The sequence below is a fragment of the Marmota flaviventris genome, chromosome 1, assembly GCF_047511675.1.
Source record: "Marmota flaviventris isolate mMarFla1 chromosome 1, mMarFla1.hap1, whole genome shotgun sequence".
NCBI classification, from domain to species: domain Eukaryota; kingdom Metazoa; phylum Chordata; class Mammalia; order Rodentia; family Sciuridae; genus Marmota; species Marmota flaviventris.
The window spans coordinates 166242707-167396139 of record NC_092498.1 but is presented as its reverse complement, the minus strand read 5'-3'; the positions used below and the strand labels follow the sequence as shown (position 1 = coordinate 167396139).

The following is a 1153433-nucleotide window of genomic DNA, read 5'->3' as shown; positions in this document are numbered from 1 at the left end:
ATTCCCACAGTGGAGGCGTACTTCAAGAGCCACTGCCCGCTGGTGACTTCGGGTGGGCTGCCTCCTCCCTCTGTGTTCTGCAGAATGGTGATGATTGTCATATCACTGTTATAGGTTGGCTGCAAGGATTAAATGAGCTGATACAAATGAAGTACTTGGCTTAGTGCCCAGCACACAGTAAGCACTTCAGGAAGATTAGCAGCTGCTGCTGAAGTTCATGTTGTCTCTCTATCCAGGGAGGTTGGTGTTTACTCAAACCTTGCCAACTTCCCGTTCCCAGATATGTGCTACATACTTGATGTCCATTATCTTGTTGAATCTACCCACTTTGGTAGCTACTCTTAATCTTCCCAGTTTACAGACAGGAACTCTGAGGCTCAGAGAGGTTCAGTTGCCTGCCCAAGTTCACGAACTGGGAAATGATGCTGCTGACATTTGTACTTGGATCTAAGTGTCTCTGAAGCCATACCCTGTTGTTCCTAGTCCTTGACACCACATCACTTTGCTCTGAGACCAGAGTTTCTACTGTTGCAATCATGGTAGGCAGAGCCCGTTTGTATTACAGCACTTTTGTGTGGGTGTGTGGTGCTGGGAATTGAACCCAAGGCCTTGTGCATGTGAGGCAAGCACTCTACCAACTGAGCTCTATCCCCAGCCCCGTGTCACAGGGCTCCTTCAGCTCCATGGCAGGCAATGCCTGCTAGAACTGCTAGGTTGTCCACTCTTAGAATTGTAGTGGGCTAGATCTGTTTGGGTTACAGTTCCTCTTGGTTTCAAAGTCAGCAACACCTGCTAGGGTTGCAGCTTAGTAGACCACAGTAGTTCTTTTCTAGGGTCTTGTCTCATGAACTTGAGGAATTAAAGCCATGGACAACAGAGAACGAGTGCAAAAGAGTGGTATTTATTCAAGTGAGAAGAATTCCTTATTTCATTCCTTCCTTCAAATTTGTGTCCTGAAACAAAGCTTTAGACTCAGAATTACAAAAAGCAGTCAAGGACAGTCACTGAGCGAAAGGGATCCTCATAGCAGGTTGCCAGGCAAGTGTCCTACTCCAGGGTTTATGTGGTTGCCGGGAAGGGGCACTGCTCAACATTTATGTTAAACAGGTATTAGGAAAATGCCAAGGCTATTGGTCAGGAATGAGACATTTTGATTGTTTGTGCCCCTTAGTGGTTGAGTTTGAAATTGTCCATACTCTTTACTCAGGTCTGTCCTATTTTTTCTTTCGCTTACCTGTCTGGCACAAAGGAGCTTTTTTTTTTTTTTGCCTTTCTAGGATAAAGGAGTCAGTTGGGATGTTTATAATGTTTCTGCAAAGCAATCCATTTTTTGGAGCAGACTGTACTTTCCATCTTACGGAGAGAAGCCTCTTTGCAATCTCACCCCTTTAATTGTCTGCTTATTTTTTTTGTTAATCTGACTAGCCTACCTATTCATCAAGATGTTGGGAAAGCACCATGAGGCATTAGAGGACTTGGGAATAAGCAGAGCACTTGGGATGGAACTCACTGGGGAGTGCTGTTGTAAAGGTATGACAGAAACACAAAGAAAAAGAGATGCATGAGTAGTGTGGCAAACTGTGCTCAGCCTCCTCAGAAACCAACCAGTCGAGGAAATCACACGATACATAAAGAGAAATTGGATTTGACTTACACAATGAACTCACTTCATGAGTGTGTAGTTGTATAAATTCTTTGTGCTCAACAAAGAACACTCATTCTTGTCACACAGGTAGAATAACTACAGAGATTCACCAAGACCTCCTTTTCCTCTGGTGGTGCACCTAGGGGCCCTGCACCAGAGCTACAGGACTGCAGGAGAATCATTCAGAAATAACTTTCTGGAGTGCCCAGAGTGTTCCATGTGAATTTCTAGATATGTTCACAAACATGTCCTGTTGGGTAGTAATAAAAAATGGAAATACCATTGAGAAGAATGGTATTTCTGAAAATGGAAATACCCATGAGAGCCCCAAGTTGGACAGGTGACACTGAAGGGGACCATTTGCAATGCAGGGCACTGACATGGAGACCACTGGGCCTGAGCTGAGGCTCAGCAGCTCTTTTCTTCTGATGTACCTGGCCTTTTCCAGAGTCAGGGGTTTAATGAGGGGATTAGGAGGAAAAAGAGTCTTGAAGTAATTTTTCCAGGTTCCATTCCTTCCTTCAAATTTGTGTCTTGAAACAAAGCTTCAGACTAAGAATTATGAAAAGTAGTCAAGGACAGATGTTAATGAGGATGTGCAGAAACTTAAACCCTCTTTCCTTGCTGGTGGGAATGTATAATGGTGTAGCAGCTTTGGAAAGCAGTTTGGCAGTCCCTCATGATCTTAAACTCACTATGTGACCCAGCAATTCTCTTATAAGTATCTACCCATGACAACTAAAAACACATGTCCATCTAAAAACTTGTACATGAATTTCCTCTGCAGCATCACTCATAAGTACAAACAAATGCCCATCTGCTGATAAACAGATAAAAAGGTATTGTACCCATACAATGTATAAGACAGGATGAAATACTGATACATATTTAAAAATGGGTGAACCTTGGAAACATTATGCTAAGTGAAAGAAGCCCATCCCAAAATGCAACACATTCTGTAATTCTATATAGGGAAAATGTTCAGAACAGAAAAAATCCACAGAGATCGAAAGTAGATTGGTGGTTGCCTAGGATTTGGGGTGGGTGGTATGGAAGTGACTGATAATGAGTACTCTGTATGGGGCTTCTCTGTGGGGTAATGGAAATGTTGTAGAATTAGATTATGGTGACGGCTAGACAACTCTGAATACATTAAAAACCACTGAATTGTTCACTTTGGGCAAACTTTTATGGTATGTGAATTAAAACTCAATAAAGATAATACAAAAAAACAGAAGTTTCATTTCAGGATGCTCTACTTTTACAAACTGGGTGAAGGAATATCTGAAATTTGCTATGTCCCATGTACAAGTGTGGGTACCTGGGGGAGAAGACCTCCAGGGGGGAAATCAGTGAAGGTTGATGGCCATGGAATGTGCGTTAAAAATGAAATCAACCTGCTCCTACTAGAAGAAAATGTAGGCCCAACTCTCCATCATGTCAGCTTAGGAACTGACTTCCTCAAGGAGATTCCTAAAGTGCAAGAAGTAAAAAACAAACAAACAAACAAAAACAAAACAAATGGGATGGTATCAAACTAAAAAGCTTCTTCACAGCAAAAGGAAACAAATCACGAATGTAAAGAGAGAGCTTAGAGAATGGGAGAAAATCTTTGCCACGTGCACCTCAGATAAAGCATTAATTTCAGGTTATACAAAGAACTCAGAAAAACTTAACATCAGAATAAAACAACCCAATCAATAAATGGGCAAAGGAACTAAGAACTGAATAGACATTTCACAGAAGAAGAAATATAATTGATCAACAAATATATGAAAAAAAATTGCAACATCTCTAGCAATTACAGAATAAAGATCAAAACTACACTGTGATTTCATTTCACTCCAGTAAGTATGACAAACATCAAGAATAAAGTAACAATAAATGTTGGCAAGGGTGTGGGGGGAAAGGCACATTCATACATTGCTTGTGGGACTACAAATTGGTACAACCACTATGGATAGCAGTATGGATATTACTCAGAAAACTTGAAATGAGACGACAATTTGACCCCATCATCCCACTGCAAGGTTTATAAAGCAAAGGACTTAAAATGAGCATACTATAGTGACACAGCCATATCAATGTTTATAGCAGCTCAATTCACAATAATTAAGCTATGGAACCAATCTAAGTGCCCTTAAACAGATGAATGGATAAAGAAAATGTTGTATATACATATTACTCAGCCACAAAAAGTAATGAAATGATGGCATTTGCTGGTAAATGAATGGAACTGGAGACTATCAAGCTAAGTGAAATAAGACAATCCCAAAAAAACAAATGTTGAATGTTCTCTCTGGTATGTGATGTTAACACACAATAAGGGGAGAGGGATGGAAGAATAGAAGTTCATTGTATTAGACAAAGGGAATTGAAGGGAAAGGAGGAGAGACAGGTATAGGAAAGACAATAGAATGAATTGAACATAACTTTTCTATATTCATGTATGAATACACTACCACTGAGACTCTACATCATGTTCAACCACAAGAACGGGATCCTAATCAGGATGTTGTACTCCAAGTATGCATAATATGTCAAAATATACTCTACTGTCAATGTATATCTAAAAAGAACAAATAAAGTAAAAATAAACAATGAAGGTGACTAAGGCACACAAGGAACAATGATATTCTACATGAGAGGAACCATGTGAGCAAATCTTCAGAAGTGAAAAGGCATGAATGGAAAACATTGACCAACCCCGCCCTCCATCATTCATTGAATTAAATAAAGAAAACATATTGCATTTTAAAGCCACACTTAACCAAAACACTCATAGATGGACTATCTTTTAGCTGATTTTATATTGGAAGTCAAAGGACAAAATCCAAGAGACTTAACAGCAATTTACTTTGTAAGAAATGCTGGCAGGTGATCTTTACTCTTTCAAGGAAACTGTATCTATAAAGACTTCCATTAAGAAATTTAAAATGGACCTGCACTTGCTAGTAACACTTTTAAAACTTCAACTGCAGAAAAACAATTTAATATCAGCACATACATTTCTGGTAATCATCTGACTGAAAGAAAGATGTCTTCCTCTTTGGTTAGATATCTGATTCAGGGCGGTCACAGGCCAGAAAAGCTCAGCCCCATAAGGAGGCACCATGGCACTTCTCATGGAAGACATTTGCCCTCAAAAATGAACCTACACAGGGCAGGTAGCTGAGTGGTGATGGGTTATTTGTTTGCTTTTATGTTTTTGTGTATTGGGGAGTGACCTCAGGGCCACTCAACCACTGAGCCACATCCCCAGCCCCATTTTGTATTTTATCTAGAGACAGGGTCTCCCTGAGTTGCCTAGGGTCTTTCTAAGTTGCTGAGGCTGGCTTTGAACTTGCAATCCTCCTGCCTCAGCCTCCCAAGCTGCTGGGATTACAGGTGTGCACCACTGAAAAACTTAAGTGGAAACAATTCATTCTAAGTCCAGGGCAGGACAGCAGTCCTAGTATAGGAAGATATGTCAATAGGTTTGTGGGTCTTTCTCCTCCAAAGATGTCTCAGAAAGCTGAATATCCTATTCATTTTCTACTTTTTGAGTCTGTGCTCAAAAATTCTAGGATGCTTTATGTTGATCAACTAAACGCCTTTAATTAAGGAATGGGAAGTTTTAAAATCTCATTGCTTTCTTACCTTTCCATAGAACTGCAGAAAGCTCAGTAGGTAAAGATGAGTCCTGCCCCTTCAGAGGCTAAATCAAGAGAGAATGGGGTCATTATTTTAAATTTTAAGAAGCTTGCAGGAACTGAAATCTAAGCTAATGATGATAATCTAATATTTAACGACGATAAACTTCAAACCTGCAGATCCTTCAAACCTGTGCAAACAGAAGAGTTTGTGGGTGCTCAGGTGCCCAGACAAAGGCAGAATCAAGGGAGCGGGGGCACTCAGTAGACAAAGGCTGGGGACAGTCATAATGCCTCTCTCTGTCGTTCTTTGTGAGAGTAGAGATTTTAGTTTCTCTGGTCAGAGGTAGGGGCCAGGAAGGTATTTCAGGAAATTCTTGACCAGCCAAGAATTTGAAAAGGAATAAGAGGCACTATAGAGTTAAGCTGATGCCTGAGTTCTGCTTAGGGAACCAACCATCCTATGCCCCTCCCACAGAAAACAGAGAGGGGGACTCAGGGAGGAGACAATAGAGATTGACTCAGGTTTTGGATACTTATCTAGAATTTTGATATTAGAAAATGATATTTAAATTTGAGTGTAATGTAAGTTTGGGTACTATGGATTTCTTTTGTATAGCCCACACGTGTATATACAGATATGGAGGTTGTGCTCATAGGTGTGTGGGTGTCTGTGTCTGTGGGCGAGTGTGTGGGTGGGAGTTAGACATCTGGGCGTGAGCATATCACATAATGCATGTGGATGGGTGTGTGAGCACACAGGTGTGTGTGGTCATGTGTGTGTTGGCATGTGCATAGGTATTTGCAGGTATGTGTAGGCATGTGTGCATACATGTTGCAAATGTATCTGTCAGAGTGTGTGTGTGTGTATGTGTGTGTGCATGCGTGCACGCATGCGTGTACACATAAGGGTCATAGAGCATGGTATACCTTTACTGTTCAATTTGCTCAAGTCACAGTCTTGCCTGATGCCCTGCATTGGTGCTTCTCTGTGATTACCATCATGACTCGAGGTACTACCACTTACAGTGGTAAATCCCATTGCTTTCACACATGCTCTCTGAACTTTGTCACAGGCTCTGGATGAGGTTTGGCTGTAGTAATTCTAACTCACAGCTAAGGGGCAGGAGGTCTATGGTCCCCTCGAGCCACCAAAGCCTTGCTTCCTTCTCGGAACCAGGACCCAAGGATAAATGACTTTATTGAGATCATTTGTGGAGGAGGAGAGAAGAGGATCTTGAAGTGGGGGGGGGTTACCCTGGCTGGAAACTAGTGGCCAAGCAACCTTGCTTTGTTTTTTCTCTTCCAGGCCTGAGTTGCCTAGCTGGGCGGTGGGTTTGAAAGTGAGCTGTTCACCAGTAACTCAGCAGCCCCAGTGCATGGAAGAAAGAGAAGAAGGATGGGGGTGGGGAGTAGAGTCCTTCTCCATCAAGCCAGAGAAAGATGATTTTCTCCTGCTCCAGCAGACAGGTTCCTGGGGCTATCTGAGAAGGGGGCCTCCAGGCTGCTGATCTGAAATGCTTCCAAATGGATATCATGCTTCAAAGAGTCGGCCCCTGGGCAGAACCTGAACCCTACTGAGGAAAGGGACAAGAAGGGTGGAATTCAGGCCTTGCTCCCCATCCCCCAAGCCCGGGAGGGTTTGTTTAACCCCTCAGGGGTGCTGTGTGCCTTCCTGGTCGAGGTGGTTTGTGGCTTAGTGAAGCGATATTTATAGAGTGCTCTGTGATTCTTGGGCGAACATTCGTTTTATAAATGAATGATCAAATTTATTAGCAATGAGTAACTAACCCGTCTACATTTATTTTGTTGATAATACAAATTTACAAGGTTTTAATTGCCAGTTTTAAAACCCCCAAAACCCATACATAAATACATGGGTAATAAAATATCTTCTCACTGTGCCCTTGACTTCTGTCGTTACATGAGGGCTCACGGGAAGGTCGAAGGAGGTTTCGGATGGAATCACAAAACTTAACACACAGGGACTCAGGGCCAGAAGCAGTCTAATTCAAATCTGGCTGGTGGTAATTTCATGGGTTTTTAAAAAAAATGCTACTACTGATGATAATTATTAATCGTTTGCTTTATAATATATTCTCCTTTTATTCATATTGTTATCTCATTTACTGACTTCTGATCTTGCTGCTCCCTGTGAGGTTCCCCAGACCATAGGATCACCTGGGAGCTTAATAAGATGGCAGGTCTCAGGCCTGTGGAGACTGAGCCTTCAATGAAAGTAATGTCATTCCCAGGCGATTCGTGTGCACATCAAGTTTTCCATCTGATGCATTCAGAGGTAGTTTATTCTTCTCCCATTTCACAGTCAAAGAGACTGAGCCCCAGAGAAGTTCATTATCCTGCCCATGGACACAAGTCAAGCTGTATTTGGATCCGGTCTGTTGTAGTCAAAGCGTTCAACCAAAAGCCAGATGCTGCAGGTGCATGGAGTCCACCACAAGAGTCCAGAAGCATGGACTTGTGAGGACAGTGATGACAGTCCTGGGCCCCCAAAGTAGTGACTTCACTGGGCTCTGGTCCAGGAATTGTATACTCAGCTGTTTGTACCTTCATCCTTTGGACCTGGTGTGGGGGAGACTCATGACGTCCTATCTCTACACCACACACCTCAGAGAGACCAAGGGATGCCTTGAAGTTGTGATTAATCGTGGTCTCATAATGTCTTCCTTTTATGGTTGAAATAATGGTCTGTTTACTGCTAAGGAAGAGAATCACCTATTAGATTTGTGCTCTGAGTCCCAGAAAGTAAGAAAATGTCTGAAGCCAAAGTAAAGTAATAACTTGAGCATCCTTGTTACTAGCAACAAATATTTGGTGAGTATCTACAACATGCCAAGCATTGTCCTAAAGGCTGAAAATAGAATGGGGGTACAAAATGAAGCCCCTGTTCACAAAGAGGAAGAAAGTCTAACAAGTAAAGATGATTTCAACCATCCCCAAATTTCAAAGGAAATTAGCTCAAATCTTGACCTACAGTATTGAATTGATTGATGCCAATGTCAAAAGGAGCAGGGCTCATGCAAATTACACAAACTACCTACCTCCCTATTTCTCTCTCTATGGTGGTCTTAACCTGTTCTCACTCTGAAGGCCACCTACTTTTTCCAATACATGCACAAGAGATCTCTATTTGTCAAACTGAGCATTTTTTATGTCATGGCCAATTTCTAAGTGTGAAGAGAAAGAAGGGACCTTCAGACAGGGGGAACCTAGATTGTTGGGCATCTCTTCTAAAGGCCCCCTTCCAGCATCACACTCAGCAAAAACCAGTTTTCTCATGTATCAAGTGGGTGGGTAAGTAGTAACATCTCTACTAATGCAAAGGAATGTGTGATTTAGGCTACCCGAAAATATATAGTGTTTTAACAGGTAAATTGGCCTATATTCCTACCTCTCTCCTTTTTCTGAACTCTTTGGTAGAACTTTTTAAAACTAGTATCCACCCCCCCTCCTTTTTTTTTACTTTGTTGAAATTACTGAGTATCTTCTGAGACCAGGGCCTTCTAAATTTATGATCTGCCATCTGGAACTTTCCTCTAAGAGGAAAAGTTCCTGCACCTTCCATCGAGGGCCATTTTCAAAGGGGCCAGGGGGAAGGGAGACAGACTCTTCTAGTGGAACCACAAACAATGGAATTTCCATGAGCCAAACCTCATCCAAGGCTCTGTAAACTACTCCTGGAGGCTCCCCGAGGAGGGGGACAGACAGACAAAAACTCTGCACAATTGCCCTTTGTTTCTAATTTTATTAGAAATTATTATGGAATTATTGAATGAACAGGAATTAAGGGATATGGTTTCATCTTTCTGGGTGTCCCCTTAATAGATTTCTGCATCCTTGCCCAACCCAGGCCACCCAATAAACAAGGCTTAGATTCTAACTGGCTCTGTTTTCTTTCTTTTCTTCTTCTTTTGTAATGGATTCAAGCAAGATTATGGAGCTGCCTTCAGTTTCAGTTGCTGAACTAAAAAGTGGGCAACTCTAATGGGATACCTGCCCTCAAGATGTCTTGAATAAGACCACTGATGACAAATAACCAACTCAGACATTAAGGTGGGCCAGCATCCCCAAGGTGGAAACTCAGACATTCTGTGTACCTTTATACAAAGGCTTTATCCTGAATGCAAGTTTCCTGGGGAAGGGCATTTTTTTTTCCTGGTGAGACACATTTCCTAAAAGGTGTCTATGCATATGACTTAGAATTTCTTACTGTACAGAATGAAGGGATTTTTTAAAAAATCGTTTTCTTTTTTCTATTCTAAATAGAGATTCCCACACATTGGCTAAGAGGCATAAAACCAAAGCAAAATAAAACAAACACCAAAAAACTCAACATAACATTGCAAAATATGTATACCTAGAAATGGCCAGGGTACTGTTTCCATGGGTATTGTCTATTTTATTGAGCATTGTATCCTTCACATGTGGAGAACCCCCGAGTAAGCCAAAGTCCCAGAGAAAGGGGAAAGTCAGTGATTGGGGCCTCGGGCTGCTACAGAAGAAGGAGACTGAGTGAGTAATTCAAGACTTCAACAGGGCATTTTGGTTGTTACCTGCAGAATCAGAATTGAGCTGAGGCAGTCACAGGGTAAATAAGAAAATGTGCAAAAGCCCTAAGTGGTGTCAGAAGCTGGTTGTTTTCTGAGAATAGCAAGGTCAGTGCAGCTACAATTGCTGGCAGCAATTGTAGACCATCAGCAAGTCACCCATGTGATCTGTCTCAGCATCAGCCCTTGTTGGTTGCTTGAGGAACCACCTTAGGGACTGGTGTGGAAGCAGAGTAGCACATAAGAAGTTTTCTGAATAGTTGAGACCAAAGATGCCCAGGCCATAATAGTGGAACTGAAGAGAAGCAATTCAAAATGTATTTGGGGTATTATAGTTAGTAGGATTTGTTGATTGATGAGATGCTAGATGATGAGTCAAGGATGCTGCTGGGTTTTTAGTTTGAGGTCTTAGGTGAACATGTGGATCAGTTAACTAAGATGAACTAAGTAAGATAGCAGGAGAAACTGCCCTGAGCTGAGGATGGAGGAAGATGAAGCCCATGCTGGGAATTTGCTATCCCTGCCCTAGCAGATGTAGGACAGTGCCCGGATCTAGAACTTGGTGTGTTAGTGAATTTTGCATCAAGGCTTTCTCTTGCCACACATTATTCTAGACCCTGTCAGGGTGTATTGAGAGACTCATTAACAAAAGCTAATTGAAAGATTTCCTTCAGGTTTTAGTATAAGCATCAGAGTCTTGGGTTTGTTTCAGAGGGTAAGTATGCGGTGTGTGGTGATGATACCACCATCCCTGGGTGGGAAGGCTCAGGCCCACTCGAACAACTTTCAGTAGAAAGGAATAACCGTGAGAATTCTCAACCATGGGATAAAAATTCTATCCACAAATCTTTTTTACTATTTTAATACTTGACTAAAAGGAGTCATGGGTTTAGCACTTTGAAGGTTTTAGCTTTGGACTGCTAAGGCTGAGACTCTTTGAATGGGAAGAGGACCTCAGTTCCAGAGTTCATTACCAATAGCACTAGGTCCAATGCCAAGCGCCGTGTGTCATTGGCCGGCCACACCATACCGAGAATGCCCATTACAAACATGTCTTTATTGCATTTTTATCTTTTTAAAGCAGCAACATTTTTTTGGCAGCTGGAACGGCCTTCTCTGGATCCAGTTAGTGGCTATAAAGGAGGCTCAGGTTTCTGGCAGTCAATCAGAACACAGGTGGAGGCGGCCTGTGGACCCCAACAGCCTCTTGGCCTAGGCTAAATAGGGATTTAGTGGACCTCCTTGGGATTTGTCAGGGAAAAAAAAAATCACATTTCCAGTGGGAAGAAAGTAAATTCAGAATCCAGGAAGGGAGAGGCAGCTTATAATAATAGTCTCTTACCTCTGTGCTGGGATTTACATTTCACAAAGTATATCCATTATTCAATGTGCTTCTCTGACTCCCTAACCCCCCACCCCTCCCACCGCCCCATATCCTGTGAATTAGACATTATTATCCTCATTTTGCAGATTTGGAAACCAAGGCTTACAAAGCAAAGTTGATTGACCAGAGACACAGACTAATAAATGGAACTTCAGTGCAGGTCTGATTGCAAGTCTAACCTTCAAAGGCAAGCTTCAAGGGAAGTAGAAAGGAATTAAAATTTATTGCATTTTATCTTGTGCCAAGGCACAGTGCAGGGCTGAGGGGCAGAAAGGAGAATTAAATATTGCTGACAACCTCATTTGTCATATCTGGCACCCCTCGAGAGAAGGCATGAGGTTTCAGACAAACAAACAAACAGATACATATAAACCCATGTCACAGGGATTGAAATGGAGCTGGAATTTACATGTGGCCTCCATATCTCAATGTGTTCGGTGAAAATGTGGGAATGATTTAGAGCAAGGGTCAGCAAACTATGGCCCACAGGCCAAACCTGGTCTGCCACCTATTTCTGTAAAATATAGCTCAATGGAGCCACCATGTTTGTTCATTTATGTATTGTCCACAGGGCTGACTAGGTTGAGATAGAGACTGAGGCACCCATGAAGCCTAAAATATTTGCTTTATTGACCTTTAGAGAAAAATGCCCCGACCCCTGATTTTGAGACGATTTCTCATGTTGACTGGGAACATGGGTTTGTTCTTCAAGGTTTTTAAAAGTAGGAAGTGTAGTGAAGCTAAATTACAAATGACTACAGATCTTTATTTAGTACATAAAGTCCTTGGAAAAGATCCCTGAGGTCCTTAGAGATGGTGAAGGTAGAATTGTTGAGCCATGGCATAAATGTTGATGAATAAAGTAGGGAGAATTTTATCTGCAAGGTATTTATTAGAGTCACCTATTATGATGGATAATGGGGCAGAAGGTTGTGTGGTTTAGGGCTGGTTAACTAGAAACGATGCTCTTTTTCTGGCTCATATCACAGTCCACCTGGGGGCAGCACTGCGATCCATGAAGTCATTCAGGGACCCAGGCACCTTCCTGGTGTGGCTTTACCATCTTTCAAAGTCTTGAGACCTCTGCTGGATCCCTTGTATCTAGCCAGCAGTGGAGGGGTGGAGCTGGAGATTTTCGGGGTCATTCCTGTAGCAATAACTTTCTGAGAGCAATATAAGTCACACGTCCTTGCTTATGTGTGAGGGGGCTTGGAAATGCACTTTAGAAACATGCCAAAGATGAAAGAAACAAGGTCTTAGCTATACATGTCCCTGTCTCAGGTGTCTTCTCCCTCCTTCTGTGCTTCTTCCCTCCTTTTATTTATCTTTTTAATTTCTTGCTTCTCTGTCTTCCTTCCTTCTTCCTCCCCTCCCTAAATCTTTTCTGATCTGTGTATGGTCTATCTTGTCTGCTCTTTGGTCAAAAAGCCTTCAAGTAATTGCTAAGGTCTGGTCCCTGTTCTGTGATCTCTGTATATAGTTTCAGCTAAATTGATAGAGGAAAAAAAATTTAGGGAAAAAGAATGGAATTTTTCTTTTACCATAGCAGCAACCAAAGAAAGGGAGCTTGGGCACTATGCTGTAAAGCCGAACGCATTGGGAACGTTTGGCTTATGTATGTGTAAATTTAAAGCAGTATTTAATTAAAAAATTGTAAACTCAGGGAACAAAGGATTTTGTTCGGCTCTCCCTCATACAATCCCAGTTTCTAGGAAACAATAACTTGTGATTTATGGGTTCTCTTTTTGCAGAAGTATGGAAGTTATATGTAGTCCATGTTTGAATAAGAAAAAATAAAATTCCCTGATGGGAACTCATTATCTGTCTGGCTAACAGAGGACAAAGGACAAATCCTGGAACATCTTTCTTTGCCATTTTGTATTTATGACACATCCTGTTGGTTAAACATTATTCTCAAGGCAAGCTCTGGAATTTATTATTTTTTTTTTCTCTTCTCATTCTTCATGACTCCATCGTTTTAAAAAAAAATGCTGGGCCAGATGGAAGCTTTCTTCTTTTTTGGGTCATGGGTGGAAAAGATTGTGTGAAATCATGGATGGTTTTATTCTGTGAAGTGCTTTTTAGATTTATATACATATATGTATACACATATATACATATGTGAGAGTTTATATATATTCATTTTGTAGTGCTGAGGGTCAAATCTGGGTCCTCATCCATGCCAAGACATAGTCTACCACGGAGCTCCACCTCTGGTCCCTGAAGCACTTTTAAGAGGAAGATGGTCATATCTCTTTGTTTATGGGCTTGATGTGGCCTATTGGAGCTTATTCTTAAGGAATGTTCTGGTTGGGAATACAGATTGTTTTAAAGGCGCACTCTGCTCCTCTGAGAATCCTTCTTAGTCTCTTGGACATTTCACCATCTGGAATTATTTTTAGTTAAACTGGTCAGTGTTTCTCATCTGTCTGCCCCAGAAAGCCTGCAAATACAGTAAGGGCAGGAGGAGCCATGTCCAGCTGTGCTGTCATTGTCTCCTGCATGCCTGCAGCAGGATTTGGCCTGAACCATTCGCTCTAACCATGAGGGAGAGGAGAAGTGGGTGAAGGAGTGAATGGTGGCAGAGAGTAGATGGCTGGTTCCTTCAAGTCCTTACACCCTGGGTATGTGTGAAATGGACCCTGAGACTTTGTGTCTCCTCTCTCTCGAGAACAGTCACCTCCCATGATTAATTGTGGTCTGTGAATTTGTCATCATTAATCACCCTGTCACATCTCCTCTAGAATGTAGGTGACAAAATGGTGCTCCATTGACTGATTCTGATGAGAACAAAAATCAATCCTGCCTCATTTGTCCCTGGATAAGAAGGGGACAGGACTGTTCATTTGGGGACCTTTAGCTACAATTCAACTCTAGGCTAAGGACATTGGATAAGAAAAAAATTCTGTGGGGAAGGACACATTTTCAAAAAGATATTTTTTAAAAATATATTTGTTCTTCCACATTTTAGTTATGGCATTTCCATTTTAGTAGGAAACAAATCAATGAGAAGTCTGAGAATGAGCATTTCTCCTTGCCCCATCCACCCCAACGCTGGGCTTTATATATATCTACTGATTGGAATCTACCCCACACTGATAAAGCCCCTGGACTCAGACAAGCAATCAAAATCTCTTCTTGTTCCTGTGAAGTAGGAGGCTCTGCTTGTTCATTCCTAAAGACTGCAAGATATGGGTTGCCATCATCATCCATGGTAGAGGCCTCCTGGCTGGAATCCTAGTCCCCAACACCTACCAGCTGTGAGACTTTGGCAAGACTCTTATCCTCTGATATCAGGTTTCTCATTTAGAAAATGGTGATCATGATGGTGGCTCTTCCCAAAGAAGCTCCATCTGACCCAATCCTCATATCTTGTCCTGTGAAAAACTCTTAGATAATGCATTAGGTAATAGTTTGCGAAGTATTAAGCATGACATGAGCACATAGTAGGACCTTAACTCATATTATTGAATGTTGCCATATTTGTTATTATTCTAGTACCATAGAAAGGCTGAGGATGGCTGAATATATAGAGAAGGTTATAGACGAGATTAAAATATCACATAATAGGTCAAACTAGACAGACTAGGATATCATCATTGCATCGAATCTATGTCCTTTACGTATCTCTGACTTTCTGTCCCACTTTACAAAGGGTTTTGCTGAAAATTAGGCAATGTAAAATTTTCTTCTCCTAGTACATCTGAACAATCGTGAACTATGGTATAATAAAAATAAATATTTGGTCTTTGTCCCTGGTTCCTGGCATTGTAGATCATGAATTCCTTGGGATTCCCAAAGGGAGTGCATCTTTTTGCTTTTGTTTCTGTTGTTTGATGCCAGGGATTGAACCCAGGAGTGCTTAACTGATGAATCACATCCCCAGCCCCTTTTATTTTTTTTGTTTTGTTTTGAGACAGGGTCTCACTAAGTTGCTTAGGGCCCTCCAAGTTTCTGAGGCTGGCTTTGAACTTCTGATCCTCCTGCCTCAGCCTCCTGAGCTCTGGGACTACAGGCCTGCACCACCTTGCTGGCAGATGGGTGTGTTTTGTATGCTGATGAATGACTGGTGGCTGGATAGCTTCAGGACAAGAACTGATTGACAGAAAGACTAAACTACCTGATCAGAGTATTGGAACTTTCAGTACCACCAGTCTCCCAACTCTCCAGGGATGGAAGAGGGACCTGGATACTGAGTTCAGTCACCAATGACCAATGATTCCCTTAGTCATGCCCATAGAATGGAGCATGAAGTTTCTAAATGGTGGGTACAGATTGCTGGGCTGGTGAACCCAGTGAGGTACTGGAAGCAGGGCACTCCTGGAAAGTCACAGATGCTCCAACTGGCCCATCCATCTATACCTTGTCCCGTGAAACTCTTCTTCTCTGGTCCTGAGTTTTCTCTTTTATAATAAATGAGTAAATGTAAGTAGGGAGTCTTTTTGAATTCTGTGAGCCATTCAAGTAAGGCTGGGTCTGAATCACTCAGAAGATTGGGTGACCTGGGGCTTGGAATTGGCATCTGGAGTGGGGGTAGTCCTGTGGGTCTGAGCACTTAACGTCTCAGGTATTTGCTAACTGAGAGTAGAGTCAAATTTGAATTGAATTTTCAAATTTATCTTTTAAAATTTTTAAATGTTCTTTTTAGCTAAACATGACACTGAAGTGTATTTTTGACATATTATACATATATGTAGTGTAACTTCCCATTCTTGTGGTTCCACATGATGTGAAGTTACACTGGTCATGTATTCATATATGAACATAGGAAAGTTATATCCCATTCACTCTACTGTCTTTCCTATTCCCATCCCTTTCCCCTTCCTTTCATTCTTTTTTGTCTAATCCAATGAACTTGTATTCTTCCTTCCCCTCACCTTATTTTGTGTTAGCATCCACATGTCAGAACATTCAACCTTTGCTTTTTTGGGATTGGCTATTTCACTTAGCATGATAGTCTCCAATTCCATCCATTTACTGGCAAATGCCCTAATTTCTTTCTTATTTTTGCCTGCATAATATTCTGTTGTGTATATATACCACATTTTCTTTATTCATTCATTAGTTGCAGGGCATCTATGTTGGTTCCACAGCTTAGCTATTGTGAATTGAGCTGCTCTAAACATTGATGCAGTTGTGTCACTGTAGTATGCTGACTTAAAGTCCTTTGGGTGTAAAGTAAGGAGTGGAATAACTGGGTCAAATGGTTTTTCCATTCCAAGCTTTCTGAGGAATCTCCATATTGCTTTCCAATTTGTAGTCCCACCAGCAATGTGTGAGTGTAACCTCCACCACATCCTTGCCAATGTTTATTGTTACTTGTATTCCTAATAATTGCCATTCTGACTGGAATGAGATTGAATCTCAGTGTAGTTTTAAATTGCATTTCTGTAATTGCTAGAGATGTTGAACATTTTTCTTATATTTGTTGACCAATCATATTTCTTCTTCTATGAAGTGCCTGTTCAGTTCCTTTGCCCATTTATTGGCTGGGTTATTTTATTATTATTATTATTATTATTATTTTAGTGTTAAGGTTTTTGAGTTCTTTATGTATCCTGGAGATGAATGCTGTATCTGAGGTGCAGGTGGCAAAGATTTCCTCCCATTCTCTAGACTCCCTTTTCATGCTCTTGATTGTTTCCTTTGCTGTGAAGAAGCTCTTTAGTTCGATACCATCCCATTTATTGATTCTTGATTTTACTTCTTGTGCTTTAGGAATCTAGTTGAGAAAGTCAGGTCCTAAGCTGACATGATGGAGAGTTGGGCTGACTTTTTCTCTAGTGGGCACAGGGTTTCTGGTCTAATGCCTGGGTCCTCAATCCACTCTGAGTTGAGTTTGTGCAGGGTGAGAGATAGGGGTTTAATTTAATTTTGCTACACAAGGATTTCCAGTTTTCCCAGCACCATTTGCTGAAGAGGCTATCTTTTGTCCAATATATGTTTATGGTGCCTTTGTCTAGTATGAGATAACTGTATTTATACTACAGAACTGTAGTAACAAAAACAGCATGATACTGGCATCATAACAGACATGAAGACTAATGGTACAGAATTGAAGACACAAAGATAAACCCACATGAGTGGAATTTTTGAGCACCCAGTTGGTGCCTGTAGAGAATTCTGAAATTGTGTCAGGAGGAACAAATGCCTGTCATTTGATGTCAGAAATGTTTGTTGAAAGTATAAACAGCACACTGCCTGTCATGCTTATTATATCTGATGGTATTATCATATATCTCAGTGATTAGAGTGGCATCCTGTGAAAAGGGGGCAACAGATCTGAATAACGGCTAATGCCCGCACATCTAAAACATAAAGCAGACATTACTAATCAATCAGGCCAATTTTTCTGCCAAGACCAGACACAGTAAAAAAAAAAAACCCCTCAAAACCAAATCCAATCAATAAACGGGCAAAAGAGCTAAACAGACATTTCTCAAAAGAAGATATGCAAATGGCCAACAAATATATCAAAAAATATTCAACATCTCTAGCAATAAGGAAATAAAACTCAAAACTACACTGAGATATAATCTCATTCTAGTGAGAGTGATAATCATTAAGAACACAGATCATAATAAATGCTGGCAAGGATGGGGCAGGAAAGGTACCCTCATCCATTATTGATAGGACTGCATATTAGTAAAACCAATTTGGAAAGTGATGTGTAGACTCCTCAAAAGACTAGAAATGGAACCACTATATGACCCAGCTATTCCACTCCTCAATATTTATCCAAAAGACCTAAAATCAGCATACCTTTGTGATACAGGCACATAAATGTTTATAGCAGAATTCATAATAGCTAAACTATAGAACCAGCCCAGGTGGCCTTCAATAGAAGAATGGATAAATAAAACATGATATGTACACACAATGAAGTTTTACTCAGCCGTAAAGAAGAATAAAATTATGGCTTTTGCCGATAAATGGGTGGAACTGCAAAGTGATTTAAGTCAGACTCAGAAAGTCAAGGACTGAATGTTTTCTCTCATATGCAGAAGTTAGAGGAAAAATAAGATAAAATTGGGTGTTGGAGGGAGAATCCCACAAAATAGAAGGGGGAAGGGAGACCAGTGGAAAAGAGGAAGGAGATAGAGGAGGAGGGATGAGAGACTGGAAAAGGGATGATCTGCCAGATGAAATTGAGCAAATTATGCTATGTGCGTATCTGAATATACCACAGTGAATGTCACCTTTATATTTATATCTATAAAACATCAATTTTTTAAAAAAACTACATAGAAGAAAGCCCAGTAGAGTAGAAGAGGAGAAGGAGGAGGGGAGGGAAATAGGAAATACTAGACACTGAAATGGAACCAATTAAATTTCATGCATGTATGAGTATGTCAAAATGAACCCCACTATTATATATAACTATAATACACTAATAAAATATTTTTTAAAAAATGAACTCAAAGTGGGTTAAAGACTAACCATAAGCACTGAAACTGTAACACTATAGGAAGAAAAAGAGGGGAAGCTCCATGCCTTTGGTCTGGGCAATGACTTTTTTTATAGGAATCCCAAAGTATAGGCAGCAAAAATAAAAATAGATGCACAGGGTTACATCCCATCAAGAAGCTTCGGCACAGCCAAGGATCCAATGGAGTAAAGAAATAACCTATGAAGTAAGAGAAAACATTTACAAATTATACATCAGACAAGGAATTAATATGTAATACTTAAGTAGATTGAGCATCTCAGCTCTTTACTGGGCACAACAAAACTCAAGATTCTTCCTACCTGAAATACAGCTCTCTTCTACACCCACTCTGTTTCTCCTGATCCTGACCCAGTGCCTCTTTTTATACTCCAGGGGTACCTTATCTTAGGAGTGAGTCTCTTCCCTAAGGAGAATTTTGGTAACATTGCTAACATTGTGTATACCCGTGCTGGTGTGGATCTATCTACCTGTGGTCTCCTAATATCCATTCTCCATTTTTACTCTTAAATAAGGACCCTGATTTTTACTCAGCACCTTACCACTTGGTTAAAACAATTGCTTTCCCTAACCTATCTTGTAACTAGATTCAATCAACTAACTGAATGGAGATTTAGACAGAAGTATTGTGCAGAATTTAAGGGAAAAGGGAAAGGTGGTCTTCTTCTGCTCCTTCCTTCATTGTGCTGTCTGGAATGCTAAGGAGATGTCTTGAACTTTGGCATCCATCTTGTATCATGAGGGTCCTGCTCAGCAGTGAGGAAATTGATGGTGCCGACTTGTCTGCCTAGACTCTCTCTGTCCAGTATCTTACTGGTTTGAAAATAAAATGTCTATCTTGTTTAAGCTCTTTTTTTTTCCAGGCTGAACTATGGTAAAAGATGACAGTTCATTATTTTCAAAACTTGCATCCTCAATCCTCTTTCTAGTTTTACTCTAGAGCATCTACAAGATGCATCCCTTTTTATTTCTAAAGTTGAGTAGAGAAAGGCCTCTCCTGAGACTTGACAAACAGCTCTTTTGTCTCAAAGGTTAGAATAGAGGTCCTCTGATGAGACACAGGAGTTCGGGTACTGGTGCAAAACTTGTGCCCTGTGGTAAACCTCTGACCCAGGCCACTTCCAGAAGATAGTAATAGGCAGGGCACTGTAACACCAAGGTCACCCTTATAAAGAAGACAAATGGTGCTGGGGAAGGCAGTGAACCCCAGTATTCCCATGATGGGCTTCTGGGAAAGCCGCAGACAGTTTTGCGGCTGGTATGACAGACATCACCCCAAAGTTGAGGAGTTCACATCAACTGAAGTACACATTTATGAATAATCAAAACATAAAACAGATGTCGGTATCAAAATTCTGAGTGGGTATTTCCAGAATTAAAGTCAAACATGAAAAATAAGTTGACCTAAAGCATACATTCTTTCCTTTTTCAAATATTTTACTGCTTTTTCAAATGGAAATAGGGAACTTTTCTAGGAACTTGCCAGTATTCTGGAGGACCTATCAACATCCGAAGTCACACAGGATTTTGCTGTTGACTCTTTAATCTCATTCAGAGAAACTTTGACTATTTTATGCCTCATTAGAGCTGCAGTCAATTGATTGTTTTTATTTGTCATTGTATAACAGTGATTCAGGTGCCTTCCGGATCTGCTGCATCCTGACATGATCATTTTTTTGTGTGTGAGACTTCATTGTGTGTTTATATGGAAAAACGTATTGCTCTTATTTAAAATTTTATTAATTACAATAATAAATTTGATTAATAATGATTAATAATGATATGAATAATAATAGGAAATACTTTTCAATCTGAATAAATGCAAAGTCTTTCTTTTCTAGCACCTCTCAAATACAAATTCACCATGCCCTCTACCACAAATAATTTCTATACCTCTCAATACCTTTTGCATAATTCAAAAATTAAATATGTACATTTAAAAAACTTTAAAACAGTAAGAAGAGGGATGATGAAGAAAATAGAATGACCCCAGATCCTATTAAGTACAGAGAACCACAGTTCATACCTGGCACCCATCACCCTAGGCGTGTGTTACCTGATGCCTTTGCTTGATGCTTTGCTTCTAGCCTCTTTGAGGGCAGGAACTTTCTTTCTCTGGTTTATCCCTACTTCCTGCGAGGCCTGGATGGGTGTCTGGCACATACATATTCAAATACTTGGTTTTGGATTTACAATTTCACATTGTACATGCCTCTGGACATCTTTTCACGTCAATAAGTGTAAATTTACATAATTTATAAGTGGCACATATTTTATTAAATATTAAGTTTTGCTGTGTATACTACATGAGTGTGTTGTATCTTCTTAGAACCTCTCCTCATGAGTGCAGTTATTAGGTCACAGATCACACACACTCAGAAGTCTGATAGAAGTTTGACATCAACTGCCCTCTCGAAAGTCTTTACTGATTTTCATTTTCACCATGAATTCAAGAGAAGGCTCATGGCTTCTCATTCTCCCTACCTGGATAGTGACAATGTTGTTGTCCATTTTGTGGCTAAAATATTATCTCAATGTTGGTTTGAGTTTTTTTGTTTTTTTGAGTTTTTTTGGGGGTGGGGGGAGTACTGGGGATTGAACTCAGGGGCACTGGGCCACTGAACCACATCCCCAGCCCCATTTTGTATTTTATTTACAGACAGGGTCTCACTGAGTTACTTAGGCCCTCTCTTTTGCTGAGGCTGGCTTTGAACTCGTGATCCTCATGCCTCAGCCTCCTAAACCACTGAGATTATAGGTGTGTACCATCATACCCAGATTATTAGTTTTAATAGTTTAAATTTGTGTTATGTTTCTATTTCCCTTTCTTGATTTTGAGTATTGAGTTAGTTCTCCTTTGCTTATTGACTGGTTGGCTATAGGCTGATATATTTTTATGGGTTTATAAATAATGGGTTCTAAAGTCATGCATATCTTTCATAGTTTTCTGTTTTTCTATGCTATCAATTTGGTTTACCTTTATTAATCCCTCTATTATATGTCTTTATTTATTTTTATGATTCCTAGATATTTGAGGGAATTCTTATCTTGCTATTTTTACAGTTTCATTTTATTAACAAATGTGTGTGAGGATTGTTAGAGTCTGTAAACAAGTCAGGATGGCGCCTGGCATTTTGCCAGGGGAATGTTAGTCTGTAAACAAGTCTGGATGGCGCCTGGCATATTGCCAGAGGGAGTGGTTTGTGAAGTAACACCAGCAAGCCATTAAGTGTGGAGATTTCTTATTGGTTGACTGATGTATCTAGTTTATGCTAATTAAGATAAGCTGTGTGGAATGTATAAATACTGCTCCTGTCCTGCAATAAACGGCTTCCACTCCTGCTGTATCAATCTACACAAGTTGTTCGTCACCACCACCACCCCCCCCCCCGCCCCCCGTTATTTTGCTGCAGCCAGACTGCGGCAGAGGATGAATTTTTCCCTTATTAGGTTTTGCAATTGCCTATAGAATTTTGGCAGAAATGTTCTTATTTTGTTTTCCATAGGCTTTGTACTTGTGGTATTGATGTTCTCTTTAATTTAGAGATGTAGAGATTCAGTTTTTTAACTTGCATTTGTCGGGCAGGGGTTTGTTGTTGGTATAATTTGTTCTTTTGTATATTTTGTATTTTGTTTCATGTGATAAAAACTGTGACCTGTACTATCTTTCAGTTTTGGAATTTTTAAAATGTAATTTCAAATACTTTAGAAATTATTTTGAGTTCACCAGTGTATATTCTTCATTGGGGGCATAGTATAAACAATAGAAAGAGAAACAGATATATAGATGGATATCTTGGTTTTATATCTATATATGTGAAATGAAACTCTTAATAAGCATAATACATAATATACTAATACTATATATAAATAAATAATACATAGATATATATGCATAATATATGGCCATTAATGATATATAACTGTATAATATATAAAATATAATAATATAATATATAACAATATATATAATATATACAAATATTTATATATATATAACTCTTTATATGTGTGTGTGTATTGAATTAGTATAGCCAAGAGATTTTTCATATAGACTATTGGATTTATATATATAAATACAAATATATATAAACATGATACATACAAATATATATATGAATATGTTTATATATATTTATATGTATAAATATATGTAAATCCAATAGTATATATGAAAATTCTGGATTTATATATAGAAAATTATATATATAAGCACGTATATATAATATAGAGAGAGTGTGTATGAAAAATCTCTTGGTTACACCTTTTCAATCCACATCTGCCTTATCCACTTGTTTTCTGCTTGACCTGACAAATACAAGAGAGATACATTCAAGACACTCTCCCTGTGATATTTTAGTTTTGCCTCCTATTTCCGGCAGTTTGTATTCTGTATGTTTTGATGCCTCAAGGGTGATGTCCTTGACTGTACTTTTAAAAAGATTTTTAACTTGTTCTAATTAGTATACATGACAATGGAATGCATTTTGACACATACATAGATGGAGTACAAATTCTTAGTCTTCTGGTGGTACATGATGCAGAGTTACACAGGTCATGTAATCATACATGCATATAGGTAATAATATCCCATTCATTCCACTATCATTCCTACCCCCATGCTCTCCACTCTGCTTAATCCAAAGTACCTCTGCCACAGTCCGGCTGCAGCAAAATAGCCAGGGGTTGACGAGCAACTTGTGTAGATTGATACAGCAGGAGTAGGAGCCGTTTATTGTAGGACCGGAGGGGTATATATACATTACACACAGCTTATCTTAATTAACATAAACTAGATACAGCAGTCAACCAATAAGGAATCTCCACACTTAATGGCTCGCTGGCCTTACTTCACAAACCACTCCCTCTGCAAAATGCCAGGCGCCATCTTGACTTGTTTACAGACCCTAACATACCTCTATTCTTCTCTAGCCACCCCCCCCCCCTTTTTGTGAATTAGCATCCACATATCAGAGAAGACATTCCATCTTTGGTTCTTTGGGATTGGCTTATTTTATTTAGCATATTCTCCAGCTCTATTCATTTACTACCAAATGCCATAATTTCATTCTTCTTTATGACTGAATAATATTCCATTGTGTATATATACCACATTTTCTTTATCCATTCATCTGTTGAAAGGCACTTAGGTTGATTCCATAGTTTAGCTATTGTGAATTGAGCTGCTATGAACATTGATATGGCTGTGTCTTTGACTAGTATTCTGTCTTGTTCCTGTTCCTGACTTCTCTGGAGCTGGAAAGTCTGTGGTGGCTGATTTTATGACACTCATGCTTGATTTCACATGGGGAACCCAAGAAGCAGCATGTTCAGGTCACCTGCATTCATGCACAATCACGTGGTAAGTGAGTAGGCAGCCTAGAGTGCCCTTCCCTGAGGCTGGTCCTTAGCATTCACATGTCATTTTTTTTCCCATGGCTGATTCTTACTAGAGATCTATCCTGGCCTCTTTTTGTTTCTGAAGCAACTTGTCTGGTCTACACATTTTTTTTTTTGGAGTAATTCTTTATCATGTAAGCACATGGTTTTGTTTATTTTAGTTTCTCAACATCAACTGTTGTCTGCTCTAATTTGGATCTTAGATCTTCCTCAAAGGGCTGTGCTGAAGGCTTGCTCTCTAAGGGGGCACAAATGGGATGTGGTGGGACCTTTAAGAGGTGGGGCCTAGTAGGAGGGCTTTGTGTCATGAGGGTGTACTCTTGAAGGGGATGGGGGAACTGCAGTCCCTCCTTCTCTCTTGTTTTCATTTTCCTGTCCATGAAGTGAGCAGTTTCTGCTCTACCATTTACTCCTACCATGACATGCTGTGCACTCCCATCCTGCCTAAAAGCAATAGTTCCACCCAGTCCTAGAAGCAATCTCTGAAACCGTGATCCAAAGTAAGCTTTTTCTCCTCAGTGTATATCTGAAAGAGTTAAAGTCAACATTCTACAATGACTAAGCCACATGAATACTCAGTTCACAATCGCTAAGCTATGGAACCAACCTAGGTGCCCTTCAATAGATGAATGGATAAAGAAAATGTGGTATATATACACAATGAAGTATTACTCAGCCATAAAGGAGAATGAAATTATGGTCTTTGCTGATAAATTAATGGATCTAGAGACTATCTGCTAAGTGAATAAGCCAATCCCAAAAAAGCAAAGGCAGAATGTTCTCTTTGATATGCAGATGCTGACTGACAATAAGGGGATAGGAGGGAAGAATAAAAGTTTATTGTATTAGACAAAGGGAAATGAAGGGAAGGGAGGGAGGATGGGAATAGGGAAAGCAGTAGAATGAATCAGACATCACTTCCCTATGTTCATGTATGAATACATGACCAGTGTAACTCCACATCCTGTACAACCACAAGCCTGGGATCCTAATTGGAATAAGATACACAACACGCTTGTATAAATATGTCAAAATAGACTCTTTTGTCATCTATAACTAAAAAGAACAAAAAAGTAAGCCTTTTAGCTTCATAAGTTTTGATTATCCAAGTTATTTGTTCTAATAGTAGAAACCTAACTAATTCAATATTGATCACTTTTTCCAAGGCTTATGAGTCCTTTCAATGTGCAAATTCCAGTTAATATATTAAATATGTAATATATACCTAATATACAGAATATTTGTATGTGCATGTGTATGTGTTTTCTTTGCCTCCAAATCTGCCTTTTTTCCTTTAAAACTTTTACATTTATTTGTCCTTTTATGCTGCATTTCACATATTTTTCAAAACCTCTTCCCTATGGCAATAGTTACGCTTCCTGCTTTGATGGAAAGCAAGTTTATGTCCTATAAAAGCATGACTTTTCTCCTCAGTGTCTTTCCCAAGCTATGCCAAGTTATAATTCATCATCTTATATTATTTTATTTATTTAAAGAAATATTATATTCGAAATGACCACATTTTGGCCATTTATTTCATCCATGGACTTAAACATTTATTTGTGAATTCAGGCTTGTCATCATTTATTTTTCATTTTCATTTGAAAGTCTCCTACGGTAATCCCTCTGCCTCTTTATGCTGCTATATTCTTTTACTTCTTTATGGAGAGGGGGAGATAGACTAAGAGACATATCTTTCTTAGGTAGGGAACAGGACCAGTTTTCTCTTTTCCTTCATTATTTTCCTTTTATTTTTTTTCTTTTAATCTTTAGAATGGCAAATAGTCTCTCCATTTTGCCCCACAAGTAATGTTCCCTTCAAATGTGTGAACCCTTCTTTTATGATATGAAATTTGGAGCTATATATTGGTAGTTCATCAGCTTCCCAGAAAAGGTGGCCGGTGCTATGGGTGACCTTGATTCCTTTGATTCATCCCTGGTCTTGCTGAAACTCCTGCACCAGGAAGGCCCTCCCTAAGGAGGGTGGGATTCCCCCCATGGAGTGGGCATTCCAGCCATTTCACATTTTCCCCCCTATGATGTGTGTGGGCTCCTTTATGGAGTTTGAGTTTCAGAGGAAACCTGTAGCTATTAGGCATTTGATTTGGTGTAGTCACGGGCTTTGTTCTCTTCTTAAAATTTCCCTTTGCTGCCAGGCCTTGGTGGAAACTCTTGCAGCTAAGATGTTATTGGCTTCTTCCACCTCACAGACCATTACAGAGTTTACCTACTCCTGTAGCTCCACCCCTGAGGCCTCAGAATTTTTTTATTGGTGCATTATAATCATACATAATGATGGGATTCATGAGGCCACATTCATACATGCACATAACATAATTTGCTCAGTCTCCTTCCCCAGTATCTTTCTTTCCCCTCTCTGCCCCCTCCTCTTAATTTACTGGCTCTATTGAACTCCTGTCTATTATTATTATTAATCAGTGCGTTATATATCTGTATTAAATATATATATATAATATTATATATGTACTTACAGACGCGCGCGCACACACACACACACACATATATATAATTTCTTATGGCATACAAGGACAATAAAATTGGGTAAATTTCAATATTGTTTATAGTGTGAATAAAGGATCTACAGAAGGCACATTGAATAGCTCACCATGAAACCTTTCCCTATTCCCAGTCCCAATCATTCATAGGTTTTTTTTTTTTTCAATTTTCTTGCTTGTTTCTCACCATTCCATTTATTCCTTCCATAAGAAAACTCTGTTCTTATTTCCAGAATCTTTCTTACATTTTGTCCTGGTAGTTTCACACCTAAAAGTTATATTAGAATATGTATAGCATCATATTGGGACCATTTCTACTATTATTGTGAATGAGAATTTCTTTGTTAATTTTTTAAAATATTTTTTTAGTTGTAGATGGACACAATACCTTTGTGTTATTTATTTATTTTTATTTGGTGCTAAGGATTGAACCCAGCGCCTCACCACATAAAAATAACCACATAAAAATAACATAAAGGTATATGCAAAGAATTGAAGTTAAGCTCTTGACTAGGTGAGTGCTCTATTGGTGAGCCATGACCCCAGCCCCTTCTTTGTTAATTTTACTTCTTCTAGTTAAATTGTATGAAGCTTGGGAAAGGGAAATTTTGCAACTTCCTAGAGTATCTTGTACCTCTCCTCCTGTTTTCCTTAGACTCTTTTCCCCCTTCTATAGCATTTACCCTTTTTAGCTTTATTTTTGACTGCCTTGTATTTTGGACATATGCATATTAGACGAAGGATGCTCAAACTGTCTATGGTTAAGGATAAGTTGTTGTTACTTTCATTTCTAATCCATTGTAGGCCCTTACCTTTATAAAGTACATTAAGTATTAAATTTGTAGAAAATTAAGTGTAAACAGGACATAAAATGCAAAACTGAAATTTTCGATTCAACCCATGTAACATTCTTGTGGTTCAAGTTTCTAAATGCTTACCTCCAATTTTCTCATTGTGGATGAGCCTTAAACAACCCACACACCAGGCACAGTCCCTGAAGCCCCTTTTAAGCAGCATCACTAACAGCCCCTCAAGGGTGAAAGATAACCCTCAAGGGTAATCTGCATGTTACCCATAGTGCCTACCTACCACTCCACAAAGAGCATCTGCTGAAACATAACTGTTGACTATATTGGCAACACAATAATAATCCAAGTAGCAAGTGCCTCTGAGGTCAGAACCCTGAAGTTTATTCTTGACCTTCACAACTTCCTTTTGCACAGGAAAAAACGCAGGTGCTATAATTTGGATTTGCAGCCAAGACCCAGAGAAGAGTAGGTCTACACACACGAGGGCTTTTCATCTGTGCTGTTTTATTTGACCCAAGATATTTTCCCTCATATGCTGTTTCATGTCTCTTTGGGGAGTACGGAGCATGGTGTGAAAGACGAGGCAGGATATTAACCGGACCAGGGCCTGGGCCAGGTGTGAGCATTCTGTCTTCTGTCTGTCACTATATTTATCATCTTTCTCTGAGGACCTCTTGAGTGTCCTCTAACTCCCAGTCACACTCCTGCTTTTAAGAAGCTTGCTAAAGTGAAGCCCCTGTAGGAGGTAATACTGCCCCAGAACTAGGAAGTAACAATCAGGCCTGGATATTCTGGTTTTGTCCCCTCCAGGACACTGGTTTACCATCTTGGAGAGAGTGGCTCAGGAAGCATCCCTGTGTAAGATGTTAGCCCAGCGGAGTCCAACATCTTCAGTGGAGAAATCACAAAGATTCTGAGGGGCCTTCCTTACTGGTTGAATGGATGAAGCTCTTTTCCAGGTGTCAGTGATATGCAAAGAATTGAAGTTAAGCTCTTGACTGGTAGGGAAGAAAAATCTGAAGAAAGCCCATGAGCGGGAATGGCAGCCTGTTTAAAGGTCATGGTAGACTTCTAACCAAAGTTCTAGGATGATCCCTGCACTAGAGAAGGAGCATGGTGATAAGTAGGCAGAAAGAGGAGAAGGTGACTTAGAGCAAAAAGGACTACTTCATCGATTATTAATTTATACTGCCACCCTAAGTTGTAGGTATGTGTGCAAAATATTTTATCTGCTGGATCTTGACTTCTTAACATTCCTCTGCTATCCCAGGTAGTAGTCACATTTTTTGTGTATTTTTTCCTTATTTCTCATGATGACATTTGCAGCTTCCTTGCTGATGAAGTTGTTAATATAGACTTTTGATCAGCTTTGTGGTTGGCTTACGTGAGATGCATGGAGGAAAACCTGGCCAAGCGTAGGCATTCAATGGATAGTTTTTCCCCTGCTCCTGGCTTTCCAGGCGATCGAGCTCTGTGGGCAAAGGCTGTCAATGAATGTCAAGTTGAGCTCCTGTTGACACAGAGATGAGAAAGCAAAACCCTGAACAGACAAACAGGTGATTTGAGCCCAAGAAGAGTTGACCAAATTGCCCAGAAACAGTATAGAAGAGTTGAGGTTTGGGCAGTTAAAAAATATTGTTAACATTTTTCCTTCTCTTGAGAAGGAAAAGGGACTTTGTTTCTGAGATGCTTCAGGTCAATCTTTTCCAAACCCCTTTAATCCCATATTGTTTGATAAACATTTTGTTGACTTCATGAATGAGCCTGACAAAGGCATTCTCATGTATGTCAACTTTGCTCCCAGAAGGTCATTGGATCTGTTGGAGCCTCAGAAATAATTTAGAAGGATTTGGTGAGCCCGCACCAGGGAAAAGTGTTAACAGATTCAGAGTCTTTTGAAAGCACAACTAGATTGGCAATATTCAGGGTGGCTCTGACTACTTTGGGTCAACTTTTACTCTAGGTTTCATTTCATAGCTGGACATGACCAGGGATTCTCATATAGGGACACTTTTGAACATTTAATGATATCTGGATATATTTTTGGTTATCCCCACCAGGGGGTGGGAGTGCTACTGGCAGGTAGAATGATAAGATACTTAGAATCTTTAGAGTATACTAAATGTCTTACGATAGAGTGACCTGTATCTTTAGTAGTGATGATGCTGAGTGATGATGTGGTAAGGCAGAATATGAGATACTGAATACCTTTGGATACTAAGTGCCATTAGATATTAAATATAATACACAGGACAGTTCCTACAACAAAGCATTATCTGGCCCCACATATCAATAGGACAAAGTTTGAAAAACTCTGTGCTAGACAATTTCCTAAAGAGTGTAGCTCTAGGGAAGTATTCCTTAAAGACTGAGAACTTAACAGTGATCAGCTCAAAGGCCCTTTTTGGACTCAATTTCCTATGTGACGGATGACCCTGGGTCTTTAAAACTATCTCTGTTGCTATGGTTACAGATTTTCAGGCTCCAAGTCATGTGTCTCCACTTCTACCCCCAACCCAGGTGTAAAGCAGGTGCAGGCCAGGTTGTTTTACATCCTATGCTTTGTTTAGATGTTGCCAAGTCTCAGACATTGTCACATCATAGGGCACTTAGGTACTGTATGGCAACAAGGGCAGTGACCTGAGTGGTCCCTATGCTGGGGGTGTGGTGTAAGGCAGACAGGTGGCATAGGCATTGTACATGAGGAGTGTGTAGGCTACCAACAAACAGCTCAGCTCTCTTCCCACCTTTCTTGCTGCCATGTGCTCCACGATCACACCCAGGGATTCTATTATACTGCAGCTCCAGGCCACTGAGGTTTCGCTCTCACAAACCTAAGGAGAGTTCTTGGCTTAGCAGACCAGTTTCATGTGGTCCTTTGGAGGTAGAAGGTAACTTCCAAACCATCCCTGAGATGCATGCTTCATTCAATTCTTCTCTAACTGAACCACTGTGTAAAGCAGCTAGCATAAGGAAGGCTTTTACACCTGCAACTCAGAGCGCTAATCTCCAGAATATATAAAGAACTCAAAAAACTTAACACCAAAAAAACAAACAACCCAATCAATAAGTGGGCTAAGGAACTGATTTGTTAACCATTCATATTATTACAGAAGTAATAATATGAATGGTTAACAAATATATGAAAAAAACATTCAATGTCTCTAGCAATTAGAGAAATGCAAACTAAAACTATATTGAGTTTCCATGTCCTTCCCATCACAATGGCAATTATCAAGAATACAAGTAACAATAAATGTTGGCAAGAATGTTGGGGAAATGTACACTCATGCATTGCAGGTTGGACTGCATATTGGTACAACAACTCTGGGAAACAGTGTGGAGATTCCTCAGAAAACTTTGAATTTGACCCAGTTATCCCACTCCTTGGCATACACCCAAAGGACTTAAAATGAGCATACTACAAGTGACACAGCCATATCAATGTTTACAGTAGCTCCATTCACAATAGCTAAGCTATGGAACCAACCACCGTTTAACAGATGAATGGATAAAGAAAATGTATGGAACTGGAGACTATCATGCTAAATGAAATAAACCAATCACAAAACCCAAAAGCCAAATATTCTCTCTTATATGCAGATGCTAATCACACAATAAGGGGCATGGAGGGAAGAATAGAAGTTCATTGGATTAGACAAAGTGAATGAAGGGAAGGGAAGGGAAGGGGTTGGGACTAGGAAAGACAGTAGAATGAATCAGACATAACTTTCCTCTGTTCGTAATATAAAACTCCACAACATGCACAACCACAAGAATGGGATCCTGATGAGAATAAGTTATACTCTATGTATGTATAATATGTCAAAATACACTCTATTGTCATGTATATCTGAAAAAGACAACAAAAAAATTTTAAAAAGAAATGGCTGAAGACTTAAATCCTAGATAATCAAACTTCAATTACTTATAAAGTAACAACTCCAGTCCAGTGAAATAATTTATTAACTCAGACAATGTTCCATCCAGAGACTTTTTGATCAAGGAGAGGAGTAATATAAGTACATTCATATTATTATCAATAACTACAACACTGGCACTGACCACGGGCCAGATCCTAAGGAGACATCTCAGAGATATCCTTATTGTCACCCCACTCTTCATGATGGGCCTGATATGTCTGTTTTATCAATGAATTTTAATGAATCCTGAGAGATTAGGGATAGAAAAGAATTGAATAGATAATTAAGTAGATATTGATCCTGGATGATCTACAGCATTTTATTAGCTATAAGCATTTATAAGATAACAATTATGATACATTTATTTGAAGCTTTGAGGATGAATGCCATTGAGAAAGAAAAAATTTGGTAACAATTAAGCTATAATTATAACCCCCATGAACCACATATTTTGCATGTAAAAGCTTGGCGTATCTCATCCATCTAGTTACTTCAAAAACTCTGTTTATAGTCCAAGGAAAAAAGAGAGAGGAGATAAAAAAGAGTCATAAAACAAAGATTACAGTAGCCATAGTGGGTGGATGAAATTTTTCCTGTAGAGTTTTTCAATATAATCAACTGATCTTGGGTCCCACAGCCAGTGTTTGCCCTTGAAATTTAACTTACAGGAAATGGAAACATGTTAATAGTCACTATGTAGTCATTGCTATTTCATTAATTACCCTTGTTATTAATTATTATCCACTCTGATGCCGCAGTCTGGCTGGGCACAAATGCCGCAGTCTGGCTGGGCACACAATCACGAGCCACCATACAGCTTGTAGATTCAAACAGCAACTCTTTATTCCCGAACTCACACCAGCACTCTACAAACACGTTCTGGGGAAATCCACGTTCTCTGCCCAAATCCACCTCCACTGGGCTTCTATCTCCCAAAAAAATACTGTCTGAATCCCGTGATAACTCAATGGGAACTCAGGCAGCAGGATACGCCCTATTCCCAGGAGGAATAATCTTAAACCTTAAACCTGGAACCTAAACTGGGAACGCTCTAAACACGATTATCTTAAACCCGGAACACCCTAATCCGCCCTGGTCCTTGAGCAAGGTCACCTACATTCAATGTCACTGCAACATGGGGTACGCTGGCAAGGAAATTGTCATACCTACTTACTTGGCTAATGGCTCCCAGCACTCTGAGATTTGAGAAAGGTCACCTAATTTTATAAGTCTCCTTGCCTTACTTAAAAGACATTTAGAGGGCTGGGGTTGTGGCTCAGTGGCAGAGCGCTTGCCTTGCACATGTGAGGCACTGGGTTTGATCCTCAGCACCACATAAAAAAATGAATAAACAAAATAAATATACTGTGTCCATGTATAACTAAAAGCTATATATTAAAAAAAGACATTTAGAGTAAAATGATAACTACCTCAGTAAACGATAGGTATTCTGACTGAAACCTATCTATGTAGAGCTTGGCCAAGCCAAGACAAATGTATCCTCTCTCTCCTTTCTAATGCAGTGGAGTCTTCCTTTTCTTTCAGAAAGGGAAACATCTTAAAATTCTAAGTTCTATTTTTCTATATATTTAGGACATCCCTCCCCTGCCCATGGATATTCAGATCCATTCCTAATATTTACCAAAGCAGTTATTTCTGGTCACTAATCTCAGTGCCTGGCTTTTCACATCCTCCTTCCTGGTCTCTCCTAGACTCTTCATTCCTCTCTTCTAGTTCCTTAACCTCACAAGTGTGCTCTGATTTTTACCCGAACACTACCCCTATTCAGATATGCAAATCTGTTACTGTTTGAAGTGGTGTGGAATCTTTTTTTTTCCCCCAAAGAAAATCTTATGCTGAGGACTTTGAAGATAGGGGGATGTGATCCCACCCACTATCTACTTTATTCTCCTCTGCATCCCAGGGGGACCCAGAGGTATTCTTTAAAAAATCTTAGAATTTCTTTGAACCCATCTTCAGAGCCACTGATCCACATGAATGAGATAACAGTGTTTGTTTCCCTCAGGACCCACAAGAAATGCACGAGATGAAGTTCCCTGGTTTAGATCTGGCTGTAGCGACTCCAAGGTGGAGTCAGAATATGCAGTTAAAACACCCATGTGTCTCAAATATTTGACGTGTCAGTATTGTGACATCCCTGCCATGGTCCAACCACACAACCTGCCTCACCCAATGGAGGGTGCATTTTCCATCACTCTGTGTTGGTACTCTTGATTTCCCCCTCCTTCAGTCATCTCCATACCTCCATTTCTGCCTGGCTGGCTGACTCGCCCATCATCCTCCATGGCCTTCTCCATGGGTTCTTCCACATGGTTCTTTCTACCTGTGGTCAGAATTCTTTTCTCTTGTGTCTCTGTTCATTTTTGCCTCCTCCTTGTTCTTCTGTCTCCCTCACATTTCCAGTCTACCTGTGGTAGTACAGTGCACACAGCAGCAAGACAAGTGCTCACTGAATCTGACTGACTGGGTGCTGTGTGGATCAAACCTTGGGTCAGTGGCCTGCATTTTTCCCTTGGAATCACTTCACGCAACAGGAGCACTCCAGGGTAAGTCAAATCAGGAAAGGATCATTTAAAAAAAAAAGTTTTCATTTCTAATTTTCTTCTATTTGGGTGTCAAGAGGAAATGGAACAAGATCTAATCATTCAGTTTACTTCTACAATTGCCCTATTTTTTTAATCTTGATTCTTAACTTCACTTAGAGACTGTAAAATATCTTCTTGGAGGGAATCAATTTTCATGTCAATCCCCAGGGATAATAATTAATTGCTGATCAACTCTTTTTTCTTCTTCTTTCTTTTTTTTGGGGTGTGTGTGTGTGGGGGTGAATACCAGGGATTGAACCCATGGACACTCAATCACTGAGCCACATACCCAGCCCTTTTAATTTTTTAAATTTTGAGACAGGGTCTCACTAAGTTGCTTAGGCCTTGCTAAGTTGCTGAGGCTGGCTCTGAACTCATGATCCTCCTGCCTCAGCCTCCCAAGTTGCTGGGATTAGGGATGTGTGCCACCACGCCCAGGTCTTTTTTTTTTTCCTTGAAAGTCAAGTTATGATATGGTTTGGGTACCTCCTATCCATGATTCAGCAGATATTTTTTAAACCCATTATATTTTCAGGGCAAACATTTTATTTTGGATATTTTGTTATCTCTTTCCCTGGCCATTGAAAAACTGTTATTTTATTCAAGTGTAGTGCTCATGGAGACTATTTTAATGGGACAAATTGTATCTACAAATATTTATTGAGAACTAACTGTACCACATCCTGTGCTGAATAGTAAGACAAGAGCAAAGATAAATACCATGATCTAACAAAGGAGACAGAGCGCCTCTCCTCTTGATTAGCAGTAGCTAATCAAGTTCAAGGCAAGAGACGCTGGCACCAGACTGACTAGAACCATTCTTTCACTGTGTATTTCAAGCTTTGCGTTAGGAATTTGTGGCATCTTATAAAGAAGCATATAATACAGGGAGAAAAAAAGATGTACAAATGAGCAAGAAAATGAAGGGCAAAGGGAACACCAAGATAACTAAAGACAAAATTGTGTCTGGTTTGTAAAATAAAGTCCCCTGGATACTGTTGGAAAACAAAGGCCATTCCTCTAGTGCATAGAGAAACCCCCTGTGAGTGACAGGGTGACCTGCACAAAATAGACACCCAGCGGACAGTGGATGGAACAAGTACTTCAACTCCACTGAGGACACCAAGACCATGTTTGGAGAATCCAAACTTTGGGAGCATGTCCTCTGAGCCAGACCACATTGAAAACCTGGACGTTGGAGATCTTGCCGCCATTCCTTCATGCTGGATGAATGTATTCTGTTTGAAGAAAGAGATTGGGGGAATACATATTGCAATTTTACTGTACTAGTTTTGTGACTATTATTTTTCTAATGTATTTCTCTTGAATTGCATCCTTATTACATTTTATTTTGGTAATAGGTTTTTCTCCCCTCTCTCTATGTTTATGGTTTTCTTTTTTCTACCTCAACACACAGAGATGAAGTTATTCTTCATCTTTGCAACATTTTCTGCTTCTTGAGTATATGGCATGATAGTGGGCACTTAATAATGACTTCAGATTTCTTCTTCTAACATTAAAAAGTGCTAATTCAGTTTGGTTGGGACTATATTATGCAAAAGAAGAATGATATGACACAAAGCCCTATTTCTGACAGCTGAGAGGTTTCAAAAAGCCAGAGTGGCAGGGCATGGTGGCACATACCTGTCATCCCAGTGGCTTGGTTGCTGAAGCTGGAGGATCACTAGTTCAAAGCCAACCTCAGCAACTAAGAGAGGCCCTAAGCACCTCAGTGAGACCTTGTCTCTAAATAAAATACAAAATAGGGATGGGGATGTGGCTCAGTGGTTAAACACCCCCAAGTTCAATCCCCAGTACAAAAAAAAAGCCAGTGTGAATAAAAAATATATCCATGTGCACTTGTATGTTTGTCTTATTTATTTTACCAAACACAGTTCATTCTTTGGCTGACTGCTTATAGGTTTTGGAGATCCTGAGTATGAGTACAGAAAAATAAGATGGGGAGTGGGGTGTAATTCACAAGGCCAGGGCTAAGTGGATGGGCTGAGTGGGTTGTTGGATGCAGGTTCAATAGAGACTAGAGAAAGCAGCTTTTGAAAGGCCAGAAGTAAAAAGGAATAGAAGAAGCAGGGGAATTTTTAAAAGTAATAGCATGGATTCACATTGGGTCTTTAAAACAGACTCTTTTAAGAGACAAGTAAAGTTAAACATATGTTTTTAAAGCCACTATTAATCGTGGCTCCTGTTGCTACATTTGTTGAAATGAGAAACACACTAGTACCACGTTGTGTGTGACCAAGGAATTATCTAGGTCACAAGTGATCTATTTCTTCTTCAAAATGTACTCTGGGTCAGAGCAGTCCTAATTACTCACATAGTGAATTAGTAAATATATTGAATATCACTTAGTGATATATTCAGGGAGAAGTAGAACGGAGCAAAACTCTTCTTGCACTATCTTGATTTTAAAAATAGAAAGTGGTTACTGGGGCTACTGGGGATGGAACCCAAGAGCACTTAACCACTGAGCCACATCCCCAGCCCTTTTTAATGTTTTATTTAGAGACAGGGTCTTCTTGAGTTGCTTAGGACCTCCCTGAGTCCAGCTTTGAACTCACAATCCTCATGCCTCAGCCTCCTGAGCCACGGGGATTATAGGAATGCACAACTACATCACCAAAAATAGGAAGTAATTTGAAAGCCTAAAAAGTGACATATTTTGTCAGTCAATTAAAAAACAACGAGGTACTATTTTAACCTAGCAAATTAGCAAACATCTTGGAAAATATTGGCATGTGATAAATTCTGTTGCATGTTTTTAATGCCCGACCAGAAACTGTTTAAAGCCTATACATTACTGGTGGGATTATAAATTGATTCAGAATTTTTTGGAAAATGCTCTGTTTAATAATCTAATGCCATATGTATGGTACAGTAATTATCTAAAGGAATAATGATGACATGATATGGAATATTATATAGTCATTAAAATCAGATTTTAATAAACATGTAAGATTAGTAAATATCGACATATGTATATGTATATGTGTATATATATGTGAACATATATAAAATAGGAATTCCACTTTGTGAAATTATGCAGAGTCATACGTAGAAAAAGGATGGAAAGAATATTTTCAAACGACAGCTTTTACTGAACTGTTAGAATTATGGATGAGGTATTTTTCCTCCTGTTTCTAAAATAAAATTTGTATGGATGGGTATGGTTTTAATAATGTTATAAAAACTAAATATTTGGGGGGAAATAAAGAAACCAGTTCATAACCTAAGTCAGTCTCATTCACTTTGCCTAACAAAGGATTCTGTTAAATTTCTTACCAAAAAAATTCAACGTGCAGACCTATCAAATAGATTTGTCACTGTCTCTTCAAAGGAGGAAATTCTGTTTCAAATTCATCCTTAGCCCAAAGCAGCTAATTTGATTTTATCAGTCATCAGCAAAACCCTTACATTAAATAATTTATGCATTTTTTTTTTAGCTCCATCCCTACAGGGCAAGATTCAGTACTTAATGGAAACCATCACACCGTTAGCCCACTAGAGCTCATCTAACGTCATGGCTCTGAGAAGCCCCAAGCCTGAAGGACGGAGTGGTGATCTAGAGCCAGTGCATTTGATCTGACAGCATTAGACTGCGCTCAAGAGAATGGAGATGCAGAAACGAGATGTGCGTTCAGTAGCCCTGGGACAGTGGGTGCCCAGATGAGATCTCGGGGTCCCCGGGGCAAATGCAGGTGCAAAGATGATTGATTCTACAGTGGATTTCCATGGATGGAATATTTTCATTAAAAAATTAACTAATTGCCAATGCCAGAGTACCTCCTGGTTGCAAGATATTCCCAGAACAGCCTCCTTCTCCTGGGCATCTAATGTCTGGGAAAGCCCCTTAGTATCTGTTTCTCATTAATAGCCTACTTCCTCTCCAGTCTCATCTGAAAATCCTACCTGTGCTCACTCTTCTGTGCCTTTCAACTTGTCTTAACTTCTGTGACTGGCATTAGAACTTAATTCAGTTTGTTGATCGTTAAGAGTTTTTCCATCGCTACTTTTTTTTTTTCCAGGAAGTTCTATTAAGTAGGTTTGAAGCATGCTGGGATGGGGCTTGTCAAGTGCTTTGAAAATCAACCTGGACGTAAGGGAGTTGCTATGAATGGGCATCTTTGGCTCTGATGCAGGAGCTGGTGTGGTTCTGGAACAGGTAGCCCAAGTGGGGAGCCATTTTAGTTTTAGAAATATCATCTTGGTTTCATGCCTATTAGGAAGAGTAATCTAAGTAAATGTGCTGCAGGAACACCTTTCAAAGCCCAAGGGATGCCCCTGGGGACTGAGTCTGGCAACAGTCATGTATTAAGAGAGATTTTTGAGATGCTGGGATAACATACATTTCTACAGAGCTGGTAGGAAGGGAAAGGCCCATTAGATTCCATCAAGAGTCATCTCTTGGGTCATCTGCTTCTACTTTTTGCCACTTTGCCAAGAAGTATAAAAATAAAGAAGGTAGGGGGAGGGAGAAGATGGCAGTGAGGGGAGTGCATTGCCCCCGTGTGCCACGTCACTGTGCGGGAGAATGACGAGTCAGGATGGCTAAAGGCTATCATGTTAGGAATTTCCAGCAAAAGTGGGGTGCTCCGGAACCTGGAGGAAGGATTTCCATCGCACGAGGATCTGCTACGGGGGCTCAAATGTGAGAGATTTGTCCGCACGGAGGGTCACGCTGCTTGTTCGGCAAATCGCCCCGTGGCTAGAGTCTGCGGCGCGCGCTGGGAAACGAGGAGATAGCGACGCAGGGATACAGCGCTGCAGTTTCTGCGGGCTTCTGCCAGCTGTGCAAGCACCGTACTCAGTGCTGAATTCTGGGTTTGAGACGGGGGAAGGAAGCGGTCCAATTCGGTTCTCCACACCGGTCAGACCACAGAGGAGGCCAGCGGCCACCATCTTGGAGAGCTGACGTCACCATCCCTGTTTTCAACTGATCGCAGCTCATTCAGCCATAGAACAGGTAATTTCAGGCTGCCATTCGCCTGCGGCTTGCAGACAAATTACTCAGGCTCAGTGCTAAATAACCCGCGGAAACTGCTTCTTGGAGCCTGCTCTTAATAGAGCATGCACCGAGCACGGAGCGGCTGAGTTTCAGCTCCCGGAACTGCTCTGGCCCAGGGCTAAGGAGCCCGCGGAAACTGCTTCTCGGTCTGGGTCCTGCTGAGTACTGTGGAGGTAAATACCAACCGAGCCTTCGTGGGCAGTGGCAACGGGACTGAGACGGGGCCTGTGAGGGCCGGTCAGGACTCACCCGTTGCTTTGGTCACCCGGCAAAGGGAACGAAATGCTGCCATTCGCATGGGATACCAACATGGCAGAGATCTGATGTCATCAGAAAGCGGCAGAGGAGAGAACTTCATCAATACCAGCGGCGACAGAAACAGTTGGTCTCCTGATAGGGAGGGTGAATCACAGACACCCGAGTCTCTCTCGCTTTGTCGTTGAGCCAGAGGGGAGGAGCGGGGCCGCCGCCCGCGCCCGGAGCAGGCCCAGCAGCTCCCCGGCGTGGTGGTCGCATGACCCCAATTGGAGTGGGGGTTGAGCGGAGCCGCCACCCGTGCCCGCAAGGTGGGCAGACCTGCGACCGACCGGCAGAACAGGCCCAGTGGTCCGCGGGTGTGGTAGGAGGGGCAGGGCAGAGCTGCCGCCCGCGCCTGCAAGGTAGGCAGACCTGCGACAGACCGGCGGATCAGGCCCAGTGGCCTGCTGGCATGGTACACACATCACCCCACTTGGAGTAGGGGCAGAGCAGAGCCACAGCCCGCGCCCGGAACAGGCCCAACGACCTGCCGGCGTGGTAGTCACAACACCCCAATTGGAGTAGGGGCAGAACAGAGCCGCCACCCGTGCCCGAAAGGTGGGCAGACCTGCGACCGACCAGCGAAACAGGCCCAGTGGCCTGCCGGCGCGACAGACACATCACCCCATTTGGAGTAGGGGCAGAGCAGAGCCGCCGCCCGTGCCTGCAAGGTAGGCAGACCTGCAACCGACCGGTGGAACAGGCCCAGCGGCCGGCCGGGGTGGTAGGCACATCACCCAAGTTGGAGTAGGAACAGAGCAGAGCCTTCGCCCGCGCACGGGACAGGCCCAGTGGTCCGCGGGTGTGGTAGACAAGTCACACCAATTGGAGGAGGGGCAGAGCAGAGCCGCCGCCCGCGCCTGCAAGGTTGGCAGACCTGCAACCGACCCGCGGATCAGGCCCGGTGGCCTGCCGGCGTGGTACACACGTCACCCCAATTGGAGTAGAGGCAGAGTAGAGCTTTCGCCCGCGCCCGGGACAGGCCCAGCAGCCCGCCGGCACGGTAGTCACGTCACCCCAATTGGAGTAAGGGCAGAGCAGAGCCGCCTCCCGCGCCCGGAATAAGCCCAGCGACCCACCGGCGTGGTAGACATGTCACCCCAATTGGAGTAAGGGCAGAGCAGAGCCGCCGCCCGCGCCTGCAAGGTAGGCAGAACTGCGACCGACCGGCAGAACAGGCCTAGGGGTCCGCGGGCATGGTAGACACCTCACACCAATTGGAGGAGGGGCAGAGCAGAGCCGCCGCCCGCGCCTGCAAGGTAGGCAGACTGCCACCCGACCCTGCAAGGGAGACTTTTCAACTATACAAGAGCAATATAAATATATAGGGGGAAAATTTTTCAAAAACACAACAGTTTCACCAAGCAGAAAGAAACACAAGCAGTATGAAAAGACAAGGAAAGAAAGGACCACAAGCAATGCAGGTCAACTCAACTTTAGAAGAGGTAACAGCTGCAGCAGATGGAATGTCAGATAAAGAATTCAGGATATACATGCTTCAGATGATCTGGAGTATCAAGGAAGACATTAGACAGCAAAATCAGACAATGAAAGATCACTTCGACAATGAATTACACAAACAAATCCAGGAAGCAAAAGATCAACTATACAGGGAGATAGAGGTTATAAAAAACAAACAAACAAACAGAAATCCTAGAAATGCAGGAAGCAATAAACCAACTTAAAAACTCAATTGAGAATACTACCAGCAGAGTAGAACACTTAGAAGATAGAACATCAGACAATGAAGACAAAGTATTTCAACTTGAAAAGAACATAGACAGCTCAGCAAGACTGTTAAGAAACCATGAGCAGAACATCCAAGAAATATGGGATAACATAAAGAGACCAAACTTAAGAGTCATTGGGATACAGGAAGGTATAGAGCTCCAAACCAAAGGAATGAGCAATCTATTCAATGAAATAATACGAGGAAACTTCCCAGACTTGAAGAATGAGACAGAATCCCAAACCCTAGAAGCCTACAGGACGCCGAATGTGCAAAATCATAAGAGATCCACACCTAGACACATTATAATGAAGATGCCCAACATACAGAATAAGGAGAGAATTTTAAAAGCTACAAGAGAAAGGAAGCAGATTACATTTAGGGGTAAGCCAATCAGGATAACAGCTGATCTTTCAACACAGACTCTGAAAGCTAGAAGATCCTGGAATAACATATTTCAAACACTGAAAGAAAATGGGTTCCAACCAAGAATTGTGTATCCAGTGAAATTAAGCTTCAGGATGGAAGATGAAATTAAAACCTTCCACGATAAACAAAAGTTAAAAGAATTTGCAGCTAGAAAACCATCTCTTCAAAACATCCTCGGCAAAACATTACAGGAAGAGGAAATGGAAAATAACAATAAAAACCAATAGTGGGAGGTAGGACAGTAAAGGGGGGGAAAATAATCAAAGAGGAAAACAAACCATGTTTAGTAACATAAATAAACAAATATGGCTGGAAGAACAACCTATATCTCAATAGTAACCCTAAATGTTAATGGCTTAAACTCACCAATTAAGAGACACAGGCTAGTAGAATGGATCACAAAACAAGACCCAACAATATTCTGCCTACAGGAGACGCATTTGATAGGAAAAGACATACATAGGCTGAAGGTGAAAGGTTGGGAAAAATCATATCACTCATATGGACTTCGGAAACAAGCAGGAGTGTCCATACTCATATCAAATAAAATAGATTTCAAGCCCAAGTTAATCAAAAGGGATAAAGAGGGACACTACATACTGCTTAAGGGAACCATACACCAACAAGACATAACAATCATAAATATATATGCCCCAAACAATGGTGCAGCTATGTTCATCAAACAAACTCTTCTCAAGTTCAAGAGTCTAATAGACCACCATACAATAATCATGGGAGACTTCAACACACCTCTCTCACCACTGGACAGATCTTCCAAACAAAAGTTGAATAAGGAAACTATAGAACTCAATAACACAATTAATTAATAACCTAGACTTAATTGACATATATAGAATATACCACCCAACATCAAGAAGTTACACTTTTTTCTCAGTAGCACATGGATCCTTCTCAAAAATAGATCATATATTATGTCACAGGGCAACTCTTAGACAGTATAAAGGAGTAGAGATAATACCATGCATCTTATCTGATCATAATGGAATGAAACTGAAAATCAACGATAAAAGAAGGAAGGAAAAAGCATGCATCACTTGGAGAATGAACAATAGGTTACTGAATGATCAATGGGTTATAGGAGACATCAAGGAGAAAATTAAAAAATTCTTAGAGATAAATGAAAACACAGACACAACATATCGGAATCTATGGGACACATTGAAAGCAGTTCTAAGAGGAAAATTCATTGCTTGGAGTTCATTCCTTAAAAAAAGAAAAAACCAACAAATAAATGATCTCATACTTCATCTCAAAATCCTAGAAAAAGAAGAGCAAAACAACAGCAAAAGAAGTAGAAGGCAAGAAATAATTAAAATCAGAGCTGAAATTAATGAAATCGAAACAAAAGAAACAATTGAAAAAATTGACAAAACTAAAAGTTGGTTCTTTGAAAAAGTAAATAAAATCGACAGACCCTTAGCCATGCTAACGAAGAGAAGAAGAGAGAGAACTCAAATTACTAGCATACGGGATGAAAAAGGCAATATCACAACAGACACTTCAGAAATACAGAAGATAATCAGAAATTATTTTGAACCCTTATACTCCAATAAAATAGAAGATAGTGAAGGCATCGATAAATTTCTTAAGTCATATGATCTGCCCAGATTGAGTCAGGAGGATATAGACAACCTAAACAGACCAATATCAATTGAGGAAATAGAAGAAACCATCAAAAGACTACCAACCAAGAAAAGCCCAGGACCGGATGGGTATACAGCAGAGTTTTACAAAACCTTTAAAGAGGAACTAATACCAATACTTTTCAAGCTACTTCAGGAAATAGAAAAAGAGGGGGAACTTCCAAATTCATTCTACGAGGCCAACATCACCCTGACACCTAAACCAGACAAAGACACTTCAAAGAAAGAAAACTACAGACCAATATCTCTAATGAACCTAGATGTAAAAATCCTCAATAAACTTCTGGCGAATCGGATACAAAAACATATCAAAAAAAATTGTGCACCATGATCAAGTAGGATTCATCCCTGGGATGCAAGGCTGGTTCAATATACGGAAATCAATAAATGTTATTCACCACATCGATCGACTTAAAAATAAGAACCATATGATCATCTCGATAGATGCGGAAAAAGCATTCGACAAAGTACAGCATCCCTTTATGTTCAAAACTCCAGAAAAACTAGGGATAACAGGAACATACCTCAATATTGTAAAAGCAATCTATGCTAAGCCTCAGGCTAGCATCATTCTGAATGGAGAAAAATTGAAGGCATTCCCTCTAAAATCTGGAACAAGACAGGGATGCCCTCTCTCACCACTTCTGTTCAACATAGTTCTCTAAACACTGGCCAGAGCAATTAGACAGACAAAAGAAATTAAAGGCATAAAAATAGGAAAAGAAGAACTTAAATTATCACTATTTTCAGGTGACATGATTCTATACCTAGCAGACCCAAAAGGGTCTACAAAGAAACTATTAGAGCTAATAAATGAATTCAGCAAAGTGGCAGGATATAAAATCAACATGCATAAATCAAAGGCATTCCTGTATATCAGCGACAAATCCTCTGAAGTGGAAATGAGGACAACCACTCCATTAACAATATCTTCAAAAAAAATAAAATACTTGGGAATCAACCTAACAAAAGAGGTGAAAGACTTATACAATGAAAACTACAGAACCCTAAAGAGAGAAATAGAAGAAGATCTTAGAAGATGGAAAAATATACCCTGTTCATGGATAGGCAGAACTAACATCATGAAAACGGCGATATTACCAAAAGTTCTCTATAGGTTTAATGTAATGCCAATCAAAATCCCAATGGCATTTCTTGTAGAAATAGAGAAAGCAATCATTAAATTCATGTGGAAAAATAAAAGGCCCAGAATAGCAAAAACAATGCTAAGCAGGAAGTGTGAAGCAGGCGGTATAGCGATACCAGACTTCAAACTATACTACAGAGCAATAGTAACAAAAACAGCATGGTACTGGTACCAAAACAGGCGGGTGGACCAATGGTACAGAATAGAGGACACAGAAACCAATCCACAAAACTACAACTATCTTATATTTGATAAAGGGGCTAAAAGCATGCAATGGAGGAAGGATAGCATCTTCAACAAATGGTGCTGGGAAAACTGGAAATCCATATGCAACAAAATGAAACTGAATCCCTTTCTCTCGCCATGCACAAAAGTGAATTCAAAATGGATCAAGGAGCTTGATATCAAATCAGAGACACGGCATCTGATAGAAGAAAAAGTTGGCTACGATCTACATACGGTGGGGTCGGGCTCCAAATTCCTCAATAGGACACCCATAGCACAAAAGTTAATAACTAGAATCAACAAATGGGACTTACTCAAACTAAAAAGTTTTTTCTCAGCAAAAGAAACAATAAGAGAGGTAAATAGGGAGCCTACATCCTGGGAACAAATCTTTACTCCTCACACTTCAGATACAGCCCTAATATCCAGAGTATACAAAGAACTCCAAAAATTAGACAATAAGAGAACAAACAACCCAATCAACAAATGGGCCAAGGACCTGAACAGACACTTCTCAGAGGAGGACATACAATCAGTCAACAAGTACATGAAAAAATGCTCACCATCTCTAGCACTCAGAGAAATGCAAATCAAAACCACCCTAAGATACCATCTCACTCCAGTAAGATTGGCAGCCATTATGAAGTCAAACAACAACAAGTGCTGGTGAGGATGTGGGGAAAAGGGTACACTTGTACATTGCTGGTGGGACTGCAAATTGGTGCAGCCAATTTGGAAAGCAGTATGGAGATTTCTTGGAAAGCTGGGAATGGAACCACCATTTGACCCAGCTATTCCCCTTCTCGGTCTATTCCCTAAAGACCTAAAAAGAGCATGCTACAGGGACACTGCTACATCGAGGTTCATAGCAGCACAATTCACAATAGCAAGACTGTGGAACCAACCTAGATGCCCTTCAATAGATGAATGGATAAAAAAAATGTGGCATTTATACACAATGGAGTATTACTCTGCATTAAAAAATGACAAAATCATAGAATTTGCAGGGAAATGGATGGCATTAGAGCAGATTATGCTAAGTGAAGCTGGCCAATCCCTAAAAAACAAATGCCAAATGTCTTCTTTGATATAAGGAGAGTAACTATGAACAGAGTAGGGACGAAGAGCATGAGAAGAAGATTAACATTAAACAGGGATGAGAGGTGGGAGGGAAAGGGAGAGAGAAGGGAAATTGCATGGAAATGGAAGGAGACCCTCAGGGTTATACAAAAGTACATACAAGAGGAAGTGAGGGGAAAGGGAAAAATAATACAAGGGGGAGAAATGAATGACAGTAGAGGGGGTAGAGAGAGAAGAGGGGAGGGGAGGGGAGGGGTGGGGGGATAGTAGAGGATAGGAAAGGCAGCAGAATACAACAGACACTAGTATGGCAATATGTAAATCAATGGATGTGTAAGTGATGTGATTCTGCAATCTGTATATGGGGTAAAAATGGGAGTTCATAACCCACTTGAATCAAAGTGTGAAATATGATATATCAAGAACTATGTAATGTTTTGAACAACCAACAATAAAAAATTAAAAAAAAAATAAAAATAAAACTTTTGAAAATGCCAAAAAAAAAATAAATAAATAAAGAAGGTAAAACACAGTGTTCCACATCCTTGCTAGGTGAAGTGCAGAGGGCAGAGACCACAGCCGCCACCACCACCCCCCCCAAGCAGCGTGTGACTGTTACCCTGCACCAGAAGCCACCTGTGTAATGAAACACATCATACGAATGAAATAAAACATATCATTGAAATATCTAACATAGAAATCTTATCATATAAATTCTCAAATTTCTGGCATCATTACAGAAATTCCTTCAATTGACATACAGCCCATCCAGACTTTCCTTTGGCTCATTCACTGGTGATGGTTCAGGCTCCACCATGTCTACATGGTTCTACAGCTTCCTCCAGGGAGCCCAGCCCAGGAGCCCATGCTGTCAGCTAACACAATGTCTTCTTCATTAGTTCATTCACTTGTTTAGGGTAGGATTGAAAGGACAGGAGATATTACATTGTTGTTGTTGTTGTTCTTGTTAGTGTTTCTCTTCCTCCTCCTTCTCCTTGTCCTCTACTACTTCTCCTACCTCCTTAACTGTGCCATGCATCTAGGCCAGGTAAATGTGATACCTAGGTTCCCCAGTGAGCTAAGCCTTCATCTACCACAGCCATGGCTACATGTGAGCAACTGAACAGAATCTTACTCTGATCCATTACTATGATCCTGAACAGAATCTTCTCTACTGTGCATCTGGCCCAATGGTGACCTGTTCATAATGGTCTGATGTGGGGCCCTGGGGTCTGACTTCTAACAAGATTCCCAGGTGATTCTGATGCACCAAGTCCATGATTCACTCTGGAACCTAGGCATGGTGGTTGGTGACTTTCCAATCAAAGAACAAGGAATTCATTTTCCATTATTCTATTTGGTTCCAAAAGCATCTCGCACCTGCCTATCTTGGGTGCCTGTGTTCTACTCATCCTTTGTAGATGTTTTTTGTGCAATCACTACTCTCCTCAGACCCCAGGAAAAACTCATGGCCTTTCCTCCACCTGCACATGAACATTTAACAGACACTGTGCCCTGCATAATGTTTCTGTTATACCATAGCACTTGGAATTTCTTATATTAAGCTGAAGAAAAGTAGGAACAGAAAGTTCTGACTTCAAAACTCAGATCTTCTCAGGGCATGATGTTGCATGCCTGTAATCCCACAGGCTCAAGAGGTTGAGACAGAAGAATCACAAGTTCAAGGCCAGCTTCAGCAACTTAGTGAGGCCCTAGAGCAACTTGGTGAGACCCTGTCTCTAAATAAAATATTTAAAAAGGCTGAGGATATGGCTCAGTAGTTAAGTGCCCCTGGGTTCAGTTCCTGGCACACACACACACACAAAAGGCCAAAACAAACAAAAACACAAAAACCAACTAAACAAACATAAAATCCTCAGTCTTTTCTCTTGTTAAAAGTCAGACCCCAGATTTACATATTGCCATACTAGATGTGTAACTGATGTGATTCTGCAATCTGTATATGGGGTAAAAATGGGAGCTCATAACCCACTTGAATCAAATTGTGAAATATGATATATCAAGAACTATGTAATGTTTTGAACAGCCAACAATAAAAAATTAAAAAAAAAAAAAGTCAGACCCCAGGTCCCCACATCAGACCAATTGAACAAGCTGCCATTGGGCCAGATGCATTTGGGCAAGTCTCTTACATGTCTGTAAAAATGGGAATTTGCAACATTATTTACCTCTTAGATTTATGGAGAAATATAAAAGCTAGTATATTCTCATAGTGGTTCAATGAATAAAAATATAACCTAGTGAAGAAATCAAAATATGTTCATGAATTATTCTCAACTGTTGCTTAATGCAGTAGTGTCTATTTAGCTTTTGCTGTGTTCATGATTGCTTTTGAATCACCCATTAGGGTAATTTTGTTTTTCCTTCTCTTCCCAGACAGAAGGTCTGCATTCACATTTCCTCTCTGCCTTCTTTGTCTCCCTTTGGATCATTAAAAATTGTTCTCATCTTCTCTGACAGCTTATCCTTTAAATTATTTTTCTTCTATTTTTTTTTTCTTCCCCCTTCTAACCAGCATTTCCCAGTTTTTTTCCACAGGTGCGAGGAAGAGAACAGCAACCTTTAATAGGAAAGCAAGTGACGGGTGCAGGGTCCCTGCCATCCTTTCAGTTACAAGGTGTCCTTCTAATAGGGAGGGAGGTTGGCCACATACATGGGAGAGAAATGCATAATTCTCTTTAGATTCTAGTTGAATTTTCTCTCCCCCAGTTTCACAGATGTTGTCTGCCACTTTCTATTTTGTTATCTTGTGCTTATGTAATCCCCATCCCCCTTTTTTCACCTTTACCTTCTCTATTGATTTAAATTAAGCTTGGTTGGTATTTCTTTGAAAAGAAAACACATGCTTGCTGGTTTGGGAGGTTTATCCAAGGCCTCTCTGCCCTAGTAAAATCCTACATACGTAGGTCCTGCAAACCAACATTATTTTTGTTGTAAAAACACCACGTGCATGTTCTGAGACCTGAGCCCTCTGTGCAAGATCCCTTCACACATGCGAACACAGCTGACATTTCAGCACTTCCACAGAGTTAAAGGAAAAGGATCCTGGTTCAGAAAGGTCAGGGCTGCCCTACAGGGTCTGGTACATGGCTTACCTTGACCTTCATCTCCAACATGAGCCATATGCTTGCAAGTGCTCTGGTTTTATACTTTCCCAAACAAAAGCCTATTCCCAAAGATACACCTCAAGTTTTGTATTTCCCCAATGGAATGATGTATTAACTTTTCTACTCTTATGTAGTGCAATTACACAAACTTAGCAGCTTAAAACATCACAAACATAGCATCTCCCTGTTTTGTGGGTTAAGAGTTCAGGCATGAATCAGCTGTAGAGTCTCGGGGAATGAAGGGGAGGCTGTGGTATCAGCTGATAATTGAGTGGGTAAGGATCCAATTGGAAGATTAGTTGATTGTTGGCAATGTTCAGTGTTAAGTTGCTTTTTTTGGGGGTACCAGGGATTGAACTCAGGGGTACTTAAGCACTGAAACACATCCATAGCATTTTGCAGGGTCTCACTGAGTTGCTTAGAGCCTCGATAAATTGCTGAGGATGGCTTTTGAAATCATGATTCTCCTGCCTCAGCCTCCACTGGGATTACAGGTCAGTTCCTTTAAATTGTAGGATGGGGGCTTTCTGCTGGTTGTCAGTCTGGGGTGTCACCTGCTTCTATAGGGTGCCCTATAGATCCTTGCCACACGGAGTTCCCCAGAATGGCCTCTTGATTACTCAGAGATAGGAATAAATGGAGGAAAGGAGAGACAGAGAAAGAGAGCAAGACAAGTGCTACTATCTAATGTCACTTAATCACACAATCATGCACACCTAGTGACGTTCATCCTGTCACCCTTGCCATAGAAGCAAATCACAAGTCCTACTCAGAGTCAAGGATGGGGGTGCTGCTACAAGAGTCTATTTGTCACATAAATGAACATATTTCTTCTTTTTTTTTAAAGAGAGAGATAATTTTTTTAATATTTATTTTTTAGTTTTCGGTGGACACAACATCTTTATTTTATTTTTTATGTGGTGCTGAGGATCGAACCCAGTGCCCAAACGTGCCAGGCAAGCGCGCTACCGCTTGAGCCACATCCCCAGCCCCATGTTTCTTCTTTATTCTTATCATTATTATTAAAAAGATGATGAAGAAGAAGATCAACACATGCTAGAACTTTCCTAGACGTGGCCTAAAGATTTTGAAGATAGATTAAAGTCTTATCAACTTCTTCTTTCCAACACAGTACAAATACCTTCTTCTCAAATGCTTCACTCAACATTGACCTAATGAAACAAAATGCAGACCTTGAGGTGTAGGTCTTTGCCCACATAATTGAGACATTTTATCTATTCCATATGCTCAAGTTCACTTTAAGGTAACTAGGTGTCAGACCTAGAGTCTTTTCCTAAGGAAGGGAGTTGGTAAGTGATCCTGGATTTCCTGTTGAGTTCCCAAAAGGATATAGCAAAAAGATCACCAGTACACACAGTGTCACAGGACTTCTGCTTTCTTGGGATTTTTGCCCCTTTACGAGTGACCTGATACTTAATTTTTGTCCACATAATCAGTCAATAAGCAATACTGAGCCTATATTAGGTATAAAGCACTCTGTTAAATATGTGGCATTTTCCAAAAGGAAAATGCATGCTTGTGGCCTTTAGAGAGCTTAACTGAGTTTGATGAAATGTAACACAATGGCATATGGGGGTCCGTAAAGCATAGTAGGCTCTGGAGTCAGACTGCCTAGGTTAAAAATGTAAATTAGTACAACTACTGTTATGGTTTAGGTATGAGTTGTTTTTCAAAAGTGCATGTATGAGACAATGCAAGAAGGTTTAAATTATTGGGTTATGAGAGTCTTAACCTAATCAGTGCATTGATCCCATGATAGGGATTAACTGGGTGGTAACTGCAGGCAGGTAGGATGTGGCTGGAGGAGGTGGGTCACTGGGCATGTGCCCTTGGGTCTATATTTTGTTCATGCTGAGGGGAGCAGTCTGTCTCTCCTTACAGGTTTCTATGTCCAGAGCTGCTTTTCTCCTCTACAGTTTTCTGCCATTATGTTCTGTCTCATCTTGGTCCCAAAACAACAGAATTACCATCTATGGGCTGAGACCTCTATTACTGTGAGCCCAAAATAAACTTTTCCTTATCTAAAATTGTTCTCATCAGGTCCTTTAATAAAGTGGCAAAAAAGCTGACTAAACAACCACTATGGAGATTAATCTGGGGTTCCTGAAAAACACTAGAAATGGAACCATCATGTGACCTAACTATACCACTCCTTGGTATCTGTTCAAAGAATAAAGTCAACCTACTACAGTGGTGCTTATATACTCATGTTTACAGCAATACTATTCACCATAATCAAGTTCTAGCATCTACCTAGGTGTCCATCAACAGATGAATAGATAAAGAAAATATATGTACATAAGGGAATATTTCTCAGCCATAACGAAGAACAAAATTGTGCCATTTGCAGGAAAATAGATGGAACTGGAGAGCATCAGACAGAAAGTCAAGGGTCAAATGTTTTCCATGTGGACACCAGAGGAAGGGAAAAAAGGGATTCCATAAAAACAGAAGGGAGACCAGTCAAGTAGAGAGAAGAGAAAGGAGAGGCACAGGAGAATTCAATAGATCAATTTATGCTATGTGCATGTATGAATATATTACAATGAACCCCACTATTATGTAGCAGCAAAAAAAATTTAAATGTGGTTCTATTGCATAATCATTACAGAACTTTGGGAAAGTTAGCTAAGCTCACCAAATCTTAGTTTCTGTTTAAAATACGTGTACTGATCATACCTCTACCCCAGATTGCTATAAAGATCACATGAGAAGATCCATGTTAAGTGCTTATCAGAAGGCTCAGCAATGTGCCCATGTGAACCAAGTCATAGGAAGCCTCATTCACATGCAGTGGAATGTGGGTGGTCTCCTTCAGGGTTGTACAATAGGGAAGCCAACAGTAGGTGCCTAATGTCCGTTCTTGGCTGTTGCCCACGTTAAAATTATTTCAAGGAAAATAGTGAACTCAGATATAATTGTATACAAGAAGTAAACTTGTGTACAATTAATTGTCACTACTTTGCTTTTCTCCTGGTTGTTTGAACCCATATGTATTGCAACCCCCGCCTCCACTTTAGTCCTGGGGGTCACTGCTGCTTCATCCTGCAGTCTCTTTTCAAATGGCCCTTCCTCACAAGGACTTCCCTGACTGCCACCTAAAGTCAGACCCCTTTCCAACACTCACTTTATAGCAGATCACTCTGGTTTATATTCGCCCTTGAACTTCTGCCTCATGCTGTTAATGTTTATAAATTTTCTTGTCTGTTTCTAACTAGAAGTCAGGCTACATGACAGTGGGGCACTTGTCTCAAACATGTAACATTTTCATTTTGTAGTTTAGGGATGGGAACATTGTAAATGTTTCAGAAAAATAGGAGGGAAAAAGGGAAAGAGAGAGTGGAAAAGGGAGAAGAGGAGATTTGGGTAGAGAGAGAGAAAGAGAGGGAGGGAGGGAGAAAGTAAGTTATGTGATAACAAAGCAGGGAAGGTGTTTGAGGAGCAAAGCCTGGGCTGTTGTCTCCAATAACAGATTCTGAGCCAGGAGGAACTTTGAGGATTTGTCCTATTCTATCTGACATGCATTATCTAAGATGTATACCTGCTTTACAGATTAAAAGATAATAATGCCTGGCTTTGGGGGTTTGGGGATAAATAATAAGGTAACTGAAAGTTTTTGTAAACTCTATAAATCACTTTCAGAATACAAGTACTAAAGTTATTTCCATGTTTAGAGACCAGATGGAATATAATTTATTACTTGGGCACGGTGGTGCACACCTGTAATCCCAGTGGCTTGAAGGCTGAGGCAGGAGGATTGCAAGTTCAAAGCCAGCCTCAGCAACTTAGTGAGATCCTGTGTCTAAATAAAATATTAAAAAATGTTTGGGGATGTGGCTTGATGTTTAAGTGCCCCTGCGTTTAACCCCCAATACCAAAAAACAAACAAACAAAAAAGACTTCTATGTAAAGGAAGGAATATTTTAATCTACCTAAAAATATAGAAATTCAATTCAATTCAATCTTTCTCAGATTCTCTAGAGAAATTTACAGTTCTCTTGACAACTATTTGCAGTCCTAGCCCTTCCACAAAGGTAAACAATGTGGCCAGAGAGTTGTAAGATTTTTTTTAACCTTTAAAATTTTTTTGTGCATTTATTTGCAGATTTCTATAAATATATCTAAGAAATATTTCTAGAACCTGCATAAAAAAGTAACCAAGAACAGTCCCCAGAATTTCCTATGCTTTCTGTCATTGCAGTCTGAGTTAATTAATTTAATATTAGCCCCTTTAAATAAATATTAGGCTTCTCCATGAGAATGTAGCATAATGTGTTCCTTAATGAAATAATGATGTACTTCCACAAAAAAAGAATGGAAAACCTCTTCCTTTCTCATTCAGAATTTAAGAGCCTTTGGGCAAATTAAAAATAATAATGAAAAAGATAAATAAATAAAATACTGATTTTAGGGTCCCTGTGAAACTTTGGGAGTTTATCCTGAGGAAATAATTATGAAGGCATCAAAAATTTATGCATAAGTATACCTTTCATAGCATTATTTATTATGATGAAATATTAAAGCAATGCAAATGTCCAACAAATAAATTAATCATTAAATAATTAAGCAACTACAAAATTAGAACATTGCCAAGCTACTGAAACTGGTATCTTTAAGATTTGTTTTAATATATGGGAAAGTGTATAATATAATGTTAAATATTAAAAGAAACTGAATGACTTGAAAGCTTTTTGATTTCATCAGGTTTATTAAATCAATAAGGATATAGAGGTTCTGAAAAAAAAAACAGAAATCCTTGAAATGAAGGAAACTATAAACCAAATTAAAAACTCAATATTCAGCATTACCAACAGTTTAGATCACTTGGGAGACAGAACCTTAGACAATGAAGACAAAATTTTTAATCTTGAAAATAAAGTTGACCACAGAGTGAAGATGATAAGAAATCATGAGCAGAACATTCAAGAATTATGGGATAACATAAAAAGACCAAATTTAAGAATTATTTGGATAGAGGAAGGTATAAAGGTATAAACCAAAGGAATAAACAATCTATTCAATGAAATAATATCAGAAAATTTTTCAAACATGAAGAATGAATTGGAAAATCAAATCAAGAGGCTTACAAGACACCAATTGTACAAAATCACAACAGATCTATACAAAGGCACATTATAATGAAAATGCCAAGCATACAGAATAAGAAGAGAATTTTAAAAGCCACAAGAGAAAGAAATCAGCTTAGATATAGGAGGAAACCAATTAGGATCTCTACAGATTTTTCAACCCAGACCCTGAAAGCTAGAAGATACTGGAACAATGTACACCAAGCTCTGAAAGAAAATGGATTCCAACCAAGAATCTTATATCCAGCAACATTAAACCTTAGATTTGAGGACAAAATTAAAACATGATAAACAAAAGTTAAAAGAATTTACAATTTGAAAGCCTTCACTACAGGACATCCTTGGCAAAATATTCCATAAGGAGGAAATGAAAAATCAGAAAAACCAATCAAAGGAGAAATCAAGTCAAGTTAAATTACCAAAAATAAACAAAAATGGGAATACAAATCATGTCTCAATAAAAACTCTGAATGTTAATGGCCTAGACCAGCAATCAAAAGACATAGACTGGAAGATTGGACTAAAAACAAAAAAGACCCAATAATATGCTGTCTTTAGAGACTCATAGGAAAAGACATTCACAGACTGAAGGTGAAAGGTTGGGAGAAAGCATACTATTCACATGGACTGCAAAAACAAGCAGGGGTTTCTATCTCCATCAAATAAAGTAGACTTTAAGCCAAAGTTAATCAAAAGGGATAAAAAAGGATATTACATACTGCTTAAGGGAACTATATATAAACAAGGCATAACAATTATAAATGTATAATGGGGCATCTATGTTCATCAAACAAACTCTTCTCAAGTTCAAGCGTCAAACAGACTACAACACAATAATTCTGGGTGACTTTCACCACTGGATAGATCTTCCAAACAAAAGCTGAACAAAAGAAGTAAGGAACTCAATAACACAATCAATAACTTAGACTTAACAGACATATATAGAATATTTCATCCATCACCTAGTGAATATACTTTCTTCTCAGTAGCACATGTATTCTTCTCTAAAATAAACCATATATTATGCCACAAAGCAATTCTTAGGACATTCAAAAAAATAGAGATACTACCCTGCATTCTATCAGATCATAATGGAATGAAGTTAGAAATCAATGATAAAATAAGGAATAGAAGCTACACTAACACTTAGTGTAGACCAAATAATATGCTAATGAATGAACAATGGATTACAGAAAACATTAAAGAGGAGATTAAAAAACTCTTAGAGGTAAATGAGAACACTGATACAACATACTAAAATATCTGTGACACTATGAAGGCGGTATTAAGAGGAAAGTTCATTGAATGGAGTTTATTCCTTAAAAGAAGGAAATGTCAACAAATAAATGACCTTACATTACATCTCAAAGCCCTAGAAAAATAACAGATTAACACCAAAAGCAGTAGAAGACAGGAAATAATTAAAATTGGAGTTGAACTCAATGAAATTGAAACAATGGAAACAATTGATAAAACAAAAAGTTTGGTTCTTTAAAAAAAATAAACAAAATTGATTAACCTTAGCCATACTAATGAAGAGAAGGAGAGAGAAAATTCAAATCACTAACATCCATGATGAAGAAGGAAATATCATGATGGACACTACAGAAATACAGAAGATAATTAGAAATTATTTGAAAATCTATACTCCAATAAAATAGAAAATATTTGGAAGGAATTAGCAAATTTCTAGAGTCATGTGATTTGCTCAAACTGAATCAGGATAATATACACAAGCAATGAAATAGAAGACACCATCAGAAGCCTACCAACCAAGAAAAGCCCAGGACCAGATGGATATAAGCTGAGTTCTACAAGACTTTCAAGGAAGAATTAATACCAATACTCCTCAAATTATTCCATGAAATAGAAAAAGAGGGAACACTTCCAAACTCATTCTATGAGGCCAGTATCACCCTGATTTCAAAACCAGGCAAAAACACATCAAAGAAAGAAAACTTCAGATCAATATTTCTAATGAATATAAATGCAAAAATTCTCAATAAAATTCTAGCAAATCAAATAGAAAAACATATCAAAAAAATAGTGCACCATGATCAAATGGGGTTCATCCCAGGGATACAAGTTTGGTTCAGCATATGGAAATCAATAAATGTAATTCATCACATCAATAGACTTAAAGATAAGAATCATATGATCATCTCAATAGATGCAGAAAAAGCATTCAACAAAATATACCACACCTTCATGTCCAAAACACTAAAAAAACTAGGGATCACATATCTCAATATTGTAAAAGGTATCTATGCTAAGCCCAAGGCCACCATCATTCTAAATGGAGAAAACTTGAAAGCATTCCTTCTAAAAACTGTAAAAAGACAAGGATGCCCTCTTTTATCACTTCTACTTAACATAGTTCTTGTAACAAGCCAGACAATTAGATGAAAGAAATTAAAGGTACATGGATAGGAAAAGAAGAATTCAAACTATCACTATTTGCCAATGACATGATTCTATAACTAAAGGATCCAGTAAATTCCACCAGAAAACTTCTAGAACTAATAAATTAATTCAGCAATATCAATGTTTTTAGCAGCACAATTCACGAGAGCTAAATTGAGGAACCAACCTAGATGCCCTTCAATAAATTAATGAATGAATAATCTGTGGTATATATACACAATGGAATTTTTTTTTTGAGAGAGAGAGAGAGAGAGAATTTTTTAATATTTATTATTTAGTTTTCGGCGGACACAACATCTTTGTTTGTATGTGGTGCTGAGGATCGAACCCGGGCGGCACACATGCCAGGCGATCGCGCTACTGCTTGAGCCACATCCCCAGCCCCACAATGGAATATTACTCAACATTAAAAGAGAATAAAATCATGGCATTCACAGGGAAACGGATGGAGTTGGAGAATATCATGCTAATGGAAGTAAGCCAATCTCAAAAAACCAAAGACTGAATATTTTCTCTGATATGTTTATGCTGATCCATAGTGGGGGTAGAGGGGGAAGCATGGGAGGAATGGAAGAACTTTACATAGGGCAAAGGGGAGGGAGTGTCCGTGAGGGGATAGGGGGGTAGGAAAGATGGTGGAATGAGATGGACATCATTATCCTAAGTACATGTATGAAAACACGAATGGTGTGACTCTAGTTTGTGTACAGAGATATGAAAAAATGTACTCTATATGTGTACTATGAATGGAAATGCATTCTGCTGTATGTATAACAAACTGGAATAAATAAATAAATTTTTTAAACGTTTATTTAAAAATAAAAAAACTAGAAGATTATATTTGAGTACTAACAGTGGTAATATCTGATAATAAGTTGTAGGTAATTTTGTTATCATTTTACACTGTATTCTCCAAATGTTTTCAATAAGCATGCAATAGGTTTGCACTTTAATTTTTTTTAGTCAAAATCATAGTTGCATAGTTTATAAAATTAAATGGCATCACAAAGCTTTAAGTTAAAGGCAGCAGTTTCCTACAGTTCTCTTTTTCTTCCTTGAATCTGACTTCTAATAAAAACTATTTCTTCTGGTGTTCTAAATAATATTAATATAGTGATATTTCTTGATTTTTATGTTTTATATATTATTGATTAACTTTCTAGAATGAAATCAGTGATTCTCCTTCCCTTCTTACTCTATACTATGTATGTAATTTTTCCTCTTTTCAACACTCCAATATAGTAATATAAATATGGTTTAATAAATTTTTATTATTATAGTTGTAAATGCTGTTCATTGATGACTATATGTGATTATATGATGATTTTATACAACTTTTTGGTTTTCCTGGAGTTGATGCTCACCCCACTTTTTCCTATTTTTAGATTTTTATTCAACTAGCAATAATTTATTCTTAAAACTTTTCAAGAGAAGTATTTACTTTCTTTCAATATACTCATGCAATTTAGCAATGCTAAATTGTAGTCTAGTCCTCCTTTCTGCTTTTAGAAAACCAATGCCATTCTTACTACTGATTTTTTATTGAAAACTTTTCTTCTCTACGTAATTTTAGGATGCTTTCTTTGTTGTAGCGTTCTGAAACATCATGGAGATGTACCTAAGAAACACCAACAGACATTCAGGAATACAGGATATAATCATGTCGATTCTACATTGTCACTAAATGTCCCTGGATACTGTGTATCCTGACATCATTTTGTATTCATTTTGCTGGACACTTGGTGTCCCTGTCAGTCTGAAAACTCATTGCCTACACACCTAAGAAATTGTTCTTGTTATTGTTTGAAATTTTTTTTCTCTCATTTCTATTAACTGACAAGGCTTTAGGGGTTTTTGTTAGGTTGATTAATTTAGTTTAGCTTTGCTTTGTAAAAACATGGTACAACGAACATCTGTGGATATACTTTTTTGTGATCATTTATAAAATTTTCTATACCATAAATACCATACAGTCATTACTTAAATGCAAAGTAGAACTGCTACATCATAGAATTTGTGTAGTTTCAAATTTCATGCATGAAATGCTTCATTCTGATGTGTGTGGGGGGAAGGGGTCCTAATATAAGGATATTGTTTTTCAGCACTTAATCACAATATGTACACACCCCACTGACACATTTGCCTTTGATAACATTCACTACTTCATTTTTAACACTGTCCTCCCCAGCCTGTTTCTGACTTTTTCTTCTATGGACTAAGAGATTATTGTATGATCTCCATTTCCTCATCCATTTGGAGTGAGGCAACAGTGCCTTCCAGACAGTTGAGTGTGTGGGACATACAACAGGTGTCACATAAATACTTTAGTGATAGTCTGGCTTTGCGAAGGTAAGTTATTCTTCCTCCTTTCCTTCCTTCTTCTCTTTGTGATATTGATTGACATGTTGATTTAACTGCATAGTCTTCTAAGGAGCATCGCTTGCTTTACCTCTGCTATCTGTCCCATGCCACCATTACGGGATGAAGTAGAGAGAGCATGGTGGCATCATTGCCTGTGTTTATGCTTTAATCTCTCCATCTTTCTCTGGACTTTGCCACCCTATCATGTTCACATGGCAACTGGCAAAGAAACCAGCTACCCTCTCCCTAGTTACATCTATAGTGACTATCATTTATCCTCTTGTGCCAAAGTCATCCCCTCTGACATCCACAGGCCAATCCAGAGAACATACTGTAGGAGTTCTGGGAGAGGTCACAGGTCAGGATACACAGTATAGAGGGACATTTAGTGACAATGTAGAACTGACATGATTATATCCTGTATTCCTGAATGTCTATTGGTGTTTCTTAGCCTAACAAACCTAGTAGCATAACTTTACTATTTATATTGGGTATTTCAGAAAAAAGTTGAAAAATAACTTAGTAAGTGAAGTTGAGTCTTAGCTCAGATCCTTCTATATTCTGAGTGAGTCATCACTTGAAAAAAAATTATTGAGCAGCTACTCTGTGTCAGGCATTGTGTACAGAGCAGGGATCCTTAGCCCCTGGAACTCAGTCCTCCCTGATTCCCCTCCCAATCTCATAGTTAGTCCTATTTTTATTGCCATGTTAAGATTTATATTCTAGTATATGAAATAGTTAAAGATATTTGTTGAGCACTTATGATATTCCTGACACTATGCCAACAGCTTTGCCTACTGAATGTCTATTATCTCATTTAATCCTCATTTCAGCCCCTCAGGGCAGATACTTTCATTATCTCTATGTTAACAGGTGCAGAAGCTAAAGTGCAGAGTGGTTAAGTATCTTGCCCACAGCCACACAATTAGGAAGCAGCAAGGTCAAGGTGGGATCCAGAATATCTGCTTGTACTCTGTGCTTCTAGCTACTGCTTGACTCTCTCCTGCCTCATAAACACCCTGAGTCAGGGATCCTATTTCCCTTCAGCATTATTGACATTTTAAGGATCTTACTTAACTTCAGGGATTCTCGCCTCCTTCCAGATTCTATGTGAGAGACACACTTCTCTCAGAATCCCTCTTCACATGGCAACAACCTTATCCAGGTCGCCTCTCCTGTCCCAAGCTGCTGCCTTCCTACAAATGTGGTCTAAGGCCCACCTCTCACTTCCCCAAAACACAGCTAAGACCAGACCATGAGGCTTAACAAGAGATTATTAAAGTCCCTAGAGGGGATTAGAGTGCATTCACTAGAGCCCCTCCATAGATTTCTTACGCTGACTTCTCCAAGCTACTGTGCTGAAGGGGCTGGCTCATCTCAACTATTGGGAACCCCCTAGTAGGCACATCTACCCTGGGCCCGTTCCTTGATACCTAGATCAAGCCAACCTAACACAAAATCTTCTCTGGAAAGGAAGCCTAATCTACCACTGTGACTCCAAGGAAAGAATTGCATTTTGATCCAGAGCCCTGTCTCTCCAGAGAGACTCCAAACATCTCACATCAGAAGTGGGGCTCAGGCTTCTGTTGCAGAACCTAAATGCCTTTTAAACAATTGTGTACCTCCCCTCCTGACCCAGATAAAGATGAATTTATTCCTGCTGTCTCTGGACTTAGAAGGGATCCAGCCTGAGCTCTAAAAAAGACCAATTTCCCCCCTTTTTACTTATCAAGTGAAGAAAAACAAAAATGCCTGAACTTATTCATGAAGTGTTGGCCACTTTAAAAACCCATTGGCTGGAGTTGTGGCTCAGCGGTAGAGTGGTCTTCTAGCACATGCGAGGCCGTGCTAGATATTGTGTCCAACTACAACTAAAAAAAAATAAAATAAAAATAAAAAACCATTTCCCATCCATTATCTCCTTGTACCTCAGAAATTATTTCTCATGACTGGGGAGAACATTCAGAACTTTCCCTGCATTGATACTAAGTTCAGAGTATGGGCTAGGACCTGTTTCCATGTTCCTGGGTATTTTCCTGGACCCTTTTCCCATCTGGAGTTATTTCTACTCCAAACCTCCTTGGTAAAGCAGGATGTTAGGCTGGGTTTTGGTAACTCAAGGAGAATCTTACTCCTAAAAAAAAACCAAGATGGTTCTTTATATAGGATTTCCAGGAACTGACCAACATTCTTTTGGTAATAAACTTTTTGACCACCACTGTTTCTCTGCAGGTGTGCATTTTTAAACAATGCACTGATAGTTTGAAACGGGTTTGAACCAATTCCGCTCCCCCCCAACCAAGCAAGCATGATTTTACACACATCAAGATCTTGCTTGTTGTCTCTCCTCTTTGCTTTGTGTTGAATGAAAAGGCATTGGATAAATCACCCTCACACAAAGGGATGACAATTAAAAATCACTCTGGTTCCTCTTGACCCTTTACTTCCTTTCAGGCAAAGAAAGGGAGAAAAGGAGGAGGAAACATATCACTGTGGGTTCATTAGTTTGTTTCAAGGCCTGTGAGTGGAAAGGCTTATCTCATCGCTATGGGTAGGACAGAATGAAATCTGAAGTGTAATCTTCAATCTGATCAAATGTCACACAGGAGCACATTATCCCCTCCTGAAGGAAAAATGTGTGCCCACTCTAAAAATGCACAGGATCTCTCAGGCCAAATGTATTTTATAAAGATCTATTTTTTTTCCTCTTGAATGTGGGCCTGACTTTAAAAAGAAACAAAGCACATGCAAACATAAAAACTAGTAATAGTTTAGAAGTGGCCCCAGCTCCATTTATCTATGGGATGGATTGAAGATGAGCTTGCCTTACTTATATACAGGATACTGTGTGTTGATCTGAATTACAAATGCAGGGGGTTTTGTTGTTGATGATGTTGTTTGGTTATTTATTTATTTATTTTTTGATTTTTTTTTTTTTTAATTTTTTTGTTTGTAATACTGGGGATCGAATCCACGGGCACTTCACCATTGTGCCACATCCCCAGCCCTTTTTATTTTATTTTTTTATTTTGAGATAATGTCTTCCTAAGGTGTTAGGGCCTCACTAAGTTGCTGAGGCTGACTTTGCACTTGTGATCCTCCTGCCTCAGCCTCCTGAGCAGTTGGGATTATTATTAAGAATTCCTTAGCAGGCGCCCGGCTACAAATGCAGTTTTAACGTATTTGCCCATGACCATGGAGCCTGCCACTCTCTCTAAGAGCCTCTGTCACAGGAGACCCCATTTTCTACTTTTGAAAGAATAGATATAGTCTTTGGAAATTAGCAACATAATAGGGTTTCCAAAGAGGATATGAGTGTACACACACACACACACACACACACATGCACGCACAGATGTGTGCATGAATGAAAACAATTCTTTTCATCTAATAGCATAGCATCTTGGTCTAATGTTACCCATGTAGGGAAACAGGAAAGAAATTAATGGATGAATTTATTATCACAGTTATTATCAAGTAACCGCAAGCCCAGGTCTCATTTCATGACTAGCACTAAATCTGCACTTGGCAGAGTTTCATCACCAATAGGAAACCTGACAAGCAGAAAAACCAATAGGATTTTTAAATGTTTTTTGAATTACCCTTTCCTATTCAAAACCCAGTATATCCAAAACAGCAAATCTTATCTTCTGTATAAACTTGTACTCTCAACTTATTTCCTATGCACTTGGTAGATCAGCAAAACATGCTCTGAATTTACTGACCTTTAATAAAAATAAATTCTCCAGGGAGAATGGGAGCCAGCTCTCCTTTTTAAATACAGTCCTGGATTTCTTCTGGCCTGGGATCAAACTGGGTGCCTCTCACATTTACATGCTGTTGTATGTGAGGGCTGCTAATCGAGAAAATAAATCAAAGAAGGAAGTTTTATAACAGTGTATAGAGAACCTGAAATTAGCATAATGCTGTACTGGTTAGAAAAGGAAAGCACATTTTTCCTAATTTTCTTCTTCTTTCATTATAATTTTTCCCCCCTAACCAAGTCTGGCTAAAAGATCTTCTTACACATTAAGTGAATCCTGTGGGGAATTAGTCTGGCTGGAATGCTTGTTGGAGTTTTGATAATGAAACCACGGCTGTGGCTGTATTTTGTGAGTTTGAAGTTGCAACAAACTCAGTCACCTAAGGAAATACCTTTGGGCTAGCAATGCTCAATAAGCAAAGCACCCTCAAAAATGGATCAGAGCTTGACATTTGCAGAATGCATTTGCAGTTGTTTATTTGAGTTTCTTGTCAATTCTCTGATATAGATGCCCCAGGATTTGTTCTCCATGTTTTACAAGGGGAGACACTGACAGAAAGCAAGCGAGTGACTTGTTATAGCCCCACTATACCAGTGGTGTGAGAATCACAGTGAAGACCTTGATCTTTCATCACAGATGCTTTGAACACTCACAAGAGGCCTTGGGAATCCAGCAAGAAAGAACAACCATCTGTTTAATTCATCTTGGTATCTCCAGCTCCTAGTCTGGGATAGGTGCTCAGAAAACAGTTGCTAAGGAAATGGAAGCCCCAGCAAATTGAAAAAAGGAAAATTAACTGGTCATGGCCTTAGTGTGCCACAGTCTTAGTTTTCGCCTCAGTCTATAGCATTCCAACCCTCTCCACCCACATGGCCAGTTTCAGAAAAGCATGAAGTGTTGTGGACTTTGTCACCAGAGACAGGCCTGCTGTTTCTAGACTTCCTTCCATGGAGTCCAATTCTCAGGCTTAGGGGTCTGTTCATTCATGTGTACTACATGTGAACCAAGAGTGACATGGACTGAGCTGGAAGCTGTAATTCTCATTAGCAGTACTTGGACAGCATTTGCATTCAGCCAAACAGAAGTGCTAAAACACATTTGCACCTAAATGACCATGGGTCCATCGGTTTAATGTCAATAGGAAGTATCAGATAGGGATTAACGTATTACCAACTCTAAGCCAAAAATCGTTCAGATTTCTTGAGGCTTTATGATGGAAGAGACAACAACTATATAGATAGTTCCTGACTTATGATGGATTGACTTCTGATTTTTTTGACTGTACGATGGGACAAAAGTGTATGTACGCAACCAGATTTTGTTTTTTGCTTTCAGTGCAGTAGTCAACATTTTACATAAGATTCAATACTTTTATAAAGTGAGGTTAGTTAGATTTCACCCCACTGTGGGCTTATGTAAGAAGTCTGAGCATGCCTAAGTAGGCTGGACTAAGCTATGGTGTTCAGAGGTTGGATGTATTAAAATTACTAAATGAATCAATAATTTTCCACTTATGATATTTCCAACTTACTTTATCATGGTGTAGTCCCATTGTAAGTTGAGGCACATATGTACTCTGTTCTTACATATTGTTCAACAGGATATGAGAAATGGTCTCATTTCTTGAAAGGGTCACAAGTCATACACTCTGAAAACTGAACTTTGTGCAGTAGATACTGTACTTGGCTGGGATTTTCCTCGTTAATGCATTTCATGTGGCAGGATGGACATCTGAAGGTTTTTACCGGATGCTGGTACTATTTTCATGAGTATGATTCTAACCCCATTAGCTAAGGGTAATGCTATTAAGTAATGAACCATAAGTTGAAGGTGGGTTGTACAAATAAAGCAAGCTATCTAGAAGAACCATCCTACATTTAAATACAAATTGAAACAATTTATTCCTTTTCTAAACCTGTAGACCACAGTCAAATTTTTTTAAAGTGGCTCATAACAAAAATTATTTGAAATACACATGTTCTTGTGCAAAGACTAAATCTTGGGCCATGCCACCCATGTATATGAATGCCCTGGATTCCAAGCATGAACTAAGAATATTATAACACACACAAACCCCTGCCTTGCCCACTATTAGAATTTTAAGTCCCAGGTTAAGACCAGGTCTCTAGTTGAGTACAAATTTCAGTGGGATTTGGAAAAATCCTTTAAATAGATTTTTATTGGTTTTTAAGAAGAGGGTTATTGTGTTAATAATGGGCATACATTAGGCTTTAGATAATTGCTTTATGTAACTTAGAGTTTTGGCTTTCAGCTAAATAAACACTCTGTGTGTTCACAGGTGTATTGTCCTCAAGGGCACTCTGCTTTTAAGGGTGGCAGCTGTTGCCAAGGTGTTGCTGATACAGTTCTGCGTATAATTTATTGGAAACAGGTGCTGGCTCATGATGAAGATAGACAGGAAACTAAAGCAGACAACATGTTTAACCACCATTAAAAAAAGTTCAGGTTCAGAGAGACAATGTGTCTGAGATGTTTGGGGGATGTTGCCAGCATCCCAGCGCAAGTTTAAAAGTTCCTGCAGATCCCCATAAGGAAGAAATTGTACATGAATTTCAAGCAGCCCAGCCTAATGAGTGCCTGATGCTATGCTGCCAGATTTAATTGATTACATGAAAATTTTTTAGTTTGTGTAAGGCTAGCAAAAAAATCATAAAATACTTTTCTAAGCTAATTGTTAAAAATGACTTCCAAATGAGGTAATAACTGTTAGCTTTCAATGATCTGGACAGTGGATTATAATGTGTTTTCTTTATACTCAAAGTACTTGCTGCAGATTCTGTCTCAGGGTCTTTGGGTGCTGGGAAGAGCCCAGCATGAGTGTCCGCAGGGCACCAGTGCAGGTTAAGATGATGAGGCAGGAGATGGGACCTAGGTACAAGCTGCCTGGCTATTCCTGTCTCCCCACTGATATGGGAGATGGCTCTGCCGTGGAGGTGGGCAGCAGGCTCAGATGTGGCTGTTGGTTTCCATGTTTTCTGGGGCAAGGAGAAGTGAAAACAGGTTGGGACTGCTTCTTTCACTGGCCTCTGGGCCTTGCTCACCCTCACTCCCCAGTACAAACTCCCCAGTACAGAAGAGGAGACCTATCAGCTCCTATGTTGACATTGCAAGGCATCCCCCTCCCTGTGAAAAGGCATTTGTATATTTTCCCAACTAATCTTGAGTTTAATCAGCATGCCACAGAATACACATGTGCAATAAATATGCATACTAAATACAGCTGAAAAAGAAGTTGTTAAAAGTGCGTGCACAGTTTTTCAACCTCAAAAACCTAAATATCTTGGCCATTTACATGTTTAAAAAATACCCAAAGGCATTAGACCACATGACGGACTAATGGCCTGCCAAATTTCATTTTTTGGGAAAAGAATCCACGTTGGAGTTATAACACACGAGTGTAAAAAAAGCAACTGAAACAACAAAATTGGGTTAAGAAACATTTTTGGACCCCAAGGCTCAGATACCGTGTGCCAAAAATGTTGACAAAACTTTGTACCAATACCAGCGGGCATGAACAGTTTAATATCTGCTTTATGTGAAAAATCATTGACAATTGAATGTCTGCATTAATTTGAAAGTATTTTATGCAGTAGGTAGAAACTTTTACATTACCATTCCTAATCTCTACCAGCCGTCCTGCTTCTCTTCCTCAAAGGGAAAGTGACTGACAGGGCTGAAAATACCCAATCTGCAGAAGGCCGGGTCGCAGCTGTCTTTATCACCCTTCCCATAGCCCCATCCTGGCCTGAAACGCAGGAATTTGGTTTGTGTGCTGCTCAGAGCCTTCAGCAGAGGGTTAGCATAGGAAAGCAAATAGCTGGTGTAAAAATAAACCTTTTATTTTAAAAAAAAACTTTATAAGGCCCCTTTATTTAGAGGGAGACTCACTCAAATAAATACACCGTTAACAAACTTATATAATGAATAATAATATATACTGTAACAAGTGATGAAATGGAATCCCACAATACAAGTGCTGAAATCTGATGATTGATTATCAAACTTATAGGATAAATAAACCTTCTTCAATTAATAGCTAGTCATAGGGATGAGTTGCTAGAGAATTTCCCCATAATGAAAACCACCAATGGCAGAGGTTCAGGGAGAGTCAAATTCTGAATTTAGCTTAAACACAGCCCTCTTTCCAGGGTGGTGATGAACTTGGGGGTCACAGCAAGATGAGTCCAATGTATCGAGGCAGCAATGTGCTTTCTCCAGCTGAGCAAATGGATTATCTGGGCCTTTTGGGATCCACATGTTTAAGAATCAGAAGAAGCTATTTTTAATTTATTAAAACGGGAATTGAGAACCAACCTGGTTTCCTTGGATGCGTTTCTTGCCAACAAACCAATGAAAGCAGCCATTCAGAGATTTTTTTTTTCTTTTCTAGCTTCAGTTTGCATCCTTATTCTTCTCTCTGAGTTGATGTGGATAGGCTGGTCAAAGGCTTCTTATTGATTTTGGAAGAGAGCTGACTTCATGTTTGCAACCAGCCACCCTCTGATGTCGGAGCGGCAGAGTTATGGAGAAAAACAACTAATGGGAAATCCCAGATGGCCAGCTGCATGCTTGCAACTCTCCCTGCACATCATTTAGCAAGATCTTCATTTTGAAGCAATGGAAGAAATAGTCTGTCTAGAGTCCCATGAATGCTGCTTTGTGAATGCTTTGTCCCTGTCTTGAAATAGAGAATCTTCCATTGAAGCAACCATACTTGTTAGAGTTGTACTAGCTACATCTGGGAGAATAAGGTTTATATGTTCATCGACTGATCCATCTATCCATCCATCCATCCATCATCCATCTGTCCATCATCACCTGTCCATCATCATTAATCCTAGTTGTGTACTGTTTTCCTTAGTTTCTCCTTGGAAGAACACCATACTTCTATTATCTTGAAGGCTGGTGTGTCCAGCATGTGCTGTATTTTGATGCACTGACCTCTTGGGGTCTTGCTGACATGGGAAAGGACTCCTGGAATTAGCTAATTCTCAGATAACAAAAATCTCCCTCTGGAAATGCAAGCCAAGAATAGGAAATTGTGCCTTAACTAACTTCTTTATCAGGTTCATATGTGAGGTCATTATCCTCTCACCCAATCACTTCAGAGCTGGGTACCAGACAACTAAGGGATAGATACTTCTGTCATCCCAGAGCCCACTGAAATGATTCAAACTAGCCAACCCAAGTCCTGCTTAGCCTGTTCACCTATTCCCACTTCACCCATTCCTTCTTGTGAAAGCCACAATAAAAGTTCCTGCCCACACTGTCCCCTCACTCCTGTCTCCTGACAAACTCTGGCGCCTTACCATGTGGCCTCATGCAGCTTGGTGTGGTCCCTTCTCTTAAGATCTTCAAATAACAAACCATCTTTTCAGTGGTGACTGACTCCTGATCTGTTGGTCTCACCATACCAATGATGATAAAACCTATATTTTAAAATAGGCGGAATTAAAAAAAATAACCTTCCTTTTGAGACTCAAAGCAGTTCTGGTATCCCTGAAGTTGGAGGTCAAGGAATGTAGTCCACATGGCCAAAACTTTGGATCTTGCTAATGTTAAATTTCCACTTCCCTGAACATACACTGTTCCTATTTTACTGGACAGTTATAAAGGTCACATGAGTTGAAAATAACCGAGTATGCGCTAGGAACAGAGTTAAATCTGTACCATCCTGTACTCATCTCCTCCTTCCTTCCTTCCTCACATTTTTTAAACCCCACTGTTGGACACCTGTCCTCTGAGTAACCTCCACTGGGCTGGTGGAGACCATAGGGTGGGCCATTTTTAAGCTCAGTTTGAATAATATTGTGGAGGGTCGTTGCCAAGGAAACAAAAGTGGAGTTGGATTTCTTGGAGGGACTGTACTACTCAACTGTCTGGGTGGTCATAGGAAAATTATTTCATGTATCCTGCTGTATAAAATAGTAATGTTTCCCTACTTCATAGAATGGCTTTGAAGATGCAACAAGTAACAACTTTGGCAAATAGTGGGTGTTCTTTGAACATGAAAGAGTAGGAATAGTGGTAGCTGGAGTATTGGCAGTACCACAGGCTCCCTCCTATGCTTCTTATGACTACCCATGTCCAGGTGCCATCCTGAAGTTGACCATCTTTCTGGCCAGTGCCTTATGGAGGATGGGGAGGCTACTTTCCCCCTAGTCATACCTCTTAACTAAATCTCAAACAGGAATTCAAATATGCTGATGGAAATTCAAAATCATTTTACTGTGATGAATGAGATTTTTACAGTCAGTACCAAATGCTGCGAGTTTATGGACTGTCTACCCTGAAACATCTGAACAGATTGTTACCAGCCCTGAGTTCTATCTGATTTCATGTGAGTTTACTTTGAGCCATGGGACTCAAGTGTCATGCCAATCCATTGGAGGTCAGAAAGGACAAGAGCAGAGCTTCTGCTTCATTGCCTGGTTCTTAATTCTGTTTCCCTTCCAAAAACTTTCTCCTGATGGATGTTTTCAGACCATGAGGGACAGTAATCATAAGTCATTTTTTAAATACTGGAATAATAACCAATTGTTAGATGATTAAAAGCTATAAATGGGATGTAGAAGAAACACAGGGACATAGGAATCAGACTGACTTGCATTTGAATTTAATCTGGTTCTTGCACACAACAGTTGTCTTTTCTGAACCGTATATGCCCATCGGTAGGATGAGAGTGACAGGTTGACTTTGTGGGGTTATAAACACTGGCAACATAGCAACAGTAACTATAATAATAGTAACCAATGGACCACTTTCCCCAGCTAGGTGACAAACCCACAATGTGATTCCTAGGATCCCAACTTACAGATGAAGATGCGGAGGCACAGAGAAGTAAAGGGATGGTGGGAGCCAGGATTTGAATCCAAGACACCTGGTCTGGAAGCTTGCATGTTTAACCACTATATCATGTGGTCTCCCAAGAATATTACCTCAGAGTTCTCAATGCACTTTTTCTTTATAATTTTAGTTTGCTTTGAGGTCTTTGGGACAAGGAATGTCAAGAATCCTCTCCCAGCTCAACTGCCCACCCACCCTGACCACCAAGCCCCTCTGTCACCAGCTCATATCTCTGCAAACACAAACTCCCTCTGCTGCTAAATTCAGTCTTCAGGAGCTGGTGGAAATAGGGGCCAGGCCTCCAGGAGAAGGGGCCCACAAGGAAGCTTGGAAGCAAAGCTCACGAGTCAATCAATCAGTATATTTATTTCATGCTAAGCAGCTCAGGGAATACAGGGATATTATAAGACACCATCCAGTCCCTGGCTGGATTTCTGGTGATATTTTCATAAGAACCAGGCCTGGAGCTGGGACCTGCCCAGCCCATGAATACTGCCACAACTTGAGAGACTGGCTGCCCACCATTTGTGCAGAGTGGCAGGGAGTGGTGGGTAAGAAAAGGAACTGGGAACAGGCAGGATAAGTCCATGTCACACACCACCAGTGAATCCTACCCAGTGCTCTGAAATTCGGTTTACACAAATGTACAATGAGGACCTTACCAACTGGTACATAGCATGGAATTAGCCCAGGGCCTGGTATGCAGCATGCCCAACAATTGTTGGTTTTTATTAAGAAGCCTTGAATCCCAGTGGCTCGGGAGGCTGAGGCAGGAGGATTACAAGTTCAAAGTGAGCCTCAGCAATGGTGAGGTGCTAAGCAACTCAGTGAGACCCTGTCTCTAAATAAAAAATAGGACTGGGGATGTGGCTCAGTGGTTGAATGCTCCTGAGTTTAATCCCTGGTACAAAAAAAAAAAAAAAAGAAAGAAAGAAAAAGAAAAAGTAAAGAAAAGAAAAAGAAGCATTGATTGTGTCAGATGGCATAAGGAAGTATATTCTGTAAACCCTTGGTGTCCTATTTTGAATTCTCTTGAGTATGTTTTTCTGGAGCAGTTATTCAACATAGGCATATCCCAGAACCTCTCCCATTCGGCCCTGGATCTTCTGAGATAAGGGGTGGGGTGGGTGGGGGAGCTTTTGTAAATGCCCTTCATGAACTTTGGAGTGGGAGAGATGGGAAATAGAAAAAAAACCTATGGGTGACTCTTACCAGTAGGGAACAGAGCTGGGGGATACCTACTCCTCTTCTGTACTTCAGGCAATTTATTTCTTTTATTTTTTTTTAGGTACCAGGAATTGAACCCAGGGTTGCTTAACCACGGAGTCACATCCTCAGTCCTTTTAAATATTTTATTAGAGACAGGGTCTCACTGAGTTGCTTTAGGACCTCACTAATTTGCTGAGGCGGCTATGAACTAGTGATCCTCCTGCCTCAGCCTCCTGAGCTGCTGGGAATACAGGCATGCACCATTGTGCTGGGCTCAGGCAGAGAATTCTGAGGTGCGTTCTGTAGGGCTCCTAAGAAGGAAGGTCTGTCTAGATGGAACGGAGCCCTCCTGTGCACACACCCTCTCTCCCTGTCACACCCCTCACTCTTTCCTAAGACTACTCCCCAAAATGAACTCCCATGATAAAAGTGTTACCAAATATGTCTGACACCTCTGTTTCATCATCAGTGAAATGGGGACACTTCCTGGTGGGCCCCATGTGTTTGCTTTGAAGATTAAAGGAAGCAATGCTTAGTCTACGCCTGGTAGAGAGTTTGGTTCTGCCCAAGCAGAACCTGAGAACAGGATTCATGTGAAAATGATTTATTGGGAGGGAATCCCAGGAAAAGCCAGAGGAAAGGGAAAGAAGCTAAGCCAGGACAACAAGCAGGTTACACCAAGGGTAACTCTGGCGAAATCTCCCAGAGGAAGCCTGGAAACAATATGGACATACCTCAAAGGAAGTATGTAGACCCCTTGGGGCTTAGTGCATTCAGGCATGGTAGGTTCCAGAAGGCTGAGGACTTCTGCAAATGGAGACTTAGGTTCAGGCTGATGGTAACTCAGCTATGGTAGTTCAAACACTAGGAACTGTATGCAAGAAATGCTCAATGGGGCCAGGCATGGTGGTACGTACCTATAATCCCAGCAACTTGGGAGGCTGAGGCAGGAGGATCTCAAGTTCAAAGCCAACCTCAGCAACGGTGAGGTGCTGAGCAACTCAGTGAGACTCTGTATCTAAATAAAATACACACACACACACACACACACACACACAAAGGGGGGCTGGGGAGGTGGCTTAGTTGTTGAGTGCCCCTGACTAGACAGGGCACTGACTATGGTATTCACAGCATCGTGATATTCCTATCCTGTGACATTCTTACAAAAAAAAAAAAAAGCCTTCTGTAATAAAAGAAAACCTAGTTTAAAGCATTCAAAGAATGAGTTTGCCCAACTCCCTTGGGCCTTTCCTTCCTGGACCTATCTTGACTACATGTCCCATGGTAATGGCCTTTCTTCTGCAAACCAACCTCCTGACATAAGCCTCCTGCCAGCAGCTCAGGGATTTCCCAATCCCCCAGAGCCATCAGGAAAGCTTTCCCATGGTGCCCTGAGTCATATGTGCACACTCTCTGAACGTTCCAGATTTTCTTCATGTTTCTGGTGGAGTGGATTGGAGGAAGGGGTACAAGAAGGGCCTGGGGGAGGACAGGCTGGAGTTGGGTTGAGTGGAGTCTTTCAGTTGAGAGGCACAAGCAAGATGAAGAGTGTCCATGAGGCGAATCTGAGAGCTATTTGATGGCATGTTGGATTTGGAAGCGGAAGCAGGGGACAGTGGGGAGGCCCAGCTATGTCTCCCATTTGGACAAATGAGTGGATGCCGATGACATGCGCTGGTTTGGGAAGGCGGAAAAGTAGTTCATGGTGAAAGGCAATCCCAGTTTGGGGCCTTTTCTGTGTGAAACTCAGGAGGAACAGGTAAATAAACCTGTCACTAGGCAGAAGCTGTCTGAGCCTGTAGATCAGTCAAGACACCTTGGTGGCTGAAGCTATAGACCAGAGCTCTGCTTTAAAAGAAGCTAAGCTAGGACCCAGCACCAAGGAGGAGCTGCCCTGTGGTACCATCAGGCTCAATGGTTAGAAGTTGAGGAATGAGCTCATGGAAAAGATGGCTTAGACTTACGTCTCTGTGGTCCAGAGCCTGGGCTTGTTCTCACTGTGTTCTCTCCACTGTCCTTTCATCAGTCCTAATGCTCCTGGAAATGCAGTGTTTAAAACATTTTGTTGAAAGGGCCGCAGGGAAATTTGTGAATGTTGAGCTCCATCCACACTCCCTCATCTTCATCACTCAAAATGCACAGATCTAACTTCCAGTGGTCCGCACCTGCATTCCCTGGCCCGGGGAATATTCCGGGAGCAACTTTTAACCAATGTCTGAAGGTAGTTGGTGTTTAGCTACCCGGCTCCCTTGCTCTTTGGGTGGGATCCTCCTCAGCTGTGTGTCTGTCTCTGTCTCCTCCAGTTCCTCTGCTGGAGAGAGGTGCCATTGAATTCTTGCTTTGCAGTATGTTCAGAGATTCCTGCCAGAGAGTTTTAAGGTCCACCCTTCCTCAGGTAGCATGATGACTTCTCAGTAGCTTTGAATGTGGATAGTTGGCGCCCATCCACTGCTCAGCTGTCAGAGCCTCAGGGATCTTTAATTATGGAAAACATGGACATCATGGGAGACGTTTTCTAAGCCTTTCAAACTGTAGGTTCCATCTGGAAAATCTCAAAAAAGGTTGGCCATGTGGTATGTCCCACGTTATTACATAACCCATGCTTAACACTCTGCTCGTGTTCCCGGACGCTCTTCAAAAATTTTTTTTTTAAAAAGTTATTTATTTATTTATTTTAGGGCATTTTTTTTTTTTACCCCAAAGTATCTGGAGTCCTTATGGAGAGCCTTCTCCAAGTGTTCGTGTTTATGCCCAGTTGCAACATGTGAACCTTTTCCTCTTCGAACTTTCACATGGGAATAGGATTTTGTATTCTCTGAAGATTCCTTTACTCTTTGGCCTGCCCCCATGTCAGGTGGTAATCGCCACTTTAAAATACTGAGATTAGTGCAGTAAAAAAGATTTATGAATATTAATTCTTTTTATAGCAGGTCATAATGTGAGCTGGAGAACAGAGTACGGTTTCATTCCAGCGCTTTACTGCAAACAAGAATGGGGTTTGCGTGTTGTGGAAAATATTAGTCGGAGATGCTGGTTTGAAAACCAATTTGTTTAGAATGGCTTTGGTCATAACTCGCCAGACACCCTGAATTTGTGGAGAGTCTGTTCTGGAGAATAAGGACCGTGAATTTTATAGCTGTCATGTTATTCCTAATCAGCAGCATTATCCAAAGAATTTTCAAAAAATATAGTTAAAATGCAAACCACAAAATGCTGAAGTGGCTAGTCTTAAGAAGGAGCAATCCTTTTCAGACTTTCTAGGGCTAAAGTTTAAAAATGACAGAGCCTTCTCACTGGCTGGTCACTATTCTGCAGGCTTCTGTCTTAGCCCCTTCCCTGAAATGGTGTTTTCAGAAATCACAGGGGTGCTAAATCCACTAGCCTCTCCTTACCACCTTTGTAGAGTTTGACGTACTGGACCGTTTGTCCTTAATGGACACTCTTCCCTTGGCATAAGCAAGAAAAATCCTGGAGTGCTTTATAGCTAACATTAAGGGGAAAAACTGACTTCATCCAGGTTATCAATGTTTCCACCCCAGTTCTGCCCCTTGCCTGCTGTGTGACTTTAGACAAGTTAATGAACCTCAGGATCCTCATCTGTAAAGTGAGGTATCAATATCACTTACCCCTGGGCTGGAGGTGAGGAGTGAATGAGTCAATGGACATTGAGTATTTGCAACAGGGCTTATGGCATAATAACTGCTCAATTAACATGTGATTTAATCAGTCATTGCACACCAAGAGGAAATCAGTCTCTGCTTGTTAACTTTGTGTTTGGTGTACTTTTGAAAGCTGATGCTTAATTTCATACCTGAGCTGAGCCACCACTTTTTCTCTTTAGACTTTATGTTGTAGAATATGATTAAGATTCCTATCCCAAAGTCATAAAGACATTGTCCATGTTTTCTTCATTAATTCCATACTTTAAACTTGACATTTTACTTTTATTTCATATGGAGTTAACTAAACATAACTTGACTTACCCTGGGATAATGTCCTGATAAATGCATAGTAAACTGAATATTGCAAATCAAAAAATGTACAAAATACATCTATCCTACTGAACACCTAATATTGTGCTAGAACATTTATATTAGGCTCCAATGAAGCATCATCAGAGAGTATTGTTCTACATATTGCTATCCCAGGAAAAGATCAAAATCCAAAGCACAGTGTCTATTGAATGGATGTTGCTTTCCCACTATTGTAAAGTCTAAAAAGTATAAGTTGAACCATCCTAAGTCAGGGACCATCTGCATTTTTATTTGGTGTGAGTTAGCAATTTAATTTTAATTTTCCATAGCGTGAATCTATTTACCAATTAGCTCTTTTCCCAGTGATTAGTGGTGTCTTCTCTATAGTATGCCAAGTTCCCAGAGGCACCCAGGAGTCTCTTCGGCTTCTGTTGCTCATTGTCCTTCTCCTTCCACATTGTCTTAATTCCTATTGCTATTTAATGTCTTCACACTAGTAAGAAGAATCTCCGCGTCCTTCTCTTTCAAAGTATTCTTTGCTATCCATGGGCCTTCATTCATTTATATGTATTTTAGGATCCATTTCCAATAGGAAAATTATTCTTGAATTTTAATTGGAATTGCATTCATTGTTAACTTAATTGGGGCATATTGATATTATTTTGAGGTTAAATTGCCCCCAATCTTGGGCATGACATATATGTAAATCTTCTTTCATGTCCTAGAAAAATTTTTTTTAAAAACTTCTGTCAATATCCTGTAAAGTCTTTATTAAATTACCTAATAAAACCCATAATATTCATTGCTATTATAATTTTTCTCATTTTGTTAATATACTTTCTAATAGAAATTTGCTTTAGTAGAAAATTATTGTTGATTTTTAAGACTCATGATTCTTTGTGGTAGGCTTGCTGAGTTCTCTATTTCTAAAGGTTTCCCTTCAGCTGGGCATGATGGAGCATGCTTGTAATCCCAGCAGCTTGGGAGGCTGAGGCAAGAGGATTGCAAGTTCAAAGCCAGCCTCAGCAATGGCGAGTGCTAAGCAACTCAGCAAGAACCTGTCTCTAAATAAAATAAAAAATAGATCTGGGGATGTGGCTCAGTGGTTGAGTGCTCCTAAGTTCGATCCCAGTACCAAAAAAAAAAAAAAAGCTAAAAGTTTCCCTTCTTCTGGATTTCTGCATAATGAATATTTTATAAATTCCGTTCCAATTCAATATTTTTTCTTCACTTTTCTCATCTTATTGCTTTTCTAAATATTCCAAATAGTGTTATAGGGGTGATTGTTGCCTTAATTCTGACCTTACAGAAAACACTTCTAAAATATTTTATAAGATAAAGAAAAATGTCTTACATTAACTAATTTTCTAAGAAGTTCACTGCCCCCAACCTAGAAATGGATGTTGAACTTTATCATATGCTCTATTTCTATTAGGACCCTGAAATCTTTTAGTTTTAAGAGTTCAATCATATCACTAGGTTTTCCTATGTTGAACCATAAATAGGAAATACATATATAATATCTCATTTTAAACTTTAAAAATTAAGTTCAGAATTTAACTTGATATACTATTATTTTTTGTCATGTTATATACTATTTCCTTGTGGTTTAGTTTTTAAATTATATCAGCCTTACAAAATGAGCTGCCCAGGATTTCCTCACTTTGGACTTTTTAGGACAACATGTACAAGATATGAATTGCACATTCCTTGCTTTCTCTATAAAACCGTCTATGCCTGTCATATTGGGGGTAGGAGCAAGTGATTGTCATTTCAGTTTCTTTAAAGTATACAGATTTATGCACATTTTTTACTTTTTTCTATAAACATTCATTTTTCAAATATATTGGCATATGATTGATAGTTTTTAATTTGTTCCCATTTTTTTAAATTTTATTTTTTTCATCTTCTTGTTTTACATATTACCAGAGATAATTATTTTTTAGTCTTCTTAAAAATATGATTTTTAGCTGGGCACTGTGGCACACACCTATAATCTAGCAACTCAGGAGGCTGAGGCAGGAGGATCACAAGTTCAAAGCGACCCTCAACAACTTAGTGGGAACCTCAGCAACTTAGTGAGACTCTATCTCAAAATGAAAAAAAAAAGAAAAGAAAAGAAATGGCTGGGGATGTAGATCAGTGGTGAAGCACCTTTGGGTTCAATCCCTGGTACCAAAAATAAATAAGTAAGTAAATAAATAAATAACAATTTTTATTTTGTCAAGCATCCTTATTTTATTGTTATTATGTTTTTCTCTATTTCATTGACTTATGACTTTATTTTCATATCACCATGTTTCTTGTATATTTGTCTTTCCCCTATCATCATATTCCTACCATCTTTATACAACCATTTACCTCATTTATTTTTAGTCTTCTTTATTTTTAGAATGTATTTGAAGCTACACATCATTCTCAAGGTACAGAGTTATCTACATCCAGCAAATGCTGAAAAGAAATGCTTTCGTTGTCCTTAAGCTGAAGAATAAAATTAATTAAACTGTAATTTCCCCTCTCACCTTTTTTCTATTTTGCCCAAGGTCTACCTGGTAGTAGTAGATTTTGTTTTATTTTGTTTTCTTAGTTTGTAGATATATGAATTTTTTCTAGCTAAACTCAATTTTACTAATTTTAGATTTTATTATATTGAAGTCAGGAAATATTGTCTAATGTTGAAACTTAGAAATGTGTTGATAGTTTCTTCACATCTCTAATGTATGATCTGTTTTTGTGACTGACAAATGTTCTTCTAGGGAAAAAAGTGCATATTGTATGCTTGTATGCAAAATTTTATATAAATTTGCATGTATAACATTAATTATTGCATTGCCATCTTCCATATACGTTAGGGTCTGTAAACAAGTCAAGATGGCGCCTGGCATTTTGCCAGAGGGAGTGGTTTATGAAGTAACGCCAGCGAGCCATTAAGTGTGGAGATTCCTTTATTGGTTGACTGCTGTATCTAGTTTATGCTAATTAAGATAAGCTGTGTAGAATGTATATATACCCCTCCTGTCCTACAATAAACGGCTCCCACTCCTGCTGTATCAATCTACACAAGTTGTTCGTCACCCCCCGGTTATTTTGCTGCAGCCGGACTGCGGCACATATAGTCAAATTTATCTTACTCAATTTAGTAAATCAATTTCTAAGAGCAATGATTTAAAATCTCCAAATCTTTTTGCTTTTCCCTTCCTTTCATTTCTATCATCAGTTGCTTTATGTATTTTGCTTTTAGGATTGTGATTGCTTATGGATTCTTATTTTTTAAATCTAAATTCAATATCTCTTTATTTCCTATGATTTTTTAATCTTACATATATCCAATTATCTTCTGACTTTTAGTTTTTCAATATATCTTCTTCTGTTCTTTATTTTCCTTGAATTTTATCTTTTTCAAAGATTATGTTGTAGAGTCTCATTTGGGGTTTTGATTTTCTTTTCTTTTATTTTTGAGTCTCTGTCTTTTGATTGTGTTTGATTTATTCTATTTATATTCATTAAAATGTTGAGTAAATTGAGGTATATTGCTGGCACTTAAGATTGTTAATTTTAAATTTACTATCCCAATATTCTGTGATCATTTTCTATTTTTCATTAACAAGTTTGTTAAATTATTAATTCTGCTTTTATCTTTTTCTACTGGTATGCCTCAAACATTTCAGGTTCATGTTTTTGCTTATTTTTTCTTATGCTTTCAGGTTGTGAATATTTATATCTTTTTAAAAAAATTATTGCCATGCAGGAGTTTGAACCCAAGGCCTTGTGCATGCTAGATAATTGCTGTACCACCGAGCCACATACGCAGCCATATTCGTGTCCTCTTCTACTAGAAGCTAACACAGTCTCACCTACATCCTTTTTGGAGGAAGAAATATTCAAATGAAAGAACAGCACCAGAACCCAGCTACATAAATCCCAGGATGCAATTCACATCTCAGAACTAAAAACTGCCCTTTTACAATTAGCTATCAGGACTCAGAAACAAAGTTCTAAATAGTGACTCCCTTTAAAAAAAATTTATTTGTTTTGGCTAGTTACACATGACAGTAGAATGCATTTATGCTCTTTGATATATCATACATATATGGGATATAATTTCTCATTTTTCTGAGTGTATATGTTACAGAATCATATTGGTCATGTAATCACGTATAAACATACAGTAATAATATCTGTTTCATTCTACTATCTTTCTTATCCCCACATCCCCTCCCTCTCCTCCCATCACTTCTCTCTATCTAATCTAAGGTAATGCTATTCTTCCCTAGTGCCTGCTACCTTATTGTGAATTAGCATCTGCATATTAGAGAAAACATTCAGACTTTGATTTTGTGGAATTGGCATATTTCATTTAGCATGATGTTCTCCAACTCCAACCATTTACTGGCAAATGCCATAATTTCTCTCTTCTTTAAAGCTGAGTAATATTCCATTGAATATATATTCCACATTTTCTTTATTCATTCATCTATTGAGGGGACACCTCGGTTGGTTCCATAGACTAGCTATTGTGTATTATGCTACTATAAACATTGATGTGGCTACATCACTAAAGTATGCTGATTTTAAGTTCTTTGGGTATAAACCAAGGAGTGGGGTAGCTGGGTCAAATGGTTTTCCCAGTTTTCTGAGGAATCTCCATACTGCTTTCCAGAGTGGTTGTACCAATTTGCAGTCCCACCAGCAATGTATGAGTGTATCTTTTTCCCCCACATCCTCACCAACATTTATTGTTACCTATATTCTTGGTGATTGCCATTCTGACTGGAGTGAGATGAAATCTTAGAGGAGTTTTGATTTGCATTTCTCTAATTGCCAGAGATGTTGAACACTTTTTCATATAAATATATGAAAGACAAAATGCAGTAAAAATGACAGCCAGCTTAGCAAGACAGACCACTTCTAGACAATAACTGCTCTAGCCAAACATCACAGGGGCAGACAGAGGTGACCCAAGCCCATTCATGCCAGCAAAGACTGAGTAATTTCCCTAAATGCTTATAGGGCATAATAAGACACCTCAAAATTCCTGCTGGATGAGGTCAGAGAATCCTAAGTAGAGAGCCAGAACTTGTGCTGATTCCTCTTGCTATCAGAAGAAACCATACACTGAGACACCATTACCTCTTACTACTAGAGTCATGTCAGAGGAGGCCTCCTAGAGAGCCAGATGATCAATTGTATTTCTTCTTCTGTGAAGTGTCTCTTCAGTTCCTTGTCCCATTAATTGATTGGGTTATTTGTTTTTTTGGTGTTAAATTATTTTGAGTTCTTTATATATCCTAGAGATTAATGCTTTATTAGAGGTGCATGTGGTAAAGATATTCTCCCAGTCTGTAAGCTCTCTCTTCACATTATTGTTTCCTTTGCTGAGAAGAAGCTTTTTAATTGGAATCCATCCCATTTAGTGATTCTTGATTTTACATCTTGTGCTTCAGGAGTCTTGGTAAGGAAGTCAGATCCTAGGCTGACGTGGTGCAGACTTGGGCCTATTTTTTTCTTCTATTAGCCACATAGTCTCTGTTCTATTGCCTAAGTCTTTGATCTGCTTTGAGTTGATTTTTGTGCATGGTGAGAGATAGAGGTTTAATTTCATTTTGCTGCATATGGATTTCCAGTTTCCCAGCGCCATTTGTTGAATAGGCTATCTTTTCTCCAATGAATGTTTTTGGCACCTTTGTCTAGTATGAGATAACCATATTTGTTTTTGTCTCTGTGTCCTCTATTCTGTATCATTGATCTACAAGTCTATTTTGGTGCCAATACCATGCCGTTTTTGTTAGTATAGCTCTGTAGTATAGTTTAAGGTCTGGTATTGTGATACCTCCTGCTTCACTTTTCTTGCTAAGGATTGCTTTAGCTATTCTGGGTCTCTAATTTTTTCAAATAAATTTCATGATTGCTTTTTATATTTCTATGAAGAATGTCATTGAGATTTTAATAGGAATTGCATTAAATCTGTATAAAGCTTTTGGTAGGATGGCCATTTTGACAATGTTAATTCTGCCTATCCAGGGGCATGGGAGACCTATCCATCTACTGAAGTTTTCTTCAATTTCTTTCTTTAGTGTTCTATTGTTTTCATTGTAGAATTCTTTCATATCTTTTGTCAGATTGATTCCCAGTTTTTTTTTTTTAAGGCTATTGTGAATGGAGTAATTTTCCCAATTTCTTTTCAGTGGATTCATCGCTGATGTATAGGAATGCATTTGATTTATGGGTGTTGATTTTATATCTTGCTACTTTGCTGAATTCATTTATTTAGTTCTAGACATTTTCTGGTGGAATTTTTTGGATCTTCTTGATATAGAATCATGTCATCAACAAATAGTGATAGTTTCAGTTCTCCGCCCATTTTTTCTGCCTATTTGCAAAAATAGGCCGAGAATATTTAAGCTTACAAAATCATCTGACAGGTGAGTTTTCTTTCAACTCTATTTTCTTTTTTTCCTCTAGTTTTATCCAACTTAGTTTGAACATCTCTGTTGAAATGACCCATCTATTTGGTAAAGCAAATATGTCTCTTAAAACAAAAGCAGGGCTTATAATTCCAAAAAGAGAGAATATAATGATCTTTTTATTATTTCTTCCATTGAGTACAAATAAGAACTCTAAACATTATGTATAAAGTTAATATAAGGTGAAAAATAAAAAATAATATCCTCCCCCCAAAAAGCAGCTAGGAATCCAAGGAATGACAGGATACTGTTTCCCCTGAGTTATCCTTTTGCTTATATATCCCAGAGTTGAAGCTAAAGAATAAGAACCCTGGAAACATCAATAGGCACAGATTTTGAATAAAGTCCTAAACAAATGCTTGCTTTTTCAAGACAAAATGCAGTGAAAGTGACAGCTAACCTAGTAAGACAAAACATTTTTAGACAATAACTGCTCTAGCCAAACAACACAGGGGCAGAGAGAGGTGACCCAAGCCCATTCATTCCAGCAAAGACTGAGTAATTCCCCTAAATGCTTATAGGGCATAACAAGATACCTCAAAATTCCTGGTGAATGCTATCGAAGAATCCTAAGTAGAGAGCCAGAACTTGTGCTGATTTCTCTTGCTATCAGAAGAAACCATACACTGAGGCACCATTACCCCTTACTACTAGAGTCATGTAAGAGGAGGCCTCCTAGAGAGCCAGATGCTCATCACTCCTCAACAGTAATGAGGCCACTGGTCCCTGATGTCAGCAAACACTGCATGGTGAGCAGTGGTGACATCCTTCTGCTTCTCCCACCTAGGTACTATCAGCAGAGACCTAATGGGGAACCAAGACTACCTTATACCCCTTGCAGTAATGAGGATCATATCCCTTCCTCAGGTGTCAACAGAGGCCAAGTAGGAATTTTAGATTTCCACTCTCAGCTGACACTAACAAGGCAGTGCCCCTACTTCTACAGGAGTGGTGTTGCTGAAAACCAGCTAAAACAGGAAGTGTAAATAATATTGAAAGTCACATAATGTAATAACCCAATAACCTGGTTTCAATAAAAACTTATTCATATACCAAGAACCCAAAATATCCCAACTTGGAAAGACAATCAATAGATACCACTGTAGATCTGACTGAGATGTTAGAAAAGATGTTGGGATTATCTGACAAAGGTTTTAAAGCAGCCATCATAAAAATGCTTCAAAGAGTAGTAACAAATACTCTTGAAACAAATTTTCAACAAAGAAAGTCTCAGAAAAGAAATTCAAAATATAAAGAATGAAATAGGGCTTTTAGAACTGAAAAATGTTTTACCTGAGATTTTTAAAGAACAACTCAATGAATGGGCTCAATGGCAGAATTGAGGACACAGTTGGAAGAACCAACCAACATGACAATGGAAGAATAGAAATTGCCCATTCTGGAGAGTTGAGAGAAAATACGCTTAAAACAGAGGAGTCAGACTTCAGGAATCTGTGGGATTATAATAAAAGATCTAACATTAGTGCCATCAGAATATCAAAAGAAGAATAGAACAGTGCCGAAGAAGTACTCAAAGAAATAATGACCAATAGCTTCCTAAATTTGGCATAAGACATAGGCCTATAGGTTCAAGAAACTAAAAGAATGCCAAAAAATAAAAATAAATAAAAGAAAAAAGAAATTCACACTAGACACATGAAAGTTCTAAAAACTAAGACAAAATCTTTAAAGCCACAAACAACAGCAACAACAAAACACTTTACCATTGATATAAAAACCATTCTTATGACTATAAATTCCTCATCAGCATTCATGGAGGATATAGAAAAGTAGTACAACATACTCCAAGTGCAGAAAGCAAAGGTTGTCAACCTATAATTCTACAACAAGCAAAAACAATTTTTATGGTTAGGATACGAGGTTTCCTCCAAAAGCTCATGTGTGAGACAGTGCAACAATGTTCAGAGGTGAAACGATTATAATATCTGTAATCTAATCAGTGGATTCATCTATTGATAGATTAATAAATTTGAATGTATTAAAGAGAATATATATATATATATATATATATATATATATATATATATATAAATTCTTTACCTCTCCTGTTTATAATCATCTTAATATAATTATTTTAAACAATCCTAAACATATACTTAGAATCACATTGGATGGTGTTAGAATTTTTCCTTTTTTGTAAATATAATTCATAAATCCAAGAGGATTTATGCTCCAACCTGCTCCAACCTATTGGCTCAGTTGTAAGAGTCCTCATCTAGTCACTCAGACTGGAAAGCATTCTGAATGAGACCTCTGCCCCGTTATGACTCAGTCTAACCCTCTTAAATTAAGGGAATTAAGGAAGCCGACATAATCCAGTCTTATCAATTTGAAATGGCAAGTCATGCCATCTTCGATCAAGTACAAGTACAGAAAACCATTAGTTTAATAAGTCAAGGATATGAAAGACTAATAAAATGAAGAGGAAAAATATGAAAACAGTAATAACTCATCAAAAGGTATACTGGTGAGATCTTGACATCTGAGATTCTCCATTGGAGTTGAGCAACTTTCAGGAGCATTTATACAGAGCAACCATTTGCAGCTGGAAAAAGAAGGCTATGTGAAATGTGCTAGATCTTCTTTGGGTGCCTACCCAGCCTACCTTTTAACTTAGCACCATGGGTCTCCTACCAATTCTTCATTGTTTCAAACCCATTTTGCAGGTATAAGTGTGAGGCCCTTTTAATGCAGTGTTTGTTTTAGAGTCTTGCTCCTGGACAATGGGCCAGGTATGGGTTACCAGTACCCCTGAGTGTTCTGTCTTTATCTCTACGATCAAGTGACCCCTTTTGCATGATAACAATTGGCTATTAAATCTAATGGCAAGATTTTCTCAACCACACTACCACATTTTGAGTTCCTGCAAGTAAAAGTTAACTTTGAAGGGCTGGGGAGATCAATTCAAAATAGTCAGATCATTTTGTGAACCCATGAGAGAGAGCAGTCAGGAAATTTAGAAAAACTTAAAGATATTTTGGAGGGTAGAACTGATACCCTGGGCCAGACCACTGGCAATTCTGATTGTAGTCATTTGGAAGTTAGACACACATATAACCCCGTTTTATCATCCCTGACTGTTCCGATCCTGGGCTTAATATTAAAGAACATGGATATTCTGCAGAAGTATGGGCATCACACACCTTAAATCCCACTTAAAAGTTGACAGATGAGGTAGAGGGAAGTGAAGGGAGGGGAGGGGGTATGGAGGTAGGAAGGATAGTAGAATGAATTGGACATTATTACCCGATGTGCATTTATGATTACATGACTGGTGTGATTCTACATCATGAAAACTAGAAGAATGAGAAGTTATACTCCATTTATGTATGATGTGTCAAAATGCATTCTACCGTCATGTAAAACTAATTAGAGCAAATTTTTTATAAAAAGAAATTGATGGGACCAGTTCTCCCCCAAGGGAGGAGGGGAAAACATGAGAAGAGGAGTCTCCTAAGGGTGGTGATGCTCCAGGAGGGAGAGAAATCCACATCTGTCCACTCCATCTTCCTAGCAAAAGAGAAGTGACATATCAGCTGGGGAATGACTGAGAAAGACTGCAGTAAACCCAAGCAGAAGCTTCACTTCTGGGGCAATAATTCATTGTAATTCTCTGCAGAGCCACGAACCCAAGGAACTCAGGTTATCATCTCCTTGACATGAACAGATAACAAAGCCGTTGCTTCCTGGATGTGACACCTGAAACCAATCTCCAAATGCCTACCCCTTCCTGCCTCTGACCAGAAAACAAAAAACAAAAAACAAAACAGGTCTTACTGATGGGTAACGAGATTGTCAATTCCAAGGACACTGATTCTAATCTATCTCGCCAGCTCAACCCAGACCAATTTCTTACTAAAATGGTTGCTCAGAAAATTGATTTCTTAAACAACTCCCCTAAAAGAATGATACAAAGAGTAGAGAATGGGGACCTTTGTAATTCTTACACCCCTCTTGCTAGTTTCAAGAGGGGAAGATTAGGCTGGGTGACATGTACTGTCTATTGCCAACCTAGAAGTGGCAAAATTCATTTAGCTTGAAATAAACGGTTACCATTTATAATTAAACTTTCAAAGGGTTGCCCACTGATTGAAAAACATTATCCCCTGCTCTTGTTTCAGCTGTATTTGGAGCTGATTGGCTCATTTAGAGGCAATACGCCTTTGATATTTGAGTCTGGCATTCACTTTAACTTTAAACAGACATGCTGGGAAGAGGAAGTTGGGCTGGTGATGTGCTAATTCTTGTTTGCGATTTACCCCCGAGGAACTATAAGAAACCTGCAACTTATCGTACATGAAGCATTGAAACTGGAGACAGCCACATCTGGTTTGTTGGTTGGTCCCCCTCCCCTTTTAAAAAAGAAGGCAACAACCAAAAATGCTTAGGCAAGATAGTTTGATTATAACGGTTAATTTATCAGGGATAAAAGGTTGGAGTCTAATGTGCCCCAGAGAGAGAAGTTGAGGAGCTTTACAAGAGGGTTATAAGCATCTGTAAGTAAAGGGTAATTTTAAGTATATTATATAAAATTTCAGAGACATTGTTCACTAATGCAAAGCTTTTAAAATGCATGCAAGTTTTTTTTTCAGTTGGAAGGCCAAGTGCTCTGAACTGCTGTAGGGCTGGCTTATTGATGGTATTTGGCCTCTCATGGGGCCCCTGGTCCTGAGGAGGAAGAACATGGAGTGGGCCGTATTGAGGTAGGAAATAATCAGCTTAAATAACGGCAGCACCAGGATCTTTCTGATCCTGCTGTCCATTAAAAAAAATTCAAATTTATATTTTATTAGGATTTAACATTATATATGAAAACATTTTAATCAATCCAGCCATCAAAATTAATATTTTTTTTTCCTTTTGGTACCAGGGATTGAACTCAGAGGACTTGACCACTGAGCCACATCTCCAGCCCTATTTTTGTACTTTATTTAGAGACAGGGTCTCACTGAGCTGCTTAGTGCTTTGATTTTACTGAGACTGGCTTTGAACTCATGATCCTCCTGCCTCGGCCTGGCCTCTGAGCCACTGGAATCACAGGCATGTGCCACAGCGCCCAGCCAAAATTAATAATATTTTAATGCACTATTTTGAAGGAATAAAGATTTATGCAAAAATATCTGCAATGAACAAAATATCAACATTTTTAAGTCAAGGGACAGTCAGCTGTATGTTAAGATTTCTGAACTCCCCTGCAGTTTCCTAAGGCTTCAGGGAACACAAAGAGAGAAGCATGTAAGGAGGAGACAGAGTTGGAGGCCTGAGTCCTGATTTCTAGTCCTGCCTCTTGCTTCGCCACTCAGAAGTACAGGCGGGTTCAGATAATTTTGTATCTCATTACCAAGGGTGGTGACAGAGTAGCATATTCTTCCTTATTGGCAGAACCTGAAAGTTGCTTTTACATGGTGCACAGATGAATATTTTAAATTTGTATTTCATCACTCTGAATTTATCTCAATGTGTATTTAGCTTGCTGTGCATTGTATTATGGTTGAAGATAAAAGTAAAAATTGAAAAAAAGTGGGTTAAATAATTAACCAGTCAATATCTATTTTAAAAAATAAATAACTGCTGCCAGAGATTCCCAAAGTGGTCTTCTAATATCTTCCAGGTAAGGCCACCTGAGATGGGGCAATGATTGAGAAAAGCAGAGAAGTTTGTGCAGGCTTCCTCGTCCGGATCCTCCTCTCAAACTGCCTGGTCTCAGGCATGTCACTTGGCCTGGGTAAGCCTCAGTGTCCTCGTATGTAAGGAGGTCTTTAATGACTGCATGAAGTTGTAGGACGAAATGAAACCAGGCCTGCAGTTCATGCTGCCCAGATGCTGATGGAGTAAGAGCACCGTCATTGTAAGATCTATTGTTCTCATTTGCACCAACTTATGTATGATTTGATTTTTCTCCTGTGAGCATGCCTTGCCCATGTAGGGAGAAATAGAAATAAAGTTATTTTTGACTCCTTCTACCCCGAACAATTGAAATCCATAAATGGTCATTCAAGGCAGCGGGGACGGACTGGAAAGAACATGGGCTTTGGGATCAGATATGGTGGATAGGGTTTGGTCTTGGCTCTGCCATTTGCCAGCAAGGGACCTTAGATGAGACAGATTTCATCTCTAGCCTCAGTGACCATGTGGAAGTTAGGAAGAGTAGCAGTGCCTTCAGGAAGAGCTATTTTGTGCTGGTGAAAAAACAAATTCATCTCCCAGATTTCCTCTGGTCCTCTCTCTTCTCCCTGCTCTACTCATCCTCTTCCATTCTCTCTCCTGCCTTCCCCTTCTTCTCCACTCCTTTCTGTACTTTTTTTTTTTTTTTTAAATTTTTGGCTTTGTCTTTTCCTAACATTCTCCACGGTCTCTTATTCCAGCCACCCCAAATGCCTGCCTGTTCTTTTTTTTTTTTTTCCCCTTGCCTTTGAGATGTTCCTTTGACTTTAATTAAACTCAAGAATCTGGAAAACTTATTCCATCCGGTCTTTAAAAAAAGTAGACAAGCATAATTTCCAGGCATCTCCTCTTTCTCAGTTCCTACACTCTTTGTAAGCTCTCAATGACTGTAACCTCTTCTTTCACACTGACTTTTCCCATAGTTAACCAACTTGGCCTCAAGTAAATGAGACATTGATTTTTTTTTTTTTTTTGGTAATGTTATGGATAATGAGGCTAGCTGAATGAAAAGGATCCAGTGGCAATTGAAATGCATGCCCCTACATTTTGAGCCCTTCTGAAAATGATTTTTCATTTAAGGGAGGCTTTTGACACTAGTCCAGATCCAAACAAAGCAGAGTTAAAATTTCCCGAGAATCACAATAGAGTGAAGCCTGGGATTTGTTGGGGAAAATCTTTCATGATGAGATTTCCAGTTCATATTTCCAGGTGTGGGAAGTGTTTTCCCAGAAGTTTAATGAGAGCGCCAACAGGGTAGGTGCTTGCCTGATCCAAACAGGTAAAGAGATTTTGTGGTCTCTCATCACACGTGGGTTTCATTGAGTCTACTGTCGTTAGTGATGTGGGATTAGGAAGATGTTGAAATAAACTCAGCATGCAGGGGTCGCAGAGAGAAAATCCATGACTCACATGGATGAGTCTTAGTGAGTGAGCTTGGCTATAGCATTGTACGTCTCCTGGGAACTTCAGAGCTTGGAAAAGAAGCTATTCCTAAAGAATAGGGGCAAAATCATTTATGAAAACTCTGGCCATGATTTAGGAGTATATGAGAAGATGGTAAGGAAATAATGAGATCCAGATGAAATGCCAAAGGAAGAAGTTACTTTTTTTTTTTTTTTGAGCTTCTACTGGGTCCGCGATACATCACCAGTGGCATCTCATTTCACTCTCTTGAGAGATCTGGCGGAAAGCTCTTCTCCCTGAGCATCCCCACTGCAACCTCTGTCCATTTTACAGATGAGAAAATAAAGGTGGAAAGTCTAAACAACATGCCTTGGTTACATACAGTTGGTCTGTGACCTCTCTGGCAGTCCTTTTGGCCCTGGATGAGTTCAAGTTAGTTCTTCTAGCTCTTCCTTTTTGAGATTTAAGAGTAGAAGCCATTCATATTAGGCCTCTCAGCAAACTGATGTTGTATGTAAAAGGAGAAATGTTAACATTTTGTTGGAGACTCAGGGGCTGCTGTGGATGGTAATGAAGCCTGGAGGGGGTGGGCAAAGGGCATGCCCATGGCGAGGAGCCTGCTCCCTGCAGTGTGCTTTGGGAATTACACGTGGCTCCTCCAGGCTCAGTGTTACAATGGTCACAGCACAGTCCTTTAAGGTGACTTAATATAACCATGACATTTCTGTGCATCCCTTCTTAATCAAAAGTAAACAGGAGGAAATTATTAAATATTACAATATCACATATGTTGTGTCTGATTTAGAATTCACCATAGACTCAAATTGCTGTTTACGAAAATATTGTCTGGGTGCCAGGTACTTTCAATAAGATTCCCTACATAGAGGAAAAACACAATAAGCATGTTTTTCATTTGAATGCCAAAACTTGGGAGAGGTTACCTTATTAAAAATCCCAGTTCCCTTGTTTATATAAATGCCAGGTGTTTATAAAATATCATAGTCCATAAATATTGTTTCCCCTCAGATCATCATCTACTCAGCTTAGGTCTTCAACATGGTACCAGGAAAAGTGTCAGAACTTGCAAAACCACTTTGAATACAAGAAGAAAGTGTGGGTATTAAAAAATAATCAATGTATAAACCCTCGAGAAAAATGGAGACAAGCCAAAGCCAAAGAAATGGACTTGACTTTTTAGGAGCTTCCAGTGAGGAGAAAAATCCTCCAGAGAGACTTCAGGCTGCATTAAAAAAAAAAAAAAAAATGGAAGCAAAGTTTAATTGCTTCTACAGGAGGGAAGCCAGGCCTGGAAGATAAATGGAGTTGGTTTTTGAGTTGGAGCATCTGTACCAGAGGACTCTCATGATGTAGTATGGTGTGGTCCTCTTCCCACCTGGAATGTTCCCTGTTCCTGTATCTCACAAACTAATGCACCTGTAGGGAAGGGGAACATCTCTCTATCAAGCTTTAGGCCCATAAAGGAAATTGTACAAGAATAGGGTTATTCTGGGTTTAATTCCTGAAAAACCGACAAAGTAAGTTAAATTCTGTCGGCCAGAGGAGAGAAAAATTTGCTGATATGGAAATGATTCCATCGTTCTCAAAGTGTGGGCCCCAGACCAGCAACTTCAACATCCTGTGAGAATTCTCAGGTCCCACCTCAGACCTACTGAATCAGAGACTCCTGGGTAGGGCTTAGCAATTTGTGCTGTATCAAACTTGCAGTAGATGCTGCTGGTGGTGCTGATGCTGATGCTAATGGACATGCATACCTAAATTTGAGAACCACTGACCTCGTTCATTGGGTTATGGTGAGGCACAGAATTTTTCCTTACTGATCTTATGCTCCCATTTATTGAGCACTTATTTATGTACAGTATTTAATTTAATCCTTGCAGCAACTTTTTGAGGTTGACACTCATATTTTTCATTGCCTCATTTTGCAAATGAGGAACAGATATTCACAGAAGTTAGAAAGATTACTCAAGATCCCTCAGCTACTGAGTGTGAGAGTAAGGTTTAAGTTTACATCTATCTGATAATCCTCTTTATATGCATGATGCATGTCACCATTGGAACTCCTGTCCTATCAGAAATATCCTCCTCAAAGAAGGCAACCATATGAATAAATTAGAACTAACATAGAATCTCAAAACACCCTCTATGGCATGACCTGAGCAGGCTAAATAGATGCTGCAAATCCCCGGGCCTCAGTACAGATCCTCTGCCTAAACATCTGCCATCTACATCTCTTTCTTCAAGAATGACATCATGTCTCACTCCTAACAAAGTCACTGATAACTTGCAGAGCCGAGGTGAGGAGGACTTCTAAGTCTATGACTCAGAGCCCAGAGACTTCCCACTGAATTGGCATCATTATTTGGCAATAGATCCTCCTTCCTTTAAAGGTCTCGTGGTGATATTGAATCCCTATCTCCTTTCTTTCTGCCTCTTTTGGGACACATGTCCTTCTGTGTTCTGGACCTCTCTAAACTAAGTAAATTGATACTTTCTAATTTAATGCTCTCTGCATTCACCCTCAGTGTTGGCATAGAGATCAAATTAAGCTTAGGACAAGGAATATAGCCTAATGATTGATCTGTGATTGAAACCATGGTCAGTCCAGGATAAAAGGGGACTGGAGTTGTTGTTTCTTATTATTTATCTCTGTCATGTCTTTCTTCCATAGCTAGTTGCTCTGGAGATGGGGGGATAGGTCAGCTAACTTTTTCTGTGGATATCCTTGACAGTAAAGAATTGAGGTTTTATGGGTCATATAGTTTCTTTAGAAATGACTCAACACTGCTGTCACAGTGCAGAGACATCATAGGGAACATATAAACAAAGGTGATGTTTGTGTTTCAAAGAGCTTTATTTATGAAAACAGGCTAGGGGCTGACTTTGGCCTTCAGGTGGTAAGTTGCCAACTCCTGACTAGGATTTCACTTGGAGATGACTGTTGGCTTTGGGAACTCCGAACTCCTGGTATCCATGCTTCTTGGCGTTGCGTCTGACAGATAGACAGAAATCCCTGGCACTATGATCATCTGACTTTTAGTTTTGCCAGATGGATCTCTGGGCTATTTGTGGGAAACTCTGCAGGTGTCCAGGAAGAATGACTCCAGTCAGCCAAGAAAATTTGTCCTCTTGAGAAATGTCTTGGTGGTGACAAAGTCAGTTTGCGGGAAAAGGAAAGGAAACTTGCCCAGTCAGTTGAAATGATGAAGATTAGTTCCCACAGCAAATGGCACATTAGAACAGGTTATAACAAGTAGCAGTTTGTAAGGAGGAAGAAATCACATGTAGCTTGCTGGGTTTTCTGAATGGCTCTAAATTCTATTAACTGGGATTGCATTTTGGCTGCTTGTAGCCCAAATCCAAATAGAGAAGCTGAATCAAATTGGGATTTAATATTAGTGTCCTAATGGGCCGTCTATATATAGCAAGAGGTTGGTAGTTGGTCAAGGTTTCAAAGAACTTGGCTTCTCCTGGCTTCCTGTCCTGTGATCCATAGAGTGTAGCTCATGCTTTCATAGTCACAAGATGACTCCTTCCCAGAAATAGAGACTTCAGACTCAAACAAGGAAGAGAAGCAAAACAGAAAGGGCCTTGCCAGAGATATCTGACCAAGGAGGCTTATACAGCAGACTTTTCACTTGCATTTCCTTGGATTAAAGAGGGTCTCTTGGCTATCCTTAGCTGCAAGGGAGTCTGGGAAAATTAGTGTTTTTAACTAGACTCACATAGACCTCAAGCAAATCTGGGATTCCTTTGCTGAGAAAAGGAGGGTAGATTTGGGGAAACCAATAGCAATGTTTACCATATTGTCCAAAATAGCAACTCGGTACTGCATGGTCATTGAGGGCAAGGCTCTAAAACTGGGCTGATCCAGCCAGGTTCTTTCATTTCTAAAGGGGAATCATATAACCTCTCTCATAGGGCTGTTCTTGGGAGTAAACTAACCAATGCAAAAAGATCAGATGTTAATAGAAATCATTATTGTTATTTACTGATGCTTCTCTTCCTATCCACCTCCCTCTGAAAGCTGCATTTTTCATTGAAGTAAATTATCTGATTCTGAAACAGCCACTTACGAACTCACCTAGGAAGGAGGCATTGCTGGCCTCACCTAGGCTCTTAATAGTCATTACATTCCTATGAGAACAACAGAAAATGCTTGGAAGATTTGAATAATTCTTTCTGAAACACCCAAGGGGATCCCTGAGCTAGGTTTTTAAAAAATGGATAAAAAGAACATCGGAAAGGACATTACAGAAAAAGGGAACAACATATGTAAAAGCTTGGCATCCAGGAAGACCCTCCAGCCTCACTATGTCACCTAGTGGCGACTGGTGCTAACTGCAGGAATGCTGGTGGGATTTTTTTTCCAAGGGTCCCACAGGAACACTGACCGTTCCACCATTGCAGGGGCTCTACAATCAAAGCAAGCTTTTTGTGAAACATTTATGTTTGCCAAATGGAGATAACAGGAAGGTTGGGGTTACCTGTTTGAAAGTTTCTGGACTGCATTTTATCTGGACTTGATATTCCTGTCCTGGATATCATATTCACTGTTGGGGTGCCCCAATCTGATAGCTTTATGAAGTAAGTGTTATAATGCCCACGTCATCTGTGAGCACACTGGAATTCAGGCAGGTTGAATCATTGTTCAAGTTCACCCAAGCAAGAACATTTGAACCTGCGCCCATTCTCTTAACCAGGAATCTGTCATCTCTCTAGGCAAGCCGCTCAATCCTCAGTCTTTATTTCATCTTTATGTAGGAGATAATGGCCCTGTCTCTTTTTTTTTTTTTTTTAATTTTTTATTGTTGGCTGTTCAAAACATTACATAGTTCTTGATATATCATATTTCACAATTTGATTCAAGTGGGTTATGAGCTCCCATTTTTACCCCATATACAGATTGCAGAACCACATCAGTTACACATCCATTGATTTACATATTGCCATACTAGTGTCTGTTGTATTCTGCTGCCTTTCCTATCCTCTACTATCACCCCTCCCCTCCCCTCCCCTCCCCTCTTCTCTCTCTGCCCCCTCTACTGACATTCGTTTGTCCCCCTTGTATTATTTTTCCCCTTCCCCTCACTTCCTCTTGTATGTACTTTTGTATAACTCTGAGGGTCTCCTTCCGTTTCCATGCATTTTCCCTTCTCTCTCCCTTTCCCTCCCACCTCTCATCCCTGTTTAATGTTAATCTTCTTCTCATGCTCTTCGACCCTACTCTGTTCTTAGTTACTCTCCTTATATCAAAGAAGACATTTGGCATTTGTTTTTTAGGGATTGGCTAGCTTCACTTAGCATAATCTGCTCTAATGCCATCCATTTCCCTGTAAATTCTATGATTTTGTCATTTTTTAATGCAGAGTAATACTCCATTGTGTATAAATGCCACATTTTTTTTATCCATTCATCCATTGAATGGCCCTGTCTCTTGAGACTTAGAATTCTAAGGCTAGCAGGGCCTAGAGCTGTGCAGTTCAATACAGTGACAACTAGCCACATGTGACCACTCACCTTTGAACCATGGCTGTATGGCTAGTATAACTGATGCACTGAATTTTGAATTTTATTTAAAAATTGACTTTAGTTTAAAAGCTGATACTAAATTCAGATACAGGAAATTATATATATATATATATATATATATATATATATATATATATATATATATATAAACTAGGATTTGAGAATATACTCTTGTCTATAAATTTTATAAAATCTAAGTATAGATCAATTATGTTTGATAAAAATTTAGCATCTGAATTGAAATGTCCTTAGGAGTAAGGATATACCCTGGATTTTGAAGATAGTACAAAAGGAAAAATGTGCAATGTTATTAATAAATTTTTATATTGATTCCATGTTGAAAGAGTTTTGATATATTGGGGGAATGAAAGATATTATTAAAATTAATTTCTGCCTATTCCTCCTTCCTTTTTAAAATGTGACTATTGGGAAACTTGAAACTAATGATGGTGAACAACATTATATTTCTACTTAGTAGTATTGTTGAAGAGAACACATCTTACTTTTTAGATGAGGACATCTAGCTTCTCTTTGTCTTAGAGAGAACTTGACCACTGGCTGGGGACAGACACCATTTATTTTTTTTTTTATCCCAAATGGCATGACCTTGGGAAAATCATTACGTTTTCATGGTTCAGAGAAACTGGACAGAATTCTTTCACCCATTCTATGATCCCACTAACATCTTCAGAGTTGCAAAGATATTAATCATCATAGATATATATGAAGAGGAAAATTGGAATTTAGTATGTAATAGAGCAAAATTGTCTGGTTATGAGTTGGGCTACTTTGATAACATTATATATTTGATTCAAAAGCTAATTAAGTTTATATATTTGATTCAAAAGCTAAATAAGATGTAAGTATGTGAGAGTGTATGTGTAGATGGCCCCCAATTTATAATGTATTGATTTATGATTTTTTTTTCATTTTACCATGGTGTGAGAGTGTATCCATACGATCATTTGTTTTTCCCATTCAGTACAGTATTCAATTATGTGAGATTAAATAGTACTCAATTACAAAATAGGCTTTGTTTTAAATGAGCTTGCCTAACTGAAGGCTGATGTGTGTTCTCAGCACATGTAAAGTAGACTAGGCCACACTATCATGTTCAGAGAATTAAGTGTGCTAAATATATCTTCCAATTAGATATTTTCAACCAGTGATGAATTTATTAGGATGCAATATCATCAGAAGTTGAGGAACATCTGTATGCACTTACACACAAATAAACATGCAAATATATAACATATTCATACATATACTTATTTATAGATACACACAAGATAGTTTTTTTGGGGGTTTTGTTTTGTTTTGATTTGGGGGGGGCGTTGGTACCAGGGATTAAACCCAGGGGCACTTAATCACTGAGCCACATCCCCAGCCTTTTTTTATTTTGATACAGAGTCTCACTGAGTTGTAAGCAACTCTATGAGTTGCTGAGGTTGACTTTGAATTTGCAGTCCTCCTGCCTCAGCGTCCCAAGCCACTGGGCATGCGCCACCATGCTCAGCATAAGATACTATTCTTATATCCTTATTTAGTAGAGAAATGGATTAAATACCTGCCCAAAGTCACTTAGCTAGTAAGGGGTGAAGCTGGAACTCGGGCTGGACTCATACTCACTCCCCTATAATGTCAGTGCTCAGAGGTTCTCTGATGGCAAGCCCCTTCAAAGTGCCCTTTTTAGTGGTCATCTCTGTGCATGGGCTACTACTAGATCTGTATTAAAATGGGAAGCAATTCAAACTCTGGGTGCCTTGACATCTGCAAAAATTTCAAGAAACTTCTAGGTGGGAGGTTATGAATTAGCCTCCCAGACCAAAGGGAGTGCCTCCATTCATTAATTTGATTTTGTTTAGGTTACTGTACTATGATTCATCCTTAATTGCATTGTTTCAAATGACTAAATAGTCTAAGTATTAGCTAGTTGCTAAGTCGTTGCCCAGCCTTGGTTAAGTAGGACATCTTCAGTTTAGGAGTCATTAAAAAGAAAACACCACCGGGCCTCTGCTGGGGATGAGGTCATCTACCCATCGGCGGATGGTCCTGGGCCTGGTGGAACTCCAGCAAATGAGGAATGTACCCCTGTGTCGCTTGTGTTGCTGGGTGGGAATTGGACTCCACTTCCTGTGGGGTTGAACGTTCCCAGAGATGGAATGCCCCAGGAAAGACCAGGCTGATTCAACACACAGATCTTCCTCCTGACTGTGGATCTTGCATTGTGCACCAGAAATGTTTAGAAACATGATAAAGCATAGGGAGACTTCCAGGTTAATAGTGTTATTCTCAGAACATATTCCAACGGGCCTCATATTCCTTATCTATCAAATAATAGTAAAAATCTTAACTCTGCCTTTTACTCCACCAAGTATGCAAGCAGAGAAAATGAGATGATGTCTCATATAGGGCTTTGGAAATGTTTTTAAAACAGCTTATCAAAATGTATAAGATGCTTGATCAAATGTTAGTCATTTTCTGCACATTCACGGCTGTTGTTAGAGTTTGAACATAGGGTATATTTAGGTTTAACTCCATATCCCTTTTCTAGCCCTGTCTTTGAAATCAATAACATCAAAATATCCCAGCAGCTGTAAACAACTGTCAGAGGGCTGAGACAGGATGTGAACTTGGGTTCCACTCAAAGCCAAGTTTCCAAAGGTTTTCATGGGATCATGCCTCTACCAAGTCAATGGGCAGACTTGATTTTAGCTATAATTTGGAGGTTCAGCATATCCCACATCCTAGACCAATGGGAAAACACAGATCCCTAGTCCCAATACCTGCAGACTCTAATTCAGCAGCCAGAGAAATTGCATTTTTAACCCAATCCTTGTTGATGCTGGTGCTGGTGGCCCACAGGCCTCACTTTGAATGGGACTGTTTGAGTCAAAGAATCCTGTATCTGATCACAGCTAGTAGGACCATTCTAACCAGACCTAGACTCTCAGTCTATCTGGACAACTTGCTAGTTCCTCCAAGAAACTCTCTCATCCAAGAAATAGCCAACCCCAAACTCTCTATCTTTTTCATTCATCCCAAATGCATGCAATGACCCCTTGAGTATTCTCCCTGTCTTTGAATGTTCTTAGGACACACATAAATTTGCTTAAAAATAAACATAGGCACAAACATGCAAGAATCCACTTACCATGAAGACTGACAGACTTTAGGATTATGTCCTTGTCCTACAAAGACCCCTTCCGTAGGATAGATTGTGGAGGATGTAGAGGTTGGATAGGTACATGTGCGAGTGAGAGGGTGAGAAAGGCATAGTTACTGTAGCCCTGCTCACAATCCTTTGCCTGCTCATTGGGAAAGCATCCCTTTGACTCCACACTGAGCTCCCAAGTCAGGCTAGCGAGATGCAGACACATGAACCTTCTATCAGACACAACATCTGTACAGGAGATAACGAGATGGCCACGTGGACTGGTGGTCTACTACAGTTGTCTGAATGCCATGAAGATATTCCCTTCTGGAGCATCAGAGTAATGAAATGTGCTCAATTTTCACATACTGAGAAATGTGCTCAAATTTCAGTCTGCAAACAGGTTTAAGGGAACAACATGATGACCTGCCACCGAGGGACTACGAAGGTAGGAGAATCTGATGAGGAAAGTGTTTGAACATTGGGGTTCATGGTTGGTGGAGCATTTATTTGGCTACGGTATGCATTAATTCACCAAAGTACTAATATGCACATCTGAGTTCATTCACATCCTGGATTAGTGCAGTATCTTATTAGTCTAATGTAGTATGAGCCTAATTTTAATATGCAAGTATTAACTCAGGAGATCCCTTTCATGAGAAGGTATTATTTCTATAGCAATTTAATATTGTATTGGTCTAAGACAAGCAGTGTCAATTTTCTTCCCCTCAGTTAATCATATAGTTACCTTCTCCTTCTTCTTTATGGCTTGTATTTACTGAATTTCTACTAGAAGCCCTGGGGTGGGGGACAGCCTCTATTGTAGAAGTTGAATTTCTTTTCTGTTGTTTTAGAAGCCTTCAGAAACTAGATAGGACAGAGTTTGAGCCAAAGTCTGAGACATTTTTGTATTTGCATGATCCACCTGGATCGCCTTTAATGCTTAACATGATTCAGCTCAATGTCCAGTTCAATCACTGGTGAAGGCTAAGGACCTGATCAGGGCTCAGGTACAATTTTATGAGGTTGATCGAGAACCCGTGAACACCACTGTAACTCTAAAACATTTAGGGTGGGCAGCAGAGAAGTTCTCTCCTATGATGTGAAACTACCAGGTGTCTAACAATGCAAGGTGCCACATTTGGGAAAAGTTTACCAAAAATTTTCTTATCTTTTCCAAAATTTTACCTCCATATGTAGAAAGACCCAGTGATATTAAGGAGCCACGATACCAACATAGATGTATTCAAAACCCTCAAATCAGGGGTCCCAACAGTGCTGACACAGTCACTGTTAAATCTTATTGTCTCTGAAATTCTCCATAAAGCCAAATCCTTTTCAGATCCCACAACATGATCAAGGTCAAAATGAGATATTTCCCCAGATAGAGTGTTTTTTTTTTTTAAGTCACTTTCTATGACACCAGGAATAGAAGATTCTAGAGAATTGTTTCCTTTTACTTTGGCAAACTTAACAACCATTAAGTCAAACTAACAGGAATTATGTTTTGATAGCATGAACTCTGACATCCATATTTATTGACACCACTCAGACCAGATGCTTCTGTGTGTTCTGGAGTCCTTGCAGTGATTCACCCTTGAAAAGTCTCAGTCCACCAAGAACTTCTCTCCACCCTGTGAATACATGCTGCAAGAGACATTCACATTCAGGATTTCCAGGAACCGGAAAAGAAGGCTGGTTTTGATGCTGTTTCAGTGAACAAAATGATAACCCTGCTCCAATTCTATTTTTCACTGATGTGACATTGAACTTGCTCTACATAGTCTAGCTTGACTCCTGCCCTCCTCACTTCTCCTTGCAGAATCTTGTACATCATAGAGTGGCTGTACTTGCTACCATGTGCAAATCATCTCCTCTGTAACCCTCTCTCCCATAAACCCGGTGTGTGAGCCCTCTGTGTGAGCCCTTCTGTGCTCTTCCTTAAACAGAGCCCCTGCTGTGGATGGATGTAATGGTTGCAATTCTATCCACAGTGTATTGCTAGTACATTATACTTGCTTAATAAATTCTTACTGGGTAAATGATCTGAATGAAGCTATTTAGAGAAAATCTTATATAGGAGGAAAAAATAAAACTGAAGATCATCAAATTATCACTCAATTCCATTTCCCTATAAAAGAAGGACAAAGAGCACAACACAGAAAAGACAAGAAATAAACACAGAAATTCTTCTTTACGACATGTTCCTTTGGAAAGTTACTGGATGGAGCTGATTCTGTCACCCTTGGTCAAAATCATCCTTTCGTCTTATGCATTTGTCTCATTTTCTGGACCAGGTTGTGTGTTCCTCAAAGTCAGGAACCAAGTGCTTCATTTCACCCACCGCACCTCCCCAGGAGCAAGACCCCAAGTCTCCTTGCTATGGATTTCTTGCCCCCACCCGCTCCCCACCAACTCTCTCTGCACAAAGGTCTCAATTCGAAAGCAAATAAAATGTGAATATTCAGTGCTTTGGCTGGGTTGACTGCGTGGTGCCAGGCAAATGACTTAGTGGTTTTTCAGTTTGGTTTGCCTTTTGTTCTCTGAATTTAGCATCATGTGAAGACAGAGCATAGCCTCAAGGTGTACTTAAGTGTCGTCCTGTTTCTGAGCTTACTCAAGACAGGCAATAGAAAATGGTATCCTTGATAATTAATGCCCTTAAAGAAATTCAGCCCAGGCGAGCAACTGTAAACCATTGGTTATTAGTCAGGGGAGCTGTTTGCAACATTGAACTTGGAAATTCCCCATGGGTCTTCTCAGGGCATGAAAGGAACAGCTCAGGATGCTCTGGATAATTTCGTTACCATCTTTGCCTGGTCATTTTATACATAAGCAGACTGTTCATCACCATCACCCCAACCTCTCCTGCTAGCTTGAAGTCCTCTTAATTCATTTATAAAAGAAAATTAGAGGGCTGACTGCAACCTGTAAAAGAAGTCTACATCTTTGTTTCATTATCGATTCTATATAAACTATTTTAGCATTACCGAAGGTATACAAAGGAAGAATAAAAAAAATATTATGATCTTGTTAAAATGTCAACTAAAAACAAACAACAATTTTTTAAATGCACATTCATATCACAGTAAGAAAGTGGGTTTAAAACTCTGAAACACATGAATGTTTTTTAAGAATGAGGCCCTGTGTGTTGTAGAAAGAACAAAATCAAACTGGTTGAACATAAGACATGAGCAGTTGAAATATGGTTTAATTTTTTTTCCTTCTGACTCTTTTCCCCTTTGGAAACTGATAAAAGATTTAATTTTTTTTTTAAATTGATCTCATTTTTAGTTTATTTTCTAAAACCAGAGATGTCTTTACATATGTTTGAAAGTATGTCTGTCAAACCTTTAGAGGACTTTTTCAGATGGAAGAAACCTACAATGCGTATCTTACCAAATCGTTTGGGGATTTTCCGCTTTTATGTGTTTGGGCATTTTTCCCTCTTAAACATCAAAACCTAATAATCGTGGCAGAAGGTTAAATATTTTCCATACTTTGTTTCTGAAATTTGTTCCTTACAAAGAGCAAGCATATGGGGGAAAGAAATTTACACACCCAATCTATTACCAAAGGTTCCCTCTGGGGTTAGGATATAGGACCTTGGCGTGGGGCTGGGGTTGCGGGGGGGCACACATTTCATTTTTCTCCATTTTTTTAACAATAAAAGTGAACTCCTGTGTTGTTTGTAAAACTTTTATATGTACTTAATTAAAGAAAAAATTCATTTAGAGAAAAATATCCATTTGGTTAGTTTTAAAAGTTCGATAGTATTGCTAGTTTGAACTTTGCAAGTAGGATTGCCTGGGGAAGGAATAGGGAGGAATTATTATGTGTTCTTCTGGCAAATAGGGGAAAGGGGAAAATGAAGAATTTTTAAAAAATATTTATTTTTTAGTTGTAGTTGGACATGATACCTTTATTTTCTTTATATGGTGCTGAGGATCGAACCCAGGGCCCTGCACATGCTAGGCAAGCGCTCTACCACTGAGCCACAACCCAGCCCCCAAAATGAAGAATTTGATAGAATTTGATACACAGAATGAAAGGCTTCTATTGAGAAAAGTTTTAGAAATTAACAGTTTGATTCCTTATATCAATCACATTGAATTCAGTTTTCCTAATTCCAGTTGGCTTTACCTTAACATACTTAAAACAAAACTGTGCCCTCATGACATAATCAGTCTCTGTATCATTTCTTGGGGTTTTCCAATAGAAACTTAACATTTCATATAACAATTAAATTCAAGAAAGCACCTGAAATAATTTGCTCTCTTTCCATCGAAACCCACAATCATTGCTTAATAAGTCTCAATCCCACCAGCCCACCCATCCCTAGCTTTCTTTTGGGCAGAATTAGAAGCTGATTTGAAGAATAAAGTCCAGTTTGCATCCCAGACCCTGGGCTCCATACATCCCATGCAGGATTGGTTCAGGATCAAAGCATCTCTGTCATTTTAGCTTCCAAATGTGGAAAGTGGAAGTGGAATGGGGTGGAGTTTCTAATATATATATATATATATATATATATATATATATATATATATATATATATATATATATATACACACACACACACACACACACACACACACACACACATACACACATACATGTATATATATATATATATATATATATACACATGTGAAGCAAGGGGTGTGTGTGTGTGTGTGTGTGTGTGTGTGTGAGAGAGAGAGAGAGAGAGAGAGAGAGAGAGGAAAGAGATCCAATGAGTCCTGTCCAGAGCAAGACCTAAGTTTTACTCCATGAAAGGAAATACAATTGGTTCCACTCTCTGAGTACATCAAGAGGATCAAGAAGATGACTGGTCACTCACTTCTGGTGACCCCTGCTGGAGGCATGATGCAGCCCAGGAGAGGTGGTCCTTCCGTAGGCCTGGGATGGGTCCTGGCTGGGCCAGGGAAAGCTCACACCTCCACACCCCCTTACCCCTGGAAGTCTTCCTGGATTCTGTCAGTGTTTGAGTTCTGTCTTTCCCACTTTGAGGAGGATACGCGATGTCTCTCCAGGTCTTGCAGTCTGGGTTTGATTAAGTAATTATAAACTCTGAGCAGCAGATCTATCATTTATGTCCCTAGACATGCCAGTATGTGTCTTTTGTGGCCATGCCAGCCAATGATAAACCGCTCTCACTGCTATCCATGAGAACACAGAGGTTCGATGTTTGCACTGGTTCCTGGATTTTGGTGATAGAAGACTGCCCAATATTTGCTGTGGGTGCCAGCATCACTACAGAACTTCAAAATAAATCCTTTCTGTATTTACTCAGCCCACCACTGTGTCGCTGAGATTGCCTTTTACAAGCTTTTGATCAGAGGCTCCCATTTTCCACTTTCCAGCACAGGGTGATTATATATTTTAACAGAAAAGACATCAAGACGTGCAGCAGGGCACAGTGACTGTTGGCGGGCCAGGGAAAGGCTGGAGATCAGGGGTCCATGAGGGCCGACCTTTTATCCCACACAAATCAAGCACAGAGGTGAGCCCTCTAATCCACTTGGTTAAAATGCTTAAAAATTTCCACTTCCTCTACAGCAAAAGCCCAAGATAAAGTTGTCAAAATAAAGCAGTAATATTTCATATTAATATGTTGTGTCTTATAAATGCCCAGAAGGGAGAAGAAGGGGGATAAAGGGACACCATCTAATTGAGTTCAAAGAACATTTGGAGATATTTTTGGTTTGGGCCTTAATCAGGCCACAAATGATATCTACATTGTCCCCACTTAAAGTGCATAATATCCATCATGACTTGGAAAATAACTGAAACTCCTGAATGAGAAGTCTTTTTGTATTTTTTTTTTTGTGTGTGTGTACAAGAATAGTCTCCCTAATAATCATTTACATGATTACGGAACTACTAATAACATAAGAAGAAACATCTAGAGATGGCGACATATAGCAATTTAGCAATGAAATACAAGCTATGTTTTGGAAAGAGAAAATGTATCCTCTTTTTTTTTAAATTTTTCATAGTTTTTTACAAAAGAGTTTGGGAAAAGAAGAGTGCATATGGTGTATGTGTGTTTTCATTTTCAAAAAAATGATCAAAGTCTCTCATCTATTGAAAGGATTACAATGAAATGAGATAACAAGGATCAGTAAAATAAACCCTATAAACTGGGCTCAGAGTATTAGAGTCACAAAACAAAACGCATCCATCAATTACTTTTCGTGTGCCACGAAGTTATTTCAGTCTGTAGTTGAGGTGTGAATCTTTTTTTTTAAATTTAAACTCACAGTCTTATTTTTTAAATACCTTTATTTAATTCTTTTTATGCAGTGCTAAGTGAAATGTAACTCATGAAAGAAAATTTACTTCACACAAAGCTGAAGCTGACTGAGGATTGTGTGTGTTGATTTTAATTTCTCCTTTAAAAGGATCATAAAAATGTTTCCATAATGTAGAAAACTTAATATTCTATCATTACAGAAAAAGCCTTCAGATACTACATTTTATTTTTAAGAAAATGGATTTGAAAAGAATCAACATAAAAGATATTGAAAGTATATAAAATTTGACATCATATTCCTGAATGAAAAATGAAAAAGCTTTTTTAAAATGTATAAATTGAATCACTGTTGCTTTGTTTATAAGATTTGAGAAACAACTTCTTTTGGTATTATAGTGTCAGGTGACTCATCCCAACAACACTCAAATACTATTTTCATGGTTCTGAAAATGAAGTCCGTTATTCTTTTCAATAAACCTATATTTAGCATAAGTCATTTCTAAATGGATCAACCCAAAGCTATGGTACCATTCCAGTGAGAATAAATCAAACAGGGAGAAAATGGATAATAAAGACGTTCCCGTGCCAAATGTGCTGTAATATATAATGACAGGTTCTTGGGGCGGGGGTGTTGTTGGGGGAAAATGGTTAGGAAAAAAAAAAAGCCTTAAAATAGACCAAGTAGAAACAGACAGGCAGAGAAGACAGTCTTATTCTAACAAGAAAACCAGGGAAGTTATTGGTCACTGGCCACTAGGGGGCCTTCGTATGGGGCCATTTTTATAAATGACAGGGAAAGTGATTAATAACCAACTATAAAGATAGACCCCAATATTTTGTATCACACACATAGAACTAGGTGGTTAGGAATGGACAAAAATCCTGTCATCTGGTTATTCAGATAATATGAAACTATAGATGGATTTTTTTTCTTCTTCACGGAGCAGATCTTTTTAATTTTTTTTTAAAAAAAATCAACTTCTAATATTTGGGGGTTTGTTTTTTAGCTCAAATAACAGTTGTTTTATCTACTTTTTAAGAACTCTTGTTTTAGTGCCCATATAGAGGAATAAGGAATTTAACTTAATCCAATGAGTGCACTGATTCATCTTGGAGGGAAAATCTGGAGCTCATGCTTGTCTCTTTGGACAGCAGCTGTCAAAGTGTGCTAGCACTGAGAGCCAGTTGTGTCATGGTGGAGATTCTAAAAATGAGAAAATGGGTTTTAGAAGAAATAAATATCGATTAAAGATTTTTTAATGTATAAGTAAATATAAATTTAAAAGACATTTATGTATATTTATATATAACAGTTGGCATCAGCAGCGACAGCAAACCTTTATTGAGCATTTGCCATCTCCTTTGGTGCTGTGCTTAGTGATGGGCCATAGCTGGAAAGCAGCTAGGGTAGCAGCCCTAGGAGAGACAGCAAGATGCAAGGTGAGCCGGACCATGGGTGCCAGGCTGTGGATAGTATCAAGGAGGTTATTGGGCAGATTCCTGAGTGGTACCAGGATGGAAGTCATGAGAGGTGGAGATTCAGAAGGTAAGGTACAGGATTTATAATCAGGAAGCCTGGGGTCAGCTCCTGCCTTCTTTATACAACTGCTGAGCATGAATTTGGTGAGTCCATGGGCATTCCCTGACAGATATGTGTTCCTTTAAGATTTGGTTTTAAATAGAATAAGCAGCTCTTCCAAATGGCTCTGATTCTGCATTTATGCTCATGAGGGTGAATTCTGCCAATTTATGCCATCTTCTAGAGCACATATTTACAATATGGTGCATTTGAGAAGTTTCGCCAATGTTTTGTTGTCTCCATGACTTTGGTTTTAAGAGTCATTTTGTGCATCTCCACTTTGGTTTCATAAACTATGCAAATTTGACTTACCTACTTATTTTCTTTCATAGCTGCTTTCCTAGTGCATCTGTATTCAGAGATAGATCCCTAAAGGAGCAAATGGTCTGGGGTTGCTTTTTCTTTCAAACAACAAAATTGGTCTCTTATTGTAAGTGATGTCTCATGCTTTGTTTTCCCTAAGATCTCTTAGCAATGGTGGCTGAATAAAGCCATCCTCTTAAGGATTGTGGTGGGGAGATGCCCCAGCTTCCTTCCTCTGCTCCTTCCATGTCAAGTGCCTATATTCCTCAAATCTCTTGGCTTAGCTGATAAGAACTGTTAAAAAGGACCAAGTGTTGGGGTATGTCCAAGGATCTTTTGATTTGGTTTGGTTGGAATGGGACAGTATGTACCAGCAGTGTCACTGCCCTCTGCCTCTGAGAAGTGGGCAGCTGATGGTATTCAGTGATGATTCTGGCTTCTCTGGGTCCTAGTAAATAGAAGAACAAAAGCCCAATCACAGGGAACAAGCCAGGAAGAGCTTCAAAAATTCTTATCTGTCTTCAGCTAACACTGGGTGTTTTAATCATCTCATGTCACTGTGACCAAAGTTCCTGACAAAAACAACTTAGATTAAAAAAAAAAAAAAGTTTACTTGGGAGGTCTGAGTCCACAGACAGCCAAGTCCATGATTCTGGGCCCAAGGGGAGGCAAAACATCATGGTGGAAAGGCCTAGCAAGGGAAAGCTGCTCTGCTCATGGGGAACTCAGAAAGGAGAGAGAGAGAATGAAAGAAGGAGATATAGAAAGAGAGAGAAAGCAGTCACAGGAAGAACAACTCATCCACAGCATACCCCTGGACTCTAGCCATGCCCCATCTGCCCACCCCGGACTCTAGCCATGCCCCATCTGCCTACAGTTACCACCCCATCAGTCCATTCAGACTAGGATGGACTGATTACGTTATGGCTCTCATAATATAATCACTTCAACTCTGAACATTCTTGCATTGTCTCATATATGAGCTTTTGGGGGACACCCACAAATCCAAAGTGTAACACTGAACTTCAATAGAACAATGATTGGAACATAGAGAGTTTTCTCTCAATGAAGGCAATTTCAATAGATCTAACTATCAAAGATATAAAAAGATAATATTTGACAAAAGATGTATCCAAAATGGCTGAAGTGGACTAGCTTAAGAAGAATGTCTATTTCCCTTATTAAGCTTCTTTTATATACAAGGAGATGAGTTAAAAAATAAACAAAATCCCGATACATCAGGAACTGATTATTAACATCATGAACAGATCTCCCATGAGCTGATTTAAAATGCAATATCTTACCTACATCCTTGTATTTTAATTTTTTTAAAGTTTGCCCTTTTTGGTTTTAGGGAAAAAAGATTTTATTTAGTATTCTTTTTTTTAATTTTTAATATTTATTTTTTTAGTTTTTTCGGTGGACACAACATCTTAGATTATATGTGGTGCTGAGGATCGAACCCGGGCTGCACGCATGCCAGGCGAGCGCGCTACCGCTTGAGCCACATCCCCAGCCCAGTATTCTTGAATCATAAAATTAAAGAGCCTCATGTTCATACATCTGAAACCTCCCAGATAATATTTAGGGATTTAAAAGGATATCCTAATAGTACCAGTAATTTAAGATACTTTGTTTAAAAAAAGTCAAATAATAAAAATAATGTAAAATTCATTGCTGACAGTAAAAATTATTCATTTTTTATTTTGTTTTATTTTAAAAATTTCTATAAGTTAGGAATATTTTAAATCAATGTAATACAGTTTGTATGCATAGTTACTATGTACTTGCTTTCTATCCCAAAAACTTAGGAAATATTAATAAAATTATGCTTTGGAGCTTGTGGAGACTATCTTTTCTGAGTGCAGAAATTATATACATGTATTGTCAGTCTTCAGACTTTTCACACATAATATGTCTTATCAGAATAAAATATTCTGATTATTAACAATAGCATTTTTATTTTAAAATTAGATGATATTTATAAAATTTATGCAAAAGACCATCTCTGAAATTTTATTTGATGAGAAAACAATTCTTTGAGCCAGAAAACTTTTGCCAAAAATAAGGTCAGATAATTTTTTTTTTAAAATATGGGTTTTCTTTTGGACATCAATCAAAAAAGACCAAAATATATAAAGATATTAGCTTGATTTTTTTTAGTATCTCTTGCATTCTACATATTACACAATGAATTACTTATTTATAAGATATAGCCTTGAAGCAATTTATAGTTCAATTTGGAGTATCAGTTTTAGGGAGGTAAGAGTTAGACGAATTTATTCCCCAAAATTAAAAATAGGGTTTCCTCTCATTTGGGCTCATCTGACCTCCCTACAGTTCCTAGTTGTGTAATCTGGAGTTTGGGGACACATCCCCAGACCCTTGATTTGCCAAACTTGAGTTTCAGTCCCCTGGGGATTTGTATGTCACAGAGAATGCCTGCAGGACCCTGTCCTCAACAGTGAGCTGAAGACACACATGCTGAGCCATAGCCCACGCCAAGCTGCCCTTGACAGAGGAGGCTTAATGCAGGATGCCAAAGGCAGGATGGAAGGAAGAATCTGGAAAATGCTTTAGAAATGGCAATGTAGCTGACACAGATTCTAATTTTATGTGTGTGTAGTGAAAAGGCCAAGTATCAGACAGGATGTAATCTGACATTTAGATTTATTCTGCTCATGATTTGCGGATTTGGGAACATATTTCCTATAGGGTCCAATGCCATTGGGAACTGGCTCTACCTAGGAGTGGTACTTGCTTCAAATAAATGAACTGTGAAACTAGTTTGCTGTGCCTTCACACTTGGAGCTTCAAACTGTCTCTCATCCACAGGAGAAAAGGCAGACCAACCTGGACTTTGTATCTACCAATGATGAACTATGTAACCTAGGACAGGGGACCTAAACTCTCTAGTCCTGTTTTTCTCAACTCAAAATAAGCCTAATAAAAATAACAGTTATATTTATGAAGGATGTAGTAGAGCTTGGCATTGTTGTAGAAATATATATATATATATTTTTTTGTCTAAAAATCACTCTTCTTTGTCCAGTTGAGAAAAGTGAAGTTGGATGGGTTAAGTGGCTCCAGCCTTCCAGCCAGATAGTACAAGGCCAAATTTCAGATCAAAATATCCATACAAGAGAATATTCTCCAACCTACAACACATGAGAGAAAGAGAGACACAGCCTTTCTGGGTCCCCTTCAGGCCTTCATTACTGCAGGTTATACAAGCTTACCAAGCTATGAAGACTCTGTGCTTTACATTCTCACCATAAATGGGTGATAATAATGGAATCTGGCTCACAACATTGCTGCAAATATTAAACAAGTCAATATTTGTAAAAACTCAGAACATTTCTTGGTAAGAACTAGGTCAGTATTTAAATATGCTGTTATAATTATATTGGAACTCGTACAGTTCAGTGATAGGGGTTGGGACAAAGATTAATGTGCATCAACTAACTACACACTTATACATAGTATCTACCCAATAAATGATCCTTCCAGAAGACTGGGTATCAACTGTGAGGCATGATTTAGATGCAGGGGAGATCACAGTCTATGGAGCACCTACCATGGAGTGCACAGTCCAGTGGGGACAAGAGGAGCCATTTTAGTTTTCTCTTCTCCAGGAGATCAGAATGTTCTATCTTTAAGCAGCTCAACACACAGTTATGCACCACATAATGACTTTTGGATCAACAACCACCAGCCCATAGGATGAAATGTACTAGCAATGCATTTCTCAGACCAAATCCACATCATGAAGTGAAGCACAATCGGACATGATTTCTTGCCTGCCTATAATAATAGCTTGTGTAAGGGGATAAATGGATTGTGGGACATTCACCAAACCATCTCCTTCCCCAGCTGAGTGGAGAGAATCTCATGAGCAGATGCTCTGTATCTATTCCTTAGGCACTCAGTATCTGTGGAGGACCAAATCTGACTTACAGGTTGGAAGTGACTGCCAATTCTCTAATAGAACACCAAGTAAAAAGAATGAGGAGAGAGAAAAAGGCCATCCATCATCAGAACACAGTGGGGCGTGTATGTACATGTGCATGAATATGTTTTCTTGAGTGGACTGGATGTGAGTGTATTGGGGACTGAGGGGTTCAGTGTGGCTGCATTATCTAGGGTACGTCTAAGAAAAGAAATAGGATTGAATGAAGCAGATAAAGTACCAGCATCTTTTTCCCTATCAAAATCCAGGAGCAAAGGAACTCCAGTTCATTCTTATGACTCTGAGTCACTAATTGTGTTTGTGCAAATTGTATTCCTTGGAGAGCAACCAGCCATGTGGTCTTGCGGAGTAAGGAACACTTACAATTCGCTAGGCTTATTCATTCAATAGGTGCTGGCAGCTTCTACCTGCCATTGCTATGTCCCCATAGCAAATGCAGTTCCAAACTTGGTTCAGTCTTGGGGTGTTCAGCCACCAGGTTGTTTGTGCATCCACAGGTCCTTTGTTGTAGGGATCCTGTGAGCTTTCACTGTGTTACACACATGCTTCCTTCTTCAGTCTTGGATCATGGTGGCCAACATGTAGTAAGAACTGTTGATATCCTAGGCGACACACTCTAGAAATACTAACACATAACCCAAGCACTAATGAGGAAGCACTGATCCTGGACTTACTGAAGCCGAAATTTCAGGGGAAGGATCTGGAAATCTGGATTTCTAACAAGCATTGCATATGATTTTTCTCAGTCAAGACTGGACAATGCTTCTAGATGTTTCCAGCTTTGCAGTTGCACCCTACTCCATGTAGGAGAAGATGCCAAGTGTCATTCATGGCTGGTGTGCTGGCCACTTGTTAACCAAAGTTAAGGATGAGAGTTGAAGGCTCCTCTGAAGCAGCTGGAGAGAGATCTCCTCTCCAATACCAATTGAGCAGCATCAGAAATTAGTATCTTTGAGGCCACAGTTAGTTCAGGCAAAGCAAAGTCATGCTACAGATATGGATCTAGGGCAGAAATTTCCAGTTTGCCCTCTCTCACCTCTTTCTCTGAACCACCCACCTGCTGCTTCTGGACTCACTAACCTTTTGAACTTCTGAGTTTGGGATATGATCTCTCAAAGTCCCCAGGTGAGCTCGCCCCCAGATATTCTGGGGGCAAAAATTTCCCAACAAAACATCTTAGTATTCTGGGAGGGGCTAGAGGATCAGAGTTAGGCCTTCTACACAGAGTGAATGGGGATTCCCTGCCTAGGTCTCTGGACTTCCCTTTAACTGTCTATCAGGCATGGCTACTGTACCGTTCTTTGGCCACCTAGAAAAATGTGACCTTCATTCAGACATTACCTTCCAGGTGTGTGCCGAGAACCTGGGACTCTTCTTTGTATTTTTAATTGAAAATTATTGTGTGATTTTAATCATTTTCTATTGCTGTGTAGCATTTTACTGCAAACCTAGCAGATCAAAACAGCACACATTTACTGTCTTGAGATTTCTTTGGGTCACAAGTATAGACATAACTTAGCTGGATTTTCTGTCTAGGATTCCACAAGGCTGCAGGCAGGAATTTGGACTGGGGTTGTGGTCTCTTCTGAGGCTTGATAGGGGAAGAATCTGTTTCCTAGCTTATTCAAGTTGTTGATAGAATTCAGTTTCTTGCAGCTGTAGGACTGAGGATTTCAGGTCTTTGATGTTTGCTGGCCACAGGCTACCCTGAGTCCCTTGGTATGTAGAGTCTCCCAACAAGATCACCTGCCACCTCAAAGCAAACAAGAGAGAGAGAGAGAGACTCCAACAAGATGGATGCTATATCTTACATTATATAACCATACCTATCATGTTATATTATATTGGTTAAAAGCAAATCACTTTCCTCATCACAGGCCATGAACACCAGTAGATGAAGACTGTGGAGATAACCTTCTGATTCTGTCTGCCAAAGGAGTATTCACTAATTCAAGTGTATGCTCAACTCCCAAACATCACTCTTTCTCCAAGAACTGGGTTGATTCTGGCAGCATGTGCTGGGGACCCCACATCCTGACCAGAGCTGACTGAGGAGCAGGTAGAGACCCATCCCAAAGTCAAGCAATCAAATTCTGCCTCCCGGGATCTTACATGGAATCGATAGTTATTCTGGGCTACTTCCTTTCAAGGATGAGAAGATAACCATCGTTGGGTGACTTTTTCCCAATATGTGCATGTGCAACTGAGAAAATAAAGTTGATCTACAGAAAAAAAAATGGAGATTAGAGATGGAGAAAAAGTTCACCTGGATTTCCAACATCTCTCCATCCAGTTGCTCCTTCTGGTTTCTGATGCAGCCCATAACCAGTCTTACATAAGATTTTCAAGTTCCATAGCTCTTTTGTGTCCTGTGAGTAAATCTTCTCTTTAACTTAAGCCTGCTCAAATTGGCTGCTGTAACTTATCAGCATTAGGAAACCTGACAGAGTTGAGAAGTTACAGTGGGTCTTATTTGTTCTTCACATACAGCCTCTCCATCATCCATCCACCATGTATCAGTCTAACTAAAAAAAAAAAAAAAAAAAAAATTCTCAGTTCCCTGTGATGGTCCCATCACTGCCTGAATGCTGGGATATAATAGCAAGCAAGACCCTTACCAACTCACAGTCTGTGGAAGTATTAGGCAGGTAAGCAGAGGTGGAGGTGGAAGAGAAGTCCTAAGGAGCACTGTAAAGGGAGTGGACCTGGTCCCAGGAAGAAGCCTACGAGGAATGCTTCCTAGAGGAAATGACAGTGACACAGCTGATAGCTACAGCATCATGGCTGGAGGAAGTGGGTCACTGGGGACATGCACTGGGGGATTGTAGTATTCTTGCCTCCTTGCATTCAAGCTCCCTCTCTGCTTTTGGCCACCAAGAGCTGAGCTGCTTTCCTTCAACACATCTTTCTGCCATGATGTTCTGCCTCATCTTGGGCCCAGCATTATGGAATTAGCAGACCATAGACTGAACCTCTGAAACCATGAACCAAAATAAACTTTTTCACTCTAAGTCATTCCTGTCAGATCTTTTGGTCACAGTAATGAAAAGATGGCCAACACAAGATATTCAAGTTTGTCAGTTTGTGCTCATAAAGAGATCGACTCAGTTCTCACACCTTATTTCCCAAGAATTGGGCTCTTTGCTGAAAGGATGGAACAGAAAACTAGGATTATCTCTGGGGCACATCTGCCTTTCCTAGCCTTTTACTGTGGGGCTAAAAGCATGTGTTTCCTGGAGCCAATAAAATGTACCTTGTTCTCTAGAAATGTTAGGACAGCTGGCCTCCAGGTCCTGTGATTGTTACATCTTTTCTGAGAAGTATCTGTTAATTCTTTTTAATCATCTTGATTTGACCATGAAGGTCATTATTTCTACACTGACAAATTGGGGAGTATTTTCATGTTGCTTTATTCCTGTGGTGTGGTGTAACTTTCTTTGTCATCAATACATATGTCAAAGCAGGCTAACCAGAGCATTTCCCCCAGCCAGAGCATATGGTTGGGTCATGCAAACAACCATCGTAAATCCTCCTTGACAGTGGCCCAAAATGATATCGTGACCTGGTCCCCATGGAATCCAGATTTATGAAGATCTGAATGTGAGAACTGAGTGTTAGGCACATGGGTTTTAAAAAATGTGCCACATGAATACATCTGTCTCTTTCTATGGCTACTTGCCTCCATCTGTGGCAAATGAATGAAAAATATGTGCAGAGGTATTTGAAAAATTCCTGAGGTGCCTCAATAAGCTGCCTGTGATCCTGAAGCAGAATAAGCACCCAATAAATATTCGTTGAGTGAGTGAGTGAGTGAATGGACGGATGAATGAAGTGGAACTTGGGTGAGTTATAAAGTCATCTCATTTTTCTAGAAAAGAACTCACTGCTTGAATGGTGCACTTGACTTTCATATTACCTCTCTCCCATTTCTATTTCTGCATGCATGCCCAATTTTAGTCAGGAAACTTCTCTATCCTCAGTCCCATGGGTAAATCTTACTTAGTCCAAGCCAATCAGAACTTGGCATTTTTTCATGGTGATTATGATTGGCCTGGGAAGAGGTATGGAATCTCAGATGGTCCAATCAGATTTAGATGAGTTCCTGGCTGGGAGAGATACTTTCAGCTTATTCCTAGGGAGGTAGGCAAGAAAGCATGGCACCACCCTTTCTGCTCCAGGGCTTTCGCCCTCCATGCTGACAAGATCCCACCTGGGCTGCTCCCACTTAACCTGATGGTTTTAAGGGGAACCAGCTTTGGTGTGAGGCTGGTGCTGTACAAAACAGACAGCAGGAAAGAATCCTCTCCTTAATGACATTGTTGAGCTCCTGCACATTCCCAGAGAGCACCCAGATTCTGGACCAGATTCCTTTCCTGCTCTGTAAAAGAGTAATTTCCTTGTCGTTTAAATATCTAGAGTTGGAATTTCTATCACTTTCCCATAAAAACAAAAAGCTAAAGTAAAATTTGAAGCTAAGAAGAGCAATAAGAAAGACAGAAGAAGGTCACATGGTGGTCTTGTGCTGTTTCATTAAGGGACAGGAGTCACCCAAACATCACTCTCAGATGTGCCTGCACCCCAGGGAGACAAGGGCTGCCCTGATGGTTTTCATTCACCTTCTTCAGGTGCACATTGCCCATCTAGAAAAGAAATCCTCTTCCTGTCTAGTTAGAGTGAATATTTTTCTTCCCCTTGTTGGATTTTGCCTGGGTTCCTCTGGCAACACAGAGAAAAAGAGGTTTCTATTGCCATGTTCTCCTTAGTCTTCTCATGTTTTCAGCCATCAGTCAGACCATTGTCACTCTCTCGAGTCCATAAAATTTAGAAACCACCTTAGCAAACTTTCCTTTTGCAGTTACTATAAGCAGAGTGCCACCCAAGTTATACAAAGAAATATGAAATGACTCTTGCCCATAGAGATCATATCCTCTAGTTGGAATGACAGGGTGCAGCATATTCAATAGTGATAGAGACTTGAACAAATAGAAAATAATCAAAACTGTGCTCACCATCTAAAAGTAGCATGCCATTCATTCTTGGATGAAAGGAACATACTAACAATTCCCAAATCCAAACATTGTTTTTGTCCCTTCTGCCATCATCTTCTTTTTACCTGAGGACTGAAATGCTTCCAGGTCTATCTGCTGCTGCCCTGCCTACTGTCACCACACTAAAACTAAGGAAATTTGGTGAAGAAGCAAAGCCGACTATGCCACTCCTCTGCTCATCCTCCCTGCTTGGGCCGACACTGCTTGGGCTGATCTCATGGCTGTGTCCCATCCTCTTCTTTTTGTTCTTTCTCTTTGGAAAAGTGTTGGTCCTACCCAGCCAAAGTCTTTGCGTGTGCTGTTCCCCTTCCTGGAACACCTTCTCCTCTGTTAACTATTCAACACCTCCTTATCCTCCTAATCTCTCCTCCAGCACCCTATCCTCAGAAAAGCCTTTTCTCACTTCCCTTAGTAGGATAAAACCTACCTTAGACTCTCATAGCACTGAAGATCTTTCCGTTTGGTTTTTTTCCAGTTGTAGTTCTCCAATTATTAGGTCATCATTAGAAATCTCACCTGTATCCCCCATGGCCGCAAGATGGTCAGGGATTTTATCTCTGTTTAGTCATCCTTGCCTCTCCAGAGCTCAACAAAGTATCTGGCATATGGTAAATGCTCAGTAAAAATTTACTGAAAGAAAGAAAAAAGATATTAACATGAAATTCACACTCACTTTGAGCCAGGCACTGTGCTAGGAACCTAACCCCCTTTTCTTTCACTCCTTGGAACTCTTTAGTTCCTCTCTCTAAGAGAGGTGCTGTTGCTGCTGCCCCATGTAATAGTTGGGTACACTGAGGCTTAAAGAGATGAAATAATATGTCTAAGGTTCCAGGCCAGGTAAGTAATAGAGCTTGAATTCCAGCTGGGCACATGACTTCAAATTCCCTACTCCTAACTCCTGACCTCTGCCAAATCTCACAGAGGAAAGAAAGTTCTGGGAGTTCCAAGGAAGGAGAAACTTTGTAAGAAAAGAGGAGTTTAGGCTTATCCCAAAAGACAAGATGGCTTTGTCTAGAATGAAGAGTAAGAAGGAGGGCAGGTGCACGGGGACACTCCTTACATGAAGGCACCTTTCAAGGCTCCCCTTCTGAGTGGGTGAATTAAAAAAAGTCAGCCATTGCTCCCCAAGGAGGCAGACTCACACCAGGACACAGAAGTTGGGGAGCCAAGTGCTGGCTCAACTTCAGCTTCAACTTTAACCCTCGTCTGGGCCATTTTGGCACACAAATCACACCTAGATGCAGCATCCCACAGGAGTACAGGCCTAGAGGAAAAAAAAAAAAATTGAAAAAATCCATTTGGCTAGAGTTGATGCCTTTGAAGGGAAATGTAAGCACCTAACACTTGCTTTGTCCAAGATTGTAACCACTAACCTCACAAGGCTATTTAAATTTAAATGAATTAAAGTTAAACACAATAAGATTTTTTTGTCAATCATCCTACTCACTTTTTAAAAAATGATTTAGTTGTAGATGGACAGCATACCTTTATTTTACTTATTTACTTTTATGCAGTGTTGAGGATCGAACCCAGTGCCTCACACATGCTAGGCAAGCACTCTATCACTGAGCCACATCCCCAGCCCCCATTCACTTTTCAGGTGCTCAATAGCTACCTGTAGCCAATGGTTACATACTGGATAGTACAAATAGAGACCATTTCCATTATTGCAAAAAGTTCATTTGGACAGCTCTGGTCTGGCAAGCAAGACACAGCCATGGTCTGTAAAAAAGTTTCCTCAGGCTTTATGCCATAGATCATGAAAGGGTTATAAGAGTTGAAATGGGCTGGGCACAGTGGTGCACGTCTGTAATCCTCTGCTTGAGAGGCTGAGGTAGGAGAATTGCAAGTTCAAAGCCAGCCTCAGCAACTTATCGAAGCCCTAAGCAACTCCAGTGAGACCCTGTCTCTAAATAAAATATTTTTAAAAAAGGGCTAGGGATGTGGCTCAGTAGTTGAGTGCCCCTAGGTTCAATCCCTGGCTTAAAAAAAAAAAAAAGCTGAAATGGTGTGATTGAAGGATAGTCCTGAGAGTAGTAATAATTACCATTTTTGAGGGTTTTTTGATATATCAGGTAGTATGCAAATACTTCACAATATGATCTCATATAAAAAGCCTACAAGAAGCCAGATGTGGTGCCACATGCTTATAATTTCAGCTTCTCGGGGGGCTGAGACAGGAGGATCTCAAGTTCAAAATCAGCTTTGGCAACTTGGACCAGGTTTCAATTTATAGGAAAAAAAAAAAGGAGGAGGGCCTACAAGGTAGGTGTGTTCTCACCCCCATCCCATAGGTGAGAAACAGAGACCCAATAAGGTTAAACAGCTCCTACTGCTCCAAGTAGGCCTGACTCCAGAAGTCTGTGTTTTAAGCCATGCTTCTACTCTATATCCAAACTAACGTGGTGATGGGAGTGAATTATTCAGCAATACAGACTGAGGTCACGGAGGCCCATTTGGTAACCCCAGGAGAATTCTAGGCCTGAAATGATCATGGCTTCAAACAAGGGGGTCACGAGCTTCCTTTGTAGCAAGCTTCAGATGTGCCTCGTTCCTTGTTCCTGGCCTATAGTTTCTTCGTCTCCCTCCCTTCCTCCCTAACCATTAATCGCAATCGCCTGCATTTTCTTTGGACTCATCTTTGCTTATCCTTCTACTCCTCGTGTTGTGTTTCTAGAGAGGATTGTGTTTGTATTAGGTTTTAACCTAATAAATTTTTATTCCAGGGAGGACGTCTCCCGCCTCATCCTGCTGTTAGGCCTCCCCTCTTGAGCTCCCTGGACACAGCTGGAGAGCTTGTGTGGGCCCCACCATGAGCCAAGCCTGCAAAGACCATCTGGAAATGTGCGTGGCAGAAGTCTTGCCTCTCCTCCCAGTTCCCCTGGTGAAGGGAAATGCACAAACGGGTCCTGCTTCCTGCTGGGGGGCAAGTCAGATCTCTTTTGTTTCTCTGGCCTCCAGGGGTTTGTAGGTAAACTTCTATGTGGAGAAGCTTTATCTTTACAGTATGTTCCAGCTGACTTTTAGTCTGTGAATATTTTGGGTTTGGGCAAAGTGGGACAAGCACCGAGGATGGACTGGTCCTCTTGCAAAGGAAACTGGCTTCCAGTATTTAGTTTCATAGATTTATGGACAAGTAGATTTGCATTAACCACCATGCCCCTGCGCAGCCAAGGAAACCGTTGAATATCAACTTATGTGTGACAGCTGGGGAAACTGAGGTAAAGGAGGATGGAGAGGATTCCACATGCGTCAGAATGAAAGACGTAAGGAAGAAAACCATGACATCCAGGTTGGCTGGTCATGCTTTAACCACAACCCACACTTGCCTATTTAGTTACAACAAACACAAAAGAGATAAACATAGATGTAAGTTAGTCTAAACACCAAATTTTAGAAGTTTTTCCTCTGATGTCTAGTCAGCCATCCTGACCTTTATTGGAGGATAAACCAACTTGCAACAACAGCTGGGGACAATTATTTACTGTAAGTCAGAGACCAAAGGGCTTGGATAATGAAGTAAATTCAGCATTAGAAGGAGGGAAACGTGCCTGGTACCAGAAAAGTTATCTGTTTGGTTGATTCCTGAATTTGAAGAAATAATAAAGAAAAAAAATCAAGAGATGTCAAGTTCATGGCACAAAGAGATGCTAGAAAAATCGAGGCCAGGCTGAGTGGCGGACGGGCTTTGCTCCCCTGTGAGGGGTTTACAAAAACGCACCGTCACACCTGGACCTTCCTCAGCCAGGAGTCATCCAAGAAGATACTTTGTACAGATGCTACTGAGATGACACATCCCTTGCTGTCCATAAAATTGATCTACAGCTGGCTATGGAGTCACCCCAACATCTTGGCTACTCAATAAGAAACAGATTTGGATTTCCTCACTCAGGCTGTCAGCATTTACAGACGGCTGATGGTCTCTGGCAGTGTGGCCTCTCAGCAAGACACAGCTGAAGGAGGGGGCTTGGGAACCTTTGGCAGTCAAAGGAATGACAAGGCTTTGCATAGTTCCCGGGTTGAGTTCAAAGCCAATAGCATTTAAATTCCCTCCCAGGTAAGCATTTGAAAAGCCAGTGAGGTGCCTTCGAGTCAATAAAGTGTTATTACCTGTAAGCCCGTCCCTTCTGCCCTTTGATAACAAGGGATGTTTTAAAGCCTTTAAAATTCCAGCCACAATGTAAAACAAGATGTGTCACCTCCACACGTTGAGCTGACCGAAAGCAAAGGAACCTTTGCTTGAAGATGATGCATTTCATTACAGTCAGACAACCCCGCAAGACCCCTAACACACACACACACACACACACACACAGTCTCTCTCTCTCTCTCTCTCTCTCTCTCTCTCTCTCTCTCTCTCTCTCTCTCTCTCTCCCTTATCTTCATCTGGCTGCAAAATAATGGAATCTGGCCACCCAAAGTGTGCCAGAAATTTCTGAGCAACAAGGCTAATGAATTTCCTCTCTAGGGGGGCCTCCTGCCTACAGGCCAGCCCACAGGACAGGGAAAAATTTGCTATAAACACTCCCATGCTTTGAATGGGGTTCAACCCCCAGGATGTCTTCCAGAGCAAGGCCTCTGCGGAGGACTCTATGTTCTAGAATTTTAATTAAAAAGACCACAAAACCCACTAGCTCCCAAGTTGAATTCTGAGTCTGAATCTGAGAACAACTGCCGTTCTTAAAATATAAATGACAGCAAGCAGGGAAATGTCATCATTGTCCTGGGCAAATGAGTTGAGCACAGCCTAGAGACAGATTAGGATAAAAATCTAAAGGCACAGAGTCTAGGGCCAGACAGCTTGGGTTCAAATTCTGACTTTGCTGTTCCCTTGTTGTGTGACCCTTGGGCCTGTTTTAACTTGTGCAGTTGGTGAATCCTTGCAAGTTGGAATAATGACTTAGAACTGGAAGTAATGCTGGAGACCATTATGTTTAACCATTAGACATGCATGTGATGATTCAATAAGAAGTCTCCAGAATTCCCAGGTCTCAACCCTTCACTGTTTTCCATGAGATTGAACTAAGAGGGCATCCGCATGGCAGAGAGAGAAGAAAGGCAGGGAGATCTACTGCATCTTGTGCCAAACACATTGGCCTAAAATGGAAAATATTTGAGGATTTGCTGGATGAACAACAGAACTTCAAGCTTCCTGTGAACTCTCAGGAAGTCAATAGACAGCTAAGAAACACCTTCTTATCCCTCTCCCTCCAGGACCTACCCCTTCATTTCTGGATTGAGTCCGCCATATTGCATTACCTTGTTTCCTGTATGAGGCATGGAGTTCACCCTGAAAAGATGATCCTTTCCCAACTGCCCTACCCTACTTATTCAGTCTCAACTCTCACCCCATGTATCATCTGCCCCCTAATTATGCTTCAATTAATGATGGACTGTTATGATTTGGATGTGAGTGCCCTCCAAAAGCTCCTGTGTGAAACAATGCAAGAAGGTTTGGAGGAGAAATGATTGGGCTATAGCTTTAATCTAATCAGTGAATTGATCTCCAATGGAATTAACTGAGTGGTAACTGAATGAAAGCAGGTGGGGTATGGTTGGAGGAAGTGGTTCATTGGGGGCATGGCTATGGGGTATATATTTTGTATATGGAGAGTGGAGTCTCTCTTTCTCTCTCTGTTCCTGAGTCTCATGTGAGCTGCTTGCCTCTGCCACACTCTTCCTCCATGATGTTCTGCCTCACCTTGAGCCCTGAGGAATGGAGCCAGCTCTCTATGGACTAAGACCTCTGAAACCGTGAGTCCTTCAATAAACTTTTCCTCATTTACTGTTGTCCTGGTCTGGTCTTTTAGTCGCAGAGCAAAACAGCTGACTAAAACATGGACCTCATATGCAACAGAGGCTCCCCTAAGACAATATTGCCTGGTGACGCAGTGGCCATCTTGATTGTATAAGTACACTCTACGGTTGCACAAGGACAAAGTTGCCTCAGTGCGTTTCTCAGAACATATATATTCCCATTGCAACATGATGCATAACTGCTGTGACCACACTGACCATCATTTGCTGCCTAACGTCACACACATGCATGACTCCAAGTTGAGACACGCTGTTCCTCCCCACCTCCCTTTTCAAATCCCTACCCATTCTCCAAGATCAAGGCCAATGTTAACTCATCTGTGAGACTTTCCCAGACATTATCACTGATTTTAATGATAGAAAAGTTGAGCACTGTGCCCAAAGCTCTTCATGATTGTCTCATTTCATTCCCTTAATCCTCACTATAATCCTATGAAGTAGATACTATTATGAGCCTTATTTTATGATGAAACGAAGGTTCACCAGAGTTTAGTAACTCGCCCAAGGTCACACAGCAGTTAGTGGGAAAGCTACTTTCATGTTCAGGCCCATCTGATTCTAGAAGGAAGTTCTTCCCCCAGGCTCCATACTGACTCTCCTAGTTCCCTTTGTTAGGCTTTGTTTGTCTTATTTTCCTGATTTAACTCTATATCTCTCCTACCCTGTTTAAATTAAAATTCCAATTGTGTGTTATTCTCTTTTTCATCTCTGATATTTAGCACACTGCTTAGGGCATGATAGCTGCTTAACATAAATGCAAATAAATGTGCTGAATGGAGAAATATATGGATGGATGAATGGATGAAAGGAAGAAATCAAAGAAGAAATATCTGCTTCTTTAAAGTGCACACTATAAAACGAGCTAGCCTCTTCAAGTGCACCAAATATGGTGTTCCAAATAGAATTCTAATGCTGCTTGAAAAATGTAACTCGTTATCCAATACATATTTTATATTGACTCTGGCCCTTATTAATAGCAGGAAATTCAAAAGAATGTCAAGCCTATACTCCTATGGCCAGAGATGAGGAGCCTAAAAATGTTGGACAAAGCAGGAACATCTGGTCCTGGTCATAACCTGTTAAAAATGAAGATATTATGCTTTCTGAGCTCAATCTTCTTGCTTGAAAACAAAACATTCAAAAACTACCTTCTCATGTTGGGTACTTTACCTATGCTATGTCCTCCCTAAAGAACTTGCATTCATGGACTTCAAATAAGCTTGCAGCTGCTACAAATTCAGATATTTAGACTACATCAACTTGCTTTCTATAACAAATTGCTTATTAAGGATGCTAAAACATGTCTAGAAAAAACATGAGGATGGAACTTAGCTTCAGGCAAAAATATATAAGTTACTAAATAGAGGTTGAGAAATCAGTATTTGTGGTTCAAGATTCAAACTGGACTGGCCAGAGCACAGGCCTCCTCCCAGAGCATATGGGTTAGGGCAGTTGCTAATCAGTGTATGCAAAGTGTATAGGTGCCACCTGAGAGACAAATGCCTGAATTTCCAGCAGGCACAGAGGACAAACCAGAAGTGACAGTGACATATTCAAATATAGTCTCTTGGTCTGCAAAGCCCCAATGCTTTGAAGCAGCATTGTTTCCAGAGCTTCTATGGGGCAGCCATGACTAGCTATAAGTTGATTCCTGTCTGGTCTTTGACAGGAGAGCAGTTCAGTGCTCTGCCTCAGTTTGTTCTTGCTTTGGAGTCTGACCACTTGCCTGATGGGAAGCATTCAGGGGTGAGGGTTGGAAGCTGGATTCATTAGCAGCTGCTGACATCTGTCTTCAACCCTAGAGGTGCTAAGTTCAGACCAAGTCTTATGAAGAATCCCACAATCTAAGTTTAGCAACCCCTGTGAACATATCAATAAATATTCTGGTCCTAAGAGTATCCCCTTGCTTTCTACCTTGATTTTCTTCAGTTTCATGTAAAAGAAGAGACTTAATAAATTAGGCTAGTTTGAGAAATAATCATTACTTCCAGTTACAGAATGTTAATTATGTGAGAGATTCTGCCAAGTGCCTGACAGATGACCTTGTCTCGTTTAATCCTCACAAGGACTTGAGAGCAGAGGTACTTGCTTATCAGTTTTATGGATGGGAATAAAGAAACTTAGCCAGTTATTCAACAGCAGAAACAAGACTTCCCCTCAAGCCTTGCTTTAAAACCAAACTCCAAGCCTGGCATGGTGGTGCCTCTATAATCCCAGAGGCTTGGGAGGCTGAGGCAGAAGGATTGTGAGTTCAAAGCCAGCCTCAGCAATTTAGCAAGGCCCTAAGAAACTTAGTGAGACCCTGTCTCTAAATAAAATAAAATATATTTTTAAAAAGCTGGGATGTGGCTCACTGGTAAAAACGCCCCTGGATTCAATCCCTGATATATATATATCTCCACATTTATTCTTGCCACCATGCAATACTCCCCAGAATTTACTTGTATTCAAGTATTCCCTGGGTTCTTGATGACCAGGATTGTGTTGTACCCTTCTGTGGGCATCATAAAGCACCATGTATATACCAACAGTCAAATAGGTTGATGATTACCTTTTTTTTTTTAATGTAAAGGACTAATATTGAGGTTTTTAGAAGGTGAGTGTGATCCGTGCATGGAATCACACAGAAATGAATCAAGAGAAGAGAATGTCCACACAAGAGTGAACGATTCCTGGCTGTGCTTGTGGTTAAAGACATCATCTTATATTAAAGATTCTGTGACCCTGGGAGCCAGACAAAGAGTACTTGTTGCTGGAGGATTGATGTTCTCTTCACTCTCAAATTGAGACCACTTCAAAAGAGACCATTTGTTGGTGGAGTGGGAAACTGTTGCCAAGGTGAAGAGCCCCTATGTCCCAACTGCCCATAAACATATCTCCAAACAGCAGGAAGGAGCCGCACAGAATGGCCCTGGTAGCCAGAGCAGGGGCCGGAGGTTCAGGAAGTGGATGTGTCTCCCTCAGTAGCACTGACGGAGCCAGGAAGGGTTCCACATCCTGACTGGCCAAGACAAACACAGCCCAGTGCTGACGGAGAGGCAGCCATCAGGGAACAGCTGAACCACCACAGTCACCCAGGCTCCCAAAAGATTGTCACCGCAAGAGTGAAACCAGGACCTGTGGTTTCCTGCTGTCCTCTCTGGTACGCAGCTCGGGCTTCCAATGACTCATGGCCAATGGCGTGCCAAGATTTCACGTCCCATCTGCAATGGAGCCCAACCTGTGCAGAACCGTGGCCCTTCCCACTACTTCCTCCTCAAGGAGCTTAGTGAGAGGATTAACGATAACCAGGATGTGAGTAGACATCTTCCCAAGAGCAGCCTGGCTGTAAAACTGGCTGAGACAGGCATGCCAGGACAAAGCAGGGGATCAGGAATCATCAGTCACTCAAGCCAATGCTTCTGGGTCTTAAGTCTGCTGGCTGTGTGGGGAGGAGGAAAGGAAACTAACATTTATTAACTTCAGGCCTCTCGAGAGATGGCACAGCTCAGTGGTGAGGAGTGTAGGTGTCAGATTGCATCTGGGCTGCCACTCACTGAGTGATCTTGGAAAATTATTTAGCCTCTTTGAGCCTAAATATTCTCAGCCAGAAAGAGGAAATAATAGTGGAATCTATCCTATCAGGTAGATTCTAAAGATCAAAGGAAGATTATAAATGTAAAGTTTGGTGAATGTTAGTTGCGATCCTTATTGTTTTTACTATCACTGATGATCAAGTTTAGGTGAGTAAGAGCTAAAGAACTGGGGAAATTATCTCTAAGGGGATTTGTGCCCATCAGAGAGTAGATCCTTTGCAGAAATGGAACACTGGACTCCAGTTACAAGTTGGAAGAAAGCTTTGATGCTAATATATGCAGCATTCTGTGGATTAGGAAGCCTGAAGACCCTTTGGGATCCTTGTGTACCTCAAAAGTGGACTGACCAGGGGATGCATTGGCCTTTTCACCTGGTACCCTTATTAATCATCGAAACCCCATCACACACAAGCCTGCTGTTCAACTCTACTAAAGCTAATTGAAGACTTGTCACATGCTACGTATAAAACTAGGCACCAGTGTGGAGGGTGGGGAATAGAGCAGAGAGGAGCAAAACATCACGGCTCTTTTCTCCCTGATGAGACAGACACATGTACCTTCAATTTAAAAAGGCAGACATGTCATTGCTCCAGTGCTGAGAAAAACTACAAGCAAGCTACATTGGAAGAGAAGGGGCTCTCTGGGAAGTGCTCTTGGGGAGTGCTTGTTTTGACATGGGCCTCCAAAGTGAATGTGAAGGAGGGAACAGGGGAGATAAAGGGGTCATCTTTTGCAAAAGCAGTAGTCTAAAGTGCAAGGGAGGGATACATTGGAAAATAAAGTTACTAAAAGTGGGAGAAGACCATATTTTATAGTTTTGACAGTCAGGCTGAAAGATTCGGATTGTGTTATTTATGTTGGGAGGCAAGCTGCATTGGGAGCTCAGGCGTCGACACTGACGTGAATTTGAGTCATGGCTCTACTTTGTGCACATGGTGTGACCTTGGAAGACAACTTCACTCTTCTCACTCTATGTGGGGATCACCGCAGTGACTAACTCAGGGCCAGGGACGTGCAGACTGCTCAGCACTTAGCCCAAGACAGTAGACTCATAAAAGTTCAGCTATCGTTATTATCATCAGCCCTTAGGGAAAAATGATGAGCACCTGGACCAGGACACTGCAAAGCAAAAGGAAGGGATCTGTGTGCCTTTCAAATGCTGGACTGGGCAGTTAACAGCCTACTGGGTAAGAGAAGTGAGAAAGGAGTGTCAACAATAGTTTATGCGTTGGATCCCAGGAGACTAGGAGTCTGAGACGGTGTTACCAAGGTGGGATCATGGAGAATGACCTCAGTTTGAGGTGTACTGAATCAAAGGTGGAGTTGACCTGTGAATTCAAAGGCAAAGGTTAAACTTTTAGTAAAATTTTTAAGAAAGAAAGTTTAAATTAGAGGCTCATGGATGTATATATGAAAGTCAAACCTTTGGAAGTAGGTGATCCTGAAAGGGTTTGTAAGAGAAATAACTTTGCTGGGAAATGGACATTACAAAATTTCCATTTGTAAGAGAGGACAGGATAAGGGAAAGAGCAGAACCAGGTAGTTATTGTGTTACAGGCGTCAAATGATGGCTTTTCCAACAGGCCACGGGGGTCAGCTTAGCAGACAGGGATGGGGTGTAACGCAATGATGTTTTCCATGAGCATCTCAGAAAAACCGAGAGGTAGAGAGATTCTAAGGCATTAAGGAGAAAATAACTGGGAGATTGTGATATGTGTGTTTCATTTGTAGTTCAGAAGTTGAATTTAAGAGAGAGTTTTTCCAAGGAAGTTAAAACACATCTGGCACAAGGCAGAAGTGTGTTTTGGGTGGAAACTATGTGAACACTTTGTAGAGTAGAAGAATATCCACTGGAGAAAAATTAAAGACGCATGAGAGGAAAAAAAGTTATTTTTGACCTAAGGAGAGCAAGGAGGCGTGTGAAATATGGCCTCAGAGGGATGCTGATTTTAGAGCAACCAAGAACCACATCTCACATGGATTTCAGAGGAAGGAAGAAAAGCTTTAATTCAAAGAATAATTATTTGGGTGGTTGATGGAATTCATGTTGGTGTGCCTTTATTTTCTAAAAAAAAAAATGATAGATTTTCATTTAAAGATTTCATGATAGGATTTTTTTTTAAAGCATGGAGTGGGATTTTGTTCTGTTAATTCTCTTGAGACAAGACTGAGTAGTGGTAGAGCAGGGATAACTTCACAAGAGTCGATTTGACATTAGCCATCCAGGGCAGACCTACATCACTAAAACTCAGCAGTCTAACCTGCAAAAGGAGATTGTTCACTTAGAGGACAGACTGGGCTTCAAAGGAGATGACACACGTGTCTCTCTTTGTCACACTGACCTGGAATCCACTAGTTTGTTGTTTTAATTGATCACATTTATCTCATTTTGCTCTCGAGACTGTTTTTGGGGGAATGTGTTCGTGATTTGAAGAGATAATGATGCCTGGTGCAAGAGCAAAATGGAAAGCTTGTGGTACTCCTTCCTAGGGCTCTAAGTGCGTGTGCAGCGGAAAGCATGGCATATCTGGAAGCCAGTCCCCGTCAAGTACTCTGAAAAATGTGCCACTACAGCATTGCAGGGGGGTGGGACATGGACTTTCCACTAAGACAGGTCCCTTTTCCCCCCAACTTTTTTTCCAATGACGTCTCCAGCATGGTTTTGAGTGATTCAGGCTTGGGGATGCCACCACTTCCCTTGTGATGCATGTTTGACATTTCCCAGATTTCATCACTGGGACATTTCCTGAAATCCAGTTCAACGTGTTCCTTTTTTTTTTTTTTTTTCCGGATTTCAAAAGGGATTCTGTTTCAAGCTTCAGCTGTCAAGTGGGGAACCCAACTGTGAACAGTAGCGCATTTGATGGTGACATCAGAGTTTCCAATGGGAACTTGTCCTTCTACCCAGAGATCTAAGGTTCTCTTTGATTCGAGATTTAAAAATAATGCAGAAATTTCTCCAGACCTCACTGACGTGCTGTCGTTGGAGCCAATAGCAGCAGGACCCCAAATAGCCTTTGAGGTTGGCAGTCTACAAGGACTGTCTGCCAAGAATCCCCTTGGAACCTCATCACCTTTCCAAGACCCCATTTTTAAGCAGATCAAAGTATTTTCCTCATGCTGGTGAAAGCCAGAGGTTCAGGTCAAAGTGAATGAGTGTGGGATTCTGAAAGAAGCTGGCAGAAGATCAAAGGACATTTGGGTGGACCTGAGCCCTCTCCTTGAAAACTCTTTTCCATTGTTTCCAACCTTTTTCAGTCTGACACATCATTGAACTTGCCCCTCCGCTCCCACCCTGGTCTCCACAACCCCTATTCAGCTGCCGATTAATTCAATCATTTGATGCTCAAATTTCTTACCACATGTACATGTCCCAAAGCAAGTGAATATACAGATGGACTGATCTATCCTATGAATAAATGCACATGTCCAACCACACTTACCAACCTTCTTATCTTAAGCCTTGAACTTAACTTTCTTTCCTTTTAATCTGGAAGGACTTTGTTTATCTCTCATGATACTTAATATATCAGCACCTCTTGCACCAGATTATGCACTCCCTGAGGGCAGAAACATAACAGGAATTCCTCAGGCCAGCACAGAGCCTTCTGTGCTTGAAAAGTTTAATAAGTAGTTAGTGATCATTACAAATATTCTTCAACATCCTCCTTATTTTAACAAGTATCCTTCAGACCACAACAAGGACTTTTTGGGAACTGAATTGTCACTCTTGGGGGCTCAGGAAAAAAAATACATATATGTATATAAATATATATATATAATATTTAAAGTCATGGTCATTGCTTTTTAATTTAGATGAATTCAAAACCAAATCTATATGAATATTACAAATATATAATGATAGTCATCCTAAATAATGATCATTAAACACCTGTTAGGTGTCATAGTTGTGCAACCTGTGCTTGGTCATGTATCATCCTGTCTGATTCTTCACAATGGAGAACCCTGGGCTCAGTCCTTGTTCTCCATCTCTTCTCCATCTCTGTTCCTCTTGGTGATCCCATGTGATCTATATGCCACCATCCCCCAGTTTCATCAGACAAGACCTCTCCAAACACCAAACCCATACCCATGTCTTCCACCTGGATGTCTAACAGATATGACAAATTCATTCTGTCCAAAACTCACTCCTATCTGCCTTAAAAAGCTGCCATACCTGCCGGCTTCCCCGACTCAGTCAGTGCCAATTCTGTGCTTTCAGTGGCTGAAACCAAAATCTTGGAATCTTCTAAATTCTACTCCTTCTCTCTCGTATCCCACATCAGACCTATAGGAAATTCTGCTGCCTTTCTCTGAAAGATAGATCCTGAATTCAGCCATTCTTACCTATTCCCAGGCGCATATATATATAATTAAAATTACTGGTATATTATTTGGTTATCTTTCTTTCTCTTGAATAATGCAAGCTACAGGAGAGTTCAATCCTTAACTCTTTGGCTGGGAAGTGGGTCTGGCTCCCATCGTAGGCACTCAGTAAACACTGCTGAAGGAGTGCTTAAGAAGTAACAGATGCCCCTTGGAATCAAGGTCCTCAGGCTCCAGGTCTCAGAGATCCAAGTGCCCTTAACACCCCAAGTGTCAGCACATTCTCACAGTCCCCATGCTCCATTTCAGACTATGTCCACCCCACCCCACTCCCCAGCCCCTGTCCTTTAAGTCCCATTTCAACAGCTATGACCTTTGCCTTGAGAAATTGCGCTGTCTGCAGAGAGTGACGGGACATCACGGTTATCCCCAGACAGACCAAATTACAGATGGGAGACTTCTTTGTCACTTAAGGCTGCTTGGTGGGAGGAAGCTTATAAAATACAGCCAGCACTGGCAGCTCTCCTGGTAACCTGTCTCTTCGGGAGAGAATTACAGCCTGTCACTGCTCCCGTGGAGCGATTTTTCCCTCCTGCCCTTGATGCTCTCTGAGCAGGAGGCTGGGCGTGGACTGTCAAAATTGCAAGGACAGCGATGAAAACAGGAGGCTTATTTGGGGGGTAAATGGGAGTGTTTTGCTTTTGTCAGGACAGGCACTGCTTCCTGATTCATTAAGTACATCTTCATTAATTGGCCATGGTCTTTCATAGAGATCTGTGATAAGTAATATGAACTCGACTTAAAGATTTTAAATTTCTTCAGGATCAGTCTTCTGGTAAATTTCCCCTGTCATCGAGTGAAATTAGCATCTGAATTTCAAGATTAAAGAAGTGCCAGGGTGCAAATGGCAAACTCTCCGGCTCCTCCCCCTACTCCCACCTGAGCAGCTGCCGTTATCACCCCAATATCTTTCCTGAACTTTGACAGAAGAGACTTGCTTATTAAGTATCCTTAAGAAGAAGTACCACAGAACCCTGAGGAGAGTAGACCTGATCCTTGACACTTTTATCAGGAACTCCAAGGACGAATGAATTGACAAAGTGAGTTCATGGCACCAGGAGGGCCTAAGGTTGAGCATCTTTCCCATATACACATACCCGGATGTCCATATTTTTTATTTCTTCATATTCACTTATTTTATTAGTTCTCCTGGGCCGTTATAACAAAATACCATAGACTGGGTAGCTTTTAAACAACAGAAATTTATTTCTCACAGTTCTAGAGACTGGGAACTCCAAGATCAAGGCACTGGCAGATTGGATTCCATGCCTGGTGAAGACCCTGTTTCTGGTTCACAAATGGTGCTTTCTTACACCAGGAAAGAAGCAAGTCCTCTGAGGACTCCCATAAAGGCAGGAATCCTGCTCATAAGGGTGCTACCTCTAATCCTCTGCACTTCCCAAAGACCCTGCCTATTAGTGCCATTACACTAGGGAATAGGTTTTCAATGTATGACTTTGAGGAGGGGACACAGCATTCAGTCAATGACACTCGTGTGTTCCACTTGGTAGCAGCCCAGCTCTACAGGGTATGGGATAAATATTGGTTCCATTAAATCACTTTTCTACCTAAAAGCAAGTTGTTTGTTGCAATCGTACTTTACATCCCCACTTTCTCTCTCCCACTTCTTCCTCCTCCTCCTTCTCCACCACTACCAGTACTTCTTCTTCCTCTTTCTCTTCTTCTTCTCCTCCTCCTCCTTCTTCCCATACATAGACCACTGGCTAGAAACTTAGATTTATTCTATAAGGCATCTTTGTCTCTTCCTTGACTATATTTAAAAAAATGATACAGCACACATATTTTATTATGTTTTTGGAGGGTGGGAATTATTTAGGGGAGAGGAAGCATGAGGGAATTGCATACAAAATTCTCTTCTATCTCTACAGCACCCTTTAATTTTAGGGTACTTACCACCTCTACACCTCAATGCTGGCCTCCTATATGTCTCATCTGCACACAATAACCAGAATAACATTTTCAAATTCGGCTATGCTTATGTCACCCCCATTGCTTAAAACTCTTTAAAGATGCCCACTGTTCCAATCCTCAAGGTTAATATATCTGGTGCATCCTCCATGGCTCTGGCCTGACACCTGATTTCACAAATGCTCGCCACCTTCATGTTTAGATTCATGAAGAATCTATGCTGTGGACCCCACAAGGCCTTTGCTAGGAACTTGACCTGTCTAATTCTCTCTGTCTTCATCCTTCTTTTCTACATCCTTACCTAGCTGACTCATCTTAATATTTCAACTTAGGCATCACCTTCTCGCGGACTCCTTCACCCACTGAGACCCCGCTTTCCCCACCCACTATGAAGGCATTGCCTGATTGGGTACCATCTTGCTGTCAGGCCCTGCTCCCTTGAAGCAATGCTTTCTACACTGTTTTACATTCTTCTTTTCCCTGTAGACGCTGAGCTGTAACAAGTGTTTTTTTCCACTGTTATATCCTCAGCACCTAGGCTGTCCCTAAGAACATACTAGTAGGTGCTTAATAATAACTACTGAACAAATGAATTAATAAACGGGTGAATGAATAAGCAAAAATCTCACTAAGTTATGTCTTATTTCATAATTTAAGTTAAATGTGATCAGCAATGACCTTACAAATGAGCAAATAATCTATAATAGTCTTCCCTTACCCATAGGGGACATACTTCATACTTAAAATCCCCAGTTAATGGCTAAAACCTGAGATATTACAAAACCCTATATATACTATGTTTTTACCTATAAATACATATCTGTAATATATGTTTTAACTCATAAATTAGGCACAGGAAGATATTAACAATAACTAATATTGAATATATTAACAATAACTGATAGAAAAATTATAACACTATACTATAATACAAGCTGTGTGAATAAAGTATCTCTCAAAATATATTATATACTGTGCTCACCTTCCTTGTGCTGATGTGAGATGACATAATACCTACATGAGGAGATGAAGTGAGGTGAATTTATAGGCATAGAGATTTAGTATTAGGCCACTAGGTGAGGGTTACTTGAACATAAGCACTGCCACACCATGACAATAGATCTGATAACTAAGACAGCAACTAAATGACTAATGGGAGGGTAATGTATACAGCTTGGATATGCTGTATAAAGGAGATGGTTTATGTCTCAGGCAGGAAGGAGTAGGAAGTTGTAAATTTTTTCAATATACTGCTCAGAATGGGGAGCGATGTAAAACTTAGGCATTATTTATTTCTGAAATTTTTCTATGAATATTGAAACCATGGTTGATCAGGGGTAATGTAACTGAAATCATGGAAAGCGAAACTGCAGATAAGGAAGAGGGAACTTCCATAGTAATATACTAGGCTAAGTTATGTTACAGTAACAAACAACCCCAAAATTTTATGGCTGAGAACAATAAAGGTTCTGTTGGGAATGTAGAACGGTACAGCAAGGTAGTTTCTTAAAAACTAAATGTGTGCTTACCATATGTCCCAGCAATTGCACTTCTGGGCATTTATCTCAGAAATGGAAACTTACATTCTCACTTGTGCGACTGTCTCCTTTAGTATGACTAGAGATTCTATTCCTCCATATAGGTCACACAGGCTCTCAGCCTCCATATCTAGAATGTCACCAGTTCCCTCATCAAGGAAAGGGGACTTGGCAAATTGCTCTCTCACTGTTGTAGGCTTCTACCTGAAATTGATACACATTACCTCTATTCACCAATGAAAATTGGCCAAAGCAAGTTCTCTGGCTGTCCCACTTCCTCCATGAGGTGGGGAAGTTCAGTCTTGACATGTGTCTGGAATTGGGATCATCAAAATATTGGTAACAACATTGTGATCACAGCTGTTAGTTAAAATTATAAAGATTGTTAAATACTCATAATATATTTTGAACTTGTTCCATTGCTATGTGGCCAATAGAGTAATTGCCTTCCATTTAGCAATCCAAATCTAAATATAGGGAAACACAAAAATGAGTACAGCAGGTCCCCCTCCCCAACTCACAGGGGATACATTCTAAGACCTCCCCAGTGGATGCCCATATATATATCCTATATATATACACTCTCCCACACATACATACCTATGATAAAGTTTAATATATAAATTAGGCACAATAAGAGATTAACCAAAATAATAACAAAATAGAACAATTATAACAATGTATTGTAATAATAGTTGTTCAAAACTTATAAATTATTTATTTATGGAATATTTTATTTAATATTTTATGGTCATGGTTTACCACAGGTACAGGAAGCCCCAAAATGAAAAGTTATGAAAAGTTTTATCATTGCAAATAAAAGTTGCATTGAATCTGAGTTTCACTTTTCTGAAAAAGTGAATATTTTTTTAAGTATCATGAAAAGGTAACCATGCAACAAAAGAATTTCTCCTTGCTTTTGCTCTTAGTTCCAAATGCATGTGGAAAATAACTGCTTGTTACCACTTCACAGAAGTGACCTGTAACCTTTCAGCATGAAGGCACAAGCAGTTGAATTTACAATGCATCTCAGGTGTGCATTAAAGTTTCTAAATGTTCAGGGAAGCCACAGAGAGGACATCAGGAAAAGTGGACACAGGTGGATCAGACTGATGAATTTCAGAAGAGGTAAACATGAAAACATATTAGAAAGGCAAGAAATTTGCCAAAAATAGAGAAACATGACCTCACCAATCAACAAATAACCAGAATGCTCTGGAAGTGACTAAATCTTGTGCATGGTAAAAATTAAATCAGATATCTTTCCATTAGGAAACATATCTGAGATTTTATTTTAAACTTATACTTTGTCCAAATACAATCTTATTGATGATCTATATTGCTTCGGATAGGGGGCAAAGAGAAACCTGCTCTTAACAAGCATTCCTTGTATGCTTCTCGATTCTACGCCAGACAACTCTAAACTGCACCATTATTATGCCCTTATTTTAGAAATGCCTAAGGAGTCAGAGAAGTGAAGGTATATGTCAAGAGCTGCTATTTGTACCCAGGACTACCTAACTGCAAAGTCTGGATTTCTCTGGTGGACTGTGCCTTTTGTTCATTGTCCCTTGGGGTGGGACTATGAACAAGGCCATCATGACTGGGCTTCAGGCTCCTTTTCCAGATTCTGTGCAGCTGCTTCCATGGCCCCTAAGCTCACCTATAAGACACATCTCTCATCCCCAAAGTTCAGCCTTCAAAATCCAACCTGTATATAGCTCTTGCAAATGCTAATTCTCCTGCCCTTCCTTCCTTATCTCTGTACCCCAAATCTTACTGCAGATACTAGCTGGCACACTGCCTCCTCCAAGTCTTCCTACGTCATTGCCTTAAAATACTTCAGATACAAGGCAAGAGATGAATGAATCCATGAACAGATGGACAAATGATGTCATCCCCTAAAATTGATGTTCTGTTCCTTCCTTCTCCTTATAGCATTTGGTTATTATGTTCTTTTGGGGTTAAGTAGCTATTTTAACTCAATTCAGAACACATTCACTGAGTTCTTACTATTGCCAAGTTCAGTGCAGAGCAGGACAGAGAAGCTCGATGTTGGGTAAGATCCCACCCAGCCTCTTTCAGTGTTCATAAACCCTTTCTTGTGAAATGCACTCTAACAATGAAACACTCCTGCCAGACTCTCAGATCCTTGAATGAGGAAGTGTATTTGCAGAGCAGGGACACAACCTCAAGACTTTTCTAAGAGAAGTCTGACTCACATCATCCACATCCTTCATCACAAGAAAAGCCCAGTGCAGAGTGATCCCATTCCTGGCCAAGTCAAGACCCACCAGGCTCCAGGATATCCTCATTGCTCAGGATCACAAATAGCCTATTGCGGCTTCAGCTGGTCCAAAATGATAAGGTTAGAAAACCAAACAATATTGTCCTGAGTGTTCATAAAAATAAGCAGAAATCAGAGAAGTCTGAACATTCTGGAGAGTTATCATTTATTATCATAACCTTGTTCATTTCAAGAGGGATCCTGGAACATTTTTAAAAATTACAATAAAATAAGATGGCAACATAATACTACCATTTAAAATAAAATCCTAGATTAATACCAGAAAACTCCAGACTATTCCATTTAACTTCATGTAGAGGAGTCTTTGAAATTAAGTTAAGTGGCTCCAGGCTTTTTATTTATAGAAACAACTTGGATGTTGGTCTGAGAAGTGAGATATCCAAGTTTTCAAATAAACTCGAGTCACAGAGAATTGTAAATAATGAAGAGCCATGTGGATGCAAAGTAAACCTGTTAAATGCCCTCTCTAATTGATAGGAAAAGCATTTCATATTAGATAAAACCCAATAAAAAGATTTAAAGACAGGATATAAAAGTTACATATGTATATACAAATATAATCACAAAACCTGCACCACCATTCTGTACCCTGAGGGAAAAGAAGAAAAGCAAATGGGAAAGAAAGTTGTATTGCTGGTTAAAAAAAAAAAAAAAGTAAATTCCATCCTCTCTTCACAAGAGGAACCATAGAGATGAAGTGTGGGGTGCCACCTGGCTGAGGGCCAAGGGAGTCAATGGTGCTCCTCAGTTTGAATTAGCAAAAGGCGCCCCCTCCGGGTGGATACAGCTCTTTGAATTCATAGCTTGATATTTGAAAAGGCTGCTAAGAAAAGGAGTCTGGGACTGGCAGGAAATACAGCCTACCCAGGTGCTGGGCTTCAGCCCAACCCTCGGCTATAGAGTGTGAATTTCATAACTGACCCCACCTGCCCAGCAGCATTCTGAGGGAAAGGTCTGGGGGAAAGGCATTGGATTGTAGTTTCCACTCTAATTTCAGAACTACATTTGGCCTTTCTGGGCTTAGTTTCTTTCCATCCAGAGTGCAAAGGCAATGCCCACTCAGATCTCTTCCCCTGGGGCGGATCAGATGTGCTTGTCTCTTGGGAAAGGCTGGGTTTAATAGTCCATCATCGTAAAGGAATGAAACTCTCCTTAAGAAATATGCTGAGTGTCATTTACCTTTCAGGGAATCAAATGTTTTCTCTTTTTATCTCCTAATGCATATCTATCTATCTATCTATCTATCTATCTATCTATCTATCTGTCTATCTATCTATCTATACTTGGGATTGAACCCAGGAGTGCTTAACCACTGAGCCATATCCCCATCCCTTTTTAAATATATTTTATTTAGAGATAGGGTCTCATTGAGTTGCTTAGGGACTTGCTAAGGTGCTGAAGCTGGCTTGGAACTTGCGATCCTTCTGCCTCAGCCTCCTGAGCTACTGGGATTACAGGCATGTGCCACCCGCCCAGCCCTAATGGATTCTTATTTTGACTTTTTAAAGACAATTCATATTCTTATTTATCTTGATTCGGATGTTTCTTTAAGTAAAATCATACTACTAAAGGTGATAAAATGATAACACGCCAGAACACAATAATGATCAGTTACTGGCCACTTTCCCACACAACAGACATTGTTGTGCCATACACTTTCTGCGCCTTTGTGGTCTCCCATCATCCTCAGAAGCTCAGACGGTCATTTCCTCCATTGCACAAATGGAAAAACGGAGACCCCAATGTGAAGTAACAAAATATAGCACGAGCAGGATTTAGATACACATCGTTGGAAATCCAGAGCTTCTCCCAACAAATGTCTTGAGATCTGTATGTGGCAGAGAATTTGAAACAGAAATGAACAAAGAAGAACATAATCGTTGCCTGAATCCCACATCCTCACTGTTCACACGATGCTATTTATTCTCTTGGAATCATTCCAGCGTTATAGGTGTGGGATGATCCCTTTTGATTACAGAGTTGAAAGAAGAGAGAGAATTTTTTTTACAGTTGAAGATTCAGTTATTAATAGCCAGCTTCCAATTTAGGAGGAAGGGAGAAAGACTAATATTGTCTATGTGATAATTGTTTTCTTTTCACTTCTGAACACTGTCATTATTGTAATTCCTAACATCATTCCTAGAGTCATTTATTCGTGTTAATAATTGCAGTAATAACAATTCAGAATCTCTGCAGCGTTGGCAAAGGCTGTCGAGAAAATATAGGCTGTATTTAATTAAGTCTCTATTGAGAATAGTAGAAGGTGCTTAATCATGTGAGTCTGGAACTGCACTCTTATCAGAGACTCCACTCAGGAGGCCTGCAGCTCCTTACAACTGACAGGCTACAAATCACATCCTGGATGGCACCACGTCTTCCTTTGAGAAATAGTACCAGGGACTTGTGCACCGCATGCCTCCAAACCTTAGACTCTCTTTATGGGATGCACTGTGGACAGATCATTTAGATGTCAGAAACTTTCCCAGTGTCAGAATTCTCTATGGGCATCCCTCTTGGGTTCAAAACGTTTGATTCTCATAGGTGTGAGCAATGTCAAGAGTTGCTTATTACAAAGCTCAGTTGCTACATCAGATTTTTAGCTTGGTGATGACCAAGAGTAATTTTAAGACTTTACTATGCTCCAGGTAATGGACTGGGTAATCAAGAATTACTTTTTAATGTTCAAGAACAATCCAATGAAGTAGTTAATAGCCTCATTTAATGAATAGGCAATTGATCTTGGAATGATTAAGTATTTGTTCTATTTTTCCTGAACACATAAGACTCGTGGTTGGTTTGACTCTAGCACATTTTTAACCATTAAGCAATACTAAGGTCAAGGCTCCAAGAGAATACAATGGCAGAGTCCCTGCTCTGTCACACTCTTCTCCCTTCTGCTGTGTCCAGTGAATACAGCCTTCCTGGTTCTGTCTCAAAAAGAGCCAAAATCAGTCTATTGTTCAGAACCACATTTTGGTAGTTTACCATACTAGACCCAAACCACAATCCACTCCTCCATACCATGTTCTGGAAACATTTCAGGAAGCAAGAAAGGACTCACAGAGCAACTACAATCAGCCCAACATGGCTTGTTGAATAAATGAAACAGCCTGGAAATCATAAGTGTATCTCCTTCTCCTCTTTATGGTTATGCACATCTTGGGAACAGCACCACAGAGGAAAAGGGTCCCCAGCAGCAGTTTTCACCCCTGTACATCAGGGTAAGTTCCCATGGCACATGCACTTGAGCTAATCTCAAAGAGGGCCCATCTCTCAGGATTTTTTAATCATGCTTGCCTTGTATTTCAGCCACACCAGCAGCAAGCAGTGAATGGGTCCCTGTGGGAAATTAAAGAGTTGGCAATGCCAGAAGTACAGTAGATGTCATTCTCACTTTGTCTTCCATTAGCATGGGGTGGCTGAAGAAATACGACAGGGCCAGGTGTGGTGGTGCTCACCTGTAATCCCAGTGGCTCAGGAGGCTGAGGCAGGAGGATCTAGAGTTCAAAGCCTGAGTCAGCAATTTAGCGAGACCCTAAGCAACTCAGCAAGACTCTTTTTCTAAATAAGATATATAAAAAAAAGAGCTGGGGATGTGGCTCAGTGGTAAAGCGCCTCTGGGTTCAATCCCTAGTACAAAAAAAAAAAAAACTACATTTGTCATCCTTAATTTCAAGAAAAAAATTGTATTACAAGGCTATCTGTCATTTTTGCAACATTTTCTCAGAGAAGGGAGAAGAAGATATGTTGAAAGACATAGCCGCCTGTGAACAGCTGAGTAAATTTTGGCCAGTTTGGTGTAGGCATGAAATGCTCCAAATATATGTATTTTTTTTTTAACTTGTTCAAGGAGGAGAGGAACAGTTCTGTACTCCATTCACAGGGGAAGTGCTGGACTTGACAGGAAAGAATGAAATCTACGCTTACTGCTGTGCTCTAAAGTGTTTCCAGAAGCCCAAATTTCTGAGTGGTTACAAGTAATTTGCTTCAACTTAATTTCTTTCATTCAAATTTACAGGGGAGGGGGAGGTCTGTCATAGGCAATGGAAAATAATTAAGACATTAGCCCAGTGTTGGATATTCAGACAGCAAAGCCCCATTAGCCTACGTGTCCGCATTGAATCACGGAATTGCCAAATTCACAGGAGTGACACAAGTTCTAGGAACGAGATGACCAAATGATCCCTGGTCCTATGCCATTCCTCGAGCCCCTAGCCTTTCTGCCCTGGCCTTCATCTTCTCCAGCACTCGGCTGCTATCTCCTGAACGCATTGGTTTTTGCCAACTTGGAGGATCCTCCTTGGTAATCTCTTCAATATGTGCATTCCCTTTGGAAGAAATACAGTAGCCTTGTGTGCGTTTCCTATCTGCTCCTCATTTCCTATACTGTGAATTATGTCATCTAGTGTCTGCACTGCTGCCAGGGGGAAAAGGCTGTCGAGATCAATTTTGTCAGACGGCCTCATACCCCCAGGAACACCAATTAGATCACCACAAAGCTGACTCGCGCCCAGGAAGACCCACCCCACGTCCTCTGCTGGTCCTTGTTATTTAAAGCACTTAACCTTAGGAAGGCTCTTGGATGTATCACTTGACCCCCAGTGCTTCTGCCAAAACCCAGTCCCATGCCGGGGCAGGTTTGCGTGCATCCTGTGAAAGCCACAGAAATACACGGAGATACTAAATCTAGGAAGAGGTGGATTTTGACTATGGAAGGTGGATTTTGATCTGTGAGATTTTTTTTTTCCCCTTGGTTCTCACCCTCCTGAGTTTCATCAGGGCTGCTTCAGAGCAAGTGGGAAACTCTCATGATTTACAGGCTGAAGTCATTAAGTTAGGACGGGAGGGGTACTGTAACACCCGTGTCTACACAGCCCATAAGGAGTAAAATTAACTTCTTGTCAAATTACCTGGATAATTATTTCCATTACTCAGATTGATGCCCATTGGGGAAAGCATGTAAATTGAATCTTCAGTGGGGTATTTTGATCTAACCTTGTTCTATTAGAAGAATATATTTGAGGAGCAGTTGGTCTCCCAAGGCCAACTCTGGACCTAAGATCCTGAGAAGCCTTGTTTATAATCTTTTCACACCATTCAGAAGACACCCCAGGCACAGGTAAGTTACATGAAATGTTCAAACATAACTTTGCCTATGAAAGGTGTTCCCTAATCTTTGTCTCCCCTACCCTGCCAATCACATGATGAATCAATACAGGTCCAAAAGGACTTGGAGTTGTATTTAGAAATTGCTGAAGAGGAAAGGAGAGAGATTTGTTTGTGGAGCAGGTCTCTGTGGAAGATGGAACCTATCTGGAAAGGGGGGGGGTCACAAATGTGACTTCTTTATGTAAAGATAAATAGCCAGCATCCCGTACACCTCTGGGTCCCAGTGCCCCAGTACCAAGATCCTGGAGAATTCTATTCCTGGACACAGACTGCAGAAGGTCATGTCGTTGGCCTGGCCTCTGAAGGCAAATGGAACCAGAGATGAACATCTACAGCCCCATTCTTTAAAGACTAGGGTCTGTTTTCCTTTCCAATCTGATGGACTTCAGCTGCACCTGCAAGGAGAAAAAAGGCTTTTGTTCCTATACTATGTTCCTGGACTATAATTCCAAAGAGCTGGATTATTTGGTTTGATATGTCCTAAACACCTGATTCTAAGCATGCAGTGCTCTGGCTTTCATAGTCTCTTTGCTGCCTAACTTGAGATTTATAGCACTTGTTGGTTAAAATATAATAAATTAAATTAAAAAACCATCACAGGTAAGTAGCTATCTGCATATTCCATATACCCAGAGAAGGGGAGGTGTCTAGAAAAACATTATTACCATGGTTTTGTTTATGCAATTTGCATAAATAAACAGGTGGTTTCTCAGATCCACACCCCAAGGTCAAAGACCCAGGTAGAAACATTTCTGTGGATCACAGAAGTAGTAAGTTCCTGGAAACCCCCATAAGTTGGTATATTCTTTTACATCAGGACATGATAGTGTGTGTTTTTGTTGTTACAATGGCATTAAACATTGTAACAATTGATGCAAGCACATATAATACACAATTGAGACTTTCTTCACACTCTATTGTTCTCCATATATAAAAACATGAATTTCCTTTCTTCTCAGGAAATAATTGCTGTTAGTAGTTTGGAACATATCCTTCTAGAATGTTTTCAGTTAAGTCAAATAATTACCCATTTGTTTTTCTGTTTTGCATGGGTTTAGTTTACATATAACAGGTTAGCTTTTTAAAAATTAATATCTTTGGAGACTTTTCCATGTCAGCATGTATAAATTTTACTCCCTTAATAATCAGGAATCTACCTCCCTAATCTGTTTCCCAATATCAGGAGAAATGTTTTCAATATGGAGCAGTTAATAGCATGTCTCCCACTGGTATTCCTAGATTTTTAAAAATTCAATTAAGGAATTTGCCTTCTCTTTTTAGTTTGCAATGAGTTTTTAACATGAATAGACAAATACTTTTTTTCATGCATCTATTGAGATGATTTAGTTAGTTCTTTGCTTTTGTTTATATACTGAATTACATTGATTTATTTTCAAATGTCAAAACAGTCTTGCACACTTAAAATACACCCCACTTGGTCATGCTACCTTATCCTTTTCACATACTACTGGATTCTATTTGTTAAAATTTTATAAAATTTTCACACTTATGCACACGAGAGAGGTTGTTCTATATGTTTTCCTTCTTGTCAATCCATAGATTTTAGAACAAGCTTATGCTGGCCTCACAAAAAAGGTTTAGGCAGGATTCTCTATTTTTTTTCTTTTTATAGAAGCATCTCTATAAGATTGGTTTATATTTCCCCAAATTTTTGGAAGAAATTCACCAGTAAATTTAACTGTGCTTGGAATTTTGTTTATGGAGTTTTAAATAATGAATTCAATTCCCTTAATAGAAACTAAATAGTTCAGATTTTATTTCTTCTTTTTTCTGTTTCCATAACATATACTACATTATACATATTTATGTCATTCACATCTCCAAGTGCATTGGCTACAGCTGTTTGATATCACACTTTTGGCTTTTTACCATCTGTAGGATTTATAGCAAAAAAAAAAAATCCCTTTCCTATTAGTTTCCCCTTTTTTCTTTCCTTGTTTAAAAATTTCTTGGTAAGGATTTACCAATTTTTTTCATCATCTTGAGGAAATTTCTTTATTCTATTGCATTTGGGTTTTTATTTCACTGATTTATCATATCATTTTGTGGGGAGGAAGGGGAAGTACCAGGGATTGAACCCAGGGGCACTTATCCACTGAGCCACATCCTTTGCCCCTTTTAATTTTTTATTTTGAGACAGGGTCTCTCTAAATTGCTGAGGCTGGCTTTGAAGTTGTAATCCTACTGCCTCAGCTTCCTGGGCCACTAGGATTACAGGTGTGCACCATTGTGCCTGACTAACATACCATTTTTAGAATAGAAAATCTTTTGACTTTTTAAACACAAAGAAATAATCAAACAACTCAATAATATACAAAATCTATACACAGAGATTTTTAAAACAGAGATTATATATATATATATATATATATATATATATATATATATATATTCCAAACAGCATGAGCAGAAAAAGATAAACTGAAAAAAATGAAAGCTATTTTCTTAGCTCTCTAAGTATTTCTCTCCAAATAAAACAATTTAAAAATATTTCTTGAGATTCCATTCAGAAATTCAAAAATATTCTATATGTTTATACCTTTACAGTATGTGTGTGTGTGTGTGCATGCATGTGTACTGGATTCAATCAAAGTTGTGTGTTTATTAATTATTGTTTCTCTTGAGTTTCTTTCGATGTCCTGGGCCCTCACTACCACCCTTACTTCACTCTCCCAAGACGTTCAAACTCATTAAGAAGACCAGAATGCTATTGTCTTATAGACTGTCACACCTCCTGGATTTGTTTAATTGGTTCCTCGTGTGGTTAATAGACTTGTTCCTCTGGGCTTCTCTCCTATTTCCTCTAAACTGAAGGTTAGATCTAAAGGTTTTCTTAGAATCCCTAAGTGCATTTGATAGAAATAGTTTGTAAGTGATGCCAGGTACTTCCTACTGCATCCTCTTCAGGGACATGTCATGTTTGGTGACCCCCATGGTGACATATGTCAAGATGGATTTCTACTTTAGACAATGACAGCAATAGGTTATTCTTTTAAGAGCAGCAGGTGTCTGTAGGATAATAAAGTGACACCACATGTGTATTTAGTTACGTCTGAAGATTTTTTTATATCCACTATTATTTTTTATCCATTTTTTACCTTTATTTGTATAGGACTATTTCATAAGGGTGGCAAAATTTGATCCAGAGATGGCTCATGTCATGGGATTTATCAATTATTTTGCTTGGGGAACTAACTAATCTACTGTCCCCCATTTTTCTTGCTTCTAGTCCTGCTTCTCTGGGTGTTGTCTGGAAGGGGAATGTTCAAGGTTGCCAGGCCTCCTGTCCTTTCTTATAGCCCATGCATAGGCACACGCATACATAGCCAACAACTGAGCTTGTCTGTCAATCATTGACAGAGTTGTAGGCGTGAAGCCAGCTTCCAAGAGCAGAAGGTATCCAAGGTGGCAGGAAGCATGGGGCCCCATGAGGCCCCCTCTCACACCCATGGCCCTGTCACGAGGGTAGTCAATTGCCCATCTCCTGTTTATTTTATGGGGATCACCCAGCCGAGGAGCAGTGGTAGGTAGGAGATTCACATGGTCCTTAGGTTACAAGTGAGGCAGAAAGTCCCCATTTGGTTCATCAGAGAATTCTTATGGCAACTGAAAATATTTCCAGGGAAAGGCAAAGAAAACTGAACTGATGAGTGGTTCATAATATCCTCTGTGCCCTGGAGAGGTGGCTGCCTCCTCCTTCCTGAGGAAGGCTCTTGGGAGAGATGCCCAGCACTCTCCCTGTGAATGGAGACTCTGTTAATTAAATACCACTGTGTTTCCAGGAGCCATTTTCTAGGCAATTATTGATTCCAATTCAGCTTGGTGGAAGAGTTCCCCACATTCTTGAGAGAACACCCTGAGATTATACTCTTTCCCCAATCTTTCTTTTTTCTTTTACTGTTTTTTTTTTTTAAACTTTCCTTGTACATTTGGAAATTGTACAATCCTCTAATAAAACCCAAATGAAAATAATTGGGTTCCTTGGTGGAGGCAAGCATTTGTTCATTTCCAAGAGTGGAGATGTTTTATCATTTTGGTTGCTTTTATCCCCTCTGTAAATTTAGATTGGATACCTATTGGCTGTTATTTTCACCAATCTGCCAACCACTAAACAGCCACAAATACAGAGGATGCAGTTCAGGGGGCTTTCATGTGGCTCCTTCCTCTGGAAAACCACTGGCTTGGCCTCCTTTGGCTCAGCGTGTTGGTCTGATGTTCTGTCTGCAAAGGTAACATTGTGGTTTAGCAAAGGCAAGAAAAAAAAATATAGGGAAGGAAAATGGAATGCCAAAACTTCCGTGTAAAAGACTTGTTTTGAAAATCATTAGGGATACATCAAGGTTCCTGGGCGTCTTTGCTTTCAGGACTATGAAGCGGGGTCCGATGGCTCACAAGCCCCTAAACATCATAAGCACTGTTTTGTGGGTGTTTGCTCTTGTGCGTTTTAGTGGAGAGAAGGGTTGTGACTTTCACCAGATCCTTAAAGGTGTCTGTGACCCAGCAAACTAATGTGATTTTCAGTGCTCGGGAAGGCACAGAAAGACACATCAAGTGAAAAAGAACTAAGAAGCAAAATACACCCTGCTATATGACCTCCTCAGATGGTAGCCCTTACCCTGCATCCTGTATGAATAACGCCTCCTTTTACTCTCAAAAGGGTCCTCCCCAGGATGGTCTCTCTATTTATAGTCCCTATTCTGCTCTTTTGGCCAAAGGTTCCCCCTACCACCTCTGCAATTTGCCAAACACCATTCTTCTCCCAATCTATCTGCTTAATGGGACTTTCTAGCAAACACAGAGCATGTCTTTTTGGCTAAAGCTGTCTTAAAAATCGTGGTAACACTCCAAATTATCAAATCATAAAATCTTGCAGGTAAATCAGTCTCAGGACTTGAATCATATGCAAGGCTCAGGGAAGACTGTTCCATAGGTTATCCTGCTCTGAAACTCCCTATGGTAGAGTTCAAATCGGTGTCCCCAACATCCGTCGTGTGATAGGTAAGGGACAGTGGGGCACAGAGGAGAATGAGGACATCAGCTCAGGCCTCATAATTACAAAGACTCAGGTTTAGAGCTTTGCTACCACCATACTCAAATACAACTTCGGGGGAGGGGAGGTGGGTGCAAGCTGGATGAGAAGTCCTTAGGTACCTCGACACACTTCCTCAATCTACACAAGGAGTCTGAAAAATGAAAACATTTCAGGTTGCTCTCAATCTCTGGAAAACCCTGGACCCAAGATACTTCTCCAGTCGACCAATATTATCAAGCACCTATGATATGCCAAGCCTGGGGGAAATTTGTGAGCAGAGGAGGTGTTAGAATCTGCCCTCCTAGAACTCCAGGTGTGGATTGGTGCAGAGCTAAAAAGAGATGCTTCAGAGGAACTGCTGGATGCCAAGCCGCCAGCACATGGTAGCTCCTTCAGAATGGTCATTGTTAATATTATCCATTTCTGATATGAGCACAGACTGACTCTTTACTTTAGACTGGATTAATATTTTTTTTTGCAACAAATAAATAATAGTTAATTGCTGATGTCGGAGAATTACAAATATGACTTTTGCTTTTGCTAAAATAATGCATTTAATAGATTGATTTCTGTCCTATCAATATTTAGATAGATAATTAGGAAATAAGGAATATCTGTTAGTTTATTGTTTGGAATTGTATATGAATATACTATGTATTATCCAAAAAGTCTACTAACACACACTCACACACATACAAATAATAGATTAAAGGATAAATACACAAACATATTTTGCCTGAATAATATTAACAGTTAAGTCTGTTTTGTTATTTTTTTGTTTGTTTTTGGTAAGGGGGATTGAACCCAGGGGTGCTTAACCACTGAACTACATCCCCAGCCCTTTTTATTTTCTTATTTGGAGACAGGGTCTTGCTAAGTCCCTGAGACTGGCTTTGAACTAGCTAACCTCCTGCCTCAGGCTCCTGAAACCACTGGTATTATAGTCATCACCACCACCATGGGCTGCAGTCAGTTTTTCTTATTGAACATTACCATTCAAGGTCTTAACAATTAGTATCATGGATTTAATTCATAGATTTAATTTGATTTTGTTAATAGTCAACAGGGTGTCTTGGGTTTATTGTTTTGGTGGTACTAGGAATTGAACCCAGGGCCTTGCTTATGGTGGGCAAGGACTGGACCACTAAACTATATCCCCCAGCTCCTGTGGTTTAGATCTTAAATGTCCCCCAAAGACACATATGCTCAAGGCCTAGCGGGCCAGTAAGCCTATGGTGCTTTGGGAGGTGGTGGTACCTTTAGTAGGTGGAGCCTCCTTGGAGGAAGCATGTCACTGGGGGTGGGCCCTTGGAGGGAATATTTGAACTCTGGCCCCTTCCTCTCTCTATGACCTGGCCCTCTCGAGTTGGGTGGCTCCTCGGCTACCCTGTCTTTCGCCCCCGTGGGCTCTGTCACATGCCACCACAGGCCCAAAGCAACAAGGAAAGCATTGATGAACTGAAACCTCTGAAACCGTGAGTCAAAAGAAGTCTTTCCTCCTGTAAGCTGTATATATTAAGTTATTTTGTCACAGCAACTGAAAGCCAACTAACACATTGAGGCCGCTTCATTAATTCTTCCCTCTAAAACCAAAAGTGTCATTTTGAAAAATGGAGGGAAAAAAATTTGGGGGTGGGGGGAGGTGGGTAGGTAATGTTCTTCTCTACCATGTGTCTCTCTCTCTTGGGTACCTAGTCACTTCCATAATAAACCCCAGCTGAAATGCATCGTCCGTCTGTCCACACTTGGTGGAAAGCACTTTGGGGGTCGCAGATTTCACAACTCTCTAATCTCTGCAAACTGCCAGGTCTTTCCCCAGCTCAGTGTGATAAATCAAATTAACGTCTCCAATTACAGCCCAGGAAAACAAGAGACAATTGGTTGGGAATGAGCTGACCACTTTACAAATCACAACCTTTTTATTTATTGTATGTATCAAGCCTGCCTTGTTAGGCATTTTTATTTGAGGTGTCTGTAATTAATGATATGGTTCATTAGTTGGAGAACAGCTCATGCAGCTCCGCGGCACAGTAGTTAACAGCATCGTGGGCTTAACTGATTCCACATGGCCCCAAATAGTTCCTAATAGTGCTTTAGTGGGAATATTTTGATGTGTACATAGCAAATGACATATTTCCAACCAAGAGCACACAGTGGAGGTGTGGATACTGAATGCTGTTATTTTTGGCTGATGTGTAATTAAGATCACAAGCTGCTTCTAGGACTTTGGCTTTTACCTGCTTCCACTTTCATCAAACTCAAGTGTTAATATTTTCGGCTATTGATTAGAATTTTTTTGGTGTTGGGCTGGGGTGGGGCTCAGTGGTAGAGCGCTTGCCTAGCATGCGTGAGGCACTGGGTTTGATCCTCAGCACCACATAAACAAATAAAAATATTGTGTCCATCCAAAACTAAAAAATAAATATTAAAAGAGAAAAAAGAATGTTTGTGGTGGAGTTCCTGAAAATAAATGGAACACCCACATCAGTGTGAGAAGTGTAAAGTTAATCCTTTTCCTTTGTATTAAATGCAGCCCATGCTAGTTAGTCAGTTAGCCCTGACTAACCCAGGCCCCGTGCTGCAAGAGATCAGGTTTTTCTCAGTGGCTTAGGCTGTACAGGAGAATCACCTGGAAATTCCTTTAAAAAAAAAAAAAAAGAAAACCTGGAGGGGTTGGATGTGTAACTCAGGGGTAAAGAGCTTGCCTAGCATCCATAAGGCCCTGGGTTTATCTCCAGATTTCCAGCGACATCCAAAAAAAAAAAAAAAAAAATCTCTCAGGATTGAAAATCTCTGAGGTATCTTGTCTCCAGAAACATCTTTCAAAACCTTCAGTTGTATCAGGGCTTCCTTTTGTGTTTACATGGCCCCTAAGCTGCTTGTGCCCCTGAGACCCTGAATGACTCTTGACTTGTCTCCTTGCCTCACTACCCTGGCTGAATTATTTATATTGTCACTTCAAGTCCCAGGCTCTCCTCTGCCTCCTATGCTCTTCTACTCTCTTTGCCTGACTTTTTTTTTTTTTTTCTTGTTCTCATCCCAGCCTAAATATTACCTGGAAAGGATGACCTCTCCTCTCTATCTAAACTGTGTCCCCATGGGGCTCCTTGCAGCTGGTGACCACCCTCCTCACTATCTGCATTTGCTTTGACGGTTTCCTTTTTGTTCATGTCCCCTCTAGACCTGCGTTGTCCAATATGGTCACCACCAGTCCCATGTGGCTCTTGTGGAAATGGCTTTCATGTGGAAATGTGACTGGTCCAGAATAGGATGTAATACCAATGTGAAATACACAATGAATTTTGAATAGTTAATAACACATACTACAGTATGCCACATTAAAAATTCTTATACTGATGACATACTGAAATCATAATATTTTGGATATTTGGGAGTAATAAAAGATACTGTTAAAATGAATTTCATCAGTTTCTTCTCACCTTATAAAATTCAGTGTTGAATATGTAGCTTGCATTTGTGGCTGGCAATCTATTTCTATTGTCCTGTGTTGGTCTATAAGGTAAGCTGGATGGGGTCGGGGACTGGAGTCAGTCTTGTGTACACTATATTTTGCACATCAATTCTTACACATTTGTAAGTTCTAAAACATACTAGGGCCTGATATGTTTTATGCCTTCCATCTCCAAGAAAAATATTCTGTTGATTAAAAAAAAAATTAACCACATCAAAAAGCCTTGTAAAATTCCTATGTGAGTCTAAATATAAAAACTATAAGCTCTTTTTTTAGAACAATTTGTTTAAAATATGTAGAATTTGTAAAAGTTTGTTTAGAGAGGCATCTATGGGGTTACCAATTGTCAAAGGCCTCTTCTGTGACACCAGAGAGCGTGCATCTATGGTGATGTTCAGAGAACAACCAGAAAACAAACGGCTTCCAGGCTCCCTGGATACCTCTCTATGCTTTTCTGAAAGTAGCCACAGGAGACTGAGAGAGTTAAGTTCTTGCTGTGGTCCCACTATAGATAATCTGGGAGTCTTGATAGGCTCTTTCTGGGCCAGTATCATAAGGAAGAACTGATTCTTTTACTTAATTTTTTATTCCTCTGACTTGAGGCCACAACAAGCCACTTACCCTTGATGTGCTCTTCTTTCCTACTCCATAAAGGACATAGAAAAATATTTCAGCTGGATCCTTTATTAGGTTATTGTCAAACTCTAATGAAATGGTAACCAGTGTATGGATATTTAGAAGTAACCAACATTTGCAGAAAATCGGGGAAAAAACAAGGCAAGTTACCCAATTTCTTCAGTACTTACTCAAAACCTTTTTTACACACACAGAGTATGTACAAAGGTTTTTCTCGGGTTTTCTCAAAACTTATTCCTTTAAGGAGTAATGCTTATTGTGGTTTATTTTCCCCTTGATTCTAAGAAAATGCATTTGAAGTTAATTGTGTCAGAGATACTACCAGTAGCTCCAATGGACACTTCAGGAAAAGAGTTAGCTGGTATCGCTGTAGATGAGATAGTAGAAGAACCATGTGTTCTAGCTCCTTGCCAAAATGACTAGTCCCAGGTGGAAGCCACCCCAGGTGATTTGGATTTTGAGTCTTCAACCTTCAGCTTACTATACATATTCTTAATAGAATCCAGCAGTTTTTAACATCAAGACAATTCGCTGCTTTGAGGTTTGTGCTTTATAGTTCATTTTAAACACATCATGATATGAATGCATGAGGAAATATTGTGTATGATTTTTGAGCCCTCAGATTTTTTGAATGAAAATTCATCCATGAAGATTGGTGTGCTTTACCTGTGTACTCATGTTAAATTTGGCAGTACATACTCTTTCCAAGATCTTTAATGTGTGTGACAAATTTTCAAGTTCCAAAGCCAAATAAAAATACATATGAAATATATATATGAAATTTATATGAAAATGTGTGAATATATATGAAATATATGTGAATACATATTATTCATATATATGAATATGTGAATGTATATTAATATATGTGTATATGAATATATAACTATATGTGTGATATGTATATCATATGCATGCACATATTTATATATTCATATACATATATTTTACATATATATTTCCCCATTGTATTTTCAAATCTATACATGTATACATGTATGTATATGTGAGTAGTCACATAATATTCATCTGTATGTTTATGAGTCAGTACATATACACATACATACATGCAATTCTTTCCATCATGCAGATATTTTTTGCTCCAATTATTTTTGTTGATGAAGGTCTAATTTGCCCAAGTATTCCATGAAAGAACACTGTATTTTCATAACCTTGATGAAGTATTTGCTCTTTACCTCCCAGTATCTGCACCGTCCTAAGTCTTCTGAATATTCCAGTGAGAGTAGGAAGTAGGAAGTATCTTTCCTCAGAATCTATAGCTGTTTTAAATGCAAAGGGAGTCCAGGCACTTTTTCATCTTGGATCAGAAGTTTGCTTGGTTGATTTATACTGGTGGAATTTCACTTAAAGTCCTTGAGTGATTGTCAAAGTTATCTTTGGCAGTTAAGGATGTTGGAGTAGCAGTGATAATGTGTTGGAGTATCTCATTCAGGCATCTAAAGCATCTGACTTTGATTGTTTCAATTGTTTAAGATTCTGTCAGACCCATTTTTCAGGACATGGCTTTAAATGATATGTATTGATTGTATATATTAATGAGTTCAATATGATATTTCCATACTTGTATATACAGAATGTGCTAATCAAATCTAGCCTCCCTTCATTCACCCATGCCCCTCTACCCTTTTCAACCTCTAGTTATCACTATTCTACATTCAGGGTGATTTACTTTAGCTTCCACATATGAGAGAGAACATGTGGTACTTGTCCCTCTGCGTCTGCCTTTTCTAGTGTCCCCCAGTTCTTTTCATGTTGCCACAAATGATAGGATTTTGCCCATTCTTATGGCTGAATGATATTCCATTTTGTATATATACCACATTTTGATTATCCATTCATTGGTGCAAATATAGGTTGATTTCATATCTTAGCTATAGTTTGTTTTTTATGAGAACACTAATTTTATTTTTTTGATACTTTAAAATTTTTTTTAAATTTATGACAATGGAATGCATTATAATTCTTGTCTTTTTGTGTGTGTTTTATTACTTTATTGTAACTACATAAAATAATTGGTTTAATTGTGACCTATTCAAACATGCAAACAGTAAAATTTGCTCCATTTCATTCTCTGGTATTTCTTTTTTTAATTGATTTTATTTTTTAAATACACAACAGCAGAATGCATTACAATTCTTATTACACATATAGAGCACAATTTTTCATATCTTTGTATATAAAGTATGTTCATGCCAATTCACATCTTCATACATGTACTCTTTTTTGTATTACAATTCTTATTACACATATACACTACAATTTTTCATATCTCTGAATATAAAATACGTTGACACTCAATTCACATCTTCATACATGTACTTTGGATAATGATGTCCATCACACTCCCCCATCCTTGCTAATCACCTGCCTCTTCCCTTTCCCTCCCACCCCTCTTCCCTATCTAGAATTCATCTATTCCTCCCATGCTTCCCCTCCCTACCCCACCATGAGTCAGCCTCCTTATATCAGAGAAAACATTTGGCATTTGTTTTTTGGGGATTGGCTAACTTTACTTAGCATTATCTTCTCCAATGCCATTCATTTACCTGCAAATACCATGATTTTATTTTCTTTTATTGCTGAGTAATATTCCATTGTGTATATATGCCACATTGTTTTTATCCGTTCATCCACTGAAAGGCATCTAGGTTGGTCCCACAGTTTAGCTATTGTGAATTGTGCTGCTGTAAACATTAATGTGGCTGTGTCCCTGTAGTATGCTGTTTTTAAGTCCTTTGGATATAGTCTGAGGAGAGGGATAGCTGGGTCAAATGGTAGTTCCAGTCCCAATTTTCCAAGGAATCTCCATACTGCTTTCCATTTTGGCTGCACCAATTTGCAGTCCCATCAGCAGTGCATGAGTGTACCTTTTTCCCCACATCCTCGCCAACACTTATTGTTGTTTGTTAGCTGCCATTCTGACTGGAATGAGATGACATCTTAGAGTAGTTTTGATTTGCATTTCTCTGATTGCTAGAGATACTGAGCATTTTTTCATATATTTGTTGATTGATTGTATGTCCTCTTCTGAGAAGTGTCTATTCAGGTCCTTGGCCCATTTGTTAATTGGGTTATTTGTTTTTTCAGTGCTTAGCTTTTTGAATTCTTTATATACCTCAGAGATTAGTGCTCTATCTGATGTGTGAGGGGTAAAAATTTGCTCCCAGGATATAGGCTCTCTGTTCACCTCACAGATTGTTTCTTTTGCTGAGAAGAAACTTTTTATTTTGATTCCATCCCATTTATTGAGTCTTGGTTTTAATTCTTGCACTATAGGAGTCTTATTAAGGAAGTTGGGGCCTAGTCCCACATGATAAAGATTACGACCTACTTTTTCTTCTATTAGATGAAGAATCTCTGGTTTAATTCCTAGTTCATTGATCCATTTCAAGTTAAGTTTTGTGCATGGTGAGAGATAGGGGTTTAATTTCATTTTGTTGCATATGGATTTCCAGTTTTCCCAGCACCATTTGTTGAAGAGGCTATCTTTTCTCCAGTGCATGTTTTTGGCACCTTTGTCTAATATAAGATAATTGTAATTTTGTGGGTTAGTCTCTGTGTCCTCTATTCTGTACCATTGGTCTATCAGTCTTTTTTGGTGCCAATATCATGCTGTTTTTGTTACTATTGCTCATTACAATTCTTATGAAAAATTGTGCTCTATATGTATAATATCTCTGGTTGTATACAAAGTATATTCACACCAATTTTTGTCTTCATACATGTACTTTGAATAATAATGTCCATCACATTCCCCCACCATTTCTAACCCTATGCCCCCTCCCTTCCCTTCCTACCCCTCTGCCCTATCTAGAGTTTGTCTATACCTCCCATGCTCCCCCTCCATAGCCCTCTATGAATCGGCCTCCGTATGAGAAAACATTTGGCATTTGTTTTTTTGGGATTGGCTAACTTCACTTAACATTATCTTCTCTTACTCCATCCATTTACTTGCAAATGCCATGATTTTATTTTCTTTTATTGCTGAGTAATATTCCATTGTGTATATATGCCACATTGTTTTTATCCATTCATCCACTGAAAGGCATCTAGGTTGGTCCCACAGTTTAGCTATTGTGAATTGTGCTGCTATAAACATTAATGTGGCTGTGTCCCTGTAGTATGCTGTTTTTAAGTCCTTTGGGTATAGTCTGAGGAGAGGGATAGCTGGGTCAAATGGTAGTTCCAGTCCCAATTTTCCAAAGAATCTCCATACTGCTTTCCATATTGGCTGCACCAATTTGCAGTCCCACCAGCATTGTATGAGTGTACCTTTTTCCTTATATCCTCGCCAACACTTATTGTTGTCTTCATAATAGCTACCATTCTGACTGGAATGAGATGACATCTTAGAGTAGTTTTGATTTGCATTTCTCTGATTGCTAGAGATGCTGAGCATTTTTTCATATATTTGTTGATTGATTGTATATACTCTTCTGAGAAGTGTCTGTTCAGGTCCTTGGCCCATTTATTGATTGGGTTATTTGTTTGGTTTTTTTTTTTTTTTTTTTTTTTTTTTTGGTGTTTAGCTTTTTGAGTTCTTCATATACCCTGGGGATTAGTGCTCTATCTGATGCTTGGGGTGTAAAGATTTGCTCTCAAGATGCTCTCTATTCACCTCACAGATTGTTTTGATTCTTGATTTTAATTCTTGCACCAAAGGAGTCTTATATCTTAGCTATTTTGAATACTACCATAAGAAATATGGGCATGCAGGTATCTCTTTTGTATACTGATTTCGTTTCCTTTGGATTATATACTCAGAAGTGGGGCAACTGGATTATATGGTAGATATATTTTTAAGTTTTCTGAGAAAATTCCCTACTTTTCTCCATAATGGCTATTCTAATTTACATTTTCACCAGCAGTATAGGATAATTCCTTTTTCACCCCATCTCACCAGTATTTGTTATTTTTTGCTTTATTGATAATTACTACTGTAATTGGAATGAGATGGTATCTCCTTGTGGTCCTTGTAGTTGATGTGCATTTCCCTAGTGGCTAATGTATTTGTGGGCCATTTGTATGTCTTCTTTTCAGAAGTGCTTAAAATCATTTTTCCATCATTTAATTGGATTACTTGATTTTTGTTAAGCTCTGCAAAGGCTTTAATAAATCTTAATGATTCTAAAATAATTGATATAATCCAAAACATACATTTCAAATCAGAGGAGCATGTGTCAGGATCAGACTTGGAAATTCTTCAAGTCTCTATGGTGAAGAGATGGCAAATGAACATTTTATAATGCGAACAATTTATAATGTTTGCTGAGTGGTAGATGGATAATGTGCACTAGAAATTACAATAGGAATGAATATTTGGGGGCAATATAAAACTCAAATAAATTGACTTCAGGTTTTTTGTCCTTTGTTGCTACAGTTGCATTGTTCTTTGTATAAAAATTTACACAAATGCAAGAAATGGCTTAGTAAATACTTAGTGAGTGAATATAAATGCATTACCCTTCCTCAGAACTGGTATCAGACACCAGTATATTACTGACCTCACATTTTACTTATTTATTTTTATGTGGTGCTGCGGATCGAACCCAGTGCCTCACATGTGCTAGGCAAGCACTCTACCACTGAGCCACAAGCCCAATCCCCTGTCCTCACATTATATAGTCACTGTGTTTTGAACAAATGATCAAGAGGCTCTGATCATCTCCAACTGTGAAAAAATGAGCATCTCTAAATCTGTGGGCATTTGTTCCAGGCAGATGACTCCACTGTCAGCTCTCCTGTGACGGTCACTTTCCAGATTTGAAATCTGGATCTCTGCTCACTCTTGTCCTTAGCACAATAAATAGGATTTTTTTTCCTCCTATCCCCCAGTTTTCATGATGTTCCCAAATCTGGACCTGAGTCATCCTTTCTGTTTACTCTTTCCTCTTGACTATTTCATGGTAATTCCAAGGCTGCTTTTTTTTTTAGACATTTTTACTGTCAATTAACTGCCATGATTCCCTATGTCATTTTTGACCCATTGACCCTAGCCAAGTCTCATTAATTCTTGGTCCTCCCTTTTCATAGAACAGTGTTGCCTGCATTGTCCCTTTGGGGGTGGCTGCATAAACATGTGAGAAAGCTAGTTTTCTCTTAACCTTTACTTTGGAGGCTTTCTCTTTAGGTGACAGTCGTCCTATGATGAATATGTTCCTATTGCTGATGAAAGCTGGCTTCTGGATGAGGAACATTTGTCTCTGTTTCAAGGTTTCACACCCCTTTGCAGTAGTCTTTTCCAACTGAATTGGCAATGTTCTTATCGTCAATGAAAACGATAAAGATTAATCATTGGTCCCTTCATGGTCCTCGGTCCATCATTCATCAACCGGGGTTCTGCATTGTGTAGCATCGTTGGGCCCGACCCGACCGTTTCCAAGGGACAGATCAATCATTACTGCGTGGTGAGAGCACACTCAGTGTTTGCCAACAGCATGATCTACTTAGCCATCTGCCCAGGGCCTAACTATAATCTGAACAGTTTCTTTAATAGGAACTTTCGGCATAATATAGAAAATACATACTTTAGTAAAGAATTAATGATACATACTCAATAGTGTTTAGCACCTACTAATCTAATCTGCAACTGAATTAGGCTGTGTTTTATCTGTACTTAGAACTCAAATCCACTTGGCTTTAGACCAATTCTATTCATTGCTAATAAGAGTGAAAAGAGTTTGTACTAATGGAAGGCTATGCCTTGGTCTTATGTACACATGTTGCATTTACAGTGTTTTTCTTTCTTTTGCTTCACAGTAGTCCTGTGGGGTGTTGGTGTTATCATTGTGCCCATTTTGAAGATGGGAAAGTTAGAAAGATAGAACAAAGTGATGTGCTCAAGATCACTGTGCTCAAGTACCTGTGGCCAGTGTCATACCTGGGTACATTGAAAAAATAGCAGTGCACAAAGCATTTACAACTGACAGTGGATTAAGGCAGTCATTTCCCTCTCATCCAGTCCTGACCTCAATGCCCACCTTCCACTTTGAAATTCATAGGAATGTTTTTTTTTTTTTTTTTTTATTCCTCCCAGTAGTCTTGCTGGATATCCTACTTCTCAGCTAAGGATACAAAGCCAGATAACTCCAAGCTACCTGCTCTTTCAATTTTATCTATTGCATTAGCCAGAGAACTCATGTGCTACTGTTTCTCAGGACTCAGAATTTCACAGAATGCAATAAGTTCTGAGATCCCTTTAGAGCCCCTAATCCCAGTCATTCATGTACAATGAACATTGGCAATATCCAGCCCATGGGTGCAGCAAACTCGAGATGTTCCACGGGTTTCTTTCCTACTCATAAAAGATTTCATCTTTGATTATTTTAATATTGTATTTTTTTTTTCTTTTTCAAAGTAGAACTGGTAATAAAAAGCTAAAGTGTCAACTAGACAAAATACTTCTGGGCTAGTCTTCAAAACCACCCAATAAGTTAAAGAAATAGTTAATGTATTAAACAATGAACAGGAAGTGGACATAAATTAACTAAGTCTACTTTTTTTTTTTTTAACTTTACTGAGTAAGTAAAGTAAAAACCACACTATTACTGAGGCTGTGAGCACCCAGGAAAGAAAACAGCCTGATGGGATTCATTCCCCTTCACTCTAAGAGACCCCGTGACCCAGGAGAACTTAATTAAAGTATCTTGGGTTATTTTCACATGTGCCAATGTCCCCCTGGCTCTGTTGAGAGAAGTTCTGCCCCAGTGATGGGTCAAGGCATGAGCAGGCATAAATTATATGGTAAGCCAGCAGTAGCACCAGGGTGGAATGGGCCCTTGGCCCAGGTATGCCTCTCACCCTTGAGAATCCCAAGGAGCATTCTGAGCCTCTCCTGCCTCTGACCCAGGAACTGAAGTCCAAGTGAGAGCAAGAAGAACATGAGAAGCCCATGGCCACTTCCAGTAGGCAGCCCAGGGGACATGTGCGGGAGAGGAGAGACATCCTTTTCAATGATAGCTTCTGAAAGTCAATGATGTCCCCTGAAAGGTGAGGTATGGTCACAAATGCCTTCTGAATTGCTGTTGTTTCAGTGACACTCCTGATTTTGTGATTTTGGGGCAAATCACTTTACCCCTCAATTTAACTCAACCTGGTGGAAACCCAGGAAGACTTCCTTTGCCCAAGGAAGACACCCTGAAGCCACCTTAGAAGAACCTCTTTGGAGACAACTCCTGAGGCTTATTTTAAAATTTTCTTTCTTTTCACTTATTTATACATTTAAATTAACTTTATTTCTATTTTATGTGTTTATATTTGTATTGACTCTATTTCACGAATAATGTTCATTATGGAAAATTAGGAAGCTCCAATTAACAAAGTACATGAATACTAACCTCAGGTGCCACTGTCTCGCGGATAACCTCTTCCAGCATACTGTTGAATGTTTTTTATATCTCTTCGTTTTTAAATGGGCAGGAAAGACACATCCACAACACACACACATGCACCCCCACACCCCTCTTTGCACACAAATTGAATCACAACTTTCAGATCTTTGTTTCTTTAATATAGCTTAGAATGTCTCTCCATGTCATTCAGTATAGTTTTCTTCTAATTTTCATTCATATGAAATTAGAAGGAATGTTTGTGGACCTGACGCTTGGTTTAAGAGTACAAATGAAGGTTGATATCGCATATGTCTAAATATTTTAAAGTTATAAAGCTGCCTATATAATGTTAAATGATACATATATTTTCATCTAATCATGATAAATATGACTTTATTACAACTTAGAGAATCAGGCTCAAATTTAGACTCCTTGAGTCCCTTGAGTGTCATGCTAGAACATGGTGATACAAGGTGACCTGGCCTCAGTACGCCTCTTCCCATCTTTAGCACTTTCTGCTAAATAAGGGGCTTCTCATGCACAGGTGGGAAGTTTCCAGCCTATGTGCTCACATTCTGTCTATACCACCTGCCAGAAGCTACCTCTCAGACCTATAAATAGGTACACTGCCATTGTGGGTTGCCCTCAGGATATGGACCTGGGAGCTCAGAGCCACTTGCAGGTGCTATGCACCAGGAGTAAGAGCCAGAGGAAGGGCTGCAGGTTATAGCACCCCTTTGGTGTGAGACTCACTGACAAAAAGGGAAAACCTAGCTGGAGGGGGGCCTGGAAGGGACCTCTAGAGCAGGAGGCCCAGGGAGTACTGGTGATCAGCATTCCTGTGCTGATTCGTTTATACTGACCTGGTTGTTTCCACAGGTTAAAAGTTCACTGGCTCAATCAAAAGGTTTGACCACTTTAAGGCTTTGGAACCCTATTTGTGAATGGCTCTTCTAAATATTGGAGCAGGACTGGGATTGTGGCCCAGTGGTAGAGCACTTGCCTAGCACCTGTGAGACTCTAGTTTCAATTCTCAGCACCACATAAAAAAATAAAAAAAAAAAAAACAAAGATTAAAAAAAATTAAATATTGGAGCTAATTTGTATCCCATCAACAGTACAAGGTCCATGCCTAATAGAAAATGCCATAAGCATGTCTGTGTGGAATAACCTAATTTTTCTTATTTATCTCCAATCTGGTGGATAAAAATGGCCTATTGCTGATTGAATTCACATCTCATTTAATATGAAAAGATCCCTTTGTCACATGAGTTTGGCTATTTGTACTGCATCTTCTATGATTTAACCACGTCCTTTAGCTTTCTATTAGGTGGGTTAATTTGTTCTCTATCAGTTCTTGGTCCATTAATGTTTTAGTGCTTTGGTATATCCATAAAAACCTTTATTCTCAATTAGATAAAAAAAATTATTGTTCCTTGTATGTTTTTATGGGTCCTTTAACTCTCAAGAGAAATGTTCCCAAAATGGACCATTTTGAGAAATCAATAGTACTAAACTCAATGATCTATACATACAGGTCAATTTGATTCAACAAATATTTGTTCATCACCTATATGTATTAGTTAGAAGGACAGACGGATCCCAACAATTGCATCTAAAATTACTGAGGTTCAATATTAAAATGGGATGAAATTAATGTTACAGGCACAGGAGGACACTTCATAATGCTCCACCTACTTAGAAACAGAATGTGTGTCTACATTTATGGAAATAGAAATCACAAAAAAAATTACACTTCCTGTTTGGTATCCAAAGCCATGTGTGCCAAGGACTGTATACATGCATGTTTATTTTAATTGGGAATAAAAATAGTTTCCCCCCTTATACTCATTTAAATTGTACTTCTATTGAAAACCCTTTTTTTAATTGAGACAAAATATTTGTACATCTTTATGGACTGCATTATGGTAATTCAGTACATGTATACAATATGTAATAAATCAGGGTAATAAATATTTCCATCTCTTCAATCATTAATCATTTTTATATGTTGGGAGTTTTATACTCTTCTAGACATTAGAAATACATTACAGGTTGTTTTAACTGATGATCACCCCGCTGTGCTATAGAAAAAGTGAAATGAACCCCTCCTATTTTTGATGCCTTTCATGGAACTGCTTCCCACCTTCCTCCCTTTGCCTGCTAATCTCTAGTGATGACTATTACTTTACATTCTTCTATTAGATAGTTTTTTGGCTTCCACATATGAGCAAGAACATGTACTGTTTGTCTTTCTGAGTCTGGCTTATTTATTAATGTGGTAACCTCCAGTCCCATCCATGTTGGTAAAAATGACAAGATTTTACTCTTTTGTGGCTGAATAATACTCTGTATATATATATATATATACCTTGTTTTCTTTAACCATTCATGCCCATCTTGATGGGCATCCAGGTTGGTCTTTTATTTTAGCTATTGTGAATATGGTGCTACAAAAAATATACAGTACAAGTATCTTTTTGGAATGATTTTTTCTCCTTTGTCTATATATACCCCATAGTAGAATTGCTAGGTCATATGGTAGTTCCATTTTTAAGTTTCTGAGAAATATCTGTATGTTTTCCATAAGAGCTATACTAATTCATATTTTTAGCACAATATATAATGGTTCCCCTTTCTTCACCTCCTCATCAGCACTTGTTATTTTTTTGTGGGATTTTTTTTTTTTTGTACCAGGGATTGAACTCAGGGCACTTAACCACTGAGCCACATCAGCAGCCCTTTTTTGTATTTTATTTATAAACAGGGTCTCACTGAGTTGCTTAGCACCTTGCTAAATTGCTGAGGCTGGCTTTGAACTTGGAATCCTCTTGCCTCAACTTCCCTAGCCACTGGGATTATAGGCATGCACCACTGTGCTGGGTCCATATTTTGTCTTTGATGATATCCATTCTAACTGGGTTGAGATGCTATCTCACTGTAGGTTTGATTTTCATTTTCTCTGGTGATTAGTGAGATGGTTTTTTATTTGGGGAGTGGGTATGTACCAGGGATTGAACTCAGAGGCACTTAACCACTGAGCCACATCCCCAGCCCTATTTTGTATTTTATTTAGAGACAGGGTCTCACTGAGTTGCTTAGCAGCCTTGCTATTGCTGAGGTTGACTTTGAACCTGCGATCCTCCTGCCTCATTCTCCTGAGCCTCTGGGATTGTAGCCACGCCCAGTTAGAATGCATTTTTTCATGTACTTGTTGCTTGTTGGCCATTTATTATTTCTCCAATTGAGACATGTCTACTTTCCTCTTTAGCCTGTTTTTCAATTGGATTATTATCTTTTTCTTAAGTGTACAGCTTCTGCATTTACTTACATATATACATATGCTAAATATCAGTCCCTGGTTAGATGAAGAGCTTGCGTGTATCTTCTCCAATTTGGTAGGTGGACTCTTTAACTCTGTTGATTATTTCCTATGCTGTTCAGAAGCTTCTTAACGTGATATAATCCTATTTGTTTATTGTTACTTTTGTGCCATGTGCCTTTGAGTTTTTGTCTCAAAAAAAAAATCAATACCTACACCAAAATTGTCAAGTGCATCTCCTATGTTTTCTTGTAGTGATTCATAGTTTCAGTTTTAATATTTAGGTCTTTTACCCATATTGAGTTGATTTTGTGTATGGCAAGAAGAGATCTGATTTCATTTTTCTGCTTTTGTGTATCCAATTTTGTAAGCACCATTTATTGAAGAGATTGTCTTTTCTCCACTGTATGTTCCTGGTACCTTTGTGAAAAATCAGCTGGAAGCCAGATGTGGTGGTACACACTTGTAATGCCAGCAACTCAGCAGGCTGAGGCAGGAGGGTCTCAGTTCAATGCTGGCCTCAGAAACTTATCAAGGCCCTAAGCAAGTCTGCTGATGATGCTTTCCATTGAATTTTTAAGTTTGGTTCATTGATGCCTTCATTTTGAGGATTTCTGCTTGAGTCTCCCCTGCCCCAGAATCTTTCTCTTTCTGAAAGTGATCTTTCACTTCCTGTATTGTCTCTCTGATTTCATTCCTTACATCATCCTTTACCTACAGATTAGTTTAACTATGAACATTCTAAACTCCTTCTCTGACATTTCTTGCACTGGTGGTTTCAGTGGATTCTGTTATTGAAGCATCTTGGTTTATTTGGAGTGATTTGTTCCCTTGATTTTTCATATTGTTTGTGTGACTACCCATCTAACAGTTTGGATCTGAGGCAGTTGAGTTTCTACCCTGTAGACTTAGAGTGTCCCTGAAGATTTCCAGTATGTCACCAGTTAGGGGGAGACAAATAATAACAATAAGCAATTCAAACAATATGCAGCATTAAGCCAAATGTCTCCTACTATGGCATCTACATGTTAATTGTCACAATAAACATAAATGATGTGATCAGTTATGGCCCAGAGTAGTATCAGTAATCTTGCAAAAGGGCTTGCAATTTCAAATAGTGGGCAGGGAGAGAATAAAAATGATGTAGGACATGATGATTATGAGGGAGGAGGAGAGAAAAAATAGAAATAAAAAATTAAAACATGAAAGAGAGCACAATAGATTGCCTGTTAGCAGAAGAGAAAAAAGGGAATCAGTTAAGTGTGAGAAAAATATATACAGAAAAATTTTTTTAAATTAAAAATAAAAGAATGCAAAACAAAATAGAAATATACTAATCAAACATCCCAGTTCTTACAATGCTGGTCTCTGAAAAATAACTGGCTTCAAAAATGCTGGAAATGAGAAAAACAATGTGAATATGTCTACATGTCCATGAAACATTCAGATCATAGTTAAACAGAGAAATGAAAAAGGAAAAATTAAAAATATATAGATATATCTATATATCTATCTCTATATGTATCTAAATGTATCTATATCTATATCTCTGTGTGTGTATAGATAGATAGATAGATAGATAGATAGATAGATAGATAGATGGATGAAAAGTTAAAGAATTGTTTCTGTTGGAGTTCAAATGATTCTCAGCTTCTCTTCTTAACAGTATCAGGTTGTGTGGCCTGGAGTGTGATGCCTGCTCCACCCTCAGGCTGGGGATTGCTGGAGTGTAAGAGGAAATCTGATAGGCAGAACTCCTGGAGGTAGGGTTTAGGCTTAGGTAGTGTCTAGGTTTTTCCTTGAATGGTGATTGGTTTGAAGAGTTTATATCAGTGCACCTCCAGGGCCCAGCAGTTGCTGGTCCACCCTGGAGACTGGACCCTAGGGATCTCCCCTGGGTTCCACTCATACGGTGGAGGAGCCGATTCTTAGTTCCCTCCCACCTGCAGACCCTATGTTTCCTCGTCTTTTAGGTTAAGTCAATCTCCAAACTCAATCTCTCCTGCTCCTGCCCTTTCAAATTCCTGGCCAGTTTCATCTCTCCCAGCTGGTCCTGCAAATGGCCAGATTTTGGGGGGGAGAGGAAAAGCTGTGTGAATTTCCGTGACTGGTGTTTCCCTGTATAAACCCCTCTCCACATTTGATTTTCCCTTGGTCACTTAGGCACCCTCTATGTCATGCAGTGTGGGTTTACCAAGCCTGTACTGGGGGCCAAACTCAGGTTTCACAAGAATTAGCTCTGCCTGCTGCCAGCCCCTGTGCCACGTCTGTGAAATGGGTTCTTTCCTCTGTCCTCTGCATACAACCTGGAGAGATGGGGTTTGTTTCCCACATAAAGATAATGTGTAGTTTATTTTTTTAGTTTAGTTGGGCAGTGTCTTTGATCTCTCCATACCAGACACACCTCAGGCCTCCTAAAAATGCGGGTTCCTTTAATTCCCTTATCCTTCCACTGTGCTCATGGATTGACCACTCTGGCTGCAGCAGCAATGGTCATACTGGGGATTTCTTATTTTGCTCTTTCTTATTCTTGGTCTTACACCATGGAGCTGCCAGGAAAGCGACCTTCTCTATTTCACCATCTTGAAAAATCACATCTGATTTTATTTATTTCAGCCATTTTTTTCCCTTGGTTAGTCTAGCAAAGCGCCTGTCAGTTTTGCTTTTTCTTTTACAAGACCAGCTCTTTCTTTCATTGACCTTTTGTATTTTTTTTTTTTTTTTAGTTTTGATTTTATTTATTTCTGCTCTGATCTTCATTACTTTTTTGTTTCTACTAATTTGGGGTTTGGTTTGATCTTCCTTTTTAAAATTCTTGAGTCACGTTGTAGATTGAGATATTTTTAAATATATGCATTTATTGCAATAAATTTCCCTCTTGATACTGCTTTTGGTGAATCCCATGGATTTTGATTCGTTGTCATTTTCATTTGCTTCTAGAAAAAAAAATTTTAATTTTTCCTTTAATTTACTCAATTACTCATTGGTCATTTAGGAGCATGTTTTTCAATTTCTATGTATTTTTAGAATTTCCATTCTTCTTGTTGATTTATAGTTTTACTCCATCATGGTCTAAGAAGGTGCATGATATGATTTTTAGAAATTCATTGAGACTTGATTTGTGGCCTATGACATGATTTATGCTGGAGAATGTTCGTGTGCTAATGTGAAGAATGTGTACTGTGCTGCTGTTGGATGAAATATTTTGTAAATATTTTTTAGTTCTGTTTTTCTACACTATAGTTCAACTCAGATATTTCTTTGTTGAACTTCTATCTGAATGAGCTGTTCATTTTGGAAAGTGGAGTGTCGAAGACCTCGAATATTATCTTATTGGAGTCTGTCCCTCCCTTTATAGTTGAAAATATTTATATATTTTGATAGTCTTGTGTTGGAGACACATACATACACACACACATAATTGTTATATCTTCTTGCTGCATATTCAAAAATATATTTCTAATTTGGTTCCCAAATGCATGTATATATATATATATATATATATATATATATATATATATATATATATATATACACACACACACACACACACACATACACACACTATGGATTCTATGCATGCATATTTATTTTACCTAAAAATAAAAATATCTTTCTCTCTTCCACTCAAATTTTCATCCTTTATCTTGTGACTGTGCATTTTCCATGATACACACACAAAAAAAGTGTAGACGAGAACAGTACTAATGGGTATCCCAATCTTCTTCTCAGAGGAAAATCTTTTAATAATTTGCTATTGATGATAATATACTTTATATGTTTTATGTAAATACTTTGATTAGATGAAATAAATTACTTTTTTTTTTTTTTGTACTGAGGATTGGACCCAAGGGTACTTAACCACTAAGCCACATCTTCACTTTTTTTTTTTTTGAGTATTTTTGAGACTGGGTCTCCAGTCTGCTTAGGGCCTTGCTAAGTTGCTGAGGCTGGCATTGAACTCATAAACCTCCTTCCTCAGCCTTCTGAGTCACTTGAGATTACAGGTGTGTGCCACCATGCCTGGCCATAAATTACATTTTATTTCTAGATTTCTAAAAATTCATGAATGAACATTGAAATTTATTCAGCATTTTTTCCTACATATATACAATACTCATTTTTTCCCTTTATTTATTCAGTTAATTCAATAACTGTCATTGACTGATTTTCAAATGCTAAGACAGCTAAGAATTCTTGGAATAAACCAAGGTTGGCTGTGAATATTCTACTGCACATAAATCAGTAGCTCTGCTTTAGTAATGCTTTACTTGGGATTCTTATGTTTATGTTCATTAGAGAGACTGGCCTGTAATTTTCTTTTCTGTAATGCTATTTTTAGTGTTGATACTAAAATTATTCTGTCCTGTTCTGTGAGTTATGAAGCATTCTAATAGTTTTCATTCTCTTTTTCAATTTCTTTCAGTATCATGCTAACTATCTCAGGGAGCCTAACTTCCACCTCACTTTTCAGTTGTGTCTAAGATGCTATCAAACTCCTCTTTTTACTTGGTCTCTGGTTCATTTATCTCTATTTTATAATTGCCTATTTTCCACTGAAATTTCCAGCATTACCATCTTGAGCAAGACTGTGTCTGGGAATCCCTTTCCCTAATGCTCTCTGGATTTCTTTCTATGGTCTAATGCTTCTCTTGGCTTTTATTTTTACTATCCTGTTCCCTGCCTGGATAGACGGAGCAAGTCCCAACACCAGCCCTGATTCATGATGTGGAGAACTAGAGTCTATTGCTTGATGGAAAGAATGTAGTCACCTTATAATGAGAAAGGGTACAGGAAAGGGAAAATCAGTCTACCTCTTGATTTGGTTAATTTTCACAGTGTTATGACTGGGTCCCTATTATCCACTCTCATGTTCCCATCTGTATCTTCCTTGTAGCACTTTTATCTCCATTACAAACTGTAGATTTTTGTGGGTGAGTCATTGGTTAATATGCATCTTCAGCATCATCTCATACATTAACAGCATCCTTAATAAGTTGTAAGGCATAAGAAAGCAGAGACTGGACTAGGTTGCCTATCCTGTGTCCCCTCTCCTAGATCAGTGCTTGGCATGGGCTGTGTGTATAATAAATATTAATGGAGTGAAAAATAGAGCTGCATAGCCAGTTATATTATAAAGGTTCTACTACCTATTCCCATTTTTCAGATGATAAAATGAAAGTTCAGGGAGATAGCAGAGCTGTCACCAACCATCTTTATTATCTGTCTGATTGTAAAATCAGTGCTCTTGCTCTCTATATTGATGAACCCAGATCCACATGGGTTCTGTTTGGTAACACACACAGCAGGCATTTTCACATCATGCTTAGGGTGACTTGGACCTTTATGGGACATGAGAGAGTTGCACTGTTGCTGGTCTTCCAACACAAGCCATTGAAATGCTTGGCTTTGTTTTTACTAGGCAATACCAGCTGAGAGATAAATCAGATCTATTACTTTTGGGCACAGTGGCAGAAAATGGTCAATTTATCATCTCTTTCTTCTTCTAGACTCCCAAATGATAGCACATGGCTGGTGGTAGTTAACATTTAGGAATTTCTCTTCCACACCTGGCAGGCCATTTTCTCAGGGTCATTCACCTCTACAGACCTCCACTATACACAGAACTGGCTCTTCATGCACTTTGTTCATAGGATAAAGTAAGGACAGAGGAAAGATGCCACTGTGTGGCCCAGTAGAGCAGTCAGAAGATGACAGAGTAGCAGCCTGGTCCAGGCTTGATCCTAAGGAAGTCTGTGCGAGATGGAAAGCAACCTTGACTGAAATACTTTTTTCACTGAGGCTTGGCTTTAGAGTAGAAAAAAACAAGTGTGACCTATTAATTAATTTTTCTGAAGCTTCATTTTGTTATCTGCAAAGTAGGGAAGGATGACGTACATAATCGCAGACGATGAAGGAAGGTTCTTGGTCTAAAGGAGTGCTGCCTTAGCCAGACCAGTGTCCATTCCATCTTCTCTGGGGAACAACACCCCATCCTTTCTTTGGAAAAACTACCCCTTGACACTTAGACTATGGTTTCAGGTTGGCCTCCATTCATGGTTGCAGACATAGAGCATATGATCTAGGTCTGACCAATCAGGATTTCGATCACCCTGATGGATTTATTTGTAGACAGGTTTGTGATCAAATATAATTAGAATGATGCCTGAAGTTGAGCGCAGAAGGGACCTGTAGGGAGTCATCATGTGGAACCTGACACAAAGTTAACTGAGATGACAGAGAACCTGAAGATGGGTAGTACCAGGTTCCTGGATTATGCCACTCCTGAAGGCTATACCTGGATTGTTCTATCACTTAACCAACCAAATGCCCATTTTCAGTTAAGCGGTTCCAGCTAAATACTTTTTTAAAATTTAATTGATTTTATTTTTTAAATACATGACAGTGGAATGCATTACAATTCTTATTACACGTATAGAGCACAATTTTTCATATCTTTGCATATAAAGTATGTTCACACCAATTCATGTCTTTATACCTGAACTTTTTTTTGCATTACAATTCTTATTTCACATATATACCACAATTTTTCATGACTTTGTATATAGATAGGCTGACACCCAATTCATGTCTTCATACATGTACTTTGGATAATGATGTCGATCACATTCCACCATCCTTGCTAATCCCCTGACCCTCCTTTTCCCTCCCACCCCTCTTCCCTATCTAGAATTCATCTATTCCTCCCATGTTCCCCATCCCTACCCCACTTTGAGTCAGCCTCCTTATATCAGAGAAAACATTCGGCATTTGTTTTTTGGGATTGGCTAACTTCACTTAGCATTATCTTCTCCAATGCCATCCATTTACCTACAAATGCCATGATTTTATTCTCTTTTATTGTTGAGTAAAATTTCATTGTGTATATATACCACATTTTTTTTATCCATTCATCCACTGAAGGGCATCTAGGTTGGCTCCACAGTTTACCTATTGTGAACTGTGCTGCTATAAACATTGATGTGGCTGTGTCCCTGTAGTATGCTGTTTTTAAGTCCTTTGGGTATAGTCCGAGGATAGGGATAGTTGGGTCAAATTGTGGTTCCATTCCCAGATTTCCAAGGAATCTCCATACTGCTTTCCATATTGGCTGCACCAATTTGCAGTCCCACCAGCAGTATATGAGCATACCTTTTTCCCCATATCCTCGCCAACACTTATTGTTGTTTGTCTCCATAATAGCTGCCATTCTGATTGGAGTGAGGTGATATCTTGGAGTAGTTTTGATTTGCATTTCTCTGATTGCTAGAGATGCTGAGCATTTTTTCATATATTTGTTGGTTGATTGTATATCATCTTCTGAGAAGTGTCTGTTCAGGTCCTTGGCCCATTTGTTGATTGGGTAATTTTTTTTTTTTTTTTTTTTTTTGGTGTAAGGTTTTTGAGTTCTTTATGTATCCTAGAGATCAGTGCTCTATCTGATATGTGAAGGGTAAAAATTTGCTCCTAGGATGTAGGCTCTCTATTCACTCACAGATTGTTTCTTTTGCTGAGAAGTAACTTTTTAGTTCGAGTCCATCCCATTTATTGATTCTTGGTTTTAATTCTTGTGCTATAGGAGTCTTATTAAGGAAGTTGGAGCCTAATCCCACATGATGAAGATTAGGGCCTACTTTTTATTCTATTAGACGCAGAGTCTTTGGTTTAATTCCTAGGTCCTTGATAGAGTTAAGTTTTGTGCATAGTGAGAGATAGGGGTTTAATTTCATTTTGTTGCATATAGATTTCCAGTTTTCCCAGCACCATTTGTTGAAGATGCTATCTTTTCTCCAGTGCATGTTTTTGTCATCTTTGTCTAATATAAGATAATTGTAATTTTGTGGGTTAGTCTCTGTGTCCTCTATTCTGTACCATTGGTCTACCAGTCTTTTTTTGGTGCCAATACCATGCTGTTTTTGTTACTATTGCTCTGTAGTATAGTTTAAGGTCTGCCATAGCAATGCCACCTGCTTCGCTCTTCCTGTTAAGGATTACTTTAGCTATTCTGGGTCTCTCATTTTTCCAGATGAATTTCATGATTGCTTTTTCTATTTCTATGAGGAATGCCATTGGGATTTTGATCAGAATTGAATCAAATCTGTATAGTGCTTTTGGTAGTGTAGTCATTTTGATAATATTAATTCTGCCTATCCAAGAGAAAGGTAGATTTTTCCATCTTCTAAGGTCTTCTTTGATTTCTCTCTTTAGGGTTCTGTAGTTTTTGTTGTATTGATCTTTCACCTCTTTCATTAAGTTGATTCCAAAGTATGTATGTATGTGTGTGTGTGTGTGTGTGTGTGTGTGTATATATATATATTTTGAGGTTATTGTGAATGTGGTAGTTTTCCTCATTTCCTTCTCAGTGGCTTTGTCACTAATATACACAAATGCCTTTGATTTATGGGTGTTGATTTTATATCCTGCTACTTTGCTGGATTCGTTTACTAGTTTTAGAAGTTTTCTTGTGGGTTTTTTTGGGTCTTCTAGGTATAGAATCATATCGTCAGCAAATAGTGCTAATTTAAGTTTTTCTTTTCCTATACATATCCCTTTGATTTCTTTCATCTAATTGCTCTGGCCAGTGTTTCCAGAATTATGTTGAATAAAAGTGGTGAGAGAGGGCATCCCTGTCTTGTTCCAGTTTTTAGAGGGAATGCCTTCAATTTTTCTCCATTTAGAATGATGTTGGCCTGAGGCTAAGTATAGATAGCCTTTATGATGTTGAGATATGTTCCTGTTATCCCTAGTTTTTCTAGTGTTTTGAACATAAAGGGGTGCTGTATTTTATCAAATGCTTTTTCTGCATCTATTGAGATGATCATATGATTCTTATCTTTAAGTTTATTGATGTGATGAATTACATTTATTGATTTCTGTATGTTGAACTAACCTTGCATCCCTGGGATGAATCCCACTTGGTCATGGTGCACAATCTTTTTGATATGTTTTTGTATTCGATTTGCCAGAATTTCATTGAGAATTTTTGCATCTATGTTTATTAGAGATATTGGTCTGAAGTTTTCTTTCTTTGATGTGTCTTTGCTTGGTTTTGGGATTAGGGTGATATTGGCCGCATAGAATGAGTTTGAAATTACTGCCTCTTTTTCTATTTCCTGAAATAAATTGAAGAGTATTGGTATTAGTTCTTCTTTAAAGGTCTTGTAGAACTCAGATGTGTATCCATCAGGTCCTGGGCTTTTCTTGGTTGGTAAGCTTTTGATGGCTTCTTCTATTTCCTCACTTGATATTGGTCTTTTTAAATTGTGTGTATCTTCCTGACTCAATCTGGGCAAATTGTATGACTTAAGAAATTTGTCAGTGCCTTCAATGTCTTCTATTTATTGGAGTATAAGATTTCAAATAAAATAATTTCTAATTATCCTCTGTATTTCTGTAGTTTCTGTTGTGATATTACATTTTTTCATCACATATGCTAGTAATTTGAGTTCTCTCTCCTCTTCATTAGCGTGGCTAAGGGTCTGTTAATTTTATTTATTTTTTCAAAGAACCAACTTTTTGTTTTGTCAATTTTTTCATTTGTTTCTTTTATTTCGATTTCATTGATTTTAGATCTAGTTTTAATTATTTCTTGCTTTCTACTGCTTTTGCTGCTGGTTTGTTCTTCTTTTTCTAGGGCTTTGAGATGTAGTGTGAGGTCATTCATTTGTTGACTTTTTCCTCCTTTTAAGGAATGAACTACATACAATGAATTTTCCTCTTAGTACTGCTTTTATAGTGTCCCAGAGATTTTGATATGTTGTGTCTATGTTCTCATTTACCTCTAAGAATTTTTTAATCTCTCCTTGATGTCTTCGGTGACCCATTGTTCATTCAGTAGCATATTGTTTAGTCTCTAGGTGATGGAGAAATTCTATTTCTTATTTTGTCATTGATTTCCAATATCATTCCATTATGATCTGATAAAATGGATGGTAGTAGCTCTACTTTTTTGTATTTGCTAAGAGTTGCTTTGTGGCATAGTATGTGGTCTGTTTTAGAGAAGGATCCATGTGCTGCTGAGAAGAAAGTGTATCCACTTGATGTGGTTTGAAATATTCTATATATGTCAGGTAAATCTAGGTTATTGATTGTGTTCTATAGTTTCTTTATTCAAGTTTTGTTTGGAAGATCTATCCAGTGGTGAGAGAGGTGTGTTAAAGTCACCCATGTTTATTGTGTTGTGGTCAATTTGGTTCTTGAACTTGAGAAGAGTTTGTTTGTTTGAACATAGCTACACCATTGTTCGGGGCATATATATTTATGATTGTTATGTCTTGTTGGTATATGGTTCCCTTGATTTTTCCCAACCTTTCACCTTCAGTCTGTGTATGTCTTTACCTATTACATGAGTCTCATGGAGGCAGCATATTGTTGGGTCTTTTTTTTTTTTAAATCCAATCTGCTAGCCTATGTCTTTCTATTTCTTGAATGTTCTGCTCATGGTTTCTTATTATTTTTACTGTGTGGTCTATGTTCTTTTCAAGATGATTTATTTTATATTCATTGTCTGATGTCCTATCTTCTAAGTGGTCTACTTTGTTGGTGATGTTTTCATGTCAGTTTTTAATTTGGTTTTTTATTTCTTTCATTTCAAGGATTTCTTTTTCTTTTCTTTTTTTTTTTTTAAGAATTTCTGTCTCCCCATGAGGTGATCTTTTGCTTCTTGGATTAGCTCATTGTCAAAGTGATCTTTCACTGCCTGTATTTGTTCTCCTATGACTTCTTTGAGATCCCAAAACATTTTAACCATGTGTATCCTGAAATCTTTCTCTGTCATTTTTCTGCTGTAGCTGCCAGTGCTTCTAATGATGTATTGTCTTTATTTGTTTGTGGCAGTTTCTTCCCTTGTCTTTTCATGTTGCTCATGTATCTTCCTTTCCAACTCTGTGGATCTGGTATTGTTTATACCCTATAGATTTGTAGTGCTCTTATAGGGTTTCAAGATGTCTCCTTTGTGGGGAAGGACAATGTTAACAGATCCTAATATCAACAGTACATCACCTATGAATAAATTGTTATTAAGACATTTACAGTTTAGTCTCAATGTCCAGAAATGTTGGATTCAATTATTATTTAAAATATAATCAGTAGTTTCATAAAAAGGTTTACAGTTTCTGGTGGTAGACAATGAACAGGGGTCAGGTTTAGGAATATATGCGGCTCAAATGGCGATCCAATCTGATTGCCATGCCCACCATAAAATGGTGAGGAAGGTTTTCCAAAATGGAGTCGGTCTGCTTCCAGTGCCATGGTGTCTGGTGAGATGGGGGGAGCTGGGAAATGGCCTTGTGCCATGGATAGGTAGCAGCCGAGTGGCCTGCGGGGGAGCTTGGTGCAGTCTGGAGCTCTGCAGAGGTGCTGATAGGTGGTTCTACTAAGCCGCTTGTGAGCTGTGTGTGAGCTAGAACTGCAGGCTTTGGGTCCAGAGTCCAGAGACTTACATCCCAGAGGCTCTGATTTCTGCGCAGGTGGTCACAACACTGGTGATTTCTGTGAAAATCCACTGTATAGGAGTCTTCTCACATTCTCTGAGATGTTGTCTTCCATCTAGGCGAGACCTTGTGGACAAGCTGCCTGTCTGCTTTCTTGGTTTCATGCCACAGAGCAGCCAGAAACAGGACTTCCTCTATTCCACCATCTTCCCGCCCTATATCCTCTGTATCACACTCCCAGCTAAATACTTTTAAAGGAAATTCTTCCTATATTATCCACATTTACAGATGAGAAGCTGAGATGTCATGATGTCCCTAAGCACTTAGTGAAATGTAAATGGCTTGCAGAATCCTGGACTTAGTCATAGAAGGCCCTCTTCTCTTTCTGAACCCTCGCTTGCAAAGGTTCCCCTTCCTTAAGTCCTTTTCCCTTTGGTCTTTCTGGTACAATCTACCTTCCAACTTCAGCTCAAGACCCCTTCTCTCAGAATGTCTGACTTTGCCTCATGACATGTCTCACACAGAGAAGCCTGTTGCCACAAAGATACAACTTTCTCTCTGGCCTGTTTTGTCTCAGAAAGATGCCCAAGTTGCTCAGGGGTGCAAAAGTGATCTGACTATGGGGAGTACTTTCTTGCTGATACATGGAACTATATCAGTCGCCCTTATTAAACAGATTTTTGACAAAAGTAGTTGATTAAAAGTTAATTTATAGGGGTTGGGGTTGTGGCTCAGTGGTACAGTGCTCGCCTAGCATGCATGAGGCACACTGGGTTTGATCCTCAGCACCCCGTAAATGTAAAATGAAGATATTGTGTCCACCTAAAACTTAAGAATAAATATTTTTAAAAAATGTTAATTTATAAAGAGCACAAACTCTTAGCATCATAGGGAGATAACATGTTCCTTCTGGTCTCTTTTCTACTATCATCATGATAGTTTCTCTTTCTACTATCAGAGAAATAGAGAATTGGACTTTGTAATGCCTTTTTTGACCCATAATTCCATAGAATTATAAAGTTTCTTTGTACTTTTAGAAAATATTAATGGCAAAATAAGATCCAGATGAATGAATTAAAGTGTGAAATGTAAAAAAAAAAAACTATAAAAACATTTGGAAGAAATAAAGGTGATTTGACTTTGGGCTGAGGGACTTCTGCAACTTAGAGGGGGGATACACAAATCATGAAGACAACTGTATGCCTAATCAGTTGCAAAAAGATATGTATATTAAATTGGTACATAAAAAATCACTATAAGCAGAAGCAAGTGACAAAGACAGACATGTGACCAGTGAAGATAACTTTCCATGCAACCAGTTATTTTACCAATAGAAAATAAGGAAAAGACTTGAAAAAGGAATTACTTTAAAGGAGGCTATTGATGGCCAATCCACAAAATATGTTCATCTCCATGGGGACTGGATAAGCCCATTAGAATAACACCGTGTAGTCACCATTTGCCCATAACTGGTTTTAAAAATACATTAAAGTGATAGCTTATGGGTTAACAAAATGCAAAGGAAAAAGCACCCAGAAATATTCCTGCTACCAAATATGCCTAGAGATTTCACAGTAAATGTCAACATCAGAAATGTGCGTTCCTTTATATCCTACTTTCTACCTGTAGAAGTTTATTCTGAGAAAATACTCAGATTCCTACCTGAGGGTATTTTTTTTTAAATCTTAGTCCTTGAAAATACTATAAAATGAAAAGTATCCAATAATTGCACATTGATTAAACTATAATAGATTACATATCTACATGATAGAATTATGAAAAACCATCATTTAGATCTAAGTCATGACTTAGATCAGGAAAATCACCATACAGATCTAAATCCATTGATTTAGAAATATGTTAACAATATAATATGACAAGTGAAATACAAGAAGCTACAAAATCTATAAAATCTCAAGTTTTTAAAAATATGCTTGTACTAAATACCTAAAGAATGATGAACACAGATAATATGTTGGTTTCTGGATTGCCAGGATCATGGGCAATTTTTCTTGGTTTTGCTTTCCCTTTGTTTACAAATTTCCATAATGATGTTTCTTTTTAAAATCATATGTATTTTAAAAATGTTAGCAGCATGGCCAGCACTTATGCATCTGATGCCTGTGTCCCATAGGGAACATTCAATAAGAATTTATATATGGCCATATAAATTATACATGATTGTATAAAATACTGCTTGTTTTACAAGAGTCACAAGTGATTCACCCAGCATATGGATCACTTGGACCTCCTTTTCTCTTTTTAAACCAGGGGACTGGTATTTTAAGACAGAGATTTACTTACACCCACTCCATCTATCCATCAATGGTCACGGGCACCATAAACATTGTCATTTCCAAAATGGAAGAAGGTACGGCTTTGAAGAACAGAGTCTTTAATCAGACAAAACATCTCACTTTGCCCTAATCATTAAACTGACTTCAGAGACAAAGGCCCAAGGCTTTGCATCTGTTTAGTTTGTATAAAGACAGTCAGCTGATGCGGAACTCTGGGAATACTGGGTGTTTATATTAGGAGTAATGAACTGAAAGCAGAGCATCTAATCCTTTCCTTAGCCAGGAGGTACTTCCAACATTTTAAAAGTCTTTTTTAAAAAAAGAGTAATAGAACTTTATAAGCATATTGGTCCTTTCATCTCCCAGAAAGTATACTCAAGGCATAATTCAGACCTTTACATTAGATCGTATTAAGCCTAATTTGGTGCTTCAGCTCAGCAGAGCCCGGGGGTCTTCAGGAAGTCATAAAAGCCCTAGACGTTAAAGGACCTGACTTTTTAAACAAACACGCATCTTTACCGTATGATAATGAGTGTGTTGAAGGTACTGCCTGGGGGGTCTCGCCAACAGGCAGAAGGTTTCACCTCAAAGAAGAGTAGGTAATTCCAGCAACAAAGTGGTGTGAGGATAATTGCATAACCTGGCTGGTGTCTCCCGGTAGATTTCCGTTTTACCAGAAGATCTCATCTTCCCCCTTTGAAGTTTAAGCAGAAGTCATGCCGTGGTTGCTTCCGTGGAGTCAAGAATAGGTGGCAATGGATGGGCCCCCAAGTTCCCAGTTGGCTTGCTCCAGGGACCCAGCATTTGACTCCTAAACCAGGAGAACTTTCATCATTGTTTCATCCATTTCTGAGACTTCAGATGATAGTGGGGATTTGATTCTTTAAAAGAAAATTTTGATGACATAAACCTCACATCCTGTAGGCCAATGTGGCATAGTTAATGTATCAGTCAAGTTTTCAGTAGGAGAGTCTGGAAGAGTGGCCAATGGGCGAGTCACAGAGGTGCCCAGATGGCAGGCTGGAAGCCCTCGAGAAGCATCTTGGAGTACCTTGCTAGTCTGTTGTTTGGAATCGGTTTCTAAAGCTCCTATAAACTGTGTGCCTTGTTAATAACCTATAGAGTTTTGTTGTGACGACTGTTGCTTAAGTTCACAAAATCTGGCTGTTCTCTGGGACGGGGAATACTTTGCAGAGAGATTCTGTTGGCTTAATGGGATCCTCTGAAGGGACCGTGGCCAGCAGCCACCCCTGCCCGCCTCCCTTCCCCTGGCTGACTGCATCTCTCTGCATGAAAAATGGGCAGTTGATTGGGCTTCTATCATGTGTGAGTTGGCTGAGCTGAATGCAGATCATTTGTCTAGTACACAGATTCCCCAAGCCAAGGGAGGGTTGCCGTTTTGTTTTCCGGTGAGGTCATCCTCCATGTCTGCAGCCTTGACATCCAGCTAACCAGGGGTCTCACCACAGGCTGTATATTCACAGATAAAATAGCCTTTCTTCCAGGAGTGACGGGCCAACTTTGGGATTTCCTTCTCTTTCCTTTTTTCTGCTCTCTTGTGCTATGATTTCTGCTCTGGCTGGGTCAATGAGACCATTTACAGCTCCAACGGAGGCACCTCTCTTGGCCCTGTGATGATCTTCCAAACCCAGGCCAAGGAGCACAATTTACTTTATAACTCATCTTGTTGCTATTTTTCATGTGGCATGGCCCAAAGAACATATTTTTTTTTTTAAATTTCCATCAGTGGAGGTGCTTATGGGCTCTCAAATGTAAACACAAGATTTGCTCAAAAGCAGTGGTCAGCTATGGGCTCACTGTTCATACCATATTCGGAAACCCAAATGTTCCTGAACCACTAAGACAGTAAAGCCTGGGATGTCGGGGTCTCTGAAACACCCAGTTTTGACCCTAGTGTTCTAACTCCCACGTTGAGGGCAGATTTATTGTCTTCCTACCAAGCCACCCTGTGTGATGCAGATCTGTAAATTTCACAGCCACCCTATGTGTGGGAATTCTTTTTTCCCACTTTGAGGAACCTAAAGCCCATAAAAGTGAAGAAGCTTGCCTAAGGATGTACAGCCAGAGACTATAGTGCCAGAAGGACAGAGCCTCGTGACCTACACTGCTTTCAAACATTGTTAGGTTGTTCATTTATTCAGTCAGTTAACATCCACTGTGTGTTCTATGACCAGCATACACCCACATCCTAGGGGGAAAGCACTGAACATAAGAGGTCAATTCCTGCAGAAATGAACGGGCAGACAGATTCATATACATTTCATTTGGTGGTCTGATATAATAAGGTGATGTGATAGAAAAGAATGATGAAGTAGAGCAGCTTCTTTTGTGGGTGTCAGGTGAGGGGATCAAGGATACCTATGCCCAAGACAGAATAGTTGTTGGGAGTCTTCCGGAGAACTCCCCGGGCCTTTCAAACATGGCGGCGGGCAAATTGCCAGTGAGTGGCTAGAATTCCCGGGGCCTTTCAGATAAGGAGCCCCTAATGTAACATGGCGGCAGGCAAGTTGCCAGTGGGCGGATAACAAGTTGTTTTGGAAATTTTCTAATTGGTCCTCCCGTCTTCCGCGCTCCTGGACAGTTCGTGCCCCCCATGAATCTTATGCAGGGCGGACGTGCGTGCACCATAGGTGATGATCTGACCTTTACTATGATTGGCCCCAGGAGCTTCCTGGTTTAAGATAACTGACTCTCACTTTCTATATAAACTAGCACCAGTTTACAGTAAAGTGCTTCATCTTTGTCACTGCTATCTGTGTGTGTGCATTTTAATCTCCGACAACGAACTTTGGCCTTTCAGACTGGTAGATCAACTTCACTCATGTGCCTAGGCACAAAAAGCTTTGCTACCTACTTATTTTGGTTGATACTTTTTCAGGTTGGATAGAAGCCTTCCCTACATCCAGGGAAACTGCTGACACTGTTGCCTCCATCCTCATTGAGCAGATCATCCCCCGATTCGAACTTCCCGCCTCCATCCAGTCAGACAACAGTCAGGCCTTCACTTCTCAGGTTGTTCAGCTAGTCTCCAAAGGCCTCAACATCACTTGGAGGCTCCACATCTCCTACCAACCCCAATCCTTGGGTAAGGTTGAGAGGCCTAACGGCATTCTCAAGGATCATCTCACTAAACTCACTATTGAACTTAGGCTCTTCTGGCCCAATCTCCTGCTGTTGGCCCTCACCTGAATTCAGGCAACCCCAAGGGCCCCCTCAGGCCTTAGCCCCTTTGAGCAACTCTATGGGTGCCCTTTCTTAACCACCCAAAGCTTTTCAATCACTCTTCCTCCCCCTGTGTCCTACTTGCCCTATCTCACACTTCTACACAAACTCCTAAGGGAACACGCAGACCGGTGCCTTCCTGCGCCCTTCATTGCCTCAATCCCAGCACAACCACAAACTGAATTGGACTCTCTTCAACTGGGTGACTCCTAACTGCTAAAGGAACTTCTATTGTAAATGCAGCCTTATTTCTAATCTGCTACAAGCTTCCACGCTGCCTTTACAGCCGGGAATAGTCCACTGTAAAGCCCATCAGACCAACTCTTCTCCTGCCAGTGGGCAACTCTAAAGCCTACAGGCCCCATCCTCTTCCTCATTACTCCCCCTTTCCTCTGGGGAATGACCTCCTGACCCTCACCAGCTCATTAGATTTCTCCATTCACTGTTCCATTCTAGCCCCCAGAGCTTATCGACTTTCCTTCAATCTTTTTTCCCTCTTTCCTCCGACGATTGGACCTTTCTGTAACAGGTTACATCCTCAAGCCAGATCTGCCAGAGGACCAATACCAACTCCCCCTTAAAATCCAGACCCTATCCTTCTCATCAGGTCTGTGGTCACACCCCGGGAGCTGATTGGCAAATTGATTTCACAAACATGCCCAGGGTAAAAAAACATCAATATCCCTTAGTACTGGTGGACACGTTCTCAGGGTGGATAGAGGCATTTCCCACATCCAACAAGTGGGCATCCATGGTTGTGGATCGGTTGATATCTGACATAATCCCTCGTTTCAGGATGCCCACTTCCATCCAATCGGATAATGGCCCAGGATTTATCTCGCAGATAACTCAGGGGCTAGCTAGCGCACTATCACTCCCTTGGCATTTCCATTGCCCTTACCGTCCCCAAGCTTCCAGGAAAGTTAAAAGAACTAATCGGTCTCTCAAAGAAACTCTCACCAAATTCACCGTGAAATAAGCTTAGACTGGACTAAGGTCTTCCCCTTGGCCCTGTTGCGTCTCAGGGCTTTATCAAAGAAACCATCCAACCTTTCCCCATTTGAGGTTATGTACGGCCATTCATTACTTATACCTGATTCCTATGCTCTACCTTTCCTTTTCCATCTACACTCTGAGCTTTGGAAATACCAAGACTGGCTTTCACCTGACCCAACCATTACTCAAAACCCCCTCACCCTAACACCCGGCCAATAGGTATATTACTGCCCCCCAGGTGAAAGACCCCAACTGCACCCCAATGGGAGGGCCCCACCTCGGTTATCATTGTGCACTCCCTCGGCAGCAGAACTCAGATACTCACAAATAATCAATTAACTCCAAGGATTCACATTTCCAGGCTCAAACCATGCATCCGGGAAACTGATTCTGGCAACATCAGACCAAAGGACTCGCAAGAATCCACACCTACATACTCTTGCTCTCCCCACCCTACTGACCCTTTAAAAATTCATCTGTCTCGTGTTTCTGCCCTTACACCTATAGCTGAGAACATATCCAAAAATGTACCTTAACTTTCTAATCCTCAGCCTCATCCTCACCCCAAGGGTAACGCCTTCACCATCGTATGTGTGGAGATTCAAGGTGAGAGAAATATACACACAAAAAACACCGGGACCACCCACTTGGCTACCACTTCTGACTGTCCCCTCAGCCATCTATATTGTACTCTCTTCCTCTGAGCTCATTAAGCAAGCCAGCCGCCCTTACTTATGTTTTTTATATGACCAAAATAAGGATTACTGCAAACAGTGGCCAGAAACCTACAGAGGCTGCCCCTATTGGTCATGCAGAATTCATGATGCATATTCAGGGCAATTAAATGTAGGAAGATTTAAACTTGAGTCTGCCTCCCACCAATACAAGCTGACCATCCCAGACCCTGGGAACCCACGCTGGGCAGCAGGAGTAAAAGCTTCCTTTTATTGCGGTGGGTATGCTTCCACTCCCTGTGGTTCCTTATCCATTACCCAGGAATATGTTTCCATAGAGCCCCCAGTCTCTCTTGTCTCAACCAACACAAAACACTCAGAACAATGGCTGCTTACATCCCTAGAAAGCCAACACACTTCTGATTCTCAGGCTTCACTGATCTATACCTGGTTACAGATCATCACTGACACATTGTCCTACCTAAACCAAACTTTCCCCGCTGCAAGTCCAGCAAATTGCTTTCTGTGCGCTTCCCTAGCACGGCTCTTACTTGCCGCAGTTCCAATAAAAGTTTCCAGTGTGGATGTTTCCAGCTTGCCCAACTCATCCTACAAAAAGGATCCTATTAAACCCCTGCAGAATGTTCCTTTATGGGAACCCGAGGAAAATAACCACACCATAATTCCTCGGGTTTGCCTTCTGAGATCTGTGACTCCCTATCCTTCTGACAGATTTTTGCCACGGTAACCTAACCGTCAACCACACCACTTATTCCCCACCTGGTCTCTTCTGGTGCAATGGCACTCTCACCGCCATTATACTCTCCAACATGTCTAGCCCATGTTTGTTAGTCACCATAGTTCCACAGCTCACTCTCTATAGCAGCTCTGAAGTAAAATCCATCCTTAACCCTCTAAAATGTGGAAAACGGGCTGCATTCCCTCCATTAGTGATAGGCATTTCATTGACGCCCTCAGCGGCAAGTGCAGGGTTATATGGGGGGAACCTTAAGTCATTCTCTATAGGCTGTCAAGGACATTAATTCAAAACTTGAAGGAGCACTTACTTCCACAGCAGAATCTCTAACATCCTTACAAAAACAGGTCACCTCATTGGCACAAGTCACCCTTCAGAATCGCAGGGCCCTAGATTTACTCACTGCCAAAAAGGGCGGAACCTGTCTTTTCCTTAGGGAAGAATGCTGTTATTATATCAATGAATCAGGTCTTGTAGAAGACAATGTTGTTAAGCTCCCTGACCTGGCAGCCACCTTAAGGACCTCAACAAGTCAAAACCCTTTCTCTTCCTTAATGTCCACTCACCTTCTGGCATGGGTATGGCCTATCCTTGGACCCCTATGTGTAATCCTTTGAATGTGTCTATTTTTACCCTATATTATAAAGTTTATTCAAACTCAAGTAGGTAAAATCTCTAACCAAACTTTTAACCAGCTTCTACTTAGAAATTATCAGCTTCTAGCCACAGAGAATCAACCGCCTTCTCCAGAGAACATCCCTCACAATGCTGAAAAACCCTTCAAAGATTCCTGGGATACCTTCTTGAGAGCGATATCTGATGACGCCTGGCTTGTACCCGCTGTAGAGACTTGTACCGACTGGACTGAAGTGATAATGGACCTTTGGCTATAGGGAACATTTTGTGATGTCACATCTGACCTTATACCAATCTTTGCAGCTCTCTTACGGGGACTCCTAACTTCCCTCCTTCAGACCCCTTCCCTGGCGACGCCCCCACTCAGCAGGAAGTAGCCAGAGCGAATCGATGTCCCTTTCCATATAATAACAAAAAAGGGGGAATGTTGGGAGACTCCCTGAGAACTCCCCGGGCCTTTCAAACATGGCAGTGGGCAAATTGCCAATGGGCGGCTAGAACTCCCCGGGCCTTTCATATAAGGAGCCCCTAATGCAACATGGCGGCAGGCAAGTTGCCAGTGAGCAGATAACAAGTTGTTTTGAAAATTTTCTAATTGGTCCTCCCGTCTTCCGCGCTCGTGGACAGTTCGTGCCCCCCATGAATCTTATGCAAGGTGGACGTGCGTACACCGTAGGTGATGATCTGACCTTTACTATGATTGGCCCCAGGAGCTTCCTGGTTTAAGATAACTGACTCTCACTTTCTATATAAACTAGCACCAGTTTACAGTAAAGTGCTTCATCTTTGTCACTGCTATCTGTGTGTGCATTTTAATCTCCGAAGATGAACCTTGGCCTTTCAATAGTGAGAACAGAGCATTGTCACTTCTTGAGAGAAAGTCCAGTTAGTGTAGGCAAATAACCAGGACAGGATAGATGATCTGTAGCAGGACCCAGTGGGAAGACATGTATTTGGAAAAGTGAGCAGAGAGGCTGCATCATGGTCCTCTGGTCTACCATCAGGCATTTCCATTTTATTTTGAATGGGATAGAGCACCATCTTGGGACTTTGGGTAGAAGACACTCTCTCATTTGGAAGAGTACTCCATCCATTCTCTGTAGGGATAGTGGCTCCAAATACACAGAGAAAAATAGAAAGGCAAGTGAGGGGTTTGCTGAACACAATTAACCAAAGCTTTTACACCTCATTTAATTTCACATGTGTGAAGTGATTTTGCTCTGAATATGGACATATATTTCTCTAATTTGGCTCAGTTCTTGGAATCTGTGTTAACTACTGAGTTAAATGCATGTACTATTTTAGTCAGCTTTTTCACTGCTGTGACTAAAAGACCTGACAAGAACAATTTTAGGGGAGGAAAAGTTTATTTAGGGGCTCATGGATTCCGAGGTCTCAGTTCATTGAAGACTGGCTGGCTCCATTCCTTAGGGTCGGAGGTGAGGCAGAACATCATGGCGGAAGAGAATGGTGGAGGAAAATGGCTCTCATGATGATTAGGAAGCAGAGAGAGACTTCACTTGGCAGATACAAAATATATACCCTAAAGGTACACACCCAGGGACCCACCTCCTCTAGTGACACCCCACCCGACTTCAGCCATCACAGTTAATCCCATCAGAGGATCAATTCACTGATTGGGTTAAGGCTCTCATAACACAATCATCTCTCCTCTAAACTTTCTTGCATTGACTCTCACATGAGCTTTTGGGAGACATCCAATATCTAAACCATAACACATTGGAGATGGGAATGACTGACTTCAAACATTCTCTCCAGACATAGAGGGTCAGAGCTGAGCAAGGTGAGGATGGTGTCCTCATGTTGGGGCTGTCTGTAGAGAGAGGTCAGCGTGCGGCTTTGATGCAGAAGACATCTGCACAGAGGCTGGCATGGTGTGAGCTGCTAGCACCTGACATCTGCGTGGTCAGGGGATTGTCTAGCATGGCACATGAGAGCATGGGCTTCTGAGAAAGGCCTTCACATGGAAGGACAGCTTGATTCTGGTGTTCATGCCTGAGCAAGTGAGGAGGGTGTCCTCATGGGTCAGCTTGGGGCAGAGCCCAGATGGGGTGAGGAGAGCAAGCACATCAAGTAGGAGAGGTAGGAGGCAGGAGACATGGGACATTGGCTCCACTAGGGATTAAACCAGAGAAGGGGGTCTCTGTCAAAGGAAGTTAGAAATGAGGAGGGGAGAGAACTCTACGTTTCTAGAACCATGAACCCTGAGATAGTAGGTTGTAACTGAAGATACGAGAAGTATCAATTTATAAATTCCAACATAAAGAGGTAGATACAGAAGAAAAACAACACACACATGCTTTGTATGCATATGTGCATTCAAGCATGTGTAAATCATGCATGTGCACAAGTGTACACATATGTGCCCGTACATAAATGTGTACACATACATTCATATGCCTGCATTTAGTCCTTAGCTCTGTCCACTGAGAGGTCCTGACAGCGACATCCCAACGGGCACACCTTGCCCATAGATCTTGGCTTCTACATACCCTTGTCCCCTAAAAAGAAAAGAGATCCTTGGAAAAATGATCAATTCATGGGTCTGGTCCAAGAAAATTTAAGATGACATTTGGACATTTCATTAGGCCAAAAAGTTTTAAAAAAAAAAGAAAGATGGAGAAGGCCAAATGGAAGCTGAACCAAACTTGAACTAGACAACGTTTAGGCAATTTGTATGTGAAAATAAGCAATCATTACTAATTATAACCCATGATGTTAAATAAGAGGCCATTATTCCATGCTGATAAAAATAAATGAATGTATTCAAAATTTGTTGAGAATTAGGCTCTTTACACAATTGTAGTATACCCTCTTAGAAAATATTTATTAATTATGGATGGGAGAATATAATGGATAAATTGTTACCTTAATCAAGTAATCAATGTGAACTTTTTAAAACCTTTTTGTTCTTTTAGTTATACATGAGAGTAGAATCTGTTTTGATATATTTGTATAAACATGGAATCTATCTTATTCCAATTAAGATCCTTGTCTTTTGGATGTACAAAATGTTGAGATTCACTGTGGTGTATTCATATATGTATATAGGAAAGTTATGTCGGATTCATCCTACAGTCTTTCCCATTCCTGTCTCTCCTCCTTCTCCTTCATTTCCCTTGGTCTAACCCACTGAACTTCCATTCTTCCCTCACCTACTTATTGTGGGTTGGCATCCACGTATCAAAGAGAACATTTGGCCATTGGTTTTTGGGACTGGCTTATCTCACTTAGCATGGTAGTCTCCAGATCCGTCAATTTACTGGCAAAAATCATAAAGTCATTCTTCTTTATGGCTGAATAATATTCCATTGTGTATACTGAAAACAAGACAAATAGAAATTGTGTGCCATCTGATAGGATGGATGAAGAACGTAGCATCATTTCTTGGAATCTCCTGCCAAAGATGTGTGACCTGAATCTGATCCTGACAGACCCACATTGAGGATGTTTTACAATGTGACTGGCCTGTGATCTTCAAAAGTATCAGGGTCATGAAGACTGAAAGATTGAGCAGGTTTCCAGATAATTGAATTAACTCATGATGCTTAAGTCTGCATTAAATCTACAGTAATCCTGAAATGCATCGGCTTGTCTTCAATGTCATCATTGGGGCCATTGGTGAAACTCAAGTGGGATCTGAAGATTGAATGGTAGTGTTTATCCTTGTTAATCTCCTGCTTTGGGTGGCTTTATCGTGGCAATATAGGAAAACAACCTCGATTGTAGGAAAGATGCCACAGAGCAATGGGACATGAGGTTGGCAACATTCTCTCACCTGGTTCAGGGGACACACTTTGCTGTACCTTATTTGTAAGTCTTATTCAACTTAGAATTCAAAATTAGGAGGCTGAGGCGGGAGGATCACAGGTTTGATAGAAGCCAGCAGCAGCAACTTAGTGAGAGCCTGTCTCAAAATAAGAAAAAAATGAAAAGGGCTGGGGATGTGGCTCAGTGGTTGAGTGCCCCAGGTTCAATCCCCAGTTACCACCAAAAATAAATAAGTAAATAAATAAATAATGTAGTTCTCATTTCCTCAGATCCCAAAGCAAGCTGAATCTTAAACTCACTGACTGGAGTCTCAGTGGTCTTTTCCCTTTACGTAGGGCTGGGCTGTTTTGACTTGGTTTTTGATGGAGGATGGTCACTGCAGGAGCACCTACTTGCCATTTTTCTATGATTTTCACCTTATTAATAAAAAAGAACTCGACTTATGTCCAAGGTAAGATAAAATCTAGAAAAGAAATTCTACAAGAAGTCAAAATGAGGATTACATTCCACAGGAAAAAGGCCAAGAACACGTATTGTTCAATAGTAACATTTAGGCAAAAAGAAAAAAAAACTTTTGTAGCTTTCTAAACCAATCATAACTCACTCCAGGAATGTGGACTAAAAGCCCTGGAGAGAGAGATTCTGACTTTGTAGACTTGGAGAGGATTTCCTATGGGAAGGAAAATAATAATTGTCTTGGGACATCTGTATAAATGTGAGAATTATATGCTCAGTCTTTTGATAATTGTGGATTTTCAAAAGTTACAAAGAGAATTTTGAACAATATTTATGAGCTGGCTATCCCTAATTGAAAAAGAAAAGCACAATTAATTGCTTCCCTCTGTAAGTTAAAAACAACAGTCAGGAAGAGATGTGTTCTGACATTTTCAACTTCACCCTCCTGATAACTATTGCTAACTTTAGGCATTTTTATAAATAATTTAAAAATGGCATTAATCATGTTAAATTATTTATATTCATTGAGTGCATATCCCCGTAAAATAGCAAACTTAACACACATGTTTGGATGTTTCTGTAAAAGATTATTTGGTCTATGGATCCCCAGATTTTAAGATTTCATGGATGAGAAATAATTCGGCAATTTAAGTGGAAGGGGGAGCTACAGAAAGTTTGCAAGTGTTAATTTTGCCAATTAAGAGCAAAAATACAAGAACAAATCAGCTGGTATCCCTACAGCTTTGTCATCTCACGAAGGGTGGTCCTTTAAATAAAATAAATTGGACTTTATGAAAATATGACAAAGGCCTTATTTTTCTTTCAGAATTGAGGACTGATAGATGTGTATTCGTTGACCACGGTGGTCTGCCTGACTAGAGTTTGGAAAAATCCTGTTCTGCTTCAGCTACTTCATTTTCCAGATGCGGGATTCAGAGTGGAGAAGGACTTAAACTAATGCTTCCATTTAAGGAAAGACCAGGGCCTTTAAACCAGGGTATTTGTCACTCTACCTAGCAGTTGGCTTTAACTAGCTCTGTCAGTTACATTTCTTTAGGCTACAATCAACAGAAAACTAACTTAAATTGGATTAAACAATAAAAGGAATTTATTGGCTCAGGTAATGGAAAAGTCCAAAGTATAGCTTCAGGCAAGGCTTAATCCAGGTGCCAAAGAATGTCATTCTCTAGGATCTCACTTCCTTTATATTTTTATAAGCCACAGTGGCCCTCTGAGCCATTTCTAGAGAGTCCTCATGCGGCTGCAAATAATTCCTGACCTCTTGTCATTATACCTTGGAGTCCTGAGGAATAGACATTGTCTTTGAGCCTAGCTCCTCCATATCCTGGAGACACTCTTTGCATTGTTAAAGTACATGCTTGTCCTTCAGTCTATCATTAGGACTACCATGAGTGCAGGAGATTGATGGCTTACTCCAGTCAAGGCTTGTTCAGGCTGCTAGGACTAAATACACCAGACCAGGTAGCTTTTACATCACAGAAGTTTATTTCTCACAGTTCTAGAGGCTGGGAAGTCCAAGATCAAGGTTCTGGCAGATTCAGTACGTGATGAGGTTCCTACCTCTGGTTTATAGATGGTGCCTTCTCCCTGTGTCCCCACAGGGTGGAAAGGGAGGCACCTCCCAGAGGCCTCCTACTTGATTCTGTCCCATCAGGGACAGGGTTTCAACATGAGACTCTGGGGACGGGGAGACGGGGACATTCAGACCTTCACAGTGCCCAAGGTCAGACTACCCAGTTGACAGTGGGAAGGAAATGGCTTCTGAAGGAGACGTTAGGATGCTGTTTGCGTAGAAGATGGGTGAACAGGAGCTAGGTGAGACCCTAAACCTAGGTATATATTGCCACACTCCAAGACTTCACTGCATTAAAAACTGCTTTACCCCAAAGGGTGTGGGCTGCATCCAGCTTGTCTATGACTCTATGGTGTCATTGTCATGTAGGCCTTAAATAAAAATGATGGGAAAAAATTATGAAACAAAGACAGAGGACCAAAAAAAATAAAAAATAAAAAATAAAAATAAAACAACAATATACCAAAATGTGTTCAGAGTCCCATAGTCCAGAAATAATTAGTTAAAATGTCAGTATAGTTCCTTTCTTGTTTGCTTCCTCTATAAAGATACATATAGTTCTTCACAATTGGAAAATGTTTAGTTGGATTGAATCTTGGTTTTATTTTTCCACTTAATATACCATACCCAATCCTCAATTTCAAAAAAAATATGAAAACACAATTTTTAACAACTGTGTAAAGGATTTAGTATAATTTATTCAAACAATCCTTGATTGAGAGGCATTTAGTTTGTTTCTGACTTTTCACTATTATACATGATGCTGCAAAGAACATATACCTCCTAAATCTTTGTGTCTTTTAATTTTTATTTTTGGGAGCTACTGGGGATTGAACTCAGGGGCACTCGACCTCTCAGCCACATCCCCGGCCCTATTTTTGTATTTTATTTAGAGACAGGGTCTCACTGAGTTGCTTAGCACCTCACCATTGCTGAAGTTGGCTTTGAACTCTCGATCTTCCTGCCTCTGCCTCTGGAGCCCTTGGGATTACAGGCATGCACCACTGCACCCAGCCTTTATGTGTCTTTTTTTTTTTTTAAACTGTGAATGTCAGGCATACATTCTGTAAAGCATTCATAATTTTTTCCTCCACCTGAAAAATGGAGACACAAGGGTGTGGGGAGAGAGATGTGGGTGTGAGACTTATCCCTAAGGAAAATTCATGGGTAGTTTTGCTGTATATGACCGGGAGCAGTCCCTCTGTGCCATTTCTCCACGGAGTCTCAGAAAAGCAACACATCACAATCCAATAGATTTTGGAGTTGGATGTGGTTTTCTTTTAGAATCCCGATTTTAACAGGAGATGAGGAAAGTGATGAGAGAAGCCCTCCCCAGACCTCTTTTAGATATTCTTAGAAAATGCTTTAGGAGTTAAATGATCAATTCAAAAAACTTGCACCTTTCCAAAGTTATTGTGACCACCAGAAAGCGTAGAAATTTATACTTCCACAAGCAAAGAATTAAAGATGCTATGTATGCTCTTCTAGAAGAAGCTGTTAATGTTTGGGGAAAACAAATGTCCATGTGAATTTCTTCTCAGGGATTTCGGTGTGGAGGATGGACTTCATAGACAGATGGCAAATTCTGAAGTGGGGCCTCAGATGTTTCTGGTGGGTCTTGCCTATCTTAGTTTGGGCCAAGATCAAGATGGACTGTCAAGAACATATTATGGTTTCCATAGCTGAGCCGAGTCTGGGTGACACCACTTTTAGTGAGTTGCATTCAACTAATTTTTATTTCCTTGGGACGTTTGGGATAATTTTCCTGGGGAGAACCACATTATAGCGGCATAGGGGAAGTTTCTAGATACAGTATGATATGTCCTGCCATCTGTTCCCACCATTAGGATGGAGGAGGTGGGTGGCGTAGAGATTGTCCACCTGCTTGCTCTTCACCATCTCTTGAGCAGGCTCGTGCCTTTGAAACGCAGGGAACCCCAGAGACCTATGGAAAGTTCATCTGGTCTCATTTTTCTGTTCCTTCCATTACCTGGTCTTTAGGAAACCCCAACACATCCCCACAGGCCCAGGGGGCTCATGGAATCTCCTGTATTATTTTGTAAAAGGCCAAAGCAAGACAATGTGTTCTCCTTAGCAGCTTAGAATATGTGAGTCATTAAAGTTTTTTTCTAAAGCAAAACTCCGAGGAGGAATGTGTGCCCCTTCTAATGTGAAACAGTCCCCGCCTCGAGGCGTCCATCTTGAGACAAAATGCTTTGGTGCTCCTGAAGCTCTTGGCCGGGGTTCTCCTCCCCGAGACTGCTTCTGAGCCTTGCTCGCTGCTCAGCGATTCTTGTAAAATACGGTAAATGGAGGGCCTCGGAAAATGCTTTGCTTAGGGGAGGGAAGAAGAAAGAGTTGTGCAAGATAGACAGCTGAGCACACCAAATGATTACCATATGGCAAAGAATTTCAGGCCTTTCAAATGGACTTGGGCAGTGCTTTGCTTAGTGTTCCCATAAAACAAGCGCTTTTATGGGTTTCTGAGGTCTTAGCAATGGAAAACACGGATTCCTGATCTTTCTCTATCTTGTTTGGCTTTCCCACTCCTTTGTTCCAAGGACTTAGGGGGCTCTCTGTCTTTGGCACTCACCAGAACCTACTCTGGACCACGCAGTGTGGCTCAGGAGCTGCAGGGAAACATTTTTACTTATGATATTTCCCCCAATTTTATTTCCAGTTAAGAAAAGATGGGGAGATTTTTTTTCAGTAAATCTTGGAGTCCCCCGGAGTAGAAGCTGACAGAAATCATGACCAAATGAGTCCCTGTCCCACTTCTTCCTTCCTCTTCCCCTTTAGCAAGATGAACAGGTAACGATGATGAGTCAAAAAATCATAGTTGGGAGAGATGGACATTTCCTTCGTCTCTAATCCTTAATCCTAAAAAAATTCCCGATGAAATCTTTCTGATGCTATAAAATGTCTCAGCTGCTATATCTTAGGGAAGCAAAGATTCTTTCAGTGGTCCTGAGGAAGAGATTTCATGGAATTCTCTCCATCAGGGCAAGTGAATAAATGTTCTTTTGCAAATTGTAGCTTTGACTAGGACAGATTTTGCCTGGTATTTTACTGGAACTGGGGATTGAACGCAGAGGCACGTTACCACTGAGCCACCTCGTAGTCCCATTTATTTTTTATTTAGAGACAGGGTCTAAGTTGCTGAGGGCCTTGTTAAATTGCTGAGGCTGGCCTCCAATTTGGGATTCTCCTGCCTCAGCCTCCTGACTAGCTGAGATTCCAGGTGTGTGTCCGCGCGCCCTGCAGACTTTACATGTTTAAAGGAGAATCTTATCCTTTGAAAATATTGTGTCCTGGACTCAGAGGCAGAAATAAGAAAGTGGAGACAAACAGAAAGATGGGTCAAGGAGTGACTGAAGTGGGGGTTTGCTCTTGAGGTGGAGTGCTCAGCAGAGATCTCTCCAAGAACCTGGTGCCAAACTAACTCCAGAAAGGTGAGAATTGGCGATGGGAATGGCATTCAGGATGGAAGGAAGAGCAAGGATGGGATTCCAGAAGCCAGGAAGGGTTTGGCAGGGAATACAGAAGACCAGTATGGCTGAAGCAGAGTGAGCGAGGAGAGGAGAGGGAGAGTGAATATAAAGAATGGCAGAGCTACCAGCAGGTGAGAGCCTGCAGGGCCTTATTGGTCATGGAAAAAGTTTGAATTTCAGCAAACTATGCAAAGGAAAGCCTTCAGTGTAACCTGAGTTTGGAGTGGATCATGGTGCCTGGCATTCAGGAAGTCTTATGCCAATAAAAGGAGATTCACATCATGAGAAATACCTAACTGTGAGTTTGCATAAGGAAGACCTAGCATAAAGATCATCACCATTAAAATCATCTTCTCTCGTGTGGCCGTCTTTGATTAGCATCATTTGCTATCCCAACCCAACCGGTGAATATCTTTGTTGTTCTGTCTCATGGTGATTGTGCAATGTCAGCATCAGACTGCACAACACAAATGGCAGGCCCACTGCAAATGAAATTGCAAACTCTGCAAAGGGTGTCAGAGCTCTTGAAGGTTCCTGAAAGTTGAAGAATCAAGTTAACAAGATCAAAGCCATGACCCAGGGAGGTTAGGACAGGGTTAAACCAAAAAGAGCAAATCAACTGGATTGAGGATGGAATGAGAGCTCTAAAAGGGAATGATTTGAATAGCAAAGATTTAGAGAGGACTTGGGAACATTTGTGAAATCCTTGAATAATGTCGAGGAAGAGTCAGACTTCATGATCGTGCTGCAAAAGTTCAAGAGAAATCGAATTTTGCTATTTAATTTTGTCAAAACAGAAATAATTCATGTCATGTAGTTTCTAACAGGGCAACGTTTTAATGGATCCCTGTATTGGTTAAATATGAAGTAAAATAAACTGCTTGTCACATTTGCCAGCCTTGATTTTTTAAAAGTTAAAGCTCCAAGTCACTGGGTTTGGCTATTATTATTATTATTATTTGTTAACAGCTTATTTTAAAAATGTCCCTATTGTTGATGGATTCGTGTTAAGTAGCATTTTTTCAGCACCAAGTATCTTAGGATAATGAAGACCTCCTGTGTTCACTCTGAAGCCTGAGCCTTCTCTGCCTGTGAAGATGGGAGTCCAGAGTCACCCATGCGGGCCCCTAGCTTCTTCTCAATGAGGGAGGTGATTGTAGGGAGCACTCTCTGCCTGGTCCCTTACTATGTGTGAGGGGCTGTCTAGGAAAGGAATAAAGCCTTAAACTGCATGGATTAAGAGGCCATTGTCCCTCCTGCAAAGGGACAAAAAGGACTTATCCCCTAAGGAGAGTTATTTCTGCTGAGCAAGACCTTTCAGAAACTATATTCAAAATTTCCTAGTCCCAGGAACTTTCAGTGGTTTGAGTAATAATGTGAGGACTTCCCAGATGGAAGATGTATCTGTTCAGGAATTATAAACATGAAATAAGCACTTGAAATTCCTTCCCAGACTGACTTTGAGGATGTCTGTCTGTGGACACCTCTTCAGAAACTTCTAGAGGCAGAGCCAAGAGCTTAGGACTCTGTGTCCAAGAGATTTGGGACCGTGTCCAGGTTTCTCCTCTGCCTAATTATGTGATCTTGGACAATAGACTTACCCTCTCATTTATCTCAACTATGAAGTGGGAGAATAGCAACATTAATCCCCTTCTAAGGCAGTTGCAAGAATAAGGGTCAGCAGTGCGTACAAAGTGCTTACCCCTGACGGTCAAGAGTAAGCCCAGGATATGCGTATGGGCAGTGGCAGTGTAGCAACAGTGTGTGGACGGAAGTCATACCTGACACTTCTGAAGTCACTGTTACCATTTGGAAATGTAAAGCCATATAACTGCTGCAAGGATTTTGTGGTCACAGTAGCATCTTTTCAACTTACATTGAAGATCATGGCGTAACTTACGTACCAAGCCATCTATTTCCACTTGATTTCACAGGATTGAAGAAAAAAAAAAAAGTCCTTGGAAAAGTTTTTAATTAGTTCTAAAAAATAACTCTACTAATATGAGCTAACATTTACTGAGTGTTTATCTTCTGCCAGGCACAATTCGCATCACTTTTCATGTGATAATTTGTTTAATCCCCACACAGCCCCTAAAAAGTTCATCCCCCCTTTTAAAACAGGAAGTTGAGAAGGAGGCTAAGTGGCGGAGCCAAGACCGAGCTAAGGAAGTATATAGTTTCAGTACCAGGGCTTGTAACCTTCAGCGTCCCCTCGGGGTGCCATTACTGGGTTTGTATTCCCAGAAGCAAGGGCACAAGTTGGGCTGTTGCATGATTTCAGAAGAGAGGAGGAAGACACGGCCTAGGCTTTTCTGGAGTGGCGCAACATCAAAGACCTGAATGCAGGTAGAACAGATCATTCCTCAGTGCCTGACGGAGCCTGGGCACAGAAGGCACTGAGAACACAGAAATAGGAGGAGTTCATTGCTGCCTTGGTGGACCAATGGGCCAAGTAGGAAAGATTTATGGAGAGGCAGATCTGGCATAGTGGAAGGACGATGGGAAGGCCAGTTATAGAGGGGTCCAGATTTCTTGGAAATATCCACAGAGAAACATTAGGGAGATGCTGGGAATACTAGGAGGAAGCAACAAAGTTTAACCATTAAAAAAAAAATCCAGAAATCCCACCAGAGTGGGATTAAGTATTTGTAAATTACAAATCTAAGAAGGGGCTCGTAACTAGGGTATGTAAGGAACTGCTATGGTTCAACAACAAAGGCAAGTAAATATTTTTAAATGGCCAAAGAATATGGCCAGACATTTCTCCAAAGACAATGTACACATGATCAAGCAAGCATGTGATGAGAAGCTCAACATCTTGGGTCATTAGGGGAATGCATATCAAAGTCACAATGAAATATTAGTTCATGCTCGCTAGTGTGGCTATAATGAAAAGGAAAGGTAACCACAGATTTTGGCAAGGATGTGGAGAAACTTCAATATACACACAGTGCAGGTGGGAATGCTTTCCACTTTAGAAAACCGTTTCATATTTCCTCAGAGTATTAATTATGGTGTACCCGTAAGATCTTCCCTAGGTGTCTACCCAAGAGAATTGAAAACATCTTTCCACACACAAATCTTGCTCATGATGTTCATAGAAGGATCATTCATGATAGTCAGGAAGCGGCAATAAATCAAATGTGCATGACCCGCTAAATGTAGTTGTCATACGATGGAGTATTATTTAGCAATAAAAAGGAAAGAAGTACTGATAAAGACACAGTATGAATGAAACATGGAAACATTATGGTAAGTTATAGAAACCAGGCATAAAAGACCATATATTTTGTGATTTCATTTATATGAAATGTTCAGAATAAGCGAATCTATAGAGATGGAAAGTAGATTGGGGGGGGTGCCTGGGGCTGGGGACTGGAGATGAGTGCAGGGGTGAAATGGGACATTTGAAATGACTGCTAATGGGTACAGTGTTTCTTTTTTGGGTGGTGATAATGGTCTGGAATTAGATTGTGGTGAGCGTTTCTCAACTCTAAGAATATACAGAAGAAGCTATTGAAATAGATTTTGAGTGAGTGAATTGAATGGTGTGTGAATTATATCTCAGTTGAGCTGCTTATAAAAATCAACAAGGTATAATAGAACCACGTTTAGCAGCCTGCATCTATAACTCAATTATGGTGTGTAGACTTGGATATTGAATACATTAAGAACAAACTTTATTTTCACCCTTTTTTTGTCCCCCATCTGTATTATCACTTACCACCAATGTTTTCAGCAATGGATTACACTGAGTTCTACCCTATATTTTTTTCAAATGAATTATGTAGACATAGGTGGAGTGTGTCTATAATCCCAGCAGCTCCAGAGGCTGAAGGAGGAGGATCGTGAGTTCAAAGCCAGCCTCCACAACTTAGTGAGGCCCAATGCAACTTGGTGAAACCCTGTTTTAAATAAAATATTTTTTAAAGGGGCTGGGATGTGGCTCAGTGGTTGAGCATCCCTGGGTTCAATCCCCAGTACCAAATAAATGAATAAATAAATAAAACCGCATGAGTTGGTATATATGATTACAGAAAAACCTCCAACTCCCCAAAGTCACTGGCAACCAGCAAGCAAACTGATTTAAATCAATGTTAAACTAGCAATTTCAAATATTTACAAAATCTGTCCTTTAATTCCCCTCGTGTTTGAAAGTGGGGTTCTGAAGGAGTTACTGAGTCATGATTGCATAAGAGATCCAAGCGTTGGGTTACTGTTAACTGGAAAGCACTCAATTCAAATTAATTCTAAAACCCCAATCTTAGGAGTTTACAAATAAAGGTTGCACTGTAATTCCAGTGGGTTTTCAAGTTTTCTCCCAAAGGCCCTGTCCTTTCAATGGTAATCGCTGACACCTATCACCTTCCCCGCGCCAGTTCCCTGGTTGTTGTCAGGGAATTTCATTCTTTCAAAAACCAAAAGGCAGTCCCAGCTCCAAACTGCGATTCTTTAGGAGCGGTCCATGGTGTTGGTCATGTTCCACTGAAGTCTGTGGGGCGATGGCCTGCATCCACTTAACATGCCCACCATGTGGTTGGGAATTTCTATTTGAGATCTGGAAGAAGCAATGTGAGGCTCCAGGGAGGACCTCTCTGCTCTCACTCCAGAGTGTGGGCAGCACTGACGGGAAGCCTGAGAGTCGGCATGGCGGGAACCCCCCGGAGAGGTGCTCTGGCGTGACCTCGAGCCAAGGTTTTGGAGCTTCATTTGGTGGACAAAGAGACCTTGAGGTGGCCAAAGAGAAAAGTGGAATCCCCCAAGACGGTCCATTAGTCAATTCCTTTCAATCATAGGGACCTACAACAGGACTTCAAATAATGGGTTTTATTTGCAAACACTTCCAGTGTGCCAGGCCACAGCCTTATTCTTGACCCTGTGACCTCATTTACTGCCTATGGTCATCCTGTAAGGAGACCTTTTGTTGCCCCTGTAGACGGGTGAAGAACGCACTTCAGATATGGTAAGGAGTGGACCCAAAACTTCTCAGTTAATACACTGCACAGCCAGGGCTCAAATTCCCATCCATCCTAACACAAAGATGTACCCCAACACCCTTCCTACCCCGGAGGACTGTGCGCTCACCTGACCAGGAGCTGTCCCTCCAGCAGTAAGCCACGAAGGCTGGGAACAGACATAGATGGTATCTGAGGGGCCAGGGGAGGGAGGGACAGGGCTGGGTGATGGGCTAAGGGCCCCTGGGGTCTTTCTGTCTAGCCACCATCAGAGCCATAGGAATACTGGGGGTCTTCGCCTGCCCTCCGGGACTTCCTGTCTAGCATAATCAGACAATATCAGTGCTGCATTCTCTTCATGCTCCCCAAAATGGCTGGGGGTGATGATAAAAAACTGAAAGGGTGAGTCAGATTTCCTCTTGAGACTCAGTGTGGAGGTGGGTAGATGGTGTTTTTTTGTTTTTTGTTTTCAGTTGTAGACCCATAGAGTACCTTTATTTATTTAGTTTTCTGTGGTGCTGAGGCTCAAACCCAGTGCTTCACGTGCGCTAGGCGAGCGCTCTACCCCTGAGCCACAACCCAGCTCCCCTGATGGTGGGTTTTGAAGTGAGACCAACTGCTTCATGCCCTGCCCTTCCCACTGTTATCAGCCATTGCAAACCGTCAGTGTGTTTAATGACATCTCAGGCACATCGTAACACCCAAGAGATTTCGTCACTTGGTGTTATTCTAATGACTCCTGTCACCCTTAATCCTCACTGGTCTGGGCAGGTCTGCTTTTCATTGGTCTTGATTCCAAGCTGTCTTCCCAAACTTTCAGAAGCACTGGATCCTGGTAGGGAAGAGACTTCCTTTCAATCATTACCTTAGAGAGACAGGGAAGTTGTTTTGGATGTTTCCATGTTTCCTGAGCCTTCATAGTATGGATTGTATAGATGGGTTAAAAAACCATACCAGGCGTGATTCTAAGAAAGGAGTAAACTAGCCAGGCAAGGCCAACGGTGGGGACCAGGATATGCAAATAAAACCTGGGAGGAAGGAGGCAGAGCGCTCACCCGTGCCTAGCACATCTCTTGCACTCTTCCATGCTGACAACACAGCACGGTTGGTGGCTGAGTGAGGAAGGGGCCCTCTAGACTAAGGATAAAGCAGAGCAGGCTCTGCTGCTGACTGGCTGGGGGACCTCAGGCTCTGACTGCACTTCCATATGCCTTACTATTTCTCTTCAAGAAAATGGGAATAAAACTAACCTCACTGGGGCCTTTTGAGGCTAAGGTGGTAGACACTGGCATGGTGCCTGGAGTATCATCAGTGTGGAACCAATGGAAATGGTGAAGATAAGCAGTTGTGAATGCAAGCCCTGCAGTGGCTCCTCATGATGTAGCTATTAGATGTGGACAGCCTTGTGAAGGAGCAAGGAGGTGGAGACGGGAGGCTAAGCTGCTTGTGTCAGATGAGAATGTCCCTACTTATCTCACCTTGGTGACTCTTGTGGCAGTTATTGATTCACAGGTGTGTGACAAGTGCTGGAGCCCAAGAGGAAGAGAAACCCAATTCCTATTTTTTGTTAGCTGTTGTTTGTGTATAGAACAATCTAGAATGATTCATTTTTATTTAAGAAAAATTCAAATATCAGATTTTTTCAGTAAATGATAGTAACTTCCATTCTTCTTGTGGAACTCTTCAAGATTTTTTCCTTCCTGACAATTCAAGATCCCTAGAACTATTAACAAATAGATCATCACACAGTTTACGTTTTCTGAGAGTCCTATCTAGAAATATATATATGCGTTTATCCCAATGCATTTCTTTTTTTTATTTGTTCTTTTTAGAAACATGACAGTAGAGCATATTTTGACATATTATACATACACAGAGTACAACTTATTCTAATGAGGATCCCATTCTTGTGGTTGTACATGATGTGGAGTTTGAAACTCCAATTCCTGTTTTTTACAAAACATTCCTTCTCGTTGGTGATAATAGACAATGAAGAAGTCAGGACAATGCCAGTGGCGGCCAGGGCCTTGGTGTGTATGAAACAGGGTCATGTGATAGGAAGTGACTTAGAGTGGCCCAGAAAGGTGTGGTCACATATCAGCCAAGCCCCAAGCAACACAAGGGTGCCAGGCAGGAGAAGATCCTGGGGAAGGGCATCCCAGGCAGAATAGCAGCCTCAAGATCCTGGGGCAGGAACAAGGCCTGTGTGCTGAAGGACAGAGGGAAGCCCTTGAGGGGTAGGCAGAAGTAGGTGGATGGGAAGGTAGAAGATATGGATTTTCAGAGCCCAAGGAAAGCGCTTGAATTTTTTTTTCTTTAAGTATGCTAAAAAGATTTGTGTTTTTTGTTTTGTTTTTGTTTATGGTTTTTTTGTTGTTGTTTTGTACTGGGAATTGAACATAGAGGCACTTTACCACTGAGCTACATCTCCAGCCCTTGTTTGTTTGTTTGCTTTTTAAATTTCGAGACAGTCTTATTAAGTTGCTTAGGTCCTCACTAAGTGGCTGAGTCTGGCCTTGAGCCTGTGATCCTCCTGCCTCAGCCTCCTGAGTCAATGAGTGCTGATTATGTGTGCAGCTGGCTTATGCCACTCCATGATGGTACTAGGGTTGGTGAGGCTGTTTACTGGGATGAGAAAAGACAAAGCAGGGTCAGAGATAAAATAGATATCTCTTTGGGGCATAATAAAATTGAGATACTCGAAGACATCTGAGTGGGTAAATCAGGAAACAACTGAGTCTGTGCACCTGGCACTCAGAGGAGGAGTTTGGTTAGAGAGGTGAACCTGGGTGTCATGAGCATGTAGGTGGCTGAAAAATGGAATGAAAGTACCTAGGGAGGGGAGGATAAATGGGGAGGAGCCGGGATCTCAGGAGCAAGTGCTGGGACATGCCAATGTGCTAGGTGTACTTGGTGAAGAAGAGCAACAACCAGCTACAGAAAGAGGAAGAGAACCTGATGGGGAAGAGGAACCCAGGAAAGGCAGGTGCCAGGGGAGCGGGGCAAAGAAAGGGCCATGAGGCCATGAGAACTCCTGGCTGAGAGGATGAGCAAGATGGTAATGGGCAAGAGGACACTGGACCTCCACTGAAGCCATGAGGTCCTGGTGCCCCAAGAAGAACTATCTCAGGTGAGGAGAATGAAGTCACCTGGCATATGATAAGGAAAGAATGTCACCAGAAATCAGAGATGGGAAGTCCTAAATGGTAATTATAGAGATTTCACTGTACAGAAGAACAGAAATGGGGCCTGATTGGAGGAACAGGAAGAGGGTCTTTTAGGAGCGTGGAGGCTGGCGTTGTGCCTGGGTATGACCCCCTGAGGACAGGAAGGCACTGTTGCCTCAAGAGAGGGAGATGTAAACTCAGGAGCAAAGTCCTAGAGCAGGTGAGAGAGGGTGGGATGTGGGCAGGCGTAGAAGGACTGCCTTTGATAATACCGGGACCCTTTGTGATGGCCTCTGAGGAAGGGGCAGAGAGAATACCCAGCAGGGGGGTGGGGCTGTTGGGTGGGAAGATGGCAGCATCCCCATTTGGTGCTTGGGCTGTTCCTCTAGAGAGCTGAGCATATGAGCTAGGAAGTTGTGTGGGGTATTTTAGAGACCAGAAAATGCAACGCCCAATTGGGGTATATGGAGGTCATCGTGTCGTGGGCAGTGCCATTATGTTGTCATGAATTTTGAAATGGAACTGGTGAATTGGTTGTGTGTTTTGTTCAGTTGTTTGGAGAAAGGCAGAGAGTAAACTCAGATCCACGTCTACCCAGAAGCTGAGGCTTACTCATGTCAGTATGATGAAAGGCAAGAAGGGAGTTTGTGCATGATTTAATATAGTTAGCAAGGGACAGCGGAAGATACGCCCCTGTGTGATCCTAGTTGACAAGTGGCTCTCACAAAAGAGACTTAAGCAGAGCTGGGGCTTCCCTTCCTTGTATTGCTGGTACATGTGTTGGGCAAGCCACATGGGAGGCCTGATCCTTACAGATTGTCATTCTTCCCTGTGAATGGACACTTGGAAATCCTCCCAAACCATTTTGTCCAAGCAGATCCAGAAAGTTCCTTTCCCCTCTGTTGCTAAGACTGGTAGGAAGGGTCAATCCAGCCCACCTACACGGTAGGAAAGGCATCACCTCCTATTTAGGAGAAGTGTGACACTGTTATTAATATCATGGCAGCTTCCCAGCTCTCCACGTGATTGCCACAGGCTCCTTGGGATTTTGCACCCTCTGAATAGGAAAGCCGCAGAATGTGCACATCCTTCTAGTAGTGCGCTGAAATACTGTTTGGCATTTGAAGGATGCGATGCCATTTTAATTGCTAATTGTGTGAGAAGCCTGTTGGATTGATGGATTATTTATGTTTTTTCCTTTGCAAAATTGGAATTAATCTGCTCAGCATGGAGGGATGAGTTAAATATGGTATGAGATACAGACATTCGATCAAGAACCCTGACATCATATCGTCCAGGTCTGGCCTTTGGATCGCAAATAATTGGACAAAATAAAGGCAAAAGTCTTATCCTTTGTGCAATTGAGATAATAGTAGTGTCTTCTAGGAAAGGGTTGCAATAATTAGGTGCATTGACTTAGCACTTGTCTTTAGCCAGTATTAACCTCTCTATAGTGTTGTCTCCCCTCCTCTTTATCATCACTGATATTATTTTGATTATCATTGAATTGATAGTACACTAGCATCAAAGTAACTCTGATATAATTGACAGATGCACAGACACGATTATATTGGGAAAACAAATTGTCCAAGGGGACTGACCTTACCAAACAGAGTTTGGGAAGATTTCTTAAGTGTGTAGAGATAAAGGAGAATCCTCAGATGAAGAACAGCTCTTGGTGATAAAAGGTGTCATGGGCTGAATGTCTGTGTCTCCCTCCTCACAGCATTCATAGGTGGAATCCCTATGCCCCCGTGTGATAATCTTGGAGACAGGGCCTTTGAGGAGGAGATTAAAATCAAATAGGGTCATAAGGTTGGTGCTCTGATCTGATAGAACTGGTGTCCTGAGACAAGAGAAAGAAACATCAGAGATTGCCGTCTCTCTGCACATAAAGATGCAATGAGAGCATGGTCTTCTGCAAGCCTGGAGAGGGTCCTTCCCAGAACCCATACTGCTGGGCCTTAACCCAGGGTTCTTAGCCAGAACTGGGAGTAAATTAATTTCTATTGTTGAAGCCACCTAGTCTTTGGTATTTGTTGTGGCAGCCACAAAGATGAAGGAAGAGGGTCTCCTCAATGTCCATGCCAGGTTCTCTCCTTACCCTTCACAGGATAGGTGTCCAAATATGGAAAGGGAGGCCCGTGGCGGCACCCCCAGGGAACACTTTCAGAATGTAGTTGTGATATATGGTAATGAGATCTATATTATTCACCGTGCTAAGACCAAACCTACCCTTCGTTCAGTCTACTCCAAGTGGTGTGCTTTTGGTACTGAGGATTGAACGCAGGGGCACTTAACCAGTGAGTCACATCCCCAAGCCTTTTTATATTTTATGTAGAGATGGGTCTTGCTAACTTGCTGAGGTGGGGTTTGAACTTGTGATCCTCCTGCCTCAGCCTCCTGAGCTGCTGGGACTCCAGGCGTGGGCCACCATGCCCGGCTTTGACGTGGTGTTCTAAGAGTTGAAGCTGCTGGTGTTCTAAGAGGTGAATCGCAGCTTCCCCTCTGCAGTCTTTACAACTGATTGTGTCTCTTTAGCTCAATGTTTACGGATTTGTTGGCTAATAACTTGTGCCCGTTTTGGTCTTCATGCATTTTGCCTTCAATTCAACCTCAGCCTTGTGTATGCCTAGTGTTGTGCCTCAGCCATCTTCTTTTCCTTCTCTCTCCCTCCCTCCCTTCTCACTTTTGCATTTTCCTGCTTTGTTTTTCGATTGCTGGGATATGTGCTTTCCTGTCGTAGCTATCTGCAGTCAGGTATTGTCAAGATATGATTTCAGGGAGGACCTTCGTGAGGTCCACACATTCCAGAGGTGACCTGAAGGGCCTGCTTTGGCTTCTGGATCATCAGCTGTGCCTTTTTCCCAGGTTGCTTAACCCCTTGAGCCCCAGTGTTTGTTTTTGTTTTTTTGTTTTTTGTTTTTTGTTATCTGTGAGATGAAGTAATGGCAGGATCCTAAATTCATTGGGAGAACTCTTTTGATTTCACATGGAGAGCGAGACTCCTGGTGGCCAACAGAAGTGATGGATATTATGTGGTCTTAAGGAAATGCCCACCTATCTAGGAAGTACGATTTCCCTTTATTACAGAAATATTGTTTTACCTAAAGTATTTGCACCAGTCATTGACATGTGCCTTCTCGTGGCTCCTGCCTGCTCTTATTGTGAGGAATAGGTAAAGATGCTGCTGTGAAGTGCTTTCCACAGCCAGTGTTATGGTTTAGATGTGAGGTGCCCCCAACAGCTCATGTGTGAGACAATGCAAGGAAGCTTAGAGGAGAATGATTGGATTATGAGAACCTTAACCCAATCAGTGGATCAATCCCCTGATGGGATTAACTGAATGATGGCTGGAGGCAGGTAGGGTGTGGCTGGAGGAGGTGGGTCATTGGGGACAAGCTTTTGGGGTATATATTTTATATCTGGTGAGTAGAATCTGTCTCTGCTTCCTGATCAGCACATGAGTCACTTTCCTCTGCGACACTCTTGTGCCATGGTGTCCTGCCTTAATTCAAGTCCTGAGGAATGAAGTCCACTATACATGAACTAAGACCTCTGAAACTGTGAGCCCCCAAATAAACCTTTCCTCCCCTATAATTGTTATGGTCTGTGTCTTTTAATCAGAGCAGTGAAAAAGCTGACAATCAATCAATGTCCCATCCCTAGCCCATGATGCTGGCTCCAGTCTGAAGATTTGTGTTGGCCTCGCTGAATAGTGCACTTTCTACTATCAAGACTTTGATAACTAGGACAGGAGGACTATTGAGACCACTGAATGAGAGATGCCCCTTAAATACTTCTTGCTCTTGACTAATTTATTAACCACTTGCAACTAGGATGATTAAAATATGGTGTCTAGCGTAAGATCTTGTGGATTTGTTAAGATTCTTACGGCCTCACTTGGTGGCATATAGCAATGATACGACACATGGTATTAGAGTAGAGGGCCGCGTGGCACAGCACAGGCTGAGAGGAGCAATTGTGCTTTGAGTTTGCCAGTGCTGGCAGCAACACTGTGATTGCATGCCTCAATTTATTACATATAATTGAGGGGAAAGAAATGATGATATACTGTGCTGAAGTGCATCGTATCAGCCTGTTTACATGCCTTGCAACTCAAGGCTAGCATGCTGAAATGAATTGTGTTCTTTATTTCTGTAGTTATGTGGATATAAGAGCATTAGGTTATACTAAGGTACTTACAGAGTTTGAAATGATACTAGTTTGTAGACTGTTAAAGGAAAAATCGGGCAACCACACTTATACTGTAGAAGCTGCCATACCCACAGCACCAACACTATTCTAGTGTGTGTTTAGTGTCGCTAGGATATTCCTAATTCATCATAATATTAGAGCTTCAAAAATTGGCAGCAACAACATTCAAAATGAGGGAGTTGAGACTAGGGCTCACACGTCCCATCTGGCCTGCTGCCTGTCCTGCACACTTGGTAGGCTAAGAGTGGTGTTGATATTTTTAAATGTTTGGGGGAAGGGAGAAGAATATTTTTTGACATGTGAAAATATGTGAAGTTCAAATTTCATTGTCCTTAAAGTGTTATTGGAACACAACTGCTTGTGGGAGACAACAGCAGAATCAGCTTAACAGAGACTATAAGGCCTGCAGAGTCTGAACTGGGTACTCTGGATCTTTATAGGAAGTTGGCTGACCTGTAGTGTAAACCACCCAGCATTGCCTGTCGTGTATATAAGTAGACAGAACTGCTGTTTGTGTCTTTCAGAGACACAAAGATTTATTTAGGAAAGCAGTGGCACATTCAAGGCAGACTGTGGGCCATCTCTAGAAGGCAAAGAAAGCCAAGAACTCTTTTGAATGTAGGAAAAATGTCGGCACTGGGCCACATTACAACATGCTGTGTCTAATCATAGCTAACAAAAGTATCTCTGTAATCTGCTGTTGCATATAGCCTTTGATGAGTGTGAGTGCTGCTGAATTATAACATCCTAAGCTAGAAAGTATTGTCATCTTGACTTACTGCTTAGCAGAAGGGACTGGTGTCTGCTGTGTTGTGGAACTATGGACTGTAGCCACACATTGTAACAGCCAAGGGGGAAAGGGGTGGAGTTAGGCGCTGTTTCATGCTCAGCATAGCACCTTTGGGTAACCTAGTCTGCGAGTCTCAAGCTCCTCATCTGGTAAATGGGAATGATAGATAGGAGGTGGATCACAGGTGGTCTCAAGATTAATGTGAAATGATGATATACAGTGTTCTGAACATCCCTTGCAAGTAGGAGGCTTTGGTAAATGGCATTGTGGGGTGTCTTATTCATTCATTATTCAGTAAGCACTTCCTAGGTGTCATTGACATTGGGGAGCTATTCCAAGCACTAGAGGTATGGCAGCAAACATGGACAGAGACCTACCAGTAAGGATGTAAGGAGGGGACTCTGATAGTTAAGAATCTGACATTTTCTTATTATCAGTGCCGTGGTCTGAATCAAACAGCAGGCAGTGAAAGGGTAATCCTGGGTGTTAGTGGAAGACTGAGGCCTGATGAGACGAATTAGGCTGCCATCTGAGTATTTTAGGGTATAATGTATGGCTGCTGTTGTATTGAAATTGTAGTTCACTATCTTTCTTTCTTTCTTTTTTTTTTCCTTGTTGTTTTTGTACCAGAGATTGAACCCAGGGTGCTTAACCACTGAGCCACATCCCCAGCCCATTTTACTTGTATTTTGAAAGAGGGCCTCACCAAGTTGCTTAGGACCTCACTAAGTTGTTGAGGCTGGTCTTCAACTTTGGGTCCTCCTGCCTCAGCCTCCTGAGCTACTAGGATTACAGGCGTGCACCACTGTGACCATTTTAATTCAGCAACTTACACTAGGTAAGGGATCTCTAGTGTCATTGCAGTCTACAAAATTCCTACAGGGGGCTTTGCAGGCACCATTTTCCTTTAACCCAGGGGTTACAAACTCTACATAGCATCTACTACAAGTTAGATGCTATGAGGCGAAGGTTTGTGGCATCTACTATTAATTCAGGAGACAAAATCTGTAATGATTACTAAAATATTAGAGCAGGGTTTCTTAATTTGTCATTATAGAAACTTTTGGCTCATCAATTCTTGTGGCAGGAGAAGCTATCTGAGGCTTTGTAAGATGTCGTCAGCATACCTGGCCTCTGCCCATTCCATGCCAGTAACACTGTCTCTCCCATGAAACTGTGACAATCAAAAATGTCACCATCCACTGCCAAGTGTTTCCTGTTGGGCAAAGTTGTCCAGAATTTGTAACTACTGGGTTAGAGGAAATGGTGCCTGCACAGCCCCCTGCAGGAATTTTATTTGCTATGAGCTGGATGTCCATGATGAAGTCATGCTGGTGGAAATGCCACCAACAGAGCATATCTGTGCCAATTAGAGGCATCTCCACAAGGCTCCCAAATTGCAGACACTGCAGATGGCTCTCAAGGGTCTGTTAAATTATTATGACCTCCAGTAGTGATGGTAATACAACTGTACCCTTCTGCCGGTAATTTTAATATATTCCTAAACTATAGTTTTCTATAACAAGAGCCATATTATCCTCTGCAGGGCTGTACTCATAATTTAAATAATAATGCTACATTTCCTCACCCTCCACTACTTTACAGAGTAAATAGAGTTTTGTTACCATTATATTTTAGCATACTATGTTGTTCTAGTACTATGTTCCCAATCAATGCTGATAAGAAAATATAGCACATGGAGCTTTGCAGTCTTTAAATTTAGGACAAATAAAGGTATCACATCATGTTGTTTATGGTGCGCTTGCTATTCTAACCTCAGTAAATACTGCAGTTGTATATTTTTGTAAACTTTGATTCAGATCTATAGGTAAAATGAATTTTATATAAATATGTGTATATAGATACATATTAGGTATTCTACATTTTAGGGAGAAAAATTGCTGTAATGTACACTGTGATGAGCTACAGGTGCCTTCTAAAGTCGTTAGTGATCGGATTGTAGGTCACAACGTGTGGATTTTAGTATCTAATTGTGCTCTATGATATACTAAATGACATCATAGTTATAGTTTGTTAATTAGCGATAAGCTATACCTGTTAAAGGCTTGTCTAATGGGATCCCTTTAGGTGTAGTTGTATCGATCATGTTAACATTGCCAACAGAAATCTACTTCAAATTCTAGCAAAGACAGTATAATATGGAATGTCCTTTGCGCTCGGCATCCGGGGCGATTCCTGCAGCGCACCACAGGCTAGATGCATGTGCTCCATGGTGGCTGGCAGTGCGGCTCTTCCTACTACTTCAATGTTTATTGAGGGTCTGCTCTAAGACTCCTCTCACAGCTGGAAAGAGAGGAGGGATAGAACCAAAGTCCTTCTCTTCTCTGTGCTTCTATTTGAGGAGAGAGAAATAGTAAACAATTCCAAAATAACTGCTGTGCAGTGAGACCCATCAGGGCAGAGGGTGAAGGAGTGTGGAAACTGCATTTGTAAAAAAGGATTTAGGGAGCCACTTGGGAACAGAGGACTGGAAGTGGGTGAGGGAATGAGGCACATGGGTGTGTGGAGAAAGACTGGCCCAGGCAGAGAATGGCAGGTGCAAAGGCCCTGCACTTGGGCACCCACCTACAATATTTGAGGAATAGGTAGCTCATGTAGCTTGAGTGCAAGGAGGAGCACGTGATAGAGTCAGAGAAGGGATGAGGAGAGAGTAGGTTGTATAGGGCCTTGTAGGTCATGGTCAAGTCGATTCATTCATTATGATATTGTATTTTCCCAAAAGCATTTAGAAAATCGACACTTCTTAAAATTTTTGCCCTGTCGCCTCACACTTATTCAAGTCTTGCTTTTGTAGTGCTCTGAAGTATGTGATTTGCAATAGTGGCAAATGGCCTGACTTCAAATTCCAGCTCTGCCACTTTCTAGCCATATGACCTTGGGAATAGGAGTTTTCCCTCTGTGCCTGCATTTCTGCATCTGTGCAGTGGAGATACTTCTCACATCTTCTCTGAGGAGGATCACATGGGTTGGATGAGGAAGGAAGGTACTGCCTATAGAACCAGGCAGTCAACTCAGCAAGGATCACCTGCTAGGTTGGTCCTTGGTGGTGGTTTTATTTGTATTCTGTGTGCCGTTCGAGGAGCTGGTGATAAAGGCACAAAAGGTGTCAGAGAAGTCCTTGCTGTCATGGAGTTGCAGGACAGTAGTCCCACCTGAAAATGAAATCATTCCAGATATTGGGATAAGGGAAAAATCAAGCCAGAGTAGTGGAGCTATGGGGGAAGGGCTGTTCCCAGGCTACCCCTGAGGAAGGGATTTTTGAGTGGAGTCCAACGGTGGCTTAAAGGAGTAGCCATTTGAAGGATCTGGGGCCTTTCGGTCTGAGGGAGTAGGAAGAAGAAAGGCCCTAGGGTGCACAACTGGCATTTTCAAGGGACAGAAGAGCAGTGCAAGGACCCCGGATCAGATCAGCACACAGCGGGATGGGAAAGGGAGCAAAAGCCCACACAGGTCCTTGGTTCTCAAACTGGGCTTCCCAACAGTGTCACCCAGAAGGTTTGAAAAATGTACAAATGTCTGGGTCCTGGCCCTAGACACTCAAGATTTTTGAAAGCTCCCGAGATGATTAACAGAAGACTTTGAGAAACCACCAAAATGGCCTATGTGTTTTCTGCTTGTCTTGTGCTAGGGTATGACTGGATGCTTTAGAAAAATTGCTATGGCTGCTGCGTGGAGGTGTCATTGACAGTGGAAGTGACTACTGAGGATGTGGTCTGGGCTGGATTCAGTGAGAATGGTTTGAAAGTAGATGGCCGTAGTGAGGGGATGGTGAGAAGTGATGGTCAGGTTTGGTGTGTGGAGGACAAAGCTGGTGAGACCAGCGGGCTGAGGGGGAAAGTGCGTGGGAAGCAAAGGGTTTGTTGAAAGGTGGGTAGACAGTCTACTTAAGACCCGTTAAGTTGGAGAAAATGATTCACCATCCTGGAGCTCCGTGGTATGGCCAGTTGCCTGGCGACATCTTGGTACTGAGAATATGAGGTCCCTGGTGCATCATTCACAGGAAGGCAATGAGATACTTACTGTGTGACTCTCACCTGTGATCTCCATCATAATGCAATAAAAAGGATGCCATTCCACTGTCCAGAATTGTCGCGACCCCTTGCCCGCAAGGAAGACGCAACTCCGAAATCTTCTCTCAGTAGTTTATTCAGGTCCCTTGATATTTATTATTCTTTCTTCTTCTTCTTGCTCCCGGATGCCCTCCCAGCCTTAATAAAGCATCCCAAGCCCCAATGCAAAGCTGCCGCGTGGAACTCTCTCACAGGGTGGTGAAAAATCATGTGCCAACTCTCTCAGATAAGGAGTTGTTTGTCACATACCACAGCGGAGCCAGCGCCATCTCGTAATGGCGACCATAGTCTGCAGAAACGGCAGAAGCGGCTCACCACACAGAATGGGATAAGGACATTGCATATTTTGCATTTGATTATGGGCCATTTAATGGAATATACTTATTTTCAGTTCTTTAGAATTATCACATGACCCATCATTTCTCCATTATATTTTTGTTTAAAAAAAATCACCACTGCTCAGTGTAAATGTAATGCTTTCTTTTTGCTTGTGTAACAAGCACATTTATTCATGTACTGAGTGTTCAGATGTGAACAATAGCAGTTCTAGAACCCCCTGGTTATTAAAAATCTGACCCTTTAGCATGTGAAAGGATGGTTATGTGGAGAACAGCACTGGAGGTTTAGTAAAGGTGAAACATGTAGTATTGTGATCTTATAAATACTGAAATTCAGAAAAATCGTTCCACTACCCAATCACTGAAACATTGACAGGACAATTTGCCCCTTTTTAGAGCTTAAGTGCCATTCACTAGCGACTTCTGGAAGTGAGGCCTTCTCCACTTAAGCATGGAAATGATTCCATTTTATTTGGTAACCACGAGCCAATGGAATCTGTATTTGGTTCAGGATCTGGCCTTTTTGGAATGTTTACAGGTCTGGGGAGTTTCACATTTTGTAATTTTTGAGATCTGATTTCATCTAGTATTTATGGGGGAAGCCAAATGCTCCAGCAATATGCCTGAAAGTCTTCTCGTCCTCCTTCAAGTCTTTCAGAATAAATTCCTAGGATTTATGACTGCTTTATTTCTACTCTTAAATAGTTCCGCACTTGAATATCATGCATGCTTGTGTTCTCGTCCAAATTATGATTTCTATTGAAGTTCCAGGATTCCATGTAATAAACTCTCCTCATGCAGATATTTTGATTTACTTGTATAAATATTTTTAAAACTGAATGGACTATCTTGGCAAATATTTAATAATTGTCTAGAATCTATCTGCTGTAGAACACTCTCTACTAACAACCTTTTTTTTTTTTTTTTACTGGTTTCTGGAATGGGTGACTTTTCCCCATGCATTTTTTAAAGTCTCAGCAATAAAATCCAAGGAGATTATGATTTTAATATACTTTATTTAAAAAGTACACAGTTTTAAATTGGTTTCAATGGGTTTCAAGCAGAAGGGACAGTGCCTGCCTACCACTTGCAGTCCCATTTCTGATGAAGGATGATTATTGTGGGGCAAACTCACATTGGCATGACTGGCAAAGTAAAAAGAATTTTTTTTTTTGTCAACATATCTTTGAGTTTATATCACGCACAGTTTAAAATCATGAGATGCTGATGGTTGGACTATATTTTATGTCTCCTATGTCGCACCATATTTGGGTTCACAGTTTATCCATGATTTTAGCATGCCAAGAGAACATCTCAGTCAGTGTCACCTCAAGAAGTGTATCAAAAGCAGAGGGAGCAGGAGGGCTGTCTGGGCCTGGAGACTCGGTGCACCCCCACACTCCCTTGCATTCTCCTATGGGGAAAAGAGGGGGTTGGTTAGACCAAGAAATGCATTCCGGGACCTGGATTCATCGAAATTTCATCAAGTAAGAAGAATCTGATCTTCATTGAGAATACGTTCATTACTCTTCAAGAATGTAAGTAAATGATCACTATTGAAGGGGTCTGATTATTTCAGACAATCAGCCATAGGGGTTGTGGGTGTCTTTTCTTCAGAGGTGGGGAAGGAGAGACCCTATTTTACCAAAGTAAAATAATTGATTTCTAGAAAAAAGTAAATAAAATTAACTGATGTAAATCGCACCATGATTCTAGTTCTTTCCTTATTGATGGGCATTCATTTTGTGTTCTTTTCTGCTGCAAAGAATGCTCAATGAAAGTCCTTATCAGTCAGTGGTCTTTGCCCCGGATGGCTTGCTTATTCATGGTTGCTTAAGTTATCAATTTAAAAGAGCTCTTTTAAATTGATGTTTTTTCAAGTTCTATAAATTAGCTATTGACTAAGTTTTCTCATAGATGAGTTACAAGTTTTGTGTAGTTAAATGGATCTGTTTTCTTCCATACCATTCAGGTCTTAGAGGCCTCTCTCATCCCTAGAGAGACTATTATTTTACCATGTAAGACTAATCTACATTCTCTTTGAATTGAACCTTTGTAGTAAATTTTTTATTCTGTTCCATTGACCTCATTTCACTATTCTAGAAACGTAAAACTACCGATTTTTGTATGTTTATCTTATATCCAATTACCCAAGCAAATCATCTTATTAACTGCAGTAGTTTTTACTCTAATGACTTGATTGTTTAAGTATGTAGTTCCTGGTTTTAAGTGAAGAAGTTTCATGGATCTTGGACTATTGTCTGTATTTGCATTTTTTATATATGGCTTTTGAGGTTGTGCCTATTTAGCATACTGCTATTAAATTATCCTTTGAATACAGAAGCAAGCATTCTTAAGACAATAAGAACTTGGTTAAATTCCAAGTTATTTGCTATTTAAAGGTGAAGCGAATGTGGAATTGGCTACAGTGACATTTTGAAGAGTAGATATACTTCCTATATAGGAATTTTCCTGGGGGGGGGGGAGTAGGTGTCAATTTTCTAGGTTAAACTTTTTTTTTTTTTTTTTGCCTACAGCATTGCAGGAGATACTTTTACTTGTATCTGTGATAAATTTACCTTTTCAGGATTAAGGTTATTTTTCCAGTCCCTTGGGTATAAGTAGAGAGCCTTTTAATGCTCCAGCCACCTGAAGTCAAACACTATACAGGGGACATCAATTTAAAATAAATAGTTTTTAAAAATCTGAACGAACATCCAGGGCCATTAGCCTTTTTTAGTTTTCTGAAAGTTTTTTTTTTTTTTTTTTTTTTCTCACAAGTAAAATGTTCAGCTGTATAGTTCTTTGCCCTCAGTCACAATAAGAATCTCAAAACGGTCAAAGGAAAACAGGAACAATTCTCAGACTTACCTCAGGGTGGAAGCCATGGCAAGATTCCGGACGCCTTCTAATCTTCTGAGCCTTTAGCCGTTCACACTTCAGGGATTCATTATGTTGACTGTAGTTAAGGCAGGTTTCCAAGACTGACCTCTCCTACTGAATTTCAGAGGTCCAAACTTGGCATTAGACACCGTTAACCACTTCCCTCTCTTCAACAGTTGGAAGTAACTAACCTTCCTGATACTTCTCCCCCACGTGTCCTTACTACATTTAGATGGGATATATCAACAAAAGCTCATGGGAGACAAGGCAAGTGTGTTCAGAGGAGAAATGATTAATTCACCCATTGGATTTTAATTCTCAAACTGGGTGGTAGGGTGGAAGGAAGTAGGTCACTAAGTCTTGCCTTTAGACGTTATAGTTTGGTGAGGAGAGCCCTTCTGCTGCCCCTTGGGCCCAGTTGGCTGCCTGAACCTCTGAAACCCTGAGCCAAAATAACTTGTCTTCCTCTGCATTGTTCTTGCAGATCTTTTGGTCACAGCAATGAAAAACCCGGCTCAACTACGGTTGATCCCTCTTACCCGTTTCAGCAGTAGTGGCTGGACCCATACATAAAAGGATATACCTGATTTCAATGGGCGCCATGGTAATGGGGGCCACAGACTCACACAGGCAGCTGCTGTCTACCACCACCATGAACAGATTGCTGCTTGGGATTTGCTGGATGACGAAGGATCTGTTGGGACAAGACAATGAAAGGTAATGTACCATCCCTCAGTTGAGGAACTAAGAGAAAACCTTTTCTTCCAGGGGCCCAACTAATACTATTTTATAAAACAAGATTCAGAAACTGCTTTATGAGTCAAGATGCCACATTCTCTGAGGCTTTTGCCTTACTAATACAATAACAACTTCATGCAGGTAATCCCACTCTCTCCAAAGTGAGTTGTATGTTATATGTACACAATACAGTTCTTTAGGTCACCTCAGTTTGTAAGGTTTAGAAGGTTAGGATTTCCTGCTTCCAGAGCCTGATTATCCCAGGTTGCATTTGATGTCCCCTTGAGATACAATTTTCTTCCTCAAAGAAACTAAAACTAGCCTACAGAGAGCAAAAGATGTAAGGGACTTCCTTGACCTGTCCCTGAGTTGCTTTGCAAATTGATGTGCCCAGAAGAGAGGAAAGATGGTTTGAATGAAATCTATGCTAGGCATTAGGGAAGTTCCATCCACTTCAGATCCCAAGTTCTTGATAGTACAACCAGAGCTGCTGTACAATCTTGGTTCTGACGGATTTAGAAGGTCAAAGTAAACTTGATGCTGTTACCATCTCGTAACTTGAAGGTCTTAAAGAAGCCATATCTATATTAAAGATCCTGCAGACTGCTTGACCCAAGCTGACTAGCACATCACAATTGTGGAATGTTATAGGTTGAGAACCAGAATCATCTGGAGGCCCCTTAACTTTTGTATTTGACCTAATGAGACTCGTAGGGAAACTACTCAGAGTGTGACACTAAGCTTAGCAGAGCAAGTTTTCTCCAACCCTAAAGTTAAGAATGTTCATATCTGAAACCTGTCTATAGTAAAATATCTTTGCTTTACTGTAGCCCACCTACTTGATATATGCCTATCAAAGTTTTTGTAACCTCTTCCAGGATAGAAGAAGTCATTCAGGTTAATTTGAATCCTTGTTTCAAGGACATAGTGATTGATATTTGACTCAGAAAATTATTTTCTAATTTCTTTTAAAGCATAGTCATTGCGTGCCAAAACTGTCTACATAAAACAATGTGGGGCCCCAGAGATGATCCACTTTCACGGAAGGAGCCGCTCTGCTCAGTGCCAGGTATAGCACTGCCCTCCTCTCCCACCATGATGCTTCCTTGAGTGGATGTTGGTGAGTTTTTCATGAAACTTTTTTCTTTTGGTCAACAGCCCTTTGAGCTGGTTGCTGTATTTTAATAGCCTCTCAGTGTTGCAGAACACTTATTATAACTTGGGTTTGCTGGTACTCCTGCCTTTTTCCTTGGCCAGTGCAACCTTGCCCAATACAGGAATTCTACAAGCACTAAGTCATAAAGATGCTACAGAGGAGAGATACTTATTCCCCACCAGGCTGCAAAAAAATAATCTCTTATAGAGATGTCAGGGGCATCCCCAGGATGTGGTTAAGTCCGAACTTTGTTCCTAGGTCAGAAGGATCTTTATTGGCTCATGTAGGAAGACACACATCAGGGGTAATTACCCAGTGTTTTGGACTCCTGCATGTTCCATAATCATGTAAGATAAACCCAAGATGGAGAAGAATTGAGCTTGGGGTAGAAACTGAGGAAGCTATCCAATAGAAGCACAAGATCAGGTTAGATCCAAAACACAAATCCCATCAGTCAGCATCGATGGTTGCAATTTTGGGGAGAAGTCTCTGTGATAATTATGACATCTCAACTTGCAAGTATTTCGAAAAACAGGAAAGTTTAAGGATGAGTTGTATTTACATTTCCCCTCAATGGAGTATACTTGGTTTTCCTGCCAGAGAGAAAAGGTTTCAAAATCTGGTTCTAGCTGCAATGAACTAAGTAGCACAATGGAAAATGCTCATTCTATCTCCAAGGACAGTCAATTAGGTTATTTTTTGTACAATTTGGAAACTTTTAGCTATAAGTTTATGAGAAAAAAAAAGATTTTCTTGGATGTAAAATGGTTCCTAGAGACATCACTGGCGGAATTGATAACTCAAGGTGAGCTGCCCGACTTGCTTGGCAAGGATTTCTCCTGTACTCTTTTTAAGGTAGTTAAGGCCAAAAGATGTTATCATGAACTCTTCTTGTGAATATCTCTATAATCAGCATTTAAGAATTATCCTCAAGTTAGCAATATAAAGATGACTTCTATTAGTTTTGTTCTATCAGCCTGTCCCAGCTAAGAGGCAAACATCTAAATTTAGAGGCCCCAGATCCATTTGAATTAGGATAAAAGGCTTTAAACCAAACAGTTTATGTGGAACCTGTTTTGCCTAAAAAAAAAAAAGTTTCTTAGCTTACCCATATGACTTACTCCATTTTTTCCCTGATAGAATGCCTGATAAATCTATCACCATCTTGGTCTGTCTTGAAGCTCTCCTGCCACCCCAGAGCTCCTTGAATCTTCCTTAGTATGCTCTGAGGAGTCACAGGAGATCTTTTCTCCTTACTAATGTGGGCAGACATCTGGCTACTCTTTTCAGTTCCAGCAGTGTACGATAGCCTCCTTGGGTGATGGGGGAGATAATTGGATCAATAAAGGGGAAAAAAAAATCTTTTGGAAAGTGATGAAGCTATAAAATCTTTATTTTCTGAGTACATTTTAATATGTTGGGTGTTATGTCCGACTTAGAAATATATGTAGTACTTGCAAATTAAATAAGATGAACCCAAATACTTTTTAAGGTTTAGATAACTTGACAAAATCTTAAGCAGTTACAACTTAATAGTGTAGATGTAATAAAAGGCAGCTGTGTCTTCTGATCAACAAACTACCCGTGGCTTTTACTTTATAGAGCTCTTGCTTAACAGGTCCCCTTGTTATAAAAAAAGGTTAGCTAGCTTTAAAAAAATTGTTTTAGTAATTATCTATGCAGGACCTAAGAACTGATAACCAACACTAAACAAGGGAAATGACTAAAAAAATATAGAATCTGCTCAGGGAAAAAGGTAAATGGGTGTGGTTTGAACATGGTGAGAAAGTTGTAAAAGGGTTTTGAGAAGGACTGGAACTGTGGAAGATTTTATGCATGGTCAGGTTGACAAAAATTATTTATAGGTTTTTCTAGAGGGTGGCAAAAGGTATGTTGGTGCAAAGGCTGAAGTATGATTCCCTGTAGTTAAATGGCAGAGTTTTCCTGAAGCACTGATGTGTTCTTAGTAGCAAATGGTGAGAGGCTACTCAACTGCCTTCACAACAAAACCAAAAATTGCATATTCTATTACTTCTTGTGCTTTAGGTCCTCCATAAACCTTTTGGGGGACTGAGATTATCAAACAGAAGTGACAGGAACCCTAAAGGACAGTCAGTAGGAAAACAACTCATAGCCTGGTCCAGGGAACTGATCTTGCAAGCACAAGGATAAATATGATCAGGGTTACTGACACTTTCACATCAGCAGGCCATGGTTCTATGGTAGTTTCAGTGCAATTTTGGGAGCTGACTGGTTCAAAAGTGATCCTGGATCACAGATATAAAAGTCATAAGCCTCAGTACCACCCCATAAGACCTAAGCTCCAAATATAGTACTTACTTTGGGTGGAAGCTTGTGCTTGACTGAAAACAGCCCTCTCTGCAGCCTCAGGACCAGCAGGTGCCCTGCCAAAGCCACAGAAGTGATACCCACGAGGGCTAAGTTCTGCTCTCCAGCCCACAAACTTTCAAATACAGCTACTGTTGCTAAATCCCAGATTCACCTTCAGGGGGATCTCCTTTCCAACACCAGAACTACTTAAGCCTCATCACTACCACATCTTGCCCTGTGAGACCTAGGGACATTATCACCAATGCCCTATACCACCAGGGTCACAAACCCACATGTTCTATAGGTCTTGTGGGACATACGCTGGTAACATCTCCATAGATCATAACTGTTGGAGCCCAAACCTTGGAGAAGGAACATCTGGGTCTCTGTTCCACACAAGTGGCCAACAGTCCTCAGAAGCAATGACAGGACCTCTCCTAGGTCCTTTGGGGTGACTATTTGTGTTCCAAAATCTTGAATCCAGTTACTGGTGTCACTTATGCTTGCTCTGAGGGAGCTAGGGACAGTCTTTTCTATACCACTGAGATTATTGCAGCTATCACCATAAGTCCAGTACCATCAGGGCTCAATTCTGTGTACCTTTGGAAGTCTATGTCCAGTGCCAATTTTTACAACTACTTTCCTGAACTTCTGCAAAGCAGATTGATGTCAGCAATGTCTATGTGTACGTCAATCAAAAACAAAGAGGGAGAGGAGGAAAGATGGCAGATTAGAAGAAGGGTATGTTTTATAATTGCTCCATGGCTCAGGAATCAAGCAGAAGTCCATTTTCTCAGCAAGATGGGTAATGAGGAATTCAATGAAATTCAATATCAGACTTAAGGGAACTATAGAGAAGGAAATTTTGGGTACTTTGAACATAGGACAATAAAGAATGTATTGGAGTCTGACCAGAGGCACCAGGTTACCTCAGAGGGTAATAAAGAAGCATGGGAGAACCTGTCGAACAGAAAGGCACTCTTAAGAAGGTGGAATTTGAAAGGCCCTCCTTCTTTCTCAGCTGGCAAATGGAGAGCAGAGGTAGGGTGCTACTTGAAGCAGCTTTCTGCTGCAAGAGCCTGGGAGTTCATAACAAGCATTAGCAGACTTTCCCAGGAAGTGCTGCCTTAGGACCTAGAGTGTTCTTGGATGGTCATGATTGACATGTGCAGATAGAATTCTACCCTGGGGCATTCAGGTTGGGGAGATGGAAGAAAGTATAACGTGCTTTCCCTTTGGTCTGGAAGCTCATGGATCTCTCGATAACAATGTAAATGGTCATCAAATCTCCATTTAAAATATGTACATTGGCAGAATGGATTAAAAAACAAGACTCTCAACCATATGCTGTCTGCAAGAGACTTAGACTGTAGATGGCTGTGCCTATAAGATGCTAATGGAGATCAAATCAAGCAGGAGTAGCTATTCTTATATCAGACAAAGCAGATTTGAAGCAAAAATTGACAAGGAAGGTTACCTGTATACTTACATTTGGGGAATAAATATTTACTAATTACATAAACAATTCACTTCTTGACATTAAGTCCCAGATAAACCCCATCTTATAAGTAGATGAATCAACAAAAACCAATTTCTAATGAAATTAATAATTAATACATGGAAATTGAACAATTCTCTTTCAATGAGGAATATATCTAAAAATGAGAGGAAAGTTTAAGTGCCTACATTAAAAAAACAGCATTAGATTGTTTATTTGAAATCTATCTCTCAAGGTCCTCAAAAAGCAGGACTAATTCCAAAACTAGTAGAAGACAGGAAATAATTAAGATCAGAGCTGAAATTAATGAAATTGAAAAGATTGTTCAGATATGTTCTTAGCCAAACTAACCAAAGACCCAAAAGAATGAAGTTGGAAATAAAAGGAGATATCACCAGATGTTGCTGAAGTCCAGAAGATTTTAAGTAGTCCAAAAAATTTGAAAATCTAGAAGAAATGAACAAATTTCTAGACACATATGACCTACCCAAATTGAACCAGGAGGATATAGAAAACCCAAACAGAAGAAATGAGATTGAAGCATTAATAAAATGTGTGACTACATGACCAATATGATTCTGCAACATATACACTCATATCGTACATAGCTGGGATATAATTTCTATCAAAGTGCATAAATGCATTCTACTGCCATGTATGACCAAAAAAAAAAAGTGCCTTTCAGTCAGGCACAGTAGCACACACCTGTAATTCCAGTGGCTCAGGAAGTTGAGACGGGGGATTGCAAGTTCAAAGCCAGCCTCAGCAAGGCACTAAAACTCAGTAAGACCCTGTCTCTAAATGAAATACGAAATAGGGATGTGACTCAGTGCCCCCAAGTGCAATCCCTGGTACCAAAAAGCTTTTTTTTTTTTTTTTTTTAAAGGTTTAGTGGAACTCTGCTAACACCAATCCTCCTCAAATTATTCTGTGAAATACAAAGGGAGGAAAACACTGCCATTCCGTGAAGCCAGTTACAACCCTGATAACCAAAAGAAAATTACAGACCAATATCACTGAAGAAGTTAGATGCTCAAAATACTTAATAAAATATTAGCAAGTTCCATTCAAAGGTACATTTATATGATTGTGCACCATGATAAAGTTAATTCAATCCTGCATCTCCAGGATGAATCCAACTGTATACATGAAATGAAACAAGGACAAAAAAAAATGATTTTCTCAATAGATGCAGAAGAAGCCTTCAACAAAATCCAACACCCATGAAAATAAAAGGAACTTACCTCAAACATTATAAAATCTATGACAAACACAAGAAAAATGAACATTTCTTCTGAAATCAGGATGTCCACTCTCACCACTCATTCAATATAGCTCTTGAAACTCTGGCCAGAGCTTTAGTCAAGAAAATGAAACCACCATTCAAATATTCTTTCTTAATAGGAGCTCTGGGGAGATGCCTCATATCCAGGCCATAACACTTAGATTTATTCCCAACTAAGGAGGGGAAAGACCTCCACTGAATAGATAGAATATTTTCAAAATGGCCATATCACCAAAAGTAGTTTACAGATTCAATGCAATCCCCATTAAACACAAGTGACACTCTTCAGAGAAAAAGATCCAGAATAGACAAAGCAATCATGAGCATTAAGAGTCCACATAATGCCTGATCTTAAATTATACTATAAAGCTATAGTAACTAAAACATCATGGCCCTGGCATAGAAGCGCACTACAGCGATCAATGGAACAGAAAAGAGAACCCAGAAATGAATTCACATTCATACAACCAACTGACTTTTGACTAAGGCACCAAGAACATATAGCAAAGTCATGACAGTCTCCTCAAAAAATTGTGCTTGCAAAATTGGGTATACATATGTAGAAGATACTGTACACCCCAACTTAACATTGATCAAAAAACTAAATGTTAAACCTGAGTGAATTAATTACTATAACAAAGGAAACGTATCAAGACACTAGTGTTGGAAATGATTTTTTTTCAGATAGGACCTGAAAGGAACAGACAATAGTGAAAATAGACAAATAGAATTATATAAAACCAAGGAAAATACATCAAAGGAAATAAATAATCGCCAAAAATACAGAATGAGAACATATTTGCAAACTATTCATCTAACAAGGATTAATATCCACCCTATATTAGGAATTAAAGCCAAACATAAATAAGCAATAATCCAGTTTTAAAATGGTGTCAAGAACTAACAAGACAGAAGAAGGCATACAACTGTCCAAAAGGTATGACAAAAATGCGCCATTATCAGGAAAATGGAAATCAAAATCATGGTGAGATACCATCTCACCTCACTTAGAATGTCTCTCAGCAAAAATTCTGCTGCTAATGTGTAGAAAGGATAACTATTATGAAATCTTTGTAGGAATGTGAATTAGTACAGCCATTATGGAAACCAATGTGGAAAGTCCTTAAAACATTAAAAATAGAACTACCACATGATTCAGAATTCAACTATCTCTATCCAAAGGACATCACACTAGACGCATACTTATACTTCCATGTTTACTTCAGTACTTTTCACAGTAGTTAAAATATGGAAATAACCCAGATGCCCTTCAGTGAATGCATGGAGAAAACGGGATGTATATGCATAGTGGAATATTACTCAGTCATACAAAGAATAAAATCATTTGCAGCAATATGGATGTAACCTCAGGCCACCATGTTAAGTGAAATAAGCCAGACACAGAAAGACAAATACCACATGTTCTCACTCATTTGTGGGAGTTAAAAAGTCAACATCATAGAAGGACGGGAAATTGAATAATACTCACTAGAGACCAGGAAGATGAAAAGAAGTTCAACAACGGGCACCAAAACACAGAAGAGGGATTAAATCTGTTTTTTTCTATAGCACAGCAAGGGAATTATTGGTTTAAACAATTGATGATGTATTTCAAATTTCCAACACATAAAAATGTTTAATGTTCTACAAAACAACCAAAAAACTATTTAAAATAAAGAATGTTTTGATGAGATGGAAAGGATTATTAGCCTGATTTGATTATTACACATTGTATACATGCATTGAATTATCATAATATTTATACATCTTTGTGGGGTACATTATGTCTCAATAAGTGAAGAGTGTAAATACATTGTGATTTATCAGCGAGCACACTGATAAAATGAAGTAACAATGCACACTGCAAAACAGATGATTCTCAAAATACCTTAGTGATGCAAGCTAGACAAAGCGCACATTCATATATATTTCATGATTCTATTTATGTAAAAATTCTTGAAAATGCAAATTCAGTCTGTTGGCATAGAAAATAAAGCAAGGTTTTGTAGGAAAGGCAGAGAAACTAGGAGGACAATGAGGGAAGTATTGGCAAAAGGACACAGACTCTCAAGAGTGACAGATATGCTTATTATTATTCTTGGTACCAAGGATTAAACCCAGGGGCACTTAAACACTGAGCCACATCCTCAGCCCCTCTTTGTATTTTAAGATAGAGTCTCATTAAGTTATTTAGGGCCTAAGTACTGAGGCTGGCTTTGAACCCCTGATCCCCCTGCCTCAACTTCCTGAGTTGCTGGGATTATAGGCACGCACCACCATGCCCAGCATGTTTATTATTTTTATTGTGGTTTATGCATGTTTACATATGTCAACATTATCAAATAGCATACTTAAAACATTTGCACTGTTATGTCATATCAATTTAATAAATCTATCACCTTGGTGTCATTTCATTATGACCCATTTAATTGTTTTAAGTTTTTTATATACTTGAGAAATTCTAAAATTAAGTCTTTCTTGTAGAGAATTGTTATGGTAATAGAGAGGAGGTATCTCCCAAAAGTTCATGTGGGAGACAATGCAAGAATCTTCAGAGATGAAATGATTAGATTATGTGACTTGTATCCTGATGGTGGATTAATCCACGGTTATGGATTAACTGGGCTGTACCTACAGGCAGGATTTTCTCTGGTAACTGGTTTTACTACAAAAAAAAATACTTCTTGGTTCAAAACCATGATAAAACTGTATTTGCTTTGTTATTATTGACTCTTATATTTCTACAGAACTACAACTCCTATATCTAGACGAAGTAGGTCACTGGGTATGTGCCTTTGGGTTTGGGGTTTTTTTGTTTGTTTGTTTTTAAACCCAGGGATTGAACCCTAGGGCACTTGACCACTGACCCTGGCATAGAAACACACTACAGAGATCCCCAAACCCCCCCCCTTTTTTTTTTTAAAAATAATTTATTTAGAGATAGGGTCTTGCTAAGTTCCTTAGGGCCTCACTAAATTGCTGAGGCTGGCTGTAATGACCTCATGTCCCAAAAACTCCTGCCTCATCCTCCTGAGCCCCTTGGATTACAGGTTTCCACCACTGCCTAGCTGCCTTCAGGGTTTTTATTTTGTACTTGGTGAGTAGATCTCTCCTTCTGCTTCCAGTTATCATTTAACTTTACAATTATGATAACATAATTATCATTATGAACTCCTCCCTTCCTCTGCCATGTACTTCTGCCATAATGTTCTCCCTCACACAGGGCTCAGAGCTATAAAATGGGCTAAATATGGACCGACCCCCTAAAACCATGAGCCACAGTACTTTTCCTGGTCAACCTTGTTCTCATCAGGTATATCGGTCACCATTACAAAAATAAAAACAAAAAAAAAAAAAACTTTGAGATTTTAAGAGGGCCTTGAGAAGGCCAAGGGACATATTTTTTACTTACATTTATATAAATGAATTATTAATGTTTCAGTTATTAATATTCCTAGAAACCTGATACATCTTGATATTTGTTATCAGAGTTCTAATGTTAAATACAACCAACCAAATTACTTTGTGAATGATCATTAGGTCTTTAACCTTGGCAATTCTCAGTCTTTTGGATTCCTCTGTTCTTTTTTTGGTTAGGGGGAGGAACCAGAGATTGAACTCAGGGGTACTCGACCCCTAGAGCCACATCCCCAGGCCTATTTTGCATTTTATTTAGAGATAGGGTCTCACCGAGTTGTTTAGTAACTCGCTTTTGTGGAGGCTGGCTTTGAACTAGCAATCTTGCCACCTCAGCCTCCCGAGCCGCTGGGATTATAGGCGTGTGCTATAGTGCCCCTGCCAGAAACCACTGTTCTCTTAAATACAGTTTTCTGATAAAACTAAATTTCTTTTGCAAACAAACTGGTTTTTCTTTGATTTTCCCTGGTAACTGGTTTTACTATAAAAAAATATTTCTTGGTTCAAAACTATGATAAAACTGGATTTGCTTTGTTATTGTTGACTTTGTTTTATATTTCCTCAGAAGTACAACTCCTAACAACAATGCCGGTCTCGTGCTTTAGGATGACACCCATTGCATCCAGAACAGATAAAACTGAACTAAACTACAGACTCCACATTTTCTCTGCAGTGAGCTTCCAGGAAAGAAAGAACAGATGACTAGGAGCTACAGCCTGGCGACTTTTTCTACTGGAAGAGACACTACATCAAGGACTGTCTTCAGCCTCAATGAAAAGCATCCCATCAGGAACAATGACCTCATGTCACCCAAAACTTCAGAGGGTAAATGCTTGCTATCACATCTCTCACCTCAAATGGGTACCAGCTCCTGCTGATGACATACCACTTAGAGTTCATAAAAACTGGGTGATACTTGCCTTCCCCCATGTTGACGATTGAGAACCCACCAAGTAAAGAACCCCCACTCTTTTACTGAATCATTATAGAACATTTTCTATCGACCTAAGTATGTTTAGAGAGATCTCTTAGAAATTGAGATATTTAGAATTTGCTTGATGTTTCTTCTTAAAATAATGCCAAACTTGATTTTAGTAAAACTAAGAATGATGAGATTATGTCCTCTCATTAATCATTTTTGCTATGATGACTGCTTATCCAGACCTTGATCCAAACTGAATCCTCCTTCAGATTTTACATTGCCCCCAGAAAATAATTCTCTTATTCTTTACCTAAATTGTACCAAAGAAAAACTCCAGATTCCAGATTGGAAGAGTCTGATTTTAAACCTACTGAAGAAACTTACTTTTATTTCAGATCCAAACCCCTGTAGCCAAAACAACAGAGGTTCCTACAAGGGATAAAGGAAGAATATTAACCAAAGTCCAACCAGGTGGATTACTATATTTGCTACTGATAGTGGAGACAATAAGATTTTTCAAATTCCTGGATATATGGGTCAATTTGTTGCAGCTATTCTGACAAACATCTGCTCTGTGAGTGTGGCTGGGACCTAACCATACCATATGATCTCCATGAATTCAGACGATATAAATGCTCCTACCAGGCCCAGGAGACTATTTAGAATTCTACCTACTTTGGAGTCACTTCTATGCTGCTGACCCTTATATAGGATGTCAAAAATTTTGGTTTGACTCTTCATATTCAAATTGTACAAAAGTGATTTGTTTCCAATGACAATAATAGTCATGGTGGATTGATCAAAATTGGCCAGAGACCTCACTGGTGATGTAGGTACTTGACCAAAAATTTAAGGGCAAGCTAAACTGGCTATAAACAAAGACATTCTTTAGAAGAGAATATGCTTTCAAGATAATAGTACATGTAGTGTGAAAAGAATTGGAAATTTTTAAAAGAAAAGTATGTATTACAAAAAAGGTACAAAAAATAGTAAGCCATTTATACAGGACTGTTCCTGAACCCAAAGATGAGAAAGAGCCTATGCTTCAACAGGGTTATTGACAAGGTTAGTAGAGGCAGAATCTAAAGCAGCTATGAGAAAATGGTCAACACCTGTCAGTGCAAAGGTTAGGGTTAATGATTTATGGAAATATTGTACAAAGGATCAATTATGGAAAATAACAGGATTTATAACCTAACACTACCTTAAAAGCTCATGTTCCATGAGTCTTTAAAATATCCCATAGTACAGTTAGCTAGCACTGGAAAAAAATATTAAACCATACCATATTCTACCAATGGGAAGTAGATAAGTGTCATTTTGAAATATTACCTATTAGAATTCCATTTCCCTTTCTGACTGAGATCTAAGAAATGAGGTTGTTTATGCTCACAAGTCTGGCCTTTTGTCCCTACTATTACTAAAATATTTGTTACATGGGAAAGGAACAGTTTTGTTGAGAAGCAAATAAAATTTCCTGACTTCTGCTGTAATGTGACTGCCCGTGGATTTCACCAATATGACAAATCAAATTATTTGCAAAAAAGTAAGAGTTGCAACAATCTGACATTGAGGACCAATCTTTCTTTGAATTAGCTATTCCACACAAGGTAAATCTATGGGGTCAAACTGTCCAGAAAAATTTGAATTGATATTTCATAAAGTACACATGGCTGTAGACACAGGGGGAAGACATTATTATTATGACTAAAGGTATGATGCATGCAGAAGACTTTTTTTTTCCTTAGTTGGGACACCTAGTTCCCTCATTACTACCTTTTCTCCTTCAGCTTGGTAGGATGATGGAGGTGGGGTTCAGGACAGGAGTCAAGTAATCACAATCCTCTTTGCTTTACGTCCCACTACCATGGCAACTCCTGCCACAGGTTGGGTGTTCTAATTAGGTACCATAAAGTAACCAATAGGAGCGAAGTGGGCAATATTATAATCAGGTATCAAAGTTACCAGTGGAAAAAGTGAGGCAGGGTCTTCAATCAGGTCCATAGGGTGGAGGGAAACACCTCACAACTTTAAGAATCACCCAACAACGAGGCCTGGACCCTTTCTCTCAGTCTGCTCCACTTAATGGAGCATACTTGTTCTACTTCAATGACTTATTTTCTCCTTTACTAAATCTGTGCTTTGTCACTTCTGAGTGTCTTGCTCAATTCTTTGTTCTGGACAACTTACCAGTAACAAGGCCATACTATGCTCTTGGTTCTTTTAACTTCAAGTATAATAGTGATATGTCACACGTAACTGTTATATCCGATACAAAGGAGGGAAAAAGAAGCACACTCAAAATGAGTTCATGATGATTACTGACACTAATATAGCCTCATGAATTCTTCTGGCTTTGATAACTCGTGCCCTCTTCTAAAGACTACCTTCTTACATAGTCAGCCTCCTCTTCACGAGCTTGTGAGAATGAGCCTTCCTAGCTCCATAAGACACAAAACATTTAGCTTCTGAACACACAGAACATGGTGCTTGGTCAATGGGGGAACCAGGAATTGAAGTTCTCTGAAGAAGCCACACTGATATTGAAGGTTCTGCAGATTGATTGAGGAGAGAGTCAGCATTGTAGATTGAGCACCAAAATTCTCAGGGGCCATCTTAGGCCCATCAACTAGTCATTTACTTTAACTTTCGTATGTGACTTAACATTTTTGTTAACTAGTAGGGAAACTTCTTGGAATGTGACGCTAATCTTAGTAGACCTCTAACCTCTACCAACCCTAAAGCTAAGAATACCATAAAAATCATGTCTAAAACCCACTTACAACTTTCTTTTGTTCTCTGACTATGAAAGTTCATGAGACCTCTTCTGTGGAGGAACCAGTCAGTCAGGGTTAACTTGAATTCATATTCCTGGGCTATGGTCACCCTATTGGTTAAGAATAAATTATTTTCCAATTTTCTTCAAACAGAGTTTTTAATTTATATCACTAATGTTATTACCCAATCCAGTGAAGTGACAGTTTCATTAAATCCAGTTACTGGAATGAAATAGAATTTAGCCTGACCAAATTGTCAATTTCTCCATAAGTTTTACATTAATTCACATTTCTTGTAATAAATTTGTTTATTCTGCAGAATGTGTTACCATGGTGAATTAAATTTATACATCGACAAATTCTTCTGCTTTTTGGGCAATTAAAAAGAAAGAAATGATTTTTTTTAACTATCTGTTATCACCTCTTATGTTGAATTATCCAACTATGTCTCTGATATTGCAATACAACTGACCCCCTTTCTACAAATGCCCACTCATTAGATGTGCATGAGGAAAAAGGGCATATTTGTTGGCTACAACAGGGGACCAGGCATGCCACTGCTCAAAGATTTCCTTGTTGCCAGAACTATGATCACGTATTTTGGAACACCAATCTCTTCTCCAGAACTAATCCTGAGTTCAGAAAAACAAGCCATTTTATAAAATTCTCTTTGCTTGACCTCCTCCCTTTAGCACTAGATCCAATCTCATCTAGGCCAGAACATTGCTGTACCTATTAGTCTCTTTGTATTGGACCATGTTTACCAGCATAAAAATACCCCCCACCCCAAGATCACTGTTGGTCGACAGTCTGAGAAGGAAAAAAATGTCAAAAACCAAGACCACATAAACTTTCTGAAAAACAAATGGTTGAATCTACCAGCTGCATGATAAAGACAAAAGCATAGAAGAACTTAAGGGAGAAAATATTTTTGGAATTAACAAAAACACTTCTTCATTGAAAGGGCACAGTCAAGCTTGAGTGAAACTTGAGGCTATCAAAATATAAATCATTCCTAAAGACTTCTCTAGAAGTAAAGGACTTTAAAAAGAATGACAATGAAACCAACTTCTCAACCCAAGTAGTGAGGATAGAGAAACAGAGCAACAAAGTTTTGAGGAAATGGACATAAGGAAGGCAAAGGCATAGCAGTGTCTGTAGAAAAATAGACTCTGTGCAGCTATAAACATTAAATGGAAAATTGTTTTAACATGTAGGAATAATTACTGAAAAATTGATAACCCAATCAACACAAGAGACCATGATAAATTAAGCAGACACATGGATACCACTATAAACTTAAAATTATTTCCATTCACTATAAATGTGAGGTTGCTAGATTCACATATCAAAAGGCAGAAACTCTTCAATGGAGTTAGGAAAGTACTAGCATTAAATTATTTGCCACTGGCACTCCGAAAGCAGGATAACTTGGGAGGAGGAAAAAAATACATGAGAAAAAATGCTAACAAAAATGAGGGCTAGGAATATTACTCAAATAGGCAGAGGAAAGTGTAATAAAATAGTTCATACTGGAAAAATAGTATAAGGTGCTAAGAAGATATGACATGATTTTTTTTTTTGAGAGAGAATTTTTTTTTTTTTTTTTGTAGATGGACACAACAAATGCCTTTATTTTTTATATGGTGCTGAGAATTGAACCCGGGTCCCGCCTGTGCTAGGTGAGCGCTCTACCACTGAGCCACAATCCCAGCCCCAACATGATTTTTTATGCATCTAATGATCATAATAAACAAATACCAAAAAGGACTGGTTAGCACAAGATCTATTAAAAAATGGAATGGAAACTCTTCCGACCTGAAAAATTCACAATATATTTTCAAACACATGAGACTGCAATGCATTCCTAAGAGCAGAAAGCATCAATTACATGTTCTTTTATAGTAGAATACAAATTAATAGCAAAAATATGTAAATGGTAAGGATTTAAAAATCCACATTTCTTCAATTCTTAAGAATTTGACAACAGCCCAGGCTCAAATTTGTGCAGTGTGACATTCAACATTTTGAATGGAGGGGTGGGGGAGTGGAGGTGGGGGAGTGGAGGTGGGGGGGACAACCCTAAAAACCAAAGAAAAAGGTTTTCCAGTAATTGACCCAGGTTTTCAAAGCAAGAAGCTGGAGAAGTGAACAGGAACCCACACCTATGGCCCTATGGTGGTCTTTCCCCTTATTACAGGATGGAGCATCCGTGCCCCTCTCTAAAGCCCATCCCTCTGCTTCCTGCAGGGAGGCGACTGATGGAAGAGAAGACACAGATGAACACTGCAGAAATAGTTTGACTCCTCTAGCAACCCTTCACTTCAGTTGAGAGATATGCTGTCACATCTCCTGTGTCAGGAAAAACAACTCTCCTTGGGCTTACCTGCAGCTACCGTCTCCTGTAGTGTAACTCCTAAAAATACGTATTAATTCTGTCTCCCTCTCTTTCCTCATGCCTCCCCCCTTTTCACAAGTGCACCCCGAGAATACTGTAGTCCTTACTGCTCTAACTGGATCAGGACCTGCCTGGGACTAAAGAGCTCAGCTCTGTTACTTGCCTCCCCTTCTTCCTGTCTGGCTCACCATCTGCTGCAGACTGCAGTTTCCATGGGAACAGGCTGCATCTGACAGCCACATTCCCCCTTATCTCCAGCATGGGGCTGTGCCTGGAATGGTGCAGATTCCCAGTAAATATTTGTCAACTCAATGGCAGAATTTTTAATAAAAGCAGAAGGCTAAAATGTAAATAAAACAGTTAAGACTAGCGGCAGATTTAAAAGAATATTGATAGAATCAACTTCTGGCACTCCAGATCAGGAAAGAAGTGATAAGGTAACTTAAAAACCCCAAACAGAGGCATTTTAAGCATCTTCATTGACTATTATATATACCACTGCAAATGATATGAAAACTTAGAGAAAACGCACCTTCCCAAATAAGTATAAAATATCTATGTTTGGACAAGCTATTAAAAAAATTATATAAATGCAGACCAACTGCCATAAACAAAACTGAAATATTCATTGAGAATCTACCCCCAGGTGAATACTACCAAATCACCCCAAGAACAGATATGGCTGTGTTCATAGAAAACCCACTGACCAACTATTAGAACTAATGAAAGAACTCAGCAAGCTGACTGGTTATATAATCAGCATATAAAACCATAGTCTAACACTGTCAATAACCAATTAAAAACCATTTGTGGAATAAGGGGCCATTGATAGTGTCAGTAATCACTATAAAATGCCCAAGAACAAGTCTAGTAAAGCATGAGCCTTTTATGCAAAAGATCACACTCAACTGAAAAAAACATTAAAAAGACAAACTAGAAATTGGAGGGAAGAACAATGGCTGTCGAAATAACACTTGTATTTCAAAGGTGTCACCTTCCCCTTAAACTTGGAATTCAAAGTAATACTATAATTTTATCAAAATGGATTCTACTGCCATGTATAACTAAGAACAAGTGATAAAGAAAAGTTAAAATCACATTTGACGCTTTTGGGAAATGTCATAAAAATTTGAGGGATTATTATGAAGTCTGATGAGTAAGCTCTAACGTTGTAAGATAATTTGTAGTTATCTTGCTCAATATTATTTATATATATTATATACATCAAACTGATAACCTAGTTACCCAGTTTGTTGATTTTTCATGAGGTTGTAGCATATCTGAGCTACAAGTTGTTATTATCAATAACTTGTATCACATTAACAAGAAATCTGCTCTTTCAAAAAATCTTTGAAACAATTTTTCTAAGGGACTCTCAGAATACAGAACAGTTTGGACAATTGTGGAAAAAAACAAGTTTTATAAAAAGGGAAAATTCTTGCCCTATCCAATATCAAAACCCATGAAACTATTCATAGAAGAGGAAGCACAGATGAATTCAGATACAAGGGGCTCAGTCTCGCTAAAAATCAGAAAATTAGAAATTAGAAGGAAACGAAGATAATGAAATGCACTTTTCATTAGCCAACTGGAAAAAAAATAAAATCTTTAGAAATACTAATGATGCAGAAAGTCTAAAGAAATGTTTACCACTCTATACCTGGTGGGAAAGTGACTTTATATCCACTCTGAGGATACTTTATTATCATTATAGTGGAAGTAATTTAGATCCTTCCTCTCCCCTAACTTCTTAATAAAAACTTATTTAGAAAACCCTAAATCATATGTAAAGATGCTTTGGGAGGCATTGTTTACTCAAAGAAGAAAAACAGAATCTACCAGAATACATACCAATAGGGGAATGATTAAATACCAGTGTGTCCATTCTATGGTTTACTTGGTCACCAGGTGAAATGAAAAGGGCTGAAGTTACTGTTACAAAAGGATATTCTGAGACACAGGAGTGGGAAAATAACACTTCAAACCCTACACAAAGAATGAGCAAGCATATTTACGAATATTCACTTAATAGTTGATTCTGCCATAGAGAACAAGAAAAATAAATGGGATGGGTAAAATACCAGATGTATTTACATGGCAAATATGTGATTCACGATTTATGTTAGACATAGAAGGAACAGACTAAAGTAGAGCATATGTGGACTTAAAAAATAATAATAATAAGTTGCATGTACATTCTAACAGATAAGAAGGAATGGGAAGACCAAGTAAAGTTGTTCCCAAGGCACAGACTGTCATTTCTGGACCCATAGATCTCACCCATCTCATTCTTAAGTCAACCCACTGGTAATGCCCATTTTCTGCCTGGGATGCACAGATCAACACCAGGGCTGCTCAGCAGGTTACGGACCATCAAACTTGCCCTTGCATTTCTCCAATCAAACAAGTGTGCATTGCCGGGTTTCTGTTCTCGTGACTAAAAGGCTCAGGGGTCACTCTAGTTAAACTGGGCTGCACGAAATAACCACACAAGAGACACAAATACCTTTTTCTTTGGGGTTGCTGTGACGGCTCCTCTGACCTTAAGGGTCCGCAGAAAGAGAGAGAGCGAGAGCACGTGCTGACCCCTTTTATTGAGGAGAAGCTATTCAAATGAGGCAAGGGGTCAGGTTTCAGGGGGCTGAGTCTATCTTCATGATGTCCACTGTCAGCAGGTTAACTGACACCTGGGTAGGCCACACCCAAGGGCACAGTAAGAGGAGAGGACACACACAAGGCACTTCCATGGAAGATTCTATCCTAAACAGGGCAAGGGGTTATATTACAAAGGAACAGGTGAGCATAGCTTCACCCATGGGGCTGTAGCAAGACACACCCATTTCTGTGACTGAGCGCCTCAGCACCCAGCTGGGGAGTGTAACTCAGTCACCGGTAAGGTTGGCCTCCCACAGTGCATTGCAGGCACTTTCTGCCTGCTGAGCCCTGATTCCCAGCCCTCAAGTCTGGTACTCTTCAGCACACCATCAGTGGGAGATGGGGAGAGGGTGGGGGAACCAAAATGAAGGAAGGAAAGAGGAGATGGGCAAGAGCAGAGATCACATGAACATTGCAGCATAACAATGATAAGAATGGAGTCCCCCCTTTCCTCTCGCTTCTCTCCATATCCTTTACACGAATTAGACAAAGCCACCCGGGGTGGGCCTCTTGTCTCTGTAAAGTCTAAGGTGACTTTCCTGGTAAGTACTTAGCATGAAGTGAGCCCAAAATGAGATACATTTCCCTACTTTCTTCCTCTAAGAGATGCAATGGTACAAAATAAAAAAATCAAGAGTAATCACCAAACCAACCACAGTGGCTACCTCGAGAAAGGAGGAAGAGGATGGGGAAGGAGGATCAAGGAACAATTGCCGTGAGTCATCTACTTGATCTTACATTGAGGATCTTTATAAGGAAAATGTATTCATGCATTCTTAAAATGTTTATAAGATGGGATGTTACTCAGGGGAGCAGCGAGTACTGATTCTCTCATTTTCACAAGGGATAATGAATTCAAGAAGATATGTCACCTCTTACACCTTATAGTAATAGCATGAATAAGATAAAATCATGCCCATTTTAGAGACAGGTAAACAAGAGGCTAAGTAACTTCCCAGAGTAACTGAGGCTGAGCTGATAATGCATATATAAATCAAAACTAGAGCTGCAGATCTTCCAGGCTTGTGTGGCAATACTATACTACTGGGGGCAGCAAATTTTCTGTCTTGGGTTACGGTATTAGTAGGGCTCAGGCAACTTGGGGGCAGATCCAGTGAGATCACCCAATACAGACACTTAATGACAGCAAATGCAAGATATCGGTGTCTTTAACACAGTTCCTGGGAAGCCCTATAGCAAATTCCCCTCTTCCTTTCCCACATCCTAGGAGATGAAAAGCCTGCACACAGCTACATTGAAGTAGAGGAAAACCACCCCCTACAAAGGCTTTGCTAGCGGAAAGATTAACTACTTTTCCATATTTTAAAGACTTACTGTCTGCTTATTAACATGGTGCCTTGGAGGGGCCTGGGCAATGTTAACTGTACATTTATGTGTACAACGTGTATTTATGGCCCAGGGTGCAGGGTTGAGCTGCATAAAGAACACCTCCATCCAGCTGGGCCCAGCGTCCAGGCTGACATCATAGTGCAGAGGAGCTGCGGCCTGGTGACTCTGGGGGGGAGCCAGAAAAGCTGAAGAGGGAAATGCTTCAATAGACAATCACAGGGAGGGTTCTAAGCAGAGATAGGCCAAGATGCGTGAAATAAATTAGGTCCTCAAGGGAGAGGGAGTTGGGAAGAGAGAAGCAATTTTGATATGTCCATTGCTGGAACTGAAACAACCCAGTCCTCTTTTCCCACTCACTGCAGGCCGAGACAGAACTGCAGGGAAAAGATGATACAATTTCAAGACCGCCTCAGAGAACCGTCTGCCTCACACCATCTTCTAAGAGGGGCTTTGCTGACCAAGTGACGAAGGGGATCACAATGCTTCTTGCCTTGAACAGACATGCAGGACGGGGAGGAACCCAGGGATAAGATTCCCAGAGCAGCACAGGATTGCACATTTGGAGAGCCCCAACAGCTTGCTTTTCATTAAATGGGTTCAGAACCAGGGCTTAAGAATTGATAGACTCTTAAAATGTTTCAAACACTCCTACAAAAGTCTTTTGCCCTTTGTAGATTGCTACCCTTTATAGACCGTCTTTCATCTTCTTGGTGGATAAAATCTAGACGATGAGCAAGTCACAGGGAACTCTTTGGATCTGGCACAGGTCCTCGTCTATGTTGTACTACTTTCAGTTGGGCTGGATATGTTAACTCTGGATTTCATACCAGTTCCTATTCTCCTCTACCTGTGCCCCCAACCCCAACCCCCAGCATGCAGCAAAATGCCTCCCACCGACCCAGGCCAGTAAGTAGTAGAGAGCAAACATTTGTTGACCTCTAAAGTTCAAGCTAAAAATTAAACATGGCAGACGTGTTCTGGTATACCTCTATAGTCACTGTGTAGAGAATGTTGGGAAGAGGGGAGTGGGAAAAGGAAAAGCCAGCACCTCTCTAAACTCAGCCCAAAGTACAGAACAGAGAGCACTGACTTTCATGATTACCCCAAAAGTGGGGAGCCCCATAATTTTATTGTTGAATCATCTTAGCATGTCAAGGCACAGGTCATTCTAAAATATTTAAACTCTTTCAGAGCACAATGAAAAGGAAATGCCTTAGATTCCTTTTATGAGGAACAGATATAAGACCTAACCAAGATTATATCCCCCCAAACTATGAATAAACTCTCCTTCTGATTACTGATATGTTGGTCTTAAATAAAATGCAGTAACTATGCTGCAGCAGGACATTGAAAGAGTAATACAGAATTCCCCAGAGGATTAATTAGACATGCAAATCAGCTAACATTATTCCCTTTGTGTTCAGCTCCACTCTTTTGAATTCCTGCTTTCTCGTGTCTAATGAGAATTTTATAGAAATTCCATAACCTTCCGACTACTTTAAGTACATAAAATGAGTTAAAGTCCATTTCGATACCATTTCATGACTAGCACAAGGCTCTCTGCTGTCCTTCTTCCCAGCTTCTAGGTTCTAGCTTCTTCTGTAGCTTGGGATCAGACAAACAGTAGCAAAATGGCAAGCATTTTCTACTCATTGGATCAAGGGTCATTCTCTCCCCATGACTTGCTTGTTTGTACCACTGGCCTTTGGTGCCTGCTGTCCAGCCCAGCACACAATGAAGGCTCTTTTATGTTGTTCTCAGGGATAACCTGGAGCTGCTCACCATGACCCTGATTTGACACCCATGAAGCTCCTATCATGAGAAGTTACTCTCCCTTCTCTTAGACATTGGAGTGGCCTTTACCTGAAAGCAGCCCTCTTGTTGGATTTAAGCAAGATGGTATGGGGTCAGCTATCTTCTATATGGTCCCCGGTAAGCACATGCATCTGTGGCTGACCCAGACTGATTGCACTGGTGCAGTACCTCCTCAAATCTTGTCCTCTTCCTCCACTCCTTTCCCCAGCCTGGAGAGGCATCAGAATATATCTGTGCATCTACTGCCCAGCAGGCATCCCACCAGTTCTGGACTTCTCGCCAAGTACACCCCAAGGGATCTCTTGGGGGCATTCCCCCATAGCCCATCAGGATTCCAGCAGGAAAAAGCATCTCCTGGATGCTTTCTTATGAGCACTGATGTTCTCGTAGGGTCCTTATCTGTCTTTGCATGATACACTAGAAGGACTCAACTAAGCTTGTGGGTGGGGCTGGGGAGGGCTTCCAACTCTAAATTAGGGCCAGATAAATGGCTGTCCTTTTCCTAACCCATGATGTTCAGTGCCACTGTGTTCTCTCCTAAATCTGGGACTACAGGAAAATTCCCCACTTGACATCCAGTTTGTATCCTCCCAGTAAATTTATTCTTGTAAGATACACTGCACAGCATTGGAAAAGAGCCCGTTGTGTGGGATCTGCTCATATGGTGTCTAAAAGACATTTGACAGAAATCCCATCTCTAAAAACAATCCTTAAAAGAAGAGAAATAGTGTGTGAATTAAATTTAACATCATGCTTCAGCATAAAACACTCAGCAGTTGTAAGAAGGCAAAGAGACTTATTCCCTCCTCTTTTATTCTTGTTCTGAAAGTGCCAGCCTATGCAATTAAACCAGAAAAAAAGGATGATTAAATATTGGAATAAAGAAACTATTCACAATATCTGAAACCTGCCCCAGTCCCCAACCCCCAGATTTTTCTATATAGTACTTCCCCCTTATCTATGTGGGATATATTCTAAGACACCAAGTGGATGCCTGAAACTGAAAATGGTACCAAACCTACAAGGACTAGGATGCCATTATAGTTGATCTGGTAACCGAGCTGGCCACAATGTGACTAATGGGCAGGTAGTATATACAGAGTGGATACACTAGACAAAGGGAGGATTTACATTCCAGGAGGAACAGAACGGAATGGCATAAGATCTGGCATACAACCCAGAATGGCACACAACCTAAAATTTATGAACTGTTTCTGGACATTTCACTTTAATATTTTCAAACTATTATTGACCACAGCTAAGAAATTGTAGAAAGTCAAAGCATAGGTAAGGAGACACTACTGAATCTCTTAATGATATTACCATTTATCCTGTCATGCAGCCAGAGATGATGACATAATTCTTAAGACTCATCTCTGAACATAACCAGTCCCTGATATTTGATCATCTGCTCTATTTTTCTCAAACCCACACTCCTAGGGCCAGTCTTAGGGGCACATGACCTGCATATTTACACAGAGATTGGCACTCAAAAGTTTTTCATTTAGAGTTTACTGCTTGAAGTTTTTATTGTATTTTATCTTTAAAACTTATGTTTTGGTTGGGCTTGGTGATGCGAGACCCTGTATTAAAATAAAGGTCTCAGTGGTAGAGTGCCTCCAGGTTTTATCCCCAGTACCATACACAAAATTACGTTTTATAAGCGAAATCCACAGGACGGTGGAGCAGGCACAGAGGTGAGGAGCAGTTAGTCAGAACCTCATTTCATGAGCAGTCCCACCCCCTACTACCTCTCCTGGCAGAGTATGGGGACAGAACAGGCTTGGTGGTGGCTGGCAAGTACCACTGCACATTTGGTGGCTGACTTAGCATTGAACCTCTTGCCAAATCCAATCCAGTATAAACCCAGAAATCATAAATGATGTTAAAATAAAAGACAGTTTTCACTTGGGTACAGAATAGATTTGCAAATCATGGAGCACAAGTTCAGTTAAAAACCAAACAAGTGTTCCATCAGAGGAAGGAAGATTTTTAAAGGGAAACAATGGAGTAAAGTAACTTGTGAACCATTTTTGATTGGCTTTGTTAGTTACTCAAGATGTTTTGAACAAATTTAGATGGTGCTGAAGGTCTGCTTCTACATTCAGCTACCCATGCTTGGTTGCCAGGAGCCATCTCCAGGGGCTCATCTGTAAGCACTAAGTTTTCTGAGACAGCAAATCATTAGGAATCCCATGGGTGCAAACTGTCCCAATCTGGGATCTTACAAGCACGTTTCTTTCCAAACAGCATTCTTTATCCTGAAGTTAAAGATTGAGAACTTGTGTCTGAGGATCACAAAGAAATTCTGCTCTCTTGAACAAAGTGCAGTCATCTTGATTTTTATGTGTATAGCAAGTACCAAATATTTCCTTGTACAAAGGCTGAAATTCCTAGGGGATTAGCTCTCCACCATAAGTATGGGCAGTGAGTTCCTGGGAAGGGAAGATCAAGTCCCCACCCCCAGCCAGGATACTAGCACCTCCCTCTCCAGTGACTAGCAGGAAGGAGAAACCAGCAGCTGGTGAACCAAACAACCCACCGAGTAACTGTGCAGGACCCTGGGAGATGAGCAAGGGTCAGTACCTAACCAGTGAGTATCCTGCGTACAAGAGAACACAGTACCAAATAGCAAATTACAAAATCATGAGAAAGAAGATGATTACAAAAAGTAGGGGTAAAGTTTCCTTGGTAATTCTTCTAATGATACGCCTTCCTCCTCTTGCCTTTTGAGCATGCAGCTCACATTTTCATTTTTTACCAGGTCTAAAAAAAATGACATCATAGTCTGCTGTGCTAACTGACCTCATCTTTGACATGCCTTCCAGCCGGTCTCCCTGCCATGGCCCATCTTGAGGTGGTATAGAGCATCCCAAGCACATCCCTTTTTTAATACTTTCCCACAGCCCTTAACATCTGCCCAGTTGTCTATACTTGAAGGAAACAAAGGAAGCTCTTTATGATCCACCTGGTCCTTCTTCCAATGGTACATCTGAACCCATAAGCCCTTTTCCTATATAATATCCAGGGATGAGTCCCAGAATGCACTATGCTTCTCCCACAGTGCCAGGACTCTGTTTCTTAGACTTCTCATTAAAGTCACTTGGGAAATTTTTGAATTGTTTTGCCTTTTTTTTTTTTTTTCCTTTTTTCTTCCAATGGATATCTGGGCCATACCTAAAACAAATTACTTTGGAATACCTGGGAAAAGAACCAAGGCATAAAATTTTTTAAAGGTTGTTGAGTAGCCAGGTGTGCTGGTGCATGCCTGTAATCCCAATAGCTCAGGAGGCTGAGGGAGGAGGACCATGAGTTCAAAGCCAGTCTCAGCTACTTAGTGAGGCCCTAAGCAACTCAGTGAAACCCCATCTCTAAATAAAAGATAAAGGTCTAGGGATGTGGCTCAGTGGTTAAGGTCCCCCCGAGTTCAATCCCTAGTACCAATAAATAGATAAATAAATAAAATGAAGGTTGTTGAGTGATTGCAACACGCTGCCTAGACAGAGACCAGTGAGTCTCAAACTTGACATGTTTAACAATAAGTTTTGTTTGGCCCGTCTACCCCGCTCCAAGTAATGCTGATGCTGCTGTCTCAGGGACCAGCAAGGTTCCAAGTTTGGAGAGCATCTCCTTCCCATGCCCTTGGATAAGCCCAATTCAGTTCTTAGACACTTATTAAATATTGCTCTCTCCATGCAGCTCTCCCCCAGAGAAGGGTATGTCCTATGGCTATTTATTTATTTAGGTGCCAAGGATTGAACCCAGGGGTGTTTCACCACTGAGCCACATCCCCAGCCCTTGTTATATTTTGAGACAGGGCCTCACTAACTTGCTGAGGCTGGCCTCAGACTCCTGAGCCACTGAGATCACAGGCGTGCACCACCACGCCTGGGTCTGATGACAGTTTGTAAGTGTGTACCTGTGTTACCTACAAAAATTATACACATTTTCAGGTGCATGTGGAATCCAACACTCGGGGCTGTTTTACTCTCATTGTACCACTACACTGCAAGTGGCTAGAAGGACAGACACCAACACCACAAGCCACCTCGAGGATGGTCTAAAAACTAAGCTTCAGATAAGCTACGAAATTTTTTTGAAAATCCTGGGGAGCATTGGAAGAGCAGCCCAAAGTGGGGTTTAACAAGAATCCTCTGTGGGTGTCAGATGGGAAACAGCACAGATCACATATATTAAGAAGCCATCAACCAGAGAAAACCAGTAACAGTGCTTGTCCACGTAGGAGCGCCAATCAATAGTCAGGAGGGCAGAGGAGCTCAGTGGCCGCCATGCAGCTCCCCCTGAGCCTATGTGGCTTACTCTGCAGGTGTGTGGCATTAGGACTTGACTTATTTAATAGCATAATGCAGTTGATAAGACAGCCTCTTCCCTCCCGTCACCTTTCCATAGATAACAAAAAAAAAAAAAAAAAGTCAAGCCTGACCGTCAGTGGACCGGCATTGGTTATTTATATGTGGTGCTGATAATCGAACCCAGTACCTCACACATGCTAGGAAAGCACTCTGCCACTGAGCCACAACCCCAGCCCCCAGACATTACTTTTTTTTTTTTAAATGGGTGGGGGAGTAATTTTGTCTCCTCGACTTCTGAAATTCAGGTCCAAGAACATGGCACAGACTTCCCTTATTTTTGTTTTCAATGCATCAGCTCAGTACTAAAGCTTATCGAAGAGCAATGGAAAAAATAAAAATTAAAACCCAGGCCCAGTGGCACACACCTATAATCCCAGCGGTACGGGAGGCTGAGGCAGGAGGAATGCAAGTTCAAAGCCAGCCTCAGCAAAAGTGAGGCCCTAAGCAACTTGGGGAGACCCTGTCTCCAAATAAAATACAGAATAGGGCCGGGGAGGTGGCTCAGGGGTCAAGTGCCCCCGTGTTCAATCCCTGGTACCCCCACCTCCAAAAACATATAATTCAAACCAACATGAGTTCTCTAGCAAATGAGTTTTATAGAATACAGTACGAGATTTAAGCAGCCCAGAATTTTTCATTATTCTCACAACTTTTCCAGATCTAAAAACCTCTTTGCTCCTGGTTGACTTCCAAAAATGAGGTCCCGTCTAGAGAGTTCCCCATTGGGATTCTATCTCCTATCTTTTGGTACCAATATCCTACTTTTTGTGCAGGAATCTACCTTTCCTTCAGGCAGCCCCGGTGCTCTCAGGAGCTGGCCCTGTCCAGGCATGTCATCTGGGCCTAACCCGAGAAGCACAATTCCTTCTCCTGGAAAAAGCTATGGGTTCAGAGGTGGGCTACACTAAACTAAACCTAAGTTACTGCAATCAGACTTAAACTCGGGACTCTCATCTCTACTACCACAAAGAAGAATGAGGAAGATTCGAGACACCAGAAGCCACTCTGTGCTCAAGAATAGGATGCCTGCTGAGCAAAGCAAGGAGAAAACGTGGGCCTTGCTTGGTTCTGACTTCTTGGAAGCTGGAGTAAGCCTTATCTGAAGGATACCTCTCAACTCTTTCCTTCTTTGCTTAAGCTTGCCCGAGTTGAAGCTTTTGTCATTTGTAAATGAAAGGGTACTAGGTGATATGCTCCTTAATTCCACATGATGGCCACTGCATTGCCTGCTAATCACCCTGCAGTTGAAAAACTTAAGTCCTAGGGAGCTAGGAACCACAAGCACGGATCCTCCCAGGAGTAGCTTGGATAGTCTGCTAAGAAACAGCCAGGTACAGGCCTCTCCTTCTCCATTTCCCTGGGATGGGAGATAGTACTTAACTGAAAATATGGCCTACGATTAAATAGAACCAATATATTCTCTTTGATATACTTATTAAAAATTGTGTACACTGGTGGTATTATGGCATTCCATTTGCTGACAAAAAAAGGAAACAAAAAATCCAGAATGATGCTCTTTCTGTATGGCAGTGTCCCATGGTTGTGTTCATACTGCACACAAAACACACAAATGAGAGCCATCATGGGCTGAGGGTATAGCTCAGTGGTAGAGTGCCTGACTTACATGCAGGAGGCCCTGGGTTCAATCCCCAGTACCGGAGGGGGAAAGAACCATCAGAATGACTTCCATTCACCCATTCAAGGCCCACCAAGAATTTGAGATTTATGGTGCTCACCCAGAGCTTGGAAATAACTTGGGCATGAAGGTCTTTGGCATTATCAGCCCTAGGCTGGGAGTGAGGAATGGTATTGTGTGTTTGAAATATGGGGGAAAGCCCCCTAGAATGGAAAGAGGGATCCAGCTTTCTTTTCTCATTCCAGAGGAAAGGAATACCCCAGAAGAGTTGACAAGAAAAAGATATTTTCAAAACTTGGCTATTATTTTAGTTTTCCAAAATTCCTCCCTCCCCTTTCATTCCCTCCCCCTTTAGTACTAGGGTCGTTGGTAAATCCTCTTAATTATGATATGAATCATTTTCTTCTAATCCCTTAAGAAGGGTGAGGAATTTGTTAAATATTTTCACTGGTGCTATTAGCGTCTTTTCTTATAAATAATGACAATAATAGCTAACATTTATGGAGTGTTTACTTAGTGCCAAGCACTTTTATAAGAAGTTTTCCTTTAATCTTCACACCAACTCAAAGAAATATCATTATCTCCATAATTTACAGATGAAAACATTTAAGCTTTGAAAAGCTAAACAACTTTCCAAAATTAAAAAAAAAAAGTCAAGTTTTGAGGCAAGAATACAAAGCCAGGCCTGCTCGACTCTAAACCTTTGTTTCAGCGACTGCCCTTGATAATCTCTAAGGGCAACACCACCACCACCAGACCACCATCCCTGTCACTCTCATCTGCCACTCACTGAGCAGTCACCCTATGCAGGCATCATGGGCCAGTCTTTTACCTAAAACTGACTCATCTCACAACTCAATGGGGCAGGAAATGTTATTCCTAGGTTACAGAAGAGGTACCTGAGGTTGAAAGAAGTTGATGAATTAGGCCTTATCTTGGTTTAACACAGGTAACAGGTATCAGGATTGATCCAAGCAGTCAGACTTTAGAGCCTACATCTTACCCATCATTCAGCAAAATCTCAGGAGAAAACTTGGGTGGGAGATAGCAATACTAATGACTCCCTGATAAGCTGAGACCAGAGAATCTGCGCCTAGATCAAAGGGGCAAGGTGGCATTGTCTGGGACTCAGTTGTACTCTCTAGGTTTAGATCATCTTCTGCAGTCTCCAAGTAGATGGCTGAATTTATTTAGTAAAACAAAATAGTATCACACTGAACCAGGAGGTAGGAAGCCTATGTACACTCAAAAGTGAAAGTAGGGGCACACAACCTATAATTCCCGTGGCTTAGGAGGCTGAGGCAGGAGGATCCCAAGTTCAAAGCCAGCCTTAGCAACTTAGTGAGTTCCTATGTAACTGTAACTGAGACCCTGTCTTGACATAAAAAATTTTAAAAGGCTGGGGATGTGGCTCAGAGATTCAATGCCTGGTACCAAAAAAATAAATTAAAAAAAAAAAAAATCACTGGGAAGTTAAGCATCTACTTTTAAGTGATCTGACACAAGTCAAATCAAATTCTGGTCATCAATACATCTCATAGTACATGAAGAAAGCAATTTTTTCCCCCAGTATAATGTATTAAAGGCAAGAAAACTATTGGGCTAAGTATGAGGCCAGATTTTTCAGAGAGGAAAAAAAAGAAATTAGAACTAGAACAGAATTTAAATACTTCTATTATCCCCATTTACAGAAACTAGGTAACTCGTCCAAAGTTAGAGAATAAGACATTGAGCTGAATGTCCAACCTAGGCCATCAGGCTATCGAGCTTGAACATGTAACTTTTTCTGCCTCTTACTTCTGATTGATGGCATGGTTTTTACTTCATTCTTCAAACCTATTTTTCAGTTTCCTACAGTGAGCAGGAATTACATATTAATAAGAATCATGGAATAATTCACTCCTGGTTTTTTATATTTTATACATATAGATTTAGAAAGCTAGATCATTCATGGAAAAAACTGGAAGTACTTCCTTAAAGGTCTTCCAAGTGCTCAATTTGACTGCATATCCTTTAAGTGAGTCCTCCTGGAAGGTCCCTCTCTGAGACTTCCTATAATAGAAAGCTGCAGCACTGCCCAGTCGGAGCTCAACATGATTTTGCTGTTGGAAAGAAAAGCGGAATGTTTTACTTCCTACTTTGATTCTAAGCTTCCTGAATATCTTTCATGTTCCTCGGAATTGATGACCCCGGGAAAGAGTCAGGATAATCACATGGTTTGCTGTGTTTGTGGATCCAACTTCTGAAACCAATGCTGCTTACAGTTCCCACCCCTATTTAACAGTCCCTTATCACATAAGGGAAAGATCATTCACTTTGACTAGCGTAAGTACCGAGATTAAGACAGAGACAGCTATGGCAAAATTTCAAGAGAAAGACGTATTCCAGAGACCCGGGAATGAAAGGCAACATTTCAGATTTTTCAAGTTAGGGTTCTCAGGTTTTTGTGAGAACTGGAAATATACTCCAACATGGGGCGGGGGGAAACCAACAAGTACCAGAACTCTTCTCCCATTCTGTAGGTATTTTATCTGCAGAGATACTATGAATATAGATTAAAGGGGAAGAATAAGACAGGAGGTGGGAGAAAAGAGAGGTTCTTAGCAAACTGCACCAGAAGTCAGATGGAGTTGAATCAAGCCCCCAGTGGGAAACGATTGGGCAAAACTTTGAGAAGCGTCCTGTTCTCTCTCACAGCCTTAGTTTCCCCTTGTTCAGTGATTTCTCAGGTCCCTTCTCAACATAACATCTGAAAATGCTTGGGTTTTTCATCACCACTTCCTCACACAAAATTCTCAAATTTCTCCAGGCTGAGATAATAGGTAGGTGTATATTGGCTTCTCTTTTCTTCAGATCCTTCCATTGCCAACCCTCATTATTCATCATTTTTCACATATTAACAACAACAACAAAAAAGAATTGTTTAGACTCTGAAAGTTAAGATTCAAAATTTCATGAACGATAAATGAACCTAAGGCAACACATACCATTGAGAGCTAGTGCAGAGAAATTCTATAAATGGTCAAGCACAGAAGTTTTAAGGATTTTAAGTCCTACATCCCAGAGACAAAAATTAAATTTTCTTTACAAACCCTAAAAATCAAGCTGCCAAAAGTGCAAAATGACTCACTGATAATTCAGATGGCTACTATAATAAAATGTAACATTCTCCAGAGGAATATAACAAGAGTCCTGGAAATCTATGATAAACTATTCACAATAGTCAGTGTACGAAAATTAGTGCACATGTGAAGAAACAGTACAATATGACAAAGTAGTCAAGAGAAAAATCAGTCACTAAAAACAGACCAATATATATCCAGATGTTACAATGAATAGATAAGTATATATTAAATATTTATGTTACTGAGCCCAAAAACACATTGAGCTAAGAGTAATGGGAATTTCATCAGAAATATGGAAATCATATAAAAGAAACAAAGGCAAATCCTAAAACAGAGGTCTGAAATTCTTTGATACCAGAAATTCATTGTGTGGTATGTCAGATTGGACACAAAAGATGAAAGGTCAGCAATGTATAAAAAGAACAAATCATGATCAAGTTGATGCATGTATGTGAGGATGGCTCAACATTCAAAATATTAGGGGCTGGGAATTTAGCTTAGTGGGATTGCACTTGCCTAGAATATTCAAGGCCATGTTTTCAATTCACAGCACTGAAAAACAATCTTTAAAAAATTAAATTTTGATGTAATATGCCATATCAAAAGATTATAGTAGGAAAACCATACAGTTATTTTAAATAAAAATTTCATCAACTTTAATGCCCTTTAATGATAAAATAAAATCTTAAAAAAATTAGGTATACAGAGGAACTTCTATTACCTGACCAACTTTAAGTTAATATGTTAACTAATAAAAAAAATTCTAAAAGCTTTCCTTATGACTTTATCATTGGGAATATGACAAGAATCTGTTTGCACTTTCCTATCCATAATCAATCTGGAGGTCCTCATCAGTGAAATAAGTCAGGAAAACCATAAAACATTGAAAATGAAATATTATCTCAATTCACACACAATATGATTGGTCTACAAAGAAAATCCTAAGAAAGCTACAAAAAAACAAAAGAATAAATTGCTTTAGCAAGCTCCATGGATATAAGATCAATGTGCCCCCCCCAAAAAAAATCATTTCTACATACTAGCAATGAACAATTGGTAATTGACATGAGAAAGTATCATTTATAATAGCACCAAAGAAACAGCAAACATGAAGGTATAATTCTGCCAAAATATTTGGGAAATCTATATGCTACAATGAGGAAAGAAATCAAAAGGCCTAAATAAGTGGAAAAACAGACCATGTTTATGGGTTGAAGACTCAACAATGTTAAGACATCAACTCTTTCCAAGCTAAGCTGTATAGCAACCTAATTCAAACAAAATTGCAGCATGTTTTTAAAAATAAAAAATTACAACCTCTCAAAATTCATAAGGAAAGGCAAATGTATTAGAATAACCAAAGGCATTTGATAAATAAAAATAAATGATTCTTGTTACCCAGTTTCAATACTTAATACAATGCCTCAACAAACAAGATAGCTTTAAATTAGAGAAATGATAAACATAGACCAACTAACTGGTAAGGAGTCCAACCATACACACAAAATTATTTTAATTCCTACAAAATACAGAGGCAATTCAGTAGAGGAAAAGTTTGGTTTTTTTAAAATAAATAGTTGGATATCCATATGTAAATAATAAATAAGAATCTCAAGTTGTACCTTACATCATATATAAAATTCAAAATAAATCACAGATCTAAATGTAAAGCTAAAGAGAATAAAGTTTTTAGAGGAAATGTATAGGGGAAGATCTTTGTGATCTCTGGTTTGGCAAAGATTTCTTAGATACAATCTGTTAAAAAGCCAGCCAATATGATTTTGATAAACTTCTTTCTGCTTTGTGAAAGCTAGTCCTAAGAAAATAAAAAGGCAAGCCAGAGGCCAGAAAAAAAAAATATCTTCAAATCACCTATTTGTACAAAAACACTTAAGTCTACAATATACCAAAAAAATTCAATACTCAAAATGCTCAGTACAAATAAAACTCAGTTTAAAAAATAATTTATCTGACACACAACATATTTGTGGTGATGTTTTGCAAATTTCCCAATCTAAAAGGTAACCCAAAACATTTGAACAGACATTTCATTTTCTAATATGTGGATGGCAAATCAGCACCTAAAAAGAAGCCTAAAATCATTGTTACAGAAACACAGAAACACAAAACCACAACGAGATGCACTCTTTGAATGGCTAAGATAACAAATATAAATGGCAATATTAATAGCTGAAGAACAACTGGACTTCTCTATGCTGACAGGAAGGCAAAATGGTCCAGGCTCCAAGTAAAGCAGCTGGCAGTTTTTTATACAATTGAAAACATGACATTTGATCCAGCTATCCCTCTGTCAGGTATTCCTTCAAGTGAAATGACAACTTCTGCTTACATGAACAATTGTCATGTGACTGTTTAGAGTGGTTTATTCACAATTCCTAGTTTCTCAATTAGAAACTAGGTCTCTCAATTAGAAAATGAATAAACAGCCATGATACATCCCTACAAGGGGATGCTATTTAATAATACTAATAATCAAAATAATGTTAACAAGAAAGAACGTTTCTTGTTAAAATAAGTTTCCCTAAAATACTCTATGTGGATAGTAGCATTAAACATACAAGCATAAAGATTTGTCCAAACTCTCAGAAGTCAAAGAGCAAGCTTTATAAGTCAATTTAAAATGTGAACAAAAATAGAGTATATACTCAAAGCAACAACAACTTAAAAGCAAGACTAAAGCATATCCTTTTTCCAAGAGCACACTTTAGACATTAAAAAGCAAAGAAGTAGGGGGTTAAAATATTAGAGGAAGAAAATCAGCAGGCAGAAGGAGGGGAGGGAAGGGATAGTATTGAGGATTGATATGGAGAAAGATGTCTTATATGCACGTATGAATATATGAAAATGAGCCTCACTATTATGTATATCTATAGAGTACTGAAAAATGAATTAAAAAAAAGAAACTATGCACCATGTGAATGAATGCCGAGAATAAATGTAGGTTGACTACACTAATATCAAGGACAAGGACAGTAACCAGAAGTAAAGATGGCCACTTTCTATTCACAAAAATAAGGCAGCTAACCAAGATCATTTAAAGACCCTTACTGTGCATGCACCTGGGAACAGAATCTCAAAATGAAATAAAATTTACAAACCAAAGGAGAGTTACATGAATCCACAATCACAGTGGGAGATAAACAAACTTCTCTCAGTACTGAATACCACGATTAGACCACAAATCAACCAGGATATAGAAGATTTCAAAAACACAATGTCTTGACCCAACTGACGTTGACAGAACACCCTAATCATAATTGCCAAATGCACATTCTTTTGAAGTGCATATTTGAATGTTTATCAAAAAAGCAATATACTCAGCAGTACAATGGACCTAAATAAACAGAAAGTATGCAGAAATGATTTCTAATCACAATAAAATTGATGTAGGAAAAATAGATATTAATATAACTGTACATATTGGAAAAAATAGATATTAATATAACTGTACATATCTATATTTGGTACATCTATGTGTATATGTAGATAAAGATATGTACATATCTCTATAGATACACCAACTTTATCTTATTTTGTAATCCCTGGTGCTATCTACAATGTCTGTTTTCATATTGCACAGGGAAAAGTAATTGGATAAATGCATATTTAATAATACAAAAACACATGTGGAGCACTTTTCATACCTGTCAATGCATAGTCAAATGTGCACACACAGCATTTCCTGTCCTACCTGTGACTGCATGGTGAATATATGGACTTGGAACACTTCTTAAATGTGAATGGCTCTTTGCCCTACTTATGCGGGACATTTTGCAGAATTACTGATCCATTAAAAAATATTCAAACACACAACACCTCGAGAACCCAATCTAGGTTTTTGATATAAAAATTGTGATATCAAAGAAGGGTAACTGGTGTGGAACATTAATAATCTAAGCAGGAGGGGAATAAAAGGTCTAAAAGAAAATTGGCACACTCGTGGACCTTAGTATAAATTTGAATGTTTGTTCCAGATACCATGGCCAAATTTTCCAACCAAAATGGAAATTGGTTTCTTGAGGTTTTCGTGTCTTTTTGGATAATGTAGAACAACATCTAGAAGCAACCGCTTTATCACAGATCTGAGAGGACAGGAGAGTCCTAGATTTTGGAGGAAATAAATTGGTAGAGGGATGCTTCCAGGAAGGCCTTAGAACTCGATCACAAACTCCAGAACAAGAAGCCAGTTAATCTAATTTGTAATCACTGATGATTATGACTGCCTGTCTCATGTGTACAGAGAATAGATAATTACATAAATGGATATAATGAATAAATATATTTACTTTCATCTAAAACCAGCAGAGTTGTACCATGGAAATGTTGCTTTAAGAATATGGTTAATGATGTTAATGACTCCTTTAAAAAAAAAAAAATCACTGAGATGGTAATCTGGAGAAATCCAGTCCTGTTTGCTTTATTCCTTGTCTAACTTGATAGCAAGGACTGGCTTACTGCATTCTGGCTTCAGTTATACTAGAGCTCACCAGGTCTTACTTGTTCTCTCTAAGCCCTGGAATACCAGATATGAAATCCCTGCTTCCAAAAGTGCCAGTGATGTCAGGAGTCTGTGCAGATATTCCCCAAAGCCCCAATTTGCAGTTCTGTTAGCATTATGCATCCCTTTTTAAATGCCACTCATTTTGCATGAACTCAGTTTTCAATGCCAGGTGGTCAGCCATCTTTCTCAGCCCACTTGTGCTCCTGGATACACAGCAGGGAAGCATCACTATGAGTGCCTTCTGAGTCTTTGGGGAGGGTGAGGAGCAAATGAAACTATTTTTGGTCTATCTATACTAAAAAAAGGAAAAATAAAGAGAAACTAGCTTTTGATAGTGATATTCAGGAAAGCCAAGTCATGTCCTGTCATGTCCTAGGAGATTCTGGACAATTCCTAGTATGGCTGTCCATCAGAGTCATCGCAAGAATGGCCAAGGTGCAAATTCTCTGCCCCACCTGCTGCTGTCCGAGATTGAGGCCCAGGAGTACACATCTTTACAAGTACCCAAGATAATTCTGATGGGCCTACTATTAGTCTGAGGAGAAATCTGGGAACTACTAGTACATATTCTGGAAAAAAATAGATCGATGGCATTTTAAAAAGTGAAAAAAAATTGTTTTGCTCATAGTATCTTAAAAATAAAAAACAAGCTAGGTGCGGTGGTGCACACCTGAATCTCAGTGGCTCAGGAGGCTGAGGCAGGAGGATCACAAGTTCAAAGCCAGCCTCAGCAAAAAAGCAAGGCACTAAGCAACTCAGTGAGACCCTGTATCTAAATAAAATTCAAAATAGGGCTGGGGATGTGGCTCAGTGGTTGAGTGCCCCTGAGTGCAATCCCCAGTACCAGAAAGAAAATAAATACATAAATTAAAAAAAATAAAAAACACAAGGGTATTCTCATACTATGAGATGTGAGAGAATCTCAACCATGTAATTAGCCAGCTAGCCATGCTAACAACCAGTGCCAAGTGCTTTAATGAAACCATCTACAGGGAAAAGAACTGCTATTACTTTTACCCTGTCAGTTTTCTTTTTCAAAATGACTTCAGGCCACTGTTTGGGAAATACGTGATGTGATCAATGCTATCTACACAGCAAAGTGAAGGGAACTCAAGTTCAAGTGCATTCAAGACCTTTTTCATCATCTTGATTACTAGGGCAAACATAATTTAACCCCCCCAGTCATCCATGAATTATCAGACGATTGTGCAAAATCACTACTTCATATAACGTGTACACACAAATTATTATTAGACATATCCTAAATGCCTGGAGCATTCAACGCTTTGTCTTCTAGTCTGTTCAGAGTTTCTGAACTCAAGAAACAAGGTTGTGGGCTAGGGATGTGGCTCAGTGGTAGGGTGCTTGCCTAGCATGTGAGAGACACTGGGTTCGATCCTCAGCACCACATAAAAATAAAGGCATTCTGTTCACCTACAACTCCAAAAATAACTTTAAAAAAGAAACAAGGTTGTATATTATCTCTCTTTCCTTTATTAAAAACCAATTCAATTTTTAGAGCGTGGTAGGCACACCTTTGGAATCCAAATCCTTTACAACAGAGAAGTGGCGTAAGAATAAATGTGTAGGCCAGTCAGGAAATGGGTGGAACCAAGAGTATTAGCATAATTCATTTGAGAGATTTATTGGCTAACTGAAATAACTGCTCTGGAGCACGCAGGCTTGCTTGGAACTGTGAGACTTTCAACACCCTGGGTACTTTATCCTGTTTTAATCAGAGTTCATTTATCTCAACAGTTTTTCACATTGCTTTAATTTTCCCGATTAGCTGTACTTATAACTGTGCTCACACATTCAAAACGTGTTTCTGAAGCTCATTTTTATACAACCCCTCAACAAGCCTGTGTAATGTCAGCTCAATGTTGCTTATTATTAAGTTGAAATAATTAACTTGGCACCCTACTAGAAGCCAACCCCTTCTGTTAACATTGGACTTTTTTTTTTTTTTTAAATAGGAGGCGGTTTATAAATAATTACCAACAAAAACATTAAATATATAAACCTGTCTGTCACTACTGTATTTTCTGTTTTCTTACTGCCTTCAGCGGAATTACAAACAGGCTTCTTCTGTCCCCTGATATAGTTTATATCACTTAGATTCCACTCTTAGCTGGCACTCAATTTTTGAAAAATTATTTCAACCTAATATCTATCATAAAAGTCACGTCTCATCTCCCCAGATCGGCAACAGGGAAAGGAATCAGAAGAATCATAAGATGCTAAGATCTATACCACATAACTAATTTGTTTAGATTTATCTTAACCAAGAATAGTTCTAAACTATTTTACTTCTAAAACTTGATGGTAGATGGAATTATTGCACAGTTATACAAAAAGACATTCATTTATGATGGCATTGCTTATGTAGCAAAACATTAAACACAGCCAACATGGTGTTGGTTAAAGAAGCTAGTAAATCCACAAACTGTGTTTAATTAAGTTGCAGAAATATTTGAAGGCAAAGAAATAGACTTTATAAGTTTTTTGAAAAAGCATGTTATCAGATAGTATTTGCAATATCATTCTATTTCTAGGGGGAAAATAACAAAAAAATGAATAGAAGTATGACAAAGCTTTGTCCATTTTACTTTCGGATACTGAAACTATGGAAAATGCCCTCCATTGCTAGGTGTTTTGTAATGATAAAATAATTATAATAAGCTATGTTTTAATGCAGTATGTAGGAAAATAGTTAATATTTTTACTACATAAGCTAAATGAAAGTACAAAAAAAGGTAGTCTTACACCTTCAAAGAAAAGATTAATAATGTAAGACTAACAACTGAAGTTGAGAAAATGAGGTAAGGACAATTAAAGTGAATGCAGAAAGGGAAATATAAGTGACTTTAAAACATCACATGTACTCAACATTGGTCAAAAAAGTTCAGATGATATTCCATTTTTTGCCTCTCCGATTGGCAAAAGGTAAACCATCTTGAAAAACACATGCATGTTGATAATAGTATAATTCACATATTAAAAATTGAGAGAAATAAGGATGTAACATCTCTAGGTGCATTTTTTTCAGAATATCAAAATTATAAATATGCATACCCTTCAACCCATCAATTCCTAGAGTTATTAATCATAGAAATAAATTACGAATTACACAAAAATATTGTTTTATTTTGTTTAAATGGTCATAGTTTTGGAACAGCCCCAACATCCAAGTTAAATAAAAACTTCCACCAAAACTGAATTTCAGGTAATCATTAAAAAACAAAATCTAAATAATGATGATAGTTTCAGATAATAGCAAATGAAAAACAGTAGTATTGTATGAGATCACATCAGGGAAAAAAGAGTTTGAGACATACAGTGGACATTTGTGCTGTATTTCTATGAGCCACTCCAGGACAGAGGGGGGACCCAGGACCAGTGGCTATTTCTTTAAGGGGGGGGGGATGAACTCATAGGGTTGAGAGACTTCACTCTCACTGCATGTCCCTATGTTCTATTTTGATTCCTGAACTTGTTTGCAGGTCCCACTTTTTAAAATTATGTATTCAGTTACTTGAAAGTGATCAGCGATGCAAAAGCAGCAAGAATATAAAGAAAGATTTCCTGAGGGTGGGCTGGAGACAGGGCTTCTGGGCGGCATGCTAGAGGCTCCTCTTCATAGGAGGAGCCTCCTCCCTTCTCTGGACCACCTTCATCCACTACTAACGAAATCATAAAGCTCTTTCAGTTCTTAGGTATCTGAGCTTCTAGCTGTTTTCAAAACAGATACTTGTTTTTGAATATCAAATAAAATAACAGGTGTCTCAGCTACTAGACTTTACACTCAACCCCCCCTTCACTCCCATCCCCATTGGTCATGCTTCACAGGACTAGTCTTTGGAGAAAATTAGTTTCCACCAATGGTTTTCTGGATAATAGTGTATATGCAAGGTCCTATGCCAGGTGCTATAAATCTAGGAATCACCATGACAATTCCACATTTCTAGTGAATTCAGTGTAAGACCTTCCAGCTATGGAACACCAATTAAATGCCAGGATAGCTGAAGCAATTTATATAATTATACCTTGTAATAGTCCCACCAACCCACTGGAAGCACATTAGTATCCTCATTTCACATATAAGCAGAAGGGGATAAGTTGCTTGCTGACAGAGATCACCCACTTAGGAAATTATGGCATTAAAAAAACAGACCTAAGCAACAGATAGATGAAAAATGCTCAACATCTTTAGCAATTAGAGAAATGCAAATCAAAACTACACCAAGATTTCATCTCACTCCAGTCAGAATGGCAATTATCAAGAATAAAGTAGCAATAAATGTTGGTGAGGATTCAGAGGAAAAAAGGTATACTCATATATAGCTGGTGGGACTACAAATCAGTGCAACCACTCTGGAAAGCAGTATGGAGATTTCTCAGAAAACTTGGAATGGAGCCACAATTTGACCCAGTTATCCCACTCCTTGGCATATACCCAAAGGACTTAAAATCTACATACTACAGTGATGCAGCCACATCATTGTTTATATCAGCTCAATTCACAATAGCTAAGCTATGGAACCAACCTAGGTGTCCTTCAACAAAGGAATGGATAAAGAAAATGTGCTATATACACACAACAGAATCTTACTCAGCTATAACAAGAGTGAAATGATGGCATTGGGAAGCAAATGGATGAAACTAGAGACTTTCATGCTAAGAGAAATAAACCAATCCCAAAAAACCAAAAGCTGAACATTCTGATATGCAAATGCTAACATACAGTAAGGGGGAGGGTATAATTTAAATTCACTGGATTATAGAAAAGAGAATGAAGGAAAGGGCTAGGGGATGGAAATAGAAAAGACAGAATAAATTGAACAAAACTTTCCTATGTTCATATACACATAGGAATATACAACCAATGTAACCCTACATCACATATAACCACAAAAATGAGAAGTTAAACCCCCTTTGTGTTTGTCAAAATACATCCTACCGATATGTATAAGTAAAAAGAATTAAAAAAAAAAAAAAGACCTAAGTTTTCATGACATCCATCCCCCCCACCTCAGTTTGGTAAGAAGGAAGACAGAGCTGATTAAACAGCAATACTGTGAGCGCTGTGCAAACCCCTCAGGTATGTCTAATAGAGATTTACAAGAAAATGGCATCCAGAAGAGTAGGGTTCTTGTCAAGTGAGTGTTTATAAGTTTCTTCCATAGAAGTAGTGACTCACAGGATTGTCAGTTACCAGGGCAAACTCTGCTGTTGAGATGAACTCAATCCTACATGTGACTACATAGATGACCATGCACCATGACAGAGGCATTCACCTGGAAGTCCATGGGAATTCTCTGTCAACCTCCAGAGGCCATTAGAGCAGGCCTAAGTCAACTCCAACACTGAGCTCTCAGGTCCCTCTTGGAGAAATATTGATCAAATGAAAAAATAGAAAGAGGGGCTGGGATTGTAGCTCAGTGGTAGAGCGCTGGCCTGGCACGTGCGAGGCCCCGGGTTCCATCCTCAGCACCACATACAAAAATATAATAAAGCCATCGTGTCCAACTACACCTAAAAAATAAATTTAAAAGAATAGAAAAAATAAATGTGGAAATGGACCCAAACTTCGTAATCATGAATTCTCAGATGCTTAGATCTACTGATATAACCCAGGATTCCACGGACATTTTAATACAAAAGGAACTTGAATCAGACATAACTTTCCTATGTTCATGTATGAATTCACAACCAGTGGAACTCCACATCATGTACAATCATAAGAAATGGAAGTTGTACGCCACGTATGTATAATATGTCAAAATACACTCTACTGTCATGTATAAAGAGAATAAAAATTTAAAACAATTTTTAATCCAAAAAAGAAATTATTTGTGAATTACAGACTTTGTTTTCTAAAAGTCAGTGTAAAAGTATTTTGTTTGAGAAGCATCTGATAATTCTAACCCAGTAATTTCTCCCATCTCCTTCTGTCTGTGATCTACACCTCTAATTATTCCAGATCATGGGGAGTCTGATCCTCATCTGGTACCCTCTCCACCCATTTTCTCCCAAATGCATTTGATCACTAGCCAGTAACTGAAGTATTCATTAAAGTTCTTGAACTACATCTTCCTAGGTATGACAAACATATTGAAATCAATGCTTTCCTCTACCCTCGCTTGCCAAGAGGTCTTCTTGTCAAAATCTAGTGAGGTCCTCAAAAAGGTCAGAGTGGAGGTCACGTGAAGAAAAGGCAAAATTCCATATCCCAAAGGAAGATTGATCATTAAAAAAAAATAAATAAACTCCCTTCCCGGGTATTACAGAACATCCCTTGAAAAAGTGGTTTGTGTCTAGAAATTATGTGTCTATATTCAACGCACTGCATTTCAAGCAACATTTCTGCTTTGATCCTTTGAGCTCCTTTAATACATCAGATGCGTTTTTAATACCCATAGGAATATATAAACTCTTTCCAAGCTAAACAAACGGAGGGCAAGCTGGAAGAGTCCATAAACACACATCTATAGGGTTTTGGCAACGTGCTAAGCCACTTCAGGTGCAGTACTGGGCAGACTGAGGTGGGAACACAGACCGCTCTTTGAGGTGGGGACAGCAGGAATCACAGCACAAACTACCACCAGGACAGAGACAATGCAGAAATACAGTTCCTCCATTCCACATGCAAATAAACATTCTAAAAATATTCCTTGGCTCTGCTGGCCTTCTACCCTCCGGCATGGAAGGGTAAAACCTCCCTGTCTTGTAAGCCCAGCCAAACTTCCATGTGCTCCCACCCCTCTTTCCCACACATTAAGAAATGCACAAATGGGAAATTGTGAGACTAATTCATGTCAGGTAGAGACCTGCCTAGTCATTATAGCCATGTGCCCCTCTTATTTTGCATCATGAACTCGGGAGGGAAAACAGTAATTTACTACGTTTCCTGTACTAAAACCTCTCCAAACACAACTTATCAAAGAGCAAGTAAAGATAGCGACACCTACACAACAACGTCTGTACTATCTGGATCTACAAAGTTGTAATCATCTGAAAACAGGGTGGGTTTCTCCCCCCCCCCCCCACACACACACACCTTTGAGCATCTGAGAAGGAGAATCAGTGAAGCCCTGTCCCTGGTTACATGCTTCACTGAACTGAAAGTCAGCAGGACTGGTAGGGAAAAAAGAAAAAAAAAAAATTGACCAGAAGTTTGAATCCCAAGTTTTAGAATACCTTTGGACCTCATTTTCTTCTTATGGCAATATTTCAACAATTCAAAATAAAGTTCCCAAGATCAGCATTTACCTCCTCCTCCCTTTTCTGAAAGTTTAAAGCCAAGATGTTTTTAGCAACCACAAGCATACAGCACTAATTAAGTTTTTCATTGTAAGAGCTGGCGTTGACTTATTCAAACTTGGCCCCAATCCCATAATATAAAATGAAGGCAGGCTTTTATTCAGGGTTGAGTGGCACAGCCTCAATATTATCTGACAAATTGTTGAAAAAGTTTTGGATTTGATAGAGTTGTGTTTTTTAATCTTATGATGAAAAGCCATCTTTTTTTTTTTTTTTTTTAAAACCAAGGATTGGACCCAGGGGCACTCGACCACTGAGCCACATCCTCAGTCTTTTGTTATATTTTATTTAGAGACAGGGTCTCACTAAGCTGCTTAGGCCTCACACTAAGTTTCCAAGGCTGACTTTGAACTCGCCAACCTATCTTAGCCTCCTGAGCCGCTGGGATTACAGGCATGCACTACTGTACTCAGCAAAGCCATCGTCTTTTAAGATCAAGAAGTTACTCCTACCATATTTCTGAGATGCAGAACAGAAATAAGATGGAGAACAAGGAGGTGGCTGCTTCTCTACCAAATGGGTGTGATAGTATAAAATTCAGAAAGGGGGAAAAGTTTTATTTGGGTCCCGACTGCTCTGCACATTACCACTCAACATGGGAAGATATAAGGGAGCCAACAGCACTCAGGGTTAATATAGGGGAGACTAAGATATCTATGCCTTGGTCCCCATAGGGAAGAATCTGACTGCTGGTACTACTCCCCCTGCAGAGTGGGAGTGAACTCATCTAGAAATTAAAGTCAGCCGGTTTGAAAAGGCCACTTCAATTGGATGGGAAATTGAGTCACATTGATTTATTCGGTTTCAACAAGATCTGAGTACAGTAGTTTGGCAAGAATCTAGAGGGCAGGAGATACCAAAATATTTCAACAAATTAGCAGATGCTTGCAAATTAAGTGGTTAAAAACTGTTACACTTTAACGCCTACAAATCATATTATTCATGACACTAATGTACTCCCACTGGCAAAGTCTGAATCTAATTTGGGTAATGAAGTATCTGATCACTACACTGAATATGCATAGTCTCAAATTTCCAATTTTTTTTTTTTTTAATAAACCAAGAGCTCAGGAAGGGGCAAAAATCCAAGAGTCACTCTAGATAGAGTGATAGGACAATCTCAGAGCAAAACCCTCACCATCTACTTTTCCTGATTGAAACTATTTTACCTTCTGGGCCGAGAAAGCTGGAACCACAACCTGACTGGAGTTCTCTGGTTTTCCTGCATCCCTCTCAACACAGACATTTGGTGGATTGTGCTCTATAAAAAGATCTCCCATATATAAAGCATTTGCTCAATGCTAGGTATGAGGGTAGTAATTTTTTTAAAATTTTTTTGTAAATCCACACACACATTTCAAGAGTAAGATGTTATGCGCCCCCCCACACCAATGGAGATGAACAAACCACATCCTGAAATATCTGGCTAACTGATTAGATCTCTGCACTATCAAATGTGGTGGCCCAGACGATAGTTTGGTCCCAGAGCCCACCCTCTCAGCCCTTCATTGAAGGAAAATGTCAGGTCCCCATTGTGAGATGGATCTATTTATAGGTTTCTAGATGTCATGCTTGGTAGGATCACCTTCAGGGTTCTCAGAACAGTCTGGTGCCAAGAAATATTTGCCCATTCACCATGAGACCTCACCCATTGAAGTCCTTTGTAAGAAAATGGAACCCCTGAACTATGGTTTTCTGAACTGTCACCCATGAAACATGTCAATATGGCTTTGAGCCCAATTTCTTTCAATTTAGTGGATAAAGAAAAGGTATGTGGGGGAAAAATGAGAAGACCAGTATAGCCACAGGTTTGGGGGGCTTCCAGGAAGATGAGCAGACCTTGAATACCAATCCCAAAGTGAAATTGATGGCAACATGATTTTTATGAAAAGTGACACTACCAAAAAGCAAAAAATATATAAACAAAGCCTAATTCACCGTAGAAGTTACCATCTTAGCCAGATGTGGTGTCACATGCCTGTAATCCCAGCAGTTTAGAAGGCTGAGGCAGGAGGATCATGAATTCAAAGACAGCCTCAGCAACTCAGTGAGACCCTGTCTCTAAATAAAATACAAAATCAGGCTAGGGATGTGGCTCAGTGGCCGAGTGCCCCCTGGTTCAATCCCCAGTATCCTTCCAAAAAAAATTAAAATGGGCTAGGATGTGGCTTAGTGATTAAAGTACCCCCAGGTTCAATCCCTGTACTAAAAAGAAAAAAATTACTATCTTGACAATAGTGAAATATGACAAAATCTTAAAGCTCTGGCCATGCACATTACCCGTTTTTTTAAAATTTTACTTTTGATGAATTATTTTTAACTGGCTATAGGTACTTAAGTTTGCAACCGATTCATCTACCAAGGATATCTTTGTGGATCCATTTCTCAGCAAAAGAGGGAGGGAGAGGTTATCAAGAGGTCAAGAAACCTACTGGAAAATAGGGAAACATTACATTCTCTTTAGGCATTCGCTTTTGTAAACTTGTTGACAGTCATAAATGCCCAGAAAATATGGGCTGAGTTGTTTTCGATCACTGTTTGAATAACAGATTAATTTAATAATCAGTGGGATATTGAATGACAAAAATTATCGGTTAGAACCGCCAAACCTCTAACCCTAATGACATTCTTATGTAAATTCTTATTTTCTTTTAGGCTCCTGCATTCTTAATAAACCCTATATTTTTGAAAATCCTTTTTTAAACACTGCATACTGTCCCTCTATGCTATAATATATAATATATCTGTCTACACTATAGGCAGATAAATGTCCACTTTTGGAGTTACCAATTCGAAGGTTCTATTTAGAGCAACTGAGTCACCCACCACTGGGTGAATTTTCCATATAACACCATCTAAGTGTTTCTACAAACAAAACTCAGAAATGCAATCAGGAGCAACCCCATCTTCAGAGATCAGCAAAGACCAAGAAGACCACTACTCTATAGCTAGAGCTACCTGACATGGCTTCCCAGGTCAAAATGTTTATATAACGAGGTCATCTGATCTAAGAGATGACAGATCATTAGTCACAGTCCCAGGGCAAATGGCAGCTGAAGCAAGTTCCCGTGGGAAGGCCACAGTTCTTTGAGATTGCTCTCTACAGTTTGCTATTGCTTATGGAAGAATAACTTCTGCCTTCAGACTGGTTTATAATGGACACAGATTTGTATGTTCCATTGCGGAAGGCGAGATGTTTTTCTATGAAAAAGATCTTAGTGCATAATTTCTGAAATACTATAATTTTCACCAAACTCAGTTTCCAGCTCACTCCTGGCCAAAGGCTGTAGAATTGTGTTATTTTTGAATGTCATTACTCCTGACCTGAAGTTACCTAGAAAGCTGGTCAAAAATTAGTAATTATCTTAGAGAATTAGACCTAAAAAAAAAGTTTCTTTCCAAAGGTTGATACAGTCCTATGTTAATTAGATATAAAGCCTAGGAGCAAATTCAGCCTTCCATTTGCTATCAACAATGTTGGTCATTGTATTGAACTAGCTATGGACCATCAAGAAAGGAAAGATCACAAAAAAAATCAAATAGCATCATTTTCCTCCTTAATGTATTGCATTAATGCTCACACAAATGTGAAATGACAATTGTTAATATTTTGATAATGACAGATCTATATCCTGTTAAAGTCTATTTCATGGAACAGAACAAGGAAGGACAGAGAAAAGAATATGCAGAGAATAAAAGATTTCAGTTCATCAAAAGCATCCAAAAAGACCATTTAAGTCCACTTTTATTTTGTATAAGCATTTTTGCTATTTTTTTTTGGGGGGGGGATTACCAGGAATTGAACTTGGGGGCACTCAGCCACTGAGCCACATTCCCAGCTATATCTTGTATTTTATTTAGAGACAGGGTCTCACTGAGTTGCTTAGCCCCTCACCATTGCTGAGGCTGGCTTTGAACTTGGAACCTCCTGCCTCAGCCTCCTGAGCCACCGGGAATTATAGGTGTGCTCGTCCAGGCTGTATATCCTCCACCCTCTAACCACAGAGCATTGAAACACGCCCAACAGCATTGTGCTATCATTTTTTATAACAAAGCATCACAAAGAATTGTGTGTAAGTAGTAGTCATGAATTGATTTCTCATTCAACTAGTTATCTAGCAATCTTGATTCTAATCCCTAAAAAGAGGGGGATGAGAAACAAAAGGGTTTTGTGCACTAGTGTGTGCTGGGGTTGCAGGGGACAGGGGTGGGGCAAGTATCCTGTCCATATCAGGGGTTTTTCTTTCTAGAGCTCAGCAATATCACTGCCACTACTGTCACATCTCCCATCATTTGGATCTTTGGTATCAGGTCAGCATCTGAAGTCCTTTGAAGACTAGCTCTCCTTGACAAGGTCCATGAGACAAAAAGATTTGACCCCTGATCATTCCTCATTTTCTATGTCGTCTCTCCTCACCCCTAATCCTATGTTCCATCTTCCCTGAACTTCCAACGATTTGTTGAAGTAACTGCAGTCTCTCTCCTCTCAATGCTCCCCCTTCTGCCTAGCTCTTTCTCCTGGTGGTCTTGCTTTATGTGCCACTTTTCCCCAGGGGGCCTTGCTTGTCCAAGCTGTACTCCCAGGTATCCTCCACTCTCTAACCAAGGTTCCAACCACCGAGCATTGAAACCGCTGGTTAGTTGTCTGCAAACCCCCCCCCCCCCCCAACAAAAGGCAGGAATCGTGCGAGCCACATTCATGGCCGTCTCCTGAAAATGTAACCTGGTATCTAGGATATAACACACAACCGAGGAATATTGCTAAAACCTTGAGCTCTCATTTAATATGTTCCAAAGTCCCTATTTTAGAGCTAACTCCTTAAAAATCTGCTCCAATGTCATTTATATATCAGTCTTCACACCTTATTAATTGCCATCTCCCAAAGATGTAACACAGGCCAAACAAGTCCAGAATGATAGAAATTGAGACAGTGTCTACCTTATGGTATGCGGAGGGTAGGCCAGGGGCTATGGAACAGTTTGAGATGTTCTCTCATTTCTTAACCTGAATGCTGGCTACACAAATGTGTTCATGCTATAAAAATTAATTAAGCTGCAAACTTCTAGTCTGGATGCTTTTCTTCATGTGCTACATGTCGAACAAAAGTTTCCTAAAACAATCCAGGTACGGTGGCATATGCCTATAATTCCAGTGGCTTGGGAGGGTGAGGCAGGAGGATAGCAAGTTCAAAGCCAGCCTCAGCAAAATTGAGGTGCTAAGCAACTCAGGGAGACCCTCTCTCTAAATAAAATACAGAATAGGGCTGGGGCTCAGTGGTTAAGTGCCCCCAAGTTCAATCCCTGATACCAACCTCCTGAAAAAAAAAAAGGTTACTAAAAATGAAAGGAAAAAAATCACAAGTTTTAGTTCCTCTGCCACTCAGACCTCCAAGTCTTTGTTTTTTTACCTCTGCTGTGTGTCACTGAGTGGCTGGATGGTGCTCTTGAAAGAAAGCTTTGAAAGGAAAAAATATATATCTTCTAAAGCTTGGAGTATCTTTTCCCTGCTGCCAGTAAATTCTGAAGATCTCAATTCCCCAAATCCGAGTTTGCAACCTATTCAAGATCTGAAACAGATGACTACTGGGGACCCTTAACTTCTGGGGACACCTTAAACTTTGGCTCTGTATCCATCTCATCCATCTTTGGATTCCCTGAAGCATTAGCATAGCTTCTGAACCAAAGAAGGGAAAAAAAAAAAAATCCAATGACCTTCTCTTTCTCTTGAGTGAAAGGCAATCACGTCTTTGCTTTGAAATCTTCAGGTCATTTAACTAAACTGCATCCTTGGTTCCTAATTACAAGTCAGTCAGGGAAAAAAATCCAGCTTGACCCTAGCGGTCCCCAATCTTACCCTACCTACCTATGATCACCCATCATTTGCTACGAGATATTGGTCACGGAGTTTGTAGTCATGACGATGGAGCGTATGGTAACCCAGGGGCCAAAAAAAGATTTCTCAAGTCATTTTGAAATTGGTGGTGTCCATTTCACACAACCCACAGAGCTATGAATGGTCAGCAACTTCTAAGTCATACACGATGGGTGATCTTCTTGTGTATCATTCTTCTCTCCATGGGAAATGGTACAGAAGTGAAGTGATACTAGACTATGAAAAGTAAAAATCTGAATTTTGACCCAATTTGAATGGGTTAATGCTTTGGAAATGTATTATGTATCTCAGTTCATTTGGGCCGCTTAACTGAATTCCTCAGACTGGGTCATGTATAAACAAGAGAAATTTGTTGCTCATAGTTTTGGAAGCTGGGAGTCAGATCAAGATGGCACCAGAGTCAGTATCTTCAGGGGGCTACTCCCTGTGGCCAAAATGTCCCCTTAACTTGGTCCACACATGATGTCAGGCACAGACAACCTCAAGCTTCTTTGTAAGGGTGCTGATCCCACTATGGGGGGGCCTAACTTTCATGACCTAATCACCACCTCCTCTATTAAGACCATCCATCACATTGGGCATGAAGTTCTGACATAGGAATTAGGGGTAAGGGGTAGGAAGACACAAACATTCTGACCACAGCATTCTGCATGCATTAAATGTGGCTGTTTGCTGAGTATTTACTTTGTTCCAGGCCTTGTGCTAAATTCACAGCACAAATCGTCTCGTTTAATTTTTACAATAGCCCCATGATACTATTACTAGCCCCCAAATAACCCAGAAAGAAGCTGAACTTCAGAGAGTTAAATTTCTCACCCAGACCAGTAATTAATAAATCGGGACTCACTATATACTTCCAACGCCCCCACCCCACTAAACCTCTATTTTTTAGTGCTTTGTTGTGGTGACCCTAAGATGTCCCCAGTCAGAAGAGTAAACTATGACATGACATATTGGGCAAACATGAAAGCCATCCTGCTCTAAACAGTCAGACATGCTGGATGAAACAGAAAAATAAAACAAACATGTTTAAATACAAGAGAGCTTACAAGGAAAAAAAAAAAAAGAAAAGAAACACTAAAAGCCAACTTGGACATTTACAGCCAAGTATAAAAAGCTGATAATTTGGCACTTTCTGAGGCTCTGACCAGGAAAAACAATATTGCCCATGAGAAATCCAACTTTAAGCCTAAACTACATGCTGCTTAGAGAAAATATTTACTATAATTATATGGTGCAAAAACCCCTAAATATAAAAACTTACGTAACAATTATTCTCAGGGAGTCAATACAATAAGGATACATGAGAGAAACCCCAATGCAAATCTACTGTGAAGAGAAACTCAAGCTCTAGTCTGTTTCTACAGAAATATTAATAGAAAAGATTAGTTTTTGGATAAAAGGAAAATTAACATTAATAATCTATCATGAAAGAAAGAAGATGAAAAAGATGATTGGCACCCTCCCCAATTTAAACTAGAACAATCTCAAAAGGCCTTTATAATTAATACAGAGCCTAAGAAGCCTCTGTATTTAAAAAAAATCTGTATATTCTTTCAAAGAATCAAATAAAACTTGCAGAATGAAAGTCATTCATCATTAAAACCCAATTCAGCTGGGTGTGGTGGCACAGGCCTGCCTGTAACCCAGCAGCTTGGGAGGCTGAAGCAGGAGGATCCAGAGTTCAAAGCCAGCCTCAGCGAAAGTGAGACCCTGTCTCCAAACAAAACACAAAATAGGACTGGGGGTGTGGCTTAGTGGTCTAGTGACCCTGAGTTTAATCCTCGGCACCCACCCCTCCACCCCCCAAAAAACCCAGTGGATTTTTTTAAAGTGGTAGGTGATACAGTAAAATGTCCATGAGTAAACTACAGTGAGTTTAAAGGTGTTACACAGAATGCAGCGCATAATAAAAATAAATTTATATCTAGGATCGCTTTAGTGAAACTTCAGAACCTTAGAAAGTGAATATGGTAAAAGCCATCAGAGAAGGGGAAAGCCAAGCTACCTACAGAGGCATAGAGCTGAATCTCAGTTGACAGTGGAATAATTAATACCTTCACAATATTCCAGGTGAGATTCTGTGAAGTCACTGATGCAGAGTTCATAGTACATCAAATAAGTCATTTTAGACAAAGAACAAGAACATCTGCAACTTCTAGGTTATTCCTAAGGAAACTTCTAAAATACCATAATGTTTTTTCAAAGCAATGGTAAGCAAATATGATAGTGGAGATACATATGTGATTTACTATATTCAACAGTAAAATTTTAGTATCTGTTATAAGGGATTAAACCCAGGTGGGTGCTTAACCACGGAGCCACATCCACACCCCCTTCTACTATTTTGAGACAGGGTCTCATTAAGTTGCTTAGGGCCTCACTAAGTTGGTGAGGCTGGCCTCCAACTTGTGATCTTCCTGCCTCCACCTCCCAAGTCACTGGGATTAAAGGCATGAGCCACCATGTCTGGCTCAAATACACTAAATTTTAAAAGACTAGCAGATGATGGAGATAGTAAAAATTTCAAATCCAATTATGTTCTATTTATAAAGCAAAATCCTAATGCAAAAAATGACAGAAAGGAGTTAAAACAAAGGAAACTATTACCAAAGAAGAGCTGCTGTACCTATGTGATTAGCAAGCGAAACAGATGCTAGAGCATAAAGCACTTTCATGTATAAAGAGGGTTATTACCTTGTGATTAAAGGAAAGATTTATTAGGAATCTATATTAGTCTTCACAGGGATGTCCTTGGTAACATAATTTCAAAATATGGGAAGCAAAATGAATTGAGTCGTGAGGTAGTTGAAAAAAATCCATATTTTTAGTAAGAGAGAAACTGACATCTAAAATAGACCAAAAAGATGATGGAAAGGGGAGGTCTGGAACACTATCAATACACTGACCCAATGGAACGATAGGGAGTTCTACCCGCCTATTAGAGAATGGAACTTGCACTTAAAAACACACTGATAAATACTATAATAAAAAGTTATTTTCTGCAAATACTAAAAAGCACGTGTTATACTCGTCATAATGCCATTTAATTAGACATCAATAAGTTTAAAAAAGATAATCTCAGTGGGTACAATAGCACACACATGCCTATAATCCCAGCTACTGGGAAAGCTGAGACAGGGAGATCACAAGTTCACAGCCAGCCTCAACAACTTAGCAAGGCCTTGTCTCAAAACAAAAAAGGGTTTAGGGGTAAAGTGCCTCCTGGGTTCAAATCCCTGTATTGGGTGGATGGCAGAGAGGTGTTCTCAAAATCCATGTTAAGAAATTGAGAACACTTTAACATTTACAGATCAAAAAAGTGGCGAAAATTAGAAAACTATTAAGAGTTAACAATGAAAACCTGCATGTTAAATTGAAGGAGATAGGCTGGAATGCAGAGAGAAATGTGCATGTGTGCATACACACACACACACACACAAAAGCTAAACATCAAACAAAATGCAAAAACCCAGTAAACTCAAAACATAGGAGACAGACAAAACAAATCTCTTTGGCATTCCTGAGAGGGACAGTGGGAAGGGAGGGAAGAAGACAGAAAGAAATGATTAAAAAAAATTGCAAACTTAAAAAGAGGGCAATGTACTGTATATTTTTTTCCTCGAAAAGACTAGAAGGATTTTTAATGTTTTTACCACAAAGAAATGATAAATATTTGAGGAGATAGATATGTTTATCCTAATTTGAACATTATACAATTTATGCATGTATTAAAACATCACAGGATAGGCCCTAAATATTTACAATTTTTATGTATCGTTTACAAATTTTTAAAAAAAGGATAAAAGTCACAAAAATGCTAGCATTTTAAAACAAAAGTAAACACCATGTATAATGGTATGCAATAAACTTGGAAAGGAGGATGATGTAGACAATGTACTAAGAAATATTATCACATACCAAAAAAATCATTTTAAAAAGAAACAAAACCCAGAGATATACAACTGCAAAAGAAACTAATTTGGCAGTTGTAAATTTACACATACACACAAATCCTATCAATCACTGGTAGTTTTACAGGTCTTATCAAACCTACAGGAAACTAATATTCTATCTTACAAGAAATGTTGCAGATATCAGAGAATAAGGGAAACTCCCCAAGTAATTTCATGAAAATAAAATGCCTTAGCAATAAAGTCAAATGATAACATAAGAAAAAATATAGCCACTCTTCTATTTGACCATGGATACAAAAGTTCACAGTACAATATGAATATGAACAAAACAAATTTAGTGACATGATTTTGCTATTCTCTAGTAATCATGACAATGTCAGTTTCATCCTGGAAAAGCAACTATGTTTTCACATTTGGTAACCTGTCTACTATCAAAGGTACTCATAGCATGTGCACACACACGCACACACACACGGTCATGCATTTTTTAACACACATATTAGAAGATGTTCTGAGAAGCCTGGGCACAGTCATGCACACCTATAGTCCCAGCAGCTCAAGGCTGAGCAGGAGGGTCATGAGTTCAAAGCCAACCCCAGCAACTTAGTGAGACCCTAAGCAACTCAGCAAGACCCCTCCTCAAAATATATATTTAAAAAAAAAAACACTGGGGATATGGCTCAGTAGTTAAAAGCACCCCTAGGTTCAATCCCTGGTACCCCAAAAAATGAAAATAAAAAATAAAATATTCTGAGAATTATATCAGGTGATTTCTTTATGTGAACATCGAAAAACTCTTAACTAAGATAGTTATATCATCGTATAGTTGGTGCATCAACTACAGTGTCATTATGCAGCACATGACTGCATAAATGTGTGTTATATGCAGCTTATTTTAATCATGACATGCACACATTTTGTGCTAAAAATTTTAATTTCATCAATGTAACTCAATACATTGAAATATTAGAAGACATTATTTTAATAATGGATATAGAGGGCTGGGGATGCAGTTCAGTGAGAGCACTTGCCCAGCATAATCAAGGCCCTCAGTTCAATCTCTAGCACCACAATAAAATAAAAGTGAATGTAGACCAGGTGCATGGAGCATGCATATAATTCCAGTGGTTCAGGAGGCTGAGGTAGGAGGATTGTGAGTTCAGAGCCAGCCTCCACAACTCAGCGAGATCCTGTTTCTAAATAAAATACATAAAAAGGGGGCTGGAGAGGTACTTCAGTGGTTAAGTGCCTCTGGGTTCAATCCCTTGTACCTGCCCCTTCCCCCCCAAAAAAAATTGAATGTAGAAAACATTTGATAAAATTCAACATCCAATTGGGCTTCAAGCAATAACCGTAACAATAAAAAGTCTGATAAAAGGTTTTTTTAAGCCCCCCAAAATGGCTAACTACCAAAAGCCATAGCAGTTCTAGAAAGGGATAATAGCTAGGGTTACACAGATGCACCTGCAATGTACACTTAAAAACAGTTAAAAGAGTAATTTCTTTTATATTTCACCATAATTTAAAAAAAACTAAGAAACATCATACCTAACAGAACTTATTAGAAACAATTCCTTTACATTTGGAATGAGTCATAGTCACCTACTCTGATTGCTTCTATGCAACAATATATCATAAGTCTAGTGCAGTAAAACACCAAGTAATAATTAACATCAAGATATGTGTAATAAGAATTGTAATGCATTCCGCTGTCATGTATAAATTTAAAAAATTAAAAAATATTACGTTTGGAAAAAAGATTATACAGGAAACTTTTTACAAATATTTCTGTTTATGTTAAAAGCCCAACGGAATCCACACAAACTACTGGATCTACAGTGCATTTTGCAATCTGTTGGCAACATATTCAATGCACAGAAATCAATGATGTTCTCAGAGACGAGCATTATACACAAAAGGAGTTTTAAATATATTCCACATACAAAACTAGATTTAAAATTTTATTTATATTAGATTTATAAGTGTACTAAAAGGCACAGAAAAAGATATAAATGTGCTTAGTTTATGAATGGGAAATTCCAGTATCATAAAAGTAGCGATTGTCTTTAATTTTGTTTATAAGCTACAGCAATTTTAATGAAAACCCTAGCAAGAATTCAAGGAAATTTGCAAGCCGATTCTAAAACTAATATGGAAGAATAAAGAACCAAGAATGGCCAAGACTAGAAGAGGAATAAGGAAAGGGTATGTATTCCCTTATAAAGCCATAATAATTAAGAAGTTATATGTACATAGTATTGGGAAACCATAAAATCTGGAAACACATGTATACAGAAGGGACATAGATGTCATTACAAACTGAAGGGAAAATAAAGACTATTCAACAAAAAGTGCAAGTTAAAAGAATACTTTCATAATATGTAGGAGCTGCTGGGCTCAAAGTTTAGCAACATGTGCACGGGCACACACACAATGCAGGTTAACAGGTGGATTACATGACAAAAAAATGAATCAAAACCCTTTCTCATGCCACACACGGAATTCCAGAGGGACTAAAGTTCATGTGAAAAAGCATCACATTCATGTCCTAAGCATAAAAATATAAGAATGTAATTTTGATATTAGAGCAGAGAAGAATTTAGGGCATGAAATGCACAAATCATAGAATAAATTAGTATTATAATACAAAAAAACGCATCAAAAGATATTCATTCATAGCACCCCATCATGGTGCCCACCCACAAGAATGGAATCCTAATTAGAATAAGATATCCTATGCTTGTATGATTTCAAATAATTTCTATTGTCATGTATAAATAAGAGGAACCAATAAGTTTTATAAAAGTGATGAGTCAGACCAAGGAATAGGAAAGACATATGTACAAGGTACATAACCGTAAAGAAATGGTATCTGCTACATAGGAAGCACCCAAATCATTAAGAATGGATCCAACCACCCAGTAGGGAACTCAACATGAATGAGAAGGTCAAAACTCCTAAATGACCAATAAAACTGTTAAAAGACACCCAATTTCATTAGCAGATGAAAATGCACGCTAAACCCTAAAAAAACATTTTCGTCACAGATGTGGTCTATCTCAGAGCCTGGAGCCTTCAATAAAGGCACCCAAGATCATTCCTCCAACTAGCAGCCGAAATTGCCAACTCTCCTTTGGGAAAACGTCAATTAGGACTTTCTCCCAACATCAACAAACTGGACTAAAAAAATCTCCCATATTCCAGGATGTTTTGTCACACACTTTGAATGTGTCTCAACCTCAAAATGATCTAACAAAACCGAATGGCATTTCTTCCAAGCTGATAGAAATACATCCCTCAGAGAAGAGAGCAGCCATGTTGCCTGCTCAGTGTAACTGGATCTGTGCATCTCATTGGCCCATCCTGGAAAGTCCTAGACACTTACAGTAGGTAGGGAAAGGGGTGCAGAGGAGGAGAAGTAGAGCTGGGTATAGCTTACTTGGAGCAGTCTTCACAAACAATATTCCCAGTAGTCTCCTTGATAGTTCGCTCAGAGACAAATGCTGGATATTCAGTATCACAAGGCTCCAAGGTCTGTTTTAATTTCTGGGCTGTAAAGGAGAAGGGGAAACGGGAAAAAAAAATTAAGAATGCAATGAACAGACTCAATATTGTGACTGGTAGCCCACAGCAATTCAGAAGGCAGTTCCGTCTCTGCTGCTCTGTGATTTTTCTAGGCACAGCATAATGCATTATTTTCTAATTAGTCAGGCGATTTCATCTGCCAAGCAACTCTATAAGCTATAATTCCTCAAGCCGTTGTGTTGGCTTGATCAGCTATCATTTATGCATCCCAAGAATTCTACTTACTGGGACAGCATCACTCCCTGGGTCTCTGACCTCAGACTCAAACTTAGCAACACCACATATGCAGATCTGAACAAATATATAAAATGTAAGTTATACCATATTATTTAGGGTGAGACAAAGGTCATGATACAATTGCATGGCTTTACTATAGAAAGAAAATTGAAATATGAAATAGTAAAATATGTAATGTCTTTGAAGCGCAGCCACGAACCAAATCCTACTATTATGAAGTCCCCCGTCCAATAATATACCATGTCAATTTTAAAGTAATAAATAGCCCTGGTACATGGATGAGCACATAGGAGGCGTTCTGTAAAGGTTTGATGGCTGATTGAATTATTTAGACAAATTATATCCAGTGGACAAGATCCAAACTCTTAAGTCTTGGTTTTTCTTATTTGTAAACTGGAGATAATAAAATTCTCTCTGAGGCTGAGGTCAGAAGTAAATCAAACAATACATGTTAAGTTTGTAATACAGCACCTTGAACTTAAGTGCTAAGTAAATGTCATGATAATAACAAGACAAAGATACGCATTCTAATGAAGTCATTGTGACATTCAAACAATGTCAATTGATACCATAGCATAGTGGTTAAGAGTGATAGCTCTTGCATAAAAGGTTATGAGAACAAATCCCTGCTCTGCTGCTTTTTAGGAAATCTTCAGTATTCTCATCTGTAAAATGGGGATGCTAGTGTCTGGAAATGTCATTGGAGGTCTAGCCATCAGCATTTTTCCAAATAGAATTCTTGTAGGTCTCCAATAACCAGTCTTTGTACAAAGTTTTTGGCTGGTGCATACACAGAAAAAAGGATTTATTTGCAATTCCAGATCTCAATATGATTTTAACAAAGCAGTATGCAGAATACAACATCTCAAGTTATATTCCAAGTGCACCTGGTGGATGTCAGAACCACTGTAGACTGTCCACTTGGGCTGCTACAGACTCAGAGCCATCCATGTGATGGCCTGTAAAACCACTAGTCACCACCAATTAGATAACTGGTTGATCAGGAAACTGTTCCGCCTCCTTGTTCTATTGAGTGTATGGTGCTGGTGACTGCTACTATCCTGAAGGACAACAAGTCCCAGACACCATTTCCCTATGCCCTGCAGTGCTGGCCCAGTGAAGGGTCACTAAATGCTTGCTGAACATCCTCACAGGATTGTTTCTTACAATAGGCTTTTTTCACAGAGCTTTGCTTAATGTAAGGAAATTGTTTGGAGCTCACGCACCGTACATTGTAAATTTTCGCAAGAGAAGTAGACTTATTCAGCTGCTTCGTCCAAGATGTGTGATTTCAGGAGCCGATCACCAACATGAAAAGGAGATGCCTATAGCAACCTTACAGGCTCATTCTAAGGAATAAGTATGTATCATTCTTATAAAATGAGACTCACCCACTTTGACACACAGCCTTCTTGAAATGCTAGTCATTAGCAAGTATTACCCTCTCCATGCCAGAAGCTGGGATAATTGTGTAGTAGCTAAGGGCACAGACTCCAGGGGTTGTGAATCCTGCCACTGCTGTGCAGCACCAAGCAGATTTTTTTTTGTAGATGGAAACAATACATTTTATTTATTTTATGTGGTGCTGAGGATCAAACCTAGTGCCTCACACATGCCAGACGAGTGCACTACCACTAAGCCACAACCCCAGCCCCCCCAAGCAGAGTTTTTAAAACTTTCTATACCTTAGTGCCATCATCTATAAAATGGGAATAAGAGCATTTATTAACATGATTGTTTGCAAACCAGAGTGCTGGGAGCCATTAGCCAAGTAGGTATGACAATTTCCTTGCCAGCGTACCCCATGTTGCTGACATGTTGCAGCAACATTGAATGTAGGTGACCTTGCTCAAGGACCAAGGCAGATTAGGGTGTTCCCGGTTTAAGATAATCGTGTTTAGGGCGTTCCCAGTTTAGGTTCCAGGTTTAAGGTTTAAGATTATTCCTCCTGGGAATAGGGCGTATCCTGCTGCCTGAGTTCCCCTTGAGTTCTCACGGGATTCACACAGTATATTTTGGGAGACAGAAGCCCAGTGAGTGTGGATTTGGGCAGAGAACGTGGATTTGGGCAGAGAACGTGGATTTCCCCAGAACGTGATTGTAGACGGCTGGTGCGAGTTCGGGAATAAAGAGTTGCTGTTTGAATCTACAAGCTGTGTGGTGGCTCGTGATTGTGTGCCCAGCCAGACTGCGGCACCAGAGAATACAGGGAAAGCAGATAGCACATCACAAATGCTATTGTAGCGATACCAGACTTCAAACTATACTACAGAGCAATAGTAACAAAAACAGCATGGTACTGGTACCAAAACAGGCGGGTGGACCAATGGTACAGAATAGAGGACACAGAAACCAATCCACAAAACTACAACTATCTTATATTTGATAAAGGGGCTAAAAGCATGCAATGGAGGAAGGATAGCATCTTCAACAAATGGTGCTGGGAAAACTGGAAATCCATATGCAACAAAATGAAACTGAATCCCTTTCTCTCGCCATGCACAAAAGTTAACTCAAAATGGATCAAGGAGCTTGATATCAAATCAGAGACACGGTGTCTGATAGAAGAAAAAGTTGGCTACGATCTACATACTGTGGGGTCGGGCTCCAAATTCCTCAATAGGACACCCATAGCACAAGAGTTAATAACTAGAATCAACAAATGGGACTTACTCGAACTAAAAAGTTTTTTCTCAGCAAAAGAAACAATAAGAGAGGTAAATAGGGAGCCTACATCCTGGGAACAAATATTTACTCCTCACACTTCAGATAGAGCCTTAATATCCAGAGTATACAAAGAACTCAAAAAACTAGACAGTAAGATAACAAATAACCCAATCAACAAATGGGCCAAGGACCTGAACAGACACTTCTGAGAGGAGGACATACAATCAATCAACAAGTACATGAAAAAATGCTCACCATCTCTAGCAGTCAGAGAAATGCAAATCAAAACCACCCTAAGATACCATCTCACTCCAGTAAGATTGGCAGCCATTATGAAGTCAAACAACAACAAGTGCTGGCGAGGATGTGGGGAAAAGCGTACACTTGTACATTGCTGGTGGGACTGCAAATTGGTGCAGCCAATTTGGAAAGCAGTATGGAGATTTCTTGGAAAGCTGGGAATGGAACCACCATTTGACCCAGCTATTCCCCTTCTCGGTCTATTCCCTAAAGACCTAAAAAAAGCATGCTACAGGGACACTGCTACATCGATGTTCATAGCAGCACAATTCACAATAGCAAGACTGTGGAACCAACCTAGATGCCCTTCAATAGACGAATGGATAAAAAAATGTGGCATTTATACACAATGGAGTATTACTCTGCGTTAAAAAATGACAAAATCATAGAATTTGCAGGGAAATGGATGGTATTAGAGCAGATTATGCTAAGTGAAGCTAGCCAATCCCTAAAAAACAAATGCCAAATGTCTTCTTTGATATAAGGAGAGTAACTAAGAACAGAGTAGGGACAAAGAGCATGAGAAGAAGATTAGCATTAAACAGGGATGAGAGGTGGGAGGGAAAGGGAGAGTGAAGGGAAATTGCATGGAAATGGAAGGAGACCCTCAGGGTTATACAAAATTACATACAAGAGGAAGTGAGGGGAAAGGGAAAAATAATACAAGGGGGAGAAATGAATGACAGTACAGGGGGTAGAGAGAGAAGAGGGGAGGGGAGGGGAGGGGGGATAGCAGAGGATAGGAAAGGCAGAATACAACAGACACTAGTATGGCAATATGTAAAAACGTGGATGTGTAACTGATGTGATTCTGCAATCTGTATACGGGGTAAAAATGGGAGTTCATAACCCACTTGAATCAAAGTGTGAAATATGATATCAAGAACTATGTAATGTTTTGAACAACCAACAATAAAAATTTAAAAAAAAAGAGTATGTGCTTCATGGAAACATGCTCCTAAAGCAAAACTAATAACTGCAAATGCCCTTTAGAATGGTGGGGGACCCAAAGCCTGGTATGCATGCAAACAGGTCTGTGAAAATGGTTAAGTGAAATAGTCGTTTTGATGGTTGACACCTTTCTTAAAAGGTTTTATTAGCTTATTATTTCTTATACTCAAGCTAGTCAAAATTTTGGTTCCAACCTTTCTGAGCCCCCTTTATGGTTAGACATTTCAAGCAGGTGGTGCCTCCCCATTCCATTGGGGGTACAGTTCTGGTGGCTGCTACTCTTCTGAGGGTAACAAGTCCCAGACAAGTCTCCCTGTGCCCTTGCAGAGCTGGCCCACTGAAATGTCTTTAAATGTTTGCTGAACATGCTGATGATTTTCCTGAATGGGCTTTTTCAAGCCATAAAATGGACAAAGAAAATGTAAGAATATCAGTCCCATGTGACAAGCAGCCTGCCTTTCAGATGAAAAGTGATGGGACTTTCTACAGCCCAGGTCCATGTCACCACACAGAAGTTCTAGGTGGGAACCTCATTTTTTCTCAGTTCTTTCTTCAATGCCCCCATTTCATGGAGAGTGCCATCGCTGGATACTAGGGTTCCCCCCACCTTCTTTCTTAAGACCACCTTTAACTTTCATTTCTTTTATTTATTCTCCTCACCTTCCAATTAAGGGAAGCCAAATACCAACTTCATAATATTTGTCTATGATTGGATAATATTTTCTTTTCAGTTCATTCTAAATATGAACTTCTCTGTCAAAATATTCTGACTTTTAATTTAGGGTGCTTCCTTTTTAAAGTCTTTGATATTTCTAAAAATTTAAAGTATTTTAACTTTAGTTAAAATAATGGGAGGGAAGGGGTGTTATCATATGACTACATGACCCAGGTGATTCTACATGAAGAATGAGAAATTATACTCCATTTATGTATGATGTGTCAAAATGCATTCTATGTATAATTAGAATGAATTTAAACATAAAAAATATGGGGAAAAAAATGAAGTGAAGATTAAGTACACCATAAAATAAATTACAAGTGCACACGGCACCCGTATGCCAATGGCTTAGAAACACCTCATAATATCTTAAATTTATTCTAAAGTTGCTCTGTGCTGGATATTGTTCTGCTTTGTATGTATTAATTAATTAAACAGTAAAACATGGCAAAATTTTAAAAATAAACTGAGTTCAACAATTTTTATCTCTGCTTATAGATTGTAAATGGAGGCAAGACAACTAGACTAAATTGCCCAAGTTTACCCAGTAAGTATGTGGCAGAGCTAGAACTTAAACTTAGTCTGGCTGCAGCACGTACTCCTTGCACTGCTTTGTGAAGCCAGTGAAAGAAAGGACCTTGGGGGCAGTCAGAGATAGGCAGCATACATGATTTAAATAAGCCTGGTAATTTCACTATCTCTCATCCTAATTGTCTGGGCCCAGTTACAATGGAATGATTCCAACACACTCAGTGACAAAGCCTATTTGTCTCCAATTCTTTTTGGAGATTAAATTTTTTGTCCTTTGACAATTGTAGGGTACCCATACTGATGTGGTGATAAACTGTTGAATCTGTTTGCAGCATGGACTACAGATTGGCTAACAATTATTTGAATGTGCTTTTGGAACTGTGCAAGTTATCATATAAAACCATGCCCACATTTAATCTAAATAACACAAACCTCTTTTTGCCTAGAGTACTATGGAAAACACAACACCTCTTTGCCAGGCACTACAGCTTATTCATCTGTGGAATTTCAAACCAATAACCAAGGCTGCCAGCCATCTATTGGGTACCATTTTCACTCTCTGCATTGAAAACTCATACCTAAGGATCACAGTGCTCAGAGAGGGTAGTTACTTCTTTTCCCAGAATGGTCCACTGAGGTTTGGAAACCACACACAGCCTATTTCAAGTCCCAGAGAGCAACTCACCATGATCATCATTTAACATTTTTCTTCTCAGTGCTGGGGATGGAACCCAGGGCCTCACGCATGCTAGGTTAAGGCTCTACCACTGAGCTACACCCCCAATCCACCACCATTTACTTAACTGCCAATGCCTTCAACAGCCATTACTCACTAAGCACTTACTACACGCCAAAGACTATGCTAGCCCATTTGTATGAATGAATCCTCATCACTACAGAGTGAGGAAGACTCTGCTGCTATCCCATTTTGCAGATGAAAAAAATTCAAGCTCAGAGAAATTAAGGTGCTCACCAAAGTCACAATGCCTTGCATGGCAGACTCCAGCTGTAAGCCTGAGCCGTCAACTCCTAGAGCCAACTCTTTGCCATCACACTCCTGTCTCCCACCCCTGTATGGCTATGTATCTAAAGATGACCTACTACTCACTCCCACTGAAGCATCCAATAGAACATCCACACAATTGAATTTCTTTAATTTTCCCTTAGCAACAAATGTCCCCCGATGAGAACAACTGACTCGGGTTCGCAGTAATTATGTGCCCACAATCGGGAATGAATAGATTTGCCATTTGAATAAGCCTTCCTCTTCTTTTGTCTCTGTGAATGCATCGTCATTCATAACTGGGTGCCAGCAAGCCCCATTCTTTGTACAACTTCACCCAAATGATACCTTTGTGATAATCAAGCAGAAATGTGCTTCCACAGTCCCCTTCATTAAGGAAATGAAGCAGATAAACAGTATAATCATGGATTCTATTTTTAGCCAAGGCAAAGATGTATGTCTCAGCTCGGGGTCTTTATCTAGTGAAAGAATGGGGAATTTAGAAGGAAGAAATCATGCAAGTCAATATCGTTAGTGCACCTGAAACCTCTCCCTACACTGGGTTTAGGATTTATGTCTACTTTGAATAAGATATTCTGATAGCAGCCTTGCAGATGCATAAACTGATATCTGTGCCTAGCAGAGGTCTATGGGACTGAAGAGTCAAATCATGTGCAGTACTTGGCTCATCCCTGGGCTCAAAGGAGGGAAGATGTGACTCTCATTATCCAGGTTGCAGGGTTGGCTTAGGTCCCAGTCCCCTAGGTATCTGTCATTTATGTATTCATCTGTATAACTTAGGTGTTTCAGAAAGGTTTGGTGATAAATTCTAGCAGTGTCCACATCTCAGGTATGTTGAAGGGGTCTGAAGGTAATTTGAAAGGTATTGCCAGCTCTGGAAAGGCTCATGCACTCTGTATCCCATATGACAGTCATGTCATTACTAGATAAGGTCTTTCTAGTCTATGGGAAGAAGGTCTCATGGTCTGGTAGTGAAGTAAGATGATCTGTTAAGGGTCTTATTTAAAAGTTTCCCAAAGATAGAAAAAAAAAAAAAGAAGAACTAAAACATCCCATTATTCCTCTTAACACCACCTCTCTCATCTTTTTTTCCCCAAATTATGGGCAATTTTAAACAAAGGCACATTCATACTATAGGTAAAAATTCGAGAAATGGGAATCATCCTAACTCATTTGGACTCTCCGTATTTGCTAAACTAATGACTGACCCCATTTTAACATCACATTCTCCTTCCTACCACCATTAGACAACTTTTTGATGTATACACAGTTTTGATCCTTGGTTTTTGTTATATTACTTAATTTTGTGACTTTTGGGGGAAAGGTACAGGGGAACAGGGTCTTATTTTATCCAGGTTGGCCTTGAAATTCTGTGTTCAAATCATCCACTTGCCTCAGTCTCCTAATTATCTGGGACTACAGGTGAGCATTATGGTGCCTAGCTACATAAGCATTTTACTTAAAAGAAGTTTGTAGCCTGGGTGCAGTGGCACACACCTGTTATCCCAGCAGCTGGGGAGACCAAGACAGGAGGATCCCAAGTTCAAAGCCAGCCTCAGCAACTTAGTGAGGCCCTAAGCAACTTAGCAAGGCCTTATCTCAAAATACAAAAGGGGGGGGGGGGAAAGGGCCTAGGGATGTAGCTCAGTGGTTAAGCACCCCTGGGTTTTCTCCCCCTGCCCCCCCCCCCACAAAAAAAAAAAGAAGTTTGCAGAAATGGCACAATGTGTCTTTCTGTGGATGGACTGTAATTTATTTTAAAATACCCTTACTGTTAAATTTTAAAGAATTAGGGGCTGGGGTTGTGGCTCAATGTTAACGTGCTTGCCCAGCATGCGTGAAGTACTGAGTTTGATTCTCAGCACCACATACAAATAAATAAAGGTCCATCAACAACTAAAAATATATATATATATATTTTAAAAACAAAGAATTACCATCACTTGCAATCAAATTTCCTGTTGTTGATCATCCTATCATAGGAATGTTGGTTACTAACCCATTTCCTTAGACTAAATTCCTAGAAGTGGGATTATGGGAACTTAGTGCTTTCAAACTGGCACCAGCCCAGCAGGGAGAGGCAAGGGACTTCAAGGGTCATCCCTGGCACAAAAAAGATGTGAGGGTCGTCTTTAATAGCAAAGATTAAGTACCCACTATGCACAGCTTGTTGCAGAGTGCTGGTTTTATAGATAATCATCTATCAGAAATTGCAAGTATCATATTATATTCCAGTTACTGTGGTCTACCTACATGATTTTTTCCTTCATCTTTCATTGATTTTATTTTTTTTAAATACACAATAGTGGAATGCATTACAATTCTTATTACACATATAGAGCACAATTTTCATATCTATGTATATAAATTATGTTCACTCCAATTCATGCCTTTATACATGTACTTTGTTTATTTTGCATTACAATTCTTAATACACATATATACCACTTATTAAATACACAATTTGCATGTTCCCCCAAAATCAATGTTATTCTTCCCATTGTGCTTACTATGAAACAATTGAGCCTTGAGATCAGGTAATTTGCCAAAGGCCAGCCTCTATCTTTGCAAGCCTAACTCTACAGGGCATGCCTTCAGAAGGTCTCTATTGACTACTACCCAAATCAAAGGCTTTTTTTTTTTTTTTTTTTTTTTTTAAGCAGGGAGAATATTGCAATGATATTGAAGTTTGATGAGGGTAGTGATAAAAATAGTATGGTTATCAATTCATTCAGCCTGGGACACAGGCGATGGATCTATCTCCCTTGGATTTTGGTCCCATCTACAAGCTTTCTGAAAATTTTACCTGTGCAATGTGTGACTTGGAAAGGTCCAAGCCCAGGCAGCATGAAGCCTGTGGAATTTTGTGAACAAATGGACAGTGCAGCATTGAGCACAAAGAATGGTTTTTTGCTGCCAGCTGAAAAAATTATCACTTTGTCCCAGGTAGTTTCATATGAGCCAGCCTGTCCCTGATGAAAAGTAACCAGTGAATCCAGGGTTTATCACTCTGCCCAGGAAATAGAAACCACCTGTGGCTTACCTTTAGCTGTCATATCCGAATGCCACCAACTGCAGAGGTTAAATTCCACCAGAAACCTAGGCAGATGGAGGAAAAGCCCAGTGTTACTTGGTCACTGGTCCTCTGATTACAACAGTGACATTCTGGTGTTGTCATTGCTTATATATAACATTGCTTACCTCATTTGAAAGAATACCACCACACTTGGGAGACATACAGGGCTGATGGAATGCCCACTGCATTTCCACCTGGCTCTTACTATGAAAGGCTACTTTATCCTCAGTGCCAGCCCAACCCTGAGGCAGGTTTACCTAGACACAAGACCTTCTAATTGAGAAATCCTGCTGTGTGGACAGCAATATTTGTCTGGTTATTATCAACTTATTATTCACTTTTCTTTCCACATTTTTATTGGTGCATTATAGTTGTACATAAATGGTGGGACTTGTTCATTTTGCATGCACACAGTATACCAATATAATTTGGTATTACTACTTAGTATTTCCCCTTTCTCTTCCCTTCCGTGATTCCTTTTCTCTATTGTACTGATTGATCTTCCTTTGATTTTCACCACCTAGTTTGATTCCACAATAAACAGTCAATTTTTAAAATGTCTATCCTGTCTAGATTCAGAAATATAAATATTCTCTACCCTGACTATGGTCTGCAGTAATGAAGGATGCTTTCAATATTTATACAGCAATTCGAACTTGTGTAACCAATGCCTGGGTATGGGGGCTGGGGTCCTTCTTGAAACTATGCCACAGTCCAACTTTAGAAAAAAAAAAAACAAAACTTGGACTACTATTAACGAATGGAAAAATAATATTAATCTTCCTCCAAATGAATAGAGATGGATCAAATCCAGTTATTTTTCAGGTTCATGGCTAACATCTCTTCCAGCTTCCATTCAAAATCCTATTAGCTGTTCGTGTGCTTTCTGTCTCTTATCAATATAGAGAACATATTGCCTATTTTAATTTATAAGCTTTGTTAAATTAATATAGGTTACATTAAAGCAAAAAAAAAAAAAAAAAAAGAAAGAAAGAAATGTCTACTTATTCAATCACAAGGAATCTACCTTAGCCTCACAGAATCAAAACCTTGGGCTGGGGAAAAGAGGAGTTGGTGTAACAGTCGATCTGGTTGACATGCTTATCCATGAAATTCTTCCTGTATGTGTGATAGTGTTCCAGTAATGTGTCCAATATCAGGTCTGGAAGTCAAATCCTTCATCTTCATACCATTTCAAGACTGACTAAAGTCACAAAAGCATCCTCCAAAGAGGATCATAATTTGGCAAGATAAACAATTAAATCACACCTGAGAAAAGCCCCAGCCCTGGTTGACGCCCACAGCAGCCCCCACTCCCACATGAATGGAGACACCCAAGTAGCAGTGGACAGCCACAGCACTGTGTTCTGACCACAGCCCACCCAGGCTGCATTAAAAACAGCCAGACATCCATGTTAAATTTAACAGTAACCACAATAAATAAATTCAGTTTGTGTACTGCAAGCTGTTACTCTGCTAAAAAATGACATAAGGGGCAAAAGGAGTGATCATGTATAACTTAATGAAAGGTGATTTTGGGGAGGTCTTGATATTCAATATTTTGAAGTGTTTGATGAAGCTATGTCAGTTTCGTGAATCTAATTATTGAAAGTGAAAATCCAATGAATGCACTTCATAAACCCCCAAAATAATACTTTTCTCCAAATTCAGCACGTTGTACTTACAAGACAAGTTCAGTCATTATCCATTTCACAGCAGAGAGGAAAGCATGATAAGGCTGAAAGGAAGAATTCGGTCCATTTAAAACAATATATCACAAAGTTTGGCGTTTAACTTCAGGCTTTACATAAAGACAATGTTATTCTTCCAGAGAGATTGATATGGTGTTAAACAGTGATGTTCTAGCTAAAGCAAGAAAATGGTTGGATACTATATCCCAAAACTAACATGCTAAAACTTTGAACTCCCCTGTAGCGAGATGTGATTTACAAGTAAAACAAACAGGGAATACAAGGGTTATCACTGGGAGGAAAGAGGAAGTTCAGGAAAGGATGCTTAAATCTTTACCCTCTGGAGGCTAATATTTCCCAGCCTAATGCTAAGGGGCTGAGGGCTGGAATCATAACTAATTTTAAATGGTAATTCACAGACCTCCCTTTTGGGAAGGTGCCTCTCCCTGTTCTCCATCACTGTCCGTCATTCATTGAAATCAGCACAAATTGCACACAATTGATTTTAATGCCTTCCATGAATTCTGTAGGATTTGAGCTGCCTTTTCTCACACTCACATATTTGGACTTGGAAAAAAAACATGATAACCATATAAACATGTGATTTTTATCCTTGCAGAAAATTCCTGTCACTTTATAAAAGAAGGCATTGACAGCCTAATCTTTATTTCAGAATATTTTAATTAAAAAAAGCAGTCGGATTGTTTACTCTGTGATATTTCCTATGTGGATAATTCAATTTCCTGAATTCTGGAAAATACCAAGTCTCCCCCTCAGTTGGTTCTTTGTACCTAGGTATGCTAGATATGCATATGCGAGTGGTGGGTGAACTTGAGAGACAGGCAGTGACATTGGCAAAGCCCGGGCCCCAGATGTCAGGTCCAGAAAAATCTCAGAACCTTTTGTGGTTGTCTGTAGGTATCACAGAATTAAAGTGCCTGCCAAATCTTGGTTTCTGAGGTGATTGCTACTTAATCCTACTTTCTGAGCACTTTAATTAGAAGAACTAGAACTGGGACTAGGGGAATTATCCAATTTTAAACAAGAACACAACACAGTTTTACTCCTCTAACTATTGTTGAAACTTTCCTATACCAGGCCAGAATGTAAATGAGAACAAAACTAAACAAAACACCACCCCCAGCCTACACACACACACACACACACCCCAAACCACCATCCCATTGAAGTTATTCCCAGCCCATCCATATTTCAGACTTTTGTGCATCTCTTGCTTTGATTTGACTGAGTGCTTCATCATTCCTGAAATAGAGGGCCTCTGAGACCTCAGGATTGGGGTCAGATATGTACTTTTAACTATTTCCTAAAACCAAATGCAACCTTGTAGCTTCATGTTTTGTTATTACATATTATGGCTGGGGGGTGGGGGCAGTGTGCAATCATCTTTCTTTCAAAAAGATCCAGATGGTCAGACCCTGGGACAATTCTGTATCTTTGTCCCTGCTGGGATGGGCTGAGTATTTCAGAGGGGAGAGGCTGAATAAAGGGATTAGGAAACCTTGGAGGTTTGGCACAGGGGCCAGTCACCCAGAGGCCAGGGGACAGACCCTCAAACATTCAGGCACTGGCTCAATAGAAGTCAACAAAGGGATTATGCAAATATGGGATTATAACATTTAAATGCACATTATCACTCAAAAGGATAACACCATGGCACTTTTAAGCCTAGGAAACCATACCTAGGGAAGACTTTATGTCTAAAAATATTCCTGTTAAGGCTAGGGAAGTTGGGTTTAGAGAGAGTCTCACACTAAAGAGCAACCTTTTTTGCTCCCCCTGAAAGACCAATTTCTAGTTGCCCCTCAGAAATTTTCCAGTTCTGCATCATTTCTTGCTCCCTCAGTAGAGAGAATTGTGTTAAATGTTTGTTTTTGTACATAATCCCCTTGTAAGAACTTAGGTCTTGAAGAGGAGAAGGTGTGCCTATTTTAAGACAGCCTTAAAATCTTGTATTTCAGACCAAATTTTGCATTAATTCTTGGTACTTAGAAAATCACCACATTGCAAGGATAACATTGATACATGTAGGTGGACTTATACAGAGGTAGACTCTTGTGTGTTTTTAGTAGTTAATGTCCAAACTTACATTGTCCACACATTGTAAAATTACATTTTTAAACAGAGTAAACTATAACAGTTCATATCTGGCTGTATTAGTATTGGGTTGACTGATCTGCAGTTGTGACATCCCCAGCTGAACCAACCCCAGGGAAGACAATAATAAGACAATACTTGGGGGTGGGGGGATCAGCAGCAGCATGACCAGGAGAGATGACCTGCCATTAACATCTGAATTTTATTTGCAAACCAAAGAGAAAATTTTTGTTGAGCAAGACCAAATCTTTTCTGTAAAAATGAGAATCATTTTTATATAGCTCCCCTTTGCTATCAAAAAAAGGTGCTACTGCATTCATCCAAAGACTCTGGACCAGTTTCTCATTCATATCACTGGATTTGGGTTTAAACAGGAGCAGGGATTTTTTTGTTTTAAATAATGCATCAAGTCAGGAAATAGCTTTAAACATCTATGGTTTTGAGGAGAGATCGACTCGATTACTCCAAAGATGGAGATATGTGCTCAGAGACATAAAAAACGTGCAGCTGTTCCAAGGGATCACATTGGACTTACATCCAGGAGGCCATGGGCTCCATCGCTGCTCTCCTTGTTGGCTCTACACATGGCTTGGTAGTCATAAAGCGTGATTCTACAGTAAAGAATGGAAAGGCACTTAGTTGTTAACAAAATGTGGGAGCCCAATGATGCTGTCTAATAGCAAGGTGAGCCGTCATTACTGTCAATTGTGACCATCATAATCAATGGGTGCCTAATAGAGAGTGAAAAATTGAGGAGCATAGCAGAGTCATTTATTGGAGAAAGTCGTGTTACCTCTTGTAACTTGCAGATCAAGGGGAAAGAAGGTATTGGGAAGGGCAGAGAAGATGAGAACCCTCCTATTTGGGTCTTAAAACTAGGATGGTTTGTGTGGACCAATGCATCCCAAAAGGAATTTGCTGTTCTGAACTTATTTAGGGTACTGGATGGAATCTACTTGACAAATGAAGGGGACCTTCCTGATCTCATCTAAGAAATGGCAGAACCAGGGTAGCTCAGGGGTAGAGCACTTGCCTAGCTTGTGTGAGGCACTAGGTTCAATTCTCAGCACCACATATAAATAAAGGTCAGTTGACAACCACAACTAAAAATATATATTTTAAACAAAAAGAAAAGAAAAGAAATAGCAGAACCATTGGTCTTTCTCCAGCATCAGGAAATAGGCCTGGACCAAGACAAGTCCTGCTCACTGGCAATTTGTGAGGAACTAGATGCACATTGAATGTCACCTTCATACCTGCCCCTAGAACTGCAGCCACCACCATAATAGTGAGTTTATTCTTACTTTTGAGTTTTTTTTTTTTTAATGAAGTGGACATTTCCAGGATCTAGTATAGCAACCAGCATGGAGAGGAAACTCGGTTTTCAAAGTGAATGCATGAATGATCAACCCGTTACACAAATCTTGAGTAGATGATATATAACTGAGACAGAAGTGGTCGATTGTAAAGCACAACAGGAAGACTTTCTTATCCAGACAATAAGTTAAGGGACATCGTAGATACAAGAGCCATCTACAGGCACCAAGTAGAAAAACTGGTCACATTTGACCAAACTGTGATAAGAGGCAGCTCCTCACCAGAATTCCTTGGGCAGCAAAGCCCAAGGGTGCACCAGAAACAATCTCCCTTCAAGGCCCCAAGGCCTCTCCTTAATCAAAAAATTTCTTCCCGTGTCTGGTTTGTTTTCCCGATGCGGATCAAGAAAGTAACTTTGCTTATGGAAACAGACCAAACCAGACAAGCAATTAGTCTCATCCCCATAAAAACAACAGCAATGCCCATCACTGTCACAGCCTTAACACTCTCCAGTTGCTAGATGGGCCACAGAATCAACTGTGGACAGAGTGAGCAACTTAAGTGGTCCCTGACTGAGCCCCTCTGCCACCATTCTGATGGTCACCCAGGGGGACTCCTTAGAGGTGCCTCTGCAAGGGCCACCCAACTCTGTTTCTTCAGCCAAAGCCAGGTGAGAGGAGCATGGGGCTGAGAGGACCGTGTACTGGGAGCCAGCAGTTATAGATGCAGGATGGTGTTGCAGTTAGAAGTTGATACTGCTGCCATGTTCTAGGGGTGCAATGCTGAGCAGGTAGGTTGCTTATCCTCTTCTGTGGTTTCACTTTTCTCACTTGTCAGATGAGTCAGAGAATTCTAAATACCAGGCTGTGAAGTATGCTGACCTCAGTAAGATACTGCAAAAAGCTTGATGTCATTCCTCCTCAGTTTGGGATCTTAAAGTTTCATTGTTTGCAAAGGCCCAAGAGAAGCCACATTTAAAATGCAAAAATCTGAAGTAACACCCTGTGCTCAAATCCTAACCCTTCATTGTTTTGTGACCCTTGGGTTCCTCCATTTCCCATCTGGGAAACGGTGAGAATAATGGTGGTCATGAGAACTCGGTGCTACATTTAGTCCTGTGCCTGGTACAGAGGATGCATTTAATAAAAGGCAGGCTGGCGGGGCGCGGGGGGCATGTCTGTAATACCAAGGGCTGGGGAGGCTGAGACAGAAGGATCGTGAGTTCAAAGCCTGCCTCAGCAGTGGCGAGGTGCAAGCAACTCAGTGAGACCCTGTCTCTAAAATACAAACTAGGGCTGGGGATGTGGCTTGGTGGGGATATGCTCCTGAGTTTAATCCCTGGTACCCAAATTAAATAAATAAAAATAAATAAACAAAAGGCAGACTGCAATTACTATCATTACTAAGGTTTTCATTGTTGCGATTAATTCATGGGATGATATTTAACACAATGGGAACCAACCCAGGTTTTACCCAGCTAACTGAGGGATGGAAAAGTCTATTTTCTTTGCTCATCAGCAAATGCAACAGAGCAAAATTCAGATTTGTCTCTACGAAGCACCCTCAGAAGCTGCAAAGGTTCACTAGGAAATGTGCAGGAACTTCTGTCTGTGGGCTTCTTAGTCAAAGACCATGATTAAAACCAACTGATATATGTAAGCAAAGTCTTCTGAGCACACCCTTACAAGATAAATTTCAAATCATCCTCATTTTACAGACAGGCAAACCAAGTCTCAGCTAGTCAAACTAACATGGCCAGGTACACATAGTTAACCAGGGGGAGAGCCAGAAGTACTTGGGACCAAGCTGAATCTGCATCACCTGCTTTCTATTCAGAATTTGGCTCTGGAAGATTCTTACAAATTCTTATCCAGACCTGTCCCCTATTCTAAGGTACGAATTGGAATGTTACAGGAAATTCTGCCCCAGAGAAGGAAGGGCTCACAACTTGTAACTCAAGCAAAGAGGCTGCTGGGTGCTCCTGTCAGGCTAAACACAAGACCACCCTGCCAGGATTGTTGTGTGCACGTTGCCATGGTAACCACCTGACAGAAGATGTCCGGAAACCCAGGATTCTCCTTGGATCATTTCCAAAAAGAACTAAATTGCTCTGGGGCAGTCCCAGGGCAGAGTTTCCATCTTTCATTTCCAAAAGAGGTTTTCTGACACTATTGCCACCAAGGAGGTTACAAAGCAAGCCCCCACTAGACAGGTTTAACTAGATGTTGCAGAAAGAGACTTCCAGATTATTACCCTTTGCGAAGTGATTTTGTTAGTTTTAAATAACTCCATTTTGTGGCTACCTGTATCCTGTTCAGCTGATTATAGTTAAAGAACATGATAATTACCTGCTTTCATTTGGCTCTAAAATAAGCCCCGAGAATCATGCCCAGCCCTAGTGTCGTGCAGTAGGAATTTATTCTCATTACAGATAGCATGTCTTAATCCCCATGACATCACCACCAGGCCACTTCAACTGTGGTCGGTCTGCTTGGGGAAACCTTATCATTAGCATCGCTGTGTTCCCCAGACAGATTTCTTTGAAACCTTGACAGAAGGCAGATTTGGTCTCTGAAGCAGCAGCCGTGAGCCGTACAAACAAAGCCTGGACAACCCTATATGCCCCTGTGTTGGGGAGAACTTTGGGCCACAAGTTCATGATATTGGGACTTGTTTATAATCATTTTGCTGATACTATTTTTTCCCCAACTAGACAAAAGTCACTTTTTTTCCCCCCAAAATTAGGCTGAGTTTTAAAGGCCTAAGCTCAACCATTTAAGCAGGCTAGCAACTGTGGGGACCAATATTTATTAAATACCTACTGTGTGCCATGAGGCTGGGTCATTTACCTGTAATGACTCATTGGATAATCTCACTTTAACAAATGATTAGCCTAAAGCCAATCTTAAAACAGAAGCACACACACCCAGAAGCAGGACAAGGGAGGCATTTGACATAAAGACCCACCCTTGGGACATAATTAAGCAATTGTGAATCTAAAAGCCTGAGAAGCCAAATGACTCACTGAGGTAGCATGTAAAAATATGTATTCTTTGAGGAGCTATAAAATATGTTCTCCAGGGGCATCTTTAACTCGAAAAATATAAGGGCCTACAGCAGGAACACAGGAAATTCTTAACAAAGGATAGTCTCCATGGGAAGTCCTAACTCTTACTTACATCTCAGAAAGCCAAAACTCTGGAAAGCACCACTTCGAACAGAGGACCGCATCTCTCGCACTTGTCTTGGTCGATACTTCCTCCCGTAGCAAACACCCCCACCCAAGAAAGCACTGTCCTCTCAGATCAGCCAGTACGGCCCAGGTGGGGAATTTACAGCATCCTGGCCCAGGTGCCTTTGATTCTTTTCAATGGAAATCAGTAAAAACTAGTTTAGTTGATGAGCCCCTATCACCCATCATTACTAGGGAATAAGCTTCATCTGGGTACCTAGGCCAAGCAGAGAGCCTATCAGCAACAAGCAACAAGGTCTTCAAATTGACAAATGCTGATGAATCAATAAGAAACAAAGCTGTAGTTGCTGGTCACATCAACATCTCACCCAGACAACAAGAATGTCAACAGAAACAAAGGATTATGTTCTACCAAAAGGAGATCTAGAGCAAACAAAGGAAAGGAACCAGGGGGAGGGAGGAGGTGAGGGGAAGGGAAATACCTGGGAGTGATTTGGGCCAAATTTTATTGTGTAACATTTTGTACATGTATGAATAAATAACAAATCCCACCATTAGGTACAGTCATGATACACCAAAAAAAAACAGAAAAAAAGAGATGATTCTTTTATGTCAGAAATGTTGACGTTATCTCCAATGTCAGGGGCATGGTGACATTAATAGGAGAAGAAACTAAGACTCAGTAAGGTGAGATCATGGCTCAAGGTTATTGCGATTCTAGACGGTAGAGAGGCTAGGTTGTCAACCCTGGTCTCTGGTACCCTCATTTAATTATTTTTTTTTTTTTTAGTGTTGGGGATCAAACTCAGGGCCTCACATATGCTAGACAAGTGCTGTACCACCGAACTACACCCCTGGTCCCTCCCATACTTTTAAAGCTGCACATCTAAACTGCTTCCCAGCTGTGGATTCCTGAGAGTTATTATGCTCCTGAAAGATCTCATGGGGATGGGGCCTCATCAGAAGAATCTGGAACATTCCTAGGCTATTCCTAGGCATTCCTAGTCTCAATTCCTAAGGCCGTTTGTGAGTATGCAGGTTGGCGTTTGTTTAAAACAGTGGTTCTCAATCATGGCTGCCCTGTAGAATCACAGGGAGAAAAAGTAAAATATATACTGGGGCATCACCTGTCCCTCCCAGGATTTCACTGCTCGGGGCTGAAGACCTGGTACTGATTAGTTTTTTCAGTTGCTCAAAGAATGCTAATGACAAGCAGGGCTGGAACCCTGGATTTTAGAGTGTGGTGCCCTCCGCTGGCATTTCCTCGTGGGTAGGTTTCTTCCCTCCCTCTTTAATTAGAAAGGTTTGGACATATTTAGGAGCAATTCTTTGACCCATCAAACAGATGGGTGCCACCTGAAGACCTCGAGGATGGGTGGAGCTTTCCATCATCCCAGAGAGCAGCCCTGATTTGGTAAACAAGTGTTGAGTGCTCCAGAACCCAGAGTGAATCATCAGAAGGAACATGACCCTGAGAGTCTAGTCACCTGCCAGTATCACAACAGTCCCTGTCCCACTCAAAGCACTCTGCTGGCCTCCTTATCTGCTTCCCTCTGGATCACATTCATTGGTGTCCAGAAAAACTGTGAACCTAAATGTTGGCTCATGTGCCTCTTCACCTGGCTCTTCCATTGAAATTTACCTTTCCTCTTGAAACTGAAGGGGAAAATGGAATCACAGTTAATCCCACAGAGAAAATATCAAATTTCCTTTGCCTCTTTAACTAGGCAATAGAAGGAAGCAGAAGAAAATAGCTGAATTCTGCTTTGGGAATGAGTTAATGGGAAACTCAGGAAATGGGGAATGGGGATGCTAGGGAAGCATCCTTGGGCTCAGCCACATTCATGAAGCCACATCTATACTTCATGACAACTACACCACAATTATGTGCTGTCTTTAGCACACTTCAGGCACGTCACTGAGGGGTAGTAATCATCAGTGCCTGGGAGTGTTGGTGTTTCTCAGTGGGCATGGTGGTGCTTCTGAGCTCAGGCAGCACTTGGACAAGTGACTTAGATGGTATCTATAACCATTTGTGTTCGAGACTGCAGTGGGTATGCAGGTTGTTGGGGAGACTAGAAGCTGTGAACACAGCCCCATCTCTTGAGGATTTCTGAAATGGGTATCACAAGAAAGCAGGTTTGATATTTAGAGGAGAGTGGGGCAGGCAGGATGTTGTAGAGACTCTAGCAGCCTCCCAATATCTGTTCTTCTCTTCTGGCAAGCAGAATCCTGACTTTTAAATATGTACCTTGCTTGGGTTTCTTTGTAGGAGATGAAGCAGTGATTAAGCATAAGGATTTTAAGAGTCTATTTAATAAATTTACAAATTTATTAAAATAAATTTTCATCAATAAATTTGATGTTTAGTCTTTTGGATCTCTTTGAATCCTCCTTCTGCCAGCCAGGATTGCAGAGATGATGGCTCTAGCCCAGTAGCTATCTTGGACTATTAAGTAACCTTGAGTTTAAAAGCCCGCTTGGAGGAAGATAGGAGGAAAAAAAAGTTGTGGCCCTGGGTCTGTGAGGATTAAGAGAAATCTCCCAAGTTAGTATTTTCAAACTTCTTTCTCATAAGAATAGGACTCCTATATTCTTGAAGCTCTTGTTATTTTGGATTTTTTTTTTTTTTTTTGCTCATAGCAGAAACAATTCCTGATATATCAGACTCCAAATTTGATCGAAAGATTCTCTCTTGAGGCAGTACATGCTTGAATGTGAAGAAATACCTCTACAGAAAATTTGTTTTGGGGGGGAGGGTGGTACGAGGGATTGCACTCAGGGGCACTGGAGCACTGAACCACACCCCCAGCCCTATTTTGTATTTAGATACAGGGTCTCACTGAGTTGCTTAGCACCTGGCTGTTGCTGAGGCTGGTTTTGAGCTCGTGATCCTCCTGCCTGAGGCTCCCAAGTGGCTGGGATTACAGGCGCACACCTGGAAGAAAATATTTTTGTCTGCTCCAACCATGGAAACAGATCCGTGGTGATAAAGAGAATATGCTCCGGAATCCAAGAGACACGAGTTCCAAATTCCACCCTCCTTACTCAGTCCTATGGAGGGACCCTGACAGGGTATCAAAATGCTTGGAGCCCCCCAGTTCAGTTCCTGTTTTGCCAAATGGAAATAATGATAATAGTTACTTCATAGAGTGGTTGTGGGGATTCATTAGGGTAATGCATGGTAGCTGCCTGGAATCGGGCCTTCCCTGTGGTTAGTATTGAATAAATGAACAGCCCTGCCATCATGATGGAGAGGAGGGCAGCCTTTGGGATGGCTGTAATCAGAATTCTCCAGCAGGAGCTTTAGGGTTTTACTGAGTGTTCCATTGGAATCTCCGTGTCTCTGCATTCCAGAAAGTTTGGCCCCGAAACATACTTGTCCAAGCCAATCCGTCTCCTTGTTCCCTTCAACGCCACCTCTGACAAAGCATACTTCTGTAGAAACAGTCAGGTCAACAGGAAGCCATTACAGTCATTACATGAGCTGCTGGGTATTAGACTGGGGTGGGGCGGTCGGCATTAAAGGAGAGCAGCCCTCCAAACATAACAGGCTTCTCCTTTAACACTCTCTAGACTCCAAGGCCAGGGCATTTGCTGAAATGTAATGTGATTACTCAAGACAGGAAAGCTCCCAGTCCCACCACAGAGACCAGGGTAGAAATGGTCCAAGTCTTGAATTCTACCTGGATGTGTCACCTTTGAGAAAGGTAATGTAAGCAGCAGAAGGATGTGCCACAAGGAACTTCACACAAGCCAGCCCTATTAATGAACATGTGGGGCAGGGTGACGAGGACATTTTCCAGGCCCCTCAGGGAAAATATGGATGGCCTTGGAGGGGTGAAAGACCAGGCATGTTGCACCAACTCAAAGCAAAGCTCAAAACCAAAACACACATAGGCACAAGTGACAATTACAGGGCGGGGGTGGGGGGGGTGGGGGGGGGAGGGGACAGTAGCCAAAAGACAGAGGTACTGTTCATAGCCCCAGAGCAAAAACAAATTTTTAGCGATCAGTCCATTTCCCTGCAACCCACATTGGCCAGGTGTGCTCAGTTGGTCTTTCTGTCCTCATGCATAATTAATTATACAAAAGAATAAAGGAAGACCCTTTGGCCTTCCCAGAAACCACAAGAACAACCCAGGGCAAACCCTCAAGTTCTGGGTATTTGATAAAAGCAATAGCATTCTTTGATCCTTTGTGAGGATTTATTTCTTTGCCTGTTTTCTGAAGGCCGTTGACCTTTGTTGGGCGCCATATTGAACTCATTTCCAAGTTCTATCAACTTGGCTCAGAGGTCCTAAAAGCCATGCTTGTCCTTCTCATCTAACAACTGGAACTTTCTATCCAAACTGGGAGCCTGACTCAGTGGAACTCAGGTGGTGTCCTGTTGCTTAAAGGTGGGAAGGGTAGAGATGATGTAGGAAGAGGGTGGGAGATCCACTGGTTTTCCAGAAGTCTGCTGAGCACTGTGCTCTAGCAGGATACCCTTCCTGAGACAGAAAGTGAGAACTGTTCTCGCTGTTTATAAACCTGTTGTGTTCTAATATAGGTGGTGCCAGAGAATGCCCCTGGGTCTCCAGGAAGGTAAACCATCTCCCAGGGGTGGTTCCCCTCCCACCATCTCCTAAGGGAGGAGGCAAGTGCTGGAAGATAATCCAAAATGCAAATCTCAGCAGGATGGGCTGGGGGCCCTTCTGACTTGAAGGGGATCAGGTCAATTTTGTCTGCTTGAAAGTCTAAAAAGAAGATGGAGAACAGAGGAAACAGAAGGAGATAGACATCCAGGGTCAGAGACTTGTCATGCATGAGCCCCCAGTTTTTGACCCAGCATGTCAGCTGATTGTGTCTTGCAAAGATTCTCCCCTGTGCTCACACTTGGAGGTACCCTCCTTGTGCTTAGGAGGAGAGGCCACAGCATGCATGTACCCCCAAGATGGGGACACCAAAGATACATATGCTTCCATCTGACCCGTACTTGCCAAGTACATGAATATATTTTGGTCTTATTTTGCTATAGAAAAAATTAAAAGATAGTGAGTTGAAGTTGCCCCAGTAACTCCTAAGGGGACAGCAGCTAGACTGGAACCTAAAGTGCTTTTAACTTACTTTTTCTTGATGCTGGCTGCATTTGAGAATGACATGGAAGCTTTTAAAGTGTACCAATGCCTAGGCTCCATCCCCACACCCATTTAAATCTTCCTGGGGTACAGCCTGAGCACAGGTGTGTTTTATTTAATTAATATATTTAGTAGGTAGGCATGTGGTACTGGGAATTGAAACCATGAGAGCTCTACGACTGAGCGACATCCCCAGCCCTTTTTAATTTTTATTTTGAGGTAAGGTCTAGCTAAGTTGCCCAGGCTGGACTTGAACTTGTAATCCTCCTGTCTAAAGACTCCCGAGTAGCTGGCATTACAGGGATGCAGCACCGCACATGTGTATTTTAATCCCCCTCTAGGAGATGCCAATGCAGATGCCCAATAGAGTCCAGACCCACTTGTCAATCCAGATGGTAATCTGTAACTTTGGGGCCGTAACCATTTTCTGGATCATTAGTGATAAAACAGGGGGGAAAGGGAACCAAAAGGTCTCAGACATCTATAATCTTTATCCACAAATCTTATCTCCTGTTTACAATAATTTCTCAATTTGAAAATAATTTTTACATATTTTATAGACAATTCTCAGGTCTCTATTTCAGTGAAGAAGTAACTTGGAATCAGAGAGGCTGAGAAATCTGTCTGAACCCATATGGTTGCAAATCTGATGCTTAACCTGACTTTTATTTCAAAACCAGAGTAGGACAGAGGCCCAGCAGGAACCTCCATCACTTCCCTGTGACTGGCTGCAATTGTTTCCTCTTCTCCTCGGAGTGTCTGATGATACTGACTTTGCATCATGGGGAGTTAAGGTTGGGGAACAAATGGATCCTAATAAAAGGATTTGGAAATAGGATTTTCTTTCCAGATCTTCAAGAGGGACAATGTCACATTCAATGTCATAGAGTGTGGATTCTGAAAATAAAAATAAGTAATAAGTAAATAAATAAATTCAAGAATTTTCCTAGACATGAACAGGAGTGAAAAAGGAAAGTAGTTAGTAGCAAAAACCCTTAGTGAGTCACTACTCAGGGAATCTGCTTTCAGTGATAAAAATGAAGAAGATTCTTTATTTAGTACACACAAAGCTGACCAAATGAGAAAAGAAGTGAAGTTGGGGGCCAGGGCGTGGGGGTGGTGATGTTGGTTAATAATTTGTCAACTTTAAGGAAAAGAAAATCTGAGCAATCTTCTCACTCGGTGGGCCTCCCTTCTGGAAATTCTGCTACCCAGATCAGATGCTGCTGAACCAACATCTTCCTCAGCCCTCTGTCACCTGTCACACACAGCTGAAGGATCTCTCCACATCCAGGGCTTAACTGTACATCACACTAGAAAAGGGCAGGAGTTGCAAACTTCCATGTTCCAACTGCAGGATACTGGAGTCCAGTTCTGCTATGCAGAGATTTAGGGCGAGATCTTTCTAAGCCTTATTATTTCTGTTTGCAAAATGGGTACATTTATGTAGTCTGTTCATACCCAAGACTGGCTTTGGAGGGTGTGGCCTATACTTAAAAGAGCCCCTGTTGGTTTAATGTTCTGCTGTCAGTGTCTTGGAATTCTTGAGACTCTCTGAGCAAAGAGAGTCTCAAGATTGTTGGTATACCTATAAGAGTAGGCCTGTGCTCACCTCCTTGGGTCCTGCAATTCAGCCGCCTGGCATGTGGTCAGGGGAAGCTCACGGGAGGTGGCCTGGTCTTTATTTTCCCATTGCTGAAGCTCCTGCTCTTTATTTGGCTCCTGGACACCAGGCTATAAGTAAGCTGGGTGGACAGAGCCAGGCCCAGCTCAGCTTAACTGTCAAAGAGTGGCCTGCTTTGCCTCTTATGCAGTTTTACGTGCTGCTGGAGGACTTTCTCAAAACTCTCCTGACTTGCTTCTTTGTTCACAAGATTCAGTGATTTCCTCCCACCTGACACTGCAGACCTGGAAGTGGATGCTCTTTCCCTCCGATGGCACTGCCTGGTAGAACAGCCATCAGGCCACTGAGTGGTCAGAACAATCATGGAAAAGGTCCACTGCCACATAGGCAAGTGTCCCTCACTTCCCTGCAGAGAGGATAGCAAAGACAGAGCAGGTGAAGACAGACTGTTGGGAGCTTAATGGAGGGAGATGCTGCTCTCTTTTTTGACCTCTTTTTTTTTTTTTTTTTTTTGCTAAGATGACTCTAGGACACTTTCACATGAAACTTGTTTCTTTAAGACAGATTATAAGCTGATCAAATGAAGACATAAGATGGTAGTCGGCATGGTCCTAGATGCTGAGATGTCAGCTCAGTGAACTGATCCCAAGCTACCTGGGCTAACCGCATCTCCAAAGCAGCTCAGCCTCCAGGTACCCTGTGTTTGGGGATGTGGTTCATTTTAATATGGCAGGTGGCTTCTGTCCCAGAGTGCAGTTACTTCCAGCTACATCTTTTCAGTGTTTCTGAAATACATCTCAGAAGGGACAGACTGTCAACCTTGTGCTCTCTGCAACACTGCATGTGTGACAGGGTAAGGCATGAGTGACAGGGTAAGGCATGTGTGCCCCCTCTCCACAACTACAGTCCTTCAACACTGGAGACCTATCACCAGATTGTCATGGGTATGAGAACACAGAAGAAGCCTCACTTGGTGCTAAGCAGAAAACAAAACCATGATTGAGCATAGATCCATGACAAAATTCACAGCAGCAGCTAGCAATTATTGAGCTCCCAATGTATGCCAGGCACTGTGCTAAGAAATGTATGCATGTTATTATCTCATTACCTGTAACAGCAATCTTCAGAGGTTGTCGTTATTAGAATCATCTTCATTTTGCACATAAGAACAAAGCTTGGGGAGGTAACGTGACTTATTCTAAGTCATGCTGCTAGTAAACGTTGGAGCCTGGACTTGTTCTCTATCTGACTCCCAAACTTCAATCCACATTGCTTTTCTGGGTCCAGTGAGGGGACCCTTCAAAGAAACCCAGGAGGCTTGTCTACTAGCCCCTGCATGATGGCAATTTCTGAGATAATTAAGTAAAGCCCCTGGTCTTTTCCTATTCTCAAATATGTTGGCTTGTTTTGTCATAAAAGAAAGTTCTAGATTCATGCCAACCATACTTTACCCATATGAAAGAGCGACTAGAAGTCTAAAATTCCATTATAACGCAACCTCTTTCTTCATTCTACCATACAGTTCAAAAACATTATCCAAGAGGGAATGGGGAAAAAAATGGGTTTGTTAAAGGTTGTTGAAAAATACACTTTCGAATGAGAAACATGTGTGTGATGATTCTACATCTTTTGTCTCCTCCCCCCACCTTGTTGAAAACAAGTTAACACGGTACAAATGTACACATCCACCTTAAGATAGGAAAAGTCAATGGTGCCCTGGCTGGCAGACCCTCCGGGAGTTGCTGTGGGAAGCTTGAAGAAGTCAAAGTCAACTCCAGGGTAGCCCAAGGCCAGGTCCAAGCAGGGTTCTCGAGTGTGAGAACAAGGGTTCCTGGCAGAGAAGAAAACTGTACTTGGATTTTTAAAAGGGAAGGGGCAGGGTAAATAATCTGCTACAGGCTGGCCTGAGAGTAAGCCTGGGTGTCAGAAATTGCAGAAGGGATGGCCTCATGCCAGTTTTTTATATCATATCTCCCTCCCTCCCTTCCCCCTACCCGCCTCCTCTCTCCCCCCCACCCCCTCCCTCTCTCTCCTCTTTCTGGCACAAACAAGCTATGGAATTTCAAAAACTGGGTCATCATTTTTTAATTCCCTGCTTTCAGCACAGCACTCAGTTGGTCTTGTTGACTGGCTTAAAAGTCTGATTTCCTGAGCTCACACTTCCTAGCCATTCAGCTGCAGGGGAGTAATAAACCTGGGGGCCTGCCTTTCCCCTGCAGCGGATGTGCAAGGCCTCTCACAGGCAAGCTGGAGGTCCATCCTTGCATTTCCTGCTCCTATATATTTAACAACATCAAATGTGCCCATTAAAGCTCCATTTCAAAGGCTGCCATTCTTCCTGGGAGGCCAAGGGAAGGGAGACAGCACTGACCTTCCTGGGAGACCTACTGACACCCTGATTTCAGGGGGTGATGGCTTTTCCTATGGGCTTTGGTGTTTCCAAGAGCAAGGCTGGCCTTCCCAGTAGGGATGGGGACCAGGAGGAAGTGGCCCTCCAGGAGCTTTATTTAGGGTCCAGGGCAGTTCTCACAAGCAGGTAAACAGTGCCTGCTGCCTAGGAAATTTGGTAGCATCTGAGTTTCCTTCCAATAGTGACTTCCATTTATCTCCACCCGGAGAAACTTTGAAGAACTTTTCCTTGATTTTCTAAGTTAATATCAATAAGTTCCTAATATCTTCCATGCCTGAGTTCCAGAGTCCTAGAAAGCTTCCCTGCTTTGTCAGTGAGATCAAATAATTCCTTCCTCCTTCTGGACTAGGTGGAAACTTTTCCTCCTTCTTCCCAGAGACTTTTGCATAGGCCTGAGAGAATCCTGTGAGCTGCAGACTCCTACATCAATATTGGCCTCCAATCCATTCCACGCTGGGCAAACAGGAAACTCATTGTGAGCTGAGTCTCTAAGACTCTTAACACTCATGCGCGAGGCATCGAATTTCAGCAAGATCTTCCGGAGCATGAACACAAGTGGAAACCAGCTTTGGGGTCAAGTCTGGGCTTGCTTTATTTGACCTTGGTTTGTTTTATTTTATTTTGGTAAACTTCTTCTGGGGGGACCCTGGGGGGCCATAAAATCCTTACCTTTTAAAGGAGCCCATTGTTAACAATTTGTTCATCACGGCCCCCTCCACCTCGCCAAAAAAGTCTCCAGTCTGTGGGGAAGAAAAGAAGACAAACTAGGAAGAGTAGATCAATAAGGTAGCCACAGAGCAGAGAAGGAATGAAAACAGAAAACAGAAGGAATGAAAAATGACAGGAACCAAAGGTGGGTTTTCAGGACCACAGTTACATAAAAGTGAGAGTCATTACTAGGCATTATAGGGGTTACAGTGAGCAAATAGGAATATCTTCACAATACAGAGGGGGAGGGTCTGCATAACACATGCTGATTGCAGAAATGAAAACACACACACACACACACACACTCACACACCATTACCCTTGGATACAGCAGGCATTAATCTACATGTAATCCCTTGTGATTAAAATGCTACTTCATACAGACAGAATGAGGCCGCAAAAGGGCTTCTTAAGCAATAATGAAAAGAATTGTCTATAATTCCTAGGTGACCTATTTAGAAAAATATAGCTATGCTCTTCCTTGGCCCTGAAGATTTCCAGCAGTCGAGAACCTATCCTTTCTCCAGATCACTTTCTGGGGAACCCTTTCATTTTGTCCATAGGTTGTTAATGTGTTGATGGAGAATAAGACGGCCCAGCCCCTTGTGGAGACTGAAGGGCCAATCAAACGTTTTATGGCCTATCCCTGCCTCTCAGCTGTCTTCAGGTCATGGCTGGGAAGAAGCTTTTGCAAGTCTAGTACTGGCTGCTGGCTGAGATTTCCAAACTTTGCATGGTGGAATGCAGGACAGATATCCTCCTGCGTGCTCTCCAAAACTACTATGATGGAGAGGTCCCACGGGGCAGGGTGTATGTAACTGCAGAGGAACAAAGCTTGTGACAACAGCCACCTTCTGCCAACACCCTGGGATGAGCATAAGAGAACCGGCATCTGGACTCTGGGTACTCTGGGGACTTATACCTTGGGAGGGGACCGGGATGGGGTAGAGGCCATTACAACAAGAGTCTAAGTGACACAGTTTCCTTAGGCATTGTATTAACTCAACCCCAATTCTCTGGTGACCTGCTGAGTGACCTCAACCCCACTCCTGAGTTGTCAAGGCAGGGAGAAGGTATGGAGCAAGCCTTCTTCAAAAAAAGTCAGGACAAAGGGGAAGAAAAAGGAAACAAAGTTTCTCTGACTGAATGTCAAGCACTTCCTTTTTCACTAGAAGGAAACTTCTGCAACATCTGTGGGCGGGCATGTGCTGCTGCTAGGAGCAAGAAGGACATTTGTATTTTGTGTGTGTAAATATGCCAGTGTCAATGGAAGTGGTTGTTAGATGAAGAAGAATTATCCTAATTGGGGTGCAGGAGGCCACACGACATCAAACAAGCCCAGGCCGAGCGGGGCTGGCAGGCTCCTTGGGCAATGCTGCAGGCCTGTACAGCCAGAGATACAGCAGGGCGCCTGCAGGCCGTGGCTCTGTTAGAGGATCTAGCTCCTGTCCAGTGATTTGTTGGTTATTCCTGTTCTCGATCCTGGAAAATATCCACTCTGTCTTTACTGCACCCCCAAGGTCAGGGTCCTATCTCAGTCATTTGTGGGTATGGCAGAAGGACAGAGCCCCACCTCCCAGAACATTAATCTCCATAGATTCTTCTATTTCTCAGTGTTTCTCTTTCAAACCAACTGGGCATATTACCGTAGGCTGATGACCCTTTCCGTTGCCTTGGAGACTGGCCTTGTTTCAGGGACTCCTATCTCATGTCCACCAACTTTCCAATACGCAGTCATGTCTAGCATTGGAGGAGATGGTGTGGGGGCCTTTTGAGACTTAAAGGTACAGTTAAAATCCTGCCACATTCTCATGGATAAGAGGAGAAGTGGAAGCACAAATTCCTCAAGTTTCCCGAATTCACTATGTACTAAGTAACCAACCATTCAGCTCAGATCTTAAAGAGCCACACTTAAGAATATTTAACTTATTTATTAAACATTAATGGACCTATCATATTAATGACTCCTAAAGGACTTGAAATTATTTAAAAGAGTTCATTTTTTTAAAAATATTTTCATCCTCAAATATAGAGTTATAAGAAACACTTTGAACAATGCTCATTTTATAGAGCCTATCTGGAGGCTCATGCAGGTTAAATAATGTGTTGCTGATCCCAAAACTAGTTAAAGGAAGACAACTAGCACCAGAAAAATAATTTGCCTCTCCTGCTAATATTAATTTTGGGGGTGGGGGGGTGCTGGGAGGTACTGGGGATTGGACCCAGGGGTGCTTAATCACTGAGCCACAATCCCTACCCCTTTTTCCCTTTTTTTGTATTTTGTTTAGAGACAGGATCTTGCTAAATTGCTTAGGGCCTAATTTGATGAGGCTGGCCTCAAACTTGCAATCCTCCTGCTTCAGCCTCCCCAATCCCTGGGATTACAAGCATGCACCACAGTACCCATCTTAATATTAATTTATCATGCAGTACCACTACACTTGTCTGCACTGGACCTGATTTTAATATGCTAACTGGATTTTTAATTGCAGGACAAATTTGAAGGCAGAAAGTTTGAATGGAAACCCCTGTTCCTCTATTACAGTGCTGTTGACTTTAACTCTCATTCTGATTTCCAAATGCAGTGCTCAAACTCACAGCTTGCCTACCTACCGTCTGTCCCTCTTCCTCCTGCTCTCACACTGCGCAAAGGCTTTATCAAATAAACAATACATTTTTTTTTTTCTATCTCTGGATCCTTTTCTCTCAGAGTTGAGAGCTCAAGTTATTTTATCTTTGAACTTAGATGACTGATTTTTCGACAGCAACACCCAGATCAAAAGCCATATCCAACCACTATGCAGGAGTGTGTGTATGTGTGTGCGTGTGTGTATAACTAAAATATCCATAAAGTTGCCCAAACCCTTTAAGGTACTTCCACCCTTGAGGCAAAAATTCTTTCAGAGGCTCAGACAACTCCTCGGCTGAGTTCTATAAATTGAACATTTTATGAGTAAGAGAACAGACCCTGGGCTCTCTGCACCCCCACACCCACCCCGCCCCATCGGGAGGCAAAGACTCTTTGGGGCCTGCTGGGAAGCAGACTGTGACATTCTTCAAGGGATGGAAATCAGGTTTTATAATCTCCTGCTATTACCTCTTACTTAGAGATCACCATTGCTAAGTTTTAACACCATAATTTGTTCGCCCTGACCCGATTCATTCTAAGCTGCTCATTTTGAGTTGATTGGAATTTTTCACTTACCTGCATGTAGTCTTCAGACACCAGAATAAACCCGTTATTGTCTATGAGGTAACAGTTCACAGTCTAGAAAATAAAAGGTGGGGGGGAAAAAGGCACAATTTCAACTTTGGGTCCTCAGACTGCTTTTATATCGAATGACGTGACTTCATCCTGAGGGAAACCCATTTTGGGGGGTGGGGAGTTGAATTCAGGGGATTGGGACAAAAAAAAGAGTATGTGTTAAAAAGCGATGAGTTACAGTTAGTCTTGTTTTCTTGATTGGATTTGTTTTGTTTTGTTTTCTTTATGAGGCCTGAATATTTCCCAGGAACAAAGTGCTCAGAGATCCCCAAGCCTATATTTTATATATATATATATATATATATATATTTTTTTTTTTTTTTGGTGGCCAAAGTGCTGGCTGTTTTGAAAGAGAAACGCCAGCACAATGTCATTACTCTAATGATGTATTAATGAAAACACGGTGTCAGCTCCGAGGACCATCAGGGGACCAGGTAATATTTTTAATTTGTTCATAGACTGAGGCAGGGGGGAAGGGGCAGCCTTCTGTTAAAGGGGCCCCTCAGGCCTCCTAAAGGTTTTCAAACTGTGTTTTTAATTGGGAGCTGCACTTGGGGGCAGGGCTGTTAGCTTTTGGTAGCTCAGACTTATAAATTGCAGAAAGCAAGGTAAACCCCAACCTCTGCTTCTCCACCCTCCTTTAATCTCAAGTGAATGATTTGCTACAGGCTAAGTTTTAATTACAGTGCTGTGGAGTTTAAACTTAAGGCTTAATTCTGTCCTTGATGTAACTCAGTTTCTATTTATTGCAGCTTTACATACCGACTGAAACATTTAATTTGTAACATATCTTTACCCTGAGCTAAATTCCGCATTGCTCCAGGCCACCGCAGGGCTGGTGGTTTCTGGGACACTGGCCTCTGCATGGGGTTGGTTTTAGTTGGGTACAAAAGGACAACAGTGCCTTGGTCAGAAAGGTCTGACCTTTATTTCTAGACAGTGATAGTATGGAATCGACAGAAAATTAAAAGCCCGGTTGGCACTTTTTATAGAAGAGTAGTTGCCTCAGAGCTACTCAGTAATATTATAACAGAGCTGTCTCAGTGATTCAGAGGGGACAGATGAATGACTTAGGAAACCTGTTCTTGCTCTTGCTGTTTGGAGAAGCTCTTAGCTTCAGGGACACTACTTGGGTCCTAAGGGGAGTCTTAATGGACTTCTTGCATCTTCAAGAGACAGCATTATGGAAGTGATCTTGCAGAGCTATGCTTTCAATATGGTAGCCACTGGCTATATGTAGATTTATATCTAATTTTAACTTGATTAGAATGAAAGACAACTAAAAATTCAGTCCCTGGGTTCCACATGCCATCTCAAGGTTACCACATCTATCCGGAGTAAACGATAGGCTTTTGGACACATTCATGGTGGCAGAAAGACATTTTTGGACAGCAATGTCTTTGATTACACTAGGACTCCAAAGAGTCTACATTAGGAAGATCACCTTGGGTCAAATTAGGTAGATCTGTATCCTTGCTGGTTTGAATGTCATGATGTTCATTTTGTAGATACAGACACTAAGGCAAAGCTCTTGCCCTCTGTTCAATCAATAGAGACATGTTGAGTATTGGAGGGGTCCTCCATATTCAGATACTGACCATCTTATTGTTCCCTGTTGCATAGGGATTCAAGAGCCCTCATAGCCTCCTCCTCAAATTCCTAATTTTAAAATTAGTTCCTATGCAAACACACCTAATCAATTAGTATACTCTTGCAATGAGACCTATGTCTTTGGTCAACAGCTATTTATCTGATGTAAGTATTGGGCAATTCAATGAAGGTACAGGGAAAATGAAAATCTTGAGAAAGGTAAGATTTATGAAATCCAAAAAAGTGATAGTAGAAGACAGCTCCAATCACACAGGAAGCCATTGGCACATTAAAATCAGTTAGCAGTAGATGTCTAAAGAAGGAAAAAAATAGCCACAGATCAGACAGAAGTGTTTCCAAAGAGACTGATTTCAAAGCACAGGATGGAGACAAGCCCCTGGGAAAATCAAACAGAACTTTTACTCTATTTGACACTCTTTGTGATCACTCTGAGAAAATAAAATGTAAAGGATTCTGTATTGTGCTATATTTAATTTTATTAGAAGTAGAATTCCTAGCCCCCAAATCCCACTTTCCCTTGTTGGAAATTTATAGTATAGGATCTGTGCGCTGTGGCACATGCCTGTAACCCAATGGCTTGGGAGGATGGGGTAGGAGGATTGCAAGTTCAAAAACAGCCTCAGCAATTTAGCGAGGCCCTAAGTAACTCAGTTGGACCCTGTCTCTAAATAAAATATAAAAAAGGGATGTGGCTCAGTGATTGAGTGCCCCTGAGTTTAATTCCTGGTACCAAAAAAAAAAAAAAAAAAGAAAGAAAGAAAAGAAAAAAGCAAACTCTTAACCCTTAGAAAACTAAGGATAGAAGTTGTAGCCACATGTTACCAAAAGATACTACAATGAATAGCAGAAAGCCACCCAGACTGGTCAATTCACCAATTGTGCCAGGTATTCTCTATATGGCTAGAAACAAGCCAAAAAAAAAAAAAAAAAAAAAAAGCAAACTCAGAGTAACTAGTATTTGGGGCAGTCTGGCCAGATACTACTGACCCCAAGTATAGGTTTCTGGCTTCCCTGAGCATAAAAATTTCTTAAGCTAATATATGAAGCCAAGAGACTTCATCAGATGTCACTTGTGGGGGTTCTATGTATCCAACATGCAGCAAAGAAGAAAACAATAAGGCTAGTAAAGACTTGAAGTTAAGGCTGCCCTGGATGAGCCGCTTATTTTGGTCTGATTCCTCTACATCCTAACTGGATGGTGATGGAAACAGAAATAAAAAGGGCTGCCAAGGGTCACAGGGACAAATGTGCCTAGGCTTCCACTCCCCCCAGGGATGGGCATCATGGGTGAGCCGGGAACAGCATTCGTTTCTTCTACTGGCATTGATTTCTCGGACCATGCATCTAGTTAGTATTTCCAAACTTCACCTTCTCCCCCTTCTGTTTCGATTCCAGGACAGGAACAGGTTGCTGAGAAGAGGCCTTGCTACGCAGCTCTTTGTGGCTATATTTGAATTTCAAGGTTATGCTGAGCATAAAAAGATTCAGTCACCTTAATAAGCAAACAAGTAACAAGTAGTGACGACATCGGGATTGAAAAATCACTGAGACAGTCATAGGTCAAAAGCAGGGTGTCCCTGTCATGGATGTAGATCACAGGTCACTGAATCTGAAAGGTGTCATTGAGTTTTCATGGGAAATACCGTATCGCCTACCTGAAAACACCGAAAGGCACATGTCATGGCCAGATGACTTCCTAAACACACGTCGCTATCACCAACCCCTTGGATTAAATGATTGCTGACAAGTGCCAAGGAGGAAGTCTGCTAGATTAGGGGACAGAGAGCTGGTGCACAGTCAGGACAGAATTAGCCAGCATCCAGTCTGACCAAATGCTTTCTCTGTGTCACTTGACAATATGTAATATTCCAGTAATATTCTTAGATTCCCTCAAAATGTAAAAGGAGAGATTTCCCCAGCTTTTCTTCCCTGTGCTATCCCCACCCCCACCCCAATGAAGCCCAGCATCTTGAAAGACCCCTACTCCAACAGGTGCTCTAATAGGCTGAAGGGCTTGAAGAAATAAACAGCTTCATGACATACTCTTAAGTGCCTATTCCACAGCCACCCTTGGCAAATCATCTCAGGTTGAGGTTGTTCTTCAAATGCAGAGATAAACTGGGTGTGGTGGCACACACCTGTAATCCCAGTAATCCCAGCTCCTGAGGCTGAGGCAGGAGGATCATGAGTTCAAAGCGAGTGTCAGCAAGTTAGCAAGACCCTAAGCAACTTAGTTAGACCTTGTCTCTAAATAAAATATATTTAAAAAAGCCTAGAGATGTGGCTCCATTGTTAAGCACCCCTGGGTTCAATCCCTGGTACAAAAAAAAATGCAGAGATAAGCAATGGAGAGAGGTACAAAGAAGTTGACTAAAAAAAAAAAGAAAAAGAAAGAAAGAAATCTTTCTGCAATGATTTTATAGCTCAAGTTTTTGCTTAGGGAAGTCTCATTCTGGTTCAAAAAGGTAGATTCCTGAAATTAAAGTCCAAAGTCAGGCCTTGGAACTGGGTAGTCACTTAGTGCAGAAGAAGGTGCTTGGGAGTGAGAAGTCACAGGGCCTACACTGGTGTTGACTAGGGGGCAAATGAGCTACCCGCTTTAGAATGGAAACTCTGATTTTGCTATCAGTGTAGCCTTTGTGGCCTTGAGCAAAGTCTTGGGCATTCTTGAGTCTCAGTTTCCACATTGGAAGGGTGGAGATAGCAAGGGCTGTTCACAGGGTTACTGAGAAGATTCAAAGGGAGGGTGGACATGATAGCTGAGCACTTGCACCCAGTGCCCCATAAGTCCCCAAAGAACACCAGCTCAGTCAACATCTGCAAAGCCAACGTTCATCTCTGATGTCACTTTTATAAGCATCTTAATGCTAAAACTTTATAGTTTCTCAGAAAGGGAAATTGGTATGTATCTCTTAACAGGAAATCTCGGAGGTCCACTGTCTGAGCTTTGTTGCTTTTTGTCTTGCCTTGTATTTTAGGGGGTGACTTTTGTTTGTTTTGATGGATGAAACAACTCACTTAAGAATTCAGTATTTTGCTGAACATTGTCTTCATTTTGATGAGAGAGACCGAGGTTGCTGGGTTCTTTCAATGGGGTATGACACATCTCAGGAACATGAAAGTGACACTTCTTACTATATATTTTTTTTTCTCCAGGTCTTCCAACCCGATCCCTAATATAATAATTATGGAGCAGAGTGATTCTTCCTGCACATCAATTGCTCTATCTTTTCAAGACACATCAACGGTCATATCAAAATATTAGTTTATTTATTTATTTATTTGAAAGTATGCATTGCAGAGGAGTCACTTCGGAAAGATGTGCTTGGTAGGAGTCATATGTGTCCCTCCCACAGTGGCATTCAAATGACCCTTCAACCTACCCACTGGCTGGGCTCGGTGCTTCCAAACATGGAGGTCCCCACCGGCTCCTTGCCCTGTCATAATTGAAGGAGTCTTTCATATGCTGAAGGAAATAACTACAGGGACTCAAATGTCTTAGAGATTAATAGCTATTGGTCATCTCTATTTCTTTAGAACAAGAGAGAGCCAAACTGAATCCTGAATCTGTTATGAAGTTTTTGATCCTTCTGCTTCCTCCAATGCCTCAGTAGGGAACCACCCCCTCATCTTCCACGGTCTTTGCAATGGTGGCAGTCTCAACAGGATATGGTGGTTGCCAGGCAGGTGAGTGGGGACAGAGGAAAGGACAGCTGGGTCAGGCTGAGAACAGAGGTAGGCATGGCCTTCCTTCTTCCCTTCCTTGTCCGGAGTGGTGTTCTCTGCCAATAATGCGCTTCCCATGCTCCAGGCATTGTCTGCAATGTCATTTCCATCTCCATCTTCCATTGACTTCCATTCTCCTCAGAGAAGTCATCCCTGGCCTGCATGTTAGTTACTCCACAGCACTTGTCACAGTTGATTAGATCTGCTGATCTCCTGAGCCACCTAGTGAGCTCCAGGAGTGCCGGGGCCATTTCTAACTCTTCTTCCCACTTGGTCCCTTGTGGTCAGCTAGGCACCTAAGAAGGCTCAGTAAACATATCTGGAAGGAATATCTGAGTGTATGAACTGTTAGCTCATGGGTCATGAAGTTGACATTTGCCTTGGGGACAAACAGAGCTCCTTAAAAATCTTCAGTCAGCCTCATGGCCAGGATCTTCAACCCACATGGTGGATGGAGGCCCTGACTTGGATGTTCTCCTGCAAGATGGGAGGGCATCCTGCCTCACTGATCCCACCCACTGGCCAGGGCACTCCTGCCAATGCCCAGTCGGGGAGACAAAGGGGCAAGAGGGGACCTAAGGCAAAGCTTCTTCCATCAGTCTGAGAGGCTAGGCCAGCTCTTTAGGGCTGTGGAGAATCCAGAAGCACTGAACTTAATCGGCCCCCACAGCTGTTTGTGAATGGGGACCTGATCATTTGAGGGCAGCTGGGGAAGAGGAAGGACATGGTCTCACAGGAGAATGACACATGGAAAGAAGCCTGCTGAAAGACTGGCAATGTGCATGGGTAGGGAATCAGGGCTGACTTATTCCATTTAAAATGTCAAGCCAGAAGCAGTGGCACATGCCCAGCTACTGGGGAGGCTGAAGCAGAAGGATTGCAAGTTCAAGTCCTGCCTGTGCAACTTGATGAGACCCGGTCTTAAAACAAACAGAAAAGGGCTGGGGATGAGGCTCAGTTGTACAGGACTACTGGGTTCAATCTCTAGTGCTACAAAAAAAACCAAAACCCAAACCAAACAACAACAATAAAACAATTCAACTAGGTACCAAAATTTAAGGGTCAAAAAGGAAAGGGGATGATAGTTTCAAATTGCAAATTGAGCACATTTGAGCATCATTGCAAGTTCAAAAATCAGGGCCACTTCAAATCTTAATTTTCAAAGTAGGAACCTTTAAATGACATTTAAATGGGGTTCATCCCAATGGCTGCTGAAGAAGGATCCCTGGAGAGAGGAGGGGACCACTGAGCTTACAATGCCCCAGTGGACATGCCATTGTCATCTGAAGTTTCAGACCCAGAACTGCTACTGAGGAAAGAAAAAGTCCTGACATTGTTGGTTTATATTTTATATTTATATTTTATATTTATCATTTGGTGGAAGCCACACCATGGATTTCTTCATACCTCTTCTCATTCGTTCTTCTTCCTCCATGAGGTGGATGTTTCTCTTTCCATTGTATAGTTGAGGAAACAGAGGCACAGCGAGGCTCAGAAAATTGTCCAAGATTACTCATCTTATTATTGTCAGAGTCACAGTCTGAAGCTGGTCAATCTAACTGCATAGCTTGTGCCTTTAGTCACTTGCTATACCACCTGTGAAATCAGTCACTGAGCAAGGTACACTCTACGCGGGGATCCATTTTTATGTTTTTATGTGAGGATGCACCAAGGCACTGTGAGGAAGATTGTAGGACAGTTACTCCCTCTGGCCTTTACTCATTAAATTATTTAAGCACTTATCCATCTACCTCACTAATCAACCAACTAAACAACCATCTAACCAACCAAGCAACCATTAACTGACCAACTAATTAATCAACCAATCCACTACCCAAACCATCATCCATCTCACCAGCCAACTAATCAACCAACCATCCTCCATTACTATAAATTGAGATTAGTAATAGTACCCTCAATTACTAAGGAAAGAGCTTAACTCAGAGCCTCATGATGCTGATCGATTGACATCATCCTTGAGTTGCATGTAAGTACAGCATTCCATTGTGGCAATGCATGTCTTAAAGACAGAGGGCAGGTTTGAGGCCTCTGTGGCTGTCCTGTGGAAGTTATCCCTGGACTTACTGAAAGGGCATTGATCAGCAAACTTCATAGAGTGCTCTTTCCTAAAGGAAACTACTTTTGATCTAATGATCAGAAAAACTTGGGCTTCCACTGAAAACCTGATGGATTGGCTTTTACTCTGCATACTGAAACTTGAACAATGTTTGTGATTATGATTAAGAATTTTGAGGTGCTGGGTGTGGTGGCCCAGGCTAGTAATCCCAGTGACTTGGGAGGCTGAGACAGGAGGATCACGAGTTCAAAGGCAGCCTCAGCAACCAAGTGGCACAACCAAGACCCAAATCAACTCAGTGAGACCCTTTCTCTAAATAAAATATAAAAAGGGTTGGGGATGTGGCTAAGTGGTTAAGGGCCCCTGGGTTTAAAATCCAGTACTAAAATAATAAAAAATTTAAAAAGAATTTTCATTTAAAGTTGCAGCTAGACCCTTGGGGACAAAGTGTACTGTTTTAATTTCATCCTTTATTTATTTATTTTTATTTTCTTTTTGGTACTGGGGATTGAACCCAGGGGCACTGCACTACTAAGCCACATCCCCAGCCTTTTTAAAAAATATTTTAGTATTTTACTTAGAGTCAGGGTCTCACTGAGTTGCTTAAGGCCTCACTCAATTGCTGAGGCTGGCTTTGAACTCATGATCCTCCTGCCTCAGCTCCCCAAACAACTGGGATTATAGGCATGTGCCATCGTGCCCAGCCTTGAATACTTTTTTGAAGTCCACTTCTAATCTATGTTTTCTCGGTTGAAATTATGTTTGGTTAGGATTTCTTATGTCCTTGTGGTAACCAGAAGGAAAATGAACATGATTATTTGTAAAGTTTAGTTTATGTATTGATAATGTTTAGCTAATACAGGAAAGAAGAAGCTACCTAAGTGTAAGCAGGAGGCCACTATGATTCTCCTTGCTCTAAAGCATGGGCTGGAGGGTGTACTGAGTGGATTCTGTAAAAAATGTAAATTTGATGGATAGGTTCAGGGCAGCGGCACTTTTTTTCTTTCATATCGGATGGGTGGGATTTAAATTCTTCCTTCCAAAAGAAGGAGAGGGAGAGGAAGAGGATTTGAAGACAAAAAGCACTATTCTGGAAAGAAAAATTCTGAGTTTCAGAGTTTTCAAATCCAGATTTTGGGTTTGCTTATTGCATGAAATTAACTGAATCACTTAACTTTCCTGATCTTTGGTTTTCTCTTCTGCAAAAGGGGTCCATAATTCCTACTTATTTCACTGAGCAGTTATGAGAATGGAAAGAAGAGAGGTCTGAGGGGAAAATCTTGAGAACGGTAATATGAGCTTCACAGAGTAGTCCTAATGGATATTATTTCCTACAAATAAAATGTCCAAATTCTAACAGTGCTGTCCATGGTATATTTAAAGTTCATTCCCCCAGTCCTTATAAAAAAAAAAAAAAACTATCTGATTGGAGGGGGAAAATAGAAAAAAAAAAAAAAAAGAAAGAAAATATCTGCCCCCCACCCCTCCTTTTGCTTGAGATTGCTCCAAAGTGACATGTCAGAACTGGCTTTGTTGATAGTGGCATTCTCTCTGTTAGAAAGTGCCGTCTATCACCTTTGCTTGGCCAGAAACAAGAGAAGGCCAGGGGTGCATCTTACCTCATCATCGCAGCTAATGGAGCATTTGCCATCCAGAGAGGCACACTGTATGGGGCAAGAACAAGGGAGACTGTGTTATTGGGATGTCCCTGCATCTGCTGTGGCTGCCACTTAGCTATTAAAGTCAAAGCCTGTGATGCAAATCACCAAATTTCATCCAAAGAGAAGGCTTCAAGATGAGACTTTGGCTCCCCTCTCCAGAATCAATATCAACTCCAAACAGTCATAAAAGAGACATATAAAGCAATCTGGGGAGGGCTGGCTTTTTTCTATCTATTTTATGTTGTCATTCAATATGGATGATATCTTTTAAAGATATCAAATCTTTTGGTAACAAGACGTAATTATGTAATTATTTAATTTTAAATCAGTTTCCTATGACTTACCAAAATTCTTGTCTGTGTTCTTAGCATTGCAGTTTTTAAAGTATTTTAACTTAAGAAATGATATACCATACCATCTTCTTATCCATTCATCTGTTGAGGAACATATAGTTGGATTCCACATCTTAGCTCTGTGATAACACCCAAGGAATATGGGACTGAAGGTGTCTCTTAGATATGCTGATATCATTTCCTTCAGATATATACTTTCAACATGTAGAATTGAGTGGGCAGAGGCAGTTTATCAGTATATCACTTGCTATTTGTGCTCTAAGCAAATATCACTAAGAATCCTTAGCAAAAAGAGGGGAAAGAATGTACCCAGATTCTCCAAGCAGAATAGCTCAGAGAAGTCCCAAATAGGCAGATACATTAAAAAGAAGAAGAAGAAGAAAGAGAGAGAGAGAGAGAGAGAGAGAGAGAGAGAGAGAGAGAGAGAAAGGAAGAAAGAAAGAAAGAAAGAAAACAAAACAAATTGGGCACAGTGGTGCATGCCTGTTATTCCAGTAGCTGGGGAAGCTGGGGCAGGAGGATCACAAGTTCAAAGCCAGCCTCAACAAAAGTGAGGCCCTAAGCAACTCAGTGAGACCCTGTCTCTAAATAAAATACAAAATGTGGCTCAGTGGTCGAGTGCCCCTGAGTTCAATCCCCAGTAAAAACGAGTCATGTGAGGGTCTTCTTCTTTTTTTTTTAAAGAGAGAGAGAGAGAATTTTTAAATATTTTTTTAGTTTTCGGTGGACACAACATCTTTATTTTACTTTTTATGTGGTGCTGAGGATCGAACCCAGCGCCCTGCGCATGCCAGGTGAGGACGGTACCGCTTGAACCACCTCCCCAGCCCCCATGTGAGGGTCTTCTTAATTGCAATAAAGAACTCTCAACTAACCAGGCATCACAACAAGATTAGGAGGAAGTCACTATGAAAGCCTAATATTAAAAGTTCCCAATAGTAAAAGAAAAACTCCTTACAGAAAGTTGGTATCTTGACCTTATAATTCAAACTGTTCCTAAGAGCAAATTCCCTACTTTGCTCAGCACGTGGTGTCTAACATGTTGGCAGCCCTTTATTTTGCAGTGAAATGAATGGATATCTGAGCAGCTGACAGTTTATTTTACATTCATCAGTAAACTGGCACTTTTAGTCTCCGGGTACCCAAATGTGAACACCTGTATAATAACAGTGTCGCTAATGCTTCAAGATGGTGATTATACCTTACCTGTCTGCTGGCAGTCCAGAACTTCCTTTGGAAAAACTCAAGTTTCATCTGAATGCCTACAGCTGGAACAAATTATAAATAAGACAGAGCATCAGAGATCCCTTTACATAATTATTTAAGATTATCCCTGAAAATTACCCATCAGGGCAAGATGCTGATACAAGCATATCTGAAAAAAAAAAAATTTACAGGGATGCACACAACTTATTCTTCCAGATAAGAAATTCTCAAGGTTACCTCTACATACAGAACTCTTGCTAAGAACAAATAGAATACAATGCAGATGACTCTTTGGAGATACGTTACTTTAATGTTTCTAAAATTTATTCATATACTTGCTACAAAAATCCTCCAAACACAAGCTGTAATTAGATTTTTTTTAAAAAAAGCATATTCTAAAGATAAGTACAGAAGGAAATTGATCAAATTATGCAATATATATATATATGTGTGTGTGTGTGTGTGTGTGTGTGTATGTATATGAATATACCACAATGAATCTATAAAGCAAAGATAAAAAAACAATAAATGAATAGAAGGAAGACCAGTAAAATAGAGAAAGAGGAACAGAGGAGGGAGGAGGGGAGGGAAAGAAGAAGTACTAGGGATTGAAATGGAACAAATTATATTGCATGTATGTATGATTATGTCAAAAGGAACCCCACTATTATGAACAGCTGTAATGCACTAATAAAAACATTTTGAAAAAGATCAGTACTTCTTCAGGTCCACTTTCAGCTATGACACGCTCTATGGCTTTGGATATCTAAAACATGCATTTTGCCTGCCCTTTTGAGATATGACATTTGAAAAGCACTTAACACCAGGTTGGTATTTAGCAGGGAGTCTCCTAGTGTCCACATCTCAATACTCTTCTCTCCCCAGGAACTCTGGTGAGATTATATAACTCCTTGTCTGTGAAAAGCTTCCTAAAGCAATGGTGCATAGCCACTCTTGTGATTGAAAGATACCACAAGTGATCTGAAACCCTGGGAGGTGGAAGGAATGCAGGGGAACTTCAGAACTCAAACATGAACAAGCTCATCATACATCATCACCCCCCAAATCCATTTAAACCAGACTTTCCAGGAGTGAGGGTCTCGGTCTGGTGTTTCTTAAAGGTCCCTAGGTGAGTCTACTGTTCGGTAAGGGTTGAGGAGGTCAAGGTTGGTTGCTCTGTAAATTGTCTGCCATAGACCTACTAGGCACGATGTGAGCCACCTGGTCTGAATACATCTTGAGCTGTTCTTCCAGGCTTGAAGAAAATTTCCATGAATACCTGAAGGATTTGGGAGTATGAGGGCTGTGTATGGTGCTTCCAATAAAGCTGGTCTCCATTATGTCGGACCAGATAACAAGGTGAGAACCAGGGTGCAGGCTGGGATTTCCTTAAAGGCACCAACAACAGAGGTGAGTGCCCTGTGCTGAAGAAGGGCTTGGAACAAGAAGCTCTGATTTAAAAAAAAAAAAAAAAAGACCGGGAGGGAGTTGGGCACGATGGCATATACCTGTAACATCAGCTCCTCAGGGGGCTGACAATGGTTCCCTGAGAGAGTCACTCCACAGTAGTCTTTCCCTGGTGTTTCCAGCTCTGACAGTCCACAGCTGCCCCTGGCTAACCTCTTACCTCTGAAGTTCTTCCATTAGTTTCCCAGGCCCTTTCTGAGCGCCCTTCCCATTCTTTGACGGGGCCCTTATTTTCACCTCCCTAATGAAGCTAGCTGCTCGCTCCAGGGTGTTTATCCATCTCACATACTTGGAGCCTGCTATCATCTGCCCCTGTTGGTCCTGTACCCCAGCTCCTCAGGGCGCGGTAATCTTTCCTCATGAGTCAGTCCTCTATGCCATTAATCATTCAGGCCAGGTCTCTCTGATCTTTCTCCAGTAGGCTGCATCCTCTCCCTGATTCTGATGCCCTAACCTAGACACCACTTCCCCCACTTTTCATTCACTCCCTGTCTGGGCCATGGGGTTGCTGAGCCAGGGCTCCCACGTAGATCTGACTGCAACTGGTCTGTTCCATTTCCACCTGGCTGTGTTCCTGCTGGCTGACCCCAGGCCTCCTCCAGCAACAGTGGCCCTGGCTTCCCAGCATGCATTGGGGTTTGCAAGATTTTCACCTACAAGTTAACATACTTTTTTTGTGATTAAGAGACTCACAGTTCCATTGGTGGGTCAGTGGCCTTCTCTGGGCTAAACTGTCTTCTGGGTACTAATGGAAAGGAGACCACACAATCCCTTGAAGTCTAGTTCAGAAGGAACTAAATGATAAAATCTATATTAGAGGCATAAGCATAGAACTGTGGAGTATAGACAGGCTGACTTGGCCTCGTGGAGCTGATGAGATCTTTGTGGAAGGTAGAACACAGAGCTCCAACTCATAGCAACATTAAGAACAAGAAGATGGTGACCCCACAGGAGGAACTGTGTATTCTGGGGCCTGAGAAGAATGGGGATCTACTTGTGTAAGCTGAGGTCAAATGGTAAGTGGTCTTAGATGTCTGGCCAAAGCATCTGAAGAAGATGCAGCAAGCCAGGGATTAACCTATTTTCTCTGGCTAAATCCAGCCTACTTTTATAAAGTTTCATTGAAACACAGTCACAACCTTTAGTTTACATACTGCCTGTGGCTACAATGACAAAATTGAGTCCTTGCAACAGAGACAGAATGGTTCACAAAATCTGAACCCATTTACTATCTGGCCTTTAGAGAAAAAAATAAGCTGAAATCTACTTTACAGAAGTAGTAGAATCCGATTTCCACTTCGTTTGCTTCTGAAGTCCTAGGGATTGAACCTGGAGCATTATGCACGCTAGGCAAGCCCTGAGCTCCATCCCAAGCCCTTCTGATTTCCAGACAGGGTCTTGTTAAATTTCCCAGGCTGGCCTTGAAATTGTGATCCTCCTTCCTCAGCCTCCCTAGTGGCTGACTGTATGTGCCACTGTGCCCAGCTCAGATTTTTTATTTTAGAACGTCCAGTCTGAAAGCTTACAGAGGAAGTTCTAGGCAAAGGGCCCGGACAGTGGGAGACAGAGAATGAAATGTGTTTGCCACTGGTGCAGGCATTGAGCTTGTTATTTCTTAAGCATGAAAATGATTTAAACTACAATAAAACAAAACAAAAACAAAACAAAACAATAAAATTAAGAACAAAATCCCATCTCAAACATCACTATTTTCCTTTATTTGGTTCCACATGGTTTTTGTTTTTGTTTTTAACCTTTATCAGAGAACACATTTTAACATCAGTGAGTGCCCCTCCTTGCCCCTCCCCCACAACCTAAATGGAACCTGAGCTATTTGTCATGCCAGGCTGTTCTGTCCTTTCAACAACATTTCAGGCCATAACACTGTATTCTGCTTCAAGTCAGTCTTGCGAATTTAATAAGGAAAACAAGGACAGAAAATGCTTTAGTGAAACCCAAGTCCCAAGGAGAGGGCAGAAAATAAAAACGCCATTCCTGGGGTTTGAAATTTTTTAGACAGTCCAGAAAATCATCCACATATTTTCCGCCCCCAGGAGTCTGTGGTACTCTTCACTTCCATTATGAAAGCTCCAGGGCTCCCTGTGGGGAACCTCTACCACAGGGCAGAGACCGAGTCTCCTTCTCATAACAGTATTTGGTGGAACCTTATCACCTCCTAGGAGCTGAACAGACCTCAATGAAATGATTCCATAGGTTCCTTCCCAATGTTTGACTATAAAGGAAGAGTCTCCCAGACCAATGACACCCCCCCCCACACACACACACACCCCTCGCCAAGATACTGGGATGGCCTTTGGAAGTCAGCAAAACAGCAGAATCACTGTTAAGAGAATTGCCATTGTTAAGAGAATTTTACTGGGGGCTGGGGCTGTAGCTCAATGGTATAGCACTTGCCTAGAATGTGTGAGGCGCTGAGTTCGATCCTCAGCACCACATAAAAATAAACAAATAAAATAAAGGCATTCTGTCCATCGACAACTACAAAAAAATAAATAAATAAATAAATAAATAAAAATAAATGAGAATTTCACTGACCCAATTTCTCTTAGGGTTTAAATTATCCAGGTGACTATTCTTGCAACTCATGTCAATATGCCAAGAAGGAACACATTTCACAGAACTTCAAGGGAGTGTCTTCAGATATCCTCTTTTCCCAACCTTCTAACTTTGTATCTTTTTCTTCTCTTGTTCCATCCCTTTTCCCCAGATTCATTGGAACCCCAGTGCCAGGTGGTATGTTTCAGTGACCAAGACAGAGTGACACAAGAGCCAGGGGCTAGAGCCTGGGGAGGGCAGGTCAGCTGCTACAGGGAGTCACACTTCGGCATTCTCAGACTGAGAGGACATCACAGGGCACTGGCCAAGCCTAAAACATACAGATTATTTGATTTTCACTCAGATCAAGGTGCATAAAGCTGAGACCTCCAATGCTCTGAATTGGGGCTGTCCAAATTGGTGGCCATTAGCTCCATGTGGCTACGAAAGGTAACATTCAATAAAATTCACAGTTTAGTTCTTTAGTTGCACTAATCACATTTCAAGAGTTCAATGGCCACACAAAGATAGAGGCTACTGATCTGGACCATGCCAACCTAGACCATTTCCTTCACTGCAGAGTTCTATTGGATAGTGGTCAGTAATCACAGGAGGGATCCCAGAAAACAACTGAAGGAACAGTCCTTGAAGGAATGAAAGTAAGCCTTTTTACAGATCAACAGTACCATCACTCCTAGAGGTGGATGGAATGAGGCTGACCCTAATATCAAGGGTTTGGAGAGCTTAGATTAGATTGAACTGCCACAGTGTGAGACAATTTGTCTCTGCAAAGGAAAGTCGCTAGTTTGAGAGAACCCCAAAGAAATCAATCCAGTATGCTCCATGTGGCTACCGCCCCCCAAGATTTATTTATTTTGCTTTATAAAATTTGAGAATACAAATTACATTTCCAGTGCTATTATATTCAAATGCATTCAAGATGAAATCATGCATGCATCTCATATCATGTTAATAGACATGCCTTCAAGTGTAATCCAAAACTCACGAAATAACAATGTTACATGTAAAATTAGAAATAGAATAACTTTTTCATATTGTATTCATTTAGAAATAATTTTCTGTGGGCTTGGCCTCAACTTGCAACATACCCTTAGGAGCACAAATCCGGTTTGTAAAATAGCCCTCACTATGCCTGGCACGCAAGCTCACAATAACACCCCTACTTCCAATCTTGCCTAGTCCTCCAGTCCTACAACACATTCAGATTTGCAAGGAGAGCTCATTCGGGATGGAGAAAATCAATCTTGCCACCATGAAGGAATTCTAACCAGATTTTTTTTTTTTAAACTGGGACACCAGGCTGTGAATCCTGTCCCCATTATTGCCGATATGCAATCTATCACTAGTTTGTCTTCCCAAAGAGAGTCCCACAAGCTCTGGCTTCTGAACAGAATTTTTGTGAAACAAGGATCCATAAGACTAATGACCATGATGTGCAAATCATTCACATTATGATTTGCTTCTAGAACTTCCTATTCTTGTAGTTCACAGCCAATACACCTTTCATGCCAATGTGTTAAGACCAAGCAGAAAATACATCCATGATAGATCCAAACGGTTCACAGCTGGAAATGTTCTTTAGGGTAGGAGATATCAGTAAGTAAATGCTTTATAAAATCATGATGTCAACTAGCAAGCTCTTAAAATGAATCTATTCCCTTCAGAATTAATGAAAGGGGTGCTCCACCATTGAAACTCTCCCCCCTTCTGGAATTGTGATCATTTTTGCACTCTCAGGACAGGGCTAGACATGCCAGGGTGCAGAGTGGAAGAATACTGTCCCTAACACTGGAGCTATCAGGTCCACATCTCCTTGGCCACAAAGTGTGGTTCCATGGCCAGGCACTCGCAGGCAGAATGTGGACAAAGACCATTTGTTTCTGGTGCAAAGGCAGAAAGTCACTTCCCGGAGTCTCTCTGCACTGACTTGACCACAGACAGGAGAGTTTCCTTCTAGTAGATTCCATCCCATTGATAGAGCCTACAGTAGAAAACTATCCCTTTATTAGGGAAAACAAAACTACAGTAAGTTAATAATAAATGCAATACCCGCTGAGGATTTCTCATGCATTTGCTTTCTTAGGAGTAGAACATTCTTTCAAATCCAAATTCTGTGAATAAATGCCCATCTGGGTTTTCTTCTTCAGCGAAAGGCCGCTGGCTGGTCATATTTCTGAAGCAGGCTAGTGGTTATATTTACAGAGCAAGGTAAATATCTCACACTGAGTCTCTTAGAGATGGTCTCTCTGAATTTTTATTTCTTGGTGCACAATGGCAAAAAATGAGCATAACAAAATATGGCACATTTGGTTTCCAACTTGCCTCAATTAACAGTCAACCATAATAGCTGTTTGCCAAGCCACATTTGTTGAAATATTTTCTTCTGTTTGTTTTCAAAATACTTAATTGTTAAGTAGAACTAACAACACATCTGAATGTCACTTCTTTGGACTGTTTTACAATTAACCCCGGATTTGGAACCAAGTCACGGTTCTGGAGTGTTGAAGGAAAGATCCCTTCACCTCTCCTCACATCCAATGTGAGCCCATCCCAGAGATCTGCTGATGTCCGGGAGAAAAGGACTTACCACGTGAATAACGATTTAAACCCGTCATGTGAATTATGACATAACTCATCTGTTAAATATTTCATGTGGAGATTTTTAATGAATTGCAATGATGGAATGTTGGACCCAAAAAAAGGCAACTGAAATCCTGGGACTAATTTGGGTGAAACTGAGAACAGAGGATCCTCACAAAGATGAGTGGGGGAGAAAAGGCAGTTGTCTTCCTGTCCCCCCTGGGTGTCAGGCTGGCAAAACCAAAAGCTTTCTTAAAAGAGGATAAATGGAGAGAAATCAAGCAGGGACAACCTCTAGAAAGATATTCAGAACAAAGAAATACATATCTGTGCCAAGTGCAGTGGCATACGCCTGTAATCCCTGTAAGCAGCTCAGGAGGCTGAGGCAGGAGTCTTGTGAGTTCAAAGCCAGCCTCAGCAACAGGGAGGCACTAAGCAACTCATTGAGACCCTGTCTCTAAATAAAATACAAAATAGGGCTGGGGATGTGACTCAGTGGTCAAGTCCTCCTGAGTTCAATCCCTAGTACCCCTAAAATAAAAAAGACATACGTGTTTGTTATAATCTTGATAAAGCCTGGATGGGATGGGTATGGTATTATTCCAGAAATTGGAGTGGGGGGGGGACCAATGCTCACAGCAGCAGGCACACCTCATAATTTAACTGATGCTGAGAGAAGAATTCTGATGATAAAAAGGGAACAGATATTTTAAATATAACCCCCACCCCCGCAAAAACTGTTGCATATTTTGCTTCTGAAGTGTTCCCTGTGGTAGGGGTGGTGGTGGTAATCTTTCTTATATGTACACGCTTTTAATAACAAAGAGCTACATGATGTATGCTGTGGTGAGAGGGAGGGTGGAGAAGCAGGGCTCCCATGATCACTGAATTGACAAAGCCCTAGCGGGGGATTTTCCTTGAAGATGCATAACTCTGGAGGCCTATTTTAATCTGGAAGGATCCCTACCTATTTTCTGTGCCTGGCTTCTGCGGACAATGTGGAGGAAGACCTGAGCCATTTGCTCACAGATTTCTCTCAGGTTCACTTCAGCTACGTCCTGTCCCGTCAGAGTTTCTTGGGAACCGTCACCTTGGGTAAAGTCCAATCAATGACAATTAGACCTGTTTCCTCCATTTGGGGTTCTAATTACTTGACTGGATCAATGTTAAAAAGAAGGAGCAGAGCTGCGGAATGGAATAATAATTTTCTTTGGGCCCCTGAGGTATTTTGGAAACCGTTTTCTAGACCTCATCTGAAGAAACCTATAGTCCCCCGGCTTCTCAGGCCGCTGCAGCTGGCAGAGAATAGTTTTTGTCAGATCATTTTATGCTCACAAAACTCTTCAAATAATATTATTTCAATAAATTTTCAAGCCAATACATTTTAAAAGTCCATTCCCACCCTTTCAACTTTTCAGAATAAAACACTTAAGCCTTGGGTTTCATTGTATTTTAATCAGGGCTGTACAAATCAATGTCCATTAAGAAAATTATAAGCTTTCCGATCATAGCTCCCTAGTTAATAATTTCTTATGAGGTCACTAGCTAATAACATTTACCAAAGAGATTATAACCAAACGGGGGGTCACATGTCTAAAGGTTTCGAAACCCATAGTAGAATGGCCACATGAATTTGCCAAGCACCTCTGAGCTGGATGTTTATGTGTATTTAATACCAAGTAGCAGTAAAATATTTTCGTGGGCCGGTCACTCATAGAGCAGAGGGACGCCCCCCAGTCCTTAGGCTCATACTATTGGGCACCGTGATGAAAAGGGACTTGACCAAGCGCACCCAGCTCACTGGAGGGACCCTGAGTTCATTTCAAAGCTGCCAGACTCAAATTCCCTCCAGAGCTGGGAGGCAATGGTGGTGAATCTAGGACCCCCCAAGTCCAGTGCCAGCTAGAATATGATCTGGATACTCCAAGTTATTTGACACTGCAACAGAAGCAGAAATCTAGACAATAATATATAGAAAATTCAATGGAGGAGCTAGGGTGGTGGCTCAGGGGTAGAGCCTAGCATGTGTGAGGCATTGGGTCCCATTCTCAGCACTGCATATAAATAAATGAAATAAAGGTTCATTGGAAAATAAATAAATTTAAAAATTTTAAAAAAGGAAAGAAAAATAAAGGTCCATTGACAACTAAAAAATATTTAAAAAAAAAAAGAAAATTCAATTGAAAAAATTTATAGGATTGCCAGAGAAAATATTTTTGATTAGTTAAATGAGGCAACCTCTGGCTGCGGGTCATAGTGCACCATGACCCAGAGGGACCTCTGCTGCACACTCAGCCCTGGGAGGGCTAAAGTCTGCATCTGTAGCTTAATTCAGGCTGGGAACCAAGGCCACCTCCATCAACTTTTCTGTTATGACTTCACAATCTGTTCCAGAAAGATAATGTCAGTAAAAATAGTTCATGAGAAATTTATTCCAAACATCGATCTTTCTAAACAGGTCTGATCAAATAATTCTCCTTATTAGGATAAAATGGATCAAATAGGGAAACTGCCTAATAAATAATCAATGTTCAGCCTAGATTCAAGACAAGTCCACCAGTCTTAAAGGAGCCCAATTCCAATTATCCCCACATTGTAAGACCACCGGTACACCAAGGCCCTATGAATACTTGACTTGCCTGGAGTCCTCTTATGGGGATGCACACTGAGTGAGTCACTGCAGTCTGATGCTGTGCTCACTATGATATCAATTATTTCTCTCTGGAGAACTATTTTTTCCACTGAGGTGGTATGGACCTTATCTTGAGGGCAATGGAGAGCTAGGAAAACATTCTCTGTCAGGGGAAGGAAGGGTGTTCATATCTCACGATATGAACAGATCTGTGCTTTGGAAATGCCTAGGTGGCATCCACAGGGTCCATATAAGGGGAACTGGGCAGGAGTGGAGAGCAGCCAGCCCACTGGGTACGAGCTGCTGCAAAGGTTAGATCCTGTTTCTGACCCATCCTGATGGAAGGCAGATGGGAACTTCTGAATTTTGCCACAGCATGTCCAGCTCATGGACTTTGGGACAGACACATCCCCTCCCCCACCCCACCCCAGCACACACACCAACCTCAAAGACTTTGTCATTCTAGCATGGGAATTCATCATGCTTTTACTTTCAAATAAATTAATTCATAAAATGTTTTTCCCTGCTCAATAGACATGTCTCCACATTATATAAGACCTAGTCCATAAGGAAAATTATTTTATAAATTGGATGGTAGAAATGACGTCATGTAAAAATAATGGCAGGACTTATGACAATCATTAATACCATTTATGAAGCTCCTACTATGTGCCAGGTATCCACTAGAGGCTTCAGATACTTTACTGCTAATTCTTACCACTCCCAGCCACACTTGATATCTGAAGAGATCAAGGATCACAGGTGTCTGCTGTGGATCACACCTCCTGTTTGGAAATGATCTTCACTCTTGATTTCAACCTACACAGCCAAATCAAGAGGCTTTCAGAACTGAGTCTGAGCATGCGCTCAGTACTTTATTGCCGAGATAAAGTGCACACTTGAGGTCGCAGGATAAATCATCAGCCATTCTCCATCCAAACAATCCAGAATATTGTCTCTGATTATCTGAATATTTCATTTTGGTCTGTCTTTTCCAGATAATGTGGACTGATTGACTTAGGTGACCCTAGTTACCTTAAGATGATTCCAAGAACTGCTCATCTAACCAGGAGGTACACTTAGGGAACTCTTCATTAAAGAGATAGGACATGTAAGATGAGAAGGAATTCATGATCAGAAAGAGGCAAAGAGACTGGGTTGAGAGAGTATATTAGTCCATGTGTAAATCCCAGGCTGGAGATGCGTTTAAAGAGACTGAGAACTTCTAGAACATCAGTGTGGCGGATATATAAGTAAGAAAACTGAACTTCCCCACTCTTTATAAGATAAGGACCAGGACTTCACAAGTAAGTTAATTGAAACTGGTGATTATAAGGTCCTTATTAGCATCTGGGCAGCCATCTTAAGTGATAGATGCCATTTTAAGGAAAAAGTTTCACTTTCCAGCCCAAGGGCCTTTCTGAGAAAGGCTCACATACCAACCCAACCCTTAACCACCCACATTAGGACCTGCCCAGCTCTGATTCCTGAGCCTTCCCCATAAAAAGTCCCAGAACTCAAGCCTGTCTTGCCTCTCTCTCCTATAGAGAGATGGCCTTGATTTGTCAGCTCTGACAAAACTCTCATGTGTATCTCTGCCTGGTCTCCTCTTTCATTTCTCGCTTACCCACCTCTCATTCCTCATTTTCCCTTCAGTGATCACTCTGGAGGATGCTCACCACACCAAGAGCAAACTGCCCTCTCGAGGTGGGTCAATGAGACCCCCCCCTTTCCTATCTTTAACCATCACATTGAACATGGCAAGGGTGACTGTCAGAAAGAGCCAAGGGAAGAACATACACTTATGAACTGGGCCTGTTCCCTCTGGCCATCCAGATACTCCAAAGCGAAACACCTGGATGGCAGATGTGTCCAGCTGTAGAACATCTGTACACAAGGTGATTATGAGCGGGGAAGGAGGAGGGAACAGGGAAGAATTAACGATAGAGGGGCAGACAGTGCTCTGGAGCAATCAAGCACATTGTTTTTTTCCAACCTTGGAATATTTGGGAATCAGCCCTGGAGTGAAGGATACCAGTTTTGTCCCAGAGTTTAATCAGGCAGATGCCGAGGCTTGGAAAAGCCATCTTCTGTCATTACGTGATTGTCTCAAACATATGCTTGGCAGTACCTAAGACTCTCATCTGGGTTCCAGAACAGGCTGGTCAGATCTCCCAAGGGTGGACCGTGGGACAGGACAGGCCCTTCTTTTTTGATTTGGCATGCAAGTTCAGGTCCTTCTCAGCAGGACTCATGCCCAGGAGCCCACGCAGCAGACAGAGGCTTCAGTGATGAGCAGCTGCCTGGTCTCAATGTGCCTCAACTCAGAGCCTCCCCCATTCCATAAGGATCCCCTAAGCATTCTTGGTGCCCAGGAGTGGTGTTAAATAAAAACCGCATGGTTCAAGGGACAAGCACATGCACTGTACTCCAGACACTAGGCAGTTAATCAGCTGTCTCTCCAGCTTTCTTTGGAGGATAAGTTTGAAACACAGTTGTTACCAACATTCTTCTTCCCAGAGTTTCCTGGCACCCCCTGGCTCTTCTCCATTCCCTAAACTAAAGCATTCCAGGCTTATGGCTCAGGGAAGGGAGGACACAGAGGAATTCAGAGAACAAAGGGGTAAAATCTGGATTTTTGAGTTTCTAAAGCTGGAGCCCTAAGAAATGTCAGGGCAGGAAAGAAAATAGGGGAACTTTCTGGGTTAGTTTATTTTCCTCTACTTTACCTCCAGGCCCCTAATCAGATCACAGGGGAAGATGATCTGGATTGGAAAAGGAAGAGACTCCTAAGGCAAGCCAAGGTATTGGCAGCTCTGAGGGAAGGACATGCGTCATGATGGCTGGGCAGGGGTCACCTCCTACCCTGGGTTGGTCCTAAGGGTTGGGTAGGGCTCCCAGAACAGATGACCTTACACCTATCTCTACTAGCACTGGAGAGTGTGGGGACCCTGGGTTCTCCTCCTCTATCCTCCCAGAGGCCAGAGACACCGTAACTGAGCAGGAGGAGCCTCCAGCTTGTCAGGGCTAGGCCCCGGGAGCTTCCAACTGACTCCAAGGTGACCTTCCTTTGGAATGAGGAGGGCATGGCACTGACCTGTGTAAGGACTGATGACAGAAGACCAGATGGGCCTGGGTGACTCAGGAAATGTCTGCATGATTACATGATTAAATGCCACCCCTCCCCCTCTTCAGTCTTAGATAAACCCTGGAAGAAAGCAAAGAGAGAAGCTAATAAATTCATTGAAAGTTCACACCCATCTAGACAATGGAGGCTCCTGATTCAGTTTCAAATAAAGCTGCACTGATCCCACATTGGAAATGTGAGTGTGGCCCAAAGCTCAGTCCTTGTCCCCAATACCAATCCAATAACAAGGACATGGTTTTGAGAACAAGGAGAAAGGAGGTTTATTGCTTTGCTAGCAAAAGATAAACACAGGGGCCTCCTGTCCCAAAGGCTGTGATTCTACCATCTGGAGGAATAGGGGACTTTTAAAGATGTCATTCAAAGGCTACATTCCACAGTTCTCTGTTGAAGTCATAATTCACTTGTTAATTTGGGAGACAGTCATTTCTGAGATCTTTTGATGCCATCCTCAAAGTCTGGATTACTTGGTTCCTATGGTGGGTGTGCACTCAAGGACAGATAAACCTGTTTCCCCGGAGATTAGGGATGGAGAGATTAAGGAGGATCAGGGAGAGAGGAAGAGAAACATGTCCATTTTAAAAATCAGTTGCAATGTCAGAGCAGCAAGGGCCATATTCAAAGCATAACATGGACCACTGTTACATTAGGACTGAAATTTGTGGCCTTTACTTGTTTATGACCCAAGAACATAAACGATGTAGCATTTAATGATTTTAATGGCCCCAGGAGCATCCTCAGGCAAAGGCCTCTCCTGGGCCTTTCCCATGTCCACTCAAGAGTCATTCTGAAAAAGATCCCAGGCAGTGAAACCTGAGTTCCAGTTCCCACCAAAAAGTGACTCACATTGGAGCAGAGGACTCCTGCACTGGTGGTGATACAGGCAGGTCCCTGAGGCTGACCCAAGAGTCCATAGGCAAGGAGAACAACTGATCTAACAGCTTCACTCTTGCTTCGTTTGGCTGCTGCTTTTGTAGAAACTGGACCTTTTGACATTTACAAAAGGCTTCAAATAGAATCCTGGATGTCTATGTTAGTCAGTTTTCCATCCCTGTGACAAGATGCCTGACATAAACAATTTTAAAGAGGAAAATTTATTTGGGCTTACAAGTTCAGAGGGTTCAGTCCATGTTCACTTGGCGCAGTTGTTTCTGGATTTGTGGTGAGGCAGAACATCATGGCAGAAGTATGTAGTAGAAGAAAGCTGTTCACTTTATGGTAGCCAGGAAGCAAGGGGGGTGGGTAGGTAGGGGAGGGAGGGCTGGGCTTCCAATAGACATTTCAAGGGCATGCTTCCAATGGCCTTCTTCCACACCAGCTGGGGACCAAGCCTTTAACACATGAGCCTTTGGGAAATATTTAAAATTCAAACCATAACAGATGTCCAAATCTGGCTTTGTAAGAATGGGACCTTCTGAGGGACCCATTGTAATGACTGGTGCTTTTTCTCTACTTATAGCTTGGATCATCTGACCACTATGTGCTGAGTCTTCAACTATCTCCTGTGATATTGGTACAACTTGAGTGTTCTAGGGATGGGGAATTTGATGAGTCCTAATTCTTCTTCAAGTGAGAAGCCTTCACAATGTTATCAGGCCCCATAACTTGATCAATGTCTTTGTTACCATCTGTGTCTGTTTCCTTGTAGTTAGGTCCAAACTGGAAAACATCAATTGAGCATGGGTCTGAGTTCTGCCCATCTCAAATATAAGCTGCATACCTTCAGGGTGGGTTTCCTCATCTGCACAATGGGTGTAGGAATCTTGCACACCCTGATGACAGGAAGCAGCAATAATTGAGGACCTACCATGGGCTGGGCACACTGACCTGCATTAATTATATCATTCAACCTATCAGCAATCCCGTAAGGGAGAAGATTTTTCTCCGTTTTAAGGAAAAGGTGCAAGCTAGTTTGGTCGTCCCAGAGACTTGGTGGGGCTGGGGTTTTGGCCTGTAAATGCAATTCCCACGCCTGTTGCCCCTTGGCTCCAGTTCCCATGGTTCTCAGTGGGGCTGCATCACCGCCACCCCCCCCACCCGCCAATCCCCCCAGGGAGTTGAGAGGTTTACAGTGATGTTCTGATTGTGACAATAACTGAATGTCCTACAATTCCTGGGCCAGCCAGCCCTCAACAATAAGCAATTCCATGTGCCTCACTGCTTCAAGCCCTCTTCCTGGGATGGATGTGCTTGGAAACACGATCCAAATCCATATCTACTTCACATCTAGATACAAAATATGTCTTGCACATGGAATTCTCTAGAAATGCAACTATGGTCCTGGGAGAGTGACAGAGGTGAATATATTTTGTTTTGTTTTTGTCCTCACCATCGAGGTGGCTGGATTCATGGATGCAGCATTCAGAGGGCAGCCAGAGTCTATGCTCCAAGTGAAGCACAGGCTTCTGGAGACCTCATTCTGACTTCTCCTGTAGTTCCACTCAAGACATTTACATATGAAGACGCCCATTATCCTATCATAAACTACTCTTATTTCTTTTTTTGGGGGGGGAGGGGAGGGTACTGGGAATTGAACTCTCACTGGACCACTGAGCCACATCTCCAGCCCTATTTTGCATTTTATTTAGACACAGGATCTCACTGAGTTGCCTAGGGTCTCACTTTTGCTGAGGCTGGCTTTGAACTTGATCCTCCTGCCTCAGCATCCCAGGCCACTGCGATTACAGGCGTGTACCACCGTACCTGGTTTATTCTTATTTATTGATGTTATAGTAGCTTTCCTTAGAATCTTGGGGGCAGCACATAGGAAAAAAGGCTATATTTTCCATGAATTTCATTTTGAGATGATAAAGGAGATGTTACAAACTATTATTTAAAAAGGGACCTTGCATGAGATAGAACTGAGTATGCTCCAGGCCTGAGATTCAGCCGGCATCCTCCTCTTTCTCCTCTCACCTCCCTTTTGTCTGTGGCTCCTGCCTTGAAAACATTGATTTGGCTCAGGCCAACCTCGCATGTCGCCATGGCTTCCTCTGCGCTTCCCTTCCCGTTTGTTTTGGCCCCGATCAAGGTGCAAGCTATTGGTATCTGAGTCTCAGTTCAACTGATGGATTTCCCATCTCAGAGCTGGGCCGTGAAGGAACGGGATCCTTTTGTGCGAAGAGAACCCAGGTGTGCATAAGGAACCGCTTTGCTGGGGCTGCTTCGCGGAGCGGTGCTGTGTGGGTCAGGGCGCTGTTCTTTTCTCCTATTGAGTGGGGCTGTCTCTGAATTGCAGGGGCAGGCTGGGAAAGGCTATGGAGCCCTGCAAACTGCTTTTTCCTGTACGAAGCATCTTCATTATAATTATCGTCAGCACTTAGGTCATTGCCTTGGGAGATGAAATGGGAAGGAGGGAATACTTTGCAGTTTCACAGCATACACCAGTCCCCCTGAAACTAGGAGGCGGGGAGACCAGAGTAAAGGAGCAAGAAACAGAGCCCCCAATAGATTAAAAGGGGCCTTTGTAGTGGCTGCATCTGTACATTAAAATAAATCTCCCCTAGCACTAAAATAACATCTACATTCATTTGGGCCGGTGCCACATTCAGCATTTCAGAAATTTGACAAAACCTTGCTGGAGCATGTTGGAGTTTGCCAGCTTCACAACAGAACAAGAAAGCCACCTCAGCCGCATGGAAATACTTCTCCCGGTTCCCCACTTTTGCCACGACTCCCATTTTCCGGCTGCACTTGAAAGAAAAAAAGATATTGCCCTTTTTTCAGGTGCCAAGCACTTTGACGGCCCCGGAATGGGCAGCAAATTGCCCTTGGAGGTGGTAAGACTTCAAGAGGAATCTTTTTCTTTTCCCCTAAAGGAAACTGCTAGAGACTCTGCAGGCCTGATAAAGCCTTTAATAGTTGGAGAAACATTATTTGGGGTGGCCCTTAGGTAGACTAGACATGAATAATACCTCGTAAAAATAATTACTTCTATCCAGAGCACACACATGGCATGAGTTTGGGGGATGGAAGTGGGGGCTTGTTTGCAAGAGAATGGCAGGCAGATGAAATCTTCCATCCGGGATCCAACAGGGTGGGGCAGGGCCCATGCTCAGGGCTGTGGAGCATGCACGCCCCTTCAAAAGCAGCCCTGAAATTTTCAGAGACCTGGACTAAGAATGTTGGGAAGTTTGTTAGGCTGCTGTCCGCTACTTTGCAGCACAGCTAGGTCGAAAATAAGTTCACCTCTGCTTGCTGCGAATTTGATGCTAGGCCAGTGGGTTTGGTTGTACCATGGGTGGGGAGAACTGAGATGGCAGAGTGGACCAGGGAACCCAACCTGTGCACTTCAGGAGCCTGTAACTAGAAGTCCCAACGGGTTTGGGATGATGCCCAGATGGCCTGAACCAATCTAACTCCAGCTGTGGGAATTCTGCACAGATGTTAACTTTGTCAGTGAGGCAATCATGTCTCCTTTATGGGTGAGGAGAGTCTCTTCTCTTACCCATACCCCCTTTAGGGAGCTGTCCTACCTCAAGTTTCAGTCCATATGATTTGCATAGGGCTAACTGCCCAGCTCCCACACTCCTCCCAGGATCAGGGATGCATCCTCCCATCTCCCATCATAGTGACAGGAACTGATTTAAGCTATCATAGGAACAAGCCCCAGAACTTTTAATTGAAACTTTGGGAGATGAAATGGAAGGACAGGAACCCTTCCCGCTGGATGAAGAGGGTTTGCTTAATAACAGGCCTGTCACCAAGAAAAGTAAGATAAGGGGCTGGGGCTATAGCTCAGTAGTTGTGTGAGGCATTGGGTTTGATTCTCAGCACCACATATAAATACATAAATAAATAATAGAGGTATAAAAAATACAACAACATTATAAAAAATAAGAAAGAAAGAAAAGTAAAACAAGAGAACCTTGGTGATTTCAGTTGAGATATAGATCCAACCATACCTGAAGCCAGAGATGACACTGGACTTTTTAGTTACATGAGACAGTTTCCACTTGCCTCAGACAATTCAATAATTAGCTTCCTTTCCTTGACTGACTTTGCTGAAACTAATTTGAGTTTTGATTTGTGTTGCCCGCAATGGAGGGCATCCCGGCATCCTGACAGATGCAAATGTGGTAGGTGGCTTCTTCCTTATCTTTCTGTACAGAGTTCCACCCCAAAAGCACTTCCTCTCTGTCCAATATGGTGGCTGACAGCAGCACTGGTGTGTGGGGGGGGGCAGCTCTGTGCCCTTTCCTTCCTCATATCAAGTGTCACTGATGAATCTTGGTACTTCTTCCTAGGGGACCTCACCATCCTCCCAACACAGGACACCAGGCAACTGTGGCTGTGTCCTTGGCACCCGGTTAGCTGACCACATAGTTGTGCTCAGGGAGATACACACATGGGCTCCTTCACTGTTCTAAGCAACTAAGTTCTGGACAAGAAAGCAAACATGGACATCCTCATGAAGGGCCTGGTTGCTGGGAGTATTTTTATTTCTTCCCAGAGACAATCATCTTGGGAATCTTCCCATTTTGACCGACATAAGGAGTGAGATGATGCTGTGAGGAATCACTTAGTTTGATGGGCTCTCAAGAGGCCACTTTACATGGAACATGGGGTCACACCACACCCCAACTTTTCAAGGCACGAAAGTTTTCTATCTCATTCTCTAGCCAAGACAATCGGGTAGTGGATGAGGAGGAAGAGAATGCCATTGTGGCCTCAGGTCACAGGAGGGTCTAGGGCACTTGATGGGTGGTATTCAACTTGGCAGGACCACGTCCTCCATGGGAGTTCTGCCTGGCACTGAAGAGGAGAATCCAGGCCTGCAGGTTAGAGCTGGCCAGGGAAGGGCCGGTGCTAAACATAGAAGGCAGCAAAGAGACAGAAGCTGTGTTGCTTTGGAGACAGTTGCAAGTGGATGTATTGGTAGAGCTGGGGTTTAAGGCAACTCCCAAGTGCGTTATTAAGAATTGTTTGCATAGATGCTTCCTAACTCACCCTTCAATGACAGTCCAAGTTCCTACTTCCCCAAGCCTTTCCTATGTGGAGTATAGACAAGCTTCTTTTCCCAGGACCAAGTCCTAACTGATAGAACCAGGACCTCTTAAGGGTACAGCCAAGGCAAAGATGTCCTTTGCTTGTTTCTAAGTCTCAGCTATGTCCAACTGTAGGCCAGCCTAGTCCAGGCACCAGGTGGGGGTGGTGGGGGAACCTTGTACTTGGAATGTTCTGGATCTGTGCTGCTAGGCCATAGGCTTTGGATAAGCATCCAGTGCTCCCACTCACCTGCCACAGAAGAAATTTTGGCAAATTATTTAATCTCCTGAGGCTCAATTTTAAAGCTGAGATGATAAAGTTAGATCAAGCTGAGTGTGTGCACACAATTAAAGCTCAATAATTGTTATCTTGGATATTATAGTATTTTCCTGGAATTGAAGGTCACTTTCTTTACAGAGTTCCAGGAAAAAAAATAATAATAATGACAAGCTGGGCATGTTGGTGCACACACCAGTGTCTCAGGAGGCTGAGGCAGGAGAATCCCAAGTTGGAGGGCAGGCTCAGCAACTTAGTGAGACCCTAAGCAACTTGGCAAGTCCCTTTCTCTAAAAAAAAAAATCAATAAAGAAAAGGGCTGGGATGTGGCTCAGTGGTTAAGCACCCCTGGTTTCAATCCGAAGTGCAAAAAACAAATAAAAACAAATTAACTAATGATGGCCTTCTGCCAGCCAGGAATTACTCAGTTTCCTTTTCCCACCCCAAAGACATGTTCTCAACAGAAAGATCCTCTTAGAACAATACCTGTGTAGTTACAGCTCTGTAGCTAGGTTGGTTCAACTTGCTTTCTCTTAATGTCTGCTCATGGCAGTCAACAGCAAAGAGTAGCCAATCTCCTGCCTCATGATTTGCAGGCAACTTTAACCATCTTAAACACATGATGGACATAGGCAGTTTAATTTTTTTGCAATGAAGATTAATTTTTAGCGACACAGTGTTATCATCACTGATAAAGGTCACTCATGCTAGATCTGTGTTTTAGAGAAATCTGAGTCAAGGGCTGGGATCGTTGGTTCTCAGGGATTTTAAAAATAAACTGCATCTACTTCCAATGGTGCACTTCCTACTTTTTAAATTTCTTCCTCTGCTTCAAGTATTTAAGAAAGGACTGGGTTCGTCTCATTCAGGGGAGAAGAAAGCAAAGCAGCATGCTTTATCCATGTTGGGCAAAACATTTGTTCCTGACAGGCTCGGAGCCAGCTCCCATGAAGGCACACCATCCCAGCCATTATTTAGCATTCTAGAACAAGGCATGGGGGGGGGCAAGTGAACCTCCTTTTCCTCTTTGTTAGATCAGTCTTTCGATTTTTCCTACCCAGCGGAGGGGTCATTTCTAAGAAGCCTCCCTCTCTGTTAGTGATACAACTGCATTTCACACCTGCAGTTGGTGGTGGAGATGGGAGGTGAGCATCCTGGAAGAATTTGAGCTCTGCTGTGGTTTTGGATATATGGTATCTCCTAAGAGCTCATGTGTGAGACAATGAAGAATGTTAAGAGGTAGAGATTAGATTATCAGAGATGTAACTCAATCAATGGATTAATCCATTTGAATGGATTATTTGAGTGGTAACTGGGAAGTAGCTCACTGGGGCTGTACTTTTGGGGCCCATATTTTGTCCCTGGCACCTCACTCTTTCTCTCTCTCTTTGCTTCCTGAAGGATGCCATCTCCTGAGCTGCTTTCCTCTGCCATGATGTTCTGCTTCATCTCATGCCCAGAGAAATAGAGTTAACCAATGGTGGACTGAACCTCTGAAACCATGAGTCAAAATAAACTTTCCCTCCGCTAAGTTTTTCTTGTCGGGTCCTTTGGTTCACAACAACATAGAGATGACTAAAATAAGGTTCTATTGCACTGGGCTAAGAGCAACACTGAAGTTTGGAGATATTAAATAATTTGCCTCAGGTCACAGTGCTATTAAGTGGGAGAGCCTGGACTGGACTCTGGGCCTCGTTAAAGACTCTGTTTCAATCACTGCATACCCAAAAGACACAGTTTATGCTCTGAGACACTCACAAGCACCCAGGAGAAAGAGGATAGGCCTGAACTGGCACATGATAAAGGGATCAAAAAGAGAAGATGTTAGGAGACAGGGACAATTGGCCCCATGTGGCCATTTTCAAGATCAAGATTCCACAGAATGATGCTTAGAGAGCCAGATTCACAGATAATTCTAATTACTGTCATGGCTAGGTTAAAGGGCACAGGACTAGTAGCCACAAACATCATGGATTCTGCTGCACATGTCACAAATAGTAGCTGAGATATTCCTGAAAAATGCTAAAGTCTCTTAGTGCCTCATTCTTAAATAGAACAAGGCAGCATATCTTTTCAGAGAGACTTCAACATAAAAGAAAAAGACAAAAACTAACAAAAAATTAGTTAGTTATTGGTACAGACAGCACAAGAAATCTCTATGATCAATATACTCAGGAATACATTGTATCCTTGAAACAAGAACAGACTGCTGTAGAAAAAGAATCCTGGAAATTTAAAATAAAAGAGTCAAAACAAATAATTTTAAGAGTAAAAAGATACACATTTAAATGTGTATCTTATAAAACAAAATATCTGGATTTTTTTTTAAAGAAAATGTTCTAGAACTGGAAGACATGCATTTTTCTTTCATCAAAATACTCAGCATTATAGGAGCTGGGGTTGTGGCTCAGTGGTAGAGCGCTTGCCTTGCATGTGTGAGGCACTGGATTAGATCCTCAGCACAACATAAAAATAAATAAATAAAGACATTGTCTCCATCGACAGCTAAAAAATATTTTTAAAAAACACTCAGCATTATAAATGAAGAAGACCCATAACAAGCTGGAATTTCTAAACACTAGAGACAATGAGCATACCCTGAAAGCTTTTTAGAATGTAGGATCATTTCAAAGGATGTGAAAATAGAATACTATCAGACTTTTAAGCAACAATACTGGAAGACAAAATGTAGCCATGCCTTCAAAAGTCTAAGGGAAACTGATTTCCAGGCTAAAATCCTGCCAAGTCAAAGAGTAGAATCACGACATTTTCAGAGCTGCAAGAATTGGACAATTTTTCTCTCTCTTTCTGAGAAAACTACAGGAAAACAGTTTTCAGAGAAACAAGAAAGTAGGACAAAGATGGGTTTGGAATTAGGAGAAAGTGGGATATGATGGAGGGAAAGGATGAAGGAAATCTTAGGAGCCCAGCTGCCCAGCAGGCTAGAGAGCAACCAGTCCAGATGAAACAGGACCACACAGGGGGCAGGACAGAGTCGTCTCCACAGCATGAAGAAGTGGGTAGAAATATTGAGCACTTAGAAAATCATAGTAGACTTTCAAGATACCTGATGAAACACACTGGGGGGACAGTTAGGGATGAGTAGAAGAAAAAGTATGCAAATAAAAGAACAATGGGACGTTTCATTCCAGGAGAAGAATAGCATAAAAAAAGTAAATACAAAATAGCAGACTATTTAACACAGTAGGGAATACAAGTTGAATTGCCTTATCAAATAATCTCAGTCTAATTAGTCAAAACTATGAAATGGGCATACAGCTGGGCTGGTGGAGGAGGGAGAGGACAACTACTGTAGAATGCCCAAAGCATTATGTATTAAAGAAAGTAAATAAGTAACGTCTAAAAGTAACAATTTCAATTTGCCAATGGGAAACAGAGATGCTAAGAGAATTGGAAGCAGTTGATTTGCTTTTTTTTTTTTTTTTGCTTGTTTGTTTATAATTTTATTTAGCATTCCTTTTTAAAAACCATGATCATATATTACTTTACTATGAAACCAATTCATATAGAAAGGGTTATTCAGAGGAGCAAACACTCAGCAGATTCAAGTCCTGTTCACCAAGTCTGGTCTGAACCTGTTTCTCTCTTTGCATATTCCTCTTACACCGAGTTAGCAGGTGGGCCTATCTGGAGGGTGCAGTCCCCGTAGGAGACAGACAGGAGACCATGGAGTTGGCTGGGACATCAGTCCCTACTTCTTGAATCAGATTTTGGCTCTCTGAGCTTTGTCTGACTCTACTTGTCCAGAAAGTGGGACTGAGCTACACTCTGTCCTTCAGGGTACCACAGGATGGTATGAGAAGTACAGACATACCTGCAGGTATAAAGCTGGTATGAAGTCAATCTACTGATGCTCTAAGATGCCAGGACAAAGGTAAAATGATGGTCTGGCTTGGGTGAATAATCACTTAATACTTTTTTTTTTTTTTAAGGAAACTGATACTGTGAGTACCACCTGTGATCATCCCTGGGTGGATGACTTCCAAATAAATGAAGAAAGTTTCCTGGAAGACAGCTGTCTTTGCCATTCATCAGGCTAAAGTTTATCCCATGGTGAGCAGTTCCCATTTTTACTACCACCCAGACAGGTGCAAACCGAACTCAGAACCAGGTGAAGGGAGGAGACCAGTGCATATCCCTGAAGCCTCTTGTCCCAGAGCTGAGGGACACCCAGCCCACCCTTGGCTTAGCGTTCTTTTCTCTAGAGGTGAGAGGTGTTCCATGGTTAGAATCCCATTAGCAGGAAGACATGATGACCTGAATAAAACGTACCCATGTAAGGTCCCACCGGCCATTAAATATTATGGTTTCTCTTCTCTTGTCGCCAAAGACAATGAAAACAATATGGGGTGTTGTGTGGGGAGCGATGATAGATACTGGAAAACTGAAATGTCATCAAGACTATATTTACTGCTCACCCGCATAATCCCAGCATTATAAAAAAAATGAGGAACAATGAATGAAGGGGGGAAGAAAAAAAAAAAAAAAACAGACAAATCCGGAGTCTCAAAGCTCCATCCCTGTGCCAATAAGTAGTTTGAAAATAGCGTCCATCAGGATCCATATGTTTTCTGCATGTGCAAGAATACTCTTACACAGGGGGCTCACTTCATAACTGAGATTCTTTTTCATTTAATTCAGTCATATTAGATTATGGGGCTGATTATGATCATATCCACAAATCAGTGTTTTAACAGAGTTTCCATGGAAACACTATATGCCCTGTTTTTTAAGTTTTTGGACAAGGCTTTGCCTGTTTAACAACTTGAACAAGTTTGACGAGGACAACATGTTTTGTTTAAGTTACATTAACTGGGGCCAATATTTCCTAATTGCATTACCAGGAGAAACATTCATGGCATTACCCATACCATGGAAAACCTCCCCAGTCCGGCGTTCGATTTGCTTTAATCACTGGACAGGAAACGTACGAGGATTGCCTTGTCTTATCAAGTTTTAAATGTGTTAACTGGTTTTAAGTTGATGAAATAATCTCCCTTATTAAATGACAAAGTTAGTCTTGTTAAGAGGATCGGTATGGACGGCTGTATCCATTTATCTCTCAAAATGCAAATAGATAAGTACCTTTGACTCCTGTGCCAGAGATAAATGCTTTTTTTTGCACAGGGGTTTCAGAGGGATTCCACCAAAATAAAGAACCCCAATTATCCCCCCTATAAAAAAGAAATCCCTCAAATATCAAACACACACACACACACACACAAATGTAAAAGGGGTGTCCAGGGAACAAACTTTTCCTAGGACAACATTTTTGTTTGTTTATCTTTTTAGAGATTCACACCCACACACCAGAGACGTGTATTTCCAAGACTCCACAATTTGGAAGTAGCCTGAAACAAACTTTTTGAAAATGCTGCGCTATAGAAAGACATGGGGGTTGGGGTTTTACGGACTGATGTCAGAGTTCACCCTGACAGCATATAAAACATATGGCCCGAAGCTCTGTGAGATGTCTGTGTCTGAAATGCTGGTGGAGCTTAATAAAATATCGGCAAGGAATAGTTTAATTTTACAGCATTAGGCACTGAGGCAGTAATTTGAGTGGGCCAAGCTGTATTTTAATACATCAAAGTATACTATACTACAGGGAAGCCGAATATATTTTTAAAAGACATACACTCCCTATTCAGAACTACTTGACTCAAAATCCTTCCTTTCCGACGAAGGATAAGTCAAAAACAGTCCCAGTCTCCCTGGAGCTACCTGTCTTACTTTTTAAACTATGCACATATCTCAAAAGTGAGTTCATCTGTTTCCAGGCAGTGTCTTTTACTAGGGGAACAGGGAGGTGGATGCAGACAGGAAAGCTATATGTGGCCACTAGCTCAGGTGTGGCCATTTTCTGTGCCATCCAGCAGGGATGTTATAAGGCCAGTTTCATCCTCTGCATCTTCTGTCCCTAATTTTAAGATGATTGTCTGCTCAGATCTGAGTCCCGTCATCCTTCCCTCTGCATGGGGACCTGGAATTCATCAGGGTGGAGGGGACAGCGCTTTTCTCCTGTCTTCTGGGCATGCTCTGTTTAAGAACCTGCATGCTCTAAAGCAAATGTGGCCAATGGGCTTTGTTCCAGTGGTTCTTCAAACAATCATCTGGGTGGAGGGGCAGATGGAGGTCCACGGAATGCCCTGCTTCTCCTGCTACTGGTCTACAGATCAAAGGGAGCTCTCTCCTTCCTGCCTAGCAATGAAGAGAGGGTGGGCCTGTGGGGGCAGCTTCTGAACAGGGGAGCAGCCATGACCAATACGTCTGAGATCTGACTGATAGCACCATTCTGGGGAATGGACTAGATTAGTGCTAATGCTCTCCAGCAAAGGCCCATGCTTTCTTTACCTCCGGTCCCAAAATGCTCTTCCCAACCCATGGCCACAGCAGACAGACAGCAGCTCTCCTCTTCTCCCTGTGGTTCTTTGTCAGGGAAGCAAGAGATTCTGCAAGAATATAAGGGTGGATGTCCTCTGGGAGACATGTGCGGGGGTTATTCCACCAAGTTCTCTTTGCCTGGGTCAAATTTTTCTTTTAGGGCTGTTTTTGCTTTCCCCCAAATGCAAGGGGAAGATTTGGGGGAAATAATGTGAGAGAAAAGAACATAATAGTTCAAAGGCTTGGAGGTGAGGCAGATGTAGGTTCAAATCCCAGCACTGCCATATACAAAATTGCAATCTGGAGGGGAATCAACCTCACCTAGAATCCTTTTTTTCCTTCAGTAAGTAGTAAGTTGCAGAAGATAGACAAGCACAGTGGCACACACCTGTAATCCCAGTAGCTCTGGAGGCTGAGGCAGGAGGATTGCAAGTTCGAGGCTAGCATCAGCAAGAAAGTTAGCAGGGCCCTAAGCAACTTAGTGAGACTGTGTCTCAAAATAAAAGGGCTGGGGATGTGGCTCTGTGGTTAAGCACCACTGGGTTCAATCCCCAGTACCAAAAAAAAAAAAAAAAAAAAAAAAAAAGAAAGAATAAGATACAGAAGACCAAGACCATGGTTTCTCTATGGCATCACAGAGGAGTGACAGGTTGGGCTTAGAGTAAAGCCCTCTGTATCCAGTCTGAGACCTGATTTCTCTGTAAATCTTAGATGTTGTGATTTAACCCTGAGAATTGAAGGATTGAAGGACTCACAGTGTCAAAGCAGAGTGAACTTCTAAAGAGAAGAACTCACCAAAGAATCAGCTGCTATTAACAGAGTCCCGTGGCCTAACACGGGAGCAAGTCTGCCGGGTGCTTTTGGTGCCAGCTCCCTATTTACCATTTGTTACCCCTTTGGATCAGCTTCCTCTGCTCTGGGCACTTCATTTCTCAGGCTGAGGGCCATGTAGTGTTAGGAGAGGCAGCACAGATGAGACTCACAGCTGATTTGTCACCCTCCGCAACCCCCTGGCTAAACACAGGGATTGCCCTCATAACCCAAACTCAAAAGCACAGCATGCCTGGGCCATACCTGGGCTTTCTGTAATCATATTTCTAGTGCAAGTGCCAATCCATGGACCATACTTATTTTTCAACATGCTATGGATTGAAGGCCATTTTGAAAAATAAAGAATTAAAAAAAAATTTTTTTTCCTCCAAAGGACAAGGACAAAGCAGCAAATTTACAGCTCCATGTAGAAAGTGGGGTGGGGGCAAGTGACCTAGATCAGTTGCTTCCAAGGGCTTGATTCCAATTATCCCCTCAGCAACATGGCAGTTAGCTTTGTATAATGGACTCTAAGGAAATGTAGAGTCAAGCTCGCAAATGGTAAGGATGGAGTTCAGTAATGGCCCATAGCATTGTTAGCATAGTACCCATGGCTGTCTGATATTGTCTGCCTCAGCCACTAACTGGAGGGACTTCAAAGCCATGCATGGTTGGCCTCATGGGGCTCCTGAGTGAGGCTTTGATGAATCCATGCAGCAGGTAGCTGTGTGACACGGGACCTCTGGGAATCACTTCTGCAATAACATAGGCAACTCACGGGAGGAAAAGTTCCATTCCACCAGGGTAGCCTCGGGGACCAACAAAGGCCAAGGGACTTCAATACCCATGTGCCTAGGTGAGCAGCTCCTTTGTTCAGTGCCCACAACTGCAAACTGTAGGTCAAATCTTGGAATCTGATAGTCAGGTACTGAGATTCCCCTAAGGCAAAGACATCATCTGCTCTACCCCCACCAAGAAGTGTTCAGAAGACGGTAAGCTGTTGTGGAACTGCCAAAGGACACCATCGGTGAAGTCACAGCACCCCTAAGGTAACTTATGGGACTCTAAGCCTGACCCAAACACCACACAGCCTTGCAGACATGTGCATGAGAGACAAAGCTTTTCAGTATTAACTGCAATGCAAGACGGAGGGGGCAGCTCACGACTAGCTCTTACAATTCTTCTCAGCATCCAGTTGTCCAACCATTTCCCTTGCCCTGTGAGCAGGGACCACACTGGTCTTCTGGCAGCCCCTAAGACATAGTACCTTCTTTTTGGCCCTTCGGCCTCACACACACAATATCTTTACATGGAGGGGCCCTTTTCCCTCCTGCTCTCTCTACTAAATTCTAGTCCATACAGAACATCCATAGAAATGCTTTCCCCACTTCCCTTATTAAATTCCATGGCTGCATTCTTTTTTTGGTGTATGTGAGGAGGGTACTGGTAAGTGAACTCAGGGGTACTTAACCACTGAGTCACATCCCCAGCCCTTTTTATATTTTATTTAGAGCCTGGATCTCACTGAGTTACTTAGGGGCTCGCTAAGTTGCTCAGGCTGGCTTTGAACTCCTGATCCTCCTCTGCCTCAACCTTCTGAGCCCCTGGGACATGGTTGCATTCTTACAGTACCACTTAACCCCTCTCCCTAGCAGGTTTAATGGCTGCGTAACAAATATCTGTTTCTGTTCCACACTCTATTGGTCATCTGGACTGTAAGTCTATTTATTTTCTCTCAAACACAGAGCTTAACAGGCTAGGAGCTCTCAAGAGATGCCTCTTTAATGAAGAAATAGCATACAATAAAAGGTCCAGAATCCAAGCCCCCTTGGTGCACTTGATTTGAATATAAGGGTGTTTTCACCTTCAGCAGAAATGCAAGACACTCATGAACAAACAGTCTCTGAGAGGTAAGCACCTATGTTGCTTGTGCTCAAAAATGTCTCTGTAGGTCTATCTCAGCTCTTCCTCACATAGCAGGGTACACAGGCTGCATTTCAAATGTTTCCTTGGTAGAAGTAACTGAAGGCCACGAGTAGAAACTTATAAACATCAGCTGGAGCAGCAAGAGCTGTACATGAGTTTATTTTCTCCTCAGCCCTCATTAGAATCACAAATGAAATGTTGACAACATATGAAGGAGCCTGCTTGTCGAACACAAATGTTTCCACTCCTATCAACCTCCAAACTCTGATAGTCATGCTTCACGATGAAAGCTCAACAGCCCCGGGGAGATGACTACATGCGTCCTCTAATTACACAAGGATGGGAAAAAGGGCCTCTCCGAACCCAGGATCCACTGCTGGAGAGATCAGCAGGGAAACTTTAACAAATAACAGTGTGAGCACAGAGGAGGTGGCCCAAAATGGGATTCTCAAATTAAGCGCAAGGACAAGAATGTTACTACTGCATCAGAACAGGAAGCCCGATGAAGGTGGCTGTAGCCACGTCAAGGCAGGTCCTTAGTTTTGCCAGCAAAAGTCCCACACAAGTCCCCAGCATGCACGCACGCACACACACATTCTGCACGAAGATCATGCTGGTGGTAGTTGCAAGATACCAACAACCTGCTTTCCTTTGTGGGGCTATTATGATGACAGGCAGAGAGATGTAGGACACAAATGCACCAAGTCTGCAACTGATTCTAGGCAAACACAAGTATGCATGTGCTTTACAATCTCTTCCCAGGCAAATGCTCCTTTGCACCAAACTTGCTTTTATTCTAAGCAGATTAGTCAGGCAGACATAGCCCAAGTGCAGAGTTGGTACGTGTCATACAGACACAATAATAAAGATACTAGATAATCAATATTACCAAATGCGAAGGTGTATTTTGTTAAGAGTCTTATATTAAAAATTTATTTAGGGAAGGTAGCTCAGTGGTAAAGGCCCTGCCTAGCATGCATGAGACCAGGGGTTCAATCCCCAGTACTATACACACACACACACACACACACGATTAATTTGTGCTGGGTGTGATGGCATATGCATGTAACACCAATGACTTAGAAGGCTGAGGCAGTAGGATTCACTCCCCAGTACTGCAAAAATAAAAATAAATAAATAATACTTAAATGTTCCCTACAAATCTGTGAGGTGGGTCCAGGTGATGAGACTGAAGATCAGAGAGGTTAAATAACTCAGAGTCACACATCCAGTTAATGTCAGACTAGCGTTTAAATCTACATGGTTTCTCTCCAGATTCCATGTTTATAACAGGGACCCTCTTCTGAAATGAAATAGTAAGACAGATGAAGCTGGGTCATCACAAGGGACACCTAAAGTTCAGGATGTGTCATTAACGGGTTACGACATAAATCCTCCTTGAGACAACTGTGCTTTCTGGAACACGTTCCAGCTCTGGGTATCAAAGACCTAACAGAGAGTAAAATTTCAAAGAGGAAAAAGCAAGACATGGATTCATGAGAGTATCACAATGTACATACACTAAGCTCTGACTTAAAAATATGAAACACACATCATAATCTATTATAGAAACTGAACTATCGTGTTATTAAAAAAAAAAGCACCAAAGACAATAAAAATGCACCAAGAAGAGTTGCACAAAACACTCATTTTATGTGTAACATGAGTAAACAATCAGACGTGAACATGAACTTGATTCCAATTTATATTCTTGGGGCAGGGACAAGAGTAGCCAGTCAAAAGATCTAAGTAAAACAACGTGTCAATGTGAGGCCTTGGCCAGGCTTCCTAAGCTGCTGTATTTCTTGATCTTCTCGTTTCTTTCATTAGCTTTACGTCCACAGGCATCTGTCTATGTTTACTGTACCAGCCACATGAGCTCACTAATTACCTTTAATCATACTTATCTGAAATGCATCTTTACCTTCACAGACGTCTTGTATACAGGAAAAGTGCTGGAAGGCTGTGGTTGGGAAGATCTTGGGATGGAAAGTCTGTGTTTTCTCTAACCCTGACAGTGCAGGGAGGATGAGCTCCCCCCACCTCCAATAATGCATTTAGTTTGACCTCGGCTACCATCTTAGGATCCCCAGGAAGGGCTTAGGAGAGGTGGTTCTCTTAAGAGTTGGACATTCCGTATTACTCAGCCCTCAAGAAGAAAGAAATCATGGCATTTGCTGGTCAATGGCTGGAATTAGATTATCATGGTAAGTGAAATAAGCCAATCCCCCCCCCCAAAAAAAAAATTAAAGGTCTCTCTGATATAGGGATGCTAACGCATAGTAAAAGGGGAGGAGGGAAGAATAGAAGTTCACTGGATTAGACAAAGGGGAATGAAGGGAAGGGAGGAGGGATGGGAATTGGAAAGACAGTGGAATGAATGGGACAGAACTTTCCCGTGTTCATATATGAACACACGACCAGTGAAACTCCACATCATGGACAACCACAAGAATGGGAAGTTATACTCCATGTATGTATAATATGTCAAAATACATTCCACTGTCATTATAACTAAAAATAACAATAAAAAAATTTTAAAAAGAGTTGTACATATCAACGAAATTATAAGCAGTCTTCCTGTGGGTAGCAGGTACAAAGAAGGTGAGGAGATCAGTATCAACTCTCATGAAATGACTAAGCATTGCTAAATAGCACACACTGGTAAGCACTCTGAAGGCCCAGAGCCAGGTTACTATGTCTTTCCTAGACCCCGCAGCACTTTAGCTCCACCTGGGACCCTGGGGACAGGTGGATGTTGAAAAGTAACCACTGACCAACATTACAGACACTGCTTTCCTTAGCTTGAGGGAGAATAGAGGTATGCATTTCACACGCAGGACTCCAATGATTTTTTTTTTCAGGTCCACTAATATGCTATTTTATCAGACAGCTCCAGGTCTGCTAAAGGGGGCTTAAACTCTATAGATATTCCTATGAAGGAAACTGAATGAATCTTAGTATTTCTTGAGTCTAAATCTTCAACTTGTCAAAAGAGCAAGAAAAAAAAAAAACAGTGGGTGAACATCTCCTTCCACCTTCTCACTAGAAAAACCATGTGGCAGCCTTGATTCTCCCCTGAACAGCTCAAAAGTAACTGTGTTCTCATCCTCTGACTCAGAATTTTGCAAGTTAATTAAATCTGCAACTTACTACCAAAAGAGTGTGTGGTACCCCCAAAGACTTAAGATATATAAGGAAGAAAATTATTGGTTCTATAAATATTGGACCAGATGTGGGTACTCATAGTCCATGTGATTGCCATAAATATATTAGAGACCCTGAGCAAATGAGTTAATTTCTCTGTGCCTTAGTTTTGTCATCAATAATGAAAGTAATAGTAACATTCATTCATTCATTCATTCAGAATTTTTATAATGAACTTATGTGTGGGTATTGTAGAAACAAAGGACAGAAGGAAAGAGTCATCTGAAGCTTAAGAGACCAGTGATCTGTGGTCACCTTTAAGTGAGATGATGCAAACAAAATGGGGGTGGAGTGGGGGTACAGATTGCTGCTAATGACCTCCAACAGTGATGTCTCCTCTTCTTCGAAAGCACACAGCTAGACTACATTTCCCAGATTCCCTTGCTGCTAGATATGGGCACATGATTTCATCCTGGCCAATGGAATATGAATAGATGTGGTAAGTACCTTTTCCAAGCCTGGCCCACATCTTCATTTTCTTCCCCCATCAGCCAAACTGATGGAGAGGACTCTCAGAACCAAGAGGAGGGTACAGCCACTAGATGGAAGAAGCCTGGGTATATGAAGGACTGCATGGACTCTATCAATCTGAATTAAACTATAATAAATGCAAAAAGATAAGTTGTTCTGTTAAGCCACCAAGAGTTGGGGGTCTATTTGTCATAGCAGCTAGCATGTCTTTAATACAAATCTGTAGCACTGTCTGGCCCACTGTGAGCACTAAATACATGACTGATAGGCTTGTCATTTAGAAATATATTCCTAGTTCCCTTGCCATATGCCTTAGAGACTAAATCCAAAGAGAGAGGGGTACACAAACACATACACATATACACAGAAAATCGGGAAGGAGGAAGGAAGGAATAAAGGAAGGAAAGGAGGAAGGGCAGGAGGAAGGAATCCAGCAAGCAATACTGAAGCTCTGGGTAAACTTTCTACTTTAGTGCGTTTGGTCATCCACAATTCCTAGGGAAATATTTTCACTATTATCCACACGCCTCCAGATACCAAGTTGCCTCCATAGCCAAATGAAATTGCTGCATGGATATGTGGTACCAAGGGCCTCCTTCCCATTCTGGGCTGCAGCTGTCCCTGGACCTGGCTGCTGTCCCCCAGCATCAGATCACCAAGGCACGTACTCTGGATGGGGCTCCTGTTGACAGGAAGGGAGGAGAGCTTTGCCATGATTTACCGAAGCAGACGTTAAAACCGGGAGAAATGCTCACGTTCGTTATAAGGTCTTGTCACAGGCAGAGACCCCTGGGCACAGAAACACAGATGAGTCCTCTGGGGCTGATCCTCTTGGAGTGAGAGGAGGTAACTGGCAAGGCATGCTGGATGTACACTTACAACTCAGTCCCTAGAGATCTTGCCATCTGGATAGTCCAGTAAATGGAATGTGCCTTGAGTGCACCTACCGGACAAAAATGTCATTTTCCTTTGCAACTTTTTAATTACAGACGTGATACATGTTTGTTGTAGCAAGTTAAATATATGCAAAGGTATAAAGAAAAAGAGGTATGACAGAAAAAGTTAAGCTCCCTCTCTTCTTAAACTAGACCCCTGTCCTGTCAAATAATCAGTATTACCAGTTTGGTGCCTGCCCTTTCAAGCTTCTTGCATCTTTAGATACAACAATACACACTACAGGGTTTATTTCTCCACCTTTAACTTTTTTTTTTTTTTTTCCCCTCAGCCTTGAGGATTGAACCCAGGGGTATTTTACTGAGCCACCTGTTTAGCACTTTCAATATTTTTTTTAGATGGAGGTATAGGGATTGAACTCAGGGGCACTTGATCACTGAGCCACATTCCCAGCTCTTTTTAATTTTTATTTTGAAATGGGGTCTCATTAAATTGCTTAGGGCCTCACCAAATTGCCAAGACTGGCTTTGAAGTCACAATCCTCCTGTCTCAGCCTCCCAAGCCACTGGGATTCCAGGCATGTGCCACTGTGTTGGCCTTTACTTTTTTTTAAACACAAATAAAATTATATAACATACATTCCTATTCAAATTGCTTTACTTCACTTAACAACTTATTATGAATCTTTTCTGAGATGGACTTATTTAGTGCTCATTTATTTTCTTTAAGAGATGTAGATAATATTCCTTGGAAGAAAGTTATTACATGCTGGATTTTAAAGCATCAACTTTAGGGTTAATAATGGCTGTTGATTTTTGTTGTGGATGTTGTTTTTTTCAGAAGAATGTTGAAATGGTAACTCGACCTATTTATTTATAAACCATTCTGACTTAAATTGGGCCACAGAGTGGGTCTCTCAGAAGGTGGGGGATTCTTGAAACCTTAGCATGACAATAACCCCAATATTATTCCGAGGGTGAATCTGCAATTCGATTCTATGCAGGAAGCTGGAGTCCGGCTGGGTCTTGGTCTGGGGAAACCTCCCCTCTAAGGAGTGCATTTGGCCTGTGCTGACGTGTGACATCTCTCCTTGGTGACTCCGCATGCACAGTTGTTGCCACCTCTTAAAGCTGGCTCACGGAGGGAGGGAAGGGAGGAGCTGTGGGCATTAGCATGCGGGTCACGCACCCTCTCTTTGTTCTCTTGGCTAAGGTCAGATGGAATAAATCAATCAGCCTCCACATCCAAAGTCCTTCAGCGTGTCCTGGAGCCTTCTATCCATGTGTGCACTGCCCATCTTTTAATGACCTGTTGGAGTCAGCAGGAACAAATAGAACCAAGAGCCTCCTGGGGCAGCAAGCAGCTGCTCCTGGGAATCTATCCTCTGTGGGATTCTCTGTGTGTTCCCAGTTTAGATGGGAACAGCCAGCTCAGACTCTTCTGAGGTCTGAGAACACGCACTGCTAAGAGGAGATACTGCTGTTGATTGACCAGATCTGTGCTATGTACTGAACAAATAGCACTTCATCTGTCCTGTCCCCTAGGAGGTAGGTACTATCCATACTCTACAGATGCAAAGCAATACTCAGAAAGGTTGTGATTTGTCCAAGACTACACAGCATTAGGATCAATGCAACATAAAAATGGACATCCTCATTAAGCCACACAGCCTAATTGTAACTGGAGGTGTTCTTGGTCCTCTGAAGTTCCCTGCAAGTGTCCTGGCCTCCCATGCCCAATCATGCTCTCAGTGGATTCATCTTTCTCAGGCCTCTGAGTCCAAGAGATTCAGATCCTATTTGGGTTCTGCAAGATATGGCTAAATAGCTCCACTATAACCCAAAGAGATACACGCTCAAATTTTCGGTCCAACACATCCCTAAAGTTGGTGAGTACAGTGCCTTTGAAGCTCACTCCTGATTTTTGACCAGCGTGACAAGGTTTTAGACATAAGCAAGCCCTAAAGATCATCCTATACTTTATGGAAGAGGAGATAGGACAATAAATGGATATGCCTGGTTGGGAGGTGGGAGTTAGGGGTGGATGACAGGTGGTGAGGTGACAGCAGTGGCTAGAGGGTGAGATAGAGCAGGGTTTGCAAACCATAGCCCACCGGCTTATCAGGCCCTTTACCTGTTTTTGTAAATAAAGTCATATTGGAGCACAGGCACACATATCCATTAAGGATCATCTCTGGCTATTTTTGTATTACGACAGCAGAACGTAAGCTTGCACCAGAGACCAGAGGGCCCTCAGTGTCTAACATATTTACTGCCTGACCCTCCACGAAAATGTTTTTGGACCCCAAGGAAAGAGAGAGTCACATAGGTAGAGGGGTAACTTCCAAGTTCTTAAAGGGAACATTAAGTTTATAGGTGTTTTTTTTTTTATGCTCTTATGAATTAATGACTATGTTACAGGTGAGCCACTGATGGTCATGTATCATGGAAAAGTTATTACTAGCCGGGCATGGTGGCACACGCCTGTAATCTCAGCAGTTTGGGGGGCTGAGGCAGGAGGATCACGAGTTCAAAGCCAGCCTCAGCAATGGCAAGGCCCTAAGCAACTCAGTAAGACTCTATCTCTAAATAAAATACAAAATAGGGCTGGGATGTGGCTCAGTGGTTGAGTTCCCCTGAGTTCAATCTTGGTACCCTCAACCCCCAAAATGGGCATCCTTATTTAGCCACATAGCATGGTTGTGGGAAGGGGCTTGGAGACAATAGTCCCCAAGGAACAGGCTATTAAGAATAGTCACTATCCAATCCTGTTCAGAGGGAGCCTCCTGCCTTTGTAGCACCAGGCAGGCTTCAGGGCTGATCCCTGTCAAGACCAGGAGCTGGGAAGTGCTGCAAAGCACTCTAATGGGTACTGATCAATACTCATGAGCACACTCTAGGCTGTGACATGTATTGCTTTAGGTAATTCTAATTACAATCTTGTGAAATAAAAACTACCATTATCCCCATGTTAGAGATGAGGTCCTGAGCGGACTAGTCAAATCCTGGCCCATCTGATTCCCAAATTCATATGCAAAGGCTCCACTTCACAGCCTGGGGCCAGAGATCCCAGTTCTTATGGCCTCCATGAAAGGCGTCCCAGAGCGCACTCATAACATGTTGGGGTGTTGTAGGAGAGCAACCTCAAGCATCAAAACCCCACCTCAACAAATGGCAGGGGAGTTGCACATTCAGAGACAAGAGTTTCTGTCCCTGGTGGGAAAGTTCCCAGCAGCTTCAGTTAGAGAACGTCACAGTTCATTGATGTCTGATGCGCACAGGCGGCTTTATTGTTTCACATGTGAAAAATGAGGAAAGGGCCAGACCCTTGGCATCAGGGAAACGATGAAAGATTGAGATTTCCAAAGTCATGCTAACCCACAGGTCAATTCAACCGGGGCTGGGGTGGGGGGGCGGGGGCGAGGGAGCCGGCAGGCAGCTGAGAAGTATTTGTGGCATCGGAGGGGTGGGGGAAGAGGTTGCGATGTCCACGCAAGGAAACCATGGCTATGAATTTCAGGGCATCAAGATCCTGTCAACACAGCTAATCCCTACGGATGTTGGCTGAATAAGCCTCTGATGACCAAAGAAACGCACTGTGGAAACCATGTCAGCCTCCAGCAGGCCAATTTGTCCTCATATTACACACTCTGCTGGCTCTGTTGCTAGACCCCCAGATCGAGCGTTCCCCCCACCGCCAACCCGATAAGGTGGACACAGCATGGTTAATAAGTCAACAGAATTCAGAAGCCACGACCGGATTAAGGAGGCCGTTTTTATTTTGGTGCCCTGGACTCCAAGCAGATTAAATAATCAAAAAGGCCGAGCCATCGGGGTCATGTTTGAATGCTACAGCTGTTCACCGAGATTTGACAAACATTCTTTACGCGCGGCTCTGGGTCTGAATGGGAAAGGCAGGGATGATCTCGGGGAGGTCGACACTTTAAGAAAGAAGAAGGGGACACAATCAAAAGATCCTTTTATGGAAACCGATCCCAGCCAGATGGAGACAAGGGGACAGGCTGCTTAAAGAAGTGGTCTTGTGAAAGCGACAACTGTTCTCAGCATCGAAGAAAAAGCCCAAGCAGGATTCAGAAGAAGTGAATGAAAACTCCGAGTTCTGCCATGCCCTCCGCTTGTGGATCTGCAAATTAATAAGGGTGGGCTGCGTGATCGGCAAGGACCCTGGCCCCGTGGAGGCGCAGCCATGAGAGGTGAGCCGTGATGGATGAGTGCTGTCGCCCCTTGGAGGAGTTTTCCAATGGAGGGAGGGAGGGAGTGGATCCCCTCAGAAAGGTGTCCAGTGAAATCTATTTTCAAGTCGTCTTCCTTAAAAGATCGGACATATGCAAAAAATATCTCCGAAGGGGAAGATTTATGTTTTCACCACGTTGGGTGCAGAGGAAGGGACTGGAGACAAAATTATGCGGCCATAATGTGAGTGTGCGCTGGGCATGCCATGGGTCATTTCACAGAAAACATGGTGCGGGCAGTTTGAGTTCATATATTATTCCCTTTGGGGGAGAGGGTTGGAGCCAAAGGAAGAATAAACCAACTGGCTCCAATCTCAGAAAGACAAGCCCTTCATTAACGGCTCAGCAGATTCCGTGGAAAACATATTCTCTTATTTAAGAATTGATTTCCTGCAGCTAAGTCATGTTTGAGGCCCACAGTTCAAGGGAGGGGTGTGGGTTTGTTTCTCATGGGAAGATATTTTGGCTTGGAAAGGAGTCATTTCCTTTACCTGCAAAATTGGTGAAAGGAGAACAAGGGTTTTGTGCTTTTATGTTTGGGAAAGGGGAAGAGGATGGTGACATCCTACCTCTCTTGAATTAAGTTAAACAGAGCAGCTTCTCTTTCAGAAGGCTCCGGGGCCTCCTTCCTATGAGCCTTCAGCACTGTTAGCTCCAGAGAGAGAATTCAGAACAAGGGAGCAGGCTGCAGAGCCTGGGAAGGCCACATAGTATATTTCCTTAGTTAAGCCTTCAAACAAACAAACAACCTCCATCAAGAACTTTCAATAGGAGTAGATCACTCTTTTTAAGTTTCGAATATCATCATGTGGCCTTGTGAATTCCTCTACCAATTTGACAAAATGCCCTTGACAGATGTTTGCCATATTTTGAAATTTGAGTCTCAAAAAAACAAAAAAACAAAAAAAAAACCCAAGAAGTGTTATAGCAACTTTGTAGAAGAATCTAAGAGAATCTAAGAATATAAACTGGCATCCTCTCTCCCCTTCAAAGGACACTCTCTCACATTCCCATATAGCCAAAGAGTGCTGAGGCAAGGATGCTTTTTGCAGCATTGTTTGTAATGAAAGGGGGAAAAAAAATATTGCAGCCGCTCAATTGCCCCTCAGAAAAGGGATGAGTAAATATTGAATTTGAAACGATCTCACCATGGAATACTCGATAGCAGTTAAAAGGAATGAATTATCTCTCTAGGTATCCAAGTGGCTAGATCAGCATGGAGGAAGACGACAGACTTTAGTATGAGTCAGACTGATGATTCCATTTATGTGAATATTTAGAAACCACAATGCAAATGAGTGTGTGTGCATGAAAAAGTATTTGACAGGCACTGGAGTGGAGCAGATAAGAACCCTCACACTTTGCAGGCAGATTGTCTGGGTTCAAATCATGGCTCCATTACTTACTATCTGTGTGATCCTGGGTACGAGATTTGGTGTCTCTGTGCCTCAGTTTCCTCACCTTTAAAATGATGAAATTAGTACAACCATACTTAACGATGTTATAGGAACGAATTGATGTATATAAAGCATATGGAATGATGGTTGGCCCCAGATATGTGCCATTGTTAAATATTAATATTAAATATTTATTAATTATTAAATATTGTTTTTAAACATACCTGGAGGGATATATCAGTTATGGTGGGGGAAGGATAAAGTAAGTATGAAAATCTAAATGACAGGCACAACTGTTACAGGAACATGGATGCTTATGATACTATTATTTTTTTTTTGGTGCAAGGGGAGGGGTGTGTACCAGGGATTGAACCCAGGGGTGCTTAACCACTGAGTCACATCCCCAACCCTATTTTATTTTATTTATAGACAGGATCTCACTGAGTTGCATAAGGCCTCACGACATTGTTGAGGCTGGCTTTGAACTCATGATCCTCCTGTCTCAGCCTCCTGAGCTGCTGGGATTACAGGCGTGTACCATCGCGCTCGGCCTGATTATGATATTATTCTTAATGCTTCTCTGTATTTTGAAAATCTCCTGAATACAAAAAGAGCAGAGATGATCATTCAGGATTACACTTGCCATGACGAACGTCAATCTGAAAGAATGCTTTAGACCTGCCCTACCCAATATAGTAACTACTAGCTACAGGGTACAATTTAAAAATTAATTAAAATGAAATAAAAATGATATTCAGTTCCTTGGATGCAGTGGCCTGTCACTCTTCTCCACGTCTGGCCCCACATGATGCAGCTGTGTCCTACAAAAGGCATGTGTAACCAAAATATTCTTTTTCACCTTTCTATTTTTCCACCATTTGGGTACTGAAGCACTTGGAAAGTATCTTTCCCAAGGCTACTGACAATAATTAGCAAGGTGTGAAATAGGATGTACTCAGTCTGTCCCAACCCTACTCAAAAGGTGAGTGACACAGCCTGTCATCTAGGTTGCAGGAGGTGTTATCTGGCTCAGAATCACATTACCTGTGAATTAAAAAAGGGACATACATGCAGATCTCTCTCCTAACACTAGCCCAGAACCCACTTTCTTTCTGTTTGTCCTAGGTGAGCTGCTACTGCTTTTGAGTGTGATTTTCCCACGCCAGGGTGTGTACGGCTGCCCAGAGAAGTGCATCTGTCACTCATCTTCAAACTCTGTAGACTGTAGTCACCGGGGTCTGGCTGAAATCCCTCCTGATCTGCCTCCTCAGACTCTAACGCTGCTCTTGCAAGATAACCAGCTACACCATCTTCCTGCTCATGCGTTTAGGTCAGTTCCTCGGCTCATGACCTTAAACTTGTCCAACAATTCTCTCTCACATCTGGCCCCTGAAGTTTTCCATGGACTTCGGCACTTGCATGTTTTAAACCTAACTCACAACTTCCTGCTTTCCCTGGAAAGCAGACTTTTCCATTCCCTCCCGCAGCTGAGGGAGCTCGATGTGTCATTCAACAACATCAGCCATCTTCCCACCTCGCTGGCTGAGCCTTGGGAGAACCTAACCTTGTTCGAAGTGCGACAGAACCAGCTCCACTATCTCGATCGCAGGCTCCTAGAATCCATGCCCAGCCTGAGGCTGTTATTTCTCAAGGACAACCTCTGGAAATGCAATTGCCACTTGCTGGGTCTTAAACTCTGGCTGGAGAAATTTATCTATGCAGGTCAGTAACGTCTGTTTGGAAAGCCCCAGCTGTGTGTCACCAGCCTGGGATGAACCTCATCTGTTCTCTGCATTAGCAGATACACTGAGGAGAGTGCAAGGGACAGTTTTAAGCTTTTTTTTTTTTTTCACATTGATGTCATTTCATGGTTTGGCAAAAAGGTAGGTGAGTCATTAGAGGGTATTTAAATTCAGGTTATTTATATTCATCTACAAATATAATGCACAGAGACAACTTTCTACTTGTCTGATTAATATAACATGAAATTAATTCTCTGGCAGGTATGTCCATAGGAAGGAGGGACTTCAATTGCCACCTGAGTGACTGCTTCACCCCAAAGTGGCACTAAACTCTTATTTTCAAGTATGATCCAACTGGGGACAGGGTTATCACTCTTTGGGATATTTTCCCCTCTTTGTTTGCTTCTGCCCATTTGACAGGTGAAAATATTCCCTAAAAGAATCTCTTTCTGCTTTAGTAAGTACTACTGTTATTAAACTTGGGTGCAATATGACCTCTTTCTAAAGTTATTCATTATTTCTTTAACCAGATGTCAAAAAGCAAAGCAAGAGATCCCAGAATATTAAAGATGGGCGGGGGGGGGGGGGGGGGGGGGCGGGCGCTGCTATGGAAATGACCCAAGGGTTAGCAAACCACAGCCCTAAGGCCAGATCCAGTCCCTCTTCTCTTTGTGTAAATGCAGTTTTGTCAGCCAACATCCATGTCTATTCATCACATACTAAGCAGCTGTTTTGCACTCTAAGGGCAAGTTTAAGTGGTCATGACAGACTGTTTGGTAAAGCTGATATTTATTATCTGGCTCTTAATAGAAGTTTGGCAAATCCCTGTTATCAATGGGAAACAGAGGCCCAGAGAGGTTCCGTGATTTGCCCAAGATCACAGAGCAGAAGCACAGAGGAAAACAGAAAGCCTGACTTTGGTTCTTGGCCCTACATTCTTTCCTGTACCCCATAGTGCGTCTCTGAACATCATTCATTGATTCCCACACTTGAATGCTTTTTATATCCCAGGCACCATTCTGGGCTCTGAGAAAAGGGCCGTGAACAAGAATATTGTTCCCTAGTGCTCAGTGTCACTCTAGTATCTAGAGTATGTAGAGTAGTATGAATGGATGTTAATTAAGACCATGAGTAACGATGCATGCTCAGGTGGCAGTGCTAAGACGACAATGAGGCAGGGGAAGCAGAGGGAGCAAGAGGGGAGGGGGCCCCCTTTTAGACTGAATGGGCAGGGAAGTCCTTTCCAAGGAGGTGACATGGGTGAAAAGAATCAAAACAAGGAGGAATGAGCCAGGAGATGACTAGGCGAAGGACATCAAGTTTGGTGACAAAAGGAGAACCAGAGAGTTGCTAGAACAGAGGCAGGCTGTGGCAGAGGGGACAGAGAGGAGGCAACGCATGTCCTCAGAGACCATGTCATGCAGGACTGTGCAGAGCAGACCTTGGGCCTGGGATTTTATTTTAGGTCAGATGGAAAGCCCTTGCATTTTATTCAGGGGAACAATATGATCTGATTACAACTTAAAAGGTTACTCTGGTGAGTCTAGTAAAAGCAATCCAAAAGCTGCAGAAGAAGAGCCAGAGAGATTTAAAAGAGAAGATGAATCATGTTAGCCAGGGAGAGGATGGTAGTGACCCCAAACAGAGTGGTAAGAAGGCAAGGCTTTGGGAGACACCTGGAATATTAAACTGCTAGCAATGGCTAATGAGGAGGAGTGGCAGATGAAGAAAAGAGTCTAAGGATGGGAAATTCTATTTCATTTGTCGTGCAGGGATAGCCAAAGAAATGGTGATGCCTTTAGCAAATTGGGAGTGGGGGAAGTGAGGAAGGGGGAGGCATAGAGTCAAGAGTTGGTTTTGGGGCATGTTGGAGACACCCATTCCAAATCCAAGGGGAGCTGGGTCAGGGGTTGTAGATTTGAGCCCATTGCTCAAGAAAATATGACATGAATTAAAGAATCAATAGCATCTGGATTGCACAGATGAAGGCAACTTAGAAAACAGCTCGAGTTCAAATATACAATACCGAATTAAGAAGCATCTCAACAGTAAAATAACAAATCACATCTCAGTCACCAGCCAACATTCCAGTTAACTGACAACAGGAGCTATAGCATGTGCCAATCTCCTTCTGATAGGATGTTTCAAATGCAACTAATTACAGCTGGGGGTAAGGAGCTTGAGCTATTGTATTCTGGATTAAATCGTAGGCATATACCAGACCATCACACAAAAGACTTTTCATCAAAGAAGAATATTTCTTGATTAGACCAGAGTTCCCAGGCCAGGGATGTTAGAAGCAATGTGGGATGGGATGAAGTTCTCCTTACTCAACCACAAAACTTGCTGGTGGTCTTTGGGAAAATTAATATTGTTCCCTAGTGCTCAGTGTCACCAGATGAAAAGTGATAGTATCAAGGCCCATGATGATCCTCAGAAGCAGTGAGGCAGTTCACCCTCCCTCGTGACAGAGCACAGGATTATAGATATCAGCCTTGTGTCAGAGAAAGGAAAAATCATTTGGGGGCACCGGAAATCTGGATGTCCCAAAATAACTAGAAAAAAATCCATATTGATACTAAATATGAAAGTCATATAATGAATGCATTGAATAAAGGCAAAATAAAGGAATAGATATTAATCAATATCCTTATAAACCAAAGCAATCCCAGAGGTGTTAATTGATTTAACAGACATCCCCAAACTTCAGTCATTTATACAAGAAAATGTCTGTTGCTCACTCATTTTAGGGTTCAAGAGAACTGGGGACAGGGTCTGCCTTCCATGCATTGTTCAGGGATATAAGCCTCTCTTAGGTTGCGATGTGGCCAACTTCACCACACAATCTCCAACACCACCACCTAAAGGGGACAAAACCCACGTAAGACCATGCTGGAGATGTCATCTCCTGGAAATGGCATTCATGGGTTCCATTAGGTGGAACTCAGTCACTTGGCCCCAAAATGACCCCAAAGAGTACGGGCCTAAGGGCAAAAGAGGTATGTTGATGAATACTTAACCATATCTCCTCCACAAAAACGTGCACATAGATTCTACATTGACTATTCCTCTTTATTTACGAGTAAGCAAACCATCTTAATGCTTATCACTAACTTTATTAAACACTGACTCTAGACTAGGTATGGTGCAAAATACTTGACATGGTTTATCCAACTGAACCCACAGAGCAATCATGGGAAGCGAATTTCATTATTCTCCCCGTCTCTCACTTTTCAGAAGCACAGGTGGAGGCACGGTATGGTCAAAGACCTTTTGGGGTTGTATAACTAAGTCATGTGCAGATTTGAGATCTGAATCCAATTTTTTCCAAGACAGAGGTTGAAAGCCACTAGTGGTCAGGTGGGGGACAGTGTGCTCATGGCAAGCTGGAGCTTCTTGCATTGTCAACTTATATAAATCTAGAAGCGGGTAAGCTCCTCATGCTGTAGTCAGCAGAGTTGTCTCTGATGTCATGGCCTCTGAGATAGGGGTGACAGGGTGCGAGGGAGATCCTGGCTGGGGATATAGCTGCATAGGAGGCCATGTAGCTGTTGGGAGTCACGGCTCCTTCCACAGTCCTAGGCTCTAGTCTATGTATTCCCTTGCCTCTGTGTCCCAAGATGTGGATCCCATTCTAACACTGAACATTGAGAAGACTGAAGCTAGAGAAAGCCAGTTGTGGAATCATTAAATAAATCACCTTGGTCTAGGTATAGGTTAGCTGATGGAATTGCTCTTGGCAGGAGACCTTCGTCCCCTGGTGGAAGTATCAGTGCTCTTTGGCCAGGTTAAATGTACTTAGTACTTCTCAGAGCCCTGCTCTTCATTTCTCTCTCTGGCCTTCTTCCTCGCAACAAACTCCCAGGGAGAGACTCTAATGGCCAGGTGCACAGAAATGCAATGATCTATATGGCAAGACTTCAATGACAGTGCAGCTGAATGACACCTTGGGTGGCTACCCCGTACCTCTGGCCTCCTGAGAACCAACAGCTTGGAAAAAGAAGAAATTCCTCTTTTACCTTTTTAGCTTTAGAGTCTCAACTCTTGCCTCAAGGGATCACAGAAGAAGCCAGGGGGGCGGGGCTAGAGACATCCTGGCGGTAGGTGATTCAGGTTTAAGCAATGGCAGCAGAAAGGGCACAGGCTGAATTTTGCCATTGCCACCCACCCTGATGTGCCTGGGCCACGTGACAACTCTTGCACTGTGGAGTGGTCCTATGTACTTACAGGGCCACTTAGGGCTTGCATTAAAAGGCTTAGGTAGGATGGATAGGAAAGCATTCCCAAACTCTGAAGGGCTGTGTGATGGCAGGTGCTAATAAGTTGAAGTAATGACCTCCATGTGTGTAGGTCTGCCATAATTTCACAATCCACCAACCATCTGTGCGAAGAATCTTCCATCTAATTTGGCTAAGAGAGTCCTCCTGGGAGAGGTGTTTATAGCAGGCTGGGAGAACTGAGTCACAGATCACAGGAGAGTTTTGCCCCGTCCAAGGACTTTATGAGGATTCTCCTGCCCACTGCCCTGGCCTCACGATTCTCCAGAGAGGAGGAAGTAGAGCAGGACAGTGAGAGGGGTGAGGGAAACTTGAGAATGATGGGCAAGGACTGAGTTTAGATGTTGATTGGTCTGCTCAGGACCTGCATGAGTTTGCTTAAGAATTTCCTCTCCTAGCGGAGCGTAAGGACCCATCTGTGCTTTGTAAACTAACAAGTCGGATACAAATCTGATGCTTTTACGGCAGAGAATTTCGTCAAAAAAGTTCTTTTTCAGTAAATCAGTGATCAACCTCGTCCAGAAGGAAGTGTGTGAACCCAGCGCTCTCTCTAGAGAATTCCTGAGCAATGGAACCCCCCCGCCCCGCCCCCAAATTCAGAAGTCTACACACCCAAGGAAATCAACTGCCTCATGGGGAATGGAAAGTGCACTTAATAACCCTTTGGAAGATCAGGTACTCAAAGTAGTAAACTGTTTCGAGGCCTGAGGAGACAGGTTAATTATACTTAATCCCACGAACGAAACCAATCGTATTGGCAAATTCCGAGATACACAAAGCACTGTAAGGACCTTGCCACCACTGCCCTTGGCATCACTGAGGACAGTTGGGAGACACCTGGCATCTCAGTGATCAACACACAGCATCATAACAATGCACATTTGTTCTGTGTTTTTTTTTTTTTTTTTTTTTTTTTTTTTTAGGTTTATAATAGGAATCTGGCACAAAAGATTTCTTGTGTGGCAGGGCTCGGGGCTCGTTAGGGGCTTGGCCGCAGGAATGCCGAGGGCTATGGCACCCTTGGTGTCGGCCCTGGGAGTCCCTTCTTGTCAGCCTTGGAATTGTCTTTCCCCGTCAGCATTTATATGATGTAAAGGTGACTTGGCTTCTGATGAGTTCTGGGTCATATGTAATTGCCAATTTAGTGTGTGGCATTTTTAGCATTTAGCTAATTTAGAAATCCTAAAATCATAAAGTATGATTGTTAAAATCTTTGACTCTGGGAAAAAAAAAGTTTATAAAGATACTTTATAAATTCCATCTGCCTACCTTTTTTTTTTTTTAAGCTAAAGATTTTGGACCACAGTTGTATCTGGGTTCTGTTATCATTCTCTGCTTTTGTTTTTTAAAGGGGGAGTAATGGATGGTGTCATCTGCGGGTCACCTGATATGTGGAAGGGGAAGGATCTCCTTAGGATTCCTCACGAGCTGTACCAGCCCTGTCCTCTTCCTGTTCCACATCTGGTGCCCTCACAGGGTCAGCAGCATGGCACTGCCCACCGGGAGGTCCCCAAGCCTCCTGAGAACCGGATCTCTGGGGAGCGAGACCCTGTGACGTGTGAGGTCAAACCCAAGCCAAGGCCCACCAACCTGCGCCACGCCGTGGCCACCGTTGTCATCACGGGGGTTGTATGTGGAATCGTGTGTCTCATGATGTTGGTGGCTGCCATCTATGGCTGCACCTATGCGGCTATTACAGCCCAGGGCCATCGGGGCCCCTTGGCTCAAACCAGTGACTCTGGGAAGATGGGAGGAAAAGAGGTATTTGACCACTCACTGGCCTGAGAGCTTTCATCTCAAAGAGGATTGATCGCTGTAGACCAGGTGTCCGAGTGAGCCGATGTGTTCACTGTTACGGTCTGATTTTACTTTTTCCAACAGAAACAGTAAGATGTGTTTGTAAAAAAAATATATATATATATTCCTGGGAAGAAATTTAGGTTGGAAATTTTAAAAATACCATAGATGAAATAGAGATGATACTTGTACTCTGTGTCTGCAAAGTTATGACGGTGATTCTAGGCATTGGAAGACCATGCACACAGAAAGGGAAGATACCATCTCTTTCAGGTGCCCTTCCCTGGATTAAGTTGCTTTTGCAGAACCAAAAAAAAAATTCCAACATGTGAGCCAGTCAGCATTCCTAGGAGCTTTAGGGTCCACTGGAGAACTGCCCAAGTCTGAGTGCTTGGGACGAGGCTGGTGATCCTACCCGAGGGGCACTGAATGCCGCTATAATTCAAGTTCATGCTAGATCGGCGGATACTTTTAGATGTTGTGTATGTTATACATTTAATGGGAGCGTCTGTTGGTTGCGAATTTCATAGCTTGCCACAAGAGTCAGATTATACTTAATTTTCTAAATCAGAAAACCATTTGGGGCTTTGTAGGGAGATGCAGAGGAAGAGGAGGGTTCCACATCTGGGTAATGTGACGCAGGCCCAGAGTCTGGGGAAGTTTCTTTTCTTTTTTTTTTTTTTTTTGATGCAAAGGTAAAGAACACATAAGCAAATTCAGGGCAGAGATTACCAGAAGGCCCTATCCACCAGGAGACTAGAAGCTTCCATTTATAACTCTCACAGCAGGAATGAATTTAGGTTAGTCAGAAAGCGAGGGCAGTGACTTTTGTGTATCTGCATCTGCCTGCGTGGTGCACGGAGGGCACAGGCTTGCACAACCACACCCGTGCACAGACAGGACGCGAATGCATCTCTTCCCCCCCTAATGAAATGCAGCCCCGTCAGGGTGGGAGCCAGCAGCTCTTGATCACCACCCAGATTGTCTCTCAACACTCTGGGATAGGAAGTCAGAAGGAAGTCTTGAAGAGAGTGGGAATTTCCAAGAGGCTCCAGATAAGTGGTGGCAGCTACCCTGAACATTATTTAGGCCGTGGCTTCAAAAATAAAATAAAATAAAATCAGGTATAAGGCTGGCTTAGCCCACAGAAGTGGTCCTGAAGAACTGCATGCAATGTGAATTTTTGTAAATTGAATCATCATTTTAATGCAGTAGGGGACCTCGCTATTTAAAGGAACCTTTCATGGAATCTTTCTGTAATGGAAATAATTGGCTCCAGATTTATGCCTTTTGTATATTTGCATTTCCTCCATGCTAGGTTTTCTTAAAGTGAAATGTACCTGTTCTCTCTCAGCTCCTACTTAGAGTCACTTTTTAGGAGTAAGTTTATTTTACACAGGGAAAAGAGTGCAGAGGAATTAGGGACATGTTAAAGGCAGAAAACGGCATATATATATATATATATATATATATATATATATATATATATGGCAAGCAGTCCCTGCAGAGGCCATGACAGACATTGATAATCAATCCCAGCACTCCTCCCAGCTGAGCCCCAATGCGCCACAGATGGTTTCTTAAGACAGCACTGTAGGCAACCAGAACTAATCAATTGGAATTGGTTCAAAGGATAAAGCACATTTGCCATTCAGAATACTGGCTCTACATTCACTCCTTAAGGCCATGTAAAAATTAGTTTGGATCCTAAGTCCACAGTCCATTCCTTAGCTGGAATGTGATGGAAGATTTGCATATGAGCAGGATGGACAGACAGATATAGCCCCAGTCTTGCCGGACAGTGCCAAGAAGACAGGGAAACAGATGGATGAACCTACCGTATCATATGTGCAGGGGTCACGGGATGAATCTGTAATCAACTCAGAGGCAATCTACAACTGCCCCTGGTGTGCTCTATCTAGTATGAGCCCTGCTTACCCTCAAGCTAAAGATGGGCCATCTTTTGAAGCAGCGATTTTGCTGGTAGAAAACTTTTAAACTGGGATGGTAAGGGTTTTTATATATTTTTTTCTTTATCTGAATATTAAGATAAACCTTGCGAGACCCTGTCTCAAAATAAAAAATAAAAAGGGCTGGGGATGTGGCTCAATGATTAAGTGCCCCTGGGTTCAATCTCACCAGCAGGGAAGACCTGCTGTTGCCCGGGCTCTATCCCACGTTGTGGCATCTCCTCTCCACTTTGCCATATGCCAGCCATTCCAGTGGGCAAGACTGAGCACCCTGCTGTAAGCATACAGCAACTTCTTTCCAGGTAAAGAAAAAAAGAAAAACAACAAAAAGACTGTCTTTTCATTGTCCTGGACTGTGAATTCTTAGCCAATCTGAGAAAGGAAGTTTAGAAGATCTTTTTATTCCTCATTCCAATTCTTACCAATGTTATAAGAGCTAATGCTGCATATCAGGCATGGTGTAAAGTGGTTCTTGTCAACATTCTACATGGAATCCTGACACCCACTCTATGAGATACTCGAATAGATACCACACAAGCTGGAACTACTGAGGCCAATAATGTGTGCTTCTTCTAACTGTGGTGACTGAAGACTGGAAGCATACTGTGCCCTGCCCAAGGTTTGGTGACACTGCCTATCCCCTCCCTCACAGAGAACTTCTGCAGAAAACCCTAAACATAGCTAGCATCCTCACATGTCAACACCCCTATTCTATTCAATTTCTAAGTACAGATGATAACTCAGGCAAGCTGACTTCCAGCTTTACAGATAGTCTTTAAGGAAAAAAAAAAAAAAAGGATGTACATTCTGATTTCTATCTTTTGCCTACCATCACCACAAACAGCAGTTGGCAAGGAAAATAATTACTTACCCTGAAATGTCAACAGCTTCTCAGCACAGAAAAAAATATAAATCAAATTGTTTAGATTAACAAATGCAGAGTTATCATTTGTTAATATGAGAAATGAAATGTTTTAACTGTAAAAATCATTGCAGATGAAAGACCCAATTTGCAGGGTATTCTGCAAGAACCACAAATTATCTTTCACAACCACTGTAGCTCATGAGGGGTAATTTGCAAACGCCTCATAGATTATTTTCAGCTGTTTATTGCTGCTGTCCTATTCATAGATTCCCCTATAAAAATGTCTGTCCATCATAGGGCCATGCTGAAGGTACATTGAGGACAAAATTCATAATTCTTGTTGGTTATTTCCGAGAAAGCCACATAAAATATCATTTTTCATCATATTTAGTAGAACAGCATGACTATAGACAGGTTATTTTTTTGCTTTGCCGGAGATCAAAAATTCATAAACAGATATTATAGCTGTCCGCAGTGATGCATAGAGGGAGGGTGGCGGGGAGGCAAGCTGCCAGAGAGACTCTGGAGCAAAAGATCTAACATCAAATCCGTATCTGAAAAGCTTTTATAATGAAGGCCAATTGCCCTGACCCTGCAGGAAGAATCTCGTGCTTCTGTTCATAAAATGCCAGTGGGTGACTGAAGGTCTTATTTTTCCTTACAAAAAAAAAAAAATGTCAGACCAAAAAATGATTCATACGTGGGTTTGTTCCTGAAGCTTGATGAAACCTCAAATCTCATTGCTTAAATCAACCAAGTACCCATGAAAAACAGACACCTTTGTCTTAGACCTTAAATATCCAAAGAAGTAGCTAAATCAATTTCCAAAATAATCTGTCTGCAGCACACATTCATATAATTATACAACAGCTGCTAGAAACCTATAACTTTCTATTGTAGGTCAGGAAATTACTGTTTCCAGTTTGGTAAAACCCATCCGTGTGTTCACTGCTAAATGTTATTGACTGAAGTCTACCAGAAACTCATATTCCAAACCCACCTGGCATTGCTGGTCTGTTTTCCCTTTTGATGGAAATGCTTTATTTTTTTTTTAATGGGCAAATTGCAATGAGGCCTCAAAGAAACCCTTGTCCCATTCAGAGAAGATAACCTATCCATAACCTATCACCCTCTTTTTGCATCCTTGACTGGACTGGGCACACCTACTTTCACTCTAATGATATTGAATATACATTTAGATGGATAAGATGTCCAGCCCACAAAACTCAAATCAAGAAGACCCGAGGGGGTGGGGGGAAATCAAAGGATTTAGAAGCAAAGAAAAGCATTGAAGAACATTGAGCCCAGGCCTGGAAAATTTCAAAATAGCAGCCACCAGACTCTCTCTCTCTCCATTACAGGCATTGCTAATAGATCATGGCAAACTTATCTGCTGAGCCTCAATAAGGCCTCAGAATCCTTTAAAATCTGTTTTCCAGGTACCCACGACCCATCAGCTGGGGTTGACATGAGAGATTAAACCTATTTGCTACCCCGATACAGTCCAGTGCCCTTATTTTACAGATAGGAAATAGAAGCAGGAAAAAGGAAAGGAACTTTTCAAAAGTCACACACATAAATTAATTGTATGCCTGATAAACTCAGTTGCAGAAGCATGGGGTTTAGCATGAATGATACAACCTGCCTTAGCCAGCTTTTCTGCTGCTACAACAAAAAAATGCAACTAGAAAAATTGTAAAGGAGGAAAAGTTTATTTGAGGGCTCATGGTCTCAGAGGTCTCAGTCCATAGACAGCTCCATTCTTCAGGGCTCCAGGTGAGGCAGAACATCATGGAGGAGAGTGTGGTGGAGAGGAGAGGCCCACATGGTGATCAGAAAGCAGAGAGAGAGAGACTCCAATCTTTATATAAAAATATATATATCCCAAAGCCATGCCCCCAAAGATCCATCTCCTCCAGCCACACCCCACCTGCCTCCAGTTACCATTCAGTTAATCCCACTGGCATTTAATTCACTCATTGGGTTCAGGTTCTCATAACCCAATCATTTCTCCTCCATACCCTCCTGCATTGTCTCACACATGAGCTTCTGGGGGACACCTCACATCCAAACCCTAACACAACCTGATGCCCACCATCCTTCATTCATTCCGTGGAGAACTGCAATTATCTAGACTATGACATTATTATGCTAATTATTAGGATAATGACAATTGCAGCATAACCTTCAACCTTTATCGAGCACCCAATTTTGTGCCAGGTGTTTTCTAACCATAATAATTGATTTTCTGTTGGCCTGATGTTGGCCAAGACTTGTGGGTATTTTACTGCCATGTTACAGGAGAAAGGACATGGTCAGAAAGCTAGGGTCATTTACCTAAAGTCACACCACCAGTAAATGGTAGAGTAGGAATTTGGATTCCAGTCTTCCCAGGTCCAAAACCTGGACACTTTTCAGGATGTCTGAAGAACTCAGAGTGAGGATCCTTTCCTGGCACTGCCAACGCTTACCACAAAACATGGCAGAGAAAAGGAACCTGGCCACCAACCAGTATGTCACTGCCATCAACTCTGGTTCCACCATTAATAGGAGGACAGCCAAAGGGGTCAAGGCAAAATGGAAAACTGGGCCTTTCACCGCCTGTGACTTGGATGGGCTGGAAGAGACACTCTTAGAAGGGAAGGGAAGAGACCCAAACTCTCTTGTGTTATTTGAGAAAATGACAAAATTAGACTTCAGATGAAGATGCTAGCCAATTAGTAGGAGTTTTCATTGCTTTTAATATAATGAAATGCCTTAGACAGGCAACTTTACAAAGAAAATAGTTTCACTAGACTCAAAATTTTAGAGGCTGGAAGTCCAAATACCATGGCACAGGCTCTAGTGAGGGTCTCCCTCTGGCTGCACCACCTCACAGTGGATGGAAATGTTGGGAGGGTGTGTGTGAGCAAGACAGGAAGCCATAGAGCCTGGGTGGGGATGGGGAGCAGGCTCAGGCTTTGGGAACAATCCTCTTGTGAAAATAACCAGGTCCCAGGTACCTTTCAACAGATGAATGAATAAAGAAAATGTGGTATATGTACACAATGGAATATTATTCAACCATAAAGAAGAATGAAATTGTGGCATTTGCTGGTAGATGGATAGAGTTGGAAACTATTATGCTAAGTGAAATAAACCAGTCTCCAAATAAATTATATTAGAATAAGTTATACTCTGTATATGTATGTCAAAATATACTCTCATGTATATGTAAAAAGAACAAATTAAAAAAAAAAAAAAAACGGGTACTATGAGAAGTGCCTTAATCTCTTCTGATGGCACGATTCGAGTGACCTAAAATCCTCCCAGTAGGGTTCCCTGTAAAAGGTCCCACCCACCTCCCAGCAGCACCACCCTGGGGACCAAGCTTCCCACACATGAACTCTGGGGACACACAATAGCCATTTCATAGCACCTGCTGTTGCTTCCAAGAAATGAAAACGACAGACTATTTTGATTCATCTGAGTCATCAGACAACACAGCAACAGGAGGTAGCGACCCCAAACCCATTCTGTAGTACTGCACTGATGGAAGCCATCTGATCATTGGACACTTGATTAGTGGCTGTACATATCAACTAACCCGCCACCTTAATCCCTCCAAGAGATCCTATAGAGGAAGCCATCTACCCTGCTCCTGGGCAAATCCCCTATATTTTAAGAACGATTAAACTGGAGAGAAAACTTGGCATCCCCTACAAGAGTGTTAAAAAAAAAAAAAGAAGGCAGACCTGCTCTCAAGATGCAGAGGAAACATGAAAGTAAATTCTATAACATGTCCTAAAACAATTTTTAAAGTTTCTGGTGGAATTTCACGTGCCGTATGTTTGGTGTGCGTATGTGTATATCTTAACATACATTTCACTGGCAAAATCATGTCACATGGCCAAGTTCAGAGTTACTGAGGAGGCACACAGCTCTGGTAGGATGGCACTGTGGGTGGCCTGGCCATGGGCGAGGACATGCAATCCCTTATAGGGACTAAAAGAGTGAATAATTGCAAATAATAAAAAGTAAGGAGCTGGGCACAGTGGTGCACACCTGGAATCCAAGCGGCTCAGGAGGTTGAGACAGGAGGATGCGTAAAGACTCAGAGACCCCTATAAATTCCTTTTGAGGAAAACTCAAGACATTCATTGACCGAGGAATGGCTTAAAATGCAGGAGAGAAGGCAAGGAGCAGAAGAATGTGGTGATGGCATAAAGATATCAGTGATCAGCCATAGAATCAGCTAAAGTCAGAGTTAAGTCTCAATGGTTTGGCTAACATGGTTACAAAACCATGCAGTTGACCATTTAACAAATTTCTAAACACTTGCTGCAATATTTTCTAAATATCAAAGATAAAAGAGTGAAAAATGAAGCACATACCCCATGAAACGGAACATCTAGCCGAGGGAGAAGACAGAGGAATAAAAAGTATATCAGATGGTACAAAAGCAGTAGTGATAGAGAGTGCTGGGGATAGGGTGGAGGAAGAATTCCTATTTTGTATTTGGTGATAGGAAAGGCTTCCCTGAGAAAACATTCGAACAGAGACCTGAAGGAAATGGTGGATCCAGTGGTGAAGATGCTGGCAGGAAAGTGACCCAAAGAAAAGACATAGCAGATGCAAAGGCCCCGAGGTACCAGCAGGTGTAGTGTGTTTAAAGAACAACCAGGAGGCAGTTGCTGTGGCTGAGTGGGCAAAGAGGGAAGTGGAAGGAGATGAGATTAGAGAGTGTCTAGGAGTCATATCATCTGGGATCCTACAGGTTGTAAGAGGTAGCTTTTAAAATGACTTGCAATGATTCCCTTGTTTAATTGCCTCTGCTTGGTGGCAGAGTGGATCCGGTGAATTGCTTCTAACAAAATATAGCAAAACTGATAGAACATATTACTTCCAAGGTTAAGGTACAAAAAGCTGTGGCTTTTTATCTTGCACACCCTGTCTTGCTCATTCCGATGGAAGTCAACTAGCACACTGTGAACTGACCAGTGGAGAAACCCATGTGACAAGATCCCAAGAGGAATCTCTGGCCAGTATCCAGGGAGGAATGGAGATCTTCAACCCAACAACACAGGGATCTGAACCCTGCTGGTAATCTGCATGCCTTTGAATGCACTTCCTTTGTCTGCTGAGCCTTTGGCCCCACCTCCACCAAAGACTCACAGGCCATCCTGGGCCAAACCTTGATTGTGGCCTTTGTGAGCCTGTGTACCCAGCTAAGGTACACCCACACTCCCTGGCTCCTAGAAGCTGTGGGATAGAGAAAGCTTACAGCCTTACACCATTGGCTGTTGGCATAACTTGTTATGCATCGGCAGATAACATATGGTGTGAGAATTTTAGCTTTTAACTCTGAGAAAATTGGGAAGTCAGTAGAAAGATCTAATGGAGGAAAGACACGCCATTACTGGTCTTTTTAATTAATTAATTAATTAATTTTTGGTACCAGGGATTGAACCCCAGGGTGCTTAACCACTGAGCCACATCCTCAGCCCTTTTCCCTAGGAGATGAGTGAAATCACCAAAGGACCCCCAGGAAGGGTGGGCATCAAAATAGGCAAAGAACCAAGAAAGCAATCACCATGGTCAAGCCTTGCTGGTGGACCAAGATAAAATGAGCGCGTGAAATTCAACTCTGGATTCATTAGTATAGAAATTATTGCTGACCTTGTTGAAAGATGTTTCACTGTGGATGAAACGGGATGGCAGTGGGTTTCAGAGAGAATGGAAGAGGGGATGGGAGAGAAGCATACAGCATAAAATAATGATAAAGAACCTAAATAAAATAATGCAATCATAAAATAATTTTGTCTTACAGACCTAACTAGTTAAAATCTGGAGGCTGACAGAAGAAGGACACAGAAGAAAATATACAAAATGATCATGCACTATATTTTCATTCCAAAATTTCTTTTTATTTGTAACTGATTGCCCATTCACCCCTGCCCGAGCTGGGCGAATCAACTGGCCTTACAGTGGGAATGACATTCAGACATCAATCCCATTCAGATCCTTTCACCCAGAATAGATCCCAGGAGCTCTTGGTGACGCAATGGGAGTAAAAAGCCTTTGATCAGCACCGTCCTGGTCCCACCATAACCTGGCCAAAGCAAGTTGCATGGGCAACTGTGTCCAGGAATTCAGAGTCAAAGCACTGACGCTCCTACCACACACTCCACTCGCATATGTCCCCTTTTCCCAGGGAGGTGAAATTAACATCCGCCATTAATCCTCTGCACACCCTTTACTTAGCATGACTCATATGTATTTCCATCTCAACTGAGATCAAAATCCCAACGAGGTCACTAGGAGATTTATTTGGATAAAGGCAGTTAAATAAATCCCCAAATCTCTTATGAGCCATGTTGGAAAACTAAAATCCCATAAACTGTTTTCCACCAAAGCATGTGAGGGCATTTCCAACACTGTACCAAGCATTACGCTGATTACACTGTTCAGAGGTTTATAAACTAGAGGGAAGATTAAGTAAATCGCTGTCTTGACTGACAATGAGAACGTGTATTTTTAGAAAGCTTAGGATCTTTGATTGGGGTTTCTGTGTAACCACACATATGAAAATGTTAGGCACAATTGATGCACAAGTTGTGATACAGGAAACTCTCTTCCACATCCATTTGCATAACCTCTGATTTAAATATGTATTTTAGTTTTATAAGAACAAATCAGGTAAGTGAACAAATCCATGGTATTTTTTTCTGTTTTAAATACACAGAGTGACATATATTTATCTAAATCTTTCTGTAAAGGGCAAGGTAGTAAATATTTTTGCACTGTAGTCTATACGGTTTCGATCCAGTTACTTAGTTTGCCATTTTAGTAGGAAGGCAGAACTAATAGTTGGACAATATGGGTATCACTGCATTCCAAGGCAGCAGAGATCCAACAAGGTACTTATTTCTAGAATATATAAAGAACTCTCACAAATCAACAATAAGACAGATAACCTAACTTAAATATGGCAAAGGATCTGGACAGATATTTCTCTAGAGATCTTATACAAATTGCAAGTGAGTGCATAATAAGATGCACTGCACAGTAAGTCATCAGGGAAATACAAATCATCTCATATCCACAAACATGCTAAAATTAAAAAGGCAGATAATAATAAATTTTGGCAAGGGTGTGGAAGAATTGGAATCTTCATACATTGCAGGTGGATTGTAAAATGGCACAACATGTTGGACAACAGTTTTGCAGTCTTCAAAATATCAAACGCAAAGATACTATAAGAAACTACAATTCCACTCCTAGGGCTCTATCCCCTCAAAGTGAAAACATGACCACACAACAACTAGTACATGAATGTTCATGTCAACATTATTAATAATAGTTCAAAGTAGGAACAACCAAATGCCTATCATTTGGTTAAACAAAGTGTATATCTATAAAATGGAATTTTATTTGGCAATAGAAAAAAAAAGTAGAGATCCATGTTACATGGATGATCCTTGAAAATATTATATTAAGTGAAAGAATTTGGTCATGAAGGGCCACACAGTATATGATTCAAATCATTTATCTGATTATATTAAATCTGGGCAAATACATTGAGAAAGTAGATTTGTGGTCCTGGGGCCAGGGTGAGGTCTCAAGAATGGGAAGGGAGAATGTATATCACGGGTTCTTTTGGGAAAGTTGAAATAGTTCTAAAATTAGATTGTGGTGACGGTTGTCCAACTCTAACACACTATACTAGAAGCCAATGAACTATGTGCTTTAAATTGTTGAATTTTATTGGATATGAAATACATCTTAATAAAACTATGGGGGGAAGAAAAGGTGGCAGGCTAGATTTGGTCCTGTGGACTGTAGTTTTCTAAACTCTGTTCTCAGGCATTGGTACATGAAAATGTAGTGTGTAGTTTTAATATGAGCCAGGTGCAGTGGCTCATGCCTATAATCCCAGCAGCTAGGGAGGCTGACACAGGAGGATTGTGAGTTCAAAGCCAGCCTCAGCAACTTAGCGAGGCCCTAAGCAACTCAGCAAGACCCTGTCTAAAATAAAATACAAAACAGGGCTGGGGATGTGGCTCAGTGGTTAAGTGCCCATGGGTTCAATCCCTGGTTAAAAAAAGAAGAAGTTTTTTATGAAGCATGTCAGGATACTATAATGATACTGCCACATATAAAGTTTTATATAGAACAAAGAATTGGGAAAAGCACTGGCGCATGAGTGGAGATGAGTGTGACCTATAGTTATTATTAAAAATTTCTTACCAGCTAGGGATTATTGAGCCACTTGACTGCAAGCATTTACCGAGCACCATCTATACCAGCCCCGTCCTTTGGAATTGATGAGTATTCTTCTCAACAGTAATCAGTGGAATCCCCCCAAACAGACTGAATTTGGGTGTCAGAGATGCTCCCATACTGGTTAATACCATTCCTTTTCTGGGGTGATGAAATTAATTTCCATCTTCAAAACACTAGGCTGCTAGAAATCCAACTTCAGTACCAGACCGCCTTGATTTACGAATGTGAAAGTTAAGGTCTAGGTGGGGTCAGGAGAGGGACAGGCCCTGTGCTCACTTTAAATACTTAGTTCACATTGACTTTCATGTCCAAATCCCACAACGACCTCAAAAAAGGTGGCTCGACTTGTCAGTTCAGAGACTGCAAGCCATGTGGTAGGAGAACCTGTAGCCCTGAAATTCCGCTACAGATTTTGGACTGGAGGATGTGCTGTGGCTTCTGATGAGGTTTAATAATGGGATGGTGACTCTTTGGAATGAGTGGCCCTGGAGAGCTATCATAGAGGATCCAGTTTCTCAAAACTCTGGGCTATTTTTATTCCTGGAGCAGTAATCCTCCACATTCCCTGGTCACTGGCTACTGTGACTTGCATAGCAGCTGTGTTAATGGCCAGTTCTAACCCTTGATTTCTGTTACAGATATTAAATACAGCCTCATGGGTAACTACATCACGAATCCATTTTCAAAACATTTCCTGTTGTTAGTTCTTTTGGTTTAGATCTGCTCTGGTCTCAACATTATACCCTTTTATCCATTAAAAAAAAAAAAGTCAAACACAAAAAGCTTCCTCTCACAGCTGATCATTTAAGGCAAAGACTTGATTTGGATTCCCCACTTTCCCCTGTGTCACCTATCTATGGCCCATCGGCTCTGCTTTTAGATCCTGGTAAATGTCCCCCGAACCCAAGAGACTCACATTCAGGTCTCGGAGTACTCATCTGGTACATGAACACATGTATGAGGAATCCCATTCCAGATTCATTCAAAGTTTTAGAAAAGCTAGTTCCCTCTTCCTGGAATGATGTTCCCCCAGATATGCATGAGATGGATCCATCTCATCCCTTCGGTTTCAACTCATTCCACTCCATTAGGGAGGCCTTCCCCATGCACCACCCAACTTGGAAAGGTGTTGCCCTGCCACAAACCCATGCACACATGTAGGGACTGAGAGTCCATCTTTCCTGTCTCCCTTGCTAACCACACTTCATCTCTTCATCTTGCTCTGTGTTCTAGGGAGCATTAACCACTACTGAAATGCCTTCCTTCCTCCCATTCATGCCAAACTTGGAGTTGTCTGGATCTCTAGAACAAATGGAGGCTCCCTATTGGCAGCAGGTTGGCCATGCTCAGGGTTCTCAGTGGTGCAGCATCAGCTGAGTGGAAGGATTCTTCCTTGGGCAGCTGTCACTCCAGCCTCTGGGCTTTGGATGGCAACAGCACCCTCATCTTGACATCAACCAACAACCCCCTTAACACACTCCACAGTGCCTTCTGGGGTACTTGTTCAGTGCTGTATGGTCAGCCTTAGGTATGTACTATCCATGAAATATATATTAATTGAATGGTTAATGATGATGCAAAGTTGTTTTTGCTATTAGCCTAAAAGTGGCAACAATGAATTGGAAAATGCCAAGAACTAAAATTTGCCTGTGAGTTTAACCCAGGGTCTCTCAACCTCGCAACTGCTGACATCTTGAACTAGATAATTCTTTGTCATGGGGTCTGTTCTATGACCTGCAGATTGTGTGGCACTGTCCTGATCTCTACCCACTAGATGCCAGTAGCAGTCCTCCTAACCAGTGGTGACAATCAAAAATGTTTCCAGATATTGCCAAATATCTCCAAAGGGCAAAACTGTCTCTGGTTGGAAACCACTCATTTAGTTCATAAGCAGTAATTTTTGTAAAGATAAAATAGTTCCTTGACTCAGATTTAACAAACTAGATGTTTATCCATGCAGACTTGACACATAATTCCTGACACATGTATACCAAATATGTGTGATCTGACCAAAGGAATGTCATCAAGCTGAATGCCTGCCTGTAACACTTTGTCAACATTAGCCACTGAACTCAAAGGCAGGGCCCATGTTAAACACTACACTTAGTTGAAATAGCACGTACCTGACAATGTACGGTCAATGATGTTAATTAATCACTTTCCTAATTAGCTGGTTAAAATGAAATCTTCTCCTTCATTATACTGCCTGAAGTTATGCAAACAAGAGCACATAACTCACATTTTCAAATTTCCCCCCTGAATGGATCCAATATGATCTGTGTGCTTTGCAAAGAAGCAAGTAGACAGATCAGGAACCCCTACACCAAAATTTCACAAAAAGTCATAATGATTTAAAATCAGTGAATTTTTGGCATGTCAATCACAGTTCTGTAAGGCTGTTGGAAAAAGAGCTGTTCTATAAAAAACTAATGCTCTCATGTCCATAATCTTTCTTCCCCCCCTGAGGATGATCAGATTAGCTATTCCAAGCATAACATTAGATGTTCTGAACTCAGAAATGACTTTTAACGACAGAGATAATGCCTGGTTCAACACAGTTGCCATTGGAATGTAATATTAAAAATTATTTTATTCCTTGAAATACCCCCCATATTATTATGTTATGGGCTGAAGTTAAGCTGCTGAGCACATCTCAGAGTTTTAGTCAAGTACAGTATTTCTATGATTGGGTCAGCGAATTTTGTGAGCTTCTGTCCCTGTATATAGCAAGTCACAATGAAGCCAATCCACCCTGAATCAGTCATTTAAATGATATTTCATTCATATTCACCATGCATTAGCCCTTGTACTTGGCACTGGGTATTAAAGGATAATGGAGAGAGTTCTTGACCGTGGAGTTGTTTACAAGTATTTAAAATCAAATTGGAAAAGGGTACACTTGTACATTGCTGGTGGGACTGCAGATTGGTGCAGCCAATTTGGAAAGCAGTATGGAGATTTCTTGGAAAGCTGGGAATGGAGCCACCATTTGACCCAGCTATTCCCCTTCTTGGTCTATTCCCTAAAGACCTAAAAAGAGCATGCTACAGGGACACTGCTACATCGATGTTCATAGCAGCACAGTTCACAATAGCAAGACTGTGGAACCAACCTAGATGCCCTTCAATAGACGAATGGATAAAAAAAATGTGGCATTTATACACAATGGAGTATTACTCTGCATTAAAAAATGACAAAATCATAGAATTTACAGGGAAATGGATGGCATTAGAGCAGATTATGCTAAGTGAAGCTAGCCAATCCCTAAAAAACAAATGCCAATTGTCTTCTTTGATATAAGGAGAGTAACTAAGAACAGAGTAGGGACGAAGAGCAGGAGAAGAAGATTAACATTTAACAGGGATGAGAGGTGGGAGGGAAAGGGAGAGAGAAGGGAAATTGCATGGTAATGGAAGGAGACCCTCAGGGTTATACAGTGGAGGAGGTAGAGAGAGAGGAGGGGAGGGGAGGGGAGAGGTGGGGAGGGGGGAGGGTGGAGGATGGGAAAGGCAGCAGAGCACAACAGACACTAGTATGGCAATTTGTAAATCAATGGATGTGTAACTGATGTGATTCTGCAATCTGTGTATGGGGTGAAGGTGGGAGTTCATAACCCACTTGAATCAAAGTGTCGAATATGATATGTCAAGAAATTTGTAATGTTTTGAACAACCCACAATAAAAAATTAAAAAAGAAAAAAAAATAAAATAAAATTGGAACATCATTAGTTGCCATTTTAGATTCTGATACGTTAAAATGTTCATTTTAAAGCCAATGCCACTAATATGTATCATTTTAAAAATTCAGAAGACTGAACTTTTTTTTTTTAACAGAAGTTGAGATAAGGTATCTTGTGTGAATAAGAGGGAATCTAGAAGGTAAGTCGGTTTCCATGAGTTCCATTCGATTTGTAAAAATCTTATTGAAGGTCAATTCAGCAGAGTCCACACATAGAACTGACTACGCTATGAGGGGCAGAAGGTAAAATGAGCAAGATCCTTGACCTTAAGGACCTTCCAGACAGTCATTCAGCTCTTTAATTCACTGGTGCTTTAGAAACACAGCTTTAAAGATAGCTATGTTAGAGACCTGTGTGGGGAAGGAAAGGATATCAGTTTCTGATCCTGGTTATTTATTCATTTTTCCAGGTACTTCCTAGAGTACCTGGGAAAAGGGAGAGCTCATGGACTATTTGCTGAATGCATGAATGAATGAATCCAACTTGAAGATAAAAGTGGGTTACCCCTAAATCCTAGCATTTTTGTATTTCTTTCTATACTGGTGTTTCCTGTTCTCTTCTATTATCTCTGAGTTGACACAGGCAAGGAAGCTAATAATCTCACCCCTATTTAGGTGGACCTGGAGACACCCCAACCACACATAAGCAGAAAATCTATTTGGGTTTTACAGATCAGGTTTGCATTTTCAATAATAATAGGGGAAAAAAAAAAGGATCAGGAACCTCGTACACATAGAAGGTTCCAGGGATCTGGAGAGGTTGGGTAGGGAAAGTCCTGCCACTTCTTCCTTGGCAGTGGAAGCAAAACATAAATTTAAGCAAAAATAAATCTTGCTGAGTTAAATGATCTTGTCTCCCTCTTCCCTCAATGGAAAAGAAGTTGAGAAAATGCAGTATGCTGGTGGCCACTAAAAGCTGGCAGGGTGACTCCCTAAGAGGACTGGGTGCCCAAGATGGATGGAACCTGTTTATGCACTGTGGCTGACCACCTTTGACTGGCCAAAGGCGTCATTGACAGATTAGCATATAAGTGTTTTTTGTTTTTTTTTTTTTTAAAGGAAAACAAGAAAAAGAAGAGAATAAAAATGGCAGCAATAATAATGATAATAATAATAACAACAACTACCCCAAATAGATGCACACAGTCAATGAATATGAGAATCCCAGATTAGGCCAGGGAGTGGGACAGGCCTCTCAAGGGAATCCTTGAGAATGATTTGCAAAGCTGTACACCTTTTCTTTCAGACAGGTTTCCCTTTAACACAAGGATTTCATTGCGACCCCAAATTACTGCCCGTCAGCTGTGTCCCATCTGCTGTCTGAGGAACAAGCCCACTCACACACTCATCTTCATCTGCCAAAACAAGGCTTCTTCCCCAATTAAAATGGCCTTTTGAATTTCAGAGCCGTAAACAATGTCTACTTACTTTGAGGAAAAGACACCGAGGAATGTAACCCAACCTAATCACACCATAACATGAGGGTTGAGTCAGTCAATGACACCTGGGGGACATGCTGAGGAGGCTGCTGTGCTCTGGGAGAGAGACAGGTCCTCTTGCGGTCACTGCCTTCATGGGGCTGCATCCATGGCAGCCTTCAAGTTCAAAGCCAAGAAATTCTGTTTTATCTCATGTCTACCAGACGCGGTTGGAAGAAGAAGGGTTCAACCTCAAGACAGATGCTTGATGACTTTGCCTCTTGGTCTTGCTCCATAATTACCTTCTGAAGTTGGGGGCCAGTAGTGGACACAGTCTTAGAAGCAACAAATAGGAGGAGCCTGTCTTACACACTCAACGTGAGCCAAACCATCATGTCTCATGACCTGCCTGAGGTCTATGGCCAGCTATGTAACTTAGTAATAGACCAGCAAGTCATTTGGACAACGCACATTCTGCTCTAGGCTGGACACCCAGTGCTCTGGCTGACTCCACGTTTCGCTGGTGCTCAGCCAAATAGACATTTATGAAGTAGAAGGCATTTGGCAACATTTGAGCATCGTTTGTAAACTTGTACAAAGGTCGTTGAGGTAAACACAGTAACTTTGGGGTATACCCAGAGCATCCTTTATGATGACTGAATGAAACACCCATGGAAAGGGTTTTAAAGAGAAATTCTGTATCCGATAGACAGCTTTGGCCTGATCTGTCCTTGACAGCTGTTGCATGTGGCCCCAGCTCCTGGGAGATAACATGCCTCCGGAATTAGCTGGCTGGGACAGCCTGGAGGTAAGCAAGCCTGACCTCCTTTAAGCAAAAATAAATCTTGCTGAGTTAAATGATCCTGTCTCCCGCTTTCCTCAAGGAACGGGGGAGACACTAAGTGACCAAATTTGAAGACAGCAACTGTGAGTCCTTAGAGCCCGTATCGCCTGGCTGATTAATTATAGGTCTGCCTAGTTTAAGATAAGCTGCAGGTCAGACACATAAGACTGTCTTCTTTGTCATATCCAATACCCCAAGAATCACTAGAGTGACTATCCCCAGATCTTTCAGTCCCTACTGACACAGTTATGATTCACAGGCTGAGTCAGAAATAAAAGTGGAGGGAAAGACAGGATTTCCCAGCCAAAGAACAACCACTTCAAAGGGGTCCGCTCCATCTGCTACATTTGCATTCCTTTCCACAAATTATCACAGTGTGCAAAGATGTTGACGTTCAAAGTCACCCTAAAGTACAACTTAATGAGGGAGGCCGCCCAAAAACAAATGACTCCCTTTGGTAAACCTAGCCAGTATCAGGATAGAGCTTGAGTATATCACCCATCCATCAACCAATGGATCCAATAATTATATATCAGAAATAGACTATATGCCAGACATGCTCTCAGACCCTGCTTTTGTCAACAGCCATCCTCCAGGGAGGACTTGTGGCAGTTTCCAAGCCTTTCAGCCACTAATGAAGCCCCCAGCCAGCTATAGTCATCTACTCACACTTGTGAGAGATGAGAGAAATGGGGAAAGCTAGAGACGGGGCTTTTTTGGACAATTCAAGACTCACTGTTGTAAAATGCTTTGGCTTTCCCCTGGACCCAAACCCAGCACCTGCAGATACAGCTAACTCTAATTCCCCAGGGGGATTAGGGCGATGAAAATCCCAGTGTCTCTGGAGAAGGGCACATTTCAGCTGGTGTTTGCCTAAAACAGACCTATAATTTTCTTGTGTGCCCATTGTTATCCTAATGATATAAAAATCAGAGGTGTGGAATTTACTTTAAATGAGCTTGCTACCTGCTGTCAAGACATTCTCCATGACACATACCAAAGATGTCTTCCTGGCTCAGAGTTTAATAGAAACCCTTGAGAAAGCTTTCTGTTTTTGCATCAAACACCACCTGCTATTAGTCTTAATTTGGAGGAAATGAAACCAAGCTGAGGAATAAGTAATTTTCCATTTTTTTTTTCCTCCTTTGGAAACCTACTTTTTGGAGAAAAAAATGCCACACAGAAGCAGTTGACCAGCCAGGTGAATGGATGCCATAGTCACCGAAATCCATTGTTTACCTGCCACCACAGGGGATTTCCGCTCATCCAGGAGCTGGATGGAGGTACTTGCTGTCACTACATTGCTTTTGTTGACTGTCCCTGTGCAAAGAAAAACCACCAGAAGAAAAATGGAGATAGTTAGAGTGTGCACATTCAGAGAATAATCATATTGGCCCATAGCCACCAATTCTGCAAATGATTCTGGGGCTCTGTTCCCAGAATCCAGAGTCCTCTGGGCTGTGGACACTCCGCCTGTTCTGTCAGGCCATTTGTGCCGTAATCAATATACTGAGCCCTGAGCACCTGCACTGGTGAATGGCCAGCTCTTCACATCAAAATCAATGGCCACCACGGAGGGACCACATGTTTAAGTCATCTGTGGTTACTAATTGCAATGTTTACTTGTGTCCATGGTCATATTTATACCACCTCTCTGAACAGAGCCATGCAGAGATACATGAAACCGAATTTTGGAATTATTTTACAATAAGTTGGCAACTGTAGCTCTGATTCATTAGATAAATCTTAACTGATCTACAAGATTCTAATTTTAATCTCGGTGTTTCTGAGCAGAACCATTCTAAACAGAGATAGAACAGGAATGATATCTATACTCCAAACCCTTTATTAGTGCCGTAACAACACGGCATTAGTATTAGGAGGTTTTCTATTCCTAAGGGTGGTTCCAATACTAATGAATTCAAAGATGTGGAGCACCCATAGTTAATAACTGTTAGTCTAGCGCCCCCCTCAGGAAAGGTGCTCAATGTGTGTGCATTGAATAGAATCCAGTTGAATCCAGAAGCTGGGAAGGCAAACCTGAACTTGAATACACTCATGACCAAAGCAATTATGAGTTTTCTTCCTGACCCAGCCCAAGCAGTGATAAAAAAACAAAACAAAATCAAAACAACAACAACAACAAAACCAGCTTCTTTTCAGTATTCAACACACCGAAGAAATGAGGAGAAAGACAGTACTTGGCCATAATGACTTGTGCTTGGTCATTATTTTAAAGATTTCCCTTGTATCTACAGAAGCCACAAACACATTAAATTCCTTTTCATTTGACAATTTATGTTAAAAGTTCAGGGAAAACTGTAGTTTACAAAGTCCAATGCCACAACAGTTTTAATTAATCCATATTTTTGTTTGTTTGTTCATTTGGGTACCGGGGATTGAACCAAGTGGCACTCAACTACTGAGCCACACCCTCAGCCCTATTTTGTATTTTATTTAGAGTCAGGGTCTCACTGAGTTGTGTAAGTAATGGCTAAATTGCTGAGGCTGGTTTGAACTTGCAATCCTCCTGCCTCAGCCTCCTGAGCCTCTGGGATGAAAGGTGTGTGCCATTGTGCCAGGCTCAGTTTGTTTATCTCACACATGATTCTTTTAGGACAAACAGTGAATTACAAAGCAAACTGGCACTAGTGTCTATCACAGCCAAGTGTATGTGTCCAGAAACCAGTGAACAACCCCACAGCCCCTCCCTGTACAGTGTCAAGCAAAAGCCACTCTGTCACAGAATGCACTCCATGGTCAGAACAGCAAGCTCAGTTCTACTTTTTTCTTTTTTGGGACTGTGAAAAAGGAAGTCTCCTGAGAGAGAAAATGATGTTATTGTTGCTAGGTGTGTAGCAAGATGAGAAAGTTCACTGTGTCTTAGTTGATACAGAACTTCAGACACTTGAAAGTTTATATATGGGGAAGCATGCATAGGAACATCTGTCCACAGAGGACTTAAGCCAAAGGGCACAGATTCAAAGAATCTCAGACAGGAAAGGAACCTAACAGATGAAGTTAGGTAGCCTGAAGTCTCACCCAGGGAGAGAATCTCAGGAAGGAGAGTTTCCCTTAGGGTGGAGTTAGGAATGCTTGGAAAGGATTAACATAAAAGGGCCTGATGTAAAACATAACTATCCATTGAACTTTCCAGAGCAATGCAAGTGTAGAACTAAGTCTCATTCATCTCCGAAGCTTCTAGAACATTCCATATAGAGCCTTCCTCAATGAGCATCAAAAGACAATGGATGCAGGAAATAACTTAAAAGCATTTCAGCATGTCTTGTTTCTAAAACAGCTTTCCATTGTTTCTGGGGAGAAGTGACTTTCTGCCCCCCATAATATCCTAACATGTCAGGACTGGTAAAAACCATCAGCAACAGGCCTCTGTTGGTCACTGCAGGCCTAAGTCGGGAAAGCCTCAGCTATACAATGTCTTGGTTCTTGCTTTTGCATATCAGTTTAGATCAGTTCAATTCTGAGAGGGAACCTTTGAAGTGATATGACTCATTGAAGGTTCTGGAGAAGTTTGTCTGAACTTTCTTTAAAATGGGGCCACAGTGACATTAAAAACGAATCAAGAAAGAAATCCGCACTCAAGTTCCACAGAGTGCAAGATACCAGGTCTGCTTCCTGAAATGTCCTTTGGACACTGATTAAGTAAAGCCTTCATTTTATTTGGGGCTATTTCTCTTATGGAGCAGGTCACTGGTTCGGGGCTGGCCTGGTCATCTGCTTGGGCTCTGCAGGTTGAAGTTGGCTCCCCTCAGCATTCAGGCAGCTAGCTCCCCTACACTGTCTGCCCAATGCTCTGGCCAGCAGGAACAGACAGAGCCCCACCTCCCTCCAACAGATTCACCCACCTGTGCTGAACGGGATGGAGTAGACAAAACTCCCTGGAATCTGCTCAGCAGCTCTTCGGTACCAGAGAGGGAAATGGTCTGCATTAAAAATGTTCTCTTTGTCTCCAGCTTTCAGGAAGTCCCTGAAGAGGAATAAGAAGAACAACACCCACTCAGCTAGGTCCAGAAGAACATGGTATATCCACCGACCTTTATCAGGTAAAACCAGGATTAGCCTTTAGAATCCTCACTTGTCATCTTGAGTACAAAGGGGTCCCGAGTCAACACTGTGCACCCCACATCACTCAAAAATATCTTGTAGGGCTGGATGCAGTGGTGCTTGTCTGTAATCCCAGAGGCTCAGGAGGGCTGGGGCAGGAGGATTGCAAGTTCAAAGCCAACCTCAGCAACTTAGCAAGGCCCTATGCAACTCAGTGAGACCCTGTCTCTTTCTAAATAAAATATTTTTAAAAAGGGCTGGGGATGTGGCTCAGTGGTTAAGCACCTCTGAGTTCAATCCCCAGTACTAAAAAGAAAAAATTCTTGCAGTGCTCCGACAGTCATATTAAAAGAGGGCAAATAATTTTTCCTAGTATATCCATCGAACTAATCAGACAAGCGTAAAGGAGGTAAGTCACTCTTCTTGGGAATAAACATGGGCCCATATCAGGACTCTGCATCCTCCTTCCCTCACCTGGTCTTCAGACAGACCAGGGACTGCCCACCACATTCTGGATCCCTCCCCTCCTGGCCTCCCTGCCTCCTGTCCACAGTCTACACTTTAACCAGAGATCCCCCCTGCATTTTCCTCTCCACTGAGGCCCTAAGCAACTCAGTGAGCAGCTCAGTGAGACCCTGTCTCTAAATAAAACATACAAAAGGAGCTGGGGTATGGCTCAGTAATTTAGACTCCTGGGTACCAAACAAACAAACAAACTATTCGTTTAACAATTTTGAAATATACAACACAATACAAAGTGCTCATCCACATACCACCCACCTTATGAATCCACAGCAAGTACAAGCTCTCACCCCACCCCAGGTCCCCACACTCCCTCACTGTCACACAGCCTCCTTTTCCTAGGCCTTATCCACAAAATGGTCATGTCCCTTCCCCAAGCCTCTCAAGATCTCTGTGGACAGCAGCTTTGCTCACATTGTGCATCCCTCCATGGAGCCTTAAACACACAGGAGTCTTTCCTTATCTGTAGTTTTGCTTTCTATGGTTCAGAATCTGGTAGTCAACCACAGCCCCAAAACACTGAATGAAAAATTGCAGGAAAAAAAATTATGTTTGAAATTGTGTGCTGCTCTGAGTATGGTGATGAAATCTCTTGCAGCATCCTGCCAGCCCTCTTAGGATGTGAATAATCCTTTGTCAGCGTATCCATGCTATCTATGTTACCTGCCCGTTAGGCGCTCAGTAGTCACTCAGTTTTCAGCTCCACTGGGGTGGTGCTGCAGTGCTTGTGTCCAAGTGGCCCTTACACAGCAGTCTAGTGCTTTGTCCCCATGCCTATGCATTCGCTTCACTTCATCTCACCACCAAGGCATTGTGTCATCTCACAGCACCACAAAAAGAATGGCGTGTGTGGTACAATAAGATATTTTGAGAGAGAAAGCACATTCATGTAATTTCTATTGTAATGTGTTGTTATGATTGTTCTGTTTAATATTATTGTTAATCTCCTACTCTGTGTGTTTCATAAATTAAACTTTAGCACACAGATGTATGCATAAAAAAATAGTATATAGGGCTTGGTATTCTCCACGGTTTCAGGCATACACTGAGGGTCTAGGACGTATCCCCTCAGTACCAGGAGGACTGACATACCGAAGTCCCGATGAGTGTTTTCTGATGTGACTCACCTCCAGAGAGCCACATTTACTCCCCAGCAGCCTTATCTTGGTTGATAAGGCACAATTTAAGGGGAGGAAATGACTGCCTGGTTATTCCAGCCTGTACAGGGAACTTTCAGAAAAGGAGACCAATCAGGAAACAATGTGTAGATAGGAAAAAGGCCCTCAGTTGGACCAGAAATGGGACGACTTTCGACACAGCAGTTTTCAGCATGGAGTTGGATCACGCAGAACAGGGAGAGAAATTTAAAACCAAGTTACAACTAGTTGGTTTCATAAACTTGGCTCCTAATTTAGAATAGCATTCTGTAGTTTTAGGGTGTTATCTGGACCTTGACCAAAGAAGTAGAACTCACTTCTACAAGAGGAAGCCTATGTCTTTGGAGTTCACCCTCAAAATTCTCAGAGAGCTCTGAAGTCTGTCACCTTGCAAGTTACACTAGTAACTTGCCTAATTCTTTCCTAAGGGCAAAAACTTTATTCTTCTCCTTGGGGTAAGGCACTCAATATATGTTGAGTGATCACAGGATACATAAAACTTAAGATCTAGATAAGAGCTCCTCAAACATTCGAGACAATCTCCTGTATCTCTTCTGTATAATAGTTTCTATTTTTTTTCCAAATCCCCTCAGCAGCCTGGCCACCTTCCTATGTAAATGGTCTTCTGTGTTAATAATGCCACAAAATTTTATGCTATTAGAGCTGATGGTAGCAAACCAAAAATGGTATGATAGACCAGAGCTTCTCCCATTCATTCATGGCCCTCCCTAGCAAGCTTCCTCTCCAGAGGAAATTGGAACCTTTTTTTAAATTTGGTAAAGGTGCTCTCCTCTTATTTAGAAGACCAATTTTGGAGTCCCAAGCAAGACTGAGAAGGTGCTTAGATCCCCGTGCTGTGCAGAATGCTGTATATACAGACTTCCAGGCTTAGCGTAATAGATGAACCCTTCCAGGCACTGCTTCATTCAGTGGTAAAATCATCAGGTTTAACAAATATTGACATTTCACCCCTTTTATTTCTTCCTTAGACATGAGATTCTTCATGAACCTGACTTGGATGACTGGAGGGAGGAGCTTCTGTTGTCCAGCCCACAGCAGGTCCAACAGCTGCCATCCACATCAGACTAAGGGCACAGCCACGGCTGAGCAGAAAGTGTGTTCACTCACCCCAGGCCTGTGTGATGGTGAAATGCACATCGCCACAGATGGCAGGTGCCCTTTTCATGCAGCAGTGGGACCTTTTTTCCAGAGTCATGGGAGATGGGATAAAAGCATGGTTAGAAGGTGTGATGGTGACAGTCAGCCTTTGGGGAGGCAAGGAGACAGGTCTGGAAAGCTGTACCCAGCTCAGCAAGCAGAGCCCAGAGGTCTCAGCCAGCTCTGGTGTTTCTTGGGAAATCTGGGAGGTGCTGTCCAACTCCCAGCAGTGATTCAAGAGGAAGCAGGAAGCAGAGATTTGATTCTGCAGAATCCCACCATTATTCTTCAGAAGGAAATATCCTTCCAAGTAAAGGGAAAGCCTCCTCCTGGATTCCAGGGGCGATTGTGGTGCTGTGTAAGGCAGGTCTAGTTCTAGGCAGAGCCCAGTGACTTTGGGTGATGAGTAACTGATCTCTAAGCCTTTGTTTATTCATTTACAGAATGGGAATGATAGTGACGCTCCGCTTTCCAGGACACTGACAGTACAGCGTGAATGCCATGAATGAAAGGGCTAGGACCTGGAAATGAGCTCAGAGAATGTATGGAGTTCTTAAAACCCAAGGGTCCCTTTTTTCCTCTGTGGTTCAAGTGGAAAGTGTGAAGCAGTCCAACAGAGGACTTCAGGCTGTGGAGGAGAATGATAACTACACCACGAAGGTGAACGTCATGAGATGCTGTGTGCTTGGTGATATGAGAGGTCATCTGGAAGCACAGAATATACTGTTAATGTTAGGGTTGATGGCCGGGTCACAGAGGCCACTAACATAATGAACCCACTTCCAAATGTAGGAGGCGGGGCCAGGAGTTGTGGTCTTAGTGCACCGACTGATAATGGTCCAAGTTAATTCCAGGCTGGGAACTTTGTAAGATCCAGTCCTCTGCTGAACACTTCAAGTACTTTCTTTCACGCCCTTGTCAAAAGCACAAACAAAACTCAGAAATTCTAAAATCTTTCTAGCCATGGTTTAGAGAATATATCCAAGTCACTGAATCTCAGTGAATACCACTGGATGGGGAGGGACAGGCAGGTAAAAGACCCTAAGACAATAGATGTCAAGGTGCCTCCATATGAAACAGTGATGAGTTTCTTGAAGACAGAAGAGTCATTCACCCACCCAGACAATCGCTGAGCTCACATTCTGGGTCCCAGCCATGCCACAGAGAATAGACCTTATAGTTGTAAGTACTGTTCACTTCCTGAAGCAGTTGTCCAGCCATAGTCCGTCTGCCTGCCCGCCCGCCCTCCCTTCCTTCCTTCCTTCCTTCCTTCCTTCCTTCCTTCCTTTCTTCTTGCTTTTGGCACTGGGATTGAATTCAGGAGTGCTTTATCACTGAGCTACATGCCCAGCCCTTTTTATTTTTTATTTTGAGAAAGGGTTTCAGTTAATTGCTGTGGCTGATCTTGAACTTGCCATCCTCCTGTCTCAGCCTCCTGAGCTGCTGGGATTACATGCGTGCAGCACTATGCTGGGGGTCCAGCCACAACTTTTTTTTTTAATCTTCACAATAATCATAGGAGATCATAACCTCACTTTTCAGAAAGAAAGCACAAGAAGCAAAATGGGTCAGATGCACAATCCAGATTCCCAAGTGTGATCCTGCCATCTTTCAAATCCAGCAAAAGAGTGCAGCTATCAGACCTATGAGGTACCACGTTTTGTTTCTGCTATTGGTGTTGTTTTTTTTTTTTTTTTTGGTAATGGGGATTAAACCAGTGCTTAACCACTGAGCCACATACCTAACCATTTTTTTATATTTTATTTAGAGACAGGGTCTTGCTGAGATGCTAAGTGCCTGGCTAAGTTGCTAAACTAAGTTGCCTCAGCCTCCCGAGTCACTGGGATTACAGGCGTGTGCCACCACACCTGGCTGTTACTGTTTTTCTTATAAACTTGTTGTCATCTCGGTATCAGAAAGAGCCTTGTGAGCACTAGACAATCTGGTCCTGCGACTCCCTTTGCTCTCTGGATCCTAACAATACGATATGTGGCTCCCTCTGCCTTTTAGTCGTTTTTAGAAACCGATCCTCTGGAAAAAGACTTGTGCAGGGGTAAAACAAGCTAAAGAGGCATTTTAAAAAATCAAGTCACAATGATAGTGAACCTCATAAATAATAAACATCAGATACTGAGAGAGAAAAATCCTTGGATTGGGAATGTTCAAAAGTGGCTTTCCAAAACATTTAAAAATTGATCCGTCTGCTATTTTACCAGATTTAGTTCTATAAGTAAGATTCTCTGGTTGGTGTCAGGGTCTCATCTAACAGAGGTGCGTTCAGTGCTGTTGAAGTGGGGCTGGAGGGGTAGAGAGCATCTCCTCCTTGGGCCCCTGATGGGTCAACCCTTCTCAACAGTCAGGGTGTGTGGGGTTTCTTGGCAACCTCTGAGCTCACACACTTATTTGCATAGATACTCCACCTTTCCGAAACTTAGGCTCCATTTGTCCCTGGCCTAATAATGCCTCTTCTATGGAGAAAAGAAAGTGGAAGAATTTATTAATGGGATCAAAATTGATGTCAGATTATCTACTGGCTCTGGTAGAACGCCCATTTGGTGAGTGAAGGGCCCTTGGCTCTCTGAAGACACAGGGGCTGAAGAGTGGACTCAGCCACTCTCAATCCACTGTCCCTTGGGATCTTCTTAGAAGTGCAAGGAGACATTGTCAACCCCAGTGCCTCTAGAAAGTCCACCGCCTGCTGTGGAGCTCTGCAGACCCTCATGCTAAGCACAGAGGCTCAGAGGTTTCTTAAAACATAAACCAACCAACAAACAACAGATTTGAGGTACAGACAGGAATTCCTCCCCATCTCTGCAAAACAGCCGAAGGCCCAGGAGCCATTCCTGAGGAGACCAGTGCTTCCCTCCTCTAGCTAATTCCTACAGCGCAGCAGCAGCATCTCACATTTTCTAAAATGACTCACCAGGCAGGAGAGAACTGTAGATGGTGGACAGAAGCCAACAAGCACGAGGAACAAAGTATCGTAGAAGGGCCAGCCGGCAGGTGAACACATGCACTGAGGCCCCCATGGTAGAACAGAGAGGAGAAATAGTAGCAGGCACAGTGGGGCCTGAACTTTGTTTCTATCAGTGGTAGAAGCAAGAATCGAAAGAAGCTACCCCTTGAATTTTGCATTTCAGGAGCTCACTGGGCATCTGCAAAGGAGTCTTCCTACTTACTGATTGGTGAGCTGCTCAGCCCCAACGAACAGGTTGATTCTTGAGAGGCCCGTGCGGGTGCCTAGGAAAGCTACCTCTACGCCCTTGTCGGAATTCCTGAAAGAGAACAGCGGACGTTAGAGAGTTGCTTCTGGATAGTGAGGAGATAATGGCTTTTGCATTTCAAGACTCACAGAATGTTTTACAAAATAGCAGCTCTGAAACCTGAACTTTCAAAGAACTAATAGACTCACACATAGGCGTGCCCACATACATGTACCAAGTACAGAATGCGATCTATGATCCCTTACAAAAGCCTTCATGGTGATACCTGCAGGATAAATGAAGAACTTCCTGTCAACATAAGGGGCCTAAGAAAAAATGTGCTTCTGTTCATAAACACAAAGTTCTGGGTCCAAGCCGAGTGCTGGGTGTACACTTGTAATCTCAGAAGCTCAGGAGGCTGAGGCAGGAGGATCAAAGTTCAAAGTCAGCCTCAGCAAAATCAAAGTGCTAAGCAACTCAGTGAGACTCTGTCTCTAAATAAAATACAAAATAGGGATGGGGAGTGTGGCTCAGTGGTCAAGTGCACCTGAGTTCAATCCCTGATTCCCACCCCCTCCAAAAGAAAAGTTCTGGGTCCAGGTTCAGAAAGAGAAGCCTGACGGTGAGAAAGACTTTAAGGAAAGAAAAAAATGTTGAGGGATAGATTTGTTGCCTCAATGCTACCAAGTGTATTCGTGATCTTGAGACCATTAGTGGAATCTGCCATGAGAGAGAATTAACAATGAATAGAGCCACCGAACCAAGTTTGCAGCGTCCCACAGCTGGAAATCCTACATGGTAGAATAGGCTTTGACTTCTGCGGAATTTTGGCAGCACCGACTTATAACTTCTACCAGAGCATGGGTCTTCTTCTTGCCACCAACCCCGAAATGATAAATAAAAGAATGACTTCTTCCAATAGCCTTGTGGGGGTGCTATATAGCTTCAACAAGGAAAAGTAACTTGAAAATGTGCTGAACACAATGTTTCAACTTCCAAGGTCAACTTGATGTTGGAGCAGGGTCTTCAGGAGATTTGCAATGTTCATTTTTCCAATGGAAAAAAAGCAAATGGCTTTTCTATACCAACTGTAGAATTTTATCCTACACTCAAAGTGTGAAGAAAATGCCAATCTTTGAGTTTGCTTCTCTGTCCTAGCTGCTGGTAGCAATTTGATACAGAACACTATCCATGTTGTCTTTAGTATGAGATCATTTGGTCACTTGGGAGTAGTCGAGGTGGCCAATACCTTTAGGTATCTAAGGGGTGAATAAAAACCAACACAGTACATTTGTTTCTGCCTATAGCCTACTTTAATTTGGAAAGCTGGGCTGTCCAACCAGACACAGATGTGGACTACAGAGTGAGCTACCATTTTAGAAATCTTTAGCATGTGTTAGAAATGAATCAGCCGTCTTTACTCAAGATTTTAAGTTTCATGAAAGCCTGAAAGAAGCCCTTTCACATTAGCTAGAGGGGGAACAAATATTTTAGGAAATTTTCATTTTCTTCCAAACCTCCAGGATCCATGCAGGTAAGCAAGACATTCCAAAATACAATGGAAATGGCTGTCTGTCCTTGGAGATCCAGACTCAAGTGTTAAACTTCCTGCCTGACATCTCTGCTTGGGACACTTCCAGCCATCTTGAATGTTCATGGCTAGAAAGGACCCTGGACACAGGAAGCCCAAGCCTGCTCCTCCCTCAGTGTCTTCTGTTCCAGCAACAGCACCATCTTCCCAGGCACTGGGGATGTAGACCTAGGAATGAACTTGAAGGCTCAGCTTTCCTCCTTTCAAACAACAAACCCACCATCGTGTCCTTGGGGTCCTCCTTCTGAGGCAGGCCACAGGTGGCCCTCTTCTGTCTGTGTCCACTGCTCTGATCCAAGTGGTAAATCCCTGGGACTCCTATAGGAACCTATAGTACTATGGTCCTTAGCCCATTATGCACTGGTCTCTGTATAGCAGTGAGAGACTGATTGATTGATTGATTTTGGGTACAGGGGATTGAACCCAGGGGCACTTAACCACAGAGCCACATCCCTAATCTTTAAAAAAAAAAAAAAAAAAAAAAATATATATATATATATATATATATATATATATATATATATATATATATATATATATATATATATATATAAAATTTAGAAATAGGGCTTCGCCAAGTTGCTGAGGCCGGCTTTGAAATCACAATCATTGCAAATTGCAGGCGTGCCCCACTGTGCCCAGCTGAGAGAACCCATTTTTTAAAAAAATGCATTTCTGATCCTATTCTTCCCTTTCTTAAATCCCTTCAGTGATTTTTCCAAGACTCGGAATATAAAATCCACAATCCTGAACTGTCCCCCATCCCCGAGGTCCTGAAGGACCTGGTCTTTCTGCAGCCTCATCCTCTAACATCGTCCCTCGTACCCTCCACATTTTAACTCTGTTGACCTTCCTTAAATTCCTTAACTCTATGGAATATTCTCTCACTTCAGGGCCTTTGCACCTCTTGGAATGCACACCAATTCATGAACTAGTATGCATTTCCCTAACTCTAGGTCTTGTTACTATCTACATAGATTTACTTTTCCTTCAAAGCAGTTATTGCAGTTCTTAATCATACAGCACACCATAGACACCTAGGTACTATGATGACAAATGTTCCTATCTGGTCACCTCCACTTCTCTGATACCTGGTTCAGTGCACACCATAGGTGCACACTCCATACCTGATAATGAATGATTGAAGGAAGGAATGAATATGAGAACAGAATGAATGACAGATGGGATAGGAAAAAGGAGTGACTTTTCCTCTTATTTCTAATCTTTAGTGGGCTATTTAAAATAATAGTAAAAATTTAAGAAAATAATAAGAAGCTGCTAACGCAGTTCTCACCCCAGTCTTTGATGTCAACTACCATTGACTTCCCTCCCACCATTTCCCCATCCTCCACTTCAAACATAAAACCACCAGGTTATATCTGACACCCCACTGAAATAGAGCCCTCCTTTCCCTGTCCAACTCACAACCTAGCCTGGCTCAGATCCCAAGTTCTCTCAAGTCTGTGAAGTTGAGGGAGCCCAGGCAAGGCAGGAAACGGATGCCCCTTTCACCCCCGCCTCCTCGGAAGTGTCACCCTACCTCAGCATACCGAATTTCATGTAATGTTAAGACTCAAACAAATTACACATCAAACCCAGGAGCTTGCTGTCCAAGCCCCTGCCACTAATCTCCTCTAGCTCTTGTGGTTTGGAGCTTTGGGGAAAATTAAAGAACTTTAACACCAGGCTCCTAAAACAGTTTAGTTCTTTAAACCATAACCATATTTTGGAGACATCGGGTGAGGAAATGGCCATGAAAGGGGGACACGTGCAGCCACTTACTCAGATTTGTTGAGGGCCAGGCTGGTCCAGTAGGCTTCAATAGGGGCACTCACCACTGCATCAAAAAGGACTTCTTGGATCAATTCTTTATCACCTGTAGGAGGGATGGAAGAGAAGATGGCTTTGGCTAGGTCCCCAAGAGGGGCACAGAGGGTGCTCAATAGCTCTTTTTGTTTGTTTGTTTTGGTAGCATAAATTGAATTCAGGGGCCCTTGACCACTCAGCCACATCCCCAGCCCTATTTTCTATTTTATTTAGAGACAAGGTCTCACTGAGTTGCTTAGCGTCTTGCTTTTGCTGAGACTGGCTTTGAACTTGTGATGCTTCTGCCTCAGCCTCTTAAGCTGCTGAGATTCCTGGTGTGTGCCACTGTGCCTGACTCAATAGCTCATTTTGCAGTCTCCATAGCTACTTTTTAGTACTCACACTGTGGGTACATTGCTTTACGAGTTAACTTCCTACCAGTTGAAAATATAATAGTTCAGACACCTGATAAGCCAGAAATATGAGGGCCCATGAAACATTTGGACTAGATGTTTTTTAAGTTGAGAGGCTGGGTTGTCTCACACTGCAGGTTCTACTGTCTCTCCCCATCTCAGAGTTCATGCCATGGACCTGCATGCTGACTCCCAGACTTGGAGACCAGAAGCTGGTGCTCCTTGGAAAGTTGGCTCTTGTCATCCCTAATCTGTCTTCTATGACAACCTGCCATTTTTGAGCATCCTGCTCTCAGACAATTGGAAGATGGGAAAAGAATACCATGACTTCAAGCTAAAGGGACTCTATTTTTTTTAACTCCATCCATTTAAGAATGTTAAAGGAGGCTGTCTATCCCCTTCCAAAGGAAGTCTTGGTAGAGCTCTGGGAAAGAGGTCAAGGAATAAAGGGAGATCATGAGTCTGGGATGGGGGATGTTCTAGAACTCTCTGATCCCTCTGCAAAGGACAGCACCCAATAATCTCAGGGGGCCGGCAGTCTTCGTCAAGGCTGGGAGCCAAAAAGATAAAGGAGCTCTGCTTTAAAACAAAAATTGGAATCAACTTCAATCATCATCTAAAAGACAATGGATAAATTGTACAGTTATGTAATGGATTTCCACACAATAATTAAAAAAAAAAAAACAGAATAGAGATAAAAGAGCAACATGAATAAATTTAAAAAACATGATTCATAGAAGCAAATATATGTATTATAACTGTGTGTAGTGATTCATAGAATATCATACCATATATTATAGATACAGACGAAATATCACTTATCTGAAATGATTGGCACCAGAAGTGTTTCAGATTCCAGATTTGGGGAGATTTTTGAAATATTTGTGTGTACATAATGATATATCTTGGGAACAGAACACAAGTGGAAACATAAAATTCATTTACCTTTCATGTGTACCACATATAAATAATCTGGATATAATTTTATGTCACATCTTTAACAAACTTGGGAATGAAACCAAGTTTCACAACATTATTTTCCACTTGTGGCGCATCACATGGGTGCTCGAAAAGTTTCAGGTTTAGAGCATTTGGGATTTTAGATCTGTATAAATGTTTAATGTGAAAAATATTGAAAATAGCATATATTACTTATGAATATTTTTCTGTGTACTAATAGCATAAAGTACATGAAAATGACGAACAGGTATGGAAAAGCCATTCTTTCTGGGAGGGAAACGGGACAGGGCAGGGAAGGGTTATACAGGGGCTTCAATAATTGGTGATGTTTCATTCCTGAAGTATCTCAACTTTCCTGTGTTCATATATGAATACATGACAAGTGTATCTCCACATCATGTACAACCACAAGAATAGGAAGTTAGACTCCATGTTTGTATAATATGTCAAAATACATTGACTGTCATGTCATCTAAAAAAGGAAAAATTTTAAAAATCCTTTAAAAAAAGTACATCAAGCAAATATCACAAATTATTAAGAAAATGACTGGCAACTAAAAATTGTACTTTTCACATTATCTCAATGCTTTTGGTTTTGAAGAATATATCATTAAAAATTAAAATGAAATGAAAAACTGAACTTACCCAGGTCCATCTGGTCCTTTCCCTCCCAGAGCACATCCCCCCAAATAAACCCATTCCATCCCATGTGGTTTAGTGTCTGGAATTGCTGTGGGGATCGCCTAAGATGACACATCATGCACTTTTCACATTACTGAATAAAGGATGTTTGTGAGAGGGGAGCAGGTGCCATGCTTATTTGGGGCTGGGTGGGGGTGGCTTCTCCACCCACATTGCAGCTGCTGGGGCTATCTTGTGATTGTACAGGGTCTACTCCTGTCTTGGGGAAGCATCCAGACTTGCTGCTGCTCCCTTCTGCCTCTGGGCACAGCCATTGGCCACCTCTTACCCACCGAACTCCCCAGAGGACACCTGGTGGAGGAGAGGAAGGAGAGCGTCTAGCCGTCATGACAAGCAACACGGGTGGGTTGTAGCTGCCCTCTCAAGAGAGCCAGGAGACCTAGATTATGGATTTACAGGAAATAAACCTATTTCCCGCCTTGGTTTCTTATTTGTAAAATAAGGCAACTGGCTGAGCACCCCATCCCCACCCCTCCTGTCTGTCTGTCTGTCTCTCTATGGTACCCAGTGTTTAACTCAGGGGCGCTCAACCACTGAGCCACATCCTCAGCTCCTTTTCTTTTTTTTTTTGTATTTTATTTAGAGACAGGGTCTCACTGAGTTGCTTAGCAGCTAGCTAACTTGCTGAGGCTGGCTTTGAACTCGCGATCCTCCTGCCTCAGCCTCCTGAGCCCCTGGGATTACAGGCGTGCACCATCATGCCCGGGCAGCTGAGCTGATCTGATCGTCCCCTCCCAGGTGTGACATTTCCATCCTATTCAATTGTGGAGACAAACCTAATGCAAAGAGTCAAACCAGGATTAGGAACTATGCCACCTTCATTAAACTATATTTTTCCTCCTGTTCCTACAGAAAGCAGATACTTGGCTGGGTTTGATGTGACTGGGAGTCCACGCCAAAGCACAGCTTTGCTGAGAACTGAGGCAAGCCATGGTTTTGAATTCAGACCTCGCCCCCCTCGTGCCCACGCATTCGCGTAGCAGGCGTTTTGAATGCGCACTCACATTGCAGCAGCGGCTCTTTGCCTTTGAGGTAGAGCTTGATAGCTTCTAGTTGAGACAGGTGGCGGTGCTCCGGGTGCAGGTCTGTGTTGCAGTAGGACCTGAGAACATGCACAAGCACAAAGGAATAGTCACTGCTTCTTCCTTTGCCTCTGAACCAGGACAAAAAAACTAGAAATAAAAAAAAAAAAAGCAACAGATAACAGTTGCCCAAAGAAGAGGAAGGACTGTTGAATTCTTACCATTCGTCTGCCAAGGACACATCGGGGTGTTCCAAGTCATGAAGGCCTGGAAGTCAAGGAGAAAGGGCTAATGAACAAGCAAAGTCGCCTCTCATCCTCCTGTGTGCTTTAAATATTTTAAGGGTAAGGCTGTGGGGTGGGTCAAGGGTAGACATTAACTCCCAAAGGTGTCTGGGAATGGGGATTCCAGACAAAGGGGTCAAGTTAGAGAACTTGTCCAGGCAACTCTCTCTCCCAGTCTCCACATTGCTCTGCCAGTACTGCCACCTTCCCTGGCCACACACCCCAGGGAAACCTTAAGGCCTTAAAGTGAGTCCCAGGAGGGAAGCTTGATGCGCCAGCTTAGAGACACCAACTCTGGAGTCCCAGAGAGTCCCAGATGGGAACTGGCTTCCACCACTTCATTCCTCTGTGATGTTAGCAGGTTACTGTATTTCAGTAAATGTTCGTTTCATCATGTGCAAAACAGGAATGATAATAGTCCCTAACTGATGGCTACTTGTGAGGGTGAAATTATAGGTTGAACCATATGAAATGGTCACTACTCAACTGCTTTTGACCAGCAAAAATTGCTAGTTGTTACAGAATCCTAAGTAGAAGTGAGTCATATGTCTAGGAAGGTAGTTAGGGGTGTAGGGGTTTTCAGGGAATCTGGAAGGTTTTATAGAATGTTCCAGACCACCTTAACTCTGTGCTATGGTTTCTCCCCGGAAGGTGCATGTGCTGGAAACTTGGTCCCCAGTGCACTGATATTGAGAGGTGGGGCCTCATGGAATGTGATTAGATCATTGGAACACACCCTCAGAGGGATTATAATGTAGTTCTTGAAGGACTGGGTTAGTTCTCACAGGAGCAAAGACTGAGTTTGATCCCTCCTCCTTATCTTGCTTCTTCAAGTGCACAGGTGCCCTGACTGCATGTGTGATTCCCCTTTCTGCTACTCGGCCATGTTATTTCACAGCCAGAAGGCCCTCATCAAAGAAGGCCACCCAATCTTGGACTTTCAGTCTCCCAAATGGTGAGCTAATAAAACTTGTTACTTCAAAAAGAGCACCCAGCCTCAGGTATTCTGTTATAGCAACATGAAATGGGCTACGACACATTTGTGAAGTCCCTGGTTTTATTTGCATCTTCATGTGCCTTGATTTCAATGGGCTATCAGCAGACTTGTACTTCTGAGTGACACCCTTAGGCACTTCTATGATGCTTATAGCCTGTTTGAGGAAGCCAGTTTCCCAAGTGACCAATAGTATCTCACCGCACTCAGATCTCCAATTTCCTTCTCAAATATATATGTAGAAAATAAATAGTGAAATACTTGACCTATCACTGCATAATCCCACTTGATATTTTTGAGATTTGCTTTTTTTTAATTTTAAATTTTCTGTTTTTACAAATTAATTGTCAATTATTTCCCACTTGATTTTAAGGAAGTGGATAATAATAAGATGGAACACCATGCTCTACACAAACCTTGGAAATGTCATATCAACCCTGATTTATATCAACTACACGTCACAGGTAATACCACATAACTCATGAACTCCACAAGATAGTTGAATGGGACAGTAGTGGATCCCGAGGACAATCCAGCCATCCAGATATCTTTTCTTTCCTCATTTTTCTCCCTCCCTCTTTTTCTTTCTTAATTCTTTCCTTCAATATTTTTTACTAAGAAGCCACTCTACACCAGATACTATTCTAGGCCCTGAGAATATATATCATGGAATGAAACAAAAATCACTACCTTAATGATATTTAATATTTAGTGACAGAAAAAAGATAAGTAGATAAAATTGAAATTAAAATATACAGCATGTCAGCTGGTAGAGTCAGGGATATGAAGGAAAAGAGTGTATGAGATAAGATAAGAAGGGCCACAGGTTGACAAAAAGAGAGAGTGAGTTCCTTTTTTTATTGTGGTGACCATGGAAGGCTTCCCAGAGAAAGTGACTTTCAAGCAAAATCTGAAGAAGGAGAGAGAAAGACATATGCAGACAGCAAGAAGACAAGAAGAATGCTTCTTAAATGAATAACAGGTGCAAAGGCCCTGAGGTGGATCTATTCCTTCCTGGAATATTTCTTTTTCTTTCTTTTCTTTTTCTTTTGGTACCAGGGATTCAACTCAGGAACACTTTATTTTATTGCTTTTCCTCTGAGTTCCTAGGCACCAAAGAAATGTAATTGTTCTCTAATTCCCTCACTTCTGGCTTCAGTCCTTCTGACAACATCATATCTGCTGATGATTGCTACTATCAACTGTAACGGCATAAGCTGTAATTTGTTAAAAACACTTTTTGTGTATAATGCACATAAAAGATTTTTTAAAAAGTGTTCAAGGAGATCCAGAAGAGACACTGTTACCACAGGTGGATCCCAGTGCACAGCTTCAGGCACGGTCATGACCCCACAGACTTTTGAGCCAAGTCCACCAAGGCACCATCTTGGTAGAATCTGGCCTTGGCAAGGCATATGGAAAATTCTTACGTTCTACAGGGAAGCGTTCCTTATGGAAGAACCTATTCCACTGTGGTCGCCATGTCCAGAGAACTCCTTCCCTTTCCAAGAATAGAAGAGAACACTGGTCATGCCATGGCTCTTGGAGATTATGAGACCCTCTCCTAGTTAGCCTGAGGGGAAGCAGCTCTCTTGGAGTCTGTTACTCAGCCAAGTTGGCAGGGTTGTGTGTCCTGTATTTACAGAGGACCAACAGAGAGAGGAAGATCTGTCCTCATTTGTGTGGATAACCACTCTCCCCCTTGCTGAGGAGCATTCATGCACTAATTTCTTGCATGGTGGTTAGAGTTAGCTCTGAAATCCTCTTTATGTGTCCACATAGCTGAACAGCCGTGGAATATATAGGAACAAGATAGTGACCCCCCCAAATGATCCAAAAGACAATGCAAAACAACTGTGGGGGGGGGCATGGGGGAAGGAGAGAGAGGATGAGAGATGGGGAGAGGACTGGAGAGGGAGGGAGAGAAAACAGAGTGACTAAGAGGACATATAAGATCCACGTCATCTATTAGCAACCTCTCCTGTAGTTCTGACTGAGAGTTCTCTCTGCTTTACCTCAGATGGCTCAGATATGAATTTTTGTGTTTATTGGGCAGTGAATGTCCACAGAGCCACACAGCTCATAAAGCCAGAAAATTCTAGATGTTAAAATATACTCTCCAAGAACGCTTCCTATAGGGTACCTTGCCCAAATGACAAAGTTGCCTGTTTCTTCTTGGGAGTCTCTGGGAAGAGAGGTGATATGGTTTGGATGTGAGGTGTTCCCAAAAAGCTCATGTGTGAGACAATGCAAGAAGGCTTAGAGGGAAAATGACTGGGTTATGAGATCCTTAATTCAGTGAGTTAATCCCCTGATGGGATTAACTGAGTGGTAGCTGAAGGCAAGTAGAGTGTGGCTAAAGGAGGTGGGTCATGGGAGGCATGGCTTTAGGATATGTTTGTAGCTGGTGAGTGGAGTCTCTCTCTGCTTCTGATCATCCTGTGAACTGCTTCCCTCCACCACACTCTTCCGCCATGATGTTCAGCCTCACCTCAAGTCCCAAGGAATGGAGACGGCTGCCTATGGACTGAGACCTCTAAAACAGTGAGGCCCCAAATAAACTTTTCCTCCTCTACAATGGTGCTGGTCAGTTCTGTTACACACAGTGGTGAAAAAGATGACTAAAACAAGAGGCCACATAATTATCTCTGTGGTGGGCACAAACTGGGTTCTGCCCAGTGAGCTCCTCTACTCTGGTCTTTTCATTCTGTAAGATCTCATGATCACCAGGGAGACAAAACCCAACACCTGGGGATGTTTCAGGGACAATCAGCAGGAAACCAGAAAGCCTATGGAATTTGGTGTCTTTGGGACCCTCACATTCCCCACTCCCAGCTCCATCCATCGCCTGAATGAGAAATTTACTGCATTCATTTGTATGCAGTTCTAACCAATGAAAACCTGGCTTGGACCTGACCTTCCTATTCTAGCCTTCCCTGGAACCCCCAGAAACCTTGTTGATCTAATCTGAATCCTTCTCCATGAAGATTCAAGATCTAATGCCCAGGCTGGGCAAGTGACTCACTCAGGGTCCCTCAGGGAGCAGAGTCCTCCAAAGCCCATGTCCAGCCCTCCCCACTTGCTCATGATCATGGGAAGGAAAAGTTTCTTTGAACTCGTGGGTTGTTGGGAGATGAAAAGGACAGTATGTGCGTGGCAGCGATTTTACAGTTTACAGAGTAGCGACAGCTGCTACTGTTTACCGGAGTCACTGTGCACTGAGGCTTTATGGAGACGGGAAGCTCAGAGAACCACAAGGTGCTACTTCCTCTTTCTGCATCTGTAAATCATTCCAGTGGTCACATTGGCCTTTGGGCCAGGGCTGCCATGAAACTCAAGTAAAATCTGTGGCTTAACTGCATATACCTCTGTTCTCATGCCCCCACACCCGCCAACCAGGACTTGAGTTTTTGCATTGATTTCTATTGCTCCTGGCACTGATCTTTAGGTAAAATACAGCTGGTGAACAATCCCTATGAGTTGCCCTCACAACTTTGTGAATTCAAATAGAACTTTGATCAGTTCAGTCATCAGGAAGGCCACCTCCCTATGGGGTTCCCGCCCATTCTGAAATCTAGGTGATTTTGACAACAACGGCAGAGCAACCAGTGAGCAAAGGTTTGAGTCAAATGCATAAGGGATGAGGCAGAGGTTTGAACCATGTACAAGTTCCTCAGCTAACTTGTAGCTGGCTCCCGACCCTCCCTCCCACACCACGGAATAAGGCCAGCCAAGGCAGTAGCACATTACCTTCCTCGATGGTCACGTTCCCCCGAAAGAAATACTTCCCATGGCCTCTGGAGAGCGCCACACCTAAACTGTGCAGAGAAACAAAGCAGACCTTGAAGTCCATGGCATCGACTGGAATAGACTTGTGGGCTAACATTTTTTTTCTCTCTCTCTTTTTTAATTTTTTAAATTTTCCATTTTCACGTTTCCATTTCATGTTCTGTAAACAATTTTTTCCAACAGTTTACTTTCAAAAACCTCACTGATTATAGTGGGTGTTGGTTTTTCTTAGATTGGAGCAACTGCTTCAAAGACATTTCTGATTGGAAATGCCAGCAGCCATTGGCCGCCCTGGTATTTTCAAAACGTGTGGCCAGCAGCTCACCCCTGGGGCAAGTCCTTCTCTGGGATGTCCTCCCAAGGGCCACGCAAGGGCCACGTACCCTGCTCCTTGCTACCACCTTATACTCCAAGGCCCTACATGCAGCCAGAGATGGGTCTTTCCAGGACCTGAAAGTTTGGGACTAGAGATGATCGACCCTTTCTCAAGGACGAAAAGAAAAGTCCTCATTATTGCTAATGGGCAGCCACATGATTGGGTTGTGGGCTTCTGTTCCCAGGCCTCTCTCTGGGCCATAAGCTTTCCACACTCTCCCTGGCTGGATTTAAGCAACTTTCTGTTTTTTGCCTAAAGTCAGAGACTCTGTTTTAGAAACACAGTCTCTTCCTTTGGCACACTCGCTTAGCGGCTCATGAGTTCCCTGATTGCTCTGGTTCCACATGGAACCCGCCCTTGATCCTTGGCAGCCTGTGACAGTGATGCTGGAACTTACTTTTCTGATTACTCTATAGAGTCAGTAAACTCTTTTCTCTCCTTAGCTCTGCCAGATACCAGTGCAGGAAAAAGGAAAGAGCACGGGTGAAATGATTTTTTTTTTTTCTTTTTACGAACTATGTCACAACACCAAGTTAATAGTGGCGGCCGACTTTAGAAGGCTTACATATGCATCTGAAAGCAGGCAATGAGGCAAAACCAATTTTTCTTTTTTTTCAGGACTGTTACAGAGGGACAACAGGAATCAAAGGTAGACGAGCAACAGGGGGACAGTTCAGAGAAGTCAAAACAGAAGCACAACATGTACGGATGAGATGCTACCTCTGGGTTTGAAGGATTATCTTTGAGTCATGAGAATGGAAGGCAAAATTGGACCCAGGAGGCAGCGAGTTAGATGGTGGAGGACGTTGATAACCCCTCTGAACTGGTCTCCACCCTTCATGGAAAACCCCAAAGCTTTTTTACTTTTTTTTTTTCTTGCTCAGTAATGAAATGCAAAGCCATGACCAATCGAATGAGCTCTCCTGGGTGAGCCTGAACCATCTTCCCCCTTCTGGAACATAAAGACCAAGCAGCCTGGGAAAAGCCCCTTCCTCACTCTTTCCAGCCTTTCGGCAGGGTGTTTGTTATCTTCAGATGATGAGCTCTGAGAGCGTCAGCAGGTTTTGTACAAACACACTGATGGGTCTGATGGAATGTCCATGTATTATGGTCAGCTCTACCTGAAAGGGGTACCCTTGATGTCTGTATAATAGTAGTCATTTGTCATCACCAAAACCCGTTTCTAGATTGAAAGAAAACAAAAAAAAAAAAGTCGTAGAGAAAAGAAAAACACGGTTAGTCGGCTAGGTGACGGTTTTTTTTTTTTTTCAGAAATCAATAAAAATAAATGGACACGCTATGATCAGGTTAACGGTACTACATGAATCTCATCTGAGATAAGTAAAGACAAGAGAAAAATGATCTCGGCGAAAGATATTTATTCCAGATAGAGCTTTCAAAGCTATTTTTTTTCCACAGCGGTTTGTTTTAAATTAAGCAGCAAGAATGTTTGAGAAAAATGTACCCCTTTGTCCACTGTCTTCTTCACCTCCATGGAAAACTTGCCCGTCTTTCGATTCACCATGGCGTTTCTTAACTAAGAGGATAAAAGGAAATCTGGGTGTTAGTTCTTCCCTGGGTTGTGCACACCTCGAATCCTTAGTTTGAACGCTTTTGATGGCTTGTGCAAAACAGAGATGAGATTCCCACTCAATCTGGGGTGCTTCTGCGGGTTGGGCAGCATATTGTCGGCCGATCTTTAAAACAAGACAAACACCCTTGTACAGCCAGAGAGAGGCCAACATCAACGAATAAATGACTTTCAACTTCAATTTGGGGTCCTGGAGGGAACCTCAGGATAGGGACAAAACAGCCCCTGCCAGGCAGGTTCATCCCAAGAGAGCCAAAGAATGAACTCCCAGCAATCCGCTAAAACACTCATGCAAGAGCATCTCTGGGGACAAGTCCCATTTTCACAAAGGGTACTGAATAGTCACGAAGAAATCATTTTTTTTTCCCAAAGATAATCAAGTTAAAGACATTTTCCTACCCAGTAGTTTAAGGGAAAAATAAAAACAAAAGACCCATCATTTGGAAGACAGGGATTAGCTTTTTATAGCATGAATCATGTTCAAACGCTGGCTGAGAAATCCCAGTCAATTAATGGCCTTGCAGACAGCGCAGTGAATGGGGGTGGGGGGGCAACCCCGTCTCTGATTTTTGGAGGTCCCATCTAGGAACAGAGAGCCAGGTTGTCCTCCCCCACCCCTGGCTGACCTCACCTAATTACGTGTGGCCCTTCTAGGAGTTCAGAGGAGGACAGCAGACGCCGGGATGAAAGATGTGCCGTCGTGGGCACCAACGGGACCCGACAGGCAAGGCCATTTAATGGGACAGGAGCAAAAACTGACAAGCCACAGCCCGCCAGGAAAACCTCTTTCCTAGCACAAGTCTCAGTCCTTTATCCTTTTCCCCTCTTTTCTCCTTTGAGGAGCTTGAGTTAAGATCTGGCCGATAGAAAACTGCGACGTTTGCAAGACACCTAAATTGGATGTGGGGCTGTCTAGATTTGGGTTCACATTCCCCCCATCTTCTGTGTGAAAGAGTAAAAGCATAATTTTTCGCTGGAGGCATGTATAAAATAAAACATATATTTGACTCTAGATATTTTTTTTTAACAACACATAATGGGCATTTCTGGAAATATTTTCCCATTTTTAACTTTTTGTGGTTTTGGATGGGGAGAGCTGGTCCTAATTAAGTCTACTTTCTAACTTTTTAAGAATGCCTCAATTTATCTTTAACATGGTTTTCATTTCTTCTCTTTCTTGGTGCCTGCCTAAAGCCATTTGGGACCTTCTCCTCTCAATGTTCCCCAGACGAGTTAGAGATTAGGTAAGCCCCTCTCTCTGTACAGCCCCACCCCCCACTCCTAGTAGCACAGAACAATTGGCAGGCGGCCTGGGAGGGCCCAAGGTCAGGGTCACAGTCCTGATTTTGTAAAAACAATCATGAAAGCAGGTTATCCTTATTGAATATGTAGTTGTGAGACACGATTGCACTGTAGCTTAGAAATAGACCGTGCAGCCGGAACTTTATGATCTTGGGCAAATTACTTACTTTGTCTGTGCCTCAGTTTCCCCTTCTGAAAAATGGAACACAATGACAGCACCCATCCCATAACGTTATAGGGAGGATTAGATGGGTTGGTATTGTGCTAAGTGATCAATAGATATTAACTACTCTCTATCATCATCACCACCATCACCAGCAGATATCTTTGGCATCTTCCTTTAAGTTATCATCCTCCTCACTCTCCCAGTGTGGTGTTAAACACCTTGCCATAGCTTAAAGAATAGGATTCAAGCACCTTTTTGATTGGCACAGACACCCAAGCTCTAACCCAATGCTTTTTAAACTTTTGTGACATAACCCTATAAGAAATACATCCACGATGCCCTCTGCATCTCCTGTTTCAGTAGTTTCCATTGTTTTTCTCTGCTGCTGCTCAGTAACCACTAAATGTATTTGGTGACCTCATCCCTAACTCCCCAGGTTGAAAACGGCTGCTCTTGGCCACCTGCAAGTTGACACAGACTGAGAAGGAGAGAGCCAACCCAGAATAGCAAGGTTCAGGTTTTGCCACTGACACATCCCAGCTGTCCTCTGACCTCTCTATGGCTCAATTTCTTCAGCTATCCTTCATTCTGTCAAAGGTGTCCCTGAGCGAAGATTCCCAGACCACAGGGATCCTAGGGTTCTGTTAAAAGCTGTGGTCATCAGATTCTCGTGGAGCACATGTTACTGATAGAGACTATTTCCTGAGATCTATGTGTTGGGTTCCATTTTTAAAACTTGCAAAATTGTCTTAATTATTATCCCTATTTGACATGGGGGGAACCTGAGACTTGGGTTAAGAAACTTGGCCCAAACTTTGAGCCCAAACTCATAACCTCTGCTTCTCAAATCGGGAGAAAAAGTACTTGGGAAAATTTACATATTTTGGCATTAATATAAAAAGTATCTTATTATTCCTAGATTTTTTTTTAATCAAAGAAAAGTTTTCAAAATTGACCATTCCAGAGTCTGTGGTTTTAACTTCCAGTAGGCTCTTCCATATGCTCCAAGTCCTGTGGATCCAGGACTGTTGGAAAAGTGCTTTTCTTTCCTTATTGCCAGAGGAGGAAAGCGGGGTTGGCAGATTTTTCAATAGACTGCCTGTGACAATACAGCATTGTGAGATTGGAACATTCTAGAAATGTCCCTTTTCTATCTGAGGATGCTGGGGCTTGAGAAGAGGACCAGTTGGCCCAGAATTACATGGTCAGTCAGTGTCATCCCTGTATTCCCAGAGGGCTCTGGCACCCAGGGGGCAGGCAAGAGTGATGGAGAACAGCAACACAGTCCATCCTCACTAAAGGAAAGAAAAGCATGATTAATGGTGCTACTCAGGGTTGTCTGAATATCCTTTGAACTTTCCACTACCCGGATCTTCAACAGGGCACAACTGAAAAAAATCAAATGTCCTGGCAGAAGAAAATTGCCAAACGAATTTTGGTGTGTCCATGTTAGCATACTATACAGTCATTAAAAATCACATGCACCAATGTTCAACTTCACACATAGTTAAAAAAAAAGGCAAATGAGGGCGTCAGTGATACCGGGTAGCTTCATTTTTCCCTGTCAGGCATCAATCACTTACAAGTGTGATGACACAGTGGATGTTGAAGCATATTTTGCCACAGTGTGGTCACCGTTAAAACCTCCTCCAGAATGATAAATTGCCTGCATGGTCAGCTTCCTCAGTCTGGGACCCCCACCTTTGTTATCCAGTTCTGATGTCCTTCTCTAGAGCCCCCGGGGAATCTTCGTCTCCATCAGACTCCAAACCCATCACAGCACCCATTTTTCCTGACAGCACGTTACAGATGCAGGCTGCACTCAGGTTCCAGTGAGAGCCTGCTGCCCTTACCTCCCAGGCAGAGCTCATTAGGGAAGCTTCCCTTGGAGAGCCAATGGCCACCTTAGGTTGTGTGTGTAATTACATAATGATAGCCCCTTTTCCTAATGGTGGCTCCTTGTCCACATTAGAACAGGAGCCTCACCCTTCCCAGTGCACAGGCAGCCTGCACTTCCAAGCCCCTAATGACATGCCACCTGGCCAGGCTGAGAGATTAAAGGGAAGGGAGATGCAGTGGATAAATAGCTCTGTCATTCTCAAGCAAGTATTCAGCCAGCACATGGACACATACATGGATGGGCATGGGGCGCCTCAACCACAGAATTGCCTCATTATGTATCAACCTGGGTTCTTAGGGTGGGCTTTGGTTTGGGGGTCTAGGGCTCAAACATGAACCGCAGAGACACTGGAGAAAGTGTGTAGATAAATGCAATATGTGGCTGAAAATCTCGGAAATATGCCCCAAGAGAAGAGGTTTAAGGGACTTTGGGGGAAAAAAAAACTTTCCATGAGAGCCATCATGGTAAGAAGAAATGTGGGTTGACTGGGGAGTAGGAGGAAAAGGCTTATGACTCAACTGAAGGGACTTCAGGCAGAATCCGTGGGGCAGGATTCACAATACCATGCGGACAAACATTGTCTAACAGCCACAATGTGCAAGGTCCCATATTCTCTGCATTAATCAGGGGACAAAAACCCATCTGCCATGAGGTACTGAAACACAAAGACTCAAGACTCAAGGGCTCTGTCTATGGTGCAATCATGTCAACAGCACAACTTTGAGGGCTGAACTGCCTGAGCTGGAATCCATGTCAGGTCCCCTGGGACCACTGCACCAATTGTCTGTCTCGGGTTCCTTACCTGTCAGATGGAGATAGCAAAAACACCTACTTCCTAGAATTGCTATGAGAAATTCATGTGTTCGTGCATCCATGGTACTTAGAACACCACTGGCCCGTAGCTATATATGGTAGCTATTACTACTTATATGAGTATTCTCTATTTATAGAAATAATCATGTTCACTGTGGAAATGTTGGTAATGACTAAAATGTAATGCAGGGAAGTGGGGACACCAAACCCATTCTTAATTTCTTCAGCCATGTCTGGGAATTTATAACCAAGGATAAACACCAAAGATAATTTTTCTTTCCAGAGGTGATCTGCACTGGTGATTCATACTGGAACATGCATGTCTCAAGGTCCCCTGCTGACTCATTGGGTCCCCCAAAGATCTGTCCTACTTACTGTATTGTTAACCCAGCACCTAACTCATCCTGTGAACTGGGACAGAAGTCCCATTCATACCATTCTGCATGGGCTTTTCTTTTTTCTCTTCTTTTATTATTTTAATTTTAGCCAGTCTATTTTGCACATGCTTAACAGTACATGTGATCTTACATCATTTTTGGAAGTATGCAGGGTCTATGCTTTAAATGTGGTCATTAAACTCAACAAGCGCCTAGTTGTCCAAGAGGAGTATAATTCTCCTTCCAAGTTCTCTGCAGCTGGGCAGTCTCTGCTGCTTCTTCCTCAGTGGGCTCTGCTTATATGCCTTTTCCAGATCTAGACCAGCAGACACATGAGGGATACTGTGAAGACTTCCCAAAGATGCTTCATATAGATTCCGAATTTCCCCAATCATCAGGGTGCAAATCCCCAAGGGAAAAGAAGCCTCTGGGGAACTTTCCATGGGAGTCATCATGGTAAGAAGAAATGTGGGTTGACTGGAGAGGAGGAGGAGAAGGCTCCAAGTCAAACTTTCTGAGAACAAAGGGATTCACATTACAAATGTACCATGTTCCCAAGATGACAAGACACAAGGCCTGAACCGAAGAGTTAACTAAAGATCCGTTTATGCAGAAAGAAAACCCTGGGCTGGCTTGAGGTGTGGGCACTCTGAGAACAGGCAATTGAGAAACTGATGCTTGCAGTTCCAGTGAGAAAGGAAATTGGAATGAGGAGATTGAAAGCACTCTGAACCGTGATTAGAGAAGGGAGATATTAGCTCACTGACATTTTTCTGGGGTATGAATGTAGGTGATTACAGCAAGCCCAGTCAAGTGTGGGACTCTGAAGCAAGCATGAGAATAATCAAGTTTGCCTTCCTTATTGACTAAAATGGAAAAGAAGACAGGATGGGGCAGCTGATAAGATTCAAGCCTCCTGGGAAAGAAAGCAAAAGGATCCACTGAGGTCAAAACAAACCCAAACTAAAGCAAAGGCAAAAGGAAAGATAGAAGGAAACACACACACACACACACACACACACACACACACACACACACACAATGGACAGTATTCGTCAAAGACTCATGAGACAAGAAGTTAGGAAGTGTAAGTCCATAGAACAGTGATTCATGAGAGGGCCACAAGAGGGTTAATGAACAGGATGAGGATATTACCAACCATGGCGGCTGCTCAGAATGCTCACCTGTCCATGTAGCAGGGTAAGCACATTTATATCTTCCAAAATGGTAGTAGGGATTATCATCATCATCTCATTTTCTTGGGGAAAATTCCACAATGAACAAGAATAACCCTGAAGGGCCGAGGTCATAGTCACTCACTGGAGACAAACAGCAGTAGAGGTGAGCAGACCCCTGGCAGCCTGCATCCTCCGCACTGCTGAAGCGGGGTGTGCACACTGGATGCAGTATGATCCAGAGGACCTGCTGGCTTCCTGGTAACCATGTTTAAGAAACAAGAAGATCTCAAACTCTACCAGGTCTCTGAACTGACATGATGTCAGAGCCCTGGCATGTTACTCTGTCTGAACGTGGAAACTAGATTTAGTATAGATGGAGAAGAAAATGGGTTAAATTTCTAAAACAGACACAACTTACATTCTAGAGGGGAGAAAGAAAATTGGACATCCACGCTAGCTGAGGTGGTTTAGGGAACAGAGGATGTGAAAAGAAGGAGAGCCACAGCAAGAGAGATGTGAGGCTGGCCCGGCTTCTAGGCAGCGTAAGAACCCCACCTGGGATTTCAAAGGGTTCTCCTCCACATTGCAATGGAAGGCAGGGCAGAGTGGGAGAAGGACTGGATGCTAAGTCAATGATGAGACTTAAGGAAGGACCCCACACAAATCTGGGATGGTAGGACAGAGAAAAGAGACACCATTTGAAACAGGGAAGTGGGGAAGGCTTCAGATGGTGACACCTGGGAGATGATGATTGAATTAAAGAGAGTCAGCCTGGATTCACACCAAGGCAGCTGCGTCTAGCACATCTGATTTATTGAGAAAGTAACAAGAAGACTTGACGGGGTTAAGGCAGAGACATAAGGAAAACTTTTGATCCAGTACCAGGCTGTCTGTGTGTGGGGAGGAAGCACTGTGTGCTATTGCAGTGTATCTGCTGGGAGCAGGGAGAGAGGCCAGGGAGGCTTGGGAAAAGGGGGGGCAACCACGCAGGAGGAAAGCAGGCCTGCAAAACCGTGGGCTGCTCTTCAAAGAGAAGGACTGAACCCATGAAGTCCTGACAGATGGATTCTGGTGGCCTAGGAGCCTGCCTGCTTGGCCATAAGCACCCTGATTTTGTAGTGGGCAAGGTCTCCTGTTGCTCAGCCAGGCCTTGCCTGAGATGGCAGGTACCATCAAGTGTCCTGGGCGGAAGACTGGATTTATCAGCAGCAGAAAGGAACAGAGTCCAGCAGGAAATAGTGTCAGCAGACTGCTCAAGCAGGTGGGTGGCTGACCTGTCTGCAGTTGGTCCGGCGAACCAGCAGGAAAGTTCTAAGACCCCAAACATGATAAAAGGATCCATTGTCTCCACATCTCTCTGATAGCCAGGTATCCCTCTGATGAGTCTCTTGTCCAGCTTCTGGGACAGCCTCAAGTCAACAGAGCTCCCTCCCCAGGTGGCTTCAAAACAGATCACTTACCACATCATCTCGGTCTTCCCACTCCACCTCAGAGAGGTCCACACTACTGTAATTAGGTTTCCTTCGCTTTTTGCCTTCTTCATACTAGCATTGGGAAGAAGAGAAAAAAGAAAAGAAAAAAAAATTTCCATGAAATAATTAGCCAGGGCAAACTTTATCTTCCAAGCCCTGTTGCCCAGATGGGGACTATGAATGAACAGGTGTCACAGAGAAACCCCTCAGGGTGACAGTCTTCAAGGTTGTAATGGCCAGAATGCCAAGCCCAGATGACTGAATATTTCCTCCAAGCCAGGGAATACAAAAGCCAATTCTTTGATATGAATCTACCTAGCAGACTCCTTTGTTTCCAAAATACCAGAGGCAAAGGAAAGTTCATCCCTCCTTGGATGGGGTATGTAGGGAATGGAGAGACACTTCCCCTCTATTCCAAAGCTTATAAAATGACCCAGGAAAGGACTTACAAACATCTATCCAAAACCTAGTGCTACCCCTTATGCTTTATAATCCTACAGTCTCAAACCTATCTCCAAACTCCCTGGGTGGGAAGAAAAGACACCAATCCTCACAGCTGGAGTTGGACTCCGCATCCTGGTGATCCTTTGCAGACACACCAAACCTTCCATTTGCTATCACCCAGGCCACCACGGTGCTGAACTAAGCGTGGCTACTTTGCCTGGAATAGATGTGGGTATTGGGAATCGCTGCCAGATTTAATGGTCATTAGGGAATTTCTCTGGAAAACCTGATGAGTGCATTAATAACCGGGGAAGTGGTTTTTGTCTCCCCCTGCTAAATCACTGGTGTTAGTCACCCTGCCAGCCTACCATTTTATCGACCGGACATGCTTGTGTCTGGACCTTCATGCTGTCTCGAGGCCTTTAATGTTGGTTGTTAGGGTGATTATAAGGTAGCAAAGTCTGCCCTCTGCTGCAGGCTATGTATAAGCAACCCCTTTACAAGTTCAGATGGTAGGACTAATGGTGTACTGGAAAAAATATATAATAATTTTTTTTTTTTTGGTGGGGATACTGTTTTCCTTTTTGTTCTTGTTTCTGTCTCCAGATTGGTCATCTTTTGATTGAATGGCAACACTCTGAGGTGCAGGGTTAGTCTAAGTATTTTAGGACCCCAAAGCCACAGGCTGCCTGATTTTGGACACTGATTGGCTACTGTGGATACAGTTGCTGAAGGCACCCAAGCAGGAAGGGGAAAGCATCGCCAATATATAGAACTGAACAAGTCTAACCCGGCCCAGAGTGGAATGTAAGGGACAGTGGCCAGAGAGGGGGCTCTCGAGACACTGTCGCACTAACAGGGCCAAATGTTTTCACACATTCTTCTTCCCTGTCACTGCATTTCAGGAACTCTGAGCCATCTTTGGAGGGTCAGAAAGGGGTTGTCCTACCTGCCTGGTAGGGCTCTCACCACCCCAGCAACTACACTTCCAGTCCCCTCTTTAAGGTGTCCAATGAACACATGTTTATGGTCACCATAATGACATCAGATCCACTCCAGATGAAGAGGAAGGGAAATGGCTTCACTGTAAATGATAACAGCAGTAGATCCTGTTATGGAAAGTTCTGGTGTGAATGGAAGCTCTGGCCATCAGAGAGCTAGGCTTGCTTTCCCTCTCTGAGGAGGAATGGGAGATCACTGAGAGGAGCTGGCCTGGGTGGGAGTGATGACGGAGAGCAGCTAGAGTCAGTCAGTCATTCTGGACCTCTGCTGTCACCTGTGCCAATGCCTCCCAATTTCCCATGTAGTCAGAAGCATTCCTGACAGCTATTGGGCACCTCAGAAGCGCGTGCAGCCCATATCTTGAACTTTGAAGGCAGAACTTTCACGATTCCTTGGGTAGCCAATTGCTGGATCTCCAATGTTCATTTATTCATTCATTTTGGTGGAGAGTTCTCCCTTTGACCATTTCAAAGTGCTCCTTTGTTCAATACACATTTATTGGAAAGCTCAAAATGCTAGGCACTAAGCCTATAAAGTCAATTAACAAGTGCTCCGCTCTTTCCCAAGGGCTTATTTGCAGTTTATCATCCTTAATTTTGCCTCTGTTCTTGCCCATTATTCATATGGGAAAAAGGGATCTAGCAAGTTAAATAAGATCCTATAGCCAGTGTGGAGGAAGACACCTCGCCCATCGCCAGCCCCTGGCTAAATTTTCATGTCCAAGCCTCAGGTTATTCTAACCATGGTTTCAGAAATTTAAAAACACTCCAAGATCCAGAACACCAAGTGTGCCTTTGTCCTCAGAGAAAGCACAGACAAGTTTTTGTGAGAAGAAAAGAGCACTGGGGCCCTACCACTTCACATCGCCCATGTCACACTGGGTGTGGGACCCTAAGCAAGGTGCCAAGCTCATCTAAGCTCCCTTCCTCAGTTGCAAAGTGGGGAAAAATAACAGGACCTCCACAGCAAAAATAGGAACGTGAGGGTGAAATGAGATATTGTGTGTAAAATGGCAACGCGTTCCCAGGGACAAAATAAACTCTTAACATGTGGCTAGCATGATTGGTGAGAACCAGGCACTTCTTGGGAAGACACAGGCTCCTTGCAGAGTCATGGCTAAGATTACATTTCCGTGGAAGGGGGAGGCCATTTGCTAATTCTGCAGGCCACTCTTCTGCAAAACAGGCAGGCAAGAGATGTTTGTAGGAGAGGATGTGTTGGGCAATCACAATCATCTGTGTCCTCCTGGTGTATATATTACAGGTTGAGACTTAAGACTCTCCTGGCAGAAATCCGGACTGTGCTAAAGCACCCAGCACCTTTTAGATGGCATTTGGCAAAAGCCGGTTGCAGAATCTTGACTTCTGACCATTCCTAAATGTCTGTATTTATTTATTTTTTATAACCATTTAAGAAATGCAATACATTACACCAAAAAGTTAGTCTAGAAACTTGAGGTGATTAGAGAGGGATGGAATAAAACATTTCCCAGCTCTCTTGTCCAGAAGCCACCACACTCCTGCAAGTTTCTGTAATTTCATTTCACTGACCTTCCACACTGTCTGTTTAACCAGTATGCACAATGGGTCTGAAACACTTTCCATCTGGGTCTTAATTAACAGCTGTGCTCCTTTAGACTATACACATTAATGAAGCAGAGTGATTAATTTGGGGAGAGAAGAAAATTCAGTGGACTATTGTATAGATAAAACAGACCAAGGCCTGTGAGCAGACTGTAGCATTCTGAGTCTAGATCTGCCTAGATCATTTTCCCTATAGCATAGCATACTGAGCCTGGATCTGCCTAAATCATTTCCCCTGTAACATAGCATACTGAGCCTGGATCTGCTTAGATCTTTTCTGCATAGAGGAGGAGGAGGAGGAGGAGGAGGAGGAGGAGGAGGAGGAGGAGGAGGAGGAGACCTAACCCAAGCCAATTCCAATGAGACTCAAGATACAACCTGGGATGCTTTGCTGGACTGATCTGGGGTAAAGGGGTTCTCCATCCATAGGCCCAGCTAAGGTAGTTGTATGTGAGCTTGGAACACTTTATAGCCATTGCTATCACAACTTGGATATAGTGTTTCCCAAAATGAAGCCAGCATAGAGAAAGCAAAGCAAAGATATGAAAAGAGTCCTGAAAATAAGGTGTGCACACCTGGCTCAAGCTATGCCTGACCTGAAATCTTTATACCCATGGATATTACATGTATCAATACATCCTCCCCATGTTATCCTCTTCTCTTTTTAAAATATATTTTTTAAGGGGAGGTGGGGCTGGGAATATAGCTCAGTGGTAGAGTGCTTGCCTAGCATGGATGAGGCCTAGGTTCAATACCCAGCACCACACACATACACACAAGCTGGCTTGTGTTTTAAGCATTAAGAACTCAACAGAGTTCCAACTTGTATATATTTAATTCCTCTTTGATTTTCTTTTTAAATAAACTGCTTTTAAAGTCCATTTTATGTGCAGTATTCACAAACTTGGGTATTTTAATGATTATTTGGGAACATGTGATTTATAAAACACCCTCGGCTCCCCAGGATACACTACTGTGTCTGAGCTGAGCTGATCTCCTCTACGTCCTTCCCACCCCCAAGTGACAAGAAAAAGAACTAACTCAACTCTCAATTCTCCTCTCTCCCAGGCAGCTTTGGCCTGGGACAAATCCCAGGTCCCCTAACTCCACGACTCCCACGCCTTCTGCGTAAGGAGCTCGTTATGGGGTTGAGGCATTGTGTATGGCAATTGTTAGTGTATCTATAATCTGTAACTTCCTTTGAAAATGTGATTAACGAATTGCAAACGGTTTCCAAAGGTTTATAAACAGACTTTGAGAGCCACAGGTAGGGTTTGTAGTTTTGGGGGCCTGTTTTTATGAAAAAAATATGTAGAGGAGAATTTAATAAGGAAAGATATTCTGTGCTATGAAATACTGGGAGGTGGAGTTTCAAATAAAGGCCAGATGTGGCGAACACACAAACAAGCCTGTGGCCTAGCAGGATGGAGAAGAGAAGGCACCCAAGCTGGAACCCCCCAAGGGCTTGCCCGATATGCCAGAACATTCTTAGCAGTATTTAATGGTCTGAATACATGTACACTTCGGTGTCACCTGCAGATGGACTTTAGGAGGACAATGGAGATGAACCAAGGTGATGGTCACATTGACTTTAAGAAAACAACAAAGCCCTTGCTTCCCCTGTGTTCTGTCAGAAAGGCCAGGGTGGTGGTGTCATCTGCACACATGCCACCAACAGGAAGGAAGGAGATGGTGGTGATGGAGGGCATGGCTAGAGAGGAAGAAACCTCACTCATGGTAGCGCCATCTGGAGGAGGGGAGGCTGAAGCCCAGGCCCAGGATGGTCTGGGAAGATGCTTTTCTTCCCAGGTAGCCATGGGCCTCCTCCAAGGCCCTGGTCTCCTCTTCCCTCTGAGCTTGAGGGACCATTTCAGATGGGACATACGAGGTCTTCTCTCCTGTAGACTCAGGAGATAGGACCTGAGAGCTACTAGCCCTTCATTCCTTCACTCACTCATCTACTCATTCCCTGCTCATTTGTGCATCCCCAAATCTTACTGGACACTAAATACTTTTCAGACCCTGCACCAGGCCCAGGCAAGCTTTGGCAAAGGCATGGAGAATCCACTCCGGGAAGATTATCTCCCAGTCCTTAAGGCCCTGATGGCAATTTACTATCAGTGATTCAAGGCTGGCTCAGGGGAGGCCAAATAAGAGGATGATTCAAATGCAGGGCCCAGATTCTAATCAGGTTTATGTGCTGGGTGCTTCAGGGCTTGCTTTGTATTTCTTTGATTTTTATTTTCCTCTTCAGTTGGAGGTAACAGTGCTCAGCTCAGAGGAGAAGTAAATAGGAATAAACATGGTTGAGTTTAGAGTCCAGCAACTCGTAAGTCCTAAAAAACACGGCCAGAGAATCTGCCCACTCGGCCAGTTCTAATGACTGCTGATACAGTCCCCAAGATATGAAATGTGGCCACACCTGCCTCTCAGAACTCATCATCAGGGATAAATTATGTTCACAGGATAAAATGATTCTGAATAGCATTGCCCTTTATGAATAGTCTTCTTCCTTTAAAGCAGCCAAACTCATAGCAGGATGGTGCTCCTGACACTAAAATCTGAAAGTTGGATTCCATTTTGCCAGTGGTAATTAAAGGTCTCTGTGACAGATCCAGAGGAGGTGGCCCTTGGGGGGAAGGGTGTCCCTTAGACTCCAATCAGCCCCTGCTCTCCTGCTGATCAGCAGCAGGGGCTATAAGTATCACAATCAAAACGACTTTGGTCATTTTTTTCTGAATCCCCGCCCCCCCCGATTATTCATGTAGAAAATCTGGAAAGTGATAAAAAGCACAAAAAATGAAAAGGATATTGCTGTCACTACCACCATACAGCGATCACCGCCTGACACTCGGCTGTCTTTCTCAAAGTAAAAGTACTTTGAAGCAATTACCACTTCCAGTTTTCAAAGTTCCTTCCTCCTCCACCAAGCAATTTATAAAACATAGCAACTGATCTGCTCTGTTTTCCAAATGACTGCCTTTAGGGAGAATATAAATGAAATAAAGCACATTTTTTCCCCCTTGCTGGCCAGCTTCCCACTTACCTCTTTCCATGCTTCAGTGTTCCTTGCTAAGCACTGGATGCACCTTGTTGGATTCTCACAGCTCCAAGTGAGGGAGAAGTTTTCAAGGATGGGCACATGCAAAGCCCAGAGATGTAGGTCCTGGGGTGACATGGCTAATGAGCAGTGGAACCGAGATCCAGGCCCACTCTGCCTGCTTTCTGAGCTGCCTTGAAGTGGTCTCTTCTCTAACTAGGGCCCTCCGTTCAGATGACAAGAAACGACCCGGACTTGGACACAGTGGGGCTGTACATAGCGGGCCTATTCATGGTGGTTGCAGAACCATGCTGGTAGTCACATCCAGAAACCAGTCATGTTTTGCTAACAAAACTCTTTGGGGCTGTCCTGAAACTGACCCTGACAGCTAAGGATGGGAGAATCAGTTTGAGGTTAGGATCCACTATTCAGACCGCAGACCATGGGGGCATGGCGGAAGGCTAAGGATGATGCCCCAGGACCAGTGTGCGACAGCCTATTTCCACCAAAATTGTGCTTGGCTCTTCTTGGCTGTGATTCCACAGCCACCCAGACTCTTCTAGAAAAGACTCATGCCTGGGTGACACTGACAAAACGCCCAGAGAAAAATTCCGATGAGTCTGTGTTCGAGAAGAAATCCCACATGTCATGAGAAGATGAGAAGCTCAGATACACCGCAGGAAAACAGGGCCACGGGGGTGTGCCCCAAACCAGCAAGAAGATGGGAGAGGAACAGCGGGGCATGTCGAGACAACCTGCTTTTTCCTTTTTTCTAAAAGGTATCCTGCTCTTATTAATTAATGTTTTTAAAGTGTCTCAGAGATGAAAAGTTCTATGGGCTTTCCTGGTATGATTACAAAATCCTTTTGATCGCTGTCAAAGTCAAACAGCTTGGGTCTTAAAAAAACACACACACACACACACAAACAACAATTAACAGGCCACTTTGAGAACCCAAATGACCTTTATCTTCATTAGTGTCCTCTGAGGAGCTGTGAGTCACAAACTGTGTGTGTGTGTGGGGGTGGGGGGAGGTGGCCTGGCCCTATCATCGTTTTAGTAGGTCAGTTGTGGCCTGGGACACCAGAGCTGGCTTTAAACTCTGATTGTCAAGATGCCGGTCTGTTTTGTAATAGCCAGTTAGTCATAGAAGTTAAAATCATGCCGAATGGCTGGGGACAGGAGGAGCCTTTCATTCTAGCAAAGGGACTGGGGACGTAGGCAGCAGGGACAGCAGCAATGCCAGGTCTGCTGACCAGGTAGAGGACAGAGCTGAGAAAAGATTGGTGTTCAGTGGGGGGAAAACAGGACCGCACAAGGGTAGCATCCCAAAGAGAGATGCACTTGGACCCCATTCCCGTAAGTTAGAAGCCTGGACACAAAACCCAGTCCAAAGTCCCCTAGACAAAAGTTAGATACAATGCAGTCTTCAGAATGAATTTCAAAAAACTTCAAATAGAGTTGCCCTAAGTTCCTGGGCATGGATACCTGCTTCATCTCCCAAAGCCAATTTCATACAAGGTCTAGATACCACCGTGTCATGAGGAGATAATATCTCAGATAAAAGAAAGCCTCTGTAATTTAAAAGTTTATCAGAGATATCTGCCAAGCAACCTGTTTTTTTTTTTCCTTTAAATTTACAGAACTTTATTTGGCATTATTGCATTGCTCAATTAACTGGACCAGGCGACCCGAGGGTACATGCCACCGACAGACCCTTTTAAATAGGGGGTACAATCAGGCATGACAAATTGATTCTGGTTTTGAAGCTGCACAGACAATGGGTTTCCTTATTCATTCAAGTGAATCTGAAAACAGTATCAATCCACACTACAGCAAAATGTGCTAGCTGTCAAAAGAGGTTGCTATGAGCCCTCTGTCTGCGGAAAGTCAGATCTCTGTGCTGTTGGTTTCCCTCCTGTGATCATACCCTGTCACCCCCATTCCCAAAGCCTTTTTCCCAGCTCCTTCACTGGGAAGAGGATTCTAGTCTTAGCATCTCAGCATGGCAGGGAAGGCAATTAACCTGCCAGAGAAGAAACAGAGGGCTGCTGAAAAGAGAGAAAGGAATCCCTCCTTTCAGACCAGCCACCTCACCTGATACCTACAGCCTACATCAGCATGCTGAGCCTCTGTCAAATGTATACATATGTAGACATATGTGTGCTTGTGTGATTTTTGTTGTTGTTGTTGACACTGGGGATTGAACCTAGTGGCATTTAACTGAGCCACATCCCCAGCCCTTTTTTGTATTTGTTTTAGAGACAGGGTATTGCTGAGTTACTTGGCACCTTGATTTTACTGAAGCTGGCTTTGAATTCACAATCCTCCTGCCTCAGCCTCCCTAGCTGCTGGGATTTCAGGCATGTGCCACAGTGCCCAGCTGCCTGTATGATTTTATTTATCCATCCCTGGTCCATGCAGTCCACTGGATTGGTGACCCAGTGAAATATTTAGTATGGTGTGTTTTTTTTTTTTTTTGTGTGTGTGTGTGTGTGTGTGATTTCCAATTAGAGCGATGTATCTTTTAGAAAATGTTTCTACATGCACGGTGGTCTGAATATAACCCCAAGAGACTTTTGAGGTGATCCATGACTCACGGGAAAACCCAAGGACCCCTGTAAGGTTGACTGAGTTCTCTTAGTCTGATTGTTTCTGTGGCCATGGAAATGTGGGCAAGGGCTGTAATGGGTGAATATAACCAGAGAAAGGGCCAGTGAGCCAGCAGAGCAACCGGGGCCCAGCAAACTGCCCCATCTATTGATTGCTTCTATTTCTAACTGTCTTGAAATTGAGTCGCATCAGTCTTGCCACTAGCTTGGTGTCACTCCCCATGATACCTGTGCCCTGGTAAGCAGTCTCCCCAGCTTCCCACCTGGACTCTACAACCTCCAGCCCACTGTCCTAGATCTGGCCAGAGAGATTCTTCTACAACCCAGATCAGACCACAATCACCCCTTGGCCTGAAGTCCTCGTGGTTCTTCATGCACTCTAGGAAGATGGCCAGAATTCCACAAGTCCCATCTCTTGGCCTCTGCTTGCTGTTCTGACCTCTCTCTCACCACTTCCTGTCTATTACTGCTCTCTCCAGATAAACTGAGCTGGCTGCTAAAAATGTCATCTTCATTCTTGTTGTTGGGACTCTCTGCACAGGCCACCTCAACTGCTCTTAACATCCTTCTCCTCATCTCAGGGTCAAGAGGCCAATCCCTCTGATCCCTCTACACTCAGCTGAGACATTGGCTGCTCTGGCCTTTCCAGGTCGGGCCAGCCCAGGGCCCCTTCTCCTCAGTCTCTCCTGGTGGCTTCATCTCCCCACAGCAGTGCATATTCGTGGCTTTCTTGACTGCTTTCTACACTAGCTCCTGAGCATCTTGGAGAAAGAAGCTATTTCTTGTTTCTCATCAGACCTGCCGAGCCCAGGATAGTGCCTGGCCAAAGAGTCTGTTCCTCATGAATAAGTAATGAACCAATTAGCATACACATTCATTTCATCGAAATGCACAAAAAATAGGAACTATGTGCCTGACTTGGTTTGGCATCCTGTGAGCATTTACTCATTTAGTCCTTATCAAAGTCCCCTGCAGTAAGGCCCCACCATTTTTTGTCCTTTGTTCGGTGGAGGGAAAGCAAGGCCAGGGAGATTCAGTAATTTGTCTGGGATCACACAGTTTATAGTGGCTGAGCTGAGGTTTGACCCCAGACATCTCTGAGGCCTCAGAGTCAGCTCTGAGAGTGAAACACATCTCAGGTAGTTAAACTGTTCTGGAACTGCCAGGTGCCTGCCTGTGGTGTGTCCTGAGGCCATAGGAAGGACATAATGGCAGTGTGCCCTATGGCCATCTGTCATAGCCCTAGAATTGAGCAGGGTTGAGTTTCAAATGATCAACTCTCAAAGGAACCTTTCCCTTAAATATATAAGAACATAATACATTTATATTTGAGTGTCGGTGAGCATGGACTCCATGTAAGGAGTCCCAGGCCTCATGAGTATCAAACTTGCTGCAGCTCTGGGTGTCAGACAATGCTGTCACATCTCCCTATCACCTCCAAATCCTCTTTCTGGGGCGTCACTAACAAGTCTGAGGCTCCAGGAGAGCCCTCCAGGGAGAATTCCAATAGCTTAACTGATTCTGATATATTCAGAAGACATTTCTGAAATCCCTACATTTTTCTGATGGGGAGAGATAGTGATATTTGCTGATGGTTTTGTGTTTCAAATAAATACTCTGGTCTGATCTCTCTCTTCTTTTTATCTATTTATACTTCTCATCCCTGAAGAATTAAGCTGAGTTCATTGGGCAATCCTCTCTGTTTGGGCACAGTTCTGCCAAGGCAGGTCCTGCCTCAATTTAAATCTGCCTTGAACATTCTTTAGCAGAGGGGTTCCTCAGCTTTTGATGTAATTTGGAATTTTGTGTGTGTGTGTGTGTGTGTGTGTGTGTGTGTGTGAGAGAGAGAGAGAGAGAGAGAGAGAGAGAGCCTTCCTTCCAGCTGATATTCTACATTTAGTACTTGCTGAGTGGTATTCAGCTCATCCTGCTCTGAATTGTGTCCCTTGAGATGAACTTTAGTTTGGTCATCATGAGGTCCAAGTGGAAAAAGCTGTGTGACTATGCTAACTGTCCCCTTGGCTTGCTCCTCAGCCTCCCCTCACCCATCCAGGGAGAAACAGGCACAGAAAGCACTGGATTTGGGACCCAAACCCAGAGCCTCCAGGGTTGGAGTTGGCAGTCCAGTTCATTTGAGATTTTTGTCATTGGACAGATGGTGCACAGATGTAAGCAATCCAATGAAATCTATAGCTACAGGCCAAAGAAATGCCACCAGGTATAATCCTATCATGCCACCTAATGGAGGAAGGGGGTCACTGGGACAAGGATAGGGGCAGACTCCATTCCAAGAACAACTTTCAGCAAACCCTCTGCCTGGTGTGGCCAAACTGCTCTCTTACCTCAATAATCTAAATGATTTGGCAAACATCCATACATAATGTGGAAATGGCACCTGAGACGTGTGTTTGGAAATATATTTGCTTATCACGAATTAATAGAAGCTGAGAATAAAGCATAATAGCAAGAACTCAAAGAGGTGTGGTGGTCAGTCCTGTAGTATGATGGGAATCAAATTATTCTGCCCCAAAAGCCCATGGTCTTGACATTTTTATTTGCATTCTTCAGGTCTTATCATTCAGGATTATGTAAAAATGACAGCTGCTTATAATTATTTGGGGGTTTGAGCTGCAATAATTAAAAACATCTGCCTTTATCTTACCGCTACCAGACTTAACCCTGCGAGGGTTGGGTCTCCTGAACTTCAAAGAGGGAAGCAAGAAATAAAAGAAACTCCACACATTACTAACAAATTTCTAGTGATTCATTTAAATGTATAACCAGTTATTCCAACAGCCTTCAAACCCTTCATTATCTTTTAAATATATATAATTTGGTACTGCTAATTAGATAGCAATTTAATGCTCTCATGGGGATTCAGATGCAAGGTCTTTCAAAAATGTAAACTCAGAAGACTAATCATTGGCATTCAAATGATTGAATTCTTCAGTTATTCAAATGAGTGTGGGCATTCACACAGTTGGGATATTTGAATATTGTTCTGTGAGTCCCAGCTGTAGGATTTCACAGGACCCCTTGGTTATCTCCTAGTACAAGTTCACCTCCCTAGACAGAAGCAAGATCCTCTTAGAGACCTATGGCTCCATTTCCTATATTTTTTCTTTCTTTCTTTCTTTTTCTTTTTTCTTTTTATTTATTTTATTTTATTTTTTTGGTACCAGGGATTGAACTCAGGGGCACTCAACCACTGAGCCACATCCCCAGCCCTACTTTGTATTTTATTTATAGATAGGGTCTCACTGAGTTGCTTAGCGCCTCGCTTTTGCTGAGGTTGGCTTTGAACTCGAGATCCTCCCCTCTCAGCCTCCCAAGCTGCTGGGATGACAGGAGTGCACCACCTCACCTGGCTCCTATTTTAAGGAGGAGCAAAGTTTCTTGGAATTTGCAGTTACAGACACCTCAGTGCTTGCTTCTCGGATTTTCTCTTGTTGGTCTGCTTGTTATCGTCTGGGTAGTTAACATTCTAATTAATAACTCTCCCCCAAAAGCCTGCTGCAGATGGAGGAGGTGAAGAGTCTCATTCTGCCTTGAGCTTCCACTTCCTGTGTATTCCCACCCCCGTCGAGATGGCCCTTTAAATTATATAAAGATGTGCATCGCATGGAGAAAAACAATTGATCAATGAGATGACACTGGGCAATGACAGAAGCCAGCACTCATGGCTCAGCCTCGCAGTATGGTTAGGGTTTGCATTCTTGAGCCCAGGCTAGTAGCTAGCAGCTGAGGCTCATTTCCCCGAAGCGGGAAGGGAGGGGAGGTGCCGACAAATCTATAGGAATTTTTAAGAGATCATTATTCAACACATTGCCTGTAATTACATTTTGATGAGCTTTTTATTGCTAATTCATCATCCAAGATGGGGCATTCTAGATATGAAATTAATCTAGTAAAACAAGGGGTCAGAGTGGGTCCAGAGAAAAGGAAAGCTGTTCTCATCCAATCCTTTCGCCAAACAATAAAGCGACAGAGTATTCCTATCTCTAAACCAAACATCCTTGCAACGCCTACTCTGGATCAAGAACTGCAGAAAGCCATGCTTCCCGGTGGTCCTCAATACAGATGTGGATTCTCCGAGCAGCCCAGTGTGACAGAGATGCACACGCAGGGGCCGGAAACTGAAGGGAAAGTGAGCCTGATGCCATCATGTTAAAGTCAATGTCTATGTGGGTGCACTCAAGATCGTTTGAAAGCCTAGTCTAGAGCAAATCATTTTGCAGAGAAATAGTAGTCCAGTTCTCTCAGAAGCAGGTCCCATGACCCGGATGCCTGTGCAAGGTTTTTATCAGAGAGGGGTTCCCAGGACACACTTGCAGACACATGGCATCCCAGGGATGGGAAGGCAGAGAAGAGAGGACGCATCATCATGCATACTGCCACTGCAGGCAACTGGAGCTTCAACCCACCAGGAAAGCTCCCAGAGAAGGTCACATGCCTGGGAAATAGCCCACCTGAGAGGTGGCAGCACTCTTCAGTCTTTGGTGGAGGGATGCTAATTCCTTGGCGCATCTGGTCGCTGCATGCCTGGGAAGAGGGACTCCTGAGCCTGCGCCAGGGGCTGGCAGCTTTGAACCAGGCTGCACTTGCAGGGATGGTGGGGGCTGAGAGGAGAGGAGAGCGAGCATCAGCAGTGACTGCTTTGCTAAGTGCAGTACGAGCAGAGGCTTGTCAATAAAAATCCTTCTTTGAAGGTCTTGTCCTAAATCTACGGGAAGATTCCCGTGCTTGGCATAGTGAACATCTTCATGCCTCAGGGTCTTTGCACAAACTGTTCCCCCAGCCTGGACCAGTCTCCATAATCTGCACAGAGATTTTTTTTTTCTTCTCATCCTTCAGGGCTCAGTTTAAACCACCACTCCTCGAAAGGGCTCTCCCTGAACATTCAACTACAGGAAGTGTCACTTCTTAATTTTTGTTTTCTCATATCCTTTTGGAGAGCATATCCACAGTATGTCATGCTTTTTATTTATCCATTTATTTATGAACTTAAAAAAAATAACATAACAGGTGCAGTGGCGCACACCTGTAATCCCAGTGGCTCAGGTGGCTGGGGCAGGAGGATCTGAGTTCAAAGCCAGCCTCAGCAACAGTGAGGCACTAAGCAACTCAGTGAGACCCTGTCTCAAAATAAAATACAAAAAAAGGGCTGGGGATGTGGCTCAGTGCTAAAGCGTCCCTGAGTTCAATCCCTGACACTAAAAAAAAAGGAAATGAGCAATTTACTCATCCAGGTCCCTCGTCTGTATTCCCAAGTACGCTAGACTGTGTCAGAAGTCATGACCTGAGGCTTATAGGAGGTAAACCAGCATGCAGCAGGGTTCCCAAGCCACGTGGTACACAGTTAGACACCAAGTGCTTTTATAAATTCTACTTCTTGCCAGTACTTCCACCCATGGAGCCTGATAACATGGTATTTCATGGTGCACTCAATTTCTTATAAGTGGGTCTTCTCTCCCCATTCATCTGTCATTGTATCTCCTTTGAACCAGGCCCTGGATATGCAAGGGTGAGCAAAATGCAATCTGACCTGCATCTACAGGTTCCTTGCAGCACGGGGAAAGACCAGATGTGTCACGATAGTTCTGCAATGTACTAGGGAGCCCAAATTCAAAGGCTGGAGTGAGAAGCCTGGTGGGACAGGAGCATATTTCTCTGGGGCTGATGTAGGGCCAGGCAGGGGATTAAGGGGAAGAGATTTTTGCAGAAAAGGAGTGGGTTGGGGATGTGAGGCTGTGAGCTTCCTGAGTGGAGGGATCACAGTCATGCCCAGCAGTGGTTCCCAGACTATGGGATTCTGTTGCTGAATCTGTCAGGTTGTTTTGGTTGTAAGCCATAGATACCAACTCTTAATCACTGAACAAAAGAGGAATGTATTGGAAGGGTATATGGAAATTCTCCACTGTTCATACAATGGCTGCAAATAAATGAATTATTAAATAAATAAGCAAAGGAACTCCCTCTTTCCACTTCCCTTTTCCTTCCATCCGTCCTTCTTTCTTTCTTCGTGCTCTCTTCCTTTCCTGGCAGAGTAATGACTTAAGAGAAATAAACCTCCCATCTCCTCCTACCTTGGTTTTAGTCAGGACCCCAGCAGGAAGTTCATGGCACTCACTGTCAAGCTGGTTAATTGAGGAGGATTTAATAAAGAAGCCAACGTGAAGTTATGGGTAGGATGTAGAAAACTACAAAAATGGTGCAGTTCCCCGAAGCTGGACACAGTGGGGACCTTTTCTCCCACTCTGCAGGAAGAGACAGAGGAGGAGCAGATGCGTGAACCAGAGCAAGAAGGCCACAGACACAGGCAGGCTTCTGTGACTTTAGGTTGGGAGCAGCCTGTCCCCGAGGACACGAGGATGAACACATGTCCTAACCCTCATCCTCTCTCCATTTCTTGTGTGTGTCCCCACAAACCCCGCCCACAGTCAGATTGAGGAACTGCACCCCATGTTGCATGCAGATCAGGATCCAGGAGCAAGGGGAGAGGTTTGCAGAGGCTGAGGGAGGCCCCCACTCAGAGGCACGTCCTTGGGGAGCCTGAGAACTCAGAACTGGGGCAACTTCTTTCCACTGCATAAGTTAATAAGTTAAATTACATGAAAAACCACTTTGTCAATGTCTGCCTTCCTTCCTTCCTTCCTTCCTTCCTTCCTTTCTTTCGGTGAAGAATGGCCCACATCTATGACAAACACATTCATTGACTAAAGCATCAGGGACCTTTTCTCCCCCTTCCTTTATACATTTACCTATTTAATTTAATTAAAACTCATATTGTCTATGGACCAAATAAGCACTCATGTACAGGATGCTATGACAACATAAACATACAAAACATAGCAAGGTAGGGTGCTCAGCACAGAGCCAGTCCCTTAACACCATAGGTAGCAAATACATTATTGCTGATCCCGTGTACACCATGTCCAGCATCCAGAGGATATCAGTAAAGTACACTGAATGTATGGAACTGGCTCTCCTAGTCCATCTATTATTCCCAGAGTGTCCAAGCACATTTCCTCACAAAACATAGAGGCCATGGGTTTCTGAGGTTTGCAGAACCCAACATACATACTGCTGACAGAATTCTAAGCACCTACTGACTTCCCTAGTCCTCAAGAACAGGAGGTGTCACTTCCCTTCCCAGAGCTGACATGCTGTCACTCAAGGGTCCAAACTGGGCAGTTCACACAGTGCTGTCAACAATTTCAGCAAGAAGGCTGCATTCAGGGCTCTTTGCTAAATGATGTATTTTAAAAGTTACAGGCTCGCTCCAATGGGGTCGCACCATCTTATTTATTTTTCCTCAGAGAACACACTCCCCTGAGCAGATACACTTATTAAATATCACTTAATTCTTTTAAACAACGGGATGGATTCAGATCAGGCCTAGGCAGGGTCACCTGGGCAGTTCTGAGGCTGCATGAGGTCTGGCCAGTCGCCGGCTGGCTGCCTAGAACCCGCGCGTGGCGGTACCTGTGCGCCACCTACTGGGCAGTTTCCTTCAGTTCATTAGCAACCTGAGAGCTGAGGGCGTGGAGGCTGGCTTTGTGCAATGAGCTTCTTTTAAACAGAGACTTCCTCTACCTGCCTGTAGGTCTCCACTAACTAGTACCGTGCTTGAGGCAAGAACCACCTGATGAATGTTTGCAGGCAAGCAGGAGGGTGGCAGGTGGGGAGGGGGACAGAAAGAAAGGCGCCCCTGACATAGCAAGAGCTCCATATATCTTCGATGAAAGAATGTGTGGCACCTGCACCTCTTATGTATGGGAGGAACTTGGCACCCAGGCTCTAATCGTCAGGTCCAGGAAACACCATTGAAATAATTCTAGTATTTACTGACTACCCGCTTTGCATAGTGAAGACCCACAGCGTGTAACAGGGAGAAGTTAAGCACCTAGGAGGGATGAGTGACCCAAGGAAACTACAGCAGGGGACATGCCAGAGAGTGATGAGGATAGAGCATCGCTACTCTGAGGTGACAATTGAGCTGGGAAAAGACAAGCAAAATGCAGTCACAGTGCATCTGCTAGAGGAGAGCCAGCATAAGTATTTGAAGCAGGAGACAGCTGAGAAAGGGGACAAAAGGGCCACCGTGGAGGATATCATAATTATATAAAGATCCCATTCAGACCTCAAGTCTAAAAAAAATTTTTTTTTGAATTCTATAGAATCTGTTCACATGACCCACTGTTCAAATTAAGTCACCTTGATTAGGCAAGAATTCAGACAGTGCCCCTACCTTTTAAATTCCTACTGGTGTTTGACAAGCACTCTCTGATTATGATTCAACATATATTTACATAGACCCATGGGAATGTGAACTTAGTACCACATGAGAGGACTAAAGCATGGTATGAGTGTATTTCCATTGATTAGCCTGTCCATGTGTCAATCAATGTATTTGATAATCTTCTAGAGGGTCCATCTATAACCAATGTAGCAAACAGGGCACAGAAAAACAAAGATCAAAGATATGTAAAAGAACAAAGAAGCAGAATTAATATATAGGGGCAATCAAGGAGTGATGTAGAGAAGGGTCAGTGGTGGCTGGAACAGCAGTACTGAGTTCCAGAAGCATAGGTAGATGCTCCAATGGGTTAGGAAGATGACACCATTATCTGCAGAATTTGGCCTTGTTAGAGAGTTAGCCTGAGTTTTCCAAAATGTCAGACATGGCTTTGATGCCTGAGGATCCTGATCTATGGGACCTGAGAACTCAGGCTTCCCCTGGCTAATGTTTCCCACCTGTTGGCCTCTGAGGTACAGTTTGTTTAGGAGTTGAACCTGGACAGGAGTGGTGGTGCACGCCTGTAATCCCAGAGGCTTCAGAGGCTGAGGCAGGAGGATCACAATTACAAAGCCAGCCTTAACAACTTAGCAAAGCCCTAAGCAATTCAGGGAGACCCTGTCTCTACATAAAAATGCAAAAAAGAGTTGGGGATATGGCTCAGTGGTTAAACATCCCTGGGTTCAATCCCCTGTACAAAAAAAGATGGATCTGCTTTATAAGTGAACCCACATGACTGAAGTGGCCCGAGCTTCCCAGTCAAACTTGGAAGCCCATCTGCCTTGGTCATGAAACCAGTTTCACTTCAATTGGAGACAACCTCTCATTCTATCCCTTGGGGCTGGAGAGGCCACAGCATGGCAGGGGGCAGTAGCCACAGAGGAGGAGGTTGACTGGCCACAGACTATTAGTACAGACTTCCAGGATAACATAAGTGATGGGGCAGCAGTGGTGTTGGTAGAGTTTATCCTACTCCACTTTAAGGAACAAGAGGTCCTGTCATCTATTTTATCTAGAAAGATCCAAAGTGTCTGGTCACACTCTAGACCTGTGTTGTCCCTTACATAGAGCACAGCCACATGTGGCACCTGAGAACCTAAAACACTAGTCTGAGTTGATGTGTTGTATTTCCACCAGACTTCAAAGACTGGTATGAAAGAAATCAAAATATCAGTCAGGCATGGTGCACACCTTAATCCCAGTAGCTCGGGAGGCTGAGGCAGGAGGATTGTGAGTTCAAAGCCAGCCTTAGCAACTTGGGGAGACACCATCTCTAAATAAACTATGAAAAAGGTCTGGAGATGTAGTTTACTGGTTAAATGTCTCTGGGTTCAATATTTGGTACTCACACAAAAAAGAGTAAAATATCATATTAATAATTTGTATATTGATTATATTTTGAAGCACCAATATTTTGTACAGTTGGGTTAAATAAAATATATTCTTAAACTCAATTTCACCTGGTTTTTTTTTTACTCTTTTAGATGTGGCTACTAGGAAATTTTTAAATTACACAGGCAGCTCAAGTTTGTGGCTTCCACTGTGTTCTCACTGGGCAGTGTTAAGTCTAGACAGATTCTAACTATAACCATCCCAGGATTGTCCTGGTCCTCAGCCATATGGCTGAACAGAGCAGGCATCTGGGTGGCCCCCACCCTTCCACCACTCTCCCTCCCACTTTCTAAAGAGCCAGCATAGCAGAGTGAATTTAAGACGTCTCAACTGATCTGGGTGAGGGCTCCTGGTTCTGGTATTTTACAGCTGTGTGATTTATAGAGGTCACATATTCATTCTGTGCTTTCGGCTTCCTGTCTGTAACATACTGACCTTGCTTGGAGCACCCCAGGTCCTTAGCTTGGCACTCACAGTTATCTGAGCTGCCTCCTAGATGGGGCTCCTCCCATACCTCCCTTCCTTCTGTCCTTCCCTGAGCCTCTGGACTTTTCTGAGGCACCTGCAACCTAGGTTTCCATTAGCTAATGACACAAAGCATTAAAATATGGACAATACTCAGTGGCTGTCCCATGAAAAGGGGTCAAGGAAAGTTTGAAAAACACACCAAGATCCACAACAGTGAAGAGAGAAAAAAAAAACAACTGCATCTCCTTAAACTCTTAAACATCTTATCTTATGCATTCCTTTCGTTTTTGACTTCTTTGGGGGCACATCTATATAACCTCTGTGGGCAGCCTGCCCAGGCCCAGAGCAAAGTGAACATTCAATGAATGTCAAAGGAAGGAATGTAAATCCCCTCACCATCATTGCCACCTCCCACCTCATCACACAATGCCCATGTGACTGTCAGACTTTCATTTCAAATGGAATCTCTCCAGCATCTTTCCCTGTCTCCGGGGCTTGCAGGCACAGAGAAGACAGCTTTGGGCAGATTTCAATGTGGGCTTTGTGGAAATGAGTCCTAGATTTTGACTGTCCAAGGATCCCAGTGGAACCCTGTGACAGCTGGAAGGGAATCTGCTTTGTATTCTCCTGGGGAGTTTGACCAGGTCCACATTTCTGGCCTCCTTGTTGGGAAAGACCTCAATGTAGATGTCTTTTTGTTGTAAAAGGGAGGGGCAGATAGAACATCCAACAAACAAAAATGTAGGTCATGCTAAAGGTGGCACCTTCCCAGTCCTCCCCACCACTACCCCATGCCCTGTTGGGCAAAAGAAAAAGACACATTCAGGGCTCCTTTGAAAAATTCATAATGCTCCAAAAGATGAAGGATAAACAAAGACCAAGAAATGAGATGTACACAGTCACCATACTCTGAAATATCTTTAGCCTGACTGTTAGAGAATGGTACAGATGAAGAAAAAATTTCCAGGTGCGTCATAACTACTGTTAATGGTTTGGATGTGAGGTGTCCCCCAAAAGCTCATGTGTGAGACAATGCAAGAAGGTTCAGAGAAGAAATGATTGGGCGGTAAGAGTCTTAACCCAATCAGTGATTTAATCCCTTAATAGGGATTAACTAAGGGGTAACTGAAGTAGTAGGGTGTGGCTGGAGGAGGTGGGAATTGGGGCATGGCTTTGGGGTATGTATTTGTTATCTGGCAAGTGGAGTCTCTCTCTGTGCTTCCTGATCACGATGTGAGCTGCCACCCTCCATCACACTGTCCTGCCATAATGTTCAGCCTCCCCTCAAGAGCCCTGAGGAATGGAACTGGCCTTCTATGGTCTAAAACCCCTGAAATTGTGAGCCCTCAAATGAACCTTTTCTCCTCTGTAATTGTGCTGGTCAGATCCTGTTAGTCACAGTAGCAAAAAAGCTAAGTGCTCGATTCAGCAGCACACACACTAAAATTGGAACGATATGGAGAAGATTAGCATGGCCCCTTCACAAGGATGACACGCAAATTCCTGAAGCCTTCTATACTTTTGAAATACAGATCAAAACTTCTCTAAGATTTCATCTCACTCCAGTCAGAATGCAGCTATTAAGACTACAAACAATAATAAGTGTTGGCGAGGATGTAGGGGGAAAAGGCACACTCACATTGCTGGTGGGACTGCAAATTGGTGCAGCCAGTATGGAAAGCAGTATGGAGAATCCTTGGAAAACTGGGAATGGAACCACCCTTTGACCCAGCTATCCCACTCCTCAGTCTATACCCAAAGGACTTAAAAACAGCTTACTACAGGGACACAGCCACATCAATGTTTATAGCAGCACAATTCACAATAGCTAAACTATGGAACCAACCTAGATGCCCTTCAGTGGATGAATGGATAGGGAAACTCTGGCATATATACACAATGGAATATTATTCAGCATGAAAAGAGAATAAAATCATGGCATTTGCAGGTAAAGGGATGGAGTTCGAGAATATCATGCTAGGTGAAGTTAGCCAATCCCAAAAAACCAAATGCCAAATGTTCTCTCTGATTTAAGGATGCTGATTCATAATGTGGTGGTGCGGGGGGCATGGGAGGATTAGATGAACTCTAGATAGGGCAAAGGGGAAAGGGGGAGGAGGGGAAGGGAGGAGAAATGGGGGTAGGAAAGACGGTGGAATGAGATGGACATCATTCCCCTAAGTACATGTATGAAGACATGAATGGTATGACTCTTGTTTGTGAACACCCAGAGAAATGAAAAATTATGCACTATATGTGTACTATGAATTGTAATCCATTATGCTGTCATATATAACAAATTTAAAAAAAAAAATCTGACCAAAACAACTAAACAAGAAGCTTTCCTCGAGATGTAACTTTGATCCCACTTGCTATGCTAAGGTTCCACTCCCCATCCAGAGAAAAAGCACCAGCCCCCATCCATGGAAGGGCTTCCTAGCCCACCAGAGAAGGGCTCAGCTGCCTCAGCCCTGAGTCTAATGCAGAACTGCTCACATCAAGAACAATAGCTCATTGAATGGACACGGGTGGATCTATCAGAAAGTCAGAAACTGGTGGCAAGGACAGAGTGATTGGGAAAGAGTTGGAGCAGGACTATGCAGAGGCCGCTTACCCCAGGAAAGTGGTCCTTGAGCAACTTTGCGGTTTAAACCAGAGTGGGTCTGCTGAGTAAGGTTCTCATGTCTGAGCTGTTTTTGGAGACACTTCATGATTCACACCCAAATCATACAAGACGAAAGAAAATACTGGATGAAATCAAGCCAAACATTAAGTTTTGGGGAAAGATTTTTATTGGACAAATTAGAAAAATATTGGTATTGTGCTTCAGAGAAACCCACTTCTTTCCTCTGGCTGCAGGGGCAGAAACAACTTCAGTGGCAGATGGAGAGGGAACAGGAGTTGTTTGAAGTGAGCTTGCTCCATCCTCCCCAGGCTGGCCGCAACCCCATGCTCACACCCACCGTGCTAATCTGGCAGCCTTGGCCAGAACCAAGGGGAACGTCCATTGATAGTAAGGACTCAATTATATGGCTGGGTTATGGAAGAGGCAAGCGGGACTTGAATGAAGACTCCCTGCTTGGACCAGTCAGGGAAGCTGCCTGAAGTTGGTTGTTTGCAGCTGAGCTCCAGAGTTTGGCCAAGTGGATTTATGTCCCTTGTAGATACCATCCGCTAGAGGAAGCCCAGAAGGCACTACCATCCTCCAGAAGAACCCAAAGTGATAGTGTGTTTTAGTCAGTTTTTTCGCTGCTGTGACTAAAGGACATGACCAGCACAATTGTAGAGGAGGAAAGGTTTATTTAAGGGCTTATAGTTTCAGAGGTCTCAGTCCATAGACAGTTGGCTTTCTTCCTCAGGTCTCCAGGTGAGGCTGAACAACATGGCGGAAGAATGTGGCAGAGGGAAGCAGCTCACATGGTGATCAGAAAGCAGAGAGAGATATCTCTACTAGCCAAATACAAATATATACCCCAAAGCCACGCCTCCAATGCCCCACCTCCTCCAGCCATACCCCACCTGCCTTCAATGACAACTCAATTAATCCCATCAAGTGATTATTTCACTGATTGAGTTAAAGCTTTCATAACCCAATCATTTCTCCTCTAACCCTTCTTGCATTGTCTCATACATGAGCTTTTGGGGGACTCCTCATATCCAAACCATAACACAGTGAAAACAGCGAATCTGAGGGAGCTCTTCAATCATTTATCTTCTGAGTCCCTAACAGGTGCTGAGTGGATTAGCAGAAAGGGAAGAGGGGAAAAGTAGAAATAAGTGATGAATACAGGTACAAATTAGCAGCATGTCCGTCCATGCCAGGCCCTGGAGTATCCATGCAAATTAAGTCTTTTTTTTTTTTTTTTTTTGCTACAGGGGATTGAACTCAGGGGCACTCCACCACTGAGCCACATCACCCGCCCTATTTGGTATTTTATGTAGAGACAGGGCCTCACAGAGGTGCTTAGTGCCTTGCTTTTTCTGAGGCTGGCTTTGAACTTGCAATCCTCCTGCCTCAGCCTCCTGAGGCACTGGGATTATAGGCATGGGTCACTGGGCCCAATGCAAACTGAATTTTAAGATCAACATCATTCTTCAGTTTCTATGGCTTCTAATTATTCTAAAACAAACCAACAAACAAAAAACCCAGTTCTTTCTTCACTTAGCAAGGCTCCCATGGAGCTTCATAGTACAGATGTCTATTAGTGGACCATAGTGGGCCAAGATTATTATAGAACCACACCTGAGACAGAGATATGGGAAAGCCAGGCTTAGACAAAGTCACAAGAGACCAAGATTATTTGCTTAGGGCAAACCATGTGACTCTAGAGACTCTGTATCTACACGCGTTGTATATGCACACATACCCATGAAGCCCTTGCCAATGCTTATTATAGCACTCTACACCAACTGAATAATCCAAATGTGTCCTTTAGAGGTCCCCTAAGTATCCTTTACCACCACGTCCTCCCAAGCTTTAGAGTGACTGAATAGAGTTCAATACAACCAGGATAACACACACACAAGGTGCCGGAATAACCACCACTGACCCCAAGGTGTCTTGGGGTCTGCTTTGCTACCCCAGATTCTTGGCTTGCATTATTCCATTTATTCTAACAACCAAGCAATGAAACATACATTCTGATTATGGCAGGTTTATCAGGGACAAATGATGCTCAGAGAGGCTGTGTAACTTGCCTGAAGTCATAGAGCGGGGATATATCAGAACTAGAAATTAAGGATGACCAATGTGACACTAAAGTTGAGTTCCTTCCACTTTGCTAAAGTCTTTTGCTTAAGAGGAAGATGCAAAACTTGGAACAGAGTCAAATTACACTTATTGATCATGTTCAAGTGGGCTAATTCATGTAACCCCTGTGGCTGATACCTCTCCCTAAACATCTGGTGGCTCAGAGTAGAGAGGGTCCAGATGAATGGGACAGATGGTCTATTGGGCTGCCCATTCCTTATGTTCTTCTCATGGATCAACTGCAACAGGTTCATCCTGTCATCTCGCTAGTGAGATGTGGGGCATTTTCTTGGGCCTCCCTTCCCCATATATGGCACCTTGACCCTGGGTATCATTTTTGGTGAAGCCACACTCAGGTCAGTGTTTGAACAGTGATAAGAACTGAAATGACTTGAATGGGCATTTCTACTATCAAGAGATGAATAGTGTCAGTTGAATGGCCTGCTTTTTAAGGGACCTTTCAGTACCCCCTTAGTCGTCACAACTCTGGAAAGCAAACCAGCTGGTCTAGCTATAAAAAGCCATTTGCTTCATGACCAGAAGATGGAGATACAAAGACGAGACAGACAGTGTGAATAGGCCGTGCAGGGGGCAGCTGACCATTTCCATTGCTGCAGAGAGAGGGAGCTACCTGGGTGACTTCTGACATCTGGTTCCATTTCATTCCCTCTTTAAAAGACAATAAATAGGAAGTCAATTCTTCACTGGAGAAGCTTCAGGTTTGATTATTTCTTTAACTCGGTTTCATTCCAACTTGGAGTTTAAAAGCCTGGGAGCCCATGCTTAGCTCACCAAACACGTAACTCCTAAACAACCCCAAAAAGGCAGCCTAGACATGGGTCATGTACCAAGATGTTTAGATACAAATATGTCTTTAGATTTAAATGTGATTCAAAAATCGTCAGTCCTTTCCATCAGACTTTTTAATAATTCTAAGTTATATTTGAAATGAGCTAACGAGTTAATTCAGTCTTTTTCTGATAAAAAAAAAAGACTGTTGCAATTAAATGTTACCATAAGACCCATCGGGAAGCATGCATATGGGATCCACATGATGTGGTCATGACTCCATTAATACCAGCGCGATTAGAGCAAAGTTGGATGATGATGGAGCTCTCACATGAACTGTTTCTAAACAATGACGCAAGCGTGAAGCGCATTGGTCCCCAGAACACTTTGCCAACAGATATTTGCATAGCAGGCTCTGCTGCTATTTTCTAATTCTGATGAAAGGGGGAAAGACGTGGGATGAACAGTATGTGTGCATTTATGAACATGCGTGTATGTGTCTTTGCTAAAGAAAATGACTTACACCTTCTTTAAATCACTGTTCACTGTATTACTCTTCATACTTTTAGATCTTCTTTAAAATTAAATACACATACACAAAACCAGAGGGATGTCCTTTTTGCAACATATTGTACCTAGTCCCAGGATGGCAAGCCGATGGCACCCTTGCTGCCAATGTCCCTCCAGAGTCCAGAGGAGATCCTGCCAGTGGATCTGGCCCCTTCCCTACAAGCCGAGCTACTGTCTGACACTCTACTGTCTTCAATTCAGGGACCTAGGGAGCCTCTATCCAGGGGCCAGGGTTGCTGGCCATGGGCTAACCTAGATTTGGCCTAACCCTGCTCTCAAAGAAACTGAAAAAGATGTGAGAGAAAGAAAGTGGTTTATATACCAGGTCACCAAACAATGCTACTGGGCATGATAACTCAGGTAGGAAATGGAGAACATCTTGCTTTCAACACAAAAGGTGTAAATACCTTCTATGAATGAGGCATTGGGTTTAAACAATGTAATTTGGAATGAACTTTTAGGAATCCTGAGGTTCAATTTGTTGTAGTAAGTGTGATTTATAATAGTGAGTCTGAGGCTTGATTATGAGAGTCTATTTATTGTATAAAAAGTACCTATAATAATGGATTTCAAGCTGTCTAGGGTTAAACAAAAATTTCCAGATGTTCACAGATCATTATTGAAATAAATACATAAATGCACTTAGATAGATGTGGCTTTATAGATAAAAACATAATAGGGAAAATACTTATCCTACGTTATTGACATGTGTCAAAATACTAGTTATAAACTATTAACCTTTACAATATTATGAATCGTGTAGTTTTAAAGGGAAAATTGCCGTAAAGCACCATCATCGTAGAACTTGAAGAAAGTCTCGTAAAATCACAAAAGGGAGAAATGCAGACATGAGTATTTCTCTTACCAGAGGCCTGAGTTCTGGATGTGTCAGGATATATCCATTATTTGTGATTGCAAAGGCATAACCGTGAATCCCCAACTGTAAAGAGGAAGCGAGAGAGAAACCTTCATTAGCTTGCTCCCTGGCGAATTCACAAAGCAGAAAGCAGCCCGACATTTAGTAATTTACAGCTTAAACTTGGCATTCATAACCCTTATCAGCACAATATTTCATTAAAATGAATGCAAGGCACTGATCCTTGACATTTGGTGGAAATGAAGACCTGTCACAGGATAAGCTCCGTAAATAGCACAATTTAAAATGTCACAGTCCCACGTTGGCATCCGAGGGCTTGATTTTGATTTATTTAAAACAAAAACAATTACTTTTTTTTTTTGTTAACAACCAACTGGCTAATGTTTCTGGAAAGACCTTAGGTCCAAAGTGAACAGCGCTTTTTTCAATCCAGCATTTTTTCTCTACATAAAAATAAAGAAGGGGTCCTCACCCTGCCTCACTTTTAGGTTTCCTAAAATCCCAGACCCTTAGGAGCCATCTCAAACACACTCTCCCCTGGGCTGTCATTTTCCCTAATTCTTCAAGGATAAAAGTGTCCCCACCAGCCTCTATAGGAGCCTGCCAACCCCTTTATATCCTTTAGTCTTTAAATTGTGTGACTGCCAACTCTTTCTTGCATGCTTCTACCCTCACAAAGCCTGGGTAATTTTCTATGCAGAGCCTCACTTAATTTATGTTTTCTGACTAAATGGGACTATGGGAAATAGTTTGTGAGCAATGAAATGTTTTATTAGCTTAAAAAAGTATGTAATCAAATTTAACACTGCACTTATTTAAATAATAATCCCGGCTTTTTGACAATATTTCTATTACACAGTTGACTGCACCCATTGGCTACAATAAATTTACCTACAAATCATTCATGTATTAAAATGGCCTCTGGCATAAAACCCATACTGATCTCTCTCTCTCCAATAAAAGAAAACGTAACCCACTTTTTCCAGAGCAGTTTAAAGGGAGAGGAAAATAAAAATTTCTCTCTCTCTCTCTCTCTCTCTCTCTCTTTTTCTCCCCCAAGGAGTAAATCTGAGCCCTCACTATTATTTTGCTTTAAATTCTCTGCCACTCATATTCTTGGATATGATACTATTTAAATGATCCAGACAACAGAGTTTAAAAGCCAGGAATGACCCTGTCTGCTTGTTAGCTTAACGTCAAGGTGATGTGAAATTAACTTCAGAGAATTTAACACTGGCAATTAAAAGTTTCCGTTGCATTACATAAAGCAAACATGCACGTGGTTGTCAAGGGCGACAGACGTTTTTCTCCCGGAGTTACCTTGCACGGCAAGTCTTAATAAGATTCTACTTGACTCTAATGATAAAAGTATATTTCATTATGCTGTGAAAGATAAACTAGAGATTTCCTATCCTTTGAGATGTATATCGTCTCTTTTCATCTTGTCTCTTGGAAAAATGTCAGACACAGTCAACACTGCATTAATTACCATGATTATATTCTAGTTTAATATGGGCTGGGAGGGTCAAAAAGGACTCTTTGAGAGTTTGGCTTTTTCCATTCAAGGTAAAGGTGGTACTTGATTGGAAATTCAAACCTCAACATCAGACCAAACAAATGGTATTTTACAGTCAGCTTATAGTATTCCGTGTGTCCTCCTGTTCGCGACTTTGGCTCTTGTTTTGCTGGTGGGTCTCAAGAGAAGGTGGAATCCTCACCCATGATCTGTACTTTTCTCATATAGCATTTATCAGAATGATAATAATCCATTATTCATGAGGTTGATCTTAAGTAATCAAGGCATCAGTCAAGGTCTTCAATGGCTTAATACTCGCCTTCTTCTGCCAGAAGACAAATTCCATGAGGGCAAGGTCTTACCATGTGGTTAAAAATATATATTTTAATATATATGGGGGAGTGGTTGGGATGGAGGGAAGTGGAATAGGAAAAAGAACAAGGAGAAAAGAAAGAAAAAACGTAGCACCAATTCACTGTTCCCTCTCTGGAGTGCAGAAGAGCTGACCTTCCTGCCTCATGTCCTTCACTCGCTGTCTAAATTCCATCTCTGCTTCCTCATCACCCTTTCAGGCTTCAAGCTATTACACTCTGCCTTTGCCCCGCTGCCATCCCTCAAGATGCCACCCAAACTCCTCTCTCTACAGTGGGCAGGGGCCTCCTAACTGTCTAACCCTGCAGCACATTTTTCCAGAATCTTCCTCCCTGACACTGTTCCCTGAGCTTCCAGCCCCACCCTTCTCCTCTTGTAGGATCTTCTCTGTCCCTTCCTGAAACTCATTCTCCCTCAGTTTCTGTCCCCAGGGCTTTCCTCTGCCTTACTCTGTACTCCCTCTGTAAGCTCCCGTCACCCATAGGCTGCTACCTCCTGATCTCTTCTGCCTCCCTTGTCTCCTGCTGGGTGTTGGAGCTCTGTTCCTGGCCATCCCTTGGGCACCTGGGCTTACCCAGAAGGACAGAGGCTCCTTCCCCTTCTGGTCCCGTCGCTGGCCCTACCACCCACCCAGATTCCCCAGGTGAAAAACTAGAGAGCATCGTGCTTAGCCTCTTTTTGCTCTTTCATCTCCAACCCCTTATTCCAAATAACCACTGAATGTTTCTACTTTTTCCTTCTAGATATTCTTCAGATTCACTCCTGCTCCCCGACCCTGGCACCACAATATTAATTCAATTGATTTCTACAGTAGGTCTCACTCCTCTTCCTGCCGCAAAGACTAAGTAACTCTCACCATGAGGCTCACCTGGGCAAAGCCCACAAAAGTCTCTTTTGTATGTCAGGTAGTCTCTGTGGGTCTGTCTATCGGGTATCCCTGGAGTCTGTCCCTTACCTCAGTAACCAAACTGCCTGCCTCTCCCTACTGCCTCTCAGGGCACACAGCAGTGACACCACCTGCAGTTACTTCTCCCACCAAGACCTGTTCTCACAGCTGCCCACATTCTCATCCATGCCACATGCTTAGCCCCCAACTCACCTTCCATGAAAAGTCTCTCCTGACCCTCTCGGCTCTCTTCTTTCTATACCTTGTTCCCATAAAATCCTGAACAAATTCTCATTACTACCTTTACCCTGATGTATAAAAATGCTGGACTTTCTTTCTTGCCTCCCAACCCTAGCTAGTTCTCCTTCCTTCCTCTGGCTTGTTTCTAAAAAGCACCCAAGGACAACCCTTTTCTTTGTAAAAGTAAGCCACTTCTTTCTTTCATCTTGGATGTCTACAGCCCCTAACACAATGGCAAGCACGTGGCAGGTGCTCAGTTAAAGTCTGCATGTATTGTAGACATTTATCACTTTAGTCAAATCTTATCTCTTTCATTTTGGAAAGTTCAAACTGGAAGTTAGCATTCAAAAGGAAGCCAAGGAAGCTGATCTGCTCTGGCACATGCAGAGCCAGACCTTCTCCACCTTGTACCTGAGAGTCTTGTTGACATTTAAAACCATCCAGTTAAAATCCTTCCCAGAACATTCTGAGAAAATGGCATCAGAATGTTCTGTCTGTGGGTTGGTGGCACTTAGGTGTTATCTGATGTAGGTGTTAAGAAGAGAAACTCTGCAAACCTCTGTATGCATTCTGTGCATGAATCTGTCCCAGAATCAAAAGCTCATAATATGACAATGGCCAACCCTCGGGTTTGGCCACAAATCAATATGTTGATGAAATCCCAAACTGATGTTTCATCCAAAATAGAGCCAGTCTTCCTGTCCATTCTCATGTGCAGTCCCGTGGAGTAATAGAGAACAGATTGGACACAAGGCCTTCCAGCACAGGGGGCTGCCAAATGGGCCCTGGACCTGAAGCCCGCTCCCCTGGAGGCCGGGAGCCGCCCAGACCCCAGCCCGAGGAAAGGAGCATTTCCCTTCCAAGAGGAGGGCCTTTGGGCTAATGAAGTGAACCCAATTATAAAATGGCTCGTTATGGTAACAGAGGCCGTGGTGTCTGGAAATTATTGCTGGGGTGTCTGGAATTCTTAATAAAAATTACAGGAAGTCTGATCGCTTGTGGGAAAATCTATGAAGTTGAGGGAGAAAGAAAGAATTCTATCTTCTGGGAAAACCCCAAGAGCCAAGAACTGACTCATCTTTACAAGGTGTTAATGAGAAGGGCAAGGTCCAGACCGAACCCTGCTCCCTGGAGCTCTCCTCTCCTGGTTATCCCTGGTGGACATGCACACCTTTCCCAAGGCTCTCCACGGTAACCAGAGGAGGGAAGGATGTCTTAGGTCCATGCATGCTATTTCTGGGTCTGATTTCGAGCTTGGCCCTTGGGAAAGCGTAAAACTCAAGTGTTTGGCATTTCAAACCCTGCCGGTTAATTTCCTGTAGCGAACCTTCCCCTATTCTCTTGGTATGCTTTGTTTCATTCATCTTTTACTAGGTGGGCAATGTTAAAAAAAAAAGTTATTTCAAGTATCTTCAAATAAAAAGGAGACCAAATGGTACCCACTTCATGGAAGTGGAATAAGGATTCAAATGGGAATAATTCATAGAAAGTACTTTGGATAACACCCCACTTTGCAGAAAGAAGTTCAATAAATGTTCTATTGTATTTTACTTATTGCTATAATTTTATTTTAACTTTTTAACTATTGTTCTAACCATCACGATTATTAATGTTCTTACTTTTCTTAGTGGCACTGGAGTTTTTAGAGGCTAAAATCATGCATGGCTTTTCCACCTGCAAGCTACAAAACTTGGCAAGGTGTTAAAGATTTCTATGCCTTAGTTTCTTTAGCTGTAAAATGGAGACAAAATAATATTTACCCATTATGAAGACCTAATGCTATAAAGAGCTTAGCACATTGCCTGGTACTGGAAGCTTTGAGAAACTGACCCATAAAGTAATTGTTAATGTTTCCATATTATATTTATTCTTCCTTGATTTATCAGGCACAAAACAAGTTGAGTCTGCACTCTTTAAAGGTAACTGAATCTCCCCTCCTCCCACCCCTGGCTTTTAGTTTCTGGGTACCTACTGTTTCTAACACTGGATTATGTAGGTTTTGATCAACCAGAAGTCTTCCATGCATCTGGAAACTTAACTCCAACTTTAAAAGTCTCGGTAGATGAAACTGGCTGTCACTGTTTGACAGAAGGAAAACAAAGAGTTTGTGGGAGTTGTCCCTACCACGGCATCGACAATAAATCTGGGAAATCTCCAGAGTTGCCACTGTCTTCCTCTACCTGAAGCCCAGAAAGGCTGATGGGCCTCACTACTGAGATGAAATCAGGTCTCAGCAAATAAGGCAAGATGGCTTAGGAAGGAGCTCCTGGCAGCCAACAATCCCAGATTCCTGGCCGTTCTCCAAATGGAGGCAAAAGGAACTCTCACTAATCTATGAGTGGGCCCCAGATGGGCCAGCGGTCATCTTGGTGCTGGGGGAGGAGGGAATACATGTGCTTTCAACTGGTGTCCCTGAGTCAGTGTCACCTCAGCCCATGAGCACAGGGGGTGGTGCTCTGACCCCTCTCACACCCCTATACTTAGAGGGCCCTAGGGCAGTCCTAAGTGCCTGGATTCCACCTTAAGTGGACCCTCCTTCCCACTTGTTGATCGGCTTCCCTCTCCATTAAGGAATTGACAGAGTTCTCTGCATGGGATCCAGGAACTCTGTGCTGTCTTTTTGCAAAACACACCAGTCACGTCAATACCGTGTGTATGCAAGAAAAACACAAGAGTGTGTGCTGGGGTGGCCATGGTTGACGTTTGATCTGAGATGCTGCCCTTCTTGGCTAGCAACATTTTATGATTTCACATTGATTTGTTAATACGAGGTTAAAGGGGATAATAAGGAAAAATAGGGGCAATTTGAATTAAAAAAAAAAATACTGGTTAAGTAACTTTGCAGATGGTCCAAGGTCAAGGCAATTGGTGATGATGGTGGCAAGAACATGCTCTAAAGGGATGTTTGGAGCCTTACTTCTGTGGACAGGAGGCTCCTGGCCCCTTGTGGCTCTGATTTCCTTAGTTAGGTCATGTGTTACCTTGTATTTGGGGATGGTCTTCAGCAGCTCTTTCACTGGGACATCTGTGCCAACCACGCCCAGAAGAATGCCCTTGGATCTCTGTGGAAAACATGGAACAACAATAACAGCAAGTTAACTTGGCAAGAGAAAAAGGACCTTGTGAGGAGACCCTTGCCATGGATCGCTGTCCAGCAACTCCTCCAAACTGATAGAGACTGAGGACTCACCCAGATCTCCAGGAAGGACTTCTCCTATCCTCTATTCTCCACCCACAATGTTTCTAGCCAAGAAGGGCAGCATCTCAGATCAAACATCAACCATGGCCACCCCAACACACACTCATACCAAGATGCTCTGTCCCCTCCCTTTCCTCCCTCCTGAAAATTAGAAGTTGATATCAAGAGGCACCCCGGGATCATCGGTTAGAAACTCTCATCACGAACTGGTTTCTCTTACGAAAGCTTTTTATAACACAGACATGATGGTGGTAACTGCTTTTTCCATTTACACTGCCATCTGGTGCCTCGGAGAAAGATACTCAAGGGCCTGGGAGAGATATAATAACCCCAAAGATTTTATCAGCAAGTTGAAACCGAGGACTGAGGTGAAGGAATAGGCCTCCTAGCTTGGAAGGCAGGGAGCTGCAAGTGATTTGCTGGAATGTCCAATGTCGGAAGAGCCATCAGGAAGAATAAGTAAATTGCTGTTGCCTATTCTTAGACAGGGTCTCGCTGAATGGCGTAGGGCCTCAATTAGTTGCTAAGGCTGGCTGTGAACTGGCGATCCTCCTGCCTCAGCTTCCCAGGCTGCTGGGATTAGAGGCGTGCGCCACCACGCCTGGCCTATTCTTTCTTCCAAGGGTTGAAGTGATTTGAAGAGTGCCCCCATAAGTTCTGCCTCTCTTAGAACTTCAGAATGGAATGCTATTTGGAAATGGGTCATTTGCAGATTAACAGTTAAGGATCTCAAGATGAAACCATCCAGGATTTAGGGTGGGTCCTCAATCTCATACCTGGGTAACTGGTCTCTTTATAGGAGAGAGGAGACAGACATACATGAAAGATGGCCACCCGAAAACAGGCAGAGTGGAAAGAAGCTACCACAAGCTAAGGGGCACCAGGACCCAGGAGTGGGAAGACACGAGGAAACAGGTTTCCCTAGAACCTTCAGGAGAACATGGCCCTGCTAACACCTGATTTCAGATTTCTAGAGTCCAGAACTGTGTGAGAATAAATTTCTATTCTGTATACCACCCCAGTTAGTGGCACTTCATTTCCACAGCCCTAGGAAATTAATACGAAGTTGTTGACTATACATCAAAGAGAAGTCAGTCCATCATAATCCAGGGTCCTTCTGGGCTTCTCCTCCTCTGGTCTTTTAACACATTTTGGGAAGGGGCTGAGATGCTACCAACACTAAGCTGATACCTACTCCGCTTCCTCTCAGGGATGTTGGATTTAGAAGTTCTCCGGGTAGGATGAAACATTAAGAAACAGTTGTATACCCTCTATCCTTAGAGGGGAAAAATCACCAGAGCTTGACTGAGAAGTCAACCTTCTTAGCAGCAAGCGGAAAGGAGGGCCACCATACTCACGGTTTCATTCTGCTTACTAAACACGGGCATGGCCACTGTGGTCATCAGGACGAGGCCCTGATCATCAGCAAGCTGGATGGAGAGAGAAAAGGCGGTTACTGAGAATGTTCTGGAAACCTCAGTGTTGGAGGCCATCCTGTGACCATCACATCCTGCCCTGACCAGAGGCTGTTGAGAACGGGCCAGCGCCCACCTGAGTCTTAAATAGAGAGAGAGGACAGCATCTTCCTGCCTGATTTGCAGATAAGAGCCTGGCCCCCACCTGGGGCATGGCGTCAGTCACTCCAGCCGATCTGTTGTTCTTTGAGTTCCGCCATTTTGGTTCAAACAAAGCCTTGTCTGAATCACAGTGATCTGTTTTGTTACAACAGATTGATTTTACTGTTTTACTTCCCAGATGTTTATGTTCGATATGTGTGTCAACAATGCTTCTTTTTAATCTAAAAATCAAGGATCAGAAATCACAAGCTGAAAGGGTCTTATAAGCTGCCCTTGCTGGAAACCACAGATTCTGTAAGCATTAATTCTTTCCAAGGTAGGCAAGTCAATGTCCTTTTATCTCTACAGAGTCCCAGTCCCAGATGGAAAACAAATAAAATAAAAAGATGACTTTATCATACAACCCTGACACTCATGACTAAGAAGCTAAACACACCTGGATGGATGACCCATGAGATACTGCACATGATATGTGTCTGTCATCCTGTGTACTTTTCACACAGTGTTGGGAGGCAGGGAGGGAAGAACACCTCCTATGCCCCAGTAACAAATGGGGAAATGGAGTCCTGGAACAATAAGACAAACGTGGTTCTAATTCTCAGCTTTGAACTTTTCTTAAATGCACTAGCTAAGCCTCATGGAATAATGCTCACGATTCCCCAGCATCATCCTCCTGAAGATAAAACACAAAGCCACCCAGCAGGGTACCTGGCATATGGAGGTGCTCACAAGTACTGTTCTCCTTTCCCTGCCTTCAAGGTCACACAATTAGTAAGTGGCAAAGTCACTGCTCACAGGTAGAGACTGGCCTGGTAAGTCCAATAGGAGAGAAATGCTTTCTGGTTTCAACAGCCTGCCCAAGCCCCCAAAGTGAAGCACTCCATGAAGTAAATCCATCATCTTTAGTCTAGAGAGTTTCTGATGCTTCTCTATTCTTCCATAACTATAGTACCATGGGATAACCAGGTATTGCTCTCTCAAACTTCTTGGGAAGAGGTATCATAAATAATAGATCCTGAAATCTAAATGATTGATCCTGCCTGGATGGGCTGGTTTCTTAAGTAAAAGTCATTAGACTCTGCTCATTTTCTCCCATGTTCTTCTAATGCATTCTTGAAGTTACAGGACATCATCACTTGCAGTGTGGTGCATGGGACAGCAATACCTGAGTGCTTGTTAAGAATGCATAATCCCAGCCCCCATTCTATACCCTCTGAATGTGAATCATTATTTTTAGCATGCCTATTAAAGTTTAAGAAGCATTGTTTTAGGGCAATCATTTCTACTTCATCCCTATCAGTAATCGTGATAGCTAAAGAAAAGATAATAGGTGTTGGGGGGAAAACATCCCAATAAGAAAGTAAGGAATCTTGTTTTATTTTATTACACATTAATATTTAGATGGGTCTACCCTCCTTTGTGAAAAGTAAGATGAGGGAAATCTCATTGTCCCTAAAGACCAGGAACTCAAGGAGTCATGGTTAATTCTATGCTTATCTGGGATAGTTCATGGTGCTTACTCATCTGATCAACCACCATGCTAGGTAGTTGCTGGGAAGGTATTTTTTTTAATATTACAGAGATTTAAATTAGCACACTTCAAGTAAAATAATGCAGGTGGGTCTCACCCAGTCAGTTGAAGTTCTTCAGAGAAAAGACAGGGCCCAAAGAAAGAGGAATTCGTCCTCTAGTTTGCTTTCAAACTAAAAATGGCAACATCAACTCTTGCTGGGGTTTTCAGCTTGCGAGCCTGCCTTACAGATTTCAGAATTGTCAGACTCCATAATCACAAAAGCCAATTCTTGAATATAAGTCCATCTGTCTGTTTCTCCCTATAAATATATATACACATATAAGTGCATATGCACAGACATACATGTACATATATACACATAATACAGAGGCTCTACATACATATATACATATGCATACATATGTTTCTCTCCCTGTCTCTCTCTCTCTCTCTCTCTCTCTCTCTCACACACACACACACACACACACACACACACATGCTTTCTCTGGATAATCCTGATTATATACACAATAATCATATACACGATTACAATAATTATTAGACCAGATAAAGAAGTTTACCTTATCAATATTATCAAATATTACCTTATCAAGAATGTTAACTATGAGAGAATGTTATTGTTATTGTTGCTAGAAACCAATATCTATAGTAAATATCAGTTTATGGAGACACAGTTCCAACATCTTGCTAAAAATACATAAAGTATACTATGGCCACCATTGGAGGTAGGAAAGGCTGTTTTTCAAAGGCAGAGTCAACTCATAATAAACAGCTCTCTTAGAATTAAAAGTCTTCCTATATTCTGACTCCTTGATTAATCCTTAATGCTATACAGAAAACTGATTTGAGCTGATCCATAACCCTGGACAACTTCCACTTTGCAACCTAAATCAAAATTTCAACCAATGCCAACATGTATCATGGATGAAATCAAAACATACCATTGACAATAATGAGAAATGAAGCTTTTTTCCTGCAACCAGTAAAAATCAGTTATAAATCACTAGTAATTGTCCTGGCACAAATGCAAGATCATGGGAAATGAACTTCCAAATATTAAGCCAGAATATAGTATCAACTTCACTGAGGGGCTAATTCCAAATGTAATTACTACATCATTACTTAAAAAAGTATTCCTATAATATTGCATTTGTACTGAAACCATTCATTTGTAACCAGCCCCAGGTAAACAAAGGAAATGCAGTGAGTCCAGTCTGGCCAGAGTTCACATACGGAACTATAATCTCACATAGTCCTCTCCTAGGGGCAGTTCTGGCCCATATTGGAATGGGCTTGGCCAGAACCTTAACCTGCAGGTTTCCCACATATACCAGCTCATCACACGGCCATAAGGGCTGGCAAGAGCCCAGAAACAGCACTTGTACAACATTAATACCCTCATCTGCACCCACCAGCTCCATCATCCCCACTCTCCACAGGTCTGTACTCTATGAATCTTAAACATTTCATGGAGAAGGAAATCAATTTGAAAGTTCATTTGCACCGTAAGCACTTTATGATCAAAAGGCATTCTGTACTCCTGCCATAGGAAATAGCAGCCAGTGGCAAGGGTTTTTTTCCCAGACCACCAAGCAGAAGTCATGCAGCCAACCATGGCCAGACGCTCTCTGTCCCCTCACACACTAGGGGACCCCCTGCTTTTCTGTGGTCCCCAACCTATAGCTGCTTCTGAGGCAAGAGCACCACTTAGGATTGATTCATGCATGTGGCTTCCAAGAAAAATGCAGACATAGAGTCAACATTCATTTTCCAAAGGGTAGAAGCAGGAGATGGGGGTCACCATGGTCCATCTGGGCAAAATCCCATTAACTTACGTCCAAGTGGGAACGTTAAAATGAATGGCTGTTCAATTACACTTGCACGGGCTTTGAACAGGCCTCTGAAAGGCTTGGTTGTGGTGTTCTGTTGTATAATAAGTGTATATTATTCCATATCCTTCATTTCCTATGCTACATAATGGGGACCGTTCTGGTATCAAAGGAAATGATGAATAATAATACTGAACATCTGGTTTATAAAACACAAACTTGCTCAACAGATCGACTGCTTCCCGTCAGCTCCCCGAGTTAATCACGCATGGGGGCTTATATGAATATGCATTCAGACTCATGTGTGAGGCTTGTGCAGTCACCTCGGGCCTTCACTCTTAATGCTGGATCAGTTTCCCACTGATGGCACTGGTGGGCAATGCAGCCGGCCCTTAGGTGTGGCCCCAGATAGTATAGAAACAACAAATGGTGGGGGCTGGTACACTGGCTCTCATCTGGAAGCACAGAAGCCACTTTCTTCAGGTCTAACTTGAACTAAAGTAAAGATGTCTGGCATTTGTTGATAGCTGTCAGTCATCAAATGACAGATTCAGAATGCTCCGACAAGCAATTTTTACAACCAGGAAGAAGTTCACTGCTTCATGCTGTTAGCTTTATAGTGAAGATATTTACAAATGAAACCATGTAAAGGTAGACTTTTTTTTTTTTAAATGCCCAGTGTCTTTCCTTTTCTTCTTCTGCAAACAACAGTCCCTTCCTTCACAGAAATCCTCATCATCTCCTCCAATCACAAGGTTTTCCTAGCAGCTAACTTCCCCCATCTTGAATGTGTGACTAGATATCCAACCCAGGCTGTACCTACCACAGGGCTTCACACTCACATGCACAAATGCACACCTCCTCTTGGCCACACTGATTGGTTTATTAATTTTGGCACATGATTCAAGCTACATTATCTGGGATTTGTTTATTTCTGGAGCTGATAGCAAAGATCCCCCCCCCCCCACTTTGAGGATGGTTATAAGAACATAATCGTGTGTGTGTGTGTGTGTGTGTGTGTGTGTGTGTGTGTGTTGCTGGGGATTATACCCAGGGCCTTGTATATGCAAGGCAAGCACTCTACCAACTGGGCTATATCCCAAGCCTAGAATATAATCTTGATGGTCATAGAAACACAAGCTGAGGTGTGTGTGTGTGTGTGTGTGTGTGTGTGTGTGTGTTGAAGGGGAAATGAAGAGGTAGGGAGAGGAAGGGAGGGACCAGGCTCTGGATGCCTTCACCGCTGATGTCAACTCCAACAATACTTTTTTTTCATTATTAGATTACTCCAACCAATAAGTTCTCTCTCTCTCTCTCTCTCTCTCTCTCTCTCTCTCTCTCTCTCTCTCTCTCTCTCTCTCTCTCTCTCTTTCGCCCAAATGAGCATGAATAGGATTTGCATCACTCGGACAAGTCCTGAATCACACAGGTGATTGGTCCATAAATGTCTTAAGCAGCTCTAGATGCCTATCGTAGTGACCCCAAGCACCACATACAACCCAGAGAGAGGAATTTCTTTGGCTAGGAAAGTCAAAGGGAAAATGGTCTCAACATTCTCAAGAGGGATGGTTGTCTGTCTTTCCCACAAGGGAAGAAATTTAGGTACTCCCAAAGTAGCCAAATAATGAGTGGTAGAAGGCAGAATTTGGGAAAATGACCATTTCTTAGGATGCTGTAAAAAATCTGTTATCATTGGGACTTTTTGAAAAAATCTTTATAATGAAATAACAAAAGTTTGCCTGCTTTGAAAAAGGAGTCTGTGTGAGAAGTTGTAGAATCAGTGTCAACTTTTGGCCTTACCGGGATAGAGATGTGAACACCCACAGGTAAAGAGGACAGGCCTGGAGACAGGTGGAAGGCACATGCCAGTCCTCCACGGGGTGCCTTGGACTGGGAATAGTGATGGCTACCGTGCTGCCTGGATAGGCTCCACTTTGGAAGGACATCTGTTTTACTTGCCTTCTTCACATCTCCATTCAGAGGAAGCTTGCCAGGGCTAGCGGCAGGATCCACTGTTTCTCCTGCAGCTGGGAGCCCTGGGGGGTGAATGCCAAGTCCCAGAGAAAGGAGGCAAGCTGGGCCTGGCCCAGAGAAGGCATTCAAGCGAATTAAGGGCAGCACGCTTGGCAAACCATTAGAGGGCTGCCAGGTGGTTTTCAGTAGAGTCTGCTGCCAGATCTGCTCAGCCCTCGAGGCTTGGGCTCAAAGGGAAGGTTGTGCACAAATGGTGAACTCTGCTGGGGAAGACTGGCTGTGATCCAAGAACAAAGGCTAATTCACTACCGCTCCTCAAATATCGTTTTTCTGCTATACTTTGCTCTTCTTATGTTTGTATGTTTTTCTTTTCTTACTAAAGTTGATCACCATATTGACTATATTAATGGAGTACATAATATCAATGTATAATGCTACAGCATATAAATAGCCTCTCTGTGTATATAATTGGTAAGTATGCAGCTGCATTTCCGTTGTGTTTTCCTTTCAAGCCTGCAATGAACTTCAACCTGCACTCCACAGAATGGCACTATCGCCATCTAGTGGAAGTCAGGGTGAATTGCAGGCACAATGTCCTGGGAGATTAAAAAGACATTTTCTTGACTAAGTGTTTTTCCAGTAAAAATGTATTTAGATGGCAGCCAATGTCACTTAGATACGTAACCATTTGAAGCACAGGCTGTCTCAACTATTAGTTCTGTCAATAACCTCTGCCTTGACAGAAAAATGAATAATACTAAAAGGTAGACGAACATAGAATAACAGATGAGACATTTTGAAAGGAGAACCATTGACTCTTTATGATGTATGGGGTCTGGAAATGTGATTGGAGAGTACATGAAGGATGATGTCCTTTCAAACTCACTTTCTTAAGTGCTGCTTGAACCGAAAGAAGCCAGATCCTTGGCATCCCCTCCTCTGCCCATGAAGTCTACGAATGACCTCAGAATTCCCAAAGGCCACAATAAAGAGTACTGGGGACAGGAAGCACATATCACCCATGTCCTCCGTGTGATACTCTGTGTCAAGGGAAGAGCAAGGTGGTACTGGAGTAACCCTCTGTATAAATTAGTTAGAAAAGCAGTAAGAGGAAAACACAGATCCAGAAAAAAGGAACCTGAGCAGAATACATGGCTATGTGGAGATACTTTAGACCCTAAACCCCTTAAACGTTCCCTCTCACCTCCAACCAAACAAACCATCTGTACCTAACCTTTTTCAATGGCCATCTACCCTCCAAAATAGCCCTCCTTCTCACAACAGAACATCCATGACCCTTAGTACTAAGCAGAGATATCAGGGGAAGATTCTAGTAAGGGTACACTGGGGTATGAGCAGCAGGCTGATTTCAGGACAGACACACCCCTTACTGACTTGATCTTCACATGACAACATGAGTAAATCTCAACATTTGGAGAAAATGAAGCAAGTTGCAGATGTACACATGTAGGGTGAAGTTCTTTATGGAAAAATTTAAACAAACAAACAAACAAAAAAAAAAACCAATGTTGTCTGGTGGGTATAGGTACATACACCTGTTTGTAAAATTTCATTAACACGGGATACACACTCTTAGCTATCAGGTTCCCATGTTAATCAAACAATATGCTCAACATGAGTGATCTGAGGAAAGTTTAATTAGAGGATTATTTGCTAAGATGCAAGCAATTTACCCACCCCACTCCATCCCCAAAGAGCAGTGCAGTGCCTGGGTCCTAGGAATAGGGGCAGTACTCCTACACAGCAGTGGGGAACAAGGAGCAGTTATGCACCACCTACTGACAGCAGTCAACTCCCATGGGATGACAATCAGTCCACACAGCCCTGTCAAAATGCAAAATGTGCAGTGTTTCACTTCATTAAAAAAATCATTTGAAAAAACCTGAAGTGCATATGATAAAATATTTATATTACTTAAATCTGGATGATAGGTGTATGGGGTTTTTTTTTTTGTTTGTTTCTTTTCTATATAACTGAAACTTAAAAAGAAGACTGTCTCCATAAATTCTCATCTATAGAAAGCATGTTATAAATAAAACCACCTAATAGCAGACACTTGCAATGAAGACGAATGCTTGAAATCAAAAATAAATGTAAAAATAACCACAATAATAATTATACATTTTTAAAAAAGTTTTCTTTAAATATATTTTTTAGTTATTGATGGACCTTTATTTTACATTTGTATGTAGTGCTGAGAATTGAACCCAGTGCCTCATGCATGCTAGGCAAGCATGCTAACACCGAGACACAAACCAGCCCCAATAATTATACATTTTAAATATCCCTTTTTACGTATAGATAAAATAGTCCTTTGAAAAAGCCATGGTCCTGCACTAATATTTAACAAAAAAAATCCCACTATTTTATACACCTATAATGCACCAATAAAAAAAGATGGGGGTGGGGAGCCCTGGTAATACTTAGACATTGCAAATCCTACCAGAGTAAAATTTTCACATTCTGAGTTACACATATTTGAATATCAGTATTTGGGGTGTTCTTCATAGTGAAGAATTTAGAAAGAACAGGCATTATTTTTAATTGAAAAGCTGATTCTTTCATGAAAGCAACAGGAATGATCTTTCATGACACTGTTGAGATGAAATGCTTCCCTTTAAAAATCTAGGCTAATTTAACACCAATCATTGTTTGGATGTGTATTGTGCACTGGAATTTTTCAAGGTGCCTGAAATCTAAATAATATAAGTCTCCAAGAAAATGGCAGTGGACCATGAGAATAAAAAGTAAGAATAAATACTCCTTTTAAGAAATGTTTGCTCTTATTGTGCCTTTGATCATCCTGATAAAGTATAGTCACTCAATCCAAGAGAACGCTACATAAATGATATTTTGCTTTTGAACAAGCCATTTTCTCTTATTCATACAGAATCATTATTACTTGCATCTAAGATTTGGAAATCCTGAATTCTTATGAGCCTTTTTCTGCATTTTAAGTTGTTTACATAGAAAAGCAGACAGAGTTTCCTCTTTGAACTTTAACTGTGTCGTGCAGAACTGGATTGTTGAATTTGTTTGTTTTCTCTTTTTAACAACCTGAAGACAACTTGGTGAATGATAATGCTGGCTCAAGTTGGAACATCTATATGAAAATCTAAAAACAGCTTTCTTCTAATAAAACAGTTATTGTTTAGGAAAACGTTAATGTTTCCCTTTTTTCCAGCGATTCTAAGATATAAGTCATTAAGCAAGGAACAGAGTTGATGGGTAAACATCTCTCTAGAGTGGGAGAAATGTCTTTGACTAGGAACACATATGCACATAAATCCAAGGTCAAGAGAATATTACTAATAAACATAATATTTCTGATTAACATATCAGAAACCCATCTTGGAAGTGCTTTGTTTATTAATGTACCACCTGCTTTGTTGATTAAGGTAAAACCTACATTTTAAGAATGCCCAGTAATAACCACAATGAGAATTACCAGGAGACGCTGGATTTGGACCAATACTCACAATGAGCTCTGTCACATAACTGACCCCCTGTTGTGGCCGAACATTCATATTTTCACAAACATGGTTTAAACACTTCCCAAAGAGGTGCCTGAAAACACAGCCAATTGTCAGAGCCGGAGCTTCGGGGGCCTTGGGACAAAAACCTTCCCCTTGTTTAAAGACCCCCTGAAATGCTGCTTCCTCCACAAAACCTTCCCTAACTAAGTGGAAATGGGAACCAGATGTTCTCAAACTTCACTACAAAGATAATCATATTTACTCTACAACCAAAGATACCATCTAGGCCCAAATTTGTGCAAACTGTTAATGCAGCAAAGTCACTGAACACTGCGGCTGGAAGAAATGCTGGAAATTGGGCCGAGCCTGTAAACTCCAAGGGCAGAATCTAAGAATGAGTCCTCTTTTTAATCCAGAGCATTTAGCACAGAGCCTGGTCCATGGGAAGTGCCCAGTAAATGATCCTAGAATGATTTTACTCCAACACCGTCCTTTTATTTATTTTATGAAGGAGGCCCAGAGAAGAAAGGAGTGGCAGAGAATTGGTACCAGAACTCAGACAAGACTCCGGAGCTCCTTCTCTTCATGCCCTTGCATATCGTGCCTCCATCAGTGTGGTTAGCCTGAGACTGGAAGGAATTTCTGAGAAGCTAGTGGCTACGTGCTTCTGTTGCTAACAGGGGGACAAGGTTCATGATGTCCAGCCAATGTCACAGCGATAAGGAAAAAGGACTGACTGTCTTTTTAACAGCTCAGTTGAACGCTGTGACTTCCAGCAAATAGACCCAAATTAACATCTCAGCAGATTCAACAAACTTGGTTAGTTGTTTTTATTCATCCATCCATCCTTTCTTCCATCCATCCTTCCTTCCATCTACTCAGCTCTGTATCTACTATGCATATCCACTGCCAAGCATGCTTTGCTATTACCCAACAATGCTTGAAATGTTTCACATTTATGTAGCCTTGTATCTAACCCTGGCACAGACCTTGTGAATGGTCTTTGTCCACTTAACAGGTAAAAGGATTAAAGATAAAGGGGCAAAGTACCTCGCTCTAGGTCACAGAAGGCAGTAACATGGAAATTTGAGCCTCAGCCTACCTAATGCCACAGCCTGTGTGCAAATCATTCTGTTTTCAGTCTCCTGTCTTGGAATGCAAGGACATATGTCATTTTCTGCCTTAGGTAGCTTAGCGTGCAATCCAAGAGGAAACAAAGTAAATCATCCTTAAATTAAGAATAGCCCTGTCAGGTGTGGTGGTGAATGCCTGTAATCCCAGTGGCTCAGGAGGCTGAGGCAGGAGGATTGTAAATTCAAGTTCAGCCTCACCAACTTAGCAAGACCCTGTCTCTAAGTAAAATATACAAAAAAGGGGCTGGGGATGTGGCTCAGTGGTTAAATGCCCCTTGGTGAATCCTGGGTTACAACAACAAAAAAAAAGGAATACCCCCAAGAGTACTTGCAACAAGTGGAATTATTGGGAAAAATACCTCATATAGTGCCTGGAAAATCTGAGAGAGGCAATCAATCTCATAGGGATGGTTCCAGGATAAGGTATGGTCCCCTGGGCTTCTTTCCGGTCCACTCATTACCAAGTTTGAAGTTCATCAGTCCCTCCATCTGACTCATATAAACATAAAAATATTTCTCCTTCGTCCTATAAGAGACCATTGTGGCCTTCACAAATGTGTTTTAGAAAACAATCAGGATAGTTAATCATAACTGAAGCATCTTATTAAAGGAGGCCGGGGGCATATAGCAAAGGAAGTTGTTATAGAGGAAGAGAATCAGGAAGAAGGGAGAGAAGCTTCAGAAGTACCCAGTCTCCAAATCACCTAATGGGTTCCAGGCCTGGATTAGTAGGGACTAGTCCAATCTAAGCACCCAGAGCTCATGATTCAGCAAGTGGTTCACTTCTATGAGTCATTTCTGGAAAAAAGAGAATCCATACCATGGCATTAGGCCTTGCCTGACATTTTTCTACCTCATGAAACTTAGTTGGGTTTTCCAAAATCCCTCTAGTTAATTAGAAGGGATAAACATCTAACTTTCTGTTTTTGAACTTCTTTGCAGCATCGCCATACAGGATTACACAACTGCTCCAGTTTACCCCAGAGGGTCATTTCAGTTGAATCCTGTGGCAAGATCACATCTGGTAGCTCACAGAGCCATCGCTTCAGTTCTCAGGGACCTGGGGCACATGGAGGTTTTCCATGAACATATACCCACTAACTAAAGTACATCTGGGGGGGCGGGTCTATTATGTGAATAGGATGACAGAAAAAAGGACCAGGCAGCTGGAACTAGGACCAGACCAATAAGTATATGACTCAATTTAGCAATTAAAAACTGAAAGGTGGTTGTTTCGTTAAAATGATGAATTCTCCAATGTTAATGTGCAGAAACCATTTAGGCAGATAAATTCTGTCAATGAAAATGAGCCTTGTGGTGTATCAAAAAAATTTTGTTGCTGGGTGTGGTGGTGCCACACCTGTAATCCCAGCCACTTGGGAGGCTGAGACAAGTTCAAAGCCAGCCTCGGCAACTTAGCAAGGCCCTAGGGAACTCAGCAATAAAAGACCCTGTCTCTAAATAAAATATAAGAAAAGGGCTGGGGATATGGCTCAGTGGTTAAGCACCCCTGGATTCAACCCCTGGTACCCCAAAAAATTATGTCAAAAAAAGTAAAGAAAGGGATGCCTATGAGTGTATAGTGCATAGGTGTTTTGGGCACTTATCAGTTTTATCTCTCACACAGTAAATCCCTTCCTATGAGGACCAGTAAAGTGAGATTAAAATCACTGATGGTGATTTGACATCAATTTGATACATGATTGATTACATTTATATCTGGACAAAGGTTTGTTTTGTTTTGTTTTGATCCTGGAGTTGAACCCAGGGGCATTTAACCTCTGAGCCACATCTCCAGCCCTTTGAAAACATTTTATTTAGAGACAGGGTCTTGCTGAGTTGCTTAGTGCCTCACTAATTTGCTGAGGATGACTTTGAACACACGGTCTTCCTGCCTCAGCCTTCTGAGCTGCTGGGCATGTACCACCATGCCTGGTTCTGGAAAAAGATTTGATTTTTAAACTAGTCACTGAATTGTACTGATTTTGATTTGCTCCTGTGTTGGAATGGCTGTCTTTATATGTTCGTTCTCTCTCCCTCTCTCTCTCTCTCTCTTGCAATTTAAAAAATGCATGTCTGACTCAAGTCGATGTATTTTGGGTTATTTGATTTTTAAAGTTTCATTGCAATATTGCGTTTTAATTGTCATGTAAAAGACACATCTTTCAGAGCCAGGATTATAAAATTGTAGACTTGCAAACTGTTTATCAGATAACACATCTAGTGTATCAAGCAAGGGATATAGGTGTCCTAAGTCCACCATGAAATACAAAAAAAGACCTTGAAATGGCAATCCAGTGCTTTGAGTTCAAGATCATCTTTGGGCCAATAAATATAACTTACAGACCTGCATCTTGAAGCAAGGGAATCAGAAATTTGGGTGTCCTGAGATGTCCCCTTCAATATTGTCCCCAAGCTCAATATTGATTATGCTAACATCAAGACCATGACATCCCGATTCACTGAGCTTTTTGAAGAAATTTTTCTCCATCCTCTTCCTTCTTTTCTATACAGAAGAAGGGCATTTGTATCCCTCTGGGATATAAGGAGATAAAAATAGTTTTAAAAATTCTGTTGTTTTTATTCTTTAGACTTTCTAAAGGAAAGGCAGTTTCTCTTTAGCAATGTTATGAGTTGTCTGAATTGTTTCAACACCTCAGGAGAGCCATATTTTATAATTGGCTTGATTTAAATAAATAGAAAACATTCATGTATCTTGAATAAATGAGAATTTTTTTGAAAGGAGATTTTTGAATTCCTAAGACATTAAAAGTTAAGTCTGGGACGAGGCAGCCTTGAGACATTAGAGGTTTTAAAGTCAATCCTTGGTTTACAGCTTTGTAAATACCTAGTTCTTTTGCCTACTTTTTTTTTTGAAAAAAAAGAATATCAGATTATATCAGTGTTTCAAAAACCACTTCTCTCTTTGCTTTATCAAATTTGTCTGTGTTCAACAAGGTGCAATCAGGAAGGTCAGTGCTCTTGCCACAGATCACTAACAGAATAGCTGGTACGCCATGCTCTGGATAAGCCCTGCCCCCAGGTCTCCTCAGAGTTCCTGTACAGGATGCTTCCGCTCCAGTATGACAATGAGAAAGACAGGGTCCACAGTAAAGGTCCTCTACACCCAAGGGGACAAGGGCAAGACAGGGCCTCCGTTCTTATCTCCAGCTGAATGGGAAGTTGATCTTTGCAACCTCTGGGCTGTCTGTCTTGCCCCTACTGTGGAACAACACCTCCCTCCTAAACCATTCAGTTTAACACTCTCCAAACAGAACCCTGGTTCCAAACAGAGCTCCATGTCCCCATTAGCCCTCATGGGGACTGAGCTGGAAAAGCTTCTGCTGCTTGCTGGGAGTCCTGCATCAGTAAGTCATGCACTTCGAATCTGAGGATCTCGCATTCATTTATTGGTCAAATTCCAATCCTCACCCTGTTTTATTTTCTCACCTTTCGGCCAAGGTAGCCCTTCCTTCCACCCAGAGGTGTAAGACAGGCGGCCCTTACCGACTGAGACACACACGGGCAGTGGACCCCAGAGTTGAACCACACACCTATCAATGTTGTCTATTTCCCAGACTCAGATCAATGCTACTCTAAGCAACCTGACATGGACTGGGCCTTTGATTAAAAGTACAAATGGCCTCTCTTGCTGTAGGAAATGAAGATTATTCAGAAACAAAGGTCTTTTAGACTTGTCCTGTGCAAGACAATCTGCTATTTATAAATCTTCACCTTTCTGAGTATTGCTATCTGTATGAAGAATCAATGCAGTTATATATGTATTTGCACAACTGAGTTTGGATTTCTGTTTTATTTTTTTTCTGGGGAAAGTTAGTCTCAGCAAACAACTATTAGGGGAACCCTTTTTAGACTGTTCCATTTAGTGCAATTATGGATAATACAATTAGTTCATTAGTCTAATTACCTATAAAATGATATATGCTCATTGTATAGAATTTGAATGATGCAGAAATGTATTAAGGAGAGAACAAAATAAGTACTTTTCCTTCTACTATTAAACATGCCTATTCACTTCTTTCCAGTGTTTTTTTTTGTTTTGTTTTGTTTTTGTTTTATTTTGTTTTTTGTTTCAGTGTTGGGGCTTGAACTCAGTACCTCATGCATGCCAGGCAAATGCTCTATCACTGAGCCATATCTCCAGCCCCCTCTAGTACTATTTTTTACATCTGTTTGCCAACATATTTACATATGCAAATGTGCACGCTTGCACACACACACACACACACACACACATACACATATACACAGTATAATGTCCATAGAATGTTATAGTCTGATTTTTAAACCTACTTTATTTTCTTACATTATTAAGTATGCTTTTGGCCCTTAGTTTTTAATGACTTTCTAATATTGTGTCTTTTGAAATTCTAGTGACTTTTGCAACCACTTTTCTATTTCTTAGTATTTGGTTGTTGTGAATCACTGACTCGTTTAAGCTAGATTCTGCAAAAGAGATATCAGGTCAAAGCATGCAAGTGTAAAAGTTCGAGATTTGCACTAGCAATGGTTCCTTGAAAGTTTGAAACAATTTTAATGCATTACAGTGTAAAACTTTATTTTTTTCATAATTAAATTGCATCTTCTGCTTTTACTTTGCTTCTCAATTATAAAAATAGTAAATTAATACTTCCAATGTTCCAATAAATATAAAAATGGATAAAGTCACAAATAGACTCACATTATGAGGTTGTTTAAAAGTAATAATTTTTTTTTCAATAAGAAATGCAGGTAGCATCTTGGTTCCAAACAGAGCTCTGTGTCCCCTGTTAGCTCTCATAGGGATTCAGCTGGTGCGCCTTCTGCTGTTCTGCTGGGGGTCCTGCATCAGGAAGTCATGCGCTTTGAATCTGAGTATCTTGCATTCATTTATTTATGGTCTCAAACACAGGATTTTGAGATGGGAGCATGGAAAACAGGTAGCCAAGACTCACATAGGCATGAAACAAACTAAATTCACCTGCTTTCTCAGCAGCACAGCCTATCTGGCTGTCATAAACACACTCAGACAGAACTATGGCAGACAACAAAACATTTGGTTATGTGACTATCATTATGGTTGAGGAACACGCCATCACTCAGATTTCCATGGAGCCCATCACACTGGCCACAGGAAGAACTGAAGTGACTGGCTGGCCTTGTTCTTGTTTCTACATCCCCTGCTTTACTCACAAAATAGATTTAATAATTCAAATTTAAATCTACTGTGTTGCTACCAAATTTCATACTGTGAGTATATTAATCTTAGCAGCCCTAGCTTGGGGATGCATATGATAGGGGGCTGTGTACGTTCCTATAAAATAGTAAATGATAGGGAAAAGACAAAAACATCCAAATAAAAAATAATAGTTTACATACACAGCAGGTAGAGGTAAAAGCAAACCAGTCACAAATCAGAACCAAATGTAAATAGTTATCACCTCTCAGCTTTCAGTTCATTTGCATCAATTTAGCTGGTTATGTAACTGTAATGAAACACTAAAATCACTAGAGCTGCAGTTCTAGGAAAACAGTAGTTTTGCAGGCTTTCAATTTTCTCTTTTCAATGACAGTTAATCCAACAGTTCAAACTATGGAAGTTAAATGAGGTGAAGAATGATAGATGATGTCCCACAATTGCTGATATCTGATTACACTGAGATAAGAGAGGCCAAATTCTACTTGCACGAGTTGGTACCTAAAGAACAAGATGGAAAAAGAGAAAGAAATGGGGGGGTTGGGGGGAGAAAAGGAAGGCGGGCATTTCTATATACTTCAGATATAGAAATGCTTCCAATATTCCCTTAAAATATAACATAAACAATGAAACAAAGAAAATGCAAATAGATTCAGGACCCTATTTACACTGGGCTAGGGGGAGATTAATAAAACAGTCTCTCCTGCAAGCAACACCAAAGATCGACCTCAGTTTAAGAAGTGAATTTATGTGGTCCTCCGTTTAAGAAGTGAATTTATGTGGTCCTGAGTCCTCATACAAGTTAAGCAGCACTGCATATCGCAGCAGGCATAGAACAACAGATCTTGAACCCTGCTGTGTTTGCTCAAGAAGGCAAGTTAAGCTATTCCTAACAGGAAACAAAACACGCGGTCGGGCTATTAAACAGGGATCATTGCCATACTGTGCAACCCTGAACGCATCAATTGCTGCTCCAAACAGGATTAGAGATGTGGTTTGCTTTAACTATGGTTTTGAGAAAAATGCTTCTGCCTTCTCAGAATGCTCAGGCTGATTTTAACTAATCGGATGCCAGGCCAGGCATTGAGCAGCGAGGAAACTGTCAAAAAAAGGGTCTTTGGCAAATTCCAATTTTGTGAATACAGCTAGAAAGGAAGGGATAGAGTACCAGCATCTGCACAAGGTAGCCCACGCAACTAGTCAGATCTAAAATTCCCCGAAAGGTATTCCTGACTAAATATCCAAGGCTCACTTCTCATGGATTCAATCTACATCGATGGAATTAACCCCGCAGTGAACAAAGGAAGCCTAGTTCCTATAAACAGAAACTACGTGAGAAAAAAATGCAGCTAAAACATAGACTCCTATATTCAATAGTCAGCCTTTGTAAATGGCTTTGGGTAACTTGGCTGGCTTATCCTTCTAAAATGAAATCTCTTTTATAGAAGTCAAGAACTGTCATGTAAAAGAAAAAGAAGAAAACCTTTTTTACATATGGGCATCACTTCCTTGAATGCAAGGACAATCAATCCACTTCGGAAATCAGTTCAATTTCCACTGAAAAGAATGTGCTTGTGGGCTGGGGTTGGGGCTCAGTGGTAGATCGCTTGCCTGGCATGTGTGAGGTCCTGGGTTCAATCCTCAGCACCACATAAAAATAAATAAATAAATAAATAAATAAAATAAAGGTATTAAAAAAATGTGTTTGTGATGACTTGAAGGCATGAGGACTGAGTTGCTGTGTGGTTTTTTAGCCAAGAATTCAGGACACTGCAGCTAGTGTCACACCAATATTATATCAAGGGTTGAAATCAATAGAGCCTAGGGATTATCTCAGAGATGCTTAAGCATTACCAAAAAAACAAACTCTCTCTCTCTCTCTCTCTCTCTCTATATATATATATATATATATATATATAAGAATCATGAAAACCATAACTTATAGACAACAATCATTAATGTCTGCTGCGCATAAGAAGGACACCCAAGTGGGACATTTTTACTTGTAGATCAGCCAAGAGATTAAAATGAGCATGTTTGCAGAGACATAACCATTTAAAATATTTATAGAGAAAACAGTTGCAGATGATACAAACAGAGATTCCAACAAAAACACAAATGCAGACACCATATGGTCCAATGTATGCGCTCATGACCTCATGTGAAAAGTAGGCCAGAGACACAGCAGCTGCGGATGCCTCCCTTTTACCCCCAGAAAAGCAAACTCTCGGGTTTAGAAGGAACTCATTATAATCATGTCCACGGATGGCCGAAATCCATGGGTAATGTCAAAGGCACTGGGAAGAAATCTTTCAAAACAATTGTCCTTCAAAGTCTTTGCTTTGTTGGGGTTTCAAGTCCAGGCTCAGCTTCTTTCTGACATCATGGATCTGGTGGGGTCAGTTAAGGCAGAGTGACTCAAGAAATAGGCGGAGTACCACCTACCTGCCAGGCTCTTTGGTCATCTCTCAATTATTTGTTAGGTTTGAGTCAAGACCACAAAACACTGAGCAGAAGTTTTGGACCCCCCCACCAGCCACATGACTGCTCCTTTGATCTGCTCTGGAACATCGAGGCACAGCCAAGCCAAATGCTCAGTGGAATTCTGCATTTGGAGACTGTCCAGCATATGTCAGACTCTGTGCTAGGCACAGGACAGAGAAATAACTCACACAAATGGAAAGGTAGTTTTTTTTATTCTCATTAAATAAATATAAGCCCTCCAGGCTCAGAGGTTAAGTGACTTACCCATGGTCACAAAAGGAAAAAGGCTAAGAAGGAATCTAGCGTGGTTCTTCACTGTTGAACAGCAGGACAGGCTACTTGAGGGAAACTGGGACTTGTGAGAACCTTATCCTTCTAGCAAAGGCCTCTACAAGTGTCAGTGAGGGACAGGGAGGGAAGGACAGTGAGGGGAAGGGATGCTGACACATCACCAAATGGAGACTTGGAATTCTAGAGGAGGTCATCTTCAATCTGCAGTGTCCCTCTCTCCTCAATGCCCCTTGCTTTTCGGCCCAGATACCTGAGGTTCACATTCAAACTCCTTCTCTAGAGCTGAACTGCCCAGAAGCTACACACAAAGGCTTGTATTTCTTTCTCTTTTTATTTTTTTGGAGGTAGGGTCTTGCTAAGTTGCTGAGGCTGGAACTTTTGATCTTCCTGCCTCAGCCTCCCAAGCCACTGGGATTACAGGCATGCACCACTGTACCTGGCTCCCTAAAGGATTCTGAAACCACATGGGGATCTTCATATTTTTAAGGTTAAGTATCTTCTCTATTTTAATAGGAAAAAAAAAAACTTGCAGACATGATAGGAACTGGAGGCAGAGCTCTTCCTTGTTACACAGAGTTACAGATTAACTCCCTTAGACTTTGAGACATCTTCTGGAGCCCAGGAAATAATTAGGAAACCAACGGAGGATGCCTATTTGACTCTGGACTTGATATGACCATAGGAACCTGCTCCTCATTGCAGGACGAGTGACATGAACCTACTCCATGAGGATAGACAGAAAAAAATGCAATGAGGTAAGGGCTTTTGGAGAGTCACACATCCCAGCAGCATCTGTTCTTACCCATCTTCTGACTTGGTTTGTTTTGGAGTTTGTTTTAAAATTCCATGGCTGACAGCACCTCCAATTCATGAAGAATCTTCAACAACAGGAATGCTTTTGTATATGGATCAGTGGAAATTTGATGAATAAATGCCAGTAAGTTACAGACCCAACCAGTCCATGTGGGAGTCTCGATTTGTTAAGTCTCTTCACAAAAAAAAAAAAAAAAATCCCCCCCAAATTTCAAACATGGGCAATTAAGAAAGTACGTCCTATCAAAGACATCTAGCCTTCCAAACAATCTGGAATTCTGACCATATATTTACCCTGGACGATGTTGCTATCTTCGAATATTTTAACTTTTAATGAAGTGTTCAGCCCTTTTGTGATGGCATTGAAGTGTAATCAAACATTACCACAAGCCAAGTCACAGACTAGTGCGTCTCGCCTTGTTTAAATATCTCGAATATATTTGAGTAATTGTGTAATGATTTTGAGGCCTCTGGTTGTCCATATGGAATGAACAGACTGTTTTTTGTAGAGCAGTTGTACTCTCTCTCTCTTAACGAGAAGGAACCAAATCATCCCTGAAGTGGAAAGCCAGAGAGATGCTGCTTAAATTTCAGGGTGGCATCATTACCTTTGCTCTTGAAATGAAACAAACTCACATCTGGCCCCCAGAAATTGCGGTGTATTCCAGAAGTCTTGCTTAGGTTTGGAAAATATACGATAATAATACATGAGGCATAGCGTGACTTTTTTTTTTTTTTTAAAGCATAACTGCCCTTAGGATACAATGATATGTCATGGGGACAACACAGCAAAGCCGCCATTGCAACCACATGGAGTCTTTCTGTATAGAGAACATTCTAGATGGTGGAGCCAGATCATCTCAGATAGACAATGAGGACCAGTGAAAGGGTCTGGCTGTTGGCAAGAACTCTGCTCTAAGGTTGTCTGGGTGACAAGACAAAACAAAGGAGCTGCTAGCTTTTAAATTTATGAAACCAAAGGGGAGTTTCAGAGATCTGGATTAGGAAGCCAGGATTTTAAACATGGTCACTAGGACTTACTAGCTCTTCACATTATCTGTGAGACGATTCCAGGGAAGGCCTGAAATGTCTTGTGTGAAGAAATGTGCCAAATTCACTCTTGATCTGTTATTTGAGAATTTTCAGGAAAATGGCTGGGCAGGGAGTTGCCCCTCTGTCACTGGTCGTAACAGGGTTCTCTGATGGCGCTCACATGGCAGGGGACAGGAGACACTGAGTCTACGGGCTGCTGTGTTCCTGCCCTACCTCAAGTTTCTGAAACAGTGAGAGGAAAACCATTTCACTGGTCATGAATGGGGCCAAACGCACAACACCATGGAGTCATGCATGATTGTAAGTTCAGACAATGACTGGGATGTGATGGATAAGAGTTTACCTTTTGAGCCTGAGGGAGCTAAAAAAAAAATAATAAGGGGAAAAGGAAAAAAAAAGAAAGAAAAGAAAAAAACAATCATTATATAAGAAGTTAAGGTTAGCCATAAAACTTCATTTTGCTGCCATTGGCAAATGCAAAAACCAGAATAAGGAGGAAAAAGAATGAACTAAAAATTCAACCCAAGTCATTTTTCTACATAAAGCTACAGTGCAGCTGATTCAACCTGCTGTTGGAATTTATGGTATCTACAGATAAACTGAGAGCTTTCTTGCAGGTGTTTTGGGAATCACTGTGCCCAGAGCAGTTTGGTAATATCATGCAAAGTTGGACCCGAAGTTCTTCTGTCCAGTGGCCCCTAGATCACAGCTCCATGACCCAGCTCCTTCTTCCTTCAGTCCAGCAGTTCTCAGCTGGAGGAGGGCACTCTAGAGGCACTCAGACTTGTCACAACTGGCAGGAGATAGGAAGAAACCTATTGATATCAAAACATCCTACAACCCACAGGACATCTCCCACAACAATATGTTACATACATATGTCCCATACAACAGCTTTCCCAATGCCACACAAAGAACTGAAGTTAAGATGTAGGTGGAAAAAGATGAACATTTATGAGACATATTTGTTTGTCTATGTTGAGACTATTAGGCTAATACTTAATGCCACTGTGCTGTCATTGCCATTGTACACACAGGGCATTGAAAGGTATTTTCTAATCTGGATAGGATTTCACATTATGCGTGTATTCAATACTCAGTCTAGGGATTACGTCATTAGGAAGACCTGATTTCTCATCATAACACCTAACATTTATCAAGGGAGAACTTGCCACCAGGCTGTGACAAAGTAACTACTGTGTAACCACTGGGTTAAAATCCTTTATTTGCAATATTCCATTAAATCACAGAAGCGTAATGCTAGGTACACTCCATTTGACAGACGAAAAATAAAATGGAACTTAGAAGTTAAGTCATGATACAACAGCCCATAGGTAATGAGTTGTAGTTCTGGGTTACCTGACTTTAAGATGTGCAGATTCAACTCAGCTCCTAAGAAATTAAGGCTGCAAACATTTGGGAATTGTGGCTGCAGACATCCTCCCCTCTCACTACTTCTCAAGGTCTTCTAAATTCAGAAGAGTTAGAAGATGCAAGACAACTAATTCAGATAGCCTTGGGTCCCCAGTTGAATCTTCTGCCTTTTCCATCCTTTTCCCTGTGGGAAGAATGCTCTTTTTCATATGAACAAAGATCAGGGCTCCCATAGCCTGTCTCAAGCCCTGGTCCCTGTGCATGGAGCCCACCAGAGAGAAAAAGGGAAAATCCAAAATAATAAAAAGTCTTAAATTTCAAAGTTATCACCAAAGTGGTATTGAGAATGTCCATGAAAGGCGATTCCAGCTTCTCCACACTCCAAACATTTTTATCCCAAAGAGGTCTCCCCATCTAAAAAGAAATGGCCCAAGCATATTTTTTTCTGATTCTTTCCTTCTGGTTATAGCTACGACTATTCAAAATGGAACTTCACAAGATCCTCTAGATAGCATCTCAAAGAGTTCAGAAAAAAAAATGTATGTAGAGGTTAGGAACTGAGCCTGAACCCAGCAATCACTTAAAGAAAAGTTCCTGAATTATACAACATCTTTTCATACAACAGAGAAGATACACTGGACACACAAATGATGTAGAATTAAAAAAAAAAGTCTGTTTTCTTAGAAAAGGATTTGTGTTGAGCATGGTCACGTGAAATGTATAGGGGACCATTGAGAATTACAAATATTTGATGAACTGCAAAGTAAATAGCTAAGTTAAGCCTTGTACAAACTGCCAAAGGAGAGCCATCCATGGCCCTTCTGTCTCTCTTTCTTGAAGTTTTATCTTGGTTGGTCAGGAAACAAGGCTCAAAAAGACTTCCCCGTTTAAGCACACAAGAAGAAATTCTAGGCAGGAAAATAAGAGGCTAGGCCTTTGTGGTGATGTCCTCAGTTTAAAACTGGCCTCAAACTCTCCACAGAACATGTACTTTCCTCAAGAAGTAACTCATGAGAACAAAGAACAATTTTCTTATTGGAGCTTTGAGATAATGTAAATTACAGCTTACGGTGCTCTAAACAGGTTGGCCCTCGAGAAGGAGCCTCAGAATAGAACATAACAAATTTAGATCAGATCATCTGCAGCCACAGATGCTACTGCTTGGGAGTAGGCTTCCCCATACATCATTCACTCAGTATTTATGAATGGTGTGCAGAGTCCTGAACTGGAAGCCAGACTATCCCTGTGAATGGAGCCCATCTTAGCCTCTGGATGGAGTCCTAAGTCACATGTCTTCCAGCCTTTGCCTCATTGTACTCATGCATAAAAAGAAAGGGTGGAGGGAAAGCTGAAGAATAGGCCAGATCCTGGATGGTTTCAAATTGAGAACCAACTCTTATTGATTAGCAATGGTTGCCCCCAGACCGTGTTGATAAGAATTCTAAAGTTTTAACTTGAGCTTCATTAGAAAAAAAATATAATATCCAATTAGCAACATTTGCTGTGGGCTAAAACATAAGGAAAAACATCCCTGAACATGATGATCTCTCAAGGTCTTATTTTTATTTGTAGTTCTGAGCACATCCCTAATTGCCATGTAGTTTATTTGCTTAATCTCTCGCTCCTCTACTAGGTTACAAATTCCATGAGAGCAGATTAGTTCTCTGCCTTATAGGTATATCTGACATTTTTTAGTCTAGTACTGGTGCCTTTCTGGTTAAATCAGGTAACCGCATTACTAGAGTGTAGTAGGTTGAGGCCAAGGAAAGATAATTGGGGTAACTGCCTTGAATCTGCATTCTCCCCACCCCACTTCACACATCATGCAGATAACCCAAGCTGATGTTTTTCAATAGGAAAATATCTCTGGTAGGAAAGATATGAAAGTCTTGGATTCCCATATGACAGGTATAGACTTCTGTATATGTGTGACTATCTCACTGACTTGTGAATATGCATAAAAATCCAGCCTGGGAGCTTCTCCTCTGTTAAAGTGTGAACCTGGAATGTCCCCCCCAAAGCTCTTGTGTTAAAGGCTTAGTTCTCAGTGAAGCAAGGCCTACAGGTGAGCTTTTGGAAAGTGAGTAGATCATGAGAAATATAACCTCAAGAGTGGATTAATCCATTTGATGGATTAATAATTTGAGTGGACTGCTGGGTGGTAACTGTAGATCGGTAGGGCATGGTAGGAGGAAGTAGAAAACAGGGGGCATTCTTTGGAAGGGTTTGTCTTTCCTCTGGCTCCTCCTTCCCACTCTCTCCTCTCTCCTCTGCTTCCTGGCTACCATGAGCTGAGAAGCTTTCCTCCACCATGATATGTCTGACTTGAAGCCAGCCAACCATGGACTGAATGAAGCCTCTGAAACCATAAGCTAAAATAAATCTTTCCTCTTCCAAGTTGTTATTCTCAGGTATTTTGGTCACAGCAATGAGAAGCTAACATATCATCATCACTGGGCCTGAGGTGAGGTGACTTCTCTTTCTTCCCACACAGTGGAGACCTTTTCTTCTTCAAAGTCACTCTGTCAGGCATGGTCAGCCAGATGCCACTTCCCTGTATCTATTTCCTCACCTACAACATGAGAGTCTCAATGGGCAACCTTGGGTCCCTTCCAGGTCTAACACCCTAGATTGTATGATTCTAAATACAACGGTGTATAGACATTTTCAAGTCATTTTTCTAAAGAAAAGATAAAGAAGGAAAGAAGTTGTGGTTTGCTGTGAGCTTGCATATTCCCAGGGAAAATCTGGATGCAGATGCACTTCATGTGAAACATCATGTTTGAATAAAGAAAGACTGAGCTGGGCATGGTGGTGCATTCCTGTAGCCTGTAATACCAGAGGCTCAATAGGCTGAGACAGGAGGATTGTGAGGTCAAGGCCAGCCTCCGAAACTTAGTGAGGCCTTAAGCAATTCAGTGAGACCCTGTCTCAAAATAAAAAATAAAAAGGGGCTGGAGATGTGGCTCAGTGGTTGTACCCTGGGCTCAATCCCCAGTACCAAAAAAAAAAAAAAAAGAAAGAAAGAAAGAAAGTGTCAATAGGTCATTCAAGAGATAAAAGGAGAAGAAAGGGATAAAAATGGGGTGACAGCAAAAAATAGAAATAATTAGTGCATACTGAACATTCCATGGATCAAGTACTTGGCTAAATGCCATCTGTGGCTCTTGAGTCCTCATATTGCATCTCTGAGTCAGAGGTCGATATCATTCTCAGTTTCCAGATCAGGAAGAAGAAAATATTTAGAATGGCCAAGTGTCTCATCCAAGTCACCCAGACAAGGAGTGTTCAAGTTCAGATCAAAGTCAAGTCTCTCTGTCACCCATGTCTACTTCAACACTAGGGTCCACTTCAAGCTAGGCTCACAGTGTTGCTTCTCATGCAGAGGAAGTGGTACTAGTACCTACACAAGCCCCTGAAGGTTTGGGGAACCTCATGGGCCAATTCACATGAGTATCACCCATCAGCAAAAAGAGGAGTGAGGAATCCTGACAGCACTTGTTACACAAGAGCCTCGACCTGGACCAGCGTGCTTCTCATCATGTGGCATATGAGGTCCAGGGCAGCATGTGTATTTTCATGCTCTCTCCTGTCATGAAAATTTGTACTTGCTGTCCCCTCATCCTAGAACTCTTTCTCAGACCCTCCCCCCTTTCCAGGAAAATACTTACTCCTTCAGTCAGTTGTCTCCGTCTTCAAGAAGGCTTGTCTAACTTCTCATGCCATATGCCCCCATCACACCAACCACCTCCCATTCATATCCTCATTGCTGTCAGCTGCATTATCCAACATTCTGCCCTTCTGTTTTAGTAACACAAACTCCATCTTTAGCCAGATTTAGCTAAGAGATAGACAAGGCTATACAAATTCAGATATGGTCAGCAAGAAGTGCTTGAATGGTTTTTCTCCCTCTGTTCTGCTGCTGGGAAGACAGACAAGATGGGAAGAGCCCCAGCAGGCATTCTGACCTCTGTAGTTATCTTGAGGACGGAAAACCATGTGCTAGGATGTGCAGGGCAGCAGTAATGATGGGTGATTACAATGGCTATGATATGTTATCTACCACTCAAACTACCTGACCTAGGTGAACTTACTGAAAACCCACAGCAAACGTATTAGGTAAGGGCATGATTACCTTGATTTTGTAGATGATGAAACTATGAGGTCCTGCAGCCAGAGAGAAGCAAGGGCAGAACGTGCGAAGTGGGATGTGGGGGTGGGGCAGCCAGGTAGATGCTGCGTGATCTAAAGCTGCTTGAGTCTGGACCAGGGTGCTAGGGATGAAGATGTCAGGCTGTGGTCTGGCCCAAGGTGGCTTGGAGAATAGAGATAATGAACAGATGATGATATGAAAGGAGAGGTATCAAGAATGCATCCAGGGGCTGGGGTTGTGGCTCAGTGGTAGAGCACTTGCCTAGCACCTGTGAGGCACCGGGTTCGATCCTCAGCACCACATAAAAATAAATAAATAAAGGTATTGTGTCCATCTACAACTAAAAAAAAAAAAAATTAAAAAAAGAATGCATCCAAAGTTTTGGAACTATATAAATATAAAACTGGAACCACCATTTACTGAGACGATGATGACTGTGATAAGTTTTATTGGAGGAAAAATACTTGGACTTCAGTTTTGTCTCAAATTGCCAAAAGTTTAAGATGTCTCTCAGACTTGCAGGCTGAGGTAGAGGTAGGTGGCTGGATGTGTGGAGCTTGGCCACCACCAGCATATGCATGAAGTCACCTCACATAGGCAGAGGACTGGATGTCAGGGCTGTCCACCAGTTAGAGACCTGCGTGACTAAGTGGATTCGGTGAGAGGAGGGGCACAGGGGAGGGAGTAGGACCTCTGAATCAGTGGATATAAGCGGAGTCCCTCTGCTATAATAATGAGAGTGTTTCCAAAAGAGACACTTTGTGTCCCAAGGGATGGGAGTTGTTCAATCTCTCCTCATTGACTTCATATTTATGTCAGCATTTCACTCAGAGCCACGGGGGTGACTGAAGGAACATCCACTGCTCCAGCTCCATGAAGTCCCAGAGTCAAGTGGCCAATTTTTCAAAAAATCAAAGTCCAATTAAAGATCTATTGATCAAAACAACACATTTCCCTATAAAATATGTAAAACCCAAGTAGGAAATAAAGCATTTTCCTGCCAACTGTGTAAAACAAAACAAAACCAAAAAGCCTGGCCCACATATGCTTATCCCATTTGTAGACCTGGCCCTGTGCCTCAGGCTTTATGAATGGAGAGCCATAAATCCCTGCTATTTGCAAAGGATCCTTGTGTTCATTTTATTTCCTTATGGATATTCACCTTTATAGTCTTCCATCATTCTTCATGAAACAATGTGGATAAAGATTCCCCACTCCACAGAGAAGGTTCTGTAGCCCAAACTCCAAGCCCAGGCCAAGGTGGGAAAGGTGTTCCAGGAGCTAGGATTCAGGGATGGAGGTCCTGTCCCACTTCTTTCCACTCAGGCCAACCCCCTGCTGCTGTTCATCTGCATTCCTGCCCCCACACCCAACCCCATCTCTTCTCTGCATCCAGAATGATCCTTAAGTATCAGTATGGCGTTGGGTAAGCTTGTTGTTCATGCCTTACAGTCTTTGTGTATCTCTTTCTTAGTGTGGCTGAGCTGTGTCCCATGCCCATGTCAATTCCTGGACCCCTGCTTGAGTGGCCCCAGTCCCTCTGTCAGTCTTTGGTTCTCCCTGTCCCACTTGGGACAGGATGCCCCATCTTCCCCCCAAGTGTCCTTCTAGAGCATCACTTGCTGGCTCTTGCCTTAGCATGTACTGCCTTCTGTTCCCTCACTTTCTGATGACCTCTGCACCTAAGGGTTCATGATCTATCCAGGGGCCATCTTCCTCCTCTTCATCCTTATAGCACTAGGGACTCTACCTGTGCCTGGCCCCAGGGGAAGATTCAGTGCATTCCTTTCTTGGAGGAAGGAAAGGGCAAAGGAAAATAGAAAGAAAAAAATGTGGGAAAGAGGGAGGAAGAAAAGAAGGAAGGAAGAGAAACAAAGGAAGAAATGTAGGAAGGGAGGGAGAGAGAAAGGAATAAAGAAAAAAAGAATGAATAAAAAAAGAAAGATTGCCAGCCACAACATCTTGGGCAACAATAGGTTGTCTCTGAGCTCCGGATTTGTCATCTATAAGGCCATAGTAATAACACTGTTTCATGGGATGAATTTGAAAATTAAATGGAATAATACATACTGAGTCTGAACAAAAGAAACTGGTCCTTAATAGCTGCTATTTTGTAACAGCATTTTGACCTTTAACCTCCCAAAGTCTCAACCCGATGGTGTGTGAGAAGTTACCATAGTAACCCTCTACCTCAGATAATCCCATTGACCTGGACCATGTGGACTACAGCATCCCAGGTTATCACGTACGAGGCCATCACTTCTTGATAGAGGGTTAAGTGAAGAAGTGACAACACCTGAACAAGGTACATCCATCAATGGGTGACTCTTATGGTGGATACATGTCACTCTGTGCCAAACCCTTTCTTTCATAATGTCCCTATGTTCTAGATAAGAGGTCAAGCCCCATGATGTGAACAGCCACCAGCTTAACCCAAACAACTCAGCAACTTCTCCTGGCCACAGCAATTGGCTCTGGGTGGCTATGTGACCTGAAGTCATCTAATCAGGATTTTTATAGAAATAACCAAGAATGAACTTCTATTCTTCCCCTCCTCACCCCCCGCCCTTGTTGTGGGTTAGCATCCACATAACAGAAAGAACATCCAGCCTTTGATTTCTTGGTACTGGCTTATTTCACTTAGCACAATATTCCCCAGTTCCATCCATTGACAGGTAGATGCCATATTTTCATTCTTCTTTATGGCCGAGTAATATATTCTATTATGTATATATACCACATTTTCTTTATCCATTCATCTGTTGAAAGGCACCTACATTGGTTCCATACCTTGGCTCTTATTAATTGAGCTGCTATCAACAAAGGGGAAAGAAAGAAAAGGAAGAGGAGGGGAATAGGAAGGGCAGTAGAATTAGTCAGAGATAACTTTCCTATCCTTGTATTTGAATACACGACTAGGGTAACTCTGCATCATGTACAATGACAAGAATAGGATCCTAATTGGAATCAGTTAGACTCCATGTATGTATAATATGCCAAAATACACTCTACTGTCATGAATATCTAAAAGAACAAATAAAATTTTTTTTTTAAGTAACCAAGCATGAAAACCCTTGGAGGAAGGAAACCCTTCCTTCTCTCCACTAGAATGTGAGAGGATCAATCACACAAGCCTAAGAAGGATGCCAATAACCTGAAAAGTACAGCAGTGAGACAGACAGAACTCAGTGCCCTTGATGTCATGTGAGCTTACAGCCGTCCACTGGGACTTAGCTTCTAAGGACTTCTATCTGAGTTTGAGCCCTCAGGGCCACCTGAGAAAACTGTTTTCCCCGTTCTTCCTATAGGAACTTGCAGCTAGTCATCTCTAGGTACATACCGTGGCAGATCATGTTAGTTTTTTCTTGCACACATCAAAGGATTCATCAAAATACTTCCATTAGCTCTTGGTCAGCTTCAAAAATACTCAGGGGGTAATTTCCTCAAAAGATTTCCAATGCTATGCATGAAATTTCCTTACAAACACATGGGGCATCATATTTCTCCAAAGTCTGGAAGCTATCCTAGTCTTTATGATAATTCTGGATAAGTCATTAGGCAAAAGGGTATCCTTCTGAGCACTCTGCTGCTTGGAATGGCCACCCTCTCCTCCTCCTCTGATTTCACATCTTCTTCCTCTACCCCATGTCCATTCTCTAGCTTCTTAGCTGTGGGCAGCCCATTGCTGGTTCTACAGACTCTGATTAAGGTGACTCCCCCTGCATGGCTTCAAGTAACCCCTTGTCATGTGTTAAGGAGGAAGAGGAGGGAAGAGGAATCAGTGGCAGAGACAGATAACACTGCATAGGTGAAGATAAAAATAAAAATAGGGTCCATAGAAGAAAACAAATACAGCTAACCTTATGCTTTAAAATTATTCAAGTCTCCATTCCAATTTCTGGCTGCTTATCTCTAAGTCCTTCAAACACTGTTGGAAAGACTTGTGGGGGAAATGGGAACTATGTACTTCAAATGTTCCTGCTTTTCTGAGTTTGGGTATTATCTTACCAGACCATATATAATTTAATAGTGACTTCTCAACATCCAGTTCAGGGCTCAGATGGAATGTCATTTCTTTTTCTGCTGCTATGTTTAAAAGCAATAACAAAATGGACAGAAGGATCCTTCTAAGCTACATATAGATTTTTTTAGAGTGTATCTTTGTAAGAATCTCAAGCAATGCATGTTCCTTGGAGAAAACAAGGTGTGAAAGATGGGCAAAAGAAGACCATTAAAGCCATCGATGATGCCAACATCCATTGTTGATTTCAATTTCATAGTAAATGACTGCACAGTGTTTAAATCACTTAAGTATAAAATAAATTACTTACTTAAATAACTAATATACTATTGTTTTTTCTCCCGTTTATTTTTTCTCTTTTTTCCTTTCTTATTTTTGATGAGTCCATTGCAATGTATGAGATATATATATATTTTCCTTATTATTGGTTATCTGGGCTGTTTGACATGAATGACACTGCAATAAACATCTTTGTAGTCAAATTGCCACACACACTCCACTTTTCAAAAACTTGTTCTCTTGATGGAGGGGAACTGATGCACATTTCAGGCTAACTGATAACCAGAAAAGTGGTCCAGATTCATTATGACCAAAGTTCTCTCTTTCACCACCCACAAGTCAATATTATGTATCACCTTTAAAAATCTTCCTGCAATTTTTAAAATACAGATTAGATTCAGGAGTCTTTCTCATGTTCCAAATGAGTTAAAGACAGAATATTTAACTTTCAAACTCCCAATGGCCAACTGGCTAGCTCTGCTGGAGGGCTACAGAGGAGACCACGCTGCCCACCATGAACAAGCCATACCTGCTTATTTAGAAGAAAAGAAGTGGACTGGTCACTGAAGGTCAGATTTTTTTCAAACAAATTTCAGATGAAAAGATTTAGGGGTTTTGGGTTTTGTTCTAGGAGTGAAGTCCCGCCTAGATGAAAGGAAAGACTGCATAAATTATTAATTTGATTGAAGACATTTTGAGGGATGCTGGAAAATGTGGATTATTAATGGGCAGACCAGAAAAATTCTCACATTACATTTAGCCAGGACTATCAGCAAGGGGAAAACCCCAGACATTTTGCTCATTATATTGTTCTGAAAATTCTCACAATAAGAAATCATTTCTCATCAGGCTTGAACTCTGCATTTTATCAGGAAAATAAGGTTCCAATTAAAATTGTCATTCTTCTGCTTTCTTTTGGGTGGTCAGTCATTCTGCTGAAAAGTGATCTGAATCCGAGTCTGGCAATGCGGGGGAGCTCAAGGTCCTGCCAGTGCTTTGTGAGAACAAGGGTCCATAGAACCAAATGGAAATTTGTCAAAGTTCAGAGAAAACTAACCGCCATGATATGCTAGCATTTCCCACTTAGAAATCATAGTGGTCTACTCAGCAGTCAAGGGGTTAGTAGGCAAGAAGACAACAGTATGGATAGAGAAGGGTCTGGGAGGGAAGGAAGCTCTTTTCTGCAGCTTTCAGTTTGGAATAATCCAAACAGGATACAAACCCACCCAGACCGTGTCCTGAACTCCCACCCGACCAGTGTCACTTTTCAGCATTGTGACTGCTTCCAGTTGGATGCTCAGAGCTGCTGGTTTTAATTAAAACTTAATTTGCAAAAATGTCTCATAATTTATGCATGTCATGTAATTCCTCCGAGATGATGAACCTGGAGCCAACTCAGGGCCATATAAGGAGACACTGTGCAAGAAGGTTAGGGGAGGAACCGTGTGGAGGAAGACAAGAACCAACATGGGCGCAGCAGAGGAAGGCACTGATACTTTCTTTCAGCCTCCTGTCACTGGGATCTGCAGCCACCTGGGAAAGACATGCGCTTTGTTGTCTGAAAGCAGAGAGCCCATTTGGCAGGCCATGTATACATGGAGAAGCAGAAGGGTCAGCAATAGCCAGAATGGCTCCCCAAGGAAAGACTAACCAAGGTATAGGGGAGCCAAAAAACTTGAAACCCTGCAAAATAGATGAATGGGTTCCCTTCCTCCCTCCCTCTCTCACACTCACACACACACACACACACACACACACACACACATAAAAAACTCTCAGAGGAAAATCAATAAAAACTCAAGAGTCTGCACCAAAATCATTTCTTTGCTCAACAGAAGTCCTCAAGAGAGACGGTGCAGAGATCTTCCCAACTGTTGAACCACAGTGAAGTCTGTGTAGCAACTTAACTAGAAATATTGGCTCCTTAAGAAAGGTGACCAGAAAGACACCCCTACCCCAACTCATCCACTCTGTTCATTGTAAGGTGAATGAATCTCCCATCATCTTCCATGTTCACAGTGGGAAGGATACAGAAGACAGTATTTGTCACAGAACAAAAGTCAAAGGGGCTAGAAGTTAAGGGAAAAACCACTCAGTCTCAAAGGCTGGGACACAACATCGGTGCCTTTGCTTGGAGGAAAATCAATGAAAACTCAAGAGTCGGCCCTGAAATCATTGTTTCGCTCAATAGTTGTCTTTAAGAGAGATGGTGCAAGGATCTGCCCCATTGTTGAATCACAGAGAAGTCTGTGTAGCAACTTAACTAGAAATACTAGGTCTTAACACTTGATAACTTTATTATATAGCATTTGAAGTGAGCAATATTATTTAAGATATTATTGTCATATTTCATGAAATTTTCAAAGTTGGGAGGCACCTTGCAAATGTTTGGGAACTGACAGAATGAACTAGGTCTACACAGCAGTCTAGGGGTGAGGAGGCAAGAAGACTTCAGTGGAAGACAGTAGTGTGGACAGAGAAGGGTCTGGTAGGGAAGAAAGCTCCTTTCTGCAGCTTTCAGTTTGGAATAATCCAAACAGGATGCAAACCCATCCAGACCGTGTCCTGAACTCCCACCCGACCAGTGTCACTTTTCAGCATTGTGACTGCTTCCAGTTGGATGCTCAGAGCTGCTGGTTTAAAAAGCAGACCTTCCAGATTTCTCAAACAACCTGTGGGAGTCTATGTTTGCATCCTTATTTGGGTTATTCATTATTCATTTTTGTTTCTTAATAAGAAAGCTCAAAAACCCTTTTGATGTTTCCTATTTTCCAACAATTCTGAATGCTATTATCAGATAATGACTGAATTAAAGCATTTTAATTAGCTTTTTTGGTCACTGTGACCAAAACACACACCAGGAACAACTCAGAGGAGTGAAAGTTTATTTGTAGCTTGTGGTTTCAGAGGTCTCAGTCCAGAGAGGGTGAACTCCATGGCTCTGGGCCCAAGGTGAGGCAGCACCTCATGGAGGAAGGGTCCAGGGGAGGAAAGCTGCTCAGCTATGGTGGAATCAAGAAGGAGAGAGAGAGGGGTGGGGAAGGGGCTTCAGGGAAGATGCACCCTTTTAGGGCATGCCCCCAGTGGCATTTTTTCCAGCCATGTCCCACCTGCCTACATTCACCACCAGACAGTCCATCCAAACTAGGATGAACTGATGATATGATAGCACTCATGATTTAATCATCTCACCTCTCCATAGACTTGCATTAACAGGATCTTTTAGGAGACACCTCACATCCAAACCACAACTGTAAGCTTCTTAAAAATAGTGGCCTCATAGTGGCCTTGAGAGGATTCTCTGAAGACAGTCAATCACAGTGACATAGTCTTCTACTACCTACTGACAGAGCACAATAGAGGCCAGACACAGCAGGGGTAAATGGCAGGTTCATCACTGTGTTCTTCCCTTGGTCACAGAATCACTGTTACAACATTCCTAGATACAGAGAGATACATTCCTGGGAAACACTGTGCTAGTACATAAAAAAAAAAAAAAAAAAACAGGGGAAAAAAAAGACTTCCTTATGTCTCATATTGTTCTAGGACTTTCCCCCTAGAAGCCAAAGAAGCAAAGCACTTTAGCTAATTTCGGTATGACACCAAGGGCTGCTTTCATGATAGACAGTATCAATTAGCAGTGTTTGAAGGGGCAGATGACAATAGTCCATCTCCTAAGGTCATCAGAAAGATGGCTTTAACGAAACCCATGTTAGAAGCCTGGTGCTAGACCACAGAATACTTTGGGGTAAATTCAGAAGACGCCTCTGGAGGAGTGTTTCCAGAATGGCTTTTATGAGGCTCTTGAAAGAGCTAATGAAATGATGCTTTCACTGAGCAAGGAAGTTAGCCATGAAGAGTGGATCTACCTCCAGTTCTGTCTACCTCTATCTCTAGCTCTAAGCCAAAGGTTCAACATGGTTCTTGTACTTCCTGCCTTCTATGAAAAAAAATTAATAAAATAAATAAATAAAATCAAGTGACTATGAAGTTCTTTCATCACTTCCTCCCAAGCCTGTATCTGCCATATGTGAACACATTATTCAGACAGTGGAGGGTAGCAGTGTGAGCTCTGGGTGCCAAACTTCTATTTGTGTTCTTTATTAGGAAATTTTTCTGGGAACTCTCATGTTGGTGATTCTAGTTTGAAAAAGCTGTGATCATAGTCTAAGAAGTTATTTTCTATGTTAAGAAAAAAAATCTATGAACATTTCCTTCTCTTACATGTTGTTTTTACTTTGGCCATCAGTGAATATATTTTGTGTTCACTTGGTGGAGAAAAAAACTACCAAAACCATGTATTGCATAATGTTAGCTCTCTTTTACATTTAAGAACTTCCCAAGTAAAGACTGGATCAAGGCAGGCCTGGAGCTATGAGTTCTAAATACATCCTCAAGAGAGAGTCCCAAGACAATTTTATGGTTCAAATGTTATCAGAAGATTTTTATGGTTCAAATGTTATCTTATGGTCATGATTAATTTAATCATGTTTGTCATGTGCATGTGTTAGTCAGCTTTTGGTCACTATGACAAAACACCTGAGATAACAGCTTAAAAGGAATAAAGATTTGTTTTTGTCTCACAGTTTCAGAGGTTTTAATCCATGGTTAGCTGTCTCCATAACTTTGGGCCTGAGGAGAGACAGAACATCATGGTGGTAAAAGTGTGGTAGAAGAGTCAGCTCACCTCATGTCAGGAAGAAGAGAGAAAGAGAGAGAGAGAGAGAGAGGAAAAGGGAGAGGAAGGGGGTAGAGAGAGGAAAAGGGAGGAAGGGACCAGAGACAAGATGTACTCTTGCAGCTCATGCCCCCTGTGACCTACCTCTTCCAACAAGGCCCCACCTCTGACAATTTCTACCACCTCCCAGTAGCACCACCATCTGGGGACCAAGCCTTAAACACATGTGCCTTGGGGAGATTTTCCAAGTCCAATTGTAACTATGTCCATGAGAAAACTGTGACTGACTCCAAAGTCTGTTTTCTGACCTGATAGCACAAACAAGTTAAATGATCCAACTAGTCTTTTCCAAAAAACTTTAGAGCAACCTAGTAGTGGATAATGAAGGGACTACAAAGGAAAAATAAAAACAAAGTGGTCAGCTTACCTGTAGACTAGAAGAGAACTTTGTCATCTCTGGCCTGCTGACCCACTGACTACCATATTACTTGAGGCTTAGTTTGGTGGTGCTTGGAAAGGAGTCTGTTAATATGCTGGGACTATTGATTCTCTCAAACTATATTTTACTCCCTGTAAGGCTGGGGTTTGGCCGTCCTCAAGCACCCTTTGCCAAACACATGTTCCCATAATTCTGAAGTCTATGTGTATTTTCAGTGGAATTTTTCTTATGGTCATGATTAATTTAATCATGAAACAGAATGACTCTTATCAAATTTTTATATTTCCTAATGTCTTATTGCCATTTTCAAGAGTGTTTTCTCTTAATATAGAAAATCAAGTCTTATCAGTGGCACTTGGGCCTAAACCTCAAACAGGCAGATTTGCTTCTGAACTTCACATTGAAGGACTAGAGGAATTCCAATGCCAGGAATTGAGCAGGAACAAGCTCTTATTTTTTTTTAAATAAAATACACGTTAGGCAACATGGGAAGGGTTTCTCTCCAATAAAATTAATCTACACTCAATGTGTTCTATTACCTTGCACATAAATGAACAAATGGAACCATTTGATTAGATCATCTTTAAGAATAATAATGATAGACTTTAATCTTTAGATTTCTTCTTATGGTCACAGTGGAGTAAATACTACTACATTAGCTCTCTGGAAACAAACAGATACTAAACTAGATGGGATACAAAACATAAAAGTTCACTGGCCAACAATTAGCACTGACGGTGATTCCCAAAAGAAGGGGGAAACCTTGGTGGGTGAAATGATGCACACCTGTAATCTCAGTTGCTCAGGTGGTTGTGGCAGGAGGATTACACGTTCCAGGCCAGCCTGGGAAACTTAGTGAGACCCTGTCTCAAAAAAAAAAAAAAAAAAATATATATATATATATATATATAGGTCTAGGGGTATAGCTCAGTGGTAGAATATATTGAATTCAGGAAGAATTAATAAGAGTTCATAGGAGCTGAGGCAGCTGGAACTCACAATGTAGATAACGAAGAAAAAAAAGCCACACAGAGAAAGATCCTCAAAATTTACAAAGAGGTCTTCTTAAGTTTTTGATTTAATAATAACATAAGTATGAGTAGAGTGAAACTCCATAAGGCCAGGCCAAGCACAATTTTTAGAGGGAGGAGGGAAGGATATTTAGTAAAGCTGTAAGCTGGAAAGAAAAAGGAATGACTGTTGGACCTCAAACAGTTGAATTTACAAGTTTCAACCAGCCAGAGTAGAATACTTTGTTAACCACCTGGTATATTCAGAATGAACCCGAGAAAGACCTTAATTTAGAACTAAACTATCTCTGGAGTGAAAGATTCATCATACTTTCCTAATCAAAGCTTACAAACAAGTTTTGAAAGGGCAAGCTAATAATAGATAAATTGACTGTAAGATCAAAGCTCTGCACGCCTTAACAAAGAAAATGAAAACATTCAAAATTATAATGCCCAACATCATGTCATTTTTCTCATTGTGTAGTACAAATGACTAAATATGGAAACAGGAAAATGTAACTCATCAGTGGGAAAAAAAATTACTAAGGTATAGATACACTCAGAAATGATACAATTAGCAAGCATGAACTTTAAAATAGCTATAAAGAACAGAATAAAAGATTTAAAGAAAAGCATGAACACAACAAAGAAATAAATAACTAAAACCAAAATCAAAACTCAATAAAAAAGAAAACAAAACATGACTTCTAGAATTAAAAAAAATATTTATAAGATATTCGAAAATTTTAATGGACTTAACAGCAGATTAGACACTGCAGAAGGAGTGATCAATGAATCCAAAGACTTAAGAGCAATACAGCAGTACACATTGAAGCAAACAGAGGGGAAAAAAATTTTGAACAAGAATTTCAGTAACTAGTAGGATAATTTGAAACAGATGAATCTATATATGATTGAAATTACAGAACAGCCTAGAAGCATGATTTCTTCAGAAAATATATCTGAAGTTAAAATATCTGATGAAATAACTAAACAATTCAAATTTGAACCAAACGCTTGATGAACCTCAAACAAAATAATGAAAACAACACAATACTAAGGCACCTCACAATAATATTACTGGAAAAAAAAACATAACAATAAAAATCTTAAGTGTAGCCAATGAAATAAAGGCACATAGATATAGGGGACCAAGGGTAATAAATGTCACTGACTTCTCATCAGATATAATGCAAGGCAAATGATAATAGAACAACTGCTCTAAAGGAAAAAAAAAAAAAAGTAAGCCTGGAATTCTGTATCCAGTAAAAGTATCCCTGCAGAGGAAGGCAAAATTAAAATGTTTCAGACCAAAAGAAAAAGATTATTTATTTATTTATTTTTTTTTTTTGCGACAACTCTCTGCCAGTTGAGCTGCACTGTAGGAAAGATTAAAGGAAGTTCTTCGTGCCGAAGAAAAATGATTCCAGATGGAAGCCTGAATCTATACAAAAGAACAAATAGCACCAGAAATGGAAAATATGTGTATAAATAAGACCTTTTCTCATTTTTGAATTAACTGTTTTAAACAAAATAAAAAACAATGTATATTGCAGGGTTTATGACATATGTGGAAGCAAAAGATATGAGAGCAATGACACAGAAAGGCAGGGGCATGTGCAGGTACCCTGCTGCATTTTCCCTCCATAAGAGGAAGGCAAAGGGGAGAAGTTAAGGACACAGTTAAGAGAACAGCACTTGAAAGACTCAGAAGAGATAGAGCCAACAGACCTGGGGTGGAGGTAAAATGGAACAAAAATCCTTCATTTCAAAAGAAGGCAGAAAAAATAAAAGAATGGGATACATAGATGATTGTGTGTGTGTGTGTGTGTGTGTGTGTGTGTGTGTAAGTCTGTGTATCTGTATGTGATCATATATATGTGACTGGTTCTTTTACACACCATTTATATATGTACAAATACATACATACACAGATATGCACATATATAGTTGTAACAATATGATAAATTTAAACAAGAAGAAAAATAACAGAACAAAATATATATGTGTATATATACATATTTAGATTTGATATGTATATGTATATACAGATATATTTTATATATATACATATATATTTAATAATTACATATGTAAAATCTATTCTAGATATATATACATGATTTATAAATAGATACATTTTTATACAAGAATATGCAGCTACCTATAATACTATGATAAAATAAAGAACAGAACACACACACACACATCCACATAAATCTTTTATAACAGTATTACAGACTTAAAACCAAGCAATATAACTGCATTAAAATGTAGATGGAATAAACACACTATGTGGTAAAGATTCTCAGCCTGAATAGAAAGAAAAAGAAGATTCATCTATATTTTGTTCCCAAAAGTACATCTTAAATAAAAATATAAATAGGCTAAAAGTAAAAGAATAGAAAACATATATGGCAGAAGAATAATCATAAAAATGTTAGGGTGGCTATATTAATATCAAGTAAAATAGACTTCAAGACAAAATACACTTTAAAATAAGAAATGTGACAAAAATAAAAAGATCAGTTCAAAAAGAGAGGATGATCTTCAATCCTGTGTTCTAACAAGGATTCAAAATGCATAATATAAAAGTGGGCAGAATCAAAACATGAGATTTATAAATTTAGAATTTTAGTTGGTGTCAACAGTTTTCTCTCAGCAACTGAAAAAACAACTACACAAAAAAGTTCGTGAAGATATAAAAGATCTGAATGTTATCACCCATTTTAAACTAATTGACATTTATAAAACAATATACTCAGTAACTAAAAAATATATATTCTTTTCAAATACATATGAAATATTTACCAGGAAAGTTCACATGTTGAGTCATGAAACATTTCTCAATAAATTTAAAATGACTGAAATCATATAAGGTTTAATTTTGAACACTAGAGTCTAATTAAAAGTCGGTAACAACAAAATACCTAGTAAAATCAACGAATATTTGGAAAATGATACACTTCTAAATAACCTATGTGTTACAGAGTAGTCGAATCATAACGGACATTAGAAAACATTTTGAATGGAATGAAAATGAAAACATATCAAAAGTTAGAAAGTATAGCAGAAGCAGTCCTAAGGGGGAAAATAAAGCACGACTTTAAATGCTTATAACAGCAAAGGAGAAAGGCTTAATATTAATAGCCAAAACTTTACCTTAGGAGGTTAGAGAAAGGACCAAATATAAGCAGAGGGAATTAAAAATTAAGAAAAAGCTGTGCAACAGAAAATAGACAAACGAGAGTCGGAATACTGAAATCAAAAGCTGGTTCTTTGAAAATATCAATAAAATTGAAAAATGTAATAGACGAATCGCAAATTGCCCATCTCAGGAAAGAAAGAAAGAACATCACCATAGATCAAAAAAACATTAAAGGGATAATAAAAGAATATCATGAACAGCTTTAGACCAATATACTCAACAGCTAAGATGAAGTGGACAAATTCCTGAATGCACAAATCAGCAAAAAAGATAGAAGAAAAATAAAATCTAAATAGTTATATCTATAAAAGAAAATGAATTTGGAATTAGAAACTTCCCCATCAAGAATGCTCCAGGCCCAAATGGTTTCATTAGTGAATTCTAACAAATATCAAGAAGAAATACAGAGATCTTACAAAAAACTTTTTAGAAAGTAAAGGAAAAAAAAACTCATTTTACTAGACCAACGATATTAAATCCTGAAAAACAAATTACAAGAAACAAAAGTACAGACTGACATCTCTGGGAAGCAGAGAAGAAAAATCCTTAATAAAAATGTTTGAAAATGGAATTCAGCAATATGTCAAAAAGAAAAATACATCATGGTCCTAAACTGTTTATTGCAGGAGAGCAGGGTTATTATAATATTTTTATAATTGATATCAATTGGTACAATTTGCCACATAGGATGGACTGCATTTTCCAAAGTTGGCCATGATTATATTTCCCATGCCATGTGTTTTAGCAACGTAATATTGACTCTCCTACAAAGTATTGGGGTCTCTGTCCCCTGCCCTTCAAGTTGGGAACATCTTTGTAATTGCCTCAATCTACAGAATTTGGGGAAAGTGGTACCATGTGACTTCCAGGGACAGATTACAAAAATGTCATGCACTTCTGTCTTGTTTTTGGAATCCGACTGCTGGGCAAAGCAAAACCTAGCCCACATAGAAAGACTATGGAAACGTGGCCAATGTGGGCATCCTGATGATATTTCACCTGAGGTCCTTGAAAATAGCAAGTATCAAACGCCTGTCAGGTGAGTAAGCAAAATGCCTCCAGGTGATGCCAATACCCAACCATCAAGTCACCCAGACTTTAGCATGGGACCCTAGACATGGCAGAGCAGAGGCAAGCCATCCTCAATATTCTCTGTCTAAATTCCTGCTGTAGCATTTATGAATGTGCTGAATAGGTTGCTTCACATCCACATGCTTTGCAGCAATAGTAATCATTAAGTAGCAATATTAATCAAAGGGAAATCTCATGGTCCTTGTTTTACATTGGGGGAAACTGTAGCTCATGAGAATGACTAGTGTAAGGTGGTGTGGGTGCCAAGCAGTAGCTCACTCTGCAAAGACATAGACAGGGAGTCCTGGGTGTGGTCTAGCTCAGAGCTGTAAGAATCTTCCATCCAATTGCTGACAAGAGTGATTCAGGCTCTAACTTGCCCCCCCCTTACTCCATTTCTTTCTAGAAGACACTTGAGGTCAAGATTTAAAAAAAAAAAAAAAAAGCCTGGGTCACAGCGTCAAAACCATTTAACTATTAAATCTTAGCACGCAGATATCCCCCATGTCTACATTTACAAAGTTCATGTAGTTCAATTGGCCATGAATTCTGGGCACTCAAACAAAAAAAGTTGGTTGAAACATAAGCTTCAGTAACTGTTGCCAAACAGTTACAAAAAGCAGGGAAGTCAAGGAATAAAACAAGATTTTGTCTTGGCTCCCATTTTATAGCATCATAGGAACTCTCAGGTGATGAACCAATGAGTATTTTTGATACCAGGATAAACATAATTTATTCCTTCCCTTCCTAGAAAGATGACCGACCTCTAGGGATGGTGAGATAGTTTGGCATTTTCTCTTTTCTGTTGTCTTCTCCTCTACTCTCCCTCACTTCCTAATCTTTCCCCCCCTTTTTACAAACTTTAGTTTTATTCTCTAAGAGGTAAAAGCCTCCTCCACCAGGTTTGAACAAAATCTTCACAGGTACAGAAGAAAAGTGGGAGGATTTGTGTAGATTCATAGGCTGTTATATCTTGAAGGGAGCAGTAGAGAACAGCTGTCCCTCCTTTTGGCAATAGCTCTTTGATTAGACTCTGAGGCAAAAATCCATCCCAGATCTTGTGGGTGGACTGGGGATGATTCTGCCCTCCTGTTAATCCAAGGGGAGACACGTGACTCCCACTAGCCACTCAGAATTCTTCATCCTGTCGCCAATGAGATTGGTTCAAGTAGAGGAGCAGGCGGTAGAAGCCCAGAGTATCAGTACCAACAGTTTAGCCAGAACCATAAGGAAGGAGAATATTTTTCTTTCAGGAGCAGGGGCTCCATTGGCAGAATTGGAGCTGTTGGTGACTGAATTGCCAAGACAATATATTATCAATTATCTATACCAGTGGTTCATGACTTTGCTCTTTGGAGGAAAAAAAAAATTATGTAGCATAGATAAATCAAAGTTTGAGTGGGCCCTCTGACCCAGTTCCATCACAGCCACTGTGCAGGAGGGCCCAACATGGACCTCAGGGATCAGTTGCCTGCTTGCTCTTCATTGCAGAGATACACACCTGCTGTACTCTAGGAAAACACATGGGTGTCACACTCCCTAGATAGCATCACAAACCATGGACGTTCAGGGAACAGACTAGTAACCGAGACAATAACTTCCCAAGAATGTGGTGGGCCTCACTCCAAGAACCTTTTTAACATCATGAATGGTATCACCTCCAAGAGTATCACACTGAAGCAAATACTTTGCATCCTTTATAGAACACAGTACCATGTTGCTTTGCTGAGAATCATCTCTTGGTTAAGGGATGGGCTCAGGAGGAAGTCCCACACTGTTCCTGTCTGCCAGAGAACACACTTATTTCTGTACCAACTGCCTGTCAGAGTCAAGGTCAGAACTTCTTTGCAATCTCTAAAATAGTGGTTTAGTTTTTGAAAAGACGTTTGGAGTCCATTCTCCTTAAAATTAGGAGGGAAAAAAAAGAAAGAAAGCAAAATCTGGTTACTTTTTCGACAAGTTAATTAAGTCCCATCTGTCTCAATGTGACTGCCCTCTATTTTGAAGTGGAAAAAAAAGACAGAGAATCCAAACTTGCAATAATGTCCTTTTAATTGAATAAACCAACAGTTTTCTCATTCTAATGAGCATAAACTGTTTACAGAAAAGATTTTATTTAAATTACCCAGAGTGATTATTTTAAATGTACAGTTTGGTTAAAAGCTACAGTCATAAATAATTAATTTTTCTCTTTAAAAGATTTATGCAAATGTAAGCCATGAGGCTAAAAATGGAAAGTGTCTAATCCCATATGAACGGAGTTTGCATTTCTCTTCCTTGCTACTTCATCTCCATATTTCTGTTTTTGCACCTACCCTATATACAAACCATATCTGCCCTGACTTGCCCTGGTCTGGCCTAGTGTCATCATGATCCCCACTCATTCTTACTGAACACTTTTTCCCCCCTAATTTTAAGAACAAGAAATAGTTCTTAAATAGTTAAAACAATAAACAGTTGTTTTTTTTTTTAAGTCTCCAAATAATGCCACATTGCATGTGAATGTTAGCAAACTCTTGGCGACGGAAGTAAGACAGATTCCATCAATCAGGCCATGGGCAGGCATTCTGCGGAGTAAGCAGAGCTCATAGAAACAAACCCATTGGGAAATGTTATGGTTTGGATGTGAGGTGTCCCCCAAGCTCATATGTAAGATAATACAAGGAGGTCTAGAGGAAATGATTGGGTTGTGAGAGCCTTCACCCAATCAGTGAATTAATCATCTGAAGGGATTAATCACCTGAGAACTGAAGGCAGGTAGGGTGCATTTAGAGGAGGTGAGTCCCTTAGTCTGTCTTTGGGGGATATATTTTGTATCTAATAAGTGGAGTCTCTTTCTGCTTTCTGATCTTCATGTGAGCTACTTCCCTCCATCATACTCTTTCACCATGCTGTTCTGCCTCACCTGGAGCCTGGAGGAATGGAGCCTGCAGTCTATGGACTGAGACCTCTGAAACAGTGCACCCTCAAGTAAAATTTTCTTCCTCTAAAATAGTTCTGGTTGATATTTTAGTCACAGCAGCAGAAAAGCTCACTAAAACAGGGAATTTCCCCCAGACTGTCCGTAACAGGGAGATAAATAAAACTACGAAGGAGGTCGTACATGACAACACAGGCCAAACTTCAGGCAGCCTAGTCCAGCAGGCTGGTTAGTGGTAGACAGCAAGAGACACCACAAAGCCAGGATTTCTGATGGTGGAGGTGGGAGCATTTCAGGACAGACTCAAGCTGAAATTCCACAATTGCTTTCACAAGAAAGCAACAGAGATACCCCCAAGCACAGCCATACAGGAGAAGCCCCTTCTAGATGATGGGCTGTTGCCAGGGATACAAGAGCATGCAGAAGCAGTGCCAGCTCAGTGACCCTGGGAGCCCAGGGTCACAGTGAGAGTGAACCTGAAGGGTATGCTCTAAGTAGAGACTGCTATGGTTTTAGCTGCCAGAAATCCCAGGTACAGGAAGAGAGGTGAACAGGGATAAATAATTTGAGAAAGATAGAAGAGGATTCAGAAGGACAGAACACGAAGGGGCAAAGGAAAAGTTGTGCGTGGAATAAGGAGTCCCCAGCCCTTGGCAGATGATACCTGTGCACTGTCACTTGGCCTTGAGGTGTTTGTAAAGTGAGAGTAATGAATCCCAGTAGATAGTGCATGCATGCTTGGTGGAGATCTCCATAGCTCCCCTCCCCTCCAGTCCCTATGTTCTCAAACCCAGTCTTCTTCCACATTTGCACTGCTGGCCTGCACACGTTTCACTCTGACATGGAAGATGAACAATATGCAGATGCTAGATTGTTACCTGGCAGCAGCAGCTGGCAACCCTACCCTACTTCAGCAGCCACAGAACCAGCGGATGAGAGGGGAGAAGGCAGGCCCCGGAGGCAGGATGCTAAATCAGTTATTCTGACAACAGCCCAGCTAGGCAGAGCTATCATGATTCCCGCTTTCACATATGATGAAATAGAGGCCCAGGAGTGCTAAGCCAGCAGTTGCAGCTCGGATAGCTGCTCATTGACAAATTGACTATTCAAACCCAAGCCATCTGACTCCAGAACCTGTGCTCTTAACTAGCACAGGACATCGTTTCCAACTTCATTAATGGTACAAACACCATAATGGGAAGAAAAGAGAAATCACTCCTCATTATTTAGAAAATCTTTTTGATTCTTTAAAACTTACATATTGCAATTTTGGGGGGTGACCAAGAGGTGGATCTCAAGACAGAGAAATGGACTCTGGCCCCTGAGATGGCCTATGCCAGCTGAACTTGCTTGGCCTAACAGTACCTGGCCTGAGGTACTATTAAGCCCCGGCTCACTTTGAGCTTGGGCTCACTTTAGATATGAGTGGAACTGGCCTCACTGATGCTGCCATAATCCACATCTGCTTTAGAGGTGCTTTGGAGAGAACTTTAACAGCTCATGCACCTTGGACTAAAGCAGTTCAATGGGTAATGAGCAAATGAATCAGAAGCCCAGATTAAATGTGCATCCAAATAACCACAGGGTCCACCATTAAGAGGGCAGAGGGCACTCAGCAAAAGAGTCTGATTTTGGCCTTGATCCCATAGACTTTCCTAGCAGACTTACTGAATATGAAATAATTCACTGGTTTGATTTTTTTTTGGGGGGGCAGGGGCAATGTTTATCAAGGATTGAACTCAGGGGCACTCATTCAGTCAGCCGCATCCCCAGACCTATTTTGTATTTTATTTACAGACAGGGTCTCACTGAGTTGCTTAGCACCTCGCTTTTGCTAAGGCTGGCTTTGAACTTGTGATCCTCCTCCCTCAGCCTCCCGAGATGCTGGGATTACAGGCATCTGCCACCATGCCCAGCACTGGTTTGATTTTTAAACATTTATATTTTACTGCAGAAAAGATATTGTTTGTTTGTTTGAAACAAATTCCTTAAATGGATATTTGGGGAGTTACTCGATGCCTCAGTTTTATCATCTGCAAACAGGGATAACAATAGCACAAATTTCTTAAGACTTATCTGTTTATACTTTTTAAAAAATATTTATTTTTAAGTTTTAGGTGGACACAATATCTTTATTTTACATTTATGTGGTGCTGAGGATCAAACCCAGTGCCTCATGCATGCTAGGCGAGCACTCTACCACTGAGCCACAACTCCAGCCCTGTTTATACTTAATGAAAATTTAATTTTCTATTTAAATAAAATGTTCATGTTACATTTACTTATAAATATGTTTGGAACTGTTCCTGGATAATAGTAAATATTGAATAAATCAATAACTGTGATTATTATTATTATTTTGAGTTACTTAATTAGTAATATGGACCCAGAGAGAGGTATGTTTTCTTCACTCAAGAAAAGCTATTAATGTCTCCTGCATACTAGATGCTGAAAATTGATGGAGAAATCTTTTAGAACTGAATAGATGGGGATACCTGCTCTGGGAAAATTCAGATGAGTTATGACTGCCATGGTTATTGTAACACAGGTATTTTTAATGCTCTATAATATGACTGCCTTAATTTGTATTGTCCATTACAGTTTAGTATCTGATCTGATGAGAAAGGGAAACTGAGGCCTAGAAAAGAGTAGATGGCTAGTAAGGGGCAGAGCAAGGAGATGCAACACAATTTTCAAGCTTCCTTTCTCAATGTTCATTCAGTTCTAGGGCCATACTGAGAAGCAGCGCTTGAGGAGGTCAAAGGTCAGTCTTTTCGTGTTCCCAGGATCCCCATTCCTCTCCTTTGGGGTGTTTACAATGTGATATTTGGGGACCCCCTCTGACTGCTTCCCCAAGTGGATACTAAGAAGAAGGCAGTTACCACCAAGAGACAACAGGAGGCTTGAGGACACTAAAGTGTCTGGCTACCCTGTTAGGTTTCCCCGATGCTTGGTCACTGAGCACCTGGGCCATGGTGGGACCTTCCTGAACAATCAGGCCAGAGATATCAAGCAAAACCAGCTGGGGAAAGCAGTCAAACGTGTTCACCTCAACAGATGGTGGAGGAGTGGTAGACAATGAATTACTAAATTGAGAAGCCACCTTTCTTAAAATCACCAATGTCCAACACTGGTGCAAAACAATAACAGCAACTTTAAAACCACAGCTGTGTCGTGACTGACAGACAAAGGATGGTTAAAAGAAGAAAATATGAAGTCCCATGATATAGCAGGATGCCAACAGAAGCCAACAGTAGAAAAAAAGGAAGAAAATAAAAAGTAAAAGGGTTCAGAATATGCTATCCCCAAATGCATCACTTTGGTCCATGGATTATTTTGAGCTGAAGACAACATGGACTTGGGTCTCTATAGCAAACCTTACTAAATAGCCCTGGTCACTCACTAGTTTCCCCCATATATTCACATCTTCACAATTAATCACCCCCTTTTCTTTGTTCTGTCACTTCTATGAGGCCCCCATATGCATATGAAATAAACCTTTTCCCTATTAATCTGTTTTTGTAAATCAGTTAATTCACACACCCCAGTTAATAACCTAAGAGAGTAGATGAAATGATTTTTTTTTCCTTCACTACAATAGCTACCTTCCAGTTTAATGCATAGAAATCAATTGTGCCTGTGGCTCAAATTTTTAAGAGAAAAGGAAAGGTTTCTAGTGATCTAGATTAACAAAGAAAGAAAGAAAGAAAGAAAGAGGCAGCAGAATACAACAGACACTAGTATGGCAATATGTAAATCAATGGATGTGTGATTCTGCAATCTGATGTGATTCTGCAATCTGTATACGGGGTAAAAATGGGAGTTCATAACCCACTTGAATCAAAGTGTGAAATATGATATATCAAGAACTATGTAATGTTTTGAACAACCAACAATAAAAAATTAAAAAAAAAATCAAAAAGAAAGAAAGAAAAGAAAATCCTAGCAGTGCCCTGAGTTAATATATGACAGGGCTTTGAAAGGTTTTATGAAGCAATGAGTTTGAGCAGATAAGATGGCTTAAACCAACAGAATCAGTCTGCATTGTTACCTTGATGGCTTGTTATCCATATCCAACTCAAATGAGCTGTTTCGGAATTCAATTGCTCGGAAACTCAAGGCAATTGTCATTAAATGTGTTGTGAATACTGCAAATGCACTCAAGTCTCTGTGTACAGGGAAACACCCACCAGAAGACAGAAGTTCTGAAATGTGTGGGCATGGAAAATTTGTTGTTTTCATCTTTCTTTTTTGTTGCTGAGTGAAATTAATGAGTAACCACTACGGAGTCCTTCGTAGCTTCCATATCTCCACAATGGAAAATGTGAAAATCAAACATAATAAAAGAGAGCAAGTTTAAGCCATACATTCATAAGCTTATTCACTCAGTCACACGATGAATTTGAGTCTTGAGTATGTAGGCCACATGCAAAGATAAATCAGATACAGACCCTGGGAGGTGTCACTATATGTGTTCCCCTTTTCCAAATTCCACATGTAAAATTGGTTGTTTTTTTTTTTCTTTTTAAATCATGGATGAATCAGATGGATGTGAAATTCTACACTGTCAACTTGGTAAAGTCATGGCGTTCATATTTTTCCAGTTTTAAACCTATTAGAACTAGTAATATCATTCTTTGCTATTTTTTTTAACCTACTAAATGTCTAAAGCATTGTCCCCTGGGCTAGGCAAGAGTTGTAGACATAAGAGACTTGGGCATGACTGTCCTGGGATGCTACAAAATTGGAGAGACACAGGGTAAAGATAATTATTGAATATGATAACGGGGCCATAGAAGCAAAGCAGTGAAGGTCCCCAAAGAAGACAGTACTTAAAAGACTTGAAGGACCGTCTAAATATTAAGCAAATCAATGCAACTATAGAAGAATAAAATAATAATTGGCCAAGTGGAGACTGTTTTACCATTCATTCATCCATTCTGCTATTTGTGTGTACGATGTTGTGTGTACGATGTTGGGAATATGATGATTTAAATAAATATGGCCATTGGTGTGCAACACTTAGAAACATGATTTTAAAAGTAGGCCAGGAGATATGTGATAATAAGCTGTAATGGAGAACAAGACGTGGTTCTAGGAAAGGATGATAGATGATCCTTTTCTATTTGGAGATTCAGGGAGGGGATTTTTAATTTGATAAAGGGGGTGGATGGTACAGTGCAAATGACAAGAAGGGAAAAGACTGGAGATGTATTTTGAAACTGGAATAAACAGGACTTGTGTTTCCAACCCAATGGTGCAGGTGTCTCACAAGGAGGGTTCAGGACTACTCTTTCTTGGTACCAACCATGGCTGTCTTCAGTGGGCCTTTCTGTTAAGTCACAGGACATCTTTGATGTACAATAAGATAGGCAGTGTAGGATCTGCATGTGGGCTTGCTTGCTTCTGAAAGTTCCGATAGCCAATGATGCAGGTGTTTTATTTGTCATTCAGGTAGGTGACGAGAAGCAGTTTACAGCACAACAAAAAGACAAGCCAGTCCCACAAAGCTAGACTAAACCTAAGAGATCTAACCAGTCATTTATAATATGTTGGGGAATGGTAGGCTCCTCTATCAAGGAAATTCATACTCATGCATAAACAATTGTTTTTTATTTTGGGGTCTGAAATCAAATTTATTGATCCATTACAGATGTTAGCCAGAAAAAAGGACCACTCGTGGGACAAATTCCAAAAGCCTCCAACAGTGAAGCTAGGAGGAGTTGTAAAAATGTCCATCAGATCTAAAAAGCTGGAGTATCTTATAATGAAAATTGGAAGACTGGAAGGTATAAGTTTTTTTTTGACATCGAACCTATTTTGGCTACAGACCAGAGGGACAGGATTACACCAACGGCTGAAGGCTTGGAAGAGAGCCTTGCCTCTCCAAGAAGGATACCAAGGCACCTAAAGGGTCTTGATAGAATTCATTTATTAATTTTTCTTTGTTTTTTTTTTCCTGCTTCTTAAGAAATTTGCTCTTTTTGGTTATACATGACAGTAGAGTGTATTTTGACATATCACACATACATGGAGTCTAACTTCCCATTCTTGTGGTTGTACATGATGTGGAGTTTCACTGGTCGTATATTCATATATGAACAGAGGAAAGTTCTGTCCCATTCATTCTACCACGATCAAGTTTTGATGGGAGAAATCACAGGCTCCTTGAAATGCACACATGGCTGGTGCATTTCATAGACTTGTACATCTCCCCATCTACACTAACCCTTCCATTCTTCACTGGGAGAAGCCAAGGAGCAGATGTTATGTAGCACAGTAGAAGAGGAAACCCAAAGTGACATCTCCTGATGCTTTTTCCACATTTGAAAATTTATTCCACTTCTAGTAGAAACACGTTTTTTTGGCCAGGATATTCTGACAGTGAGACTTAACTGTAATCAACCCACCCCACGCAGAAGGAAGCTCCATGGTTCTGCTGGTGGCTGCGGGGACTCTGGGGAAGGATGGTGCTTTCAGGCCTCCAGCCAGCCTCGGTTCTGCTCTTGCTGAAATTTGTTCTGCTCCTGAACGACTTCAACATCCAAAACGCACACTTCCAGCTCCCTGCCCAAGAATGCAGAGATGTACAGAACTAGAGCTTTCCCAGGCTTCCCCCGCAAAAAAAACACTCTTCAAGGACTTTGGGAAAATGTAGTGGACTTTTGGCAAGATGCAGGTGTTTCCATTGTAGCACAGCAAATAGCAAAAACTGAATAAGAACTCGCTGAGTCTTGAAAACGTGCTGCCACATTGTCATCCCCTAGTTGCTTGGTTTACTGTTCCTTCTTCTCTCAGGGGGGGATATCTGCATTTTTCTATTGGTCCCATACTCTTCACAGAGCAATTCCATTCTGTTCTCTTGTTCTGCATCCTAACAGCCCCAAATCATTTCCCTGAGGAATTCCAGCGGGTAGTCTTTAATACAGGGCTGATTTAGAGATGAACATTTGAAAATGATTGAGCACAAGAGAAGAGATTAAATTTTCTCATCTTTTCTGAGCAATGGTAACATAAGTTCATAATGTGAGGGAAAAACAGAGGTCATTCATCCAGGTTCAGTGCACATGCATATAATCCCAGTGGCTCAGGAGGCTGAGGCAGGAGGATTGTGAGTTCAAACCCAGCCTTAGCAACTTAGTCAGGCCCTAAGTAACCCAGTGAAACCCTGTCTCTAAATAAAATACAAAACAGGGCTGGGGATGGGGCTAAGTGGTTAAGTGCCCCTGGGTTTAATCCCTGGTACTCTCTGAAAAAAAAAATAAACAAACCAGAGTTCAGTTAAGAAATGTCTAAGAATGCCACTATTTCCTACAGACCCTATTTCATATGCAAAGGTGCCCCCAAGGTGAACTGGACAATGTCCTGGGAGGCTTCATGAGTGAGCCCCAGATACCAGCCTCAATGTGTGATGCAAAGGATTTCCTGACTGCTCATCCTGATCCAGTTCTGAGGTTTTTCTATTATTATTATTATTATTATTATTATTATTACTACTACTACTACTACTACTACTACTACTACTACTACTACTTTTTAAATTCATTTTAAATTTATGCATTAAAACTGTACATATCAATGAATACCATATGATATTTGAGACATGTATTTATCATGTAATGTTTAGATCAGGTTAAACATTACTTTTTTCTCATACATTCATCAATTCTTTATTGCAAAAGTTTCAAAATCCTTTCTTCTAGCTTTCTGAAATATACAATACCTTATCACTATCTGAGTCACCCTGCTATACTACAGCACACCAGAACTTCTTGTTCCTCTATAATTATAACCTAGTACCCATTGCTCAACCTTTCCCCCCTCACTGTCCTCTTCCCAGCCTCTGGTAACCACCGTGCTACTCTTCAATTACTATATGATCAATGTTTTTATATTTCCCATATGAGCGAGATTATGTGCTACTTGTCTTGGTATGCCTGTCTTATTTCATTTAACATGCTGATCTCAAGTTCCATCCATCTTTTCACGACTAGATTTCATTCTTTTTCGTGGCTGAATAGTATCTCATGATGTAGACATACCACATTTTCTTTATTCATTCATCATTTAATAGATACGTGGGTTGTTTCCATTTCTTGGCTCTTGTGAATAGTACTGCAATGAACACCGGAGTGCAGATATTACTTCAACTTACTGGTTTCATTTCCTTTGGATATCTACCCCGCAGTAGGATTGCACAGTACACACAGTCTCCCTTTTCTTTATATCTTCGCCAATCCTTTTTATGGTTTGACAACAGCCATTCTAGCTCTAAAGAGTGTAATCTCATCATGGTTTTGATTTGTATGTCCCTGATGATTAGTGATATTGAGCATTCTTTCATGAACCCGGTCTTATTTTGAGAAATGTCTACATAGGCCTGGTAACCATTTTTTAAAGTGGGTGATTTGGTTGGCCAAGGTTTTATCTCCCTGTCCTGGTCTGCCTTCAGGTCACCTTGGCTTGTTCAACTGAGCCTCTGAAGTCTTGACCAACTTGTTGACCCCCTGCTTGACTTGTCTGACTGCTCATGGAGGTAGCCAGACTTACCATAAAAAGTCATTTAAAAGCCCCTAGTGAGTTAGATTCAGGATCCTCAATTTCCTTCAGGAAAGAAACTATGTGTATCAGGAATAGCATATGATTTCTGACATAGTGACAGCAGTTGGAGTTATACAAATTATAGGATATGATTACAGTGTTTGCTGTGATAACACCATCAAAATCCTTTTGTGATGTCTAACACATTCAAAATGCAAATTCCAGGATATTTAAAGGCCCATCAAATAGAATTGTTATGACTTGAGATTAAAACCCAGGAATGCTGGGGTTTCTTTTACAAGTGTGATGAGCCGAGTTTTCCTTCTGTCATTTAATATAACACAGAGAATGCTCCATGTAAGAGATCCATGCTGCCAAATTTAACGTTTCCTATCTTGGGTTGCCAAGGCTATGGGGAACATATAATTCAGGACAAGTTGGGTTCCAGTGTCTTCATCTCTTAAAGCAGGCACTGTGGGAGTTTTTCAAAATTAAGTAGAAATGATATCACTCAGGCTTGTGAGAATAGAAACCACATTTCTATTCTCCCCCCAACAATCTGGCATTCTCCAGACTGTGCACCTCCAGTAAGCAGTGTATGTATGGGTTTGCTCCGTATCAGAGTAAACCTGTATATGAGGGAGACCTGCCTACTTGTGACATCAAACCCAAGAACGGAGTCTCACACTCATGCAGATGACCTGGAATTGAGTTCCATTCGTACTACTCATTACCCCAACTCCTTGGACAAATTCCTCAATCTCCCTAAGCTTCTGCTACATCATTTGTAAAGTGGACTTAATAGGACCCACCCTGACAAAGAGCAAAAGCACCTGGGGTGCACTTTACCTAGTCCATGATGGTAGCTCTTAGCACCCCAGTTATCCTAAGAGTGCTGTTCAGGTGAGGCCCACCTGACTGCACTGGTGGGGAAGGATGCTTCTGAAGGGCACCAGCGATTTCCACAGCTCGGCTTTTCCTCCAAAGCCTCCTGGTTCCAACCTGCTGGTCACAGCCCAAAATTAGGAGCACAAAATTAAAACTACACTGAGATTTCATCTCACTCCCATCCTAATGGCAATTATCAAGAATACAAGTAACAATAAATGTTGTCAAGGATGTGGGGGAAAATGTTCACTCGTATATCACTCATGGGATTGGTGCAACCATTCTGGAAAGCAGTATGGAAATTCCTCAGGAAACTTGGAATGGAACCACCATTTGACCCAGTTGTCTCACTCTTTGGCATATACCCAAAGGACTTAAAATCAGCACACTAAGTGTCACAGCCATGACAATATTTACAGCAGATCAACTCACAATAGATAAACTATAGAACCAACCTAGGTTTCCCTTCAATAAATGAATGGATAAAGAAAATATGGTATATATACACAATGGAATGTTACCGAGCCATAAGGAAGAATGAAATTACGGCATTTGCCAGTAAATAGATAGAACCAGAGACTATTGTGTTAAGTGAAATAAGCCAATCCCCCAAAACCAAAAGCTAAATATTCTCTCTGATATTCAGATGCTGATTCACATTAAAGGGATGGGAGGAAGGAAGGGAGGATGGGAGTGGGAAAGAAAGTAGAATGAATTGGACATAATTGTCCTATGTTCATATATAAATACACAACCAGTGAAACTCTGCATCATGTACAACCACAAGAATGGGAAGTTAGATTCCATGTATGTATGATATGTCAAAATACATTCCACTGTCATTCTAATACATTCTGGCATTGTAATTACTCCTTACTGTAGTCATTTCCAAATGCTATAGCCATAATGACTCCCAAAATAACAAGGGGCGATGACATCCTTAAACCTTTGATGTTTAGTTTTTCTTCAATCCTGAGCCTGGCATGGAACTTGTAGGCAGCTAAAGGTAGACACACCCCCTGGATCAGAGGCCTTCAGGGGCCAAGAGGGAAGGTGACTCTGGATGACTTTCTGCTGGGAAGAAAGACACATACATGGTCCAATCTTTTTCCTTTTCTTTTGGAGAGTGTCAGAATTTGGCCTGTCTAAAATAAAAGAAATGCAGAATTCCTTCCCCAAGACTCTGTGTATGAAACAACAAAATAACATTGTTATTCCGGATTGTTAGATGATAATGATTAGCATTTATCAAGAGCTTGCTACATGCTGGGCAGGATGCTGAGCAACATTATCTTTCTTAAATCTTCACAACTCAATGAGATCAGCACCATTATTATTCCCATTTTACACACGACAAAAGAAATCTTGAGAATGCATAATAGCACTGATATTGGTATGCAATTTATTGTAGAATGCTTCAGTATAGACAGTGTGATAGAAAAGTAGGTGCTAATTTTAATCTTTATCTCAGAGGTGGTCCATTGCCCTCATCAGGAATATACTTTACGACTACTATTTAATCAAAAGGCTTCATTTCTGACCAACACCAGAGGTTGTTAACAACCATAACAGACAGTAGAAATGAATTCCAATGGGTAAAATTGGAGGTGTCCAATCTATACGGATTCAATATATTGCAGGGGTCTTGCCTTTCTCTGAATGAACCTACATAAGGACTTTGGGAGCTCTCTCTTTGAAAATAGTGCCCCAGCCTGATTTTTAAATAATGTTGCCTTCAGCTGTTGACTCAGGCCTGTAGGTCACCTGAGTCCAAATAGAAGGTAAACACACTGCTGCCAATAATCCATCTGCTCTGATGCAAGGTGTCATCAGAACCCTGAATAGAAGAAAGGACTGGGATTTGGGAGTTTTCAGAGCATGTGGCTTTTGTGTATGCTTGCTCATACATGTCTGTATTGATGGCAGAATTGGCCTGGGACTTCTTTCATGATGGCCTGGTAATAAGATTGTAAGGGAAATAATTAGAGCCTTGTAGCTAAATGCTGGCTGATGCAAAGAATGGCCCCAAATTACTTAACAATTATAAATTATCTAATTGGCTTTGATTGATCACTGCAAGAACTTAAGCTGTATTTTTAAAAACTGAAAATTATGACACCCTAGTGCCCACTATAGGGACTGATCCTGAGCATAATAGATATCTGGTCAATAGATAACAAGGTCATCCTACATCTGGTTCCACAAAGGCCACTAAAATAATGATGGCTAAAGAGTAGGCACACTGGTTGGCTGCCCAGCTGTCAGAGAGGGAATATAGTCTATCTCCATAAGAGAACCACAGAGTCCATACATTCAGCCTTATGTTGGTTTATCATCGCAAGAGAAATGGGAAATTGACAAATTCAATCTAGATTCCATGAAGTCTGGGGAAATCACTAGACCTTACAAAAATGTACATCTCTGCCAATATAGCAGAGGCTGCCGTGAATGTGTGTACTGTGTCCAAGGCACAGCCCTCTCTCAATGTGTTTCTGCATTCCCAGCCACCAATTTTCCTTTCCAAGTTTGTTCTTGTTTGCATTCAGTTGTTCTTGGTTGAAAAATCTGTTCTTAATCATATTAATAGCTAAAATTAAGATTATTTTAACCTTTAAATAACTTGTGTTTAACAAAACCACAGTTCTTTCTAAAAAAAAAAAGCCCACACATTTTAATAACAAAATAGTCAGTAATCTCATTTTTCCAAGTTTTTTTTTAACACAATACAGTTTTGTTTCCTATGCATTGTCATGCAGTGATCGATATTTCCTAACTTGAGAATTCTATGCTTTACATAACAGAAAACTAAATAAGAAGCAGATTGTCAAGTGCTGAGATGGCAGACAGCTGCCAAAATTCTATGATTTCACCCTAGCGTGGGTCCCTTAGTATTCTGTTGCAAAAATCAAAACATTAATTCATTAAGGATTGCTTAGCATCTTCTTCAGGAAATGCACTACCATTCTATCATGATATCAGACTTTATGGGAATTTTCCTTTCCAATCTGACCCAGCGTAATTGGCTTGGCCTGAATAAGGATGGTAATTAGAAGCAGATAGCATTTATATTTTTTGGTGGAGAACTGAGTGCTAATGTTAAAGAAGCTTCATGGATCTAAATATTTTTCCTGGCCTCTCCCAATATCAAGTTTCTTTGGAGTCTACGTAAATTACGATGATGCCCTACCAGGAAAAAGAAAAAAAATCACATTCCACACTTCATCCATAAACCATATCTTTAGCAAGAAAACCACTGTTAGGAACTTTTCCATCAGACCCAAGTACTATAGCATAAACAATATGCCTTAAGCAATCAACCATTTCCCAACATATTGCATATAACAATAATGCATAGAGAAAGTGTGTTGCAGATATCTGGTTCATTCCTGAAGTTTTCCCTGTTCTTCCATCTAACATCAGTGACTGCTACTCAGTGGATAAAGCTGGCAACCATACAAATCAGTTGCTTCAGACCTGAACTTGATCACTCAGCTAAGTTTTTAAAAGGAAGGACAAACATGACAAGATTTTGGACACTCTTCTTGGTGCCATGATTGGCCTCATAGCCAGTATTCTTGGTTACTTCTCTGATTCTTGGGTCTTGTTGTATAATTGTAGGAAAAGTGTAAAGGAGAGCAGGAGAAATAAACCTTAGAAAGTAGCTAATAGAGACAGAAGGCGAGGTGAAGTCTGGGTTGCTTGCTTAGCTTCTGTGAGTTCACACTAAGTACCAACCATGTGGCGGACACAGTTCTAGGTTCTAGGGTTACAACAAGACTTCGCCTTACATTGTAACAACTTATATTATTCTTGGTAAAAAATAAACAAGAAAATAATTTTTAAAGAGGGGGGAGGCACTTAATTAAAATAATGGTAAATGATCATGATTCCTGCAAAGGAAACTCACAGAGATCTGAGACAGAAAGTCAATGGGCACAGAAAGGGTTGCATTTTAGCTGCGATGTAGAACATGGGCAATTGCCTCTCCCCAATTAAGGAGGAGGGCATCAAAGTAGTCATTCCAACTGAGAAGGAAAGGCCTGTAGAAGAGCCCAGAGAGCCCAGGGAAAGGGAAAAAGTATGGGGTGTTGAAGCAACTAAGAAATTACCAGTATGATACGGGGTGAGGTGGCACTGTAATCCCAGCAGCTCTGGAGGCTGAGGCAGAAAGATCACAAGTTCAAAGCCATCCTCAGCAAAAGCAAGGGGCTAAGCAACTCAGTGAATCCCTGTCTCTAAATAAAATACAAAATAGGGCAGGGGGTGTGGCTCAGTGGCTGAGTGCCCCCTGAGTTCAATCCCCAATACCTAGGATACCTACTCCCCCTCAAAAAAAAAAAAAAAAAATTACCAACATGGCTGAAGTTCTGAGAGCAAGGCAGACTGGATGGTGATGGTGGGGTTCTATTGACCATGGTAAGACCCTTGGAAGCAATACACCAAAAAAGTACATCAAAAGCCAGGAAAGGCAAAAACTAATATAACGATTAATTTCAAGGATTCCCTAAATGTCCATTATGTATCCAAAACCAGGTATGATTCCAACAGTGCCAAACCCTTTGAAAAATTCCCCCTATAGTTAACAGTGGGCAAAAGTATGATTAATTTTTATCTTAACAATGACATGGATGGTATTAAAACACCTTTGCTCTTTAGAATGCCACTATTTAGCTCCTCAAAGCATGGACACATGAATTTGGGCCTTCTTAATAGATGTAGCCAATGCTTCATGAGGTTAGTGGTGATGGGCACTTGAAAGAACAGTACTGACACATGGAGAAGAGGAATCCACTGACTGTGCATGTAAGAAAGATGGCCTTGAGCAATGTGTGGGATATGTTGGAGACGATGCTACTCTTACCCAACAGCTACAAAGTGTAGATATTTTCAGATACTCTTGACCGTTAAGATCTCAATTCTATGAGAGTTCATACATCCAAGTATATATGTACACCTACCATGGTGCCCGGCTCTGTATTGCAGATGCTACAGTTAACCAGACACCATCCTCCTCAAGGAGTTTATCGTTCCGTGGGATAAACCATACATGTAGATTTCTTGATAGAAGACAGAAGTTCTAGGATGCTGCTCAATGTTAGGAAGCAGTATGAGAGCTCCATTATAGATTGGGGTCCATCTGAGGAAGTCAGGAAGCCTCTGTGTGGAGATGATAATGACATGGAGAGCATAGGATAAGCATAGAGCCTTCCAGATGGGATGAGAGGAAGACACTGTTTCTTGAAGCAGGAGCAGCATGTGCAGTGGTCTAGGTAAGAGAGAACATCAGGTTGGTTCTTGAGACCACATGAATATGTGACGAGGGCCAAGCTGAACGGGAGCGTGGAATGAAGAAAGGCCACGTTGAAAGAAGCTATATGGAGTCTGGTTATCAACTTCTTCAAATGCTTGGGACTTAGGACCCCCTGGAAGGTTTTGACCCAGTGGTTATCGTACCATACTTTATTATCCTCTAATTTATAAGTTGACATTAAAAATAGCTCAACTGCAGGGAGCAGTGGTGCATGCCTGTAATCCCAGTAGCTAGGGAGGCTGAGGCAGGAGGATCACAAGTTCAAAGCCAGCCTCAGCAACTTAGCGAGGCTCTGAGCAACTCAGTAAGACTTTGTCTCTAAATTATATATAAAAGGGGCTGGGGATATGGCTCAGTGATCAAGTGTCCCTGGGTTCAATCCCCAATACTCCACTCCCCAAAAAATAGTTCAAGTGTTTATAAAGCTCTTTCAAACTAGGTTTTCTAATGCTTTTCAGAGGCAGAGAGAGAAAAAAAAAATCATCTAACTTGATCTCACCATGACCTTGCCCTGAAAAAGTGCAAGGACTGTGCTTCCCATTGATTTGATTCCTTCCATTGGAATACCAGGGGAGATTCATTGATAAAAGGTATGTTTGAACCCTGTCTTTCTTAAAGGAAGGACCCTTCATGTGGAAGCAAATGCTGCTTTTACAGTGGGCTCAGACAGAGAGAAGCAGGCTATGAGGTGAATACCCTTGCTTCACCTCGGGTCACTTTTCATTTGATCCCTTCAGAGAAGCAATCAATGTCAAGAGTGTTTAATAGTCTGTTCCAACACCGAAAAGATGTTGCTATTCCAGGTTCTCTCATTAAACATAATGGACATTGATTTGAAAACATGTTCCCTTTCCCCGAATAAACTGTTGTCCGTATTTTTCCTCTTTTTGTTCAGAACAAGAGAGAATTTTCCCTGAGGAACTGGCACTGAGCATCATGTTTGGTTTGGACATCTAATGGGCGTGCACATCACCAGCAGAATATGGTTGGAAGGCGCCCCCGATTGCCATACCATTCATGAGTGGCTCTGAAAGCCACCAAGACAAGAGCAGGCAAAGGAAACTTGTAAACAGAAGCAGGTTAAGACCCTAAGGCAGGTGAAACAGTCTTGTCCACAACATCTTTGAGCTTTGGCCTCCGAGATGATACACTTATACTTGGCACATCAATTCTTTTGGAATAAAAGACTTGAATATTTCACATGGAGAAAAATCTTGTGTACCACAAGAGAAGGGAAACTGGCAGCTTCCATCAAACCACAGGCTGATTCTCTGGGATTATTTTAATTGTTCTTCATGCTGGTAATAAGAGGAATGTGTTCATTTCGATCAAAACCATGTCAAAGCATGAGAATCAGCTCTGAGAACCTAAGCTGCCCAAATATCTGGGCCATGAAGAGGGAAAAAAAGCAATACAGATTTGGTTGTAGAGGCCAATATACCTCCCTTAATTTTCCGAAGGCACAGGGAGAGGGTTTCCTACCACCCATGCAGCCAGGATGGTATATGGAGGAAAGTCAAGGCGGGTAGAGGAATGGGGTGGGGTCAGGGGCTCACTTGTTGTGAAATCTTGGGCTAAAAAGAGGCTTTGACTCAGAGAACAGGTGAGAAGATATGCTCCTGAAGATTAATGCTAGAGCCTATTTGGGATGGAACTTGTAGAACCTTGCCCAGAAAAACAAAGGTCTAGAAATGCCAGGTCCTTCAGATTTCAAGCATTGTCTCTTATCCATACATCTTTCTTACAGAAACTGTTATGGACATTCCTATCTGATCTATTTCTATCACATGATCCTTCCTGAAACACAGCTGATTAGATAAGAAGTAGACTTCAGGCCTCAGTGGAACCATGGGCCACAGTATATGATGCAATTTGCTCAGAAATGTAAATTCAGATATATAGAGTTCATCTCTGTTGGGTTTGAACCAGACATCACGAAAGGCCAGGACCTGGAGGAAACCTTTTTTTTTTTTTCTTGCACCAGGGATTGAACCCAGGGGGCGCTTAACCACTAAGCCACATCCCCAGCCCTGTTTTTGTATTTTATTTAGAGACAGGGCCTCGCTGAGTTGCTGAGGGCTTCACTGAGTTGCTGAGGGCTTCACTGAGTTGCTGAGGTTGGCTTTGAACTTGTGATCCTTCTGCCTCAGCCTCTTGAATACCACCAAGGGATTACAGGTGTGTGCCACTGCACCTGGCTAGGAAACCATGTTTTACACACGACTGACCTGTTTTGTAAAGAATTTAAAAATTACAGCAGATGCTTGAGACAGTGTGGCTCCAGAAAGAAAAAACAAAGAGAGGGATCATTTGCTCTTAGCAATTGCCTACTCCTTTTACTCCCTCTCCCTGCTGAGGTGCCCCTGTATCCACCCAATCAATCTCTCCTAGTTTGAGTGGGTTCCTTTTCCTAGAGCTTGTGTTTTCTAAGAGGTGATATAAGTACATTTTAAATGACCTGAAGAAATAGCAAAATATAAGGCAGAGATATTATAAAACACTAACTTAGCCAGGCGTGGTGACACATGCTTGTAATTCCAGCAGTTCGGTAGGCTGAGGCAGGAGGATCGAGAGTTCAAACCAGCTTCAGCAACTTATCGAGGCCTTAAGCAATTCATTGAGAATCTGTTTCTAAATAAAATATGAAAAAGGGCTGGGGATGTGGCTCAGTGGTTGAGTGCCCATTGGTTCAATCCCTGGTACCTAATAATAATAATGATAATAATAATGATTATTATTAGAGTAGCCTTTTGAACCTGACTTTCTAATACAGCCAGTGACATAAGCTCCCAACTCCCATAATTATCTTTCCTAACTGGACCCAACCTTGATGTAAACACAAAGGTACAGCACACAATCCCCAGTAGCATATTCCCACACTGCCATTAAGAGAGATTGACCTGTGAGGACGTGGGATACCACCAAGGATCTGCAGTGACAAGAAGGAGCCGAGAAGTGCTTCAGAGCCTCCCTGGGCCCTCAGGAGGTAGTGAAGCAAATGGGATTCCATGATCCCTCTCCCCAATATCTACCACAATAGTTCTGCTTCTCTGAATTTTATGCACTAAGGATCCATGGAAACATTTGACCAGAAAACGGGATCCTTTGCTTGAAATGAACACTGTGCTGACACGACCCGTGATCCCTGGGTCATGGATGGTTTTGGCTTCTACAGACAAGTTCTGTGAAGGGCTCTATACTTCTCAGTTCTCCCTACATCAATTTCCTTAGGGACTGGTTTTGTCCTACTTAGTGAGAATCAGCCCGTCAATTAGTATCTCCATCTCACCTCTCAGTGTGGGGATGTGAACCAAATAGTCCTCTCTATCATCAACTTGGTATACATGCTGAAAGAGAAAGGGCTTATAAACATAAATGAAAGTCAGGGGACAGTAGAGGCAATGTAAAGACCCACCATGTAAAGAGTGCCTGCCTGGAAATAAAAGTCAACTAGTGACAAGGAACAAGTCAAAAGCATATGGAATCAAGCTGGGTGCAGTGCACACCTGTAATCCCAGAGGCTTGGGAGGCTGAGGCAGGAGGATCACGAGTTCAAAACCAGCCTCAGAAACTTTGCAAGGCCCTAAGCAACTTAGTGAGATCTGGTGTCTAAATAAATTTATTTTAAAAAGGGCTGGGGATGTGGTTAAGTGGTTAACCACCCTGGGTTCAATCTTTGGTACCAATAAAATAAGGAGTATGGAATTCAGTCTAGCCTTGCCTCAAGAGAGAACTACAAAGACATCCTGGTTCTAAGAGTCAACACATACTCTTTTTGACTTTTGCTACTTTGAGTTGGGAGTTACCCCTTGTAAACAAAGAATACTGAACAATCCCGGGCTTATGGGTCTCACCCAATTCTCTATGGCAGAGAACAGAATCTGGTCTTTAATTCATTAGAGACCATTGCAAGTCACAGAAACACAAAAGCAGAAACAACAATCCCCAAATCCCTAAATCTCTTTCATATTTAGCCCTAAGCTTTTGCACTAGTACACAGACATCCATATAGAGTGTTAGAACATCCATCGTTTCTAACGTTAGTATTTTTATACCATTGGTTTGTAGTTTTGTAACACTAACACTGAGGAGAATAGAAAAAAAAGGTTGAGCTCAGAATTTTAAAAAATCATTTAATAGAGAAATCTAGCAGCAAATGGAAGAGGAAAATATTTGCATGGATGTAACTGGTACCCCAAATCAGGAAGACACTCATATTTTTAGCATCAGCCTCTCCTGGCAAAATATAAGTAATTATAATAGTAATCTGTTTCAATGGAAATAAAGTACTGTAATATTTATAGTCTGTGCCAGAGTTATAATGACTGTGGGGCCAGAAGTGAAGTGTCACAGCATGCTCCACATGTTTTTAACACGGTTTCTAAAGGCTCTGGAGGCTATTAAATTTAATGAACCCATCTGCTATGAAATAGAGGTCCCAATATAATCAGTTTCTACCAATGCCATGTAATGCCGATGGCATTATCTGTTCCAAACCCAGCAGGACTGTTTGTGTTTCTCTTTACGTGTGTCTTTTTGTTTTGAAGATGGCAACTTCTTTGATATGCAGCGGTGTCTAGGGAAAACACTGTACATTCAGTCTCCAAGCTCCAGCAACATTGCTTACCAGGCCTTCAGCCCCCTGAGTAATTGCTTCTAGGCTGTATGAGGTTGTAGCTTAACACAATCACCCAAATGACTCCTAAATGGCCCAGGTGCCATGCCTGGATGGGAAACCCAAGCAAATGTACCATTTATCAAATGCAAAGCATTTTCTCCAAGTTTAGACTTGGTGGGGGGTGAGGAGGAGGGAATACACGTCCAATTTGCAAATGCAACTAAATTGGTTTGGAAGTTCCTACAAATTGCCTCCCGAAATGCATTACTAGCAAATGGGAGGGGCAGCGGGGCTTGGTAATGAATTCTCATTATTTTAAATGGTCACATTCCTACTGTTTCTAAAAGATTTCTTTGCTTCCCTTCTGTGTGTCACTGTGGTCTGTGCAAACCTCCTCTGGAGGGGGTTGATCAGGCTGTGGATGCTTCCTGGGTTAGATAGTGCTTGTATCCTGCAAAGCAAGTCGGGGTAGCAATCCCAAGCTGATTGAATCCCAACCGCCACAGCACAAGTCATTTGCTTACCAAATGGAACAAATTCCATTGTTAATGATTTCTATTGCTCTGCACCTAAGAGATAATGACTGTGCATGACTTGTATTCAGATAAGAAGCCTATGAATTTCAGAATTCTGGTGTTTGCTATTTTGTCAATTCATACATGAGATCTTATTAGATTAAACATAATTAATGTTGTTAACATTAATTCATTTATTTGGTCTTCACCAGGAAAGCAAATTGAATAGAACAGGCAAGCCAGAAACAGAATATTCTAACAGACTGGTAGCAATAGGCCAGGAGGATGGTCCCTAAAAGGAAGTTTTGTCTGCCTGATTCTAGAACCAGGCTTGATCCAAAGCAGCTTTTGACTCTCATGTGCAAGAATCCAAATTCAGCTTCTGTTCACAGTTCAGCTTTTTGTTGAACTTGTCCAGACCTAGAACAGTATGAATCATTGTATAATTAATAAAAATAAAAAGAGCGCTGTACTAATAGGTCCTTTTAATCTATTCATTGAAGTCTTAAATCAATTACATGATTATATTTGTTGCTGCTGGATTCAACGATAATAACTGATGAGTCAAACAAGCAGGAATCCCTTTTGCCTTAACTATTCAGTTAAGTAAGGAGAATGAAGACTTAACATCATATTAAGCAAACTTAAGGGATCAAGTGTTCTACTTCCTTAGTATTTGGTAGAAAGAAATCAGTAGCATCACAGGTCTTCTGATTCCGAAGAAATCAAAAACAATTTCAGACTATAATGTAAGGAAGAGATCCAGACTTCTGAAAACATCAGGGATGAGCAGAAACATTACGAGCTAGTATGGACACAGATGCTCTAAAACTTTATCTGAACAAAGAGGTGTTTTTTTCTCTCTTTTTGTTTGGTTTTCGTACCAGTGATTGAGGCCAGGGAGACTTAACCACTGAGCCAAATCACCCAGCCCCTTTTTGTATTTTGTTTAGAGATGGAGTCTTACTGAGTTGCTTAGCAGCTTGCTGAATTGCTGAGGCTGGCTTTGAACTCGCAATCCTCCTTCCTCAGTCTCCTGAGCCACTGGGATTATAGGCATGCACCACTGTACCCGGCATTATTTCTTATTTTGAAACAGGGTCTTGCTATGTTGCTTAGGACCTAAGTTGCTGAGGCTGGTTTTCAACTTATGATCTGCCGCTGCATCCAACTGGACAGAGAGTTTGCAGGAGGAGGTATGGGGGCATCTTCTTCTGGTCTTATCTCTCTTAACCAGAGCACAGGGACAGAAGCTGTTGTGGTACACAGCATTCTAAAATGGCCATCACAGTTTTTGCTCCAACAGGTACATTCCCATAAAATCCCTTCCCCTTCAGTGTACATGGGATACTGCTCCCATAATTAGATTACTAATCAGCTGACTTCAAGTTAATGAAATGAGAGATTAGGCCAGGTAGGTCTCGCCTGATGGAAGAAACTTTTAAAAAAAGGTGAATCACCCTAGAGAGACACTCTGGCTGGTCTAGAAAGCAAACAGCATTTCATTACTATGTCTAGGGGCCATACAGTAAGGAAATGCAGGCAACCTCTGAAAGTGGTTCCCAGTGAGTAAGAAAATGAGAACTTGGTCCTCAACTTCAGGGAACTAAATTCTGCCAACAATCTGAGGGAACTGGGAAGAGAATTCTGTACTGCAGAGGAAGCCTGCAGGTATTGTGGTATGAACTGATCAATACAATCAGTTATAGGTACAGGTTATAGACTATAGGAATAAGATTTTGATAAGTGAGATAACAGAAATGATAGGTAAATATGAGTGTGTAGGCCATAAGTTAACTAGAGTCTTAAGTAAGCATTAAATAAGTTACTAATACTGGTTATGTAAAGCAATTGCTGTGGTAACACTTCCTGATCACAGTTCCCTCCTTGCTGGAGTAGAAAGGATGGAGTCACTATGGCTACATGAACAAACAGGTATGGTCATAGGGACTCCATCTCAGCTGTTCTAGACTCCACCTTAGTTTTTCTGTTATTGCTCCTGTGAAGAGACAGCTGCAGGACCCATTTCTGAGAAAACAAAATGAAAACTGTTTGCTGCTAAATTCAAAAAAAATATATTGTCTTCTGTACTTTGTACCCCACAAAATGTACTCAACCCAGGATATGGTGGTTTTGGTGATCTATATGACTTTGAAGTAGATTCTCGCCCCAGCGGACCACCTGCTTGACAGTTGTGTAACACCTGCTTAAACCCAAGATGTGGAGGCTGGGGATATAGCTCAGTTGGTAGAGTGTTTGCCTCGCATGCACAAGGCCCTAGGTTCAATACCCAGCACCACCAAAAAAAAAAAGGAAAACCAAGATGCAGCCAGGAAATACTGCTCTCCCACAGAGCATCAATTTCTAGGGGTGACAGTCCCTGGCCAAGTAAATAAAGCTCTCTAATTTGTTTCAAATTTGGACTCTGAGTGTTTTCTGCGTGGTCTCCCTATAAAACAAGGAGACAACTCGTAACGACCTGCAAGCCACTAGCTAAGGTTCAGCCATCTATACTGAGACTCTAGACCCTTGAGATAACACTCTGTGTTGTCTAGAGCAGGGCCGACTGATTAACTGGCCATGGAGAATAAACACAGCTCTCTGGTGATGGTGAGTGTGTCTGTGGTCCTAGCTAAAAATCACAACTCTTAGACCCAATCGTGGCCCTCCATTTTTGTGTCTGGGAAGACCATTTTCCCTCCTGGAGCATAGAGCTCTGGGAAGCTACCAAGAAACAACAGGACAGGAAACAGATACTAACCCCCAAGAAGGAGAGTCTGTTTAAAAACTACCCATAGCCAAGAACATAAATTCACACTAGATTTCCAGAAGGAAATAATGATAGGTAGTATATATTGCTTTATCACCATTTATAGATGTTCAGCTCTTTGAGGCAATTCTGGAAGGTAAGTTTCATCCCCATTTTATAATGCAGAGAACGACACACATGTGAAGTGACTAGCTTCAGGTGACAGAGCTGACACGGAATAGATGTGCATCTCAAACCTAGGCTTTTGTTTTAACTCTAAAGTCAGTACTGTTAGCTCACAATCTAAGGTATGTGTCTAAATATTAAAAAAAAAAAATCCAGCGTTACCAATAACACCAAATTATTAAAATGAAGTTTGTTTTACTCAGCTTTTTAACTCCTGTGACTAAAAGACCTAATGACTGGAACAATTATAGAGGGCGAAGAGTTTATCTGGGGGCTCACGGTTTCAGAGATCTCTGTCCATAGACAGCAGGCTCCTTTCCTAGGGGCTCGAGGTGAGGCAGAACATCATGGCAAAAGAGTGTGGCAGAGGGAAGCAGCTCACATGAAGATCAAGAAGCAGAGAGAGACTCTAGACTCTCTAGATATAAAATATATACCCCAAAGGAATGTCCTCAATGCCCTATCTCCTCCAACCACATCCCACCTGCCTTTAATTACCACTCAATTAATCCCATCAGGGGGTTAATTCACTGAAAGGGTTAAGGCTTTCATAACCCGATCATTTCTCCTCCAAACCTTCTTGCATGGTCTCACACTTGAGCCTTTAGGGAGGAACCTCACATCCAAACCATAACAAGATTGGCCACCAGCTTCAATGTTAGGCACTCCAATCTCTTCTTCTTGCAAGATGAGTCACATTAGGGCAAAGCTTGTTTGGGACAATCCTGTGTGAGTCAGGACAGTGACAAGCTCAAGTCTTGATCTCCTATTCTGACCCCAAACCAGATGATGAGAGATAGGTGGAGGGGTCCTGTAGAACCTAGGCCCAGAGGGGAACTTTGTAGAGATTGTGGCTTCCTGGTGAGAAGCAGCCATTGGAGCAGCCTTCTCCTCGGAACAGAGGAGGAAGGACCCTCACACATCCCCATGAACCCAATGTGCTTCTCAACTTTACTGAAATGAGAAAGACTCTCAGGAAATTCTACCTAGGGACTTATCTGTCAGTTCTATTTGCCAAGAGACAACAACAGATGCTTGGAATGCACAGCGACCATGCTATTTTGGGGGTAACCAGAATCTGAGGTTTAACCTTTATGAACATCAAAGGGTTCTTGGAGAGATAAGATAAATGAGCTTTGTCTCCTTGGCTTACCAACTGTACTCAATAAGGAGCCCCTTAAAACATTATTTTATCTTAAAGTAAGTAAAGGTGATTATGACATAGACTATAAATTTCAAATAAAGGTTTACCAAAACACAAGAGTTCAGAGACAGCTCTTATGACCCCTGACCACTGGCCTTGACTCTTGCTGTCAGAGACTGTTTAGTGGAAAAGCTTGAGTAGTAGTGGTTTCTCCCTCTCTAGTAATTGCCCCCATATAAACAAAGGCATGTATGTAATTAAATCAATACAATAATTGAGTTCAGTGATTAACATAATCTCAAGCAAGACACTGAATTAATATGAAGCTTTACTTCCTTATGAGCTTATGTTCAGCAGGAGCCTCAGGTCCTATCTCTTTAGCCAGGATATCATATATGAATGACAGACACATCCTTCTCTGCAGGTGTAGGATGGCATCTGCTTCTCATTACTGATGCTAATTTTGATGACCTGCTCAAGATGTTGTCAGGATTTTCCCACTACATACTATGCTAGACAGTGTAGACAGGATCCTACTGTACACCCACATCCCCACAGTTAACACAAAATCTCTAGGAAAGCTCTTTGAGACCCCCCAAAATATCCTGCTCATCATCAAACACTCCCCCTAGATTTACCATCCATTGATAACCTTTGCCCTAAATTAGATTTTGCTAAAATGGTTACAAAATGGTGATTTTCTAACTCTCAATTTTCTAACTCTGGATGGCATGTCACACCGTGTTCTTGCCCACCCAGTTCTCCATTAAGTTCATCTGTTTGACTTTTATTTACCTATTATCAGTAAGAGCACATCCATTTCTGTTTTATTCAACAGGTTATAATCCATTGTTGTCATTCTTCATTATGAGGTGTAGCTTGTCCCAGATTTGATCAAGAGAGTCCCTTTATGATGATTCCTCTGTCTGCCATGTCCTTTTGACATGACCACATTATTTTCAGGATATCCTTAGCTTTTGTTGCAAAATACTCCAGTCTTTATTTTTTTATTTTTTTGTGGGGGCAGGTTGCACTTTACCTAATCAAGCTCTGGCATTAGTAGTTTCTCTGAAGAATCCTAATTCCCTTTAGTGAAGGATAATCTGGGTCTCGGATGAGTTCATTGCTACTTGGGTGCCATGGCTTCTGGCTCCTTCCAAAGGACAGAATTGGGATTTCACTCTAAAACCTTCAATCCAGTCTAATCTCGTGGGAACCATCTGCCTTGTCTTTACTCATTTCCACAGTTGTTCAATCTCAAAATGCTCAAAAAGAGGATTCAAAATTGCTAAACCCATATTACTACAAACGAAGCCAAAAGAAGTTTAAATTTATTTGCAGTTTGTTTTGTCCTCCATTGATTGAGGGGTAGACAGTGGATGTATTGTGTTCAAGATGTCTGAGACATTGGAATTTAATATTGTATATTACTACATATCAAAGATTAATTCCAAAAGTTAGTTTCTTGTTTTGTTTTTTTTTCCTTTTTCCCTCCCTTTTCTGGAATACTTTGTTATTCAATTGAAATATAATGGCATTTGTGGTCTTATTTGCATTTAATTTTTAGATTTTCCTTTATTCTTGCTATCTAATTTTAATTTTTGAATGCACAGAACACATGCTTTCAAATGTCAAAACTAAGCCAGAGGTGGGAGAACACATGTGTAATCCCAGAAACCCTGGAGATTGAGGTAGTCAGATCACAAATTCAAGGCCAGTCTCAGCAGTTTAGCAAGAACCTCAGCAACTTGGTGAGACACTGTCTCAAAATTTTAAAAAGGACTAGGAATTTAACTCAGTGGTTCAGTGCCTCTGGACTCAAATTCCATTACATTCCCCCACAATAATGGGAAAAAGTCATTCAGACCTGTGTCAATTATTTCCCAATTCCTTTGCTTCTGTACCCCTCCCACTCCTTCTTTATTGTTTTATTTTTATTTTTTTGTCCCAGGGATTGAATGCAGAGGTTCTTAACCACTGAGCCACATTCCCAGCTCTTTTTAAAATATTTTATTTGGAGACAGGGTCTCCTGAGTTTCTGAGGCAGGCTTTGAACTCACAAGCCTCCTGCCTCAGCTTCCTGAGTTGCTGGGATTACAGGTGTGCACCACCATGCCCAGCTCCCTACCACGTCTTATATGTGACTAATCCTATTGGTTTCTGATTTATCCTGCCTATCTTTCTGAGAAAACAAGCAGATACATATATAACTTCCTATTTACTCCTCTTTCTTATAAGAAAGGTAGCCTGCTATACTTACTTGGGCATTTTACTCCATCTACTTAGCAATGTATCCTGGAAATCATTCCTTATGAACCTATGGAGACCATTCTCACTCTTGGTTTTAACATTGACTCCACTAGGTGTAGCTTCCAGTTTATCTAATCCATCTTATGTTTGAACATTTAGGTAGCTTCCAATATGTGGGAATGACAAGCAATTCTTCAATGAACAAATCTGTCAGTATCTATGTTTTATATTGTTAGAGGTTCACCTTCAAGGTTAATTCTGAGTGGAATTTTCCGGGACAAAGGGCAAATGAAAATTCTCCCCACAATAATGCCCCATTCTATGCTATAGTATGTACTAAAGCCTCTCTACCCCACAGCCTCACCAACACAATGCATCAATAAGTTTTTAATTTCTGCCAGTCTGAAGGGTGAGAAATAGTATTTTACTATAGTGTTATTTTTCTTACTGTGAATGAAGTTATGTAGTTTTTCAAATGTTTAAATACCATTTTTATTATCTTTTGTGAATTATCTTTTTGTGTCTTTTGCTCATTTTTTTTTCTATGGTAATATTGGAGGTTTCCCATCAATTTTTAAAAGTTCTTTATATAATAGGATTTTTAATTCTTCCATGTTGCAAATATGTTCTCCCTTTTCATTTTGCTTAGATACCCTAAGGCATGTTTTGACTTGCCAAAGTTGCTTTTATGTTTCGTTTTGTTTTTGTTTTAAGTAGTCAAAATAATCCTTCTTCTTCTTGCCTCTAGATTCAGAAATCTTGGATAGAAGCCTTTTCCCAAATTAAGGGCACAAAGGAATTCACCCAGGTTTTCTTCTGGTGCTTGTATGGTTTAATTTTTTACCATTTATCTCAGGATTTCTTTCCTGGATAAGCTGTGAATATTAGAATTAATTTTCTTTTTCTCTAAATGGCTACCCAATTTCCACAAAGACGTTTATTTATTTGCAAAGCCCTTCATAGCCCCATTGATCTGAGATGCTGCCTTTATCATACACTAAATCCCTGTATGTAGTTCCATCAGTGTTTGGACCTTCTATTCTACTGATCTGTCTCTCTAGATCCTAGTACCAAAATGCTTGTTTATATCATGTTCTAACATAAAATATTTATATTGATAAATAGAATGACCAATCTGACACTGGGTTTACATATAAAAACCAATGAGCAATTCAGTTGCTTCAGTACTAGTCAGCTGTACTCCTCTTCCTTCCGGATTTTTATGGCTCACTTGATCACAGCAAACAAGAGGAAAAACTATCACTGCTGTTGTTATTGTCACTATCGGTAATACAGGGCCACCACAAATGGGACAGCTTAGCTATTTTGTTTTTATGATTCAAAATCAAACTAGGATTAGACTCTCAAACTGATAAGAGTTCAAGGAATCCCCAGTTACCAAAGGGGTACTCTGCATTTACCTGTGGCCAGGTGCCTCTCCTTGGGGAAGGGGTGCACCTTCTTGACCAGGAGACACCCTTAGCTCGGAGGTCTTACTGTGTGTCTGAGGTAGCTAAGCTGCTGAGGCCTGGCTGGGGTCGAGGTGTCCCCAACATGGATTTCCATACACTGTTCCTGCCCTTGATTTGTCTGCAACTACCAGAAACATGGCAGGAACACAACATCCCAGTGAGAGAAAAGCTGGTCCCTGGCAGCCATCAAGATCCCTCCAAGGACAGCTGTGTCTGGGTTACAGTGATTAATGTGATGTTAATCCCAACAAAAATGACAGCAGAGGGGTCCTGCCAGAAGGTTTACAATCAGCAATTGAAAAACGCCTCTCCCATCTGACTCATCATCCCTGTGAAAAAAATCACCCTGAAATAACAAGAAGAGTGGCCAAGGAGCAAAGTCCCTCACATTAAGCTCCTTTAGCCTCACCATCTTCTGCCTGGAATTCAGCTTTTGAATGAGCCCCTGATCAGAGCTCACACGGCGATGCTTCATCTCAGGAAGAAGATGTGACTTCAACCTCTGTGGTAGCTCTGATTTATTTTTGGAACCAACTGCATTCGCCTTCCAATTGAGACCTAAAGATGCATTGCCAGGCCTGGGCCTCACATGTAACAAAGGAGGGCTGAATCTAAGAACATGCTTTGAATCTTTGCAGAAAGGAGGGGGATTGGTGAACAAGAAAGGACACACGCCAAAAAATGATTTGTCTGAGCTGATCAGACACCTTTAGAAGCACGTCGCATTCTCAAGACATTGGTCACCAACCTTTCTTGCCAAGGCAAACAACACAAACCGTGCATCCAAACGTGGAAGATGTCATCAAACCCCATAATTGAGGAAGAATGATACAATTGCTCTTCTCTGAAATGAACACAGGAAAACTCTCTAATTGTGAGATGAAGGTCAACCCCAGCTTCATTCCCAGGGCCCAAGAACTCACGGTGCTGTCGATGTAAGCTTCGGTCCACACCACGTCATGCTCTTGATCTATGACTTTGGGCCTGCTGAGCACATGGAGGTACTCCATGACATTTTCCTGCACATCAGCCAAGGTGGAGATCTGGGTGAAAAATCCTGCCAAAATCCAAGGGAGGACATATTTAGTATCACATAGGAAAGCCTGCAACGGGGAGCATGCATATGGTGTGCCTTCATGCCCTCTGGCTAAGTTTTTCCTTTTTAAATCTCCATATCCACCATCAATCCATTCAGGAGTAGTATGTTCATGTTAGAAAGTGTAATCAAGCTGGGTGTGGTGGTACATACTTGTAATCCTCGCTACCGGGAAGGCCAAGGCAGGAGGGATTGCAAGTTTGAGGCCAGCCTCAGCAGTTTAGCAAGACTCTGTCTCAAAATTAAAAAAATAAAAAGAGCTGAGGATGTAATTTAGTGGTAGAGGCCCTCTGGGTTCCAACCCCAGCACTGAAAAAGAAAAGAAAAAAAGGAATATATAGTCAAGCAAAGAGAATAAAATAAATCCACCAGAAATCCACCTCTCAGAGGTGGGGGCACTCTCCAAATACCATTTTATAACCTTTTTTTCCTTTCTTCATATTAGTGAACTCATTTCCCAGCCACAAGTATTCAAGACTATCTTATTTTTTGTAATTTTAACAAAAATAGTTATGATAAATTTTTGAGTGCTTACTAAATGTCACAACATTTGCTAAACACTCATTGATATACTTTGTCTTATTTATTTCATTTTTTTTTGGGGGGGGGTGGACTGGGGATTGAACTCAGGGGCACTCGACCAGTGAACCACATCCCCAGCCTATTTTTTATTTTATTTAGAGACAGAGTCTCACCGAGTTGCTTAGCGCCTCATTAAGTTGCTGAAGCTGGCTTTGAACTTGAGATCCTCCTGCCTCAGTCTCCCAAGCTACTGGGATCACAGGTGTGCACCAGCGCTGCCGGCTTCATTTATTCTTGACGACATGACATAGCAGAGATGACCATGCCCATGATAAAGGTAAGATGACTGCGGTAGATGGCAAAGGATATGTCTTTGGCCCATGTTTCACCAGCGTCAAGCAGCAAAATACAAAAAGTTGAACACAGGCCTAAGAGTGGCTTCATCTCTACCTTTTATTTCTAGGAATTTTGCCCCTTGTATGTTTGAGGCTGAAATTCCTGCTCGAACCCTGATGGTCAGACTTGCCCTTGAATATGCTGGGTAGACAAGGTTTCTAGGCAGCAGAAAAAGTCTGAAGAGAGTTCTCGTCCTGCAGAAGAGAATGTCACTGGGCTCTGGAGTGATGGGGCCCTGCTATAGGCCTCTTAAGCTTGGAGTTCTATGGGCTTTTGCTGTGGGATGGGAGATGTTATAAAGGAGAGGAAGAATTGAGCACAGGCCTGGTTCCCTGGGAGGGAGTCCTTTGTTCAAGCTTTTATGGAATATTTTCTCCAGCCTAACACTGGAGGAGGGGGGAGTAACAAGATGAGCAAGGTCCCTACCCTCATGGGGCCTGGCAGATCGGCCTAAGCAGTAACAAAATAGAACAATCCACATTAAACTAAGGCACACAGCAGGGAAAACCCATTGAATTCGGATACCCTGAGCCAGGGTCAGTGTAGCTGAGAGTTGAGGAATGAGGATCAGTGAGGTAGAAGAGGGACTAAGGAGAAACGAGGAGGGCAAAACCAAGAGGTCAGGTCCTTTCTGGAAACTGTTTTTAGCTCAGAATAGCTGGGGCAAAAGAGCTCAGAAATAGGGTGTTTCTAAATCAAAGAATGAGCAAGGGATTGGCACGTCAGAGCTTGGGGAAGAGTTGAGACTGTGTCCTAAAGGCAAGTGATCATGAAAGGACTTTCAGCTGGGGACACCAGATGAACACAGATTCACGTTTCCTCCTCATGCTGCTAAATAAGGACCATACCTGCTCCTGCTTACCAAGTTAATCAGAAAGAGTACATGTTCTTGTGAAGCCAGATCTGTCACCGCACTTTGCTACAACATTTACAGAATCTCTTTGTGTCTAAAACAAGACCCCGAGTAAGGAAACACCAGCCCTTCTGTTGTCCAGGAAGGGTCGAGACCCTCCGGGAGTATTTCCAAACAAAAGCCAGCTGGTTCGAATTGAGTGTGCCAACCCCAAACAGGTTCGGACCATGTGGCTTCAGGGTTCCTGCTGACAACTCTGCACAGTGCTCATTAGCATGCATTATCACTCCTCCCGCCCCACCCTCCTGCAGGGTCAGAGCCCAGCCCATTGCAAGGAAAAGGAGGCCCCCAAGGAAGACTCTCTGAGCGCCTGTTCTAGTTGGAGATCTGGAGGGAGTGAGGCCTATGAGTGCCTTTCTTGGGGCTCCCACAGTGCCCCTCTCTGGTCTCTCTTATAGGCCTGGGGAAAAGGTTTTTCAAGGGAGGAGAGGTAACCAGCCACACCCACAGCGGTCATCTTTCCATGCACAGCAGATGCAATTAGTATTTGAATAAGAAAGAAAATATTTTGCCTCTTCTTTAGTAGGGAAACCTTGGGCTCTAAGCGAAGAGTCTTGACACAGAGGACAAGCTAAGAGGGGAATTGGTAAGAGGAGGCGGTGGTTTGATAGTTTTGGAGGAGGGGTCTTGGAGGCACATTCCACATGGTGGAATCCCATTCCTGTTTGGGATTCCACACCAAGGGTGCCGTGAAAGCAGCATCTGTTAGATGTTTGTCTTGATGGTCTCTACTTTTATATCTAATCCTCAAAACCAACAGTAAAACTCTCAGATTCAGGTTTTCCAAAACAAGACCGAGAGAAGAAAGGGGATGGGAATAAGAAGGAGAATGGGAGAGACAGATCATTGGCACAGAGAGACAGTGGGAGGCAAAGCAATCAGACATTTGGAAGGCAATGGATCCGAGAAATCATTCTTACCAAGCTTTCTTCATCTTAGTCAAAGTTCTGAAAAGTTTCAGAAAGCTGAATTCCCAGAGCTACAGACCCTTAACCAAACGAACACCTGACCCTCCACGGGGATCACAGGAATCTCAGACTGACACATTCAAAAGCAACTCAAGGCTGTCCCTCTCCGAGTTCGTCTTCCCCACCTCAGCAATGTCACCACTGCCCAGATAGACGAAAAGCATAAAAAATTACCTTGATATCCATCATGTCCTCAACCTGCCCCATATCTCATTGACCAGTATGCTTCTTGAGTCCCAACTCTAACACGTATCCAAAACTCACTTCCCCCCCCTCTCTTTCCACCACTTTCTCCCTACTCAGATTCCACTGTGCATCACCTGGAGCCCCACAAAGCCATATCCCTCCCTGAACCCATTTCCTTGTCTAAGCTCCTCAGACAAGAGAGGGATCCTCTGAGAGTACAAAGTAGATCACTATCTCTGGCTATCCTCCTACATGGCTTCTATTTAGAGTTAGAATAAAATCCAAATGTATTGCTCCGACCTCCAGGACCCTCCCTCAATGAGCCCCTGCTTACCTGGGAGGCCTCAGCCCCTCCCTCCCTCCCCCTTATTCATGGTTTCAGCTTGTTTCCCATATTTTCTGTTCCTCTCATTTGCTAAGATCATTTCCCCACACAGGGTTTTGGCACTCATGGTACCTGCCACCCAGAAGAGCCTTTATCCAGTTTTTTTTTTTTTTTTTTCCCGAGGATGGTTTCTTTTTATTATTGTGGATGCAATTCAGAGAGGCTCTCTGACCATCCTGGCTGAGCTCACTCCTTCTCACTTCACCCTGCCTCCTTTTTCTTGAGAATGTCTATTCGTCTGTTGCTAGATTCGGACTTTCTTGCTTACTGTGTTCTCTGTCACTGGAATATTAGCTCCGTGAAATGTTATGAACAGCTGGTGCTACTCTTATATTCCCAGAATGGAGGCTGTGGGAACAGTGGGGGCTCTATAGTAATGCAGGAAGCTTCACTGAGGTCTTCCCGGGATTCACCTCGCCTATTTGCACTGGGACCTCATAACTGCACAACTCATGTACTCAATGTATAAGGGAGGAAAGAAAAGCTCAGTGAGTTAGTAATGTGACTCAGGTTCAATTTGAACCCAGGTTCTTGGCTTCCAGAGCCACCACTGAAGGCACTGCCTCTTCCCATGATGAGAGAAGATGGCACCTAAGAGTGCCTCCTTCCCCAGGAGGGCGCCTCTCGTGGGCTATTTGTGTACTGCAGCTGGAAAGAGTTGAGGATAGAGAGGAGAAAACAATTGTTCTCTGGGTTTCCTTAGTGAGGTACAATAATTAGCACCAAAGGTCTACTCCAAGTCCAGGACATAGATCATGGGTGCAGACGTACAAAAGGTAGGAAAAGCTGAAGTTATAAAAATGATATTAATAACATATGCTGCAAAGCTTACACAAATTTGATCCTGATGCATTAAAATGTAAAATGTTTCTGAAAGAGTCCCTTTTTTTTGTTTTTAAATGTTTTCATATAAGTTTTAGTTAACCAATGTATGGATGTAGTTAACGAATGATGGATAATAGGAAATCGCTAAGGGTTGGAATCTTTGGCTGTAACCATATATACTTCCCTTGTTTTCTCTGAGTTGGCCCCTTTCCTCCTCTTTCCCTTCTTCTTCTTCCTTTTTTTTTCTTGTTAAATACTAGCTCTTGAATGTTTATTCTCTTCTCTAATGTGCCTTTTTGGACATCATATATCATGTAAGAAAATAGAATCAGCAATCGTTCGGTAATTACCAAGGAGTAATTAATGCTGAAATTAGCCACCTATTACAAATGGTCTACTCATTTTTCTACATAACATCAATTTATTTACCTTATTCCCTTGCAGAGTTCTTTCGGTGAACTCTGGGTTACAACGACTCCATGTGATAAACCATATGCAGCCTGAGGCTCTGATGGCTGAGATTTCACCACCCTGACTTCAACATTTCTTGAGACCCTTGCCTAAAAGCTGCTTTGGCATGGGATGCCCTGTCGACGCATCGTTTGATACTCTGCTTTGAAATGACAACAGATTTGAGGACTCCCCGAGTCTGTCTGTCCTCAGCGAGTAGATCCTGCTGTCTACTCACATGGCAAGGCCCTCATTCTACCTCTGGTGTGAGGGGTAGAGCTCCCTTTGAATGCTTGCAGAGACTTTTCCCCTTCTTGAGCAAGGCAGGCTGAAAACCAGAGAGCCTGTGTGCAGATCTCAGCCTCAGGGCCCCGAGATGGAAATGACATCCACAGAGACAGTGGAGGTAATACTGTGATCTTGCTGGTTTGTATCCTCTACAGTACTCTTGAAGGACTGTCCCAATGTTCCTTTTCCTCTCCTTTCTCTCTGTTAGCATCACACACACTTATGACTGAAAAGCACTTCTTTACTTAGAAAGATGGGCTATTTGTAAACAGCTTTCCACCTCCATATATTTTTTGATCTTCATAAAGAACAATCAAAGGGGCCGTTATCTCTTGGGAGCCAAAGACCCCAAGTCCATGTCGTTGGAAAGAAGAAAGCAAGGAGAGAGTGATAGTTAGGGCAGAGAATCTTGTGGTCTCCATGGGAGAAAGAACTGGGCTCCTGAGTAAAGCTATCAGAATCAACTGGAGCTCAGATTTGGGCACAAGTCTTTCCCTTTGTGAATATTATTACATTGTAATAATTAAATTGTAATTATTACATTATAATCTCTAATTACACTGTAGAAATTATATTAAAAGATAAAAAGAAAAAGTCAATACTTGAGAGAGAAGTTCTATTGGACAACTTATCTATTTCCTCCTTAAAATGGACACATTTTCATATATTTTTCTGATATCAAAGTTAATTATATAAAACATATATACAAGCATTAAAGAATAATCAATGGATGTACAATTTCCACATTCAAAAATAGAAGAAGGAGGTGGAGAAGGAGAAGGGGTTGGGGTGGGGAGAAGAAACAAGCAACCTAAGGTAGATGCTTGGGGAGCTAGCAAGGTGGGCTTATTCCTGTAGCTCTGTGGCTGTGCCTCCGTCACCTTAATACTTCCAATTGTCAAATGTTCAGAACTGAACAACAGCAATGCAAGGTGAGGCCATGCCAATTCCAGAAAACACCAGCTGGGAATAAATTCCAGCTCTGACTTTATTAACTATGGCATGTCAAAGTCTTTCTCCCCCACTAGTTTTGTTTTCCTAGATTTTCCCTAATTAGGGGAATCACCTAAGAGTCCTCTGTAAATCACAACATCTTTTTCTCCAAGGAGAGGCAGCCTCACATTCTGGCTAAGAATTCAGGCTGAGGCTTTGGGTTGCCTAGGCCTGAATCCTCACTCTGTTCCCTGCTCGTTGCTAACCTGGAGCAACTGAGGTCCACTGAGGTCCACTGGTTAATCTCTCGTGGCCTCACTTTCCATCTCTTTATATAGAGATGATTCTAAAGTGCACTTCATAGAGCTTTTACAAAGCCTAAGGAGACATGACACAAAGGTACTTTGTACCCTGTCTGGCACTTAGTAATCAGGTTGTCATCCTTAGTTACCATTAACAACAATAACAGTACCATCTTCATCCCATTCAAATTCCCACGTTCTAAGGAACATAGACAAAGAACTGCTCAAATGTATCTGAATAACTGCCATTTTTGCCTTCATCCACCAGTTCTGAAATAGCTACCACTTTTCTTCTACCTTCACCTACAACCATTCTGTTCTCAAAAAATTTGGAGTTATCTTTTAAGAAATGTCACACTTAGTGTGATTAAATATATATATAAAGGTTGGGGACCCGGACTTTCAAGGATGGCTCAGACCACCAGTTCTCTTTCAAATAAGGACAGAGTGACCTCTAACCCATCGAAAAGGGATAAATAAGCTCAGCAGACAACCAAAAGAGACTCGTGCGCCATTTCCATTGGACCTATGATGACTGATTGGTTGAGAACCCAAACACAGAGCACCTTCTTTATTTGCACAGCTGGAAAACACTCTATTAACTGTGATTTTTGAAGGAGGATCAGCCAGTGCTTGTTTAAAATCTTGGCACACTGAACATTAGAGAAGGTCATCATGGCTTTATGAAATATCTGGTCTAGTTGGCCCCTCTTTTCTGTTTTCCCAGTTCCCTAGCTTATGCAATGGTATGGATGCAGCACTTTAAACTCCACAAGCCATTCTACAGTGACAGGGATCATTTTAATATATTTAAAAGATCATGCTGTTTTGCCTCATTTGGGTTGGTTCCCTCAAGATAGAGCCTACTTAATGCATAAAATGAAACAAACAGTTGAGCTTCAGGCCTCTCTGGATTTTGCTAGCAGATCAGAGGAGGCAGAATACTCCTGTTAGGGGTATGAAGGCCCCCCAGATGCCCATTTCTACAGGAAAGCATCTAAGTCCGCTGGCTGGCTAATGATGTTTCCATGGTTACCAGAGTTCCAAGAAAGAAATTCTGCACAGACAGCAGGTCCTTGACCACTGATCCAGGGATGCCACAATGGCTCTAACCATTCCTGCTCCTTCCCAGGGTCGTTCTGTGGTCAGGAGGCTCAATCAGTCAACAGGTTTCTACATGGCCTCTGCTCTGGTCCCTGAATGCTGACGCTTCATTTCACTGAAGACCATGACTGAGTCAGGGTGAAACTATGCGAGGGGTGGGGCTCTGGACCTCATGTCACTTGAGATGAAAAATGTTGTGCTGCCTCTGTACTCTGACAATCTGAGACTATAAACAATGACTCAATTAATGACCAGAGGCGAATACTTGCTTACCGATGTTACGTGGACAAAACCCCATAACTGATACAACGTGAAGCCAGTGTTTACACGGGCACAGATGACTGGAACTGAATATTTGGACGGCAAGTGCTACTTTGAAGAGAGTCAGACAATGACATTCTATTCCCAGCGCCCTTTAGAAGAAAAGCAGAGTAGGGAAGGTGAAAAGATTGAGAGAGACTGAGTCTAGGAGGGAAGGAAATCAACTGGATTTGGACTGGAAGAAGGGACTCGTTGGAATTCAATGGCCCATCCAGCTAAGCCGCTACTATTACTTCCTTGGATTTTCCAAGGCTGTCCTCAGAACTTATGAATCTTAAAGGCTATATTCTATAGCCAGGCCTTGAGTTGGTTAAATCGTCTTCAAAAGGATGCTTCGAAGGTTCTTATAAACAATGACTAAAACTAAATTGTGGTGTAATATTAGTTGATTAAGACAAGACTTCAATTTGAATAATTCTCATCAGCCTGACATAGGCAGTGGTACAAACAACAGCCCATGACTGACTAAATGCAAACCAGTTGATGAGAAGGATTGCAATCTGGTGTGGCAGGAATAACAACAAAATTTTTCAAAATTAAAAAAAAATGGAAAGGAACTTGTTTTTTTTTTTCAAGACCACAGAATCAAGGAAAACTATGGGGGAAAGTGTAGCTCACTCAAGGTTTTCAAATGCCAAAGTTCCCCAACTCACACAAGGGCCTTGTCACTCAAAGGAACTCTGGGATCTACCCAGTCTCCCCATCCCTTGTCTGTGCTCCTCCTATAATTCCCCCTGACCTGAAGCCAAACACATTACTCTGAGACAAACAGAATTATTGATACCTTTCCTGGGGCAAGGCAACTAATAAAATAAAATAATTGTAGAATGTGTTATCTTAGAGCTTCAGGGAAACATTAACAACCTTCTATACAGTCCTTTGTTTTTAAGATGAGGAAATCCAGACGTGCTTAAAAGACTGTTCCAAATAGATGCAGAAAATAAAAGATAAAGCCCAGCAAAAGGCAAGATGGGCACAGGTTTACTCACCTGGCTCTGCACCTGCTTTCTGAGAACTTCCCACCCACCCCATCCATAGTGCTGAGCCCCTCAAGCACCTGAGGTTTTTCTCTATGAGTTTACCACTGCCCTCACCAGATGAGAACTGGCCCAGGCTGGGAGATATTACCATTTTTGAGGGTGAATAAGGAGACTTGAAGACAAAACTTAGATTCTCTGGTCAATCTGAAGTGAAGGAAACATCAATTCTCCTTTCTAATAGTATGCCCTGTCCATGTGTGTCGCATATAGGATGGGTATGTACAATATAGGGTGACCATTTCTGGCTGCCTATGTATCAAAGTAGGCAAGGCTTATCTACAGAGAAGAAGAAGAAGGTCATGATACATATAGAAAAGTCAAGAGGGAAAAGAGAAACAAAACACATCCCCCTTGTCCTTCCTGAGACCAGAGTTTCCCTTCCCACTCAGGGTTCTGAGCCACTCCTTTCTCTTTCTAAAATATTCTTTTTTTTTTAATTGTAGGGAGAAATTTGGGTTGCTTGAAACTAAAATAACCTTTTCTTAAGTCACATCTGGAGCCTAGATCTGCAAACTCTTTGCCCCTAAGTCTCTTTCTTCTACTAAAGTTCAACACTAAAACTTTCATGAAGGATGGTTTAGGAGACCTATACAAGACTATGTAAATACACAGGACATATTTACCTTTATTAGTAATAATCATCAATTTACTTATTTTTCAAACATCAAAGGAGCACCTGCTATGAGAAATGTATGAGGCCAAGCTCTGTCAGAGCACACAAGGTAAAATTAGAATCAAAGGCTTCTCTCATGGAGCCTGTAGTCTCAGAGGGAGAGAAGACAGGTCCACAGATCTTATAAAACAAGGGACTACTTGGGGACACACAGATACCAAGCATTGCCTACTCGCTTTACTTGCAGGGTCTGATTTCATGCCTGCAACATGTGTATTGATAGGACAGGATTCAGATCACACAGAAATATTTGGCAACTTATATATATCTGGTAGATGGCAGAGGCTATATTTGAAATCCAAGAGTCTGGACTCTACTGCCATTTAGCCTGTTGTGCTTTGCCTTCTTGGTCAAATAAGAAATGAAAAGAAGTCCTTACTATACCATGAAGCCCTGTTAATTCTCCCCATAATCCCCAAATATTATTTCTGACACACCATAGGGAACTCAAAAATATAAAACTCTAACAGTGGTCATTAGGCACTTATGACTCTGTATTGAAGTAGGTACCTAATATGTACCATTTCATTAACCCTTAGTTAATTTAATAAGAACCAAAAGAAGAACTGGATACTAAATTTTAGTCAAACAAAAGGAATATATTTAAGAGATCTATAGTAGAACATAGTAATTATAATTAGTAAAAATAAAAATGGATCGTATACTTGAAAATTGCTGAGAATAGGATTTTTTGTTTATTTGTTTTTGTTTGTTTTGTTTGTTTTGTTTTGTCTTGTTTGCTACAAGGGATTGAATCAGGGGTGCTTAACCACTGAGCCACATCCCTAACCCATTTCATTTTTTTTACTTTGAGACAGGGCCTCACTAAGTTGCTCAAATTGGCTTTGAACTTGTGATCCTCCTGCCTCAGATTCCTGAGCTACTGGGATTACAGGCATGTGCTACTATGCCCAGCTGAGAATAGATTTTAAGTGTTCCCCCACCCCAAATAAAGGATATGTGTGTGAGGTGATACATATATTAATCACTTTGATTTAGCCACTCCACAATTTATACATATTTCAAAACACCAGAGTGTATACCATAGGCACATACAATTTTTATTTGTTAATTCAAAAAAATCTAAGAAAAATTATTAACACATTTATATTTCGAGTATGAGAACACCAAGGCATGTTAAAATCAATTAATTTATTCATGTAGGCAGTTATGTCATAAGAATATATCTGACTATAAATCTGAATGACTCAACAAAAGTTTCATTTGTCACATATACTGTATGTCTAAGGTACTCTGGTAGGTAGCAAGGGCTGGGGGAAAGGGCACCTGCTCCATGTGATCATTCAGGGATCCAGTCTGATCCAGCTCTTAAGTCCTTCCACCAGAAATGGCTTGGGTTGGTTGCCCTCACAGCCCATTGTCCAGAACCAGTTTTGAGCTCCCAACTCACAGGGCTGGGAATGAGGAAAGGACTCATGGGTATAGGATGCCCAGTAAATGTCTCTGCTATAGTGATTCACCCACAGTTACTCAACACAGTGAGTGAGGAGGCTGAACCACTCCACTCAACTATCTTTAAAATCCATAAACTATTTTGGGAGAAGTTGTTCTACATTATTAATAATCAGAAACACCCAGACCTTATCCTAGAGTCTGCCTTCTTATATAATTTCATAAGTAGAAGCTGAAATAGTCTATTTTATAGAGATGGGGAGTAGAATAGTGGTTATCAGAGGCTAGGAAGGGTAGAGGGGCACGCAAAAAAAGTTGGTTAACAGGCACAAAAATCTAATTAAAGCCAGGTATGGTGGTGCACACCTGTAAGTCCAGTGATTTGGGAGGGGAGAGAGGAAGATGGCAAGTTCAAAGTCAGACTCAGTGATTTATTCAGGCCTTCAGCAACTTAGGAAGACCTGTCCTTAAAGAAAATATTAAAAAATGGCTCGGGATGTGGCTCAGTGGTTAAGCGCTGCTGGGTTCAATCCCTGGTACCAAAAAAAAAAAAAAAGAAAGAAAGAAAAAATAATAATGTTATATATATGCATATACATGTACACAAATACATATATGTTAAATTAGATTGGCGGACTAAATTGTAGTGTTCTGTAGCACAGTCAGTTAATTAGACTATGCTTAACAAAAATCTAATTTATCTTTTAAAACAGTAGGAAACAGGATTTCAAATGTCCCCAACACAAAGAAATGATAGATGTTTGAAGCAACAGATATGCTAATATCCCCAATTCGATCACTGCACGTTGCATACACATGCCAAAACACACGCTGTACCCCACAAATATGTGCAAAGATTATTTGTCAATTTGAAAAATTGCAGCCTTCTCTGAGAACTCGCTCCTTTCTCAAGTATGCTGCTGATTCTGCATATCCAAGGGGAGGTGATTCAGAGCGCGGCCCGTCGGTGGGGAGACCCACCTTTGTTGGCGCAGGCCATCCACTTGAGATTGTCTGCAAAGGCGGCCTCTCGTCCAATGAGGTAGGTGAAGATCCGAACCTGAAGGGAAGACAGACACACAGGGGTGAGCGCCATTCGCTTCTCGCCATCCTGTTTAGGCCGTGTGCACGCCTCACACACATGTGGCTCACCTTTTTAATGCTCCACACTTCCCATCTGTGGGAACATATTTAAGACATTTGAAGTACAGTCCATTAGAAATATATTCAGAACTGGGGCCTTTGATCTTTTGAGCCATATGGCACTGGTGGTAGTTGTTTTTTTCTGCATGCAGCTCACGACAGAGGAGAAGGACTTGAGAGGAGAGATAGGCAGTGTCACGGATCTGGGTTTCCTCCACATGTGGACAAGGATCATGTGGGTCTGGACCAAATCCCCAGTCACTTTCCTCATTCCCATAGGAAACTCAGGGTGTGCCTTTCTTGGGAATAGGGAGGACACTGAAAGACCCTTGACGTTTCCCCTCAATGGGGAGCACGAACTGCAGACACCCTCCAACCATCTGTGGTCCCTGGCAGGATTTTAGAAGGTAATTAACTGGGACAAGAGTCTCAGTCTGTGGCCAGAAGATGGATGGTGATTCTCTTTAGTCCCTTTAGCCTTTAGTTTCCAAAGAGCAGAGAACCAGTGTAAATCCCTGGACTCTTGTTTTCTAAACTCTCTCTCTCTCTCCTGAGGTTAGAAGTCTTTGGGAGATTCTGCCTGTCTTGGAAACAAGGAAAAGCAAAGATCCCACCTCATACAGACAAAACTGGTTGCCACAGGCTGCCCCCTTACCTAGAGTTATTCGCTTTCCCTGTCTGGCTATTGTTTATATTCAGCTGGGCAACTCTGACTTAGGGGAAAACTGAGACCCAGTTTAGTAAAGTGATTTGTTAAGGTTCATCAAGGTTTGATCTCAAGACTGAGGTTTTCTGAGATCCAAGGATAGTGTTGGGGCCTCCTCTAAACCTCCTGGAGACACTGGCTCTTTCAGTATAGATGATCCGAATCAGTTCCAATTCCCTGGGGACAGCATTCACAGAAGCCAGGAACTGAGTCCAATCTCTCAAGATCAGGCCCAGACTTTTTCATAAATCTTTCTTTGTAAAATCTCAAATTGAAGCTCTTTAAAGGGAAAAATACTAGACTGATAAAACTTGCATCCCTCCTGGCTCTTAGCCAAAGCAAGAAAGCATAAGAAATAGTTCTTAGGAAATGAAATTAAGAGTCTATCTCTATAGGCAAAGACCCAAGATAAAGTAGCCCATTTGTTTCTGAGTAAAGGTAGCTGTATGTGCCAGCCTCCTCTGCTGTCCAGATGAGGAGCCTTAGCATAAACTGAGATCTCTCTTGGAGGCACAGTTAAAACCCCAGAAAATGCTTTGAATCACTGGCAAAACTTATACAATTCTTGATTTAAAAGATGGCAACCTACTTGGAAAACCAGAAGGAATGCGCCAAACTTCAGATCAGACACGATTGCTCAAGAATAATTGGGCTAACAAAACCCACAATAATGAAAACCAGTACCATGACCCCCTACTATTACCACTATTATGGCTTCTACAATCAGTGCCATCCCGTGGGTCAGGTACCAGGCTAAGAGATTTATAGGCATTATGTTTATTTTGTTGGTTTGAGTTTCATTTTATTACATTTGAAGGAAGATCAGGATCATGCTTAATATTTCCATTTATGTACATTCCAAGTCTTCCAGTGGACTGACCTCCTTATCTCAATAGAAATGGTGTGGAAATGACTTGTTGTATCTCTGCCTATAAAATAAACATAATCAAACAGAACTGCATTTGTGCCCTGCATTTTCCATGATAATGCCTTTCAACTGACCACAAAAGAAAAGGGATTTTTTTACTTCAAAGTGGAAAATATTTGGGAGAGCAATTGAACAAAATCTATAGCATTCTATATTTTTAAAGTTTTGACCCAGAAATTCTAGTTCTAGCCATTTATCTGTAGCTGGGATTACAAATAGTCTATGAAAACCCTTATGGTTTGGATCTGAAGTATACGCTCAACAGCCCCTGTATTGAAAGCATGGTCCCCAATGCTCAGCGGTGGAGCTTTTAGACAATGATTGGATCATGAGGGCTCTGACCTCATCAGTGGATTAATCCACTCCATAACTGAATGAACTACTGGGAGATGGAGGAAGCAGGTCACCAAAGACATGCCCTAGAAGGGTTTATATTCTCCCTTACCCCTTTCTTTCTCTCTCTGCTTCCTGTCTGCCATGAGGTGAGCAGTTTTTCTCCACCATGTCTTTCAGCCATGATATTCTGCCTTGGAGCCAGCTACCATGGACTGAGACCTCTGAAATTGTGAGCCAAAATAAACTTGTTCTCCTCTAAGTTTTTCTTGTCTGATATTTTGGTCACAACAATGAAAAGACAACAGAGACTAATCGATGTCAAAGATGACATGAGGTGGTACAAGTATTGGAAAGTGCATGACTTCTGGAAGCCCTAGAGTTCATATTTTAACATTTTTACAAATACACAATGAAGAAATCTGTAAGGACATAGGAAGAACACATGTAGGAGTTAAAACCAAATCCAGAAAGAGATGATAAAAATATAAGGGTGTTTCTTGATAGCTTATTGGTTAAAAATTTAAGGTGCATTCAGGAGGTACAATATCATGTAACCCTCTGTTTCCCCCATTACGAATTGGCAAGGGGAAAAAGGAAAGTTATAAGATATTGTATAGCAGAGAATTTTATTCTTTTTTTTAAAGGGGACTTACACTATTTATAATCTTTTATATTATTTGAGAGATTGATCTTACAAATATATAAGCATTGCTTTAATGATGAAACCTCGTTTTAAGTGAAAAGAAAGCAATGACCCTGCAATTTCCTGAATTTGGAAATTCCTAGGAAGGACCTAGGAAGAACACATGTAGGAGTTAAAACCAAACCCAGAAAGAGATGAAGATGTAGAGATGAAGTCCTGGCCTTTCCTATTCTAGCAAATGAGAAAACCTCTATGAGTAATACAAATGGCTCTCCGTTTCCCTCATTAACAGATTCTGTAACCTGATGGATTTTATTTCCAACCATTGAGGTTTCTTTCCTAAGAAGTGCCACCAAACCAACTTTCAATGGTTTGCCTTGAGGCTAACTGCTTTTCTCCTGTGGCAAGGAGGCTTAGCAGAGCCTGACCTGGGGGAGTCCTGAAAACAAAGGTGCACAGCACAGACAAGTATGGGCAAGAGCCCCAGCACAGTTCACGGAACACAGTAAAGTACCCCAAGAACCAGCCAGATCTTTGTACTCTTCATCCGCAGCCCCGCAAGGCACCACTTTCATTAAACGCTGCTGAAAGGCAGGGATGAAAAATGTCTACATCCACCTAATTAGTTCATTTCGATCTTCCATTTTGGTTTGGATGGTCTTTCTGTGTTCTACAAACCCAATTAAGCTTAATAAAATGTTGGGATGTAGACTTTCAAAGTTCAAAGTCATTTACTTTAATCTATTTAGGATAAAATTTCCCAAATGAGACAAACAAAAAACTCGATCCAGTTTTCTCCAAAAAGCAGATTATGCTGCTTATTAAAGTAGAGGCAGTCCCCATCAGAAACATAGAGGGGCACCATTCCCCTCAACCTATAGTGAGTAGAGAGGATGAGCTTGCCAAGTTAAAGAATCAGAGTCTTCTTTTTGCAGCCATTAGAATAGGCAGAGGGAAGCAGGGTGTGTTGCACATGTCTGTAATCCCAGCAGCTCAGGAGGCTGAGACAGGAGGATGGTAAGTTCAAAGCCAGCCTCAGCAATTTAGGGAGGCCCTAAGCAACTCAGTGAGATCCTTGTCTCTAAATAAAATACAAAAAAGGGGCTGAGGATGTGTGGCTCAGTGGTTAAGCGCCCCTGGGTTCAATCCGTGGTACCAAAAAAAAAAAAAAAAAAAAAAAGAATAGGGGGAGGGAAGTGGCCTTGAATGGGATTACAACAGGGCAACTGCTTGGCCAATGGAAAGGTGTTGTGGCCCAGGTAGCTGCCTTTCACAAGGAAGGGAAAATCTGTGAAAGGGAGAAGCTGGGATCTGATTGACTCACAATGCAGGGAAAGTCACCAGTGAAAAGGAGGAGCATCCCATCAACTGTCTGTCCAATGTCACTTCTGAGTGCCTACCACCCTCCACATTAGGGACCATTCCATGAGGACAAGTAGATTCTATCCTCATGGAGTTCATATTTTCTTGGGAGTGAAACAGGAATAAATGACAAATTCATATTCAATATTTATGTGTTGGATTAAAAGCTTATGAAGAAAACATAAGCAAGAAAAGGTAATGAAGACTGGGTTGAGTTGGGGGTGGGGTTGCTGCTCTTTTAGAAGAGAGGAAATGAAGGCCTTCCTGACAAGGTGATATTTGAGCAGGGATCTGGAAAGAAGCAGGGTAGGGAAGAGGGGATACACCATACTGGGAAAGAACATTTCAGGGGAACAAAAGGAATGCTTGAAGTAGTAAGTGAGGAGGCCATTGTGAATGGAGAGGGGTCACCTAGGAGAGGCTGTAGGGTCTGCAGCCCACTAGTAAAGCATGGAGTAGAACCACAGAAGGGACTCAGCAGAGCCTGGCATGGGCTGACACATGACATAAAAGGGTCACTCTAATTGCACTGGGAGGCAGAGGCCATGGAAAATTGTGCTCAGCTAGCAGGCCACTAGATTTCCCTGATGTTTTTATAATTCTGACCATCTAGGTCCTGGTCAAGAACATTTCCATCAGAACTTCTAGAGGCAGGGCTCAACCTTTAATCTCCCAATGGAGATTCTACCATGCTGCCTGCCATGTTTGAGAACTGCAGTCAGAAAGACAAGGATTGAAACAGAGATACCAAATAGGAGGTCACTGCCGTGTTCCTGGCAAGAGAGGACAGTGGCCCTGGCCAGAGCAATGGGATGAGGAGTCTCTGGGCATCAGAATCACCAGAAGTCTCAAATCACAGGTTATAAATGGAATTCCAGGCACCAGCCCTCCAGAGATTCAGAATAAGTAGGTGCAGGCACTTATACTTCACCTCCATTTTTTTAAAGATTTTTTTTGGTTGTAGATGGACACAATATATTTATTTATTTATTATGTGGTGCTGAGGATTGAACCCAGTGCCTCACATGTGCAAGGCAGGCACTCCACCACTGAGCCACAGCCCTAGCCCCACCTCCATTTTTTAAATTGTGCCTACATAGTGAATGGGCAATTAAGATCACCTTAGAACACAGGTGGTCTAAGCCCAGCATTTTGAAGATGAGTCCTGAACAAAGGGAAGTGGGCCTGAGAATTAAAAAAAAAAAAATCACATAAGTTATTTCCCAGAAAGCTGTTTCTATAGATACTTAGAATTGAGGCAAAACTTTAAGAAATTTATAATCTAGTGGGTGGTTAAAAAAAATAGCTGAGCTGGAACAAGATGACATTTTTAAAGAAGCTGTGTCAATCTAAGAAGTCAGGAACATCAGACACAAGCCAAATTTGGCAAGTAGGGTCGGCTAATTGCACTTTTTTCTTTCCCAAAGAAAGGGCAGATCTACCCCCAGCACTCTGCAGCTGCTGAGCTAGGTCCTCACACCTGCAGTAGCTATAGTTTCTCCCTAAAATTTCTATAACCCGTCCTTCTCCCAGATGCAGGGGAAACTTCTAGGGACAGAACTCTCAGGAGATTTCATACGTGGTCTATGCTTTTATACAAAAAAGAAGGCAGTGGGGTGTGGTGGTACATGCCTGTAATCCTAGAGACTCAAAGAGGCTAAGGCAGAAGGATCGTGATTTCAAAGCCAGCCTCGGGAACTTAGAAAGGCCCTAAGCAACTTGGCAAGACCCTGTCTCAAAATAAAGCATAAAGAGGGCTGGGGATGTGGCTTGGTGGTTAAGTACCCCTGGATCCAATTCCTAGTACCAAAAAAAAAAAAAAAGCAATCTTTTATTTTAAAACATAACTTAACTCCAAATCCGTTATTTCCATGTTTGAAAACATGAAGTTTATATGGATTATATGTGCAAATGACATTTGCCATAAGAATCCTCTTGTACCCCTGGGTGCTCCCACACACGGGATCTAAAGTTTAATTCAGTGAAGGGGAAGCATCTGCATTAGGCATATGGAATTGCCCTCAGGTCTACTCACCTGCTCAAGTCTTTGGACTCACTCTCCAGCTCCATTTATTCCCTAAAATCCCTCCAGGACTTCTCAAAGCAATGAATGACTTCAGTTGAAAGAAAGAGGTCCCCTGACATCTTTATGTCTTAAAGTCAACTCAGTGCGACTGAATACGTTTTTTCATCTATATCTCCCCGAAAGACGTTCCTAATGAACTTCTATCGTCATTTGGCTGTTTCTATGATTTCTGGTGCAGGAAAGCATTGCAGAATAAAATCTTTAATCTCTAAGCAGAAGCGGAGGCCTGGAACCTGATTATTCTCTCTCTCTCTCTCTCTCTCTCTCACACACACACACACACACACACACAATGCTTCATAAATCCCTGCCAATACTTATCTTCATGAAAATGCCAGAAGAGCAGAGATGGGCTCAGAGAAGGTTGACTCCACAGGAAACTGTTTTATTGAGCAGGCTGCTTTAATCTAGCAGCCATCATGCTCATAATAAAAGAAGAAACATCCTTATCCAGAAGGATGAGAGAGACAACGAAGGTAACACTGCCCTGAGCAGCAATAAACTGGGATGAATTGAATTAGATTACAAAAGTAATAAAGTTTCAACCAATGAATATCATAGATCATTATGAAAAATGAACTGTCATTTTGGGGATGCTCTATGAGTCTGTAGAATCTTTTTCCTCTCAAGCAAAAATGCCTGGTAGCTCATGTGTGGTATTGAAAATATCCCATTTCTGAAAAAATAAAATTGTCATTTGTAATCTTCTGGCCAGGGGGAAGACAGTTTATAGTTTCCTGGCTTTGGGTTTTGTCAGGTTTTGTGAAGGAGATAGGTGTCTCTTGGCTACCCAGAGGCAATGCCCTGGGGTTGGTAGAGAAACAAAGGTGAATAGATGTGACAAAAATGGATCAGTAAGAAGTCACACCAGGAGCAGCTTCAGAGGTGAGTGATACACTTTATTGATTGCATTCATGGGGCAGAGACAGAGTATTCACTGTTTTAAAATTTTTCTGTATTTTTAATGCTCTGATATCTGGGACCTTGCTGATCTTGAAAGAAATGCTCCTCCCAGAGTGAGCTAATTCCCAGAGAGAGTAGACAACTTGCCTACAAGTGCACCTTTGAAAGGCTAAATCCTCCACCATTCCTGCTCCCAACCAGTCATTTCATCAGACTCACAGTAGTGGCCATTACCCACTGCCTAACCACCCCAGAGCCAGGATCAGACAAGGAGACAGCCCCTGTACCCTGGGGCTGACATTACTCAGACAAGCCAATCCTCAAACTGCTCTCCTTGGTTCATCTTTCTCTTCCCTTGGAAACCACAATAAAGTCACCAGTCCTCTAGTTTCCTGCCCACTCATCTTGTCTCTGTGCTTCATGTGTGACCCTTCATGGTCTGACTTGACTTCTGCTTCTTGGAAGCTATGAACATAATAAACTGCTTCCTTATGACAGTCCTTTGTGCTTTATTGGCCCTGATTAAACACATTCTAGATACCCCTGAAACAAGCAGCAATCAGGAGTCCAGGACTCCAGGTGGGTCCGATGCTGCATTTACTTGCTGGGTGATCTTGAGAGAGTCATTTAAGCCTTTTGAGCTGTGCTTTCAGCACCCCTAATGTGGATCACCCACTGTAATCAACAGCAACTAAGATATAAGGGGTGAAAGGACAGGTCAGAGCAGTGAATTTCAGTAAGCTAGTGGCATCCCACCTGTGTATCAGGCAACCTGCTGCAGCAAAACTAAACAAAAAAGTCATCTATCCATAGACACCTTTCTCACTCTAGCCAGAAGAATGGTTGAAAAGGAAATTGACTCTTGAAGGCAATGAAGGGGATTTTTCCCAAGAGGAGGGGTTAGCACTGATGTTTGCCATTATCAGGGACAATGGAATTATTATTATTCCTAACACAGAGTAGCACTGCCGTTATAATGATTACAACTTTTATTAACCTCTGGAGAGTCCCAAAATCCAATGAGATTTTGGCTGAAGCTACAGATCCCTTCTTCCTCTCTGAAAATTCTCAAAGTTACACACAATTTCAGATGATTCATGAGGTTTGAGGTCCTCTTCCACCAAAGCCCAGCCCTACATTCTCTAGAAACTCTGGATCCCAGATTAAGAATCCTTATGTCTCTTATATCATACTATAAATTCCTCAAAAATAAGTTGTGTTCTTTGAACAATCAAGATGGGCTCTCCCCCTACAGAATGGGAGAAAATCTTTGCCACCTGCATTTCAGATAGAGAATTAATTTCCAGGATATATAAAGAACTCAAAATTTTAACACCAAAAAAACCCCACCAAATAATCCAATCAATAAATGGGCAAAGAAACTGAGCAGACACTTCCAGAAGAAGAAATATGATTGGTCAATAAATATATGAAAAAATGTTCAATATCACTAGCAATTAGAGAAATGTAAATTAAAACTGCACTGAAGATTTCATCTTATTCCAGTCAGAATGGCAATTATCAAGTATACAAGTAACAATAAATGTTGTCTAGGATGTAGGGGAAAAGGTACACTCATACATTGCTGGTGGAAATGCAAATTGGTGCAACCAGTCTGGAAAGCAGTATTGAGATTTCTCAGGAAACTTGGAATGGAACCACCATTTGACCAAGTTTTTCCACTCTTTAGCACATACCCAATGGACTTAAAATCAGTATACTACAGTGACACAGCCACATCAATGTTTAAAGCAGATCGATTCACAATAGCTAAACTATGGAGCCAAACTAGGTGCCCTTCAACAGATGAATGGATACAGAAAATGTGATAGATATACACAATGACATATTACTCAGCCATAAAGAAGAATGAAATTATGGCATTTGTTAGTAAATGAATGGAACTTAAGACTATCATGTTAAGTGAAATAAGCCAATCCCCCCCCAAAAAAACCAACCAACCAAACAAACAAAAAACCCCAAAACGACAACAAAAACAAAGGCAAAATGTTCTCTCTGATAAGCAGATGCTAACATGCAAGTGGGAGGGCTGGGGGGAGAGGGAAGAACATAATATTCATTGGATTAGATAAAGGGGAATGAAGGGAAGGTAAGAGGAATGGGAATAGAAAAGACTGTAGAATGAATTGGCCATAACTTCCCTACATGCATAAATGAATATACCACCAATGTAACTCTATATCATATACAACCTCAGAATGGGATATCATACTCCATGTTTGTATAATGTGTCAAAATATACTCCACTGACATGTATAAGTATAAAGGACAAATAAAAAAATAAAAAGTTTTAAAAAGATGGGCTCTATCATGGAAAGTGTTCATTGAATTAAGAAAAAAGTTCATTTTTTAAATTTATGTGACCATTCTGTGATGATTAAGAGACTACCAGATATTGTCTACCCATGATCAGATCCATGAAAATCACATTGGCAATGAGTACTCAAAAAGGAGGTGATGTCAGGAGCCTTGAAACATGATTGTAGGATATACATCACATCAAAGGGTCTTTGTGTGACCACATTAATGGAGCAGGGATGGAATGGACAGGACTCCCATCTCGTTCATTTTTGAAATTCACAGAATCCAGCACAGGGTTTGGCTCAGAGACAGCATTCAAACTCTTGTTAATGTCTCAACAAGCCAATCAAATTCTCCTTCTGTTGATACTAGGGATTCGGAAACATCCTCCATTTCCAACCTTCATCGGCTACTCATGACCGGCCTAGGATCTGTATGGCTAGGAAACTCCTCTCTGCTTTCCTCATTCTCCAAGACCTCAGAAGATCAAGCGACAACAGTTCTCTGTTCAAAGATATGCCCCTTCTTCCACAGAGGCTTACAGATTCAAACCCCTGACGCTTGCGTGTACAAAGTGATCAAAGTAAGCAAAAGAGATCAGAAAGTTCCCTTATATAAAAGGGAAACTCATTAATCCACAAATTTGGATGTCAACAGTTCTCTTCATGAGACATCATGGGATCCTGTCACTCCTGGTTAGAACCTTCCATTGCTTTCCCATTACACTTGGAATATACTGTATTCTTTTCTTCCAAACCACAGCTGAGATGCTCTGGGACACCCAGAAACATGACAGACCTGCTGCTTTGCAGTCACCTTTCCCACTATCTGGAATGTTCTTTGCCTACAGTTGTGTGTGACCACCTCTCTTCCATCCCAGTCACCACATCCTCCTCGCTTCTATTCTGTTTCCTTCACCTTCATGATACTCAATATATTTAGAAGTTATCTTAATGATTTGTTTGACTATCTGAGTTATATCTATGTCTCCTTCTCAACAGAATCACAGGTGTGGTGCAGGCAGAAGGAGCACATGTGCTCAATTCAGCACCCAGCATGTAGCAGGTTCCTTTTGGGGGGTACCAGGGATTGAGCCCAGAGGCACTTAACCACTGAGACACATCCTCTGCCTTTTACATGTTTTTTTTTATTATTATTTTGAGAGAGGGTCTCGCTAAGTTGCTTAGGGCCTCACTATGTTGCTGAGGCTGACTTTGAACTTGCAATCCTTCTGCCTCAGTATCCCTTGGCATGTAGTAGATTCTTAATAAGTATTAATTATGCATATTGTCTCCATTTCTTTTCACAAACTTGGAAAGTTAAAAGAAGTCAGCATGGAACATACTTGAATTTGTAAACACTGGAGCTCTTTCCTTCATTACCAACTCCATTTAATTAATACCTTCCTGTTTTTCCATGCTGATCTGCTATTAATCAGCTAGTTTTACCTTCCTGCATCTCAGGTTCCTTAGGGATTTTTTTTAAATAGATTTTTTTATACCTTAATTTTATTTATTCATTTTTATGGGGTGCCAAGGATCAAACCCAGTGTCTCGCACATGCTAGGCAAGCGCTCTACCACTGAGCCACAACTGCAGTCTGGGATTTTTTTTAAAAAATACTGAGAGGAAGTGATAAATATGAAGAAATATCTGGCCTTTGCTTTTGTCTATCTCATCTCAACAGTCCAGAAAAAGGGTGTCTTAACCAAGGCCTCCTACAGTGAATGATGAGTTTTATAATATATTTCTTCCTAAAGTCTTCCCTTGATACTAGATGGAAGCTATACAAAGATTGAAGCAAATTACATTTTAAATAACTGCTTCTTTCAGGGATTACCCAGTAAAGAAAAGATCAAACACTACACTCGAAGCCAAGCCCTTGTCCTGGAGCTGCAGAGCGATTACCTGCCATGCAAACATGAGCTTTAGGTGCAGCAAATCAGGGCTGGGGCCAGCCAGGGTTACCAAACTGTCACACTATGGTGGCCCAGCTCCAATAGGAAGCCAGCTCCACATAGCACTGCAGCTCTGAATTTCCAAGCATCCATTGTCTGTCCACCTCAATCTCCTGGGAAGATGGGAGATTGCAGGCCAGGTTGAGAAAAAAGAAGTGGGGCAGACCTGAATGGAAGTTCAGACTCAAGGGTCAACCAATTGCATTAGTACTCTCCCAAATCCTGGAGATCCCAAATCCCATGAACATAAATTTATACCAATAGCATTGACCCAAGTGCTATATAAACCCATAGATGAGCACACTCAAGCAACAACCTGCTACCAGGTCACCTCTCACCTGTGGGAGTTCTGTTTCTATTCATACTTGAGTAATTCCTACTCTTCCACTTACTCATTCTCATCTGTGAATTTCACTCTTAAGCAGTCAGAAAGAAGAAATTGGCAATGAGCTGCTATGGTCTGCTGCAACACTGAAGGGCACAGCCCACCGTTAGGAGCTGTAACACATTTCTTGGATTCAGAGGGCTGCAGTTCATGCAGATGCACCTGCCTGCAGAAGTAGAGAAACTCCAGTTTCAATGATACTCTTGCTATTTCAAGGGACTTTCACTGGAAGTCTCTCCCTTTGCCCCTATAGTTTGTAACAGCGGATAGATGTCACGGTTTCATGGGAACCTGGGATGAGAAGGTGAATAGGTAAGCAGAATGCAGGGTTACAAAACATGATTGAGAATTGGATGCACCTATTCTCAGAACAGAGAACTTTTCCCTAATGAGCTGTGGGGCCTTGGGCAAGTGACTTGACCTCTCTTCATCTTGTTTTCCTTTCCTGAAAATTGTTTGATGTCATAGAACTCAAATGTAAGAGCTTTGTTAAACTCATCAAATAAAGTAAAATGTTAGGGGTTGGGAGGATTAATGTCACAATAAGGAAATAGTTCTTTCTAAGAGAATATCTCTGAAAGCTGCTCCTAAGAGAGAAAAATGAAATTGGGAAATGCCTTAAGGGAGTTTTTTGGGGGGTTTTTTTTTGGTATTGGGTATTAAACCTAGGGGTACTTAACCACTGAGCCACATCTACAGTCCTTTTTGTATTTTATTTAGAGACAAGGTCTCACTGAGTTGCTGAGGGCCTTGCTAAGTGGCTGAGGTTGGCTTTGAACTCCTCATCCTCCTCCCTCAGCCTCCTGAGACTGTGGGATTAAAGGCAAGTACCACTACACCAGGCTGGGGAGTGAGTCTTGAACTTCGGTGGATTACTCTGAACTTCAGAGGAAAGCTCCTCTCTAACATTTTTCTTTCCCTGTGTTCGTCTCCCAAATTGGGGTACAGGACCAAGACCCATGTGACGGTTGGCGTAAATGGCATCCTGGTGAGCCTTCCATTCGGATTTTTGTACCACCCTGGGAGATGAGCACAGCAGCAGGGTCCAGGTCAAAGATTTAGGAGGCTGGAATTCTTCCCAAATCATTCTCAAACTCATTAAAACCAACAGCTGTTGTGAATTCTAAGATCGCACAGTTGCTCTCTCCCAAGGTTCTTGTCATTTCTATTTTCCCAACTGATCCTTCCTGTCACTAAGAATTAGTCTAAAATAGCAATTTCTGCTGTCACCTCACCTACGGCCTTCTGGGACTTACTGTCAGTAAGAAAAGTCAAGGATTTGTCAGACGATCTCAAGGATATTGTTGAGGACAGTGTGCACGCCATTTTACCAGTGACACTCCAAATGTGGACAGGTAGGGACACAGCTCTTTGTGGAGGGGCCAGGGAGAACTGGTGTCTCAGAGTCGCTCACGGGGTTTTGGCAAGCTATACATGCTTATTATCTAACCTTTTCCTCCTCTGAGAGTCTTCCAAGACTCCCAGTTCCCACTATGGCTCACTGTAGAAAGCTGCTACTTTGACATCAATGAACAGTGGTCTCAGGTGGATGGAGCAGGAAAGAGGTCAATGCTCCTAAGGTTGGAGTGGGGGCATGATTTTCATTCTGAGAAATCTCAGGGAAATTTAGCTTTTACCCTCCATCAGTCAAAGATAAATTTTATCCTAAGAAATTCATATTTTACTTCTGTAGACCATGGGTCTTACAGCTGTCCAGGGTTCCCTCTTGTATTGGCAGAGAGGCTCAATCAGAAGACTCAAACATCCTACGCAAAGACCAGGTGTTTCATGGCTCCCTTGACTTTGGTCCCACCCCCACCTTGTCCTTCCTATTGACCTCTAATTTGCATTATTATTTCTATTGGATGTTTTCCACCTGCTTACCCTCCCACCCTTCCTTCCATCAAGTATTAACTGGATGCCTGCTCCATACATACATACATCTTCCTGTAGGCTGGGGACACACTGAGGTGGAACAACCCATGTGGTCTGAGAAAGGCAAAGTGATATAAAAAATTATACATATATATAAATATATTATATACACTATATATATTAAATCAAGATATATAGAGAGATATAGATATATATCCATATGTAGATATAGATATTTAGAGAGATGCCTATCTCTCTATATAAAGATAAATATGAAAGATATATACAAAAGATACATATAAAAGATATAGGTAGAGAGTATATAGAGAGAGTGGGGGGAGAAGAGAAAGATCTAACTTTGTCATTTGCACTGGGACATGCACCTGTTTTCTCTTGGCTCAAGAAGCCTGTGGTGGAGCTCCAGAGTATCATCTTCTAGAACTGTGTCACCACTACATTCACTACCCACACGACATAGCTTGGTTTCCCATAGATGACACATGCATTCTTGGGCTCTATGACCCCAACTCCAGAGTCCTATAATTGCAAAGTCATTCTTTTCCTTCTCAAAGCTTCATGCATTGTGCAACAAACATTTGAAAACAAAAGAATACTTCCTGATCTTTTCCCCAAATCTTTATTCCACCAAATGGTCCTGTGGGCGATCTCCTCAATGCCCTCTCCCCTGATCCAAAGAATATAAAAGTATAAAAAATTAAGTGGTATTAGTCATATAAATAAGTTGGTAGAAAAGGCACAGTGTAATGGTTAATTTATATTATCGATTGATTGGATTAAGAGATGCCAAGTATTAAGAAAATTATGGGTGTGTTGATGAGGAATAATTGACATGTGGAATAGCCAACTGAAATGGAGATCTTCCCTAAGTGTGGGCAGCATTGACCAATTAGGATGATGACTTGGATGGAATAAAAAGTTGGAAGAACAAAGAAGCAGCAGCAGATGCAAGCTCAATTCTTCTTGAACAGGTTCTTGATTGCTGTTGCGATCACCTGAGGATATCGGATTCTTGCTTCTTCATTTTTCCAAAGCAGACTCTGACAGTGATTCTCCAGAGGGCTTAGGTCTCCGACTAGGATAGCACCATTGATCTCTCTTGTTCTGGGGCTTCAGCCTCTTGGACTGTGCAGCTAGTGGTTCTCCCAACTCTCCACTCTGCAGACTGTCATTGTGGACTATCCAGCTTCTGGTCATGTAAACCAATAAGAAGTCCTCCTTTCGTAATTATACCTCCTGATAATTCTGTTCCTCGAGAGAAACCTGACTAAATCACACAGTAACAAAGAAGTACTGTGGAAGATGAGGTCATATATAACAACAAATCATCCCTGACCACCAGGAGTCTTGCATCCAGTGGAAAAACTATGGAAGAAGAATTTATATGAAATTCACAGGGATGGTGGAAAAGGATTCCACGGGAGGCAGCAAACAGATTGGGGAAATGCAAACCAAGAAGAGGAAAAACATAAATTACAATCCACTCCATAGTCTACAGGTAGTCTCTCTCTTGTTTCTTTACACTCATGGTTTTGTTCATTTGATAATAGTTTTTTCTAGAGTCAGGATTTTTATGGTGATAAAGAGAAGGGATAGATGGCTACTGAGCATTGGAGTGGAGCTGACTTTTTCAAAATATGTTTCCCTCCATTGGGACCCTGGAGATGGGTCAAAGTCAATGGGCCTAGTGGTTGCAGGAAGTTCACATTCTCCCAATGGAAACATCATTTGCTGGGAGATTGGAGCTTTTCTTGGAGGAATAGCTTGAGCACATGTCTCTGGTACCCCACAGCACTAGAGGGGAGGAATCAGAGCATTAGCCACAGCCTGGAAACGCACGGTTTCAAACCCACTCTGGGGGACTTCTAATGGCAGCACGTGGGAAAAGCCATCCTACCTAATGGCATGGAGAGGGAAGGAAATAACTTATTTGGAAGCTTCTTGCCAAATATAATTCTGGTGATTTTCATCTCCTCCACCAATACCATGGGACAAGCCGCCATAGCTTTTCACCTGTATGACCAGCTGGGTCTCTTACCTAGAGCACTTTCATTATTATCCAGCTCCAGAGGGACCCTTTCACAAGGGGAGTCAGAGAGCATCCTTCCTTTCCTCAAAGGCCTTCCCCTTCTTTAGGATAAAAGTCTTAAGTTCCCCATGCTCCGACTCTTGAGCTGTTCTACAATCTCATCTCAAGTTGTACCATCTACCTTACCCCAAATGCCAAATTCCCACTTGCATCCTACCTTTCTCAGCTGGCTCTTTCCTAATCCCTCTAAAACCTGAAGCTCTCTCCAGCCACAGGGTCTTTGTACATGCTACTCACACTGCACTGAAACATGTTACCATGGATACCTCCTTTTCATCCATTAGGTGTGATCATAGAACTTTCTACTTCCAAAAGGCCCTCTTCTTTTAGATCTGCCCCCCCCCCCCCTTTCTTCTGATTTGGTCCCTATTGGCTTTCTGCATAGCACTTGGTAAAATTTAGAGTTTGTCACACACAGAGAATGTAAGCTTCCTGATGCAAATATAATATCAGTTTTGTTCATTGTTTTTTTCCTCCCGAAATCTGAATCCAGTACCTGACCCATGGCAGATACCTTCAACTATTTGTCAGATAGGTAAACTAATTTGGTTAGTGCAGACTACTTAAAATTATAAACATGGCTGAGAGGGGATAATACATCGTGATATATGGAGTAAAAACAGGCTAAAAGAAATAGAAGGATTAAATGAGCACTGAGTATTAGAAGGATGTTGAGCATTGGTCCTATGCCAAATATGATTGCCTTGAGGAGCGAAGAGTTGAACCAACTGAGGTTTGGCAAGAGTGGGAACCTATTGTCGGTCCCACAGCAGATAAGTGACAACTACTGAACTCTTTTAAGGCATGTGAAATTTCAAAACTCATATTTTTCATCCCTGAACTATGACATGAGAACACTTGTAACAGGCAAAGGACATGAACCAGCAGAATACAGAAGAAGAAATATGCACAGCAACAAAAAATAAACAATAGAGAGAAAAGTGTTCATCATTACTCTGAAGCACAAATATAAATAATAAGAGTTTGGGTTTTTTTATCAAATTGAAAATGACTTCGTAACAATGAGAATGTTGGGAAATAGTTTTTCTGCTGGTGGAATATAAATTGGCAGAAACTTTCTGAAAATAACTTGGCCATATCTAGCAAATATTTAAAATGCAGATAGCCTCTGACAGCAATCCCACTTCTACAAAACCAACCCAAGGATGCAATCTGTAACGAATCAAAGATTTAACTTAAAGGATATGTGTTGCAGTAATTTTCATATTAGAAAAAGTTACAAGAACCTAAATGCACCACAGAAGGTGATGACGCTGATTCACAAACTTTCATAAAACCCCTACAATTAATGGAAAAGTTGATCACTTGAAGACTTGGAAAGACATCACTAAGTAAACAAAATAAGTTCCAAAATGCCATACACAGCTTGATCCCACTCACTAACAAATATATCTGTATGCATGAAAAATAAAGAAAAAATAAATGCAATAGTGTCCAATGCCATAATCTTCAGAGGCTGGATAAAGGTGAGATTTCTTCCCCATGATCTGCACTTTTATAAATTTTCTACAACTAATATATAATACACTTTTTATAAGGAAAATAGTTTTAATAAAAAGAAATTCCCATTCAATTCCACTCAACAAATATTTCCAGAATATCGCTATGTGTCAGGCTCTGGGCAAATCATTAGGGATCCAATGGTGACCTAATCACTGATTCCACACAGTGACATGCATATTGGAAGTTGCACCACTTAGGGCTTAAGTATAGATAGTTAAGAATAGAAGTACAGACTATAGAAATGCTATGATATGAAACACATGTGTTTGAGTCAGCTTTTTCACTACTGCAACTAAAAGACCCAACCAGAACAATTGCAGAGGAGAAAGTTTATTTAGGGGCTCACAGTTTCAGAGCTCTCAGTCCAAAGACAGCTGGCTCCATTCCTCAGGGCTTGAGGTAATGCTTAATATTATGGTGGAAGAGTAGGGCAAAGGGAAGTGGTTCACATGATGATCAGGAAACACAGAGAGATTCCACTTGGCAGATACAAAATACATACCCCAAAGTCATGCCCCCGATGCTCCCCTCCTCCAGCCACACCCCACCTGCCTTCAATTCCCACTTAGTTAATCCCATCAGGGGATTAATCCACTGATTGGGTTCAGGCTCTCATAACCCCATCATTTCTCGTTGAAACCTTCTTGCATTGTCTCACACATGAGCTTTTGGGAAACACCTCACATCCAAACCATAACAACTTCTCATGTTCTACTGAAAATTCATTAGAAGCAGGACCATCCCATAGTTCATCGACAATGGATTAGGCCAATAGCTCTGCATGGAGGATCACTCTGGGTTATTAAGAAGTGTCAAATTATCTGTATGCTTGTTGCTGAAAGCTTTTTTCCATGGGACTTCAAACTTCATTTCATTTCCTGCTTCTCTACTTTGGAAAGCTTCTGGCCTGAAAGATGTTCTGAGATCAATGTGATGGGTCAATCCTAAGAATAAATACAGATGTTTGAGATGTTGTGACTGATTTTCTCAGTGGCCATACCTCCCAAAGGGTCATCATCCACCTCTATTGTCCTATGAGAGCTAAAGAACAAAATGTAGACTCACAGGAAGTGTTGGAAGGATCCATCAAATTCTATGCTTATAAAAGATAGGCCGAGTCTGGTCTGCCATTAAAAAATCTAGAAAATGATTAAACCCATTGTAAGACAACTTTGATGCAGACTCTGGTTCATGCAGTCTATCTTGATCCTCTTCAGAGGTGATAGAACAAAGAAGAATGCCATTGTGCTACCTATAGGTCTCCATGCTAAGGCAGAGAGGAACTGGAGGCAGTGACTTAATGATTTCAACTCCAGCCTTGCCTCCCAGGCCTGAGGCCAGTCTCCCGACTCAGCAGATAATGAGTTTGGCAATCTCTGATAGTCTTTTCTGGATGCTAATCCCCATCACAGAACTTCTATAATGCTTGATATAATTCAATACACCTGACAGACTCATCATGAGTTTCTTCTTTTGTTATGTAATAGCCCAAAGTGAAGTTGAGGGTGGTTAATGCTCTGACAACCAGCCATTATCCCCAATAACAGGCATTCTCAAAGGATTATTGCCCTCAGAAACCATTTCGTAATAACTGGCAACTGGAAGCCCATGTAGTAAAGTAAGATGGTCTCTGAGAGTTACCATTTACTTTGCACAGATCTGTAAAGATGCTTGGAGCATCCCCAAATGAAACGCTTGGAGTGCTGAGGTATTCATGAGCCTTGACAATCTCATTTGAGCTACCCCGCAGAGTCTTCCTATTTTTATAAGACTTTTCGTCTTCTTGCCTCATCCTTGCTTTTTATATTATTCTAGCTCTTAAAAGGCAGCTTTCAGGTGAGTTCTCCTAGTCCCCGGAGCTCTCCTGTGAACAGATTTCACTGTAACCTTGCTCATTCTGTGAGGCCCCAGCGGGAAGGAAGAGCCCTTAGGAGATTGAATCTGAGGAATTTCTTTTCTGATATGCATGTCCTGACTTAACTGAATTCCCCTTTAGGAAGATGATTTGAGTTGCGTATGACAAGAGAAAAATGACTTATTGTCCTCTGCATGCAGGAGTCTAGCATTAGTCTACGGCAAAGGCAGACTTGGTTGGAGGTAGTGCGATCTATTAGTGAGTCAGCCCAGCCTCCTGGTGGGGAGATTTCTTTCCAGGGAGCAGTTTTGTTTGACATAAATCCTCTCTTTAAAAACAACCTATGAATGAAATATCTCTTTAGGATACTTCTCAGAAAAGCAATCGTGCCATCCAAACTCAAACTCCAAATTCTGAGACATCAAGAAGGTAACACTTTTTTTTTTTATGTCGCTGCTCTGATAAAAATCATGGGGTTCTTTGTACTTCATGCAGATTGCATAAATCCCAGCTGTTTGAACTCGGGCAACGTGTTCACTGATGAAATTAAATTGACATCATCTTCCTTTATCTTGACAGTTCAGATGACTGCAGGCAATTGCTGCTCTGGTGGTTGGGTTAGGATAGTCAGTGCTAAAACTATTATACTGCCTTTAAGTTTATCTTTGATTAAAAATTAAATTTAACTTCCCTTTATCATTCTCCATACTCCAACAACACGCATGTCTTCTCCAAGTTAAATCAAGATGGACTAAATATTTAATACCCTGTTCTAATTAGCTACAACTGTTACCTGATTTCTCTCTGTAAATGAATGTGAAAGGGCCCGGGAGGCCTAACGTTAACCTTCATCCACTCTCGTTATAGGAGAGAAATTACAGACTCTAATTAGATGCTTCGAATTGCAAAGAAATAGAATTTTCATAACCAGCTTATTAAAATCCTAGGGCCCCTTTGGGATAGGGCAAATTGCTTCTACCCTGAGCTGCTTATCCTGGTACAACACCATACAGAAGACTCCCGTTGTCTGCCTGACACAGCTCAGATTTCTCCCAAATTAATGAGTACGCAAATTATTCCAGCTGCCCTCTTGGCACAAGGAAAAATTGAAAATCTATGACTGCCAAGTGACGTGGGAAACTCAGCTGCTAAATAAAATCCGCTTACGGGGACACAGCTGCTAAGGTTCCTATTTACATTAAAATTACTAAATCCATGAACACAGAACAAATGTCCCAAGATAGTTAAGCAACAGTCAACACTCAGGTTAACCCTTTTCGTGTTCCAAGACCCTGAAGGCACAAGTGTCTCACACAGTAAGCCAGAAGCATGAGATCTTACCAAATCCTCTCTTTAAAAACAGCCTAGGAATGAAATAGCTCTTTTGGATACTTCTCAGAAAAGTGGCATTTCCCCACTCCCTAAGCATCAGAGTGGGAGAGCCTATGGGGATAGGTCACCAGTTGGTCCCCAGTCTGGAAATTTCTGATCAGTTTTACTTCCACTGATATCTTAGCATCGGGCAGTTGAAGCTTTCATTCTTACTGAGATGAAACATGGATGTTTGATTGGAGTTGGACCTTACATGGATCATCTGCAGGATTCTATCTTAGGGACCCTGACCTCTTGTTCTTCCAGGGTCTGCATAAAACTCTTGACAACTTAGATGTGGAAGCCTCAGGAGATGGTGCCCTACAGGTCAGCAGTCAATGAATGGTGTCTGAAACAGAAGCACTTGGCCATTTGGTGGGGCTTCTTAAGGAGACCCCTGAATAGCCCCTTCAGATGGAGAGTGTGGAGAATAAAGAATAAGAGCCAGGAGGCATTGGGGGAAATGGTCCAAGAATATAGTTACTCATTAACATGAAATTAATATGATCTTCAATTTCCCCAAATTCCAAATGTTAAGAAATTTTGTTCAAATAATTCTGAAATCCCAGATTCTTATCAATGACCTTGTCTAGATCAAAATTCTTAACCCAAAACACAAAGGCTGAACTCCCATCTAGACTCATGTCTTAGGCACATGCAAGAAATGAAACCACCAAACTTATTTCAGAGTCAGTCAAAGAAAGTGTCAGCAAGGACCATCTTTTCTTGCTGGATCTGTACGTGAATTTTAAAAAAAAAATCATGAGTTATAGACTGGATTCTCAGGCTAATCACAAAAACCTGTTTTGTTTGCCATCCTGAACATCCTTCATTGTCCAAATCATGTAGAATTAGAGAATGATGTCATCCAATAGATCAGGCTCAGGAGAAACAGATGACAACTCTATAAACACTTTTCACCCTTCAACACGTAGCCTAAACAGAATATTTCCTCCCTCAGCAAGAGAAAGATGGCAACAAATGAGATTTAAAAAACAGAATGGGGACGTGTGACCATCAACCCACAAACATTTGAAGATGATTAAGGAAGTACAGACATAAATGAAGATAAGAGGCAAAACTCTGGTCTCAAAATGAAAAGAAAAAAAAAAGGGGGACCTTGACATTGAAGGAAACCAGTACAAAGTCAGTTTCAATTACATGGTGATGCTGGTGATCCACGCCATTGCCCTCCACATTTCGGCTTACATTCAAGTGTCTGTCTAAATACCTGAGCTCCCTTTCAGCAGTGCTGCCTGGTTTAAAATCTTAGGACTCAGATATTTTAACATCTAATCTTGGAATTCTGGGTCCTGCTGAAAACCCCCAATTTTAAAGAGGTGGGATTTGTAGGTGTTTCCCAAAGAGGTATGTCCTATTGTCCCAAGAAAGACAGAATTCTCCCAAATCTTTGCCTATCATTTTCATCATGACCCTTCTGAATCTTCTAGGACCAATAGGAGCCATGGGCAGGTTCTGGATCAAAAGCAAAATTAGTATAATGTGCTCTTGAACAAAGAGTGGAAGATGTAAATGACCATGACCTGGAAAAAGCATGTTCACATTTTATCTTGCCTTTGACAATTGGAGACATAAACACAAGTGGTCTTCAATAGCATTGGGGGCTACACAGTCTTAAAAAAAATAACACTAATATGTGGGGTCAGGAGAAACTATTGGATAACAAGCACAGAATCAAATACCAATTATCCATTCTAATAAGAATAGTTACATGGTGCATATAAAACATCAAAGAATCCTGCTATCCATTTCAGAAGGTGGTGTGAGTTTGCATGATGGCAAATCTTTCCTAATCTTTTAGAAGCAATGTTAGTCTGGAAATGTTAAAAAAAAAAAAAGTATATACAGACCCCCCCCCCCCGACACACACACACATATTTACCTTAGATAATAACCACATAAAATCAAAAGACAGAGTCACATGCAATCACTGACTGACTCTCTGGATTCTTTTAGGATAATAACCAACCTAGCCGTGTATAGTAGATGAAATAGGCTGACAGTCTTTAAAGCATAGTTCCCTATCTCTCATTGTAATGACATTACTACTTGATCTCTTGACAGTTTAAATTTAGAAAATCAACCCCAAAGATGTGTTTCAAGACAATTTTAATTAATTTTTTTTTTTCGGTAATGCAGCGATTCTTTTCGAAAGGTGTGACAGTGCACAGCCAAGAGTCAGCCTCACTCGGGGTATATTTTTTCAATCTAGTTTATTCCCAAGAGAAGGGGAAATATTCTATAAGGACCGCTCCCATTAGGCATGCCCTCCTATCGACATGGTCTAGCTAGCCTTTTGAACAATCGGTGACCACTGGAAGCAGAGATAAGACCCAGTGGCTCCAAAGATACAAATCTAACTCAGGGTCACACAAATTTAACTCAGGGTCTCACAAATACATTTTCTGTGCATGGTCACAGCTGTTATTGATGTGGATTCCATGGGCAATTTCAGGGCCCCCAAAGGATGTTTCCTATCTTGTTCATCACTAAGCTCTCAGCACCTAAAGAGCAAAGTTGAACACGTGTGGAAGATACTGATCTAGGTCTTTAATATGGCAATATTGTGGAGTATTCATTTTTTTTTGGGGGGGGGGGAAATGAAGACTAAGGCTTTCTAAGCTTCCCACATATGTAAGTAAAAAAAAATAAGATGAAATCAAAAGCCTCTATAGACACTAATTTTTAAAACACAGATCACCTTTAAAATTTAGCATTTATGGAACTACACACTCTGGGAAGAAATACTTCATGACTGTACTGAGATAGAGGCGGTACTCCTATTGATTACACTTCACTGGAGGAGAGTTGGCCTTTCTGGGCTATGCATTTTATCAACAAAGCTACATCTCGATGCCAATTACCACATGGTGACTTCAGCACAGGGCAATGGCAGATGGAGTCCAAAGTCCAGAATGAAACAACTTTTATAGCAAAGTTAAAAAGTGCTACCTGGAGAAATTCTAGATACAGTGGGTTTAGCTATGGTCAGATGAATCCTAACATCGAAAACATCTATCATCATTACCTATTAAGTCTAGATAAACTACATATGCACATATTCTCTCTCTCTCTCTCTCTCTCTCTCTCTCTCTCTCACACACACACACACACACACACACACACACTCACACACACACAGTGTCAGATAATAACTGTGGCAACCAGTAATTAAGGCATTGTTTTTGAGAGTTTTTTTTTCACTTCTGTGACCAAAAGATCTGCCAAGAGCAATTTTAGAAGAAACATTTATCTAGTGCTCATGGTTTCAGAAGTCTCAGTCCATAGATGGCCAGCTCCATTGCTCTGGGCCCAATTGAGGCAGAACATCATGGTAGAAGGGAGTGGAGAATGAAAGCCGCTCAGAACATGGCAATCAGAAAGCAGAGAGAGAATTCTGGCTCACAAGGGTCAAAATGTAAATGCAAGAGGCACACTCCCCAGTGATCTACCTCCTACAGCCACCTTACCTGCCTAGAGTTACCACCCAGTTAATCCCTATCAAGGGCTCAATCCACTAATTAGGCTACTGCTATCATCATCTCATCATTTCACCTCTGAACCTTTTTGCATTGTCTCACACATGAGCTTTTGAGGGACACCTGACATCCAAAGTGTAATAACAGGCACCAAGTCCTAGTGTGAAGAGTATTACAAGGAGCAAAGACCTATACCCATCATAGCCTTTGCCAGTATATGAAAACTAAAAAGAAAACAGTAATATAGAGTTGGTAGCAGTCTTAGTAGGGGAGGGAGACAAAAACTGGGTTTGGGGATACAGAGAAAATCAAAATACCTAATCCCCCAACAACATCATCAAAAAAAGAGTGTGCGTGGTGGTGGGGGCGGGGGAATCTAGAGAACTTAGTCCCTATTTTGCAGGCAATTCTCTTAAGGCATTTAGTAATGCCCAAGTTGTGCCTGTGTTAGGTTAAGTCTTCATCAAATTGTGCAGAAAGCAGCTGTTAAGAGATTGAAAAGGAACTGGCTTATTTCACTCAGCAAGATAGTCTCCAGATCTATCCATTTGCTGGCAAATGTTCTAAAATCATTCTTCTTTATGGCTGAGTAATCCTCCATTGTGTATATACACCATATTTTCCTTATCCATTCATCTGATGAAGGACACCTAGGTTGGTTGTGAATCCCACTATCAGGTATGTCCATCATAATGGGATTCTAACTTGAATAAGATATATTCCATGCTTGTATAATTATATCAAAATGCATTCTGCTGTTATGTATAACTAAAAATAATAAATGATAATAATAATAATAATAATAATAATAATAATAGAATGAAATGTTGAACAGAGAATCTGATAGTCACAAAATGCTTGAAGGCAAAATTTGAAGTTAAGGGATCACCAAAGAGGAGGGAACAAAGAAACTCTGGGCTTTTGACTAAAATTTCTTGAAATGGTTATGCATTAGCAGGAAGGACAAATTATAAACAAGTTGTCATTGGATCAAGACACTCTGCTTGTACTCTATCTTCTGTCACCAAAGAAGATAAGAAAACCCAAATCCTCAACAATTCTTCATATGGATCCTCAGGTAAATGATCAAGAATTTCCAGGCACCAAGAAACAGAGGGGAATCCAAGAGGGAAATAAATCGAAGTGACAACAGATTTACAGGTGATCCAGGTATTACAGTAATTCAGCAGGAACTCTAAAATAACGACGATTACAATACCACAGAAAATAAATAAAGCACAACTAATGTTAAAGAATTGAATGGAATTCGTAGAATTGAAAATAGAACTACAATTAAGAAGTCAGCATAGAGAATACAGAGAATGCTATAGAAGAGAATATTAATGAACTGAAGGAGAAATTAGGAAATATTTAGATTTAACTGTAGAGAGGAAACAATGGAGACTAAAAAAAAATGAGAAAAAAAAATCAACATGTGATCCAATCAAAAAATCTGGTGTGTGATTGGGATTCCAAAGGAATTAGGGGAAAGATTGGAGCAAGGGCAATATCTGAAGAAACTGAGCCAAAATTTTTACATAACTGATGATAATCATCCAACCACAGATTCTAGAAGATATACAAACTTCTAATAGAATACATTTTAAAACACCTACATATAGCATAATAAAAATTCTAAAACTAAGGGAAAAAAATCTCTTAAAGACAACAAAATTTTTAAAAAGATAGGCCTCATTAACAAGCAAAAATAACACTGATGACTGAACTTATCAATAGAAATAGTAAAAGGCAGGAGGCAACCCATGGGCTGAAAGAGCATCAGTCCCAATACAGAATTTGATACCCAGTAATTAACAAATTAGTATCTTTTTATTTTTTTAATTTATTTTTTAAATTTATATGTGACAGAGGAATGCATTACAATTCATTTTACACATACAGGGCACAATCTTTCATATCTCTGGTTGTATACATAGTATATTCACACCAATTTGTGTCTTCATACATGTACTTTGCATAATAATGACCATCATATTCCACCGTCATTTCTAACCCCATGCACCCCCCTTTCCCCTCTCACCCCTCCGTCCTATCTAGAGTTCCTCTATTTCTCCCATGCTCCCCCTCCCTACCCCACTATGAGTCAGCCTCCTTATATCAGAGAAAACATTCGGCATTTGGGTTTTTGGGATTGGTTAACTTCACTTAGCATTATCTTCTCCAACTCCATCCATTTACCTGCAAATGACACAATTTTATTCTCTTTTATTGCTGAAATTCCATTGTGTATAAATGCCACAGTTTTTTAATCCATTTATCTACTGACGGGCATCTAGATTGGTTCCACAGATTAGCTATTGTGAATTGTGCTGCTATAAACATTGATGTGGCTGTGTCCCTGTAGTATGCTGTTTTTAAGTTCTTTGGGTATAGACCAAGGAGAGGGATAGCTGGCTCAAATGGTGGTTCCATTCCCAGTTTTCCAAGGAATCTCCATACTGTTTTCCATATTGACTGCACCAATTTGCAGTCCCACCAGCAGTGTATGAGTGTACCTTTTCCTCCACATCCTCGCCAACACTTATTGCTGTTTGTCTTCATAATAGCTGCCATTCTGACTGGAGTGAGATGATACCTTAGAGTAGTTTTGATTTGCATTTCTCTGATTGCTAGAGATGATGAACATTTTTTATATATTTGTTGATTGATTGTATATCCTCTTCTGACAAGTGTCTGTTCAGGTCCTTGGCCCATTTATTGATTGGGTTATTTGTGGGGTTTTTTTTTTTTTTTTTGGTGCTTAGCTTTTTGAGTTCTTTATAAACCCTAGAGATTAGCGTTCAGTCTGATGTGTGAGGGGTAAAAATTTGCTGCCTAGATGTAGGCTCTCTATTCACCTCAAAGATTGTTTCTTTTGCTGAGAAGAAACTTTTTAGTTTGAGTCCACCCCATTTATTGATTCTTGATTTTAATTCTTGAGCCACAGGAGTCTTATTAAGGAAGTTGGGGCCTAATCCCACATGATGGAGATTAAAGCCTACTCTTTTGTTCTATTAGACACAGGGTCTCTGGTTTAATTCCTAAGTCCTTGATCCATTTTGAGTTGAGTTTTGTGCATGGTGAGAGATAGGGGTTTAATTTCATTTTGTTGTGTATGTATTTCCAGTTTTCCCAGCACCATTTATTACTCCAGTGCATGTTTTTGGTGACTTTGTCTAGTATAATTGTAATTTTATGGGTTAGTCTTTGTGTCCTCTATTCTGTACCATTGGTCTACCAGTTTGTTCTGGTGCCAATACCAGGCTGTTTTTGTTACTATTGCTCTGTAGTATAGTTTAAGTTCTGGTATAATGATGCCACCAGCTTCACTCTTCCTGCTAAGGATTGCTTTTGCTATTATGGGTCTCTTATTTTTCCAGATGAATTTCTTGATTGCTTATTTATTTCTATTAAGAATGTCATTGGAATTTTTATTGGAACTGCATTAAATATTTATAGTGCTTTTGGAAGTATGGTCATTTTGATAATATTAATTCTGCCTATTCAAGAGCAAGGTAGATCTTTCCATCTTCTAAAGTCTTCTTCGACTTCTTTCACTAGGGTTCTGTAATTTTCATTATATAGATCTTTCACCTCTTTCATTAAGTTGATTCCCAAGTATTTTATTGATTGATTGATTGATTGATTGATTGAGGCTATTGTAAATGGGGTAGTTTTCCTCATTTCCCTTTCTGAGGATTTGTCACTGATATACAGAAATGCTTTTGATTTATGGGTGTTGATTTTATATGATGCTACTTTGCTGAATTCATTTACTAGTTTTAGAAGTTTCTGGTGGAACTCATAGGGTCTTCTAGGTACAGAATCATATCATCAGCAAATAGTGCCAATTTGAGTTCTTTTCCTATGTGTATCCCTTTAATTTCTTTCATCTGTCTAATTGCTCTGGCCAGTGTTTCAAGAACTATGTTAAATAGAAGTGGTGAAAGAGGGCATCTGTGTCTTGTTCCAGTTTTTAGAGGGAATGCCTTCAATTTTTCTCCATTTAGAATGATGTTGGCCTGGGGCTTAGCATAGATAGACTTTATGATGTTGAGATATGTTCCTGTTATCCCTAATTTTTCTAGTGTTTTTAATATAAAGGGGTGCTGTATTTTGTCAAATGCTTTTTCTGTATCTATTGAGATAATCATATGATTATTATCTTTAAGTCTATTGATTTTATGAATTACATTTATTAATTTCCATATGTTGAACCACACTTATATCACTGGATGAATCCCACTTGATAGTGGTGCACTATCTTTTTGTTATGTTTTTGTGTTCAATTTGTCAGAATTTTGGCATCTATGTTCAGTAGAAGTATTGGTCTAAAGTTTTCTTTTTTTAATGTGTCTTTGCTTGGTTTTGGAATCAGGATGATATTGGCCTCATAGAATGAGTTTGGAAGTGCTGCCTCTTTTTCTCTTTCCCAAAATAAATTGAAGAGTATTAGTATTAGTTCTTCTTTAAAGGTCTTGAACTCAGCTGTGTATCCATCTGGTCCTGGGGTTTTCTTGGTTGGTAGGCTTCTGATGACATCTTCTATTTTGTCACTTGAAATTGATCTGTTTAAATTGTGTATATCATCCAGATTCAATTTGGGCAAATCATATGACTCTAGAAATTTGTCAATGCCTTCAGTATTTTCTATTTTATTGGAATACAAGTTTTCAAAATAATTTCTAAATATCTTTTGTATTCCTGTAATGTCTGTTGTGATATTTCCTTTTTCATCACTTATGTTAATAATTTGAGTTTTCTCTCTCCTTCTCTTCATTAGCATGGCTAAGGGTCTGTCAATTTTATTTATATTTTCAAACAACCAACTTTTTGTTCTGAAAATTTTTTCAATTGTTTCTTTTGTTTCAATTTCACTGATTTCAGCTCTAATTTTAATTGTTTCCTGTCTTCTACTGCTTTTGGTGTAGATTTGTTCTTCTTTTTCTAGGGCTTTGAGATGTAATGTTAAGTCATTTATTTGTTGACTTTTTCTTCTCTTAAGGAATGAACTCCAGGCAATGAACTTTCCTCTTAGAACTGCCTTTATAGTGTCCCAGAGATTTCAAAAGTTGTATCAGTGTTCTCATTCACCTCTAAAAAATTTTTAATCTTCTCCTTGATGTCTTCTTCAACCCATTGTTCATTCAGTAGCATATTATTTAGTCTCCAGATGTTGGAGTAGCTTTTATTTCTTATTTTATCATTGATTTCTAATTTCATTCCATTATGATCTGATAGAATGTAGGTTAGTATCTCTACTTTTTAACATTTGCTAAGAATTGCTTTGTGGCATAATATGTGGTGTATTTTTGAGAAGGACCCATGTGCTGCTGAGAAGAAAGTCTACTCACTTGTTGAAGGATGAAATATTCTGTCAATTAAGTCTAAGTTATTGATTGTGTTGTTGAGTTCTATAATTTCTTTATTCATCTTTTGTTTGGAATATCTATCTAGTGATGAAAGAGGTGTGTTAAAGTCACCCGAAATTATTGTGTTGTGGTCTATTTGACTCTTGAACTTCAGAAGAGTTTGTTTGATGAACATAGATGCTCCAGTGTTTGGGGCATATGTATTTATAATTGTCAAGTCTTATTGGTGTACGGTTCCCTTGAGCAGTATGTAGTGTCCTTCTTTATCCCCTTTATCTTTAGCTTGAAGTCTACTTTATTTGATATTTGATGGAAACCCCTTGCTTTTGTAGTCCATGTGAGTGGTATGATTTTTTTCCCAACCTTTCACCTTCAGTCTGTGGATGTCTTTTCTGAGATGAGTCTCTTGGAGGCAGCATATTGTTGGCTTTTTTAAATCTAATCTGCTAATCTGTGTCTTTTGATTGGTAAGTTTAGGCCATTAACATTCAGGGTTATTATTGAGACATGATTTGTATTCATTCATCAACTGCAAAATGCACTGTGTTCACAGGTACTCAAGGATCATTACCTGAAGCACACCCCATGCTCATCTATAAAGCAAGTACCTGGAAGGATGGAGATTGCACAGAAAATATTCACTATCACAGTGCAATACGCTAAACATCATAATAAAATATGAGCTAGAAAGTTTGGAATCTCAACTGCTTCACAATTAAATCACACACCTTAAGCAATGTGCTGGAGGAGGAAGGTCCACAATGAAAATTCAAAAACCATTGGTGTTGGGATTCAGTTGTGAGGTGACCCCCAAAAGCTAACATGTGACACAATGCAAGAAGGTCCAGAAGATAAATGATTGGGTTGTGAGAACCTTCACCTAATGGGATTAATTGAGTGGTAATTGAAAGTAGGTGGGGTGTGGCTGGAGGAGGTGGGCATTGGGGACATACCTTTGGGGTATATATTTTGTATCTGGCACGTACAGTCTCTCTCTCTGCTTCCTGATCATCAAGTGTACTGCTTCCCTCCACCATACTCTTCCACCATGATGTCCAGCCCTACCTCCAGCCCCAAGGAATGAAGAAAGTCTATGGACTGAGACCTCTACAACTGTGAGGCCCCAAATAAATTTCCTCCTATACAGTTGTGCTAGTTGGGTCTTTTAGTCACAGTGGCAAAAAAGCTGACTAAAACAGTTGGTGTTCAATGATAATGACAGTATGATATCTAAATGTGAGCTACCACAAAAGCAACTAGAGGGAAAATGGTACTTCTGACTCATATGATACAAAAGACAGAAGGGGGAAAATCAGTGATCTGAGGTTTAATTTTTACAAGACAGAAAATGTCAAACTTAACCCTAAATAAAGGAAAGGATGGAAATAAAAAATAAGAACAGAAATCAATGACAGGAAACAGATGTGCAATGTCAAAAATTAGTTTTTGAAAAATCCATAAAATTGATAAATCCTTAGCAAGATGAATCTGGGGGGGAAAAATGAGAGAAACCACAAATTAACCATTTTAGGAATGAAAAAGAGGACAGCCCTACAGAAATTTTTACATATAAAAAAGAAGGTAAGGGGACTTTAAAAACAACTTTTGGACAATAAATATGAGAATTTATAAGAATAGGACACATTCCTCAGAAAGTATAATTTACCAAAACTGATTCAAGAAGAAATGTAAAATCAGTATAGTCTTCCGTTATTAGAATAATTGAATTTATAGTTAAAAAAAAAATAAAAAGACTTCTCCCAAAGTAAACTATAGTCCCTTGTGGCCTCCCCATTGAATTTTTCCATACAATTAAAAAATATCCATCTTACATGAATCCATCCAGAGAATGTAAAAAGAAGAAACACTGCCCAAATCATTTGGAGGCCAGCATACTCTAATGGAAAGCCTGAAAAAGGCTTTACAAAAAGAAAAAAAGAAAAAGAAAAGAAAAATTCAGACCATGATATCTCTTTTGACATAGACATAAAGATCTTTAAATCACAGCAAATTAAATGTGGTGAAACATGGAAGTTTAATATATTATGAAAAAAAATGGGATCTGTGCCATAAATTCAAGGTTATTTCATTTGAAAATGAAACAATGTAATCTCTGGCAATAAAAGAAAGAAAAATTATATGATAATCTTAATAAATGCAAAAGCAGTTGATCAAATTCCAACACCCACGCCACAACATTCTTTCCATACTGGGAATAGAATTGCACTTCCTTAACTTTAGAAAGGATATGCATAAAGTGTTAGACATAAAAACCCTAGAGTAGGACAAGGCTTAATGGTAAATCTGCTTAAAGACTTGATCCTGAGGTCAAGAATGAGTTAACTATTAAACCCTCCCATGCAGCATTGCCCTGGGCTCAACAAAGGGGGAAAAAAAAAAAGAAGCAAAGGGTACACAAATTGGAAAAGAAGAAATAAAAGTGTCATCATATGATTATTTACATAAAAAATAAAACAGATATGTATGTTGTGAACAGTTATTATAAGTAAACTGAGCAAAATCCTGGACACAACCCTAACATAAAAAGTCTGTATTGGGGGCTGGGGTTGTAGCTCAGTGGCAGAGCGCTTGCCTAGCATGTGTGAGGCACTGGGTTCAATCCTCAGCACCACATACAAATAAATAAATAAATGAACTGATGGTTTTGTGTCCATCTGTAACTAATAATATTTTTAAAAATCTATAGTTTTCATATATTAGCAAACAGAAAATTAAAAATTTAAGGGATGGACTCAGTTCATGGATTAGAAGACCCATGTTTGTAAAGACATGTCAATTCTCCTCCAGTCAATTTTTATGTTCAACTCTGTTCCAAAGCCCCAGCAGATTATTCTGTAGAAATCAACAAAATGATTCTAACATTTCTAAGGAAATGCAAAGGATTGTGCAAAAAGCACAATTTTGAAGAACAAAAATAATGCTGCAGGATGTATCATCCCAGATAGCAAGACTTAAAAACTCAAAGAATTGAAACAGAGTGAAATTGAAACAATGTAATCAGTATAGACAAATACACCAAACAGTGTAACATCAGAGTATCTAGAGGGAAAAAATACTACACTTATTTGTAAAAAGTACCATTATAATACAATGAGGAAAGAGTATATCCTTTTATAAGTGGTGCTGGGTCAACTAACTATTCATGTAAGGAAAAAATAAGCCATAATTAATTCCAGATGGATTTAATAATAAATCTTAACAGTGAAGCTTCATAATAGAGCCTTGAAAAGACAGTGTTGGAGATTCTGCCTCTGGCTACGGAAATAGGTCTTGAACCATACATAAAAGAGTATTATCCATAAAGAAAAAAACAATACATTGAACTTCAATAAAATTAAAAGTCTTCTGTTTATCAAGATATAGAATTAAAACATAAAGGCAAGCCACAAGATAGAAGAAGACTTTTGCACTATATATATCCAATAAAGGACTAGTATCTATAATTAATTTAAAAACTATTATAAATCAATAAGATAAAAAAAAAAACAAAAACCTCATACCATCAAATATGTTCAATGGGCAAAATACTTTGCACTTCACAAAAATGGATTTCCAAATAGCCAAAGGACATAGAAAAAGCAGATTAATACTAATCATAGTGAAAATGCAAATTAAAATGACAGATACTATCTGGGTGTGGTGGCTCATGCTTATAATCCCAGGAACTTGGGAGGCTGGGGCAGGAGAATCACAGGTTCAAGGCCAGCCTCAGCAATTTAGCAAGGCCCTAAAGCCACTTAGCAAAAACCTGTCTCAAAAAAAAAAAAAAAAAATGATAATCATAGAAGTATACACTTAAGCTTTGCATACCTATCATCACACATATTGGTGAAACTTTCAATAAAAAAGGTCTTTAGAAAGTAAATTAACGGGACTGGGGCTGTGCTCAGTGGTAGAATGCTTGCCTAGCATATGTGAGGCACTGAGTTCGATCCTCAGCACCACATAGAAATAAACAACTAAAATAAAGGTACTGTGCCCATCTACAACTACAAAAATATTTTAAAAAGTAAACAAACTATGCTTATATAATATTGTATCACTAGGATAAAGTTGGGAAAAATTACAAAGAACACTAAATTATTTTTGCTCTTATTGTGAGCCTAAAATTATTTCAATTTCAATTTTATTTTTAATTCAAAATATTTAACTGACAAACATTGTATATATTCAAAGTATACAAGGTGATGACTTTATGATTTGATAGACATATATATTGTGTAATGAGTATTGTGATCAAATGAACATATTCCTAATAACCCATGGTATACATTAAGATTCCCCAGAATATGTTCATCTTATAACTGAAAGTTTCCACCTTTTGACTCACATGTCCTCATTTTTCCTACCTCCCTGTTCCCTGGCAACCAACATTACACTCTTTGCTTCTATGAGTCTGACATTTTTAGATTTCACCTGAGTGAAATCTAAGAGATCTCACAATGCCATTTTGTGTCTAGTTTAGCATAACATCCTCCAGCTTCATCCATATTGTCATGAATTGCAGGATTCTCTTATTTTTTATGACTAAATAATATTCCAGAAACACACACACACACACACACAAGTACACACCCTACAATATCATTATCCATTCATCCATTTGTTGATGGACACTTAGGTAGTTTCCTCATCTTGCTATTATGAATAGAGCAGCTAAATGAACATAGGAGTCCAGGCATCTCTTCACACTGCTGATCTGATTTATTTAACCCAATGCTACCCTAACCTTATGACTGTGTGCAAACAACCCACAGATAAGGAGAAACTGTGATCATAATATTCTTGCCAAGAGTGTGAATGTCTCAGATGACTTGCAAGATTGGCACTGGTAAAACATCACTGATGTCACTGGTCAACCCACAAATCCAGGCTCCTCCCCATCAAGACGATTCAGAAGTTATTATCATCTATGTAAAACTCTAGGTAAAACTTACTGACCTTACCAATGTCCATTCTCGAAGCATGACCATTGCTCTCACTAAGGATAGTCTAAAGAATCTTGGGTTATATCAACCCCTGAAGGAACCCCAAGGGTTCCTATAAGGCAGAAAAAGTTGAATAGCCAGGGTTATTCCTGGGAAGATGGCTGGCTCTGAAGGATGCCTTGACCATGCAGCACAGCTCCACTCCGCACCACCTCAGAGTCAGTACAACATGCTTGATAAACAAAAGAGCTTCTGCTTTCATGACTTCCTTATGAACTGTAATCTCAAATAAATTAATGTCATTCCTATTCTCCCACAGATGAACAAACGCTGTCTGCAAACAATAGCACCCTTGTTTCCAGACTCAGTAACATTAAAATATCATCTTGTCTTTCATCATCTTTGTCTTTATCTCTAGTTATTCCCACTGTGGGATGAAAACAACCCAAGACAAGATTATTTCGCCTGCTGAGTCCAAGACCTGCCACATATTTCTTTCCAACAAAGAAATCACAGTTCTCCGCTGCCTGTCCTTTGGTGCACGAGCCTCAACCACCTCAACCAACAGATCCAGTCTCCTCCTCACCAAGAAGATTCAGAACCCATTATCACTTATGTAAGACTTGAACAATGGCTGCATTCTCCAACATTTTCATGTTATGATTACATATGATGCAACCTGGGGGGAAATTTAATGGAATAAACATTCACTCCAAGATTTAACTACACAAGAATAGGATTTGAAGATAATGCTCAGAGTGCACATACTCTCTGGCCCGAGAGGAGCAGGAGCATGGCTCTTTTCAACTGTAATTATTTTCTATGAGGACCTTAATGGGTACCAAACATCCCAGAGCTGTCCCTGATCCAGCACTTCCCGCCAGGCCCCCCTGTGCCAAGCACTTCAGCAGGGTTAACTCATTTAGTTCTCACCTCCCGTTGAGACAGATACTGTGTTTATCCAGACCTGACAAATGGGGAAACTAAGACTTGAGTTCACTCCGTTGATGAAAAGAGAAGAGAAGGAACTCAAGCCCTAGAATCCATTATCTTTTCTACACCCTGAACTCCTTCTCTTACACGAACTCATAAAATGGGATCCAGGGAAGAGTGGCTCGTAACTTCTTTCTATTGGCCATCTTTTCCACGAAGGTAATGGTATCTGCTTGGATCCTGCCCAGTTTGTTTCATTCTTGTGACTCATACTTTGCACAAACCACATGTTTGCTGTGGAGGATCAGATAATTCCAAAGTCATCTCAGACCTTGAGCTTTGGCTTTAGAAAGGAAGGAGGAATTGGCTCTGACTTATCTGGACCCTTTTATCATCAGTTCTAGGAGTAAGCAGGTTAGCATCAGATTCTTGCTCAAGACAGAACTTTCAGTGGCCCCCTGCAAACCAAGCCCATGGAATGGCAAGACATAAGAGGGCCATGGTGGACACTTAATTGAGCATTTGTTTATGCAACTGGCAATGTCATTATAGAAGTTATCTCATGGCATTCCGACAGGGTGGTATGGTAGGTGAAAATAATGCATCTCAACCCGTGCCCTGCCTAGAAATTTGTGATTATATGGTTCATGACAAAGGAGAGTTGAGATTGCAGATAGAATTAAGATTGTTAATTAGATGATCTTAAAATAGGATCAATAATTCTTCTGGTCTACTGCAACCATAGGTTATATAAAGTAGAAGAGGATTTAAGAGTCAGAACATTGCATGTGAGAAAGTCTCATCCTGCTGGCTCTGCAGATGGATGGGGCCGTGAGCCAAGAACTGCAGGTAGCCTCTTGAAGTTGGGAAGAGCTAGGAAACAAATTGTCACCTGGAGTCTCCAGGAACCATTATGGCTCTGCTCATGCCTTGCTTCTAAGTCGGTGAGATCCACAGCAGATGTCAAATCTGTATAAGTGTAATGGGATAAATCTGAGTTCTTTTAAGTCACTACATGTGTGGCAGTTAGAACACATGTAGTGACTTAAACAGAACAGAAATAGGAAATGAATATAGGTAGATTTTATTAAGATGAAGATCTCCAACTTAAAGACAGAAAAATGGATGTATTGAGAGTTCTGAAACTTTTCCTGAGGTCTCCTAACTAGGAAGTGGTAGAGTCAGAATTTGAACCATGCTCTCCAGAACCCTTGTTCTTATTATATATTCCTAAGAAGGCAGATATTCCTACTCTTACTCATTGCTGTCAGGTCTTTCATTAAAACAAAGGCTCCATTGTCTAAGTTACTATTCACTTGTAGCATTGGAAGGGGAGGGAGGAGAGGGAGACAAAAAAATATAAAGCACCCTTTTTCTGAGTCAGGTGCTTTATATTTCTCTGAACACACCTCTGAGGGAGTTCTCAAGTGGCAGTCCTGTCATAAGGGCTTAGGTGGATTAGCACTATCAGGTGAAGAGAGCCAGACTCTGACTTTCCACCCGACATCCTTCCCTATCTCTTCTGGCTGCCAGCAGATGCTCCCTCTCAGGTTCTAGTGAGGAATCATGATTGTTCTTAGTCAATAATGGGAATTCCATTTCTTTTGCCAGTCATTGGCTCTGGAATGAATATGTGACCTGTTTCAGGCCAATGAGATCTACAGCAGTGCTTTCTTTATTCATTCATCCATTGGTAGACATCTAGACCAGATCCATAACTTGGTTATTGTGAACCGTGCTGCCATAAGCAGGAGCATACATGTATCATTCCAAGTACATACAGCTGGGGCTATAGCTCAGTGGCACAGTGCTTGCCTAGCAATTGTGAATCACTGGGTTAGATCCTTAGCACTGCATAAAAATAAACAAAGTAATTCTGTCCATCTACACACACATACACACACACACACACACACACAAACACACAAAAGACCTATACAGGAGGTGTCTGTTGGTGGCTCCTCAAACTGCTGCCACCACCTAAGTCTATGATGCTGTCACTATTTATATGCTGAGAATGGAGGAGAGAACATCAGCTATAAAGATTCCTCTGAGCTGTGGAAATAGCTAGCTGCAGAATTGCTTTGTTTCCAGATGACAAACCTTTATTTTTCCTTTGTATCTGGGATTGATGCCAGAGGAACTCAACCACTGAGCCACATCCCCAGCTCTTTCTATTTTTTTATTTAGAGACAGAGTCTCGCTAAGTTGCTTAGAGCCTTGCTAAGATGCTGAGGCTGGCTGTGAACTTGTGATCCTCCTGTCTCAGTCTCCTGAACCACTGAGATTACAGGTATATGCCACCATGCCTGGCTCCAGATGTCAAACTTTTAAGGTTAGTTCATCCTACCTGGAGAGATAGGCCTTTCTTGTGGGTGCTCATTACTTTGTTACTTACTGAGCCAAGGCTCAGTCTCATGTACACAGTACCAAGTGAACAGTAGCAATTATTATTCACAGGATGATTAAAAATCTAATGTGTATGTGGGTATGTTTAATCTCCTTCTTGACACAATTATGAGAACTCATTTTGACGTTGGGGCTGCCAGGGACAGAAGGAGGCTGGATCTTCACCTCCTAAGAGACCTACTCCACCTGCATCACCTTGTGATGTAAGAAGAAATAAAATACAATGGAATGGATCCAACATGACTTTCCTTTGTACGCAGATGTATACATGACAGTGAATCTCCATCTCATGTACATCCACAAGACTGGGGTCTTAATTAGAATAAGACATACTTCCTGTTTTATAAGTATGCCAAAATATAGTAGACTGTCATGTATAACTAAAAAGAACATATTTTTTAAAAAAACCCTTTGTTTGTGTTAATTCATTAAATGTGCTCTTTGTCACTGTAACTATTAATGCAATGTAGCTCAGCCAAGCCTCATTAATACAAGTCTTTCTTCAGGAAATGACTTTTCTTTCATCACACTAAAACAATTTGCTATTAAATATTTCATTTGGAGTTATCCTATTCATTCCCTTACTCCCCAATAACTACTGTTCACCTATGTTATCGATCGACACTTATTCAGTGCCTGGTACACAATAGATACTCCACAAATCCTTGTTTGATGCAGGAATAAATGGAAGCTTACAAAATGAATGAATTCCCTCTTGTGTTTCTGTTTCCCAAGTCTCTGCCTATTTTTCTATTCTTTCTTTCTTTTCTTTTGTGTGTGTGTGTGTGAAAGTCAGACATATTTTCTTCTTAGAAAACAGGTGGTAGGCATTGGGTTTTTCTTTGAAGATAAGATTTTGAACAGTCTGCAATTAGTTTTAAAATCAGGATGGGTGTAGAGTCAGATTTTAGAGTTAATGAACAGATGTAAAGAATAGTTATTTAAAATTGGTCTCACCTCATCATACCCATGTCCTGGAGGAAATTCTAGGGTCTCTTAGGATTGGGGCATTTAAATTATGGTTTAACTTATAAACCTGCATCAACAGCATTCTCCTCTAAAAGATCCAGTTATTTCCTTCCAAATAGCCCCAGTCTTCTACCTCCCACATCCTTACGCCAAGGTGGGAGTATTCTGTGCTAAGATTTAGCTTTCTGCATCTCTGCTCAATTAACATATGTGTTATAAACAACTCCATGTCCAGTTTGGCAGTAATCCCAAGATCTCCAATCAAAAGGATCTTGTTCAATTCCATCCTTTCAAAGAAGTATTTGGATTATTTTTCTATATTTTGTCTTTGGAATCTCTACAGAGTGAGACAAACATGATCTGGACCTCAGAACTTATCTCACAGAATGGAAACATCCACACTTTATTAGGATATGGAAGCAAAACCATGATGGCCTGCCATCAAATTAAATAATACCATTGGGTATAAAAAGTGATACCATCCAGCTCTTTCTCCTTCTCAGAATTAAGATCAGAACCGGGCGCTGTAGCTCGTGTCTATAATTCCAGTAATGTAAGAGGCTGAGGCAAAGAAGATCTCCATAAATCAGCAAGACCCTAAGCAATTCAGCAAGACCCTGTCTCAAAATAAAATGAAAAAAGGGCTAGGGATGTAGCTCAGTGGTAAAGCACCCCTGGGTTCAATCTTTAATACTAAAAAAAAAAAAAAAAAGATTACAATCCATGAACAGGAATCGGATATTCAGTTACAAATTCAAAAATGTTTCCCTGGATGATTTTATATGTTTTTCATTTAACTAAAGACCAGGAATATAAATTCCCTGGATTTCTCTTTCTGTGTGTGTGTGGTGGGTTAAGGGGGGGCTGGGAATTGAATCCAGGGATGCTTTACCACTGAACTTCATCTCCAGACCTTTTATTTATTATGTTTTATTTGAGGCAGGGTCTTGCTAAGTTACCCAGGCTGACCTTGAACTTGCAATCTTCCTGCCTCAGCCTCCAGAGTCACTGGGATTATAGGTGTGAACTGCCCCATCTGGTGTATGTCATCTATGTCTCTGAATTTGGGTGTTAAATAAAGAAGCCTTGTTATCCCATAACCTTGTGTCCATTGTCCAACATGGGTAACACCTCAAAAATCTCAACAGCACATATCCTCCTCTGAGAATGCACATGGACATGAAGTCACATATCCAAGTCTTGATTATTATAATCATGATTGAGCTCCAATAGGAAAAAGGTGATGAAAACAGGTTTTGGAAGATCCTCCCCACTAGATGAACAGATCTCCTTATGGACAAATAGAAGATGCCATTCACTTTCCATTTCTCTGATGAATTGGGCAAGTAAATAAAATCTTAGGCAAGCATGTGCTTCATAATCTCCACATCCCTCCAGCAGTGAAATTCTGGAGTGGGCAGATCATGGAAATTCAACCATTAGCAAGATCCTATGGACCACCTGCCTTCCATAGGGTTTCTCCTGCTGTGGGCTTCTCAGTAAGATTTGAAGATATTAGCCCCAACCCCCCATGGTGCTAATACTGCAAAGAAAATTCTACAGAGGAAAGGCAGAGAGTCAGGATCCTCTTCCAACCAACAAAACCAATGTCAATCCTAAGCCATCACTCAGGATCCTTTTTCTATTCACAACCTAGGTTACTCTGTGAACCCTTCTCATATATCAGAACAAGGGTATAGATAACGTTTGTCATGGAAGCATTGGACTGATGGCATGAGGAACCAAAGTTGGCCAATTTATCTGACCTTTGTCTCCAAATTAAAAGTCAAAAAATAATGGGCATATCCAATGCATGCAATGCACACACTTGAATAGAACATGCAGGAAACATACACGACGAGCTTTAAACCAAACTTCTCTTCTGACCTTGAAAATGCCAAGAACACCCCTCAGAACTGGACTGGACCACAGCCAATTAGGTCTGAATTCCTCACATACGTTTTGGGGGATGGAGCTCTTGTCTGCATGCACCCCAATGAACAGTTCGGCCTCCATGGAAGTGCTATAATGACAATAATTTTCAGGAAGTTGCTGTTTCTTGCTTTCTTTCATTTGCTACCCCTTAATACACCTTCTATGCATTACTTAGATTAAGGATTTTGTAAAGGAGGCCTTTGTAAGTGAAATAACTCGGGCAACAGTGCATCAGAGCATGAAATTCCAATCTGGATGGTTGGCTGCTTTATAAAATTTGTCCAGGAACAGAGAAGCCAAAAACAGAGGTAGGGAACAGAGTGGCGGAGTTCACAGTAGCTGATGGAAAGTTTCCCAACCATATCATGACAGTTGGCCTATGCAGGGCTCCGAATGAAATCCATTATGTTGCCCACAGAGCATGGGATTCTGGCACAGTCAGTGCAAAAATGTTTCCCTCTGTGAGCTTTAAAAGTTATCAAACAGCCTCCCGCTGCTCCTCACCCTGAGAGTGAGGGCCTGAAGCTGGAGAGCATCCGTCCCACAGAGACCCTGACAACCAGTTACAAGATCATGTTTTTGAAGGGAGACAAACACATAGCACTCCAGTGAAAGGTACGATCTACAGAGGCATTGCCACTCAAGGACAGCTGATGGCAACATGCTACTCATGAAAGTTTAGGCACCCAAGACAGAGAGTAGATACCATTCGTGATAAATATAGATCCTAATTGTACTGCGAATAATGGGACCCTACCCACATTCATCCCGAAGGATGTTCCTAAATCAAAGGGAAAGGAGTAACTGGAGCATAACTCTTGGCTTCATGCATTGCTTCTTTCGTTATAGACAGCATTAGAGAACTACTCTGGAAACCAAATGTCCTCAGCAGGGGTAAAAGCACCCTCTAGTTAAACTTCTGTTGAAATTTCAGGAAAAGAATTGATGGGGCCTTTCTCAAACTCCATCTTGATGAAGAAAATGCAGAAAGGTGTCTATTTATGTTAAAAGTTGGTGCTACCTGGATAAGACAAAAGAGCTCATTTCTGGGTCTCTAGGGGTAGGCATCTAATCATAGGAATGCTGGGTCTGTGGAATCCCATGTGGGGGATGAGACTCTAGTTGATGGGCTTTATCCTGTGGGAACAAGATGATTACTAACATGCGTGAGCTAGCTACCTCACAGGAGGCAGAGAAACCAGAACAGATTTGTCTATCCCTTTATAAGAACAAACATCATCTCCAGAACTACTTTATAAGAGATGAGCTTTAGTATTACTGAAGAATTTACTGGGGACAAGATCATTTTCAGGTATGTAGTCGAGAATAGGCTTGAGACACACAGCTTTATACCAAATAGAAATTCATTAAGTTAGGATCAGAACAGCATTTGAAGCCACTACATAGCCTTCTAACCGGGAACATACTCTATTATTTTATAAATACATTCAATAATGCAAATGAGGTTAATCCAAAGGTTTTGGTTATGAAAAGGCTGTTTGAGGGGCTCAGACTATTGAATGGAATGACTGTATAATCCTGTGCAAAAATACTCATTAAAAACATTGGTCATCAATGAGAGCAAGAGACTGTCAAAATATTCCTTAAAACCCTTGAGTTCTTTGATTTTTCTACTAGGGAGCCATGCACTCACTCAAAACAAACAATAATAACAACAATTAAAAAAAGACTTCCTTGAGTTTTGCAGTAGTGCTAGTCATATCACTGGGCCTGGAGACAACCTCTTATAAAAGGTCAAGTTGGTGTTCTCAGAAAGTGGGGACTTTAAAGGGGTCTATAGATATGTTACCTTTAAACTCTGGTTTGATAATATCACTTCTAAGACACAGAGACCAACAGTAGCATTTGGAAACATGGAGAGCTTATTCTGCTTGGGAAAGAAAATCATGTGACCCCGAGAGAAAGAAAAAAGCAACAAGAACTTATAACAAAGCCAAATAGTTGAAATAAATATGACAAGATGTGAATACTAGCTAATACCAGAGAGTAGGTATTTGGTACACTTGAGATATTCCAAAACTTACAAACAATGTGCTTCATCTTTAAGAGATTGAGCCATTTTTAGAAATAATCAGGTAAGAAAGCTCATGCAGAGGATATGCTAGGCCAGCTATCTTTTTTTTTTTTTTTTTTTTGGTAACAGAGATAGAAATTAGAGGCACTTACCCACTGAGCCACATCCCCAGCCCTTTTTTACATTTTATTTAGAGACAGAGTCTCACTGAGTTGCTTAGGGCCTTGCTAAGTTGCTGAGGCTGGCTTTGAACTCACGATCCTCCTGCCTCAGCCTCCTTAGCTGCTGGGATTAGAGGTGTGTACCACCACGTCCAGCCACCAACTGCACTTTTGGAGTCCCTGGTGACCCTGTGCCCCACAGAGCTCAAAGAACACAAAAAGCCACAAGAAATGTTTGTAGTTTCACTTCAATTCACTCTCCATTCCCTATACTGATGTTTCTCATTTTGGTCAAAGAAGAAAAAAATGTACAGGCCTGAGGGTACAGGGGTGGGGAACTGCTGTTCGCACGCACATTAATAACTGGACTTGCATCCTGCTTTTCAAAAGGTAAAGAAGCCCTGGGTTCAAGTCCCAGCTCCCCAGAAAGGGAGTCTCACATTTGGGTCACTGCCCTACATGAGGTGGGTTTTGTTTACGTCTCTTAGCTAAAAGGTCACTTGTGAAAGGAGTTCCGCCCCAGAACAACCACATGCTACTTCTGATCACCAACATCTGATGAAGAAGGCCGTTCTCCACCACGTCAAAACAGAAAATAATTAGCTCACCAAATTTTTATCAAGACACACAGCTCTCGCAGGTCCCTGAGTCTGTAGTAATCAACAGGGGGCAAAGGCAAAAATCCATTTGCCAGTAAGAAAAAAAAAAAAAAAAAGAAAAGAAAATGGAAACTATGTATGGACTGGGGAATCCAGTGTCCCCCCAGTGGGAGATTTTAGCTGTCCTTACAAAAGTCAGTTAAAAAATGTTTAAGGAACATAGTTGGACTGCAGCATTTCTAATGCGGCTGTCACACTACATTTAATGCAGAAAAGATGTATTTTTAAATGATCCGGTTACTCCGAGGGCTTTGGCTTATAAAAGCCTTTTTTATTGAGATTCTAAATTCCAGTCTGAATAACCTTTCAATTTGTTCCAGTCATTTCCCCCCCCCTCCTGCATTTGCATTGGCAATATAGCTGGAGTCATTTCAAAGTGGGGCCCTGAGCATTGAGCCCTTAGTACCAAGTCTCCCCCCTTCAGCAGAAGACTGTGGGTGCCAGATTTGACATTTCTATGAAGCTGTTTGCACAAGAAAAACGACTTGCTTTTCAAAGATCAAGATTAAAGAGAGCTTAGGGGGAAAAAAAAAAAAAGAGCATGTAGTATTTTTCCTCACTCCTGTGATTACCTGAGGGTTGAGGGAGGGGTTTGAAATGAGAATTAAGTCACTTCAGGATTCCTCGAGTAGTTAAAAGACCGGCACAACATCAACAAGGCTCTCTGTTCATATCTTTGGTCTACATCCCAAGTCGCCTGTTTCATTGTCTCTCTGTCACTTTTTCTTTGTGCTCTCCCGTGAGCTGACTACAGTTTCCAGCCTGGCACTTTGGGGAAACTCACTACAGAACACAGGAACAAGGGACAAAGGACGGCTTTTCACAAAGCATGTTCTCCCTAAACACTGACAGGGAAAAATACTTTGCCAAGATGGGAGAAAGAGGGGCATCAGGTCACCTCGATAGGATGTCAGCAAATGTTTATTAAGCTTCTGCTACATGGCCAGCATGGAACAAGATGCTCTCAGGAATACTATTTGTTTTTGAAAGCATTCTCTCTCTCTCTCTCTCTCTCTCTCTCTTTTTTTAGCCATTTATTTGTTTGTGTGTTTATATGTGGTACTGAGGATTGAACCCAGTACCTCATATGTGCTAGGCAAGTGCTCTACCACTGAGCTACCATCCTAAACCCAGGAATACTTTTGTGCAAAACAGAACATCTAATAAACAAAAATTAGCCACCAATCCAATTATTAGGACACTGCTTATGCTAAAGAAAATCTGATAGCATCCAAGGATCTGGAAACTACTTTTAAATTTAGTTTTCTGAGTAGGATTATGCCTGTACATTTTTTTTTTTTCTGTTGTTTCGTTTTGTTTTGGTTTTTGTGATGGTGTCTCGCAATGTTGTCCACTCTGGCCTCCAACTCATGAGTTCAGTTGATCTATCAGCCTTAGTCCCCCCGAGTAGGGATATCAGGCATGCACCACCACATCTGGCTGGGCCTGTGAAATTCTTATAGGTTAATTCTTAAATTCTTCTAGTCCCAAATAGCTAAAATGAATCTCATGTAGGTTTTGAGCAATGTCCTCTTCATGGCACTTTGTTCAACCTAAAACTTTTATAGGGAACAAACATTTACAACAGATGTTGGTATCTTTTAAGACATCTTTCTGAGCAGGAGCCAGGAATACCAGATTCAGAGAGCAAGGGGAGAGACTTCTGATAGAATTCCTGAAATTCTATACAAGTAGCTTCTGGGCTTCCATCACATAATAGGGCTCATTTGATTTTCATGAGCATCACTGGTTTTCCAAGCTCTAATGACAAACTAGTTTCTCATATAATTTGTTTCTGATGCTTTTTTTTCCCCTTTTCTTTTTGTATCAGGGATTGAACTCAGAGGCATTACTGAGCCACATCCCCAGCTTTTTTAAAAAAATATTTTATTTAGAGACAGGGTCTTGCTGAGTTGCTTAGTGCCTTGCTAAGTTGCTTATTATTTGAACTCATGATCTTTCTGCTTCAGCCTCCCAAACCTCTGAGATTGCAGACATGCACCACCTCACCCAATTGTTTCTGATGCATCTTTAAATGTCTCTTTTGATGGCCCCTCTTAACTGGTAGAAACTAAGACAACTTAGGACCAGGGATGATTTTTAGAAGCTTAGAAGAAAATTTTAGTAGAGGCCAAATTGTTTTCTTTTAGGATTCAGAGGCACGTGACAAGCACTAAGAACAGAATCTGACTTCTTTCATCCAATATGGCCCAATCACGTTCAAATTCAGAACAGAGAACTCTGCTGCCTCTGTTTTTAGAATAATTACTGATAGCTCATCCTTTCAGGGACCACGCTGGGCTCTTGGGGGAAAAAGTACAGTGACTAAGGGCCATGACTATGGAGTCCAGTGCATTGGTATTAGGTCTTTGTTTCTTCACAGAACACTTCTGACACATGGGCAAGAGACTTCCCAACTCTGAATAATGAGTCATTCATGAGAGTGCTGACTCCACAGGGCGGCTAAGAGAATTACAGAAGACAGCTCATGGAGCCCAACACATAAGACAAAGTCCTCTAAAGAAAATTTTATTTTATGTTTTTACTAGTATAACTATTTGCTAAAACTAATCATATAACTAACTACTACCAACTGACTCTTTATGCAATGTCTCATACATTATAAAATACTAAGGGTATAACAATAAGCGCTCAGCATCTTGACTATTAACTTATTTTAGGAATTCTCTGGAATACCCCTGGTCAATAGGACTTTCTGCAACAATGAGAATATCCTTGTGTTAGTAGGGCAGCCACAAGCTAAATGGAACTGTGGAATGTGTGAAATGGAGCCAGTACAACGGAGGAATGGAATTTTTGATTTTATCTAATTTTAATTAAATGTGAATTTGAATGGCCACATGTGGCTTATGGCCACCATATTGGACAGCACAGTCAGCCCTGGAGTGAGAGGAAAAATCACTTAGAGAGCCAAAGTAAATAAATAGATGTTGATAGAAAATAAATAAATAGATGTTGATAGAAAAGCCATTTATAGATGAGAACAATTATCCAGTCCTCATCCAGCAAACATTTGAGATTTCGTACAAAGGTCTGAAGATGAGACTGAGTTAACAGTGAGATTGTCCTGAGTTTGAATTCTGTGTCCATCACTTACGGGTCTGTGTGAACCTGGGTGAATCCACTAGCTTCTCTGAGCCTTCGTTGCCCTGATTAGGTCATGCCTGTGACTATTAGAAGCTAGGAATGGGTTCTGCTCCTTACAGAAACCATTAGTGATCACCTTGTGTGCACCTGAGTCACATGCAGGTCACAAACACACAAGCATCCACACAAATACATAATTTAAGCTCATCGTTCATCAGGGGCTTGGGTTGGCATATTTTGGGTCATTCATTCAATGAAGATATAAACTGTCAAATAAATACCCTTGCTGTGTGGTGGGACCTAAAGGGATGAAGAAAAAACTAAACTCCCATTATTGAGCACATACTAAGCACTTTCCCTACACCCTCCTTTAATCTCATAGCAGCCCAAGATGTAGTTAATACTTTTATCCTCATTTTATGTAGATGACAAACTGAGACACTAGGTGGCTAAATAGCTCACCCAAGGGAATGCACAGGAGCTGGAACCCAAATCCTGCTTGATCAAGTCCCAAATCAGAAAAAGCTCTCCGGAGAAAAGCAACATGAAAGAGATCATGCCCTGAGAATAAAATGCTACTAGTCGAAAAGGGAGAGTGGAACTTAAACACACGGCAGCCCGACATGAAGAAAAACACCATCAAAGTGAAGTGGAGAGGTGACGTGGTCAAAAGGAAATGCTGACTTCTGAGCAATTTGTTAGCGGCTGTGGGGGCCAGCAGCTTGCTCTCCACAGGAGGGAAAGACGCTGGTTAATAAGGACAATGTGGGGCGCTCTTCTGCACCATTCAAGGAGGAGCTTGCCTGCTCTCCCCCTGCTGAGACTGGAGAGACCTCAGCCCCGTCTCCCTCATTCCTCCAGCATCCTGCCCAGCATCTCCCTCCCTCTGGTCCTCTCTTGCCTGCTCCTTTCTACCAAGCAGCGCATCAGAGACTGGCTAGCATGAACTCAAAGCAAAAAAACGGGCTGGGCACAGAGGAGCATGCTTATAATCCTAGTGGCTTGGGGGGCTGAAGCAGGAAGATGGGTGAGTTCAAAGCCAGCCTCAGCAACTTAGCAAGGCACTAAACAACTCAGCGAGACCCTGTCTATAAAGAAAATAAATAAATAAATAAATAAATAAATAAATAAATAAAAGGGCTGGGGATGTGACTCAGTGGTGATGGGCCCCTGGGATCAAATCCCGGTACCAAAAAAAAAAAAAAAAAAGCAATCAAAGAGCAGTTTTCAAGATGCCACCAGTTATCTCCATCTCCTTAGAGTTACTTTTTTATACCACTGAGTTTTGTCGTTCCTGATTCCTATGTCTTACTTTAATCTTTTAGGCAAGTTATTGGGTCTTCTTCCATGTTCCCAATGAAGCATACTGTCAGCCCTCGGTAATTGCTAAATAACAGCTGTAATTATACCCTCCTGACCTAAATGCCTCCTACGATTTCAATAATCGTCCACTCTAGTTAAAATACTGGTTGTGTCTCATGCATTTACATGGTTGTTCATGATTTATACAAGCATTTTTTTCTCACTTTCCCAGAAATCCCCATACTCTTACCGATGGTAATATTTTTGGGGAAAAACACTCGGGTGGGAGAAAAATATATATGCAGACCGTTGCCTGTGCCTCAATTTATAAAACGTGTCACAGGAGATGAAAAGTGGCAGGGAAATGTACTTATTATTTCTGTGTTGTTCACATCTCCCTCGGTCACATCGCATCTTCTTCTGCGAACATCCTCATCATGTTTTCTTCTGACTGTACGATTCTGCCTACGAGAACATTCTCGTCTCTTCAAAGACAGTCACGGGTGGGAGGCATCCAGTCTGAATCCTCCACTGGCCCTCCCTGAATGTCAAGTATTCGTGTTCAGCATTTTCAACATCAGTAAGGAACCCAAAACCTATCAAAATGAATATCAGATTGTTCAGAGCCGAATCTTAAACATGCCTTATGTTTGCTAAGGCGAGTTTTAAAAAACAAGACTGGCAACAAAGCAAGCGGAAAGTTTATGAAAACAGACAACTCGGGCTGTCTTCGATTTCCCTTTGTCTGGAAGCCAGTTCTTTTGAAAGAGTTCAAAGGAACACTAACTGGGATTCCTCTTCTAAACAAACAACACGGTCCCTGCACGCCACACTGAGTCCCTCCATCCCCCGGATCCTGATGTCCAAACCCACTCCCTGCAAATTTGCCATCCACATTCCTGACACTGTGTCTTGGTAACAACGATGCTGTGGGTGCTATTGAATCCTGTATCCACAGGCAGTTTCCCCGGGAAGCACCCATGAGTAATCAATTGTCGCTGCGATCTGACAATAGCTTGAAAATATTATTTGGATTGTGTGCAGTGGGTTGTTTTAAATGAAAGTAAGGAGAGACAGCTGCAAAAAAAAAAAAAAAAAAAAAGAGAGAGAGAGAGAGAGAGCGCGGAGAGCTCAAGAAAGGGACAATGAAGATTATTTTCAGTTTGCAGAAAGTGTTGCTAGGATAACGTGTTGTGAGTAATTTAAAAAATAAGACTGAATGACAGGCCAACCATGTAGATTGCCATGCCCACTGGCAAAGCAAAACTGGACGAAAGAAAGAAAAAAAAAAAAGTCTGGCTAAGGGAAAATGGAATTAACTGCTCCATCTTAAAAATATTTAGCAAAGATTCTTGCTTCTTCCCTCCCCCGGCCCTTCCCAGCAGTGGATTTGGCATCTATTAACATGGATGATTTGAATTCATGGAAGGTAGTGAGGGAGGACTGGAAGTATCTGCCTACAGCACTCTTGCTTCAACTCCCTCTCTCTGGAATGCATGAAAAATAAGTTAAGTGTGCACACTCCCTTCCAGGCCACAGGAGTGGGGGCACCTAGCAGCCAGGAGAGGAAAGAAATGGAAAAGGGGCCGACAAAAGGTGGTGACCATGTATTACTGTGAAAAGTCTCATTCAGAATGGCCAGGCAGAGAACCTTCCCCACAAACTAGGAATTCTTTTTCTTTTTTGCTTGTCCCTGGTACCTGGTGGATAGGTGTAGATGATGCTACTGCTCCCCAAGAACCTGGGGAGAGAAGAGTGTTCTTCTCAATCCTGCAGGGCAGAAGGAAATTCAACCGAGGCCATGAGTTTCCTGAAAGCACAGAAATTTCTTATTCCTCTTGGAATCTTGAGAGGGATTCATGAAGATTCCAAGGCATTTGGGCTCCCATGTGAGGCACCTCAGTACTTGTTAAAATCAGAGCCCATCTCTCTGTGAAGCTATCTCTGTACCTGTGTCCCTCACCCCTGGGGCTAAGCCCAGTTCACGTAGAGAAGGTGAGAGTAGAACTTCACTGGCCAGCCAGGCGGGGTGGCGCATGCCCGTAATCCCAATGGCTCAGGAGGCTGAGGCAGGAGGACCGCAAGTTCAAATCCAGTCTCAGCAATTTAGTGAGGCCCTAAGAAACTCAGTGAGACCCTGTCTCTAAATAAAATACAAAACAGAGTTGGAGATGTGGCTGAGTGGTCCAGTGTTCCTGAGTTCAATCCCCAGTACCTCCCTGCCTTAAAAAATGAAGAACTGCACTGGCCATTAAGGTTGAACCAGTTAGTTGAGGGGAACTGGCCCTTGAGTTTGCTCCACATACCCTAAATGCTGAAAAGAAGCCTAAAGGGAAGAAGCTAGAGACTGAGAAAATACCACACTGCCCAACCATCCTTCCCTATGAGCTTATATCTTTAGACCCTCGTCACCCAGGATGCCATATACCACCCATCCTCTCCAAGAGGGCTTTCTAACTGGGAAGCAGTGGTGCCACACAAAAGCCTCAGAGTGAGAGAGAGACCTCCTGAGTCTGAAGAGGTTTGGGGGAGACACTGGGGGAGTCCTGTCTTTGCCCACTGTTTTAATCAGTTACCTTTTTTACTACAGTGACTAAAAGACCTGACCCAAACAATTGTAGAGGAGGAAACATTTATTTGGGGGCTCATGGTTTCAGAGGTCTCAGTCCATAGACAGTCGGCTTCATTCCTTGGGGCCAGAGGTGAATCTGGACATCATGGTGGAAGAGTGTCGTGGAGAGAAGTGGCTCACATGATGATCAGAAAGCAAAGAGACTCCACTTACATACGCCAAAGCCATGCCCCCAATGCCCCACCTCCTCCAGCCACACGCCACCTGCCTCCCGTTACCACTCAGTTAATCCCTATGAGTGGATTAATTCACTGGTTGGGTTAAGGCTCTCATAACCTAATCATTTCACCTCTGAATGTTCGTGCATTGTCTCACACATGAGCTTTTGGGGGACACCTCACATTCAAACCATAATATCCACATAGTCCCCAACTGTGAGCCAATGAGGATGAAAATCACCCTCTAAAAGCAGCTTAGCCAAGAAAAGAGGATTCTGTAAGGCAGGGGTCTAGGATGGTGCTGTGAACAATGACCTCAGGTGCCTATTAACATGCAGATGGCCAGGACTGATCCCAGAACCAGAGTTAGAAACTGTGGGGATGGGGTCAGCAACCTGATGTGAAAACCTGGAGTCTCCAGAGCTGATGGCCTTAGAAACAGTGCTTCTCACCACTGCCCTCCCTGGACCCAAGAACTCTGTGCACATTCTGGGAGTTGCAGGAAGCAGGTCAAGAGACATGGAAAGAAATGGTGATTGTGTGTTGGTGGGTGGGGGGAGAGCCAGGGGGAGGGGTAGTACTGGGAATTGAACCAAGGGGCACTGTGTCACTGAGATGCATCCCCAGCCTTTTTGTTTTTTATCTTGAGACAGGGTCTTGCTATGTTACCAAAGCTGGCCTCAAACTTGTGATCCTCCTGCCTCAGCATCCTAAATTGCTGGGATTACAGCTTGTGCCACCATGCCAGGTAAGAAAGAATCATTTCTGATATCATATTTCCAACCGATTTACAAGAAAATCCCATTTTAGCATCCTTTGAAATGTCTTCTGGAGTGTTTAGTGCTAGGGCAGAGAATAGGGTCTTTGAGGAAGTGGAGCTGCAGGGAGAGGGGGTCTGCTAAGGAACATTGTGACAATGGGTACATATTCAGCCACTGGCCATAAGAAAGAAGAAGGGCATGAGGGGACAGTGGAGCTAAGCCCCAGTCACTTGCCAACCCAAAATTCCCTTTCTGCACACCTCTCTGAGGGTACTATCCTGCACAAGAGCCCACTAGGTGGGTCCTATTGAAGATGCCAAAGCCTCTCCTAAGGATGCCTTTTAGGGAAGGAAGACAAATATCATGGATCACAACCTGCATGGCAGAGAGCAGCATGTCTCACAAACATTTGAAAATCATTTCTTAACGCCAGTGCATCACGAGCAGACTCCTCATCCCCTGCCACATGGAATGTCACTGCTGCTGGATGGGGACCTGCTAGTCAGCTACCTCAAGATGAAATGTGAAGGCTGCAGATCCCTCCCCAAGCTGCTGACTTAGGGAGGCGCTGGCCCAAAGCAGGGATAACACCAGTAATTATTTGTGAAGTTACAGCTGTCAGCAGCTATAATTGAACCTACTAAGAAGATTTTTATCTGGTTATAATGATAGAGGTAGTAGAAGATAGATGGGAACACATCCCACTTCCTGACCTTGGCCGTGCTTCCCCTACCTCTTGGATCACAGTGGGGAGAGAAGTGGAGAAAGAAAAGACAGAGAGGTGCAGAAGGAAGGGGAAATATGAAAGCAAAGACCTTCTCAGGAACAAAATCCAGAAAGGATATAACCGATCATCTGACTTGATAAAAATTTCAAAATTTTGACACGTCAAAAACTACCATTAAAAAAAAAATCAATACGTGGGCTGAGGTGGAGACTCAGTGGTAGAGTGCTCACCTCGCATATCTGAAGCACTGGGTTCCATCCTCAGCAAACACATAAAAATAAATAAGTAAAATAAAGATATTGTGTCCATCTACATCTAAAAAAACTTAAAAAAAAATTTTTTAATCAATAGGCGAAACAAACAAAAAATGACCACCCCCTCAAAAAAGTAAAATGTTTATGGACCATAAGAAAAGTTAATATCCTCATATAAAAAAATCTTTTACAAATCAAGGATAAATGTGTATTCCTGGATTTAAAAACAAAAAGAAGCAAAGGGTTTGATACTCATTCACAGAGAAAGAAATAGGAATGATGACCAAATCTGACCTGGGATCAAAGAATTGCAAGGAGGGTGCCTGCACTCTGCAATCACAAGGGCTGAGGTTTTGCAAAGTTTATCTCCAGGGACAGCTAACAGGAAATGGTTGTAATGACAGAGTTGGTAGAAGTCAGATGGGAACAGCCTGCTCCCTGTCTGGCTCCCACTAACTCTAGCAACACAGCTGGTGGAGATGGGCTCAGGCGGGGCACCCCTTGCAGGTCATGCAGGAACAGGTGTGCACAGCCTTAAATGTCCTTTGCTTTAGATGAAGTCATGGGCTTCTAAGTATTTATCCTAGACACAACTGGAGACCCTGTCATTGAAACGGCTTTTTTTCACACAATATTTCATGGCATGACAAAGTTGTAATGACACAACTGAAAGAGAGGAGGTGTCAAGATTCAAAATTATTTAGTAGGATCCTCATTTCACAAAAACCATGCACAGAAAAAAAAAAAAAAGCTAAGATTTTTGCTATGGATCCCTTAAGAGGTACTTTTACAGGGTAGTTTTATTTTTTATTTTTCTCTGTATATTTTCCCAGAGCAAAAGAAAATAAAAAAAAAATAAGGAAGGAAGGAAGGAAGATATAGAAGCAGGTGGGCAGCATGGACCGTTACAAGATATTTTGAGAGAAAGGCCACATTCACATAAGTTTTGTTATAATATATTGTTATAATTGTTCTTTTTACTATTAATTCTTGCTATTGATCTCTTACTGAGCCTGACTTTTAAATTAAGTTTTATTATGGGTACACATGTGGCTCTAGTTTGCATATGAGGTATCCCCCCAAAAGCTCAGAAGACAGTGTTACAATATGTTCAGAGGTGAAATGATTAGGAGAGCTGTAACCTCATCAGTAGATTAATCCATTTGGTGGATTAATAATTTGAAAGGACGCTGTACTGGATGATTAACTGTAGGCAGTCAGGGCATGGCTGGAGGAAGTAGATCACTAGGTGTGTGGACTTTGTAGTTTATATTTTGTCCCTGATGCCTTGCTCATTCTGTTTCCCAACTACTATGAGCTGAGCTGCATTGCTTCTGTCATGATGCTCTGCCCAGAGCAATGGCATTGGCTGGCCATGGTTGGCTATAAACTGAGTCCTCTGAAACTATGAGACAAAATAAACTTTTTTCTTCTCTATGTAGTTCTTACCAGGTATCTTGGTCACAGCAATGAAAAACTAACATATATGAATTGGAGAAAAGAGTACATGTAGGGTTGGTGCTCTCTGTGGTTTCAGGCATCTACAGAGGTCCTGGAAACGTATCCCACCTGGACAAGGGAAACTAGTCCATTTGAATTTCAGTATTTGGAGTATGTGGACCACAAAGCATTCCCCAACTGTCTTATCATTGGATATGAATAGTAGGCTGGGTGAACCAAATGCTCTTGTTAACTGGTTGAGAGGCCATCAAATGCAATCAGGCAGAACAGTCAACCTAGAAGAGCATGTCCTCACCAGTCCAAGCAGAAATGAGGACAACAACAGGAGTGTGCAGCGTATTTATTCCAAGGATCATCTTTTAGCAATCTTTCTTCATTTTAATGTTAAGATGTCCAGGCCTGGGGTTGTGGCTCAGCAGTAGCATGCTCACCTTGCATGTGTGAGACCCTAGGTTCGATCCTCAGCACCACATAAAAATAAATAAATAAAAATAAAGATATATTAGAAAAAAAAAAAGATCTCCACTCTTCTGTAAAATGAGAAGATAATGGATTATAGTTGTTCTGTTTGACTTTCTTAACATCCTGAGTAAGCAAACTACAAACCTGCCAACTCCTGCTATTGCAAATATATATATATATATATATATATACACACACACACATACAGATATATATATATATATATATATATATATATATATATATATATGTATAAAGATATCTAGATATAGATATAGATATAGATATCTTTACTTGTTCATGAAATATAGCTCTCTGATGGTCAATTCTACAATCCATAAGCCCGAATTAAAGAGTTCATCATTTCATGAATAGGAGCAAATCTAAATTTATTTTTTTATTTTATTTTTTTTAATTCTTCAGGCCCTTTCTAGGTAAATTCTCAGAAGAGGATGAAAGATAACTGGTTTGAGAGGAACAGCTGAGACATCTGTAGGGTAAGAGCACTCTTTTCAAAGCTGCAGGGGACATGCAAATCTACTTGCAGAGAGAAAGTACCCAGAGCCTAGGAGCAGCTCCTGGTGAGCTGAAACCCATAGTGGGGCTGGAATCCACCCTGTTTGCTGATGGGTTGGGTCCCCAGAGCGGAGGCTTGGGAGTTGCTAAGAAATGACAGTAGAACCCAGAGCTGAAAAGGAAGCTCCCTTCTAACTGCTATCTGCAGAGTCCTTTGACTGTGACATAGAAGAAAGAAGGCAATGGGCAGTCAGCCTGTGGCCTGTGGCAGAGCCCACAGGCCACCTGTCTGGCACAGATGCCCAGCAGACCCTGCTCCCTCTGTAAGCACAGGTACCAGCCGTGTTGCAGACTCAGGCCAAAAGAGATATATGAGATGACACCTTCCAAGATGTTCTCCTTGCTGGAAGGTGCTTGATTTAAAAGGAATTCTTAGAGGGGGAGAAGAAAAAGAAATAAAAACAAATCTAACCACAGGATCAACTAGAATTGAAATGCCTAATGTCTTTAACCAGTTATCAGCCATGTGTGAGGAATGGTATTGTGGTCATTTGTGGTCATTTGTGGGTTATTCACAGAGTCAGAATAAGATAAAGAAAGATTAATGGAGACCTCCATTAGGATTTTCAATCCTAAATCAGCTCTTGAGCAGGGAGGAGAAAAAAAAAACAAAAACCCCACAACCCTGCAAACGTGAACATCTTATTAAGCACCCAGTAAATAACTCAAGAATTATGTCCTATAGGAAAACGGGGCAGCTCATGCCCACTCACGCAGGCCCTGGAGCTGCCTGCTGGCCCTCCCCACTGGGTCTGAAGGAATTGAGCAATTGCTCATTTCCATGTTAATAAACTAAAGACTTTGAGATGGAGATTACTATAATTACTTTTCTTCCTAAACCTACTGCTGGGAATACTCTTCAAGTCTTTCTTTGGCATTCTGATAACCTCTGACGGGTGGGGTGAGCCGTCTAAATGTGGCCAGGCTTCCTCCACACACCCTTCTCCTCCTACCGAACCGAACAACGTTGGGGGCAGTGGATCAGGTGGGCCCCTCGACACTTTGCCTTTTTGATTCTACACATCGGACTGTTGGTGTGGAGTGGGAGAGCCATTGGAAAGCCACCTGGTGGCAAAACACAAAGCACAGCTGCTGCTGGAGTCTGGTCAGGGTACTCTGGGGTGGAGGACAGAGGAGGAACGGAGATCCTGGTGGGATCATGTGGTCAGCCAGGAGGAAGCTAGTTTCTATGGTCTGACATTTATTTACTCATGAGCATCTCAAATGCTCTGTGACCCTGTGGCATCACAGGGGGCCGGGGGCCATGCTGGCTGGAATTCTGTTCTCTTCCTAGGAGCTGACAAAGCTCAAGCCCATCAGAGTAGAGGGCTAAAATCTTAGTAAAGACATCTTCAAACATATTCAAAGGAAGGAAGGGAGGGAGAAGAACTGCAGTTTGGATGTTGAATGTCCTCCAAAAGCCTGTGTTAAAGACTTGGTCTGCAGGGTGGCACTATTAAGAGGTAGTGGAACCTTTTGAGATAGGACCTACCTGGAAGTGCTTAAGTCACTTGTACTGTGCCCTCGGAGAGGACTGTGTGACTCTGGCCCCTTTTCTTTCTCTTGTTCCTCACTGTGAGGTGAGCAGTTTGTTCCACCACTTGTTCCCTGACTGCACCTCATCTCAGGCCCAGAGCAATGGATCTGCCTGATCTTGATTTGGAACCTCTGAAACCATGAGCCAAGCTAAGCCTTTTCTCTTTATAAGTTAATTATCTCAGGTATTTTGCTATAGTGACAAAAAAAATGACTAATAAGGAAAAAAAAAAAGAGAGAGAGAGAGAAAAGCTCAAGTGACAAACTTTATCCTTTCTTTGTAGGCCACAAAGCATAAAATAGAATAATAAATCATAGATTGAGAAAGAAGCATAATCCTCAATTGAGTGGGACTTCATTACATTATCCTGGAATGATAAGTTTTATCCAGAAGAGTAGTTAAATTGCCTGCCAGGGCCAGTTTAAGGATTTTTTTCATGTTCTCCTGTGTTATGGTTTAGATATGAGAAGAACCTCAAAAGCTTGTTTGTGAGACATGGAAGATGATTCAGAGGTGAAATGATTAGATTGAGAACTTTAACCTAGTGAGTGAATTAATCCACCAATATGGATTAATTGAGTAGTAACTGTAGGCAAGTGGGGTGTGGCTGGAGGGGGTCACTGGGGGCATGTCTTTGGAGTTTATATTTCATTCCTGGTGATGAAGCCCTCTTTTTCTCTTCCTGGTGGCTAAGTTCTGAGCTGCTTTCCTCTGCCATGCTCTTGCACCATGATGTTCTGCCTCACCTCGGGGAGACCCAGGGCAATGGAGCTGGCTATTTATGGATGGAGGCTGAAACCAGGAGCCCCAAATAAACTTTTCCTCCTCTCTATTGTCCTTGCTGGGTCTTTTGGTCTTTGGGTCTTTAGCTGACTAAAACATTGTAGAAATGAGGAGGGGGGGGATTATAAAGGAAAATAACACAAAATTTGTTCACTGTATCTTGACAAATAAATGACATTGATGAAATAATACTTTTCCAAGTTCCTTGATTCATATTTTTCTTCATTCAGATACAACTGTGCTATCCACTCATTGGACCAAAAAGAAAAATGTTACTCAGTCTAATTAACTTTCCAAAAATAGTGACCATTCAATATCAATATCACTAGCTGTATAACATTCTCCATAGAATGTTCGGCCAGAAGGAACCTTCACATTAGTGAGATGCTACTGCTGTTGCTATTGATGATAAAGATGGTGGTGATTCATTCTACATATATTTATGTAACAGTTATTACGTGCTGGGCATTTAGGATTCACCAGTGAATAAGTTACAAAGATACTCATCCCTGTAACATTAATATTATATGGCAAAGGGCAACGCAATTAACATTAAAAATAAATAAAGTCTAAAGTATGTGAGAAAGTAATAAGCAAAAAATACTATGGGGATTAACTAAACCAAATGAAGAGGTCTTGAGAGCTTTTCGGATACAGTCACTATGGAGATGCAATATTAAATAAGTGGTCATGGCAGGGTTTATGGAGAAAGTGACATTTGGGCAAAGACTGAAGGGAGGTAAGAAACTTAGTTGCTTGGGAGAAAAGCATCCCAGGAAGAGGGTACAATCAGCGGGGGCAAGTAAAGAGGTTGTTCAGTCTGGAGGCACATGAACAAAAGAACAAATGATAGAAGTCAGCCATAAAATAGGTGAGTGAAGCAGGGTAAGTAGAGACGAGGTTTCTACATGTAGAATTGTTTTTTTCTATAAGAAAGTGGGGGACATCAGAAGACTGTGGGCAGAGGAGAAATGGGAACTGGCATGTTAAAAGAATCACTCTGGCTATTGGATTAAGTGGAAAGGGTAAACAGGAGTGGAGAGATGAGTTAGGAGGCTACTGTAGTGGCTCAGGTAACTGGCTAGGCTGGCTAGGGCAGTAGCAGTGGAGGCGGAGTGTGTGCATGAGAATCAGCATGGCTGAAGGCAGAAGCCTCAGAATTCCCTGGCTGACTAAAGGACGGGTAGGAGAGCTGAGCTAGGGAGGCATCTAGTCTGACCCCAAGCTTCCTACTTGTGCATCCAGAAGGATGGTGTTATCAGCAGACCTGGTGGGGATGGGGAGCAGGCTGGGGAGGGGGGATGAGGAGCTGAGCTCGGATGCTTCTGAGAAGTCCAACGTGCCCATTAGACAAGAAGGTAAGAGATGTGGGGAGCAGGTGGGTGGAAAAGACTGAGCTTCAGGAACGAGGTCTAGCACGGAAATGCAGACGTACTTGGAAGGCATCAGAGTGCAATTGAAATTGGAAGAAATGCACCTGGTAAAGTCACCATCCAAGGGAGTGAATGTGTATAGACAGTGGAGGGAGAGGAGCAGCACCCAGCACTACACCAGTAGATGCTCAACAAAAAGGGAGGCAACCAGAAGGAGAAACTGAGAAGGTGGAGGGAGAGTCAAAACCAAGACCCTGGCAGCCAAGTAAAGAAAACACCTCAAGGAGGGGAGAGAGCAAGAGAGAGAAACTATGTCAAATGCTGCTGCTAAAACAAGCAAGCCCACTGCTACATTCAGCAACCATCTCTGTCATCATGGGCATTCATAACAGCAGCAATGGCTTTTGAGCTCTTCTCTGTGATCAGAAGTACATCAAGTACTTTATGTATATGACCACATTCCACCTTTACAACCAGCCAGGGAGCCCTTTCTACAGTCTTCCATAAAGCAGAGCTGAAAACTGAGGTTTGGAGAAGGACAGTGAACTCAGCAAAGCACAAGGAAGCAGATGCAAGCATCAACCCCACTGAATCCATCCAGCTGCTCTTGACGGCCATGCACGCTGCCTTCCTCCCTCCTGTCCTGCCGTGACATTCATAGTAAAGTCGACAGAAGGAAAGAGAAATGTGAAAAAAGGAAACCCATCAAAAATGAATATGGAAAAGAGGGACAAAGGAAGAAAATAAATCAGGTTTTCCTTATGGATACAAATGGCTTCTATTTGGGCTAACATCAGCAGGTAATTGGGATGACACAGGATATTTTTCATGAATATCTGACCAATTAATACGAAGGGAGGAAAACGAACTCCAGCTCTTGGGGACCAAGAGTCACATTTACCACTCATTAAGGATTCACCTGCTAATCCTTTTCTTCTGCTTTTCAAGGCTTTTAAATAAAATCGGAAACAGATGACGTTGCTTGCACAACAGGAACGGTAATAATACTGGGAGAGGGAAATCAATGTGGATCATGGAGCATGAACATTCTGGTTAATGGTGATGCAGAGGCAAACCGATTTGCAGTTTTTCCCATGGATTACAAAGAAATCCATTGGCAAGGTGTCAAGACAAAGGGTACCTGAAGCGGGTCTGCACCTAGAAGACTCATTCTCAGCAAGAAAGGGATTCTGATAATTATGTGCGTGCACACTGTGGTTTGTTGTTGTTGTTGTTGTTGTTTTCAGAGAGAACAGTTTGCAAAGTGTTGCACTGCAAACCTGAAAAATCAAACTCAGCCAGGTACAAGGGTTTTGAAAGCCAAGTCACTTTGTCACTAGGATTCCCATAGTGATTCCTGCAATCCCAAGCCTCTCTTTGCAGTGTCCTATCTCTAACATACACCCAGCATTTAATTGATATTTACTGCAGTAGCTGTACTCGATGGCTTCTTTTGGTTTAGATACCCCATTCCAAAACTCCTCCACGTATCAACCACCTAGGATTGAGATGACGCATTTCCCATCTAACAGAATTTTTATTTCCTTAAAAAAATAACTTGGGAAAAAATTCTCCCCACTCCCAAAATAAAAATAAGTCCTATTTGGACATCAGAATATATTGAGTGATTCTTGGCACTCAGATACACCACCTGCAAAGACCAGAGCATCCAAGACTTTCTCACAATGACACTGGACCAAAAGAAACAGCAAACAGCCCCTTTTATTAAGTCATTGTGTCCTAACAACTTCTTAGGTATCTGAAAAACTAATACCATGTGTCATTCTTAAACAACCATATTTACACCTGGTGGGCCAGGAACAAGTTCTTAAGCCTTGAAATCAGAATGGATACTAACCCTCATTTCCTATTCCTCATTGATTTTCACAGGATATCTGTTTTTTTAAATCCAAGCAACTGCCAAAACCCATCTTTGAAAAGATGTGATGTTACTTAAGAGTCTGATCCACTGAAGCTATGAGTTGCAGGCACTGTTAAACAGTGTTGGAAATTTTAAACGCAGGAAAGATATAAAGGGCTCATGATTTTGCAGCCACACCCTAGGGTGCCATGTGTAGTTTGGAAACTACAGCCATATACTTGAACCCTTTAATAGAAAATTTCCTCTATTTCTTTTAAGTTTGTGGATTCATTTTTTTTTCCACAAGGGATTAAACCTGGGGGTACTTAACCACTGAGCCATGTCCCCCATCCTTTTATTTTATGTTATTTTTATTTTGAGACAGGGTCTTGCTAAATTGCTTAGGGCCTCACTAAGTTGCTGAGGCTGGCTTTGAACTTGTAATCCTCCTGCTTCAGCCTCTCAGGTAGGGGGATTACAGGTATGAGCCATCGTGCCTGGCTTGTAGATTCAATCTTTTTTGGGGGGGTGGGGGAGGAGATGGTGCTGGGGATAGAACCCAGGGCCTTGTGCATGCATGGCACTCTACCAACTGAGCTATAGCCCCAGCCCTAGATTCAATCTTAAAATGACTTTAACATTTGACCATGAATCGTGGGACAGACTGACAACTTTATACCTTTTCTACATGGGCTATGAAACATCTGCAGCTATGACAGTGTTAGAATACTATTGAAGAGTTTAGTACAGGATACAACCAATGTTTCCTATAAATATTTTAGGCTTTGTGGGCCATATGATCTCTCTGGCAACTATTCAACTCAGCCACTTGTTGAGAAAGTAGCCATAGACAACAGTTGAATGAATGAGCATGGCTGTGTTCCAATAAAACTTTATTTAGAAGAACAAGTGACAGGCTGGGTTTGGCCCATAGATTACACTTTAGCAAACCCTGGTCCAGCTAGTTAGGAAGATTGCTCTATTTGATGATTTGAATGGACACAGTCCTGTATAAGAAACGGGAAAATTCAAAACATGACACTAGAAAGCATTTCCCTAATAGCCAGGTAATCTAGCAAGCAGGCACTGATTACTATTTGGGGCAGATGATGGGGTGGGGTATCTAGACATAGGACAGCCTTTGCCCATTAGCACCCCACAGTCTACAAGGAAGCACATATAAAGGTCAGAAATTATAGTTTAAATGCACAGAAGAGGGAGTAATGGCTTTCACCTGATGAGACATGGAAGAAATCAGGTAACAGCATTTAAAAAACAACAAAAAACAAAAACCAATGGAATAAATGAGCAGGAGTGGCATCTATGAAGAAGTTTTCCTGCCATTGTCTGTAGTAATAGCTAACAGCCAACAGCTGTTATGTAAGTACCTGTGAGTGGACCCCATGCTAAGAACTTTCAATATATTGTGGAATTTTCTCAGGTGAGAAAACAGAGGCCAAGGTTATGTTGCTAGTCAAGAGAAGCAGAGGAATTTGAAGTCAAATGTTCTTGCTCCAGAATCTGGCCATTAATGTACAATTCAGCCTCTTTAAAAAGGAAATCAGAAGAAAAACAATAAGATTGAGTGATTCATTCCAGGAGTTAACAAATGGTGGCCCAGAAGCCAAAGTTGGCCCCATGCTGTTCTTGCCAATAAAGTTTTATTGGAACATGGCCCTGTTTACATATTGTCTATGGCTGCTATCATGCTGCAATAGCAGGGTTCATTGGCTGAGACAGAGACTTCAGTGGTCTGTAGAGTCTAAAACATTTTGTCTTGCACTTTGCAGAAAAATTTGGGGGACGAACCCTGATTCGTTCATTCAATTAAAGGGTTTTTCATTTTTTTCAATTGTTTTTGATCTTTTCAGAACCTGTCCATGATCTCCTGGCCTCCAAAAATCCATCCCTCTGCACCTTAAGCTGCTGAGTGGTCCTCTGAGACACACTTCTCAGGACTTTGTCCTCTTAAATATTGTCACTTCCCATATTTGGCCTGGCCACCAAGATGCACGTGCAGGCATTGATAGATTATAACATGACATTTCATCAAAGTCAGAGTTCTCAAGAATTGCTGAACTTGAAGGTAATCAGATGTCTCTCCAGAATCCTGCAATCCAAGCAATGGGATGCTTGCACCAAGCAAAAAGAAGGGCCTGAAGGACCAGGAGACTTTGTGGTTCCTCCCCTTATCTGGCTGAGATTCCCACTACCAACACTTGCCCCATCACACTGGACCTCCTGGGCTGCTCTCACCAGTTCTGTGATCAGCTGTAAGTTTCTAAATACACAGAAGATTTTTGTGAACATGACAAACATTTAATAATGGTTTTCATTTTAGTGTGCCGTCTCCTGGGCCTCAGGGCGAAATGAGAAGGGTAAGAGGATCTCCTGCCATCTGATCTGATATCTATAATATCTATTCAAACCACGAACTGTGTGGACAGAAACAAAGACAGGAGAGGTCCAGTGAAGTGACCAGGCAAATGCTAGCACTGTTGGCCATGTCCAGGCAGGGGTGCAGAGAAGACATGGCAGGGCAAGGCAGGTGACCCCAGGTGTGGTCCTGATCTAGGTTAAGAACAGGACTCCCTCTGATCTAGAATAAAGGTAGTGCTTATTGTGAGTTGAGTTGTGTCCCCTCCTCACCAAATGATGAAGTCCTAACCCCAGGACCTTTGAATGTGGCTTTAGTTGAAGGCAGAGTCTCTGCATATGTAATTAAGGTAAGATGAGACTATACTGGATTAGAGTGGTCCCCTAACCCAATGGCTGGCATCCTTAGAAGACAGAAAGTTAGGCACAGATGCATGGAAGGAAGACAGTCACACGAAAGGAGGTACATGTTGAGGTTATACTGCCACAAACCACAGATCACCAAGGATTGTTAGAAGGTAGGACCAAGGCATGAAGCCAATCTTCTAGTACATTCAGAGAGGGCATAGCCCTGCCAACCCTTGGATTTCAGACTTCCAGCCTCCCAAGCTATGAGAGAAAATAAGTCTATTGTTTTAGGCCACCCAGTTTGTGGGACTGTTGAGGTCAGCCCTAGGAAACTAAAAGCATCCAGGGTGGTGGTCATCAAATAAGACAAAGAGGAAGAACAGTGGCAGACACAGAGGGATAGCTTTCCACGCCCCAAGCACCATGCTAGGTGCTTGTGTGTGCGTGGTTTTAATGCCCACCATCTTTAAGCATTGGTAATTTCCATTTCCATTTTATAGTTGAAGAAACTGCTTCAGGGGAGCTTGTTCAAGACCATAGGCCCAATTAATAGCAAGGTCTGGATTCAAAGGTTGGTACATTGCACCCCTAATCCATGCTTGTAACCAATGCTTCATACCATTTGAGCCCATATTGAAGGATTTTGTGTGTATGCTTTTTTTCCCCAAAAAAACCTAGCAAGCTAATACATACAGAGAAACAGCTTGGAGGACAGATGAGTTAGAGCTAGTTATTGGAGCCACCACCTTGGACAGGTTTTCTCTAAGTAACTTGAGGTTGGACGAGGCAGGTGGTGCTGAGGAGGCTCTCGAGGCCTGAGATTCTGAACGTTTCATTTCAGAGAAATTTTCAGTTCCCTCTCTCCCCTTCTTATTCCTGTCAGCGAGAATCACTATGAAGGGAGTATGAGTGAAGGCCAGAGGACACAATCTATACGGATTTGTTTATAAGAACCTTTATCTCGTCGCCTTGCAAGATAACCAGAATTCAATTTCTACTTTTCACATTTTCACTGCACCATTTTGTCATAAATTTAATCAACTCACAAGCTAAAATTAATAACTCAGCTTCAAAAATGTCATTGTGGTGGACTAAAACAGCTTCAGGGAAGGCGGTGGGTCTTGGGGGTGGTAAGGAAACATTCAGCCTAGCCTCCACTCTCCCCATGCAGTGTCCGGGCTGAGCCTGCTGCTCTGGAATCCCCATTGATGACCTGTAAAAAGAGGAAGCCTGTATTTTTCAGGTCTTCCAGACATATTTATGAAAAGAGGGTATTATGGTTTAGATATGAGGTACCCCCCAAAAGCTCATGTGTGAGACAAAGTAAGAATTGTCAGAGGCGAAATGATTCGAAATGATTAGATTATGATTACTGTAACCTAATAGGTGGATTAATCCACTTGAACGGATTGACTGGGTGGTAACCGTGGGCAGGCTGATTGTGGCTGGAGGAGGTAGGTCACTTGGGCATGGCTTTAGAGTTTACATTTTGTCCCTGGTGACACAGCCCTCTCTTTTCTCTCTCACTGCTTCCTGGCTGGCATAGCCTGAGCTGCTTCCCTCCACCTTGCCCTTCCACCATGATGCTCTGCCTCACCTTGGGCCCAGAGCTATGGAGTCGGCTGACTGAGGACTGAACCTCTGAAACCATGAGGCAAAATACTTTTCTTCCTCTCTGTTGTTCTCATCAGGCCCTTTGGAAACCGCAATGAAAACGCTGACTGCAACAGAGGCTATGTTGAAAGACGTTCAGAAAGCACAGGTCACGCTCATGTTTTGAACTTCCTCAACTCTATCCCTTATTGATTTCATTATTAATGCCCTAACAACATAAAATAGAATAACTTTGATCCTATGCTTAATTATGCATCTCTATTTCCTTCTGATATTTATGTTTAAACGTTCTTCTTTGCTATTCCAAAAGTATTAGGGTTGGGGTGTTTTGTGTGTGTGTGTGTGTGTGTGTGTGTGTGTGTGTGATGTTTTGTTTTGTATAAATGAGACATAATAGGAGACAAAATGACACAGTAGAAACCTTAAGACTTGCAATCATGCCAGTGTGGATTTAAATTCCAAGTTTCCCACATATTAGTTCTCTGAGCCCAAGTTACTCAACAAGAAAAGCTTGGAACGTACAGACATTGAAATGTTAAAACACTCTGTCCCTGGGCTGGGGTTGTAGCTCAGTGGTTGAGTGCTTGCCTTGCATGTGTGAGGCCCTGGGTTCGATCCTCAGCACCACATTTAAAAATAAATAAATAAATAAAATAAAGATATTGGGTCCATCTACAACTAAAACATATTTAAAAAAAAAAAAAAAACCACACACTCTGTCCCACTGAGCCAACCTTCCATCTTCTCCAATAGTCATTGCTTTGACCTCTGTGTAGTAATTTAATCAACATTTCTGTCCATACACAGGATGATATGGTCTCATAGACTTCACATACATGTCACTAGTAGTTGGATTTTTTTTGTCTGTCCTCCCCCACCTTAGATAGTTTTTTATACTAAAATAGAAAGGAACACTTTAAAAAATAGAAAAACTCCATACAGCACAAGATTTTAGAAAATAGGATTCATTAGATAATAAGTAAAGATCTGTTCTCTCTCTCTTGATGGCAGAGTTCTCACACTTAGAAGCTACCCTCCATGGATCAGGTGTCCCCAGCTCCCCATGCAACATCAGCTACTCTGCTCCCCCAGCCTCCCCTGTGTCAGCCAGCACTAGGCACATGACAGTGAGTACTCACTATATGCTTGGGAGAATGATTGGCCCAAAGAAAGAACGCTGTCACTTCTTTCCCTATTATTATAGTGTATATCATAGCTCCATATTTAAAATGTAACAAAATAATAGTAACTCCAAAAAAACCTCTCAAGTTTCAAAGGGTTATAAAGTCAATTTGGAAATGAAAAAATTTTCTTTGTAAAAGATAGTGCGATGGTATTGCTCCTGGAGGACCACCTCTACGGAGTCAATTATTTTCTTTTCTTTTGTTATGGTACTAGTGATTGAACCCAAGATTACTCTACCACTGAGCTATATCCCTCTATTTTTTAATTTATTTTTTTAGTTGTAAATGGATATACCTTTATTTTATTTGTTTATTTTTATGTGGTGCCGGGGATCAAACCCAGGGTCTCACGCATGCTAGGCAAGCACTTTACCTCTGAGCCACAACCTCCTAACTCTATTTTAAAATTTTATTTTGAGACAAGGTCTCACTAAGTTTCCCAGGCTGGCCTCCAACTTGTGATCCTCCTGTCTCAGCCTCCCAAGTAGCTGAGATTACATGCTTGCACCACTGCATGCAGATTCTACTGGGTCAATTCTTGCCAGGGAAGGAAATATCCATCAAAAGAGTCCAGCATCTCATGGTCCAGTCAGTTTACAAATGTCTTTCTTTTCCTCTTTTGTAATATTTTAATTGTAGTATTATTATAAGGGAAACCTGAAGATACTCAGAAAGTAGAGTAAGTTTCCTTAGACAAGACCCAGGCTGGGAGTAGGAGCAAGTTAAGAAGCTTAAGCACATTTTTACTATCTGAAAGCTACATATAAATTCAATAAAAACTCCATTCATCAGCACAGCCTTAGAAACTTGCAAACATATAAACACACTCAGAAAAATCAAAAACATCTGGGAAGCCAACAGAACAAAACCTTTTCAATAAAAAGTAAATACTGAGCTGGGCAAGATTATCAGCTTCTCCTTTTCCACAATTATGTTAGTACATATCTTTGGAAGTATCTACACTTTTGGTCTAGGGACATAGTTGGTGATTTTTTCCCTCCTAGTAAACAAATTTTTAGTCCCTAAATGAATTTGGAAGTATTCTAAAATTCCAACCTCACCCAACCACCTCTATAATTCATTCTTAGAAAAGTTATTTGCATGAGGAAATTATCTTTTGTTCCTATGTGAAAGATAAAGAACTGAAAGCATCTCTTTCCACTGTTAGTTTTCATGAAATATAGACTTCAGAAGTTCAAGTAACAGTGCCAAAAAAAAAAAAAAAAAAGTTCAGATCTATCACACTGGTTTAGTGTCAGACAAGAAATAAACGATTGTCTTTTACATTTTAAACGTTCCCAACTTTCAGTCCAAATTTGGAAACTGCCAAAAAATGTAATTTTATTCACTAAAGGAGATATTTTATGGTAGGTCTGTCATCTTATTTAACAGTGAGATGTGGTTTCTCCATTGAAAACGATTCACCTATTCAATGTTGATCTGGTCTCACATTTTTGTAGACCTTAGACCTCATGCAAAGGGTTATTTTCAAAGTATGGTCTGCAGGGAAGTCTGAATCCATTTCCTAAGTTAGCAACCACTAAAGACAATGGCACTTCTGGAGCAGGGCTTGGAAGGGTGAACAGGAGTCTGACAGAGAGACCAGGAAGCATCCTAGGCAGAGGATATGGCAGTGAGCAAAGTCATGGAGCCATGTCACATCTGAGAACCTATAAGGGACATGGCCATGGGTGGACCTCTCTCCTCTCCAGTTTCTTCAGGGACTGATTCCCATAGAAAGTCTGGTTCTGGAGTCCTCAATCTCTGCCTCAAAGCTCCCAAACATCTTCCAATTTCAGGACTTCTTGTATGTCCTCTTTTTTCCAATTAACTTCTTCCTCTTCTTGCACTCTTCAATTCATGTGTCCCTTCTTGGCACCTTCTTCTACATGGGCAGCAAACTTGAACTCACACAGTCACTGATTCTTAGAGCAGAAGACACTTGATATCTGCCGTGGCTGGACCACTTCATCTTTAGAAACCTCTGGCTGAACTAGAAAGGCCCACCTAGGACAGATTTTGTGAGCATTTGCTCAGCTCCCTGTACCCCTCCCTAGAATCTGAGTCCCTAGAACTTTCTCTGGAACCCATGGACACAGAACCTTATATTCAACAGAAGTTTTCAAAAATGAGATCTATCTATGGCCACCTCCATCCACCTTTGGTACCTTTTTTTAAAAAAAAATGGCATTTTGCCCTGTGAAATGTTCACCTCTTGCTAAATTTACTTCTCTCTCATCACAAATTTCTCACTTAAGTTCCAAAGGTAACTCAACATTCCCTTCTAAATAGCATCATGGCCCATTGCCCTTTCTCTGTCTCTGATGAAATTGTGTTTTTGAGACTAAAATTCCTCTCTTTGTCTCCTCCTTCTGTGGCCTCATCAATCAAACTGCACTCCTATGGTCTCTATAAGAGGATTCCAAAATTCTCTTTGGTTTAGAAATTTGACTTTTTTCCCACCTACATAATGAATAGACTGAGGTAAAAACCACAATATTTTATAATAATAAAACACGATCTATAACATATTCCTGGAACAGAAGAGTAAAAGAGAACATGCTTTGGCCTTGAAAGACAACTCTAAATATCATGAATTTAAATGTTTTAAACTATTAGTTGACTTTTCATCTACTCACTCTGCACTACCCATAATTAACACATTGTTTTTGAAATTATGTCAAATCCCAAAGCTATTTGGAAGAGAATTTCAATCTGCTTGTCTTAAAATGGAGGCTGAGTCTTTTTATGGAAGAGTACCATTTGCGAACTCAGGTGATGAGAGCTAATTTTTTCCTTTGTTCAAATATCAACACAATCTTGCAATTTTTAACTCTTAGGTCATAAAAGAAAGCAAACTTGGAAGGCATCACAGATGTTCAGGTCTGCTGTTCATTTTTAGAATGACCAAAATAGACTTCCTTGCATCAAACAAGCTGGCTGAGTTTACCTTCTGGGAAGTGGCTATAAGTCCTAGGATACCAAGTACTGTCACCTAAAGACACACGATATTACAATGGTTTTAAGTTTCAGATGCAAAGTTATGCATTGGGAAGACACACACACACACACACACACACACACACACACACACCACACAAAAGGTTAAAAGCAAATCAGATAAATGTTGTTATTAAGACAATATCTATTTATTTAACTGGGGAACTGTACTCAAGGATATGTTTATATCAACTCCGTTTTCATTCTCTAATACCACACTTCATTCATGTTTAAACAGAAAGGAGAAAAATGCACTAATTACCAATTCCCTAAATGTGCTAAAGCAATATGGATGCCCCACTGTCTACCTAGTACTAAAAAAAAAAAAAATTAAATTAAAAAAAAAAATCCCTAGTTTCAATCACTTCAGGGATCAAAGTTGAATGAAAAAAAAAAAAAAAATACGGCCTCAGAATTCTCAGGCCTGGCCAATCCATCTTCCCTCTGCCTACAAGAGCAATTCCAATGGAGGTTTCCTTTTGGTTTCATTAATCCCCTCTTCCCTCTCTCTGGCAGGCATCCTGCAACCCTCTTCTGACCCTCCTTGGCTCACAGCCTCAGGAGTGCTCCATGGAGAAAGCAGGTTGGTTCTCTCCATTGACAGTCCAGTCAGCCCATGAGCCCATGGAAAGGATAGTCCTGATGACCTAGGGAAGAAGATGCAGCAGAAGGGATTTTTCTCCCATATTCCAACCATCTAACTCTTCTGTCTAAACCCTTCTATCTTTAAATATCCCATCAGTGCCCCCCACTCACGACTAGACACCATTCCGCAATATCTGTCTTGAGCAACCCAACAGTACTCAAGTACATAGTCGGGATATATTAGGGTCCTGTCAAGACTCAAACATGGTAGAGATCACTCGTCTTGTGCAAATACAAGCTGACAATGAACCAACACATCCACATTCCAGACGCCCATTTACCATTCTTTCAATCAGTTCTGTCATATGTAAAACGCATGGTTCCTTCAGCAGACAGAGTTTGCAATTTTAGTTTCAATGTCCAGATATGCAAGGAGCTGCCGGGGAAAGGAGAGGATGGGGATTAATGTTTACTGAGGAGCTACTATAAGCTAAGCATCATGTCACGTCTTTCACATGTGTTAATATACAATTCCCACAACCACCTGTGCAGCTGATGATACTAAAGATGAGGAACCAGAATCTCAGGGAGGTAAGGGATGGGCAGCTGGTGGTCACACTGGGATAGATGGAAACCCAGAGCTTCCAAAAGCATGTTCCAGAGAAGGCTATTTCTCTGAATAACTGTAGAGTTCTACAGAACAAAGGAAAAGCGACCCAAGTCTAAGCTATAACCATGGGACTAAGTGGTTGAAGTGGGGTATGGACTACATGATTGAGAAGAGAAGATGTTTGAGAAATGTGGAGGTAAACAAACCTAAATAGGTATGTCCACTGGGGACTCTCAGAGTCTTTATTTTTTCAGTCACCAGAGGGGCACACTAGAGACAGCATCTCCTAAACTTCTTTGACCTTTATCTCAAGCAGGATGTGCCCAGGAATAAGAAACACATGGGCTTGATACTGCGGGGCTCCTTCCTCTGCCTCAGGACTGCACCAAGCAGAATTTAAAGGCACTTGCAGAGTCCCAGCCTCACCCCTAACCACTCATTAAGCCACAAACTTCAAAAATACTCTCTGAATAGGAGTGACTGTCCACCTTTCCCCAAGAAAGAGACACTCATCACTGTTCTCAGTCACCAGGAAAGGCCAAGGCCTCAACTGAGACCTCATCGCTCAGATCCTTAACCCCACATGGTTTCCTTGTCCATTCTTTGCTTGGTCAAGTCTACACTCTTGACTACCCAAACTTCTTGTCTGTGCCTTCTGCAACTCTTGGTCTAACATCAGCAAAATGCTCCTTGTCCTCAAGTTCTTCTCTCAACATTGCCTTCACCTTGGTGCTCCATCTGTCTGTCTCTCTGAATCTTCTTCCTCCTACTACTGAATAATGGCTCTGTATCTCTTATTGCATACCATGAGGCCTAGAAGTTTAGTAGGGCATCCTCCTGGTTACTTGTTACCAAATCCCAAAATGTCTCCTTCCTCTCGAAAAAGCCCACATCCTTTGATGCACTTCCTGTCAGGTAATGCCATTCACTTCTTCATGTTGCTGCTATCTACTGATATCCTAATCATTCATAAGTACCATTGAGCTTACTCTTCACCACCACCATTTTTTTCTTGTTGTCACTTTTGGTGGTGTAGACATCCTGGCCTCTGAATTCCTTAATACCACCCTTTCCAACAATGACCTCCTCCCATGGTTACAACCTGGTCTTTGTCATTGTCTGTATTAGGCTCTCACAAAATCTTGGAATGTGGAATGCGAAATGTGGATCAACTAGCAGATCACCAGTCACTTCCCCCCATTGTGACCTCAGAAGAGATTCTTCTCCACTGTCACTTCCCTCTAATTCTCACTTCCTTCCTTACCAACCTCAGACTCCAGGGCTCATTCCCTTTGAATCCACTCTCAATTCTATTAACTCCCTTCCATCCAATTTCATTCCCAGCCCTAATTAAACCCAGATTTCCATTTCCTCTGTGCTTATACCTGATCAACTGTATTATACATGGCTGAAGGAAAACATGGCACCTATAGCGGCCAGTCCCACTTTAAATATAGAATTCAACTTCTCAAGTAACCACCTCAACAACCTTCCCGTGGCTGGACATCCTTTTACTTTTCCCCAGTTATAATTTTATGTACAACTCTTCTGAGACAACAATTACACCATTTCTTTCCTCAAACCTCCCCAATCCTTCCCCTTCTCACTCCTGACCTCCAACACTCTCTTCTCCCTTTAACTCACTTGCTGATGAGAAAATGAGTAAGTTGGGCCCATGCTCTGTAGGACTTCTTTGGATAAAAAAAAAATGCTTTATATCACACATTAAAAAAGAAGAACACTGAGGACCGCATCCACATTCCAAGCATGTTCTACGCTCTCAAAACTGGTTAAAATAAAATCCCAGTTACTAAAGTTATTTTAGGACATCATTGCTATCAAAAAACTGGTTTCAACAAGCTTCAGAGGTGACAGCTAAAAAGCCAAGTGAAGAGGTATCTATTAATCACAAGTGAGAAATCAACACAGGCCTTTAGGTTTCCAGTACCATCTTTGCTGCTTCTCTTGCTCTTTCTCATCTGCCATGAACACACAGATGGAGGCAGGACAAGTGCAAGGATAAGCTGGGCTTTCCTTTTCCTCTTCAGCAGCTTTGACAGTCTAACAGGTGAGTAGAGCCTAAGGAGGAGAGGACAGAGTGAAGTGCCCACATATCATATATGCCCTAAGTGCAGACAGTAAGGAGGAGGCTCTGTCCCCAAAGAGTGAGTCAAACCATTAATGATCTGCCACTGAAGCTGGGATGTGAAATAAAGGGATTATTAGAAATGCTCAGGATTCATGTTTTACCAAATGTTATCTTCCATAGTTTTCAAAATTGTTCTAAACAAAGAAGAATCATCATTTTAAGTGTGACCTTTAAAGAGTTCCATTTTTGATAAGCTGTGAAAAGTTCACAGTGAGGAGGGGCATTCACTAAATGAGCTGAGCTTCTGAGACTCATAGATTTTGAGAATTGAGAGAGGGAAAAAAAATGGACCTTGGGAATTATCGAACTTCTCAAAGTCCTTCTGTGCAGCATTCGTCTCACAAGTTGCTCTTTGAAAACAAGCGACCAGGCAAGTTTGGGAAGAAGGATACATTTTCCTCATGGAATTTTCAAACACATTAACACATGCTGTAAAGTCCTACAATAAAGAAACCTCTTATTAGCAAAATTCTATTGCTACATCATGTGCACATATGAATTTGTAACAAGAAATCCAATGATAATGCACCAATAAAGAATGTGGGAAAATTAAATTTACAAAAGAAACCTGCCTTGACTTGTTAAGTTATTTGCTATATTTCTAAATCCCATAAAATCATCTTTTTTGTTTGTTTGTTTGTTTTTGTACCAGTGTTTGTAACCCACGTGCACTTAACAAGTGAGCCACATTCCAGACCCTTTTATATTTTATTTTGAGACAGGGTCTCACTAAGTGGCTTAGGGCCTCACTAAGCTGCTGAGGCTGGCTTTGAACTTGTAATCCTCCTGACTCAACCTCCCAAGATGCTAGAATTAGAGGCATGTACAACTGTGCCCAGCTAAAATAATCTCTTCTACCTCTACTTCTAACGATGTCAAAGATTCAGCTGAATACATCTAAGAAAACGGATCTGTCCCAACTTTCCTACTTAGTGGGTTTTAAAAAATAGATTCTATAAATAGGTGGATTCATCCTGGATTATGCAAGTGTTTAGGATGGAAAGTAACACTAAAGGGATGATAGACACATGGTGCATGTGCCATCACCTTTGGTTCTTTCTCTGAAGGCAGATATCCCCATTTGATACTAGTGCTCTCTCACGTATTCAGATGTGGTCCAGAATCCTGCTCAATATAGCATCCCTTCCAGAGAGGTTGGCAGGTGAGTCTAACTTTACATTTCATCCCTAAACTAGCTTCCACGTGTTGTGACTATGGGTTCCCAAAGTGACAATGTCACCATCATTACTCTCACAGCTGTCCTTTGTTGAGCATTCATGCCAGCCACCAGGCTAAGGGTTGACATTCATTCTGCTATCACCCCTGCAACAATCCTGAGAGAGCTCATCTGGCTGTCCCTACTGCATCCTGCCCAAGGGTCTCCCAGTTTGCAAGTAGTTTAGCTGACATGTTGGCAATGGCAACTTGATGCTGAGTTAAACACCCAGCATGCCCAGGTCTGCATGAGCACAGGCTATTTCCAACAAACCCATTTTGTCTTAGTTTTATTCTGGAAATGACCCATAAGATGAGGCCAGAGTTCCCATCAGTGCATGTTAGAGAACAGAAATGTGGATATAATAACAAGGTCTGAGGTCTACCAGGAGGATCTCAGAGGGAGGGAAAGGCCTAAATGGGGTGAGGACTTGCACTGTAAAGTTAGAACTCAGCCCTGGGTGGATGAGAGCACTCAGAGTCTTGGCTTGTTTTCTCAACTGGTGTCATGCCCTAAGACACACAGCATTCCTGCTCCTCTCTGGACTCTCCTCCCAAGGTCTGCAAAGCCGCCAGTCTGATTAAGAAACTCTAACCCATAAAAGCACCTCAGGCTCCAAAGGTGCTAATTATCTGCTGTGGCTCAGCCAGTTTCAAATGGAAACCTTAAAAAAATCAGCTATGTGCATTCAACATCCTGTACCAAATGAGGTCTCCAGATACTCACTCACATGCTCTACCCCAGAGCAAAAGTTCCAAGCAGGGCAGGTATCTCGTTTAGTTCTGGTATCTTGATAATGTGGGACAATAAGAGGAGGACTTTCCGAGTTTACTTGAAAAGTCCCTATGAAGGGTAGACTCATTTTTCCCTTGGCAGAGCACAATCATCTCAGTGAACACATTATTGTCCCTTGGTGACCCCATCAAGTCTCTCTGACTTCCCCATTACAGCAGGGGCAGACAGGCAGATCCACTTGTGGTCCATTACTAACTCCTCCAGGATGTGACTTTCTCCTGGAATCTTGGGGTGCCGGGTCCTTAGCAACTCCCAATTTGCAAGCGGCAACTGGCTTTGAGTCTACATTACCAGAGCTGCTTCAACCAGCAAGTGGCTATTCCCTCCCACCGTGGATTCCTGCATAATTCTGCTGGGACAGAGCCTAAAAGACTCCCAAATCAGCTGGAGCAGCTGGATTTCCCTGCAGCTCACCTGGCCATCTGCTGGGGAAAACACTGGAAGGAGAGGTGCTATGCAAATAGGAGGTGACTGAGGGATGGTTCTCCCTGTCACTCCTCATCAGTTGATCACTCCCTTACTTTCTCACTCTTCTGCCTTCCCAGCAGCACAGTGATTATGGACAAGACACCAGTCAAGATTTTATGCAAAAGAAATAGGCCCATCTACTTTCCAAGCCCCCCACCCCCACACCTCTGGGTGAACACAGACAAGCAGTCCAGGCGCCTCCAAAGCGCCCCCATAATCCTGCAAAGGGCAGGAGCACAGAGCAGCCAGCCTGCAAAAGGCCTAGCATCTCAGAATCACGACCTAGCACCTCAGCCTCACTAGATGCAAAATTTTCCCCAATGCCAGGAGAACCCAGCTACTAAACAAAAAGAAACAAATCTATAACTGTTGACTTTCAAAACGGGGTGTGAGCTTTCTGGCAAAAATGCATGAAGCACCCCAAAACAAATTCTCTGATTATCTCTAGGTGCTGTTTTTAAAAAGCACCCTCTGCTTTTTTTTTTTTTTTAAATAATGGTCAATCTGCACCAGAGACAAATTGTTTCTTAGTCAAAGTAATTCATTTCTGTTCATCAGCACATCATTAATAAGAATTTCCATATTTATTTGACTTTCATTATACATTTTTCCTTTTTTTTTTTTTTTGCTTTTGCTCTGGTCAGGGAAGGTAGGGAGATAGGGGTGATCTGGGGTGGATGGACCGAATCCCTCTCACTCTGCTAAGCAACTGTTCTCAGGTAGCTGAGAGTGGGTCTCCTCAAGGCAATGGAAACTAGTGCAAATCAAAGTGAACAGATTTACAGCCCATGCCGAGAGCGTGTGTCCGCTCACACTGCTGCGAGACAGCAAACGGTTCTGAAAATTAAACGTGAAAAATCCGAAGACCAAAGACCGTAGCCCATCACAGGATGAGAGAACAGGCCCCTGACAGTCCAACTAATGCCTATAATCACAGTGATAAAGGCTCATAAATGGCTTCATTCCACCTTGTCACTCATAGCCCTGGCTGCCCCCCTTATTCCTGCTACCTACAATGACCTCTGTGATGCTTGAGAAAACAGCTTCCTGCTGTGAGTTCTCCCTCACAGAGGGGCCAGATGGGGCGGTTTTGCTCCATTATTTGCGCCTGTAAAGGGAAAATGCCAACAGAAAGATTCATTACGATGCAGCCCATCTCTGCAAAGCTTCCCTGATTTATTAGGGCATAAACTGCTGTACAGGCTGTAATGAGACATAAATGTTCTGGAAGGCCTATGAACTCCAGGAGGAAACGCCTAGCCATCACACTTCTGTGCACCTAATTTATTAACAGCTTGAGCCGGCACAGCCTGGAAACTCCTGCCAACTTCACAATCTGCAGGCGGCAGTCACCTTTGCGGTGGGCAGGGGAGGGTGGGAAAACCTGTCCAACGCAGAAAAATGGCAGAAAACTTATGGGCATGCTGCATAAAAACTGTGGAAGTTGCAAGTTTCTGTATGCGCTCCACAGCAGGCATTTGGCCGTGCTTGCTGTGGTGGAGAGTGAGGGTCCCCAGTTATGTGACAGGAGGATCAAACTGGAATTTTTGTCGTTTCAGTGTTCCCTTGGACTTGAACGAATACAGGTTAGAGAGTTGGTACTACTTCAGAAAAGTCCCAGTCACTATCTAACTCCCTCTCTCTTTTGAAAGACATTTTCGGGATCCCACGCAGTGGTTACCCCAACTCATTACAACAGTCTTGGTGAGACAATGAACATTTTTGCCTTTCAGTTCTAAATATAGAACAGAAAAATTAACAACAGACTGGTCCATTTTTATACTTCCTAGAGTTCGCAACACATTCTTTTTCTTAGATCATACTATGCATGTCTCTAGGATTCGATTTCGGTGGCGTTGGCCAAACTTCATGAAAAGAACGAGAACAAATCGTCAACTGCTAGGAAAATATATAACATCTTGACCTGATATTACGTATTAGCCATTTTCCACTTCATGCACTAATGAAAAGAGATTACCTTTTGTGACTGAACCATTCGTTCCCACAAGGCCTCTTGAGCACATTGTGTATGCTGGAGATCTAACTAGCAACAGAGCTGTGCCCTAACCTAGAATGGACTACGTGATTTGTGGTGCAAAGTGGAACTGTGAAAAGTATTAAGGATTTCAAGATGAAAATTGCAGAGCGTCATGTCAAGCACTGTTATGGTATGAACTGATCAATACAATCAATAAGTTATAGGTATAGGCATAGGTTATATAACTATAAGATTTTGATAACAGAAATAAGCAATTGTAAAGACATAGGATTTAAGCCATAGGCAATAAGTCATAGGGAATAAGGGAATAGTCTGCACGTGTAGCCACAGTGACTCCATCTCAGCTGTTCTAGATTCTACCTTAGTTTTTTTGTTACTGCTCTAGTGAAAAGATAGCTGCAGGAACCCATTTCTGAGAAAACAAAATGAAAATTGTTTTCTGATAAATTCAAAAAAATATATTGTCTTCTGTATTTTGTACCCCACAAAATTTACTCAACTCAGGATATGGTGGTTTTGGTCACTTATATGACTTTGAAGTAGAATCTCACCTCCGCTAACCACCTGCTCGATGGTTGTCCAACCCCTGCTGGGACCCAAGATGCAGTCAGTTGAGTTGCTCAGCTAACAGCCTTTTTGCTTCTGTAACGTGCTTGCTTGATAACTGAAAAATTCCACAGGATGTGGTTTTCCTCCTTAAATAGCAGCTTTCTCTCAGAGAAGGGCTGCTGTTCTTTCAGAAAGCCACTTGGACTCTTGTCAGACACAGCCCCTGGCCAGGTATCATTGGCAAAACAGGTAAATAAAAATTCTTTGTTTCGAATTCGGCCTTGGTGTGTTTTCTGAGTGGTCTCCCCACAATAGCACGGAGTCTTTCTGAGCGTGGAGCTGTGTAACTGCCCAGTGGCATGACCATGCCGGCCCTGATGGAGCTTACAGCTCAAGGAAGGAGTCGAGCAATAAGACTGCACCGTTAACAAGAATGTAAGAAATAGAGGTAAATGCTCAAAAGGCAAGGAATACTGGTCCAAATGAACCTGTGCTAAGGAAAGAGGATGGTGTCCTGCAGGCAGGGAAGGTGTGTCCAGGAGAGTCTGGCAAGGGATGGTGGAGTTTATGCAAATGACCTCTGGGGAAGAAAGCCAGTGTCCTGGTGCCGAAAAAGCCCGGGTTTGAGGCAAAGCATGAAAGGCACTAGAAGCCACAATTCTGCAGGGCCTTGCAGCTGCATGTGGATTACAGGCCTGAAGCAATGTCTGCAGCAAGCGCGGTTTATCAGTTACATCCCTATCCCTCCTACAGCTCTTCTTCTAGGATCCTGGCTCCAGGAGTCAAACAGCTGAAGCACAAACCCATTTACCACTGGAGCCATCCACCGCAGGTTTGGGGAAGATATTTACACTGTAACACCAGAAGGAACAGAATGAATTTGTTTTTAATTTAAAAGACTAAGAATTCCCCGTGTTGCAAAGCAAATGCCAAGAGTGGGCTCTGTGTGCATTCCACACCTGAGCAATAAGCCTGTGTCAACAGCGATGGAGATACTGTCGCTGTGATCAAACATGGAGAAAGGCCAAGGAGGCTTCTTGGAACAATGATGGGGCCTCACTCACACATTAACTGCGTGGCTCCTGGTCCCCAGAGTACTGGACCTATCCTCCTGACTGCCCTTCTCTTGGCAGATCCTGGCCTCCTGGACTCTGCCAAGCAGCTTGCACTTGATGAAATGTTATTGTGTAAATGGAGAAAGAAGGTTAGGGTCTTTCACCTCTCAGCCACATGCTAATGACAGTTTGGAAAAATAAAAGGACTTCAAGGCATTTTATGGTTGATTGGTCCACTTCTTTTCATTAGACCTGATTTATTACTAATATTTAAGGCACTGTCTCCCTGCTCTGAGCATTTGATGTTTTTTTTTTTTTTTTTATTTCTTTCCTAAGGTCTACCAATGATATTTGTTCTTAAAACACAAGCTCTCTTTAAACACAGCAATGTTATAAGTAGCCTTCTGAATTTTTAATTAAAATTCTATTATCATTTTTTGCCATCTCAGGTTGATGCAAAATTCAAATCTGAAAATGTCTATTTTGACTTTTTTAACATGTGATCCAACTCTTTCTCACCTTTCAACAAATGATTGTATCATCCCTGTAACTGAGACAAAAAGGGGTCCGTGTGATGGTAGGGAGGCTGTTTGTAAGTAGAAATAAATTAAAAGTAGGTTTGTGGTGAAGCAAAATGGGAACATTAGCAGTTTAGGAGCTGGCAGGCTGGGGTTCTGCTCACTGACACACAGAAGGTCTGCTTACTGACATTCAGTCATAGAGGCTGGCAGTGGCCAACAGGTAACCTGAAAAAGCTAACTGCAGTAGTAGAAGTAGGAAACAAAGCAACGGGACAGATCAATCCCCCTTTAGGTTTGGAGCAGTAAAACCCTAAGCTGCAGGACCTAAGGGTCCCTAGGCTGTTGACAAGCTTGTGCCCATATAAGGAATGTGAAATGGACCTCCAATAGAATTGCACCAACTCCCTTGCCTTGATGTACCTAAACCTCACTTATGTATAAAAGTAAAATCCCTGCTGTGCTTAGGGCTCAGACTTTAGGAATTATCCCTCTGGGCCATGGCACCACTAATAATGTGTTTCTTCCAGACCTTGGTGTCCTGACCCTCATTTCCCACTACATGTTCATCTAACCACTCCAAGTGGCCTCTGGCAGCGGTAGTGATGGCTTCTTCTTCTTCCTCCTCCTCCTCTTCTTCTTCTTCTCCTCTTCCTCCTCCTTCTTCTTTTTCTTCTTCCTCTTCTTTTAATTTGTTCTAATCAGTTATATATGACAGTAGAATGCACTTTGACACATCATACATAAATGGAGTATAACTTCTCATTCTTCCGATTGTACAAGATGTAGAATCACATTGGTTGTGTAATCACATATGTACATAGGGTAATAATGCCTGATTCATTCTACTATCCTTCCTATCCCATACCCCCTCCCCTCCCTTCATTCCACTCTGCCTAATTCAAAGTACCTCTATTCTTCCCTAGCCCCTCCTCTTTACTGTGAATTAGCATCCACATATCAGAGAAAACATTCAGCCTTTGGTTTTTTGGGATTGGCTTATTTTGCTCAGTATGATTTTCTCCAGCTCCATCCATTTACCTGAAAAAATGCCATCATTTCATTCTTCTGTAAGGCTGAGTAATATTCCATTGTGTATATATACCACATTTTCTTTATCCATTCATCTGTTGAAGGGCTTCTCTTACCACTTCACTCTAGCCTCTGTTTTAGATGATGGTTACTGATAATGCATTTGACCAGCACAAAACAAAAGTGACCAGCAGATTTCATAACCTAGTCTCAAAAAGACCAATTCATATAATTTCACTCTTTTAAGATACCTTCAAATCGTGAGGTTCAAGGATTTCAACTTTATGTTTGAAAAACAGTTCGAGGGAGGGTCCCTTTTCTGTATCTTTTCTAATTAGGATGTTTTGGGAACAGTGCACATGCAACAATTGTGTGCACCAGCCAGAATGCAGATGAGTGACTCACAGGAGGGGACCTGATCTGGCAGTTGAAGCTAGAGTAGGCTGCTTCTGCTAAAAACAAGAATAAACTAACCCTTCATCAATCCAGTGTGTGAACAGCTCTTTTAATGGGAGGAAAATCCACCCCTAGAGCCAAAGAATTGCCTGCAGATGCGCCACTGGATTTCTCCCACCAAATACAAAGACAGGTTCTCGTAAGGATTCTGTTGCTGCAAGTACTGGGCCAGACAGAAGGTGTTTGGTGGCACCTGGCATTTCCACCCCATGGGGATAATGCTATTTCTAGATTCCCTTCATACCACCAGATAATCCTCTAGGCACCCTGAATCATATGGCACAAAACAAGACTGACCTTTTGTCTTGGGAAACTTGGTTTAACACCTTTCAAACCCTTTCCTTTTGTATATATTTCAAGGGATAAATTTGGAAAGAAGGTAACATCACAGAAAAAATGCCTTTAGTACCTGCAGCCATTGGAAGGGATTCAGGAGACCTTGTGTAGGAGGACAGAAATGAGCAGGCACCCCTGACTTTCTTAACTGTTGTGTTAGCAACAGAGTGGGGAATCTCTCCCCCTCACGTGGAGCATCTGTGTTGGTGGATAGAGAAATCGAGGCAGCCACACTCTATAAATGTCACTCTGAACAGCTCCTTCTTGGCTTGGCTTCCATTTGCTCATATATTAAGGAACAACCTACTTCTAAGGGAAATAGAAGCTTAGCTTTGTTCTGATGTTACTTGGTTACCAATGACTTATTCATAAAGAATATATTTTATCTTCTATTTTATACTATTAGAATATAAGACTCTCTCTGACCTGGTTTTTCTCAGACACATGTTCCTCTAACACAAATTTCCCTCTCCCTTTATAGTTACCTTTCAGCACTATCTATTGAGAAATTGAAAGAGTCTTAAATTTCCCTTTAATAAATAAGGAATTATTAAAAGGAAAAAAAAGAGAACTTTTCCTCAACATTTTCTCCAGCAATAAAATACAGAATAACATATCAAAGGTAGATTTTTCTGAGTTTTAGATCTCTTCTATCTATAGTCTTTCCTGACTAAATATCCATCCATCCATTCAAATATCCAGCCTCGGTCCCATCTAGTCATCCACTCACCCACACATCCATCCATCCATCACTCCCTCCATCTAAGTACTAACTAAAGTTACAGTTAATGAAATTCAGTGTCAAAGAACTCATTCCCTTTGGTCTTTGCCCATACTCTCATTCTATTCCTTGCAGTTTTGTGGTATTGCAGGTCTTACTAATGCATTGTGAGGGTAATCTGGTCATTTTGGGATCAGTATAGCTAACTTTACACTTGGGTATTCATGCAGAATGCGAAGCTCAGGAGAACCGATTTTCTTAGAGGGAATACAAAAAAAGAAGTACATCATAAAATAATTTTGTATTTCATTTCCAAGTTCTGCAGCTGTAAATAAAGCTTTGCTCATTGAGCTAGAAGGCGAGCCCCCGAGGACTGCCTCAGAGCTCCGAGCTAAGTGACAGACGGAGCACAAGGGAGATGAATGCGTTTCATTACCTCCAGCTGATACCGTAGGCATAATTAGAACTCCTATGAGAAGTCAACTAATTATGGAATATCCAGCAAAGGATGTGAGGATTTCATTTTGGCATTAAACAGAATCGATCAAGCTCCCTTTTAATTTATGATTCCCAAAGGGGACCGAATGGACAAGCGGTTTCCACGGCGATGGTTTCCGATTAGAACCGCTGGCTCACATAAAGGTAGAGAGAGTATGGATCATCACCTTAGAGCTGGAGAAAAGGCAGCTTAGATCATCTCAGTATATTATTAGATGTCCCTAGAATCAAGGCTGTGGGCATATTATTTCTGAATGGGACAGTGATAATGCAAAAAACCAATGAGGCAGCAAATGTACTGGCCCTTTACTACCTGGCTGTGGTCCCTTCTCGACACTGCCTAGGTGGAGCAGGGTCACCTGGTCCCCACATCAGAGGTTGCAGCTGAAACCCTGGTGTTCCAACTCACTGTGACACCTCCATCTGGCTCCGGGCTTCTCCCTCCTTGCAGAACTTCTAAGTAGACCAGGCGCTTCCTTCACCTTGCATACCTCCTGCAGAAAACACCAGTCTCTGGACCCTCCCACTCTGCCCCTTCCATCTCCAGTGAGTTTCACCTCCCAGTCTGTGCCCTGGAAATGGCCTTGGTGCTTTCCAAAGAATTTATCCAGTGTGTGCCAACAAAGACCAAAGAAATGGAGGAACAAAGGCATTCTTCATCCAGAGGAAATGAGAGGCACAACCAGGCAGCTTTGTGCACAGGTAACTTGTAAAACAAATGGTGACATTCCCTTCACAAACCCCAAATTACTCTTGGATGAATGCGCCTCCAATGATGATTCAGAAAACCAGTGAGGAACTAAGCAATCCAGCTGCTTGCTCTCTATCTACCCAGTGGTCAAGAAAATGGTACAACGGTTTTTTTTAACATCTTGAGCAACAGAATATGTTGGCACATGTAACTGTGCATTTCTGAGTTCAGAAAGATAAGGTCAGGCCTTTGGGATAAGAGAAAACCTTGCAGGGGGACAGAGGGTTATGAACCTGTGGCACCAGGGCCACCACGGGCTTTGCTGGCCAGGGCAGATTCTGCTCTCACTGGTTTGTTTTCCAACTACACTGGCCCTCAAAAGCTTTCCCAAGAGAGTGCTCCAGAGAGCCAGGTCCAGAGGCCTGAAGCTGGTCCTTGGGATGAAACCTTATCTTCTCAGATTGGGTGCAGCCCAGCTGGAGGTAATGAAAGAGTTGATAACGATTTTCCACTCTCCCCATTTGCTTGGAGGGATTCTGGTGAGAAAGGGGCTGGCTCAAGTCATCTTGAGAGAATGGAAAAAATCTCAACTCCATACACCAGAAGGGCAGCACAGAAAGGAATGCTGCAGGGGAATCAAGGACAGGCTGAACATGACTACGCCATCAACCGCAGGAAGGCGAAACACAGGCTCAAGGAGGACAAGAGGATGTCAGGAGGCAAGCCATCGTCCTGGCTGCATGAGGATGACCCCCTTGCTCACTTGTCCAGACCCCCATCCTTGGGGCGCAAGGCTCTGGGACTGGTGTGCACATGGCAAGGAAGGGGCTCGGCCCCTGTTCCCTTATGCATCTCACAGATGTGTCAGCTGGTATGAGTTAGGCCGGCAGTGACCACATTTTGGGGAGAAATCATCCATTGATTTATCACCGGGGGCATAAATCATAAATGCATTTAGTTGTCTTCATCGCCTTTCTTGTCATCCTGCCCCTCTGAAGTGAAATTAAGAGGCAGATGTCTTATCTGGGATCAATTCCAGATTCCATTTGTGTTTTTTAAAAAAAGAAAACCAGGAAGGGTTTCACACAAGCCTTCTGCCACAGGTTGATCAAAGTCTCGGTGCCTTGAAGACCAAGTCACCGTGCAGATACCCTGAGAGGCCCAGGGATGCCAGGGGTGGACACTTCAGTTCACATGGTCCTTGGGGGTCCCAGATGAGGATAACAGGAGGTCCCATATGGGCTCTAAAACAAGCCAACTAGAGGCCCACAAGACACCAAGGCCCGCAGAGCTTCCTGCACATATGGGAAGGTCCCAGAGGCCATGTGAGAACAAAGCCTGGCCAGCTAAGGCTGTAAATTTTAAATTTTAAAACCAGCCACAGCCAGGACAGAGAGATATCCTTCCAGAAAGTTCTCAAGAGTCTCTCTTAAACATTTTCATATTCTCAGGGTGTTACTGGAGATTCTGATTCATTCATCCTGTTCTCTTGCCTCAAGATTTTCTTCCCATTCCCTTTCTGGTCGGTGGATCAAATAGTACTACCACATGCTTTTGTTTTTCTTGCAACAGAACTGGGAAAGACGTATTAGCAAGACCATTTAACAAGTTAGAAGTTTAGAGAGACGGAGTGGCTTGATCATACAGTTGAAGGCTAAATTGCACAACACACTCTGCTTTTGTCTCCTTCAAACTTAAGACTCTAATTCTTGGTTACTCCTATTAGGTTTTCACTTTGGAAGGAATGATGAGAAATTATTCCTCTGACCTGTCTCTTCTAAATACTCTTGCACATTCTGCCACAGACATCAGTCCTGTGGCAATGGAGGAGAGAAGAAAGTGTGGCAAGCTCCTGGCCTTGAAGCTATAAGGCAAGAGAAGCAGTGCCCATGCTGGCCTGAGCCTGAGGGTGCAGGAGGGCCTGAGCCATGGCTGGGAGAGGTGTCTAGAGGATGAAGTCCAGAAAGGGCTGCCAACCCCTAAGGGAACTCTTAGCTTTCTGTCTAAGAGGCCTTCCTAAGCCCTTCACATCTGTTCCAGGTAAGCACTTAGTGCCTAAACCCTGCTGGATACCATGCACGGCATTTAGGCTAATAGCAGACTCCCTTTACATTCTTCTTTGTTCTGGTCAATAAGCCTAGCCTCTGGGGATCACAGATGAGCCAATCAAGGGAATGTCAGGCCCCACACATGATGGTTTGAGTCTTTTCAACCCTAAAAGCACATGTTTTGTGTTCAGTATTCAGTGGTACAGAGAATTAAAGTAATCATCTCATCCCCATATCCCCCCATCCCTTTATCCACACCCTACTCATCATTCATCCATTTACACACACATGCATTCATCATACACACACACACATGCAGACATGCAGTTTCGTATTAAGCAGCTACTAAGTGCTAACAGCTAAATGCAGGGTATATACTGATGAATGAGAGGGACATGTGTGCATACGGTGCACAAAGAGTTAATAACTGGGCGAAACTTCAAGTGAATATCTGACTTTAAACATAAATGATGGTGTCTTTAAGGAAAATAGCAGGTGGAGCAGGGCGCGTGGTAGCGCATGCCTATAATCCCAGCCACTCGGGAGGCTAAGCTGGGGGAATTGCAAGTTCGAGGCCAGCCTTAGCAACTTAGAGAAACCCTGTCTCAAAATAAAACATTAAAAAAAGGGGGTGGGTGGGGATGTAGCTCAGTTAGCTCAGTAGTAAATTGCCCCTGGATTCCATCCCTCATATCAGGGGGAAAAAAATAGCAGGTATGATAAAAGTCTATAGCAAGAAGAGAAACGGTGGTCAGGGGATACTTTGCTGATGATATATATACACATATGTATTATAAGTATCTTAGTATTGTGGGAATATATATGTGAATATGTACATATATCTTAAACATACATGAATATGTTAATATATACATATTTCTAAAGATATGTGAATATGAATATATATTAAAAACATACTGTGCAGGTCCAAACTTTGATCTGTGAGACATCTCTGTGAGCCAAACAGCTGATCCTTTGGGAATGTCCTGGAGGCTTGGATGGACCACTATGTCGGCTCTTTACTTGTGGTAGTGAATCTGTAGCACCAGTGCAGGGATCTCTAAGCATTCTATCTACAAACGGCAGAAGCAGAAACCTGTACCTTACAATCTTAACTCCATTCCTTTCTCCTTCTCTCAGGGATCCAGCTGTCAAACCCTAGCTTCACGGGACTCCCTGGATTGTTTTTGTCTTTTCTTTTTCTTTAAGGGGGCTGTAACTTTCATTTAATAAGGAAGAGCTCATAAAAAAAAATAAATAAATAAAAATTAAAAAAACCTCTTTCCTAAGTCAAGAGGAAGGGAGGGAACTGATACTTTAGGAGACGGTTAGGGTAATTATTCTGCAGGGAGAAAACACATTTCAGTTCGTGTCTCCTTGGCTTACACAGACATCCTTCCGTTCTGAGTTCTGATGCAGAACAGTGTCCTTTGAAATTCTAAATTCATCACTTTCTCTCTCTGTCCTATGGAGGCTCAGAACAAAATCACGTGAAAGCAAAAAAACGGAAGCAATCCAAATCTTAAAAGCCTTGCAGTTTCCATGAGTTCGAGGGTCAGACTCATAGAAGCAAGAGTCAAGAGGGCCAAAACTTCAGGCTTCTGACCCAAAGGGCTCCAGATGCCTGCCTCCAGCCAGGCTAGCATTCCCTGGATCTGTTCCCTGGCTCTGAGGCCCCGCCCCCCCCCCACCCACCCAGGAGGCTTCCTGGCCATTAGCTAAACCTCCCTAGACAGCTTACTTTAGGTTCACATTCCAGCGCGGATTTCCACGCGGGCCTCTATTCTTTCCAAATACGCAGGTCAGGCTGCAAAATTCATGTCTGACAGTGAACATGCGGCTCATAAGAGTCTCCCCCAAAGAGGCCCATTAGTCACTGCCCTCTGCTGTTTTCTTTTCTAGATAGGAATCCCCAAGGAGGGAAGAGAATAGAATAAAATCTATTTTTATGTTATGGAAGAGTGAACAATGTACCAAACTCAACTTGTATGTGAAGATCCCAGGAGAGGGCGTAAAGGCTCTTGTGGGAGGCTCTGGGCTGAGCAAAGGGTCTGAAAGGAGCCAGGCGCAGAGTGCCGGGCTGCAGTAATAGAACACACTCACAGAGCCCTATAAATCTGTTCCCTTCCTAGTTTTTATAGAAATGATCGAGGTAAGAGTAGCCGGCTACATAACAGGTTGATAGCCAAAATATTTGGCATCATGAGCCTTAGGTTTATCCCCAGATGTTTCAAGAGGGAATACAAGGGTCAGTCTATGGAGGGTATCAGATTTCTCAGAATCTACTAGAAGAAGGAGCTTCATTTATGAGGCATAAAGGTGATTTCTCTATCAAAAATGTTAGCTGAGGAAGTAGAAGTCTCCTCTGGGATGAAGATCTCACAATATGGAAAAAGCATTAAGTACCAAGAGACACAGGCTCATGGTCAGGCTTTGGGATTGAGAATCCTTCCTGATGTGCTGCTGGAATCAAGTTCAAAAGATAAATCCTATTTCTCTGTGCATATAGCATTCATTCACTGCAGCAGGGATGCAGAAACTTTGCCTTGATCCAAATCTACTTGTTCTTCCTTGCTCCCATAAATGTTTACTAAGCACCTACTATGTGTCAGACACAGGGCTAGGTATTATATTTTGTAGGAGAAAAAAAATCAGGAACCCATCTTGGTGAGTACCAGGGAAGACAAAAGCTGCAGAGATTATGATACCAATCATCCGTCACCACCACGATCGGTGCTATTAGAGATGGTCAAGGTGCTGGGAAATCCCTTCCCTGGAAGACTTTACTGTCCAAGGTCATTCTGTCCAACCACGGCAGTGGTCCTAAAAGTTAGTCCACCACCATTTAGAACTCAAAACACACTTCTTGGCACTTGTCATCCTATCCCTGGGCACTCTGCATCCCCAAGAGAGCTCAACAGGGAAACCCCAGGCAGGTCCTGTCCACCCCAGGGTCTCAGACTAGCAGAGGAGCTGGGGATCAGGCTATAATACCAGGGCTTTGGGAGTCAAGTTGATTAACCTGCTCTCAACTCCCTTTTCTCGCCTATAAAAGGAACAGACTGTAAATATTTAAGTCATAAAAGTGCTTCCAGGATCAATGAGGTGATGCTAGCACCGAGCTCAGCAAAGTACTCAGCTGGCATTCGGGAAGACTCCGAGGCTCCCTGTGTCCCTAGTCCGTTGGGTCACAGGAATAGACAAAGCAGAAACCCTTCCCTGCTCTCAGGATTCTGCTTCTGGTGGATGAGAGGACAATCACAACGTAGTTCTTTAAGATCTCTACCTAATACGCTGCAGATGAAAAGGGCCATCAATAACAGGAAAGCCGGGAGACAGCTGAGGCCAGGAGCAGGAGGGACCGTAAATCAGTCAGTGGGGAAAGAAGTCACTAGAAAGGCAGCATCTGAGCCAGGGCATGAAGGAAGTGAGGAGTGAGTCAATGGAGAAACCTGGAGACAAAATCCAGGCAGAAGGAACAGGAAAGCAAATGCCCCAAAGTAGCCATGACAACAGCGGGCTAAGCAGAGGGCAGGACAGCCGCTGAGAGACAATTCAGATAAACCAGCACCCATCGGGCTAGGCCCTGTTGACCAGAGATGGGACTTTGCCCTGAACTCAGAACAGAGTGGGGAGCCAGGGCAGGATATGAGAGGGGAGGATTCATTGGTACCATCTGCTTTCAGTTTCCAAAGGATCTCTCTCCAAGTCCATAGCTGGCCTTGCCATTTATTGGTTGTTTTCTTTTTGGTACCAGGGATTGAACCCAGGGGTGCTTAACCACGGAGCCACATCCCCAACCCTTTTTTATATGTTATTTAGAGACAGGGTCTCGCTAAGTTGCTTAGAACCTCCATAAATTGCTGAGGCTGGCTTTGAACTCATGATCCTCCTGCCTCAGCCTCTCAAGCCACTGGGATTAAAGACGTGCACCAGCACCTGGCCGGCTGTTTTCTATGTTGTAACAAAAGCTTTTTAGTTTGATGTAGAACTACTTATGCAGGTACTACTATTTATATTTTTATTGCTTCTAATTTTGGTGTCATATCTAAGAAAATCCAAACTATATCTATTTTTTTAAGAGAGAGAGAGAGAGAATTTTAAAAATATTTTTTAGTTTCGGTGGACACAACATCTTTATTTTATGTGGTGCTGAGGATCGAACCCAGTGCTCTGCGCATGCCAGGCGAGCGCATTACCACTTGAGCCACATCCCCAGCTCCTCCAAACCATATCTAAATGACAAACAAGCCACATATCTGATAAGGGTTTAATTTTCAAAATATTATCATGAACTCCAAAAACTCAATATCGAATAATACTCTTATTAATATAATAATAAAAGCAATCAGAAAAATGAGAAATTATACCCTATACATATATATGATATATCAAAGTGCATAAATGCATTCTACAGTCATGTATAACTAATTAAAACAAGTTTAAAAATTAATAATAATAATAATAAACTTAATTAAGAAGTGGGCAAAGGACTGGAATACACATTTCTCCAAAGAGGACATATTCAATGGCCAAAAGTTGTAGACATTGCTAATCATCAGAAAAATGCCAGATCCCACAATGAAATGTCACCTACACTTGTTAGGATAGCTACTATTTAAAACACAAAAGGAAATGGGTGTTTTCAAGAAAAGAGAACCCTTGCCCAGTGATGGTAGGATTGTAAACTAGTACAGTCATCATAGAGAAACAGTATAGCAATCCCATTTTTAGGTATATATACACAGGGATTGAAATCAGGATTTTTTTTTTGTGTGTGTGTGTGGGGGGAAGACTGGGGATTGAACCCAGGGGTTATTAACCACTGAGCCACATCCCCAGCCCTTTTTATATTTTTTATTTAGAGACAGGGTCTTGCTGAATTGCTTAAGGCCTTGCTAAGTTGCTGAGCCTGGCTTTGAATTCGCAATCCTCCTGCCTCAGCCTCCCGAGCTACTGGGATTACAGGTACACGCCTCTGCACCCAGCTGAAATCAGGATTTCTAAGAGATGGCTGCACTCCCAAGTTTGGTTCAATATTATTCACAGTAACCAAGATACAGAAACAACCCAAATAACCACAGGCAGAAGAATGGACAAAAAGAAAATGTAATCTATACACACAAGGGATTATTATCCAGCCTTGAAAAGAAGGAAATCCTACTATTTGCAACAACTCCAAAGGACCAGGAAAACATATGAGTGAAATAAAGATGTGTTCCAAAAGAACAAAGATGGCAAGATTCCTTCTACATGTGGCATCTGAAATAGTCAAAGATATAGAAGGAGACAATAAAATGGGTGTTACCAGGGGCTGGAGGAGGGTGTGACTGGGGAATTTTGAATGTTAAACCCATTTTGAATGTTAAACAAGTTTAAACCACTTGTGGTCACACAAGAAGAGTTCATTTCAGGGATGCCCTGCACAGTGTAGTGCCTCTCTAGTTATAACAATAAGGTTTTGTGCACTTAAAATTTGGCAAGAAGGTGTGTCTCAAGAAACTTTTGGTGGAAATGAACGTTTCTCACCTGGTTTGTGGTCATGATTAATGTAAGTGTATATGTACGCCCAAATACACCAAATTAGGTCTCTGGCTGCTGTGTGGGGAAGGGGCCACGAGGTGCCTGCTTCTGGCAAAACACATCTGAGAATAGGGCAAGAATGGGGTTTGGCTGCAACATAAGCTGGGTGTGGCTGGGTGGAGAAACTCAGCCGGCTGCCAGGCCTGTGGGCCTCTGCCTCCCCACACACCAGGCATGTTCCTGACAGTCTGTGTGTGGCAGAGAGGGGTTCTTCCCTCATTTGCATCCTACTCTCTATCCTGTCCTACCAAGGAAGTGGGCGACAAGTCAACTGATAAGATCATGAACACAAATGATGGCATAAATGAGGTGGCTGCCAGCACTCCTGGGTGGTTGCTGGTTCATTTCTGGCTCCCCAAAGCAAGGAGTCTCTGTGAGAGCAGATCTCCTTGACTTGGGTCCAGCAAGTTTACAGTCCATGATCTCTCACTATCAGGGAGTTGTGAGGCTTTCTGTCCACCTAGGGGACAGCTTTGCCAACAGAGCAAATGAGGTAAGAAAATAGTGTCAAGCAGCTTAAACCAGTTACCTGTTTTGAAACTCACCAAGTGTCTCACTCACATGTCCTGTGCCCAGTGTGCACAGAAGACATTTTGTTTCCACAGCAGCACAGGTGATGAGGAATTTTACTCAGATGTACCTGCTGAGCTTGGTCCAGGATCCTGCAGATCATAATCCTCTTCTCTAAGGACTTGTACATGTGCACCCCCAAGACCCCTAAGAGAGCGCCAGGGTTCTTACTCCCCAACCCACTTTCTCATTGAGGAAACTTCAGCCCAAGGAGATTAAATCACTAATCCAATGCCCCAAACTCAGAAATGGTAAAGCTTGGATAGACACCCAGGCAATCTGAGCCTTGACCACCTCTCTAGAAAAGTGATAAGTGACACAGACACAATACTTCATGTCACATATCCTTTTTATATTTCACTAATCCCAAAGGCTCATCTTCCCTACCACTCTTCCAAATTGATGAACACTAGGTACGAATACTTGAATAGTCAAATATTTCCCACTATATTTTGCCAGGTGCCAGAAGTTTAGATAAAAAGGTTACTGCAAGTATTTTTTTTTAATTCATGAAACAGGTATAAGGAAAAGCCTGGAAATGTTTTGAAAATGCAGCTGAATACTTTAATCTTCTTATAAGTCAACCAAGACACCACATAAGATTAATCCATATTCAGGGATAAAAGAGTACTTTCTATTGCCCACATCTGAAAAAATATTGCTACACCATCTTGAATTCATCTAGTAAAATAGCATTTTAACTATAACAGAGGGGGGTTGAGCAATGAAAGTAGCTAAAAATCATAGTAATAACACCGAACGATACAGCCATTGCATATTGTCCATCATGTGTCTATTACTGAGCTTGGTAACACACCATCTTATTTAATCTTTTTTTAAACTTTTATCTTTCCTTTTTAATTTTTTTTTAGTTGTAAGTGGACACAATACCTTTAATCAATTTATTATTTTATGTGGTGTTGAGGATCGAACCCAGTGCCTCATAGATGCTAGGCAAGCATTCTACCACTGAGCCACAACTCCAGTCCCTGTCTTGCTTAATCTTAACAAATCTGCAAGGTGTGCATAATCAGCCCCATTTTATAGATGGAGAAATGTGTCTACCCTTTTTCCATTAGGTAGCACTGCCCTGTCACCCTCCCCGCCCCCATACCGCAAGAAGCCTACTTAATAGTCCAAGAGGAATAAAAACCCAGGAAATAAGAACTTGACATACGATTGGCTCACAAATAATGCAGAACTTATTTGGCAAGCCTCTAGCTATTATTGGGTGTGCCAGCTAATAAGCTATTGTGTTTTGGCACCAAATCCAGCAAGTCTTTGTAAGGTGGGGCTGGGGCCAGGGTTGTATGAACCACATTTCTGCTTGGCCAGCTGTTTCTGGCTAGGATCTGCCCCAGAGTCTGACCAATGTGGGGGCGGGGGGGTTTGCATGGATGGAGGAAGGCACTCCCTGTTGGCTCCTTATCCCCAGTGCTTTGCTCTAGCAAACTCAGAGAATGAAACCAGGTGGTAGTTATCATGACATGCACAGAATCAGACCCATTGCATCCTTCTCAAAGACCCAGCACTCTCATCTCAAAAGTGTGGTTTTTCAGCCTCAAAGGACCCTCTTCTGAGGGTCAGATACCTCAGCACTTACTGGCCACCAGGCTCTCCTTAGAAGTCTGTGCCCCAGAACCACAGCCATCTTTTCTTGGCATCCAAATGTTCTTAATAACCTCTTCCCTTCATCTTTCCTGCAGGCGCTGTTCCCTGAAGTTGCTGCTTCACAACATCTAGAGTCCCCTAGTGCCCCTGCAGTCCTCAACACCTGCTTAACAATTCCTAACGTTGAACTCTCTGTGCTCAAATAACCGGTGGCTGTCTGCCCCTGACTGGGCCCTGCCTGACATAACTTCCCAGTGGCCTTTCTCAGGGTACTCCAGCTTGACCAGATGCTCCTTGCTGAGCCATAGAGGGGACACTACAGCCTGCATAACTCGGGAAATATACTTTAGGAGCCACCTATTAGCATTTCAGATTTCAGGATCCTGACTGCAAGGAATGGAACCCAAGAAACATTCTTAGAAAGTTCCCCCAATCACCAACCCCTGGGGGGGCTCCGATGGGTGGAATGTGAGAACACAGGGCACAGACTTCCTGGTCTCATGCTCTGGGCTCTGGGGCTCATTCTTTCACCTGTACCATGGGAGCAGCCATGGCAATGGAAGTGCTGCCCACAGGGTGGAGTTGAGTCATAATGGATTGTGAGCTAAGAGGGTGTGACTCTTCCCCTAGTGCAGGGAGGCTACTTGCACAGTCATTTTCTGGACGATGATGGAGGTGACTTGGTGGGAAGGTGCACTGTTCCATCACCTGCTTTCTGAAGACAGCAGCACCTGGCTGGAGGCCAAGGTCCCAGCAACCAAGTCCAGGAAGAGAAACAGCAGCTGTCGCAGCAGGGAAGGTGCCAGTCATCTGTCTCCAGCCCCTGCCTCCATGTGATCCTTTAGTGGCTGGCAGCGGCCACGCCTCAGTGGGCCTCATTTCTAAACTTGTCTTGTCATGTTCTTCTTGCTGGAGTCACAGGATGTCTAATACCGCAGAAGTAATTAAAAATAAACCAGGAGACAATGAACCATTTCCACTCTCTCCTCAGCTGCCGGAGCTCTTCCCACGTGACTGAGAATGCCTTCTCCCTGTCACACTGTTGACTGACCACGAGAAATGAATGTTCTCCATGTTTTCCCTAAGACGGCTTTAGGATTTATCACTTTTGAAAAAAAACATCAAGTATCAGCAAGGACTCACCCCAAACTCGTAGATCAGAATGTGCTTCCCAGTCAGGGAGAAGGAAACAGGGAGTGGAAGGGAAGGAAAACAAGAACAGAGGAAAGCACCCACTCACCCAAGCCTGGAAATAAAATAGCCGCTAGAAACAGCAGCGCTCCAGGAGACAGGAAGTAAGAATCTATGACCTAGGCCACCACCCAGCCTGAAGTCAGAGAAAGGAAGATGGTTAGAACTAAAATTATAGGGCCCAGTCTTAATCTCCCTGGCTGATTCTCTACACAAAGGCCAGAAAGAACTTCTGAAATTCACATCTCTCCCCCATTCAAGAGCCTCCCCTGGATCACAATCCCAGCTCTTTACTGTGCCCACCAAAGCCCAGAGGAGATAGCCCCTGCCTGTCCTCCTAATCTCCCAGGCTCCAGCCTTTACACCCAACTTCTCCTCATCTCCCTTCCAGAACACTGTCTGCACTGGGGTCCCTTCATTCATTCATGTGCCCCTTCCCAGCACTCCCTGATTCACACCCACATCTGTCTTGTTCAGATTTATCACAGCAGGGTGTACTGGCACATGCCTGTAATCCTAGCGTCTCGGGAGGCTGAGGCAGGAGGTTTGTGAGTTCAAAGCCAGCCTCATCAAGACAGCAAGAGACTGTCTTCAAATTTAAAAAAAAATTTTAAATGTACATAGAATGTAGATTAGTGGTGAATTGCCCCTGGAGCCTGGGTTCAATATCCAGTACCCAAAATAATAGATAAATAGGTAGATAGATAGATAGATAGATAAATGATTTATTGTAATTTCTAGTTAACTGGCCTTGTCACTTGTCAAGTACTAGTATTCTGTTATTTCTTTTTGGTCTCTTTGGAGGTGTTTTATTAACCACACACTCCTGGGCTCTGTTACAATAGCCTGAAACACAATGAGACCCCAATAAATCCCTGTTGCATGACTTGACTACCTGCATGATGATCCCCTTCCTTCTATTTCCTCAGCCAACAGCCCCTGACATCCTTTATCCTCTATATTCATGTGGTTCTACGTGATGAACAATAGACACAGTCAGTAGGGGAGTATGGGAGGGGCATTTTGAGATACACACACATACACACACACACATACAAGCACACATGATCTTAACTCCTTCTCAAGTTGCCTGTGATCTTGGGATAGTCCCTTGTCCTCTCAATCTGCTCAAAGGAAAGCAAAAAAAAAAAAAAAATGCTTTGTGAAAGTGTCTGAAAGTCAGAGAACAATGTAGTTGGGGTCAGGGGCAGAGGACCCTTCCAAATTGCTTAAGATTGTTTAAGGATTGGGTTCTTAAAAGGATAAGCCCCAATCCAGCTCAGAAACTCTGCTTTCTAGGATGGCAGAGTTGGAAAGACGAGGAAAGGGGATTCCTAGGCTTTGCAAAACCACCTCAAAGGCTCTGAGGCAGAGATAACCTTTCAGCACCATGAAGGCCACTGGGCCAGAGCTGCCTTGGCCTTGAGGCTTTATCTTTCCAATTATGTTAAGGGAGAAGCCTGCCTGGGCAAACCCCCAGGAGAGCCCATCTCGGAGATATACAGGACATCAACTCAAAGCTCTACCATTCCCAATGGGGTTTTCAAAAGTGCTCCAAAGCCACAACCCCCAAACCATGCTATGACCCAGGGCTTCCCTTTATTTCCAAACCAAGAGCTGCTTTTGTCCCCTCGTTGCAGGCCCCACCAGGTGACCAAGAATCCTGCAAGAACCCTGAGCCCTGGCATGCTCTAGAAGGACCCCTCGGCTACCATCATCTTCAGAAAACTGATAATAAAACACAGCACACATAGCTGAAGCAACTTCCACCTTTGAAGTTCCTGTCCTTTCAGAAGAGGGAAATCACACCATGTCTAGTCCTAAGGCCGTGTAATTTGCTCTCCTCTTGCTCTGTGCCTGCAGCATTGATGGGGTCCTAGATCACAGAATCCTAGACTCTGATCATCCTGTACTTGGGAGCAAGAAGGCCAAGGAAATGTACCTATTGCGGCAATGAATACCACACAGACACTCTGACCTATGATTATTTTATTTCACTTCACTCTCAAGATGTGCACATCCTGCTTTAAGACACAGGCTCAGCATTTGGCTGTGGAGACCTATTTGCCCCGTTCCACCCAATGCACAGGGTGGAACTCTGAATCAGATATGAAGACTCCTGGGGCCTCAGTTCCCTCCTCTGGTAAAAAGAAAAGAGAGAGAAAAAGAAATTGAGGGAGAATAATAATTCCCATCTCATGTGGTTTCTATGAGAATTAAATAATACACATATAGCATTTAAAATAGTACCTGACTCTCAGCATCCAAAATTCGTTGTTATTAGTCTATTTTATAAATTTAGGATATAAAAAAATAAGCTTAAGCCACGTGTGGTGGCACACGCCTGTAATTCCAATGGCTTGGGAAACTGAGGCAGAAGGATGGCAAGTTCAAAGCCAGCCTCAGCAACTTAGTGAGGCCCTAAGCAACTCAGTGAGACTCTGTCTGTAAATAAAATATTAAAAAGGGCTGAGGATATGGCTCAGTGGTTAAGTGCCCCTGGGTTCAATCCCTGGCACCAATAATAATATTAATAATAAGCTTAAAATATTATCTTATTGAACAAGTTCAGGAGAATGGAAAGGATGTAAACAGAACATTCTAAATTGCCTCGCTTGCTCTTCATAGAACCATATGAAGGTTGGATTGTGTGGTGACCTCTAGGAGGTACAAATGGGTCATTATCCACACTGCACATCAGACAGTGTATCCCCATTTTACCTACAGTAGAAACGAGTTAATATGCCATCTGTTAAATTGAGAGTTACAGGTCAAATCTTACCCCCTGAAGGGTAATTCAAACCAAAATGAAGTTTATTAATCCATGGGTAAGTTGATCCTGCCCTCAGAGTAATAGGAATTATACAGATTTCGATTTATTTGTGTTCGGGGAGTGTTATAGACTGAATGTCTGCATCCTCCCCATATCCATGTGCTGAAATCCTAGCCTGCAATGTGACAATATTAGAAGTTTGGGCCTCTGGGAGGCGATTAGGATAAGATGATGTCATAAAGATGGAGTCTTCATAAATGGAATCAGTGCCCTTTACAGAGCCACAAGAGAGCCTTCCCCTTCTGTTTTCCACCACGTGAGGATGCACGAAGTCAACAGTGTGCACACCAGAAGTGGACCCTTAACAAAACTCAGCAATGCTGATGCCCTGATCTCAAGCTTCCAGCGTCCAGAACCATGAGCAAAAATTTCTGTTGGTAACAAACCACTCAGTCAGAGGTATTTTTGTCATAGCAGCCCAAATTAAGATTGGGAATCTCTCATTTCCTGGGTCTTTGCAAAGAAGCTGACTGACTCTCTCCAGGGTATTCCCTCTGTTCGCTCAGTGACTGATGCCTATGACATTCTGCCATACACCTAGGCCACTATCAAGTTCAAAGGGCAATCAAGTTTAACATGTATCAGACCCTGGGTTCCAGCTCAAGGCCTGGTAGCCTGCAGCCCTCTCCTCTCCTAAACCCATCACCCAGCCCTGAGGGGTCTGAAGGAGACCAGAGGGGAAGGGAAGACTCAGTACAGAAAAGTAGCAAAAGTCACTAAGCACTTGGGGGAGAGCAGCCCCAGCATAAACAGAACTATTTGCCATGGAGCATCCACCCCTTCACCACTTACTCTGTGGCTAGTGCAATTCAATCACATAGAAGAGATGGAAAGAGAAACAGAAATTGTCACTGCTCTCTTCCATTAAATTCAGCTGATGCATAAAATACTGCAGGTGATTCAATGACCTTCAGCCACACACGGGTTGGTCTAAACTTCTTCAACAATCCCTTTAGAACAGGAGTTGGCAATATCCTTAAAGGGTTGATAGTAAATATTTCAGGCTTAGCAGGCTAGGCAGACTCAGTCATATCCCTGCTATTAGCCACAAGACAATACAGAAACAAATGGATGAGTGCAACCTTGCTAAAATAACATTATTTACAGACACCAAAATTTGATTTTCACTTAATTTCCTTGTGTCATGAAATATTATTATTCTTTATTTTTTCCATTTAAAAATGTACAAATCCTTCACATGGGTGGCAAAAACAAGTAAGGGTCATATTTGGCCCAAAGGCCATAGTTTGCCAATACCTTTTTGTTGTTGTTGTTGTTTTGGTACCAGACATTGAATCCAGAGTGCTTAACCACTGAGCCACATCTCCAGCTCTTTTTATTTTTTAATTTTGGATCAGGGTCTCGATAAGTTGCTTAGGGCCTCTCTAAGTTGCTGAGGCTGGCTTTGAACTTGTAATCCTCCTGCCTTAGCCTCCAAAGCCACTGGGATTACAGGTGTATGCCACCATGATAGGCCCCAAATCACTTCTTCACATCATGTAACTGATCACTTTCTTACCTATCTATCCAGCACATGTCTCTTACGCACATTAGAGGGGAGGAAATAAGTAATAAGTAATTCCATGACTTTCTTCTTTCTAAATTAGAAGAATAACTGCATGGTGGCAGTACAGTCATTTTCCTTATTTAAATATATGCAGCTTTCATTCTTGAGCAGATCCTGGAATAAGCGCCTTTCACATGGAGGAGTTCATATTTTATTCCGAATGTGTAAGAGCTACTGTTAAGCTACTAACCAATGGATATTAAGCAAAAGTAAATGGCATCCCATAAATGAATAAAGAGCTCCTCACTTCTGTTCTCAGAAATGAAATGCTGGCAAGGGACACATTGCACAATCATGAGGCCACCTTCATAGACCTGTAGTTAAGTCACCCATCATGCATTTCCTCTTCCAGATCACTCTAAAATGTTTTATTAAGCATTTGCCTTCAGCAAGGCCCTGGTTAGGAGCTTTTAAAAATGACACTCATAAGTGCTCCTCCGGCCTGATTCCCCGACTTCCATCTATTTTTCCTTTCCTGGAGCCCAGCTGCCTTACTATAAGGAACCCAGGCCACTGTACTAAGGGCTGGACACAGCATTGTCCTGAAGAATTAGAGGCCACATGGAGGAAAGGCCAGTCCAAGGAGAGCGAGGCAGCCTGGCCAAGCTCCCATCTAACACAGCTTTGCTATCAACCTCCCCTGATGCCTCATGGACCAGAACCACCACCCAGTTAACCCAGAGAATCACAAGCAATAATACATTATTATTATTATTTAAAGCCAGTGAATTGGGGATATTTTATAGCATTGCTAAGTTTTTTTCTTTCCTTGCTTCTTATACTAGTTTTTTTTTTTTTTTTTATGGCTATTTAACAAATTACCAAACAGGTAGTACTTCAAAACAATGCACATTCGTTATTGCACTGTTTCTGTGGGTCATGAATCCGGGCACAGCTTAGCTGAGCCCTCTGCTTGCATTCTTAGGAGGCTGCAATCTAGGTGTTGATAGGGGTGTCTTTTCATCTGGAGGACCAACTGGCAAAGACTCCATCTCCAAGCTCACTCAGATTGTTGGAGGAATTCATTTCCTTGTGGCTAGAAGACTAAGGGCCCAGCTGTCTTTCTGGCAGTTGGCTGGAGGCCACCCTCAGATTCTGGGACTACCTTTAGCTCCTTGCCACATGGGCTTCTCCAAACAACTGTGACTTCATCACCAGCAAAGAAAGTGTGTCTGTCCTCAGGGAGACTCCAGCCCCTCTTTCAAGGGTATGAGATTAAAAATCACACTGGACACATACCCTACGGGGCAGGAGTCATGAATCTTCCCAAGGCTTTCTACACCACTCCTTGGCAGGGCTGGGATGTTTTGCAAGGTGCTGGGCTTGTTTAGAAAGAGGGAACCTTTCACAGATAGAAGAAGAAGAAGAAGAAGAAGAAGAAGAAGAAGAAGAAGAAGAAGAAGAAGAGAAGAAGAAGAAGAGGAGGAGGAGGAGGAGGAGGAGGAGGAGGGGGAAGATGATCATCAGAGTCAGTCCCAGAAGCACTGATAGTGTTGGATACAAAATTATACCTCCCTTAAGACAATTCCTAGGGAGTCTGCAGTTGAGGCTTGGGGCAAGAATATGGCAGGTTCTGGCAGGAGGAGAAGAGGGAAGACTCAGGGCCAATGTAAGAGAAGGGAGCAAATCTTTGGTGCCTAGAAACACATGCCCTGCTTGCAAAATAGTAAGTACCTGTTAATCAAGAGCAGTGTTCAGGGACTTCACACCTATGGGCAGGGAAAGCACGTGAGTGACATAGGCTGAGAGGAAATGATGGGGAGACATGAGGATCAGGACCACAAAGAGTGTGCATTGGCTGTCAAGGGGAACAGCTGTTTCTCAGCTCCAGTTCCTGGTTGCTTTAGGGAATGTAAACCTCAAAGTGCCAGCTGTACCCCATTATGAGAGAAACTAAGACATTACATTTTTATATAGTATCTTCAGGTTTGTAAATGTCGACCAGCAATTGACAGTATTCTAAACAGAGTGTGGGCCAAGAAACACACACCAGTGCCCTGGGTTCGACCATGGGAACAGGTCTTTGCAATGGTTAACAGAGCGAAGCAAGAATGGCAAACCCCATGCAAGAACAAAACCAGATTCCTTGGGCTGTTTCTTCTGGCAGTGGTTCTCCAAGTGTGGTTCCCCCATCAGCAGCATCGAAGTCTCCCAGAGACTTATTAGGAACCCAGATTCTCAGCCCCACCCAGGCTGGCTGAGTCAGAAGCTTGTGGGTGGGACCCAGGAAGCTATATGGGAACAAGCCCTCCAGGTGATACCAAGGCTCATTCAAGTTTCAGAACCACTGTCTGATGGGAATCAGATTCCATCCTTAGAAGCTCTTTTTTTCCTCCCCTGAACCCATTTCCTGTTTTTACTTTACAATCTTGAGATTGCCAACTACAGCATGACAGACACGACCCCCTACTAAACTGCTAACATTCAACGTAATGGAGAAAGATGACTGCCTGGGCAATCCCCATCATCTCACTTTATCACAGTGCTAAATCATATTGGGTTTTTATGCAAATTTATTGCCTATGCCCTCATGGGGAAGTTCATAGAGAAGAGAATGGAAGTGTATATGAATGTCATGGAACTCTCCAGGATGGGGCAGAAGGGAAGGAAACATGCTATCCATTTATAATAATAGTAAAAAAAGAACCTCTTGCTACAGAAAGAAACCTATTTCTGCTTCATAATATTTTATAAGCAGTGAAACGGCTTCATTTCTAGGACCCTTGCTCCACTTAATCCAAGAACAAACCTGGCCTAAAGTCAATATTGTTCATCCGGAAAGACTTGCTGAAATTTGTGTTTCATCTAAAGATTTAGAACTCTGCAACCCCCAGTCTATGCCTCTCTACAAGTAAGGACAGAATGTTTAAAGACTAACATTTGTGGGAGACTGCTGTCCATCCAGTATTATCAAATGGGAGAGATTCATGGAATAGGTATGTGAATTGTGTGTGATGTAACACATTTGTTGTTAAATGAATTGCTTATTAAAAGGTCTCTTCACTTCTTGTTTCCTCCCCCCCCCCCATATAGTCCTAAATGATGCAAAAGACCTTCACTGTGCTGTGAGATGTCATGTTACCTGTGAACATTCTATTTTGGCTGCACAATGTCCACAGCCCTCTTTTTGCTTTCTAGTATCAGGGTCTCTCACCTAGTCTCCTCAGTCACTAGGCCACCCCACAAAGCTGCATATTAGAATCTGCCACAAACCTGGAACTGTGTTATGTGGTGCAGGAATGCAAGTGTACCCAGCATCATTCTCCTTTCACATCACAAATGCTTATCAGGAATTAATTCTCACCTCTGACTGTCCCTGGGGATCATCATTCAAGATGCTGCCAGCGTTTAAAATCATCTTGTCCAAGAATGAACCTCCACCTTATCCAAGGTCTGTGTCCTAAACTTAGTGCTCATGGAGGGCCACATTTAATCCTGGTTGTCCTTTGGGCAGATGCCAGGTCAACATCCCGAAGACGTTTCAGTAAACCCAACCTAGCCACATTCCCTCCAGCTTCAGAGACAGTGGCCATTTCCAAAGTTAAACACCAGGAGAAGGAGCTGGCATCTATTTGGGGACCATTTTGTACAAAATATATATAGTTTTAATCACTGGACTTGCTTATAGTATTGGATACAAACTTATGCCTTTGTGTTCTGTGTTATCAGAAACATGTGTATCAAGAATGACTAAGGGAATAAGGAGCCACATCTCCCATCTCATGTTCCCACAAGGGTATGTGTTCCCTGGATACAGCTGGGATACAGCTATCATTTGTCTTCTGTTTCTTTTTGGACAAGTGTGTATGGTTAGTTCAATTCTCAGAAAATAAATATGCAAAATAGACAAAGCAGAATATGCTTGACCTGGACTGAAATAGTCAGGAGAATGGTAATATCTCATGGAACAGAAAAATGCACTAGTGATACCCCAGAATGACATCCCATGCTGCCTGGTCTCTTCCCTCTGCTAAAATTCCACCATTTAAGTGAAACAGTGATGACCAATTGCCAACTGACTGACCTGTGCCTACTGGTGGAACTCATTAAAACACGGATTACAGCATCTCATCTCCAGAGATAATAGTTCCACAAGTGTGGGGTAAGAGCCAGACCTTCATAATGGTAGACATCTCCCCAGGCAGCTCAGTCTAGCTGAAAGCTTATGGAACCTCTGAATTAGGGCACTCAGAAATATAAATATCATCTGGGGGCACCATGGCATGTTACCCCAGATAAATAAATATGGCCACTTGGTAACCAAAGAAAGATTAGAACAGAGAGCAGAAGAGTTTTGTAAAGAGGCAGAGGCGGCCTTGAGAGATGGAGAGAAGGTTCCATCTAGGTGGTACTGGGGGTGGAGGAAGGAACCATAGAAACACGATTCATAAAGGAGACATTTTCAGGACCATCAGGCTGATGTCACCATTCTTTAGGTTCAGGGTCAAGCAAGCAGTTCCGCTTGCTTGAGAAGGGCTGCCCGATATGAACAAAGCATTCTTCACAGTGAATCTTTTCATTGAACATGTTAAACATAATTTTACGGGTTTCTTCTCTCTTCCCAAACAGTTTCATTTTGAAAACAAGGAAAGCTATAGTATTCTGCTTTGGTCAACCAAAAAACGCAGGGCTGAGAAACCAGAGGTCATTATGAGATTAAGCCTACATGGGACACTCATCTGAAGACAATCATAAGGTGATGATAAAGACTCCATCATGGAGATGGCGCTGGCATCCACTTACCTTCCGGTCCGGCCAGTTGTATTTTGCAAAGATGGTATCATAGGTGTCCACTGCCCCATCAGTTATGAGCATGATGGCCTGACTGCAAATACTTCCTTGTCCCGTGTGGTTGAACTGCGAACAGAAATAAGCTCAAAATAAAATACACATCAGAGTTGTGGGTACCTTCAGGACTTCAGGGGCACAAGGAGGGTTTGGGAAACCTCTCAGTGCAAGAGCTCGTTGTGCACCACCCAGAAGGACCTACAGGATAAACTTTTTGGTATGGACCACCATGGTTGCTCTGACAGATTGGAACTAAAGGCAGACCCTGGAAAGATTTCTGAAAAATTATAGCCCGGATAAATTCTCATATCTTCAAGCATGGAACACTTTTCAGAAAATAAGCCCAAAGGAGTTGGCACAAGGAGATCTAAGGGCATATTCCGTGGACAGCAGGATGTCTGCAGAGAGGCAACATATCTTCCAAAATCTAAAGGAGGCTCTTTAGAGTTGGTCTGATGGGTAGACAACGTGCCATAAAATAACATCAAGGACAAATAGAGAATAGATTCAGGAATAGGACAATTTACATGAGAAGCTTTAGCACTCCTTATTTAAGGGGTTGTTAATGATATATGTTATTCACATGTAACATTTTGTATGAGTTCACTCATTGGTATGTATGGGAAGCTGAAATTCTAAGATTGTGCAATGGTGTGCAAGACCCTAAAACTCACCTTTCCCTAGTGTTTTAAAAGTTCCTCATCTTTTTGAAGATGATCCAGAGTGACCAAACATAGCTGGCTGAGTAATGTGTCCCTCCCTTGAATCCAAGGTGAAAAATTCCTTTAATGAATGCTTTTAGTGGTGCAATTCAAAGTAATACCATGTCCTTTAAAACCCTACAATTACATGATAACGCTGAGGCCTAGGGAACACAGAGGAAATCCTAAACCTTCAGGAGTAAAACGCCCTCCTTTATAACCTGAAAATTTTATTTATTTGTTCTAAAAGGATTTGCTAAGTGCCCACATAGGGCTGGGGATAAAACACACACAAACACCTCTTCTCTCCTGCAGCTTCATATTCTCTTTGGAGAGTCATACAAAAAACAAGATTAATAAATAAACCATGTTGTATGTTTGATAATGATGACACTAAGGAGGTAAAAGGGGGGAAAGCAGAGGGAGATAGGAAAGGGGAAGGGAAAAATTTTTAAAAAAGTAGTCAGGGAAGAGCTAGGGTTGTGGCTCAGTGGTGGAGCACTTGCCTAGCATGTGTGAGGTACTGGATTAAATTCTCAGCATCACAGCATCACATAGTAAATGAATTAATAAAATAAAGGTCCATCAACCATATATATATATAAACAATTTTTTAAAATAAGTAGTCAGGGAAGACTTCACTGAGAAGGTGACATTTGAATAATTCCTAAAGGAAGTGCCTACATGGGAGAAGTGGGAAGGAAAGAGGTCAAACTCTAAGCACAGAGGTATCAAGTGGGAGTATGACCAGTGTCTCAAGAGAACAAATTATAAGAGTGAGCATGACCTTCAGTCTTGCTCTGGCTTCCAGTTTCAAGATGCCATCTTTTGTTCTCACACTTCTGCCATGATGCCATCATCTTTCATTAGACTTTCAACAAAGACCAATCCAATGAGGCCCCTAGATCTTAGACTTTGGGTCTCCCTAACTGTAAGGTAAATAAAACTCTTTTCTATATAAAGTTACCCTGCCTCGGGTATTTTGTTATAATAACAAAAAAGAGACTAATGTGGTGTACATGGTAGGGCTCCACAAATGTTAGTTTCCTTCTCCTGCCTCTTCCTTTCTCCATCCTTCCCAGAGTTCCAGAGTCATGTATCAGTACTATGACTACGACCTTGTCAGTGACTACTCCTTAAATTCTATGTATTAGGCACTTGCTTCACGTTAGTCCTGGCCATAATAGCCACTGCTATGACTTATACCAAACATATGCCCTGAATTATCAGCACACAAGGCTTATGATGCCACCATGTTAGTAGATAAAAATACCTGGAAACCAAAGCCATCACATGACAGAGTTGGCCAATGATTTCCATTCTACTTTCTTTATCACCATGTCTTACTATTCCACAAAGCTCTTCCCTGGAAGATAGAAGTTGCAAATAACTGCCCTGCTTATTCCAGGAAGTTCCTGAGAGATGTATCAACTCTTCGACAGAAAGCAGCAAAGGAAATTTATACCCTGAGACTCCTTGAATCCCTATACTCAAAATCTTCCCGTGTGTGTCCACCAATCCTCCACAATAATATTGCAGGGCTTTTGTTTTGTTTCATTTTTTGGGCACCAGGGATTGAACTCAGGGGCACTTGACCACTGAGTCACATTCCCAGCCCTATTTTGTAGTTTATTTAGTGACAGGGTCTCACTGAGTTGCTTAGCGCCTCGCCATTGCTGAGGCTGGCTTTGAACTCCAATCCTCCTGCCTCAGCCTCCCAAGCAGCTGGGATTACAGGCATGCACCACTGTGCCTGGCAACAATACAGTTCTTACTGGAACCTCATCAAGACTCTGCCCTTCTCTCCTCACTGCAAAATCCACCTTCAACAAGATGTCCAAGTGTCAATAAATATCCCACCTTCCTTCCCATGAAGACTCTCATGGTAATGTATTTTATTTCTTAATGCAGTAAGAAAAAGCCACCTTGTAACCTGGCCTTGGGAACAGGTTGTTCTGCAAAATGTTTGGAGAGGCTTCACATCACACAGCCTTCGCAGCAGGGAATAAGCCCCACAGCAAGTCACTGAAGATAAGTGATGTATGCTCCAGGTTATAGACGCTCAGGAGGAATGAAAATCAGGATGCCCTTCAGCTGTTGTTCATACAACTCATTTGAAAACATTCTGGAAAAACTTTCCCAAACAAAGGGAAAGAAAGAGAGAGAAATGAAGGTACCTGAATAATGCAGAATAGAAGAAAGGGGCTGCCAGGAGCTATTTACTTTAAAACATTACTGTCCTCTCTGGCTGGTCCCTGGTATTTTCTGCTGCAATCTGTAGCTGGAGAATTTTGAAGAATGCAATTAAATTCAAATGCTTTGATGAGTAATATCTCTTCTCTTCATATTTGTCTAGAACTTTTTTTTATTGAATAGCGAGAGTGATGAAAGTGTTTTCCATAATAATAACAATGACAAGGGCCTGATGATGAACTACAATTAGCTCAGTGATTCATCAGTTAGCAGCGAAAATTTCAATGCATCCTGACATTTAGAGCATTTGGTTGTGATTAACAGTCTTTGAAATGTCACTGAATTTTATTTAATTGGCTAAGAAAAATTTTTTAAAAGGTAATCACTGCAAAGATCACATTCATCGCCAAAAAAGATAATTGCAGTTGTCACATGACAAGGTAGATGCTAACTGCTGTTAGCAAACTGGCTCTGTGTTCTTACAGCATCTAATGAATGCAGAGGAGATCAATAGCTGGAAGGGGCTTAGAAGTTTATTTGAATGCTCCTTTCAAAGCCACTGGTATCAACAACTGCAAGCCTTTAAGTCTTGTGAGCAAATACCAAAACTGAAATGTAGGTAATTGTAAGACAGAATTAACTCCATTTAATTATCGTAACCTCTGAACCATTCTAAACCCCAGCCACAGTCACAATAGCAATTCTGTGCGTGTGAGTGTGTGTGTGTGTGTGTGTGTGTGCACGCACGCACGCACGCACACATTTTACGAAAGAGCTTTCTTTCTTTCTTTTTAATTTCATACTGGCTTGCAGAGGCAGACATAATACACAGGAAGAGAGTTATATCACTTAAAGGTCACACTGATGAAGTGGAAAATAGATAAAGTGTCATTTTCATGGGAGATTAACCATCCCCATGTTTGTTGAAGAATTTGACTATTAAAAGCCCAGTGGCAAGAGATGGGATGGAAATGTTTCTCTCTCTGGGATCAATGTGCGCTCAGAAGAACATGGTGCCAGCTGGCACCTATATCAAGAGGGACCTTTTATAACCTTTACTGATGCCTCATTTTCTTGCTGTTTAGAATTTACGCCTCAGTCCATCTGGGTTTCTGATTTGGCAGACTCCACACAGGTTTTTACACATGAAGGCAGAGCAGATAGGTATGTGGAGGGTTTCCCTGTTCAAAAACACTTCTTCCCACACAAGGATTCAAGGGGAAAAAAAAATCCACTCCATATTGGTGGTTTCTTTGGTCTAGGTATTCTCTGTGGGAGTGTGACTATGACATCTTGGAAGATACACAGAATACCCGACCCTGACGTGTGCCCAGTGAGCCATGGCTTCTACCAGATGTTAAAACTGAGTTTATGATAATTATATAAAGTGTTCCTGAGCCAGTATGTGTGAGTAATGGTATAAATACTTTTTTGCAAGGTCTGCTCCCTACAGAACTTCTCAAGGCCTTTAATACATGGGAGTGCACCCTTAACCAAGACAAGGGAGGCATCTCCTGCCTTGCCCTCAAACCCCATGGTGGAGATCTTGGCCAATCAGCATTCATCTGGGTATGTCACTGGCTTAGGAGTGTCCAAAAGCACAACTGAGGAATGGAAGGAATGGACAAAGAAAAAGAAAAGAGAGCAGGGTAAAGTGAGAGGGCGAGTTAGGGAAGGAGATATTCACAGACATGGGTATAGAGTAAAGCATCTGGGAGCGGGCGCTGCCTCTAGAGCAGAGTCGAGGACGAGAGTCGAGGATGGGTGCAGTTGTGTCTAGAGCCAATGAGAATCAGGCTGGGGTGGGCTCTGTGTCTAGAGCCAATGAGAGTCAGGCTGGGGTGGGCTCTGTGTCTAGAGCCAATGAGAATCAGGCTAGGGTGGGCTCTGTGTCTAGAGCCAATGAGAGTAGCAGCTGCCCCCTGTCTCGGTGGTCACTGTGATGGCACACCCAGACCACACAACTCTGCTAAAAGCAACCAGGTATGACGTCGTCACACCGAACTCTCACCCCCTACACACAAAGGGTCTCCCAAGATGGGCTTTGCAGGCACGCATTGAGCACAACTGCCCACGCTACAGCCCCACATAGCTCCATATTTAATGTGACATTCTGTCTTAAAACTCTTTGTGAACAAGGGTCCCTGTGTTTTCATTTTACACCGTGCCTCACAATTCCTGTTGGCCAGTGCTGGGTCTAATCCTGTCCCCATTCAACACTTGAGGAAAATAAGGGTGAGACTGAGAATCATTTTCTCAAGGTCACACAGCAAGCCTTGCCTCTCAGCTCAGCAAGCCTGACCCCAGAGGTCGCAAGCTTAACCCCACATACTCTCCAACCCACTCCTCCATCGCTGAGGCCAGACAGCAGGAAAACAAAAACCCACTGCAGGACAGACTTCCAAAAATAGATCCTGCGGCTCAGAGTAAACTCCCCCTGTCCTGGCCCACTAGGTTTTTGAGATAAAAACTGAGTGAACTTTCAAAATTGTGATAAGGTTTTTCAACATTATCATGTGGGAAGAGTCTGCTAAGATTCAGAGCTCCGCACCCCAAGAAGACACTCTCCTAGTGTTCAAACGGGAATTTAAAGGGGCAGCCTGGCCCCCTGACTCGTCCAACTATGTTCTAAACCACTAATATGCTCTTACCAGAGATGTCCAAATACAAACCCATGCATAAATATTAATCACCTTGGAGGAAGGCAAGAGGGAACAGCCTTAGGTTTATACTAAGGGGACTGACTGTGGCCCCTGCCTTTCTAGTTTTTCTCTTTTCCTCTGTAGTCTTCATACTGGCTCAGGATGGAGGTGGAACTGGCCTTCTTTGTGCCAACAGATTCGGATAAAAAAGACTCTAGAAATTAGGGCCAATCCTTGGCTTGAGAGGTCAGAAAAGTGGAATATGAGAAACCTAAATTTGGAAGTCAGACTAATTACCTATCACACACTGAATGAGAGACTCATCCACCCTGAGCCTCAGTTTGCTCACCTGCAAAATGGCACCAGCCTTCCCTGCACAGCTACCTGGATTCTAGCTGCAAAGGGGCCTGAATAACCTCTGGCTGGTTCTCCAGCTCCGGCTCAATCCCTGCCATAGATGTCACTCCATGTGTGTGCCTGTTTATACTCAGAACACCCCCAGGGCTTATAGTAACAGCGATACACAGTTACTCTTTCAGAGATGAGAAAAGCAAATCAAAGAGGAGCTTACATCACTGAGAATGTTGAAGGCCTCATTCAGAGCTATATCCAGCATTCCAATTCCTTTGGCAAAAAGCTTGTCCAGATGCTCCCTGAAGTGCTGAAACAACAAGGCAGAAAAGCCATTAGTGTCCATCCTGTCACATGAAATGCCAGCCTTGAGTGGATAGGCACATGTCACAGCAAGACCGGTGACACTTAGACCCACACAATCAGAGCTGTTTTTTTTTTCCTTCTACATTCAAAACAAAGGAATGCATTGGATATAACATTTATCTTTAATATTCACATTTTAGCTTTGAATATAGTTTAGGGAAAACACGGAATCTCGTGAATTTCCAAATTAACTCTCCAGTTTCATCTCCTGGGACTCTTGACCCATCCTGACCACTTTACGACTTGGCACATGCCCATCCTCTAGCTCCCCTGCCAAGCTTTTTCTAACCTATTTTTGGGGTCTCAGTATGGTCATCACCTGCTTCCTGCCCCAGGAGGCATTCCCAGACTACTCATCCCTTAGAATACTTCCCCCCATGCTATGCAGATCCACCTTGCACTTTGCTCCTCCTCCACAACCTGAACCAAATCAACAGCCTGGTCTTTAGGACTGCATGTAACCCTCAGCCCCACTCTTCTAAAAAACTAGCTCTTGCCTTCCAGAGAACTATTTCCCATGATGTGACTTCCACCAAGAGCCACACTGTCCAAAATGGAAGCCATGAGCCAACTATAGCTATTTACATTTAAATTCAGTACAATTACCCTACATTAAAAATTCTGTTTCTCAATAGCACTGGCCACATTTCAAGTGGTCATTGGCCACATGTGACTAGAGGATACTGCACTGGACAGTGCAGATGAAAGAACACCACCATTATCATCATTGCAGAAAGTCCTGAATAGCACTGACCCATAGATGCATTAGTCATTTCTCCTCCTCATGCCAGTGTCTAATGGTGAGTCAGAGGAAGGACTAAGGCCTGTACCAAGTGGATATGTGTGATTCTTGCCTGGTACCCATTCCCCTTCTGATTTTCCTTCTGTCCTCCATGCTTTACACAGTCGGGATGAGTTTAATCTTTCTCCCTTCCAGATGAATGGGTGGGTCCATTTATCAGGCCTGTCCGATCTGTGAATTCTAACCTAAGGGCCAGTCACAGTCACACAAAGAAACTGACCCAATCTCTCGACTTTTCCTGGAATACAAGAGAAAATTCTCTTTCCAGCTCAATTGCTGAGAAGACAGGGAGGGAGCAGGGGTGTCCGCAATCACCTGCTCACACTGCAGGGAAAGAGCTCACCTAGATGAAGGTGATAGCCAAGGATGGCAGAGCCCACAGTGCTGGGGCCGAGATGGGATCTTATAATGACATGACCTGAGCCCCTCCATCCAGGCCTAGCTTCTTCAGATGAGGTAATCAGTAAATTTGCTCTTTTGCTTAACTAGTTTTAGGTGGATTTGAGCCTCTTAATTGAAAACATCCCTGCAGTTCCTCTGCAGGTAAGTGAATCAGTAAATTTGCCCTTTTGCTTAACCAATTTTAGCTGGATTTGGGCCTCTTAATTGAAAGGGTCCCTACAGTTATCCAAAACATCAGGAAGATCCTGGATGGTGAGACACTATCTCTGATGAGCTTTCCCATATAAAAATGATCCTCCTCATCTCACCTCTGCACCCTTCTCCTCTTCTTGTTCACTGGCATGGTGGCATGGCACTGTGTGGCTCACTGAGGGCCTGTGCCAGTCACAGCAAGGCGCTTCATGCACAGCAGGCTCTCAGCGTTCACGTGCCTAATGGCTTAGCAACCACTGCTTTGGCTGCCAACAGCCAAGAATCATCTGTGATGATGCTAAAAGTGAATTCTAGCCACGGGCACCTGAAGGGCAGTGTCTGGAATGAAAAAGAGCCACCTGCTGACTGCCCTGCATCTCTCACCACACCACTGATTTCTTCTCCTCTACTCCCAATTGTTGCCACTGTAAGATTCAGAAATTGTTGTATTTTCAGCAGCTTGGTAGGCTGAGGTAGGAGGATCGAAAGTTCAAAGTCAGCCTTAGCAACTTAGTGAGACCCTGTCTACAGGTAAAATATTTTTAAAGGGCTGGGGATGTGGCTCAGTGGTTAAGTGCCCTTGAGTCCAATCCCCAGTACAAAAAAAAAAAAAAAAATTACATTTAATGCCATCTCATTATCATTGTTGTAGATAAGCAACTGGCAGAAAGACCCTGTGGGGTCTGAAAAAAGAAAAATAAAGAAACCGAGCTAGGAGTCAGGAACTGAGTTCTAGTCTTGGCTATCCCATCTACCTGCTGTGCCCTGTGACAAGCAGCATGAGCTCCAACCAGGGTATTGCCCTGGGGAGTGGGAGTGGGTAGCACCACCTTAGGGGTGGAACAGCAAGAGCCCAAGGCCTCTGAGCTGCAGGTAGGAATTGATTCCCAATCCCCCTCTACCTTTCCAAAGCCTGAAGGAGACACCTCCCTTGTCTGCACCCTCATTTCCCTCTTAATGCATAGGGGTATGGAGCAGGAAAAAGCCGCCATCCAAGAGAACTCTAGTGAAAGACAAAGATGAGGCTGTTTTCATTTCACAGTCACTGAAAGAAAAGACTGACCCCCAGGGTTCATGGCAGAGAAGGAAATCAGCGTCAGAGCAGCAACTGAGTAGTCACCACAGGGAAAGTGAGAGTGGCCGGTGCTAGCCATCTTGAGGATATTTAGTTAGGGTCCCATTTGATACATGCAGAAGTGATTAGAAGAAAACTAGGGTTTTGTGGATGGGGGCTCTGCCCAGGTAACATCACCCATTATCTTTGTGAGTCTGTTACTATCTCATGTCCACACTCTCTGGCTTTTGTCTCAACCTGTATCATTGCCTCAAACTCTGTTATACATACATGATACCATATAGGTGTATCTCCAAGTTCACTAACTCATTAAGCCCCAAGTTTTCAATTCTGCAAATCCATCAATGAAATTGATACATATGCATTAAAATAGGTTGGCAGTTATCGTCTAGAATTTACTAAAATTTGTTATCATTCCTAATATTAATACTATCAATAATATGAATCAATATTACCACTAATCATGTACCTATTCCTTTTCTCAAAAGAATAGAACTCTAAAAACACAAATATGTATTTCGAAGTTATCATGAATGATGTATTCAGTGCGCAAGTTGTTTTAGGTCTTCCATGTATGGGATGATGAGACATCGTGGGTTAAAAACGTTTTAAGCCTTCCACAAAAGAAAAGGAGGAGGGAGGGAGGAACTGTCTTCAGTATTTGAATATTAAAAAAAAAAAAAAAATCCTAGAAAGCTTTATTCTTCAAACATCTAGGTCAACTTCCTGATTTGCAACTATATAATCTCACACACCCTGGAAAATGACTTATTTTGCCCTTCAAGGGTCAGGTTGTCCAAGTGGATAGGAACAAGGCTGATTGCACTGACTCCAAGCCCCGAGTGTCCTCAAGAGGCCAGCTCCAGGACAGAAGGCTCAGGACTGGTAAGGGGGAGCTGATCAACAACGCTGTGCCAGAAGGTGGCCAGTTTTCACTATCTTTCTGAATTAAAATCAACAGTTTACTGGAAATGGTGACAGTTCCATTTTATTCTGAAACCTCAATAACAGAAGAAGAGGGTGGCTTTTTATCTTTGCTCCAGGCGACTCATGCAACATATGCTGCTGCCCAGGAAAAGGCCTTGCTTCCAAAGCAATTAGTGTAGCTTAATGCCTGGGGAGATGAACCCGCACGCGCCATGGCTGCCAGTGCCCAGGAGCCAGCGGGCACCACAGAGCTCGCTTATCTCTGCCAAACAGTCGCCACGTCCAGGCCAGCGCAGGATCCCGGGGAAGTCACCTCTCCTTCCACCAGCATTTGATTTAGTTGAATTATACTGATCCCTCTTTCTGTGACAACAGTGCTTATATTTTCTCCCTATGTGATTATAATAAATGTCTGAGTCCTCCCAATCCAAAATGGGGGAGTAGAGTCCAATGTGGACATCAGGAGACAAAATAACCCTGCTGTCCCCAGATCCCTGAAGGCCCATGGTCCTAGCTGTGGTGTACAGACATATTTAGTGGGAATGAGAGCTAATAGCCACCTATCCGTGATATACCCATCAGGGTTGCTCAAGAACTGCAGACCTTAGGAATGAAATTCATACCCATTAGGACGCTTGGCCATGGGAAGTTTTCTGAAATTGCCTCACCACATCCTCCAACACCAGCCAACCCTGGCACTGTGACCACCTGCATGCCAGGCACTGTGTGTTTTTAATATGCTATTTCACCTGATCCTGCTAACACCCCTAAAAGAAAGGTCACAGCCCTATTTTATACATAGGCTAATATGTATAAAATTTCTCTCAGTTTGGAGAAATCATTTGCCCAAGATGGCACAGCAAGTATAAAGCTGAGTGGGTTTCAAAGTACCAAGCCCCATACCTACAGCCCTGTGCAATAGAGCCCCTTAACACACACAGGACACAGCTGTCCCTTTCCATGAAAAAGTGAAGCATACAGTAAAACCATGATCCTGTCCAGGGCTGATTCCATGAGTATGTGACCTATTCAGTGATCCAGAACCCATGCTGAGAAGGACCCCATGCACGGTTGCATGCTCTGCTGCTGCTGTTTTGAAACTGTTAATAAATTTACCTTTGAATGTGCTGTCTGTTAAGTAAGCCCAATGGAACAATGAAGCAAATATGTGATCCATGGAGATACATCGCCTGGGTGCCCACTGCCCCATTCACACACAGCATTTTTAATGTCCCAGAAACATGGACTTCTGTTGGGCAGCTCTAGGGAAGGTTTTTTCTCAAATGCACTTGACTCCAGTGAATAACTGTGCACTGTGACTGTCAGGTGGCGCAAGGTATGCATTCACTGACAAACTAAAATTAAGGCATTATAAGAGAGCCCTGCATAGCCTCTCCAATTTCCAGCTCTATCAGAGCTAGACAGTACCAGACATGGTACCACCTGCCTTCCTAAAAGAGGGATGTGGTTTCCATGAGTCAGGTCAGGCTGTGTAGATGAGCAGTGTCCCAATGATCATGTCTCTCTCATGCCAACCTCCTTGGCAAGATTTCCAAGTAAGCCTCTGATAGTTCGGCAGTCCAAACGCAAAGTGCAAAATCCGCTCATCAGAGACCCAGAAGGTGCCCACACCTGTCTTCCAATCTGACTCGGACACCAATGCCATGAGATTATTTAATGTAAATATGGGCTCTTTGTCTTGATGTAATTCCTTCTGACAAAACACCCCACAACCCTATCCACGATTTCCCCCATGCTCCCACTTAGCCCATGAAATCCTGAGGCTGAATTTTGCAGCCTTTTCTTTGCAATTGCTTCTGGGGTGTAGGGCCCTGCACAGTCAGTGCATTGTACAGGAAAGGCACCATCTCGTGCTCTGGTCACCTCCAAGCCCGGGCTCCTGTAAATCAGACTGCCACTTGATTCCAGTGGGGTCATGGTGTTTCTCAAAGTTGAAAAACAGAACGTCCCAAGAGAGCTGGTAGGAGAGAGGCAGGACCAACCAGCTGTTTGCAATTTGGGGGAGAAAGTACAGACACTGATAGAACCGTGTAGAAGCCATTCCCTGTTTCTCCTTCCCATTGTATAGAACAAATTGAAGTGTCTGAAGGGAGCAGCTGCTTAATGGCAGAGCCAAATTAGAGACAAGATAGAAATCCTGGATGTGAACAATGAATGTTATTTCATACCAGGTACATCAGACAGATTAGCTCCAACTTCATTTCAATGGCAAAAGCGCTAATTATTCCATGCAAGATGATGGTAGTGAGCTCAGAATTGGGGATCCTGTACAACTGGGAACTCTCCAAAGCAGAACGGTACCCTACTTAGGCAGTCCACATTCCCAAGGAACTGCTAAGAGGGACATGCTAATGATGGTGTCCAGAGCAAGACTGCAGGCTTTCATGAGCTCATGGTCCTCCTTATGAGGTCACCTGTACTTAGAAGAGCACCTCAGGATCCAGGCTCTGTGAACCTTCAAGAGATGGAGGAAAGCCACACCCCATAGGTTTCCTGGGACAGCAGCACCTGCTTTGTCTCAGCAAGGTACGTGGTGTGTGTGTAAACAGCACGTCTTTTTGACATTTCCAAAGGTCCAAGTTCATCCTTCATAAACTTCGTGAAAACCTTGATTTGATTTGAATTTGTTTCTCAGGAAGAACGCCTCCATCAGCTCTGGTGTGTGAGAGCTGACAGAAGTCAGAGTTTCAGTTAATTCCAAACATGGTGCCCAGCTCCGTGGATGCCTCCGCTCTGAAGCAATGTGTTTACAGCCAGCATCCAGGGAGCATGTGAAACAGATGCGGCTCTGTGGATGCCAATGGCTCATCCTCACCAAACCATCCGGTGCTGTCATGCTGACCGCCCTCTGCACCAAACTCAGAGCTACTGCCCAATGAGGCAGGCAGGTGGGTGCAAAGACCCAGGACAGAGCCACACTCACCCCTGGAACGGTGGCAACGTTCATTTCTGGGGCATATTTTGGCATAGACAAGTGACCCCAGGAGACAATTAAATTAAAAGCTTTTGGGGTATAATCACTTGGTAGATTTGTGTAGCTTTACAAAACTTATATTCAATTAAAACATGTTTGTTTCAATGATCCCTCTATTTTGTCAAACTTAATAGGAGTATTAAACTTAATTTTCTCAATTCCTTCCATTCTCATTCAAGTCTGAGAATAAACAAATAGCTTGTATGACACTGTACTTTTTAGAGACATAAAATATTTATTAGCCTAGGCCCTGACTAAGTATTTATGTTCCTAGGATTTTGTTTTTTTTCAACCATTACTGTGGTGAACGCCTTTGTGCCCACATCATAGTATATATGTGTAGTAATAATAGTTCAGCCACTTCGTAGAAGGTAAATGATTGGGATATATATATATATATATATATATATATATATATACACACACACACACACACACACACACACACACACACAGAGCTACTGTGGCATTTAATAAGGTAATAAAAAGTACTTAATGCTAAGTACTGTAGGCATTTAATAAAGTAATACAGAGTACTGTGGGTATTTATTGAGGTAATACAAAGTACTTAATGCAGAGTGAGCATATAGCAAGCACCCAGGAAGCGCAAGGTCTCATGAGTAGGACACCTATGACTTCAGAAGACTGGAGCCCCCACCAACATGTTGATGCAACCTCATGAGAGACCCTGAGCCAGAACAACCCAGGTAAGCTACACCTGGACTCCTAACCCCTGAAACTATATGATAGTAAGTGTTCATTGTTTTGAGCAATAATAGATAACTAATACACCCCCACCTAGTTTATTTTGATACACATTATATTAGTTCATCTATAACTATTTCACTGCAATATATGTGTCTGAACTAAAAAGACTTTAACAAACAAGACCTTAATACACATGTTATATAATGTCAATCAGAGTCACATAGTTTGAATCAGGATCCAAATGAGGTCTATATCATTGTGATCAGTTCAGAGAGGTCTCTTATGCTAGGGTTACTTCCTCCATTATTCCTCCTCTGATTTTGTTGTTGTTGTTGAACAAATCAGGTTGTTGGTCATGGAGAATATTCCAGAGTCCCTATTTTACTGATTGTTTTCTTGAAGTGTCATTTAACAGATTGTTAGATTTAGCAGCTTGATCAGGTTGCAGCTGGGCCATTTATTTATTTGGTATTGAACGTCACTCATGGTACTGATGTTTCCTCAGACAAGTATTTGGTGGCCTCCCTGCATTGATGGAAGCCACTGATGCCTGATGCCTAGATTTGTTAATGCATTAGGGGTGTGACATGGTGGGGTATTTTAATTCCATCACCACTCCTCATTTATTAGATGAAAAATTTGCAGAAAAAGAAGCTTCCCTCTTGAGTTATTTAGTTATCTGACAAATCACTTGGCTGGGGGTGTGGCTCCATAGTAGAGCGCATGCCTGGCAGGTGTGAGGCCCTGGTGTACCCTGGGTATACCCTGGGCTCAGAGATCCAGGAAGGAAACGACTCTGTTGGAACTTATAGGCATTTAGAGTTCATGTTCAATAAATTATGAGCCAGAATGGTTGTTTAAGGATCAAGAGGCCTTCAGATTCAGAACAAAGACTGAATATCAGGTTGTGTGGTTCATGATATGGGACAGATGTGCTGATCTCAGAGACCCTCAGATAAGCAGCAGGTGGGCCATAAATTAAACAGGAACATGGACCTCAAAACACAGGGCCATTTACATGCTATAAACAAAACAGTGGTAATCCACAGGAAATTCAACCACAGGACATGAAATCAACAAAGAGCTTTATAGACAACATGCATGCTCCTATTCCAGAAAATTAAGATTTAATCACTGGTGAGGGAAATAACAACTGAAAAAATCTCTCCCAGAAGGAATCTTATGACATGATGATAAAGGAAAAAACCAATTTCTGTCTTTTGAACTCATTCTTGAAAGATTAAAGTTATAGTTCTTTTAAATATTCAAGTTATTTTTCTAAAGCAAAACACCTGGTTGTAATTATGTAGTCGACCTGACAGGTAGACATATAAATTAATAAATACAACATACCCTCTAGAGGCCTCACGGCTCAACTAAATATCCACTGTGCTAAGTTTCGCAGCACGGGTCCTCTTTGTGGGGAAGCCTCATGACATTTAGAATTTCTGCCCATCTGAGAATGCTGTTCATGTAGCGCTTCTTCATATCCCGGGGGTGGTCCATTTTCACAGTGGTCCACTAAGACCTCTGCCTCTCAGATCCAGCAGGACCAGGGGCCCCTCCTCTGAACACAGATCACTTATCCCAGCAAGGCGGGATTAGGAGAAACGAGGGGTCCGGTCTTGTCTGCCACTGTGGATTGGGCCATTTTAGCTGGTTCACAAATCAAGTTCTCATTTGGTGCTGAACAGGCTGGCAACGTCAGACTAAGAAACAGGACTTATCCCTTCCCAGAGTTTGGGCATCTTCCCAATGCTCTGGAGGTTATCTGCGTTTTAGCTCGGAAGGAAGGGGTTTCGTGTATTTAATGAACACATCTCTTCTAAACTCTTAATTGGGGTTAAAAGGACTTCAGAAAGAAAACCATAATTCCCATCATGCAGAGAAAAAAAGCAAAATATTTTCTAACATGGGTATAACAATCTTCATAAATATAAAAAATGCAGGTGCTGCAGTACATCCTTTATTTGGGGTTCAGGCCCTCCTCAGGGATCCCTGACTTCATCTTCACAAAGCCCTCTGGTTTTTCCCTCTGTGACTCGGGGTTCTGGGGCTGATCCTGATTCCAGTGGACTATGAAGATGAGTCTCTAGAACAAATGGTTCTAGGGGTGGTAAGGCTCCACAAGAGTGCTTCCTTGTTAAATCTGCGAGAAAGACCCTGCTGGCTTCTAAGTCAATGATACTATTATGGTTTAAATGGAAGGTGTCCCCCAAAAGCTCATGTGTGAGACAATGCAAAACGGTTTAGAGGAGAAATGACTGGGTTATGAGGTCCTTAATGCAATCAGTAAATTAATCCCCTGGTGGGGATCAACTAAGTAGTAACTCAAGGCAGGGAAGGGGTGGCTGGAGGAGGTGAGAATTGGGAGATTGCCTTTGGGGTATATATCTGCATCTGGAGAGTGGAGTCTCTCTCTGCCTCCTGATCACCATGTGAGCCACTTCCCTCGAACACACTCTTCGGTCATGATGTTCTGCCTCACCTTGAGTCCCCAACGATGGAGCCAGCTGTCTGTGGACCAAGACTTCTGAAACCCTGAGCGACCAAATAAACTTTTCTTCCTCTACAATTGTGCTGCTCAGTTCTTTTAGTTGCAGCAATAAAAAAGCTGACTAAAGCAGATAACTAACCACAAAACATCAGGCCATGTAAGAAAAAGAAATGCTCCTCCAATAGGGGGCACACAGTATGGAACCCACTTCCAGCCCTGCCAGATACGGAAGGCAGGACCTCATTTCACCTCCAAGGAGCCTCTAAGGAAACTCAAGGAGGCAACCCTGGGACAGCCACATGGTGGCAGAATGAATAGTGCTGTTGTGAATCCCACATGTCCTGGGACACACCAGCAATGAGCAGACCTGCACACTGTCTTTCAGTCTCACCCTTGTTAATGGCATCCTTGAGAGAATGTGTTATAGCACATTGCGGGTGAAAGCAAATGAAAGAGAATACAGAAGGAAAGAAAAAAAAAATTGGAATCAGACCTCAACCGATCAGTGAGGCTTTATTATTAAGCAATGGAGGGGCAGGTTTTCGAGAGGGAAATTGGCCACTGGCTATAATAGGGTCTGAGTGCTGTAGGATTTACAGGGGCTGAGTCCCAGCAGGAAACATGTTGGTTACAGCTGGAGGGAGACCTGGGGCAGTCAGGGGAAGGGTTGTAGAGAAGGAAAATTGCAAAAGGTTGAGAGGCCATTCTTCTATCCTTCCCCTTGAGGGTTGTTATTTTCCATGTCTTTCAAAGGGTGGGGATAAAGATCATGGGGGCTCAGTACTGGGGACACACAGCCCAGTGATAGGTGGGGGCCAGGTGGGAGTCCCTTCTGGGCTCTCCCCATCTTCCCTTCCTGCCTTCCCTCTGGCTGAGGCCTGGGCTTCTATTTTATCCCGCTGCAATGACTAAGGCTCCAACTTACCACAGACATGGCAGGGGGGTGGGTAAGGGGAACAGTTGTAGATAAGGGAAGTGCCCTGGGGTCTATTTTTCCATATCCTCCAAAGGGTAAGTTAATATGATATGCAATCTTTTTTAAAAAGGTAAACACTGCTTTAACATTATGGGCACTGAATTCGTTTATTTTTAAAACAAAAATGCTGGTGACTCCAATAATACTAGGGACCAACTCTTTTTTTTTTTTTTCTTTTCCTCCTCTTCTCCTTCCACATCTCAGCAAAACCTGAATAGAACTTTCAAGGTAGTACCATGTATTAAGTATGACTTGCACCAAGAGAGGGACTCTTGTCCACGTTTGAGAAGATTCTGCTCCATTCTCCATCCCTTTTCTGATGTCCCGTCAGGGAAGGGACTGGAAGGCCCTGTGCCCCCTGCTTTTTCGGGTTAAAAAAATTTGTCATGAGCACAGAGCAAGCACACTGAATTCACAAAACAGCATTTGAGAGGGAAAAGGACTCCACTGCTGAATGACTCGAATCACGGGGATCTTGAGGACAAATATAAAAAGACCAGCTGACCGGGACGATGCCCTCTGGGGCGAGAAAGTCCCCTGCAGTCTTAGGAGGTGGGACATAAATTGAAATGTGGAGAATTGAGAATCATTTGAAATACACTTAGCAAAAGAATTTTCGTAAAAGTACGTGAAGCAGAAATAGGGTTTGAGAAATGATTGACAATTAGAAACATCATGTGACTTGAAAACCCAGCCACACATTTAGGACACCACCCCCCACCCAACCTTCCCCTACACATCCTTCCCTGGATTCTAAGTCAATGCCAGGGCATGAGTGCTTAACCACATCCTCACAAAGATGGCATGGCCACTGTGTGGTGAAGGAGAAAGCCAGGAGGAAAAGAGGTGTTGGATCTAAAACATGGAAAGCTCTGGAATATGGAAGCTAATGAGAGTCACATCTAGTCCCTCAAATGTTGTGATTTTGAAACAAATCTGCATTAATATCCATCTGTCAGCTCCCACTGATCAGAATCTTGGGATGGACAAGGAATGGAAATGGAGAGTTTTGAAAAAAGTATGACATGGGCCAGGCATGGTGACACACACCTGTAATCTCTGCAACTCAGGAGGCTGAGGCAGGAGGATGACAAGCTCGAGGCCAGCCTCAGAACTTAGCAAGACCTTGCCTCAAAATAAAAAATGAAACTAAAAAGGACTGAGGATGTAGCTCAGTGGTAAAATGCCCCTGGGTTCAATTCCCAGTACTATTAAAAAAAGAAAAAAGGGTTACATGTGATTCCGCTGTGCACTGTTGATTAAAATCTTCTGCCTTAAGAAACTCAATAAGCAGCTCAACTCACAATAGCTAATCTATGGAACCAACCTAGGTGTCCTTCAATAGATGAATGGATAAAGAAAACGTGGTACATGTACATATACATAATGAAAATGTGGTATATATAAGAAATGGAATATTACTCAGTCTTAAAGAAGAATGAAATTTGCCGGTAAATGGACAGAGCTGAAGAATATCATGCTAAGTGAAATAATCCAATTCCAAAAAACCAAGGTCCAAATGTTTTTTCTGATATTTGGATTCTAATTCACAATAAGGAATTGAGGGGCTGCTAGGGAAGAATAGAGTTACTTTAGATTAGGCAGAGGGGAGTGAAGGGAGGGGAGAGGGTATGGTGGTAGGAAGGATAGTAGAATGAATCTGATATTATTATCCTTTGTGCATATATGACTACATGACTGTGTGATTCTACATCATTTACAACCAGAAGAAGGAGAAATTATACTCCATTTATGTACGATGTGTCAAAATGCATTCTACTGTCATGTATATAACTAATTAGAACAAAATTTTTTTTAAAAAGAAACACAAAATTAAAATGAGCAGTTTATCCAGAAACAAACAAATGAAAGGTAATAAACTAAGATTCTTGGAGCATTTATTCCAATAGCTGCCAAGTACTTATATCAGGTATTATGTGTTCAATTGTGTCTTTTCCCTATGTCCCCCAAAAAAGATATGTTGAAGTCCTAACATCCAATATCTTAGAATGTGATCTTATTTGGAAAAAGGCCATTGCGGATGTAATTAGTTAAGTCAATATGAGGTCATGAGGCTGGGCGCCTAATCTAGGATGATTGTGTCCTTATAGGAGACACAGGTTTGGACATACCCAGGGAAAAGACAGCTAGATGAAGTTGGAGGCAGAGACTGGGGAGATATGTCCAGAAACCAAGGAATGCCACAGAACTCCAGCCACCACCAGAAGCTAAGAGAGACATGAAAAACCTCCCTACAGGCCTCAGAAGAAGCATGGCCAACCCACACCTTGATTTCAGACTGTTGACCTCCAGGACTCAAGAGATGAGAAATCTGAATTATTTTAAGCCACCCATTTTATGGTACCTTATTAAGGCAGTCCAAGGAAACTAACACAACAGCATTTCCCAAATTGTCACCCACAAAACTTACTTGATTAGAAAAAAATTTGGAAAGAAATTATTTAATTCCTTTGGAGACTCACAACATATGTGAGCTTTTTTTCAGGTTCTGAGAAGTTCTGCAGCAAAAATTTTAAAATTTGTGAAATCTGTCCTTTCTAAGCTTTGTGGAGCCACAAAATCTCCTCTTCCTGCTCCCCATCAACTCACTTAATAACATCTCATCCTTGAACTAAGCCTTTTGGAGAAACTCCAGTGTGTCCAATCAAAACAGAGAAGCATGGTATAGACATTCTTTGTAGAAAACATGGTCAGATGCCTGATTTCCACAGCCACCCTTGACAGATGATGTGCCAGTGGGAATTAAGACTTTCCTAACACCTTCACCTCCTACCTGAGTTATCCTCTGTATTAGTCAGCTTATGGCTGCTGTAACAAAAACCACCAACCAGGCAGCTTAAATAACAAAAATGTATATTTTACAGTCCTAGAGGCTGGAAGATCAAGGTGTGGGCAGGTTTGTTCTTTCCTGAGGGCTCTTTCCTTGGCTCATTGACATGTCATCTCAGCTTTTCCTCTGTCAACATGTATTCTTGATTTCTCTTCTTCTTCTCCTAAGGACAACAATCATATTGGATCAGGGCCCCACCCTATGACCTCAATAAACCTTAATTATCACTTTAAAGACACTATCTTTGAATACAATCACATTAGCTGCCCTCATACATTAATATGTCCTTAAACATATTAATATGGAAGGACACAATTTAGTCCATAATACCTTCCCAACTCTCAGAGGGCCTAAGCCCTTGTTTTGTAGGTCAGAAAACAGACCAAAGATGTTAAGTAAGTTGCTCAAGGTCACCAGCAAATACCAGAGCCCAGGCCCTCAACAACCTCAGTGTCACGGGAGGATCCCTTCACTTCTTAGACCCCATGCCCAACTAGTCCCTTCCTTGGCAAGCAGGACTCTAACAACACACTTCCACAATAGATTCTGCGTTCTTTTTTTGGTACTAGGGGTTGAACTCAGGGGTGCTTAACCACTGAGCCACATCTCCAGCCCTTTTTATGTTTTATTTTGAGACAGGGTCTCACTGAGTTGCTTAGGGCCTCGCTAAGTTGCTGAGGCTGGTTTTGAACTTGAGATCCTCTTGCCTCAGCCTCCCGGCATAATACACATCCTTGGTACTTTCTTGTGAAAAGATATTTGAGCTATAAGACACTCAAAGCTCCAAAAGCCACAGCAATCACAGCAGGAGCCCCAAAGGCAGAAGCCACATCTGTCAGAAGTACGGAGGTAACCTCCAGGCATGTGGTCTACCTCTAGTCACGTGGTTTACAAATTCTGGAGCCCGGCCACCTGTGTTCCAGTTCTAGCCCTGAGACTCTTTATTGGTAAAGTTTTCTCATCAATAAAATAGGGAAAACAAAACACACCAGGGCTGCCAGTTTAGCCCAATAGGATCACAGATGTATGGTAATAAGCAAAGAGACAGAAACTAATAAATATCTAGAAATTACCGGCTGCTATTAAGGGAATTTTTAAAACTTTCTATGAAGGTTCAGAAAGCACATCCTCTCTCTGCACAGCCCCAATGCCTCTGCCTTAGGATTTTCCCAATGGTGCTCATTCTTGGTGGCAATAGTATAAGACTACTTCAGTGAAAACCTTAAAATTGAATTTTTGTCCAGTAACTGCTCCTCTGGCTCCAAGGACTACACATGGGGAAGATTTTCAAGTTTACTTCCAAAGCAAACTTAAAACAACAACAACAACAAATGACTCTTCAAAAACTCATATGAATAAATAAAGAGGGTCTAAATAATATCAGAGCAATATTCAGGTAAGCGTGAAGCTGGCATCTACATCGTGGGATGTGGGCACAGGGGCATTTTGCTCTAATGCTAGTTTAGCCTTTTATATTCAGAGCTGGTGAGAAGTGGGATTGGGGAGGTGGTGAGAGGAGTTCAGGCCCTATCTTGCAGTGGTCCAGCTCCAGGCATCCAAGTTCCCATGAGTGCAGGCCAGGGCTACAAATGCAGGGCCACGAAGGCAGTGGGATGGGACCTGGGAAGCCTCTGGCTTCAGCCCTCTTCGTGCACCTGAGAATCCAGAAGCTGAAAGAGACATTCTCCACTAACCGTTCCAGACTCCTGTTGTAACAAGGCTGACTTGATCAGCCTGAATAAGGCTGCTCTTTGGTTCCCCAAAGCGTAAAACAAGAAGCTCATAAGAGCAGGTAAGATAGTGCACATCTGTAATCCCAAAGGCTTGGGAGGCTGAGGCAGGAGGATCGCAAGTTCAAACCTAGCCTCAGCAATTTAGCAAGGCCCAAAGCAACTCAGCAAGACCCTGTGTCTAAATAAAATAGTAAAAGGGGCTGGGTATGTGACTCAGTGGATAAGTGCCCCTAGGTTCAATCCCAGGTGCCAGAAAAACAAAAAAAGAAGAAGAAGAAGCTCATAAGAGGAATGTGCTGGTTGTTGTTATGCGGCCAATGAATGGAAAATATAAAATGAAATAAAGAAAAGAGAAGGAAGGGTGGGAGCTACAGGACATGGACAAGTAAGAATAGCAGCTGATCCTTAGACAACTTGATAAACCCCTTCTCACAATTTGTGCTGTGATTTTGCCTTCAAATAAAGATAAGGAGTGGCTGGGTGCAGGGGTGCATGCCTGTAATCCCAGCAACTAGGGAGGCTGAGGCAGGAGGATCACAAGTTCAAAGCCAGCCTCAGCAACTTTGTGAGGTCCTAGGCAACTCAGTGAGACCCTGTCTCTAAATAAAACATAAAAAGGGCTGGGGATGTGGCTCGGTGGCTAAACACCTCTGAGTTCAATCCCAAATACCAATACATACACATATACATACATGCAAAGAGGACTAGGTGACTTCAGCTAGAGACCTGGACCAGACTCAGGTCTCATCTCATTTTAGAATTTAGATGCATTTTATTCTGCTAGGAGAGGATTCTGCATCTAAAGTCACGATGAAAGACAGGGTCACTCAAATTGAGCTACAATAAAGTCTCACCCAATGCATATAAAATGGCTTCTACTGCACAACTCACATTTCTAATTCTGATGGGCTGGGATTCACTGGTGGCACTGTTCTGAGATCCTCACATACATTTATGAGCATCTGGACAGGCAGTGGGAGAAACAAACAAGGTCTCAGGCCTCATAGAACTTATTTCCTATTGGGCATGGGGTGGGGCAGTTGAGGGGCAAGATAATAAATAAATGTTGAAGGTTCAGGAGCTTGTAGCAAGTGCTCTGGATAATGGGTTTTGTGGAAAAGAATGATATAGAGAGCCTGGGGTCCCTTGGTTGGATGGTCACTAAAATGTGAGTATTCAAGGCATAAAGGAGCAAGTACTAGGACTGGAAGGACCATTGTGTATCTGAAACGGTGGCCCGTGTCCCTCTGAACAACAGAGGCTGGCTTGCAATGGGATTAGAAGGTGAGTCCACAACAGGACAATGGCCACCTCACTCATGCATGGCAAGAAACCAGAACGTTCTCATAACCATCATAAGCAAGTAGGTTTTGACCTGTGATATAGGTTGAATTGTGGCCTAGGAAAAGGATGTACTGAAGCCCTTACCCTCTGACCTCAGAAGGTATCCTTGTTTTGAAGGGTTCTTGTAGGTGTAATTATTTGAAGTAAGATGAAATCCTACTAGAGTACGGTGGACCTCTAATCTAATAGGACTGGTTTCCTTACAAGCAGACCACCAGGGGAAGAGAGACACCACCACAGGATTGGAGTGGTACATCTATAAGCTAAGGGACACTAAGGTTGGTGGCAAGCCATCAGAACCTAGAGGGAACAGAGGAAAGTTCCTCCTAGACATTTTCAGGGGAAGCAGACCCTAGTGAACATCTCAATTTTCAGAATTCTAGCCTCTAATGCTGTGAGACAGTGTATTTCTGCTGTCTTCTGCTACCCAGTCTATAGGACATTACTGTAGCATCCCCAGCATGGCTCAGGCTGCACAGTTTTCAAGGTTTTGGTGAATTCTGCCAACACCACTGGCTTAGACTTCCCTGGGACTTCGAAAATCACAGTTTGCAACAACCCTGTCACGTTCCTTAGCAGTCATCTCCTAGAGTTTAGACCATGAGAGGCACAGGTCACCCTTATTATCCAGGAACCTCACATTCATGAACCCAATAAGGATTCTGGGCAAGGAGCCAGAGCCCATCTCTCTCCCCTCCAAGAAGCCATGCAGATAAGAGCCACACTCTTACTGAAAACCTTCCAGATTTCTAACTTATGAAAACACTCATTTGCCCAGGCATCAGCATTTCTTTGGTTACAAGCAGTAAAAATGCAGTGTAGCTTGCCATCTGATGAGTTTTCAAGTCAATGGCAAGATTCAGGGCACCAGCTGCAGGCAGGTGCCATAACTGGAATAAACAGGCCTCTCGCAGCTCTTCCCTGTCTTGGACTCTCAGAGTCCTCAACAGACAGTCTTCGCTGACCATTTTTGTGAGGGGCACAGGGGACCTTGATTTATCAACTAATGGTCCCATCAAGATTGTTAATAGTAAAGGTGCTACTAGCAATAAAAGACAGAGATGGATGTAGGTCAGCCCAGCATTCATAAGCAAACAAGATGCAAACTGTGACACTATAACACAAGCCATGTGAAAGACTGAGTCCCTATGGCTGGTGGCTCTATATAACAACAGACTCTGACAATGCCATTTTTTTTGGCACCTAGAGGTGCTTAACACTGATCCACATGCCCAGTGCCCAGTGCCCCCACCCCTTTGATGTTTGACTTAGAGACAGGGTCTTATTGAGTTGCTGAGGCTGGCTTTACATTCACGATCCTCTTGCTTCAGCTTCCTGAGCTGCTGGGATCACAGCTGAAACTAGTTTTGAACTCACAATCCTCCTGCTTCAGTCTCACAAGTTGCTGGGATTGCAGGAATGTCCCACCATGCCCAGCCTTATTCTTAAAATTCAAAACTCAACTGAGTAAAACATATTCTTAAGATTGCCCTCTCCTGACTCCATCCTAGACCTTCAACATCCCATCTCTTCTCTTCTTCTGAACAAATATTATGAGTCCTTCTGTGGGAGACTCGCCTTGTTTTCAGGTCTCTCCTGATTGCTCCTCTACTCCCAGGAACTGCCCTTGTTGCTTAAAGTGGATACCTTAGACCACTTCAGAACCTACCTGACTAGCCTTCCTGGGAAGAAACCAGGACCCCATTAAGAGCAGCCAAGTTCCCAGGCTAATCTACTTACTATGACATTAGTCAGTATGTAGTCACATGGTACCTTGCATCTATAGCATATCCTCATGTAGCATATGTGTGCTGTGTAGTGTCTATCCATGCAGGATACACACATGGGCATGGGCACTCACACATGCCACCACTGAATCAGCACTTGTCCCTCTGAAGAGTACATAATTTCTTTCCCTCATTATCCAAATTCAATGCACCATCAAGACCTACCATGTCTATTTCCAAACATGCCCTAGACCCATTCACTGTTAGCCATCTCCATTGTACCATCCTAGCCCAAGCCGCCATTCTCTCTTGCACCTGGACTCTGAGAAGGACCTTGATCTATGGTCACAGCTTCTAATCTTATCTTATGTGCTCCATTCTCCTCGTAGCACTCAAAGGATTTTTTTTAATGCAAATCACATTATGCCAATCCTCAATATGAGGTATTCTTTTGGCTTTGAAAATTTTTTCACATAGAGCATGCATGACCTCTTCAGAATAGCCCAAGATGTGCCCTCGGCCCACCTCTGACCAGGCCCTGCACAAGGCAAGCTTGCCTCATGCAGGTCTCCTTCCATCTGGCACCTGCTCAAAGAGGTCTTCTCGAACAGTCAACCCGCCCCACCAAGTTGCTCTCTGCCAACTAAACTCAGTTTTACTCTTTAAAAACTCGGCTCTTTCTTCCAATCTGTTGGATTCCCTCAACAAGCATTTACTGAGTACCTGTTAGGAGCCCTCCTGGAGGTCATATTCCAACAAGTGAGGAAGCCAATAAATGACAGAGGACAGGACATCACTCAGCGTGATAAGCATATGAGATAAATGTCACAGAGGGAGAGGATGGAGAGGCTGCAGTTTTCAACGGAAAGCTCAGTGACAGCACCTCTGAGGTGGTGGCATTTGGTCAGAGAGACCTAAGGTAGTGAGAGAGCCAGATCCCTCCACGCAGAAGGAACCCAAGTGCCAAGAACCTGGACTGGGGAAAATCCTGTGGTTTCAAAGGATGGATGGAAGGCAGCACGGCGGCAGCCCCGTGAGCAGGAGGCAATGGGCAGGGGTAAGACTTACATTCGTACAAAAGCTAAATTTCATTTGGCCCAATTTTAATTCCATACATCTATCCTGAAGAATTCATCAAAAAAATATGTACATAAAGATGCTCATCCCAGTCACTGTTTATAAAAGCAAACCCAGTTGAAAGTAAGCTACCTCTTCAACAATAAGGAGGTGGGAATGAGGTGCAGTCATCTAAAATGTTACAGAATGTTCCAGGTCTATAAAGGTGATCATAACTTCCTGTTACTTTTAAAAGGCACCTATGTAAGTTACAATTCAACTTTTCCTTTTTAAAGCACAAGAGCATCATATATTATGACCTTCCAAATAAACACAGAAATATTGTAGTTGGTTCATTTTCATCATAGAACTACATGTAATGTACAATTCTATTCCTTTTGCTTGTCCATATTCTTTTATTCTTGGCTATTTTGTGGATATTTTTTTCTTTTCTTTTTTCTTTTTTTTTTTTACTGTGAAAGCATCATTACACAGACAGCCTCCTTGCTGTGGCTGAGCCCCCTCTTCACAGCATGTCTGTGTTTGTGGAAGTGTCTCATATTGTGGAATCACATTCTCAGTGCTGCTTTCCAATGTGGCAGCAGTGCCATCTTGGTCTGATGGACAGAATTGCCCATTGGATGCCCGCCCCTGGACCAAGAGCAGTGTGGGGACAGGGGATGAAGAAATGGCCCTTTCCTTCCAGGAAGCCAGACTGATGCTCAGGACACAGCCTTAGAGTTGTAGTTAGAATTTGTCTTCTGGGAGCCAAAAAGACCTCCAAGATACCTCAGAGGAGTGGCCCTTGAAAGCAAGGAAAGGGTTGGATGGATGGAGAGAGCCTGGCGGGGAGGAGATCTCCTGGGAAATAACAAGAACTGAACACAGTTGGGAGGCACTGCTTGGAATTGGCCAGCCCTGGGCCCTGACTGAGGAGGAAGCAAGCAGGACAGCTCCTCTCCCTCTCCCCTGAAGCCAAACCGCAGGAGTTATCAGAGCTGGGGAGCACAGGGGTGGGCAGGGCCAGGGCTGTCTCCCAGCTCAGCTCCCTGATTGATTCTGCCAGAGCTACAAATGCAACCGACTCACCAATTAGGACAGAGTTGACTGAATCTCACCCACATCTCCAGGTATTTCTTCTTTCTACACATGTGTTGACAGTGACACCAAACAGTGGGGGTACCACCTTGCACTTCAAACACCAGGGCTGCCTGAAGAACCCGACCCACTGCACTGCTTCAAGTGAGTTTTAAATCCCAGATTATGAGGATGGTGTGTTTTTCCCCTCTTTTTATTGGTGCATTATTATTGTTCACAGGGAATGGTGTTTTTTGAAGGGTCCCCGTTCAGTCCCCTTGTGGGGTGCACGGAAAGAAGTTGTCTCCTCTCGGGGTCAGATAAAGTTTTACATCATCATGAATGAAGTACAACAAACCAAACACTGGTTTTTAAAATGACTATTTTTAAATTATCAACACTGGGCATGGTGGCTCACGCTTGCAATCCCAGCAGCTCAAGAGGCTGAGGCAGGATAATCTTGAGTTCAAGCCAACCTCAGCAACTTAGTGAGGCCCTCAGCAACTTAGTGAGATCCTATCTCTAAATTAATTAATTAATCAATTAATTTAAAATAAAAAAATAATAAAAATTGGGCACCTTAAACCTCAGTCCCTTTACCTTAAAACAAAAAATTAAAAAATTTACTATAATTTAAAACTCTCTTCTCCCATTATTATTTAACTATTATTTCAAAGGCTCCTCTTAAACAGGTAGGAAAGAAGAAATAATTTATTATCAGAGCTACTAAAATTGAGTCCAAACCCAGGGTTGGCACCATGGCAATGTGACTTGTGTAGTAACAGGCACCCTGTGCTCAGAAGGGCACCTCATTGAATTCATGGCCTGCTCTTGCTCTGCTGATATTCTTAAAAGTTGTTGAACAAGAAGTTTTATATTTTAGTTTATATTGGGTTCTTTTCTTTGTCTGTTTTCTGTTGCTCTAACAAAATACCTGCAGCTAGGTAACTTATAAAGTAAAGGAGTGTATTTGGACTCATAGTTCTGGAAGTCCAAGCACATGGTGCTGGTATCTGTTCAGCTTCTGGTAAGGAATTGGAATGGCTCTGTGCGTGTTGGAAAAGCAAGCAGGCAGGCATGTGCAGACCAGAGGCACATGTAAAAGAGGGGACGTGCCAGCTCACTGTAATGGCCTGCTCTCTCAAGAACTAGTCAATTCCTATTCATTTATCCAGTCTTTCTATAAGGACACCAAACCTTCTCAAAAGGCCCCGTCACCTCTCAACACCATCACCCTGGGGCCAAACCTCAAAGTGGAATTTTAATGGAGAAAAAAATATATTCCAATCATAGCATGGTTGTGGGCACTCCTGATGGTACTGGGGCTTAGGGTAGACAGGGACAGGAACTAGGCACCTCAGCAGAGGACTGCTCCATTCATAGTTGTTTTTTTTTTTTTGTCTCTACACAAATGCCTACCAGTGGTCATCCATACCCAGTTTTATTTACTAGTGTCCTAAAAGGCTAAAATGAAGAAAGAGTATTTTTCTTTTCTTAGCTGGTTACTGGGCAAAGAAATCTTCACATTTGTTAGATTAATATGCCAACAATTTAAAACTAGCCAGTGTTAAAGAACAGGCAGAAATGAATATATTTAGAAGGCAACTCCTAACCATGAAACACATTTATTTATTTTTTAAAACTTTTTGGTACTGGGGATTGAACCCAGGGGTGCTCAACCACGGAGCTACATTCCCAGCCCTTTTTATTTTGAGACAGGGTCTCATGAAGTTGCCGAGGCTGGCTTAGAACTTGTGATCCTCCTGCTTCAGTCTCTGGAGTTGCTGGGATTATAGGCATGTACCATTTTGCTTGGAAGTGTGCTTAATATTTTAACTCCCTAAGTGAGTCAGACATTTCAATTTGACTGATAGTAATAATAAGAGACCAGAAATGCATGGAACTTCTGCATTCAAACAAACCCAAGGAAGGATGCTAGAGTTTCTTGTAGAGTCTCTTGAGTCTTTGATTTGGAGTTGTGCTGGACCAGAGTGGTGGCTAACAGTAGGCTGATGAACAGACTGCCACAAGACTTTCTAGAAGCTAAAAAAAACATCAGAGGGCTCCAGGCTGAGGGGCTCTGATCTAGTGAGCTTCATGTGAATCAAACATCTATATTTGTTTAAATGCTGTTCATGGAATTCTCAGGCCCAGGCAAGTATTGGTCATTAGAATGGGAATTCAGATAATTCCCAAGTCCAGATGGAGATAATCAAATGTGCCCAAGTCTCATGCTGCATGACATGTCTACAGTGAAAATGAGGTAAGTGTGCAGTCTTGGGCAATCACTTAAGATCATGCAATTCCTTGTGCAAGACTTTGGACACACGATACAGATGGCGCACATGTGCACGTGCGCACGTGCGTGCACATACACAAACACACACACACACACACACACACACACACACACAAATGGATTTCTATGAAAATACATCAGAAGTGAAGAAATCTCTGGGCAGGGAGATGAAGCTCAGGTTCAGGGAGCGTAATGACAGGGAGGCTCCAGTCTTCAAGTCCAGGCTGTACTCCGGGGAACTGCTCCATCAAATATCCACATCTTCCACTCTCAGCTCATTAGACACACACACAATGAAGCCCAACGTAGGGGGCTCTTCACAACTGGGAATGAAGAGAAGCCAAAAACAAGGACAGCAGGAGGCTGGATTTATAAGTCAGCTCCCTTGGTGCCTCACAGCACACCACATCATCTTGGTTACTCGGCAATTGGCAGATCCCAAAACTGGTCCTTTCAGAAAAGCTGGGTTTGGGGCTTCTGACCCCTGCCGTGGAATGATAATGAGAAACCAGCTCCAACCAGGGCAAGCTGATGTGTGTAGGATGCGCCCCTTCAAGACCCAGCTGGCTGCTAAATGAGGTCAATCCAGCTCGACCCAGCAAGAGTTTGAAGTAAATACCCATGAAAGCTGCTAGACTTTCGACAAATCTTCTAAGTATTACCAACAGAAGAACATCTCTCTCTAAAGATAAGAAAGACAGCTACCCAAGTGGAAATACCTTCTGTTTGTGCAGCGGGCATGTTTAATGGAGAAGAGGCTCCTGAATTAGCAGCCTGGCCCAAACACAGAGCCAGGGATGGATGCTCGGAGGGTTTAGGAGAGAGAGAGCAAACTCCCAGGTGGTCTTTTCCATTATCTTTAAGCCTTTACCGAGTCAAGCCATTTTGTTCCAAGGCCCTACCCCAGGAGGTGACAGGCAGCATCACTGGCACCTTATTGGCGAGAAAACAGCTCCTTCCTGGGAAATGCTTTCAGGACCAACTTCGGCTTCTAAAGTGCTTCAGGCAGCTATGTGACTGACCATTTGGGGGCCATGCACAGCTTGTGCCGGCTGGCTTCATAGATAGGGCCTCTGGCCAGCAGAGCATAGGGTCTGAGCCTGGCATCTGGACAGTCTTCCCCAGGTTCAGTGATCACAGCTGAGGCAGAGACCCTGGCAGTGCCCCTCCTACCCACAGGCTCCGCCATGTGACTGGGGGGCCAAGATGGGAGGATGAACCAGACCTGAGGACCTGACCCAGACCTGAGGATAAGCACAGAGTGAAATCACTCAGCACTAAAAGCTTCAGTGATTTCTCATAGCTCATTTCAAGCAGGATTGGCAACAGGCTTAATTCTGCAGAAATAATTATCAAATTAGAAGACAGGCCACAAGGTTGTTTTTCAGCCTTGACAGAATAATCTGCATATGAAAGCCTATTGTTTGGGCTGCCAACTTCTTTTTTTCTTATTAACAAGTTACTTTATTTACTTGAAGCCCCAGGAAGAAAAAAAAAAAAAGACTCATGTACATGCACATACAGCTCCCTACTAATGGAATCCACAGCACAATCAATCCAATTGTGTTCCACATGATATCACTTCCCATGATACAGAGTAGCCATAGCCACATCAAATAGAAACCCTGAACTTGCAGGCTGCTCTCACATGAAATTGCTGACATTTGACCATTCTGGGATCTACAAAAATAGTAATTTCATATGCTCCCTTCTAACACCTTTGTATTCTGAGCAAGTCACCCTGGATTCATTTCATCCATTATCAAATATGAGCTCCAAGGGTCTGATTTCCTCTCTCACAGAGTCTGTGATGAACAAATGAAAGGAGAGATAAGAAGAGGCTTTGGAAAGCAAGGAAGGAGCTGCACCCCAAGTGTAAGGGGATGGCACGCGTGTACTCCTGTTATCCTCATCGCATTCTCAATGTTCTGGATGGTTATAAATAGAACAGCCAAGGCAGCTGCACCTGCAAAGTTAACTCCATGGGGCAGATTTCAAAATGCACGGGAGGGCACCTCTTGCCGATGGCACTTTCTTTGATGTCTTCCTATCAATGACAGCTGCCAGATAGCTAACATACAAGAGCAGAGTTTCTGACATTGGATGTTGGCCACTAAAACCCAGAGCCTCCTGACCACAGTGGCAGCCCCTGTTCTGCTACAAGTCCCTGGAGTGATCTGTGGAGGGGGATGGGTGCTGTGCATCCTGCAGCCACATTCTGCTCAGAGATGGGTATGTTTACTGATGGCTGAGGGCATATTTGTGAATCAAAGTGCTGAGCTATTTCTGTGCCACTTTCTAAGGTAAAGAACCACTTTATCCTTAGCTAAGTATTTGGGAAATCATGAAAAGCCTGTGTTGCCTAGTAGAATGGATGTTTCCATTATATCTGTCAAAAGGTAGACGACTCGTCTCCATGGGAAGGATGCCCTCGGAAGTGCTTGTCTGGGAAACTGCAGCTTGTTTGCTTGTGCGGTAAACCCAGGGCCTTACGCACGCACGCAAGGCAAGCACTCTACCAACTGAGCTATATCTACAGCCCCTGCAGCTTGTTTTTTTATACATTTTCTCTTTCTATACCTTAGCCATTTGGGGGTAAAAAAAATACCTTTTAAGAAGGCACTAATAGGACTGGGGTTGGGGCTCAGCAGTAGAGCGCTCGCCTCGCACTTGTGAGACCCTGGGTTTGATCCTCAGCACCACATAAAAATAAATAAGTGAAATAAGGGTATATAAAAAAAGAAGGCACTAATAATCATTATGACTTAAGTTTATAACTGATCCCTGGAATTCATTAAGTTGCAAGGAACTGGGAAAAACACTTCTAAAGCTGATATCTCATGATTCCCCAGAACCCCTGTGTGATGGATATAAAGGTGAGGTGTATCGATATTCATCCTGTGGATGGGAAAGGCTTGCAGAGGCTCAGAGTGGCATACTACTTGCCGCAGAGCTGCTCACCATAGCCAAGACTCCAAGCTACACTAACCTGATGGTAGGCACTTTCATTTCTAAAATTACTCACCTCCTCCTTCCAAAATAGGACCTACTGATGAGAATTTAAATTCATCCCTAAAGACTCAAAATTGTCAGGCTGAACCGGAACTCCAATGGGATACACATATGTCCCACTATAACTTAACTCAAAAGCCTAGAAATGCAGGCTCTAGGGCTCTGAGTTTTCTTGGTAATTTTATCTAAACATTTTTTCCTCTCCCAACCTCAAACATGAGGCTACCAGCCCCATTCTCTTAGCTCCCAGCTTGCCAACCTCTTGTTCTTCCTTTGATCTTCAAGATCATTTTAAACAGTAGCAGGATAAGAAGCCCATTCACTCACCTATGCAGTCAGTGCTGTCTGTCTACCTGGAGGTCAGGAATGTAGGCATCTCTGCTGGAAGGCCACTTCCCCAGAGATGCAGAGGAAGACCACCATGATGGGAAATGGGGAGGGGACAGCTGGAGCCGAAATGAGAGGAGAGATCAGAGACCATGGAGGAGGAAAAATCAGTGGGACCTGGACACTAAGGGAGAGACCCAAGACGGCATGCAGGTTTAGGTTTTGGGTATCTAGGTAAGTGGAAGCACCATTCTTGGGATGACAGTGCTGAAAAGATCTCTCTTTGTAGTACTTATTGCCCCCCACCCCCACTCTCCACCCAGTTGCTCTCCCATCATAGTTAATAGCCAAATTGGTTAAAATCATGTATCAGGTAAGAGTAATCATCACTGAGGGAGGGTTCAAGGGCCCCATCTCAAGTAAATAGCTTTGCTCGCCCATTGTAGTCCAGGCAGTGAATGGCGGCATGAGCTCTGGGTAAAGAGGCATCAGCGTTTACAAGGAATGTGAGTGTCTCTGGGAAAATAACTACTCCCTGGGGTCTCAAGTTCTGAGCAGTTCCATCAGTGCTACCCCAACATGCCACAGACATTGAGACATCAAGACAGGGCAGAAACCCTGGGAAGAGGGCAGTTTGTGTGTTTGATCAGATGCCGAGGTAAAGCTCAGGCAAGCAGCTGTCCCAGGACACACCAAAGCATGGTCACTGGAAGCATGGGGACCGGAGGCTTGGAACAGGAAAATGGCAAGAGTACATCAGATTTCAGCCAGGCAATTCTAAGATAGATTTTTGCTTGAGAAGTCTCCGCTTTTGCTGAGTGGTAGAACCAAGGAGGACCACATACCCACCCACATCCACAACCACACACACACACACACACACACACACACACACAAAGAGAGAGAGAGAGAGAGAGAGAGAGAAGGAGAGAGAGAGAACTTGCCAGAGATCTGTCCATGTGCAGACCTAGAGAAGTCCAAGTTCAAAAAATCTCAATAAATTCTCATACAAGTGGAAATGCATAATGATCAAAGTTCTATGTTATTCTTCACTTTAAGCTTCATACAAACGACAATTGTTCTATTAAGGTTGTATAAAGATACTGTAGCACATAAATACCCCCATCACATCCTATTTGAATGTTACTCTTTTAACACATAAATTTGAATTAGGGTTTACTCAATGGGGCATAACTTTAGAAGACTGGGAGAGTATCGAACCATGTCAGAAAGAAAATGCTGCTTGCTCAGAGGGCGAGGCCAATAGGAGAGTATTTGGAATCTTAAGATTAGTGTTAGGGATGTAGTTCGACACCTACTGATTATTTTTACTTGCATAGATCATTTAAGCATTTCCATGTATCCATTCATCTGCCGATTAGCTGAGACCAGGACTTCAAATGTATAAGTTAGAAATCATACTGGTAATCATGAGCATCGAATCAAGAGGTATTTTCTCAATTGTAAAATGCTATCTTTATTACTGACATTATTTCTCATATCTACTTCTATTGACAACATATATCCATGTCTTCTTGCCTGCCAGTTAAATTCAGATGAACAGAGAAATCATAAATCAATTAACTGGTAAATTTATTACAGATAGATAGAAATTCAAATCCAAGGTCAAAGTCCAACCCAAATCTTCATTTGCCAGGAGTTAAAAGAGTTAAGGAATATTACCCAACCTAGTCATACTCTCAAATACTGATTTCTGTGTGCACTTTTCTGAAAGATAGTAACCAGAGGCTAATGTAAATACTTTATTTAGTAACAGACTTCTAGTCTTTCCTGAAATGATTGGCAAACTGTGGCTCATGGGCCATTTTTGGCCCACTGCCTGTTTTTGTGAATAAAGTTTTATGGGAGGATAGACATGACCATTCATTGACGTGCTGTCTATGGCTGCTGTCTGGCTATTATTATAAATTGAGCAGTTACATCAGAGATTTCATGGCCCACAAGTCTAAAGTATTTACTACCTGATTTTCAACAAAAAAGTTTGCTGACATCAAGTCTAGACTCAGAGAAGGAATCATACTTATCACACTAAAGTTAACTGGAGATTTAAAAAAAAAAAAGAATCTGCACCATATTGATGGTTTTAATACAAACTATACATTGGCACATACTGGCTAATCTACTGGCTAATCTAGATAGTTCTCCAATAGTAGCTTGGCTATGGTCCAATAAGTGAAGTTTATCAAGTGAGTATAAATAGATAATACAATATAAAGAAGGCAGTAAGTGAACAGAGTTCCTGGGACATATCTCTCATAGAAACAATCCCCCAAACAATCATTTTGATAACTTAAACTCAGCAAAGCTATCCTTCAGGAATTAGCAAATATTTTGCATTGTGTGTCATTCAAATCACTATAAGGTAGTAGCAGTTTAATTAATTTAAGCCCACGGATGAAATGGATTTAAAATGTGGCCATCTCTCTTAACCTTTTTAAGCAGAAATCAGCTGTTTTGCAAATGGAAAAACCTATCTCAAAATTAGCAGAAAGGACACCCTCCATATCACAGAGAAACCACTGGGTTTATGTTTACAGTCCTACAGAAAAAGCTTATTTTATTATGGCATTTGCCATAATATGGTGAATGGATGGAACTAAAGACTATCATGCCAAGTGAAATAAGCCAATCCCCCCAAACCAACCTACTCATACTACATTCTCTCTGATATGCAGATGCTCACATACAGTAAGGGTGTTGGGAAGGTAAAAATAGAAGCTCATAGGATTAGACAAAGGAGAATGAAGGGAAGGGAAGGGGAATGGATATGGGAAAGACAATAGAATGAACTGGACATAACTTTCCTATGTTCATATATGAATACACGACCAGTGAAACTCTACATCATGTATGACCACAAGAATGGGATCCTAATTAGAATAACTTAGACTCCATGTATGTATAATATATCAAAATACATGATACGGTCATGTTACATCTAAATAGAATAAATTTTAAAAAGTGAAAAAAAGAAATACTTTATTTTAAATATTTGTTTTGGTTTTCAGTAATAAGAACTAATTATTCAATATTTTATTTCCCATTGCAAACGGATTTTGGGCTCAGAGCAGACATTCTAAGAATGCAGAAATATATCAGGTGTACCTAGTGAGTTGTCATCTTCATTCCTTCCCTCCTCTTTCCTGTCCTCTCCCCTTTCTTTTTCTTTCCTTCTATCTTAAAGCAAGTAAAATAGAAACTACAAAGAATACTAATTGCAATTTAGTTTTATTCTAACCCAACTAAACACCATTGTTACTCTTTCATAGAGACAAATATGTATATATGTGTATGTAAACACATACACACACACTTCATTTCCTTATTTTTACTTAGAGCTATATTATGTTAAATTATTTAAATTATTTCAGATCTAGAATTTATTTTGGTTTTGCTTCACTTTTCTCTGTGTAATTTATTTCTTACACAACATTTAAAAAGCAATGCAATTTTCACTACCGTTTATTAGTTTTGAATTGAATAAAGTGGGTTAGTATTTGATCCCACCGACATACTTTTTCTCCCCTGCTCTTGGAACCCAAAATGCTTCCTGCTATGCAGAAGGCCTACTTTCTGCTTATGGCTCATAAAACACCCCTTTATTGTTGGCAAACCACATTTATGTCCTTATGGATATATAAGGCAGACCTTTTACAACCTCGATTGCCTCCTCTGACAAACTCAGGCTGAAAGAAACAATACTGGGGAAAATCCAGGAACTCTGATGTACTTTTGTTAGTCCATGAACTTCCGCGTCTCCTGGTCTCACAGGAAAAGATCAAAACTACCAAGGAAAATGAGAGTTACATGGGTCTCTAGGATCGGCAGGGTTGGCAACAAATATTCGCAAATGAATCCTAAACAGAGCCAGGAAATTCAGTGGATTTCAGAACATCTTCATTACAAAACCAGAGAAAAACCATATCACTCTCTTTCCTCCCCCTTCCCCACTCTGCTCCCTGCAGAGAGACCACAGGAGGTTCATTTTAAGGTCTGATGAATGGTTCAGAAGGTCTGAAGTAGATTACAAGGAGAGTTTACTCATTTGGATTCTATATTTGAACTCCAGGCTCACCCAATTTGTCATGGTTTCTTTTTTCCTTAAAGAAAAGAAAGTCGGTTGTTTGGTATATAAATCAGCAAAGCAAAATTCTCTCCAGACAGTAAACAATATCTTGAAAAGACAAAACCCAAAACTTCATAGAGCCAAAGGATCCTTTGTTCAGGGACGAGTTGCTGTGGGCCATTTCAAGATAAGTAACAGGGAACCTGTAACCCAGCACAACCCAATTTGACCAAGACCACCATTTTTAGTCTCACCTTGACTTCTATATTACACTGAGATCCTCTCACTCCCTTTCCACGTTTTGAAAATGAATTTTATAGAATGTTGTTTTAATTAATATGACCTAGCTTCAGTCTTTCAGGGGTTACCTGAAAGATTGGTGAAACCAGAGATGGATGTCACTTGTCCAAAAGTACACGACATAATCGTCTCAGATCTCCCTTTCTCAAAGTCCCTTTCACACCTGTTATGGTTTAGATGTGGTGCCCCCAAAAGCTCACGAATGAGACAATGCAAGAAAGATCAGAGAAGAAATGATTGGGTTGTGACAGTCTTAACCTAATCAGTGGATTAATCCCCTAATGGGATTAACTGAATGATAACTAGAGGCAGGTGGGGTGTGGCTGGAGGAGGTGGGCATTGGGGCCATGGCTTTGGAGTATGTATTTTGATCTGGAGAGTGAAGTCTCTCTCTCTCTCTGCTTTCTGATCATCATGTGAGCTGCTTCCCTCTGCCACACTCTTCCTCCATGATGTTCTGCCTCACCTCAACCCCTAAGGAATGGAGACCTCTGAAACCTTGAGCCCTCAAATAAACTTTTCCTCCTAAAATTGTTCTGGTCAGATCTTCTAGTCACATCAGCAGAAAAGCTGGCTGAAACAATTCCCCTTCAAGTAACTCGAAAAAACTGTACAGGGCCAGCAATTAAAAGATAAAAATTATGGGTGGAAAGAATCTTTTATATTGACTGCCATTAGAACGTTTCAGGTCACACATTAAAGTTTTGATTAAAGAGTGAAACATCCGGAAGGATTTGGCACATTTTAATCAAAATTACTTCACTCAGAGGATGGAAGGCTAACACCTACCGTCACATGGTCAGTTCTATATCAGTTTCTACAGAATTTCATAATCCTCCATCCCCATCACACGAATGCAAAAAAAGTGGCCTCAAAAACTGTCATTTAGGGTAATTGGCCAGAAATAGACCAGAGAAGACTGCCAACCCTGTAACCAGATAATTTCACCCACAATCTCATTCAAATTGTCTTGATTATATTAAAATGTGTTGGGTTTCATGCATTCATTTTCAATGTTTTGTGGATCTTTTATTGAAATGAAATAAAGGAAACTTTTTTTTCCAACTATAACCCTCTCTCAGATGGCCATTCATTGGTGTTCCTATGGACCATCTACCTCAGAAGCCCTGGCCTGGTTGCACACAATCTTTTCCTTCTGGATAACCATGTAGTCTGCCAATACAGGCCTGTCTCCTAGGTACAGGCACAGACAGCTGGAAAGGCATGGAAAGGCAGGCTGCTGACTGGGCTGCCCTACTCCTCACACAATGAGGCACCTGCCTTAGCAGAATCAGAATTTATGGCAGACACATAGGAAAGACACTTGGGAAAAGGAACAATTCCTGACATTAGGTCAGAGGCCCTAGGTATGGGTCTTCTCCACCAGGAATCTGCAGTTAGGAAAGCATATCTAAATCTGAATTTTTCTTTTTATGGATTTGAAAATCTCTGTTATGTTCCACCGAGTAAGTGCTGAATGTATATTCCCTACCATCAAATTGTTGATAAAAATGGAAATCAGTTCAGATTAACCAATGGAGCTCACCTTTATTTTAAAATGGCTCTGAGACACCAAAGAAAAATAAGTGCTTTGTGTGCTGAGATTTTTCTGCAAATAAAGATACCCACAAGTTCAAACATAGAAACTTGTTGCCATTGGGAAACAAAATACAATCAATACCTTTAAATTACAACTAACACATATTACATAACTGCTCACTTTAATTTGATATAATTTCTTTTAAAAGAGTTCTTCTCATACTTCTGATTATTTTTTAATTATACTTTGTATTTGGAAGTGATTATAGATTCACATGTAATTGTGAGAAATAATGAAGAGAGATGCCACCTAGACTTTACATGGTATTTTCTAATGGCATGTTGCAAACTATAGTACAATGTCATAACCTGTGTATCAGCATTGATATGGTCAAGATACAAAGCAGTTGCTCTTTTATAGCCACACAAACCTGTCCTTACCCTCTCCCCGACCCTAACAACCACTAATCTGTTCTCTATTTCTATAATTCTGTCACTCAGAAAAAGTTGTATGAATGGAATCATACAGCATATTTTTAGGATTGGCTTTTTTCACTCACAAAACTCCCCAAAGCTTCACTCAAAGTAGGGTGTATCAATAGTTTGTTCTTTTTTAAATTGGCAAGTCACATTCCATGGTATGGATATAACATAGTTTGTTTAACTATTCACCCACTGAAGGATAACTCAACTGTTTCTAGTTTTGGGGAGCTATTATGGTAAAACTGCTATGAACATTTTCATATATAGGAATCTGGAAGAGGATTATGGTTGAAAAAATGTTTTTTTGTCCTTTATTTCAATAGAAGGTCCATGAAACGTTGAAAATAAATGTTCACAAATGTACCAATAAGTTTTAATTTCTCTGAGATAAATGTCCAAGACTGCAATTGCTGAATCATATGACAATTGCATACTTAATTTTGAAAGAAATGGCTAGACTATTTTCCAGAAGGGCTGTCCATTTTACATTTCCACCAGCAACGTAAGAATGATTTCGTTTTTCCATTACTTTATCATTATTTGGTGTTTACTGTTTTATTCATTTTATATTCAATTACAGCCATTCTGTTAAGTGTTCGTCGTGGTTTTAATTTGCATATCCCTAGGGATGTTGAATATCTTCTCATGTACTTAATTTCCATCAGCATATCCTCTTCGGTAAAATTTTTCTTTGTGGTTTTTGTCCATTTTCCAACTGGGTTGTTTATTTTTACAGTTGATTTTTGAGACTAGCTTCTATATTATAAATTTGTTCTTTACCAGATATGTGGTTTGCAGATATTTTGCCGCAATCAATAGCTTGTTTTTTCATCCTCATAGCAAAGTGTTTCACAGGCCAAAAGTTTTAATTTTTTAAACAATCTTTTTCAAATTTTCCTTTTATGAGTTGAAAGTTTGGTATCAGGCCTAAGCATTCTTTGCCTACCACTAGATCCTGAAAATATTCTTTGTTTTTCCAGAGAGTGTAATAGTTATGTGTGTGTGTGTGTGTGTGTGTGCATGTGTGTAAACATATATACTTTTTACATTTCATTTAGGTCTCTAATCCATTTGAGTTAAATTTTGTTCAAATTGTAAGATTTAGATCAATGTTACTTTTTATTTTTGTTGATTTGTTTTCATCTGTGTGTGTTCAATTGCTCCATTGACTTTTGTTGGAAAGGATATCCTTCCTCCCTTTAATTGTTTTTGCACATTTGTCAAAAATCCATTGGGCATATTTGTGTGAATGTTGGGTCTGTATTCTCTATTCTAGTCCATTGATCTACACCTATATTCCTCCACTAATGCACATTAACTTGGTTACTGTGATTATATAATAGGCCTTATCATTGAGTGTTTTTTTTTTACTTCTTTATTTTTCTTCTTCTAGATAATTTTACTTTCTAGGGTCTATACCTTTCTATGCCAATTTTAAAATGTTATTTTCCATGTCTACAGAAAATTCTGGGATTTTGACAGCAATTGCATTAAGCTCACAGATCAATTTGAAGAGAACTGATGTCTTTACAATAATGAGTGCTCCCATCCATGAACATGGTCTGTCTATTTATTTAGGTCTTTGATTGCTTTCATGAGCATTTTGTAATTTTCAGAATACACAGCCTACTCATGTTTTGTCTATTACATTATAGTGACAGTAAATAGTATTGCATTTTAAATTTTGGTTTCCATGTGTTCACTGTTAGAACAGGTTGAGTGTTCCTAATGCAAAAATGTGAAATTCAGAATTCTTCAAAATTGGACTTTTTTTTGAGATTTTGGAGCATTTAGGATTTTGAATCTTCAATTTAGAGATGCTCAATCAACAAACTTATGTAAATATTTTAAAATCTAAAAAAGTACAAAATCTGCAATACTTCAGTCCCAATTATTTCAGATAAGAGATATTTGACCTATATATGGAAATGTGATTGGATTTTCTGTATTAACCTTCTATATAAGACTTTGCTGAACTTATCAGTTCTTAGGAGATGTGTGTGTGTGTGTGTGTGTGTGTGTGTGTGTAGACTGTTTGAAATTTTCCATATATACATCACATTGCCTGAAAATATAGATAATTTTAATTCTTCTTTTCTGAACTGCATGCCTTCTATTTCTTTTCTTAGAACAGCTAAAACTTGCATATTGAATGAGAGTATGAGTGCAAATAACCTTACCTGTTCCCAGTCTTAAGAGAAAAAGCTTTCAAACTTTCACCAAGTTTGATATCAGATGTAGGTTTTTGTAGGTATTTATCAATTTCAGGAAGTTTCTGTCAATTCCTACTTAGAGATTTTTTTTTTAAATCATAAATGCATGAGTGTATACTAGAATTTTTATGAATTTTTTTCTGAATCAATGATATGATCATATAATTTTTCATCTTTAGCCTGTTGATACAGTTAATTACATTGATTGATTGACTTGCCACTGCTATTAAACTGGCCTTGGAATACGCCATACTGGTGATGGTGAATTACTCTTTATATACATCGTGGGATTTTATGTGCTAAAATTCTGTTATGGATTCTTGCATGTAAGTTCATGAGGAATATTGGTCACTAGTTTTCTTTTTCTGTACTGTCTTTGGTTTTATCAGAAAAACACTAGCCTTATAAAAGGATGCATGTGGGGGAGAGAATTCCATCTTCTATTTTCCCGGAAGACACATACAAGAGTGGTATTAATTTTTTTTTTTAAATGCTTGGTAAAAATTTTCCATGACACCATCTGGGCCTAGAAATTTGGTGGGGGGGGGGGGGTTGCAGGGGAGCTTTAAAATTATGAATTAAACTTATTTCAATAGTTATAAAACTATTTCAGTTATCTATTTCATCTTGGTTTGATTTTGGTAGCTTGTGGTCTTTGAAGAAATGGTTCATTTCTTCTAAGTTACTGAATTCATGAATATAAAGTTGTTTATAATATCCCCTTATTATCTTGTTCCTGGCTGCAGGACTATATTGATCCTTAGGACTATATTGATCCTCGTTTCTTTTCTGATATTAGTTGTCTTCTTTTTATTTTTGTCAGTCTTGCTTGAGGTTTATCAGTTTATTAATTATTTTTTAGGGAGCAGTTTTTGGTGTTATTAATCTTTCCTCTATCATTTTTCTGGTTTTGAAATTAATTTATTTCTGCTCTTTATTATGATTTTCCTTCTGTTTGCCTTGGTTTTATTTTGCTCTCCCTTTCCTAATTTCTTGAGGTAGGAACTTAGGTTATTAATTTTAGAACCTTTTTCTTTTTAATGTAAGTATTTAATGCTATGAATTTATCCCTCAACATTGCTATAGCTTTGCTCCACAATTTTTTTGGGGCGGGGGGAGGATTGGACTCAGGGGCATTCAACCACTGAGCCACATCCCCAGCCTTTTTTTTTTTTTTTTTTTTGAGAGAGACAGGGTCTCACTGAGTTGCTTAGTGCCTCACCGTTGCTCAGTCTGGCTTTGATCTCATGATTCTCCTGCCTCAGGCACCCGAGTTCCTGTGATTAAGTCATGTGCCACCGCACTCGGCTATGTTCCAGATTTCTAATATGTGGTCTTTTGTTTATCATTCAGCTTTATACTTTTTAAACTTCCTCTTTGACCCTTAAATTATTTATTAGTTTATTGTTTAATTTCTAAGTGGAGATTTTTCTGCTGTCTTTGGTGTGGACTTTTAGTTTGATTTCACTATTATTAGAATAGATACAGTGTACAATTACAAATCTTTTAAGTGTTAGAGGTTTGTATTATGATCCAGGATATTTCTTGTCTTGGTTAACTCCATGGGTGCTGGAAAGGAGTATGAGTTCTTCTGCTTTGGGGGAAGGTATTCTTCAAAATGTCATTGGATCTTATTGGTTGATGGTGTTCAGATTTCCTATATCCTTGATGACTTTCTGTCAGGTAGTTTACCAAATGCTGGCTGTGGAATTCACAAGTCACCAATTATAACATACATTTGTCCATTTCTACCCTCAACTCTATTAGTTTTTGCTTCCTGTGGTTTGCAACCCTGTATTTTGATTCAAGCACATTTAGGTTTGTTGTGTTTTCATAAGGAATTGATCCTCTTATCATTATGGATTGCTCCTCTTTGTCAATAGCAAATTTCTTTGCTCTGAAGACTAACTGGTGTTAACATAATTACTCCTGCTTTTTAAATAATTAATGTTTATATGGTACATTTTCTCTTCCTTTTACTTTCAACATACTATGTTACTGTATTTCAAGTGAGTTTCTTGTAGTTCAGCATATGATTGGATCATGTTTATTTGTTTGCATTTTTTCTAAACCACTCAATAAATCTCACTCTGCCTTTTCATTAGTGTATTTAGACGATTCACATTTAAGGAAATTAATGATGTACTAAGATTTAAATCTTCCTTTTTTTCCTATTTATCCTGTTTCTTATTCCTCTGTTTCTCTTTTCTGACATTCCTATAAATTAATATTTAAATATACCTCTTTGTATTGTTTCTTAGTGATTGCTCTAGGTATTACAATATAAATATGCAATTTCTCTTAGCATACTGTTGTCAGCATTTTCTACTTCCATTTACATGTAGAAACCTCACTTCTATTTTGTTCCCTTTAACCCCACTCTTTTAAAATATAACTGTATGAATTATTTCCCCAACAGAGATTGGCACCATATCAGTGTTATTTGCTTCAACAATCAAATGTGGTTGGAGAATCTCCTGAGACTTATCATTCTCTATTTTAAGTTTCCTTGTTTTTTTTTTTTTTCTTATTCTACTATTCTTTCTAAAGTTCCAAGCCTTCTTCAGTTATTTTCTTTCTGTTTCAAGTACTTACTCTAGACATTTTTTTAAAGGTAAATCTGTAGGCAACAAATTCTCATAGTTTTCCTTGGTTTGAAGATAGTTTTAACTCGCCTTCATTTCTGAAGAAGAATTAAATAATTAATTTGAAAGACAGCTAAGAATTAATTCATTCTTTAATTAACTTGTTATTAAGTATTTAATATTATTAATTAATTTGTTATTACCCAGTGACAGATAGTGCCACTGGTACAGAAACCTGGATTGGTCATTCTTTTCTTTTGGAACTTGAAAAATACTACATTTCTTCTTTCTGATATTCATGATTTCATATAAGAAATCTGCTGCTATTCAAATTGGTGTTTCATATAAACAATGTGTCCTTCCTGTCTGGCTACTTTCAAGACTTTTTGTCTAATTATATTTATGATGTGTGTTGTCATGGATTTACCTGGGTTTATCCTACATGGAGTTTGCTTAACCTCTTGAATATGTATATTTATGCCTTTCACCAATTTGGGGGAGTTTTCAGCTAATATATCTTTAAATTCTTACTCCGTCCTGTTCTCTAATCTCTAAGGACTCTGATATTATGAAGGCTAACTATTTTGTTATTGTCTCACATGTCTCTGAGACTGTTCATTTTGTCCCAGTCTATTTCCTTTCTGTTGTTCAGTTTGGGTGATTCCCACTGATCTTTCGTGAAGTTCATTGATTCTGTCTACTGTCATCTTCACTACTATTGAGCTGATCCAGGAGTTTTTTTATGTTGGTGATTAAACTTTCCATTCAATAATATTCATTTAGTTTTATATTGCTTAGATATTCTGTATTTTCATTTGTTTCAAGAGAATTCGTAATTGGTCTTGAAGTAATTTTATAATCCCAACATCTGATTCATGTTGATATGGGCTTCTGTTACAATTCTCTTTTCTCATTTATGTCATGATTTTCCTGGTTCTTGGGATGACTAGCAATCCTCCTCCTCCTCCTCCTTCTCCTCCTCCTCCTCCTCCTTCTCTTTTGTGTTTCTGGGCATTATGGATTATGTACTATGGAACTCTGGATCCTATTGAGTATTGTTTCTTAGTCAATCTGTTGAGGTACAGCACAAGGACCAAGGACCAAGCATCATGTGTGTGTGTGTGTGTGTGTGTGTGTGTGTGTGTGTGTGTGTGCAGGTGAGCCAAAGATCCATTTGCTGTTCAGTCCCACAGAAACCAAGGAGAGTTGATCTATGGTTGTTAACTGGTATTTGGCTAGAGTGTGGAAGGTATTGTCACGAAGATTTTTGTGGTCCTTTAGCTAGGGGAAACAGGATTTTCTTGGAGGTTTTTGTTTTTTGTTTTGTTTTTTACTATGCCTGGTATTGATCCACATGGGGGGTGGGGTCTCAAGAATGTTCTATTTAGGATATGTGGAGGTCAATAAGGAAATCAGGGAACTCACTTGCATGTTTTTAAGTCCCAAGGCCCCTAGATAGGTCATCTTCTCTTTTCCATCTTTCGGAGTCTTTCCTTACTTGTTTGTGGCATTATGCCCAGGGTTTTATTGTTATAAAGGGAAGGACCTGATTGACATATGGCTGTCCCACATTGGCAGAAGCAAAACTCTGGATTATTTTTTACATTCAGTACTCAAGTGCACAATAACTAAAAACTCAAAGAAGATTTTAAATAAAATCTTCTCACTTCTTCTAACAAATTGCTTAAATTAATAACACTTCATACCACCAAATATCACACTGCCTTTAGTTCTTTGAGGAAGCTCCCTGAAGAAGGCTTGGGTCAATTAAGTATCTTTTCTGTTTAATTTTGAAAACAGTGTTTAAAACATTGGAAAAACGGGTCCTTACCCAGGCAATGGCCAAATAACAGAAAAGTCTCTGGGAAACCTGATTTTTCCTACCTAAATCTAGAAAAAACTACAAATCAACATTCCCAGGATATGCTTGTTCTTTGAACAACTATGCCCTTGTTTCTGCCTCCTAAAAGTAAAATTTTCAGGTGTTCCCCCCCACCAAAAAAAATTGAAGCTCAGATGTTGACTCTCTGTGTCCAAACTAAAATGAATTTCTCCTAATTCTCCTTTGTTCACTTCCTTAAGAGATGCCAAAAATAAGAGCTTATAGCTGAGATAGCACCAATGCTATTCCGCAATTAAGCCAGGGGTTCTCTCCAGTGCCCCACAGAAGCCTACCTTGGTCAATGCCCTTAGCCCCCACATGAATAGGGAGAAAACAAACCTCTATGTGTAAATTCCAGTGAAATAATAAAGGTAATGGCAGAAGTGAGTTCCATGAAGTCTCACAGGTTACAGCCACAACTATACACCCCACCCAAACTCAGTTGGCCCTGTAGAGGTGGTTCAGTGGGGCTGTAATTGCTGTACTGGTAGATTTAAATGTGGTTGAAGGGAAAAAGGATTCATTTCATAGAAATGGATGTTAGTAATTTTTTCTGGAATGCTCTTAACGGGAAGAGAAACTCCTATCCCATTTCTTAAGATTCTCTTCTAATATATCTTGCTTTTGTACCACATATTTATGGAACACAGGATTCACTGAGGACACTAGTAGTACCATCCTTTTTCTTGTAAAGCTTACCCCTCCCCTCCAATCAAGGTGAGTTACTCCAACAACTAGCCCAATGATGACTTAATCAATTGTAACAAGTATAACCATGGAAATAACAAGTAAGTTTGATTTTCTTTGAAACCTTAGCAAGAATTATACTTTTTCAAGGGTGTCATCATAGGTGTCAAGGAGACATAGCATGTGCCTGGAGCAAGAGCAAATATATAAGTGCAATTGTTCCCAAACTAGCAAAGGTCTGAACTCAATGTAATTATTTTAGCACCATTATTTTTTTTTTAGTAAATACTCTTAGTAAATACTCTACATCCTAGAGCTCCAAAGGCCACAATGATTGGGTAACACATTGATGAGATTTCTAAATTAAGCCAGATCTATTGGAAACAATCCCTGTTGTTTCCAATAAGGAGACAGGGGTGTTCAGTCCCCTGATGCTCCTGCCCAGTAGCAGCCCCTACCTCCTTGTTTGTCCTGTCGGCTTGCACCAAAGTTCCATTCAGGCAAGGTTCCACGTAGTGAAGCTCCTTGTTATACTGCAAAGGAAAGAAACAGCCAAGAGAAAACATTTAATTAAGGAATCAAAGGGTCCCAGTTAATAATTGAAGGACACACCATCACCAAAAAAGAGCAGCACAATTTATTCACATAAAATGACTTTCCCATGGGCACCCCATGTAACTTACGGGCTCAAAACAAACATCTTTCTTTGCTTATTTGAGGAGAAGCTTCTAGAGCCCATGCAAGAGTATGGGAGGCTCAGGATATACACTGTTAAACTGACCATCTTCCTAGGGTGGCCCCAGACCCTGGAAGTTCCCTGGGCATGGCTGACAGGTGGGATCTGAAGACCACTCCAAAGCTGACTAATATAGCTCTAACTCCTATCTTTGGCTTCATGGAACAAAAGGACACATGCGTGGGTCACACATAAGTGGGGACAGAATAGAGGAAAGGAGAGGCCGTGAAGTTCTCCTGTTGCTCTAGAAGAGCATGAAAGCATTGGTCATGGCATTGCTTTTGAACAGTGGCGCCCCCTACCCTGCCTTGCCAACCTGCCTTCCCAGCTTTTTTGACTCTGGACTCCCTAGAATATGAATCCTTTATTTCTGTCCAAACATTACAACTGGGAGGCAGAAATTGAAGTGTTCTTATCTTTATTTCTTTAATCAAGCTTCATTCTCTGCACTGTAGCTAACCTGGTCCTTCTGATAGATGGATCTGCTCATGTCACCTCTTGTCAAAACCATTCATAGCTTCCCCTTGCTCTGCAGATGAATCTTCCTAGGGCCTTGAAGATCATTATAGCATCTTTATCCCTTAGCTCTCCCCAAAACATATTCTGGTCAGCCCTAATTCCCTTCCTATCCTATGACATGTCCTATCCTTTCCTTCTGACCTTCCACCACAGGCTTCTCTGCTTGGAGCCCTGTCTCTGACATCATTCCTCTCTGGCTAACTCCTGGTCATTCTCTGGGTCAGCTTATTCTCACCTCCTCTGGTCAGACACTGGGTCAGGCCCTTCTCCTATATACTCCTTATAAATTCAAATTTCCTGTTGCCTGCATTCCCTACCAAAAGGTGGTACCACATCCTGAGGGTCCATATTTGGTCCCTTGGTGTGTCCCCTGTGGCACAGAGAGGGCTGGTCCCACAGGAGGAGCCCACAGACCATTTGTTTAATGACAATATCACAGCATTTCTACTTTATGGGCTAACAGAACCCAGAGGGCCTGAAGGAAGAGGCCAAACCATCTCTCATAGGCCCAGCTCTTGAACTAAGTCTGGCTAAGGAACTTGGCTTTTTGGACTATGGTCAGCAAGGATCACGGTGGGGCTGTAAATAGGAGTTTGTAAAATAAAGGGTGAGCTTGGGTGACATGACAGACAAATTTGATTGCAACAGCCGCTGGGATGCATTGGCTTCACGTACAGAGGATTCCTAAGCCAATAGGAGCAGGGACAGCATAGGGAATAAGGAAAGGGTAGAGTCCAAATTTAAGAACAAAGAAAATCTAGGACTTATAAAAGAGGCAGAAGACTTTCACTTCTTGGGATACCAGGATACCAGCTATGGCCCCTTTCTCTCTCCTGGGAAAAGTCTGTTACCTCTTTTCAAATAAACTGCTAAAGTGCTTTATATGCTTCCCTCGTCATGCTTCTCTAATGTTATACTTCAACATGTGAGGGAGCAGAACTTGTCACCAGTAAACTGTGGTATCAGTTTCATCCCTAATATATATAAAAAAAATACTGGGGCTGTAGGTCAGTGATAAAAGTATCTTGGGTTCAATTCTCAGTACCCCCACCCCATAAAATATATTTATGAATTCTGAAGTTTGCCATTGAGAAGTGAGAGTTGTCCAATAAATGGAATGTCATCGCAGGTTCCCAGAAGCATTTGTGCAGATCAACATGAAGGAGAACTTCTCCACAGTTCTTATCCATATTAGACATACACTGGGAGTTATGAAGAACCAACCATTCCCCTGTCCTCCATCTCTTTTGCTGACTGATTTGGTTCAGGATAATGGTACGCCCTTTCCTAAAGGCCTGAAGCATCAACTGATTCAGCCAATTGACTGTCTGTCAGTCAGGCTGCCTGGACTTGGACCTGGACATCACCAGCTATCTATCCAAGTGTTGGCTACTCACTTTCACAGCCAGTCTGCAGCAGGGGTATTCAGGCGACAGGATCCCAGCCAGTGAGACATCAGGGGAAATTTTCTGGGTGCTTTCAATCAAATTTTATCCTACTGTTAAAGCAAAACTCTTTTATATATTCCTGCCCCTTCTTTCCTCCTTGATACACTATTGTGAAATTGCAGCAGCCATTTAGCAAAATGAGGTGGCAAGAATGAAAATTAAAGCCCAGGGAGGAAGCCAGAAGGTGGAGCCAGCAGGAGTCCTTGATGACACCACCGAACCACTGTACCAAGACTGAAATTGCTTCCTCCAGGCTCCTTACAAGAGATTATTAGATGCTCGCATGCTGAAGCAAACTCTGTCCAGCTGCTCTGTACCTTAGTGCCGTAACTTTCGTAATGGAGATTTCCTCCTTGATTCTCCCTCCTCTTATTCTTCCATTTTTTCCAGATAAATTTAAAAACCTCATCATAGTCTATCTAGTCCACACTCTCAAAGTTGACCTGTGCAGTTGTACACTCTGAGTTGGGGGCTTAGGATACCTGGGTCCAAGTCCTTCCCCAGCCATGTGGCCTTGGGGGAGTCACTAAACCTCTCTGATCCCTGAGAAGATGTCAAGTCATTTTCTGTTTAGCCCCTTGGGGCCCCTGCAGGGATCCATAGAGACATCAGATCTGAAAGGACTTTGCTAATGCAGATGTCTGTATATATGGGGGAATCACAGAAGGGGGTTAGAAGCAAAGAGGACTGAGAGGTTCTTGCCCTCATCAGGGAAGTACATGTGAGGTAATCAAAACCAGGCTTGCTGTCACTGAGCACACCATGGCCACAGGAGAGGAATCTGCTCTTCTGAACCCCAGCCAGCTTGTTAGTGGCACCATCGAAGCTTGCAGTTTCACTAATTTCCCTGGACTGCATGGGGAGAAAGCTATGGCGAGCAATCTGGTCTGTTTCAGCAAAGGGAGCAGGGCTCTGCCATGGGTAGAAGGGAGCCCTGAGCACCAGGCAGCTGCATCTCAGAGGCCGGCTGAGCATGCACATCATGCTGCCCCTCCCTAAGGGACACCAAGAATGCCCTGCAGGTGAAGCTGCTTCCAGATCCCTAGCCACTCACCATTTGGAAACCTTTGAGCTTGTCCATTTTGATGAATGTTCCCCCAGATTTCTATTTGGTGAAATACTGATACAAGATGGCTATCTCAATATACAACTAAAGAGGGCTCACCTCTAGCCCAAAGACACATAGGCCTTCTAAACACGACTCTTTCATTCCTACTTAAGTAATCTGATATTAGTAGTCTCAGGAAGAAGAAGCCCCAGTGGACATCCCCACTGGCTAGATGCACTTTCTTCCTGTGATTTTCTTCTACTTCCCTCCCACTGAACCTAAAGAAGCACTCAACCTTCTCCTCCCACCCCCACCAAAGTAGTTAGTCCTTCCTGCATATTTCTGGGAAATAGGGAAAGTCTTTTGGCAGTCAGGACAGGAGAGGGCCCAGACAGCCCTGGAGAAGGTCCAGCCCAACGCGCCAGCCACGTGCTGAGGGTATAAACAAAGAGCTTCCACCACTTACAGAGCTTGGGAACTGCCACCTGACACACAAGGCCTGGGCCTGGGGTCAGCTTTCTTCCCCTAAGCCCCGGTTGGATTTCCTCTTCTGACTCACACAAGGGTAGCACAGTTGAGCTAAAGCAACTGAGGCAGACAGGCCCGGTTCCAGCCCTGGTGTTGCCTGCCACCCACTGGCTGGGTGACCAGGGTCAAAGCATCTCAGCTCTTTGCACGTCAATGTTTTTGTGCTGGGGAAACATGGATTCTCATTGTTCCTGTGTCAAGTGAGGATGAAATGAGATCATTTGATGGTCAGCATAGGACCCACCTGTAGGGAAGAGAAAGAAGGCCACCAACTGTGCACACAGGGTGCACAGAAAAGAGACAAGGTGGATATGTGAGCCATGTGTGTAAAGAGAGAAAGGCTGATAGATGACACCCTCCAATGCTAAGGAAGAAGCAGGAGGGGTGGATAGTGGTAAAGTGACCCACTTTGGGGAACATGGGGTCACATGCCTCCTCTGGAGGAAGAGACAAGGTGCTGCTCTATTGGGCACAAGTGACAGTCTAAATGCCTGAGGCAGGAACCCAGGGTGCCTGGGGCACAGGGTCCTTCCCAGGGATCAGGTCTCTAGCAGAGGGTTTGCTTCCAAACCCCCCTCCCAGGAAGGAATCTGCCAGGAAATCCTTCATGCCTTTATCTATTCACTGAATATTAACGAATCACCTACTATGTACTAGGGAAGAAAAACACTGGCTAACTTTGCTCATGATCCTCATCATGGAGTGATTATAAACCAATTTTTTCTAACTTTCATTAACAAATCAATATGTTCATTGCATCTGAAGGTAATATCTGCTTTTTCTTTTCATGATAAAAAAGGGCTTATCTAGGATATCTACTGAGGAGTAAAACCAGGCTTGATACAAACCCATGGTGTTCCTGGGTTTTAGATTACATCCCACGACCCTCTTCTTTAGGGAACTATCACTCTCCTCCCATCAACTATCGAACTTTATGATCACAAGGGACCCATCTCCAGATTCCTTTTCCCCCCTCCTGCCCATGTCTTCAAACAGTCCCTGCATCTCCTCTTTTATGAACACAGCAAAATCCTCAGTGAGGAGGTTAAGGATGATTTAAAAGGACAACAGCAAGTTTTAACTTTCATTCAATGACTAGCCAGAACATTCTGGAGAAGAATCTGAAAACCCAGTCAATGAGCTGGACCCTCCCACCAACGTTCCTCAGTAGTCCAGGATCGCATCATCTGGGCTCATGCACACTGGAGCCCAAAGACAGGACAGTGAAGGACAGGAGATGTTGGGTTCTGGATGCTATTGAGGAATCTGAACCCTGCATAATGTCACATGCTGGACTTGATGGGTGAAAACAATTCAGCTTTCAGGCTGAACAGAAAATCATCAGTCCCCTAGAAAGACCCAGCTAGGAAGGAGAGACCACCAGGAAGGTCTTAACACATCACCCTGAAGCTGATGCCTCCATGTGCCTCCATGGACTCCAGATGGTGCCACAGTTCCTCCTTGTGGTGGACCAGACTTGTCTGATAACCTGACTCTCAGTCCAGTCTCACTTTTTTCACCATTACCCCTAGGACTCCCTACCCCATCCACATTCACCTCTACCCCAATGTGCTCCAGACACAAGACACTTCTTCAAAAGGAAGTGGGGGGGGGGGGGGGGTTCCTACATCCTGCAAATGGCCTCTGGCTCCTCAGTCCTTGACACTTTCTGCTTCCCTTCCTGACCTAGGTCATCGAACAGGCCTAATACCTATTTAGCTTGAAGTGTCCATTTGGTCAACACTTCTTCCAAAAACTCATTGTTGAGTTCCCAGCTGGTTGCATGCTCTGCCTCTCTGTCCCCTTCCATCCTCTCTCAGAGACTGCACTGGCCACACTGCATCTCCATGAGCACCTGCTTCCTGGCCTGGCTGCAATAGCACCTGATACCCGCCCCCCACAATAAATCCCCAAGGGCCAGGAGAGTCAACCCAGCTTCACCATTTACAAGGGCAGCCCCAGAACACTTCACACCAGCTACTCAACAGTATTTGTTGAATGATTCAATTAGACTAAAGAAACAAAAGGGTGGCTCAGGAAGCCAAGGCAGGAGGATCACAAGTTCAAAGCCAGCTTCAGCAAAAGTGAGGCACTAAGCAATTCCATGAGACCCTGTCTCTAAATAAAATACAAAATAGGGCTGGAGATGCAGCTCAATGGTCAAGTGCCCCTGAGTTCAATCCCCGATACCAAAAAAAAAAAACAAAAAACAAAACAGAAACGAAAGGGGACAATTGTAGAGAAGATCACTAATGAGAAAGACTAGGAACAAAGCCAGGAAAAAAATAAAAGTTGGCACAGAGACAAAAAATAAGATGAGAATCTCTACCCCTTTCAAAAAACAGATAAATAAACAAGAAGAAAGTAGGTAAGTTATAGAGAATCCAAAGATCCACAAAAACCCCATGTTCTTAAAATGCTGGCATGCTCGTGTAATGTAAGAAACTGATGCAAAATTGCTGGGACTCCATTAAATATTTTTATGGTTTTACTGGTGCACTTTTGATTAAATAACCTTTAGAAGGAAAATGTGTAGGGATTATGTAATGAAGCAGATGAGCCCACACCATGTTCACCAACACAAGGCATGCTGGGGATCTTTTTGCATTACAAAAGCTTCTTATGTAATTTGAAACATGACTGGACGTAATTAGTAGAACAAATGAGCACTGAAAGAAAATACCATCCGCATACTTTCAATACGGAATCGATTACTTTAAAAGGCAAATCCACAGCAGGCGAAGCACTGGAGAAACAGTTCTAAAGAAAATTCTGCAAATTAAAACCAGGGCACCAGAAAGTTCCAGGATGAACTAACAAATCATGCTCTTCTCTCTTCCACTCTGCACAGGCGCGGGCTGCAGGAGGCATTTCAATTGATTTCACGATATCAGCCCAGTTAATACTGTGTTCATTTAATGCACGGCTTAGGCTTCTATGAAATCATTTTCCAAGTGTCAGTATCAGAATTAGCACCCTCATTTTTATGATAATATTGTTCATTTAATGCATGGCTTGGAGTTGTACTTCAAAGTGAATCAGAAAAATATGCCTTTTCTCTTGTCAGAGACATCTCTTTTCATGCACCAGTGGTTTGACCTGAAATTTTAACTTCGGACAAAATCGCTCTCATATTTCACCTATTCTTTTGCAAGTTCAATATTCAGTCAGTTCAATAGCTTTAGATGGATTTTTGTAATACCCTGCCCATCAAAACTAAAACAATTTTTAATATTATCCTTTTTATGTTTATTCTCTAGAAAGATCTGGATCAGAAGATTTTCGGTGTAATATATAAGAGGGGCTTCATGATGAACTTAACAAAATGCAAAACTGAAAGTCTTTTCCCGCTATTTAAATCTCCCTCTGGCCTCCTGCATTATGACAATAAATATCAAATGACAATGACAAATTTGATTTGTACAAACAAAAATCTACAGTGCACGGGGGCTTTTGACACTGAAACTTGATTGCTGTCTTTACTTTTATCTTAAAACACTGAAATGTCTCCTCAAACCTCTACCAGCAAGCAAGGGAAGATTGAAGGGATAATGAAAAGTGAAGTGATGATGTCCCCTCCTGTGAATGGAACCCAGCCCACAAGAACAATGCACTCAAAGAGATTTGCAGGGCATTTGGGATGAAACTGCAAATGTTCCATCCTTGAGCGCCTGCAAGAACCTGCAGTGGGGTCAAGCTTTGGACAGGAAGTGGGTGACCATGTTAAGCAGATGGAAGTCATGATCCTCCTGTCTCAGCCTCCCCAGCTGCTGGGATTACATACCATTCTGAGAGTGGTTATGCATGGTAGAAACAGGAGGAAGTAGGGGAGGAAAATAATAGAAGGAAAAAGGGGTGAGAGGCACTGAGGGTTGGGGGAGATAATAGGAGGGAATATAAATGAAAACTTGCTAAGTAGGAATCTACTCTTATTTAGGACCCTCTAACTGCTGGTAAGTGTGTAGGCATTACACCTTGCTGATGGACATTCTGGTAAACTTCAGGGCATACCCTTTGATGCAGCAATGTCACTTCTAGAGTTTATTCCATAGAAGAACCCTCAAAAATATATGCATTCCAGGGGGCCAGGTGTGGTGGCGCAGGCTTATAATCCCAGTTGCTCAGGAGGCTGAGGCAGGAGGATCAGAAGTTCAAAGCTAGCCTCAGCAACTTAGTGAAGTGTTAAACAACTCAGTGAGACCCTGTATCTAAATAAAATATCAAACAGGACTGGGGATGTGGCTCAGTGATGGAGTGCTCCTGAGTTCAATCCCTGGTACCAAAAAGGAAAAAAAGTATATATATATATATACATACATACATACACACACACACACACACACACACACACACACACACACATTCCATTCAGTGCATTCAAATAATGAAAAATCTGTGTACTGCAGCTCCCTTGCTTAGAAAATAGATCTATTGCAGCACAATGGTCAGCAAAGGCAGGCTGGTTAGTCATATGATGCCCAGTATATGTGATGGAATGCCTTGCTGTTTCGGACACACTTAATTGCTGTAAGAGTATAGAGGCAATTTGCAGCATATTCCCTAAAGTATAAATCAATTTTTGAAGAAAAATGTGGGTTTACATATAGAGAAAAATTGGGAAAAAGCTGTGCCAAATGGAAGGGAATTAAAAACATTTCTGATTTGTTTAAAATTTTTTACATATGGCGGGGCACAATGGAGCCTGTAATCCCAGCGGCTGGGGAGGCTGAGGCAGGAGGATCATGACTTCAAAGCCAGCCTTAGCAACTTAGCCAGGCCCTAAGTAATTTAGTGAGGCCCTATCCCTAAATAAAATTAAATCTAAAAAAAAAAGGACCAGGGATGTGGCTCAGTGGTTAAGTGTCCCTTTTTTATGTATGTTACCTACATCAAAAAGCCAACAATGTGAAAAGTTACTATGAATTAATGGTTCCTTTATGACCTTGGCCTTCTAATCTAAATTCACTAAGATTATCTGGTCCTTTTCCTTTCACATTAGAGGACAATGTTTATGATTCTACTAGTGATGCTTCAAATAAAAGAGTTCAGAGTGTCTTTTGGTTGTCACAATAATTATGCAAACAGTCTTAAATTGATTACTTATGTTGAAAATCAACAGATGCACTGTGAAGGTTAATGGGACCTCCAAAGAGTTTCTTTCTTTAAAGGACAATTCGGGGTAGAGTAAAAAAAATAAAATAAAAAATTTCTTAAGTGTTAGCGAATGACTGGCATGTCTACTTTTAATTATCTTAATCACCCTCTCTTCATTATTGAGTTGACACTGTTTGTATATCTTAATGAACTTACATAGATTATTTCAATCGATTGGTTTTGTTAACGGAATAATAAATCTTGACTGATAAAGGGTGCCCAATGTAATTAGTTAGCTCTTCTTATTACATGAATTTCTGATATTTCTGTAATGAGTAATTAAAGATTAATAAGAAAGATAGTTTCAAATTAGCTGCTTCTTATCAGTAAATGCTTCAGGATGTGTGGGAATCAGACCACATTTGCATATTCGCCAGGCTGGCAAATAAAGTCACTTTTCCTGATTAGAAAACCCAATATTCTCACTACCTGAAAATCTTCTTCGCAGAAACTATTTCCTGGGACATATCCCTTCCTAGTAAGATGCCCACAAGGACCAGCCACATCCTTTTACTTCTGCACATGAGGCAGTACCCCATAAAGCCAAGGCTTAACTATGCTACTTTTTCTGGCTGTGTGACCTCGAGACAGTCTTCTCTGCTTCTTCATGCCTCTGTGTCCATGCCATGCAGACATAGTTGGGTGAAGATTCAATTAAAAAAACTACAGAGGACACTTGACAACAGGCTTTGCACAGTGGACACTCTGGGGAAGGCACCTACTATTATTTAATCTACAAATATGGAGACTCCTAAAAACTGTTCACCAGGCACCTTCTACGTGCTAGAAGTACATCCACTAGTGAACAAGACTAACCTCTATACCCAAGGAGTACAATATTCTCTTTCTTTTCCATTTCCTCCTGAGGGTTTTTTAAAATCTAAAGCTGAACCAGTGGCAGTGGGTACTCCTGTAGCCCCAGAGGCTCAGGAGGCTGAGGCAGGAGGATCGCAAGTTCAAAGCCAGCCTCAGCAACTTAGGGAGACTCTATCTCCAAATAAACCATTAAAAGGTCTGGGGATGTGGTTCAGTGGTTGAGCAACCCTGGGTTCAATCCTCAGTACCTAAAAAAATAAAATATAATAAACCTGAAGCTGTTTATCCTGCTGTCCTGTGATTGTGCCCTTTTGTTCTGAGAGTCTTATTAGAAGAGAAATGTAGGCAGGGCATTGAAGCAACTCCTCTACAACTTTAATGTCACTTCAATACTTGAGCCTTCTACCTAGAGAATACAGATGGGTGTCATGCCCATGCAGGAAGCTGTCCTGACATTGGTTCTATGACGACACAAGGGTCTACCATATAGACTATAGGAGCAATGTTCCCAGAACACCCCATCCCTCCTATCCTACAGTTGGCAGAAAGTCCTTTGCAGCAGTCTGATACAGGCACACAGGCTCAGGCAATCCTGACAGCACCCCCAACCCCACCCCGGGGGCAATGTAAGTATACTCACTTCACAGGGGAGGAGCGCATGCTCAAACTAAAGCTGTCTGCCCAGAAACGCACAGCTGTATACAGCAGATCTGCATTCCAAACTCAGCTTTGACTCCAAAGCAAAGCTCTGTACCCCTCACCATGATGCCTCCATTACCTCCTGCCACCACTCCATGTCCCAAACAGGCCATGACAAAGCACAAGTACCAGCCACACATGAACACCCAGTTAGGTACAGAAGGAAAAGAATAAAGCTCACTGGATAGAGAGAGGGAGGGACATAAGGGACATGACAAGAATAGCACCAAATAATGGGCGAGAAGAAGATAACAGAGCTGTGAATGTCAGTCTAGGTAAGAGCTCCTTCCCAGGCTGGTGTTACTGTTTGGCCTTGGTTTGCTTCCTGGATCTTTGATTTCCCAGCACTGGGACCAGAGACAAGGTACCAACCCCGCTCCATCTCAGCATCTCTATTTGAGAATGTGTCAAACGCAGCCCCTCCCTCCCAGCGTTGGGGAGGGGAGCGAAGACAATGCAACTATAAGAGGAAGGCACAAGCAGGCACTTCATAAATGCCACCTTTGTTTCACAAGCTGAGATAAAGTGCTTTGGAGCTGGAAACCGCTCTCCATATTCTAGTCAATTCTTCCTCGCTTTTATTACTCTCATTGTCATCAGGCTAATCCGGCTTAAAGCTCATTTCCATGAAAGAAATTCTAGCAGTGCAAGAAAGATCTTGCTAGGTCCCTTCCCCAAGGTTCTGGAAAGGCTGGCTCCTCAGGAGCACCCGATCTGAGATGAATACTGGGCTGGAACAGGGGATGTGCTCAACTTCATTCCCTGTCTCTGAAAGTCACTCTGTCCGTGATTCAGCCAGTGCACAGAGGACTAACCAGCCCTCATTTTCTAACCTCTGAGGCATTGTATATACAACAGGGATAATGAGGTCACTTTCTTGCTGATAAAAGAGCAGGTGAGGGCGCTGGGGATATAGCTCAGTTGGTAGAGTGCTTGCCTCGCATGCACAAGGTCCTGGGTTCAATGCCCAGCACCACACACACACACACACACACACAAAAGCAGGTGAACCCCAACCGCAAAGAAAATATAAAACAGCTGGGTGCAGTGGTACATGCCTAAAATCCCAGGGGCATGGGAGGCTGAGGCAGGAGGATCACTGGTTCAAAGCCATCCTCAGCAACTTAGGGAGGCCCTAAGCAACTTAGTGAGACCTGTCTCTAAATAAAATATACAAAAAGGTCTGGGATGTGGCTCAGTTGTTAAGTGCCCCTGGATTCAATCCACATACCAAAAACAAACAAACAAAAAAAACAACTCACAGCAATGATGTTGAAGAAGTCATCATCCCCCAGAGTATCCAAGATGGATGAAACCGTTTGCTTTGCGATTGTGAGACGGAGTCCTTTCATGCTGCCACTGACATCAACCAAGATGACCACGTCTTTTGGAGAAGTTGCCGCCTGGATGTACCTAGGGCAGGGAAAAATTAAGGACCAATTAATCCTGACTTCTCTACAAGTGTTCCTCTAAAACAATAAGAGATTGACCGATGCCTACCATTTTCGGTTCCTGCAGTCAAAGGCAATGACGCCATTTTCATCTGGTTCCCATTTAATCCCTAGAAGAAAAACGGGTCATCAGAAACTTCAGATTTATTCTTTGTATTTCGAGGCTGCTCTGGCTTTACTGTGTGAATGGACAGGGTGAAAAAATCACAGGCAAAGACCAACACTGGGGTTCATCCTATGCCACACAATCAACTTTGGGAGAGCCCCCCACCCTTTGCCTGAGACCTTATAGAGACACAATCCAAGTTCAGTTGCTACACAAACCTGCTGGAGAGTGGAGACATCTTTACTGCCATGCTGTCCATCATGGCAGAGGATGTGACTCCAGATGCGACCTTAATAATTGTACTCAAGATCATTTCTCACTGTCTAGCAAGTTGTTGGAGCTAATGGCATCATTCATAGATCCCTAGGCAAGTCTGGTCCCCATCCCTGGACATAGGTGAGGTAATGTCTATAGCACAGGGGTAGAAATCATACGATACAATGTTTCCATCTTAGAATATACGCAGGTCTGTTCCCCTCCTTATTCCTGTTTTTAAAATCAAGAATGTTGGCCTGACTTTCCACCCTGAAATGAAATAAAATGGCTCTAATTATGCCACATCATAGAGTTTGAATTTCAGGTCCTGAAGCCTAAGGAATTTTCTCCATGAGTAAAACCAGATCCAACATCCTTAGTCTTGTGGTTTGCAACCAGCTCAGGATGTATCCAAGGGTGACAGCATTCTTTATTTGCAACTTTTTTTTTTTTTCAAAATAGAAGTTCATTTAAAAAGGAGGCATTTGCTTCAGCGAACACTCTGCCGGACAGTGGGCACACAGCAGTGACAGAAAAAGATGGACCTGGGTCCTGCCTGCCTTCGGGGGGCCTCACATCTAGCAGGAAACAGACACAAGCACTAGAGGGGTCATGAACAAGAAGTGCTGGATGCTATGTTAGTGTTTAAAAGGTGAGTCTAATTCCTGATGGGAGGAGGCATCCTGGAGCCATGACAGAATGATGGTGAGCTACTTTGCTGCCACAATAACAGACGATGAACTGGGTGGTGTGCACCTCTTGATTTTTGTTTGCTTGTTTTTGTTTTGTTTTTGGTACCAGAAAATGAACCCAGGGATGCTTAACCACTGAACCACACCCCCAGCCCTTTTTAAAAATAGCCAGAGACAGGGTCTCGCTAAGTTTGTAGGGCCTTGCTAAGTTGCTGAGGCTGGCTTTGAACTTGGGATCCTCCTGCTTCAGCTTCCCAAGCCACTAGGAATACAGGCAAATGCCACTGCACTTGTTGGGTGTGCACTTCTTGACAGAAAAGTATTTCTCACAGTTCTTGAGGTGAAATATCCCAAATCAGGTTGTCCATGGGGTTATGCCTCCATTAAAGGCTCTAAGGAAAACTCTTTCCTTGCCTCTTTCCTAGCTTCCTGTGGAATCCCAACAATTCTCAGTGCCCTTGACTTGAGATGGAGTCTGCCTCCATCTTCACATGGTCATCTTCCCTCTGAGTTGAGGTATCCTCTCCTCTTCTTACAAAGACACCAATGATATTGGATTCAGGACCAACCTATTCAAATGTTGATCTTATCTTGATTTAACTAATTTCCATTGCTAAGACTCCATTTCCAAGAAAGGTCACCTTTGGAGGCTCCAGGTTGACCTGAATGAGGAGGGACACTATTCAACCACCACGTATAGGTAGGACCTCTTAAGCAAGAATGGGGGGTGAAAACGCCATAGAGAGGAACATCCCAGGAGGGAAGCACAGATGTGTATAAGTCCTGAGGCTGAGAAGAACATGCAGTGTTCAAGGAACAGAAGGAATACTGGCATGGCTGTGCTTAGAGAAAGTCCATGCCAGAGAAGAGATGTGCAGCAGAAAAAGCACAAGACCCAGGCCTCCTGCCATCAGGACACGAGGTATGCATGAAGTGTAAGTGAAGACAGTACCTCCAGGCAGTTCCAGGCACAGCTACCCTCACTGTTAACAGTTAACATCATGCCGTAACCTCAAATCAGGGCTGGCTGAGTCCCATTGGGTCACCCTATCCAAACCTGACATTTGAGCTGAAATCTTCCAGTTTTCCTAATGTGTTCAGATAGGACAAGACCTGGTCACCTCACTCCAATGCCATCATTCTCTTCCTGACATCAGCACTTCCATTAGGTGTGTTCCATGAGAAGTTCTGCATGAGTTCAGTGGATAAAAGCAAAACTGGTTTCCGCTTCATGGGGCGGTCATCTGAGGACCTTCCATCATCGCTCAAGTGCATTCTGAATCTCCATGACAGGGACATTGGTGGCAGCATCAACAAAGAACATTTCCACCATCACATAAATTTCTTTGAGACAGCATAAGAGTTATCATATGTCCATATGGACTTGTTGAAGCCTACATGTGAATCCCTGCCCTCCGTCAAATTCTAAGCCAATCTTTCAATTCCAATGCCAGAATTCTTTTGCCTCCAACCCCAGAAGCTGGGATTGGTGCTCTTCTCAGTACTCCTCTAGTACCTTTTATTTCTGCATCTTAGTATGAAACACACTGCACCGTGATGATCTATTCATCTCTCTTATCTCCCGATGGTGGCCAATATGACCCCTTCTTTGAGGATCCACTCTAGACAAGGCCACATCATCCTGACAGGTCTCCATGGTTTTAGATGGCTCAACCTATCCATTATCCATTTCCATGGCTTCAGTGGTGGGCATGTCACCCATACCAGGCAAATCCTTGAACTTTAGTCCAAACTATTGGAACATGTGCTCTGTCTTCTCCTGGGACACTCCTTGAGAAATCCTGAAAGTCTACAGCCAGTGTTCCCTCCCATCCCTAGTGAAATGTAGCAGTGCTCCAAAACAGCACTGAATTTCAAGTCCCATGAGCCAATACACGTGTTTCTTGCTGGAACTAACTGGCACTGGGTTTCTTTCACTTGCAACCAGAATCCATGATAAGTGTATTTATCTTTATTTGGCTTCCCAAGGACAGAGACCTAGGAACTAGATCTGAGATTCATTCTGCTTACAGACATGTGGACCTACCACCAATTCATACTATTATACTACTCTAAAAATGAAAAGAAGCATCCTGATTTAAAAAAAAAAAAAAAAATCTTGACGAGGGTGGTGGTGCCTGCCAGTAATCCCAGCTACTTGGGAGGCTGAAGCAGCAGGATGGCAAGTTCAAGGCCAGCCTCAGCAACTTGGCGAAGTCCTAATCAATTTAGTGAGACCCTGTCTCTAAATAAAAAGAGATATGGATGTATGGATGTGGGTCAGTGGTTAAGTGTCACTGGGTTTAATATCTGGTTCCAAAACAAAAAAAGAAAGAAAGAAATGCAGGAAGGAAGGAAGAATTCATAGTAAAACATATTCATGGTCACTCTTTCTAAGCATGTTATGTTGAGGAGGTGTGCTCTGTGTTTAGAATGAAGCACAGAGCTGAGTAACCACCTGACATTTATCATGGCAACAGAATACCTTTGGAAGACTGTGCCCTGTGCTGACTAATACAGTAAAGATGCAAAGTCAAAATCTTGCCAAAAAGTTCATAAAAAAAAAAAAACTACAAGTATTTTTGACTCAACTGCTCTGATAACATCCTTATACATAAATTAATCTCTCCCATAACATAAACCAAGTTACATAAACAAAGGAATCCTTTTGTTTTCCAATGTCTTCCTGACAATTCTTTAAAGACTTTTTGCGGGTGGAGGGAACAGATGATTTGTAGTTGCTACGGTCTGTTTCCCCCTCAGCCAAATGCCACAGGGTCAGATGGCTATGTGTCCATTGGCTTGCTGGGCAGGCCAGCCTCCCCTACATGCACCAGTCTCACAAGATTTGCATCAAATTTGCTCTCTGTTGAGTGCATCAAGGCAGATTGCAATTTGCCAACACTGAAACTTTAATAGTCCACTGTTTATTATAATGTTATCTTTAATAGGATGCTTATTGCTTAAATTTCCACACGTTTCAGGAGGAAGTGTGTATTCCCTGCTGAACACAGCTCTCAGGAAATGTCGACTAATCTGGCAAAGCAGACGCCCCGGCAGGCAAGTCTTGGGGCACAGATGCTATGTGCAGGGCAAACAGCTCCTGGCGGCGAAGGCTGATCATCTCTGTGCCACAGAGTGGGAAGCCATCAGGTGCCTAGTCTTACTTAATGAAAACATAAAAGACTCCACTTAATTGCTCCAAGATTATGCAGGGTGTTTTTTTCTATTTCTTTTTTTTTCTTTCTTTCCTTCCTTCTTTTAGGTTGAGCTTGTTAATTTCTACAGCTGTGATGTTGGCACAATTGCAGCCCCGAGTCCTGCTTTCACAACTTGTAAGCAAAATTAAAACTTTCCATTTTAATTAAAATTCAAACCAAGCCAGAATTAAAAGTCCTATTGCAAAGCAGAAGCCTGGAAGAACCCCCGGAAGGTACACCTGTTACACAGGCATGAGGGACAAATGCTCACACGCGCACTGCTCGGGGGTGTCATTGGGGGGCCTTCTGGGAGGGGTTGCAGCCATCTGTGGTGCTTTGACCATTTCAACCTCTTCTTCCAAGGGAACCAGCTCTGGGGTGGGGAAAGCCAAGTTCAAGTTCAATCTCTGACACCTTTTACTCAGAATTCAATTCTGCCCAGGAATGACTTGCTCTTTCCCTTAATAACAATTAACATCATATTTGCCCTAAACACTTGCTCAGGATGATTAAACATGGTACATTTCACCCCCCATCTCTGTGACTTGAAGTTTTGTCTGTTTTGTTTTGTTGCCATACTAGGGATGAAAACCAAATCTGCATGCCTACCAGGCCAGGGCTGTACCATTGAGTCACACCCCCAAGCCCTGGTGGCAATTCTATGAATTACTCTGTTCAGAAAGATGCTAAAGCCACCTACACCCACTGAAGTCACCTTATCATTCCTATCCCAAACCCTGACAACAGAACTTAACTTTTTCATTTTCTTTTAGGGGAGGGAGAGAAATTTTAACCCAGGTTGAAAAAAAAAAAGTATTACAGGATCATTCATCGGAAATCATAATTATCAACACAGCAATACTCACCGGGATATTGTCTAAAAAAGCCCTTTGCACTTCCAAAGTACTGCCATATGAGAGATGGGTCACGGTCAAAGTTATCGACAAACACTTTGTTTAGGGACTCCGACCAGTAAACCCCATTGACAATGGCAGGATCTGAAAAGAAAACAGAGAGGCGTATTAGCAACCACAGTGAGGAAGAACCCCTGGCATCCCAGGTCCCGCGGCAGCGGCTCACAGGCCCACCTTGCAGGTGGCTGCAAAGAAAGTCCAGTCCCCTGAGAGACTTAGGTCCTGGGGATCCCGGACTATCAGGTTTCTCCTCCTGAGTGAGCTCTGAGCTCTACTCCTAGCTGCTTGCTGGAAATGTATGTCCCTTTATTTCTAACTTCCAATTTCATATAAACCATTGCTCTTAAAAATACAAAAAAAAAAAAAAAAACAAAACAAAACTTCTTAGCAATCTTTCTTGCTTTTCACCCAGAACTTTTAGCATTAAAAACAGGAAAAATGTGTTTTCTCTCACGGTAACAACCTCAGCCAACACAGCCCTGTCCTCATTCTCTCTGCTTCTAATGTGGAAGTTTGCTCTATATAAATAAGTGAATTGGAATGATGTAACTGAACCTCTCCACACTTATTCAGTGGAGAGTACGCTCCACCCAGGCAGAGACCACCTCTAACGATCATCTTCTGTACTTTTGGACCAGCACATGGCAGAAATCCCAAAATTTGTATGGCTGGATGGAGGGCGGGATGGAGGGATGCACAAAGAAAAGTCAGGTCTCCAGAAACCAGACAATCATTTTCTCTTCTGCATTCTGATCCCATTAGCAAACCTCTTTTCCTCACCCTTGGCAGTTTAGAGATAACACTTTATCTTTTGTTCATGGACTTTAAAAAAATAATAATAAAGACAAAGAGAGAGAGAGAGAGAATCAATATTTCTGGCATACTGGCAGAAGCAAGGTGATCGCTGAGGATGCTCCATGACCATCCACCTTTTATTGGTTTATTTTTACCTCTGAAGACCCTGCTTCAAACTGATGCCACATTTAGCCATATTCTGTTCTAAGAGGGCAGAAAAGTGTCAAGTCCCAAGATGACAGGGGTGAAAATGACAGCAGGATGAGCATATTAATCATCTGGAAGAGAAGGCAGAGACCCTCACTGAGCCCTCCTGCAGTGGGGGCACCCTACTCACTTCTTTTCCTGTCACTTATAACAGAACACCTGTCCTCAGAGCACCCAACCAGAGAGCGAGAGGCAAAGTCTCTGATGGTACTTCGCTTATGTGCAAAAGAAGGATAAAAAGACTCGCTCTACAGATATACGTGGAAAGTTCAACAAATTCAATAGGAAAGAGTTACCAGCAAAAGGCATCCACAGAGCCAGTGAAGGAGGCATTCCGTTGGTCTGGTGCTCAGACCCTTCAGTACTACACACACAGGGAGCACGAGGACAGATTCCGTCACTCCAACCCTCAAGTTTCATTGTCAATCAAAAGAGAAAAAACAACACTAGAAATGCCCAGAAAAGCAGGTGTGCAGACAAGAAAACTATTGGTCCCTCCATGCCTCACTACAAACTTGTCCTCCCCTCTGACAGACGGCCGCCCTCCTGATGTCACCTCCTGATGCCCACCAAATGGCACCTGACCCAGCTGTTGGACATGGGTCTTGTCTGACATCCTGCCTTATTGTTTTTTTTTTAGATTACTTAGGCCATTGGGATTCTGACTTCCATCTCAAGGGTAAATACTCTAACTCTTGTCAACTATAATCAACCACATCATAGCCCGGGAGAGTGAAAATGACCAATTCAACCTTGTACCGCAGAGTAATTCTGAGAAAGACCTTATCCTCCCAATCCTGGAAAAATGGAATCCTTGATTGTTCTTGTCCAAGTTTGACAGTAATTATTGTGACTCACTCCTACCTGCAAAGCCACTTAAATAAATCCACAAAGATGCAAATACAATAATGACGATGAAAAATCCATGGTTCTTGGCCTCCTTTGAGGCCTTATTATGTTGGCCTCATATAAAAACCTTCCATGATGAGAGGCGAAAATTCCGTTTTACTAGGTCATTGCCTCAACATGCTAAAGAATCCAGGGGTTTTCAATTAGATTATTCTTTTTTATTCAGTGTGGTTACTGGGATTGGTCCAGTTAGACAATTCTGATTCCTTTGGGAGCAAAAATAAATAAATAAACAAATAAATAAATAAAGCTGTCCATCCTTCTAGAGGATCCTAAAATCCAAAGATTTATCCTGTGGAACTGTGAGCTCCTTCAGAAACACAAAAGGAACCGTGTGGTCTGAGGACATTTTCACCCACTTTACCTGGACTCCAAATCTGATATTAAGCTTCTTCAAAAAAAGGAGGTTTTCAGTTTTCCAAGGTCATGGTGAACAGAGAGAAGCTCATCACTAAAAGATACAATCTGCTTAGCATGGGGGCTGTGTTCCACACACCCATTGGATCAAATATTTGAAATAACACTTCCCCTGACTTGTAAAATAATCACAGCGTATTGATTTCACAAGCTTGCTTAGCAAGCACATTTAATGGAAGGGAAAAATCTTGAATGGCAGCCTATTGTTATCGTCATTTAAGAGACAGAAAAAGATAGGAAAATTACATGGGCATTCATCTAAGTAAAAAAAAGGTATTAAGTTAAAAATGGTTTCCCAACATTATCAACAGATGCTAGAAGTCAAATATGCAAAAGGTGAATGAACTTCTGTTCTTCCCTCCCCCACCTCCTATTGTGTATTAGCATCTGCATATCCGAGAGAACACTTCCTATCTCCCTACTCACCCAGGACTCAAGCCCCTTCCACCATTCAAATAGGAGGAGGCAACACCATGCTGAGGCTGAACCATCACAACAGCTGGCTGCTTCCTCTACAGTAGTGATTCCTCACAATCACCTGAAAAAATGACAGCATCCTGCCAAGCAGCAAGTCTAGCCTTTTCTTGTTTGTGCTTTCTTTCAAAAATAGTTTCAAAGCTCCCTTTGACTGAAAATTGACACAACCACTCCAAAAAGTAGTATGGCAATTTCTCAGAAAACTTAAAATGGAACCACCATTTAACCCAATTATCCCCCTCCTTGGTATATAACCAATGGAATTCAAAACAGCATATTAAAATGACTCAGCTACGTCAATATTTATAGCAGCTCAAATCACAATAGCTAAGCTATGAAACCAACCTAGGTGCCCTTAGACAGATGAATGGATAAAGAAAATGTTGTATATATACACAATAGAATATTACTCAGCCATATAGAAGAATGAAATAATGGCATTTGCAGGTAAATGGATGGAACTCAAGACTATCATGCTAAGTGAAATAAGCCAATCCCCCCAAACCAAAGGCTGAATGTTCTCTCTGATATGCAGACGCTAATACACAATAGGAGGTTGGGGGGGGTGGGTAGAACAGAAGTTCTTGGACAAGTTCTTGGACTAGACAAAGTGAAATGAAGAGAAGGGATGGGGACTGGGAATAGGAAAGACAGTAGGATGAATCGGCATAACTTTCCTATGTGCATATACGAATACACCACCAGTAAAATTCCACATCACGTCTAACCACAGAATGGGTTATAATATAATGGGTTATTCTAATTAGAATAAGTGATACTCCATGTATGTATAATATGTCAAAATACACTCTACTTTTCTCTATCTAAAAAAGAACAAATAAAAATAAGAAGAAAAAAAAAGCTCCCTTTGTTTCATTTAAGCTAGTTTGGGCTTCCATCTCCACCTCTGATCTTCTTACAGTCTTCATGTACTATATTTGCCTCCTGTGAGTGCTATGACAAATTACCACAAACTGGGTGGTCTAAGCAACAGAAATTGATGCTCTCACAGTTTTGGAGGCCAAAATTCCATATTCAGGTGTCATCAGGGCTGATTCTTTCTAGAGACTCTGAGGGAAAGACCATTCCATGCCTCTCCCCTACCTTCTGGTGCTTTCTGGCAACCCTTGTCATTTCACGGCTTGGAGACTCCTGACTTCAATCTCTGCCTCCATCTTCACATGACCTTCCTTTCTATGTTTCTCTGCACCAGATCTCCCTCTATTTTCTCTCCTAAGAACAACAGTAGTTGGATTTAGGGTCCACCCTAGATGCAAGATGACCTTGTCTAAGGTCCTTAAAGACCCTATTTCCAAATAAGGTCACATTTTCAGGTACTGGAGATTAGGGTTCCCACATATTTTCTTGGGGCCAGTAGTCAACCCAGTACACACATAGTCTTAATTATTCTGATACAGTATACTCATATTTCATGGTTTGTACATATTCTTTTGTTTTGTTTTGGTGATGCTGGGGGATTGAACCCAGGACCTTGGACTTTTACAAGGCAAGCACTCTATCAAACTGAGCTATATTCTGGGCCCTTGTACATATTCTTTTAAAGTTTGATAAGTACAGGACTTTTCCCTCATGAAGGAGCTTTAAAAGTCTTCAAGCTTTTCTTCTTTATAGGAAGAATTCAGATAAGAATCTGCATATTCTGTCATAGAGAATATGCATATGATATATTCTGTCATTGAGATCTGCCTGTAAGGCACTATAATGGATTAAAATTATTTTCTCAATATCTAGTGTGTCAATCCCAGCCTGTGGTCAATAAAATCAACTCCCAGACAACATGGTCATTTCCCCACTGTTCCTATGTAATCCACATTAACTGAGTATCCGTATTAGTTCCTAAGAAGTCCAGAAATAGCAATGGACCTGTTCCCTCTATCTTCTGAGCCATTACCCCAATACCAGTCAAGAATTTATCAGATAATTTAGCTTTAACTAAAACAGACCACTAGCAGATGTTTAGAGAATAAAAGTCCCACACCACTATTGTGATAAATTCACAATTTGTATCCAAAGAGCATTTGTACATCCCTGCGCTCTCTTTGTAACATATCACATAATCCAAGAACAAATAGCTTTTGTCATCCCCATCCTTTCATTTCCATTCAAATAACTGCTCTCTCCCAAGCTTTAGCCTCAGATTTGCATTCTGCTACATGGGTCTCCTGTGTGACAGGTGGCTACACACTCTTGCCCACCTTTTCACTTTAGTTCCACATCTTTGAATGATGGCCCCAGTTAACACCATCTTTCAATTATGAGTTCCATCCTCCTGAATCCTGCCTCAGAAGGTCAGCCTCCTTGGGTCCCAGCCAAATAACGGACATAAAGCACTTAGCACACCAATTGGGAATCACAAAAGGATTCATGAATATTGGCTGTTACTTACTCTGACCATGAGAAAAATAAATAAATAAGGTCCAAGAAAAGCTCCCAGCGTTCACCCCTATTGTCTGCATGGAGTGTTGCTGGGTAGCCCAGTGGAAGAGTCTAGAACTCGGGCTTCGGTGTAGGGTCCCGGGTAGAGATCTCACTTGGTGCTTGTTAGTCTTGGATTTGTGACTTAGCATCCCAAAGACATGGCCTCTTCATCTGTGGAAGAGAGATGAGAGCAGTCCTTCCCCAAAGGCTGGGGGAGAATGCCAGACATCACTCAGGTACATCAGTAGTGTCTGTACTGCAGTGAGTCCACAATTCCCCACCCGGAGGAGTTTGGCTGTCCTTAGACTATCCAGGTAAGACTTTAACAAGGTCTCTTTCTCCCTTCCTTAAATTAGCAGTGCAAGACACTGATGACTCTCATTCATTTGTTCATTCAACAGGTATTTATTTATTGAGCACTTACTCTATCCGGCATTCAACAGTGAACCAGACAATGAGCCAGGCATTTCAGTCTGAGGAGGAGAGTAACAAGGGACGATTGATTGAGAATTCCCAATAGAAATAGTGTGATTTTTTTAAAAAAAGTGAAAGTCGGATGAGGTGACCCATGCCAGTAATCCCATTGGCTGGGGAGGCTGAAGCAGGAGGATCGTGAGTTCAAAGCCAGCCTCAGCAAAAGTGAAGCACTAAGAAACTCAGTGAAACCCTGTTTCTAAATAAAACACAAAATAGGGCTGGGGATGTGGTTCAGTGGTTGAGTGCCCCTGAGTTCAATTCCCAGTATCAAAAAGAAAAATGGGATTGATCAGAAAGTTACGGTGTAAGGGGGAAGGGAGTTTCTTAATTTGGGTGGTCAGAGAGTGTCCCACCTCTGGGAGGCCCCCAATCACCTAAGCCAGCAAAAGCTTCACAGGGGAAGAAGCAGCAAGTTCAAAAGCCCTGAGCTGCCAAGAAACAATGTCTCAGTGACTCCAAGGAAGCAGGGGTTGCTGGGGCTAGTGAGGGGAGAGGGAGGTACCTGATGAGGCTGGAGGGGTAGGCAGAGTCCGGTAAGGACTTTAGCAGATCAGCAGTTCCCTGCCAAGCATGCGTTTTTCTGATGGACCAGACCTGTACTCTACTGGCGCCAAGGCCCATCATACCTTTATGCATGGTTCCAAAATCTAATTTCTTTTATGCAATCTGTAGCAAGCACAGCAACTTCCTCTTCCTGGAACAAGTTATCAGACTCCTTATGGCTGTCTTAGGACTTGAGTTTCCTCTCCAGGCCTCAAAGTTATCTGACACACTCAATTTTTTGTTGTTGTTTCAATATCGTTTATTCTCCAGTGAATGAGTGGGACTGGATTAATCTAAACTTTTCATTTTCTTCCACAGAATTTGCGTCCATTTCTTGGGAATGTGAGTGGATATGAACAATTATAGGTTCATATAGAATTACAAATTACCATTCCCCAAAAACCATTGTTGGAAGGGAAAGGCCTGAGCTCAGACTCCACGCACGGGTTGTTTAAAGTGTGGAAGTACAAGGAAGAAGGTATTTCCTGCCTTGATCAGGACTGCAGGGAGGAGCTCAGGCTTTCCTGAAGGTCTCCAAGGCTGTGAACCTCCCAGATGTGAAAGGGCGGGGCCCTGTGGAGTCCACACTCAGGATCTCTTCAGAGCCACATGCTGGACGAGATTGAGAACAGCTGGAGAGTTTTCCTGTCTCCCATTTCAGCAAGTAAATGACATCTCCTCCATTCATTCTAAATAGATCACAGATTAAATAATGGAGAGTTTCGATGCTAATCATCAAGCACTTATATCTATTGGAGAACACAACTTAATGTGTGATGAATTATAAAATAGGTTTATTTGCCAAACATTTACCCTCCCTTGAAACTAGAAATACGCTCAATATTAAATGCAGGTTGCTTTTCACACACACACACACACAAAAAAAAAAAAAAAAATGGAGCTAATTTCTGGCAGTCCTGGGACCAGAGGGACAGGAAGATGCTTGTGGCCCAATGTGGAGCCAGTCTGGATGGAGGTGAGAAGCAAATCACTTGGCTAATCCCAGAGAAGTCTCCAGATTCTCTGTGCCTGCTGCCTGCTTGTGTTGCACTTCAAGGATACTTCCTCAAGGAGAATTCATTTCAATGATTAGATTTCTGTTTTTTCCTCTATTAACATATTTTCCATTTTGTGGAGAAGCTTGTATTCCCTCCCCGTCTTCTCTGGGCATAAGCCATTCATAAGACTTTGTCAGAGATATTAAGAAAGATTGCAGGATAGAAATCAAAATGATGGTGATGTTGACGACGATGAGGATGCTAGCAGCAGAGAGGGGCATTCACAGACCACTCACCACGTGCCACACACTATGTACATAAACATCTTTCCTACCCTTCCTAGCCCCATTTTACACATGAGGAAACGGATCCTCCAAGGTTTGAAGTCCATTGCCCCAGTACATTCCATTACCCAAGGTAGAAGTTGGCAGAGGTAGTTAGTTCCTTGTACAAACTACTAGGTTCCTGGATTGAACAAACACTTGAATGTCTACTGCATGCCAACATGTGCTAGGATTGGGGGATAAAGTGGTGGGCAAAACCTGACATAATCTTTAAAGCAGCAGAGACACAGTCTAGTGGGGGAATTGGAGTCTGCAATATGAACAGGTACTTGATGGTGAGGGGTGAGGATGCAGAGTGTTCCTGGCAGAGCCAAAGCAAGTTTAAGTGCCTAGAATTTAGGAGACTGGGGTAGGAAGTGGGGAGGGGAGCCAAAGGGGCTTTGAAGATTCCAACCTGCAGTCTGGTCACATCTCAAAGCAGTGAAGGCCCCTGGAGTGTTTGGAGGGAAGGTAGGTTCTCACCTTTGCCATTCGGGAGTAAGCAAGCTTGAACAGGTGTGTGGGGGGGCAGGGGAGTGCTTAGAAGCTCCTGCACTGGGGCTGCAGAATCAGAGAAGCCAGTCCAGAGAGGACATTCTCATTGAACACATGCTGGTCCAGCAGTTGAAGAGCTCTTCTGGCTCATCCCAGGATCCAAGCAGGAAGTACCCAGGAGTGGGAAGGCTTACGTCACCATACTGCAGAGGAGCTACACTGTGGGAAAAGGCCCAGGGAAATGGCATGCTCCCTAGATCACAAACAAATGGGAAATTCTATTGACTGTGGCCAGGGTGACTTTGTTCCCAAACAGCTGGACTGTCACAGATTTTTCAGACTAAAACTGATTTCTCTGTGAGAACAGTCCTAGGAATGCAGAGCAAGCCACTCTTCTAGGGCTTCTCCAATTGGCATAAGTTAATCATAAACATCATGAAAGAATGGGAACGATAAGGAAGCCTAGACCACCCACACTGGGGCATGAGAACCCCTCATGGAGCCTCTCTGAGTGGGTGCCCCTATGTGCTCACAGGACATGGGCTGCCCTAACCTGTAGCCACCATGCTCTCACAGATCCTGGGAAGACCTGTACCGTTTCTAAGAATGCCACTAGGTGGATGGAACTGGAGAATATAATGCTTAGTGAAATAAGCCAGCGCCAAAAAAACCAAAGGCATATCTCATTCTCTGCTAAGTGGATACTAATCCATAACAAGGGAGGGAAGATTAGAAGTTCATTGGATTAGACAAAGGGGAATGACGGGAAGGGAGGGGGAATGGGAATAGTAAAGACGGTAGAAAGAATTGGACATAACTTTCCTATGTTCATATATGAATGCACAACCAGTGAAACTCTACATCATCTATGACCACAAGAATGGGGTCCTAATTAGAATAAGTTAGACTAATTCTCGTATGTATAATATGTCAAATTATACTGTCATGTATATATAGAAAGAACAAATAAGCAAAAAGAAGAAATAAAGAAAGAATGAGGGAAATTCTGGAAAGGGCATTGCCACACAGCCTGTGAGGAACTTGTGCTCTCCTTTCATGTTCCCTTCAATGGAGGACCATGTGGGAGACAGGGATGGAGGATAGGGTGGGGCTTCAAGCCATTTAACCCTTGACCTCTGTCCTATCCTTCCTCCCCAAAGTAAAGCCAAATAAACTTTTACCCATTCAGTCAACAAGGGCTTAAAAAATATCTATAGTATTTGAAGCCCTGTCCTACATCCCAAGGGCAGTGGAGGGAGGGTACAAAAGAAACAACCGCAGAAAGAATTGATGTTCTGGACAACATCCAGTTAGAGTGTATATAGCTGTCATCATTTAGTAAGAACCCATTTCTGATATTCACTCAGAAAGTCTCCTCTCATTTTATTTAACCTTTTGGAAGAGAAAAAGAAATTCAGACCTTCCTTCCATCTTCCAGACAGGCCTGGCTCCCAGTAAAATATGATTTCGTGAGCCTGCCATTCGGGCTGATGTTATCAGCCTTTTATTGATATTTAATATAAACACAGCCCCGAGGCTAGCAGGTACCCTGACAGGGTCTGAAATATAATTGCCAGGGAACTGTACAAATGCATGTAGCAATTAAGAAGCTGTCAGGGATATGGCTGGTGCAAAGATATAGAGTTGCAGGCTGGACAAAGGCTGGCTAGTGCCGAGCGGGGGTGGGGGGGTGGGCAATGCATGGAACACAGGGCCACCTCGGGAACCAGGCAATAGAACTTCCTGTCACCACTGCAGCCTGAGCCCCCTCAGGCCCAGAAAGCCCAGGCAGGGAGATAAGTGGATTATGGACATTTACAAAAGGAAACGGGGCCAAGTTTAAGTTTGCTGCTTGTTGTCAACACCCAAAGGCCTGACTCTCCTGCTCCCGTAGAAGATTTATAATGGAGAGGGAACGTGCAACTCTGAGTCTGGCTTTTTAAGAGAGATCAGGGTGGGGGACATGGGGGCAGGGGAAAGGAATGCATTTGTTTGTTTTAACACTTTTATTGAGGTATAATTGCAGTTTGGATTACGCATCCTTTTAACAGCTGTCACAGTGGTACTAGCCTAAAAAAACGGGAAAAGCTGGCAGTAACCACACAGGTGTTGGGGCAGCAATGGATGAAGTCATGACTATGGCCAAGGAACACCTGGGGCTGGGGAAATGCAACTCCAGTGTCATCAGCTCCTCCCAAGGTGTCCTTCTCAGTAACTCTACTCCAAACCTTAACAGTATCCAGAACAATGATGTGGCATGGCAAATAATAAATATACTCCATATATATATACACAATAGTCTTTTAAAAATAAAAATGTAAAGACATCTTTATGTCTTCCTGCTCTGAAACTGACAAACTGCTAGATACCAAGCCCCAAGAACATGAAAATGTAGATGTGGTCACACAAAAGGCGTAAGAAGTAGTCCTGGGATACTTTGCAAAGATGTTCCAAGAAGTAGACAACATCTTTTTGTGAGCAAATCTCAGGAAAGACCCCCCCAAACCCCCGCCCCAACACACACACACACACACACACACACACACACAGCTCCAGGGTGAAAGCCAATTTTGGGCGGAGGTGGTTTTGATGGACTTGGCGCCAGGATCTGGGTTCGCATGGCTAGAACATTACAAGTATTTGCTTCTGGTGCCCAGTTTCATGTGAGGATCTACAGGCTGTAAACCCCCTGAACTGTACCACTGCAAGTGTAAACTGCTTCCAAAGACCATGATGTGCGCTAGGAGCAATGCCAGCTTCCAGCAATGTTGGCCAAGAACCATTTATAAGAAGACTCCAGCCATTTTTCCACTGGACCTTATTCACCCTAAAAATTCTTTTTATCAGCTATTTCTTTGGCTTGTGGAACAGCAGCAGTCGAGCCAAATTAAATGAGTCCCAACAATTCTGTTTATGGACCTTCCGGAGCACATGTACACTAATTCCTAAGCAGCAGGGACAGGTGCTCGAAGGTCCCCTCCTCTTAACATATAAATGGCCTGTGAAAAGTCAAAAAAAAAAGTAAGTTTAATTCTGTCAAGTGATTCTGTAACCAGAATGATCATAAATTTATTATCCACACTGGATCACTGGGAGGAAAAGAGGGTCTTTTTATTGGTACATAAAAACAAACTAGTATAAATCAGGTCTATCCCAGACTAACCAAGATAGATGGGCACCCTGTTTGTATAATCCACCGCTTTCACATAGAGAATGGAAATAATTGACTCTGTGTGTGTGTGTGTGTGTGTGTGTGTGTATGCGGGGGGGGGGGAGGGAGAGAGAGATTCTTAGATACAATTGGCTGGCTAACCAAACAGAATTAGAATAAGGAAATACTTTCATAATAACACATTAAACACCTTCTTCTTGACACTTGGCTGGCTAATCTTCATAGTAGGACCATGGCCTTTTGGCTACTGGGGATTGTTTTCTAGCTGTGGGCATTCAGTACACTCTAAATACCACCCAAGGTATTTTGCTGATGAGGTAAGAAATGCAGTTCACTAATTAATCCACTAAGTTGCTTAAGCCAAGGTTTCTTAGAGACGTTTTCCTGTGATTACGTCAATGCACTCCCAATTGCTTCAAGCTGGGAATCTTTCCAATCTAGAAAACCCGTAATACCCTTAAAAACTATTAGCCCATAGAAATAAACAGATGAGGGACAGGAATGCTTGAAGGGGTGGGATAATCTAGAGACTGCCCACAAAAGGCCTGGTTTCTATCTTTCTTTCCATTTTGTATCTTCAGGGCTGGCTCCATCCTCACGCCTTTCCTTTCATACACCCTAGAGCCTGTGACCTGGCATCTCCAGCCTTTCTCCTCATAGGACAATAGAATTGCTAGAGGACTCACCAGCATCCCATCATTCCCCAGAGGCAAAATGTGAGATCTTCAGATTGCTCCTCACTTTTCATTGACTTTCACCAGTGTACTTCCAACCCTGGAGTAGTTAGCACAGAAAGGAGCTAGGGTAGGCTAATCTGAACCAGGCCCAGCCACCATGAAAGATGAATTCCTGAAAGCAATTCAGGATGCCACTAGCAGGAAGAAAAGACACTGACATCAAACCATAAACATCTCCAGGTGTCTAGTATAGCCCCAAATATCCAAAGAGTTATCTCGGAGGCCACATAATTCAAGTGACCTAAGACTTCAGCATGCCACTAATTCAGTTAAAGAATTGAAATTTGGCATATTATTTCCCAAATGAGCATTTCCTTACCATATTAGTTTACAAGTAATTGGTTAAGCCTTTCAAAATTGTGTAGCAAATAGAAGGAACTTCATCAATCACCAGGAAGGGAAGTTCAATGTGAAAACACAGACCTTTTGGGATACAAAGAAAATGAAGAGAGAAAGAAAGGCTCTGTGGGAAATCATGCTGCAAATCCAGCAGATTACCTGCTACAAATAACATTGAAACAGAAGAATATTGCCAGGTGCAGTGGTGCATACCTATAATCCCAGCAACTTGGGAGGCTGACTTAGGAGGATCACAAGTTCAAAGCCAGCCTCAGCAACCTAGTGAGGCCCTAAGCAACTCAGCAAGATCCTGTCAATAAATAAAATATTTTTTGAAGAAAGAGAACTGGTGATGTGACTCAGCAGTTAAGCGCCCCTGGGTTCAATTCCCGCTATTAAAAAAAGAAAAAGAAGAAGACGACTATGTTATTGCTGTGAAAATTAAACTAATGGGACCATCCATATTTAATAGCAACTGCATGAAGACAGGCAGAAGCCAGCTGCTACAAAAATGATGTATGACAAAAACAGGCCTTCGGAAATGGAAGTGGTGCTCCAAAAATCTTCAAGGACAGAGCCCCTTGCACATGTGACCGGCATGGTTTGAACAAGAACATGCTTGTAATTCAAGGTCTTGGAAACAGTTTCTCAAAATATGGAGTAGTCCAAACTTTATTATTTTTATATGGATAGAAAAAAAATGATTCAAGAAGGTCTCTTAGCAAAACAGATGCTAAACGTTTAAATCATGATGTTGACCTGCTTAATCAATTTCATTAGTTTGGAACATATTTCAAACTGCTAGAAGCACAGGGTAAATGAAACCTCTGGTCACATTTTGGAGCCCTAACACATTTGATGAGCAATTTTTTTTTTTTTTTTTATACAGGCTAACTAGAAATAAGACATGCTGTTTATGAAGCCGTTTTAATTTAATCTTCCTTGAATTTGCCCTTTGGTCCATTTGTTTAGTGATAAACAGTGTAGTTTTATTTTGAATGTGAAATAAGGATATATAAATTTAAATAAAGTTGTTGCTATTTAAGTAGTATTTATATGATTAGAATATAAGGAATTTGGGGCTGAGGGTGTAGTTCAGTGGTTGACCATGTGCTAAACACACATACACACAAAATAAAAGTATAATAAACTTAGGTAAGAACTGAAAGCAATGTTACTCCAAAGTTGTCCTACAGTAAGAGCTATCTGTGATACCAAATTGAAGGTTAAAGGCCAAAATTAAAAAGCTTTGCTTGGTCACTATGAAATCAGAAAAGAGGAAAAAGGGAGAAACAAAAAATAGCAAAAGATGAAAAGATTAAACAAAATCCTGTATCAAAACAATAGCCCATCATAAAAAGTAAAACTATTTAAAAGCAAATGTCACTTAAAGTAGATATTTAATCTAATTTAAGTTGTTCAATATTAGTTCTCTAAAACACAGTCTGCATTTACCAGGTATATATAGAGAGATCTTATCTCTTAAAATTGAATTATGGATAAGACATAGTTAATTAGCATATGGGATCAGTAAAAATCATACCAGAGGTTTGACTCAACCCTCTAGGATAACTCAAATGTTATTTAAGAAGAAAAGGAAAAGAGAAGAAAGACAAGAGAAAACTATGGGGTGGGGGGAGTTTTTGTCTTGAAAGCAACTGACTTTGGCACGATGAGGGGGTACAAAAAAATTAATAACTTTCTAAGTCCTTAACTTTCTCCAGACATTGTCTTTAAAGCAAGGGGAAAAAAATGTTTAAAATCTCTCCAAAACTACTAGGAAAAACAATATGGAAATACATAACAGATGCACAAAGGCATCTCAAGATGAATATATTAAGGACCCACAACTGCAAATTCTAAAAATCTATTTAATTGTGCCAAAGAGAAACACAAGAAAGACCTTTTGATAAACAAAATGCAGACAGTATTAAGGGGGAAAAAAAAACCCAACTTGACATCTTAAACCAGAGACTATTCCTCGTTGGCTACTTCAGACTGACTAGACCACCAAAATATAGGCTGTGCTGTCCCACTGGCCACCTCCAAGAACAGCAACAGAGGCCAAACCTTGGTCCCGAAGTAGAGGAAGGGTGGATTGTTAAATGAATTCTGCAGTAAGTTTCCACTTGGGTTTTTTTTTTTTAAATCTTAAACTAAACATGGAGCTCTTTGTGGGGGAACAGGGAGCAGGGAGTAGAAATCACCTCTAAAGATAGCTTTATTTTTCCCATTAAAAACACCTTATTTAATTAACAAAAATATTCTCTCTATGTATTTTTTAAAAATCAAAAGATCAGAAAGGAAATTAAAGTCACCCTAATCTAATTGAGAACCACTGTTAATATCCTGGTGTAAACACCTCCATTTATGGAAAGACAGTGGTGTTTAAATGAACGTGGATAATTCTGTGGGCAATAATCTCATTTTACAACCTAAGCTCCTTCTTTTTGTTCCACGTATCAAATTTTCCAAATAACCTATGTATCTCTCAGACCTATCATAGCAGTGTGGCATGCCATTTCAAGGAGGAAGGAAATAAAGCGGTTGCTTTCATTTTTTTAGTACTCAGGATATTTAAAGGAATCTGTCTTTACATAAATAAATAATTATAACTTATTTACAGGTATAAGGAAGAAAAGAACTGGTGAACAGAGAGACAAAAGTCTGTGACTTCAAAGAAGGTCACATGAGCTACTAGGTCATTTGCAATATGTCCAAGACAAACCTACCCCCCGCCCCCCAAAAAAAACCGCACCTCTTTCTCCACCATTTTTCTCCTATAAATAAATAGTATCATTATTTTAAATTTGCATTATAAAACAATTTCAGACTTCAAAAAATTTGCAAAAATATTTTTTTAAAGTCCCATATACCCTTCAATGAACGTTCCAAAATGTTCACCTCTTCTCTACCCACAGTCCAATAATCAATCGGCAAAACCACAACACTAACACTGATATAATAGCCTTGCCTGGCCTTCAAACTTTATCTAAATTTCGTCAGTGGCCACATCCATTGCTTTGGTCTGGGCATGGATCCAATGCAGAATCAGATGTGACATTAGTTGTCCTGTGTCCCCAGGCTGCTCTGATTCAGGACAGCTTCCTCAGTCTTTCTTTATAGCTCTCCACTCCTTTCTCAAGTCTCAGATCAAGTCACCTGAGAAGAACTCTGACTAGTCATTTTATATAAAGTCCTATTTGTTTCCTAGGATTACAACATAACAAGCAACCACAACTGGGTAGCTTAAAAAAGGGCTGGGGATGTAGCTCAGTGGTCAAGCACCCCTCAATTCAATCCCTGATACCAAGAAAAAAGAGAGAGATGAGAACTTACTTCTGTGATCTCTGCCATGTGCAGACAAGAGCAAAAAGACAGTCATCTGTAAACCACAAAGTGCACCCTCACCAGGACCCAATTATGCTGGTCCCCGATCTTGGACTTTTCAGCCTCCAAAACTGTGAGAAATAAATTTCTGATTTTTAAGCCACCCAGACTATGGTATATTTGTTATAGAAGCTAAAGCACATGAAGACAGTCACAGTCTAAGGTTCTGAGAACATGTGTAATTTTGTGGGGAACATTATTCAACCCATTAAAATGCCCTCCCAATTCAGTGATTTTAAACTGTACATTACTGGACAAAACCTAGGTTATAAATCTTATTAGACAATTTCTTGCATCAATTTAATACAGCATAACTAGGTGAGAAATGATCTTTTTAATCTGAAAAAAAAAAAAAACAGCATCAAATTCAAAAAACCCATGGTATCTTGGGGAGGGTAATGACAAATTATATTTAGTTTTATAGTTGGCATTTCTATTATTTAAAAAAAAAGTACTCAGTAGCAGCTTTCCAGTTCACTCTAGTTTTTATTCTAGTTGAAAATTATAAGAAATCAGTCTGTTGACCAGGGAAGAAATGCTTTTGCCCAGGAAGGCATCAGAGTTTTGAGGTTGCTTCTGAATGTGATGTTTTTGTAAGAGGTCATTATTTCCAAGAACCACCAAGACTCTAGCTCTGCCTCACAGGCCAAGTGAAAAGGATAATTGGGACAATCATCATGTTCAATAGCCCAGCCAACACTTGATTAGAGGAGGAGATGAGGTTCGCTTGGTAGGGTTTGTTCTTTGCAGAAATTCTCCCAGGGAGAAACAGCAGCTTGTCCTTCCCCAGGCAATTGCAAATTGAGTTGGTGAGTATTTCCCTCTGCAGACTTCTCAGGCTTACCTTTTTCCCTCCTTCTGAGTAAATTGGGTGGTGGCTCTTCTCCTCCATTGCAACAGCAGAGTCTGCTGTTTGCAGGTTTGCAAAACCAGTTCTTAGATGCCAGCCATTGATTGGACTGCTTCAACCCTGAGCATGTTCTTTGACATACTTTACCAGTCTAATAGATTAATGCATTTCTTTGCAAATTTCCTTACTTGACCAGAGAAGCCTTTCATGCACATAATATATAAGCTGCCTGTACCAGCCTTGAGTTTACCAATTTTGAAAATATAAAGCTTGGAAAAGAGATGTTCAACACACACACACACACACACACACACACACACACACACACTCACACACACACACGCTCTTAACCCATGTAAGCATTGTCAAATGTGACCATGAAGAGGGTAACTTGAATTGCAAAGTCCTTGGTGAAGGAGGGAAAAACATAGGAAGACAAAGAGGTACAGGTCTTCAGATGGAAACAAGGGTATGTACTGCATAGACACCCCAACGGCAATACACAAGTATACCATCAAAACACAATATTGCAGACTGGGGATACAGCTCAGTTGGTAGAGCACTTGCCTTGCATGCACAAGGCCCTGGGTTCAATACCCACCACCAATAAATAAATAAATAATAAAGTTCCATCAACAACTAAAAAAAAAATTTTTTTAAATGCAATATTAAAACGTAAGCAGTTTGGGGGCTGGGGTTGTGGCTCAGAGGTAGAGTGTGCGCCTTGCACATTTGAGGCACTGGGTTCAATCTTTAACACCACATAAAAATAAAAAAAGGTATTGTGTCCATCTACAACTTAAAAATATTAAAAAAGAACGTAAGCAGTATGGAGGGTCATAGATGAGATGCCATAAGCAGTTCACTAGGCTTTATCTGAATAAGAAATAACACAAGAGAACAGAAAATTGGCTCTATTTCAAAAGCACGTCTCCCTAGAAGTACTAACTCTGGCCATGCAAGCAGCCCCCGCCATTCACTCAGCTGAGCACTGCTCCTGCTATGGTCCCCTTAATCCTCCAACGCATAGGTCCTACTATGCAGAATTACAAATGAAGAAGCTGAGGCCACAGTGGGCTTATGAAATTGGCCCAAGGCAACAGTATTAGAAGGTAGGAGAACATGAACACATATAGGCCACTCACAATGCACCAGGGGCTATTCTAAGACACTTATGAATAGTACCACATTTAATTAAATTTAACTGTAGGGTGAACATTAATGTAACCCCCACCTTTTGTTTTTGTCAGTAAGAATTGAACCCAGGAGCCCTTTACCACTGAGCTACATCTCCAGCCCTTTTTAGTTTTTTGAGACAGGCTCTCACTAAGTTGCAGAGGCTGGCATCAGTCTTGTAATCCTTCTTCCTCAGTGTCCTGAGTCTCTGGGACTGCAGGTGTGAACCACCACATTTGGCTATAATCCCTATTTTATAGATGGGTCAGCTGAGAGTGAGCTGCCCTGGTAACATGCCTAGTTAGTAGCAGATTGATTATTAGGTAGAGCCTCTTGACCCTGTTGTATTGATAAGAACCAATGCAAAAGCAAATAAATTCCTGGGGCCACATTCCCTGAAGTTCATAACTAAAAATAAATTAATACATAGAAAACATGGAGCCTTCAAGTCCTGCAGCCTTAAGAGAGGTGGGCCTGAGATCACTCCCACACGTGGGTGTGTTCGGAACAGAACAAGATGGAGGTCCCCAAGAATTCTGCACATCTCTGCACAATGGCCAAGGGAAAGTAAAACAAAGCAGTGTGGAAAGCCAGCTAAGCCTTCAAGGACAAAGTCAGTCCTCCCTTGAGGCCGCAGCGATGAACACAGGAAAGTTAGCATCCTCTGTCCCTGCTCCCCTAAATCCTCAAATCCCCATTGTGTTTTCAGAGGGGGATGACAGCAGAGAAGGCCGGGGGAAGAGGCTGTGAAGGGTCTTTCTCTCCTTAGCCATAAGAGCGTGTCTTCATTCTGCTACCTCCATGCACAAATGAGGTCTCCATGAAGGGAAGCTGAGAGAGGGGAGAGAAGAGAGACCGAGGAAACCACACCAAACCCAACCCACTGCTGAGTACCCTGGGAGTGCACCGAAGTGTGGAGGTATTTGAGTCGCTGGTCCATGAAATGAGATTAGCATCTGCATCTTCCAGTTGCTCTCCATCAAGGATCCTCAGGGTGCTGGGGAGCAGCCCATGGGGTGGAGAGTTGGCAGAGTTGGCAGGTAGTTAAATAACCTGCAAGGTCCAGGGAGGTGATATGACTTGTCCAAAGCCATACTCAGTAGGTCTGAGACCAGAATCCAGATTTCCTTCAGCGTTCCCTTCCCCAGGTGGACACAGGATGGTCACCTAAATCGAGCCACCAAGAAATGATAGTGACGGAGAAGCATGTGGCCAGGGTCCCAGGCCTGGTCCTAGGAAGGATGTCCTTTCTCACAGGCTTCTGCAAAAGTGGATAAAAGTAACCAATGAGGATTCCATGGCCAGCTACTGATCCAGGATAGAAACAAAGGCTGAGACAGGGCCTCCCAGTGACGCCGGTGCCCAGTTCAGATTGGAACTGCAAGAGTCAGTGGCAAGTGCTGTCTCAAAGCTGTATAGGTGCTACCTAGCCACAGGGAGCAGGGCCTTGAGCCAAACAGACAAGTTCAAAATCCCACTTGACTGTGCTTGATTGCCTGTGAGCAGGCACAGACCCTCTGAGCTCCTGAAATGTGACACATCATGTCTTCTTTCCACCTAGTCAGGAGGACCAGGGGCAACTCAGTAGGAAGAGTGGTTAGCACAGGGCCTGGCAGACAGCAGGCACTCAAAGCATATTTGCCACTTGTATGGTTTGGATATGAGGTGTCCCCCAAAAAGCTCATGTGTGAGACAAAGCGAGAAGATTCAGAGGAGAAATGATTGGGTTACAAGAGCCTCAACCTAATCAGTGAATTAATCCCCTGATGGGATTAACTGAGTACAGAAGTTGGCTAGAGTGTGGCTGGAGGAGGTGGATCATTGGTGGCATGATTATGGGGTATTTATTTTGTATCTGGCATTGGAGTCTCTCTCTGCTTCCTGATCATCATGTGAGCTGCTTCCCTCTGCCACACTCTTCTGCCATGATGTCCTGTCTCATCTCCAACCCTGAGGAGTAGAGCCTGCTGTCTATGGACTGAGACCTCTGAAACCACGAGCCCTCAAATAAACTCTTCCTCCTGTAGGATTGTTCTTGTCAGGTCTTTTAGTCACAGCAGTGAAAAAGCTCACTAAGACACCACTATTATTCTGTGTGGATACAACCATGACAGAGCTGTTCCCCAGCAAGTGCATGGAAGACAGTTAAGTGGGCAGCAGATGTTCATTCCAGATGTTCCTTCAGTAAGTGACTCTGATTAGGTGGGGCTGTTAACAGCCCTGCTGTACAGAGAGACAGGTGAGGGATGAGATGTACCAAGGGCCTACAGCAAGGGAACGAGAGAGCAAAGATGGAGCCACACCCTCGAGTAACAGGACCTTCTTCCTTCACCACCGCAGGATGGGCCTCTGCCCTCGCGGCCAAGTGCATCTGTTCCAGGACAAGTTATGCTGGTCCCTCCAATGGGCAGTGCAGGAACTCGTCAGCATGTGACAGCAGCCTCTGCTGTTTGTGTCTGTTTCTGTCCACCACTCCACCCCTCCCTTTTTCTGAGTCTTTCTCTCCCTGTCTCTGTCCCAATGTCCTTGCCTGTAAAATGAGAATAACGATGCTGATAGGATAAGGGGAAGACCTCTGTTATTAACAGGGGTCACACGAGTTTCCTGAGCATTTATTCCTACATGTTAGACTGTTGGGCACCTGTGTTACTGCTCCCACACTGAGGTGAGGCGCTGACAGCCCCATCTCACAGGAGAGAGACCATGAGGGATTTCTCCAAAGCCAACATGGTGCTGGGCACCTATGAACACTCAAGGCATCTCAGCTTTCTTATAATAAAAATTTATAATAGATCAATTTTAATTTGTATTTATCTGTTTCTTCTTCTGTGAAGTACCTGTTCAGTTTCTTTGCCCATTTATTGATTGGGTTATTTGGGGTTTTGTGTGTGTGTGTGTGTGTGTGTGTTAAGTTTTTTGAGATATATATATATATATATATATATATATATATATATAGAGAGAGAGAGAGAGAGAGAGAGATATAGATATAGATATATAGATATATAGATATAGATATATAAATAGATATATAGATATAGATATATAGATAGATAGATAGATAGATAGATAGATAGAGATACTCTATTGGAGGTGAGTGTGGTAAAGATTTTCTCCCATTCTGTAGGCTCTCTCTTCACATTATTGTTTCTTTTGCTGAGAAGAAACTTTTTACTTTGAATCCATCCCATTTATTGATTCTTCATATCACACCCGTCAGAATGGCAATTATCAAGAATACAAGTAACAATAAATGTTGGTGAGGATGTGGGGGAAAAGATACACTCATATATTGCTGGTGGGACTGCAAAGTGACACAACCATTATAGAAAGCAGTATAGAGATTCCTCAGAAAACTTGGAATGGAACCACCATTTGACCTAGCTATCCCTCTCCTTGGTTTATACCCAAAGGACTTAATATCAGAATACTACAGTGATGTAGCCACATCAGTGTTTAAAGTAGCTCAATTCACAATAGCTGATCTATGGAGCCAACCTAGGTGCCCTTCAACAGATGAACTGATGAAGAAAATGGGGTATAGATACACAATAGAATATTACTCAGCCTTAAACAAGAATGAAATAATGTCATTTGCTGGTAAATGGATGGAACTGGAGCATATTATACTAAGGAAAGAAGCCAATCCCAAAGAACCAAAGGCCAAATATTTTCTCTAATATGTGGATGCTAATTCACAAAAAAGGTATGGGGCAAGAGAAGAATAGAGGTACTTTGGATTCGACAGAGGGGAGTAAAGGGAAGGGAGTGGGTATGGGGTAGGAAGGATAGTGGAATGAATTGGACATTATTATCCTGTGTATATATATCACTACACAACCAGTGTGATCCTACATCATGTACAATCAGAAGAATGAGAAATTATACTCTATTTATGTAGGATGTGTCAGAATGCATTCTATTGTCATGTATAACCAATTAGAACAATTTTTTAAAAAATAATAATATAGTAGTCTTCTAGTCTATCAGAGCAAAAGAAAAGAGACGGAGAGAAAAAGAGACAGAGGAAAGGTCCTTCCCAAGTACACCCAAGGTCCTCATCTCATCCTACTCTTGGCCAGGATCTTGATCTCTGAACATGGCATTCTGTAATTTGGGGGGCTGTTAGCCATGACCTAGGGCCAGCCTGCACACTGGCCACCTACCCAAAGCTGGCTCACAGAGCAGCTGTAAAGCAAGCCATGCAAAATAAGAGTGACATCAGGATGTATGGTCACCCTGTGGAGAGCACATTTGTTCATTATGGGTCAGAGCATGGCTGATTTTTTTTTCTTTTTTTCTTTTATAGTTGTAGTTGGACACAATACCTTTATTTTATTTATTTTTATATGGTGCTGAGGATCGAACCCAGGACCTTGCATGTGCTAGGCAGCGCTCTACCGCTGAGCCACACCCCCAGCCCGCAAGGCTGATTTATAGAGGTTTCCATCAGAAGAGCCTCAGAAAGTGGATCCCAGCTGGCCTGAGATCATCCTGTTGCTCATGAGCATTTCTTTGTGCATAAACACACAGAAAGTGGCCCAGTCTAACGGTTAATATTCCAAACACATTCACAAGTTTTTTACAAAGGTTCAAAGTAGAGGATTTAGAGAGTACAGAAAAGGACAAGGAAGAAAAAAGAAAAAAAAAATACAACCAATCCAAAGATTCAGGATGCTGATCTTTAATGCTGATAGATGCCTGTCTTCCTATAGTCCCCTAACCACCACCACATGTAATGACCCATTTGGTACATACCAACATGGGCTTGACAATTTTCCCTAGCTAGTGAGGTAGAGGCTGAACACTGAATGCTTTTAATAACTTTCTTTTTCTGCTCTATAGTGATTCAAGTGGAAAGCCCACATTTTTCAATGGATTACATAAAGTACAACCGCAAACACTCAGGTCCAAATAGCTTTTAGCAGTGAAATCGCCGAGAGGTCCTTTATAAGTTGAAACTTCCAATTTTCCATCAAATAACCTTTTAGCCTCTTTTATTCTGGGCTGTTCCACCTGGTGGCCACTTCATCTTCTCCAGACAAAAATGAGTTCAGGGCTGACACTGACAAATTGACCAGCAGAAGCTCTTGTCACCCCAGACATTACTCAGCATCCTGACGGGTGACCTGTCCAGCGTGGAGCTTCTACTTTTAGCTGTGCAGTGGAGCTGATATGAAGCCCAACTTGGGTCATTTCACCAGCTCAGGACACAGCCTGCCATCATATTTTTTCAGTGGACATTTGGCAGCACAAAGTAAGTGGTACTTCTATAATTATTCATAATTTGGAACAATCAATATTTTCTCTGCCCCAATAACAGCCACTATCATAAGTGTAAATGATGAGAGGAGATAAGGGCTTAGCACCCCTATAAGACAAAACAGGTGACAGAGACAGAAAGAAAAAAATAGAAGTCATATTTTAACCTTGAGTTCTCACAGAGTCCAAAACTGAAGCATAAACGTCCCAATGAAAATCTTACTTTTTGTGGAATGGAATTCTAAGGATCTGAATCAAGAAGCCAAGAAAAAATGAATATTATAACACAGAAGGACATAAATATTTGCTTATTCATTTAAATATTTCTTAGAATTTGCCTTCTGCAAGGCACTATTTGAAAGCAGTGGTTCTCAAATTTTAAAATGCACCAGAATCAACTGAAGGACTTAGACACAGATTACTGGGCCTCCCTCCAGGGGACCTGACTCACTAATCTGAGCACACAAGAATTGTCCTGTCTTTCTTTCTTTTTGCGGTACTGGGGATGGAACCCAGGGGCATTCCAACACTGAGCTTCATCCCCACATCTTTGTACTTTCTTATTTGGTTGATTGATTGATTGATTGGGATTGAACTCAGAAACACTCAACCACTGAGCCACATCCCCAGCCCTATTTTGTATTTTATTTAGAGACAGGCTCTCTCTAAGTTGCTTAGTGCCTCACTTTTGCTGAGGCTGGCTTTGAACTTGAGATCCTCCTGCCTCAGCCTCTACAGCCGCTGGGATTATAAGCGTGCGCCACCATGCCTGACTGCATACTGAGGCTGGCCTTGAACTTACGATCCTCTTGCCTCGGCCTCCCAAGTGTCTGGGATTACAGGTGTGAACCACTGTGCCTCGCAAGAATGACCATTTCTAAGGAGTTCCCAGACATTACTCAGTCTGATGCTGTGGGAAACACGATATGAACCACTTCTCTAGGCTATGAAAGTCCAGCAGAAAATGGATCCAAACCCTTCTCCCATGGAGTCTGCATTGGATTGCAGTGACAATAATAAAGTCTAAAACAATTTCAGTTGTGGTAAATTTGTTCTTTCTCCGAAAACTGCATTCAGAAGAGAACTGAGGATGATGGAGGAAACAGGGATCATGTTTTACAAGAAGACATTTGGAGGAGGCATTTCTGGGGTGGTAATTGAATGAAGTATGTGAGTAAAGAGGAAGAGAGGAAGCCATTCAGAACCAAATGGAGAGAGTTCCAGGCAAAGAGAAGCACCCAAGGGGTCCGGAGCTCCCAGCATCAGGAGCAGCAGGACCAGTCTAAGTAGAGCAGAGAGCAGGGGAGGAGCCGGTGCCAAGAAGCCAGGAGGGAGACACACTTCCTAGTGGAAGGTCAAGGTGACAGGCAGAGAAGTGATGTGAGCTGGTTTGTGTTTTAAAAAGAGACCACCCCTGCTGTTTTAATTTGCAGAGAAAAGACTATTCAGAGAGAAAGACAGAAGCAAGAAGAACCGTCAGTCAGGAGACCATCGTGGCTGATTAGGGAGAGAAGATGGCAGCATAGGCCAGGGTGGTTGTGGGTAAAGAGGGCAAAGAGGGGCAGACACAGAAGATGCTCTGTAGAGGGGGCTCAGAGGCAGCCAAGGGGCACAGTATGTGGGTGTAAGGGTAGAGAGGGCTCCAGGACAAATGCAGTGTTTAATAAACATGTTCTTATTAAGATAAAATGGTTTATTTGAAATTATTCCTTTTTTTTTTTTTTTGATACTAGGGATTGAACCAAGGGGTGCTAAAGCACTGAGCCACATCCCCAGCCCTTTTTTTTTGTTTTTGTTTTGTTTTTAGTTACAGGGTCTCATTAAATTGCTTAGGACTTTGCTAAGTTGCTGAGGCTGGCCTTGAACTTGCAATCCTCCTGCCTCAGCCTCTCAGCTGCTGGGATTACAGGCATGAGCCACCACACACATTGAAACTATTCTTGAATAAAAATAGCACAAGAACACCTTGTTTTGCAGAGAAAAGACTATTCAGAAAGAAAGACATTTATATTGCTTTAGCACTTATATTCTCTCTCTTTCACACACACACACACACACACACACACACACACACACACTTCTTTTCTAAACCACTTGGGGACAAGCCACACATACACATCATGGCACTTCCCCCACACACCTCAGTGCCAGCAATGTTCAAGCCGGGAAGATCCAGGTGTATTAATGCAGCGCTTCTTTTGAGAGGGTGTAACGCTGGAATCAATGGAGATTGTGTCAGCTCCTGGTGTGACCCAGCTAGGAAGTAGCACACTTGCTCCTCTGAACTCCAAGCAAGTCAGGAAACCCTGGATTTAGTATTCGAGAGGCTTCTGGGCATGTGGCAGAGCCTGGAATGAGGATGGTGATTTTGAAAGTGGACAGGATGTGCATGCAGAGGAAAGGATGGATGGGACTCCGGGTAGGCAGATGGATAAGTCTGCATAAAGTCCAAGGAGAGGATGGGTGTAGCATATGAAAATGAGAAGCAGCAGGCCACCTTATATGATGGCAGAGAGTACAGAAGGAGGTCAAAGTGCAGGACTGCAAAGAGGGAAGGTGCTAGCTTCCAGCCAAGCATGGACTTAGAAAGGGGACTGGCTCTGCTGGCTCTGCTAGTTCTGGCCACTCTGATCACCCTTGGAAGGAAGTATGAGTTTTGAACAGGAAACAAGCCATGGTGAGTGCAATGACAATCAGGCAAACAAGAGGACCAAAATCCCCTTCCTGTACAACTGTGCTAACATTGCAAAATTCTAAAATTATATTCTATGCTTCAAAGTCCTCCTGAGGAGGGCGCCACCCAGGCAACAGCCCCCTCCTTCCAACCTTGAATGATGACATCTGACATCCCCACCTTGGATGTCACCGAAACCAACTTAGCTTTGCTTCTCCTGAACTCGACAGCACACCGAGGGATGTCACCCTCATCAGAATGACATTTCCGTGGCCAGACTCTCACTGGCAGGCTCTAAGAGAAGCACATTCACTGTGAATAGATAAATGCAGACTGTAATCAAAAGTTCTGCTTGCACAAGGGGAAAAAAAATCTTCTGAGGGTATAGAGGCAGCTCAAAACGAGATTGAAATGTGATGAACCACAGCCATTTTTTTGATTAAGTAGGGTTTTTCAATTTGCCACTAAAAGGAGCTGTGAATATCCTCCTGTCATACGTCCTATCAACCTCATCCAAAGGCAACCCGGCCAAGAGCACCTACAATTCTGAAGCACCAGAAGTCTCAGCCCCAGGGAAACCCTGGCGGATGTGTGCAAATGATAATCTACAGCCAGTAGGTGTGTAAAAATCCTCTTCCGTATGGCAGCAAATGCAGAAACAAGAATCAGAATGGCTGCTCACCCTTGTCATCTGTTCACATAGCTTCTGGTAATCCATCCTTGATGCATTTTAAATGCCACGGCAGGTGCTCGCCTATAGTACCATAGCCTCTCAAAGGTCTTTCATGCTAGTGTCCTGAACTCTGTGTCATTTAAATCAAAGGGGACCCATCTTCTTAAGACTACAGCATAGAAGCAAAGTATTTTCTACCTGTTCAGTTCACCTGGGCACTGGAAAAATGAGCTGACTAGTCTTAATGGTCTGGAGTGTGTGTCTGCGGGAGAGTCTGTAAGGGGATACACCTCTTCTTTACTCAGGTCAGCCAATACAGCAAATCTTCCAAATATTCATTTCCTTCAGAGCATTTCACAATCAGGCAATATTGCATATGATTGAATAGATGACTTGGCTGTGTGACCTTCAGCATGTTACTCAATGTCTCCGAGCTCCCTTCTTCATTCATAATATGGGAATAATAAAACAGAGCTGATCTTCAGAAGCCTGCAGCAATGATTAAAGGAAATCATATATTTTAAAATATGCAGCCCAGATCCTGGCAATAGTCATTGCTTCAAAAACGTTACTTGAGTCCAATTTTCCTATCTTACATTGAAGACACATGAGGCCCAGTCTGGGATACTCGGCGGAGTCGAGGAAGGACGTCCCTGGATTTGCTTCTGATTCACTCCCCACCCAAGCAGGCTCAGTGTCCTCCAGGGTGGAGAATGATACTTACTCCCTTGAAACTAATCACATGTGTAAAGGAGAATCAGCCTTTTCCAGGGGTTCATCACACTCCCTGTATCTTTCCGCCTCCAACTAAGGAGCATCACCGAGAGCAAAGCTCAGAAGGCTCACCCTGCAGAAGAGATGGTGGAAGAGACAGCCCCAGAAGTGACAGCATAAGGCACTCACCCAGCATCTGTAGGACACAAAGTCTCATGTGTGTGATCAGAAAGCAACTCCTGATCAGGTGACCAGCAGGGAAACTGCTGCCTGAGAACGTCTCATTCCCCAGGGTGTTGACCTGGGCACGGTCAGGCCCTCCCTGGAGGCTGCTCAGAAACTAGGACCTTACCCTAGGCTTGGGAGGCCAGGTCTAGACAAGACAGCAGAGGGAGCCTGGCAGCCACTTTCCTTTTTGTCCAACACAGAGATTCCTATAGCCACAGAAGCCAGCCACCTGCCCATTTCTTGCTTTATTTGCCCAAATATAAACCTCTAAAATTCCTAATGGCTGCTTGTGAAGTTAAAATATCCAAAGTAAAATAATTTTTTAAAAAATATATCACTGAAATTCCATTAGTAAAGAAAAAAAAAAGAGTCACAAACTAAGGAAAATAATTCATTATAGAAATAGGTTCTTTTTTTTTTTTTTCGGTACCAGGGCTAGAACCTGGGGCATTTAATCACTGAGCCACATCCCAGCATTTTTTATATATATTTTATTTAGAGATAGGGTAACCCTGAGTTGCTTAGGGCTTCACTGAGTTGCTGAGGCTAGCTTTGAACTACCAATCCTCCTGCCTCAGCCTCCTGAGCCACTGGGATTACAGGCCCGAACCACCGCCACTGCACCCAGCTAAGGTCCTTATTTCTTTTTTCCTTAAAATTTACCAAATCCAAAGACTAAGTATATGTAATAAGTGACTGGGCTAGCCTAGGCAGTTCACCTGCAAACCCCTCAGGTGCAAGATCCCTGTCCACAAATACTTGAAAACTCACAACACTGTCCCCACTTCACACATAAGGAAGAGGAAGGCCAGATGTGAGATGCATTTCCCAGGCCATCTGGCTGATAGAAACATGCTAGGGGGTCACAACCAGTCTTTTGGGTCCCAAAGCTCTGCTTCTAACAGATGCAACATGGTGCCTCACAATCCTTGTCCTAACAGCTGAGGGAGCCAGAATGACTTATCCAAGGTACACAGGCTATGAGTGACAGGTACAGCACTCCACCCAGAGCCTGTCTGCATCCAGGTACTACACCCTTGCCACTACCTGGCAATATAAAGAAAGTAAGAAAGCCAGGCATGGTGGCCCACTCATGTAATTCCAGTGGTTTGGGAGGCTGAGGCAGGAAGATCGCAAGTTCAAAGCCAGCCTCAGCAATGGTGAGGTGCTAAGCAACTCAATGAGACCCTGTCTCTAAGTAAAATAAACAACAGGACTGGGGATATGGCTCAGTGGTCCAGTGTCCCTGAGTTCAATCCCCAGTACCAAAAAAAAAAAAAAAAAAAAAAGAGTAAAAAGTTGAAGGCCACTAACATGAATACCAATTATTTATAAAGTATGCATACCACATGAGCCAACTTCTGTTGGGAAAAAATGAATGTCTATGATTTGGAAACCCTGGAAGGAGCTTAGAAGAGGGAGCATGGTCATCCTGACAGCACCCCTGTGCTGGCATTTCAGGACTGAGTTCTGTCACTGTGCTGGCTGGATTTTCCTTTAGAGATTTTTTTGCTATGTTTGTATAATGAAAGTGAGGAACAGTTGGGGGTGAAAGGTGAGAATTGAATGAGAGAATTGAACCATTCTCAATCTCAATTTCCTTCTTGTTTTTTTTTTTGTTTGTTTGTTTTTTTGTTTTTTCTTGTTGTCTTGTTTTTGTTTTGTTTTATACTGATATTAAACCCGGGGCACTTTACCATGGAGCTACATCCTTAACCCTTTCTTTTATTTCTTTTTTTCCAGACAGGGCTTTACTAAATTGCCATGGCTAGCCACCTACTTGCAATCCTCCTGCCTCAGACTCCTGAATTGCTGGAATTACAGGTATTTGGTACTCTCAATGTCTTGATTCATAGATGATTCTGTGTCCAAAACTTCAAACTGTTGGACATTGGGGCTATGACTCACATTTGAAGCAATGAACTCACATTATAATAGTGACTCTAACCTGGCTGCACACCTAAACCTCCTGGGTCTTTCCTAGTCTTATCCACATCTGGGGCTCAGTGGTTTTGCAGAAGGACCTGAGCATCCAGATATCTAAGAATGCTCCTAAGAAATTCTCCTTCTGACATGAAAACACAGAGGCTCCACTGACCTGCTCCCCAGTGAAACTAGTGAAAATTATTATTATTTTTTTTAAATCATCCATTTCAAGTTTCTGGGGATGGTCATAAGAGCACACAACAAAGGAAGATACATTTATGACATAAATGAGAACCAGTGAAAACAGGAAGAGACTGGGGTGTCTGAACCAAGAACTGCTCTTTCCAAGCTCAACAGAATACAAACTCCACTCCAGATGGGAAATAAGAACACAGGGCTGTCCCTCCACCAAGCTCATGGTCAAAAGGCATTTATCCCAGGAGGGGTATCACACCAGCATTTCTTTTTTATTTATTTATTTATTTTCATTTATTTATTTATTTATTTTTGTGTGTACACCACCACATACTAAAAGAAAGGAAAATATTTTATTAAAATATCAGACTCAGGCATGCATAGGTTTGGGACATCTTATGACAGAGAAAAATATCACCTCCCTAGTAAAATACATATTGTTATGTCTATGCCACTTCATATGCACTTTGTGCACATACAAGAGTTTTAATCCAAGTTTATCAAATATTTCCAGGCACTGGTTAACATTAATTTTGGATCTCTTGTGAGACCTGAAACGTATCAGAGGTGATCACTGTACAAAGCAGCCCGGTTTTCTCCTTGGCAGATGTTAACATTTTTCTCTTCAAGTTAATTTACCAGGAGGACACCAGCATTTCTTATCCTGCCACCAGCTGCCCACTGCAGAGGCCATGTTATGGGTGAACAAAGCTGAAGGGGGAGGGCTCCCTTTCTCCACCAACCCTGCATTCCCAGGATGAAAGCCCCGCCTTGGTCAGGGCACACTGAAATGATGAGGACCCTGATGGCTCTTGCCTGACGGTGAAGATCCATCCTGGCAGATGCAAGCTGAGAGGAACTGATGCATTCAGCTCCTAAACATGTGTCACTTAGAATAGTGTCATTGTCCCTACCTCTGGCCCCAAAGCTATGGCTCGGAGAATTTGCTCAGGCGAGCACGGGAGGAAATAGACCTTACAGCAGTGAGTTCAAAAATATGTTCCCAGAGATCTGACTTTTCATTTGCAACTGGGTGTGGGGAAGTTCACCCCAAATCAACTTCAGGCAGTTGTGGTGAGAGACAACTAGAGGAGACATGAGCCAAACTCCTGGCTGGCAGGTGGGTAGAGAGAACCATAGCAAGAGGCAGCTGGGAAGAGAGCAAATCTCAAACAATTAGTCAGGGAACTATCCCTTCAAAAGACACAGAGTTAAACCATAGGGCACAGTGGCGCATATCTGTAATCCCAGAAGCTCAGGAGGCTGAGGCAGGAGGATCCCAAGTTCAAAGCCAGCCTCAGCAATTTAGCGAGGCCCTATGCAACTTAGAGAGACTCTGTCTCAAAATAAAATAAAATAAATAAAAAGGGCTCCGATGTGGCTCAGTAGTTAAGTGATTCTGGATTCAATCCCTTATACCAAAAGTGTGTATGAGGGAGACAGAGAGAGAGAGGGAGAGAGACAGAAAGAGAAAAAAATGATGGGATTAGAGCAATTTATGCCCCAGGGGCATGCATACATGTGTGTGTGTGTGTGTGTGTGTGTGTGTGTGTGTGTGTGTAAAATAAAGAGATTAACCAGCATTTACTGGATGCCAACCACTGGTGTATCCACGGCCAGGGAAAGACAGAAAGGCAGTCACAGGCAGTCCTGTCCAAATCACTATCATCTCAAGGAAGTCTTTAGGGATACCCAAAGCATCAACAAGGGTATAAGGGTATCACACTGGTTTGGAGAGAGAGTAGAGACTTCAAAATAATCCAGCAAGTCACTAAAAATCAAATGATAAGATCCATGTTGCTACAATATATTATCTAAAAATGTTTAGCTTCCAACAAAGCAAAACATTAAGACATGAAAATAAATAGAAAACTATGAGGTATGTACAAGATTTTTAAAAGAAGGTAAGAAAAAATGTATATGAGAGTGTGCAGAAATGTATCTTTGTTCGACAGAGAAAGACTCCACAGTAGCTATAATAAACATGCTCAAAATACTAAAGGAAACCAAAACCAAAGAAGTAAAACAAGATACAATGGCAATGTCACATCAAATAGAGAACTTCAAAGACACAAAAATTATTTAAAAAGAACCAAATGGAAATGCAAAGAAGTCAGACTCAGTATCGCATGTTTTTCTCTCCTATGTGGAATCTAGGAGAAAATAGAAAAAAAAAATATTCAGGGATTGGGAACAGAGAGGAAGGGTAAGGGGGACCCATATGATCAAAATATGTTATATGTATGTGCAAACATGCCACAGTGAAACCCACTATTCTGTATAATTAAGAAGCACTGATAAACAATGCTCCACTTGAAAATATGATAACCAAAATAAAAATTCACTAGATGACCTCAAGAGCATATCTGAACTGGAGGAAGAAGAATTTGAAAACATGTTGATAGAGATTATGTCATCCAAAAAGCAAACTGGAAAAAAAGAATGACAGAAAATAAGCACGGCCTCAGATAAAGGTCAGGCATCGTTAAGTACATCCATGTATAACGTAGGTGTAAGAGCAACACCAGTAGAGAAAAAAGAGAGAAGGGGCAGAAAAACTATGTTAAGATATAAAGGATGAAAACTTTCCAAATTTATTTTGAAAAAATAATAAACCTAAATTAAAACCAAAATTTTAAAAAAAAATAACCTTCACATCCAGGAAGTTCAGGAAACTCCAACTAGTATAAGTGTAAACAGATCCACAAAAAGAGGGAAAAAATATTCTAAAGGCCAAAGACAGGAAAAAGTATTGAAAGCTGCAAGATAAAAAATGACTGGTCACTTAAAAGTATTACAAATGAAGCTGTATGTCATTCAAAGCTGAGTTCTCAGTAGAAACAACAGAGGCATAAGGCAGTGGCGTAACATATTCAAAGTAGTCAAAGAACGAAACTGTCAATCATGGATTCTATATGCAGCAAAGCTATCTTTTGAAAATGAAGACAAAATAAAGATATTGATATACTTTTAAAAAAACTGAATTTGGGGACAGCACACCCTCCTTACAAGAAATATTAAATCCACTGAAAATCTAATGCAACTAATAAGTTCATCAAGGTTGCAAAAAACAAGATCAATATATAAAAATCAATGGTATTTCTATATCTGCAATAAACCTGAAAATTAAATTAAGCAAACAATTTCATTTATAATGGCATCAAAAAGAATAAATACCTTTAAAAAAGAAGCGTAAAAGCTAGGCTTACTTTGAAATCTACAAAACATTGCTGAAAAAAATTAAAGATCCAGTCAATTGGAAACTATCTCATGCTTGTGGGTTTGAAAACTTGATATTGTTTAGACAGCAATACTCTCTGAAGCAATCTACAGTGTGAATGCAATATCTATCACAGCCCTAGCTGACCTCTTTGTAGAAACTGACAAGCCGATTCAAAAATTCATTTAAAGTTTCAAGGCACTAAGAGTAGTCAAAACACTTGAAAAATGAGAATAAAGTTGGAGGACTTACACTTGCCAGTTTCAAAACTTGTTACAAAGCTTCAACAATCAAGACTGAATGGTAGACATATAGATCAATGCAATAGAACTGAGATTTTGAAAATAAGCTGGGTATCTATCATGAACTGTTTTTCAAGGAGGGTATTTTGGCTAGCCATAGAGGAAAGAATAGTCTTTTCCACAAACATAGCTGGGACAGCAGGATGAAATATGCACATGCAAAAGAATGAAGCTGGACTCTTGCCTCACACCATATACAAAAGCCACTAAAAAATGAATTAAACCCTAAATATAGGAGCAAAAACTTTTAAAATCTTACAAGAAAATAGAGCGCTAAATCTTTATGGCCTTGAGTTTGGCATTGGGCTCTTAGGCTCCAATGCCAAAAAATCACAGCCACAAAATGAAAAATTTAGGAAGTTTGACATCACCATAATTAAAATCTTTCATTTGTCAAAGGATAGCATCAAGAAAGAAAAAAAAAATTATCCATAGAATGGGAGAAAATATTTGCAGGCTAATTTATGATAAAGAACTTTGTCTTGAACACACAAATAACTCTTCAAAATTAATAATAAAGGGCTGAGGCTGTTGCTCAGTGGCTGAGCACTTGCCTAGCACATGTGAGGCACTGGATTTGATCCTTAACACTGCATAAAAATAGATAAATTAAAATGAAGGCATTTTGTCCATCTACCCCTAAATTCTTTTTTTAAAAATTGATAATACAAAAATTAAAAAGACAACCTAATTATAAAAGCACAAAGGATCTAAATACACATTTTTTCCCATAGGTTATAGATGAATGGCCAATAAACATAAAAAGATGCTTGAAATTATCAGTCATCAGAGAAATGTAAATCAAACCACAGTGAAATACCACTTCTTACATCTCTGACAGAAAGTCAGATAATAATAGGAGCAAGGATGTGGAAGAAATAGAACTCTCCTAAATTACTGATGGGAAATGGGAAACAGTCCAATCGCTTTGGAAAATTCTCTAGCACTTCCTCAAATGGTTAATCATTGAGTTACAATATAATCAGGCAATTCTACTCCTACATAGATAACCAAGAAAAATGAAAATATATGTCCACACCAAAAGAAAAAAAATCTGGATGTACACCCACAAAATGAGGTCCTAGAATAAGATACATTCCATGCTTGTATAATTATATCATAATGGATTCTACTGTCTTGTATAACTAAAAATTAACTGATGAAAAAAAGAAAGAAAGAAAGAAGGAAAGAAAGAGAGGGAGGGAGGGACGGAGGGAGAAAGAAACCTAGATACAAAAAAATACTTTGTATTATGATTCCATTTATATTTATATCCAGGAAAAGCAGATCTAGAGAGAGAGAGAGAGAGAGAGAGAGAGAGAGAGAGAGAGAGATCAGTGGTTAAGGGAATCAAGACAGGGGTGACAGTTAAGAGGTACAGCATTTCTTTTTTTTATTTCTTTTTTTTTTTTTTGCATATGAGGAACTGAACTCAGGGGCACTCTACCACTGAGCCAAATCCCAGCCCTATTTCATATTTTATTTAGAGACAGGGTCTCACTGAGTTGCTTAGCACCTCGCTTTTGCTGAGGCTGGCTTTGAACTCATGATCCTCCAGCTTTCACCTCCCGAGCCACTGGGACTGCTGGCATGTGCCACTGCGCCTAGCTGTTTCTTTTTTGAGATGATGAAAATGTTCTAAATTCAACTGTGGTGATGACTTCACATGTCTGAGAGCATTAAAAGCCATTGAATTAGACGCTTTCAATAGACAAGATGTACGGTATGGGAACCATGTCTCTCCATAAAGCTGCTAAAAATCATGAAGAAGCTGAGTGATTTAGATCAGAGAGTGGACTGCCGGGAGAACCATGGCCCAGCCCGTGGTGCCCAGTCCTCCCAGGCCATGTCTCTACAGCACAAATCGTTATCCGTTCCGGATGCTGAGTCAGGTCTAGGTTTTGTGAACTGATCACGTTTGGGACAAAGATACTGACAAATTGCTGTGTACTAACCCAGTCTCTTCTGCTTCTAAGAGGACACAGAAAGACAGCCTCCCCACCTCTGGGCCAAGATACAGACCCTCAGGTGTCAGGATGGGAGATGGTCCAGGCCAGCACTGCCTGGGTTGCCTCTTCTTGGTACCCCTGCATAGAGATCGTGAGAAAGTCTGGGAAGAACTGCACTGAACACTTGTAAAATTCACCTGTTGCACCTGGAATGAAGTTCAGTCCTCTTAAATGTCTATGCAGAGGACACTGGAACCACCATGAATTTAATGTGAACCTCCTCACAGCTAGCCATTGCAGCTTCCATAATATTGCAATCTGCTTTCGTGTTTTCTGGTCTAACCCAGACATGCCAAGACACAGCAGATGTGTTCAAACTCTTTGCTTCATTTCATGACAGGCCTCGCTGTGGCCCCAGTGGCCATGACTTGAGCCATTCAGTGCCAGTATACAGTTGTGCTTCTCATCTTCCAAGTGAACGAGAGCACTAACCATTCAAAATCTGATCTTGGTCTCTATCCTTTGTCACCAGGACACTTGACTTAGAGTTCTGTCATTTGTGCTAATGTAAACCATATCCATACAGAGACAGAGTGTCTCTGAAACGACCCCTCCTAACTTGGCCATCCTTTATATAGAAAAAGACGCCATAGGCCTGGAAATGAGAGATAAGGCTCTTCCTGGCACAACCTGAAAGTATATGACTTATCTCTTATGAATAAGCTATTTATTAGGAAAAGGGTCTGCTCGAAATGGAGAAAGCATATTATCCTTGCTGCTCCCTGTCCGAAAAGGGGCAGGGCTTGGAACACACTCCCTACCACACTGCTCAGAAGTCTGACTTTGTCTCCGATTCACGCTGGTGTGGGTTTGTTAGTTGCCAGGTTTTGATTCCCTGGAGAGACCCTCCCTGCCTTCTTGGTATTGCCAAAAGTTGCATGAGATCATGGAGGATAAAAAGAAGCATCCACTGGCCTGCAGCAGGGCTGGAAGGCAGTCCAAGCCCAGTCACCTCTCCTGTCTTGGCAAGAGTCATTACTGTTCATAGCAAGAGACTGACCTGCAAGCTTATACCTGGCCCCTGGGAGGTACCTTTCTCACAAAAACACTCAGCAAGTGGGAAAAGACTGTCATGCTGTGGATTTCACCCAATGGCACCCATCTGTCACCTGATGACATGGGCTTGCACCTGTGCAGTGGCACCTCCCAGCAGACACAGTTCATTGAGCCCCCTTGTCACCATGCCTTCCATGCTCAGGTGGCACCCTGGACCCCACACCCCACGAGGTCCTTAAGCTTCCATCTTTATCCCCCAAGTCTATTTTTTTTTTGCTCAAGTGACAAAGTTCTTGTTAATTTCTAACATTAGCTAATAAATGTCATTCTCAGATAGTTTATGCAGAATCCACATTTAAAGCACAAAGATGGCTTTTTCTGTATGAGTAAAAAATAACCACCAGTCTTCCCTCCTTTTTTATTTACTTGACTGAGACTTAGGAGGGAGAGAAAAAGTTGAAAGTATCAAAAGATATTTTATATCTTGACACTTGAAACAACTTCCAGCTGCATCTTCTTTGGCTAACTCCTCAGAATAAGCAAAGGAGAAACAAAATCCACAATTCCAAGCAGGGAGCAGTTCTGGGGTCAGGTTACCAATAACACCAGCCACAAAAAAAAAAAAAAATTACTAACCCAGTGGCTAAGATGAAGAGGAGCCAGGTATGAATACAGATAAAGCTGGTCCCAGACCACAGAGGTCCTGGTCCCACAGGTGTCCGCTTCATGAAAATTCCAGGTCACATCAGCACTTCTTATAGCATTGGTTTCTTTGACACAGGGGGACATCCAGGTGTCCCCATGTCAGCCCTCCCAAATCCTAGTGCATTCCTCAAGTAACTTCTCATTTTGCTACCAGGTTCCCAGGCCTTATATAATTCACTAACTCACAGAGATGAACTGCCCTGCACCACCCTGCTATGTAGCAGTGTTGGGCCTGGCTCTCCACTTAGTAGCAAATGATTCCACTGTGCTCCACTTTAAAATGAAGAAGCTTCTGCAGACCTGGTTACCCTTGGAAAAGACAATTCTGAGATCCCACCATGCTTCATTAGAAGGGAACCAGGAAGATCCAGTCTCAGAGTGACACCTCCAAATTCTGCATCCACTGGCTATGTGAAAGCTCCAGAAGCTTCCTCAGCCAGCTCCGAGGGTGTGTGGGCTGAGTAGGGCAGAGCTGCTGGAACAGGAGACCAAGGCCAGGCAGGCAAGGGTGCATCAGGAGAGACAAGGCAGAGGCTAGACCTTGTGTGTGGCTCAGGATTCCGTGCTGACATGAATTAAAGCCCCTGTGAGGGAGCAGAGGAAGAAGACACATATTTATCCTCTGCTGAGGTCACTGTCAATGAGCCAGGTTAAATTGTAGCTGAAGGAAGTCAGCAATGCTACATCCTGGCAATGCTCAGGGCTCCCAGCCTATGTAGAAGGTGCTGACCAATTACAATGGACATAAGCCTTAGCCTATATTGATATCTCCCAGCTATGGAGAAGATCAGGGTGGACAGCACACTGGGAAGGATGCTGGATCTGTGTCTGTTAACTCATCATACATTTTGTGTCAATATTAGAACCATCAGCATATCCACCTGATGCTTCCTGGTTGAAGTCAGCTCTGACTGCAGGAACTGTCATTGAGAACCAGTCATGATAATACTCCAATATAGTTCTGACCTAGTGACTCAGGAAAACCTTCCCTCGTTGTCAGAGTGAGGAGCTTTGTTGGTGCTGGGCTTCTCCCAAGATACCTCTTTTGGGGAGGCTCTTGGTGAGCACTAAAGCTTGCTGGCTAGGACAACAGGCAGACATGCCTCTAACCCTTTGTGGAAGGAGTGTGTATGAGTTAGCTCAAGCTGCCACAACAAAATAGCACACACTGATGACTTCAACAATAGAAAATCATTTCCTCATAGTTCTGGAGACTGGAAGTTCAAGATCAAGGTATTGACAGGTTTGGTTTCTCCTAAGTCTCACTCCTTGTCTTGTAGAAGGCCACCTTCTACTGTGTGCTTATGTGGTCATTTCTCATGTCTTATGCATTGTCTTTTGTTCTCCTCTTATAAGATGGAAGTCATATCAGATTAGAGCCTCACCTTAAGGGCCTCAGTTTTATTTAATATCTCTTCAAAAATTTTATTCCCAACTAAGATTATACTCTGAGGTTCTAGGGAGTCAACAAATGAATTTTTTAATATATTTTTTATTTGTTCTAATTAGCTATTCATGACAGTAGAATGCATTCTGACACCTTATACATAAATGGAGTATAACTTCTAATTTGCCTAGTTGTACATGGTGTAGAATTACAAGGTCATGTAATCATATATGCACATAGGATAATAATGTCTGATTCATTCTATTATTCATATCAACTCCCTTCCCTTCACTCCCCTCTGTCTAGTCCAAAATACCTCTATCCACCCCCCAATCTTATTGTCAATTAGCATCCAAATATCAGAGAAAACATCTGGCCTTTGGTTCTTTGGGATTGTCTTATTTTGCTTAGCATGATAGACTCTAGTTCCATCCATTTACAGGAAAATGCCATCATTTCATTCTTAACTTTAAGACTGAGTAATATTCCATTACATATATATATATATATATATATATTATAGTTTCTTTTTATCCATTCATCTGCTGAAGGGCACCTAGGTTGGTTCCATAGCTTAGTTATTGTGAATCAAGCTGCTATAAACATTGATATGGCTACATCACTGTAGTATGCTGATTTTAAGTCTTTGGGGGTATAAACCTAGGAGAGAGATGACTGGATCAAATGATGGTTCCATTCCAAGTTTTCTGAAAAATCTCCATACTGTGTTCCAGAGTACTTGCACCAACTTGCAGTCCCACCAGCAATGCATGAGTGTACCTTTTCCCCACATCCTCATTCAACATTTATTGTTGCTTATATTCTTCGTGATTGCCATTCTGACCGGAGTGAGACGGAATCTTCGAGTAATTTTGATTTGCATTTCTCTAGTTGCTAGAGATGTTGAACACTTTTCATATGTTTCTTGATCAATTGCATTTCTTCTTCTGTGAATCATCTGTTTAGTTCCTTAGCCCATTAATTGATTGCGCTATTTGGTTTTTTTTTTTGCTTCAACAAATGAATTTTGAGGTGGACATAAATCATTTCATAATGGAGAGCAAACCAGTAAATAAGAGAATAATGCCCTTATTTTAGTTGACTCACTGAGACACACAGATACTACAGAAGGCAGATATTCCACTCCCAATGAGTGAAGGGTAAAAATGACCCTGAGACAAGTACTGCCCAAGGGAACGACAAAACTCAAGAGATAAGAACAGAGTATGGAGTCTGTTCTTGACACCAAAGGAATGTTCCAGGAAAACCACAAAAACCCAGTAATCAAGCAGCCAGCCTGCAGACACTGTGGAGTCCGGTCTGTGAAAAAGCAAGTCATCATGCACAATTTTGTGTGAGCATTAAATAAGCACAACCAGATCTGGCCATTGCTCAAGAATGGGGAGCTACTATTGCCCTAGCGTTGGTCCATCACAAGCATCCTGAGTGGTCTTGAGCTGGGAGGAGCCCTTTATCACCTCTTCATCTGGGTTCCCCTCCACTCAGCCTTTTTTTAATGTTTTTTTTTTTAGTTGTAGGTGGACACAATACCTTTATTTTATTTTTATGTCATGCTGAGGATTGAACCCAGTGCCTCATGCATGCCAGGCAAGCACTCTCCTGCTGAGCCCCAGCCCCAGCCACCCCCCCTCAGCCTTTGAAAGAAGGAGTAAAGAACATGAAAATCCACTCCAGAATAGTCTATGAAAGTCATGTCCAGTCCAACATCCTCCACAGTCAGCCCTGAATTAAGGATTAATTTGAATTAAGGAGACAAGAGCAAAGAATTGGCTGTGGGGATGCTCTACTTCAAAGCTCGAGTGGGAAACCAGATATTTGGAGCCAAGACTCAACTCCAGTCTAAGTTTCATCATGCAGTGCTAGGTGCCTTCTATTTTATTTACCTCTATGATGTGGATTAATCCACTGCTCAAAGATAAAATAACAGCATGTGGTACTTTTATGCACTTAGAGATATGCAAATGTCTACACATGTGAGCATGAAACAGCACAGCAGATTTGCTGAGGTGGAAACCACTCAGGAATTGTTCTACGGTCGTCCAGTGAGCAGAATAAGAGAACAAGATCAAAGATGTCCAAAAATAATTCTTCCACTTCAGAATGGAGGTGGAATGTGAGATGATGGTTCTTTGCAGATTAGAAAGTGGAGATATCCACTGTGTGCATCTTATGATGTCATGAGAAATAGGAAGGCCACCAAGTCTTTGATACTAGAAATTCACCCAAGATTATCTAAGACATGGACTTTTGAAAGCTATCTTGAGAATCTGGTGGTCCCAAGAAGAGAATGTACTTGCAAGTGGGCATCCTAGCCCCCAGCCCCACCTGTGTTGATGTCAATCATTCTTCAGGTAGGGAAGAGGGCTTTCTTGGAACCTCTGGCCCAGGTCTCCTGTGACACTTGTCCCTAATGCAGTCCAGGCTCCAGGATGTGGTCCAAAACAGTGGGGTCAAGCAGAAAGGATGGGCTGTGCAAATCCTTGGCCACATTTGCCCTAGGCCTACATCAGGCACCTCGGTCCCCACTAGAGAGTCCATTAGGGGTCAGATCAGGTGCTTCAGAAAAACCTCTTGCAAGTTACCTGACACAATGCCAAGGAGAATACTGGACACAGTCGCTTCTTGAAACTAGAAAGCCCCACATCTGATTCTGATTTCAGCTTCCTGTCTGATCCTTGGAATGCCTAACATAGTTCATTAAAAATGGAAAATGTTCTTCCTAGTTGAGGCAAGGCATCCCCGTGTCTGCAGCACTCATCAGCAGAAGCATCAGAGAATCATTTTAGAGAAAACCATTTCTCTTTTTCTAGGCCAACATCATTTGTCCTAAAATAACTATTTCCACCCTAAGGACATAATATGACACTTCATACAATCTCCTGTGAAGGCAGAGTCCACACTGAGTCTTCCACAAAAAACTTCCTAGATGGTTCTCCTGCCTCAAACCATCATCAAACATTTCCACCACATATGGGAAGCCATTAACAATTTATTTGAACATGTGGATAAATGTGTCCCCTGAAAAAAATTCTTGTAGATGTGTAGCTTTAAGTTCTTTTGTGCCTTTCTTTATAATTACTAAAAAAAAAAAAAAAAAAAAAAAAAAAAAAAAAAACATGTTCATGGTAAAACACTCAAACTGAACAGAAGGGCAAAGTAAAAAGTAAGCACTAGTAATTCCCTCCAGAAATTCTCTGTATATTCAATCATTCATATCCTTCACACACATACACACACACACACACACACACAAAACACACAAGGATTTTACTATGCATTTTCTTCTATAGCTTTTCTTCTGCATCTTTGTTCCTTATTGGTGCACCTTGGGGACATCTCCCCTGAGTGCTGGGAGCTTCAGTTCAGCAGTCTCCTGGTCCCAGTGGGACACCCATGCTTTCCACAGAGTCGGTAGCTGCTCATGTGATAAAAGGACACCATATTCAAATAATCAGAGAATGATTCATGCAATTAAATGGTTTTCTTTGCAGTAAAAAATTGGTATTCCAGCCAGGCACACTGGTGCACACCTGTAATCCCAGCAGCTTTGGAGGCTGAGAGGCAGGAGGATCGCGAGTTCAAAGACAGCCTCAGCAAAAGTGAGGCACTAAGCAACTCAGTGAGACCCTGTCTCTAAATAAAATACAAAATAGGGCTGGGGATGGGGCTCAGTGGTCGAGTGCCCCTGATTTCAATCACCAGTACCAAAAAAGAAAAGAAAAGAAATAAGAAAGAAAGAAATTGATATTCACACACAGAGTAGATCACCAAAACTGGCAGATTTGATATGGCATCTCCCTTCCTTACTTCATCTCAAAACATATTTTCGAGGACCATGCACAAACCTCTCGTGTGATGTGTTTTCTCTCACTGCAATACTTGGCCCCCTTAAGCAGGCCCCAGCCGTTACCTAAATCCTTTGGACAGTGACTGAGTTTCAACTTCCTCTCGAAAATGTCTTCTGACCATGGCCAACCCCACCTCTCGTTCAGCCGGGGCTGTTTCTCTGGGATGTGCCCTCACTGTGCCATGACTCCTTCCTCCTCCGTATACCTTTCTGGGTGCTCTGGAGTCTCCAATATGTGGTTACTCCTATCTGGCCCTCCCCTCACCTCTGAGCTCCCCAGAAGCATGGAGTGAGCACCGCCTTTCCCTCCCTCATCAGGCTGCTTCAACCCATGCACCTCGGAGCACCCTGCAGATTCCAGCCCTGAAACCGGTCCAGTTGCTACAATGGAGGAATTCATTCTTCCTAAATACACTGCAATGAACTTTTGGGGAGGCAAAGTGCCTTTTTGCATTGTGAATCCTTACCTCCTGGAACTTTCTTGTGCATATTTTGGGGTTGGCAAGATTAAATGCAGAACCGAATCTTATCTCCGACAGAAATATCCCCAACATGTGAGCGGTTGGTGCCCATTGATATGCTGATGCAGACTTTACTTTACTTTTTTAAAAGACTTTCTGCTGCAACATGATTTTGATGAAGGGAAGAGATTGAAAGTATTTATGTAAAATATGACTAGTTTTCACTTATGATGGATTTTCACATGCTGAGGGGGAAAAATAACACAATTTGACAAAAAACGGGGCCAACTCATTGCCACACATACATACAGAGTGTGCATGTCAATGGATAGGACCCAGCTGGCTGAACAGTTTGATTGCGGCCATGGGTCGCTGGGTATGGTGGCAGTAGGATACAGAGCGAGAGGAGGTGGACCCTGGTGGTTCTGAAGTCACAGTGTTGGGTCTTCTTCATGCTGATTGGCTTACTTGGCTGAGTAACTCTGAGCAAGTCTCTAAGCCTTATTCATCTGTAAAATGAGAATAATGGCTCCTACTTCAGAGTCATGCATAGGATTGCTCTGTATTCAATCATACTGCAGGTAGCACATAGTAACCACGACATAAATGCTATGGTATCAGTGGACACAGGTGAGTGTCTCCATGGACAACAGGTAGATATGTTCTAAACAGCAGTTTCCATTAGCTTGGTAGAGTAAAAGAATGCAAAAAGTGAAAACAATATATATATATATATATATATATATATATATATATATATATATATATATATATATATAATGTTTCTGCCAAGTCAAGTGCCACCGAAAGGTCCCAGACAAAGGAGAGTAATGTGCTACCTGAGGCCCTGAGCATGTAACTGACAATGACACCCAGGGTCTCAGCAGCCCTGTGGCCCCAGCAGTAGGGCCTGAACTCAGAGCTTCCCCATGTCCCAGCAGGATAAGCAAATGCAGAACAGAGGCAGGAATGGGGACAAGGCCACTTGAGGAAGGGGCTCATCGCCCTCCAACATCTGCAGCTCTGGCTCTCCACATGATTGGTCATTTCCTGAAGTTCCTCAAATACATCTGAAAGTGATCAAAGGGCTTCCAAGGGACAGGGGAGAAAAGAATGTCACCCAGCTTAGGATCATCGATATTCCTGGGCATAAGCCATGCCACCGTGGGCTTCGCTATTGTCATTCTTACAACAATACCAACAATCATGATTGTTGGCAAGCTCTTACCACAGCAGTCACAGTGCAAAATGCTTCACATGTATCCTGTCATTTACTCCTCACAAACCCCATGAGCCAGCTGCTATCACAATGCCTCCCGCAGAGGTGAACAAGCATCCTGTATGAGCCTTTTGTGGGAAAGGCTTGGCACTGAGCAACAGGGTTTATCACACTTAAACTGCATGCCCTGAGCCAGTCCAGGGCTGATCACCTCTGACAGTGCTGCCCAGGAGGCCTGGGGGCCACTGGTATGGCCATCTCCCTATGTCCACTGTGCTGCTTAAATCTCTAGGGCCCATCTGAATTTCCTCAGCAAAGCAGTCCCTTTTGCAGGGGGCAGGGAAGACCTGTGGCTCATATGACTGGTTGAATCAGTCCAGGAACAGTGGCTCTTAATTTATTTTCCCCACTGGGGCACACCCGACTGTCATCCCAAGCTACAACACTCATTGGTACAATTTCCAGAGTGCTCGAAGTGGTTACACCTCTCCCTCTCATTCAAAACTCAGACCAGAAAATGCCTAAGAGAGATGTTATTGTAGGCGTGACCTTGAATCCTAAGTCATTCAAAAAATTTTAAATGCGAACCACCTATAGTCTCTGCCTTTCTTACTATTACTGTGATGTTTTACAAATGTCTAGGCACCAGGTGAAATAAAATACTGTTAGCACTCTCTCTTGCTCTCCTGCTGTATTTTTCTGCCCTGACGACTTCTTTTTTAATTTCTATTGCCTGTGCTCAGCTCCCTCCAACTGCAAAACTCCATCTTGATTTTCATTCCTTTGGAAAAAGACAGAGATATATTAAAATCAAAACTTTGGTAGATTAGAAATGGGAATGAAGGGAAGGGCTGAGGGATAGGAACAGGAAAGACATAGAATGAATTGGACTTCACTTTCTTATGTTCATATATGAATACACGACCAGTGTAACTCCATATCATGGACAACCACAAGAATGGGAAGTTAGACTCCATGTGTATAACATATGTCAAAATACACTCTACTGTCATGCATGTCTAAAAAGAAAAAATTAAAAAAGGTGTGGGGATAAAAATAAAATTAGGAATTCAAAGATCCTGAAAATGGTCTTACCTTAGGCAGACATCTAAAATTACTATCTTCAGAGTTAAATAAACAGTCAAACCAACAAAAGCAAAATTCGAACATAGATCAGCAGAAAAATAAATAAGTAACAAGCAGACAAAACCATCACCCACACAGTTCAATCCAACAGAAATCTGTGTAGGTGTTTGCTATTCCAGGTCCTCTGAGAGGTCCCCAAAGGAATGAAAAGACACCATCCCTGAACCCCAAGGTCAAGGGAAGAGAAACCAATGAAGAAGAAACTGCTCTACAATAGGATGAATACTCTAACAGAGCACGGGTCAAAACATGGTGGGGACATAAATGCCAGGGCAGAGTGCAGCTCTGGAGAGCAAGACTGAGATGAGAGAGGAATCCAAGGCAATGCTGAAGCTGGGCTTCAGGAAAGAATAGGGTGAAGAAAGAGAAGAAAGCATCCTTGGATGGAGGTCAGAGACATCAGGACAGGAAGTCTGGGGACCTGGGATCAATCAGGAGCAGGAAGAAGAGGAACAAGTTAGGACATAGGTTTGCTGGAGCCAGTCTGCAAGGGTGTCTGTGCTTTATCCTACAAGCATTGCTGAAGCGGAGGATTCTGGGTGTGAGTGAGCATCCCTTGCAGGTTTGGGCAGGGCAATGCTGGGAAACCTTGAGGTTTACAGGTGCCTGGAGGCTGGTGTGGAAGGTGGGGGTGGGGGGCCCATGAGCATCTTGCTCTCTGTGTGGGGGGCATGGTGCTGAGTGCTGTGCCTTCCCCTCTTCTAAAGCTCAACGTGACACTTTATACTTGCAGGTGAGGAAACAGACTCAGAGAGTGAATTGCTTTCCCCAGCCCTCCAATCTGGTACTCATACACAGAACTGGTGCCAGTCCCCACCTGCTGCTCTCCAAAGAGTCCCAGATGCCTCTGAAGAGTCCCACAACAGACTAGGATGGAGACAATGAGGTGCTCAGAGCAGTGGCTTAAATAAAAAGGGACCAAGGGGACAGGAACAGTGTTTCAGAGGTCTTTGTGTAGGAATCCAAATGCCCTTTCGACTTGTATTTTGGGGAACAATTAACTAGCAGGAAAAGTGATGCTTTGAAACTTGCTCCATGTCACCTCTCTAGACCTGGAACCAGTACAGAGGATGTGCTGGTGTTGGGTGCAGATGTGAAGGAGGGTGGTCTCCACTACTGCCTACACCCTGCACCTCACAGCAAAGTTCATGAGCATGGCTCTAGGTAAGTAATTCACTCATCCATCTGCTCATTATCCATCCAGCCATTCAGGTGCAATTTCTAGACTAAACTTGGAGTTGATGGGCATGAAGGGTCACTTGAAACCCATCTTTTACTAACAGCAAGTTTAAGTAAGTACCGGCACAAACGGATGCATTTATACATACACCTTCATGCAGACCTACACCTGTGTGCCAGAGTGCACACATTCGGAAGTGAAAGAAATGCCATTAGAACTTCAACCAGTCCCCTCAAACTGTGAATTTTTACTCTGTGATATAAAATGACCCAACCCATAAATGGGTTAAGGAACTGAACCAACATTTCACCAAAGAAGAAATTCAATCGATCAACAAACATATGAAAAAATGTTCAACATTTATAGCAATTAGAAAAATACAAATAAAAAAATCTCTAAAATTCCATCTCACTACAGTCAGAATGGCAATTTTCAAGAATACAAGCAACAATAAATGTTGGCGAGAATGTGGGAGAAAAGTTTCATTCATACATTGCTGGTGGGACTATAAATTGGTGTGGCCACTTTGGAAAGCCGTGTGGAGATTCCTCAGAAGACCTGGAATGGAAGAACCATTTGACCCAGTTATCTCACTCCTAGGTTTATACCCAAAGGATTTAAAAATCAGCATATTACAGTGATGCAGCCACATCAATATTTATAGCAGCTTGATTCACAATGGCTAAACTATGGAAACAACCTAGGTGCCCTTCAACACATGAATGGATAAAGAAAATATGGTATACATACACAATGGAATATTACTCAGCTTTAAAGAAGAATGAAATGATGGCATTCGCCAGTAAATGAATGGAGCTGGAGAATATCGCACTAAGCAAAATAAGCCAATCTCAAAAAACCAAAGCCCAGTATTTTCTCTGATATGTGGATGCTAATTCACAATAAGTGAATTAGAATAGAGGTACTTTGGATTAGAGAGAGGGGAGTGAAGGAAGGGACAGTAGGGGGTTTGGAGATAAAAATGATAGTAGAATGAATCAGACATTAATAATATGATTATATGACTGGTGTGATCCTACATCATGTACAACTAAAGAAAGAGAAGTTATTCTCCATTCATGTATGATGTGTCAGAATGCATTCTACTGACATGTATAGCTAATCAGAACAAACTTTAAATAAATAAATAAATACAATATCATTTCCAAACCAGAAGAGAAAGACTGTGGGAACTTGAGGATGACAAATGTGCTGTCACTTCAGTGGCTCTATCTTACATGCGTCTTACCACAGACCTTAGTCCTCTGTGTTCATGTTGATAGACTAGGGGCTCCTGGAAAAGCAAACTGTGGCTTAGGAAGGTGCACTGGGACTTAGTGAGGACTGTGGTCACACAAAAAGCCATGGGGTGGAGGTTTTTGACGGTTTTTGTCTAGAACAACCAAAGCACAGTGTCCTCACCTGGAGTTTCTGACCTGGCCTCCCAGTTCCAATTTTGGGCCATGTCATATTTACATTCAGGTAGGGCTGGAATAGACCAGAGAGCAAGCTTCAAGCCTACAAATGATTCAGTTCAGAGTCCCAAGGAGAAGGAAGTCATTTTGAGTTGGAATTTGTTTTTGACTCCCTCGAGTCAGTCATTCTTTCTTGTGCATTCTCTCTCTCTCTCTCTCTCTCTCTCTCTCTCTCTCTCTCTCTCACACACACACACACACACACACACACACACACACACATGCAAAGGAAAAATAAAGCAAAAAAAATTACACAGCTTTCTAAAAGGTTTGTGCAGCTTCTTGCACATCAAATGGCTCTTAGAAAACAACATTTTAATGATTTCCGTGTAGACGAATCAGAAACATATGGATTAAATTTCCCTTAAAATATACACATGTAATTAAGGAGAAAAGTGCTTGGCAAAACACATTTTGTGTGTTTTATCAAACCCAACATTTGAAAAATAGGTTGAGACATCTAACAAATCCAAACCCAGCGATCCTGCCTGTCCTCCACAGCACGCGCAGGCGGCTTCTAGGCAGGGGACCCAATTCCACCTCATGGGACCCTCGCTCCTTCCCTGGGCTTTCTAGAAGAACACGTTGGGTCCTAACAGATAGAGTGATTCCTTGGGCTCTGCCACAGGGGTTATCAGCCTTCCTTTTCCCCATGCTGTTTTCATTTTCTGGGGCAGCCCCCAGCACAGCAGAGACTCCCAGCGCATTCCTGGCCACCCTGCTGGGGAGTCCAGCAGATGAAGCAATGGTCTGGGCTAAGCCTGCAAGGCACATGTCCCCCTTTCCTTTGCTGGACACTCTACTTCTCCCAGAGGCCTTCCACTGCCCCTCAAAGGAAGGAAGAGGAAACAAGATTAGGTTACTTCCGGTGTCTTTGTTGTTGTTGTTGTTGGTATTGGGGATTGAACCCAGGGGCGCTGAACCCTTGAGCCACATCCCCAGCCTCTTTTTTAATATTTTATTTAGAGACAGGGTCTTGGCTGAGTTGCTTAGGGCCTCGCTAAGTTGCTGAGGCTGGCTTTGAACTCACAATTCTCCTGTCTCAGTCTCCTGAGCCTCTGGGATCACAGGTGTGCACCCCCCATGCCTGGCCTGTGCCTTTTTGTTTGAGAACAAAGTGGAAAAATTAAAAAACAAAAAAAATCTGCAGTATTTATTCACTTACTCACCCTACAGTGGGTATCCATTTTGTACCTACTGTATAAGGGGTGTTATGCTGGGGCTCCTGCCCTCATGAAACCAATATTCTTTACTAGGCCTTATTCTCTGGGGTCCCAGGCCTCAGCCATGCACATGCCTCTCCTCTGGGCTCCTCCTCCCTCTTCTTCAACGTGATGGGGGTCCCTGGGTTCTAATGCCCAAGTCTCTCTTCAGCAAAGCTGTCAACATACTCTGCCTATCCACTTGGTTTCCAGGATCTCCTGATTGTTTTCACAACCTCCCACTGCTCAACCAGCCCTCCCAGGCTTCATGGCTACTTTTCTGAGTCCCCATATAGCAATGGCTATCCATGCTGCTGCTGGGGTCCAGCCCACACCACCTGCTCCACAATCCCCCATCCCCAGCAAGACGCTTCTCAGGCTTGGAGCCCCAGCACCTAATCACCTAATCCTGCTTTCTAACACCAGGCCCTGTATGATTAGGTTTCAACAGACGCATTGTGGAGAGAAACACACATTCAAATCAAAGCACTTGCACACTGGGTCACCATTATGTCCAGGCATCATTCTACATGCTTAATTCTCAACGCCACCCCAGATAGGCCACCATGATTGGCAGCTCCAATTTATGAGTGAAGACAATGAGGCACAAACATTTTATGCAGTCACAGATATATTGGTAGGGCAAGGCTTGGGGGTCCTCTCCAGGCTGATCCTCACTAGGCTGGATATGAGGGAGACTCTGGGCCCCAAGTATCCTCTCTCCCAGCCATCTTCCAAGTCGTCTTCTTCTTCTTTCTTGAAGAGTCTGTGAACCACCCAATGTCTTTTCACTTCAATTAGCCAGGGTATGATTTTGTCATTTGCAAGCATCAATGGGAAGGCAAGGGCTCTGGCTGACCCTTCCCAGCCCGGGAGGCACAGACATCATGGTGGAAAACACACTACCTAAAGAACAGAAAGCCCAGGGAAAAAGGAGGCGCAGGGCTGAATCAGTAGGCTCCCCACCCTCAGAGAACTCCAAGTGGAGAAGAAAGCAGTGCCAGAACAAAGGCACAGAGAAAAGCCACTCGTAACCACAGGCTGAAGGAATGAAGGCTTCTGAGCTGCTTCTTTCTGTTTTTTTTAACCAAAGATTGAATCAGGGGGCACTTAACCACCGAGCCACATCCCCAGGCCTTTTTTATATTTGATTTATTGACAGGGTCTTCCGGAGTTGCTCAGGGCCTTGCTAAGTTGCTGAGGCTGGCTTTGAATTGGCGGTCCTCCTGCCCCAGCCTCCTGAGCCCCTGAGATTACAGGCATGCGCCACCTCGCCCAGTTGATCTGCTTCTTAAGAATGGACATTTGGATAAGAAGGGACAATAGGAATGAACGTTCCATGAACAGAAGGGATTTCACCTGAGTGAACACAGGTGGAAAGTGAGAAGAGGTTTGACTGAGAGTCGAGCCCATCTATTTCTCTCTCTCTCTCTCTCTCTCTCTCTCTCTCTCTCTCTCTCTCTCACACACACACACATACAAACATGAGCACACACACATACAGATAACATATAATATGCATGTAAGTGTGTGTGTGTGTGTGTGTGTGTGTGTGAATTTTACACAACTTCAGCCCAGAAAGTACTTTAAAAAGGGAGGGGGGGGGTTGGCTTTATGTGCATCCTCTGCCAGATCTTAGCAGTTCTCACAGAAGCCTCCTGTGTCTCCTCGTGGAAGATATGGAGTCACACACAGCTTTGAAGGTATCAGCTCTCAGTCTTCAAAGTCTCCCCTGGGAGCCAGGCACAGTGGCACATGCCTGTATCACCAGTGGCTTAGAAGGCTGAGGCAGGAGAATCACAAGTTCAAAGCCAACCTCAGCATCTTGGTGAGGTCCTAAGCAACTTAGCAAGACATTGTCTCTAAATCAAACATAAAAAAGGGCTGGGGATGTGGCTCAGTTGTTACGTGCCCCTGGGTCCAATCTCTGGCACCAAAAAAAGAAAGAAAGAAAAGTCTCCCACAAAGAGCATCTGTTGTAAATAAGTTGCTGCATCTATCAACTGGGCACTTGAGAACCCTTTAAAATGCATTTCTAAAGACCCTAGGACTGTAGTTCTTTGAATGTCCAGGGCAACAGCAGGGCTTGCCCAGGAGCCACCACCTTTGAAGCCGTAAGTCTTTTCAGTGTCTAAGACAAAAGCAACCACAGAGGCAGGCAGTGACCTAGCAGCCAAGGAAGCAGAACATGGGAGAAAACAGGAGCTTACCAGCCAGTTCCATCTAGAACTGAAATTATGCCCAAGAACATAACTCTGTGCCCACAGGGTCCCGGCTGCTAGGAAAGAATGACCTTGTATTGGTTTCCTTCATTAATGGGCAGGATCTCCAGGAACCAAGCTTGGAGCATGTGTTTTGAGTACACGTCATCAATAACTAGATCTGTGCTGGAGGGCTTTCTAAACATGAAATGCATTTCTTCAGTTTGAAAAGAGAAAAGGCTGCGGGGCTGGTTTGAATTAGATAGAGTGAAGACAAGAATTTTCCAAAGTTCCCTTCCCTCTCCCTTGGGCAGCTGAGAGAAGATAGAGTACCTGGCTGACCCTGGTCCTTGCCTTACAGCCTGAATGGGTGGCGATGGAATCTGGGTAGAAGATGATGGACAGGTCCCATGCAGGCTACAAAGGAGGACATTAAATGTCATTCCCTACCTCCCATTGCTCAAGAGACTGGAACTTTAGGACTCTGCCTCGTGATCCTCACAAACACAACTCAACAGCCTGTGTGATCAATGCTGGCTCAGGTCCCTTGCGTATTGCTAACATTGACAGGTACAATTATGCCTTTAAATCTCAGGGTGCAATTAAATCTCTATAATGGTGCTAATGGCTCAAGCAACCTTGAAGCAGCTGTCGTTTTTTAAAAGATCATTGTGAATGGTTTTATGCGTAAAATTGCTCTGTAAAATCTTGTTAATTTTTCATCTTCTGATGAGAATGTATTTAATGCTAAGAAGATGGCTTGCTTCCAGCCACAGTGCACAGAAAGGGACAGTTTCATTTAGGTCTTCATCAGCTGACAAGATTGCCTTGAAGGACTAAGCCTCACTGAACAAAGCTGAGCTCAGCCTTCTGAGATTCACTTCCCTTTGTGCCTTAAGGAAGAGACCAAAGTAAAGATTAGGGCAGAGGACATTGCCCTATCCAGAGTCCTCTGATGGCTATTCAGACTAATATCAATTCTCCAAAGGGAGAGGGGGAAAAAAAGGTCTATCGTGGCCCCACTCTCATGAGCAAGTGGCAGGTCCCCTCCTTAATTTTTCCACTGTCCCCTGGCTTTCCTTTACTGTAGCCAGTATATGACACCTGGTGTTCTAATGATCTCATTACCTGTTTGTTCCCAATTCAACTGTGAACCCCTTGAGGGAAGAGCTGTGTCTAGCTTACCACTGACACTATATGACAATAACTGTTGGAACAATAAATGAGAGGAGGGACTTATTTCCCTGAATCTTAAGGATGGGTAACAGGTAAAGCAGGAAAGGGAGACAGTAAGGATCCAGAGATCCAGCCATAAAGAGCAGGCACAAAAGAAATGCTTCAGAAACAGTGAGTTGGAAGCCCTTTCATTATTGATTGAGACCCTTAAACAGTGACCTAGAACAAGTCAGAAGCTTGATTAATAGTCATGTTATTTCCCAATAATAACAATGATAGGTAAAATGCACTGAGTACTTTCTGTGAGCTACTGCTGCGCTAAGGGCTATACACGCCTCTCAACAACCCTCTGAGGGAGATGGAATCCTTAGGCTCAGGGAGACAAAGCACACAGGATCACAGAGCCCATACAAGGAAGAACAGGGTCCAAATCAATAGCCCTTGCTCTCAACTACTGCACACTTAGAATTCTGAAATGGGATGCTGTGATAAAAACTGCTGCTAATATCTTTGAAAACTTGATGGCAGACAACAGGGGAGATTTTTCCTCTAAAGACATCATGACTTTCTGACTTGCTTATCTCAGGACAAACATTTGTTTAGGAGACTCCAGATATGACAAAGTAGAGCAAAATTCAAATGAAGAATGGTGAGGGTGGACATGTCGAGAATAATTTGAGCCCTGGGTAAATGTCATCTCACTTGGGCTTCCCAAACGCCTCAGGAGGCAGACACTATTATCACTCACATCATAGAGAGGAAACTGTGATCCAAAGGGATGAGGGGACACCCCCTAGGTCACAGCCAGAAACAGGTAGAAGGCAAGGTCCCCCCAACCCCCGCCAGAGGCCGTAAGATGCCACAGTCCAGTCCTCAGCCACTAAAATCCCAAATTGAGTGGGTAGATGAGAATTTCTGGAAAAGAACTCGAGGGGTCTGTGTGAAGACTTGAGGCAAGGAGTCACAACCCTGGAGACAAGGACGTCTGCTTCAGTCTGTGCCGTACTGTGGTCTAAGGAAATACTGCAGCTGATCCAATCGCAACCCCTGAAGCTCTGGGGCCCTGCCCTGACGTACCATTTCAGGGATCAGAGCAAGGTTAACGCAGGGCTCAGTCAATCAGAGCCTGCAGGTGAAATCCAGTCATGCCTACTTGCAGATAAAAAGTTGTCCTGGAACAGAGCCATGCCAGCTGACTTACCTATTGTCTAGGGTTGCTTTTGTGCGGGAACAGCAGAGTTGAGCAGTTGCAACAGACAATATATGACCTGCAGAGCCTTCAGCAGAAAAAAGTCTACCAATCTCTAGACTTTATGTGAGGGGTTTGTTGGAAACAGCAGTCCTGCTTCTCCAAGAAGAACAGGCACAGGGTTTACCTACCCAGTTGCTGCTTGACATACTTGGCTTATAATTATATTTTTCAAAAAAGAAAGAAGAAGAACAACAACAACATTATATCCCAAATCCTTGCCTCTCAAGCCCCCGACTCCACCTCTAAAAGGAACAGTAGCAGGGGCTCTTACCTTTGTTGTACATGTTGGTTGGCACTTGAACGTCACTCAGACTGATGTTCACAGGCAAATTATTAAAATGGTCATTGGGGGCTAAGATGAATTCCTTCCCCAGTTCCAAAAAATTCCCGTCTTTGTCCCTTTCATTGATCAGTACGGCATTGAAGTATTCATACTGAAAGAAAAAGTCAGAAAATGTTACACGCAGCTCAGGGAGGAAGACTGTGAACTCAGACAAGCCAGGGCATGGGTCATGTGCCCTACTCTACTCCTGTAATCTCTTCAAGTCTTAGAGACCGTCTGTGGCTTTGTAGGCACAGGTGTGATAGCACTATATAAATATTTGCCAAAATCATTAGATATTCTTGAAAGAACATGAATTTAAGGGGCTGCATGGTACTTTCTTATGTGAAAATAGAGAAAATTACCCTAAAATATTTTAATTCTTTAATTTGCGAGATAAATCCTGCCCTAATGCAGCCTACATCTAAGTTGAAAGAGTCTTTAAAAAATCAATTAAAAAAATAATAGGTGGGGCTGGGGATGTGGCTCAAGCGGTAGCGCGCTCGCCTGGCATGCGTGCGGCCCGGGTTCGATCCTCAGCACCACATACAAAGATGTTATGTCCGCCAATAACTAAAAAATAAATATTAAAAATTCTCTCTCTCTCTCTCTCTCTCTCTCTCAAAAAAAAAAAAAACTCATACTAAAAAAAAAAAATAATAGGTATATCTACATTAGATCATCCCTGTTTGCTATGGAAAAATAACAAAGCAGTAAGGGGAAGAGCAGAAGGACTGTGGAAAGACTGTGCTTTTACGTGTGGCATGCTACCATGGTGACATCTGCACAGGGAGGAAGCCAGTTGGCTGGGCACCTAGAAGAAGCATCCCAAAGAGAGCAAGAAGAAAAAGGCCCTCACATGGGAGTGTTAGGGTACCTTTTACAAATGGCTGTGTCATCATGATCTAACCTACATAAAATGTCCACTTGGTGCTGAAAGTTATTCTAAGCTTTTCAGGGCTAACTCATTTGGTTCTTCTTGCCCAGCTCAAAGATTTTTTTATGAGATTCCTCAGTTCACAAATGAGGCCACTGAGGTACAGAGAATTGATGCACCTTGCCAAAGATTACACAACTGATAAGCAGAGCCAGAATTCAAACACAGAAGAGCTGTATCCAGAATTCGTGTTCTTATGTTCTATGGTATTATTGAAAGAGAGTCAACTACAGGCACAGCTGGAATTAACAGATCAGGCTATGATTATATGATTAATATGATAAGGCCATTGATGGAAAAAGTGGACAATATGCAAAAACACATAGATAATATAAGCAGAGAGATGGATATTCAACAAAGCAATATCAAATGCTAAAAAATAAAAAATACCGTAACAGAAATCAAAACTGCCCTGGATGGCTCATCAGGAGATTGGACACAGCTGAGGAACCAGTGAGATCAAAAACATGTCAATAGAAGCATCTCAAATAGAAGAACAAAAGGGAAAACAAGGAATCAAATATCAAAGAATTGTAACAATTATAAAAGGAGTAGAATAAGTAATTAGAATACCAAAAGGAGAAAAAAGAAAGAAAATCAAAAAAATATTTGAAGTAATAACGGCTGAGAGTTTTCCAAAATTAATGACAAACATTAAACCACGTTCCAGGAAGCTCAGAGAACACCAAGCACAATGAATAATTCAAAAATCTACACCTATGCATATCACAGTCAAGTTGCAAAAATCAATTTTTTTTGAGGAGGGTTCATGAAATTGGATCCATGGGCACTTAACCACTGAGTCACATCCTCAGCCCTTTTTATTTTTTATTCTGAGACAGGATCTCACTAAGTTGCTTAGGTCCTGAGGTTGGCTTTGATTTTTCAATCCTCCTGCCTCATCCTCCAGAGTTACTGGGATTACAGCTATAAGACACCTTGCCCAGCTCAAAGATAAATTTTTGAAAGAAGCTAGAGGGGAGAAAAATATTACCTAGAGAAAAATAAGGATAAACATCACATCAGACTTCACTTCAGAAACTGTGCAAACAAAAAGAGAGTAGAGTGATTATTATAAAGTTTATGGTAAGTTAAATGAATAAAAGACCAGAAGGAGGAAAGGGGAATATTCTGTGCCATGATTTAAATGTGTCCCTTCCAAAATTTAGGTGTTGGCAAAGTGATAGTATTAAGCAGTGGGGCTACTAAGAAGTGATTGGATCATGAAGGTCCCTTCCTTGTGAATGGAATCATATGTCCTTATAAAAGGGTTTGATAAAGACAGTTCATCTCCTTTTGCTCTTTTGCTTTCTAATCATGTAAAGATACAGTGTTTCTCCCCTCTGGAGGATGCAACATCAAGGTGTCATCTTGGGAAAACAGTAGTCCTCTCCAGATACTGAACCTGCTAGCATCTTGAACTTGGACTTCCCAGCCTCCAGAACTATGAGAACATGAATTTCTGTTCTTTATAAATTACTCAATATCTGTTACCCTCAATATCTGAATTCTGCTGAAGCAGTACAAATGAGTTAAAACAAAAATCAATAGAACTGCAAGGATAAAGGAATAAATTCGCTATTACACTGAAGTTTTCAACACCCCCTTATCAGTTAGTGACAGAATTTGTAGGCAAAAAAAAAAAAATGGCAAGAATATAGTCAAAATGAAAAGTACTATCAATTGGATCTAATTGACATTTATAGAATATTCACCTAACAAGAGTAGAATACATTTTCTTCGAGCACATGAAGATCCAGCTTGGAACACTCACCAAAACTAGTCACATTTGGGGCCATAAAACATAACTTCACGAGTTTAAAGGTACTATTCATGAAGTGGTAGAGGATTACTTGAAAGTGAACTCAACAACAAGATGTTAAGTTAGTACAACTACTATGGAAATCAGTACAGAGGTTCTTCCAAAGAATAGGATTGGAACCACCATATGACCCAGTTATACCACTTCTCAGTATTTCTCCTCAAGAATTAAAGACAGCATAAATATAGTGATACATGCATACCCGTGTTTATAGAAACACAATTTACAATAGCCAAACTATGGAACCAGCCTAGATGTTCATCAATAGATAAATGGATAAAGAAAATGTGGCATCCATACACAATGGAATTTTATTCAGCCACAGAATGAAATATGTCATTTGCAGGAAAATGAATGGAACTTGAGAGCACTATGTTAAGCAAAATACGCCAGAGCTCAGAAAATTAAGGGTCATATGTTTTCTCTCAGATGTGAAAGCTAGAGAGGAAAATGGAAAATAAAAATGTGGGGAAGGGGAAAATCTCATGAAATTAGAAAATGGATCAGTGGAGTAGAGGAAGGGAACCAGGGGAGGGAGAAGAGAATGAAAGGGGAGGTAGTGGAAAATGAAATATAGCAAATTATATTACGTGCATGTACAAATATGTCACAATGAATCCCACTATTATATATAGTTATAATGTACCATAAAATATATTTAAAAAGGAAATTAAATTACAATAAAGTCTTAAAATTAAAACTGAAAACTGTAAATGTATATTAAAAACTCCAGAGAAACTACCAAAATAATTTTTAAATGAAGTATAATTTATGTGCCAAAAGAGGAGAGCAAATTAAATTACATAGGGATGCTCAGTTAAAACTAGAGAAGGCAGAAAAATAATAAAAGACAAACAAAACAAAACAAAAAGAATAAAGGCAGCGAATGGAAAAGTTACAAATGTGGTTCATATTAACCCTACTATACCAATAAGTACTTTAAATGTTAATAGTCTGTATATTTATTCACTTATTTATTGGCACTGGGGATTAAACTCAAGGCTTGTTCACTACCAAGCGACTTTCCCAGTCCTTTTTTTTTTTTAAATTTTGAGACAGGGTCTCACTAAGTTGCAAACTTACGACCCTCCTGCCTCTGTCTCCTGAGTCACTGGAGTTACAAGTATGAGCCACTGAACCAGGCCTAACAACACAATTTAAAAGAAAGTGATTGTCATAATAGATTTAAAAAAAAAACACTCAAAACAAGACCCCACTATATTTTATCTTAAAGAAATTTGCACATAAAAACAGGTGGATTAAAATCAAAGGGATGCAAAAAGATACACTATGCAAACACTAATCAAAAAGCTGGAGATGCTACATTAATTCCAGACAGAGAAGATTTTAAACCAACGAGAATTATCAGGGGGAAAGATGGGCACAACTAATCATAAAGAGGTAAATCCCCCAAGAAGATACAACTACCCTTAAAAATGTGTGCAGGCAACAACAGACCATTAAAATACATGAAGCAAAGATCAATAGAACTGCAAGGATAAATGAATAAATTCACTATTACTCTGAAGTTTTCAACACCCCCTTATCAGTTAGTGACAGATTTAGTAGGCAAAAAATGGCAAGAATATAGTCAAAATGAACAGTACTATCAATTGGATCTAATTGACATTTATAGAATATTCACCTAACAAGTATAGAATACACTTTCTTCTCAAGCACGTGAAGATCCTGCTTGGAACACTCACTAAGACTGGCCACATTTGAGGCCATAAAACATAACTTCAGGAGTTTAAAAAAAATGAAAGTGATACAAAGTCTGCTCTCAACTAGAAATCAATAACAAAAAGCCCCCAAATACTAGAGATTGAACCACAGACTTCTAAATAACACATGGATCAAAAAAGAAGTCTCATGAGAAATTCGGAAATGAAAATACAACTGATCAAAATTTATGGGATGAAGCAAAATCAATGCTTAAAGGGAAATTTGTAGCACTGAGTATATATGTATTAGGAAAAAAAACCTGCAATCCATCATCTAAGTTTCTGGTTTAGGAAACTAAAAAAGATTGTACTAAATCCAAAGTAAGCCGGAAATAAAGAAATAATGTGTGGGGGTTTTTGTTTGTTTGTTTGTTTTTTAATTCTCAGAACTGAAATCAATAAAATTGAGTATAGGAAAGCAATAGAGAACATCAATGAAACCAAATGTTGATTCTGTTAAAAGGTTTATTGCACTAAAAAAGAAACAAAGCAAAAATCGGCAAAGGAAAGAGGTACATTAGATAAAGTCCAGAGGAAAACTGCTCCAAGTTTCCAAAAGCCTGGCCCCAGTGCAGTCCCATAATTAGCACTCAATTCTTCCATTAAGGACTTCAACAACCCCTTCACAATGGTCTCTACCAGGGATGCTCATCAGAGACTCAGTGCTCGGGATATTTCATTGGGGGTTGATCAGGTAACAACACTATTTGCCAACTTCACCTAGTTGATATTTATTCAACTCCACACCTAACAACTGGGCAAAGCACATATATTATGTCAATATTTTAATAAAGAACAATTGGAGGGGCTGGGGTTGTAACTCAGTGGTAGAGCACTTCCCTAGCATGTGTGAGGCACTGGGTTCGATTCTCAGCACCACATATAAATAAAGGAATAAAATAAAGGTCCATCAACACCTAAAAATATATTTTTTTTAAAAAAAAGAACAATTGGAAACTGAAATTGAAAACAATAGCATTTACAATAGCATGGAAACATAAAATACTTAGGAATAAATTTTTTAAATCTGTGAAATGCCTGAAAAATATAGAATATGTCTGTGAGAAATTAAAGAAAATTGAAATAAATTGAGAGAGAGACTTTGCTGAAGAATCGGAAAATGCTTTATGAAGATGACAATTATTCCCAAAGGGACCTATAAATTCAATAAAATCCCAATCAAAATAGCAAAAAACTCTTTATAGAAAATTGCCAAACTGATTTTAAATTTTATATGAAAACAAAAGGTAGCTAAATAAAAAAAAAAAAACTTTTAAAAAGAATAAAAAATGCTAGGCCTCACATCCCTGACTAATTCTTAGTCTAATTAATCAAAACAATGTAGTATTGGCATTAAAATAGACTAATCATTGGAATGAAAGAAAGTCCACAAATAAAGCAACACATATTTAGTCAATTGATTTTCAATAAAGGTGCTTAGATAATTGAATGGGGAAAGTTTTGGGTATTTTGTATTTTGGGTTTGTTTTTTTTTTTTGTACCAGGGATGGAACTCAAGGGTGCATAACCACTGAGCCACATCCCCACCCCTTTTCATACTTTATTTTTATTTTGAGACACGATCTTGCTAAGTTTCTTAGGGCCTTGCTAAATTGCTGAGACTGGCTTTGACTCAGGATCCTCCTGCCTTGGCCTTCAGAGCTCCTGAGATTATAGACAGGTAGGCGTCACAACTCCCAGCAGTGGGGGAATTATTTTCAGCAAATTGTACTGAAACAAATGACTAAACATATGAGAACAACATCCTCAACTCCTAAGTCACACATATGCATATTAATTCAAGGTGGATGATACGACTCATTTTCTAGAAAAAAAAGTAAAAAATACCCATGTGACCTTTAGGTAGACATTGATTTCTTAGGATACAAAAGCACTCACAATTTTTAAAATTTATAATTTGGACTTTAGGAAAATTCAAAACTTCTGATCATTACATTTACCATTAATAAAACAAAAAGAAAAGCCACTGCTAAGGAAAAAGTATTTATAATACAATAGTCTGACAAATGCCTTGCCCTCAGAATGTGTACTGAACTCTCACAATGTATCTTAAAATGTAAACCATAATATGGGCACATGTTACAAAGGAAGGTATATTAACAGCCAATATGCAGACTGAACTGTGTTCCACATCATTAATCAACAGGGAAATGCAAAATAACGCCTCCCAAAACCCCAATCAGATACCATGTCATACCCACAAAATAGCTAAAATTAAAAATCCTTACGATGTTAAATGTTGCCTATGATGTAGAGTAACCGGAAATCTCATATACAGCTTATGAAAATATAAAATGTCTATGAACACTCTGGAAGAACATTTTGCAGCTTCTTATAAAGCGTTTAGTACCCCTTGACCCAGCAATTCCACTCCTAGGTATTTACCCAAGAGAAATGAAAACATATGCCCACAAAAATATTTATGTGAATATTCATGAAAGGCCCATTCATGATAGCCAAAATATGAAATAACCCCAATATCCATAAACAGGTGAAGGGATAAAGGAATCTATGATATCCAAACAATGGACTATTATTCAGAGACAAATTACTGATACACTCAAAATAGGAATGAATCTCACAAATATTATAAGTGAAAGAAACCAGAGACAATAGAGTATGCATATGTGAGACCATGTGTACCAAGTTCCAGAGCAGGCAATTGTGATGGTCATCTGGTAGCTTCTGGGTGGCAGGTGAGGGTCTCCTGGGAGTTACAAAAGAGCTCTGGAGCATAGTAAATATTGTGTCTTTATGAAGCCTTGTTATTGGGTATATCCATTTACCAGTACTCAGTGGATTTTATGCTAGAAAATATTCTATTTTACTTTACAAATTAATGCCTCAATTAAAAAAAATGGAAGTCACAAAACAACCTTTCAATTCTTTCTGAATTATTAAGAACTTTACAGAGGGCTGGGGTTGTGGCTCAGTGGTAGAGCGCTTGCCTGGCACACGTGAGGCGCTGGATTCAATCTTCAGCACCACGTAAAAATAGATAAAGTAAAGGTATTGTGTCCATCTATAACTTAAAAATATAAAAGAACTTTATAGAGATGGAAATCAAGTGAATGAATTCCAACTTTAACCATTTTGTAAAGCGGAATTAACCATATTATAGCATCCAGAAACAAGAGAAAGCCTAGTGGTCTTCCTACTGAAACACCAACCCAAGGGAGCACCTTGAAATGCAGCAATACCCTGACCAACTCCAGAAGCGCCCAAGGCCAAGGAGACAGTAGTGAGGGCTGCGCCTTCCAGAAATCTGCTTTCTAGGAATCACTGCAGCAGGCTTCTCCCCCAAGCACTGTGTTAAGTGAAGTCTTCATTTTCCATAGAAGCTCTGCACAGATTATCAGCACTTTCCCAAATCGTCACCTCCCTCCTCTCTTAGAACTGGGAGTTGCATTAACAAAACAAAGCTTTGGCCTGCTGGGAAAAGGACAATGAAACCATGGTTCACCCAGGGCTCTCTGGAGGCAGCTTCTAAATTGTCTTTTAATTGAATAATCCCCACAGACCAGAATGCAAATGAAGTGAGAACAGAAAGGTAGGGGAGCAGGATTTGGTTTACTGGCTGTCATCCTTTACTGGGGACAGCTGTTATATTCTGCTGGAACTTTGTGTTCTATTTCTCCTCCCCAAATCCATTTGTTTGTCTGTATTGATTTTGAAAAGGCTGATTCCATTAAAAACTAGAAGAATCTTTGGCAGGCTTTGGAATGCACTGGTGTCCCGAAGAGGGTCAAAGTGGCTTTGTCCCTAGGATCAGGTGGAGGAAAGGGTGTGTTTAGCCAAGTCACCTTGGTATTTCTGAATCCTTGTCTGATATGGGATCAGAATAAATTAATCCTTTTGTGAGTATATCTGATGACCTACTAAGTGGGAAGAGGACACAAAGGAAACTAATCCAGAGGATAAAATATGGCACATAAAATACCAGGGGCAACGTGGCCAGTGTGCCGTTCACAGAACCTGACCCATATCATGCTCAGAATAAGCTGGTTCCGTGAAGAAATGGCTGGAGTCATTCAACAGGGCAGGGCTGGGCGAAACTTTTCTGGCAAGGGTCAGACAGTAAATATTTCAGGCTATGGAGTGGATTATAGGGTATTCATGGCAATGATTCAATTCTGCCATCACAGCTTGAGAGCAGCCATAGACGGCACCCAAAGAACAACTCTGGCTGTTGCAGCAAAGCTTCAAGTATCAGAAATTTACAAAATATTAGGCCTTTGGGATAGAGCTGGCCATTTCCCTGCAGAGTGCTATGGGATATGTGAGAAGCAGAAATTTAAAACAACAATAACAATTTCTCTGGGTAAAAGGATCTTCAGCAAAGATGCACCAGGACCAAGCCTTGGCAGATGGGGTGCCAATAAGATCAGGAGAGAGAGCAGAAATAAAGGTCTGGGAGCAGTCAGGCAGGGAGGGGACAGGCAGGAGGACCTCAGAGAAGATATCAGAGTAAAGAGCAAATTAGAGTGGCACCCTCTCTTTCGGGATTCCAGTGGCTCCCTCTGCGCAGCATGAGGAGTGGCACTTCTCTGCTGGTGTCCCAGAGCGATGACTACAAATTATGATCTGTGAAACTCTGAGCTGCTCCACAGAACGCTGACAAGGAAACATTTTTGAAAGCAGCAAAGTTTGGGAAACACAGGGAGAGCTGAGTTTAAGGAAAAACACAGAGAGTTCCTTCACTGCAGAACTTCTCAGAGCCTTCAACTCATTCTGAGAATAAACACTGTACACTTTAAGTTTGGTGGGGAATATTGTAGGCAGAATTCCCCAGATTTAACTGACATGTAGCTGTCCATGAAGTAACACGGGGCTCATTTACATATACTTGTTTGACAGTTTTAGTCACACACAGTTCCCCCCATAAGAGACCAGTTGTACAACCACAGTTGTGCCCATGTTCACTCACTTTTGTATCCCCAGGCCCTGGCATGGAGACATCTGATAATCATATGTTGGTTGACTGACCAAATGACCATGTCCAAATCCATTTGGTCCAGGTCTATCACAGGATCTGCATTCCATGGACCCATCTTCACAGTCAACTCCTGGCTCTGTGATGCCCAGGAAAGTGACCAGGCAGTTTAGGAAGAGCCACACTGTAGGCAGTGATTCCCATGGACTCAGGAAAGTGAAAGTTGTAGGGGACGAACTCACACAGATGCACAGCCTCTGTCACAAATATGGAAAGAGGGGTGGGTCCAAAGAAGTGGGGCAAAGGTGAATTGAGAAGGGACCAGAACTGCTGGGCTGTGCTGACCTCATAAGATAAAGAGAACAAGGCCAAACCTGTGGCTTCCCCAAGGGCCACCTGGGCATCCTACTGGCCACCCTTTCAATGAATTGTCACAGAAGGTAGCAATTTTCACTTTTTTTTCCCCCCTGTGGTTCTGGGGATTGAACCCAGGGCCTTGTGCGTGCAAGGCAAGCCCTCTACCAACTGAGCTCTATCCCCAGCCCCAACTTTCACTTCTGACAGGGGTGTCAGTAGGTCCAGCTTCAGATTCAGTGGATTCACTAGATGGTGAGAAGGTTCCGTTTGTGTGCCTTCTCTGCTGGGCTGGCGGTGACAGCCTGTATGTGTTGAGAAGGCTTCTGAGGCAGTATCTCAGCCCCAGGAAAGCATGCCATCCTCTGACTGGTGGCCCAGTTTTTCCCACACCACCCACATCCTTGAAAACTCATCACTCCCCAGTTTGGGGGTTGGCAAACTTTTTCTATAAAGAGCCAGATAATAAATATTTTAGGTTTTGCAGGCCAGACAGTCTCTGTTGCAACATTCAATTTGGCTGTTTTACTGAAAGCGACCCCATTGCAATACATAAACAAATGGGTGTGGCTGTGTTCCAATAAAACTTTATTTACACAAACAAGGCAGCTGGCAGAAGAGAGCCTAGTTGTTCCTGAACCTTGCCCCGGTTCCCTCTTCACTCTTTCCATGTGACATGCACCTAATCTCATACATCAATATGTCCTAAGGCAATGCTTCTCAACTCTGGCCAAACTTCAGTACAATTAAATCTGAATCTCTGGATGGGACCCAGCATCAGGATTCTTTTGGTCTCCCCAGTTGATATCAGTGTGTGGCCTAGGCTGGGACAGTGATTCCAAGGGTGGCCACTGTTTCCCCTTCCTGCTGGGTAAGCCACATCACAGAGCTCCAAGACATGGTTGCAAAGAACCTGCTTCATGGAGAAAAAGTATCTGTTCCGCACGTTTTGGCTTGGAAATTGAATTCTGCATTGAAAGTTCTCTAATTACTTCCTGCGTGCGCTTGCTGCAGAGACAACCTACCGTGAACTCCCTGAGAGGAGGATCTGTGCTTCTCCTCAGGCTCACTCACTACTGTACCTGACAACATCACAGAATCCAGCCTGGAACTGGATCCAGGATCCACGGTCAGCAGCAAATCATGTGCCCACTCAGTAAGTGGTTGCATTAGCCAGGGTCCTCCAGAGAAACAGGAGAGATGATTGAGAGACAGATAATAAGATATTCATATCTAGGATAATCAGATATTTGTATTTTCCTTAGAGTACCTCAGTCTTCTCATCTGTAAAATGCAGTAACTGGGAACTCCACCACTGTAATCAGCATCCAACATGATATAGGTAAGAACTCAGACATCCATGCTGAGTAGCTCCATTAGCCTGCAAGGCTTGGACTCGCCCACTCCCCCAGAAGCCCTCCCCTTCTCAATGGATTCTTTGGCCCTTTCCTATTCACCCCACTGGAAATCCTCAGAGGGTGTGTTTTGTATGGTGAACCTCTAAGAGCAGGCAGAAACCTTGGGTTCCTGGTCTCCTGGAGCATCTGTCCTTCCCAGAAACACTGGTCTCTGTCACAGAGCCCAGGGCCTAGAGGCTGTCAGTCAAAGGCAATGGGATGAATAACTAGAGGGACACTATTTTTCTGTACCACTTAGGAAACATTTTTATGTTTCACTGTCAGCCAGGAAGACATGTCCCTCTCTGCAAATTAGTTCCCAGTCAAGAGAGGAATCTGAGAAACCTCCTTCTCATCCAGAGCCTCTCTCTCTGCCTGGATTTCACTCCATAGTCCGTCATGAAGTCAGACACCACCCTGGTCTGGCCATGATTTCAGGGACTTCAGGGACGGCACCATGTTTGAATCCTAAAACACCTAGCATCCTTCTGACCCAAAGTGGGAGTGGTAACACCTACCTCTTCATGGCTTTCTGAGGATGGAATGGCAGAAAATGCACAAATGTAGTGGGCAAAGTGCCCACAGCAGGCTCTTAATGGATTTTGGTTCTCTCTTCTTTAGTGTTTCCCCCCGCCACTCCTGCTCTGGGATGATGGCCAGCTTTTTACAACTTAGATTAGAAAATAAAAATTAACAGGAATATTAGTTCCAAATGAGCCAAGCAAATATCCAACTCCCCATGCATGTGTATCCTGCACGGAAGTGACATGTACTAGCTACTCAGGCAAGCCCCTCTCCCAAGGTCTAGTGCTGTCTGGTTACTGCTCAATAATCTCATTTTCTCTTTATATGTGAAAATTGATTTTTAAATGATCTGTTCCAGAATATTTCTAGGTATTAACATTACATTAACTCACTTATAATTCCCCAAGTGTCACAGTTCCTTTAAAAAAAAGCAGATAATGAATATCCCTTTCCCAGCCATCTGGAATCTCTAGCCTCTGAGAGTCCTCAAGTCCAAGTACTAACAGCCTCCTTAACAAGCCACTTAGGCAGGCCTTGGACGGCTGCCTTCTGCAGGCGAGCTGGCCACTTGGCATTTCATTTTAAGAGCCTCAGAGTGGAGTGTTTAACTTCAGCATGCTGGGTTCAAATCCCAGCTCCTCTGCTGAGCCAGAAGCTGCTATCTCATCCCTAAAATGGGTTCACAACTGCCCATATTATTGTGAAGTTGTCTTGGAGAATAGATGGTTGCCAGGCGTGGTGGCATTCACCCATAATCACAGTTGCTCTGGAAGCTGAGGCAGGAGGATCCCAAGTTCAAAGCCAGCCTTAGCAACTTAGCAAGGCCATAAGCAACTCAGTGAAACCCTGTCTCAAAATAAAATATAAAAAAGGGCTGGGGATGTGTCTCAGGGGCTAAGTGCCCCTGAGTTCAATCCCTGGTACCCAAAAAAAAAGAAAGATGGTTATAGGTTAAAACACACTTGGTCAGGTACTTAACACATAGTACCAGGTTCAATGGTACAAAACACTGCCTTTTTGTATATGTGTGTGTGTGGTGCTGAGGGTTGATCCAAGGACTTCAAGCATGCCAGGCAAGTACTCCACCACTGAGCTACACCCCGGTCCTTTTTACTTCATTTTGGGACACGGTCTCACTAAAGTTCCCAGGCTGGCCTTGAACTTGTGATCCTCTTTGGCCTCCCAAATAGCTAGGATTACAAGTGCACACTAACACATCTGACTAAAATTGACTTTCTTATGTGTCAGAAAGGTTGTATATTGGTAATTTCATATGGTTCCACCTACTAGGGTTTCAATAAATGAGAGCAGTTTCTATTGCGGTGGTGCTGACAGGCAGGCAGAAGGTGGAGGGAAATGTCTGAACAGGTAAGATGAGGATGGTATCATCTTCCACACCCGGGTCCTCTCTAACAGGAGACTAAGCTTCCTGAGTGAGTAGGCCACCACCTGCATGCAGTCCTTCAGGGACTTCCCACTGCTCCTAGGACACAAGAGCCTTACTAGTTCATGCTGAGGAGGCCCTGCCCTCCTGGCAGCCACACCTAGCACTACCTCCCTCTCCACCCTCCATCCAGCCACCCTGGTCTCTGCTGGTCATCAGTGCTTATGATCCTTTGTCCAGGCTGCTGCCCCTGTCCAGAATATATTTTCCAGCTTCTACTTACACAGTCCTCATTTCTCCTCAGACCCATGTCCTTGGGACAGCCACCTCTGCCCTCCCTGACTGGGAATCACTGTTGGATACTCTTACAGCTTCACAAGCCTGCCCTACATAGTACTTATCCTAGGGGTCATTGTCCACTCATCTGAGCTATTATTGAGCTAACAGGGCCTCTTCTCTAAAGGGTGAGGTATAAGTGTGCAGGAACCACAGCTGTTCCTTCCTCTGACACTGCAACTGGAGTAGTTCAGACACTATGTGGTGCTGAGCAAGAATTCAGTCAAAATTACAGAAGGAGTTTGGAGGAAGAGGGGAGTGAAGGTCCTCTAGCATCGCTGCCCCACATTGGTCCCCAGAGTATAGCAGGAGCTCAGAGTGACTAAGGGCAGTCAATGATGAGCCAATCTCTGACTTAAAGAGATAGGAACTGAACAGAGTTTGAGAGTCTGGGCCCTTAAGGCTGCTGTTCAGTCTAATGCCATGATGGGTAACTTCACAAAGCAGCTAGAAAACCCTCCAGGTGCTCTAATCAAGGCCCTAAAATCCCTCACAAGGAGACTCAAGACTAATGGATACACCAGCCTGGCTGGGCTTTCCATTCATTCTTTTGTTTATCAAGTGGTTTCTAAAGGCCTTCAATATGTGGCTTCAGTCCTTGTGCCCCAGCAGCAAGAATGAGCCTTTTAAAATCAAAGCTGTTGCTGCTTTGCTTAAACAACAATTTTCCACTAATGTGGAACAAAACTCAAGGTCATACTTAATCTAGCTCTTTGCTGCCTCTCCAAGTCAATCAGACACACTGGCCATCTTTGGATCTTCAAACAGGTACAGCTCATTTCCACCCCAGGATCTTTGCATTTGCTATTTGTTCTGCCCAGGGATGCTGTTCCCCACCAAATCTTCACATGGGTGGCTTTGTATCTTAACAAAAATGCCAGATTCACAATAAGACCTTCTCTAAAACCCCCTAGGATATGTGTCCAGCTGATGCTATGCCCAGCACCATCCAACAGGATTTCATGTGATGATGGGCATGTTTTGTGTCCATACAAATGTAGCCACCAGCCACAATAGTGACATTTCATGTGCTCAGTAGTATGGCTATTGAGCACATGAAATGTCACTTGTGCGACTGAAGAACTAATTTTTAAATTATATTTCATTTTGATTCATTTCAATTTAGCTTTAAATATCCATAAATGATTCATGGGTATAATATTGGGCGATGACAGACCCACTACCCAGTTTTATTTTGTTTATTTTAATTGATTTTTTAATTAATTGATTCAAAAGTTGCCTGTAGATCTCCCCATCAGAAACTTGAGCTCCATGTGAATACAGAGAAATTTGCTGACTTGTTCATAGCTGGGACCCCAACATGTGGCTGTCGGGAAGCAGTTGAATGTGATTTCAATAAGTAGGCTTCTGTCAAAAACCGTGTTGACACAATTATCTTCATTACATCCATCCATGGGCAGAGGACTTGTGCGCCCAAGCAATTGTGACATGTACCATACATGTCACCTCTTTTTATTTTTTATTTTGGTATGCATAGGTGGACAGCATGGCTTTGTTTTATTAATTTATTTATTTTTATGCAGTGCTAAGGATTGAACCCCATGTCTCATGTGGGCTAGGCAAGCCCTCTGCCACTGAGCTACAGCCCCAGCCCATACATGTCACTTCTACTGGTACAAATACTCACATTTGCAAGGGACTCTCTTTTCTAAGAGTGGGTTTAAGGTTACCTGAATAATAAGCTTGTGCTTATTATTGGTGGGTTTAAGGTTACCTGAATAATAAGCTTGTGCTTGATTGTACCATTTTATTTTCTCAAGAGAAAGGAAAAGGGGGTGGCAAGTACCTGAGGACACCAATGCATACGGGAGTATGTCACATATGTAAGCATCATCTGTCACTTTCAGCAGATGCTGTGGATAGGTGGCTTTTGCATCTTCTTGCTTGTTTCAGTACCAACACCCAGATTCTCCACTACTTTCAATCAAGGGCTCCCATGAGCCGCATGTGACCCAAGCTGGCCAATCAGAGGCCTTGTTCAGAGAATGCTGGGAGACAGAGGTGCCTACACTCTATATCAAGGGACCCAAGATGTGGTGTTGTTGCTTGGGCTGGCTATGGCCCTCTCGCTCCTCACATGAAGATCTTGCTTCCACGAACAAAATCAAGCAGAAGCAAACAGAGCTAAGAGCTAGTAAAAAAAAAAAGTAAAATGCGATAGCATGGCTCTGGCCAGATCCTTAACTGGTCGTGTTAAAAGAGGGAGCCGCACCTGGGAAGACCCAGGAAGTAGGTATTTTAGGCAGCTTTTTCACTGTTGTGACTTCAAGACCTGACAAGAAAAACTGTAGAGGAGGAAATGTTTTATTAGAGGGTTTCAGAGGTCTCAATCCATAAATATCAGACTCCATTCCTCGGGGCTCAAGGTGAGGCAGGACATCATGGAGGAAGAGTGTGACAGCAGCTCACATGGTGATCAGAAAGCAGAAAGAGAGGTCTCCACTTGCCAGATACAAATATATACCCCAAACCAACACCCCAGTACCCACCTCTTCCATCCACACTCTACCACTTCAGTTACCACTCAGTTTATCCCTACCAGGGGAGATTAATTCACTGATTGGGTTAAGACCCTTACAACCCAATCCTTTCTCCTCAGAACCTCCTTGTACTGTCTCACACATGAGCTTTTGGGGGACACCTCACATCCAGATCATAACAGTAGGCAACAATTCCCTTGTGGTTTCTAACTCTAATTTGATGTGAGTTTCTGGAGTCCTGAGGGAGCATCCTGAAACACATGCAATAAGGTTTAGCTCCCTGAACCTCAATTTTCTTCACCCATGAAAGCAGGACATCAACACATATTTGTGTTAGTTGTTTCTTTGATGGAATTCATCCTAAAAGGTGGGAGTGATGGATGGAATTTTAAAGGGCTGAATGAAGCTGACCTCAGAAAGGTTCTGGAAGCTGAATCAAGAAAACCATCAGGATCCTGGGGAACATTTTCCCACTCTTCCTTGCTCTAGGAGTTTGCCCTGGTTTCCTCTCTGCAGACTGCCTTTCTTGGCCCATGAGTTCACAGAGCAAAAAAGAAATGCAGCTTCCCCATATTTACATCTTTCTGTTCAGAGACCAGTGCAGTCTGATTAAGTTTTATTAACCAATTCTTAAATCCTGGGAGAGGGTGAGGATTATGGGTAGAAACAGATGGGAAGCAATGGGGTCAAGCTGCACAAATGTGGTTCTCGGGAGCCTAATAAATGAAGGGGCTACTGGGGGTTATCACTGTTAGTCATCAGAGACCGCAAAAAGTATCTACTATGCCATATGTATAGGTGTTTTTTTTTTTTTTTGGGGGGGGGTGTTTGTTTGTTTGTTTGTTTGTTTTGGTACCAGGGATTGAACTCAGGGGCACTGGATCACTGAGCCACATCCCCAGCCCTTTTTATATTTTATTTAGAGACAGGGGCTCACTGAGTTCCTTAGAGCCTCACTAAGTTGCTGAGGCTGGCTTTGAACTAGCAATCCTCCTGTCTCAGTCTCCTGAGCCACTGTGATTACAAACATACAGCACTGTGCCCAGCTTATATTGGGTTCTGATAAGGACTTTCTGAGCAAACACAACATATAAGAAATCATCAGTAAGAATAAACTGATTGCAACATGACTTATACTCAAGAACCACAAGCTGAATCTAAACATGTGGCTTCAATGTACAAGTCACAAAACCAGGCTACAAAAGTAACTATTCTATAATGAGCACCTTTAGGTTCCTGACTGCAAGTCAAAAAAAAATTCTGTGAATTTTATTCCAATAACTGAATAGCAAGATGAATAGGACTTGACTAGTATACCTGTTTGGGGGGTTTTGTTTTGGTAAGTTTATGAGTTAAATATACTTGAAAGAGCCCTGGTGTGTTCTTATTTGCTTGTTTGTTTTTATTTTTTTCCTTTTTAGATATACATGACTGTAGAATGTATTTTGACATAGCATACGTACATGGAGTATAACTTCCCATTTGTGTGGTTATACACAGTGTGGAGCTACACTAGTTGCGTATTCATATATGAAAATAAGAAAGTTATGTCCGATTCATTCTACTGTCTTTCCCATACATTCTACTGTATTTCCCATTCCCTCTCCCTTCCCTTTGTCTAGTTAGAGCATAATGCTTCATGCATGACAATAACACTCTAACCATAAGGCAAATCCATATTTGGGGTGCTGCACATTAGCAGTAGTAACTCTATTTAAAATTATCTACCTAAGTTGTTTTTCTTCAAAGGAACTCTCACAATTTCCAACGATTAAAAAAGGGTTTCTTCACAAAGTGCAATTTAAGTAAGAATAAATCAACCCCTAGTTTCCACATCATAATAACTTTGCCATTCTCACTTAGAAGAGTTAAGAAGCAATTAAAAGATAGACACAGAATATGTGGCCTCATTATCATGATTATTATTGCAATTTAGAATGTTCTAGCACTTAATATCGTAGTGGTCCAGTTGCTCTGGTGATTTATTCCAGCATTTCTCACAGGATGCTAATTAGGGAAAGAGACAACCAAGGCCACAGCATGCATATAGCAAAAGAACATGACGTCCATCTCCGGTTACCAAGGTAACAAATTATACTAATGTCTTTTCTATCACTCCCCAGCATCTTAAACACAGAACTGCCTCTCTAATTAAAACAAAACAAAAAAAGTGATAACTCAACAAATGTAATTACCACTGGTATACCTAAGGAGTGCTGGATTTCCAAAAGGCTATAATGAATATAGTTTGAGATGGGGTGGGAGAAGAATTGAAAATAGGAGCTTGTTTAGAAATGCCAAGACACTGAGGTTTGATAAGTATCCCCCAAGAGTCAAGTGTTAAAGACTTGGTCTCCACCCTATGGTGCTACTGGGAGATGGCAGAAGTTCTGAGAGGGGGAACCTAGTGAGAATAAGTTAGGTCACTGGGAACGTGTCATTGAAGGGCATATTGGTGCCCCTTCCTCTCTCTCTCTCTCCCTCTCTTTGCTTCCTGGCTGCCATGAGGTGAGCAGCTACCTCTACCACATGTTCCTGCCATGAGGTGCTGCTACATCATAGGCCCAAAAGAAATAGGGCCAACTGGCCACAGACTGAAACCTGAAAAACTAAACCTTTCCTCCTTTTCAATTGATTCAGTCAGGTATTTTGTTACAATAACAGAAAACAGAATAACACACCAAAATATTTATTTTTTTTTTGCAAAATCTAGAAAAATATTATCTAATTTTCAACACACAGTAAGTTTTGTGTCATTTTTAAAAAATGCCAATGCCCAAGTTATCATGAGGGTGATATGCTGGAGTATTATGTTTCATTGCTGAGGACCTAACTGAAACCCTCCTACACATCTCAGCCTATGAAGAAATTGCAGCTCAGCATGAATGAGTAACTGAATGTCCTATAGCTAGGAGGTGACAGAATTTACACTTGAATCTAATATGAACAACTCTAGTGCTCACTCCATCTTGATTGCTCTGGGCTGCTTTCCAGGATTGCAACTTAATATTTTTTAGAAAGGTGGTCATCTATTAAAACATACTGACATCATATATTGTCATATTTAGTGGGTTCACTGAATATGTTTGAATTAATTGCCCTATTTTCTGAATCATAATAATGATATTATCTGTAATATATAATATAGAAATGAGATGTCAGGATTCAAGAAAACAAAAACAAGAAATTATCATACAATGACATAAGTTATGGATTTAGCAACAACTATTCAGGTAGAAGACTATCATGAAACTATATTTTCCAGTCTTGGCCCTCCCTATTTATTTTGGGGGTTGTTATTTTAACTTCAAATGATAATAAATAAGCAGGATAGAAAAAACTAAACAACAAAATAAAAAATAATAAGAGAACGCAAATCCATTTAGTGCCTTGACACCTCATTTGAGAAAATGCTCTGGAGAAAATGGATGACTCTTTCTGTGCTGACAAAAGAGAACTGCTCTGTGGTGAGAGAAAATGATAGCAATTTTGTCTTGTCAATGGAGGTTACGTTCTGTGTAGCCTCAACAAGTTCCACTCCCACTATGCAACCTTTCTTTCGAAGGCTCAGAAGCACTTCCACCTAAGACACTGTGAAATGCTATTTGCTCTAGGAGCCTTTAGGATCAGAGAATGAATTTCTTTTCAGGCTCTATGTGTCAGAATCTTGGAGGAAAAAGATAATCACTTTTGTAGCATCTACCTTAAGCCAGCAACAGGACCTTACAGATCTGATGACGGTGCATATACACACAAAAAAACCTTTAAGGTTAATATTCTACTAGCTACTTTTAACTTTTTTATCAATTTAAAAATAGTACTGAATACCAGGCTCTTTTAAAGGAGTCACCATTCATTCATTCACTCTCTCATTTAGCATTTACTGGGCACCTGTGTTGAGTGGCAGAAGTGGTAGCACTCACCACAGATATCATGCAGTCTCATGATATCTCATGACATTTCCCAGCATCCCTTGTAACTGGTGTGGGGCATGTGAATGGTTTGACCAATAAGTTATGAGTAGAAGTGATGTGTGGCTATGAGTCCCCACACTGGCTCTTTCTCTTGAAGCAATTCCAGGGGCTATATTTCCCAGTTGCCATGGCTGTATAATAGAAGGTTCCTAGATCCCTGAGTCACCCACTGGAAGGGAACTGCCCTGGAGAGTTACCAAATCCAGAGTGGTACTTCCACAAGCAAAGAATAAGCTTCTACTTGATAATTCTCTGAGGTTTCAGAGCTACCCTGTTTCATGCAGTTGCAAACTGGGCTAGATGTGTGAAAAGAAGACAAACAGTATAAATCTCTGCCCTAATTTATTCACATCAAAGAAAACTGAAAATAAACATAAATTATGGGTATTAGTCTTTTTTATAAAACTGTTTTCTTAGATTGGTTGAAACTACCTCAATTCACATCTCCCTGCTTGCTAGTAATGAAGGCATTCTACTTGGTTAAAAGCCTTCCATTAGTTTAAAAGCTCCAATTGTTGAACCATCAACATCTATAAAAGTGTGATAAAGAACAGAATAACTAAGTGTTATGTGAGAGAAAAGCTGTAGCCATATTAACAGTCACCAGTTTACTTACTGCAGCTCCATTTATAATCATTTAGAGATTAAAAATACAATAATAAAAATTTCAGCTTAGAGAGACTCCAAATGCTGCTCACACCCTCTTCCCTCCACAGGTGAGTCTGGAGTATCAGTTTCATTTCTGACATCTCAGTTCTGGTCTAATTATTACAGGAAGGAGCACTCTTACAGAGTTATCGAATAGAATTTATTGGGAATTTGAATTGTTAGGTACATACTTATCAATACATATTTCTTCCAAGTGTTACCCTAAAAAGGGAAAATATGTTGATCTGCCAATGCAATCCAAAGGAACATAAATATCTCAGTGTTCAAGAGGGGAAAAAAAAACTTGCTTTATAGATCCCCATATGTGTTTTGTAGCACCATTTAATGACAATTTTGTATAAACTAATAGAACCTCTGCGGCAATGTGGTGTGAGTACATTTGCACTCATAAAGATCCACTTACAGAAACTAACACAGACATCACTTAACTCCTCAAAGCATAACTTCTTCTTCCTCCGAAAGCTGCACATTAATTCAAATTTATTCACTTCATAAGGTCTAAGCAAATCGAATTCAGAAAACCCATCTAGCAATAGAGTTGCCTGTAGTCGGGGGTGGAATGAAATGAGAATACCTATTCGCTTTCCAACCACTCTGGAGAATAAATGCCATGTACATTTTTTTTTTTTTTTTTGAAAAAGATGTAAAACCTGGACTTGCAAGAACAAATAGCTGTGGAAGCACTGAGCACAGTACTGATGGTCTCAAGTTTTGATCTGTCCCTAAAAAGTCTTGGAAGCCAGGTCATTGAGAACCACCCTAGATTCCTGGGCCATGGTGGAGTATGAGCCACAGGCTTTCCTGAGGGTAGGAATAGAGACCCCACAACTCACCCAAGACATGCTGAAGGCATCCTAGGAACACACAGGAAACACAACTCTGCTTTGGATGTGCAAATAAACCATCAAAAGGAAGTGAAGTTTTGCTCTGGAGGTCAAATGCATGTGTGGCTTTTTGTCTCATGTCCTTTCTGTTTCATTAACCCAAAGGCAGCCCAGACAAAGGCCACTCTTTCATGTTTGACCTCTAGCTTTCCTTCCTGGAAACAAAAGCCAAAGTGCTGTCTGTCCCCAGGGCACAGTCCAGGAGGCCATCCGGAAGTGAGCATCTCTAGAATATTGCTCATTCTCCCCAGAAAAGACAACCAGGGAACACAGAATGAGAAAGTAATCCTACCCAGGAACCTTGTGCTCATCACAGAGAAGAAGAATGTCGGGCCCACATGACAGAAGACTTGGATATTCTTGCAAGGATTGTTTCTTTCCTAGAACAAATCTGCAACTTTCTTATTTATGTATTTGTTTGTTTGTTTGTTTTTAGTTGTAGATGGACACAATACCTTTGTTTTTATTTATTTATTTTTATGTGGTGTTGAGAATTGAACCCAGTGCCTCACACATGCTAGGCAAGTGCTCTACCACTGAGCCACAACCCCTCTGCCACTTTCTTGGCCTCGGTTTTCCCAATTGTCAGCAAGGGATCTCCACCAGATGACCCTCAAGATTCCTTCTCAGCCTCCATGTTTCAGATTCTGGGACGTGTTCCCAGGCTTTTCTGACAATGAACATCATTCATCACTCTGATATATCCCAGTACACATTCACGTTTTCTACCAAAGCAGAAATGAAGAAGAAAGTGAAGTATCCTTCCAAGTCAGGAGGCAGCTCAAGTTGGCCAGCCACAATCATTAAATTACCAAAAAGTTCATGTTTCAGATTAAAAATTTCATGCACATTTTGCATTCTTTTTTTATGTGTGTGTGTGTGTGTGTGTGTGTGTGTGTGTGATTCCTGCTTTGATGGGTTTTCTTACTGTAAGAGTCTCATTTCAGCAACTGAAACATGTTTAATACCACCTAGGAACTGGAGATAACACCAGTAGAGGGCTAAGGCATTGAAATGTGATAAGAAAGCATGATGAGGTAATCTAAGAAGCCAAGATGCTTTTGATTGTGGGGTGCAGATGCAGGCACTGCTCTGGTACCAAGCAACAATCTCACCTAAGGCATGTACTCTGCAAAACCCAGAGAAGAGGCATGAAGGAAAATCAAATAAATACATTCTGAGGGTCAGCAATCTCAGTGTAATTATTTTAGAAGGAGTACTGGGACTTTAGGATTAGGAGGCAGTGTCAATCCCTTGTGTGGGTTTGTGCAGGTATATGATATTCAGGAATGAGCACTCTGCTGTCCTCATATCCTGGCTAACGATTAAAGGAAGAAGCAATTCTCCTGGATTTTCTGCTGTTGTGGTTTGGATGTGAGGTATTTCCCAAAAGCTCATGTGTGAGAGAATGCAAGAAGGTTTGAAGGAGAAATGACTAGGTTATAGCCTTAACTTAATGAATGGATTAATTCCTGATGGGATTAACTGGGTGGTAACTGAAGGCAGGTGGGGTATGGATGGAAGAAGTGGTTTATTGAGGGCGTGGCTACAGGGTATATATTTTGTATCTGGCAAGTGGAGTCTCTCTCCTCTCTGATCACCATATGAGCTTCTTCCCTCTGCCATGCCCTTCCACCATGATGCTCTGCCTCACTTTCGGCCACAGTGGAGCCTGCTCTGTGGACTGAAACCTCGGAAACCATGAGCTCCCAAATACACTTTTTAAAAATTTTTTTTTTATTATTAGTTGTTCAAAACATTACAAAGCTCTTGACATATCATATTTCATACATTTGATTCAAGCAGATTATGAACTCCCATTTTTACCCCGTATACAGATTGCAGATTCACATCGGTTCCACATCCACTTTTTTACATACTGCCATACCAGTGTCTGTTGTATTCTGCTGCCCTTTCTATCCTCTACTATCCCCCCTCCCCTCCCCTCCCCTCCCATCTTCTCTCTCTACCCCATCTACTGTAATTCATTTCTCTCTCTTGTTTTTTTTCCCCTTTCCCCTCACTTCCTCTTATATGTAATTTTGTATAACAATGAGGGTCTCCTTCCTTTACCATGAAATTTCCCTTCTCTCTCTCTTTCCCTCCCCCCTCTCGACCCTGTTTAATGGTGATCTTCTTCTCATGTTCTTCCTCCCTATTCTGTTCTTAGTTGCTCTCCTTATATCAAAGATGACATTTGGCATTTGTTTTTCTCCTCTACAATTGTTCTGGTTGGGTCTTTAAGTCACAGCAGGGAAAAGCTGACTAAAACACCTGCTCTGCTAAGCAGAGTTGGATTTCCCAGTTTCTGAAGATGGTACAATGTTTGATGGAACAAATAACTGTAAAAATCTTGCCTAACAGCTGCCTACTGAGCCTGCATGACTATAAAATCTTTAAGTATATCATGCCATCATTTGCTTTCAAATGTTTGACCACATGTTTAATAACAGTGCTCAAACAATTTCTTCTTTCAATGAAAATGTTTAGTAAAATACAGTGTTTGTCAATGACAGCGCTGTGGTAGCAGGTCTCATGGGCATCTTCTTTTCTATCAGGTTCTGATGTCTCTGAAAAGCCAGGGAGACAAGGGTGACGGTGACAGCACTCTTCAGGACCTCAAGCAATTTACAATGAAGGAACTACAAGTTCCAGGATGAACTCTCATAGCATTTCCCAAATTCTACTTTTCCTTGTGCCATGAGCTTTTAGAGTACCTGCTTTGTTCATTAATTAATAATTGTAGAATGCTGTTGTTTTAAAATTTAAAGATAAGCTTTTTAAAGGAGAACTCTGTATCACAACCAGAAAGGGGAAGACTGGTATTGTGAGCCACGAAGTAGAAAGAAATCATTAAAATGCAATAAAAAATAAACAATGGTATTAAATTCTAGCTAACCACAGCTGTTTTCACTGTCTGGGTTAAAAATGGAGACAAGCCCAAATTAGAAAGATGCTGGAGACATTCAAATACTGAACTAAGACTTTTTTTGGAGGTTGTTAAAGGGACTGATTGAAAGGGAGCAGCTCTCTCTCTGCTGGTTCAATGTCCCTGTGAACATTCCACCCAATTCAGATTCTGGAGTGTGTGGAGGGAAAGGCCTCTGTACCACCCATAAGTGCATGAGAGGGTAAACCACAGGGGAAACAAAGACAGGGAGGAGCCCCCGTCTCTAGCTTGTATAAACAAATGATGGTGGGGGTGTTCTCAGAGAGGGAAAGTACAAGATGAGAAACAGGCTGGGAAAGAGGAAGGGAAAACTATTGGGTTTAACCAAGGCATGATGGGAAGCGGTCTGGCATGGTAGGTAAACTCAGATGCTCTAGAGTCAGGCTTCAAAGCCCTGCTTGGTCACCTCCTGGGTATTGTTTATTATTGTGATGTCCATGGTGGAGCCACTAATCCATTCTAGGTCTCAGTTTCCCCATCTTAAAAATTAAGAATAGTTCTTTACTCCTAGTATATAAGTACTCTATGCCAGCTACCTATCTAGTCACTAATAAGCCAGGGGTATTAGCTACTGGTATCATTCCTAGAAGCCCAAATCCCTTGAGAATATATGCTGATCAGCAGATATCCCCATGATGACTGAGATAAGCAAGGCTCTAGACTGGTCTCTGCTGACCTTCCCCAACAGACCCCAGCCTCCCCTTGTTACTCCCTGATGAGGGTATCCAACCACTAAACTGCCATGGTGTATACTACTTCTAAACAACCAGACTTGGAGGGTCCAGGTTCCTCTCTAACCACCCGCCTCAGATCTTTAAGAGAGACAAAAAGTAACTAATGCTTAAAAAAATAAAAAATGTGAAAGTGCCTTCAAATCTAGGCCATATAACCAATAAAGGATTAACATCCAAAATGTATAAGGAATTCATACAACTCCATAAGAAGAAAACATAACCTGATAATAAAATGGATAAAGTGACTGTATAGAAATTTTCCCCAAGAATATATAAAATAGCCCACAGATATATGAAAAGCTACTCAACATCACTAATTATAAGGGAAATTCAAATTAAAACCACTTGTGAGATATTGTCCCACAAAATATAAATAATGTAGTCAAACGTGGGGAAAAGGGAACCCTTATATAATGTTGGTGGGATAAGGATTATGATAGCCATCATGGAAAACAATATGAGGTTCCTCAAATAATTAACAACAGAACTATAAAACGATCCAGCAATCCTGCTACTGGGTTTATATACAAACAAAGTGAAATCAGTATCTTAGGGACACATTTTCATGCCCTGAAGATATAGCAGAGGCTACAAACTTCCATTATAAGCTGCATAATTTCTGGAGAACTACTATTACAGCACAGAGATTGTACTTAATAGTGTATGACCCTGACATACTCAAAAACTGTTGATTTCAAGTGTTCTCACCACACACACACACACACACACAAAAAAAAAAAAACATGGTGACTATGTGAGATGATGGGTATGTAAGTGAGCTTAATTGTAGTAATCATTTCACAATGCATATGAATGTCAAAACATCACAGCATAGACCGGCTTTGGTTTGTCAGTCACACCTGAGTAAATCTAGGTGTGGGGGAAAAAATGTAAGCAAAGAGTGTATTTATAAACTAAGAATCCCTCTTTTCATTTGGTTTGATTCTTAAAGCAAAGTTCACCTGGAGACTGAGTTATAGGTATAGAGATTAATATTTGATAAAGGGATCTCAAACCCTCCCATGACCCCAAGAAGATCCCAGGTAACTGATGGGGCCTCACAAGGATGTTGGCATCTTTCTTTCTTAAAAGGAGATTTCTTCATTTGTTCTGAATGAATGGAATTCAGTACCCAAAACTCAAAGCAAAATAGCCCTTTATTCTTGTTTTTCCCCCTTGATGCAACTGAGACTTTCCACGCCATTTGCAATTTTGCCCAGGGAGGTAATTCAATTACTTTCTTCTCCAAAAAAGTAGATCACTAGCAAACCTTGGAGATTTTTCTGCCCCAGATTAAATCAGGACTTTCTGCTGCACAGAGAGAATGTTCTTTCCTTTGCAACTAAAAAAAAAAAAAAAAGGTGGAACGGGGAATGGCTGCCGTGGTATAGAGTTCATGAGAGAAACTCGGTGCTGGGAGAGAAGCACATTCTAAGTCTTGGTCTCAGGTTCTGCCAGGATAATCTCCATGTCCTGAGTTGCTTCATTCATCCTTGAGTTGCTTCACTGTTTAAGCTAATATTTTGTTTACCAAAAGCCTATGTTCAGTCTGGAAGAAATGTTTGTGCCAACATCTTTAGTGTAGATTAAATTTGTAAATAGAAAGGCCAGCGGCTGTACAATGACTTCTCCTGCTCCACTGCATTACAGAGGCATTCTTTGTTTGTTTGTTTGTTTTAATTAGTTATACATGACAGTAGAATGCATTTATTCACTTTGATATATCATACATAGATGGGATATAATTACTCATTTTTCTGAGTTTACATGTTGCAGAATCATATTGGTCATGTAGTCACATATATACATAAAGTAATGTCTGTTTCATTCTACTATCTTTCCTATCCCCACATTCTCTCCCCTCCCCTCCCTTCACTTCCCTCTACCTAATCTAAGATAATGCTATTCTTCCCTAGTGCCCCCCTCCGCCTTATTGTGAATTAGCATCCACATATTAGAGAAAACATTCGGCTTTTGTGGGATTGGCTTATTTTGCTTAGCATGATATTCTCCAACTCCAACCATGTATTGGCAAATGCCATAATTTCACTCTGCTTTAAAGCTGAATAATATTCCATTGTGTATATATACCACATTTTCTTTCTTTTTAAAATATTTATTTTTTAGTTGTAGTTGAACACAATACCTTTATTTTTTTAATGTGGTGCTGAGGATGGAACCCAGGACCTTGCACATGCTGGGCGAGCGCTCCACTGCTGAGCCACAACCCCAGCCACCCTCCATACCACATTTTCTTTATCCATTTGTCTTTTGAGGGACACCTAGATTGTTTCCATAGGCTACCTATTGTGAATTGAACTGCTATAAACATTGATGTGGCTGTGTCACTATAGTATGCTGATTTTAAGTCCTTTGTGTAAAAACCAAGGAATGGAATAGCTGGGTCAAATGGTCGTTCCATTCCCAGTTTTCTGAGGAATCTCCATAGTGCTTTCCATACTGGTTGCACTAATTTGCAGTGCCACCAATAATTTATGAGTGTCCCTTTTTCACCACATTCTCACCAACATTTATTGTTGCCTATATTCTTGATGATTGCCATTCTGACAGAAGTGAGATGAATTCTTAGAGTGGTTTTGATTTGCATTTCTCTTATTCCTAGAGATGTTGAACACTTTTTCATATATTTGTTGATCAATTGTATTTCTTCTTCTTTGAAGTGTCTGTTCAGTTCCTTAGCCCATTTATCGATTGGGTTATTTGTTTTTTTGACGTTAAGTTTATTGAGTTCCTTATATATACTAGAGATTAATGCTTTATTGGAGGTGCATGTGGTAAAGATTTTCTCCCAATATCTAGGCTCTCTCCTCATGTTATTGATTGTTTCCTTTGCTGAGAAGAAGCTTTTTAGTTTGAATCCATCCCATTTATTGATTCTTGATTTTACTTCTTTTGCTTTAGGAGTCTTGTTAAGGAAGTCAGATCCCAGGCTGAGGTGGTACAGATTTGGGCCTATTTTTTCTTCTATTAGACACAGGATCTCTGTTCTAGTGCCTAAGTCTTTGAGCCACTTTGAGTTGATTTTTGTGCAGGGTGAGAGATCGAGGTTTAATTTCATTTTCCTACATATGGATTTCCAGTTTTGCCAGCACCATTTGTTGAATAGGCTATCATTTCTCCAGTGAATGTTTTTGGCACCCCTGTCTAATATGAGATAACCGTATTTATGTGGGTTTTTTTCTCTGTGTCCTCTATTCTGTACCATTGGTCTACAAGTCTATTTTGGTGCCAATACCATGCTGTTTTTGCTACTATAGCTCTGTAGTATAGTTTAAGGTCGGGTATTGTGATGCCTCCTGCTTCACTTTTCTTGCTAAGGATTCCTTTAGCTATTCTGGGTCTCTTATTTTTCCAAATAAATTTCATGATTGCTTTTTCTAATTCTATGAAGAATGTCATTGGGATTTTAATAGGAATTGCATTAAATCTGTATAAGTCTTTTGGTAGTATGGCCATTTGACAATATTAATTCTGTCTATCCAAGAACATGGGAGATCTTTCCATCTTCTGAGGTTTTCTTCAATTTCTTTCTTTAGTGTTCTGTAGTTTCATTGTAGAGGTCTTCCACCTCTTTTGTTAGATTGATTCCCAGGGTTTTGTTTTTGGATTTGGTTTTTTTGAGGGCATTGTGAATGGAGTAGTTTTCCTAATTTCTCTTTCAGTGGATTCATGGCTGATGTATAGGAATGTGCTTGATTCTTGAAGCTACCTTGGCTGGGCTCTTAGAATCTCAATCAAAGAACAGAGAAAATCAGCATCTCAAAGGAATGTAGGCAAGACAGTCTTCATCATTCACTTCAGGGCTTAAATTATTCTTCTAAGTGCATGGACTCCTAGTGACCTAGACTACCTGCCTTTTGTCTTCTTTCTAGCCTCATATTCTCCCCCCCCCTCCGCACACACACACAGACACACACACACACAAACACTTTCTTCCATCTCTCATTTCTCTCTCTTACTCTTTCCTTCTTCCCTTTTTTATGAGCATTTTTCATCAACTGTAACTAACATTTGCCAAGGACTTGCTTGCCACATGTCCTGCCAAATGCTTTTCATGTACCACTTTATATAAGCTATCAAAATAAGTGGTACTTTTATTATTATCCTCATCTCCATTTTGCAGATGAGAACACTAGGCTCAGGGAGCTAGTGTCTTGCTCAAAGTCTTACAACTTGCCCCAGTCTCATTCAAACGAAGGCTGGAAACCCAGTAGGGCTGACTCCATAATTATTACTCATCAACCACAGAGCTTCATCCTCTCTTCTGCCTCTTCCTTTTCCCCTTCCACAAGCCTAAGTGGGTCAAGGCAGCATTGATGTATTTCCAAGACTCTCCCTGGTTCCCTGGTCCCACTTTACAGTCCACAGCACAGAGGAACCTATGTGGGCTGTCGAGAACTGCCCACAGGATTGGTGCCTCTTGCCAGTCTCCATGGGTTAGACCCCCATTCAGACACCATTTGGTGCCTTTCTTTGAACTCATTTTCCTGGAGACAGATCAACAATGGTCTATGTCATTTTCCAAGCCAAGGCCCCTATTGTTTATTTAATATGGAGAGAATCTTGCCCTGGTCCTCTCAATCGAAGATGACACATAAAAAATATTTGCTTTTAAACTTAAAAGTGAATTAAGTTGACTTTTTTTTTGTACTATTGAGAACTTTATGATGCTTCCAGCAAAAGGGCGACAAGCCATACAGTATAGTGGAACCCACTGTGACTCTGAACTTCTGTTTTTAAATGATTCTTGTTTCTCAACCCAAAGATAACACCACAAAATGATGAAGCAAACCTTTCAACACTGGATCGCCTACAAAATCCCAACCAACTATCCCGAACTTTTTAAGGACACCCATTTTTCTAGCTATACTTATAATTAGGCAGTATTCAACCACAGCCCAGAAATCACAATATCATAATAAGGTGGGTTGCTTTTTTACAACTATTTTATATCAGCCATACTAATCTTCTTCTTTTAAATTTTTCCACATGCTTCAATCAGGTTTTTATATTTCTTTAAAAAGAAATAAATAACTTTGTTGCTTAGCCCCCCCAAAGAAATAAACACTATATATGAATAATATTTGTAATGTTACTGAGCAGCACCAGCCATTGAAGAGAAAACCTGGCTCCAATTGATGAGTTTCCCTTTCTTCCAAAAATAAAAAAGGCAACAACATCAGCATAATTACTGGTTTTTTTTTTTTTTCTTTCCTCTGTTAGCTTATGGTTTTCTTTACAACAATGAGCTGGATAGATAGCATTGCAATGACATCATATAGAAAGAATCCTGAAATGAATGGTATCAAAATATAATAATCAATCAATTTGAGACTTATTTCTCATGTTTTCTTCCAATTCTCTCCTTGATTCAATTTAAAAAAAATTTACAATAACTACTGAGGTACTCAGAATTCTAAAATGGCCCCGCTAAGGTTCCTGTCCCTGATTACACCAGTGGTGATGTAAGTACTTAGCAGATGGAATTTGTCTCTAGTCGATTGAGTTGGACCTGACTCAATTAGGTGACCTGTTAGTATACATGTGGAAACTGAAAAATATAAAAAGGGTAGTGCCATGGGGTTGCATTATGCCCCACTTCCTCAGCAAAATATGCTGCGGCCCTAATCCTGTGATTGGGACCTTTATTGGAAATTGGGTCTTTTCAGATAAAATAAGGTAAACTAGTATAAGGTCATGCTGGATGGTGGTGGGTTCTATATCCAACATGGTTGATGTCCTTATAAGGAAAGGAGAAGACAGACAGAGACCCACACAGAAGGAGGCAGAAGTTGGGAATGAGGCTGCTGTCAGCAAAGGCACACCAAGGACTGTCAGCAGCCACCAGAAGCTAGAAGAGGCAAAGGAGGATTCTCATCTACAGGTTTCAGAGGGAGCCTCACCCTGCAGATGGATGTCTCAATTCAGCTTTCTAGCCTCCAGATAATAAATTCTGTTGCTTAAAGCCACCAGCCTGTGGAACGGAACTTTGTTGTAGCAGCCCTAGGAAATTAATATAGGTTTTATACCAGGAATCTGTAGCATGTACCTCAAAATGTGGCCGTGGCTTTGGAATTGGGTAATTAGTAGAGAAAGGAAGAATTTTTAGATATGATAAAAAGACACATATAGCCTTAGATGAATTAAAGAAGTAGATATATAGACATTAGAGGAAATTTCAATGAGGGCTCAGAAAGAAAACTGTAAATCGAACAACAACAACAAAAACAAAACAAAACAAAAAACAGCCTCTATCATCCTACAGAATACATACAGATATCATCATCTACAAAATGGTGTAAGAAATAGAATGTTAAAGGTACTTCTGGTGAAGCCTTAAAAGGAAATTATGAATATGTTTCTGGATTCTGGAGGAACGGTCACATGGTATTTGATATTGGAGAAAAGGTTATTAAACATTGGAAGGCACAGGAGAAAAGGACACTGGAAGAAATAGTACAGCTCAGAGTTAGATACTTACTTAGATATAGAGTGACATAAAGTTGGCAGGGAGGTTATTATGCGCCTTGTTTTCCAAAGGCAGACCCTTGGCTCAGTTATGTTATACCATTGGGTGGAGAATGCAACCGGTATGTGATGAACTTGGATATTTGGCTGAGGAGATCTCAAAGCCAAGTACACAAGGTGCAACCTAGTTTCTCTTTGCTGTTATAATAACATTTAAGAGGAAAGAAATAGATCAAGAATAGGATTGCTAAACAAAAAGGAAGCAGCATTTGGTGACTTAGATAATTTTTAGGCTACAAAAATACAAAGAGAGAGAGAGAGAGAGAGAGAGAGAGAGAGAGAGAGAAAGCATGCACCCTGGGAAAACATGAAGCATGTGCCAATAAAAACTTCAGGTGAGGATATTAGCATGTGATTCATGAATCCATTCAATCATCTCAGCAGAAACCAGGGATAAAGATAGGATCACTAAGGAAGAATCCATGAAGAACCTTTCTGTCTAATGGCTTGGATCCCCTTGAATGCTGGCAAGGTTTTAAAAATGACTATATTACCAGAAACACCGTTGGCCTGGAATAGAAGGGTCAGAGACAGAATGAAATGAAGGAAAAATGACCCTAAGGACAGAGTTACAGAATCAGAAGGAAGACAAGGCAATGAGAGCAGGAAAGTAGAATTGCCTTCTGATACCAAAAAGGTGGAATCTGGAGTGATAATTATTCTCAACCTTGATTTTTTTTTTTCTTTGTGGTACCAGGGATTGAACCGAGAGGTGCTTATTCTCTGAGCCACATCCCCGCTTTTTTATTTTTGAGACAGGATCTTGTTAAGTTGCTTAGGGTCTCACTAAATTGCTGAAGCTGGCTTTGAACTTGAAATCCTGGCTCAGCCTCCCAAATCACCAGGATTAAAGGCGTGAGCCACTGCACCCAGCTCAGCCCTTGATACTTAATGGGATTTGCCGTACTAGGGGTAACCAGGACCCATTTATTCCTTCCAGTTTCTCCCGTTTGGAATAAGAATGTCTATCCCATGTCTGTATCACTATTGTACTTTGGAAACAGAGAACTTGATTCTCAGCTCCTTGAATGAAGTATAATTCTTTTTGCAGGATATACTACATATCCCAAGTCTCACCCAGTCTGCTTAAATGATTTAGAAAATGAAATTGGGATCTTTCAAATTTGACTATATCCAGATGAGATTCTGTACTTACACTGGATACCAGAATGGGTTAGGGTTTAGGGGGAAGGTCAAGAAGGGGTTGAATGTATTTTGCACATGAGAAGAAGATGACTTCAGGAGAGAAGGGGCAGACTGGTATGGGCTGATTGAATGGACTGATATTAGCATACTAACCCTGGGGACCTCTGAATATGACTTTGATTCTCTAGAACTATGAGATAAAACATTTTTGTTCTATCATGGTTCTTTGTTATGAAAGCCCTAAAAAACTAATATAGGAAAAGCCTTACACAGCTCTGCAAAGCCAATTGGTGGCATTCTGTGAACTGAAAATCTGATTTGTATGATTCAGCCCATAAAAAGGGAGAAAGAAATCACATAGGCAAATATTATAATAACTATTTCTTCCACAAACAATGAGTGGTTCCAATTATTGCAATGATAGATAAAATGCCCAAGAGAGAAGAAAAATCATAGAGTTGTACATATATACTTATTTAGATACAGAATGACATAAAATTGGCACCGAGGTTCTTACGGTCCTTCACATAAAGAAAAATGAATTTGAAAGAAAACTTGAAGTACCAAATTAGCAAATCCTTTTCATTGAAAACAAAGCAAACACACTATATTCCTTAAGTAGAACAAAATTTGCCTTGCCCTAAATGCTCAGCAACACATGGAGATGAATTCCTGCTCTTAGCCAATTCCTCAATATTTGTCATCAAGAGCAATTCTCTTCTTTGATACTGTTTCTATCAAAAGAAGCCAGCACTCAGTCTCCTGTGTTTTGCACTTAATATAAGAGGTATTAACCAAGTGTGATTAATAAGAGAACCCACACTGAATCATATATCCCGCTTCCCGGTCCTGTTATTCCAGACTGACATGGGCAACTTAAAGATTCAAAACTGCAGTTTAACTGTGACATTAAAAAGTAGTTTGTTATTTCTTGTCTTCCACCAAGAGGTTGATGGAATACTATTGACCACCCTAAAATAAATAAATTCAAAACAATGTCTCATAGGGTTCCAGAGTACTCATCACTGAATTCATCCTGAGTCAGGCTGAGATGTGCAGAGACATGAAATTACACAAAATGAACCAAACTCTGCATAAATGAATTATACTCCTCTACCAAATGTACCTCTGCAACTTGCCTTATGGTTGAAAAGAATAAGATGCAGTAATGAAGAAACGATGTAGGAGTGAAGAACCTATCATGAGAACCAAGTTCTGGACCTTAGAAGCGCCTGCTGGTTCTCACACACCACAGGGGTTTCAAGTGGTTTGATCCATGGTTCATTGGTAATTAAAAAAGTAAAGTCAGCAGGGTGCAGTGGCACATGCCTATAATCCCAATGGCTAGGGAGGCTGAGGCAGGAGGATCATGAATTCAAAGCCAGCCTCAGCAAAAGCAAGGCATTAAGCAAATCAGTAAGAACCCATCTCTAAATAAAATACAAAATAGGGCTGGGGATGTGGCTCAGTGGCTGAGTGCCCCTGAGTTCAATCCCTGGGACCCCCACCCCTGCAAAAACATAAAGAGTAAAGGTGGATCACACTAAGGAGAACATGAGGACTGCCTGCCCATTTTCTACTTGTTCATTCACTGGCACTTTTCTGGGAGGGACATTTGTACATTTGAGCCTTTCTGTATTCTTGGCCCTACTTGTTTCATTTTCCATTGGTTTGGGTGGAAGCAGGCCTCTCCTACTTTCATTTGGTGACCTGGAGAGGGGCATAGTTTATCTGAAAGTGAAGACCACACAGGGGAAGAAAAAATTGAGAGAGGAGAAAGAGAGAGTGGACAGATCCTAAGGATACTGCTCAAATTGCTGGACCAAATGGGTGTAGGACATGAATCTATAGGAGATGTCTCCTCTCCCTGCTCCAGGAGAGGGCTCCTGATCCACGTCTTGGCCAGCAACACTCAGTGATTAGCTCAGAACTGGGCCCACAACGGAAGCAAAATTTGTCAGGCTGTCCAAAGGCAAACGAGCCTCCGTTCTGAGACCCTTCTGTTGAGCGGCCAAAGAAGTGGTCTTCTTTTCTGCTGGGCTTGACCTGGGAGGATGTGAGGCAGGTGCTCTGGCACCTCAGCCTGCTTGAGAATGGACAGCCAAGCATTGAACTACGGCATGGGGAAGCAGGGTTCTGTGTTCTTATGACCTCATGTGAGCCCTGGATTCAACCTTGGTTGAAGACAGATCTCTCCTTGAGCCTCTTCAAAATCCCCTATGGTGGGCTGGGGCTCGGCGGTAGAGCATGTGTGAGGCACTGGGTTTGATCCTCAGCACCACATAAAAATAAATGGATAAAATAAGGCATGCTGTCCATCTACAAAAGAAAAGAAAAGAAAAATCCTTGTGGTTATGCAGCTTGGTGTGGCATTTTCTGTCATTCGGAACCAAAACTGATATTAATATCAAACAAGGCCTTTTCTCTCATTAAATTCAGCCTGAGCTAATTCTTTCTGAAAACCCTCTTGCAGATGGAACACTGAATGACTTGGATCCATGACCAAAACTCCAGGGCCAAGATTAGAATGAACCATCCTGGAACAACCAGAAATATCATCTAAAAGAGCCAAAGGTTGGTTCCCAGTACTATGTGCCATTATAAGAAAGATAAATCCTCAGAGCATTCTTTCCCCACCACCAAACCATTCACTTACAAAAGCACTGGGAAGTCAGGCTCTCTGGCTTCTATTTGCTCTGACGGACCAGTGTGGCTTAGTACGAACCAAGCAGCGTGTCTGTTGCTTGAGTGTCCAGCAAGAGCGACAGACAATGTCCTCCTGTCATCATTCAAAGCCAACCAGAAACTAAATAAGCCAAAGCTCTGTACAGCTCCCAGGCCACAGAGGCCCCTCCACACCACATGAGAGGCCACGTCTGTGGTCTGGCCTACAATCCCTGCGTATGTGACATTTGACTGACACAAAAACAAAACACTGGAAATAGTTCCTTTTTTCTGGAAACTTCCTCTCACAGCCATTTGAGGTTCTTAGAATTGAACCAGTCCTGAAATAGCCTTGAAATGATGGATGTTTCTCTTCAGACAACTCACTTTTCCAAGATGTCTCTCTCTTTCTCTCTCTCCTTTTTCTTTTCGTATTTTCCCAATTTTATTGTTCATACATTCACCCATCACAATGCAATTTATCAGATTTTCTTTCCTTTAAATAAGTTTTAAGGAAAACCTGCAGCTGCCATTCATGTGGTGGTTTTCATCTATTTTGAATTGGAACCAATTAGTGCCCAGAAAGGTCATGTAACAGGGATCAAAGCTTGGAAATGCGTGGTTCACATTTTAAAACAAGGACAGTCTTGTTGGAAACGAGGTCAAATAAAAAGGGTGCCTGTTGTGTCATTAATGAAGATGCCAATGCTCGGCTTAATAGAATACATTCTTCCTGGGGTACCTTCCTCCTTGATCTCAACTGGAAGAGGCCTCATGGGTCCAAGAGCTCAGAGTGCCCCATATGCCAACTGCCTTGTGGATTCCAGGAGGGCCATAGACACACAGAACTCTCAGACCAGGTAGGTGCTGGGGAGGGCACCCGAGGGCAGATATGTCAGATCCCATGCCCTGCAAGCTCCCCTGGCACTGTGGGCAGGATGGAAAATGTCATCCTCAGGCTGGATTCTGAGAAGGCTAAGACTCCACTGTCTCAGTGCTTCTTTAAATATCACCATTTAGAAATCCCGTCATTAGAACCTCACCACAAAATGATCTGATTAAAGAAGAGGCAGGACTCCTGAAGGACAGGACACACAGGGACATACAAAAACACAGAAGTGACAAGTGGCAAACTTCAATCAATTCTGGGAGGCAATCTTGGTGTTTGTTAGAGTATTCATTGTCCCTTTCTGAACACTTTAAAAGAAAAGGTAATAGCAGAAGCTGGGCTTGGTGGCTCACGCCTGTAATCCCAGGGGCTCGGGAGGCTGAGGCAGGAGAATCATGAGTTCAAAGCCAGCCTCAGCAAAAGCAGGCACGAAGCAACTCAGTGAGACCCCTGTCTCTAAATAAAATACAAAATAGGGCTGGGAGTGGCTCAGTAGTCAAGTGCCCCTGAGTTCAAACCCCCCGGCACATGCCCCCCCTCAAAAAAAAGGGCAACAGCATGGTATGGGAAGGAGTCTGATCTGGATCTTGGGTCCACACACATGGCTCTTTGCCTTCTCTCTGCCCCTTTCCACCCACAGAGTCTTGTCTAAGCAAGTCTCTCTCAAGGGCCCAGTGGTCTCATCTGTGCAGAAAAAAGTTGTTTCTTCTCTATGCTCTGTGAATCCTTTTTTCCCCCATGAAAGTTCTGGATCAAATTGGCCAAAGCTGGGGAACCAAGACCCTGAACAGGTGAGGATATTGATATTGGAGGATGTTAAATAAATATTGAATTCATGGGAGGATGTTAAAGAAGGCAGGCAGCAGAGCCACTGGGAGACGTTGGAGGGTGTCGAACTTAAAGCCTTTGTGAAACTGCAGGTGGGCAAAGGTATCTTCTAGCAAGACATGGGGTTGTCTCCTCCTCTGTGAACGTGGGCAGATGAAATGCCTAGTCCAGACGACTACAATGAACACAAGCAGTTCCCACCTGCTCCTGTTGCCATAGCTACTCTGTCCACCTACCTCACTCATTTGTTCAGTCCACACAGTGGTCAGGATGGTCACCTCCATGCCTGAGGCAGCTTCTGTGGTAAGTACAGGGGATACAACAAAGATAAGGTGGCTCTGCTCTTAGAGAGCTCTGAGACGCACAGGTGAGGGGGCTCCTAAACATACCTCCATCAAACTAGGGGATGACTGGCAGACACGGCACTACTGGGCCCTTCTCCACCCATTTCAGTTGTATCATTTTTGTTTTTTCCTGACTGCCAAAATAACACATGTTTGTAACTAAAGACTTATACATTACAGAAATAAAATGCAAAAAATTGAAAGTCCCTCAACACTCTCCACTTCCTCCATTGCTAGATATAATTACTGGCAATAATGATGTGGATTCTGTGTTTTATTTTCTCCCCATTCATAACATATGTGGGTATTTATAAATATATACACACATATATATACACACACTTAGAAATAAGGAATATGCATAAAATAAATATATATACATACAGATATATGCATACATACATACATTTGTTCTACAAATGCTCTCTGTGAATTTTTTCCCCCTGTGAATTAACATAGCTCAGACCTGGTTTTCTTTTTAGGTTTTTTTTTTTTTTTAAACACTGAGCCACATCCTCAGCACCTTTTTTTAATATTTTATTTAGAAACAGGGTCTCGCTGAGACAGGCTTTGAACTCAAGATTCTTCTGCCTCATCCTCCTGAGCCACTGGGATTACAGATATGCACCACCATGCCCCACTCAGTCCTAATATTCTAAGAGAATCAGAGGTCAAATATTCTTAAAATCCTGGGCTAAATTCAGTGTACAGGCATGTTTTGTTTGGCCTGAGTTGTGAGCTGAATGCACAGTGTTTTGAATTTTAATTAGTTGCCAGCATTTGTTTAATTGGATGGCTCACATCAAAAAATGATTTTCCATCTGTGACCATGGTGAGACTACCTTTTGCACCGCAGGAATGGCGACCCCCTTAGAGGAATGGCAGCCCCCTCAGAGTAGTGTTGGCCCTTTTAGAGTGGGGTGTGTGTTGTGTTTGTCTCAGTCCCATCCCTTGCCATTATACCTTGACCTATGTCTCGGAATCACTGTCATTTACCACCTGACACCAGCTCAACTTGACTGGCATCTGCTATCTGCCTGGCTCAGGTGGTGGATTCTGGAGCCTACATTTTCTGGTACCTTTAGTTCTGAGAGAGTCTCCTTCATGGTAGGCAGAGCATTTTGCTGAAGGAGGTATAGGGAGAGGAAGGAATGAGGAGACCATGGTTTCATGGAGAATACAGAATGTGAGTTTCACTAGGAGAGGTAGCCTCTTCCCCAAGAAAAATATCTCTAAAGCAGTAGTAAAAGGGATTTGCTAATTTCTAATAAGAAAATCATAGGAGTAGCACTGAGTGATAAGCCGAGCTCTGAGTAGGGACTCATTCACTCTATGGACATGTTATTCAGAAGCAGATAGCTCTGGGGACTTCAAAATCCAGGCAGGCCAGCCATTGACCAAACCCAACAGGAATAAGTGCGCCAAGCTGCTGGCATGTCTTGGAGAGAAAGAGAGAGCACGGCAGGCCCCCGACTCACATTGCTTGGTCTCCTTGATTTGGAACCAGATCAGGAGATAGTTGCCCATGGACAAAATGAGACAGAAAAATGTGAGAGAAAAAATTGTCTTGTTTATGAAAAAGGCCACTGAGTCTGGCAGGATTCTATGGTCACATGCAAAAGATACTCTCTCTGGATTTTTTTTTTTTTTGAAAGCATACAGGGGATCTCCCAGAATCAAAAGAAGGAGGAGGAAGAGGAGGAGGAGGAGGAGGAGGAGACTGGAGAAAGAAGAAACTAGATTTCTAAGGGTTGATAAATAATGTCTGGGATATTCTGCTTCAAATAAAGTCCTAGGGAAATGCGACAACTCAGGTTTGGATTAAGCTAAGAGGAAGCTGAACACCTTGATTAGTGTTTCCAGTCAAAGAAATTTATGGGCAAGTATTCAAAAGAAGATGGGAATAGAAAAAGGGAGTGCCCTACGCATTACCTTTGTGATGTCATGTGGCTTGGGACCACACTTTCCTCGTCTTGCTGGGATCCCCTGGGCATCATGATGAGGAATTCCAGAAGTAAAGAGGATCAGAAGAAATCAAACCAAATCTTTATCCTGCTGTTTTTGACACAAAACAATGGCATGTTTTGCAATACAACATCTTTTGCAAAGATGACTTTGTGGGCACTTTGATCTGCGACCCATGACTCAGATCAAAGAAAGAAACTGTGAAAGTCATTCCCCTTCCCTGCCTCTCCTACCTGTCTGAATTAAAGACAAGATGGGGCAAAAGACAAATGGAAAGGCTGAACACAGTGTGGTTGACCCTGTGGAGGTGCTGGCGGGAGCGGTGGAAAAGGCCAAGTCCTCGCCAGCAGCAGTTCTGCACCAGTGTGAATCTGTCACTGGTCCTCCAGGGCAGACATGTCTGGTGAGTGGACAAGCATCCATCCTCACCCAGGAGATCTTCTGCTGCCCACTCCCCAACTTCCTGATCCTCCTGGGAAAGAATCCTCAAAGAATGAACAGCCACAGACAAAGGTCACCTTACATGGGGATCCAAGATACAGAAACTAGAACCTGCCAATTTTGCAACAGATTTGTCTCAATCTAACAACATGCTGCCCAAAGTGAAGTGTGTATCACTATGTGCCCACAGCCTTTCCCTACCTCCCCACCACACACAGATGCACACGCTTTATGGGACAAACCCAAACAATTATAGGGGAAAGCAGGTGGCTGGTCTTATGGAAGAACTCCTGGTCTAGTCTGAACTCCCCAGAGGCGACCTATGGCCCCTATCATTTGGTCCAAATGTAGTCTCTTTCACCAATGAAATGAGAGTTTTATTCATAGCGTTGTCCTTCAGCAATAGTTTCCCTTGGTCACCTTCCATACTTTTATTTAGCACCTACTATGTACAAGGAGTGTGATATATATTACTTCTCTCAATGCTCCATCCAGGCCTTTCCTGCAGGTAGATACTAATCAACCTTTCTTCAGACAAGGCCAACTCAGAGAGAGGTGGGTCACATTCACATTCCCAAGAAGCTACCAAATGGGAAGACAGGTTTCACAACCAAAAGGCCGGAGCTCTTTCCAGTTGTCTTCTCAACTGCAGCTCAGAAACTGACTGGCTACAGGGAGGACAGGACCATGTGTCTCAGAGGACCTGATCCAAAGCTGTACATTCAGTGAGTCCTTGCCCTATTAACAATGCTGAATGGACACACATAGATGGTTGAAGGGATTTATGGATGGATGAATGGATGATTAAATGCTGACTTTGGGAGCAACCAAATTAAGCTATGTGAACCAAACAGCATGAATGGCCAGTCTTCAGTTAAGATTTGGTGCCAGTCCATTGATATTGCCTTCAGCTACAAGAAACAGAAAAGCTGCCCAATAACAATTTAAATAAATAAGTCTTTGACTTTTCTAATGAATAATAATGTCCAAAAGTAGGCATCATTCATTCTTAGTCTGGGGCTTTTGTCTTCATGGTGGCAGAATGACTGCTGCATTTTCATTCATAGCATTTGTGTTCCAGGCAAGAAGAAGGTGATGAGAGACGCCTTCTCTAGGAGCATCTGCCAATGCCCTATTGGTCAGAACAAGGTCACCTGGGCATTCAGAGATGCAAGGGAGGCTGAGAAATCAAGGGAAGCAAGATGGGGTGTGGAAGAGGCATTTGAACTATCCTAGAGAGGCAACATCCTGGGTTCATTATTTTAGACCATGTCAATAGCTTAAGCATATTTGAGCAAAGGGAACAGATCTTTGTGGTTTTCTTTGTTCAAGAGCCAGTACAAAACCATGCATAATTAGAGATTTGAAAGTAAAGATTTCTGTGCCTTTACTATGCCGATCAAATACATCATTCTTCATCATTTATTCACCCCCAGGCCCTTGTGGGGTCAAGGATAATCTTTCCAATGAATGATATCTGGCACACAAAACAAACTTAGAAATGCTTATTGAGCAGGATCCCATTTGTCTAATAATGAAAGAGAAATGTGTTTCCTGAGCGTTGAGAGCCATGGATGTAAAAGGAATAGAAGGTACCATTCCTGCCCTGCAGGAGTCTGCAATCCAGGGAGGGAGCTCAGGAAAGCCAGTGCCTCTGACAGAGCAGTGCTGCTGAACAGGGGCACTGAGACAAAGGCAGGGGGAAGGTAGGAAAGAGCTGCCTGGTGAGGCTGAGCTTCCTGGGGGCAAGGGCAGAGGCTCCACTGGGTCCATATGAATGGACACCTGCTGATGTGATGCTGGCAACCCTCCCCACCTGTCAGCCCAGCTGGGAAGGTCAGAGCTGGCTGGTTTCCCTAGGAATGCCTCCAGGAACGTGTGACTCTTTCCCCTTCAAAGGGTGAAGCCCAGTTCCTCCCAACTGAGTGAAAATCTGTTCCTAGAGAGCAGAGAGGAGGGGTGGGTGCTCCAGATGGGGAGAGGACAAGAGCTGGTAAGCAAAAGGTCAGGACACCAGCCACCCTGCTGGTCCCCAGGAGAGTGCAAATGAAACTAGCAGACAGTCAGAGAGACCTAGGAAGGCAAGGAGGAGGCTGGGTGTGCAGGTCTCAGGGTGTCAGAGAGACCCCAGCTGAGTAAATTGTGGCATTGGAGAAACATTTCAGTCATGTGACCTGGAATGGGGGAGGGGTAGATGAGATGGGAAGAAAATGATGAGAGCTGGTTCTGCCTTTCCATGGGTCTCCCACGGTAAGCCAAGGGTCCATCCTGGAGGTAAAGGGCACATGGACCTCAGGGAATTAGCTGGACACCAGGCTCCTCTGCCACTGCCTTCCCTTTGACATGGCTTATGGCACAAACCAGGCCAAGGCTTGTTTTACCAAGTGCACAGTGAAAACACAGCCACTGTTTCTCCCCATTAGGAATCTGGGATTGGCACTCAACCCTTCAGGCCATTAACGGCCAGCACTGACCCCAGAAAGGGACCGTGTTCCTGGAAAAGCAGAGACACCAGGTTTGCAATGACAGAGGGAGAGAGGAAAGCATGAAGTGCTAGTGCAGGAGATGGGGACCTTGGTTGCTCTGAACCCTCTGCCTTCCTGCCCCCTGGCCCTCAGGAAAAGGATAGTTATTCTGATATCCTTGGGTCCATGAGTTAATCAGCCTGATTTCCATTCCGCAGGCAAGTCTGGGTGGTTTCTTTCATCTGCAAACACAGAAACCACAAGGGAAACAAGGACATTGCAAAATAAAGCATGAGGTGACCCTAGGAGAATAGCGTGGTATGCAGAAGATGGGAGGTGGGGCACCCCAAGTGCTGCAGGATCCATTGTCATAGCTGCTGATCTTAAGTCAATGGCCAAGCCAAGGTGACCATTCCACACCATTCCACCTGCTCATCAGACTGACACAGGCATGCCCATGAATCTTGTGCAAAGTCAGAGGACAAGCACCAAATGTAGGCTGGTTCATTCATTCCAATATTCAATTCTTAACAGAAGCTACCAATAAAACAAAATGTATAGTCCACCAAAGTAAAAATGGCAGATTAATCTCTTTGGTGTTATGTAAAGCTTAGATCAAGTACATCATTTGTACAGATGATCACCAATCTATTAGGGCCTCCCTTAATGATTGTTAAATTACCCCTTTAATGGATAATTAATGCACTTAATGTCTCTCACTATTATGATTACTTTTATGCAAATGTAGAATGATAATAGCTGACAAACACAATACTCTCTTTATCATAATTTAGCCATCTAAATGCCCTTGCTACAAAAGACAGGTCACCTTCCATGCTTTTAATAATAATTCAACTCAGTCTTTCTTTGAAACAAAGAAATGTGCATTAATTCTATTTTGATTTCTCAAAGAGCTTTTCCATCTCTCAGGGAGTTGCTCTAAAAATACAAAGAGAGGTCATCCTCATTTCCCAAAGCAATGGTTTTCTCAGGAAAGTTTTCAAACTGATAATTATTTGTAAAAGTCTTCATGGTCCTTATTTGGAAACTGATAAATGCAAATCACGCACCTTAAAGATAGCCATGAAACACAAATGAGCAACTAAAACCCTATACACAACCACTTTCAAATTATCTTACTCTCTAATTACATATTATGTATGTCTGTATATGTATATAAAACTTTAGACGTTATTTTTAAATAAATTATTTCATATTTAGGAAGTAATCCAAGTTTAAGAAAAGTTTCACTTAGAAACCAACAAATTTTTCTCAAGCAAAGAGAATCATAGGAATTCAGGGGTGACGCTCCCCTTCTATAACCCTTCCCATGTAGTTAACAAAACCATTATTTTGCAGAGAAATGTTAGTCATTCAATCATCATTAATTTTTATAACTCTCTTTTCGTCTCTAGTATTTTCCTTAAAACAATCCTCTGCAGAACTCATGTAGACAGTGTGTGCAAGAATCACACATAATGATTGTGCCATCCCCCATCCCACCAAGGACCTGCAGAGCATCCATAAGGTCTGTCCTCTCCCAGTCAAGAGTGAAGGTGGACCACCCTCTCCACCAAGAAGCATCTCTCTGCCTTGCTAACTGAACCCAGTGGTGCCACTTCTGGCCACCATTCATTTGATTTCCTGACTAGATATGGTGAACCATCTTGGCTGACCAGAATTCATGCCAAGTGTTCATATCCAGACATACTGGAAAGAATCAAGAAAGGAATAAAGGAAGGATGGTAAAAGTCTATTTTTCTAGTGGCCTAGAAGAAAAAGATCAGAAAGTAATCAGGGATCCTGACATCATGAAAAACATTTCTTGAACATCCTTGTGGTCTATGAGAAACAACCTGGCACCATCTGGATCCCTTGGTTGAAGGCCTACTGTGGTGCAGACATCTTCTGCCTCTATTAGGGTCTTCATTTCCAAGAAAGCTATCCCCTGCTAAATGGGGTCTGCAAAAATCTGACTTAACAGATGGGTTAGAATGAACCAAGGAAACAATATGGGGGAAAATACCCAAGAGAGTTTATTTTAATTAGAAAAATTTAAACAAATGTGCATGTGCGTGCACACACCCACACACACACCCACACACCCACACACACACACTCTCTCCCTCTCAAGGACCCTCTAAAAAGCATATACATTATGCATTGCTCACAATGGCTAAAGTGTGGGGAAATGTCTTGGAAAAAACATCTCTCAATAAAGGAACAAGAAAGAGGTGCATTCACTTCTAACCGTAGTTAAGAGGAATCATTGTCAAAACACACTGGATAAAAAAGCAAAGTTCAGAATGCCATGTACGGTGTATAACCATTTATGGGAAGTCCTCACTAGCCAACACTCTGCACTTTGCAATGCATATGCATATATTCATCTGTACTTAGGTGTATCACCATCATGCTTTGAAAAGTGCCAGGAAGGAGAAATGCCAATTGGAAATAGTGGTTGCTGTAGGTAATAAATTATATGTGCATAATTTACCATAGTCCACAGATAACATCTACTATTTCTAGTAAAGCATATAAACCTTACCTGCATTTGGGACCTTTTATCCTCTTCACTTTTTATGTATAATTGTCATATTTCTTCTACATACTTTGAATACCACTTTAGTAGGTTTTATAATTTTTATCACAACCATCAATTATGATTTAAGAAACTCATGAAGGTAATCCATTATATACACCCCTTATTTCTACCCATCCTGACGGTCACTCCTTTCTGAACTTCCAAGCCTTCTCCTGCTATCATTCCCTTTCTGTTCAAGGAGCAAATCTACAAAGCTAGACCAGATAATAACAAATTATCTTAGTATCCCATAGTCTGAGAATATCTTCATGTTCCCTCCACTTGTTCCTGGAGGATCTTCTCATTGCAATTGACCATACTTTTTTTTCAGTACTTGGGCTGGGGTTGTGGCTCGGTGATAGAGCGCTTGCCTAGCATATGTGAGGCACTGGGTTCAATTCTTAGCACCTCATATAAACAAATAAAAACAAAGGCCCATTGACAACTAAAAAAAATTCAAAAAAAGAAAACAATCACAATAACAACAACAAAAAGATGTACCACTTTCTCTACCCACCATAGTTTCAGAGGACAAGTCCGTTGTCATCATTCAAATAGGTATTATCCATAATTAATAAGACAGTGTGTCTCTCTGGCTGTTTTTAAGGTATTTTTCTTTGCCTCTAGTTTTCAAAAGTTGAATTTTGACATGCCTCCGCATCAATTACTTTGGGTGTATCCTATCTGAAGTTGATTTACTGTTTTGAATCTGGAGGTTTACATATTTCACCAAATTTTACAAGCTGTCAACCATTATTTCTTTGAATGCTTTGTCAGTCTCACTATCTCTGATCTCTGATGATATGAATATTAGTATTTTGGAATTTTTTTTTTTTTGGTCTTATTTCATTTTGTGTTTTGTTTTTGTTATTGCCCCCACAGACCCTCATAGGTATCCATTTGTTTGTGGTTTTTTTTTGCTTTTGTATTTTTGTTTTTCTCTTTGAATCAGTTTCTCAGACTGGGTAACTTTTTCAGATAATTTCAAGTCCTCAAGTTCACTGATTCTACATTCTAATATCTCCACTCTTATTATTGAGTACATCCAGTAATTTTTGTTTGTTTCTTTGTATGTTTGGTAATAAATTATATGTGCATAATTTACCATAGTCCATGTTTGGGTTTTTTTGGTAATTATGTTTCTCAGTTCCATAATTTGCACTTGGTTCTTTGAAAAGAATTTCTATTTGTTCCTGGACAAATAGACTGATTTATAAGGCATTTCCCCTGCTAAGGTGTGGCAGGGAAGTCAAGTGGGTGTGTCCGTTAGCTTCCCACTGGGCTCTCAACACTATGTCAGCACAGTGAAGGACTGGGTCACACTGCCCTGCTGCATTCACTTACAGAGGAAGTTCAGTTCTCCTTGGCCTTGCTGACATCTTCCCAGTGAAAAGGGACTTTAACATATCAACTTGTGCCTGGGAATGGAAGTGTAAGGCTAGCTCTTCACTGCATCCCATGTCACTAGTGGTGTGGGGCTGGAGAAATGACACATTCGTCTTTTGCTGCAGAATAAATATGGAACTCTTCCTTTTCCTACAGAAGTACAACCCAGCTGACTCCTACTGACCCAAGGGAGAGGGCAGCACCTTGGAAGTTCCCACCACCTTGCCCTGCACTGATAATGTAGAAAGATGTGAAGGTTCAGCCCCACTCATGCTGGGGCTAGAGAGACTAGATTCAGACTAGCCCACCTCACACCACCTTTGTGGTATACTGCAGGGGACATAGCATGTCTATAAGAAGAATGAAGGTCACAGGGACCACTCAAGCATTTCACAAGTCTGGCACTATGTATTACTTAAAATATGATGAAATGTGAGCTGGGATTTCCAATCCTACTCTGGGGATTACTGGGTCTCTAAGACCATAGGACCTAAAACCTCTGGTTGCTCTAGAGATAAGGCCACCTCAGCACAGATGCAACTTTCATGAACCTTAAAATAAAGATTAAGGTCTGGGGGTTAAGGACTGAGAAACATAATTACCAAAAAACAAACATAATCTTTGTAATAATAAGCTCATTATTACAAAGATTCCCTAGCATGTATGAGACGCTGAGAAGAAGGGAGGGAGGAGGGAGGGAGGGAGGGAGGAGGGAGGGAGGGAGGGAGAGAGAGAGAGAGAGAGAGAGAGAGAGAGGGAGAGAGAGAGAACAGAAACCCTTATAAGACTAGCTTAAACTCCCTTAAGAAAGAAATGCTTGGTAATTGACTCAAACTGAATCCAGATATGAGAGGGACAGAACCCCCCCAGACTCTGAGATGGTCTCCAGGCAGAATCCCTCCCAGTCCATCAGTCATCTGACTCCTACCCAGATCTGCCCCATGCCACCACCTGCCCCTGCTGCCTATCTTGTGATGCTGTCTGTGAGAATAAACTGCCTGAACATCAGATAGTCCCCGGGACTTGCCATGAATGCAAACTGAACCAAAGGGGAAAAGTCACCCCTGGGGAAAGTGCTCAACTGAGACCATCCAAGAGCCCCAACCCACAATATTGATCAGTCTCACTGACACCAGATGGGACCCCACTGGCTCTGATGGGGATGTGGGCTGAAGCCAGCACAGCAAAGCTCTCCTTATAACATCCATTTAGTCTCATTGCTGCTGGGTGTGTGGAGGTCTCCACCGTGGTGGGAGAAAGTAGGATGCTGAGAGTCCCCAGCTGCACTGCTCTGTTTAATCTTGTTACTGAGTAGGAGTGAGAGCTCAGCTCACCACTGGCCAGGAGAAAATGAGTGTTGACAATTCCCAACTTTCATTGCCTTGTCCCTTTTGGTTGGGCAAGGGTGGAGGTTCACCTCACTAGTGGACCTCGCTGACAGTAGTACCGTGACAAGGGAAAAGGAGCACTGTCTTGCTCCCACCAAGTGGGAGATGGAAGACCAGGTCCCTGCTTGGTGGGAGAATCTGAGAGTACCTGCTTCAAACAGGCAGGGATTGCAAGGTTAGCTCCTAGCTCAGTTCTGTGGACACCATCAGTGGAGATTCCAAAGCACAGCTGCCTCCTTCTGCTGGCCGTGGGTAAGGGGTGGAAAATCAGCTCTCTGCTTTAGCTCTGCTGAAGACACGCAGGGGTGAGGAGTTTTTTCCATTGGTATTTGGCTGGTGTAGGGTGAATATTGACCAGAAAGGTTTTCTGCTATTAGGCTGCCTTTTCCCCAGTCCTTTGTCTAAAGCAGACAGGCTTTTCCTGCAATGTGTGCCTGTTGGAGAACCAGGTGGGAGGCTTCTGGAACACTCTGTTAATGATGTATGAGAAGTAATGAGGAAACTCAGGGGACCTACAGCCATGTTGTTCCTCATGTCCAAAGGTCCTCAGGCCATCTGTCTTCATCTTTCCACCATTCAAAGTCTTCCTATACTCATTAGTTATGTGATATCTAGAGCTTTTTATTGGTAACAGGAAGGACTTTGGTGTAACTCTATCTTTGCTTGAAATGGAAATATCCATAATGTTGCAATGTTTCTCTAGGAAAGTAAACTCAGGTATTATGTTGTACAATATCAATTTTAATTTTACTAAAGCCGAAAGAATATTTGGAAAAGAAAAAACTACCACCTAACAGAAATATCTGAAGGTGACCACATTTTTTTTAACCTTTTCCAGAATATTCTCATTCATTTGATATTTATGTACTGATTGTCTACTTAGCTGCAGGCACGGGGCAAGACCCTAAAGTTAAAACCACAAAGAAACAACTGATGCTGTCTCTATCCTCAGAGAAAAAGAGATAGACAATGAACAATTACATAAATACCCAGCTAGTCACAATGGCAATAAGCAAGTCCCTATGAGCTGTATTTGTTCCTCCTCCTTCCTGTCTCCAAGGTCAAATTACACTTAAGGAGAGTCATTTCAATCTTCATTTCACAAATGGATTTATGTTCATTCTTTTGGTTTCAATTAAAATAATCATTTCCATAATGTTCTGATTAAAATGTGTTAACCTATCGAAATTTAAAGCTTTGGTTATCTTTTAAAAGACTCCACCACTTAAGTTATTTTGACCCATGGTGTAAAAGTCTGTGACATTAGCTGAGCGCAGTGGTGCACACCTGTCATCCCAGCCCCTTGGGAGACAGAGGCAGGAGGATCACAAGTTCAAAGCCAGCCTCAGCAAGCAAGGTGCTAAGCAACTCAGTGAGACCTCAGGGTCTGGGGATGTGGCTCAATGGCTGAGTATCCCTGAATTCAATGCCTGGTACCCCCCACCCCACCTCAAAAAAAAAAAGGTCATGACATCAAGCAAGACCCATAACCCTTGGACTTTATTTAAATCCTTCATGAAAACCAAAACTCAGAAGATAGGATACAGACAGCACGTGAGGGAAACTTCCCCAACATGTCAACCTTCACTCCATTCTCATTTTATATTTTAATTAAAATAAATTGAATCCAAGCAACTTTTCTTAAAATTAATGCCTAAAGCGATTTAGAAAAAGAAAAAAAAAGCACCTATAAATAGCAGTAGTGATATGCAAATGAAGCCCCACATTCCTTACACATTTGGAGTGTTTCCATAAAAACTTAACAGAATCTTAACCAAGGCCAAGTGGGAAAAAAAACACATCAAATGGGTCTGCTGGCACTGAACACCCATAGAACGTGATTTTAGTGCTTTTGCTTTTAGAGTAAAACTCACAAATAGGGAGAGAGTGTGCTTCTACCATCCTCCTCTTTCAAATGAATTACAGTATTTTGGAGAATGACATAGTAGTCCAAAGTTCACTTCCCTATAGAAATTCAGTGTGGAGATAGGAAGGACAGTAGAATGAATCAGACATTATCACCCCATGTGCATATGTAACTACACAACCAGTGTGAATCTACATCATGTACAACCAGAAAAAGGAGAATTTATACTCCGTTTATGTATGACATGTCAAAAGGCATTCTATTGTCATGTATAACTAATGAGAACAAATAAAAAATTTTTAAAAAGAAATTCATCTGCATTTTTTTTATCTAGTTATATTTTGATAACACCCGAGAACAGGGTTTTCTGGGTTGACAGAGCTGAAATGAAAAAACAAATAAACAAAAAAAAATCAGTTCCAAACAGAAAAGGGCGTCTTTATTTATTTTCAGTTAATAAAAATAATATAATTTATTCATAAAAATTAGAAGGCACAGAAGGATAAAATTTTTAAAATAGCAATATTTCTATCATTCTAGTGATCCGCAGTCTTTAGATGCATGTCTATGAGTATACACTTTATAAAGCTGAGATCACAAGAATAGAAAGCATTTTGCAGTTTTTATTTTATTTTGGTTTGCCTGAGAATGTAGCATAGCCTTTTTTCCACATTAATGAACACAGGTAAACTCAGTTTTTGTAGCTGGAATTTATCTACGGGGCCCCCGTGGATGGATTAGGTTTAAACAATGTACTTTTATCAATATATTTTATGAGTTCATACTTTGACAAAACTACGAGCTCATAGTTTGAAATAACTATACAAATTAAGCTGTATTTTCAGAACAATAAACTTTTAAAAATATGTTAGTTATTACACTAAAGAATTAGTTGTCAAGCAAATTTCCATAACAATAATCAAATAAATGTAGAGAAACCCTCCATGGACAGGGTCTCCATAGATATAAGACTGAAAATGCTGATCTTGCCAAATTCATCACAAGCCTAGGGTGAAACTGATTTGGGAACTTATTGCAGGGTGCGCCCTGGGTGTATTAGAGGGACCCAGAATACTCAACATCCATCAAGAAACCAAACTACATCTAGGACTGAGCCAACTTCTTCATATGTTGAGATGAAGCTTTAATCAAAGATATGAAACATGATTTCTTGATTGTGTAAATTCCAAATGTCAGCTCTGGAGAGAATTATAAATCACAGATAATACACTGAGATATTCTTTTTCTTTTCTTTTCTTTTTTTTTTTTTGGAGGGTGTACCTCCTGGCAAGGGTACTTAACCACTGAGCCACATCCCCAGACCTTTTTAAAACTATTTTATTTAGAGAGAAGATCTCACTGAGTTGCTTAGGGACTCACTAAGTTGCTGAGGCTGGCTTTGAACTCGCAATCCTCCTGCCTGTGCCCAGTTTGAGATTCTTAATAATATCTGTACAAAAAATTCTGAAGAACCCAACAACCCTATGGAAGTCATACTATTGACCCAACCCAAATATTTTCAACATTTTGATTGAAGAAGAGGGAAAATATCAGTACTTTTTCTAAAAGAAAAAAACAAACAAACTACATTTTGGTACATCTACAAAGAATAATTCAAATTAAAAGAGATACCTAGCAAATCATCACAGATTCACATACACATGCTCATTGTGCAATGTGCTTCGGGCTTGGAAATGTTTTCACATTTTCCCACAATTTATACAGGAAGTCGTTGTGTAGCAAGAACATAATTAGTATTAAATATGATGAATGCACACTGTGGGGAAACTCAGGAAGTGTTTTGTGTTTTCATGCTGCATTGCAGCTTCTTTTTCTCCTATCTCCATCCATAGTACTGTGAAACAGATATTTAGAAGGTATTTATCCCCTGACACAGATTACAATCAGGAACGTGGGCCTCCCCACCACGCCCCCCCCCACCCCCCAAAGACTGGGAAAGAAAGCCAACCCTCTTGTGATTACATTATCCTTATTTCATGGGAAGTTAAATTTTCTACAATATCATGAAATCCATAGAAGACTACTTAAAAATTATCTCAAGCCAATGTGCTATCCATACCCAAGGAAAAAAAAATCCATGGTGAGGACAGTTACTTTATATTTTAGGGGCTCTGTATTGCAAGGTGACAAGGGTAGGCATGGGAGCTGAGTGGAGTCTGGCAAAGTGCCACTCACCATACAGGTGACTACGTGATGGGAGCTCCAAGGAAAACCATGATTCTCTCATCCCTTACTGAAATCTCAACTGCAGTGGAACAGACCACGCTTACAGAAGCACTGCTGTTCAGGGCTCCCCTGTGAGGACAGGATCCAGAACAAATTCCCCATTCTAATACAGAGACCCTTGTCCACGCTCTTCCAAACCCCTGTGCCAATCAGGTGGCTTGTTCTTTGAAAACTAAAAGACTTCTTTTTCACAAGGAAAAAAGAAAGAAGGGAAGGGGTGGAGAAAAGAAGGAAGGAAAGAAGGGAAAAATCGCTTGCCGTTACTTTCTGTGGGTCTCAAGCTTGTCTGAAAATTAGTTTTATGATTTTTTTTTAGTTGATTAAAGCTAACCTTACTCCCTTTTAACATTCCTTTTTAAATTTGAGGATCCCATCCCATATTAGCCATGCTCTGGGGGAAAAAAATGTAGCTCATTAGAAGTGGAAATCTATAGCAGCTGCTAGTCTTTCTGATTTGGTTGCCGTAGCCTGGTGAGAATTTATTCTGTACACAGCAGAGGACTGGCTTCGAAACCCCACACTGCACCATCCAATCTTCCTGCAAGAGCATCCCACCAGGTTGAGTCTTTAAGCCAGTGTGGCTTGGACCACAACAGGCATCCGATCCCTCCTATTGTTAAAGGTAAAAGGGTAAAAACAGATTTTTCCCCCTTTCTCAAAGTAAGCCAACCTTAAATCTGTAAAAAGGAAAATCAAACTTTACTGGATATAGAAAATCTACACCAACTAGATAAGTAATATTAACTAGACTAACCAAATTCTTCAAGGAAATGAAGTCTGAGGAATTTCACAAAATATTGGGGAAAACAGTCGCACAAAGAGTAAGATGGTTTGAATAAGACTTTGTTACGTTCCGTCCCTGTTCTTTGTTAATTTAGAAAGATACCAGCAAGAGGAGAAACAAGGCCTCTCTGGATGAACACAAAGAAGATATTAAAATGTAAAAGGTATAAAAAAGAAGAAGTACGTGGAAGTCCCAGATTTTTAAGTTGCCTGACATTTTTAAGGACGTTTTCAAACTTCCACAAAGGGGCTCCCGGCTGCACTGGTGTGAATCACCAGCGACATCTAGTGGAAGGAGAGATTATGGCTTCAATTCAAATCTGATCTGGGACCTCCTGGTCTCACCCAATCTTAATCTTAATAGTTGGCAGGAAAAAAAAAAACGAGGTGACCTTCGTTGACGTTAATTCAGCAAGTCGGCTGACTTTCGTCTGAAGATATGATCATGGAAGAAACCGTGAAGTCGCTTAGCCAACCTGGCAACGTTGGCGCTTAAAAGAGGGCCAGAGAAAAGTTTAAGTGGTGCAGGGGCTGAGACCCAGGCTGTATGAAGTCGCGTTGTTGCTCAGATTGATTTAATTCTAGTGGAAGAAGAAAGGGCTGCTCGGTAAACAAACACCGAGGTAGTAATTACGTGACTATGGCCAACGCTATTTCACTCCTGTCAAGCACATTATGCTTCAGACATTTTTCAAAATGACTTGACATTTTTTTTCTGCATGACATGTTTTGGGTTTGATACAGTGAAAACAGCTGGTTGCCTCCTGCTGCCTGGAAAATCCAGCAGTGGAGAAGTAATGTTAAGGATCTTTTAAAAACCTGCAGAAGAAGCTCCTGGCTGCCACAATGCCAGTTGGGTGGAGGGTGACAGCCAGGGCTTTGCAAGCAGAAGGGTTTAGGATCCTGGTTCTGACTCTCTCTGCCCCCACCCATGTCCCAGCTGTCTAGCCTGGGAGAGGTTATTAACCTTTTAATCTTCCATTGTGACTTGCAAAAGCACCACCTACTTCCCTGATCGGTGTGATGTGTTAAATAATTAGCCTTGAGCAGTAACCTGGAGACAAGTCCCTAGATCTTAAGCTCCTGGCTAGCAGGGAGCTTGGCCTCCTGTGTTTAGGACTACAAACAGGGTTGCCAGATTCAGCAAATAAAGACACAGGATGCAGAGGCAGATTTAAATTTCTAATTTGACTGGATGTCTTCTATTTTATCTGGCATTTCTACTATTTGACTAGGGTAGTCCTGGCTAACTGCTCCCGTCCAAGAAAAATTATCAAGAGCTTCTCTTTCGCTTTTAAACATATCTTGATTTGAAGATAAATAATCATGAGTCCCATGATGATTTTGGAGCCCACGACATGTATGATGCCCAGCATGTAAGAAACCTTCAATATACATCCAAATGAATAGCTATTTTCTGGATGGTAGGCTCAAGGGGAAGTACATGTGTCTAAGATGTCTGCTAATTTAAAAACTGTTTTCTATTAACCTACTTTGAAAATCCTATTTTATGAATAATTTTATTAGTCAACAACTATGTACTGACCATCTGCATCTGTAGGGTTTTCTTGCACTCCAAAATGCCACATGACCACACAGAAAGTATTTCCAGTTCATCCTGGGCTAGGTACAACATAGACCCAAATAAACAAGTTCCATCTGATTTTTATTCTGTGTCACCCATGGAGAGGGGACGCAGATTAAAATGAAAGGAAGAAATGGTGAGGAAGAGAGAGGGCAGGAAAGAAGGAGAAGAAGAGAAAACACAGTAAAGAAAGAATAAACATAGACACGATCCAAGGAGACCCATTAACAGGAAGCCATGCAACATAATATCTGATTCTAGAAAGAATTTTCTGATGTACCAGGATGTAAAGAAATCAGAGAATAAGATTTTGCAAACTGACATCACCATCAAAGGTGGTTACAGATTATTTTGTAAAATGGAAAAGAAAAATCAAAGCATGCACTTTCACATACAGAAAACTATTAAGAATTCTGATTTGACAGTTGACAAATTTATTTATTCTTCAAGAAAAGACACAGCACCCATTCTCCACTGGCGGCACATAGATTTCATTCCTCAACCGATTTCACTCTGCACACTAATTGGGGCTGGTATTTATGATGGGTTAATGACAGAGCCAGTCAGGAATGCTGAAACACTATCATTAATATCACCAGGGAAGAATGGCTCAGCGGGGAGGTGCCTCGTAATTAACGTCACCTAAGAAATTATTTTCAATATTCAAAATATTTAAGGGAAGAAACCATGGAACATTTAATGTGAGAAACAAAAGCACTGTGTAATTGATTCCAAAACATCCCAACCCATTAAAAGGAGTGAAAGGCAAATATTGTGACAGATCCGTAAAGTGCAGTTTATAACAAAGATGTGAAGATGAAGAACGCCAAAATAATTTGAAACTTTTAGAACTATTGATATCTTATGGCAGCCTTAAAAAATAAACACACTTTTAATTAAGAGTTTGGCATATGAAGTAAACTTTGCAAACATCCTGTAACTTTAGAATACAAACAAAAATGTATCTACCAGCAATCTCCTGTTGCCCCTCACCTCTTCTCCTACCTACAATAAATCAGAGATCAACATCTTTCTGAAAGAGCATGCAGGATTTACGTGTAGAGATCCAACCAAAAGTAATCACTCAACTCATTAAACCACCCAATTTCTAAAGTATCTTGCATGTGACTAATTTCTGTCTTCTAGGCTAGGAATAGGCTATTTTTTTTTTTTAAATCAGGTATTGAACCCAGGGGTGCTTAAGAATTCCAATTTGACAGTTGACAAATTTATTTATTCCACTAAGCCACATCTGTAGCCCTTATTTATATTTTATTTAAAGACAGGGTCTCCCTAAATTTCTTAGGGCCTTGCTAAGTGGCTGAGGCTGGCTTTGAACTTGTGCTCCTCCTGCCTCAGCCTCCCAAATCACTGGGATTACAGATTTATGCCACCCTACCCAGCAGAATATGCTAATTCTAATTGTGCTGATAAAATCTGAACTGCTAAAGAGCCCAGCTGTCCCATCACATCTAGGTCTGCAGAAAAGCAACAAGATTCCCCCATTGAAGAGGTCTCCCAAAAACTTGACTGAGGGGACCCTTCCTGTTGGTTAACACACAGGAGCTTATCAAGGACAGGGGACTGGCACCTCCCACTGCCCCCTGTCCCAAGGACCTGTGCTTCAGGGTGCTCAGAGCTCCAGGTTAGTTCAGTAAAATATCAGGGGATCCTGCCCCACCCCACAGAAGTGAAGTCAAAGGAGAGGTAAGTACGTTCATTTACCTACATTTCGGAGGAGAACCCCAACCCCCTCTGCCTGAGTCACTTTGGATACACTCAGAGCTTTTTCATGAGGGCTGTTCTGTGGGGGGCAAGCGGATGACCACGATACTGTGGAAAATTCAGAGGGAGAAACAGCAGAGTGAAAAGGTGCATAAACAATTTGGAGATGGGTGCTTTGAATGTCTTTCTCATTCAGTCCTTAACCTATGGATCAGAGGAGTTAAGGAACTTGCCTAACAATTTGTCCAGCTGTTAAATGACCACCTGGGCTTTGAAATTAGATCCTTCTAACTTCTAAATCCAGGTTCCGTTGTTGGCTGGGGCTACTTGAAGGAGGAGAAGAAGCAGCTGTGGGTTGTTCCTCTCTTCCTCTTCCTGTATCCTTAAGGCCATCTCTGTGAGCAAGACAGATGGGATGCAGAGATGGAGATGCAGGGATGCAGAGATACCAGGATACGGGATACAGGTGCTGCAAGGGATACAGGGGATGCAGGGACATGGAGATGTGAGGGATGGGGGAATGCACAAAAGGGGATGCAGGGACACGAAGATGCAGAGATTCAGGGACGTGAGCAGAGGATGGATTGGTCTGCAGAGGCAACATGAAGAAATCCAAGTAGTATGGAGCGTGGTGGACCAGAAGCTGCAGGGATGTGGTAGACACTGCCTCCCAGCCACTCTCTCTACCCTCAGGGTGTGGAGCCCACCCCAGGTCCTGGCTCCTTCTGTATTTCTTACAGAAATGCAGCCCAGGATCATCCAGCCATAGAAGGAAAGGCTACTCATCTCCCAGAGTCATGCAACCAGGTTGTAAAGCCTTCCTTCACAGAGACAGCCCATCAGGAGATGCGGCTAATGTACAGCCATGAACAGGAAGAAGTGGTTGCTGCCCTCAGGGCAAAAACACAAACAGATTGCCCAGGCTGCTCTGAGAAACACGAAAGCCCTGGGTGTCCTAGAGAGCTCCTTGGATTACGTCCACTTCAGATCCCTCTGCTTCTTGTAGAGCCAGAGGCGCCCCCTCTAGCCAGGATCCAGGGGCCTTTGGCTCTCCCTCACAGCCTGGCCCAGGGCAGGCCCCACCAATCACTCTAACCAAGACCAGTTACATAATCAATAGGGTCTAGCAAATGGAAATTTACTAGAGCCTTGTTTTCAAACATTATTAAGAATTTGAATATGGTAACAGCACAGTCTTAAACCAAGCATGGGACCTTCTGCCTGTGGGGCCCAGGCACCTGCATATATTGGTGATACATTCTGGTCCTAATGCTCCAGGTTTTTCCAGAGAAAAGCCACAGGCTGGGGCATGGGAAGCCCCCGCTCCATACAGGCTGAGCAACTTTCCATGTAGAAAGACAAACCGAGGTTTATTTAAAATCCTGGGCTATGAAGAGAGTCCATTCTCCAGAAGCAAAAGCCAGAGGGCACCTCTGATCACAGGCAGATGATGATTGTACACCAGTTACACAGCCACAGCCAATGTCACAAACTAGCCATGTGACCTCCAAGTTCAGTGCCAATTCAGCGTACATTTTTACCGGTACCAGCTCTATGCCAGGCACTGTGCTTGGGCTGAGGGCACACAGGATCTCACTCGATCTTCCCCCAGAAGTCCTGGAGCAGGTAGGACCCTGAGACTGAATAAGAGAATGGAAAGGAGTGTTCACCAGACCCTCTGCCAGGCGCTCTGATCTCTGCCTTCCCTCTGAAGCAAGCAAGTTGCAGACACTAATGAATAATTAATTACCTTCTAATTCATTACTTTTTATTTTTTTATAATTTAATTTAATTCCTCCAACTAATTTCCTTCTAGAAATCTAAGCATGTCAGGTAAGGTTCATATCCTTTAGACACCGCTGCTAACCCCAGCCCTCCCCAGATGTCACCACAGCTTATTTTTTTTCCTTTGTAATAATAGAAAAATATACTCACAAAAAATAGTAGAATTGTTTCATTTTTTAAAAATTATTTTGGTACTAGTGGTTGAACCAAAGGACAGTCAACCACTGAGCCACATCCCCAACCCTTCTTATGTTTTATTTAGTGACAGGGTCTTGCTGAGTTGCTTAGGGCCTCGCTAAGTTGCTGAGGCTGGCTTTGAACTTGAGATCCTCCTGCCTCAGCCTCCCAAGCCAGTGAGATTACAAGCACACCCAGCTTCATTTTCATTTTTAAACTTGAATTATATCATATAGTACAACTAATTCTAAATGCTCCTTTTGAAAATTATCTATATGTGCTGGGCACTGTCCTTGCTATTACCTGTGAATCTGCTTCATTCCTTTGGGCTCCTGATTAGAATCTCCTTTCATGGATATGCCACAAACTCTTTGATCTTTCCCACTCAAGTAGGCGCCTAGTGTTTGATTTTTGCTAAATCAAACAGTGCTGCATTCTGAGGTACATGGGCTAGGGTTTCTGTAAGCAGACTTCAAGATGTGGAGCTGCTGATTCGTGACAGCTGTGCACTTTTCAGCTTTACAAGCTTCTACAAAACTGACCTGCAGTGTGGCTGTTCCAGTAAGACTCCCATTCCCCCTGATCCTTACTTCCATTTACTATTATTGTCATCCTCATCATCATTATTATATTTCCAGCTGATTGGTAAAAATTTTATCTTGCAGCTTTAATTTACTTTTCCCTGATTTCTAGTGTGATTAAGCATTTTTTTATTTATCCACATAATTCCACATCTGCCCAGTGACTGTTTGTTTCGTATCTTTTATCTATTTTTCTATTGATTTTGCAGTAGATTTATCCTGAGGAGTTTTTATTTCAATATATTAGTTTTGAATATGGAAGGGTTCTTTCTGTATTATAAGTACTAGTCCTTGTCTGATGCCCATACTGCAAAATAAATAAAGAAATAAACAAATAATGAATTAAATAAAATTCTTCAATATTTTCAAACTAGAAACATTCTTTTCAAAAGTCCCTAGTGCCAGAGATGGGTAGGAATGCAGAAAAGATTACTGACATTACTGCAATTGGGGTCTGCAGTACCGGGAACTCCAATTTGCTGTTGCCATTGCCTTTTGAAAAACTGTCACTGTCTCAGCACACTAAATGCTGGAAAGGACCACAAGGGATGATGCACAGGGATCAGCACAGCCCCAGGGGATTGCTGACAATAATCGTTACCAGGTTCAATTAACTGCTTTACAAAAGCAGGGCTCGGTTCTCTGTCTAGCCAGTGAACCCTGACATGCACACACTACAATTAGAAGGAAAGAATAAATTAGAAGCACGTCCTCTCTACCGCGTGCAATCATGAGCACAGAGCAGGCCTAATCATATTTTTTAAGGCGATAAGTGAATTACAGAAACAAAGACAATGGACAAAACCCGAGAGGCAATTCCTAAGGCTCTCAGTGGGGCGGAACGCCCTCCTGCTGTTGGAAACCCAGTAAGGACACAGCTCTCCTCCCAAAGCCCCTTGCAATCTTTTCATCCATGATGGTCTGAAATTTACTCTCTTAAATATCTCTCCATCCTGAAAAGGGAAGTGGCCCAGGGCGCTATGCTGCTCAGTGGCTTGCATCTCCACTTCTCATATGTATTCATTAAATCCTTATCACCAGTGCACTTTGGTTCCCAACCCTCAACAAGATAACCAGGCAGCAGGCACCGGTTACTTCACTGCAAATAGGCCCACAGCTGTTCAGCAACACCACCCCAAGGAGTCTTGGTGAACCTTTCAAATCCAGGGCTGTCACATTGGAAGGGTATACACCAACAACTGGTCCCATCAGCAGATAACTCTTAAGTGACCCTTCAGAACTTTTCTGCTCAGGTGCAGGTGTCCCCCTGCCCTGCCTCTTCTTTTTAGTCAATTATATTTAAAGATAATAGATGAAGGAAAAATAAAGGAGAAAGAGAGAGAGAGAGAGAGAGCGCACCATGTGTCTGATTCACTGCACCTGAAATCTCCAGTTGTTGTAGGCTCCCTAGCTGCTTCTAAAGTGTCAGTGGAGATATTCTAGAACCTTTCCTTTGCAGGTAGATCCAAGTAAACAGAGACCAGTTTGCCTACAGAAAAATTGGTCTTCTGTAATAGGAAGCACCCAGAACTCTTGGGTTAGAAAAGCAGCCAATTATAGATATGTTTGTTCCCACAATCCACAAAGAAGTTACTGCACCTCGTCAATTAGCATATTGCAAAGGGTGGTTTCAGGAAATGGGAACAACAGCATCAAACTACTATGGGAGATATGCTGTAACCCAGCAGAGCAAAAATATAGAAACCCCACCCATAAGACTCAATTGAATTCAACGTCAATCTTTTCTATTTTTGTTTTCTGAATTCAATACAACTTCCAATCACTAATCAACACCAGATCAAAGAATCACCTGATAAGTTAATATTTATTCACAATCAAGTTGTGAATCAAGTTGCTTCCTGGAAAGCCCTAGTCAATCCCCATTCCTAGAATGAAAACTAAGAAAGTTCTGCCACTTCTTCCCAAGTGACTCTGGATCACGTCAGTTTCATCATTCATAAAGTAAGGGTAATAAGAGTACCTATCCGTCCAGGTTGGCATGAGGATTAAATTCAATGATCATAGTCTTCAAATGCCACCTCACTGGATAGTCTGAAGATAAGGCATAAGGCACACCTCATGATTCTTACTCAAAGGTCCTCTAACTCTTCTCTGAGGAAGAACCAAACATGTGCACCTGCTGCTAAGGATGTGACTGACATTCGAGGTCAAAACCCAAAGTTGGGGTTGGAGCACATGAGACCTCTAAAGCCCAATATGACTCCAATCTAAGGAGAAGTTTTCTTATTGGAATTTGATAGTTAAGGTCATCTTTGAAAACTGAATGAATAAAGTCCTAGGCTCTGGACATCTGTATCTGCTCAGATATTTCTAAGAGAACGGAGGTGCTTCCAGAAATTTAAACAAGAAAGCAGGTTCCCAGACCACCTGCCCTACAGCTAAGTGTCACTTTTAATTCAGAAATTCCCAGAAAACTTTGACATGCAGAGCCAAAAAGAAGTCTAGAATATAATAAATGGCTAATATTTAATACTGAAGACAGAATACTTAAGCAATTACAGGAGAGATTTCCCTTAAAGGCACTAGTGACTTTGGAAAGGGAATATAAAATATGTACTAGAAACATTCTCTCGTTCATGTTTCTCTTCTGATATATAAAGAAGCCTGTTTATAACATGAAGCAAACAAAGTAGAAGTGCTTGGGAATAGACAAATCTAAATGGTGGGAACATGAGGTTAAGAGAGTAGTTCTATCAAATGGGCCCATGGTGCTGACCCCCACGTGCTTTCTTTTCCAAGAAGCAATTTACCTGCAGCCCTGCCTGGCCTCAGCAAACAGGATATGTCACATTCCTCAGCAAACCACTTACTTGTTCACTGAAGGAGAGATGCAGGCCCAAAATAATATTGATAGGAGGAACCAACATTAGCCTGAAGGAGGAGACTTTTATGGCCAGATCTTGAAACTCTGGGAGATAAGAATAATTTCTCCTAACCATAAAATCTGTATGAATGTACAGTTAAGATTCCAATTAGAACCAGTCAGCATGGGCCATGGTGGCTTAAAGTTGCCATGACAGTGGAGACTTGAAAATCTGATGTCATGCTGCTGTCAGTCAAAAGTCAAGAGGTAGACCTGGGCAGGACTCTCCAGAAACTTCTCTGGGATCCCCAATCAAACTGGAGTGCAGGAGAGTCACATTGTCCCTCTCCTCTCTGAGCACACCCACTCTCTTCCTTGACAGCATCCCTTTCCCTTTTTCCTAACCCTTCAATAAACTCATTCCTATTACTCTAAGTGACATGTCTGAAATCTTTCTGACTTGGTGACAAGAATCAGGATTTGAAGAGGGGGTCTTTGTGGTGCCTCAGTTTCTCAGAAGGCCTCAGCTCTGTAACAAAAGGACTAGCTACCCTGATGCTTCCAAACTGGCTGATGGAAATGGTTCCAGGTCTTTGCTATATCTGCCTTCATCTCTTGGGGCCTTTTGCCACCTGTCACACACGCCCAGGAGGGTACAGGTATGGCCAACAATAATTTGAACACAGTACTTCTGTAGATAAAAGACACCTGATCCTGTGATCCACCATTGTCCCAGAAGGGCTTCAAGTGGCTCTGCCTCTGAGCCTGGGCAGCCCTCTTGCTGCAGAAGTCACTGCCAATTTCTGCTAGGAGCATCATCAATGTTTTATCTTCAGCAAAGAGTGTTTTTAACCCTCTTCCTAATAGGTATCTGACTCTTGAGAAGACCCTTCATTTCCTTCAGTCAACTGTGCCCTTCTTCAAGTTTTCATTGAGTGCCAGCTCTATGCCTACGCTAGGATGGCAGGGCTGGAGAACAGATGTGGTCCCTGTCTTACAGAGATCACAGAACACAAAGGAGGGAGAGAAGACACACACCATTATAAATGCAATCAACTTCTTTGCATTTCAAGGATCTTGGTCAGAATAATCATCAGAATAATTAGAACAGTTCCCCCAAACTGGGATCATCTTCTGCACCAGACATTATGCATATCAACGAGCCCCAAGAAGCCTAACACCCTATCGGGAGAAAAGCATCACCCTAATTATACCAATGGAGAAATTTAAGATGCCATGAAGCTACAAAACATGCCATGGGGCTCCCTGCTGGGAAGAGAAGAAAAGAAAAAACAGGATTCAAATCTATGTTTTTTTGTCTTCAGAAGACCTTCTACCAACAGTAATAACTGCTTCATCCAGAATGTTAACCAGCGAACATAAGCACACACAATGTATCCTCTTTTATTTTCTTATGATCAAAGAAACATTTTAACCAGACAAAAGCTGTTTGTGGCTCATGGTTGCTCTTGGCCCGGATTTCAGAAAATATTGCTATGAAGCTGTCATCTCTCCCCCTCCCTAGTCTTCCTCCTCTCAATCAGAGTGACCGCTACATTTCCACCAATCCCAAGCAGAAATGAGATGACGAAAGGCTTTAAATTCTAGGGGAAAAAAAAATCTTTTTTTTTTTTCATGCGGATTGTGTAAGTTCTCAGCCACTGATGCCTTTGAGGAAGAAGTATAAATTATGAAGACATTCATATACACAGCATAATCATTTCCAAACAAGTCAAAGCAAAGGTTAATTTGGTTTTGAATATCCAGCTGTACAGCAAACTAAGGTATAGAATAGAACAAGTCATTTCAGTTCCAGTTAAGTTCTGATAAATACCCCCGAAAGTGTTTTTTAAAATCACTTAGAAGAACCCTTTTAAATATAAAATAAAATTATTTATAAGGGGGCTGCGTATGGCCTAATCAAGTAAACATTCCTTGAAATTCCTGTTTCTGTTTTAAAATAGGAAATCTGTATCTATTTGTGTGGGTGGGAGACTAGAGAGAGGAATCTTTTCTCAGAGATTATCCTTTAGGATAACTCTACATCTCTAGAAGTTGCTGAATTTCCTGAAAGAATAAACTCACACCCTAGAGAAAAACAGTTGCTCTTCTTTTCATATTAAAAAAAAAATCACAACTTTACAAATTTAATTTTAGATCAAGAAGGAAAATCAAATGAGTCCCAAACCCCTCTTTACCTAGGATAAAGTGAGTTTGAAAGGACATATGACTTGCCCAAGTTCACATAGTAGATTGACAGAACTTCAGGGGCCCCCAGTACGAATACCTTTAGGGAGAAAATTAATTTTTTCCCCTTCATTAATGACTACCAGCATGAGGAAGGCTGTTTTATTCTATTATCCCTACTCCCAAGTTTTGTTGTTGTTTTATTTTGCAATGGACAAGTGAAATTTCAGCTCTGGGAGTTTCCATGATAGGCGGCTCATGGTATTTATTTATTTAAAGGTATTTAAAGGTATAGTAAGAAGATGATAATGTTAAATGGTCACTTTCTTGTAGACAGAAAAATTCCGGCATGATCTCAAATCACATATTTTCCCTGTGAAACATCTGTCCTGCAAAGTTGATTGTGTCTCCCCCGAGTATCTGCCCCAAACATACTATGTCTGTAGCTCTGGATGGTGGGTGGGAACCTGCCCAGCAGAGGAGCCCTGAGTTGTAACACCAAGTTTTCCCTTCAATTTTTAAAAATGTTTTCTCTATAAGCACAGAACTGTTTAGTAAAATAACCTGATAAATATGCAGTTAATATAATATTCATTAAATATTAATTATCTTGCTTACGATTAATTAGTATAGTCAATGTTTGTAACTGCATATCAAGTGACAGATAAGTATCATTTGGATGAGAAATATTAACCATCACATGAATTTATTAAAGTAACAAAAAACTTGTTTCATTAAAAGGCTGCCATTAGTATATGAAAATGTATTTGAATCTTTCAGCAATAATTGAATCAATCACCTCTGGTTAAGCCATGAGTAGTAATTTTAAGAAAGAATTATCCTTTTCATTCTTTCTTTCTTTGGTGGGGGACGGGGTGGGGGAGTGACTGCAGATTGAACCCAGGGGCACTTAACCACTGAGCCACATCCCCAGCCCTTTTTATTTTTTATCTTGAGACAGGGTCTTTTTTTTTTTGCCAAATTTCATGGGGCCTCAGCTAATTTGCTGAGGCTGACTTTGAATAATTGCCTTTTTTCTAATTGAAATAAACAGATGACAAGTTCATGAAGTAACAACAATTCACATCTCTGGTGATGACCAATCAGCTGTGACCTTTAGTAATTGTATCACCATGATGGATGGCAACTAATTCTAACAAATATTTGTGGACATCCTATAGACTCCAGGTGCCCGTTCTCATGGAACTTGAATTTTGCTGGAGGAGACAGAAAACAAATGGAAAAAAAAAAATCTTATCGGAGGTTCCATGAAGAGAAGGGAATGAGATGGTACCATTCAATAGATCGTTCAAATAATCCATGATAAAATTTGTCTTAAATTTATTTCCTTGTAAAATGTTGTCTAGTGCAAGTTAAGGACAAAATGTTACAACCTGTGCTCCTATGAAGCAATGTATCATATCAGTCTTTGGAGCCAAACAGGCTTGGGTGTGAATTTTGCCTTTACTACCTATTGTTATATAACCGCAGTCCATCAGTTGGCTTCTCAATCTTCAGTTTCTCCATAAGTAAAATAGAGAATTCCTATCTCATAAGGCTTACAGGGAATATGATTAATGAAATAATCTCTTATTATTATGCCACTGCCTGTACTTGAGATATTTCTGATAAGGGTGTCTATTACTCTTATCATGGTTACTGTATTCCGTTAGTATGAACCAACAAAGAGAAATAATCTTAAGTCATTAGTCATAGAAGATTTTTAATATGAATAAATTAGGATTACCATAACAAAAGCCTATGCTTGGAGCTATGTAAATTATGAAACCCTCCATCACAAAGTAATCTGAAAGTATAAAAGATGAGAATGAATTTATCTGTGTATAGGTGACTGTTTTAATCACAGACTTTACTGGGACTGGAAAAATTTCTTCTAAGTTTTCTACCTTCTGGACTGCCACCAGATTCAAGATTTACTTTAAAAATTCAATAGCAGTTGGCAAGTCCTAGGACCACAAGATCCTGGGTGAAAAATCAGCAACCTAAGGGCATTCCTGTTAATGCCAAAGAATTTGCTGGAGAAAGATTGTGAGGTAATTTGGGGAGGTCTGCCAAGGACCTCTGCTGTCAGCCATCTTAATGAGAGACACTAAAGTTTCTGGAAATGTTCTAAGAGACTCTGAATTATGATGAGCAGAACTACAAAGTATTTCTCTCACATGGTGAGAGATATGCCAAGAAGGCCCTGGTATCCCCAAATGTCCCCCTTACATGCTGCCTGACATCTGAAACATCACAATCACACTGTGAATGTGGAAGCAATAAAACTGAACTTTAAAAGAATTTGAATGTTTAATAAAGTTTGAACTGGTGATGTATTCTTGTGTTTAAAATACATGATTTCAAACAAATGAGCTTTAAACAAATATTTGTTTAAAAAATAAACATCCCCAGGATTGAGAAGGTCCAACTGAGAAAGCCTAAGAGCAAAAAGGAATTACAAAAGAACCAAATACTCTGGAAGGAAAGATGCTTTCTCAGGCCATTATCACTGTAACCCACAAATTAAGGCATGCACAGTCATGATAGAAAAAAGAATGTTTGCATAAGATCAGGACAATGGAGTTTTACCAGGTTGTTCATTCTTTTTTTTTTTTTTTTCTTTTTGGTACTGGGGATTGAACTCAGGGGTGCTTAACCACTGAGTCACACCCTAGCCCTTTTTTGAAAAAATATATTTTATTTACAGACAGGGTCTCACTGAGTTACTTAGGGCCTCAATAAGTTGCTGAAGCTGGCTTTGAACTCACTATCCTCCTACCTCAGCCTCTTGAATTGCTGAGATTACAGGCGTGTGCCACCATGCCCAGCTCAGATGGTTCATTATTGATGCAGTTAGAGATTTAAATAATAATAAAAAGACCCATGATTTCTAAACACATAAGTAGCAAAATTAAAAGAGGTTCACTGATGCGGAAACATTGCACAAGCAAATTAAAGGTAAGTTTGAAAGGAGCAAATTTCCCTCTGAATGATAAAATGATTGTTTGAACAAAACCAGATCAAGTGTCACAGCTTCAAAGTTTCGCTTTCTGTCTTTAAACTTGTCAATATAACATCTTTATCTAAATTTAGAATAGGAAGAGGTACTAACATAATTAAATGGTACAAATTGTAGGTTTTTGATAAGCAAGAGTCTATCACATTCTAAAATTCACTTTTCCTTTTTTTTTTTTTAAATGGAAGCTGGCATTCTGTAGTTCTTAAGAACAAAGCAGACAAGGTTGTTTCTCACTGGTTATATAATGTTAGAATGTAAAAGATCAAATCATGGGAGGCTGCTCTGCTAGGTACGGCATATCACTCTCTGCTTTTCAACTCTTTAATAACCATTTCCTCATACAAATTAAATTGGTTCAATATATTTAGAACACCTCCTATATGGATGGAATGATATTAAGCTGCAAGAAGGATGTTTGTAAAAACCAGTGAAACACATCATCACAATGCCCAGCAGATAATAAGAAATTACTAGATGTGTGAAGAGGCAAAAAAAAAAAAAAAAAAAAAGTTAACTTAAAAAGAAAAAAAAGAGCCAAAAGAAATATAAATGGCCCATATGGAATTATCAGAGAAAGAATTCAAAATAGCTATTGTAGATATTTTCAAAAACTTAAACCATGGAAAAGTGAAACCCTGTCTCCAAATCAAAAAAATAAAAATAAAAAGGGCTGAGGATGTGGTTCAGTGGTTAAGTGCATTTTGGTTCAATTCACAGTACCAGAAAAAAAAAAAAAAACATAGAAAATAATTAGTAAATCGATGGGAATTTTAGCAGAGAAATGGAAACTTTAAAAAAAAGAATTTAACAATAACAACAACAACAACAAAAATCCTGAAGCTAAACATCTCATATATGAAATAAAATATTCACTGGGAACGTTTATTGGCAAGGTAGAGACTACAAAAGAGAAAATTAATTTATATATAAATTATAGGTTGGAAATAACAACAAAAAGTTATGATGATCATGTTAAGCAGTCTAACAAAGATGGTATTTAAGTTGAAAAAGTAAAGGAAACAAGGGAGGTAAAATTCTAAATAAATAATATAGTCAGATTATTCTGCAAACTCTAAGCAGAATAAATACAAAGACCAATACATCTAGGAATGTCCTTGATGCACCACGCAGTGTAGTATACTGAAAATCAAATCTTAAAAGCAGCAGAGAAAAATGACTCACTGTATGCAAAGGAACAAAGATACTAATGCTTGCCAAAATTTCATCAGAAGCATTGAAGATCAGAAGAGAATGGAACTATCTCTTTAAAGTGTTGTAAGAAAATTTAAGCTGTCAACTCAAAATTCCATGTCCAGTAAGATTATCCTTCAAACACAGAATAAAAATAAAGATACTTTAGATAAACAAAAGCTGAAATAAGATTATGCAATCAGACCTGCAATGTAAAATAAGACAAGACAAACAGAAAACACTAAGAGGTTCTTCAGGCTAAAGAGAATGATAACAGATGGAAATTCAAATTCATAGAAAGGAATGAAAAGTACCAGAAAGAGCAAGAAAGTGAGCACATTACCATCTTTTCTTCTGACATTAATTTCATTAGAAGAGAGCTGTTTAAAACAAAACACACATATACACATACACACAAAAAAAAACCCAACAATGCTATTTTCTTCTGAGATATATAACACATATAAAAATACACTGATAATGTATTTTACTGTATCAGTAAAATCCACTGATAATGCCACAAAGGATGGTGGTAGGTGGAATTACACTGTTGTAAAGGTCTCACATTTTAGTAAAGTGGTAGCTCACCTACTTAATTAACTCTAGAAACACTCTACACTTAAGAATGCTGAATGTAACCTCTAAAGCAAAGCAAGCAGTAAAAAAAAAAAAAAAAAAAAATTAATGTAGATTAAAAGCCAACAGAGAGGGGCTGGGGTTGTGGCTCAGTGGTACAGTGCTCGCCTCGTATGTGTGAGGCCCTGGGTTCGATCCTCAGCACCACATAAAAATAAATAGAAAAATAAAATGTATTAAGAAAAAGAATATTTTTTTAAAAAAAGCCAACAGAGAAACTAAATGATACACAAAAATATATTCAATTAACCCAAAAGAAGATAGGGAAGAAAAGGAACAAAAGGCAGAGAGAAAAAAATAATAAGACAAACACAATTACATCAAATATTATATCAAATATAAACCAACTAAACCATTCAAAATTGGAGGGGAGAGGAATGCAGGGAAAATATTATTCAAAGGTAGACAAACAATATGCAAAGTCTGCATTAAAAATGAAAAAGAAATCCATGCAATGTTGTGGACAAATCTCAGGCAGAGGTTGTTGGACTGATAATAAAACAAAAAAAGCAAAAGCCAAATATATTCTACACCACTGTGACTTAAAGACAAAGATATTAAATGTACAAGAAAAAAAATAAACTATGTAAAAAGCTGGTGTGCAGGTGGTAGAGCACTTGCCTCGTATGTGTGAGGCACTGGATTCGATCCTCAGCACCACATAAAATAAATAAATAAAATAAAGGTATTGTGTCCATCTACAACTAAAAATATTTTTTAAAAGAGCAGGTGTGGGCCTGCGGCTGGGGCTCAGTGGTAGAGCACTTGCCTAGCATGTGTGAGCCACTGGGTTTGATCCTTAGTACCATATAAAGAAAATAAATAAAAAATAAAGTAATAAAATTAAAAAAGCAGATGTGCTATATAACAAAGAATAATAACATAAATAAGAATATTTTTTAAAGATGTTCCTTTCACCAAGAAGACAAAACAATCCTAAATGTATTACAATAGAGAGCTTCAAAGCATGTGAACAAAAATCCATCAGAACTAAAGAAAGAAAGAAGCTAATTCACAATTTGGAGATTTTAACATCACCTGTTAAAGAGGCTTCCATTAGAAAATCCTCTGAAGTGAAAGACAATGAAGGCAGAATATATTAAAATTAGAGGTAAGAGGAATGAAGGGAAAATACTATTCAAAGGGAGACAAACAATACGCAAAGTTTGTATTAAAAAAGAAGAAGAAATACATGCAATGTTGTGGACAAATGTCAGACATTGTGTTCAAGGAAAGAAACCAAACCCAAAAGAATATGTCCTATATTGTTATCTTTTTAAATAAAGTTCAAGAATATATATATATATAAGTGATCTAATGTAAAAAAATTAGAACGGTTATCTCCTGTAGAGGCAGATGGCAGTTAAATGCTGTTATGGTCTAGATAGGAAGTGTCCCCCAAAAGCTCATGTGTGAGACAATGCAAGAAGGTTTATAGGTGAAATGATTGGGATAGGAGAGTCTTAACTTTATCAGTGCATTAATTTCCTGATAGGGGATTAGTGGACTAACTGGTTGGTAACTGTAGGCAGGTAGGATGTGGCTGGAGGAGGTGGGTCACTGAGGGTGAGCCTCTAGGGTTTGTATTTTGTCTGCATTGAAGGGAGTTCTCTCATACTCTCTGCTTCCTGGTTCAATGTCCTGAGCTGCTTTCTCCCATTACACCTTCCACCGTGATGTTCCGCCACAAGGAGTGAAGTTGACCATGTATAGACTGAGACCTCTAAAACTATGAGCCCCAAATAAACTTTACCTGCTCAAAATCGTTCTTGTCAGGTCTTTTGGTCACAGCAGTAAAAGAAAACTGACTGAAACAACTGTAAAGGGGGAAGAAAGAAACTTGCCACATAAAGTCAAAATTAGGAAGTTTTAAGATGTATGCATTGCACCACATGCAAATTTTGCATAATAAAATTAAAAATAGGGCTCATCACAATTGTCACCAGGCAATAGTCTGGGTAATTATATGTCAATAAGGGCTAAATTCCTGGCTCTTTTTGTTTTCTGTTGCATTTGGATTCTTCTATCCCATAATTAACACAATAGCTGGAATAGAAAGTGTTCCATGAACATTTGTTGGGAAAATAAATGAATGAATAAGTATTGAACACTCAGTCCTACACTCGCTAAACTCAGTATGTTTTTTTGTGGGATTTTGTTTGTTTGTTTGTTTGTTTGTTTCTTTCTTTCTTTCTTTTTTTCTTCTGGTACTGGGGATTGAACCTACAGGCACTTTACCACTGAGCCACGTCCCCGCAGCCCTTTTTTTACATTTTATTTAGAAACAGGGCCTTGCTATGTTGCTTAGGATCTTGCTAAATTGCTGAGGCTGGCTTTGAATTTACAATCCTCCTTCCTTGCCTGATGGGCCACTGGGATTGCAGGCATGTGCCACTGCACCTGGCCTTCACACTGTATTTTAACTGGCTGGCTCCTCTCCATATTTTATGGTAGCTGTCTGTCAACCTGCCTCTTAGTTCTTGAGTGTCTCATAACTTAGAACAGGACTTACCATACCCTGAGTTCTGCATAAATGTTAAATTAAGCAACAAATGCACACTTATATGAATAAAATTAACAGGATAGGAAGTGATAAGCATCATTAAAGAGGCAAAAAGAAAGTGTCATTAGAGTTGTCAAAAGACAAAATTACAATAAATTTAGTTATCAAGCTAATTGGTTTTTATTTGCAATTCATGAATTGAAGCAGCCTCTGTTCTACAAAACAAAATGAGAGATTCTATGGGGAAAGGGTAACTGGGGGTTTGTATGACGAGAAACAGGAAACAGAACAATAGGAAGGGAAATCTGATTGGTTAACATCAGGTTCCTACAGACATATTTTTGTAAGGATTAAAGCAAAAGAGTTTCCTGATAATAAGAACTCAAGAACTCAAGTAGGCTGGAATCTCATGGGGTTTTTTGTTTGTTTGTTTTGTTTTGTTTTGAAAAAGTGGTCTGCTTTTGGATCTCTCTGCTTCCTTAATGCTACAGTTTGAGCATATAGCATATAGCATGAGTGACTCCATTTTGGTTTGGTCTGGTCTGTTCAGACCTAGTACAGGAGCTCCCCAAACCATGACCTCACATAATTTTTTAAAAAAGAGTTCAGAAATAAGAAATATCATTTTGTGGAAAACAGATTTTTAAAAATATTAGGTTTTTATTTGTGGAAAAGAAAGATATTATGGGTTCTTTATGTTTGGAGAGATTTCTTCTAGCTATTTCGGAGGTAAACCTAGACTTTCCACTCAAATCTCCACTTTGGAGATTTGCTCCAAGGTGTTCTGAACTCCCAGACCAGGTGAGGTCTCTCGTCCTGCACTATGATAATCCCCTTATTTCTCTTTCATGTCACTTATCATGATTGAAATTTAACAATATGTCATCATGTCTTCAGCATCTGGCATTCTCATTAGATGATAAGTTCCATGAGAGCAAAGGCAGTGACTACCTGTCTAGCTCATGGCCTTGACCATGGCACAGAGCCTGACGAGCAGGAGGCAGCTGATAACTGTTGATCAAATGAATCTCAGCATCTGTGATATAGATGAGGAATTAGGTATCATCTAGATATTACAAGCATATCCTTTTATGGATGAGCAAAGAAGCCCCAGCAGAAGATCCTCGAACACATAAATGTTGCAGCTGGGATTGGAACTACTAGAGCCTAAATTTCCAGATCTCCAGACCAAAGCCGTCTCTGTTCAATCAAGCTGAGGTTCCACCCAGTGCCCTTTCTCCTACTTGCCTATGATGAGCACTGAGGGTCAGGAACACAACATGGGAACACCAAAGAACTGATGAACACAAGGCTTAAACTCACAACACTGGCCTTGTTCCAGGTGACAGTCCACGTCAAATACACAAAACCAACAGTGTGTGTGTGTGTGTGTGTGTGTGCGTGCGTGTGCATATTTCCCTAGGGTGTGTGTGTGTGGGTAACAACTGAGAAATGACTGATTTTAAAATGCTCACACTTAAAGATTTCTTGGGAACTGCTTACATATCAGACTTGTGAATTGAAGACATGGGGCAAGTCCTGACTAAGAAACACCTAATGGAAGATCTCAAAGTGCTGAAGATTAACTGTGACTCCCTGCTAAGCTGATAAAAAGAAAAAAAGAAAAAACAAAAAACAAAACAATGGACATGCTTTCATCAGATCAGGGTGGGAGAACTGGGCTGATTTTAATTTGGAATGTGAAGTTCCCATTTCTTTCTTTTTTTTTTTTTTTTTTAAACCAGGGCACAGGACCTCTCTATCTTTCTAGATGACTGCACAGAAGCCAATTAGCTACCTGGATGAAAAACACCATTTCTATTCTGGGCCTGGGTCTTCCTTGGCCCTTTTCCCACCCTGCACCCCAGCAAAGAGCTCAATCCTTGCTCAGTCGAAGTGGAAAGGAATGATGAATCCAGGCTTGGCCAGCACGCAGGGAAACCCCCTAGAGGGCAGTTATTTCCTCTGCTCAGGAAGCACTTCTGCTGAAGCCTTCCTTCCCTCTTGTTTATGACATACAGTTTTTCCCCAGGGCAAGAACTTCACTTTGCAGCAGGGAAACCGCTGTCCTGTCAGGATGAGGGATGGACCCTGCTCTACTGTTTGCTGTTCCACTGTCCTTTCTAATCCTTTCCTCCAATCTCTACCCCCACCCTCCCACACACACCCAGTGGATGATGTTGGAAGTTCTAAAGTGGATGCTGGACTCCTAAGCCACCCCTTTTCTCCTTGCCTGGGTCTCCTTCACCCAGAGTTCCCAGGGCCACAGGCAGTGATTAGTTGTTGTGCTATCTCAGGGTCTCTGCATCCCTTCCACTCCAAAGCCCTCACCCCCAGTTTGAAATCAGACCACCGAGTCTATAAGACAGGCCCCTGCAGCGTGGTAAGGACAGGAGGGGACTGCAGGACACTGTATTGTGTCCCCACCTCGGGTCTTTGTGACTCTCATGCTTGTCATCCCTCTGAATGTCACCAGGCTTTTTATTATTTTTTTCCTATTACTTACAAAACAACAAAGAAAAAATTATTATAGAAAACTTGGTAATGGAAAAAGCTTCTGCAAGATACACAATTCTAAACCACATTTTTTTCCCTCTGTGCACCAGCTCTGTGCAATTGGCACTTATTTGAGACAGCTTTCAAAAAAAATATGTTTGTGGTTCAAAGATAAGCAGGTTTTTAGTAAACTGTCAAAAGGACTTTTTTTTCTTCTCCTTCGCTTGCCAGTAGAAAAACTCAGAAAGAAACTGTAAGTGGAGGAAGACATGCTTTCTGAATTTTCTAGATGTATAAATCTAGTTTTCAGAGAATTATCAATAGGTGAGGTATTCAAGGCAAGGCCCCCCTCACTCCTCTCCTGAAAGGGATTTTTCTATCTAAATAATGAAGGTAAAAACACTAAAATAATCACATATGGTAACGAGATCGTTTTTTAAAAACTATTTTCATTATAATTATCAGTCTTTTAATAAAAACCTATATTAATTCACAGGATAAAAATTTGAAAAAGGGAAGCGTTGTTTTAACAAGGCCTCTGAACATCAGTCAGTCATGACTGAAAATTGTCCCCTTAAATAAAAACTAAAGCAGGGAATAAAAACGAAAGTAAGAGAAGGCCAATTTAGAACTCATAGGCCACCACAAATAGGGACAAGCCAAAGGGCCAAACGGACACTGATGTCCACAAGGAAGTTACCCAGCCATTGAAGACAAGGCAGACCTGGTTTCTATAGAGGACTAACATTTTGGTTTCTTTATATATTACCTATCAGAGACTGCACTTTGCCCCTTGTCCCAATATAGTTTTTAAAAAGAACAATCAAATGCCATAATTAAGGGCCTTAGAGAGGGACTGCAGATGTCAAGGCCAAAAGCCCATGGTGAAAAGAGAAATCTCTGAAAAGACTGTGAGAGGCATTTAAATGTAAAATAAAATCCTCAGAATAAAGGAGGCATAACTTTGAGGGTTGGATAGCTTTTGATGATTATACAGATAGAAAACAAATTCTTCATTTTTAAAGCACATGAACATTGGAATTATGTGAAGATTTTGATCTACAGCAAGAGAAGGTACAGATACATCATGTCTTTTCTGTTTGGAGCACAAGGAAACTAAGACCTCTGGAACTTTTAGCTATTTGGTTTAGGACATTTCACAAAAACCCTTCTTTTTTTTTTTTTTTTTTTTCTCTCCCTGTAGGAAAACAGACCTCCAGCTCCCTCTATTCTTCACCAGCTCACAGAGCAGGGTCCTCCTCAGCAATATTTCATGGTGAGCAGATGGTAGTCTGAAATTTTTTGATAAAAACAATCCTCTGGCAGAGGTTGCTGAGAGGTCAGCAGAGCCCAGATTAACAATTGATCAGCTCTAATGGACCATCATAGCAATAAACGCAGAGCCGGAGCTCAAGCCTGCTACCTCAGTAATGGCAGCCGGCCTCACACCCTGGCTGTTAACAGACTTGCACTTAATAGCATAGAAGCTTCAGCAGCTTCGGAGCCTTCATCTAAGCAGGGATGGGATCTTCCATGCACATCTGTCTTATCAAAGAAGGGCCTCTCTTTTATAGGTTTCCTGCAAAGTGCACAGTGTGGACTCCAACCCAGAGATGTCACCTAGGTCTGAGGTCTAGATAATGAGCGATGCTCTGTAATATGATGGGTTATTTCAACATCTACTGTTGTGTTCAGATCACAGTGGTACCCTCCAATATTCTTCTGCTCAAATACAGAAAGGGTGACTAAGGAGGACATATCAGACTACCCCTTCCTGTTCACAGGAGAACAAAAACTAAAGAATTGTGTTCTTGGTATCATTTTTTTTTCCTTGAGAGAAAGACCCCAAAGCTGCATTTGTGTTATAGTACCACACTTGATAAGGGGAATCAGCTATGTAATGCCAGAATTTTATTGTAAAGTTTCCATAGTAGGAAACCAGAACATTCCTAGAAATAGTGATAGCTTCAAGCCAGGAGTGGTGGCACATGCCTGAAATCCCAGCAACTTGGGAGGCTGAGGCAAGAGGATCACAAGTCTGAGGCCAGACTCAGCAACTTAATAAGGCCCTAAGCAACTTGGTGAGGCCCTGCCTCAAAATAAAAAAATAAAAAAGAGCTGGGATGTGGCTCAGTGGTCAAGCATCCCTGCATTCAATCCCCAATACCAAAAATAAATAATAATGATAATAATAATAGCTTCAGATGGACAAAAAAATGATATCTTTATAGTAGCTGAACTAAACCCTTGGACATTTTTCTTCTGCTAAAGGATAAATAATCCCCTAAAGTCAATCAAGCCAGTCACACCACCCGCCTAGGCCAAGCTCTGCTATACTTAGTAGAAAATTGATTTCAGAGTAAAACTGACTATAAAGACCAGAGCCATAAATATCAGATTTTAAAAAACAGTCTTGACTTCAGCAATATTTCTTGCTCCTGTAAATTCTTTTCTTCCTATTGGATCAATGGATTCAAACACTTGGTCCAAAAAAAAAAAAAAAGGACCATGATATACTCTAACACATTAATCTCAGTACAAGGTCCAAAATCAGGCAATTCAACATGAACACAAAATTATTATCTAAGGCCGGAACATATTCAAATCTTCCTTTTTGGCTCAAGATCCAGCCCGGGATCCCATGCTGCACTCAGTGGTCACGCACTGTACATCCCTTCATTTGGAACGAATCCTCAATGATGACTTTCTCAACCTTGACATTTTTAAAGATGAGTGGAGCCAGTTACTTAGCAGAGTGTTCCTCCATCTGGAGTTATCTGATGTTTTATCGTGATGATATTCAGGCTACATATTTGGGGCAAGAATTCCACATACGTGACATTGTATATTTCCAGATCATCACATCTGGAGATATTCAGAGTCGCTTTGTCTCCATTATGGTTTCCATCAAGAATGTCCCACTCATATGGTGATGTCTTGGTCCCCAACTCAGTAATGTCAAGAGGTGGCCAGCAAACAGCCACCAGGTCTTCATGGGGACACTATGTGAGGATAGAGGGAAGAAGACCAGGTTCTTGTTACGTTCTCCGTTCTGTCCTCTGCCCCTTCTCTTATATCTTTGCTCAAAGAGCTGCAGTTGCTTCTTACTTTTCTCTCAATGTTGCCAACAGTCCTTGGGGCTTCTTCATATCCCCCTACAACCTTGTATGCCTGTCTGCACTTCTGGCTGTATTTCTTTCCTGTGTTGGATGTTGTGACTGAAAATGACCCCAGATTGTGAGGTTGAAAAATGTTGGCCCCTATTCTTCAACTTCTCCACCCAGTTTAATGACTCAACTCCAACATCAGTTGGATTCTGCCATGTTGGGCAAAAGATAAGAAAGCAGGAGAGGGTTATTGGGGTCTCTTCTCTACAAATTCCACCCCTGCCTGATCACCATGAATAGCTATACTCCTCTATCAAATACCCTTGCCTTATAGCTACATTCTCTGGGTTCTGGAAACCACTTACTTTCTCCCTTCCATAGAAGTATGGTTAGCTTTGGAGTATGGCACCATCCCTGTTCCTTTCTCTCAATACCATCATTTGCTTGTTTCTCTCAACCTGACCACACATCTGTATATATTCCTCCTATTAAACTTTCCTCAACTACCCCCATTTGAGTGTGCACTCTTTTACCCATAAGGAAAAAAATATGGATGGAAGTGATAACACAAGAGATGCATCCATGGGAAAGAGCCAGCCTTGGATTGCCATCTTGTTGTGCTTAAAATTTTATGTCTGGCTTTATATTTTCCATATTAATGAAAACATAGCAAAATAAATACTATTTCCTAATTGTGACCACATGCCACTAAAACGATATATCCTAGAAAACAGCAGAGTAGAAGATTATGATTTGTTCCTTCTGTTTTTCAAGAAGAGAGAAAAGACTATAAAACTCAAAATGACAATTCAGATAAAATGTTCCTCCAGAAGGGACCCCCACAAAATTCTAAGTTTCAATCCAATCACTTGCTGCCTTTTACCATGTTTTCTACACACATCAACATCTAAATCCTTCTCAACCAAACACAGGTGTTCCATGATCATATACAAGATCTCGTGCAAGAAATTTATTAAATAGATGTTTAAGTCCCAAGTATGCAAAGTCTTTAACTTTTGACACGTGATGTTCAGTTTTAACAACCAATACTAAGTCAGATCCATTACAACATTTTCAGTCACTTATATTCCAAAATGCAGACCTGGAAGTGGGATTTGGATATATTGCCCTATTTTATCAATTTGTCATTGAGAACTCCGGTCAGTTGATGGACCTAACTCCCTACACATGGCAATCTGTTTACATACATGTGAGTGTGTGGCGTCACCCACTGTAACTGTCATTGGTAGAAGGTGGTTGAGGATTGCTATCTTATCCTGCCGAGACAGAGGCACATTCATTCTGACTCCACACCATCCTCCCCAAAGCCTCTTCCAATTGTTGAAACCCACAAAGCCACATAACTCCAACTATAGTCAGTTACCTGTAAGTCTGCATCAAATTCGTGTTTCAGGTGTGCCTCTTCCGCAGCCTCCACGAGACGCTGTGAAGACAGAAAGTGACATTCAAGATTAGAATTGCAGCCTAGACTCCATTTGTACAACATGGAAAATCTGAGTTTCAGGATATGCATGGAGATCTAGAGGCTTTGCTCCTGGGAAACTGGAGATAATTATGCCATTGGCCAAATTTAACCTCTGCTTCCATCATTCAACTATAACTTCTCCACTAAACACTTATCATTATTTATACCTACAAATACACATGTGTTCTGCATTCATTTTCATAAAAATTCAAAGATACTGGCTCTTAAGACCCAATTTGGATCCAACACCTACCTAGAACAGTACATTCTGTAGGTATAGAAGGCCCTTAGTCAAGATTTATTGAGTTGAACTGAGTCCAACTCTATGTGAGCTAACGTTCTTCCCTTCTGGTTTGGAAAACAGCACTTATTTTAGTTTCCCCATTCAAGGTCAATTCTTTTGGCACCCAGTTCTACTATACAATTATCAGGTGATAGTTATTTGCATTTTATGGTACACAAATGCCATTTTAGCAATCTGCATCCCAATAATATAATCACTGAAACTAAATCAATACACAGGACCCATGAGAACAACGTACTTAGTATTTGTCTTATCCAAGTAAATTCAACAAATTCATATTCTTACCAAAACAATTTCATGACTTGTCCTTATTTAAAGAAAATCCGTCAACTACCAAAGTCAGTTTTACTTTAATTTGAATTCACCAACCAAAAGATATTTCCCATCATGAAAATACAGACTGGAGGATATTGCAGAAAACTCATTTAGTGAAATAATATTTCACTAAAATTTCAAAGACTTGAAAAATGAAACCTTTAGAACTAAGTAAAAATTCAGCCACTTTTATTTTTTCCATGGTTACTCTTGTAGCTTATGCTGTCTTTATTTTTTATTTTATTATTTTTATTTTTGGTATCAGGGATTGAAACCAGGAGTCCTTGGAGTCACATCCCCAGCCCTTTTTTAATATTTTATTTAGAGACAGGGTCTTGATGAATTGTTTAGGGCCTCACTAAGTTGCTGAGGCTGGCTTTGAACTCGTGATCCTTCTGCTTCAGCCTCCCAAGCCGCTGAGATTACAGGCATGTGTAACTGCTCCCGGCTGCCTATGCTGTCTTGACTTTACTTTTTCTTGTCATAACACAGACCTGAGTTTAATAGGCCATGTTTGAAAGATGGTGACAGTAGTTTTAAGCTCTAAAGGGTCATGAATAAACAGATAAATGTCCCAGGAGTACCTGGGTGTTTGAAAAGGGTAACTTCAGACAGCAGTAAAGAGCACCAAAGCCCTCTTTCTCCATGGGACTTACAAAGAGAAGGGCCAGCAGAGATAGTGATCCCACAGACAGGAATCAGGAGGGGTGGGACTCTGGTTTCAAAGTTGGTCAGAAGGTCAGGAAGGGCCTCTTTTTCCCTGATCAGACAGAGAACAGACCCCAGAAGATATTCCAGAGCCAGATCCAGAAGACCCATTCTTTACTCTAGCCCAGATGCCAACCCTCTTGCGAGGAATCTTGGGACAAGCCCAGTTGTAAGATCCTGGGGCAACCCCTTTCCCTTTCTGGGCCTCATTTTCTTCATCTGAACCACATGAAGAGGTGACTGTAGAGTAGGGGTTCTCAAAGAATAGTCCCCTTCTGCAGTATGGGTTTCACCTGGAAACTGGCTAGAAATGCAAACTCTCAGACTGCATCCTTGACCTGCTAAAGCAACAGGTCTGGGGGTGGCCCCAGGTTAAGCCCATCCTCCATGTGGTTCGGATGTTGCTAAAGTTTGAGGGCCACTGAAGATGGCATTCACCCCATGCCCTTCCTCACCCAGATGCTTTGATGAATGGGTCTCACCAACCCTTCAAGGTTTTTTAATTCTTATTTGTCTTTTTAAAACTTGTTTGCATATATACTTTAATTTTAAGACATCGAATTATTTACAGAAAAGAGACATGATGGTGAGAAGCAGAAAAAAGAGAAAAATAGGAGAAGATACTGTGTGTGGAGACTGTTGGCCCCACGCTCTCACTGGCTTATCTTGGAATCATCCTAGTCAATGAAGTTTGGCAGGCTTCCAGGATCACATGGTGCAATCTGCAAAGGTATTGATATGAATCCTGACAGATGAGTGACAGGCAGCAATAGAAGAAATCTATGTTCCTGAGAGCTTATTCTCTTAATCTTTGTAACAGATTTAGAATTTCTCTGCATGGATTATGAAATCGTTACATATTGAGCTTTATACAGTGTGTATAAATATTATGCATGTCTGAACACTTACATTATCAAGACAATTTCATGCATTTTGAGTATTTGTTTACTTAAACACCTTAAAAAGTTTTTCAATGGATTCTGAGAGTCCAGGGGCAGAAATAAAAACATCAATGAAACAGCCAATTGATCAAAAGATAAGAGCAAAATAAAACTTCACAAGGTCCAAGACAGATAATATTGGGGGGGGGAGAGAGAGAGAGAGAGAGAGAGAGAGAGAGAGAGAGAGAGAAAGGGAACGACAATCTTGTTTCTTACTAACAAAATGAAAATAATAGGTGAGTTGAAGTTATGCAAAGATTACAAGGGACTGTGTTTCATATATAACGTTTCCTTTACACATGTGTATGTATATGTTTATATGTCTATGCACATCATATAATCATACATACTCTTTAACATATTCCTGGATAACACCATACAAAATGTATTTCAACCACAAACACCACAACACAAGGGACAGGACACAGAAGGAACACACTGGAAATAATTCAATAATACTGCCTTCTCTGCTCAGAGCAGCCAAGACACTGCCTTCCGTGCTGAGCACAGAGGACACCAGACTCTGACTTCTGATACTGCTGACCAGTTTTGTTGGATTTTTGTTTTGTTTTGTTTTTTGGTGTTGGCGATTGAACCCAGGGATGCTTTGCCAATGAGCTAAATGCCCAATTTCTTTTATCTATTTTTTTTTAATTTTGAGGCAGGGCCTCACTAAGTTGCTGAGGCTGGCCTTGAACTTGTGATCCTCCTTACCTCCCAAGTCACTGGATTACAGGCATGCACCACCACATGTTCAAGTTAAATTTGCTGCACGCCTGTCTTAAACTTAATTTCACTCACAAATCTTATTTCCATGAAGGTTATTTTCCCATCATGTTCACTCCAGAGCTTTAGGAAATATGATTCAAGAGAAGATAGTTGACTGGCAGCTACATGTAATAGTTACCTCGCATGAAGCAACTAAGTACTTTGGAACAGGGCTCTCTGCTAGGATATTGCTAGACATGGCCAACCACTGGCAGAGGCCGATGGGAGAAGGGCCTACACTTTCTGGAAGGATACAGGGGAAATCTCCCAGGATGCACTCTTACTGTGCACAAGGGGCACATGAAGAACTCCACACCCTGTAGGAGCAATAAAGGATAGTTGACCTTTCTTAAAAGAAATGTTCTTTGAGAAGAAAACCATGTGCCATAAATTTACCTAAAATAGACTCCTGGGGACCAAAGTTCCTACCATTATCAAATAAAAAATAAACTGAATCCTCATCTAACAAAGTCAAGGCCATTCAGCTTCAAATTCTGACACTGGCCAGTAGAAAATAACAGCCCATAACTTCTCTTCCCTGAGCAAATATCCTTATCAACTTCGTCAAAAGAATGTTTTAAAAAATAAGTTTGATTATCATTGGCAGGCAAGAAAAATCCATTAAAATTTCTAATATTTTAGTGATTATGTGAGGAATCACCACAGAGCCTGGGGAAAATGATTATTCTATTATATCTATTAGAAAGGCAATGTATTTTCATAATAATAAGTTAATTTTCTCTTATATGAATTCCCTTTTTGAATCTGCAGATGGGATTACAGAATTGTGAATGTGGTTTTTAATTAAAATTGAACACTGGAAATAAAAATTGCTTTGAAGTCTCCAGTCTTCAGACTGAGCTCTGAGGTACTAGAAAACAGCAGTTTTGTTCACGGATTGTTTTTTTTTTTTTTTTTTTTCCTTCTTTAATGCCAAAGCATTTCCTTACTCAGTAAAAAGGATAACAATATAGTAAAATATAAATCCTTTGTACAGAGTACCCACCAGCTAAAAGGTTGTAATTCAAGAGTTGATGCACATTTCACTGACTTTTTATATTTCTACATAACTCTTCCCTTTTTGGGAAATAAACACAAACAAGAGCTATCTTTATAAATAAGAAACACAAGACTCCATGGACCACGGAAAGTATTTACAGCTGTGGTGAAGGCGAAGCTGCTAAGGGGAACAGAGGGGATATTAAAGCATTTCATTGAAAATCACATCTTACTTCTTGTGACAATGACCCCATGTATATCTGAAGAACACTTGGAATGCACAGCCTCCCACTTCCTCCCCAAACACTTAAATCAACAGTAGGGTTAAAGCCACTGGAGAGGTCAAACTTGGTCATGGTCTAGAAGAAGGAAAAATCAGACCAAGATTGCATCAAAAAAAGAAAATGATCTTTCTTTCTCTCTCTCTCTCTCTCTCTCTCTCTCTCTCTCTCTCTCTCTCTCTCTCTCTCTCTCTCTCTCTCCCTCCCTCCCTCCCTCCTTCTCTCCTTCTCCTTCTCCTTCTTCGTGTGTGTGTGTGTGTGTGTGTGTGTGTGTTCTGCTTGCATTTTCTTTTCCTGGTCATTTTTGACTTAACAATGGGAGAAAAGAAAGAAACATGCATTGAGATGTGGGAAAGAAAATGGAAAATATGATATCCACCCGAAGGAACTTACTACTGAACTCCTACCGATTCCATCAGAATGAACAAATTGGGGACCAATGAAAATAAAAAGTTAATAAAAAAAAATCCTAAAACAGTGGGAGGGATAATTACAGATGAAAATCCTTAAAGCAAAACAATACTATAAAAACCATATGGAAAAGCAAAGTAAAAAGTTATTTTTATTTCTCCTGTTAAAGCTCAAAAGCTTTGGCTTGTAAAAGCTGTTTCAGTGAACTGTCTGAATATAACAAAGATTTCAAAGCACTTAATATGTTTAGTGGTTTTCATTCAGCATTCTGCAACAACACATATAATACTCATACCAGGGTTTTTATTGCCATTTTTTTTTCTGGAATGAATACATTATTCTTTCCCAAATAAGAATTAAGTTCAAGTGGGGAAACTTTAAAGAAAATCTATAGTCATTAGATTTGGGCTGCATCGATGATGAATTTGGAGCTAGTTAATGAATTGTCATTAATATCAGAGCTAGGTATTACATGACCCTGCCTTCATGTCAACAAGGACTAAAACAAGCAAACACAGTAGTTGATGCTATGCTTTGATTACTGTGTGCAACAGTACTCAGTGTGGCATGGTTCGTATTTTCCTTACCCTAGATTTGGTGGCTTTTTGAATTTTTCTTTCTCTCTCTCTCTCTCTCTCTCTCCCTCTCTCTCTCTCTCTCTCTCTTTTCTTTTTCTTTTGGTACTAGGGATAGAACTGAAGGGTGCTTAACCACTGAGCCACATCCCCAGCCCTTTTTATATTTTATTTAGACACAGGGTCTTGCTTAGGGCTTCATTAAGTTGCTGAGGCTGGCTTTGAACTCACCGTCCTCCTGACTCAGCCTCTTGAACTGGTGGGATTACAAGCATGCGCCACAGTGCATGTGGCTTTTGTATTAAGGGCATGAGTTTGATGGAAAAAGAATCATAGCTTTTGTCCATCAATTAGAATGTGTACCTAGGACGAATGCTATCCACTCTCACATGACATGGCAGGGCTGGACAAGGACATGCCTATAGTCCATGAGTGAGGACAGAGGAGACCCAGGTCCTCTCCTCACCAACTTCAAAATCAATAGATACCAGAAACTAAATGAAACATCTCTATGCTCAGTAAGGGTCATCAAAAGATGTCTCTAGGAACCCAAACAAAATGAGATTGCTTCGTTCCTATAATTCCAAACACTTCTATCGTGTGTCCAGGGTCAGAAGCTATCCCCTTCCAGAACCATTACACTGGAGACATAAAGTAAGATGTTCACATTTACATTTTCATTCCTACTTGTGTTGCTTTTCTTGGCATACAGTTTTCATTACCCTGGAAGGGTGTAGATGAATCTTTGCTACTTTTATTTTTTTTGTTCCTGGGATTGCACACAGGGGTGCTTAACCACCACGCCATATCCCCAGAGACTTTTATATTTTATTAGAGACTCACTGAGTTGTTATATTTTATTAGGGTCTCACTGAGTTGCTTAGGGCCTCACTAATTTGCTGAAGCTGACTTTATCCTCCTGCCTCAGCCTCCAGAGTCGCTGGGATTACAGGCTTGTGCCCCCACCCCCCCAGATTTTGCTGTTTTGTAGCTAGAATCATTAGAAGATTATTTCCCAAAATGTGGGACTGTTTCACTAGAGACCCAGAAGCATTGTGAGGTGGTTTATAGGAGAGGGAGGGACCTACACAAGGAAAAATAGCTATTTTAATATAAAGGGGTAAGTGAAAAAAGAATACTGCCAGGAGACCAAGGAAGCTTCCAGGAACGAGTGACATTCAGCTGAGCTCTGAAGGAGAAAAGAAAACACCTAGGAGAAAGACATCCAGGTGCTGAAAGAATGTTCCAACCAATATGAGAACATTTCACACTTACTTTTGGAGGTAAGAAAATGTTCTGCAAGCAGCAATTAGAGAAATGTTCTGGAAACAGCTAGCACTCAGAGACCTACACAAAGGCCATGTCAAGGACATCAGGCCATAAAGCAGGACAAAAGGAAGAACCTGGAGAGATGGATGCAGTCAGACAAGGAGCAATTGGCCCCTCCCACCCTGCAAGGCTGCCACTCAGTCAGAATCATATCTGAGAGCTTGATTATATTCCGTGATCCTTATTGATACAAATGTTTTTACTTTTCAATTCCCATAGAAGTGGCACATGTAAATCACCTACTATCAAGATGATCATTTCTTTAGAGAAAAACAGCTTTTAAAGAGGCCTCATTATTTCTTTGTTCCTGTAAAAGAAATGAGCTTTGTTGCACACGAATGAACATTTTGTGTAAAATGACCTTCTGCCTGAAAGCTGCAAAGATTGCTTCTGCTTTAAAAACGGCAAAAACATTTTCAAAGTGGATTATAAAAGCTAATCTATAAGGTTTCCAGAGAAAGCAGGTAACCGAACAAAAGAACAAACACACCTCATGTGTACGGAGCAGTCTCTTTCCTTCCTTCCCTTCTCCTCCTCCCGCTTCCTGTCTCCTTCAGATCCTAGAAAGCTACACTGGCCTTTTACAAGACAAAATAAGCCTGTGGTTTACATCAGGAGACACAATCACAATCAATAACAAATTATCTTTGTTTCCACAGGAGATGCCTGTTATCAATTTGAGGCTGATTAAATTAATACCTGTTATCAATGTGGATGGCCAATTTCCAAACTAAAGTCATCTCATTCTATAATCGAAGGCTCCCTGTGCCAAAATGGAGCTTTTTGCAAAGGTGTTGAAAATGGAACCAGCCAAACTTTGCTTAAAAGGGCTGCTCAAGGGCCCAGGCAGCGAGGGGAGCAGGGTTAGGAAGAGGAGAGCCAGTCTGCTTTATATTTCAGCCTAAGCAATTTTCAAAATAATACAGCATTTTTAAAGAATGCCCTCTACTTATACCCACCCTGGGAAGGTTTTTAGGGTTGATTATCAAAATCAAGGCTATTTATCGACAAAACTTGAAAGGTCCCCTCAGTACATTTCAGTTCAGGGGGTAACTGAGCTATTTCCTTTGTGGATAATAGAACTGTCTTTAACTTCCTGAGAGAATGAACAGGGACTATAACATTACATGACTTTCAGGACGAACATTTGTTTTGCACAAGGGATGGAAACCGCCCTTCCCTAATTGTTATGACAATGGTAAACAAAATTCTATTCCAGCCCTTCATTACAACCTTTCCTGGGTTTACTCAGAAGGCAGAATGGAACCCAGGATGGCAGAGCATTGAAGATACTGCCCAACAAGCCAAGCAAGACAGGAACGTCAGTCCCAGATGAGGTAAGTCCTGGCCCGGGTATTAGAGTTGGTAAGAGCCCTGTTGGACAGTGTTCTTTCCTGGTAGTGACCTTCTTTTTTCCATCACTTCTGTTCGATTTAGTTTAGCAAGTATTCGTTGAGAACCTACTAGGTCATCAGGACCTATTAGGGACCCCAAGAAATAGGTGATTTAGTTTCCAATTTCAAAGATTTTGTTCACAGGACTCAGAACCCAAAAGGACAAAGTATTACGGTTCGAAGATGAGATGTCCCCCTAAACCTCAGGAGTCAATGTAGCAATGAGGAGAGACGAAATGATTAGATGATGAGAACTGTAAACTCATCAGTGGATTGATCCGTTTGATAGATTTATAAATTGAAAGGACTAACTGTACTGGATAGTAAATGCAGGTAGGTAGGGTATGGAGGAAGTAGGTCACTGGGGGCGTGTCTCTGGGGGCGTGTCTCTGGGGTTTCTCTTTTGTCCCTGGCCCCTCATCTCTGTCTTTCTCTCTCTGTTTCCCATCTGTCTGTCGTGAGCTGAGCAGCTTTCCTCCACCACATCTTTCCACCATGATGTTCTGCATCGCCTCAGGCCCACAGCATGAATTGAACCTCTAAACTGTGTGTCCAGATAAACTTTTCCTCCTGTGAGTTGTTCTGGTCAGATATTTTGGTCACAGCAATGAAAAGCTGACTGATATATAAAAGTTAGAATTCCAAGTCTTCCTACCCACTGGCTGCTTGGCACTAGGCAAATTTTCATTGTTTCTGAGCCTTGTCTTTCTTCTCTGATGAACTAAATCCTATCTTTGGTCTGTCCCTCAGCATGAGAACCTGAGAATGTACATTAGAATGTACATTTAGAACATTTCCTAAAGGATGCTGTTGTAGGCAAGCTATGCCATTAACATAGACTGGACATGTCTGTGTCTCTCCACAATGTCAGAATAACAATAACTTATTGAATGATAATAAATTCCATAAGCGACATCACTTTCATTGGCTTTCATTCACCCAAAACACTCATGGTTCACTTGGTGTCATGACTGAGGCAATCGAACATTCCATTCCCACCTTAATGATTAGTATCTATAATGCTAAAGTCACACTTCACACTTTACACAATGATACACAGGCTAAGGGAGGTTTAAGGTGGCCTTAGGGTTTCAAGGGCTTCCAGAGCAAAAAAGTAGAGAACAGATAGAAATATAGTCACTGCTGGTGGTCAAACAAGTTTTCCAACCAGGTGAAGAACTCGTTCAGGGTGCAAAGCTTACAGGCCAAGTTCCCCACTCAGGCAGTTTCAAAGTGGGCCACATAAAAGAGGGAGACTGAGCTGAGTTGCAGCCCCAGAGACAGAGGCAGGAGCTTCCTAGCCTCTGGACTTCATAGCACATTCACTGGATGGTCTGATCACCGGCTGGTGTGTGCTGCATGCCACTGTCTTACTCAAAGTGGAGTAACTCTTGTCCAGTTGCTGCTTTATGAAATGGAGTAACTCAGGGCTAAGCCCAGTCTGAGACCTGCAAGACACAGCCTGCTCTCCACATAGTCCACTCAAGCCTAAGATGCCATGAAGATGAGGCAGAGCAAGAGACAAGACTTTCCAGCATAAAACAGCTTGACTGGAACTGGGAACCTTCACAGAGTCTGTGCCTCCCACACTTGGCTCTCACATATGGAGAACCTGGAGCAGCTCCCCAAGTTCACAGTCACGTGGAGGTTATGTGAAAGTTAATTCTGCTGCCAGGGAAAGGACTGCAAACCTCACGTTCAAAAAAACACAAGGCTGTGCACCTGCTCCTTAAGAACTGCTTTTCAGAACCCACCGCTCCCTTTTTCAGCTTCACTGGTGAAATCTGGGATCAGTGGAGCTGAAAATGGAATGAGGCAAAGGCCTTTATTGAAAGCTTTGACTGATGTCCTCGGAATGGCACAAACACAGAAATTAAGCTGTTTGCCAAAGCAAGCTCCTTTGACGGATGGCACCTGTGAGACAATGGACGAGCAGCTCCTAACTCCTGGGCTCCAAGCATGGCCAGGGAAGGGAAATTTCCTCTCTCCTTGAAAATGGAATAATGCAGAACAACATCCATGTCCACTCAGACTTTACCTTGACACAGATGGATTTTGAGATGCATGTGATGTGGGCGAAAAACCTGTTCCTTTTAGTTCTTTCCTCCTATCCATCCATCCAAATGTTTACCGGGACAACTTCAGTTTGGGATTGAACATGTGTTGGCCCAGAGTGCAGGCTCTTGGGGTCAAGGCAACCTGAGTTTGAATCCTGGCTCCAGCAACTTGATGATAGTATTCTGAGCCAAAATTTCTGGCACAGAGTTAATGCTCATTTATGTCAGCTGTTATTAAGGCCACTGCTGCTGACAATGATGACTATGATGAATTATGTGGGGAGAATCGTGCGGAGAGCTTAGGCTCTGAGGACGTTGGCATGATCATACTTCAGTTGGGAGGAGAAGCAAGCAGACACGGTGGCATGGCTGATGACAGGAGGGCCACATAAGGTGAGAACACCCTATCCATGCACCAAACTGCTTTACGTGCTTCAGCCAATGGATCCTGGCTGACTACCCCATGAAGGGAAACTCTGACACCATCCCAATTTTACACACAGGAAAACCAAGTGCAGAGAGGTTTAAGTACTGTTAAAACTCAAAGCAGGAAGCAGAGAGCTCAACGGGGTGGCACATGTTATGGTTTGGATGGGAGGTGTCCCCCAAAAGCTCACGCGGGGAAACAATGCAAGAAGATTGAGATGAGAAATGATTGGGTTATGAGAGTCTTAATCCAATCAGTGAATTAATCCCTGGGTAGGAATTAACTGAGTGGTAACTGGAGGCACGTGGGGTGTAACTGGAAAAGGTAGGCATTAGGGGTGTGGCTTTGGGGGTATATATTTTGTATCTGAAGCGTGGAGTCTCTCTCTCTCTCTCTCTCTCTCTCTCTCTCTCTCTCTCTCTACATCCTGATTACCATGTGAGCTGCCTCCCTCTGCCACACCCTCCTTCCATGATGTCCCGCCTCACCTAGAGCCCTGAGGAATGGAGCTAGCTGTTTATGGGTTGAGACCACTGAAACTGTGAGTCCTCAAATAAACTTTTCCTCCTCTACAATTGTTCTGGTTGGGTCTTTCTGTCACAGCAGTGAAAAAGCTGACTAAATCAGCATGCCAGTGTGGGAGGGCTTTGTAAATAATGTGGTATGGAGCTAGAGTTAAGGATGAGTGAAGTCAGCCAGGGGGCCAAGATGGGGATTCGGTGGCAAAGGCTCCAAGGTAGGAGCCCACTGTGTCTGCAGAGCAGCAGGGTTGGATGGGAGGAAGAGCAGGTGGAGAAGGGTGCAGGAAAGGCAGGGAAGGGGGTTCAGGTGACGGTGAGCCAAGCTAGAGAGCACACGGCCTGTGCCCGACCAGAGGGCCCACTGGGTATAAGAGCATGGTGATCAAACCTGAACTTCCGTTCATCTTTGAAGTGAATCTGGTATGAACTTCCATTAATCTTTAAAGTGAATCTGGTATCAGTCCTGAAAGAAAGATAATGAAGTAGAGTCCACTTCCTTTAATGCCATTTATTCCACAGATATCTCGGTCCATTAGTGATTATTCCCGTGGGCTCTTCCTCCTAAATACGCCTCCTGTTGCTCTGCTTCTGTCTTTATCTCCCCTCTATAATCCCTCATGAGAGCCACTGTTTTAGTCAACTTTTGCTGCTGTGATTAAAAGACTAACCAGAACAAATTTAGAGGAGGAAAAGTTTATTTGAAGGCTCACATTTGCAGAGGTCTCAGTCCATAGACAGCAGGCTCCATTCAACAGGGCTCGAGGGGAGGCAGGACATCATGGAGGAAGAATGTGGTGGAGGGAAGCAGCTCACATGGTGATCAGGAAGCAGAGAGAGACTCCACTCTCCAGAGACAAATATATACCCCAAAGTCACGCCCCTGGTGACCCACCTCCTCCAGCCACATCCTACTACGCTTCAAAGTTACCACTCAGTTAATCCTGTCAGGGGGTTAATTCACTGATTGGGTTAAGACTATCATAACTCAATTATTTGTTTCTCGGAATCTTCTTGCATTGTCTTACACATGAGCTTTTGGGGACACTTTATATCCAAACCATAAAAGCCACAACCCTCTCTTCCCTGGAGAGCCCTGGTGTCCTAACAAGTCTCCAGCTTCTACTCGGTACTCTACAGTCCATTCTCTACACAGTTACCAGATGGAGGCTTGTAAGAATAATTACAAGGGCATTGCTCCTGTCCAACACCCCTGAGTTGATCATGCCCATCACCATGAGTCCTTCATGATCAGGTCCAGCACCCTCAGCTGCTCATATTCCCAATCATACTTCTGACCCCAGACAATCACAAACTTGTCTCCATCATCCTAGCTCTTCTCCCTGCTGAGGATCTTCCTTTCTGTGTTTGCCTTCTCTTCCTCCATCATCTGTAGCTCAAATGACTTCTCAAAGGTATGATCCCCAGCCCACTGTACTCCAACCAGCATTGAGCATGTGGCCGATGCTCAGAATACAGTGGTTGGACAAATTAAGTAATATCTATAATTCACTCTACTGGGTGCCAGGTGCAGTATTCTTCTGAGAATGTAAAGTTTATAAGACACAGTTCCTGCCCTGGAGGACATTACAGTCTTGGGAGAGAGAGAGGTACACAGACGAAATGAAGACTCCAGCAGGAGGAAGCAAGGGATTCTCCAGAAGGTAGGATCAATGAGACTGGGTGGAGAGGTGCAAGGAAGCTTCTCATCTGTGATACAAAAGCCTTGTCTTCTATATTGGAATCTGAAAGAGAAGAGCTGGAGCAGGAAACAGAGGAAGGAAATGCACATGACATTTCCTTAAGCAAAATGTATTTCCTAAGAAAAATGGGGCATGGTCTATTCAGGCAATTACATTGCTGCATGTGGAGGGGGAGGGAGGTTAGAGAGTTTCAAGCAGCAAATATTATTGGTTATGGAATATTACTGATTATGGAAAGCATCTACATTTTTTAAATGATCAAAAATTACTCAAAGCAATAAAGAGAAAGATTAAAGAGAAGGCATTTGGGAGCTATTTAGGAAGAGAATCTATAGAACATAAGAGGCCAACAGGACATAGAGAATAAGGTAAGGAACCGAGTAATGTCAACTAGCTTGGGACCCTTAACCACTATCCATTATTGCCCCCAAGGAGGTATCCAGGAATGGTCAGAAGGAAGCCAGGACTCAGGAGGAACATCTTGCAGAAGGGCTGGCAGATGTGGCAAAATTTCACAGTAAGACCAACTGAGACAAGGATAGAAAAAAAAAAGTAGAACGTTAAGTGCATTCTATTTGGTGATTAATGGTGTGTGGAATAGATAGTGCCTGCTGGTTCTCAGCACCATCTAAGCTAGCTCTTCCGTGGCAGGGCTAGAAGTCTACCAACTATATGTCCTGGTTCCAGGTGAGATTCTTAAGAGATTTGCAAGCTAAAAAGGCAAGAAGTCAACATTCTCCAGATGAAGTTGTGGGCACCTGCAGATGGCAGGTATGCTCTGCCATTGTCATCCATCCAGGTACCCTCCTGAGGATCAACTGAGATATTTGTGCTGCTGACATCTGGGGCCCTTCGTGGTGGCCCCATGATTCCAGCACTCTGACTCTGTGAACTCAGACAACACTTGCCTTGGCCCTCAATCTCTTAGCTCTTCCAACCATCAAAGGAGTCTTCATCCACTACATTAAATCCCTGCTTACTTGGAATACATAAAGAGTTGTTGGTTTTCTGATCAAACTTGACAGAGAGGGCCAGGGGATAATTATAAGAACCATTTGGTGGCAGAGGTAGGGGGAGGGGTCAGCATGTAGAGAGCTGTTAAAGTGGGAGGAGGGGTGGAAATTTGGGACAAGAGATCCAGACCCCGGTAACAGGAAGGGAAGAAAGGAGGGAGAATGGGGAGAGGGAGAAAGAAAGGGGAGAAGACGGAACAGGTGAGAGAGCAAGAGAGAGAAAGAGAGAAAGAGAGAGCAAGAAAGGAGAAATGAAAGGGAAAATTATAGGAGGGAAAGGGAGAGAAAAATTGGGGCTCCTAGGAGGAAGAAAATGCAGGGGAGGGAATGTTTTAAAATGAAAACATGCCCTTGACCTTAAAAGCAATAATAACTGTTCTGGGAAGCTCCTTGAAGACCCAGCTCAGGGTAACTCTATGATCCTTTCCAGGGGTCAGACAGCCATTGAACCCAGCTCTCCAATTCATAGAGTCTTAACCTTGGAAGAGTTTCCACATTGTCTCCTAAAGAGATTACAGGTAAGTCACAGAAATTCCATGGCAATATTAGAGGTGATATGGTTGAAAGCTGAATCTCTTTCCTGGGCCTCACTGCCTATGCAATACTATAATTCCTTTTTACTATATCCTTTTATGTTCTTGGGAAGTGTCCAACTTTTTTGTATAGGCATTCTTTATTAAAAAGCACTAATTTGTTAAATGAAAATATTTAACATTGATCACAATTTTCAACTAAGCTTTATCATTTCTTCATTGGCTTGAAAAAAATAATAGCCTATTTCACTCTCAACTTTTTTTTTTTTTTTTTTTTTTTTGGTACTGAGGATTGAACTCAGTGGCACTTAACAACTGAGCCAATCCCAAACCTTTTTTTAAAAAAACTATTTTATTTAGAGACAGGGTCTCACTGAGTTGCTCAGAACCTCACTAAGTTTCTAAGGCTAGCTTTGAACTCATGATCCTCCTGCCTCAGCCTCCCAAGCCTCCCTGGGATTACAAGCGTGTGTCACTGTAAAAGTCACTCTTGAGTTTTGAAGGGCCCTTGGTTATAGAGCCAAACTGGCTTTTACTCTCTAAGGTAAGTCTATCATATATACTTAAATGTGAGCTTATTTTAAATGAAATCAAGAATGCATAGTGAAAAATAAAAGACTATTTTCATTACCTTGGTCCCCAAATATTCTACACAATTCCCTTGCTTAATACCACAACTGGTGACTTCAGGATCTTCAGAAATTACCTTTGTTCCCCAAAGTACAAACCCTGAGGCCAACACTCTGAACCTTGTCTAACACTGTCAGGAAGATGAGTGCTCCAAATTGAAACTGGAGGAAATGAGGGGAGCAGGGCTGTGGCACAAGGAGACATGCATGAGTTTTGGGGTCTGGTGGGAACTGGGGAAACCAAGGGCCTGGTCTCTGCATGAATTGTATGTGTGTGTATGTGTGTGTGTGTGTGGGTGGGGGGTGTGTCTAAACTCACTCTTTGTTATTTTTTCCCTTGTAATTCTCAAATGTGCTTCTTGCTTTCAAGAAATGACATTTTCACCCTCTGGAACCAGATTTAGCATTTTTAAATTTCCAAGGATAAGAAGGTAGCTTAAAGGATAAGCCGGCTCTCCCTCTTTTAATGCCCAGGTAATGAACTGAAATGACATGCAAGGCTTGAATTTTTATGGAGAGTTATTCATGCACTCGACCCTCCCAGCCTCGACTCCTTTTTCCTTTGTCAACTCTTAATTATTACTTTATATCAAAATGACAAAGAAATAAGCAGATATTTGAATAAATTCTAGTGATCAAAGATTTGAAGATTTTTCTTTTAATGAGGAAAAGACAAGAGTTCATGAAGGATAGACTAAGTCCATTTTATGCAAAAGTTAACTGTGATCAAAAACTTAAATTCCTCATCTGTACCCCATGCCTGCTCCTGAAATTCATCCTGTTTTTCCCCCACATTCTCCTTCCCACCTCCCCCTACCCACTCCATGACTTGGACTCTTACAACTCTCCAGGGCTTTTATGTGACTGATCAGAATGGAGCCTCGTTTCAGCACGACATTCCATGTTCATCTTTCTGCTGCCCACCCTCCTCCTTTACTGTGAAATAGACACATGGAGACATAGTAAGTCCAACCACACAAAACTCCCACTTTGCAATTTCAAAGCTGTTAAATATTAGCAACTCCACACATTTGAGTTAATTCATGAAATGTATTTAGACTTCACTGGTTTTCAAATGTCCCTTTTACATCCCCAAGGATATGAAGAGATATGAGCACATTAAGAGTCCTAGGAAAATGTAGAGGATGGGAATGACCATGGTCAAGGCCCTTCTTCACGCCTAGCACTATACAGACATCCGGGCCTTTGGGGAGCTACCACATGCTTGATACACAAATGAGAAACAGCCTCAGTGGTAAAGGGTCTTTCCAAGATGTTATGGTTTGGATATGAAGTGTCCCCCAAAAGCTCATGTGTGAGACAATATAAGAATGTTCAGAGGTGAAATGATGAGATTATGAGAATTGTAGCCTTATCAGTGGATTAATCTATCAATATGGATGAACTGGGTGGTAGGCGGTGGATAGACAAAGTAGGTCACTGTGGAGCAGAGCATGCTCTCTCTGAATCCTGGTTGTCATGTACTGAGTAGGTCTCCTCTGCCATGCCCTTCCACCACGATTTTCCATCGTATCTCAGGACCTGAGCCATGGAGTCTGTCTTCCATAGATGAAAACTTTGAAACCATGAGTCCCCAATACACTTTTCCTCCTCTACGTTGCTTTTGTCAGATTTGCTGGTCACAGAGAAAACTTTGACTACAACACAAACCAATACAGCAAGTGAATGGTGGTGTTAAGAATGGAATTGAGTATACTCTGCCTTGGTTAGACCATTATGAAGACTAGGGCCATGTCAATGTGAACACCCTCTGGGGTGACACAGGACTGTGGAGTCTGGCTACCAGCAGCTGCCTCATCTGACTAGTCAGTCAAGACCTGCAAAATCTCACAAGCCAATCAACCAGGCCAAGATATCTTGATTGGAGCCCTCCTGTCATGAATATTACATGTGTGAAACCAAGTGTAGGCAGAGGGACAAGAGAACTCTGTTATCTTTTGCAGGAGGTAAGAAAAACTGGCTGCCCACTTGTCACCTGAAGGGAGAAAAGAAATGGATTTTCTGGTCACCACTTACTTCCCATCTGAAGAACATGCATGAAAATTAATCTGTGAGAAAAAAATAAAAGAGAGAGAGAATGATCCCAAGTCTTGATTGTCTAATATCCTTCACTGCCAAGCAATCCTCCCTCTTGGGTCTGGTGACAACTTAGAGAACTTTCTGTCTCTATATCCACAGTGATGAGAGGTGGACACAGGGTCAAGGGCAAACCTCTAGTTTTTGGTGCACTGGAGGGGTCTGATAGAAACTCCTCCTTGGCAGCATTCTGGAGGTCAAGGCCAGTTGGATGCCATATGAGAGCTAAGAACAGTCAACTCAGAAGCCAGGGAGAGAGAGCAGGGGCAGGTTGCCGCCTCTAGGAGGTAGGGTCTTCACACTGCCCACTGTCTGGGGAACAGCTCCTCAGCCACTCCATCAGCCAGGATTCCCAGCGTCTTAGAGCTCACGTGGACAAGACAGAGACAACAAGCAAGGGAGCAAATTGTTTAGATCACAGCTGATGAATATAAGTGCCAAGAGGATCATAAAACAAGGGGACATAGTAAGGAATGACAGGGACATGAATGTTTTAGGTGGTCACAAAAGGGATTCCTGGCACACGCCTGTAAACTCAGCAACTCAGAGAAGCTGAGGCAGGAGGATCTCAAGTTCAAAGCCAGCCTCAGCAACTTAGCAAAACCTTAAACAACTTAGTGAAACGCTTGTCTCAAAGAAAAAAGAAAAGAAAAGAGCTGGGGATGTGGTTCAGTGGCAAAGTGCCCCTGGATTCAATACCCAATACAAAAAAAAAAAAAAAAAAAAAGATAGGGGATCTCTAAAAAGCCAATTCCTGAGAAAGAACAAGGAGCCCAGAGGACACCTAGGAAGAGCTTTCTAGAAAGAAGAACAGCAGGTGCAAAGGCTCTGAGATGCTGGCTTCTAAAACCAGACACTGGTCTAGATCCCTTGAGGCCAGGTGTGCTACCCTAGCTCAGGACTGTTTGAATTTGAGAAAGGTAAAATGACACATGTTACCATCCCTCATGAGGCTGGAGGCAGCACTCAATAATCTCCATAATCAAATATTAATATTTCTATAGTAGATGTATGATCATTCACGTTCAGTAGAACAAATAAATATTAGTCATATCCACAGTTATTTCAATCAGGTTTTTCTACCAAATGAGTTAAGAAAAAACTCAATTTTTTTTATTATTCCCTATTTCAGAATCCAAGAAATGGGACTGTGAATCTCTTGAGACATGAAAAAAAAATTAAAGTGATGAAGTTTCTCAATCTTGTGCTTGCTAACCACAAAGTTTTCTCAGCCCTTTGACTCCACTGCTGCTTGAGCTAATGAATCACCACATTCAATGAATAAGGACAGATCAAATAAATGGTGGGAAGAGGAGGATCTTATGAGATCTTGCGAGAGAGAGGAAAAAACACACACAACATAAAGTTTACCTACTGCCACATTATGGTGATGTGTGCACAACTTGATATGTCTACCAAAATAATTGAATTGTACACTTGAAATGGAGGAATTGTATTATACATAAATTATATCTCAATAAAGTTAGAAAAATATTACTGGGAGAAATGTGATTTAATGTAATATTTTCAAATTAGAAATGCACTTCTCTATGGTGTGATCCTATCTTCTTATAGTAAAAGTGTCTAAGGGATGTGAAAGGGTGCAGCCACATTGGAAGGTTTCTCAAAAGGTCACTGAACACAGTAACTGTATGACCCCAAAGTCCCGCTCCTGAGTATGTTCCTGAGAAAAATGAACAGCTTTGTTCAAACAAAAACTTAAACACAAATGTTCATAGCAGCATAAATAATTAGAGCCAAAAAGTGGAAGCAACCCAAATATCCACCGACTAATAAATGAATAAACAAAATGTGGTATAGCCACGTAGTTGAATATTATTCAGTAGTTAAAAAAAGATTGAAGGGCTGATACATACCAGAATATAGATAAATCTTGAAAGCATTATGCTAAGGCAAAGTTGTCTGACCCCAAAGACAATAAATTCAGTAAAAATAGGCAGGGAGGGGTGCCACTCTAGACAGTTGTGAGAGGCAGAGTCCACTGGGCATGGGGGCTGCATGGTGGCAAAGAGAGAAGGAGAAGGTACTGGCCTTGACTTGGTCATTTCCTCAATTCCACTACCAGACATTCATTGTGGTTCATAGGTTACTGAACACAAGTGTTCCCAAGTACCTCCATGGCTGCCTGTCTGTGAAGGCTCATCACACCCACCTAGAAAATGAATTTAGTCCTATTATTCACCACTATAAAAAAAAAATTGTGTTATTTTGTCATTTTATTCTTTTTATTTTTTTCAGTACTGGGTATTGAACTCAGGAATGCTTAACCACTGAGCCACATCCCCAGCTAACCTCCTTTTAATTTTGAGACAGAGTTTCGCTAAATTGTTTAGGGTCTCACCAAATTGTTGAGGCTGGCTTTGAACTTGTGATCCTCCTACCTCAGCCTCCTGAATTATTGGCATTACAGACATGAGCCACAGCACTCAGCTCATTTTACTAGTTTTTTTTTTTTTTTTTAAGAACAGGGATCCTTTGTAAAGTCTCAAGCCTGAAACACACACATATAACTACACACACACACATACACAACCACCCTTTCACAGACCCACCATAACACTGAGTTAGTGATCTGTTATACGTGTACATACCTGTGATTATTTCTATAATGCTAATTGTTTCTCTATTTGTGGGGATTATAAATAAGGTGATGAACATGGTAAAAAGTATAAGGGAACCCCACCCCCAAATATTAGCTCATCTAAGACACATATGCTGATTATTAAGATGATTTTACCACCTATGCTGGTTATATGCCATAAATCAAAGTTTATATGAACCAGATGGGATCAGTGACTTACCTGGGATTTTCTTCTCCTTCTCTGTCTCTCTGTGTCTCTTTCTCTCTCTCAAAAGAAATTAAGTTCAACTGTTACTTGCTAAGCAAAGACTAATGGGACATAGTCCTCCCTTCAAGGATTGCACAAAATAGGAATGGAGTAAATATGTAATCAAATAAGTAGTAGTTGATCTGATGCATGTTATAGGTAACTCAGATGTGAGAATCATAAGTATTCAGATAACAACTGTCAATAAAATAGCCAAAACAAGAACACCAACATCTGCCCAGGCATTCTGTCTAATAAAATCTTACTCCTTATATAATAATCCACAGTTACCAATATGTCACCAGAACAAATCACTTCATTATATTCTTTAACAGTTACGGTTTTCAACATACAGGTACTCAAAACCATCAGTGCACTCTGCTTTGCTTCAATTTGCTGATGACTAGCATTATAAGCAACAGACAGAGAATGGGTGGTGAATCCCAGGACAGACCAATACTAGAAGTCAAGGTGGGAAAGCATCTAAGCCGTGCAAATGGTAGGTAATGTTTTATAAGGTCAGAGAGACCAGGAAAGAGCAAAGGAATATCAAAAAGTCCAAGGGGGCCAGGCATGATAGTGCATACTTGTAATCCCAGTGACGGGGGAGGCTGAGGCAGGAGAATCATAAGTTCGAAGCCAGCCTCAGCAATGGTGAGGCTCTAAGCAACTCAGTGAGACCCTGTCTCTAAATAAAATACAAAATAGGGCTGGGGATGTGGCTCAGAGGTTGAGTGTTCCTGAGTTCAATCCCTAGCACCCCTTCAAAAAAGAAAAATAAATAAAAAGGCTGGAAATGTGGCTCCATGGTAAGTGCCCCTGCATTCAATCCCAGTACAATTAAAAAATAAACTAAAATTCAAAGGGCTGGTGGGAACAGAGCCTAGGAAACCTTGGGATGCTCAGGCAAGGTCCTGGCCCCATTAACACACAGTCATGCGGGAACACAAGTTAAAGAATCTTGGAGAAGAACTACCAAAAGCCTGGGTTGAGCTCTGCAGAGACAGAGGGACAGAGGCAATGCTCTTCCATGCTCCGTCCACCTGTGCTCCTCCCTGGCTATTCTCACCATGCTCTCATGGCTGCATTCCCCAGACCCCTGCACTGTGTTCACCCTGAACTCAGAACATTTTACAACTGTTTCTTGAGATTAAATGACAGGTGGTCTGAATGCTCTTCTGCTTCCCTCTCTAACTGGTGGCTCAGAAGGAGGCTGGGAACAAGCTCCCTGGAGACAATAAGTTGGGAAGCACCTCAAAGGAGAGGGCATTTGAGACCTGGTCAGGGCATCCCCAATGCCCTCAAGGAGTTGGGCGCATTCACCGGAGTGTTCTGCATTTTGTGATTTAATCAGTTTTGAGAAAGATCGTCCTTAGTGGAGGATCAAGTAAGTAAATCCATCGAATGGATTTTGCACTGAAACACTGGTTAATCCTATAGTTAGAACAAAATAAAAAAAAAAAATTTAAACAACGTGACAGGACAGATGTGGGAATAGAAAGCTATTAGAAAAGGTAAGTTGGTACTAAGAGAATTAGACTTGGCAGTTCATCAAACGTGAGCAGGTGAGGATGGATGCATTCTAAGTCAATACGCATTTTATCACTTCTAACAACCTCCATCTGGCAGGTGCCTGGATTCCCGCCACAACGTTTACTTGCAAAATATGTTTGCATGGTCTCTCCTATTTTGGAGAGGCTCTCTGCTTTGAATTCATAGCACCCTTTTCTTTTGGGGTGATTTTCCTTTTTAGAAGCAGTGTACCCTCTCCTAAAAATCTTAACCACCAGTGTAAAATCACTGGGATCATGTGAATATGAATAGAAAGCCAGGCACAGCAGTGCACACCTGTAACCACAGTGACCCCAGAGGCTGAAGCAGGAGGATTGCAAGTTCAAGGCCAACCTCAGCAACATAGCAAGGCCCTATCTCAAAATTTGAAATAATTCTTTTTTAAAAGCGCTGAAGATGTAGCTCTGTGGTGGAGTTTCCCCTCCTGGGTTCAATCCCCAGTTTAAAAAAAAATGAAAAATGCAAAACAGCACAGAGTTAAGCACACAGTTATCCTTTTCTTATCAAGAGGCATTGGGGAAAAGGAGGAAAAAGAAGGAAAAGTAAGACAAACTGATTCCCAAACCCAGGAATCATGTTGACTGAATTCGTAAGCTAGTGGTTTGCAAAGGGAAATGCTTAGGCCCTTCTCAAAGATTTCTCTACTGATTTTACATTATAAAGAAATCTTACTCTACTTCATGGGCACCGTGCCTACATCATTTCTAGACAATAATCTAGTACATATGTGGAGCTGGCACATCTCCTGTGATTCCAATTTGAGCCCCTAATCTTTGCATCCTAATGGGTTTAAACATTTTCTAACCAGGGGGAAAATGTATTTTCCATTTGCTTTCCAAGTCTCAGAGCAAACTATTTTCCAGCCCTAGGGTTGTTAATTCTCCAAAGGAAAGCTTCACATCTCTTTCATTTTGAGAGCTTTTCTACATGAAGCATAATGAGAAAATTAAGCCCCATGCCCTCATCATCGAACACGGCGTGTTAGTCATCCAAACCAACAACAGGCAGAAGTCTCTTTTGCACATGTGGCCCTTCTATCCAGAACTCATTCCATCCCTGTCCAGCAAGCTCTTACTCCTCCTTCAACACCCGAAACAAATATCCCCTGTTCTATGAAACTTTTGCTTAATGTCACAAAGCACAACGAATGCCTCCTTAGATTGGCGACCCCTCTTAGAAACTGTAACATTTGACAAATCTGTGTTGAGCTGAGAGAGGTAGTTCATCTGTATTCATTGTAAATGACTGCAGAACAAATCCTTCACTGCTTCTGTCCTTGGAAATTGTGGACTCAGGTGAGAATCCCCTCCTAGTGGTGCTCTGTGTCTCTTTGACAATCAAGGTCCCTTTCTATCTTTTTCTGGTCCCTCCCTCTTCTGTAAGGCTAAAATCTGTGGTGGCAGTCTGCCTTATCCAGCTTGGATTTTTCCAACCTCTGATTCAGAGTAATTACTTGGTGAGAATAGGCTGACTGTGTGAGTAAATGATAGAACAAAACAAGAAAGAAAAGTAGACAGTTCCTAGTCTCCATCAGGCATTGAACACATGGATGAATTAATGGTTCACTTCGTTATCTGCTTATCTCTCACATCACTCCACATTTTCTGTCTTGGATTCCAGAGATGTATAGACACTGCTGCAGGAATAGAAACCTTCTGGGGTACTGAACTGTTTTTTAATATTTTTTTTAGTTGTAGATGAACACAATACCTTTATTTTATTTATTTTTATGTGGTGCTGAGGATTGAACTCAGTGCCTCACACATGCTAGGCAAGCACTCTACCACTGAGCTATACCCCCAGCTCCCAGAACCTCCTTGATTGTCCAGGGCACATAGCAGAGCAGCATCAGCCCCAAAATCACTGACATGTCTGTTGACTCAATATTAGAATTGTAGGGTGTCAGAGGTGCCCCCACTCGTTCAAAGAGGAAGGTATAATTTGTGAGTTACATCAAAGGTTAAGTCGACCCAGGGTTGAGGAACACCAGTTTTACTATCCAATTCCAGATCACAGAACTCAGCAGTTTCTGCCAGCCATTTCATTTCCCCATTTCTCTCCTATCAGATAGAAATAACACAAAATTTATCTTTAACCTATTATGAAAAATAAGGGGAGAACGCATGTTGCAGCACATATGAAGAAATCTAAGTTTCTCCTACAGGAGCAGTTCAATATGTAATTAGTCAAACCAATGCTTAGAAAAGTGTAAATATGATTATTTACTTGATGTTCTTCATGGATGTCAAAGATTCTACTGTTCATTTACCTCTTTTCTCATTCAGCTTGCTTGCACTTATTTTTAGTTTAGAACAAGCGCTGTTTATTAGTTATGATCTATATTGTAATAAACAGCTGAAGAGAGCCACTATAATCAAGCAAAAAGTAATCAATATTGGGAAATGCAAAGGTCTTACTTCAAAAGTCTACAATTGCTGTCTAATTGGCTTTCCTCCATTTGCCATCGTTTTTTATTCATGATTTTTTAGACTGAAGGAGTAACTTGACCTACATGTGTTAAGAGGGAAAAAAAAATCACTTAAGTAGCAGCAAATGAGACACTATTATCACAGTTCAATATAAAATCACCGTCCATCATTTAAACAATTTGATCTGTGGCAGGGATAGGAAATTTCCACAGACATTCTTAAAGACTACAAAACGTTTTTCAAGCTATCAAATTAAGAGGCACGGGAATAATTAGATGTTGCTTGAGGTCCTTCTATTCTGAAGGGATAGATTTTTCAGGAAGATAAAATTGTGTGTCCCTGTTGTTTCGATATCTGGTCTTAATGAAAACAGAACTATGTTTCAGGCAATGATTGAGCTAGACAGTGTCAGAAAGGTCTGCACTAATTATTATTATTTTTTTTTTAGGAAGCTAATCAACATGCCTTACATGACAAGAATGCTAATGTGTCCTCTTGAGAGCAACACACAGGATAGTTGAATAGACATCCTGGAGCACCTGCCCAGCTCACTGGGCCCTCTCTCTGAGAACGAGCTGAAAACCCACTGGAAGAGACCCAGACACCAAATTGTCCTCATCCATCCTGTTCTCAAGAGCTGACCAAGCTGAGATCCTGAAATACTGTTGCTTGAGGATTTAGAATTGGAAGTTGGAGCTGTTCATCCGTCTCTGTGGGGATATTTTAAGTGAGGGCCTTTGAACCTGAGAGAGGGGTGGCAGCCATCACTGGCAATGGTGCAGGAGACCCAGAGAAAGCCAGGGTGCTGAGAGAAGGAAGCCAGGTGGGGAACAGAAGGGAGACCACAGAGGGCACCTTCCTCATAGCATGGAGCTGCCGAGGCCCAAGCTCACTCCAACAGGCTCCATCAAACACACACATGCTGCTTCACCACCAAATCCTCTAAATCGCCACTAATGCTATGAGTCTGGGTGACTCGCCACCAAAAGAACCTCGAGACAACTTTGTCAACCAACCTCGACCTCTTGGCAAGCCAGGCAGACAGCTTCTCTATAAGCTCTAAAAACAATGACACAAGAATGTCTCTTGGGAATGTATGAATATTCTGATTGAGAAAGCATCCAAAAGCCTTAGGAAATTTTGTGAAAGTATTTTCAAGCTTGGACTAGCCAAAAAAAAAAGTGTGCAAGATCAACTCAGCAGACAAAGTTGTCAAAGGCCTCAGCTACTATTTTAACTCAGGAGGCCAATGCGGCGATACTGCCCAGGGGGAGTCCACGTCCAGCTCTACACTATGTGGCACGGAACCCTATTTATGACCTCAATGCTAACCAACTGTGCTCTACGCAAAATAAATGGTGAAAAGCCAGCTTGTGGGTTTTGTTTTTTTCTTTGTGTTCTGTTGTGTGTGTATTTCCCAGTCCCCTGGAGTCTAATTCTTTTGTAAAGCCCAGAAAGTATAATGTGCTTGATTGTCACAGCAATGTCACAGTGTTATTGTTATTTCTAAATATACAATCTCCCTTCCTGTTCTTATGCCATTGCCTAACAAACAGTTCCTAGCTGACACCTGTCCGTGGCCAACATGGGGGAGCTCAGGTCTACACTGCAATCATCTCAAGGCTTGATGTGCATGGCTGTTCACCCAGAGCTATCTGAAAGACACCACCAGTATAAAATGAAGGTGTACAACGTCTAGACAGCGGATAGTAATCAAATCCCTGCCTGTGGCTTAGGAAAGTATCTCCCTGAGGACCCTATCCCATCTACAGAAGGGGTCACAGTAGACAGAATTCTAAGATGGTTCCATAAGTTCTCCATGCCTAGTCAATACACTCTGTATAATCTTCCTCCTCTAGAAAGTGGCTAGGGCCTGTGAATTTGAGATAACCAGTCCCCTGATTAGGATACACAATATACTATATAAGCAAAAATGACAGCCACTGACTCCCTGCTGACTTTTTTTTTTTTTTTTTGTACCAGGGTTTGAACCCAGGGGCACTTAACCACTGAGCCACATTCCCACCCCTTTTTTGTATTTTATTTAAAGACAGGGTCTCCCTGAGTTGTTTAGGGCCTCACTAAGTTGCTGAGGCTGGCTTTGAACTCACGATTCTCCTGCTTCAGCCTTCCACTGGGATTATAGATGTGCACCACTATGTGCAGACCCAGCAGACTTTTAAGAAGCTTCTGTACAGTAAGACAACCACATGGCTAGGACCTGAAAACAGCTTCTAGGAACAGAGATAAATCCCCAGCTGACAGCCTTTAAGAAAACAGGAACCTTAGACCTGTAAGCTGAAGGGATTTAGTTCTGGGAAGAGGACCCTGGACATCAGACAAGATTATGTCCCTGGCCAACAGGGTGGTTCTCCCCTTGTCAGACATTGAGCAGGGAACCTAGCTATGCTGTGTTGGATCTCTGACCTATAGATACTAATCATAAATGGGTGTTGTTTTATGCTGCTAAATTTGTGGTAATTTGTTATGCAACAACAGAAAAGTGGCATGGGGTGCCATACCTACTAATAGTGAGGTTGTTGCAAGGATTTGAAATTATTAATGGGAAGTGCTGTGCATATCTGCAAGAATCACTCAGTTCACAGTAGCTTTTATATCCTTGTTGATAAGTAGTTTTCATAACCCACACAGGCCTATTTGCATGTTAAGTAAAGTGTGTGCATGTACAAACACATGTGTTCATACACACATAAAATTCCACCAGGTTCATGGACCCTCCTATGGAGAGCAATTTATCATTTTCAAAAACTGGCTTAAATTTCTTAGATCCCTCTCATATTTGTCTTTTGATAAAACAGTCTAGGAAGTGGATTAAAAAAGAATTACTACCATTCCCATCATACCAAAGAAAAATCTGAGGCTCAGACCCCAGTCAAGGTCACATAAGCCAGTTTGCTCATGGCAGAACCAGCCCATGACAAACTTTGTCTTTTAAAAATAAATCTACAGTACCCTCATTTTTTAAAATATAAAGCTTTCTTTAGCTGCAATAAACTACCTCATGCAGTTTAAAAAAATAAATTTTACAGTGAACATCATGGATGTCATTGATTGCAATGCAGGTCTCTTCCTATCCTGAAATCAACAGTATTTTCTAACTCTCAAATGAAAAAAAATAAATAAAGTGAATATTCCTACAGGCAAAATCTTGGAAACAACTGGGCATAAAATCCATCATTCTTAGACACTGCCTTTTGCAATAAGAATTTAAAACCAGGCCATGAGTGCTGAGGATATGTGCTGTCCAGATCTGCTCTGGATATATCTAGACCTGGACGCAATTTTCAGAACTTTTGGTCAGATATGTCATGTTTTCTTCTCAGGCTCCAAAGTAACTTTTAAATTTCACTTTGGACTATCTATTTTATAAGCCATGGGATTTTTGTTGTTGTTGTTGGTACTGGACTTTGCATGAATAGAAATTCAAATCATGATTGGCTGGTGAACATTTCCATTGGCGGGTTTCACAGCTAAGAAACATTACATTTTTATGTTTTGTGCACAGCTATCTGAAACATTTTTTAATTGCTACCAAAAATAAAGTGATAAATATTAGCAATTTGTATAGGTCCACTTTTTTTAAAAACTAAATTTCCTAGACTTTCAAACACATTAATACCATAGAATAATACATTTTTAAAAAATGTTTGAAAACCCATATGGATGACAAAAATACAAATAAAAGTAAAACACATTCTGATACAGGGTAGCCCAGGTCCTGAATGGACCACATAAATTCATCTTCTGGGAGTAATGGAGTTGAATGGTTCCACTCTACCTTGTGGGGCAACCACATACTTTATCCCCGTAAGATTTTGTAGTATAACTGGTATATAAATATATGTGACCTAGGACATATGTGCAGAAAGTTACTCTCCAATGGAGAGAACAGAAAATATCTTCCAGTATCAACAGTGTGTAGAGGAAACTGAGTTCAGAGGAACCAGGAACCACAGTCAGATCCCCAGGAGGCTGTGACATAGCCCAAGGCCCTGCCAAAGATAATGATTGATTCAGGACCCGAGTGGCCTCTCAATGCCCTCACAGCCAGGGTCCCACCACTGGGAGAAACAAGAAATGAAAGAGGTTTTCAGTTTCCTCTAGCATCCAGAGCTGAAAAACCAGGTGACAATCCCAGTTTCTGTCACTTTTATTAAAAATTCAAGTCGGGGGGGACTGGAGTTGTGGCTCAGTAGTAAAGTACTTGCCTAGCACATGTGAGGCACTGGGTTTGATTCTCAGCATTACATAGAAATAAATAGATAGATAGATGATAGATAGATAGATAGATAGATAGATAGAGATAATCTGCCCATCTACAACTAAAAAAATAAAAATTAAAAAAAAAATTCAAGTCAAGGCTGATTCCTAGAATGTGGCATTTGGGATTTTGCTTGTGTATTTATTTTTTCATTCATCTGTTTGAAGAAACTGGAGTTGAAAACACAGATGATTCTCTTACCTTAGCTGCTGGGTTGGAAATCTATCCAACCAACCAGCTACATCAGGGGTCGGGCAATGTTTCTATAAAAGGCCAGATGGTAAATATTTTTGGCTTCGCTGGCCATATGCTCTGTTGAGACTACTCAACTCTGCTGTTTGAAAATAAAGATAATACATAAAGGAATGAGTATAGCTGAGTTCCAATAAACTCTATTGCAAAAAGAGGTAACGGATGGCTCAAGGCCATCATAGTTTGCTGTCTGCTGACCTTTGCCTCTGGAAACAAGCCCAGGACCTGATCATTAGTTTCCACAACCTTTGATTTTCTTTTTATTTATTTATTGTTTTTGGTACTGGGGATCGAGCCCAGGGGCACTTGACCACTGAGCCACATCTCCAGCCCTATCTTATACTTTATTTAGAGACAGGGTCTCACTGAGTTGCTTAGCACCTCAATATTGCTGATGCTGGCTTTGAACTCACCATCCTTCTGCCTCAGCCTCCAGAGCTGCTGGGATTATAGGTGTGTACCACGGCTCCCAGCTCCTTGATTCTTCTAACTGCATTCCAATACATGTCATTCCCCACTCCATCCTCCATCTGGCACCAGATCTATGACAGTGGTCTGAGCACATTCCTTTCCTGTTGAATCTTAGATGAGTCCACAGTGACCAAGAGTAGTTTCCCTAAATCTACTTCAGAGAGACTCATTAACTCAGACGATCATGAGCGATTTACATGATACACCTGCTGAGGCCTCCACCCTGTTTGACAATGTTACACCACCTTCAAATTCCATGTGTTTGGGAAATGTCAGCTTCCATTTTGGCATAAAATTAAGCAAATTCCCCTTTTCTTTTTAAAGGATTTTTAAATATAATTTTGTTTTATTTATTTATTTTTATGTGGTGCTGAGGATTGAACCCAGTGCCTCACACATGCTAGGCAAGTGCTCCACCACTGAGCCACAACCCCAGTCTGGCAAATTTCTTTACTTCAGGGAATCTGAGGACTATAGGCTAATGGCATCAGGTAGCTATAGAGAAGGAACAAGAATCATTTCTCAAACATGGATGACCATGGACTCTTGATTTCTGCCCCCCCCCAAAAAAAAATCATTTAGAAATGATGTCCGAAGAGAACTATCTTGGGGAATTCCCCAACATGATACATTCCTTACCACACATAAATTGCCCGTAAACTCCTCCTAGTTCTCAGGGTCATGCCCACTGCCTCACCCATTTGAGTTGTGCATAGACAACTCTTCTCCCTCGGTACCAGCACCTGCTGAGGCCTCCACCCTGTTTGACAAAGTCATGCCACCGGGGTCAGATCAACGTTTAAGCAGTCTCTCCCAAACGTTCTTCTACAAGCCTTTGTGTTCAGAAAATATTTGAAAGGGCATCTCAATGATCTCATACAATTTGATTTATTTCTAACATGATGGCAAACAACACACAACTTTATGAATTCTGGATTACCATATAAAGAATTCCTGCGAGAGGTGCTACTTCACTTTGGAATTTATGACCTTGGATGGACCTAATTTGAAAACAGACCCTGAATCTGAACCTGCTTCCCACTCCTCTAAGACAGTGCAATATATTCGGTTTCCTAAGAGGCGATGTCTCACGTAATGCCTATGTTATGAATATCCTAAATATATGGCCTCATCTCTCCCCTTGCCCCATATTATTTCTTGGGGACTCCTGAGACCACATGAAAGGATTGATGAGTGGAAGGATTTGGGAAGTGTTTATGGAAGGAAATAAAGAAGGGTGGGAGAGAAGGAAAGGATCCCAGACCATGTCCAACAAACACCAAGCATCAACTATTAAAATTGATTATTGTATTTGCTTCCCATACACTTTCCCTTTATATTTTGACTTTTAATAGCTGAATACTGGTCTTTTAGCTTGCTTTTGGTTGATACCCAATTTGCTTTGTTGTTGATTCATAGGCAATTTTACACACTAAGCACCAGAATAGGAATTACAGAACCCCCAAGCTGGAGGGAACAACATGATAATTTTTCAGATAAAGCACCATGGGCCAGCAGCTTAAGGGCTGTGAGACGCCCCACTTGTCCTTCCACAGGCCTCTGATTGTAAGTATTCCCAGGCATTATCATCCTAATTTTACAGATGATGAAACCAGGGCATGCAGAAATTGAGTGGCCTGCCCAAGAGGCTCACTCCAACTCTGAATGCTAATGCCGAGATGTCACAACCCATCCTCTTCGCAGTCAGAGGGATAATCCTTCTTTTCCTTAAATTAAACCACCACATATTCATCTTTACCAACACACAACTTTATGAATTCTGGATGACAATATAATGAATTCTTTTTTTATATAAATGCAACAGCAAAAAGACAAGATTAATTCCTTCTTTGCCATCAATTCCATATATTTCCACAGCAGAGCTCTTGCCTTCTTTTTTAATTGACATTTATTTTTTAGGGTAATTATAACAGAAAACTGAGATGAAATACACAGAACTCTCATATGCTATGGCATACTCCCATCTGAGCCTCCTTGCACACAATTTCCACTTTTTAAAATTTGTTTTTATTAGTTACACATGACAATAGAATGTATTTTGACATATTATACATGTATGGAGAACAACTTCCCATTCTTCTGGTTGTACATGATGTGGAGTTACCCTGGTTGTATATACAAATACAGGCTAGGAAGTTTATGACCAATTAATTCTACTGTCTTTCCTATTCCCATTTCCCCTCCCTTCCCTTCATTCCCCTTTGTCTAATCCAAAGTACTTATATTCTTCCTTCCCCTCCCCGGTTCTTGTAATCATGCTAAGTGAAATAAGTCAATGCCATAAAGCCAAAGGCTGAATGTTGTCTCTGATATACAGATACTAACTCACAATTTCCACTATTTAACACCTGGCATTATATGATACACATGCTTGAGTTGCTGAGCCAGATGTCATTATTAACTAAACTTCCTAGTTTACGTTAGAGCTAATTCTTGGTGTTGTACAGTCTCTGAGTTTGGGCAAATATATAAGGACATGCATCCATCATCACAGCAGCATACAAAATAGTTCACGGCCCTAAATATCCTTTGACTCATTCAGTCCTCCTACCCCTAAGCCTCCTGCAACACTGATCTTTTTGCTGCCTTCACAGTTTGACTTCCTCCAGAACAGCACAGAGCTGGAGTCACACAACCTGAAGGCTTTTCAGATTTGCCACTTTGACTTGGTAACAGGCATTTAATGTCCTTCCTGTTTTTCCATAGTTTGACAGCTTGTGTCTTTTTTACCACTGAATCATATTCCATTATATGGATATACCACAGTTTGTCTATCCCATTGTCTTGGTTACTTCTTAGTTTTAGCAGCTGGGGACAAGGCTGCTATAAACATCTGTGTGCAGGTTCTGGACATAAGCCTTACATTTATTTGGGTAAATACCGAGGAGTTAAATTGCTGGATCATATGATAAGAATATATATTGTTTTTTAAGAGACTGCCAGGATGACCTCCAAATTGGCTGTGCCATTTTGCATCCACAACAGCAACTAGGAAATTTATGACCAATTAATTCTACTGTCTTTCCTATTCCCATCCCCCCTCCCTTCCCTTCATTCTCCTTTGTCTAATCCAAAGTACTTCTATTCTTCCTTCAATTGAGGTGACAACTACAGCAATTAATTGCCACCTCAATTCATGACAGTTTTTATGAATTCCATCTGTTGCATACCAAGGGGAAAGATCCAACATTCAATATACTCAAATCCATGCAATAGTAATTTGCCTATTAAAAGTTTCTACAGGGTTAACTGTTCTCACAGATCATGCCTCATTCATTGAGCCCCTCCTCTGCACTGGACAACATGTTGGCATCCAAGACAGAGTTGTGAGCAAGACTCATGGTCCTGGCACCCACAGAGTTCCCAGTGTGGCATAGATCACCATGTGGAAATTCATGGTCATGTCATATCAGGGAGAAACTAAGTTAAGGGAGGGGCCAAATGTGCGCAAAGGGTCCTACATATATACCTACGATGGCAAAACAAAGGCCCTATACTTTCTGCAACTCTGCTTTTGCCAGACTACCAGGAAGAGCTGGTCCTTCAGAAATCTCTGGGAGAACGAAATGACACAGAAGCTACAATAATGGTAAAGTTTCTGAATTAAGCCTATTTCTCAACCCTCATCATGCTTCAGACAACCACTAATGATGCAGGAATGCAGATTTTTTAAAATGAATACCACTGTTACAGACTTTATCAGTTCATATGGCCCATTTCCAATAAAGTGCACTAATAAAAATTGCTCAACATTTGTGAGGAACTATTCATCAATGTTTAACACTAGACACTCCTTATATTTTTAAGGTCATCATCCCATCTACCCCTCATTCCTCCTCCAAACTACTTGTAGGCTGGGGTGCGCCAGCAGCACCTCTGAGCCAGCCCACATTATTTACTAAGGGTTTCACAGGAACAGGAATGTAGTGCCTGTGAGTGTTTGCCAAGGTATAACTCACCCCGCTGTGTCAAGGTTAGACCTCCATGCCAATAAAGATTCATTAGGTACAAAAACCTGAATCAGCAGTGTCTTTGCAGTGACCTGAGCCCTCCCGTTGGCACAGAGCTCTGGAAGTTCTCAGCGGAGGTGAAAAGACAGCTTCCAACTCACATACAACATGGTAAAGACAGAGAATAGCAATCCTCACACACAGTGGTTATCAAACAGGGAAACTAAAACGACTTTAAGGACTATCACAACCCTCTATCTTAGCTCATTCCTTCCCAAGTTCTCTCTGGGGAATGATAACTGACCTACACTGCTGACCCTAGCCTTGCAAATAAAAAAAAAATGTTGTCCAGATTCCAACGGGGGAGCTGCCCCCCAGATCTGGACACTGGGGATCTCATTACAGAGCATGTTGGTAGATGACCCAGCAACTTGTAAGGAAATAAAACTAGGATGTAGTTGATGCAGCCAGTACTTGTGGACCTCCAAATACCCCATCAACCAAGAATTTACCAATTCTACAGTCACTGGCCTTAGTCTTCAAAGCAGTCTGTTTAATCATTTGTACAACGATTTCCCGATGAACAGGATTGGCTGAGGTGAAAACAGTTAAGTAGTTCACCTAGGCTCTTTTTGTCTCTTCCCTGTCTGTAAACTCTTCCCAGGAATATGACTTCATGATTTAAGACCCTTATGTCAATCCTCCCAACTCTCCATCTCCTACCTTGTCTCTTGCCCCAGGTTTAAGCATCATGGAGCCAATGGTGTCTTTTACATCTCCACTTAATGTGCACTAGACACCTCCTCTTAACACGCCCAGAGAGCTGGAGACTACAGACCAAGGTTTTTCCCTGAACCCTCCCCCGCACATACTCATGGCCTATCTAGGAGCAATTCCTGATGACTCTGACTTCCAACATACCCAGACTGAGGGGCTTGGTAGTGCACCATCTGTAATCCCAGCAGCTCAGGAGGTTGAGGCAGGAGGATCACGAGTTCAAAGCCAGCCTCAGCAACTTAGGGAGGGCCTAAGCAACTCAGTGAGATCCTGTCTCTAAATAAAATATGAAAAAAAGGGCTCAATCCCCAATAACAAAAGTAAAGAAATAAAAACAAAACAAAACAAAAAACCACCCAGATCATACTTTTCTCCATCTCCACAGATGTCTTCAAGGTAAATGCAAGAGACCCTTCACTGGCCTCCATTCCCACCCTCACCCCTGCAGGCCAGTCTCCAAGCAGCAGACACAGTGACCAAAGCAAAACTGGATTATATCTCTTGCTGCTTGAAACACTTTAAAGGTCTTTAGTTATACTGTAAGATCTATGTTCCCAGCTGTAGCCTCAAAAGAGGCTAGTGGTCCCCACTCAGAAGAGGCCACCAGCCAATCCCTCCCTCATAACTTCTTACTTTTATTCTCTTAAGTACATGTATCAACACATTTTTATACCACCGTGCATACACACGCACACACACACACACAACTACAAACTTTGTTTACAGTGGTATCTCCAGCATCCAGAAATATACGCAGGACAGAGAAGGGCCTTCCTAAATATTTGGTGAAAGGAAAGAAAACAAATTAGCCATCACTCAGTAAGTCCAGCAGTCATTTTCCCATCTGGTATTGCAAATGATTTTGGGTCTTTGTTATGATTGATGAAAAGATGCCTTTGTTGGCTTACTTTTATAAGGACCATGTTGTATAAAAGATATTTATCAGTAAATACCGGAATCCTACTCAAGCTTTGAGAGATACACACGAGAGCCAAGCAGCCCAAGAACCCAGTTCTTAGATGCAAGCTCCAACTAGAATTAAATTTAATATTTAAATAGTTTTGCCTACTTTTTTTTTCTTTTGACTGATTTTTCATTAGTTAAATGGGCTTTGCTGAGAAGTAAAAGCATTGGCAGAAAACCCTGAAGGTACAATAATGAGACTCAAAGACACTCTGGGGGGCCTCCGATGGAAACCACTGCAACCCCATTTAACTTGCATTCACCACAGCACTGTTTGTCATTTTTTATTATACTTGCATTTGTGTGTGTGTGTGTGTGTGTGTGTGTCTTTTTTTGGTTTTAGCCTTAAAAAAAAAAAAAAAAAAAAAACCCTTCAGACTTTATAAGCTTTAAAGTAATGGAAACGCTAGTCATTGTTGACTTTTGCCCATGCCTCAAATTCAATTTTAAAGAGATATCATCAGGGGGGCTAAAAGGCCCTGGGCTGTGCTTAAAACAATAGTAAACTGAATCATGTCCCCTTAATTCCCTGTGTAAGTGTGTCTGTGGCCGACTTATAAAGTGCACACTGATGCCAATAATTCTAAGGAGAAAAATTCCTCTGCTTCCAAGATCTGATCCAAAGCAAACACTGCACAGCATGTATGGGTAGGTGTTGAGGGGCTGGAAGGCTGAGATTTATGTGCAAAGATGAAAAGACCTTGAATGTGTATAGCTTGGCTAGGGAGACATGATAACTGCCCTTAAATATTTGACAGAGTAAACACCAAAGGGGAAAGAAAATAACAGCCAAAGCTATACGAAGAAGGCAATTAGGGGTAATGGGAATCTTGGGCAAACACGTTAAAAAAAACAGTCCTGGCAAAAAGACCTTGTGGATGGAAGAATAGTTCTCCTTTAGTCCAGGACCAACTACCACCCCGGGGGTCCTTCCTAATGTTCCCCCACCTCGCCTAGAGCAAGGCCGAATGACCTGACTTGCACACCAGGACAGGATGGCAAGAAGCCCAAGTCTGCAGGGAGGTGGTTTGGCCAACTACCCTGGCATCTCGTCTCCCCACTCCACTGCCCTCGCTGAGGCCTGCCAGGGGAGAAGGAAATGTTTCTTACGAGGTCACTTCAGGACCTGGAGTTGGAGTTAAGTCTGGCGTGCTCATACAGGACAGGACAGGGAGGGAGCAGAGGAGAGAGGTTGCTAAATGGATCATCAAAATGCCCTGGACTTCATGCTACCTTAATTCAGAGGTGGGGTTCCCCAAGTTCTATGACAGTCAAACCACCTGGGTCATGGGGAGGAGGGGGAGTGGTGGCTTTATAAAAACACAATTCCAGAATCTTCCTATGACTACTTATTTGCTTAACCAGGACCACACTGCAGGTAGGGGGCAGAGGTGAGATCCAAACCGGACTTGGTCTGGCTCAGGGACTTTGCACTGGTCTGGGGACAATGAAAGATTACTGACTTTTCCCAAGAATTCCAAGCTTTCATCTCTGTTTCTTTTAGAGCTGCACAAAAAGTTGGCCCCTGCTAATCATTTTGCTGTTTCTGACTTTGAGGAAGTGGTTATATCCGTAAGTTGACTGCATGACTTAAATCAGGCAACCAAAAAAAAAAACCCACCAAATTTATTGGCCAGAACATATCAGGATTTACTACCACAGCTGTATCTCAAAACTTCTCTAAGTGACTATTTCTAACATTTGGGATTATTCCCTAGAGTAAAATAAATACAACTGCCTGCTCACTCACACTTGAAGGTGGCATATTTGGAGGTCATGCTGTAACTTCTGGAAGAACCCCAAATTGCTGGAGCTGTGTGCCATCGAGCATGGATATCACTGTTGCCCCAGAGACAAGGAATCCAGGTGGGAGGAGCCTTTGCAAACCTTAGAAGTTGCTGCTTTTCTGTTTGAGGCTTTCCCATGTTCTGGCCTATTCATTGGTGACTCGCGCGTTATCATCAACTTTCTCCAGATATGTATCTATGACCAATTTGTTCAAATTACTTTAACAAGTATTTGTTGAATATCTTATAATATAGTAATGTTATTATTATTACTATATATGGTGATACCATGCCATTGTCTTTAATTGGACTGGACCCTAGAACACTATCTTTACCACAGTCCTATGAAGTAGATGCTACTACACTATTATTTTGTAAATGACTCATTAGAGGCTCATAGAGATAAAGTAGTTTGCACAGCAAAGGGCAGAGGGGCAGAGCCAGAACTGGAATTCAGGTACGCCTGCTATGCTCTGACCCTTTTGCTTTCTGACTTTTCACTGTGCCAAGTGCTAGAGGATTATAAGAACAAATAAGAATGCCCTGGGCTGGGGTTGTAGCTCAGTGGTAGAATGCTTGCTTAGCACATGTGAGGCACTGGGTTCAATCCTCAGCACCACATAAAAATAAGTAAATAAAACAAAGGTATTGTGTCCATGTACAACTAAAAAAAAACATTTGTGGGTTATTCCCAGACTCATGAAGCACCTGTCACCAACTGGGGAAATAAGACAAGCACATGTGTCCATCTATCCATGTAAAACAGGTCACCAAATGCAAAGCACCAAGTGTGATAGAGACAAGGAGGGACACTCAACTGCAGGCTCAGGTAGAAGTACAGATACTAGGGAAGCAGACTTTGAAGAGAACTTGTTCAAGATGAGTTAAGATGAATCAGAGGAGTAGCTTGGGGCCACTGTGTAGAGATCTTTGAGTAGTAAAATAAGGCATCTGCATTTACTCATATGGCACTAAGAAGCTGAGAGCTGAGCAAGGGATGATATGACTCGAATGTGCTTTAGGAAAGTCACCTGGCAACAGAGCACAGCCTTGACCATGGAGTGGTAGACAGAGGGGCCAGCGCAGAGGTTCTGAGAACCATCTTGACAAAGGATAGTAATGAGCGTGGTGACGGCAGCTGGTCACCAACAAGGAGGCTACCAACTGGCCTGTTAAAAGAGTTTCTCACCTTATAAGAGGAGGTAGAACCATACAAACTGTTGAGATTAATCCCTCTTTAAAATGATGATACTACAGCCAGACTCAATTACCTAAAACCTCCAAACCTGGAGACACACCTGAGAATGACAGAGTGAGACACTGGCCTTTGAGCAGGGAACACAGGTATGCAAAGACCTTTTTTTTGGGGGGGGGGACAGGTACCAGGGATCGAACTCAGGGGCACTCAACCACTGAGCCACATCCCCAGCCCTATTTTTTGTATTTTGTTTTCTAAGATACAGGGTCTCACTGAGTTGCTTAGCACCTCGCTTTTGCTGAGGCTGGCTTTGAACCCATGATCCTCTTGCCTCAGCCTCCAGAGCCACTGGAATGACCACACCGGGCTACAAAGACCTTTGACTCTTAGTTAGAACACCATTCTAATAGTCTTGTTTATAGAACTTCAAGTCACAATGAATTTAGAAGCAAGAAAACTGTGAGAGGTGGGGGAAAAAATGAGTCAACAGGAGCCAAAAGCCACTCATAGCCACCTGACAAGAAAAAATGAAGAGAGAAAATGTTTAAAGCTCAGACTCAGGGATTCAAAATCTATAGTAGTCTGGAAACATCTGACCCAGCGGCAAACAGCTCCTGTATTCTATTTATTAAATAACTGTATCACAAATGGTTGTTAAATGTGATAAGACAGGCCACAAAGGAAATGTTAAATTATAATACCATTTGTGTTGGCAGACAGGTAGAGAATACAGGGAAGACACATGCCCCACCAAATTCACAACATTTTACAAGGTTGATACTTTAAGTTTCTGGAAAGCACTCTTTCGTGGAATGAGAGAATAAAATATGCTAGCATTAATAATGGAACGGTTGGGCTAATCATCCAGGAACCTCTAGATGTTTCTGACTTCGCTCCAATAAAGCATGCACAAAATGTGGTGGTGCGAACTGTTTTGCAATTAGCTTAGAAGAATGTAAAATAGGACACACCTCTGCAGTAGAACCTTTGAATGTTAATCCTGATGCAGCCAATGGTCCCCCGCACCTTGTCCTGGCACCCACACCTTAAAATCAGCAACAGAAAGACCATGCCTGTCTTGCTCACTTCTCTGTCTTGGGTCCTGGCACAGAACCAAAAATATAATGGATGCTTAATAAAGGTCTGATTAAAAAAAGAATTAAAATGTAATAAGCCTTAATTAGGAAAACACGACCCTCCACTGAAACAACAATAAGAACTGAAGTCACACTGTGCAAAAGGGAACCCAGTCGAGGTTTCTAGGAAGAGAGTACAGACATTTGAACAGCCATTAATATAAAAGCAGGGAAAGGCGTGCACTCCCTGGTGAGAAGTCTTTCTCTTTATGCCCTCCCAAAACAAGTTCAGAAGGGACAGAAACTGGACTGGGAAGGGGAAGGGATACCATCTATCATGTAGATCAGCTCAATCAGTCTTAATGAGCAGCCAAGAGCTACTTTGGTCATTAAATGTTAAAAGAGGCAGCGATAGCTAAAACACAAGAGAGGTGCCTAGACAACATCTAAACCCAAGGATTCTTTGTCCAAGGAGTGTGTTAAAGAGAACTTGCATTTACAGACACTTTGCAGAAGGAAAGGAACTGCTCTGGACAACCAGTTAAATGACAGACCTCCGTGATGCTTAGATATAGGGTAGCACAGAGGTTGGACATTGAGGTTAGACTCTCAAGAAGTCAGAGTCGGACAAAGCAGGACATCCCTAAAAAAGCCAAGGCCCAATGGGTTGGGTCACGGGAGATGTGACGGGTACCTGAAGGGTGTGATTGTTCAGAAAGCTCCTTGGACAAAGCCAGCTTAAATCTAATTAAAAAGAAAAAAAAAGCAGCTCATTGGTGATTTTATAGATAAGGAAGCAAATAATGAAAAGTTAGACAGACAAAAATCAAAGGAGCAGAATGAAATGAAGATAAACATAGCCATGCTCCAAGAAGATAAGGAGCAAACAGCTTGGCGTGGAGTCAGGGGAGACATTAGGGGCCCAGGCGAGGAGGAGTGACAGATGGGGCTGGTGCTGTGGATGGGCTCTGTGAAGTCTTCACTTCCCAGTTCCTAAAAGGAGTTGCCTCTTAGGAGCGTCTCCTAATGAGAGATTCCTAATGAGAAAGCCAACGAGAAAGAACGAATGGTCATGGGAGGCTGGGCCCTGGGAAGATTCAATCCACAGTCTCAGCATGCGTGGGGTGTGTGGGCGCCTCTTGCTTTGCTTCCTGCATCCTCCTAAGTTCCTCTTCTGGAGTCCTGCAGTGTGATTGTGGAGCTAGGAGCTGCATCTGCAAGAACAGCTCAGAAACTCAGCACCCCTATTCCCCAAATGTCTTTCACTGGGGGGTTCTCTACCAATCTCACCCTCACCAGGATCCCCCTCTCTCCCTCCCTCCCTAGGATAGAGCCAGGGGCCTCTCACTTCCTGACTGCAGGATGCTGATCTGATGATCGGAAAAGCAACCATTGCAATTAGGTGTGTTTCTAACACAAGAGTCTCTTCCTGACAGAAGAGAAAGATGAGCAAATAATTTTAGTGCCATTTGCAATAATCCCCAGAATGAGAAAAAACTTGAGTTATTGGCAAAGAAATAGCAGCATTTCTTCTGAGAACAAGAGATGCCTGATAATGTGCCTTGAAATTTCCATTTAAAAAGAAATAAATGTCTCTCTGAGTTTATAGAATCAAGCGTTCTCTAACTAAAACATAATATTGTAGATATCAGAGCATCAGCAATAAAATTACCAGAAAATTACCCATTTTGACTTGAGCAGGGAGGGTCTGTCAATTAAAAATTATTTTATCTCGTGGTTAAAATGTCACAATGAATCCTGGATCACAGCTCTTTCAGCCACAGAGCCAACTGATGAAAGCAGCACTCCATCACCACGTATCAATACAGATAGCCCTTTCTATAGGTACTCAGATAATAAGGCAACAATTATGAAGAAAAAACTAAAATGGCTGGAATTTGGGTCACTCCAACTCACTTATTTTACTCTTGGGGAAACTGAGACATACCCTCCCCCTCTGCCACCAGAGGGGAAGCAAATTTTGGTCAGAGTGAGAATAAGCACCTGAGTTGACCCCCAATGAGACCCTGTGAGTCTGATTCCTTCCAAAGAGAAGTTCCCTGAGGAATATAAGCCTTCTGGCCGAAGGATACATTAAACAGAAAATAACTGTAAATGATTTATCATTGCCAAAACATAATTTGTTTTCCTTTATGGGTCCCAGAATGCCAAAAACAATGACGGAAAGCAATGAATAGAGTTCGCTTTCCTCCCAGATTCCCTCATTTAGTCACCAAGCATTTGGGGAGATGGGCACTGTGGGGCAAGACAAGATGCAAGGCTGCCTAAAGAGGAGCTGGCCCACCCTCAGGAATCTGTGATCCAATCAGACTTGCAGACACTGGGTAAGGAAGTACTCACTAGTTGCTGCAACTCCAGGGAGACAAGCCAGCAGCCCTGGAGTCAGAGAAGGGAGCACGGGAGGGCAGGGAAAGAGAGAGAGAGAGAGCGCAAGAGAGAAAGAGAGAGATTATGACATAATTCAGCAGCCCTCTTAAAAATAACGCCTGTCAGTCACCAATAATAAGTGAAGTGTGCTGGGGGTGGTGGCACATGCCTACAATCCCAGGGATCTGAGAGGTCAAGGGAGGAGTATCTCAAGTTCAAAACCAGCCTCAGCAACTTAGCAAGACCTTGTCTTAAAGTAAAAAAAAAAAAAAAAAAAAAAAATGCAAAGGGGCTGGAGATGTCGGTTCAGTGGTAAAGTGTTCCCTCACTTCCATCCCTGGCACCAAAAATAAATAAATAAATAAATAAATAAACCACGCAAAAATAAAGTGTAATAGTCTATTGCTAAGTCCTCTAATTATTTGTAAGCCCACATTATTTTGGCAAGATAAATCCTAAAAACTTCCTTTAATTTTTTTAAAATGTATATTCCCATCAACAAAATAAAAGGATGCATGTGCCTATAAACAGGTACATTTATACATGTATCCCACTGTTATGGACATTATCATAATGTAGCATTGCTCTACTAGTATATACATCATCAAACAGAAACAAAAATTGATACCTTAAAAGAGGCATTCCAATATTTCCTCTCTGAACTGCTTAGGAGCATCCTATATACATACCTTTCTTTAGAAATTAGTAGTGTAGCTCAAGTCTTCTCAACATAAGGTGGGGACTGGAATCTGCAGGGGCCCTGGGGGTGGGGCTTAAAACAGCTCTAAAGTCCTCCTTCAAGTTTACTGAATCAACTCTCCAGGGTTGGACCTGCAAATTTGCATTTAACAGTCTCCTCAGGGGAGCTTTAAGCTCACTGAAGGTCTAAAAGCTCTTTTCTGGATTAAATTTTCCCAGGAAGAAAAAAAAAAAAAGTTTAAAAACTTCCTTTCTGCCATAAATTGGCTTCAACTGCTCACTATCCAAGAGACCTCCTGAGCAGCAAGAATGAGGTGCTGTGTGGGGATGTCTTTCCACTCACAAAAACATGCAAACTCTTTGTGGCTACACAGGGAGACAGACGGGGGCAGCAGGTTCTGCAAAGAGAAGGCCACCTCTCAAACTCAGACAGCCAGAGAGCTACCCAAGGGTAGATCCCCTCCCAGATCAGACTTAACACAGCACCTCCACACCTCTGCTGGCAGTAGGTTGCCCACATGCAAACTTCAACTTCAAACTAATCCAGGTCCACCACCTTACACATTTCTCTTTGTTGATGTTAGGTTTGTCTCCTGGGCCCCAGGTGATGTTTTCAGAGCTTAAGCTGGTCAATAATTCTTTCAGCACCGTTCTTCTCAGTGCTTTATCTTTGAATCTATTGGTCTGGAGAAAACGCAGGCTTCAGGTAATGAAGCATCAGTGACATGTCTGGCTTCTAAATCTGGGTTGTACTGTTCCTGAAGCCATGTTCCCCCTTTCCCACTCCACAATTTCCACATTCTGGGACACTCAAGCCAGGCTACCTCTATAACAGTGGTCCACTTTATGCGTTGAATGTAGCCCTTGCTACTTTGCTACTGCAACTGATTTTTAAATTGGACATGATTCTTTCTCTTCCTCTCTCCCTGTTCCTCCCTAATCTCTCCCTCTCTCTAATTGCAGGGGACACAGAATTACCTTTCTTCTGCATTTTAGGTAGATTTATATGTCCTTGAGTATACACCCACCACAGGAACAAAGTAATCCAGACTTTGGGAATGGCATCAGAAGATCTCAGAAAAGACCATCTCCCAAATTAACAAGTGAATTACAACACCAACAGAGAACACATGGAATGTAGCTTTGAATCATCTCTTAAAAGTCCCCTATTCCTGCTGATGGGCAGAATCAAAGTTCTGGGACAGGAGTCCCCTGTGTTTCTCCTTTGCTAGCAAAGCAATAAAACAACTTCTCTCTTTTTTTTTTTTTCCTCTCTAAAAACCATATGTCCTCGTTATTGGATTGGCATCAGGGACAAGGAATGAGCTTTTGGTAACACCCCTATACAGTCAGCTCATCTCAGAAACCCGCCTGCACACAGACCAGTATCAATCCCCATCTCCTATATATTTCAACAGAATATTATGTCTTTCTAATAGTACTCATTCCCATCACCTCGAGGTGAAATCCACACACAGTTCTGTGGATTCAGAGCTGTGTGTGGATTTCAGCACTAACTCTAGATTATACATTTCCCTGATCTTGAAGTGCTCTTTCTCCATCTTAAATTCCTCTAATGCCTACCATGCCTTATACAAACAGGGTTCAATGAAGGGTTCGTGAATATTAGGGCATTCTAGTGTTAACATCCTAATATACCTGTAGGTGACACAGGAACATGAAACCATTCCTGTATTATTCTTACATATTATGAAAATAAATATTATATAGATATCGATGGGCTCAAGTCCAAGTTCACCCACTTGCCAGCTGGGTGATCTTTGGCAAGAAACTTAGCTCTATGAGTCAGTTTCCTCTTCTACAAGAAAGGAAAATAGAAACATCTGCCCCTTAATATCACTGTGAAGATTAAATAAACGTATACATGTAATAGGATTAGAACCATGCCAGGCCAATGGAAATACTTAATAAATGTTATCTGTTATGCTATTAATTTGACAATGATTGACTATCATAATTGACCCAGGCATTATGTTAGGTACCTAGAATATAAATGAATGAATGAATAAATAAAATGAAAAAGCCTCATTTTAGCTCAGGAGTTAGAAGGAGTAGAGTTAACTGCATACACTAGGCAAGTACCATAGTACTGAAATGAACCACAAGGGTCAGCCAGTGGCTGGATGGAGAAAATTCTCAATACCTAGGAGATATCCATTGCTGCAGATGCTACTAACTCTTGCCAGCCTCTCAGGAATTGGGGCTCCTACAGAACAGGAGGCTAGTGGTAGTAACGCCAAACTTTCATTCCCAGGCTTTAAATTCCCTGTGTAATACCAACCTATCTGTTATGGTTTAAATATGAGGTATCCCCCAAAAGCTTATATGTGGGACAATGCAAGAATTTCAGAGGTGAAATGATTAAATTATTAGACTTGTAACCTAATTAAAAGATTAATCCACTGATTTAGATTAACTGAGTGGCATCTTAGGCAAGTAGGGTGTGACTGGAGGATGTAGGTCACTGGGGGGCTGCCTTTGGGAGCAGAGCTCTCTGTTTCCTCTAGACAAGTCCTGAGCTGCTTTGCTCCACCACACCCTTCCACCATGATATTCTCCCTCACCTTAGGCCCAGAACTGTGAAGTCGGACAACCATGGGCTGAACCTTTTAAACTTCTCTTCCTCTAAGTAGGAAGAGGCATTTCATCACTTTTTCACAGTGATGAAAAATCTGACTATAACACCACTCATGTGTGCCAGATGACAGGTAAACCAAATTTCCTGGCCTTGGTGAGAAGGCAGGGGTGCTGCTACTCTGAATTTTTCAGTGCCTCCAGGTCCCAACATGTCTGCACATAATCTCCCACTCCGTTACCATCAAGTTACCCATCTGGGAGTAAATATGGGCACTACAGCTCAGAACTTGGGGACTAGGTCAAGGAATCTATCCTGGGAGGCTCTACTGCCTGGACAGCCAATTAGCCACTGGTGGAGTATGAGTCCTGGGAAACTTGGAGGACAGCCAGAACAAACAAAGACAGCAGCCTGAGCAAGTTCCTAACTACTAAAGAAGTTCAAGTGCTGCATTTCATCTGAACTTCTTTAGCAGTTAGGAACAGCAATGTAACTCAAAGGTATTCATGAAACAGGGACTGTGCTAGCTCACAGGGCAGAACCCACCTGGGATGCTATCTTAGGATGGCCAGGGAAAGTCTCTTTGAAAAATGACACTTGTATAGAGATTAGAATCAAGTATAAGGCAAACTGCATGGCTATCTGGGGGACAAGCGTTCCAGGTAAAGGAAGAGCATGTACCTAGGTTCAGAAGTAGGGACAGGGAGAAGAATCAGTAAAGGAGAAGAGGGCAAGAGGCAAGTTCTGATTGGTGATAGGGCCAGAGCAGCTCGGACCTTGTACCCCATGGTAAGCAGCTGGAGACCAAAGACCAGATATGCTCACACCTGGTGTCTGCTTCATCCACACCCAGTGGACCAGGGACAGCGCCTCATGGAAAGTCAGAAAGTAGAGTAATGGGATTCTCTGTACAGAGGGGAAATGCCACAGCACCTATTACCAGAAAAACAGAAATCTGAAAGCTTATTTCTATTGCAGAATTTCTCCATTGAAAAGCTGCAGTTCCTCAGCATATTAGAACTGGATGTCCATCAACTGAGGAATGGATAAAGGATGCTGCATCCATGCATCAGGATACCATCCAGCACTAAAACATCCATGCACTTTCCCTCTTGCAATTCTTATGAAATCTATTAAGAAATATGCTTTTCAGGTTATTTTATACTGATTTCTTTTCAAATATATTAGACATATAGACTAGCCTGACTTTTACAAAGCATCTGTTTTTTTTCAATGACAAAGGAATTGATACTATCAAAATTGTTATTAACAATTTTATTACTAATGAATTGTTACTGTGGTCTCTCCAGGCTTAGTCCTGCTCCTTGGGAGGCTGAGGCAGGAGGATTGCTGGAGCCCAGGAATTCAGGGCTGGGCAACATAGCAAACCCTAAGAAGAGAAAAGAAAAATACCAACAAATCTGCAATTTATTTGAAATGCACCAAAAATAAGATGTATTAATGGATGGCTAGAGGGATAGATGAGCAGAGATGTGATGAAAGAGTATATTTAATATCATTTGTACAAATGAGTAATGATATCTGTAGTAAGACTGTTTCAATTTACCTGTTTGAACATTTTCATGATAAAGTGATAGGAGGATAGAACATTATCATCTGAAGTCTAAATAAGTTAATATCAGTGGAAATGATATTTTTAAAGTTTTTTTTAAATAACTAATAGGATTAACATGCCTACAACCTGAGTTTTCTAAAATCATTTCTCTCTTAATACTGTCACTTTTCCTTGCCCTTTGTTACTCTTGAAAGTGAGATCACTGTGACTCAGAACCTTTGGAGAATTTTTTTCCTCCAAAGAACATCCCTCCAGCATCATTAAATAAACACATGTAAAAATCATAATTAATTATTCCATAAACATTTACAGGTTATCAGTCATTATACTCTTCAGCAGCACAAGGAAATTAGGGTTTAAGAGAATCACATTCAGTGTCACCTTCCATCCTGTTCAAAGAACAGGTGCTGATGGGGTCCAGATTAGGAGCTGTCATTCCAACTACTAGAGTACATCTTACGACTCTCCTGCAAAGAACAAACTTGTTACACTGAAAATTTATGAGAATTTATCTTTATCAATTGAGTTTCCGATGGGGACGGGGTAGTACTGGGGATTGAACACAGGGGCACTCAACCACTGAGCCCCATCCCAAGCCCTATTTTGTATTTTATTTAGAGATGGGGTCTCACTGAGTTGTTTAGCACCTCGCTTTTGCTAAGGCTGGCTTTGAACTCGTGATCCTCCTGCCTCAGCCTCCTGAGCCGCTGGGATTACACGCATGTGCAACCGTGACCGGCCTTCCCATATTTTTTTGTAGATAAGATATTCTGATCAAATCCCTAACACACCAGAAGAACGTTTGATCATTTACACATTTTTGGGCTATTATTTTGAATAATTTTAGGGCTGAGTGACCCAGAGACACAGTCTTTCTCCTTATAAGGTTCAAATTCTAGTGGAAGAGGAAACTAAACCAAATACATTAAAAGGTGCCACAGCTGGAACTGGGAATGTCCCTCAAACACCCATGTGTGAATTAAAGGCTTGATCCCCAGCATGGCATTATTGGGGGATGGTAGACACTTTAGGAGGTGGAGCTTTGTGGGAGGTCTGTAGATCATTGGGGGTTTGCCACTAAAGAGGATTGTGTGAGGCTATCACTGTTTCTCTCTCTTTCTTTCATATCCTGGCTATGAAGGAAGTAGTTCTGCCTCTCCACAGTCCCAAAAGCATTGGGACCAACTGAACATGGAATGAACTTTCAAAACCATGAGCCAAAAGAAACCTTTTCTCTTTATAGGTTTATTTATCTCAGGCATTTGTTATAGTAGCAGAAAGTTGACTAACACAAAAGATAATTTTAGATAGTGATGAGTTCTATGATAAAAAAAAAACATAAGGCATAAACAAGGTAACATGAGAGAAAAATGATAGGGCAAGGGTGTGGTGAGAAATATGGAGGAGTGGTGGTCATGTTTGAGGGAAGAGTAGAAGGAGCTCTATCTTAGGCAAATTGACCAAGGAAGGCTGTCCCCCCAAAAAAGAATCCTGAATATCAGAGGGACCAAATTTTAGAGACAACAATTGTACTCAGAGAGTACCCCATGCAAGGGCATCAAAGAAAGGTCTGTACATTTAAGGAGCTAGAGAGAAGTTCACATGGAGCTCAGCAGCAGTGGAGGGGCTGGGAGAGGTGGGGAGGGGGTGCAGAGTCATGCAATTGATTTGCCAATGAGTTTTGGTTACACTGTAAATGAAATGAGAAATGATGGAGGGCAATAAGCTTCCTACAATAACAGACTAAGCTTCTGGAATAGAACGTCTCATTTTTAAGTATAAAATCTAAAAACTTTGACCAATAACTACAAGGTCAGTGAAAGTCACATAGCTGGGGGATGATGCTGGGGTATCTGTGGGGATGCACTAACAGCTCACACAATGGTAACTAGAAAGGTCAATTAATGAGCACTTAGTGTATGTGCAGAATGTACACACCTGTGTGAGGGGCCATTTAGTCCTCTTGCCCTGTGAGTCAGCTAAGTCATGGCCCTCATTTGACAGTTGACTATCCTGAGGCTCAGAGAGAGAAATGACTTTCTCTTAGCCACACAGCTCACAAGAGGAAGAGTCAGGACTTGAACCTGGACCCAGAGGATTCCAAAGCCCATCTTCTTCACCACTGAACCAAGCAGCCCATCACTGGACAAGCCCTTCAAATAGCACAGTGGGAAAATTCAGAGAGATGATATCTGAAAGCTGGTCATCACTGGGTACAGATATTCTCTGCTTCATCTTCTCTAGCTCTTTCTGGCCCAAGTAGATATAAACAAAAAGATGGGAGGAGGGGAGATGGAGAGAAGATACAGGAAGAGGAAGAACATAGCTGGAAGTTTTCCTGTGACAATAGCAACATGCTCACAAACGGCTCTTAAAACTGAGAACACATGTCAGAGTGGACTGCAGCACCTATTTTCTTTTTTGGCCCAAGGTAAACACCTTGCAATGTTTTATTCCTGAGTACCCATCACCCAAGCCTTAGGGGGAAAAAAAATCGTTCCTGAATGTTTTCTGACTGCACAGCCTTTGTGCACCACCAGTGATTGCTGTAATTTAACCTCCATAATAAAAGAGAATCATCACTGGATGACAATTCATAGCACAGTTTCAGAACTGTTTGCTTCTTCTATCAAGCTCCATTGTGATTACGATTTACTGGTGTTGTCTGCCCTGGGGAAGCACCTGCACAGCCCTTCCCATAGCCAGACAAGGCATTTACTTAAGTCACCCAAAAGTTTTGGATGCCAAGGGACATTTTAATGATCAGTTAGGGTCCAGGGCTTGATCCAGCGTGGACCGTGAAATAAACCATAAAGCACTCCAGTGACCCAGCTGTCCATCACAGAGCTGTGCATCTTCTTGATAAGTCATTTTGAAGACACACGCGGAAGCCCATTTTTTGTAAGAAAGCTATTTGATTGACTGGCTCGTGAAAGGAGGAGGGGAGGAAGTGGCACTGAGGCAATACTGCAAAATAACAAAGGAAGGAAAAAAGAGAAGACGTGGGACTTGAGAGACATGAAATCAAGCATCAAGAAGGGAAAAAGGGCTGCATCCACCCAAAAAGGTACCATCTATTCTTCCCAACAGGACCTTCAGCTATGATGGGAAGACTCAGTTTTCAGCTAAGGTAGAGACAGCAAAACTTAAGTGATGTAGGGATTAGCCAGGGTGAGCCAGGGTGCTAAAAGTGCACCCAGGGCTGGGGTTGTAACTCAGGGTAGACTGCTTGCTTAGCCTGTGTGAAGCATTGCATTTACTCTTCAGCACTACATGAAAAAGAAATAAATAAAATAAAATGTATATAAAAAAATTCATTTTTTTTTTAAAAAAAGTGCATCCATTTTAAAGGAATCCTTAAGCTAAAGGAGGTTTACAGCAATGTAGGATGGACATGGTCTTTGGAATCAGATAGACTGGGTCTGTATCTGCTTTGTCTTGCCTTGACCCTGGAGTCCTCCTCTGTCAAAGGGGTGATGATATCACTGCTATGGTGTGAATGTACTCCCTCTGCAAGTCAGGGGTCTCTCCAATGTGATACTATGAACAGGGACCTTAGGAAGGGATTAGGCCAGGAGGGCTCCTCCCTTGTGCATGGGATCACAGACCTTCTCCCTTATCCAGGGGCTTCATAGAGGGAGTTGATTCTCTTGCTCTTCCACCTGCTGCATGAGAGGATGCAGTTTGAAGGCCCTCACCAGATGCCAGTGCCTTGACCTTGAGTTCAAGAACTATGAGAGACTACATTCATGTCCTTTGCAAATTACCCAGCCTCAGGAATTATGTTAAAGCAGCACAAAACAGACACCAAGAAAACTGCCACCTTCCTAAGGGTGGTTGAAAAAATGGGATCTCATAATATGTGTATAGCTCAAAGCCAGAGGCCAGGTATGAGGAATGTACTTAAGAGAAGTTCATTATAAACGTTATTGTTCTACCTTCGCATTCTGGCTAAAACTTCAGACGCTTGGATACCAACATTACCATTCACTGTGTCAGCCTGCCACCGGCACGGGTCTATCTATCTCTCACTCAGTGTATATACAGAAGGTTAAATAATTCCAACTCTTAGCGAATTAGTACATTATCATCCCCGGTCCATGCAAGGCCCCAGTTGATGGATATTTTCCCCTTCTATTATGGTTTGGATCTGATGTGTCTCCTCCAAGCTCCTGGGTTAAAAGGAATATTCAGAGGTGAAATGACTGGATCATGAGATCTGTAACCTAATCAGTCCATTCTAGTTAGAATGGACTGACTGGGTGGTAACTAGAGACAGGTGAGGTATCCTGGAGAGGGTGGGTCACTGGGGGCATGTCTCGGAAGGGTGCATCTTCCCTGTGGCCCCTTCCCCTTTCCGTCTCTGCTTCCTGGCTACCATGAGTGAAGCGTCACTCCCTCACCGTACCCTTCTGCCATCACCTTGGGTCCAGAGCAATTGGAGTCAGCCAACAAGGGCCTGGAGCTCTGAAACTGTGGAGCCAAAATAAACATTTGCTCCTCTACATTGTCCTTTTCAGGTCTTTTTGTCACAGTGATGAAAAGCTAGCTAACACACTTTCAGACTGACCTTCGTCACAATCCCCCTCCCTCGCTGGCATTTTCTCTAATGGATTTGATGGACTTTCTTAACTATGCATGTGCTGTTACAAAATGCATGGTTGTTTGATTTGCTTTTTAATTTATATAGGAGCTGGGCTATAAACCCTATTTTTCATGCATTATTTCACTCAGAATCAACATGGTTATTACATGTGCTTCTAGTTCATTGCTTCTTGTGGCCTCATCTAGCACATTTGATCTGCTTTTCCCTAATGAAGGGGTTCTAGGGAGTCTCCAGGCACATCATATAGCATTATATAGCAGCTGGTCTCCTCACATCTTCTGTATTTACCATATTTCTTTTTTCTTCAAAACAACTCACATAACTTAAATTTGTTTTAAAGAGTAGCTAAATTTCTTCTAATGTGGATTAAAATGCATATATAACTATTAAAATTGCCTGGCAGTTACAGCTGTATAGTCCCTGGGCTCCCCATGTACTTCACCCCATTAGAGGATGGCCTGATGCTTATCCACATTGGAAAGCATGCTGTGCTAACTGAAGGGCTAGGCCCATGAGCCCAGGTTTTCAATCTAGTTTCCTTATCTAAATATTCCTTGATTTGCAGCTCTGCCTTCCCTTAAATAAGCAAGGGCAATGAGAGTTGGCTGTATGACTCGTTCTGTCTAAAGGAAGAAGCGGTGGCCTGGCTCAGGGTCCAGGGTCTAAGTGATCCAGCCCCCAAACCTGTCCAACTCTGGTCCTGAGGGTCATAATGCCCACCATGTTATTATGTCCATTTTATAAAGCAGAAAACTGAGAATGTGGCTAAGGTCTAACAGTCAGGATGGCTAACCTCAGGTCTCCGTGGTCTCCAGTCATATACACTTTCTCCCAAAAAAGAGATGAACCATTTTCCCAAGAGTTTATTGGATATTAAAGTGCATCAAAACTCCACAAGCAGCATGTGTGAGTCCCTGAGACCAATCTCCAGTAATATTTTTTTAATATCTTTATTTTATTTTTATGTGGTGCTGAGGATCAAACCCAGTGCTTCATGCATGCCAGGCAAGCAAGCTACCACTTGAGCCACATCCCCAACCCCATCCAGTAATATTCAAAAAAAAAAAAAAAAGAAAAGAAAGGAAAAATATCTCTACAAGCAAAACAAATGGTGTGGGCAAAGGCCTTGTGTGAAAGGTTGGCTTCCTTAAATCGCTAGGAACACTGAGACAGACTAAGGGATAATGCGTAAAGGAGCCATTGCTAAAAGCCAGCAAATTACATGCTGTCTCCTTGTAACTGTCTTCAGAGAGGCGAGACCCAAAAGGGACGCAAGCTCTGGAATTAACGGGTGACTGCCCCTCTTAGGTTGGCCCTTAGTAGGTTACCTCCACCCACTTAAAATAGGAGACTCCCCCCAAGTAGGACAATCCTGAACTGGTCCATCTGCTAAATGTAACTGAAAATAAAATAAGACCCTTTTGTGTCCACTGAAAACAGACTTCTGGGGGTGTCTCCCAGCACAATGAAGGCTGCTGTGACCTTCCTTCTGAGTGTGGCCTGGGGCTCCACAGAACAGATCCACTAAGGATCCACTAAGGATTTGTTCTCTCCAGTCAGTCAGCAGGTAGCCAGGGATGGGCCACACACACACACAAAAAAAACCCCGCCAGGACCCCCACTGAGATTTGGAGCAGCCATCTCATAGCTGCTGCCTCTGATTACTGAGAGGGCAACAGGCTTTTCTGAGGAGAGTGACAGGTGGAATACGAATCAAATACCCAGAGAAAGGCAGGGAACATGGCAGTGTTATCCTGGACACCTGGGGGAAAAGAGGCAACCAATGAGTGATACAGAGACAGAAACATAGACCCTCCTCTGGCTGCTTCCTGCCTCCTCTAGCTGATACCCCCAAACGCCTGTGAGTACCCACTGTCTGACAAGCCAGGCAGTGGGTGTGAGGTACAGAAGCTAATGTGAGGAGTAAAATGCTGTCCTGGGGGACTGAGGGAAACAGTGCACACACAAATGCTCCACTTCTCTTCCCTGTGAGTCCCCATCTAGTTTACAAGACCCCTGTTACGGTTTAGATATGAGGTGTCCCCCCAAAGCTCATGTGTGAGCCAATGCAAGGAGGTTTAGAGGAGAAATGATTAGATCAGGAAAGCCTTAACCTAACCAGTGCATCCATCCCCTGATGGGATTAACTGAGTGGTGCCTGATACTGTGGGGTGTGGCTGGAGGTGGGGGGGTGGCTTTGGGGGCGTGGCTATGGGTATAGATTTGTATCTGGCCAGTGGAGTCTCTGCTTTCTGATCATCATGTGAGCTGCTTCCCTCCACCACATTCGTCCACCATTTAGTCCTGACTCACCTTGAGCCCTGATAAATGGAGCCATCTGTCCATGGACTGAAACCTCTGAAACCGTGAGCCCTCAAATAAACTTTTCCTCCTCTAACAGTTATTCTGGTTGAGTCTTTTAGTCGGGGCAGTGAAAAAGCTGACTAAACCAAGCCCCCCCCACCCCACTCCATCTTCCTTTCTACTCCCTCCACTTGCCCCACTCTGCCCCGTTCCAGCATCTAACAGGAGGCACTCCCTTTGCTTTGCCATCTGCCAGGCCCTGGTGCATGCTCACCCTTCCTCCAGGTCCCCTGGGTAGGCACCTCACAGGGAACACCATTCCCTGTATCATAGCCTTCCCCGCCCCTCTAATCCAGACTCAGGATCTGTCTCCCCAGTGGCCTGTAAGCTCCATATGGGGAGGAGCCAGCACTTCTTCCTTCTGACTATCACATAGCAGTAGTCCCAGACTAAGAGAGCTAACAGGCCACTGCTTAGGTGACTTGGTCAAGGAAAGGCAGGGCAGGCAGGTAACATGAGCATCCGCCCCTCCCCACCCTGAACACACGCAGGCACTCCATGGACAGAGGTAGCTTAGGTCAGGAAGAAAGGTGAATTGCTCCTTTTCTCTTCAGGTTTTACTTCTCTCCTCTTGAAATGACAGGAAGTCTCAAAGGACCATGCACTTCACCTCACTCCCAATAGGCCTTGGTTCAAAGCATTCCTGGACCATCCAATTCCCAGCTGTGGTTACCAGATAAATCAGAGAACCTGAACTTGACGTACACGTCAGGCTGTGTTGTAAAGCAGCAGCATAAGTAGATCCACGTGCACACCCATGTGTCTTCTACGTGCGTGAATTATCTTTTAGTAAAGCTGCTGAAAAAATTGCAAGAGTGTTTTCGGGGTTGGGCCAATGATTAGATAACTGTTTTTTAAATGCTAACAACTCAGTTATTAAGATAAGTTACACACATGACAAACATCAGAGAGGAGATGTGAGAATCCAATTTAAAGTCATTGACTATGCAAATGTGAAATTTCAAAATATGTAAATGCACCACGCTGTGATAAAAAGGAAGGATACATGGGGCTAATTTCTTCCTGTTAATTCAGCTAAAATAACTCCTTTATTGCCACATTCCTGCCATGGTGAGCTCTTTATGTTGTTGATGATGAAGGCTTAATGCTCTTCTTTTCTACAACCAAGTTTGATGAATTATTTTTTTCTATAAGGTGCCTGCACAGAGAGATAAGTGCCACATATTCAAATGTAGCCACTTGGTGCATTTTTCATTTCCTTCTCCACGTGAGAGATATGGCCTCAGTCATCATTCTAGAAGAAAAGTGTGGCTGGGGAGGGAGACGGGGTATCTCTCTCTGGCTTTTGTTTCCCGAGTCTGTGAATGACCCCAGACTTGGAATTAGTTACATGAATCAGGACCTCTTTGAGATCTAGAGAAAAGAGACAACAAAACAAAGAGGAATTTAAAAGGAGGGGGGGGCTAAGAGCCAAAAGTAAAGACTAAAATTCTAGAATGTGAAAGGTGAAGAAAATCTCAAGGAAAAAAAAAATACAATCCAGTTGTTATGGTTTAGATATGGGGTGTCCCCCAAAAGCTCATATGTGATTCAATGCAAGAAAGTCCAGCAGTGAAATGATTGGGTTATGAGAGCCTTAACCTAATCAGTGCATGGATCCACTGACAGGGATTAACTGGGGATAATGGTAGGCAGGTAGGGTGTGGCTGGAAGAGGTGGGTCACTGGGGGTTTGCCTTTGGGGTTTATATTTTGTCCCTGGTGAGTGGAGCTCTCTTGGCTTCCTGATTGCCATGTGCTGAGCTGCTTTTCTCCTCCATCTCCTTTCACCCTGATGTTCTGCCTCATCTTGGGAGCTAAGCAATGAAGTTGGCTGGCCATGGACTGAGACCTCTGAAACCCTGAGAACCAAATAAATTTTTCCTCCTCTGGAATTGTTCTTGTAAGGCTGTTTGATCCCACCAGCACAATAGCTGAACTATACCAGTAGTTCACAAACTTAAAGAAATACCCCATGTCCCTTTATCATGCTTTCTTATCCTAATCCATTATATGACCTTGTTCCCCACCCCCACCTAAGAAGCCCTTAAATCTAATTTCACAGGGATATATCTTTTCTTTCTTTCTTTTTTTTTTTTTTTTTTTTTTTGGTACTAGGGATTGAATCCAGGGGTGCTTTACCTCTGAGCTACCTTCCCAACCCTTTTTATATTTTATTTTGAATCAGGATCTCATTAAGTTGCTGAGTGCCTCACTAAGTTTCTGAGACTAGCTTTGAACCTGCAATCCTCCTGCCTCAGTCTCCTGAGTCTCTGAGATCACAGGTGTGTATCACTGCACCTGGCTAGGGTTGTATCGTGTAGATGAGATAAAACATGTTGTAAAGCATAGCCCAGCATTTTGGCAAATGAGAAGCGCTCAGTAACATGAGGATCATGATGTCGATGTCTATGACAACTATAAAGATCACAATAATGATGATGCCTCCAGCTTACTTTCCACAGGAGGAAATATGAAATCCCTAAGTGTCCTGCAATATAAGGTCTCAATGCAAACTCAATATTCTCTGAGGCTGGAATAGCAACATAAATCCCCAGGAAGTTGCATGGACATTAACAAACTGGGTAGTTCATGCTAAATGTTGCTATGTGGGAATGGTGGTCCCAGATGGATACACTTCTCCATTTCTCAAGTTTTAAATATGGATATTTTTATATCACTTCATATTTTTATATATGGCTCCTTTTTTCCCTTAAAGCCCATGCAGACCAAGTAAAACATGATGCTGCACAGGACCAGGGTGGGGGGCTACAGGTGTACAATTCTGGTATTTACTTTTTTTGTGCATCCCCCCTCTACTAAAGCAGTCCCTGTGAGAGTGAACCCCTGCCCTGAGGATTACACACATGTGCATGCATGCACCCTCTCCCACACACATGGCTTTAAGACAATGACCATGGACTCCATTCTATGTTCATTTTCTCCAAATGATGGTTGAACATTCTTCCCTAGAATTAAATAATCTCTACCATATCTGGCCAGAAGCCAACTCTGATGTTCCTTGTGGACCACAAGCTTTGTGCACTGTCCCAAGACCATGTCTACCATGATTACAATGAAAAACTGCCCTCAGAGCACGGGAAGGGGTACCCAGTAGAGGCCACCATCCAGCTGGCCAAGAGCTGCCTGCATGCTCTGCTCCCCTAGAAGTCTGACTCTGCAGCTGGTACTCAGCCAATTTTCTTTTGGTAAAAGTATCTTTGCTCAGCCTGAAGCTTCTACAGACACCTGCTTGAGGTAATAGACTCCTCTTCATTGGCTGGTGTGACAATTGTTCACAAGCAATTGCCATTGTGACCTAGATGAGGAGTTCTGCTTTCTGACATTCATCTGGGACTTCTAGGAAGTCCAGGAGAGGTCTCTCTCAAAGGAACCCATCAGACAACCAAATGGAATGCTCCAGAGTCACTGGGTGCCAGGGGAGAATCTGTGTAAGTATATTTCCCAGGATCTGATTTGCCTCCCCAATAGACACACACACACACACACACACACACACACACACATACACACACACACAAATCAATTAAAAAGCATAAGAGAAAAAAAATCCACATTCACCCCTGATAGTACAAAGCATTATGTGTTGTCTATTCAAACAGCAATCGAGCCTGAGATGTGCAAGAAATGATATCCCAGCTGATTATTAACAAAGACTCTGATTACTCACAAGGGATGTCATCTCTCACTGCTGAATGCAGAGTAAATAAAACACCAATGAATTCCTAACTACCTTTTCATTTTCCCCTCATAACCTAATTTAGAAAACATAAATAATTTCACTATGTTTGCAGGCCCAGTTGCTCCTCACCTCCAAATGGAAACCGAGTAAAGACCAGAAAGCTAAAACTGACGTCACCAAACATCCCTTGTTACACATATTAAGTATGCATTTGAAATATATCCGAAACTGTTAATTTCTTGCTAGTAATTTATACAATTACAGCCAGTGGTCTTTTATTATCATTATTATTATTATTGTGATTATGGCTTTATTCTGTCATTTGGCTCTGTTGATGGTGACACCTCAGTGATGCACCATAATTTCCTCCCACTCACAAACCTTTTAAAATTTCTTTCACCTCGACTGAGTATAAATTAAGTGGCATTATTTTCTACCTGGCCCAATGTGTTGAAACAACCACATAATAATCTGAAAAACCAGAACTGGGACAAGCCCCTTGGTACAGTATTGTCATGTCAGCCCCAGCCCACCCAACCCATCCCTCTGCTCAGATGAGGCACCATGCAGACACTCTACCTGCAGACCAGACCCTGACTCTCCTGGTGACATCAGCCAGGCAGGCAGAGAGCACAATGGGCTCAGACTGGTGTCTCCACAGGGCCTTCCTGTAGAGCAGTGACTACTCTGGCTAATGATGGGAACTAGTGGTATAATTTCACATGGGGCCTCCATGGTCAAAAGCCTCTGTTTCCCAGGCTGCTTGGTCCACCTTGGTCTTGATCAAAGCCACCGGGAATCTTTGAAAGCAGAATTTTATAAATGGAGAGAAAAAAAATAAGCAATCAAAGTGGAAAATACGATTTTATATGACATTTCACTTTGAATGCAAAGGGAACGTTTGTTGTTGTTCTACAACAGAAACCAAATCCAAAGTCCACTTGGGTGGGGAGGAGGGGACAGAGTGGGCATAAACACATAGGAAATGCTGAGGATTGTACCCAGTCCTCTGTCGGGAGACCAGACAGTCTTCCCCAGCATGGAGTGCTCACACCCATGGTATGACTTGTGTGGCAAGTTCATTCATTCACATACACTAAGCACCTACCTTGGTCCTGGGGAGATAAAGGGGATATAACTGTCAGGGTCCCACCTTCATGGCACTGGGATTCTAGTAGTTTTGGGGTTTTTTTGCCCTGAACTACTAACCAAGGATGGTTTGTTGGCCTCATCAAAATTGGCAAATGCAATGCAGATTGATGCTAGTTTTAAAATTTCTTGTGGTATGAGGTTTCTTGTCCAAATTTTCTTATGAACTCTTAGAGTTTGAAAGCAATCATTCCTTGGTATCTGGAGGTGATTGGCTTCAGGACTGCCCTCAGTTTCCAAAATCGGCAGATATTCAAGTCTTATGCAGAATGGTGTAGCTATCTGCATGTAACCTACCCACATCCTCCCATATACTTTAAAGCTCTCCAGATTACTTATAATACCTAAGACAATGGAAATGTAATGTCAATATGGTACTATTTAGGGAATCATGATAAGAAAAAAGTCCTGCACACACACAAAACAGCACTGACAAAATTTTCTTTTCCAGTGTTTTCTATCCACAGTTGGTTGAATCTATGGATGCAGAACCCAGTTTGAGAAAAAAAAAATAAGATTCATCAACATAAAAAAAAAATCATCCTGTGACCCAAGCCAAAAGAAAATTATTTTTTCTGAAATAAATTAACTCCTCTTTCAAGAAACAAGTTTTAAATTTTTGACATGACATCAGAAATGAAAGGGGTATTGCTTGGTGGTGAACTGTGTGCTTAGTATATATACAGGGCCCAGGATCAATCCTTAGCGCTCTACCTCCCACTGCCCCCCCAAAAAGGGGAAGAAAACAAAAATCTGTTAGATCCACTCAACTGCATCTATTGCATGAGGACTACAGGTGATTTTAGTAATGTTTGATTACATTCAGCTCCTGAGAATCACTGTCACTCATTTTGGACTTAATGGCTAAAGAAGAGAATCACCTAAGAACGTCTCCTGGGAACTGCTGGCGTAGCTCTGTGGTAGAACACTTGCCTGGCTCATACAAGGCTCCGCACTCAATCCTGTACTACAAAATCAATCAAACAACCACCACCACAAATCCCTTTTCTTAATTTGGAAATTTCTAAGCAAAATTGTTAATTTCATTTCCACTTTAATGGATAGCCATTGAGGAGTAAGGATTTACCAATAATCCTCACAATGACTACAGAGATTAGTTCAGTTTTTTTTTCCAGTAGAACTCTTTTTTTAAAAAAAATTGTTCTTTTTAGTTATGCATGACAATAGAATGTAATTTTGACATATCATGCATACATGGAGTATAACTTCCCTTTCTTGTGGTTGTCTGAGATGTGGAGTTACACTGGTCATATATTCTTATTTGAACATAGGAAAGTTATGTCTGATTCATTCTACTGTCTTTCCTATCCCCATCCCTGATCAGTTCATTTTTTTAAACCAGAAGTATTCATCTGGTCCCATAGCCGATAATTCCTCATCTAGCTTCTCTTTTCGGCATAGTCTATTTAACCTTGGTGCATCCTGCTCTGTGTGCCTCAGTGTATATATTTACATAGGAACACAGATGTGTTTTGTAGTCATACACATGTAGACATGCAACAGTCAAAAAAACAGCAAAAGAAAGTTGCTTTAATAGTACCCTCTAGCTTTTTGGAAGATTGGCATAAATCTCTCAGCACAGGGAAAAAAAAACATTTTTTCTGAGAAGGTAAATGTTTATTAAATGCAAATACTGATATTTGTTACCTAGGAAAAATGTCTCGCTGCATGTGGAATTTCTCGATAAAAAGCTTTCAAGTCCCAGGTTTCTCCAGATAAGCCCATATCGGTGAACTGACGCGTGAATGCACTGAAATTGAATTACTGTACAACAGCAATTACTTTCCATGGTACAGCTATAATGGGAATCAGTTCCGCAATGAACAGCAGGTAGCTATAGGAAAGGGAAAAACTTAATGCAAAATCTAGTCTCTCTTAGCTCTTCCCAAGAAGTAAGAGTACTTATTTTTAAGCAAAACACTTTTCCGAGTGCCTGATTTATCATTTTTATCAGTATAAATCAGAAAAGAAGTGAAATGGGATTAAGTTTATTTACAGGTAAAAGCTTCAGAGTGTTTTTGAAATTTTATTAAATATCTTATCTAAGGTTGAAAACAGCAAACTCTTCGTGAAGTTTAGCTACAACTTGTTTTTCATGTCTCTTCCTAGTCTCCACTGAAATTTCTAGACACTTCAAATTAATTGCTTTGGGGGAAATTTTGAATAGCAAATAAAATAAACACTTAATTCTTTGTTTGCTATGCTACCAAAACAGATACTACGTTAAGAGCTTCCCCCATTCCCATCTCTCCCCAGATATGGTTCAATTTGTGGAGGTCTGAGCTCTGCACAGCTCAGCATTTAAACACACATGCATCAGTGCCTACTGCTGAAATCAGAAACCCCTGGGAAAATAGGGGGAGTCTACAAGTCTGCCCAAACCTTGTTGCAAAGGTGTTACCCCTTCACCCAGACTAGATCCACAAAACCAAGGGCAGAAACCATAGGAAATCAGCCTGGAAAAATATTGTCCTTCTTTTTGTCATTTTTCAATTTATCTATTTTTCTCAGATGGTGCAGTTCCTGGTCAGTTAAAGGGACCATCTCTAGATCACAGGATCATGACATCCGCCTGTCTGTGCTTGAGTCTGTCCTAAAAAAAATAGATCCCCCTTAACCAGAGATGTCCATGGTTATTCGGAGTTACTTCCTACAGACTCTACTCCACCTGTGTATTTGGCTGCGCCTGCTAGGGGTTCCCTCGAATTGCAATTGATGCTTTCAGGTGATTGAGTCTATACTATTCCTAATGAAGGCTTAGGGTTTGAAGACAATATGAGGGCAGGCTGTCCACATATCCAAGACCATGTAATGAACATCCATTGCTGTTTCCTCCCCTCAAATCAGGGCACATTTTTCAACATCAGCAACTCGGGATAAAGGGGAACTGTGCCAAATTTGCCTTCTGTCACTATCTCAGATGGGCTTTGACTCACATCACAGATAAGTGTCTCCAGATATCACTCAGGAATGGCCCAAGGGGAGTCCGCCATTGGCAGAAAACGGGTCCATATCTTCTTCACATCTAGCCTTGTGAAATACCTCCCTGAAAACGTCAATGAACTAAAAGCAAATGGTCTCCATGCCTTGTTCCCTTCAAAGGAACTTAAAACTCGATAACAGCTCAACAATACTAATTGAGGGCTTGGTAGTATGACTGTGTTTGAATAAAGAAGTTGGGAGATGGTACCTTGGGCACAATTACTATGCATGAAAGCAAGTGGCAGCATTGCTTTATCAAACAACCTAGACCCAGCCTCTGAGTGGATCTGAAAAAAATTAAACCATCCATGGCATTAAAAAGTGCTAGAAAATACAGTTAAGAAATTCTGCCATATGATGGCACCATTATGTTAATAGCAATTATGGAAGCTGAGGTTATTTATAATTTGCTATTCTGAAAAAAAAAAAAAAAAAGAGTTACATGTAGTCCATTACCAACCCGATGACAGAGGTTATGTAATGGGCAGGCCACTTTAGGTTTCACATTTACCTCAGACATCTGACGGGGAGAAAATAGGACTTTCTCTGATAGGATAATTGCATAGTGGAGAGTAATTCAAATAGGGATGAGCATGATAAAATCACTCTGATTCAACTAATCACTGGGAAAAGTGATGGAGGAAAATGATGAAATCAAGCCAGAAGAGACAGAGAAAAAGATCAACATTGTTTAACAGCCAAGAGATGACAGGCTGTATTAAAGAGCTGGGTTACCACAGTACTTACATTTTCTTCCCCCCAGCATGAGCTGAATCCACCTTCACAGATAAAAGATGTTGTTATTGTGGTTTTCTAAATTGCTATTGCCGGTCTCATGGATATTTTATACATATCAATGGAGATTTAAATCATCAGCATTGTTTGTGAGCCAGGTTTTTCATGCATATGTTCTTTTGTGTGTGTGCGCGTGTGTGTAGGAGGGGTATCCAGTATTGAACTCAGTGGTGCTCGACCACTGAGCCACATCCCCAGCCCTATTTAGTATTTTATTTAGAGATAGGGTCTCATGGAGTTGCTTAGGGCCTCGCTGTTGCTGAGGCTGGCTTTAAATTCGTGATCCCGCTGCCTCAGCCTCCAGAGCCCCTGAGAGCATGTGTTCTTGAGGCACACTCTTGAGCCACACAAGATTGGTGGGCACTGGGCACTGGGAAGGCAGGAGTCAAGGGCCCCCAACCTCTGACCTGACTCGATTGCAGGGGACACGGATGGAGGCTTGGAGTAGAGTGGTACATCAGGTCAGCAGAACCAAACCTAAAACCCGTGCTGTTCCTGGGTCATGGGCTGCTGGGTGGATGGCACAGGAAAGGGACCTGCCCATTTCATAGCAGTGCATTCTAGTGCAATGCCACCACTAATGACTCCGCCGCAGGCCACGGGCCAACTTGGACTAGAGGTCTTTGCTCTTCCAAGGCTCACAAATCCCACAGGCAAACAGCAACCTTTCCTGCTGGAGAAGTGAGGTGTCATTATAATATGAAAAGAGTCACAGTCACCACTCCCCTGGCTTGGGTATAAACCAACATTTCATTCCAAATGCCACATGGCTCCTGACTGCTTTCAATGGAGCTGCCTGGCTCACCATGGGGCCAGGACCATCTCAACTGTATCCAACAAAACTCCAACTTGTTACCAAGACACATAACACTGGATGTACTCCCTGGATGTCCAAGTACCCAGTGTGCTCACACAGGCCCTGCACCTCTATTTTAAAATACACTTTGAAGGACCCTGGCTGCCTTGATTCTGGGAGCATTTCAATTTAAAAAGAGCAATTGCATATTTTCTTTCTCAAAGGAACCACACTAACCATATCAAATAGTCTTTTTTTTTTTTTAAACCTCACCAATTCAAAGCAAAGGGGTTTCAAAATTAGGCAATAAGAAGAGATAGAACCTAGTTCGTGTTCCTTTTATCATTATCCAGGTGCTTGCTGAATCTGCAAGACTCCTTCCTTCACTATGGAATGCATAAAAGATGGAAGGACTCTTAACTGGAAGTAACAGCCAATGTTCACTGAACGTCTTTGGTTTGCCAGGCTCGGTATTGAGCACTTTGCACAGATAGATACACACAGAGGCACTGCATTCTTACCCTCAGGGTGCACAGACATACTCCACTCAGCCCTGCCCCTGTCTAGGCAAGTGACTTCATTCTACCAAGCCTGACAACTCCTAGGAGTGATGTTAGAATTAGATGAGATGATCTACCAGCACATCACTAACTCAACAAATCATAAGCACATATGAAGCCACTGACTCTTCCTAATACATCAGGGAGATAAATGAGGAAAAATAGATCCACAGAGGTCACTCAGCTGTCCTCCCTGTCCTTCTACCTTTGGGTAAAACTGAGATCTGGAACAGTACTTCTAGAGCCCATGCCAGTCATCCTGAGGCACTACTGCCTCAAAGGGACAAGATCTAAGATCTGGTGTTGGCTGGGCCTTTGTGTCACAGTGACATGCTGCACCCATGTCCCTCCAGGCACTCCCAAGTTATAGCATCAAGGCTTCTTGCCTATCTGTTGCAAAAGTAGAATCAAAGGATATTTATTTGCTCTTCTCACTGTGTCATTCACAAAGACATGCAAGTTAAAACAATATTTAACCCTCTCAAATTGACAATGTTGTCACAAATTAAGATGAAGATTAAAGACTGGAAGATAAGAAACACAGGAACACAAGCCATAGTTTTCTGCCAGATGGTGGGGATTTTAGGGGATTTTTTTTTCTTCTTCCTGCTTGATATTTTTCAAAATATTGTGAGCGTTTAATCAAAGAAGTGCTCATTTTTATAAATAGAAAGTAGCAATTACAGTGGGCTTTTTATTATTAACATAAATATATTTGTTTTGGTTTTGTATGAGGGCAATGAGCATCCACATCCCATTCCTGCTAACAGGGTTATAAACTGGCACAAGCTTATCAGGCAGAAATGTTTTCATAAGCATGAGGAAGCTTCAAAATTGGTTAGAGACTCTGAGCTGTTCTCCAGGTATTGAAATTCATATTAAGGAGTCTAAAGTGTTCTCAGGATGCTGGGCTGTCAGAGCAGTGAAGAACGTGGACTCCAAGGAACCTATTTCTTGCTTCTCACATGACCTCCTCAAAGAAGCTACCTAACCACAGTCTTTCCATCTCCTCTTTGTAGAACAGGAATGATGAGAGTAACCTCTGTTGAGAGCCACAGCTGAAGGGGCCCCAGCAAACTTCCAGCTGCCAGCAAACTTCCAGCTGCCAGCTGATTGGCTCCTCTACGGTGATGCTCATTGGGCTGTTTCCCTGCCCTTTCAGACCACGGAGCTGCTCATTGGGGGACTTTTTTGGGCTCCGCCCACACGACCCAGCCAATCAGCCTCAAGAGCAGGAGGAGTGGGGGAGGTTGAGAGGCTTGTGGGAAGCTGGTGGTGGCAGTTGGAATCTGAGGGTTTTTCCTGAGGAGCTGTGTGGTGTGGTGTGTGTGTTCTAAAAATAAAGTTCGTTTCTTTTGACAAGTGGCTCCTGAATTGTGTCCAGCCAGACTGCGGCATTTGGTGGGCCACACGGGAAGGACTGAGGGTAAGTGATAAGGTAAACTGCTCACCCCTGAGGGCAGGGCGAGAGGATGGGTAGCCATTTTAAGATTATTCTTTTGTTTTGCTTCACTTTTGTTTTAAGTTGCCTGTCCCTGGAGATGTGTAAGATGGAAGAAAAACCGCTCACATCTGAGGAACAGATAGGGAGAAAGGACAGATGGACATTTCAGGAGGATAGAAAGGCTGATATAATGATTCTTTGTTGTTCCATTTTTGTTTCATTTTGTCTCGGTTTTGTTTTGCATTATCTTAGTGAGGGGTATCTTTGTCATGGAAATATGGAATTAAAAATTAGTAAAAAACAAACCGAAAAAATGTTAAGTAAATTGTTAGAGGAAGGAGGCATCCCAGTAAAATCAAGAGCAGTCAGGGCATACATTGATACAATACAAAAATGTAGCCCATGGCTTTTTAAGGAGGAGTTGTTAAATATATCACAATGGAACCATCATGGTGAAGATTTAAGGGAAAAAGAAAAGAAAAGCCCAGGAACTCTGCCAGTTGGCACATTGCCATTGTGGACATTGGTATCTTGTTTGCTTAGTCCAAAGCCTTCAGTTCAGACAATGGTAGAGGAAGGAGAAGACATATTGATTCAAGTAAAAGAGAAGGTCTCTCGAGCTAGTCAGACAGAGGAAGAAAGTTTAGAGCAGAAAATACTTTGCAAAAGCATTTTAAAATAACTAAGGAACAAGCTAGACAAATAATAAGACAATGTCAAAATTGTGTGACCTTTTTACCACAAGTTAATCTTGGAGTCAATCCTAGAGGACTGATACCTAACCATATTTGGCAGATGGACGTCACACACTTGCCAGAATTTGGGAAATTAAAATATTTGCATGTTACAGTTGATACTTCTTCCGGATTTTTGATGGGCTCCCTTTATGCCGGAGAAAAAAATTAAAGATATTATAGCTCATTGCTTACAAAATTTTGCCACTGTGGGCGTTCCAAAACAGTTAAAAACAGATAATGCCCCTGGTTATACTTCTACCTCTTTTAAACAATTTTGCTCATCATTTGGCATTACTCACATAACAGGAATTCCATACAATCCACAGGGACAAGGCATAGTTGAAAGAGCTCATCAAACTATTAAAATGTACTTATTAAAGCAAAAAGAGGGAATTGGAAAGGGGTATATATCCCCCAAAGATAAACTTAAAATAACCCTTTTTACTCTAAACTTTTAAAATTTGGATTCATCAGGGCTTAGTGCTGCGGAAAGGCATATGTGTCCAAAAAATGTACCTAAGCCTAAGGTACTTTGGAAGGATATTCTAACAGGACAATGGAAAGGTCCTGACCCAGTGATTGTCTGGAGTCGGGGTTCTGTTTGTGTGTTTCCCCAGGGAGAACAGCAGCGGATTTGGATTCCAGAGAGATTAACTAAGGTCCTGACCCAGTGATTGTCTGGAGTCTGGGGTCTGTTTGTATGTTTCCACAGGGAGAACAGCAGCCGATTTGGATTCCAGAGAGATTAAATAAAGCGATTTCTACAGACCCAAAAAAGATGATTTGGCTCAAATCCATAACAGCTGATATCCAGAGCTCCAGTTTGGCTACCCTTACATCTTGGACAGAACCAGGATGCTTTTTTCAATATCTATTTTATTATTGCCCTTTCCCACATCATAAAGTTCTATTTTTATTTTTTTTGAGCTCATACAGACCTAGGTTAATGTTTTGTTGATCAGTTCTATTTTTTGACTGTGGAGTTTTTAAACATTGCAATGGAGATTTCACCTTTAAAAAGTTATAAGGCCTTTACTATTATGTTATGTGTTGTATGTATTATATTATGTGTGCACACTTGTGTTTTGTGTTGTATGTTTGTATGTATGTATGTCCATACATTATATATGATGAGCGCTCATGAAAAAATGGATCCAAATATTTTTTTTTAATTCACGTGATTTAAATGGCTTAATTTAAATTGGGTAAACAGCTGTTGAGGATTGTTTTAATATGTGAACAAAAAAGGAGGTTAACAGATCTGTTTGCTTACTTTCACCTTTCCTTTTCATTATATTTAATAATTCTGTTCAAGATAATGTAAATTGTTAAGAAAATTGTTTTCTTTTAGTGTCTTCTGGAATGTTACATAATTTTTTCTTTAGCCATTATTGCCAGAATTCCTATCTTCATCCCAGTACCGGTGAAGACAAAGATAAAACCAATCTACAGCTTCTGCAATAGCCATCACTGAACTGCTTGCAGAACTTTCCTGGACTATGTATCACTTGTATGCATTGTGAACTCACTTGTATGCATCGTGAACTATCTGTTGGTACAGCGACTTGTGGTAGTGTTGGGGTATTTTTGCTGATGGTATCATCGGTGGTAGCCATCAATTGGCTTGGTGTATCTTCCTCCCTTCTGCTTGTCATGGTTGTTCAGCTAAAATTTGGGGGCCAACAGAGGTGAGGCAAAGAACCTCACCCCCCCCGCTGGTACAAAGACCTATCCACAGGTGTGGCTGTATGCTGGACCGGTAGTCAGTGACGGGTAAGATCCAATTGCAATGGTACCAACCTAAGACAGGAGGCTGACTCCTTGAGGTCAGCTCATCCGATAACGGGTAAGGACCATATGTACTATTGGACAACCTAAGGCAGGCATGGTCCCTAAGCCACATGCTTGTTGTTTAAACAGAGAGGGGGAGATGTTGAGAGCCACAGCCGAAGGGGCCCCAGCAAACTTCCAGCTGCCAGCAAACTTCCAGCTGCCAGCTGATGATTGGCTCACAGCGGCCCCAGCAAACTTCTAGCTGCCAACTGATTGGCTCCTCTGCGGTGATGCTCATTGGGCTGTTTCCCCGCCCTTTCAGACCACGGAGCTGCTCATTGGGGGACTTTTTTGGCTCCGCCCACGCGACCCAGCCAATCAGCCTCAAGAGCAGGAGGAGTGGGGGAGGTTGAGAGGCTTGTGGGAAGCTGGTGGTAGCAGTTGGAATCTGAGGGTTTTTCCTGAGGAGCTGTGTGGTGTGGTGTGTGTGTTCTAAAAATAAAGTTCGTTTCTTTTGACAAGTGGCTCCTGAATTGTGCCCAGCCAGACTGCGGCAAACCTCCATCATGGGACTGATACAAGGACAAAAGAAGTGGGGACATACAAAATCCTCAAAAGAACACCCGACATGTAGTAGGTGCTCTGTTATTTGATTTATTGATGTACCAGAAGATTCAATGTAGCAATATCTACTTCAAAACTTGCAAATAACCTAAACACCCAAATATCTAGGAGCAGCAGGATTAATGATGACACACTCATAGACTGAAATGTTACACAGCCATTGAAGAAAATCACAAAATACAGTGGCCCAGGAAAATACACTTGAAGGCTAGAAAGATGCAATAAAAAGTTGAGTATAGGGGCTGGGGATGTGGCTCAAGCGGTAGCGCGCTCGCCTGGCATGCGTGTGGCCTGGATTGGATCCTCAGCACCACATACAAAATAAATATGTTGTGTCCGCCGAAAAACTAAAAAATAAATATTAAAAATTCTCTCTCTCTCTCTCTTAAAAAAAAAAGAAGTTGGGTATAAAAGTAAATGGGAGGCTGGGGTTGTGGCTCAGAGGAAGAGCACTCTCCTAGCATGTATGGGGCACTGAGTTTGATCCTCAGCACTACATAAAAAAATAAAAATAAAAAATAAAGGTGTTGTGTCCACCTACTACTAAAAAAATAAAAATGTTATAAAAAAGTAAATAGGTACCATAATTGCAAATATGAAATAAGGAAAATGCACACAAGTACACATATAGCAATGCAAACAGAAAAGGCTGGAAGGAAAGAAACACAGAAGAGCACAAGCTATAGTTTTCAGCCGGGTAGTGAGAATTTTAAGAGATGCCCCCCCACACTTGATATTTTTTGATATATTCTAAAAGTTCCATGAAAGAAGTGTCCATTTTATAAGCACAAAATGGCAACGACAAGGGGCTTTTTAAAATTTATAATTTTTTTTTTTTTAACTTCAGGGCTCTGTTCTTGAGATTTGAACATCCACCAGGCTTCCATGTTTGTGAGGGAGACAATCTGCTTCAAGGAAGTGAAACAAGGATGTGGCAGAAGCCACCTTGCACCTTCCACGCCAGCAATCAGCACACTATTTTTGCAGAAGATAAAGGTGCATTTTTTCTTCCATGGTTCCCTCAAAGAAGTCTCATCTTATTTAAACAATAATCATAGTTGTGCAGCAGCTCCAATTCATTAGCACTGGTCATGTGCAGCATCTGCTCTACTGGCTCAAAAATCATAACAAGGTGTCTGATCTCTACACCCCTGGCCTGACTTTTTCCCATTTTACAGATAAAGAAGCTGAGATTCATAAAGACTGTTTCACTGGAGATAAAAGCTTAATTGACAATGCTCTCCTTCCCTGAATCAGAATAGTACAAAAAATGTTTTAAAGACAAGCAAAGGTGTGGGCTTACCAGGTCTAAGGCAGAAATAACTTGAGGAAATTTGATTTGGCAAACCAGGTAAGAAGAGCTAAAGCAGAAAGTGGTCTTTTATAACAAAAAGATTCTGGAGAAAATTATTAAGACCAGAGGGTAAACAAACTGTACATTAGAAATAAAGAACTCTTCAGATTATAATTTCTCCTATAGTCGTGGGCCATTATAACATTAGTATAGGACTGTGCATTCACCTGTCCTACGCCAAAAATGTATGAGACCTTGTGTGATAACAAGCAATGAAGTCTGAAGCCATCTTGGAAACCCAAAATAATACACCTGTGGACTGCATTTCCATTCATTCAGCTGATAGTATGAAACTTATGGAGCTGTTACTTGGTCAACCAAACACTTTAATTATAGTAATGTTCTAACAAAGATCAGGAAAACCTCCAACTTCTTCTAATCCTCATTTACCCCACTGAGATTTTTTAATTCCACATTTAGACAAGCATGGCTTATATTTTTATACTTGCTTAATTGAAGCACCATGTACCCTTGAATAATTCTAGATAATTAGTGGGTGTGTCACACAGGTGGAGGCCCATCCTCTACAGCTGTATAGTTAGTGGCATCTCCGCTGAGGCATAAAATCCTAAGAAGAAAACTGGTCCAGAAACCCAACCTGTAAAGTCCCTAGTTACTGCTTTTCCTGGTTAACCAGAATGAAGAAATAAAAGTGCTCATGGAAGAGACAACTTTTATCTTTGCGAGTTGGGCTCATTAGAAGGCCCTCAAGCTGAGAGACACAGCAACACAGAGCAGAAATTAGGAGACTTACCCGCACTGCTTCGGACTTTTTGTGAAACATCTCCTCCATGTTCTTTGCCAACTTTTTCACCAATTGGAGGCCGTCGATTTCTTCTATGGCCACATCTTTCTCGTACTCTTTGTATTTCTGTAAGGAGGAAGGGCAACATTAAAAGCACATGATACTAAAACTCTGTGCCTCTAACAATGAGAATTTTAAAATATCTAAAACCTTAATATCACTGTTTCTGTTGGATTTGGGATTATTGAACTATGATTTTTTATTATTAAACAAACTATGGGAAAACAAGAAAATGAACTCTGGTTCCTCTTGGAAACTCAGCTGGTACCTAGGATAGGAATAAACTGAAATGTTACATAGCCCTTAAACCAAATATAATCTGTCTGTTTATAACAGGATTTGACCCATAGTCCCCACACTTTCCCAATTAAAGGCAAATTTTTTCATTTAAAACCTATCATACACTCCAACAATTTATCTATTTAAACCAGCTCTTCAACAAATGGTGCTGAGAAAACTGGAAATTCATATGTAGTAAGTAGATTGAAATTGTGTTGCTATCTCTCACCCTGCACAAAACTCAACTGTAAGTGGGTCAAGTTCCTAGGCATTAGACCAGAAACCCTGTGCGTACTAGAAGAAAAAGTATGCTCAACACTTCATCATATCAGCTCAGAAACAGACTTCCTCAATAAGACCCCTAAAGCACAAGAAGTAAAATCAAGAATCAATAAATGGGATGGCATCAAACTAAAAAGCTTCTTCATAGAAAAGGAAATAATCAAGCACATCAACAGAGAGCCTATAGAATGGGAGAAAATCTAACCACCCACATAAACAGCAGCTCATGGGGGGTTTTGACTATTTTGTAAGAATGGAAAGTGGTCCTGAGACCAAAGAGTTGGTTTAACTCTTGTTAAAGATTTTAGTTAGATCTTAGATTTTGTTCCCACTGGGAAAAAAAGAATGTTTCTTAATAGGAATCTTCCAAATGGAGCTCAAAATGCTTTTCCCATCAATATAAATCCATTATATTTATGAAGTTTTTAAAAGACTGTAGAACTAAAAATATTCTGGGGTTATATATTTAATTTGTGGTGAAATTGTGAATTAGTTACTTGCCTCTCACCCCAAACTCCTGCATAGAAAAAATAGGGGTTCACATCTCATCTTGGCTCTAGGATGTCTAGAGTATTTTTTTAAAGTGGAGAATATTAACAATTCTTTAACAGCAGAATAATTTTTGACATATACATTTATATTTTCTCCTTATTCTCCCTACCTTTAACTTCAAAAATGTAAACTGGAAAGGCTCTCTGTTTTCCTGGTCAGCAGAGGCCATTTTATACCCAAGACTCAGCTTGGAAAGGGATATATACATCCCTTCCCAGTTCATATTTCCAAATCATTTGAAGCAATAATACTGGGTATTCCAAAAGGAGAAGATTAGAGTTTGTGGACAGAAGGACAGACTTAAGGAAGGGAAGAAAAGTAAAGGGAGAATTCCTCAGATCCCTAAGACTAAAAGGAAAATCTTTTAGAGCTCAGCCGGGAAGCTGGGAGATAGGGCTTTGGGTTCTAGGAGCCACAAGATCCCCTTCACACTGGTACAAGCAGGTGGGACCCTAGACATGGAGTTCTCATCCCCCATCACCAGACACTGGCAGAGAAGGAAGGGTGGAAGGGACCCTTGGACTGGACATTGGAGTTTCTGACCTGAATACCAGGCCCAAGGGCTGGGAGTTTTTCAGAATTAAGTTGATCCTGTAGAAATAAACTAAGTGCTGTTACTGCACCACCTGAGTCTAAACCAAGATAAACATCTGCTATTATTTAGTGGATTCTGAACTGTTCTGCGTGGTCCCATAATGTCCCAGGAGCTGTATAGTTTCCTACTTCTATCTGAGAACATTCATAAAAATCATATGGGTTTTTCTGGAAAGACTCTCTCTTTCATCTCACCTGCAAATCATTATTCTTTCTTCTAACCTTTTTCTCCTTCCCCACCAATGCTGTCCTGGTTCCCCAAAACAAGGAGGCAGCACGTTCTATTCCAGGGCCCAAAGAACTCTGTGCTCATCTCCCCTGGTATTATAGTTGGTGTGGCCCAGAAGGCAAGGACAGACCTTCGTAATCATCACCCCACCCACAGAAGACACTTGCAAGATTTCTCTGGATGAAGTTTGTTAATACAATGATATATAAAGAAGAGGCAGGTGAGGCAGATGCATTGTCCTGGGGCTCTATAGGGTGGCCTCTCCAAGCCCCCAGGCAGTGACTGGATTGTCCTGGGATGTGGAATACTGGCCAGCCCAGTCCTGGCTTAAGCTAACAGCGTCCTCTGGTGTCTGGATAAAACTTCAATGACAGTCACTGGAAACTTTCCCTAAGTTCGAACATAAGCCAATCTATTTGGTGCCAAAAATCCCGGGGGTTCCCTGCTGACCGCCAGATGTGCTCCAAAAGCCCACAGCAGGGGCCAGCTTATACCCAGGGCTGATTCACTACCCCAAAATACAAAAACAAAACTAATGTCAGCCTCATATTTACAATCAGTGAAATAAAATCTCTGTCTTCAGTGACTCTGTGACTTCAGGTGATCTAGATGGAGGCTTAAAAGAAAGATACATAAAATGGTTTTCACAGTGAACCCATACTTGACTTTTTTGGCTTTTATATTGGGCCCCCGTATTCTGATCGTATATGGTATTTGCATGTGATTCTCTTCCAGTACATTTCTGGAAGGAATCAATTTAACTCTAACTTTCCGCCAACTTTTCAATGCAATCTTCCCACATCTGTCCTCTGAGTCTGCTTTGTGAAAAGGAGCCGCTGACCTCACAGAGTGGGTTAGTCTCCCAGGACTACTTATGCCTATGTCTTAGTGACAAATCTCAATATGAAACTGTCTGCCAAACAGAGGATTCCAGATCGGGGGCAAACTCAGTAGTTTCCTGGTTCCATTCCTCTTCTAAGCCTCAGTCCTTTCCTTCAGGAGGTGCCAACAGGTCTTCTCTGCTAACAGGCCAAGTATCCATTACTGTCCTACCTCCTGGGGAAGTTATCCCATACCTAGATAATACTCTGCCTTTTCAAGATATGCTATCATAGGCTGAAATCAGGTCAGAACAACATGATGCCTTAGTCTTTCCAAGAAATGTTTCATTTTGCTGGAATCAAAAGATTTTGAAGAACGCAGAAAGTAACCCAATGAAACTCATTAATCAATCACAAATTCTTGGTGGCTCAGAATGGTAATACAGATCAGAGCCATTAAAAAGGTACCTATAGCAGGAAACCAAGCCATTTGACCGCCAACTTGACAGAGTGAGTTACAATGATATAACAGAATTCCATGCAGCCATCCCAAACTGTCAATCAATGCAAGAAACATGCACAGTATGTTACAATATACACTAGATAGTAATTGATGGCTTTTTTCTTTTAAATCACTCATTTGCATACACATGCACGACTTAGAGGATGTAGGCCAAGTGTTCACAGTTGGCTATGCAATTACAAATGATTTTTTTTCTTTCATCTTTTTGCTCACCTGTTTTTTCTAACGTTTACCACAAATATGCTATTTTAGAAGATGGGAAATATGAAAGTTGTGGTTATATTTAGAATAGAATATGGCCCCCTACTAAACAGATTCCTTTGGGGAATGTAGTCCCCATCAGAATCTATACAATTAGTCAACGTGTCCTCACTGGCAGAGTCTAAGGAAGTCAGTAAAATTAGTCCTACACAGCACAGTGCTAGAAACTTCTCGTACATTAATTTTGTCCAATCTCCACAACTCTCCTGAGGGGTGGTATGATCCCTGCCCTGCAGGTGGGGAGCTGAGGCATAGAGAGCTACAGTCAGCTGGAGAGAGTCAAATGTTCAGAGACAAGTTTAAACCCTGGAGAGGCCAGAATTCCCACTGCTCAGGGTTTTGAACGTTGAGGGTAGAGGGATAGAAGACTGACAGCCCAAATATTTGCAAACTTTTTTTCCTAAGGCACTTCTTGCTACCATTAAAAAAAAAAAAAAAACCTGTTTCTTTGAATTTGTAGCCAATAGTGGCTCAGACTCTCCAAGAGAGTCAAATCCCGAGAAGTGGAGACATGGCCAGTTGACAAGGGCTGCAGCTGCTCGGAGAAAGCAAAAGCCTCGAAGCCAGGGCACAGCTGAGGTCTAGCCGTCGCCTCTGCTCCCCCACAGGGCCACTGAAGGAGAGCTTGGAGCAGGGCCACAAAGGCGTACATACAGCTCTGGACAGTACCAATACCTGCAGGGAGCAGAGAAAACGTGTCTGGAAGGTGGCCCTCGAGCCTCTGTGAGAAGTCCACTCCAAGGTCCTATATGGGCCACAACATGGCTTCCGTCCTCCAAGCCGCCACAATCTGGAGGAAAGTCTGGCACTCCTCCACTCGAGCAGACCTCCCCCACAGCTGCACAGGAGAAGAGCTTTTTATTTGCTCTAGCTTCAAGGACTGCACTATAAATTGCTTGTTTCATGTAAATCAGTCTTCCTTCAATTGGAAAAAGGAGTTAGGAAAGTATGAACAGGTCGGTGTGTTCACACAAAAAGAAGACACAAGAAGGGGTCACCAATGGAAGAGCCGGCCATGCCCCCAGAATAAAGACTAGAGTCATTCGGCCTTGGGATCCTGTCTCCAGCATTCTTTCTATTTGTTCCACAGACTGTATTTTGTGTCTCTGGAGTGCCAGGCGGGGTGCTAGACATCACACACAGAAGGAGTAGTACAGCAACGTTGGAGGAAGTCCTGGTCAACACATCCTGAGGAGCAAAGGGGCAAAGACACATGGGGGCAGTCAAGGAAGGGACTCCCATCTTGCTAGACCCTTTAGAGATGACAAGGCTGGAAATGTGGGAGACTCAGTAAAGGATGAACAGCAAGTAGAAAGGTCCAGAGACAGGAGGCTCCTAAGCAACTCAGTGAGACCCTATCTCTAAATGAAACATAAAAATGGGCTGGGGATGTGGCTCAGTGGTTAAGTGCCCTTGGGTTCCATCCCTGGTATGACAGAAACAAAAAAAAAGTGCTATGATTAAGAGTTTGGACCTCACCCATTCTTGGGCAGATTGGTAGGGGGTATGGAGAGCTGTGACGACTGAAGCCATTGAAAGGGTTAAGTCATTTATGTTTTGAAAAACCTCAATGTACAGAATAGAGAGGAGGGAGGCACATCTGAGGGGAGTGGCCAGGATTCAGGCCATGGGGAGAGACTAAAGATGCAGAGAAAGTACAGGCAAAGTTCTCTGGGAGTCAGAAAAAGGGCTGGTGGTCAGACACAGCAGCATTATGGACTGGCTGGCTGTGTCACTTTAAGAATGTTGTTTGACCTTCTAGGCCTCAGTCAGAATGCCAGGGACAGTAATCTCACCAGGAGGACATCTGTGAAAGTGCCCCAGCACAATGCCTACTCCACCCCAAATCCTACTGCTCCCTTGCTCTTCCCTCTTGGCACTTCTGCTGCAAAAGGTTCTAGTAGGTGCTGTGAGGGGTTGTCACATTCTGCCTTCTTGAAATGAAGCTCTTTGAGAAACAAATGGCAACAAGGTGGCTGATGGTGCTTGTGCTCCTGGTTCCGCCCTCCCCTGGCTCCCTGCAGGAGCTACAGATGCCTGAGCAAGGGAGCCTGTGACTTTAGCCAAGGGTCTAGGCAGGACACAGCCCTTGGCAAATTACCTCTTAGCATTCATGACACAGAAGGAAGGCAAGCCTGAGAAACTTTGCATTCCCCTGTCGCACAAGAACACCCAAAGGCTTTTGTTTCTTCTGTTAGCAGAATCAGCATTTGGCAAGAAATCCCATGATGAGCCAAGAACATTTATCACTTGAGAAGGGAGACACAGAAACGCATTATTTCTGCAGCATCTATTTTGCCAGATCATTTCACACAAACACCAGGAAGAGAAAAGCACTACTTCACTGTCAGGACACTTAATGTTGCTCATACATTTGGGTCATTTTTTTTTCCCTACATGATAACTGCATATCTAAGAGTGAGTCACCTGGAACTGCCCCCAGAGAGGGAGCTCAAGTCAGGAGACTTCTGACCAATCACAAGTAATTGGGATAAAAGCTGAACACAGAAGAGGGGTTTTGGATGTGCTCAGTACCAGGAAAAAACACAGAGAACAGACACAGAGAGTATCATGAGCCAAAGCCACGGGTGCATTTTAACATGTTCTCTTGGCTAAATTTTCTCATCAAAACTAAAATTACATCTTTGGAGTGGCCATCATTAAAGTCATGGCATGATGATTGACAGAAGGTCCAGGGGAGTAGAGGATATTGCAAGGACCTTCCTACCCGCAACTGAGAATCTGGGGAGTGTGCCCTCAAGCCCATGACTTGACAGCAATAGGTCTGCTTCAATAGCCCTCACCCAAGTCTTGGCACTTCCCTTGAAATCCCCCAAACCCAAATGCCCTTGGAAATCCTGTCACTGGGACAGCAACCTAGAGACAACCCAAGTTCAGAATCCTTAAAAGTGGTTTGCTATGTAAAAGTGAAAGAGCCTTGTGTTCCCATGTTGAGGCTCAATCTTTTGTCTTACTCTCATTCCTTCAAGCTCTAAAAAAGCCACAATATAAGACAGAAATTCATTAAGCCAATCATTTAAGTAAGGATTACCCCACCAAACAAAAAAAAAAAAAGAAGAAGAAGGAGCTTAATAAAATTATTATTTTCATTCATTAAACAAATATTTACAAATAGTCTACCACGTGTCAGTCTGCAGGGTGTGGGGACAGATGGGTTACCTTGGCAAATACATGTGAGTCCCTCTAGTTATGACATGGATTATTTTTGGTGCATTTTGTTTAAAAATAAGCAAAATATAAGTTGGAACAGAGCATGGGTCATTTTGAGGGAGATGTAAAAAGGCTTACACTGCCAGGACAAGAAGCGAGTGAGGAGGTCCCAGGCAGGGCCAGAACTAAGGTCAACTTCTGGCTTGACAAAAGTGCTCATGGACAAAGCAGGGACCCAATCAGACAGATACTTGCTCATAAGAGGGGAATATGATTTAAAAAAAAAAAAAAAAAAAAGCTAAAACAGATGTGTGGACAGAGGGGATGCCAATCAATAATAGTGAGAAGCACATGGACAGGGGAGGAGATAAGGAAAGTAGAAAGTTCCAGATTCCAAGCTCTGGTGCCCCTTCTCTTTGGTGAAGTCTTTCTCTCTTTTGCTACTTCTTGCTTGCTATCTCTATGTCCTGTTCTTCAGTTCTTTGCTGAAGGGAGACAATGAATCTGGCACCCCTAGACAGTAACAATTTCCACCTGAACCTACACCTTCACATCCCACATAGCCGTCTCTATATGTCTCCTCCAGTCACATACCTGACATGGCTCCTCAGATGTCAAGCCAGGCAGCCAGCCTACTGGGCCTGACAGAGAAGCTGCAGAAAACTGGTGGAATGGCGTGGCGGAACGGCAGCCTAGGTAGGTTGGAGCGTGGTGGCAACATGGCCTGTGGCCCCATGGCCACATGGAGCCCACCATACAGGTGCAGCAGGTCCAAGACTGGTGAACCAGCAAGTAAGCTAAGGTACTCCAACCTATTATCCTTTGGTGGCCACACCTGGGCATGGTGTGGATGGCTGCTGCAGAAGCCCACTCCATGGAGAGCTATAGCCCCATCTGGCAACTTCAACCTCCTTCCTGACTTGTAGCAAGAAAATGGAAATGGGGTAGACCTGAAGTCGGGAAATTGGGACTCAAGAATTGACCAATAGTGTTAGTATGTTTCCAAACCCTAATTAGCATAAGTTTGAACCAATAGCATTGGTACTTCTTCCAAACCTTAATAGCATAAGTTTGGACCAACAGCACTGGCCCTTGTGCTATATAAACCCCTAGACTAGCATTCTCAGAAGGAGAAAACCTGCTACAGGGTCCCGTCTTTCCAGCAAGAGTTGTTCCTTTTTCTGTTCTTCAATAAATCCTTCTCTTACACTCACTCACCCTGGTCTATGGATTTCATTCTTCCAATTCACAAGATAAGAACCCAGAACGAAGAAGAAATTGATGGTGAGCTATTGGGGTCTCCTGCAACACTGGAGGGTAGGGCCTCCACTAAATGCTGAACACTTCTCTGTTGCAAAGGCCTGCAACATTATGCAGACCCCACCTGCCAGCAGCAGAAGTGGAAATCAAGTTTCATCTCAAAACTTGGGTCTCACTTGTTTGCAGTGCAGTTTGTCACTACCGTTGGATGTGGGAGGATATTCTGATTAGGAAAGACTGGTTATCACAGCCCCCAGGTAGAAAAGGGGTCCCAGGGAGGATTGTAAAATGATGAATTAGCCAAAGCTTGCAGAAAAGGGATTGGTTGTACAGCATATCTAATTCCTGGGAGAGGTAGTCCATAAAGGACCCTATGAATGTAATGAAACAGTCAGGAGCCATCACAAGACAGCTGGTAAGCAGAGCCATGACTTGATTGGCAGGGAAACAAGGTGAGATGCAGGAGGTAAAAATAGAGGAAGGAGATGGTCCCTTTAGGCTGCATTTGCTGTAAGCTTATGTCCTTACAGTGGGACAGAGGAATGCAGCTCCTGCTCTGTCTTTTCCATTATTCCCAGGGAAGACAGTTGATTGTGAGGTTGGTTAGTAAAGGATATGTGCCAATTTTGCTGCAGTGATAATGATCTGGGGCCTAAAAGCAGGATCCCACTTGCTTAGAATCATTGTCCAGAGTTCCAATCAGAGGAAGACCATCACTGTATGCTTGCTGGACCACCTGGTTTGATGCTAACACAGCCAGATGTACCAAGTTCAAGTACTTGTGGCACAACTTACTTTCTCTGTGACACATTTCCTGGCTTCCACAAGACTCCCTTTCTTCACAGTCAAGTGGATACACATACCATACTGTTCTTGGAATAATCAGGTGAGAGGAGGCATGTGCAATACCCAGCAGAAAGCTGGACAGAGCGTAAAATACCAAAAATATGATGGGAGCAATAACAGAGGGGGAAATAAATCCCAACACTTGCTCTGAAACTTCTAAAAATGGCCATTCTCTTTCTTCAACAAGAATAATCTGCCAAGCAACATTCAGAACCTACCAGACCAACCAGCTCCAAATGCTACTCTGGACAGTGGGCATCCTCTGGATGTATTCACGAGGCTCTCATGGGTCTACAAAAGTAACTCTTTGGGGGATGGCTCTCTTCTGGCAGAAATTGGTTGCTCAAAGTCTATATTTGTATAGAGAATGACAGTTTTCAGATATGTTACTGAAGATGTTGCCGTAAAAACTCATCCACAATTTTGGGGTCTCTGCTTATAGGCAGCATCATTTTCTTATTATGACATAAATGTACTTAGTATTCCTCTCAAACTCAATTATTGCATACAGAAGTGCCACTTCAACACACAACACTTCTAAGCAATTATGTTTCCAAGTAAACACACTTCCAAATCTTTTAAACTGATGTTAGGAACACTGCCTCTTAACTGTAACAACAACAGAAATGACTGACTTCGTGGGACTCTCAGTCACCAAAGAACATCTTTCTGTTAAACGTGGAAAATGCCATATTTAGATGAATAATTCTGTTTCCTACAGGTACACCAATCAAGTGTCACCAAGGTTAAAAAAAAAAAAAAAAAGCAGCCGCTATTAACCTTGCCCTCTTTCAGATCCAGTGAAGTTTGAGGAAAATCCTTGAGGAATGCAATTTTTCTCTGTCAAAGCTACTAGAACAAGAGGCAATGCATCAGAACAAAAGAGCCTGTGAGGAATGAAGAGGAGAGAGGGAGACAAGGCACTGACTTGCAATCCAAAGAGCAAGCAGAGGGAAGTCAAGAAGGAGCTTGGCTCCCAGTTCTGTAGGGCTGGACAGATGGACCATCACCTGTGAACAATACCTGTGCCAGAAGAACAGCATGGAACTGGATCAGCAGTGAGGGCAGTAGGGTCTCCTCGGCATGTTGGTTTTTTGTTTTGTTCTGTTTTATTAATTCTGGTACTAGGGATGGAACCCAGAGCCTCACACATGCCAGGCAAGTGCTCTATCCTGAGCCACATCCCAAGTCCTCCTTGGCAGGCGTTTAAGAGCTCCCAGCTAGGAAGAAATTGCTGTATGATCTCAATGACTTCTCAAGGTGCTTTCTGGTGCGCATCTCAAGAAAGCACTGTCACGAAAATAACCAGGGTCCTCTGCTCCAGAGCCCAGGACCTCATGCTCCCAGCTGGTTGCCTGGAGTACTTAATAGTCACAGAGTTCTGGGGAGGCTGGCCCTCAGAGCACTGGCTGTGCAGTGAGTGATCTCTGACAGATGTCTGCCACCTCCAGACTGTCAGCTCCTGAATTAAAAGATGGCTATCTCTCTCCTTTTCTCCCTGTTTTAATGTCTATGTTCCTTTCCCCCCTTTTTTTTCATCTTGATAAGTCTCATAAAGCTTTTATTGCTCAACACAATCAACCAGACAAATGCCACTGATAAATGGTGGTTCTGGGATTAAAACGGAGTGTGAATGTTGAATTCTCTCCTGTTTTATATAAGGGAAATCAAGTCAGAGGCCACCACCCACTGAGCCGTTGACAGAACCAGCCTTGTCCTGGTGTGAAGGTATACCATGGTGCTTTACAATTGGGGACTTCATCTGTCTCCTGAATAAGATCAAATGGCTTCAAATGGTTATTTAAAAACTCCATTTCCTGGGTGTTTTCAGGATTACTGCATGGGGATTCAAGGCTTCGAAATGAGAATATTTATGCTGAACAAACACCTCACAACCCCACAAGTCAGAGCAATGATTACAGGCCTGTGTGTGTCAGAGAACAGAAATCTCACCTCCTCTTAATATTTATGAGTGGCTTTTATGTCCACCAACAAATTTAACTATAGCCAAAGAGCAAATGGTAAAATATCACTTTGCACAGCCTACACTGCTTGATACGGATTGCTTTCTGCAGCCTACTTCTTCCAAACACATTTTCTGATATTCCAATTGAAAACAATTCATCTTTTCTGTTCCCTGAGGACCAGAGGGAATAACAACAAAAATGACTTATTATTAATAAGAGCAACCAGCATCTACTGAGCACTTATCCTGGATCAGGTTGATATTATTTTCCCCATTTTACAGGTGAGGGAACTGAGGCACAGAGAGATCAAGTAAATTCCCCAATGGGTGACACGACTAGCTGTTATTTAAAGGAACATTAGCTGCTATAATAAAAATATTACAAAATCTCAGTGGCTTAGAACAACAGCAATATATTTCTTTTTCCTCTTTTTTATTTTCTTTTTACCTTTTTTTTTCTTCCTTTTTTTTTTTTTTTTTTTTGTACTGGGGATTAAAATCAGGGGCACATAACCACTGAGCCATATCCCCAGCCCTCTTTTGTATTTTATTTAGAGACAGGGTCTCACTGTCTTTGCTAAGTTGCTGAGGCTGGCTTTGAACTCATAATCCTCCTTTCCTACCTTAGCCTCTCAAGCCTCTGAGATGATAGGCATGTGACACTGTGCACAGTCAGAAATATATTTCTTATTCACGAACCCATCCCGTAAGGGAGTTCCTGGTAAAGGAGTTCCTGGTCATTAGACTTCTTCCACACAGTGATTCAGGGGCACATGATCCTCCCATCATTCAGCTCTGCTTGACCTGCTTCTTGAATTCCTTAGCTTGGAAGTGATACTGTTGTGGTTTGGATGTGAGGTGTCCCCCAAAAGCTCATGTGTGAGACAACACAAGGTTTAGAGGAGAAACTGTAAGTAGACAGACACATGACCCAAGAGCACATAATTGGGCCTGAGTCATGGCTGGGAACCGTCGTTAGCCCTCAGTCAATACCCTGGAAATGGGAGTATAATCCATGCAGGAGCTGGAATTTGAACCCAAGCAGCATGGTCCCAAAGCCCAGGCTCTTAACCGGCACACTTCAGCTTGAAAGCTTGATAAACCATAGCTAGATAAAACCTTGAGTTAAAACTTTCCTGGAACCAATTTGTGTGATGGATACTTGAGAGCGGGTGCAATCAAGTCACAATCTACAGAAGGAATAACGTGACCCAATCACTTGTATGTGTAATTATGGTCAGACTCAGATGTGAAAGGCCAAGATACTGCAACACGGAAAGGAGCACGGTATAAACAAAATCTTAGACCTTTTGTTCTGATTTCCTTAATCCCAGCACAAATAAAACTGCTATTTGAATAACATCAATGACCTTCTCGAGCACACGATATTAGTTGCCCAGGCACCACGAAAGTTAATTGGCTTAACTAAAGTCTTTTTAATTCTATATCCAAGATGTCCTGGAAATCGAAGGCAATCAATGAATGAGTCCACAAGGTCCATAACAAGCTTAGAGCTAATACTATTTGCAGCTGCTCAAGTGGTTTCTGTAGTTACAGAGCCAAAAGCCAGAATGAGTGTTAGGACCCTGCATCTGAATGAATCTTTAACTCCATCAACTCCAGAATGAATCCAGAGACTCCAATGGATGTCAGGGCTGGACCCTAGCTTCCCACTGTGATTATACGGAGTCATGGAGAGGTCATGCTTCATAAACGATTATCAATCCATGCTCCCTCCTATTGAAAAGAAGAGGTGATAACTGAAACTGTCTGCTCATACTGGGAAGCCAATCCTGTGAAAACGCTGGGAGATTCTGATATAGAATCCCCTACTGCGATATCAGAAGCCAAGAAAATGGTCCATGGCATCAGCATCCATCATTAAAACATCTCCTTGCTTCATATTGTCCACAGAATCCTCAGGTCCTCTGGGAGTTAGCAGCAGGAAACCCTTCAATTTTACTCACAGACCCCCCAAAAGAGGGTACTACATCAGAGTCTCCCTTATGCTGAGATGCAAAATCATCATCTAAATCCTCTAAAAATTTAGGTGTCACCAACTTCAGAATCAAATGATTTTTTCTGACAGACTTCACCAAGACCAACACAAAGGACCTTTTCCTAGTATCTTTACAATCATGGTGTTAGAATGTAAAGGAATCCATTTCAGAGCCATTAATGCAAAACCTCCAGAGGCCAGACTGGCCATATGAGGGAAGGGAATTGAGCTACATTGAAATATGCAGCAAATAGCAGAGCTTCTGTCCCATCCTAAGACATCGGTCGCACATGGCTTCTTCTGATCTTTGCGTTTGGGGGCGAGGGAAGCACACCATGGTTACTTAATTTGTTAAGATGAGCCTGAAATCTGTGTTTTTTAGTTAAACCTTCCACTGAGCTTTTTTTTTTTTTTTTAACATACTGGGGCTCAGATGCAAAAATGTCTCTGAACATCTTCCTCATTCATCTTCATGTGAAGAAATCAAGACACAAGACACAGAATAACACATTCATGTGTCTCTCAGAAGCTGGTATAGTAGTCAATGTCTTAGGCAGTGTGCTGACTGCTTTCAGGCACACCAGGAGGATGACTGTACCCAGGGGGCAGCAGGCAACCCAGGCCCGTGAAGAACAGGCACAGGATTACCAAGATCCCAGCCCAGGAGGACAGAACCAGGGTCCTTCTTTCTCACTATGCATAGCTCCTCAGCCATACAGGGACTCAGAATGGGAGGCCACCTGCCTCTACAGACCCTTTTACCAAAGCACTGGATACCTCACATTTTGGGGGTTGTCAGTTATGAAAATGAGACCCTGAAGTTTAGGAATCACGGCAAGTTAAGTGAGGTCCATACTTTACTCTTGAAGTAGGGTGGTTTGGAGAATTCTAGACTACTGGGAAATTTAACTATGTCTCTTTTCCTCTTACACACACACACACACACACACATACACACAAAATCACTATGCTACCAATATTTTTTCCTCCTAAGGGGCATTTAGGAAATGAACCAATTCATCCCATCATTCTTACTATGCCTTTAAGATAGGAATTTTAAGGGGATGGCAAGCCACAGGCTTCTCCCGTATACATGCAGTCTATGGGCCCCTTCTCAGAACAATATTACCGGGTGCAAACATAAGAACCCATAAAAAGATTCTGGGGTTGTAACTCAGTGGTAGAGTGCTTTCCTAGCATGTATGAGGCACTGGATTTGCTCCTCAACACCACTTAAATAAATAAATAAATAAATAAATAGCATTATGTCCTTCTACAATCATTTAAAAAATGAAAATAAAAAAGAACACATAAGAGGAAAAAATATTGGTAGCATAGTGATTTTATGTGTGTGTGTGCGCGCGCGCACGCGTGTGTGTGTATAAGAGGAAGAGAAACATAGTTAAATTTCCCAGTAGTCTAGAATTCTCCAAACCACCCTACTTCAAGAGTAAAGTAAACTTGAAGTAAAGTAAACTTGCCGTGATTCCTAAACTTCAGGGTATCATTTTCATGACTGACAACCCCCAAAATGTGAGGCATCGATTATACTAAAATTCCACTTTCAAAATGGTTAAAATATAAATTTGTGATGCGGAAATATGGGTGTGTCTTCATGCATTCAATGACAAGATCTAGTGGTGTCTACGGTCACCATCATCAGCAGGTTACAGGATGAGCAATAGCAAGGAGACTTCTGCATCAGCTAGGCCTTGACACAGAAATATCTGTGATTCCTGTTGATGACAAAGTCATAGGCACTATTATGGCCTGTCACCTACATTTGTAAGATAAGAAAGTAATAAGTTTTGGCTTGCAGTTAGCGAAAATAAAAGATGTCATTATTTTCCCAGGCTAAGTTCACAGTCCCCTGAATTCCTTCCAAGGCTTATGGACACAAGTTAAACTATATGTTAAGCTACCCAAGAATACCAAGAGACCCAGAAAAGGTCCCCTTTTGGATAGTGACAGGGCATCAACCCACTGTTGATGGCTGGCCTGTGTCAATACGTCATGCATAACGTCTGATCATTAGCATCTATTTATGATATGATTTAAGGTCTCTGTATCCTATTAAGCATATACATCAAGCTTGGGGCATTTCCTAAAACAATTAATTCTTCTCCCAGATGGCTCTGCTGTCTATGTGTGGGTAAATTGTAATGTGAAGTTTTCTGAGTGTTCTGTCAATAAATGATGGTTTTTCTAATTAATCAGGGAAGGGTGAACACTAAACCAGAAAGAATGTTATCTCAGGTCAGGGTCATAGAGTAGAATTAAAAGAAATACAATTCTTCTTTCAGTATATACCACTGGGTTATTGGAATTGTTCACAAAGAGCACGTGTTCATGCATTATTTGTGTGATTAAAAATGTATGAAGTGTCACATTCAAAGAAATTTAGTAATCACTGATAGAAAACTATGATAAACGTCTCAGGATGTACGAAGAAGAGCGTGACTGGTTCAGGTGTCTGCTCCAGACATGAATTAAATACCCCACTGAACAAGCCTGGCCTTCGTCCACAGCTACTACATTACTATGTCAGAAAGCATCTCGTCCAATGTCTACGCAACTGTGTACAATTAGAGATATTGCTCTTGAAATAATGCCAAGATGCATGTTATACAGTACAACATGTTTAAAATAAATCCACATAAAAAGAGAAAGCCTCAGATGCTGAGAAACACTACAACAAAATTCCATTCATCGGGCTGGATGGGCATGGCAGCAGATTTTTAGATGAATTTTCTGTTTTCTAAATTTGTCATGGGATATTGTTTTTCAAATGGGAAAAGTAAAGTCTAAGTTTAGATAAATAAGTAAGGGCAAGACTTAAATCCAGGCAGGTTGGCTCCAGAGCTCATGTCCTGACCTCTGCTAATAAACCTCCTACAGTACTTGGTGATAAGATGAGATATTTTTTTTTCCTTACTAGAAAAGCAAATTTTGCAAATTAAAAAAATAAAAGCAAAGCAAAATTGGCTCATTATAAGGAGAATAATCAAAAGGTATAGATAAACAAATAGAAGCGGGGGGACCTTAATTATATGCCCAGTATCACATTTTACTTCTTGGTTTATTTTCTTACAGATTTTTTTTAAATGTAAGGTTGTAAATGTAATTATTTCTGCACAATCAAGGTGAGACTGCCTTATACATGCCAATATGAAGTATTTTCAAAATATTTCTTCAGGAAGCTCAAGAACAAAGTGTTTTGTCCTTCAGACCACCAAAATGAAGAAAATGAATCTAAAAGGGTGGACAACCCAGGGTCCTCACATAAATACACTGGGACCCTGGAGTGGACATGGTCAAGAAGCAGGGTACATTCACAGCAGTCAGCCATACTTAGCTAGGAACTATTTGGTCCAGCAGGGACACCTGGCAGTGTGTGGAGACATTAGGGGTCTTCTCTCTTGGCGGGAGCTGAATCTAGTGGGTAAAGGTCAAGGGAAGCGCCAAAGATCCTACAAAGGGCAGGGCAGCCTCCCACAATACAAAATCACCTGACCAAATATGCCAATAGTGCAGGGATTGAGAAAACCTGGGATAGAGAATCATTTTCAATACTGAATACATATAACACAGATGTTTCTGGTCCTTGAGCCCAGTGCTCCTTCAAAACTGCCTAAGGCATCTCCACAAACAACCCCTGGTCTTTTCTATGGAGAGGCTATTGCAGCCTCATGAGGGAGCCCATCCCATCGCTGGGTAACACTGAGCATGGAAAACATTCTCATCTGAACTCTCTGCTTTGCTGTAACATCTGCCCTTAGAATGCAGCTATGTCACCCAATCTCACTCTACCTTACATATTTTAAGAGAGAGATGGGGGGGGGGGGGCCAGGTCATGGTGCACATAGGCTGAATGTGATCCCAACCCTAAAACTGGCTCTCCTTGACTCTTTGGAGAAACGGTCCCAGACATCCTCTGCTTACGTTTTCTCACCTGAAAAAAATGAGGGTAATAATTACAATTACCTTATGGGATTGCTCTACAGATTGTATGATTTTCTCTGTCTAAAGTGCTTAATGAGGTACCTGGTGCCATCTATTACACTGGTCATCATTTTTTTCCGGTTAAAAAATTCCCAATTCTTCCCTCTGGACCTTCATATGATATAAACTCAAACAGGAACACCCTGTTTGTCCCTGTTGCTGCATCTTCCAATCACATTTCTCTGATTTGGTTTGATTACCATGAGGCCCGATGCAGCTGCTGTGTCTTGGTGCTCCTCAATGAAAACCTTTCAGCAACCCCTGGTGCAGGTCTGGAGCCACTGTTGGTCCCACCAAAGAGTTGGCCTCCTTCCCTTTATGACTCCATGATAGCAACGAGAGGGAATATAGGAAATAGGTGAACTGCTGAGAACAAGGATTCAAGATACCTCCAGTGACAAGTAAGTTATTAGTTCAAGGCTTCTTACAGGAAACTTCCCTTCAAAGAGACCGATGAATGGTGGGAACAAAGGATCCCTGGAGCAGAGAATGTGAAGTCACAGCAGATGAGTGCCCAATCAATCACCTAATCAATCATGATAACAGCTAATAACAATGGAGCATGTCCTCTGAGACAGGTCTCCTGCTAAGTGCTTTCTTGCATCACTGTCTTCTCACGATGGAGCTAGAGATTGACACTATCTTGACAGGAGAGAAGACCTGAACCTCACAGAGCTAAGATCCCGGGTTTGAGTATCATGCTTTGGGATTTTAAAAACCACCACCAAACAGCAGAGACTCCAGCAGGATATTTCATAGCACATTGCCTATACGTGAATACACTCCGCCATGAAAATTAGGCTTCCAAAGATGGCCCCGATGAGAGATTGCATACCTGATTCATTCAGCAGAACAGTAAATTCTCCAGAATTGATTTCTCCTCAGTACACAAACCAACAAAAACAACCTTCACTGACAATGAAAACAAAATCTTCTCTTTTAACCAGGGCCTGACAGTGCCAACAAGCCTAGAGAATCAAGTCAACCCCTGAGGGTCTCACTCAACAATTTACTTATTAAATACCTACTGTGTACCAGATCCTGTACTGAGTGACAGGACTCCTCCAGAAAGCACAGATAATATACATCTTCATGCATAAGAGTTGAGGTTCTTCTGGGGAAACATTAAACAAATAAAAGAACAGACATTTGCATCAGTATACAATGTGACAAATAGCACCAAATGCTGTGACTCCTCAATGGAGACCCAGAGCCCTCTCTGAAGAACTGCTGTGACATCAGAGACTCAAAACATGAGTAAAGAGAAGAGGGGAAGACAGAAGGGAAGACAATGCAAGACTTAGGAGGATCAGGGAGAAAAAGCAACATGGGAATGAGTGAGATCACCCATGATAACAGAGGGAAGGAGGCAAAAGAAGAAGATGAGAACAGCAGAAGGAGAGAAAAGGCAACCCAGGATTAAACTCGGTGGAGAAGAAAAAGGAAAGAAACCAATGAAAGAGGAATGGACAGGAGGAGATGAAGTCAGACAGATGAGCTTCCAAAGTCAACCCACCCTTCATTCATTCACTGGACCATGGTCATACATTCCACGTATCTAATTAGACTTTGCACCAAGTAGTCTCCTTCTGAGAATTTTAAATTATTCAGAGACAATGAGAAGGCGGGCGAGTGAGGGGAAGAGGCATGCTGAGCTGCAGGGATGCTTCTGGCAAACAGCCCGGACAAAACAAACACAAGATCAAGAATGAGAAGAAGGCCCACCAAATACTCTTTCTCTTTTATCCTTGGGGTCCTTCCAAATTCTTCCATGGGAATTTGGTAATGTGCAGAAAGATGCATTCAGCTGCAAACCCTGCCTTCAAATGCCTGGAAAACAAGGTGGAAAGTCCTCTCCACAAACAGGAGGTGTTTTATTTTTTTTAAATAATAACTTTATTTTATGTATTTGTATATGTGGTGCTGAGGATCAAACCCAGTGCCTCACTCCTGCTAGGCAAGTGAAGTGCTCCACCACTGAGCCACAACCCCAGCCCCAGAAGGGGTTTTTAAAGCAGACTCCTGAGTCTGTAAAAAGAAGAGGGGAAGACAGAAGCCACTTCCAAACCTCCCACCCTTACCTCTGGCAGATACAAAGCACCCCAGAGGCCACACACAGTGTTATTGCACTTGAGAGTTGGTAGAATCACCCTCAGAGGAGAAATAAGAAGGGTAGAAGCCTTGACTGAAAGGTTTTACTAGGAAGAGAAGAATATGTTGTTCAAGTACCTGGCTTTGGTATAAAATCAAAGACAATACTAAGAGCTTTTAATAAATCTGGTCTTGGGGCTGGAAGAGGCCCAGGCTAACTTGTAGATGCTAGATGGGGAAGCAAAGAAATGACAAGGACAGGCAAGAACTGTGTAGAGTTGCCTGCGTATTTGTTCTATAGGTTTTTGTGGTTCGATTACAGAGAAGCATTTTATTTTATTTTCTTCTCTTAAATTACATATTCTGGAATGTATCTCAAATCTACATAAGGAATCTTAAACAATAGTCAGGTGGGAGACATATGTCTGCCTAAGTCATATGATTCATCTTTTCCAAACATGGGTTGATCCAAAAGCCACATAGCTCCAAGGGAATTATCTCTTCTCATTATTCCCTACCCCCTGCAAAGAAATGCGGAAAGTGTGTGTGTGTGTGTGTGTGTGTGTGTGTGTGTGTGTGTGTCCATTCATGTGAGCATGCTCTGTGTCATGGGGTAGAAAGAGATGAATCCTGGGAACAAGGAAAACTACAACAAGCACAGGACATTAAGGACTAATTCAATGGTTTAAATGATCAAATTTTATTTGGAAATCCCTAATTAATAATGGCAGTACCTTTAAAATTTTAATGGTAATGAATTATTTCCTAATAAAGTTATTATCTGTTTGTTAAACATATTTGCCTTTCCCTTTTATCCTATCTTTGAAAATAAGTATGACTTATTTTAAAGAGACCCAGTCATCCAGTGGACCATCAAAAATAAGAATAGGTCTGTGGGTTAGGGATATACTTCAATTGGTAGAGAGCTTGCCTAGCACCACCCAATAAATAAATATAAGGTGGACAATGACATATTATATTGGTCATATTATTCCCAGAAAGCAACATAGTCAAAAGCCAAATGTACAAACATCCGTTTTATAAAACCCACTTATCTTAAGAATGGATGGAAAGAGGGTGAAAGAAAATTGAATAGAAAAATAACGTGGGAATGGTGGCACAGGCCTGTAATCCTAGTGGCTCAGGAGGCTGAGGCAGGAGGATCCCAAGTTCGAACCCAGCCTCAGCAACTTAGCAAGGCCCTGTCTCTAAATAAAATATAAAAAGGACTGGGGATGTGGCTCAGTGGTTACACACTTCTGGATTCAATGCCCAATACAAAAAAAGAAAAAAAGAATAAGGGAGGGATTAGTTATGTGAGGGGTGAATAATTTCTTTCCTCTCTCCATTCTTTGGGGCACAGACCATTACCTGGAGCCAAAGAAACCAATAGATCATCAGAAAATCAATAAACCTTTGTGAATTAATGAGTCAAACCCAACCCAACATCCTTGGAAGGGTCCGATAGGGGAAGCCAGGCACAGGGTCATTTCAGAGAACAGACCAGTGGCAGAGATCGCCTGTGGCACTTCAACATCAAGAGCGTCACCTGGTGACAGGACATCACAGCCTATAAAGCTTCTGCCAGGTAAAATGCCCCATTATGCTGTCCACAGACAAGATGAGTCCTAGGACATGTCTTCCAAAATGCAGGTGAAGCACAGAAAAGTAGAATGTGAAATGAGCAAAAATCTAATAGGGTGCTCCTATTTAAAAAATAAAAAAAGTCCCCCATATGAAAGAAGTGATTTTAGCTTCTGGCTCCAAATTATTCTCATTAAGTTTAAAGTAACCTCTTTACTTAGAGTAAAAAAATCCTTTGAATTACTAAAGTGGGAAGTCATGGAAACTGAGCATTCAATGTTGAGAGAGTAAAAGGCCCATAGCCTTTGAGTAGGGTCTGCACCATCCTGTGGTCTCAGCTCTGAGATTCTCACCGCGCCAGCTGAGCTTTGCTGTGAGAAAACCAGCAACAAAACACTTACGGGTTTCAATTACCAAATATTTATCTTCCAAATAAATCTTGTGTCTTCTAACCCTTACAGAAAATCGATTTGTTAATTCACTTCTATTTCATTCTATAATATCTCCTTTTGTTAATCCTCTTTCCCTGGGCAACTCTTTTCAAATCTTGTCACTAATCCTTGACTGAAAAAGTTCCCTTTTCTGAATTCAAGGTGAATTGTACTTAATAAACAGGCATCAGATTTATCTGCCTTTCTCTGCATTTGTTCTGTGTTCCATGGGCTCTATCATTAATTGGATGCTTTTTTTTTTTAACTTTTCCCTTGTTATCAGCATGCTTCCTTTAATCCATTCATCTTTCATTAAACACAGCAGTGGACTATAAAAGGTTAAAAAAAGAAGAAAAAGAAGAAGTCAAAAGGGAAATAAAATGGAAACATCAACCAAAAACAGAATGTGAAAATTAACTTTAAAAAATGTGATGTATGCAACACGGTGAGGTAAGGAGCTTGGGTACATACTATCCTTGCAAACAGAGAGGGTATCACTCTACCTGGGAATAGGGCTGGAGTACCCCAGAAGCTGTGACACTACTGTCCACAGTTCTGCCCCAGGAAGGTGCTGTGGAGGCCTGTGCCCTTCTCCCAAACCCTGTTATGTTTCAATTCGGCCATAAATCACTGATTTTGAAAAGTATGGAACCCACCACCATGAGATAAAGAGGCATGAATTTCACAGGTCTCATTACAAACCAACCAAGTTTTCCCAACAAGCCAGTGAAGTATCAAAAGTTACATGTCACCAATAAAGCCACAGGAAATCCCAGAGGCTGCTAACAAACCCATGTTCTTCTTACAAATGGCAGAGAATATGTTCAGGCCCAGAGGAAGAACTTCAAAAGTCCATCCGTAATCTTTCCTTCTTATTCCCAAGGAATTAATCTCAAAGTTCTGTGAACTCATTGCACAATAGTAATGCCTCTTATCGATCTTATGAATCCATGTTTCACATACCAGACTTGTTTGAAACAAAATCCGTCTGAGTTATTCAAAAATTATTTCACATGATCCAGCACATGAAACATCACAGGGCTTGACATATTTTAATCTGCATATAAATGAGGAGTTTTGTTAAAAATGAAGATTCTGCTTCAGATCTGAGATGTAGCTGGAGATTCAGCATTTCTAACAAGTTCTTAGGTAATACTGATGCTATTGGTCCCTGGAAATCATAAACACTAAGAAAAATAAAAGCAAGTCAAATTAATTTGCCATGATTAGCTTTGTTCGTCCATCTTTTTTTTTTTTTTTTTCTTTTAGAAGTCCTTCTCTCTACTTGCTTCACTCCACCCCTTCCCAGACAATTCCTACTCCTGTGTCAATACCTAGGTCAAGAGTCAATGTCTACAGGAAGTCCTATTATTCCCTAGAGTGAGAATTTGGGCTCTCTCACTGGTATTTACTCTATGAATTATTCCATCATCCCACTGAGAATGAAATATCACATAGCTTGACATATTTTAATGTGCATATCAATGAGGGGTTTTGTTAAAATGCAGATTGGGGGCTGCCTCTCCCTCTGGAGATAGCCTACATTTTCCCTTAAATGTGTTTTCCTTACTACCCCAAATGGGTCTCTCTGGTGATTGCTCCCTTTAAATATGTAGTCACTTTCCTCAATAAACCTTGGTCTATACCCTTGAAAATAAACAAATAAATAAAATGCAGATTCTGAGGGCTGGAGATTGGAAATTTCTAACACACTCCCGTGGACCACAATTTGAGTTTAAAAAGAGAGAATATGAACAATGATAAATGTTGGGGAGGATGTGGAGAAAAAGGAACACTTTTACACTGTTGGTGGGATTATAAATTAGTACATCCACTATGGAAATCAGTATGCAGAGTCTTCAAAGACTAGATATGGGATCACCACATGACCCAGCTATCCCACTCCTGGGTATATATCCAAAGGAGTTAAAATCAGCATACTATAGTCATACATGCATACCCATGTGTACAGGAGCATAAATCACAATAGCCAAACTATGGAACCAGCCTAGGTGTCCACCAACAGAAGAATGGATAAAGAAAATGTGGTCTTTATTCAGTCATAAAGAAAAACTAAATGATGTCATTTGCTGGAAGATGGATGGAACTTGAGACCATTAAGTGAAGCCAAATAAGCCAAACTCAGAAGATCAAGGGATCAGATGTTTTCTCTCATATGTGGAAGCTACAGAGAAAAAAAAAATGGGTGGTGGGGGGATATCTCATGAAAATCAAAAGGAGATCAGAAGAACAGAAGAAAGAGACCAGGGAGGGGAGCAGAGAAAAGGGAAATACTGTGGAATGGTTTTAGTCAAATTGTTATATTGTGTGCATGTATGAATAACTAATAAATCCCACCATTATGTACAACTATAATGCTCCTGTAAAAAAATGTGGGGAAAAAACAGAGAGAGAGACAGAGGGAGGAGGAGAGAGAGAGAGAGAGAGAGACCAACTATAGTTTCATCTCCATATTTCCCATACACAGGGCAATTAGAAAGGAGGGGTAGGGTTAGGGTTAGGGAATAAAGAAGATTAATTCCTGCCTAGGTTGGTTAGGAAAGCTGCTGAGTGGTACTTCTATTTACACACACACACACACACACACACACACACACACACTTTTAAAAATATCCAACATTAAAACACAAAGCCCCTGTTTTGAAAAAGTGTCCCCAGTCATAAACCAAAGCCTCCGTCTAAATTCAAAGCTATGTCCCAGGGCACTCAGCACACTTGAACTAGGAAACCATCTTCAGCATGTCAAGGAGCTCAGAAGTTCACAACAACAGGTGAGAAAACACAACATTCCTGGGGAAAATAAATGAGGTTGTCAGTGTTCTCTGTAATTTATGGCTCCAACACCACGACTTGCTTCCCTTCACTGTGGACTCGGTTATGAAATCACAATACTGCATCTGTCCCTAAACACTCCACCAGGACTCTCCCTCAGGGGCTAATGATAGGAACAATAAAAACCAGAGGTCCTGCAGCAACCTGAGCTCACCCTGCCTGCCCCATGCATAATCCCGCAACAGCCCCATGGAGTAGCCACTACCATCACCTCTGTTTTACCAAAGAACAAATCCGGGTTGACAAGGCATGCTCTGGTTAGCCCAGATCACACAGCTGGCTCATGGCAGGACAGGATTTGAACTCAGGCTGTCTTGACTCCAACGGATAGGCTACCAAGGTCATTTCAAGGTAGAGTGAATGGGAAGGTGTACCGAGGAACAAATTCTTCGACCTGGGTCAAAATCTCTATCTGGGAAAGGATACTCCCCAGAGTCTGCAAAAAGGTCTCCCTGACCTCCAAAGATGCAGAATTCATCGCGGACACCAGCCCAGCCCTAGCGAAGTCAGCTGGAGCATCAGGGCGTCCACTAATCACCCGTTTTACTTCTTCGCCCCTTTAGTTTGCATGGAACACATTTCTCTCCTTTTCTTCCCCACAATACAATTTGTCTCTCTTCTCTCAGTTGGCTTTTTAGTTAAAAACAAGAGAGATGAAGCTTGAAACCTAATTAAGGAAATGGCCCGTGTACAAAGAAAACAGTCAGGGATCATTATTCAAACGGCAGCCTCTCTTTTTATTTTTGAGGGAAAGCTAATGACTGCTCTGCAGCCCAGTGGCCTCTATATCATATCGGGTACACATCCCGTTATTAGAGGATAATGTGAGCAATTGGAAAACACGGTGAATAAAAGCCTGCATGGATCCCTGCTCTCGCTTAAATGCTGTTTTGATGATTTAAAATAAAGACAAATGTTGTCCTGGGAAATGCAGAACTCCCTGTGGCCAAACCATTCATCTTATGTGGGTAAGGTTCCCTCCCTAGCAGACCTGGGTCTATGTGACTGGGCCAAGGGCAGACAGGAGGAGGTGGCAAGCCCAAGCGTACCTACCTAGGCATCAGGGTATCTGGGAAGAGAGAAAAGGAAGAGGAGGGAGAGGAAGAAAGCAAGAGAAATCCTCTGGGAAAGTTCTGTCTGGTTCTACTCCCTGGATTTCTGAAATCTATTGACTTCTATCCATTCTGACTGCGAGGTTCAATTCACACCCTCATCCTAATGCCCTAGGCAATGAATTACTAGCACTGCCATAACCAGTCCTTGCTCCACGTAACCATTTTAATGTGCACTGGAAATTGAGTGACCTTCCAAGGCTGGACAGAGGAAGAGGCACCCTCTTCCGCCTTTATGATGTTGCCCATCATAGCCTCACATAGTTCCAGCCCCACTGAACTCCTCTACCCACCTCCCCACCAAGGCCTGGTCACTTCTTGAAGTCAAGGATGGAGGTGTGGCAGGGTCCACTGCAGCTGGAAAACTCCCCATGCTGCACAGTCCACATCATCTACCTGTCTCCTACGGGCCAGGTCTACCCTCTTCCTTCCCAAAAGCCTCCTGGGCAACTAGGGGACCCCAACAACTTCTCCCATCATGGTCCTTGCCCCCTGCCAGGGATTGATAATTGTCTTCCTCCAAAGTGCACCTCTTCTCTGTAGCATCTCATTCGCCTTCATCACCCACCCAACACTCAATCAGGCACAATAGATTGATTTCTTTTAAAGATGCTCCACATGGATAAGAATGAATTCAACAGGGGAAAAACAAACACTGGAAGCCAGGCAATGACCTTGCTCTCAGTCAAGGTGGAAGAAGAAGCCGCAGGCTCCCCCAAATTTAAAACCCCCGACTTCTCTCTTCAAAACAAGAATGCAAAGGCCACCAGGACTCCACGATCCTTGGCAGACCTGCTGCCATCCAGCTCTACCCACTGGCTGGATTTGGTGTTTCCCTAAACTAGGACCTCCCTGCCCTGGAAATCCAAGGAGCTTGATTTGCAGAAAAGGAACTCGGGAGCAGAAAGCATGTGAAGTGGCCCAACCCTGGATCATCCTATTGGTGATGTTTTTTTTAAACTGATCCCAGGACCTGGAGAAAACATGGGGGACAAGTTCACACGTCCCCATCCCACTGTCTTCATGCACAAAGCAAGGTTTCCCTCTCCTGACACTTTTTCTTTGCCTTTTTGGTTCTCTCCCCTCCCACAGTGGCTGCAGCAGAGAATGGAAACCAAAGGATGAGCAATGACCCAAAGAAGAGGGACAGGCTGGTGGGCAGGCAAGGGCACAGAAGTTTCCTGGTTGTAACGGCAGGGCCTACATAGAATCTATGCTAATGGATCGTCTTCTTGCACAGCCACGATTGCACAAGGCTGCTTTGGAAGTCTGCAGAAATATTTTCATCAGTTCCTGAGTGGGACTAAGTGTAAGTCTGTCCCAAGTCTGTCCCAACAAATGGCATCCAAAATAAAAGCACAAGTGGCAGAGGTTATCCGTGTGGGGCAGATGGTTGTTTAGTTGTTCATTGCTGCTCTTTCCCTTTAACTCATCAATTCCAAAAGCCATGAAGACTTCCTTGGTTTCCCTTGTTACTAAGTTAAAAAATAAAGCTCAACTTCCTCACTCCCTTCTTTCATGGTGGGTTGGAATTGTGGCATCCGCTTCATCATGATGTAAACAGATTTTTATAACATCTAATTTTAAAAATAGGCATTAGTCCTCCTACCCCGGCTTTTTGGGGGGCAATGTTTTTCTGGTCTTCCCCCTACCTCAAGCATGCATTTAAATTTATTTTAGCCATATGCTCTTCAGAGTGTCCAATGTTTTATGAGTTTTGATAGATGTACAGAGTTGCATAACCACAGCCGTCATCCAGATGCAGAAAATTCTGTCACTCAAAAATACTTGGCTGTTAACTCTCCCCCCATTCAAACTTCTGGCAACCATAGGTTTATTTTCTGTCCCTAAAGCTATGCCCATTCCAGAACGCCATATATAAAATAAAATATGTGGACTTTTGGATCTGGCCCCAAGTATCCTGCATCTGAGAGTCAATCACGTTGCTAATAAAAGCCAATGGCCTATTCTTTTTTTTATTAGTAAATAGTATTCCATTGCTTGAAGGTACTAGTTTGTCTGTTGAAGGGCATTTGAATTGTTCCCAGTTTCAGCCTATTATATAGCTATGATGCCAGCTGGGTATAGGTCTTCGTGTGAACCTAAGTTCTCATTTCTCTTGAGTAAATATCCAAGAGTGAAATGACTAGATCCTATGACAGGTGTACATTTAACTCATAAGAAACTATTTTTCAAAGTGGTTGCACCATTTCACAGTCCTACCAACAATATGTGATAGTCCCATCCACTTTGCATCCTCACTGACATTGCTCAGTGGTATTTTCAGAGTTTGGGGGTTTGTTTGTGGCAGAGAGAGGAAGGATGTTAGACATTTACTTAGGTCTGTAGTAGGGTCTCACTGTGTTTATTAGCCTGTGTTTTTTTAATAGTGATGTTAGGCACCTCTTCAAAGGCTTGCATGCCACGTACATATTTTATCTGGTAAAATGTCTGTTCGAATCTTGCTCAACTTTATTGGGTTCTTCATTTTCCTCTTCTTGGGTTTTGAAAGTTCTTTATATATTCTAGATCTGTGGCCTCTGACACAGGCATAGCAAGTATTTGTTCTAGTTTGTGGTTGGTCTTCACTTAATCATTTTTTAAAAATTTGTTCTAATTAGTTATACATATCAGTGGAATGCATTCTGATACATCCTACATAAATGAAGTATAATTTCTTATTCTCCTGGTTGTACATGATATAGAATCATACTGGCTGTGTAATCATATATGCACATAAGGTAATAACGTTTTTTCAATTTTTTAACTGTCTTTCACAAAGCCAACTTTTACATTTTTGATGAGTTATAAACTTAGACTTTTTAAATAGATCATGTTTTTTGTTATGTCATATATATGTATATATACACATGTACACACATGTATACACACACACACAAAAAAAAAAACACATATAAATTGGTACTAGTGATTGAACCCAGGGGTGCTTAACTACCGAGGCACATTCCCAACTCCTCTTTTATATTTTATTTAGAGACAGGGTCTCACCAAGTTGCTTAGGGCCTCGCTAAGGTGCTGAGACTGGCTTTGAACTTTGCAAACCTTCTGCCTCAGCCTCCTATGTCACTGGGATTACAGGTGTGCACCATCACACCTGGTTTCTGATGTTATGTCTTAAAACCTTGGTATCTAATCTGTGATCACAAAGATTTCGTCTTATGATATTTTGTCTTAGAAGTTTGACAGTTTTACCTTTTATGTTTAGTGGATGAACATTTCAATTTGGTTTTTATATAAGGTGTGAAGTTTGAGTTTCCTTTACTTTACATTTCAATATCATTTTTTCATCCCCATTTGAATGCATCTGGGGATGGGGAGAGCTTTAAATTTTTTTTAGTGTTAGCACAATAATATCAACAGTGCCTTTGTGTTTTGTTAGAAATTAAAAATAATGAAAAAATCATTGCCAATAGATTAAACATATTAAGCAAAATGAAAGAAACTGGATCAAAATTTTGTCTTGGGAAACATAAGCCTTCCTCATCTTAAGAGAGTTATTTATATATTATTCTTTCACTGTGGTCAAATATGCATAACATAGAATTTTATTTTTTTAATATTTATTTTTTAGTTTTTTAGGTGGACACAATATCTTTATTTTATTTTTATGTGGTGCTGAGGATTGAACCCAGTGCCTCACGCATGCTAGGCAAGCAATTTACCACTGAGCCACAACCCAGCCCCTAGAATTTTCTTTTTTATCCACCTTTAGCATACTATTGGTGGCACTGAGTATTGCACAATATTGTATAACCATCACCTGGATTTCCAGAAAATTTCCATCAACTCACTTTGAAACTCCATATCATTTGATAATAGCATCTCATCTCCCCTCTGCCTGGCACCTGGTCTAACTTGTGTCTCTATAAACTCATCTATTTTAGGTACTTCATGTAAGTGTAATATATGGTAATTGTCCTTCTCTATCTGGTTTATTTCGTACAGCATAATGCTTCAAGGTTCGTCCACATTGTAGCATGAATCAAAATGTCACCTCTTTTTCAAGACAATAATATTCCATTGTATATTTATACACCATATTTTGTTTATCCCTCCATCTGTTGATGGATATTTGGGTTGTTTCCACCTTTGGGCTGTTGTGAATAATGTTGCTCATAACACTGTTGTGCCAGTATCTGTTTGGATCCCTTCTTTGAATTCTTTTGGGTACATACCTAGGAGGAAAACTGCTGGGTCACTTCATAATTCTATGTTTTACTTTTGGGGGGAATTACCAAACTGTTTCCCACCAGCAGTACATGAGGGTTCTGATTTCTCCATATCCTTGCAAACACTTATTATCTGTTGGATCGGTTATTGTTACCCTAGTTTATGTGAAGTGGCTTCTCATTGTGGTTTTGATTTATATTTCCCTGAAGTCAAATGACTATAAGTACAGTTTTTAGTACAATGTCCTGCACATATCAGGAACTTACTCAATGGCTGAATAAATACATGTCTGAATGAATGAAGGCAAGTGTGCCTTCCCTAGACATCATTATGAATCTGTCCAACCTTCTCATTCCCTTTAGCCGTCTACACCAAACACCCCATGTTCTAGGGACAGTTCACAATATCAGTTTTAGAAAGGTCAGAAACCTACCACTACACCTTATCAAGGAGACAGAATATATTAAGAGTAAGAATTTTTAAGAAACCAACTGCTCTGGTCAGGTTCTGCTCAGTGCCAATGGGGAGATGGGCATAGTCCACAGTCATTACTGTTAACCATTTATTTTAAAAGATTACAGACTCAGATAACTTAGTAACACAAAACACCAGTGGCAAAAATGACAGGAGGCTCTATCAACTGTGATTTGAACTTTTAGAATGAAAGTCAAAGGAACAGACAAACAAATGATATGTTTCAAGAAAATGGAATCTGGAGGATTATTTTTAAGGGAAAATATTCAAACAATGTCAATGTATGGACAGGCTATTTTAACCTGACTGATAAAAGGAATATGAATCATTTCTGTAACTGCTCTTTAAATTTGCATGGTGATGGTAGGGACACTATTTTTTCTTTATGAAACAAGAATTACACATTCATGGCAGGTAAAGTAGGACATTGACATAAGCAAAACAAAAATAAGAATCATTTTCATAAGCTGGGAGTTGTGCATGCCTGTAATCCCAGCAGCTCAGGAGGCTGAGGATGACAAGTTCAAAGCCAGCCTCAGTAACTTAGTGAGGCCCCTAGCAACTCGGTGAGACCCTGTCTCTAAATAAAATACATAAAGAGCTGGGGATATGGTTCAGTGGCTAAGTGACCCTGGATGCAATCCGTGGTACAAAAAAAAAAAAAAAAACAAATCATTCATAAGCCACAAACTAGTTCAATTTGTATTTACGATGTTTTCTATCTTCCTATTTATGTAGGTGCGTGTTTGTGACTTATTTTTTCCCCATATCAAGAACTCTATTAATGTCAAATATATTGGGCACCATCATTGTTGTTAATGTATAGCATTCCAGGAGATTGAAGGGCTGTTATTTATTTAACCAATCCCTTCTTTCAGAACATCCTTTATTCCTATAAATAACGCTGCAAAGAACATCCTCCTCTGATTCTGAAATCAGGAAAACTAATGCAGAGGCAACCTGATGACCATTTCTATTAAGAAGTGCCTTTCACACTTCATTCTCACCTGAAGTTGTGCACCAAGACAGAGATGTTTACTGCTTAGGGCACATTAGATATCGACTTTAGAATTAAGACATTTTGCTGGGCATGGTGGTGCATGCCTGTAATCCCAGTGGCTTGGGAGGCTGAAGCAGGAGGAGTACAAGTTAAAAGCATGCCTCAGCAACTTAACGAGGTCCTAAGCAACTCACTGAATCCTGTCCCTAAATAAAATACAAAAAGTAGTAGAGGGAAGGCTGGGGATTTGGTCAGTGGTTAAGTGCTCCTGGGTTCAATCCCCAGTACCAAAAAAAAAAAAAAAAGATTTTTTATAAAATTTTCCCTTTTTGTTCTCTTCTGAAATAATTTTACATTTACAGAAAAGTTTCAAGGGAATAGCATTTCCATAGAGCCAACTTCCCCTAAAGTTAATCGCATAAACTGCTGTGTACTAAAAAATTAACATGGGTACAACATTTAAGTTTTAACAACCTAAGAAGAAAAAAGGAAAGTGTTTTTCTGTAGCAGACATATATATAGATACATACTTCAGAATAGTTTCATAAACATCACAAAAATATGGGCAGCCTCTTCCTCTAGGAATGTAGCTACATATAGAAACCCCTCTGGTGTCAGAAGATCAAGAACAACACTCATTACCAGTTTTTTGCAGTGTACAAAGGGAGTGAGACTTACCAGAGACACAGTCCTGCTAGTGGAATCACTAGCTATGCTACACTTGCCTTTTGGGAGTACTGATGCAAGGTACCGTCCCCAACCCAAAGCAGCTACATAAGCAGGCACCTAAGCAGCCCCAGCCCTGTGCTAAGGACACTTCCTGAAGAACTTAATCTACTCTTATTGTTTATGCATCTAACTCAAAATACTGATCCATTAGTATGTGGATACAAGAGCCCAGAATCCCAACTTTCATCTTATATTCTGTGACTAAAAACACTAACCAGTATCATGGGCTACCTACCAGCTCAGGGAAGACCCTTAATGTCTACCTCTCCAGTGTAGACAGAGGATTCTGACCCTAGAGAAGAGAAGGGTTTTACTCTGGCAGCCAACAACAGCTGGTGTCCCTCCCAGGACTGGAACCCAGATGCAGAACACCTGGACAGGCATCTTTTCTAGAACACCTCTCCACCAGCCCCATCGATTCTCTGTGGGCAAGATGACTTCTCAGATTTTACAATTTGTATCCTGTAATTATAATCACACTTCAAAGTCCTGCTAGATCAAAACCCAAATCAATCTCCTTTTTTTTTTTTAGATAAAAATGACTTTAGCATCATGTAAAGCCACATTCTTCACCGCAAAACTGCTTCATCACAAGGTAAATTTACCCTCAGAAATAAAGACATATTTCTCCTTTATATTGCTTCCCACTGTTTGATAAAAGGTTTTAATCCACAGCACCAACAATGTTAACTACCACAATAAAGTTTGCAATCGAAATAATAATGACAGTATTTAATGACCAAAAAAAAACCCAAACTAAAAGTTTGAGCTCATCTTAGAGGACTAATTTATAGAAAAAGTGATACCTTTTATTCTCTCACATTGCAACCCTGGTGTTACTCTTTTTCCCCCCCATAACACTTAGCACAATTTGTAATATAGTCACATATTTGTTTAATGTCTTCGATCCCATTACACCGTAAGTGCCCAGGGATATAAATGACCACTGCACACCCAGGATGCAGCACACGGACTGGCAACTTGAGAATCATGTGGACAGTAACAGCTCTCAGCACAGGGACCTCTTCTCCTAGATCACTCTAGATGTCTAGAAATGCACATGAGATTTCCAGGTGCAATGGTGCATGTCTATTACTCCAGAGACTCAGGAGGCTGAGGCAGGAGGATTATAAATTTGAGGCCAGCCTGGGAAGCTTAGCAAAACTCTGTCTCAAAAAGAAAAAGAGCTGGGATGTAGCTTAGCGGTAGAGCACCCCTCAGTTCAATACTTAATTAAAAAAAAAAAGATATAAAGAAAAGAAAAAAATGTACATGACATGAACATAAAGACACCTTGGCTTCCTCAACTCTGGGACAGGTATGACCACTTATTGTGAGGGCATCTGAGCCCCAGAATGATCCACTGAGGACTCTTGCATTTCCATGTTGACACAACTGTTCTGCACACCAAATGGTTTGTTATTTAACTCATGGCTACTATCCAGAGGGGCTATTAGCATGTCAACTTTGTCTTATTAAATGGCTTCAAGAGCTCATATTTACTCAACTACAAAGCCTAACTCTCTACACCTATGCTAGTTCATTATGAAACTAATAAATGTTCATTGAAAAGAAAATAACATATATTCAAAGCAGAAAATTCAGGAATAATTCCACCAATCCACCATTCCCAATAACAGCAATAACAATAAATACAACCTAACATTTGGGTGTGTAGCCTTCATTTTTTTCTCTAGGTAAACATCCATTTGAACAAACTGGAATTATACCATATATTATGCCACTTTACAAAGTACTTTTTACATATTATGTGATGAGAAGCTTTCTATGTCAATAAATATCTGCTGTCACCATTGCTTTAAGTTATTTTGATTCTCTGAGGCCACTCTGGTAATAAACTCTACCTTTTTTTCTTCTTTCTTTGGTACCAGGGATTGAACCCAGGGGCACTTAACCACAGAGCCACATCCCTGGCCCCTCTTTTATATTTCATTTAGAGACAAGGTCTTGCTGAGTTGCTTAGGGCCTCTCTAATTTGCTGAGGCTGGCTTTGAACTCACAATCCTCCTGCCTTAGCCTCCCAAGGTGCTGGGATTGCATGCTCCAACGTGCCCAGCTAACACTATCCTTTTAATATTATAAAAGTCAAGAGAGACAGCCATGACTAATTTACTTAAAACCTGTAAGGAGGCCTCCACTCCATGGTGTTGGCTAAGCAGAATCAACTCACTTCAGGATAACATGGTACAAAGCACCCTGGAAAGGGTCACATGAACCCCTCTAGGACTGGAACCCATTCCTAACTGCCAGGAGATGTTATTGATTCCACCTGGCTTCCCTCCTAACAGGCTGCAAACAGAACTCATGCTCCTCACTTGCAGCTTTAATTCCACTCAACGAAATGTCATTCATTAATTCCCACCAAGAATCTGCATGAGAGGCAGCCATCAATAAAACATAAGTGCGCTGACAGGACTTTTCATGCGTCCTCTGCGGTCTGCAAGGCCCCCATGTGACCACCACGGGCACACATCTGTGCGTGCTGTTCTTGCTCAGCAGTTTGAGGAATGAAGAATCACCTCATTACAGAGCTGCCACGTTTGAGTGCGCTCCAGGGTCTGCCTTCCCCCAGGAGGCTGGTCTCTCCTCCCCTGGTGGCCCACTGTGACCCTGGGAGGTAGAGGGGCAGGAGTACCAGGCCTTCCCACACCCAGCAGCCTCCTGCTCCAACACAGCTTGGGAGCCCTGTATATTCTGGCTTCCTAGATGCACAACAGGAAAGGTCATGAATCACAAAATGTGTGTTAGTTTACATCAAAACACAGTGATGCCCTTCTTGTTTCCTAAATCGTGGCTTAAAACCCCACCAGGGCGAGGAGCAGATTTTTTGATGCAGTTTTTCCTCTATGGAACTTTATTCCTCACTGAGAGTAGTGGATCATCTGCACACATCGTCAGACTTCCTGTAGCCCCCAAGGTGGCACCTTCCTCCTCTCTGCTCTGTTATTCAGGAGCCAGCCCCAGCCAGCGCTCATTCGTGCAGAGTGTACATTTAATAAACACTGGAAAGCGAGGCAGTCTCTAGGGTAGATGCTGAAGATAGAGAAACGAATGGGAAATCCACAACCCTTGGCTTCTGGGAGTTCACATTCTCATAAAGGAAGAAAAGAGTGAGCTCAGTATCTTGATAAGAGAAGCAAGGGATGCGTGGGCAATTTCTGGGAGTGGCACCCATCCCAGATCTGAGGTTCCCAAAGGGCTTTCTGGAGAAAAATGCCTCAGTTGAGTCTAGAAAGCAGAGAAGCTGCCGGGCGCGGTGGTGCATGCCTATAATCCTGGGGGCTCAGGAGGGTGAGATGGGAGGATTATGAGTTCCAAGCCAGTCTCAGCAATGGTGAGGCCCTAAGCAACTCAGTGAGACTCTGGTCTCCAAATAAAATACAAGATAGGGCTGGTGATGGGGCTCAGGGGTTGAGTGGCCCTGAGTTCAATCCTGGGTACCAAAAGAAAGAAAGAAAGAAAGCTGAGAAGCCATCAGCTAAGAAAGCAGAGGGTGCAAGGGAATGAGGGGATGGTGGACAAGAGGCAGAGCACAAAGGGTAAAAGGCCAGACATGGAAGAGCACAAGAGAGAAGGGAGTCTGGGAGCCTGTCACTGCTGATCTCCTGGGGAAGCTGTCCTGTGAGGCAGGCACAATTCAGTCTGTGGTGGGAATCCAGGCTATTTCCTTGCTGAGGCCTCTCTGGACTCCCTCCCCCAACTCTCTCTTAGTGCAGTATTCGTAGCATCTCATCCTCTATAACTAACCATTTACACCTGACCCCCTTCCACTAGATTAGAACTTCCATGGAACACAAGAATTTTTTGAGTTTTTCCCTCCATTGAACACCAACAAGCAGTGAATCTGGTCCCAGACACACAAGTCACACAAGAAACCGTCATCTTGGTTGGTCTCACTTAGGCTGAGCTGCTGCATTAAAGAAACCACGCTTGAAATTCTTTGCAGACAGAGCTGGCTTTGGCTTGCTTCTGTGACTGAAAAGTCCAGGTATAAAATGTAGTTTAGGGAACAGAAACATGGATGCTACATGGACCAGAGCCACCCACCAACAGCCCCTCAGCCACACCCCAGCAGAGCCTACTGGCCAGACAAGGAAGTGTCAGCTACTCAAAGTGTGGGTCCCCCTCACCAGAATCCTAAGTCCTCATTCTGTGCACAAGATGCTAGCTCCTAAAAGAGTTTTAATTGTTAGGAAAGAACCAAGGTTCAACTCAGATACTCAGGCCTGTAGGGAGAGAGTGACGGACACTACCCTCTACTCTCCTGTGGTAAAGTCAGGGGGTGCAGAGAAGGAAAGTTCTTGAAAATCCAGCCTCCTCATACCACGTGAAGACAAAGCCTATGTTTGAAATGTGTGAAAGCCCCATTTGCAAAGTACAAGCTAAGTGCCGTCTCAGCATAGCCAAGGTCATCCCTGGACAGGGCATCACACTGGAGAGAGAGCAGCAGGGAGAAAGCTTGTCAGGATTCCAATATTTACTGAATCCTCCGTCCCTGGGGAAATTACTCAGCCGCCCGTGTGTATGCATAACAGCCCATCCCTTTCGGTCCACACTCCTGCACACATAGCGAAGGTCATCCCCACCCAGCTGCCTGTGGTTGTGGGTGTCAAAGTGGTTGGTGTCCCTGACACAGCCCTGAGTGTTCCAACACATTTGAATCAGCACCTACCCTGGCTTGGGCTTGTGCATTCCACTCGTGTAACTGGGAATTAAATGAGTCATCAAAGTGACACAGCCAATCTCTTCATCCAGGGAATCTAGGAAAGGAGGGGCAGGGCTTTGGGGATGGAGGAAACAAGTCCATTTATAGCTGTGAATTAGATATCTTTGCAGGATCCGTGTACATTAAAGAATGCTAATTTGATTCCTGTCGGCTTGGTAGCTGGGCTGTTGATGCCAGTGGGTTTTTAAAAGGTAAAAAAAGGGCAGAAGTTTTTTTTGTTTTGTTTTGTTTTTTTTAATGGCAGGAGTACAGTCCTGCAGGGCAGGGTGCTTCTCCTGGACCAGGGCTTTCAGGGCATGGCATGTGGACAGGGATGGCATACTGGGTCTTTATGTACCACCCCCATGCCATGGAGCAGAGCCCAGGTAACACAATCTTGATAAAAGAATCAGACCCCAAATGTGTAAATGAGCTGTCCACCACCAGGCGGCAGGCTGGACTGGGTCTCCATCCACATAACTAATGACAGTACAGGGTTGTCAGTGAGCAAGTCCATCAAGGAAAGCCACTTCATGGTCTGGTTCTGACCTAGACTCCGATGTAAAGACGCAATAGTTGGGTAGCTATAAAATAAACAAATCTGAATTTTTACCTCAATCTCCCAGAGGAAAACTTCTTTAATATTGTGTGATCCCATCTCTCTCACATAGAAGCCCTACCTCAAAACACCAAAGGCTCACTACACAATCAACATGGATTCCCTATGGCCTGTCCTTTTTTTATTTGCTTATCAAACTGTTCTTGATTTTCTCTTACGTCAACCACATCTGTCCAGTGTGAGCCGTACTGGTCATTCTAGCGCCGCAAGAGATCAGACAAAAACTCACTCACCTGGGAATGGTGAGACGCCCTGGGGAAGAAGAGGGGGCTGATGGGCACACAGGGTAGCTGGCCCTTGAACAGGGATTCTTTTCTTCTTTTTCTTCTTCTTTTGTACTAGGAATTGAACCCAGAGGCACTTTACCACTAAGCCACATCCCCATCCCTTTTTTGTATTTCATTTAGAGATGGGGTCTCACTGAGTTGTTTAGGGCCTTGCTAAGTTGCTGAGGCTGACTTAGGACTGGAGAGCCTCCTGCCTCAGCCTCCTGAGCCTCTGAGATTACAGGCATGAGCTACCATGCCCAGCAATAGGGGTCCTTAATCAGGGGTTCACGGTGCCAAAAAAAAAAAAAGATTAGACCTTGACTTTCACTAACCTCTTAGTAAATTTTAGTATTCCCTTGAATTTTAAAAGTAAACAAATACAAAATGTATTAGAAGAACCTGCAAGTCTATCACCAATTGAAATCAGATATTTTCCTATCACATGTAGTTGCTGCTAGTACCTCGAAATAGCAGTTACTTTCAAGGCTATTTTGAAAAGAAGCCTTCTGCTGGTTTAGCTATTTAAGGTGTTAGTGAAGAAGCATATGTATATTACTAGATCATAAATTTGAGGGTTTTTTTATATATTGACAAGGAAACCCAATTATAATTAAATGCATTTATCATTCTATGCGGTTTTTATGTATTTGAAAATATTTTTCGCCTAAGGAGTCCGAGAAGTAGATGATGGTATAAAAGAAGTTAAGAACCCCCTGCTTGGAAGAAGGGTCCATACACAAGTCCTGAAGGGCTCAGAAGCATTATCCAGCAAAGGTACAGAGGTGGGTGAGGGTAGAGGCTGCTAAGTGGGCACATGCTATGAAAGCCCAAAGTGGGTACAAGGTTTCTGAACACTTGCAGAGGCATGACAACGCATCCAACTCAGCTGCAGAGGGGAGAGTGTAACATTGAACCAGGCAGGGCTCTTCCCAAGATACCACACAGTTCCATACAGAGTGCTAACAGGCTCCTGAGCAAGCTTTCTGTGGTAACACGTCCTAGGAAGCCCCCGCACTGGCCCCTGCCCCCTGATAGTCATGCCTTTGTGTAACCTCTTCCCTTGGGTATGGATTAGGCCGGGTGACTTATTTCTTGTGAATAGACTATGACAGAAATGAAGTAATGTGCCTTCCAAGATTAAGTTAGAAAAGGACCCTGACTTGTATCTTACTCTCTCACTGGCTCCTCCTACCTCGCTGAGAGATGCTCCATGGTGAGGCTCATATGGCAGGGATCTCAGGGAGCCAGCAAGGAACTAAAGCCCTCAGTCCAACAGCACATGAATGAGCACAGAAGCAGGTCCTTCCACAGAGAAGCCCTCAGATGAGCCCTCAGATGAGCCCACAGCCCAGCCAATGCCTTGACTGCATCCTTAAGGAAATCTAGTCAGAGGACCTTGATAAGCGGTGCTCCTGCTCCTGGATCCCCCAAAGTAGGAATAATCAATGTCTGCTGTGCTCAGATGCTGCATTTTGGAGTATTTTGTGAAACAAGAATAGATAACTGATACAATGACCAGGAGCACAGGATGGTGAGCAAAAGCACCAGTGTTCTGGGAGAGCAAAGGAGAACACCTTCTCTGGAAGTGTCTGAGGAGGCTTGAACTTAAGGTGGGCCTCAAGAAATAAGTATCACACAACAGAGTCATTGGAGAGTTGCAAAAGGAGGAGGTGGAGCGGGACAAGAGAAGAGGAAGAGGAGGAGAGGATGGAGAGGAAGAATATAAAGAATCATACAAATGGTGATAGGCAGATGATAAACTTACAGGTTTGTGTTTTCTGCCTCATACATTCCTGGATTTCCTGTGTGTTTCTATTGAAATATGTGTTTGTATATGTTATGGTTTGAATGTGAGGTGTCCCCCAAAAGCTCATGTGTGAGACAATGCAAGAAGGTGAAATGATTGGGTTATGAGAGTCTTAACCCAGTTGGTGAATTAATACCCTGATAGGATTAACTGGGTGATAGCTGAAGGCAGGTGGGGTGTGGCTGAAAAAGGTAGGTCATTGGGGTGTGCCTTTGGGGTATATATTTGGTGAGCTGAGCTTAGTCTCTCTCTCTGCTTCCTGATCATCATGTGAGCTGCTTCCCTCTGCCACACTCTTCCACCATGATATTCAGCCTCACCTTGAACCCCGAAGAATGGAGCCTGCTGTCTATGGACTGAGACCTCTGAAACTGTGAGCCCTCTAAATAAACTTTTCCTCCTCTACAGTTGTTCTGGTTGGGTCTTTTAGCAGAAAACAAACAAAAAAACTGACTAAAACAGTATATTTTCTACTGTTTATAGACACTGCTTTATAAAAGTTTTTTTTTGTTTTGTTTTTTTTTAAGAAAAGGAATGGAGTAGATTTTAGACTTGGGGGTCATACAAGATGGTCATTTCCAGCAGACTGAATAACACAAAGGAAGAGAGGACAGTGTTCTACAGAAACATCCGGTGGCTGCACGATTGGTGGTGGCCATGAGGCCCACTCTCAGACATTGCACAGAGCTGACACGATGTGTCACTCAGTGCTGCTGTTTGGATCCTAAGTGTCTCCCAAAGGTCCATAGATAAAGGTTTGATCTATTTGGTGTGGCACTATTTGGGAGTGGTAAAAACCTTAAGATATAGCGCCTACCGGGAAGTCTCTGGTCACTGAGGGTGTGCCCTTGAGGGTATTGTGGGACCTCAGTTCCTTTCTTTTTCTCTTTTATATCCCAGCCATGGGGCCAGCAGTTCCACCTGGCCACACATTCCTGCCATGACATGCTGCCTTGTCAGAGGCCCAAAAGCAACACAGCCAACCAGCCATAGTAGGAAACCTCCAAAACTGTGAGCCAAAATAAACCCTTTCCCTTCCTAAGATGATTGACTCAGGTATTTGTTATACCATGGAAAACTGACTCACAGAAAATTGGTTCCAAGAAGTGGGGCAATTGTTGTTATAACTGAGATGATATGGAGAGGCCTTGGGAATTAGTTTATAGAAAATCATGGGAAGGTTTAGAGAAACCGGCCAGAGAAAGCCTGCTTAATATAAAATAATGGTAGAAGCTCCGAAGGCAATAGGAATACAGTAAAGGTTATGCTCATGAGTTTCAGTTGAAAATAAGGACTCTATTGGGATCTAAACTAGAGGCCACCAACATTTTACCATGGCAAAGAATTTGGATGCATTTTCTCCACATTCTGAGACTCCATGGGAGCTTAAGAGTGATGGATTAGTTTACCTGGTGGAGGAAATTTCATGGTAGCAAAGCACTAAGACTGGCTGCTTAGAGTCAAATTTATAATGAGAATCAGAGGCAAAAAGGGTGCATAATGGGAAGATTTGAAAAACTTGCAGTTGGGCCAGAAAAAGGAGCATGTTTAAAGGTGCTGCCAAGGAGGGCACAGCCTTGGAGAGTGCTATCATTAGCCCCCATAAATTGAATCCAAATGCTTTGTACCAGGACAATAGGAAGGTTGATGTCTCAAGGGCACCTCAGGAAACTACAAGGCCAATTCACTTACCCCAGATTCAAAGGTATAAAAATGCAAATTTGTTTCAAAGACTTTCCAGGGCAGAGCCTTTGGAGAAGAGAGTCTCTCCAGGGCACCGTGCTGTCCAAGAATGTCTAGGGAACCTTGCCTGAAAGGCATTCAGAGGCTGCTGGTACTAGTGGACCCAGGTACAGCTAGGATTGGTAGAAGACCTTGGCCTCATCCCTGTGATGCTGGGGACATTCAGAATGCAAGAGTTATGTGGTCATGGAGGCTTCATGGAGACTTCAGAGGAAAGTCCAGGAAGCCAGGCAGGGCACTGAGTGGCTAGAGTCTCGGCAAACAGCCCATGAAGAGCAATGCATGGAGCGGTGACAATGAAGCCAAAGCTGCAGTGGAGACCCCAGGAAGGAAGAGATGCCAGGAACCTGGGATGATTGCCAAGGGAAGCTGCAGGCAGTGTGCAAAACCTGCCTGAGAGAGGCCAGCGAGGCCATAGGAGTGGGGCTGGCCAAGCCCTTGGAAGCCCAATCTTGTCGCAGTGTGCCCCAGATGCTAGACATGGAGCTATAAGATTTAATGTTTTCCCTGCTGGGTTTCAGTGTTGCTTTGGTTAATGCCTCATTATCACTCTACTCCTTTCTTTTGGAATAGGAGTCTTTACCCTGGGTCTGCCCCACCAGTGTATCTGGAAATTATATAACTTTTTTTTTTAATGTTTTTATAGCTAAGTATGCCTTGAATCTCAGAAAAGACCTGGACTCGGGCTTTTGAGCAATGCTGAAACAGCTAAGACTTTGAAGCCCTGAGGATGGAATGAATGCATTTCACATTGTGAGAGGTACATGAGCCTTTGAGGGTTAGGGGTGGAATGCTACAGTGTGTATGTTAGGTGTCCCCGCAAAGGTCCACCTGGTAAGGATTTGGTCCCTGGCCTACCACTATGGAGAAGTGATGAAACTTTAGGAAGCGGGGCCTAGTGGGAAGTCCTTAGGACTTTGGGGGTGTGTCCTTGAAGGGAATTATGGGATTCCTTTTCCTGGGTCTCCTTTTGCTCCGCATCCATGAGTGAGCAGATTTGTTCCACCATACACTCCCTCCATGATATGCTGCCTCATATCATGTGACCCAAAAGCAATGGGACCACCCATCCATGCTTGATCACCTATAAAACTGTGAGCCAAAATAACCCTTTCCTCTCTATAAGGTTGATTACCTCAGGTATATGTTATAGTAATAGAAAGTTGACTAATACATTCAGCAATATGATGCTACCTGGCCTGGGTAATTCCAACCCTAGTTCAAGGATTACTGGGTCTCTAAGACCACAGGACCTAAAAAACATGGCCCTAGAGACAGGGCCACCTCAGCCCAGATACAACTTTCATGAACCTGAAAACAAAGCTTATCCTTTCAAGAATAGCTTAGCCAAGAGTGGTGGTGCACACCTGTAATCCTAACAGCTCGGAATGCTTAGGCAGGAGGATCACAAGTTCAAAACCAGCCTCAGCAACTTAGTGAGAGCCTTAGTAACTCAGTGAGACCCTGTCCCTAAATAAAATACAAAAATGGGCTGGGAATGTGGCTCAGTGATTAAGCGCCCCTGGGTTCAATCCCTGGTACTAGCTTAAACTCCCTTGATGAAAGAAATACCTGGTAAACTGGCCCAGACTGAATACAGGTAGAAGAAATCCCCCAAATAAGAGAGGTCTCTAGACAGAGACTGTCTCCAGCAGTCAGTCTTCTAACCCCTGACTGTTTCTGGCCCATGCTACCAGCCTCCTCTTGCTGTACATCTTGTAAGAGCACTGCCCAAATAAACAGTCTGAACATGGAACAGCACCTAGGATTCACTTTTAATGTGAATTGGACTGAAGGGTAAGTGTTGCCCCCTGGGGAATGGTCCACTAGGACCACCCAGGAGTCCTCATGGACACTCTGCAGGAGAACAGAGAAGGAGCAGAGGATGGCCTAACATAGCTGGATAGCTGAGAGTTAAAGAAAACATTGGGATATAAATCAGGGACACTCGTGAGACCAAGGGGTAGAGAGGCATGGGAGAAACAGGGAGAGACAGACAGACACAGAGAGAGAGAGGCAGAGGGAGAACAGTTTTCCTTTCCAACTGACAAAAATAAGAAGGGCCCGGCAGCCAAGAGTAATGAGATGAATCCAAAACCCTTCTTCCCAGCCAATAAGCACAGCTGGAGGAGAGGAAAGAACAAGTCTGGGGCCTTCACAAAACTCCACAACAAGTTTCCTTCCCAAATGATATCCCTGTGTTGGGCATGTGGAACCACAAAAATCTGCTCTCTCTTTTCAAGCGACATGTTTACTATGAGTGAGAGAGGATAAGAACTGAAAATACAGAGGAAGCCAAGTAACATTTTAATCTATTCACCAAGAAGAGCAGTTGGCTGTTCTCATGGACCTGGAACAGAAGGGTCCAAGGCTTGGCTCTTAAATTTCTCAAGTATGGGGCTCAAGGGATAAACCAGGCCTGGGAAGATGAGGAGGGTCAGAGGTCTGAAAGCCACGCCCTCTCGCTCACCCTCCTCACCAGGGGCATTTGGTCGGAGCCAGTCTCCTGAGAAATGCTAGAGAGTGCTCAGAGGAACCAAGGAGCCAGACCCACATGTGACCTTAAGAAGGGCCTATGGGAAGGAACCCTTAGTCCTCACCACCTCTCCCTTCTAAGTCCAGAGATGGAAACAGGAGCAACAACAACAACAAAAATAGGTTTTTAAGGAACCAGCACCTATACCTTCTGTTTCCAAAGCAGAGCAGAAAACCAGTGGGGACCCACATTGCTCCACCACCAGTCCACTAGATGCTGCTACAGTTTGAATGTGTGTCCTCCAAAATTCATGATGAAACATAATCTCCAATGCAATCATATTAAGAGGTGTGGTCTTTGAGAAATGATCGAGTCATGAGGGCTCTGCTTTCATGAATGAAATTGGCACCCCTGAAGAAGATCTCAAGGTTGTAGGGAATGTTCTCTTTTCCTTCTACCTTCTGCCAGGTGATGACTCAGCAACACAGTGCCATCTTGGAAGCAGAAAACACCCCTCACCAGACACCGATGTCAATATCTTGATCTGGGAGTTCCCAGCTTCCAGAACTGTAAGAAATTAATTTCTGTTCCTTATACATTACCAGTCTCAGGTATTTTGTTATAGCAGCACAAACAGTCTAAGAGAACAGCTAAACACATGTCAGGTAGAGGTGGGTTGAAGACCCATAGACAGCCTCATGCCCTCCCCAATCTCAGAGAGCTAAAAATAGAACAGAAGTTTCCCTCACTGGCTAGGAGCAGCCTGAGCCAAGCACAGAGAGCTGGCACACCTGCTCAAGCCTTACAGGCAGGATAAGAAAATGCAGGAGCAACTCAAAATGAATCAACAACTGTGGCAGTGACTGGTAATGCTCAGCTAACATCCAGTTTCACTTCCTACACATTTTCCAGCTTCCTTGTTATTGTGGTTTAGATATGAGGTGTCCGCCAAAAGCTCATGTGTGAGACAATGCAAGAATTTTCAGAGGTGAAATGATTAGATCATGAGAGCTTTAACCCTTTAATGGATACAGATTAATTCAGTGATATGGATTAACTGGGTGGTAACTGTGGGCAGGTAGGGTGGGGCTGGAGTAGGTCACTGAGGGCGTTCTGTGGGGTTTATACTTTTTGTCCCTTGTGAAGGAGGTCTTTATCTGTCTCTGCCTCCTGGTCACTAGGATCTGGGCTGCTTCCATCCATGATGCCCTTCTGCCATGGTGTTCTGCCTTAACTCAGGCCCACAGCAATGGATGCAGCAAATCAGTGGACCGAATCTCTGAAAATGTGAGCCAAAATAAACTTTTCCTCCCCTAAGTTGTTCTTGTTGGATATTTTGGTCAAGGCAATGCACAAGCTGACCAACATACTTACGGCTGGATGGAGCCATGCATCCAGCTCTGGCCCATAGATATGGGAAGGCCTGTAGCCCACCAAGACCCATGCACTTAAGAGCCACCAAATGACCTTCCAGCTCTCTCTTACCTTCCTTCATGACTAGAAACTTTCTGCTAAAAAAAAAAAAAAAAAAAAAAAGATAGAAACACTGGCTTCCTGATCACTGTAGAGATGAGAGAATCCCTGGAGAATTACCAACCCCAGGCCTAAGCAAGAAAGGAACTATATACTGTTTGAGCTTTTATGGAGGACAGTCTAGATTCTCCTTAATAAGCCAAAGACAACTAGAAACAAGGATGTCACCACAGACAGGTGACAGTAGAGTGCATGAGGACCTCACCACCATGCCTTGACTCTGCATGTGATCTTGAACTTGGATCCACCCCAGGGAGAGCCGAAGGGAGCACCACAAGCTAACTGGGATTCCATTTTAATGATCTGAGAGCCAGGGGCTCAACCTAGAAATTAAGTGCAATTAAAGAGAAAGAAAGTTGACTTTTCCTGCACACCTCAATTTGTGGCTTGAAAACTGAGCCTGTTCCCCAGATGTCTGGGGAAGCAAAGCAAAGCAAAGGCCAACTGGCTCTGCTCTGGCTATGGGCAATTTGGCCAAGGGAGGTGATAATTTCTCATTTGAGAGAGTCGTTGCATTTCAGGATGAAATGAGACCTCCAAGTGCTGGGATGACACACAAGTTTCATCTCCAGTGCCAACTCCAGTGGCTTGGTGGCAACTTCCTGGAGGGCCGTGTCAAAAGGATTCTAGGACCGCGTCCAGGCACAGTGGGGAAGAGTGGGTGGCTGATTAGCGAGGTCTGCCAGGGGAAGGCAGAATGAGAGCACATAGCGGGGGGGGGGGGGGGGGGGAAAGAGGAAAGAAAAAGAAGCTGACCCAAGAGCCCAGCTGTCTCGTTTTATAGGTAGTGAAATCAAGGCCCAGAAAACATGCCTAAAGCTCCCCAGATGCTTGGTCCCCAGAATCAGGACTTGAACCCTAGTCTCTCCATTCTAGTTCGCTGTGGATCTGTGACTACCAGCTGTCACTGAGAAATAATTACTTCTACAAATGCAAATGAGCTGCAGCCTTCCTGCCTCTCTGTCTCTCAGTAGCTTGCCGTTCCTGATTTTATAGAGAAGCAATACATACAACTAAATAATCTCTTAAAAGCAGAGAATTTTTCTCTGGTAACAAAAGGGTAAGGCAGAGACATTTGAACCTTGAGAGGGACTCGGTGCCCTATTGCTGGTTTTGAAGAGGAGGAGGCTATGGGAGAAGAAAGGGGGCTGAGATTCCCTCCATAAACGGGGAAGAGAGAGACTTTGATTCTACAGCTGTAAGAAGCAGAGCTCAACCAGCAACCTGAAAGAGCATGGAAGAGCATTCTCCAGACTCCAGATAAGAGCTAACCTAGTGATACCTTGAGTTCATCCTTACGATACCATGAGCATAAAGCCAACAGAGATCTCTTGGATTTCTGAGCTACAGAACTAGGAGATAATCAGTGAGTGCTGTCGGCGCTGTGGCGCACACTTGTAATTCCAGCGGCTCAGGAGGCTGAGGCAAGGAGGATCACAAGTTCAAACCCAGCCTCAGCAACTTAGTGAGGCCATAAGCAACTCAGCTAGACCCTGTCTCTAAATAAAATATGTTAAAAAGAAGAGGCTGGGGATGTGGCTCAGTGGTTAAACATCCTTAGATTCAATCCGTGGTACAAAAAAAAAAAAAAAAAGTGAGTACTGTTTTAAGCCACTAGATTTCTGGTTAGGTTAGAAAGCCAGCATAGCCAATGGCAGCTGAAATGTGTCTCCTGTGGATGGTTGAGCAATGTGTCTCCTGTGGATGGTTGACAAAGACATGTTTAGAACTGTCACCAAGATGTCACTTACTGATGTGGCCAACTGAAGGAGAGTGGCAAGTGAATGGGTGGGCCAGGTCCATAATTTCTTTCAATTCTCACTCTACAGTATTTCTGTCCTGTATTTAAATCAAGCAAGGTTTGCCTGCTTAGAACAACAAAAGCTAAATAATCTCCAGAATGGAGATTATTCAACAGTTTTGTCTGTTAAACAAAACAGAAAAAAAGAAACTTTCACTCGCATTTGCAAATTCAGCACATAGATAAGTTTGCTAAAGCCTGCTTTAACAATTTAACAATCGAGTGAGCTAAATGCAGAGAGAATAAAGCAATTTAAAAAAAAATGCTTTCAAGCTCAAACATCCCAAGATCTGAATTAAATGATGTCCACTCATGGCTATGTCCATCCTCAAACTCAGACTTGAAGCTTCAGGTTCTGATATAATGAGCCAAGGGAAGCTTTTATTTGTCAGTTCTTTAGGCCCAAAAATCTGATGATGATGATGATCATCATCATCATCGTTATTATTATTATTATTATTAAATGATGACAACACAACAGAGACGATGTACTGAAGTTTCCTCAGGGGTCCATGACTTTCTAAAGTACTATATGTAGTTTTAAGGGTCTCTCACCAATATTCACGAAAAAAGTAAAATATAAAGTTAAAGGCTGTTATAGTCTATCCCTAAAGTGTCTGCCTAAACTAACACCCCCAGATCCTTTCCTGCCAGAGCAACTTTGTTCATCTCTGAGTGTAGCACAGACAGCAATTGCCCTACATCTTTCCTGGTCACTGTCTGCACTCCCCGCCCCCACTCCTTCCTGGACTTTTTCTGGGCTTTGCAAAGCATTGGTGGCTGGCCCTAGCATACCACCTACATCAGTCAAGTGTGGACACCTCTGTCTTCTTTCCTGGAATGTGTCCTCTCAAGGGGTGGGAGGGCAGTAATGAGCCTTTATATCTCCAGCTCCTGGAGGTAAGACATAAAAGGTAACCTTTTTATGTTTTTCTAATCTTACTCTTCTCCATAACACAGAACACAGGGAAGCAGTAAAGAAGTGGAAAGTGGAGAAAATAAGAGGAAAGGATGGAAAAGGCTGTAAGAGATGGAGAGATAGCAAATCCTAATATCCAAGAGGGACCCCCATACAAAGAGCTCAGAGATCCCACAGTATCTCCTCCTCTGACAAATGCAGAAAAGCAAGATGGAACAGTGGCCCTGAAATACAGAAGGCTCCCCTCATGGTGTTCCAATCCAGGTGAGGCCTCTTTCATCTGCACCTATCAGGATCCCTCACATTCAGGTCTGGCTGCTCAAATCACCACTCCGTTTCTGAAGGAGCCCAATGTGGAATCTATCAGAGGTGAGGAACCCAACCAAGCCACAGTAACTCTAGCCTGGTCTGAAAATAAGGAGAGATCTAAACTCACTCCATAGGTTTCTCCATCCACTGATTTTCTTTCCGAGGCTACGTACTTCTGGAAGATTCTCTCCGTATTAAGTTTGCAGAACCACTGCCTCCTAGGTGACTGCTCCCAAGTGCTTTGCTTCCTACGTCTCACTACATAATGGACTACATTGGTTCAAGTCCCAACATGGCCATTCACTAGCTGGGTGACCTTGAGCAGATCCTGTTCCTCCCCAGACCTCAGTTTTTTCATCACTGAAATGGTGACCATTATTATCTCTAATTCATAGGGACATGGGGATGGCAAAGGGAGATTGAGCAGACCCATCAGCGTGGAGGTCAGAAGGTGATAACACCTCAGCTATGAAAGCTGCTGGCCATGATGTCTCCAGAGCTGGGATGACCCCCTGATGGCCACTGCTTGAAGACCATACTGCCCAGAACACAGAAGCAGTCGTCCTTACACTCAGCTACAGTTGATTTCCCATTAAAAATTTTTCACATGAAGTTTTTCCTTTCTTTGTCAAATTTCCATGCCACAGCTCAGAATATTAATATTTCCTCATTGCCAAAGCCAGAATACAGCTCTGATTCTGAATATAAACAAATATCAATCCTAGGTTTCAGACCATTAACTTCTTTCCTATTTCTTCTTTTTATCATTTCTAACTTGGAGCAATCAAAGGGATTTATATTTTTAAATACCATAAAAACATCCCCCAAACATCCCTTGCTTCTGGGCTGAAATCTTTGTGTGCCATTAGCATAAGCCCAGAAATCGTTACATGGATGAATTGCAAACCCCTGAAAATTATGTGTTCAGGATGGAAAAAATAACTCAGAGCAGTGGACTCTGAAAAAAAAAATCATTCACCACATCCTGTCTCATTGCCACCAAAACACTACAGGTACCTAATTTTCTATATTTCACTTACAATATATTTTATATTCACTTTTCAGTCATATAGAGCACAAGAAAAGCTTAAAACTAGGAGGGATTGGGTGCCCTTTTCCCTATAGCATCAATCTTCATCAAAAAGCATCAAATGGTTTTGGACTCACATCCAACCTTGAATGTGAAAAATAGCAGCTAAGTTCTGTCTGATTAAAAAAGAATACTTTTTTGTTTGTTTGTTAGTTACTTAACCACTGAGCTATATCCCCCGCCCTTTTTAAAAAAATACTTTATTCAGAGATAGGGTCTTGCTAAGTTGCTTAAGACCTTGCTAAATTGGTGAGGCTAGCTTTGAAATCGTGATCCTCCTGCCTCAGTCTCCCGAGCCACTGGGAGAGAGGCATGCACCACTTCATAGGATTCCATTCATTCTTTTATTTAATTAATTAATTAATTTTAATTAGGTATATATTACAGCAGAATGCATTTTGATTCATTGTACACAATTACAATGAAACTTCATTTGTGTGGTTGTACGCGATGTACCATTGCACCACATATGCAGTCATACATGATCCTAAGGTAATGATGTCTATCTCATTCCACCATCTTTCCTGCCCCCATGCCCCCTCCCCACTTTTCCCTTCCCTTTGCCTAATCAGAGTTCCTTCATTGTTCCCATGCCCCCCTCCCATTATGGATCCGCACCCATAATCCACTTTGCCTTTCCATTCATTCTTTAAAAAAAAAAAGAAAATGATGAAGTATTGGTATTTACTGCATGCTAACCATGAATCTAAAACTTGCTGAGCTCTCATCCCAGTGACTGAAAGATAGAATCTACCCTGTATCTCCAATGGAGAACTAAAGAAAGGCTTTAAAACCAGGTATTTAAATTGGAAGGCATAACACACAAGAGGAAGTTCTGGTTGGTCATTGCCTTCTTTGTGACTTCAGCAAGCCATTGTCACCATAGAGCAGTTATGATGGGTTATTTAAGGAGCTAGGTATACATCCGTACCTAATATAGCACTTTGCAAGACCCAAGCTGGAAACTGTAACAAGTGAGAATTCACTGAGCTGTGTGCTGAGGGAGGGATTCCCAAGCTTCTATTTTTGAGTGGCACTGAGTTGAACGTCACCTGCAATGTTTGTTTTTTAATAAACTCACATTTTCTTCTGAGCCTCCTCCTTAAGCCCCAACAACTCTCACACCACAGTTGTGCAGCTGAATGCCCTATACTATACCTAATCATATGTACAAACTATTGGAACTGAAGTGTCTGTGGTCCCTAGGGGTTCAGGGCAAAATTAAAGTATGTAAAGGAGCTGAGAAACTTTGCTAAGGAAGAAGCTGCTGCCTCTATGCACTACATTATGAGGCCTGCTACCATCCTTTATGTGCCCAAGTTTCTGCATATTGGGTTACTAGATGCCAGCAGTCACCTAAGTAACTGTGGAGTATGCCAATCATAGACCCACAGTAACAGAAAGGTGGGAGAAGCAGGCTATCATCACCTCATCTTTTGGCCAGTGGCATCCCTTCCCAGTTGGAATCTAAGGTAAGGAGGGCCATGCACTGACTGCCAACATGGCTCCATGTCTCACCTTGAACTCTGCTCTTCAAGCATGGACTAGACAGTTACTGTGATCCTTCATTTGCTCATCAGCAAATTTCATGAGTAGATGAAAGATTTCTGTGTGAAAATGGAGATTCCCAATGCCAGCTACCTGGTTGCAAGGCCCTATGAGCCACAAGAGTAAGGAGTGTGTTCCTGAAGAGTGGGCAATGTACAGGGATCCCTCTCTTCTCTATAAACTTCAGCCAACCTCATTCTTTTCTGAAGGGCAGAGGTAATTTCAGGGAACATTAAACTCCAAAATCCAAAACATGGGAATGATGCAGGAAATTGGCCCTCTTGCAGAGTTTAGAGAGCTCTGATAAACCATCTCATTTCTCTTAACCTTTTTTTTTTCCATTTCAGTTATCTGGAATAATAGCCAGAAAAATAGTAGTAAACTTATTATTGACAGCAGTGAGCACACTACCCTATTCCAGTTATCAGAAGCATCACCAAGATCCATGCTGTAAAATCTCTTGGGTTGTTTCATAAATAATAGACATCACAAAAGGACTTTTTCACTTCTACAAGGCTTGGGCCAAAAGGGGCCATTTTCTGTTTGGCAACAACCAAAAACTTCCAAGTTACTGATTTCCTAGGCCTAAGAACTTTTCCACTGCTTTTAAGTATGATTATATGTAAGGAAAAATTGGCCCATATTTTTCTAATTCCTGTGTCCTTCATTCATCAAATGCTTTCTCTGAGAGCTATTTGATATCCAAGAAGGCTTTTGAGCATTTTATAAGTCTTTAAATTTTCCCTCCCTCTTTGAACTAGGAAGCTGCATTTTTTTGCTAAGAGCACACTAAACTCGAACCTCAAAAGATGTTAGGTCAGTCTGAAATTTAACTCTCCTCAAAGTACAAGTAGATTCTAACCTAAGAGAAAAAAAAATGTTTTCCTCTTTTAAACTTTTTTAAAAATTATTTCTTCTTATGCATACCAAAAGGAGAAAGATGCTATTTAAAAGGATGATATCTCTGTTGAAATGTGGTCTTTAAGCAGTGGAAAAAAGCTCAGTAGTTTTTGGTTCAACTAACTAAAAAGTAAAGTCATAATTTAATTAACTCAAGTGTTGGGTCATGAATAAATAAACACATAACCACGTACCGCTACAGCAGCTTATATAAAGCCACTAGCCACATTGAGACCATCAGAAACTAAAATACTGGATAAGAATTCTGGTCAATATTACCCCCCATGGGTTCCCTCTTCATAGATGATATCTAGAAAAAAAAATTAAGGAAAAAAAAAGAGACATCAAACATTTTGCAGTCCTAAGATAAAAGATGATTGTGAGCCCAAATGAGGAGAATGGCTGAGCACACCCCTTTCATCTGAGCCTTCAGGACAACTAACAAATCTTAAGAGTTCAAAGCCAAGTGACTAACATTTCCTTCTGTCCTTAACCATTCTCCTGATTTTCAAAGAAGAAAAAAAAATCACAGACACTGTGATTATCTTTCATCACTATACAAGATACATTAAATACAAGAGAACCTTTCCATGACTTCATTTCTTAATACAAGAGCAGCAAAATCAGCCCACAGAAGTGAGATGAGGACAGGAAGTAAGAGCAGTTTCCTGAAATGCTGGGCTGCAATCTTTGTAATCAGCCAAGGACACCACCCACCACATCTGGGTGGGCACCAGAGACGATTATGCTAATGATGATTGAGCTGGATGAATAGCAAATCTGTCATATTGTGACTGGGCAGCAAGTGGGGATAAAACACCGGCATTGAGGACATGCTGCTGGGTGGCTTCCTTCCGCCTGTACAGACATAACATAGATGGCAACACTGTCATACAGAACAGTTTATCCTCTGACTGTGCTGATGGACTCATGTTTATAATGCAGTTTAGCCAATGCCATCCCACATGCAAGAAAATGAAGGAAAACACACAATTCCTGCTCTCCCAGGTTACAAACCTCATGCATGTGTTACAGAGGTGGTCACTCAGCACCACCCTCTCTCACCGTGAGTTCTATTCCACATCATTGCTGTGCCACTGGGGACCAACAGAGAACCTGGAACACCAAAGGTGCTCAATAGGTGTTTGCTGAATCAATGAATTGACAGATGCACAAATGAGCTCCTTAGAGAATCAGGTACTTTTCTGTCTCGTGCTGCCTCATTGATTGTATTTAGCATATGAAGCCCCCCCACCTCCTACATCAGAGAGGCTCCAAAGAACCAACAAACTTTGGGCACTGGCATTGTACTGCCATCTGGCTTCAAATCTTGCATCACTTCCTTTCTCTGTGACTTTGTGCAAATTATCTTATCTCTCAGTGCCTCAGATTCCCTTATCTGTGAAGTGATGATTGAGGCAACACTAACCCCACTGAGATGTTCTCCTGACTAAATAGGACGATTCATGTGAGAGACTAAGAATGGCATATGGCAGGCTGTGAGCACTGGATACAACTATTATAGCCAACTATTCCTACCTACTACCTTTACTATTCTGGGTCAGTAGACAGTCACCAAGTTACAAGCTTCCAAGGAGAATTAACAGTAAGCATAACTTTTAATAATTACAATTAACCAACTACCTTAATAGGTATGGGTATGAATTGATGTGAAAATACACTAGAGAATAAAATAAGCAAGTTGCACAATGATACATGCATAGCATGTATTGCATTTGTGTTAGAACCATACATAGTAGGAGTTTTCTATAGCTGTGTGCACACACCACAGCCATGCGGAAGTATAATTTTAAAAATTCTTTGCAAAAGTCACACTGCAAACCTGTCAGAGTATTGACCTGGGATGGTGGCTGTGGGACAAGGAGGAGGGCAGAGCTTAAGTTTTGACTGTAATGTTCTAATTATAAAGTAAGTGGATTCCAGAAGTATTTACCCTAAATTATAGTTGAAAATTTTTAAACCAACATTAAAAAGATATAGCAAAAAGGAAAAGGAAACAAAAAAGGAACATTTTCTTTGCTCCCAGGACTAGACGGGATTTCAACCATGCAGCTACTAAAGGAGGAAACTGTAAGGATAGATGGTCCTCAACTTAAGATTTAGTTCCATTTTTACAATAGTATAAAAAACAACATTCATTAAGTAGAATCTACACTTCAAATTGTGAAGCTTGATCTTTTTCCTGGAGACATCACATGTGATATAATCTTCTTTCCCCAGGCTGGGTAGTAGCAGCAAGTCCCCACTTCCAGCCAGCCACTAGATCAAGAGGGGAAGAAATTTACACTCCAGAGTATTGTGTTGCTAAGCTCATGTCTGGGAGATCAGGTGCAGCAAGTGAATCTTCAATTCACAACATTTTCAACATATAAGGATGTGTTTATCAGGACGTGATCCCATCGTAAGTCAGGACAACCTGCACATAAACAGATGATAAGCTTCCTTCTATCTGGACCACAGGTCCTTCTGGCAAGGAAACTGCCTGCCTTTGCCCTACTCCTGCATCCCCACCTCCATCACAATGCTTCTCACAGGATGTGACACACAGTGTGTGCTTAGCAAATATCTTTAACTAAATAAGTGGATTGAAAAAAAAAATAAAAAAGAAATCTAGCCGGGCATGGTGGAGCACACCTGTAACCACAGGTGCTCAAGAGGCTGAGGCAGAAGGATCACTAGTTCAAAGCCAGCCTCAGCAACTTAGAGAAGCCCTATCTCAATAGAAGAAAATTTTTTAAAAATTTTTTTAAAGGCTGGGGATATAACTCAGTGGTTAAGTGCACTTAAGTTCAACCCCCCTGTATCAAAAAAGAAAAAAAGATCTAAAATTCTTTAAGGAATTTGGTAAGGACACTCATTTTTCAATATTCCTTGAAAGTCTACATACATTGAATAATTTAACTTTCAGACTATGAAAAAGAGTCCTGATGAGTTTTAGCCACATGTTTACATTGTAGACATTTGTGGTGCTGGGGAGTGAGGACATAAGCCGTCTCATTATAGGTCCACCACGGGAGGAAATGCCCTTTCATCTCCCTCTTTCTTCACTTTGGGTAATTCTCTCTGCTTACACGGTGCTTCTTTTATTATGACTCCCCCTTCTCACATCATGACCTTGGAGACACAAGAGCTTTCCTTCCCAGGTCCCACCGCAGCCTGTGATATGATATGCAGACATGCTCTACGGAGTCCTGCAGCCGATGCAAACACGTCAGCAAATTCTACCCATCGCTGCTATAGATTTATGTCGGTCCAGCAATTACGCAGCCTGTCACAGGTTCTAGGAATATGCTAAAGTGAAATACAGAAGAATTCCTTGGAGAGTAGCAGCGAGAAAAAAAAATCGAAACAAAAGCTCCCTCCTTTCAGCACACCACTTCCCAAATGGGTTCACGGACTCCTTATGCAGGAGAACCATGTGGGCTGCAAAGAGCTGCTGCCTTAACGGCTTATCAAGCACCATGGAGGGATTTGTTCATGGAGGGAGTATGGGAACCATGCATTCACTGTTTTCCATGTCACCCCTCAAAGCACATTTCTATATACTGGACCAAATACTTTCCCTCTCCTCAAATCTGAGTAGGGTGGGGTAGAATCTAAGACAGCATCACCAAACACAGAAGACTCTAGATCTTCTTGTACTCGGGCTGCCTTTGCAGAAGAGGAGACAGATTTTTCGTCTCTCTTGATCCTCACCAAAAAACAAGGAATTGTAAGGTTCTTCCAGTCATGATGTAGCACCTATTCCCTCAGATAGGGACACTGTGAGTTTGCAAAACCCTGTGTCCAGACCAGACAGAGTGAGTGGTGCCGCTGGGAGCCTCTCAATCCTTATGACTGGCATCCACAATCAACCAAACACTCAATCAGCCAGGAGCATTTGGCAATGATTAAAGCAGCCCTAAGACCAAGTTTAAAGGTCTGGCAGAGGAATAAGGTAATTAATAAAGCCACCATCATGAATTCAGTTCATCTCCTTGGTGCAAGTGTCAAGAGAAATCAGGATGCCTAAAACTGAAAGTACCATTGATAGCTAAAGTTTTCACAAGGATCAAATGAGAACCAAAGCATCCAGTTTAACGTGACTATCCCATTCCACTTCCCTTTCCATTTTGGAGAAGCTTAAGAGTGATACTAAGATAAACTGCTTAACTCATTTGAATGCAGTCATTCTCAGAACAATGGGTAGGCTACTTAGCTGTTTATTCTTACTAGAAATTATAACAGGGCATCTACTATGTATCTGGACACAGATGCCAAAAATACAACAGGGACTAAGACAGATAATGCCCTTACTTTTCTGACACTTATATTCCAGAGGGAAGAAAAAATTAAAAAGTAGCGGACAATGAATTCAGATTTCAGACAAAGTTATTAGGGAGAAAATGAGGCTGGGTTGCATAATATGGAGTTATTGGGCAGAGGGTTTAGATTGCCTGGTTGGTGCCAGCTCCTCTAAGGACATGATATGAACTGAGGCTTAGAGATAAGCCTGGAGTCCCAAGAAGCCAGGGGTGGAGGGCATTCAAGGCAGAGGGAGCATAAAAGTCAAGGTCCTGAGTAGAAAGAGTCAAGTTCAAGAAAGACAAAGAGGACCAGTAGGGTTCAGCCTTGTTGAACACCACAGAGAAAAACAGGAAACTTGTAAGCCAAGGAAGGAATCTGAGGCACTCAATCTAGGGGTCTGGTCCCCAGAGGAAAAAAGAGATCCATAAGGGAGGTTGCAAAGAGTGACATCTCCACACAGTACAATAAATACAATATCTGTTCAGAAAGCAGAAAAAATGTGTCATATCCTATTATTATACTTGGGCCATATAATAAATGGCCCAAGTAGCTAAATAAATTGCTGACTCCACATTTACCAACACCCAACGTTACTGGGTTCGGTTGTTAGAAAAAACTAGAAAGCTGAAGATCCTGGATTCCCAAGGAGCAGGAGGAGGAAGCATGTTTATTCAAGACTCCTCTACCCATATATTACCCAATCTTAGCCGAGCAGCTGGTCCATAAACACAAGTGAAAATTCCTGAGGACTGCAAAAGCTGAGCAGCTAGAATGCAGGGCTCTGCTACCGCAGCTGCAGACTTTTGTCCCTCTTCGCAGAAGTCTCTGTTTTGCAGCTACATAAATGTATTCGCAGGCTTCTGTTTCAACTGAACGCGCTTTTCATTTGTATGTTTCCTTCACATAAAGGCTTCAGGATATATATTTATGATACTGCCATCATAAAACGTACTGAAGGGGACTCCTCCAGTTGGGATGAGTGCTTCCAGAGGTGATGGCATGACCCCTCGTGACCTGGGTCCCCACTCCACCCTTTTCCCCAGAAGAATTCTCTTCTACCTCACCACAATTCTCAGATCTGCCTGACTTCAGGTCACAAGCCAGGCCATTCCAGGGACCAGTTAGGTGGATGTCACTCTGGCACCCTGCTAAGAATATCTTAGCTTCAGGATGGAAATTCAGGAAAGATTCTGGTTGACTTGGCCTGAGTCACAAGCCCATTTCATGTATGTACATATACATATACATATACATATGCATATACATATATTAGTTGTACATGGACACAATACCTTTAGTTTACTTATTTATTTTTCTATGGTGCTGAGATCAAATCCAGTGCCTCATATGCACTAGACAAGTGCTCTACCACTGAGCTACAACCACAGCCCCATAAGCTCATTTCTGAGCCAATTCTATGCCCAGAGGATCTGAGACCTTGGTAGGTCAAGGCAGTGGACCCAGTGTGGACAGGAGCTCAAAGGACCCCAGCATCAAGCCGAAGAAGGGGGAAATCCCCAAAGAACCCAGAAAATGGGAGGTAGGAAAGCCTGATGGTCAGGTTAATACATTAGCTATCTCAGTCTACTCTCGTGGAGATATGAGTTAATGTGGTTACAAGCTGCATCTAATCATGTGACTGAGTAATGTAGCTCTTCCTCCCTAGCCAGTATCACCTGGGGCTTCCAAACTCTCTCCAGTTTTGCTATCATAGGTCATTAATTATTAATCACTTTTGATCCCTTCAGGTGTTACACAAGAATTCAATCAATACTTTCAAACACTTACATGACTGAGCAGAATCAGAATCGCTTACCTCTAAAACCATCCCCAATATTCTCAGTTGGATATTTTATGCGGGCTTTTTCTCTGCCCTGAAGGCTGATGGCATCATTATCTCATCCTTTCAAAGCATAACGCAAGAGCTGTGCTACTAGAACATCTCAAAGGCAAACCAAGCTGGATGCAGAAGGTGGCTTCAGGCCCATAAACGGGATTGGAGTCAGGCCTATCTTCCCCACTCTTTCCTGGTCTTCATTTTCCAACACTAGCCAACATTGCCATCTTCTGCAATCTGTCATCCCTAATGCTTTCGGACCCTGTCTTACATATTTGGGCATAAAGCTGTTGTCTGTCTTCCTAAGCTTCCCGCAAGAAAGTAAACTTCAGAAGTCCAAGGTCTCATTTACCTGGGTCTCCCCTGTGCTTACACATAGCAGGTGCTCAATCAATCCTGGTTGGCTATAGGATTAACCGTCCATAGAATCACTTCTTTTCTCCAAAGTCAATGCTCATAAGAGCCAACTGGGAAGTGCTATCATAAACAACTTTTAAATTAAAAAGTACTGGCATGCCTAGAAGCACTAGAGCACTGACTTCTGGCTTATTCCTAGAATCTACAAATTCCCAACTCTGATGTGATAGCCATCCAGCCAAGAATTTTAAAAAACCCTTACAGCCATGAAGGTCACTGTGCTTTGATGTCCCTCTGTCTCTATAGCCTTTTACCCTTCCTGCACCAGATGTGAACCTGTGCACCTGCCTTTCTTATAAAAATATTTCACAACACCTCTTTCAAGTTTGACTGAGGTCTTGATTTTTTTTTCCTCCAACCTAACGATTAGGTTGTTGATGAGAACTGAATGCCCACTTTCTAGCTTCTTCAGCTGTTCTTCTTGATATCCTACCTGGGTTGCCCTGAGTGTTTCTCCATCAATATGCCTCTGAAGCCCACTGTGTGCAAGAACAAGAGGATTGTACTTTTTGAAGCAGCCTATGGCAATGATGGAAGAACCACAGGCCCAACACCATTTGCCTGATTTTTTTTTTCTTCTCTCTCTCTCTCTTTTCCATTCATTCAAACATTATTGAGGTCTTTTTGCTTTAATGTTGGCCCACAAACCTCCTTTTATGAATAAGCTTTTCAGATGAGAAGTGTACTCCAGCTGCAATCAACCTTGCTAGAAGGAAACCATTCTCTCTGACATGACAAGACCCACTGGAAAAAAAAAAACAACAACAGCAAAAACAGCATCTGTACAACACTGCTGACACCTAAAAGAGTAGGGGAAAAAATAGCTGGTGGGGGGGGGGGAAATAAGTCCATAAACATTGCAGAGAGGCAAAGCTCCCCCAGCACTCACACTACATGCGGCAACCAATTACTCTCTCAAAAGAAGAATGCAGGTCTTACATGAAGTGGAACAATTAATTTCACGCTTGTCATCCTGGCCTCAATAGTAAGTTGATTTGAATCAGATATTTGTGGTACATTACAGCTTGCAGGGGACAGTTCTGGTGCCTCCTGAGCTGACAGACTGCCTTGATGGCTACCATTGTAAAACAATCCATCAATAAGAGTAATTATGGTATTGATCAAAGCGGTTGGCTGCTTCAGATTGGAATCAATTCTCCAGAGTTGCTGGGAACAGAAATGTCTAATGGACTATTCCATCACTAGCCACTGCAGCAACTGAAACAGCTAATATTCTGGAAAGTTCTTAATAATTACTCATTGAATCTGCATTTCTGCTTCGGTGGTCATAACTAGACCCTGCTTACTGTAGCCTGAAAGTCAGTCCAAGTGGAGGAAGGGAGGGGTCAGACACAAAATTTATAAAGTGCCGGGCATTGGCTAAAAAGAAGAAAAAAAAAAAACTAGTGGAACAAATAATACTGAAAACTATCTACAATAATTTTATTGTGTGCTGTTAATCTGAGAAGCTCATTATTTTTTTCCTACAGAGAGAAGCAGGGGCTAAGAAGAAGACTGCATGTTTTGTGGAGGCTGTTCTTAACAGTAGTCACTAACAAAAGAGAAAAAAATATCATTTATTTCAGTGTTAATGACATCAGCAAGAGAGCACAATGCCCTTAATGAGAAATTCTCACATGTGTGTCATTCACCTCATTCTAGCTCATACAGAAAAATCCAGATTGTCTGGGGAGTAGCGTAAACGTGGGTAGATCCACAAAATATGCAAGCCCAATAAACCTACTTTCCTCTTTCCTCACTCAAAGGCCTCTTGAATTATAAGCAGTCTCTATCATATCTGAGGAGCCCCCAAGAGACACAAGAAGACCTAGAAGTTGCCCATAAGTCCCTTGCTCAGCACAGTCAGAGAAAGGGTGGCTGTCCATCTTCCAATAGTGACAAGACCTGGCTGGCACGAAAATTTTGACTTCACACCTCCCTCATGACACCCAAGAGTCTTCCTTTCCCAAGACTCCATGTATACAAACTTCTTTCAGGATACAATCCAATGGTGAGTGCTCGCAAAGCCTATGTTTTGTCCCAGAACTTCACAATGACACTCCCGTTGCATTCTAGTGAATTCTGTTGTTTCATCACCCACCCCGACTGCGACAGTTCATGAGTGTCACCTTCTGTGTACCTTCGTGTATCCATTTCCACTTCAATGCATGAGATCCTCCTGCCTCAGCCTCCACAGCCACTGGGGATGACTCAGATGACATCCCAAAAGAGATCCCTGGAGTAAACTTGGCTGTGGAGGTGAGGAGGGAGCCCTCTGGCAGAGCGAACAGCGTAAGTGAAGGCCCAGAGGCAAGAATCTGAAGTCAGCCTTGACTGAAAGGGCTGAGGAACACCGGTTGCCACAGCAAGGCGGGAAGCAGACAAGGAAAGGACTGAAATACAGAGCTTCAAAGGCTGTGCTTCCATTACAGGCAGCAAGAGAGTTGTGCTAAGTAAAAGAGGAAGCTGATCAGAATGCTGTTTTAAAAATGCAGCCTAGCCGGGCAGGAGGATCACAAGTTCAAAGCCAGCCTCAGCAACTTGGTGAGGCCCTAAGCAACTAAGTGAGACTCTGCCTCAAGATGAAATATAAAAAAGGACTGGGGGTTTGGCTGAGTGGTTAAGCACCCCTGGAATCAATTCCTGATAGCCAAAACAAAAACAAAAATGCTGCCCATGAATTGTGGGTAATTTGGACACAGTTATGAGGTTACTCAATCATTCAGAGGAGAGAGGATGCTAAAATGCCGAATTCTTTCAAAAATGAATCTCCAGTAACTGGGACATTATTTCAAACAGCAGGTTAATTAATACCCATGCAGACATTTGCCAAAGCAAATCCTAGTGCAGCATTTCATTCGTCATTTGCAAGCTGCAAGAGTGGCCGCAGCGTTATTAGGAATTTACAGGATCGTTACTTGTCCCTCCTCTGATATATCAAAGCTCCACACGACGCCTGAGTGAATTCCAAGTTCAGTTTGGAAAGTTTCACAATAACAACAATATATTTATTTAAAAGGCTTAGCAAGTTTTAACGCCAGAGTGGCTCTTAACTCTCCTCAGCTCTATAAACACTACCATTAAATCAAACATGATTCCATTTTTAAAGGGGGGGAAATAGGGTTTAAACAGTTTTTAACCAGAGAAAAAATGTGGGCTCTAGAAACCAAACAGCCATTCCACGTGGGAAAAGTTATAGATGCTTGTCTTTCCTCTGCAACCAAATATTAATTTCACTGATGGTGAGATTAAGAAGTCAGACCGTAGTAAACTAAGATTACTCCAGTGCTTTTATCTGCCTTTGGCTGTACCTCTGAGCTGAGCCTGGAGATGTCCTATAAATGTTCTTCACAGGAGATTCCGTTGATAAAGCCTCTGCTGGGCAGATAAGGACTGCCTTCGCACCAGAAATGGACCCGGCTCCCTTCAAGCATGCAAGCTGCTATGTATAGTGTTTTCTCCTATCTTCCTCCCTTGTTCACTCCTATGAATTTCTGACAAGTTTAATTCAGCCAAGTTAGTGGCAATAGTAACAGTGCTAATAGCAACTAAGTCTCATCTTTGTCCATCAAGACACACAGACGTGTATGTGTAACCCCAAAGAAGCCGGTCTAGCAATTACGCAGCCTGTCACGGGTTCTAGGAATATGCTAAAGTGAAATACAGAAGAATTCCTTGGAGAGTAGCAGCAAAACAACAACAACAAGAAAAAAAAAAAAAAAACAGTCGCTGATGAACAAACTAGAAATTTCCCTCCCTAGCTTACATTCTACAAAAAAAAATCACATAATATAGATAAGCCTTATTTACACTATTTCCTAAATATCTTTGATCTTTCCACTGGTCTTACTGTCATCTCTCTCCTGAGCTGCTACATACCACCCTAATTTACCTCCTTGCATACACCTTGCCCCTTCCCTACTTTGCCTGCCCACCTCTTCAATGTCATTTTTTAACCACTCTCCCCACTCTAGCCACACTGTGATTTTTTTCAGTACCTCAAACATAACTTATTTTTTTTTATTTTTTCTTTACCTTCAGAGCTTTGGACATGTTGCTCCCTCTGCCTGGAACATTCCATTTTCTGAGTTTTCATGAAATTTTCCACTTATTCTTTGGTTTTTCATGTAAACATAACCTCCTCAAGGAAGACTTCCCTCAACCAAGTTTGGGTCCCTCTGTATCCTCCTCAGACAGTATCCTGTACTATGCTGAATGTAATACTAGGACCACCATTTACTGAGTGCTTTCGATATGTCAGGCCACTTGGCAGAGAGTTTCACATTTTGTGGATGAGACAACTGAAGTTGAGAGATGTGGAAATTTTTCCAAGGGCACATAGTTAGAATGTGCAAAGCTAAAATTAAAATACAAATCTGTTGTCTTTAAAGTTTTTAGTCTGCCCACTACTTCATTTTATCTCCCTTGATTCACTGATACTCCTGTAGAATTCAGTGAACTTTAGTATACTCTGGTGAAGTTTCTCTGTAATGTCTCAAATTACCTAAACTTATATTCAGTAAATATTGACCAAAAAGAAGGTCTTTTAAAAACAGTATTTAAGAAAAAAATCCCCCAAAACAAAGGCCGAAAGTTTTCTCTGATAAGCAGATGCTGATCCATAATGGGGGGTGAGGGGGTGGAAGGAAGAAAGAAGGAACTTTGGATTGGGCAGAGGGGTGTGAGAGGAGGGGAGGGGAGGGAGTTTGGAAGGATGGTGGAATGAGACATTATTACCCTATATACATGTATGATTATACTACCAGTGTGACTCTGCACCATATACAGCCACAGGAATGAGAAGTGCTCCATTTGTGTACAATGTGTCCAAATGCATTCTACTGTCATGTATAACTAATTAGAATAAAAATTAAAATAACAATGTTATAATGAAAAAAAGAAGCTACCAGAAGTTTGCATTTGGGGGATACCTCATGGCCCACCTATAGAGTAAAAATGTCATTTTTTCCAAAATACAACAAGAGTTTATAAGAAACTAATTGACTGAGTTCCTACTGGTCCCTGAGCTACTCTCTGTCTCCCAAAAGGAGAAATGGAAGGGTGGGGAAGAAGCAATGGATTGTGAGATAACAAGCCTCTTTTCTCCCAGCGCCCTCCTTGGATATGGAAAATGACCCTCCAGGGATCAGGCAAGCCCTAGTCAAACCCAAACCTCTCATTTGATGAAAAGGCATCCTTCCTTAGAGCAAAGATTCTCAAGTGATGGAGGGAGATGGGAAAGTCATTATTTCTGAGCCCACCTTAAAGCCTCATCTAATTTCTTCTTGTCACCCTTAGAGTCTTCCAAAAGGTATCACCCCTGTGCATTCACTCAGATGTCCCAGGACAAATGAGCTGGGGGTCACAGTGGGCCACAGGGAAGCTCTGGTCCCTGGTGAGGACAGCCCAGAGAGCAGAGAACAAAAGCAGTTTTCTGTGCCATGGTGGGCAGCCTACAAAGAGAGGCCAGAGACAGAACAGAGTCAGTAAAACTCTTCGTGCAGAATGTGCCAAGTCTCATTTTAAGGAATTGGACAGTCACTAGTCAATTCAAGTCTTTAAAAAAAAAACAAAACACTAAAACAAAGAAAAAAAGAGTAAAAAGAAAACCTAGAGGATATGATAGTACAAAGACATATATAGTCAGTCGAATGTCCTTGACCACAGAAATGAGACACAACTGATCCTCTATCACAGCAATGTAATGAGGGCTGACATCACCAACTAGTAAGTCAATGTATATCTGCAGTAGAATTAAGTTATTCTCAAATAATTTGTGGTGTAAAATGCAATACAAGAAGTCCAACCTAGTTCTAAATCTAATCTTCTGACAATCTCATCACCAGATCATCCTGCAAGAAAACAGGGGTTTCCCCTGTCCTCTAGAGAACATGAAAAAAGGGAATTTAAGAAAGAGAGAGAGTACTATAGCCAACAGGCAGCTCTGTAAAAAGGTAAATCAAACCACCTAGATCCAGGTACTTAATATAGTGGTTATCTCCTGAGCCCAATTAAGGAAGATTTCTAAAGAGATTCCTGTATGAATAAAAGAAATACATAAATACATAAACACTAGAACCAAGCAGATTTCAACAGGAGGGCTGGAACAATAAAACACCAGGGTCTCGCTCTAACCCAGCAGGCCTTCAAGTTTCACATTACCATTCTGTCTTGTAAATGAAATCGTTTTATGACAATATCATTTGGAGGATTTATCTAACTATCTCGGTGGAACCAGGTGACTTGATACTGAGCCTGCTCCTTATCAGTTCTATGCTCATGTTCTTTGGGAATCATATTTAGATTCAAGGGAGAAGATACAGATTTCCAAGGCCACAGCAGATGTAAGGCAAACATTGTTTGGCAGCCCAGCGGGGGAGGAAGGCATGCAGTCAAGTTATTCCATTTCTGAAATTAACGTAAGAGCTAAAAGAGATGGGGTGGGTGCAGAGGGAATGCTCTCTGAGAGCCCTTTTGGACCAAGAGGTTGACGTTTGAGATTCCCACTCCCTCTCATTGACTGCAACGCCACAGTCTGCAGATTCTCAACCAACAGGGCCAGAAGACAGTAAAAATGCTTCCACAGAGAATCCTGAATTTGTCATCTTATGCTTTCCTAAATCACCTTCAAGTGAGGATGGTTATGCAGATATATTTTCTACCACTGAACTTCGAAATGCAAATCCACTAACTTTCTGAAAGGGACAGAAATGCCCTGCTCCTGTGTGAGAGGCCAACTCTGCCCCTCCCACCTCTGGCAAAGTAGCCCGAGGCTGACTCCCCTTCAGCTCTTGCAGAAACCTCTTTCTTCACTACTCTTTTACTTTGCTTCTGCCCCCTAAGACCACTTCACCCTCTTCCCTAAATATTGGTCATGCAGTGGCCAAAGTCCTCTGGACTTCCTCCCAAAGAGGGATGTTCTTGATCAACCCTACTTGATCTTCCCTACCTGATCTGACCCTCCCTAAGTCACCTGCACAACCCCTGGTGATTGTTCTTTAAAGTCTATGGCTAAGATGATCTGTACTCACAGTAGCTGTCTCCTCCTAGAAGGCTCTTCACTATTTTCTGTCATTATATTTCAAATTAAATGGTATCTTCATCATGGATGAGATGCCTTCCCTGGCCACTCAAGCCCAATCATACCTGGTTGCTATTCAGCAGATATCCCATTTCTCTGCTGAGCGATTACCTCTGTCGGATCTTTTCTCCATTTTTTTATCTCTCTTACTGCTACTAGACTATAGGTCCCCCAGGAATAGTATGCTTATCCTTTGTAAATAAAATGGATTTAGAGTTCTGTCTAAAAATTTATTTTAATTGATGAGTAAAAAATTTTATGCATGTATGGTGTGCAACATGAGGTTCAGATATATGTATACACTGAGGAATGGCTGAATCAAGCTATCTAGCAGACAATTACCTCACACACTCATCTTCTGTGGCAAGAATACTACTCTCAGCAATTTTGAAATACACAATATATTATTGGATTTATAATTCCATTCCTCACCTATAAACCATTGATGACAGCAAACGGAATTCTATCCTACCTCCTTCAGCCTTGCGTCACCTGCCTAGAGTCACCATCTAATCTGTCCACTCAAACTAGGATGTGCCATTTAGGCTACAGCTTGCATAATCCAATCATTTTACCCCGGAATAACCCTGCGTTAAGAGAAGCTTTGGGAAGTCACCTCATATTCAAACCATAACACTCAGAGAGCTCATTGACCATAGCTGCCTTCTCTCCTGCTTCACATTCACGCACACACTGTATCCCAAGAGCACATAATGATTCCAAGAAACACTCTTCTCTGAGAAACCCTACCAGATGCATTTGCCCACAACATTTCCAGAGATGTTCCAACTGTTCCGCCACCATCTGAGAGCTCAGTGGGTTCCATGATAAACAAAAGCTTCAAAGCTTCTTTGTCAAACAACAAAGAAGCAGAAAGAATCATCTACTTGTTTATAGTCCCTGTGAATCACTTTTATATTATTGAGACAAAAGGAGAAACAGTCCCACTACTGATTCCCCCCCCCCAAAAAAAAATCCAGAGAGTTTTGGTATGGAATGTTGACTGTGTATTAATCAGTGTTCTCCAGAGAAAAAGAACAGCAGAAAAGAAAGAGAGTCAGACACCAAGGGAGATTTTAAGGAATTGGCTCTCCTAAACATGAACATTTGACAAGTTCAAGTTCAAATGTGGGCTGCCACCTGGAGACCCAGGAGAGCTGGTGGTGCTGATAAAGTCTGAAGGCAGTATGCTGGGGAGCTCCCTCCTGCCCTGGGAAGCCAGTCTTTTTGTTTTATTCAGGCCTTTTATGAACTGGGTGAGGCCCACCCACATTATGGAGGGCAACCTGTTTATTCAAAAGTTCACCAATTCAAATGTCAATCTCATCCAAAAACACCTTACAAACTGACACAAAATTAACCATCATAAGTCCTGGTCAACATGGTGCCCATATGCATCTCCATAAGCCATGCTTATTCTCCACAAAAATATAATAACAAGATCATAATTAAAACACACAAATCCTTTCCCTAAAAGAAGGTGCAAAATCTTGAGATGAGGTTTACTTTTCTCCGTGATATACCATGACTTCAATGCCACTATGTAACATTATGTATGTCAACGATCCACAAATACAATGCTGTAAAGTCAACACATCTTGTGTAAGAAGATAAGGAGTAATAGAGGAGAAAAAAATAAGATATTTGTGACAGAAACACACATACCTTTATGTTATGACTTAGATATAAGGTGTCTCCCAAAAGCTGATGCATGAGAAAATTCGAGAATTTTCAAAGGTGAAATGATTACACTGTGAGAACTTCAACCTAATCCGTGGATTAATCCATTTATATGGATTAATTAGGCAATAATTATAGGCAGGTGTGGTCAGGCTGCAGGAAGTAGGTCACTGAGGGTATGACTTTGGGTCTATATTTTGTCCCTGATGAGCAGAGCTCTCTCTGCTTCCTGACTATCTGGTCCTGAGCTACTTTCCTCCACCACACCCTTCCACCATGATTTTCCACCTCACCTCAGGCCCAGAGCTTTGGAGTCAGTCATCTGTGGACTGAACTGAACCTCTAAAATCATGACCCAAAATAGATTTTTTTTCCTCTACATTGTTCTTGTTAGTATATTGATCACAGTGACACAAAGAAAGGAAGAACTACTTATAACAAATACAGTCCTCCTTTCTATAACTGGTCATTTGATCAGGTCTGGTATCCATAACCACCCTCTTCCACTAGCATTCTGTGTCCCCTTTGCCTGATACACATAGCTGGTCACGATGACCCAGACCTTCAGATCTATATTATTCAGCTAGGGCTACCATAACAAAATACCACAGACTGGATGGCTTAAATAGCAGAAATTGATTTTCTCAATTCTGGAAGTTGGAAGTTTGAGATCAAGGTTGTAGCAGGATTGATTTTGGGTGAGGCCTTTCCCCTTGGCTTTCAAAGAGCCACCATCTCAATGTTGTCCCTACATAATCTTTTCTCTGTGTCTCTATGCAACATCCCTGGTGTCTGTTCATCGTATCATCAAGACACAAGTCCTAGTGGATTAGGGCCCCACTCTTACAAGTGCATTTCATATTAATCACCTCCTTAAAGGGCCTATCCCTCAATACAGTCACAGTGGTCGTTAGGGCTTCAACCTATGAATTCCAGGGAGGGACATATTGAATTATTGCATTCCAGGGTAATATATAGCAAATGACAGTTAAGGAAAAGAAGGTTATTGTGTTGTCTAGACATTTTTGAGCATCCTTTATTTAGTCACCAAACATTAATACATTTGGCCAATAGCTGAAACACCTTTCATGACCAAGTACTACACTTGTCAAAGCAGACCAGAAAATGAGAAGCGTTGAGACAACACCAAAGCATACCTTGGGAACTGCTTGTTGTGGGAAACTATTCTCAGATATGAAGTCCCAATATATAAAATTCCAAATCCTTTTCATTACAGGCAATTTTTCTTGAATTAGAGATTCAGCATTAGTTCTGTTCCTTGCTTTAGTTTTCTTTTCCAGGGGCTCCTCTTAGTCATGTGTTAGATCTCTTTTGCCTATCTTTAGTATCTTGTCTAATTCCTTTTTCTACCTTTTACATTGAAAAGGTTCCTAAGTTTCACCTCCTATTTCTCTCAAGGCATTATCTGCTGTGTGTATTTGTTCTTGTGTTCCTTCAAGTCCAATGTGTATTTCTAAAATACTTTTTTCTTTTACTTGCAATGCTTTTCTTGCTTCTGCCAAGTTCTTTTCTGAGATTTTCTTTTTCTATTTTGATTGATGTTGTATTCTCAGATCTTGTATCACTTTCCTAATGAATTTTTAGTTTGTTTTGACAATAGTACACTATATTTATAATGTGTTTTGTGAGCTTGCTTTTGTTTTGGTGTGCTATCTGTAGACACATTACTCAGCTTCTTGTTATTTTAAATGTATTTTGTCTTTATGTAGGATTTTACTTCCATTCCTTTTTGTCACTTGTTTTTTTGGGGAAATTAATTTTCCTCAATTTTTAGGAGGAAGCGTGGTTCACAGCAACGTTTCTAACTTCAGAGCTCCCTCTCCTGTTGTTTTCATGTAGTGCTAAAGAAATACAAGTGTTGCTTTCCCAGATATCTCTTGGCTCCTTTTCTACTCCCATGTCCAGTTAGATTACTAAACCTTAAAAAGAGAGAAGAAATTCTTTGAGCATCTGGGCAAAAAGAAGAAGTGACTTGCAAAGTAAAAATATTACTTTGTAATATTAAAATTTAAAAAAATATATATTACAATTGAAGTAGAACAAAATAGAGTCACCTAGTTAAGAGTCTCAAGGAAAGAAAACACAGGCCAAGGAATCTGAATCATTTTCAAGCACACAGGACACAGGCAACATGAAAGAACTCAGAGACTATTATTCCATTGAGCCATTTCTGAGCAATAGAGAATAAGCTCCAGATAATTAAAATATCTAAAGGGCAGAGATTAAGACTGTTAGCATAATATGAGATCATAACGCATTTTAATTATTTATTTATACACACAGAGATACATTTAATGGCCACATACCAGCCAGCTTCCAGCTTGGTCCCCTATAAAGGTCTAGGACCAGTGGACTAACCAAGAACATGGATCACCCCTAGCACCCAGACTGTGAGGCTTGGCATACTACATCTCACTAAAAAATTAGAATATCTTTGATAAATGGCAGATTCCAGCTCTGGGGTAGGCAATGTGCACCATCAGCCTGGGAAATCTTGCCATACCATCTAGTAGGGAAGCTATCGAAGACTCATAGGGCCATGTGAAATGGAGCCACATGAAGAGGCTCTCCCAGGAAAAAGGGGTGAACTTTAATAAAGATGATAATGGCAACTGATGAAACTACATAAAATATGTGCAAATCCATTTGTTCATCACAGTATAGAAGAAAAAAAAACTTGTTAGTGACTTTCAAAGGGTGATTGGAAAAAGATCCACCTTGAACTTGGTGAACAAAGGCAAAAAAAATCAAAGATTTATCCTGCCCCTCTTTTATGGACCATACTGAACAAGAAACCAGAGAAGAAACAAAGTCAACTTCCTTTTTCAGAAGTAACCAACAAATGAAAGAATCAGAAGCTCACCGCTTTTGTCACTGCAGTGAATTAATAGACTTAGGCACTGGTAAGCATCAACAGCAGCCAAGTACACCGACAGGCAGGGAGCTGGAGGTCCCAGGTGGATTCCAGTGAAAGAACACAGGGGCATTGCCAGCATCCAGCCAAGGAACCAAATCAGAGTCCATTCATCTCCAGGTTGCAGCTTCCAGAGTGCAGAACATTCCAAGCACAGAGGAATGGGCGGGGGGTGGGGGGGCACCACGAATGAGCAAATTGCAGGCTGCAGGGGGCTCTACAAATTAATTTGCCTGAATTTTTAACAGATAAATCATAAGGGGAAGGGAGTATAGAAGGATGGTGAAGAACCTGCAGACTTTAGAAAGACTTAAGTCACATTATATGAAAAGAACTATAGCATTTGGGGAAGCACACTTGAGTGGTCAAATCACAAAGAAATGCAAGAAGCAATTAAATTAGAGAGATATCTCTGCCTACATGGAGCTTATGTTCTATAGGAGGATACAAATAAAATTTAAAAAAGAAAAACACTTAAACTCCTAAAGCAATCAGGTTTATTGATAAAGATTCCCTGTCAGGAATTATCAGGCTATAATGACAACAGAAAAACAAGTCCCAAGCTTTCCAAGTGGATAAAAGTATCCATTTTCTGTGCTACATTTCTATAAGAGGTGACAATTTCTTATGTTTAGATGAGGCTGTTTTCCATATTCAGCATTCAGCACAGTCAGGGGCCAAGGAGACTGAGTGACCTTCTGGGTAGATTCTCTGTTTCTCAAACCCTCCATCACACCAAGCAACAATTGCATTCTCTGGAAGGTCAAAAGTCGAACAGTAGAGATTGAGCAGAGGGGAGGAGGGGGGAGGGAGGGGAATACAGAAGGAAATGGTAGAATGATATGGACATTATTACCCCATGCATGGGTGTGATTGCACGAATGGTATAATTCTACATCATGTACAACCAGAGAAATGAAAAGGTGTGCTCCATTTGTGTGAAAAAAAATTAAATTAAGTTAAATCAAATTTTTAAAAAGTTGAATGGTGGAACCCATGCACTAATCCAACATCCTCTTAATGGAGTGGAAGGCCATCCGATACCCAGGACTAGGGATGGAGGTAGGAGGGCAGGCCAGGCTGGAGGTCCAGCCAGGGAATCTCTAGGGAATGATCCTTCTCTCACACATTGACTCTCACACAATGTTTAGGGGGGAAAATGTTTTCCCCCCAAAGACACTGTGAGAGTGAAAAGGAGAGGCATTAATAATTGTGCTAGACAAGGTGATTCAGGACAAAAGATGACCCTAAATCTGACCAATCCAAAACACCTTAAACCATTCATATATCATCTAAGTCTTCCCAGAATTCTTTTCAGGTCTTCACATAAAAGATAGAGGTATATAATTCTCAGATCCTTGAATGGATCTCTAAGGAGACCAAGATATTAGGAGCTATGTGGACAAATATGCACTTTTAAAAATTTTATCAGCTAAACATTTAAATGTGGATTTAATGCACATATAGGTAGCACTTTGAACACGAGTTTAAATATATTATTGCTTACAGCAAAATTAAAGTTCTTCCTATTGTTATTAATTTAAATTTTAAAATGTTTGGTTAGCCACTCCTTGAGCAGGCAATCTTGCTCAAGACTGGAGGTTGATTTTGGTCATCAACTTTTGATAATTGCTGGTATAGTCAATAAATGTTTCTTCTTTTTGTTGTTGTTGTTGTTGTTTTTCCTTCAGCCAATCACCAATAAACCTTACTATGAGCCAGACATTGACCTAGACCTAAGGCGTCTGGGGACCCTGGCCCCTCACTAGCCAGTGCATCTTCAATCACACATGGATGGTGTGATTTTTTTTTAAAGTTAATAAAGCATTTGACAGTTTGGTTTAATAACAACAATTATATACTGTTTTCACAGTTGACAGTTTTCACACATCCAGGCTTACTCAACTAGTGCTTTGAAGTCTAAAGGGAAATGTTCTTTTTACAAGATCACCTCCAATGCCAGCTGCATGCAATTCCTCACCTGCTCTTCCAGGCCACAGTTTTGCCCATCTGTAGGGAGGCACTTCTCTCAAAAGGCAACAGATAGGTTGGGCACAGCAGCACACACCTGTAATCCCAGCTACTCTGGAGGCTGCAGCAGGAAGATCACAAGTTCAAGGCCAGCCTGGGCAACTTAGCTAGACCCTGTCTCAAAATGAAAATTTTAAAAGACGTCTGAGGATGTAACTCAGAGGTAGAACTCCCCTGGGTTCAATCCCCAGTAACAAGCAAAGACAACGGGCAGAGATGCAGCAGCTAGAGTTTGTTGCACGGGCAGGCAGTGAGGTATGCTTAGAGTACAGGGCTTCTGATTGCTCCCAACAGCACTGCAGGTTGACAAGGAGTGAGGGACATTATGGGCTCTGGGGAGAAGAAGGTGCTACAATTTGTTAGGTCACCTATGTCTTCCAGGAAATGGCCATATCCCCTAAAGAGCAGGGGCAGAAGCTTCAAACTAGTATGGTACCGCTTGGGAAGAACCTTCAGATATATCCTAGTTTCCATCACCTTATTAATCCAGCAGGAAAAGCAAGGCAGGGATCATGTCACATTCAGAGCTAAGGAAAACGAAACCTAGAGGCATTGGTGACTCACCCAAAGTCACACTGTTCCTAAGTGCCCAAGCTGAGGTTGACAGTCAGTTCTTCCTGCTCAGCTACTGTAAGTCTAGAGCTTGGAATCAGGTAACCGGGTGGCCAAATTCCATGCCTTGACCTTCCTGAGGGCTTTATGTGAGGGGAAGTGGAGGTGCTTTGTTTGGGGGATGTTTGTTTTGTTGCTGGGAGCCATTAGCCAAGTAGGTATGACAATTTCCTTGCCAGCGTACCCCATGTTGCTGACATGTTGCAGCGACATTGAATGTAGGTGACCTTGCTCAAGGACCAAGGCAGATTAGGGTGTTCCCGGTTTTAAGATAATCCTGTTTAGGGCGTTCCCAGTTTAGGTTCCAGGTTTAAGGTTTAAGATTATTCCTGCTGGGAATAGGGCGTATCCTGCTGCCTGAGTTCCCCTTGAGTTCTCACGGGATTCAGACAGTTTATTTTGGAGATAGAAGCCCAGAGAACGTGGATTTGGGCAGAGAACGTGGATTTCCCCAGAACGTGATTGTAGACGGCTGGTGTGAGTTCGGGAATAAAGAGTTGCTGTTTGAATCTACAAGCTGTGTGGTGGCTCGTGATTGTGTGCCCAGCCAGACTGCGGCATTTGTGCCCAGCCAGACTGCGGCATTTTATTTTATTTGATTAATAGATTTTTCCCCTTTCAGTTTCCCTATTAACTGATCTTTTTTCAGAAATAACTCCAATGCTTCACTGGCCTTAACACTGAGCATCCTGAAGAAAACACTATCGTTTGTGCTGCATCATCAAAGACATAGGAATGATAGCCAAGCCTTCTGTGTTTTGTCCTAGTCCCACATGGTTTCCAAGCTGTGGAGATGTGTCAACAACTTGGCCTTTCAGATCAGGAAAGTCATGACTAGCTAAGGACCAAAAAGAGTGCTGAATACGTAAGGACAGGATCTTACAAAAAATTAAATACTGAATATCACCAAGAGCACCCATTCCTTGTTTGGCCAACTCTCTCCCGTATCAGCTGGCCTTGCCAAACATTGGACAGTCCCCTCCATCTTAGACCTCCCACAGCACCCCTATCTTTCTGGGTAGTGAACCCTTGTCTCAGTAAGGTATGGAGCTACATGCAATCCTGCTCCAGAAGTGCTGAGCAGTTAGGTTTCCAGGGCTCTGAAAGAACATGGGATAAAGGGAAATCACTGGGGAGCTGGGGACAAAGGACATAATCTTGGAGGAGAACAGATATTCAGCTTCCGGTCTCTGATCTGAAACAGGAATTCAGGCTGATGATACAAGGGAACTATACGATGCACCTAGATCTCAATCCCCTAGACAGCTCTGCTATGGAAAAGAGTATGTTCTACAACACTTCTGTTATTTTGACAATTCGTAAAAGTGCTTCACTATTTATCATCTTCAAAATTCCCTCCTTGTCTGAGTATCAACAACAAAACAAAAGAAAGCACTTCAGGTGGGCACAGTGGCTCACACTTGAAATCCCAGTGGCTCCAGAGGCTGAGACAGAAGAATCGGGAGTTCAAAGCCAGCCTCAGCAAAAGCGAGGCATTGAGCAACTCAGTGAGACCCTGTCTCTAAATAAAATACAAAATAGGGCTGGGAATAGGGTTCAGTGGTTGAGTGCCCCTGAGTTCAATCCCTGGTACCACCCCCCACTCCAAAAAAAAGAGAAACCACCTCCATCATTAAACTTGCTTTTGTGTTCTAGGCCAAGAGCTAAAGATTTTATTTTTTTTTTCTCTTAAGTTAATCTTCACAGCAACCTTATTTCGTGAGTATTCTTACCATCATCATATTTTACAGGGGAAAACTGAGGCTTTGGAAGTTGAAGTAACTTACCCAAGTTCACATAGGAATCAGGTGTTGGAACTATTCACCAGTGACCACTGCCAATAAAATCAGCATTTGGAGCCAGGTGCATGTAGCTCCAGAATCCAAGCTCTTAATCACTGCCCCCCTCTGTGGCACCTGTTGATATAGGAGCTACTGAGATATTGCCAGCCCCGTATTTGTTCCCACCACCCCCACCGCCTCCATATGACAACAGAAAGGAGGCCAGGATGCAAATCCTACACCAGCCAACAGTGACTTGCATGGCATCTGAGTTGGACATGTCTCCCTTGGCCTCCAAAAAGCCCATTTTGCTCAGACCCTGCTCAGTAGGCCATGTCTTCATTTCAAAATTACCCCAAATCCCCTTTGCCCCTAAGACTCCTAGACCACAGACTCTGGAGCAGGGGCTACTTACAAGCTGGATGGGCCCAGGAAATACACTCACCTCCCTGAGCTCGCTTTTCTCACCTCTCACATAGGTAATCATGTTAGTGACAGAACCCGCCTCTCAGTGCACCATGAGGACTCTATGCAGTTCTGCCCCAAAAGAGCTTTCAAGAGCGCCTAACAGGCAGAAGCCCTCAGTCATGGTCACCCAGACAACAGACATGGAGATGTTCCATATAAATGTTTGGATTTCTTTTAGCAATGGCATGTTTGGCAGAAATAAAAATAAAGACACATTGTGACCCCATTGGGGCCAGCTCTTAGGTCTCGGGCCCATTTGCCATTGGATTCAAGTTCCATTTTGAGGTCAACCAAAAGAAAACAAAAGTGGATAAAAGAAGAAAGACTCCAATCTATTTTTAGTGGTTTTCCCCCCAGGGAGTTGCATGAGAACATATTTTATTTTTACCCACTGGCAGTGGGTCTTAGGGTATTTGCTTCCTTGTGCTATGATATTTCCCAGTATAATGACACCATGCCCCAAAATTCTAAGGGAAAAGCCAGGCTTCCCTCCCCTGTGATCCCTCTAAGCACATCTTCACAAATCTAGCAGTTGAGAAGAATTAAGAGCCTGGAGTCAATACCGAGAACCACATCATGACCCTGAAGCAGGTGTCAGATGCTTCCTCCTACTCTTCTCTTTCTCCTCAGCGCTTACTAGAAGGAAACGCTCGGTGGGGCTGCAGATCCCTTCTGTCTTTACTTCACCCAGTTAGCATTCCGAGTGGGTGCCTCTCACGAGGAAAATCATCCTGAAACTTCAGCCGTTCTGATTATGCTGAAGCAGCAGAGGGTTTTTAGTAACCGTCTTTGACAAGCGTTATTATATCTGGTAATTACTATTCTCTTGGGCAGGTTGGAACAAAACTCACTGGCTTATCATCACTGATCTTTCAACCCCAAACCACTGGGTGTTTGACCTCCAACAAGCTACCGACAACATCTGCCAGCCCTTTCGCAGCCTCCGTCTGGGTTTGTTTTCACTTAAAAGGGAATAGAATGCCCATCTCATGTGACCATCACCAGCCAGTTCTTTTCTGATAAGTTTATTAATAGGCTGAATATTCTAAATTCTGTCTTACCTAGAGGGTCCCTTTAACAACTAGGACCACCCTAGGGAATGTTGACATAAATAACAAAAAAAAAAGTATATTTTATGTTTTAGAATGAGAAATAAAGTTCTTTATCTGATTCTATTCCCTACTCCAAAAACTTTATTCCTGGCCCCAGATAAGATTCCACCAATGAGTGTTGTTTACCATGATTATTATGGCAGGTGATATTTAGTGAGACTTGACCAAGAGTCTAGTGTGCAGTGGCCTAATGTAAAAAATATCACCTGATTTTATTCTCAGAGAAACTAGATTGGTAATTATTATAATTATATTTTAACTAGACCTATTATAATGATTAGTGAAGTGAGGATATGAGACTCAGATAAATTTGTCCCAAATTCCATCTATGTTTGATCAAAAGCCATGATGTTTATCCGCCATATTCTATCACCTCCTTTGTTGATATTTTGAGAAAGACTTACACTGATTGCTTTTCAGAAGTAAAGTTGTGATTTCAACCATGGTAGCCAATCCAGCCACATTTGTCCTTCCCAAATATTTTCAGCACACAGTGACCCGCCTTTCTCTGACCCAACACTTTTAGCCTGGACCCCTCTTTTGGCAAAAGAAATCACAAATAGACATCTAGTCTTTTTCAGATGCAATTACCCGAAGCTACTTTTGCATTCTTTGATTCTTGAATTGGCACTGGACTTTGCCCATCACTTTTTATTTCACCTCCCCATCTGAATTATAAAATCTCTAACAGCTCAAAGATTTAGGTTCAGGGCTCTACACCCTTTCTTATGATAGCAGTTACCCTATAAATACTATCTGATGAATTTCTGCATTTAACCAATACAATAACTACATTCTTGCTTCCTCCTAAGATTGAAAGCCAAGAATCGTAAAAAATTCAATCCTTGATTTTTCCCATTATTCAAGAGCCTGTGAAAAGTCTGACCACACTCCAAGCCAAGGGCCACCTGGAGGGGTGATTTAGCTAATGCAATCATTACTGTCCAATGCCATCTGATGTCTTGTATTTTAGCCACAGCGCCGGACACCCATACCTTTTTACATATCAAATATTAATATTTTGACAAGCATTAGGAAAAATGACTGATAACTAATTTATGAACATCACATCCACAGTATGTTTACATTTTACAACAATAAACACATCTGATGGTTTGTGTGTTGTTAATAAATAAAATATGTGAAATGATCTAAAGACCTCAAATGAGTTCATTAGTGCTATGGTTTCTGTTTTCGGTAAATATCACTTTCGGAAGCATATACAAATTAATTTCCTTGAACCACAGTCAGAAAGAGGGTTGATTTAAATCACTATGCCATGTCCAGTTGGCCCTTGTGATAGGCAACTTAGACTGCACCAGAGAGAGTATTCCCTTAAGTTTAGGGATCTTCTTAACAACTCTTGCAAGACTCTCTCTCTCTCTCTCTCTCTCTCTCTCTCTCTCTCTTTTCCATTATTTAGACTGAAATTGGGGATGACCTTTTGTGTCATTTTTCCTTTTCTTGGGGAAAACAGAATGTATTTACTTAATTACGCCCACTTTTCCACTGGGTACCATCCTATATAAAAACTGAACCATAAAAACTGGATGACTTGGGATTAACTATTGTATCCTCAATATTTAGAAGCTCTATGATAACAGAAGGAAAATATCTCAGCAAGCGAATTATTCTTTCAAGTTTTTTTCTATTAAAATTAGCCCACACAGTGGGACTGCCATAAGAAAGCAATTACATAACCCAAATTGGATTTTTTTTGCATAATCATTTGAGGTGATTTACTCTACCTCTGGGTTCAGCAGCAATTTGCTTGTGCTTCCTTAATATGCACAGGTGATTGACAACCTACTAATAACTCAATGCCCATACAGGAGATTATGTGACTAAAATAAAACCCAAAGTTCTACAGAGTTTCGACTGTTAAAAATATTACAAACATATATTGCCGAGGTGAGGAGAAACGATAATGGAGGGAAAATTTAATAACATGTCAATTATGCGGCAGATAATCAGTGGACACAAGAAAGGCAACTCTGATGTGTGCAAAGAAATTGGAAAATAATATAGAACAGGGTGTTTCAAATGTACATCTCAGAATACTAATCCCTCAGCACCAGGCTCCAGAGCCACTATGAGAAAACAGGTTTTGTGGGAATTCAGAGATGAGCCATACCACACCCATTCTCAGAGACTCAATACACATCAGCCAAATCAAGGCTCTGAAAAGTCCTGCAGCAAAGAAGGCTGCTTAACTTGGTTTCGCTTTGTATTTCCTAGATTTATTTACCCTTGGAATCATTTTTTTAACCTAATTAACATCTATTCAAACTTGGTACTCCATTTTGCAGGGAAATCCTGTGAAAGATAGGGAGAAAGAGGAAAAATACAGCAAAGTAGGAAACTGAGCCCAACTGAGCATGCTTAGCTATAGCACAGACTACCACCAGAAATGCTTGGATTTTCAATCCGGGTAAGTGATGTTGATATAATAATTCCTAGAGGCAGAAAAAAGGGCAATGAAAAAGTTGAGCACATTAAATGAAGTCTTGGTGGGTCAGCTGGTGTTCTTCTTCATAAAAGTCAAGTTCCAGAGATCCAGCTGCTTTGGTAAAGATTAATCTTTACCATACAAATCCGTAAAAAATGCTTGTGACCTGTATTTCATTTGTTCAAGTAAATGCACACTGTGTGGAGCCTTAGATAAGCAGGGAATATAAAATACTAACTCTTCTTAGATAAACAGCAACTGGGCCATCTGTAGGCAGAATCAGGTGGATTGGGGAAGCAAACAGGTCACTTCCATTCTCCCCTCGGAACTCCTTTCTCCCTCTCTTTCTGTGCCCCACTGCTCCATGGTAAACCTCATAAGCCCTTCCAAGCCAGATCTGTGATTTCTCCTAGGGACATGAGCAAATTGAGAAAGATAGGACACTATTTAACACAACTTATTTAACATAATTCTTCTAGGGGGATCTGAAAGTATGTGTTTGTTAGCTTTACGCCATTCTGACCAACATACCTGACAAGAACAACTTAGAGGAGAGAAGGAAAAGTTATATTTTGGCTCAGGGTTTCAGACATTCAGTCCATGGTTGGCTGGTTCCAAAGCTCTGGGCCCAAGATGAAGCAGAAGATCACGACAGCAGCTCAAGACATAGCAGCCAGGAAGCATAGAGAGCTCCAAGACCCAGGGACAAAATATAAACCCCAAAGGCATGTCCTTGCCCTCAGTGACCTACCTCCTTCAGCCACGTCCTACCTGCCTAAAGTTACCACCCAGTAAATCCATTAAAATGGATCAGCCCCTTGATTAGGTTATAATTGTCCTGATCTGATCATTTCACCTTTGAACATTCTTGCATCATACATGAGCTTTTGGGGGAGACCTCATGTCAAAACCATAACAAGGTATCAATAACACACATTTTGTAGTGAAAGAATGTCCTGCTACCCTTGAAATCAATCCAAAGTAGCCATTGGCATCATCCACTGCCAGGAGGCAGAATCAGAAACCTGTGTTCATGAAGGGCCTTTCACATGCTGAAAAAAGAAGTTCTCATCAGCAAGAACAGCTGCCATTTGGGAACAGCCAACCGGTACCAAGTACTGTGTTCATGCTTTCCAAACACAACCACCGTCATCTTACCCTCGAAACTGCCAATAGTGCAAATAAGCCATGATACTCATTTCATTGATGAGGAAACTAAAGCTCAGAATGTGAACCCCTTGTACAAAACTCTCATGGCGAGTCTGCCACAGGGCTGGACTTTAACTTTGGAAAATGGGCTTAGCCACTAAGTCCTATGGTCCTTTTTGTTTGGCCCACATACAACAATGGAATGGTATTTCGAATGAGTTCTGCATTATTTAAAGAGTCATCAGTTGACCTTGGAAAAAAAAATGTTCCACATCCCTGACAGCATCATGCACAGAGTTTTTATTTGCTGAGCTAAGTTCTTTCAGCCACCCCTCAATCTTCATCCATAGAACACATATTGGCATGTTGACTCAGCATCCCTCCATCCTCTCAAAAGCAACAACTGTTCAGAGTTTCGTTCAGCAGGCACTTTTGAATACATTTCTTCTCTGAGAATAGTTTTAAATTTGGTTTTAGAACCATTGCTAAGAATGATACAGAGTTCCAGTGTATTCCATGGCCCACTTCCCCCTATTGTTATCCACTTGCAGGAGCCTGATACCTTTGTCACAACACAGGAACGAATATCCATGAGTTATTATTAACCAAAGTCAATACTTTATTCAGATTTCCTTAGCTTTGACCTCATATCTTTTTTTTTTTCCTCTGCTCCAGAATCTCAACTAGGTGACCACATGTTTTCCATCATCATGTCCCCTTAGGCTCCTCTTGCCTGTGACAGCTTCTATTACATTTCCCTTATTTTGATGAATACAGTTTTGAGGATGACTACTCAAGTAGTTTTATAAATTGTTCCTCAAATGCCATTTTTCTCATAATTAGCTTAGGGCTATGTGTCCGGGGGAAGAGGACCACAGAGGCCAAGTCCCTTTCTCATGGCAACTTACCAAGGTTGCATATATGAGCGTGACTTGCTATAGGAATTTTGGCCACCTGGCTGAGGTGGTAGTTGTTAAGGTTTCTTCACTATAGAGTTTCTCTTCCCCTACTTCCACACCATGCTTTTTGGAAACACTTGAGTAGGAGGTAGGCTCCCCCTCCTTGAGGACAGAATAGCTACATAAATTGTTTGAAATTCTGTGTGAGAGATTTGCCTACTTGCCCCCATTCATATATATCATGAATGTTTATTTTATACTTCAGGTTATAATCTAATACCACTTTTTAAATTTTTTTTTCTCATTCCAACTGCTCTAGCTTGGACCATTAGGAGCTGTTTAGATTGACTGCAGTGTCTCTCTAGCATACATTTATCATTGTGTTTTTTATTGTTTGTTAAGCACTTCTTTGCTTTGTGGCACCACAAAACCTCCAGGCTCATCTTTTGTTTTTTGTTTTGTTTTGTTTTTCATACGGGGTGCTTAACCACTGAGCCACATCCCCAACCCTTTTTTATATTTCATTTACAGACAGGGTCTCACTGAATTGCTTGGGGCCTTGCTAAATGGCTGAGGCTGGCTTTGAACTCACAATCCTCCTGCTTCAGCCTCCCAAGCCTTTAGGATTATAGGCATGCCTCACCTTGCCTGGCTCCAGGCTGTTCTTATAAATTCCTTACTCCAGTCCTAGAATCAGCCACTTTTCCAAATAGCCCTGATCTATGTTCTCAGAAAATGGTATTAGAAATCCAGATCTGGTAAAGTAAGTACGTTTTAAATGTTCATGAAAAGCTGCTTAGTTTTATTTTCTCAGTAGCCCATCATTTGTCTTCTAGATAGAATCAATTCCTGTCTACTGCAGGCCTACAAAACCACTGACCAAAAAACCTGTATAATAATCAAACAGAGACCTTAAATTTTCCATGCTCAATGATTCCCAACTTCTCTTTGTGCAGAGAAGGGATTCAGATCTGATACTTGTAGACAGTTCCTTCTTGAATTACAATGTCAAGAATTCTGTTATGTCCAGATTGCTCACTTTCCCAATGCTGTAAGAATTTTATCCCAATGCCAGGCATGGTGGCATGCACCAGTAGTCCCAGCTACTTGGGAGGCTGAAGCAAGGGAATCACTTGAGACCAGGAGTTCAAGGTCAGCTTAGGCAATATATTGAGACTCCATCCCCCATCCCAAAAAGAATTCTGTCCTTAAGAATGAATGTTCCTAAGTTTCTTTAGAAAATGGGGAAGACTCAATGTGAGTCTTTCTCATTTCTATGTTATTGGATATGTTTTCAAAGGTGTAGAAGGCCCGAGGAGTGAAAATGCAAGGCAGCAGTTAAAAATATATACTCAGGACATATCCATCAATGGTGTCTCAAGGCTTTGTGCCTTGGATAAGCTGTACTGTGGCATGCACTGCCCTTCTGTACCCTTTGTGTGGTGCTCACCCCTGTCTAGCCAGTAACCTCATCTGCAGTCCATGGTCTATGGAAGATTGGCTCCCAGTTAATGGCTCCATCCATCATTCATTTGTTCCACACTGCACCAGGCTGATCTAGGCCCTGGGCATACAAGATTGAATGCTAACAGATTAAGCTCCTGTCCTCTCAGAGTTGAAATGGGGTTGGAGGTGGAACAGAAAAATATCAGATGGTGGTGTTAAGAGGAAGATTGAATGAGAAAGGGGACCCCCTAGTGGGTGTTTCCTTATCAGAGGAGCTGTCCTGAGCACATCCCACCACCCTCCCTCTCCTTAGCCCACTGTATGAATCTTTCTAGTCCTATTCACTGTGATGAGTATAATTCACCATCTGTCTGTCTGTCTCCCTGAGTAGATGCAATTCCTTGGGAATAGGAATGAGTTAGATTTATCTTGTCGGTATTGCATTTTACTATAAACCACTACCTAAGCCAGGCATGGTGGCCACGCCTGTAATCCCAGTGGCTCAGGAGGCTGAGGCAGGAGGGTCGCAAGTTCAAAGCCAGCCTCAGCAAAAGTGAGGCACTAAGCAATTCAGTAAGACCCTGTCTCTAAATAAAATACAAAATAGGGCTGAGGATATAGTTCAGTGGTTGAGCACCCCTGAGTTCAACCCTCAGTACCTCCTCACCCCCCCCCCAAAAAAAAAAAAACCACCTAGTGAGGATCAATCAAACTCTAAGACAATTGATTGACATAAGTCTATAAATTTTTTATAGCCCCTTATGCTATCATAAATCAATATGCCTGTGTTCCACATCTGCAGTCCAAGGTAAGCTGTCCAATATTAGGAAATGGCTTATGAAGAGACACAGAGGGAAATATCTAAGCTGATAAAAAAGAATCAGATATTAGAAGCATGATGGGATTAGGGAATATGTTCAAAGTGGGTATGGGGGTCAGGTTATAACCTTGGCCTTGACAAGACCACTTTATTGCTAATTATAATGTCTGAGGAAACCATTTACTCATTCAACAAATTTTTCTAAAGCAACCTAGTACATGCCAGGGACTTTATGACACACTGAAAATGCATGGGTGAACAAACTAGGGGAAAAAAAATCCCTTTTAGCTACAAGAAAACCTTCTAGCAATATCTGCAAGCATCCTGAGAGGATGACATCCCTACAAGGATAACATTAGTTATATATAAAAGGCTACTCAACTTACAATGAGACTATGTCCAAATGAACCCATTATAAGTTGAAAATACTATAAATTGAAGATGCAGTTACTACACCTTCCAAGAATCCCAGCTCACAGGTTCTTGGTACAGCACCCACTGTTTCTCCTCATGATTCCAGGGCTGACTGGGAGCTGTGCTCACTGCGGCTGCCTAACATCACACTTCTTGCTAGCCCAGAAAAAGATCAAAATGTAAAATCTGAAGTACAGTTTCTACTGAATGCATATGGCTTTCACACCATCCAAAAGTCAGAAACTTATAAGTTGAAAGAGCTCTTTCTTTTACCTCATAAGATAAAAACAAGTATCACTGCTCCCATTTTACCCATGGTGGTTCTATGGTAACATGCAGTTAGCTGGCAGAATAAAGACCAGAAGGGTAGGCTTCCTAATGCATGATTAAGACTTTCCTTTACCCAAGCAAGGTATAGCACTGGATTTCACCAGACAGAAACCCTTCTCAACACCCAGATATTGGGTAGCTATCACATCAGAGCCACCTATTTCCTGGAGACCCTAGCCCCAGCCACTGAGCCCTCTATAATCTGCATTGCCCTTGATCCTCTCCATGTACAGGCACCCTGAAGGCATCACATGAAACTGCTGACTGCTGAGCCCTGGCTTAAACATTGGCAGAGTAGATATTTTTTGTAAACCACAGCCGGTGACCAGCACACTCATGCAGAACCCAGAATGGAGTCCATCCAAGTCACCGCGTGTGCCCATCACCATCAATCATGTTTACCAGAGCCAGATATCTTTTGGCAACAGATTCTACTTACGTGATTAAAAGGAAGCTTGGAAATTTTGGATCATTTAATTAATCTTTACGTATTTTGTCCTATTAAGCAGCAGAGAAAAACGTTTACAGCTCAGTTGAATAAATTAGCATTTATAATTTTTTTCCTTTGGCAAAGAGATGTATCTACATCTACCTATATAATATACTCTTGAAATAAAAATGTCAAATCTAGATTCCTTGGCAAGATAGGAAGAATTTTATAAGACTGTGGGGGTGACATGTGGCCTGAATAATCTCTCGTACAAATTTATCGCGTTTCTCGAGCTGTAAGTATAACATTGCCTAATGAAGCTCAACATTTGCAACCTGTTCCCCACAGAGTCGGACAGAGTTTGCCTTCAGAATCCCCTGGGCCCAACTCTGCCTTAGAAACTATTCACATGCTAACATGAGCCTCTGGTTCAGAGGCCATAATCTACACCCTTCAAAATTATCTACAAAAATTATCACACCTTTTCAGAAATCAATGACTCTCACGATTTACCAATTTAAATATATAACAATTTACCAGTTTAAATATATATTGCCTTAAAGAATTCTTACAAGATTTGGGAAATATTCTCTTGGATTTTAAGGAAGGCAGATCAGGAAAGAGAATTTCACACCCTCGGATCTTTATCTTTTGGGAAGGCCAAAGAGGATGCCAGGAAATACTTCACCCACAAGATAGAAGGAGGGGGAAATGAAATTCAGAAAAATTTCCCTATAATGAAACTATAGGAGTTTTAAAATTCGTGTCTGTTTTTAGAACCAGAAACTGGAAACACTAATAGCCTTAAAATAGTTAAGCCACAGGGAGAAAAGTAAAAAAGAAAAAAATAATAATAACCCACACAATTAAGCCGACTTACAGTCAGCATTGTGAATAGGTTGGATATTTTCATTCTTTCTTTTCTTTTCACTTAAAATTAAACTTACGTTTTTCAAAGTTTCCCACTTGCATATTTTACCATGACTGATCTTGGGTTATTTAGAAGTATCATATGTTAAAAAGGAGGAAAAGAAATTATGAGATAAGAAAGGGAAAGAGCCCTCTATAATCTGCAAGTATCCAAATGATTAAAATTTTCCTTTCTGCTCTGAATAAGATATAATAAAATGGGTCCCAGAACAGTAAATTTGTGCATTATATAAAAAGCTTGCCAAGGCAACTGATACACAGGGGGAAAACTAGCATTTTTATAACTGGGTAACTGCCTTCTGAGCAAAGCAGTATAAGAAGAAAAAGAGTGGGAATGCATAAAGGTTTCAAATTTCCTTAACAAAATCTTTCAGATTCTGCAGAAAAATCACTAGCCCTCAGGCTTTACCAAGAAAGGAAAATCAATTATCTCAGAGCAAAAGACCCCCCAAAAGAAAGAGAAACCAATATCCCCGTACTGGATGCCAGGGTTGGAGCCAGTTTAATTCCTGATACTTCTTTCAGCCCAGCACAAAGGCCCTGACAGACAAGGCCTTGGAAGTGTCCATGCCACACAAATCTGCAGGTGCAACTGGCCTCCAGAAAGAACTGATTCTTCTGTGAGAACAAATGTGAGCTCCTAATGGCGAGACGGAGGGTGGGTGCTATGTTGGGGTATCAACTTGGCTCTGGTGTGTCTGCATCCAGATAGGAAAACCCAGACTCGTCTCCATCCCTCCTTGTTGAAAGTGAGTCTGCACTACCCAGTTCACACAGCAGGGATGCTACCACAGGAGCACCTTGGGAAGATGGTGGAGGTGCTGACAGCAACAAAGAGACAGATGCAGTTGCAGTAGAAACAGGCCAGGAGGGGATCTCTGGGTTCTGGTTTTAAGGTCTGAACTTCAAATGTGAAATAAAAGGACTTGAAATAAAGCCTAGAATCCTTGGGAATTTGCTAAAGAGATCATTGCCAGACTGAGGCCACCTCCTCAAAGACAGGACCCACACTTCCCACAGAGCGTCTGGCCAGGGTCAGTAAGTAGTTGTTCAATCATTTAGCACCCTTCCATGATGTCCTAGGCTAGGTGATTTAAATACATTTTCTCTAATTCTCATTGCAAGGCAGGTAATATTTCAATCATACAGGCAATAAAATTAAAATTTGAGAGCTTAGATTATTCCGTTCCCAAAAAAAGATCAAACCCAGTCAATTAAGCGGAAGAGCCAGGGTTTGAACCCAGGTCTCTCCTACACCATCCTGCTAAGGAAACTAAACTAGAGATATATTCAGACTTGAGGTGTAGATCTTTGAATAAATGGCCTCAGTCTTCTCATTTATAAAACCAGAGAATGAATAAAATTTCTTTGTATCCTGATCTGAAAGTCCATGATTCTACTGGTATCAGAACTACAAGGCAGAAAACTGGAAAAAAAAAAAAATCACACAGTATCACCTAATCACATAAATTTTGTTCGTTTACTCAGTTGATGCCAGGGATTAAACCCAGGGCCTCACACAAGCTAAACGCGTGCCATACCACTGAGCTGCACCCCTGCACAACCCCTCCCCCCCTCACCACCATTTAAATTTTAAATTGAAATAAAAAATGATCCTCCAAAGACTTACTGGAACAAATTCAGACCAAGAGGATGCAAAATAATTTCATTTCATCTGAGCTTAGGTGACTCAGAAAAACAACCCTGTTGAGCTGGCTGAGAAGGAATGGGGAGATAACAAAAGGTCCTAGGGCAGATTTCACCTCCTGATTTGGCTTTGTTTTGTCCCCTTACAAAACTCCTCCAGTCTCCTGAGGATCACTAAAAACCCACAATTTTAATCTGTCAAAAAGACTAAAAATGTGTCTTTTCTTCGTTATTTTCTTTTTCTTTGTGTGTGTCCCCAAGTCAACAACTCCAGGGTCAAATGAAGCAACTGCAAAGTGAAAAAATGAATAATGTCTGAAGTTGGTAAATGGAACAGTTCATTCCCAGGAAGAGTTTATCCCAAGAAGCATGCATAAAGGAACCTAATCCAGCAAGTACCCAGTACCAAACACCTGAACCCCAGAGAAGAGACCAAAGCCACCACTACACAGCAACATATTGATGCTCCAAAACCTTGGTGTGTTCCAAAACATTTGTACAGCTCTACTCACTTTACTGTCAGATTTTACATATCATCATGCCCCCTAGCCTTCACACAGAATCCTGGAGGTCCTCCAGAGCAAAGGAAATAAGCTCCACATTTCACTTGGCTTCAGAGCTCTCAGATTTAGCTGCCTCCTACAAAAATTAAATCTATCCCTGAATTTTATCCCTGCAATGACAAAGTGGGTTATAGCACAGAAACACTACAGAGGAGAACAATTTTAAAAGCGAGATCATGTACAAATAGTATTTGTTTAGAGGAATTACACACCTACCAAGGCAGCCGGGAGTGGAGTGGCCAAATCTCTACAAAGAATGGAAACACCCTGAGGTGAACCTGACATTCTGCATTGCTCTCCCTCTTGAGGAATTAGATAACTCGAAAGATGAACACAGCTTTCAGCATGGTTGTAGGGCTACAGAGACTGGGGAGGTGGAAATCATAGTTCAGAACTACCCATACAAACAGGAAGCCAGGGTCCAAGATCCTCTTAAAAAAAGAACTGCAGAGAGGATAACTTGAGAGTCTGAGCCACTTCTCCTTTCCTGGGGTTTGAAACTTAACCTGGGTAAGTATCCTGGGTAGAGAGGCAGGAAAGCTCAAGAGAAAACAGCTATCAGAAGGCAGAAAAGGCTGAGGGTGTAGCTGAGGGTAGAGCACCTGCCTAGCATGCAAGAAGCCCTAGGTTCAATCCCTGATACTGGAAGAAAACAAGTGGGGGAGGGGAGGCAGAAAAGCTTCTAAAATTATTATCAGTCTCCCAGTGCTGGAGAAATAAATCCTGGTAAACGCTCCGGGCTTTCAATATGGACCAAAAAAGAATGACACCCTTGGAATAAAGCACACCAGAAATAGACTGCATGGTACTGGAATAAAAACAGACACACAGACCAATGGTACAGAATAGAAGACACAGAGACAAACCCACATCTGCAGTCATCTGATCCTTGACAAAGACTCCAATAATAGGTGTTGGAGAAAAGACAGCCATTTTCAATAAATGGTGATGGGTATACTAGTTATCCTTATGTAGAAGAATGAAATTAGATCCTTACCTCTCACCCTGCACAAAAGTCAACTCAAAATGGACCAGAGACTTAGGAATTAGACCAGACACTATGCAACTCCTAGAAGAAAACATAGGGTCAACCCTCCAGTATACAGGCACAGGCAACGACTTCCTCAATAGGACCCCTAAAGCTCAGGAAATAATGTGAAGAGTTAATAAATGGGAGGGCATCAAATTAAAAAGCTTCTGCACAGCAAAGGAAACAATTAGGAATGTGAAGAGAGAACCTACAGAATAGGAGAAAATCTTTGCTAGCTACACTTCTGACAAAGGATTAATATCTAGAATACATAAAGAACTCAAACATATATATAAATATAAGTAAATATATAAAGAACACCAAAAAAAACAAATAACCCAATTAATAAATGGTCAAATGAATTAAACAGACACTTCTTAAAAGAAGAAATACAAACAGCCAACAAACACATGAAAAAATGTTCGACATCATTAACAATCAGGGAAATACAAAACAAAACTACACTGATGGGGCTGGGGATCTAGCTCAGTTGGTAGAGTGCTTGCCTCATATGCGCAAAGCCCTGAGTTCAATCCCCAGCACCGCCAAAAAAAAAAAACCTACACTGATATTTCATTTCACACCACTCAGAATGGCATTCATCAAGAACGTAATAATAAATGCTAGAGAAAAATGTGAAGACTAAAGAACAATTTTATATATAGGGAAACAATAATTTGAAGAATCACAAATTTCTCTTAAGAAACTATGGAGACTAAAAGATAGTGGCATATCTTTAATGACATCTCTCCCAAAATTGCATGTCCAGTGAACTATCCTTCAGTGATAAAGGCAAAATTAAGACATTCACAGCTGAAAGGAAACTAAAAGAATTTGTCACCAGTAGACCTACTGTATAAGAAATGCTGAAGAAAGTCCTTCAAGCCAAAAGCAAATGCTAACAGAGGGAAACTTGAATCTTCAAGCGGGAAGGAAGGACAACAGATATGGTAAATAGTTGGTTAAATATAACAGACGACCTTTCCTACTCCCAAGCATTCTAAAGTATGTGTGACTATTTAAAGTAAAAATGAGAACATCATCTGCTGGGGGTTTTGATGCACATAAATTCAATACCCAGGACAACTATAACATAAAGGTCAAGAAGTAACAGGATTTATATGGTTACAAGGTTTCTACATTTTAAAGGAAGTGGTACAATATTCACTCTAAGCTGACTGTGAAAGGTTAAGTGGCTGTTCTAGGAATTTGAAAAAATGCATGAGTGAATAAGTGAACCAATTCATAAGAGAAAATGCTTTCTTCCAGAATTATAAATTGTTAAATATGTCAATAGCATAGCTTTACAGAAACCTTGCTAGTGAAAAATTCACAAATATAAGAAGATCTTAGTGGTATAGTTTGGACCTGGAATGTTACCCAAATGTTCAGGTGTTCAAGGCTTATCTCCAGCCAGTAGTGTTATTAGGAAGTTGTAGAAAATTTAGGAGGTGGGGCCTATTTGGAAGAGGTAGGCCACTGAAGGCATGACTTGAATGGGTCCATTTGGTCCCTGGACCCTCCCCCCCTCCCTTCTCTCTTCCCTGCCAACTCTTTCTCCCTCTCCCTCTCCCTCTTCCCTTCCCAGCTGCCCTTAAGTGAACAGCCTTTTTCCTGCCACAGTATTCTGTCTCACAACACCACAGACCCAGAATCACCAGAACCCAGTGACCACAGACTGAGACATCTGAAACCATGAGCCAAAACAGGTCTTTCCTTCCTTCAGGTGATATTCTCAAGTATTTTGTCATAGTGATGGAAAACTGACTGACACAGCTAATTTATAATATGTTAATCCCATAATTAAGATACTTAAGTGAACTGCAATTTAAATTAACTCTCATCCAGATGTAGATATAAATTTTTACATTTCAAGTAACCTCTAATATTTCTCATTAAACCATGATTAGAAATTCAATATTAAGACAGTACCTAGTGAAAAAAATCCAATTGAGAAAGAGTCTAACTTAAGCAACTTTAAATATCTAGAGAATAAACTACAATCATAAGATGTCTTGGTCATCTGAAATAGAAACTACACGCCTGATGGAATTTTTAGGCATGGCTGTACCATTCTCAAGATCTCACACTCTCACCCCTACCATTTGAATATTTTATTTATTGTTTTATTTGGGGGGGGTACCAGGGATTGGACTCGGGGGCACTCGACCACTGAGCCACATCCCCAGCCCTATTTTGTATATTATTTAGAGAAAAGGTCTCACTGAATTCCTTTGCGTCTCGCTTTTGCTGAGGCTGGATTTGAATTGGCAATCCTCCCGTCTCAGCCTCCCAAGCCCCTTGGATTACAGGCCTGGGGTGGCACCACACTCAGCCCATTTGAATATTTTAGAGTCTGTGCTGCTTGAAGTCCAGGAGTCATTGATTTTGATGTCTGTATCTCCAGAAAAAATGCCTGCCATGTGGTAGGTGCAATATTTACAGCATAAGTTAAAGTAGCTCTCAAGTTGTTATGAAAATGAAATGAGAAAATGCACTTCAAGTGCCTCACTAATGCCTGGCCCAGAACAGGTGGGAGGAATGTGGCTGTGACCCAATAGGAAACTCTTCCTCATCTCCAGCCAGTCACCCATTTTTTCATTCCCTCCATTCCCACCCAAGCCCTTGAGGTCAGCAAGGAGAAAGACAATTACTCCACCACTCCCCCGATCAGTGTTCCCCGAGAACCTGCTGGGGGCCAACCTTTATGCTGGGTTCAACAGCATTACTGAGAGCCCTTGCATCTTGGGGACAAGATGCAGAAAAGGAAGTAGCCCAAATGTATTACGGTTTTAACCAGAGGTAGAGAGGACAACTGGCATGGTGGTTAGGAAAGCTCCCTGAAACAGGGCCATTGGCGGCCCCCGGACCCTGTCTGTACCTTGTCCTCCAATAAGGCAGCCCTTTTGGACCCTAATGTCATGTCCAAGGTCACTTCCATTTCCCAGTTTTGTCATTCTTTTAAGTTCTATATGAGTATTTTATCTTCTGTAAATTCATCCATATTTTGGCCAATCTTCATTTTTTAAAAAAAAGTATTTAAAAAACATTCGCTATACAGGGAATATTAGATAAACATTGTGACCTAATTAACATGGTTTTTCTGAAAACCTAACTGATAAGAGCAATTATGTGTCAAATGCACTTACAATCTGTTAGAGGAAAATACGGGTCCTCTCAGAGCAGACTCTGAAACAAAGTTGGAAGACACATTCAGAGCAGCCACGGAGAAACAATTAACCAGTTAATGACATAAAAGGGGAAATCTGCAATTTTTTCATATTTTAGATAGCCCATTGTGTGGAAGTTCTCGATCAAAACGTTGCTTGAAATTCCATTAGAAAAAGGGAAGAGCAAACACAATTTTCGAGATTCAAAAGGCACAGTTAGCACAATAAATGCCAAGTGCAAAAACATGCTTGAAGTTTTAACAGAATATTTTTTATACAGAAGACTCTTTCAGCTAGTAAGAAAAGATAGTTCTTTTTATTAAAAAGAATTCTTAATTAATTGCTACCACCTTGTTAGCATGTTTCAAAATGTGCTTTATTCTACCAGGCTCTGGGGATTATTAATGAGCATAATCACCAAGCTTTCAACAGGACTGCAGCTGCCAGATAAGTCTACAACACACGTCTATCAGTGGCCCAATACGGAGAAGGATACGGAGGGTCCTTCAACATTGAAACACACAGGAAATAAGCCCAAATATTTATGGAGGTCAGAGGTCATTTGTTTAAAGCCAGCAAATATTTAATGTTGCTTATGCGTAAAAAGGATGATCGCGATGCCAGCAAGAAATGAGAAAATTTCTCCCAGCTTCCTTTGAAGGAAGGGAAACACCTAAAGGGTACATGGTTCATTATCCAAACCCAAATACAGTTCAGATGGATGTTAGTTAACAGTCTCCATACCACTATGTCCATAATGCTTCTGAGATGAATATCCATCTTCCCCAAATGTGGGATGATAGTCCCTAGGAAAAAATGGATAGGATGTCCCAAAATATAGGAATCCCCCTTGAAGTCAGTGGTGCACCTGGTAAATGTTGAACATACAGGTCTGTGGGACAGAAAGTAGGGGAGAGGGAAGAATTACTGACCTGTAGCATTTGCTGATTTACATGTGTAAATACCCTCACTCTAGCCAATTTCAAGCTCCCAAAGTCAAATCACTGAAGGCAGCAGTGGAAAAAGATAGGCACAATCAGCTCTTGAGAGCTGTTAAGAGCCAGCTTCAGCACAAGCCAGGAGTGGGAAGAAGACAAGGGCTTTGCATATGTAAGGAATAGAGATCTACAAGTAAATATTTGTCACTAACTGTGGAAAGCATTATAGTGCCCCCCCACAAGATGTCGACATTCATATCCCCAAAAGCTCATGGGTGAGACAGTGCAAGAATGTTAAGAATGTTTAGAGGTGAACTGTTTAGATGATGAGAATTGTAACCTAATCAGTGGATTAATCCACTTATGTGGATTAACTGGGTGGTAACTCTAGGCCGGTAGGGTATGGCTGCAGAAAGTAGGTCACTGGGAGCGTGGCTCTGGCGTTTACATTTTGTCTATGGGTGAGCAGAGCTCTCTCTCTCTCTCTCTCTCTCTCTCTCCTTCCTGGCTATCATGTCCCGAGCTGCTTTCTTTTGCTGTGCCCTTCCACCATGACTTCCTGCCCACCTGGGGACCAGAGCTATGAAATCAATGAACCATGGATTAAACCTTTGAAACCATGAGTCCAAAATAAATTTTTCCTCTTCTTTATTGTTCTTGTCAGGTCTTTTTGCAAAAAAAAAAAAAATGATCGTGATGCCAGCAAGAAATGAGAAAATATCCCCCAGCTTCCCACAGGCAAAAGGAGACTTTGCAGATGTGATTAAAGATCACTGTGAGAGGAGAGATTGCCCTGGATTATCTGGGTGGGCTAGTGTAGTCACAGGGGTACTTCTAAGGGAGCAAGGGAGGACAGTGAGAGCAGATGTGACAACAGCAGCAGAGATGAAGGAATGCCACTGTTGGAAAGGGGCTCCAGAAGCTAGAAAAAGGCAAGGAACAGGGGGCCGGGGCTGTGGCTCAGAGTTAGCACACTTGCCTGGCATGTGTAAGGCATGGGTTTGATTCTCAGCACTGCATATAAATAAATAAAACAAAGGTCTATCAACAACTAAATATATATATATATATATATATATATATATATATATATATATATATATATATATTTTTTTTTTTTTTTTTTTTTTTTAAAGCAAGAAATAGATCCTCCCAAAAGCCCTCAGAAGAAACCCAGCTCTGTCAATGCAGCAGAGCCCCTTTAAAATTAAAAGGAACTTCCTGATAACTGCACTTCTGCATCCCCAACTTCCTCATGCTGAGAATGGAAACTACCCACTGGTCCAGCTGTCTGAGCTGCAAGGAAGCTGAAACTGAGATAGGTCTCCCCAGTTTGATCAAAATGCATTAAATTCATTTTCCTTTTTCCTTTTTTTTTTTTTCCTTTGCTTATTATGTAGGCAGGCAGCCAATTCCAGCCAACCAGGCAGCCAATTCCACCAGTCTGGATCCAGGCAGGCTTTCCTGCTTGACAGCTGGTAACACCAACACCTGTATTTTAGTTTTTATCTAAAATCTTTTTTGGACTTCTCACACCTAGAACTATAAAATAATATATTTGTATTATTTTAAGCCATTTTGTTTGTGGGATTCATTATAGCAGCAATAAGAAACATACACTGACTAAAAAACCCTGATCAAGACTCTCATAAAAATGAACCATGGAAGTTCTTCAGGAAACATCTGGGATAATACAAGCTGCAAACAGAAATTATAGAATAAAACCGTTCACCTCACCCTGAGATTAAATCAGACCCAGGGATTTAAAAACTTGAACCAACTTTTAATACTAGGAAGTCTCATATTTTAAAGCTAATCAGCATTTTTCAGTCTTGGATGGGAATATTAAGACATCTGACCACACTGATCCCATATCCCATATCCCATTAGGCAACAGCGGCCAAGAGGAGGTGCAGTTGCCCAAGCCACATGCTAGTCTAGGTTGATAATTTCTCCCTGCCCATGGCTCTCATCCACAGGGATGGCCAATCAATCAAGTGGGAGAGCCACGTTTGATCTGAGCAGACAGTCTCACAAAGTGTAGGGTGTCTGCCACCACCATCAACCATCCCTCCCCTTCCACCACCACACCTCAGGACAGAGATTGGGGAGGTCAGAAGAGAGGAGGTAGCACACCTCTCCATCCCTCCCTTTCTCCCTAGGACCTATATTAGTTTTCTGTAGCTACTGTAACAAATTACCATAAACTGGTAGCTTAAAATAATAGAAACTGACTATCTCATAGTTCTAGGGGACAGAAGTCTAAAATTGAGATGTCAATAGGGCCAGACTCCTTCCAAAGGCTCCCTCCAAAGGAGACTCCATCCCTTGCCTCTTCTGGCATCTGCCGGCTGTTGGCATCCCTTTGTGCTCCTTGGCTGATGGTCACATCATTCCGGTCTCTACCTCTGTCTTCACATACCCTTCTCCTCATGCTTCTGTATCTGCCTTTGTCTCTCTCTTAAGAGAATTGTGGTGGCATTGAATATCCTGATGTGAAAGTTCAGGGCAAGTTCATCTCAAAATGCTTAATGACATCTGCAAAGACCCTTTTTTTTTTTTTTCTAAATAAGGTAACATTGACAAATTCCAGGGATTAGGACTTGATGTTTACTACTAATCAGTATTCAACCTTCTACAGTGTCCATTTGATCCCTAGCCCAGGACAAGGTGTGAGCATGAGAGGGGACACCACCATGGGCTAAGGCTGCAGGGACAAGGAGGCCACTGCACCCTAAAACCCTGCCCATCCCGTTAGTCACTACACTCTTGAGAAGTCTCTGGTTACTTTCACATCACACAGTCCCCATCTCCAGCCCTCTTCCCCAGCCTCTCTTACTCCAAGGGGCTGGCTCCTCCTTCCTGGAGCTCAGAGGATCCCTCCTGCATCCAATGGACCTCCCTTCCTCATTTTCATTTTCCTGGTGGCCCTGGTCACAACTTGGAATTTCTCCTCCTGTTCGATTTAGTTCTTTCTTGTCTCCCTCCACCAAATGCAGGCTCCAGAAAAACAAGGACTTTCACCAGCCTTGTCTTCACAGCATCCTTAAAGCACACACACAAGTGGATGCTCAAAAAAGTAACAATTAGCCAGGTGTGGTGGCATGTACCTGTAATCCCAGCAGCTTGGGAGGCTGAGGCAGGAGGATCGCCAGTACAAAGCTAGCCTCAGCAACTTCACGAGGCCCTAAGCAACTTCATGAGACCCTGTCTCTAAATTAAAAATAAAAATGGGCTGGGGATGTGGCTCAGTGGCTCCGTGGTTCAGTGGTTATGCATTCCTGGTTTAAATACCTGCTACAACAAAACAAAAGAAGTAACAACTGAATTCTAGTTTACTGATTTCTCACTACTCTGATGATTTTAAATCCTGGCTGGGTACTATTGTCTTCCACCTGGCCTTATTTTTGAAAAAAAGAAAAAAAAAACACAAAATAGTTAATGCAATATTCCTGGGTTCCTTTCAAACGTGTTCAGTTAAATCACTGATGTTAAAAAGCTTTTCTAACCAGACAATTATGTTGTGCTGCCTTCCAGCTGGAAGTGCAAGAAGCCATTATGCTTTCTTTGAAATGCTTTTTCCTTACCTAATTAGTTTAAAATGTTGATATTAATCCAGAAGTTCGATTGTAGGCTTAGCACTTTAGTGCTTACAGCCCACCCCAACACTCTTGGGGGAACAGCTGGCTGACTACCTATGCTTGCGAATTTTAAAGGAAAGCAGGCTATTTCAACAACTATACAAATATTGGCTTTTGTTTAGTGTTATATAAAGAACACATATATTTGGAATATTCACCAAAACATGAATTTTTAATAACCATTGAAATGTGAAGAAGTATATCATTGCAAGCAGATTGATATTCAAAAGCCTAGTAGTTCAGAATACAAAGGCTCCCATCTCTCAAAGCCTCTGCTCCCTCAGTTTGCAAAATATCCTCTGCAAAAAGTGAGGGTCAGGCTTCTTAAACTGTGCCTCTGCCTTGTCCCCCACCTCACACTCTCACAGACAAGTGAGTGCAGGTGGCACATAGGAGTATAGTCCACATCTCTCAAAGGGTTGGCAACTGAGAAAGGCAAGAGGCACAGACTGTTGGATTTTTATTTAACAAAGCAAGGATATTAAAGAGGGAATACGTCTCTGTAACATAGTCACGCACACACACACACTATTATCATGATAAAAGAAAGGATATTTTAAGTCAAAAAAAGAAGAAGGAGCTCAGAATCAAAAGCTTAACTGTTGAATGGGATACATTTACATGTATGAATGCTTCCCTGCATTAGTTTTATTTCTCTTCAGTCAACTGAGACCAGAGGAAATAAATTTCATACCCACAGGCACCAGGGTGAGTTTGCGAGCTGGTGGGTTTGGAAATTACATGTGAAAGCCTTGGTCTAAGTAGTAAGGCTGAGTGATAGAGGGGAAAAAAGGATGCACTGCTCCCCTGCATCCTCCAGGCAACGTCTAGCAAACCCAGACAACAGAGACTAGATACACCTTGGCTTCTGAAATCAAAAGACCAAGCCCGCAAGTGCACAGGAATATTTTCATGAGGTAGTGTAGATTGGTAGATATTGCTCAAAAGGTAAAAAGCTTCAGTTAGGCCAGGCATGGTGGTGCACACCTATAATCCCAGCTGCTTGGGAAGCTGGGACAGGAGGACCACAATGAGTTCAAAGCCAGCCTCAGCAAAAGCAAGGCGCTAAGCAATTCAGTGAGACCCTGTCTCTAAATAAAATACAAAATAGGGCTGGGGAGGTGGCTCAGTGGTCGAGTGTCCCTGAGTTCAATCCCCAGTACCATCACCCCCAAAAAAGCTTCAGTTAGGTTGAATAAGTTCTAGGGATCTTTTGTATAAAATAGCAACTGTATTATGTGCTTTTTATGTACTGAAAATTGCTGAGTAGATCTTAAATGTTCTTAAAACCTTGAAAACATTAGGTGTATGAGGTGATGAACAGATTAATATCCCGACTCAATAATTAAAATATATATATAAATTTTTGTCAATTATACTTTAATAAATCTGTGGGCTAAGAGCATTGGAATGTAGATAAAGTGGCTCTGGGCTCCCATAGCTGTTCTCATGAGAAACTTGCAGCATCTACGAATGAGGACAGGGAGGATAGAGGATGCAGCATGGGCAGTGGGGCCACAAGGGGACATGGTGAGGTCATATCCACATCTTTGCTGTCTCATGCTTGGAAAAGGACATATCTGAGCCTCCCTCCTCTGGGTACAGGTTGAGTATACTGTTATGGGTTAGATCATTAATGTCCCCTAAAAAGCTCATGTGTTAGTCAATATGGGAATGTCAGAGGTTAAATGATTAGATTATGAGAGCTATAACCTCATTGGAGGATTAATCCATTTGATGGATTAGTAATCTGAATGGACTACTGGATGGTAACTTCAGGCAGGTGGGGAATAGCTAGAGGAAGTAGGTCATTGGAAGCATGCCCTTGGGGGTTATACTTTGTCCCTGGCTCCTTGTAAGCCCCCTCCCTTTGTCTTTCTCTTTCTCCTTCCTGGATGTCATGAGCTGACAATTTTCCTTTACCACACTCTTCCACCAGGATATTCTGCCTCACCTCGTGTCCAGAGCAATGGAGTTGGCCAACCATGGACTGAACCTCTGAAACAGCAAGCCCCAAATAAACTTTTCCTCTCTAAGTTGTTCTTACCAGGTATCTTGGTCACAGAAATTAAAAGCTGACTAACATATATCCCTTATCCAAACACTTGGAGTGAGAAGTGTTTTGGATGTTGGATTTTTTTGAGATTTGGGAATATCTGCATATACATAATTAGAAATATTGGTGACAGAACACAACTTTAAACACAAAATTTATCTGTTTCACATACATCCTGTGCACATAGATTGAAGGTAATTTTATACAACATTATCAATCATATTTTGTATGGAAAAAGTTCCATGATGTGGGATTTTTTTCTCCTTGTGGTACCATGTTAGCACTCAGAAAGTGCCACTCAAGATTTTGGACCATTTCAGAATTTGGGCTTTCAGCTAAGAGACTCTCAACCTGTATTGTATTTGATTTTGCGTTTGATTCAGAACTTCCTTGCCTCATCAGGCTTTTTGGAAAGACTCCAGCCAAAGGACAAAGGGCCAATGTGCTAAGCCTCAGCCCTTGCTGGTATCAGCCTCTAAGCATTGAGTGATGAGAACCAGGGTGGCCACTTTTCACACTTTCCTTGGAGTTTCAGATTTTCAGGACATAAAACACCAGTGTTGCCATTTTGATGTGGTGTTGTCCCCTCTAGACACTGACGTGGAACGTGGATACATCATAGCTGCTCCTTGCTCACCGTGGCAGGGCATCCTTTCAGTCTCTGGCAGGCTGCATCAGCACTTAACTGTGCACTGTTTAAATCAACAGGAGCATCAGCTGCACCCACCTCAGCTCTCACATAGATGCTATGTGGAGCTCCACACATAACCTGCAGCAGAAATCACTGGTTCAAACTTGAGGAGGGCCACGGCAGATCAAATCCATTCACTTCTCCTATATACCTTGTCACTTTGGTGCACTAACCAGGTCCTCTTACCCTTTGTCTCCAGATTTTGCCCCTTAGATACCAGGGAGGAGGGGGTCTCTGCTTCTCTCTCTCTCTCTCTCTCTGATGCAAAGGTCAATTTTAGAGCTCCTTTGTGTGTTTACTAATCAAGAGACAGATCCAGAGAATATTAATAAATTGGCATATGTAAACACTTGCAATTGACAAAATGTAAATGCTGGAAGTCTGAGGCATGGTAAGAGACGGATCAAACAAATTGATTACTTCAGCCAGAGTTGTCTGAAATATGAAGATTTTCCCATGAGAATGTTTAAAAGGCAGCTTCATTTAAACACAAACATTAGCAGGTGTCTTAAATTTCTAGGAGTCACTATGAGTTGCTCCAAGGGCCCCACTTTACCTATGCTTGACCTCCAGTGGCCAAGAAGGAGCTCAGCAAATGCTTTCATCCCAGTTTTTCTATCTAAAACGCTGCTAGAGTCTGCATGAAACTTGTCCTGCAAGCCTCCTGTGTTATAAACTCAGTCCTCAGTGTGGAGATGTGGGAAGTCATAGAACTTTTAAGAGGTAGAGCCTAGTGGTAGGATCTCGGGTCATTGAATTAAGGTCATCCTCCTGGCACCCCCTTGGTAGTTCTCAAGAGAGCATTGTTACAAAGGCCTGAGCCTCACCCTGCTCTCTGACTTCCTGTTCAGTGAGTGCTCCTCTGCACATGCTCCTGCCAACACAATCTTCCATGAGGTGTTGCAGCCAAAGTCAGGGTGGGGCTCACCAGAGCCCACACCAGGCCGCTTGAACTTTCAGTCTTCAAAACCATAAGCAAAATGAACTTCTTTCTTCACAAGTCATCCTGCCTTGGGTATTTTGTTATAGCTACGAAAACCTGAATAATACAAATGCCAAGACACAGACCATTTCACAAATGCAGGGTTGGCCCCAGTGGGCAGGATCCAGCTGACTTCTATGGCCCCCTTCTCCAGGCATTTCCCTATTGAAGGGGTTATAGTAGCAACAGGTGCTGGAGAGGGAATCAAAGCCAGAGATATCAATAACTTAAGCTTTCCTTTTCTTCCTGAAATTCAAGTGGACACCAAGAGAAATAAATCTCCCCTGTTTAATTCCAGTTTTACTTCTGTCCTACTGCCCATATATAATTAACAAGAGCCTCCAAAATCTATCTATTCCATTACTAGAGGAAACCCTGACAATTGCATGCTGTTTTACTCTATCACGGAGTATTGATGTTCCTGGGCACTGGGGCAGGAGGAGGGGTCTTTAATAGCTAAAACCCATGCTGGTAAATAGCTGCCTTAACATTATAGAAATATACAAATTAATATAAGCCCAGAGGACCTGAAGTAAAGAGAATTTATTGTTCCTATTTAAATTATCCCACTAACAGCCTTTCAAAAGGGTGAAAAATAAAGTTTTTAGGAAGCCCAAAACCTGGAAATTTTCCTAAAGGAAGCAAATTTGACCCAGTTTCAGTGACCAAGAGCCATGTGTGGAAGCATTTGCTAGTTCTGGGCACTGTTCCCAGCCACTGAAGTGGGTCATCTGGAGGCTTCACGGTGGATATTCTGACCTTGGGTTATCAACTCAGGAGCCCACATCATGTGCACAGAGAGTGGCTATTGTGGAAGAACCATGAACACATACAAGCTAACATGTTAGGACGGGTGATCAGGATCCCTAGAGGGTCTCTAGAGCCCTGGTGCTGTGCTAACTTCGTCCCTCACAGAACCACCTGGAGGCCCATGTCAGCATCCTCACTGCACAAGTGACAAAAGAGAAGCCTAGAAGCTGATATTCCAGCCTCCCTTTCCTCCACAACCAGCTTCTTCTTTTGACGATTGGTGAGAACTTTTTCCATCCTTTGAGTTTTTAAAGTAAGTTTCCTCCAGGTGCCTGGGAATTCCTTGAGGAGGAGGGAGGTGAAGTTATCATTCTGTAGCCTTCCCTGCAATCTCACCTGCTAAATAACCACATCTGCTTGAGATCTTGTTTTTGCTTCATTGTGCATCTTGCCCTCCATTTTCTAACAAACACAATACCTAAAAACCTAAAGTATATTAAAAAAAAAAGTCTTGGGAAAGAATGAAATAAACTGTGTTTTACAAATACATTTATTATAAAACAATTCCTAAGTGTCTTTAAATAACAGTTTCTCTTGTGCTAATTAGGCATTAATTCATAGATGACTTTCCACTTTGGTAAAGAAGCTAATGACAGAGAAAATTAAAACTATTGAGTCATTGTCAACTAAGACAGCAATTAAGAACACCTAGACAGTAGGAGGAAAGTATTTCATTGATTAAAAATAATGCGGGGGCTGAAGGTGTGGCTCAGTGGTAAAGCGCTTGCCTCGAATGCATGAGGCACTGGGTTCAATCCTCAGCATCACATAAAAATGAATAAATACAATAAAGTTATTGGGTCCCTTTACAATTAAAAATTATTTTTTTAAAAAAATAACATGAGTCTGAGTTCTGTAGATAAACGTAAGGAATACAAGGAACACAGGGCAGGCTGTGGGGTTGTGCAGGGGTAAATTTCCCTGGGCTAGGAGGCTGCTTTTCTGGTAGGATGCAGAGAAACTGGCAGGCCCACAGGCACAAGTGGACTGAGAAGTTCACCAGCATGCTATACTGGCAAGACTGTGGAGAACCAGGTGACATCATTCATGGCTAGTAAAATGGAAATCAGTCCAAGCCCTATATGGGTCAGTTTTGTAGGATCCATCCACATTACCAACACATACAGCCTTTATGCCCACATTTCCACTTCTAGGAATTTATTCTGAAATAAAGATGCCCTCATGTGCAATGATGTATGCAAGATGGCGGCACTATGGATAATAGCAAAACACAGGTCCCTCAATGTACTCGGTTAGGATTCTTATGATCATTAATACAATGCCCAACTGTGCAGCTATGGAAGGGACCAAGCAAGTGTTTGTGTTCTGATAAGGAAAGACTTCCCAAAAGCATTTGCTATTGTTTAGAAGTACCCTCAAAGGCTCATGCATTGAAGAATGGGTCTCCAGTCTTTGGTTCTATTGGGAGGTGGTAGAACATTTAGAAGGTGAGACACAGAGGAAAGAAGTTAGGTCACCTGGTATGTCCTTCAAGGGGATATTGGGACACCTGTCCCTTCTCTCTCTTTTTTTTTTTTTTTTTCTTCTCAGCCACCATGAAGTAAGCAGCTTCCACTACCACATGCTCCTCCCGTGATGTACAAAGCAACACAGCTAAGTGACCATGGACTGAAACCTCTGAAACCATGAACCAATATATATAGATCCCCCTTTAAAGTTGTTTATCTCAGATATTTTGTCACAGAGATGGAAAGTTGACTAACAGTGTTCTAAAGTTAAAAAAAAAAACAGGACTTTTAGAAACATATACAATGCTCTCTTATATAGAAGAAAAAGAGGGAAAATAAGAATATATATCAGTAGTGGTTTGTGCATGCATGAACATATATCTAGAGGGATAAAAATACTAATATTATTTATTACCTATTTGGGTGGGGAGTAGGAACTGAAAAAAATAGAAAAGAGAGGTAAGAAATAAAGTTTATTCTTTTGGATTCTTTTTTGATGTCTGAGTCATATCTGTATACTCATGCTAAAAGTTAAATAATATTCAATGTGTTCTGTCATTATATAACCAGTTCAGTTACTATACCCCTCCATTGAAACATTAGCACCAAGGTCCCTTTCTCAAGATGCAGCACACTGGTCACTTACACACTGCCAAGAAGCACCACCAGAACCCACTAGCTTGCTCCTCAGCCTGACTCAGTCTCAGCAGAGGCTGGGAGGCATGAGAGGAAACCTGGATGGGCATGGGGATGGGCATGTACCAGGAACAATGGACACCATAAGGCCCCACACTACTGAATGCCAAGAGGCTTACTAAATTCTCCCTGGGGCTTGCATGGATCACCACAAATCCCAGTGCCTCCCTCCAGGATGCCATGAACTATATTTCACAAGGTGATTTTCATATCCACTACCTCTTTTACTCTTTTAATACCCAGTCCATATCTAACAGATGAGGAAACTCAGTTTGCAGAAGTGACTAACCAAAATTCACATATAACTCCAGATTTACACACACACACACACACACACAATTTCCTATCTCCCCCCTTAGGCCAATATGAACTGTCTTACACCATGACGTACATATTTTTGCAGGATTTCTACATTTTTAAATAGCTTTATTAATTTTCCTCAAATAAGCATATTATTAAATAGTCTAGTGTAGTCAAGCTTAAAGGACAATTAAAATCTAAAAATCCGCCCTATTTCTAAAACCTGAAACATTGAGCAGGAGGTATACCTCAGTGGTAAAGCACTTACCTAGCATGTATGATTTCCTAGGTTTGATCCCCAGCACCACCAAAGACAAACAAACAAACAACAAAAAAAAAAAAATCCTGAAAAGTCCATTTCTCAATATCCTGATTTTATATGATGAAATGCTGAAGGTGGGCAAGTCAGGCCTAGGTGCCACCTCTGGAGTAGTAAGTTTCTTTCCCCAACACCCAAACATACTTTTTACCTCTCTACTTTTTTTCTGCCTTCAAACAATTTTTTTTATTATTTATGCTTTATTTTCTGTTTCCTCCCACTATAGTATAAGCTCATCTGCGCATGGATCTCCACTTCTGTTCACTTAGGGATCCCAGGGATCTGCCTAGTATACAGTAGATGCTCAACCAATACTTGCTAAACCCATCTCTCCAAATCCAATTATCAAAAAGCCTTATAAAAAAAAAGAGATACATATGCAACATTCATCTCTAAAAGGATTTTGATTTTTTTAAAAACAAACTGCTTAGATATTTGATAATGTGATAAAGGTAAAAAGAGCTCAGAAAATTTGCACGGCAAAATGATAAAAGTTTAAGATCAAAGATGTTTAGAGAGAGTTAGCATACTTTAGAACACCCTCTAGAGGAGTCTATTAAGATTATGTTCCATTAATATGATCCAAGAGAACTGCTTGAATCCAGGTTTTAAAAAAATCTTTGTTCTTGGAGCAGACGGTAAGATGAGAGATTCTACCATTACTGACTAGAGCGCCTGTCTTTCTTCCATCAGAGTTAAAAGGCTTGCACATTATGCTTTCTTTAAATAAAGTTGTAAAAGAGCATACGTTGGAACAGAACTCTGAAAATGTAATTTAATGGGTGAATTCCTTTCCGTCTCGCTCAGTACAGAATAGATACACGAATAATTACTTTTGACCTCTATTTCCATTAGTTAACAGTTCTGTGGAAAGTTCTCTTGGGTCCCAACCCCAGTAGGAACTTCCATCTACAGCAAGGTCACCAGGTGCAAGCAAACGGACAGCAGGGCGGGATGAACAACTGACCTTACTAAAAGACTCTTTTGAAGGCCCAAATTACCTCCCAGTCTTGTCTCGTTATATCCTTAGGGGTCTCCAATTATTTTTAATGCATATCTTGAAATACTCTAAAAATCATGAATCCTTGATGCAAGGTGGTATACCGAACATTCACCAAAATTTCCCTTCCCACCTCATTCTTCATGCCAAATATATTGGGGAGAAATTTCAGTTTTTAAATTGCCACCTACACAGCAATTCTCTAAAAGAAGAAAGGGAAAATTGTCTAGATCAGCACTTGATATGCCTGTGCAAAATGAAAGAAAGAGTGGCAGGGATTTGAAAGGAAGGATTCACACCAAGGCAGTCATAGCCAGCTGGGCTGTAGATCACTCTTCTAGATAATGGATAAGTGTCATGAGAACAGATGTACCCAGGAAAGCTAATCCAAAGTAATCTAGTGGAAATGCTTTCTGTCAAGCAGGGCAGACTCAGGGTCCCAGTGATGAAGCTACAGAGAGAAGAGATCTGTCACTTCCCCTCATGCCATCAGCACTCTCTAGTGACCATGCTCCATGGCCCATTTTCCACAACGTAGAATGTGCACAGGCTGTGGTCTCTGTCGATCCTAATGTAATTCGAACAAATATAAGTTTCCCCTCTCTGATGGCCTGGAAGATTGCCGTCAGGAATCTTAGACCAACTTCCATTCATCCAGGAAGGTTAAGGGCATGTTTGTGCAAGACAGAGAAATGCATCGTTCCAAGCTTCAGATGTGATATGGAAAGAACACTGTAAGAATGAGCCCAAGAGAGATTTTTCAACTTGGCCTTAAATTTGCTATGATGCTCTTTTTCTTAAATAAATTATTAAAATGCAAGTAGAGGACCACTTAAGACACAGGGTGCCAGCTCTATCACTAGCTATCTGTGTAACTTTGATCAATGGTACTCTCTGAGCTTCACTTCCCTGGATAGGAAGATGAGAACCCTAACACAAGTCTCCCAGGATTAGTGATACTATGCATATAAATGGCTTAGTCTGTTGACAGGTGAATGTGAGCACTTAGCACACATGAACTCTTCTGATAGATGCTGCCTAGAGGCTCAATCTTCTTCCAGAAACTTTTTCTTCTTTCCAGGTTCCCCAAAAGATTACATTCCCCAGCATCCCTTGGAGTGAAGTTGGCTCCACAGCACTAGTGAATGGAAACATAGGCAATGTCCGCCATATTCATGCCTGGCTCCTCCAACATGATCTTCCATCCTTACTCTAATCAGTTTTTCATGACCGACTGGGACAGAGAGACCTGCCAGAAGCTCTAGGAAGTCCCTAGGGAGCAGTGCAGCTTCCAAATGAGAGTAACACAAGTCCCCAAGTCAGTCATTCCTTGGAATAGAACTGCATCAGATGATTGTAAGAATGAAAGTTGTATTATGGTAAGCACCTGAAATGTCGGGGTTACTTCTTTTAGCAGTGAACATTAACTGCCCTTACTAATTCAGCTATCATATGGATCTTCATTTATTAGAAACAGCCCAACCCCAAAACAGAACCTGTATAGTCCAGAACAACATGGTGACTTTATAGCTTAGTAGTAGTTCTGCCCTTTTGATGCTGGGTAATAGCAAAGTTTCACTGTTTGGGTTTTCAAAGCCAATCAGTATGCCTCAGGGAAATGAGCACATAGGAGAGAATGACCATCTAAATAGAGAAATGCCAGCAGTAATGAGACCTTCCTTCTTGAGCTCAGCTCAAAACTTTCCTTGAGTTTAATCTCTCAGACCTTCCTTCCAAACACCCAGGGAAAACTGCCCCTTCTAAATTCCTGATTGTACTAAGAACTGGCCTGGTCACTGCACTGAGCCCCAGTCAGCACTGCCATGGCCCAGAATTTTCATAACTCTTTCTTAACTGCCCCAGTTAATTTGTGCTTGCTGTAAAACATTCAAATATACAAATGCAAAAGGAGAAATTGAGACCACCTCCCTTTCCCCATGACACACCTCTGAGGTGTGTTAGTTAGGTGCATCATCTTCAAATCTTTTTATGTCTAAATTATTACAGATTCTATTTATTTCTCTCAAGGAAATACATACACATAACACAGATAAAGCAACGAAGAATAGAGGATTCTGTCACAGTGGTGCACACCTATAGTTACTAGCATATAGGAGAATGAGGCAGAAGAATTGATTGAGTCAGAGAGTTCAAGAGTTTAAGACTAGCCTGACCCCCCACCACATCTTGAAAAAAAGATTATGAATTTCAGAAAACAACAAATATATTATTAATGTAAGTACATCTCAAATATTGCATGAGCACACTCAAACTTTTAAAATGTTTATCTGAAATTCTAATTTAACTAAGCATCCTAACCCTTTTGACTGTTTAACCAAAAAAAGATCTTCCACCATTGTCCTTTTTTAATTCCATTTCTGTGCCCCCACAGCCCCTGCCAACCCCATTTAAGCCCCCAAAGTAAACACTTTCAACTTTTAGCCCTTAGCTATGGCATTTGTCTCCATATCACTATATATGAACAATGGAAATATAGCATATAATTCATTGCCGACATTATCAATTGATTGCTTGTTGTGGTAAATGAAGACTGAGCTATTATCACAACCCTCTAACTCCCCTCTGTCTATAACCTTTAAAACATTCAGTAATGTAAACACTGACCATGAACTCAGTGTTCACTGCTGAGCCAAGGAGCATACCATCATTGTATTTCCTTTCTTGTATACCCTTGTTTTCCCTAGTGTTAGACTCTGCCATGTATTCAACCTTTTTAAATTTTGAGACAGGGTCTTCCTAAGTTGCTCTGGACCATGCTAAGTTGCAGAGGCTGGCTTTAAACTTGTGATTGTCCTGCCTTAGCCTCCCAAGCCACTGTAATTACAGGCATGGGCCACCACGCCTGGCTTGTATTTTCATTTTCTAACTGTACATATTCTATCATGGATTCTTCTGTAACAAATCTATCAAAACCCTGCAAGTATCGTTGCTCAAATACAGCAGATAATCAACCAATTCTATTTCCTTTCTCCTGGAGACCCCATCTGCTTCTGCCTTCCCTCCCATTCTAGCCGGAATGGAGCCTGCTGCCCAGCTGTCATCCTGGGGACTCCCTGGAGCCCACGCTGCACGACCTGTGTCCTAGATCCAATGTCCCCCTCTTAAAGAAGAAGAAAAAGGAGAAGACACTCATGCTCTGCTGCTTCAGTGACTTAATTCTGTCAGGCAGAATATTGACTGGGAAATACCTCCTAGATCTTCTCTTAGCTGCTACAGTACTCTTGAAAACTTTAAAGCTGATTCAATTCCTAATCCTTTCCCTGAAAGCCTTAGGACAATCTTTCTATCCCTAGTGTTTTGAATCTTAGTACTACCTGCCTTCGTATGTGGTATCCCCACATGCCTCCACCCATTATGCCAGGTAAGCCCTATCCATCTTGACCTTTCAGATCAGCAATAATTTCCACAGTAGCTGCGGTTGTGACAGTGGTAGAGAGCTTGCCTAGCATAGGTGAGGCTCTTGGCTCAATTCTCTGCACTGCATATAAATAAAATAAAATAAAATAAATGTCCATTGACAACTAAAAAATATTTGAAAAAATAAAAAAAAATATTTCCATACCCATTTTTATTGTAGAGGTGTCAGCCACCCAGATCAGACTCTTGGCTTCTTATTCCTGGACCCAATTCTATGTTTTCACTATTTTACTTTACATATGGGGAATGTCCTTAACTTTATCATCCAAACCATCTACTCAATTCCTTATTTTATGTCTCACTTTTCATTTTTAGGGATTTTTTTTCTTATTTTCCATGTTTTATCTATCCCTACTCTTTTTTATCTGCAATGTATTCTTTTTTTAAAAAAATATTTTTTGTAGTTGTAGATGGATAGAATGCCTTTATTGTATTTGTTCATTTTTATGCGGTGCTAAGGATCGAACCCACTGCCTCACGCGTGCTAGGCAAGCACTTTGCCACTGAGCTACAGCCCCAGCCCTGCAATGTATTCTTTTATCTTTGAGAGTTCTGCAGGTTTTTAAAATGCTTTCTTGTCTTCTGTGTCTCCCTTTCTCTGGAATTCCTCTTTTTCTGGTTGTTCTGACTTTGCTCTTTCACACTGGTGTCTTTCTCAAAGTCTGCTTACCTTGATGCCTGTTCATAGAGGATTGCACTAGTCAGGGTTCTCCAGAGAAATGAATCAGAATGTCCCCCACTGCACACACACACATATACACACACACAAAGAAAATCTCCAAAGGCATATGTATATATACATACACACACATTTACACACCCATGTTAACAACATGTACATGTGTGTGTGTCAAGAGAAAAAGAGAAAGACCCCATTAGTGAAGGATTGACTCATGTGATTACAGAGATTGAGAAGTTCCACAGGGTGCCATCTGCTAGCTGGAGACTCGGGAAAACTGATGTAATTCAGTCTGAGTCTAAAGACCTGAGAACCAGGGGGAGCCAATAGTACCCAGGCTGGTCCAACGACTGGAGACGATGCTGTAAGATGCCCCAGCTTAAGGAAAGAGGCAGCAAAAGGAAGTGAATTCATCCTTACTCTGCTGTTGTCTTACTCAAGCCTTCAAAGGATGAGATGATGCCCCTCATTGGGGAGGGCAATCTACTGTATCCCCTGATCCAATGCTAAGCTCATCCAGAAACTCCCTAGACACATTCAGAAATCATTCTTAATCTGGGTACCCTGTGGCAGGTTAAACCAACACACAGAACCATCCCAGCACCATATGTGACTAGAAGCTTTTCCCAGGTGTCACCTGCCAGCTTCCCAGGAGCTGCTTGTTGTCCTCAAAGAACAACCATCTCACCTTCTACCCTGTGAGCTCCCTCTCTGCACTTAACATCCACCCTCCCCTGAACCTAGATAGACCACATAATTCCCTTTTCAAACAGAGACTCTTTGGAGAGTAAAGTCTCAGGTAAAGGAAAGACACCATAATAGCTATGATTAATAATTATTAATAGCCAGGACATCAGGCATAAATTGGGGACTGTCCTGGGACATAGTCTCTTACCTCTATCTGTTATCTCCAGTTTCCTGGTTTTCTGCCAGGAACTGGAAATCAGCAGAACTCTCACTTTGTACATACTGTTTTTTCTTTCAACAAACATGTATCTGTGTGTTAACTGGATAATTAAAATATGTGTCCTGATGAAGCTTGCCTTCTTATTAATCACAGTAAACAGATGGCACACATTTTTCTACTTTCCTTGAAATGGCTTCAAAAGACAATAAAGGAATAACGTGGGTTAATAAACTCACAGTGCAAGAAGATGGGGAGGGGACCACAACAAGAAGATTACTGCATGTTAGAAGCTGGCATGAGAAGACAAGGTAACTGGGACTTAAGGCTGATTCTTCTGGTCTGTCCCCTGCCTGCAGCATGTCAGCCAGCTGATCTTGCAAAATCCTAGACAGGCTTATGGCACAGAGGTTCCCTGTGTTCAAGGAGCCTGCAGTAAGGTGCATGGCTCAAAGGGGGCCAACTGGCTGAATGCCTGCTTGCAGGGCACTTGGACCCCATGTTCCTTCTCCACCAGGTGCTGTCACAGGACTGCATAACTCCCAATTCTTCCTCCTGCATATTCCCTGGGATTCCTAGGCCTACAGTTGCCAAGGAAAAAACACAGGATGCTGAATTAATTTTGCATTTCAGATAAACAACATTTTTTTAGTAAAGTATTACATGGAATATGTTTTTACTAAAAATTATTTGTTGTTTATATGAAATTCAAATTTAACTGGGTGCACTATTGTTTAATTTGTTAAATCTGTCAACCCTATTAAGGAACAGAAGACTGCCAGGAATAAGCCCATTTGAATTCACAATGTTCTGAAATGCATTAAATATCTTTTTTCCCCCCCCCCAGAACTTTATTTCTTCAAGGTGTCAGGAATTGCAGAGGTGGGTTCCCTGTTTTGTTTTTTTTTTAATACCTGACTTGTTCAACTTTTAACTTTATTAGATTTCTTCTTAAGGAATGGAACTTGATTTCTCTGCTGTCAACCCGTTGTTTTTTTTTTCTTTACAATTTATTCCAGACATCAAAAACACATTTCATTAGAGGATGGTTACACTTCTTTGCAAGCGTTTCTTATTTTACATTTATTTTCTTAATAGATGGGAAGATTATTGGGGGTATAATCTTAAAATCTCAACCAATTAAAAAACAAAAACTTCCTATTTCCCCAAGTATTTGCCTAAAATGTGATGGAAATGGGGAAACATGAGAAAAGTCTATGGGTCAATAGAATGTTGAGGCTATTCAATTCTAAGCAATCAAATGGCATGAAAGAGAACACCATATCATAGTTCTCTGTGCAGCATTGCTCTTATTCTGGCAGGAATAGATCTTGAAATGAGAAAATCACAAGTATATGCTAGAGATGGTTTGCATTTTATTTTACTTTGATGCTTTCCTCCCAGCTGGAAACTCACCACTAAAGCTCGAGATGGAATTGGTATCACAGAGTAAAATCAGTCTGTGTTAGGAGACTCGGTATCTATTCTATTTGGTGGTAAAAATTCAACTTTATAAATATCTTTCTTCTGTTAAATTACTTTCCTATTAGTCAACATCACAATTTAAGGGGATCAGCCACAGGAACTTAACAGGGAGCATTTTGTGTGAAATTATTTAAAACTACAAATTATTTCTGCTCTCGAATAACAGTGTGAGATCTAAAGCTATGAGAAAGACTTAAAGATGTTAGCATAAAGTCTGGGGCATGACGTTATGTGGTGGATAGAGGGTAGAAAGTCCAGGGATGGGAGCTGGGAGAACTAGGCTGCAGGATGAACTTCCCACCCCACCCTACCCACCCTCTGCATGACCAGGGATAACCTCCCTTCCCTGACTCTTAGCAATATCAGGTGCAAAGCAAGAAGTTGGATCTGATTGGAATCTTGCAAGCTTCAGCCGTTTATGTCCCAAGATATGTGTTCTATGCATAGGCTTTGTATGTTTTGTATATGTTTAAAGATATCCATAATTTAAAAGTCAACAGCAGCAAAAATAAAATAAAATAAAAAGATTATACCAAAATAAAGCATACAGGCAATAGTCTTAGGAGGAGGAAAGTCAAGGAGAAAGAGAAGATGGAAAATCAGAAGTGTCAGCCAGAAAGAAAGGAAGAAGACAGGAAAAACAAAACATAAAGAGGTAGGAATAAGAGAAATGGAATATGTTTCCTGACACCAACAGCATTCTGTTCCAGGGTTAATACAAGGAGAAAGACACTCGAAGCTCCTAGCAGCCCTCAGTACAGAAAAACCAGCCACAGAATGAAGTCTCTGGCAAGAGGCCCCTGTGACAGACCTATCCTGGGAGCCTAGCTGCAGGAAGGCCTGGCCAAGACCTAGGGCTGCACCTGACACCAGGAGGCACACCCTGGAGCCAGTCACTGCCTGCGGCCTGAGGGCAGCAGCCTCAGCCTTGAACTGACAGATAGGAAACCTTGAATTCCACTGTGCCCCCAAGGTGAGCATCTTCCTTTTAAACAATTCCACAAGAGGCTCAGTGCCAAAAGGAGAACAAAGCCGCTTAATGTGCTAGAAATGGGCCAGTCTGAGTTCATTGTCCAAACGTACTGAACTGAAGCATAAAAAGTGGACAAATGGCATAAATTAACAAACAGAGCCCCACTGTGCGGCTGGCCCGTCAGTCTTCTATTGAAGTAGCCTGGCCGATAGACTCCAGCTGGCATGCAGAAATACCCAGAGCCACACAGGAAGGCAGAGGCTCTGCCTGTTGTCCCTAGTTGGCTCCTGTGCAGAGGGTTCAAGACACATTAAAATGCTTTTGGAAAGGCAAAGCTGGCAAACCAGTCAGACCTTCTGGGCCTGGTGGGTTCACTGTGTCAGGTCTCTGGTCCTCAGATTGCAAGGAGCCTGTTGGGACAGGAACACTTTTAGATATTACAAAGACAAGGAACACAAAGACAGGGGTCTGATCCCTTCCGTGTTATGCACGGGTAAAGAACAGAGCCAGTCTTTTAGATCTTTTAGGTTAAAAAAAGAAAAATCTGATAAGAAAGAAATAGCAGTTTGGCCTGTGACTCTCTTTCCCTGGAACTTTACCCCTGCTGTTCTGGCTTCCATCCTGCCTGTGTCCAATGAGACATATAATACCCCTACCCTAAATCAAAGCCCAGGCCACAGGCTGCTGCTGCCTTACCAGGAAGAGAGCTCCCAATGATGAGTTGCAAACAGCCAAAGGCTGGAAACCTATAACTTCAGATTGGAGATAGGATACAGGGAAGGAAGACTGTCAGACAGAGCCCCCCGAAGAAAGCTCGGAAAACCAAGAAAAGGAGGAGCAGAGGTGCAAAGGATCCACTTAGTGACCCGCTACCATTTTACCTGGTGCCCCTCGTGGCCTATAAACAGCTCCTAGAACAGAGGCTCAGAGTTGCTCCAGTTCTGAAACTGGAAGATCCTAAATGGGCATAAAATACTGCCCTGATGAGCAGTCAGGCAAAGTCGACACACACACACAGCTCAGAAAAGGCATTTTATCTGCATGCAAAGCCTCCTGGCTTCCCTCAAAAAAAAAAAAAAAAAATCAATTCAAAACCAGAGAAAGAACACAACACTGGAAAAAATAAAAATAAACAGAAAAACACACTTCTCATATGTTTTGATATAGGAAAAAAAAATGACCTGCATTGGAGTCAGGACTTACATATTTTCCTGGGATCTGAGAGGTGACAAGGATGTGCTGTCCAAGGCAACATCTTCCTGCAGACACTTAATTAACCATGGCTGGCACCAGGTGTTTGAGTCAGTCTTTTCACCACTTTGACTAAAAGATCTGACCAGAACAATCGTACAGGAGGAAAGTTTGTTTGAGGATCATGATTTCAAGAGTCTTAGTCCATAGACAGCTGGCTCCATTCCTCAGGGCTTGAGGTGAGGCTGAACATCATGGAGAAAGAGTGTGGTGGAGGGAAGCAGCTCATATGATGATCAGGAGGAAGCAGAGAGAGACTCCACTCTCCAGATTCAAAATATATACCCCAAAGGCATGCCAATGAACCACTTCCTCCAGCCACACCCCACCTGCCTCCAGTTACCACTCAGTTAATCTCATCAGGGATTAATGCATTGATTAGGTTAAGGCTATAGCCCAATCATTACTCCTCCAAACCTTCTTGCATTGTCTCACAGGAGGTTTGGGGGGACACCTCACATCCAAACCATAATACTGGGAGACATTCCGTGCCTCAACTTCTCCAGGGCACCTGCAGGCCCACTGGCATATGCCTCCTAACATTTTTAAAAGACCCACTCAGCTACCTGCAGAACTCATGAATGGAGATGAGAAAAATCTAGACTAGAGATGGTATTTAAAACCAAGCCCTTAAATAAATTTTAAAATTGTTTACTAACAGGTCTATTACGTTTTTTTATATAAACATGAGTGGGGAAAAGTGAAACACGTTTTACGTTGGATCTCATAAATAATGCAAAAGGTCTAATTTACCATAATCACACCTGGCATTTATCTCCAGTCGATAATGTATCGGGCACATGCATTATTTTATATAAAAGCGATTGCAGGGCAGCAGGATCACATCTGTGTTCAGAATTCAGTAAATTCTGATGCCCCTTGAGCCCATGTGCAAAATCTGCCATCTCCAAAGACGTTCACCTAGGCAGAGGATGGAAATGTCATTATTTTCTATGTGAAATTAAGTGGGAAATTACAGAAAATGCAATTTAAATGAGGAATTTCTCTGAGACATAAATATTCATAACTTGCAAACTGACAAAGCCCTGCAGATACCATAGGAACCACTTTATAAGAAGAGCTGATTCTCCCAGATTCCGTTTGTCAGTGACAAGATAATTTTCACAGCAACAAATTAACATCTCAAAGAGAACTGGGAGGGCTATGGCATGTGGGCAGGAGGCAAACTGAGGTCTAGCAAAGGCGTTCCAGACTCAAGTTTTAATTTAACAACTTCCCTGGGAAGATCTGCCCATTGGATGTCCCTCTGAGAACTCACTGCCCTCCTGCCCCTTAGGAATTTTGTGCAGTGTTTGTTGTTCTTGATCTAATGAGACAGACTTGCAACCACCTCTCTAAACCATCATTTTGTGATGTCTTCTTCACTATCCTGAAATGAAACTCAGTAATATAATATAAATAAATATCATTTTATATGATATAAAATATTATAATATTTTTATATCTATATATATATTAGTATGCCTGACATATAACACAAAACAGAATCAAAAGCAGATAGCTTATAATAAATTAACATTTCAGTAGGTAAATGCTTAGGACTAATGCACTAAAGGCATAATGAGACCGAGGCTTATACCTGTACATAGAATCTCAAAGAGCTACAAATGCATACAGAAGGTTATTAATAGTGTCCTCAGTGATGTGACTCCTCCATACACTGAATAACTGAAGGAGCAGACCTGCTTTTGGAAAACTTGGCATTTATTATAACCATGAAATTTAAAAATGTGTAGTTAGGTTAGATTCTAGGTTCAAATGATTAAGAAGTAGCCTGCATGAATGTTCAGTAGGATATCTCCTGGTCTTGAGAGGGTAGAACAATTCCTCCACAAGTAGGACTGAAGAACACACTGAAGGATGCCTGTCATGCCTGAGCCCTGCACACTGAATGCCAACAATGCCCACCAATCATGTGATAATCCAAGCGCACCACAGAAGTCCAAGGGAAGGCACCACCACTACCAGCCTTCACCCAGACACCAAGACCTGGACCAGACCACTCAAACAACCCCTTTGGCTCGCTAGTCCCGGTACCTTGGACAAGGTACTCAACCTCTTTGCACCCCACTTTCCACAACTGTAAAAGTGGGGACCACAAATGTATTGACTTCACAGAGTTATGGGAGCCAAGGTTATAATACTCATGAAAGCTCTAACGAGTGCACATAAGCCTTCAGTGAATACCAGACAGCATGACACGGGTGTCTACCATGGAGTCTGCATTGTCATTCTCTCTTTGAGTTAAATCATAACACATAGAAGCCAGGTGAAAGGGAATCAGAGATGGCAGTGATGACCTTGAGCCAGAATGGGTGTCCTAGGAAACACAGAAGCAGAAATAAACCAGGGAGGGGAGGCATGCTCAGAAACTTGGACTTTATCCTCATGGGTCAGTGTCTTGCCCCAGATCACATGCATCAGAATGGCCTGGGATGATGGCCAGACAGCTGATTCCTGGGCCTAACCCAGACCCAACAATTCTGACTTCTGTTGGGTGGGGCCCCAGAATGTGCATAGTAGGCAACTTCTCATGAATGATTCTGATGCTGAGGTTACAGAGCATCTGGAAATAAGTGACTGGGAGTCACCATTTTAACATGGGGATGATCCATTCAGAGGGGCTTTGCTGGCAATCAAGCCAGTGGCCATGCGGAAAACGTATGGAAAGCAAGGCCAGGCAGGAGGCCAATCCAGCTACCCTTTTGTAGAAGACTTGAGTACGAATGGCATTGCTGTGTCAGAATGTGTCCCCCAAAATTCATGTGCTAAAACGATAATGAAGCCATAGGCAGATGAGATGAGGACCTTGTCAATAAATGGGCTTCAGCTTTTCCTAACCATTTGAATATACCCAGCCTGCACCATTATGAGGAACTGGCCTTTACCAGACACTGAACCTGCCAGCATCTTGGCTTAGACTTCCTAGTCCCTAGAGCTGTGAGAAATAAATTTCTCTCTATTAGTTACCCAGTCTCAAGTATTTTGCAATAGCAACACAAATGGATTAACTTATGTCCATCTGCATAGTGACTAAGTGAAGAGAAAGGGATGATCAAGAAGAATATTCCAGAGAAAATGTTGGAAAGATGGGGAGAAAGGAGAGAGAATTGGTGTGGATTTCTGGTTTGGGCTTTAGGAAACATTTCCTCTATCACTTCCCTGCTCCTCCACTGTGAATTTATTGACAGCTTCCATGGAACAGGGAGTCAACTGTGAGGCCTCAACATCCCAAGGAGGTAGAAAGTATTCTCTCCATTTTACAGATGAGTAAATTGAGGCACAGAGAAACAATTACTTCCATTGCTACATGGTCCACAAGTGGAGGAATCAGAACCCAGGCCAGGTAACCAATGTGGACAACCCACTTTAATTCAGCCTTGAAGGAGAACATTCTTCTTGTGACAAGTTTGTCCAGGTTGGGAATTCCTCCTAAGAGGGGCACAGCCAAGTGGCTATCAGTGGGAGTTCTAGAGACAAGCTGTCCAGGTTAGATGGCCGACCACTGGTCCCAAGACTTCAGTCAAGTGATTCAGTTTCCTCATCCGAACATGGGAATACTGCCTGCTTAATTAGGGCTGTTGTGAAATTACATGAAATAGTATCTGAAAATACTTTTGACATGTGCCTAGCAAGCAGGGTTGAAATATCTACTATCATTATGTGATCTAATGCTACTCAGGAGCACGGGAGAAACCCTGGTTAATTCCAGGCAAAAATTTAAAAAAAAAAAAGACCCTGGCTACAATATATAATTTGCAAGAAAGTGAGCAAAAAGCCCTCTGCCTGCTTTCTCTCACTGAGTAACTGGGCTCAGCATGACTCTGTTTCTGGTTACCCAGAGCATCCTAAAGCATCCCATAGTCAAAGCCATGACCATGGAGGCTAAGGACAAAGGATGCAAAGTTCCCCTACTAGGGACAAAACAATGCTCTGATTTGCCACTTACTTGGGGAGTTGTTTCTTCACTGTACAAAGCTCATGCCTTCACCTCTAAAGGGGTTCAAAAGTAGAAGCCTCTTCCTCAAAGTGGGGGTTGTGAGAATTAAATGTGAATCAGCTGGGCATGGTGGCACATGCCTGCAATCCCAGCCACTTGAGAGGGGCTGAGGCAGGAGGATCGCAAGTTCAAAGCCAGCCTCAGCAAAAGCAAGGCCCTAAGCAACTCAGTGAGACTCTGTCTCTAAAAAAAAATTCAAAATAAGGCTGGGGATGTGGCTCAGTAGTCAAGTGCCTCTGAGTTCAATCCCCGGTACCACAAAAAAAAAAAAAATGAACCATTTAGCAGAGTACCTTGCAAACATCACATGCTGAATAAATGTTAACTATGATCATAAACAGCATCCTCATCCCAGTCACAGTGGAACAGACAGTTATGTAGTCCAGTGGGGCTATAATTGACATTGTTTCATTGCTTGTCATTCTTAGATTCCTCCTCCATTGTGGAAAATACCTGACAAGAACAACTTACCAGAGGAAAAGTTTATTTGAGGTCCACGGTTTCAGAGATTTAGTCGATGGTAGGCCAACTCCAATGCTCTAGGCCCAAAGTAAGGCAGAGCATCATGGCGGAAGGGTGTGGTGGAGGAGTACTACCCTATTTATGGCAAGGAAGCAGAGAGGGGGTGCAGAGAAGGGGACATGGGAAAGATGCACCCTTCCAGGGAATCTCCTCAGTAACCCCCTTCTTCCAGCCATGCCCCATCTGCCTACAGTTACCACCCAGTTAGTCCATTCAAAGTAGGATAGACTGATTACGTTCCAACTCTCATAATTTAATCATTTTATCTCAATATTTCTGCATTAACAGGAACTTCGGGGGGGAAACCTTATATCTAAACCACAGTAGTCTCTTACAATAGCCTGGTTCTCTGAAGGCTGAGCAGCAATGCCAGTTCTGCAGCAGCTGCTTTCCCCTGCACCAGCTGCAGCACCACAGGGTGCTGTTGGCACACCACTCGTCCCTCATCCCTTTGTTGGGCTGAGCTACCCAGTGACAGCATCAATTCCCCAGAGAACAGCCAGCATGATGGGGGGTGGAGGAGCAAGTGAGGGCTAAAGATGACACATGTCTCTCCTGCTCACTTCCTATTTTACAAGAAAAGAAATGCACCTGGTAAGAGTCATTTGTCCAAGACTGGGGCAGCACTAGGACCTGAAGGTCCGGTACCCAAAAGCATGTGCTCACTTGTGGACTCCTGCCTGCTCCTTGAGTTCTCTGGTTTTTAAGCACTCCACGAGTCTCTTTGGGTACTGCTGTGATTTCCATGTTTTCCCCAAAGAATAATTTCTGTATCTCACTATCCCTGCCTCAATCACAAGCTGTTGTTCACAGGTTGCACGGCAAAACTCAGGTGTCAATGCCATGTTTGCAAAAGGCAAAATGAGCACTGTTTGTAACAGCAAGCATTTCCCCTTTAGCATCAACTCACCATGGAGACACATTATTGTCAAAACATATCATTCGTGTTAAAAAAGAACTTTCTGGAAGTGGGAGGAAGAAGGGCCACCTACTCTTAAATCACTTTGCACTGCTAACTGACAGAATTAAAAAAAAAAAAACACTGTGCCCCTGGCACATCATTAAAGATGGCATAAGACATTCTAAAGAAAACCTTTAAGGAGGGCACAAACAAGCTAGGAGGTTTCCAGATTCCCCAAATGGATTCAAATCTCCTACAAGCAAACCCCTTCAATGTGAATGTATCCAAGTTCAGGGTACACACAATAGTTAGGTGTTAGTATACATTATTATCAGCAACAACAGCAAGTGTCCATGGATCCTCTGGTTGCCCGTTTGGTCTGGACTCCACCTATGCCCTGTCTTATTCTTCACAATAGCTCTATGGAGATAGATTATTATCTATCATTATCTCCAAATATCAGAAAACAGAGGCCTGGAGAACTGACATAACATGCCCCAACTGCATGTCCCTGACATCCAAACCCAACTCTGCCCCCATTACTAAGCTAAGTTTCTCACAGCCAGACTGTTCATGGGAACCATATATGCCACCCCACCCCCACTCCTGATACCAGGCACACACAGGAGCAGAGAGCATATATTCTCAGATTTTTGTCATCTGACTAGGTCAAGCTTCATATACTGATTGGGTCAGTTCTATATGAAAACACAGAGAACATCTCCTTCCAAGGAGATGTACCCGACTACAAGGTTCATTTAATTATTTGGACAGCTCAGTATGGCTATAAAACTGCAGACACCAAACTCAGGATAATGATGATGATGATGATGATGATGATGATGATGATGATGATGATGTTGTTTTAGGGGGAAATAAAAGGCATGGGAACACTAAGTGTGGCCAGAAGGCAGAAAATACCCATTTTAAGATTATTATTATTAATTTGATGTGATCTCCCATCACAAAAAGACACTGAAGGGCCCATGTGCATCCCAGATCTCTGACCTTGCTTGTGAAGGCTGCTTAATCCTCACTGCTCTTAGCAGATGGAAAAGCCTGCAGCATGAAAATTTCCTTCACTCCCCAGAGCAGGAATGTGTGTCAAACCCATAGAAGTCCTTCAAAACTTTCTATGAGTGGGTTTGCCATGACTGAGTAAAGCAAATGCAACTCAATGAAGGCAATGTTTTCTCAACTTCCACCAGCAGCAGCATCTCAACACTAGATGCAATGCCAGGTTGTGAAATCATCCCACTCGATCCTTGCTACAGTTGTTGGAGGGTTTGCTTTCTTTCCCTTTCTTTTTTTTTCTTTTTTGTTTCTAAACAGAGTTTTCCATTTTACAGTTGAAAAAAATGGATACCCAAAGAGGTGGAGTCTTTGGTCCAAGAGCCTATGGTCACCATGGCAGAGCTGGGAGAAGAATCCAGCTCCATAGACTCCAGCCTCCTGTTCTGCTCAGAGGACTTCAACATTCCTGCAGGTACAACTGGGGCTGGTACAATGTATCTGGAATATTACTTAAAAATCTCATAAGAGGAGTTTAAAGAAAGAGATTTCCTTTCCTTGGAAGCAGCATGGCTTATTGCAATGGTGTCCCTAGAAAAGAGGAGAAGATAAGAAAGCACGCTGTGAGGTGCATTTTAAGGCTCACATTCAAAGGTCTCTGCAGATAGAAACTGTGATGGTGACATGCTCAAAGATTTAAACCGGAGCTAGAAGTCAAAGTTTACAATGATGTGAGGTTCCAAATCTCTAGATTCAGGGAAGAGGTGAAGTGATATGTGTGCTGATAACAGGGGTGGGGTGTCACACACCTGGAACAAAAGTTTGTTAGCCAACATCAGTGAGTCCTAAAACTTATATTCTCCCACTATCTCTCTACCTCCTACACAGGATAGAGGATTTAAGAATCACCCACTGTTTCTCCCCTCGCCTGAGGTTGATACTTTACAGTAACTCCCCCTCCAATGAGTAATACTGGGGCTACAGTCTGTATTTGAGTCAGATTTTTTTTGCTGCTGTGACTGAAGGACCCAACCAAAACAACTGTAGAGAAGGAAAAGATTTTAGGGGCTCATGGTTTCAGAGCTCTCAATCTACACACAGAAGGCTCCATTCCTGGGGCTCAAGGTGAGGCAGAACAGTGTGATGGAGGGAAACCGCTCATATGATGATCAGAAAGCCTCTAATCACCAAATACATAAACCCCAAAGCCACACCCCCAATGCCCCACTTCCTCCAGCTACACCCCACCTGTCTCTAGCTACCACTCAGTTAATCACATCAGGGATTAATTCACTGATTAGTTGAAGGCTCTCCCAACCTAAGCATTTCCCCTCTGAACCCACTAGCATTGTTGCACATGTGAACTTTGGGGGAACACCTCACATCCAAACCATAACACTCTGCCTGTTTGTTCCCTACAAAATTCATATATTGAAATCCTCACCCCCAATGTAATGATATTAGGAGGTGGGGACCATGACAGGTGAGGCACCGGAATTAGTACCCTTAAAAGAGAGACCCCAGAGAGCTAGTTTGCCCCTTCTACTATGGCTAGAAGACTCCATCTATGAACCAGGAAATGGGTCTTCACCAGACACCAAATGTGCCAGTGCCTGGATCTCGGAATTCTCAGCCTCCAGACCTGTGAGAAATAAATTTTGATTTTTCATACTCAGTTTAGGGTGTTTTGTTAGAGCAGTCCAAATGGACTAAGAGAAATGAGTAAATAACATTTCTGAGGGTGGACTGTTACATATGAAGATTAAGAACAGCGTGTGTATGCATCAACTTATATGAGAATAAAACATTCTCTTTGTAAACAATCTACAGCAAAGACACAAAAGGCTGAGTTGTAGCTAATGGGGAAGGCAGGGCTGCCTGCAGGGTCTGTCTGTTAGCTCCAGGCCTCAGGCCAACCTGATTCAGCCCTTTTCCCAGCCAGGTGTAAAAGGGCTTCTAGCAGGTCTCTCCAAACTATCAGAGCTCCAGAAAACTCCTCCTGAAGCTAAGCAAAAAGCATCCCTGGTCCCAGTGACCTGCTGATCTTAGGCCAAAAATGGGCCTGTCAACCTGCTCCACCTCACTCAAGACATTCATCTAGCATCACATATGAGGGCTATGACACCCTCCTTGTCACTTCCTGGGGTCTCGATGTGGGGGGCAGGGCAGGGAAGAGCATGGAATAAGACTGCTTGGAGAGATACAAGACCACCTTCTGCTTTTGTGTTTGATTTTGGTTTTGACCTCGGTTCTGTCCCTAACTGGCCTTCTGATAAGTATCAAGTGCAGAGGAAAGTTATACAACCTTAATTAATGGATAGGACATCTACTAAAAGTCATCATACCTTCTATGGACTCAGGCAGAATGCCTTAAATCTCTACAAAGTTCCTATCCTCTGTTTTGTATTCTCTTTGCACAATAAATTATTTCCAAGAATGGCTACATAAATATCAGAACTGAGTGCCATTGAGTGGATATCTGGGGCCAACTCAAAAATTATTAAAAATTTCAAGATGAAGATAACAAGAGCATTAATCCAAATGCAGGTCCTCCAAAGCATGAGGCCCTATGTGATTGTGCAAGTGACATACCTATGAAGCTGACCGTAATTATGCCAAACCCAGTAGCAACCCAGAAAGGTCCATGAGCCCAAGTGACTCTAGTGAGTTTGTTTGCAAATATTTGTATTTGTTTTGTTTTGTTTTGTTTTGCCTAAGCCCTTTCAGAACCTGAGACACCACACACTGCATCTGTGATCTGGCTTCATGGAAAGCCTCTGCTTAATCCTCTGGCTGTGAATATACAAACAAATATGAATCTCCACTGGGTCCCCTTGGGGAACAAAGTCCACATACAAAACCTTCCCAGTCAGTCCCTGGTCTAAATCGGAATGGAAAGGTCAGGATTTATGATCCCCAAATCCAAGAATTCCTTCAACAAATTTAAGCCTTCATTATCATAGAACAGCTACTTTAGCTAATGTTTGCAATAAAATACACAGAGTCTCATGTGTGGCTCATATATACCATGGCCTCCTTTCAGACTGAGACTGAACATATTGTGGAAGGGGTGCTGGAAAATTCTATCAACTTGTCCCAGTCAAAGGCAAAATCTATCATCCTGAGTTGCTGGGGGACAAACACTGCAAATGATATCAGAGTGGCTTGCCAAGGATCAAGTGAGTGACACTTCTCATTCTACTGAATTTGGCAGCTAATATCACAGCCAATGTCACTCTAATGATAAACCACAACAGCAAAAAAAAAAAAAGAAAGAAAGAAAAGATAAAAGAAAGAAAAAAAATCCTAGCCATTTTGAAACTCTGGGGTCTTTGGGTCTATTACAGAAGGGGTCCTTGTGGTCATCACCAGTGACCTGGAAAATGAAAAAAAAATTCTCATCTGCAAAGGAATCAGGAGTAAAACCAGAACCTTGGACCAACTGTCCAGCAAGATGCCCAACAATGCCAGCTCCTTTTGATTCAGCAGCAGTAGAAATCCTTCAATGTGAGCACAACCCCAAGTGGCTATCACAAGGGAACATGCACGTGGTTCCCAGGCAAGGGTCACTGTGGCCTCACCCAGGACAGCCAGTCAAGCTCAGCTTGGGTGTAGCCCCCGAGAGCTTGGTGAACACATCCTCTGCAGAGAACTTCTTTCCTTGCACATTCAGCCCTCAGTGCAGAAATAGAGGATTTACCAGGTCCTGGAGCGGGTCAGGCCTGCAGGTCGCTGTCCGTGGTGCTGAACAATAACACCTCTTCTTGGCTGCATTGTGTCTACAGGGTCATTCTTGTACAACTTCTCTGGCTATTTGAGTTTTTCTTAGTTCATCTTTTCTAACTTGATAAAATAAATGTGACAATAGAGTAAATGGAACAAGCACAACCATGACCTATGTTTAAAAATCTACACTGATGAGTTCCTTACATATATGTTCACCAGCTAAAGTTTTCTTCTGAGCAGCTAGTTGGGGGAGCAAATACCCTGTTAACCCTGACAGTTATTTGGGAGTTCAATTCTCTTTGTTTGGAATGCCTGTAACCCCGCCTTCCTATATGGTGAGACCCAGGTCATCCTTTAGAGCCCAAGTCAAATGCAACCTCACCTGGGAAGCCCTTCCTGACTGCCGAAGTCTCCATTACAGACAGACAAGTAGGCCCCCCTTCACTATGTCCCCCATCCTTGCACCTCAGTGTTTGTATTTCCACTTTCTTTCTCCAGATATGTGCTCCCTGAAGGAAGGGTCTGTGTTTTAACAAAATTAAGAACATATGTGGTGTTCGATTATTGTAATTGTCACGACTTTAAAATCTCTATAGTTCCTGTCTATCTACTTCCTACAAAAGCAAAAAGAAAAAAAAAAGGCAGGCCTGGTGGTATTTAATATTCAACTAATAAGTGACACTTTATTTGCCAACATCTAAGACAACCCAGGGGGCGAATCAATCACTCCAGACATGGAGAGAGTCATCAGGAGGCTGAAGGCCAAGATATCAAGTGACTCTCTCAAGGTCACCCCATCCATCAGCAGTGGCATATAGATAGTACCTGCTCTCCCTGCCAGGGCTTTGAAAGTCACTATGCCCTGCATTGCTCTGAGGGACAGCAAGAGAAGAGGGTCAAATTGCTGAGAGGCTATAAGATTCCAAGCAGTGATTCAGAAAAGGTCATCTCAGGGTCCCTTCTAGAGAAACACAGTTTAGACTTTCAGGAACAACAGGCCAGCCTTCCTGTCTCTCCTTACTAGGCCAACACAGGATCATGGCCATACCTGGAGGTCAGGATAATCAGGGATACAGGCCCCTAGGAACAGGTCCATCCTGGCTACAGAGATGGAGAGGGCAGCTGTAAATGAGCATATGGGTTGGATCGGCGATTTTAAAGGTTCATTCTCTTTTAATTCCCCTACTTTATTTTAATATTAACTCAGTTAAATTTTTTTTCAGAAGGCATAAGGAAGGAGAGATATCATAAATCCAGATACAGGAGAGGGCACATTAAAAATGCAGTTCTATTATCTTAAAACTGGAGATGTAATTATAGTAGTCATGTAATATGAAGAAAAATTGCCAGAAAAAAAAATTTAAGGGCCTGGGTGAAAAGAGGAAAAAGGTCTACATCATTTAATCTCTAATACATAGAGAAAGGAGGGGGGAAATATGCCTTTGGATCTTTCAAATACTTCCCCATTGCCCCCTAAATTATCATTTTACTTGACTTTTCTGTTCCACGTGCATAATTTACCACAGTGCACAGTAGTCTCATTTCTTCCTTTCTTCACCGGAGAATAATGTATCTTGGGAGGATTGTAGAATTCATTTCCAGAATCATCCAAATCAACCATGTCTTTGAAATATTTGAAATTATTATTTGAAGCATGCATTTCTTCCTACTATACTTGCTGTTAACTCTAAGAGTTTACACCAACAAAGCATAACACAACACAGTGTCAGGTAATGATGATGTCGGAGTCATTCAAAGAGGTCCCTGTGAGCTCCAGGTACACTATTCTTATCCTCGGGGCTGGAGATCCAGACTAGGAATAACGTCTCTGCCTCTGACAGCTCATAGTTCAGGCAAGAACAAGGAAGGAAATGAGTGCTAGAAGCCCAGTTGCTTAGAGCAATGATAGAGGATGGGAAGATTAGAGAGCAGGATCCCAGGTGGTCCTGGGAGTCCAAGAAGGCCTCTGGTGGAGGGAACACTGAAGCAAAATTTTGGATAAGTAGGAGTTACTGAATGAAAGGAGGAGGCATGTATTACACTCAGAAGAATTAGCAAGAAATATGCAGCAAAGTGATCATCAGAGCAGGGAATCTAACATAGGGTTGGCAAACTATGACCCATAGACCAAATCCAAACTGCCACCTTGCTTTGTAAATAAAGTTTTATTAGAACACAACCATGTCCATCATGTACATATTGTCTACAGCTGCTTTCACTCTATGGTGAAAGAATTAAGTGGTTCATTTGAGACCTCAGAGCCCCCAAAGGCTAAAATATTTGCTTTCTGGCCTTAAAAAAAAAAGTTTGTCGATCCTTGGTCTATAAAGATTTGGTATTGGATCTATAGAAAAATATGCTCATAAATGGGTATCTAATCTTTAGATTTCATGTAATTGACCCCTACAGACCTAATGCACCATTTCTAGAAGTACACCATGGGCAAATTAAAATTTTGGATGCTAAATAAGTTTGGGAAAATTCCAGAGTAAAATCAAGCAAGTTTATTTCTCAAAGACTTCTCAGAATCTTAAATGTGCAAATACGCAGTTGACAGGAAGACAAAATTAAGTGGAATTTTCCAAATTTATTTGTTCCAAAATCCCCTTTCACATGAAAAACTGCTCTTGTGCAATAAAACCAGACAATTCTAACTACTTCAGTATTTCTTTTTGTATCCTGAAGAGTTTATATCTCAGGGGAAAGTAGAGCTTGGAAACCTGCAAATTCTGTGAGTCAGCTAGAAGAATCACAAGCTGAAAAGTACAACAATCACAACTTCATGGTGCTACAATGGGTTTTTCCATCATTTCACCTTCAAACCAATGGGTTCATTACTGTCTTGTCAACAGAAGCATCCCAGTATTTGTGAATAAAACTTACAGGAAACATACACGAACCCCTCCTGCTTCAATGCAGCAGGCCTGTACCTGGGGCCCTTGAGCCATGACACAAGGTCACATGAATTCTGTCCATTTAGGGCTTCTCCAGCTAACCAAAGTTACCAGTGATTCAGAAGTCACCCTCCTCACCAGAACTAGAAGCCATTGGAGCTCTCATCTCAGAATGTTCCTAACAAACTGCAGTGTTCTGCTATGAGCTCCAGAAAACTCTGGAACCCCAGCTCCAGAGGAAAAAACCTCCCTCCTTCTTTGCCCACATTGACTATTCTAAATCAAAAGAAAAACAGAATTGTGGGCTGTAAAGGGAAGAGACCTTGAGAAGTTCATCTCCCAAAACAGACTCAATTTCATCCGGTACAATAACAACCTGGGTAAACCATGAAGTGCTCATTTCATGCAAGCATCTGCCCTGACAGTAAGGGAAAGCAAAGACAAGGCCCGGGTTATAGTAAAACCTACAGGTGGGCTGGGGATGTGGCTCAAGCGGTAACGCGCTCGCCTGGCATGTGCGGGGTCCTGGGTTCAATCCTCAGCACCACATAAAAATAAAATAAAGATGTTGTGTCCACCGAAAACTAAAAATAAATATTAAAAAAAAAAAAACCTACAGGTGCTCCTGGGCAGGACACAAATGTCCTATTCTTCTATAGCTGGTGTTAGGCACAGCCTGGGTTCTAACCTAGACTTTGGGACCCCGGGCTTGTGATCTTGGGCAAGTGACCCAGAGTCTCTATAACTTATTACACCTCTAAAATTAGGGGTGGGTGAGCAGTTGATAGGCCTTGGTACAGAGCTTGGCACACACAGAACAATCACAGGAAGTAGTTGGTGTTCAGTTAATTATATAAAGAATGCCTACTACAGCCAGAGGACGCAGCAATGAAAAGGAGCCTGCCCTTGAAGGTTGGCCAGATGTGCAGCAAATGTTCAGGTAGAATCCTTCGTGCTCTGGCTTTCCCCAAGCAGCCTGAGCCTATAGCACTCTGTTTCCCCAGCTCTATAAGAGCACTTGTTTGCTGCACTCAGAGAAAGAGACAACTACCTTGCCTTGAAGCTTGACCTCTTATGTTTGGGTTTCATCTAAACAGACCTTTGCAAGTGCACAGGAACAGATGCCCTGAAAAAAAAAAAGCAGGCGATTCCCACCATGGAGGCAATTCTATGTTTCTTTAAATCGAAAGGAAATAAGTCCAAGGCAAGAAAGCAGCTCCCATCAGTCACTGCCAAAGTCCCTGCTGAACAGTCATTTATTTCATGGCTCCTCTTAGGCGCAGGCAAATGTGAATCTGGAAATCGAGAGGACACAATAGACTGAGAGATTAAAAATAATTAAACAAATACATGGGATTCCTGAAAATCAAGTTTTAAAGGGGGGGAAGTCACCCTGGCAAGCAGTCTCCCACTGTGTGGGTCTGGAGGCAGATTTAATCTTGCCACCGACCAGCCATGCGACCCTCGACAGGTGACCTCATCTAAACAGGTGCCCTCTTTCTCCACAGGCTCCAGTCTCCTCTCAGCCAGCAAGGAGACAGGCCACCATCAACTCCACAACTTCCCGCCACTCTTAACAATCACATCGCACCAGGAGCCACAAATGAGTGCAAACTGCTATGGAATCATGGGATCTCCCTTCACCTTTTTCAATGTATCTTCTGAACAGCAAAATAATGATTTATTTTTTTAAAGCCCTGATTCTCCCAAACTCCATTCTACTTCCTTACCCACCAGTAACTGTGATGGTTCTCATTCCCATTTGGTCGAGGTCAAGTAATTTACATTTCACAGTATATAAAAATGTTCTTGAGTGAGGGACAAGGTCAATTTCAGAGGGAAAAACAAAGTTTATCTCTGATTATTTCCCATGACACTATGTAGATTATATCTTTTAAATGGAGATGAATTGTGATTTAAAGAAATGTTGTCATAATGTGCTATGAAATAAACTCAGAAATAGGTTTCCATCCAGTGCTCGACAGATTAGTTCCTCTGCTTGTTAACTGAATTTGGGCCTCAGCTTCTATTTACCACTCTGATTGCTATTTTTGAGTTGTCACTTGAGCTATGTTTCCAAGATTTATTCTCTGCACAATGCCACAAGAAGCAGTTACTGTCATCCTAATGGAAATCCCCATCTAGAAATTGACTACCACGTGCCCACATTGCCAATACCCATCACAGCATGTGTAGATCTCAGCCACCAAAAAGTAAAACCCAACCAGGATTAATTGTTACAATTATCAAATAGGCATGCCTGAAATCCCAGAGGCTGCGGAGGCTGAGGCAGGAGGATCTCGAGTTCAAAGCCAGCCTCAGCAACAAGGCAGTACACAACTCAGTGAGACCCTGACTCTAAATATAATACAAAATAGGGCTGGGGATGTGGCTCAGAGTCCCCCTGAGTTCAATCCCTGGAATACACCCCCCCAAAAAAATCACATCGCACCAGGAGCCACAAACAAGTGCAAACTGATATAGTTGCTTTACATCAAATAAGGTAGCAACATTGGTTTTAGATTTTAATTTCTGTCCACAGAAGAAATGTTAGACATGAAAATAAAGTCATTCTATGAAACTTCAAAGGCAGCAAGAAATTTTTTAAACTTACAATCAACAGCCTCTTCCCCTCTGCCCAGTAGGAAGGAATACATTTATTTATTCCAATGAGTGACTCCTAGCATAGATTTTATTTATTATACTATCTCATTGCAGAAAACCATTTGTTACCTCTTTTTTACCACTTAAAATAAAGGGTGACAATATTTATCAAAAAACTCATTATTAGGTGAGACAACATTGGATTTTTCAAAATAAAAATAGCAATCAAGCAAAATCTCATTTAAAGCAAATAGACATTTCCATCTGACAGGGTCTGTGCATGCTGATGAGTTCCTCTCAGTGAAGGCTGGACAAGGTTGAACTGCTAAGTGGCTTACCCAAAACACCCTCATTTTTCATCAGTCTTGGCACAGAAAACACAAGTATTTGCATTAAAATTACTTTATAACTTCAGCTTTGGGGCAATCTAAAGACTAACTTTGATAAATATTGTTGCCTGTAAACATATTCCCAGGAGAGCGTATATATCGACATTTCAAGCCCAGCGGATTATTAAAACCAGTTTCCAAATTTAGGTATTTTGCTTTAAACCATTAAAAATATGATTTTAAAAGTAGTCCATATGTTCTGACAGGCTAACATGTGCCAGGGTTTCATTTCTCCCTTACAGTGGTACCATGGGGGGCTCCTACCACCAAAAAACTGGGGTGGCAACAGGGAACAAACTCCAAAGCCTATGTCAACAGGTGACATGTTAATTATTTAATAAGATGCCAGTGTGACTCAGGCCAGGGTTCAAATGAAGCATGTGTGAGGCCCTGGGTTCAATCCCCAGGCTTGCACATAATAATAACAACAATAATTAAAAAAATTTCAATATAACCCAAAGCAAATGATTAATTCTCTTCCAGAGAGAGCCTAAGGAGTGATTTTTTAAAAAGAATAAATGAAGTAGTGAATACCAAATCACTTTTTTGAAATATAGGTAATGACTTAAAATCCTGACTCTTCCCCCTAACAGCGGGGATCACAGAGTTCTTAAGTTATTTAATGGAGGTTTAGATTAGAAAATATTTTAGTAGGCACATACATTTTAAAACCCAGAAGTTATTTGGCATTAACTGAAAATAATTAGCAATGTCTCCTTATGCTGGTGTGCCGGATTATTGTTTAAAAGGAGGGTTAACTGCTAACTTTTTAAAAAGTCTAAGTTTGTAAACATTCAGTGCTCTTAATGGGAAGTTCATCACTGAATGCTACAATTCATCTTTGGGGAAGTTTATTTATTTTTTCAATCCCTTATGGTCTCTGTTATCACTAAATATGAATATCTTGATTAATAGGAGCAACATAATTGGTGTCCAAATCTATTCATCACCATGGCTCAATTTCTTTATAAAGTACCTCCTTATATAACAAATAGGACCTTCATGTTCTACCTGACAGCTTGATTAACAACGCTACAACCAAATCCTTTTTCACAGTAAGTGAAGGGTGAATATTGTAAGTGTCAGCTGTTCTGCTGTTTCCACTTAGGCTAGAACCATCCACCTGGCATAGAGAAGAGGGGAGACTCCTGCCATCTGTGGTGAGGGGCTTGCCCTAGGAGCTTTGGTTATTCCTCACCACAGGGGCACCCACAGAGTGGGGCAGTTCAGAGACGTCTATCAAAGTTAGTATCTACTGGTACCCTCCTTCCATTTATGCTTACTGAGCACCTACTGAATGCACAGTGAAAGCTGTAGGTCTTGCTTTCAAAGACCTCCAAGGCAGGCTGGTTAAGCAGAGAAGTAAGTCTTAGTGCATGCAGTATACCCAGTCATAGGGTCACTGACCAAGGAGATCCTAGGACATCAGCAAGGGAGCAACCAGGATGACCTGTCTGTCAAGAGGCAGGCTCAGTTCTTGAAAGACTCCAAGAAGAAAGCCACATGTGACCTGACCTCAAGAAAGACCAGGCAGTCACTACCCATCTAGCTACTAACAATGGTTGAGGCTTGGAGCAGCAGCAGTTGGCAGTCAGAGGCCGAAAGCCTGAGTCCTGATCCTGGCTCTGTGGCCAGGGCCTGATTCAATCAAGGGAATCCTGGCTGGGACTCTGGCTTCCATAGTCAGTTTATATGTCTCAGTGACTGGGTTTTGAGGGTCACAGAGTTGGGCAGATGTCAGTCACAAGGCTCATTTTTCTTTCTGGGAAATGCAGGTTGTGATGCTCATTTGCTTGGCCAGCAGTTCTCTGTTGTGTGCCCACTCTGGGTCTGTCTCCTTGGCCTGCCATGAGGATGAAGAGAGGTCAGGCACTTGTTGTCACACCTGGCACAAAGCAAGTGCACAGCCAATGGGCCTGTGCGTGGTCCTCACCTAATAAACTGAGAGCCTCAGGTGCTCTACTCACTCTAGCACTGTTGTTCAAGGGTCTCAGAAATGAGGTAATTACGTCAAGCTAAGGCCATTCATCACATCTGAAAGATTTTCCTTTTCTTCTCCCAAGTTAAGTAAGCCAATCCCAAAAAACCAAATGTTTCTCTGATATAAGGATGCTGATTGATAATGGGTAGTGGGGGAGCATGGGCGGAACAGATGAACTTTAGATAAGGCAAAAGGGAAGGAGGGGAAGGAAGGAGGCACAGAGGTAGAAAAGGAAAAGGAGATGGACATCATTAACCTAAGTACATGTATGAAGACACGAATGGCGTGACTCTACTTTGTGTACAACCAGAGACACGAAAAATTGTGCTCTATATGTGTAATATGAATTGAAATGTATTCTGCCATCATATATAGCAAATTAGAATAAATAAAATTTTTAAAAAACAATAAAGAGTAAAAACTACCAAAGGTGGGGGTTGAGGGAAATGGACCTTAGTTAAGACAAGAAATTCCATACAGACAGCGTGGCCACAGAGAGGTTTAACCCAAAGAGCCAACTGAACAACACTGGGAGATGTCTTAATTTGCTGCTATAACAAAACAAAACAAAATGGACTGGGTGGCTTAAACAATAGAAATTTGTTTCTCACATTCTGGAGGCTGGAAGTCCAAGGTCAAGATTAAGGTACCAACTGATTATGTCCCCTCTAAGGGCTTGCCCCCTGGCTTACAAACAGCCACCTCCTTGCTATGTCCTCACAGATCTCTCTTCTTATTAGGACACCAATCTCATCTTGAAGGCTCTGCCCTCATGACATAGTCACCTCCCAAAGGCCTCACCTCTAAACACCATCACATTAAAGATTAGACTTCAACATACAAATTGCAGGGTGGGTGTGTATGTGGAGGGTGGGGTGAGCATTTAGTCTATATCAGGGAATCCCAAAAAATCCTGTCAGTGTGGGTTTCTTACATCAGGTAAGAGGGGTGGAGGTGTAGACAGCTGCCTCAGAATGTCACAGTGAAATATCCTAGAGACTCAAGAATCAGCCTAGGTCAGAGCAGAAACATGATGGACAAGTGCCCAACAGTAGCAGCCAGATTCCCATAGAAGGGACTTCGGTGGAGAGCCAGAAGACAGCAAGATTGCCTGAAAATCTGCAAGGTAATTCTCAGGCAACTACAGAGATGCTGACAGAAAATGCAAATGGCTGCATTAACCCTCAAACAGCTTATGTAACTCAAATGAGTTAACCCTTGACGGCTTTTTGGTTAATTCTTGTTCCCTTTTCTCTTTTTTTCCTCTTTCAAAATCAAAGAAGCGATGAAATTTTACAAATGGTCTAAGGACCATCTCAGGATGAGCCAAGGGCAGTATCTAGAGGTGCAGCTTCAAGCACGGCTACCTCTCCCCTCCCAAACAGGACAACGGGGTGGGCAGAGGCCGTGCCAAGTCTCATCAGCCATCATCTACAATCTATAAATGAGCTAAATTTTAATGAGCTAAATTCATATGTATGCCATGTGAATGAAGCTTCAAGACCTTCACCTGAAGTTCACCTAAAGTACCTTCCAAACAGAGGCTACCTAGACATTCCATAAACTACACACTCAACACACAGCTTCATTTATAAGGATCCGAGATTCTGTCCTTTGCTAGCACAGAACCAAAAGACCTGGATGGTAAGGAGGAAAATCCCAAACACCCCATTTCATCCTTGTTTATTTTGAAACTATTTTCTTCAGAGGACATTGTTTTTTATTTTGACAGATTATTTCTGTTAATGGTATCAATTAGTCAGCTTCTGACCAACTGTTCTGTTAAAGATGCAGACTGATGGGATTTAAGTAAAAGCATAAAGCCAATTTCATAATTTCCAGGCACACAACCAAGACAGTCCTCAGAAATAGCAAATCACAGTTCAATTGGTGACCATGCCACTCGACCTGGCCTTTTTGTTTATGTGTCTGGATATCAAAGCAGGTAGAAAATCTGAAAGTTTCTGCCAGCATATGGACTCAGGAAGGCTGGACCGGCAGATAAAGGCCACCTTCTCTTTTCCTCCCCTCCTTGGAGACCAGAGACACCAAAACTGCCAGGCAATCAGTACTGGATTGTCTCAACAGCTCTGGAGACAATTCTACAAAAAGGCAGAGTGAAGTATCCAGGAGCACTCGAGCTGTTATCTAAAGCCAATTCTAGAAAACAAAGATGTGTGAAAAACAGCAAATCCTCTCATCTTAGGACAAGGACCATTTTCTGAGTATTTACTCCTGAGTTCCCAGCAAGTCTTAGCATCACCAAGGGTCCATGACCAAACAGACCCCACGGTTAGTCCCAGACAAGGGAATGGACTTGGTCCACAGGGCAGATCTCCTGCTCACTACTACATGGACTCCTTTTACCTCTTCTTCCACTAGCTTTGCTCCCATCTCTATGGAAACTGGAGCGGGAATCAGGAGAGAGCCTTGAAAATGATCGTCAGAAACCATCTCCTAATTCTATTTCCATGGAAACAGATGACAGATCCGTGGAAATAAGGTAATATTTTTAAATGAGGTAATCCTTTAAAAAACTTCTCCTTACCTAATTTTCCACCAATTTTTCACAGAGCTAGAATTTGAAAGTGTATATTGCTCATAAGCTACAAAAGGAGCCACATTCCCTTGAGGTTAAAGATAAATATATAGGACAAAGAAGTAAGAATCCAACCACACAGCAAAACAGTGAAATTAAGGAAACATCCTCTGGGTGGCAATTGCAAGAGCCTAAAGTAGAACATTCCACAATGATCACACAGCATTTGTCTCAGGCCCTTGACCAACTTTTGTAATATCATCAACCTTCATATCGAATGGTTTTTCACTGCAAAAAAAATCAAGATATTAAAAAAAAAAAAAATCTCAACTCATATGGAAGCTTCACCATGTAAGGATCAAGCATGGGGACAGAATTATCCCAAACTAGCTAGTCCATGGTACAACAGGATTGAGAAGACTCCCACCCCCACGGGCAACAGCCTGGTCACGGAATGTGACTGTCACACCTACTGTTTCTGTTATTGCAAGTGAAATTGAGCAAACTAAAGATGACCTGCCAGATCTGCCTTGTGAAATAACATTGGTCCAAAACCGAAAATAGTGAGCCACATGGATTAAGAACCTGAATTTGCAGGCTGAAATTGTAACAAGTCACAGCATTTCAGGTCAAAAATAGACCAGGCTCGTGAGAGCTGGCATATTCAGATAGATGGTATTGTACTTAAGTAGATAGGAGAGGAGGTCTATTTACAATCTCTGGGAGGTACATGCTTTTCATAAAACCCCCTCCCAGTGAGGTATTCCATTCCTGAGTTGCAGAGAAAGGGCTTAGGGCTTCAGGCTCCAAGTCACTCAGCTGGGGGTTGAGGTCTACACTTAGAAATTCAGGCCCTTCTGACCCACTTCCACACATCACTGGGAACAGTGCCTGTAACAGTCACTATAGACACCTCCAGAGCACTCTACCCCAACTGAAGGAGAAAGCAAAACCTCTCAGGGCCATGCTAAGCAACAGCCCATGGAAATGAATGGAGGATGTGCATCGCCCATTGAAAGTACTAGACAAGTGTTTTCTGGATAAATGGTAAAAAGAATTTGGAAAGAAACAATTTTATAAAAAACAAAAAAGGGGGGGCTGGGGTTGGGGCTCAATGGTAGTGCACTTACCTAGTATGTGTGAGGCACTGGGTTCAATTCTCAGCACCATATATAAATAAGTAAAATAAAGGTTTATCAACAATTAAAAAAATATTTTTAAAAAATAAGAAACTGACACCAAAAAATAACAAAGCAAAAATGCCCATATTTAAATCCATACAAAAGGTGAGTTTTGGGTTTGGTTTAGTTTTGTTCTGTTTAGTATTGGGGATTGAACTCAGGGGTGCTTAATCACTGAGCCACATCCCTAGCCTGTTTTATTTGTTTATTTATTTATTTATTTTGAGACAAGGTCTCACTAAGTTGCTCAGGGCCTTGCTAAGTTTCTGAGGCTGCCTTTGACTATGCAAACCTACTGCCTCAGCCTCCTCAGCTGCTAAGATTATAGGAGTACAGCACTACACCCAGCAAAAGGCAAGGTTTTTAAAAAATGAGCAACAATCAACAAGGGGAGGTTTGACATCACCTTGTAATGAATGAATATTTTGAAAGTGGATATAAATATGTTGAAATGAAAATATTCTTGTATTGAATAACAGTGAAATGACAATGACCCCACAAAGCTATACAAGCTGCAGCCCAATACAGACTCCAACCATGTGGGAAATGGATTTTAAGGCTGAATCAAAGAGAACGACTCAGATGCGTGTGACATCAGGTTTCTGATAATGCTTCCGTGAGAGCACAACTGAATTAAAACATTATCAAATGCACAAATTGGCCACCATCATTATCCCTTCACAAGAAATCAGAAAATAAGATAATAGCAAGGGACTGCTGTGACAGGAAGAGAAAAAAAGCTTCAGGGACCTGAACAGAAACACATTCTGGAGGCGGTATTGGTGAGGGCATGCATGGCTGTGGTCCAGGGGAAGCGTGTCTCCCCTAAACACATAACAAACTAAGCAAACCATTTCGAGAAACAGAATATTGGAATAATCTACTGGGATGTATACAGTTAGGGCCAAGGAAGCTGGGCTTGTTGTCACACATGCTATGTAACACATTCTCTGAAACTTACCATGAGCGCTCCCACAACAGGGCCCCTTCCAGGTCAAAAGAACCTTTAAAGCAATGAATTAATTATCTATGAGGAAAGTAACAGAGGCTGTGCTATCATGGCATTTGAAAAAGACAAGAAAAACTCCTTATTTGGACTCTTGAAGAAGAGTATCTACATCTGGTGAAGTCAGGGCGATAAGTACAAATGCAAGGGCAAAAATGGGGACAAGATTGCCTGACTCCTGAGGCCAGGCCCAGGAGACATGGCTAGAATTCAGCAAAAAGAGGCCCAAAGCTGTGCATGGAGGGGAAAAGAGAGAGGGGCGAGAGGGAGAGAAACAGTAGCTAGCAAATCAATAATACCTCCTCCACCACCACCACTATCAAACCTCCAACTCAACCTTCATGGAAAACCTGAGGTTTTTCTTTGAAAAAGATTCAAGCTCATCATCTCACTATTGTGATAGCCCCCAAACCAGGAAATCACTTCTTCCACAATGAAGACAAGTGGCAAGGAGATTCCCAGCCCAATTTGAAACTCATCTCACAAGTGTGGTGACCAGGAGAACGGTTTGCCATTCAATCATTCCTTCCCCCAACAAAGGCATCTTCCCTTTCCCCCTATCTTCAGGAGGGACTAAAGGCAGTGTTTGGCTGGCTGGTTGACTTTTGCACAAATACCTTTGAAAGCAGAAGTCTCATTAATTGGGCAGCACCATTAACCCAGAGGAAGGGTCAGTACATTGTAGCCTGACTCAGAGGCTCTGGAGGGAGGACCAGGAATCTGCATTGTAACATGTTCATAGAGGTTTACAAACCATACTGAGACTTTGTAGGTTTCAGACATATCTTTAATTTTTTAATTTGAGACCATTTGTTATAGTATTGAAAAATGATTTCCTTCCTTCCTTCCTTCCTTCCTTCCTTTCTTTCTTTCCCCCCCCCTAAGGAAAGATTCAAAACCTGAGCTTCCTAGACTCTTTCCAAATGGCGATTTTCAGGAGCTGGAAAACGTGCAAAGGCCAAACAACACCTGTTCAATCTTTTAGGCTTACCTGTGCTTTGCAAAGATTAATCATTTCCACTAAAGTTTGCTCAACCATGCTCTCTAATTATGAGCAAGGCACAGTTCTCAGAAGAAGGAGACCATTTCTGTTTCCATAACAACTTGGTTCAGCCTTCGATGCAAAAAAAAAAAAAAAAAATCCTGCACTTGCAGAAAGAGGTGAGCAGCCAACCCAGCTCTGTGTGTCAACCAGGGGGAAAAAAAAAGCCTCACGGTAACTCACGACCCTCCATAGCACATTAGCAACCTTTCCGGAAAACCTTTTAATCCCCAAATTACATTATTATTAAATCTTCTTGTGATGGGCTATTTTGATACTAATTGTTGCTCAAATTATGGGTAAGACTAATAATATAAGGTAATAATATGCACTTTAGGACAGCAAAGGATGCAATTTTTCACCAAAGGACAAAGAGGGGAGAACCCAAAGATGTTCTCAGGATGTTAAGCATAAAAATGTGTTCCAAGGTCAACTAAGTTAGAGAAATTATAGTTAAACAAATTAAACAGCTTTCTCCACTCTGAGACTCCACAGAGCTTTTACTTGCCTAATGTGTTTCTTGTCTCTTCCTGAGTTAGAGGAGTGAGCTTCATCTCCAGTCCTTGGAAGAGAACCTTAACTATCCACCCACATACCATTCCCTAGGTTGGACTGGTCTCATTATGCCTAGGACTTCAGGTGCAAAAATTAGAACAATCCTGGGCCAGCTCAGGTAGTTGGTCACCCTGCCTTGCCCTCAGCACTTTCTGAGAGGCTTCTCATGGAGCACCTGACATTTATATAGGAGTTGGTCAAGTGTTGGTTTTCCTGGTAAGAAAACAGGAAACAGACTTAGTCTTTCTTTGTAACCCCAACATCTATGAAAATGCTGAGCACAGGAAACATGCTCAATAGATATACCTGGAATTAATGACATAGAAAGTAGAGAGTCCTTTTAAATAAAGTCCCTTCTTCCTTCTGCTCATTCAATATAATAGGATGAACTTTATGAAATTCCCTTTTGTATAGGTTGAAATGACCAAATATTGAAAATTCTAAGCTTCAACCTAATTCACATACTTTTATTCTAAAACTGAGGTTTTACTGCACAAAATATGTTAAGTAGAATGAGTAGCCACCTTCTCCATGTATTTTACATCAGTAACTAAACCCATGGTAGGTGCCATAAACGTTGCCCAACTCACTTTAGATCACCCCCCACCCACATTTAGTGGGTCATTCATAAAGTGGACCAACTTAAATGCACAAAGGACAGAGAGTGAGCCTTTACAGTTACAAAGGGAAATCTCCCCTCCACCACCATCCAACAATTCTGACACACTCAAGCAGCTTGTGCATAGTGACCAGGGATTGCCAAAGATGACATGTCAAAGGCTCAGCAAAATACAAGCACACGGGTCCAATATGGGTAATGTGGTTCCTGCCAAATCAAATGAACACCTTTGAATGGGGATTTACATTGGCAGCCCAGGGAGAGTAAAGAGCATCCCTGGGTTTGGAAGGGAAGAGGAGAGGCAGAGGATGCCTGAAGAGAGGCACTGGAAAGGCAGACTATGGGCAAACATTGCTTTAGACCTCAGCTGTGTAAATGAACTTGGCAGTGAGAATGTTTGATGGGCCAGTGGGACTTGCTATCAACAAAGGCCACTGGTGGAAACGAGAGAGAGCTTTCTCCTTGAGCTTTAAGGGAGATATCTAGAGGTCTTGAAATTGGAAAGTACAGAGAACGATCATCTTAGGACTCTGACAAGGAAGGAAGGACAGCCAAAGGCAGAAATGAAGGCCAGAGAGCAGACAGACAGGAAGGAGGACCACAGAGAGAAGCAAGTAGACAGAAAGAGAGGAGGAGCAGACAGACAGATATAGAAAGAGATGGAGGATTTCAGCCTCAAACAATCCAAAGATCAATGGAAAAACACCCCATGGACCTAGATGCCATTCTTTGAACAGATGACAGTCCTCAGCCAGGCTGGCTCAACATTTGGAAATGAGGAGAGAGAACTCTGCTCCTCCTCACATTCTGGCTGGCAGCTCCAATGTTTTCAGCCTATGATTTGAAACAAATGACTTGACCTAGTCATTTTTGCTTTTAAGTCTCAGAAAACTTACAAGTTTCTCTGAGTTTCTTTAATCAATCTTATTATTTATTTATTCATTTATTCATTCATTCATTTTGGTCATCACTTCTTCAATAGTCTCAAACGCAAAACATTTCATATCTGGAATTGGGGTTTTGCAAACAACCTGCCCTTTCTCCATAACAGTGATTCACTTACACATCAGGATGACCTCAGGCAGCTCCAGCTGCAACCCAGGGTGAGCCTTGTCACCCAGGAAATTGTGACCACAAAGCACAAGGCCCAGGATTCACCCCAGAGCATTAAGAACCTCTAGTATAGAATTATCGATGCTGTTGCTTGGGTTCCTCTCACAGTAACTGATTGAGATTATGGTGGCAAAAAAAATTAATTGATGCCTCATGAAAAATTCCCTAACATAGGGAATCCTCAAAGTTCCAGATTTATAAGATCCCCAGGCCCTCCACTCCCCCAGCCAGACTGATCTCTGATTAACACAGAAGGAGGACTCTGGCTATTCAGTCTCCCATTTCTCATAAAAATTACTCGGTCTATAATATTTTGTTAAGCTTAAACACGCTTGAAAAGGCCTAAAGAAAGACTGAAATCTGCTGACATGGCAAAATAGTAAAATCTATTCATCTTTCCAGCCAAGTTCAAGTTTGATGAACATTTGTTTTGTTAAATAGAAGCTTTAAAATATACACTTATTGGACTTCATTGAAAAAGCTTTTACTGAACAAAATTGATTCCAACAGAAGATCTGTCTCTGGTTGATATTTCTGAATGGAAAAAAAGAAGAAAGGAAGGAAGAGGGAGGGAGGAGATGGAGAAAGAGAAGAGAGATATTTTCAGGCTTACCTAAGGCAAATTATCCACGCAGATGAGGTCCACAGCAGCAATATCTTACAATTCCCAACTCATTCAGAGTGGCTCAAAATTTGTCCATTAAGACTTGTCTGAATAAGGAGTATTTTAACCATATACATTCTTATATTTTAAATTGTGCTCTGGATTTTATTCAATTCTGCTTTGTACTAGGAATGGGCAAATTTCTGTTCCTATTTAATCTGATATGGAAACCTCAACCTCAGAGGTGATTGGATCCAGGGGGCAAATGATTCTGGTCCCATCCTCACTGGGTCTTTAGCAAAGCCACCTGAGTACTTGTCACTGGACCTGTTTGTTTCCAAGGCACCTGTTCCCCTTGCTCTTGACCTGGAGAATTCCTTCTTATCATTCTGATCTCATCTGAAATGTCAGAGAGAGGTCTTCCCTTTCTGCCTTCGATAAGAATCTAAGATATGGGGGCATCCACGATGGCAGACCAGAGGGAGGCAGCATTCTGTGTCGCTCTGTGACCTGGGACTCAAGTAGTGAGAATACTGCTTCTCTGTGAGTGATTTTCCTGCTCCCGCGCAGGAATCACAGCCACCGTGCCTGTCCAGGGCTCCAGGCCTCAGCATCAGAGTAGGTCTCCCAAATACTGGCCCACGCAGGACTACCAGATACCCAGACTATCAGCATCGGCACCAGCACAGAACTTTCAGCCACCCACCCAAGCATAAATCACAGACACCGCTCCCACACAGGACACCTGGCATTTCTCATGCACAGGAATCCCGGCCGCCACTCCTGTGTGAACCCTCATCTACCAATGTGGGGCTCCCCAGGTCGCCTCCAACTTGGGACTTTGCAGCAGTGGAGAAAGTCCCCTACACGCAGTAGCCTGCCTGCACCCAAGAACTTCACACAGTCTCTGAAGTCAGACAACAGCCACACACTGTACACCACAGAGTTGTCTCTGAACTCATCGTCCAATGCCATCACCTGGCTCCCCCTACCCGACCAGACATCTCATCGCTGAAAGCAACCACCTCCATCTTTGGTCACCTTCATCACCATCTTTAGTGGGGGCAACTCCCAGTTTGGAACTCCCCCTCTCTCCAGCAGCCGCTAACCAGGCACAGTGAGTGTCCAAAACAAAATAGCCTTCAGCAGGGCAGGTGTGCAGCACACCCAAAGCACCATGCTCAAGAGCCCCAGAGAGAAAGTTCCCTCATTAGGAAGGAGTGAAGGGAGAAGGTGAGTGTGATACAGTTTAGAGACTAACATAGAGACCAGGAACTAGGAGGTCTTCAGGTGAGACAAGGACAAAGACCAGGTGCTCACATCACACAAGTGGGCCCAAAAGGAGATCCTTGAGGTGCAGTCTCCCTCCAGGGATCGGCGGGTCCCACACCCCACTTCCAGGTGCCCTCCATCCAGAACCAACCCTCCCACCCTGGTTACCTTCACCATCCTGAGGGCAGAGATACCAGCTAACAATAGATGACCCCACTTATTGGATGACAAGGAAAGCAGAAAAGATACAGATCTCCAACCAAATCTCCAATAATCCCTGTTTCTTCCTGCAAGATTCTTTTTTACTTCTCCCTCTCTATTCTCTTGCCCTCACATCCCCAACATATGTGAAACCAAGTACTATGCATGAATTAGGATTTTGAGGATTGGGATGTCTGAATAGTATATTGTAGTTGTACTGTATACATATTCTTTTTTTCACCAATTTTTACTATTTTAATATTTTTTTATTTTTCTTAATATATATGTGTGTTTGTTTTATGTATTCTACTGTCTTCCCGCTTACTTGTCTACTCAAAATTACTTCCTCTCTCTTCTCCTGCTACTAATCTTCCTCTTTAGATTTCTCTTTCACACTTCTTAAGATATAGTAACTCTATCCTCACCTCCTACCTCCTCAGCATATTATCCTATTCCTCACCCCAGCTCTTTGTCCACCATCAGAAACTGTAAAGCCTTTTACAAACCTACTGAGTATATTGTAGATAATAATTGGAATTCACCATTTCTGTACATTGTGACCAAACTGTAAACATCTTAATAGCAAACATTTGTTTTTAGGTGGTATATTGTTTATATTGGGATCTGATAACATTGTCCTTCACCTCAAAGGAGAGGTATTGGATCCCTACAGGGGCACTATAAGCCTACAGGGTAAAAATGGTAATGCCTTGGATCCACAGTGCTAGAAGGGAAGACACATAAGCAATATGAAAAGACAAGGGAAGAAAGTGCCCCAAACAATTCAAGATACTACATTATTAGAATCCATGGCTAGCACAGCAGAAGAAATTACAGAGAAGGAGTTCAGCATGTACATAATTAAAATGTTCTGTGAATTAAAGGATGATATATGAGAGCAAATACAGACAGCAAAAGATAATTTTGACAAAGACCTACCTAAACAAATACAGGAAGGAAAAGATTACTTCAATAGGGAGAAGGAGGTTCTAAAAAAAATCTTGAAATGAAAGAAACAATATGCCAAATTAAAAGCTCAGTTGAAAACATCACCAACAGATCAGACCACTTAAAAGACAGGAACTCAGACAATGAAGACAAAATATATAATTTTGAAAAGCATGTAGACCACACACTGAAAATGGTAAGAAACCATGAGCAGAACATTCAAGAAATATAGGGTAGCATAAAAAGACCAAATTTAAGAGTTATTGGGATAGAGAAAGGCATAGAATTCTAAACCAAAGGAATGAGCAATCTATTCAATGAAATAACAGCAGAAAATTTTCCAAACATGAAGGATAATTTTGAAAACCTAATTCAAGAGGCTTACAGGATACCAAATGTACAAAATCACAACAGATCCATACAAAGACATATTATAATGAAAATGCCTAACATACAGAATAAGGAGAGAATATTAAAAGCCAAGAGAGAAGGGAACCAGATTATATATAGGGAGAAACCAATTAAATTATGCGCAGATTTTCCAATCCAGACCCCAAAAGCTAGAAGATCTTGGAACAACATATATCAAGCCCTGAAAGAAAATGGTTGCCAACCAAGAATCTTCTGATTTGATGATAAAATAAAAACCTTACATGATAAACAAAAATTACAAGAATTTACAACTCAAAAGCCTGCACTACAGAATATCCTTGGCAAATTTTTCCATGAAGAGGAATTTTAAAAAACAATGAAAATCAGCAAATAAAGGTATTACACCAAAGGAAAAACTAATCAAAAGAGAAACTAGGTCAAGTTAAATACCAAAAATAAACAAAAATGGCTAGAAATATAAATCATGTTTCAATAATAACCCTGAATGTTAATGGCCTAAACTTATCAATCAAAAGACATAGACTGGCAGATTGGATTTTAAAAAAAGACCCAACAATATGCTGCCTTCAAGAGACTCATCTCATAGGAAAAGACATCCACAGTCTGAAGATGAAAGGTTGGGAAAAAATCATACCAATCACATGGATTGTGGAAGCAAGCAGGGATTTCCATCCTCATATCAAATAAAGTAGACTTCAAGCCAAAGTTAATCAAAAGGGATAAAGAAGGATATTTCATACTGCTTAAGGGAAACATTCATCAATAAAACATAACAATAATAAATTTATATGCCCCAAACAATGGAGCATGTACGTTCATCAAACAAACTCTTCTCAAGTTCAAGAGACAAATAGACCACAACACAATAATTCTAGGTGACTTTAACATACCTCTTTCACCACTGAATAGATCTTCCAAACAAAAGCTAAACAAAGAAACTACAGAACTCAATAATACAATCAATAACTTAGATTTTAACTGACATATATAGAATATTTCATCCTTGAATGAATGAATATACTTTCTTCTCAGCAGCACATGGATCCTCCTCTAAAATAGACCATATATTATGCCACAAAGCAACTCTTAGCAAAAAAGCAGAGATACTACCCTACATTCTATCAGATCATAATGGAATGAAATTAGAAATCAATGATAAAATAAAAAATAAAAGCAACTCCAACACCTGGAGTCTAAATAATATGCTACTAAATGAACAATGGGTTGCAAAAGACATCAAGGAGGAGATTAAAAAAATTCTTAGACGTGAATGAGAACACCGATAACAACATATTGAAATCTCTGGGACATTATGAAGGCAGTACTAAGAGGAAAGTTCATTGCATGGAGTTCATTCCTTAAAAGAAGAAAAAGTCAACAAATAAATGATTTAACATTACAACTCAAAGCCCTAGAAAAAGAACAAATCAACACCAAAAACAGTAGAAGACAGGAAGTAATTAAAATCAGAGCTTAAATCAATAAAATTGAAACAAAAGAAACAATTGAAAAAAATTGACAAAACAAAAAGTTGGTTCTTTGCAAAAAATAAATAAAATTGACAAACCCTTAGCCATGGTAACAAAGAGAAGGAGAGAGAAATACCAAATTACTAACATATGTGATGAAAAAGGAAATATCACAACAGATACTACAGAAGTACAGAATATAATTAGAAATTATTTTGAAAACTTGTACTCCAATAAAATAGAAAGTATCAAAGGCATCGACAAATTTTTATATGATTTTTTATATGATTTGCTCAAATTGAATCAGGATGATATATACACAATTTAAACAGATCAATTTCAAGCAATGAAACAGAAGACACCATCAGAAACCTACCAACCAAGAAAAGCTCAGGACCAGACAGATACACAGCCAAGTTCTACAAGACGTCTAAAGAAGAACTAATACCAATACTCTTCAATTTATTTCAGAAAATAGAAAAAGAGGGAGCACATCCAACCCCATTCTATGAGGCCAATATCACCCTGATTCCAAAACCAGGAAAAGACACATCAAACAAAGAAAAAAGATAGTAGAATGAAACAGACACTATTACTGTATGTATATATGTGACTACATGACCAATATGACTCTGTAACATGTACACTCATAAAAATGAGAAATTATACCCCATCTATGTATAATATATTGAAGTGCATAAATGCATCCTACTATCATGTATAACTAATTAAAACAAATTTAAATTTTTTTTAAAAAGCAAACAACAAAAAAGAAAACTTTAGACCAATATCTCTAATGAACATAGATGCAAAAATTCTCAATAAAATTTGGCAAATTAAATACAAAAACATATCAATAAGAGTGTACCACAATCAAATGGGATTCATCCCAGGAATGCAAGGTTGGTTCAATATAAAGAAATTAATACATGTAATTCATCACATTAATAGACTTAATGATAAGAACCATATGATCTTCTCAATAGATGCAGAAAAAGCATTTGACAAAATACAGCACCTCTTCATGTCAAAAACACTAGAGAAACTAGGGATAACAGGAACATATCTCAACATTGTAAAGAGTATCTATGCTAGCCCCAGGCCAACATCATTCTAAATGGAGAAAAATTGAAAGCATTCCCTCTGAAAACTGGAACAAGACAGGGATGCTCTCTTTCACCACTTCTATTTTTAACATTGTTCTTAAAACACTGGCCAGAGCAATAGACAAATAAAAGAAACTAAAGGGATATAGCTAGGAAAAGAAGAAATTAAATTAGCACTATTTGCTGATGATATGATTCTATACCTAGAAGATCCAAAAAATTCCAGCAGAAAACTTCTAGAACTAGTAAATGAATTCAGCAAAGTAGCAAGATACAAAATCAACACCCATAAATCAAAGGCATTTCTGTATTTCAGTGACAAATCCTCTGAAAGGGAAATGATAAAAACGACCCCATTTACACTTCCTCAAAAAATAAAATAAAATACCTGGGAATAAACCTAACAACAGAGGTGAAAGACCTCTATAATGAAAACTACAGAATGCTAAAGAAAAAAATTAAAGAAGACCTTAGAAGATGGAAAGATCTCCCTTGTTCTTGGACAGGCAGAATTAATATTGTCAAAATGACCATACTACCAAAAGCATAATACAGATTTAATGCAATTCTAATCAAAATCTCAATGACATTCATTATAGAAATAGAAAAAGCAGTCATGAAATTCATCTGGAAAGATAAAATTCATCCAGAATGGCTAAAGAAATCCTTAGCAAGAAGAGTGAAGCAGGTGGCATCACTATACCAGACCTTAAACTCTACTACAGAGCAACAGTAACAAAAACAGCATGGTATTGGCACCAAAATAGACTGGTAGACCAACAGTACAGAATTAAGGACACAGAGACTAACCCACATAATTGCAGTTATCTTATATTAGACAAAGGCACCAAAAACATACATTGGAGAAAAGATAGCCTTTTCAACAAATGGTGCTGGGAAAACTGGAAATCCATAGACAACAAAATGAAATTAAACCCCTATCTCTCACCATGCACAAAATTCAACTCAAAGTGGATCAAGAACCTAGGAATTAAACCAGAGACCCTGCATCTAATAGAAGAAAAAGCAGGCCCAAATCTTCATCATGTTGGATTAGGCCCCTACTTCCTTAATAAGACTCCTATAACACAAGAATTAAAATCAAGAATTAATAAATGGGATGCATTCAAACTAAAAAGCTTCTTCTCCACAAAAGAAACAATCAGGTGAACAGAAAGCCTACAGCTTGAGAGAAAATTTTTACCACTTGCACATAAGATGGAGCACTAATCTCTAGGGTATATAAAGAACTCAAAAAGCTAAACACTGAAAAATCAAATAACCCATCAATAAATGGGCCAAGGAACTGAACAGACACTTCTCAGAAGATGATATACAATCAATCAAAAAATATATGAAAAAATGTTCAACATCTCTAGCAATTACAGAAATGCAAATCAAAATTACTCTTAGACTTCATCTCACTCCAGTCAGAATGGCAGCAATTATGAAGACAAACAACAATAAGTGTTGACGAGAATGTGGGGGAAAAGGCACACTCATACATTGTTGCTGGGACTGCAAATTGGTGCAACCAATATGGAAAGCAGTATGGAGATTCCCTGGAAATCTGGGAATGGAACCACCATTTGACCCAGCTATCCCACTCCTCAGTCTTATACCCAAAGGACTTAAAAACAGCATACTACAGGGACACAGCCACATCAATGTTTATTACAGCACAATTCACAATAGCTAAACTGTGGAAGCAATCTAGATGCCCTTCAGTAGATGAATGAATGAAAAAAAATGTAGTATATATACACATGGAATATTACTCATCAATAAAAGAGAATAAGATCATGGCATTTGCAGGTAAATGGATGGAGCTGGAGAATATAATGCTAAGTGAAGTTAGCCAATCCCAAAAAACCAAATGCTTAATGTTTTCTCTGATATAAGGAGGCTGATTCGTAGTGGGGTTGAGAGGGGGATCATGGGAGGATTAGGCAAACTCTAGATAGGGCAGAGGAGTGGAAAGGGAAGGGGAGGTAGAAAAGATGGTGGAATGAGATGGACATCAATACCCTAAGTACGTATGAAGACACGAATGGTGTGAATATACTTTGTGTACAACCAAAGATATGAAATATTGTGCTCTATATGTGTAATATGAATTATAATACATTCTGTTATCATATGTAACAAATTAGAATAAAAAATAATAAACTCATGATCAGTTATTATTGCATCTTTTCCTGACCACAAGTTTTGAAGCTTAAAAATTCACAGGCATTTTTTTTTAATAAATAGCATGTTAATGTACCAAAAAAAAGAATATGAGATATGTTCCCTCAACCCACCATCACCACTGCCCCCCCAACACTGCTGTCATTAGTCCCCTTTTTTAATTGCATTTGTCACCAAATTATTTAATTATTGATTTATTTTCTGCTTTTGGCACAGAGAATAGAACTGCAATAATCAACTATAAAATAAACGCATGAGTTCTTTGTATACTCTGGATATTAGGGCTCTATCTGAAGTGTGAGGAGTAAAGATTTGTTCCCAGGGTGTAGGCTCCCTATTTACCTCTCTTATTGTTTCTTTTGCTGAGAAAAAACTTTTTAGTTTGAGTAAGTCCCATTTGTTGATTCTAGTTATTAACTTTTGTGCTATGGGTGTCCTATTGAGGAATTTGGAGTCCGACCCCACCGACTGTAGATCGTAGCCAACTTTTTCTTCTATCAGACGGCGCGTCTCTGATTTGATATCAAGCTCCTTGATCCATTTTGAATTCACTTTTGTGCATGGCGAGAGAAAGGGATTCAGTTTCATTTTGTTGCATATGGATTTCCAGTTTTCCCAGCACCATTTGTTGAAGATGCTATCCTTCCTCCATTGCATGCTTTTAGCCCCTTTATCAAATATAAGATAGTTGTAGTTTTGTGGATTGGTTTCTGTGTCCTCTATTCTGTACCATTGGTCCACCCGCCTGTTTTGGTACCAGTACCATGCTGTTTTTGTTACTATTGCTCTGTAGTATAGTTTGAAGTCTGGTATCGCTATACCGCCTGATTCACACTTCCTGCTTAGCATTGTTTTTGCTATTCTGGGTCTTTTATTTTTCCATATGAATTTCATGATTGCTTTCTCTATTTCTACAAGAAATGCCGTTGGGATTTTGATTGGCATTGCATTAAACCTATAGAGAACTTTTGGTAATATCGCCATTTTGATGATGTTAGTTCTGCCTATCCATGAACAGGGTATATTTTTCCATCTTCTAAGATCTTCTTCTATTTCTCTCTTTAGGGTTCTGTAGTTTTCATTGTATAAGTCTTTCACCTCTTTTGTTAGGTTGATTCCCAAGTATTTTATTTTTTTTGAAGATATTTTGAATGGAGTGGTTGTCCTCATTTCCAATTCAGAGGATTTGTCGCTGGTATACAGGAATGCCTTTGATTTATGCGTGTTGATTTTATATCCTGCCACTTTGCTGAATTCATTTATTAGCTCTAATAGTTTCTTTGTAGAGCCTTTTGGGTCTGCTAGGTATAGAATCATATCATCTGCAAATAGTGATAATTTAAGTTCTTCTTTTCCTATTTTTAGACAATAAGAAAACAAACAACCCAATCAACAAATGGGCCAAGGACCTGAACAGACACTTCTCAGAGGAGGACATATAGTCAATCAACAAGTACATGAAAAAATGCTCAACATCTCTAGCTGTCAGAGAAATGCAAATCAAAACCACCCTAAGATACCATCTCACTCCAGTAAGATTGGCAGCCATTAGGAAGTCAAACAACAACAAGTGCTGGCGAGGATGTGGGGAAAAGGGTACACTTGTACATTGCTGGTGGGACTGCAGATTGGTGCAGCCAATTTGGAAAGCAGTATGGAGATTTCTTGGAAAGCTGGGAATGGAGCCACCATTTGACCCAGCTATTCCCCTTCTTGGTCTATTCCCTAAAGACCTAAAAAGAGCATGCTACAGGGACACTGCTACATCGATGTTCATAGCAGCACAGTTCACAATAGCAAGACTGTGGAACCAACCTAGATGCCCTTCAATAGACGAATGGATAAAAAAATGTGGCATTTATACACAATGGAGTATTACTCTGCATTAAAAAATGACAAAATCATAGAATTTACAGGGAAATGGATGGCATTAGAGCAGATTATGCTAAGTGAAGCTAGCCAATCCCTAAAAAACAAATGCCAAATGTCTTCTTTGATATAAGGAGAATAACTAAGAACAGTGTAGGGACGAAGAACAGGAGAAGAAGATTAACATTTAACAGGGATGAGAGGTGGGAGGGAAAGGGAGAGAGAAGGGAAATTGCATGGTAATGGAAGGAGACCCTCAGGGTTATACAGTGGAGGAGGTAGAGAGAGAGGAGGGGAGGGGAGGGGAGAGGTGGGGAGGGGGGAGGGTGGAGGATGGGAAAGGCAGTGGAGCACAACAGACACTAGTATGGCAATTTGTAAATCAATGGATGTGTAACTGATGTGATTCTGCAATCTGTGTATGGGGTGAAGGTGGGAGTTCATAACCCACTTGAATCAAAGTGTGGAATATGATATGTCAAGAAATTTGTAATGTTTTGAACAACCCACAATAAAAAATTTAAAAAAAAAAAATAAATAAAATAAAATAAACGCATGAAATGGACCCAGAAATGAGTGTCCGTGGCCCACTGAGCAAAATCTAATTTGGTTCCCAAGACCTTTCCATGACCATGAGATAATATATTATTATCTGGAGCCCAGGCAAAAGCTCTGCATCCTCAAACACACAGTCCCTTTTCTGGGGCTGTGTAGACCTGTGGTCCTGCCTCCAGGTGCCTGAGAACAGCCCTAAGCTGGGCCCAATTCCTGCTCTCAAAGCCTGTGATTTCCTTACAGGTCCTCGTGCAGCCACTAAATCTACTTCAGCCTTGATAATTTTGCTGAAATCTGGAAAACTGCTTGATTTTTTTTTTTTTTTTTTTTTTTTGCTGTTGCTGTATTATGATGATGATGATGATGATGATGATGATGATGGTTTTCCAGTTTTGTTTTCTTGGGAGAAAGGGAGGGTGTACTGGGAATTGAACCCAGGGTTGCTTAACCACTGAGCCACATCCCAGCCCTTTTTTATATTTTATTTAGAGACAGGGTCTAGCTGAGTTGCTTAGGGCCTCACTAAGTTTCAGAGGTTGGCTTTGAACTCTAGATCTTCCTGCCTCAGCCTCCCTAACTGCTGTGATTACTGGCATGCGCCACTACGCCCAGCTCATTTTGCAGTTTTGTGTTTGTAAGATCAGTGACCCCTGTGGGCTCTCTTGTCACAATGCATTATCAGCCCATCACTAATCTCCTATGATTAGCAATTTCCCTTCTGTCAGTTTTGATGACACATTTCATATTCCTGACTGTCCTGAAACATCCATTTCAATCTCACCATTTTGGGCACCACTCAATACATATGAAACTTATGGGGGGAGATTAAAAAGGGCCACATAGGGAACCTCAGGTCAATGTTTAGAACTCCCTTGTGGGACAGTGAGAGCTCAGGGCCAAACCCTTGTGATGTAGCACTCACAACATCAACTTCCCTGGAACTGAACCTCAAGGTAAGAGAGGCCTTGCTGCCTGCCATGATGAGCTTTGCACTCCACAAAGGAGGGAGCACTGGCCGAGACCACCTGGAGAAGCCTTCAGTCATCTCTCATTTGCATCAATCTGTGAATTCATCTGCATAAGCAAACTCCAGAGAGTCAGGGATCCTGCTCTAAAAGTACAGCCTGCCTGACCACAGGCTCCTGGGCCAGCCACAGTAACACAGGCATGAGAGCTGAAAAGGCTGTGGGCCTTGGCAAATAGGCTTGGAATCTCATTGGGATTGTAAACAGAATTAAGCCGAGCTTCATATGGAGACTTTTTGGCATTGCAGCACCATAGGAAGTAATTAGCCTTGCACTCCAAAGCTGGGCTACCCATTTAAAACTGCAAACATCCAGGCATGATGATGCGTGCCTATAATCCCAGCCATTTTGGAGGCTAGGTAGGAGGGTCAAAAGTTTGAGGTCAGCCTCAGCAATTTTTTTTTTTTAAGAGAGAGAGAGAGAGAGAATTTTATTATTTATTTTTTAGTTTTCAGCGGACACATCTTTGTATGTGGTGCTGAGGATCGAACCCGGGCCGCACGCATGCCAGGCGAGCGCGCTACCGCTTGAGCCACATCCCCAGCCCCAACTTCAGCACTTTAGCAAGGTACCAAGCAACTTAGTGAGATTCTGTCTCAAAAATTAAAAAAAAAAAAATGTAAAGGGCTGAGGATGTGGCTCAGTGGTAAAGCGCCCCTAGGTTCAACCCCCAGTACCAAACAAATAAATAAATAGATCTGCAAACAAACCCCTCCCCCCAAAATCACCCTAGCTTATTCAACATCACTGCTAGATTGTTCACTCATCTTCGCACTTTAAAATATAAGCCCCAATCAGGGAGAAAATTCCAAGGATAATTTTGCATGAATCAACAAAACACAACCCACCACCTACCATCACATGAATACGAAATCATGTTAGCTCAAATCAATGGAAGTTACAAGTTTATTCACTCCACAAGTGTCTATGGAGAACCTACAGCTTCCCAGACTCTGTGCAGGTGGCTCCCACTGACCTCATTGTTACCAATTTACTCTTCCTCTCCTCAAGATCTCTTCCTTCAGTCCCAAGGAGTCATACATGACAGTCCTGTGTTTGCTCTACTGAAGGGCTCACTAACAAGCAAAATCTAGGAAGAGAAATATAAATAAAAAACCAGAGCAGAACAGAGCATGGGAAGGGGTTTAGATAAAAAATGAAGAATGCCGGGTGCCATGGTACACGCCCCAAATCCCAGTGACTCAGGAGGCTGAAGCAGGAGGATCCCAAGTTTAAAGCCAGCCTCAGCAATTTAGCAAGCCCCTAAGCAACTTAGCAAGACCCCATCTCAAAATAAAAACATAAAAACAGCTGGGATGTGGCTCAGTGGTTAAATACCCCTGGGTTCAATCCCTGGTTTTAAAAAGGAAAAAATTAAGAAGGAAAAGAGGAACCTGGTAAAGAGAAGGGACGGCCTTTTACAGTGGCGAAAACAAAAGCAAAGATGAATAGGATCCATAAACACAAAACCCATCCCCATACTTAGTCATTCACAAGCTAGACGGGGCCCTTTGAGGTCCTCTGCACCAATCCCCCCAGACTGCCTTGACACAAGTCTCTTAGAACAGTCACAACAAATGAGCTTCCTCCATGCCCCAAGGGAATTAAGGTGGTAAGCAGGATGAGCTCTAGGCTCCATTCCATTCCCCCTGCACTCCAACTCTAAAAGTTACCTCCACACCAAATCAGAGACCCATTCATCCCAATGTGGTCCTCTCTGACCTCAGCAGGACTCCACTGGGGTCCGCCTACTTGAACACATTATCTCCCCAATCCTGAGCTCAGTCATTGCACAGTCTCCATGGACTCCACTATATATGACAACGACAAATGGCACAGCAGTGTAAAGAGCCCACTGGAAGATGCCATGTCTTGATAAGAAGGCGGCGGAAGGCTGGGGATGCATTGTCAGAATTGGAGGATACCAGATCCAATCAGAGCCCTACCAAGGCCAGGGAAAGTGTGTGGTTTTTTCCATTTAAAAAGCATTTGCTGGGGCTGGGGATGTGGCTCAAGCAGTAGCGCGCTCCCCTGGCATGTGTGCGACCCGGGTTCGATCCTCAGCACCACATACAAACAAAGATGTTGTGTCTGCTAAAAACTAAAATGTAAATAAAATACTTAAAAAAAAAAAAAAAGCATTTGCTGAGAACCATCTACTGTGGGTCAACTCTGTGCCTGGTTTGGGGACATCTAAACATCCTGGAAGAGCTTACAACTTAATGGTGAGCTTACTCAGTAACTTAACAGAAAAACTCAGTCCGAATTCAGAGGGAATTGAGGAACCAGCAGTCACCATGTAAGCAGAAACTCTCATTCTGCATAGGGAATGGGAGGAACGTCCTCCCCCAAAGACCAGGGCTGAATCAGAATCCTTTCCTCAAAAACAATTTTATTGGACTTCTTTTTTTTTTAATTCAAAAAAAACTTTAATCCAGGTAATATTATAGCTCATAAAATTCCCTCAAAATATTAAATTTCATCAGGATATCTTTGATAGGAGAAATGACCTAAAAATTTATCATCAGTAGAATGTAAATAAAGATGTCATAATTTTTCAGACCAGTAAGTCAACAGTCTTCATCTCTCCACACTAAAGAGACACACAGAATATTGCCATGGAAAGTCTAATAAAAACTCACTTAAAAAGTTCCAAAATGTTCATCAAATTATCTGATAAATACAACAAACTCTTCTAAATTCATCTTCTTTAAATCAAGGATCATAGAGGTATTGGTTTTACTAAAAACTTTTTAACTAAGATGCTTTGGGGGAAAGAAAAACCTTCCCCCAAATTCCTAGATTTAAAGAATTTAATTAGATGAATATCCAGGGATAAAATAAAAACAAAAGGAGCAACAGACTCCAATGCCTTGAAATTAATAACACCCGCTGTATTCTTCTACCTTGTATTCAATTAATAAGGGGCTCTGGACAGTAGGGTAATTTTCTTCTCTATTCACGAGATTTCAAGGTGAGCAGCTAATAACCTGCAGTACATGGCTTGCTTAAGATTAATGGGATGCAGCAAGGAGCATTATAATTTAGAACTATTGACCTTGGGCAAATAAATGAGTGGAGGGACATGATGGACTTGGGCTGCAGTGGTCCTCAGGACCACAAAGCACCAGCTGGGGAAGAAAGGTCCACATACAAACTCCCAACCTTGGATCTCCTCTGAAATGCTGAGACAGTCTGAAAGTAAATGCAGCCAGCTCTATACCAATCCACATGGCACATTTCAAGGGCTTGAACAAAGTCTCTGCCCATCTCCCAGGTTCTTGGCAAACAGGACCACAAGGATCTCAGTAGCTCAGCTGCAGTTTTTCTATGCCTGGCTCCTATTTTCAGAGTGTTCCAGACCCCTCCTTCTGGGACTCCTTTTTTTCTGGGGCACACATTCCAAGTCACGCTACTGGAGGTCAAATGTATTTTTGGTGACTATATGGTCACCTGTCCACTGTCCCAGGAGGGTATCATACATCACCTATCAAGAATATGACCAGGAGAGAAAGAGGGATGCTGGGCACAAAACCAGTTTTGCTTCCTCGTGCTCATAGGCTAGAAGCCCTTTCCTTCTTCAGGACATGGAGGCCAAGAAGCATCTAAGCCAGAGGAAAAGCAGCTATCTCAGAACCACCCGGGGGCCCTGATAAACTGCTCCTCCTCCAGCTGCCCTTCTGGGTCCTTCCTCTACTCTTTCACCAACACAGGATGCCAGGCATGAGCGAAGGTCAGGTAGAGCTTTTCAATGGTTCTCAGCCAGGAGTAGTACCATCAACACCTCACAGAGTCACTTGGAAAAAATTGGTGGTGTGTGGGGGGTGCTGTTTGGGGGTTGTAACAGCTAGGGGTGCATCTTTTTTGCTGCTGTGACGAAAAGATCCAACCAGAACAACTTTAGAGGAGGAAGAATTTATTTAAGAGCTCATAGTCTCAAAGGTCTCAATCCATATACAGCCAGCTCCATCATAGGGGAAGAGTATAGCAGAGGGAAGCAGCTCACATCATGATCAGGAAGCAGACAGAGAAGCTCCACTTTCCAGATAAAAACTATATACCTCATAGCCAAGCCCTCAATGAACCACTTCCTCCAGCCACACCCCACCTGCCCCCAGCCAGCAATTAATCCCATCAGGGACCAACTCACTGATTAGGTTAAGACAATGACCCAATCATTTGTCCTCCTAACCTTCTTTCGTTGTCTCACAGGTGAGCTTTTGAGAGACAACATATCTAAACCATAACAGGGTGGGAGAATTGCCTGTTAGTGTAGACAGCCCCACACCACAAATTGTCCAGTCTCAACTCCATCAAAGTTCCTGATCTAAAAGACTGGTCTTATTCACTTATCTTGTTTGATAGAAAAGAAAAAATGAGATTCAGAGAAAGTGAACTCTTGCCCAAGTTTACCCCACTGATGAGGAGGCAGAGCTGGAAGCCAGGTTTTTATGGCTGCTTCTCTCTATTCTACTAAAAGAAAAGGTAGAAGTAGCAATAACAGGGGTGAATATTGCTTCTTGAGTCCTTCCTGTGCCCCAGGCAATAGGTTAAGTGCTCTGGGTACTGTATCTCATTAAAACTGTGCAAGGACCCTGAGAGGAATCTAAGTCACAGTAAAGGAAACTCTTTGTGAGAGGCCACACAGTCTGGGAGGGGCAGGAATTCTCACTGAGGAGGGTCCTGCCCAGGAGAGGGCAGCACTGAGCATACACCTCACCAAGGAATGGTGGGCAGTGAGAAAGGGACAGTTAAGAACACACCAATCCATCTCTCCCTCCGCCTTTTGTCACAAAATACTAGCCAGGCATGTGGCAGGCACCTGTACTCCCAGCTACCCAGAAGGTTGAACAGGAGGATGGCTTGAGCCCAGGAGTTCAGGGCCAGCCTGGACAACATGATGATGCCCTGTATCACAATAAATAAATAGATAGATTGATTGATAACCCTCCTCCCGGGGTTTGGCAAAGTGAATTATCCTGCCCTCCCCTCCTAAGCTGTATCATGACCTAAAATTTGGTCCCAGAAGAAAAAGTTTCTCCCAAGGCTTGGCAGCTATCTGGATGAAGGCCAGATATAAAATACAAACAACACAGGAATTGAGGAAGCCAAATGACAAAGGCAATTCCAACTGAATCCCCATGATGGAGAGAGTGTGGGTAGAAAGCCCAAGACTTGGGGTGAGCATGGCTGTTATTGTGGGGGAAGCCCTGGCCACCCCAGGAACTGGTGGTCCCAACTTCCACAGGGTAGGCAAGATTCTTAAGGTTGAGATGCACAGATCAGATTCAAGGAATGTAGGATGGGGATGCAAGCAGAGACTCAGAGGTCCTAGAGGCAAAAAGAGCAGGGGAGTGTGCAAGCAGGTCCAGTCATTAAGGCAGGGGACACCTGGGCCTCAGCCCTGATTTTACTAATCCACAGAAAAGGTGACATGAAGGCATCCTTCTCACTGAGGACCTTTGCAATTACAGGCCCAGAGGGAACATCCTATCTCTCTCTCTCCAGCATCTCTTCTTTACCTGGCTAACTGCTACTTGATGGTCAATCTTGAACAAGAGGCCATCTCTTTCCCTGACCTTACAGATTGGGTTAGGTGTCTCCTTTCCATGAGCTGACAGCCCCTGAGCAAAAACCCACCCAGAAACCAGCCACAATGTACTGAAACTGGCTGGTCCCCAAGAAGACCATGTGTGGGAAGGGTCCAAGCAACCCATGTTGCACTGATGATGTCCTTATGTGCCAGAGGTATGGAAACCTCATCCTGCAATTTTCCCATTACTCAAGGGACCCCGGCACCACGGCCCTCTCCTTTCAAGCTGTTCTTTCAATTGCAGTGTTACATTTGTTACTTCAGGGGATCTTCTAAAAAAGTAAATTAGGTCATGTTATTACCTCCTCAAGAAACAGCTGTAGCTCACAAGTAGAGTGTGTTGCTTGTTCATAAATGTTTTCTATCCCCATTTCAACCCTATAACTTATTTTGGTCAATGAAATGTGAGCAGAAGTGACATGTGCTTTATAACCCCATCTTGATGGATTCCACCATTGCTTCTTCTTTCTGCCACCAGGACAGCAATCTCTTTATCCTGGGATAAAAAGGAGGTGGAACAGAACCATAACTTATTCACAAAGGTCAGGTCATCATCTATGATTTGATTAAAATGTTTGAAAGGTGGACTGTAACCATTTCTTTAAAGTCTACCATGATATTTTTCTTATTACAATTAGTTATTGTACAATTAGTTAGTGAGATTTGGTTGTTATTGCAGCATAACCTAGCAAAAGCTAACTATTAAAATCTCCATTGTACTCAGTATCAAATCCAAAGTCATCACCACAACCTACATGGCTCTACCTCCTCTGACAACTGACTGCTCCCCCAATCTCATTTTCAATCACTTTTCATTTATTGTCCTCAAGTTTTACTGACTGACAAGGATATTTCTGCCTCTGGACCTCATGCTTGTTCTCCCCTAGGCCTAGAACGTATCCAGTGAGTGAAGTCTTCTCTAACAGCCCCATATGAAACAGCACTTCCTATCATTCTCTGTCTCTTTACCCCATATATTTTTCTTCATATTACTTACTATTAACATTACATGATATGCTAATATAACTATTTCTTTACAGTTTCTGCCTTCAGAAATCTTCATGTTGGACAGTACATCTGTTCTATTTTTCCTTTGAACCTTTAGACACAACCTGACACACTACAGTGGCCACTCTCCAATAGATATTTGTTGATTAATTCAAATCATGGTCATCTTCCCCACTAGGTTGTAAGCTCTGTGTGGGCAGAATATGGGACCCTTTAAGACAGACTACTTCTCAAACTAGTCTGTCTCATTGGATGGCTCAACCAATATGGTGGAAGTGATACCAAGTGAAGCCAGGTCCTCAAGTGCCCTTGTTCTCTTAAGATGATTGCTCTTGGAACCCAACTGTCAGGTTAAGAGGAAGTTCAAACCATCCTAGACAGAGAGACTGTATAGAGAGGTTACATGTGAGGTTCCAGCAGATAGCTCCACTAAGGTCCAATCCACACATGTGAATGAGCTTTCTCCAGGTAATTCTAACCACTATTTATTCAGTTATGCCCAGTCTTTCCTTCCCAGATGATGTTCCAGTAAACACATGCCCACCACTGCCAAGTCCAAATTCCTGACCCCAGAATCCCTGAACATGACTAAATGGTTGGGTTTTGGCAGGAATTTTTGAGGTATGTTGTTGTAAGTCCATACATCTGAAACATCTCTTACCAAGTCTTAAAGAGAAGCACTGCCCATGATCTGAGTGATCCCTTCCAGGATTCCTGGAGCTCTATTCAACCCTGAAATCCCCATGACTATGAATGTGAACCTGATGATGAGCTTGTGAACCTCTGCAGCATGGCTGGGAAGACGTGCAAACACACAGTGGCCACTCTCCAGGGGCAATCATCTTAATATCAGGTAATGAGAAGATTCAGAAATCCTAACTAGGCTTAGCCTTTGTTGTATTTCCTAAAGGACTCTTGTCAAGTATGCAATGGAAACAGTATGGTGCCCCAAGGTGGATGTTTTTCCATATCATGATATTGTGTAGATCGTGAGGCGATTACAACCATTTCTAATACCATAAAAATGTAAGCAAAGGCACCAAAGTCTGCACCGTTTTCTAAGGTCTCTGGGCTGAAACTTTGTCGTCAGCAACTTTCATTCCCCCTTAAGCCTCAATTTTGCCAACACACACATAGTCAGTTACTAATTTGTGTATAAAAAGCAAAAGACAGGGCAGGCATGATGGCACACACCTGTAATTCTAGCAGCTTGGGAGGCTGAGGCAGGAAGATCTCAAGTTCAAAGCCAGCCTCAGCAAAAGCAAGGCACTAATCAACTCAGTGAGATCCTGTCTCTAAATAAATACAAAGAGGGCTGGGGATGTGCTGACTGGCCCTGAGTTCAATCCCAGGACCCCTTCAAAAAAAAACCAAAGGCAGGTTAGCTGTGACTCCCCCCCCAAAATACTCAAGCTTCAGGGTCCCTCATTTGTATGAATTCCTCCCAATGGGGACATGTTCATATGGCATATATTTTAGTAAGATTAACAAAAGCAAGATATTTTAACCTCAATTAGTTCACAGTCCTATCTCCCTTTTCCCAATTTGCCCTCTGTCACCCTCCTCTTTGTAGTAGATGGCACTCCTGTGGCCATGGGCTGTGCAGAGAACTGGTGAAGGAAGAGTTGGGTTGGGCCTTAGGATTATATGTATGCCTTGCTTCTGGGTATAGGCAGTGCTGGTTAGAAATATTGGCAGATGGGGCTGGGTTTGTGGCTCAGTGGTACAGCACTTGCCTAGCACGTGTGAGGCACTGGGTTCGATCCTCAGCACCACATATAGATAAAATAAAATAAAATAAAATAAAGGTACATCAACAACTAAAAAATAAAAATAAAAGAAATATTGGCAGAGCTGGGATTCACAAAGCTTTGGCAGGCGTCTGAAGGGAATAACCTAAATGCTGCATGATGTGTCTATCATGTGCTCACTAATCCCTTAAGGTAGTGGCAGTGTGTCCATCCTCCAGCACTTGTCAGTAGGTGGCACTCTCCCACCTGCACTCAGGCCCACTTGTCTAGCAGCATCTCCTGCAGCTACACATTGCTGTCTAACTACACTGGACTCACCTGCCAGATTTCACCTTTGCTCATGCTCCTCTCTGTGCAAAATATCCTCACTTAATCCCATGTCTTCAAGCCATATAATTTTGAAGTCCTTTGACACAAAACACTGACCTCAATTTTTAAAAATAACATAAAACTCACAAAATGCCTGGAAAAGGAGGATACTAATTGCAAACTGGTTCATGACCATCTTCAAAAAAAAATTAAGATTAATTACTGCACAGAAGAAATAACCCTAAAATCTCATGGTTCATGTAGGAAAGAAATGTGATGAGTTTTTCAGATTTGACAACAAGCTTAACACTGTGTATGACAAACGAGTAACAGACAATCAACTAAAAGGAACTTCTCTAAGCTACCAGTAATAAAAATCAAATTTCCAGCATCCATTCTGGAGCTGTGGTTTTCACCAATGACTTTCTAAACTACTGCCAGGATCCCAGAGACTCTGACTTAGTGGGCCCAGGGAGCATCCTTAGCATCAGAATTCCTAAAAGTTCCCAAATATTCTACTACACAGGCCATGTGGGAAATGCCTGCCAGCAATGGATGACTCATCTTTCCATTCTCTCCATAGAAAACAGTATTACAAAATCATCCTTATATGAAGAGCAGATCAACAAGCATTCAGCCAAGAATTGTAAGAAAGAAAAAGGAGGAAATAATATTATAGAGCATGTCAGGCAGTTAATTAAAACAAAATTTAAAAAGAATAATAATTCCATGTTATTTTCTAGATTTTGTAATGTCTGTGGTTATGTTTGTTATGTAAATGGCACTTTTAATGTTTAGATTGAATAACGTGTTGTGATTTCTTTTTATTCGTGATTTTGTGTTCTTTTTCATAAAGTATATCTCCTCCAAATTGTATAAGCTTGCGTCCTCTCCAGGGAAAAGAGCAATTTGTGTATGTTGTTACAGGTACAGTCATTAGTCAAATAAGATGTGGAAAAAATTTTGTGGGTAAGAAACTCATACTAGTCCCTAGAGGACAAGATATAGAATCTACATTTATCAGCATCAAGCCCATGGGAATTTGATAATTCTGTTATATTTGCTTCCATATCTGGCACCCAGCACTAGCCTGGCACATAGGATGCACTGGTCAGGGATTTATGCAATGTATTTTTCTTCATTTACCCCCTCCTCTACTACTGGATATATTCCAATGATGCAGAATATATGTTCTAAGATATTAAACTTATTCCACAGCTCCTTATTACACAGTCACTAAAAGAATGAGGACTACAATAACACCATGAACACCATCACATTCAAGAGACAGGACCTAAAATTGTATATAATGAGTGACAGCAACCAAATTAAAACAAAACCTGCACTGAGCAAAGAAAAAAAAAATCTAGAGAAAAAAAAAATCCAACAGCGTATCAACAGTAGTGGTGTTTTGGGTCTAAAACTAAGGATTATATATATTTTTTCTCTTCTTTCTACATTTCCTTATTTTCCAAATTATCTTGAATGACTATGTACTGCTTTTTTGATGGCCGAATCAATCAGGATCCCAACAGGAAATAAATGACACAGGCAAAGAAGGTCAATTTGGAGATGATTGGTTCAAAGTGATGATTTTAAACCGGAGGTGGGGACAGAGCTTGGATCATCTGAAAAGCAACTGCAATCCTGCCTGTTCAGACCCGGGACTGCAGGAGCTTCTTCCCAGAAGTGACCCACATGGGCTCCACTGTACTATACTGGCCAGGGCAAGACATACAGCCACACTCAATTTCAACAGGACAGGAAGTGTGATTTAATGTGCCCAGTGATAGGACAGATAGAATCTTTGTGAACATTACTAGTGAAAAAATCGCAGGGCAGCCTGTTTCTCTTGCATGTATGCAAATGGGAGGGTCGGACAGGCAGCTCTAAGCCACACAGGGTCAAGGTTTGTTTGGGTGGAACAAAGGAACACCATTCCCCCAAGAGGAAGCGCCCTCTCAGTACTACCTTAGGGAGCGGTGTCAGGTGGGAACTTAGCCACCAAAGCAACAATACCGATTCTGGAAAACTGAGGGTAGCCATCTGCTTCCAAGAAGCCAGACCAGCATCTATCTGCACTGCTCTTGGTATAGAAGAGATGAGGGTTTTATGTAAAAAAGGAAAAGTTGGTTTATCACCTGGTGTGAACCTGGTAGGGGTGGGCTGGATGTGGGAAGCCTACCACAGGCCACTCTGACAGCTCACGGTCGGCCCCTTTCATCCCACCTTTTCTCTGACAGGCAGTGAACTCGGGTATATTGTTCAAAGAGAATCCATATTGAAAACATTTTCAAGTCAGTCTGGGACAAAATGTCCACAGACGGCATCTGAAATAAAATAGCTGACAAAAGGAGCTAAATTAACAGGTATGGGGATCCGGCTGCACCCAGGGTGACCTCATAGCTACTGCTGGAAAATATACCCCCTACAGAGGCCAAATAAAAGGCCACAGAAATACCTAGCCAAGGGGCTCCTAATACCTCCCCAGCCCCTGCCAAAGAATCACAAAGCTCTAAGTAGCCAGACGGCAGGAACCGAGGCCAGAGATGACAGACGATGCAGGAGATGGGCAATCTTCTGTGCTTCTAGCCCCAGGAAGCTGCTGTGCCTCCCACCTTGGGTGGCAATTTCCTTCTGAAACAGTGCTGCTCCTTTTAAAATTATATGTTGCTTCTCTCCCCTCCCTAAGAACTTCTGAATGTAATGATGACAAGAAAGCCGCTCACTACAAAGAAGAGTCTGCCGCCCTGAGAAATTCTCCCCCTTTCTTTTTCCTGTCCCCACCAAAGTCACATCTTTGTTCGGCGGCATTATTATTCCTTGCTTGAAGAGGAAATCGCCCAAGCGCAGGGGTCTGCAGGACATTGAAAGACTGCAGGGAATGCATGGAGTGAATTGTGTCTTCCCTTATCCCTAAATTCATATGTTGACGCCCTAACCCCCATGTGATAGTGCTGGAGATGGGGCCTTTGGGGAAGTAGTTACAGTTAAATAAAATCATAAGGGTGGGGCCTTAACACAATAGTCCTGATGTCCCTAGAAGAAGAGGAAGAGACACCAGAGAGAAATCTCTCATTCCATAAGCAGAGAGGAAAGGCCATGTAAGGATAGCGTAAGAAGATAGCTGTCTACCAACTAGAGAGAGTCTGCATCAGAAACAAACCATGAGGGCACCTTGAACTTGGACTTCTGGCTTCCCAAACTGTGGGAAAATAAAATTTCTAGTTGTTTAAGCCAGTCAGTCTACAGCAGTTGTGGCTGTTCATCAGACTGATACAGAGAATGTATTAGTTACCTCTCGCTGTATAACAGGTCACCCCAAAACTTTGTTGCTTAAGACAGTTATCTCACATAGTGTTTCTCTGGATCAGGAACTGAGGAAGGGCTTAGCTGAGCCACAAGAAGGCATGGCTTCTCGTGTGGCTGCCACCAAATCTCAGCAGGGTGCGCCATCTTCTGAAGATTAAACTAGTTTGGAGGATCCACTTCCAAAGTGGCTCATTCACATGGCTGGCAAATTAGTGCTGGGTGTTGGCCAGAGTCTTCAACTTTTCACCACTAACGGCCTCTGTTATGGTTTGGATGTGAGGTGTCCCCAGAAGCTCACATGTGAAATAATGCAAGAGGATTCAGAGAAGAAATCATTGGGTTATGACAGCCTTAACCCAATCAGTGAATTAATACCCTCATAGGGATTAACTGAGTGGTAACTAGTGGAAGTGTGTGGCTGGAGGAGGTGGGTATTGGGGGTCATGACTTTGGGGTATATATTTGTATCTGGCAAGTAGAGACCTCTCTCTCTGCTTTGATCTTCATGTGAGCTGCTTCCCTCTGCCATACTCTTCCGCCATGATGTTCGGCCTCACCTCAAGCCCCATGGAATGAAGCCTGCTGTTCATGGACTGAGCTCTCTGAAACTGTGAGCCCCCAAATAAACTTTTCCTCCTCGACAATTGTGCTGGTTGGGTCTTTTAGTCACAGCAGTGAAAATTCTGACTAAAACTGCATAGAGTGGTATCTGGCTTCCTGAGAGACTTAGGGGGAAGCCAGTAAAGTGATGCACCATCACTTCTACCAGGAAGGGCCAACCCTGATTCAGAGTGGGGGAGGCCAATATAAGAGAAAGAAGACCTGGAGGTGATGGGAGCCATCTTGGAATCTAACTCCCAGGGAGTCAGAGACTGACCATTAGGAACTATGGGTGTGTCAGATGCAATTGATACCAACTCAACTTCCAACTGAACAGGAAGTTCCGAAGAACTTCTTTCCAGAAGCCCTCAAAGGTCCACTGATAGGCATTGGTGTAAAAGTGCTCCAGCTCCTTTGCCCCTTAAGGAGGATAATTCCAAGGTGTGTATAATACACTGGCTCCCAGAGTTCTTCAAAAAAGTTTACTCTGGTTGCCCACAAAGGCAACTGGCTTGGTGACACCCTTTGCTGCTTGTCTCCTTGTCCCTGGATCACTTCCATACTTCCCTGCTCTTGTACTGTGAGATTTTACCCTGTAAATAAACTACTGGAACTCAACCAACTCAGCATTTGCTGCTGTGCTGCGCGCCCAAGCCAGAGTGATTTGGAGACTGAGAAATTTCTTGTCTTCATAGAACTTTCTTCTAGCCAGGAAGACATAACATATGCACATAGAGAAACCAGTCTGCATAGCCTCAAAAAGCCAAACATACAGCAATACTAGTATGTTCCTGAAGAGAATACTATATTTGGCAAGACCTCAGATGGCAAGGTCTTGTGAACAAATAGAAGATTGGTGGGGTCACAATAAAAGAAACATTCTATGTATTTTTTTTAACTACAGTAAATAAAAGTTCTGGAAGCTATATGTTTCAAAAAAATACTTATTTAGGTTGAATATGTGCTCCAGGAAGTTGCTATCTCCTGAATGACCTTCCTCAATTGTCCCACAGTCATTTGCTTGGGGTGCCCAAATCTGCCAAAGCAGGGGGGTTCCAGCACACTGGACACAAGAGATGATGACTAAGGGTTCACAGACCCAACATCAAATAGCATACATCCATACCCCGAGGGAGTTTTGTTTTGCTCACGTTCATTAAGGAAGAAAAAAATAAAACCTCAATTTGTATTTAAGATTACCTTTAATCAAATAAATACCCTTATGTTCCTATTTATTTCCTAACCTTCCCTGATGTTAGCCTGAGGCCACATAACTGGTTCTGGCCAATGGATGTGGAAAGTTATGTGTGTCCCTTCTAAGCTGAGGCAGGTGAGGCCAGGGAACATTCTCAACCTTTCCTTTTCCGCAGCCATCTGACGGGCCATGTGACATGGCAGAAAGCCCAAATGGAGGTGGCTTACAGCCCTGGGTGGAGACCTGTCCAAAATTTCTATGAGCCACAGGTTAAGCTTTGTTAGGTTAAGTCATGAGATTCCAGGAAGCCCAGCCTAGATTGGCCTGACCAAGAAAATCAAGGTCCCTAAAAAAGAGAATAGTCCTCAAGCAAAGAGCCTTCACTAAGCAAAGATTACCAGCTACAATCTAACACCAGTGTTTTCATGGCCGTTTACCTCCACAATGGCAAGTGATAATGCTTTGTTATTTATTTGTAATACCAATACAAGGTTTCCATTTAAATAACTGTATTTTTTTTTAAAAAAAAGTAAGTCAATTTATAGAAAAACAGTAAAGACCAAGCAATGTCAGGAAAGTAAAACCAAATGACTGAAATGCAGAAAACAGCATCGACCTCACCGAAAGAGAAGCAATCAGGCTGGCAGGCTCTTTTGTTTGACTGGGCTGAACTGTATGTCTATGAGAATGTGGATTTTAAGATGTGGCTGCAGAAATAAGGCCACGTTATCGCAAAGTCAGGTTGGACAAAACCTCACTTGGCCAGACTCTACAGGGAAGTCTGGTAAAACAAGCCCGAGGGTGGATCAAAGAAGAGGTGCTTAGACAGTGATGGCTGTCTGGGGACAGGCTTCCTGGAACATAAATGAAACCGGCATGTTGCTCCTGTTGTAAGGGAAACAATAATCATTCAGGGGGGAAAAAAGAATAGGGGCATTGGGGGCATAAAATAGACCATTTAACATACTGCTAGCAAATCATGCAATTTAAAAATAGGTTCCTAAGCCCAAGGGCTCTGGGTTCAGATGTGACTCCACCATTTAATCTTGGGTACATCAGTTAACCTCTACAAACCTTGGTTCTCATTTGTAAGACAGGAGTAATCATGTTGCTGTATTAAATGAGTTGTTACATTTAATTGCTTAGATTAGGGTCCACCACAAAGCAAATGCTAGACATTTTGGTTTCCCTTTTTGTAATGGGTAGCAGGAGTTTAGCAAAAGTTGTCTGAATTTGCATGAAAGAAACTAGGAATTTCATTGTTCATTTTGTTCATGTACTCTACGGTGCTAAAAACACACATCCTCACCCCAGCAATCATATTCGAAGGCAAACACCCATATTTTGCAGCTAAAAAGCCAGGACTAAATCTAGAATTCAGTATTTGATTGCAGTCTACCACATTACTTAGCCTCTAATTCTTCACTGGCTGAGTGCCCATGCTGCCCAAGAGGGAAGCTCTGAAAGATTTTTATATTGCATTTCACTTTATTGGGAGAAGTGCAGCAGCTAAATCCCAGAAGAAAAGGTTAAGTATTATTCCATTGTTCTGCAGAGGTTTTTTAGACTGCAAGTGGCAACCCAGTATTAGACAATAAAAATTAATTTAGTGGGTTGGAATTCCCATTTTTTAAAAAAATAGATTAAAAATTATCAGTGCAATGCACATATTAGGAAAAACAATTCACACACACACACACACACACACACACACACACACACACACTGGCTTGCTATGCAAATACATTTCTTATTGTGGGTCATGTTAAAAAGTTCAAAATATGGACTAAAAAACTCTTTTAGGTTTCTCTTCATTCTTCAATCTCTATGTATTTGTTTCCTGGGCACCTGTGCACCCAGCCCCTCTCCCAAGTTGAATTCCTTGAAGCTACACTCATCTTGTTTGTCATTCATAAACAACAGCATGAGCACAGTGCCCGACACCTGGTAGATACTCAATACATGATGATCAAATAAATGAGATACGATTTATTCCACAAGCCCCACAAATCAGGGGGCCCTCTATTTCTCAGTTAACATTTACTTTTACTACAAAATAAATACATGAGCATTTTTTTCTTTCCTAATGGTTTTCTTTAACTGTCTTCCACTGAGGGATTAGGGGAGGCCATTAGACATTGATTTGTTGATCCATCAAGTGCTGTGATGGACTTTCCAGACAATCCAGGAGAAAGAACACTGTCCTCTTTTTACAGATTGTAGACACTCAGGCCCAGGACAGTGACTTGAGTTGCCAAAAGTCACAGAGCTAAGTGTGTCTATGACCCCTGCCCCTGCCCTTCAATTTCTGTAGGTCCTTAATGCAAAGGAACCCATGTCCATTCTCCTACAAAAGACGACTGGTGTCTAAGTGGACCTGTGTCCTATTTATACAACTCAATGAACTCTCAAGAAAAGACCCTAGATTCCTGCCTGCATCGCTAATGTCACCTATCTGGTTCCATCTTAGAACAAAGTCCTTTCCAAGAAAGAAAGCATTCTTCTTAACAGGGGTCCCACTGTCCCGGGTGACCCTACTCACTGCCCCAGCACTGGCAAAGGAAGAAGACATATGGACTTGGGTGAGAGTGTAGAAAAACTGCTCAGGAAAATGGCCAAGAATTCCAAGGACCCCAAGAATAGGAGAACACAAAGTTGTTGGAAACATCTATTTACGTTCAGAAATTCCATCCCTCCCTTGCTCCCTCCATCTCCTCGTTTATCTATCCATTCACCCAGCTATCTAACTATTCACCCTTCCATCCACCCATTCACCTGTCCATCCACCCACCTACCTACCTACCTGTTCATCTCTCCACTCACCCATCTATCCATTCATTCACCCAACTATCTATCTATTCAACCATCCATTTACTCATACGTCCGTCCATCCATCTACCCATCATGTATGGAGCATTGATTCTGCAGCTACTCCAATATTTATCTCCTCTTAGAATACTTCCCATTCTACCTGGCTGAATTATAATTACTTTGTTTATTAAATTTTTCATTTTAATATATGAATTATGCCTTTCCAAGGGTACTTTGATCAGGGCTCCAACATAAAAGGGAATTAAATTACAGTAATTATAATGACAGAAGCAATCATGACATTACCATTATTGAGAATTTACCATGTCCCAGGTTATTGGATGAGTCATCATAATGGCTCCCAGCAACCTTCCCAAGCTGAAACTACAAGGGTACACTGGGCTGAAGAAGCAGGGCCAGAATGGGGTGCCCAGGCCCACCAAGTTCCTCCCTCTGTTCTCGGGAAAGGGACAGGGGCTGAGGAGCATCTGAATCTCATTCATCCCTGTTCTCTTCCTGTCCCTGGAATAAGATGGCCCTCACCTGCCTTTCATTGTCATTATAGTTCTTCAAAACCTTCACAGCATTTCCCTAAAGCTTAGACCTTTACCACCTAAAGTAGAAACTGAAAAGGAGAAAGCAGAAAACGGCAAATTTGGTTCCCAGCAGGCAAACTGCATCTTACCTCACTGAAATTCTAGGGGCTTTTCATATTTTTGTTCTTGTTTTCATCTCCCTAGGGACTAGAAGTTCCTCCCCGCACTCTTTAGGGAGAGAAGTAGACACCCAAAACTGAGCTTCCCCAAAAAAAGGCCAAATCTGATTCTACGTATGTTTATATGAGAAACAGAGATACAGACTCTGACTGGTTCCTTCGGGAGAACCCTCTCTGCCATTCAAATAATATGAAGTCCAGCACTCATTCAAGAGCCAGACGCCATTTACCTTCCCCTTCACTGGACTTCTGGTAAACCCCAGAGCACCACGAGACATACCAGTATGTCCTGCAGATGCCAAAAACTCAGTAAGTCCAGGATCAAGTTGGTCACACTTACCCTATAAATTATTACTCTTCCTGTGATCCTTGTTTGACTCTGAGGCCAGTCAGCCACTGAACACCCTACCCTGGGTCCTAACCTGAGCGTTCCCCCTAGCCTTCATCCAGTCCTGCCCTCCCAGAAGGAAGAGGCGTCTGTGGGCCCCAGAAGATGTGCCCAACCAGGCCGCACTCTTGTCCCTCTCCTATTATTTCACATTGGGTACCTGGAATCCTTAAATTCCCAGCCCAGATACCCTGAGCCCCCTTCCAGGGCCTGTGCTTGCCTCTCCACGAGGTCCTCCAGAGTGACATCACCACAATGTGGGTAACCCCAGACCCAAGGCAGCCAACAGGTGGCTCATCATGGAGGTAAACAGAGACACTCAGGTTAGGGTTTCCATCCACAGATGTGCACGAGACCCCTCGCCATGCAGATAATAGTCAAAGAGGATGAGCAGAAAAAGGAATCAGGCAGGGGCAATCAATTTTTGTTCCTCCCTCAAGCCCACAAACATCAGGGGGAGGTCTGGATTCTGCCCCCAAAACATATCCTGAGTGCCCTTCTCCAGTTCTCGTTGCCCTGGTATAAACCTTCATCACAAGATGTCCTGTCTCCCTCTGGACCCCAACCTTTTCCTGTGACCTAAACTGGTTGGTGCCTGAGTTGTCTTTTTTTTTTTTGGGGGGGGGTACCAGGGATTGAACTCAGGGGCACTTGATCACTAAGCCCCATCCCCAGCCCTGTTTTGTATTTTATTTAGAGACAAGTTCTCACTGAGTTGCTTAGGGGCCTCACTTTTTGCTGAGGCTGGCTTTGAATTCATAATCCTCCTTACCTCAGCCTCTGAAGCCGCTGGGATTACAGGCTTTGAGTTGCCATCTTAAAACACAAAACTGGTGGGATCCTGCCCTCCTTCTCCACCCAGCCTACAATAAAAGCATCTTACCTAATATTGAAACCATCCCCCCACCCCACACCCCAATAATCTTCTGGTTCCTGCCAACACCAACAGCTCCATTTCCCTTTTCTATGCACCTATATGTAAGAGCAGGCCACATCAGACTCCGTCCTCTTCCCCACTGCTCCCATCAACATGTCCAGGCTTCCCTCTACTTAACAAGTTGATTCCCAGCTACCAAGTTCTAATTCAACAGTCTCCTTTTTGAGGTCTCCTGCAGCCCAGAGCCTCCCAGGAAGGTTTAAGCAGGTGGCTGCTCACTCTGAACCCAGAGTGCACACTGAAAAGTGTTTCAGTCTGTTCTATCTTGTGATTCTAGGTCTACTGTCCCTCTGCACCATGAGCCTTTCAGGGAAGGGACTGCAGTTTTGCCTCATTGTCCCAGTACCATGTGCAGCACAGAGGGACAGCAAGTACGAAGCGGACATCTGAAGATGACAGTCACTGGGCACCCAAGAAGTATCTTTGGACTGTCATAGAAACCAACAAGAAAAGAGCCTTCTGATTGGCAAGAGCAGTGGTGCAGGCCTGTAATCCTGGTGGCTCGTGAGGCTGACACAGAAAGATCGTGAGTTCAAAGACAGCCTCAGCAGCTTAACAAGGCCCTAAGTAACTCAGTTGAGACTCTGTCTGTAAATAAAATATTTAAAAGGTTGGCGATGTTTCTCAGGGTTATGCACCTCTAGGTTCAATCCCAGGCACCTGATCATAACTCTAGAAAGGCCCACCTTGACTGTCAAACGGAAAGTCCAGCAGGACAATAAAAGTGAACATAGAAACAGCAATCACCATGTTCCAGACTGTACCTGGACAGGACGCCTAACCTGTTGATCCAAACAATCTGAAACCTGAAATGTTTTAAGCATGGGCATGATGCTCAAAAAATTTTGGATTTTAGAGTATTTCAGATTTGGGATCTGCAGATAAAGGATGCTCATCCTATAAAGTCTATGCAAATTTTCCAAAATCCAAAAGAACTCCAAAATCTGAAACAGATTTTGGATAAGAGATACCCAGCCTGTATTAACTCTGTAATCCTCACAGAAAAATCTTACAATTATCCCCATCTTACAGGTGAGAAAATGGAAGCTCAGAGAGGTTATATAACTTGCCCAGGAGCACATAGAGTATGCAACAGTCAGGACTTGAACCCGGGTTCGTTTAGAAACCATGCTCCCCCCCCCCCCTATCATTTGCTGGTTCCTGTCCAAAGCCTGTTATCTTTTCTAACTATGGGACAGCACTGACAATAGCGGGAAAAGATAAAGAAGGAAGGCCATCTCTTTTCATTCCTTTTACCAACAATGACTAGGGAACTCTCCAAGCAAGGGTTCCTCGGCCTTCTTTTCTCTGCTCACCCCATGTTCACCAAATACAGGTTTCTAAAGAAGCAGATGAGCTATGTCAAGAGATGGTCTTAAATCACACGTTCCTTACCTCTCATAGCAGCCTCATGGCATGGATGATGCTGAAATCCCTGTTGTACAGATGGGGACACTTACACCCTGAAGGGCAAGACCACATGCCCAAGTCACAGAGCTAGGAGATAATGCATTGGGTGAGTCACAACTGTATGCTGTCCCCCAGTTCTTCCTCTGACATTTATTTTCCACTTTTTTGGTTTCCATGCACTCTTCCTTTGGGTTTTGATGGAGAAAAGGCTAGTTAGAAATCAAAGAGAATTATTAGCATTGTTCACTAAAAATCCCCTCTTCCCTGAACCGGCAGTACAGGCAAGAAAAGGCCAAGCATGATGCTGAGCTTCCACCATGGCCTTGGTTGGGATGTCCATCCCCAGCTTCACAAGAGGCCCAGAGCGTCCAACCGGGCTCTGTCCACAGCTCTGACAGAGCTGAACCGCAGCCTCCGCATCTGACTCTTGCTGCCACCCTGTGACGAACTGCAGCAATCGCAGGTGGGGAAACACCAGGCTGAAGAGCAAGGGGGGGACAGAGAGACCCCAACCCTGATACTTCAAGGAATCCTTCAGAGTCTCCCCTTGACACTTTCTGAGCACAGGCAGCTCAGAAAGGCCACATGGATGGGGCATATCCCTGCCCCCAAGAGAACAGATCCTGGCCATGCATAGGAAAGCCACATGGCCAGCTGGGTGTTGGGACCAAAGAGGAAAGGGTGACAGATAGGAATAATGCACCACAATGACCCCACAAATGCCTGGCTGCTTCGTTGGGGCACTCAAGCTCCTCATGCACTTAGTGGGGAGAGCCCCGAGGCTCCCGAGCAGGCTTCTGGGTGTAGATCCTGCCATGGAGCCCTCAGTGACATTGATGGTCCCTGTCACATCCTTGCCAATCCCAGTAAAGAGTGAAGAGTATACCTAGAAGCAGAGGTGTGGCACAGAGTTGCCCTCCAGTGAAGCCACATCCTTGCCTAAAGAGGATCAGGGATATGAGATGAATCTGATTATATGCATTCAGAGCACAGAGCACAGAGCCCTCAAGGACTAGGAAAGGTCTTGGTATTGACCCAGAGCAGCAGAGAGAGGGGTCCCTTTGGGGTTGAGCAGATCCAAGTACACACCTCACGCTCTGCAGCCAGGAGCCTCCCTGAGCACTGCTTTTGGTCTGCATGATGGGAATGACCTGGGAATTATCGTACCTGTTCCCTCTACTTCTGTAGTCCTCAGAAGCGTCTGTCCACACAATGGGCTCTGATATCATGCGCTGTAATTATGATTACCGCGTCTTGCTCACATCTCAGGTTAAAGCTAATTAAGCTCATCTTGTCTCCTCCTTCTCTTCAAGAGCCCTTTGCTGACTATGGGACCTGGAGCAAGTTATTCAACAGTTTGTGCCTCAATTTCCCCATCTGTAAGGCAGGTGTAATAAGAGCACACAATCTCGGAAGGATGTAGTGAGGCTTTAATAAAAAAAAACATCACACTACCCTGCCCAGAGAAAACTGAAAACTGATGTCTCTGGAATATAGGGTATACAGAGACCAGAGCAGAGGGACACAAGCTCCCACACCCCTTCAACTGGTCAGAGGAGTGTGTCAGGCCAGGTCTTCTCACCACTCCTCCTCAAAATTCCTCTGCAGAGAACAGGGACTCCAGCTCCCTGTGTACTCCAAAAGGGTTCCCATCCAGGGAACGATGGCATCCTCGATTTGTCTTCAGTGGAAGAAAGGAGAACAATCTCCCTGTTAAGTTTCTTTCTCTTTTATCTTAGCAATATTTAATGAATAAAGGGGACACTTCTCTAAAAGAAAAAAAATGCAACTATTTACAGGTCTAGAGGCCCCTATTTTCAAGCTATCAGTAAACATTTTCTAGTTTGGCATCTGCCACCTTCCAAAAGTCCACACAGAGGCAGCCAGGGTATTTTCATTACCAAAATGCAATGGCTTGGGCCCCAGACACTGTGTGCAGCTCAAATTCACATCTGCAAATATCTCCCATTGACTCTGGAGTTCAGACACCATTGCAAAATTGGCAACTTACCTCATTTTAATTAGCTGTTGTTAATTCCTATTATTACTGTTACCCTTAATTTATTTGCCAGCTAAAATGACTGCATTTGGGAGCTAAAGGAGGCAGTTTGCTCTCCCCCAGCCAACTCTGAGATTTTTTTAAAGCCAATCTTTTAGGGTAGGAGCCAATCTAAAATCAAACTATAGGATGCTTATAAGTGAATATTTAAGGTAAAGTCTGAAACCTTAAGACCTCTCTCTAAACACACAGAGAGTAGCTAAAACAAACATATAACTGATCTCTAGAATATTCTAAAGTTCTATTTGTATGAAAAATATTAGGGTTTTTTTTTTTAAAAAAAAGATCCAAATTCCTATAGTCTTAAAGACTAAAGTTTGGACTAAGCCATAAAAATAATTAAAATATCATTTGCCATTACTAAGCACTGACTCTTCAGTTCTATGCTAAGTATTTGACATGTATTATTTCATTTAATCCTCATAATTACTCCTATAAGTGGATATCATTTTTCCATTAGCAAAGTAAACCTCAGAGAAGCTGAGTCACTTGCTTAAATCCACATAGCTAATAAGCAGAAAAGCCAGTACTTGAACCCAGGTATTCCTAGTTCCAGAGGCTGGTGTCAAGCCCCATATTAACCGTCTTGCACCTATAAGGAGAAGTGGCTTGCTCGGAGTATAGGTGAGGGTTAAATGAGTAATTAGGTATTAGATCTTCTGAATGCTGCTTGGCTCCTAGTAAATGTTCAAAGGAGTAGTATGTTATACTCAGATTTTGCCCTAGGCAACGACAAGGAAGACAAAGATGAGAAGGAGAAAAGAACCTCAAAAAGCTTATGGAGCTGAGGGAAGGACCTAAGCATAGTCTCTCAGTAATCAGAAATCACGGGAAACTATAGTAACCACAAGTGAGGTGCAGAAGGCAAAGAGGAGGAGATTAGACAAGGCAGCAGCACCTGAGGATCTAACCCAGAGCCCCAGCCACCCTAGGAACTCAAAGCTGAACCTCAAGAGTCAGGCTAAACTGAGCACCATGGTGCACACTTGTAATCCCAGCAGCTCAAGAGACTGAGGCAGGAGGATAGTGAGTTCAAAGCCAGCCTCAGGAACTTAGTGAGGCCCTAAGCAATTCAATGAGACCCTGTCTCTAAATATTTTTTTTAAAGGGCTGTGGTTAAGCACCCCTGGGTTTAATCCCTGGTACAAAAAAAAAAAAAGAAGAAGAAGAAGAATTAGCCTGGAAGATTTCAAACTCAACAAGCTGCTAAAGGGATCAGGGTGAGAGTTTGACGCAATAAGAAGAAGAGAAGCAAAACAAAACAAAAAAAAAAGTGCAGGGTGAGTTCCTGGGACCCCAAACTCATGCCAGGAGCTGAAGCACAGGCCAAAGTGGAGTGCCCAGGATGAAGCTGGGCCAGACGCATAAGGAGGCAACAGAAATGGTCCAGGGTCTCCTCGTCCACTTCACTGCCATATTAATTCCTACTGTCCTTCAGGTCTAAGTGAAAGTCCACCTCACTGGCAAAGCCTTATTGGACCTCATTGAACAGGTCCTCAGGTCACCTGCTGCCAGCATTCCTTCATGGCTCCAGCAGGAGACTCTTATGCACCAGTCTAATTATTGGAGAAGTGCCTGATTCCTGAACTAGAGTGTCATCTCCATGAGGGTTCAGGCTACATCTTATTTTGCTTGTCCTTAGAATCCCAGAGCCAGCAGGATGCCTGGGACAGAGTAGCAAGACGCAAAAATGTTTGTCTGGTGATGAATACATGCATGAATGAAGGAACGAAGGAAACCATCAAGTTCAGACTCTCTTCTCGTGCTCCTGCCAGGGACCAACCATGGTCCAAGGCAGCAAAGTTCTCTCTGGGGATACCCTCCACCTTCTCCCTATACCTGAAAAGGAGAAATGAAGAAAGAATGTGTTATTGATGTATTTTGACATCTTGGACTAAAAGCTGCTACACAAGAAGCAAAGAACTAATAGTCATCGTCTCTCAAAATGATACCGGGCTATTCGAGAGCCGATTTCAAGGACTTTTTAAAAAGAACAAAACAAGCCGGGCACAGTGGTGCACGCCTTTAATCCCAGAGACTTGAGAGGCTGTGTGCGGCAGGGGGATCTCATGTTTTGAGGCTAGACTCAGCAACTTAGCAAGACCCTGTCTCAAAAATAAAAAGGGCCGGGGATGTAGCGCAGTGGTAAAGTAGCCCTAGATTCAATCCTTTGCACCAGAAAAAAAAAAATACAGAAATAAAAGGAAATGCTCCTCTTCACATCAGCCCCCACCCCTCCTTCTCCTCCTTATTGTAAGTGTTGTCCACTAGGCAGGACCCGAAAGAGGCTAAACAGGGCAGTGTCACAGCCCACTGCAAGGGGAGTGTGAGGGTCTGGGAGGGGCCAGTGGGGAGGCTTATATTGCCATTGTAACACCCTAGAGAATGATGATACATACATAGGCGACTCTGTAGGGAAAGGTTTCCCTTACCAAGTCCCAGAAAAAGCCCCTCAAGAGTGGCTTTGATGAGTACAGGCGGTTTGGATTTCCCAGAGATGCTTGGTAGTGAGGTCAGAACCTAAGAGTTTTTAGGGAGCTTCTCCCTCGAGGAGCAAAGGGTTACCAGTGTCTCATGTCTCCCAAGAATGAGAGCTGACCAAATCCTTTGTTTCTAAACCATCAGGATGCTACATCTAATCCGGGACATCTTCAGAGCATGCATTTGCAGTCACATGTGCCCTCACGTAAACAGTTCACCTGAAGATCAGAAGGGACAAAATGTTTCTGTGGGAATTTAGGTAACGAGCCCCAAATAGCTGAAGTTCAGAGCTGAAGACAGGGGTGAACCTCTGTCCTCTCCTTTTTAATCTCACTGGCCTCTCTCAGCCTCGGTTTTCTCAGTCTGTGGAGTTCATTCATTCTCCACACTCATTCATTTACTCCACAAGTATTTCCCGACAGAGACCATTACAGAAGCCAAAAATAGTGATGACAAGCCAGATAAAAATCTTGCTCTGGGTAGCACACATTCTTGGGCTGAGACAATACCACTGACCTCAGAGGGTGGGTACAGGACTCAAAAATAGTAAAAATTAAAATAATGGTTGCTGCCATTGATTGAATTCCTACAACTGCCAGACGCTGAGCTAAATTTTATACTTATGATCTAGTTTCAACTTCAGAACAATTTGATGAGACTGGGATCATGAAGAGGAAAATAGAAAATTGAGAACTGAGAGACTGCTCAGGTCCATACACTACTCGCAGGTGGACCCAAGGTTTGATTCCACAGATTCCAGTCCCAGGAATATCACCACTCATGACCGGCCCAGGCAGCGAATGCTCCTGGGGTACATATGTCCCCATCCTCTGAACCAATCAGCTTACATCTTAGACTTCCCTCCCCAGAGAGACCTCAGCTCTCCTTCCCTGGCTCCAGCCTGGGTTGTGAACACAGCTCACTTGTTGAATAAATGTTGGCTTTCTTTCCTTTTTTTTTTTTTATTTGGCAGTTTAAAGCAATTAACGTCATTTAGTCAAGCGTGTTATTAAGTCAACATTCAAGGGAGGGTGGATCAGGGGAAATGAATATACTAGGTTATATAAATACCAATTTACTCACTGTCTAAAATATCACAGAACTTCATCATATGTCAAATATTTTAGTCCCTTTTATTTTTGCCTTTTACATTCAAAGATGATTCCATCTCCATGCACCACTCAAAGAACGAGTCTGTACTGCAAGGTCTCTTGGGAGAGAATGTTAGCAAAAATGTAGAGAAAAATTTACCAAAGTGGGAAGTCATTTCTGCCTTCTCTGACATTAATGCCGCTTTCATCTTTTCTTGGCCCTTCAGCTGAGTCCTGGTGTGAGTCTGCTGCCCCTGCTAAAATGCAAATGGAGGGACAGCCCGCAGCATCTCTGTGCCTCCCTCCACCCCAGCAGATGCCCGCACAGTCAAGGGCAGGGCAACAGATGTTGCACGATGGACACGGGGACAAAACAAAAAGTGCAAAGAGCCAGATAGGACACATGCCTGTAATCCCAGCAGCTGTGGAGGCTGAGGCAGGAGGATTGCAAGTTCAAGACCAGCCTCAGCAACTTAGCAAGGCCCTAAGGAACACAGCAAGACTCCGTCTCTAAATAAAATACAAAAAAAGGGCTGGGGATGTGGCTTAGTGGCTAAGTGCCCCTAAGTTTAATCCCTGGTACCACACACACACACACACACAAAGCCAGAACCAAGTGCCACCCATCTCACAGCCAGTAGATTGCAAATGAGGCTGGATTTGCCATGCTCTGAAGCTGGGCTGACTCCACTCACCTCTGAGGGACCAGGTCTTGGTATGCCCAGAAGGACCAGGCATCATCGTTCATCATTCCTGGCCTCAGAAAGATGACTTCTGCTCAGAGAAGGATACGTGCAAATAATTGCCCAGCAGGCATAATAACGATACCAGATGCAGTGGGTGGTCTGAGGAGGAGGCGGCAGCCAATATAACACAGATTGGTAACTCCTATAAGGTGTGAAGCAAAATACCAAATGCGCTCAAGACCACTGCTCAGCCTGCTGTGCTCCCAACCATCCCTCCTCCCTTTTTCCCTCTTTCTCTCCCCTATCCTCCCTTGTCATTTCACTCCAGTACTACCTCTAACTGGGCCTCCCACATTGCAGAGCCCCGTAGTGACGTTCTAAGTCAATGAAGGTAACTGCTGGAAATAGGAAGAGGCAAATGTTGAGAGTACTGATCGGCTCATGATGGGGTGACACCTGATAAGTCGGACTATCACTAGCTCAGGAAAAGACCAAAATTCGAAACTTGGGCTTACAGTTACTATGAAATGGATAATGCTTTCCCACCATCATGAAGTCGAAAATGTGTGAGTCAGGAACCTTCCACAGAGACCTCACCATTCAGACAGTTCAAGAATCAAAGACGCCATCTATCGGTCACACGATCTTGGGTAAGTCACGTCACCTCCCAGAACTTAAGTCTCCTCCTCTAGAAAACCTTGCTAGCTATCAGAGTACCTATCTCATGGGATTATAGGGAATGTGAAATGAAATTTATATGGAGAGCTTAGTGTTGTGCCTGGCTGAGAGTGTTAGCTGTCACCACCCATCATTATTATTGGAGAAAACACAGCTTTTGTCCCAAAGATCAATGCTGCATTTCCCAGAATAAAATTGAACTAGCCTATAATTTATCCTGGTAACGTTTAAAGCACTGTTTTTTAACACATTTATTAAACTATGAAGTCAGTTTAATGGTCAGAGCCACCCTTCCAAAATGAGTACAACAGAATAAGAATTGAATAGAATAGTGTGGAATAAAGCAGAACAGAATCAAGTCGAACAGATTAAAATAGGATAGAGCATAAAATACAAGATTGCACTGCAGAGGCAGTGATGTTTCAGAAAATACGCATTTTTTGAGGCTAAGTGTTATGAGTTGCAATGAAACATATATCTTTTTCTTTTTTCTTTTCTTTTTTTTTTTTTTTACAAGGGATTGAACCCAGGGGTGCTTAACCACTGACCTTCTTCCCCAGCCCTTTTTATATTTTATTTAGAGACAAGGTCTTACTGAGTGCTTAGGGCCTCCCACTCAGTTGCTGAGGCTGGCTTTGAATTCACAATTCTCCCGCCTCAGCCTCCTGAGCTGCTGGGATTACAGGCACGAGCCACCACGCCCAGTGAAACATGTAGATCTTACTGTCAAAAACGTCTGAAAGGCACTGACTCAAAAAAAAAAAAAAATGCAGTTTGGGCCCAACAGGACTGTAGGGGAGCAATTCATATACAAGGGTGATTAGGAAAAGCCTTTTATGGGAAGCAGATGGCACCTTTCACACTGATGTGCACCAAACAATTTTCTGTTAAAGGGCTGGAAACTGTAGGTCCCCATAATCTATTTGGTAAGAAGAAAAGCCATCAGTGATAGGTCAACAAATTTCTCTCTATCTCACAAATTGGAGAGTGACTACTTCAACTGTGCTCGGTGATTTCTAAATAAACTGCTTCAACAATCAGACGTGCACCTGGGTACCTTTTGACTTAAAAGATGTCTGACTTGTCCCAAAGCTCTCATTTCTACTACAAAGAAAAATTTCATTTGTGTTATCCACACTGAGGATGGCTGGATCCAGGACCAGCCTTGGCTTTGGCCTTGGTTCCAGGACACAGTAGCCACCACCACAGCCTCTGGCCCAGGGAAACACAGACTACACACACACATTCTCACACACACTACACACACACACACACACACACACACACACATATTCTCTCTCTCTCTCTCTCACACACACACACACACACACACACACACACACGTAAGCAAACCTCAGCAGGAAGATTTGCATAGGCCAAAAAAGAAAGGAGGAATAATGGAGTCCCTTAGGGGAACCCAGAAGTCTTCCCCTAGGTGAAATGTACTCAGTGCTCCTCAAAGCCTGATCCATGGACCACTATATCAGAATCAGCTGAGATGTTTGTCAGCATGTGGAATGCTCAGCCCTGCACCAAGCTTACTGAGTCAGAATTTCTTGGGTAAGACCTTGAAATAATGCACTTTAATAAGATCCCCAAGTGATATTGCTGCATGCTAAACTCAGACATCCTGTAGAATCAGGCTCAGCAGTCAGACAAGGGCAGCTGGGTCAGCAGGAGGTGGGGGATGGTATGGTCAAAGACACAGAGGCATGACGCATTTGGGGAATCTGAGCAGGGCACTGTCACTGAAGCATTCAGGGTGAGGACTGAAAGGTGGCCACAGCAGCAAAGGGACTCTGGCACCCAACACAGCTCTGCATGCCTCATTGAGTATTCAATGGATGTTTTCTGAAGCAGGAAGGAAAGAAGAAAACATTCCCAACATTTAGCCAAAAAAGCAAATGCATTCTCATGAGTCTGTTAAGACAGTTACAGATTTTTATAAACCATGATATTCTACCCCAAAAGAAGTGCTGGATCATTTGAACTTCAGTTGTGGGAAATGAGAAGGTTGGAGGCCTCTGGTTACCAGATGGATTACCAGTATTGAATAAACATTTGACTTATTGTGCTAACTCCTAGCTGCTTCACTTATACAGATAGTGTTAACAAGGGGACTGCTCCCTGATGATCTATGGAGACCAAATATTTTGGCTGTTATGAGGCACCTTGGGAGAACATTCTCTCCAGGTGAAATTCAAACTTAAATGTGATTTAACTGAGGACAGGTTGTACTCATTTCCTTTTGCAAAGTCAAATAAAGCAGAATTCCAGGCAAGGCCAGGCAGGGAGCTTCAGAAGGGTCCATAGAGCCGGGAGCATAGAGGTCATTGGCTTGGGGCTACCTCTCTTTGTCATCCAAGAAGCCCACTATGTGACATGGACCCCTTCCTTCCATCTGTGACTGCTCTGACACTAGGCAAGTGCCCAGGGCTAAGAGTGTCAGGACCCAGCAATCTGGGTCTGGACTATTCCTGATTTCCTGCAAGATCCAGGGCCTGTCACAAACCCTTGTACAATCATAGCTGTAGGGGCCAGTTCCCAAGTGGCCAGTTTCCCACTCCAAAATCTTCTCATTCCCTTCTCAGTGAGTTGGTCAGGCTCAGGACCAACTCACTGATTGAAGCTGAGCACCAGATTCTGGTGACTACAGGGCCACATGGGCATGCTGCTGTGCAGAAATCACAGTCACCAGAAAGAAGTGTTTGTGTCTGAGAGGATATGGATGCAAAACTCCTCCAAAAGCCTCAAAACACAATAGTCGATTGAGTCCCAATATCTGGGGGAAGTAGAGGCTGGAATGAAACATCTTTTGGCAAAATCGCCCCCCACTAAATCCACATAATTTAATTCCCACGTCCCAGCCAACTGCTCACCCTCCATCTCAGAGGGTCTGCGCTTGGTGCGGGCTCTCAGAACGGCTCAGGCTAGGCTATGGAAGAATACAGACAATTGCACCTGCAGGAAGCAAATGCCAATAAAAATAGCCCAAACTTGCTTCAGGGCCTCTCATGAGACTCCTCCCCTGCTTGAAGAAACCGGAAACCCAGTCCACGTGTGGCTGGCACTGCCGTGAGGTCACCCCAGGGGCATTCCACGCTAGTGGCAGGTATGAGCAGTAGCAGAGCAGATACAGCTCCGGACAGCCTGCAAAGCACAAACTCAGAAATCTAGTCCCAGCGATGTAAACAACAAAGGGAGAAAAGGAAGCCCCCCTCATTGAGAAGGCGAGATTCACGCTCAGCACACACCAGGCACACAACTCGAAGCTGGCAGGGCCTCGGAGAAGGCCAGGTGAAGTCTGCAACCCTGTGAAGGTGAAAGGGACAGAAATTAAAATTCACACTTCTCCCTAATGTCACTGGAAATGTGGCATTCGAGCGCTTTATGGAATTAGCTGCAGCAGCTTCCTGATTGCCTTTGCCGAGTCGCCTCCCCCAGGTTGATGGTGGCGGCTGCGGCGGGCGGCCCCATCAGTCTCGCTTGGTGCTCCTGGTGCACCCGCCCGGCACTGCGGTGCTCCCGCGGCAGCTGCTCGGCCTGGCACTGCAGAGGCTCTGGGACCCCTCAGCCTGACTGGATGCTGCTGAAGGAGACTCAGTGTGTTTGCAGGGTGCTGACCCAGATGGACAGGGATGCTCCCAGGGGCAAGGAGGGGGTCGCCAGGCTGGGAGAAGTGAGGACCCTCTGGCTCTGCTGTCTGGCAGTCCCTGCTGGCACTGACAGGGCTGTGGGTGAGGGACCTGCCTGCAGGGCTTCAGAGCTGGATTGCTGTAGCTGGAAGGCAATCCCCAGTTTTTGCGGCATCCATGACCAACGCTGGGGATCGTAAAATCCCGACATGGGAGAATAAATGGAGAAAAGAATGGAAGGACTTCATTCTTCGCCTGGGCTCCATGGTGTTCTTATTTGCATCACCGGTTTGTGAGGACAAGGAAAAGGCTGGGCAGGCAATTCTTTTCTTTGTTTATCTGTACATTCATGCATGCCACAAGGAAACCCTGAAGCCCACCCCAGAGACGGCTATGTGCCAAAGCAGGGTCCTCTCTCAGTCAGAAACAGCAAGCCTGCCCTGGGTGAATTTAATGTCTAGCTTACCACCCTCCTACCTCCCCTTCCCCCCACTACCACCATGCAGGAGATAAGGGGTCCTCAGGATATCACACATCCCCAGACCTGCCAAGGGCATGGACGGAGCTGCCGGACTCATTCCATGCAAAATGAAACTGATCCTAGGGGTTAAAGGGCTGAAGCCTTCAAGCTAGCTGTCAATTGTACAGAAAAACAGAACTGGGGCTTCACTGAGAGGGGAAAAAAAAATAAGCACCAACAAACATCCAGGAAAGAGAGACAAAGAACAGGAACAAAACTAACAGAGGAGATAAAATTGGACACTTCCCCAGTGTCCAACTCTGGGCTAAGGCCATCATAAGCCTCAGTACCTCGTGCTCCCATGACCTCATTTTACAGGTAAGGAACCTGAGACCTTGACATGAGGCTAAGTGTCAAGCTGGCTCTCAAAGCCAGACTTGTCTGGTTCCAGGGCCTCGGAGACCAAGCTGATTCTCCATCCATTACCTTATACACAAAGGGAAACTTTACCAAATCCAATTAGATTCTCGGAAAGACTTCTCAGGAATCAGACCTAATGAGGGGAGAGCTGACCCTCAGAGGAAACCAAAAGTCAAGCAACATCATTTTATTATAATAAAAGAAAGAACTAAAGAAAGCTAGAGGACTGACTTACTGGCCCTCCCCTCCTTCCAGCTCTTACCCCTTTTACATTCTGCATTATGCAAGCAAATGACAATGCACCCAAGCAAGGAGACAAATAATTCCATGGGGAAAAGACTAAGGGCAGGGAAGCAGTGTCCATTAAATGTCCCTATGAGTCAATAACATGCAAAGACCAAAGCAGGGTACAAGAGGCTGATCTTAGGCGATGCCCAAATGCCTCTCCTCTGACCCCATACCACCCTAGGCCCCTGAGATGGGATTCATATGGCCCAGCCTCAAAAACTGTCTTTTGTCACTAGAGCCTTGGGTAAAATTACATTCTCTGTCTTAGTTTCTGCATCTCTGAAATGGAGATGCTAACAGACCTTGGGGGTGGTTATATTGAAATAAATAAGCACAAGACACAAAATAGAAATAAAGCACCTGCATCATCAGTATCCTTGCTTTCAAAGAAGACCTGAGAGGGCCCCACCGTGGCAGCTTTGTGAAGGTCTCCAAATGAGGCCTCCAATGGCCATATGTTAACTGCCCCCTCAAGCAGACAAACTGCTGTCTTTAGCTCCCAACACTTCCCAGTATGTGGAAGCAACTGGAAAAACACTCTGACAGTAGCCCATCTTTTCCAAACACTTTCCATAAGCTACTTATTGCTAAGTATCCTGTATGCATCTTCTCATTTGTGCCTTTCAACTTAGAAGTTAATGCCACTGTGTCCATTTGATAGATAAGAACACCACGGAGGTTCAGCCACTCATAAGCAGAAGCATCTAGATTCAGGAAGGTGATGCCACAAGGAAACCCTGAAGCCCAAGAGACGGCTATGTGCCAAAGATGGGGTTAGACCCAACTGGCTAAGCTCAGATTCAGACTCTCAACTCTATACAGGTCTCTCTTCCCAAGACCAACCATCTCTCTTAAAAGTAGATTTTTAAAAGCCAATCCTCTGATTTCTTTCAAAGTCTCTGTGTATTTCCTATCCATATTAAGGCATTTGTTTCTAGCAAAAAAACAAAAAAGGGAAAAATCTTGCTATTCAAGTAGAAAATCCAGCTATGTCTCGATAATTCTGAAATTCCTGTTCTGGGAAATGTGTATCATTGGTTTTTTTCAAAAGATCAGTGAGCTATGACCCTCTCCTGAGAGGATTGATCTTATTTTAGTATGACCAGGTGACTCCAGATATTCTGAAATACTTGAACTTGGGCACAGACCTTGGGATTTTTAAATTAGTTACGAGTGTTTTTGAAGAAAGGAAAACAGCACATGTTCATAAAACACACACACACACACACAAACACACAAAAGCCCTTTATTGGTAGCCTGTTAGAGATTTGCTTCAAGTGTGCCACTGGAGTCAGTGTACAAATTCTGTATCATGAAAGCAAATGACAATAGCATTCCAACAGAGGCCCAGGCCAAAGCCCAGAAGAAAGAATACTCAAACTTCAGTTTTACCATCCCAGAAGCCAAATGACTATCATTTATGTCCATGGGGCAAGCGTCTATGCCCATTGAGCTGTTTGTACATGATGTGATCGTGTTGTGCTAATAGACATTTCACTAATAATGGAAACCGGTAGGAGGTGGAGAGTAAAGCTGTATGTTATGACTCCAGGCTGAAAACTACATACATCCAATGGATTTACTGCCTCCCACATCTATTGTTCTTTTTACAATATTTTTCCACCTCGGCCTTAACAAAGTACCATGGAAAAAGCATTTCGGGTGGAAGAGGTACGAAGAGCCAAATGTCTGCCCCATATTTCTGATTTTCACCTTGCTTTACAAATTATTGTACAATGTTACAGCAAGAACAAACTTTAAACCCACAACTGCCCACCTTCACTGTGCAAGGAACGAGATTAGGAGGATTTGGGAAAGCAAGCAAAAAAAAATCAACTCCCCCCCTGGGGACATAATACATACTTTTCTCTGTTACTGTGCCCTGCTCACATTAAATGTGCATGACATATGTTGCCTTCATTTTATGAATTCATCATGCAATCAAAGTGACAAAATTCCAGGATTCTCTCTTGTTCTTCACTAACAATAAATCAGGATGATATCAGTGATAAAGTAACCAGAGAACTAAGGCTTTTCATGTGCCACACACTGTTCTAAAAAGCTATTATTTAATCCGTCCCAAAGCCCCATGACACAGGTGGTTTTATTATTTGTTTCACTTTAGGATGAGCAAATCAAGGCCCAAGGCAGTATTGTTAGTGATTCACAGGACAGAATTCAACCCCACAGCAAGTGCTCTTTTGTAAAAATCTCCCTTCTCCTGTGCATGGTTCTCTGTAATAGAAATCTAGACCATTCTAAAACCGGATACTCTGTTCCCTCCTGGCAGCTGAGAGTTAGCAGTTGTCAGAAAAATGAAAAAGGGATTGCAGGGTCCAGTTTAAAGCAAGGGGGTCATATAGATTTGGGAACTCCACTTGCCAATTATTCCTTTCATTCCATTTGAAGGGACATTGAAGTTTCAGGAAAATAAGTCACCAAGTATACCATGTACTTAGCAACCTGAGCAAACAGACGTACAGGAGGTTCTACTTTTCAGGGAAAACATGAGGGAAAATGCTCTCTGGTTTTTGCAGAAAAGTTGAGTCTTCAAGTTACAGCTGAGATTGGCTGCTGATCAGGAGCTCCACAAGGTTATTCTCTTCTCTGGCAGCTCCACTTTCCAAGCTGAGGACAGTGGTGGAGGCTACCTGACACCCCGTTTTTCCCTATGAACTAGGGACCTAGCAATCAGCCTTTCCATTCTCTATCAGAAATCACGCACATCCCATAGCAGGCACAAGCCCACAGTGGAAATTGTACCCAACCTCATAAGGGCTCCGCCATCCACAAAGCTGGTCTTCACTGCCAGAAGAGCGCGTCTGGAGGTTCTTACCTAAGAGCAGAGCATCTGGGGGAAAAACAGCAAGGGTGCCCGCATCCCAAACCACCCAGCCCTTCCCATCTTTTGTGAGTCCTGAAGATGAATCCAGTCATGTGCCAGTGGGATGGGCCAAGCCAGCAGCACATACTGTAGAGAAAACTCAGAGGCTTGAGGGTTATAAAAAAAATAATAATAATAATAGGTTTCAGTCCCAGCCCCACCATGGAGCAAGCTGTCCCACCTCCCTAAGACTCAAGACCCATCTGGGAGGCAGCTAACACAGGTCTTCTCCCAGGGAGGGAGCCAGATCAAATTCTGTACATCAGCTACTTCCATTCAAAGAATGCTTTGCTCATTGGAAAAACTCAAAAAAAAAAAAAAAAAGTCCAGCTCCAACCCACTCTCTTACCTGAGAAGGTTATGACCATGCACACACTTGGTAGATTGTGGGAAGCCCCCAGGTAAGTCAATCTGACAATCTGTAGAAACAAATGGCTCTTGGGGCACTTTTCTGATTACTGGCCTAAGTGGAATCACCAAAGCTTGGGCAGATTTACTTTCATTACTGAAACTTTACTAATATCCAGTGCTAATTACAATAGCATTACGTACAAGCAATTTTTAAAAGCTATACAGCCACTATAGCAAAAACCCACTCCCATGATTTCAAAGTGTTGCTTTGTTTATACATTGAGGGGTGGCCAGTTTCACTCACTCCATCTCTTTCAGGAGATCAGCACAGGGCTGCAGACGCTCAAGGCCAAAACACAACAACAGAGCTGCCAAGAAAGCTCTAGAGAGAAGGGCAGAACCAGTAGGAAGAGCCAAGGAACACAGGATGCCCTTCGGTGGCTCCTGTGGGTGGTGACAGATGGCCGTCCCCACATATGGCTTCACCTCACTGCCCCTTGAACTGAGGGAAGATGGCCATGCCTCAAACTCCTGATGGTCTCCAGTATCACTCCCCATAAAGTTCCTGGGGAACTTGAGTTCTCCAAAGCCTTACAGAGCCCATTCTCACAGGAGAAAATGCCTGGCATGCTGGCCACGAGGACACTTGGATTAAAGAATGTCTGCAGTGGCTTCTGCAAAAATCTGTGCTGCAGAGTCTATGGCCAGAAGTGCTGGGCTCTCCTGTGGCTTATAGGCCTCTCTCTGGGCTGTGGAGCAGACAAAGGACACTTCCTCAGCCTGACCCACTGCCCACGTGGCAGGAGGAGCAACGCAGGAGGGTAAGTAATCCAATTCCTGGTGGCAAGGGACAGTTTTCTCTGGGTATCTCCCCCTTCCCCTCAGGTAGGAGAGTGCTGACCTCACAGTGCAGAGAACACACCCTGATAGAGGCTGTGACTGCTGCAGCCATTCCAATCTAAGGTCCTTGGTTCTCTTCCAGGCACCAGGTAGTGATCACCTTGCTACAACGCCAACCCCTAGCCCTCACTCACTCATCTACCCACTTGTTCACTCATTGAGCCAACAGATATGCAGGCCCCACAGTTGCTCAGCAAAGATGACCTGAAGACCTTGTATTTATACTGCAGCTAATAATGACCATGACTCACTGACCGCGGAGCCTTTGATGTGCCAGGTACTGTGCTAAGGGCTTTGCATATTTTATTTCATTCAATCTTCACCACAGCCTGAAAGACAGACAATTTTGGCCTCCTTTCCCATTTCAATGTGCAAGTTCAGAAGTGTCACTTTTAGAAGTGACCCAACTAGGAAATGGCAAATCAGAGTCTCAAATCCACGTCAATCTAACTTCAAGACTGTCTTCTCAGCTGTTAACTCAGGCTTTAATTATTTCTGATGTAATTTCCCAGAAGTTATCTCCCTTAATCCTTCCAAACACTCCTGAGAAAGAGAAACTCGAGTATTCTTCTTCTTTTTTTTTTTTCCAAACAGGAACTGAGGTGGGAAAAGATAACACAAAAAATGAGAGAGTGCAACTCCATGGCCAGGTATGCAGATTCAAGATGAATCTCAGTCACCTTAGGGAGGCTGCTTCACTTCTGCAAGCCTCAGCTTCTAAATCTGTAAAGTGGGATGAATGACACTCTAGGCCTCATTAGGTTGTTGAGAGAATTTAGTGAGATAACAGACGAAAAGGGCTTATCACAGGACCTGGAATAGAGAGACTGCACAGTGAATGCTATCTGCTTTTACTATTAGATGCAACCATTTACCCAAGGCTACTTAGGAAATGCAGATGGAAAAGATAAGCAGACAGAGCTGCTAAGCCAGTGGCCTTTCCTTCACCGACAACATTGAATCTCCAAGGACGGGCATCTCTGGAAATACCCCAAGCTCTCCATCTATTACCACATAGAATTCCACAGACTGAACGGGGCTGAATGGATGAGCTACAAAGAAGGAAAAAGCAGAGCACCAAACTGAAGGCAGCCTAACCCACAGGGGGCTTAGCCAGGGCCCGGTGGACCCCACACTTGGTTTAATGCTCTACTGTCATCATCTTGAGATGCTAAATAATTTTTTAACATGGAATTCTGCACTTTGCAATGGGCCGTGCGAATTATACAGCTGGTCCTGATCTCAGCAGGTTCTCACATTCCAGCTGCATATGAAATCTCTCACACTGGACAAATCTAAGCCTGGGGGACTGGGTCACTGGGTTCTGTCCCAGCACCCTGGCTCACTCTCTCAGAACAACCAAGAGGACAAGAACAGGCTTCTCCAACAACAGGCAGCATCTGGCACATTCTGTTATGAGCAGCCTCCACTTTTATTGGCACAGGCGCACGCACTCGCAAAAAAACTTAATAAGGATAATGGTAATGGCATGTTCAACCCCCAGAATCGATGGGAAGTTGCTTGCCCTAAAATGGATAACCAGAGGTCCTTTGGGTGAACCCACAGCATTACAGCCCTGCCCAACTTGCCTGTTCAGATTGCTTACATGGATAACAGCTCTTTTAACCTTGGGAGGGTACTGTTTTCCAATAACGGGTGCCAAGATAAATACTCTGAAGTGCACAGAGTGAAGCAACCACCATCTATTCCTTGTCAAGAGATAATGCTCTCTTTCCCAATACAGCCTTCGAATGCACACACTAACCGTTTGGCTTGTGGGTTGTTTATTTTCATAATCTTGATTTGGGGTAACTGAGGAGCGATGAAACACATACATTTCATACTCCTTATAAATGTAGCACCTTATTTGAACTTGTTCAAAGCAGATGAAAAATTGAAATGCTTACCACTTGGTAGAAATATATCAGACCCTTTACAGAGTTTCGTTGTAAAAAAAATAACTTGATTCTAGAAAGCAGCTGGGCTGGCTAGGTACACAGACACCCCCTACAACATGTTAGCCTCACAGATGCCCAACATACCCAGGGTTGGGACACAGGTTGGATTCCTCTGGAGAGGGTCCTGGCAGTGCCTCATATTCAGGAGCAACTGCCTTAAGGGAATCTGCCCATCACTAAGTATTCAGGGAAATCCCACCCTCCTCTTCCTCACCATTTTATCTTCCTGTCTTGAAGGACAGGCTAAGTCCTGTTTAATGGACTGAAAAGGACAGCCGAAGATCACCAAAGCCTGACATTAGGAACTCTTCCTCTCACTGAATGATACTCAAAAGCTTCCCTTCAGCCACTCGAGGTGAAACACAGGCCATTATGTCTCTTTGTGTAAAAATGACATTAAAATGGGGGGTCTCATCTGCTAATTTATAGACTGGCATTTTATAACATCTATTTAATTTCTTTCTCAGTCTCGGCCACTGCAAAACCCCTAAGTCAAACCACCATGGCTTGGGGAACTCACCACCTGCTAAAATTTTCCATCTAGAAGACACTGGAGGGCTCAGCTCCGAGGCTCTTTCAACCAGCACTGTAACTATGAAAGGTGCGAGGGGGGGATCCAGATCTAAATGCTCACTGCTTGATAGACAATTGATAGACAATGTGTGTTTGGATAAAGTAGGCTTCTATGATAGCAAATCTGGATTAATGACAACCCTGAAACAAAGGATCCTGCTTATGTGAGAAGGTGCACTTCTCAAAGGTAAGCCCAGCACACCAAGTCATTCATTGATCATCCTAAATGGGAACACTAAACACAGACTGAGGATCAATCAAAACCTGAAAAAGGCTTAAAATCCCAACCTAGCCCTCCTGTGAGTATGTACTTCAAATTGCAAGGAAACGAAACACCTGAAAGAGCTGCAGGTATTGGGGGTAATCACTTCACAGTTATTTCACTTCTGTTCATTCTAATACATAGCTATGTCTTCATCAAAAACTGGAAGTTCTAATTGTGCTTGCCCATGCCTGACAGCTCTCATAATTGTTAGGTGGTTTGGTATTCACATGTTTGCCTAAAATCAAACTGGTATTAGAACAAACTAATTAATTAATTAATTAAAACAGCATTCAAACACCATATAAAAACATCAAATCTAAATAACCACATTGGAATAAATATCTGAAGTCTGCCTCCAACAAGAAAATCATGCCTTTATTTTCATTTCCCTTTATTGTGACTAGCATCTGTAAAATCACCTGAGCAAGATGAAGTAGAATGTATCTGATGGGAAAGGAATTTTAAGAAAGATTAAAAAAAAAAAGAAAGAAAAAGAATGAATGAAAGAGGTTTATGAAAAAACTTACCAAGTGACCAACCATGTGTGAGTTTGCAAGTGTAATTGGATATTTGCCTAAAATGCACATCCTAGTGATTGGGCTACTAAAACCAATCAACTGTCCAGAAAGATTGAAAACTGTCATTTCAGAAATTTCAAGGCTTTAAAAAATAATCTGCAGGGGAAAAGTCGAGTCACTTGAAGTGGTGCTGTGAATTAAGGCACCGGCAGCATAGGCCAAATGCATTTCTCTTTTGGGATGGGAGCTAACTGTGTTTATTCAACAACACAAATGTTCCACAAAATAGAGCCTCCTTCATAATCTGTAATGTCAGGCTTCCTACAGGCAGCTACAGCACCGCTACTCAGGTCCTAGTGCGTGAATTATTCCTTTTTAATTATTTAAAAGTCCATCGATTTCCACATTGATGAAAAGTCATAATTATAAAAATGGCTTAAGGAATCAACCTTTTACTTTGCTGACTCTGTCCTGTGGAAAGAGACATCAAGTTTATGTATTAAAGCCAATCTCTCAATAAATAGTTGATAACACAAAATCTTGGTTGTGCATTCCAAGAAGAGTGTGCCTGGTAAGTGCTGCAGGAGGCATCCAAGGCAAATGTCAATTCTGCTCTGACTTTAATGGCAGAGACACATATTACCTATATTTCTGTCGTGTATTTATCATCACGATTCTGGAAAATGTAATGGGAACTCTTGGTCCCCATGAACTTTCACTCCTGCAAATGTAAGCCTCAACAGAATGAAAAACTCAGTTCCTACCAAAATCCCCCTAAGGAGGATGAAATGAGAATCATGCAGGCTAGATGTCTTTTAGTATGAATGCTAAAGGTGCAGAGCCTATAAGTTTAACAACCCAGGTTCACAGACCTACTGGAATGTTTCTCACTGAATCCCAAAATAGTGAGGTGATGAAACCAGGCCTCCCCCAAAGAACCCAACAAACAGCATTCTTTGGGGGAAATGGGGAGAGAAGGAATGGGGTTGCCTAATGCTGGAGTGAATGTGTGAAAAAAGAAAGTTAATTACAAGTTGAAGTGAATGGAAACCCCTGCAGGATCTGCCAGCCAGGCACAGAGCAGCACACCAGTACTTTTTACCCTTCCTGGGCTTACTGTGCTCTAACAATCTCGAAACCTCTTGAGACTCACACCAACATTCGAGTCCCACTATCTTCTACTGTGTTCAGAAAATATACAACTTTGCACAAGTATGCCTTGCTGCATTTTATAAAACCAAAAATACTCCCTTCATATAGTATTAATTGGTTGCTATTTCTGTGCTCAACTAAGACAAAAAAAATATATGAGAAAGTCTGGCATTGAAAACCTAATATATTGTTGTAATATAAAGTAAAAAAAAAAAAAAAAACCCACAGTATCAAACAGAAACAAAGGAGAAAATAATTCTCCTTTCTAATGTGACAATGAAGTATATTGCTAAATGTTTGTGTTTACTCTGATGAAATTAGCAATAATGCTACCATCTTAAATTATAGTACCTGATGAAAACATGTTACCCATGGCAGTTTTCCAAGTCTTCAAACACCTTAAAATAGATGGCCAATTCTTATTTAACTTCTATTTACAATAGTTACTTTGTAAAGTTTAGGCCATACTGCAAAAATTACTAAACTCCCATTTTAAAATTGAATATACTCCCCTGAATCACAACATGAAGTGTCGATTAAAGAAATTACATAAAATACGTAAAATTACAATACATAAAATTACATAGCGGGTGTACATTACAACTTTCTTAACTGAAAATCAAGTTTAAATGTCCATTCCTTAAAAGTGCAATTACAGTCTATTACAGAACATGTTATTGCCACCTTTGAGTTCCCTTAATACAATGTTGCATTTTCTAATCCAGTTTGCTAACTTATTTTGAAAGCCTCTTAATTGGTAAGGATTCAGTGAAGTGATGGATAGATGCATAGAGCTTTGGTTTAGAGGAGTAATTCCTTGCATGAGTGGCCAAAAAACTTGGGGAAAAAAAAAAAAAGCAAGAGAGGCAACTATTTTCTTGCTTTTTCAAATGATGTTAGACCTCCCACACTCCAAGCATCTCAGATCTTTTCCCTTTCATACCCTGAACTCTCTATACCAACGTTCTTTGCTAATTTTAAGAACACAATCATATTTGGGAAGTGATAGACTGAGATGGCCAAAAGATACCTGCAAAAATGTTTCCCAACTTGTCTAGCATATCTTTCCTAACACTCATGAAAGTCCTTGCAAAGCAATCTGAAGCCATGGGCATTTCAGGACCTCCCAGGGCAGATGATTGCCAATCAAGTGCTAAAGCAGATACCCATTCTGGAACCTCATGCTGAACAACACCTCACCTGCCCCTCGCATCAGATCACAAAATACCAAGCAGCAGCAAGAAATGACAACAAAGCCATAAACAGCTGGAAATAATTTCACAATTGTCAAGCTGCAAACATGACAAAAGCAAAGCAAGGCTAGTGAATTCAATATCAGAAAGGATGCTGATGAGAAGGTAAGAGAAGCATTTTAGCTGTTTCCAATCTGCTATTATAGAATAACCAATAATAGGGTTGATGGGGTTTTGTGCAATCTGTGTGTGCGTGTGTTTTTTTTAACTTCAGAAAGGAAAAAAATCATATTTCATAGGCTACCACCAAATGTGAGATAGAAAATATGGGGGGGAGGCTCTGAAGGGATTCTTTCAGAGTTGCTACAACTAAAACATGCAGGTGAAAAAATATTTCTTTAAAGTTATACAAAATGTTCTGTTCTTTAAAAGCATAAGGAAAACACACAGGCAATGTCACAGTTCAGAGCTCTTCACATACAACATCCGACAAGTAGATAAAAAGCCAAAGCAGAGTACAGACTGGGTCTGGTCCAAAGGACAATAATATAAGGGGAAAAGGCAATTCCTGAAAGGAAGACCACAGGTATATAAAATATCACCTTCTGTAAAGGCATATCATAGAATCAAGTTTATATCAGCTGACTATTGAACTTCCCAAATTACAGAGGTGAGCAAACAATTTTTTCCAACGGTTTCAAGGAATATGGGCTACTGGAAATGTTTAAGTCCACATACCTTGTCATCTCACTGTGGGGTGATGCTTTATTATGATATTTGGATTTCATGGGAGAAACTGTTTCATATAATGTCCCCAAAAATGCTACTCTCTGAAATGGAATGCCATAAATAAAATACGTACTTGGTTACCAGGCAGCATGCACAACACATATGGTACGTTGGCCCAAAAAACACATTTAAAAATGCTTAAAAGTTAACTTAACAATTTAAGCTGTTTGTACCCATTTTCAGAGAACTATCCCCCTCTAGGCCAATTTTATTTTCTATTTGCCAGGAGAATATGTGGATTAATCCTTGTTGATTTGCTAACTTGAAATTCTCTTAAAGCTCTCTATTCTGTCTTCCCTGGCCCATTCTTTTTCTGTATTTCTTGGAGGGGAGAACGAAGGACCATGTATCTCACAATGTAATTTTAAGCATAATGCTGCCTGCTTGAATTAAAATTGATGCAGCTTCTGATAAAAGCCTAATAATCAATTCTCCGTTCTCATTACTCTCCAGAATTATATGGACACAGACCAATTTCTTAAGTTTGTGGACTACTCTCATAGGTTATTACTCGGCAGTGCAGCTGAGTGGAAAGATAACCACATTCATTCTCCTTATCTGTAATGATGTAATGCATCCCAGCCCTGGGTCTAGATGATTGGGGAATAATGGGATTGTACAACTGCAGGGATGACAAACAATAGTGCAGCATCTTTCTCTGATACACTGAACCCCACTGAGCCTCCAATGCAAGGTGAAAGACATCATAAAACACGCACTGGTTCTGCCTCTTGGATGAAGTTAGCATTTTTTTGGCCCGAGGAGCATCTGCTCTCACACTGAAACAGCAATACCGACACTGAGAGGAAAGCCATGCAAAAACACTCAATTTCCAAGCCCCAGCCAGGACAGTGCAAGTGAGTATCCGGCTTTTCTTTGTGTTTAGAATCAAGTGTCATCTAAAAATAACCGGTTGGTAGGGAGAAGTCACTGCACAGTACAATGCCAAGAAACCGGGATCAGAGACTCCTCTGATAACTGATGCAGCTCGGGGCTCACGTTTGTTTGGAAAACTAAATCTGCCTCCATTTTCTGTGCTGGGGAAAAAAAAAAAAAAATCATCGCTTCCTGCCACCACGGAAACCTTACCTTTTGCAGAAGCTGGGAACCGGAGTACTTAGCAGCGATGGATTTTATCTCTCCACCAAAAGCGGAGGCCCACAGCTTCACCCTACAGGGAGAAAGGGCACAGGATGAAATGTAACACTCGTGCCACAGTCGACACGCAAGCACACACGGGGCTATGGCTGAAAGAACCCGAGCAATGTAACATTAAAGAAAAGGGGAGAAAAGCTAGAAAAAGCGCCCTGGCAGAAACTACCGGTGCCAAACTGCAGAACACAGCGCGGGAGGGGATACGAGGGGGGTCACATAGTTCAGAATGCGCAAAGTCTCCCGGGCTCTCCAAAAAGCCCAGTGGGTTTTATTTGAACAATTACCTGAAGACTTGATCACCCAAAATTGGCATCGCTGGACATACATACTAGTCCGAAAAAAAAATCCACCACCCATCCCCCTTCCCACAAAATAAGTGAGATGACAAGGTAGCAAAGAAGGAGGTAATTAAACGGCCCATGGAAGTTGGAGTCGGTAAACAGGCTCCAAACTTGGTGCTGTCACTTGAGGTGAGCCTCTCCAGGTCTCACTCGCCAACCCGAAGGAAGGGCTGAGAGGATCCCACCCCAGCTTCGCCGCCTCACGCTGATCCTGAAAGGCAGGTGCGAGAGGCGAGGCCGGGGAGGCCGGCGCCCCCGGCAGGTCCTGTCCAGCCGCACCTGCAGGTGCCCAAACTTGGGCACAGTGGGTGGCGGGCGGCGGGGTCCCCTCCCCGGGCGGCGCAGCACCCGGCACTTACACGGAGAGCGGGATCTGCTGCTCCGAGCGCACCACATCCCCCAGCGCGGCGTAGAGAAGCGCGGCGGCCAGGAGCGCCGAGGCCCCCCGGGACGCGCGGCGCTGTGAGCCCGGCCCGGCCATGCTGGGCTCTCTCCGACGCGCCGGCGGCGGCGACTAGAGTGGCCGCGGGGAGCTGCGCCGGGCGGGCGGTGGGCGAGCGCGCTGGGCTGCCTGCTCTGCTCTGCGCCGCCCCGCCTGCCTCTCGCGCGCCAGGCTCACTTGGGGAGCAGAAAAAGGAGCGGGGTGGGGGGGAGGGCGGAGAGGAGGAGGGAGGGAGAGAGGTGGGAGGGAGGCGGGCGCGGGAGGAGGCAGGGAGACGCGCCTCTCGCAGCGGCTGCCGCCCGGCCCCGCCTCAGCGGCCCCGGGGAGTCCGGCGGGCAGCGGCGGGAGGGCGCGAGGCGCCTCGCCGGCGGGGACTCGCAAACTCCAGTGTCCTTGGCCGCGGCCGATCGCGCCCTGCCCCGCCCGGCCCACTGCGGCCGCGAGTTCTTTACAACTCTGCAGTCCGCCGCCGCGGGCGCGACTCTCGGACTGCCCCGGGGCTGGCCTCAGGCCCTGGCGACCCGAGCAGGGGTGGGAGTGGGGGCGCAGAAGGGAGGCCCAGGGCCCGGCGCCCCACACTTTGCCAGTGACTGCTCGGACTGTGCGCCGCGTGCTCCGACCGCCTCCGGGCCGGGCCAGGTTAGGTCCGGCGGGGTCGAAGTACGAGGAGCCTAGAGGTGACGCGACCCCCACCCAGGTCGCTCAATTTTCCGGGTAAAGAAGCAGAAGTGTGAGAAAGGGGCCGCCTCGAGGCGGCGGAGGGGGTCGCACGCGGGGCGGAGCAGGGTGGGGATGGGACTGGGGGCTCTGTCTAGGGCACCGCTGCGTGGCCGCCCACAGCTGCTCCTGGGCCGCGGCGCCCGACTGGAGAAGGAGCGGAGGGAGGCGCTGCGGCCGTGGCGCGGGCGCACGAGCGCAGGGCTCTGGCGTTGGCCCGCAGCGCAGCCGCCCCTGGCGCTCCCTACCGTGGGCCCGGGGCTTTCGGAGCTGCCCTCGCACCAGCCGGCTGAGGCCGGGGGTCAGCGCCGTTGTGGCAAGTGCCCGCAGCCGGATGTCAGGGCTGAGAGGAAGCAAATGCGGCGCCGAGTCCCTCCTGACCCGCGGACACCCTTGATTCCGGGGGGAAAAAGATTCCCCACCGGCTTCTCACGCCAGCCCCAGCTCTCTGGACAGGAGCCGCGGAGCGCCGGCTGAGGTGCAGTGTGGCCGCCCGCAGAGGAGGGGGGCGAGGCAAAAGGAAGTCGGGGGAAACCCCTGGGCGCCCCGAATCAGGTTTCCCGGCGGCTCTTCCCATCACCTCCCCCACCCCGGGACCCATCTCTCGGAGCCCCTTGTCCCCATTCGAGGTCTGGGATGTGACTAGGAACTTTGTGGAGCCCTCGCGCGGGCTGGCGGTAAAGACCGACCCGATTGAGGCTGAGTCATCCTCTCCCGACCGAGCGCAACTCGGGTGACCCTGGCAAGCCGCGCGCTCCTGACGTTGCCTAGTCTTCCAGCGCTCCAGCTGCCTAGGTTCTCCTTATTTGCCTGCTTTTCTGCAGCAGGGCCCTTTCGTTCCACCCTGTCACCTGCCCTTGGCCTCTGCACCCTCAGGTTGCAGGGAAGTAAGGGTGGGCTCCAGCCTCCTCCGAGTGGTGTTGGGCTACGATCCAGGCCGGCTTGCCTGCCCAGCAATCCCTGAAAAAAGTTAACCCAGCGGATATTAGGATTGATATCAGAGTTGGCTGCAAGGGGCAAAGGACCACCGATGGGCCATAGGAGCTTTTTCCAAGTGTCAGCAGACCCTGGGCTCTGGTGGGCTTTGGCAAGTCGCGCTCGCACCTAGGGGAGCAGCGCAGGGAACAGGCTGCACTGGGGGGAAACGCCAGGTGCGCTCCGCCCACGGCAATGTCTACAATCTCTTCGGATGACTAACCGGTTATAATGAATTCTCCGCTTCTGTGCACACCTCCCGCCTCTGAAAACGTGCCAGTCCTTCCCAAGCCGAGCCAAGCACGGCCTGACCCCCAGGGCAAGCGGTCCGGAAGGCTTTAACACTCAAATTGGGGGCTGCAAGAAAATGAATTTTCCTGTCAGAATGCAAGAACCTTCTTTCTAAATGAATGTGTGAGTGAATGAACGGGTACTCGTGCTAGCCCTTATTTGTAAGACTTCATCCGTTTCTCTGTGGTGTCTACATAAACAGCCCTTCATGCACTCACCCGTTGTTCATCCGCTCAATAATGACCTAGCATCTTTTACATGACAGGCACGGTTGGACATGCTGGGAAACTAGAGGTGAACAAATCAGGCGATGTGGTGGTTGCAAACTAGGAGGGCAACGGGCTGTACCCCAAAAGGCATAATGATGACTGCATAATAATACACTTTGACCAGCCACCAGCAGTAGTGTACATGAAGAAAAAGTGCCAGTGACACTCTTACTATTGTTATACCTATTAACTGATGAAAAAAAATGTAGGCACAGAGAAATGATACAGCTTAGTCATGCTTAAACAACCACCTGACTGCTGGAGTACACCGAAGGCCAGTGGACACCAAGGTCATGACATTTGATAATGAAGTCATTATGCTCTGCCAGCCTGAACAGGGGAACTCTGAAGTTGTTTCAGAGCAACTAAAGTGTAAGAGAAAGGAGCCTGGGCACAGGAGTTGCAGCTCCAGGAGTCTAGCATTTTGAGCATTTATAACGGTTACACACAGTCCATCTTAGGCAGAACATGATTTGCATAACATTTAATATGGATCGCACAAAATGTCTCCTACTATATCAAATTTTTTAAAATTTATCTGATATCTAAAATTTTCAGAACTCGAAGTGTTGCGGAGATTTGGGGTCCTACCACTTGTATATAATCTGTCATTTCTTTCAGAATCACAAAAATCAGTGTAGAAAGGGATCTCTAAGCTACCTGGTCCTAGACTCTTATTTAACAGAGGACAGTGAAGCTGGAATTTAGTCGCTAGTCCAAAAACACACAGCTGCTTAAAGAAGGTAACCACCTGATTTCAGGTCAGGGGGTTCATATAGCCACAGCCAAGAGCACCCTCCAGTATACCAAATGCAGCATCATGCATCAGATCCTATTTGCCATCTTCACCCAGAAGCATATATTCCCACACCCAGCTCTCAGTAGAACCTGAATCCAGCCAAATGAAACTTTGGCTGACCAGTACACCCCATTCCCAATCCAGCCAATGATGATACACTGGCTGGTGGGGTTTGAACAGAAATGAAAGATGAAACAGGTGAATGTTTTAAAAATGTTCACCTGGTCCCAAGGTATGAAACGGATTCCCCAGGAAGAGCCCCTTCCACCCCCAGCAATTCTCAGGGAAGAAGAGCACTGCCCCTGCCCCAGGGGCATATTGAGCAGTTGGGGCTTCCGTTTGCCATAACAACTAGGGATTGTACTGGCATTTAGTGGATAGGGGCAGGACGGTCAAAAGAAGGAAGAATTGTCCTGTGCCCCACAAGACTTATAAATGTCCCATTGCACATTCAGGTAGGAGAAAAACACACTTGCAACTATCTGAATCCAGAACTTAAATCCATTTTATATATAAATACAAAGAAGTTTTTGCATGGTTTAAATAAACACTGAATTTTCCAGGAATTAAAACACTATGTAAATAAAGAAGTTTTTGTTGTTGTTGTTGTTGTTGTTTTCTCAGATCCTTACCAAGAGGTTTTGTTTGTTTGGTTGGTTGGTTGGTTGGGTGGTGAGGGGTTTTTAGTTTGTTTGTTTGTTTGTTTTTTAATTGTTTTTGTTTTTTCCATTTGGGAAAGTCACCTCCCCCAACAGTACAAGGTTATACAGCTCCAGAGTCACCATTTGGGGTTTTTCTCTGTGGTTTGCTCTTCACACTCTGCAAATAAGACTTTGTTATATCTTGCACAAACACTTTTACATAGTCAAATACCAAGTATTTTTAGTATAAATTACTCTTATTTTATTTTTCTTTGATATTGCCAGATAAGGCATCATATTGATCTTGTTTAAAAATTCTGATTTAGAGTAGGGTATATTGTGATTTCCTTGTCAGGATACTTAAATGGGTATAGAGACAAAATGAACCAGTAAACATCTACTGCTCTAGATTAGAAAGGGACACCAGTTTAAAGCCTGTGATGCAAACTGTTTCACCCTGAACTACCAAAATGGCAAACACTTGAACCTTTAACACAGCAATTCCTTTTCTGGGAATTTACCTTCCAATTTACTAAATGATGCAGATATGCAATTATTCATGGTCACATTATCACCAAAAGAAGCAACCCACCTGGCTATCAGTGTATGATTGGTTTAAGAAAATAGTATAGCCATACAAAGGATACTATGCAGCTATTTTTTTTTTAAGAGGGTGCTTTTCACATGGGTGTGAAAAGATCTCTAGAACATATTAAGTTACTTTAAAGCAAGGTATATAGTCATGTGTATGGTATGCTACCTTTGTTAGAAATGGGAAAAACAAGAATATACATTTGTATTTGCTTGTAGAAATAATGAAAGATACATAAGATACAACTATTGGTTATTAGCTGTTCAGAGATTAACGGGAAAAGAGAAGTGAAAGTGACATTTCACAATATATGTATCATGTCTGCATCGTTTTAGTTTGGGGCCAAATGAACATATTACTTATTAAAAACAACAAGAATCGAGGTTCACGTAGTTTCTATAGCAGCTCAGATAGTGGGGCCTAGGCTAATGCCGAGGATGCAGATGTTAGAGTGAAATGTAAGAAAAACTAAAATCTTTGATGGTCCTCCCAAAGTGGCTTTTAAACCGCACCCCCCCCAAAGTTCTGATCCAGGAAGCCCACACTGGGGCCTGAGGTGGAGGGGGAAATGTATTTCTAACAAGCTCCTCAGAGGATTCTGATGCCAGTTGCCATGTAACCCTTTTTGTGAGCACTAGGCTTCTCGTACATGAAGGGTAGTGTTTTAGTCAGCGTTTGTGCTGCTGTGACTGAAAGACCTGACCAGCACAATTGTAGAGGAGGTAAAGTTTATTTGGGAGCTCATGGTTTCAGAGTTCTCAGTCTATAGACAGCAGGCTTCATTCCTCCGGCTTTGAGGTAAGGCAGAACATCAGGGTGGAAGAGCTGCAAAGGGAAGCGGCTCACAGGATGATCAGAAAGCAGAGAGAAACTCCACTTGCCAGATACAAAGGCACATCCAAAGGCATGCCCCTAATGACCCACCTCCTCCAGGCACACTTTACCCACCTTCAGTTACCATTCTGGTATTAATACCTAGTATCCCTCTAGGGTATTAATTCATTGATTGGGTTAAGACTCTCAGAACCCAGTCATTTCTCCTCTGAACCTTCTTGCATTGTCTCACACGTGAGCTTTTGGGGGACACCTCTCATCCAAACCATAACAGGTAGGTAGTGCTGAGCTTGATGGCATTATGGACTTCAGGTTCAAACAAACCTAGGTTCAAGCTGTGGCTTGCTCCTTTACTCGCTGTGAGACTTTGGGCAAGTCATCTGACCTCTCTGAACTGCTCTTTTCTTGACCCCCAAAGATGGATAATGACAGAGATAACTTTGCAAGGACTCAGGGAAGATGAAATGGGATAATAAACCTAAATATTCAAATAATGTTACTACTTTCATCCTGAAAACCCAGCAAGTCCTTCCACACCTGGGTACTTCTCTGGTTCTCACTTTACCTCACCTACCAAAGCCACTGGACCCTGGACTGAAGCCCAGCTTCTTGCTTCACCATCACCACACACATGAACACATACACACACCTTTGCACATTTAGAATTTTTTCTTCCATCCCCATCTCCCCTGCCTGGATCAGACATATGTTTCATCCCTAAACTCATATGACTCACTACTTCTAGGTCATCCCTTCACCTTTGCCACTTTAAACACGTCTTTTCTCCCCATAGTAGCCAGAGCCATCTCCTTAAAAACAAAAATCAGACCATAAGCATTCCCCTGTTCCATATCCTTCACTGGCTTCTATGTTAAAATAAAATGCACTTCTCACCAAGGCATTCGGGTTCCTGGCTCCCACTCCAGTCTCCCTCTCTATCCTTCTCCCAGATCACGGTGCTTTAGCCAATCTCCTTGGAGTTCCCACAAAAAAGCCAAGCTTGTTCCCACCTTGGGCCTTTGCATGCACTGTGCCTGCTTCCTGGCAGATCACTCTTCCTCCAGATTGCCCCACAGCTATTTTTCACTGATGTCCAGTCTCTTCTCAAAAGTTCCCACTGTGACTGGTTGAGTTGGTGCACCCTTGTAATCCCAGCAGCTTGGGTGGCTGAGGCAGGAGGATGGCAATTTCAAAGCCAGCCTCAGCAACTTTGCAAGACCCTGAGAAACTCAGTGAGACCCTCCCTGTCTAAATAAAATATAAAATAGGGCTGGGAATGTCAAGTGCCCCTGAGTTCAACCTCTGATACAAAAAAAAAAAAAAAAAAAAAAAAAAATTCTACTTACCACACAGCAGGGGTGCTGCTAGCACATGTGCAGATAGGTGCCAAGGTGACTGCTATGATGGCAGAAGAGGGTTCTGCAGTGAGGAGCAGTGTGGCCACATTTGAAATGCAGTTCTAGGAAAATATGGACCTGAGGACAGCATCAGGTTTACTGTGTCAAAGCTCCCTGCACGGAATAGGTATTAAGGCAACTTCAATTGGATTCAGCCAAACATGATGATCCTTTCAAATTTGCTGGGTCTTCCCTGAATTGAAAGAAGAGAGCCCTCAAATCAACAACACAGGAAAAGGCCATGAATAGACACGCAGGTACTTTGTACCAGAAGTGACCCCTCTATTTAGGAACCATCCCAACTCTGAAAAAGCTGACCAGGTGCAGAGGCACATACCCACCCCAGAAGAAGGACTTGGAAGCATAAGCTGGCCCTGGAGCAGCTCACCCAAGCCCATGGATGTTGACCAGAGGTTAGAGCCAGCTGGTGTGCCTCCCAATGCAGGGCAGGACTGAGTTTGCCGGGCCATGTGCTCCTCCAATCTTCCCCTGCCCCAGCACCAGATCAGCACACTGACCTTTATTTCAATAAAGTGATTCTGTATGTGAGTCCACATATGTGACTGTGTGTGAGTACCTGTAAGTGCACGTGACTGTGGGGGAGTATATCTGTATGTATGTCTATGTTCAAGTGTGTGATTGTGTATAAGTGCATGTGTGTTTGATAACTGGATGTTGTGATGTTTCCTGTCTGCACAAAGCAGTCTGTCCCAGGGCCTAGAGTTCAACTGAGGAGAATTCATGAACCTAACTTCAGCTTGCCACCTCCTTCTCTGAACAGTGACCACACCCTCACATAGCCATGCTCACCTACACAAGGAGGAAACTGCTCTGCACCCATCCTCCCTGCTCAAGAGAAGAAAGCTCCTGGGAAATGAGAAGCCCTTAAATGAACAGTAGCAGCGTATGCTGATGTCACTATTCTGGTTTTGTTTCACATTCAACACATCAAGCCAAATGGAGAAAGAGAAGGACATGTTAACACACCGTGCACCTTCTAATTGTCTGACTCCCAAGTTGCCTATTTTCTCAGAGAGCAGACTGCCTTCTGGGGGTGAGTGACTAAAGGGAACATCTTTCTGGGATGACATCTATTCCTTTGGAAATATTTTAAGAAATGTCAAGTTTCCCAAATGTCCATCAAATGGGAACTGGTTAAACAAATCCCACTTTATCATATAATGGAATTTTCATATAGCCGTTCAAAAGAAAAAGCGACTTCTATGTAATGACATGCCCATATGGCAAACTGTCTGTAAGTGAAAGTGTTAAAAAGAAAAACCATGGGTTGTAAAACAGTATGTGTAATGTAAACCCACTTGGGGTTATATTAAAATCATGGGTATGTGTATAGGCTAAGTATAGGTATAAATATCTACTGAATATCTTCTGAATTGATAAAATGCAGCAAACTGGAAAGTCACATGCTAAAATGTTTGAGAAATCAAAATGAAACTTTCACTTTTTACTTTCAACACCCTGGGATTGTTTAAATCTTTACAAAAAGCATGTAGAATAGAAGATGGCATATCTGGGGGTGTTAATAAACAAAGCATTCAAAGAGATGTCCCAAAGGGATGATTTGTATGTAATTGCCTCTTTCTAAAACCATGGTACGGGCTGGACTCTGTGGTGCACATCTATAATCCCAGCAGCTCGTGAGGCTGAAGCAGAAGGATGGTGAGTCAAAAGCCAGCCTCAGCAACTTAGCAAGGCCCTAAGAAACTCAGTGAGACCCTGTCTCTAAATAAAATACAAAAAGGCTGGGAATGTGGTTCAGTGACTAAGTGCCCCCAGGTTCAATTCCCAGTATCAAAAAAGAAAGAAAGAAAACCAAACAAACCAAAAAAACATGGTATGGTAGGAAAGGAAACCCATCAGTGGTCATAAGTGAGCAGGAGAAGAGGAGGTTGCTCCTTGGGGCTGGAATGAAGTCCTGTTAGGAGGAAGCAGTACGTGACATCAGTTCAGAAGCATGACCATGTTAGCTTGCTTAGATGGGGCACTGTGGCCTGAGAGCCCCCCCCCCCCCCGCTCCGGGGTCCCTATGAAGGGTGCATTTGTGGAATTCCCCCTCATTGTGTGGTTTTCACTACTATATTTTAAATACTGAATTTCAATACTACAAGTATCTATTACACAGTAAAATCTTTTTAATGGCTGTGTTTGGTGGGGTAGCATAGGGTATCTTAACTCCAGGAATATTAATATTCAAAAAAGTACATTATTTTTCTGCTATATTATTTTTGTATAAAGATAAATACATTTAAAATGTATGAAATGGTTGTTATATAAATTATATATATACATATATATATTGTATATTTCCTCTGGAGTCAATTTTTGAATCATTCACTCTCAACTTCATTCTCAGCTTACTTCAGGTCACTTTCCCCAATGCCACTCAGCAACCCTTCACACATTCAGTAGGCTACATTTGGGAAAACTGAGATTGAAAATGATCTATTTAAACACATGCACATTCCAAAAACAAAATAAGTTTAGATGATACTACTCACTGTTTCTTTTTTTGTTTTCCTTCTTTTTTTTTTTGATGTGTATACGTATGTTGCATTTTTTTAATGTATTTATATTGTGTGTGTGTGCATGTGTGTGTGCATGTGTGTGTGTTTTACTGGGAATTGAATCCAGGAGTGCTTTACCACTGCACTACATCCCTAGTCCTTTCTTTTTTGGGGGCAGGGTACCAGGGATTGAACTCAGGGGCACTTGACCACTGAGCCACATACCCAACCCTATTTTGTAGTTTATTTAGGATCTCACTGAGTTGCTTAATGCCTCACTTTTGCTGGCTTTGAACTCTCAATCCTCCTGTCTCAGCCTCCAGAACCACTGGGATTACAGGCTTGTACCACTACTTTTATTTTTATTTTTATTATTTTATTTTTGATTTTGCTAATTTGCCCAGGCTGGACTGGAACTTGTGATGTTCTTCCTACCCCAGCCTTCCAAGTCTAGGGGATTATAGGTCTGTGCCAAGCCTCTGTTTTTAAATGTTCCTCATTAATAGTTCTCTGTCTCTCTTTTGCATAGAATAAATTGACAGGAAAAAACATATACAATTTTCTGTGGTGAAAAAAGGAATGTAAACCCTTGGTTAATTTAGAGAACACAGGGGTTCCCCCATTGTGTGACCATTACATATTGTAATGATTTTGCATCTTTTTAATAATTTTGCATATATATATATCATGAATACTTATATGCATATATAAACATACATATATATGTATATTTCCTGTTACATGAGTTGGTGAGGAGAGGAGCCTCATGGCCTAATTATTCAAATATTCTAAGTGGCCAAAATAAACAGTGGCCATTTTTCTACATTCTAGAGTACTAACAAGCATATATTTAAGAGATATGTTTGATCATAAGAATATGGAGCCTAATCCAGACTCACCTGGACAATTAAAATTAATTTGACAAACTTGTTCTTTTTTACATGAATTAAAACAGCAATATAAGTTAATAAAAATTATGCAAACCCTTTGCAAATGTTAATTTTAAAACTTTATCTCAGGGAAATAATCATGAGTCTAAAATGCCTCACTATAAGTACATTTATCATAATATTATCTATAATAGAATAATAAAACAATTGCCTACCTGAAAAATGGGTTATTGGTTAAGTGAATTTTGATTGATTCAGGTAATATTATGCTATTAAAAAGTATACTGATGCTACCTTAACTACAAAAAAAACACAATTACAAAAAAAAAAAAACCTCATTAAGGGCTGGGGATGTGGCTCAAGTGGTAGCGCGCTCGCCTGGCATGCGTGTGCGGCCCGGGTTCGATCCTCAGCACCACATACAAAAACAAAGATGTTGTATCCGCCGATAACTAAAAAATAAATATTAAAATTCTCTCTCTCTCTCTCTCTCTCTCCTCTCTCACTCTCTCTTAAAAAAAAAACAAAAACTCATTAATATATAATACAGATTTGTATAACAATCCAATGCTTTAAAATAGTTATTACCAATGAATACACAGAAACCACAAAATCACTCAAACATCTCAATTATTGCAGCACTTTCTGTGTCATGCAACCATTTCTTTTGTAGAAGTAATATGTGAACATAATTGTTAAAAGAGTTCATTCAGCACAGAAAAATAAAAGAAGAGATGAGATGTCTCCTTTTTCCCCAAAAGAAATGACTGTTAACAATTTCTGGTTTTAGTGTATTGTGTGTGTGTGTGTGTGTTATCACTGTAACTTTAAATAATACATTTAAATTTCTGCTTTTTTATTATTTAGTCGTCAACTTAGAACTTCCTTTGTTCCAGTACTGGGGACTGAACCCAGGGGCTCTCTACCTCTGACTTGCATCCCCAGCCCTTTTTATTTTTAATTTTGAGACCGGGTCTTGCTAAATTGCTCAGGTTGGTCTGGAGCTTATGATCTTCCTGCCTCAGTCTCCCAAATTGCCTGGATTACAGGCTTGCACCACCATGCCTGGCCAACTTAGACATCCTTATAATGCCCTCCCCCAGTGCACATGAGAGTGTGAAGGCTTGTGAAGTAAAGTTCCTACCCTCCTGGAGATCACAGGCCAGTGGATTTATCAACTTCATTCTATGCTGTGCTAGCAAGTATTCTTGGACTTAAGTGAAAGAAGACATTCAAATTGTGTATTTACCCTCCCTTCTACACTTTCTCTATTTCAAATATTAACATTTGGCAAAATATATAACAATTTTTTATAAACATTACCAAGGTTTATAACATTTATATTTACTTTACTTTATAAGTTAATCTTCCAGACTTTGTCTATAGATGCACTATAAAAATTGAAACTCCTAAAGCCACATTTGATAAACTCTTATGTACTTGTTATGAGACTCTGTGAAGCTGTGCAGGTTGACTAAGACCCACAGAGAACACACAGACTTCTGGTATAAACAAGTTTCTTTCAACTCAGCCTTTTTTCCTTTCTCAGAGAATCTTTAAAAAAAAAAGAAAGAAAGAAACATAAAGATAGTTAAAAATCTACACATTCCATTTTCACCAAAATTTGAGGGCAGATAGAGACTGCAAACTACAAAAAAAAAAAAGTAAAAGCTGCCCAGAGGAACAGGTAATACAGAAGCTTCCATGAGGATGAGTGGATGGAAGGACAGAGGGTATTGAGGGTCTCAGCATTAGCACACTCCAGAAATCACAGCTGCTGGGAGGTCAGACCTCTCCCTGAAGCAGATGTGCTGTCTCTCATAGCAACAGTGGATATAGGACTGAGTTAAGCAAAACAGGAGATAGAAGCCCTCCAGGACCCAGAGTGGTTCCAGAAGTAAAGAAAATGGTACCACACAAGGACTCACACAGCCATATTAAAGGTAATAGTTTGTCATTATCACAGCAGAAGAGGAGAGAGCCTGTGGACTGTGGAGGCAGATGGGAGGAAGGATGGATCAGCTTATCCTAGCCCTGGGCACACACTTGAAGCTCCTGCAAATAGTGATCTAGGAAATCAAGCAATTCAATGATGAGAAGAAGAAAGGGGAGGAAGGAAGATGGAGAAGCATGAAGATGATGAAGAAGAAATAGCAGGAGGAGTAGGAAGGAAAAGGATAGAGGAGGATGACAAGGAAGAACAACTGGTCCAGCATTAGTACCAAGAGTTTATTCTCAAAAATGTGAAAAGAGGGCCAGGGTTGTGGCTCAGTGGTAGAGCGCTCGCCTCGCATGTATGAAACCCTGGTTTCCATCCTCAGCACCATATAAAAAGGAGTAAAATAAAGGTATTGCATCCATCTACAACTAAAAAATAAAATAAAATAAAAAAATAAAAGAGTGAAAAGAATATTAAATTTACCAAAAAACAAAGAACACTCACACACACAAAAAGAAAGACATTTTGTTAGAGATCAAGTAAAAACTGTTACCACCAACTTTAAAAACATAGGAAGTCATGCCCCTTGGTGACAGCATCACAACATAGAAATGCAAGAAACTCAAAGAGAAGATGAGGCCATGGGAGGGGATGGAACATAAGCTTGCAAAATTCCAGAAAGAATTAAAAGAAAAAAATAAAACCAAAGAGAAAGATAAAATTGAAGGAATAATAAGGAGAGAAAAGTACTGTAGAAAGCAAAGTAAGGGACATAGAAAATAGGAATTATAAAAGCAAATAAAATAGTAATAAAGAAAGAGTTAAGATATTAACTAGAAAATGAGATATTGATGATAGGGCCAAGATGATCCAATAGATGCATCATTGTAGTCTTCAAAGAAAAAAACCAAAACAATGAAAAGAGAAAAAAATATTTAAAGATATAATTGAAGAAAACCTCATGTAAACATAAAATTTGATCAAAATTTAAAAAAAAAATCAAAGGCATACTGTACATTCAAGAAAGATCATCCTGAATGTTGAGCCCTGAGACACATCCTGGAAAAGGAACCAGGTTTGTTTGTTTGTTTGTTAATTTTTATTTGTTCATTTTGCTTATACATGACAGTAGAAGAACCAGGTTTTATTTTTATTTATTTATTTATTGGTAACAGGGATTGAACACAAGGGCACTCAATTACTGAGCCACATCTCCAGCCACCCCCATCCCTGCTTTTTTTTTTTTTTGAGACAGGTTCTCTCTGAGTTGTTTAAGGGCCTCCTAAATTGCTGAAGGTGGCTTTGAACTTGCAATTCTCCTGCCTCAGCCTCCCAAGACTCTGGGATTACAAGGCATGGTTTTAAATATAAAACAAGTATCCTTTGGATAGATAAGCAAAAATACCACCTTGTTTATAAGGAGGAAGATTAGGCTGGCCTCAGATACCCCCACAGCAACATTAAAGAGCAAAAGATAATGAAGCAATTTTAACAGGGCTTTTAAGGGGGAAAGTGTGGTCAAATATTTTTATCCAATCAAAATGACTTTCTAGTGTAAAGGCTACATACAAACAGCAATAAACAAGGAAAACTTCCAAGAATACTTTATACATTAGATCTTCTTACAAAAGCAACCAAAACACAGATTTCAGCTAAACAAGAGCTACCTAAAAAAAGAATGGCTAAAGAACTGTAGGTGAATGTTGAATATATTTAACTGTAGAACTAAGATTAAACAAATGTGGATCATTTTTATAGAAGTTGATAAACAGATTCCTAAATTTATAGAAAAATGCAAAGAACTTAGATAAAAATGATTTTGAAAAAAACAACAGAGTTGGAGGATTTATAAGATCCAACTTTAAAACATTATAAAATATGGTAATAAAGACAATGTTGAATTGCTACAGGCATAGACATAAAAACAATGAGTAAAGAGTTTAAAAATAGACCCATACTTAAAAGGTCAATTGATTTTCTTTGAACAGTGATCCCAATTCAATGGGGGAAAGAACTATCTTTGAATAATTGTGTATCTGTTTTGGAAAAAAAATAAACCCCAACCTTTTTGTCATGAAAATTAAAAATTTTTGAACACACAAATTAACTGAAATGTATTATATGGGTATAAGCCTAAAAACTAAAACTATGAAACTTCTAGAAAAAGCATTAAAGAAAAATTTTCATTACCCTATTGAGGCAAAGATCTCTTAGGACACAATAAATGGTAATCAAAGGGTTGGGGATGTGGCTCAAGTGGTAACGCGCTCGCCTGGCATGTGTGCGGCCCGGGGTTCGATCCTCAGCACCACATACAAACAAATTCTCTCTCTCTCTCTCTCTCTTAAAAAAAATGCTAATCAAAAAGGAAGATAGTGGGGCTTGGGCTGTAGCTCAGTGGTAGAGCACTCACCTGGCACATGTGAGGCACTGGGTTTGATCCTCAGCACCACATAAAAATAAATAAATAAAATTAAGGTATTGTGTCCATCTACAACTAAAAAACATTTTTTTAAGAAAGGAAGATACTTGGAATGAAATTAACCAATTAGATTGTGTGCATATATAAATATGTAACAATAAATCCCATGATCCTGTATAATTATAATGCACCAATAAAAAAATTATTAAAGATAAATAATTCACACATACAGGAAGATACTGATAGTTTGCACTTCATTAAAATTAAAGACACCTGCTCTTTGAAAGCCATCTTAAGAAAACAGAAAGACTATATCTAATGAAGACTTAGTTCTAAAATATATTTTTTAAACCCTACAACTCCTTATTAAGAAAATACAGAATTTACAAACAGACAAAGATTTCAAAAGACACTTCAAAATGAAGATTTTTGGATGGCAGCTAAAGCACATGAAATGATACTTATCATCAATAATCAAAAGAGAAATGCAAATATAAAGCTGCAATGAGATACCATTACATGTGCCTGAGTAGTTTAAACTGAAAAGCTAGCGTTGGAGAGGATATGGAACAAGTGGAACCCTCATGTACTACTGCTAGGAGTACAAAAAGTATAATTTTGGAAAATACTAGAGAAAGGTCTTATCCATATAGGTCTACTCTTTAACTCAGAAATTCCTCTCTATTTACTCAGGAAAAATGCAAAAGCATGCCTACAAATTATATGCAAATGCTTCTAGTCCCTAGTTGAAAATAACCCGTGTCCACTAACAAGTCTTTGGATAAACAGATGGTGGTCTACTCAAATAAAGGAATAATATGCTATACTAAAACAAACTACTAATACATGCAACAAACAATATAAATGAATCACAAAAACATCATTTTTGAGCAAAAGAAACTGAATACAAGAGCATATTCTATAATTCCAAAATATGTGAGGTTCAAAAACTAATCTGGATGTGGTAAATCAGAAAATGCTCACCCAGTGCTGGGACACTGGATAATTGACTCTAAAAGGAAAAAGGACACTTTCCAGGGTGACACAAATGTTGCAAATTTTGTTTTAGGTGATATATGCATAGGCAAAAGCTATAGCCCCCCCCCCCCAAAAAAAAAACACTTAAACCTTCTGCCTTGATTTTAAAAAATTATAGATATATTTGTACACTGTACCCAGCAATAATAATTATTTTTTCAAGAGATACTGATGGACTGTCTTGCTTTGTTATAATTGCCTTTTTGTATTATGACTATGTCACTTTATGGGGTCTTCATAAATGTGATCAATTGCAATAATAAAGTTGTGAAACACTTAAAAATGACAACTGGCAGACTGGGGAAACATTTGCAACTCATCTTTCAGACATAGAACTAATCACCCTTATGTATAAGAATTCCTAAAATCTTTAAAAAAAAAATAGACCATAAAAAGCCAAAGGAAAAGCAGCTTTGCTCTGAGAGTAAACTGGTTTCATTACAAGTGGATTCCACTCTTGGGTGTAGCCACTTTTCCTGTTTCCGGTTTCATTTTCACTTCTAATGGTGGTGTGGAAGAAAGACACCCTGGAGGGACAGAGAAAATACATAGATATATGTGGATACTCAAAAAAGTACTGAACAGAGCTATACCAGCCTAGCAGTCACTCTGGGTGAAATTATGGGAGATGTTTCTTTCTAATGGATTATCTCTGTTTTCTACAATGAACATATATTACTTTCTTCTCATTTATAGCAAATGCTGTAATGCAAATGAGAACTATTTCTGGTGAGCCTATTATACTTACACGTACTTTAAATAATTTTCATGGAGTTCAATTTATGAGTCAAAATTTATTCCTTCAACAGGCAATGGTTTTATTATTCATTTATCCCCACCCACAGAACATGGATGAATTAAGAGAGCTTCATGAACTTTTTACTTATAAATGCTGCATAATTCTATATTCCAAATAGCAAAGAATATTTTTAAAGTTCATTTAAATCGACCTAACTTATATTTGGAGTTTTCTTCCATAGTATTCATCAGAGATGATATCCATATTGGTTCCTAAAAATAGATGAAGAAAAATAATTCACTGGCAATTTATTTATCTTTAAAAAAAACAACTCTGTATTATTATAAAATGCTCCAAACATGCATAAAAGTAGAGAATTGTTTGCTTAACCATCATCTAGACTTAAATATTTTACCATACTTACTTCATCTATTTAAAAATAAATTAGACATTATGACATTTCATCTCTGAACACTTCAGCATTCATTTCTAAAAACTAAAAACATCTTACATAATCACAAAACCATTTTTACACCTACCGAAAGGAACAATAATTTCTTAATATCATCTAACACTTCAAACATTCGAATTTCTCATTTATCACCAAAATGTATTTTTGTAGTTATTTGTTCAAATGAGGATCCATATAAGGTCTGAATGAACTATATCATTTCTCAAGTCAAATCTTTTTTAATCTAAGAGTTTCTATCATCATCACCACACTTTTCTCCTCTTCTTCCTCTTCCTCTTCCTATTCCTTCTTTCTTAAAGTTTTGACCTAAAGAATCTGGGTTCCCTGTTTCATAAAGTGTTTTCTGGCAGTTTAAAGAATGACTTGAGAACACCACCAAAGAATTTAATGCAAAAAAAAAAATCAACATCTCCTAACAACATTACATTTCTATGTCAATATCAAAATCTTACAGACCTTGATCATGGATTTCAAAACTGGAGTATGGGTGAAGGGGCAGGTAGAAATATTAGAAAAATACCATAAAAGTAGCATATAAGTAGACTGATCTAGATCTCCTTATTATTATTACTTGCTTTAATATTAAAGTCCTGATTTTAAGAAAGCTGCCTTATCTCTGAATTCTCTTAACCCAAAAGAGACATCACAGTTTCCTTTCTGGCCTAGAGGAACACAAGCTTACATAGCTCTCAGAATGCCTGACCTCACTGAGGTTTAACACCCCTAGAAGGAGTTAAAATGTGAAAGACAGGCGCCCCATCCGATCACAGACAACAGGGATAACAGAAAATACTTTAAGATAATGACATTTACAACTAACCAGATCTGGCTGAAGCCAATCCACTGGACTCTGATTTACAAGTCTCATTTCTTCTAAGCTCCATTTATTTTAGACTGCTCAATCACCAAGAGTACACCATCTTTACATTTCCCTGAATATTAAGCTAGACAATGAATTCTTCTCCCAGCTGATTAACTATCTTTAACCCCCAGGCTGTTTGAATATTATATGTGTGTTAATTCAACTCCATTGCAAATTCTCTACTTTTGAAAAACAAGAGAGACAAATATTAACTATAATGGACAGGATGTTGCTAGGGAGATTTTTATACAAATGCAACCAAGACAGTCTTTTTTAAAATATAGTTATACATGACAGAGGAATGCATTTTGCCACATCATACATAAATGGAGTATAACTTCCCATTTGTCTGGTTGTACATGATATAGAGTTACACGGGTCATGTAATCATACATGCAAATAGAGTAATAATGTTCCATTCATTCTACTGTCATTTCTACCTCCATGCCCCTTCCCCTCTCTTAACTCTCCTCTGTCTAGTCCACATTACCTCTATTCTCTCCCCTCCCTTATTGTGAATTAGCATCTGCATGCCAGAGAAAACGTTTGGCCTTTGGTCCTTTGGGATTGGCTTATTTTGCCTAGTATAATATTCTCCAGTTTCATCCATTTACTGGTGAATGCCATAATTTCATTAAGGCTGAGTAATATTCCATTGTGTTTATATACCATAGTTGCTTTATCCATTCATCTGTTGAGGGGCACCTAGATTGGTTCCATAGTTTAGCATTTGTGAATTGAGCTGTTATGAACATTGATGTGGCTGTGCCCAGACAGTCTTCCATAGAGTAAAGGAAGAATTCTCAAATCATCCAATCTGCAGTTGAACATCTGCTGACTGACTCAGCTGCTGACCCTTTCCTGTGCTGGTCACTGGGGTCTGGAAAGGATGAAGTTTTCCTTGCCAGACCTAGGTCATACATTCATCCCTGAGGTCAGAGGTCAATTTGACTTTATCCCAAACTAAATCTAAGAGTGGTGAATAGAGCATTTCCCAAAGAAATCAGAGAGCATTTACCAGGAAGTATGCAGCAAAAACAACAGATGGGCATCCACAGAACCAAGATTAAGTAAAATCAGAGTTCCACATGCATAGAGTTTTCAAGGGTGTGCATTCTCTCTTCCCATTCTGTTCCAAGGTCCTTACTACTTTTCAACTAACTACCCTTGACCCTTCTTCTAGTAGGATTCCATTCTCAGGACTCTGGGCCCATCAGGTCTGCTGGCCTATCAGGCAGGCTTCCTACTATATCCTGTATCCCACACAGAAATTCAGCATCTTTTTTTTAGAAAAATTTTCTAAAGTCTTTAATTGAATGATTTTTGTGTTCCCAAACTCTGGAACACAGTTCAGTTATCTAGGTGTCGAGTCAAGCCTCAGAGGGGGAAAACAAACAAACAAACATGCATTTCTTGATTTGGTTCTTTTAGACACAAAAAGGCAACATAAGAAGCTATTTAATTTTTCTGTAAAAAGGAGGCAAGGAGTCTTCAAATCGCTAAACAGACTCGTCGCAAAGGGACTCTTCTCTAAGCTCTGCTAGCCCAATGAGGTTTCTTGGTCTTGCTTTGTGACTCCTGCTTCTCTTCCCCTTCAGCAATCACCTCAGAAGCAGAGGAAAAACTCCATAAACCTGAGCCTAAAATGACACCAGGATTCCTCTAGGCCTTCCAGAATGACTTCGAGCCTTCCGGTGAGGGCCATGTGTAGGCATCTTTTAAGATGTGCAACAAATATTAAAGGATAATAAATAAAAGAATAAAATAAAAATGAGCTATGTTTGCAAGTTAATTTATGTTTATATAAAATATTTGTGGAAACAGGCCTTTCCACTTTGGAGATTCTGCTAATCCATCACCATGACACTAATGTTGCAAGAAGCAAACCCGTCAGGCAGTGACCATTACTTTTTAATAGACCACTCCATTTTCAGCAATCACACTAACAAAATCAGGACAGCCAAGTCTGCTTGCAGGATATGCAAACTTGCAAACACTTTGCAAAACACTCCCTCTATGTATGCAGGCAGGCTCCCTCACAGGTAGTAGGACTGTCAAGGAAACATCCTATACGCAGACTGTTCCAGAGCCTGGCTCACATCTGTGTGATGCCTGAATATCCAGTGCCAAGTTTGCTTTTGTTTTTCTGAAAGCTGTTCTCATTTTGCCCAGAAAGGCTGTGCTTGAGGGCTGGGTAGATAGCTTTGGCTTTCAGCTTACATAAGATGCTAAAACACATGGTCTGTATCACGTAGGCCAGAGCGTGATCTTAAAACTGCTTACCAAAAGGGAATAAGAGAAAGCTTTCTTAAAATCATTCTTTAAGTCTCTGATGCATTTGTGACTGCACAAGAGCACAATTCATTCATTTGTTCCTTTGATGAGTACTTTCTAGATGGTGGGGAACTGTGCCTGGTGTCATAGAATACAAACATTTATACATTCTGGTTCCTGCTCTCAAATGAGAGGGAAAGACACAACTGACCATTCTAAACATCAGAACTCGTTAGTGTAAAATCACAAGAACAAGCAAGGAGTTATGGGAACATAAAGAAATAAGGAGTTTATGAAACTTCCTGGGAATGAAAAAAACTTCAAGAAAAAAAAAAAAAGATTTTGGACCTTGACCTTGAAAGAAAGCTAGAAGTTATTCTTTTACTACTACTATTAATACTATTACTACTATTTTCTTTTGTGGCCCAATTTCAAAAGTAATATATTTGTATTGTAGAAAGTATTCAAAAGGTCACCACTCAAGTATAACTACTATTCATATTCTGATTTTTTTTCTAGAAACATGAATTTTTTTTGCAAAATGCATTAATATACTTATGACACAATTATAATCTGCTTAATCCCCCTTCTGTGTGTGTGTGTGTGTCTGTGCTCATGTGCGTGCACACGCATGCACATACAGGCACCTAATATTATAACAGAAACTCTGTCAAGTGACATAATCAGAAGTTCTACGTAGTTAGTAAAAAAAAAAAATTCAGGTAAAGCGAGGAATCATCAAATATAATAAAGCTAATGTGTGAAAATCTTATTTTGACCTAAAACCATGTTTCCTCACTTACTATTCTTCTGTTTAGGACCTTCTCTTTGGGGGTTGCATGGCTAAGAAAAGCATTCCTAAATACAAGGGTAAGCCATCCTAATGCATTACATAGAAATACTAGTTTCAAATTCTTTAACATGGTATAAGAATTTAGAGATGCTTGCAGAGTAATCTGAGTGTAAAAATCTTACAATTCTTTTCTGGTCATTTAGTTACCTCATCCACCTAATTGCATAGCATTTTACAGTGACTATCATGTATCCAGTCTTTCCAGAGTGTTCAATTCCATCTTTACAGAAAGCCCTCTTCAGTTTCACTCTTTTATGTCCCCTGTGGACATAGTACTCAAATACCTACAAAGAGGTCATTATGGTAACCAACACAACTAGCCATCAGCATATTTGGGAGTCCATGACAACCAGCTAAAGCAAAGAAGATAGGAGTATGAGTTGCCAGCAGCCAAAGCAGCCAGGCTGCCATGGGATTCCGTCTGAAATTGTTGCACATAAAATCTCTCAAGTCCAGAAAGATGGTTAAAAGTAATTTCTACTATATGGGACAAACATTTTTCTATATGGCTATATTAGTTTTCTATTGTTACTGCAACAAATTACCACAAACTTAACAGCTTAAAACAACACCCACCCTAAACCCATAGTCCTATAGATCACAAGTTCAAGTGGGGTTCTCTGCTTAAGATCTCACAAGGTCAAAATCAAAGTGTTGGTCAGTCAGGCTCTGTTCTGATAGCTACAGGGAAGAATCTATTTCCAAGCTTTTTCAGGCTGTGTGTCCCTGGTAGAGGTTTGAGATTGCATTTTCCTTGCTGGCTATCAGCAGAGGTCTACTCTTAGCTCTTAAATTCCTTGGCATGTGACATCCTCCATCCTCAAGCTAGCAATGGCCTATCAAACCCACCCTTGCACTATGACTTTCCCTTCTGTTACCAGAAAAGAAAACTGTCTTCTTTTAAAAGACTCCTATGATTGGGACAGGCCCACCCATAAACCTGTCTTGAAGACATATAACAAAAGCACAAATTTGGGAGTGGTAGCTCATCAGATCAATGGGTCCGGAGGATTAGAGCAATGATGCTTAGAAGCCAGTTTTAGAATTCTGTCTATCACAGTCATTAACATAGGGACAAAGGGGGAGAACTTGCCAGGCTAAATAGAGAGCATTAGCAAAGACATATGGGAATGAAGGACATCATGTGAAGAACTTGGGGAACAACCACATTATAACTCCCTTCAGTCCCAGCTGTGTCCCCCTCTGCTTCTAGTGTCCCAGCTAAAAACAGACACAAAAATAGTGAGGAAACTTGGAAAACTAAACCATGCTAAAATGTCTAAATAATATTCCTTGAACTGCATCCTAATTATCATCTTAAGAAATGATGAGTTGAGAAGCCCAAGTGTCACCACATTCTTTCCCAAAGAGATCAAGAGCAAAGACTTGAAAATAACTTCCACTTGTCTACTGACAAAGAATAACGTAATGACATCAAAATGTACCTCCTTTCTAGCCATTCAAAATTAAAGTGAGAATTCTCAATGCTAACAGAGTCAGAAATTGCAGTGTACATGAGTAGAACTCAATAAGGACCACAAGTTTGTAATGTGCTAAAAAGGATAAAAATATTGATACTTTTTTACCTCACCTTGAGGACTTTATACCAAGGACATAATCCCAAATAATTTTTTAATTATGCAATAAAATGTACTTTGCACCAAAGTTCATATATGATTTTAATCCATGTGTTCATAAATGAAAATTTGTTAGGCAAATTGTGGTCTCACCATTCAATGAAATATTATGCAGATATTGACATTTTAATTATAAAGAATATAATGGAATATTTAAAAATGTGTATGATTCCTTAAGTTCAGAAATAAAATACATAATCTTCTCTATCTTACTATTACAACTGTGTAAAAACTGCATCAGTGCATAAGTGAGATTTGGGAGAGAGACTGAAAAATGAAAACAATCTGATTAAGATTATAGATGAACTTTTTCCTTCACTTTGATTTATATTAATAGTATTACAAGGTTGTTTGTGCAATAAATAATAATGATAGTAAGCTTTAAAAAAACTCCTAAAGATTCTTGCTGCTGTGAATGTCACTGCACTCTCACTGGTTTTAAAGACACCAGGGACAGTTAATCAAACTAAATATAAATTACAAGTCAAGGCCGGTGTAAAGTGAGCCCTCACCTCTGAGCTCAATTCTCAAAGCAGCCTGACAAAAGAGAATCACAAGTACATTTCATTCTATGCCTTTTTCATGTTATTTTTAGGAAATAAGCACATGTGGTATTGAAAATTGTATCCCTTCACATGTGAAGCAATGAAGAACAGGAGGAGGTACAGAGAATCAATGCAGTTCACAAGTGCTGGAAAGAGAAATAATACTGGGTTATTTGTAAGCGTGTATTATCAGGGCTTCATCAGCTCTACCATCTCCAGAATTGGTAATTAAAAGTGACTTTGTCCCTGAGGCTCAGGAGGTTGAGGCAGAAGGATTGCCAAGTTCAAAGCCAGCCTCAGCAAGGGCAAGGCGCTAAGCAACTCATTGAGACCCTGTCTCTAAATTAAAAAAAAAAAAAAAAAAAAAAAAACCTTTTGTCTTTCATTCATCGTTTGTATAAAATTTCTCCTAAATAAATAACATTCCTCACTGGAACCGAGCAGATATTATATTCAACGGCTGGAAAGTGATTTTACAAGCAAACAAACTCAAAATTACAGCACTTCACCAAAAAGCTGAGGAGAACTAACCTGTTCTCCAATTGTATAAATTTTACTATTGGAAAATACACAAGAGCATCAACCTGTTCTATTCTCAGATGAAAATTGGTTTTGTTCTGTTTCACTGGTTGCTGACTCTGTTTCATTATAGGACGTGTACTGCAGTGCCCTGAATCTGGAGTCTGGAAATCTACCAGAGAACCTGTTACTGTGGAGAGAAGATCGCACGCAGTCCCCATGAAGGTCTGCAATGGATCCAGTGGCATTGACCTGAGTCACCTCCAAGGGCTTCTAATTCCCCCTGGCTTCATTTCCATCAAAGAAGCAAACATTGTAAGGAAGTAGTTCTATTACCATATTTTAAATTTCTCCACTAGTCAGCATCACACAAGAAAAATTCATGTCTCTCCAGCTTTGGGGGATCCATTGCAAATCCTTTAAATTGTCGTATTATCCTCTCATTTGCTTCTATTTTAGCAAAGCAAGTGATTAAAAATTAAACTTTCATTTAGAAGTATAATTATTTCAAAGGATGTCAGGGCTTCATGTTAAACAAATTTAACTCAGCAAATAGAATAAGGATTTGGAAGTTCGATTGACATGTTAATGAAATAACCATAATTTGGTTAGGCGAATCAACCTGCATCCTCTTATTTATCTAAACAGATTTCTCTCATTTATTTAGTTGTCATGTATGTAGCTGCATTATTTACTCCTTCATTTCTTATCTGTGATTCAGAGTGTATCCAAGTCACTTTTGTTCTAAGTCAGGAAGAGGATTTTCTATATACATGAAAATGAAAATTAATGAATGTGTGTTCCCTCAAAGAGAGTGGGAATGTATTAGTTATGAAAAATAACAGCGATACGAACCTGAATTTCTAATCCTTAACAATTCCCCAAGTAACATGAAATTTTGTTCAGAATAACTGAAACAAACAAGTGTTGAGTTGAACAAGGCCAATATCTAGCCCAGTGCCTGAAGAGCTCTAGATCACATGAAAGAATTAATAAATTACCTTCTAACGGCCTTTTTCTATTACTTCCAGTGATCCCTGCCTCTTCTGTAATCCCCTCCCCTTGGATGTGGGCTGAATCTAGTGACTTGCTCCTAAAGCACTGAATATAGCAAAAGTGAAGTGATATCTCTTTCAAGGCTAGCTAACAGAAGACCATGACTTCATCTTGCTCAGAATCCTTCTCTGGTCTTCTCTCTTGCTTGCTACGTGTTATGATTTGAATGTGAGGTGTCCCCCAAAAGCTCATGTGTGAGATAATACAAAAAGGTTCACTGGAGAAATGATTGGGTTGTGAGAACTTTAACCCAATCAGGGAATTAATCCACTGACTGGATTAACTGAGTGGTGACTAGAGGCAGGAGGTGTGTGGCTGGAGGAGGTGGGCATTGGGGGGCGTGGCTTTGGGGTCTATATTTGTATCTGGAGAGTGGAATCTCTCTCTGCTTTTCTGATCACCATGTGAGCTGCTTCCCTTCCCCACACTCTTCTGCCACGATGTCCAGCCTCACCTTGAGCCCAGAGAAATGGAGCCAGCCACTTATAAACTGAGACCTCTGAAACTGTGAGCCCCTAAATAAACCTTTCCTCCTCTACAGTTGTTCTGGTCGGGTCTTTCAGTCACAGCAGTGAAAAGGCTGACTAAAACACTCTGATGAAGCAAGATACTACTTTTTGAGCTTCCCCTATGAAGAGGAAAGGAACTAAGAGTGTCCTGCAGCCAGTTGCCAGAGGGGAACTGAGATTCAGTTCATCATCCCATAAGAAAATCAATCCTCTCAGTCATGTGAGTGAGTTTGGGAAGTGAATTCTTCCCAAGTTCAGCCTTGAGATGACTACAGTCCTGATTATTTGCAGCCATGAGATTCTAAAGCAAAGGATCCAGCCAAACTGGCCTGGATTCCTGACTTACAAAAACTATGATATGATAAATGCTTTTTTTTTTTTAATTTGGGGAGGGTGAATAATTTATTACAATGCAATAAAGAATACACTGACCAGCATCTCTCTCTGGACACATTCATTTTGAAATGTCTGGGCTCTATCCAACTGCTGGTTCAGAATTATTTCAGATGATATGGTCTCCATGCTAAAGTATATGCTAATCCAGTCAATTGTCCAGGTAGCCCGGTCCTATGGTAATGAGTCCAAGAACTGGTGGGAAGAGAGGCCCTTGTGGGCATCGTGATAAACATACAATAAAAGTTCTACTCCTTTATCCCTTTTACCTTAAGATTGTACCCCACCAGCAGCCCAGTAGACCCACTAGATTTTACCGGGGGAAGGTGGTTAAAGAGAGGGTGGTGAGCAAGTTGGACCCTGAACTTATAGGGAGGGACCAAGTATACAAATGGAAGCCCATATATTCCGTGTCTAAATATTTAAAAGTTATAGCAGAGCTAATCCACAGCAAGGTACATGGTCTCACTGAGAGCTACCCGACTCCTCACCACACAGACCTCCTCCAGGAAGCCAAAGAAGTCCGCTCTGTGCTCCGAGGCCAGACCTTATGCCATGGGACTAAGAAGGAGCATGGTTATACTGAGCAGGCTAACCTCTTGAGCTAGTCTGGCCAAGGAGAGATGAGGAGCAACTCAATCACGCTGCCCAGGGAGCCAGGTCTGGTGGAGCAACCAGCAATAACTCTAATGCTGAAAGACCATCTAACCCAGGGCTGCCCTACCTGTCAGCTCAGAAGATAATTATGCAAAACCTCTAGCAGTCGTTAGCAAAAGTGAAGCAGGTCAGATGAACTCAGTCCACCCCACACAATCACCATGCAATCATCATCCATTAGAAGGCCAAGACTAAAAGGAAAGATTTTACTAAGCAGCAACCAGTAACTTAATTTTGAAAAAAAAAAAGCAAAGTGATTTATAGTCAACTGTGTCCTTCTGCTCCTATCAGGTCAGTGTACTGAAGAAGCCAGGCCTCAGTACCTCAAAAGCGGCTGGCACCACTGTCTACTTTCATTCAAAAGATAGTGGGCCAGGTGTGGCATACTCCTGTAACCCCAGCAGCTCAGGAGGCTGAGGCAAGAGGATTACAAGTTCAAAGCCAGCCTTAGCAACTGAGTGAGGCCCTAATCAAATTAGTGATTTGTCTAAGTTAAAAATATAACAATGGACTGGGGATGTGGCTCAGTGGTTACACATCCCTGGGTTCAATCCCCGGTATCAAAAGAAAAAGAAAAAAAAATCACTGTAGTAACAGCTAATGTTCACTGAGCACTTACCATGTACTGAACACTATGCTGTCTGCTTCCTGTGGTGACCTCACTGAATCTTGGGGACAATCTGTTTAATGGGGACAAGCACTGTAAGAAGAGGAAGCAGAGGTCCCCAGGGAATTCAGCATCATGCATCAGTGTGTGCACTTGCTCAGGTCCCTTTGGCCATTCCCATTCTAGAATCAAGTGTCCAGCAAGATTCTATCCTCAAATGGAATAGCCTAAATCCTAAAAGGGAGTGGACCTTCCCTCAGTGGCTACTTGCCATTCTCTTTTCCTTCCACTACTCCTGTGCCAGTCAGGTCTATTGTGCTGAATCCTTGAAACTACCCAAAGCCCCCTTGATAGCCAATGGCCTGAGAAATCTTAGAAAAGTTATTTAATCCCCTCTTCTTTCTCTTTCTATGTCCATCAAATGAGCACGGTGGGACATTGCTTCATTCATCTAAAAAACAAGCATAATTGGTCCTAATGGAAATGTACACTTACTGCTTACAGAATTACTGATTTCACATTTGAGCACCAAAAGCATAGAAATCCTATGTAAGATACTGACTCATTCAAAGTTTTTGCATAAAACTTATTGTTTAGCACAGGCTGCAGTCATAATATACAAAAGGAATCTATGACAAAAGCATTCTCTTTCCTAGAAAAAAAAATTTAATAGAGGGGGGCTATAGTTTTGCCTAACACCTAGTAGCCATTTACTTAATGAATGAAAAAATGTTAAAGTTGAGATTATATACTAGGATCTATCTTACTACATAGGCAAATGTGTAAAATTTCACTTGTTTTAATATCTACATAACATTTGATTAATACCTCTGTCCTCTACTAAATTCTAAGATCCATCAGGGACTACATCTATTTTATACACCAGGACTTAGAACAGTGCCAGGCATATAAAACCTCAATAAATACGCACTTAAATATTTATTGAAAGTCCCCAAACATCAGACACAGAGCTCTGCCCTCAAGTCCTATTATTCTAATAAGTCCCCCCCCCCCCCGCCTTTTTTTTTTTTTTTCCTCAAGAGGAGGTTAATGAAAAAGACACTGGGCTAAGAGTTAGCTTAGATTCTCACCATACTTCTGCACCAGCTCTGTGGCCTTGGGCAAGGCCCTAACCACTCTGAGCTTCAGTTTTCTCATCATTAACATCATTTAATAATATTGCCTTGACTATTTCATGAAGGTGCTATGAAATCAAAAGCAATCTAATAGAGTCATTTTATTTTTACTATGTGAAATATCTGTGTCCCCACTGGAATATAGGTCTCATGACCTCAGAGATTCTTTTCTGTTTTGCTGACTGAGGAATCCTAAGCACCAAGAGGTGTTGCACCTTAATGACAGTTGAATGGATTCAATAGATGTGACCACTGTAGAATCCAGCATCAAATCCACTAGGTGTTGTAGCATTAGAGTGGCCACTCCAAGAGAGCTAGAGGTAGAAAAATTTTTATCCCCAATAGATCCTTGATAATATGACTTTTCAATAATTAATGTTTCTACCCACCTCAACAGGTACCATTGACTCACATGTGAGACACATACCACCTGTGAGATGATTTTAGTAGAAGATGCATACATTATTAAATTGATTCTCTTTTAAAATTTAATGTTACTCACGAAGAAATTCTCATTTTAAGGATTGTGTTAGTCAACTTTTCATCTCTGGAACAAAATACCTGAGAAAATCAACTTAGAGGAGGAAAGGTTTATTTGGGCTGGCAGTTTCAATCTATGGTCAGCTGGCTCTGTGGTTTCAGGGCCTGTGGGGAGGCAGAACATCATGTCAGAAGATCATGGCAAAGTAAAGCTGCTCACTTTGTGGTAGCTAGGAGCACAGGGAGAGGAAGGGACCTGGATAAGACATATCCCCAAGGGCGTGCCCACAAGGACTCTCTCCCTCCAACTGGATTCCACCTCCTACAATTTCCACCACCTCCCAATAATCCACTCAGTTATGAATCCCTCAGTGGATTAATTTTCTTGGCCAGAGCCCTCACAATCCAATCAATTCCCCAAATCCCCACCTCCGAACATGGCTGCTTTGGGGAACAAGCCTTCAATAAGTTCATGAGTCTTTGGGGGACACTGCCTCTCCAAAACATAACAGAAGCAGTAGTTTGACAACTTTCTAATAACTTGCTAGAATTTGATTTGAACAAAGAAACAACAAAATTTAGGCTCAACAACTGTAGCCTGCCACAGGATAAATCTAGAACTTAATAATGTGATTTTATTTTCAATATGCTTATTTATGGCAAGCAATGCCATTTTGCCATTTATGATAAGGACACAAAATTTCCTTCCATTCAAAAAAGTAGGTAACTTTGAATAAAATGATTAGCCCCGTGCCTGCCATCTCCAGCTGGCTTTTCCCCTTCTCCTCCAGCTCCTGGTCTTTGTGTCCTCAGTGTCACAACCAGTTGCATCAAGCAAAACTTCTTCCTCCCAACTATAGGGCCACTGTCCTGGATCTGGAGGGCTGGCCACAGTGGTGGTGACTTCCGGAACTTAATCCCCATGGTGGTGGGATGTACTTGTGGACTTAGGTCATCAACCCCGCCTCCCAGGCATGGGAATGAGTTCACTCGTACCCAAACCACACTGAGTAGAAGTAAAGCAAATTCCCTAAGGTGAAAACCCGAGGAAGGACAGCCAAGGCAGCCCAAGCAACATGAATTCTGTGTGTGACCATGACAGCGGATAGTCCTGAATATGCTGAGCCTCAGCCTCGTCACCATTATCATTTATAATAAGGATATTTAAAATTTTTTTCTCACCCCAGGGGGGCAATTTCTCTACCTCCCTTGTGAGGTGGTTTGTTTGCTTGTTTTGTTTTGTTTTGTGGAGATTGAACTCAGGGGCACTCAACCACTGAGCCACATCCCCAGCCCTATTTGTATTTTATTTAGAGACAGGGTCTCAATGAGTTGCTTAGCACCTGCTTTAGCTGAGGCTGGCTTTGAACTCCTGATCCTCCTGTCTTAGCCTCCTCTGAGCTGCTGGGATTACAGGAGTGTGCCAACACACTGGCTCCCAAGTGAGATTTTGCAAATCAACACTCCCTTGGCCAGCACGTAGAACTCACTTCAGAGCTCAGCAGTCCAAACCTGTGCAACATACGTGCTTAGGAAGAATGTGTTCAACCCCACCAAGCAGGCATAGTTGACTAGTCAGTTGAAACTAAAGCCCCAGCCTGAACCCAAACTGGGGCAGGACCAGACTCTCCCAGGATGCTCACTGCCACTTCCCAGGACGGCTCTGCCCAAGGCACGCTCTAGCCCAGCATGGCCTTGACCATGACTGCTTGAGCACAGTTTGCACGCATTGGGTTCTGCTGGACTGCAGTGTGCATGTCATAACGCCCTCCTGGGGAACAAATGCAGAAGTGGTGCAGAGGGAGTCGGGTGGTGCCCTCAGGGGAGGGGTGGGAGGCTCCTGCAAGGATCCCAGATGGCTCGGGAAGAAAAAACATTAACCAGAAAATGAAGAAAACAGCAGGTCAATTAGTGGCAGGCTTGTGACGTGAGGGGGCCAGGAAAGCTGCAGAGTCAGGGACATTGTGGCGCCACCCATCAGAGTGCCGCCTATCATGTGCAGCCCATCCCAAAATCCTAGGGTCCCTGATCCCCATTGAACTGGAAACTACTCATGGACTCCCAGATACAGGGCTGAGATGTGCCTTGTCTTTGAGTTGCTGGCTCCCTGCGACCACAGACTAAGGACCTGAGCATCCAGTTTTCTTTTCTTTTTCTTTCTTTCTTTTTTTTTCTTTTTTTTTCCTCAGCAATCTGGAGCTGGTCAACCTGGTGCACAGCTTTTCCCATTTTTTTTTCAATGTCTTTTTTATTGTATCCTCCTTTACTCCTGCCCCCAACGCTCTCAAGTGCAGTTAATTGGAGGAAAAATTGACCAGCAGAAGACTCTACATTGCACCCAAGACAGTATTTGAACTTCCTAATGAACCTAGGAATTCCCTCAGGACCCTGCTTCTAATAAACCAAGCCTTGAGAGTAGCAGAATCACTTTCCCTACCTGCCAACCCTCTTTAAAAATGTGACTCCATGGTCGAGACTTACTTAGACTGTCTGGCTCACAGCTTTGCCTCCCAGGCTTGGTCTGGGGCCCTCAATCACCCCTAGAAAGGGAACAAAAGGGCACACCAGCTGCCACCAACTAGGGCCAGGCCCTCTACAATCCTGTACCTAGGGACCATTATTAAACTCATTTTACAGAGAAATTAAGACTCCTGGGAATGAGTGACATGCCCGTGGCCTGTACTATTTGAACTGTAGACTCAGGCCAAGAATATCACGTGTTCACCTTACAGAACCTGTAAGGTTTTTCACTGGGCCATCAGCATTTTTTGTCTCAACTCCATTTGGTGAAATCAGCTGCAAAGCAACTATTATTTTCAGGCAATGGGTGTGTTAATCATTCACCCTTGTAGGTCACTGGCAGGCAGTTGCAGTTTTGGAAGGTCACATAAAAGAAGATTCTATTTCATTTATTTTCCTCTCTATGGCAAAGGGTTGGGCAGTGGTAAGGTTTCCTACAGTCTAGTAAATCTGGATGCTGTCTGGCGCTCAAGTTGGGCATACCTTACATGGAAATTTATCTGCCCACACCAATGTCAGCATCCCAGAAAGTTTAGCCTGGTGACAGCCCTATTTCTTTGCTTACTCTTTCTACTGCAGATTTTCTCCTTCTGAGTGTCCTTGGGGTTTAAAGCCTTCATAGAACATTGCATTCTAAAGTCACAACGACAATGTACATTTCCTTTGCAAATGTGACAAATGAGAAAAGCCACCATCATAGATGAATACTCTGGAGGTTTAAATGGAGCATCCTTCCAGGTCTGAGACAGAGCAACACCTTTATCACTTCTTGAGCCCTCTCCTTGAAGAAAATTTTCCATTCTCCCCAGACCTTATTATGGCAGAAAAAAATTCACCGATTTCTTTAGCTGCATTTCTCCTTTGTTTGGCCTTGATGATGTGGGTAAAAACTAATTGTTGCTAATAAAGAAAGATCAAGATGTCACAGAAGCAAGGAAAAAAAAAACAGACTGACAATCTAAGGTTAAACATTATATTAAAATAAACCCATGCCTCTAGACCATAAAGAATAAAATTTTTTGCCTTCCCAGTGATTAATGAGGATCTGTCATGTGCAGGACTGAGGTTCTAGGCCCTGGTGAACAAAGCTGACATTGTCCCTTCCTTCACGGTTCACAGAGTAGTAGGGAAGAAAGGCACCAACCTACTGGGTACATATTATTAATTAAGCCATAAGGGAAACTATGGGGACAGCCTGGGGTCAGGGAAGTTTCCCGAAAGAAAGAAGAGTCCCAATTGAGTTTTAAAAGAGAAAGCCAGGTAAAGAATGGGCAAGGGCAACCAGACAAAGAAGAGAATTTGGGGTGTGTGAGCAGAAGGGAAGGCCAACAGGTGGGAAGAACTGAGAAGATTCCAGAAATGACCAGAGGGTGGGAATAGGGAACAGAGCAGTGCCAGGTGAGGTTGCAAAGGTCCTGACCTATCGGTGACATGATCTCTGCCACCCCAGCAGTGTAGACCACCCAACAGTGTAGACCACAGAAGGTAAGCTCCAGGAGAACAGGAACCAAGCCTGTTTTTGCTTGCCAGGTTTGGTATATTAGCTAGCCCAGCACTATTGCATAGTAGGTCCTCAATCAGAGGCTGTTTCTATATCATTATTACAAATCTTCATGCACAGTAATCCCCCTTTCTCTCCATTTCCTTCCCTCATAACATACGTTGTTCCTGTTTCTTGCATTTTCCTTGTCCTGATTTGATTCTCTCTTTCTTTCATATTCTTTCCTATTTTCTTCCCATTTTGTATATATTTCACATCTCTGTGCACTGCCAAATAGAAAGGGGTAAATCATCCAGTCAGATCATTAAGCGGGGAAAACTAACAACCCAGGACAGCCTGGCCTTACATCTACTTACTCTGGCGTGCTTCAAATCTGAGAAAGGCTGGTGGTAGCTATACCACCAACTGGCAAGACGAGGAGGACTTTCCAGTCTGTGCTTTAGGCGAAGTTAATTTATACCTGAAGGGAGAGGTGTGGTTATCAGTAAGCTCCTTTTCATTGATGATGAGGCCACAGCTTGAGGTGGCATGCCGAAAATACTGTGTGCCCCAAGAGCCAAATTGATCCCTCTGGGACTGGAAATGCAATTTAGAAACCATGTTCAAGGCTGATGTACACATCACTTTGAGTCACCAGAGCTCATCTCTTTACTGTGGCAGAAACCACCAATAGTCTTAGATTCACTGAAAAAGGGGGCGGGGTGGCGGAAATGGCACAGATTACTCTCCAAACACTCATATGCATATCCTGCGTTTTGTTTGCAAGTGGTTTGGATTCTGGGAGATCTTCCTAGAAACCTCCTTAGTAAGCAACTTGTTCTAAAGGTTAATTTGAATTTGTTTATTTGAACTTCTTAGCCTTCTGGTGGCAGTCACCCTTTGTTTTAATACCCAACTAAAATGACTCATCATCCCACAGCTCAAAGGTTCTCCCAGGGGGTCTAAGACACAAGCCTCTCTGTCTTTTCTTGCTTTAAGTTCCTCCTCACGCTGCATCTCCAGTTCCTTCTGAAGCTTAGTAAAGCCACCCCCATTTCGTTCCCAAGGGCCACCATGCCAAGGCTCTGCGTATAACAGACCTTTGCAAAATCTGGCGTGAACAGAGGGCACTTGCAGCACAGAGCTGAGAGAAAACTTCAAACTGAATGCCTGACATGTGTAGTCACTAAAAATATATTAGCTATTCTCTGATGCACAGTGTCTCTGGCTGGTTGTAGTCACCATGGGCCCTTGGGTCATTGGCCCTGTTTCTCTGAACTCCCAAGAGCTTTTCTCTCTCTTTATTTTTCAGGCGAATTCTTTTATTCTCCTGGAAGTCACAAGCAGCTATAGATATTTCATGTTCACAAATAGCAATTGTTTCTTCCCTGTTGCACATACTGGGACCCTTCAGGAAGAGGAGCCTCTTTTTAAAAGTTAACATCTGCAATGTCCACTTCAAAAATTCAATAGCTCCCTTAGACTAAAAGTCTTTCTGTCCCTCCATATCTCTCACTCCTTGACAATGATATTTATAAACAAGAAATGGCCCTCAAACTACCATTTTATAAGCACTTTCTGGGCACCAGATACTTAACAAGCTTTATTTCATTTAATCTTTGTTAACAGCTCTGTGATCAGCATTATTCTCTAGCATTATTTCCATCCATTTTACAGATGATAGACACCACAGAACTAAGATTGGTTGAGCACCTACTCTGTGTCAAGTTTTAGGCTAAATACTTCACATGAATCACCTTGCTGAATTCTGACTACTTTATAACAGTGGGACCATTAACGCCAATATTTCACAGATAAAGAAACTGAGGTTCAGAAAGGAAAAATGATGGGTTAGCAGCATCCAAACAAAACTGGAGCCCAGATCCCCAAGACTCCAACAAAGAACTTCAGTATAACTGAGCTCCTGACATTTCAGGAAAAATCCCTTAGAAGATCACAAACAGCTGGGCATGGTGATACATACTGTAATCCCAGCTCCTATGGAGGCTGAGGCAGAAGAATCAAAAGTGTGAGGCCAGCCTGGGCTACTTAGTAAGATCCCACCTCAAAATAAAAAAATAAATGGTGCTGAGGATGTAGTTCAGTAATAAAGTTCCCCCTGAGTACAAACCCAGTTTGAAGGAGGAAAAGGAGGAGGAGAACAATGGCATTTATAAGTTAGCTCTGAGCTAGCCCAGGGTGTGTCTTGGAGAAGGTCCTCACTAATTAGCTGTCCAAAGAATACTGCAGAGACTTCCAGGAGCACCATTCCTAGTTAAAAGAGCTTATTCCTCATACTAGGTCTTTTCTTGGTTATCACTCAGTGTCCCCTGAGATGGCTCCACTGAGGGAATGTCCATTAATTAGGGAAAAGCATTCTTGCTCAGAGTTTGGCATTATATTTTAACGTGGAGAAAGAGGGAAGAATAGCAACTGTGGTAAGAATGTACTAGACTTTATTTTCTGACAAAACTCCTCCCAGTATCATCCCTGATCTCCTTAGATCTCTGTAAAGTATATTGGACCGCATGATGAGATGGCACTACCGTCACTGAAAGACTGGGAAGTTCCCATGTCTCTCCCAAGGTATCCAAGGGGACCTGTGGTTGAATTCTCCTTTTGTTCCTATGCTGTGTCAGGAGCCTGGCATCCTGAATACTCAGGATGGCCTAGGACACAAGGAAGAAGGAGATCATTCTCCTGGAACATGAAACTGGAAAAGTGAGGTTCTGGGCCCCTCTGTACTCAGAGGCTGAATTCCTAGAGAGAGCAGCTGCTATTTTGGTCTGACCAGATCCTCTCTGAAAAGGGAACAGGAGAAATCAACATGAGCCCTCACCAGACATGCAGGCAAATCTACACCTCCCCAGACCTTCCAATGGCAAAAAAAAAAAAAAAAAAAGAAAAATGATAGGAAGAGTGAATAGCAGAAATCAGATTAGCAACATGGGTCACAGAGCTTTAAAGAAATTCATCTCATTTGACTCTGCATTCTACATTTAAGAACTTATCCAAAGGAGCTGGGCATGGTAGCACATGCCTTTGGCTCTAAGCAACTCAGTGAGATCCTGACTCTAAATAAAATAGAAAAAATAGAGCTGGGGATGTGGCTCAATGTGGCCTCTGAGTTCAATCCCTGCTACAAAAAAAAAAAAAAGAACTTATCCAAAGGAAATTATTTCAAATATGTGAGGTTTTAACTGTGAAACTGTTGGTTCCCAGTGGTGGTCCATAATTGCATAAAACTGGAATCAATTTAAATGTCCAACAAAAGAAAGATGGTTCCATAAATTTTGGCTCAGGCCTACAATGAAATATTCAGCATCTAGTAAAACAATAATGTACAGTTTTCTTGATTGATGTGGAAAGCTGTGACATAATGCTAAAGTAGATCAAATCAGAATGGTTCCATTTGAACATGTTGTGTGCATGTATGTGTTAGCGATGGATCGTTCTTGGTGGTGGTCTTTTGAGAGTTTGTTTCTTCTTTATACTTTAATGTATTTCCATGAAAAAACTTAGTCAAGAAATAGGATAATTAGGAGAAATCAATCATGATATGTCTATCACACCAAAAGGAACTTTCTGGAGAAACTCAAGGTCAAAGACAGATTCCAGGAAGTTTCCCTAAACCAAATGGATACAAACCAAACTACTCCTGAAAGATCATTCAGAAGGGAGTTTGACCTTGGACTCTTGAATGGTAAAGCATCCTCTCTCCTGCAAGACCATGCATTCAGCATGAATTCTGGGCTCAGTTCTGTGTCTTTCCATTTTTCTGCCTTCAGCTCTGGTTCAGAGGGTTCAGCTGCTCCATTCCTCAGTGTCACCCCCTCCATAAAGCAATGCATCCTTTAAGGATTTACTGAGCACTCCTCCTGTGCCAGGTGCTGAGCTGAGCACCTGGGATTCAGAGGACAAGCAGTGGTCCTATGACCAGAAGAGAAGCTTTCCCCTGGGAGTGAGAGTTCTCTGCAATTCCTTTAGCTTCTATCTGCATCTCCTGGAACACCTTCCTTTTCCACTTGCCTTACCCTTGCATTCTGCTTCAAAGCCTCTTCCCATAAGGCCATCTGTCCCTTGAGGACTGCTCTGAATCTCCCACAGCTTGTAGTGATATGGATGGCCATAGCATAAGCTCAATAAATATTTATGGAATGACAGACTGAATGTAATGACTACCAGAAAAGCACATTTTTTCTTTATTTAGATTCAGGGGAGTATGTTATCTAATATTCTGTGTCACTTAGAACTATTTTCAAGTGTGACAGAAAACACAACCCAAACTATCTTCAGTGAAGGGTACACTGTCTCCTATAATGTGAAGATTATAAACATAATTTCGGCTGGATCTAGGGAATCAACAATGCAGATTTCTCTCTCTCTCTCTCTCTCTCTCTCTCTCTCTCTCTCTCTCTCTCTCTCTCTCTTTTTCTCCCCCAACTTACCCATGTTATCTCCATTCTCAGATTCTTCCCTAATGAAACCCACCTGATTTCCAACAGCACCAGGCTATCACAGATAAAAACTAAAAAGGAGGTAAGGGTGGGAAAGAGTGCATCTCCAAGCAGAAATCTTCAGAATGGCTGAGCAGTTCTTTTGCTTAGCCTGGGTCATGTACCCATCCTGACCCAATTGCTGAGTTTGGAGATACATGTCCTGACTGGCCAGGGCTGGATCATGCACTTCTGTGTCTGCACTAGGGAGTCAGGGAAGGCTGGCTCCCCTAAACAAAATCAGTGTGTTCTTACAAGAAGAGGAGAGGGACATCAGGTACATTGGCTCAGGAGGCTGAGGCAGGAGGATTGTAAGTTCAAGGCCAGCCTCAGCAACTTATTGAGACCCTAAGCAACTCATCAAGACCCTGTCTCTAAATAAAATAGAAAAAAAGGGCTGGGGATGTGGCTCAGTGGTTGAGTGTCTCTGAGTTCAGTCTCCAATACCAAGGAGAGAGAGAGAGAGAAAGAGAGAGAGAGAGAAGAGAAGATCAGATCTAGAGAATACAATCAGAAAACATATCTTGCCCAAATATCTTGAGCTCAAATGCAAACCATTCCCTTTAAGGCTAAACATTTCTGATCTTTCTCCATGTTTGAGCAGCAAAACCAAAGTCCCCTTTGGGACAAAATAACTATCTCAAACTAAACCTCCTTGATGTAGCCAGGTGTGACCCATGGATTTATGTCTGTATGACCCAGGGCAGTCATCCTCCCCCAGTCTCACTGTCCAGGGAGGAAAGGATGTTAAATAAGCAGATGCCTGGGTATGACACCCCCCCACACCCAGAATTCTGTCTCATTCTGGACAGGTCTCCATGGTCACCTTCTTACCTCTGCTGTGAATTACAGAGCAGCAGAGGAAAGACACTCTTGGTTGACTTTGAGAAAGAGCTGAGAGCAAGACACTGTTCTATCATTAACCTTAAGACAGTGGGCAAGCTAGCTGTCCTTCAGAGGCTCACAGTCCTCATCCGTAAAATGGGAGCAATGACTTCTAGTTTGCAGGGATGCTGTGAGGATCAAACGAGATAAGGCAGACATACTTCAGGTACCAGAAGATACATAAAAATTCTAGGTGCAGGTTCCAAACAAGATTGCCAAGGGGCATTTATTGCTCATCCCTGCAGAGCAAACCTTGCTGTGTTCCCAATTCACTTGTTTTTCAAAGGCCAATCATTCCATGCTTCACCAAAGAAGAGCACTTTGTCAGAATGTCTAATTCAAGTAATTCCTCTAAATATCATAATGTAAAAGGATATATATATATATATATATATATATATATATATATATATATATATATAAAATTAGCATATGCCATGCTCAGATAGCATGAAGTACAAAAAGAGATATGTATATGCAAATTAACTTTATAAAACAGGTACTCCAAAAGCATTTTCTGAATAACGAATGGTGAAATTGTTGGTCACCCAGGCACCAAAATCTGTTTCAGACACTTCAAACATGTGTTTTCTGTATTGTTGACATTATAGGAAAGAAAAGGTCACAGGTGAAATGTAAAGAGATTTTACTATTTGAAACTGTTGCAAGAACAGCCTCCCTCTAGCAAAGGAATACCTAGAAGGGTTTAAATGTCACCAACAGTTTCAAAATTATTGCAGTGGATTTGCAGGGGGAAAAAATAGGATATAAAGGGCCTTTTCATTAAAAATGTTCTTTGATTTTCAGTTGTAGCTTTGGCAGAGTTATTGGCAAGGGAGCGATTGTAGGGGAACATTGCTCAGATGGTGGAGGGGGACGAAGGCATTTGTGGCAGTTTACACATGAAAGGAGTTTTGCCTCAAAGAGGAAGTGCAGACCAGGCAGCTGAGCCGACTTGTAGTCATTAGGTTAATTTCTCCAAGGGAAGGAGACTGAGCAGAATACATTGGAGCACTCTCTCCCATAAGGCTGAAAAACACTGTTGACTACCACATCCGGGTTACAGACGCCACTCTGCTCCTTTATCTCCAAAACATTGATTGATGCTGTGTGAGCCAGGCTTGGGCGGGACCCAGGATTACAGCAGAGAATGAGGCCTTCAAGGATCTCAAAGTCTAGAGGAGCCTATGAGGCCAGGAACTTGAGGCCCCAAGGACCCTTGAGTATAGGGAGTGCCAAGGACTAAGGACACACCCATCCTGGCCAGTGCACTAAAGCCACACTCCACTGATAGCAATGCAGTAGGCACCCTTGAGCAAGAGAATTCTGCAACTCCTCTGATGGCCTACTTGGGCTGGAGGACCCCCCCCTCCCCCATAGCATGGAGGTCTAGACAGCTTCCACCAATCTTTCTCTCTCCTTCACATGGCATCAAACCAGCCTCATCTCTGAAGCTGTTTCTTGAAAAACCTGAACTAGCTCCCGGCACCAAAATCAAGACATAGAACCAAAACCCAACTGCAGAAGGAAAACACAATCAAAGGAAAATCTGTGCCAGGCCCTGCTGAGCGTTTAGCACCCCTCTGGAAGTAGACATAGCTTACAACGTCTAAGGTAGGTACTGCTCCTGTTTCTTTGGGATAGAGGGGACACATGAGGCTCCAAAATGGCAAATAACCAACCTGTGAATAAGCGATAGCCCCAGGGTTTGTTCCCAGGCACCTGGTTCCAGGGCGTGGATATTTAGCTACATCATCATAGCAGACCATTCCAGGACTACCATGCAGTTCTGTCACCTCCACAGTGTATCTCAAGAAATCAGAGTCCCCACTGATGTACTAGGAAGAATAGTGAGGCCAGAGAGGTTAGTGGGAGGGGGGGGTTCCTAGCTGCCCAGGTGGGATGAGAAGGGTTCTGCTTATGCCTGGGGCCCACCCAGAAGCCAGAAGGCAGACCAAAGCCATGCATCAAAGAGCCCACTGATACAAAGCCCAGGAGGTTCCAGGATTTGAGACAACCTCCCACCAACTCCCTATTCACTGGGCTGGAAACAAAGTGAAGGCCACCACACGTCCACCTCTTTGTCTTTCTCCTGCCTCAATCTCCATCTGGAAACTTTGATCTCTCCCAGTACAACCCCTGTGTTTTGGGTAGAGTTCAGTCAACCGCTGATAAAACAGGCATGGCATCAAGTTCCCTTGGGAGGGATAATTTATAGGGCAGGGGAGGGTACTAGCCATTGAACCCAGGAGCACTTTATCACTGAGCTACATCCCCAGCCTATTTAATTATTTATTTGGCACTAGGGATTGAACCCAGAGGCACTCTACCACTGAGCTACATCCCCAGCCCTTTTTATTTATTTATTTATTTATTTTTAAATTTTGAGACAGGGTCTCCCTAGGTTGCTGAGGCTGGCTTCAAACTTGTGATCCTCCTGCCTCAGCCTCCTGAGTTGCTAGGATTTCAGACGTACTTCATCATAACTGGCAGAGAGGGATGTTTACTGCAGAATGGGCTTGGGACCCAGTGGAGGCAAAGAGATATGGTGGGACTTCTGCAGAAACTATTTAGTATGAAGATGGCCCTCCTGTACCACTGGGCTGAACTTGCCATGGTACAGACCTAGACTCGTGGACAGTGAGTCATCTTATCCAGGAAGGAAGCCAGCACATATAGAACTGAGAAAGGGGAATATCGTTAAACACCCTGGATCCAAGTGAGCCTGAAATCCGCACACCAATGGATTTTTCAGTTATCTCAGGCAATAAAGCCCATCTGATGCCACAGGCAGGTTTAGGTGTTTTATTTACTGTAACTTGCAAAGGAAAACCTTCTGACTGTCCAAGGCTGCTCTCCCACATTTTATCTGTCTCCTAACTTTCCTGCCAGACCTCTCATTCTGGCCACACAATTAAGATCTCAGAGTTCCCTTTATCCTCTTAAAATCCTGCATGCTTGTCTGCAAGTCATCAGAGTCGGGACAAGCCACAGCACCTCTGGGATATGCTTGCTGACCGCCTTCCAGGAGCTGCTATTACAGGAGCCCTGTCCTGCCAAAGGCTGAGACCCTGTGCTAAGACTCAGCATTCTAGCCCCTTCCTTAGAAACCTTGCTTGGTGCTGGATAAGAAGAAGGCTGCCCCAAGGCTTTATAATGGCAGGCTGTGTGGAGGGTCTTAGGACCGTTAACTTGCAGCCATGAGGGGCAGATGCAATTGCAGAGCAAGGGCCACATGCTGGGCACTGGCCTGAGCTATTATCCTTAATGACACCCCATGATGATGGTGCCATTATTACCCCCATTTTACAGATAAGGACATGATATTTAGAGAGGAGAGAGATTTAAGGGCTTTTCTGGTCCTTTCCCCATTCCATTAAAATCAGGCAGCACTGTTGTTTTTCTTTTTTACCTTAAAAAATGGGTAATATAAAATTCATGATCTAAAAATTTCAAACAATACAAAGAAATTCAGAGGGAGAGGTCTCTCTTTTCCATTCCTATCGCCTATCCCCAATATTTACTGAATGCCTATTAAGTACCAAGACCTCTGCTTAGCTTTTTTTTTTTTTGGGGGGGGGGTGGTACCATGGATTAAACTCAGGGACACTCGACACTGAGCCACATCCCCAGCCCTATTTTGTATTTTATTTAGAGACAGGGTCTCACTGAGTTGCTTAGGTCCTTGCTAAGTTGATGAGGCTGGCTTTGAACTCATGATTCTCCTGTCTCAGCCTCCCAAGGCACTAGGATTAGAGGTGTACACCACCTGCCTGGCAGCTTTTTTACTTTTTCATTTGTTCTTTTTAGACATACATAACCGTAGAGTATATTTTGACTTATTATACATATATGGAACCTATCTTATTTTAATTAGGAAGCTTTTTGCATTCTTCATTTAATCCTCAAAATGATCCTATGTAACAAGTGTAATCATCAACATCCTTTGTCAAAGATTGTAAAATTGAGGTGGGGTTAGATGGCAAGGACAAGCCCTAGATGCCCACTCCAACTGTCGGCCTCAAAAACAAAGCCCCCACCTCACCTGTACGCTGGAGCCCCTCCCACTAGGGCCAGAACTTTTCCACTGCAGACTCTTGTTTGCAAAAGTTACTTTCAAGTCTCAAAGCTTGAGAGTCACTTGGCTTCTGTGGGTTTATTTCAGAAATAGAAGCCAATTGCTTCCCCTTGTACCAGAAAGATCCCCGTGTAATGCTCTGGAAGCATTATTGACCATTCCCAGTTCTTTACTATAGGCCACATCTGTGCCCTTCCCCAGTGCCCTCTCCCAGCTCAAGGGTGACTGGACACACAGCAGCAGTTTGCAGTTTCCCTTGTTCCATCGCTCAGGAGAAAAGATTGGTCTACAATGAAACCTGGGGTCTTGTTTTCAGGCTTCCGGGTAATCAGCAATCTCCACCCACTCTAGCAGCACAGATGTGGATATTCCAATAAGCCAGTTAATTAATATTCTCCATGACAGTGCATGTAATTCCATCCTATCCGTCAGGGTAGAGGGGGCCAGCAGGTGATTGCCTGCATCCTGCTGGTTCACAGTTGGCAGGACAGAGAAGAGATCTCAGCACTGCCTTCTCAGTAGCAGTGAGAGGGAGTGTGGAATTGTTTCTCTGCAAAGCTCAGTTTGGTCCCCCACGCCACCTGCACTTAGCAGCACGCAACCCAGGCCCTAAAGACTTCTCTGCTTTCTCTGCCTACACAGAACCTCAGGCAAAGGAGGAAAGACTACAGAGAGAAGGGGTATCCTGACTGCTCCATACTAATTGAATTGTAAGGAGTTAAACAGAAGCAAGGTGCAATGGTGTGCTCCTGGAGGCCCAGCTACTGGGGAGGCTGAGGCAGGAGGATTGCTTGAGCCCAGGAGGACAACATAGTGAGACCTTGTCTCAAAAATTAAAAAAAAAAAGTAAAAAGAAAATCAAACAGGAATGCAGAAGGATAATAGGCCTGTGGGTGGTAAAGAAGAGGATCTGCCTCTGAGGTTCAGGCTCAGAAGCCTTTGCTGGGAGGAAATTGTATTAATAGATGAGTGATAAATACAGAACAGCTTCCAACCTGCAGCCAGGCTGCCTGCCTCGCTAGTGGAATGGAGCATGGTACTGTTCTCTAGCAACACACCTTCAGGAAGCCTGGCTTCCCCCAGTGCCTAAGGGCAGTGGCCTGCTATTAAATGGGTAACAGCCAATTCTCGGGGGGAAAAGCTCCGTTACATTTGCTGACTTCTGAGGGGTAAATGCTCCCACCATGTCCGATTTCCAGCTACCAAGAAGAAATCATTTTATAAAGGTGGAGGTGGAAGAGACTGTTGTAGCCCATCATTTTATAGCTATAATAGATATAAATAACATTTCAATCATTGATAAGAACAAAATACATAAAATAACTAGGATGAGATGAGTATCTATGAGCTTTCTGCACATTTCTATGCTTTTTTTTTTTTTTTTTTGGTACTAGGGATTGAACCCAGGGGTACTTAACCCCTAGGTCACATCCCCAACCCCTTTTTTGTATTTTATTTAGAGATAGGGTCTCACTGAGTTGCTTAGGCTCACTGAGGCTGGCTTTGAACTTACAATTCTTCTACCTTAGCCTCCCAAGCTGCTAGGATTACAGGTGTGCACCATGGTGCCCAGCTCCATGCTTTGTTGTTATTATAATTCATTTTATTGCTTATGTATATATAATTTAATGTTTGGTAATGCCTGTGTTGAACTGCTATCTCATAGAATTCCCCCAAATACAAAGTCAGTTCTTGGAGCCAGTGTGAGCCAGCACACCGCTAAGTGGTCAGGAAAGGAAATCGTATATGAATCATTCCAATTTCAATGGAGAGTCTTAGTGATGGGATTCAGTGTAATGATGCTCTAGGAAGAGAGCAGCCCCAAGATGCTCCAGCACAGGCCTGGTGGAGAATTGGGATGGACAGCTTGGCATGGTTGTAGAGACCACCCAACTACAGCCCCACGCTGAATATCTAATGTTTTGGAGCACTCTTGTTGGAGATCTTGGGATCTAAGACACCAACTGACCTCCCTTGGGACCAGCCTATATCAGCTTGGGGTATTCTCCCAGGACCCTGAGGTCATGCCTAGAATTGCAAAGACTGAGAACCAAAGACCCCAAGCCCAGAGAACCTCTAGGGTCCTTTCCTTCTGGATGTTCTATGACATGGCAGACTCTGGAAGCATCACAGATCTCTGCTAAGCTGAGGCTCCATGTTGTCCCACTTGGGAAGAGCTATGGGGTAGGCCCTCCTGAAGGATTGTGGTTTATGTGGTTTCAGAACCGAGATCTTCATTGCTGAGTCCACGGGGCATCTGGTTCTGTTGGATCCACTACAACCTGAAGCTCCTGGCACATGCAAAGAAGTGTGTTGATTCCAGTCACCACTCTGCTGTGGGTAGGAGTAGAAAGGCACCACCTTTCAAGTAAGAAGCTGCTGCCTCTTTCCTGTCCCTGCTGCTGGGAATGCCATCCTGCCCCTTCTTCCCCCCTGCTTGTCTCTCAACGAACTCCTATTCACTCTCAGGGGGGTTGGGCTAAAATCAAAAGCAAGAGACAGCACAATATGCAAACCAGGATCTCAGCTTTGAATAAGCACTCACACATACCAGACGGGACGGGGAGAACATACGTGCATCACTGCAGGATTTTTTTCCCCATGTTTCTCCCTGCAGTCTATATATTTCCTCTACATATATTAATGTTACCAACATGGCAGGGCCTCTCCTCGTTTTCTCTGTGAAGTCTCTCCTACCCCTGCAGCAAGCCAATCAGTTCATCTTCTGCATTCAGTCTCTATCTTGTGCACCATCTATTATTGGATACACCACAGTGGGTTGCAGTTAGCCTTATATTTCCTCCTATTTTTTTCCACTAGACATGAGTCCCTCAAAGGCAAGAGCTTGGCATGTCCCCCATCCCAAGCATGCCCATCCTGAGCTTCTGACGCTATGCCTGACATCAACAGGCCCTGTGAAAATGGCCTGGATCCCACCCAAAGGATCGCAGGGTGGCGAATCCCACCGCGAGGAATTGCTTTGACCTGCAGGAAGGGAGGAAGTGGTTACCTCTGACCTTCCAGGAATATCTGCCAAAATATAAATTATACAATATTGTCAAGGACAGACCTCATTCATTTTTTAACCTTTTCATCTGGGTAACCATTGCAGAGTCGAGAAAACTGAGGCTCAGAGAGGGACTTTCCCAAATCACACAGCTAGTCAGTGGTAAAGCCAACTAGAAATCCATGTTCTTTAAGTATTAATATTTTCTATTTTACCACCTGAGAGTACAGAGGGAAAAGCAGGAGGTGCTAAATAATGATAAGAAATGTTAATATTTATCAAGAGCTTTCCTGTATTACCTCATTTAAGCAATACAGTAGGTACCACCATCATTCCCAATCTACTAATGAGAAAACTAAGGTTCAGAGAGCTTGGAAAAGCCTCCCAAGGTTGCACAGCGGGTGCAGCCAAATCTGTCCTCCATCCAAGCCCCTGCACTATTAGTGACTAATGAAACTGAAAAGCCAGAACTCCCATTTGTCTAAAATTTTTAGGACAGGAAAACATAGAAGCACTGCCTTCAAGGACGACTCGGGGCCGCTGGAGGCTGTGTTAAGATTAGGTTAATGACAGTCAGACCCGGGGATAGCTGGGGAGCAAAAGGCTGCTACACTGAACCAGATGGCTCAGTCACATTTTTGACTGACAGAAAGCAGCTGAGAGGATCCAATTAAAGCTCGTGTTAAATGCTTTCCTTCTTGGGGCCTCCGTCCTTGGCTTCAGCATTTTGCTTTCCTTTACCCTGAACCGTCCAGGGCTGGCTTTCTCCTCCCCTAATGCCACAGCAGGTCCAGACGTGGGGCCAGGACGTCTTGGTCTCTGTGCTGAGACCACGCCTCCTGCGCAGGGTGCCGTCCCAGGGTGGGGCTCCTATGCAACTGCATATATCTCTTTCTTGCTGAGCCTAGGTTTCTTTTCGCTGTTTTTCGACCTTGGACTTCAATGGAGATCTGAGCATCGGTAGCATCTCCTCCTCTATATCGAAGCCATCTTCAATGGCAGCTCCCAGGCCCTTCTTCCTTTTGCTAAAATGACCCTCTCTTTCCATGCCTATCCTTGGGAGCTCAGGATTCCAACAGCCCCTGTCATCTTCCCTTTAAATCCTTATCATTTAGGAATCTTTGTGATTTGGTACGATAGTCATACCACAAGCATGCCTAACCTTGCATATAATCAAGTCACTCCAATTTTACTAAAGTTTTCAGGGGCGGGGGGGGGGGGGGAATGCCCCTAGAGTTATTTCTTGGCACAAAAACCATTTTCAGTACTTAGGAACTTTTTTCAGATCCTTGTGCCCTAGATAGAACGGTCCCTACCCAATGAGGCAGTGCGTCATACTGGCAGTTTGACAGACCTGGTTCAAAACCGGGTTCTGCTGCTTCCCAGCTGTGTGACCTTGACCTTAAAAGAGAACCTGCTTCTCTGTGTTTTAATTTCCTCCTCTAAACAGCGAAGACAATCATCTCTGCAGGGCAGTGTGAGGACTAGAAAGAATGCCTGGCACACAATGGGCGCTTAAGTAGAGCTGGTCTTGACATGCCTGTAATCCCAGCTGCTCTGGAGGCTGAGGCAGGAAGATCAAGAGTTCAAAGCCAGCCTCAGGAACTTAGCAAGGCCCTAAGCAACTCAGCGAGACCCTATCTCTAAATAAAATATAAAAAGGGCCGGGGGATGTGGCTCAGTGGTGAAGCATCCCAAGTTCAATCCCTGGTACCAAAAAAAAAAAAAAAAAAAGAAAGAAAGAAAGAAAAAAGAAAAAAAAAGAAGAAAGAAAGTAAAGAAAACAAGCTGTTCTTGGTACATTCTCACTCCCAGCAAGTTGGGTGGGGTGGGGGCATAGGGGCACTGCCTTATGTCTGTCCTTAGGACATCTTCATCTCCATTACACAACCGTAGGCCCATGAGAGTTCCGTTGCAGAGTTCAAAACAGGCTCTAGCAAGTTTAAGCTGAGGGTGTTGAGTTCAAAGTAATAGATGGCTTACAGAATCTTTAGAGGCTTGAGGGAAACAACTCTAGCTTAAATTTTCTAGAATGGCAGAATTGGACCACCCAAAAGACTGATGCCTCTTCTGTGAAAAGGATGTACTGCATGATCTAGAAACTTCCATCACAACTATCCGCCCCAGAACCATGTAATCACTACCATGATCAGAGAGCCACTAAGGGCAGGGAGCCCCCATGGTAGGAGGTCTCCAGGACAGCTGCCAGCTGTACATCTTCACGGCCTGCTGCCATCAGCAGCTCCAAAATGGGTCCCCTGTGGGTACGCTGCCTCCTGATACCCACAGAGCCAGCAGTGTAGGGCTGTTCCCCACACACAGCTCTGCCAAGGTCGCTGCCAGCAGAAGCTGAGGGAACATGGCGTCTACCACATTCCCACTCTGTAAGTCCCACCTGAGCTGGTGTCCGGTGGGAGCTGGAGCTCATCTGGAAGTCAAGCTGCAGGGGAATCTAGTAAATTCCATCTCTCCCTTTCCAGCCTCTGCTGTATGGAAGACATACCTGACAGGGAAAGAATGTGCTGGGCACCAATCTTCCATTCCCATGACAGTCTGACGAGTGGGCTAATGGCAAGGCTCTGGCATGGCTCCCTGGTGCAGTTGATCTTTCCCTGATGGCAACAGGACCTGGGCTGGGGTGTAGGGACACCACCCTGGAGCACTGCCTGCTTTTGAAATCCAGTCCCTATTAAGATGGCTTTTCCACAGTTCTCTAGGTGGGGACTGCTTTATGTTCAAAAGTAGGGTAGATATCCTTTTTATCATCCCAGACATCTTCTCTTTTCTCTCTCAAACATCTCAGTCCCTGTGAAGTCCACCCCATCCTTTCCTTCTCTTATAAATGTCTTAAATTGCTTAAACTCTATGACATTGTGTCTTATTCCTGCCCAAAAATTTCCCCAGAAAATTTGTTTCCAGTCTTGAGACTATTTTCATAGTTTCTCCTTTCTTTCCTGAACATCCCAGTCTTCTATGTTTCTCTGTCTCAGCTGATGACTGTGTTTAGAAAAGAGGACCCCTTCATAACCATACCTAGAACACCAATCTTGTTAGCTAGACCATGCACACAGCTTTCCTCCTATTACATGTCTGGCCTTTCCTTCCTTTTATTTATAGGAACTATTTCCACTTCCCCACCTTCTATTATTCTCTATTTAACTCACTCCAGGTCAGAGTGAATTGCATTAAATCTACTCTCGTTGAAGTCACTGGTGGCCACCATCTTGATAAGTCTGATGATGCATTCCATCTGTTCACTGTGCTCACATGACAATGGCATTCCTGGCCCCCCCAAAGCCAAAACTTCCCTACCCTAGAGGATGCTGTCCTTGTTGTCTAACCTTAGGACGGTTATATTAAATGGGATACTCCATCTCACAGTACCCACATGCCAGGCCCTAGTGGATTCCAGTCTCTTCAAGAGTGTCCTGAGGTAGGACTAGAGGTAGGGACAATAAGTTCCCACTCTCTGGGAGTCTACCAAACCAAAGTCCCTCTTTTGGCAGGCATAAAGCTATCTATAAACAAAAGGACTTTAGAAAGTGGAAACTTCAGTGACTTTGAGGATGAGAAGGAATCTCTGAAGACCATCCAATCTAGTCCTCTCATTTTGCAGAGAAGGGACTTGAAGCCCTGAGACATAAGAAATTTAGTCAAGGTCATATAGACAAGGCAAGGTGGCACTGCTTCAGTGAGAAGGGTCCCTTCAGCATATCAGTGAGCACACTGAGAACCAACTTAACATAGTGGTGGTCTTTGGTTTGGCTCCCTCGAAGCAGAGACTGAGCAGGGATCTGTGTGAAAGTCATTGTTCAGGGAGTGTTCTCAGGGGAAACCCCAGTGGGAGGGCAGGAAGCAGATTAGGGAAGAAGAAATTAAGCAAGGACATAGTTTAGGTGAAGTCTAGCCAGAGGCTGATCTTTCAGGGAGCTGTAGCAGAATTAGAGCCATCTTAAAACAAGGGAGATGGGTCCTTATACTTCACACCATCTAAATACTAGCTACATGTTGCTGCAGGTCAGGGATCGGTACTTACTGTTAGGTTCCTCCAGTTGTAAAGTAGCTCTAGTTTCTGAAGTGCAAAACTCCTGAAAGGTTTCAGGTGTAACCTACTAACAGCAGTGTCTTTGGCATTTGGCAGATGGATGCATTGCATGGTAAAAGGGGTCGCGGGAGATCCAGGGGGAACACTTGCCCCAGCTGCTACAGGAATTAAGAAAAAATTCCCTGAAACCCAGCACAACAACTGGGATTCAATGTTACACGAGTGACCTTGAATAAGTCACTTTATCTCTGTTTTAGTCAGCTTTTTCATTGCTGCGCTAAAAGATCTAATCAGAACAATTTAAGGAGGAAAAGTTTACTCGAGGGCTCACAGTTTCAGAGGTCTTAGTCCATAGAAGGCCAGCTCCATTTCTCAGGGGTTGAGATGAGGCTGAACATCATGGAGGAAGAGTGTGGTGGAGAGAAGCAGCTCACAAGATGATCAGAAAGCAGAGAGAGACTCCACTCTCCAGAGACAAAAAGAGACCCCAAAGCCACGCCCTCAATGCCACCTCCTCCAGCCACACCCACCTGCCTCCAGCCACCACTCAGAATTAATCCCTAAGGGGATTAATTCACTGATTGGGTTAAGGTTCTCCTAACCCAATCATTTCTCTTCTGAACCCTCTCTCTTTGTCTCACGCGTGAGCTTTTGGGGGACACCCATCTAAATCTAAGCTTCAGTTCCCAATTCTGAAAATGAGGGAAAATGACACTCCCTCTTAACAGTTGTGGTGAGCACCCCAGGAGTTGACAGCAAGTGCTTAGCCCCACGACCTCCTTCCGCAAGTATTATTGCAATTATTAGTAGTTATTATTGTAAGGGTAAAAGAAATTGAAGTTAAAGCGTAAAAGTTAAAGGGTAAAAGACCGGGTGTTGTAAAGTTTCTAAGCTGCAAGGTCTGAGTTAAAATGTAAAGGATTAGGTATTGTTAGGTTTCTATGCTACCTGCAAAACCTGAAATTTCTGTAGCTGTTGAGACAATGCTTGGAACTGCCCAGTAAATATTTCCCCTGACTATTGGTTGTTTAATAAGGGCTCTGTGTGGTCGCACGTAGGCATTGCAGGGCCTGGACCAATCAGTTTAAATGTAACCCCCTCCTTAGGAATGACCTATCTCTCCAGCCTGACCTGTTCCCGCCAATGAATGAACCAATCATGTTTAGGAGTTGTTGTTCAATTTTCCCGCGCCTAATGATGATTTATTCTGATGTATACAAAGCCCTCCGCCCTCCCCAAAAAGTGTACTTAAGCAGTGCTCAGCCCCTGCTCGGGGCTCTGGCTGCTTTCCCTTCTTGAGTGGGCACAGAGCCCCAGCATGCTGGTTCAATAAATCCCCCTTCTGCCAATTGCATGAGTGGTCACTTGGTGGTCTCTTTCTCTGCGCGGGACCCTTACAATTATTAATAACTAGATTGCTATAATTGTTGTAAATAATTATAGCGATGATTAAAATGAACAACCCCCAGAAGTGGAGCCATCTGAAGTTATCATCTATCTCTTACCCTCCGAGGGAACCAGATAGATGTGCATTGTCCACATCTCTCCAACAAAATTGGGACGATCCAAGGAGTAGCATTGTTTTTATCCACAGTGTGGATGTAAACGTGTGCCTGTGCTGCTCTCAGCTCACCACTGAGATAATTAACCAGAAGCAATTACAGTGGTGCACTTGGCAAATTGCAGCTTTGCCCTCTTTGCAAGAGACATGTTTTATTTAGACTCCCTCCCTTGTGGCTTGTTGATTGATCACATTCCAAATCCAATATTTAAAGGTGAGCTGCTGATGCAGACTTCACCTGGATTTCCCTCAGGGCTCACACACACTGGGGTCTGGGCAAAAAATGTCCTCCTGACTTAAGGAACAAAGTCATCTCTCTGACGAACTTGGTATGATCAACCTCCACCCTTGGCCTCCATCCCCAGCCTCCACCTCAGCCACATCTGCGGATTCCTCTTCTTGAGCATGACTGATGAATCAGTGCAATGCCCTAGCTGGACACTCAACTCCCCAGTGCAGTCTTTTCCAATTTCAGAAACACAGGAAACCAATGCACTTTTGGAATGTTGATTTCACAGAAGGCTTTGGAAGCTGGACATTAATGGTGGAGATCCCAGTAATTCTATTTCTGGGAATCTGTCTGTAGGACCTAGCTTGGAATGTGGGTTTGTGCTAACATGTGTGAGATGGTCATCAAAGCATTAATCATAATAGCAAGAGGTAGAGGGAAATGAAATGACCTGATAGTTTAAGGTTAGATATGAGATGCCCAGACAGTGAGATAGTAATATAAAAAAATTATATTAACACCAGACCATGAGATAGTAGGTAGCCTTAAACATAATATAAACAAAGCATGTTCCCTGTGTCCTTAGGTTTATGGATAGAGGCAAATAAAAGCTAATGGGTTTTCTGTAGAAAAATAGATTTCATCTCTATCTCCCCATCACCACCATGATCATTCATATTAGTATTTTTATTGATTGAAGCTTGATATCTGTTATCTGCAACCTAGTGCATTATTAGTATTTTAATACATAGTAATCATTACAATAAACAATACTCTTCAATGCATCTTCAATACATTGCAGGTTTAAAAGGCATGAACTTTTGAATTTCTTAAAAGGACATCTGTATATATATATATTTTTTCATTTAAAAAGATCCAGAAAAATATTACCCATGAGAAACTACACACCTTGATTATATTTTCATTTATCGTTATAATCTATAGCCATAATTTTCTCTTTTCTTAGAGGAAAAAATAAGACATCTACTTCATGGGGGACAAAGTAAGAAAAGGAAAGGAGGTGCCCAATTACCTTCATCCCTAAAAACAACCCCATGAGATCTACCACAATAGTGTGGTAGGTCATCATTTAACCATAGGGTATCACAAACTGTCTCCACACCCTCCCCACCCTCTGAATTCTGAATACCCAGACCCACAGTGGTATCAATAGTAAAATACCATTACTGTCATTCTTTTTTTTAAACAGAACGAGATTGTCTTTTATTTAAATATCTTCCAAGCAACATCAATTTAAACTCTCTAATGTAAATCTCAGCATGTAAGTCTCTAAAGTTGAGTTTACACTATAAAATTTTTTTGTTGTTACTTTCTTTTTTTAATTTTTTTCCTTTCTTTCTTTTTTTCTTTTTCTTTTTTTTTTTAGTTATACATGACAGTAGAGTATAATTTCACTTATTTATACAAACATGGAGTGCATCTTATTCTAATTAGGATCCCAAATACCTGGGAATCCACCTAACAAAAGAGGTGAAAGACCTCTATAATGAAAACTACAGAACACTAAAGAAAGAAATTGAAGAAGACCTTAGAAGATGGAAAGATCTCCCACGCTCTTGGATAGGCAGAATTAAGATTGTCAAAATGGCCAGAGTACCAAAAGTATGCTATACAGACTTAAATGCAATTCCCTATTAAAATAAAAATAGGAAAAGCAATCATGAAATTCATTTGGAAAAATAAGAAGCCCAGAATAGCCAAAGCAATCCTTAGGGAAAAAAATGAAGCAGGAGGCATCACAATACTAGACCTTTAATTATACTTCAGAGTTATAATAACAAAACAGCATAGTATTGGCACCAAAGCAGACATGAAAACCAATGAAACAGAATAGAAGACACAGAGACACACCCACACAATTAGTTATCTCAAACTAGACAAAGGTGCAATAAACAGACATTAGAGAAAAGATGGTTATCACTATTTAATTCTTGAAATAAACAAGGATAAATACTTACTTTATATTTGGAAAGTTAAATTTTATCTTTATAGACTGGCAATCAACTTCTGTTTAAAATCAACTTGTCACTCGCTTTTTATTTAGAAATTAGTTGAGCACCTTACATATTTCAGGCACAATATTAGGCCCAGGAAATAAAACAGTGAAGTGATCTCTGCCCTAAGGGAAGCCAGAATTTATGGGGAAAGGGGAAAAAAGAGTCAAGAAAGACCTTATTAGATAAAGACTAAACACAAACATGCTAGAAAGAGGAATAAGGGATTTGATCTGATCAGGGGAAATGGAAGCTGAGCTGCAATTGATAAGTAGGAGTTCACTAAGAAAGGAAAGAGGAAGAAGCAGGAAGAGGAAACAGCAATGTGCAGAGGTCCTGAGGTTTAGAATATGATCTATAGAAACTAGAATCAAGGCTGGGGATATAGAACTCAGTTGGCAGAGGGCTCGCCTTGCATGCAAAAGGCCCTGAATTCAATCCCCAGCATCACCAAAAAAAAAAAAAAGAAAGAAAGAAAATAAGCTAGAATCAACAAAAAGGTGAAAAATGGAGGACCCTGGTGCAAAGTGAGACTGGAGATGTGGATAACATGGACAGGGGTGACATTGTATGGGCCCTTTTATTGGGTGATGTTGTATGTCCATGCAGCATCCATCCCCTATTTCCCATTAGAATCCCAATCTCATGTACACATTTGACCCCCTCCCTCATATAACTAGGTGATGCAGAAGTGATGCCATCCTTAGCTCCAGGGATGGGTCCCAACAGATGGAAGTCAATCCTTCCAGATCCCAGGGTTAAACACTGCGTGGGACCACTACTAATGGTGCCAGAGTGGAAGGGGAGGCTAAATGGAACCCACTGGGCTCCCAAGCAATGGGAGACTTTGATTTTACATGGGGGAGAGGTCTTTCTTTCTCCCTCTAGGCATATATAAAGAAGCTGATTGATCAGTCATGGGACAAAGCCAACTGGTGGTCAGCAAAAGAAATGGGAAGAACCTTGGTTCTTGAAGATATTATTGTGCCACTAGATCAAGCAATGTGAGATAACAAATGTCCTTACCGTTCAAGCCAGTGTGAGTTGGGTTTTCTGATCCTTGCTTCCAAAAACATCCCACCAGATTAACCTTTGTGAATCAGGACTTTTCTTGCCTTTATCCCAAGCAGAACAATGTTCTGGAATTCGGGGGCAGGTTACCTAATTCAGTGGAAAAGATTATAGAACAGGCGAGTAAAGGTTAAATTTTTGTATACATGATCACAACTGTGTTGTGCTTGTGTGCATACACACATACACACACATATACACACTTAAAGAAACACTGGTAAGAAAATGCTGTGCTCAGTGATTGCTCTTAGGTAGTGAGATTATTACTAGGTTTTGAAATTTTGCTTTGTTTGGTTTGGTTTGGTTCTTTATGTTCTTTACTAATTCTTGATTTTCCTGCAGTGAATATGCTTCACTTCTATAATTAGACATCAAAGGCAATAACTGTTTTTCGTCCCAATTTATACTACCTATCATAAAAGAAGTTACTTTACTTTTAGAAAACACAATGACCCAAAGAAGACTACAAAGTAGCATATCTAATACAGTCTATGGACAAAAGAGAAATATTTCTAATCTTTATGCACGACATCCAGATAGTTAAGGATTTATCATTGGTCATATAATAGAATAAAATATCTGGAGAGCATGAGCTTGTTCAATTTGTATTTTAAATCCTCAATTTATAAAATAGTTATTCTTGCTCATTTTAAATTTCCATTATATAAAATAGAGACATTTGCAAATTTTGAAACCCTCAGGAGATATCATTTAGCATCTTTGGAAAACATAATATTTAATTATCATAGCATGAGGTACTTTTAATGGCACATTACAACATTGCGATTGAGAGCTGATTTCTGAGAGGCAAATTAAGTGATATTTCCACTCACATGCCTTATTTAAATACAAACTACATGCATAATTATGCTTGATCCCACTGCCACTTAAAAATGAAATACAAGAGTGAAAATACAAAGACACTCATAGTTTTTTCCCTCAATAACTACAGACACAGACACACACACACACAAAAACCCCTGATATTCGCCAAGTACCCCTAAAAGGTTCATGTACCCCTGAAAGTTTTCACAGCCCTGTTTGCTGATCAATATTGACCACAGGATCCAAATTCCAAAGTTAAATTTCCTATCATAAGACCCATTCAGATAAATTATATTCCAAGAAGAAAGATGAAAAAGTTCATTACCTTTAAACATAAAACTTGGAGTTTGGGTCAATTATGCATTTATTTTTCTACCTACAGTAATAGTAATAGACTGGCTTGCTTTTTTTGAACTGAGGGTTGAACCCAGGGCCTTGACAGCAAGTGCTCTACCACTGAGCTATATCTCCAGCCCATTTTATTTTTTATTTTGAAATAGGGAAATTTGTATGTTGCTGAGGTTGGCCTCAGACTTGTGATCCTCCTGCCTCAGCTTCAAGTAGCTAGGATTTCAGGCATGTACCACCATGCCCAGTTTAGACTGACCTTTGTATTTTTTATGACTTATTTACTAAGAAAGACATGCTAACAGAACCATCAAGGCTGTATCTTTCCTGTCAATCTTGCCTTCATGATGAGTGAGCAATGACAAAAGATGGGCTGATGGGCATTAGTACTGTTCACAAATATTCTGACTCTCCCTGCAGTGAGCACATAGTAGGAATGCACTTCCCAAATCCTTTGAAATTAGGTCAGACATAACTTTCTGTGGTCAATAGTTTGGGTGTGACATGTTGAAGTTTAGAGCACCAAAGCATGAGTCATCATACCCTCTTCCACTGCAAGAAAGATGGAAGAAACACATGTCAAAACCAAGTCTCCATCAGTCAAATCCTCAGTGAATGTGTCAAGCAGAGAAACCCTCCATCAACCACTGGAGAAATGCACTTTTGCTAGGTGAAGCCATTGCAATTTGGGATTTGTTTGTTATAGCAACTAACCAAGCTTATACTGACTACATAGATGAAAACTAAAAGAAAAGGAGATCTTGAATTCCTTTGAAAGCCCATTATGCTCCCGTTGAAACACTTGTTCTCCTTTAGTAAACTGTAGGTGAACTCAGAGAACTCTTTAGAAAAAGTTCCAAATTCTTTTGACAGCATATAAATTTCATTGCACTACAATCAAGACCTTTTTGTTATAAACTTGAGTTCAATGATTTAACTCTAAATCCATATGCTCTGTGTTACTTAAATATATCTGTGAGCTCTAAGGAGGGTTTTTAATTTGAGGTGTTCATATAGATTAGTAAAACATTAACATAAGTCTGTTCTGCATTACCTAGATGGCCAACCCACACAAGGCAAATCAATGCTCAAGTTTGCTTTTGTGTTTATATTTATGTGAGCACCAAGTGGCGCCCCTTTGTCACAGTCTAGTGAGTAAAAACAAAGCTGGACATAACACTAAAGCATGGACCGCATTTGTGCCAAAGGAGCTCACAAAAAAGCCAAGACGGTCAGCACCTTGTTTTGAGCAGTGATTTAGTTCCAGAAAAACCATATCATCTTTCACATTAATGTTGTTTATTTGAATTTTATGGGTTTCATTGTCTGGTTTTAATTTAACCACTAAATTAGTTTTTTGTTTTATAGTTTTATAAGAACTACTCACATAAGAAGTTTATATCCACTTTTCGGCAATCTCTGTTTAAGTTATATTACAAATAGCAAAAGTCCACAGTTTGGTTGGGCGTGGTGGTACACACCTGTAATGCCAGCAACTAGGGAGGCTGAGGCAGGAGGATTTCAAGTCCGAGGACAGCCACAGCAACTTAATGAAGCCCTCAGCAACCAAGCAAAACAGTGTCTCAAAATAAAAAATAAAAAGGGCTGGTGATGTGGCTCAGTGGTTTAAACACCCCTGGTTTCAATCCCCAGCATCCCTCCCCACAAAAAAAAAGAAATCCACAGTTTGAATATTGGTTCTGGTGTGGTCCTACAATCATTTATTTTTTAAAGGCCCCAAACCTTTTTTTCCTTTTGGACCAGGTCTAAGGTAGTTTTGTTTCTTTAAATGGATAAGGTATTGAGTTATATGAATGTATTCACCCAAAATTTATCCAAAAAAGTTATCTGAAAACCACGAAGCCAGCTCTCAGACTCCATGAATCTCCACTTCATGCCTCTGAAGGAGGAAGCCAGAGAAAGAAAGGATGCTCTGAATACCAAGAACGAATCCCAAAATGATGAAATAAAGGCATTCATGGCTCTATTGGAAGGAAGGACCTGTTGCAGGAAAATATGTCTTTGCCCTGACAGCAGTGGGAGGAGGGGCTTGTGCCCCCGTCTTTGTGTTCGGAGTTTATTGTTACCTTGTGAACAGCAATAAAGGATTGACATGACATTTAAGAATTGGAGCATCTTGTGCTGAAAACATTCACCAAAACAGGGTCAGAGCAGAGGATTTTACATAACTCAAAGCCATGGAACTTTGCTTTCAGTTCCTTTCTCTGTTGTTTGAAATATTGATTTTTGCTAAGTAATTGGACCAATTTCGCCTTTACTATGATAAACACTAGCTTATGTTTTCTTGTGGTACCTAAAGAGATGCCAAGAGAATCAACAGAATCAGTGCCAGGTGCCTGGGAAGAAGAGTTGGTGCAGACCCCGCTGTGAATCCTAGCTGGGTCAGGCAGAGAGCAGGGCTAGGACCCTCCAGGAGGACCAGGCCCATGGGAGTGCTTAGCACCAGCACAACAGATGGGAAATGAAAGAGAAGAGGAGGATGCTGATGAGCGGGGTGAAGATGACCACAGGGAGGTAAATGCCTATGGTCTAGATTATTTCATGAGTTCAGAATCACTTAGGGTCACATATTATGCACCAGACCCCCAGGTCTGTGGGGACAGGGGTACCAACTGAGTAAGACAAGCATTCTGTTCTCCTTGAGCTTTCAGGCCAGGAGGGAGGCAAAGCAAGAAATAGCACACATCATAAGAACAGACAGTAAGAAAGACAGATTAGTCCTGCTCAAAACAAGCGTTCTTGCCTGGTACAGCAGGGCATGCCTGTAATCCCAGAAGCTCAGGAAGCTGAGGCAAGGAGGATTTTGAGTTCAAAGCCAGCCTCCTCAACTTAGTGAGGACCTAAGCAACTTAGCAAGACCCTGTCTCTAAATAAAATATAAAAAGGGCTGGGGATGTGGCTCAGTGGTTAAGCACTCCTGGTTCAATCCCTGGTACCAAAAAAAAAGAAAAAGAAAAGAAAAATGATGTTCTTAGGCTTTTGGTTTTCTGGCCTAGTTTGAAAGTAGATTTCATCCACAGAACCCAGCAGCCTGCCTTGGTCACCCTTTACACTGTGTAACTGTTCATTTGTTCATGGAATCCTCAATAATTCAATGGTACAGGAGCCCAAGGCTGGGTAACCTGGTGCTAGAGTAAACCCTGGCTTCCAGCTTCCTGGAATTCACAGCAGAGCTGTTTGTGCAGATCTGCCCTTCCCTGCCCCTGCACCTTTAGATGCTCATAAAGCAGAGCTCTCACGAATCACTGGAAGCACACAGCCTTTCTTTGGTGCCTGTTTACCATGCGATGTCTTTTACCTCCCTGTGGCAAGGAGTCACTGTGCCACACAACTTTATATTTTGTCCATTTATTGTCTCTGGGTTGGAAATTCCCCAAGTGCACAATAAATTCCTTTTGCATTCATCAAAAGCTCCATGGGTCACTTTTGAAGGACAGAGGCTACACACACCAGTTAAGAAATACTGACTGAGAAGTAAAGGAAGGTAAATTCTGCTCATTCTCTGAGTGTATTGACTGCCCCCCAGTATTCTGGATTTGAAGAGCACTCTTACAAAACACTCCCCCCTCCACCTTAAATCCATTCAATTCTGTATTTTAAAGAAAAAAAAATAAATGTATTCATCGGATCCTGATTTGTTTGCACTTAACTCATCACAATGTTGTTTTGAAGAGCTGATGTGCAAAAAGCCTTTTCATCAGCTTCTTCAAGAGCTTTTCTCTTCAAGGGGAGGAAAGAATCAGAGAGTGTTTACCAAAGGTAAACAATCCTTAAAAAAAAAAAAAGAAAGAAATATAAGTGTAGCTCTAAAGCCTGAACTCACCAAGGGTCAAGGAGGTTTGAAACTTGCAGTCCCTGCTACCTTGGAAAAAGTGTGTCATCCAGAGTCAACTGCCTAGCCTTCTGGCAGAAACTGGTAGAACCTTCTATCTTGTATCAGCTTTCATTCAGCGAACCTTACTGCACACTCCTCCGGAGCTGGGATGTGTATTTCCTGCAGCCGATAAACACTCCTAATGATGCTCTCAACAAAAGCCTGAATTTTAAGCCTTGTTTTTGCTCTTCTTTTCATGGTGTTTTTTTTTTTTCTCAGTGAAAGGATCAAAGCAATGAGGCTACTTTTTCTCCACTCAATCAAGCAAGAGTTCTTTGAAGTAAATGTGATTTTTTTTTCTCCTTAAGAAAGAACCTTTATACTCAGAGGCTGACTTAAATTTCCCTAATACCAGTCCCTTAGCAGGTGCACAAGTGTCACAGGAAGCAGAGTCTGCAATATCTTTTTCCTTGGACTTCCCCTCCCTGTTTTCCCCTCCATAGGAGCCATCGGGTGTATTTTAATATGCCCAGGATGGTTGAGAACATCTAAAGACAACATCATCCATTCATCAAAAACATGTGAAAGCAAAGACACAAGAGTTCAGCTGAACAGAAAAATAAATCAGGGGATTTTGAAAAGGCATTTGTAGTTACAGCTTAAGGCTGTCTTGTACAGAAAAAAAAAGTATCAAAATAACTCCATTAATGATCATCTCAGAAGCAAAATGAAGCTGAAAGCTTGTTACTATGGTTCTTGCTTCCACGGAGAATTCAAAATATCTTGTAAAACATAATGGGAGGTTGAATAGAAAAGAAGATGCAAAAGTCAAGTTGAGCCTGATGCCTTCTGGAACCTCTCTGTGGTATATACTACATGAAGCCAGAGATTCTCAAAGAATGGGCACTTTTCTAATGGGCAATTAAAAAAATTAATAATAGCAGCAAATGCACACAGAGAGCTTGCATGTGCCAGTTATTGTACAAAGTGTTTTCAGGCATTATCTCTCGTTTTCTACCAATCTGTCAAGCGTTTGTATGCTATTATTAGTCCCATTTCACAGAAGAGAAAACCGAGACTCAGAATGCCCAAGGTCAACCGATCAAAAGTGTCAGAGATCAACCCCAGATGCTAAACCGTATATGTGATCAGAATGATCCCCAGTACCAAAAAAAAAGTTAATATTCCTTTAATGTCAAGTGACAAACAAACCTGATCTATCATGACTTAATAGAAGGAGAAAATTTATTGTCCCTAGAGACTGAAATATCCTGGGGTAGGTCGGGCTGCAAGTATAAGTGAGCCTAGATATTTACAAAATGCCAGCAGATCTCACTCTTTTATGGACATTCACAGGGCTGGTCTCTCCATATGGTGGCCTTCAGCACTTGGATTTTTTGTTTGTTTGTTTTTTGAACCAGGGATTAAACCCAGGGGCACTTGACCACTGAGCCACATCCCCTGCCCCTCTATACATTTTATTTAGAGACAGGGTCTCACTGAGTTCCTTAGGGCCTCAATGCTAAGTTGCTGAGGCTGGGTTTGACTCACAATCCGTCTGCCTCGGCCTCCTGAACTGCTGGAATTACAGGCATGTGCCACCATGCCCAGATCAGCATTTAGACCCTTGATCACAGTTTCCAATCCAGTATAAAAGAGCCTTCTGCCCAAATATTGCTTGGCTTATTTCTAAGCCAATTGCTTTGACTAGTGGGGATGCAATGCTCTGATTGGCCAGGCCTATATTACTTACATATCCTCTGGAGCATATGGCTAAGAAGCCTGCTGTTTCCCTGAGAAGGGGAAATGGACACTGGATGGCTGTATCAGTCAGAGCAATTAATGTTAGATGCTATAATAAGCAATCCTAAATGTCCATGGCTTATCAGTAAGTTGTCATTTTCATTCTTGCAAAGTTAAATGCAGAGAAGTTCTGGTTGGGTAGTTCCCTTGGCAGCATCCCACCAGCACCAACTCAGGAATCCGGACCCCTTCCACCTTCGGAACACTGCTATCCACATCCCATAGTCTCTGAGGTTGTTGTGAAATGGGGCAAAGTGAGCTGGGCAAGGCATAACTGCTCTCAGCTGCCTTGGCTTCAAAATGACATATCAATCTGTCCTTGCATTCATTGGTGAGAACTCAGTCACATGGTCTAGCACAGATGCAAGGGGGCTGGGAAATACAAATTGCTGTGTGCCTAGGAAGAGGAAACAGATTTGTGGCCAGCTGGCCAATCTCTGATACAAAGGCAAACCCAACTCATATCTAATACTCAGCCAAAACTGCTCAAAGGCTCTACTCTAGTCAAACAAACACTGAGTTGGGACAAGCAGGGTCTTGAGAGGTGATCCGATTTCACCATCTGACAGATGAAAATGTGGGAAAGAAGGGCCTTCCCAGGTCACTCACCACTGACAAAGTGCAACATGGATTTTGCTAAATGTTTCAAAAAAGATAAAGAAACTGGACACAATGGCCCACACCTATAATCCCAGCAGCTCAGGAGGCTGAGGCAGAAAGATCATGAGTTCAAAGCAAGCCTCAGCAACTCAGCAAGGCCCTAAGCAATTTATCAAGAACCTGTCTCTAAATAAAATATTTTTAAAAGAGCTGGGGATGTGGCTCAGTGATTAAGTACTCCTGGGTTCAACTTTTCAGACACCAAGAAAAAAAATGAGGAAGACATCTTCCTTCCCTGGGTGACAGAAACCCCTTCTTGCTTTCTCCCCACTATACCCACCAACTTGCCAAAGCTTGCTCTTATCAAGCGCAGAACAGTAGAAATGTGGTAGGTTCTTTTAGCCAGATTGGCCTGAATCCAAATGCTAGTTCCATTTCTTTCTAGATTGAGCAAACAGTTCACCTCTCTGGGCTCCAGCTTACTCATGCCCCCAGTCCATTCAACAAGCATTGGATTTTTTCTCTTTTAATTATTTCCTACTGCAATATCAGTGATACCTAGAGTTTTCCTGATAGTTAACCTTCTCAGGGTCTTGAAAGTATAGTTGCCTTTTGTGTGTGTGTGTGGGGGGGGGGGGTGTACACGCACACGCATAAGGGACTAAAATTGAATTTTCTTCCACAGCAATTCATACAAGCTCTGAGGATGTGAGAGAGAACCACTCTGTAGTGGTGAATTAGCTTTCATGTAATAAACATTTTTCTCCCAGAATATACTCTGCTGGTTCAGTCATGACAGCTCCTGCTAATGCTTGGTGAACTGAACTAAAAACGGAGAAATGGAGACAGATAAACTCCTCTCCAGATCTCCCATGAGAATGATCATCTCTTCCTGGAGGAAATGGCTATTTGGGGGAGGTGACTGAGTTCTAGGTCCTTTGAAATCCCATGCCTAGTGGATACCAGGCCACTATTTGCCATTTGAACAAGACCCTCATAACCCACTACCATTCATCAAACCCCACGCTTATGTATCCTTTCAAAGAAAACTAAACCCTTTGCAAAGTCAGGCCAATAGGATCAGACAAGGGACTACCTCAGCTTCCAATACCCACAGGATCCACCCCAAGGCTGCTCAACATAGATGTTTCCCCAAACCAGCCATCCCACAGCTCTTCTCTTCCTTAGCTCATAAAGGCTTATCTGTTGTATGGTTCATTCCCTCAGATTTTTGCCAAGTCCTCAGTCATTCGACCACTATGATAATGTGATTTGTGGTTGCCAGTGAGAACATTTCCCAAATGACATGTTCCTTTTGCACTGAGGTCTCTTTGAGACAAACTGCCTGTTGCAATATAGAAAACTACCCTCTCCAGTCACAATGGAGTAAGTCTTGTTGAGAAGACATCTCTCTTCCTCAGAAATCCCACCAAGTTAGCTTCAGCTAAAGATATGTCATACCGTAAACTGGGCATGGTGGCACACACCTGTAATCCCAGAAGTTTGAGAGACTGAGGAAGGAGGATCACAAGTTCAAGGCCAGCTCAGCAACTCAACAAGAAGTGCCTTAAAATAAAAAGGACTGGGATGAGGCTCAGTGGTAGAGCACCCCTAGAATCAGTCCCTAGTACAAAAAGAAGGAAAAAAAAAAAAAGATATGTCACACCATAAAAGTCTGTCTCAGGTTGTCATTTCACAATATTGCAAACACTATCTAAATCCCCACCCCTTAAGCTTGTGGATTGGGACACTGAAACAGTAAGACTGTCATCATTTTCTGTATTTGCTCAACAGGCTACATGGGAGTTCACAATAAGTTTTTAAAATTTCATTTGAAAATTCTGAGAGGACGTCTCTATTTTTATCTACCCACATGTTTAGAAGCATCATGGTGTTGTCTTCCTAATATCTCCATTTTTAGGGACTTCTTCTCCTTCTTGTGTGACCCATTAAAGAGTGCCTGAAGTGTAGAAAGCCAAAACTAAAAAGAAACGTACTCATTCCACACTCAGGCTACTCTGGTATTCTGACACCTGCTTTTTAAATAAAAGTACTCGGGGCTCATGGTTTCACAGCTCTCAGTCCATAGAAGGCCAACTCCATGGCTCTGGGCCCAAAGTTAGGCAGAACATCATGGTGGAAGGGCCCAGTGGCGGAAAGCTGTTCAGTTCAGGGTGAGGTCGGGAATCAAATAGAGAGAGGGGGAAGGAGGGTGGAAGGGGCCATAGGAATAATTCCCCCTCCATCGCCTGCCCACGGTGACCTCTCCTCTCCAGTCACAACCCACCTGCTTGCAGTTAACTTTCAGTTAGTTTTCATTTGAACCAGGATGAACTGCTAAAGTTCCACCTCTCATAATCCAATTATCTTACCTCTGAGTTATTGCGGTATTAACCAGAGCTTTTGGATATAAGGTATCCCTCATATCCAAACCATAACACCACCCTCCCTCAGGCCCCAAGCCTTAGTGATTGGCTCCCCAAAATAGATCACCACACGTACCTCACTGCTGCCTCACCTCATTCTAGCACACCGGGATCTTACTTGCATCTCAGAGATACTCAGATATTGAAGGCCTTTCTTAGAAACAGACCTACTTGAATTTCTAGTAGGCTGGCCAGAGAGGACACTGAGAGCTGAGGCCATCACTTCAGAGAACTGACCTCTAACTAGAAAAAAAAAAAAAAAACAACCCATGTTTGGGGCCAGGTTAGGAGAGATGGGATCAATGCCTGTTCCATCCTCCCTGCCCCTGAGGTAGCTCAGCTAGTGAGCTGAGCCCTGGCTGGGGAGTCAGGAGACTCAGGACCCTGCCAAGAACCAGGTGTGGTGTGATCTGCGGCAAAGTGCTGCTGGAGCCTCCATCTCTTTGGTTGAAAAAAAAATATGGTAGGGCGGGGACAGTTTGGCCTCCATCCAATTCAGCCTCGACCATGCTGGGAGGTAGTGACAGAGGGGACACGTTTTCCCCTCCAAAAAAAAGAAAAAAAAAATACCTGCAGAGAAAAATATTCAGAGACTCAAAATGTCACATAAAGTTGACCTGGGAATATCAGCTTAAGAACAAGTTACCTGCCAGGCCAGATGGCTCACACCTGTAATCCCAGTGAATTAGGATCATGAGTTTGGGACCAGCCTCGGCAACTTAACAAGACCCTGTCTCAAAAGATAAAATGGGCTGGGGATGGAGCTCAGTGGTAGAGCACCTGTCTTTCCTGTAAAAGGCCCTGGGTTCAACCTCCAGTACAAAAAAAAAAAAAAAAAGGTTTTCTGAAATCTTTCTTCTCCTGATAAAATTACAACAAAATAAATAGCTGGTTCTTCTTTCCAAAAGCCGGATGATTATCCTTGAGTCTTTCTCTGATCTCCACCCCATCCCCATGTCTAGTTCACCTTCATTTCCTGTCAGTGACAAGGACTTGAGGTAGTTACTTCTCTTCTTGGACCCCCACCCTAGTCCAAGGTGTCACAGCATCCCTCACAGTCTTCCCTTGCTCTGACCTCTTGCAATACATTCCCCACCAGCAGCTGCTCTGCCCCGCTGTCCCCACAGCCCTACATGACATGATAGGCTCCTCCTTGACCTCCCACCTGATTGCCACCCAGTCTCCCCTCCTGCTCTCTGGTCCTTGTGTTTGCCAAACTCATTCCACTCTGTGTCCAGAACATCACATGGCTTTGAGGTCTCAGGTCAGATGTCCCCTTCCTAGAGAAGCCCACCAGCAGTCCTCGGCCGGCCCATCCTCCCGTGGGGTGTCTTCAGAGCATCTGTCATTGACTGGAATGATCCTGGCCCTGTATTCTTTCTTCATTTACCTTGTCTGCCTTCCTTCCTGACCTTACCTGTCCCATGCATTCCATATCCTGGCCATAGGGGCGGCTTACTACACATTTATTGAATTAAATAAAATAATAGTGAAATCATTCCTTTGATGTCGTATAATAAAACAAGCAGGATGGCTCCTGTTTTTGAAAATATTTTAATTGATTCTCATAAAGACATCAGAAGAATGCCGTTAATTTTGCCCCTAGAATGTATTTCTCCAGATTAAATGACTGATTCCTCTGAGCTTTCTCACTAATCCTGCTCTTGTCCTCTTAATCACTTTCCAGACCCTGAAGGGGCTCCAGTTTCTCCTCACCCTCCTGAGAAGCTGGAAAACCTCTGTTTTAGAGGGACCCAGGGCAAAGGACAAAGGAAGTAGGACAGTAAGTGCATGGCAAAGGGCTAAGAAATGTGGCTTTTCTTTTTCTTTTTTCTTTATTTTTATTTAATTTTTTTTTTGGTACAGGGATTGCACCCAGAGTTGTTTAATCACTGAGCTACATCTCCGGATATATATATATATATATATATATATATATATATATATATATATATAATTTTTATATTTCATATTTTATTTTGAGATAGCTGAGGCTGTCTTTGAACTTGCTATCCTCCTGCCTCCACCTCCCAAGTCACTATGATGACAAGAGTGTACCGTCGAGCCTGGCAGGAATGCATTTGGTTTTTCTCTTTCTGGTGCCAGCAGTTGAACCCAGAGCGCTTAACCACTGAGCCACATTCCCAGCTCTTTTAACTTTTTGTTTTGAGACAGGGTCTCACCAAGTTGCTTAGGTCCTTGATAAGTTGCTGAGGCTGGCTTTGAACTTAAATCCTCTTGCCTCAGCCTTCCAAGTCACTGGATGACAGGCAGGTGGCATCGTGCCTGGCAGGAGTGTGGTTTTTCTAAGTTGTAAATTCAGATGCAGCCGCTTCCTCATGCAATGGCATCAAGCCAGGCACTTTCTCAGCCTCAGCGTCCTCCTCTGTTATATGGGGATCATGAAAATAACCCAGCTGTCCGTGGTGTCCAAGAGCTTTCTCTGACAAATCACATAGCACAGAGCCCAGTAGACCCTAAAACTTTAGTAAATTACAACTGTTTGTTTATTAATCAGAAAGGTAAAGCTACTCTAAAGACAGGGGGGCTTTGAAAAGGTTCTGAGCACTGTTTAGAAGTCACTCTATGTGATTTCAGATTTGACAGAGAAATGAAAGTGAGAAAAAAAGTTTCTTTATTAAAATTCTGAATAAAGCAAAGGACAAATAAAAGACAGTCTAAAGTCTATGGCTGGAGGGTCATGCAAAAAATAGTCATCACAAGTTTCACTGAGCAGAGTGAAGGAGTGAGCTGGTCCTGCAGCATGTGGGAGCAACAGGGGAAGCCGCTGCAAAGAAAGCAGGACCTCCTTCCATTAGACGGAAGATGCACTGATACAGGGGGTCACCCCAGAGTGTCACACACCTGCCCTTTCAAATGCAGAGCACTCCATGGCCCTCCCAGGAGTGGCCAAGACTCAACTGCTTCCTCCAAAATACCCAGGCCTCCTCAGAGACACACCAGGAGTACCATGTTCATGGAAGTTCTTGGAGGACCCCTGTGGTGAGAAATTCACTGGGAGATACCCAAGCACCCTATTTTCAGCTGGAGGGTTAATTCAGAGCACATACTTTCAAGACAACATAGCACAAATTGGGCCAGCTCTGAGGACTCTCCAGAACCAATGGCTTCAGTAGAGATGGTGGCCTTGGAAGACAGAGATCATGTCCCTCCAGGCCACCCACATGGTGGAATACTAAGTGGTCACAAAAAAAGAATGGCTTGTATCCCTATGTTCTGAGGTAGAAAGATTCCAATGGTCTAGTGACAGAAGTGAGGCAAAAAAATTCTGTAGGATACCTGGCAGGTGAAACCTTTCCCTCTTCACTGAACAGGCATTTCACAGAAGAAGAAATGCAATCAGTCTGAAAAAATATCCAGTCTCTAGCCATTAGAGAAATGCAAATTAAAACCACCCTGAGATTCCATCTCACTCCAGTCAGAATGGCAAATATCAAGAATGCAAGGAACAATAAATGTTGGTGAGGATGTGGGGAAAAGGCACAGTCATACATTGCTGGTGGGTCTGCAAATTGGTGTCACCAATCTGGAAAGCAGTACAAACATTCCTCAGAAAACTTGGAATGGAATCACCATTTGACCCAGTTATCCCACTCCTTGTATATAACCAATGGACTTAAAAATCCTGCTGACCTCAGATAAGAATTAATGGTGTTAATACCGGCGAAGTGCTTAGAGCAATGTGTGGCCATGGTAAGGACCAATAAAGACCAGCTTAAACCTGCTCATGCTCACACCTTCTTCTTACCTCTGAACTACTGAGAGCAATTATCTTTGAGGGGATTATTATGGGGATTTCCACATCTGTTATGATTTGTATATGAGGTGTCCCTTACCCACAAAGGTTAAGCCTAGATGTGGGAATGTTCAGAGATGGAATGATTAGATTCTGAGAGCTGTGACCTAATCAGTGGACTATTCCATCTGATGGATTAATAATTTGAATGGATTACTGAGTAGTAACTGTAGCCAGGTAGTACAGAATGTAGGAAGCGGGTCAGTGGGAGCGTGCCTTTGGAGGATTATATTTGTTACAGGCTCCTAGTATATTCTTCCTCTCTCTGTTTCTATCTCCCTCCTTCCCGGCTGCCATGAATTGATCAGCTTTCCTCCACCTCACCCTTCTGTCATGTACTTCACCTCAGGCCCAGAGCACTGGAGTCAGCCATCCACGGATTGAAACTCTGAAACCATGGTCCCAAAATAAACTCTTCTTTCTCTGTATTGTTTTGGTCAGGTATTTTGGTCACAGCCAAATACGTGTATTGTAGAGTGTTATGTCAGTCAGCTTTGCGACTAACATAACACTCTACAATACACATTTCTATATTTTTTACGACAAGGAGCATTTATCATTCTGTATGTGGGAAAAACAATAAAAGTATTTTTAAAATTTGCATCAGCTTCTCTGTTAGGACTCTCTCTAAGGGTGGGCTCTCTCTTCAGTTCCCGTCAGTAACAAAAATCCATGCAAATAGCTTCAATAAATTAGGGGAGGAGTTACAGAACGGACCCTGAGGGGTGGCACGGATGGGGAGGTAAGGAAATGTCCAGGAGCCTTCGAGGGAACAGGGTGCTAGGACAGATGGCATGGCCAAATCTAGGAAGACCAGGCCTCAGTCTCCCCTTTGACCACAGGTCTTCTCCCCCCACCCCTCTCTCATCCCTCTGTAGGCTTTTCTGAGTTCACAGTAGAAGGTGGCAACCATGCTGTCTATGTGACCAGACATCCAACAGAAACAAACGGACTCACTCCTCCAGATCCCAATCCCAAATTCCCTGAGGACACAATCTGATTGGCCAGATGCCAGATGAACACTCATGGTCCCACCAACCATGATGGCGGAAGGTCTTCTCATATAAACCAGATGGTCGTTACTAACACAGGAAGTGGCAGTATGGAAAGAGGAGAGGAAAGAAGACACCCAACAGGTGTCTGATCCAAGTCCTTTATTAAGGATCAGTGGGGAAATTGAGAATGTTGCCCAAGAAACTTCTAGAAGCTTTGAAAGAGAGTTGTGTCTGGTGTGAAACCTGGAACACCCTAAACCATCTCTCCTTTGTAGAGAATTGAGTACATTCTCTTAATCAGCTAGACTCACCCTGTTCTCCTTGATACCCTGATCCACAGGGCTTGCTACCACCCTATCAGCACAAACTAGCCAGAGCACAAGAGCATCGCCTGGTTGACTCTGCCCAAGTGATACTCTGCATCAGTGGGGCAAACCTAACGAGATTCATGGGACCATTGAATCCATGCTTAAAATGCCAGTTAGCGAGTTCCGTGCACATTATCCACAACCTTATTCGGGGGAAAAACGCCTCCCCCCTGTGCTCTGTCCTTGTAAAAGTAAGTTATAAACAAGTATAGGCCCAGGTCCAAGGCAAACTCTATCTCACACAATGATGCTAAAGATAAAAAATACCATTCAGCTGGAAATTATCCCTCACTTAGTAGAAACATTATCTCCAATTAGCATAATTATCTAATGAACATTCAAAGGGGGAAAAAACTAATTACTAGAATCATAGGCTGTCTGGGTTGGAAGGAACCTCACAGGTCAGTATAAATGCCTGCCCTCTCCCCCCACCTTCCCCAGCCCATAACTGGCCCAGGAGTCCCCTCCACTGTGACCCCCCTACCAAGTGAGCACCGATTCTGCTCGCCCCTGCATCTAAGCACCACCCTCCGCTTCTGGTTAATCAATTATCAGGAAATCTTGACTTGAGTACAACCAAACCCCAGCCTCCTTGTGGCTTCTACTGAATCACACAACATTTGCCCAGACTTTGCCTCTGATGCCTCATAATCAAACCCTCTTCTGCATATAGCACCTTCTCATTTGGAACAGCAAGCTTATGCCTCTTGGTAGACACACCTGTCACCTGTTCAACAGCTACTCCTCACCCCTTTCTTCTGGGCTAAGACAAGGCCAGTTTCCTTTTATTATGGGGCGAGCAGTGATGAGCTCAAGGAAAGACATCCTGTCTTTAGCCCCAGGGGTGAGATCTAGTTAGTCTTTGAAACTGAAGAGCCAAAGGAATGACACAATCAGGCCAATGAGATATGAGGAAGCCTGCTAAGACATTTCTGGAAAAGCTTCTGCTTCATGGTGAAAGGTTAATCTATTTGAGAAGAGATTCCCATCTCTGCATCTTCCACTTCTCCATGCCTCAAGTGTGATCGTGTATGAGTGTGATGCTTAGAGCTGTGACAATCATCTTGGTACCATGAGATGATAAACTTACAGATGAGAAGCCAAGATGCCAAGGATTCACAGCAAATCTAGAAGGAGTGTGTGGGTCTTGGATGATAATGTTAAGCGACTATTGCTTGACCTGGAGTGGCCTACCTCCAGACAGCTTGTTCTATCATATAATCATTCTATAAAGTGATTCATGATATAATTTAACTAAGAACAGCTCACCAGAGCCTTGAGTATATAGTCTCCTACACTGAGTTCCATATGACATTCCAAGTCCATACCTAAGACCCATCATCTTGACCTCTCTCCTCAGTACAGTCCCTGTTTGTTGAATGAGATAAAGAAAACTCTATGAGCCCCCTGCCCCAGTACAGTCTGCCAGACAGAACTCTACTTCTTCCTTATTCTTTTATTTTCTTCCCTTTCTCTTCCCTTCATTCCATTTTGTCTAATTCAATGAATTTTATTCTCACCTCCCCCACTTTATTTTGTGTTAGCATCCACATATCAGAGAGAACATTCAGCCTTTGGCTTTGGGGGATTGGCTTATTTCACTTAGCATGATAGTCTCCAGCTCCATCCATTTATCGACAAATGCCATAATCCCATTCTTTTTTTGTGGCTGAGTAATATTCCATTGTGTACATATACCATATTTTCTTTATCCATTAATCTGTTGAAGGGCACCTAGGTTGGTTTTCCATAGCTTAGCTATTGTGAATTGAGCTGCTATAAACATTGATATGGCTGCATCACTGTAATATGCTGATTTTAAGTCCTTTGGGTAAATACCACAGAGTGGGATAACTGGGTCTCCTTCTTATTCTAAGGAGACTAGATTTTACTTCCTTAGCAACTACCCACTACCTTGAGGTCACAGTGGATGACAACTCATGAACCTCCGCATTCTAGGCTCTCAGGCTGTCCTTACCTGCTGTCCTTAAAGAACTTCTCATTTGGACTCAGGTGCTGGACGGTGCATTTAGTGGGCTATGCTCCGGGCTGCTTGACTTGACCCGGCTTCCCAGACTGTCAACACCACTTTGGCTCATTATTCTTTCATCCTGTCTATTAGCTCTTCTCTCAGCCCCATGGCAGCCTCGAAATATGATCAGCATGCCGTCAACGTACTCACCCACTCAGGAAAAAAAGAAAAACGCAATAAGGGGAGGGAGGACCAACGGAATCAGACAGCAATCAGAGATTAAATGCAAACAATGCCTCTGTGTTTTGCACAAATGTCGACAGCGCTAACCAGTATCTCCAAAAATACCCACCTTAGACTCCTTTTAATTGAGCCTTTTCTGGAATCAATGCCAACAGGAAATGGAAGGCAGGCTTCATCCCACAGGAGCCAAACGTGCCGAGGATAGAACGGTGAAGGGAAACGACACGTCCCCTGGGTCATTATTATGGCAGTTATCAGTCTCTCCATTCATCTCTCCATTCAGCCAGTCCTGTAACTACAGCCTGTTAGGTCATGTGCAACAAAACACAAGTTGAAAAGAACTCCCGGAGATTTAAGAGCCTTGTTCTGAAAAGACCACATTTTTATAGGATGCAGGCATTTGTTCCCTGACAATAGAACATATGATTTATAAAGCAAAGCAAAGGTATATGGCTTGCCATCCTGATAATATGTACTTTGATTCTAGACATAATCAGCAGACCCAAAGAAAGGAGAACTCCTAGATGAAAGCAGGTATCTGTGATACCAAGAATGTGGGGGATAAAGAGCAACGGGGAAGGGAAAAAAATAAGGAAAAGGAAAGAAATGATGGAAAATAACCAGAATGATTGCTTTTGCATTTCTTAAAATCTGATTTTTTTTTATGATACTGGTACTTGAACCCAGGGGTGCTTAACCACAGAGCCACATCCCCAGCCCTTTTTATAATTTATTTAGAGACAGGGTCTTGCTGAGTTGCTTAGGCCCTTGCTAAGTGGCTGGGGTTGGCTTTGAACTCTCGATCCTCCTGCCTCAGCCTCCTGAGCTGCTGAGATTACAGGTGTGCGCCACCACTATGGGCTCTGATGTTTGATGTGAACCACCCTGTTCAGGTTCATCTCCAACACCCACCACCATTCCTGTACAATGCTGTCATTACCTCCAGTAACAGCCCCCTGCTGCCACTTACACCAATGTCCTCACTGCCCCCACTGCCACCAAAAACAACTCTTTGCAACCAGTATGGCCAGGAACAACTCCATCACCGCCACAAACACCAGCAGCTATTCTATGACTACAAACCAACAGCACTGTTACAGACACTAACATCATCACCAGGAACCACACCATTGCTCCACGGACCACCGTCCCCATCAACAAAAGCAGTTACCTTCCCTGAGCCTCACCCAGATTCTCCAGAGAACAAGGAGATCTGAGTTATAGTTCTGGCACTATTGGACTGGCGACCATGGGCAAGTCACTTTGCTTCTTGTGTCTCAAACTAGCAAATACATGTTCATGTTGAATGACTGAAGGAATTATTACTATTATTATTATTAATATTATTATTATTGGCACCAGCCCAGAATTCAGGTTATCCAACTCCAGGGAGAATCTCTGGACACTCACATTGTTTTTCTCAAAGGAGTTCGTCTGACATTTCCAATATGGCTCTTTTTGGGGAATTAAAGTGAAGTAGTATATTCAAGACAATGCATAAAAGAAAATTACATTTTAAAGTTTCTTTTTGAAAAAGTTATAGCAAATAGCAGGCTTTGGTGGGGCATGCCTTTGATCAATCCCAGCAGCTTGGGAGGCTGAGGCAGGAGGATCACAAGTTTGAGGCCCACCCTCAGCAACTTAGCAAGACCTTCAGCAATTTAGCAAGACCCTGTTACAAAATAAAAAAATAAAAACTAGAGAAGCCGCTCAGTGGTATAGCATCCCTGGGTACTGAGGATAGCCTCAGTATCAACAATTAAAATCAGCTGGGAGTAGTGGAGCACACCTATAATTCCACACCTGTAATCTTGGGAGGCCAGCCCCAGTGCTAAGCAACTCAGTGAGACCTTATCTCTAAATAAAATACAAAAAATAGGGCTGGGATGTGGCTCAGTGGACAGGTGTCCCTGAGTCGAATCCCTGGTACCCCCCACAAAAAAAACCCTAAAATTTAAAAATTATAGCAAATAATAACCAGATGAATGAAAATCCTCTTAGCCACATATTTGCCTAAGACCCGTTTTTCATTAAGATATAGTCTTAATTATATAGGTTTCTGGTTCAAAGATTATACAAAAGTCATCCAAATACAGATTCTCATTACTAACTTTCCTGTTATTATCCAGAAAGACTGTACCAATGCAAACTTCTGCCAGCACCCCAACAGTCCTGACCATTAATCGTCAATATTCACCTTTGAAAATTGTGGGGGTTTTATTGGGGGGAGGGTACTGGGGATTGAACTCGGGGGCGCTCAACCACTTAGGAACATCCCAGCCCTATTTTATATTTTATTTAGAGATAGGGTCTTACTGAGCTGTTTAGCACCTCACCATTGCTGAGGCTGGCTTTGAACTCGTGATCCTCCTGTCTCAGCCTCCCAAGCCTCTGGGATTACAGGCATGTGCCATCATGCCTAGCTCTCACCTTAGACCATTTTGTAGGAGAAAATGTTGTCATCTTGTTGCCTTAATTTATCTTTTTTTCTGGATTATTAATAAAATTTTTAAAATTTGTATTTCAAGGAATTTTTCTCTGACTTTAACAGGTAATTTGTAAGCTCAGGGTAGGCAGAGGATTTCAGAAGAGGATAAGTAGCCCATCTGTCCAACTTCATCACTATGCCACTAAAACAAGCTCTACACCATGTATGGGGAGACAGGATTTTGTCCA

At 41.6% G+C, this 1153433-nt stretch overlaps 2 protein-coding genes and 2 non-coding genes across 4 annotated transcripts; 3 read left to right on the top strand and 1 right to left on the bottom strand.

Moving 5' to 3' along the window:
• Nucleotides 1-207582: 207582 nt before the first annotated feature.
• On the bottom strand, nucleotides 207583-1080109 carry Cacna2d3 (calcium voltage-gated channel auxiliary subunit alpha2delta 3). Its single transcript, XM_027947835.2, has 38 exons — nucleotides 1079988-1080109; nucleotides 1079222-1079303; nucleotides 885775-885891; nucleotides 816124-816183; nucleotides 738179-738341; nucleotides 684645-684776; nucleotides 679575-679635; nucleotides 679337-679487; nucleotides 667585-667659; nucleotides 627205-627294; nucleotides 621053-621166; nucleotides 518268-518346; nucleotides 506395-506528; nucleotides 454988-455005; nucleotides 434621-434692; nucleotides 433045-433125; nucleotides 427038-427112; nucleotides 401212-401295; nucleotides 393890-393961; nucleotides 393546-393607; nucleotides 392010-392077; nucleotides 387203-387248; nucleotides 386964-387061; nucleotides 383861-383954; nucleotides 380464-380559; nucleotides 374249-374370; nucleotides 371622-371702; nucleotides 307439-307500; nucleotides 305838-305882; nucleotides 296745-296807; nucleotides 293501-293571; nucleotides 279703-279778; nucleotides 277047-277099; nucleotides 275329-275384; nucleotides 265712-265823; nucleotides 209723-209835; nucleotides 209130-209212; nucleotides 207583-207672 (listed from the first exon to the last, which is right to left on the bottom strand). The coding sequence occupies exons 1-38, from the start codon at nucleotides 1080107-1080109 to the stop codon at nucleotides 207583-207585; spliced, it is 3273 nt and encodes a 1090-aa protein (XP_027803636.1).
• Nucleotides 237443-237517, top strand: Trnav-uac (transfer RNA valine (anticodon UAC)). The gene has a single exon. It is a non-coding gene; the product is annotated as a tRNA-Val (tRNA).
• Nucleotides 346812-353269, top strand: Lrtm1 (leucine rich repeats and transmembrane domains 1). Its single transcript, XM_027947812.2, has 2 exons — nucleotides 346812-347187; nucleotides 352836-353269. Exons 1-2 carry the CDS (start codon nucleotides 346812-346814, stop codon nucleotides 353267-353269), a joined length of 810 nt encoding a protein of 269 aa, XP_027803613.2.
• Nucleotides 421480-421586, top strand: LOC114102383 (U6 spliceosomal RNA). Its single transcript, XR_003584501.1, has one exon. It is a non-coding gene; the product is annotated as a U6 spliceosomal RNA (small nuclear RNA).
• Nucleotides 1080110-1153433: the final 73324 nt, after the last annotated feature.

Coding starts and splice junctions, on each gene's coding strand:
- Lrtm1 (XM_027947812.2), top strand. CDS start 346,812: ATGACCTTAAACTTGTCCAACAATTCTCTCTCACATCTGGCCCCTGAA. Junction 347,188..352,835: donor GGAGAAATTTATCTATGCAG/GTCAGTAACGTC, acceptor TGTTTTTTAAAG/GGGGAGTAATGGATGGTGTC.
- Cacna2d3 (XM_027947835.2), bottom strand. CDS start 1,080,109: ATGGCCGGGCCGGGCTCACAGCGCCGCGCGTCCCGGGGGGCCTCGGCG. Junction 305,883..307,438: donor TCTGGACTGCCAGCAGACAG/GTAAGGTATAAT, acceptor TGCCCCATACAG/TGTGCCTCTCTGGATGGCAA. Junction 275,385..277,046: donor ATAATGACTGAACTTGTCTT/GTAAGTACAACG, acceptor CCATCTGCCTAG/GTTTCTGGTGGAATTTAACC.